Raw genomic sequence first — 1,126,319 nt, 5'->3', positions numbered from 1 at the left:
CTCTCTGAAAGACGCGGGCAGACCGTGGCAGAGGCCCCATAATCAGGTTTGCTGGGGCCGGCCTCAGCAGCAGTGCGGCCCCGCACTGCTTTGTCCCCGGCCTCTGCAGGGTCAGTGTGGTGGCACGCCTGCCCTGTGGCTTCACAAGGCTCCTCTTTCCTCCTTAATCAAATCAGATCTCCAGCCTGGCATTCTCCTGGCCTGAAGTCATCTCCGTGGGGAGGGGAGCTGGGTGCAAGGCACCAGGAGCTTGCAGCAGGGGTGGCCAGAGCCAGAAGGGCCCCAAGAAATCACTGGTAGCCCACTCTCCAAAGACACAGGGGTTGAGGCCCAGGGAGGGGTGGGTTCACCCTTGCTATGGTCATGAGGTGTGGGTCCCTGCAGAGTGGGGAGCAGGGGGATCAGGGCCCCAGGACCCACACAGGCAAGGAATATCTTTTCTTCCCATTCTGCTATTAAAAAACTGAAGGTTAAAATGAGAGTGAACAGATCCCTGCTCCCCACGACATGGGTGAGCCTCAGCACCACAAACATAATGATAAGAAAAAAATAGACACAAAAGAGTGCACGCTATATGATCTCATCAGTGCAAGGGTCAAGAGACAGAACAGCTCTAGTTCTAGAAGGCAGGGGCAGCCGCCTTTGCTGGGAGGTGGTGAGTGAGGGAGCAGGCGGAGCTGCTGGGGTACAGGTCACGTCATGATCTGGATCCGCGAGTCTGTTTCCTGTGTGAACATGGATTGAGCCATATGCATAGAGTTTCTACCTTTCTCTATGTATGTTATACTTCAATAAAATGTTTGTAACAATCTGAAAGCTGGGAGAGACTGTCTTTTTAAGGCAATATTTACTGAATACCTGCGCTGTTCTGACTCTTGCTGGGTGCTCAGAGAAGAAAGGCGGAGTTCTTAACTAGAAGGGGCTTGGGCCATGGTTGGTAGCTGGACGTGGCAGAGAGTGAGTACTCTGCCAGAGGGGTGTGTGCAGCACTGAGCAGGGAGGGCCCAGGTTGCTCCTGGAGGGAGTTGAGGCACAGCCTGGGTCTCCAGGTGCAGGCTCCTGTGGGATGCAGGAGGGGAGAAAGGTGTCCCAGTACACGAAGTGGTGTGGGCATGTAGGGTGCACTCCAGGAAGCTGTGCCCAGTGGGATACCATGTCCAGAGCTAGGCAGTCTGCCCTGGGAGCTCCGGGCAGAAGGCTGGATGATATGCAAGGGCTACACAGGCCAACAACTTTAAACCTAGATATGCTCTAGGGTCCCCCAAAGAGAGCTCCCTCGGCTCCATCCACAACCCCAGGATCAGAATCTCTGAGAGTGTTAGAACAAAAGCAGAAGCCTCCCCAGGACAGTCCTTGATGAAGATTTAGCTGGAGAAGCCATTGATCAAGAGTAGCCTTTTAGAGAGATAATCCGACCCCTGTTTCACACCAGTTAGAGGCATGCTGGAATCCTAGTCCCAGTGAGAAGCACATGTGGCCAGACCTATGGCAGAGGGAACTGGGATGGAGAGAAGTGGAGAGATGCTAGACCTATGGGGAAGGAATCCTGAGATACTTGAGCAGATGTGGCCAGCAGGAGGTGGCAAGGATAAAGCCCAGGTTTCTGGCTTGCACAGTTGCTAAGATGGGGACAGCATCATGAGCTAGGAAGTTCTAGAGGGGAAGACGGGAGAGTCAGAGGCTGGGTTTGGAGAGCCTATGGAGGGGACGTCCCGGGATGGTGCACCCTGGGCAGCAGGGAGGGTGACAGGAGCAGTCAGGAGAGATGAGAGCTGGACAGGGGGGTTGCGGCATCATGGGCAGAGATCCTACAGCCTCCGGGTGACAGTGCCCCTGGGGAGAGTGTGTGATGCATGAGAAGGATAAACAGAGGATGAAGGCTCAGAGCATGAGGGTTTGGGTTGGAACTTGGAGGAACTGTTGAGGGAGCCCTGGTGAGGGCTGCTTGTCTAACCTAAAGAGAAGAATGTAAGGAACTCATGAGAAGTTTTCTGGCACAGAACGGGCACCCAATCCGTGGCAATTCTCCTCGCTCTCCTCCTTCCACAGGAACTGCGGTGGCATGTGCCATGCCCCTTTGTTATTTGTCCCCTTAACAAAGGTATTTCTGGCTTTCCCAGGCAAATGTGGTCTTTGATGATCACCCAAAAAATCTTGGAAATGTCCGAAGTGCTCTCTCTCAGGAAGGAGCTTGAAGCTGCAGAAACATCTGTCTGCTGAGGCCTGTAACCATCTTCAGCACCAGATTCAGCTCACAGTCTACTCCGCTAGGCTTCTGAAGGGGTAACAGTCTATTAGCACGGACATACCTCGGTCCCCGAACCTCAACCACACATCTGAGATTGAGTGAGTTGATGCCATATGGCAGCTCTATGTGTGGAACTCTGGGCACTAGGAGCTTGCAGCAGGGGTGGCCAGAATCCCAGGAGTTTGGCCATCACCTATTCCATTACGTCTTCCACCTGGGGAAACTGAGGCCCAGAAAACAAAGGGTCTTCCCCAAGCTTGGAGGGGGAGCTGGAATCACTGTCTGCAAATGCAGGTTGAAAAAGGCAGCTAATGCCCTTTGCCTCCCTTTGGTGCAACTGGTTCTTCTTACTTTCATGACTCACCCATGTAGATGGAAAGGTGCAGCAAGCAGGAAACTCAGGCCTGAGTCAGCTGTGAGATTTGGCCCTCATTCTTTTCTACATCTATGTTCCCTTCCTCTCCACTTTGCCCCACTTCTGCATTGATTTTAGATACACGTGGGGTGAAAAAGTGCTTCCCCTGATGGTCCTCACACCCGAGGGTTTTGACAGGTAGACTATCAAGCGGGAATCTCTTCAAACAGTGGTCAGCATGAGCTCCCTGAGCACCAGGTGCCTGCAGGGTGCTGGGCCCGGGAAGAGATCTGAGAAGGACTCTGCCCTGGAGAGTCTCTAGCCTAGTGTGTGAGGAGGGGTGAAGGGGAGAGAGGATCTGATCCCATGCCCACTGTCAACAACATGAGGCTAGTGATGGCAGATATTCACTCCTCCCATCTGCCAAAGCTCCAGAGTGTGCTCACATCCACCCTCTAATTATTTCCATGGTTTAAATTGGGGCATAATTTACGTACAGGAAAATTCATTCTTAATATACATTTCTATGAGTTTTGACAAATGCATACAGTCGTGAAACCACCAGGGCAATCAATACACAGAACAGTTCATCACCCCCAAATTCCCCTGCTCCCCTTCGTAGCGAACCCCTCTGTCCACCGCAGCCCCTGGCAATCAGTGATTATTTTCTCTTCCTATAGTTTTACTCTCCTAGGGAATATATTCCATTGCATGGGTGCACCATGCACCATTTGTTTATCCTGTCGCCAGCTGAAGGTCATTTAAGTTGCATCTAGTATTTGGAGATCAGGCGTAAGGCCACATATAAGCATTCACATACTTGTTTTTATGACAACATAAATATTCAGTTCTCTTGGGTCAGAACCTAGGAGTGAGATTATTGGATCTTACGATAACTGTATGTTTAACTTTACAGGAAACTGCCCAGCTGTTTTCCATAGTGGCTTCACCATTTTGCATTGTCCTGGCCGTGAAGCATGAGAGTTGCAGTTGCTCCACATCCTTGTCAATGCTCGGAATTGGCAAAGGTTCTGCTTTGTTTTTTCTCTTTTCAGCCATTCTGGTAGGTGTATTGTACATCATCTCATTTTGATTTAAAATCTGTCCTGGGATGGCCAAGCATTATCCTCACCTGCTACAGAGGCAAAAACAGAAGCTCAGAGCAAATTGGTGGCTCAGCCATGACCACACGTAGAGACCATCAGAACCAAGACACCAGCCGAGGTCTCCTGGTTGGGACCAGGGCTCTTCCTGTGTATTGAGTGGGAAAAGTTCTTCCAGGCCATGGCCATGGCCCTGAGAGAGATCTGAGGAAAGTGGAGGTGATCAGAAGAAGCTAAGCCCTGTCCCTTTGGGGCTACTCCAGAAAGTCCCCATTGAAGAAGGAGCTGATCCCTGAAAGACTAAAATGAGGAAAGCAAATCAGGTAGAAGGAAAAGCACAAGCAAAGGCGTGCAGATGAAAATATTACGAGCCGTGTTTGGGAATGTACATCACCCAGTAGGGCCCCAGGAGGACTTCGGACTAGAGAGGCCAGCTGGGTCCAGACCCAGGAGGAATTGTGTAGTAAGAAGAGCAAGGAGTTATAATATCAAGATACCCGGACTGGAGGCACAACTCAGAACTGCACTCTCCTCGTCTGTAAAACGGAATCAATAATAGTTCCCTGGCAGTGTTTCTGAGAGGCTCAAAGGACATAAGGCGCAAAAATGTTGTGACCGTGACTTGTCACACAGACATGAGGGGTAGGGATGGGGGCACAGTGCCTGCACGCTGGAAGCATTCGTGATTGGCGAAATGAGGGAAGTCTTGCATGCTGATGAATGTCATTCCTGGGCAGGAGCAAATCCTCCTTTCCTAACCCATGGGCTTATTAAAGACCCAGCCCATCAAAAGGACTTGAAAACCTGCAACGGTCCTTGCTAGCCAATAGCCAATGTGGTGTTTTGTTGTTGTTGTTGTTGTTGTTGTTTTTTGAGACAAGAGTCTTGCTCTGTTGCCCAGGCTGGAATGCAGTGGCACAGACTCATCTAACTGGAACCTGTGCCTCCTGGGTTCAAGCAATTCTCCTGCCTCAGCCTCCCAAGCAGCTGGGATTACAGGCATGTGCCACTATGCCTGGCTAATTTTTTTGTATTGTTAGTAGAGATGGGGTTTCACCATGTTGGCCAGGCTGGTCTCGAACTCCTGACCTCAAGTGATCCACCTGCCTGAGCCTCCCAAAGTGCTAGGATTACAGGTGTGAGCCACCGTGCCTGGCTGCCAGTCTGTCTTTATGGCAGGACTTTGAACCAGTCTTGGCAGCAGAGGCCTCTGGAAGTAAAGGGAGGTGCACGGCGAGCCTCATACACCTATTTCAGGGCAATGAGACCAGGTGGTAGTGAGGACAGGGTGGAGGGCCATCAGCGCTATCACGTGGGATTCCTAAGTGCTTCGATTCTTTATGTCCATTTCTGTTGGGGGAGGGGTCTCTGTGTAATGCAATGCGGCTGGTACCCCTGTGTTCAACTGCAGGTGGAGACAGGCACTTTCTGGTTAATGTGCTGATCTCAATCCAGCACTCAAAGTCCTTCAGTCTACCTCTCGGCCTCATCCCCCATTGTGCTGCCCTGTGGCTCCAGCCACATGGACTATGCCCAGCCCTGCACACACACTGCACCCCCGCAGATCTTGCACACCCATCTTCAGGCCTGCACTCTCCTGACTCTGAGACTCGGCTCAGACTGCCTCTTCTGTAGGGCCCTGGGATGCCCTTCTTTCTCCAAAACTGCCAATGAAATCCACACCTCCTTCAAGACCAGCTAATTTTCACTCCTTCCAAGAAGCTTCAGGCCCAGATACGGGCTTCTGAATTCACCTGTCCTTAGCCCAATCTCCCACAAGGCTCTGCAAGGAATCTGGCCTGCCCAGGGTTTAACTTTAAAGGAAACTGCCCGCTGTTTTCCGAAGTGGCTGCACCATTTTGCTTTGCCCCAACAATGAAACATGAGAGTTGCAGTTGCTCCACATTCTTTCAAAAACATTGTGGTAAAATGTACATAACATAAAAATTCACCATTTTAACATGTCTGCCTGTTTGTTTGTTTTGCAGAGACGAGGGTCTCACTTTGTTGCCTATGCTGGTCTCGAACTCCTGGGCTCAAGCGATCCTCCTGCCTCAGCCCCCCCAAGTGCTGGGATTACAGGTGTGAGCCACCATGCTAGCCCATTTTAGCCATTTTTAAGTGAAAAATTCAGTGGCAGTGAGTACATTCTGTGTACAAATATCTCCACTATTTATTTCTAGCAGGTTTTTATCTCAAAGTGAAACTCTGTACCCATTAAACATTCACTCCCCATTCCCTCCCTCCCTCCAGCCCCTGGCAACCAACATTCTACTTTCTGTCTAAGAATCTGACAGAAAGTACTCACAGAAGTGGAATCACAATATTTGTTCTTTTGTGTCTGGCTTCTTTCACTTAGCGTAATGTCTTCAAGGTTTACCACGCAGATGTTGCAGCGTGTATCAGCACCTCATTGTTCTACCCCATTATACGTATATGTATACCACACCTTGCCCATCCCCTCATCTGCCAATGGGCGCTTGGCTCGCTTCCACCTTTTGGCTCTTGTGAATGATGTCGCTATGGATGTTGCTATACCAGTATCTGTTTGAGTCCCTGCTTTCACTTCTTCTGGGTGTAGATCTAGGAGTAAAATTGCTGGGTCAGATGGAAATTTTATCTTTAACTTTGTGAGGAACTATGTCAGGGCTTTTTAGGACCTTGTGAGCACCAGTCCAGGGGCACAAGCGGGGCAGGGCCCAGGGTGCATTCACCTCCCTGTGGCAAACCCTGAAGGGGTCTTTGGGGGCCGATGGTCCTGGGTTCAAATCCCAGCTCCACTTCTCAACAGCGGAGCCTCCATTTTCTTGCTTTTGAAATTTAGATCATAACACCTACCTCACAGGGTGGCTGTAAATATTCAGCCACTAATATTGTAGGATGCTTGGCACACTGCAGGTGTTCAATAAATAATCATCCTGCCTCCCCTGACCCACTTCTGTTTCCTCATCTGTAAAAAAGCATCCTATTTACTAAATGCCTTGCAAATCCCAAATGCTTTCAGGACAACTGGGTGGAAATGTTCCGTGGCAACTTTCTTTAGAAAACATGCCCCCCCTTTTAAAGAAGCCCATAATTCCTCCACATGCTTTTCCATCTGTTCCTCCAAATGTGATAATTAGGAAATGATGCTGTCACTTTCGAAAGTGAGAAACCTGCCCCTCCCTTCCATCTCTGAGCGACATGGCAGAAGGATGAGCAGATCCTCGTGCCACAGTCAGCCCCATCCCCAGGCCCAAGAGCACGTGCGGCCCAGATTTTGATGAGGTTCACAAACCAGGTCTAGCAGGCAACCCAAGATGTGAGGGTGAAATGCTGAGTCCCAGGTTAGCTGAATGGGAGGTGGCTTGGAGATCACCTTGGCCATTTCCTCACCTCGTATGGTCCTTCTCCATCGCATCCTCACCACGTGTAGAACAGGGAGTCCAACTCATCCCATTCAGATTGGAGAACTGAAGCCAGGGAGGCAGAGTGAGCTTCTGAATACAGCAAGTTGGTCAGAGAGCTAGGGCACACCTTTCCATCTCTCCCGACACCGTCCACCCCACGCTGGAGATGTGGGCCACGTGGCATCCAGCCCCTTCAAGTAAGCTGAGGATTTGTTTAGTTTTAAGTAGGTATATACTAGGTTGATGAGTGTCCACCCAAAATTCCTGTCAACCTCAGAATGTGACCCTACTTGGAATCAGTCTTACACATGAAATCAAGTTAAGATGAGGTCATGTTCAATTAGCATGGGCCCTAACCTAATATGGTGACTGGTGTCTATATAAGAAGGGAAAACAGAGATGCAGATAGATACACCAAGTGAGAACGTCAGGTGAGGGCAGAGGCAGCGACCACGGTGGTGCAGCTGCAAGCCAAGGGATGCCAGGCTGCTGGCACCTCCAGAAGCTGGGGAGAGGCAAGGAAGATTCTTCCCAGAGCCTCAGAGCTGACATGGCTTTGCTGACACCTCGACTGCAAACTCCCAGCATGCAGAACTCTGGGAGGACAAACCTCCGTGTTCTAAGGCACCCAGTTCATGGTACGCCATTGAGCAGCCCTAGGAAATGGATACAAGGGGAGAGCAGGAATCTGGAGCTTCGGGGCTACCTGTCCTTCAAGCTTTCATGCCAGCCAGTTCTGTCTCCTCTTCCCCTCATGCAGTTTTTCAGTTCTGGCTTATAAGCCTTTATTTATGCAGTGCCCTGTCTAAGTTTGGACTCCTCTCAAAGCAGAGCCTGAGACAAGGATTTGAGTGCATGTTGTTTCTTTTTTTATGTTATTTATTTTGAGAAACAAGTATTTGTGTTTATTAACCAAGGGGAGGAAAGCCAGAGCAGTGCAGACTCCTAACCAGTCCCTTCTGTAGTCTACCCACCTAGGCCAGCTGCCAAGGACTGGGAAGAGCAGTAGATGGGCCCCCTCCTCCCTGCCCTGACCCCAGGGTGAGTTCCTGGGGAGCCAGGGCTCACTGGGTAAGGAAGAGGAAGTCAGTGAAGGACAGAGGCTGATATGGTTTGGCTCTGTGTCCCCACCCAAATCTCATCTCATAGCTCCCATAATTCCCACATGTTGTGGGAGAGACCTGGAGGGAGATGATTGAATCATAGGGGTGAGTCTTTCCTGTGCTGTTCTTATAATAGTGAATGGGTCTCACGAGATCTGATGGTTTTATAAACGGGAGTTGCCTTTCACACGCTCCCTCTTTGCCTGCTGCCATCCACGTAAGATGTGACTTGCTCCTCCTCACCTTCCACCATGATTGTGAGGCTTCCCCAGGCACTTGAAACTGTGAGTTCTCCATTAAACTCTTTCGTTTGTAAATTGCCCAGTTTTGGATATGTCTTTATCAGCAGCGTGGAAATGGGCAAATACAGAGGCCAAGCAAGGAAATAGGAAACAGGGCCACTGGGGAGAGAGGATTGGGAAGATCCCGGGGCCCCTCACTCTCAGTAGGGAGGGCAAAGCACCCCAAATGCGGCCCCACAAAAGGAACTAAGCAGGAGTACACTCGTGTCAAAAACCTTGAATGTGGGCAGCAGGTGGGAGGGGTGGGAATGAGGGTGTACAATGTCAAGAGCAAAACCTTCCAGGCTCAGTCCTTGCCCACAGATGCTGGTCCAGGCTCTAAGCCTTTGCCTCCATAGCAAGTCCACACCAGGGTGCAGCCTCTGACATGCCCAGGCTAGGGAGTGGATGCAAGAGAGGTCAAGGGGCCACTAGCCTCTCTAAGTTCTGTCCTGTGGTGAATTCTGGGGCCAGTGGCAGCCTAGCCTTCAGCTGCTGAGAAATGATCAGCCTAGCCTTCGGCTGCTGAGAAATAATCTCGTCACTTCTGATGAGATTATTCTGAGAAATGGTCCTGGAAATCTGAAAAAAAGAAAGGGTCAGAGGGAAAGTCCAAAATGGGTGTGTCATCGCACTGGTTTTCACTATGGCACCCAGGGCTCAGTTGCACTGGGAACTCTCTGAATAACTGGCAGAAGTGTCCTTCCAAAGCATGGAAGGCCAGGGCATTTATTCCTGACCACTATTGGTTAAGAATTGTATTGATTATCTATTGCTAAGTGACAATTTTGTGGCCCTGAATTTAACAGCTTAAAACACAAACCTCAGAGTGTCAATCAACTTTAGCTAGTCCCCTCTGTGCTCTAGAGATGGCAGCTGCACTTCCAACCAGCACGTCCAGACACAGCAATGCCCCCGGACAGATGATAAGTGTGTATTCCTTGTGGCTCCTTTGATGGTGAAGGACAACTTTCTCAGAAGCCCCCAGCTGACTTCTCTTCACAATCGATGGAGATGATCTTGGTCCCCTGTCAGACTCTAACCCACTCCCTGGCCAGGGGAGCAGGATGATGACCACCAACCCAGATGGGTCAGTAGCTTCGCCTCCGGAAAAGAGGATGGGGTCACATTCCAGGAGCATGTGGCCTCAGAAAGGAGTGGGTGCTTCCAGCCTCGGAATCTAGCAGAGGGAGTTCAAATCCCTACTCCACCATTTGCTGTCTCTGAGCCTCAGTTTCCTCCTTTCAAAAATGAGGGCAGTGAGACCTATTTTGTGTGGTTAGAGTTAGGCTCTCTGGTGCCCAAACATCTCTCCAATTAGTTCAGTTAGTTGATGGCTCACAATTCCATCGCCACCAATCTAATCCACCACCCTCCTCCAACTTTCTCTCTCTCCCTCCTCTCCTTCCCTCCCACATACATAAACACACACATCTTCTAGGTTTTTAAATTGACACATATCCTACATACAGAAGGTATACAAATCTTAGATGTACAGCTCGGAGAGTTTTTGCATATGTAGATGCCCATGTAACCACACCCAAATCGAGACTCAACATGTCCAGTACTCCCAGAAGGTTCCCTTGTGCTTGTTCCCAACCCATACCTCACCAAAGGTAACCTGCATCTGACCTTCACCAGGATATATTAGTTTGGCCTGTTTGGGGCCCTCATGCAAATGATACAGTACGGTGTGTACTTTTTTGTGCCAGCTTCTTTGCTCAGCATAGAATCTGAGAAATTAATCCATGTTGTTACATGTAGCATTTTTCACTGTTATCTTGTATACCGTTGTATTAATATGCCATAATTGATTTACCCAATCTACTGTTGATGGACACTTGAGTAGCTTCCCAGTTTTTGACTACTATGTATTATGAGGCTATGAACATTTTTGTATACCTCCTTTGGCAAGCATAAGCACTGATTTTTACTAACTATATGACCAGGGGAGGAACTGCTGGGCATAGGGCATATGTATATTTAGCTTCGAGGATTACTACCAAATGCTTTCCAAAGGATGCCTCCTGATTTACGTTTCCACCAAAAGATGCGAGCTCTGTAACCTCTTGCCTGGACTACTGCGACACCCTGACCTCCTTGTACTTAGGAATGCTGCTCTAAATGGTCTACTATACAGTCGATCTTTATTATTTTCAGATTCTAGATTCGCAAATTCACCTACTTCCTAAGATTTATGTGTGACCCCAAAATCAATACTTACAGTGCTTTTGCAGTCATTTGAAGATATGCAGAGAGTGGTGAAAATTTTGAGTCAGCCAACCTGCAAGTTGCAGCTGAGGTCAGGGAGGTGAGGACATGCTCTGCCTGTTGTTTCAGCTCTCAGACTGCAAACAAGTATCCTCTCTGTGGTCTGACTATTACCACATTCTGTGCACTTTTGTGATTTGGCTGTTTAAAATGCCCCCCAAGCATAGCGCTGAAGTGCTGTCTACTGTTCCTAAGTTCAAGGAGGCTGTGATGCGCCTTACAGAGGAAATACATGTGCTACAGAAGCTTTGCTCAGGCATGAGTTATAGTACTGTTGGCCATGAGTTCAATGGTAAGGGGTCAGCAATATATATTAAATAAGGTGTCTTTAAACAGAAACACACCTCAAACAAGGTTGTGTGTTGACCAGTTGATGAAAATGTGACCAGAGGGCCAGGCACAGTGGCGCACGCCTGTAATCCCAGCACTTTGGGAGGCCGAGGTGGGGGGTGGATCACTTGAGGTCAGGAGTTTGAGACCAGCCTGGCCAACATGGTGAAACCTTGTCTCTACTAAAAATACAAAAATTAGCCAGGAGTGGTGGCACATGCCTGTAATCCGGCTACTTGGGAGGCTGAGACAGGAGAATTGCCTGAACCTAGGAGGCGGACGTTGCAGTGAGCCGAGATTGTGCCATTGCACTCCAGCCTGGGTGACAGAGCAAGACTCTTGTCTCAAAAAAAAAAAAAAAAAAATTGTGACCACAGGTTCACAGAAACCCAACCCAGAACTTTGCCAAGGAGCAATGGTTTTCAATGTTTGTGGTGACTTGCTAGAACAGAACTACTGCAAATGATAGCAGTCAGCTGTAACTCACATGGGCCCATGAATTTTATCAATTATTTCTCACTCAAATTGTTTAGATAGACAGGGCCTTGGCAAAACAATATTTGCCCAGGGCCCTTCATACCCTAAGGGCAGCACTGTTTCTGCTATGGCTTTGCTCTCAGGCAGGCACTAATGTGCTCTAAGGAGGGAAAGCCTTTGGTGTTTTGAGCCATGTAATTGTCAGGGGAGAGGGATGCAGAGGTGACCATACCCGGGCCCTCTGTTAGTCTGCTAGGGCCACTGTAACAAATACCACACACAGGTAGCTTAAACACAGAAGTTTATTTCTCACAGTTCTGGAGCTCAAAGTCCAAGATCCAAGGTGCTCACAGGGATGGTTTCTCCTGAGGCCTTTCTCCTTGGCTTACAGATGGCCACCTTCTGTCTGTCTCTTCATGTGGCCTTTTGTCTGTGCAGGTACATCCCTGGTATCTCTTCCTCCATTTATAAGGGCACCAGTCATATAAGATTAAGGCCCCACCCTTATAATCTTTCCTTATCATCTTTTTTAATCTTAATTACCTCTTTAAAGGTCTTATCTCCAAATACAATCGCATCAGGTGCTAGGGCTTACTTAGTCAGGGTCCTTTAGAGAGACACAACCGACAGGAGATATATAGATATATATATATAGGCTTTATTGGTTCTGAGGTTTTTGGAATTGTACTGAGTCATACTACCAGCATCCCAGGGTCTCCAGCTTGCAGACAGCCTCTTGTGGGATTCTCAGCCTCCACAATTGCATAAGCTTCTAATATATACTAGAGGGGATTTATTAGGGGGATTGGCTCATTCAATTATGGAGGCTGAGATTCCCACAAGCAGCTGTCTGCAAGCTGGAGACCCTGGTATGCTGGTAGCATGGCTCAGTCCAATTCCAAAAACCTCAGAACCAAGAAAACCAACAGTGTCATTCTCAGTGTGAGTCCGAAGGCCTGAGAACCCACGGGACTGCTGGTGGAAGTCCTGGAGTCCAAGGCCAGAGAGCCTGGAGTTCTGATGTCCAAAGGGGCAGGAGGAGAATGTCCCAGCTCCAGGAAAGAGAGGAAATCCTCTTCTCTTCTTTTTGTTCCATCAAGGCCAACAGCTGATTGGACGGTGCCCATCCCTATTGAGGGCCAATCTTCCCCACTCAGTCCACTGACTCATGTGCCAGCCTCCTCTGGAAGCCCTCACAGGCACACACAGATGTACTACTCTACCAGTTCCCTAGTACTCCCTAATCCAGTCAAGCTGACACCTAAAATTAACCATCACGGGTCTTCAACATGTGAATTTTGTGGGGAGGGGGCACAACTCAGTTCATAACAGACCTCATCTGGAATAACTCATAATCCTGTTATCCATTTTTCAGAGAATGACTCTCATGGTTAATTTTAGGCATCAACTTGACTGGGTTAAGGGCTGCCCAGATAGATGGTAGAACATTACTCTGGGTGTGCCTGTGAAGATGTTTCTGGAAGAGATTAGCATTTTTATTATTTATTATTATTATTATTTTGAGACAGTCTGGGCCTATTGCCCAGGCTAGAGTGCAGTGGCATGATCTCGGCTCACTGCAACCTCCACCTTCTGTGTTCAAGCGATTCTCCTGCCTTAGCCTCCCAAGTAGCTGGGACTACAGATGTGCGCCACCAAGCTCAGTTAATTTTTTTATTTTTAGTAGAGATGGGGGTTTGCCATGTTGGCCAGGCTGGTCTCGAACTCCTGGCCTCAGGTGATCTACACGCTTCAGCCTCCCAAAGTACTGAGTGCTGGGATTATAGGCATGAGCCACCACCAGGCCGAGATTAGCATTTGAATCAGTAGACTGAGTAAAGAAAATCTGCCCCATCACTACGGGCAGTGGACATCATCCAATCCATGGAGGGCCCAGACAGGATAAAAGGCAGAGGAAGGTCACATTCTCTCTCTCTCTTTCTCTTTCTCTTTCTCTCTCTCTCTGCTTGAGCTGGGACATCCATCTTGTCCTGCTCTCAGACCTTGGATTTCCTTGTTTGGGGCCTTTGGACTCTGGGATTTACACCAGTGCTCCTCCTGCCCCCTGATCTCAGGTGTTTGAACTCAGATCGAATGACACCACCAGCATTCTTCCCCAACTTGCAGATGGCAAAATCGTAGGACTTCTTGGCCTCCATCACCATGTCAGCCAGTTCCCATAATAAACCTCCTCTGGTATATCTGTATATATCCTGTTGGCTCTGTTTCTCCAGAGAACCCTGACTAACAGAGTGGCCAAAGAGGCTGAGGGAGTGAGGCAGGGGCCTAAGAGAGCTGATGTAGGCCCGGGACCTACTTCTACCACTGCTTCCCTTCCTGGGTGGACTTTTCTCACCTGACACCTGTCAGGGTTGGCAGAGCAGTGGATGCTCACTGGATTCTGGGACCCAGAAGAGCTGCATTGAAGTCTAGGAGAAACCTTGAGGAAGTCAATATGAGTCTCACTTTCTCCGTCTGTAAAGTGGGATCTGAACCATTTTCTTGCTTCAAACTCACAAAGTGGTTGTGAGGATTAAATGGAAAAATGGACAGGAATGCGTTTATCTCCTAAAAAATGGGAAAGAAAAGGCAAAGACAGGTTGCAAATTTACCCATCAGGGTCAAACTTACCTGGTCAAGAGCATATATAAAAATGTCCTTCCGTATTGACTTGCTTGATTCTTGAGTCCTGCTGGGTGTGGGTCCCATGAGCAGGAGACAAGAGGGGACACCATCTCGGTCCTGCCAAGATACCTACACAATTAGCATGGCTAGGATCATCACAGTATTTTCAATTAAAATTCCCAAACACCAGAGCCCAGTAAACTAGCCTTTGGATCTTGAAGAAAATACACGTATGTATGCGTTTGTTATTTAGGCCCTACCACAGGCCTCAAAGCCATTTATCAAAGTTTTGTTTTGTTTTGTTTTGTTTTGTTTTTAGATTGAGTCTCACTCTGTCAGCCAGGCTGGAGTGCAGTGGCACGATCTCAGCTCATTACAACCTCCATCTCCCAGGTTCAAGTGATTCTCCTACCTCAGCCTCCCAAGTAGCTGGGATTACAGGAGTGCACCACCACACCCAGGTAATTTTTGTATTTTTAGTAGAGACGGGGTTTCACCATGTTGGCCAGGCTGGTCTCGAACTCCTGACCTCAAGTGAACAAACCACCTTGGCCTCCCAAAGTCCTGGGATTACAGGCATGAGCCACAGCACCCGGCCTATTGAAGTTTTTTTAAAGGAAGACATTTTAAAAAGAAAAGTTGAGTGTTATGATCAGATAATATTGTCAAGAAATTCAAAACAAAATTGTAGTTTAAAAAAATAAAAATATTTCAATATAGAATCAATCAATAAATAAATCAATAAATAAAACATGGTAAGATGATGAATAGAAGGTAAAACCAACTCCGAATCTTTTAATAAATGTTATAAAAGGGCCAAGTTGATGGAGTCTAAACTTAAAATACTTTATGAAAACAAAAAAAGAAATGAATACTGGGCCAGGCATGGTGGCTCATGCCTGTAATCCCAGCACTTTGGGAGGCCTAGGTGGGCAGATCAGTTGAGGCCAGGAGTTTGAGTTCAGCCTGGGCAACATGGGGAAACCCCATCTCTACAAAAAATAAAAAATTAGTAGGGCATGGTGGTGTGCACCCGTAGTCCCAGCTACTCTGGAGGCGGAGGTTGGAGGATCACTTGATCCTGTGAGTTTGAGGCTGTGGTGAGCCATGATCATGCAACTGCACTCCAGCCTGGGCACAGTAAGATCCTGTCTCAAAAAAAAAGGATACTTAGGAAAATCTGTGAACATGGCAATACAAAAATTAAATGGAGTAATTAAGGGGTCAGAGGGACTCATTCTCTAGTACTTCTTTTTCACTAGTTTTGCTCTGATCTGTGTGGCTTTTCTTTCTCTTTAATCCTGTCTCTTATTTGTCCCCAAAAGCCTATTCTAGGAGGAGTCAAATCCACCATTAGTAACCCACAATTGACCAATTAGGTTCAGCTGCAAAGCTGGAATTAGTTGAAATTTTAAATGTTCCAGCTCCGCTCAGGAAACAAATTAGACCAGAAAGCCCCGTTTTACGTAATGAGGCAAATTTACCATCATTAGTGGCAATTAAGATAAAGTATTAATGACTCTGTTTACCTTGGTGGGAAAACAGGCAGGGTGCATGTGCTGGAGGCAAGGAGAGGAGCTGGACCCAGGGCTGTGCCTGGGCTAGAACATGCCTAGGGCTTGGAGGATGTTTCTTTTTCTCCCCTCACAGAATGTTGGAGGATGGAAGGGTCCTTAGGAGCAACATTTTACAAATGGGGAAACTGAGGCTCAAAGCATGGATGGGGCTTAACCGCCCATGGTCCCAAAGCAAGCTGGTAACCCCTGCTCTGAGCCTCTTCCCACTTTAATTAGCTGCCTCGCTGGCATGCAGAGTTATTGCTGATGAAAGGACTCAGGAAGCAGGAGGAAAAGTGGGCTATTATAGAGCACACCTAGGTGCCAGGCACGATTACTATGTATGTGCTTTCTAGAATTAGCTAGCTTAACCCTAACAGCCACTTTTCTGGAGAGGCCTTATTGCCTCGTTTTACAGATGAGAACATTGAGGCTGGGAGAAGTAAAATCATTTGCACAAGGTAATGCAGCCCTGAAGTCCTACTCCAGATCCCTGGTTTGGTTGGTTTCACTCTCAAAGCCTGAAAAGTCATGGACGCACTCCCTCCTCCCTTACACAGTCACAACCAAGCTCCTCCTCAGCCTCCTGGAGGAACTCTAGGAGACAGGGATCAAAGGTGCGCTGGGCCTGACGGAGCCTGTCCACCTCTCCCTGGGCTGCCTGCAGCTGTGGGACAAATCCCACTGAAGCTCCTCCCATGGCTTCCGGGCTGGGAAAAGGGGAGGGGTGTGGTATTCCTGAGCTCAGGAATGGAAGCAGCAGGGAGATAATTAAGGGGTAGTAAGCAGTTGGGAATTGAACCAATTACACAGCTAATTGAAGCCCACTGGCCCACTGGCCCTGAACATCTGGGTGCCAGGCCCAGAGGGCTGACAGCCCAAACCATCCAAATAATGGCAGCTAAACAGTCCCCGGAAGCGGGGACGCTGAGAACCTGAAAATCCTGCTTCAGGGCGGGTCTCCCGCCTCATCTTTCTAGGTGAAAGTGGGCTGTGTGTGAGGTAGCTACCCACCGGGAGGGCCATAGGTTCTCATTTACTGGAACAGAGATTGCTTTCCATCTGAAGACATTGGACTAATTCTTCCTCTACGTTTGTCATCTCCTCGAATTACCACAGTGACCCCTTTTCACACATGGAGAAATTGAGCCCTAGACAGGAAGAGTGATTTGCTCAAAGTCACATACCCAGCCCTGAATTGACTGGTATGGCCCCAGTCTTTGGATTTCTGGTCCAACCGTTTCCCCCGCCTGCCCCACACAGTTCCTCCTACACTCCCCACTGCACCTCGCAGCTCCTGCCTGTAACAAGAGTTTGGACACGTGTCTTCCATCCCTGGCCTTCCCACCTCCTGCCCCCTCCCATGGAGACAAACCTATTTGCCATCCCCGAAACGAATGTTGAGGTCACCATTTCAGAAGCCGGAATTCTCCTCGCAGCAGCCGAAAGCCCAGCTCTTGAGTTTGTTGTGTACACAAAGGCAACCTAAGTTAGCACATATGTTTGAGCCACTTCCAGCCCCCAGCCCCTCTCCAGGGACCCACAGGGAATTCTGCTAAGATAATTATCTCCAACTGGGGTTTTGTTCAGTCCTCTGGTAAGACAAGCTCCCCGTTTAGAATAATAAGGCTATGCTATTGAAGGCTAGCTGGGAAATATTTTTCAAACAAGCAATTCGTGTATGTGTTTCACATATGCCGCTCATTAAGGTTTATAAGACCTTTTGGTCTTCACAATAAAGCTTGTTTTTTTAAAGGTTAAAATCAGCACACCCTTGGTTACTGCCGGCACCGTTCCCCTCTTCAGATGGACCAGGGATCCTGGGAAGTGTTGACAGGGAATCAAAGACACTGATGCCTTCTGACCCAGCAGAGGAAGGAAGGGTGACCCCCGAGAAATCTCCTTCCCACCAGGAGCTAGAGGGGAGCCCTCCTGCCTGACCCCTTCATGTACGCAGGGCTCTGATTTAGAAAACAAACTGCATCTTTAACTCAGTGATTGGCAAGCTGGCAACATCATACACTCACCTGGGAGTTTTTAATACACCCCCGCTCGAGTCCCAGCTTGGCAAATCCAGATTAAGTTAATTGGAGATTGTTCCCTGGCATGAGGTCATTTTTAAAGCTCCTTGAGTAACTGTACGGTGTGGCCAAGGTGAAGACCATCAATTATCTTGTGGGCTTCTGAAGGTACACTGCAGGCAGGCAGGCAAGGAGTCATTCTCCCCATTATTGAGATGGGAACAAAGCTCAAGCAGCAGACTTAGACGCCTGTGAGTGGCAGAGTTGGGGCTTAAACATGTGTCTTCTGACGCATGCTTCTAAGCTCTCTTTCCTCCAGCTCATGGAATAGTAATAGCTATTAGCATGCTCTGAACTCCAGGGCTTTCCATAGGATCTCGTTCAATCCCAACAAATCACACACATCAGTATTGTGATCTTCGTTTTGCAGATGAGAAAACTGAGGCTCAGAGAGACTGGATGACATGCCTGATGCCACACCAAATACAGAGGATCCGATTTCAAAAGTCCTGCATGAGGCAAGTAACTTGGGTCGTAGCAATCTGGCTATAAAAGGCCAGGCACGGTGGTTCACGCTGGTAATCCCAACACTTTGGGAGGCGGAGGCAGGCGGATCACCTGAGGTCAGGAGTTCAAGACCAGCCTGGCCAACATGGTGAAACCCTTGTCTCTGATAAAAACACAAAAAAATAGCCAGGCATGATGGCAGGCACTTCTAATCCCAGCTACTTGGGAGGCTGAGGCAGGACAATTGCTTGAACCTGGGAGGCAAAGGTTGCAGTGAGCCGAGATTGTACCATTGCACTCCTGCCTGGCAACAGAGCGAGACTCTGTCTCAAAAAACAAAAAAGAAATAAAAAAAAGAAATCTCGTGATCAGGCTCCTACCTCCGGGCAGTGTGACCTCTCATTCTGTGTTTAAAGAGTCTTTAAGGTCCTTTAAGCATCTTACGCAGAAAGAAGAAGCAAATGTCCATTTATTGAACATCTGCTATGTGCCAGACACTATGGCAGCTGTTTTATCTACATGCAAGCCCATTTTAAAGGCAAGGAAGCTGAGGCCTAGAGCTATTGAGTGCTTATTTTGAAGTCAGTAAGCTTCAAACAAGCTAGTAAGGGGCAGATTAAACTCTCTGGCCTTTCCCCACCCCACACCGCTTTCCCACTCATGTCAAAATGGCAGGTGTGACCTGCTCAGCCAGACAGAAGAGTCACAGGCAAATTTGAGACAAAACAAAGATAATTAAAAACTGGGAAAACACTTTTATTATGGTCTTGTCTGGATTTCGTTGTTTTTGAAGTCACTGTTAACTTGGTACCAGGGTATTTTAATCAATTAGGTTTAAGCTTGCTGTTTATGAACCCACTAAAAGGGTGCTTTTGCTTTCGTTATTAATTAAGAACATTATTCTTTTTAAACATTCTTCAATCAAACCATTCTTTGCTTCTAGTTTTTGTTTGTTTGTTTGTTTGTTTGTTTGTTTCCAGCATGGCCACGGGGGTAGGTAAAAGCAGAAAATCATAGCTTTGCAAGAGCCCAGGGCCAGGAATCAGGAAAGCTGGGCTGATCCTAGCACTGCCCTGGGCCTCAGCATGATCTTGGACAAGTCACTTGACTTCTATAAGCGTCGGTTTCTCCCCTAACTGGAAGATTATGGTCTCTATCCCCTCTCTCTACCAGGGATGCTATGAGAATGAAAGTGAGACAATCAGGATAAAACATTAAAATCCACAAAGGATTATACAAATAGAAGCATTCGTTGCTAAGGAAAGTATTGCTATTAAAAACTGAAAACTGTTTACTAACAGTAGGATGAAATATGTTATTCCTATTTAGAAGAAAAATTATCGACAACTGAAGGCAACATGTCTTTACTCAATGTGCTTTGAGTTCCAGGAAGCCAGATCCACTAGCTGTAGACGGCGGAGTCCATGTCACTCACGCATTCATTTCATGACTGAAGCCTCCTGCACGCCAGGCCCTGGGCTAGGCAAGGTGCGGAGATCATCAGACCCAGCACCTGCTCAGGTCAGTGAGGGAGGCCAACATTCACACAGGTGTACAATGAAGCAGAGCAAGGTGAGGACGAGGGCAGAGGGAAGGAAGAATTTCCACGGGACCCCAGAGAAGTAAGAGGTGGAGCCGGCAGGTGAGCACCCTTCCTGGGATAGCTGTGGGACAGAACTTGTCAAGTCTGTGTTTCCTCCTGTGCACAGTTGCCCTCAACCTTCACCTTCCACTCAGGGTCTCTCATAACCTCTCCCTGGGGCATTCTCAGGGAGGATTGTGGGCAAGAGTTGCAGAGGCCTCTGGTCTGGAGGGCGTGAGCATGGTGGGGGCCCTGGCATGGCCGTGGGACTTGGCATGCTAGCCTACCTTGGGCTGCTCTGAGCATGGACCCCAGGAACTCCTCAGAAGGAAAGTTCCCAAGGGAGTCACTCAGGTCAGGGTGTCAGGAGTGTGCCCTCCCCATTCATTGATTCATCCACCCATGTGACCATTCATTTCCTCACTCACGGGCGGCCACTGATCCACATTCGCTGGATCAGCTAACATCCATCTGACTTTTCAACATATGGGCCTCAGCAGAACCTAAGCCTGCAGTTCACTTCATTCATTCAACAAACATTTACTGAAAGCCTGGTATTGACCAGGCCCATTCTATGGCAGAAGGCATTTTAAAAGCCTGCCTTGGCCAGATATGGGGTCTTGTGCCTATAATCCCAGGGCCTTTTTGGGAAGCTGAGATGGGAGGATCACTTGAGGCCAGGAGTTCGAGATCAGTCTGGACAACAAAACAAGACCCCCATGTCTACAAAAAATAAATTAGCTGGGCCTGGTGGTGCGTGCTTGTAATCCCAGCTACTTGGGAGGCTGAGTTGAGAAGACCTCTTGAGACCAGGAGTTCAAGTTTACAGTGAGCTACGATCACAGTACTGCACTCCAGTGTGGGCAACAGAGCAAGACCCTGTCTCCAAAAAATTAAAAAGAAAAACAATAAGCCTACCTAAGTTCAATTCACCATTACAAAGGGATCCTTTTCTTAGGACACCTCATCGGAGAACATGTAGTTTATACTTCTGGTAAATACCATGACTCCATCAATAGACACATACTATTCCATATTGTCTAGTCTTTGCACACATAATATAAATCCAGATTCATTTAACTTTTAGGGCTAGAGGGATTATGGAGACGACCTCTCATTGTACCTAATGAAACTAAGGCCGGCCAGGTGTGGTGGCTCACACCTGTAATCCCAGCACTTTGGGAGGCCGAGGCAGGTGGATTATTTGAGGTCAGGAGTTTGAGACCAGCCTGGGCAACATGGCAAAATCCCATCTCTACTAAAAATACAAAAATTAACCAGGCATGGTGGTGCATGCCTGTAATCCTAGCTACTTGGGAGGCTGAGGTGGGAGGATCTGTTGAACCCAGGAGGTGGAGGTTGCAGTGAGCCAAGACCACGCCACTGTACTCCAGCCTGGGTGACAGAGAGAGACTTCACAAAGAAAAGGAAAAAAAAAAAAAGGAAAACTAAGACCTCCAGTGTGGAGAGAGAACTGCTCAAGGCCATACAGTAAGTTAATGGCAGAGTTAAGACTCTATCTCCCTATCCAGCTCAACTCTTCAACCCATATTATATGTTCTAATATTTTGTTCTATAGCAGGCCAAGTGAGCTTGGACAAACTCTCTTTTGACCTCAGTTTTCTTACCTATAAAAAGGAAAGTTCGCTACGGATTTCCTGATCAACCTTCCAGCCCTACTTTCTAGTTCTCTACACAAAACATCAACTGGTATGCAATCGTTACCCTTTCAGAGAACCTGGCCTGCTTTTCACCAAGAATAGAATAAATCTGTCAGTGGATTCTGCTTAACCGCAGGACAATTGTTCACTACCATTCTTACAGCCACGGGTGGGCGGGCCTGGGGTCCCTGGGTCAGGCAGAAGTAGAGGTCTTCTCCAGTCTGCAGATTTGGCCCAGGACCTCTTTAGAATCTCAGCATGGCTGAGTGTGAGCCCTAGGCATCAGAGAAGTGGATACAATTTGTCCTGCTGTGATCTTAGCTCCTAAAATCATGAGTGCTGTGCTCTCAGTATGCAGGTAGAATGTGGGTAGAGGTCAAAGCTGCCCAACACTTACTGATTCATGGAGCCAAGCAGCCCTTCGTACAACCTGCAGATATCAGCAACTGGACCCTGTGCCAGAGACCCGCAGAAATGCAGTTAAATAAACCACCAGCAAAAGCACATTAAGGGCAAGGACTGTGTCATTCTTTTTTTTTTTTTTTTTTTGAGACAGAGTATCACTCTGTCACCCAGGCCAGAGTGCAGTGGTGCAATCTTGGCTCACTGCAACCTCTACCTCCCAGGTTCAAGTGATTCTCCCGCCTCAGCCTCCAGTGTAGCTGACATTATAGGCATGTACTACCATGCCTGGCTAATTTTTGTATTTTTAGTAAAGATGGAGTTTTGCCATGTTGGCCAGGCTGGTCTCGAACTCCTGACCTCAAGTGATCCACCGCCTTGGCCTCCCAAAGTGCTGGGATTACAGACGTGAGCCACCACGGCCGGCCTCATTTTGTATCTCAAGTGTCCCTATGTTGTAGGTGCTCAATAAATGATTGCTAATTGAATGGATTATCTGTCAAAGAGCTCCTTACTGGCTTGGACACAGGGGGCAAAATCACCTCCTTTCTCTGAATCTCACTTCTCTCATGTCTAAAATGAGAAAGCTACTAACGCTGACCTGAAATGACTCTTGGGAAAATTGAACAAGAAAACGATGCGGAAGAAGTGCTTCTCAGGCAAAGCCCTGAGAAAAACGTTAGCTCTTGTTACTACCACGTGGTAGAATAGAAATACAAAGGGCTATGGGAGAACCCGGAGCTGGAGCTGGGCTGAACCTTGGCAGGAATGCTAGAAGAAATATGGTATTTAGAACCTGAAACCTTTTGCAGTCACGCTACAAAAGATCTGCTCATTCATTTGCTTGTATCCTTTTCAATAGGAAAAATAGTGGCCAAATGAAAGATATTATGGCCTTTCACACTCTGAACAAGGGTTTTGGTGAAAAGTGAGCTTTTCTTCTGCAACTTTGGTGTAGATGCCGGGACAGGTCACCTCTTGAGTCCTTGCCATGTGCCGAGTGCGCTACATACCTTATCCCATTTAATTAGTCATTTGAGGGAGATTCAAAACTGCCGGCCCATAGTTATTTAGGCTCTAGAATCCAGGGATCTGGGAGGGCTCAGGTCAAAGGTCTTCCCATTATTAAAGTGTCCAGAATGACAGAAAGATCCAACGCCCGCCGCCTGACCTCCACCTCCACCTCCGCCTTGCCCCTCCCACAGCCCCAGCCACAGTCTTATTCAAATAAACAGTCTCAAGTCCCAAATGGAGTTCCTTCGAAGCCAGAGCAGAAATTCTAATTGTGGTTTAATGAGGCCCTGGTTTGCCCTCAACTGAGCTGTTTACTGAAGCAATTTCAGCTTGCTCCTTCTGGCCAGAGATTGCAGCCACTGGCTAACCTGTTTAAGATAAATGTCAGTATAGGCACTGGGGGAGGTTCAACCAGCTTTTCTCCTTCCTGTGTCAGCCCTGAGAGCAGCCCGGCAACCACCATGCTCAGACTCTGAGAAAGCAGCCAAGGGTATAAAGAGGAGGAAGGTACAAACATTGTCTTTAAGGACCCTACCGTCCAGTGGGGAAACAGCTAAACAGCTCTGATTAAAGCTTAATCAGAGTGTTTCTATGGACAACACTCTGATTAAGGGACCCTGTTCTGGAACCAGGAGTGCTGTGCCCTTCCCCATGGCATGTGGTCTCCTGACAGGCTGCAACCTCCCTGGGCCATGGGACACTGCAAAGGGCCCCTCTGGACTCCCCTGTATTGCCTCTGTGCAATCCACACATTTTAAGTGACTTCTAGGTGATGGCTCCCTCTGAAAATGGGAAGTGCCCCAAACCCTGGAGGCCCTGTGCCTGCTGCTTCAGGGCCACAGCACACAGGCCTTTCATCTTTACTCTCAGGTCTCAGAGTGGACCAGCAAAGAGGAAAGAGAAGAGAAATGACATTTACTGCACAGGTACAGCAGAGTGTCTCCTTTAATGTTTTGATTGAACAACGATTATTCCCCACATCCAGAGGAGGAAACTGAGGCTTGGAGAGGCAATGACTTGCCCAAGGTCAAGTGATGGAGCCAGAATACATCCACAGTTGTTTATTCACTCACCCGTTACCTATTGAGTGCTAGCTATGTAGCCAGGCATGGTTCTAGGTTCTGGGGATAGATCCAAGAGTAATCTAAGACCTGGTCTCATGGAGATGAGATTCCAGGCAGGGAAACAGACCTTGAACATATTGATATAAATATAATATAAAATCTGCAAGACCTGTCTGACTCAAAAGTGATGATCTGTCTTCCACCACGCATGAATTCAACTTCACCGTGAGCATCTGGCCTCGGACGATCCTCTCCATCCTGCTTATTTCCAGGGGCCCGATATCAGGCTTAATAGCGTGCTGCCTATCCACACGCCCTCCATAAACACTAAATGCTCCTTTGGGAGTTTGCGCCATCCCCACAAAGGCAGCCACAGCATCAAAGAAGGACTCTGTTCTCTGCCCGATGCCTGCCGAGCAGCTGTCCCCAGCAGGCCTGGAATCCTCCCCAAAACAAGGCAGCCCCTGGGGTTCTCCCGTCCTTCCTGGAGGTACCCTCTGAAGTTCCTGGCGAGGAAGTTCTGGTTCAGATAAAGGTTACCCAAATAGCTCCAGCCGCCCTAAATGTGGTGGGAGATTTACAGGAAGCAGGGAGGGCTGGCACTTCCAGGAGCCGTAAATCTCTCCTGCCTGGGCTGGAGAAGAGAATGCGCGGCAAACACTAAATCAATTTCATTGGCGTGCTGCGGGGTTTCTGCACTTGGAGGTTGGGCCCAGGATTGAAAGGAAGTAGTTGTCAAACATCAGAAATGATGAGGACAGACGCCGGAATCAGAGCTTTTGATTTCCTGTGGACCAGAGTTTGCTTGGTCTTGGCCTGTTCTTTGGGGATCTCATCATAAATGTCCCACGACTCAATGACCCTGGGTGCCAGGCAGCACTGGGCCTCTCTGGAGTCTTGGGGGTCTTCTCGTAAAGCCCCCTCCTCCTGGGGCTCCCGTCTCCCAGCTCTTTGTATGGCTGGCTCCATCTCATCAGTCATATCTTCGCTCAAATATCCCTTTCCAGAGAGGGCTTTCCTGGACGTCTGTCTGTCTAAAGGAAGCCCTTAAATCTCACTACTCACTCAGTTTCTCTCTGGTTTAGCTCCTTCATCATGTCTGAGAGAATCTCGTTTATTTAATCACTTGCTGACTGCCTGTATACCCCCACTGTATCATCAGCTCCATGAAGGCTGACTTGTCCACACTGTATGCCTGGTATCTAGCACAGGACTCAGCTGTATGTAGTAGGTGCCCAATACGTCTTTATTGAATGAACAAATCAATGAATAACTAAATTCCCAAAAAGCATCCACTCTAACCTCCATCTTCCATCAAGAGTAGCAACGATGAAGGGTGGGGTGGGGTGAAGAGGGGAATACATTTATATTTATCCCAAATACCGAGAATGTGGAGGAAGAACCTTTTCAGTAAAACCATTCATGATGTGTGCTTGGTTCTATGAGGAGAGATGTTCATGTATTTATCTTATTCTACAAAAAGATCTCCTGGAAGTAGAGTTACTCAACTTTTCAATGAGGCACCTGAAGCTCTGAGGCTGGGTGCTTGGGCAGGCACAGCAGGTGGGGCTGGCCTCAAGCTTTCGCCACTTTCCTTGTGTCTTGCTGTCTCCTCTAAAGGGGTTTCTAGCTCCCAGGGTGAAAGGTGGCTGCGGGTGGCGCCGTCTCCCCACTCCGCTTCTCTGACTGCACCCACAACACGTTTTGCCTGGCCCACCCCTCCCTGGCAGAGAATGTGCAAAGGTGTCTTCCCTTCACCTAGAAGAGGGTGGCTCTCCCTGGAGATAGGAATCCTGTACCAGTATTGTCAGAAGCCTGTAAAGATGACCTGACCCAAATTTGTCATTTTTTCGAGGGGCGAGTTGAGTCTCAGAGAAGAGAAGGGACCATTTCGAAGACATGGCCAATCAGAGGCAGCCATACAGCTAGGCCCAAGTGTCCTGACTCCATGGCTAGTGGTCCTGTGACCACATCAATCTTCCTGCCTCCTAGAAACACATGGCTGCCAGGAAGGGATGGTTGGGGTGACTCCCCTCTCCCTGTTGTAGGGCAGCCCAGTCACTGTTGCTGTGATGGAGAAAAGGGCATGGGGTTTGGAACAAACCTGGCCTCCCTGCTGCATGGCCTTGGGCAAGTACTTCAGTCTCTAAGGCTCACTTATCAAATAGCCTTGAGCTGAATCTGTGGAGGAGAAAGAATGAAAAATGAATGTGCAAGCCTCTGGTGCACAGAGAGTGCTCAGTGAAGGTCAAAGCTCTTCAAAAGTGCTTCCTTTTCCTTTCATATAACATTTTTAGTGCCTCTTGTTTCACTCCCAAAGATCCTATCCCACTTCCCACACACGCACACCAATACGCCCATGCCATCAGTTTCAACTCCCCCCGTGTCCATGATGCCATGATGGTTCCTGTTTTGGGGAGTTCACCCTTGCTACTTAACTCAATTTTAAAAATTGTTTTTATTTCCAGTTACCTCTTCTGGGAAGCCTTCTGGGATTTCCAGCTCCCTTGAAATTATCTTCAAGGGGGAAAATGTCAACCAACAGGTTCAGCTTCTCTTTCTGGTTACAATTTTAAATAGCCAGCATCTTTCAACATTTGGTCACTCTGCCAACACAGAGCCCTAGTTATGTGGCAGGCATGATCATAGGTTACAGAGACAAATCAGGCATAGTCCTCCTCTCCAAGAGCTCCCGGTCTAGTGAGACAGAAAGGCATATAAGCAGTGATATGACGGAGTGGTAAGAGGTTGAAAGAGCAAATCAGCTAGGCTAGTACTAGCGGCTGTAACAAGTAATCCCCAATATGTCAGAGGTTTCCCACAGTAGAAGTTAATTTCTCACTCATGTCAGAGGCCAGTGCACATGTATCAGTTGGCAGGGGGCAGACTGTGGGGGTAGTCACTGCTGGAGAGTCAGGGAAAGTGTCCCCAGCAGGGGACAGAATGGCCAGCATTTAAGAGCGGACTGGTTAAGTCAGCTCAGGAGCTGGTTGAAATTAGAGCTAATGTGCTCAGTATGTCCCATCCAGAAAAAGCTAGTGATAGTCTTCGTTAGGGTGGAAATACACAATATTCATAGAAGACAATAAGGGGCACCTGTTGGGAAAATCTCTGCTTGGCTGTCTTGCCCCCTTTGCAGTTAGGTAATTTAGCATGATGAAGATAGTCATGTCTAGGAAACAACGCTATCTCTACTTTCAATCTTTCCAATGCATTCAGATGGAGTCTGAAAGACAATGCGCTAAGAAAGATGTGTCCAGTTCAGACCTGTAACATTTGCACAGGGGGGCTTGGGTAGAAGAACTGAGAGGTACATTTCCCCATAGGTGGCGAGCCTCCCACTGTGTGAGCAGGTGCTTAAAAGGTCAAAGAGCAACGAACAGAGTGTCCTGCTGGCCTTTAAAGATGGAAGAAACCGCTGACCATGTCGAGCCCAGGAACCAGAGATTCTGAGGCTAAATGAGACTTGAAGGTCACCTGGCCCAATCTCACCCATATCTGAATCCCTGAGTACAGCATTTTTCAGGATGGCTGCCCACTCTCAGATCAGGTCATCTCACAGCGACTGGACAGGCTGGTAAGCTCTCAGAGAAAGATTTCCTCCCAGTCAAGTAGAATCTGGCTCCTGGACCTTCCAACCACAGGCCCTCGTCCTACCTAGTAGACCCTCAGTTTGTCTTTGTCATTGTAGAGCTGAGGAAACAGAAGGAAGGAGGGACGTGCCCAAGTCACTCAGCAAACTCACGGCAGTGCTGGGAACGGGAACCAGCTCTCCTTCTACTCAGGATTGGCCTCTTCCCACTTCATTGTGTCAAATCTATTTACAAAAGAGAAAAACCAAAGGGTTTGTGTTTCTTCCAACTTGGTTTTGAATCTCGGAGGTTTTCCTGGTGAGACAGAAGGCACGTGGGAGGCTGGAGGAGGGGCTCTGCTTCTCCAGGGGACTGGAGGTGTCAGGGAAATGTGACATGAGGAAACACATTTGCACAGAAGGAAAATGGGGGAAAGGGAGCAATTTTCAAACCTTCAAGCAATTAGGAAAAAAGGCATCTCCGGAAATAAAAAATGACCCTTTCAGGAATGTTCTTTCAGAGAGTGAACAAGAAGCCCACACATCTATTACATAAACTAAATAGTCATTTTACCTGATTTTCTGCATAATTGATGGGGATATCAACATAATCACTCTGGATTCATTAACAGGTCTTGAAAACTAGTTTTAACACTTGCAACACACTAAAAAAATAAAATATAATATAATAAAGCAGGAAAGATAATCCTCCTGGAAGGAATTCATTTCAATGCCCCACAAACGGGCCTGCACAGATAACAGTTCCCTTGGAAAACTGCATGTCTCACTCAGCAATGTTTACGTCTGCCCCACGCCACCGCACAGGATGAATCCACACCCCCCCCCCCACCCGGTTTGATGTTGAGCTGCCAAGGCTTTCTGTCTGGGGTGCTCAGAGAGCTGCTCCTCCAAGACAGTCCGACTATACCCAGGACTGGGGCAGGGAATGAAAGGCCGGCTGCAGAGGAGATGGCTCACTTCAGGAGAAGCAGCGGGCAGATCTCCAGGTTCTGGAGATGGGGAGCTGAACTCTGAGCTGCCATGCACTTGCTGAGTGATCTCTGGCCTCAGTTTCCTCCTCTATGAAATGAGTCAAGTTCAATACCCACTTCTTGAAATTATACATGTGAAATGCTTAGCACATGGTCAGTGCTTACAGAAATGGCCTATTATTATTCTGTGCAGATACCTTCCCTTCCCAGGAAGAGCTCCCAGGCATTGGAAAAGCAGAGCATTAAGTGCTCTGTAGGAGAACCTGGAAATAGAAGCGGCACCACACAAAGGAGAGGTGACTGCTTCTCTCTGGAAGGGAGGGAGTTCGCTGAGATGGCTCCACTCAGATGGGACTTTGAGGATAGACTAGAGGAAGTGGGAGGACATTCCAGGCAGAAGGACTGGTTTGTACAAAGGCTCAGAGGGAGGAAACCGCAGGGCCAGTATGGAGACCTGCTGTGAGGTCAGCAGAGCTGGTGCATGAGGAGCAAAGGGTGGGGTGAGGCTCATTCCTTGAGACAAGAGAGGAAGGCTGGGTCTTGCCCTGCATGGTACCCAAAGGTGATGTCCACAGGAGTGCTTCACCTGCTCTGCAGAGCAGGGCCTGGCCTCTGCAAGGGAGTCCTCCTGGGAGCCCCAGAGCCTGGGAGCTGGCAAGAGCACTGAGCTGTGGCGAAAGCCCACCCCCATCCCCACCCCCACTGCCCCTCATGGTCTGAGGAGTCGGCCTGGCTTTACAGTTGCCCAAGAAACAAGTCTAGTTGCCCAGGTTAGAGGTCTGGCTCTATGGCAAAGCAAACAGAAGTTGCAAAACACCCAAGTGCTTGGAATGCTGGTTGCAGGGCCCCGGGGGAGCACTTGGGAACCAGTGGTTGCAAATGTAGATGGGGATGCTGGAGACAAAGATGGGGAAGGCCTTGAGTGTGGCCCCAAAGGGAATTGGCGACAAATTCAGACAGAAAACTATGAACCAGGTCTCCTAGGTTCTGGGACAGTGCTTTTTCAGTTGCAGTTTGCTACCTCTCAGCCAGCGCCATTGTGCTGCCCAGCTCCAGGGCGCCATGCTTCCAATAGACCATGTGAAGAGCAGACCTGGAGTTGTGCAGGGCACAGCTTGCATGGCCATACACAGCAGCCCCACACCCGGCATCCAGCTGTCCAGATGGTTAGAGCTTGACCCTTCTCCAGGGAGTGATTCTGACATTGTGTGGACACAGAACCTGATGCCAACAGCCATCCACAGGAGCTCAGAACTCATTTAGTCCAGGGTCAGTAACTATGGTGCATATATGAAGCCTTTGCTCCACCCTAACCAGTCCATGGCTGGGTAATCAATGCAAATGTTCCTGCTGATCCAGGAACCCACCAATTCTTCTCAAAACAGTGTCCAGCATGGCCATTGCTAATTCCTCATTTGAAATGTATTCATATTTATTCAGTGCCAGGCTCTACTCTCAGTGCCACTTGGAGTTGTCCTCAACGCAGTACGTAAGTTCTGATCTGTCAGCTCAGTGTCCACATGAGAAGTCTGCTGGTTAGTGGATCCCCATCTGCAGACTCCAATTCTCTTTTCCATCCAACATGATGCCTTTCAACCTCCCTATTCTTTCAACACTGCAGCTAAACTGTAGGCAGCAGAGAAATCTCAACCCTAAGAGAGACTTTGCTTTTCTCAAGTTTCTTGTCATTTGCACCTCAAAGGCCACAAAAACTAGCCAAATCCTCCCTGCCAGTCCAGATTCCCTTATCATTTACAAACAAATTTGCATGTGGTGGCTCAGCCAGCAGTCGCAGAGCCTAAATCTGAGCCAGGTCCTTGTCCACAGCCTGTTGTCTCTGGCCACGCCCTACTGCCTTTCCAGGCTGACTGAGAAACTGCAGCCCTGTGCTCATCACGCTGCCATTCATCTCGGATTTGTCAACGTGGATTTCAATTTTAAGCTTTTTCCTTCAAAATATCCTGCTTGCATTTGGCATTGGCTTCTGCAACTGTGCAGTTTGAGAACAATATGAAAATCAGCATTTCATCAAGCTGTAACGCTTGTTAAATGAGATCTTGAAGTCCCTAGAATTATTCTTCCAGAATCGAGTGGAACAAAAGATGCCTGAATTTTAAACATTCAGTTTGAAAAAAAAAAAAAAGAACTGAAATGTGTACACGTCCTTGAATTTCTAAAAACTAAGCCCAAGCAGGGACAGTTGGGGGATTTTCCATCCTGTGAGATTTTCGTAGTGGAATTAACCTCATTACAAGAGCGCAGTGAGTGTGGGGCGGGGAGGAAAGGGGGGTGAAGGTGGGGCTCCTGGTGTGTGGCTCTGGACAGACATCTCTCCTTCTCTGGGTCCACATTTTCCATCAGTCCTATGAGGGATGGACCAGGTGCCCTCTCTGTTTCCTCCCACCTGTGACTGTCGGTGCATGTGGCCTCCAATTCATCACAATTTGCACTTGAGACAAAGTGATCTGTCTATCCCGAGTGCACCCTCTCTGCATTCATCACAGCTTCTCCTCCTTCCAGAAATTCAGTCTCATGTTCATCTGCAGGGATACCCCAGGAGTAGCTTGATAATCATCAAGAGCATTCAGCCCAAACCACAACTACCCATCCCAGGCCTATGGAGGGAGACCTCCATGCCCCAAGGGAGGCTGGAAGCCTTAAAACCTCTCTAGGCTGGGTGTGGTGGCTTACAACTATAATCCCAGATACTCAGGAGGCTGAGGAGGGAGGATCACTTGAGCCCGGGAGGTTGATGCTGCAGTGAGCTATGATGGCGCCACTGCACTCCAGCCTGGACAACAGCAAGACCGTGCCTCTAAGAAAAAAAAAAAGAAACAACTACCTCTCCAGCCCACTGCCCCACAGGAATGCGAGGCATCTCCTGGCCTGCCTCCTTCCAGCGGAGGAGGGCCTGCAGGAGGCACAGGCAGCCCATCCAGCCCCTCCAGAGAATCCACGCCTGAGATCAGGGACCTGCTTCCTGGGTGGATCTCAGCCAACTAAGTCAAGGGCGGCTGGACAGTCCATGACTCTACCATATAGACCTAAAAGAAATGTGACTCCGGAGAAGTCATTTCCCAGGAAAATGCATTGAAACTTCCCCTTCCCCCCCACCAGGCTCCTCCTCCGAGGGCATATGGGAGAAAGGAGTGAGGAAAGAAGGGAAGGCCACAGACCTGTCCAGTACCCTAGTGGGAGGTGTCCTGAGACCTTGAATAACCTCCTGTCTTCCCAGGTACCCTCCACCATTATTTGGCAGAATCTGATGATGTGTTCATACCCTAAGCCTTCTCCAGCTCTTTGGAAAACAATTCACGGTTTGATCTCTTCTGCAGACATTTTTTCCCTGGCCTCCTGCTCTGTTCCAGATGTAGGGCCCTGAACTGAAGGCAAAGGCCTTGAGAACAGTGGCCCATGCCCCGGGGAGCTCTCTGTTCCCCCCTCACACCCTCCATCAAGGGCAGAGTCCCAGCCAAGCTTCGGGGCCAGTACATTCTTATCTTGGAAACTTGTAATGTGCTCTCAGGCTCAAAGACTAGCTGGGGTGGGTGGTGGGGGTGCTGGACCCACAGCAGCTATAGACTGACAGGGAAACAATGCCCGACACCGGGCCCTTCCCACATGCCCTGCTGAGGACCGACCTGAGTTTCTGAGGCGCCTCTGCCGGGCCCTGTGTGGAGGGAGGAGGCAGAGAATGGGTGACGGGACCCTGGACAAGCCAAAGCGGTGAGTGGGGCTCACACTGGAACAGGCAGAATTGGTCACTGGGGGGAGTGAGGGGATGGGGAGAGACTGGAATCATATTATTAAAAAGGGATTTCCAGAAGCTTTGCCAAGCATGAAGAATGCAGACTCCCTTCAGACACGGAAGGCAAGATTCTATTGCTTGTAAATTATTGTGGATGCTGGACTGGTGTTTGTGGAGCAGAGACCGGGTCTCAAGGCAGCTTAGCCTTGGTTATATTCAGTCCTAGGCTCTAGGTATAACTAGACGCATCTTATTCTCCCCAACCCGTCACCTGCCACGATGAGCCTCTTAGGGGCAGACTTCGCGTCTTGCTCTGTCTCTGATGCGTCCTCGCCACCGAGGCCCCACGCATGTGTTTTGAGGGAGCATAGGCTGAGAGAAGAGGCCAAGGGAGGGGCTGCAGCCAGGCAGGCTCTGCGAGCTCTTCTCCCGATCATTTCCGTCTTCTCACTGGCCCATAGGTGTCTAACCCCCTAGCACATGCTAGAGCTCTGTCTTAAGAGATGACTTGGAAAGACAGATGGGGAGGGAGGAGATGGGGAACCCAGTAGGCACTGATATGACTGTCCCAAACTCCTCAACACTGGCCCTCGGTGGGGCTGAGCCACGAGGAGCAAGAGGGCAAGAGGGCAAGAGGAAAGAGGAGGGCAGGAGGCAGGAGGTGAAGGAGAGAGGAAGACCGGGGAAGAGGAGAGGGAATGTCACACGCAGAGAGGAGGAAGAGGAGAGGCGGAGGGATGAGGAAGGCCCAGGAGAGGCAGAATGAGGCAGAAGGCACGGCCCAGGGCCCCGCTCCTTATTTCATTGGCCAAATACGCAAGAGCTTTCAACACGGCTGCTACTTGAGGCAGCATTTCCTCCAACTCTCTTTCTTGTTTTGAGGCAGAGACCAGGCTGTCTCCCCACCCACCTCATCAGCATTCCAGGTGATCTGTAAGAGGAGGCCGCTGGGAGGACCCTGGGTGGGACAGGACTCCCAGGTGACTCCCACCGCCTCCTGCGGGGTACCCACTAGCTTCCCTCTCTCTGGTTAGGAGACAGCTGGAGCCGCGTTCTGAGGAGGGCTGGAGGCCCACTTCTCCAACAAAGCAGCGATTTCCCCTAGCACCATCTAGCCTCCTCCCCAAAGTCCTCGGGGAAGGGCAATTTGTGGAAACGGAGCTGCTGGGTAATAGATTTCTCTGTCAACATGATGACTGAAAGAAAGGGCGAAGTAATTAGCAGTAATGCACTTCAATTACGGCTCCGCCTCCCATCCCCCACCCAACCCCAGCTCCCTTCCCCATTTAATTTTCATCTAAAACAAAACAGTTGCCACAGACCCAAAGCTAAAAACAGAAATCCCTTTCAGCTCCCGGCAAATTAGCAGGAATGTCTTATTATGGAAGCGGTGGGCGAACTTATTCCAGAGCAATACAGGAAGCAGGACTCCCGGCCGGTATCCCTTGCCTTGCAACCCCACTCTCAATGCTCCCAGCAATTAACCTTGTCCCTCCAGGCCCCAGATCACCCTCCCCTCACAGGCCTGGCTCAGCCTCTTTCAAAGCCCTTGCCTGAGGAATTCTGTCAAAAATCAGTAGCACCTTAGAGGAGGCCCGAGGTCAGGGGACTTCCTTGCTACACAGGAAGGCGTGTTCTATCAGAAAAGGGAAATGTTCTCAGACCCTCAGATCTTGGGCGACTAAAAATAAACTAATAGGCCTTAAATTAACTTTTTCTTTCTTTTCCCCGACCTCCTAGCCCCTACTTTCCACCAAGACTTTTCAACTTGAAGGAAAAGCATTTATTATCTGAGAGTGACACACAGGAAATTAGACTTATAAATTGTGCTTAAAATGTTATAGTTTCCAACTTTCTTTAATGCTAATCTTAATGCTAATAGGTTGTGAGATATGTGTTTTGACTTGAGAGATTCTTTTTTTCTTTTCTAATTAATTCTCGGCTACACCACATGAAACATTTGTGGTGGAGGAGTTCCAGGAGTTTGCACGCAGTTGGAGAGAGGGACTCCTGTCGGAGCTCAAAACGGCCATTTTCCTATAGAAGCTTCCAGAAAAATCCTTCTTGGCTAGTGTAAATTTAGTCCATCCGGAAAGCCAAAGCACTCGCTCGCCATTGGAAAATGCAAAATAAAGGATTTGTGTTATCCTGGCGTTCCGATCCCCAGGTTACCTCTACAGCCTGATATTCCACAGTTCTCTAAGGGTCCTTTCTGTTCAGTTAGAAAACCGCCTGCCCGATGTTTCCCAAGCGCACCAGGCTCGCCCACCACATCAGCGCCGCTCCCCCTGCTGGAATCCCATCGCGGCTTCTTGGCTTCCACGTGGGTTCTTACAACCGCGGTCGTGCTGAGCTTGTGCTGCACTGGCTCCCCGCTGTGCTTCAGCATAGCTGTTAGTGAGGAGGGTTCATACTTGCGGTCGGAAACACTCTCCCAAGGGCAGGACTGATACGTCTGGTCCGACAGCCACCCCTAGTCCTGCCATGGGAAGGCGGCCTCGTGGCTGGAGGGAGTGGAAAGGCTTCTAGGCCTCATTAGGTTCGCACTGTTCACCATGGCTGGAGAGGACGGTGACGTGTGGGAGGAGTGTGTTCCCATGGTTTTCCAGGTGAGCTCAAAGACCTTCTGTGAGGTTGGGTTTATGGACTGGGGAGCCAGACTGAGCCCTCACAGCTGACACGGAAAAAAAAAATGGGGGGGGGGCGGGTAGCATTCTCTTATCTTCAGAAATGAAAAGAAAATACATGAACTCTACCCGTGGGAGAGGTTGGCAAATTCTTCCCTAAGCCACTTCCCTCTCCTGCCAGGCACACGGTTACACTCTCTTTCCCAGCCTCCCTTACAGGACGTAAGTTCTCTCCCAGCTATAGTCATGGGACTGAGCCTGTCCCGTAGAACATGAGGAAACAGGATGTATGTCACCAGCAGCCCCGGCCCATGAAGCCTCCTGTGTGGCCCAATGCTCTTTCTCTTCCCTCAGCTCCCCTGCCTCGCCTGGTGGAGGTGGAGGACCCCGTGGAGCACTCCAAGGCCCTAGAGGAGGGCAGAGCCTCTAGACCAGTGGCCTCCGACTGGGGACCATCTTGCCACCCAGGGAACGTTGGCGATGTCTGGAGACGTTTTTCGGTGTCACAACTAAGGGGTGTGTGTGTTACTGGCATCTAGTGTGTAGAGGCCAGGATGCTCTAGATCAGCAGTCCCAACCTTTTCAGCACCAGGGACCAGTTTTGTGGAAGGCAATTTTTCCACCGACTAGGGGTGGGTGGGGGTGGGGATGGTGGTAGGGGGATGGTTTCTGGATGAAACTGTTCCACCTCAGATCATCGGACATTCATTAGATTCTCATAATTATCACACAGTCTACATCCCTCACATGCACAGTTCACAATAGGGTTATCGGTCCTAGGAGAATCTAATGCCGCCACTGATCTGAGAGGAGGCAGAGCTCAGGCGGTAATGCTCACCCACCACTCACCTGCTGCTGTGTGGCCTGGTTCCTAACAGGCCCCAAATCGGTACCAGCCTGCGGCCTGGGGGTTGAGAACCCCTGCTCTAGACAACCTAGAGCACAGGACAGCCCCCACAACAAAGAATTACCTGGTTCCCAAGTGTCACCATGCCATGGCTGAGAGCCTCTACTCTAAATAGAAGGACCGTGGGTCTCTGAATAACTGTGTGGTTCTCTGCCAAGCTGCACTGCACTGTGATAGAAGCAAGAAATAGATCTTATCAGTGAAGCCCCTGAGACCCAGGGGTAGTTTGTTAGAGGAGTCAGTGTGCTGTGAGTACCCTGCTCCCTGACAGTAAATGTACAACGCTGAAACAGAGGCATGTTTGTGCAATACCGGGGGAGCTCTCTACAGGCCACCAAATCAGAACCAATGACCCCTCCTCTGTGCTCAAGAGCACAGTCCAAACCCTTTTAATTCTTACTGTGGCCCAGTGATGGTGTCATCTGTCATTATCAAGCCCACCTTGAAAAAGTCTTGTGTGTCCATAGGTGCCACCTGAAATGAACTGTGAGGTCTTCGATGGCAGGGACTGAGTCTCTTCCAAGTTCAGGTGCATTTAATGAGCTCTTTCAGGACCCTACTCTGTACCACCCTGCTCATAAGCTTCAGTCCTTGCCCTCAAGTTTCCAGCCCAGTGGGAAAGACAGAAGCTTGAAGAGATGTTGGAATCCTAAATGACAAATGCTGTCGTGAAGACGTGAATAAGGCACGATGATCTTACAGTCTGTCGCATGACATTATGGTTTTCTGCCCCCAGGTCTCATCCCTAGAGGCTGGGGTCCTTAGCAACAGCCAATGGAAGTAGTGGAGAGAGCCAAGGAGTTGCTAGACCCACGGACAACACTGTTGAGTTCCATCAACACAAATGACCACCGCGCTCCTCTCCGCTCCATCCCACTGGCCTGCCCTCATCGCAGCTCTCTGCTTCTCATATCTGGATGGCTGTGGTGGGTCTCCTGTCTCCATTCGTGCAGTCAACAAATACTTGTGCAAATATGCCAGATACCGTACCAGGCCCTGGGGATGGAGCATCAACACGAGAGTCCTGTTTTTCTAGTTGCATCTTCACGTGGTTGTGGTCTGGTGGGGTATGGACTAGTAAATAGGCAACGACCATATAGCCAGGTGCAGGCTGCAGTGAGAACATAGATAAGAAACACCTCTTCTAGCTTTGGGGGCCAGAGGACTTCCCAGATGGAAGTGACATCTAAGCTAAGATTTGAAGGAGTGGAATTGGGGAGATAAGGCTGGGGATGTGGGAAGTAAGGGGGAACAGAGAAAAGCATAGGTCTGTGGGCCCCGAGACAGGAGAGAACACTATACCTTTGAGGAACATTGAGTTTGTTGACACACAGAAGACAAAGAAAGTTCAAGAACCTAATTTGAGAGGCAACCTATGCCAGATCATGCAAGGACTGTCTGAGGGCAGTGGAATGGCACTGAAGGCTTTAAACAGGGGAAGAAGACATGATCCTATTTGAGTTCTGGAAGGATCAGTCACACTGACCTCTTGAGAATGGACTGGAGGAGGCAAATCTGGACTTGGTTGTAGTCACTTAGATGGGAGACGATGGTGGCTGCACTATGGTGCTGGAAGTGTCTTCCAGAGAAATGTAGACTAGAGTCTCATCTCTATCTTCAGCCCGCCCATCATCAGCTGCTGGAGAGAGATTTCTTAAACCTGAATCTGATCACATTACTCTCCTGCTCCACAGTCTTCAGTAGCCCCCATCGCCTATGGGATCACATACAGACTCTGCAGTCAAAGTCCTTCATATGCTGATTCCTTTGTGTCTTTCTGGATTGCATCATCTCTCATTATATCAAACTCAAATCTTGCTCCAGCATACCTAGAACTGCTCACCAACTCCAAGTCTCAGCTCAGATGTCACCTTTTCTAGAAAATAAATCCTTTTAGTTCCCACTCAGGCTGGGTTAGTGCCTTGTGTCCCAATTGGCTGTCTCCCAAACTAGACTGGGAGCTTCCTAAGGACAGGAGCTGAATCTCTCATCATGGCATGCCCAGAATGCCTGCCGCAGGGTGCCTGAGAACACACACCTGCTCAGTAAATACATTTTGGAAGAAGGACCAAATGGATGGACAGCTACACTGCCAAGCATCCAGTTGCTTCCAACTAGAATGACTTGTTTTCATCTCTCCTCTGGAAGGCTTAACATTGCCAGTCACATGGAAGAGAGGATCTTAATGGAGAGCTGACAGTCTGGATCACATGTAAATAATATGAAGCCTTCCTATCTCCCCTGAGCCTACAGGGATTCTCCACTCTTTAGTATTCCAAGGGTCCTTGGGCTTCCCATGAACATGGCAGAGATCATATGCCCTCTTGTTCCCCTGTGCCTATATTGGCTTCTCTCTTTTTCACAATAACCAAGGAAGCAGTCTATTCTTCATTTTCTCCCCTTTGATTTTGTAATAGAGCAGCAGAAAGAACACTGTAATAGGAATCAGGAAAGCCAGTGGTCTCAGGTACTAGTTCGCTGTGCGACCTTAGGCAAGTCTTCGTGGGCCCCAGTCTCCCTGAGTATAATAAGAAAGAGGTGAGGGAAGGGGCCTCTTCATACTCCCTTCATTTCTATTATTTGATCCTAGATTAACAGCCTTTACCCCTCAGCTCTGGCCTCACCACTGATTCTTGGTCCTGCACTCAGGAAATCCATCTGTGGGCTCACTAATGAGGATGTCCATAGCATTGTCATATGCATTTGTAGGACTGTGAGAGGCAGAAAGGGAATGAGAACTGGATGGCAAAGTGGAAGGACTGAGTTCAAGTCCTGGCTCCATCTCTTGCAGCCTTGTGAAATGGGTGTGTGTCTCTCTGAACCTCAGTTTTCCCTTGTAAATGGAAATTCCAGTGTTGCCTCATGGTGCTGTTGGGAAGATCAAGTGAGATCCTGAACGCAAAAGCCCTTTGGAAACAGTAAAGGGCTATATTTCATTTTGCCTTAAAAATGTGTACATCTCAGAACTTTTGGTGTTTTGTGGTCTGACGTGTCCACAAGATGATGTTTTTCTCCTCCTACTTTGTGTGCCTCCCGAGGAATGGTGGGAGGAGCAGAGCAGGGACAAAACACTCACTGAGAACCTCATTCCACCCCGCACACCCGCATCGGGCTCACTCCCCTTGCTGGGTATGTGGGAAGATGGCAGGACTGTCGGGTGAGGCCGTGTGACCAGACTAGCTGATGAAATGGGGGGCAGAATGGCATATGTCACTGTTGAACTGATGCACTGAAGGACCATTGTGCCATGACGACCTTGGATGCCACATGTAGAGAAGATGGCCTCACAGGACAGAGGGAGTCTGGCTCTTTGAGCCTAAAGTGACTGTATAATTTGTCACTCAAAAAGGGACGCTTTTGAGAGGGACGGGGGAGGGTGCTAATGACAATGAAGCTGGGACAGCAGGTGTGGACCAGCATGGTCTCACCTGCTGAAAGGTACGGTCCTTCTACCTGAGTCATGGGATGGAGGGGAGCTCCATCAACCTGCATGGGACTTGGAGCGGGTGATTGGTGTTATGCTTTGCCACAGAACTTTGGAGACTTGTCCATTGTGGCAGTTAAGGAATACTTATCCTGATTAATATATGTTCACATCACCAAGTTCAGTTTCCACAGCTATTCTGTGAGGCAGGCATTCTTTCCCCCAGTCGACACAAAAGGAATGTAACATTTGGATAATGAACTTGCCCAAGATCACACAACTGGTTTGAAACCCAGCTTGGACTGATTCCAAAGTTCATGCTCTTTCTCCTTTATTCTGCCATCCTCCTCTCAGCCCAACTGAGACTTCCCGATCCCCAGAAGACCAATGAGAAGGGGCCATAGTTTGAAAGTGTGTGTCTACATGCTAACCCCTAAGAAGTCAGCCCTCTTGGCTTCTCCCTCTACCTGCGGAGTTCTGAAGGGAAATGCCCATATTTCACTTAAAAAAAAAGATCAAAAGCCTTCCATCAGTCACTTTAACTTATTTATGAGTTTGATTTTTTTCTTGGATCATTTCCTTTCATTCCTGCCAGAAGCCCTTGCCTGCAATCCTCCCAAGTTATTAATGAAAGAAGTCAAACGGTAGCGAGTGCAGGAACATTCCTGGCTCCTGCTGACTTGTGTCGTGTGTGCTGGAAGCAGATGTTTTCACCCAGATCATAGACACTTGCCAGGCCTCTCACATCTGCCCTGTTTGCAGATGAGGACAAAGGAAGTCAGAGGACAAAGTCTATTTCCAGCCCAGCTAAGAGAAAAGGAAGAGTCAGTGTTCACATGGAGCATCGTGCATTGTGCCCACTTAGTGTGGCCAGCTCTGGGCTGGTTGCTGAGGTCTCCTGGTGAACAAACCAGACATACTTTTCCCAACTTTTCCTCCTATCGTTTCACCTGCGTGAGAAGTTTCAGTAATTTATTGGGTAGGGGTTATCAATAATGGTCACAGCCTTCCTGTCCTCTTACACTGCGGGTTAAAATGGTCTCCTTATTTTATTTTTTTGGGTTTTTTTTTTTTTAGAAAGGGTCTCATGCTGTAGTCCAGGCAATGGCATGATCACAGCTCATGGTAGCCTCTACCTCCTGAGCTAAGTAATCCTCCCACCTCAGCCTCTTGAGTAGCCGGGACCACCACAGGTGTTCACTACTATTCCTGGCTAAATTTTTGATTATTTTTTTGTCGAGATGGGGTTTCAATATATTGCTTAGGTTGGGCTCAAGGGATCCTCCTACTTTGGCCCCTCAAAATTCTGGGATTACAGGCATGAGCCACAGCACCTGGTTTTTATGATTTTTATGGAGTTCTGAATTAAAAAAAAAAAACTCTACAGAAAAGTTTCATATAGATATCTAGGCCAAATATACTCCAGAGATCTATTGTAGCTAAGGTTCTGGTGCCCAGAAAGAGAAAACTAGACAAGCAACTCGCCCTAGGGCACATCGTGTTGGCCAATCCCCAGCCTCTGCCATGCCAGTTCACACAGCGGATTCATTTTTCCCTTGCTTGTCTGGGTAGACTCCTCTCCCCTCTATTATAACCAAATTGAAGCATTCTCTCTGGGTCTAAGTGATTCACCCATTTAAAAGCCTTCCATTCTCTTATCCCAGGCAGGAGAAGACCCTGCCTGAACCCAGCTATGTGGAGAGGCCCACGGGATGGAGGTTGAGGTGGAGCATGAGCTGCCCCTGAGCAGACAGAACAACACAAAGGGGCTGGGAATTGAGAGTGGCGGTGCCCACAGGGAGCCCACAGGCAGGAAGACCCAGGCTGGAGGATCAGGGCCCCCACGGAGGAAGACTTTGGACTAAAAGTCACAAGACCTTGCTTTTAGTGCCAGCTTTGTCACTAACTGGCAATTTACCGTAATGAAATCACCGATACTGGCCCAACCTTCATTTCTTCATCTGTAAAACATATTGCCAGGGACGAAGTTTGCAATTTCGTTGACTTCAAAAGGTGGCTGTGGGAATAAACTAAGATACTGGAAGAGAAATGGCTGTGCACGTGGTAGGTCTATCGAAACGCTAAGGGGACTTCATAATCATTTGCACGTTGTCATAAAGGTTTTGAGAACCGATTATGTCAGCGATACAAGCCTAGGTCTGAATCGCTTGCATTTGTGCCTATACTGTGTGCATGAGTGTGTGTGCACACAGATTTTTCTGTTCTGGAGAGAGTCTGGGCCATCAAGCGTTTGAAGGTTCAAATCCTTCATACCCCGGCAGCGTTGCTGACTGCACCTCCACTGGGGAGCAAAGGTGGGGCAGCCATCCCTAGGATCTTGGTTTCTAGCAGACCGAGGATGGAGGCTGCGTGCTCAGATTCCTGGGCCTCTCCTCCTGGGCATCTTCCTTCCTGTTCCTCCTCGTGGCTGACTCCTGGCCTGTGGCCGCCATCCCCACCAGCTGGCTCATTTGCATGTGGCCCCAGTGGGTTCCTGTGCCCACACAATGAAGTGGCTGTACCCATGCTTCTGCCCCTGGGTCCTAGCCAGGCCTGCACTCACACTGTGGGCTCCATTCATTCCAAAGGACACACAGTCCCCAGCCGCCGGGGCCCACCAAGGCTTGGAGAGACCCAGGGCCCAGTCTCACCCTGGAGGCGGCTGAAGGCCTGGGTCTTGCGTCATCAAACATTGCTCACATTCCGGGGGGAGGAGAGGAGACAAGGCTTCCTCAACACTGGTCCGCTCCAGGCCCAGCCTAGCTTCTGAACTCTTGTATTTTGCTTGTACCACCCTGCACTGGCCAACTTCCTTCTGCCAGGTTTTGCTCTCTTCGGAGCTGGCGTACACAGTTGTGTGACAGGGTTTGAGTCCCACATCGGCTGCTTACCCACTGTGTGACTTTAGCCAAATTGCATCAACTCCTTTCAGAACCTTCATTCCCCATTTGTAAAATGAGGGTATTAATTTCTGTCTCTCAGGATCGTTGTAAAAATGAAATGAAATGTGCAAAGCGTCACCGTCCCTTTTACTGAGTGGGTGTTGATAAAGGATTGTGTCATTGAAATAAAGGTGTGACCTCGGCAAAGCATGTTATCTCTTGGGGCCTGCTATTCACCTGGGATGGGGGTGAACCCCAGTACTCAGGGACACGGTAGGAACCGGCTGGAGGTAAAAACACTTTATACACCTGAAGTCCCATCTGGGCATGGTGTTAGATCCTCTGGAATATCAAGTCATTACCGAAATGATTGCAAAGCCCTTGGCATTCGCTATACTTGGGTGAATATTCACTATACTGGGGTGGGTGTGGGGTGTGGGGTGTGGGGACAGGGCTGTGCCTGAAGCCAGAGACCATGCCGGACATACATGGTGTAGACTTCTGGAATTCTAATAGTCCCATCTGGTGGGTCGTCCCCTCACAGTGTAACCTCCCGGGTTCATTGAACCCATGCAGTTCCTCTCGTGCATGTGCCTCTGACTCTGACTGCATGCGCTGACATCACGGGAGCAGTATGCTGACCTGGGGGAGCAGGGATTTTGGTGCCAGAAAAATTGGATAATATGCGATGGCCTGACTTCACTCTCCCCTATGTCCATCCTCTTGGGATGCTCCTGGGCTTGCCCTGTAGGCTGTGTTCCCTGTGGCTCATGTACAAGAAGGATCAGGCCAGGGTCCCAGGGTCCCCAGGCACCTGCCCTCTCCCCTGCGCTGCCTTCCTGTCCAGGAAGCAGCCGGGACTTCCTGGTGTGAGGCCTGAGGACCTATTGGCCTGCAGAGCCCTTCAAAGATCTCTCAGCACTGCCTCACTCGCCTCATTCCCAGCTAGTCCCAGGACAACCCCGGGAGCAGGGAGGGCACTTGGGGTGTTGGGGAATATGCTGAGTTGGAACTCAAAACACCCTGGGTTTGAGGTCTGGCTTTGCCACTTGTGGGATCTGTGACTCTGGCCTTCGATTTCTCCCCTGTCACAGTGACCCAATTGGGAACCAGGTTGCTGCAAGGACAAATGCCAAGCACTTAGCACTGGCTGAGTGTTCCCTAGATAGAAAAGGGTACGTGAATCTACTGGTTGTATTTGTCTCTGCACATCTGGTGCCTGGCACAGCACCCGATAGTCATAGCTACAGTTGTGTTTAGATTTGCATCAGCTGAGCACCTGTTTCAGGCTCTGCTAGAGACTACCTCAAGGATGAGTCACCTGTTTCTAGGGTGCTTCCAGACCAGTAGGAGCAAGAGGGTGACTTGTGCTTGTACCTCTGACCATGAAGCAAAACAGACCCAGACCCAGAGCCCTGCACTGAGAGAGGGTGGCACCAGGTGCTCTGTGGGAGGGGGCTGGAGGGACCACAGGGTCAGAGAGGGAGGAACGCACGGAAGAAGAAAGTTTGGGACCTCTAGGATGCAAAGGAATTGTCCAGGCTGAGCCAGAGGAAGGGCAGTGGATCCATTACAGCACCTGCTCTCTGTGCCTGGGCATAGGCCCCTCCTCTGTCTAGAATGTCTGTCTTCTCCCTTAATCACCAGCAATCATAGCTCATCCTCCAAGCCTTAGTTCAGGCACTTTTCTCCCTCTGAGCCTTCAGCTAGCCTTGGAGGCTCCATCTTATCCTGGAAGTCCTTCTGCTGTCACACTCATGATCCTGCATTGTATCCGTTTTCTTTCTCCTCTTTCTTTTCAGAGATGAGTATCCTTAGGACTGGATGCCTGGAAAGGACCCTTAAAACCTCTCAAGGGGTTCCATCCAAGTAGGATATGGGGACTGAGTGACTCAGAGATAAGAAAGCCAGGTGGCGATTTCAGTGCTAGGGCCAGGCTGTGGCCAACTGCATGCAGGCTGGTTGAGTTCATTCACTGATAGTGGGAGATGAGGCCAGAAGGAAATATTAGGGCCAGATGGTGAGGAGCTTAAAGTTCAAGCCTGGAAGTTGGGATTTTTTCCCAGAAGCATCGGAATCAGCTTAGTTTCTTTTACAAATATTCATCTACCATGACTAGCTGAGGCCAGTGGCACTTGGCTGAGATGTCTCAGGGATTCCTCTGGCATTTCCTTCCTCCCTCCTTCCCTTCCTCCTTTCTTCTCTTTTTCCCTTCTGTCCTTCCTTTCAACCTTCCTCCATATCTTACTTTCTTCCACCAATATTTATTGAATGACTAAGTAAGTGCCATCCATTCACAGGTTAACCAGATAAAAACTTTGTCCTCAAAAGCTCACAATGTTATGGAGAAAATGGACACAGAAACAAGGAAGGCAGTGTGCTAAATCCCACCCACCTCTTTGATGGAAACGGTCCACTCCTAGTCCAGCTCCGCTTCACAGTTAGTGTCTTCCGGAGCCAAAATCAGCTATTTTTCTGGCATGACCACATCTCTGAGCCTGGCCCATCTTTGGAGACCAGATTACTGGACAATTTGTTTATATTTACTTGGGACCCCTTGGCCCTCAGGGGCAACTCTGAGGACCCCCACATTCCCTAGATGGCTGCATTCCCGTGGGCAGGTGGTGACGGCGTACACATGTCCTGTGCTGCTGCCCTGCATCCCCAGCCAGACTGTAATATTGCCCAGGGATTTGGGAATCAGATATGTTGGGACCTCAGATTCCCTCCTGCACTCACCCTCTGCCTGGCCTGGAGCAATCAAGGAAGGCTTCCTGAAGGAGGTGCTGTTGAAGCTGATACCTGGGCAATGGTTGATGCTTTGCTCTGGTGGTTGAGGGAAAAAGAAATGAGGTGAAGGAAATCACATTAATCATGTGGAAACTGGGTATTATCATTGCTGCGGCCTCCACGGATGCATATTTGGTGAGGGAATGTGAGAGAGCTGGGAGGTAAGAGGTGGTTACAAAGCGATTCTTTTCCTAAGGCAGTCACCCACAGAATTGTGACTCTAGGAGAGCAAAGGCAGGAGAGACCCCTGGTGGCTGGGGCAGTCAAGGAAGGCTTCCTGGGGGAGAAAGCCCAGGCAGGGGAGGAGAACGCTGGCCAGGCATTGGTGAGCAGTGAGGAGCATGGCACAGGGTCTGCGCTCACCCAGGGATGAAGTTCAGCCTCTCCTCGTCGCTCGCTTTGTAGTCCCGGGTCTGTGGTTTCCTAATTTATTTGGCTTGAAATTTGTGTCAAACTTTTTTTCCAGGTGTAATTGAAACCAAACCTCTAAATGCTTGTTCATTCCTGAGGGAAATTAAAGGTGATTTCAAGCAGGAAGATCACAGATTTTAGAAAAGGGGTCTGGCAGGCAGGGGCAGGGGTGGATTCTGGACTGGAAGGCTCAGCTGTGGGAGCCCCATCTGATTAGATTAGCTGCTGCTGATTATGCTTTCCGGAGAGGGGGTGCTGCCTGGGAGATGCCCGCCCTTGTTGGGGATGAGGAGGTTTGCCAGCTGCAGGGCCTGGTGCGGACCTGGAGGTCTGGGGAGGTCTCTTGCCCCATGGCCCCTTGCCCAGGAAAGGCCAAGGTGAGGAGAGGGCCAAGGTGGGGTCAGGGAGTGGACGAATCCCCCAGCTCAAACCCACCCTCCTCAGAAAACCTCTCTGTCCTGGAGGGTAGCTAATGGGGAGACTCGGGGGAAAGTTCCCCTGCCCCCCACACTCAGAGGCTGTGTGACCTCAGGCAAGTCACACAGCCTCCCTAAAGCTTTCTGCAACTCAGTTCCTGCATCTGTACAAACGGAACGGAAAGATGACCCTAGAGTGGCAGCCAGGATTAAATTAAATGAGATGGCGCCTGTGAAACCCTCCAAGCCTGTGTCATCATGGGCACCTACAGATATCTAAGGTGGACACTAAGGTGGCGTCCCAGCGGTCGAGGGAAACAGCCAGGGGTTAATAGCGACTTAACCAAGATACACATTTTCCTCAAGGAGTAAGGATGGGCCTCATGGGTGCCTTAGAAACAAAAGCCATTTTTATCTCACTTTCCTCCTGCCCATAAACAGATATTTGAAAAGTTTGCCATGTAAGCTTTAATTCCTGCTCACCCAGAAATATTTTAAAAGGGTGCAAACTTTTCTATGGGTTGAGCACTCTGCTAACCACATTCCATGCATTTAAGCACTGAATCCAACGAAAGATAGGAAGTAGGTATTACGCTTCCATTTTACAGGGGAGAACATTAAGATTCAGAAAAGCTGTGTAAATCTGTCCCCGGGCCTGGGGCTGGGACATGCTGAGCCTGGGTAAATCTAACTGCAAAGGGCCCATTCTCCGACTCTCTTTTTACACCCAGCTCAAAGCCTCTTCTCTGAAAACCTGCTTGGTGTGAGACAGGCTCCGGACCCTGAACAGCTCTGTGAGGGCAGCAGTGTAATGCACACCCTACAGAGATACTCAAGCCCAGACTCCGTATGAGAGAGGTGCTTCCGACCCACTCCTGTTGACCTGCTCCTCCCCTGTCCCCTCCTGGATCTCAGCTTTCCTGGCCACCAGCTGCCCTACTCCTCATTCCCCATCCTCTCTCCTGCCTCAGGGTTGCAATTGACTCCCACCTGCCCAACGGCCTCCACTCATGTGCCCACCCAGCAAGGCTGTCTCAGGTGGTCTTGGGTGGCACCTATTTCCACCCAACCCCCAACACCCTCCTTCACAAGCACCACCCAGAGGACAGGTGGTTCCACACTCTGATCATCCCCCAGCCCTCCAGTCTGGACCAGATGCTGATTTCTCATATCTGAAGTACCATCATATGGTTTAGGGATTTGTTCTGTGTCTCTAAGGCAGAGTCTGGAAGCTTTGGGGAGGATTCCAGCTTATCACCAAGAAGGCGTTTCAGGAGTCTGGGGGCTTGGACAAGAGATTGACTTCCTCAGGAAGAAGTGAGCCTCCTGCTCCTGGAAGAGTGGGAGCAGAAACTGGACAGTCCCTCGGCAAAACAGCCAAGAGGATCTGGGATTGAGCTATGGGATCACACTGGCTGCCCCCTGAGGAAACTTTACGTCTTTAAGAAAACTCTGTCCCACCTAGGACACCACCAAAACGTAGTCTTGCACTTGCTCCTGGCCTGAAGCCCACGTCGGAATGCGCTTCAGAGGCTTTTCCTAGCAGCCACTACTTACGCCTGCTGGAACTCCCTCTTGAACCCAAGCTCTTCTCTCTTCCTGGCTGTGGCCAGGCCAGGTGGACATATTCTGTAACCAAACACTCAGGCTGCTAATGTCATCCAGATGTTCCCCGCTGGCTGCAGCCAGGGCCTGGCTCCCGGTCAACAGGATGTGCCGCCGCTCAATGTCAGGGTTTCTCCTCTAAGGAAAAGCTTCATCTGTCAAGCAAATGAATATGAACTTACTCTGAAACTAAACTGAAGCTTCCCACTTTTCCCCCACAGCCATGAGTGCCCAGGAGGGCACCTCCAGCGTGGCATCACGACCTGAGTCAAGTGCCTCATCTCTGCGTTTTCTTCCTGTGTGGCCTTGGCCAGGCTGCTTAATCCCACTGAGCTCTACTTCCTCTTCATCCAAAGGAAGGTTAAATGGTCTAACATAGGGCTGCTCACACTGTAGGTGTGTTTGAGTCTCCTGGGGGTGGGGGTGGGGGGCTTTGTTAACATGCAGAGCCAGATTTAGCAGGTCTAGGGTGTGGCCTTTCTAACAAGCTCCCAGGTGATACTCCTGCTGCTGGTCAGTGAGCAGTGAGGCTTGGACAGACAAGAAAGGCAGGAGAGGGGAGTGCAGGGGCTCAGGACTCAGGCTCCGGCAGAGAGCACCTAGATTGGAATCCCACTGTGCCTACTTACTGGCTGTGTGACCTTGGAGAAACTCATTCGACTTACCATGCCTCAGTTTCCCCATATGTGAAATGCAGATAATTAAAGTAACTACCTCATAAGGTCATTGTCAAGATTAAATGAATTAACACAGATAAAGAGCTTGCAACAGTACCTGACATATAGCTTTTGTTTGTTTGTTTTTAACATAAAAAGATATGTAAAAGCTTTAGCCCTTTCTTATGGTGCATAATCACTGTCCAATAAATGTTTGTGACATCCAAAAACAGGGTATGGGTGGAGCCATGAAGAGTTGCATACATTTTGACCTGACTTAACAAATGATATGATTCCAGGAACGCAAAGATTTTCATCTTTTTTTCTGAATCTCAACGAGTCACGGCCAGTTGGAGTTTGAAAGTCTTAGAGATTGTCTGGTCCAGTCTCTCTAGTTTATGGCCAAGGGCACAGAAGACAAGAGGAAGAGACTCACTCAAGGGTATATCAAGCTTTCAACAAAGAACTGGCTGCTTCTTTTTAGTGTTCAGGTCTTCCCATGGCCAGAATTTGCCCCAGTCTACCAAGTCCAGCTCAATTATTTTATTTGTGGAGCGGTGGAGGGGAAAGCTTGGTAACAGCCATGGGAAGCATTGGAACAATTGATCCAGAAGATTGCTTGCAGCCATGTCTCCTACCCCCACCCAGCTGGGAGCTTCTTAAGGCCTCCCATTCTGCTGGTACTGCAGGTAACAGTCAATTCTCATTATTCATGGGAGTTATGTTCTATCAAGCTGCCTGAATGCCAAATTAGCGGACACGGAACCACAGCTCCTAGGAGAAATACAGGGCCGGGTTCCTGTGAGCTTCTCATCACAACACTGTTGTCAACCAATCAATACATCACCTTATTTTATGCACGTTTCTGTTTAAAGACACCTTATCAAATATATATTGTTGTTTCACTAACATTCAGTTCACGACCAACAGCACAACTCGCAGCTGAACAAAGCTTAGCTAACTCATGGATGCTCTGTGTCAGGCACATCACAGCCTCCTCGTGCTCAGAAGCGCTCGACAGCACTTCAGCACTGTGCTTAGGGACCATTTAAACAACAACAAGCACGAAGATGCGAAAAACATGGCACTAAATATACCTCAGAAAGGACATTCGGACACAGTCTGAGAGCCGAGACAAGAAGGCAGAGCATTGCACCATTCAGCCTAGGCTGGGAGCATGTGCGTCAGGTGATTCAAATTTCTCACCACTTTGTGCAGGTTCTTGGATAACTGCAAAGGCACCACAAGTATTGATTTGGGGATTATGAATACATTTTAGCCAGCAGGTGAATTTGCAAATAGAGAATCTGTGGATAATGAGGACTGACTGTATTTGTGCACATGTTTCATGCCTACCTCTGGGCCAGGAGCTCTGGGAGAGTAGGGTCCCTGCCTATTGTCGTTTTCTCTCCACATCCCTGGGGTCTGGGACATGGGAGGAGGGAAAGAAGAAGGGGAGATGGAGCAGGCTTTAAGCCTTCTGGCAGATCAGAAACTCACAGCCTGCTGGCACTGCTAGAGGAAACATTCTCTTTAATGAGCTTTAGGAGATCCTGGAGGGGGAAAATAATCAATGGCAACTTTCTCTCCAACTTCAGGAACCACTTACCTTCCGGGCAAAGCTTCTCTGCTGGTCTTTTCTCTTCCCTTTCCCAGCCATTCCCACCTGGCATCTCAGGATTCCCAGGCCGCCCTCCTGGCACCAGCATGGTGGTGTGTAGGCAGGTGGTATGGCCAGGGGCAGGAGGAACCCCCAGGATGCTGAGGGTCAGTGGCCAAGGATGACATTCTGGGAGAACTCTCGGACAGCAGGAAAGGAACGAATATTTCCTGAGCACCTGACATCACATGTCAGGGCCTTCCTGGGTGTGCTGTTTTCTTTCAGACAATCTTGAGAGATAGGTATTGTTATGTATTGTTATTATTATCAGTATTGTCCACCTTTCTTTCTTTCTTTCTTTCTTTCTTTCTTTCTTTCTTTCTTTTTTTTGATGGAATCTCACTCTGTCACCCAGGCTTGAGTGCAATGGCGTGATCTTGGCTCACTGTAATCTCTGCCTTCTGGGTTCAAGCAATTCTCCTGCCTCAGCCTCTGGAGTAGCTGGGACTACAGGCACATGCCACCACACCCAGCTAATTTTTGCATTTTTAGTAGAGATGGGGTTTCACCATGTTAGCCAGGATGGTCTCGATCTCCTGACCTCATGATCCACACACCTCGGCCTCCCAAAGTGCTGGGATTACAGGCGTGAGCCACCATGCCCTGCCATCACATTTTCTAGAAAAGGACACTAGGACTAGGATAGAAACCAGGTGAAGCTGGTTGCCTGAGCTCTCACAGGTGGTAAGTGATAGAGCCACAGCCAAACCCAGGGCTTCAGATGCCAGATCCGGTTGTCAACCTTAAATAATGAGATTCGGAAAATGTGATGAAGTATAGAGTATGTTCGATCACATAGCTCGAGAAGAGGCACCTGGAACCACCCCAACTCCAAACGAACGGGGTCAGAGTTCCAAAGTGGAGAAGTTTAACTTACGTGAACATTTTAGCAGGATGACATTTTTCATACAAGACCAGTCCATACGCCACAGTGATTTGATTGGTTACAGACTGCTACATTCCAAGGAAGATTACTTTATTACACCATGAGGTAGTGATCTGAGAAGGTCTTATCTTTGGCTCTGTTTGGTCTTAATTATTTTTATTTTATTATTTTTATTTTTTAATAGCTTTTGGGGTACAAGTGGTTTTTGGTTACATGGATGAATTGTATAGAGGTGAAGTCTGAGATTTTAATGCACCCACCACCTGAGTAGTGTACATTGTACCCATAGGTAATTTCTTATCCCTACACCCCTTCTGAGTCTCCAAAGTCCATTATACTACTCTGGATGCCTTTGCACATCCATGGCTTAGCTCCCACTTATAAGTGAGAATGTGCGGTATTTGGTTTTTCATTCCTGAGTTACTTCACTTAGAATAACGTCCTCCAACTCCAACCAAGCTGCTGCGAAAGACATTATTTCATTCTTTTTTTATGGTTAAATAGTATTCCATGGTGTATATATACCACATTTTTTCTTTATCATTCATTGGTTGATGGGCACTTAGGCTGGTTCCATATCTTTGCAAGTGTGAATCCTGCTGCAATAAACACACATGTGCAGGTGTCTTTTTGGTGTATTGATTTCTTTTCCTTTAGGTAGATACCCAGTAGTGGGATCGCTGGATCAAATGGTAGGTCTACTTTTACTTGAGAAATCTCCGTATGTTTTCCATAGAGGTTGTGCTAATTTACATTCTTACCGCAGTGTGTACGTCTTCCCTTTCCCCCACATTCATGCCAACATCTATTGTTTTTGGACTTTTTAGTAATGACCATTCTTTCAGGAGTAAGGAGGTATTTCATTGTGGTTTTAATTTGCATCTCCCTGTTGATTCGTGATGTGAACATTTGTTCATGTTCATTGGCTATTTGTACACCTTCTTTTGAGAAATGTTTGTTCATGTCATTTGCCCACTTTCTCTCTTTATGAGATTGGTCTTAATTATTTACAGGAGAGAAAAGGCAGAAGTTGCAGCTGCACGCCTCCTGACTCAGGCTACATGGCCACACTCCTCTCAAGGCCTGGAATAATTTAAAGTTTCAACAGCTTTAAGTTTGAATTATTATAAGCTTGAATTCTATAATTTCACACAGTGCTCACTCCATCCCTTCACGTGCCTCTAAATTGAAAGTGACCCAGACCAAGTCCAGCCTATTGAGCTCCCTGTGCTGGTCCCTTAGCTACCAGCATGGTGGAATGAACGGCTGGTCTCAGCACCGTGGCCAGGAGGCAGTGCCTTCCTTGCCTTTCCGTGCTTGCCTCACTCCTCTTTCTGGAGAATGTGAAGGGAAGTGAATAATGCATCTACAGCTATGGGGTGGTCTTCAGCTCATAGCACAAAAGGGAAAGAAGTTAGCGTGGGTGGAAGTATGGCCCTAGAACCCTCCAACACCCTGCTTGTCCTGCTGAGGATGGTGGAATCCAGTGGGCTCCCCATAATGGCTCAGCCCTAGCATCTGAGATGTCCCCAGACCTAGGGGCTCTGGAGGGACCTGTGCAGTAGAGCAGGACCTCTGCAGCCACGCGGCCACACAGAAGGTCACGGATAGTTTGGACACCGTTCTTCCCCCTTCCCTATTCCTCTTTCCCTATTCCAGTCCCAAACCTCCCTGCACACTCCTAAGATCGCTGCATCCAGATTGGGTTCCAAAAAGATGGCCACTGAGCTCATACCAGAGCACAGGCCTTGAGCAGAAGCATTTTCAGGGTAAGAGTTGGGCCTGTGGTGGGGAGGGGGCACTGAGTCTGGGCAGAGGGCAGCTGAGTGGAGGAGGAAGCTGTGCTCCCCCGGAAGCGCCCCCTGCAGAACAGGCACGTCCGGGTGATGCTCACTGAGAGGGTGTCCGCAGCTCCGCTCTGGATGGGGAGAGCCTTGAGGGACAGCAAGAGTCCCCTCACTCATTACCTGGCACAGATCCAAGCTTCGAGCCTCCCTGCTTCACTGCAGTCCCAGGGGAGGTGGGCAGGACAGGAAATGTTAAAGATGAGAGGGGCCTCAGTGTGGGCCCGTGTCCTTCTTGCAGCCTGGGCACCAAGTACAGCATCCGGGAGCCCTCACTCTTAAGCCAGGAACTTTCCACCCAATCCTGCTGATGTGTGAGTGCCTCTTCCTCACGCAGAGGGAGCCTGACTTCCTCGGCTCCAACATGAGCCCCTCCATCAAATTCGCTATTTAGCCCTGACTTCCCAGTGGTCCCTGTTGCTCTTGTCTGGAACTATAAGCAATACCTAAGACAGAAACAAGATTCTGGTTGGCCCTGGGCCACGTGATAAGGAACTGGAACAACTGACCAGAGGGGATGGAGGTCCTTGTCAATGGTTATACAAGCCTTCATTGAATGTGCTGTCTAGGCCAGGCCCAGTACTAGGCACCAGGCAGAGAGGAAAATAGGATGTATTCCCGACCTCACATTGCTCCCAGTGTATACGTATGATGGAAACAGATTATTTGGTCGGACCAGGAGAGGGGTCAGCAATTTTTTTTTTGTAAAGGAAGACATAGTAAATGCTTTAGGCTTCGGGGCCTGTAAGGTCTCAGAAACAACTACTCAATTCTGCCTTGCAGCATGAAAACACCCATAGATAACAAGTAAACAAATGAGCATGGCTGAGTCCCAATAAAACTTTATTTACAAAAGTGGGCAGTGGGCCAGGTTTTGCTTACAGGCTGGGACCCCGATCTAGGATATAAGTTATACAATAAGTAATTTCGAAACACAAAGGAAGGGGGATTGATTACCACTGGAATGGAGATGAGGTGAAAAGTTTTGAGGGAGAAGCAAATCACCACCCTTCTCTTGGCCTCTGAAACACAAATGTTCCCACCTGGCTCACTGGCTTGAGAACGTAGGGGTTGGGAAGAGTGTGGGAGTGCCTTAGAAACACACATCAGGACTCAAACCCCTACCATTCATCCACACCGCCTATTAAACACGTTCTAATCATTTATTCAGCGCTCATCCTTTGGTTGTTGGACACGAAGCACTACACTATGCTCTTTACATAAATTATCTTATTTTACCTTAAAATAATCCATTTAGGTAGATAATTATGATCCCCATTTTACAGAGGAAGGGACTGAGAGAGGAAACATTGATTTAGTAAACACCTACTATACAATAAACTTCAACAAGCTCCACCATTCTAGGCAGGGAGGTGGTGCTGTTCTGGGTAAAGCCCCATTTTTCAGCTGTACAGACCTGCATTTTTTATCTTGGTTCCTCATTTAGTGTTCAGGTTAGAGAAGGCTTAAGCTCTCTGAGACTAAGTTTCCTCATTTGGAAAATGAGAATTCGATGCCTGTCTTGCAGAATTTCCTTGCAAAGCGGAGAATTGGTGTTGACGCGTGGAAAGGGCCTGGCCCGGTGCCTGGCATGCAGTCGGTGCTCACTGCACCCACTGCTAGTAGGTGAATACTGATAGAGAGAAGCACCGCAACCTCAGATCACGTGCTCATCTGTAGGAACAATGCAAACCTCTCGTGCTTCCTTCCTAGAAGTCTCTTTCAGGAAGAGATCTTTGGCTGACCCTGGGACCAGGGCAGAAGGCTTCTCTTCCATGTGGTTACAATTGGCCCTTTGAGGGGCCATCACCCGAGGGGACAGAGCCACTTCCCCCGTCTCCACACCAAGTGGTCCGATTAGAGCCAGCCACCAGAGTGAGGCATCCGGGGGCAGAGGCCGGGCAGTGATGGATAACCCCATCCAAGGACGCATACACAGGGCTATTTTGGGGCCTCCTGCCTGGGAGGCGGCCTCCTTGGGGCATGGGGGCCACTGACCCGGAAACAAATTAAAGGCACATCTGTTGGGAGGCCATTTCCAGCCGTGGCTCCAAGCAGCCGCCCACATTCCTGAAACAAGGGGGCTGTGTGTGTGGGGGTGAGCCAGGCTCAAACTGTCCATGCCGGGACTCCAGGGCTGCAGCCTCTAGCCAGGAAGGAGCAGCCATGGGGGATGTGGGGCCTGAAAAAAAAAGAAGGGCAATTCCTGGGCCAAGCTTGTTTCTGTCAAAGAGGGAGTTGTTTTTCAGGGTCTGGAGTGACTGGGGTTTTTGGATGCTGGGGATTTCCTTACACTCAGCAATCCAGATCAGCTGTCTCCACTTGGAAGACTCCGAGCATGAGCTCTCTCCTCCAACTCCCTATTAACAATCAAAACCCTTCTCATAGTCACAGTGGACCATCTTAGCTCACATATTAGAAGACCCAGGATTCATTTTCCTCTAAACTGGGCGATAGTCCACCTTGGCATTTAGAACTTGCTTTGGATAATAAGATAATATTTTGTCTCTGGGTCCTCCATCTATTGGCCTTAGAGTGCCTCTGAGGCACCACAGGGGAGGGAATGCATGTGCTCAGTAAGTATTCTCAGAATGGATGAATGGATGGAGTATGGATAGATGAATGGACAGATGGATGGATGCAAGATAAATGGATCAAGTATGAATGGATGGATGGACGGATGGAAGGAAGATGGAGGATTAATGGATGGACAGATGGATAGATAGAGGATGGATGGATGGATGAATGGATGATGAACAAAGAATGGAGGGAGTATGGAAGATGGATGGATGGATGGATGAATGGATGATGAACAAAGAATGGAGGGAGTATGGAAGATGGATGGATGGGTGGATGGATGGATGGATGACAGAGAATGGATGGATGGATGGAAGATGAACAGATGAATGGATGGATGGAGGATAGAGAATGGAGGGATGAATGAATGGAGGGATGAATGGATGGATGGATGGAGATTGGATTGAATGAATAGTCTGTGTGGGCACAGAGAATAAAAAGAAGATAAAAAGATGTCTAAGGCCCCTTAGAATCTTAGCATCATCTCCAGATGGAAAGAGTGCTGACATGAGTTCCTTATTGCCCCTGCTTTCTCTGTGGACTTTCCATCCCTGACCTCTCCCCTCTCCTCCCACCCAGGAGAAATGAAATGACAGAGACAGGTCAGATAAAGACAGAAAATAAATTCTGGGACCTTGCATCAGACCACTGCCTCTGGGAGAAACAGAACAGCCAGCAAGACTTTCTTCAAAAAATAATGTATTAAAAACGTTGTCTGATTTTGTTGACTGCCTGTCAAATTTGGAAACCTAGAGAGTGTGAATGTCTCCACTGACAATGTTCACTGATCCATTCATTGAACAATTACATTCTCTAAGCACTTACTCTGGGCCAGGCTTTGTGTGAGGGGCTGTGGAGAATCAAACATAAATCCTCTAGGTCCCTGCCCTCCAAGGGCTCACAATCTGGTGGAGGAGGCACATAAACCCACAGGTGGGCAGTGTGATGGTGGCAAAACCGTGAAGTAGTGAAGGGTGGAGGTTTGAAGCCAGACTGGGTTCAGATCCTGGCTCCACCACCAACTAGCTGTATGGTCTTGGGAAAGTTGCTTAACCTCTCTGTGTCCCAGTTTTAGCATCTGTAAAATGGGGATAATAGTGGATTAAAAAGAGTTATTATTGGCCGGGCACGGTGGCTCACGCCTGTAATCCCAGCACTTAGGGATGCCAAGGTGGGCAGATCACTTGAGGTCAGGAGTTCAAGACCAGCCTGGCCAACATAGTGAAACCTCGGCTCTACTAAAAATACAAACATTCGCTGGGCATGGTGGCGGGTGCCTGTCATCCCAGCTACTTGGGAGGTTGAGACACAAGAATCCCTTGAACCCGGGAGACGAAGTTTGCAGCGAGCTGAGATCACGCCACTGCACTCCAGCCTGGGCGATAGAGCAAGAATCAGTCCCAAAATTAAAAAAAAAAGTTATTATTTATTAAAGTACTTAGAACATTGTCTGACCCACAGGAAGTCCTATATGAAGATTTGTCAAATAAAATAGCCACAGTACAGTAGGGATGCAGAGGAGACATCCTGGTGCTGCCCAACCTGAACAGAGTGATCTTTAGTAGCTTCAGGGACAGACGCCTTGTGGAGGAGGTGGCATCTCAGTGGGACCTCAGCTAGTCAGCTGTTTCTTAAATTGACAGGTACTTACTGTATCCTAGGCACCGTGTTAGGCCCATGGTGTATCCGGTCTTCAATCATCCCCCCGTTGGCAGATGTAATTGCTACATGTACTTCACACAGGAGAAGAGTGACCAGCAAGGCTGAGTAACTTGTTCAAACACACACAGCTCGTCAATGGCAGAGCTGGGCTGCAAACCCGGGTGGCCTGACTATGGACAATTTTTGGCTTTGCCACTTGGCTGCATGTGATCTGAAGCAAGTTACTTAACATGTCTGGGCCTAGCTGCTCTTTGGGAACAATGATGGTGGCCACCTTCAGGTGGGACTTAAGTGAGTTAATACGTGCAATGCAATGAGAACAGCAGCAGGCACGTGGTAAGGGCCCCGTGAGAGTCAGCCCGTCCCTGAAACTCTCAAACCCGCTTCCACCCACCTTGCTCTACGGCCTCGGAGCACTGCAGTCTCCAGGCAGGTGACCCCTTCCACGGAATGGCTCCTGTTCTTGGGAACCAATGATCCTTTCTCTGAGGTACGTGTGCTTTGGGGATGGGAGTATGTACTCTGAGGGTGGCATGTGGTTTGAGTTTGCAAGTGTATTTCCTCTAAGTCTAATGAGCCTCTGAAAGTGATTAAGCAGAAGACAGAAAAGCTGAGCCAATGCCTCTTTATCGGAAGAAATGATATCAAGCCTCGCGCCCCCAAACCCATTTCCCACCAGCTCCCTCATCCTCCCCCAAATAGTGTCGTGGAAATTCCAACCCGAGTCCCTAAACAGCAGAGGAGATGGGGCCTGGCTGGCAGGCATCCCCTGTCCCCTGCACCTCTGGCGCCTTCTTTCTCATTTGAAGGGAACTGGACACAGCCCAGAGCTCCGGGTCAAGCCCTGGCACAGCCCCTGCCCCACCGGTCCCCTTGGGTGGAGTCGTCCTCAGCCTCTGCTCTGCTCACAGCTTCCCTCTGCTATGAAGGATGCCCTTCCCAGCCTCACTGCCAGAAACATCCTGCTCCTTTTCCCAAATCTCCAAGAAGTGGCCCTCACCGCAGCACCTCCTCTCACTGAGTTCACATGTCCACATGGGATTGTAAGTTTCTCCGCCTAGGGGCTTCTCCCTCACCCATTCGTGAGCTCCGGGAGGGTACGGCCCCCGCTGCCCTCGGCACACAGGGTGCTTTGGTGAATGCGCTGGATGAAATGGAAGAAACTCAGCCTCAGGTTCTCTCCAGCCCGCAGCCTTCCTCCCTGAAGCTTCCTGTAAAGACAATTGTGCAAATGGCCCTCAGGTGTCCTGAGAGCCCCAGGCCAGCCCTGCTCCTCATCCTGACCCACAGAGAAAGGCCCCAGAGCCAGCTCCCACCCTGTGCCCCTGAGCAGACACCTCCACTCTTCTCTGGCACCTCCCCGCTGGAGAGGTGGAGTCAGGTGGACGGGATTTTTAACACCTGTGCCTGCTGCAGGCTGAAGCGCCACATGGGGATGTAGAAGTGGTCAGGAAAGGCCAGGCATGGGTGGACACTGAAGCAGATGCTGAAGGAACAGCCCAGAAGGAGGGACAGGGTGCCGAAGCCTGGAAGCCCTGCTTTCAGGGTCTCGGAAGCTCCCTACTCCCCCTACCCCACCCCAGGGCAAGGAATGCTGTATCCAGGGCCCCTGACAGTTGTGTCATTGCCCTGCAGTGATGTGGCATGGACACATTGGCCTGTCTGGGTGCATTGCCCTGGCTGGGGGTGTTCAGGAAGCCGAGGCTGCCCCCATCGCACTCCGACAGCTTCCTGCAAGTCACTTCCCATTGTGCGGGGCCGTCCCACCTTCTTCTGAGAATGGAAGAGATGAGCATAGGCCTTGGAGACCCCTGCAAACGAACTTGAATCTGATAATGCCACAACTAAGCTAATCCCCATAACAGTGCAGGGTGGACATGAGGCTTAAAAAACAAGACAGTGGTCACCAGCCATCCCCTCCCAGCAGTCCCCTCCCAGCCATCCAGCACATTATGATTTCCACAGCCCTTTTACTCCTGGTGTCTCAGACCATCCAGGTCACCTGGGAGCCTGGTCGGGCAGGTCGCCTGAGGACTGATCTTGGAGGTATCTTTCAAGACCACCCATGCCATGGAGTGGAGCTGGAAACGGCTGCTCCGCCATGGGACATGTCAGTCTGTGTGACCAGCGTACAGAAGAGTGACTGCAAGTGAGGCTGGGGAGGTAAACAGAACAAATCCAATTCCTTAGCTGCCCAGCTAAAGAGACTGGCTTGCCTGCTGGTGCTAGAGGCACCAAGGAACTCTGCAGGGGAATGATGAGGGCATTCTGTGCCAGGGAAAGCCACTCTGGGAGCCACAACAGGGCTACATTGGCTGGGAACTCCCTCATGAGCTGTGGCATGTGGTGGGAGGTGATGGCTTGGACTCTACAGGGGTTCCCGCAGCCACATGGGGAGCTCTGGCAGACAGGCACCAGAAGCTCTCAGAAGACAGGTGTCAGGAAGAGCTGGGGACACCAGGAAGAGCTTCCTGCAGGAAGCATCACAGTGGCTGACTTGAAGTAGCAGTAGGTTTGGACAAGCAAAGAGAGGGCACTGTTATAATGAGGAGGTTGGGTGCCTTCAACCTAGGAAAGGAGATCTGTGTGTCCCAGGGTCATGGGTAGAGACTCTCTGACTATGGGAGGATGCGAAGCCATGGAGCGTGCTGGCGGCCGGCTGCCCAGCACAGGGAGAAAACGCCATGGCTGGCTCTGACATGTATCACTGTCCCTGCAAGACACCATCCCACGTAAGTCCCCAAATTTGTGCTAAGGACAGGGCCTGGGAAGGAAAGAAGTCTTCCTACAAAGATTGAAAAGGACTTTGATGTCATAGACTCCAGCCCCCTGCCTGGCTCTGACATACCCTCTGTCATATCTACACTGAGTCCTTCACCAGCTCATGGACACCCAACTTCAGGCACGGGGACCTCCCTTCTCAGAGCAAGCTTTGCCAGCTCTTGCATTTCAGTTCACTTCTGAATACTGAATTGTAAACAACACCTGTCCATCTTTTGGGAGGAAATAGGACCACCGTGATCTTCAGGGCAGAGGAGATTCTTTCTCGGTGTTAAATGCAAAGTTGGCCCTTACTATAGAATGACTGTCCGGGATTAGGGAGTGCCTGACAAGAGCTGAGCCCTCATGGACTGGGAGTGAGGAGACTTGGGGTCTGGTCCCAGCTGCTCTTACCGCTTGTGCCTGTCACTTCATCTCTCCAGACCTCAGTTTGCTGATCTGAAAAAAGAAAATGAGGTTAATTTATCCCCATTTCATACGGCTGTTAGGATGAACAAATACATTCTCGGGTGTGAAAGCACGAAGACACTCTAAATGCAAGTTATCATTGATGATTCTTGCTGGTAGTTGGGTAGTGGGGATGATAATAATGTCCACTAGAACGCACTCTCTAATGAGTTTCAGTAACTTAAAGCACAAAGCCAAGGTGAACATTCAACCTGCAGCCACAGGGCACAGGTCACAGCTCAGCCCTGGAGAGATTTTTTTTTTTTCCCACAAACTACCCTCCAAAGGAACAGACCATGCTTAGAGGAGTGAGCTCCCTGTCACTGATGGTATCCAAGCAGCCTCTGGGTACCCCGTTGCCTCTGATGATATAGAGGAGCTCCTGTCCCAGGGAAAGGAGTTTTGGAGTACGAACCAGCGATTTCTCAGAATGTTCTGGCGCAGAGAGGGTGACTCAAACCATTGCTCCATTGCTTTAATTCCTGCTTCCCACTTCCCCTTGGCAGCAGTGGGCGTGCCATTGTAAAATCCAATTCGTGGGTTGGATTCCCTGCCCCCACATCACACCCCGCTTCACATGCTCTGCCATGCATTCCTCTGTCAGGAGCTTGAAATAGGTCTCCAGGCCAGCTGGAGAATCAGGGTGGTCAGGGACCCCCCTCAGGGGTGGGAGAGGGAGGATGGAAGAGAAGACTCCAGCGACCTTCCTCTGCGGTTATCTCCTCCCATCTGTAAACAGCGCCTGGCCCTCCCCGGGGCAGCCGCAGCCTCACACTCCGGGTGACAGGGTGTTTGGACATTCGGAGACCCTCACCCGCCCGCCTTTGTTCTCCAGGCTTAATGAAGGGACTGCTAAAATCCCAGTTGCCAGATAAGATGACAGGGCAGTCTTTTAGGGTTATGGATGGTACACATGAGGTGACAGGATGAATTCCTGTGTGCAGAGGGATCTGAGCCCCCGCCTGTGACCAAAAGTGTACTCATCTCAACTGGTACAAGTCTGGTCCTTCAGCTTCCAAAACAAACATTGCTCACTCATGCAGAAAGATTACAGGAAGACACCAGGAGAGGGGCATTTGGGGAGCAAAGTACACTGCCTGCAAAACCAAAGCCCAGACACACCCAAGAGGGTCTGTCTCTACCCTCAGCTCACCTTCAGCCTGGGTCACTTCCTATTTCTTTCCCATTCATGATAAGAACCGCATCTCACTAGTTGCATTTTAGTTTACAAAGTGCTTTTACTTGATTTCACGGGACCGTCATACCTCCTTGAGGGTGAGGATGTGACAGAGAGACTGGATGACATCTGGTGTGTCACCTAGCTCTCTGCACTTGGGCTGACTCGCTGGGCTTTCTGAGCCTCTGTTTCCCTTGCTGGTGAGTGGAGATTCTCGCAGGGCTGTGGCAGGGCCATCGTGAGACAGCATATTGGGAAATGCCTGCAGCCTTCCTGACTTGAGCTGCCATTGTTCCATTGTCACGGGCAGCTTGGGAAGGTAGCGTCTTCTGCTTGGTTCACTGCTGTGTCCAGCACCTAGAAGCCTCATGGAATAGAACTGGTGCATGTTACATTTTTACTGGCTGAATAAATATTCATGGATGTATTTGTGGGTTTCTCGGGCTCTGCCAGAGCCGTCGTGGCTGTAGAGTAGTTACAGGCGGGAGAGGCTCTTGCTCGGACTCTAAGGGGTCTGCCCCACATGGTGCTTCCCAGGCATCTCTGGCCATGGATGAAAGGCCTGTTCAGAGCCTCCTCCCTGGCTCCTGGCCGTGGCCCTGGCCCGTCCCTGAGCCACTCGGCAACTCTGGGTCAGGGAAGTTGCCTTCTCCAGCCACTGGGGGCTGCAGCCACCCTTGGCTTCCACATCCCACCTTAGGCTGCCAGGTGGGCCCACACTTGTATCATATCAAGAAGCAGCATCTCCCTTACTCACACACTCTCACACACACACTCACTCACACACACACACACTCTCTCTCACACACATACTCTCACACACACACTCACACACACTGACACACTCTCACACACACTTACACACACATTCCCACACACTGTCTCACACAGACAACACACACACTCACAGACACTCCCACAGACACTCCCACACTCACACACACACTCACACACACACACACACACACACACTCACACACACACTCCCCCACACACACACACACACACACACTCCCGAGTGTCTTGCCAGGGCTGGTCTAGAGACCAGAGCCTGGTTCCTGGGACCTGCCCAGTCTCCGGAAGGAACTTGACCATGACTGCAGGCATCACTCCTGCTCTTCTCACTCACTTATGAGTTCTCCAGAGCTCTGGGGGGAAACTCCCCTTGCCCTACCCCTCCCTCCAGCCCTTAGAAACTGAAGGCACAGGACGGACCGTAAGGACATCAGCACTGGAGGTGACAGTCCAGTTTGGGACAGAGTGATACCATTTCTTTTTCATTTTCTTCAACCTTGAGCAGCCCCCTTCCAGCACTTTGTATGTTGCTGGAATCCTGCTCGCTTCTAGATCTTATGAACTCATTTGCCTAACCCTAGCCGGAAGCCTGTTGGTGGTTCCAAGGCAGATGAGGCACTGGGAGTTGTGCTTTCACCACGTTGCTGATGAGCCTTGATTTGCCCACAGTTGTGCTTCCTCGGCCCCACCCAGGAGCTCAGTGGGCCCAGGGGGCCTGCCCCTGCTGGGGAACTGACAGGGGCTGGTCGGAGGGCCTGCCCCTCAGCTGCCCAATCAGAGGCCCAAGGGGCAAAGCCAACAAAGGACCCCGGGGCAGAGTCTGTGGGGCGGGGGTCAGTCTGATGCATTATGTAACAGAAAATAGGCTGTGACAGAGAACAATAAACACTGGGCCTGGGAGAGAGACTGTTTTTGGCAACTGCCTGGTTGGTGGAGAGATGCTTCTTCTCCCACTTTCTTCCTCCCACTGACATAGCCACATGGGACAAAATGCCCACTTAGGGAAGCCCCTGCAGATATATTTGCCTCACAAGTTCCCTCCACCCTCACCAACTCTCACTGCAAGAGCTAGCCTTGCTTCTGCCTTCAGCTGGGCTAACCCTAAGTCCATCTGCACCCCACAACGATTGTAAGGCATGTGGAGGCTATACCACCCCTTCTCCATAGCCCTCTATGGCTCCACATTGCCCCAGGGTAAACACTGACCACTGAGACTGGGAATGCAATGCCTTCCTCAACTCCTCAACTCCCAACTCTCTCCCTTCACCTTAGGCTCTGCTTCTTGGGACAAAGTGGGCATCACCCTCTACTTTCTTGCCACCAGGCATCCTACTGCTGTTGTCTGAAATGCCTACCCCCTAGTTCTTCCTCATCTATACATCTTCATTATTATAATTTTTCAAATTCTAACTGAAAACTCACCATGGCCCTTAACCCCCTTTGTATACAGGATGAGTTCTTTCTCCAGAGCACAGTCCTTGCACCTTCATTTTGTAGCTGGCTTTTGCAGGTTTGTCTTCCTGTACTATTATGAACTGCTTGGGCAAAAGAACTGTAACCACTTCATTGTTTTGTGCCCATCCCTGCCATGGAAGAGTTCAGATCAAGAGGGTGAGGCAGACATTTAAAGAGATGCATGCGGCCGGGTGAGGTGGCTCAAGCCCAAATCCCAGCATTTTGGGAGCCCAAGGCGGGCGGATCATTTGCAGTCAGAAGTTTGAGAACAGCCTAGCCAACATGGCGAAGCCCCATCTTTACGAAAAATACAAAAATTTGCTGGGCATGGTGGCATGTACCAATAGTCCCAGCTACTTGGGAGGCTGAGGCAGGAGAATCACTTGAACCCGGTAGGTGGAGATTGCAGTGAGCCAAGACTGCACCACTGCACTCCAGCCTGGGCAACGGAGTGAGACTCTGTCTCAAAAGTAATAATAATAATAATAATAATAATAATAATAAACAGATGCATGTAGCAAAGCTTTAAAGGTGCCACAGCAGAAATACCCATGGTGCATTTGTTTTTGTTTAATTTTGTTTTGAGACGGGGTCTCTCCCTGTTGTCCAGGTTGGAGTACAGTGGTGCAATCATGGCTAAGTGCAGCTTTGAATTCCTGGGCTCAAGTGATCCTCGTACCTCACCCTCCTGAGTGGCTGGGACTACAGGCACGTGCCACCACCCCCAGCTAATTTTTTACTTATCTGTAGAGACTGGGTCTCACCATGTTGCCCAGGTTGGTCTTGAGCTCCTGGCCTCAAGCGATCCTCCCATCTCAGCTTCCCAGGCTGCTGGGACTATAGGTGTGGGCCATCATGCCCCGTCCCCATAGTGCATTTGTTTAAAACTCTAGGCCATGGGATCCATGTGGACCAAAGAGCTAAGAGGAGAAATGGCTGGCATAGACAAGGAACCACAGCAGTTAGTTGAGTACTGCTGGAATGCTCTTGCGGGAGAAGACAAGCCTTGTGTGCCATGCTCTCATTAGGTCATTGTCCCGTAAGTGAAGAAACCCTTGAAAGACTTCTTCATTATAAACCATAATTAATAAACTATCTCAGTAAGTATCACAACCCCTCACTTATCAGAGTTTAGATGTCTACTAATCTAAGATATCCAAAATAATACCAAATCCAGGTCAGGCACGGTGGCTCATGCCTAAAATAATACCAAATCCAGGTCGGGCACAGTGGCTCATGCCTATAATCCCAGCACTTTGGGAGGCCAAGGCAGGCGGATCACTTGAGGACAGGAGATCGAGACCAGCCTGGCTGACATGGCAAAACCCTGTCTCTACTGAAAATACAAAAATTACCTGGGCGTGGTGGTGCACACCTGTAATTCCAGGTACGCAGGAGGCTGAGGCAGGAGAATCGCTTTAGCCTGGGAGGTGGAGGTTGCAGTGAGCTGAGATCACGCCACTGCACTCCAGCCTGGGCAAAGGAGTGAGACTCTGTCTCAAAAATAAATAAATAAATAAATAAATAAATAAATAAATAAATAAATAAATACCAAATCCAAAGAATATGAGCAGCTAAGGAGGAAGAAAAACCTGAAGAACTCAGGACATACTCTAATTAGTCACTTTGCTGACCAGAGGACAGGGGTCACCCACAGAGGGCATGAAGCCCTAGGCTCTGGAGAAACCTAGCAGGCAGGAGAAGGGGCAGGAGAGAGATGGAGGGCGGCATCAGGGAGGAAGAGTTGGATGAGATGTATCAATAACTCCAAACAGAAGGAAAGTAAATTGACAGATTAATGACAGACAGGTATACTTTTATACGTTGCTTCATTCTAAAAGACACTTGTGGTGATGAGAAAAATAAAAAATTAGCAAATAATAATAAGAGTCCATAATGAAATTGAGGCATCAACAGCATGACACAAAGTAGGTACACAAATACAATTGCTTAGAAATAGAGAGGAAATAGACATATCACAGTTAAGGCATGTTTTCTCCACCTGCTAAGTACACAAATTTAGAAAAGAGCAATTTACAAGGGAGAATCCACAGACACACAGCAAGCTCTGTGTGTTTCAAGTCACCTCCCAAACCTCTGATCAGACCAGTCCTTGGAAATGCCTTTTTCCACTAACCCAATGACCCCCATGGTTTGGCAGCCACTGACTGACTCCCCATTTCACCTGTATCTAGGCTCGCTGCCTGTATGAAAATGCTACATCTGTCAATCCCGTCTGTTTCTTCACCCTTACGCCAAAGTGCCTAAAATAGTGCCAGACAAATAGTGGGTAGAAAAAACATGCCAGTGATAAAACAAAATTTGGTATTGCATATAATGGAGTATGATCCCACCTTTAAAAGGAGCAAAATTCTGACACATATTACAACATGGATGAACCTTAAAGACATTATGCTAAGTAAAATAAGCCAGAGACAAAAAGACAAATATTGAAGAATTCCACTTACAGGAAGTACTTAGTCAGACTTGTAGAGACAGAAAGCAGAGTGGGGCTTCCAGGGGCTGGGTAGGGAATGAGGAGTTACTATTTCACGCGTACAGAGTTTTGACTGGGGATAATGAAAGATTCTGCAAATGGATGGTGGTGATGGTTGCAGAACAATGTGAATGTACTTCATGCCACTGAATTGAACACTTAAAAATGGTTAAGATGGTGAGTTTTATTTGTGTATATTTTACCATACATGCAGAAAAGTACTGGTAGACATACAGGTTTCAGTTACGTGGATCAAGCAAACAAACAGCTTTCTTCTACCACTCTGTCCTCCCCAACAAAATATACAACAAACCTGGCTGGAGAGACGACCAAAGGGGACTGGGCTATCCTTTTCCCTGTATTGCCTACTCAGGTCAGAAAATTAAATAATTGGCCAATAGGATTGGGCAACATTATAGGCCAATGTGAGCACCATGGCCCCACCAGCTATTCAGCGGGAGAGGGCAGGGGCTCAGGAAGCCACAGGAATTAGGCGTATGATGAAATGTCTTTATCTGCAATGTCAACACACAAAAAGGGAATGTTGAAATGGATGCTCCCCTCTGAAGCTGCATGGATTTTATGTTCAAAGACTCAAGAGGAAACGGACAGGGATGAAATGTTTGCACTTGTTTCGTCTGGAGAAAAGCTCCAAGCCACCACCCTCTGCAGTCACACAGTCACACTATGGGCAGGCTCCTCACCTTTTTGAGTTCGTGTCATGTTTTAGTTACTAGAATATCTGGCTGTGTGTTTGGAGGGATTAAACTGTGCACATAGAATGCAATTCCCCTACTCTCCTATCACCCCTGGGTCCCTGCTTGAGTAGAACTGGAAGAGGACTGCACTGACCTCTTTCTCTTACATACCCATGAACCAAATATTCACACTATCTGGCAAATGTGTGGTGTTTCTCTGTCACTGCTTGTATTTTGCCATTCCTTTTTTTGTTTTAATTTTTTGCTAGTAGTAAGACATGTCCCCCTTTATTACGTCTGATGTAGGACCATTCACCTTGACAACTTGCCCTGTAGACAGCACCATAGTAGTGTATATCTTCAGTTAGAGTTCAGTGTCTTAGTCAGTTTGGGTGCTATAACAAAAATACCATAGACTTGGTGGTTTTTAACAATGAGCATTTATTTCTCACAGTTCTGGAGGCTGAGAAGTTCAAGATCTAGGCACTGGCAGGTTCAGTGTCTGTTGAGGGCTGTTGCTTGGTTCATGGATGGCCATCTTTTCTCTGTGTCCTCACATGATGGGAGGGACAAGAAAGCTCTCTGGGGCCTCTTTTATAAAGACACTAATCACATGCTGAGGACTCAGCCCTCATGCCCTAAGCCCCTCCCAATGGTCCACCTCCTGATATCATCACCTTGGAGGTGAGATTTCAGCATATGGAACAGAACAGAGCCCTCAGAAATAATACCACACATCTACAACCATCTGATCTTTGACAAACCTGACAAAAACAAGCAATGGGGAAAGGATTCCCTATTTAATAAATGGTGCTGGGAAAACTGGCTAGCCATATGTAGAAAGCTGAAACTGGATCCCTTCCTTACACCATATGCAAAAATTAATTCAAGATGGATTAAAGACTTAAATGTTAGACCTAAAACCATAAAAACCCTAGAAGAAAATCTAGGCAATATCATTCAGGACATAGGCATGGGCAAGGACTTCATGTCTAAAACACCAAAAGCAATGGCAACAAAAGCCAAAATTGACAAATGGGATCTATTTAAACTAAAGAGCTTCTGCACAGCAAAAGAAACTACCATCAGAGTGAACAGGCAACCTACAGAATGTGAGAAAATTTTTGCAATCTACTCATTGACAAATGGCCAATATCCAGAATCTACAAAGAACTCAAACAAATTGACAAGAAAAAACCAAACAATCCCATCAAAAAGTGGACGAAGGATATGAAGAGACACTTCTCAAAAGAAGACATGTATGCAGCTAACAGACACATGAAAAAATGCTCATCATCAGTGGCCATCACAGACATGCAACTCAAAACCACAATGAGATACCATCTCACACCAGTTAGAATGGTGATCATTAAAAAGTCAGGAAACAACAGGTGCTGGAGAGGATGTGGAGAAATAGGAACACTTTTACACTGTTGGTGGGACTGTAAACTAGTTCAACCATTGTGGAAGACAGTGTGGCGATTCCTCAGGGATCTAGAACTAGAAATACCATTTGACCCAGCCATCCCATTACTGGGTATATACCCAAAGGATTATAAATCATGCTGCTATAAAGACACATGCACACGTAAGTTTATTGCAGCGCTATTCACAATAGCAAAGACTTGGAACCAAGCCAAATGTCCAACAATGATAGACTGGATTAAGAAAATGTGGCACATATACACCATGGAATACTATGCAGCCATAAAAAACGATGAGTTCATGTCCTTTGTAGGGACATGGATGAAGCTGGAAATCATCATTCTCAGCAAACTATCACAAGAACAAAAAACCAGATACCTCATGTTCTCACTCAGAGGTGAGAATTGAACAATGAGAACACTTGGACACAGGAAGGGGAACATCACACACCGGGGCCTGTCGTGGGGTGGGGGGAGGGGGGAGGGATAGCATTAGGAGATATACCTAATGTTAAATGACGAGTTAATGGGTGCAGCACACCAACATGGCACATGTATACATATGTAACAAACCTGCATGTTGTGCACATGTAACCTAAAACTTAAAGTATAATAATAATAAAAAAAAAGAATTTTGGAAGGGGACACAAACATTTAGAGTATAGCACCCAGCAAAGATGGTTCACAGTACATGGGAGCTCTGGGACTCTGGGATTGAACATTTCAACTCCACAGACACAGAACTAGAAATTGGGTGCTTTCTAAGGGGTTGTATTTAACTCCTCTGATTCTGCAGCTTCTCTGTTGTGCTGTATTAAATTCAAGGCAAGAGAATTTTGTGCATCTCTTGTGCGACAAGAGCTACCTTGGTTGTTGTGGCTGGAATGTGGACCACTCCATATGTAAGCCAGTATGGATGGACCCCTGTCCAGTGGCCTGAGTACTAGTCCAGGCACCTCCACTGACCAGCTCTGGTCTCTCAGGCCACGTGCTTCCTTTATTCCAGCCCCTTGCTTCTCCTTCTGTAAAATGGAGGCAGAAATAACACTTTTTATTCAGTGCTAATTACATAGCAGATCGTTCATATGCATTATTCCGAATCCTCTCAACCAACACCCCTTCATGGTAGATTAATATCATCATTATAGATAAGAAACATGAAGTTCAGAGACTGGAGTGACTTCCAGAGCTGGGGTCTGAACCTGGTGTCAATCCATCTGGGCTATAGGCCACGTAGTGTGGCTTTCTCCCCCATGGATTTATTTGTGAGTATCCTATGAAATGGGATAGGAACTAAGTGACAGGTAAATTGTGAGGTGCTGGCAAGTTTCTATTTTAAATTTTATTGGAAAAAAATCAAAAGATTAATCATTGATGACTAAGTGATTTTTTAAAAAAAAAATCTGGCATTTTTTAATAGTTCTGTTGCATTATCATGCACCTTCCATACGTTCACGTATTTAGAATGTACGGTTCACTGGTTTTTAGTCTATTCAGAGTTGTCCATTCATTACCACAATCCATTTTAGAACATTTTCATCTCTCCTTAGCAGTCACTACCTGGCTCCCCCAGCCTAAGCAACCCCCGACCTACTTTCTGTCTTCTTGGTTTCGCCTGTTCTGGATATTTCGTGTAAATAAGATCATACACTACGTGGTCTTTCGTGACTGGCTTCTTTCACTTAGCATGATGTTTTCAAGGTCCATCCACGCTGCGGCATGCGTTAGCACTTATTGCTGAAAAATATTCCATTGTATGGATATGACATATTTGCTGTATCCATTCATCTATTGATGGATATTTGGGTTGTTTCTACTTTTTTGTTGTTATAAGTTATGCATAATTTGTGTTTACTGAGGTATAATTTCTAGACTATAAAATGTACAGAATTTCAGTGTGGAGTTTTCGTAGTTTGAAAAATGTCTCCCTGCATAACCACCACCCCCATGAAGATGAAGAACATTTCCACCACCTTAGAAAGTTCCCGCAAGCCCCTTCCAGCCACCCCCACCTCACCCAGGGGCAACCTCTGCTCTGATCGCCATTCCCCATGGGTAGGCTGTAGCTGTTCTCAAACTTCACATAACTAGAATTATACGGTGAATGCTTGCTTTTGTATCTAGCTTCTTTAACTCAGAGTAACATCTATGAGGTGCATCTAGGATGGGGTGTGTATCAGTCATTTGCTCACAACCCGGTTTTAAAGAATAAGCAGCATTTTAACAGGTGAGGCCAAGAGAGAAAGGGCTTTTTGGGAGGAAGGCAGAGGCTCGCAGTGAGCCAAGTGATTCCCAGGGTGCATCCCAGAAAGGCAGACTGACTGTGAGGGTCAGCAGAGCAGGAGGAATGTGTGGCAGAGAGAGCTGGAGGGCCCTCCACGGAGCCATCTCATCCTGGACCTCATTTGATCCTCACCGCAGGCCCTGAGATCGGCAGAGCAGGGCCATTTCCCTTCTTACTCTTGAGGACACAAAGACTGGCAAGGACTCCCCCCGACCCACCATGCAAACCCCGAGACTCCCAGCCCTGCCCTCTTTGCAGGCCTCTCCAGCACCCAGGTTCTCACACAGCCACCTCAGTTTCCCCTCTGGACTAGCCAACGCTTTCACCTTTCTAGGCCCTTACCCCAGGCGATAGGCAAAAGCAAACTGGAGAGTGCCCCCCTGCCCCAGCCCCTAAGGCTTTGTTTCGAGAAGGGCCATCTCAGTGGAAGCTCTCCCCTCCCTGCTGCCTTGCCCGCTCCTCCAGGGGCGTTTCTCTGTGCCTAGTCTGACTCATTTCCCTCCTCACAGTTGGGCAGTGTGCCCACCAGCCACTGGCTCGGTGGGCTCTGGAGGGATGTTGGAACCTGCATATGATTTATGTAATTACTGTTTGCCTCCGGACGCAGGGAGGATGCAGTCAAGATGTTGGAGGGAGGCACCCCATGGCTCATCCAGCCCCACCTCTGCTCTCAAAGTGGGACCTGAGACCCAGAGTGGGGACTGACGTCTTCCAGGTCCTACAGATCTAAGGTGGCCCCTGAGTTTTACGCAACTCGGGTAAAAAGGCCCAGGAGCTGCAAGACCCCACGACTCTCCTTCCCAACGACTGGGAACACAGCTGGAGTCCACCGGGCCTGTCAGTCATGGCTCTGTGGGATGAGGCGTGATCCACAGTTAGGAGATCCGGCTCCCAGCCCCTATTGCCCAGGGCAAGGGCCCAGAAAGGTGAAAGGGTTGGCTAGTCCTGAGGGGAAACTGAGGTGGCTGCGTGAGGACCCGGGGAGGGGTGCTGGAGAGCCTGCTCCCGAGACTGGGAGTCTCGGGGTTTGTGCGGGGGATTGGGGGAGTCCTTGCCCATCACTGTGCCCTGCTGGGTGACTCTGGGCAAAGTCACATGCTGTCCTAGACTTCAATCCTCCCGCGGCCCTGGCTGGCCCACTAGGCTGCTGTGAGGCAGGAAGGGACTAATGCACAGGGTGCTCTTTGGAAAACTGGAAGGTCCCCCTAATCAGACTTGAAGGATGGCCTCACACCCACACCTTTAGCTCAGAGATCCTCTCTCCGTGCGAGGCAGAGAAGGGAAGGAGGAAGGGGCCGGCCTTTATGGAGTAGCTACCTTGGGCCCATGGCATGGGGGTACCGGAAGGTAGTCCCCTCACTCTGCCTGCCCTTCACCTCCTCTCCCTGAGGAAGGCATGGGGCATGTCCTGGGCATTATCAGCTCCACTTTCCGAGGCTCAGAGAGGTCCCTCATTTCAACAGCAGCCCCCGTCCCCACCCTGGGTCTCCTCAGCACCCTGTCAGCTCCATGTATCCCAGACCTGGGCCCAGGGGAGCTTTCCTCAGCAGTGGAGCTAGGCCCTCTGAACACTGGAACGGGACGAAGTCCTGACTGTCTGGAGAGTGAAGCTTGTCCCTCAGTGGGAAGGTGCGCTTCCTCCCAGGTACTGCCTGCAACTCAGGGTCTTGCACCCCTCATGGGCCCTGTGCAATGTCAGGCAGCAGCTTGGAGACCACCCCAGCCCAGCAGGAAGCGCCCACCTGTCTCTGGGCCAGGGAACAAGGAGAGGGAAGCCAGGGCCCGTGTGTGGGCTTTGGGCCTTCAGAGCCAGGTGCCGGCCAGAGCTGATGGCCTCACTATTTCGGGGGCCTTCAGGCTGCTGCTGCCCCAGATGAAACACCAGTCTGCACATCATCTTCCCAGGAAGGCAGGGCCTTCTCATGACTTTGAGATGGGGGACACAGAATTGGAAGCACCCAGCGAAGATCAGAACGGCCCTCTCACCACGCCCTTCCACCTGTCGCCTTCCGGAGGTGGCTGTGCCCTCAGTGCCTTCCCTCACGCTGACCCAGGGTGACTGGTCCAAGAAGCCTGAGTCTGGCTGGGGGAGAAGCACACAGCTGGAAAATAAGCACACGTGGCCACATCCCCTCGCCTCACCCAGTCCACACCACACTAAGACCTGCGTGGTCTGGGAGAAGCCCTGTACGGGGTGCTCAGTTCCCTGAGATAAAAATGCCAAGACTCTGCCTTCAGGGACCTCGTCCAGTAAGGAAAGACCAGAAAACACAGTCACCACACCCCAGAGAAGCTCCTAACAGGGAGGAGGGAGCTGGCCATGGAGCGCTGAGGACAGGCACCTAAGCCTGCCCTGGCTTGGGTACCAAGATGCGAAGGCTTCAGCTGGCTGGGTAGCAGGACTGCTGGGGTCCAGAGGTGGGAGGGGCCTTAAGGAAGGCCTCCCAGGTAGGGGCTGGGCCCTGAGGCTGGGCAGGATTGGTCCCCAGGAGGAAGCTCCTCATAGCTCCCTGGGAGCACCTTGCTCAACTATTCCTAGAAACAACAGCACTTCCCACGCACTGGGCCCTGATTTCCCTCCATTACCTCTGAAAGAGAAATGGAAGGGGCGGCAGCAGGGGTGTTTGGGAGGACTCCAGGAGGACGTCACTAGGCATATTTGCAAAGCAAAGATTTTGCTGCTTAAGGGAGTAGCCCTGGGCCCTGTGTATCCAGGCGCCATGGAGGCCACACACCCAAGAAAGGACAGGAGGGCTTTGGGTACGTGATCAGACCTGGGCCCGCTTGGGAATCCTCCCATCTGACTCCTCATTTAGCATCCGGATTTCAAAGCCAGAGGAGAGTTGTGCTGGAGGTGGACAGAAGGCTGGGCCTGCCTCCTATGGGGACAGCCTGGCTGCAGGGGGAGCCTGGGCCACCTCGCCTCGGTGCTCCAGCGTGGCAGCTGTCCGTAAGTGAGGCTGGAGCCTCCAGCAAGGGTGGAGTGGGGGCTGGCAGAGCACTGGGCTGGGGTGGGGAGACGGAGGCCCATCCTGCCATCTCTGCCCCAGTGCGACGCCCCGGCCCAGCACATGGGCCTCATGTGCCACCTGTCACTGTTGTGATCTTATCATCATCTCCCTTCTGCTTCCTCCACCATTTCCACTCCCTAGCCTTCAGTCTTCCCGTCTCTAAAATAGGTTTGGATTCCAAGATCTCTCAAGACTTTCCAGCTCTGAAAAAGCTGTTTCCATAACTTTGGTTCTATTATTTTTTACTTCTGAAGTACAAAATTATGATGACTTCATAGCCCCTGGAGTCTGGACCCCAGCTCCAACACTTACTTCCTGTCAAGCTTTAGACTTGCTAGTTAAGCCTCTGAACCTCAGTCTCCCTGTCTGTGAGATGGGGTCATCACAGGACCCTCCCGGCAGGATTTTGTGAAGATTAGATGAGACTGAGCTCTTAAAGGGCTCAGCAATAGGAGGTCGATGATGAGAGTTCCCTGTCCTTTTTTTTTTTTCTTGACCCTGTCATTTTTCCTCAGAAGGGCAAGCTCTGTTCTGGGGCAGAACTGGGGAGCGTTTGAAAGTAATTCCTCTTCTGCTTGTCCTCCAAGAGTTTGCAAAACTGAAGAGATGAGGCCAGCCCAGAGGCCTGGAGGGCAGGCAGTGTGGTGGTGAGGGTTTAGACTGGTGGGAAGAAACTAGAATGAAATGAAGGTGTGCGGAGTGCCATAGTCAGGATTCCAGACCCTGGACAGGTACTTTTCCGGCTCCTGACAGCAGCCTGCTGAAGAAGGCATTTCTGTCCCTTATTACAGATGCAGAGAGTGGGCGGCAAAGCGGTCAGCCGAACGTTTCTTGCTGCCTGGGGCCTTTCGAATGCCAAGGAGCAAACTGCGGGGGGAGACTGTTTCCGGACAATAGCCTATTAACACTCATTACCCATAAACCGGGTAGGTTTCAAGTAGCCAGATAATTGAGGCCATTGGGTGGAAGGGGGCTGGAATTACCTGATTAATTGCCTCACTTCTGGGCCTCGCTTGTTTAGACACAGCCTAAGAGAGGCTGTTGGTGCTTTGAAGTCTTGCTACACTTTCTCCGTCTCTCTTGTTCCAGTCTAAGTTTCTAACCCTGCTTCCTGCTTTGCACACCTCATCAGTCAACACAGAACAGCCATAAACTTTTATTTTTAATCCTCATTTTAAAAAGCAATACATTTGGTCTTTTCTCTGCTTTTATCTAAGTCCAAAAACCATAGACTCATTCATTTATTCATTCACTCGAAAAAAACAGATCTGGGCCTCCTACCTGCCAAGTTCTATTCCAGGCTCCAGGGGAGATAGCCGAAGAAGAAACAAAAGTAAAAACAAAAACAAAACCAGAAATGGGATGGGGCCACACAGCTCAGACCCTGGTTCCATCACTGTGAGAGTGTGGGCGAGTGTTTGAGCCCCCCAGCAAGCCTCAGTTTCTGTAAAGTGAGGTTGGCGACAGTGCCTACCTTTTGGGGTTATTTGGAGGCTTCGAGGTGACATTATCTCAAATGAAAACAAACCAAATTCCCTGCTGATGTGGAGATTACATTCTAGAGGAGAGAGACAGTCAAACAAACAACTACAAATGCAACCTACCAGATGCCCATAAGAGCTTTGGAGAAAAAGGAAGGCGAATAAGAGGCGCGCTGCTTCGCATACGGTATCAGCAAGGTCTGAGCAGAGACGAGGAAGTGGCTGTGTGGATGCTGGAGGAAGGGCCTTTCCTTCTCAGACAAACACAGGTTTGCCCAGGACTATCCCGATGTCAACCCTAGAAATCCCACATCTTGGACATGCCTCAGTCCTGGGGGTGCTACTGTTCCTTGGTCACCCTAGGAAGAGCAAGCACAGCACCCTGAGTGGGACGTGGGTGTGGCTTTCAAGGAGCAGCAGGGAGCGGGGTGTGGAAGGAGCAGAACATGCAAGGTTGAGTGGGGGTCCGAGGGTCAGGCCTGGGCAGGGTGGCGTGGGCCATGTGGGCTTGTCCACACTTAGACTTTACCTTTCAATGAATCCCTGGATCCAACCCTGAAATATACCCATGTTAGGGGAAGGAGGGTGGGTTTTCTTTTCTTTCTTTCTTTTTTTTTTTTTTTTGAGATGGAGTTTCACTCTTGTTGCCCAGGCTGGAATGCAATGGCGTGATCTCAGCTCACTGCAATCTCCGCCTCCCGGGTTCAAGTGATTATCCTGCCTCAGCCTCCTGCATAGCTGGGATTACAGGCGCCCGCCACCATGCCCGGCTAATTTTTTAAAATATTTTTTGCAGAGATGGGGTTTCACCATGTTGGCCAGGATGATTTCTAACTCCTGATCTCAAGTGATCCTCAAGTGATCCGCCTGCCTCAGCCTCGCAAAGGGCTAGGATTACAGGTGTTAGCCACTGCGCCCGGCCAGAGGGTGTGTTTGCAATGAGACGAGGGTAGGGAGAAATATTTTTTAGTGAACACCTGGTGCATATGCCTGGTGTCTTAGATAGTGTGTCCTTTAATCCTCCCTTTAATTCCAAAGGGCAGGTACTGTCACCATCGCTGGCTTACAAAAAGGAAACTGAGCCTTGACTGGTGCAATCACTTGCACACTCCCCCTGCGATGGAGCCAGGGTGGGAACCCGGCCCTATGAGGACACTGGGCCACTCCACATGCACTGTCACTCTCACCACATGCCAGAGAACGGGCAGGACAGGGGCAACTCCCATTTACACTTGGGGAAACTGAGACTCGGGGCGCTGTGAGCCTGCGACCATACAGCAGTGGTTTGTTCAGGATCCAGCCTGGTGAGGCCCCGTCCTGGCTTGCTCTGCACCACCATGAGGTAGAATAACTAGAAATGCCCACCGAGAGAAGAGACTTCCACTCCCCAAATCCCAGATGGGCAGCCTTCTCTCAGGGGCCAGGTTCCAGGAAGAGACCTCGAGGTCCCCAAATGCCTCCCCTCCTCTGCAGTTGAGGAAGAATTCACCAGGACCTTGCAGGACAGGACCCACTGTCCTGCCCCGGCCTGGCACAGTCCTCTTCCCAAGGTTGCCCATCTCCACCTCCATCCAGGTGGGCAGCCACTCAGCGGCATCAGGAGAAACCACGAAGGTAACCTGGACAGCGTTCCCCTCACCCTCCACCTCCACCCACACCGCAGCGGCTTCTTTCCCAAGGGGGGAGAGAATTATTTGTTTTTCCTGTTGCTCTGATTTATGGGCCACTTTGTTCTTTATCTATTTGCACAAACTTGGTAAAGTGACCTGCTCCTTCCCAGAGGTCAGAGATTCTGTCAACACCTCAGGGTCACAGGTCAGCCGACCTGCCCAGGGCGGAAGGGGTTACAGGAGGTCACCTGGAAACAGACCAGCAGATACCAGTTTTGCTGGGGCTAAGCATCTCTTTGTGGGGACTCATGGCTCAGACCCAGAGTGGGAGAAATGATCACACACATGTGCCGGGTTCTGAGCAGGTCCTTCCCCACATCCAACAGTAGGCCTGCAAGGGAGGTGTTAGAGCCTCCGTTTTGCAGAGGTGGAGACTGAGGTTTGGAGGGATGGGGTGACGAAGCCAGTACGGCACAGGCAGAAGAGACAAAGCGGGGCTCACCCCAGGTCCTGCTGTCTGTCTTTCCCAAGGTATGCACACCAGGAGCGCTCCACTACCAGGGCTGATGGAGGGGACGCTTCTTCTGGCTGGGTCAGAGAGGCCAACCTAGCTCACTAGCTCCCTTTCATCCTCACCTCTGTTGAGGGGGGACCACAGGCCTCTCCTCCTCCCACTGCTCTCTGTGGACCACAGGGCTGCTCTGTTACTGGGTCTCTGGGCTGTGTCAAGTCAAAGGGGGACAAAAGCGAGCCACTGCACAGGGAGCTTCCCATCATGCATTTGCAGGCAGGTTGGACCCCTGCCCAGCCCGTGGCACCCAGCCCCAGGGCTGCTCTGCAGAGCTGGCCGAGGTCGTGAGGCAGTGTGAGAGGCCCCATCTGGAGCCCCGCAAATGGTCGGAGCCCCCTTGGCCATGGAACCTTAGAAAGCCTCATGTGCAGAGCTTTGGTCTCTTCTGGCAGTAGGATGGCACCCACTTCCCAGGGATGGGGAGAGGGTCCAGGGGAGCCATGCACGGGAGTGCCCTGTGAACTGTAAGGAATTTCAGTCCCTTCATTCACAGAGGCATATCACACGGGCCCAGAGGAAGAAAGGGGCCTCAGACACTGGTGCAAAGTGGTATGAAACCACATTGCCTGAGATGTAGCCCAGGAGACAGCCTGGGAACCCACAGCACCGGTCCCTCCCTCTCTAACCAGCGAGGGAAGGTTTAGAAGCCCTGTATATTGCTTTTGGGAAAACGCTTACTTCAGTGAGGCTACTTCTGGAGATGCTAAGTGAAGATCTGAGGCGACTATTCGGATAATGAATGTCAGAAGCACTCTCACAGGTTGTTCTTCTCCACTATTGGCATATTTCAGGTGTAAAGTGGTGGGTTTTCACCTAAATGACTTGGTTAATTGTCTTGCAGGTGTAGACACATTCTCAGAGGGAGGAGATTGCCAAAACTGTGTGCCCAGACCCCAGCCCCAGGCACCTTGGCACAGAGAGGTCTTTGTGAGGGAACCGTCTAGTAGAAATAACAGTTATTATTATTTGAGAACATGAAATGTTGGAAAATTGGCATGGGCACAAGTGCAGAAAATGTGTCCCCTCCCCGGAACTGCCTGTAAGGGCAGAGAGTGCTAATGAGCTCCCTAGTCATTATTTCAAAACGGACTGAGTAGGAAATGTGGCCCCTGGAAACACTGCCAGGAGTTTTGGAATGAATGCATTTAAAGAAGGTTTAAACATCAGAGATGGAGATGCTCTTAAAAATCATCTAAGCAAACACTCTCATTTTATAGACGGGAGTGCCAAGGCCAGAGAAGGGCAGCTACTTGCCCAGGCTCATGTCACGGGTCAGAAGCAGATGGGCTATAGGCCAGGCAGGCCGCCATTCCAAGTCTTACTTTCCTCCTCCTGGCCCAGGGGAATGAGAGCCTGCCACCCTGTCCTCCTCTCTGCCCTCCCAGGGACTCTGCCCAGCAAGTCTCCACTGACGACAGCCCCCAGCAGGGGAGAAGTGGGTTCTGATCCTGTCCGATTAGTCCACAATTAGGGCTTCCATCCCCACATTTCTTACCAGGCATTTAATCTTCACAGAGGGTTACACAATCCTCTCGATATGGGAAACTGAGGCCCAGAAAGCTGGGCGGCTTCAACAAAGCCACCCAGCTAGGAATTGAAACCCAAGTCTGATCAGTTTGAAATGACATGAAATGATGGCAATGACGATTCCATGCCTCTCTTTTTATCTCTGGCCTCCACTGTGTGTTTGAAAGCTGGAGTGGCTGCAGAGAGATTAAGAAGTGACTCAGGGCAGGGGATGGGACTCAATGAAGTGTCCCTAGCTCTGTCAGCCACCATGTGACCTTGGGGAAGTCCCTTCCCATCTCCAACTCTTCCTTTCTCCACCTTTACAGTGATGACATTGGACCAGATACTTAAGGGCCCTCAGAACACGAAACATAATGCCTCTGATTCCATCCACCCAGCCGCTCCTTGCCAAAGGTACACACTCCTTCCTAGGACGCTGGGGCAGTTTATGTTGATCCATTCCACTATTCACTCATTCCACATATACTTATTGAGGATCGATGATGTACCATGCACTGCGGCACTTTCACGTCTGCAAGCTCTGTTATTTCTCACAATATTATTACCCCAGTTGAGGGGAGAGAAAATTGAGGCTTAGATTTGTTAAGTGACTTGCCTGAGGCTACATATCTGTGCTCCAGTAGATCTGGGACTGTGCCTGTGTCTGGTGACTCCAGGTTCAATGCGCTTCCCCTAAGACCAGAACGCTTCTCCAGGCTCACGGCCCAAAGTATCACGGGAGTTTCTTTATGGTTCAGGCAGGTGAGCAGACAAGGCAAGCTGCAGGAGGCTCACCAGGACATGGGTCAGCCACCCTTTGACCAGGACGCTTTCTTCCCAGCGCTCGGAACCCTCCCACTGTATTTGGACAACCTTGGTAAACCGACCACCACCCAGGCTACCAATGAGGCCAGCCTGTGGCCCCGCCCCTATGCTTTCGGGCAGAGGCTTTGTGGTTTGAACCAAGAGTCAGCAGAGGCCCCGAAATGCCGAAGATGCTGCCGGCCATGGCCTCTGAGAGCTGCACTCCAAACTCTCCACAGAGACCAACGACGCACAAGCCACGATCAGCTGGCCTCCCTGCTGAAAGAATGGGCATTCTTGAATTCTGCCACCAGCCCACTGCCCTCCCACACATCCCCTCCTGGGAGAAGCACAGACAAGAGGGGATTCAGTGCAGGCACAGTCATCGCACAGAACGTTCACCAGCCCTTCCCCTGGGATGCAGTGCTCATTCCTGCCCCCTCCTCCCCAGCCCAGATCGAGTGTCAAACAGGCAGAGCTGGTTCTGAGAAAAGCCTATTTCCCTCAGTGCCCTGGTCTCCATGCAGCAGAGAAAGATTTGAGTTAGAATCCAGATTCCCCTGGGTGCAAGACCAGTTTGCACTCATGACCTCCATGACCATGGGCAAGGCACTTCCATTCGCTGGACCTCTGTTTCTTCGTCTGTAACACAAGCCTGATAAGTCCTGTCCAGGCCCCCCGATGGGGTGTTTGAGGATCAAATGAGGGAAAGCCGGGTTTGGAACCTACATGCTGGCCTCTGAAATTAGCCCTTACTCCATGATGGAAAGGCCATCCCCTTCTTCCTTGGGACCCCAATAGTCAAGCCTCACACAAAGCGTGTACCCAGTAACGATGTTGAGTGGGTATTTGTCATTCTCATTGATAAGAAAAGAAACCTGAACTTCTTCTCTGTGTATGGGATATTGGCCACCCTTGAGTCTTGGTGGGAGGCAGTGTCTGCCTGTCTCCTACAATACAAGCTGAAAATGACCAGTCATGATATTGCCACCTGCCTCCAGACAGAGCAGGAGCTCGTATCCTGGGCTCTACCCGTCAGCTTCAACTGCCTAAATTTGATCCAGGGCTGGTGATCTGGAGCGGGAGGACATTCTCTCATGCTAGGCAGGGGGTGAGGAGAAGCAGTAGCTTCAGCAGTTTGAGCTCCTGGGCCAGGAGTGGCCACTTAACAGGTGACAATGGCCAAGTCCAGAGTCCAGTATCCAAGGCTGGGCACACCAGTGGAGCCAGTAAAAGCATCTAGTGTTCAATGGCAGAGGCATTCATATTCTCCCTGTCCAGTCTTGCCATTTGATATTTGTCCCAGGCCTAGTTCTTAGCCCTCCTGGACTCCTTGAGCTACCCTTTTAATTCACCTCCTGTATTAGTCTGCTCTCACACTGCTAATAAAGACATACTTGAGAATGGGTAATTTATAAAGGAAAGAGGTTTAATTGACTGACAATTCAGCATGGTTGGGGAAGCCTCAGGAAAGTTACAATCATGGAGTAAGGCAAAGGAGGTGCAAAGGCATGTCTTACATGGTGGCAGGCAAGAAAGCGTGTGCAGGGAAACTGCCCTTTATAAAACCATCAGATCTCATGAGACTTATTTACTATCATGAAAATGAGACGGGGGAAGATACCTGCCCCCATGATTCAATTACCTCCCACCAGGTCCCTCACACAACACATGGGGATTATGGGAACTATGATTCAAGATGAGATTTGATGGGGACACAGCCAAACCATATCACCCCTTTCTATTCATATTGGCAGCATTGCTTTAGTTGCTAGGAGTCAAAAACTCTGATTGCTAAAGATGCCAACGGACTGGCCATTTCCCAAGTTGTCTAAGGGCTTGAGTTCTGCTCTTCACCTTGTTTCTATCTCTGTGACCTTGGGCTGATCTTTAACTCATTAAGTTTCTGTTTTCTGTAAAATGCAAATGGTTGTAACTACATATTATATTACTTGAAAGAGTAGGTGAGATAATGCATCAGCTCAGTGACAACTTCTGGCACTGAGGATGTCACAGGAACGTGAAAAAGAATTCTTTTTTCCTCCTCTCTCTGCTTCCTTGGACAAATTCAGAAAGAAACAGCACAAGACAATCCATTTTGAGGATTTAAAGTGTGGACCGTGGCTGTGCCGGTTGCAGAGTCCTATACCAACACCCTGCCTCTTACCTTTGCTCAAGCAGTTCCTCCTGCTTGGACCACCCCCACCCACCGCCCACTCCACTTCATCACCCAAACCAGTCCACTCAGCACACCTTCCAACCTCATCTCCTGCTTCTCGCCTCCTCTCTAGCCCAACCTCTGCTCAGCAGACCATGCATCCTCTTTCCCCAAAACCTTCACTCACAGCAGTCCGTCCACCTGCCATGCCCTCTTTATTTACCAAGACCCCACCAAACTTTGCCCCTCCCCAAATCTTCCTTCCTCCTGCAGTGAAGGCTTTTTCTTCTCAATTCTCCCAGAATAGCCCAGCAAGAAGAAGGAGGGGATACTCCTGGGGTTCAGGGGCTCCCTCCCATTTATCTCCAAATCTCCAAGCTCTGACTGAGCTGAAACGGTGTGCCCTGTGCGTTTGGAACAGTGCTTCTCAGTGCATTCTGTAAGTTAGGATAAGCAGGAACCATAATCTCCGTTTGAAAGATGATAAAATTCAGAATGGGGAGAGACCGGCCCAAAGCCAGCATTTGTTCCCAGGTCTGACCCCAGCATCAAGCTCTTTCCGGCATACCTGACTGGCCCTGCTCTTGTAAGCTCTACCCATGCGGGCCAGGGGATTTCAGGGGGAGTGCGTTGGGGAATTGTTTTTCTTATATTCCAGAGATTACAACCATGTTACTTACTTAGAAAAGTGCACATTTTCTCCACTCCATACAAATTTCTGTTTAAAAAAGAAAGAAAGGCGTTTTCCTGGGGAGGAAACAATTGCTGCCTATAGATAATTAGGGCTCTATTTTGGTGCCAAAGCAGTGAACAGACTGAGGAAGCTGACAAAGGCAAGTCCATAAACAAGGAAGAGATTGGTCTAACTTTCTCTTGAATCACAAACAATTTGCATTTTTATTTCTTCCTTTCCAGAAATGAACTCTACCAGCCTAGACTGAACTAACATCAGGCCTCGAAAAAGGCCAAGTCACGGGGCATAAAAGGGTCCTTGGATACTGTCCAGGCTAAGCCCTTATTGTAAAGGAAAGGAAACCGAGGGCCCCACGGGCAAGGGCTTGTCTGAGGCTGCCCAGCAAGGCAGGGGTGGATCTAATGTTAGAACCTTGTGTCCAGGGTTTCAAAGCTGTAAGAACCCCCTGCATCGCCAGCCCACCACCAGATCATGGTTCTCCACTTGTGCCTGCCCTGAAAACTGCCCATGGCCCTGGGTGAGGCAGCATTTGGGCAGGGAACATCCATGTGAGGTGTCGGGGTCTGAGCCTGAAGCTTCAGGGGGTTGCAGGGTCTGGTTTGCATTTGAAAAGCACTCTTCTTGCTTGGTGGCCTAACTCGTGTATTTGACACCTGGAATTTATTATTTTTTAACACCCCCTCCTCTGCACAACAAAATTATTTTCAGCATAAGCAATGTTTTCTTTTTTTTTTTAATTTTTAAAAAATTTTGCGGGTACATAGTAGGTGTATATATTTATAGGTTACATAAGATATGTCGATACCTGCATGCAATAGATGACAATCACATCAAGGTAAATAGGGTATCCAAGCAATGTTTTCTTAATCAGTACTTTAGTCTTAAGGTAGGCAATTAACAATAAAAAAATGGGCCAGCACAGTGGCCCACGCCTGCAATCCCAGCACTTTGGGAGGCCAAGGTGGATCGCTCAGTCTCCTTGAGCTCAGGAGTTTGAGACCAGCCTGGGCAACATGGCAAAACCCCATCTTTACAAAAAAGTCTAGCTGGGCATGGTGGCATGCACCTGTACTCCCAGCTACTCTAGAGACTAGGGCCTGGGAGGCAGAGGTTGTAGTGAGCCGAGATTGCACCACTGCATTCCAGCCTGGGCAACAGAGTGAGACCCTGTCTCAAAAAATAAAAAAAAAATTGCAGTTACCATACAAAAACAGTATACCTCTCAGCTCACACAGTTTCACTGTTTTAAATTTTAAACACAAATGAAAACTCTGTTCACATGAGGGGTAGAATGAAGAACCCAAATTATGTTTCTTTGTGTTTACAATCCGTGTGCTGTTGTTTATTTTAAATGCAGTGTTTAAATTCAGTAGTATGTAGTTCCACAGGGTTGGAGACATGATCTGCACCAAGCAAGCTCAAAAGACTTTGAATCATCCTAAACTTATTTTCAAAAGCAGCACAGTCAGTTTAGCCCACATGTGTTGAGGGGCCAATTATACATGAGAAGTCTCCAAATTAACTTCTGCAAGGAATACAGTGTTTACTAAAAGATAATTAATTTAAAAGTTATTTATATATATATACACACACAGATATTTATATCTCAACAAAAAGAAGTGTTCCCTGTTGTTTGTATTTTATTTATTATTTATTTATTTATTTATTTATTTTACCATGAATGGTACTTCATGTAAAGTGTTAGGACAAAATAAGCACTCAAAAAAGATTGAGCTATCGTGTTATTAAAAGTCATACCGAGAATCAATAGACATTCTTGCTGAATTTCTGCAGAAGGAGCAGAATGTTGCTACTGATAATAGCTAAAATGTATTGGGCACTTATCTCCTGCCAGCCAGAGAGTCTCTCACTTAATTCTTAAAATAACTGCCGCACAGATGAGGACGCTGCACACAGGGAGACTGAGTCATCTGTGTGAGGCGATGCCATGGGCTGGTGCGGCCCCACCGTGCCTGTGCTGTGCTGGGCACCTGACCTCCATGGCCACACTTGACCTTGGTCACCACTTGGCCACACTGAGCTCCCATCTGGTTGTCAGATGGGGACTGTCAAGATCTGGGGTGTTGAGAAATGGACCCAAATCCCACAGCCAGCAAGAGCAGAGCTGGGGGCTCATCCCACACGGGGTGGTGATGAAGTCTTTGAAGGTTAAATGAGTGGAGGCCTTGAGACCCTGCTATCCAACCCTGTGTCCTCATCAGCTCAGGTTGCCACTACAACATACCGCAGACTGGGTGGCTTAAGGAGCAGAAATTAATTTTTGCCAGTCTGGAGGCTGGAAGTGCAAGGTCAAGGTGTCAGTGGGGGCGATTTCTCCTGAAGCCTCTCTCCTGTGCTTATGGGTGGCCACCTTCCCGCTGTGTCCTCACATGCTCTTTCCTCTCTGCGTTCTCATCCCTGCTGTCTCTGGTGTCCACATTTCCTTTTCTTATAAGAATACCAGTCCGATTGCCTTAGGGCCACCCTAATAACCTTATTTTCACTTAATCACCTCCTTAAATGCTCTATCTCCAAATATAGTCCTGCTCTGAGGTACTGGGGTTAGGGCTTCAATGTATGAATTTGGAGGTGTGCACAATTCAGCGCAATACACGCGTATCTTCACCATGAAGGTGAGTGGGGCCCTGAAGCTAAGAAAAGCTGGGGTGGGAATCCAGGCTTCCAAGGCATCCTTCAGTGCTCCTTCCATCCTGGGAATCTTCTCCAAAAAGCCACCAAGCTCCAGCCTCCCACATCATCACTCCTTCCCAGGCTGACTTAGGTGCCAGCCACATTCCTGGGTGTTTGGCATGAACTACCTCACTTCATCCTCATGACACCACAACAGGCTGCCTCCTCTGAACAGCTTCAGAAAAAGACTGTCCCAAAGCACATATCTTGTTCCTCACTTAGAACAAAACAGGGCACTTACCTGAATGAGAGGTTCAGCCCCGGGTCAGCAGAATAATATAATTTTTCAATTCAACACATATTTATGAATGTCTCCCAAGTACGGGAACTGTTCTACGGGCTGAGGATACAGCAGTGAGCAAGGCAGACCACATTCTTACTCTGTAACACATTTTAGGGAGAGAAAGAGGCACTACACATAGGTATACACTATGATAGGTATTAAGAAGACAAGGCAGGGAAAGGCTAGAAAATGACAGGGGAGATGCTATTTCACATAAGGTGTTCAGAGAAAGCTTCCCAGACAAAGGGTACGTTTGAGCAGAGACCTACATGAAACGAGGGAGCAGGCTCAGGAGCTAGATGGGAAAATGGTGTTTCAGGCAGAACGGGCAACCAGTGCAAATGCCCTGGGGCTGGAATGCACTTGTATCCTGGGACAGGAAGCAGGCAGGTGGCTGGAGTGCGGCGGCTGAGAGGGAAGGGCGGTAGAACGTGAGCTCAGAGGGGTGTGGGGGCCTGACAAGGAAGGGCTTTACAGGCCATCGTGAGGTTTGGCTTATGTTCTAAGTCAATGGGACATGAGCCCCGTTTTGACCAAATGTTATGATCATCTGATTTACATTTACAGCCATTAGTATCCTCCTTCTTTTCTCTGCATACCATCTCAATACTTTTTGCCCATTTTTAAAAATTGGAGTGAAATTCACATAGGATAAAATGAACCACTATAAAGTAAACAGTCCGTGGCACCTTATTCATTCTCAGTGGTGTGCAATCACCTCTATCTTCCAGAACATTTTCATCACCCCAAAATAAAACCCCATACTATACACTAATATGCTAAGCAGCCATTCCCCATTCTCCCACACCTCCACCAGTCCCTGGCAACCACCAACCTGCTTTTGTGGATTTACCTATTCTGCATATTTCATATCAATGGAATCATACAATCTGTGACCTTTGTATCTGGCTCCTATCCTTTAGACATGTGTGCCTCATTCACCTACATGGTGGCATGTGTCAGCACTTCATTCCTTCATTCCTTTTCATGGCTGAATCATATTTCATTGCACATTCATTGTGTGTTTGTGTAAATTTACCACAGTTTGTTTATCCATTTATCCATTGATGGACATTTAGCTTGTTTCCACCTCTTGGCTGTTGTGAATAGAGCCGCTCTGAACATTCATGTAAAATACTTGTTCTCCTGTTTTCAATTTTTTCTGGATATATGCCTAGTAGTGGGATTGCTGGGTCATGAGGCAGTTCTATGTGTAAATTTTGAGGAACTAACAAACTATTTTTCACAGCAGCTTCACCATTTTATGTTCCCACCAGCAGTGTACTAGGATTCCAGTTGCTTCATATCCTCAACAACACTTGTTATTTTTCATTTTTCGTCTTTTAGACAATTATTATTATCATTATAGCCATCTTAGTGGGTGTGAAGTGGCAGCTTATTATTGTTTTTGGTTTGCATTTTCCTGATGACTAATGATGTTGAACGTATTTTCATGTGCTTTTTGGCCATTCATGTATCTTCTTTGGAGAAATGAGTTATTTTCTAAAAGCATCACTAAAGGCTATTGTGTGGCAAGCAGGTGGGGCTGATGGGTGGGTGGGATGGGGTGGGGGTGTAAGCAGGGAAGAAGTTAGGAGGCCTTCAGAGAGTGTGTGCGGGCTTTGGCCTAGGGGAGTACTAGAGAGGGTATGACGTAGGTAGAGTCTGGAGCTATTTAGAAAGTAGAGTTGATGAGTTTGGAGTGACTGCTCCACCTCACTGGGACAGTCACTGTGCCATCTTCTCTATTAGACTATCAGTTGGGGCTGCAGCAGGGCAGGGAGTCCATCCCAAGGACAAATTTCACTCCTCACCTCCATTGCCAAAAACTAGAAACCAGGCAGAACTAGGTGCTAAGGGGAAAGAGAAAATGGGAAAAGGGAAGACTTCTTGAACTCTCAGCAGGAGTACAGCCCTAGAAGCAGCTTTGTCAAGCAGTAAAACTCAAGAGATGTCTTTGCAACTGTGTTGGTTCCTTCTGGCTGCTATAACAGAAATGCCTTAGACTGGATAATTTCTAAACAGTAGAAGTTTATTGCTCACAGTTCTGAAAGCTGGGAAGTCCAAGATTACAGTGCCAACAGATTCAATATCTGGTAAAAACATGTTCTTCATAGAAGGCATCCCCTATGTGTCCTCACATAGCTGAAAGACGAAAGGGCTAGGAAGCTCTTTCAGGCCTCTATTATAAGGGCACTCACTTCATTCATGAGGGCAGAGCACCCAAATGTTTAACAAATATAACTAGTATTACTGTTGTTGTTGTTGTTATCATTATTATTATTGGGTGGATTGAGGTCCTTGGAGAGCTTCTGGTGACTTCTGTCTCCTTCAGGGCCAAGTCCAAGCTTCTCAGCAAAACATCTAAGTCCTCCCATGATCCAGCTCCTGCTGGCATCTCCAGCTTCATCTGTCATGATCCCTACCTCATACCCTACACTCCAGTCATTGCTGAGGGTTTCCTCGCTGCTGCAGGTCACCAGGCTTTGCACAAGGCAACCCCTCTGCCTGAGCACTCACCACCCCCTTTGAACCTCAGACACAGCTTCAGTGTGGTATCCTCTCCAAAGACTTCCCTCATTGATTCCTTCATTCAGTGAAAGTTTGCTGAAATCTACAGCGTGCCAGCATTTTCCAAGTGGCGGTCAACCTGACCCAGACATAGGTTAGTACTCCCTTCTTTGTGCTACTTCTTTATTTTTATTCCTTCATTTTATATATATAAGAAAACTGAGGTCTAGAGAGGGCAGGTGACTTAAGCCAAATAACAAATCAGAGGAGCAAGGAAGATGGGAGCTGGCCAGGAATAACCTCTGGAATCACACAATCCTTGATTGCAAGCAACTAGAAAATGGTGCCGACCCAGGGTTACCAGGCGGTTGTTGACAGCTCCTGATTTTTCATCCTCCTTGGAACCTGGATGCAGGATTTGCAAGGAGCTGGGGTTATGATGCCTATGCCCCACCTGCCTCTGGCTCATGTTTGTTATTATTCCTACATTGTCAGGAGCTGTTGTCCTATGGCCAGGAAACACATATTTCACACTTTGCTGGAAGGGACAAAAGAACTTAGGGGCCAAAAACAGAAGTCAGATTGTTATATTGTTCTAAATAAGAATGTGTTGAGTTGTTGCCAGAGATTCAGAGATGACAAGAATGGATATTGTGTATTTTGTGGCTGGAGAGTAAAAACATTTTTTTTGGAAGGTGTCCTGTAGACACTCCCTCCACCGCATATCAGGAAATAAAATGTTTCGGTTAACGTGCTCATGGCGTTGCGAGCTGGAGGCATGGAAAGACCACTGGGCTGTGAGGGCTGAATCTGAGTGGTGGAGGCCAGTCTGGGAGCCCAGAGGCCCTGGTCAAGCCCCAGCAACACCACCCACTCTCAGGCCATGGGACCCAGCCCAAATCACCTCCCTTCCCCTGGTTGTAAGTCCCTCAGCACTAACTCACAAGGAGAAGCCGGGAGTTCTCCCAGCACGGCCTCCATGGCAGCGAGCTGGGCAGGCTGGCCCAGTGGGGACTCAGGGAGCATGTGGACAAGAGCTTGGACTGAAAGACCCACACCCAAAAAGACGAAGGAGCAGCAGATGGCAACACCCCATGATGATGAGGCATCCAGCATCCTAGGATGCCTAGGAGGCACCTAGGAGGCACCCAGAACCCTACGATGGTGAGGCACACAGCACCTTACGATGACGAAGCACCCAGCATCCTACAATGGCGATGGTGAGGCACCCAGCACCCTGTGACATGAGGGACCCAGCACCCTGCAATGGTGAGGCACTCAGCACCCATCATGGCCTTTCTCCTTCTCAGATTGAACTCCTGCAGTCAGTAGTTTCCTTGCAGTTGGAAATTTCCAAAGTGTTTTCAAACTAAGTATCCCATCTGAGGCTCTCAGGCACTCTGGAGGACTCTCCGGGCAGAGATTTTATCGACTCAATTTTTCCCGTCAGCAAACTGAGGATCAAGGAAGCCAGGCCTGCCTGCCCTGTCCTCCTGGTATCCCTCCATGGCCTCTCTTGCACAACTTCTGGGTATGCAAAGAAGGAGACATGAGCGCTGCCTCCTGAAGTTCACATCTTGCTGTGCTGCCTGAATGGGGGTAGGAGACTTTCGGGTGATGAATACGGAGAAGCCAAGAAGGGCGACTGCTCAACACCCTACAATGTTACAGAATGTTACAGGCACTTAGACAGAGGGTCCAACCAACTCCTGCCCAGCGTAAGGACTTCCTGACTCAGTGGACAGCCCATTCTCTCACTCACTAAAGATCAGATCCTCCTGGTGCCTCGGGGTGTAGGGGACAGAGGAAGGCGGCTTGGTGGGGAAGGGGATGGAGAAGAGACCTTCACCACTGTTGAGATTTAGGACAAGAGGTAACCAGTTCACTTCTTCTGAGGATGGAGATTTGATCACTCAAAATGACCTTTTTTTCTATCCTAAATCAAGGCCTATTTCCTTGGTGCTATCCAAAAAGCGTCAGGGTTACTAGAAATTGATTTTTTTTTTTTTTTACTTTAAGTCAAAAGAACGATTGTAAAAATGAGAGTCTCCCAATACTCAGCACTCTTTATGTGCAGCCACTGTGCCCAGTGCTTTAGAAGCCACAGCTCGTTTAATCCCCACTTTGGGCCTATGAGGCAGAGGAGAGTTTTGTCCTCATTTTACAGTTAAGGAAATGGATGTTTAGAAAGAAGCACATTTTGCACCCACCAGAAGTCGAAAGTTATACTCCTTTATTCAATGTTAGAAGTAGAAACATTAAACAAAATGTGCTAATCTCATATTACCTTTTGATTTTAATAGATTTGATTTTCTTAGGTTCACTGCAAAATTTAGTAGAAGGTACAGGGACTTCCCCCAGCTACTGTCCATTTTTGAGTCCAGAGAAAACATTTCTACAGCCACTTCCTCTGGTGAGTGAGGTGAGCAAATCTTTCCACAAAGTCAATCCTCCAGATTACTGATATTTTTCCATATGAAGTACTAGGCTTTTATATTTTTAGCCACTTGTCTTGGTAATATAAAATGAAAGAAAAGAACCTAAACAGAGACTGAACACTTCAGGGCAGGTGCATCAAGGAGGAAATCAAGAACCAGGTAATATAAAATGGATTGTAAACTCTCCTGACTTCTTTAACAAACTACGTGGAATACCCATGACTTTAAACAGACTTTAATAAATTGATGTTGTCTGGAAGTATCACATTGTACAGGCCAGTTGCCCCTGCACCAAATGGCCCCAATTTTCTTTTCCAGGTAACAATTCTGTTTTTATTTTTCCCATCTCCTCTCTCCCCAAGCTACTGCTTATCAGTTCCATTGCTCAACGCATCTCCAATTGCTACTAAACCATTATTTACACTAACAAGGGGAAGAAATTATGTTTCCCAGAAGAAACCAGTTACTCAACCTGATTAAGTCAGTAATTTTCCCTTCACGCAGAATTCTATGCCACCAAACTCTTAACAAGAAAGCCCGACGTTGGTGCATATCTGCTCATGAAACATGCATGTGCTTTCGGAAGGCTACTTTGTGTGTTACCCGGGTGCATTTTCTGCCTGCTTCTGGGGTGATGGCTGTGCCTGAGAGTTAGGAAGTTCCTATACCTGACCGTCCCATAAGCAGAGTGCTGATAAAAGTTTCAATTGTGCAAATTGCCAAACTGGCTAGGTAGAAGTGGGAATTATTGGCGTGTTGGCCCTAGGCATGCACAAGAGGGAAATGAATGCAGGATTGGATCAGAGAGGCAGGGCTGGTGTGAGAGGCTGGACTGTGAACAGGAGAACTTAAACAGAGACTGAACACTTCAAGGCAGGCGCATCAAGGAGGAAATCAAGAACTAGGAATCAGCAAAGGCCACCTGAGATGAGGAGATAGAAACAAGAGAAATCATCTAGCATTCTCTCTGCTGGGATGTGTCTCGCCAGGGAATGTTATCAGATCACCCTCCTTTTGGAGCAGAAAGGCCGTATCTAGCTACATAGGTGCCTGGGAAGGCTAATATCAAATGGCTCAGCAATATGGTGCCTTTCAAACCAACAGTCTTTAAATATATGTCCAAAATTTACTTAAAGAGGAAGTTACTGAACAATGCATGCAGGAAGGGCAGAGAAAGTGCTCCAGGGGTTTCCATGGCTCTCGTCCATTGAGCCTAACAGTTCTGCTCAGGCCTTAACTTGCATTACCATTCAGCAAAATAAAAGTCCTGCAGTTCACCAGACCCACTCCCTCAAAATGACAATTTGTTTGAGTATATCTCTTAGAGATCTCACCTCCTCACCTTTATCCTAAATGGCTTCTCAGGTATCCCTTTACTCTACATTCCCTCTGAGAGGTGTCCTGGTAAACACAAGTGTCTCCATTTGATTGCATTTCCCATGTTTTTGAGCCCCTTCTAGATTGGTGCCCTAGACAGCTGTCGAGCTGTCCCACCCTCAGTCAGCTCTTGTGGCAGCCAAATGCAATAGTCTAGTGGCCTTTCAAAGGTGACAACTCATTTCTCCCCCCCACCCCCCACACACTCACATCTCTAGCTAGAATATATTCCCCAGTGTTTTAAAAGAATGAGCTCCTTAAAATTATTTAATCCAATCTCTGGTTAAAGAGCAGAAGGCACATAATCTCCAATAGGACAAGACATTTGTTCAAAATCACACACAGGAAATTGTAGAGCTAGAATTTGAGCCCAAGTCTGCCCATGTTGTGAGCTGCCACTGTCCCATAGTGTCACTGGCATGCCTTGGGACATAGGGAGGCATGGGAGAGCTGTTAGTAATTTGCATCTGCAGTGCCCAGTGTAAAGGAGGTAGCCCCAGTAACGTTTGCTGGATTGAATGAGTCAGGTAAGGTGAGGCCTGAGTCTCATGGCTGAGAAAAGGCAGGACTGGGGCACAAGGCCATGGCTAGGTCCCGGCCTAGGATCCCAGGCTGGAATCCTGTCAATCCCTCCTCCCTTCAGTTAGGCCTCGTCCTGGATACTGGGTCTGGCTGGGGCTCACTGGCAAAGGTTATGGGGCCCCAGCCCTGGAATATGCAGGGCAGTAGGCTGGAGGCAGGCAGGGCCTATACTTGTGAGCTCATCCAAGAGGAAAAGCTATAAAGAGGTATATTTTGGTTCAAAACAGAGAAGAGTTTAATAACCATTAAAAAACAGAATGAGCAAGAAATAGTGAGCCTCCCATCATCAAGGGGTATGTAAGCAGAAGAACATAGTGGAAGGCATCCAGGCATTGAGGTTGGAGTAAACAATATGGAAGGTCTTTTCTCTCTCCGAGAGTCTGCGGCACTTTGAAAAGGGAGAGGTGATTGATGGTTCCCAAGTGGAGATGGTTCTTTTCAGGACTGCCCTGGCTGCTACTCTGAGTTGGTTTCAGGAACTACAGCCTTGCTGGGGGAGGGAAAACAGCATTTTAAAAGGACCATTGCACCAGGAACTATACGTGGTCATCCTTTACATATGTTATCTTATCTAACTGTCACAACAATGCTGTGGGTGCTTTCAGCCTCTCCTGTCACATGGAGAAACTGAGGTTAAAGAGGTTAAGAAGGCACTCCTTGGATCTGAAGCTAGCAAGGGTCAGAGCCAGGAGTCAAACCCAGGCCCGCCCGACTCTGCAGCAAGTGCACTTTATACCACTGCCAGCAGTCATACAATGTCCTAGCGCTGGGCTTCCTCAGTGTCACTAAGGTCTGTCTCTAAGAGCGTGACATGTGGAATTGGAAACTGAGTCATCTACTTTGGTGACAGGTCCTGATTAATGTTGGGCTAATTTTAGATTTCCTCACAATTGCTCCTCTTAATATACAACAGCCTCTAAATATAATGTTGGCGAATGTTTTGTTTTTGTTTGATTTGACCAGAAAAAGGAGGACAGCAAAGGAGATGAGGTCATGGGTATAGTACCGTCCAGCCAGCACGCTGCTCCTTTGAAGGGCTTCAGAAAGCTGTGATAGGGACAACGGCAAGAATCTCCACTGCTTTTTCCAGCTGATATTCCAGGCTCGCTACCCCTAACTAGATGCAGTCTTTACCTCCCTGGTTGCAGAAAAGTAGAACCAGCCTGCCCTGGGCTCTCTGGTGTCTCTGAAGCATAATAAATACTTCCAGAACAGCAAAGTGTACACAGCACAGTGGCAGGCACATTGGAGGGGCGGGCAAGTCAGGCATGGGCACAAACATAACACCCTGGCACAGGCATGGCCTCCTCTTTCAGTTCCTTCCTGCCCAGCCATTTTCAGAAGTGAAATCGAGTTGTTTTCCCCCTTCCAGCCCTGCAGGGCCTTAGCCTGGGGTATTCAGCCAACACAGTGCTTAGCAAGCAGCAGGCATTTTGCACATACTGTGAATGGATGTATGAAAATGATCATGCCAGCATTACCTAGAATATTAAAAATTTAAAAGCAACTTATAGGTCCAGGCCAATTGTCTTTAAGGAAATCATGTGGTGCCCACAAGATGACAGTTCTTGCTTGTCCAAGTTCAGGATGGGATTTGAAGTGCAGCTGGGGACATTCTCCTCTGCATTAAAACAACAAACACACAGCCTCACCCAGCTACTTCATAAGAAACCCCAGCTCAGCCTCAGACTAGTTGTGTGACTTTGTGTGAGTCCAAGTCTCCCTCGGCCTCAGTTTCTTCATCCCTCAGATGGGGAGAAATACCTGCTTTTGGGGGACTGCCAAGAGGATTCAGTGAGAAATGCGAGTAGCTGTCTTGGCTTAAAGGAAGGCACTCCGGGGGCCTAGCCCAGGGCAGGTGAAATACCACAGACTATAGTTTTCTCCTCCAATTTGCAAAAGCTTTCTTTGTGAAAAGTATTAAAAGACATGAAAATGAAGTTGCATATAATAATAAACAAGGTGTCTTGTGGAAAAGAACCACCGCAGAACTCCATGCTGTCTTGGGAACTCCAAGGCTCCTGGCGGCCTTGTCTGGACAGCACTTCAGAGACCCTTGTGAAGGCTCAGCAGGCAGCGGACAAGAGCAAGAGTGGGCAGGGGAGGTCGAGCCAGGGGGCAGCCAAGAGGAGGAGCATGGGGAGAAACTGCTCCAGCCTTACAGCAGCCAGGAGGGGGCGCTGTTATTAACCCGTTTGCGGTTTAGGAATCCCAGGCTCATAAGAGATTGAGGCTTGCACAAGGTCCCACAGTTGCAGAGCCGTGGAAGTAGGAATTGATGCTTTCCCACTTTGCTGGCTGCTTCAGCAGCTCGGGTTCCGATGAAGTAGACTTCAAGGGCTCCCCTCCCTCCAAGACTTTTTGAAGACCTCTTTGGAGAAAGAGGATGAGATGGCTAAACTGTCACTCTCCCTTCTTTCCGCACGCAGCCACCATACGCCACCACCAGTGCAAGTGGCTGATGGGGTTCTTAGAGGGCCAAGGACATCAGAAACAGCAGCCTTCAAAGACCCTTGTGTCCAACCCACTCACTTCTACATTTGGGGAAACTGAGGCCCAGGGAGAGCGGTATCTGTTAGGATGTTTGATCATGAGATAAACAATCAGAAGTCCTGGGTTCCAGTCATGACTTTGCCTCTAACTCTCTGTTATGTGCCCTGGAGCTGAAGACCCTTCAGCCACAAAATAAAGGGCGTGGGTGAGGCAAAGTCCTCAGAGCCTTCCCAGCTGGGAAGCGGTGAGGCTGGACACCCCTTCCCCGTGCCAGGTCTCATCTGCAATGCATGTGGGTGGGTGCAGGGGGCCAGCGCCCTCCCTTCCAGCCCTGACAGGCCGCAAGCCTCCTCCCCGGACCACTCAGCCCCCACCCCACCCCCTGAGACAGAAAGAGGCAAAGCTACCTCTGAGGGGGCACAGTAGGCAGGTGCCCCCACCTCATTCTTCCCTGCCTGCAAGTGATTAGAGGAAAGATAACATTCCAGGGGGCTGAGGTGGGGAGGGGGCAGGAGGTGCAGATCAAGGCGCCCCCCAGCCCGCACCCTGGTCGGGGCCGGCTCTCTCAGCTGTCTGTCCATCACTGCTGCAGGCACTGCAGGGCCTCCCAGCCCTAGGAATGTTAGGAATCCCCCTCCCAAACTCTAGGGCCTCTCCTCTCCCGAAAACCTCCCCCTCCCCCCGCCCCAAGGCATCCATCAGCTCAGGCCTTTCTGGAATGTGCTTGCTCCTGGCACCACCAGGGCCCGGAAAAGTAGGGCTAATCCCTCCACACATTCATCACTCGTCTCCAGAGAGAGACCCCAAGGCAGGCCAGAGAAGGGTCTGCCCTGACCTGCCCAGGGGCCAAGATGGATGGCTGGAAGGAAAGACACAGCCTGGAGGGCGGGAAGGTGGCCAGGCAGGACAAGCCAAAGACAGAGCAGGAGGGCTGTTCTCCACATCTTGGCAAAGCTTTCATACTTCCAGAAATCCGGGCTTTCAGGAAATGCGGCTTATTTGAGGGTAAAGAGGGTAAAAAGAGTTGATGGGTTTGACTGTTGTTGAGGGAGGGGAATATATTCATAACAGTGGAAGAGCTGATGGCTCAACAGCTAGACCCTCCCTCTATAAGATGGCAAAAGCAATGTTAGCGTTGTCTCATCCAACAAGCCTTTGTCTCATTTCATTGCAACAGCAGCTGCCTGTGCGGTAGGTAGACAGCTGTGGTTCCCTTGGAAAGCCTTGCAGTGTCAGGCCTCCTTACCTGGCACATGCTGTTCCCCATGCCTTTCCCGCCCTGGCCCATGGGGCAAACTGTCCACAGTCAGTTCCCTCTTCCCTCAGGCTCTCGTGGTACTGTCCCTTCCCTCTGTCTCTGTACTTATCCCAGTGATTTGTCATTGTGTGAGCACCTGTATGTCTTCTGTGCTGTACAAAAGCCCCAGGAAAGAGCCACAAATCCCTTATAAACCATAAGACAGCCCCAAAGCTAACATTTCCTGACTGTGTCCCCTTAGCCAGTTACTAAACTCTCTGAACCTCCATTTCCTTATTTGTAAAATAGAGATAAAGACCTCTTCAAGAACTGCCAGTAATGACACCCTAAAATTGTGTCTCAAATATCTCATTCTGAATGAAGTTTAGACATCAGCAGAAATAATTGAAGGTTTGCACACCATAAAATAACATCTTTTAAAAGGTATGTTTCCTCATTTAATACCTGAACATTGGGCTATTTAAATTCCTTTTGTCTATGAGTACCATAAAGCTAGATCACAAAGAAAAATATATTATTCAGTCTTCACCCTTGACGTCTTTGCTTGAATTAATTAATTCAAGAAACATGTACTGAGTATATCTTACATGTCGGGCACTCTGCTAGGGATTTGGAATTCTGCAGTGAACACAATATGGTCCTTTTTCTCTAGGAGACAGATTCACAGACAGGCAGGTGCTGAACAGTGAGAAAAGTTCTTTGATGGGGAGAGCATTCAATTGGGAAAGGCCTGCAATCAAGACTGGTGTAGGAGGAAAGCATGCAAGGAAGGCTTCCTGGAGGAAGCAGCATTTAGGCTAAAGGCTGTATATAAACAGAAGTTTGCCAGGCAAAAGGTGATCCAGAAAGAAGGAACACAGAAGCCCAGAGAACCCTCCATTGCTCAAAGGAAGACTCCGGGGCAGAGCACCCCAGCCTCTCCCTTAAGCCTGCCTCAGGCAGGGCTGCATCTTCTGGGAGCCCTCCTTACACTTCAGCCCTCAAGGCAGCCCAGTGGCCAGGAGCACAACCTTCAATGTAAATCACCAAAATCCTCAAAGCTCTCTCTCTGGGCTGTTCCAGGCTAGGGGAGGAATGCAGGAAGGGTGGAGGGTGCACAGCCTTCAATAGAGGTAATTTTAGACTGCGTTGTCATGCCTGCCTGGGCCTCCCCTCAGCGGGGTCCCATCTGAGCTGGGAAGAGCTTCTGGTCTCCAGACCTTGAGAGGATGTGGCCTTTGGAAGGAGGCCAGGACAGCAGGATGGGAGGCCAGGCCGAGGCAAAGCCCTCAGCAGGGGCAGGACACTCGAGGTGGGGGCTTGGCACCTAAGCCTTGCTCTGTGAAAGCACCTTGCCAATGTCACTAATTCCAACAAGGCCCCACCTACTGATTCGGTGTCCTTAAAGGAAAGTGAAGCAGATCTAAGGCAGGATTCTGGGGAGGAGTGACAGGGGAGAGGCAGAGTCACCTAGGAGGGCAGGTGGCTCAGATGACCTCAGAAGCCCTGCTTGCAGAGCACCAGAGCCAGCTTCCTCGCTGCCCCTGCACTAGTTGCATGAGTTTGGACAAGTCGCTAAACCCCTCTGTGCCTCAGTTTCTCCATCTGTGACCTGAGATCAATAACAGTAATATCTAACTCACAGGGTGACTATGAAGACTAAAGAAGATCATACATATATAGGAATCAGCAGAATGTCTGGCAAAGACTAAGTGTTTCATAAACATTAACCATGATTTATTTATTATTAAGGAGCCACAAGTCAGGATCCCAACTCTCAGATTCTGGTTTCAGTTTTAATCCCTTTGGCTGGTCTCTCTTCCTCTCTAGGCCTGTATTTTACTGTCTGTAAAAGGAAATGTTTTGAAATAAACCAGCGGTTCTTCTCCAGGCACAGAGACAGGAGGCATGTCCATCTGGGGTAGAGGTGACTTTTCAGACTATAATGTTCTAGGCCACCCAGTCATCCCTTGGAGATCCTGATATGCCCCTCGAGCGATGGGAACCTCCAGGTTAAGATTCACTGTGTCTGACCAGAGACGGTCCTGATGGGAGTCATTGTGCAGGGAAATGGTTTGGAAACAGACACATGAAAAAGCTTGAAAATCTACCATGTGATCTGGATGGGCCCTCTGGGCAGGCGCTCTCTGAGAAAAAAAGATTGGATGGGAGTGAGGAGACCCAAGTTCTGGAACAGTTTTGTGACATCTTTGTAGGTAGCTGTGAATGGGTCCATTCACATAGCCTGTGTTCTTATCTCTAAGCAAGGAATAAAGCACCACCTGCTCGCAGCGAGATGCTCCTAGGGAGAATGCTTTGTGCCCTGCAGGTGCTGCACAAGCAAGAGGCCAGATTCCAGTGCCTGTAACCTGTGGTCCCAAGAAGTGAGCAGCAGAGTGGCCGAGAAAAGTGTCCATGTGTTCAGGCTCACCTGCATTCTCCCAGCTTTGCAGAGACTGCTCCCTTACCGTCCCCCTCACCACCCTAGTCTTTATCACCTTTCAGACCTTGGAATATCCTTGAAGCTCACTCAGATGTCCCCTCCCAGAGGATGCTTCTGACCCCCAATCTGACCCCCAACCCTTGCTGTAGAATGCCTCTCTTGAAGGCAAAGGGATAGCAGAGACTTTTTAGGGACACCCTTCTTATGGGTGGGAGAAGCCTGGGTATCCCACTCCCTCTTCCTCAAACCCTGTCTTATGAGTAGGCAGTCAGAAAATGAAGGGAGTCACGTGTTTTACTGCTGGGATCCAGCCATGCTTTAAAGGACTTGTGTTCAACCCAACACAGGTGGGCACAAATGTGATTTAGGGAAAGCAACAAATAGGGTTCTGGTTCTGAATAATATGGAGCAAGCAAACTCCACCTTGTCCCTCCCACTGAAAGCAATTATAAAACCTAGACAGAATGCAGGGAGCAATTACAGCAGAAGACTTCAGAACATCTCTCTCAGTAGAGATAGAACCAGTAGACGAAATCAGCAAGCATATTTGAAGAGCTACACAAACATCAACCAACTGGAGCTAAATGACATTTATAGAGTTATAGAGTACTTCACCCAACAACAGGAGGAAACACATTCTTTTCAAGTACACATGGAACATCCACCGAGAAATACCATATACTGGCTCACTAAAAAAGAACCATAACAAATGTAAGAGCATGGAAATCATACAAGGTACATTCTTTGATCATAAAGAAATTAAAATAGAAATCAATAACAGAAAGATAAAAGGAAAAACTCCAATTTGGAAATTAAACAATGCACTTATAAATAATCCATAGTCAATGAAGAAGTATCAGGGAGATCAGAAAATATTTTTAACTGAACATAAATGAAAATACAACATGCCAAAATTTGTGCTATGCAGCTGAAGTAGTGCTTAGAGGAAAGCTTACAGCATTAAATATTAATATAAGAAAAAAAGAGAAATCACACATCAATAATCTATAATTTTACCTTAGAAGTCTAAGAAAGTAGGAGAAAAATTAACCCAATACAAGCAGAAGAAAGAAAATAATAAGAATAAGAACAGAAATCACTAGAATTGAAACCAGAAAGCAGTAAAAGCAAATCAGTTAAACCAAGCTGGGCCTTTGAAAAAAAAAATCAATGAAATTTATAAACCTCTACCAAGACTGACAAAGAAAAAAAAAAAAGAGAGAGAAGACACAAATTACCAATATCAGGACTGAAAGAGGGGACAGCACCATAAACCCCACAGATATTAAAAAATATAATAAAGGAATACCATGAATATCTCTGTGCATATCAGTTTGCCAACTTAAATGAAATGGACCAATTCCTCAAAAACCACAAACTATGACACTTACCCGTGATGAAGTGGGTGACTTGACTAGTCCAATACCTACCAAAGAAATAGACTTTGTAGTTAAAAACTTTATCAAATAAATCCCCAGGCTTAGATAACTTCACGTTAGAATTCTACCAAACAATTAAAGAAATAACATCAATTTTACAACCACCATCTCTTTCAGAAAATAGATGAGAAGAGACTACATCCCAGTCATTTTATTAGGTTAGCATCACCCTGATGTTAAAACCAGATTTTAGAAACATTAAAAAGCAAAACCAGAGATCAATATCCTTCATAAACATAGATACAAAAGTCTTCAAAAAATATTTGCAAATTGAATCCAGCAATATTTTAAAAGAATAAAGCACAGAAACCAAGAGGTTTTTACTCCAGAAACACAAGGCTGGTTTGATATTCAAAAATCAAGGGGCCAGACACAGTGGCTTATGCCTGTAATCCCAGCACTTCAGGAGGCTGGGGGATTCGCTTGAGCCTGAGAGTTCAAGACCAGCCTGTGCAGCAGAAGGAGACCCCATCTCTACATAAAATTAAAAATCAGCTGGGTGCTGTCATATGCACCTGTAGTCCCAGCTACTTCGGGGGTTGAGATGGGAGGATCATTTGAGGCCAGGAGATCAAGGCTTCAACGAGCCATTATTGTGCCACTGCACTCCAGCCTGGGCAACAGAGAGACCCCATCTAAAAAAAAAAAAAAAAAAAAAAAAAAAAAAAAAAAAAAAAAGGATGTTAGTTAGGGTTTTGCTCTCACCTGTGGGTGGTAGGTGGGGTGGGGAAGGGGATCCTCTTCCAAACTGAGTAGCTGGGACTTCAGGCATGTGTCACCACACCTGACTCCTAGCTGATACCTTGATTGCAGCCTGGTGAGACCCTGAACAGAGGGCCTAGCTAAGCCAAGCTCAGATTTCTGACCCATAGGAAATGCGAGGTAATAAACTTGTGTCATTTTCAGCTGCTAAATTTGGAGTATTTTGTTATACAGCAGGAGCAAACTAATACAGTGAAAGACTGCTTTCCTCCTAAATTGGAAATAAGGCAAGGATGCCCACTCTCGTCAATCCTATTCAACATTGTACTGGAAATCATGGGCAGTGCAATAAGGCAAGAAAGAGAAATAAAAGGCAAACTAATTGAACAGAAAAAAAAAGCAAAACTGTCACTATTTCAGAAAATGTGATTATGCAGGGCCACAGGATACAATGTCAACATACAAAAATTAATTGTACTTCTAAATACCAGCCATGTAAACTTGGAAATTGCAATTTAAAAACAAAACCATTGATATTAGCTCCAAAACAAAGTAAATACTTAGGTGTAAAACTAATGAAATTTGTACAGCCAACCCTCTATAACCATGGGTTCTGCATCCCGTGCAGAACTACAGATTGAAAGTATTTTAAAAAAAAAATTCCAGAAAGTTCCAAAAGCAAAACTTGAATTTGCCATGAGCCAATAACTATGTTGAATGCCTATAAAAGAAGTTACATATAGGTATTGTATTCAGTATTATAAGTAATCTAGAGATGATTTAAAGTACATGGAAAGATATGCTTACATTATATGTACATACTACACCCTCTTATATGAGGGACTTGAGGATTCTCGAATTTTGGTATCCAGGGAGGGTTCTGGAACAAATCCCCCACTGACACTGAGGGACAACTGTGGAATCTGTATGCTAAAAACTATAAGATGCTGATGAAATAAATTTAAAAAGGCCCAAATAAGTGGAGAGCCATACCATGTTCATAGATTGGAAGACTTAATATAGTAAATTTGTCCATCATCCCAAAATTGATCTATATTTTTTAACACAATTCTAGTCAAAATACCAACAGGATTTTTTATAGATACAGGCAATCTGATTCAAAAATTTATAGGGGAAGGCAAAGGAACTATAATAAAACAATCTTGAAAAAGAAGAATAAAGTCAGAAGAATCACTCCATCCAACTTTAAGACTTACTATCATTTTAACAAGTGGGGTTGAAACATTTGCAAACCCATATGTGAAATAAATGCATTTTTATTAAAAACGTCACACCTTATTTTTTAAAAATACTCAAAATGTATCATACATGTAACGTGAAATGCAGAACTAGAATATTTAAAGGAGAAAACAGGATAAAATACCCATGACCTTGGATTAGGCAGAGAATTCTGCTGAAAGAAAAACTTGTCAACTCAGAATACTATATCCCACAGAAACAACCTTCAAAAATAAAGGGGAAATCAATACATTCTCAGATAGAGGAAAATAAAAAGAATTTGACATCACCAGATACTTTAAAAAATAACTAAAATAAGTTCTTTTTCTTGAAACACAAAGAGATGGTAAAAAAAAAGAAATTTGGGATATCAGGAAGGAAGAATGAACAATAGGAAAAATTAAAATATGAGTAAATACAATAAACTTTCCTTCTCTTCTTGAGTTCTCTAAATTGTTTGACAATTGAAGCAAAAAGTATAACATAGGGCAGATTTAAGTCCTAACATAGCAATAATTACATTAAATGTATGTAGTCTAAATACACCAATTAAAAGAGATTGTCAGAGAGGATTAAAAAGATATAACCTTATTATTCCACTAATTATGAGTGTAAATAAAGCTGATTTCAAATGGTCACATACTGTATGATTCCATTTATATAATATTCTCAAAATGACAAAATTATAGGGATGGAGATGAAATTAGTAGATGCCAGGGATCATAGTGGAGAAAAACATGGTGGGTGTGACTAGAGAGGGCTGCATGAGGGAAATCATGTAGTAGTGAAATAGTTCTGTATCTTGATGCCAGTGGTGTTCACAGAAATCTATGCATATGATAAAATGGCATAAAATTATGCACAGCATTGCAAAAATATCAGTCTCCGGACTTGGTGTTACACTATAGTTCATTAGATGTAACCACTGAGGGAAACTGGATAAAAAGGCTACACGGGACCTTTTCCTACTTTCTTTGCCACTTCCTATGAATCTATAATTATTTCAAAATAAAAAGCTAAAAACAAAAGGACCCAGCTAGGAATGTGAAAAGAGAAGCTACAAAGTGGGGAAAAAAATTGTAAAACACATATCTGAAAAAGGACTTTTATCCAGAGTATTTAAAAACTCTCAAGAGGCAATAGTAAAAATACAGACAACCCAATAAAAAATGGGCAAAAGATTTGAACACATACTTCACCAAAGTAGGCAGCAAATCACGAATACCCAGATTTTTATGAAAAAATGCTTAGTATCATTAGCTATAGGAAAATGTGAGTTAAAACCACAATGAGATACCAATATTCGTGTATTATAATGGCAAATACTAAAAAATCCTGACCATACCAAGTGTGGGTGAGGATGCAAAGCAACTAGAACTCTCCAATACTTCTGGTAGGAATGAAAAATGGTGCAACTACTTTGTAGAATAGTGAAACATATATCTGATGTTAGACCCAGGCATTCCACTCTAGGGTATACTTGGGAGAAATAAAAGTGTTTGCCCACACAAAGACTTGTACACCAATGACTGTAGTAGCTCTATGCATAATCATCAAAAATAGAAACAATTCAAATGCCCATCAACAAGAGAATGAATAAATTCTGGTATATACATACAATGAAATATACTCTGAAATGAAAATTAATGAATTAAACACACAACAATGTGAGTGAATCTCAAAATAATTACGACGAATGAAAGACACCCCCGATGTCCCCCAAAATGCTTACTCTATGATTTCATTTACATAAAATTCTAGAAAATACAAATTAATTTACAAGAATAAAAAGCCAATCTATAGTGGCTTAGGGGCAAAGAAATGGAGGCAAGGTATACAGGAAATTACACAGGGCATAAGAAACATTTTGGGGGTGATAGGTATGTTTGTATCTTGATTGTGGTTGTGATTTAGCAGATATATAAATATGTCAAAAACATCAAACTGTACTCTAAATATGTACTGATATTGTATATCAAAGAGACCTTAATAAAGGTTTTGTTTAATTAAATATTTTAAAAATTAGAGAAAGCAGTTTGAACAGATACTTCATAAAACACATGAAAAGTTGCTCAACATTACTAACCACTAAGGAAATGCAAATCAAAAGCACAGTGTGATACTACTGCATACGTTAGAATGGCTAAAATAAAAAATACTGACAAGGATGCACAGCAACTGGAACTTTCACCTGTTCCTGGTAAAGAGGCTAAAATGGTACAACCACTCTGGAGAATGGTTGGGCAGTTTCTCATAGAGTTAAAAAAACACTTCCCATAGGATTCAGCAATACCTCTGCTGGGTATTTATTCAAGAGAAATGAAAGCTTATGTTCAACACAAAAACCCATACATGAGTGCTTATAGCAGTGCTATTCGAATCACCGAAAACTGGAAACCACCCAAATGTTCTCTAATGGGACTGGATGAACAAAGCAGGGTGCGTGTGATGGATACCACTCAGCAATAGAAATGAAGGAACTATCCTACTCAGGAGGCTGAGGCAGGAGAATCATTTGAACCCGAGAGGCAGAGGTGCAGTGAGCCAAGATCACGCCATTGCACTCCAGCCTGGGTGACAGAGTGAGACTCAGTCTAAAAAAAAAAAAAAAAAAAAAAAAAGAAATGAAGGAATGAAGGAACTATTAAAAACCCACCACAACATGGAGGAATCACAAACACGTTATGCGGATTGAAAGAAGCTAGTCCCAAAAGGTTACAAACTGTATGTTTCTACCTATATGAGATTCTCAAAAAGACAAAACTACAGTGATTGAGAACAAATCAGCAGTGGTGGGAGTAGGGGGAGTGGTGGTAACTAGCAATGGACAGAATGAGAAAATTTGGGGATGAAGGAACCATTCCGTTTTCTGACTGTGGTCATGGTCACACACATCCATACATGTGCTAAGATCTATAGAACTGCATACACACACAAACACAAGATCAACTTTGTATACTAATTTACAATGAAAGAAAATAATTAAAAATTGAACTATATTTAAAAGACAGCAAGCAAATGAAGTCATTCTTTCCCGTTAGTAAGCGAACACGCTAGAGCCACTTGGTCCTCTTTATCCCAGCCAAGCACGCATAGTGTGGAATGCCATTGCAGGTCTTCCCCAACAGTGTTTACTAAAAAAGAAGAGCTCTGTGATTTGAGAGCTAGGAAAGCAGAAAGCCTCATGGGGAGCAGCAAGTGGAGAATACCCACGGGGAGGAATGTCCTGCAGGCCCCAGACCCCCAGAGGGGAGACACCTCCTGCTGCCTGTGGCTTTATCTGCACCGTATCATTTAATCCGCACAATCTCAGTGAGGATGAAGTTGTGATCCTCAATTTACAGATGTGGAAATTGTGGCTCGGCATGGTCAAGTCACATGCTGAAGGTCCTACCACCAGTAAGTGGCAGAGCTGGGATCTGAAGCTTCATCTGGTCCCTAAGGGCATGCTCTTTTCTCTACAAATTGGTTGCTAGGCTTGGCTACCTATAGAATCCCTCGGAGTCCCTTTTAGAGACGTTGATTCCAAAGCCTCATTCTAGGCCTACTAAAAGACAGTCTCCAGAGTGGAGCCTAGAAAACTATACTTTAAAAATTCCCAGGTGATTCTGATATGTCTGCAGTTTAATAGGGACCAACGATTGGGTGGCACTACCCTTGGGTCCATTCTCCCTCTTAACCAAGTCATATCTAAACTTCAGGCCAAAAGTCCATCCTGCCTTGTTGCTGTTAATGGATTAAATGTCACACCAGCTTTGCCCTAGAGGCCACAGTACTGCTCAGGGAAACAAGCCCAACATTTATTAGCTATGCAATAAATTAATTCTCTAAGTCTTGGTTACCAGATATGTCAAAAAGCATAGTACTAATACTCTCACATAGTTGCAAGGATCAAGTGTCATGAAGATGCTTCATGAGATTTTACACAATTCAATCATCTATCAAACATTTATTGAGCATCTGCTCTGTGCCAGACATTGTGCAAACTACTAGGGTACAGAAATAAGCAAGGTCTCAAGGAGTAGACATCTCTCCTCCATAGAGTGATTCAGGAATCCAGGCTCCTTTCATCTTGCGACTTTCACCTTCAGCACTGAACCTCTAGGGTTGTCAACTTTGGGAAAGAGCATGGAAGGTTGTGCAGGGCTTTTGTTTTGGTTTGGTTTGGTTTCAGTGGCTGAGAACATTCACATTTCCATTGGGTAAGACTTCTATCCTTGGTCCCATCTAGTTGCAAGGGAGACGGGGCAATGTATAGCTGTGTGCCCACAGAGAAAAATGATGAAAGCTAGTCTCTGCTATAACATCATTAAATCCTGTTAATTAATTAAGTGCTGTTCAACCACTTCCCACTAATATTATCTGAGCTCTATCCAGGGATCCCTTCATACACATACTCACTGTTATACACTTTTCAAATATCCTGGCACTCATTTCTTTTGTTCTTAAGGGAATTGGTATGGTAAAAATCAAGCCCAATGATGCTGCAAAAAGAGAATCAAATTTGCATTAAAATCTCCTGCAGCCAGAAAAGTATTCTGTGATCAACTGGGTGCTTCTCTGAGGTGAGGCTTCCTCAGCACCCCATGCTGCGCAGTTGCCAGTGGAGCTCAGAACCAGACACCAGTGAGCTGCCAGGAGCAGATGGCCTCCTACAAACCCTCCACTCTGGCCTGTCTCTTCCATCCACCTTTACCCACACATCTTTGTCCCACATGGATCCAACTGATCCAGATCTGGGAAGGGGCACTGCTGGGCCCACTGTGGGAGACAGGAAGCCTCTGCCCTCTTCTGCTGTCTTTTGCAGTGTGGCCCAATTCAGCTACAGACAGGGGGTGTGGGATTGAGTTCAGCCAGGCAGGCAACTGAGCATAAAGTAGTTATAAGACCGGGCTTTCAAACCAACTAAATCCGGATTGGCTCCCCAGCTCTGTCACTTAGTAGGCAGGAAACTTTGAACAATAAAACCCTATGAAGGCCAGGTACAGTGGCTCAGATCTGTAATCCTAGCACTTTGGGAGGCCAAGACGGGCAGATTGCCTGAGCTCAGGAGTTCAAGACCAGCCTGGGCAACCTGGTGAAACCCCACCTTTACTAAAACACAAAAAATTAGCTGGGCATGGTGGTGCCTGTAATCCCAGGCACTGGGGAGGCTGAGGCATGAGAATCTCTTGAACTCGGGAGGTGGAGGTTGCAATGCGCTGAGATCACGACACTGCACTCTAGCCTGGGTGACAGAGCGAGACTCCATCTCAAAAATAAATAAATAAATAAATAAAATTGTTGAGCCCCAATGCCTTAGTGCTGCTATTATTGTTGCCTTTCTCCAGCAAATGCCTTGCTTATGTCTGCATTCCTTCCTTCATGTACTCATTCTTCCATTTATACATTTCTCACCAAGCAATTCCTAACCACTTGTGTTGGGCCTAGACTGTGTGCTGGGATGGTGAAGATTCACTTCCAGCCACCCAGGGGACACACACCTAAGCGATTGCTACAACATGATGTGGTGTGTGTTATGACAGAGTCTTGTATGGGTGTTTGGGACACACAGGAGAGAAGAATGAGACCTCTGCCTGGGGGAGGCAGGAGAAGCTGGGTCGCTTGAGTTGTCAGTAAGCAGGGACAAGCATGCTAGCTAGGCAACAGGGCATTCCTGGATGAAAGGATAGCATGTGCAAAGATGCAGAAGCATTAAAAGAGCACAGCATGTTTGAATAACAGGGAGATACTGTTATTCAAATAACAAGGAGATACAAGAATAACTAAATAGCTCAATTCATTCTGGCTGAGACAGAGAGCATGGAGAATGAAGAAGGACACGAGGTATTCCAGGGCTTTTGGGGAACAAATGATCAGGGGCCATGTACTCCACACTAAGGACTTTGAACTTGACCCTGAGGGTAGTGAGGCACCATCAAAAGGTGTGAGGCAGGAGTGTGACATGGTCAGATTTGTTTTCAGAAAGGTCACCTGGCAGCCAGCATGGACACTGGAGCCAAGGGGACGCACTCAGGGATAGAAGGAGGCTGAAGGAGGATATTTCAATGATTAGAACCAAGGGAATGTAGTGGCATCTGGGATGGAGAAAAGGGGCCTGATGAAAGCCATATCTCAAGCCACAGCTCTCTTGCCATTTGCTGTACACGAAAGTTTCAGCTACAGCTCCTTGGGGAAAATAACTAGCAACCGCAGGATGCTACTGGGTTAACATCAACCACCTGTTTGGAGTCACATGCTCTTCTTTGATGAAGGCTATTAGTGAAAGTGTATTTGGAATCCCAAAAGGCTATTTGAATTTCACACCTTGCACTTCCTTGCAGGATTTAGGCTCCTCCAAGAAAATTGTGAAGCAACACATATAATCAAGCCACAAGTTCTCAGACTACAAATAGTCTTTCCCAGCTGCCCTGAACACATTTGCTGCTCATTTGCTCCTGCAGAGACTACCCAGGGTGCTATATTAAGAATGCTAGATAAGAATGCCTGCTCACTACTTGGAGTGGTGGAGGGAGCAGAGGTGTCAAGCCTGGTCTCCAGTCGCCTTCCTTTCTGCTCTCACGCACTGCAGAGCCTCAGGCATGTAGAATACTTACATCCCCTGATCCCCAGTCTTCAATTTTGAAAAACGGGGGCTAATAATGCCTGGTCTGTAGAGTTGTGTAGTCATGTCTAGCCCAGGGTCTGACACATGGCAAATGCTCAGTAATGCTTGTGGCACTGTGACAATGAGCTTTCTGAGCCAGAAAGGGGCTCTCTGAGCTGATGGGGAATGATCAGAGAGTAACTAGACTGCTCCTCAGGGATGATAAACATGTAAAAGCCACCAGCAACTTCTTTCCCAGCCATGTGCAAGAAGCCCAGCTTCTTGCTGGTCAGAGGTTTCTTCACCAAGGGCTCAGACTGGAAACAGGCTAAGGTCATGCTTGGGACCTGGACGGAGTTGTCGCCTCCTGCTTGTGGGGAGAAGCTGCGATCCAACACCCAGCCATTGCTGTAGAGTAATTTCCCTCCACCTTCTGGGAAATGAAAAAGCAGCCAGATGCATGCTTTAAAAATAAACCATGCAAGAGAAAGAAGAATATCATGTGTTTGCTTCCCAAGCTGGTTTGAAATATTTGAAACGCAGAGAGACTCAAATCTGTCAGGAATCAGCAGAGCTCTGAGGTTTGTTTCAACATTTGGAGTGAGAAACAAAGGGATTAGAATCTGTTCTTTAAAGCTTCTATGCAGCATTTGGGATTGCCATAACAATAGGCATGTTTTGCCCTCAAAAGAGAAAGTCAGACCACGCTCCATGTACAATAACAGGATCGCTAATTTGGACCCCGCCAGCAAAATATTTGAAATCACTCAGACAAGGCTCTTCAATCATTTACTTCACAATGATTATGAAGACAGGGTTTGTTCTGTGGCCAAGTGAAAAGAGGTTTTTTAAAACACATATAGCTGCGTGGTTTATATCAACCAATCTGGTGCCAGACGGCCTGAGTCTGGGCCCCGGCTCCCCCACTCATAACTATGTGACCTTGGACAAGTGACTTAACCCCATCGGACCTCTGCAAGCCTCTCTGAAGATTAAATAAGCAAATATTTGCAGAGCATGAAGTCTGACTCATAGTAAGTGCTATGAAAGTGTTTGTAAAATAATAAATTATGTTAAAATGAAGGGTGGAGAATCTTCAGCATGTTTGATGTTTTTTCTTGCTTTAACTGGACTCCTTCCATTTCGGTCTTATCAAATCATTACGATAGATGCCTAAAGAATCTCTCAAGTCTAAGAAGAAGGTGTTATGAATTAAGTCTATAGCTCAAACTTTTTTCCTCCCTGTCTTCCCTGTTGATAAAATTTGGGGAGGGAATCTCTAATTTTTAAAATGTAGGTTTTTCAGAGTCCAGACATAAAGGTTCCAATCGAGCAAGTTTTATCATCAGACAAGTTTGGGAACCACTAACTCAAATGGAATTCCTTCCCAGTTAGTAGGAATAATTGGGTTTGGTTGTCTCTGCTTTTTTCAGTGCCAGGATTTCGTTTCTCTTTCTCTCATCCAAGCGTCCAATACGAAAAGAAATTGGACTTTTATGCCCCAAAACTTCCCCTAGGGATGCAAGGCAGGAGGCCCAGGAGAGGTTAGATCATAGAGCTTTTATTTCAAACGGGAGCTCCATTCAAATAAAACCGCACACCGGCCGGGCGCGGTGGCTCATGCCTGTAATCCCAGCATTTTGGGAGGCCAAGGCGGGCAGATCACAAGGTCAGGAGCTTGAGACCACCCTGGCTAATATGGTGAAACCCCATCTCTACTAAAAACACAAAAAAATTAGCCGGGCGTGGTGGCACATGCCTGTAGTCCCAGCTACTCGGGAGGCTGAGGCAGGAGAATTGCTTGAACCCAGGAGGCGGAGGTTGCGGTGAGCCAAGATCGCACTCCAGCCTGGATGACTGAGCCAGACGCCATCTCAAAAACAATAACAACAACAAAAACCTCACACCATTGCAGCTGCACCTAAGTGAGGCTTCAAGTCAGCCCAAGTAGTTATATCAGAAGGAATGGGGGAAAGATGTTGATAAGCTCAGGTAAGATGCCTCAGAAGCTTTTGAGTTTTTAATTTTTTTAAATCTAAGACATTCCTTAAAGGAAGATGCATATTTGGGTCATAGTGGGTTGGAAAAGATGAAGAAAGATCTTTTGGATTTTGAAGCCCTGGCTTGTACCAGGGAGAGGGAGAGGCCAGCCTCAAGAGATACACTGGGCTCGTTTGGAGACACAGGGCCCGGCCCCACCCCATCTCTAGAACCCTCACCATGATAAGTTCCCATCTGTAAAGTGGAGGTGATGATAATGCCAGTCTCACTATGATTCAACACCAGTGGGGGCTGCAGATGCTGGAAGTTTCAAATCGTATTGGGAATGACATCACACAGATGGCTCCTGGAACCAGGCCACGTGGATAAGCCGCCCAAATGGACAGGCAGTAGTGATCTTCCTCTGGCATAATGAGAAAGGGGCTCAGTGATGGGAAGGTAATTTAGTCCCTGGACCAGCTGAGCTGGGCTGGTAGAAACCTTCCTTCCTCTTTGGAAACTGGAAGTGAGAGGCAGGCAGCTGGTAGGTCTCCCAAGAGGCGTGAAACCTAGTAGAGTGGGTTATTTATGCAAATTACAGAGAAACCCCATGTTATAAGATTACGTCTCCTGAGCTGTTTCTTTTCTGTCCTTGTTGGAGAAGCTGAGATGGACTCAATTCAGTTTCTTCATTCATTCATCCATCCATTCATTCCCTCTCCAACACAATACCTGCTATGTAACAGATATTGTGCAGGGAAACAGAAATAAATCTGACCCTAATTCTGGATCTCCAGAGATCTAATGGAGGGAACCCAGCTTAAGCTTAAACCTGTGATTCAGGACAATAAAGTGAAAGGTGTCTGTTGGTGGAGGGCCTTACAGTACTCCGGGGGCTGCAGGGAAAGAGACAGGGAAGGTTGTCTGAAGCAAGGGGCAACTAAACTAGGTTGATAAACAGGGAAAAGCAGAGGAAGGAGGTTCCAGTCTGAGAAAATACATTGATCAAAGGCAAAGGGCTGTGAGGGTCAGGGGTCAGAATACAAAGCTCTAGTGCTGGAGGGGAGTGCCTAGAATTTAGGGAGCACCTGCTAAGGGGAAGCCCAAACACTTCCCAGAACTCCACCTTGGAAGTGACAGCTTCCAAAATCTGCTTCCCCAAATGGCAAAGAAGCACTAAGGCTAATGTTAGCTTCTCCATGTAATCTCCTAGTCCTTGGCACGCTCCTCCATCCTGCCACTTGCGCCTAGCAGAGGGCTGCCTAGAGTGAGCACTCAGTGACGACAGAGAAAGGAACACACATAAAATTCTGCAAAACTCAAATGCAAGAATAAGTGTGAAATGCATTATAAACCGTAAGGAGCTGTAGAACTGTGAGAAATTGTCACCAATAACGATTGCGTTTCTATCCAACTGCTTTGCAGGGGCTGGCACTCCAGAGATGAGGAACAGCCCTGTCCTCAGGGAACCCAGAAGAGTCAACCAGGGATCCCGGGGCTGCCTGGCCAATGCTCTGACAAGATGAAAGGTTCTTGGAAGAGGTGAAACCTGTGCTAACTCCAAGGGCCCACAGGAGTCAGGCAGGTGAGGAACTGGGGTATGGTGTCCCAGACTGGGAACAATCCCAGCAGGTAACAGAAGGCTGATGGCCCAAGAAGGACATGGGTAAGACAGGCTGGAGGGGCATCCACCAGAGGTGATAGCCTGAGGGGCATCACTTGGATTTCAGTCTCAAGGCAAGCTCAAGTGCTGGGAGAGAACATGGCCACTTTTGTGTTTTGCAGCAGAGCTTATCTAGGGGGACACACGTATGCCATGAAATTAATCCCTTCAGCCCTTGAGGCAGTGGGAGAGTTGGGCAGCTCCTACAGTTGCTGCTGGGTTGCTTCCCCCAGACCACCTTGGAGAAGCATGGGATCAGGGCAATCCCTCCAGCAGCTGGGAAGCAGGAGGCTGTGCTACCCGGGGCCATGGCTCACACCTTGGCACCAAGGAGGTGCCACTAAATACAGATGATGTGAATAATACTGGGATGATTGTGAGCAGCTCCTATGCAACCCCCAGAGGAGGCTTACCCGACCCTGATGCTCAGCACAGTCTTCACAGGACTTTTCAACTCTGCCTTGCTGCATTCCTGATTGCATTTCTTTCCTATGCCCAGATCCGCCCATCTCAGAAGGGCTGCAGAGCCTGGGTTCCTGTGGACCCACCACCCTCCTCACAGGTCAGACTCTGTGGCTTCATCCCAGCTGCTGACCCACTGCCAAACCGCAGCAGCCGGCATCTGCCCCAGGGCTGGACAAGCAGCCTGGCTCTGTGCCCAGCCTGCACAGCTGGGAAAGAATGAGTCAGCAGTGTCTTGTCTCCTTGGCCTTACGCTAAGCATGACCTATTACAAGGAAGTAAATAACTGGGGAATGGTCCCAGCAGGGAACTCCCTGAAACCTCAGGGTCTCAGGAATGGGACAAATCTTAGAGGTCTTTTGCACAAATGCTCTTCATGCACTACAGGAGCTCAGCCTATGGAGCCACACTGCCTGGTGTCAAAGCCCTGTGGGACCCTGAGCAAGTTAATAACCCTCTGTTCCTCTGTCAAATGAGGATAATAATAGTATTTACCTAATAGGGTCGTTATGAAAATTGAGTTAATTGGCGTAAAGTGTACACAGCATATAGTAACAACTAACAAGTGTTAGCTATTACTATTGTTATCGTTATGTGAAGCGATCCCTTCTCTGGCATCTCTTATGATTAAGCCCTCATACAAGTGCTTCCAGAGACATGAAGGTCATTACCACGAGAGGCAAACTCTAAGCTGTCTTTCTCTTGGCCTGTACAAAACACAACTGTTACCTCTCATCCTGACGGATATTCACAGTAGATCTCCTCTTCCTGGTATGCCCACCTCCACTCTAGGATGAGACCCTCACTTCCTTCCGAAGTTTTTCAAAGGGAATACTTGTTGTCTCTTTGCCCCCCTTGGCCCCTTCTTCTCGTGATATGCTAATTTGTCCACTCTTCCTCTGAACAACTGAAAACAATGTTCCAGGAGTGGGCAGACCAGCACAAATAGAATAAGAGCATCATCTTTCTTGTTCTAGGCACTGAATCTCTAGCAATCCAGCCTGAAGTCACATTAGCTAACTGACTGCCCCCATACACAGCTGGCCCATAAAATCTCGGTTAATTTGGCTGGGCATGGTGGCTCACGCCTATAATCCCAGCATTTTGGGAGGCTGAGGCAGGTGGATCACCTGAGTCAGGAGTTTGAGACCAGCCTGGCCAACATAGTGAAACCACATTTCTCCTTAAAAAAAATAAAACAAAATTGAGGTTAATTTTAGTTAGAACCTTCTAGGGTCCTTCTCTCATACCCTTGTGCTTGCCATATATCCCCATCACCCCCTGCCAATCTGAGCTAGTTGGTTCAGCTTTTTTGACTCCAAGACAAGACTTCACACTCAATGCTTTAACTTTCATTGTGTCTGCTCTGGCCTGACTTTCATAAAAAGTCACCACCATGATGTCAGCTGTGAGTGTCATTGGTCCATTCTTGTCCAAGCAATCGATTGCAGCTACCCTGACCCAGCTCCTGTGTCCCTTTCCTGAGTCCTTTACACCTTAGCGGTAAGGTGATGGGCACGAGAAGGACTCAGTCCATCTGCAGGTGGAGTCAGCAGATCCCTTCTGCCTTCCAGTCACAGACCTGAAAACCAAACGCTGAGATCGCCCAAAGTTCATGGAGCCACCAATATCCAGAAACAGATGAAAATGTTTAGGAGGCAAGAGGCAGGCCTGGAAGAACCCGAGGACGCCACCTGGGCCCTAGTCCCACTTGGACACTGGCTCTGGGTGTGACCTTGGGTGAGAAACATCCCCTCTAGGCCTCACCCTCCTTATCTATTGAACTTGATAATTCAGGCCATCTCACCCGCAAAGTTCATCACCCCTTCAAATAACTCTGTCACCCACAGTACTTTATTGCACCCCCCTGCTCCATGGGTTAGGACACAAGGAGGTCCTTTCTTTCCGTATCCCACAGGTACATTTAAAGGCTCACCATATGATTATCTAGTCATGGTTCAGACTAAGGAGCTATATTGTAACTACTTTTCCTGCATGTTAACTTTTCCTGAACATAAATCTTGTCTCCGCAGCGAATCCCCCAGGAGTGGGGAGTCTTCCTCCCTACCCCTCTCCCCCTGCCTTCTTTTCCCCATCTGACGTACCATCTGTGTGTTTATTGTTGGTTTTCTCCTCTTGAATGTAACAGAAGCAGCCAGGTTTCATTAATCCCCATATTCTTCTAAACTATAGCTCCAAACTGAGGGTGTGACATTGAGGAAGGGCTCTGCAAATATTTGTTCATCACTAGTTGATTGATGTCATTTGGATTTTCTTAAGCCCACATCTCTAATGCACTGGCAGAATTCGATGAATTCTACTGCAGAAAGGGGAAGGAAGCCTGGTGTATCCAAGACAGAGTCATTCATGCTAGACCAGGATGAACCCAGGAGGTCTCCCAGGGTGGGGCTGGATTTCCTCCTCCGCACCCACCTGGAGGGACGCTAACTCATTCCTGCACAGGCCACCAGCTATGACCATCACAAAGGCTCAGTCTATGCTCCAGAGCGCTGCTCGGACAAGTGTTTTCAGCAGGCATTCAATGACACCATGTGACTGTGTTAGTGACTCCAACCACAGGAGGCTCATCTCCATCTCTTTTGTCCTCTGTTCAGAGCTGCCCAGAAATCCTTTATCAGGATTCGGCATCCTCCAATATGATGGACCAGAGCTGAGTCTCAAGAAGGGGAAGTTCCCAGAGAGCAATAGATGGCACAGTTTTAAAGCAATGGTTGACATACTTATATTTTCAAAATATCTGTGGTGTTTGGAATATGTAATAAAAGATACACCTGTTTTCTTTTGCACAAGTTTGTCCAACCCAAGGCCCAGCGGCCCAGGACAGCTTTGAATGCAGCCCAACACAAATTCATAAACTTTCTTAAAACATTATGAGATTTTTTGCAATTTTTTTAGCTCCTCAGCTATCGTTAGTGTTAGTGTATTTTATGTGTGGCCCAAGACAATTCTTCTTCCAACGTGGCCCAGGGAAACCAAAAGAGAGCCCTGCTTTACAGGTCTCAAGTGTAGACTCTCAGTGTGAGCCCGCTGGCCTCCCTGTGTGTTGTTTGTTCCCTTCCCAGGGCCTTCAGCACCTGGGATGCTTTTCCTTCATGCAGCCACCTGGCTTCTACCCTCACAAGGGTTGAAGGTTTCCACTCAAAAGTCACCTTAGTAGAGAGGTTGTCCACATCACACTCTATGCGACAACAGTCCCCCTCTGGCTCTGAGAGGGTCACTGTCCCTCTCCTTCTTTTCCCTGTGTGACATACCATCTGTGTGTTTATTGTTGGTTTTCTTCTCTTGAATGTGAACTCCAAGACAGCAGAGATTTTTTTTTTTTTTGAGACATAGTCTCGTTCTGTCACCAGGCTGGAGTGCAGTGGTGATCTCGGCTCACTGCAGCCTCCGACTCCCAGGTTCAAACAATTCTCCTGCCTCAGCCTCCCAAGTAGCTGGGATTACAGGCACGTGCCACCACAGCCGGCTAATTTTTGTATTTTTAGTAGAGACGGGGTTTCACTGTGTTGGCCAGGATGGTCTCGATCTCCTGACCTCATGATCCGCCCACCTCGGCCTCCCAGAGTGCTGGGATTACAGGCATGAGCCACCACACCCGGTGACAGCAGATTTTTGTCAGTGTTCACTTCCATGGTGTCCCATGCTGAGATCAGTGCCTGACTAAGAACAGGCACTCAACACACAGGTGTCCCATGAGTGACTTAATAGGGAAATATCTGGGGACCTGGGACACTGAAATAAGGCATTACAGGACTTAATCTCAAAGCTTTGACCTACCTGACAGTGAGACCCGGGGCCTCAGGCTGTCTATCTTGAGAAACATGAAAATTGCACCTGTCCACTGTGGCCCGAGAATAATAAGATGATTCAATAAGACAAAATGTTTAAAAAGGCTTTGCAAACTTATAGCCCACTGCAGAGAAAAAAAAAATGGTACTGTTGCAATGATCCAAGGTTCTACTACTCAAGTTGGTGGGAGGCTTAGAAGCCACCTCCAGAACCCCCAAACTATGGAGGCCCAGAGAGGGGCTCTGCCTCACCCAGAGTCACGTGGCTCACCATGGCCACCCTTCATCTGTGCTCATGAGGTGCTGAGCTCTGCAGGCATTGGTGAGTTCCCAGGCTACTCAGGAAAGTGAGGCAGCACATGGACCTTGGCCAGACTGTTCTCATTTCAGGAAATGGGTTCTTATCCCCAGGAGTGGTAAGTCTTATTCCAGGTGGGCACACGCTGAGCACATCCAACCAAACCACACAGATCCTCCGGGGCCTGCAGGTTGGTACCAAACACAAGCTCGGGGCACAGATGGTGTTTTGATCCCTTTATCCCAAGCAACAGATCACAGACAAGACAGAGTACTGACCAGCTCCCTCCCCTCGCAAAGAATCACAAGGAGGCATGGCTGCCCTGGGGCCTTTCTTGGAGTGTGCGTCCCTGTGTGGAGACCCACAGACTCTGCAGGTATCTACCTGCTGCAGGGAAAGCCCAGACACCTATGTCAGCCTGGCCCCAATGTGAGCTTTGTCTTCTGGGACCTTATTTTTGCACGTCCAGAGAAGCCTGAGCAAGACTGCACCCACCTGGCTTCCCTTAGACTCTGGATTGAGTTGAAGAGCACCCCCAAATTCATGTTCTTCCCAGGAATGCAGAATGCAACCTTATTTGGAAACTGGAATAGGGTGGACCCTAAATCCAATATGATTAGTATTCTTGTAAAAAGGGGAGAAGACAACAGAGACAGACAGTGTGGGGCTGGGGGGACCAGGTGACAACGAAGGCAGGGATTGGAGCGATGTATCCGCGAGCCAAGGAGCAGCAAGGGTTGCAGCAGCACCAGCAGTGGAGAGGAAGGCATGGGACAGATTCTCCCCTGGAACTTTCAGAGGGAGCCTGGCCCCACTCCCACCTCGAACTTGGACTTCTGGGCTCCAGAACTGTGAGGGAGGAAGTTTCTGTGATTTTAAGCCCCCCACTTCATGGTACTTTGTTAGGGAAGCTGTGGGAAAAGAATACAGACCCCCTCTTCACAATCCTTCCTGACTTCTTCTGCCGGTTTCCAAGCTCCAGGCCCCCCTCTCTCTCTGCTCCCTGCTCCTCTCCCAGCAGCCTGTGGGACACAGTCCTTGAGGCCTGGCCTATGCCTTTTCTCCTGCAGACGTCTCTGCTCACCTGCTCACAGCCTGGACAAGCTCTCTTCCTGCAGAAAGCACTGCCTTCTGGGCACCAACTTCAGTAAATCAAGGACTTTTCAAGGCTGCCTCCCTTTCCAGGGATGTTCCTGGAAGTCTGGCCCTGGGGTCTGGGCAGCAGGCTCTGGGCCCTGAATGCTGGGTGCACATTGCAGAACACAGCAGCCCACAGCCGCCCGTCCACGGCTGCTTGACCTGCTGCATGAGCCAGGAGACGGAGGAAGGGAGCAGAGGGAGGGAACGTGCAGGGTGGTGGTCTCAGGGAGAGAGAGGAGAGAGGGGATGGGTCAGCTGACGGGTGTGGGTGTCTGCTGTGCCAGCTTGACCAGCCACGCCTCCTCTCCAGGCCTCAGTGTCCCCATGTGTGCATGAGGGAGCTGTGTCCTGGTGGCATGGAAGGCCCACAGCGTCTGCTATCAGGGAGGACAGACATGGACAGAGTCGCCTTGCTTCCTTTACACCCTCCTTCCTTTACAGCCACAACGTACTGACCTTGGGGCAGGATGGTGGAGGTGGGAAGGACGATGTTGCTTGGCTCTGCACTGGGAGATATGAGGCCTGGAGACGGAGAAGCCAAGCCGAGGAAAGAGGATCAGGCAGAGCTGGGATAGATAGGCGCTCTCAGCGGATCCAGCTTCTAGGACAGCATTTATTTACAGTGGGTTTGGGTGAAAACCTGGGCTAGCTTACTAAAATAATCACACACAGAAAATCCTCACTGCCTCCCTCTCCAACTCCCCCGAGATTTCTGCTGTCTTGTAGAGAGAGAGGCTGAGAGTTCTAGAGAGACCGAATCAAAGACAGCAGAAGGAGAGAGCTGGGAAAGGCAAAGAAAGAGGAGAGATTCAAACCTAAGGAGCAAGCGGCTGGGAAGGAGACTCCTGGGAAGAGAAATTGATGACAGAGAAAGAAACTGCCAGCCCCTGCCGGGCCCTCTCACCCCCCACTCGCCCCCAGCTCACCAGGGTCACCCTTGTGTCCCAGACCTTCTCCACCCAGTCTCTTCCTCCTCTCCTCTCTCCTTCCCCAGAGTTCCCTCCAATGTCTTCCCTTACATTCCCTCCTCCCTTCCTGTAATGGACGAAACTGTGCCCCCCAAAATTTCTATGTCGAAGTCCTAAGCCCCCGTCCCCCAGAAAGTGACCATATTTGGAAATAGGGCCATTAAAGAAGGTAATTAGGGGGAAATGAAGCCCTAGGGGTGGGTTTGAATCCAATCTGACTGGTGTCCTTATAAGAAGAGGAAATTTGGACAGACTACAGAGGGAAGGCCCCGTGAAGACACAGGGGGAAGGCGGCCATCTATGAGCCCAGGAGAGAGGCCTCTGCAGAAACCAGCTCTGCTGGCGGTTTGATCTTGGACTTCTACCTCCAGAACTGTGAGAATATTCATTTCTGTTGTTTAAGCTCTCAGTGTTTGGTACTCTGTGTCAGCAGCCCTAGCAAACTAATACATGTCCTGCCTTCCTTCTTTCTCCCTCCCCTCACCACACCGTGGCCATCCCACACGCCTCACCACAGCCACCACCAAGTCCCGAGGCACCAGGCACAAGAGGATGTCCGAAGAGCCAGCAGCCTTGGTTCTGAGCCAAGCAAGCCACTGGCTTGCTGTGCAGCCTTAAGGAACCTACTCCCCGCTCTGGGCTTCATTTCCCCTTAAAAATGGACAAGTATGACCTGACTTGTTGTAAGGATTAAATTTGACTCAGATACCACAACAGTTTATTAAAGAGCACAAGAATTGCGACAGAGAGATATTACTTGTGAAGCTACAGGGAAGAGAATAAACGAAGTAACCAAATGCATTCAAACACATGAGCACCGGGCTCAGTGGCTCACGCCTGTAATCCCAGCACTTTGGGAGGCCGAGGCGAGCAGATCACGAGGTCAGGAGATCGAGACCATCCTGGCTAACACAGTGAAACCCAGTCTCAATTAAAAATACAAAAAAATAAGCCGGGCGTGGTGGCGGGCGCCTGTAGTCCCAGCTACTCGGGAGGCTGAGGCAGGAGAATGGCGTGAGCCCTGGAGGCGGAGCTTGCAGTGAGCAGAGATTGCACCACTGCACTCCAGCCTGGAGCACAAAGCGAGACTCCATCTCAAAAAAAAAAAAAAAACCACACATGAGCAATGTAGAAATGCATGCTTTTGAACAACAGCAATATTTCAAGAATTGAAACAAAAAATTAAGATTCGAAACATTTTGCTCCTAGTTTCAATTTGACATGCTTCAGCTTCAGGATTCTGAAATCCGCACTGCCTTGCAATGACACAGGGACACGTGAGATTTAATGCCTGGTGAGATTTAATGCCTGGTGAGCACCTCCAGGAGGAAAACAAGTGAAATGAACATAGGTCTAACAGCTTCCCCAGGCCTGGCATGGTCACATTTGACCAACATCAAGCAGGTAGAGCCATTCTTGTGCCCATTCTACAGATAAAAAGGCAAAAAATTGTCTTGCCTGAGGCCACATGGTAGTGACTGGTAGAACCTGGGTTTTCGCTTGAATCAGTCTACTTCAAAATCCACATTCTTCTCACTGCATTATGATATCGGGAATCTTAGGCACTCCAGGTAATACTAAAAGAGAGGTTTCAACTTGGGGTTGGAGATTTTTCTCTCCCCAGAGGACATCTGGCAGTATCTGGAGACACCTTTTGCTTGTCACGATTTGGGGGGTGTAAACTAAGGGCATGTAGTTGGTGGAGGCCAGGGATGCTGCAGAACCTCCTAAAAGGCATGGAATAACACCCGCAACAGAGAATGCCAATAGTGCCAACGTTCAGAAACCACATATGAAAGTGAGAGCAATAATAACCTCACTAGGCACTGACAGGGAACTGGGTACAGCGAGCAGACACTCTTACATACATCATGTCCCGTAGCATCCACGACTCACATAGAAGAGAGTTATGATGGCCCCAGTTTTAAAATTGAGAAGTCTAAGTCTCAGGGACATGAAGTAAGTTGCCCAAGATGAAAGAATCAGGTTTCAAGCCCAAAACACCACGCCACCTCCCTGAGGCCTTGCTTAAGGGGTCCTTGGTGGGGAGAGACACTCAGGCAACCATGTTCCTGGGAGAAGGGAGCTGAGCAAGGTAGGGAGAGCAGTGGGGGCATCGTCACAGAGAGCGTCCCAGGGGACCACAATGTGCATCCTTGGGTGCTACGAGAACCTTCTCTGGCTTTGCTGGATGGTGAGTGTGACTCTTCTTGTCCTCACTTGGACTCCATAATAACAGTCTTTAACTCGGCTCTGCACTTGGCAATGGAGGTGAGACCTCTAAAAGTTGCCGCGCGGGTCTGCACACAGCCTCAAGGCTTTTCGGAATTGTGAGTGACTTGAGGCTGTGTGTGATCAAATGGCTTTTATTCTCACGCATTGCTTCATTTCCTATAGGAGCCGGGCATGGTAATGTTCTTGAGAATGGCAAAGGAATGAAAACACGAGGTGACCTTCAGCAAATCCCTCTCTTCTCTTTCAACCCAGGTCTTTCAAGCCAGGTTTGTCCATCAGTAATGTGAGATGGTTGGATAAAATGATCAATCGGGTTCTCCCCTCCCGGGTATTTCTCAAGTCTACCACTCTATAAGTTCCACAGGTTATCATTGAAAAAAAGGATCTGAGCCTGTGGCTCTGGGGAATTCTAAGTTTCTGGTTTCCAGTTCAAAAATAAACAGGCGTCTGAGTTCAAAGAGAGGCGCCTTCCACAGGGAGGGCTCATTCGACAGCAAGAAGCCTGTCCAGGAATGGCTTCACTGAGCCGTGTGTGAAGGTGCTAGGGCCATATGAAATGACTTTGCCCTAAAGTACACAAATTTGAGAGTGATAGGAAAATGCTCGAGGCATGATGTGGCTGAAGCTTTAGCAAACCCAAAACATTTGGCCCGTTAGCCAAATCCTCAGACCCCGATCTCTACCCTTGCAGCCCCCATATGGAGTCAAAGTGAAACACGATTCCTGCCTGTTCCAAGTCAGAGGCTCCCTAATATTCCCGAGTGTCTGAAAGGGATGCTGGGCAGGATTTTTCCAGGGTAGGTTTTGTCCAGGGAAGCCCTAGGTTACCCTTGGTGTCCCAGAATAATTACTAATACACCCTTCTTGCTCCCCAGAGTCACAGTTTGGAGAATAAATTATATGGTCACCCTATCCAGGAGGGTTGAACGCTGCAGATGCTATCTGGAAACCAAGACTGTCAATGTCACAGCTTGTCAGGCCTCACACAATTGCTATTTGGAAACCATCTATGGACAAGAGAAAGTGTGCGCACAGAGAAGGTGTGCATTCAAAATCAGCAAAGCATTCAACTTGTCTCTTTGTCTGCTCCAAATAGGACAGAGCTGCCTAATAACTCCTTAGCACAGCCTTCAAGACCTACATTTCTGGCTATAACCTACTTCTCTAATTTCTTCTGTTATCTTCCTGTATTGCTCGATTTTTACACTGCTCTAAGAACTACCTGAAACTGGATAATTTATGATGAAGAGAGGTTTAATTGGCTCACAGTTCCTCATGGCTGGGGAGGCCTCAGGATACTTACAATCATGGCAGCGGCAAGGGGAAAGCAGGTACCTTCTTCACAAGGCGGCAGGAGAGAGTGGGGGAACTGCTACACACTTTTAAACCATCAGGCCTTGTGAGAACTCACTCACTATGAAGAGAACAGCATGGGGGAAACCACTTTGTGATCCAATCACCTCCCACCAGGTCCCTCCCTTGACACATGGGAATCACAATTCGAGATAAGATTTGGGTGGGGACACGGAGCCAAACCATATCACTTTCTTTCCCTTAACCTCATGCAACATAGACAAAAAAGTATTACCCTCACCCTATTTAGAACATATAGACAAGTAAACGGATGATGGGTGAACACCCGGGTGGGGAAACAAGGGGAGCACCCTGCTGAGAATGGTCATGTGCATCTTAAGAATGCGTTATTTCTCATTTCATTTCCTTCTTAACAAGCTCCCTGGTCTGGGATATCAGTAAGATTCAGTAGGTGAAATGAACCCATTCAAAAGCTAGACATTTGGCCCGGCACAGTGGCTCACATCTGTAGTCCCAGCAACTTGAGAGGCCGAGGCAGGTGGATCGCTTGAGGCCAGGAGTTTGAGACCAGCCTGGCCAATGTGGTAAAACCTCGTCTCTACCAAAAAATACAAAAATTAGCCAGGCGTGGTGGTGCATGCCTGTAATCCCAGCTATTCCAGAGGCTGAGGTGGGGGAATCGCTTGATCCCAGGAGGCAGAGGTTGCAGTGAGCCAAGATCGTGCCACTATACTCCAGCCTGGGCAACAGAGTGAGACCATGTCTCAAATAATAATAATAATAATAAAAATAAATAAAAAGCTAGACATTTGACAAAGTAGGTCATGTTTTCCTTGTGGACAAGGTGGAAAAACTGCATGGCTGCAAGGATCATTTGCTAATGAAACAAAGTCAGCCAACCAGAGGGCTTCTCCAGCGCTCAGGCCTCAGCAGCCATTTCAGTGCTTGGACAAGGAATTGGGTGGTGGGCTGGTCAAACGTGGGTGGAGCACAGCTGGGAGAAAATGTTAATTTCAATGACAATGAAGTTGGGATCCGCAGGGTCTGTAAAGGCTGGGTGGAGGCCTCCTATTGGAGGGTCCAGTCAAGCAGCTCTAACTGGGAGATTTGCCCGTCAGCTCAGCCTAAGAACCCAAGTTGAAGGTACAGGAGGAAAGAATGAGGGGCTTTTGTCAGCACCAGTTCAATGTGGGTCAGCAGGAACGTGGTGACTCTAAGTAACCTGAGACAAGTAAGTGTCACATTGATCAAGTCATAATACCCAGAAGAAAGGATGACACAGTCCCACGCCAGCTAAGCTAGTCAGGTCACACATGTGAGAAGGAACCTGAAGGAAGGTCAGTGCCAAGTTGGAGCTTGTTCAGAAACCATGACCCAGCTCACATGTGGAAACAGCAAAGACTGTTTCCTCCAGTGAAGAGAGGATGGAGCGGGGACATGATCCTACCTGCTTCAGGGAAGAAGGAACACCCAGGAGGCAGGATGAAACACACAGGGAGATGGTTTCCACGCAGGGGAAGAAAGGATTCTAACCACGTGAGCCATCCACAGTTGGAATGGTCTACTCTGATAGGTGGTGACCTCCCTGTCACTGGAGGCATGCAAGCATAGTCTGGGGAACCTGCAGGTTGTTAGAGGCCGGAGAGTCCAAGCAGCAAATGCAAAAAGTCAAATGGCTCATTTGCATGGTCACTTCCAGCTCGGAGCCTGGCTCATCGTTGGTACGCAAAAATATTTATCAAATCAGCACTCAAGGGATTGAGCTACTCGACCAGCAACCCAGTCACTCCCAGGCCAGGCCCACGACCTAACAGGCAAGCCATTTCCTCCTCCTTCAACTGGCGGTGAGTCCGTCTTCCCTCCTCACTTCTTGGGGCTGTTCCGAAGATCAAATTAAAGGGGAATTTTATGTTGTGAAGATCACATTAATGGCTATGAATGTGCTTTGAAAGAAAAGTACAAGGCACTGAATAAAGGCCAGGGTTGTTTTAATTCTCAGCCTGGAATGGAAGTCTCATGGTGAGTGTATCATTCTCATCATAACAATTCTGACAAGAAAAGGACCCCCAAGGAATTTGGCTCCAGCCTTTTCAAGGAAAAGACACGGAAGTCTTCAAAGAGAGATAAAGTAATTTATATTTATATGAAGTCAGAAAATTCTCTTTTTTTTCTCCCAAGTTCCCACAATTTAGACTGTTAGAAGAACCATATTACAAAACAAACCACTCTAAATAAAGAGAGGAAATCAATCCCAGTTTAGGCCTTGTTTAAAGAAATCATTTCAAATCCCACACAAGAAAAACATACACAGGCCCTGATAAATGCTCTGGAAGCCGGCAGGGCCAGGGAGGAGCATGGGGCTGCCCGGGGCAGGGGACCAAACACACAGTGTCAAGCGGAAAAGGGCAACTATCTCTCGCAGCCCCAGGTGGCCACAGGATGGGCCTAGCAGGAGGGGCCTTGGCTTTGTCCAGACAGGGTGGGCACCCAGTGGCAGTGAATCTGGCAGGATGAAGGGAGGCCAGCAGGTGGGGTGAAAGGGAGAGCCCGGAGTCCTAGGGTTGGCGGTGCAGGTCAGGGCCTGAGACCAGGTAAACAGAGGAGGCCAAAGGGCCCTGCCTAGAAACCTCCAGAGAGCTTCTGCAATTTCAGAAGAAACCCAAACCCACCAGCTATAAGCCAAGGAGCATGGCTGGAAAGATCCCTGAGAGCACAGCTCTGCTCCCAGCTTGGGGGAGACCCTGGTTTCTCCACCTGCTGAACTCAGGTGGGAATACCAACCCCGAGGCTGGCCCCAGCAGGGTGCATGATCAATGCCTTTCTGGCTTCTTCTTCTTTGATTTCCTTTTCTTGTCTCTCTCCTCTATCTCCATGTGTTGCTCCCATCACTGGTTGAATAGCCATGGCCTCACCCTTTCAAAAGAAACCACTGAGCAACTGCCTGCATTCTCTAAATGTCTCCCGGTTCTGTCCTGGCCCAGGCAGTTTGTTCTCTCTGCTTGGAAACATCTCTCCTCATTCTAACAAATTCCTGCCCAGATGTCCTGTTCTCTGTGAAGCCAGTCTGAACCTCCAGGGTAGAGCAAGTTGCTTTCTCTGGATTTTCCCACCCATTTTATAGTTTATCACGCGTTGCCCTGGGCCATTCTCTTGTTTGTCTCCCTTGCCAAGCTGTGGGTACCTGGAGGGCAGGGAAGGATGTTTTACTCTTCAATAAATCTGGAGCTTATGGCAGAGACTGGGAGAATGGGAAGAAAGCAGCAGAGAGAGAGAAAAGGAAGACAGCAGCAGGTCTGGGTTGTGGGAGGCGGGATCCAGGACGGCACATGGAACAGAAGCTGTGTGGAGGCAAAGGATCTGAGGTCAGGAGCTCTGGACACAACTCTCCAGCAGCCTCAGCTCCCACGATGGCCCCTCCCTTAATGAACACCCCCATGGCTTCAGCACACGGTCTCCTCCCCATGGGAGACACTTGCCCCTCTTTGTACCTGTCATTTGCCCATCTTGCAAATTTCCCTTTTCCTCCAGGAAACCTGCCCTGACTCCAGGGTTACAGTGATCACCCTCAGATCTAAGCTTCCTCTGCGGGGGCACCTGTCTCAGCAGGGCATGGCCTCGGGTGGTCGTGAGCTGGGTAGATCTATGGTTGCACTGGGCATTGCTCTCATCAAAGATTCCCAGGGGCCCTTTGCAGAGAGCTTTGGTCCCCAGGGTCCCTGGTCAGGAAGCAGTTGCTCAGGGGAACAGAAGGGGTGGTCTTCCTACCCTATGCCCAGCCGGGGGTGGGGGTTCAGGCAGATGGCACCAAGCTCACTTCCCTTGTAACCCTGTTGTCTCAATGTTGTTCCCAAACACACTAAATTTGTCAGCAGCCACCCTGTGTTCCCTGTACCACAGGAATGCAAGAGGGTGATCATGTGGAACCCGGATGGGATGCTCAGCTGGCGACAGAAGGCTTGAAGACAAGCAATTAGAGTCCCGTTACAGAGTCCTGGTAATTTCTCCATGTCACAATCGATTCCTCTTGTTCATGCTAATTTCCTCTGCCACTAGAAATTTTTATTTCTCTAGCTTTCAGTCAAGATGTGTGCAAAAGCGGGAGATTGATATGCTGGGAAGGACGGTGGAAAACGTCTGGCATGTGGTTGACTCACTAAATATTTGTTGAAGTAATTAAATGAATGAGTGAATGAATGTAGAGGCCCTCTGGCTTTGTTAGCAGTCCCCCTCCCCCAACATCGTGATATCCTAACAGCATTCACCATTCAAGAAATTCCCTAGGCCATGCATGGTGGCTCACGCCTGTAATCCCAACACTTTGGGAGGCCAAGGCAGGCAGATCGCTTGAGCCTAGGAGTGCAAGACCAGCCCTGGCAACAAAGCAAGACCTTGTTTCTAAAAACATTTAAAAACTAGCAGGCGTGGTGGAATGCACCTGTGGACCCAACTACTAGGAGGCTGAGGTGGGAGGATCGCTGGAGCCCAGAAGATCAAGGCTGCAGTGAACCATGACCGCATCACTGCACTCCAGCCTTGGCAACAGAGGGAAACCCTGTCTCAAAAAAAAAAAAAAAAAAAAATTCCCTTGCATGTCTGTCTGCCCACCAGGCTGTAAACTCCTGCAGACAAGGCCAGTGTCCACGTGGACCTGCTCCCCCACATCCCCAGCACAGGGCACAGTGTGGGGCTAATGTTAGCACTCAGTAAGAATTTGAATTAACAACTTCATCAACTCATGAATGGCTCCAGGGAGGACAGAGTGGTGGACAGCCTGCTGCCTTGTGAGGAAAGATGTCTGGACTTGAGCTGTGGCTTGCTATTCACTGCATAGTCAAAGCCCTGGCCCCCTCTAAGCCTCATTTTCCTCACCAGTAAAACAAAGTGTTGATCTCTGAAAATCTATTCCTGACAGCTCCATGGCAGCTCTTACGCCACCAAAATTGTTTGTGTATCCATTTGTCTCTCCCTTTGGTCCGTAGCTCCTCAAGGTGAAAGACTATGAGTTTCAATTCAGTATCACCAATACCCAGTTCAATGCTGGCATCTAGGGGTACTCAGCAAACATCTATCCACCAAACATTCTAGGGGCCCAGATTTGCCAATGACCATCTCCTATGGGGACAAAGCCCCTCTGGGGACAAAGCACCTCTGGGTACAATCTTATCCTTCGTGTCATGCAAATAGAGACCTGCACTCACTTATTTGACTGAAAAGCTCTGTGCCAGGCCCTGAGCTTGGCGCTGGGGAGAGAGACGAAAGCAACTTGTCTCCTGCCCTCAGGGAGTTCGCAATCAGGCTGGTAAAGAGAGACAGTTATGGGCAGAGGACAAGGCTGCGCAGTAAACACAGACTAGAAAGAAGGCACTACCTCCGGGATACAGGCCTACGGGGTGATCTTAGTCCCTCAGGAAAAACTATTTCACCCGTGGGAATTCCAGAAAAAAATTATTTGCACTTGAAAAAGGTCCCTGGGTTTAATAGGTCATAGGCAATAGTCCATGGAAGGGTGAAACTTTCTCCCACTGGAAGTTTATACCCAGAAAAGCTGACCTTGGCCGGGCGTGGTGGCTGATGCCTGCAATCCCAGCACTTCAGGAGATTGAGGAGGGAGGATCTTCTGAGCCAAGAGCTCAAGACCAGCCTGGGCAGCAAAGCGAGATCTCATTTCTACAAAAAATACAAAAATTAGCTGGTTGTGGTGGTGTGCACCTGTAGTATCAGCTACTCAGGAGGCTAATGTGGGAGGATAGCTTGAGCCCAGGGGTTGAAGCTGCAGTGAGCCAAGGTCACACTACTGTACTCCAGCCTGGGTGAAAGAGCAAGACCCTATCTCCAAAAAATAACAATAAAAAAGAAAAAAAGAAAAGAAAAAAAAGCGAACCTTGAGTCAGAACAAAGCCTGCAGCCATGATGACCAGGGCTTGATTCCTTCTCTATGATGACTGATTTCCCTCACAGGCCCAGGTACCCAGGAGATAATGGTTTGGCTGTGTCCCCACCAAAATCTCACCTTGAATTGTAATAATCCCCACATGTCAAAGGCGGGCCAGGTGGAGATAACTGAATCATGGGGGCGGTTTTCCCCATACTGTTTTCCTGGTGGTGAATGGAAGTTCCTCTGCACAAGCTCTCTTGCCTGCCACCATATAAGACATGACTTTGCTTCTAATTTACCTTCCACCATAATGACAAGGCCTCCTCAGCCATGTGGAACTATGAGTCATTTAAACCTTTTTCCTTTATAAATTACTCAGTCTCAGGTATGTCTTTATTAGCAGTGTGAGAACAGACTAATAGACTAGGGAAGCAGCTCTGTGGTTCCATGTATGGAGGATGAAAAGCTAATAAATTGTTGGACCTGCCCAGACACTAATCCATAGAAAAATGTGGCAAGAGAGGAACTTCCTGCCAGGATGGTTTAAAGATCCAAGAGGAAAGAAAGTCCAGGAACAAGGGTCACCAAAATCATTTTGGGTCCTCATTCCTGCTGATCCCACGTGGTCCAGAACCACATCCAAACTTTCTATATCAGTTAGGGTTATTGTCATGGACCACAGAAACCAACTCTGGGTAACTTAAACCATAGGGACTTTATTAGAAGGACGTCAGGAGCCTCACATAAAGGAGAGTGACTAGGGAATGAGCCATGGGAGCTCCAAGTCTCAGGACATAGGCGGCAGGACACACAATGGCTCCCTCAGCAGAGGCAGCCTGGTCTGGGTTGCCCGCCCCAGCAGTGCCCACCAGAATCTGCAGCCCTTCCCACTCACCCTCACCCACTCGCTCAGGGGCCGTACTCAAAGTCCTGGGAGACAGCACCTAATTCCATGTTCCCCACAGTACTGGGGTGGGACAGGGAAGAGCCAGCTCACAAGTGTCCAAAGTGGAAGGTTTTTATCTGGATTTCCACCAAGACCATGCATTTAGGGAAATGGAACTCCCCAGTGGGAAACTGGGTTGTTATTAGGAAGGGGAGATGGATCCGGGCAGGCAAAAACATCAAATCGCCCTTGCAAGCTGCCCCTCTTAGGAAGCTTGAGGTTCTAACCCAATTGTGGCTGGCTCAGAATGGTCACTTAATATTTGCTGAATGTATGAATACATAAAGACCAAAACAATCTGTAAAATGGAGATGATAATAGTTTCGCCCCTTTTAAAGTTGTTGCATTAAGTGAGATAATCTGTGAAAAGGACATAGGAGAGAGTCCAGCATAAGCAAATGTTCAGCAAAGGCTGGTAATTAACATTCATTTCAGCACATCAGTGTAGGACCCCTTCGATGTGGTCTGTGTACAGTGTGCACAGGGCAGGTGCACAGAAAAGAAACTCAATCAAACGATGTTTATTAAGTAAAAACAGGAGAGTGCCCATTTCACATTCATCCATCAAGCAAGAATTAAAAAGTCTGACAACATCAAGTGTTAGTGAAAATACGAAGAAAGGAGACTCATTTATATTGCTGCAAATGCATGCAACTATTTTAGAGAATAAATTTGGCAATGGTTGAAGACAGGTATACTCTGTGAGCCAGAAGTCCCATTTTTAGTTATATATAGCCAAAGAAAAAATTCACAAATGGATACCTCAAGATACGTGTAAGAGATCTGAAGCAATCTGGCCTTCAGAGGAGAAACTAGGGGTGGTGAGGGTTCAATATAAAACAATATGAATATAGATGAATAAATTGTAAAATATAACACTTTAAACATGAAAATACTGAAGTCCACACATGCACATGGATGAATCTCACAAACAGCTTGGAGCTATATGATTGCAGGATCTTTCTGCACGAGGCAGAAATGATCACATATAAACCAAATATGTTCTAGTTTCTTAGGAAGAACGTGGAGTACATTTGTCTTTCAAACTTTCCATGAATTCAGAAAACGCTTCTGGCCTTCTCTAATGAACTGATAAGTTTTCTATTCTGTTTACAGTTTAGAGACAAAAGCAATTGGTAAATATGATCAGTTCTTGCAATTTTAAGTGAATCCTAAGGCAAGGGCACGGGAGAGGCAGAAATGCTGACATCCTTTCCTCATTCTGCTGGAAATGTCATGGCACATACTAGCAAACTGTCAGTCTTGATGGCCACAGTTCCCCTAAGCTCTACCTCCTAGCTCCTGCACAGTGGGCAGGGGAGAAGGAAGGCATTTCAAAGTCTTTCTGGTAATTCATCTTCATATCTTTCAACCTTTCTTCCTAATTAATCCAACTCACTCTTCAAGGCTCATCCCCAAATTTGATCAGCCTTAGAATCTGGCCACATATTTAAGTCTTACCTAATTCACTCTGTGGTTGCCCTCTAATTCCACTCAGATGGCTGTGCAGGGTGTGAACATTAGATGCTGAGACAATGGTGACTTTGTGATAAAGATGAGCTGACAGTCCCTTATACTGATACAGGATGTCATTCTGTGAAATGTCTGTAGAGCTGACCCGTGGGTAGGTAAATTGCGCATGTATGGTGGACACTCTTGATATGAAATTGTCCTGTCATATGCGTGTGTGTCATACATTGGTATGACAGCATACATATAATGGAGAAAGTCCAGTGAATTCAATTAGGATGAACTCTGGTTTCAGAAGCAATGTGGGAGGTGTGACAAAGCTGAACACTGACCATGGATATTCAAGAACTGTGTCCCTTCTCCAGCCCAAACCTGTGGCTCCCCCTGTGTTTCCTGTCTTTGAGGGATGGTTCCAACTATCATCTAATGACCCAGGCCAAAAACCTACAAGGTGTTCTAAACACCTCCTTTTCCCTCATGCGCCACACCTAATCAGGTGCTAAGGCACCTGCCAGCAGCCAACTGTGCATTCTTTTTTTTTTTTTTTTTTTTTTTTGAGATGGAGTCTCGCTCTGTCGCCCAGGCTGGAGTACAGTGGCACGATCTTGGCTCACTGCAAGCTCCGCCTCCTGGGTTCAGGCCATTCTCCTGCCTCAGCCTCCCGAGTATCTGGGACTACAGGCGCCTGCTAATTTTTTGTATTTTTAGTAGAGACGGGGTTTCACCGTGTTAGCCAGGACGGTCTCGATCTCCTGACCTTGTGATCCGCCCGCCTCGGCCTCCCAAAGTGCTGGGATTACAGGCGTGAGCCACCGCGCCCGGCCAACCATGCATTCTTAACATCCTGCACACCAGTCCCTTCCTCCCCACTGAAAGGTGTCACCTACCACTCAGACAACTACTAGCCTCCCAGAGGCTCACAGCCTTAATGCTTCTCCTCCTGTGCACCCTCCAAGTGCTTTGGAAGGCAGGGACTCTACTCACCCATATGTCTATAGGAGAAAACTCATTAAATCAGTTTGAAATGATACATCATCATGGTGACTACTCACCAATATGCCTATAGAAGAAAACTCATTAAATGAGTTTGAAATGACACAGATCAACATGGGATGATCATCATTTCCTTCCATGCCATACTGTACATTGAGCTACTGAGAATTTCTAGAATTTTCCATGCTGTTCATTACCTCTGAGGTTTTGCATTTGCTGACACATCTGACTGGAATGCCTGTTCTCTCCTGTCACCCACCTGAGGTCTTGTGAGTATGAGTATGCTTCAAGACAGCTCAAGACCATGTCCTTGACGGCACCTCTCTGACCCCTGCCCTGCAGAGGCATAGCCTTGTCCCCCAGTACCCATCAGCCTCCGCCATGGTCACTTACACACTGCCTGCCAACTGGACTGATGTCATTTCAGAATGGTCTGGTGTCCGATTTCTCTCTATCCCCTCATCCTCAGGAAATACTTGTTGAAGGTATTTTCTAGAAATTTAGGAAGTAAATTTGATAGTGTGTGGTGACTGGTTAATAATTCTTTCTGAATTCAGCAGGATTGGTCTTGCATGAGGAACAAACTAACCATCAGTTCAAACTCAAGAACCTAGAATGGAATAGATGGGAGTGAGACCAAAGAAGGTGGTTTAGAAGTGCCTGGAGGCCGGGCGCGGTGGCTCACGCCTGTAATCCCAGCACTTTGGGAGGCCGAGGCGGGCGGATCACGAGGTCAGGAGATCGAGACCATCCCGGCTAAAACGGTGAAACCCCGTCTCTACTAAAAATACAAAAAATTAGCCGGGCGTAGTGGCGGGCGCCTGTAGTCCCAGCTACTTGGGAGGCTGAGGCAGGAGAATGGCGTGAACCCGGGAGGCGGAGCTTGCAGTGAGCCGAGATCCCGCCACTGCACTCCAGCCTGGGCGACAGAGCGAGACTCCGTCTCAAAAAAAAAAAAAAAAAAAAAAAAAGAAGTGCCTGGAACAGACTGTTAACCAGAATCCTTTAGGAATTGGATGAAAATATGTACAGGTTCTCATCTAAATAGATGCCTATGTACCTATTGTTTCCATTTATCTGGAAGACCCTGACTAACACACCTGGTGCCTACATCCCCAGCTCCTGCAGGGATGGCCCTTCTGAAGATGGGATTAGTGGTGCAATGTAAGAGGCTAAGAGAAGACCCACAGTGACACTCCAGTCTCCTCTTCTCCAGGAATGAATACGTGTGTGAGAACACTCATCAGCCATTCTTACCCTGGAGGATTTGAAGAAAGAGCCCAGACAGGAGGCCTTGAGGATGGGCAAAAACTCTCTGAATCCCGAATCCACCACCTGCCAGCTGCTCAGCCCCAGGAACGTTACTTCACACCATGGGACTTGGTGGGACCTGGAGACCTCCCTTTCCAAACCCTCTCTCTCTTTCATTGACCATCCCCTCAGATGGGCTTGCTGATGGCCCTCCTTGGTGGTCTCTTTGTTCTCTGACTGTGGGAGCCACTTGCTCAGCACCTGGTCACCTCACCTGCTCCCCAGAGCCCTTCCACATGTCACTGTGTCACCCTTCAGGGGACACAGCCTTGAGGGCAGGGCAAGGACTTCTCCCGGCCCATTTCAGAGCTCTGCTTCCTCTTGGCCTTCCCTCAAAGACCCTGACTTTATCTGGGGGTACATTTAGCTCTCAGTCCCTCGGTCACTGAGCCTTGGGGAAGCGTGGGTCCTCAGCTCTCTACGGACTCCTCCAGGGCTCCAGGGAGCTGCTGCTCTAGAACCAATTATCCATAAGCCGTTCATCCTATCTCCTGACACACGTGCTGCGCATGTTCCCAGTGACTCTCTCACTACCTGGGGCCACAGGTGAGTCAACCAAAGCCCAGAGAGTCACACAGAGGACGGAGGCCCAATGAGGACCAAAGCCCCCGTCTCCTGATTCCTCATTTAGGCTGTGTCTCTTGAACCTGCCGTTGTCTCCCTGACCACAAAAAAGCACCATTTCACAGAAGCTCTCAGAATTAACATGCTTTTCTTCAAAGAAAGTTAAATGAGGACAATGATGCCTTGCCCACTCCCTCCCAGAGGTGTTTGGAGACTCTACTGAGATAATATGTATGACAGTTCTTTGAAAAGCATAAAGTGCAGTAGAAACATGAGATTCAATTATAGCCAAATCTCTGCTGAGTCACGTGGCAGCTCCAGCATGTTTTTTTAAAAAAAATTTAACCTGCAGGAGAAAATGAAGCAGAGCCTTCCTGACAGAGGATGCTAACACCTTGAGCATGAGGAAATCCTTCCATGCAGGGCCAGCTCCAAGCTAAACAGGGGAGAATTGTTTGGGAGGGGTTCTCGTTTCCTCCTTCCTACCCCCTCCCTCATGCAGAGCATTCAACAGGCGCTAATTTCACTTTATAAATGGAAACTGAATCACCGCATTCCAGGCTGGAAAATGATTGGAAATGAGAGTACGTCCGAGGTCAAGCCCTCGCCACTTCCTCCCTGGATAGGAAGTGGGCGCTCCAAATGGTTCTTGCAGGGCCCCTCATGATAAAAGGCCTGCTTTGGCCCTGGGCTGGGAGAGCTCTATGCTGTTTTCAAACCTCACTTTAAAGGAGAGAGAGGAAAAAGAAAAACCCGGATGTCCCTCTTTAAACAGGGATGTCAGCTCAGGAAGGAGGGGCCGTGCAGCTGCCTTTCTATGGGGGCTGTCAACAGCATAAGAATTGTTTAAAATCTGTTATAAACACAGGCATAGAGTGATGGTGAGTTGGGGAGTGGTGCACCCCCTCTCAACCTCTGCATAGGGCCTCTCAGGGCTATCTGAGCCCTGCTCACACAACTAGCCATTCCCCTGTTGTGAAGACACCAAGGAGACTCGGGCTTCTGGTGGACATATCTAAGTATGGTGTAGAGGTCACCAGAGATGAAATGTGACCATGTGCCTGCCTGTGGTCCCGTCTTGGGAGCAGAGGCAGGGCTGGAGTTGGGAAATGGAGCTGTGCTTGCTGGTCTGCATGGGGTGGGACCTCTCAAGAATAAGGACTGGTCATTTGCCTCAGGCTCCTTAGCTCCTGGCTCCAGGCTGGATGCAGAGCAGCACCAGCAATGCCGCTAAGCAGAATGTGAGGTTAAAGAGCAGCATTAGTTGGCCCCTCTGGTCTACAAAGTGAATCAGAAACAGAAGCCATCACCATGGGAGAAGAATTTGTATCACAAGGCACTCTCTGCCCAGCTTATTTCCAGGAGGGTAACTCGATGGAACCCAAACCCCAGGAGACTGGGAAACAAGCAGGTGTGGGTGATCTGGAGAGAGGGAAGCATGGAGTGTGCTGGAAAAGGCAGAGGCCAAACAAACCTGGGTTCAGTTGTGAGGCTCCATGCGTATTAGGTGTGGGATCTCAGATCAGGTTACTCAACCGCTTGGGGTCTCTTCCAATTTATAGTCCACTTCAACACCTATAAATTTGGCATAATAATACCAAACTTTTAGAGGTACTGCTATGATTAGAGATCACGTCTGGAAATGCAAACCCATGTTGGCTTGGAAGGTTGAATTTGTTTCTTAAAATATCTGTTGCCCAAACATAAAGATCAATCGGCCTCTGTCCTTGAGAAGGCTAGATCTTAAAAAGAAAAAGATAGCCAAGACAAAGATATTTTTCTCTCATTGTAAAAGCACAGCATACATCTTATAAAGCACTAGAAAGTCCACCGAAGAATGAATAAGCAGAAAAACCAATCACAAAGCAGACCACTGTTAATGTGTTGGTGTTTTTTTAGTTCTCTCTCTCTCTCTCTCTTTTTTTTTAAGTGGTTGGTCAGACACAGTGGCTTACACCTGTAATCCCAGCATTTTGGGAGGCCGAAGTGGGCAGATTGCTTAAGCCCAGGAGTTTGAGACCAGCCTGGGCAACATGGCGAAACCCCATCTCTACAAGAAATAAAAAAAAATTAGCCAGGCATGGCGGCACAGCTACTTGGGAGGGTGAGGTGGGAGAATCACCTGAGCCCAGGAGGTTGAGGCTGCAGTGAGCCATTATCATGCCACTGCACTCCAGCCTGGGTGATGGAGTGAGACCCTCTATTAAAAATAAAAATAAAAATAAAAGTGATTATCCCGCTTTGTATTAGTTTTCTACTGCTGCATAACAATTTTCCGTAAACTTAGTGGCTTAAAACAGCATCCTTTTATCTCGCAGTTCTGTTAGGTTTGAAGTCCAGGTAAGATCAACTAGATTCTCTGCTTAGTCTTACAGGCCAAAGTCAAGGTGTTGGTAGCTGGATTCTCATCTAGAGGCTGGGGAAGAATCCCCTTCTAGGCTTGTTCAGGTTGTTGGCTGAATTCAGCTTTTTGCGGCTGTAGGACCGGCGTCACAGTTTCCTTACTGACTGTTAGGTGGGGGCCTCTCTCAGCTTCTGGAAGCTTCTCTCCAGTACCTGCTTGAGATCCCTCCACCTTCAAAGCCAGTAAGGCCATGTTAAATCCTTCTCGTGCTTCAGATGTCTTTGGCTTTTTCTCCTATTACCAGCCAAAGAAAATGCTTGACTTTTAGAGAGCTCCTGTGATCAAATCAGGCACACCCGGTTCACCTCTCTCCTGCCAGGCAGCATAGCATAACCTCAGGAATAAAGTCAGGGATGAGGGCCCTTGGGGCCATTTTAAAGTTCTGCCTGGCCCACACTGTGGGTTCATTGCTGTGTCCTAACACCAGGGTGATGATGAGTACTCATTGTCGTGCTGGTTGTTTATTGCTAGAAGTTGTTTGGGCCATGCTGTGCTTTGGCTGGTTAGTTATTTTTAACTATTTTGAAAGTAGCCCCCGCTTATATGCATTTTCTCTGTCAATGACATTTGTGATGGTTAATGTTAAGTGTCACCTTAACTGGGCTAAGGGATGCCCAGAAGTTGGTAAGACATTATTTCTGAGTGTGCCTGTGAGGGTGTTTCCAGAAGAGATCTGCATTTGAATAGGTAGATAAGTAAAGATCTACCTTCACCAATGTGGATGGGCATCATCCAATCCACTGAGGGCCCAGATAGAACAAAAAGGCAGGAAAAAAAAGTGTACATTCTTTCACTCTTCTTGAGGTAGGCCTCCATCTTCTCTTGTCTTTAGAACTCTTGGTTCTCAGGCCTTTGGACTCTGGGACTTACACCAGTGGCCCCTGGCCCTCTGCCCCACAACCAGCTCTCAGGCCTTCAGATTTGCACTGAATTATACCATCTGTCTTCCTAGTTGTCCAGTTTGCAGATGGCAGGTAGTAGAACTTCTCAGCCTCCATAATCATGTAAGTAAATTCTCTGGAGAACCCTCACTAATGAAACATTCTTTTCACACATTGAACAACTGCATAAGATTCCATTAAATGGATGCTCCGTAATCTATTTAATAAGTCTGCTAACAAATAACTACAATGTAAGGAGTGTAGATTTGATTCGATAGCGGTGGTGAGCCATTGACACTGGGGAATGACATAATCAGCTTTGTGTTTTATGCAGATTACTCAGTCAGAATTGGGAATCGTTGATGGAAGGGAGACTAGGCAGGAACAGAGAAAAGGTGGGGGACCTAGAGGGACTTGAAGTGGGAGAAGTGCCAGCCAACTTGCATCTTTACTAAGAACCTCATGTGCTCAGTCATTCATTTATCCAGCAAACACTGAGCACCTACTGTATTTTTGGCATTGTTCTGGGTCCTGGGGATATAGGGCAATAAAGCAGTCTCCCTGTCTTTAAGGAACTCCATCTAATGAGTAAGAGAAACAGGCACATAGGCCAAAAACCAAGTTCTAGGTCCTCTGATGGTCTTTTGTACAGGCTCCAGTAAGGGATAGAAGAAGAAGTGGCTAATTTTTCCAGAGGGGAGCAGAAGGACAGAAAAGAGGTCAGAAAAGAGAATTCTTAAAAGGAAAGTGTTACAGGTTGAATTGTCCTCCCCTCCTTTTCAGATGTTGAGGCCCTAAACCCTAGTACCTCTGAATGTGACCTTATTTGTCAGTAGAATGTCTACAGGGGGAATCAAGTTAAAATGGGATCATGATAGTGGGCCCTAATCCAATATGACTGGTGTCCTCATACAAAGGGTAAATGTTGACATAGACACACACACAAGAATAACGCCTCATGAAGATAAAGGCAGCAATCAGAGGGAGAATGCTTCTACAGACAAGGAATACTGAAGATTGCCAGCAACTACAGAGATTAGGACGGAGGCCTGAACATATTCTTCCCTACAGCCTTCCGAGGGAGCATGGCCCTGCTGACACGCTGACCTCGAACTTTCAGCCTCCAGAACTGTGAGACAATAAATGTCTGTTGTTGAAGCCACTCCATTTACAGTGCTTTGTTACAGCATCCCTAGTAAACACACATAGTAAGTAGACCCAGGGAAAGCCCATTCAGGGAAACACCAGGGGAGAAAGCAGGCTGGCAAGTTTAGGGCCTGGGGAAGGGATGGGGTAGCAGAAGCCAAGATACAGAGGCAGGCGGGGGCCCTGCTTGCTGAGCAAAGAAGACTGGATTCACCCAGAAGATGATGGAGATTCTGGGCAGGATACTGAGCATGGTTGGAGTGTGGTCAGATCAACCCAGCATATGGGTGGAGGGTACATTGGAGGGAAAGTGTGTGAAACCAATTGAGACTCTGTCGAGATTATCCAGTTAAGTGATGGCAAGGGTCTGATCTGGGTCAACAACAGAGAAGAACCCAATCCAGACATTTTACAAAGATAGAAGCACAGGACTTGGTCATTGACACTGTGTGCTAGGGAAGGGGGACATTTAAGAGAACTCCCAGATTCTCACCTCCAGGTTACTCTAAGACTCTCCAATTTCCAGAAGAGGAACCTGCAGCCCATTAACCAAGACAAGTCAGCAGGCAGTTTTTAATTCCTCCCATTACCAGGAGTAGGGTGGCAGCCCTGGGTTACTGTAATAGGATTTGACCATCCGATTTCAGGCTGGCCCCACTGATAACTGTAGTTGTCATCCCTGTTGAGAAAGGGGAAGCTAAGACTATCATTGTCATATGCCCTCCACACCCTTGAGAAGAAAAAAATCAGTGAGTGTTTCCATAATCACAACTGCCTTGGGAGCTGCCAGGAAATTCCAACAGGAAACTCCCGTTTGGAAGTGTTTTGTTTTGATTAGAACATGTTTATTCCCCTCTAAGGATACACTTTGAAACCAGCACAGGGCCTGGTGTCTATCCTTGAAACAGGCTCCAGGAGGGCCTTGGCCATCCCTGAGGGCAGGAGGCTTGGCCGGGGTGCTGCTGAGCAAGTCTGGGGAACTGAGCTCAGGCACAACAGAGGGACACTGGGGGTCCCAGGGTAAGGTCCTGAAAGCCCCCCAAGGCTGGCATCTGGAGGGGGACTCTGGGAACCAGGATAAGCCACTTCAAGAAGCACCAGATGCTTTTTATTTTGGCTTGAGATTCCTGAGGCTCAGATGAGCTCAGTTCCTGAACCACTGCTCCAAATTGCCATTGAGGTTGATATTTACAACAAAGATCCAGGAGAAGATGAATCAGCCTCATTCCTTTGTTTGGGAGGCTCAGGCTTAAGCTCTTCCCAAACTAGTTCCACCTCACTTTCCAGGTCCCAGGAAGGCTGTGCCCAACAGTCAGGAGGATATTCCAACTGCTAGACCAAATTCAACAGGACCATTACTACTCCTCCTCCCCCTCCCCAGCCTCCCTGGGGAAGCTGGTGAGCCCTTAAGAGACCAGCAGCCCCTGTGGCCTCTTCGACTGCCCTCCATCCATGGAGCAGAGGTCTCAGAGCCCACAGTCAGTGATCTTGTACAGACACTCCTCCACAGAGAACTCATCATTCTGTCTGGAAGAGCAGTGGCCATCAGCCTCCTGGAGCTAGAACAGGGCTCCTAAGCACTCTCCTTCCCTTTAAATGGATTTTAAATGGCCTTTACAAGTCAAGTCTTTCAGGAAAGTAAGTCCAGAGAACAGACTTCAGCTCTTACTTAGCATGAAGATGAGGGTTAGAAATTTGGGTGCCTACTTCCCTTCAGGTTCCCAAAGCCTCTGGTCAATTGTGCAGGGGATTCTAATCAGCTCTCCATAGGGCATCTGGGTTTAGGCATCAACTATTTGAAAGAATCAAATTCACAACCAGAAGTCCCTTCCTCCTCAACATTCCACAATGATTCAATGGTGTAGGAGGCCTTTTGAGCAAGGGACATTGTTGCCTTAGTTTTTGCCACTCAGCTGGACTAGGTTGCTGCAGGGGCTAAAAGTAGTGCATGCTCCTTGCTGAGTGTTTCTTCAGTATAATCAGGGAGATGCCCCAATGCCCAAATTCAAAAAGAAGGGAGGGACTCCTCTCCCACTCCTATCCCCACCAACTAGCTTCCTGCTTTACACGGCTGTCTTTTAATGCAGGTTTTAATATTATTCAGGTACAGGGATGATATGGTTTGGCTGTGCCCTCACCCAAATCTCAACTTGAATTGTATCTCCCAGAATTCCCATGTGTTGTGTGGGAGGGACCCAGAGAGAGGTAACTGAATCACGGGGGGCCAGTCTTTCCTGTGCTATTCTAGTGATAGTGAATAAGTCTCACAAGATCTGATGGGTTTATCAGGGGTTTCTGCTTTTGCTTCTCCCTCATTTTCTCTTGCTGCCACCATGTAGGAAGTCCCTTTTGCCTCCCGCCATGATTCTGAGGCCTCCCCAGACATGTGGAACTATAAGTCCAATTAAGCCTCTTTTTCCTCCCAATCTTCGGTATGTCTTTGTCAGTAGTGTGGAAAAAGACTAATACAAGGGAAGACTATGGAACAGAAGATGATTGCCATTGAAATGACAGTTTGTTACTCACAGTTCCCAAAAAAGGGGGCACATTCAGGGCCACACGGGGAACCAAGGTCCATTGGGAGGCAGAGGAAGCAAGGGGAGAATGCCAGCAGGAGCCTCTATTCTGGATTTCTCAGGAAGGAATGGGCAAGACAGGGTAAGCAGGCTTAGAATGGGCAAGTTTGGATGGTTTTAGTGGACTCTGGGACATAGCGGCTGTCCCTAGTTGCCTGGTACTGGTCTTGGGGTGATTAGGGCAGGTGGAGAATGGCCCAGATTATGAGGTACTGGTATGTGAGCACCGCATCTGTTGGCCTGCGTAAGAAAGGTACACTCTGCAATTGAATCATTTACTATCTCTGTGACTTGGTCAATCCTGAGGGCAAAGTCTGGGAAGCAGTCCCTCCAGGGTCAGTAAAAGGCTCTAGATGTGAAAATATCCAAATTAAAAAATAAAACAAAACGAAATGAAAAAGCAGAGTTGAGGCTCTACCTCTACAATTTCTTTCTTTAATTAGCCAGGCTTGGTGGCATTGCATCTGTCAACCTAGCTACATGGGAGGCTGAGGCAGGAGGATCAGTTGAGCTTAGGATTTGAGGCTGCATTGAGCTGTAATCATACCACTGCCCTCCAGCCTGGGCAAATGAACAAGACCCTGTCTCTAAGAAAAGAGAAAAAAAACTTGAGTGCATCCTCAGTAGTGGGTGCTAACAACTGTCCAGCCAAGGATACACACACAACATCTGACATTGGACAAAGAGGATTTCCTATTCTTGGCCTCCCAGAAGTCTCAGGGCCATTTGGGTAAGTAGTTGCAGCAGAATTGTTACAGTAGGTCATCAGATAGAGATGAGCAGGGCAGGAGAGGACCCCCACCCACCAGGAATGTCAGGCAACCATCAGGTGATGGTCAGGTAGTTATTATAATAATAAACTGTCTCTCTAATAATTGGTCACAGCCAGGGCCAGGGAAAGGCAGTCTTCCATTAGACAGAAACACCTGAAACTGGTGATCAGCAACTTTCCTGATAAGATCTCAGGAGTTGGGCGAGTGGGCTGAAGCATGTGCACTAAGAGGCAAAATGGCGGAGTTTAACTGGTATATGACCTTCCACTAGGAAGAAGGCCTCAAGTGAGCATGTGTACAACTCAGTAAACACACCGCTCATGCTTCCCCTCCCAAGCGCTAGCAGGCCACAGCGCATGCAGACAGTGCACCCCAAGGGAAGATTCAGGGGAGAAGGGATGTGGGACTCTGGAGGTATGCCAATGTGTAAAACCCCAAATCAAAGGTCAAAACTGCACACTTGATCTCTCAAGTCGCCGGCTTGGCCCTCTTCCAAGTGTACTTTACTTCCTTTCGTTCCTGCTGTAAAGCTTTTTAATAAACTTTCACTCCTGCTCTAAAACTTGCCTCCGTCTCTCCTTCTGCCTTATGCCCCCCAGTTGAATTATTTCTTCTGAGGAGGCAAGAATAGAGGTTGCTGCAGACCCGTAAGGATTCACCGCTGCTAAGACAGTTTGGTGCTGTGTCTCTGATATGTTCCACTGCTAACAGAACCATAGCACCCATTTTACAGACGATTAAAGTGAAGTGCATGATATGACTCACACAGCAAGTGCAGACAGAGCTGGGCTTAAAATGCAGGTCTCCTTGGGAATGTCCGTGAAGTCTCCTTTCAAGTACATCCACTGCCTTTCGGGAAGAAGAGGGATCTCTACGCAGTCAGGAGACTGGACCGGGATCCTGTCCTTAAAACTGTTTTGGAAGAGGAGAAAAATACTGTCAGAAAACATCTGTTGTCCATTGGCTACACAGATAGCCACATCAATGGTCAAATAAGTATCTATTTAGTTGAATGAAGCCCATTAAAAAGCAATAAACACTTTAGTGACTTCATTTATCAACTTAATACTATCTCGTGATGTTTCTTGCTTTACAGCTAATCGAACTTCTCATGCATTGTGCCACTGGATTTGATTCAAACACTTACTTAGTGAGGTCTGCTCTGTGCCAGCCTCTGTCCTAAGAGCTGGAGAAACAGTAACTAAAATCCTGTATCTGCCCTCAAGATATAGTGGTGGCAAGAAATAGGTGACAAGCACATTACAATATACAGTACAATAAGTACAAATAGGGACCAAGGATACTGAGGACACAAAGAAGGAAATGGTAAATAATAAACTCTTTGGTCAATAACATTCAGGGAAGGGCTCCTACAGGAAGTAACATCTGGGCTGATTTTTAGAGACAAGTTCACCAGATGAGTAAGAAAATATTCCTACTTCTGTTGATGGGAATAACATGGGCAAAGGCCCAGAATAAAATCGGAATATTTGTCATTGAAGCATTTTTTATTTTTCTTAGCTGCAAGCAAAAGACTCAAAGGTGGCTTAAACAATTTAAAAAATATAAAAACAAAAATGAAAGATTAAACTAAATGTATCTCACATAATAAGTCCAGAAGTGGGGCAGTTCCAGGGCTGGTTAATTAAGCAGTTTAATGACATCGGCATGGGCCCAGATTTCTTCTGTCTTTCTGTTCTGCCACCTTCAGTGAATTTTATTCTCAGGCTCTCCTGATGTTCCCAGTATGGCTGCAATAGATCCAAACATCACAGCCTCACCCAACAATGTCAAAAGACCAGAAGGAAGTGCATCTCTTCCTTGTGCGCCCTTTTAACAGTGTAGATATCTTTCAGAAAAATCTTCCCTGGGAGCCTCTGGGAGAGCTCCTATAATTCTCATCTGCCAGAATTGCATCACATGGCCATTCCTTGATTTCAAAAAATTACTGAACATATGAAAAAAACCTCAACATCACTAATCATTAGATAAATGCAAATCAAAACCACAATGAGATACCAACTCACACCAGTCAGAATGATGATTATTAAAAAGTCAAGCAACAACAGATGCTGGCAAGGCTGTGGAGAAATAGGAACGCTTTTACGCTGTTGGTGGGAGTGTAAATTAGTTCAACCATTGTGGAAGTCACTGTGGTGATTTCCCAAGGAACTAGAACCAGAAATGCCATTTGACCCAGGAATCCCATTACTGGGTATATACCCAAAGGAATAGAAATCATTCTACTACAAAGACACATACACACAATATGTTTATTGCAGCACTATTTACAATAGCAAAGACATGGAACCAACGCAAATGTTCATCAATGATAGACCGGATGAAGAAAACGTAGTTCGTATACACCATGGAATACTATGCAGCCATGTAAAGGAATGAGATTATGTACTTTGCAGGGACATGGATGAAGCTGGAAGCCATCATCCTCAGCAAACTAACACAGGAACAGAAAACCAAACATGTTATCACTCATAAGTGGGAGTTGAACAATGAGAAGGCACGGACACAGGGAGGGGAACATCACACACCAGGACCAATGAGGGGGTGGAGAATGAGGGGAGGGAGAGCATTAGGACAAATAGCTAATGCATGTGGGGCTTAAAACCTCGATGACGGGTTGATAGGTGCAGCTAACCACCATGGCACATGTATACCTATGTAACAAACCTACACATTCTGCACTTGTATCCCAGAACTTAAAGTAAAATTTTAAAAAAATTACTGGCCAGGGAGATAGAACTAGCATTGTTGGTTCTTAGACCAATCAAGGTTCTCTTCTAGGGAGTGCAGAAGAATCAAACTTACCCTTGTGTACATGGCCTCCTAACACCTGAGCAAATTGGGGTTCTGTGTAAGGGAGACTGATGGGCAACTGCTATTGACCTAAGGCCTCACTTTGGAGAGTAGTCACATGGGCTCCAGCGCCGGTTCTAACAGTCTCTCATTGTGTGACTTTAGGCAGTCACATCCCCATCTAAGCGCTCTCTCTGCCTTAATCAGGAACTCTACTACGTGAGGGCCTTGTTCAAGTGAGCCAGGAGGTGCAGAAGCACGGGAAGTACAATAAAATGAAGTCATAGCAGGAACCTCATCCCTCAAGTCCATAATTTGTCATCATTTCATTGCTCTTCATCTGCCCCACATTGCAGAGGGCATGGGGCCTCTGGTCCTTCTAGAGCTCCACCTCCACACTCCAGAGACACCTGCTTCTTGCAGAGGCAGCTGATGCTCACCAAAGAGCCAAGTGCTCCCAAGCTTTCTCCCATTTTCCTGCCGTCAGGCTGGGGAAACGTGCCTGGGTTCTGACCAATGGGATGTGGCTGAGCCTTAAAGACACCCTGAGCAGCCCTTTCTCGACAGCTCCCTGGGAGTCCACACGTTCTAACCAGCGTAGGTACCAAATGACCCAAATCAGCCTGTGATGTGATGCTTCAACAGGGTGTGAGCAGGACCAAATGCGTTCAGTGGTATGAAAGAGTTCTGTAAACTAGAAAGTGTTACTTACGTGTGAGCAAATAACAGAATTAAGGGTAATAATGTTGTTAGTTGCAACAATGGCGCTGGTAATGGAGGCAGGGGGATAAGTTACTGTTGCAGGGTAGCAATTCTAGAAGTTGCAGTTGTGGGGGTGAGAGTAGCCAGGCAGAGGTAGGATAATGGTGGTGTTTGTGGTAGTGATACAGTAATGTGATATTGACAGCCGCGATGGTGGTGGCATATTTGAAAATAAGCTAAAATCTGCACAGTAAGGTTAATAGCGGTAATGATGGTGATGGGAGCAGCTGCAGAAAGCCTGTTTGCATTCTCGGCAGGGAGGGCAGAGCTAGCACAGTGATGCTGGGTCTTGCTTAGAGCTGTCCGTGTTTCTCTATCCTTAGCTCTTGGCAATTATTATTATTATTATTATTATTATTATTATTATTATTATTATTATTATTTTAAGACAGAATCTCGCTCTGTCGCCCAGGCTGGAGTGCAGTGGCGGAATCTCAGCTCACTGCAAGCTCCGCCTCCCAGGTTCATGCCATTCTGCCTCTGCCTCTGCCTCACCCTCCCTCCTGAGTAGCTGCGACTACAGGCACCTGCCACTAGGCCCGGCTAATTTTGTTTTGTATTTTTAGTAGAGAGGGGGTTTCACCGTGTTAGCCAGGATGGTGTGATCTCCTGACCTTGTGATCCGCCCGCCTCAGCCTCCCAAAGTGCTGGGATTACAGGCATGAGCCACCGCGCCTGGCCACTCTTGGCCATTATTTTAAGCCTTTAGAAGGCCTGGCTGCTCTAACTTGTGGAAGCCCCACCCCTTTCAAAAGAAATTCCTTGATTTTTTTCACAGTAAGGAAACTGTAGCTCTATAGACTATCAGGCTTCCCAAATTATGTATGTAATTCTAAATGAGTGTAGTTGTGGCTGACTATTGGTATGTGTTGTAGGCTTCCAATTAAATAATAATAAATAATAAATAAATAATAAATAGAATATTGGAAAACCAAATACTACATGTTCTCACTTATAAGTGAGAGCTAAGCTGTGGGTACGCAAAGGCATACAGAGTGGTATAACGGATATTGGAGACTCAGACTTGGGTGGGGGGAGTGGGGTGAGAGATAAAACATCAACTATTGGGCACAATATACACTATTCAGGTGACAGGTACACTAAAAGCCCAGGTTTCGCCACTATACAATTCATCCACGTAACCGAAAGCCACTTATACCCCTAAAGCTATTGAATTTGTTTTTAATTTGCTGTTTATGTATTTTGCAGCAAATTTTTCAGCCCTGAAACATTTTTGTAGGCTCCCAAAAAGTGTATAGACCCTTACAGTGCCTAATAGTGAGAGGTGACAGCGTGCTGGCAGCCCTCGCTCACTCTTGGTGCCTCATTGGCCTCGGCACCCATTCTGGCCATGCTTCAGGAGCCCTTCAGCCCGCTGCTGCACCATGGGAGACCTTCTCTGGGCTGGCTGAGGCCGGAGCCGGCTCCCTCGGCTTGCGGGGAGGTGAGGAGGGAGAGGCACGGGCGGGAACCGGGGCTGCGCACAGCGCTTGCGGGCCAGCGCGAGTTCCAGGTGGGCGTGGGCTCAGCGGGACCGCACTTGGAGAGGCCGGCCGGCCAGCAATCCCCAGGCAGTGAGGGGCTTAGCACCTGAGCCAGCAGCTGCTGTGCTCGATTTCTCGCCAGGCCTCAGCTGCCTTCCCGTGGGGCAGGGCTCGGGACCTGCAGCCCGCCATGCCTGAGCCTCCCCCCACTGCCTTGGGCTCCTGCGCGGCTGGAGCCTCCCTGACGAGTGCAGCTCCCTGCTCCAGGGCGCCCAGTCCCATCGACCTCCCAAGGGCTGAGGAGTGCGGGCGCAGGGCGCGGGACTGGCAGGCAGCTCCACCTGCGACCCCAGTGCAGGATCCACTGGGCTCCTGAGTCTGGTGGGGACTTGGAGAATCTTTATGTCTAGCTAAGGGATTGTAAATACACCAGTCAGCACTCTGCATCTAGCTCAAGGTTTGTAAACACACCAATCAGTACCCTGTGTCTAGCTCAGGGTTTGTGAATGCACCAATAGACACTCTGTATCTAGTTAATCTGGTGGGGACTTGGAGAACCTTTATGTTTAGCTAAGGGATTGTAAATACACCAATCAGCACTCTGTATCTAGCTCAAGGTTTGTAAACACACCAATCAGCATCCTGTGTCTAGCTCAGGGTTTGTGAATGCACCAATCGACACTCTGTATCTAGCTAATCTAGTGGGGAGGTGGAGAACTTTTGTGTATAGCTCAGGGATTGTAAATGCACCAATCAGCACCCTGTCAAAACAGACCAATCAGCTCTCTGTAAAACAGACCAATTGGCTCGCTGTAAAATGGACCAATCAGCAGGATGTAGGTGGGGCCAGATAAGAAAATAAAAGCAGGCTGCCCCAGCCAGCAGTGGCAACATGCTGGGGTCCTCTTCCACACTGTGGTAGCTTTGTTCTTTTGCTCTTTGCAATAAATTGTGCTGCTGCTCGCTCTTTGGGTCCACACTGCATTTATGAGGTGTGACACTTACTGTGAAGGTCTGCAGCTTCAATCCTGAGCCAGTGAGACCACGAACCCACCAGAAGGAAGAAACTCCAAACACATCAGAACATCAGAAGGAACAAACTCCAGACACACCGCCTTTAAGAACTGCAACACCACGAGGGTCCGTGGCTTCATTCTTGAAGTCAGTAAGATCAAGAACCCACCAATTCCGGACACAATAGTGGCTAATGGTCAAAGCATCTCCAGCTTTAGGGGCTGTCCAAGGAGGGAAGGAATGGATTCTTCCTCCTCCCACCACACGCTTGATTTGTCCTTATGTGAGGGTCCCTGGTGCATGTGGTGAAGGCCACCTATGGGCCTCTCTCTCCAGTAACAAAGGCCTAGAGATGCGACACACATACATACACACACACATACACACACACACACACACACACCCCTGCAGACCCAGAGGTTGGAAGACCAGGTCAGGCTACCATCCCCTGTGGCTGGTGTGCCAGGGCCTCCTGGGACATGAGGGCACCAGAGCCCAGCCCTAAGGACTCAGGCTACCAAAGGTTTCCATTGCTTCGTGGGCCTTAGTGTTTTCCTTGAAAAGCATTAACAATTACTGTCTTAAAGCAAAGCAACAGGCAGAGGGACTGACAGGTGGCTACAAGTGGTCTTGCTCTTGGGCCTGAGCAGATGTTTCTGACAATTCCTCACTGAGCCTGGGGGCCGGGTCCCAGATGGAATTCTAAAAGTTTGGAGCGGCTTAGGAGCAGCAGTTTAAAGGCACCAGAGAATTCAGGTGAGGGTCTGGGAAAAGAAAATCCACCTTCAGCCTCAAGAAGGTGCCAGATCTTGTTGAAGGACCCTTGAAGGCTGCAGCCTCTGGAGACTCAAGGGGCTTTCTCATGCAAGGGGCAATGGACAGGGAAGCTGAAACACATCTGAAGGGCCGGCAAAGGTTCTCGTTTCTGGCTCGGAGAGAGCAGAAGTAAAAATTGCCAATGGCTCCTGTCTCCTGCAGAGCAAAATCCCAACTCCTACCCGTGGCACACGGGGCTATCTGTGATAGGATCGCTCGTCCTTATAACACTTTTAAAATTCAGCTTTCCTAAGATTCAAGGGCCACCTACTCACCTTCCTGCCCCACCTCTATCTCTCAGCCACACTGACCTGTCCATGTCCAGCCCTGCATCTTTGCCTGCCCGTTCCTCAAGCTCACTTCTTCTTTGAAACCAGCCGTGACCCTCCCAGGCAGTACTGGTCAGTCCTTCAGCTGGGCCCCACTATTGGGCGCATACTTACATAATGGCATGTATTTTGCTGACCTGCAATTTTTTGTTTCCGTGACTGTCTCTGCACAAGTGTGTGAGTTCCTCCAACCAGGAGTGTTTTATTCATTTGAGTGTGCTCAGCACCATGCCCGGTCCTTGCCCTATGATGGGTCCTCAGTAAATAGGCGAGAAATGAATGAAGAGCAACTCTACTGATTAATACATGAAGACGTAACTGAATCATTGAAAGAATGAGAGCAGGGGGCATTTACTTTCAATAAGGGACGCTGTCTGGTGCTACTCAATTTCCTAAGCACTGTGTGTGAAAGGAGTCCTCAGGCCTGTGTTAGGGTTTCCTTAAGGGAGGGGCTCTCCCTCGCTGGGAGGAGCCCTGGGGGCTGCAGAGTGGCTTTGCAGCTGCTGCTAACCCTAACCATGTGCGCGTGCTGGGCGGCCGGCGGGCCACTTCATTACTTTGTGCTTAAGGAAATGCCTCCCAGCTCTGCACTTGCCTTTTTAAATTTCACAACCACTAAATTCACTCCCAGTGTTGCTTTATAGCAAGCGAAAGTAGTGTGGGGGATCCACAACAGACGTCTCTCCACACAGCCAGCCCGGGCGCGGCCTGAGACTGGGGTGGGGAGCGGGGACCCACAGCTGTCCAAGGCTGCCTCTCCAAGGAGACCCCGGCCCCTCAGCAGAATCTGCCAAGCTGGGGTAAGGGAAAGCTTCTCTTCCGTAATTAAAGTCTGAGTCTTTTCTATTTTTTATTTTTTTGCAGTAGTTTTAGGTTCACAGCAAAACTGAGCAGAAAGTAAAGAGAATTCCCATATACACCCCGTTCCCACATATTCATACTCACAACCACCCACTATCAATATCCTGCACCAGAGTATGACTGTAAAATCAATGAAGCGTATATTGACACATCATCACCTGACGTCCATCGTTTACATTAGGGTTCACTGTTGGTAATGTACATTCTATAGATTTGTACAAATGTAGAATGCCATGGAGCCACCATTGTAGGATCACACAGAATAGTTTTGCTGCCCTAAGAATCCTCTGTGCTCTGCCTATTTATCCTCCTTCCCTCAACCCCTAGCAGCCACTGACCTTGTTACTATCGCTATCGTTTTGTCTTTTGCAGATGGTCATATAGTTAGAATCATAGAATAAGTAGGCTTTTCAGATTGGCATCTTTCACTTACTGCTGGGAATTTAAGGTTCCTCCATATCTTCTTGTAAGCCTGAGTCTTTTATTTATTTATTTATTTATTTATTTATTTATTTACTTATTTTCAGACAGAATCTCGCTCTGTCTCCAGGCTGGAGTGCAGTGGCAACCTCTGCCTCCCGGGTTAAGCCTGAGTCTTTGAATAGGAGCTGCAGACTTAGGAGCACTAGTTTAGGGATGAGGTCAATGTGGCTTTAGGTTCTAACTTTGTTATTTGTGAGCTTGGACCATTCACTCACTCCCTCCAGTCCCAGCACTGCACACTACCTTCTCCTCCCCTTGGAGGTCTTGTCAGTCTTTCTCTTCTATTTTGTTTTATTTACCTCAGCACCAAGCCAGGGCCCAACTATGGTTTCCACGCAGTGAAAGGCCAGAAAGCCGTGGACCAATTAATGGATAAGTGGGACAACAGGAACTCAAAAGCCCCCCGCCCCTTTTTTGAGACAGGATCTTGCTATGTTGCCCAGGCTGATCTCAAAATCCTGGGCTCAAGAAATTCTCTTATCTCAGCTTCCCAAGTAGCTACAATTACAGGCTTAAGTGATCATGCCCATCAAAACACCATTTTAACTGAAAAATGTGACGCGCTGTTTCCTAAGTGAGTGCCACTGTAGAGTAAGAAGACCCCAGAAACCGGAGATGTGGGTTCCAGCTCCAACTCGACCTCCTGGGCTACCGGGGATGTGTCTCGGGGCTCTCTTTGCCCTCTGTCAACACCGTGGAGATGTCAGTGACCTCAAAGGCAGGGTGTGAAAATGAAACAAGATGCTGGCAAGAAGCAGGGCCCCGGGAACTATAAACTCTGGGCTCCAGGAGGCAGTATTTTGGAGGACAGAAGGGTCATCCCCAAAATTCAGGCCAGCTGGCTGTCCCTGTCTTCTGCAAAGCACAGAGAGAGGTCATATGGGGACATGGCTTCCCTAGGATCCACCTTTATATGACTTGGTGGCCTTCAGTGAAGCTAAATATCACAGCTGCCAGACACTTTCCAATGGCATGACGTTGCGTTATTGTCTAATCCTCCCAATAAGCCACAGAGAAGGTACGACGATTCCTCAGAGGCCAGTCCTTTCATCAAGGTGGCCCAGCTAGCAGGGAGCAGCGCTGGTGTCCGACTCACGCACTTCAGGCAACCCTAACACCCTTGCTTTCACCAAGTCAACCGTGGGCTTCTCCTCCTCTCAATCAAAGACCTGGAAGAGCTCACATGGGAACACACCTGTATGTAAACCGACTGAGAATCCTGGAGATCGCTTGCCTAGGGCACTCTCCTGGGCTTGAATAAATGACTTTCCTAAGAAATGCCATCAGTTCAATGTGCCCACCTCTGCAAGGTGGCAGAGGGGAGCGAGCCCTCAGCATCACCAGCAGGGCCTGGGTGCCAATGAAGAGCAGTCCTTTCGGGCCTGGGGAGTGCCCTAAATGGGAATGCCAGTTTGCCGCAATTGTTTTCATCATCATCATCTGCGCCTCTCAAACTCCACCCACCCTCGCATTACCCAACTCTGGAAGGCCTGCTTGCCCACACTGTTGCCAGACCCCTGGCCTGGCAGTTCTACGTGACTTGGAGCTTCCTTTGGAATACCACAAGTATTTACCCCTTAGCCTTGTACCAAGGGATAAAAACTGGTAAGGGCATAGCTTTCCAACATTTGTCCCACTTTCTGTCCCAACATGGCCTGTGGACACTGCTCAGGCTGGGCTCCATCTAGGAGCTCTTTTCCCTCATTCTCTCACGTCACAAAATTCACTGAGCTTCCCCCATGCACACTAAGCATGAAGATGTGAGTCACAAGTGGTTCCTACCTCCAAGGAGGCCAGCACTTATCCTGCACAGGCACTGGGCTGTGAAGACAATCTAGTGAATGAAACCAACTGTCTAGTCGGCCGCCCTCCCAAGCCTGCGGCCCTTCCAAGCCTGCGGCTCTCCCAAGCCTGCTGCCTCTCTAGCACAAAGCCAGATACGCCCCAGAGTGATGGGAGAAGGAAGCCAGAGCCAGGGCAGGCTGGGGCAATCTAGGAAACTGAGGCTGAGGGAGGTTTCACGACCTGCCCAAGGTCACTCTAAATGGCACACTCAGAGCGAGGACCACCAGGAAGATGACAAGGGGGACGGGGAGAGACCCCCAGCAATGGCTGCTGTCTCAATTACTACTTCTTGGGGAGTCATCAGCAGGACCCCTGGAATGCCACCCACACTGGAAGGCATCTAGTGTCATAAGATTGAGAGTCCCACATTCCAAACTCCAGCCTGAAGCTGCTGCTCAACACAGAGATGGGATCCAGATTATAAACAGTACCATGCGTAGACCCAGGCAACCAGGCCCTGCCCTCCCTGGAGATCTGGAGGTCCCGCCGGGTCTCCCTGCAGCAGCGCTCCTCCCTACAGAGAGCAGAACCTGCTGGGCCAAGGAAATGTGCCACCCCGAGCCTATGTCCCTCCCCAGTCCCTGGATCGTGCTCCATAAACCCAGGACCCAGGAATGCCCTGCCGCCCAAATACCTCAGAGCTTGCTTCCAGGGTCTATGCTCCTAATGGCTGATTGGGTCACGGGGTACTCACTCCTAGGTCCAAGGCGTGGCAAAGAGATGACTGTTTGGGGGTCAGAACGGACGGAGCTTGGACTAGCAAGCCGGAATGTTCCATGAGGTCCCCTCCTGGTGGGAGATAAAGCCAAGGTTGTGGAAGAAAGGAGGCAGGCTGCAGGCCAGGTGCCTTCCTTTCTACTCTCACCTCGCGTTCCTCAAACGCGAGGTGGGGGACGAGGAAGTGCAGAGCCCTCCCAAACCACCCTCCTGTTCTAGCACGCTCCCCTCACTGCGCAGGCGCAGAGCTGCTGCCGCCTTCCGTACAGCCCGCGATCCCTAAGCCAACCAGGAGCCAGGCTGCTGCCTCTCTCCGCTCTTTGGTTGCTATAGAAGCCATTTTAGAAAACCTTTTCTGCCAACAGCCCTTGTCAGAGCCTGGCTCGGAGCACCTGGCCCTTCAGCCCTGGGCAGCACACATTCCTCAGATGGGGCCAGCGGAGGAGGGGACCATGGGAGAGGCTGAGGAAGCACAGGCTGGTCACTCTTTTTTTTTTTTTTTTTTTTTTTTGAGACGGAGTCTCGCTCTGTCGCCCAGACTGGAGTTGCAGCAGCGCGATCTCAGCTCACTGCAACCTCTGCCTCCTGGGTTCAGGCGATTCTTCTGTGTCCGCCTCCCGCGTAACTGGGATTACAGGCGCCAACCGCAACGCCCGGTTAATTTTTGTATTTTTAGTAGAGACGGGGTTTCACCATGTTGGCCAAGCTGGTCTCGAAGTCCTGACCTCAGGTGATCCGCCTGCCTCGGCCTCCCAAAGTGCTGGGATTACAGGCATGAGTCACCTCTGCGCCAGCCCAGGCTGGTCACTCTTGCAACCTTGTCAACCTTGCAAGAACCAGACTTGTCCCCAGTCTCCCCCTATTTGTCCCTTCATCCCTCCTGAAGAGATCCTGTCTTCTAAACCCTGCCCCGCTCCCGTACCTGCTGCTTGCTCTGGCCTCTGGCCGGGCGTTTGTCATGGGCTCCGTGGCTTCACTCTCCACAGGTGTCTGTGGTTTCACGTGGCGGGGTGGGAAGATAAAGGAAACTGGTATTTCCCTATCAGGCCTCAAGGTGAAGTGCCTTCAAGTGCTTGGTTTTCTCCTGCTAGAATGGGCCATCTCTTAGTAACGCTCCCGCATGTTCTTGTGGCAACAGAGCCTCCACCTCTTCTCTCCATGTTGCCGGTGACTCCCTGCTGCCACCAGAGCTGTATGGGGACCAAGGTCCCAGGGCAGGCAGGGCACATGCCACACAGGAGGAGGAAGTGGGAGAACACACATCCCACACAGGGGCTCAGCCGACTCCGTGCATGAGGAGTCCTGGACGGGAGCATCCCCCGTCCTAAAGAAGAAAGTGCATATTTGGCCCCAAAGGAACCAGCAATTCAAGAAAGGATTGGCCTTGAGAGACGAGCGGAAGGCTAGGAAATGTGAGCGTGCCTGCCTCTGCCCTCCTCCACCGAGGCTGGGAGGGAGACTTCAGAGCATAGGAAGCAGAAAGTGTTTGAGGAATGCCTGCCCCCGAGTGAGGAGCCCCACCCTGGGCTGGCTCCCTGACTTCCTCAAATGGTCTCACTGCTCTGAGCCCCGGTTTGCCCATCTCCAGAATGGCGATGGCACCTACCACCTGGTATTGCTGAGAGGGTAAGGGAGCAAGGCTGGCCCCGAGGAGGTTCTCTGCCAGCCTCTGTGCCCTGCCCTTTGTAAGCTCCGTACTTCTAGGGGGTCTGCAATTGTGGACTGCGAGAATCAGAGGAGCAAGTGACACAGTGACACAGAGCTGTAATCTGGTGAGTTTGCTCTCTCTGTTCTATTAGAAGGTGTGCTCTGAGAGGGCAGAAAGCTGGCAGGGCTTGTTCCCACTGTGTCTGATGCTGAGAAGAGGACCTGGGGCTGGGTTACAGCAGATAAGTCTCTGCGGAAGGAACAGATGTCATCTCAACACCTGGCACAGGAATGCAAGCTCTGGCTTATCAAGGCTTCTCAGGTCCCCAAAAGCAAAGTTCCTCGTTATGAGGGGTGTATTTTTTTCCAAAGACCAAAAATAGTTCAACATAGCCATTTCTGAATACAGAATTGCTCAAAGTACAGAACAACAAATGAGACACAAAGAATAAAGAGACAAAAGAGACAAAGCCAAATGATACTGGGCTCCCTGGGTACCGGTTTCTGGTGCTCTGTGCTGGCACCCCAAGAGTGCATCCCAGCACGAGGACAGACACCCTCGTGCATTTGCAGCCAGGAGCTCCATTCATCACGCTCATTCCCTTCTTGGTTCATTGTGATTTTAGCCAAAAGCACCTGTTGAGGATGCATTTTTTTCTTCTCAAAAGAAGAATCCGAACTGGAGTGTGAGAGAAGTTAGACATGCTCATTTTTTAAAAAGCCTCAATAATTACAAAGTGGTACAATTAAAGTAACAAAAAGGAGATTGCAATTGATTTCTAGAAAGTCAGAGTTTATTGTTAACATTCTGCTTTGAATTTGAGATTGAAAAGCTTCAAGAGGAAAAACTATAATGAATATAGCCTTTAAAGGATTTCTTCATTTTTAAAGAAATAGCGTAGCCTCCTTTTCTCAGATCCTAAGATACTCAGCTGAGTATTTGAAAACATTTTTTTTTAAGACCCAGCCTCATATTCCTGAGACTCTCATAGACTTTCAAAGCTGGAAAAGCCTCAAAAGCCTCAAAGCCTCAAAACTCCAACCAATTCTATATTCCTCCTTGGAGTGAAGAAAACAGAGGCTTTGAACTTGTACAGGCAGGGTTCACACCCCAGCTTGACCAGCTGATGGGGGAACAGCCGCAGGCAGGTCACTTCACTGCTCTGAAACTCAGCAAACACTTCTGAGTAAAATGCTGATGATAATTCCTACCTTGTGGACTTAGGAAAATGTTAACCAACACAATATATGCAAACCCTCGGATTAGTGCCTGGGTGTTTCTCTTGGAGAGGGTCATGAGATGATCATTGGTGGCTACAGAGAGATGTTCCCAGTAAGCTCAGGCCTAGGTCTTGTGAAATATGCAAGAAAGGATATTCACCTATGCTAGGCTTGGTGCTGTCTTCCATTCAGCAAGAGTGCACTCATGTGGACATCCCTCCTCCCCAACTCCCGGGCCCGTGGCCAGCCTGACCCACATGCACACATACCTGCTTCTCCTAAAGTCAGGCCAGGTTCTAAGTCCATCGTGCAGGACACTTGCCGTCCCTCCCCACTCTTTGCTTGTTCCTGCATTTACTGCCACCTAATCTAAGCGCTCAGCTTCAAGAATCCAACTTTGAAGCCCACCTTCCCCACCCCATCCCCTCCCCACCCCATCCAGCCCATTCTCCTGTTTTTAAGAATCTTTATCTCCCAGTGGCTCCAAAAAGATATGTTCACATCCTAATAACCAGACTCTGTAAATGTGAACTTATTCCATGTAAGGGTCTTTGCAGAGGTAATTAAGATCTTCAGATGAGGACATCACTGTGGATTAGCTGGGTGGACCCTAAATCTGATGGCAAGTGTCCTTATAGGAGTCAGAAGAGGATGAGACACAGATATAAGAGGAAGAGAAGACCATGTAAAAACAAGGAATGCCTGGAGCCACCAGAAACCGGGAAAGAAAAGGGAGGATTCTTCCCTGGACCTTGCTGACAAGTTGATTTTGGACTTCTGGTGTCTAGGACTGTAAAAGAGTAAGTTTCCATTGCTTAAAGCCACCAAGTTTCTGGTATTTTGTTATGGCAGCCCTGGGAAGCTAACAGAGTTATCTATTACTATGTAACAAATTAACACAAATTTAGCAGCTTAAAATGATGTCCATTTATTATCTTCAGTTTTAGAGATCAGAAGTCTAGACACAGCATGGCTGGGTTTTCTTCGGCCTCCCAAAGGGCTGGGACTACAGATGTGAGCCACTGTGCCTGGCCCCAAGTGGCTTTAAACAACAATCTAAACCTCTAAGAGCAAGAATTTTGTGGCAGATTGTATTTTTCAAAGTTGATCCCAATACATTCCACCCCACATGTTCTTCTTCAAATGTGACATAGGACCTATGTTTCTACTCCTGAGTCTCATTCTGTGACTACTTGACCAATAGTAACTGGTAGCTTCCAATTGTAGTCTCACGGGATGCTTGTGCTTGTTCTTTAAACCCAGGCTCCATGCAGTGAGGAAGCCCAGTCAGCCCCATGGACAGGCCTATGTAGAGAGGAAGGAACCATCGGCACCAAAATGTTGGCATGTACATAAGCCCTCTCCAGGATGCTCCAGCCCCAGTTGAGCCACCCCAGTTTATGTCATACATCAAAAATATGAGCTGACCCTGCTGAAACCTGTCCAAAATACAGACAGATGAGTAAAATTACCAATCATTGTTGTTTTAAGCTACCAAGTTTTGGGTTGAATTGTTATGCAGCAACAGGTAACTACAACAGATATATGTACCTGAAGTCAGGTGCTATCATAATAGAGTCCTACAATGTAGACATTGGCTTTGGGACCACACAGCCTAACAGCCACAAAGAAAATGTTAGTGAAAACCTTAAGGGCCTTGAGAAGATTGTCAATGAGGGCATTCAGGAAAATCTTGGAAATATTATAGAAATCTTAAAGTCAAGGGGATCCTTGCCATGTAGTGGCAGAAAGTTTAGCAACACTGTAGCCTGCAGTAACATGGAAAATAGGAAGGTATCTAATAATCTTGATGATCTAGCTGAGATTCCAGGCAGATATTGAAAGTGCCTCCTGACTTCTTACTACCTATGATAAAATGTGAGAGGAGGGAGATGAGCTCAAGAACCCGGAACAGCTGGGCTCAAAAATTAAATGTTCTAGGTTGGGCAACATAGCAAGACCCCAACTCCAAACAAAGTTTAAAATAGCTAGGAATAGCAGCTCACACTTATAATCCCAGCTACTTGGGAGGCTGAGGCAGGAGGATCATTTGAGCCCAGGAGTTCAAGGCTGCAATGAGCTGTGGTCATGCAACTGTATTCCAGTGTGGGCAACAGAGCAAGACCTCATCTCTTAAAAAAAAAAATTAAAAGTAAAAGTAAAGTCAATTGTTTTCATTTCCAAGTCTTTCCAGATACAAACAATTCTCAAAGTAAGAAAGGAACTCTGGCCAAATATAAATCCAGTATGAGTGCCTCTTAGGATCTCTCAGACAGACGAAAGTTCCTCTAAGAATCTTTTTTTTTTTTCTTTTGAGGCGGAGTCTCGCTCTGTCGCCCAGGCTGGAGTGCAGTAGGGCGATTTCGGCTCACTGCAAGCTCTGCTTCCCAGGTTCACGCCCTTCTCCTGCCTCAGCCTCCGGAGTAGCTGGGACTACAGGCACCCGCCACCATGCCTGGCTAATTTTTTGTGTTTTTAGTAAAGATGGGGTTTCACCGTGTTAGCCAGGATGGTCTCGATCTCCTGACCTTGTGATCCGCCCGCCTCAGCCTCCCAAGGTCCTCTAAGAATCTTAAGGGCATGTTTCAGCCAAGCAGATACAGCTGATGCCCTATGGCACAAAGATGAACTGTCCCCACTGAGCACCATCCAAATTATCAATTTATGAGCAAAATTAATGATTGCGTTGTGTTAAGCCACTAAGTTTTGGGGTCGTTGGTTATGCAGCAATTGATAACTGGACCAGATGGAAACTACACGGTTCTCTATTCTCCGTCCATTACCCACGGAAACAATGGCCTCTCTGATGTGAAGCTGGGGCTTAGCATTCTGTCTCCTGACCCACAGCATCTTACCTGGTGGACAGGTTCTGGTTGGCATTGGAGACAGGGAAGTCTCCATTCATTTGGTGGCTTTTCTGAATCCCAGAGGAACCTACACTTTCGATAGAGAGACATCACGAAGACTGACCTCCCAGGCTTCAGTCTCAGGAGAGGTGCCGCGGGGCAGGGAGAGGTATAAGGTGAGCTGGGCTGGGACTCAGGGAGGGAAATGACCTGACTCTGAAGAAGCAGCTGGGTGTTCTCTTCCAGGATCCCTTCTTAGAGCAGATTCCAATGGGGCATCGGGGTGATGTTCAGAGAAGTACTCAGAATCCTCCTCCTTCCTGCTGGATCAGGGAGCAGGCTGATTTCTGTGTGAGGTCTGAGGAGCGGCGCCTGTAGGAGCCCTCACCCTCCTTCCCCTCACTCATTTATTATTGATCAGTCATTGGCCGAGGCCTCCACCATGAAAGGCACAGGGGACAGGTATTAATCAAAGAGCCATCATCTGGTGGAGGAGGCAGGCAGGGACACAGGTGACCTCCGCAGGCTCTTTAGAGTCTCCACTGAAGACTCGCTGGGGCTGTGAGAGGCCAGAGAAAGGAACCACGAAGGCCTGGGATGTAGGGAAGGGCTGCGGACACAGGAGACACACAGGTAGGCAAGGCTCCTTGCCTAAAGGGGAGCAACACTCACAATCTCAGTGTGACCTTGTCCCTCCCCTATGCTCCAGGCTCACACCCCAGCCATCAAGAACAATTACCAGTTTCCTCCAGGCTGTACCACTGAGCTTTTGTTAAAGCTGTTCTTTATTCCTGGAAAGCTTCTCCCCGCCTTGCCTGGCTAATTCCTATTCCTCATTAGAAATTCGTATAAACTCGATAACACCATTCATTTGATCCTTATCTTCTGAGATATGTATAATCCCTCTCCCTTATTTTACAGGTGAGGAAGCAAAGGGTCAGCTAGTTTTAGGCACTTTCTCAGTGTCCGCACTGAGAGATAGAGTATATAGGTGCTGAGCCATGCACACACACAGCCGTAATCTGAATTAAGAAGCCAGAGCCTTTTTAAAACTTGCATCCCCTGTCCTCCTGAAAATTGTTAATAAAAAAAGGTGATGTAGCAAAAATAACTAAGGTATTAAATCAACAAAAAACTCCTCTTTTCTTTTGACCCAAGGGGCTTTAGTCACATCTATAAAGTTCTACTTCTTTTTAAAATATAAAGCCAGTGTAGCAAAATACCCAGATTTGATAGTGGTCAAATATTTGTTTATTATGTTGTTCTCTGTTCTTATGTATAAGTATCTTCATCCTTTTTCTTTTGCTAATACATTTTACTTTAATTAAACCCTAAGGAATCAGATCTAACATTTCATATTCAAATAATTCAAAGATCATAGTATAGATAATAAAAGTAGTTTGTTGTTTGGGGGTACATTGACAAGTAGTCTCAAGAAACTAGAATATAAATATAAATATAAACATAAATGTATATTTATTTTGTCCCCCCAACCCCATCCTAACATGCTATTTTCTTTTTTACATTTTACTTCTGCTCCTAGATCACACGGAGACAAGATTTTTCATAAATTCCATCACAGCATAGGTTCCAATTAGAATTCTACTGTTTGCACTTACCTCTGTCATTAACATTTTTGGTCTGAAGATTATGGTCTGAAAAGTCCTCATAATTATTCTTTTTAATGGCTACAGTATGCTATAACTTAGTGTTTCTCCAATGACAGCCCACATCAATCATTTCCAGCTTTTTGCTCTTGTGGAAACGCTTTCATAAACATCTTTATGAATTTTTTTTTATTCCTTTTGAAACATATATCTTTATGTAGCATATGAAGTGTATCTAATCACTCTATTCTCCCATTAATATTACACTAATTTATAAAGTACATGTTTTACGTCACTGCACCCATATTTAATATTTGCACTTGCTTATGGTTTATGTACGGGTTTCCTCCATCTTTGGTAGATCTATTTGGACAGTGTGGTTACAACAGACATTTCAGGAGGCAATTAACCATAAGGGAATGAAGGGATTTCATAATTCGCACACTAATGCTAAAAGAAATTTAACCTTTTGTCTTTTTTGCCATTTTGGATTTTTTAGTCTCCAAAATGAAATGTTATTGCAGCCCATCTTTGTGTGATGGTGCCATTGGCCATTTCTTTCTGCTTCTTGTTGGGCCGTGGAGTGCTGGGCCTGGAGAACAAAAGTGAGGGTGAGGAGGGGTGGGAAAGACTGCAAGCTGGGAAGCGGGGAACCACAGGGTCAGACCCCTCACACCAGGTCAGTCACCCTCATGGAAGGGGTGCAACGTAGCTTGGAGAGAATCTGCAGCAACCATTTTGTTTTGTTACTGTTCCTTTAGGTAGACTAAAACTTAATGGAGGATAAGAACAACCCCTTTCACAGGCAGAAATTGTATATATCATGTCCTTTTTTCTGGTACTGAAGGAAGTCTTAGTCTATTATTCCTTTTGCAAGAAATATCAAAAAATTACAAATGCGTTTTAAATAATTTGACCATTTCTGTGTATCGGACTGCTATTGGACTAGGCCTTGTTTTTTGAAAAGTAATTAGAAAAACTCCCATCTGTTCTAAATTTCTGTGACTGGAGGTTTCCAAGAGGGAAAGGATACAGAATTCTTATGACTTCAGGATTAGGCAAAAACCCTAGAGATCTGCCCCAACTGCCCCGCCCTGGGACGAAGTCTGTGCTGATGGGTAGGGCACGGGTCATGGGGCAGTTGGAGTAGGATATGGGATATGTCTGGGGGCCCAGAGCCCTGGCCTATGAGCTGGGAGTCCAGGCTCAAGTACCCACACAGGCTCTAGCTTGCTTGTAATTTGGGGTGTTTTAGTCCATTTATGTCTCCATAAAGAAACACCCGAGGCTGGGTAATTTGTAAAGAAAAGAGATTTATTTGGCTCATGGTTCTGCAGGCTGTAAAAGAAGCTTGGCATCTGCTTCTGATGACGGCCTCAAGAAGCTTCTACTCACGACAGAAGGTAGAGGGGAGCAGGCATCCCATGGCAAGAGAGGAAGGAAAAGAGTGAGAGAGGAAGTGGTGCCAGACTGTCTTTTCAACAATCAGTTCTCAGGGAAATAAACAGAGTGCACACTCACTCATTACCACGACGAAGGTACCACGCCATTCACAAGGGATCCACCCTCAAGACCCAAACACCTCCCACCGGGCCCCACTGCCAACACTGGGAATCAAATGTCAGCGTGAGATTTGGAGAGATCAAACATCCAAACTTACCAGTGAGTAGATCACCTCCCTGCACTGGGCTGCCAGGAGTCAAATGCTGTAAATGTGCCCCGCCTTCTTCCAGGCTATTTGTAGCTCCAGGTGACATAGAAAGTGTTTTGTTAACCACAAAGTGATGCATATGTGTAAGGGGTATTGATGATGATGTTTCCATATTTGCACAGAAAACTGAAATACTAATGTCTTTCGTCAGATAGGATGGAAATGATGGAACGAATAAAATAGCATTTTGACAAGCCATACCCTGTTGACAAGAAATCTTTAGAGTAAGGTCTTGAACTATATAGACTCCTAAACACATACCAGTTTAGTGACGCACTAACTCCAAGAGCCTATGACCAGCTCTGGAAACCATTAGCAGAGCTACAGTTGTGTTTCAAGTCACAATTGTTCTTCACTATAGAGTCCCTTTTTAGGAAATAGTAATCAAATTGATATTTTTATACCAGTATGTAATAAGACTAGTAAGGTGTCCCCTTTTTTCCCCCTTTCTCCTCATCCTCCACCATCACCATTGTCTGAATTTCAGAGACTGTACATCACTGTGGCCAGGAGAATAAGATGAAAATAGGAGGAAATGGTCCAAAGTTGAACCCAGGGCCAGAGGAGGCCACTAAGGACACTGAGAGGCCACCACACCCTGAGTTTGGAGTATGTTAAATCAGTTCAACAAACACTTATTGCAATATCCCAGGAGATATTGAAATATAATCTGATAGCAACTCCTCCAAGAGATCACGATCTAGTGGAAAACATAAGCAAATTATTACACTACAGCTTTCTACTTACAAAGTGTCCTGAGTCCCTCCCCCTCCCCCACCCCCTCCCCTCCCCCTCCCCCACCCCTCCCCCTCCCCCCTCCCCCTCCCCTCCCCCCTCCCCCTCCCCTCCCCCTCCCCCCTCCCCCTCCCCTCCCCCTCCCCCCTCCCCTCCCCCTCCCCCTCCCCCTCCCTCCCTCTCCCCCCTCCCTTTCCCCACGGTTTCCCTCTCCCTCTCTTTCCACGGTCTCCCTCTGATGCCGAGCTGAAGCTGGACTGTACTGCTACCATCTCGGCTCACTGCAACCTCCCTGCCTGATTCTCCTGCCTCAGCCTGCCGAGTGCCTGCGATTGCAGGCGTGCACCGCCACGCCTGACTGGTTTTCATATTTTTTTGGTGGAGACGGGGTTTCGCTGTGTTGGCCGGGCTGGTCTCCAGCTCCTAACCATGAGTGATCCGCCAGCCTCGGCCTCCCGAGGTTCTGGGATTGCAGACGGAGTCTCCTTCACTCAATGCTCAATGGTGCCCAGGCTGGAGTGCAGTGGCGTGATCTCGGCTCGCTACAACCTCCACCTCCCAGCCGCCTGCCTTGGCCTCCCAAAGTGCCGAGATTGCAGCCTCTGCCCGGCCGCCACCCGGTCTGGGAAGTGAGGAGCGTCTCTGCCTGGCCGCCCATCGTCTGGGATGTGAGGAGCCCCTCTGCCTGGCTGCCCAGTCTGGAAAGTGAGGAGAGTCTCTGCCCGGCCGCCATCCCATCTAGGAAGTGAGGAGCGCCTCTTCCCGGCCGCCATCCCGTCTGGGAAGTGAGGAGCGTCTCTGCCCGGCTGCCCATCGTCTGAGATGTGGGGAGCGCCTCTGCCCCGCCGCCCCGTCTGGGATGTGAGGAGTGCTTCTGCCCGGCCGCGACCCCGTCTGGGAGGTGAGGAGCGTCTCTGCCCGGCCGCCCAGTCTGAGAAGTGAGGAGACCCTCTGCCTGGCAACCGCCCCATATGAGAAGTGAGGAGCCCCTCCGCCCGGCAGCCACCCCGTCCGGGAGGGAGGTGGGGGTCAGCCCCCCGCCCGGCCAGCCGCCCCGTCCAGGAGGGAGGTGGGGGGGTCAGCCCCCCGCCCGGCCAGCCGCCCCGTCCAGGAGGTGAGGGGCGCCTCTGCCCGGCCGCCCCTACTGGGAAGTGAGGAGCCCCTCTGCCCGGCCACCACCCCGTCTGGGAGGTGTACCCAACAGCTCATTGAGAACGGGCCATGATGACAATGGCGGTTTTGTGGAATAGAAAGGGGGGAAAGGTGGGGAAAAGATTGAGAAATCGGATGGTCGCCGTGTCTGTGTAGAAAGAAGTAGACATGGGAGACTTTTCATTTTGTTCTGTACTAAGAAAAATTCTTCTGCCTTGGAAAAAAAAAAAAAAAAGTGTCCTGAGGAAGCTGCAGGTGATTCTTATTGCATGGAGGTGATATGGAGGGCCACTGGAAACCCACCAAGAGAAGATAACGTGTGAGCTGAACTTTAAGCAATGAGGCAGCATTTGCCCATGAAATAAAGAACAGTAGAAGGTATTCCAGGCAGAGGAAACAGTATGAGTAAAGGCTTGGATGCCTGGACATGCATGAAATGCTTAGATGAGAGCAAAGGAAAGGAGGAGGTGGGAGTGAGGTGTGTGTAAGTCAGGAGTGGTTAGGTTATGCTGCAGTAACAAACATCCCCCATCTCAGTTGCTTATAACATCAAGAACTAGACAGGATGCATGCCCATCATGGTCAGCAGTGACTCCCATGTTGTCTTTGCTCTAGGACCCCGTCTGATGAAACGGCTGCTATCTACTCTGTCCATTCAATATGGACTATATGAGGCTACTGAAATATTTAATGGATACATATGGCCAGTGGCTACCACGTTGGACAGGAGGAATATTATAGAATATTTCCAGCATTGCAGAAAGCTCTACTGGCCAGACTGGCTTTTTAAAATAAAATGTTATTGGAACATAGTCACGCTCTTTCATTTGCCTGTTATCCAGGATTACTTTCACATGACAACAGCAGAGCTGAGAAGCTACAATGGAGACCATTTGGCCCACAAAGCTGAACACATTCACAGGAAAAGTTTGTTGACACCTGGTCTAGACCATGGTCCCAGTTGTCATGGCAGAGGAAAGACGAGTTCCAGCTCACATGTTACCTCTGCTAACAATTCATTGGCCAAAACCAGTTGTTGGCCCCCAGCCAACCATCAGGGAGCCACAAAGTGCAAAATTTACCATTTTCCTGGAAGGAGGGGAAAATGGAAACATTAGGCACACTGGCAGCTACAAGGGGAGGTGGCTGGACACAGCCCAGAGAGTTAAACTGGGTTGAAAAGGCCCAGAAGTTTGAGCTTTATAGTGAGTTGGATGGGGCATTAACAAAACTTTACTGTTATTATTATTATTGTTGTTATTATTATTATTATTATTATACTTTAAGTTCTGGGGTACATGTGCAGAAAGTGCAAGTTTGTTACATAGGTATACACAAGCCATGGTGGTTTGCTGCACCCATCAACCTGTCATCTACATTAGGTATTTCTCCTGATGCTATCCCTCCCCAAGTCCTCCAGCCCCCCAGCCCCCCAGCAGGCCCTGGTATGTGATGCCCCGCCCCGCTGCTCCCTGTGTCCATGTGTTCTCTTTGTTCAACTCCCACTTATGAGTGGGAACATGCGGTGTTTGGTTTTCTGTTCTTCTGTCAGTTTGCTGAGAATGAGATAGAGACATGATAACAAAGCTTTTTGATAAGGAAAGGGATGGATGGAAGAAGTGTATTATTTTGGACGCTGTTGGAAATGGATGGGAATAACCATTGCTGGCAGAAAGGGAGTCAGGGAAAACTTGGGAGAAAGAATTCAAGAAAGACATGACGAGGGCTCCAGGAACTCTGAAAGGTATGGACTGCTTCGTAGGAAACGCAGCATGGCCTCATCCAGGTAGCAGCCCCTTCCCAGGGGAGCAGAATAAGAACAGCAACATTTATACAAGCACACCTTGCATGCCAGGCACTGTTCCATGCATTTTGGATATGGTAGCACATTAATTCCCCAAACAAACCCATAAGGTGCTAAGTATTTTATCTCCATTTCCCACAGGAGGAAACTGAGATCTAGCAGGATCAATAACTTGTCCAAGGTCACAGCGTGAGTGAGGGGTAGAGCAAGAATTCAAACCCAAGGGTCTGGCTGCTCCTGGGTCCCGTGCCCAGAGACAAGTTCACCTGCAGCCATCCATGGCACATTTAACACTACCCGGCCACCCCTTCTGATCCCCCGACCTGGCTCTATTGACTCTGAAGAAAACTGCCTAAATTTATAGATTTTGTGGACTGTTGCTTTTTACTCTCCAAAACACATTAAGTGATTTTGTCTGGAAATGTTTTACAAGCCCCAATTATGCCTCCTACATTCCCTCCCCGGTACAGCCCAGGTCCCCAGCCAGGACTGTAAAAGAGCCTTTTCTTCTTTCGAAAGCCTCTTAACTCTCTGCCCCCAGAGAGGGCTGGTTCTCGCGGAGTCTGGGAAAAGCCAAGCTCCCGTTCAGGCCCACGGGGAGTTTTGAGACTGACCGTCATGTCTCAGTCCTGCTCTCGCCCTTTTCACAAGGCTCTTTAATTAGGTTCAGAAACATGTTTATGATCCTGAGAACCAGCCTGTGTTATACTAGGTAAGTTCAAAGCTCCATTTCCCCCAATAACTCCCAGAACATTTCAGTAAACGCAGAGGCCTGGCCCACAGCCAGCTCTGAACAAAATCAGACTGCAGGCAAATACCTCCAGCCTCCCCTGCTCTGGGCAGCTTTGGAAAGAGGATGGGATTCAGGCTTGTGCAGAACTGGGTTTCCTTCCAGGCCCCTCTCTCCACTGGCCAAATGACCTTGAGTACATTTCTTCACCTTTTTAAGCCTTGGCATCCTAATTTTTAGAATACAGATTTACTTAAAATGGGAGCCATAATAGCTATGGAGATTATAAAAACAGAATGATATTTAAATCTTAGTCCTTTCAAAAACTTGAGAGATTAAGGGGAATGCACCAATCTAACCATGGTAAAATAAATGAAGATGTCTAAGCCTTTATCCTTGACCTGGGAAAGTTGTCATTTAGTTAGTGTCAACTGAAAATTCTGCCTTTTGGTTCGTATTCCAGTTTTTATTCTTTTCTTTTTTTTTGAGACGGAGTCTGTTGCCCAGGCTGGGGTGCAGTGGCATGATCTCAGCTCACTGCAACCTCTGCCTCCAGGTTCAAGCAATTCTCCTACCTCAGCCTCCCAAGTAGCTAGGATTACAGGCACATGCCACCATGCCCAGCTAACTTTTGTATTTTTAGTAGAGATGGGATTTCACCATATTGGCCAGGCTGGTCTCGAACTTCTGACCTCAAGTGATCCGCCTGCCTTGGCCTCCCAAAGTGCTGGGATTATAGGCGTGAGCCACCACACCTTGCCTCAGTTTCTTTTCCTAGCCATCATAGGAAGTTCTGGGAAAGATCATTTAGATAAATTTTCTTATAAAGGAATAGCTCATGATACCTGTAGGTCAATCTCAATCATACTGGCTTATAAAATGTTTGCCATTTATCATTGTATATTGTGTCAAGTGAAATTTTTAAAGTATGTCCTTAGAACTTGCATAAATACTTTTAATTTCCTGGGTTTGCTTCTGTTTTAAAAAATATTTTGATGTTTTAATATCCTCCCAATCCTGCTTTTTTGTTTTAGTTTTAGTTTTGCTAAAGGTTATTGAGTGATTCTATCACTGATAATACCATTACAATGACTGCATACTTTCACTGACTTTGGAAATTCAGACTAAATAAAATCACTTAATCATATTGGGAAAAAAGAATGGGAATAATGGCTCTGGAGAGTATAAGGACAAATGCTATATAATGTGGCTGGACGCGGTGGCTCATGCCTGTAATCCTGGCACTTTGGGAGGCCGAGGTGGGCGGATCACCTGAGGTCGGAGTTCAAGACCAGCCTGGCCAACACAGTGAAACCCCGTCTTTACTAAAAATACAAAAATTAGTGGAGTGTGGTGGTGGGTGCCTATAATTCCAGCTACTTGGGAGGCTGAGGCACGAGAATCACTTGAACCCAAGAGGCAGAGGTTGCAGTGACTAGATATCAGGCCACCGCACTCTACACTGGGCAACAAAGTGAGACTCTGTCTCAAAAAAAAAAATGCTACCTAATGTTAGTTGCCTTCCCTTTTCCTTCCTGGGGCTTGATGGGCCCCCACTCTGCAGAGGCAGGCCCCAAGGTGAATAAGAGCCAGGCCCTTCTCCTGGGAGGTCGCAGTTTCATTCTCTATCCTGGGAGATGGCATCCCCTCCCTATGGGGGTCTTGGCTTCAATCAGAGGGGCGTCGGCTCCAGAAGGCATTAAAACTGAGATAGGAAATGTGTTTCTGCAGCTGGGAGCAGCCTACACGCAGCAAAACCCCCATCACAGTCACAGAACAGCAGTGCCCAGATTTCACAGACAGGCTCCTCAAATCCTCACCTCTCACAGGATGGCTGTGATCGTTATTCCCATCTTACACATGATGAAACAGAAAGAACTTGCCTGAGACTTCACAGTGAGTCAGAGACAGAACTAAGGCTAGAACCTAGGTCAGAGCCAATCAAACCCCACGACCATGTGCTGTGGGGAGACACGCCTCCCCTTCCTTCCCTGAGGCTTTGGGAAAGCTGAGCAGAGTCCTCACTGGCACTGGCAGGTCAAAGACCATGTGCCACTGGGGATTTTATCAGCAACCTCCCTCCCCTGGTCCCAAAGGGCGGGCCATCATTAGGATCCAGGGAGCTCAGAGGAACCACAGCACTCTTGGACTCCTCCTCATCTCCCCTCCCTCCACCTGTTTTCTAACAGCGCTGTCCCTCCCGCCTTACATGGGTTGCACTTCCCACGAACATGGCTGCCTGCCCCTCCGCTTTCCCGTGGAGCTGTCCACCTTGCCAGCACATCCAGCAGCCCCTGCCTTCTTCTTCCCTACACCCATCCTCACTGAAGGGGGCCGCAAGCTGCATGGAAGGAGCATTGGACAGAGAGTCCAAAGACCCAGTTCGTATCTCAGCTCCACCACTGCTGCCTTGCTGTGTGACCCTGGGGAAACCTCCTGCCCTCTCTGGGCTTCACACACCACATATATAAAAGCGCATTCAGCCCACATATCTCCAAAGGCCTACCTAGCTCTTGTACTCAAAATACCCTAGCCACAGCCTATTATTCTCGCGTTGTCGCCATTGGACCTCAGCCCTAGGGACTATCCACACAAGACAGTTTAGAAGGAAAAAGCCTACATCTGGGTTTTAGGATTTTCTACTGCACAATGGTAAAAATCCTGACTCTTCAGAGATTCAGTGATTTAAAACAATGGAATCAAATAGGAATTTGACATTCATTTCTCCCAGTTAACAGTCCTGTGACCCCACCTGCATTACTCACATAGAAAGCGTGGCTTGCACCCCACAGGGTGGTGTGGCTGGAATGCTTAGGTAACTCAGGCGACTCCCATACAGTGCCTGGCACCCCAGGACGGCTCGGTGCATGGTACTGCTTTTCCCACAGCCGCAAGTAGCAGTGGGACTAGGAATGAGTCACTCTGCCTCTCTGGGTCTCAGTCATCCACTTGGGACAATGAGCAGGTTGCACTAGGAGAACTTCCTGGAGTTGTTTTTTTTTTTTTTCTTGAACCTGCTGTGTTTCTGTGGCAAACACATCAAGGTATATATGCCTTTCCCTTGGATCTTGGGCCTTTTTATAAAAAAAATAGCTTTATTGATATATTATTCACATACCATACAGTTCACCCACTTACAGCATATAATTCCATGGTTACTATAGTCACAGAGTTGCACAACCATTGCTGCAATCAATTGTAAACCATTTTCACTGTCCTGGAAAGAAACCCTGGCCCTATTGGCTGTCGCTTCTCACTCTTCCCAGGCCCTAGGCAAACACTCATCTACTTTCTGTTTCTCTGGTGTGGCCTGTTCTGGACATTTCCTATCAATGGAATCATTCCCTATGTGGTCTTCGTGCCTGGCTTCTTTCATTTAGCATAATGTATCCAGGGTTCACTGTGCTCTCCCGCCTCTTTCCGCGTCCCTTCTTTCCCAGCCTCACCCTGCCTGCTCCCAGCGGGGCTGCAGCCTGTGGCCACTGGCTCACCTCTTTGTGGAGGCTTCCCAAGCCCCAGGTGCACCCTCCTCTGGAATGCTCCACTCAGTTGAGCAGTTGCACACTTGGCTGCCCGTACAGGCAGTTGTGGGGGTGCAGAGCCTTCTCAACCACTGCCTCCTGCCCCAGGAGATACATTTCCTAGTCCTTTCCACAATTTGAAAGGTTTTAAGACAAACCGACCTGCCGTTGACAGCACTAATTCCTTTCTTCCTGTCCAATGCTCCTGTCTCTTCTCTCTCTCTCTCTTTTTTTTTTCTAAAGGGATGTTTTTGAGCTGTTGTGTGTATGGGATTTTTCCCTGTCTCCAGCTGTCACTGTGGTATGAGGATTGGTGTTAAGTAGTGCTTACTGACTCCCACTGTGTTCCAGTTGCTGGGTGTACAGTATCTCCTCTCTGTGGGGGAGGCAGTGTTACCCCATTTTGCAAATGAGGACATGGAGGCTCAGGAAGAGTCTTGAATTTACTGAGGGTCGTTCCTCAGTATACTATCAGCAGAGTTAGGATTGGACCCAGTCTCTTTGCCTTCTTCTGCCTCCCGAGGGAGAGTCAAATCCATGACAATTTCCTCCAGTGCCTTAGACATAACTGAGCCCGCTGCAGACTCCTGCGCGTATTCACGGTTTTTTAGGAAAGGGCCTCCCGAAGTTCTCCCTGACCTTTGCAAAAAAAGAGAGCACAGGAGTAGATGTGCAGGTGTAAATAAGACCAGAGGAAGGTGCCAAAGACCTGCTTCCTAGCACTTTGCTAATCATCATTAATGAAGTAAAACCATTGATGTGCTCATTATTTATCTCTCCACACTCTTGCCCTGGCTCTAAAGCCTTTGATGGCTCCCCATTACCTGCAGAAGCACTTTCAAGTTTCCTCCGTGTGGCACAAAAGGCCCTTCATGATTAGGGGAGCCACCTTCTCTGACATAGGGTCCCTGCTATGCCTCCCCAACCTTCATTTTCTACTTCTCGAAATCTTTCAAAACAGTAAGATCAAGTAAAAATAGTTACCAACCGAGGTTAAGCACACTGGAATCACTAGAGTATAAGGTCTGGGGAGGGGGTTGTGCCTCCTTAACCGCCGCACAAAGGAACTACAGTTGTATCCCACTGCATTGGAGAGCACTGGAGGGATTCCAGGTCTATCAGTGTGGCAGTCAGATCCACTTGTCAGATCTGAAAACACAGATTTGTAAAGAAAGAAGAGGAAAGGTGCCATGGAGGCTAACGAGCCCTGTGGGTGACCTCCACTTTACCTGTGAAGCAGCAGGTGAGGGAGCTGTGGGAGGGATGGAAGGTATGAAGCCAGTAGAGAATGTAGACATGGAGAAAGACAGGCAGCCATAGTGGGCATGCTCAAATTCTGGGAGCCAAGATGTTGGAGAGCAGGGAGTAGTGGGTGAGCAGTGAGATTTGCCTTGAGTGTAGCTCTCAACAGCCCAGGAAACCAACAGAGATGAAGAGAGATAGGGAAGTGTGGCCCCAGAACTGGGGTTGGCAAGTAAAATGGTCAGAGGGGCCTGGGGGAGCCTCAGGATTGGAGGGGGTGGTCATTTCTAGGTATTGAATATAAGTATCTATTGCTGCATTACAAGTCATCTCAAAACCCTGTGGTCCAGAGCAGCCATAGCCATGTATATCACCTTTCACAGTTTCTGGGGGAAAGGAATTTGGGAGCGGTGAGGTAGTTCTCTCCTGAGGTTATGGTCAGGCGATGGCTGAACTGCTGTCATCCGAAGGCTTGACTGAGGCTGGAGGACCCCCTTCCACAGTGGCCACTCACATAGCTGGCAAGTTGGAAAGAGGCCTCAGTGAGTTTCCACGTGAGTCTCTCTACAGGGTGGCTTGAGTATTCCCATAGCATGGTGGCTGGCCTTCCCTAGACTGAGTGGTCCAAGATACCAAGGCAGAACCTACAGTGCTTTTATGACTTTGGCTCAGAGGTCACATATCATCACTTCTGCTTATTCTTTGGATCATATGGGACCAGTCCTGATTCAGTGTGAGAGGGGATTACCCAGGAACATAAATACTAAGAAGTAATGTAACTGGGGGCCAAGTGTGGTGGCTCACACCTGTAATCCCAGCACGTTGGGAGGTGGAGGTGGGTGGATCACCTGAGTTCGGGAGTTTGAGATCAGCTTGACCAACATGGAGAAACCCCGTCTCTACTAAAAATACAAAATTAGCCGGGCGTGGTGGTGCATGACTGTAATCCCAGCTACTCGGGAGGCTGAGGCAGGAAAATTGCTTGAACCCAGGAGGCAGAGGTTGCAGTGAGCTGAGATTGTGCCACTGCACTCCAGCCTGGGCAACAGGAGTGAAACTCTGTCTCAAAAAAAAAAAAAAAAAAGTAGGAGTAATGTAATTGGGGGCCATCTTAGAGGCCAGCTACTATAAATGCATTTATGAAGCCCTACTATGTGCTAGGAAGGGTGACCATCATTGGTTAAGAACCTATGTTATCTGCTATCTCATGAACCCTTCAAAATCTCTAGCATCTTGCACAGTGCCTGTGCAGAGTAGTAGCTCAATTTAAAAATGTGAACTCAGTGAACATCCTGAGATACAGATCTTATAACCCCAACCTCTCCACCTTCCAGCCCTCTTGGTAATGAATGGACAGCTGAGGCCCAGCTCTATCTAGCTGCTTGCCTGAGGTCATATAACCAATAAGGGAATGAGGTGAGATTCAAGCCCAAGTTATCTCTGGCTTCAAAACCTGAGTGTTTGCTGCCTCTCTGGGCTACCTTAATAGATACACTTCATTACAAAGTGGATGTCCACAGCCTCCCAGCCCGGGAGGACTCAGAGCTAGGAGGCCATCAGCAGAGAGCATCTCAGTGGCTCTTTTCAAGAGCTTGAGGCCCCTGAAGGCTGAGGTCCCCTGCCAGGCTGCCAGGCCAAGCTGCCCCTGAGGAGGCCAGGGAAAAGCACAGGGTCATCTGTTTACACTATTTCCAGCTCTACCTGTGTTTTTCACTTCCTGTATACAACTCTCAACAGACTATTCCTGACTCTTATCCCTCAGGAACTTCCGATTTCAGAGCCAGAGTCTCCAACAAGGCCAGGGAGGAAGGACAGGGCTCAGGAGCAGCCGGAGCCCATGCTTTAGTTAAGCTCTTCCTTCCTAGTGGGGACTGGAAATCCCCATTTCCTACTGCATCCCTGGCAATTCTTCTGCAGGGCCTTCCAGACCAGACCTCTGGCTGTACCAGAAGGACCCCCCAGCCTTATCTCCCACTGCCTCTCTAAGTTCACCTCCTGGCTCAATCCAGAAGACCCCTTCTTCATGGATAAGTAAAGAGGAACATGGACAAGCATCACATCAACTGGGTTCAGGTCTCCACTCGGCCACTGAGCTATAACTTTCACAAGTCACCTAACCTCTCTGAGCCACTCCAAAGAAGACATACAAATGGTCAACAGATAAAAGATGCTCAACATCATTAATTATCAGGGAAATGCAAATCAAAACCACAGTGAGATACCACCTCACACCTATTAGGATGACTATTATCAAAAAGACAAAAGATAGGGGTTGGCAAAAATGTGGAGAGATTGGAACACTTAAAACACTTTTGGTGGGAATGTAGAATGGGACAGCAGCTCTAGAAAACAGGCTGAAGTGTCCTCAAAAAATTAAAAATAGAATTATCATATTATCCAGCAATCCCACTTCTTGGTATATATCCCAAAGAAGTAAAATCAGGAACTCAACGAGATATCTGCACTCTTGTGTCACTGCAGAATTATTCGTAATAGCTGAGATGTGGCAACAACTTAAATGTCCATTGACCAATGAATGGATAAAGAAAATGTGGGCTGGACACACAATGGAATATTATTCAGTCTTAAGAAATAAGTCGGCTGGGCACGGTGGCTCATGCCTGTAATCCCAGCACTTTGGGAGGTCAAGGCAGGCAGATCACAAGGTCAGGAGATGGAGACCGTCCTGGCTAACACAGTGAAACCCCATCTCTACTAATAAAAAATAAAAAAAATTAGCCGGGTGTGGTGGTGGGCGCCTGTAGTCCTAGCTACTCAGGAGGCTGAGGCAGGAGAATGGTGTGAACCTGGGAGGCGGAGCTTGCAGTGAGCCGAGATCACGCCACTGCATTCCAGCCTGGGCGACAGAGCAAGACTCCGTCTCAAAAACAAAAACAAAAACAAAACAAAAAAAAATGATCTTTTATGAGTTAAAAAAAAAAAAAAAAAAAAAAACTCCGAGCCTTTGCAATCATGGTGCTTATGAGGAGGAAGGAATCGGACTTCTTGCTCCACCTCCTACTAGAATAGGAATGGCCTTGCTTGGTTCAGATTCGAAACAGCAGGTGGTAGGGGCTGGCTCCCGGTAAGCAAGGTGTTGCTATTTTCCCTGCCCTGCTTCCTTCCACTTGCCACATTCTGCTTGTCCTGCAGGGTCTAGGTCTAGTTGCCCCTAGCTCCTAGAATGCCAGCTGACTCAGTCTCCTCAATGCCCTGGAGATTTTCTAAGACAAAGACAGGCTGTAAGTCTATGCATAGCTCCCCGACTTGTGGTATTTGTTTCTATATATTTTTTCCATAGTGAATGGTGCCCTTGAAGGGCTTTTCAGGCTCCAGATTTAGCATTTGGTGGAGAGGTTTTGTGCCATTTGATCCTCCCAATAGAACCCTAGTCAGTTCAGGACATCAAATGTTTATTGCGTGAATGAATGAAGGAGCATAGACACCTGCAGAACCTAGAAGAGAATCAGACAGGTTTGGCTGGAGGGCTGGGAGCAGGGAGCTGCTAGAAGCTTGGGCTGTTGGTGGTCTCTGGTGTTGACTGAGTAGAGTCAGCGGTGCCTCTCCTCTGTCTCCCTCTGCCCCCTACTCCACCCCTGATCCACGTCTCCCCACTCCAGGTTCACACTTAAACCCCCAGCTGTTTCCTGTGGGGCCCCAGATCATTTGACCCTAAGAACAACAGAGCCCATGGCCTGCTTGTCATTTCCCAGGTAGGTCTGCCACCCAGACACTCTGCCACACTCAGAAGATAGGCACAAATGCTTTTATAGTTTTAAAGGAAGCTCCATTTTCACACACACTTCCGGTGATGCTGCTTTGACATCGTGAAGAATTCTTTTCTTGTTTTCCTAGGATGGAATTTGCAACGTGTTTTCTCAACTCACCCACGTCAGACTTGAGTGAAATGAACTCTGAGCATGTCTGCTTCTCCCAGCAAACTTCAGCTAATCCAAGGACAGTCATTAACTTGTTATTCTAAGTAATCCTCTGTTGAAAGCTGTGAGCCGCCTGGGGTGGACGAGGGCAGGGTTTTCAAGCACAAAAATATTGGACCTGCGGCTCCCATGAGGACAGACAGCCTCCCCAGAGGAGGGGAGGGATTCGACAGCCTCACTCCCAGACAGGACAGACAGAGGCATTTCAAACCCAGCTATGTTTCAGCCACCTTTGTATATGCTTTTGTCATTGTGTGGGGAATATTTTGTCGGCTTGTTGCTCACTAACATTCAGATCTTTGTTGTCGACAGAGGCTTTCGCAATTATCAAACCAGATTAACAGTGGAAGCAGCCTCTCGCATACATTTTTAAAACACACATCTTATTACATACCCTACCTAAAAAAATATCCTCAATACTTGCCCAGTAACTAGAGTTGTTAGATCCACTCCTTTGAGATCTTCCTTACAAGGCTCTTCCCTGCCATTTCCTTCTCCAACCACATCCTCTTACTCAACATCCCCCAATCCTATTAGGCTCCTCTGTGCCAAAATGCAATTGCACTGATTGTTCCCTTTGCCTAAAGTGCCTTTTCCTATTTTTCTAACAACAAATTCACACCTGCTTTCAAAGCAACTCACATATCCTAGCCAGGATTTTCTGCTCAAACATTTACCTCTATCTGACCCACCGCTTAGTAGGTTGAAATTATTTGTGTTAATGTCTGATTCTGCTCCATGCCATGAAGCTGCATCATTCCCTGAGTGCTCCTGAGAGTTCAAACAAAGCCCCTTTAAAATTTCCAAAAGCATCACAACCTCACCTTCTCTTACTTCTAAAGTAATTCAGATCCAGTCCAAGCATGAGAAGACCACTGGAGGAGAAAGTCATTTTTTTCACTTGAGTTTAATATTTTTCTTCTTGAGCATGCTTCTAAGAGGCTGTTCTCTGCATTTACCTATTCCCTGCTACCCATAAATTCTTCTCATCTTCCAAACCTCAACTGTGCTAACATGCAGGCTTTGATAGACAAACATGCAAACAGCTGTTGCCTTGGAGAATTCTAGCCTAGAAGCCTCAGCGTGCCTGTTCTGATTTCTTCCTTTCAAATGTCAAAAAAGCTTCCTGGAAAAGTCAGAGGCTGTTCTTGATTAATGAAGACTAGAGTTTTGCCATGAGTACTTGTATGTGTGGGGCAGAGCTGGGGGGAAGCTTACCCCAAGACCTCCAAGCCTTTATATCCTAGATCTTACCTGTGAAGTCCCTCCCAGAAAACATCACGGAGCAGTTTGGCAGACATTTGAGTCTGTTGCAAGCAAAGACATGTTCCCTCCGTGATTGGAATTTTATGTCTCCAATCATAAAAAACATAAAAATAGGTAGCACGTTTTTCTTATTGCCTACGATATGCCAAGCACCTTGAGGTGATTCACACAGACACTTACATCGAATGACTGCCATCTCTCTGTGGATTGTCTCTAGGTCTACCTCGCTCCCATCTCACATAGGAGGAAACTGGCATCCCCCTTCTTCCTTTGACCCCATAAATAAACAATGCACAGTGCCTGGTATAGGACATGCTTGGTGTAACAGGGAAAATCATTCACCCAGGCAAGCATTGATGTTCAGAGCACTTAGTGGTGGAATACGTTATCACCAGCTCAAGCATGCGATGTTCAGCCACTCCGGCCCAGGAAATGTAAGCACGGGACGAACGGGTGGTTTTCCCACGCCTCCCTTGCCAGTTCCAAGGGCTGAGGCTCTCCAGAGCTGGGCTGTGAGTGCCTCTCCTTCTCTCTGGGGAGAGCTCACAGCATGGCTGTCTCTACAGAGCACGAGGATAATGGGCAGATGAAGGTCAAAGCTACAGGCCCTAACCAACCACTATTGAGCACTTGTTGTGTGCCCAGACCTGTAAAGCGTTTTCATGAGCAGGGATTTGTGTGTGCTTTGTTTACCATGACATCCCCAGTGCCATGGCTGGCACACAGCAACCACTAATAAATACCTGTTGAATGAATAAATGGACAATGAGATCAGTGCTTTGCCTATGAGGAGTCAGCTAGCAGAGTTGACATTTAAACGCAGAGTTATCTGTTGAGGTTGAGGAGAGCAGCTACCTTCAAGGAGTACACAGATACAGATGATGCAGAGATGCCTAAACATCCTTCACCTACAAAGGCTGGGGATGAGTCTAGCAGCCTCGCAGGTGGCCCATGTCTTGTGGCAAGACCATTAGAGGAGATATCAGGAGACCCAGGCCCTGGTCCTGCCATGCCCGGCCACATGCAGTTGGGCAAGTCCCTTGCCCGGGTGGTTCTCACTTTACCTGTATGTAAAATAGGATTATTAACACCTGTGTGCTCTCACAAAGAGCGTTAAATGAGAAAAGGTGTGCAAAACTGCTTTGTTCATTGCAAGGGCGAATTCAATACCAATTGAACCCTGTTCTCCCTGGGTCTTGGTCTCCACATCTGTGCATTCATTGTGCAATGGGCACTGCCAGCTCTCCCATGCCAGAATTTGGACAGATCAGCAGGGCTTTCTCATTGCATGGCTGTGGGACGTGGCGGGGCTCCATTCACACCATAGTGAACACGATCGCCTCACCATCCCAGGAACTTGCCCGCACCCAGCCTGCACAACTACACGCAGTGGTTCCAGATCAGGGCTTGTTTTGATGAGGCCATAAAGTCAGTATTATGGTGGGGCAAGTAAATAGGAAAGCGGCCCCTATCCCCAGAAGCTTTCAGACGGGAGACACAGATTTCCAAGAGTGGAGCTGGTGAAGTCTCCCTGGACCAGGCAGGGTGCCTGCAAAATAGTCCAACAGACCAGAGGACCAGAAGAAGGCAAACATCCCCTGCACCAGGAAGCAAACTCTAGGGGCTAGGCTAGTTTTCTCCACCCTCCACAGGACTTTGCCCACTTTTCTCCTAGCCCAGTGCTGGGGAGGCGTGGGGAGGGACTGTGAAGGAAGGAGAGCTGCTCACCCTGGTTCCTGACTCCTGCCTGCCCCCTAGCCCTTCTCAGCACACACAGCCTTGCAGTGTGGACGAGGGAGCCCAGACTGTGGCCTCAGGAGAGTGAGAGCAGAGGGGCCCGCCCGAGCTCTTAGCACACACCTGGGTGTCATCTCCAACAGTCCTGTGTCTTTCCACGGCCTCACGACGCATAAGCATGAGCGCTGGATTTCCCTGGAATGCCCAGGCAAGAAATCTTACCCAGTCTCAAAACATCAAAACATGTTAAAATGGTTAAAAATCTTTCTGTTGGCCTATGGGGTAGGATGCCTGAGATCTGGGGGAAAGATCTGGAAGCTGCGTCTTCGGTGACACTGCAGTTCACTCTGGTGGTCCCAACTCCTGCGTCGTGCTCTGGGGGGTCCTCGGCCCACATGTGGCTCATTGGCCCAGATGTGGCCTGTGGCTCATCACACCTTCAGGTGGGCAGCCCAGTGCTAGACACACCTGTCCTCCCCCTGGTCACTCTGTTCCTGCTGCTTCCTTGTCACCTCCACACAGGGCTCTAGAGAGGAACCCTGCTCATTCATCTGAGATCCGGGCCCCACTCACCTCTGCTGGTCCTGGGTGGCATCCTGCTTGTCTGGGCCTGCATCCCCTGAGTCAGGTGCAAACCTCAGCCCCGAGCAGGGGTGGGCACAGCCCAACCCCCTCCCCACCTCATGGCCGCACCCCCAGGGCTGGCACGACATCAAGGTTCAGTTAAAAGGGGCCCCCAAAGCCCTCGCATGTGGCCCGGGGTCCGAGCCCCTCATTAGGCGGTGGCGGCTCTCACATACGGCCTTTAATGTGGTGCAATGGCATTTTTCAGGCTTCTTTTCAGAAGGAAAAAGTTAATAACGTGAAAGCTTTATTACCTCTCTCTTCCCCCTCTGAGACATGCCCTTTGGTAGTGTAACGCCGGGGCTAGTTAAGGCCGAAGCCCGGGGATTTCCTTCTCTCTGGGAACGGCTGTAATTACACACACGAGGGGCTGAGGCCGAAAGTGGCAACACACCGAGGTCTTAACCTCGGAGGCAGGAGGAGAGCGAGGTGTGAGCCGTCGTGGCCCGGCCTGCAAAGCAGAAACATATGGGGAATCCATTACCTGCTCTACAAAGGAGGCGGCCTTGCTAATAAACGTATTTACTGGGTTAAATAAATACGCTGAGGGTTGTTAAAAGCCTGGCCCTGTGACTTCAAGTCACCAACATTTTTCACTTGTCAGAAAGGGGCTTTTGGAAGCTTTCAGGCGGCCTGCCTTCCTGCCCATGTTTACGCATCCACGGTGCCCTCAGCTCCTCCTGACCACGGAGTAAGAAAGGGGCTTTGTCTAGCAGCGTGGAGACCCGACGGGTGGGCAGGAGGCTACACACAGACTGTGTGCCGGGGGCCTCAGGAGCTGGTACGAAATGGAGCCGGAGGAAAAATACATCTTTACACAGCCATGTGTCATCCAAGAAGGCTCACTGCAGATTTTTCAAACGGCATCCTCCACGATGACACTGCAGTATTATAGAGCCTTCATTGCTATAACCTTTTAAAAATCATCGTAAAATACACATAACATCCAATTTACCATTTTAAAGTGTCCGATTCAGTGGCATTTGGTACGTTCATAACATTGTTCAATCGTCATACAATCTAGTTTCAAAACATCATCATCTCGAAAGGAAACCCTGTACCCACAAGATGGTCACCCTCTCTTTCTCTGCCCAGCCCTCAGCAGCTACTAATCTGCTTTCTGTCTCTATGGATTTGGCTATTCCAAAATAGACCTTCTGTGCCTTTCACTTTCACCAAAGATAGTTTTCAAGGCCCCTCCATGCCGCAGCGTGTATCACACTTCCCTCTTTGTTATGGCTGAATACTATTCCATTGCACAGATATACCACATGTTGTTTGTTTATTCGTCAGTTGGACATTTGAGTTGTTGCACCTTTTTAGCTATTGTGACTAAGCCTGTTGTGAACTTTTCTAGACAAGTTTTTGTGTTTAATTCTTTTGGGTTGATACCTGGGAGTGGAATTGCTGGGTCATATAGTAATTCTATGTTTAGCTTATTAAGGACCCACGAAACTGTTTGCTATGCCTTTTCATATTTGGTAGACAGTAGAGAAACACAGAAACATTTTTTCATTCGAAATATCAAATTCTGATAAGACCCTGACTAACCATCTTGTAAAGGTGGTAGAGAGCTCACATTTGATGAGGATGTACTGTGTCCCAGGCACCTAACTCTCACAGGCACCCAGTGTGGGGACTATTATTCTCATCCTATGGACAGAGGAGAAAACCAGGGGATTTATGGTCACGTTGAGTATGTGCATCAGGCGTTTGCACTCTGGCCCTTCAGACCATGGGATGGATAATTTGGACTCTTTTCATCACCCCAATCATTTGAGAATGCATAAGAAATGGTGAGAGTTCCCAGGGCCCCAAGAAGGTCTCACATTTCCAGGGCTCCAAGAATGTCTCAACAAGTGTTAAAGGACTTTCCCTAAATAATGCCACACAGCTCACGCCTGTAATCCCAGCACTTTGGGAGGCTGAGGCAGGTGGATCATGAGGTCAGGAGATCGAGATCATCCTGGCTAACATGGTGAAACCCCATCTCTACTAAAAATACAAAAAATTAGCTGGGCATGGTGGCGGGCACCTGTAGTCCCAGCTACTCGGGAGGCTGAGGCAGGAGAATAGCTTGAACCCGGGAGGCAGAGGTTGCAGTGAGCCGAGATCGCACCGCTGCACTCCAGCCTGGGTGACAGAGAGAGACACCATCTAAAACATTTAAAAAATAAAAAAATAATGCCACACAGCAGGTGAGTCGAGGGCCTGATCAGCTTTGACTCCCAGGGGGTCCAAAGGAAAAGGGACTGCAGATGTCTCCACCGGCCTCGGTCATTCAGGGAACCCATGGCTTCTCGCATCACACATGGACCCCTGTGGACATTGGCGTGAGCGTGGACATGGTGTTGAACATTTGTCCTTAACCAAAAGGTCGTCTTTTCCTCCAAAAGGGGAGATTACAACATTAAAATCTCGTTCACTGGTTCTAGAAAAGGGTAAGCATGCATGTGTGCACCCTGCCATGCTGCGTGTGTGTCTGTGACCTCACTTTCAGTCCCTTTCAATTGGGGCAGCTTGTCTTGAGAATGGTCATTAAACAAAGCATTGGGTTATCCTTCCATTTTTTCTTCTGCTATTATTTTACCTTCCCATCTAGTTTTATTGTCCTAATCCGGGTAATTTTCCTCAGCATCTTTATCCTAATTTTTTTCTCTTGAATTTATTTCTTTAGCTTCTTGGATGTCCACTACTTCACCCCCTCCTTCCATTTGAGCAATGAAAAAAAGAACAAAACGCTTTAAATTGAAGTTATTCCATGAAATATGGGATGACATATTTCCCCTGAATGTCATAAAGATCAACCTTTATGAAGCTATTACAGCTCCACTATAATCTAGCCATATTGCCATCCAAGTTGTAGATAACCAACCATGCCATTAAAACAGTTAGTTTAGGAGGTTTTGGCAAACTGGATAGACTTAGGGAGCCATAAAATTTGGTAAACTGCCTCCTATCCTTAGGCCCATGTCGGTGGGAAGGAAAACCTTCAACAGCCCAGGCCATTTGGGCTGGAAGCAACTTTCTGGCTTAGATCCACCCTCCTCTCCTCTCAGTGGGGTAAAACGAGTGAGTTTTCTGAAGTAAACATCTTCCTTTGGGAACAGAAAAAGAAAAAAAAGTAGAAAAAGTGTTTTCAGATAATGAACAGAAGTTTGCCATCAACTTGATGCGTGTCGGATTCTCCAAAGATGAGCTATGTGCAGCAAACTCCCTTCTTTCAAGTCCTGTTTATGGTTGGTTAAATAAGCAGTGGTGTGATCTGTCACCTCCGCTCTCCAGCCGGTGAGCGGAGGGAACAACAAGCCAATCTGATGTGAAATGATTTGGACAGTAAGTAAATAAATCCCACCTTGATAAGCGGGACTCCGCTAGCTCTCCCACGGGCCCTAAACATTTTGATTAAGGGCTGATGAGGGCTTCCCAGGGGAAGGCCAGAGACGCATCTTGCCTGGAGGTCCCTGCAAACAGAACCACATCCTATCTGTTGGGGATAGTTTAGGTGGAAGAGGGTAAGTGGGCAAATGAGTGAACCAGGTGACCTTTTTAGGTTTCTTCCACCCAGGAGGCTTGGAAACAATACCACATCAGAGCAAGTAACCCAACTTTGGAGTATGGATCAAGTATAGGACTTGCACCAAATTTCTGCTCACTGCATTGATGAATAGATAGATGCATGGATGGAGGGAGGAAAGGAGCTTCAAGGTCACTTTGCCCAAGCAATTTTCCTAAACCTAATTACATGATATATCTACTGTCCGAAAGGCAGATTACTGGAGCCGAACATATAAACACAAAACCACCACATTATTGAATAAGGAGTATCTCTTTCCTGTTTGGGGACTCTCCTGTGTCCTTGGTGGAAAGTTTTTTTCAATGAGAGATGGAAATGTTTTATTTATGTTCAGAACTTTCTAGATTTATACCTATTTCCTAATTACCAGCCATTCTGAAACATTGCCCAAGAAGCCACTTCCTTTAAAATGTCCCAAACTAACAAGTGACATTTATCCAGCGTTTTGAACTGTTCCAAACTCTTTTCCATACCGTATCTTATTCAAAGCTGAGAGATGTCCCTTGGCATAGTGGTTATTGCCACATAAATTCACTAGACGGTCAGACTCCTTAAATTAGAATCCTAGTTCTACACTTAATTCTATGGCCCTGGGCAGGTTATTTAACTGCTCTGTACCTCAGTTTCTTTATCTGTACAATTGGGATGATAATAATATCTAACTTGCGGTGTTGTCCTGAGGCTTAAATGAGTCAAGCTATGCAAAGCACTTGCAAGAGTGAGGATTTGCTGGTATGCTTGCAGCTCACAGCACGTTTAAAGGGTGATCAAGCAGACATGGCTGCTGCTTTTTGGCTAATGAAGGGGCCACAGATTCTCCAAGGCACACCTTGAGGGGGCAGTCAACCTCAGGCTAGAGCCCAAGATGTCTTCTCTATCCCAGTTCAGTCTAGGGTTTTTCCACTGTAGTGAAGACAGAGAGTTCAGGCTCAGCTACTACTACCCATTATTGCTCAATACTGAGTGGGCTAATTGTGGCCCAGGGTTATTATTTAAAATTCCAAGAGATCTTTGCCTAAGAATGCGAATTGCAGCTGTCTGATGGGCCTGGAGCACAGGGCCCCAAGACAGGTCTCCTGGAGCAATGCTTCAGGTAGACAAGCATCATCCATGCTCCCTCTTCTTATTTCCCTGTTTGAATTTTGATTACAGCAGTACTCTTGTTTTCTTCCTTTTTCTTTTTTTCTAATTAGAAATTCACTTACTTTTCTTTTTTAAAAAAATAATGTTTATGTTTCTTTAGATTATAATAGCAACACATTTTAAAGTGTTGAAAATGTAGGAAACAGGTGAAAAACAAAATAAGAAAATGTTTTAACTATCCAAATTTCTATCATTCAATTATTATGGCTTTTTCTTTTCATGTCTTTATTCTATGCAAGTGACAAGCTTATGTACATTTTTCTCTTTTATATAATTTTGATCTTATGATAGGGGGATGGTTTATATGACATGTTACAAGCATTTTGTTTGTTCACTTTTTCATTGCTTTGGGAGCAAATTCTACAAAAGCCAAATAAAATAGCAGAATGCAATGATTAAAAGCAAGGACGTTTCAGGACCATTTAGGTATGAGTCCTGGCTCTGGCACTTGTTAGCTGTGTGACCTTGGACAAGTTACTTAACCTTACTGTGTCTCAGTTTCCTCTGGGTAAGAAAGGGATAATGGTACACACCTCCTAGGACTGATGCGCTCATAGAATTGAAGGAGTTAACGTTTGTAAAGTTTTTAGAATGGCTCTTGACACATAGTAAGCACTCAAAAAATGTTAGAAGCAGGAGTGGTTTAAGTTTGAATCTTGATGTTTCTATTTTGTGAGTCTGGACTTGAGCTACATTTCATATGGAATTTTTGGTTGCAAAAAAAAAAAAACACAAACTTTACAAAGATATTAAGTAGGATACCTAGACTTCCCATGGGGAAGATTCTCAAACAGGAGAGACATTTGGATGATGACAATCACCATTTTCTGAATACCAACTGTGTACCAGATACTGTGGCTGCTTCAGGCACTCAATCACATTTTATATATCCTCACGAGTCCCTGGGAAGTAGTTACTAGGTTCTCCTTTTTGTATATATTAGGAAACTGGGTTTCAGATAGATTAAATGATTCACCTGAATTCACAAAACTAAGGAAGTAGTGGAACCAAGATTCAAGCCCAGGTCGAGTACTCAGTCATGCAGCTCTTTCAATCATTTCATATTGTAGCATGCTCACTATGAACCAGGCCAGGGGTTCTTTGCTGAGGACAGAGGCATGATTCCTATCAGCATGGAGCTGACTACCTAGTTGGGAAGAAAGATGTTTGTCCAGTTGTCACACAAATAAATGTGACATTGCAGCTGTAATGGTGACTCTAAAGTAGAGGTCCCCTGTATTGGGGATTTGATTTTGACAGGGAAGTCACGAAAGATACTCTTGAGGAAGTAATGCTTGAGTTAAGACGGGGAGGGTGAATGGAGTTAACAGGCCAAGAACTGAAAGGTGGAGAGGAGTGATTTGGGAAGAAAAAAAAGCAAAGACTCTACGGGAGAAAGAAATGCAAGATTGTGAGAGACTGTCCAGTGCTGTGGGACGTATCTGAAATGAGAGCTGGGGGAAGATGTGCTCAGCAGTGAGACCAAAGGAGCAGGCCATGTAAAGCTTTGCAGTCAATTAAGGAACTTTGACTTTCTCCTAAGGTCAATGGAAGTCATAGAAGAATTGAAAACAGGGAGATGACAAGGTTAGATTTCATTTCAGGGGTCACTCTGGTTTCAATGAGGAGAATACATTGGGATGAGATGGGAGGAAAAGTAGGCACCAGTTCACCAATCAGGGGGCGATAGCAATAGCCTAGGTTAGCAATAATGGTAGCTTGGACCAAGATATTGGTGAATATGAAGAGAAATGAACAGACTCAGGGGAGCTTGACGAGGTAAAATCCACAGAGCTTGGTGATGAGTTGGTTATGGAAAGGCGGGGGTTGTGGGGTGCCAAGAATAACTCCAGGACTTTTTTGACTAATTTAACTCAGATAATGGTGGTGCTATTCTTTAACATAATGAATATTGGGGAGCATCAGATTTGAGAAGGGTGATCATCAGTTCAGTTTTGGGACATGTTAGGTTTAAGATGTCTTTAAGATAGCACCTCCACCACCCCACAAACAAAGACGTCAAACAGTAAGATACAGAGGTCTGTACGAGTGATGCCTGGGATGAAATTATGTCAGTGTGTCGCATCTGTGTATGAAGATTGATGGACATTTGTCATTCTTTTGGGCTGCCCCGAATTTGAAACTCCTCCTCATGTTTGGAGAATCCTTCATCTTACGAGGCAAAGCCCATCTCCCACTGTAGAAGCTGAAAAGACCATCTTTAGGGATGAGCTACAACAGTTTAGATCTAGGGCCACATCTCCCAGAACCTCTGCAATCCCATAAGCATGTGATTTGGCTTGGCATTGAATTAGCTCGCTCCACAGTTCAGGGCCAAGTCTTTCCTCCATCTTACAATGAAATCAACCAAAGCTCAAGAGGTGGAAGAGGCTGCATGTTGTCTGCTAAGAACAAGCTGTGAGGAGGAAGCAGGAGGACTGGTTCTCTTACACGCTGGCCTCGTGGCTCTGGCACAGTCTCGCATTGCTGCTCTTGCCACCCTTGCACGAGGTTGTGGACCTTGGGATGTCCAGGGCCCTCGCTGCCCCTAACAGTCTCTGATACATGCCGGCCCTTAGCAGCCAGAGCGATTGCCTGGTGAATTGAGGCAGAGGAGTTATCTTACTGGGATGAGAACACAGATCTTATTTTCTGGCCCCAAATAATTGGGTTCATTCCCCTAGAGCTGTAAATATGCTACCCAAAATAGCGACGAGCTGAAAGAAAACAAGCTCCTCAGCAGATTTACAACAAGGTTCCCTTTTTTTTTGTCATTAACAATAGGATTTTTGTTTGTTTGTTTTGTTTTGTTTTGTTTGAGACAGAGTCTGGCTCTGTCGCCCAGGCTGGAGTGCAGTGGTGCAATCTTGGCTCACTGCAACCTCTGCCTCCCAGGTTCAAGCGATTCTCTTGCCTCAGCCTCCTGAGTAGCTGGGATTACAAGTGCCCACCACCATGCCCAGCTAAGTTTTTGTATTTTTAGTAGAGATGGGGTTTCTCCATGTTAAACAGGATGGTGACGATCTCCGGTCCTCATGATCTGCCCACCTTGGCCTCCCAAAGCGCTGGGCGGGATTATAGGGGTGAGCCACCGCGCCCAGCCAGGATTTCTTTTTAATCCCTAATTTTCTTCAGTATGAACTTTGCTTCATTTTGTTTATATAGAATAATGTAATAACACAGTCCCAGGGTGGGGAGGTACAGTTGCCAACAACTGGGACAAAACAGGAGCAATCTGGGCCCTGAGAGGTTTTGCCCAAATAATAGACAAGCACTGTCCACTAGAGCTCCCTGAGACAATAGCAAAGTCCCATCCTGAACTATAATTTAGTAGCTCCTAACAGCATGTGGCGACCAAGCATTTCAAATGTGGCCAGTACCACGAAAGGACAGACATTTTAATTTTTAATATACATTTAAATTTAAATAGCCACATATGTCTAGTGGCTACTGTACAGGACAGGGCAGAAGACATCCGTGACCAAGTGGGCCTTCCTTACCACGGCCGTGTCTTCTGCCAGAACAAGAAGCCTAAGGTAAATCTACATTTCACGAAGCCAGTCATTCGGAGCTTGCTTTCGGGGTGGGGGCTGAGGCAGAATTCACCCTTTCCCGGTGCTGTGTGTGTGTTTATTAATTGTCTACATGATTGCCTTTGTAAAGGGAACTACCTCTCTGAAACCAGAATTAGGAGGTCTGAATTTGAAGCCATTTATTAGGCTCAAATTTATGTGGTGTGAAATCTGTTAGATCATTTGCTCATCAGTAGGCTGTCTAGAAAAAAGGCCCTTCTACAAAGGATTTTCAGGGTGAGGGTCAGCAGTATAATCAGAAACATACCAAGCCTGGCCTCCAGCAAAAGAGTGTGTGCCTTCAAGTAAATTTTTCGTTTGCGAAGTGGCCTTTTGAAGACCTTGCTATTGGTAACATTTCCTCTCTTATTACAAAAAAAAAAAGTGCAATTATTTTTCGCTATTGTTCAACTTAAAAACCAAAAAGCAGAAGCCTCCAGTAGTTAATATTTGAAATTATAGAGTACACGAGACTGTCACCCTGGAAGGAAACCTTCAAACTAGATAGGCAGATGGGATGCAGTAAGAGGGTTTGAATCCAATCTGGACAAATGGTACAATAGGACTGACCAACCAACCCCACAGTCAGAGGCATAGCTGATATTCGTCGCAGTTTATAAGAGGAAACAGTCGGTCATGGTTTGGAGATCAGCTCATTCATTCAACAAACACTGACCGTGGGCTCTCCTGCCCTGAGCTGGGATCTAGGGAAGTAAAGATGAAGAGGTAGCTGCAGGCCTCAGGGGACTCACAGTTCCAGGGGAGGTCCCAGGGTAAACCAGCGGCATGCCATCCCAACAGCGGGCATTGCTTCCGAAACTCTGCTGATGGTAAGAATCATCTGAGGTGCATTTTGAAATGCAGATTTCCAGGCCCTTCCCCCAGAATATTCTGATTTCACAGGTCAGTGGTAGGCCCTGAGAATAGGTATTTTTATATAATACCCTTAGAAGATTTTTATTAAAAGGCAATTTAGAGAAGGTAAACATAGTGAACGTATCATCTTTCCATCCATAGTTCCTCCTCCTCACCCCAATCACTCCACTAAGACTGAGGAGGCACCCTAGTCTCTCTCCCTCCCTTTATTCACATCACTAAAGCCAGCTGATTATATCTCCTAAATATTCCTTGAATTCCTCCCTCATGACCTGACACCTGGGCTATTGCAACAGTCCCTAATTTCTCTCCCCAGAGTCTAGTCTTCCCTCTCTGAGTTCATTCTCTGTAGAGTTGTCAGTGTGCACTTCACAGACCATAAGGTTGACATGTCTCATTCATGCTTAAAACAACTTTGCGGCTTCCACTGCCTGAGAAGCGAGGCATCCACGGACTTTGGTGGCCCGGCCCCTACCCTCCTCCCTAACTCACCTCCACGTCTCATGTCTTGGGTGTGGGTCTTACTGCTTCACCTTCAAGACTCACTGCCAATGCGGTTTCCATGAAGCCTTCCCAAATCCTGCCAGATTATGCCAGAGCAAAAGCCCAAAGAAGGAGAAGTATGACTTGAGACTAAAGACAAGCAAATGTTCCAGGGTGGCCAGAGTGTAGGGATGGGGATGGTCACAGTGGGACATAACAATGGAAATAAAGGAAATCTGAGGCATAAGAGCATCAAAGTCAGGTTGAGGAGGTTGGGTTTTATTTTGTGGAAATGAGGATGAAATCTGAATAAGAGGAGCTTCACCTCAAGGGAGAGGAGTAGACAGTCCTAGGCGGCATCTTGGTGTTACTGTCTGCTTATTTGGTTTTGACTTCTATTTTGGAAAATGTAAGGAATATCCCAGAGTAGACAAAATGAGATAATGAAACCTCACAAACATTGCTTTATGAGGAATTAGCTGGATCTGAAACATTCTGTTCACTCATGAGGACACAGGGGCTCCGGACGATCTATCCTGGCACTGACGATGCCTGGGCAGCTCTGGCCCTTCCCTCGGGTCTAACCATGCCCGGCTCACCCTTTCTTCCTGGGGATTCTGCTTGCCTCAGGAATCACTGCCCAAGGAGAAAGGGGAGGAACACACCTCGCCCTAGTGTGGGGCTCCTGACTCCATAGGAGGCTCCTGGCCACATTGGCAAGCCCCAAATGGGCACCCGTTCCTTCCATGCCATCATTTAGAGTGTTAAGTTCCAGCAGAGTTATGTGCAGAGAGCACAAAAACTGGGCATTTCAGTGGAGTTAGAGGCCCGGATGCGCTGGAGAGAGGAGGCTCACTGGGAACTGAAGGCCTCAAGTTCACGCCCCAGGGCTTGAAGGCATGGGCGGCCACTGCAGGGCTTGCACACGGGAGTGAGCAACGGGGCACCCTGCGGCTGAGTGGAGGGAGACCAGCCAGGCGGCTTGAGGACAGTGCCCGTGAGAAGTGGTGTCACTCACGCCAGCGTCGTGGCTGAGGGCAGGGGGAGAGGGCCTGAGTGGAGGGAGACCAGCCAGGGGGCTTGACGACAGTGCATGTGAGAAGTGATGTCACTTACGCCAGTGTCGCAGCCGAGGGCAGGCGGAGAGGGCCTGAGTGGAGAAGGGGTTTGAAGATGAACCCCCAGGGCCTCCCTTGGTGATGGCAGCCAAGGGGGATGTCAGAGTCAGCAACCGCTCCTCCCATAAAACCTTTTCCCTTGCGACAACTCCATTAATGCTAACCACCTGGCACCTGCCATTTGGTGGCCTGATATTGGCCAGGCCTCCTCAGGCACCTTTCATGGGACATTCCTCCCTCCTCGGCTTTCACAGGATAGCGGGATCCTGCCCATGGCGCTGGGAGATGAGAAGCAGGCCCCGGATTGAGGAGGGGTCCGCTGGAGACAGAGGCTTCCCTGGGGGCAGGGCCCAGGGCTTCAGTTCCCACCAAGCTCAGGGGCTCAGGCTGCAGGGGCAGTGCCGGGAGGTGTGAAGGCCACAGAAGGGGCCGGGGCGCCCAAGGCTTTGGGTTTATCTGCGCAGTCGCCTCCATGTGGGAGCCCAGAGAAGGCTGCAACTCCTGGCCGCCCAATCTGCAGCCACAGGTGCTTCACCAAAGGGCTGGAGAAGGTGCAGGGCCAGTACCACCTTCTGCTCATGCTATCAGAGGGGCCCAGCACAGGCACTGAGGCTGTCGGCTGTGAGGGGCACCATCTCCTTTCGAGGACACGCTTCACCTCTGCAGAGCATTTTTACAAAACTATATGGTCTCCAGTGTCTCAAAACAAGTAGGGAAGTGAAGAGGGAACTGGCGTCAGGCGGTGCCAGGTTCATGTCCTGACGCTGGCCAAGTGCTCCTGGCTTAAGATGGGACCTCTCTAATTCCTCAAAGGGCAGAGATGATAATACCCATTTTGCTGAAGGTTATGACGTTTAAATGAGGTACAAGTTGTAAAACATTTTGCAGAGGGCTACAGTGGGGAAGGGAGCTAGCACCTTCTAGTGTCAACCAGACACCACGGTTTCACACGCTACCTGTTTCGTCTCCCAACAACAGTGCGAGGTTGTTTTTCTCATCCCTATGCTATCAATGAAGAACCACTCAGGGTTAAATGACTTGCCTCACATCACCCAGGCAGGAAGTGGCTGGAGGTTTTGAATCTGGGATCGGCTTGCTCTACACCATTTCACAAAGGTGAGCATGTTAATTACTACAGGGACCCCAGTCCTGGGTTTGGCCGCAGAAGAATCCTAAGTGAAGAGGTGAGGCCTGTGAGGCCTCGGTGGACCTGGGTTCCCAGGGTGTGCTAGGCCCCCACCCACAGGGCAGCAGGGAGGCTTGGAGGGGGGTATTGGGTGTCTGTGGGAATCTTTGAGTTCACCGGTCACTTGGAACTGCTGCTCTTTGAGGGGTGATTTACATCTCTCTCTGCTGGGCCGTTTGATCTCCAGCCTGAGGGCTGAGTGCATTAGTGCGTCCATCCCTCCCCCACCCACAGGGGTCCCATTACCAGCCCATGGCTAGCATGGCCTGACTGGGCTGGACCTTGGGACAGAGCCTGACTTATGGCTGTATTGGGCAGCCAGAGGGCCCGAGTTGGGAGGAGGAAGGATGCTCATCAGTATTATTTCCAAGGAGGCAGAGCAGTGGAGCCGAAAGAACATGAGCTCTGAGTCACAGGTGTCAAAGTTCGAATCCCAGGCCCATGATATGGACCAGCTGTGAGACTCTGGGACATTTTATGTAACTTCTCTGATTGGTTTCCTGATTGGTAAAGCAGAGGTGGTATAGCCTACCTCGAAGAGATTTTGGGGCGATAAAAGCAGATAATGAGTCCAGAGCTCCTGGGGTAGAAAGAGCACTCGATAAAAGGTGCCTAGAATTTTTGTTAGTCAGGAAAACTGGCCTGTGACAAAGCCCAATCCCTAAACATCAGCCTGTGCTTCAGGTTTGCGCTGTTTAAACGAAATGGGGCTTCAGGGGCTTTTCTTCCAGGTGGCGACCTGTGAGTCCCGGTGCTGAGAACTTCACCAGCCAGCCAGGATGGGAGGAGGGGCTGCAGGGAGAGACCATGGCGGGGCCTGGAGAACTCCTGGTTCCAAGTCTGTCTCCCAGCTGCTGCACAAAGTAACCATCTGAGCCGAGGCACAGAGGCAGGAAGGTGGACAAGGCAGGACAGAAGAGGACTCAGATGGAGCGCCTCAAACCTCAGGCTGGAGGGAGACTCTTCTGATCTGAGCACTGGTCTCCCTCTGCGAGAGTTCTCAACAATCAGCATTTATTTAATATCCCCGTGAGTGATTTACAGGAGCACAACTTCACCAAGGAAAGCTGGAAAACTGGCAGGAAAACCGCCTGGGAAGTTAGTACTTGTTTTATTTTATTTTTTTAAAAAAGGAAAAAAAAGGCTGGGCGCGGTGGCTCACACCTGTAATCCCAGCACTTTGGGAGGCCGAGGCAGGCAGATCACAAGGTCAGGAGATCGAGACCATCCTTGCTAACATGGTGAAACCCCGTCTCTACTAAAAATACAAAAAAATTAGCCAGGCGTGGTGGTGGGCGCCTGTAGTCCCAACTACTCAGGAGGCTGAGGCAGGAGAATGGCGTGAACCTGGGAGGCAGAGCTTGCAGTGAGCTAAGATCACGCCCGTGCCACTGCACTCCAGCCTGGGCGACACAGCAAGACTCTGTCTCAAAAAAAAAAAAAAAAAAATGGAAAAAAGGCTGAACGCAGTGGTTCACACCTGTAATCCCAACACTGTGGGAGGTCGAGGCAAGCGGATCACCTGAGGTCAGGAATTCAAGACCAGCCTGGGAAACATAGTGAAACCCTGTCTCTACTAAAAGTACAAAAAAATTAGCTGTGTGTGGTGGCACGCGTCTGTAGTCCCAGCTACTGAGGAGGCTGAGGCTGGGGAATCGCTTGAACTTGGGAGGCTGAGGTTGCAGTGAGCTATCATGCCACTGCCCTCCAGCTTGGGCAACAGAGCGAGACTTCATCTCAAAGAAAAGGAAAAAAGCAAAGGCATAATAGCTCTGGCAAAGTAGGTACCATGAAACTACCACAAACAATCAAATCAGGGCCCACTGAATTGGATGAGAGAGAATGGGGCCCTTCTACCCATTTGGCGAACATTAAAAGACACCCCTCTCTGCGGGAGGAACCTGCTCCTACGTGCACCTCCTTGGCCAGGCACTGGGACAGGGCACACAGCACAGGAGAGCACATCAGCCCTGAGTCGACTCCCTGTTGCACTCGTTCACAGCCAGGCATGTGTCGAAACCTGAGCTGGCCCTCAACTCCCTCTTACCAGATGGGACGGGGCTGGAGCATCCCTCCTGGCCCTTGCAGGAGGGATGGTCCAGCTCTCTGTGCTTTCCCATGAGTTGCTGATGTCTCTATGTCCCCTTCTATGTGGCAAGTCCTTGGAGATGACAGAGTGAAGAGAAGGACCCAGCCCTGCCGTCAAGGACTAGCAGAGTGGCCTGCACAAGGACAGTGCTTGGTGAGGACAGAAGTGAATGGGGAACCAAGCCTGGAGAGACAGAGCTAAAATATAAAGAAGAGAGAGAGAATAGCACGAGAGAGGTGAATTCGCCTCCTACATGGGCACAAGAAGGTGACACCATGCTCCAAGGGGCAGGATGGAAAGAGAGAGGCTGCGGTGACCTGCAGGAAACTGCCAGGTATGGCTCTGCAGCCACTGCTCAGGGCCCACAAGTGCCGGCATCTCCCAGGAAAGATGAGGTGTTCACCTAAAAGTCAGGTGGTCAGAAACTGGGGTGGGGGTTAGGAGAACCACTGTTCTTCATGAGTTGAAAACAAAACATTGAGAAGAAGGACAGAATCAGAGCTGCGGAGATCCTGATGCACTGGAACTAGCAAGGTAATTTTTCCCGGGGCAAGCACAGATTTCAGAAGAAGACAATTGTTGTTCAAGAGCAGGATAGCCTAATAGCTGGGGAGGGGGAGTACTTGGAAGGGGGTCAGCTGAGCTTCTCTTAAGCCTTGGCAGCTGCCCATACTTAGAGCCACTGAAGGCTGCATTAATAGAAGGAGAACATCCAGGTGTGGGAAGGTGAGGCCCCTGCTCCATCCCACAGCAGCCAGACCCTACTTACTGCTTAAAGCATTGGGTTGGTCCTGGCTTCCACCTTTTATCCATTTGAATATAATCAAAGAATAGTGACCAAGAGGATGAAAGGTTTTAAGTCATGCTAAAGGGGCAGAGTTGAAGGGGTGCTGGTTTTTTTGGTCTGGAGAAGAGAAGCCCAGATGGACGTATTTCTGAAGGACTTCATGGAGCACTGAGAGACTTATCTGATCTGCGGGGTGGGGGATGAGGCACCATGGAGAAAGACAGGAGTCCCTGGTGTTAGAGTCAGCCCAGCTGTGGAATCACGGCCTCAGACAAAGTGAGCCTCTCATCCCTGGAAGTGTGCACTCAGGAGGAGCCTGCACCGCCTGGAGGCTGGAGGGGTTATGCTGCTTGGGGTCCAGGGTTCACACCCTCGTTTTTCTTCTGGATCTGTGAGATTCCACGGTTATGTGAACTGGGCCAGTCGTGCAGTCATATGTGGCAGCAGCACAAGATGAGCCTCTCCAGATCAGGAAAACATCGGCTGCCAGGGTCTCCCTGGGGACAACACAGACTGTGCACGTCGGGTAAATCCAAGGTGCTGATCCTCCGATTTCCACCAGTGATGATGTCACTGTGGAAACATGAGCATTCCGGCCCACACCTTTCCAGGTCACTGAGCTGTCCCTGCAGCAGGAAGAAGCATTTCCTGGCCCTGGTCTCCTCTCAGGGGTCCCCGGCCGAGTATCCTGTTTCTGCTCTGCCAGGGCATCCTGTGGTGGTCCCCGGGGCTGCTGGAGCCTGGCAGGGGGCTGCTCAGTTTCTGAACCCTGGTGCTGGCCACAGAAACAGTGGTGCTTGGATCAGCTGGGGAGCCAGGGAGATGGGAGCACAGCACTGAGGACAACCTGGGGTGCAGCGCTTCTGGAAACAGGAGGAAGTGCAGCCCACACTCCAAAGATGAGCAGGGCACAGGAGGTGGTGTGGGATTCCAGAGAAGGTCACCTGCCCTCTTGTCACCGCCCTCATTTCTCCTCAGCTACTTCTTTTATAAAAGCCCCCAACCCCTTTTTTGAGACAGGGTCTCGCTCTGTTGCCCAGGCTGGAGCACAATGGTGCCATCTCAGCTCACAGCAACCTCTGCCACCGGGGTTTAAGCAATCCTCCCACCTCAGCCTCCCGGGTAGCTGGGACTACAGGTGCATGCCACCGTGCCCGGCTAAAAAGCCCTTTCCTAGTGTGTTCAACGCTGCCCTGAAAACTTCCCCCAGCACTTCCCTGTGCCAGGCCACACAATCCTGCGGAGGTCCCTGCAGGGCACGTGGTGACACAGGCTCTCTCAGAAGCACTGTGGAGTCTGTGGAGGTGGCTCAGTTCCTGGGCCAGGGAAGGGTGTCTCTCCCCAGAAGAAGAAACAGACAGGTGTCTGCAAGCAGCAGCAGGAAGCCAAATGGACTGCGCCAGGTTGGCCTTGTCAACACTGGAGTCCCTTTCTGAAGGAAGAATTGGTGATCTGTTAGCTCTGAGTTCAGGGAGTTTAGCACCTGAGTACATGATGTGTGGTCTGACTGGCCACAGGCCTTAAACTGACCAAAATTATAAAAGACACACACACAAAAAATGCCCTAAAAGTGGGTAAGAGTGTTCAGGTCATTTTGTTCAGTGGGGAAAGTGAGGCACTGGTCAAGGTAGGTTTTCCATTCTCTAGGCTCTAGAGCACATTTCTTTTCCTTCCTTCCTTTCCTTCCCTTCCTTCTCCTTGCCTTTCCTTCCTTCCATTGCTTCCTTCCTTCCTTTCCTTTCCTTCCTCCCTTCCCCTTCCTTCCTTCCTTCCTTCCTTCCTTCCTTCCTTCCTTCCTTTCCTTCCTTCCTTCCTTCCTTTTCTCTCTCTCTTGCGTTCTCTCTTTCCTGTTGCCCAGGCTAGAGTGCAGTGGTGTGATCTCAGCTCACTGCAACTTCCGCCTCCCAGGTTCAAGTGACCCTCCTGCCTCAGGCTCCCAAGTAGCTGGGACCACAGGCATACACCACCATGCCTGGATAATTTTTGTATTTTTTTTTTGTAGAGACAGTCTTGTCACATTGCCCATGCTGGTCTCAAACTCCTAAGCTCAAGCAATCCTTCTGTCTCAGCCTCCCAAAGTGCTGAGATTACAGGTGTGAACCACTGCATTCGACATTAAAGCCCATTTCAATGGCTCCAGGTCTCCATGATGTCAAAGTCATTCCTGTCTGTTCCCAGAGATGGAGTCGCCTTCCCTGTCACCTTCCCGGCAGCAGCAGCCAGCTTGTCCCGGATGGCGCAGGGCTCGTCTTTCTTCACTTCCCACCAGCACTAGCCCCCAGGACGCTCCCGGCGCTGAGGCTGCGGTTGCTCCTAGGTGTCATATTTGCCACCTAGAGGGCATTTTCAGGTCAGAAGGGCTGCCTTAAAATTCCGAGTCCCAGAAGAAGCCAGGGTGCTGGTCTAGCTAACCACCACCTGGCAAGGGGCCTAGCACACAGGGGTTTTTCAGCAACAGTTTTACTGAGATATAATTTATATACCATACAATTCACCATTTCAAGTGTACAATTCAACAGTTTTTAGTGAATTCACAGATACTGTATCTGACCTGAAAATGCCCAGTAAGTGGCAAATATGACACCCAGGAGCTATCCCACCCTCAGCGTGAGAGCAGTCCGGGGCTAGTGCTGGTGGGAAGTGAAGAAAGACCAGTCCTGCCCATCTGGGACAAGCTGGATGCTGCTGCGGGGAAGGCGACTCTATGTCTAGGATGGGCTGGGAATGACTTTGACGCCATGGAGACCCAGAGCCACTGTCACCACCATCAATACTGGAACATTTTCATCGCAATGGTTCTTTTTTGTTTTTTGGTTTGTTTTAAACTTTCATTTCGTTCTTAGAACTTCTTTTTTAAAAACCACTGTAGCCGGCCGGGCGTGGTGGCTCACTCCTGTAATCCCAGCACTTTGGGAGGCCAAGGCAGGTGGATCATCTGAGGTCAGGAGTTCGAGACCAGCCTGGCCAACGTGGTGAAACCCCTTCTCTACTAAAGATACAAAAAATTATCTGGGTGTCATGGTGCACACCTGTAGTCTCAGCTACTCGGGAGGCAGAGGCAGGAGAATCACTTGAACCTGGGAGGGAGAGGTTGCAGTGAGCCAAGATCACGCCACTGCACTCCAGCCTGGGTGACAGAGTGAGACTCCATCTCAAAATAAATAAATAAGATAAAACCATTGTAGCCCTTTTTAAGTACAATTCCATGGCATTAAATACATTCACAGTGTTGTGCAACCATCACCACCGTCCATCTCCAGAACTTTTTTATCTTCCCACACAGAAACTCTGTACTCATTAAGCATCAAGTCCCCTTCCCCCCGTCCCCAGCCCCTGAAACTTCTATTCTACTTTCTAAGTTTGACCACAGTACCTGCTGTAACCAGAATCTGCAATATGTGTCCTTTTGTGTCTGTCTTATTTCACTTAGCACAATGTCCTCAAGGTTCGCCTGTGTTGTAGCCTGCCTCAGAATTTCAATCCCGTTTAAGACTGAATATTATTCCACTGTATCAATACACCACATTTTGTTTATCCATTCACCCATTAATGGACATGTGGGTTGTTTCCACCTTTTGGCTGTTGTGAAAAAAGTCGTGAACATCAGTAGACATGTGTCTGTCTGAGTCTCTGCTTTCAATTCATTTGGTTAGAGATCCAGAAATGGAATTGCTGAACACACACTGGAGTTTTAAAAAATAGTTACTGGCAGGGCGCGGTGGCTCACACCTGTAATCCCGGCACTTTGGGAGGCCGAGGCAGGAAGATCACTTGGTCTCAGGAGTTCGAGACCAGCCTGACCAATATGGTGAAACCCCTTCTCTACTAAAAATACAAATGTTAGCCCAGCGTGATGGCATGGGCCTGTAGTCCCAGCTACTCAGGAGGCTGAGGCAGGAGAATCGCTTGAACCTGGGAGGCGGAGGTTGCAGTGAGCCGAGATGGCACCACTGCACTCCAGCCTGGGTGACAGAGTGAGACTCTGTCTCAAAAAAAAAAAAAAAAAAAAAATTCAGAATGACTGAGTGAATGGCAGTTGAGTAGGGTCCAGATCAGAGTCTCAAATGCCATGTGTGAGCACGGGAGGGCCACTTGTCTCATGCTGTCTTATAAATACAGTCTGGTGACAACCACGTGAAGGCCAGAGCCCAGGATATGGAAATATGCAAAGGAGTTTCCAGTTGTGCTAGTCCCCTTGTCGACAACGCCTCATCGGCAGCCACTGTGACCCTGCTGAGCAGCACATGCAAAATGCACCTCAGAAAGGAGGTGAAGTGACGTTGCTGACAGTTCAAAGAGTGTCAAGCAATGGCCATTGTTCTTGAAAAGAAGGGCAAATTTCACTTTTCCTGTTTCTCTTGTGATGTTATGGAATTCAGACAAGCTTGTGGTTTTCAACCCCACACTCTGCACTACAGTTTCCAGCACAGATTGAGGATAGAGTCATTTATTCATTCAAAAATGATGTATCAAGTGTCTTTTTTTTTCTTTTTTGAGACAGGGTCTCACTCCGTCACCCAGGCTGAAGGGCAGTGGCATGATCACAGCTCACTTCAGCCTTGACTTCCCAGGCTCAGGTGATTCTCCCACCTCAGCCCTGCTGGGACTACAGGCGTGGGCAACCATGCTCCCACCCCCAGCTAATTTTTTGTAGAGATGGGTTTTCGCCACATTGCCCAGGCTGGTTGTCTACCTTCCTTGGCCTCCCAAAGGGCTAGGATTATAGGCATGAACCACTGCACCTGGCCCTCAAGTGTCTATATCACACCAGGAGTTGGCTGACCATGGCTGCCCTGGCAAATAACTCAGTTGAATCCAGGCAGGTCAGCCCCTACCACCAAGCCATGGGACTGCATGGGATCCAACAGTGTGATGCTGGGAGGTAGCAGTGGGTAGCAAGAGCATAAGCTTTGCAGTCAAAGAAACCAGGGATCCAGCCACCACTTGCCACTCAGCGCTGTGGATGCTGGTTATCTAACCTCTTTGAACCTTATCATCTTCATCTGTAAATGTCCACACCAATGCCTTCCATACCGACCAATATCTAGTAGCAGTGGATATGTGTTGTTTGGCCACCCAGTCTCCACACCCCTTTCCTCTGACCACAGCTCTCCAAATCCCTTTCAGGGACCATCTTCCAGCCTCATCTTTTTAGTTTCTAGTGGGGCTCCCAGCTCTACAGATGGAGTGAGCAGCTGGCCTAGGTCTGGCCAATCACGCACCAAATTCCCCCAGCCAGAGTGATTGGTCATGACTGGACAAATGATCCCATTCTTCAAACTGTCATAGTATATCCTGGGTCTTCTACGAGAGCAGCTCTCAGTTTTTGCTGGACTCAAAAGCTCTGAGCCTGAGACTTAGAATGAAGCCAACACAGAGAACAGAGGACTAGGGAATCCAGAAGGCAGAGAAACCAAGCTCCACTGTCACCATGTGACATCCTCGATTAAGGGCCATCGGAAGCCTGAGTCTGGGCTTCTCCATTATGTGAACAAATACATTTCCTTTTTTGCCTAAGACAGAGTTGAAGTTTCTGTCATTTGTAATCAGAAGGTCCCTAAATTGATGCAAATCAAAGTCTCTCATTTTCTCTTCATACCATCTTAGTGAAGCAGGAATTGCTCAGAGGGCCTTTCTGAGAATTTTTTTGTCATGGTGCATGCTAGCAAAGCGGATTACTTGACAAACACCTGCTTAATTATGCCAGCATTCCTATCTCTAGATACTAACATCTGCTCATCCTTCAAGGCTTATCATTGTCACCTCTACCTAGAAGCCTTCCCTGAACCCCCAGGCTGGGCCAGGAGCTCTGGGTCCTCTTTGCTCATTCCATCACTGCACTTGTGACTCTTACTTGTACCCTCTCTGCCATCTACTCCCATGCACTAGGGGGAAAGGGACCTGGTATTCACTTCTTCATTTATGTGTGCATGGCACCCAGTCCAGTGCTTTGCAAGCAGATTCCATGAAGAGTAACTGACTAATGAATGAATAAATTTGGTGAGAAAAATGCACATGCCTGGACATGAGATTCACATGACCCCATCATCACATATTTACATAATGTGTATGCTGCAGAGACATTTAGTTGCCTCCTCAACATCCAACTTTCCATTCTGGCTTAGACACAGAACTCCAATCTTCCCAGACTTAAAAAAAAAAAAAAAAAAAAAACCACCCTACATATTCTAGCCTCTCTTGAGGAGATGTGGCCCCAAGTTCTAGCTAATGAGCTGTATATAGAAGTTGTTGCATCAGACTTCTGGGAAGACTCTTTAAAAGGGAGACAACCAGAAAGGGAGCTCCTTTTTGGCTTTCTCTTTTTTTCTCTTTTCTGCTGTACTTAATGCAGATATGATGGCTTGTGCTCCAGCAGCAAGTGAGATCATGCGGCATCTCTGAGGATGGACGTCATGAGCTAAGCATGGAAAAGCGGAAAGCCAGAAGGAGCTGGGATATCTGATGATGAAGGGCTGACGTTACTAGCTCCTAGCTCCAGACTGCCTGCCTCTACACCTTCTTTTTTTTTTTGTTTATACCTTATCTGAAAACTCCCAAATACACTTTTTTATATCAAAAAGAAAATAAATCCTTTGTATTTGAGCCACCATATTTTGAGTGCATTGCTGTATGTAATTGAACCTAATCCTAACTGCTGTGTCACTAAATGCTATATTAATATTCACTGATAATATTTCTCTATTTTAATCATAAAATGAAATTTTTAAACCCAACATTTGGAACAGTGCATGCGTGCCAGATATTGTGGTGGCATACAGCGGGAGACACAGATACAGGGAAGGAGACATTTTACAACTGGTTAAAATACATGTACCAGTTCATCACTTTCTATGGGAAAAAATATTATTTTATTCATTTTATGATATGAAAATTAGAGATTGTTCATGTTAAAGTAGAATTCAAGCTTGTATTTCTTTATTTTTAATTCCAGCTCCACCCCCCATCATCATACTGCCTTAACAGCAGCGGGGAGGGCTGTGGGTGATCAGGGATTCCTCCCTGTCTTCCTGCCACAGAGCCTGAGTAGATCAAAAGGCCAAGAGCATGAGGAGACTTTGCTCCTTCAGAATCGCTCCTTGGCCCCCTGAAATGAATGACCAGCTTTAACAGACTTTTCCCCCCCAGCTCACATTCCCCATGGTTGGTGAGGCAGAAAATTCACAAGAACAAAGCTCTTGCCCTAGAAAGATCTTCTTTTCAATTTAGGGTCAATTCCACTTTGGGGACTTCCAGAAGAGTCACCTTTAAATTAAGAAAAGAGAAAAAGAAGCTGTTGCATATAAGCCAGGGAAAACCACACACGAATGTGAACAGCACCCGCGTTCCACCCAGCAGCACGGATTTTTTGTGGGAAACTTATACAGAGCCCCGTAAGCCTCCAAGGAGGTGAGAGTCGGGAGGCGGGGGACGGGCAGAAAGACGTTGGAGTCCAAGAAACTGGATTCATTTTTCTACCGGCTGTGAGTAGGGCAACTTCTAAGGGCCTCATCTTGTCCTTCTGGAAAATGGGCAAGCAGCCTGCACCCTGCTGTCCTCACGCAGCCATTGTGAGGCCAAGAAGAGATGGCATTTGGTGAAGGGTCTCTGTCCTCCCCTGCCCCCCAGGACAGCTGGCCATGTCACTCCAGCCTGAACATGTGGTGGCATCCTGCTCTAGAATCTACCTGGGCTCACCTTCTCCCAGCCTTTCAGGACATATTGACATGCACTTGGGTTAATGAAAGTCAACATTCTTTACATTTCACCCCTTGTGAAATATCAGGAAGCTAGGCTCCATGTGGTCTGGCTCAGCTGGGAAACCATCGCTGAACCCTTGTTCTATCGGTCTGCGGACACGATTCAGTGTCTTGAGCTCTGTGGGATCAGCTGTCCCTCTGAGCTGAGCCAGCCCTCCCGTGAGTGGTGTTCAGCCTCCGGGGCCCGGGACCGGGAACAAGGGCAGACCAGCCTGCAGTCTGCATCCAGCGGCCAGGTCAAGGTGATCGAGTTTCTCTCTCCAGTCACAAATTCCATCACCCCTGGCTCCAGGGTAATACACTCAATCTCAGGGCTTGAGCTATAACACGGTTCATTTCTGGGCCAAATCTCTGAAGCTGAAGGGTTTATTTTTAAGGACAAGCAGTTTGCTGTTTTCAGCTTTTCTCATCAGAAATAGTGCAATTCAGCTTGATCTGCATTGGAAGCATAATTTATCATCTCACACAGATGGTTGCTAAGGGTGGGGAGGAGGTTTACTTTTCATTTTACTTCAGCAAATATTTCCTGAGCCCCTACGTGTGCCAGGCACAGAGCAAAGCACTGGGGATGCACACATGAGTAAGACAAGCTCCTGATCCTTGACACACTCCTAGTCCAGGTGAGAGACAAAGCTACAACCCCAGATTTGACATTAGACAGTCCTGCTTTGGAATCTTGGCTCTGCCATTTGCTATTGGAGTCACCTTGGGAAAATTACCTCACCTCTTTCTAGCTAAAGGTTTGTCAGCTTTGTTGATCTTCTCAACATACCAACCTTTGGTTCTGTTGATTTTCTCAACTGTTTTTCTATTCTCTATTGCATTAATGTTTGCTCTAATCTTTATTATTTCCTTCCTTCTGCTTGCTTTGGGTTTAGTTTGTTCTTTTTTCTTTCCCCCAGTGCTTTAAGGCGGAAGGTTAGGTTATTGATTTGGGATCTTTCTTCCTTTGTAATATAGTCATGCATAGCTATACATTTCCCTCTAAGCACTGCTTTACCTACTCCCATAAGATTTCCTATGTTGTGTTTCCCTTTTCATTTATCTCAAAGTATTTCCTAATTTCCCTTGTGATTTCTTCTTTGACTTATTGGTTGTTTAGTAGTATGCTGTTGGTTTTCACATATTTGTAAATTTCCCAAAGTCCTTTCTGTTATTGACTTCTACACATAGGGTCTATCCTGGAGAATGTTCCATGTACACTTGGGAAGGATGTGTATTCTGCTGCTCGTGGGTGGTATGTTCTACAGATGTCTTTTAGGTCTAGTGAGTCCACAGTGTTGGTCACGTCTTCTGTTTTCTTATTGATCTTCCGTTTGGTTGTTCTATCCATTATTGAAAGCAGTGTATTGAAGTCTCCAAGTATTATTGTTCAATTGTTACCTCACCTCTTTGAATCTGTTTCCTTCAAGTAAAATAAATATTCCTGACTTGCAGAGGAGATGGAGTGCAAAGCCCTGAGGCACAGCCTGCCTGCCACCTGTGGATGTTGCTGCTGTGTCTCAGAAAGAATTGACAGAGTGTAGGACAGCAGTGGTGAGGAGATTTCCTTCTAAAGTAACCAGTTGTCCTGGGTTAAGCTAGTACTGCTTCAGCCTGAAAAACACAAACCCTGTTTAAAGAGAAAGACAAGGCTTAGAACCTGTCTACTTCTGTGGCCTAATTTTCAGGATGTGCAGATCTCCTGCCCAAAAAATACAAATTAACTAGCTGACAAATCGTAACTTCTCACCCTAATTATGCTAGCTGGTGTCTAAAATTCCTTCACAAAAGTTTCTCGTGATAATTTACCTGTCCATCCATCTAAACTTCCCTCCAACTCAACAAACATTTACCAAATCACCTTTTCTCAGCCAGATCTGCCTCAGGTACTGAGGATACTGAAACCAGACCTGTCCTAAACACCCTACTCTATCCAGAAAGAGACACTGAGGGAAATTTTATTATGTATTTGTTATTTATTATTTAAGCAGTCAAATAAAATATCGGAACATAAACGCTCTAATAAAAGAAGGAACAAAAGGTTTTGAGGATACAGAAGGGGGAAGTGACCTGCCTCATAAGAGCAAGAAGGGGGTAAAGATGGCTTCCCCAAAAAATGTTAACTGAAAAGAAGCTGCCAACAGTGGCTTGAGTTCCACAACCCTCTCTGCCCCTACCGATCTCCTCAGGTGGGAGGGGGCCCCGGGGAGGAAAAGGAGGAAAACAAGAGGATGTTACACAAAGTGAGTCATCCAGCCTCAAATAACCAAGAGCTGCAAAGGCAGAAAGTTCTTGACTTGGAAGTTTGCCAACTCCAATGCTGCAAAAATAACCGTGATGAATTCACATGTTTCTGTGCAAGTGTCGGTCCACCATAACACTGAATACTCAGCCATAGCAAACTGGAGCTTTGGGCCCATATGCTCAAAATCAGGCTCAGGCTTTGGTCAAGGTTTTCTTGAAGAAGCCAAAACCTGTATTTTCCCATTGAAAACCATCCTGGTCTTCTATCCTGTCCTGGATAGGACCATGGAATAATGATTCCTGCTCAGGGTTAAAAGTCATTAGGTGTTTTTCTGTTTTGGGTCTCAGTATCCACAGAGGAACTTTCATTTCTTCCAGGTTAAGTTGATAGACCCTCCCATTTTATGAAAAGCTAATCATAATATTTGTTGTACACCCACTGTGCACACTGTAGGGAGAGAAAAAGGACATCCAGAAACCCTTCACCGAAGCAGAATTTAACCCACCTGGAAACAGAGAGTGGGAAAAAAAGTCATACAGCAGTTTTTAAAAATTAAGAGCTGCAGGCTGGACACAGTGGCTCACACCTGTAATCCCAACACTTTGAGAGGCCAAGGCAGGAGAATCGCTTGAGCTCCCAGGAGTTTGAGACCAGCCTAGACAACATAGAGAGACCCTGTCTCTACCAAAAATTTTAAAAGTTAGTCTGGGTGTGGTGGCGTGCACCTGTAGTCCTAGCTACTTGGGAGGCTGAGGTGGGAGGGTCACTTGAGCCCAGGAAGTCCAGGCTGCAATAAGCCACGATCGCACCACTGCACTCCGGTCTGAGCAACAGAGTGAGACGCCATCTCAAAAAAAAAAGAAAAAGAAAAAGAAAAACGAAAAAATTTAAAAGCTGCATCATAAAGTATAAGGACGAGACAAAGGGTGATGTACTAGAGGCCTTCCTGGAGAGAGAGCAACAGAGCAGAAATACAGGCTCTGGGGCCTGAAAAACTCAACCTAGGGCCAGGCGTGGTGGTCCACACCTGTAATCCCAATACTTTGGGAAGCTGAGGAGGATGGATCGCCTGAGGTCAGGAGTTCGAGACCAGCCTGGCCAACACAGTGAAACCCCATCTCCACTAAAAATACAAAAAAGTTAGCTGGGCATGGTGGCACATGACTGTAATCCCAGCTACTCGGGAGGCTGAGGCAGGAGAATAGCTTGAACCCGGGAAGCGGAGGTTGCAGTGAGCCAAGATCATGCCATTGCACTTTAGCCTGGGCAACAAGAGCAAAACTCTGTCTCAAAAACAAACAAACAAACAGACAACAAAAAAAACCTCAACCTGGGGTACTTAGACTTCACTATTCTGGGCCTTGGATTCCTTATCTGCAAAAAATGATAGCATTGGCTCTTACATGAGGCAAAATACAAAATAGCTGGCTCATGGCTGGTATTCAAAAGCATGATGTTCTCATGCCCCCACAAGAGAGGTGGCAGTGACTCAGGTCCCTAAGGATGGGTGGAATTTTGACAGGCAAGAGAAGGCAGGACTTTGAGCAGCCTTCTTTGAGGCAGGTCTTTAAGCAGCAGGACTGAGCAGGGAGTAGTGGACAAGTGCCTGGATTCTAATTCTGGCTCCACTGCTTCCTAGTCACATGATCTTCAGCAAATCACTAATTTCTTGGTGCATCAGTTTCCTTATCTATGAAAATGGGAACACCAGTAAAATTTGTCTTCTGGGGTTGGTGTGAGGATTGAGTTAGGATGGGTAAACACTTAGAACAGTACCTGATATAGTGAAGGGTCATAAATTTTATCCATTGTTATATATGGAGGGGAATAAGGAGTCCAGATTTGATATGATTTGAGGAGTATGGGAAATAGGACTAGGAAGGTTGGGACTAGATTTTAGAGGGCCCTAAGTGCCCAAATTAGTCTGGACTTAAACACAATCAAGGCCCATCACAGGCTCTTGAATGGGGGTTGACATGGATTAATAACAACTCTTAAATGGTAAAGGCCAAATGGGCTCCTGTCATAGGTATAAATTATACCAGAAGAGGCTGCTCTTGAACAGTGACTAAGCCTTCTCCTGCTCCCACCCAAGAAGCTATTCTTTGGAGAAAAGCAGAAGGCAGAAGGACAGATCAGGTCTGGCTGTTTTTCCACTTAGTATCTCTTAATCCAAAATCCCAAATCTCCCTGTTTGGCTAGCAGGGACATTGTGGAAGACTATCACTTGGGGTGTCCAATCATCACTTATGGTTTTCAAATAAGTAGCCATGAGCTACTATTTGAAGTCATGAGGTTCATTATTTGGTCTGTCTAAGCCCACACATCCTGCCCTCACCCCCACCCAAACCCAACCCCAAGCAGGCAAAGTCAGTTGAAGACCATTCCACAAATCTCCAACATGCTCTTGAAGGGCAACGCCGTAATGCCTAGGATCCACTGTGTAAGTGGCAGAAAGACTAGCAGGCAGCAGTGACTTGTTGACATGATACTTCACCTGATTTCATTCAATCTGGGCTTTCAGAGACAGGCAGAATCAAAGGAAATGACTGAGAAAAAGCATTCCGAGTTCTGGAGATGTTAATGAGCATAGCAATTAGCATAAAGGCAATTTTGACATGTGTGGAAGTTCTTTGTACATAGAAGTCCCCAGTGCTGAGCCCAGGAGCAAGCTGGTGTGGTGGATGTGCAAGTGCTTTGTGACAGGAGAACACACTGGAGCACAAACTGCACGGGGCCAACTCACAGAAAAATAAAACCCTCATGCTCATTTCTTGGCCTTCAGGATCCAGAAAAAAAGACCACAGCCTCTGTCAAATGTAATGGGAAATAATTCCTTTGAATCTGTGATTTGCTCAGATGAAAAAAAAAGGGAGTCGGGTAATCCTTAAGTGACCCCAAGTGGTAAAAATACACCAGCACAGTGTTCTTTGTGGGTATTCCTGTGACACTGGCGCCACCTGGTGCACTCAACTGGGAAATAATGAATCACAACCCCATGAAGGCTGGCGTTGAGGGGCCCCATGCATTTGCGTTATTTTGTAAGTAAGTATTCTCTTGGTGCTGGGTTAACAACAGTGGGAAAATGAATAATAATTTATGGGCAGAAGCACACGATAGAGTTTATTACAACCAATAGAATTAACATCAATATTTTAAGTGAACAGAATTTTATGATATGGGTATAAGCAAGCCAATGTCTCCAAATTGCTAGCCTTTAAGAGCCAAACAAAATACCTCAAGCTTTCAGCCTGTGTGTCTGTAAGTTAGCCAATTCTCTCCCCAATGCACCTAAGGATTCTTGAGAATGCTTACAAAGCCTGATTGCCACTAAGCCTGATTGTCACTCTTCTGAGCTTTAGACTACTACTCCAGAGAAGTTGCTTGTCCCCTCTTACCATTAGGGACCAATTTCCCACAGAACAGGATCCTAATCAGTTCCCACACCCTGTTCCTAGCATTACTTTGTCTAAACACAGAAGAGCTTTCTCTTTCATACGCAAGTCATACTGACAGACCTACTTGCCGACCTAGGTAGCAAACATCTGAAGGTATTAAGAGAATCACAATGTAGAAAAGGAAAATCAAAACTCATTATCAAACAACATTGCTCCAATATTCAACTGACCCTGTCCCTACCGGCCTCTCCTCTCTCTCGACTCCTGTTCTGATCAGGATTTTCTATCTCAGAGTGTCTTCCCCGAGACTCTAATCCACCACAAAAAACTGGAAACCCTTCACACCCAATTATTGCCCTGCAGAGAAACATCCTCTGGCTGCCTCTTCAAAGTCCTACTTTGGCAGCAGCAAATATTTATCCTTAAATTGGGATTCAATTCAAGGAAACACAAAACTAGCAACCAATCACAGTCTTTTCTGGTGAACAGAATGAGTTACCCAGCTGGAGAACAAGATGTGAGGTAAAGTATTGGGTTAAACCAGTGATTTTTAGAGTATAAACTGGTCCTATCTAAAGCAATGGCAATGTTTTAAATAAAAACAAAGTAGCAACGTCTAAAACAGAGAAAAGGCCAAATGGGTTTTGAAAAATTGAAGCATCCTTAAAAAGACTTGCCTCAATCCCCAAAGTGACTATTTTGAAGGGAATTAAACTCACTTGGCTACAGGTGAGTAGCCTCTGAGTAGACTACGGGTGGTGAATAATCTTATCAGTTTCTTGAAAAATTACATATGTTACAATTTCTATCAAAGTGTTTCTCTACAATAATCCCCACTACATAATATTTCAACAAGGGCTCCAGCTTGAGTCTGACTATATGTAACCTTAAGACACATTGGCTTGGATGGGTGCAAAGGACACAAGGATTTGCAATAGGACCAAGAAACATCTAGGGTCAGACTCAGTTTAAGGCAGCTGCTCCCAAGCCTGGCAGCACATTAACATCACTGAGGCCATCTAGGCCCCACTCCAGAGCAATTAAATCAGAATTTCTGGAGGTGAAGTGCAGACACCGGTATTTTCTTTTAAAGTATCCTAGGGGACCTTAATGTGCAGCTGGGGTTAAGAACCACTAAGCTAAGGAAACAGAACTCAAGGTGGACATCTTGGGTCCAAAGGCAGTGAACTAGGAGACATGATTCTAACACAGCAAGCATCTGTCTTTCAGACGTCATTTTAGATCTTAACCAAATCCTCAAGTAAAAGATTGCAGTGAGAATAAAAGCTCTAAGAGTTGTTTCTCTGTAACAGTGTGTCTTGAATTGTGGTTCAAGGTCCATCTGCATGAACACAATTATTTCAGGAATTTGTTAAAATGCAGATTCCTGGTTCCCACCTTATATCTAATGATCTCTGCATGTGATTTAGCTCTAGAAGTCAGTAACTATTGTTGGGATCAAATCCAGGCCTACCTGATGACTTGTCTTTCAAATTCCCCTCAATACTTTTGACCAGAAAGAGTGGAATCCATCAGAAAAAAGTAGACATTTAAATGAGTTTAAATGAAAGGTAATGATTTAAAGCAGTAGAATGGAAAACAACTGCAAAAATTCCCTCTCCACTCCTCCCTCCAAAGGAATCCTCTATCAATTACTTTGGAGTAGCAAAATAGTATCCCTCCCTTTCCTTCCTGTTCCACTACATTTTTTCCCTTCTGACACATATTCCTTTTTCCTCCCAAATAAGGTCACTTAGAAAAAATGCCTGGTAGGACTTTAGAAACTGTCAACATCTATAGAGAAATGATAAAATTACTGCAAGAGAACCTATCAGGGACCTCATTTTATATTTATCTATACTTTTTTGATATTTTACAAATCTCATTCAAATTGAAATAGTGTGTCGTTCCCTTTTAAGTCAGAACAAGGAGAGGAATGTGATTAAATAGCTTTACCCATTTGGAATTGGCCAGGAACCAACATTTTTTTTTTTAATCTGGGCAGTTCCCAGTCATTGCCACATGCACTTCTACCTTTAAAGACAAAAATTAGGAAATCAAAAAAAAAAAAAAAAAGCCTGCACCTTATTTAAAACAAGTCTAGGTCCCTGTTTATCTGATGATGGTGGGACCAGGAGTGGGAGCCCATGGGAGGCAAGAAGTTGCATGTAAGATGTGAGACTACCTCTACTCACCAGCACTAATTCACACACCATATGAAGAGACATCAGGAAAGCATACTTTGAGCGCAACAAACTATACTTCAGTTTGTAAAATAAATTGTACAGACTTCTTCCTATATTGTTAGTGTTAACGTCAACCAGCTCAACTCTTTCAGAAAGCAATCTGATGACTCTGAAAAATGTTCATAACATTCAGGCTCTTTAATTCAATAACTCAATTTCTAGGAATCTAGTTTAAAATAATTCAAAAGACAGAAGATGTTCACTGCAGCATTCTGTGTAACACAAAAAATGTAACTACTATAAATACAGTACACATGCCTCCTCATCTACTAGACATTTTGCTGAATGCTTAACATGATCCTGAATAATGTGAATTTTCACCATTTTCATAAAGAAATCAAAGCTTAACGGACCTTGCCTTCTGTCATATTTATAGTGTGAGTTAGAGCCAGATTCAAATCCAAGACTAATATTATAAAGTTCACATCCTTTCCAACTCCCCTCAATGCACCTGAGCAGTAAGAGTGCAATGGTTACACAAACAATAGTACATTCAATGTATTATGTAGCCACTATAGTATTTATAAGAAAAATGCTTATGTTAAATAAAAATACAGAATCGTATATAGACCAAAACATTTACAGAAAAAAGAAATGAACCAAAATGTTAGCGATGACTTTCTCTGGAAGTGGGACTATAAATAAAAAGTAAGGAGGAGTGGGGATTACTCTAGTCTGAAATTTCCATGTAACTAACAGGAAAAGATATGCTAAGAATGAGGTATAAATTAGCCACACGTGGTGGTGCATGCCTGTAGTCACAGCTACTCAGGAGGCTGAAGTGGGAGGACAGCTTGAGGCCAGGAGGCAGGAATTGGGGTGAGCCGAGATTATGCCACTGCATTCCAGTCTGGGCAACAGAGTGAGACCCTGTCTCAAAAAACAAAACAACAACCAAAAAAATAAAATAAAATAAAAAAAGGAGGTGCAGAAATGTTTTAGCAATCTCATAACAAAGACCACTAGTTAGAACCCTTTAGAATCAATTCTCTTAAGGCAAATATCCTAAGGCAATAGCATTTGGTCCCTTTATTTGGTTTTCTATGCTCTCTTAAATGAAATATAACTTGTTGCACTTAAATGAGCCTGTCCTAGTAAGGGACTCAAATTAGCAATACAGTAAAGACATAAACCTGAGTTAGAGCAGAACACTTAAGTTTATTAAGATATGAAACAGCCTTTCCCCTAAACCACTTCAGTCACTATGAAAGTCAAGTTCTAGCAATCAAAGCTTGAAGGTAGCTTTGACGAGAATGAACAGTCAAAGACTAGATTGTGAGTAAGAAGGAATGCACCGAGGCTCCTAAGATCTCAGGCCATGTCTATCATGTGTTAAAGTTGGGGCAAGTCTTGACATTTCTGTTTACAGAGGTTCTAAGACTGACATATAACTACAGACACCAGATCTGTGAGTACATTTAAAAATTCCTGCACTAAAGAATGGACAAGTGGAAGCTTTGAATCACAAATACTATCATATGAAGGTTAATATTTAGCATTTTCTGGACTTTGAAGGGCCTCTAGTGTTTTATATATTAGTTGGGGTAGAGGCTAAAGTTCTGTAACAAAGAGCCCTAAACATGAGCAGCTCAGATAACATCAAGTTATTATAACAGGCAGTTCGGAGAGGGTGGGCAGCTCTCTTTCCCAAGGCCACCAGGTTCCTCTGCCTTGTTCTGCCACTCCCCAAGTATTACACTTTTCTAATGGTGGCAATAGGCTCACTAATACCACATCCAAGTTCTAGCCTGAGAGAAGAGGGACAGGGTGGGCAGGACAAGGCCCGGAAGTTGTACACATCACTTTGACTCGTACCCCGTTGACCAGAACCTGGGAAAGGCAATCCCGAAGGAGGCAGGCAATTAGCATCCCTCAGGCCCAGTGACCACATCTTAACCCGACTTTTAACAGTTACTTGCATTCTTGGCATTAATACGATGGCCTGAAGGAATCAGCATCTGGAAGCAAGACTGAGAATAAAGGAAAGAATTAATGGTGATATGAGCAGGAAAAAAGAGCAAGTCAGGTCTCCAAACAACTCCTCGGCTAGTCTGGTTACATGTGGCTTCTTCCTTTGAAAACTCTTGTTCCCTGGGTAATTCCAGTTGGTCAGTAAGTAATTAAAGAGGAAAAAAACATCTCCACCATTGCTGAGCTCTATCCAGGATTCCTCTCTGGCCTTGCAATTTGGACCTGAGAGTCATCCTCCAAAGGTAGCCAGCCCAAAGAGTAAAAGCTGAAACTGAAGAAACCCGAGTTCTATTTCCAGTTCTAACCACCAGGCCATGTGAATGTGCATTCCTCTAAACTCAGCTTTCTCTCTCATAAAACAAGGGCATGAACAAGGTGATTAGAAAGATCCCCTCCATTCTAATATTTACATGTCTGAAATTCAGTCTTGTCTTTGCTGTCACATCAATTAAAAGTTCGTTTCTAAACGAGTGATTAATGTGCGTGAAGACTGCACAGAGCTGTCATCACATAGCTTTGAGATTGGTTATAGTAGTTCCAGGACATCTCCAAAGCAAGTGGTCTAGAGATAAGTGAAAGAATGGTATCCTCATAATCATTTCACACAAACCCTAAACTCAAATATACAAGACAATGATTTTCTCACTACAGCTTTTATCTGTTTATATATTGTTTCACTCAAGGTTTTTCATTGCTAAAAGGTTTGAAAACCATCATATAAGAAATTATAACACCCTGTGCTCTTAAGGAAACTCTTGGACAAGAATAATTTCCCCCAAAAAACTACCTTATAGACTAAGAGTCAAAAGGCACAAAGCAACAATTCAATTATATGTATTTACATTTTCCCTTTCCTTCTGATATTTTAGGCAAGAGCCAGTGTTTAAGAAAATATATTCCAGGGCCAGGCATGGTGGCTGACGCCTATAATCCCCGCACTTTCAGAGGCCAAGGTGAGTAGATCACTTGAGCTCAGGAGTTGGAGACCACCCTGGGCAACATGGTGAAACCCTGTCTCTAAAAAAGAAATACAAAAAAATTAGCCAGGCATGGTGGCGTGAGCCTGTAGTCCCAGGTACCTGGGGGGCTGAGGTGAGAGGACTGACGCGAGAGGATTGCTTGAGCCTAGGAGGTTGAGGTTGCAGTGAGCTGTGTTCACGCCACTGGACTCCAGGCTGGGTGACAAAGCAAGACCCTGTCTCAAAAACAAAAACAAACAAACAAACAAACAAACAAAAAAATAACCAACAAAAAAAACCCTGAGTTTAAGTTTGATTTTAAGACCTGTAGGGACAGCAGATTAGTTCTACTTTGATGGGTATGCATCATCTGGAAAGCAAGGTTCATAAAAAGAAGATACATCTTCACTGGCACCATCACATCAGTCATCAGTCCTTAGATACAGAACCTTTACTGACTCCCTCAAAACTTCCATGCTTCCAAACTAACCAAGCAGTTCTTCTACATTGGGATCATCGAATTTCCCTTCATGTTCCAACTCTCCTCTAGCTTCAATATACACATAGACAACCTTAGCCATCTGAAAACCTACTTTTAGAATATTCCCGAGTGGTTCCACGTAAGTCCTCTGCCAGATTCACATACCCATAAATTCTACTTCATAAGCCCATACTGTTCTTAAAAAAGAAATAGAAAAAATATATCAATATAACTTTAAAATAAGACACAAACCTTCATGAAAATATAGTCATCAAATTTATTTTCATTGGGATGCCATTTTTTGAAGAATTCCTAAGACTAATGTTTCTTGACATGCAAGAGTTAGCATTAATAGCTTACGTTACTATAAATACTGCTGCTTGGAAGCAGTACAACTGTTTTAGAGTTTTAAGACTACAGACTTTCATTACTCAAATCTTATTCAGTAAATGTAAAAATCAGAAGGTTCTGAACAGCTGGTTAGGAAGGTAGCCAAGATGCAGGAAAGATGTCTGCGCCTCCTTTTCAAGGGCAGCCAACTCTTGAACAGTAGGTGCCAAAATATCCACATGGCCTTTATAGCTTCCACCTGCATCACACACAAATAACAAAGTAATGTAAATGACATGCTTGAAATAACTTGTCAGCAATACTTTGGCTCAATTATATCACTTTAAACTTTGCTTGCAGCAATAAAATGTACTACTGGGCAAGTTATCTCCAGAACTTTGACTTTAAAAAATGTTAAATCAATTATTTCAATATAAATAAATAATTAGGCCTCACTAACAGCTGTCCCAACACCTCTACCCACCCTTGGCTCGGAAACAACTAGTTAGGCCTGAGTCTTACAATTTTTCAGGAACAAGCTAACAAAAGGGCATCCCAGGCAGAGGAAATAATATGCTGAATTACCACCTGAGTTAAGTCAAAGGCTTCTGATTCCTTGTTCAAAATCACCTATTATGCTCTTGTTTCCTACTAATTCCACAAAATGTTCAACTACTCTTATGACATTAACACTTCAAGAGAAAGAGCTAAGCTGAAGTCTTTCATTCACATAAAGATGACACAATTTAAAAATGCTACAAGGCAGGTATGGACAAAGTACTATGAGGGTAATAAGGAGGGAATGATTAACACGCTAAAAATATACTCTTAACCTAATGAAATGAAAGTACTGCCTTCCCAAACCGAAGTTCAAAACAGGTATATTTACATTTAAAATTGTATTTAAAATAATTCAAAGCTTACCACCAGCAGCCCTTTTCTGACCGTAGGTAACTTTCCCATCAAATTCATCCACTGGTACCTTTATATCCGGCTCAACCTGAGAAATGGTACAGTTCAGGTGTTCTTCTATCTCAGATAGTAACTAAGTAATGGAGAGAAAATTTCCAAATAAAAATTTCATTTAGAAAGAGTTGCATTTTATCATCATTAAATAAAGCTGGAAAGGCCAGAATGCTTGGTATAAATGGAAGTCAGATTTCTGAAGAGAGAAATTCACAACTTACAATTAGCAAAGTGCAGATAACATTATAACCAACTACGACTTTCCCTTATAAGTGACAAACAGATAAAAGCCAAGATATAATTTTTGAAGATAAATGCTTTCTATTCTACCATTTTAATACATTATTTGTGAGCCTAACTCGAAGTCTTACCTGCATCTCGTTGTACCATATGGTACAGCCTCCATCTTCCTTGAGTCTTGTGTTATAACACCCTTTTCCACGGCTGCTACATACATGGTACCAAACCTAAATTTAAAAAGGAAAAAATATTAACATGCATGGAGATAGAGACATGCTAAATATCTTATTCTAAATTTGTTTTTAATTGTTTTCTGTCCTCAAGGCACTAGAAAAATAGATTATAGGTATGATATATCATCCAATTACCACTACTATTCAGTAGCTCATTGAATAAATAGGTCTTCTGAAAAAGTTCTTTTTGAGAATAATCCAAAAGTTTTCCTAAAATGGGTGTCAGATATCAAAAGGAATTCTCAGATAAAAGTAGGATGAAAAAGTAAATATTGAAGCATACTATGTCAATATTAACATAAAAAAGTTCAAAAGAAAAATAAGTTCAAATCTTTTGTATAAGAGAATAATAAAGCAAATAATGCAAAATGTACAACTACTGAATTTGGCAATGAGTATATGGGAGCTCTTTATGAATACAACTTTTCTATAAATTTGTAATTATATCAAAATAAATCTCCCCTCACCATGAAAGGTCTTCCATGGCACCATGCCAGAAAATGTTTAAATATTTTTTGGTGGAAATGAGTACAATAAAGCTAGTTGGAAAAATTATATTTTGCATTTTTCCTTTCTAAATTTCACCCTATTATTTGTCCATTCAATGAATATAGGAAAAAAGATGACATTAAAAAGTTCATTTGTATTCCATACGCAGCTGAATTAAATTTAAATGGGAAAATCAAACTGCTTTTATTTCCAACATCTAAAATCACAACACACACAATGAATATAATAGAGCCCTACAAAGATTACCTTTTCTTTTTCTGTTGCCACCAGGGAAATTGCCAGACCCATCCTGAAAGATGGTTAAAAGCCTTCTATTAGACTTTATTCCTAAAGCATACAAGCTTAAAAATGGGGGAAAAAAAATTGCAGAAGTACCTTTCAGCTCTTCCTACTCTGCCAATTCGATGTACGTAGTTTTGCTTTTCATCGGGCAGAGTGACATTTATAACTATAAATAAAAACCATTATTAACAATTGCCAGTAGTTTCTAAATTTTTCAAACATATTAGAAGGCTTTACTTTAGATTCCGTAACAATCACACTACAGGCATAAAAAGTTGCTTTTTACCATAAGGAACACCGTGGATATCAATTCCTCTAGCAGCTACATCTGTGCAAATCAAGAATCTTACATCTCCTTTCTAAAGAGAACAGTGAAGAGAGAAAGGAGTTTGTTAGCACATATACTAAACAATAAAAACAAATGCTATCCTTCCACTAAATGAGACCTCTAAAAACTCAAGTGTTACTATCAGATTAGAGGTCGACATACTCCTAATTTACTGGACCAAGTCTTGAAGTTTTATGTCATGATCTGCTGAAACATGACATTTAAGGTGATTAAATCAGAGATTGGGTTCATTTTTGCTTTTCTTTTTCTACTCAAAGATATTAAACTATTGCTAAAACTTGGCTTAATCTTTATAAATATCTTTAGAAATTGAAGAGAAAGACAAAACAGAATACAATGTACAGACATAAGCATTATCTTTACTCTTAAATTCAAATAAACTCAGAATACTAGATATTTTACCTGGAGGCTACATTTTTTGTAACAGACAAAATTCTCAAGGGGAGGAAAATGAGGGTAGGCCCCTGGTGCTCACCAAGAAATACAAATTAGCCTTTCAATGTCATTTGTGCCTCAAGGCACAGCAAAATTAGAGATCTGGGGGAGGGAAGAAGGGTATACTGACTTATGGTCCAGAAAAATGCCTACGGTTGAGAAGGGTAGCACACATTCAAACGAGGCCATGCGATGTGTTTTCACATCTGCATCAATTATGCCCAGCATGGAAACGTAAGCCAAAGTTCTTCAACCCAATACTTCCCATCTTTTTTCTTAGAAAATGATACTTATGCTATACACTGGGGCCTATTAAATTAATGAGACTGCTTGCAGGTAGACAGGTTACCGATCTTTAGTTCTAAATGGCTCAAGCCATTTACTTACCCACCCACTTACACCAAGAGCTATATGACCCGTTCATGTGCTGCAAGCATATAACTGGAAAGGTCTGCCCCAAACAGTATCAAAATACCTTTAATTCTACATAGCCATATTCTGATACCTGTCTTAATTAATCTACAAATTAAGTTCCTTATGGCTATTGCTGGAGACTGTTTTTAAGGCACATAGACATGGCTTAACTATCCAATGATACTTCTCCTAAAAATATCTACCTGAAATAATTTAACTAAAATTTCTGAAATTGAAAATTCCTGTTATAGTAGTGTTATGCTGATAGAGAATGTATAATTTACCATTTGAGTGTCAACAATGACTAATTCCTGTCATGATGATGACACATTAGTTAGGGTAGAAACATTTTGAAATTTCTAGGACAATAATTGCTTTAATAATATTAATTAAAACTGCTTAAAACTAGATATAATGCCCCTCTTAAGTATTAAGGAAACAATCAACTATGTATCAGTACCTTAAATCTTTCCAAGTTTTGCTTTCTCTCATGAGGCTTTCTGTCACCATGAAGACAAACACATGAGAACTGGTGTCCTTTTTTATCAGGTCCTAGTGAAAAGCACATTAAGCATTTAACCTTGGAAAATCTTCTGCCTAAGACTATGTAAAAAAGCCAATAAAATTCAGACTACAATAGTGCCACACAATTCCATAAAAATCTATGCCCCAACTTGCTATAAACCATGGTTAACACAATTTATGTCACAAACGAAGTACCATTAAAATGAACTCTACGGAGCATTAAAGTTGTCCTGCTTTTAAGGGCATTTTAAGTCACCCTTCCCAATCTGTAGGAGGAGTGGATCAAGCAGTGTACCAACTAAAATGCCTATGTGTACACCAGGAACCTCACTATCCTCCATAAAGCTAAGACTCAAAAAGTAGGCAAAAGAGATCATTCTTGGAGGAACCAAAATTAAGCATCATCAAGTTAATGTGCTTCCTAAAAGGCCATGCCCATAAGCCTGCTCTCTTCTCAAGGTATTTTAAGCAACATAGTTATCTAGTTTCATGGCCACAGAAGATTCAAAGCAGCAAACTGTAAAGATGGAGAGGTGTTATTTTAGAGGCAAGTGCAGTGGTAGCCAACCCCCCAAAAGAAAACTCTTCAAGTAGACACAGTAACAAAAAGAGTAACCACTGGGATGTAACAAAATAACAATTATGGCACTTAACTATTCTCCAAGGTAAATTAAGTTCAGTAAGTATACTTGAAAATTCAAGGAAACAATACATTTTGACAGATATCTATTCAAAATGAATAACACAAAAATTAATTATGCAGAGGTGAAATAACAGCTAACCAGAACTTCTAGAGGTATACAGCTGAGATTTTATTGCATCCTGCATTCAAGTGGTTTAGGGAAGTATCAAATACACACTATAACTCTCTGGTTAGGGTATGTGTGGAGGGGAGAGGGATCCTTTGATCCCTTCTTTTAAACCCCTGTAATCTGGTATATATTGTGTTTGAGTGTTAGTAATGGTGTAATAAACTTGTTTTCTAGGCAGAAGTAACATCTACATCCAGAATATTTAGGGAAGGAGCATCAAAGTAACTAAAGGGATATTACTACTTAATCAACAGTACTCCTTACTACATAATCAACTCCTCCATTCAAAACATAGACAGGAAGAAAATTAAGTACTACAAAACAGTCACTATAACAACCAAGCAAGTCTGTTTGCCAGGACTTGAAAAAAAAAATGTGTTACTTAAGCACTCACTGTAATGAACAGTGTAATGTATTCTTTATATGACCATTAGTTCAAATATTCTATATCCTTCTTGAGTTTTCTATTTCCTTGACGTACATCAGTTATAACAAAATGTGTTAGTCTTTCCTCAGTACAATAATGGGATTTGTATGTTACCTTCTATATCTGCCAATTTTTACTTTTTATATTTTTCCAATATTTATATTTTCAAACACGTAGCAACACTGAAATAATTTTAAGGATGAACAGTTGTATATCCACCACCTAGATTCAACAATTAACATTTTATTATACTTGCTTTAACCACATATCTACCTATACCTGTATCCATCCATCAACTCATCTTCATATTTTTGTACATTTCAATGTAAATTGCAGACATCAGTACAGAGTTCGGCATGCATATAATTAACTAGAATTCAATATTTGTTTAGTTTTTTCTTTTGAGGTAAAAGTTGTATTCAAGAAATCTACAAATCTTAAGTAGATTTGCTGAGAAAGTCCCATTAGGATACAGAACATCATTATCACACCAAAAAATACCCTCATATCCTTTCCCAGCCTATCCCTACTGCCACCCTTGTGGGGACTACTACTGTTCTGACATTTTTTCCATCACAGATTAGTTCTGACTTTTTAAAAATGTCATATAAATAGATTGATACAGTGTATATTCTTGAGTAAGAATTCTTTCATTTGGCATAAGGTTTCTGAGATTCATCCATCATTGCTGTGTTTACTCAGCAAGGAAAAGTCTGTTCCTTTTCACTGCTGAGTAGTATTCCACTGTATTTCACACTTTATTTATCCATTCTCCTACTGATGGACACTTAGTGTGTTTTCAGTTTTAGAATATTATAAATAAAGCTGCTATGGCCATTCTAGCATCTTTTTGTCAATATGTGTTTTCATTTATCCTGGGTAAACATCTAGCAGTTTAATTGCTAGGCCATAAGACAGCATTTTTAGCTTTATAAAAGACTGCAAGACCCTTTGCTAAAGTGCTCATACCATTTTATATTCTCACCAACAATCTATTCTCAACAACTGTATGCAGTTGCTCCACAGCCAAAATTCGGTGTTGTATTTTTAGTTTAGCATGTACAACGGTATTATACTGTCATTTTATTTTGCATTTCCATAACAACTGATTGAGAATTTTTCCATGTTGGTTTATGATATAATTTGGCTGGGTCTCCATCCAAATCTCATCTTGAATTGTAGTTCCCATAATCCCCACATGTGGGAGGGACCTGGTAGGAGATAATAGAATCATGTGGGTGGTTATCCTCATGCTGTTCTCGTGATAGTGACGGAGTCCTCATGAGATCTGATGGTTTTATAAGGGGCTTTTCCTACTTTGCTTGGCACTTCTCCTTCCTGCTGCCATGTAAAGAAGGACGTGTTTGCTTCCCCAGCTCTGAAGAACTGTGAGTCAATTAAACCTCTTTCCTTTATAAATTACCCAGCCTCAGGCAGTTCTTCATAGCAGCATAAGAACAGACTAATACAGTTTACATTCTCGAAGTTATAAGAAGCATAAAATCTGAACCCTTATACTTCCATTGTAGCTTGGATATTTTATTACATAGTGACTCTTTATTTCTAGTAATATTTGTCTTAAAGTCTACTGCAACTCTTATTAATATAGCTAGACTGGCTTTCTTTTGGTTAATATTTTAGCTGACACATGCATAATATTTTTTCATTCCTTTTCCATCTTTCTATGTCCTCAGATTTTGGGTATGCTCCATGTAAACAGCGTATTGCTAGATTTCATCCAGTCCAACAATCCATGCTTTATAACAGAAGACCGTGTCCACTGATACTTACAGTGTTTACTCATACATTCAGATTTTTCCAACATTGATCTTATTCTATAATTTCTAACCATAATTTTTCTCATTTTATTCCCCTTCCTTTCTTGCTCTTGTTTAGGTTTTTTTTCCTCATTCCCCTTTCCCCATCTACTGGTTTAAAAGACATACATTCTATTATTTCAGTGATCATATTTTAAATTTTAAGACTAATAAATTACTTTATCCTTCTTCCATATAATATAAAACTCTTAGGATGCTGTGATTCAAGTTTACTGTAATGAAAATGTACCTACGTGGAAAATTCTCTCTTGTTTTTCCTAGGGCTTATCATATGGAAAAGTACTGAATAAGCATAGATACTTAAAATATGCCATCAACTGCTTTAAATTCTGTGCATGTGTTCTAGATTGCATCAACATGAGATTAATAATCTATTACAAGAGGATATAAACACAATTTATTTCAAGTGAGAAAAAATTACCTCCTCCTTGTTGTATAAAGTACTGCTCCAAGTTATCACAGTCAATTTTGGTTCTACAGAAGATAATTGCTTGATCCATCTTATGTTCCTTGATTGCCCGGACAGCATACTCCCCTTTCAGGATTTTAATAGCTTCAGACCACATCTCTTGAATATCATAACAACAACAAAAACCAACAGAATTTCAATCTGAACTTGTCATGAATACACATAATTATAGTCACAGACTGACTGCTTAATTTTCCTAAAAAAGAATACTTGTTTTAATAAAAGTATTATATATAGATAAGGACAAGAAGTAAAGATAGAGTAAAACAGTGAGTTAAACCATTCATTCATTTATTTTTGTTTCTGTTAATATTTTTTATGCTACTTTATGGGGTATATAAACACCCATAACCGTACCCCTTATGAGGGAACACACACATACACACGTACAAATTAACAGAAATACATACAGCAAAACTGTTATCTCTCATGAAGAACAAATCATATTCTGCCTTGCATGAACTTCCCTAAATGCTCAATAAATGCTTTATACAATTATTTTAACTCCTTTTAAAAATAATTAATGTACTTTCTAAATCAATCTAAATACCAGAAAGTTCATACTTCACTCTACGCAGTAAAAACCTTAACACAAAACTCTAGTAATTTTTTAGTCACCATCCTCCAACTCTCTATTTTTCAGTGTGAAGCTGTGCTATAATTGTTATTCCTCAACCACTGAATGTAAGACTTTAATTCTGTGACCCAACATATTTCTAAGGTCTCTCTGATCATCTCTAATTGTTAGTCTAAACTAAGCAAAACTTATGCAAGAAAAATATAAGAAGCAATAAAAACTGGAATTTTATAAAATGCATTTGGGATGACAGATTTTCAAACAGTGTCTCTGCTCTTCTCCAACAATAAGGATAACTAAGTATGTGTCTTGTTAATTTAGACCTACATATAAAACTGAGTTCAAATCTTTAATCAAGATTTCAGATAATTCACCATTTTGATATAGTTGAAATTCAACCATGAAGCAAGCAGAGTCCGACCCTCACCAATGAATGATCCACCTGAAACATCTCATGTCAGACATGCAGCCTAATGGGTTTAAGATCCATTCTTCTAGGTTTTCTAAGCACCAACCTTGTATCATGATGTACCTTCCTATATTTTCAAAACACTATTTAACCTGAAACAAAGAGTCTCAGCTCTGCAAAGAAGAATCTTCATTGAGGCGGAATTTAATGTTAGGCTTTTTAAAAATTGATAAATATTTAATGATACAGATTTTCAGTTTAAGAAGATGAAAAAGTTCTGGAGATGGACAGTGGTGATGATTGTACAACAATATGAATGTACTTAATGCCAATGAACTGTACACTAATAGTTAAAATGCTAAGTTTTATGTTATGTATATTCTACCACACACAAAAAAGTCAACAACTATTTCAAAACAATTTCAGTATCTTTTGCAAAGCTATAGCTAAAGAAAGTTTTCTTTCTTATGCAATATTCCTGATATGAGAAACTTACATGATATTTCTTATGGAATTCAGGGTCAATATAAAATAATCTCTCTAGAAAAATTCGCTGTTTTCCTATGATGAGAATTAGATAATCAAAAATATTTGTGGCTGGGTGCAGTGGCTCACGCCTATAATCCCAGCACTTTGTGAAGCCAAGGCGGGTGGATCATTTGAGGTCAGGAGTTCAAGACCAGCCTGGCCCACATGGTGAAACCTCATCTCTACTGAAAACACAAAAATTAGCCAGGTGGTAGTGGCACGTGCCTGTAATCCCAGCTACCCGGGAGGCTGAGGCAGGAGAACTGCTTGAGCCTGGGAGGCAGAGGTTGTGGTGAGCCAAAATCGCACCAGTGCACTCTAGTCTGGGTGACAGAGTGAGACCGTGTCTCAAAAAAACAAAAAAAAAAAAAGTGATTTAGATGCCAGGAGACTAACATCTAAATTCAATGATTAAGGCCAGGCATGGTGGCTCATGCCTGTAATCCCAGAACTTTGGGAGGTCGAGGTGGGAGGATCACCTGAGGTCAGGAGTTTAAGACCAGCCTGGCCAACATGGTGAAACCCCATCTCTACTAAAAATATAAAAAAATTAGCCAGGCATGGTGGCGGGCGATCCCAGCTACTTGGGAGGCTGAGGCAAGAAGAGAACTGCTTGAACCCGGGTGGCCGAGGTTGCCTTGAGCTGAGACTGTGCCATTGCACTCCAGCTTGGGTGACAAGAACATGACTCTGTCTCAAAAAATTAAAAATAAATTCAATGATTCATATTCCTCTAAGTTGACTAGTATCAGCTTTTCCCCATTTCTTTTTTATTATTTTTGTTGCCTTTATTTCCAAATTTCCTGTTTTAATTTTGCAGGTCACCTCACATCCTTCATGAGAATAGGTAAGGTATAAATTTCATTTTCAAAATCTTTCAACACATTTGACTCTTTTAACTCACCTGGACTATTAGCACCAGGTCTTGTGTTATCTTTTGCATGTACATCATCAGTCTATCAAAAGCAAGGAATAAAAACAGGATAGAGGAGTGGTTAAATAATGATTCAGAATATATGTCATGTTTTAAAAGGGAGATTTATATTTGTCTTTAGACTGTATTTCAGATATATGTCTTCATAATATAATCTGTAGGCAAAATCATTCTTCAGATTCAGAAAAACCTTTCATTAACTATAGGTCTAAGACCACTTTTAAAGGTAATAATAATAATGAAAATGTGGTTTCTAAAATATTGTATATTTATAATAAATATAACCTTACTATATAAAGGCAAATCTAATCACAGTGAAGAAAGTGACAAGATGACCACATGAAATTGATTTTTAGAACAAAGTACATCAAGAGGACACAGATGAGGGCTCCTACTAAAATACTACTAAAAATGGAAATCATTGTATCTGAAATTAGATAAATATATGTTATTTACTTATAAAGACTGTATCAAGGAAGCTGATCACAAAAGTAATATTACGAAGACAGAAAAACAAAAGATGGAGTCCATCACTTATTCAGTGCTTTTTAAAGGTCTAAGGGTTTACGATGTATTGGACTTTTCTTTGATACAATAACTGATTGCCTTAAGCATCACTAAGAGCCCAAGGCTGACCTAGTTTATAAATTGCTTTATTCTACATAAATGTTAATATTATAAACCACTTACTCTAATGTGGCTCTTTCCAAGCCTTTCCCAGAGTCTGTCAGTTTTGGGATTTACTGGGACAACAACATGGTGTACAGTATCTGGAACAGAGTCTTCTCCTTTTAAGTCAACCCATGTAGGAAAATGCATTATCTTCTCGGACAGTTTCTTTACATCGAAAGAATGCAAAGTGGCAGAGCAAACAATCACCTAAGAAGAGGAAACCCCAAATTGAGATGAACTTTTATAATAATAATTAATAAATCACACAAACACTGATATGAAACACAAAGTGTGCTAGCCTAGACTCCAAAGATAAGTTCAACACCTTACTCTATGTAGCGACAACTAGAGTTATGACTTTGGGCAGGTTAACCTCTCTGAGGTTCAGTTCCCTCACTGTCACATAGAAATCATGCCATCTCTTCCTCACGTCCCTACAAAAACTAAGTAAAATGAGTCATTTTTGTAAGCCAAAAATCCTGTATTACTGTCTGTCCCCTTCTCTCAAAAGCTTGTCCTTCTTAAATGCTTCCTAAGAAAGAAGGATATAACTACAGAGAAGACAACAATTTTTCAATAGCTGAAGTTATTTTTCCTTCGAACAGGCAACAGTACTAATAATCTGGAATACACACCCTAAACGGTCTACAGGACAAAGTAACTAAGAATTTTTACTTGTAGTTTTCTGCAACACCCAAGTAATTTCCTCAAATTTCCTTCTATTTCTAAAAGCAGCTTTTAAGACTGTTACCTTTGAGTATACTATTTCGTCCAGTAACGTAAAGCAAACATTTTACATAGTAATAAATTTAATGAGAGGGGACCAAACAAAAACCCTTTGACCCTGCTCATAAGCATTAATGATGGCAGCAACAGGCCGTCAGGAGCAGCTGCTGCCATCAAGCTGGCTGCAGCGGGGAGACATGAGCAGCGGCAGCAAGAGAGGCTGCAGGAGCTGCAGTGGTGGTGGTGGGTTCCCTGTGCCCCGCATCCCCAAGGCAGCTGACTGGGCCACCCCAACCTTCGCGAAGCTGGGCAGGACCCGCTCCCAGGCCCAGAGTCTCCACCACTCTGGACCCTGGCCCCGTGTTGCCGCTCTTGCCCGCCACTGCTGCGGGGAGGGCACAGAGAGGAGGCGGACAGTCTCTAGAGTCCACCCCTGGGAGGACCCTGGAGCCCACTGCCCTGGGAGCCACCTCAATGGGGCTGGGCCGAGTCGCCTGCCAGAGGGGGAGCAGTGAGGTTGGGCACAGAGGGGCAGAGAGAGAGGAGCCCTGAGATGGAGCTGGGCCCAGGGTGGTGGTGGGAGCCAGGGCAGGCAGGAGCTCCACCATCCCAGGCATGGCTGCAGCTGCCCAAGTTATGGCTGCGGACCCAGACATCTCTGCACTCGGGGGGCCCTAAAAGGCCCTCCCTTGCCCCCACAGGTTCGGAGATGTCTGCTTCCACTGCCTGGCCTCTCCCTGCTGTCAACACCCACTCTGATCACAGAACAAAGTTAAGGCCGAGGTTGGGCACTGTCTCAAGCTTGGGCCAGCTGGGTGTGCACACTTGAGGTAGCATTGATACACCAACCCACTGCCACTTTGGCCCCTTCCAGCCTTTGGGCGCCAGCGAACACGGAAGGAGGGCCAAGGCAGGCTGAGGACGGCCCAGTGCTGGCCTGCACGTGTCCCTTGGCATGAACAGTCTGGGCACCATGAACAGCAGCAGGAGGCAGACAGGCTCCTGGGCGGAAGGGGGCTAGTCCCCGGTGAAGCCCCACCTTCAACTGGGGAAGACCTGAAGCCTCGGGGCCTGGCCACCAGCCTCACAGAGAGCCGGTGCCCATGCCAGTGCCTGGAGCTACCCGCCCTGCCGCAGCCAATGTGCCTGGCTGTGTGCCATGGCCAGACCCCACGTTCGCTCATACACGCCTCACCACTCCGCGCCTGGCTCACCCTTGGGAGGCATGGGGTCCAGGCTGGTAGTGAGAGCTGAGCACAGCCTGCCAGGCCAAGTGGGTGGAACTGAGCAAAACCCGGGCAAGGGCATCACTAGCCGCAGAGGTTTCCAGCCAGAAAAGCAACACCCCCTGGGATCCCGTAACATTATACATAACAATTGTTTACATGCATTTTAAGATGCATTGATAAATTTTATACCTGAAGTCTTTTTCCATCAGAGGTAACCTGAGGAATCTGATTGTGCATCCTATTTATAAAATCAGAATAACCTTGAGAAAGAAGCCCATCCTGCATGAGAAACAAAGAATAAATTAAGTTTTTAATCAGTATGGAAAAAAACGTAAGTTTTAATCAGTATCAAAAATCTTTTTTCTAAATCAAACAAAATATAAGGAAACTAATTCATGCATATACATAGTCCTATATTTTCAAAATTATTTTGTTGGATAAAGATAATTTATAAATTCAATTTTAAGTTTCTTGTGACTAAAATATGAAAAAGTGACAATAAGCAATCCAAAACCATAATCTAATAATCTAGAATGAAAATTTCAGTCAACAGCTTCTAACATATATCCTTCAACAGACTTTTCATATAAAAAATTAAAAACCCTCAGTGCTGAGGAACTAGGTAACCCAACCTGAAAATGATTTGGAAGTATGTCTAAGAGACTCAAACACATTTATGTCCTTCCAGATGGTCTACATTTTGTATCTCTGACACAAGGAACAAATTTATAGTATGTAGAAAATGTATGTACAAACAAAGCTGGTTATTTGGAGCAAAAATCAAATCTGCCTACATACCTAGAAATAAGAGTAATTAAATATACCATGAAGTAGCCATATAATAGACCACTAGACAGCATTTATAAATTATGTACAATTACAGGAAATACTTATGACATTACATTTTTAAAATTTTTCCCAGATTCCTCATATCTTGATTTCAACTACATAAAATAATATATAAATAAAAAGTATATGAAAATATACCAAACTGATAACAATGATTATCTCTAGGTAGTAGGATCATGACTGAATTATATTTCTTCTTCATTTTATATATTTTATCTCAAAAAATATAAGTAAACTTTTTAAAAAGTATGATTATATTTCAACATACAGCTTCATCCAGGACCAGGAATCTAACTTGAGATAAGTTCAGCTTTCCAGTTGACACCAAGTCATCTAGTCTTCCCGGAGTACCTACAACTATATCTACCTGAAAAAAAGCAAACCAACCACTTAATGAAAACTAAAGAAACAGTATAATTACGTTAAAATAGCAACCAATAACTGTCTTTTTAATAAAAACATGCATATTGAAGTAGTCAGTCAACTCTAAATTTATAAAAAAAAAAAAGGAGTTACAGATAATGCCATATGTTCAACTGATACTTGGTTTGAAATTAATGTGAAGATTTTGACCAAAATTGATTTTGACATCCTTAACTGATATACATTCTAATGCATAAAATTTATATTTTCCAAGCAAAAATCTGATGAATTCACTGGAACTCAACGGAACCTAGAGTTCAAGTCCCAGTTCCACCACTACTCTGCTCTGTGACCTTAATTTATTTAATCTCCTCTAGTACCAATTTTCCCATTTTTGAATTGGGGGAATACCTTCTCTTTTTCAAGATGGTTGTGATAATTAAGAGATAAGATGCGTAAAGCACTAGACGCAGAGTGTCCCAGGTGCTCAATAAATTTGGTTATAGTTAATAGTAATGGTGATCAGACTGTCCAGGAAAACAGTAATAGTTACTATTTGTCAAGTACTTATAATGAACAGGCACTCTGCAAAATGTTTTACAAGTACATGTTTTATTTCATGTTACCACTAAGGTAAATACTACTATAATCATCCCTATTCAATGAGAAAACGGAAGTTTAGAATACTAAATAAAACTTTTCAAACATACATAGAAGAGAACAGTGAGCCTCGGTGCCAGTACAAACAGTTAACATTTTGCATTCTCCCACACATATCTTGTAGTCAAGTCCATAGGTATGGTGATTAGACACACAGGTTTCAGAGTAAAGTTCTACCTATGAGTTGTATGATCTTAGGTAAGTTACTTAATATTTGATATAAGCCCTCTTCTTAATCTGTAAAAATGGGGAAGAGTACCATCTCAGAGGATTATTGTAAGTACTGAGTAAGAACATGTTATGTTTTTAGTACAGTGCCTGACCCATTTCTAGAAAGCAGTCAATAAAGATGAGGTATTTTTAAAGTGTGTATATGGGCCGGCGCGGTGGCTCACGCCTGTAATCCTAGCACTTTGGGAGGCCGAGGCAGGCAGATTGCCTGAGCTCAGGAGTTCAAGACCAGCCTGGGCAAAATGGTGAAACCCCGTCTCTACTAAAATACACACACACACACACACACACACAAAATTAGCCGGGCATGGCGGCGTGCACATCTAGTCCCAGCTACTCAGGAGGCTGAGGGAGGAGAACTGCTTGAACCTGGGAGGCAGACGTTGCAGTGAGCTGAGATCACACCACTGCACTCCAGCCTGGGCAACAGAACGAGACTCCATCTCCAAAAATAAATAAATAAATAAATAAAAATATATAAAGTGTGTATATGATGTATTTATGTGAGCACAAATAAGGTATTACATAAGATCATTCAGTAAATCAGACAATTCAAAACCTCTACTCCTTAATTGGCAGGCATTAAAAAACAACACTTCCATTCTTTTTTACCTGTTTTCTCCACCCTGTACTAAAAATATAGTTTTCTATTAGCAAAGTTATTCCTCTAGTTCCATTACTTCAATATCTCACCCCTCGAATAAACAGAACTTTTAACTTGATCCAATATGAGGCACTTATTATCCCATGAAAAATAAAGCAGACATTTCTGAAGCTATTGTTTCATCTGCACTGATAATTACAGCAAGTTCAACCTAGAAAATATTGTCTGAAAATGTGAAGATAAAATCTGTCCAATGTATTAAGAATCTACTATGTGCCAAACACTGAGACAGGTGCTGTACACAGCAGTGAACAAAATACCATCTGGTTCTATGACATCAGTTTAGTACAGTATTCTAACCACGTGAGTTTCCTCCTTCCGAATTTCAGCAGGTAAAGTGGGCATGAAGACAGACACAAGGCCTCTCAGGGTTTTGTTTTGTTTTTTTAAGTCAGTTAGATCAGAAAAGCCTGTGAGACATCTTTATTTATATGACCTCAGTGGCACATGTTGCATAATACCGTAAGACTAAAAGATTAGAAAACTAAAATTCTTCTACTCTCATTGCCAAGCTGACTTCTGCCCCAGCATAAGACCCAACACAGGGCTAAGGCTGAACCAGAGTGTGGTGGAAGATAACAGAAGCAGAGAATGTAAGACAGAGAGAAGAACAGATAAAGATCATATTAGATCCCCTAAGAAGTAGAGTAGAATTGAATTCTGCAAAGAATGCTCTGGTATAACACTACCTTTCCAATTGCTTCAAGTTAGTACCAAATTTTGAGACATCCTGATGAAAGCAGATTTAATTCCCTAAAAGCTCTATAAGCTTTAGGAAAATAGGAATTGAGAAACATATTATCTTATGGGAAAAATGGGTTTGAGGAAGCAAGATTGGGAATAAACTTATTAAATCTCTCTTACAACCACTAAAATAAAATAAAACACACTAAATGTTTCAGCTCATTTTCTGCTGTTTTAACAGAATATCACAAAGTAGATAATTTATAAAGAAAAGAATATTTGTCACATTTCTGGAGGTTTGGGGAAGTTCAAGAGCATAGTGCCAGCAGCAACTAGTGAGGGTCATCTCATGGCAGAAAGGAGCAACAAAGAGAGGAAAACGGGCCGAAACTCCTGCAATAACTAACCCGCTCCTACAGCAAAGGCATTAACCCATTCATGAGGACAAAGCCCTCGCGATCTAATCATCTGTTAAAAGCCCCCGCCTTCCAATACCATTATATGGGCAATTAAATTTCAACATGAGTTTTGGTGGGGACATTAAAACCATAGCACTAAATAAAAACATATCAAAGCAATATTACTCATCTTAGAATAGTATTAACAAGTATGGTAATATGATTCCTTGCTCTTAATATGGCATACCAGGTCAAATGTAAAGTCTGTGTGGCACAAAATTTAGTTTGACAAGAGCACCAATGGAATTGGAGAAAGGACACAATTGCTTGTCATGACTCAATATCGGATGGTTTAGCTTTAATGATTAAATATTTAGGAAAGGAAATAAAAGAGAAATTTATAAGCTGTAAGTTATTTCACACACGAAAAATATTTCATGAAGTCCTACCTTCACAGAACTGATAAACAGTTAAAAATTTCCTAAACTTCGGCCAGGCGCAGTAGTTCACTCCTGTAATCCCAGCACTTTGGGAGGCCAGGGCGGGTGGATCACCTGAGGTCAGGAGTTCAAGACCAGCCTGGCCAACATGGTGAAAATACAAAAAAATCAGCCAACATGGTGGCGGGTGCCTGTAATCCCAGCTACTGAGGAGGCTGAGGCAGGAGAACTGCTTGAACCCAAGAGGCAGAGGTTGCAATGAGCCGAGAACATGTCATGGCACTCCAGCCTGGGCGACAAGAGTGAAACTCCTTCTCAAAAAAAAAAAAAAAAAAAATTCCTAAACTTCTTCTCCAACAGTGGAGATCAGATCCTCTTAGCTTTGTCCTTCGTAATGGCATGGCTGAGCACAGCCTTTGCGACTTCCCCTTACACATAATTGAACTCATGTCTCTCCTCACTGGAACTATTACCCACTGTCTTATCATTATTCATCCTTCCCAAGAGTCACTGCAGGAACTTCTATCCTTCTCTGCAATCTATTTTACCTCTACTTTTGTTCTTAACTCCAGTTTCTTCTTTTTCACTTATCTCCCCAAAAAGAATGACTCTTTACCCATGAAGGCCAGAAGGAAATTCTCAAATGTTCAGAGGGTAAACAACAAAAAATCATGTATGCTGGAATTTTGCTTGAGAGGTCTGGGAGAGACTTTGTATACTTCCAGGAGAAGAAAAGGCGCACTTGCAAGATGTCTTTGAACAAACATACTCCTCTGACCTTGCTCTAATTTCAGCCTCACTTAAATTTTCTTGAAACAAAACAGAGCTGTATTGCTAAAACGACAGCCCATGACATTATGTTTTAAAAATTAAAACTACAACTTACTCCATTTTCCAAAACAGAGAGCTGATCCCGGGCTGCAACACCTCCAATTATCAGAAGCTCCCTGAAATAAATATCAAGATGATAATATAAAAAAAAAAAAATTAAAGTCTGCTTTACATTGTTTGATCTGCATCCATTTATTTTAGGTGGAAATTAAGGTTGAGAAAGTAATTGAGGAAAAAAGCCTACAATAAAACAAGTCTGGGGGAAGTTACAAAGGTTACACGCTGCCCTCTCCCTCCCCCTCCCCCTCTCCCTCTCCCCACGGTCTCCCTCTCCCTCTCTTTCCACGGTCTCCCTCTGATACCGAGCCGAAGCTGGACTGTACTGCTGCCATCTCGGCTCACTGCAACCTCCCAGCCTGATTCTCCTGCCTCAGCTTGCCGAGTGCCTGCGATTGCAGGCACGCGCCACCACGCCTGACTGGTTTTCGTATTTTTTTGGTGGAGACGGGGTTTCGCTGTGTTGGCCGGGCTGGTCTCCAGCTCCTAACCGCGAGTGATCCGCCAGCCTCGGCCTCCCGAGGTGCCGGGATTGCAGACGGAGTCTCCCTCACTCAGTGCTCAATGTTGCCCAGGCTGGAGTGCAGTGGCGTGATCTCGGCTCGCTACAACCTCCACCTCCCAGCCGCCTGCCTTGGCCTCCCAAAGTGCCGAGATTGCAGCCTCTGCCCGGCCGCCACCCCGTCTGGGAAGTGAGGAGCGTCTCTGCCTGGCCGCCCATCATCTGGGACGTGAGGAGCCCCTCTGCCTGGCTGCCCAGTCTGGAAAGTGAGGAGCGTCTCTGCCCGGCCGCCATCCCATCTAGGAAGTGAGGAGCACCTCTTCCCGGCCACCATCCCATCTAGGAAGTGAGGAGCGCCTCTTCCCGGCCGCCATCCCATCTAGGAAGTGAGGAGCGTCTCTGCCCAGCTGCCCATCGTCTGAGATGTGGGGGGCGCCTCTGCCCCGCCGCCCCGTCTGGGATGTGAGGAGCGCCTCTACCCGGCCGCGACCCCGTCTGGGAGGTGAGGAGCGTCTCTGCCCGGCCGCCCCGTCTGAGAAGTGAGGAGCGTCACCGCCCGGCAGCCACCCCGTCCAGGAAGGAGGTGGGGGTCACCCACCGCCAGGCCAGCCGCCCCGTCCAGGAGGGAGGTGGGGGGGGTCAGCCCCCCGCCCGGCCAGCCGCCCCGTCCGGGAGGGAGGTGGGGGGGTCAGGCCCCGCCAGCCAGCCGCCCCCTCCGGGAGGAGAGGGGAGCCTCTACCCAGCCGCCCCTACTGGGAAGTGAGGAGCCCCTCTGCCCGGCCAGCCGCCCTGTCCGGGAGGGAGGTGGTGGGGTCAGCCCCCCGCCCGGCCAGCCGCCTCGTCCGGGAGGAAGGTGGGGGGGTCAGCTCCCCGCCCGGCCAGCCGCCCCGTCCGGGAGGTGAGGGGCGCCTCTGCCCAGCCGCCCCTACTGGGAAGTGAGGAGCCCCTCTGCCCGGCCAGCCGCCCCGTCCGGGAGGGAGGTGGGGGGGTCAGCCCCCCGCCCGGCCAGCCACCCCGTCCGGGAGGGAGGTGGGGGGGTCAGCCCCCCGCCCGGCCAGTCGCCCCGTCCGGGAGGGAGGTGGGGGGGTCAGCCCCCCGCCCGGCCAGCCGCCCCGTCCGGGAGGTGGGGGGTGCCTCTGCCCGGCCACCCCTACTGGGAAGTGAGGAGCCCCTCTGCCCGGCCAGCCGCCCCGTCCGGGAGGGAGGTCGGGGGGTCAGCCCCCCGCCCGGCCAGCCGCCCCGTCCGGGAGGGAGGTGGGGGGGTCAGCCCCCTGCCCGGCCAGCCGCCCCGTCCGGGAGGTGGGGGGAGCCTCTGCCCGGCCGTCCCTACTGGGAGGTGAGGAGCCCCTCTGCCCGGCCACCACCCCGTCTGGGAGGTGTGCCCGGCAGCTCATTGAGAACGGGCCATGATGACAATGGCGGTTTTGTGGAGTAGAAAGTGGGGAGAGGTGGGGAAAAGAGTGGGAAATCGGATGGTTGCCGTGTTTGTGTAGTAGGAGGTAGACATGGGAGACTTTTCATTTTGTTCTGTACTAAGAAAAATTCTTCTGCCTTGGGATCCTGTTGATCTGTGACCTTACCCCCAACCCTGTGCTCTCTGAAACATGTGCTGTGTCCACTCAGGGTTAAATGGATTAAGGGCGGTGCAAGATGTGCTTTGTTAAACAGATGCTTGAAGGCAGCATGCTCGTTAAGAGTCATCACCACTCCCTAATCTCAAGTACCCAGGGACACAAACACTGCGGAAGGCCGCAGGGTCCTCTGCCTAGGAAAACCAGAGACCTTTGTTCACTTGTTTATCTGCTGACCTTCCCTCCACTATTGTCCTGTGACCCTGCCAAATCCCCCTCTGTGAGAAACACCCAAGAATGATCAATAAAAAATAAATAAATTAAAAAATAAAAAATAAAAAAAAAAACAAGTCTGGGGAAGGTGGGAAACAAAGCAGTTAAATCCCCGTAGCTGTATCTATTGCTGAAGTGCGGTAAAGTCACGAAAGAGAATGCGTGAGCTTGTAACATGGAAAAAATTATTCTCATCTACATATTCTTCTACATTAGGATAATTCAAGGTTCTTTAAAACCTGGTTTCAATCTATGTTTTCAGACATATATACTTGTATGTATATAAAATGCCCTGAAGGAATATACAAAAATCAATTTAAAACGTTGCCTCCAGAAAGGATAACTAGAAATTGGGGAAAGGAGTGAAAGAAGACTCACTTTTCACAGTACCCTTTTGTGTTTGAATGTTTCTCATTTCAATGACTGGCCAACTGGCACTGGGACACATGGATATGCACATGCAAAAGACTGAAGTTAAAACCCTTTCTCATGCCATACACAGAAATTAACTCTAAATGTATCACAGACCTAAATGTAGAACCTAAACATAAAACTCAGAAGACAACACAAATAAAATTTTCATGACCTTGGGTTAGGCATAGTCTATCTTAACTACAACATCAAAACACCATGACAAAAGAGAAAAACAGATAAATTGGATTTCATCAAAATTAAGACTTCCAAAGGACAGTATCAGGAGAGTAAAGGCCAGATGCAGTAGCTCACACCTATAATCCAGCACTTTCGGAGGCGGAGACACAAGGATTGCTTGAGGCCAGGAGTTCGAGACCAGCCTGCACAACATAGCAAGACCATGTCTCCACAAAAAATAAAATTAGCCAAGCACTGTGGCACTTGCTTGCAGTCCCAGCTACTCTGGAGGCTTAGGTGGGAGGATTGCTTGAGCCCTAGAGTTTGAGACTGCAGTGAGCTATGAGGCACCACTGTACTCCAGCCTAGGTGACAGAGTGAGACCTCATCTCAAAAATAAAACCAAAACCAAAAAGAATCACCTGGAGGAGCTGCTTTTCTTAAAAAACAAACAAATAAAAAAAGATTCTAATTCCTATTCTCTGGAAATTCTGATTCAGTATATCCAGGGGAGGGAACCAATACATTTTATATTTTTAAATGAGGTCCTCAAGTTCCTAGGTTTGGACTATTGTCCTAAACTATCATTTTTTTTTCCAACAATACTTTTACTTTTATCCACATTTATAATCAGATATATTTATCCCTATAAACTTGGCAGAAGGTAAACACACATACACATGATAATTGATGCTTATACGCAAAGCACTGTAGGGTTGAAGAATATAAAAGAACCACCCCTGCACTAAGGAATGTAAAACTGAGTTAGATAAAAGCTTTGCATATTCAAAGCAAGAAACTTAAAGCAAGTATAGCTCTAAAAAGGAAATAAAAATTAAGAAAATTAAAAAGTAAGGAAAAGTAACACATGACAGTATGTAAGGATCAGGGAAAGGCATGTACAGTCAGTGTATCAGAGGAGGGGCAGATGGCTGGGCTGGGACAGCCAGCTTAGCTTCATTCAAAGATCATGACTTCAGCTGGGTTTTAAGAAAGAAAATGTCCATTTGTACCGAATACCAAACAAGTGGCCCATGACTTTACCATCTTAACCAATAAATTGATTTTATTATTCATCTTCCCCTCTAACTTTTGTCTATAATCATGTTCATTTTTATACATAATCACAGCACAAAAATCAATTCACACTAGCATTTTACATTCTTCCCAAATCCTTTTATAAAGACGTCCCTGAGTTTCTTACACTAAGCAGATGCCCTGGTTACATGGTATGCTCAAGGCATTTATTGTATTTGTTTTGTTTCTCTCCCCTCCACACTATCCCCACACTTTCACACTTAATTCTGTGAAAGGAAGATTAATTTTCATTGTTGAAGCCCTGGCTCCCAGCCTAAAACTTCACATATGGAAGGTAGATGAACATTTGCTGAATAAGGAACATGCATCAATCTTCAAAACAAAATTAGTAATTATTTTACATAATTTATCCCTAAATAAGTTTGTTCAACCTGTAAATAAGATCAATATTAAAAAGACAGGCCTGCCTGAAACAGTGGCATGTGCCTGTATTCTCAGCTACTCGGGAGGCTGAGGCAAGAGAGAGAATTCCTTGAGTCTAGGAGTTCAAGGCTACAGTGTAGGAAGACTGAACCTGTGAACAGCCACTTACTTCAGCCTGGGCAACATAGCGAGACTTCATAAAAAAAAAAAAAAAAAAAAAACCTAAAAAAAAACACAGGCTTTTGTGATGTCAAAATATTCAAAGCTTCTGAAATTTGATAGTGGTGACAGTTACACACCTTGTGAATATACTAAAAACCAATGAACCAAGAAACACTTGCTTTTTTTTTTTTTTTTGAGACGGAGTCTTACTCTGTTGCCCAGGCTGGAGTGCAATGGCGCAATCTTGGCCTCAATGCAACCTCCACCTCCTGGGTTCAAGCAATTCTCATGCCTTGGCCTCCCGAGTAGCTGGGATTACAGGTCTCTGCCACGAAGCCCAGCTAATTTTTGTATTTTAGTAGAGATGGGGTTTCACCGTGTTGGCTGGGCTGGTCTTGAACTCCTGACCTCAGGTGACCGCCCACCTCGGCCCCCCAAAGTACTGGGAATACAGGCGTGAGTCACCACACCTGGCTGAATTGTGCACTTTCAAATAATGAGTTTTATGGTGTGTGAATGTTTCAAGTTTAAAAAGTAATTAAAGACAAAATTAACAAAAATCAAGTGTCAAATTGACTAACAGAGTGTATTACTTATATGGTATAGCCTTCTTCAAAGTCAAAGGGATTGCTACTGAGCAAGGTCACTTTAATTTATGGTATCCTTCCAATGGTGGAAAGAGTCTTATAACTAGACAGTGACCAATCTGAATGTCCAAATGGAAGAAAGCCACCACCGTGATGCAGTCTAGAATAAACCTCGCCAAGTTTACTAACATGCTAGAAATAGAGTGGCACATTTTCTATAGAGATTTAGGGAAGAAATAAATTTAACAGTGAATGAAATGCTCTCTTCAAAAAATTGTTAGGGCCAGGCACAGTGGCTCATGCCTGTAATTCCAGCACTCTGGGAGGCTGAAGCAGGAGGATCATTTGCACCCAGGAGTTTGAGACTAGCCTAAGCAACATAGTGAAACCCTATCTCTACTAAGGTGGCATGTGCCTGCAGTCCCAACTACTCAAGTGGGAGGACTGCTTGAGTCCAGGAGGTCAAGGTTGCAGTGAGCTACAATCATATCACTACACTCCAGCCTGGGCGACAGATTGAGATCCCGGTCTCAGAAAAAAAACCAAAAATTAGATTTTTACTCCAATGCTGTTTGACTAACCATGACTTTTCATGTAAGAGACACAGGAAAAAAAAAATCTCAATTTTAAAAAAATCATACTTACCATTTAGCAAACAAACAGGAGTTGTATATGGAAATTATTAAAGTATATTTACATACTCACACACGTGTATTATGTATACACACTGAATTTCTACTTCATTTTTCTCTACCTTATTCTTCTTCCAAAAAACTTCAAACCAAAAGACAATAAGCATTTCAGCACAAAAGGAAGATTTACCTTAATTTAGGATTATCAATGTATTTCTTAAACTGCTTGATGTTGTTCAAAGTTTGTTCAGCTAACTCCCGGGAAGGTTCAACAATGAGAGCTTTCGGAGCATTGGGGAGAAACTTTGTTTGTGTCACCTGTGCATTACCTTAGGGAATAAAAAAGATGAGAACACATTCAAAGCACACTTTATAATACTGTTACTTATAAAACATTAGGACAAATATTCTAATATCAACATTTTACATAATAATTGTCAAAAAGTAGAGAAGACAGTCAAACAGAATAAACCTTAGATTTCTAAAACAAAGGCTACTTTAAATTAAAACTATTTGGGCTGGTGGGGTGACTGACACCTGCAATCCTAGCACTTTGGGCGGCCCAAGGTGGGACGATCACTTGAGTCCAGGTATTCAAGGCTGCAGTGAGCTATGATGGCGCCACTGCACTCCAGCAGCCTGGGTGACACAGTGAGATCCCCTCTCTTAAAACAACAATAAAAATCTACTTGGAATAATTCTAATTGATTGATATGTCTACAAAAATGACTCACTTGTTTTGTGACAAACAAGTTATGAAATATACTTTAAATATTAGATATACAATGGATAAGAGTATAAACTTGGAAGTCAGACTGCTTAGATTTGAATTCAGTTCTACCACTTATTTGCTCTGTGACCTTGGGCAAATCACTTAAAGTCCCTATTCGTTAGGTTGTCTGTAAAATGGGAAAACTACTACCTTATAGGGTTGTTGTGAAGACTAAACCATGTAAAGCACTTAATGTGGTGCCCTGGCACTGAATAAGCACACATTCTATAAATATTAGATATCATTACCGTTATGATTGCGATCCCAAAATGCCTACACTGAAACCAAATACTTAAGAGTTTATGAATTAGGTTTTAAAAATGAATTTTACTGCTGTGTTAAAAAAAGATGTGTGACTAAACCAGCAAGGAAAGTATATGTAACTCACTATGAGACGCCTTACTTACTGGAGTTCTCATCAATTATTCTCACTATTCTAGAAATCCTTACCCTTGCAGGTATAATACCTGAGTGCTGTGATTTGACAATGTAACCATCCGGTGCCTTGGAAAGAGCAACAAAGCCATCTTTTGGTGGAAACTTAAATTCCTCTTCACCGAAGTTAAATTTCAGTTCAGCATTCTAGCATTGAATAAAACAGAAAATTAAAATTCCTACCCTAATTGAAAACCATCGTATACAAAATAATGAAGAGTAAGCAGCTTACAACCACAGCAAATTTTTTCTAACTAGATTCCTAATTACCTTCAAAACACAGGCAGGAAAGAGGGCTTGGTTTTTCATATGTGGTGGTATTTCAAATGCCAGACCAAGATCTTTTCCTTAAAAAACAAGAGAGAGAGAGAGATTAAAACAATCAGAAAAGACCTTCCTCATGCTGACAATGTCAAATCTACCAGCTTACCTGCATTCATGCCTCTCTCCTGTCACTATGGATAAACTGTGCTGCCTAAGGCCAGCTTCTTCATTTTTTTACTTTACTCCTGAAACTGTCACTTCTACCCCTCTACATTTTTCATTACTCCCTGTCTACAAGTTCATTTCCATTAGACATTTCAAAGCATATAAACATACTCTCACAGTAAAACACACAAGAAAACCTCCCTTGAACTCACCTCTCCCTCCATTTACCTTCCATTTTTCTCCTCCCTTTTGTAGTGAAACTCCGATTTCCATTTACACTGTATCCACTTTCTTTCATCTCATTCTCTATTGAACTGGCTCCTTATTAGGAGGCTCCCCACCCTCACCCCTTTGCTCCACCAAAACAGCTCTCTAATGCTTTCCACTTGTCAAATGCAGCAGTTAATGCACATTCTTCATCTTGCTAGACTAGACCCATCCGCAGCACTGAACAGTGATTGCTCCCTGATCCTTCAAACACTTCCTTCACCAGGACTGTAGGACCCATGCTTTCTTGGTTCTCCTCCTGGCCTTCCTCCTCATTCCCCTCTGCTGGATTCTCCTCAATTTGCTGACCCCTAACCACAGGAACCCAGGCCTCAGATCTCTTCTTCTCTTTAACTACCCTCAATCCCTAGGCAATCTCACCCCACCCTCCAATGTGTCTTCAACAAAGCAGCCAGAATGGTACTGTTAAACTAAAGACAGATGATGCCACCCCTCTGCTCAAAACCCTCATGGCTTTCCATTTCACTCAAAATAAAAACCAAAGTTTAGATCATGGCCCATATGGCTCTCCATGGCCTGGCCTCACCACCTCACTCATCTAACATTCTACCACCGTCCTTTATCCCCAGAGCACTCCAGATCTAGTGGCTTCCTCGCTGTGACTCAGACACCTCAAGCACGCTTCCATCTCAGGGCATCCACATTTACTATTCCCTTTGCAGAAATCTGCATGGCCTACCACCCAACTCATTTGGATCTCTACCTAAATGTCCCTTATCAAGCCTTTTGACTGCCCTACACAAAAGCACAAACCCCCAAACCGCTATGACTCTCCACTTCCTTCCCCTGCTTTATACCCTCCTTCACAGCACTTACTACCACCTAACATGGTATTATATGTCTGTCTTTCACCACTAGTGTGTAAGCCCCAAATGTCTATTCCATTTTCTTCTGTGCCTCCAGTACTTACCAGGGTACCTTACACATAGTCAATGCTCAATAAATATTAGTTCAAGTAAAGGCAGGGAGGGAGGGACGGGGATTTGAAAAACAGGGTGGGGGGATTTTTAAAAACCACAATTATTGAATATCATGTATCTTTTCACTACTAAGATCCATATAGAGCTTACCATTTTTGGAGAACTTGACATGTCCCTTATCTATATCCAGGTAACATCCAATGGTATCATGCATAGTGAATTCCTAGAACACCAGAAAGTCAAATGCTATTAATAGAAAGTAAATTCTTAAATAAAGTTAAAATATAGCTGCATCAAAAGTATGTGTTTCAAAATAATTATTTAAATCAAAAATGCCTATTAGAGCATATGACATATACAATAGTACAAGCATTTGACAGGCTTGTTAGAATCAACATATTTAGGCTCATTCACACTACTGTAGATTTCAGCTCACCAGACGAACTATATTTAGACTCATCATGATCAATAATAAGAAATGAGAATAACATGTATCAAAGCCAAAATCAAAATGAGGTGAAAAGAGAAGACAACGTAATGTATTTTGGAGGGGATGACAAATGGCATAAAAGAAAAATTATAACTACTACATATTTATCTAGCTTGACAATATTTCTTCACTAAAGTCCAAATCCAAACTTTCTGTGGAAAATATACAGAAAATCTGCTCATTTTGAGAATCATTTGTATACCCTCATTCTGTCATGAGTGATTAAGTATGCAAGAAAACTTACTTATGCTATGTTGAAGTCATAACATAATCGCTTACCTCTCCATAATTATCAAATTGTTTGTTATGGGATTTCTTTCCTGTTCCACCAAAGCCAAATCCAAACTTGTCAGTACCTAGATTTAAAAAATATTTTACTTTTCTGGTAAGAGAAAATATAAAATTAAAAGACCTCTAAAAGAAGTAATTTTATTCACATAGTATGTCCATTTCATAAACCCACAGGAAAACTATTCCCTAAGTTTCTGAATCCTGCAAAAAACTAAACAGTGCTTAGGCCACAGAGCGTGTGTGAGACTAGGGACACCAGTGATACTGCATCCCTCTCTGCTTTGTCCACTAAGAAATTCAGATGCAAGTTTACAATAACATGAAGCATCTATATGGTACTGTGTGGTACAGATTCACACACACTAACTTTACCCTGACTCCATTCATATTCTTATCCCTCATTTCATACTGCTATAATATCTGTACTTTTTGTAAGTTCCTTCAAATCCTTTTTGGAACAGGGTGGGGTACAGATAAATATTGTTTCCATGTCTTTAAAATAAAACCTTTTTATGGTTAAATTTATTATTTTGCTTCCCCAAATAATAAAATGTTATCCCCCAAATGTAAATCAATCAATTCAGTTATTTTAGAAACACTTACCTAGGTCCAAAGAGGCCTGCATGGTAGACCACCCGACCCTGCATAACCCTTGGTCATGACAGGATACTTCATAGTAGTGTTTCCCTACAAGGGTAAAATACATTGAGATTTATATAAATCACACACACGATTCATTTACCATGAAGTCATCTTCCCATTGTTTCTGAATTACACAGGTATGTACCAAATGAAGAATTATAGGTATATTTGTACCATCAAACACCTTCCCAGATCCTCGACTTAAAGCTATTTTTAAAAACTCATGGGCCAGGCATAGTGGCTCACGCCTGCAGGCAGCACTTTAGGAGGCTAAGGCAAGCAGATCACCTGAGGTTAGGAGTTCAAAACCAGCCTGGCCAACATGGTGAAACCCATCTCTACTAAAAGTACAAAAATTAGCCAGGCATGGTGGTGGGCGCCTGTAATCCCAGCTACTCGGGAAGCTGCGGTAGGAGAATTGCTTGAACCCGGGAGGTGGAGGTTGCAGTGAGCCGAGATGGCACCACTGCCCTCCAGCCCGGGCCCTCCAGCCCGGGCGACGTGCGAGACTCCATCTCAAAAACAAACAAACAACAACAAAAAAACCCTCACGTATTAATACCTTGCCTCAAAAGTTTATACAAGTGCAGATGCTGTTCAAATACCTTTCATTAATCCTTTAGTAGCTCTACACCCATGCCATTCCTTTACTTCTCTGCTTTGACAACAAAGACCATCTGACCCAATTGCTGGATTTGAGAAGAAAACACAGAAAAACACGTCAGTACAGGTTTTATAAATCATACATTCCCACCCCCTACCACCAAAAAAAATCATTCAGTCTCACTAACAAGATAATTCCTTCATTTGTTGCAATGTTCCAGAGACTGAGACTTACTGATTCCTGAGTGATAGTAGTATTTCCCAAGTGTAATTAACCATTTCATTCCCTGGGTGTCCTTGGCTATGTTGGGGGCTATTTTCTATGCTGCCATCTGTTAACTAAGGTAAGATTTTACAGCAACAAGTCTAGAAAGGATTCAACACAGCTCTTAACCTGACTTGCACTAATAGTAGTTGCACCATCAATACAAATGTGTTTAGATAACTATTCTCTGGAGCCCTTTAAAGAAACGTACTCAAGGATGATGCACAACTCGCTCATCAATATTCGTCCTGATTTTATACTTAAATTAGAGCTTGAGTGACTATATAACTAAAAGATAACAGAACTGTCTCTAGCTTGTTCCTCAATCCATGGAAGAAACCATATGGGAAACTAGGAGAAAGCATGAATAAATAAGCATGTATTTGTTACTTGCTAATATTATAAGGGCTCTAAAAGATGAGGTATATTCTATACTATACATCATGATCAGTCTCAGTGATGTCCACATACTAAATGGTTTTAAGTAAAGATTCAGCTTTTTGTCTGTACTGGAAAAAAACTATAATTTCTGTCCTGGTTCATCTTTCCAACTCGTATTCTGTACTTGAAAGTAGAACAAACTGTTAAGCACCTCAACACACATCTTCCTACACTTTTCAGAAATTTAATTATTCAAAGTATGAATTCTTACCCATATGGGTACTGAATTATGTAGAACTGAACTTTTAAAAAGTTATCTAGGAGCTTCCAGGATAGCTGAACACATGACGGTTCCTGAAGGGTGTCATGCCCAGGGAGGGGAGAAGCTCCAAGCCCCTTCCTGTACTTCAGCTTATGCATCTCTTCATCAGTATTCTTTATAATAGCTTTAAAAATAAACCAGTAAACATATTTCCCCGAGTTCTGTGAGCCACTCTAGCAAATTAATTGAACCTGAGGAAGGAATTGTAGGAACCCTGATTTATAGCCAATAGGTTAGAAGCATAAGCCACAACCTGGGCATCAGATGTGGGGGACAGTCTTGTGTGATTGAACCCTCAACCTGTGGGATATGATGCTATCTTCATGAAGACGGTGTCAGAATTGAATTGAATTACAGTTCTCAGCTGGAAGAAACCATAATGGGAAAGTATGGGAAACCAAGAATAAACAAACATGTGTCTGTTACTTACTCCATCAGTTCTCAACTCGTAAATGCTGAGAACTGACTGCTTGCTTGACTTGTGGGAAAAAACCCCACACATCTGCTGTCAGAAGCATGCTGAGAGAGTATACAGGGAAAATGGAGTTTATTTATTTCTCTATATTCTCAGAATTGGTGTCAGAATCAGGGTTTGCTAGAACTGCCTTGGCTCACAGAACTGTGGTTTGGAAAGAAAAAGGATAAAAGGGTAGGGGATGAGGAACTTTAGGTTTCTTGGTGGCCACAAGATCACCTATGGTACAGAGCCACAGCTGTGCTACACACAGTTACTAATGATAAAAATTATCAGTGGAATTTAGAGTTGGATCCAACTCCTGGGGAGCTGGTTCACTGGATGCATAAGAAAACACAAATAAGAACCCGTGAGGTGGAGCTTGCAGTGAGCTGAGATCGCGCCACTGCACTCCAGCCTGGGCAACAGAGCGAGACTCTGTCTCAAAAAAAAAAAAAAAAAAAAAAAAAAGAAAATGCAAATAAGAAAAAAAGTATACAGTCCTTTGGTTACTATTATCTGTAATAGCTAAAATGAAGTAAAAGAGTGCTGGGTCAGCCCTTGATGTGAGACTACATTCAGATTTCAGTCCATCTGAGCTTTGGTCACCAGCTTCAAAGCTGACCCCCAAGGGAAAAATTATGCAGGGCCAACAAAAAGTACTTCTAAGACCTGTGGTCTCCAAGAAGGCAGTAAATGTGGGGAAGAGCAAAACCAAAACACTCTGAAACTGGAGGGTATAGTGTGAAGGAACTGTTACATTTTGTAGATCAGTATCATAAGCTTCCTGAGGAGTCTTTACTAAAATGCATTCTGAGAGTAACTGCTTTAGGAAAGTATCCTTAGTTTTAAATGCAGCAGAATAGAAGGGCATATTTGAGTTGATGCAGGTCTCGCTGCTCACTATGGAACAATCACAGATGGCTCTATGCATGATGGAGGTTATTCCCAAGTGAACAGCCAGCCTGGTGAATTGGATAAAAGCCACTGTAAGGTCTGTTAACCCCAAGAAGGAGGACTGTCCAACTCCACCTATAAATACTTTCTTTTATAATTTCTGCATTTTCTATTTGGGTTAGGAAAGTTTTGCCACTGCTAAATTATACATGTAGTTTTCTGTATTCAAATTCATACATATATATTTAAGTCCTAAATACACATGGAATTTATTTCTAATTATGATATGAGATAGAAGTCAATTTTATATTGCTCCAGATGGATCGTGTCAGCACCCTTTACTTAATAAACCATCCTTTTGTCTCACTGAAATGAAATATAATTATTTTTCCTGCATATAACTTCTCATATGTGCTGAGATTTATTTCCATTATGTTCCACTGTCTATTCCTATGTCAGTTCTATACTGTTTAATGATAGTGACTAAATTCTAATATCTGGTAAATTAAATCTTAATCTTATTTACTTGGTGTTCTCATGTATTATTTTTTAAAGTTTCTGAATTACAAATGAGCTGATGGAAAGTCTATCCACTTACCAAAAGCAGATCCTCTGTCATATGGGTTCATCTGCCATTTGTTCAGCACTAAACAAATTAAAATAAGAAAAGTTACCCACAGATATATAAAATTTAAAATGCTTGGCCGGGTGCGGTGACTCACGACTGTAATCTCAGCACTTTGGGAAGCTGACGTGGGTGGTTCACTTGAGGTCAGGAGTTCAAGACCAGCCTGGCCAACGTGGTGAAACCTCATCTCTACTAAAAAAAAAAATACAAAAATTAGCCAGGCATGGTGGCGTGTGACTGTAATCCCAGCTACTCGGGAGGCTGAGGCAGGAGAATCGCTTGAGCCCAGGAGGTGGAGACTGCAGTGAGCAGAGATCGAGCCACTGCACTCCAGCCTGGGCGACAGAGCGAGACTCCATCTCAAAAATAAATAAATAAATAAATAAATAAAATAAAACGCTCTATTAAAAAAAAAAACAAGTATTTTATGTACCTTAATTCCTCTAGATTCAATATGGTTTTATATATTATTTAGAATACACAAGTAAAACTTGTTTTTATTAAAAGCAAAAACGCAACTGAAAAATCAGACATGTTGAAGATAATCATCACTGGTCTATCTGGACCTAAAACCTTTTCTCCTCACTTGCTTGCTTCAGTGTGCTCTCTATCAGATGATACTGATCTCTGTCCTTACTCCTAGGTCACTATTAAAAAGAAGTTTAAGTAACCAAACAAGTTGACTTCAATTATAAAGGAAATAACTGATCAACATTTCAGAGTCTAATTATCTTGTAACTATCAAAAAAAAAGCAAGTCCTTTATCTTAATTCAATACCACATTCAAAAGTCACACATTTTTTTCATCCGCCTTTTTATAAGATTGGCATTTTCCTTTTCTGACACATCTTGATAGTTTGTTAAGATGTATGTATACGTATAAACTAAGAATTGTAATAAAGAGAGCTCTACGTGCTTTCTAGACCAACTTTCCACTCACGGTAGAAATCCTTTCTAGATTATTTCTGGTCAAAAGATATCCATCATCAGCTTAAACACTTTGAACATTGTAGAAATAACTTTGAGGTTTTCCCTTGCATTGTGGCTCAATGTAGCTATTAGGAAGTACTTTAAGTTAAACAGAAATCTTCATCTAAACTATTTCTAATTGGTCCTGGTCCTACTTTCTAGAATAATTACTTTCTCTCTAGTTCTCTTCAATAATTTAACAATTATCCCATCTCCATTTTTACTTCTTCTCCATGTTTAAATTTCTACTTTCTTTATTCCTCATAGGATGTGACTTTCAGAACCATTATCACTATGGTTATTCTCCTTTAGGAGTGTTTTCTTTTACCACCATTTCTCATAAATGACGGCACAGTTGTTACAAATTCTGAAACTATTTTAGAATAGGCCAATAGTGTAAATAGTTACATCAATTATCTATCTCTAATTTACATGAGTTCACAGATTCTACATTATACATTTTATGTATAACATTACTTTCAAACAACTGAAAAGAATATGTTAATATGACAGGTTCACTGGTCTTCAACTTGCTGTTTTGTAACAATCCTGTTTTGTATAATGAAACAAGAGTGACTTAAAATGTGGAAAAAATATTATTAAAATATAACAAAACAAAAGATTAATTAAGATAGAATGAAATTTAGAAAACATTCAACAGAAGCAACACAATTTAAAGATGAAGAAACTGCGGTAAGATTGATTACGGTAGAGACAGTATCAGAAACCTAATAAAAAGACCAATTTCCATGTAGATAGGACTGCACATAAGAAACAACTTTAAAATTTATATTTTAACTTCCTAGGTGGTTCCCTTCTTATCTTAGAGGAAAAAAAATGCCTCTGTTCCCTGTAAGGCAATACTTCCCACCAGCATGGGTTTTTACTCCATAAATTATTTGTAAAATCCTTCCTTAATATTTTTGTAAAATGTACCTATTTTCCTTTAGCATTAAGCATAGAAAGTTATAAGGTTAAGAAAAACACTATAATATTGAAATGTAATCTCCAAAATGCTAGTGTTTTCTCAAAGGGAACACTATTAGTATTTTAGGAGGGACAACCTTGCAGTGTTTAGGCTCTCAACAACATTTAGCATCCCTGGTTTCCAGGGTTCCAGATCCCAATACCACCCCCCAGATACTGACAAGATTTTAAAAATGCATACCCAAATCTCACTTTCCTAACTGTCAGTGATGAGAACCAATGATTTATATAAAAGGAAATATCAATTTACAAAAATTACCTGAAGCACCAGTTTTAATTGTTGTTTTTCCTTTTTTGCCTTCCTGTTGGTCTTTCAGAGTTTCATAAACTATCTGGATAACTGGAATACTAAAAGCCTATCAAAGAAACAAAAGGTATCTATATTAGTATTCACATATTAACGACAATTTAATAACCAATATAAATGACAAAAGTTATGCACACACATCAACTAATCATACATATTCCAGATTGCTACTACAATTTCATTTACCCAAACCAAAAATACCCATCAGACAACACAGAGTGGACTGAATGAAGGAAATAGGACGCAGCTAACATCACAAAAAGATAGAACAATGGAGACTGGTAGAATGAACCTACACTAAAGAGGAAAAATACCATCCAGTCCGACAAATTATTTCTCTAGTCCAGGCCAGTAGGAGATCAACTTCTGTATGTAACCTTTTTATTTTAAGAGTCATCATATTAAAATTCAGAAGTGAGTATAAACACTAAAGCTATTGTAACTCTCTAACGCCCATTTAAAACTATGTTCTTAAGGTCATACTTTTTTTAGCTCTTCATAATTAGCTGGCAACAAAAATATCATTTTCAGTAGCAAGTAATTAATTCCTTACCTTTTGGAGGTTGCTATTTTATTAAATATTTCAAAGTAAAAACTACTGTTCAAAGTTATTTTAAAATTCAACTTTTAGAGAGAAAGTAAATATAATTTATTACTTACACCAGTTTTGCCACTTCCTGTTTCTGCAGCCTGAATGAGGGGAAAAAAGTTGATTTTACAGATTAAGTTGTCTATTAAAGAAATCAAACTAACACCATAGTATGTAGAAATCTTTAACATTTGACTGGCTACCTTTATTTTCACAGTGCCTCCAGATATCCAGGGTTCCTCTGTCAACTCCAACTACAGCCCATCTTGTTACCTTTCCCATACCCTTAAGAATCTTCTCTTCCCTTTCCCATTGCTACCATTCAAACGGAAGCTCTCATCATTCTAATCTAGATTATTATAAAAGTATCCGAACAACATCTAATCCCAGAGCTATACTACAATCTGCTACTCAGATTAGTCTTCATAGAAGACTAACACTCAAATTCTTTAACAAGACACTTGAGAAAGAGCCCAAATAATCTGACCCATTATCTCTCTACAATTTTATTTCAAGTTTATCCCCCCTCAGACACATATTTTATGCTACCAACCAACTGAAATATTCCAGGGTCATATCCTACATTCTACTATTCGCTGTTTTGCTGATATTCTCTCTACCTAAAAAGCATTTCTCTTTTATCTTCCCTTGCGAAAAATCTGGCCCACACTTATAACTCCAGCACTTTGGGAGGCCAAGACAGGAGGATCGCTTGAGGCTGGGAGTTGGAGACCAGACTGGGCAGCATAGTGAGACCCTGTCTCTACAAAAAAATACAATAAATTAGCTGGATGTGGTGGTGTGTACCTGTAGTCCCACCTAATTGGGAGGCTGAAATAGGAAGATTGCTTGAACCGAGGAGTTTGAGGCTGCAGTGAACTATAAACACACCACTGCACTCCAGCTTGGGCAACAGAGCTTGGCCTTTTCCAAAAAACAAAAACAAAAAAAAAGAAATCTACTTCCTTTAAGCAGTCCCTATGATCCTTCAAGCAAAAGGACAACTGGATTCCCACTTGAATTCTATACTACTCTGCATCTCTTACGAAGAAGCCACATTCTCTCTGATACGAGATTCATTCTTATACATGTCTTATTGCCCTAGTGGGTTTAAGCTTCTCAGGAGTAAATACTTACCTGTTTGAAGCTTTTACCTAATAGTCTGAATACAGTATATGTATCATAAATGTTTGTGAATAAAGGTAAAGTAGCATTTGTAAGCCTATGCAATTCTTAGAGTGTGTCCCCAGCTACCAATCACCTCACCAAATTTAAACTTACCATAAGTACATCACCTCCTCCTAAGATCAATGGGATAGATTCAGCCTGGATATCAGTTGGGAGGCTAAAAGAATCATATTTGAAGAATTTTAGTTACTGGGGAAAAAAATCGCCTAAGCAAATTAAGTCACGTTAATTTGCCTAAAAGAAAATTTTACGTGGTAAATACGATCCATCTTATTCCACTAGAAATATGTCAAGGTTAAAAAAAGGAAACTTTCCATAATTTAGAAAATCACAAAAAAAACCTGATTTTCACTTACCCAACTAGACACAAAAATATTTGATAAAATCACTAACAACTGTTTAAATTATAAAACATCCTCTCCCAGGTACATTTAGGCTTTATGTACTTACAGCCAATCCATCTCTTCCACAGCTTGTGCAATCTCAGGCATTACACCCATCTCTGAAAGTAAAAATTAATTTTAAAAACCACATAAACTGAAATGATAAATTGCATTGCTCTCAAAATTACTATTCATAAAACAGGGTAAAGATTTTGAAGGATAGCTCAGTTACATCAAATCTACTGAGCGTGGCACTGTTGAAAGAGCACAAGTTCTGGAGAAAGACCTGAGTTCAAATCTAAGTTCTCACTTATTAGCAAGTGACCTTAGGCAAAGCTATAAATCTGTTTTCTCCACACAAAATGGGGCTGATATTGCCTACCTTGCAGGGCTATATGAAGACCAGAGATAATCATGTAATGCAACTGGAGCATGGTTGTCACCTAATAAACTGTAGCCACTACAGTGCCTGTTTACCTCTCATGACTCGTGAAAAGTCTGCCAAGAATAGACAGGGTTGTTGCATTTAGAGACAATGTGGCAGTTATGTGCCTTGGCTATTCTAGGACCATGTGAATACCCTCAGCAATTGGAAAAAAATGAATAGACAAGTGGCGAGCACCCACATTTATTGGCAGCCATAATCAAAATTCTGAATAACTGAAGAGGGAGGGGTCAGTGGTGAAAACGTGGGCACCTGGAAATGTCAGCTGAAGAACTGCTGAGTTCTTAACTGTATACATATCTCAATAATTCTACTTCAAGGCCCATCCTAAATGAATAGAGATGAGTTGCTCCTAACCGGGTTTTGTCATTTTATCATTTCTCATATGAACTGTAGAGGGTAATTATATATGGAGTAGTTAGTTGGATTACTTAAACTTTCCTTCCAAAAGACAAGTGATTTTTATTTTAAGTCTGTATTTATAAAATATAGCTTTATCATAAAAATATATATTCCTATAAAAAAAAGAACAAGAATCAAACATTCCCAAGCCCCAGAAATAACCAATTCTGAAATTCTGTATTTCTTGCCATTGTGAAAAGGCATAAAGCAAACATACAAACTGAAAATATTCTTCATAAAATTATGTAGCTTTTTCTTTGCATCAGATGAGAAGGATCATCATTTTCAAAGAAGGCTCTCCTAACTCTTTTTCTTTTTTTTCTTTTCTTTTGTTTTTTTTTGAGACAGTCTCACTCTGTCACCCAGGCTGGAGTGTAGGGGCATGATCTCCACTCACTGCAAACTCCGTCTCCCAGATTCAAGCAATTCTCCTGCCTCAGCCTCCCGAGGAGCTGGGGCTACAGGCGCATGCCACCACGCCCGCTAATTTTTTTTCATATTTTTAGTAGAGACGGGGTTTCACTGTGTTAGCCAGGATGGTCTCAATCTCCTGACCTCGTGATCTGCCCACCTTGGACTCCCAAAGTGCTGGGATTACAGGCATAAGCCACTGCACCTGGCGACTTTCCTAGCTCTTAATCTCAGGAAAAAAAAAAGCCACAGATAAACTAATGAAGATCTAAAGTTGAATATCCAGGCAGACCTTCCTAAGAATTAACCTGTATTACAGTCTATGTTCTCTCTCCTAAAATGCAAACTGCTTGAAACAAAGGAGTGGTGTGTTCTTACTGCATACGGAATACTGCAAGCTGAAGCTCTTTGCAAAATTGTTATACAAGAAACAACATATCATTTTCAGTAAATTCCAGACAATCTCTTGTACCATTCTGGTCATGTTCCCTGCAAGTTTTCTTTGAAAGCGGACCTTAAGTATAATACTTTTAACAGTTAAGGAAAAATTAGAAACATTCGTGAAATTCCAGTTTTGTCTTATTTCATATCACAGACTTTTTCCAGTCCTTTACCTCTAACATTCATGAAATTTGTGTATGACTCCCAAAGATGTGAACCTATAAAATGACTACCTAGAACTATCCTACAGACCTTGGCTCTAAAATCGTTTTAGGAGAATGTTGGGAAAAGAAAAACAGCAACAACTCTGAGCAGTTTCCAATTGAATCCTATTAGAAGATGTAACTGAAACAGTCAGAAATCTTACATGACTGTTGCACTTTGGGAAGCCGAGGTGAGCGGATCACCTGAGGTCAGGAGTTCGAGACCAGCCTGGCCAACATGGTGAAACCCCCGTCTCTACTAATAATACAAAAATGAGCAGGGCATGGTGGTAGGCGCCTGTAATCCCAGCTACTCAGGAGGCTGAGGCAGGAGAATTGCTTGAACCTGGGAGGTGGAGGCTGCAGTGAGCCAAGATCACACCATTGCACTCCAGCTGGGGCGACAGAAGGAGACTACATCCCCCCACCCCCCCATTCTCCCCCCCAAAAAAGAAAAAAAATATCTTACATGACTGGAGATATGGAATTCCTAATATTCTTACAGAAGAAAACTAAAAAATATAAAATACTACATCTGAAGTCATCTTAAAAAGTTAATAACATTAAAGGACATTAGGCCTAACGTGATACATTTATATAGCAATAAACGTTACATAAGTGCTACATAAATGTATCACGTTTAGCGCATTTAAGGCTGATTACAGCTTCCTAAAACTGGATGCCTAACAGGAGGATGATAAAGCAAGAGGCGAAAATATCAACTGTAGGGTTCGATAAGCCATATCAAATCATATTTGGAATAAAGGAGGGTAGCAGACGGCAAATAAATATGAATTTTCCAAACTTATGTTGGACTGGTGCGTACGTTAATGAAAATGCTTTCCCTTTAGCTTCAACACTGAACATTAATGTTGATATAACAACGTTTAAGAACAAATAAAGATCAGGTTTATGCCTGGGACGTTTTGGAAGGGCCTGAAAAAACTGGACAGAGGCAGGATCGTCATTTTTCCCCAATGACTCCTCCCCACGCCGTCTCGCCTCTCTGCCTGGCCAAGCCCAGATGAGCCGCGGGCAGAAAAGGGTTCCCAAAGGGTCACTGCCACGTTAAGAGGCAGGAGGCCCAGGCGTCTGGGAGCCGCCAGAGCAACGCCGCCGCCTAGATTTTGCAGCCGAAGGTGCACTGGCAGGAAAGCCAAGTGGAGACTGGTAGAAGGGAAAGGGCAGGGGGAGGGACGTTCCGGCCCGCTCCTGGGAAGAATCGTCCTCCGAACCCGAGCCGCGGCCGCCCCTGATCCCGCAACGCGGGTCCATCAGGGACTGCAGCGGACAGCGCCCTTCTGTCTCCCTGACCCCTGTCCGCTCCCGCCCCTTTAGCTCTCCGCGGGCGGCCCCAGGGCTGAGGCGTGCAACAAGCCGCCCCACCACCCCCAGAGTTTCCACAAACGCACCGGAGAAGGCCGCCATCTTCACCCCGTCCTCCGCGGCTTCGCCTGCTCGCTCCCTCCCTCCCGACTGACACGGCGTGGCAGTGGCGGCGCGCGCTTCCGGCCCCTGGTCTTCGGCGTTCGGAGTCCGGGCAGGGACTCAGCCCCGGGAGAACGGTTCCGATGGAAGGAAAGGCCCGCGCCGGCCCCGCCTTATGCGCCTGCCGCTGAGCGGACCTCTGGGACCTAGGGCTTCTGGACGCCGCCTTCGTTCTGGGCACCATGTGTTCGGAGCACACCACGCGGTATCAGGGTCACAGCTACAGAGAAGGAAGCAGATGTTTGGTGATTAGGGTCATCCAGTGGGCTCAGGCTGACACCACACCGTGCCCTCCCCACTCAGTCCCCCAGCTTTCCAAAGGTGAGCAGGGCCTTGGTGTGTGAATGACCCGGAGAGATGGACTGGATTCATTGCCCTGAGCACCAATGCCAGTGAGTGCCTGGCAGCCAGTAGGTATTTGTTACATTTTTTTTTTAAACTAAGTAATGATTTAGGTCTCCCTCCCTTCACCCATGTTTGATGTCGCTTTTATAATTTCGGGTTTGACTTCCATGCAATTTTAACTCCTTTCTCTTTGCAGAGAGATGGGGAAAGTAAATGAGGAATCCTCCCAACCAGACACTCACTCTGTCAGGAAGGTATTAGAATCTTTAGATGAGGACTCTAAAATTCGGGAAAGTTAAGTCACTTATCTAAAGACACATATCTACCGAATGGCAGCGTGGGATCTGAGCCACATCTGCGCAATGCGAGGGCGCGTGCTGTGCTATCTGTAGCCTGCCCCAGAGTGTCATGGAGAAAAGTGGAACCCTCAGGCAAGATAGAATAGGGTTGCAGCGGCCGGGCGCGGGGGCTCACGCCTGTAATCCCAGCACTTTGGGAGGCCGAGGCAGGCGGATCACGAAGTCAGGAGGTCGAGACCATCCTAGCTAACACGGTGAAACCCCTTCTCTACAAAAAATACACACACACACACACACACACACACACACAGAAGAAGCCGGGTGTGGTGGTGCATGCCTGTAGTCCCAGCTACTCGGGAGGCTGAGGCAGGAGAATCGCTTGAACCCAGGAGGCGAAGGTTGCAGTGAGCCGAGATCGCGCCACTGCACTCCAGCCTGGGTGACCGAGCGAGACTCCGTCTCAAAAAAAAAAAAAAAGAAAAAAGAATAGGGTTGCAGCTACTCCGGAGGCTGAGGCATGAGAATCACATGAACCTGGGAGGCGAAAGCTGCAGTGAGCTGAGATCGTGCCACTACACTCTAGCCTGGGCGACAGAGGGAGAGTCTGTCTCAAAAAAATAAAAAATAAAAAAGATAGAATAGGGTTAGAAGTACAGAGTTGGGAACCATATTCTGAGTTTGGATTCTAGGTCTGCCACTTGCTTGCTGTGTGACCTTGAACAAGTCATGAAGCTTCTTTGGGCTTCAGTTTACTTACCTGTGAAATAGGGATGAACAATAGTACCTTTCTCATATGATAGTTATGAGGATCAAATAAAATACATAAAGCATCTAAAATAGTGCATAGCACATGGTGACAATATAACTAGCTCTGTTATTACTATTACATGTAACAGGATTCACCTGAAGCTCCAAAGGCCCAGGACAATACACTCAGCCCTGCAGCTTTACACTTCCAGGGGGCACTATTCACATTATATTCTCTATTCTTGTTATATTTTGTCTAAATAAGACCCTGAGAGTTATGCAGTGTACCAGTTTTGAATGGATACCAAGTACCCCCACATTCCAAGGAGAGATACAAGACCCATATTATGCAGGACTTGCCAAAGGGAAATCTGAAATCTAATTTTTGTGCCTTTTGCCAATGCCCACCTTTAAAGTGTGAAAAATCGGCTGGGCATGATGGCTCATGTCTATAATCCCAACACCTTGGGAGGCTGAGGCAAGGGGATCACTTGAGCCCAGAAGTTCAAGACCAGCCTGGGCAACATAATGAGACCCCCATCTCCAAAAAAAATTAAAAAATAGTTGGGCATGGTGCACACCTGTAGTCTCAGCTACTTGGGAGGCTGAGGTGGGAGGATCTCTTGAGCCTAGGAGGTGGAGGCTGCAGTGAGCTATGATGGTGTCACTGTACTCCAGCCTGGGTGGCAGAGCAAGACCCTGTCTCAAGGAAGAGATAAAGTATGAAAAAATTAAAGATGCAAATTAAGAGAAAAGATTTCTGTGAAAAGAATGCATTTCAGGGAAATACTCTGAGAACTTTTGATCTGAGAGTTTGGGAAGCGTAAGGACTGCTCTGAGAAGCCGTCCCTAGGAGGACCTGAGGTGGCAGGGCAGAAAAAGAGACAGAGAGAAGGAGAGAGAAGCCTGCTGCAGGAGTTAACTGTGGGGGAATCGTGTGACATTTTTTCCCCAAGGGATAAATAGATCTGTGGAGAGTGGACTGGAAGTTTTCTTCAAAGGGAATGTGCCCAAGAGACTTCCCGGAGGAGCTAAATGATTCAGCACACAGACCCCCCAAAGAACGCAGTGGCATCCTTACCTTCCAAACTGGAGAAGAGATATCTCTTGTCTCATGGGAGTTGCATGTGGAGGATGCCAGCAAGGAGAATCTCCAAGATACCACAAAAAGTTCCCTCTAAGAGAAACAATCAGCCTTGAGCATGTCTAAGCCAGAAAGCACCAGAATCAGATCACCATAAACCCAGCCAGATAAAGGTGTGTACCCACCCGCCACCCCATCCCCTAGACTTTATCCTTCCCAGGAGTCAGAAACAACAGCTAATGGGAGAGGCGAGTACAGAAAAGAGACTGACCCCATCCTCCATCCCACTGCAGGCTTCTGGCGTGGAATAGGCCAAGCAGGAAGAGGAGGAAGCCATGATGTTGGTTGAAGTTGTGAATTTCAATCACGATCCTGGACATGATAGTTTACAGAAACGAGGGTATAATTAGATGAAAGTAACCAGACAACTCTTCATTGTCTCAGAGTGACCAGAAAAGCTCTGGAAGATGCCAGAGACTTCATCTAGGTCAGGGAAAGAAATAACCCATAGAGATGATTTCAAGGTAACAGATAATGTTTTCTGTTTGTGCCTTATCAAGTTCAGCTCACTTAATATACTGCTTTAATAATTATAGATATTTGTATGTATGTGTTGCAGTGCCCTCAGTAATGCAAATTGGGATATGTGAATTGGGGTATGATTGGCTCCTCTCCTTGGCAGGTAGAATAACACCAGGCAGAGAAACAGCAGCCAGGCCCTTCACCAAACCAAAAGATAGAGGATGGGTGCCTTTCAGTCTGGTATTTTGCTGGTCTAGTCTCCCCAAGAATAGGTTGATTTAATGGTTGCCTACTAACTGGGAGATTCCTAGAAACCCTGGCCTGGTCCCAGAAACCAGGACAGACACCACCAGGTGGCACCAAACTGTAGCCAAACTGAGAAGAGATTGGACTGGACCCTAAAAACTCCCAGCGTAGGCTTTTGTTCATCTGTCTCCATTTATACAAATGGACGTGCGACATTTAAGGCGGGTGATGGAAGTCTTCAACAACTGGATTGTGGTGCTGGTTGCACAGCTCTGTGAATCATTGAATTGTACATTAGTGAATTTTATGGTATTTAAATTATACCTTAATAAAGCTGTTTAAAAAATTATAATTAAAAAACACATATGGCTGAGCGTGGTGTCTCATGCCTGTAATCCCAGCACTTTGGGAGACCGAGGTGGGTGGATTACCTGAGGTCAGGAGTTCAAGACCAGCCTGGCCAACATGGTGAAACCCTGTCTCTACTAAAAATACAAAAAATTAGCCGTGCTTGGTGGCGGGCGCCTGTAATCCCAGCTACTTGGGAGGCTGAGGCAGGAGAATCACTTGAACCCAGGAGGCGGAGGTTGAAGTGAGCCGAGATCATGCCACTGCACTCCAGCCTAGGCGACAGAGCAAGACTCTGTCTCAAACACACACACACACACCCCTCAGCCTGGGCTTGCCCCCAGTATTTTTTTTTTAACCTCAGAATAACCCCACATTTTCTGTAATTGGGTAGTTTGGGCCCCACTAATCATGTGATAGGGAAGTTTTACTATGTTATCCATGGGCCCAAGATATTATGCTATGTATTTTCAAGTAAGCTATATTATAATTATATCCCACTGTAGAGCAAATGGTTTTGCAACTACTAAGGCAGACCTGAAAAAAAATGCCTTCAGGTATCTGGGAAAGTGTAGAGAGGATGGGTCCTGGGAAGGCCTCTGTAGATGGACCACCCAAAAGCCATACACAGTTCCTAGGTTAGCTCATTTGTGCTGCTATAGCAAAATACCTGAGAATGGCTAATTTATAAGGAACAGAAATTATTTCTGCCAGTTCTGGAGGTTGGGAAGTCCAAGATTAAGGTGCCAGTAAGTTTATAGTCTGGTGAGGGTTTGGTTTCTGCTTTTAAGGTGGTGCCTTGAACACCATGTCCTCCAGCAGGGAGGAGCTCTATGTCCTTACATGGCAGGAGGTACAAGGGCAAGAGACCAAATGCTCCATGAAACTTCTTTTACAAGGGCTTCAATCCCATTCATGAGAGCAGAACCTTCATGGGCCAATCACCTCTTAAAGGCCCCCCTCTTAAAATTACATTGGCAATGTGAAGTTTGGAGGGAACATTCAAACAATAGTAGTCCCCTTTCCCATTGCCTTTCTTTATTATAGAAATCTGAAAAAGGCTGGACGTAGTGGCTTATGCCTTTAATTCCACCACTTTCGGAGGCCAAGGTGGGAGTATGACTTAAGCCCAAGAGTTTGAGACCATCCTGGGCAACATAGAGTCCCTTTCTCTAACAAAACTTTAAAAAATTAACCAAGCATGGTGGCACGCACCTGCAGTCCACCTATTTGGGAAGCTGGCCGGGGGAGGATCTTTTTTTTTTTTTTGAGATGGAGTCTCACTCTGTCATCCAGGCTAGAGTACAGTAGAGTACAGCAGCGTGATCTCGGCTCACTGCAAGCTCCGCCTCCTGGGTTCACGCCATTCTCCTGCCTCAGCCTCCTGAGTAGCTGGGACTACAGGCGTCCGCCACCATGCCGGGCTAATTTTTTTGTATTTTTAGTAGAGACGGGATTTCACCGTGTTAGCCAGGATGGTCTTGATCTCCTGATGTCATGATGAAGGATCATTTTTGAGCCCAAGAGGTCGAGGATGCAGTGAGCCGTGATCACACCACTGCACTCTAGTCTGGGTGACACAGCCACACTCTTCTCAAAAAGAAAAAAAAAATGGAAACTTGGAAGAAGAAGAAAACAATCACCTTTCCAGATTCCTTTGTAGAGAGACAGCCCAGAGACTCAGCTCTGCCTGGAGAGATATAACTGGCAGTGCCAGGTTGGGACTTCCAGGAATGCTTTTCAAAAGGGAAAGATCTGTCTGGCATGCACCGTTTTTCCTTTGGAACATTGATATGATGCCTGGAAAGTCAGCAATGAGTCCCGAAGATAAAAGCCGCACACTAAGACTACTGAAGCAGAAATAAAAGGCTGGATCCTTAATGATGGTAAGCCCAGGTCTGTCTACCTCTAGACCTCTCTTGCAGCTTGAGAATGTCCCAGTTAAGCCACTTTAAAATTTCTTTTTTCTGCAGCCCAACACTTTGCTAAGAGGTACAGAAAAGAAAGGAAATAAAACACACATCATTATGGATATTGTGTAATGTATCTTTCAGGAACATTTTTTGAATGTTTCATAATACAGCAATAATCAAGCTATTCTGGCTAAAAGGCGGAGGAGACATTTGGCCTGAGTTGTGAGGGAAACATCCAAAATTATCCCTGAATATATGGCCATTTCCTCACAATGAAAATGAAGGTGAAATGTGACATATACAGTAGAGGATGTGACTCTGAACCCAGCCTAGGGAACACAAGTCAAATTAGGTTGTTTAGTTTGTCCTTTCATTGACATCCACCCTCCTCCTCAGTTCCTATTCCCAGGTCCTTCTGGAACAAGATAAAGCCAGCTGCTTAGTTTCTGAGGATCTCACCACCAAGAAGGAGGAAGCAGCTAGAGAGAGAATTTGTTTTAATCTAAAAGAAGTTGAGTAGAAAATACAATATCGTCATCCATAAACCCCCTCCCTCACAAAGTCCTTCCTCACAATATAGAATACAAACCTACCCATCATTTCACACAAGTAACAGTAACCTTCCCCCTCCATAAATGCTGTCCGTGTAGGTTGCCCCAGATCTACCTGTTAGGAGGGAAAAAACGACTCAGGAGTACTTGCACTGGATCTTGAATCTTGCTATGGTCAGTCTTTCCATTAACAAACTCTCTCCCCTTCAACACAGCTCTTAGTTGGTAAGGCTCCTGAATCCACCCTCCATAGGATGGTCCTCCATGTCCAGCCTCCTGCTTACTTCCAGCCTTATTACCTGCCACTCTCCACAAATTTTACTTTCTAGCATATCAAACTGTGTAGAAATCCTTGCATATGCCACATTGCCTGTCACCACTGTAGTTTTTAAAATGCTGTTCCCTCTCCCTAGAATGGCTTTCCCTTTTTAGTTTTGGCTATCTGTTGCTGTGAACAACTACACCAAAACTTAGAGGCATACTACAACAGCCAATATATTTGCTCATAATTTAGGGGGTCAGGAATTTGGGCAGGGCTTAGCTGGCTGGTTCTTCTTTTCCATGTGGCATTCCCTGAGGTCACTCACTAGGTCACATTCAGCTGGTGTCTTGGCTGGGCTGGGAGGTCAAAGAAGACTTTACTCCCATGTGTGGTCGCCCATTATTCCTCTACATGATATTGCTCTGTCCACGTGGCCAGCTTGGACTTTCTCACAGTGGGATTAGTATTAGGGAAGACAGACTTCCTACATAGTACCACAAAGATGTGTCTCAAAAGTAGAAAGCAAAAGCTGCATATCTCTTAAGCCAGCCTTGGAAGTAATACAGTGTCACTTCTATTACATTCTGTCAGCCAACACAAGTCATAGGACCAGCCTATGACTCATGGGGAGGAGAAACAGACTCTAACATTCAATGCAGTAAATTGCAAAGAGTTTGCAGCCATTTATAATATACCATCTTCTGTAATGTAGTAGGTGCATTTACAATATAACAAACTATAATAACACCTATCTTCTTGGCAAACTCCTAATTATCATTCAGATTCAACTAAGCTAGCAACTTGCAGCAAATCCTGCTTCCCCAATGTTTATTTCTCTTTTTCCTTAAACTTCTGACTTAGTTGGACATATGGCTGCTCAGAATACTCTATTTGCCAGCCTTCCTGGTAGCTATATATGGCCATATACCCATGTTCTGACCAGTGGTATATAAACAGAGGTGTCAAATGTGACTTCTGGGAAATGTCCATAATGGAGGTGTTGTGTTCCTCCTTATTTCTTCCTTCCTGTTGGATGGAATGAGGATGTGATGGCTGGGGTTTGAGCAGCCATTTTGGACCACTAAATGAGAGCCATATACTGAGAATAGCAGAAAAATAACAGAAAAATAGCTTGAGTCTCTGACACCTTTGGAGAACCATACCAGCCAAAAATTGTGACTCTAGATTTCTTAAATGAGAGAGAAATAAAGATCTATCTTCTTTCTTTGCAGGAAGGGGAGATGAGGGCAGTCTGTCTCACGCAGCCAAACCTAATCCTAATTTATATGCTCTCATTAGTTATCTATTGCTACGAAACCAGTTGCCCCAAAATCTAGTAACTTAAAACAATAAACATTTATTATTACTCCCAGCTTTTGTGGAACAGGAATTCAGAAGCAGCTTGGCTAGGCAGGTTCCACTTGGAGTCACTCTTGCAGTAGTAGCCAAGCTGCTAGCTGGGATTGCAGTCATCACAAGGCTTTGCTAGGGCGGAAAGATCAGTTTTTAAAGCTTGGTCACTCCCTTGTCTGTGCTGGCAGTGAGTGGGAGGCCTCTGCTTTTCTCCACATAGATCTCTCCCTGGGCCACTTCAGTGTTCTCATGATATTGCAGCTGGGAACCCCTCACCCTTCCCCACTAAAGCAAGCCATCCTAGAGAACAAAGCAGAATAAATATTATCTTTTATGGCATAGCCATCAAAGTCACACTATCCCTTCTGTGATATCTTAGTGGCCACACAGGCCAATTCAGCATGGAAGAGAACTAATACACACAAAGGTGTGAATTCCAGTAGACAAGGATCTTTTGTGGGGCAGGCAACCCAAAGGCTGGCTACCATATCCCTGCTTCCCTAACAGACCCCCTTATGTGTTCATGTGGCAGGTGGTGATGCCTCAGTCTCAGGAAAAAGTATGTTCATATCACATTCTCTGGGGTAAATTATGTTGCTTCTAGACTTGCCATTGTCATTAAATTTGTTGGCTTAGCTTTCTGTGTTTTTCACAATTTACCAGACTCACAGAGCAGTTTGAAGATAGGGAGGCTCACATTTAAACATCCTTTTTTCCCCCCCCATATTTCCTATAACTTCTGAGTTGAGCAACAATCATTGAATTTTATGCTTTTGTCAAAATAAGTTGTCAGAAACTGGTCCAGATCTATTAGAATGCAACATCATTCTCGCTGACCCGGCATTCACCTTATGGTGCAGGGACCAGAGGGGGCCTGGCAAACAGACATAAATCCAGAGATCTATAATTCCGTATCCCCTGAAGAAGTGGTCATAAAGTCCATCACTCCAGATATATGGGGAGAGGGAGACAAAGGGCAACCCGGATGAGTTTCAGAAGGACTGTAAAACAGAAAAAGAGATCTCACTAACTGCGTCACTCTCCGCATATGCAAGCCAGGCAGGGACACAATTTATGGTAGGCTGCCGACTGGCCGGCAGGCACGAACGTCCCTGTCTCCCACGCCCACCATCTTGAGTGTTCGTCAGCCTCTGTGAGTGATGCTGTCAGCCCTAGAGGAAATGGTGCCACATTTGGAGTCTAAACTTATGGGTGTTTAACAACAGAATGTACGTCAGACACATGTTTCAAATCCAGCAGCCCAGAATCTGCCAGGATCCCCAAATTCCATCACCTGCGACAGAGCCATTTTGCACCTGCACACAGAGCTCAGGCTCGCTTTCTCAGCCTCCCGCCCAGGTTCCTTGCTTCGCTGCACCTCCTTCCTGTCTGTGAAATTGATCTCAGGTTTTCTTGTTAACAAGGTCTGTGATTTTTTTTTTTTTTAGTAGACTGAAACAAAACCACTTGCTATATGAAAAAGAGGGGTAGGTAATAAAAAAGATGGTCAAGAATGTTCAAAATGCCTGGAGAAAACAATTCTGAATATAAGAATTTATACTGCCTGTTTTCTATGATACAATAATAAAAATAGGAATTTATAAAGGCTGCTTCCACTGTAGCTCTGAATGGTGGTGGTCCAGTTACTATGGCTGCGTAACAAATTACCCCAATATGTTTTTGACTTAAAACATGTGTCTGCTTTGCTTATAGATTTTAAGGGTGAGGAACCTGGGCACAGCAGGGATGGCTTATTTCTGTTCCACAATACTCACCTTGTCCAGGGGCTGGAATCATGACAAAGTTGTCACTCTCATAACTCAGTTAATGCTCATCCTAGCTGGGATGAGACCCAGCTGGGACTGTTGGCCAGCTGCAGCCTGGGCTTTTTCACAACACTGTGGCTTTATTCCAAAGGTGAGTATCCCAAGGGCCATGTGGCCTTCATTGACCAAGCTTCAGAAGTCAAGTGGTGTCATTTCCTTCTCATTTTATTCATTAAGATAATTACAAGGTTGCTCAGATTCAAGGGGAGGGATCATAGATGCCACCACTTGAAGGAGGAGCGTCAACATTACATTTTTTTTCTTTTTGAGACAGGGTCTTGCTCTGTCTCCCAGGCTGGAGTGCAGTGGCACAATCATGATTCACTGCAGTCGCAATCTCCTAGGCTCAAGCCGTCCTCCCGCCTCAGCCTCCCAAGTAGCTGGGACTACAGGTGTGCACCACCATACCTGGCTAATTTTTTTATTTGTTTTTAGAGAGAAAGTCTCACTATGTTGCCCAGGCTGGTCTCCAACTCCTGAGTTAAGCAATTCCTCCACCTTGGCCTTGGAAAGTGCTGGGATTACAGGTGTGAGCCATAGTGCTTGGACTCAACATTACATTTTAAGAAAACATGGGACAAGGTATAAATTGGTGTGGTGATGTGTTAGAGTTTTCCAGAGAAACAGAAGCAATAGGATGTGTGTGTATATAGAAAGAGATTTATTTTAAGAAATTGCCTCACATGATTATAAAAGGCTAGCAAGTCCAAAATCTATAGGGTGGGCTGGCAGGCTGGAGACCCAGGAAGAGTTGATGTTGCCGTTGAAGCCCGAAGACCATCTGCTAGAGAATTCCCTCTTGTTGGGGGAGGTCAGCCTTTTGTTCTATCAAGGCCTTTAACCGAATGAGGCCTACCCACATTATGGAGGGCAATCCACTTTACTCAAAGGCCAACTGTTTATTCATTTGGTTACTTATTTATTTATTGAGACAGGGTCTTATTCTGTCACCCAGGCTGGAGTACAGTGGCCTGATCATGGCTCACTGCAGCCTTGACCTCCTGAACTCAAGTGATCCCACCTCAGCCTCCCAAGTATCTGGGACTACAGGCACATGTTACTACACCCAGCTAATTGTTTGTATTTTTTATAGAGTTGGGGATCTCACCATATTGCCCAGACTGGTCTCAAATGCCTGGGCTCAAGCCATCGTCCTACCTCCCCTTGGTCTCCCAAAGTGCTGGGATTACAGGTGTGAGCCACCAATTTAAATGTAAATCTCATCCAAAAACATCCTCACAGAAATATCCAGAATATGTTTGTTTTTTGGGGTTTTTTTTTTTTTGAGATGGAGTTTTCTCCATTGCTCAGGCTGGAGTGCAGTGGCGTGATCTCAGCTCACTGCAACCTCCGCCTCCAGGGTTCAAGCGATTCTCCCACCTCAGCCTCCTGAGTAGCTAGGATTACAGGCGCCTGCCACCATGTCTGGCTAATTTTTGTATTTTTAGTAGAGACAGGCTTTTACCATGTTGGCCAGGCTGGTGTCCAACTCCTGACCTCAAGTGATTTGCCTGCCTCAGCCTCCTAAAGTGCTGGGATTACAGGTATGAGCCTCTGTGCCCAGCCCCAGAATATGTTTGACCAAATATCTGGGCACCATAGCCCACATATATTCATACGTAATATTAAACATCACACATGCATGCCTTGTCAACTTGGCACCCATACGCATCTCCTTAACCCATACTTAATCTCCAAGTAAACACAATAACAAGGTCATAATTCCACCTAAGATGATACAACTGTCCTGTGTACACTGGAAAACACACTAGCTCCTTCCCCAGGAGAGGATGTAAAAACTCTTGGATGATGTTTATTCTCCTTGACATTCTATTTTTATGTCAATATTTAGATATAAAATTAACAATACTTAGGTACTATAATATAAAATGAGTGTATCTTATGTTACATGAGGAGATAAGAGGGAAGAAAACAAAGATATTTGCAGCCAGGCACAGTGGCTCACGTCTGTAATCCCAGCACCTTGGGAGGCTAAGGCAGATGGATCGCTTGAGTCCAGGAGTTCAAAACCAGCTTGGGTGACATAGTGAGACCCTGTCTCTACCAAATAAATACATAAATAAAGACATTTGCCATATATGTATGTACATACGTATAGCAAAACAGATGTATATACACACATATATATATACAAACATACACATATATACACACATTTACACATATATACACACATATACATATATATACATACATATATACATTATAAACACACAAATATATTCATAACAAAATAAGGAAGAAATACTCATGGCAATTACAGTCCTTGTTTCTATAACTAGTTATGTGGTCATATCTGGTATTTATAACTACTGTACCTTCTTCCACTATCTGTTCTGTATTCCATTTGCTCTAAGCAAGCACCACAGCTGGTCATGAGACCTGATTTGGTGACCCAGACTGACTTTTATTCTGAAGGGTCTGGACCATTTGTCTTGCCTGGAATGGGTTGTTGTAGTTTTCCATTGACTTTAATCATGGGGCATGGTAACAGTAAGAATGCCCTAAGGAATTTCCTGTATTCCAGACATACTCTTCCTTACCTCTCTTGTGGAAAAGCAGTTCAGTTTCCAGTTGGTGATCAGGATCAATCACCCCAGCCAGCACAGTCATTCTTTTCCTGTTGACTCAGAGGCATGCAAATCCCAGAGTGACCAGGTGGCAATCTTAACTTCCAGTTCGATGGAATCACTGTTGTGTCTCCTGGTGGAGACATTCCTGCCTTTGGAGCTAAGACCTCTATCTAGGTCAGAAGAGTGTAAAGTCACAGGAACTGGAAGTAAAAATTTTGCTAGTGGCTCACTAGAGGTAATAGTGAGTGGCACCATTCACATCTCTGCCCCTTGATTCCTGGACCTGGGAATCTTGGCTATGGGAGAAATGGTATCATATATTGGATACTGATTCAGAGCATATGGCCATCTTTGGGAAATGCAATCTGCCACAAGTGGATATATTGAATCTCCTGATTTGGAAGCTACTTCTGCCCTGGGAAGAAATGGAAACATACTGAGGCCTGAGAGTGAACAAGGCACTATGTTCTTTCCATGAATCATCTCTAAGAGCTTCACAAAGATCCTTCATTTGCTATTCACCTAACAAAACTGATGAAGTGCCTCCTATGTGCCAAAGCCTATGATAGTGCTGGGGATATGAGTAAGACAAATATGAATAAGACACACTTCTTTGCTTTCAAGATAATCTAAGTTTTTCAACCGAGATAAATGTAAACACATAATTTACACAAGGCAGAAATGCAATGGTAGAGATATAGTCAGAGTATCATGGGAACTCAGAGTAGACAGCTAAGCCAGTCTGGAAGGGTCAGAGAAGGGATTTTGGAGAAGATAATATCTCAGATGAATATTAAAAGGTGGATTGAATTTAATTAGATGAAGAGGGGCTTATGGGGGAAGAAAGGAGGGGAAGCTTTTCAGGTAGAGGGGACAGCATGGAGACTTACACAGTGGCAAGAAACAGGATGGTGTACCCTGATGTATTAATCATCCAATGCTGCATTACAACCACACCAGAACTTAGTGGCTTAAAACAAAAATATTGATTATCTTACATTGTTTCTGTGGGTCAGAAATCCAGGAATGACTTATTACGATGGTTTTGGCTTAGAATCTCTCATGAGGCTGCAGTCAAGATGTCAACCAGGGCTGAAGGATCCACTTGTGAGCAGGCTCCCTCATGCACCTGGTGAGTTAGTGCTGGCTGACAGAAGACCTCAGTTTTTCAGCACCTGGACCTCTCCATGGGGTTCTTGAGTGTCGTCACTCATGGCAGGTGTCTACCCCCAGCAACTGATTCAAGAGAGAGGTTGCTGTAACCTCTGAAGTCTCACACCATCATTTCCACACTATCCTGCTGGTTACACAGGCCAGCCCTGTTCAATGTGGAAGGCACTGCATAAGTGCATGGACACTAGGAGGCTGGGGAATGGGGCAGGGGTGTCATTTTGAAGATTGGTTACCATACATAGAAATAAAAAATATTCCTCCATTCCTCACATGTCAAGTTCAAAATTGAAAAGTAGACAGAAATAATGCTAAAGAGTTTGGACCTGAGCTGTATCGGGGGAAATGTTTGCTGATCAAGGTTTACTCTGGGAGGTCAGCGGGCCTCAGCCTTCAGTGTGCACCAGAATCACCTGGAGCTTGTTAAAACAGGATGTAGGAACCTCCTCCTTAGACTTTCTGATTCAGAGATCTGGGGCTAGACCCATCATTTGCAGTTCTCACAGGTTCCCAGGCAACTTGTGAGTACCATGCTAATACTCCTGGTCCAGGGACCATGATTTGAGAACCACTGTGGTGGGTGGGACAGATATTAAGCAAGACAGTGAGATGATCGTATTTCCATTTTATAAAACTCTTCCTGGTGATTGTGTGAAGAACATATCTGTGTAGGCACAATTACAAGGCTGTTATTGCAGCAGTATATATAAGATGTAATTGAAACTTGAATGAGGACAAAGAAATTGTGTCAGGCAGGAGAGGACAGGTAAGAGAAATACCATTAACATGCCAGGATTTGATGACTTGTTGAATTTAATGGGGGTAGAGGGGGAGAGTGAAGGGAGAGTAATGAGAGGAAGAAAGGCGTTAGTGCAATGCGCAGGTTTCAGTATGGATAACTGGGTGAGTGATATTAGCATCAGCTGGGAAAAATAGATTACAGGAGGGGCAGCTGGTTGGTAGGCACGGGTCTGTTGAGTTCTGTGTGAATATCATGGCCAGCAAGTAGTCTGCTATGTGAGACTGAAACCTGGAGGAAGTACTTTGGGTTGAGATAGAGATTTGAGAAACCTCAACAAATAGGTAGTGACCCTGGGAATTGATGAGCTCACCCAGAAAAGAGAAGAGCAGGGAGTGAGGACTGAGTCGTGGAGCTGCTTCTCACCCTTTGCTGTGCATGAACATCACCTGGGGATTCTGTTAAAATGCAGATATGGACTCAGCAGGTCTGGGACGGGCCTGAGATACATCCCTAACAAGCTCCTCGTGATGCCAAAGCCACTGGTCTGAGCAGCACTGTTGTAGTAACAAGGTGTAGAGAACCCAAGCACTAGGGGGCAGTGTGGTGCAGAGAACAGGGAGAAGGCCCTAGAGGATGCAAGTAAAGTCAGAACTATAAGGACAATTCGAAGAGTCTGTTATTACAGAAACCAAGAGTATAGACATTCTGGAAATTTATGGGATGATTAGCATTATATGTTGGACACGTTAGTGGAGTAATTAGAACCCAGGTTATAGTAGGTTAAGGGCTAAATGAGAAGAGACTACTAGTGAGCATAGACTCCTGTTGTAAGAAGTTTGGATGAGGTGAAAATAAACTAGATGGAAATGCAGGATGGATGTGGGGGTCAAGGGATGGCTTCATTTTTTTATTTTTTATTTTTGAGACAGTCTTGCTCCGTTGCCCAGGCTGGAGTACAGTGGCACAATCTTAGATGACTGCAGTCTTTACCTCCTGGGTACAAGTGAGCCTCCTACCTCAGCCTCACATGTAGCTGGAATCACAGGTACGTGCCACCACACCCAGCTAATGTTTTTGTATTTTTCTGTAGAGACGGGGCTTTGCCATGTTGCCTAGGCTGGCCTTGAACTCCTGGGCTCAACAATCCACCTGCCTTGGACTTCAAAAGTGCTGGGATTACAGGCATGAGGCATCATGCCTGGCCAGTTTTTTTAGTCATGAGAGAAACTTGAGTGTGTTCACAGGCTGAGGGGACATCGCTAGTAAAGAGGGAATCTGCACAAGGATGCCCAAGATTAAGCCCAGCTTCAGAGAAGAAAGAAGGAATTACGATGGGTGAAGGGAATGGTTTCAATCAGGAGAAAGAGAGAAACTTTCTCCCTTAGCTGTGGGTACTAGCACAAAAGAACTGGAAGACTACAGTGACAGCGGTGTCCACAGGGACATCTCAGTTTGTGTCTCCCAGTCCAAAATTCAGCCCTAGAGAGACAGGGACTTCCCTTTCAGTCAGTGTGCAAGGGCAGTCAGGCCCTTGGAACTGGCTTAAATTAATTATGTCCACTTAAAGTCTTAAGCTCTATACATTTGGAATGGAAAACTTTATTTCTTATGATTGCTTGCAACCTTCAGGCTGGGAAGTGGAGCCTCTGGCTGAGATCAAAGCCTGCACTTTAGGCTGGGTACGGTGGCTCATGCCTGTACTCTCAGCACTTTGGGAGGCCAAGGCACGTGGATTGCTTGAGCCCACGAATTTGCTCAGCATGGGCAACATGGTGAGACCCTGTCTCCACCAAAAAAACAAAACAAAACAAAACAAAAACAAAAATTAGCTGGGTGTGGTGGTGTGTGCCTGTAGTTCCAGCTACTCAGGAGAACCACTTGAGCTCAGGAGGTCGAGGCTGCATTGAGCCATGATGGTGCCACTGCGCTCCAGCCTGGGTGACACAGTGAGACCCTGTCTCAAAAAAAAAAAAAAAAAAGCTGGAACTTTGAGGGAGGAAGGGTAGACAGGAGTTTTATGCTAAATGGGTTGGCTGAACATACATATTTGACAGGTTATAGGAGTTAGGAATATTAATGAAAGGGGGATCACACATGAGTGTGATAAGCAAACATATATGTTACATACATCCCATGTTGACTTTGCAGTGGAGATGTATCATTAAAATGCAGTAATATTAGACTCCATATGTCAAAAGGAAATGTAGGACATGAAGCTGCTTTGTGCACAGTCTGTGTAAACTGGCCAGAACCCTTCCATGGTGGACGGTCATTCCTTCAATGGAAGGGGTGCTTTGGTCAGCTGTCATGTCAAAATCTTGAAAAGGGAGGAGAGTCTGGCTGAGACACCAAGCAACTGGTTGAAGTTGATGTCAGTGGAGAAGTTTTCTGTTCTTTGCTTTCCAGGGCTGGTTTCTGTTTAACTCTTAAGTAGTGGTTAGTGAGGAAGGGGACACACTGAGGCATGACCAACCTCCCATCTTGTCTCGGCCAGGAAACAGTTTTGTTTTGTTTTGTTTTTGAGATGGAGTCTCGCTCTGTCACCCAGGCTGGAGTGCAGTGTCGTGCTCTCAGCTCACCACAACCTCCACCTCCTGGGTTCAAGCAGTTCTCCCTGCCTCAGCCTCCCTAGTAGCTGGGATTACAGGCACCTGCCACCACGCCCAGCTAATTTTTGTATATTTAGTAGAGATGGGGTTTCGCCATGTTGGCCAGGCTGGTCTCGAACTCCTGACCTCAGGTGATCCACCTGCCTCGGCCTCCCAAAGTGCTGGGGTTACAGGTATGAGCCACTGTGCCTGGCCAGGAAAGTTTTTAAAGATTTTCTGGGGTCTCCTTGGCCGAGGGAGATCTGTTCACTCCACTGGGGAAGAGGGGGCTTGGGAATTTATTTTTATTCCATGATTCTTATCTACAGTAAAGTTTGAGGAACACTAGTTTAATAAATTATAAATGTGCTGCTGAAAAGTTTCCACCAAAAAAGTGATCTGGGCAAAGCACATTTGCTATACGTTCAAGCATGTTAATGGTGAGGCATGAACAATGGTACTAACATCCAAAGGGAAACACATTTTTAGGAGGAGGATGACATGTTTTCAGGGCAGCTTCCTGGACTGCCCTCTGTGAGGGCTTTAAGGAGGCTGGGGCTGCTGCTGGGGGGATGTGGGGAGTACCCCGTGCTACCTCCTCCTCCAAGGCCCCACACAGGGGCCTGGCCTTCCTTCCTTCACAGTAGCTCAGGAATCCAAAACGGAGGAAACTGAAGCTGCCAGGCCTTCTTAAAGCCTGGGCTAAAAAGTAAAAGCTTTCACTCACGGGCCCAGTCCAGATTCAAGGGGAGGAGACATAAGCTCCACGTGTTTACCCACCAAAAGTGACTATCTCCCAGTGATGGTTGATACTGAGTGTCAACTTGATTGGATTGAAGGATGCAAAATATTAATCCTGGGTGTGTCTGTGAGGGTGTTGCCAAAGGAGATTAATATTTGAGTCAGTGGGCCGGGGAAGGCAGATCCACCCTTAATCTGGTGGGCACCATCTAATCTGCTGCCAGCGAATATGAAGCAGGCAGAAAAATGTGAAAAGAAGAGATTGGCTCAGGCTCCCAGCCTATATCTTTCTCCCATGCTGGATGCTTCCTGTTCTCGAACATCGGACTCCAAGTTCTTCAGTTTTGAGACTGGGATTGGCTCTCCTTGCTCCTCAAGCTTGCAGATGGCCTATTGTGGGACCTTGTGATTGTGTCAGTTAATAAACTCCTTTATATATCTATACTATTCTGTCCCTCTAGAGAACCCTGACTAATACATCCCCCCCCCATAGAAAGATTGGAATACTTGTCCTCAGCCTAAACTCCCTTTCTTTTTACTGACTGCAAACTGATGAAATTCTATACCTGCTCCCTCTACACCCTACTCCACCCCCAATTTTTATATGTGACATCTGATATCAAACCAGCTTCATTTTGCTCATGGACAGCAAACCAATCATTGGGACTGTGGGTTTTGCAAAAAAGAAAAGATTTTATTTTGTGAGATTGCTTACCAGGCTGCTGAGCAAGGAGAAGGAGAACAAATCGCAAATCCACCTCCCTGAAAACAGGGCTTAGGGGTAATTAGCGGGATAGAAAGCAGGATGGTGTGAAGTATGGGTAAAGGTGATTGGCAGGTGGGAAAGGTGAGGTAATCAGGGTTTCTGCACAAGCATAATTGAGCTACATGGCTCTTCATAGGATGCATGTTCAGAAAATGGTTGAATTAGCATGAAAGGAGGGTGCAGGTTTTGGCCCTTTGACATCAAAAGGTCACACTTTACGCACCCATGCAGGCTCAGTTGAAGGGTTGATGGTCTCAACTGGCTTGAACTCAACAAGAACTGCCTGCTAGCTCCTGCAAAACAACATTAAGCACTTATTATTATGGTGACCCACTGTCAGAGCTGTTATCTATAAGGAGGCTAGTGGAAGTTTAGTTATGCATTGTTTGGCTACTATGACTTGCTAGTGGGAATTTTAAGATTAACTGGATGTAAGCAATTAAAAGCAAGCAAGGCAGGTTAAATTAGGCAGGCTTAATCAGGTTAGCCCTCGGTTTCCCATCTTGCTTAATACATGCTAAAGTAAACAGAATATGAGCTATGTCTTAACCATTTGTTTGGAAGAAATTTTCAGCAGCATATTTATATTTAATTGTTTACACCAGTGCTCTTCAAATGCAAGTAGCTTAGAATTACTCCAGGGAGGCCGGGCGTGGTGGCTCACAGCTATAATCCCAGTGCTTTGGGAGGCTGACACAGGTGGATCACTTGAGGCCAGGAGTTTGAGACCAGCCTGGCCAACATGGCAAAACCCCGTCTCTGCTAAAAAATATGACAAAAATTAGCTGGGTGTGGTGGCACATGCCGGTAGTTCCAGCTACTCAGGAGGCTGAGGCAGGAGGATTGCTTTGACCTGGGAGGTGGAGGGTGCAGCAAGCCAAGATTGCGCCACTGCACTCCAGCCCCGGCAACAAGCGAGACTCTCTCTTAAAAAAAAAAAAAAAAAAAAAATTACTCCAGGGAGTTCTTTCCCCAATGCATATTTCAAGGTCTAGCACTCAGGAATTTTGGTCTCCCCTGTCCGAGGTGGAGCCCAGGAGTGGACATTTAAACAAATTCCCTAGGTGGGTGATTCTAATGCAGGTGGGTTTCCTTGGATGACACATGTGGAAAGCTTATTTTAGAATATTATTGTTTTAAGGTTCACCAACATGGTCATTTGGATTTCATGGCTTTATTCTTAGATGTCATTTTATTTCCTACTTCTTGATCTGTTAAAGAGATGAATGTTAAAGTGGTAAGGACAGATTTTAATCAGTAATATACTATTGCAATAGGGAAGAATGTCCAGCATGAACTAAACTCAACTTGGGAGGTGGTGGGGGGACTGCTAGAGCTTGAGCAGAGTCAGAGAAGTGAAAAATTAGGAAGATTGGTCAGTGTAAATGCCCATTAAGTCAGCTGCAATTAATCAATTAATTAAAGTTAGGGTTGTATTCTCCCAGAGACTAGAGACAGGTACTGTCATTCCTTATGATTACATTTCAAAGGAATGGCTTTCACTGCTGAGTTGTTGGAGAAAGGTGTACATCTCAAAGGGACAGAGGAAGGATTCACAATTGTAAATAGTGCATTGAGTAAAATTTAGTAAATGCTCTAAGAAAGGGTGGTCAGGGGCCTATGGTCAGGTGTTGGCTGGAACAAACAGTAAATTCTTTTAGAAGCCTTGTGCTTTCTCAGGCCCTTTAAGGATAGCTAGGGTCACTTACGGTGGTTGTGGCTCTGAGCTGTTGGTAACTGTTAGTGTTTGCTTAAGTCTTTAAATGGGGAGAGGAAGAGAGTGGACGAAATTGTTTACACTAAGAGTTTGTTGTTTTCATAGGCCAAGGTTGAGGCCTGGCAGATAAGAGGGCTCAGAGGAGCCTGGCTAGATTTTTGTTGAGAACCACGCTTTAGTTTATGTCCCCCAAACCATTCCTAATGGTTTCCCATTAGGAAACCAAGATATGAATAGATTAAATAATTCCTGCAAGGCTATAGAACTAGTCAGTAACAGAACTATTATTCAAAACAAGGTCTCTCTAACATTAGAGTCTATCCCAGAGGTAGGAGAAGGAGCTGGAAGATTGTAGAAGTCAAGATCTGTGAGAAGTGGAAGAAATGACATTCTATAAATGTGCCCTGACTGCAAAACTATTGTTTCATCTGTTAGGTTCAACGTAAATTCTAGAGCAATTTTTAGCATAGGGATACATTCGACTTTAACATGCTATTTTCTTACTTGGTGACTTCAGTTTGGTAAAGATTTTTGCCTACAATCTTTCTTTTAAATGCTTTCAATCTTTCTTTTAGTTCATCCTTTCAGGACTTAATTAGGTTCCAAAGTTTCTTTTAAAAATCATTTATCTCATATCTGTATCAGAATATAACAATTTAAACTTAAAAACTTTAAAAGTTTAACATTAGGTATACATTTTTTAACTAAAGAGAAGCCTAAAATGATAAGGACTTCAATAGGAAACAGTTTGCATGAAATTCCATGGAAGAGCTAAAACTATTAACATTGAGAGACATTTAATAATTCTTCCTCAAACGGTTTTTAATCCTTGGTGTTTAATTCAGTTTTTCCACATAGCTGAAGGTGTCTGACAGTGATGCTTTAATAACTTCTACATTTTGAGTTGGTACTTTGCCCTATCAAAATACATATTAATTACTTGTCAGTTTCATTGAATTTTTGCACTTTTGCTTAATATTTCCATTGTAGTTTTCAATTAGAGGAAACTCAAAGATAAACTGAAGAACTTAACCAAAATCCACTACAATGGTAGAAAAAAAATTATGGCTCATGAATGGTCCATTCATTGAGAGAAATTTTTTTCGAGCTTACATTATTTTGCTGGAAAAAATAGGTGATTTTTAAAAGTTACAATCTCCCTTTTAAGCAAAAAAGGTTAATCTATAATAGCATCAACATAACCATGTATAATTCATGTAGTCAATAAATATTTTCTCAGGGCCTGCTTTCAGGCTGGGTTTACAGAGATTAAAAAGTCATTGGCCCTGTCCACAAAGAATTACAGTGTTTTGGTTTTGTAGTTGCCTTTTGAATTTTTGTATTATTGGTGTTATTTGAGACTCCCTAGCCTTGCCGCCTGTGGACATGAATGGTAATGATCGTAATAGCAAATATCATAATTTCACTAGTCTTGTTCCTAGTTGATGACAGAAGACACTCAGTCATTTGTAAAATCCTCTACCAAATATTTCTGGGGAGTCCCATAGATATCTGATACATGTTGGCACAAAGGTCCATTACTCTGCCGATCATTTCCCTTTGGAGCCATTGCTGATCTGCTGCCCGGGGTCTGTGCTGTCTATGAGCTGCATGGCTGTTTGTAACAAAGCAGGGGGGAATGCCTTCCCCCTTTTTGTTTCGCTCTGCTAGGTTCAGAGGGTTTCATTTAGTCAATTTGTCAGAGAAGACATCCTAAAAGACTCCCACAAACAACAAGAGTGCTAGCTAATATAGAAACAAAAACAACTTTTAAAATGAATGAATGAGTTTGTAAGAAAGTAAAAGATATCTGAGTCCTAGCAACAGGTGTGGGAATCCATGGAAGACGGGGGAACTGACGCTTTAGGGATATTTATGGATCCGGATGTCCAGAGCTTTGATTGCAGGGCTGAAAATAGTGGAAGTGGGAAGGGGAGGCTTGGATTGGTGTAATGGGAGTGGATCTCTAGTCACTCTAAATAAAGTTAGCACCCATGAAGAGCTACAGTTTTTTTTTAATCCCATAAAAAAGAGGCAGAGAGTAAATAAATTTGTCTGTTCAGCCTGGAATCTGAGTGCATATAAAAGTCTCCTTTAAGAATTTGTTGCCACAGCCTGACACTCTCGTAAGTTTGGAGCCTGAATTTACACTATTTGTATCATGTGAAACAAACTTTAATTTAAAGTGGACCCAAGTCTACTGAGTGCTTTGCAGACATGAAGGCAAGTCTTTTCAGGGGGAAGGCACCCTCCATCTGAGGCCTCAAAGAATCCTCAGAACTAGAATTCCAGAGCATCTGAGCAAACAATAAGACACACACACACACACACACACACACACACACACCCCATAAAGAAAGAAGCCACCATGGCAAGAGTCAGCAGAAAAAAAATAGATACTCGAGGGCTTCAGGTATTAGAAATACCAGGTAGAGAATATAAATTATGTTTGATGTGTTTCTAAAAGTAGGACTTTAACAGAAAAAGAAAGTAACGAAATGATCAGCAGCCTTGAGTTTTAAAGAAATATCTTCTAGAAATAAAAATATAATAATATTTAAAAACTTGATGGAAAGATTAAGCAGAGAAAGCTTAAAAGTGAACGTGGGCATTGGAATCGAGATTAGAAGAAATTACACTGGATACAAAACAGAAAGACAATGAGGTATAAAGTGTGAGGGGGGCTGAGACGTACAGAGGATACAATGCCCCATCATCTGTCTAAAGTGAATGGTGTACAGGTGACATGTGAATAGGTAAGAACTGAGAATTTTCTTTTTTCTTTTCTTTTTTTTAGAGCTGTGGCCTTTCTCTGTCAGCCAGGCTGGAGTGTAGTGACACCGTCATAGCTCACAGCAGTCTCAACCTCCTGGGCCCAAGCGATCCTCTCATCTCAGCCTCCCGAGTAGCTGGGACTACAGGCGTGAGCCACGACGTCTGGCAAATTTCTGGCTAGTTAAAACAATTTTTTAAGAGACAGAGTCTGGCTATGTTGCCCAGGTTAGGGCAGAACTTTCCATAAGTGATTAAAACAAATAAAGGGAGTGGGGGAAATTCATATTCTAAACTTCTGAAATTACTCTTTATAAGAAAAGGGGAGGGTGGGGCCAGGTGCGGTGGCTCACGCCTGTAATCCGAGCACTTTGGGAGGCCAAGGCAGGCGGATCACGAGGTCAGGAGATCGAGACCATCCTGGCGAACACAGTGAAACCCTGTCTCTACTAAAAATACAAAAAAATTAGCCGGGTGTGGTGGCGGGTGCCTCTAGTCCCAGCTACTCGGGAGGCTGAGGCAGGAGAATGGCGTTAACCTGGGGGGCGGAGCTTGCAGTGAGCAGAGATCCTGCCACTGCATCCCAGCCTGGGCAACAGAGCGAGACTCTGTCTCAAAAAAAAAAAAAAGGGGGAGGTTGGAAGAGAGAAGTGTGTGTATGGGAGGTGTACGCATGGATGCATACGTGTGTGTTGTATTAGCTTAATGATTATTGCATCACCTTATTCCATTGGGAGAAATTTCTCTTTATCCTGGTTTATACTTGTTATTTATTCTGTCTTTCCCTGCCTCAAATTGACAGTTTTCTTAATGTCCTTTATTCTATTTTATGTTTTGGAAGATATATGTTGTAATTCTTTCTATCCCTTGTTTGTGCTTTTTAAAATTGTAAATTTACCTTTTTCCCCCAATATGTTATTATGAAAGTTTTCACATATAGTATAGTTGAAAGAATTTTACCATGAACACCCATGTACCCACCAATGAGATATCATTAGTATTTTACTATACTTGCTTTATCACATCTTTCCATGTATTTATTTATCTTCCACCTATCCATTAACCCATCTTATTTTCTGATGCACTTCTGAGGCACTTCAAATTATATTACAGATAGTTTACCTTTGCTTTTAAACCAAATAAAACTAAAAAGCTATTTTCACTTTTAAGTCAATAATTGATCAATTTACCAATGTATTTTTTTCTTTTTATGAGATGGAGTTTCGCTCTTGTTGCCCAGGCTGGAGTGCAGTGGTTCAATCTCGGCTCACTGCAACCTCCACCTCCCGGGTTCAAGCCATTCTCCTGCCTCAGCCTCCCAAGTAGCTGGGATTACATGCACCCGCCACCACATCTGGCTAATTTTTTGTATTTTTAGTAGAGATGGGGTTTCGCCATGTTGGGCAGGCTGGTCTCGAACTCCTGACCTCAGGTGATCTGCCTGCCTTGGCCTCCCAAAGTGTTGGGATTACAGGCATGAGGCACCATGCCCAGCCTACCAGTGTATTTTTACCAATGTATTAGTCCCCTTCTTGCACTTACTTGCTGCTGATTTATGCATTTGTTACTGTATGTGCCTCTGGTAGGGCCTATTTCCCAGTTTGATGTTCTGTATAATTTGTGAGTGAGAAAATTGGGGGGAGGAAATGGTCTGTTTGAATTGCATTGCTAATTAGTGTAAATGAGATTTCAGTAAGGGGTTGGACATTGTTTCTTTGCTAAAACCATGCATGAGCTTTATATCTATTTTGGCTGCCAAGATATATTATAAAAGTCTTAGAATATTTATGGAAGGATTGATTGGGATTCTGCAGGCTTTCTAGAGGAAATAAAATTTCTTGAATTGCTCTCAGTGTTATTTTATATTATGATTAAAATTTATATTCTTCATAAAGAGCTAGTGCACCATCCAATCAAATACAAATGTATGACACCTATAACAGGTAGTGTTTAAATGCCCAAATTCAATTTTACTATGCAATTTCAACTTTAAAACAGAAGCAACTTCATATGATGATCTAATCTCTTTTGTCTCTAATATTGAAAAGCATAAAAGGGTTAAATGCTGAATCATTAATGGCTTTTAGCTTAATGGACTTTTTAACTGATAGGAGCTAAAAGGCTGAGCTCCTACTAATGAATCTATGAGCTAATGACAGCTATACATTGATGAGTTAAGAGAAGAAAAATGATTCCCTTTTTTTTTTCTTTGAGACAGAGTCTTGCTCTGTCGGCCAGGCTGGAGTGCAGCGGCACAATCTCGGCTCATTGCAACCTCTGTCTCCCGGGCTCAAGCAATTCTCCTGCCTCAGCCTCCCGAATAGCTGGGATTACAGGGGTGTGCCACCGTGACTGCCTAATTTTTGTATTTTTATTTTTTTTTAGTAGAGATGGGGTTTCACCATGTTGGCCAGGCTGGTCTCGAACTCCTGACCTCAGGTAATCTGCCCGCCTCGGCCTCCCAAAGCGCTGGGATTACAGGAGTGAGCCACCACGCCTGGCCAAAAAATGATTCCTTTATGTGAGATGATGTTAAGTTTTTGTCTAATTCTAAGAAAGAATGTCTGTGGTCATCAGCAAAGTGAATGAGGATTATATTCAGTTCAGTTGAAGTACACTTAATATGCTATAAGGCTAGGAAGAAATAGGAAAATTTTTCTAAATTTATTTCCTTTTCATCAAAGGCTTATATCATCATCAGATCACTACTCTTTGAAGTGGGTAAATCGTAGTACCTTCTCTGTTAGACAAAAACTATTTCATTTGTGGCTTTACCATTACCAGCATGTGACCTTGGTTGGGTCACAGTGATTTAGAGCCTCAGTTTACTAAAGTACATCTATATCTACTTGTAGATACCTGGTATAGTGCTTGAAGCAGGGTAGGTACACAAAACATAGTGATGATGATAATGATGATGATGCCTACTTTGAAACTGTCTCAGATTTTATTTATCTTATTTCCTTAAGCAGTTTACAGTTACCATTTGTGTTGGTTATTTGGAAAACATAATTTTTCTCTTCAGAATGATTTATTCATAAAAAAGAAACTAAGAGAGAGAGAAAAGAGGCTGGGTGCAGTGGCTCACACCTGCAATGTCAGCACTTTGGGAGGCTGAGAGGTGCGAGGCTCACTTGAGGCCAGGAGTTCAAGAACAGTCTGGGCAACATAGCAAGACTCTGTCTCTCCAAACATTTAAAAGAAAAAAAAAAGACTTATTCATGATTTCAAATATTTTTGAACCAGAGATGGACTTTCAGCTAAATTAAGGAGTTGATTAGATGATCACAATAGTATTTGTCAACCAAACTCTTACATATAATGTATTTAATTTTCCTTTGACAGGTTGATAATACCCCAGTTCCACGTGTTGGTACTCCTGGTCATCCTTAACTGTTTATTTTCACTTTGAACCATCTGAGTGCTCCATCTATGTTTTTAAATAATCTTTTCCATGACGTTCTCGGTAACATGTGGTAGTTTAAAGAAAAAGCACGGGATCAAGACCTGAGGACCTTGTCTGAATTTTAGCTCTGTTGTAATCTTGGATTTCTCTAAGCTTTAATATTCTTATCTGTGAAATAGAGATAGACTCTGTCTTCTGAGTCTGTCAATTTTAGCAGTGGCTGTGAGGATGGAAAAGCTCAGTAAGCTATGAACACTCTCAATTATTAACTAATAACACCAATCTGTCAATTCAGAAGCAACATTGCAGAGATCCATACACAACATACAGATTCTAAATTTGGTAAATCTTTAGCTGGGTGTGGTGACACGTGCATGTAGTCCCAGCTATTTGGGAGGCTGAGACAAGAGGATCGCTTGCATCCAGGAGGTTGAGGCTACAGTGAGCTGTGTTTGCGCCACTGCACTCCAGCCTGGGTGACACAGCAAGAGCCTGTCTTAAATAAATACGTACATAAATAAATAAGGTAAAATCCTTATTCCAACCCGTGTCTGATATTCTATATTTTAAGGTAAAATAAATAATGCAAACTCCACTGGTAGAAACACCAAGAGAGGGGTGGTTTCAATGCCTAGAAACTCAAACTAGTTGAAGCATAAAAGAGAATGAACTAGATCACTTACCTGGGAAGATGGAATCATACAGGTGTCTCTTGTTTCAAGCATGCTTGTATCAGATGAAGTCTCTACCTCTTTCTCTTCTCAGTTTTTTTCAATGTATTGGTTTCATTCTTTCACTATATAGACAGGCTTTCTCTCTGGAATGAATAAGATGGATGCTAATAACCCCAATATTCTTCAAACTCTGTGACCCAAAAAGGCAAGGAGCCTTTTCCTCCATTTCCACTTAAAAAAAAAAAAAAATCCCAGGGAAGGATTCTCAACCTGATGCTCAAAGTAGCAGGAATGGAGTTCTTTGGGTCAAGGGGGCAGAGTTTGGGGATTGGCGGCCCCACTAGGAATTATCTGACTGAGTGAATGAAGAGCAGCTAGAACAGTCTCCGAAGGAAGCAAAGGGCCTGGGCAGACAAAAATGACCAGTGTCACTACAAGCACGAGGGAAGAAAGAAGAGAATAATGACGAACAGAAGAGTCTTGCTATCCTTGTGAAACGCTCACCACCTCTTCATTAAATTACCCACTCTGCTGTTTAGGATTAGTGTGACAATCATCTCAGTTTGCCCATGACAGCCCTGTTTCATGCTTGTTGTCCTAGCATAACTATTAAAATCATGGCTTTTTCTTTTCAAAAATATCCCAGTTTGGATACTTTGCTATATAGTCACTGTAAATAAGACCAAGTAGCAATTTGGCTTCAGCCACTCAATCTGTTTTAAGTCATCCTATTCCTTTGATTCAGTTGAACTTGATCAGATCTTTGTCTTTTCTTTTCCAACCCGTGTCTGATATTCAACATTTGGAGTTCTTCTTGTGGCATACATATTCTTACCATCTTCTTCCCTTTTATTGGTCACCTCACATTTCTCCCCTTCCAGGAACTCTTCTGGATTTTAACTAGTGGTGCTGAAGGTTTAAGAACCCACTTACCTGCTCAGAGCATCTCTGCTAGTAGAATTTTTCTTCCAGGGATTGCTTCAAGTTAAATGTATACTCCCTCTCCAAATAGCATAGATTCATCCTGTGACACTTCGGTTGTTGTTTCTTCAGAGTAGAAGCTCTCTGCCAGGCATGAGTTTATGTTTTCTGTCCTTTTGTACATGCTATGGTAAGTGGGGTATGGATGAGGATGGATAAAACAATTAACATGGTGTGAGGCTGGGCATGGTGGTGCGTGCCTGTAATCCCTGCACTGTGGGAGGCCGAGGCAGATCACTTGAGCCCAGAAGTCCAAGACCCCCCATCTCTACAAAAAATAATAAAGTTAGCCCAGCATGGTGGCATGCACCTGTGGTCCCAGCAACTCAGGAGGCTGAGGTGGGAGGATTGCTTGAGCCCAGGAAGTAGAGATTTCAGTTAGCTCTCTTTGTGCCACTGCACTCTGGCCTCAGTGAAAGAGTGAGACCCTGTTTCAAAAACAAAAACAAACAAACAAAAATAGTGTGATGATGGTAAAATAAATAAATTCTTCATGGTGTATTTGCAGTGGTCCCCTTTGCACACCAGCTAAGAAGGAAGCATCCTTTGCCAGTTTGACCAGCTATCTCCTGGCCGTGGTTGTACAGATTGAGTGAAAGTGGTGAAGAGAGTGATGAAACAGAAAGCAACCCCAATATCTATCTGAGAAAGGATGAGACAGAGGAATAAAGAGCCAAGGAAACTTGGTGTGGAGAAATAGGTGGGGTTGTACTGAGGTACTGGAGGACTCCAGTAACCAGCCCTCACACCGCATTCCATGTGCATGGTGTTCCTGCCTCTTCATGTTCTACCGCATGCAATGTGGGCGGGGCTCCCCGGAGGTATACAGTTTGTCAGCCTTGTGCGGTAGGGAGAAGACACGTCTGGTGTTCACAATGAGGGGTTTGATTGAAGGGCACAGCTGCTATGCAGAGAAATACTATGGGGAGACAATGTGTAAAAGATTTTCTGGGAAGTCTGTCATTTATTCAACAAATAATATATATTTTGTCCTCTGCTCTATGCCAGGCACTGTTATAAATTCTGGGGATATAGCAGGGATGGATATAGCATTTGCATGCATATAGATAGAGCACCTGGCATGGCTTACCTTTTAGTGAATGGAGACAGATAATAAGCAAATATACTGTATAGCCATTTAAGTGATGACAAGTGTAATGGAAAAAATAATAGAGCAGCTCTGGAAAGCTGGAGTTGGAGAATGGTCATTGCAAATTTAAAAATGAGCAGTCAAGGTAGGCTTCAGAGAGAGACGACATTTGAGCAAAAACTTGAAGGAGATAAGGGAGGAACCAGGTAAACATCTGGTAGAAAGCCTTCCAAGTGGAGGGGACAGGCTTTGCAGAACTCCTGAAGTTGATGTGTGTCTGGTGTGTTCAGAAATAGAGCCAGTGTGGCTGAAGGTAGTAGGGGGAGCAGGAAATGAGGTGTGAGATTTAGGGGAGCAGGCAGATGACGTAGGGCTTTGAGGTCATTAAACTTTGAGAGAAATGGGAGCTGGTTAGAGGCTTCCCAGCAGAGGCTTTTAATTGCATCACCGCCTAATGCATCTTGATGGATATCATGAATATAATTATCTCAAGGGATATTCAGTATTTGTGTTTCTTTTGATGTGAAACAGTGTAATACTTTGTACAGTATATATTCATTCATGTTACAGTAGGCTCTGCTTATAACTGTCCACAAAGAGGTATTTGTTGAATGAATGAATGAATGAACAAATGGGGTTGACCTTTTCGCTCCCTCCATGCGGGTTCTCAACCTATTATTTCAACTTTATTGCCCCTACACCCTTTCTCAACTTGGGTTCTATTCACCCGTCTTGTTGAGTACTAATTAGGAAAAAAAAAAAGGCAGGCTAGTGGGAGCAGGGAAAAACAAAGAGATAAGGCAAATTAGCTATACGTCTGTCTTTCTTCATGGTCCAAAACATATAAACAAAAGGAAGAAACAAATAAGCCATAGGTCTACTTTTCTTTATGGCCCAGGACATATGGCCCTTCTACCCAGATAACGTACTTAACTCACAAACTTCCTGCTTACCTTCAAATGCCTCAATTTCTGAAACACTTCAGCTGACAAAAAAAAAAAAAAAAAAAGAAAGAAAGAAAAAAAAAAAGCAAGTTAACTCCCTGCTACCTGGTGTTATCAATCACTCCAAGTTCCAGTCTATAAAATTCTCAACAAGCCTTTGTTTCCTAGCAATGAGCTCCTCCTCTGCTGAGTCGGCCCGCTGCTCCCTGGCAACGAACTTTCATACTTTCTTTAATCTGTCTTTCTTTATCTACCACTGTCTTGGTAAATTCTTTTACTCCCACACTGAGAAAGTCGTCACTCACTGGCGACACGTTGAAAGAGTTCTTTCAACTCTGTATTTCTGCCTCTGTCTCTGCTCATTCCATTTCCCGCTACTTGAAATGCTTCTCCAGTAGATTAAAATTCTGCCTATTGTTAAAGACGCAGGGACAAGCTCCACGTCCTCCAGGAAATCCCTGCAGACTCTGGCCTTCGTTGCCTTTTCTGAGCTCCTGTAGCATCCTTCCTCTGCTACCTTTCATTGGATAACTTTAGTTGTTTATTTTAAAACCACTGTTTGAACTCTCTCTACGTGTTAGGCAAAGAATATACAAATGAACATTAGCATTTCAGTGGGGTACCTTTACCATTTCTGTTTTATGGAAACTGAGTTATAAGAGAGGCTCAATGACTTGGCCGATCTCATGTAGATTAATGAACAAGGAGTGTATCAGGACCGGGACACAAGTCGTTCCCAAGACAAGCAATAGTCCCTGTCCTTCCTACTCATAAAAGGGTTAACCTAGCATTTCCTTGCCGTGAAACAAAAGCGGCCGCGGATAGAGAAGCTTGTCCTGTGAGGGATTCCGTAGAGACACTCCTCCGCTGCCTGAGTCCTCGGCGAACATGGCGGCCCCCGAGTCAGGGCCGGCTTTGAGTCCAGGCACTGCAGAGGGTGAGGAGGAGACGATTCTCTATGACTTGTTGGTCAACACCGAGTGGCCACCGGAGACTGAAGTACAGGTGAACCAGGCCCATCTACAGCAGCAGCCAGCTTGGCGCGGGCGCTTCGTGGGTAGAGCCACGTAGCAGGAGCCACGTAGGGGAGTGGAGACGGGTGGGTGGGGGACTAGGGCCGGTTGGCTTGTGCGGTCGCCTTGGCAACGGCACCTTGGGCTAGCGGGGGTCTAGGGCGGGGTGGGGTGGTGGTCCCTGAGATTCTTCCTGGGCTCAGAATTCGGTTGTTGGGGGCTGGAACTTCGTGCTCTGGGGAGCGTACGATCCCACTTTGGTTCTCAGTTTCGCTCTCTGTATTGGGAGGAGAGGGGATTGTTAGTGTCGCTCTCTGTATTAGGAGGGGAAGGCACAGCGCTGGACTCGAGGGTCCTTTCTCCTATCTGGACCCTCAGTGGTCCCTTCTCGCGGTCTGGCTAGGGCTAGTCTGGGCCGACGCTCAACTGCGATGGGAGAATTTTCCAGGACCTTACAGTCTGCAGCATCTGCCAGGCTGGTGCAGAGCGCAGAATCTGAGCCTTTACCCATACTGGGGGCTGGATCGCGCCAGGTCTTGTGTGTTTCAATAAAAGAGCATTTAATAAGGGTGTGCGTGTCCGTTCGTCTGTCTCGGTGTCACAGGTGCTGTGCTAGGTGCTAAGGATACAGAGATGAATATGTTTTCGTGGAGCTTCTCGTCTAGAGGGGAGACAGTCCCGTAAACGTTTTTCATAACCTAGCGTTTTATGCGCTATAGTTAGCGATGTGAGCAAAATGCCACGGAAGTGCAGAGTAAAGAGCTGCTGACTGGGATTGGGATCTCCGCTACAGAAGGGTTATAGAGGTTGATAATTTATGGACTGGATCTTGGGATTATCAGTTGTTTGGTAGTGAAGGCCTCCCGGGTCTGTGATGAAGAGTAGGAACCATGGATCCATGTTTATTTTATTTTATTTTTTATTATTATTATTTTTTGGATCCATGTTTATTTAACAGATATTTATTGAGTGCTTAACACGTGCCAGTTACTGTTTTAGACCCAGAGGAAGCAGCCAGATCGAAAAGAACCTTTATTAAAGATTATGTAGTCCAGCCCATGTGAGTTATCTTACATTTTTTCTGAGTGTTTCTTTGCTGGAGAAACGACTCATTTTTCAGCCCAAAGTTTGTATTTTTTTCCTCTGTAGCCTCCTTCCCACTGCAGTTTGTGCTTATCATGAATAATTTATTTTGTAGACGGGTAGAGATCTGCATATATTACTGTTTAATTTCAAGTACTTAGTTTGTCTTAATGTGAATATTTTTTGGGTTATGCAGCTAGGAAGCTGTTGCTGAGGCAGCTGGTTAGATAAGTTTCCACTCCTTAACACTCATTGGTTAATTGCAGTAATGTTTCAGAATGCTTACCATAAATTGATTCCAAAAAAGTAACCACAGAATTAACTTACTTTGAAACCCTTAGCACTTTGTTTTGTGTTTGTGTGTTGGGGGTGGGGGAGTTCAATTGATTTCTGCATTCTATCGATTTCTGCATTCTGTTGATTTCAGCTGTTGAATTATAAGCTCTTGGAGGGCAGACATCTGATTCATCTTTATATCTCTTCCCAGGGCCAAATTGTGTCTTGCATGAATCCAACAATCAATTCATGTTTATTGAGTGAAATAACTTTTCTGTGTTTTTTAAAAAAATCTGTCTACACTTACTGTATGTCCATTGTGCTTTTCTTGACAGCACTTTAGTGCATCTTATGCAGTGCCTAGCGTCATGAACCTACCCACGGTGTGTTCAGTCTATACTTATGGAATGGAATTATTTAATATAGCAATTACGTATCTGTGTATGTTTTGTTAGTAGCATTGTCTGTATAGATACACAACAGATAGTCAATGAATTGGCCTTGGAGATATGACCACTTTTCCTGTGAGCAAAACTTACAGCCTCAATAGAGTATGCTGAACTGGCAACCAGTATGGTCTTTGGCCTTGACTTCTCTTGTCTTTGGATTGGTTTTTGATTTGGAAACAGTTTCCAGCTTCAATCCTTGTTCTTTCCTGCAAGGTTAGTCCTGACATGTGCCTGTAGCTCTGCTATGCTCACTTTTCTCCTATTGTCCCGCGTCCTGTGTCTACTTTTTTTTTTTTTTTTTTTTTTTTTGAGGCAGGGTCTCACTCTGTCACCCAGGCTGGAGTGCAGTGGCATGATCAGGGCTCACTGTAGCTTCGTAGCTTCAACCTCCTGGGTCACCTCAGCTTCCCAAGTAGCTGGGACTATAGGCATGCACCGCCATGCCTGGCCAATTTTTGTATTTTTTGTAGAGATGAGGTTTTGCCACGTTGCTCAGGCAGGTCTGGAGCTCCTGGGCTCAAGCAGTCAGCCCACCTTGGCATCCCAAAGTGCTGAGATTACAGGCGTGAGCCACTGCACCTGAACATCCAGTCTTTAAGTAGTTTTAAGACACTGCTTCCCTGTGCCCAAAACTCTGAGTATTAGTAAATAAAAATAAGTTTACATATTGTATAAGTAATACTGGTCTAATACTACTAGAAGATTCAAATGTAAGTGTTTTTTGTTTTAAATTCCAGCCTAGAGGCAACCAAAAACATGGTGCATCCTTTATCATCACGAAAGCAATTCGAGGTAAATATAGCTTATTTCTCTACAGTAATGATATGGTTAACAGTTAAAATGTGTTCTTTAGACTTCTGATGTGGAGCCTAATAAAAGTAATGTGTGTTATCTGAGTTTAATTATATATATATTTATATATACACACATATGTATGTATATGTATACATTTGTATATTTACGCATGCACGTTTTTAGCTCTAATGCAGCTTAGAGCTAAAGTATATAGCTTTGGTTTAACCATTATGGATGTATTCTAGAACAGGTGTCCTCAATTCCTGGGCCATGGACTGGTACCAGTCTGTGGTCTGTTAGGAAACAGGCTGCATAGCAGGAGGTGAGCGATGGGTGAGTGAGCATTACCACCTGAGCTCCACTTCCTGTCAGATAAGCGGCAGCATTAGATTATCAGGGAAGTGCAAACCCTATTGTGAACTGCACGTGTGAGGGATCTAGGTTGCATGGAAAAATTGTCTTCCACAAAACCAGTCCCTGGTGCCAAAAAGGTTGGGGGACGCTGTTCTAGAAGGAATGAAGGTCAAAGCCAGTATGAGTCTCAGAAAGTCAGTGGATGTTGAAGGTGAAAATACACTGAGAGACTATTTTAAGAGGTCTATGTGGTGTTTCAGATAGATCTGGTCAGAGATACTCAAATTACAGATTTGATAAGCCAGGGTATTCATTTAACTCCTGACAAATTTTACGTATGAACTAACAAGAGTCTGAGAAAGGATTGAGCACTAGGTTTACTGAGCTGGTGCCATGACGGGTTTACCATATTCATTAATAGAGTCCTTTTATCAGACCAGAAAGGTGCCGTTACTCCTTTATGATTTTAGATAAGAAAACTTGCTCAAGGTCATTCATTTGGAATTTGACTGCATGTCTTTCTGGCTTCAAAGTCCATCCTTATACCAGTGAATTTAAGTTCCTTATAAAGAGAAAATTCATTTTCACAGAAGTTAAGTACTTGAAATTAACTGTAATCTTCTGATTATCCTTTTATCTTCTGATAAAATTACAGTTAATTATAGTTAATTTTATCTTCTGATACAAGAAGCACTAGCATATTCAGTTTTCATAATGACAAATGCTTTTAAATTTTGAGAATTTAGAAAATGTGTACAAATAATAAAAATTCATTGTAGAAAATACAGACACTATAGATAACTACAAATTAGAAAAAAATTTGTCCTCATACCACCTAGAGAGAATCTGTTATTCTTTAGATATTTTTCCATTGATATATACCTAACTGCATACACAGGTACACACATACATGTACATTTAGGATGATAGAAAGCATTGTTTTTTATAGCGTGTTAGAGGTTTTGTTTTCCGTGGGCTTTCCCATTTTAGGTATTACTGTTTTAAAAATCTTTGCTATAAAGTGTAAAATATATCTTGCTTTAATTTTTTATACAAATATTTTGGTTTCTAAGGGGTGATTATTATAACTTCTAGTCCATGGTTTCATGAAAGCTTCTTAGATTAAATTTAACATCTCAAACTGCTTTTATTTCTTGAACAGTTAGGAAATACTTGAAACTTTTGAATAACACACAAACATGGAATTTAATAAGTATATGACCCTGTAAATGTTACAGTGTATATTAGGTTATATTTAGTCTCTCATTTTAAGACTTGAGTTCTTTATTTTTTTTAATGACTCGCTCTGTAGTATATTTTAGATTTCTCATCTATAAATCTAATTTGAAAATGATTCTTAACAGCTGATTTATATTTGGCTTTGCCATTTCTTTTGATTACAGATCGTTTATTATTTTTACGCCAATACATCTGGTACAGGTGAGTCTTCGGTTCTTCAGAGAAACAGTATGAACATCAAATATAAACAATATTGTTCTATATATGATTTGTTTTCATAATTGAATTCTAGATCATGATAAAGTTGCTGACATTCAGGCAAACTCAGTATGAGACATTTCAAACATTTAGGTAGAATCTGACAAGATATCTCAGTAGACTTAGGGTAGTTTTTGTTCCCTTAGTTACTATTAAGAATGTCTCATGACAATTTCTGCTTCCTCTGATGACTATTCTCAGGCTTATCTTGAATGTCCATATGAAGCATCTGTAGCCTGCATATCTTTTAAAATACATTTTTGTTCTTGTCATGTCATCTCACTTGTGGTTAATATTCAACTGCTGTATATCAGAGAAGGTTCTTTAGGTTTCAGTTCTTGTATATTTTTTAATTCCTTGAGTGTTAAGTATATTTGCAGGGATGATGCTAATTTCCAGCTTTAGAAAGAACAAAGAAATTATTATTATGACAAAAAAGTTATAATTCTGCTTTTAGATACATGTGTAGGAATTGTTTTATAGAATTATTTACATAGATTGCTTCTTCGTTGAGGATATCTTGTCGTAAAGTTCCAGAGATAATATAGTTCCATAAAAGAGACCTTTGGCGTTCTCTAGGACTTGCTCCAACGTCTTTCTGCTTTTACTCTATGTATGTGTGTGTGTATGTGCATACATGTATATATGTATGCATATTTACAATTTCTATACTTAATTGTGTCACTTTTTTTGTGGGTGTGGGATATGATAGGATAGAGCAATGAGTAGGAAGAGAGAGTGGAAGGAGAGGATAGGAGTGTGGGAGGTGGGCTGTGTTTTCTGACTTCTCTAGGCGACAGCTTGTTAGTCCTGAACACCCTTGGATGAGGTGTCAAGCTTGTCTTGTTCAGGTTGCTGCTTGATAATTCTTTTTTTTATTTATTGAGAAGGAAGACTCAAAAAGTTAACTCTGCTACAAGCCCTGTCCTCTGTGTGAGAACCTTATGATCAGGCATCAGAAGTAGGTATCTTTTTGTCTCCCTTCCTCCTGAGAAGCCTTTTTCCTTGAATCATTGTACAGGTTGCAAATGCACCATTAAGTGATTCATCTGTCTCATGATATGCTGCTTTCAAAAAGATTATAGTTCAATTTGTGCTCTTGAGTTTATGGTAATTAAACCCAAAGGTTTTGGGGTCAGTATTTGTTTCAAGTGACTTTTTCTTCTTTTTTTAAAAAAGTTCTTTTAATTATGAAATATAAACATACTGAGAATTATTGACAATATAATAAACCTGTATCAGCTAGCTCTTTTTGTTTTTATGCAAAATGTTACATCTCAAGTCCTTTCCCTTTTTCTTTTCCCTTCCCTTCTAGAGGAAATTATCATCCTCATATAGGTAGTATTCACATACATGTTTTGTATCTTCATTATATTTTTGTAACTGTCTTTTGATATTATTTTGTGTTTTAAAAAATGAGCGTAAATGTACTACATGTATATTACTAATTTTTTTTTTTTTTTTAAGAGAGGGTCTTATTGTGTTGGTCAGGCTGGAGTATAGTGGCTATTCACAGGCAAGATCATGGTACACTGTAGCTTTAAACTCCTGTGCTCAAGCAATCCTCCTGCCTTAGCCTCCCGTGTAGCTGCGACTATAGGCACATACCATTGTGCCTGGCCACTAACATTTTGGAATCCTATTTTGTGTTTTCTGATTTCCATAATTTATTTTTTTTCTATTTCATGAAATTATGTTCTTTATTCTTCTTTTCCATCTGTTTTCTTGATTTCTTCGGGTATTAATCCTCTAATTTGCTGTGTCTGCTTACTCACTTATGATGAGTAGTTTCGTGTCTTTTGTGAATGGTTTTATTTTGAACTTATGCTTGCAGATTCTTGCATCACATGAGTAAAGTGAAATTGTAATCTGATCTTACATATAGTACAGACTTGGACTTTTACTTTTTCATAGGAGATTTTATTCTTATCCTCCACAGAACCATAGTTCCAGGGAGAGAAGAGAGTCTTTAGTCTCCCTGGGCCTATGGTGAGGTGTTTCTAGTTCTTTCAATGACCTGGTGCAGTCATTTGAGCATCCTGGCCTTTGCAGGAGTCTCACTTCCAACTCCTGTCCTCTCTTTGGTTCAGTAGCTCATTTCCTATCTCGTGTGCTAAGTCCTGTTTTGAGTTCTTATCTCTCTCTTTACCCTGTGCCCAATTCTAGCTTTCAGTGACTTTTTCATTTCTAGTACTTGGAAATTTATCTTTCTTTCTTGTGAGTTTAACTCTATGCTAGAATTTGTTTTTGTTACAGTTGAGCCAGAGTTCCTAGGTAGTTAGAGCAGAAAGGGTTGGTATAAGTGTACTCTGCTCTGTGATTGGTATGCTAGATGTCTGTTACCTGGGAAGTACATAACATTTATACCTTTGAACACATCACTGTGTTTTTTGGAAATAGAGAAATATATATGGTCAAATTTCAGCTACCAAATAGTAACTTTGGGTTTTGGGTTTGCTAATATTCAAATTTTATATTCTAATGGAAAAAAATCTGTGTCTCTCTCTATAAGTATATGTGCTATTTGTCTGCATATATGTGGTTTTCATGATTAGATTTTAAGCTAACTAATGTGTTGTGATTTCAGCCCGGCACCTTTTTTGCTCCCTGATGGACTGGTTCGCTTGGTTAATAAACAGATAAACTGGCATTTGGTACTTGCAAGGTAAGGAAGTGTGAAATTCAATGTTTTTCTGTCTGGATTAGCTTTTACATTTCATTATGGACGTTAATTTTGGAATGCTTGTGGCTTTCAGTCTTGATTTTTATTGTGTGTAAATTTCTTTGTTGCAAATATTTAGTATTGTTTAAACTTTTTAGAGAGAGAGGGAAAGAGAGAGAGGGAGAGAGAGAGGGAGAGAGGGAGGGAGGGAGAGAGGAAGAGGGAGAGAGGGAGAGAGAGAGGGAGAGAGGGAGGGAGGGAGAGAGGGAGGGAGGGAGAGAGAGAAAGAGGGAGGGAGGTAAAGAGAAGGAGAGGGAGAGAGAGTGGGAGGGAGCGAGGGGGAGAGAGGGAGAGAGATGGGGAGAGTGGGGGAGAGAGAGCTTAAACATGTTAATTCATGCTGTATTAAATCATTTTGTGTGCTTTTGTACCTGTATCCTCATCTAATTGTAAGGTCAAAAGATGGATAATTAAAGCATGTGAACAAATTTAAAAATGATTTTTAACTTATTAAATAATTCCATCTGTGCTGAAAACTGCTATAGATATTCATAATAGATTTTCTTCCCCCTCTTTCTTCTCCATAAAAGCAATGGAAAGCTTTTGGCTGCTGTTCAAGATCAGTGTGTGGAAATCAGGTAATTGTTAATATTATTCATATTCAAGATTTCCTTTGAGAAATATTTGTTACTCTATAAATGGAAACTAAGATTTTTATAGGGGATATATTTAAAAGGATTTTATTATTAACTCACTTAATTTTGTGAGTGTCAAACACCAACTTACGCCAGTTAAAAAATTAAGGATGCTTTCTCAGAGTTATATGCTTATCTTTCTCCTTCCCCAGATCATTCCGTTGCCTCTTAAGAAGTTTTACTTTCTCAGTAAATGAGGCCTATCCTCCAGAACTCTGGAAATCACTGTTGTGTGACTATTTACTGCTATATTAGCTAAACAGAAACTCAGGAAGGTGTAAAAGAGTAGGGATGGTTCAGCACTTTGGGAGGCCGAGGCGGGCAGATCACAAGGTCAAGAGATTGAGACCATCCTGGCCAACGTGGTGAAACCCCGTCTCTACTGAAAATACAAAAATTAGCTGGGCATGGTGGCGCACACCTGTAATCCCAGCTATTCGGGAGGCTGAGGCAGGAGAACTGCTTGAACCTGGGAGGCAGTGAGCTGAGAACTAGTTGCAGTGAGCCGAGATTGTGCCACTGCACTCCAGCCTGGCGACAGAGCGAGACTCTGTCTCAAAAAAAAAAAAAAAAAATAGGTATGCTTTTTCTCTGTTGGTACAAAACTGTAGATGGAATATGAGTGTGCAAATGACCTAGGTTACGTATTACTTGAGACCAATTATGCTGTCTGTCCTCTTGAGACATTCAGTGGTATTATATACACATCTAAAAGACATCTCTAAGCTGGACTTTTCAGGTGTTTTATTTTTAAACAGTATATCAGTTATGAAAGAAATAGCAACAATAGCAACTGAGAAAAATGAGTTCATTCTTTGGGAAATGTTATTAGGAAAATCATATGGAAGAGGAATATATTTACTGTTCATTAAGTGGAAGTGGACCATTACAAAGGTCTTCATTATCGTCATCTTCACATGGAGTGGGCTGAGGAGGAGGAGGAGGAAGAGAAGGTGGTCTTGCCATCTCAGAGTGGTAGAGGTAGAAGAAAATCCACATAGACATGGACCTGCATAGTTGAAACCTGTGTTGTTCAAGGGTCGACTATAGTAATTCCATAATATTTCATTGGGTGCACATAGCAAAGTTTAATCTCTTTATACTGGGTATTATTTTTCTCCTTTATAAATGAGACCATACCAGTTTTTTTGATATCTGTATGTATCTGTAATTATTTCCTGGGGATAACTTTATAGAAATAGAATTGTTAGGTCAAATGCTACAGACATGAAGGTTTTGGATAATTGTTATTAAATTATTTTCTAGAAGGTTTACCAGTTTTCATTTTTAAACATATTTTATAATAATTATTCTACTTGGTATATATTTCAGGATCACAGATTTAAAATAGGTTGTTGATTTAAATATGGTGACCTATTAAGGCTGTTTGATTTCTCAAAATAAGACTTTTTCCCCTAAGTGATCAAACTTTGTAATATGATACAGACCAGTGGTTCTTAATTAGGAATGATGTATCCAGCAAAAAAATATTTTTGCTTGGGCCCCATCCCACATTTCTTGATTCAGAACCTTTGGGGATGGGGACCAGACATCTCTATTGTATGAAAAGACCACGGTAAATTCACTTAGGCTGTGTCACTATATTCCATATATATGTCTCCATAACGATGTAGCTCCGTATCTGATGCAATAAGGTTGGAAGAAAATATTGTCACTGACAAAAGGGTCATAATTGAGCCACAAAACCATGTCTGAGAGGAGATATGATTGAGCATTGTATATAGAGGCTGTCTAGTCCACAGTATCTGGTATTTTATGGTTCTATACAGTGTTACGATAAAACTTTTGCCTTGATTTTGCATGTTTTACAGGTCTGCAAAAGATGATTTTACATCCATTATTGGGAAATGTCAAGGTAAGAGTTTCCAAAATATTTAAAGAATGAAAATTTCAAATGCGCAATGGTTTCCAATGTTTCTTAAAAGTTAGAATAGATATTAAATATTTATTAACAAGGATTATCATGACTATTAAAATAATTTTTAAAAACTGCTTTTTTTTTTTTTTACTGTCTTAAATATTTTGCTTTAAAATGGTTCATTTTAGTGAGATTTGGAAACTGGGTTCTAAAAAAGTCTAAGCCAGTTATGGGATGAAGTATTTTTAACTGTAGCCTTTTATTTTGGATTAAATGCAGAAATAAATAGGTATAAGTCAAGAGTTAGATACAGACTAGTAAGAAGTCTAGGATTTGGCCATTTTTTAAATATATTCAGCAAAAATTTACTGACTGTAATTTACGTGTATGTGCTGTTTTGCTGGTTGCTTGAGGAATGATTGTGAGCAAAAAGACCTGCTCCTTTATCTCATGAAGCATATAGATGCTCAAATATATAATTACAAACTTTGACAAATCTAATTAAGGAAAAATTAAATCCCATGAGATTTCTTAATCGGGGGTGTCAGATGAGATGGCTGAGAAAGAAAAATGACTTTTGGAAAGCAGCTTTAAGAAAGAGTAGTCTGGACGCAGTGGCTCTCACCTGTAATCCCAGCACTTTGGGAGGCCGAGGTGGGCGGATCACTTGAGGTCAGGAGTTTGAGACGAGCCTGGCCAACATGGTGAAACCCCGTCTCTACTAAAAATACAAAAATTACCCAGGCATGATGACACATGCCTGTAATTCCAGCTACTTGGGAGGCCGAGGCAGGAGAATCACTTGAACCTGGGAGATGGAGTTTACAGTGAGCCGAGATTGAGCCACTGGACTCCAGCATGGACAACAGAGTGAGACTCCGTCTCAAAAAAAAAAAAAGAAAAGACAGAAAGAAGGAACCTTACAGGAGAAAAAAAGGGTGGTATTAGGTAAATGCATCTATTACCTATGTTTTATTTACAGGACCTACAGTTCCATCTGTCTGATCTTGTGTTAGTTTAACAGTGTAATTGTTGTAGGAAGTATAATAATGGTAAACATGGTCATTGTGTTGATGACAAACATTTATAGTGTTCTTACTGTGTGCCTGGCACTGTATTTAGGGCTTTACATGATTTTCTTGTGTAATGGAAATAAAGCAGTATAAATATTTTATCTTAAAACAGTATTAGGATAAAATATGTATTTGACATCAATAGAGAGCAAGGAGGTGGGAGGCACTGGTAGTTTTCAGAGCTACAATGTGGTAATACAGAAGATTCCCCCACTCCCTCATGGAAATGCTGTTCTTTTTTTATTTTTATTTTTTGAGATAGGGCCTCACTCTGTTGCCAGGCCGGAGTGCAGTGGTGTGATCATGGTTTACTGCAGCCTGACCTCATGGGCTCAAGTGATCTTCCTGCCTCAGCCTCCTGAGTAGCTGGGACCACAGGCATGCACCAGCATGCCTGGCTAACTTTTTATTATTTTAAAATTTTTTGTAGAGACGAGGGTCTTGCCTTGTTGCCCAGGCTAGCCTCAAACTCCTGGGCTCAAGCAGTTCTCCTGCCTCAGCCTCCCAAAGTGCTGGGATTATAGGTGTGAGCCACTGTGCCCAGCCTTTGAGAGAGAGATAACAGATAATGACTGTACTTGTACTTAAGTGCCATGATGGAGAAGAATCACCTTTAACTTAATTTTACCAAGCCCTGGGAGCCTGTTTATTTATTTATATAGTAATTTTATTTATTTATTTATTTTTTTGAGACAGGGTCTCAGTCTTTCGCTCAGGCTGGAGTTCAGTGGCATGATCATGGCTCACTGCAGACTCAACCTCCTGGGCTCAGGTGATCCTCCCATCTACGTTTCCCAGGTGGCTGGGGCTACAGGTGCGTGTCACCATGCCCAGCTAATTTTTTTGTGTTTTTTACAGATACAGGGGTTTGCCACGTTGCCCAGCCTGGTGCACTCATGGGCTCAAGTGATCCTCCCGCCTTGGCCTCCCAAAGTGCTGACATTACAGGCATGAGCCACTGTGCTCAGCCTGTTTAAATAGCTCTTTTATTCCACTTGTGTACTTCCACCATCACAGCCTTAGTTCAGGCTCTTAACATTTTTTACTTGGTTTCTTACAACAGTCTGCTGACAAAGTTTTCTTCTGTATGCCCTCTAGTAATCCACACTTTATACTCCTTGGCAAATTGATCATTAAAAAAACACTATTCTAGCAGGTAACCCTTCACATCTGACTTAACTGCTTTCTAGATTTCTGGTAACCTCGGGCAAGTTACCTCTCTGAGCCCCAGTTTCATTATCTGTAAAATGGGCATAATTTTATAAATTGAGTTGTGGAAAGATTATATGAATTAATGTATGTAAAACTCTCGGCATAGTGTCTGACACATCATGAATACTTAGGAGATGTTAAGCTATTGTTATAATTACTGTTACTATAATTCTACCTGAAATCTGTCAGTTGTTTGCTATTGACTGGAATACAGTTCATTTTTTCTAATTTACGATAAAAGACTTTTCGCAATCAGCCTGTCTATCCCGTGAGAGTCTCCTGCTATATGTCTTATGTTCTAGTACAAAACAGTGTGCAATTTTCTAACCCCATTGTGTTCTTCATGCCTTCACGTACAGATGGTTCCTTTTCTCGGAAGCTCCTACCTTTGTATTGAATTAATTAGTCTTGTATATTTTAGATCAAGCATCGGCTCTCCTCCCTGTGTTCGCTCCCACCATTTGTACATCTTCATGTTTCCCATCTAGTTGCTTCTGCCTATATCACAGCACTTACTTAGCCTGCTTTCCTTTTTTATTGATTTAATTTATATATATTTTTTGAGATGAAGTCTTGCTCTGTTGCGCAGGCTGGAGTGCAGTGGTGCGATCTCAGCTCACTGCACCCTCTGCCTCCCAGGTTCATGTGATTCTCCTGCCTCAGCCTCCTGAAGTAGCTGGGATTACAGGTGCGTGCCATCACACCCGGCATTTTTTTGTATTTTTGATAGAGATGCGGTTTCACTATGTTGGCCAGGCTGGTCTTGAACTCCTGACCTCAGGTGATCCACCTGCCTCAGCCTCCCAAAGTGCTGGGATTACAGGCATGAGCCACTGTGCCTTGCCTGATTTCTTTTTTAATTGTTGATTTGCTTGTCGGATTCCCAATTAGATTGTAAATTATTTGATGGCAGGGGCCATATCTCACCCAATATAACTTTTTTTTTTCGTGCTTAGCACGGTGCCTGACACATCGTAGGCACACAATTTTTGACCGTATCAAGTGGGTAATGGCACTTGGGAACTATTCAAATGATTTTTATGGATGAATGAATATACCAACAAAGTATGTTTGCCTGTTTCTTGTTTAACTTTAGAAATTCACAAAAGTGTACATGTATTTATTATATATAATACTGTCTATATTATACATATTATAGAGATCCATGTATAAATTTGTGGAAAACTGTCATGGCATTAATATTTTTTATTCCTTATGTATACATGTATACACATAGCATGAATAGAGCAATAAGGGTGGATAAGAAGACCTGTTTGCCTAATCCTTTTGGGGAGGTAGTGTTTAAGTATGAATATCTAAAGCTTGGGGCTCTAGCCCTTTTTGAATATACCTTCTGTAGTTTCCTCACCAGTGCTTTAGAGTAGACCAGGCCTTGCTTAAATAATATGTAAAGGTCAAGAAGTTGCCAGAAGAATAATTTGGTGGGTATTCAATTGCCTTTTTCCCAGTGCAGCCCTTTCACTGGGTGAGAGCTTGGGGGGCCTAAGATAGGTTTCTGAGGAGCGTGCTTAGAGTGTTGGAGTGATTCAGATATACAGGGTTCTTTTGAGCTTCGGCATTAGATACCTGCTCCTAGCCAGTAGGTAAATCGAGAAATCTACAAATTAACATGAACATGGGAAGCTTTACCCTTCTGTATTTTATACAAATTATAATATTTGTCAGAGTTTTTAGTGTGTATGGTTAATGTGGCAGCAAGGATAAGAAAATAATGCTTTGAGAGCTAATGTTTTATTTTGTTGGCTTCTGTGTGTGTGAATTTATGACCTTAATACTGCATTAATGGCTTCTTTCCATTTCACATAATGTGAGGTAATGATCATTTGCTTGTTATCTGACTCATCTTTATGGGAATAACTCCCATATGCCAAATGATATTTCATGTGTGTGCCTGCAGAAAAGGAGCCAGATTGTTGTTAATGCATTTTTGAAACTACATATTGCAGAGTCTACAAACTGAAATAGGAGCTATTTGGTTCTACTCTGATATTTTTCAATTATTGTTTTATAAAATACATGCCATTCGAGAATGTTTTAAATGTGGATTGTAACTTGTTTTGGCTCTGTTAGGCCATAAATAGGAATTCAGTTTTCTCTTTCTACCTGAATAATGAACTAAAAATAGCACACGAAATTAGAGTTTTTAAAAAGAGTTGTACTATGGTAGTCAACAGATTTTTTCATAGTTTTGATTTTGGGATACCATAAATGCGAGTTTCCTAACTGTACGCAACAGCTTGCCTACTATAGGTATGGTAAGGTCCCATCAGCCCTCCAGTGGCTGGGTGGGCACTCTGACAGCTTGAACTTCTCCTGGTTGCCTCTGGCTTCCAGCAGCCTCATCAGTTTACTGTTAGATGCCATACAAATATGATTTTCTCTGTGTGTTGACATGAAAAAGGTTGGGAAGGATAGACTATTTGAAACACCCAGACTTGTTTTTTTTGTTTTGTTTTCAGACGGAGTCTGGCTCTGTCACTGAGGCTGGAGTGCAGTGGCGCCATCTAGGCTCACTGCAACCTCCACCTCCCGAGTTCAAGTGATTCTCCTGCCTCAGACTCCAAGTAGCTGGGATTATAGGCACCTGCCACCATGCCCAGCTAATTTTTGTGTTTTTAGTAGAGTCGGGGTTTCACCATGTTGGTCAGGCTGGTCTCGAAATCCTGACATCAAATGATCCACCTGCCTTGGTCTCCCAAAGTGCTGGGCTTACAGGCGTGAGCCACCATGCCCGACTGAAACACCCAGACTTTGAAATGAAGCATTTTGTTCCAGAATTGTGATTCAGGATCCTCAGATTATATGATAACCATTTGCCCTTTTTTGGGAAGTTTAGATGAAGTAATTTTTTCCTATTGAAAACATAATACACATTCTTCGTAGAAACTTTAGAAACTAAAAGTGAGAAAAAAGAAAAGAAAAATAAGCTCACCACCAAGAGATAAATACTATCAACATTTTATTTATTGTTTCAGACATTTTCCTGTACCTGTTACTGTAGATATGTTCTATGAAAATAAGTGTTTTGTGATCTGATTTCTTCACTTAAAGATAGGTTGTTAAAAAAGAGTAATTTTTAGGTTGAAGTTTAAGAAGCACTTTCCAGAGTTATCTTTTTTGATCATTTCTACTGAATAGCGTCTTAGGTGTTAGGACATAGGTCTCCCAGCTATCCAGACAATCCAGGAAATGCTTATAAACTTGATCTCTGAGCAGCAAGCCACTAGATATTGTATTTGATTCCACCAGCAAGGGAAAATCATCATCAGGCATTTATGCAGATAATTGTGTAAAACATAGCAGATTATTGCATCTGCGTTCATGAAGGATATTGGTATTTAGATTGCTCTTTTGTAACATCTTCCTGGTTTGGTATTGGAGTAGTGCTGGTTTGAAAAGGGTTGGCAAGTGTTCCCTCCTTTTTTATTTTCTGAAACAATTTGTGTAGAATTGAATTATTTCTTCCTTAAATGTTTGATGGAATTCACCAGTGAAACTTGGAGTTTTCTTGTAAGCAGTCTTTTAATTAACCAATTTTAAATCTTGAGTTTAGTTAAAATACTAGTAATTAATAAGGCTTTTTAAAATTTTGGTTTCCTTTTATTTCAGTTTTTGTGGAATTTTTCCCTAAATTGTAGAAATTATTGGCTTAATGTTTATAATATTCCCTATTACCCTTCTGTCTGTAGGATCTGTACTGACGTCCCCTGTATCGGTTTTGAGATTTGTACTTGGTATTTTTCCCTTTTCTCTTAAATCAGTCAGGCCAGAGTTTTGTCCATTTGTTAATATTCTTCAAGAAAAAATTTTGGGTTTTATGGATTTCTTTTTTTGCTTACCTTGATTTTTGCCCTTATTAATAGTTCCTTTCTTCTGCATACAGGATTTAATTTGCTCTCATTGTTATAGATGGAAGGTGGAAATTTAGATTACTGAATTTAAACTTTTTTCATATATAAATTAAGCCTATTCTAATATAAGCATCTTTTTGTTAATTACGTCTAATTTAATTCTTTTGTTGCCAGAGAACATAAACAACATGATTTTAACCTTTTTCATTTATTGAGGCTTGATTTATGGCCTAGCATATATTCTGTCTTCATGAATGTTTCACATTTAAAAGAATTTGGTTCTTGGGTATAGCGCGGGTATTGGATATATTTTTTTTTTTGCCAGCCAGAGTCTTGCTCTATCACCTAGGCTGGAGTGCAGTGACACGATCTTGGCTCACTGCGACCTCCACCTCCTGGGTTCAAGCAGTTCTCATGCTTCAGCCTCCTAAGCAGCTGGGATCACAGGCGTGCACCACAATACCCAGCTAAGTTTTGTATTTTTTAGTAGAGATAGGATTTCACCATTTTGGACAGGATGGTCTCGAACTCCTGACCTCGTTATCCACCCGCCTTGGCCTCTCAAAGTGCTGGGATTACAGGCATGAGCCCTGAGCCTGGCTCTTTCAGCTCTTTAAAGATGTCATTGTTTTGTTTTTGACAAGAAATTGGGAGTCATTGCTATTGTTTTCTTGGATAGAAGGTGTGTTTCTTTCTTCTGTCTACTTTAAAATTTTCTCTTTATTATTGTTTGTCAGACATTGATTATCATGTGCCTTGATAGCTTTTGAGTTTATCCTGCTTTAAGTTCATTAAGCTTCTAGATAAGCAGTTTTGTAGATTTCTTCAAATTTGCAAAGTTTATGCCTATTGTTTTTATCCAATTGATTTTAAATTTGTTGTGGCATCTTTTCCCATAGAGAATTCCCTCCCTCCCTTCTTCCCTTCCTCCCTTCCCTGCTTCCCTCTTTCCCGCCTTCCTTCCTCCCTCCCTTCACCATTTGTCACTTTTTTTCTTTATAAAGTCAGAGTTTCTTATATTTAGGCCTTTCTTATTGTAGAATTGTTAAGGTTTTTCTCTTGTGTTCTTCTGGCGACACTATTAACATTTACATATTTGGCTTCTCTGATGTCTTTCCACTCCCACTAGTTTGCCCTTGCTCACTGGTTCTTGACTTGACTTGGAAGTAAAGAATGTATATATATGAGAGATTGTTCATTGAATTCACTATGAAAATGAGGAAACTGAGACCATACCCAGGGTCATACCCAGGTGTCTTGTGGTAGCACTGAGACAAGAACCCAGTGTTTATTATTTTTAAATCCTTGCTCATTTCCATTGCTAGTTTGGGTAAATGGGCACTGGATTGAAGTCTGCTCCTTGAGAATTTGGGTGTTTGTTATGTCCCACCAGAGTACTAGGCACTGGTCATAAACATTATGAACAAAATAGACACAGCTCCTGACATTTTGGAATTTATAGATTAACAAATAAGGCAGACAATAAAATGTCTGACAAATGATACGATTTGGCTCTGTGTCCCCACCCAAATCTCATCTTGATTTGTACTCCCATAACTCCCACGTGTTGCGGGAGGGACCCAGTAGGAGATGATTGAATCATGGGTGGCAGTTTCACCCATATTGTTCTTGTGATAGTGAATAAGTCTCACGAGATCTGATGGTTTTATCGGGGGTTTCTGCTTTTGCATCTTCCTCATTCTCTTTGCCTGAGGCCATCCATGCACGATGGGTCTTGCTCCTCCTTGCCTTCCACCATGATTGTGAGGCTTCCCTAACCACATGGAACTGTAAATTCAATTAAACCTCTTTCTTTTGTAAATTGCCCAGTCTCAGATATGTCTTATCAACAGCATGAAAACGGACTGATATAACAAACAAATGTATGATTATTTGGCGTAAGAGCTGTGAAGGACATGAAATCATTGGACTGGTGGAAAATAATGGGGCTCAGAGGCTACTTAGGGTGGTCACAGAATGCCTTCTAAGGAAGTGCTATTTAAAGTGAAGCTTGAAAGATGAAAAAAAGCCAGTGGAGTGTTAGGGAAAGAATGTTCCAGGCAGAGAAAATAGCATCCACAAAAGCTGTGAGATGGGAAAGAGCTTGGCAACCGGGCAGATTTGAGGAGCTACAGCTGATGAAAATATGAGTCGGGGGGTATAGACTTGATTTCACCATGCATGTGTCAGTTGTCAATTTGCTGGTTAACTTTTACCATCAGTGTTTCTTGCATACTTTTCAGACAACTTCATTGACTCTTGCTTTGTAAAAATCTGTACTGTTCATTCCTTTCCCAAGCCACACGAGCAACTGGAAAAATCCAGTGATAAAGTCTTTATTTTCACATTGTTATATGAAATCTTACCTTGTAATGAAAAAATATTTTTATCTAGGTCAAAACACCTGCTGAGTTTTCTGGAGTTACTGGTTGTAACTAGCATATAAAAGCAAATCCCTTGCAGATGCAATGCAGTGCATAGAATCTGTTTATCTTATCAAAATGAAATAAGAGGAAAAATCTGTTATCACATGGTAGTGTTTCCTTAGCACATAAATATTTTCAGGGGAAAATTGTCATCTTGCTGGTTTTTATGTAGCATCTGTGCATATGTCAATTTTTTATTCTTTTGTTATTTTGCACCTGTGCCTGCTTTGAAGTTTGATTTTTTTTTTATTTTTTTTATCTTATTTATTTATTTATTTTTTTATTGATCATTCTTGGGTGTTTCTCGCAGAGGGGGATTTGGCAGGGTCACAGGACAATAGTGGAGGGAAGGTCAGCAGATAAACAAGTGAACAAAGGTCTCTGGTTTTCCTAGGCCGAGGACCCTGCGGCCTTCCGCAGTGTTTGTGTCCCTGGGTACTTGAGATTAGGGAGTGGTGATGACTCTTAACGAGCATGCTGCCTTCAAGCATCTGTTTAACAAAGCACATCTTGCACCGCCCTTAATCCATTTAACCCTGAGTGGACACAGCACATGTTTCAGAGAGCACAGGGTTGGGGGTAAGGTCACAGATCAACAGGATCCCAAGGCAGAAGAATTTTTCTTAGTACAGAACAAAATGAAAAGTCTCCCATGTCTACTTCTTTCTACACAGACACGGCAACCATCCGATTTCTCAATCTTTTCCCCACTTTTCCCCCCTTTCTATTCCACAAAACTGCCATTGTCATCATGGCCCGTTCTCAATGAGCTGTTGGGTACACCTCCCAGACGGGGTGGTGGCCAGGCAGAGGGGCTCCTCACTTCCCAGTAGGGGCGGCCGGGCAGAGGCGCCCCTCACCTCCTGGACGGGGCGGCTGGCCGGGCGGGGGGCTGAACCCCCCCACCTCCCTCCCGGACGGGGTGGCTGGCCGGTCGGGGGGCTGACCCCCCCACCTCCCTCCCGGACGGGGCGGCTGGCCGGGCGGGGGGCTGAACCCCCCCACCTCCCTCCCGGACGGGGCGGCTGGCCGGGCGGGGGGCTGAACCCCCCCACCTCCCTCCCGGACGGGGCGGCTGGCCGGGCGGGGGGCTGAACCCCCCCACCTCCCTCCCGGACGGGGCGACTGGCTGGGCGGGGGGCTGACCCCCCCACCTCCCTCCCGTGAAGTTTGATTTTTTATTTTAGCAGTCTAAAGACAGGGAATTGATTTTTTAGAAAAAATTATTCCCACTTACAAAAATGGCTGTTCCAGAATGTATGCAGTATCTTGTTAGGCTTTAATAAAATTAATTAGACTTATCCATGCTGAATGACCTCTCCGGGATTTTTTTGTATACTTTTAACCTATTGATAAATAATCAAAATGAAGAAAATCGTTGATGCCTGGTGTACTTTCCCCATATATTCCCTAGAATATGTATTACAAAGTTAAGGGAAGTCTGAACTCTACACATTATTTCTTTTAGGTAGATAGATGACTTCCGTTATAGAATTCACATTTCATTGGTAGTCCTGGAGGGATGGTGAACTCTTACCATTACCTTGCCCTGTTAATAGAGATTTTTTTTTCTGAGAGACATAGGTGTCACTCGTTAGTGAAACATTAATCACTTTGAATTCCAGGTCCTGGGAATAGAATGTTGAATAAGACATTGTTTCTGATTTCAGTGAGCTCAGAGACTTGTGGGGCAAATAGGTAAACAACAATATGATGTGATAAATGCTATGAAAGAGGTATGTACAGAATATTTGGTGGCACAGAGCAGCCAGTTTTCAAGGGTGTCAAGGAAGGAGGAGGTAACAAACTAGACCTGGAAGGATGAGTAAGATTGGAGATGAACAGTCTAGGTAGAGCAGCAATATGTATAAAAGGCACGTATGGGCGGGGTGCGGTGGCTCACGCCTGTAATTCCAGCACTTTGGGAGGCTGAGGCGGGCGGATTACTTGAGGTCAGGAGTTCAAGACCAGCCTGGCCAACATGGTGAAATCCCGTCTCTACTAAAAATACAAAAAAATTAGCCAGGCTTAGTGGCACACGCCTGTATCCAAGCTACTCAGGAGGCTGAGGCAGGAGAATTGCTTGAGCCCAGGAGATGGAGGTTGCAGTGAGCCCAGATCGCGCCACTGTACTCCAGTCTGGGTGACAGAGTGAGACTCTATCTCAAAAAAAAAAACAAAAAACAAAACAAAACAAAAGGCATATATTTGCTCATTTGCCAGGTTGTCGTGGTATGAGTGGGTTATTAGGTATATGACAGAGGAAGTGGTAGAAGGCAAAACTGGAAAGCTACAATGGGGCCTTTTGGGAAGGGCCTTTCATATATATTGAGGCATTTGGACTTGATTCTGTTGGAAATGGAGAACCTTCAGGACTTTTAAAGTGGCAGAAGAATGTGATCTGTTTATCTTGTTATTTTAGAAAGATATCGTCTGATAGTATGGAGGAAGGAATAGAAGGGAAGAGACAGATGGCAGAAGACCTGTTAGTAGGCCAAGCAGGAGATGGTGAGACCTGAGCTGGGATAGTGGCAGAGGCATCAAAAGAAGGCCATACGTTTCTGGAGCATTTTTGAGGCAATTGTAAGGCTCTGGTGGAGAGGCAGTGTGTTGTAATGACACCTGCACTGCATGGAAAGACAGGATGCTGATGTTCTGGGTTTTGTTCTACTCTTGACTCAAGGTGACACCTTGAGTCTCCTACTCATTTTGAATTCTTGTTGGGAAAGGAAGAACACTTGTCTATCTACCTAACTCTTCAGTTCTGAGATTCCAATAAGATGAAACCGAAGCAAACGAAACAATAAAAAATCTCAAACAAATCTAACATAGAGTTTCACATCCTCTTTTTCTTCTTTTGCAGCTGATAGCCTTTCTCTCTATTTTACTGAAAATTCAGAACAGAAAAAAATTCAGTTGCTGAGTTATTAGAATTATTAAGTTGTTGATTATCAAAATCTTGAAATTGTGTGATTGACTCATGAGTTCTTGATTTACCTGCCTCTTTCTATGTGTGTATGTATATGTGTGTGAGTGTGTGTGTGTGTGTATATATATATATATTTCCCCCCTTTCTAATACAATGTTAGCATAGTCCCAATTTGTATCTTGGCTTCTATATTTGATGTATTTAAAAGATCAAGTTGCAATTTTTATTTTTTGCTTTTAGAGGAGTGGAACTCATTGGATTAGAATTATTGTCTACCCATTCTGTATGCTTTAGATCTCTCTGAGTATTACAGATATTTTGAGGTGTATTATTCCTGGGCCTTTACCAGACCAGGGGATGCTCAGCATTCATCAGACCATGCATCAGTAGACTTTGCTTCTAAAATAAATAGGGCATAGTTGCAGTGGTTTGTATTTCCCACTCTTACTTGAAGTGTGTTTCTGGAAACTGCTCTTTTTTATTGAGGGAAGCTTTATTAGAGATCCTTAGGAGATGACGTAATTATTGTACTTGAATACTTACTTTAGTTGCAGTTACTAAAAGCATTAACTATCTTTGTAATATATTGTTAGAAGCACCTCTTGTTTTCTTTTGTTCTAGTTCCGAAAGACCCGAAACCCCAGTGGAGACGGGTAGCATGGAGTTACGATTGTACCCTACTGGCCTATGCCGAAAGCACAGGAACTGTGAGGGTGTTTGATCTCATGGGAAGTGAACTCTTTGTCATTTCCCCGGTATGTACATAGCTTAAATTGAAAACATAGTTTTTTCAATGTCATGTATGTATAGGTACTTGAATAAAAGAGTGTGAAGGGGGGGATAATACAAATATAAATCAGAATAATAAGCTGTGGACTTAAGACGCCCAGAATCTAGTTAGAAATCTGTATGCATGCAATAGTTATTCCTTGTATTTTGTAATACACTATCCAGATGTAAACCACGTGGTAGTAAGTAAACACTAAATATAGGTACAGAAAGTTGTGATAAAGCTCTAGTGACAGAAAGAAGTCAGTGGTCTGTCACAACAGGAACAACTTCAAGAGGAGTTGGAATTCGTTACCCTACAGGAAATAGAAATTGAAAAGGCGAGTAGAGAAAAACAAATGGTAGTAGTAATTTGTATTTGTATACTATTTTATTCTTTATTAATGCCTTTGATATATATTATGATTTTATATTCATAACAGCCCTTTGAGTAGGTTGGGCAGATGTTCTCATTTTGTCTAGAAAACTAAGATTGAGTGGGAACAAAATGACTTTTGTATGACAATTCCGTGAATAATGTCTCTTCTAGGAATATAGTGCTTTTTAGTTTCTATCCTCCTTCATCAACTGAACGAGATACAGGGTCAGATAGAACAGTGGTTCTCACTCTGGCTGTATCTTAGAATCACCTGGGGAGCTTTATAAGGAAAAGAAAAAAACAAATTACCAGATTGCCCAGGCGCTACTCACAGAGATTCTGATTCATTTGATCTTTGTGGGGCCTGGGTATTAATATTGTTTATAAGCTTTTAGCTGATTCTAGTGAGAAGCTAGGGTTGAAAACCAATGATATAGATAATGATTTTTTTTTCAGAAATAATGAGTGGAGAAACTAAAAACGTGTGTTGTGCTCATATTCTGGGAATCTTAGCCAAAATAAGGAGTCTGGATTCTTATTTTCTAGACTATTTCTGGCTAAAAGAAATACAATATGAGCTGTATGTGTGCTCAAATGTAATTTTATATTTGGTCACATATACAATAACTACAGGTGAAGTTTATTTAATAGTAACTACAATGAGAAGCTAAAATAAGAAACAGGTGAAATTTATTTAATACTGTATTTTATATCATCCAATATATCCAAAATATTATTTCAACATGTAATCAATATAAAACATTATTAATGTGATAGTTTATGCTCTTTCTTTGATTTTAAATTTTTGAAATTTGATGGTATTTTTATATTTATGACATATCTCAATTTGGACTAGCCGTGTATCAAGTGTTGACTGTGTGGTTCTAGACAATGAGGAACCATTCAGGGGTGATTGGGAGGAAAAACTTTTTCTCTGCCTGCTTAAATTTAGCAGCTAGGGGCCTGCAAATTAAACTGACAAAAGACAGATTAGCAGGAGAAAAGTTGTACAGTTTTTATTGATGTTAATATTTTTACATGTACAGGGAGCTTCTCAGAAAAGACGTGAAAGCTCAAAGAAGTGGTTAGACTCAGGCTTATATACCATTTTTTCTTTTTTTAAAGATAGAGTCTTGCTGTTGCCCAGGCTGGAGCACAGTGGTGTAATGATAATGATCATAGTGCAGCCACACCTGGCTAATCTTTTAAACTTTTGTAAAGACAGAATCTTGCTTTGCTGTCCAGGCTGGGTCTTGGACTCCTGACTTCAAGTGGTCCTTCCACTTTGGCCTCTCAATGTGTTGGGATTACAGATGTGAGCCACCCCATCCAGCCTTATATACCATTTTAATAGAGGGATATAAATTGTTGAGATGTGACTAGACAAAGGAAAGGGAATTTTGGCTTTTTGAGGTGGTAAATTGTGGGAAAGTGACTAAGAAATGCATGGGACAAATTAATGGAAGAAAGGGATTTTAATAAGGTCTGTTTACACAGACTCATCTTGGTATGACTTCTGGTTTCCAGGGATGAGTCCATCTCCTCCTCCTGGTACTGAGGAGCACTGTCACAAAGATAAATTTTTGCCTTGTTTTTAGGCAGTTAAGGGGAGGGCAAAGAATTTTTCCTGCGTCTGTTGATTCTCAGTTGCCTTCAGCTCAAAATAATCCTTATGCCAAAGTGGCATATTTTGGGTCGGCATATTCGAATCCCCTTCATGGGTGATAAACTTTATTTTGTGTGCTTCCCAAGATGTACAGGCCTTCAAATCTTTAGCAGTTTAGCCTGGTATTTGGTTAATGGAGAAAGGTTAACACTGAGTGAGTATTTCATGTGTAGTTTCCTTTAGGTTGCTGATTAGGCAAATGGAAACTGGAGACTTTTTTACCGCAGGCTACTGCTGGCAGTGGAAATTAACATTTGGAAGCTTCTATCTTTAAACAAGCTCTTAGAGTTTTTTGAGGCTGAATGGTGGCATTATCTTTGTTTTTTTTCTGCAATTGACATACAATTTGAATAGAAATTTCCTATGTAGGTGAACATCTTCTTCAAAGGGGCTGCTGTGGTTTCAGCCTGGGTCTGAGAGGGCTGGTCTAGATTTGGGTGTCTAGCTCTAGGCATTCTGACTTGCATGATTCTTGAGTATACAGAGCAATTCTGAAGTTATCTTACATAAAGTGTACCTGAAGCCAGTGTATCAGATATTCTCTAATTATGCATGTGTTAACTTTTATCTAGTTTTTTTTTTTTTAGTAACTTAATTTCCCCCTCTTCTGTAGGCATCTAGTTTTATAGGTGACTTAAGCTATGCCATTGCTGGGTTGATATTTTTAGAATATAAAGCAAGTGCACAGTGGTCTGCAGAACTCCTGGTCATCAATTACCGAGGAGAACTTAGAAGTTACCTTGTAAGGTAAAAATGTGCTTTGGAAGCCATATTTGAAATAATGTTTATTTCTCTGGTTTAATGTCAGATTTTGATATTTCTTTTTTTTTTTGCTTTCTGTCTATTATGAAAAATTGCAAATATAATAGGGAATTTGAAAGAGTGGTGTGGTGAACACCCATTACTTCCACTTGGGTTCTACAATTAGGATTTTACTGTGCTTGCTATATCATATTTCTATTCATATATCCACCCCTCTATCCGGCTATTAATCATTTCGTAGTAAGTTGGACATATCAGTACTCAAATGCTTTAGCATGCATATTATTAGAGTTTAATATTTGCTTATAGTTTTCTTCCTTTTGAGGTAAAATTTGCATGCAGTGAAATGCATACATCTTGATTATACCAGCTGGTGAGTTATGACAAATGCGTACATCTGTGCAGTTCAAACCTCTGTCAAGATACGGAACATTACCATCATGCTAGAAAGTTCCCTCATGCCCCTTCCGAGTAAATCTCTTTCCATACCCACTCCCAGAACAACTAGTGTTTAAAATTTTTTTAAAATCACAGATTAGTTTTGCCTATTCTAATAGTTTACGTTAATGGAATAATATACAGTCATCCCTCTGTATCTGTGGGTTCTGCATTTGTAGATTTGATACTGTGGATTGAAAACATTCAAAAATTGTGTCTGTATTGAACATGTACAGACTTTTTCTTGTCATTCTCTGAACAATATAGTATAACTACTATTTACATAGCATTTATATTGTATTGGATATTATAAGGAATCTAGAGATGATTCAAAGTATACAGGAGGATATGTGTGGGTTATATGAAAATACTATGCCATTTTATTTTATTTTTTTATTTTTATTTATTTATTTATTTATTTATTTATTTATTTATTTATTTCTGAGACGGAGTCTTGCTCTGTCGCCCAGGCTGGAGTGCAGTTGAGTGATCTTGGCTCACTGCAAGCTCTGCCTCCCGGGTTCATGCCATTCTCCTGCCTCAGTGTCTCAAGTAGCTGAGACTGCAGGTGCCCGCCACCAAACCTGGCTAATTTTTTTGTATTTTAAGTAGACACAGGGTTTCATCATGTTAGTCAGGATGGTCTCGATCTCCTGACGTTGTGATCTGCCCGCCTCGGCCTCCCAAAGTGCTGGGATAACAGGCGTGAGCCACTGCGCCTGGCCTACTATGCCATTTTATATCAAGGGCTTAAACACTTACAGATTTTGTTATCCTCTGAGCATCCTGGATCCAGTTCCCCAGGGATGCCTAGGAATGACTGTAGTATGTACTCTTTTATCTAAGTCTTCTTTCATTCATCATATTTTGAGATTCATTCACATTTTTACATACATCACTAGTTTATTTCTTTTTACTTACAATTAGTATTTTATTGTATGAATAGCTCATGATTTTAGAAATCCATTCTTCTATTGATAGAACCCTGTTTCCAGTTCTTGGCCCCTGCAAATAATGCTGTTACAACCATTCTTGTACAAGTCTTTATGGATATACATTTTCATTTCTCTTGGGTCAGTATCTTCAAGTGGGATTGCTGGGTCATAGGGGAGACATAGTTTATTTTTATAAAAAACTACACTTTTTACCAAGTGGTTTTATCAATTACCTTCTCATTGTGACGTATTCGAGTTCTGGTTGTTTTATATCCTCAGCAATATTTGGTATTGTCTGTCTTTTAAATTCTAAACATTTTATTGGGTATTTAGTGATATTCATTGTGGTTTAATGGTATTTACTTCTTTCATACCCTCTTAAATTTAGTGTTGGAACAAATCAGAGCTACCAAGAAAGTCACTGTTTCAGCTTCAGTAGTCATTATCCTCATGGAATCAACACAGCTATTTACCACCCTGGTCACAGGTAAGTAACCATTTGTTCTCATATTTAGTGGGACATAGAAATGTTGGCATAGATTCAGATAGAAGAAACTATTCTGATTCTTATGTTGACTTCTTAATTTCCTCCTCTTGTGCGTAGTTATCTTTAATATCTATAATACTGTTGTCATCTGATTATTCATGCTTATCTATCTGGCTCACTGAGCTCTTCTGAGCCAGATGGGGCACTGGGAATATTCAATGAGGAATTTATTCTCCTCTTTTAACCCCCGGACCTTATTTTTCTCATCTGTAAAATGGGTATGATACATAACTCAAGAGAATTAGTGAGAGAACTAGTGCTATATATAAAGTGCCCTCACACAGAACGGCCTCAGTAGATGCTACTTCCCTTCTTTCTTTCCTTGCTAGTTACCGCTGCACTGATGTTGCACAGTTCCTTCCAGCAACTGTGTCCCATCATTCACATATGCCACTTTTCTGTGTATTTGCATCTACATTGAGGCTTACTAGAAACCTTATGGCATTTTCTACTTCCAGTGATTTCTCCCCTTTAATTTTGTTATTTGAGAACAGAAGCCATATACGTTTTATAGGATAGCCAAGCTAAATGTTTGGTTTCATAAATGGGAAGAGTATCATATTTTGAATAAGACAAACATAACTTGAGTTTTTGAATTTTGAGATTTACTCTGTGTTTATTGACAAGTCCTTAACTTGGAATCTCAGTATACTTAAGTCTTTTTCCTTGGAAATGTATGCAGGTTTGTATTCTATTCAGTCATATGTCTGTGTTTAGTTCAGGACTTTATTATTATGAAATTTTTATACTAGAACACACACACACACACACACACACACACACACACACACACACACACACACGCACACCCCCCGAAGTCCTCCTTGTGCTCTTCCCCAATCCCATCGTCTCCGTTCTAGAGATGATTACTGTCCTGAGTTTTGTGTATATGATTTTCTTGCTTTCTTTATAGTTTTATCACTCATTCATATTTAGTTTTGCTGTTTTGACTTCACGTAAATGGAATCACACAGAAGACATACAAGTCTCACTTCGTGACTTCCTTTTTGGTGCACGTTTTGCTTTAGTTTATTCATTTTTAACTACTATTTAGGACATTTCATTTTACAAATAATTTGCAACATATTTATTCATTCTCCTATAGATGAAAATTTGGTTTGTTTCTAAATTTTTTGTTATAAAGATAGTACTGTGGTAGAAATAATTATGCATTCTTCTGATATATATGTTCAAAAGTTTCTATAGGATATGTAACTAGGAGTGCCAATGCTGGATTGTCAGGTTAGTACATCTTCAACTTTACTAGATAATGTCAAATGTTTTCCAGAGTATTTGTGCCAGTTTACAGTCCCAACAGCAGCTTATGAAAGTGTCTCTCGTTTCACATTCTCGTTAGTGCTCTCGATGGTGTGAGACTTTTAAATGTTTGCTCGTTTGGTAGGTGTAAAAGAACATGTCACTCTGGTTTTAATTTGTACTTCCCTGGTTACTGATGAAACTGAGTAGCTTTTCATATGTTATCGGCCATTCATGTTTTCTCATCTATGAAATGCTGGTTTTGTTTCTTTTCTTTTGATAGGGGGTTTGTTGTTGACATTTTTATATAATCTAGATATTAATTCTTAGTCTATTATATGCATAATGAGTATTTTTTTTTACCAAGATGTGACTTTTCTTAAAAATTTTTTCTTATATTTACATTTAATTTTTATGAGTTGTATTTGCACATAATTTCAAGTGTTTAGTTTTAAAAACTGACTCCTCCACCCAACTTCTTGCTTTCCAAAGGTAACCACTTTTAGCTATTTTAATTGATTCTTTTGATTGTTTTCATACATTTAAATAAAAAGCTTACATTGTACTTCTTGATTCCAATTTTACACAATGTTTATTTACTTCCCTTTGTGGAAGATGGATATTTAGTTTTCTTACTCTACCACGAGTATGCACAAAGAATTTTCACTTTGTTCTCCTGTTATATGTTAAATCCTGTTATATCATAATTTTATAGTTTTTTTTTTTTTTTTTTTTTTGAGATGGAGTCTCACTCTGCCGCCCAGGCTGGAGTGCAGTGGCGCAATCTCGGCTCACTGCAAGCTCTGCCTCTTGGGTTCATGCCATTGTCCTGCCTCAGCCTCCCGAGTAGCTGGGACTATAGGCGCCTGCCACCAAGCCCGGCTAATTTTTTGTATTTTTAGTAGAGACGGGGTTTCACCATGTTAGCCAGGATGGTTTCGATCTCCTGACCTCGTGATCCGCCCACCTCGGCCTCCCAAAGTGCTGGGATTACAGGCGTGAGCCACCATGCCTGTCCTATAGTATGATTATTATTATGGTTATGTAGCTGATACTTACAGGTAAGAAAAGAAGCTTGTATAGTATTTCATGATTTCAATGATTTTCCATATTTCATGATTTCAGTGATTTTCCATTTTTATTTATTCATTTATTCATTCAACAAGCATTTATTGATTTCCTACTCTGTGCCACATACTGTTCCAGGTGCTTAGGGTATATCTTCCTCGTGGAACTTTTCGAGGGAGTGACAGACAACAAACAATGAATATAAAGTACATGAGGAGCTAAGTATTATGGGAAAAAAATAATCAGAGATGGAGAATGGAAGGGTGGGAGAGTAGGGGGCAAGTTCTAGTTTGAAATATGGTGGCCACATTACCCTCATTGAGGAAGGTGACTTGCAAAGACTTGGAATAGGTGAGGGTATTACTAGTTTTTAGGTATCTGGGGGAAGAGTATTCTATCAGCAGGAATAGCCAAAGCAAAAGCCCTGAGTTAGAAGTGTGCTTGGCATTTTCTAGGAACAGCAGTGAAGACAGTTAGGCTGAAGCAGATAGTGACACAGAGTAATAAGGTGAGGTCAAAGAGAGCGTGGTGAGTGCTGAATCATGCAGGGCCTCGTATGCTATAGTAAGACCCACCTGGTAACTTCTTACTTATTTATTCTCCTTGTAGTTAATAATTCTTTTTAATTTGCCACGTTTTGAAATGTACTTATCACAGACTTTCCCCTAAACTCACCCCCATAGTGTAAACCTCCTTTTAGGTGTGCTGTTTGATCATCTTGAAGAGGTCTCAGAACTTTCTTCTGAGATCATGCGAGATCAGGTGCATTCAGGGTGGTACGGCCATGGATGGAGATCTCAGAACTTTCTGATCTACTCCAGTTTGGATTTGACACCTGCCATATAGCTATTGTCTTGGAATTTCACTTCACCGTTATCCAGAAGATGGCTTCCCTATTTCTCTTTGGTTGCGTGACCTGTTCCTTAGATTTGTTTTTTTCTTTCTTGGTTTATTTAACTGTTTTGGTGGGTCACAACCTCCTGTAACTTCCTGAGAAACAGTACATGGGAAATAATATTTTTTTGAAGCCCTGCATATCTGAAAATGGCTTTATTTTATCTTCATGTGCTTAATTGATCATTTGACCGGATAGAATTGTAGGATGGAAATACTTTTTCCATTAAATTTTGAAGGTATTGTTCTATTTTCTTCTAGCTTCTAGTAGTGTTTATCTTGAGAATGTCATTGTAATATAAAATCCATGTTTCTTTCTTTCTTTCTCTGCTTTTTGTCGTCTTCCTCTCTGAGATCTAAGATTTTCTTTTTTTTTCCCCTGGCGTTCTGAAATTTGACCATGTTATGACTTGGCGTAGGTTTATTAATATCCACAGTGCTGGCCCTTCACTTTAGATAGTCAGTAATCTCACTTTTGGGAAAATTCTTTGAATTATTTCTTGGATTATTTCCTCTTCATTTTTTTTTCTTTTAATTCTCTGGAATTTCTGTTATCTAGATGTAGGGTCTCTTAGAATGACCTGTAATTTTTTTCACTCTCTCCTGTTTCCCCTCCTTTGTTTTTGTGGAAAAAAGAGAAGTAAAATATTAGTTTAATTTTTTCTGTATAAATACATGTACTTATTGAAGAAAGTAGTTTGAAATGCTTTTTGAGATCTTTTATAAATTGTAAATTATTTTTGTAAATTATTGTTTTGGTAAATTATTGATACATATGATTTTATTTTGAAAAATCTATATTCTGGTTAATTTTTGCTGATATATTTCCTATTTTACTAATTCTTTTGTGCTGCATCTCCTTTTTAAATTAGTTATTGTGATTTTAGATTTTATTGTTATATTTTTCATTTATAGAAGTTCTCTTTAGTTCTTTTAAAAATCTTTCTTAAGGAAAGAGAAAAGGGAGTTGAAATGAGTATTTAGTGAGCCCCAGGGTGTTTTGAGGGTTAAATATTCAGCACATAGTAGGTATTCAGGAAATGATAGGTGAAGTTATTATTTAGTATTGAATAAATATAATACTGTTAACTTACTCCTTTTGATATGTGTGGCTCCTGTGTTTAAGAGTTAGTTGTTTATCCTTAAGAAGTTTGATAATCAGTTTCAAAAATCTAGCTAACTGAAAAAATTTAAAAATTTAAAAATATTAACTACAGTAGGTAATCTGAAATAATAGACTTGTGTTTTATTTTGGATATAGTTGAATGTTGATATGTGAAGTTAGAGGTCTTTACATTTTATAATATTGAATGTAATCATATATGCTGCAAATAATTACACAATTTATTTTAACAAAACACTTTCGATTATAAAATAAACATATTACAATTATAAAATCATGCCATTTTGATTTTTTGTCAAATTCTTATATAAAGACTGGCCTTTCAATGGTTAATATGTTAGATCTTGTATTTTCTGCACCTAGCTTCACATTGTCTTGAATTTAAATTTTGCTGTTAGAAATGGGATAGACTTTGTTTTGCTGTGACATGCTCAGTTCTTTGTTGTGAAATTTTGCCAAGCCTTGATACTGCATATACAGTACCCATGGCACTCTGATTGCTAGTTTGATTTCTGTTGAGGGTGACCTCTTGTTTATGTTAACATTTCCTTTGGGATCCCGTTTTATTGTTTAAGTGAGGTTTCTTCCTTTAAAGTCTTTTTGGGTTTAGTTCAGCTTGATTTTTTGGTTTTATTTTATTTATTTATTTGAGAGAGGGTCTCACTCTGTCACCCGCGCTGGAGTCCAGTGCGTGATTTTGGCTTACTGCAGCCTCGACCTCCTGGGCTCAAGCGATCCTCCCACTTGAGCCTCTCGAGTAGCTGGGACTACAGGTGCACACCACCACACTTGGCTGTTGATTTTGGAGAGATAGGGTTTCACCATGTTGCTCAGGCTGATCTTGCATTCCTGAGCTCAAGCAATCTACCTGCCTCAGCCTCCCAAAGTGCTGGGATTACAGGCATGAGCCACCACGCCCTGCCAATTTTGTTGTTTTAAAGTGTAGTTATTAATACCTCACTTCCTCAGCACATATATATATACTTTTCGAATATGTTTCTTAAAAAGCGTATGTGTTCAGTTACAGAAGTTGTTGGTATTAGGAAGATTGATGAGGTGGAAAGTCCATTCTATCTTTATCTGGCCTGCTTTCCATGACTCTCTTATTTATTGCGGCTAGCTTTGTGGAATGCACCATGTTAGCGGTTGGGGGAGATGTAAAGATGGAGAGCAATTCTGACCTAAGATCTCATATTCTTAGATAGGAAATATATATGTGTGTGTGTATATATATATACACACATATATATATATATATATATTTTTTTTTTTTTGAGATGGAGTCTCACTCTGTTGCCCAGGCTAAAGTGCAATGGCAAGATCTCAGCTCACTGCAACCTCTGCCTCCCCAGCTCAAGTGATTCTTCTGCCTTAGCCTCCTGAGTAGCTGGGATTACAGGCTCTTGCCATCAGGTCCGGCTAATTTTTGTATTTTTGTAGAGACTGGGTTTCACAGTGTTGGCCATGCTGGTCTTGAACTCCTGACCTCAGGTCATCCTCCCGCCTCAGCCTCCCAAAGTGTTGGGATTACAGGTGTGAGCCACCACGCCCGGCCAGTGTATGCATATATATTTTACTGATGTCTAAAATACATTTCTTTCACTGCATGTTCTATGTGTGTGTGTGTGTATATATGTATATATATACATTTACATATCTAAACATATATAATATATAAAAATATATTTCATATATATTAAAAATATATATTATATAAACATAATATAAATAATATAAACATTCATATTGTATATGTAAATGTACATATATATAAAAATATATTAAAAATCTATATATGTAAACTAGAATGCAAGCTAGAAAATAAGCGCCTTAAAGGGATGCAGATACAGTGATGTGGGGGTCCAGATAAAGGAGCTACTACTTGCTTGAAGGAGCAGGGAAGCATGGTAGGTAGCACGTGGGCTTGCTTTGGTGAATGGATACAATCCGGATATGATGGACATTCTAGATAAAGTGACAATGTTAATAGTGGCAAGGGAAAAGAAGTCATAGTGTAGTTTTGGGAAATTGTAAGTGGTGTAGCTTGGCTGATACTGTAGAGTGTGTGTCTGAGGGCAAGGGAGGTGATAGTGGTGGTGGGAGATAGGACATGGGAAGGGCAGGTTGAGGCCCATTAATTGGGAGTGGTAAGAGGCAGCTTATTCTTTAAGGGACTCAAATTTTTGAGCTGAGGAAATATGATCATTTGTATTTTGAGGAATGTTGATTCCATAGGGAGATACTAGAGGCTGGGTGACTCTTAGATGATCAGGTACTGGTTCACGCCACACGTAACAAGCACCTACTCATTATCTTATATGTTACTGCTATACTGTTTTTGTACCACAGTTTGGGCGCTGTTTAAATACACCACATTTTATTGTTAATTTTTTTCTATTTTGATGAATATATCCTGCTATAGTTTGAACATCTGCCCTCCAAAATCCATGTATTAAAACTTAATGGCCAATGCGACGGCATTAAGACATGAGGGCTTTAAGACATGATGAGGCCGTTAGGACTTCTCCCTCATGAGTGCGTTTAAGGCCCTGATAGAAGAGGCTCCACGCGTTGTCTTTCTGCCTTCTGCCATGTGAGGGCACAGTGTTCCTCCCCTCTGGCAGATGCAGCAACAAGGTGCCATTTTAGAAGTGGAGAGCAGCTCCCACCAGACAACCAACCTCACTGCACCTTGGTCTTGAACTTCCCAGTCTTCAGAACTGTGAGAAAATAGGTTTCTGTTCTTCATAAATTACTCAGTCACAGGTATTTTGTTATGGTAGTACAAACAGATGGTCACATATCCCATATCTCCAATTAGACTATCAGCTACTTGAAGGCAAGGAATATGTACTGTATACCTTTGTAAAACCCACAGCAAATAGTATATGAGCTCTGGCTCTGAGGACACCTTGAATAAGTAACTCTTATTTTTTGAGTAGAAAAGAAAATTTATGTTTCTTTCTTTTGACTTTTCCTTTTTTCTCCTTTTCTATTTTGTTTTCTTCTTCATACCCCACATTTCTGTGTTTTTTTTTTTTCTCTTGTCCCTTTTAAAAGAAGGGTATTTTGTATCTTAATGCTGGACTGTTTTTGTTTGATTGTTTATTTCATACTGACTACTCCACTCTCTTGATTTGTTACAAAAGTCAATATTTGATTTCTTTTTTCCTGGCATTATTTCAGGAAGGTAAGTGGGACCGTAGGATTGAAATGATTACACACTGAATAATTATTATGGGATAAATTTCTTTTAAGTCAGATTATACTTATTACTTTTAAGATGTTTACTTTTTGATTCAGGATTTAAGCAATTGAGGGTATTTTTGAGGGGCAGTCTCCATTTAAATAAGAACATCTGGAAAGTTTGATATATTATCAAACCACAGAAGGAGGACCTTTTGTTGGTTGTACAATCATTTACATCTCTTGGTGGCAGTCAGTTTGGAGATGGATAACTACATTATTGTTTCTGAATGAAGATTGTTGTAAAGCAAGGAGTATGTGTAAGTGGCCTGTTGTGCATGACAAAAATTTTGCTAGGTTGTTTATATTTTCCATTATGTGGTCTTTTTTTTTAAATGAAAGAAGCTGAAATATTCATCACATTTTTATTTATTTTCAGTTATTCTAGTAATGTGGGCCTGTGATGTTTATCATCCACAAAGATTTTATAAATGTGAAGTAAATCAGCCAGAGTTGAATTTGGATAAATTGGTAATATACAAACAGGATTTTATGAAATTCATCGTTTTGCCTAATGTTGTGAGTATTGTTGAAGAAGAGAAACTGAGGTGGTAAATTTGGTGATATGAAACAAAAATTAATTGAGAAGCTTTGGGATAAGCTCTATGAATATGTGGATTTTGACTATTTTCTTTTTTATATATCCTAACTCACAGCCTAATGAATGTATTTTGTCCTCCTTAAACACGCAGACTATCTCATTCCAGTCTTGCTTCCTTTCTTCAACCTACCCCAACACCTCGCTGCCATCTTTTTTTCTATTCTTATTGTTCTCTTTGCTCTGTAGGTTTTAGCATAGATTATAGCCTAATTCTGGCTGAGAAGATTCTCTGATCTCTGCATTGTTAGAGGAGATGCATTAAGCCTTTCGCTCACGGTGGGTACTGTGCTTGCTGGTGGAGATTCAAATGTAGTACCTGTCCTGTAGGAGTTTATACCCTATCTGGGAATCACACAGTCCCAAATTAACACTTAATGAGTTAGGTTCAGATCAAAGACTTTATGTATAGATTTTTAAGTGGCACTTACTGCTTTCAGTAGTATATAACTTTTTAATTTTTATGATTTTGTTACTATTTTTGTTTTCAATTTTGTTGAAAATTTTTATAAGCAACATCTGATTTTGTTGTATTTCCAATATTTCCTTGATAGCTACAAAAAGTTAGTTAGTGTTTGAAGGTAACTACTTCTAGACCCTAATTTACATTTCAACAAAGTCAAAAGGCAGAGAACATGCCTACTTTCTTGGGAGAAGCTGTACTTTTGAAAAGCCACTCATGTTCAAATTCCTTGATGACCCTTTGACACTGAGTTCCAGTATATAATTCATTGATTTTTACTAAATGTATAGAGTTGTGCCACCACTACTACGGTTGGTTCTATATCTATAGAAAATTTTAAAAATATTTTTTAATAGAGTGTGTACCAGATTAGGAGACAGGAACCCTGAATTCTGTTCTTGGTTGTCCTACTTTCTAGCTGTGTAATCTCAAAGTAAGTCATTTACTCTTTCTGGACCACATTTTTCTGGCACTGTACTGGGCACAGACCATAGTTCTTCAAGCACCAAGGAGGGTCAGTATAGACTACTGTGTAGCATTTCACAGAGGAAAATTGTGGTGGAGAGTTTAACAGCAGGCGTTGTGGGAAGATTCATTGTCAGGGATACCTGGCAGGCAACAGCCGGCTTCAGAGACAAGACTTACTTCTCCTGGGAGAACCAGTTTGAGCAAGACTTCAAAAATTAAATTGCTGGTATTGGGATGGAAATTGGAAATTTGGTTTCAGAAACTGGACGGTCATTTAAATCTGGATAAAAGGTAGATGTGGAATAAGCCATATAGGTAGATGCTGAATATATTGTGTTTTTGCAGTGAAGTTGCTTAAATCCACCTTAAGGATCAAGAGGGAATTAAGTCTTCAGCTGATGTTCTTTAGCATCAGCTGTGGGTTGAGGGAAGGAAACAGGCAAGAGTGTCCAAGAACTTTAAGTTAATTTATTCATTAGTACTTGTGTTGACATTCTGTGCCAGGCCAATGGCTCTTAACAAGGTATGGACATCAGAATTACCTGTTGAGAATTAAAAAAAAAAAAATGCATACCTAGGTCCTACCCTCAAAGGCTTGATCAGGTGTCCTTCCCTCCAGTTAAAAATCCTTGTGCTAAGCTCTGGGAGATTTAATAGGATCAATGGGATAATGACTAGGATATCTTCCTTGCTTTGAAGTTGCCCTAATGAGGGATAGCAATAAATTTCATTTGGTTGTCGTCTCCCTTCCATTGATTATAGCTGCCTAAAAAACTGGGCCCATAAGGAGCTAAGATTGATGGTTGACATAGGTGTAGAAGTAGCAGAACTAGATATCCATCTTCTCTTGTCTGTCTGCATGGAGTGAGCATGTGTATGCATGTGTGTTTATTCTGACTTCCTTGGAAGCCTACAACATGCCAGTCAGACCCCAGTTTGGACCGGGACATGTAATAAGTGCAGGCACACAATCTATATCATCACATTTACTCAAGAACATCTGCCTTTGCAAAACCTGTGTGGGGCATCTTGCACCCCATAGCACAGTTAGGAACCACCACCATCATCTTGGCAGCCAGGAAGTCACTCCATTTCTGGTATTATTTTATCTTTTTCCATTCACCACGTGTCTCCCGAATAGGGCAGCATGATGGCTTTACGTTTTACATGCACAGATATTTTTAATTTAATTTGTGTAAAAAATCTGTGGTGTCACAGAGAGTAGTGGTTATGATAAAGCACAGTTATTTAGCTTTTATGTGCTACCTTTAAATAAATGAACAAATAAGATGATGTAAATGATGCCTTTAATATGCCAAAAAATCATTTGAAAGAAGTACACTAGTGTCTGAAGTTTGAGATATATTTCCTACCTTAGTTACCTTTTTTCAGTGTTCACTGTTAGTAGATAGAAATACAGTTTGTTTGTTTGTTTATTTATTTATTTATTTAGAGACAGAATCTCACTCTGTTCCCCAGGCTGGAGTGCAGTGGCGTGATCTCGGCTTACTACAACATCTGTCTTCCAGGTTCAAGTGATTCTCCTGCCTCAGCTTCTCGAGTTGCTGGGATTACAGGTGTCTACCACCACGCCCAGCTAATTTTTGTATTTTTAGTAGAGACAGCGGTTCACCAAGTTGGCCAGGCTGGTCTTGAACTCCTAACCTCTGGTGATTTGCCCATCTTGGCTTCCCAAAGTGTTGGGATTACAGGCATGAGCCACTGCGCCTGGCCTATAGAAATACAATTTATTTTTGCACAGTCCTTCCTTGGTATCTGTGGAGGCTTGGTTCTAGGACCCCTCGTTCATACCAAAATCCACAAATGCTCAAGTCCCTGATGTGAAGTGGTATAGTATTTGCATATAATCTATGCACATCCTCCTGTGTATTTCACATCATCTCTAGATTACTTGTAATACCTCATCCAATGTAAATGCTCTATAAATAGTTGTCATACTGTATTGTTTAGAGAATGACAAGAAAAAAAGTCTATACATGTTCAGTACAGATGCAACCATCCATTTTTTTTCCTGAATATTTTTCATCTGTGGTTGATTGAATCCACGTGTGCAGAACCCATGGCTATGGAAGGCTGACTGAGCAGTTAGTCTCTCCGGGAAATTGCGTATCATAGTAAAAAGTAATCTCTCGAGGTTCTCATGTATTTTTCATTGTGTTTAGTGCAGTACTGTAAACCTTGAATAATGCCATGGGACCCATACGAAGTGTCACTAGTGATGCTGGAAGTGCTCCCAGGAAGCAGGGAAAAGTCATGACATGACAAGAAAAAGTTGAATTGCTCGATATGTGCCATAGGTTGAATCTGCAGCTGTGGTGCGCACCGTTTCAGATAGATGATCGATCTTGTAAACAGACTATGTAAACATACAGTATTGATAAATACAGTACAGTACTGTAAATGTATTTAGTCTTATGATTTTTCTTAATATTTTCATTTCTTTAGCTTACTTTACTGTAAGAATATAGTATGTAATAAATATAAAACGTGTTAATAGACTGTTTTTGTTATCAATAAGGCTTGGGTCAACATTAGCCTATTAGTAGTTAAATTTTGGGGCAGTCAAAAGTTATACGTGGATTTAGCCTGCTTGGGGGCTGGCGCCCATAACCCTGTGGTATTCAGGGGTCAACTGCATATCGCTCCTACGTTAAACTTGGTTATTAATTCTCATGGTGTTTTAATGGAATCTTTTGGCCATATTTTTTTCCCTTACCTATTCTATATATTTTTATAGGCAGCCTTATCCAGACCTAATGGTTTTTAACCACTTGAATGCATATGTAATATCTTTGAAGTCTGTATCCCAGAAGTTACTCCTAGGCCACAGAGCTATTTATTCACTCGCTTACTGAACATCTTTTCCTGGATAGCTCACAAGTACCTCCTACTTATTATATTCTGTGTTCATCATTTTCCTCCTTCAAACCTGCTTCTTCTCATGTATTCCCATATCTTGATGTATAATATTTCCACCAGGCCAAAACTTGAGATTTATGTTAGATAATTCTCAACTCATGATCTTCAAGCCTTATTGATTCTTCTTCTTTAGTATGCCTCCTCCTCCCCATTTCTAGTGCCATCCTTATACTTCAGACCCTCATTACTTCTGACCCAATTTACTTATCAAGTTGTTTCCTCTTCCTCTAATTTCTTTTCATTTCTGTTGTCAGAAAGAATTACAGGTCTTAAAGTACTACTCTGATCATTTACTTCTCTACTTAAAAATCCTCTGATTTTCTTTAGCCCTTGGGATAGATATATAACTTCTTAGATTAGTATTAAAGGCCCTTTGTGGTTTGGCCTTTAATCTGTCTAGCTTCCTATTACACCCTCTCATGTTTTCTTTGCTCTGTGCCAACGGTCAGCACACTTCCTGTAAAGGGGCAGATTGTAAATATTTTAGACTGTGCAGGCCATATGGTCTCTGCTATAACTACTAAACTCTCCTCTTGTAGTGTGAAAGCAGACATGACTACATATAAAATTCACAGTATGGCTGTGTTCCATAAAGCTTTATTTACAAAAATAGATGGTGGGCTGAATTTGATTTGAGGGGCTGGAGTTTGCTGGCTCCTGGTCTAGATAACTCTAGGCATGTGTAAATTTCTGTATATCTCAAAATGTCATTGTTGTTTTTAAAGCCAAACACCCTGTCTTAGAACTGTATCATTAGTCTCAGCAGCACGGTGCTTTGCATGGAGTACCTGTCAGTAGATTTTAGTTAAATTATTAAATATACTTGACTTTGTCAAAGCATATAAAGAGAGAAAGCAATACTAATACACTAGAATGTAAGTTCCATGAAGGCAGAAACTTCCATCTGTGTTATTTACAGCTCTATTTTCAGCTTTTAGATGAGGGCTTGGCACATAATTGGTGCTCAATAAATATTTCTCAGTAAATAAATGAAAGCCTGACTTTGGAAGAATTAAAACGTAAGAGCTAGGTGGAACAACTGTATGAATGGAATGTCTAAAACAGGTTTTTTCCAAACTTTTCTTCGGTGAAATTACAGTTGAGTGAGACTGTAATTTCACCAGTGTTTCTTTGGTCACATCTCTTCAGGGTGACCAACGAATCAGAATAGATGTTGCTATAAGATGGGATCATCTGTGCCAGCTGGGTCGAAGAAGGTACTGTTAAGATTGCAGTCAGTTAATAATATAGTAATGCCATAAGATTGTTAACTCCACAAGGGCAGGGAATACTTGATTTCATTACACAGTATTTCCTACACTGCTAGATTAGCACCTTGCAAGTTTTAGACACTTTCTGAATTGACATTGAATTGACTTCAATTGAAGTTAAGGTTATAATAGATGAAATTAACTTTATAGAGCTTTTACTGATGACCAGATACTTATATATGCTGAATCCTACTCATCACAACATGAGATGGTTTCATAACTGCTATTGTGTATGTAGAGAAACCTAAGCTCCTAGAGGCTTAAGCAACTTTCTTAAGAGGGCATGACTGTTGAGTGGTAAATTCATGTCTTTGATTCCCATGCCCAGTAAGCTTTTCTCTGGCAAACTTTGGCCTGTGGGCCAAATGTGGCCTGTTTTTAAGCATAGATTTTATATTTTTTAAATTGTTGAAAAAAACCTCAAAAGAATATTTTATCATACATGAAAATCATATGAAATTCAAATTTCTGTGTTTATAAAGAAAGATTTATAGGAACATAGCCACACTTTTTTTTGTTTTACATATTGTCTGTTTTTTTTTTTATGCTCTGACATAAGTTAGTAGTTGTGCGAGACCATATGGCCCACAGAGCCTAAAATATTTATAATCTGGCCTTTTACACAGAATGTTTTCTGGCCCCTATTTTATGTCATCCAACAGTCTGTCTGAGTATGGGTCTAGTTCTGTTTGGGAGGTAGAAAGTAAGGCGTATTGAACTTCGTAGATTTTTTCGTAGTTCTTTTCTTCGAGACAGGGTCTTGCTCTGTCTTTCATATTTGAGTGCAGTGATGTATGTGATCTTGGCTTGCTGTAGCTTCTACCTCCTGGGCTCAAGCGATCCTCCCTCCTCAGCCTTCTGAGTAACTGGGACTACAGGCACATGTCACAACATCCAGCTAATTTTTTAATTTTTTGAAGCGATGGGGTCTTGCCATGTTGCTCAAGCTGGTCTCTAACTCTTGGCTTCAAGTGAGCCACTTGCCTGGGCCTCCCAAAGTGCTGGAATTACATATGTAAGTCACTGTGCCTGGCCTTTCCATACTTCTTGATTTTAAACTCTAAATTGTATTTAAAAAAAATTATAGCCGAGTACCACTCAGTTTTAAATATGATGCCCAGTTATCAAATTGCCAGGGAATGATTTCATTAGTGAACTAAGAAGTCCAGGAAAAATTCCCATGTTTTGTCTTTAATAATTAATCATTCAATATAATCAGTTTTCTGTGATTATTCTTAAGCACATGTTGACTAAATAGTCTGATGCTTCATAATTTGACCTATAGTAAAGTATATCTTTTAGAGATCATATAACAGATTCAAACATAAAGTAAAGCAGTGGTTCTCAAAATGTGGTCCCTGACCAGCAGCATCAGAAAAACTGGGGAAATGGTTAGAAATGCAAATTCTTGGCTGCATACAGTGGCTCATGCCTGTAATCCCAGCACTTTGGGAGGCCAAGGCAGGAAGGTCATTTGCACCTAGGAGTTTGAGACCAGCCTGGGCTACATAGGGAGATCCCTGTCTCTACAAAAGTTTAAAAAAAGAAAAAAATTAGCCAGGCATGCATGTGCCTGTATTCCCAACTACTTGGGAGGCTGAGGGTGCGAAGATCACTGGAACCTGGGAGGTACACTGCAGTGAGCTGTGACTGCGCCACCATTGCACTCCAGCTTGGGTGACAGAGTGAGACCCAGTCTCAAAAATTAAAAAAAAAATAAAGAAATGAAGAAGTTGAACTAAATGAGAACTTGTGGTGGATTCTGCTCATATTTATTCCTCTATATGAATTCATATCCCTGGTTGTTTGAGAAAAGGAAGGTACAGAAGGAATGCAAGCCCCCTAACCGGCACACCGTATGTGATACTGGACAAATGTGAGAGTTAAGAGTTATGCTGAACATTGATTTCCAAAAAGTTAGAAGTAGTTTACTAAGATGTTTCTTCAGTGGCTTAGCATATTCCTTATTGGTTATATGCAGTTTAGTAAATGTTAATGGGTGAAAGGAATGTCTCAAGATTATATAGTTTCTTTTTAGCAAAGGTTAGTTGAACTTGATACTTCTGATTCTAGACCCATCATTTTCCTGCTATTTTCCATAAAATTTGAGGTTGAAGAGTAATATGGCTTGGCTCTGTGTCCCCACCCAAATCTCATCTTGTAGCTCCCGTAATTTCCACGTGTTGTGGGAGGGACCTGGTGGGAGATGATTGAATCATGGGGGCGAGTCTTTCCCATGTTCTTCTCATGATAGTGAATGGGTCTCATGAGATCTGATGATTTTAAAAAAATGGGAGTTTCTCTGCACAAGCTCTCTTTGCCTGCTGCCATTCCACATAAGATGTGCCTTGCTCCTCCTTGCCTTCCACCATGATTATGAGGCCTCCCCAGCCATGTGGAGCTGTATGTCCAATAAAACTCTCTTTTGTAAATTGCCAAGTCTCGGGCATGTCTTTATCAGCAGCGTGAAAATGGACTAATACAAAGATTATTGGGTAATATAATCTTTTTCTTTCTCTTTCTCTCTCTTGTTTTTGTTAAGGGGAAGTAAAGTTTTGCTAATTCATTCCCATGTTGTGTGCTTTAGTGTAGAGGATTTAATTTGTATTATAAAAATTCCATTTTACTGTATCTTCATAGGATAATTTGAAAATATTTGCTTCAAAATGTTATTTTGAAATTAAGCACTTAAAAGTCAAATATTCTGTATATTTGAGGATGTAATGGTTACCACTGCATGTAAATATTCCAGGTGAAGGAATTTAATGCAAAAACAAATAACGCTAATGATATAAATTATTTGCTACAATGTTAGCTTTTATAGACTAGATTTCTTAAAAAAATCTAATAATTATTTTAGTAGTAAGTCCCAGTCCCAGAATACTTAAGATATAATCATTAATGCATATACAACCTCAAAATACCACAAGGCAAATTATATGATAATTTCCTTTTGAGTATTTCACTACACTTGTGGGTTGATGCAACGTGTTAAAGCCAATTCACTGTTTTTTTTTTTTTTTTTCCCCTAGACTTCATTAACTAGAGAAATTTATGTGCATAATTTGGGACATTGTATCTTGATGTTCTTCTTTTTAAGTTTAAAAAAAAGGGAGAGAGAAGGAGAAGTACAGAGAATGATGTAATAAACAGATGGTCCCCAACTTGTGATTTTTTTAACTTAAGACTTTTCCACTTTATGATGGTGCAGAAGCAATACACATTCAGTAGAAACTGTACTTAGCATTTTGATCTTTTCCTGGGTTAGCAGTATGTGTAGGATATTCTTGTGATGCTGGGTATGGCAGCGAACTGAACCTCCCAGTCTACCATGCAACCATGAGGGTAATGTGATCAGGTCATGAGGCAAGCAAACGATACTCTATGTACTGTGTTGCCAGCATGTTTTGGATATTGTGTTGTGTGTTTTGACATCCCATCACATGTATAAAACACCCTTTTTTCACTTACAGTATTTTCCATTTACAATAGGTTTATTGATTATCTGATCATAAGTCAAGGAGCATCTGTAAAACTACGTACCTACTACGTGCACTTAACAAATATTAAATGTGTCTTTCTTTGACCTAAGATGTATGTTTATGTGTGTGTGTGTGTATACATTCACAGACATATATAAATATCAAAGACAATAATACAAACAAAATTCCCTACTTCCATTATTTTGTCTCACTTTCTTCCCTCTAGAGGCAGCTGTCATAATTTTGGTGTGTGACCTTCCAATATATATTTTTGTATTTGTTCCCTTCACATTGTATATGTTTTCCTGAACAATTTGGTTATTTGTCCATCCCTTTTAAATATTTGAAATATTTCTAATTTTTCAGCTTTATAAATAGTACTGTGGGGATCAAAAAACTACCTATCGAGTACTATGCTTATTACCTGGGTGAAGAAATAATCTGTACAACAAACCCCTGCGACACACAATTTACCTATATAAAAACCCTGAACATATACCTCTAAACCTAAAATAAAAGTAAAAAAACCTAAAAAACAAAACAAGTTTCACACTAAACTTTTTTTTTTTGGCCAAAAGATGAATATACCTGTGCAAGAATTTCTCTATAGTTTCCTTGGAGCAGTTTGTGGGATAGTTAGTTGTGTGCATTTATTTGATATTGTCAAGTTGCTCCAAAATGATTGCTTCAATTTGCAATCTCGCTAGTAGTTTTTAAGAGTTACTAGGCCCCTAAACATTCTAGAGGGTGATTGGTGTAAATCTGTGTTGTTTTAATCTGCATTATTGGCTTTTGGATTTCTTTTTTTGTGATTTGCTGTTGCTTATCCTTTGTCTACTTTCCTTTTGAACTGGTTTTGGGAGATCTTTATAAATTCTGCCTACTAATACTTTGTTAGTTCTGTGTGTTGTAAATAACTTCTCCCAGTCTTTTTTTTTTTTTTTTTTTTTGAAATGGAGTCTCACTCTGTAGCCCAAGCTGGAGTGCAGTGGAGCGATCTCGGCTCACTGCAACCTCTGCCTCCCAGGCTCAAGCGATTCTGGTGCCTCAGTATCCTGAGTAGCTGGGTCTACAGGTGCACGCCACCACACCTGGATAATTTTTTGTATTTTAGTAGAGACGGGGTTTCACCATGTTGCCCAGGGTGGTCTTGAACTCTTGAGCTCAGGTGATCCACCCACCTGGGCTTCCCAAAGTGCTGGGATTACAAGCCCAGTCTTCATTTTATGGATGGAAATTTTAAATTTTAATATGGTCAAATTTGAGTGAGAATGTCTTAATGATGGCAGGGTAGGAAAATGTTTACAGGTCAAGATGCACAAAGCCCAGCTCATAAGTGAAAGCTTGATGAGCATGAACTGAGTTGGCTCTTCTTAGAACTTATTTTCTTATGGGAATTCTGTGTTTTTCTAGTTTCATTAAATCAGTTTGTTCAGTTCCATGAAAAATTCTTACAGGATTTATGTGAAATTGCATTCAATTTGTAAATTAAGAGGAATTGGCATGTTTAAAATACCCACCAAAGAAGATAGTATCTCTCCGTCTTCATTCATGTAACTCTCACAAGCTTGAAATTTTCTTCTCGATGTTTCCTTAAAAATATCAAATTCTTGGCTTAGCATTGTTTTGTCCGTTTTAAACAGTGTGACCCCACCTTTCCCTGCCTCCATTGCCGTGACCCTTCCCTTCTCCCCACCTTATCTCATCATATCTTACTGCTGAAACATAGAGTGAAGACAAGCAGTAAGAAGATGGGTCTCTTTGTACCTTCTTCACTCTGTGCTTCCTAATGAGAAATGTGGACTTTCAATTCACAGCCCCTCAGCAAACATTTATTGAGTATATTGTGCTGAGTTTCAGACTCTTCTCTTCCATTGACTGGCTTTTTTTTTAAGTTACATGGTTTTACCAGTGGAACTTTATTTCTCCTCACTTCTGGCCAGTGTTGCCCTGGAAGCCTGTTCTGAACACTGTGATGATGATGGAGCGTGTTTATTTACTTGGCCAATCATCACCATAAGCCTGTTTTATTTTTATTTTCTTAATCACTTGTAGATTAGTTCTCGTCAACATTGTGAGTCTTATTGAATAATAAAGTAATGGAGTCTTGAATTGGGGTTGATACCCCTTGGGGTTTTTGTTTGTTTGTTTGTTTTGAGAAAGTCTTGCTCCATCACTCAGGCTGAAGTGGTGGCTCGATCTTGGCTTACTGCAGCCTCTGCCTTCCAGGTAGCTGGGACTACAGGCATGCACCACCACGCCCAAGTAATTTTTGTATTTTTGTAGAGACATGTTTTCCAGGCTGGCCCCTTGGCATGTATAACTGAAGAAAAACCCTTCAGTAGATTTAGATTTGCTTATCATCTTCAGATTGGTCTGTCATCTTTTGTGCCACTAATTTCATGCTCCCATGTGTTCTTCCTTTTTTTTTTCTGTTTTAGAGAGTGAGCTTTTAAATGCAGAGCACATGCCTTGTTCATCTTTGTACACTCAGTGCCCTGCACATTGCCCTGCACTCAGCAGCTGCCAGTTTTGTGAAGATGTTGATTCAGTTATCTCCATTTCTTCCCCTTTAAACATACCTGAGGACCCGTGCCTACTTGGATGTGTGAACACATATGCATTCTTAGAGCTGGAGCATCAGTGTCCTAAAGCTGCTATCTGTCTGATTGGAACAACACATGATTCGTTTCATCATTCTGCTGCTTTTCCCCTTATTCTTCAGTCTGGCATGAACGGAGGAAAGGCTGGGAACAGATACTGAATCCCTTTTGTTCTTAGGGGATCTTAACCTTTTGTAGACAGTTTTATCTATGCATGGCTATGCTAGTTATCAGAATTCATAGAGAGGAAGTGTCTTGCAATACCCAGGACATAAAAAATCTGGATTATCACTTAGGTCTGTAACTCCTTCAGTAGTCAGCCAACTTAAAGTTTCAGACATATGTTAACATAAATTTAATTAGTAGAAATTATATATTATAAATACATTAATGTTTACTATATTATATGTTTTTAATACAAATATATATATTGGACATTGATCAAAGTGACATTATTTCAGTTATCAAGGAACTGTTTTATAATGGACTTTGGGAATTTATTGAATTCTTAAGTAGTGATATTGTTATAGTTTATTGAATTCTTAAATAGTGATATTGTTTTCAAATAGAGGTTCAATAGAGGTTACTGTTTTAAATAGTAGGTTACTAGTTTTTAAAGGTATGTTTTATGAATCACATATTTTTGGATTGAAAAAACGTTGTGATTAAATTCTGAACTTTGGATATTCCAGATTACCCCTTATATTTCTATTTATTCAGAGGATTTTTTTCCTATCAAATGGACTTTTGAGAAATAAATTTATGGAAAATTTGAAGCATGTACAAAAGTAGAATAGTATACTGACTCCTTAGTGCCTGTTATTCAGTTTCAACAATCAGCTCATGGCCAGTCTCATTTTACCTGTATACCCAGCCATTTCCCTATCCACCCTTCCCTGGATTATATTGAAGTAAATCCTGGACAGCATATTATTTTATCTGTAAATATCTCAGTGTGTATTTCTACAAAATAAAGACTCTAAAATATAAACATAATACCATTAGCACATCTAAAATAATTAACAGTAATCTGTCAGTATCTTCAAATATCCAGACTGTGTTCTCCCCTGCCTCTTTTTTAGACAGGTTCTCACTCATTCTGTCACCCAGGCTGGGGTTCAGTGGCACAATTATGGCTCACTGCAACCTCAGAACTCCTGTCCTCAAGCGATTCTCCCACCTCATCCTCCCGAGTAGCTGAGACTGTAGGTACCTATGACTACACCTGGCTGATTTTTTTTTTTGTAGAGATGAGATCTCACTATGTTGCCCAGGCTGATCTTGAACCCTTGGCCACAAACAATCCTCCCACCTTGTCTTCCCAAAGTTTTGGGATTACAGACATGAGCCACTGCATCCAACCTATGTTTTCTTTTAATTCATTGATCTGCTCTCCATATCCTCCTTCTGTCTGTTGCTCTTTTGCTTTGATTATGTGTGTGTGGGTTCTGAAAAAAAAAAAACCCAGGCCATTTATTTTGTATTTTCTCACTGTCTAGTTTTTGTTGATTGCATCTTTGTAGTGTTGTTTAAAGTATTTTTCTTTTTTCATCAATATTTTCTCCAAATTGAGAGTTAGATTCTGAGGGATAATATGATTTTATCTGCACTAGATATACTCCTTTTTTTGTGAAATATTTTACTGTAATAGAATCATTTGAGAAGAATGAATGCTCTGGGCAAGTAATACTCATAATACTAGCCTGACTTTGGACCACAGTCTCTTTTGCCCTGGTGAGCAGGGTTAATTACGTGTTAGCTCTAAGGATTTGCTTAGGGTAGGAACAACCAAAATAGGTTGCTTCAAGGCATCGTCTCAAAGTTTTTTACTTCCAATTTGCTGAGATGAAAATTTGTTAGAGCTGCATAAAAAGGCAGTAGGGAAAAGGCTTTGTGTGTAGGCCCAAGCTGTGTTTCTGTGAAGAAAGTGCATTTGAATTACTTTATGGTTTTTGAGATTTTGAGTTGGGCTACATTCCATAATTAAACCTAGAAGGATTTTGTATAGTTTTGAAAAATTTAGATCTAAGAGTATATGGTAGAGATGAGTTCTTTAATTGTTATTGTTAGCTTAGTTCAGAAACACTTTAGAAAGTGGGTTGTCAAATGAGAAGAGGGCTTTTAGTGGCATTAGAGTGTGACAGGTCATCTGAGTTTTGGGACTGGGAAAGAAAAAAGGTATATATTCATTTTCTATGAATCACAAACTTGGTGACATAACACAAACTTACCCTGCAGTTCTGGAGCTCAGAAGTCTGAAATGGGTCTCACTGGGCTAAAATCAAACATATCCTCAGGGCTGTGTTCCTTTCTGGAGGCTTGGGGAGAATCTATTTTGTTGCCTTTTCCGGCTTTTAGAAGCTTCCCAGATTCCTTGGCTTGTGGCCCCTTCTACCTTCAAAGCCAGCGGTGGCCAGGTGAGTGTCACATTACATTACTCTGACATTGACTCTTCTGCTGCCCCTTTCTACCTTTAAGGATCCTTGTGATTACTTCGGGGCCACCTGAATAATTCAGGATACTCTCCCTAAGTTCAAGTCAGTTGATTAGCAACCCTAATTCCATCTACAACCTTAAATCCATGTAATAGAACATACTCACAGACTGCAGCGATTAGGATGTGGACATCTTTTGGGGGCCATTGTGTTGCCTGCCACACAAGGTGAACAAAATTAACAGAAGGCAGGTGTTGCTTTCTACCATAATATAGTGCTTTTTGACTACTACCAGTGGGCATACACCTCCACTGGTCTTGAAGGGTCCGTATTGAGAGCTCATGGTGTTATGTCATGAGGTACTGATATTTATTTTATAACATTTAAAGTTAGCTTTAGTTGACATAAATTGTAACTGAGTTAGTCTGATATGCCAACTCTAAATAACTTTATGTTTTTTTGACTTTTCAATTTCTATGTAGAAACATAAATTTTTCAAGATTTGGTTTTTCTATGAGTATGGCCAAGAAGGAGGTAAACGGAACTGTCAGACTTTTTTTCTTTCTTTAGACAGATAACTGTGATGTCTGTTATACAGATCCCTGCCAGAAGTACTGAACATAGCTTTAAAAATTGTGACTGTTGGGGTTTCGTTATTAATTAGCTTTGTTTATATAGTGGTTACACAGTAATGTCTTCTAACTTTTAGTATATGTTAGGCTGTTTGCCCTGTTGGTAACTGGCCTCCAGTTATGAATGGAGTGTAACAAACAGAAAAGTGAACCACTCATAGTGTGCAGCTAAACTACCAACCAGTCTTGTTTTGGTATAATTATTGCTCTGTGGTTCTTTCCCATTCAGTCTCTCCTGGGTGTCATTTCTTTCTAGCTTTCTGTAATGGCTCCCTCATTGCATCAGATACATTGCCATAATTAATACATAATGTGTCTGGGTGAGGCTACACATCTATTAAAGTTTATTGGTGTTGATACAGACAGTTTTTTTATATTCAGTTGCTAGCCTTAATTTTTTTCTTCATTTCTAAGTTCCCACCTGCATTTCAGGTGCCTGAATATTTAAGCCTTAGTATATGGTGAAATTCTAATTGAAAAACAGTTTGGTTTTCTTTTGATTGTTTCCTCTGAAATATTTACCTTCTAGGTTTAACATATATTAATAGTACTTGGTAAATTTTCTTTCTCAAGGTGACTGTTTCTGCTCTCTTTGTTTTGCTCTTATTTATATTTGCAATTTATCGATTTTTAAAAATTTTCTCCTTTTTAGACTTTTACTTGTTGGTGGATGTGAAACTGCTGAAGTAGGCATGTCAAAAGCTTCTAGCTGTGGCCTTTCTGCCTGGAGAGTTCTTTCAGGATCACCGTATTATAAGCAGGTTACTAATGGTGGAGACGGGGTTACTGCAGTAAGTATGAGTTATGGCACTTCACTTTGCTATGTGTCATTTCACTGTGCTATTTGTCTTAGACAAATAAGTCCTTTGTAAGATATAGAGGAAGAAATAATTTCATCTTGAATGAGGACAGTGAATTAATGCTGGTATAATTTTATTTCTTTCAAATAACAAATTCAACTGAGGCATATTGTATTTAACTTGGAATAATTTTTAGTAGTGACATTTTCAGATACTAGAAAAACAACCTAACAGTAGTCCCATTCCTTGTATTTGCTTATTTAGATGAAAACATGTATTAAGCACTTTTTAATGTGTTGGCAGCTATTTGGAGTGCTTTTTATATGCTCTAACTCATTTAATTCTAAGTAACCCTTTGAGGTAAATATTGTTACTGGCCCGAGTCTGTTGATGAGGTGGTAAGTGAGGTGTAGTTAAGTAAGTTGCCCTGATCATCCAGCTAGCAAATGGCAGAATTAGAGTCCAGATTTCCATGTTGTTCCATATTTACATGGACTATTCATCCATCCATCCATTCATTCTATACTTACTTATTGAGCTTCTATTTTGTGTCAGGCAGTCCTTGGGGCTGTAGTAGTCAGCATAGGCTAGGTTCTATTTTGATAATTCAAGCAATCAAATGAGCAAATGCAAAGTCCTGAAATTTCTGTGGCTTATCATATACATATTTTTTCCTTATTTTGTGGCAAAGCCTGATGTTGAGATCATGACTCTCCTGGGCAGCTTGTTTTAAGTGATGATTAAAAGATCCATGGAGAATGGTGACCTTTTGGGGTCCCACTATCTCCGTTTATGGTCTTAGGAAGGGAAGGGAGAGATAATAGGTGGAACTTTTTACTGTCTTAGACCAGAAGTGACATTGGTTCTACTTACAGTTCATTTATTGTATTATGGCCCCTCCTAGCTTCAAAGGGGCTGGGAAATAGTTTTCTATGTGTCCAGAAAGATGTGAAAAACTAGGTATTGGTAAATACTAATTATGTTTACCATCCTGGCCACACTGCAGTCTTGCATGTCTTAGTTATTTGTGTAAACTGTATGAAAGTGAGCACTTGGGCCGGGCGTGGTGGCTCACGCCTGTAATCCCATCACTTTGGGAGGCCGAAGTGGGTGGATCACGAGGTCAGGAGTTCAAGACCAGCCTGAGCAACATGGTGAAACCCCGTCTCTACTAAAAATATAAAAATTAGCTGGGCCTGGTGGTGTGCACCTGTAATCCCAGCTACTCAGGAGGCTGAGGCAGGAGAATCGATTGAACCTGGGAGGCGGAGGTTGCAGTGAGCCGAGATTGTGCCACTGCACTCCAGCCTGGGTGACAGAGCCAGACTCCGTCTCAAAAAAAAAGGAAGTGAGCACTTGGCCAAAATTATGCAGCTTGGGTTTACCATGTTACCTAGTGGGCACTCAAATATTTTTTCAGTGAGGGAAGAAATCTAGAAAAGTTGAAACACAACATAATCAAACATGATATGTGTTCATTTTGATAATGAATTTGTCAAAAAATATATTGATTTCAAATTATGTTCTAAAACAACAAACTATTAAAGATTTTAGTGTTGAAAATAAACTAATGAAGATGTACTTTTGAAAAGAAATCTTTAGCAATAATAGTAATCCTCTGTGAATTTTATTTTTAGCATTTAATATATACTGCAGTGTGTAACTGTGATTTAACCCAACAAAGTAGTAGTTTCTTTTTCTTTAAATGAAGTCAACTTACTGGTTTATATGGCACCAGACATTAAACCAGTTTGTATGTGTAGAACAGCTTATGCAGTACTGTGGATATGCCTTTCCTTCCATTTATTGTCCATCTACCTAGTCTATCAGCCCTTTATTCTCTCTGCAGGACCTAGTAAGGAGAACAGTTGGTGTATTATTGGCCACATTTCACAAATAAGGAGCCTAAGGCACCATAGAGCATAATAACTGAACATAGAGGCATGAGATGGGCCAGATCTAGTTTCTGTTCTGCACCCGCCACCCCATGAAATTCTGTCCATATCAGTGGCACTAATATATGCTATGATGATTATCCCATAATCTATAAAAAGTAAAGTGAGGTAGAAGTTACTCGTACATATTAGACACATTAGTTCATATCTGTAGGAATTTAGCTGTGTTTATCTCTCTGATTTAGGTCATATCCAGCTTCTAGTTTTATATGCAAGATGTTTCAGGGTAGATCTTAGAGTCTGAAGAAGTTTCTCTTAGCTCTGTCTAAAGTAAGCATGATGTCTGCGGCTTTCTTGGCTCACTGCAACCACCGTCTCCCGGGTTCAAGCGATTCTCCCATCTCAGCCTCCCGATTACCTGGGATTACAGGCACCCCCCATCATGCCCGGCTAATTTTTGTCTTTTAGTAGAGAAGGGATTTCCCCATGTTGGCCAGGCTGATCTTGAACTCCTGACCTTAGGTGATCCGCTCGCCTTGGCCTCCCAAAGTGCTAGGATTACAGGCGTGAGCCACCATGCCCGGCCAAGTCTGCACCTTGCTTTCAGATGATTCAGTAAAAAAAAAAATTTTAAATTATGTGTGTCTGTATACATAGACACACACATAGAGATAAAGCAAATGTGACAAAATGTTAATAACTGGTCTAGCTAGGTGAGAGGTATACTCGTGTTTCATTGTACAATCATTTCAACTTTTCTGTAGCTGTGAAATTTGTCAAAATAGGGTTGAGGAAAAAAGGAAAATGGATGTGTATAGAGGATATAAGGAGAGAACGTGGGTAAGTGGTGAAAGTCCCTTTTGGTTTGGTGTAATCAAGTGTTTATTTGGGACCCAGTAGGCAAGCAAGTGGCAAGTCACATACCAGGGAACCTTTTTTCACCTTAGTTTCTTTGAATTCTCCTGTGCTTTCCCTTTGCACCTTACTGAAGTATTGGAATCTACTCTGCTATGTATGGTCCTGATCTCCTTGTGGCCTGAGGCTTCGGTATTGAAGTCTTTTAAAAGAAAATTGCTTGTGCGCTGACAAAATAAGTGGGAAAAATATTGAATTGCAAATGGAATGCTCTGCTGTATGATTAACTTCTTGAAATGCTGCAAGTGTATTTTAATTATGTTAGTGGCTGTGTCTTGCAGCTAAACTTGAAATCATTCTGCATAGCCTTCCCTTACCTCACAATAATTTGAGGTTATGGGATTAGTTCCTTTTGTCAGGCAGCAGATATTGTTCTCATCGAACCTCCTCTTACTGTTTGTTTAAGGTTGCTGTTGTCTTGGTGTAGGTATTGACTGAAAAATGCTGCTGACACATACATCGTAGTCTCTCTCAAGGCTGCTAGGTTGTAAAACAGACTGTGCAAAATTCAATATGTGTATTGACCCAAGTTTCCAAATTAATGTTAGTGTCATCTATGTGAGATAGTTTTATTTATTCATTTATTCAACATTTAATCACTGCTCCAGGTATTAGGAATGTAAAAATACTGGTGGCAGCCCTCAAGGGATTCGCTGCATATGGGAAGAACAGCTATGTCTCAAATAAGTGCAATGAGCTATAACAGGTACCAGATTAGAATTCAGTAGCTGGGACAAAGGAAGGACCCAGGCTGTGGAGTCAGAAGGCTGGTGTTTGAATTCCACCTTATCCCTTACCACTGTCTACTAAGGCTTTTGCCAGGATGTAAATGAAGTAATATATGTAAAGGCATTTGATAAACTGTAAGATGATCTACAGTGTTAATTATTTATTGTTGTCTGAGTTTTTAAGATCAAAATTTTGGAAAACTATATGAGAATGAACAAAGTTGACTGAATTTTTATTATTGCTGCTGCTGCTGCTGCTTTTTCAATATAGAAGCTTGTTGTGGAAAGAACATAGACTTTTTGAAATCCTATTTCCACGAGAAATCCTATTTCCCTGAAAAAAATAGAAGTAATCAGAAGGAATACTTCTGTAGGATCCCACACCCTGCCAGCAGCTGTGCCTGTGTACTGTAACTTTTCTCTTGTTCAGACAGAGGAACTGTCCTTGCTCAGGCTAAGGCCAAGCCCTGTGTTTGTCCACTAGATCTCCCACTCTTGTTTATTGAAGGATATTCATCTTACATCAGGAATTTTGTTACCTCTTAGGTTTATCAGCATGTAGCATGCTTTTATTTTTCCCTTCACAAAAACTCTTCAGACTCCACTTTGCCCTCTAGCTACCATCCCATTTCTTTTCCTTTCCTTACAATGCTCAAGAGTTGTCTGTACTTGTTTCCAATTCCTCTCCTTCCATTCTCTCTTGAATTCACTCGAATGGAGATTTCCCTCCATCATTTCACAGAAACTATTCTTATTGATGTTATCAATGTCTTCCAGCATTTTACGAGTTTGTTTTCTTCGTATTCTTTCATTTCTACTAATTGCTTATACAAAAATCAGCTTATTCTGCTTTCTTTTTTCTTTTTTTTGTTGTTTTGTTTCTGCATTGTCACATACATAATATTTGTACATTGGTGTCTACTTTTGTTCCCAGCTTTCTTTAGTCATCTATTTATGTATTTTAAAATGCTTACTCAGTTCTTTTGCTGAAGTTTTCCCAGTCATTCTTGTGGTTGGATGAAATTACAGTATGTTTTGAGAAGGTCTCATAGGTGATGAGTTTCTTAAGTTTTTGTATTTTATGTTCAAAACTGTTTTGCCATAACCTTCAAATTTGAGGGGAAACTTGTCTGGATGTAAAATCCTTGGTTCGCCTTCTCTTTCACTACACTTTTAAAAAATGCTACTCTTGTTTTGCTTTGTATGTGAGATTTTAAAAGTCTGATGCAATCAAATTATTTGCCCTTCGTATGTTATTAGTCAGTTTTTCTTACAGGTCTTTATTTTCTTTATCTTTGAAATCTGATAGCTTCCTAGGATATTGGAGTTGATCATGCTGAGTTTAAATTTTCTGGGTATGCATTGGTTCTTTTAGTGTGTAGATTCAGATTTTTTTCTATTTCTATTTTTTCCATTTTCTGTTTCTGTAAAGTTTTCATGGATTATAATTTTAAATATTCTGTACTTTGGTTTTGTTTATCTTCTTCAGATTCTCTGGCAATCCAAATGTTACTGCTTCTTACTATCTTCTCTTTCCAGTAGTTTTTCTTTACTCTTTTTACCTCTCCCTTTTATCTCATTTCCTTTTCACTTCTTAACTCATTTTCATTTTTTCATTGTTTTCATGTCTTCCTTTAAAGCCCCTTACTAAATTATCCTTGAGTACCTTGTAATTTATTCTTTATTTTTTAGATAATTTTCTCTTTTTCTTATATTTATTTCCTGAATTTATTGAGCTTTTTATTATTAACCCTTTTTCACTCTTCTTGTCCAGTTCTATTTTCAGTTACTGAATTTTTGATTTAAGGTGATTTTTCAAGTTGTCCACATTCTCAAATGCTTGTCTGACTATATTTCATTCTGTTTGGAGTGCTATGTTAAAGTTTTCTTTTGCTTCGTGGTTGTTTTTTCAGCCATAATTTCCCTTTGTTGACACGTGTTGACTTTTGTCTTCTCATGTCTGCAAACTATTGTGAATCTCTTTCTTGTTCATTTTTATGATATTGGAATACTTTACAAGATTGGTAGGTTAACGGTGCCTTCTTTTGTCAGTATAGCAAAGTTCAAATACCTTAGCAGATTTTTTCGGTTTTGTTTTGGTGGCAGGAGGGGGCGTGGATCCTCTGATGTTGTGGTTGTCTATTGTCTTGCTGCACACTACATTTGCCCCTTTGCTTCCTTTCCCCTTTACCACCCCTTTGGCAAAAGGCACTTCTTCCTGTTTGCCATTTTTCTCCCTCAGAAGCTCTGTGTTTGGAAGCCTGCCTCTTCATATCATGCCCACACTTAGGTCCCTTCCCTGTAGGCCATGTCTGATTAACCTGGATGCTTTTATAGTATTTTCACTCAGAGTGGACTTAGTCTTTTTGGTGGTAGTTTTGGTTTTAGATGGACCTTAGCCATTTTTGCTAGCTCCCCTCTGTCCTCCCTGGGTGTTTTTCAATTTGCTTTTGCTCACCACCACACCTTGTGGCAGGTCACAATGGAGTAAGTGGGGACATAGGTTTTAGCAGGAGCAATGGAGATGACACATTGGGATTTGGTGATTTCTTTCTTTTTGCTTACAGTTATTGTAAAGTTTGGGTTATTCTCTATCTTCAGGCTAAGTGGAGAGTATGGTTTTTGTGTAGATTTATCTCCCTTTCTTGTTCTTGATTTTTTTGGAGAAAGTATTTGGAGAAGTGTATCAAGGCCATCCCTAATGTTTTCAACTCAGAAGTTCTGGCTATTGTGAATATTGTTGCTGTGAACATTCATGTACAAATATTTGTTTGAATGCTTGTTTTCATTCTTTTGTGTATAGATCTCAGATGGAATTGCTGGGTCGTATGTTAGTTTTATGTTTAAGTTTTTGAGGAACCACCAAGCTTCTTCCACAGTGGCTGTACGGTTTTATGTTCCCATCAATAGTGTATGAGGGTTCCAGATTCCCTACATCCTCAACAATGTTATTTTCCACTGAAAAAATATAGTTTCTAAGTCTAAAGACAAAAAATTGTCATGTGTTATATTAAATTATTTTATGCACTGATTTCTAATGATGAAGTCTTTTTTGGTGTTTTTCAAGCATAGAATCAATTGTTAATAGATGAAATTGCTTTGGGAAGTTTTAGCTTTTTCTATACTGATGTTAGGATAAAATGGCAACCTTGGGCAGCCTTACTTGAGAAGAGCTTGCGGTGGATTTTGATTTGCATAAAGTTTACTGGTTATATATTTAAAAAAGCATTTGATCATGGATGTCTTTTGTAAGATTGTACCACTTGGTGGATTTTTTTTTCCCAAACAAAAACAAAATCTCACCAAGATCCTTGACACCTTCTTGGTGATTTTCTTTAATCAATTAAAAAAATACTAGATTTGCTATAGTTTTCATTTCATTATAAAGGGACATTTTACAACGATAAGTCATTTCAGTAATCTTTCTTCATATGATGCATTTATTTTGCAGGTACCGAAGACACTGGGATTATTAAGGATGTTAAGTGTCAAGTTTTACAGTCGCCAGGGACAAGAACAGGTAACACAAATTGGCTTAACTATGGTGGGCTTCTCAAACATTTTTACCCTGAAGTACCTTTAAGGTCAAAGCTGAATGAACCTCGAATTTTTTGTATCTTCATCTGAGTGTATTCATATACACTATGTGGCTATATGCATTAGTAAGAATTCATAGAGCTGGTGCTGAAGATTTTTATATTTTACTGTGTATCAACCTTATCTTAAAAGAAAAATAATTATAGAGAATATACCCAGCCCTCTTGGGGATCTGGGAATATAGCTCAAGGAATTCTCCTAGAAACATTATATACATATCTTTGAATTTCATATTTTATCTTTACAAATCTTGTGAATTTTGTATTATTGTTCATAATATATCATTTTTTGGCTTAATATTAAAAAAAATTCTTCCCCAAATCTGAGATTACTGATGCTCCAAGAAGAAATGTGCCTCCTGACCCTAGGTTTTAAGTACCATTGTTTTACTGTCTTGTTACTTAGCAGGAAGAGTATGGATCCATGGCAAGGATGTTAGACGGTTTCATCCAGATGAATATCAGTGATACTTAGGAACTGCCTCTGTGAGGTGGTTACATTTGTTTCTCTGTTTGACTTTCACAAGAGTCTTGACCTACACTGGGGAATCAAATCATACTTTTGTCTTGTGGGGGAATCAAATCATACTCCTGTCTTGGAGGAAAATCAAATAATCTAATCTTTTTCACTGCTTCAGTTTCTTTCCCTGTAGGACCTGCTGATATGAAAAGTCAGGCCTTCATATCTGCAGATTCTATATCCCTCAAATACTGTATTTCCAATTCATGGTTGGTTGAATCAGAGGATGTGGAACCTGTGGATATGGAAGGCTTGACTGTACTGTACTTTTTATCATTATTTTAGAGAGTACTCCTTCTACTTACTAAAAAAAAAAGTTAACCATAAAACAGCCTTAGGAATGTTCTTCAGGCATTGCACGGAAAGGCATTCTTAACATGGGAGATTACAACTCCATGAGTGTTACCATCCCTAAAGACCTTCCAGCGGGATAAGATGTGGAGGTAGAAGACGGTGATATTGATGATCCTGACCCTGTGTTGGCCTAGGCTGATGTGTGTATTTGTGTCTTAGTTTTTAACAAAAATGTGTAAAAAGTAAAAGCATAAAATAAAATACAAAAGTTTGTAGAACAAGAATGTAAAGAAAGAAATTTTTTTAATACAGATGTATGTATAGCATGTTTGTGTTTTAAGCTAATGTTATCACAGAAGTCAAAAAGGTAAAAAAATACAAAGTTTATAAAGTAAAAAAGTTACAGTAAGGGAAGGCTAATTTATTATTGAGGAAAGAAAGTTTAAAAAAATGAATGTAGTGGAGCCTAAGTGTACAGTGTTTCTAAAGTCTACAGTAATGTGCAGTAATGTCCTGTCCTAGGCCTTCCCATTCACTTGCCACTCACTCGCACACTCACTCACCCAAAGCAACTTCTAGTTCTGCAAGCTCCATTCATGGTCAATGCCCTATACACATGTTCCATTTGTTATCTTTTATACCATTTACTGTACCTTTTCTGTGTTTAGATACACAAATATTTACCATTGTGCTCCAGTTGCCCACAGTATTCAGTAGAGTAGCATGCTGAGCAGGTTCATGGCCCTAGGAGCAATAGGCTATACCACCCAGCCTAGGTGCGTAGTAGGCTATCCCATCTAGATTTGTGTAACTGCACTGTTATGTATGATGTTTTCACAACGACGAAATCACCTAATGACACATTTTGCAGAACATCTCCCTGTTGTTAAGTGATACATGACTGTACTATAATTTTAGAGCTGAAAGAGCTCATAGGGCTTATCTAATAATTTCTTATTATCATGAACACTTTGACAAGTATTTTCACAGGATCTCACAGGAAGTTTGCATTACCTACACTGGCATTATGATGCCTGCTTTTTATTGATGAAGAGATTAAGGCCTCAAGAGAAATGTGTGCCTAAACTCACTTATCCAGTGTCAGAGATGTGTTTGGTCTTCTGTTGGTTTGTGATCCAGTGCTTGTTTTCACCACTTCTGGTTGGTTATTGTCTTAAACCTTTAGTTGGTAATTTGGAAGAAACAGAAACTAAGATGTGTTTCAAAGTAGCTGAGATGACAAATTACTTAATATCTTAGAAAGAATTATCTATTTTACTACTCAAGTTTGGCAGCAATTATGTTTCTCTTAAAATGTGCTCCTCTTAGCCTGGCGTGGTGGCTTACACCTGTTATCCCAGTTCTTTGGGAGGCTGAGGTGGGAGGATCACTTAAGCCCAGGAGGTCGAGGCTGCAGTGAGCCATGATTGTACCACTGCACTCCAACTTGGGGGACAGAGTGAGACCCTGGCTCAAAAAAAAAAAAGTTCCTCTTAACTACTAATATCTTTACAAAATGGGCCTGCTTTCCTGTATAACCATATTATTAATATTTAGTTCATTTAAAAAACCGGGAGGCGGAGCTTGCAGTGAGCCGAGATCCTGCCACTGCACTCCAGCCTGGGCGACAGAGCGAGACTCCGTCTCAAAAAAAAAAAAAAAAAAAAAAATATTTAGTTCATTTAAAAATTTACTTATGAAACTCTAACAACACTGAGATTGTATAGTATTAGAGGTAATATACATAAAATAGCCAAGACAGTGATTGTCATATTGCAGATACTCAGCAAATAATAGTGGTGTAATGGTGACTGCTGTTATCTCTGTTAATTTCTTTATATCCTGAATTATAGAATTAATAATTAGTAGTCCACAGGTTCTTTTTGAATTGTGGTTTATTATACCCAAACTTACGTGGCTTTAAAAAATAACTTCTCATTGTCTGGCATATAATATTATCTTTTTTTTTTTTTTGAGGCAGAGTGTCGCTCTGTTGCCCAGGCTGGGCTCACTGCAAGCTCCACCTGCCAGGTTCACACCATTCTCCTGTCTCAGCCTCCTGAGTAGCTGGGACTACAGGCACCCGCCACCATACCCGGCTAACTTTTTGTATTTTTAGTAGATATGAGGTTTCACCATGTTAGCCAGGATGGTCTAGGTCTCCTGACCTCATGGTCTGCTGGCCTCGGCCTCCCGAAGTGCTGGGATTACAGGCGTGAGCCACCATGCCTGGCCAGTATTATCTTTTAAAAGAGTATGTTAAAATAAGAATTATTTATATTCTTTTATCAAGGATATTGGCTTGGATCTTTTCTTTTTTTTCTTTTTTTTTTGAGACAGTCTCACTCTGTCACCCAGGCTGGAGTGCAGTGGCGCGATCTAGGCTCATTGCAAGCTCCGCCTCCCGGGTTCACGCCATTCTCCTGCCTCAGCCTCCTGAGTAGCTGGGACTACAGGTACCCGCCCCCACGCCCGGCTGATTTTTTGTATTTTTTTAGTAGAGACAGGGTTTCACCGTGTTAGCCAGAATGTTCCTCGTGATCCACCCGCCTCGGCCTCCCAAAGTGCTGGGATTACAGGCGTGAGCCACCGCACCTGGCCTTTTTTTTTTATTTTTCAAAAGCCTTTTTTTCTTTCCTTCATGCATTTACAGTGTTTTTGTCACAGGCTTTTGAGGCTGACTTTGTTTGATTTGAAGGATAGATTTCTAATTTTGTGTGTGTGTGTGTGTGTGTGTGTGTGTGTGTGTGTGAGACTTCTAAAATATAATGGTGTAGAATATCTAGTAAACTTCTTGAGGGTGGGGATTTATGTTTGTTTTGTTCAACGCTGACTTCCTACAGTGTAAAACAATGCCTGGCACCTAATATTTATTATTGAATATATAATATTCAATAAATACTTGTGGAATGTTGGAAGAGCAGCACTTATAAATTTGCCTTTTATTGATCTGAGTATTTTTTCTTTAAGAATATGTAGTACTTCAGAATGTTTCGAATGTATGCACTAGAAAACTACTTTATTTTTAATACAGTTTGTATATTTGAAAGTTACAGGAAATAGTAAATCACTCATTTTTAATTCTATTAAATTAGATGACAGGTGATTGATTTCAGTACAAAGGTCTGATGTTTAATATTCTTAAAAACCCTGTCTTGGAAAGGACAGTTAGTTAGGAAGTTTTACTGCAATGTTTGAGAGAAAGTACAACTCGTTCTCCAAATATTGCTGCCAGTAGTAGAAGGATTTAATAGTATTTTTAATGAAGAAAGAACAAATGGGTATTGGAGCTAGTGGAATAGAGTGGATTGCAGCAGATACTAGTGATACTCTTTGCTATCAAGCCGTATTTCATGACAATTTCTTTGTGTTCATATTTTAACAATTCATGTGGTTTTCCTTAATAAATATCACTATGCCTTCTCAAAACGTTTTAAAATAGTCTCATTTTACTTTTTAAATTTTTACTTTTTTAAAAAATTTAACTTTTATTGTAAGTTCAGGGGTACCTGTGCAGGTTTGTTATATAGGTAAACTTGTGTCATGAGGGTTTGTTGTACAGATTATTTCGTCACCCATATATTAGGCCTAGTCCCATTAGTTATTTTTCCTCATCCTCTCCCTCCTCCCACCCTCCACCTGCTCATAGACCTCAGTATGTGTTGTTCCCTTCTATGTGTCTATGTGTTCTCATCATTTAGCTCCTACTTATAAGTAAGAACATGTGGTATTTGGTTGTTCCTCCATTAGTTCCTGCATTAGTTTTCTAAGGATAATGGCCTCCAGCTCCATCCATGTTGCTGCAAAGGACATAGTGTTGTTCTTTTTTAGGGCTGCATAATATTCCATGTATGTAACACATTTTCTTTATTCAGTCTATCACTGATGGGCATTTAGGTTTATTCCATGTCTTTGCTATTGTAAATAGTGCTGCAGTGAACATATGTGTGCATGTGTCTTTATGACAGAACGATTTATATTCCCCAGTGTATTAGTCTGTTCTCACACTGCTATAAGAACTACCTGAGGCTGGACGCAGTGGCTCACGCCTGTAATCCCAGCACTTGGGAGGCTGAGGCAGGCAGATCACTTGAGGTCAGGAGTTTGAGACCAGCCCAGCTAACATGGTGAAACCCCATTTTTACTAAAAATGCAAAAATTAGCTGGGTGTGGTGGCACGTACTTGTCATTTCAGCTACTTGGGAGGCTGAGGTGGGAAGATTGTTTGAACCCAGGAGGTAGAGGTTACAGTGAGCCAAGAATCGCGCCACTGCATTCCAACCTGGGCGATGGAGCAAGACTGTCTCAAAAAAAAAAAAAAAAAAGTAACTCCCTGAGACTGGGTAATTTATGAAGAAAAGAGGTTTAATTGACTCACAGTTCTGCAGACTTAACAGGAAGCATGACTGGGAGGCCTCTGGAAACTTACAATCATGGCGGAAGTTGAAGAGGAAGGAAACACATCTTTACCATGGTGGAGCAGGAGAGAGAGAGAGAGAGAGAGCGAGCACGAATGGGGAAGTGCCACACACTTAAACCATCAGATCTTGTGAGAACTCACTATCATGAGAACAGCAAAGGGAAATCCGCCCCCATGGTTCAGTCACTTCCCATCAGGCCCCTCCAATTTGACATGGGATTTGGGTGGGGACGCAGATCCAAACCATATCACCCAGTAATGGGATTACTGGTTCGAATGGTATTTCTGTTTTTAGGTCTTTGAGGAATTGCCATACTGGCTTCCACAATGGTTGAACTAATTTATGCTCCCACTAGCAGTGTGTAAGCGTTCCTTTTTCTCCACAACCTCGCCAGCATGTTATTTTTTGAATAGTCCCATTTTAAATGTTTGTATGCCAGACACTGTATGTATGTATAAATATTTTTTTTATTGGGATAAATATATATTTTAATTATCTGTTAAACTTCACAACTCAAAAGGTATAGTATTATCCAAATTTTATAGATTAGAATCAGATTAGAAAAACTAAGTGAGGTTTTATAGCAAGTGGAACTCTAGCATCTGTGGTAGTTTGATACTACATTGCTGCCATATTCTTTTATGGGCCCTCCAGAGAGGAAAGTTGAAATAACTTAGTGGAGAATGGGTGAGCTACTTCCCGTTTCTGTATACCCCTACATGTACTTTATACACTCAGTAAATGTTTTTACTAATCACCCATTTTGCAGGCAGATTAGTTACGGAGAATCAGTGGAGGAAAGGTATAGTGTATCTAGGGGAAAAAGTTGTAAAATTTTAGTTCCTTTAATAATTTGTTAGATAAGCTTTTAAAAACATATCTTTTGATAGAGATGGTTCTCAGTTATTATAGATGACATGGGAGTATACTATAGTAAAATACAAGGAAATATTTTACTAATTTTTCATCATTAAAAGTAATTTCAATACCTACTCATAGGTGTTACTAGGAGCAAATTAAATGTGTGCTCTGTGGCTTTGGGATGCTATCAACATCAATATATTCCATACTTCTTAATGTATAAAATATGAGTATTTTCAGATTTTCAATACCTTTCAGATCCCAAGAAGTCCTAAACTGGCATCTGTAGCCCAGTTCTCCTCTGCACTTCAGATTTGTATACCCTGCTGCTTACTTGACAGCTTCAGTAGGATAGCCTTCAGGCATTTTAAATCAAACATTTCCAAAACAAAACTCTGATAGCTTCTCATTTTTCTTCCCTAACCCTTTCTACCTTAGACTTGATTGCCTCAGTAATCCATCCTTTTGCCAAAGGGAGATACCTGAAAATTATTGCTGACACTAGCCAGTCCTTCATCCCCCCATCTAATCTAATCTAACACCTTTGCTACCAGTATCATCTTCAGAGTGTACTTAGAATCTTTCTACTTCTTTTTTCTTGTGTGGCTATCACCATTGTATAATTTGTCATCTCTCCTACATTAGCAGATACTTAATCAGTTCCCCTAGCAACCTTAGTGACTTAAAAAATGTAAATCAGATAAGCTCATTTTCTTGCTTGAAGAAAGCCGTCAGTGGCTTTCTGTTGAACTAAGAATGATGACAGAATCAAATGCTTAACATTATCCAAAAAGACATTACATAAGCTGGCCCATGACTGTCTCTGCAGACTGATCTCATGCCACTGGCTCATTCTCTTTTAGTTATGTTGGCCTTATCTCAGCTCATCAAGGGTGCCATGTTCTTTTCTTTGTAGATTCCATTTTTTTTCTATTGGGAATGGTTTTACCTTATTTGTCCTCATTAATTAATTTTTTCTCATCTTTGGGCATCAGCTCTATTTTTCATATCCTCAGACTCCTCTTATAGTCCTTCAATTTAAATACAGTTCCTATTGTTATTCTCTCTTAGAGCACTCTGTATTTTTCTTCCATAGCAGTAATCAAAGTTTGTAATGTAGATTTATTTGTTAGTTTATTTGTATACCTAATCTGTATTTTCATGGCTCCATGAAGCTAGATTCACATCTGTTTTACCTAGAAAAGTGCCTGGAATAGAATAGGTGTATTAGATGATAACCTCCTTTGCAGCAAGAAATTAAATCAGATTCCTGCTAGCTTCTTTTTGCACCTTCTTCCTTCCTCCCTCTCTCCCTCCTTCTTTTCTTCCTTTCTTCCCTCCCTCTTTCCTTGCCTCTCCTTCTCCCTCCCTCTCTCCCATGCTTTCTTCCTTCCTAAGCTTTTTATTGTGAAATATAATACAGATGTAGGAAATTGCATCAAACAAATATGTGGTTTAATAACCATTTTGGGGACAGCTTTATTGAAATATTCACATGTGGTACAATTTACTCATTTAAATTATACAATTCAGAGGTTTTTAGTATATTCACAGAACTGTGCAATGATTTCAAGAATCAATTTTAAACATCTTATCGCTCTGGAAAAAAACCCTGCATCCCTTAATTATCACCTGCAACACTCCATCTCCCCAGCTCGTAAGCAACCCCTAATCTTTTAGTTTGTATAAATTTGCCTATTCTGGACATTCTATATGAATAGAATTATAAAATATGTGGTCCATTGTGACTGGCTTTTTTCGCTTAGCATGATGCTTTCAAGGTTCACCCATGTTGTTGCATGTATCAGTATTTCATTTCTTTTTATTGCTGAATAATAGCCCATTGTGTGTGTGTGTGTGTGTGTGTGTGTGTGTATCTGTATATGTATGTGTGTGTGTATATATATACACACACACAGTGTTTTATTTATCCATTCATCAGTTGGACATTTGGGTTGTTTCTACTTTTTGGCTATTATAAATAATGCTGCTGTGAACATTTGTGTGCAAGTTCTTTTGTGGAAATATCATTGAATTTTTCTTGGAGTGGAATTGCTGAGTCTTATGATAACTGTGTTTAGCCATTTGAGGAGTTGTCAGATAGTTTTCCAAGGTGGCGGCACCATTTTCTGTTCCTAATGTCAGAGTATGGTGTTTCCATTGTCTCCACATCCATGCCAACACTTGTTATTATCTTTTATTCTAGTAATCCTAGTAGGTGTGAAGTGGTTCTTGTTTGAAGTTGAAAAGGTACATAACCTTATAACCATTATCTAGGGCAGAAACAGGACTCTGCCAGCTACCTTCTATGGACCCTGTCACAAACACAGTTCCCGCCCTCCCTCCACAAGCAGCCATTATTCTGGCTTAGGTTTATCTGTTTATTTATACTTTTATCATGCAATTTTTCATCTCTAACAATATGGCTTTTTAAAAAAAACTATGTGTTTTAAGTCTCTTTTTCTCTATCTGCTGGTCTGTCCTCCATATCATCTTTTTTTTCTCTTAAAAATTATTTGTTGAAGAAACTGTTTTTTCATTTTACTCATTGCATCTTTATAGTGGTGTTTCCTTTATTCTTTTGTCCTTTTGTGTCCATGTATTCTTATAAATTAGTAGTTGGATTTAAAGATCATGCAGATTTTTTGTTTGCTTTTAAAGGCAGAAAACTGTATAGGTGGTAGTGCCTTCTTTTATCAAGAGGATCGTATCTGTTTTTGATGACATTAGTATGGGACTTCCCCTGTACAAGTGGGTGCAGGCCGGTTAGTTTTGAGAGCTTATAGAGTGCCGATTGCTCCAGGATCTCTTGTCACGCTCCTGCTATTGGAGTGTGCATAACTTCCCCCAGTTTCCATTTATGTGAACAGTATTTATCAAGTGCCTGGTCAGCATTTTGGCAAGAGACTACTCACCATTTTCTGTGCAATGCATTGAAGAAATTGCCTATTGTGAATGCCAAGAGATGTTCCCTGCGTGTTAGGAGAGTTATTGTATTGCTGCCACAGAGTCTTGTCAGGTCATCTGGAGCATGCCACATGAGTGTCTGGGCTTTGGCTGCCTCCTCAGCAAAATGAAAAAAGGGGGGTAAAAATGCAGAATTAAAGTGGAAGATTTCAAGTGGAGGTGCACATCAGAGATATCTGGGAGTTTTTTCAAAGAACATATGCCTATGTTTTTCCAGCCTAGATTTCTATTTATCCTAAGTGCTGGGAGTGGAGCAGGTGTCCATGTGATTCTGATACCCTCCTTTTTTGGGAACATCACTCTTTATTGTCTTATTTCAGCTCTTGTATTCTAGCATTTATATAATGTGGATGGAGTTTCTATACTCAGGGAGCATATAAAGTGGTTAGTGAGACTAGGTAAAGTACTAGTTAGAAGAATTAAATATCAATATATTCCTCCAATATAAAAGATCTTACTAAGGTGCAAGTGAAGAGTGCCAAATGAATGAGACATGTTGTTGGAATTTACGATTAAGATGTGTTATTATGGATTCAGGTAGAATCCAATCTTCATACTAACTTCTATATTTAGAAAGTTGAGTTATATGATAAATGCATTAAATGACTTTACGTACATTCTAATTTTATCCTTGGGGCAACCTTATAATGTGTAGATGTTGTTATTTTTATTTCAAAAAGAGAGAAAGCCTCTGTTACTTATGATAGTTAACTAATGTGCCTGTGGTCACATAACTACTAGTGGCAGAGCCAAGTTTAATGTTCTTGACCAAAATTTCAGCTGTTGAAATGATGATTAAAATAAAAATGACATTCATGATTAAAATAAAAACGAGGAATGTGAAAGAAATTTAAGACTTACTTTAACCAAAGTGAAAATTGTGGCTGGGTGGGGTGGCTCATGCCTGTAATCCCAGCATTTTGGGAGGCCTAAGTAGGCAGTTCACCTGAGGTCAGGAGTTGAACCAGCTTGGCCAACATGGTGAAACCCTATCTCTACTAAAAATACAAAAATTAGCCCGGCGTGGTGGCAGGTGCCTGTAATCCCAGCTACGTGGGAGGCTGAGGCAGGAGAATCCTTGAACCCTCGAGGCAGAGGTTGCAGTGAGCTGAGATTGCACCACTGTACTCCGGCATGGGAGACAGTGACTCTGTCTCCAAAAAAAAAAAAAAAAAAGAGAAAATTGCAGCTACATATAAATTTTATTGCTTTTACAACTGCTTAATTCAAATAAAGAAGAGAACAAGATTATTATTTACTTGTGCTGAGAAATCTTAATACAGTATGAAGAATCATGGTTTAAATGTTTGAGGTTTACCTTTTTTTTTTTTTTCTTTTTGAGCCAGAGTCTTGCTGTGTTGCCCAGGCTGCAGTGCAATGGCGTGATCTCGGTTCATGCCAACCTCTGCCTCCCAGGTTCAAGCCATTCTCCCACCTCAGCCTTCTAAGTAGCTGGGATTATAGGCACTTGCCATCATGCCTGGCTAATTTTTGTATTTTTGTAGAGATGGGGTTTTACCATGTTGACCAGGCTGGTCTTGAACTCCTGACCTCAGGTAATCCACCTGCCTTGGCCTCCCATAGTACTGGGATTACAGGCATGAGCCACTGCACCTGGCCGAGGTATACTTTTATTGTGATATGTAGTTGCTTTTATCCTCCCATTTCCAAGGCACAAACTCTGGTATTCTCTCCCTTGCCCACTGTATTAGTCAATTTTCACACTGCTATAAAGAACTACCTAAGACTGAGTAATTTATAAAGAAAGGAAGTTTAATTGACTCACAGTTCCACATGGCTGGGGAGGCCTCAGGAAATTTACAATCATGGCGGAAGATGAAGGGGAAACAAAGCAGGTCTTAATGGCAATAGGAAGGAGATAGAACGAGGGCAGAACTGCCGCACACTTTTAAACCATCAGATCTCATGAGAACTCACTAGCATGAGAACAGCATGGGGAAAATCTGTCCCCATGATCCAGTCACCTCCCACTAGGTCCCTCCCCTGACACATGGGGATTACAATAATTCAAAATGAGATTTGGGTGGGGATATAGAGCCAAACCATATTACTCACCAACAGACACTCAGACTCCCAAATACCACAGACTCTGTTCATAGAATTTAGCGTGGATTTTCTAACTGTGACTTGAGATTTTGGTCCACAGTTACTGTTGGGATAATGAATTATTCCCTGGGCCAGAACCCCCTTGCATGTTATATAGGAATTCAGAAATGTTTCTACGGACCAGGTGCAGTGGCTTATACCTGTAATCTCAACACTTTGGGAGGCCGAGGCAGGCAGATCACTTGAGGTCAGGAGTTTGAGACCAGCATGGGCAACATGATGAACCCCCGTGACCCTCTACAAAAAATACAAAAGTTAGCCAGGCATGGTGGTGCATGCCTGTAGTCCTGGCTACTCAGGAGGCTGAAGTGGGAGGATCACTTGAGCCTGGGAGGCAGAGGTTGCAGTGAACCGAGATCGTGCCAGTGCACTCCAGCCTGGGTGACAGAGCCAGATCCTGTCTCAGAAATAAATAAATACATAAAGGTTTCTACAAATAAAGAGCAGAGTTTTATTTCAGAAGGAAAACACTGTATTTCCAACATAACCTAAGTGTCTTGAGAATCTTGAGTGGCTACAATCCAATTACTACTAATAACTCTATCATCTTACTATGCATGAACGTTCAATAGATAACTTGGGACTTCAAAGAAATGCATACTTGATGTGTATTTATAAGCAAAATAATGACTGGGATTTGCTTTAAAATCCTCTGGCATGGTGGTGACTGGGGAAGGGTAAATGAAACATGCCTGAAAAAATGTTAATATTTGTTGAAGCAGGTTGGGTATGTGGATATTTATTATACTGTAATTTCTACTTTTGTGTGTAAGTGAAAATTTCTACAATAAGATAGTTCAAGAAAGAAATACTACATTTACAGTGTGGATACCATGGCATCTAATGAAACTAAGGGGATCAAGTATCCACCATATGAAAGCAAGTGGGAACATTCTAGTTAATACAATTTATTGTTTAACTTTCTGGAAAGAAAGAAGTGAGTGTAGAGGAGAAACAGTACCTTTTCTCTTTCCTTTCTTAGATTCATAGATGAGGCTCCTATCACAAAACACAGATTAGCAAGATATACTGATAGATTTAATGTAAATTTTATGTGACATGGGAGCTTTCATAAGGAAATGAAGATTCGAAGAAATGGGTAAACCTGTGTATTTTTCTTTTTCTTTTTTTTTTTTCTTTTTTGAGATGGAGTCTCACTCTGTCGCCCAGGCTGGAGTGCAGTGGCACGATCTCAGCTCACTGTAAGCTCTGCCTCCTTGGTTCACGCCATTCACCTGCCTCAGCCTCCCAAGTAGTTGGGACTACAGGCGCCCACCACCACGCCTGGCTAATTTTTTGTGTTTTTAGTAGAGACGGGGTTTCACTGTGTTAGCCAGGATGGTCTCGATCTCCTGACCTCGTGATGTGCCCGCCTCGGCCTCCCAAAGTGCTGGGATTACAGGCGTGAGCCACTGCGCCTGGCCAACCTGTGTATTTTTAATGCTAGCTTTGAAGAAGAGAAATGGATAGTTGTGGAAGTATGGTTGGATAAGTATGATTTAATAGCAGTAAATTGGGAGGAACTTAGCAAGGCCTGTTTGTTCACATTCTCCCTGTGACTCTGTCTTCAGAGATGAGGATGTTCTTTTCTTCCAGGTTTGGGGAGGGCACCTCCAGAATGAGGATCATGACTTGCTTTTAGCAAAAGGTTAGAAAATTCTTCCTAGATTTTATGACCTGCTTCATGGAGGAAGGGTGGGAGGAAGGTGGGAATGACTTTCCTGCCTCTGATGTTTTCTCAGATGCTAACATGACTTATTCTGTATTTTGGGGTAGCATGTCCTGAACCCTATCAAGAGGGAAGAAGTTTTTTAAAAATTAAAAAATACTATATATTTATTCAGTGCTTTCGGTCATATTGCTATTGTGAAGTTATTCAGTATACTTTTGTTGTTAAAGAGATTCATAAACTTTTTTCTTGCTTTCAGAGCATTTCAATGGAGTTGTATAATGGAACATTTATAATACCTGGGAATTACCGTACAGATCACACATGACTAATTATTCAGGTGGTCAAAACAATAAATTATACTTGACCATAATTTCTGCTGAGGGGCATGCTCGTGACTACTAGAAACTAGGCCAGGGTCCAGGTGAGGACTATAGTCCTGGCTCATGGACGTGCCCTGGTTGGGATTGAAAACATCCACATTCTAGTTCAGATTTTGCTCTGCACACTTGAGTGATCATGGGCAAGTGTCTTTGCCCTTCAGGACTTTAATCTCTTCCTTTGTGAAATCTGAAAGATGGGCAGAGTTCTTTTGGCTGGTAAAAATCTGTGCTTCTGAGGCCTGCCTTATACAAAACCATGGAGCTTATTGACTTTAAATTTGAGGAGGGAGGACATCAGGCCCTTTGTCTTGTACTTCTTTCCCTGATCCCATCTTAGAGGAAGGGATGTGATAGATTTAAAATTTTGCTTTGAAGTACTTTTGCTTTTATTATTTCTCTTTTTTCAAGCATTTGTATTTCAATCTTACATTTAATTGTGGGATTCTGGGATTAACCTGTTATATCTAGTTAAAGTAATTTTAGTCTTTAGTAAAGTGATTAGAGGATGCTAATCTTTTCATCTATGTACTCATTCAACAGTGTTCCTGACCTCCTGAAATTGTTCTGGTTTTGATGGCTAAGGCACCTTAGTCATTTGAGACTTGAGGACTTAAATGTCTACAGAGGCCAGGCTGATAATATAATTTAGTGAATTGGATCAAGTGTAATAATTTTGATTTTCAGTATAGTCATGTTTCATTTTCAGTTCTATAGCTAGTATTTGACCCCAATACTGGAGCAATAATAGAGAAAGGTGTGGGCATTGACTAACTGGAAAGTTTATGACTCTTCTAAGAGGTCATCTGCTACCAAGTTCTGTTGTCATCTGGGGATGTGGGCTGTGTTTTGCCAGATTTTCTAAATGTTCAGAAGAGATATGGTTGTGGGCTGCTGTTTTCTGGTCTCTGTTTTATTCTTTGTGGGCAGGCTACCTTGGACCCTGTTCTTAACAAATGCCTGAATGGGAAATAGCTGTCCAGTTAATGTTTGTTCAGGTCTTCTGAGTGTATCGTAGGTGGTGGCAGGTGATGTCTCTGCTCATATGATTTCTGCTCATATGGTTTGTGTCATCTGAGAAAGGAAAAGACAGAGAGGTTATTTGGACAAGAAGGACTGGAAGGATAACTCTTCCTCTGTGTACCTTTCGGTTGACTATATGAAATCAGTCATTACAAAATTTCTTTGTTCTGTAGTAACACATTCCTTAAACTGGATAATTTGGCAGCAAATCTAGAAAATTGTAAACATTCATAGCATTTCTTAAATTAAGGACCATTTTCTTCCTCTTTATCTTCTTCTGTTTCCATCATTCTTGCACTCTTTCTCTAGCTCTTTTCTACTCCTTTCCTTCTTTTCCGTGGCATGAATTTTTGGCCTATTTATGATATATAGCATACTTCAGACACTGTGTAGATATAAAATCTTGTAAAGATCTGGGCCCAAATTTTAAGGAATTGACAATCTAGTCAAGACCAACCTTAAAAGGTATTGAGAATTCATGGTAATTGATATGTGAAGAAATATATTTATAATGCATACATATTTTTCGGTTATATGTAAATATAACCAAATTTTTGGTTTTGGGTTATATGTAAATTATAACTCTGAAGTAGGTAACAAACTCCTTAAGGTCAGGAGGACTTTTTCTCTATGCTGAAGTACATTTATAATGATAGGAAGCTGGCAGAACTCTTAATTACTAAAGATCATTTATAACTTGGCACCTCTAAAGAGTGTCATTTACTTCTGAGTTATTTACATTTGACCATAAGTCCTTTGCCCTGACCTTATGATTCTTATTTAGGATGGAATTTTTAAGATGAGCCTTTCTCCAGATGGGATGCTCCTGGCAGCCATTCACTTCTCAGGGAAACTGAGCATCTGGGCGATTCCATCTCTGAAGCAACAAGGGGAATGGGGTCAAAATGAGCAGGTGCGTCTCTTGGTTATTAGAATGATACTCTCTTAAGGGTGAGTATTGACAATACTAATTTTATTTTATTGATATTTTACTATAGTACACAGCTGTTTATTCTCATCGTTCCAAAGCTCTTCTATCCTTTAAATTATGATATCAGTACAGTGGGATAAATTAAAAATAGATTAATACTGTGGACTAATTTTGAATTGTAGTGTGGTACACTCTGTATACAGAGTGTAATCTGTAAAAGAGTTTGTTAAACTCTTCATTTTTTCCCTCTTTGTCATTCAAAAGTACAGAATGGAGATGTTAACATTTCAGCAAAAGTTAATATTATCAAGGATTTGGAGGGTCAAATCCTAAAAGGGTTACAATTCTTTTCAAATCTTGCAACACTAGTTATTTGGGGCCTCCTTGAAGGGAGTTACCTTCTCTTCACTGAAATGTGGATAGCTAAGATATAGAGAAGGATGGAACTCTTTGTTAGTGTCCTGGAATGATAGGTTTTAAGGATTAGATGATTTTGTTATGTAGTGACAGAGTAGCACTAGTTAGTGACATATATTATAATTTAAATTCACAAGGGGAAGGAAAGGTCTGCTCATATAAAGCCATGTATTGTGATAGAGTAAAGGTTTAAAGAAATTCCTCAACTGGAAATAGCTTGTATTATAAATCTTTTACTCTGATTCACTTACATTTTACCATTTTAGGGATTAATTTTCCTTCTCTCACCCCCTCACTCTGTTTTTCTCTAGGCATATCCAGCTTTGGGTGGGTGGTTTGAGATTTTCATATTAGAGCCTATTTCCTGAATGACCTGAATGGATCAATGTCATAATTGAGAGGATTATTGATAAGGAATTTTTCTCAGAATGACAGAGGAAAAGAGAAAGTGACTCTGTATTTTCTTCCTCGATTCACTGGTTTAAATTTATTTGTTTTAGATATTCTTATTTTTTTGTCTTATACACAGCTTTAGGAAGATATTTTCTCCCTGGTTTCCATTCAACTTGAAGTTAATATGATCTCCACATGTTTACCACTCTTTCTCCCTTATTGGATCTAGATTTGTCCTCAGTGGCAGAGGTGCTCCTCAGCTTACAACCTTGGTGGCTAAATAAAAGGGACAGTCTTTCTCTCTGCTCTGAAATTATAGCTAACTTCACTCATTTCTTCTTTCTAGAGGTGAAGTGATGAACTCTCAAAACTGTGTAATGTATTTAGCTGGGGATGTCAGGCAGCAGAACTTCCACTTGGCTGTTCAAGAGCTGACTGAGGATGGGAGTGTAGGCTGATTTATAGGGCATATATTTCATATCACTGACACAGTTGACCCTACAGCAACATGGGTTTGAACTGCATGGGTCCACTCTGTACATAGATTTTCTTCAACCAAACACTGATGGAAAATACAGTCTTTGCAGAATGTCACATCTGTGGATAGGGTAGGTGACTTTTTGTATAGGTGGGTCCAGCAGGGTCTTCTAGGGGGCTTGAGTGCATGTAGATTTTGGTATACCTGGAACCCTGCATATACCGAGGGATGACTCTACTTCTTGATGCACAATACATGAAGTCCATGTTTCATATCTATGTTCAAAATAAAGCATTATTCATTTCATTGATCCAAAAGATACTTCGTGTTTTTCATGGTTATCAATGCATGATGATAAAGTATTCAGCTGTTTTCGTTTGAGAGGAGCCTGATGTTCTCTCTGTATTTGGGAAATTTTAGATTTGGGCAACATTTTTCTAAATGGTGAAAACTTTGAATAATAAAGGCATTTTCCCCCCTTGGCTTTCTGTTTTTTAAAATTACTTTTATTCACCTAGTAGAAATATTTATCAATTTCTGAAGCACTCTTAATATTTCATATTCTGTGTATCCTAGTACGTTATACATCCAGTGTAAAGGCTATTCTGAGCAAAATTGATTAGTATGCGCTTTTGTTTACTGAAAATCCAGAGACTTTTTTTTTTTTGTCCTGCAAAGATAAATTGAATCTTTTTTTGTGGCCCTTATTGGAATATGCTCAACCTTTGACTGGTTAGCATTTTTTTTTTGGTCATTAGTTGCCAGTCAATGCTATAATAATGCATTACTCTTTACTCATTAATATAATTCATTGATTAGATTTTTAGAGTGGTTCTATTAAAAAAAGTAAAAGTTGTTTAAAAACCTTAAAACCAGAGAATGAATAAATGTAAATATTTCAGTAGTTTGAAATATGCAGTCAGAAAAGTAATGGGACAGGAAAGGGAAAGGGGGGGACCTCAGAAATTGAAAAAATGTGTATGTAGTAGGAAGAGAGGCATTCAGGCTAGAAGTTGTCATGCCTTAGCAAAAGTGTTTTGAACAAATACCCTGAGAGTCTGGAAGAATAATTCATGAGGAATTGTGTAGCTTGGCTGTTGAGCATCCATTTTGTGGATGTGGCTTTGATTCCATGTTCCTGAAACAGTCCTCAGATAGAGCTTTTGACTTTTAAATTGATCTGTCAATCAGGGGAGCTATGCAACTTGATTCTCAAGCTAGTTGTTTCTCTTATTATAAATGTACACATTTTTAGGATTATATGTCATTTTCTTCTGATGTGGGTGGTATGAATTATTTCCCTTGAATGCCTGAGTAAACTGGAAAAATAGATTTTGGGGCTCACAAAACTGAAAACCATGGACGTAGTTGCCATTACCAAGGATGTTGTATGAGTCGTGGTGTCCTTTGCTGAGAGAGCAGTGGCTTAGCTATAGTTACTGACCCTGATACTGCAGACTACCATTCCCATTGTGGCTCTGTCCCTTCCCCGGTTCAGAGTTCATCACAGCACAGGCCGGGGTCGGCCACCCCTCCCTTTCCTGCTGCTGTTCAGCTGGACTAGCTGGATAGGGCAGACTCTGCCCTCTGAGACCCTAGCCAGTTTTAGCCTCAAAGGAAGTTTTGGTCCCAAGTAGGGAACATGGAAGGCATTTAATTTTATTTCTTTTTTTTTTCCTTTAAAACCCTAAGGCTGTGGTGAAAATGAAAACTCCTCTGTGAACCTGTCATCTCCTGCAGTCTGATCATCATGCTGCTTTGCTCTACTTCCTAGATCCTCTTGTCCTGCTCTCTACTTTCATGTAACCATTTCTGCCGTACTTTCCAAAACTTCATTCCATTGTAAACACGCCTGTGAGGCTTCAACCTCTTCACAGACACTCTGGTTTCTTTCTGTATGCTAATTGCATACTTGTATAGCTTAATAGGAAGAAGGTACAGGAATAAGATCGTCTTGTAGCTTTTACAAAATTTACCCTAACTACATTTATTATTTATTGAGCACTTTGTCCTATGGTTGTGCAACAAGTAAGCAATAGAGCTGAGATTTGATTTTATACCTCTCTGACACTGATGCATATGTTCTTTCCATGACTGTGTGGGAAAGAAATACATAAAACAACAAAAAGATAAGTGGAAGAATACTTATTTATTAGGCTAGCGAATGCCAGAGTGTACTACACACATTTTTTCCCACAATACTTGTGTTATTAGTTATTTAGTGGCATCCTATTATTTGAAAGATCAGATTTGTATGTAAAAGGTTAGGAGGACTATAATCACTCTTTATAATTATTAATTTTTTACATTGATTCTTTTTATTTGATGATCTTTAAAAACACAGAGACAAATCCTTTTTCTCGGTGGATGTGATACAGATTCCTTCAGCTCTCTCAGATATGCTTAACTCTTGAGCTAGTTAGTGTGTACCAGATACCAGAATAAATAATTGGGGAAGCCTCTCATTGGTAAACCCTTAGCTTTCTAATAGATATCTAGAGTACTCATGATGTAGTGGGGTTGGGGGAAGGTGGTAACTTTGTCAAGCAAGAAGAGTTTGAACAACCATAGTTTCTTTGAGTCTTTCACCTGTATCCTGGGAATCAATCACTTGGATGTTTTAGATTTGAATTTTAGCTTATGAATTACTAAAATCTAGTGTATTATAGTAAGTATAATAAAGCCTATGTGTAACAGGACTGTACAGTAGAGTAGGTTGTTCCTATTTACGTAATAACATAATGGTGAAATAATAAAGTTCAAGTATTTATTGACTCTACTAAGAGCTCCAGTAGGGAATACAGTGTCATAGTCCCTGCTCTTAAGATATTCACAGGCTTCCAAGGGAAATTATGAACAAATGATTAAAATGACATGTTAATATTTTGAGAAGATAAGCTCAGGAAAGGCATGTAGGTCAGCTGATAGTGTTGGGGAGAAGGATTATTGGAAATAAATAGTATTTGTGTAGTAAGGCTTGACTATTTACAGAGCATAGTTTTCATTTGTCTCACAACAACCCTATTAACCCATGTATGCTGGAGGTGGCAAATTTTTTTTGTGAAAAATCAGACCTTGGCCATGACCTTGAGCAGTAGGATTTAAATAACTCCCACAAGCTTAGCATTCCAATAATGGAACACTAGGCATAAATGGGTGGGAATGGTGCTAAAAGAGGTTAACTTGAGATCACTAAATGTTAGAGTCAAGATTCCATTTTGATTGAAGTCTCCTGACTTCATAGGTTAAGCCTTTTTTCAGAATATCTACTTACAGTACTTACATTTAGAAGTATTGACTTTTATCTGGGTAAATCAGAGACTAGCATATGATATTAATGGTAAGCAAGGGAGATATATCAGCTTGAAGTTTATATGAATAACATCCCCTGGAGTCACGCAGTTCATTATGTAGAGACCCTAGAAATGTGCAAGTAGTAATAACTGAGAGGTGTAATACAGTTGTTTACCAAATATGTAAAGTGGCTGTGTGTACTCATCACTGGAATCCTTTAAAGAGAAATCCCAAGCTTTGAAAAATACTGAGACAGCTACTCTTCTTTCATGTCTCTAGTAATAATCAAGTGAGCTTGGATCAGCCAGGTAGGGCAGAGTTTCACCTCTCTTTATGGCTGCTCTAGTAAGTAGACAAACCGATTAGTTTCAAATCGATGATATGGTGATATTTAAACTAGTCAGCTTATAATTTTAGTTTAAATGTTGTCTGAGAAGAAATTAATGTTGCTGCTACCCTGCACAGCCTTAAACCTCTTTACCAAAATTGTGAATTCAACTCATTTGGGGCTTTCTTCATGCAATTTGCCGCTTTATTAGTTTTTATAATATGCTTTGTGTGATTGAGTATTTTCTCTGTAAAACCTAATGATTAAAGATAGTTGTGGAAGTGCCTATTCTGATTTACTAATATCCAGTTTTGAGTTGATTAAATACTTTGGCTTTCATTGTCAATATGAAAATCCATCTGGCTAGAAATCTGTGAGTATTAAATTTTGTTCATGTCTGGAATATAGTAAAATTGCTTAAGTGATTTTCATTTCAAACATTTCCCATATGTTATGTTTATATCTTTACATCTCATTTTCGGCCTTAATTTTTCTCTCAAGTTTTATTATTTGTCTATTTGTACTTCTTCAGGCCTAGAAATGGAATACAAACTTATGTCTTCATTGTCATTTTATTTTCTTTTTCACACATAGTAGGTGTTGGACTAATCTTAAGTAGATGAATGAAGAGTAAGTGGGAAGATGGCAGTTGATGCGATGAATCTTGATATAATCCACAGCTGTTTTCACAATTTCACCAGACTGTGAGTTCTTTGAGAATAGGCACTGAATATGTATTTCATCACAGACTCTCTTAGGCTTAACATAATAAATAATAATAAATATTTGTGGAATGAATAAGCCTTTGAAATGTTGCTTTTATGTTGTTGGAGGCAGGGATTTCATTATATTTAGATTTTAGTGGTAAAAACAATTAGCAAATAAAATTCTCAAGTCTAAAGAAAACATTACTTTAGCCGTAATAGGTTTTCTGTACAAAACCTATAACTATTCTTAGAACATCCTCCTTTGGGTTATGGCTGCAGTATAAAATGATGGCATATTAGGCTGTTTTCAGTAATGTGGTAGCATGAATATGTCGGGTGGGGAGACATGATACCTTACTGAACTCATCATAAGGATCACAGCTGACAGTCCTATAACAAAAGACAGGTTAACAAGAGAAAAGCATAACAAATTTATTTAAAAACAAATGATTTTCCTTGCTAACTTGAATTTGGAATGGAAGATGTAAAGATAAATTTTTACCTTCTCTTCTTGACCAGGCACTATAGTTAGAGATCCAGGAAAGCTGACTTTGTTTAAAAAAAAAAAAAAAATCAAAGAACTTCTTACCTTTCTTTGCTTGCCTTTTGTCAGTTGTTCCAGGATTTTGTCTGCAGGTTCCAGAGCAAGTCAGGTGTCTCAGCTGCCCCACTTTGGGTGCCAGAAACTGTTGGGGTGGAAAGGTGTGATACCTCTTCTAACCCATCATAAGAGGACACAGCCATCACTCCTATAACAAAAGACAGGTTAACGAGAGAAGCATGACAAATTTACTTAATCAACATTTTACATGACACAGGCACCTTCAGAAATGAAGGCTCTGGTTGGGTGCGGTGGCTCATTCCAGTAATCCCAGCACTTTGGGAGCCCTAGGTGGGTGGAATTGCTTGAGCCCAGGAGTTCGGGACCAGGCTGGGCAACATGGTGAGACTTCATCTCTACAAAAAATAAAAAAGTGGCGTGTGCCCATATTCCCAGCTACTCGGGAGGCTGAGTCGGGAAGATCACTTGAGCCCAGGAGGTCGAGGTTGTAGTGAGCCGTGACCACGCCACTGCACTGCAACCTGGGTGACAGAGAGAAACCTTGTCTAAATTAAATTAAAGAAATAAAGACCCAGGGAAGACTGTTTTTATGCTTAGTTTTGATGAAGAATGGACAGCCTTGTAAAAATATGATGGGACAAAAAGGTATGGCCTAATGGTGATAGACTGAAGGGGAAACCCAGCAAGGCCTGTCTGTCCAGATTCTTTTTGGCTTCTCTGTATAACATTCCTCTCCTACTGTGAGGCAGGAGCCCTCTGGAATAAGGGTCTTCAAGGGAGAAGGGAGAGAGCGATGTTTTTAGGTTTTATAGCTTCCTTTGGGGGAGGAGTTCTAGTTTCTGTGATGAACCTTGGAGAAGAAGAATTCTGGTTTCTGTGACTTGCTTTGGGAGACAAGGAGGGGCTTGAGACAGGAAGGCAGGAGAAGGTCAGTGGGACAGTATTTCTGAGGCCCTTTCGGTTGCTTCAGTTGAAAGTACTCAACATGCAATGCTGTTATACTTTGGGGTATTGTGTTCTGAGCTCCAGCAAATACAGAGAAGTGGCATGGAGGTTGCTTCTTGAAATGTATTCACATGGTGCCATGCAATGCTGTTATACTTTGGGGTATTGTGTTCTGAGCTCCAGCAAATACAGAGAAGTGGCATGGAGGTTGCTTCTTGAAATGTATTCACATGGTGCCAGGAGCTTTCTTGTGGGTCATGGGGAGTTTGGTGATCCTGTCCACGGAGCACCAGTTTACAGTGTGTATCAGATGTGGTGATGCATGGTCTGATCCTGAGTCTCTTCACGCATAGAGGCCCTGGGGTGGAAGGATGGTAAGTTGAGGCTAGCTTCAGTGCACATACATGCTTATTATCAAATTTTCAATGGCTCACACTTCAGGTACTCAAATACATGCACCTACATATTCATAGCAGCAGTGTTTACAACAGCTAAAAGGTGGAAACAATGCAGATGTCCATTAACGGATATATGGAGAAACAAACTGTGGTATATCCATACAATAGAATATGACTCATCCACAAAAAGGAACGAAGTGCTGATATGCGCTACAATGGTGGAAGGACTTTGAGAATATTATACTAAGTGAAAGATGCTAGACACAAAAGGTCACATATTTTATGGTTGCATTTATATGAAATATCCAGAATAGGTAAATCCATAGAGATAGGAAGCAGATTGGTGGTTCCTGGGGTCCAGGGGAAGAGGAAAAGGGAGTAACTGCATAATGGGCTAGTGGTTTTGCTTTGGAGTGATAGAAGTGTTTTGGAAGTGGATAGATGTGATGGTCACACAACATGGTAAATGCACTAAGTGCCCCTGAATTGTTCATTTAAAAATGGTTAATTTTACATTATGCTAAGATCACCTCAATAAAAAAGGATATCATTAACATCCCCCCTAAAAACCCCAAACAAACAAAAATCAAGATAATTAAAACCTGCTGACCTGGACTTATTAAACTGTTCTCCTTTTTTTCCCTGAATAAACTTTGTATTTTCCTGACTCTGTATTTTTGTTCACATTATGCTTTCAGACTGGAATGTTTTCCTTTATTCATTTTCCACATCCAAGTCTTATCCAGTCTTAAAAGAATACCACCATAAAACTTCTTTGTACCCCTTGAATTTCCTTCATCTTTCTTAAACCCATGCCCAAAATCCTCTGTCCATCCTTCGAAGGCCCCTATACCTTTTATCTATACCTCTCTTTGTGTAGGTAACAAATGTGATCTTGGATTATATTAATTTATATTAATTTATTAGCTCTCTGTGTGCTTGAGTTTTGGGACTGCAATATCGGTTTTTTTTTTTTCCTTTTGTCTCAGCATTTATTTATTTTCATTTTTTTAGAGATAGAGTGTTGCTTTGTTGCCCAGGCTGGAGTGTGGTGGTGTGATCATAGCTTACTGCAACCTTGAACTCCTGAGCTCAGTTGATCCTCCTACCTCAGCCTCTTGAGTAGCTGAGGCTACAGAAGTGTGCCACTGTGCCTGGCTAATTATTTTTATTTTTTGGGGAGATGAGGTCTTGCTATATCACCCAGCTAGTCTCAAACTGCTAGCCTCAAGCAGCTCTCCTGCCTTGGCCTTCCAAAGTTCTGGGATTACAGGCGTGAGCCACCATGCCTGGCCCCAATATGTTTTCACTAAATAGAAGAAATCACACTTTTGGGAGTGTGTAGGAAGCCTAGTACTATATCAGATAATTTTCCTATAGCTTAGATGTTAGAATTGAATTGTAATTAGAATTCAGTGACTTAAAATTTGGTTGATTGATTTACTTATTCGACATTTAGCTGCTATGACAGGTGGGCACTGTGATGGATCTGGGAATACAGGGATGAGTATGACAGAGTTCTGGAAACAGAAGAACACATCTTCACCTTGTGTTTAATGTCAAATTGACAGGAGCTGCCCATTATTTAAGCAGTGTGCAGGGAAGAGTCTAGTCCCAAGGTGACTGCAGACCCCGGTTCTAGTGCTTATTCGTGGTGCTCCTTCTTATCATTAGTTTTGACAAAGACATGCACACTTTGAATTCTCAAGTGAGAGTTATTTATTTTTAAAATTTCCTTAAGATTTCTTGTCAAATTTCATTTTGATCTGTATGTCCTTAAATGTATCCAAGGCTGAATCATAATTGTTGTTCTTTGAGGGGCTTAAGGTTTTTTACTCTGTATTTCCCTTGTGTACTCCAAAATGTAAGTAGGAAGGTACATGTGCCACGTAAATACATGGTGGCATGCATGTGGTTGGAGTATGTAGTACTCATGATTTGGAGGCATTGAAAAATTGTCAGGTGCTTTAAAATGACCAAATAAAGTTTCAGTTTAGTTGACTGTTTTCAATAATATGTATCTTATTTTTTTAAATGATTTTTCGAAACTTAGTCATCGTTTCTTATGATTAAGTAAACCAGGACACTCCATTTCTTCCCCTTGGTATATAAGTAGGCTTTTATGGTAATTTTTTTTCTGATTAAGTTTAAGACCGTGTCTTCTGTTCTCAGGGTCTGCTCTGAGTGATTTACCATAATAGTGGAGAATAGGAAGTTCTTCCAGGCTGTGGAAAGAAATAGCTCTGAAGTGTGAGCCATTGAAAAATTGATAGTAAACATGTGTGTATTTTGTTGCATTAGATGAAAAAGCACAGTTTTTTGACTTAAGTATAGCAACGCTTTTTTTAGATTTCAGATTTCAAATGAGCACCCCAACTATTTTTTTACTCTTTGCCCATACTATTGTAATTCCAGAGACTAAGAAGGGAACACTAAGCCAAGAGGTCGTCAGGTAATGGCTTATTCTCAAATTGATATTTGAGAGATATCAATGTGCTGTTATATTCTCAAAGAAGAGCATGACACCATATTGCCCTAAGATTACAGTATGAATGGATTCATTTTTAGGAAGGACTGCATGGTTATATTTTTTTTACCTGGTAAATTCTTAGTCATAAAAAGGACTAGGAGGTAACATGGAGGTTGCCTAGTCAAGTCTCAAAGCTTTGAAAATTAAAGCCTGGAGGGGTTGCTCAGTTTATAAGTGGCTGGGATAAGATCTGTATCCAGGCCAGTGTTTATTCATCACATGTGTGCATGTGTATAGGATGAATTCTTAGTGTATTTTGCTTTCATATGTATTGATTGTATACTTGCTATCCTGTTGTTCATATGCATGCTGTATTCTTCATAAATCAAGTCATAATATGTACATGTGCACATTTTAAGTGTAAGAACAATTGCTTTTCCAGACTATCATGGCAATAAATAGATTTCAATTAGTTGTAATTGAGAGATCAAGGGAAAGCGTCATCTCTTTATTTGAAAAAGTCCACAGTTCTTGATGATTTTCTTATAATTTTCTTACATAGTTCACTCAGGAAGTCATTATTTTCATATTTAGCCAGGCTATGATGACCTTAATCCTGATTGGAGGCTCTCTACTGAGAAGAGAAAAAAAATCAAAGGTGAGTTCTACGAAATGTGATAATTGAAACCTTAATATACTCCTATTATTATACAAGATTCTCTTTGGATGATATAAAAAGTCTCTAGATACTTTTGCTGCACTTTGGAAGAAACATCAAGATTTCATAGAGTTGGGTCAAGGCAACAGATCCAGTTTTCTGATGGTCAGGCTTTCCTAAAAGCTGGCTCTCCTGCCAGGAGCCAGCATTGAGATGGTACACTGAGTTCAATGCTTAGAAGCGTGCTCCTTTTCAGATGCCCTTGGGTGAGATCAAGCTTCATCAAAGAAGAAACACTGAGTAAAGTTATCTCGCGGGTTGGGGGTAATTAGGGTTAGGCTGGTGGGGCTTTCTTTGTCTTTGCATACATTTCCACGTTTTAAAGAAAAAATTTCTTTTTTACAATGAGCATATATTGCTTTTATAAGTAGAAAAAAATCAAGATTTACATTTAAATAAAAGTAATAATTGTCATTTGATTGCTAGATTGAAACAGAGATATTATAAAATCCTGTAGGGGTTACTTTTGAGATTTTTTCACTTTTAGTTTTTGACTGTGTTATTTTTCTTTAGGTGAAACTTTCTAAGTTAAATCCGTGATGAATTTTTAAGTGTCTTCAGTAAAATCAGTGATAGTTATAAGGTTCAGGCTCTGTTATTACAATATGCTTTTATGCCGGGCGCGGTGGCTCTTGCCTGCATTTTGGGAGGCCAAGGCAGGTGGATCACCCGAGGTCGGGAGTTCAAGACCAGCCTGGCCAACATGGTGAAACCCTGTCTCTACTGGAAATAAAAAATTAGCCAGGCGTGGTGGTGCACACCTGTAATCCCAGATACTCGGGAGGCTGAGGCAGGAGAATCACTTTAGCCTGGGAGGCAGAGGTTGCAGTGAGCCGAGATCGCGGGACTGCACTCCAGCCTGGGCGACAGAGTGAGAGTTCGTCTCAAAAAAAAAAATGCTTTTAGTTCACATTTAAAGAAGATTAAAAATATTGATTAATATTATGCATCAGGTTCCATGCTTTGAATTATTCGCTTTAAATAATCATCCAAAATATTCATCCAGACGTATTTTTGAGGAAAAGTACTACTTTGTCAAAGCAGAAATTAGAATTTGATTTTAGTGATTTGCTCCTCTTTCTTTCTACTTTACACTTAGTGATAAGCCCCAGGAACTCTGCTTTTCACATTTTCTTGAAATTTCTTATTTACATGGATTGCCTTAGGCTTACATGGGGAAAAAGTGTTGTTAATGCTTTTTATTTTCATTAAAACAATGAGTTAGTCTCATGGTTCTGAACTCCATATTTAAAATCTCTCTCTTCTTAGTCTAATGTTTAAATATGTTGTTAAATTTATGGTTTACTTTTACCTTTAAACCACATCATATGTTTTGTATAACAGGTGATATTCAAAAAATGTACAGTAAAATTATAATAAATATGGCATTGCCTTTTGAATGCCTTAGTTTGGTGAACCATAATTCATTTCCTTTTTTTCTTTTTGTTTTTTGGACAGAGTCTCGCTCTGTCGCCCAGGCTGGAGTGTAGTGGCACCATCTAGGCTCACCGCGACCTCCATCTCCCGGGTTCAAGTGATTCTCCAGTCTCCCCAGTAGTTGGAACTACAGGCACGCACCACCATGCCTGGCTAATTTTTGTATTTTTAATAGAGATGGGGTTTCACCATATTGGCCAGGCTGGTCTCGAACTCCTGACCTTGTGGTCTGCCCACCTCAGCCTCCCAAAGTGCTGGGATTACAGGCGTGAACCACTGTGCCCGGCCCATAATTCATTTTCATTTCTAAAGATTCTTTGCTAGCCATAAATTTTTTTTTTCCCTCTCTGATTAGTTACAAGTTTAAGAGGAAATCAGCACTGGAAACTATTACATATCTGTCTTATATTTTTCTAAAGGGTGTATTTCTCTCAGTGTTTGTCTGAAAGTGGTATGTGTACATTTTTCAAAACATTATATGACCTTCATGTATGCACACCTGGTAGACACCTGCCTTTCAACTTAGGTTGAAAGTAGTGACACATCTCTCTCCTGAGTGTATTCTTGAAATGAAAGACCTCAGTTTATTTGCCTTTGTATCCTTAGAATTTTAGACCTAGACTGACAAATTGTTGGCGCTCAATTTGTCAAGGGAATTAACATTTTATACCTCATAGAGTAAAATTTTGAGAATGACTTACATTTTATTTTTTCTTATTATTTAACATACCATTAGGGCCCAAATAATGTAGATAAATTTTGTTTTAAAATTGATTATTATACTAAATATTTTGAATTTAAACCACATTAGCAGATGCATTTGTATTGATTTGTTTTTCGCTTCTTAGATAAAGAGTCCTTTTACCCACTGATAGATGTCAATTGGTGGGCAGACAGTGCAGTGACTTTAGCTCGATGCTCTGGTGCTTTAACTGTTTCATCTGTGAAAACTTTGAAGAATTTACTGGGAAAATCCTGTGAATGGTTTGAACCATCACCTCAAGTCACTGCTACCCATGATGGGGGATTTTTAAGTTTGGAGGTAAGGCTTTTTCCTGTTTGTTTGAGAATAGTTATGTATTTAACCAAAAATTTAAATATCTGGTTTTTATTTGAGTTGTCTTATTATCTTTTCTTTAAAAATAAAAATCTGTGATTGGAATCAGGTAATGGTTGTAGTATAAAAAATCCATTTTTTAGTGAATAAAAAAATTTGCAATTATAATGAAGAAAATTTGTTGTCATTTTGCTCTGTATAAAGTATTTCTTTTTCACTGAAATGATATATTTTTTTCCTCCCTCGATTAGTCATTTAAAAATGTAGAATGGTATCAGTACCTAAGAAAAATACTCTTTAACCCATTTCCAAAAAGCATGGCAACTTACAAAGTTTTTGATTCTTTTAGTAAGGAAACTTGTTTATTATGACAAAAGACTTGAAAATAGAGGCTAGTTCTGTAAAGTTATCTTTTGGTCATTTAAAAATTTTATTTTAAGCCTTTCAAGGGTAACAACCTTTAATAGCTTTCACTTCAGCAATGCAGATTGACATATTTTTTACTCTGAAGTTTGTTATGGAATCTAAAGATGTTCCTTAAAGAAAACTATGGCTTAAAATCTAAGCCAGCTCTGTTAAGTCTGGAATGAAAGTTATCTTTAACAGCCAGACTTTCAGACTCAGAACTTAGCAAAGCTGTTAGACATCTTTATAAGGGGGTGAGGGAGAGCTATTCTTGGTAAAACAAATGTAAGTACCTTTATGTTCATTCTCTAAAGAGACAAAAACAAATCATCAAATTATCAGGTACAAGACCTGATAATTATATGTACAAGACCGTATTAATGACCTGTTATTAAAACAGGCTTTAGGCTGGGCTCAGTGGCTCACACCTCTAATCCCAGCACTTTGGGAGGCCAAGGCGGGTGGATCAATTAAGGCCAGGAATTTGTGACCAGCCTGGCCAACATGGTGAAACCCTATCTCTAGTAAAAATACAAAAATTGGCTGGGCGTGGTGGCGGGTGCCTGTAATCCCAGCTACTCGGGAGGCTGAGGCAGGAGAATCGTCTGAACCTGGGAGGCCGAGGTTGCAGTAAGCTGAGATCACGCCACTGCATTCCAGCCTGGGTGACAGAGGAGGCTCCATCTCAAAGAAGAAGAAGAAGAAGAAGAAGAAGAAAAAAACAGGCTTTAGTTTAGATTTGAGCTGATAATGTATGTGCATATTTCTGATGTATATAATGCTTGCTGTAAGGTTCCTTTGAGTTCCATTGTTAATCTTGATCACATAGCTGATTTAATGAATCAAACCAGAGTAGATTTAGAAATATATTTTCTTTCATTAATTCTAAAAAGTTATTCTTATTTCCTTACTATTAACTTCAAATCTCCTTTTTCAATTTAGTGTGAGATTAAACTTGCCCCCAAACGATCTCGTTTGGAGACTAGAGCTGGAGAAGAAGATGAAGGAGAAGAGGATTCTGATTCTGATTATGAAATATCTGCCAAGGCTCGCTACTTTGGTTATATAAAACAGGGCCTTTACTTGGTGACTGAAATGGAGCGATTTGCACCACCACGGAAACGCCCACGAACCATTACTAAAAACTACCGCCTTGTGAGTTTGCGCTCCACGACACCAGAGGAACTTTATCAGAGGAAGGTGAGAGAGTAGCATATTACTACCCAAGTTTGAAGTCATCAAGCTTTTCTTTTATTGAGAAAAAGTTAATTTTTTAATAAAGGAGAAAATTTCAAGAGGGATGTTGGATCATTGACATGTTAAAAATATCAGTTCTATAAAGCTTTTTAAAATAATGCTAATCTTTGTACCTAAATAATCAAAATCAAAACCATGGATAAAAATTGAATTCACTTAGACTGATTATCCACTTGGTGGCTTAGCTCATTTCTTTGCTACCCTTCATGTGGCCTTCAGCTCTCCCTTTATCTGTGTTTAAATCAGCCATCTACAGAGGGTGAAGGAAGAAGTTCAGACTTGCTTTCTAGTCCAGGGCTTGCTTGGGAAGCCGAGGTGACCAGCACTGTGTGTTCACGTGATTTGTGCTGTTCTTGCAATGTCGTGGTAGGAGCTCTGGACTAGAAGCCGGGTTGTTCCATGGTTGTCTTGGTTTTGCCGCTGTTTTACTCTAAAACGAGAGCTTTGCACCTTTTATCTCTCATCTTTCTGTTGAAGTGCTGAAAGAAACACGAGATCTTTCTGCTCCTCAAAATATCTGTGAGCTTCTGGTGCCACAGTGCACAGGAATTAGTGACATGCTGGATAAGTCCAAGGGATTATCATCATTCATTGTATCATCATCAGGACCCTGTGGATAATTCAGTCATGTAACATTCCTGTCCTCGTGTTTTTATCTGAAGATTGAAAGTGAAGAGTATGAGGAAGCCTTGTCCTTGGCTCATACCTACGGCCTGGATACTGACCTTGTATATCAGAGGCAGTGGAGGAAGTCAGCGGTCAACGTTGCTTCAATTCAGAATTATTTGGTATGTTTAAATATTTTGGTAATGTGGTAAAATGTATATTCATGTAATATCTTTTGTTTATAGGGCTTCATTTTAGAGTACTTTACATTGCTGACTTTTCTATAATACAGCCAATGAAGTACAATTTTCTCAGCTGGAAAAATGGTCTTTTTGTTAGATTTTATTGCCCCTGCAACTGGACTTTGATGCTGAATACATGTGAACAAATATTCACAGATAAACCAGCTAACTACTTGGTCTCGGCCTAACGTTTTCTTTCCTGTACCACAATCACTTCTCTTTACCTGCATGAGTCAAGAGCTAGTCAGATGCCAGAAATCACACAGTAATTTAAACAGGGAAATTTACAATATGGAGAATTATTTTCTAGTAACCAGAGATGAACTATAAAGGATGTGAAGAGAACGCTAAGGACTACCCTAGGGCTGAAGGGACATATCCATGAAGGGAATGAACTTGGAAGGGAGGCCCCTCCCCTAGGCTGGGATTCAGACCCATTGGACCAGGAGTGGTTGCAGCATGTAGGATGGAAGAGAAGTTCTCTGGGTTGCCTTGAGCCAGGGCTGGTCCACGGTTGCCAAGGTTGGCAGTCAGGGAGATATGGGATGGATAGGAAAGCTGGACGCCTGCTTCTGGGGGGGGCCAGTGAGCTGAGGTTGGGGTTTAGAAGACCCCAGGGACTAGGAAGCAGGAAACCCCTACCAGCATGCATGTGGCTCAAGGCTGGTAGATAATTAAGGAATCATGGCCAAGACTGGCAAGAAAAAACTGTCTACTCCTATAGGCAGCCTTACTGTAGCTTCCAGTCTGGGAAGCTTCCCTCTCAGGTGCCTGGGTGATTCACTAGAAAACAATCTGCCCATGAGAGTGTCACTGAAACTCAGTGGGAGGTTGTCAACAGAGGGAGGAAGCGGGGAAGTAAGTGCCACTTGATGTTGCCCACGTGCCTTGTTGGTGGCCAAGCCATAGGAGCAAGAAGAAAAGAACCAAAGCACATCAGGACTAGAAAGCAGAGCCTCTTCCTTTGCAGTGGCCCTCCAGCACCCAGAGCTTAAAATCGTGTCAACCACAAATGAGATATGCTACCACAGAGCTGGCTTTGAGGGGAAATTTGGAGCTGAGAGGCAATAAATAGGTAACATATATGAAAACTGCGAAATATGCCTTTTTAAAACTTAAATCTCAAAACTGGATACTTCCTGTTACCTGCCTCCCATAGTTAAGGTTAATATAGTCTTGTCTCAATTAGTTTTAGCCGCTGCAACAAAAATATCAGACTATGTGGTTTCAACAGCAGAAATTTATTTCTCTTAGTTCTAGAGGCTGGGAAGTGCAAAATCAAGGTGTTAGCCAATTTCGTTCCTGGTGAGGGCACTCTCCTGGTTTGCAGATGGATTTCTTTCTTGCTGTGTCCTTATATGGCAGACAGCAGAGAGAGAGAAAGAAGGCTCTCTACTGCCTCCTCTTATGAGGACACCAATCCTATCATGGGGCCTCCACTCTCATGACCTAATTGCTTTCTAAAGGTCTCATTTCCAAACATCATCACTCTGGGGATTAGTTTTTCAACATATGGATTTTGGGGGACATATTGATTTCATAGCAAGCCTATATGTTTTAACCTTTGGCATCTTTGTAAGAAAGAATTATAGTTAGACTCATGGCATACTTTTAAAAAGGTTGAGACTTCTGATCTTAACATATAGAAAGGAAAATACCTTTGCATTGTGGAAGATTATAGGAAACACTGGGAAAATTTCATGATGATTATTTCCCTAAAAGTTTTATACGTTAGTAATTAAAAGTAAAAATATAACATGAAAAAGTTGTATGGAAGAAGATGATGCATCAGCCAAACAGGATGATAAACCTAACATTAATACAAGCAAGATATCAGAGGTGAAAGAGCATGAGAGGTAATGAAACGGAAGAAGATAAAGTTGCTTGTATTTTCTTTAGAAAATCAAAACACTAATTCTGTATTATTTTTCTTTCTTGTTTTGTGATCTAAGACAATGAGCTCATGAGTTCATGTATATCTTTTTCTGGGATACAGTAAAGGACAGTTTTTGTCTCTGAGGGAGTTGAGGGATGTTAAGAGAGACAAAGCAAGTACTTTTTTGGGGAGGGGAATATTTCGTTTAGTTAAATAGACAGTTAAGAGCAAGAGCACTATGCTAGGGACTGTGAAGGGGTACAGGACAGGCATAAATGTGGCTTTTGCTCATAGGGAGCTTATGATTTTTTTTGTTTTGTTTTGAGATGGAGTTTTGCTTTTTTTTGCCCAGGCTGGATTGCAATGGTGCGATCTCGGCTCACTGCAGCTTCTGCCTCCCTGGTTCAAGTGATTCTCCCGCCTCAGCCTCCCAAGTAGCTTGGGACTACAGGCACACAACACCACACCTGGCTAATTTTTGTATTTTTAGTAGAGACGGGGGTTCACCATATTAAAAATAACTGGCCGTATAAGTAGATTTCAGATACAACTCTAGAAACCCAGTGAAGATAGTGATTATTATAGATCTGGTAGAGATGGAAGATTTTATATAGTGAAGATGTTTGGAGCAGGGATTTGGAAGGATTTAAATTAGGCCTTCTTGAATGAGAAGGGAGGAAGACATTCTTAACAGGACAGATGGTATGAACAAATTAAAAGACACTGAGCATGATTTATGAGGCCAGTGACTAAATCTGTTTTATTCACTGCTATATTTCCATGTCTAGTTCAGTGGCTGGTGTGCAGTAGGTGCCCAGTAAACATTTTATGGATAAATGAGCTCTGTACATCAACCAGTTTGCTGGCACTGATATTTGACAATAGTGAACACTGGGAAACATGATTGAAAAGATATATTGATTTGAGTTCAGGAGGATGTGGAAAGCTTCTGATGACTTAGGCATTTATCTACTGTTGTGGATTTCTGACTGTGGAAGCAGAGGAAGATGGTGTAGAGAGAATTGGAGTGGAAGGAAGGTAGGAAACCTTGCTTGGGGCAGGGGACTCCTACAGTGTGCTAGATGTTTTGTGTTGATGATTTAGACTGGTATGGAGGCCGCAGCTGTGGAAAAGGGAAAGTGAATTAAGAGACATTTGAAGAAAGAACTGATGTGAGGCAATATATAAAGGATCCTAGGGAATGAGTCAAATCTTAATTAAAATTTATAACCATAATAGCTCTTTCTAGGAAGAGGGCAAGTCAGGGATTTTTTTTTTATTTTTTATTTTTTAATTATTATTTTACTTTAAGTTCTAGGGTACATGTGCACAACGTGCAGGTTTGTTACATATGTATACATGTGCCATGGTGGTGTGCTGCACCCATTAACTCGTCATTTACATTAGGCATATCTCCTAATGCTATCCCTCCCCCCTCCCCCCACCCCCCAGCAGGCCCCGGTGTGTGATGTTCCCCACCCTGTGTCCATGTGTTCTCATTGTTCAATTCCCACCTATGAGTGAGAACATGCGGTGTTTGGTTTTCTGTCCTTGTGATAGTTTGCTCAGAATGATGGTTTCCAGCTTCATCTATGTCCCTATACAGGATGTGAACTCATCCTTTTTTATGGCTGCATAGTATTCCATGGTGTATATATGCCACATTTTCTTAATCCAGTCTATCATTGATGGACATTTGGGTTGGTTCCAAGTCTTTGCTATTGTGAGTAGTGTCGCTATAAACATACGTGTGCATATGTCTTTATAGTAGGAAGATTTGTAATCCTTTGGGTATATGCCCAGTAGTGGGATTGCTGGGTCAAATGGTATTTCTAGTTCTAGATCCTTGAGGAATCGCCACACTGTCTTCCACAATAACAAAGACACAACATACCAGAATCTCTGGGACACATTTAAAGCAGTGTGTAGAGGGAAATTTATAGCACTAAGTGCCCACAAGAGAAAGCAGGAGAGATCTAAAATTGACACCCTAACATCACAATTTACAGAACTAGAGAAATAAGAGCAAACACATTCAAAAGCTAGCAGAAGGCAAGAAATAACTAAGATCAGAGCAGAACTGAAGGAGATAGAGGCACAAAAAAACCTTCAAAAAATCAATGAATCCAGGAGCTGGTTTTTTGAAAAGATCAACAAAATTGATAGACCACTAGCAAGACTAATAAAGTCAGAGATTTTGAATGGAGTTGGAGGAAATAGTTGGGAGGGAGGAATAGGACTTTGATCTTTCCAAAAAACAGCATATCATGACTTTTTATGATCAAGTTATTCACACCCTGGGATATATCTCATGGTCAAATAAATACAGAAATTTGATGGGCTCATTTGTTTTGTTTAAAAGTTAAACATGCTTATTAATTATGACAGAATATATCTTGCCTTTCTGCCTTATTGTCTGCTCTATTATACAGCCACGGTGCAAACCAAAGGCATTTATAAAAGTTAGGAGGAAACATTTTATATTTCCAAAAATGAGTCCTGAGCTTTCTGTTTCTGCGTAGCTCATTAGAGGAAGAAAGCAAGCAGGTCAACTCACACTCCCCGCATCCAGTTGTAGTCACCATTAGGCAACTGGCTGCTTTTCTCTTGAGTTCCTCTAGCAGCTCCCTATGGCCAAGGTCCTAAATAGCTGTAATACATCAGGTATAGCTTTACAATTCTGAAGGCAGTTGTAATGTGTTGTAAGATGTCATGGATTCTGTAATTCCTCTGTTTCTTCCTTTATATGCAGAGTAAAATAAAGAAGCGATCCTGGGTTCTCCATGAGTGTTTGGAAAGAGTTCCTGAAAATGTGGATGCTGCAAAAGAACTGCTTCAGTATGGATTAAAAGGCACAGACCTGGAGGCTCTTTTAGCAATAGGGAAAGGAGCAGATGATGGCAGGTTGGTTACAGAAAGAATTGGATTCAAAGTAAAGGTGACTTTGTGAAAACTTTTGTACTGAGACATTGGACTGGGTAAACTTTTCTTTATTTAAGTTATTCTGTACTGAAGCAGTTGCTTTTGATCAATACTGTCTTACCTGAAGTCATTGCTCATCAGGCATTTGGAACTTTTTAAAAAATATAAATATGAGAGTATATCTGAGAAGTAAATAATTAAAATGAGACTGACACTACCATTTGAAGACCTTAAGTAGAAGTGATTCAAATAGCAAACTCTGTGGACATTTTCAGCATAGGCTGCTTTACATTGAGTGAATGTAACCCCACATCTCTTCCTAAATAGTTTTCATTTTCTTGATTTTTAGATTTCTATTTGTAATAATTACTGATGACTTTTTGCCCATCTGTGGATATAATGAATGATCACTTTGTTTACAATGGCAAAAGTTTTTTTCAAATACTTTCTTCTGTTTTTGTGGAAATCAATAATGAAATCAGTCAAAATAGGAGAAAGCTTTTCACAACACGAAGTTTTTAAAAATGATGAAAATATATTTGTTCTTTTATACTTGCAGATTTACATTACCTGGTGAAATAGACATTGACAGTATCTCCTATGAAGAGCTTTCACCACCTGATGAAGAGCCTGCCAAGAATAAAAAGGAAAAGGAGCTCAAGAAGAGACAAGAACTACTGAAATTAGTGAACTTTTCCAAGTAAATGAGTTGTTACTGTTCATTTGATAGTTTCTTTAAAATAACTAATCATTTCAGTGTGTTCCTTACTAGTAATAATTAGTCCAAATTATTTTAGCAACTTAGATCAAATGTACTTACTATTATCTTACCCTTGTGCTTTTCTGAACTGTTTCATGAGTTTTGGGCTCAACGGAATATTAATCATTTTCATTATAACTCCTAGAGAAATAATTCTGTGTAAATATAAGTGGCCTAACATAGTTATTCAAAACAGGTTGACACTGGAACAAAAGGAACTTTGCCGTTGTAGACGGAAGTTATTAACCTACTTAGATCGACTTGCAACATATGAGGTAATGAATAATTTTTGTCAAACCAATTATGTTCATTTGATCTGTCATTATAAATGCTATGGCTGCCCTAATATCGGATATTCTTGGTCTTTAGAACTATTTTTCTGGGAAAAATTAATTTCTTATAGAAGCAAGTTCTCTTATATACTAGTTTTGGTAAAAATTAGAGATTGTGAAAGCCAGAAGTTGTTTTGTTAGACTAGGGAATAGAAGTGCCTTAGCCATTTCAGTGCATTTGTGTTTTCTAGATTTATAATCTTTTTCATTTACTTTTATATTTTGATTTTAAGATAATGGCACATAACTTTTTTCCATACCAGATTTCAGTATATACTAGGTTTTAATGTGAATATTTCTGACTCGTTTTATTTTAGTGATTTTTTTTTTTTTTTGAGATAGGATCTCACTCTGTTCTCCAGGCTGGAGTGCAGTGGCATGATCTCAGCTCACTGCAACCTCTGCCTCCTGGGTTCAGGCGATTCTCATCCCTTAGCCTCCTGAGTAGCTGGAACTACAGGCACATGCCACCACACATGGCAAATTTTTGCATTTTTTTAGAGACAGGGTTTTGCCATGTTGCCCAGTCTGGTTTTGAACTTCTAGACTCAAGCAATCCACCCGCCTCAGCCTCCTGAAGTGCTAGGATTACAGGTGTGAGCCACTATGCCTGGCGTATTTTAATTATTTGTTAGTGGGTTGAATTTAGTTGATTCACCTTTGATCCTAATTAGGGCTGAAGTTAGATTATTTGAGCTTAAAAACAGTATACTTCACATTTGGGTCTTCAGGGACACAAACATAGATGTCCCCATGTTGGGCATTTCAGTAGCACTCTGTAGTTTAAGACCAACTTAGATATTGTTAAAAGCGTAAGTGGAAGTCAGCCACATTTCAGTAATACGTAGGTTAGGTTGCTTTTTCACATGACTCTTATAGCTGAAGTTCTCCAGATTTTAAGGTAAGTTTTTCATTATTGAAGTTTGACTTCACTTGGAGGTTACTTTCTTAGTCTGTGTTCTGCCTCCCTTTTGTGTGTGTGCCTCGCAGCTCTTGGCACTGGCACACAGTAGGCACTGTATGTCACATCTGATAATGTAATGCTGGTCCCAAGAACGTCTGACCATGCAGGCAAATCCAAAAGCCTTCGATTCCCCCACCCTGCTAATATAATTGAAATGTTTTTAAACAAATACTGAAAGAGGGCTGTGGTTATTAAAAAAACATTGGTAATGACTATATCATTACCATTTATCATTACAAACAAGTTACAAAACACTCTTAGTAGTTTTATTGATAGATACAATTAGTTTGGCTATTGGATGATCACATTACTTTAAAACACGTCATGTTGATATGCCTGAGTTCTGTGATGTTTTGAGGTAATATATTGCAGAAGTCTGTACAGATACAATTTATTATTTTTATACTTAGCCTTAGTTTCTCTAATGATATCTTTTTTAAAAAGTGCCTAAAATGTTCAGTTTGACTATCCAGTTAATTTTTTTCATTATTTTTTAATTTTTAAATTGCTATTCCCTATATGATAGTAGTAAGTATATTTATTATTATACTGTAACAGTAACATTTAAAGTATTTGTTGAGCTTACTTTTTTTTAGAGAATTCAGCAAAGTTCTTGAAAAGTAGGTGAATTTGATGAATTTCACTGTTAAAACTTAGTAATGAAAATATTCAGATATAATAGCTAACCATTAGATAGTAGTAGAGATAGGCATTGCATTTTAATCACAGGACATGGCTTCTTTTATTAATACTGTGATAAATGAGATAAAAACGAATTCATTTAGATTTGACATGAATGCCTCCTAAACGCAAGATATTGTGCCATTGCTAGAGGTAGAGAAAGGAACAAGGAATGGGCTTCATGGAGTTCACATTGTATAGGCATTAAATGCTGATAAGAAAGGTATGGAGAATTGATGAGGAAACATAATGAAGAAGAATGTCAAATTCTTCCTGGGGATGTCTGAGAAGACTCCACATAGGAAGTAATAGCTGGCCTTTCACAAAAGGCAGGCAGATTTCAGGGACTAGGGAGTACCATAAGGGGGACATTAGAATGGAGTCTCCATACAGTTAGAGATTTGTCTTGTTTGCTGCTGTGTCTCTGAGCTCTGAACGGTTCCTGGCTCATTGAAGAGGTCAGTAAATATTTGTTGCAAGAACCAGTAGGTAGGAGAATACCCTTAAGAAATACCAACACATTTTTTTGAGGACTTAACTATTTGTCAGCCATTGTCTTATGAGATGGGTACTATCATCTTCTCTCCATTTTATGGGTATGAAAACTGAGGCTTAGAGAAGGTAAGTAATTTGTCCAAATAAATAGGAAGCAAGGGCTCATAATCAGGTCTCTCTGACGAGTAGCCCATGCTGATAATCAGTGTGCCATGTAAAGGCCCAGTGGCATGAAAGCAAGTGTCATGCTGTTGAGTAAGTAAGCTAGTCAGGGTACAGGATGGGGAGCGTGAGGGGTGGCACAGAACAAAGGTGGGAAGTATGGTTAGAATAGTTTGTGGTGATGTTTGGAAAGGTCTCCTGCCATGTAAGTAGTTGAATTGAATTTTTGTCAGAGGTTGGGCAAGTTTAGGAAATAACAAAAAGTGAAGGAGAGGAGAGGAGACTGTGGCTGGGGGTAGCCCTTTCAAGAAGTTTTACTGTGAAGAGGGGCAGAGAAGATGGTGGTGTCTAGAGCAGGTGTTTAGAATAGAAGGAAGAAGTATTGTTTTTATATTAATGGGAATGAAGTAGTAGAGGGTGAGGAGGACTTTATGGAACAGAAGAAAGAGGGGATACTTGCATGATTATAGAAGTGGAGTAGAAATGGGATCCAGGGCATGGGTGGGATTTTGAGGCTTTTTAGGAGCAGAGATATGTTTCTTTCTGCTGTAACTGGGAGGAAGGAAAATCTTATTACAGATGCAGGTAGGTGTGTAGTTTTGGTGGGTTGGAAAAATGAGGGATTTCTCATCTAATAGTGTCCAAAAAAGGCAAGGTTTTCAGCTGAGAATAGGGGCTGAGAAATAGTGTGTTGGAAGTCTGGAAAGAATGAGAGTTGTGGAAAAGTTCCTAACAGAGACTAGGAAATAAAACTTCTTAGGGAAATGTAGTAGCGTTGATGAACAGCACTAATTATCTATTTGAATTGTGTTGTCTTGAGTTTGTCAATTTTTTAGGTTTTTATTATAAAGAACTTCAGTCAGTCAAAGAAGTAGAGAGAAGAGTGGTGTGATGAGCCCGATGTGCCCATTGCTCAGCACCAACCATTTTCAGCATGCGCCAGTTGTGTGTCTTTTATTCTCCATGTTTCTACTCTTGCCTTCTCTCTTTCACTAAATATTTTAAAGCAAAGCCCGTATATCTTATTTCACCCATAAATATTTAGGTATGTGTGTCTAAGAAGGACTTAAGAAACTATAACCACAATGATATGATTATTTCTAACAAAATTAATAGTAATTCCCTAATAACATCTGATACTTCATCTTCAGATTTTCCTGGTGCTTTTTTTTTTTTTTTTTGCATTTGGTTCATTTGAATGAGGATTCAAGCAGTGTTGAGGTTTTGAAATTAAAATGGGAACTGTCAGCTTGGTTTTGTGGCATATCTTCAGTGACTTCATAGCTTGTGTTCAGGGATCATAGCTGGGTTTGACTGGTTAGGGTATGATTTGCTGGATGAGTGCGATAAAGGGAAAGAGGCAGGGATTAAGAAACCCTTTTAAAGCCATGAACCAGGCAGTTTAAGCTGATAGAAGGAATGAGGGACTTTGAGGGGAAATGGAAAGTGAACAAAATGGAGTGAGTGGATTGGATGCCTCTGTGAGGGTGAGGAGTAGTTAAAATACCACTTAGTATGCGACTAGGAAGATTAGGAGCGGTGATCACAGAGTCGGGGTTAGACATTGAAGTGTTTCATACAGTGTCTTTTGATGATGATAGAGATCCAGGGTTTTGTGACAGGATGTGTAACTGAGATGAAATAAAGGAAATAATTGTCATGCATGAGGAATCAAGGAACTGAGAGCTTTTTTTGTGAAACGGGGTCTTGCTCTGTTGCCCAGGCTGGAGTGTAGTGGCACAGTGATAGCTCACTGCACTCTTGACTTTCTGGACTCAAGCTGTCCTCCCATCTCAGTCTCCCAAGTAGTTGGGACTACAGATACATGGCACCATGCCCAGCTAATTTTTTGTTGTTGTTGTTGAGGTGAGATCTTGCCATCTTGCCCAAGCTGTTCTCAAACTCTTGGGCTCAAGCGATCCTCCCACTTCAGCCTGCCAAAGTATTGGGATTACAGGCGTGAGCCACCACGCCTGGCTGGAACATCTGTGAAATACTTTTCTTCTTTTGGTTTCCATGAGTATGCATTAAATTCTTTTTCCCTTTACTTCTCTGACTGTTCCTCCATCTACTTTTCAGATGCAGGTTCCCTTTTCCTTGTTCATCCTTTAAATAATGTTGTTCCTCAAGGCTCTTTCAAACTCATTCTATTTAATCTCCCTTGGAATAATACTTCTGTATTAATAGCCCTATGCCATATATCTCTAACTCACATCTTAGTCCAGAACTCCTGACCTGTGTATTCACCTGCTCGCTGCATAGCTCCTTTTAGACATGCCATAGTTGCCAACTTAACCCATCTACAAGTGAACTGCTCAGCTCTCCTTCCTCCCTCCCTCCCTCCCTCACCTCCTCCACATCTCCTCATTCTTCTCTTTCCTGTCTCAGCAAATTAATTCAGTCAACAAATATTTATTGGCTATTTATAAATACAGTCAGAAGAATACTGACAGGCAGTGTGCTAGGAATCTGGGATTCAGTATTAAACATGGCAGACATGAGCCCTAAGTCATACGTTGTAGTAGGGAGACCTACACTTGCGATTCCATGGCTAACTTTTCATTGTCTTTTATGTTTCAGCTTGTGGGCCACTTCTCTGTCCTCCCAGAACTAGTTGTGGCACCTTACTGAGTATTTCCCCTCACCTGTTCCTGGTCTTTCCTACTAGATTTTAAGCACATTAGAGGGTGGGAAAAGTGTATTGTTCAATGTATCACAGTGCCTATCACAGCTCCCTTAGCACATGGTGAGTGGCACTCGGTTAATATTTGTTGAATGAATGAATGGTTCAATCTGCATTTGACATAGGTCACCCTAGCAGTGGTGAAACTAAAGTTCATCTATAGAGGTTCAGGTGCTCATAATACATTGTCATGAATAACTGTTGCTTATTTTTACCTGGTGGTTGATTTTGGTTGTCCTACTGCAATTAACTTAATTTTTACTGCCTATTTCATTTACTTCCGGATTAAAAAAATAACATTTATTAATATAGCCCTTTCCAAAATAAAGGCAATAATGCAGATGTAGTACTTTAGTTAACAATTGATGGTTGAAATTAATTAATTCAGGCCTTATTTATTTAGGCAGGCAGAGTTGTAAAGGTTTTTAATATTTTCTTGTCACCCATATTTAAAAGCCTTTTCATTAAATCACTTTTCATTAAATTTCCCCTCAGGAAATCCTAGGAGTGCCTCATGCATCTGAACAGAGATATGATGCTGAATTCTTTAAGAAATTCAGAAATCAGAATATTGTTCTCTCAGCAAGAACTTATGCTCAGGTAATTTGCTTTTTGTAAATAAAATAATTATGGTTATTAACACTCTCTAAATCTTTGAGCTGTGCAGTTAATGTTATTGTGTGCATATATTACATTTTCTTTTTTGTTTTAATATTAATAAGTGTAGAGAAAATTTTAATTTAATATCCATCATTCTGAGTTTTAAAAATAAATAATTTTCATAGCCTTAGATTGAGAAACAGGATATAGGCTAGGAAAAACTAGGGTCATTTCAAGGTGTTTCATATCAGAGCTGCATAAAAAAGTTAGTTTTTGAATGTTGTCATATAAAATCACTCCTTTATTTCTTAGATTTACATTAGAAACTTACCCCTTGCCTTTTGTACAGGAAAGTAATGTACAAGCCCTGGAAATTCTGTTTACTTACCATGGTTCCGACCTGCTTCCTCATCGCCTTGCAATTCTGTCCAACTTTCCAGAGACCACTTCTCCACATGAATATTCTGTTTTGCTGCCCGAAGCTTGGTATGTGACTATGTTAACAGAATTTTACCTTCTTTTTTATATTGATAATTTTTTTGTCATGCTGAACACCTTAAAGTTAAAAAAAATAATTTTAATGTAATATATTTAAACTTTTTTCCTGATAAAAAATTAAGTTATTGTAAATGGTCCTGAAGCCAAAATGTTTCCAGTGTAACAGGCTTACCTTAACTTAATGAGCACAAATTTTTCCTTTTTTTGAAAGCCTCCTGATTTTACTTCTGTGTATTCAGTATGTACTGTTTTCTGGTTTAGAACAGTTTTTAGGATAATGTATGTCTGAGTTAGTTGTATCTTTTAGAAATTGAAGTGTGTTTTTGACAGTATTAGGTGGGAAGACCCAGAAACCCAGGAATACTGCATCCTCCTTTGCTCAGCAACCCTTTCTTCATAGGAAATTCCACAGGCACAAAGACAAATGGGAAATCAAAATATTGCTTTACCACTAGACTAATTATCCTCCTCTTAATTCACGGTGATTTGATAATTGGGTTGGGGCATGTGATATAGTGTCAAAGCCTATGTTGGAACCATTGAGTCCCTGTATTACCACCTGGTAGTCTTCCAGAGGCCAGAACATCTGTTCTTGAGAATAAAGGAGAGGGAGTACATTTGTCTCACTGCATAGCTCAAAAACAGACCATTTGCCCCAGGCCTGAATGGCACCTGGGAGAAAAGAGGGCTTAGCATACCTTGCTTAGGTCAGTTACTGAATAGAGGCATAAGGCAAAAGAGTAAGATGACACATCCATTTGTGTGAACTTTTACGTGAGGTAAGCTAGCCCACTAGTAAGTGTGGCTCAATGATTAACTACATGATTTATCTTTTCTGCATTTGAGTTACTTATCTTTAAAATGGGTTGAAGTCCCTGTCTTGCTTACTCACTTTGCATATTTTTAGTAACACCAGAATTGATAATTATAATATCTGCTTGTTAACTATAGTATACTGTAAAGTACCTTGTAGTACACTGTTAAGATAATTCTGACTGAAATCATTTTTACTAATTTCAGCTACTGGAAACTTACAGTGCTAAGAGATGTTATTCAAATTAGGGGATCATTTGGTTTCCTCATTCCTCCCTTGCTGCCTCCACTCAATATCCTATTTCTAGGCATGGGTATTAATGATGATGGTCAACATGTATAGAGTAATTACTATGTATTTGGCACTTATTTCTGGTCTTCAAATAATTTTGGTATTACCCTGTTATTACAGAAAGCTGAGATTTACAGAAGTTCAGTAGCATGCTGAAATCTATATATGGGCAGCCAGAATTTGAACCCGTATTTACTTTAAGTTGTAGGTCAGTAAGCAGCGAGAATATATTATAAACTCCTTAGTTTACATTAGTGTTAGTCCTTGAAAAGTAACTCTTTGTTCTGATAAAAATCAAGAAAAAGGGCCAGGTGCGGTGGCTCACGCCTGTAATCCCAGCACTTTGGGAGGCCGAGGTGGGTGGATCATGAAGTCAGGAGATCGAGACCATCCTGGCTAACATGGTGAAACCCCATCTCTACTAAAAATATAAAAAATTAGCTGGGCGTGGTAGCAGGGGCCTGTAGTCCCAGCTACTTGGGAGGCTGAGGCAGGAGAATGGCGTGAACCCAGGAGACAGAGCTTGCAGTGAGCTATCGCACCCCTGGGTGACAGAACGAGACTCCATCTCAAAAAAAAAGAAAAAATGCTCAGGATGCTTTTTTCATTTTCAAATAATTTTTAGATCTGTATAGTGAGGGATAATGTAAATGATGTTTTATAAATATATTTTATGCATGTTTTCAGAATATAATTAGATCAATGGTTCTCTATCTCTTTGCAGAATAAATCTAATCTGAATGGAAAATGGAAATGATCTTTCCTACTGTAAATTGTTAGTATAGAGAAAAGGGCTACTGTCTCTTAACGGTTTTTTTAAAGGCAGTTTCTCCTTCGATTTGGATACATTTGTCTAGGCCATACCACCCTGAAGGGCCTCCCCCATGTCCTCAGATTTGGATGCATTTATTGTCAGTGTTTTCTGATGATTGCTTAGATAAGCATTTGATTTTAACCTGAAATTTGAAAGTTGGTTTGCAAAAGAGCTGCACAGTACCCAATGCCACACTTTTCTTTGAATGCCCTGTGGTTCCTTTATGGGGCCTGCCACAAGAACCAGTTTAAATTGTGATCAATAATTTAGTCATACCCTATTGCAGCAGAGTATAATTAAAAGAATATAATGTTATTTTGAATCATTGTTTGGGGATATGTTGTTTAGACAAACTTTGAAGAGACTGATTTCTTATGAGTTCTTAAGTTAGCTTGTTTTCAAACACATTTGGAAAAAATAGAGTTTTTTTAAAATTAACCTTTGTTCTCAAGAAAGTCTTTCACACTGTTTTTTTGTATAGTTGTAAATAGTGAGAATGAACAATAGGTTACAATAATATCTCTGTCCTTTCATAATTTAGGTTTGTATTAGTCTGTTTGTGTTGCCACAGAGAAATACCTGAGGCTGGGTAATTTATAAAGAGAAAAGTTTTAATTGGCTCACAGTTGCACAGACTGTACAAGAAGCATAGCTCTGGCATCTGCTTCTGGTGAGAGCCTCAGGAAGTTTCCAGTCATGGTGGAAGGTGAAGGGGGAGCAAGCGCTCTCACATGGTGAGAGGGAAGCAAGAGAGAAAAGGGGGAGGTCCCAGACTCTTAAACAACTGGAACTAACTGAGTGAGAACTCACTTATCACCAAGGGGATGGTGCTGAACCACTAATGAGGGATCTGCCCTCATGATCCAGTTGTCCCCACCCAAACCCCGCCTCCAGCACTGGGAATCACATTTGAGTGTGAGATTTGGTGGGAAAAAACATCTAAACCATGTCATAGTTACTGCAAAGCAAAATCACACTTGTGCTTCAGGCATAACCTCTTCTAGGAGGATTTCTATAAGGTACTCCTTTCCCTATACTCATAATTCTTTCTTTATTTTCATAATGTAACACTTTTTACACTGTGTTATAGTCATACTTATTTCTGCCTTTTTCCCTCATTTCCTTCTTTAATAAATATCCGAGTAACTCTTAAAGACAGAGACCATCTCTTCCTTATGTTCAGATCCCAGTTAGGGCGGCGCTTGTATAGTGAGTATACTGAAAATATTTGCTGACTGCATAAATTAGGTCCTCTTGTGTCATTTAAAAAAGAGATTATGAAGTTTCCTGCAGGTAGTGCAGATGGACTTTCACTTGCTAACCTGGAAGAAGCCCAGGTCTGTGTTTACCGAGGACCTGAAGGATTCAACTGCTGTTTCAACCCATCGTTAAGGACAGAACTCTTTTATTCTAATTGAAGCTTTACCCTAAATGACAAGTAGAGCAGTAAGATGTACTTCTAGAAATTATTTCCGTTGTGAGGGTTCTTTGAATACTTGATATTCATTTTCAGCTCACTTGGAAGCAGTTCAGATGAGCAGTGTCCTATTTGTTGGTGCATGAGTGCTTTCCTCCACTTTCCACGCACCATTGGTTGGGCACCTCGAACGTGCATGGAACTGTGGTAGGGATTGAGGATGAGTAGAGCATAGCTCCTCTTCAGCACGAGTGATCAGGGATGCTTTACGAAGCAGTAGCACTTCCTGTTACAGCATCATGCTTTTAAACTGAGGAAGAAAGAAAACTTAAACATACCCTAAATAAGTAATTGCAGCTCATTCTGCTCTTTTCTTTTTTCTCGTCAATAGCAATGCTGAAAACTAACAAAATGACCTTGACATCCCCTCACTGCCTTGGATGGCCGTTAACTTTCCATGTGTGTGCCTTATTCTTCTATGAGAGTGTACATTGCTCAGTGGCTCAGCCTGTTTCATTTTGCTCTTTTCTTTGACTCCTCCACTTATATTTTGCAAGTAATAATGACTTTTTAATAATCTGTTGAATTGATTTCAAGTCAATTAGTGACTTGAGTTGAAACAAGTCACTAGACTCTTAAGTGTATGGCTCCCCAGATGCCTGTCTCACTGTGCAGTCTTCAGCCAGCTGTTAGGAGGCTTGCATAGAGCCCCCTGCTCTCTCCATTCCTGCCACACAGGCCTCTGGCTGTTCCTTGACCTTGCCAAGCCTGCTCCTGCCCTGGGTCTTTTTAATTTAGTGTGCCCTTCTCCCATGTCATCCTGTGACTGGGTCTCTTACTTCATTCTGAATCTCTACTCAGCATATCTCTTCATAAAGGTCTTCCCTGATCACATTTTTCATATAAGCTTCACTTTGCCCTTGCTTTTTGCCTATACTCTGTTTCTCTTCATAGCCTTACTCCTAATATGTTACATGGTTATTTGTCTTCTCTACTTTATCTGATCTTCCTTGGCCTTCCTATTTAAAATTCTACTCTCATTTTAAATCTTCCTTCTCTGCTTTATTTTCTTCCTAGCATTTATTATATAGTAATCTAATTAATTTGTGTTTTACTTATTTATCTTATTTATTGTCTGTTTCCCCTTCTGAAATAGCAGCTCCAATGGACAGCGATTTTGTGTGTTTTGTTTCCATCCTTATCTCCTGCAGTTAGAATATTGCCTGGAAAGTAGGCATTCGTTAAATACTTGTTGAGTGAATGAATAAATGCATGAGTGAATGTAAGATCCATAAAGAAGGACTTTGCCTCTTGTTCACGAATGTAGCTGCAGTACTGAGAACAGTGCCTAGTACAAACCAGTAGCTCAGGAAGTATTTTTTTGAAAGAATGAGTGACTTAGGAACCACAAATTAAGTGCATAGAAGGGTAGATAGAATTTTAGATTTTAGAGTTCAAGCTATATTAAATTTTGCAAAGCAATAGTAAGTTATGCCAAGTTGACCTATTGCCTGCTCTGTTTTGAGATCCCACTGGCAGAACTTTTGCCTTGGCATTTAACCAACATTTGATTAACCACTTTCGATTCAGACACATTTTATGATTATGAAAGCTGGGAAACTTCTAAATTATGGGCTATTTTTGTGTTTTATATTGTCAGTCTTAAATCATCATGTGTATTTGACATTGATGAAATGTGACCAAGTTTTGTAAAGCTTTGAAATTACATTTGCTGTCATAGTTGATGCATCTTTTTATAGCCACCTGTTCTGAGTTTGTAACTGTTATAAAATGTTTACATTTTATATTCTAGTTGGCTGTTTTAAAGTACAAAGGTGACATTTTTTGCAGTCTTTGTTAGCTTCCACAACTTGAGATAATAGAGATTTTCTGTTAGAAGAAGCATTTTGGCAGTGGGGTATTTTTTGGTGCCTATAGCATATTTCAGAAAGATTATTTAGATTTTTCATTTTTGCTCTTTTTCTATTTAAAAATATTTCCTGAGTGATGAATACAATTTGGTTAAAAAGACTGTATTTTGAACAGTTGTCTGTTGAAATAGTGTAGCGTAGGAGCAAGAGCATTGACTATCTAGTTGCCTATGTTTGTGATCTTGGGTTTCTTAACTGCACTGCAGTCTTCTCACTTGTAAAGTGGATATGCTCATAGCACTTACTTCATAGTGTTGTGAGAATGATTAATGAGTTAAGGTATATCAACCGCTGAGGACAGTGCTTGGCACCAAGTAAGTGTTGCTTTAGTGTTAGCAATTATTATTAATACAGAATCCCATGCTGAAGCCTTGGTCTTATGTGCTTATATACTTCATATACTTATTGCTTTAAACTTCTTACTGGAATATGTACACAGAACAGTTGCAAAGGTAATACAGATAATTCTTATATACTATTCACCTAGGTTTTTTTTCTTCTTCTTATATAACCATAGCATATTTGTTGAAATTAGAAATTAGCACTGGAATAGTCCGTTCTGCTATAATGTGACACATGAATTCCTAAAAGTCACTGCATTATACAGAATTATTTAGTGAAAACCATAGGGCATATGAGAAAAAGGGGATTAATGGTATAGTACTCAAGAACTTTGCTCACTGGAACATATTTAGTAACCTAACAAAAATTATAGCATCGGCCGGGTGCGGTGGCTCACGCCTGTAATCCCAGCACTTTGGGAGGCCAAGGTGGGCGGATCACCTGAGGTCAGGAGTTTGAGACCATCCTGGCCAACGTGATGAAACCCCATCTCTACTAAAAACACAAAAATTAGCCGGGCATGGTGGCACACACCTGTAATCCCAGCTACTTAGGAGGCTGAGGCAGGAGAATCGCTTGAACCCATGAGGCAGAGGTTGCAGTGAGCCTAGATCGTGCCACTGCACTCCAGCTTGACGACAGAGTGAGACTGTCTCAAAAAAAAAAAAAATTGCAGTATAGTTTTATGTGTATTGAATGGTTAAGAAATACTTACATACTAAAATATGGCCCTTTACCTTGAAAAATACCTGGAGAAGACCTTGCTTATGGAAGGTGAGTATCAGAAGAGTGGCAGTTTGTGAGCTATTGGGAAGTGGAGAAAGGAGGGTGATCAGAAATTTGATGGAGAGTTATAACACCAGCTGTGGATGGGAGTTGCTTCTCACACACTTGGTGAACTGAAGTAGCTGGTAGATGTTTGAGGAATGTACATGCACACGGAATCCGGCATGGCTTGGTTCAGCAGGGTGCAGTTTTCCATGTTCACCTGATGCTGTAACATGCAGAAGGATGAAATTGTGCATCAGCAAATGAGAAATTTGTGTAACATGTAAGTTGTTTCCTAATACATCCATTCATTGGAATAAATTTGCATTTTAAAATATTATAGCAGAACTGACTGTACAGTACTGTGAGCTAACTACAGATTTATTTGGATTTAACAGTTTTTTTTTTTAACTAATATCCTTTTTCTGTTTGAGGATACAGTCCAGGATACCACATTGCATTTAGACTTCATTACTTTTAATATCTGGAAATAAACTCTATTTTTCCATATCTGTTCATTAAGAAATGCTGTGACAATTATATGTTTACTGAACAATGAGAATTGATACTCATTTATATTCCTATATTATCTCCAGAATCAGTAAGAAAATACTGAATTATAGTTAGTATATTTGAAATATTGCAGTATTTAAAATATTTTATAGTATTAATGGGAAAACTCTGTTGATGGAATCTCTGTTGATTCTTCTCGCCCTCTTAGAAAAGCTGTTACTAGACAGGGTGTGGTGGCTCACGCCTGTAATCCCAGCACTTTGGGAGGCCGAGGCGGGCGCATCATGAGGTCAAGAGATTGAGACCATCCTGGCCAACATGGTGAAACCCTGTCTCTACTAAAAATACAAAAATTAGCTGGGCGTGGTGGCGCACAGCTATAGTCCCAACTACTCCAGAGGCTGAGGCAGGAGAATCGCTTGACCCCAGGAGGTGGAGGTTGCAGTGAGCCAAGATTGCGCCACTGCACTCCAGCCTGGTGACAGAGTGAGACTCTGTCTCAAAAAAAAAAGAAAAAAGAAAAGAAAAGCTGTTACTATAGTATCCTGGCAATTTGCTTGCTTGTAAGTATCTAAGTTTAGTTAGGTTATTTGATGATTCAAAGTTTGACTGTGAAAAGCTTGCTGTAACATGCAGATGGACTGTAATTGAGTAAAGTATGAAAATATGTTTTCGGTGTTGCCATTTTTCTTTCTGAATTTGATTGCATGGATTATCTGTTGTCTTCTAATTATTCTTGACCTTTGGTTTCACAGTAATTTTATGGCTTATCAGTAAGGCTAAAAAGTGACTGAGTGAACAATTTTAGGTCACCAGTGGTTTAGATCACATAGGATGCCAATTTAATCTTATGTCAGTATATACCTAGTCCCCATCTTCAGAAACTGCTGTTTTCCTAGAGCACAGAAAGCACAGTCACCTGCCTTCATTTAGAACAATGTTGCAAAACAGTGTGATAAATTGTATGACAATCCTGTTGGCAGAAGGGTTCTTCCTTAGGGCCTCTTTGTGCTCTACATGCTTTAACTGATGGCTTTGGTACTTTATTCTCTTGCTAACCCTGGGTCATTCCTGCTTTCCTTGGGCCTTGTTCCTTTTGTGCTCTCTGCCCCACTTGATGGTGCAACAGGAAATTCAGGGTCTCCAGAAGTTTTCCAATTCCCAATTTTAACTGGGGAGTGTCATCAGGTAAAGAAGTCTGGCATTCTTTTCTCCCTACTGATGAGTCATTGTCACTTACCCATTCTGGAGGGTCACTCACCCTTCTAGTGACCAATTTGGAGGGTACTATTCTGTTTGCAGATGTCATAGTATCCTGTGACAATTTTTTTAAAATAACAAGACTAACACATATCTCCTAATAAAGTGCTGTGAATATAGTGCATACATGAAATGATGGTTAATGACTGTTGGATGAATAAATGATTACGTGAGCAGATTTAGAAAATACAAGGTAGTGTGACAAAGTAAATAAGATGCAGTCAGAAGCATTCTCTTGAAACCGAATCTGGAAAGGAAACCTGTTGTTGGCTTTCTCAGACTGTAAACATGGAGATAATTCTAGTTGTGTTCTTCTACAATCCTATTCAGAGCGAATACATTTTTTGTGCATTCATAAATCACACTTTATATCTTTATATCTTGTTGACTCAGTTGAGCATAGGGACCATTAGGACCATTTGGCTATGATACACTTTTTTTTTTTTTTTTTGAGACAGAGTCTCTCTGTGTTGCCCAGGCTGGAGTGCAGTGGCGCGATCTCGGCTCAGTGCAAGCTCCGCCTCCTGGGTTCATGCCATTCTCCTGCCTCAGCCTCCTGAGTAGCTGGGACTACAGGCACCCGCCACCACGCCCGACTAATTTTTTTAGTAGAGACGGGGTTTCACCGTGTTAGCCAGGATGGTCTTGATCTCCTGACCTTGAGATCCACCCGCCTCGGCCTCCCAAAGTGCTGGGATTACAGGCGTGAGCCACCGTGCCCATCCTGGCCATGATACACTTTTAATTTTATCTTAAAAAATATTGAATTGTAAAATACACCTAACATAAAATTTGCCATCTTAACTATTTTTAAGTGTACAGTTCAACATTGTTAAGTACATTCACGTTGCTATGCAACCAATCTCTAGAACTCTATCTTGTAAAACTGAAACTCTATACCTATTAAACATCTCCCCATCTTCCCACCTAGCCCTTGGCAACCACATTTCTGCTTTGTATCTCAATGAATCTGACTTCTCTAGGTATGGCATGTAAGTGGAAATACAGTACTTGTTCATTTATTGACTTTTTTTTTTTTTTAGCGTAATGTTCTCAAGGTATGATATACTTCTGGTGAAATTAATATTAAGATTAAATAAGCTTTAGAGTGGTTTCTACTTGTGGGTCATGTTTCTGTTTATGCTGCAAAACTGTAAAGGATGAAGATAAACTCTAGTTTGAGATGGGAGATTATGTCACTATTTTTGCCTGAATCCCTTCGAAGAACCTCTTCTTCATCTTTTGGTGATAAAGAGAGTATCCAACCTGAAGGGAACTTCTAGTGTCTTTTGATACTTTATTTTACTCTTGTGGATTTGAATAGGCAAACGTGGAGACTTTTTGTGTTATTACAACAGCGTAAAACTTATGATATGAAAACAAAACATCAATATTCATATTATTAAAATTTCCAGTAGAACAAATTTGATTTAGGTCAAATTGATTCACTTTATAATTTAAATCATTAATAAGAAATTTACCTTTAAAAAGATCAGAGGATATTATTCCAGTTCTTCACAAATCAAAGGTAGATGGAAGTCTACTTTTTACTATACTGTAGGCCTTAAGTTGATGATATTTTGATGATTATATTAGTTTATGATTTTCCAGAAATGAAATAATTTGAACTGTCTTTTTTATTGACACCAAAATGGACTCTAGGCAGCTTTCAATTTAGAATGTAAATTGGCTGGATGCGGTGGCTCATGCCTATAATACCAGCACTTTGGGAGGCCATGGCAGGAGGATAGCTGGGGGGTAGGTATTTGAGACTAGCTGGGCAATGTAGTAAGACGCTGTCTCTACAGAAAATAAAAATAATTAGCTGGGCATGGTGGCACACTTCTGTAGCCCCAGCTACTCGGGGGCTGAGGCAAGAGGATCACTTGAGCTCTGGATTTCAAGGTTACAGTCAGCTGTGACCGCTCCACTGTACTCCAGTCTGGGCAACAGAGCAAGACTCTGTCAAATAAATAAATAAATAAATGGATGAATGAATGAATGAATGAATGAAGCTAAATTACCTTTTTCTCCCAAACAGTCCCAGAATCAATTACTGTTGGTATAGTTTCATAGTTTTATGGATATTCCAGAAGGTTGTCTTCCATAAGAAGAATGTTAATGTTTCTTGCAAAGCAGCTATTGGCTTTTGAATTTTAACCTTCTTTTGAGTGAAATTTATAATTAATCATGAGTACATGTAAACTCATTTAAAAATGAAAGCATCAAAAATGAACCTGATGCTGAAAAAAAGAAAAATAAGTTTAAACATTTCTAAATTGCTTTATATTGTTTCACTTTCATTGAAAGAACAGTTTAGCAAAAATGTGTGAGTCATATAAATTTTATATTATTTCAGAAATGTTTAGGGAATACTTGTGTTCCATATAAAGGAATTATATTTGATTCAGTAAATAAATAGAAATGTGAATCAGATGTGGTACCTGTCCACAGATAAATTTGTAATCTAGTGGGGAAGATCAGACAGGTTAGATACAACTTTAAGATAGATACACCTATCTTAAAATGTGTTATATGAGGAGGGTAGATAGGCTTAGAGATGGGAGAGATGCAACTTTCTGTTGCAAAGGAGGTGAATCAGGAAAGCCTTCTTGGAAAGGTAAGATTTGGATCTAGACCTTGAAAGTTGAGCATGTTTTTGATGTTGGGAAATTTGAGTAGGAAAGAAGTGTCTGAATGTATATTTAATCCAAAGTATTTCACATACTGAGTCTTTGTGTATATCATATTGCTTATTCACAGAGTACAAAATATATTCCCAATTAATTTGTTAGGTGAAAATGAACTAGTGTAGCATATTTCCAGTAAACAAAGATGAATCTCTTTTTATTTATGCTTTTATATAGCCTAGTCCTGTTATTTCTTTTTGTATTCCCTGAAATTTAAAAAGAAGTAATTTTCATTTGGTATTCTAGTTCTACCCTAATTTTGTTGTGATAATAAAATACCACCTTAACTGTAGGCTGGATGATGAAATATTTATGGAAAGATTAGGGCATTGCATTTACTTTTTGATTCTCCAGGGAAACATAAAAGTGTTTCTTTTCCCTTTAAGATTGAAAACTTGATTAGTTACCTAATCAAAATTCAATTCCCCTGTGTGCAGTTTATTTCTGAGCTGCTGTGAGGAAAAAACAATAAAATGGCTTTGTATTTCTGACTTGGAAAAAGTGTTTGGCCTTCTGAGGTGACTGTCCGCAGAGAGGAGTCCACAGAGTACTTAACAGAGTGGAATATGCTGGCAGTTCCTGAATCTAAGAATAACCTTGTGGTTGTATCAGCTAAGAAAGGCCTAACAGCCTCTATTGGCTGGGAACAGGGTTAGGATCTGGTGGTAGGGGTAATTGGTTTGCATGTCTTCTGGCACTGTGGGCACTTTAGATCTTGATAGAATGGGTTCTTATCTTCCTATTTAAAGAAAAAAAAGGGTTCAGGGCGAGTTCTCTGATTAAGAAGGTGTAAGTCAGTATTATTTCAGAGTAGTTTTTTTGGGCCTTGGAAGTATGTTGACATTGATATTTGTTATGTATCTGGTACTCTGGGGAGTCCTAAAGAAATGAAGATGTACTAGTTAATTAACCCATTTCCTCTTTTATTCAACAAACATCTCATGACTGACTATGGAACATTTGTTTTTAAGTTTACAAACCAGCTTTATGTTTCACATATAGTTCACATAGCATGTTCATGAGATAAGCAGAAAGGGATTATTTTGCTTTTAGGGCAAGATTGTGAGGCATCAGTGAAACAGGTCCAGAAATAGGGAATTATTTTAATAAATAATTTTAATTTTATTACTGTTTTAGTGTGAATGTAACTATTTTCCAGTATTTTTAATGTAACAATATAATCTTCAGTTTCCATTTTTATTTGAAATTAAGAAATCTTTGAGAGATCCTTTTTTTTAAACTAATGTGTTCTCTTAAAAAGAAGGATGCTATTACTAGACTCAGATACCAAATGATACCCTTTTCATGGAGTTCTCTTTCATATTCATTTTCTTGCAAACTCTAAAAACCTTGACCAATAATTTCAGAATGTGTGCTTCTTACATAGATCGTAACATCTTCTGAATGGTTGTATTGCCTGAGGTAAATAGTCCCTATAATTCTTTTTGGTCCTACATTTCATTAGTATGTAAAACTTGTCTGTAACAGCCATGTGTCTTTGTCACACTATATTTAGTTAACATATAAATAAACCCTTTTTCTAATTTCTGATATAGGCAAGCCTGTTTAAGCATTGCATTTATAAGAAGAAAAATTCTGCTAAGAATCAAAATAATATTTTGTCGACAAGACATGGATTATTTTAAGAAAAGTTTTGTCCTCAGTGTGTGCCTATTTCATTTAATCCTAAAAGTTTAGATGCCATGTAATAGGAACTGTGAAAAAAAATCCATGACATATATGAATGTTGGGATCACATGGCATATGGTGCTGACATACTTAATGTGGAGAGGTAGTAGTATAGTGTACTGGAAAGAGTGGTGCATTCCATCAGAAACAGGGACGTACGTCTTGTGTGAGTACATGCTAGCTGTGTTATTTTTGGAAAGTCATTTGGCTTCAGTTTCTTCAAGTGTGAAATGGGAGATTGTAGAGGTACTTATGATTAAGTAACGTAAGCGATACATCATCTAGCACAGTTGCTAGCATATAAGTGGTGTTCATTAGACAGTAATGGTGGTGATAATAGGGGATATGGTTATAGGAGTAGCAGCAGCAATTTTTTTCTGTAGATTTTGATAGGAATATACATTATATTATAGATGTCTTTTAATTTTAGGTACGCTAAAAGGGCTTGCAAAAGGCTGAAGATGAATTAACAAAATAGAAAATTATAACAGGAAATTGCTGTAGTTCGACTGATGATGCCCTCTCCAAAATTCATGTTGAAACTTTATTCTTAATGCAACAGTATTAAATGGTGTGGCCTTTGGGAGGCCAAGTTCCCATGATGGGATCAGCACCCTTATAAAGGCTTGAGAGAGAAAGGAGTGCTCTCTTGCCATTTTGTTCCTTTCACCATGTGAGGACACAGCCTTCGTCCCCTCTGAGGGTCACAGTGACATGGTACTATCTTGGAAATAGAGACTGGGCCCTCACCAGAAACCAAACCCTTGATTTTGGATTTCCTAGCTTCTGGAACTGTGAGACATAAATTTCTGTTATTTATAAATTACCCAGTCTCAGGTATTTTGTTCTAGCAGCATAAATGGAGTAAGACAGGAGTATTTCTTCTTGATAACACTTGTGCTTTGATTTATTATCTGAGACAGTGCCCCTTTCCTGGTGTGAGGTACCTGAGTTTCCAAATTACTAATAAAAAAATTGCTTAGTGAGCATTGCATCAAATGAAGTTGAGGTTTTAAATTTCACTTTTAATTGAATTATGGATACGGGAAAATGAACAAATCATCAATGTGCAACTTGATGAATTTTCACCAAGTGAACATGATTAAGAAACAGAATATTACCAGCATCCCTTGTGCTCTCTCCTTTTACCGTCTTCTAGCCACCTCACTCCAGAGAGCCACTATCTTGGTTTCTAACACAGCACATTAGCTTTTTCTCTTAATCAAGGGACCAAGAGAACTATTTTACCTAAACTCTGGGAAAACATAAAGAACTGTCTTTCCCTCTCAACAGAGATGAAATTCTCATATCCATCAAGTCAGATGCCTTTCTTGCTTTTCTAATGTTGGATGTACATTGACTTTTAAAAACAATTTAAAGTGTTATTTATGAACAACATATAATGGGATCTTTCTGTATTATCCAGTCTGGCAATGTGTAGCTTTTAATTGGCATGCTGGGACTTACTGTTTGTATTTAAGGCATGGTTCAATATGGTTCAGCGTAAAGCTGATGTTTTAAACTGGTATTTGTTTACTACTGTCCCATTGGTATTTTCATTTGTTCACATGTCCCGTGTGTTGGCATTTGGTATTCGTTTACTACTTGTCCCGTTTTTGGTATTTGTTTTGATATTTGTTTGCTACTTGTCTCAATTTTTCATTGTTTCCCTTTTTTTCTTTTTCTGTTTTCTTTTGATTTGAATATTTTTATAATTATATTCAATCTCCTTTATTGAATTGTTAGTTATACTTTCTTGTGATTTTTTTTTTTCTTTTTAGTGGTTGCTCTAGGGTTTATAGTAGACTTCTTTAACTTATAATAGTCTAACTTCAAATAGTTTACTAGTACTTCATGTATAATGTAAGAACTTAAAATAATGTTTTTCCATTTTCCTCCTTCTGGCTTTTGCACTATTGTTGCCATACATTTAACTTTTACAAGCATGTGTTATGAACTCCGTAATACATTTTTGTTATTTTTGCTCTTATCAGTAATTTTTTAAAATTGAAAATGTATTTTGTTTTTACACACATATTTACCATTTCCAGTCCTCTTCATTGCTTTGTGTAGATACAATTTATATCTAGTGTCAGTTTCCTTCAGCCTGAAACACTTTCTTTAGCATGCCTTGCAGTGCTGATGTTGAATTCTCTTTGCTTTTATGGATGGGGAGAAATCTTTGCTTAGTTTTGGAAGATATTTTATTGAGTATAGAATTCTAGGCTAACAGTTGTACTTGTTTAGTACCTCGTTGGAGCTACCCTGCTGTCTTCTGGCTTGTATTGCTTTAAGCAGAAGTCTGCTGTCATTCTTTATCTTTGTTTCTCTTTGCATGATGTGTCTTGTTTTCTTTGCATGCTTTTAAGATTTTATTTATAACTAGTTTTGAGCCATTTTATTATTATATGCCTTGGTGTGTTCTTCTTTGAGTTTATTCTTGTTGGTTATCAAGTTCCTTGGATCTATGGACTTCAGAGTTTCACCAAATTTAGGAAATTTATGGTCATTATTTCTTCAAATATTTTTTTCCCTTCCTTGTTTCTCCTTCCCAATACACACACTTTTTTTTTTCTGGGACTCCTATTATATGTATGTTGACCATGTGATCATATCTTACAGCCCATTTTAAAAAGTTTCTTTTTTATACTGATTTTATTTTGGATTGTTTCTATTACTGTGTCCTTAAATTTGCTATTCTTTTCTTCTGACTTGTCTATAATTGATGCCTTCAGTGTATTTTTTTTTTAATCTCCGAGACTATGTTTTTCATTCCTAGAAGTTTGATTTGGGTCTTTAATATTCTGTGCCTCTTGTTCTCATGTCATTGGTGTTTCTTGATCTGTTTCAAGAAATTGATTTTTGTTCTGGTTATAAGCCATAATTTCCTTCTTCTTTACATACCTGGTAACTTTTATTGGATAACAGACATTAAGAATTTTACATAATTTGGATGTAGATTTTTTTTTTTAGTTGAAAGTAAATTTAAAAATTTTTTTTTATTATTATACTTTAAGTTTTAGGGTACATGGACACAATGTGCGGGTTAGTTACATATGTATACATGTGCCATGCTGGTGTGCTGCACCCACCAACTCGTCATCTAGCATTAGGTATATCTCCCAATGCTATCCCTCCCCCCTCCCCCCACCCCACAACAGTCCCCAGAGTGTGATGTTCCCCTTCCTGTGTCCATGTGTTCTCATTGTTCAATTCCCACCTATGAGTGAGAATATGCGGTGTTTGGATTTTTGTTCTTGCGATAGTTTACTGAGAATGATGATTTCCAATTTCATCCATGTCCCTACAAAGGACATGAACTCATCATTTTTTATGGCTGCATAGTATTCCATGGTGTATATGTGCCACATTTTCTTAATCCAGTCTATCATTGTTGGACATTTGGGTTGGTTCCAAGTCTTTGCTATTGTGAATAGTGCCGCAATAAACATACATGTGCATGTGTCTTTATAGCAGCATGATTTCTAGTCCTTTGGGTATATACCCAGTAATGGGATGGCTGGGTCAAATGGTATTTCTAGTTCTAGATCCCTGAGGAATCACCACACTGACTTCCACAGTGGTTGAACTAGTTTACAGTCCCACCAACAGTGTAAAAGTGTTCCTATTTCTCCACCTCCTCTCCAGCACCTGTTGTTTCCTGACTTTTTAATGATTGCCACTCTAACTGGTGTGAGATGGTATCTCATTGTGGTTTTGATTTGCATTTCTCTGATGGCCAGTGATGGTGAGCATTTTTTCATGTGTTTTTTGGCTGCATAAATGTCTTCTTTTGAGAAGTGTCTGTTCATATCCTTTGCCCACTTTTTGACAGGATTGTTTGTTTTTTTCTTGTAAATTTGTTTGAGTTCATTGTAGATTCTGGATATTAGCCCTTTGTCAGATGAGTAGGTTGCGAAAATTTTCTCCCATTTTGTAGGTTGCCTGTTCACTCTGATGGTAGTTTCTTTTGCTGTGCAGAAGCTCTTTAGTTTAATTAGATCCTATTTGTCAATTTTGGCTTTTGTTGCCATTGCTTTTGGTGTTTTAGACATGAAATCCTTGCCCATGCCTATGTCCTGAATGGTAATGCCTAGGTTTTCTTCTAGGGGTTTTATGGTTTTAGGTCTAACGTTTAAGTCTTTAATCCATCTTGAATTGATTTTTGTATAAGGTGTAAGGAAGGGATCCAGTTTCAGCTTCCTACATATGGCTAGCCAGTTTTCCCAGCACCATTTATTAAATAGGGAATCCTTTCCCCATTGCTTGTTGTTCTCAGGCTTATCAAAGATCAGATAGTTGTAGATATGCGACGTTATTTCTGAGGGCTGTGTTCTGTTCCATTGATCTATATCTCTGTTTTGGTACCAATACCATGCTGTTTTGGTTACTGTAGCCTTGTAGTATAGTTTGAAGTCAGGTAGTATGATGCCTCCAGCTCTGTTCTTTTGGCTTAAGATTGACTTGGTGTTGCAGGCTCTTTTTTGGTTCCATATGAACTTTAAAGTAGTTTTTTCCAATTCTGTGAAGAAAGTCATTGGTAGCTTGATGGGGATGGCATTGAATCTATAAATTACCTTGGGCAGTATGGCCATTTTCACAATATTGATTCTTCCTACCCATGAGCATGGAATGTTCTTCCATTTGTTTGTATCCTCTTTTATTTCATTGAGCAGTGGTTTGTAGTTCTCCTTGAAGAGGTCCTTCACATCCCTTGTAAGTTGGATTCCTAGGTATTTTATTCTCTTTGAAGCAATTGTGAATGGGAGTTCTCTCATGCTTTGGCTCTCTGTTTGTCTGTTATTGGTGTATAAGAAGGCTTGTGATTTTTGTACATTGATTTTGTATCCTGAGACTTTGCTGAAGTTGCTTATCAGCTTAAGGAGATTTTGGGCTGAGACAGTGGGGTTTTCTAGATACACAATCATGTCGTCTGCAAACAGGGACAATTTGACTTCCTCTTTTCCTAATTGAATACCCTTTATTTCCTTCTCCTGCCTAATTGCCCTGGCCAGAACTTCCAACACTATGTTGAATAGGAGTGGTGAGAGAGGGCATCCCTGTCTTGTGCCAGTTTTCAGAGGGAATGCTTCCAGTTTTTGCCCATTCAGTATGATATTGGCTGTGGGTTTGTCATAGATAGCTCTTATTATTTTGAGATACGTCCCATCAATACCTAATTTATTGAGAGTTTTTAGCATGAAGGGTTGTTGAATTTTGTCAAAGGTCTTTTCTGCATCTGTTGAGACAATCATGTGGTTTTTGTCTTTGGTTCTGTTTATATGCTGGATTACATTTATTGATTTGCGTATATTGAACCAGCCTTGCATCCCAGGGATGAAGCCCACTTGATCATGGTGGATAAGCTTTTTGATGTGCTGCTGGATTCGGTTTGCCAGTATTTTATTGAGGATTTTTGCATCAGTGTTCATCAAGGATATTGGTCTAAAATTCTTTTTTTTGTTGTGTCTCTGCCCAGCTTTGCTATCAGGATGATGCTGGCCTCGTAAAATGAGTTAGGGAGGATTCCCTCTTTTTCTGTTAATTGGAATAGTTTCAGAAGGAATGGTACCAGTTCCTCCTTGTACCTCTGGTAGAATTCGGCTGTGAATCCATCTGGTCCTGGACTCTTTTTGGTTGGTAAGCTATTGATTATTGCCACAATTTCAGCTCCTGTTATTGGTCTATTCAGAGATTCGACTTCTTCCTGGTTTAGTGTTGGGAGAGTGTATGTGTCGAGGAATTTATCCATTTCTTCTAGATTTTCTAGTTTATTTGCATAGAGGTGTTTGTAGTATTCTCTGATGGTAGTTTGTATTTCTGTGGGATCGGTGGTGATATCCCCTTTATCATTTTTTATTGCGTCTATTTGATTCTTCTCTCTTTTTTTCTTTATTAGTCTTGCTAGTGGTCTATCAATTTTGTTGATCCTTTCAAAAAACTAGCTCCTGGATTCATTAATTTTTTGAAGGGTTTTTTGTGTCTCTATTTCCTTCAGTTCTGCTCTGATTTTAGTTATTTCTTGCCTTCTGCTAGCTTTTGAATGTGTTTGCTCTTGCTTTTCTAGTTCTTTTAATTGTGATGTTAAGGTGTCAATTTGGGATCTTTCCTGCTTTCTCTTGTGGGCATTTAGTGCTATAAATTTCCCACTACACACTGCTTTGAATGTGTCCCAGAGATTCTGGTATGTTGTGTCTTTGTTCTTGTTGGTTTCAAAGAACATCTTTATTTCTGCCTTCATTTTGTTATGTACCCAGTAGTCATTCAGGAGCAGGTTGTTCAGTTTCCATGTAGTTGAGCGGTTTTGAGTGAGTTTCTTAATCCTGAGTTCTAGTTTGATTGCACTGTGGTCTGAGAGATAGTTTGTTATAATTTCTGCTCTTTTACATTTGCTGAGGAATGCTTCCAACTATGTGGTCAATTTTGGAATAGGTGTGGTGTGGTGCTGAAAAAAATGTATATTCTGTTGATTTGGGGTGGAGAGTTCTGTAGATGTCTATTAGGTCCGCTTGGTGCAGAGCTGAGTTCAATTCCTGGGTATCCTTGTTAACTATCTGTCTCGTTGATCTGTCTAATGTTGACAGTGGGGTGTTAAAGTCTCCCATTATTAATGTGTGGGAGTCTAAGTCTCTTTGTAGGTCACTCAGGACTTGCTTTATGAATCTGGGTGCTCCTGTATTGGGTGCATATATATTTAGGATAGTTAGCTCTTCTTGTTGAATTGATCCCTTTACTATTATGTAATGGCCTTCTTTGTCTCTTTTGATCTTTGTTGGTTTAAAGTCTGTTTTATCAGAGACTAGCATTGCAACCCCTGCCTTTTTTTGTTTTCCATTTGCTTGGTAGATCTTCCTCCATCCTTTTATTTTGAGCCTATGTTTGTCTCTGCACATGAGATGGGTTTCCTGAATACAGCACACTGATGAGTCTTGACTCTTTATCCAATTTGCCAGTCTGTGTCTTTTAATTGGAGCATTTAGTCCATTTACATTTAAAGTTAATATTGTTATGTGTGAATTTGATCCTGTCATTATGATGTTAGCTGGTTATTTTGCTCGTTAGTTGATGCAGTTTCTTCCTAGTCTCGATGGTCTTTACATTTTGGCATGATTTTGCAGCAGCTGGTACCGGTTGTTCCTTTCCATGTTTAGTGCTTCCTTCAGGAGCTCTTTTAGGGCAGGCCTGGTGGTGACAAAATCTCTCAGCATTTGCTTGTCTGTAAAGTATTTTATTTCTCCTTCACTTATGAAGCTTAGTTTGGCTGGATATGAAATTCTGGTTTGAAAATTCTTTTCTTTAAGAATGTTGAATATTGGCCCCCACTCTCTTCTGGTTTGTAGAGTTTCTGCCGAGAGATCCGCTGTTAGTCTGATGGGCTTCCCTTTGTGGGTAACCCGACCTTTCTCTCTGGCTGCCCTTAACATTTTTTCCTTCATTTCAACTTTGGTGAATCTGACAATTATGTGTCTTGGAGTTGCTCTTCTCAATGAGTATCTTTGTGGCATTCTCTGTATTTCCTGAATCTGAATGTTGGCTTGCCTTGCTAGATTGGGGAAGTTCTCCTGGATAATATCCTGCAGAATGTTTTCCAACTTGGTTCCATTCTCCCCGTCACTTTCAGGTACACCAATCAGATGCAGATTTGGTCTTTTCACATAGTCCCATATTTCTTGGAGGCTTTGTTCGTTTCTTTTTATTCTTTTTTCTCTAAACTTCCCTTCTCGCTTCATTTCATTCATTTCATCTTCCATCGCTGATACCCTTTCTTCCAGTTGATCGCATCGGCTCCTGAGGCTTCTGCATTCTTCACGTAGTTCTCCAGCCTTGGCTTTCAGCTCCATCAGCTCCTTTAAGCACTTCTCTGTATTGGTTATTCTAGTTATACATTCGTCTAAATTTTTTTCAAAGTTTTCAAATTCTTTGCCTTTGGTTTGAATTTCCTCCTGTAGCTCGGAGTAGTTGGATCATCTGAAGCCTTCTCTCAACTCATCAAAGTCATTCTCCATCCAGCTTTGTCCCATTGCTGGTGAGGAACTGCGTTCCTTTGGAGGAGGAGAGTTGCTCTGCTTTTGAGAGTTTCCAGTTTTTCTGCTCTGTTTTTTCCCCATCTTTGTGGTTTTATCTACTTTTGGCCTTTGATGATGGTGATGTACAGATGGGTTTTTGGTGTGGATGTCCTTTCTGTTTGTTAGTTTTCCTTCTAACAGACAGGACCCTCAGCTGCAGGTCTGTTGGAGTTTGGTAGAGGTCCACTCCAGACCCTGTTTGCCTGGGTATCAGCAGCGGTGTCTGCAGAATAGCGGTTTTTCGTGAACCGCGAATGCTGCTGTCTGATCATTCCTCTGGAAGTTTTGTCTCAGCGGAGTACCGGGCCGTGTGAAGTGTCAGTCTGCCCCTACTGGGGGCTGTCTCCCAGTTAGGCTGCTCGGGGGTCAGGGGTCAGGGACCCACTTGAGGAGGCAGTCTGCCCGTTCTCAGATCTCCAGTTGGGTGCTGGGAGAACCACTGCTCTCTTCAAAGCTGTCAGACATGGACATTTAAGTCTGCAGAGATTACTGCTGTCTTTTAGTTTGTCTGTGCCCTGCCCCCAGAGATGGAGCCTACAGAGGCAGGCAGGCCTCCTTGAGCTGTGGTGGGCTCCGCCCAGTTCGAGCTTCCCGCCTGCTTTGTTTACCTAAGCAAGTCTGGGCAATGGCGGTTGCCCCTCCCCCAGCCTCACTGCCGCCTTGCGGTTTGATCTCAGACAACTGTGTTAGCAATCAGGGAGACTCCGTGGACGTAGGACCCTCCGAGCCAGGTGCAGGATATAATCTCCTGATGCACCATTTTTTAAGCCTGTTGGAAAAGCGCAGTATTCGTGTGGGAGTGACCCGATTTTCCAGGTGCTGTCTGTCACCCCTTTCTTTGACTAGGAAAGGGAACTCCCTGACCCCTTGCGCTTCCCGAGTGAGGCAATGCCTCGCCCTACTTCGGCTTGTGCACGGCGCGCTGCACCCACTGACCTGCGCCCACTGTCTGGCACTCCCTAGTGAGATGAACCTGGTACCTCAGATGGAAATGCAGAAATCATGCATCTTCTGCATCGCTCACGCTGGGAGCTGTAGACCAGAGCTGTTGCTGTTTGCAACCAGAGCTGTTCAGCCATCTTGGCTCCTCCCCTCAAGATTTTTTTTTTTTAATTTATCCCTGAAAGTATTCTGAAGCTTTTTTCTGGGGTGCAGTTAAATTACTCAAGAACTTTGATGATCTTGAGGTTTACCTTTTAGCTTTGTTAGTGGGAACAGGGCAGCCTTTTGTCTAAGGCTAATTTTGCTCACCTGCTGGGGTAATATTCTTTTTTTTTTTTTTTTTTTTATTTGAGACCGAGTCTTGCTCTTTGGCCCAGGTCGGAGTGCAGTGGCGATGTCTCAGCTCACTGCAAGCCCCACCTCCCGGTTCACGCCATTCTCCTGCCTCAGCCTCCCAAGTAGCTGGGACTGCAGGTGCCTGCCACTGCACCCGGCTAATTTTTTTTGTGTGTGTATTTTTAGTAGAGACGGGGTTTCACCGTGTTAGCCAGGATGGTCTCGATCTGCAGACCTCGTGGTCCGCCTGCCTCGGCCTCCCAAAGTGCTGGGATTACAGGCATGAGCCACCGTGCCCGGCCGGGTAATATTCTTTAATATATAATGAAATAAAATAATAAAACCTGTTACCCTACAGATTACTAGTTTTTCGTATTCTGGCTGACTGGAACTTGAACTATTCCTGGCCCTATGTGAGGTCCAGGGATGTTCTTTCTGCTCCTTTGGTTGGTTTCCCCATCCTTGTGTGATTTCATCACAGGTACACACTGAGCAGTGCTTAGTCAATGACTAGAGGGACCCCTCCCAGGATTTTTGGAGCTTTCTTTCTCAGTGCACGTTCTTCTCTGATCCATTGTCTGTAAATTCTAGCTACTCTGGCTCTCTGACTTTCAAACTCTGTCTCTGCAGCCCAGAAGGCCTGCCAGGCTCTGTTTAGAGTTCCCTTTTTATGCTGCAGCCTGTCACTTCTCTTCAGGCAGTGAGCGAGGGCGCTGCTGGGCTCACTTTGTTTTTTTCCCTTCCCTTAGTGTCGTTATCCTGCAGTGCCTGGTGTCCTGCTGTCTATTTTTGTTGTTGATCGTGGTGGTAGTTTTTTAGATTAATTCAAGAGATTCATTACTGTTCCTGTTACTCCATACTTCATTGTTGTTCAAAGCAGAAGTTCTCTTTTAGTGTTTTAAAGTAATTTTCCTGAGCTGATCTTTTATTAGTCTGTTTTGTGTAGGTTTGTTCATCTCATTAGTTGAGTTCTTATCCCTGTTGTCATGGAGCCTATTCTGTCTTTTCCCATAACATATGATTTATTTAATCAAAATACGAGCTCCACCAGCCACCTCATGGTGTGTACTATAAGGTTAATGTCTCTATGCAGTTGATTAAATGGATTTCAGAATTAGGAACAGGTGAAAGGCTTTCCTTAATCTGGAAATTACAGAAAGTGATCGAGAAATGTAGTTGAAATACAGTATATTTTAACACATGGACTTTTCATTACTGCGAACAACAAATAAGCAAAGCTGCAATGTATTGAGCCAGAGATGTTCTTTTTCCAAATTGCCATCCCAGAGGTTGACTGTCAGCCGCAGGTGTTTGGGAGAGTTGGTGCTATGTGTTATCTCTCAAGGGCATTTATGGACAATTTTTTAAAGAAACAGTCACATATATCCCACTTCATTCTTGGACCCTTGGTTCTCATTCTGCCTCTCAGGGTCATTTTCTCTTTGAATACCAGTGGCACTTTGTGTCTCAATTGTTAACTTATTATAGCATCTATTTTCTGGTCTATTTTTGTGTTTCTTGAGGGCAGGAGCAATACCTTTGTATTTATTTTTAAAAATTTTAGTTGTTCAATAAAGGTTTGTGGAATGAATGAATGTTATGTAGTTAAAAATCTATATTGACAGTCATAAGAACTGTTTTCTTCAAATTCTTTAGTGTTTTGTTTCCCTTCTCTACCTAACTCTAGTTTAATCTTGAACCTCATCAACACTAAAGTGTGTTAGACTTATTCGCCCTGCAGATAGCTACACCATTGTCTTCCTAGTCACATTCTGTCGAACTGACATCAGAACACTCCCTCTTCATTTCCAGGGTCTTCATTTCCTCAGCTGTGATTTTATGCCTGTCTGCAGTGTAATTTTGCCTAGACTCAAAGAACTCATGATTGTAAAAGGCTCACATAGACTTGTGCAGCAGTATCTCAGGGCAAACAACCTCTGTGCTTCTTTGTTTATTAATAGCTTAGGACTTTCCACCTCTCTCTCTCTCTTTCTCTTTCAAGAGATGGAGACTCTCTGTCACCCAGGATGGTCTCAAACTCCTGGGCACGAGTGATCCTTCTGCTCAGCCTCCCCAGTAGCTGGAACTCCAGGTATCCTCCATCATGCCCAGCTAAATTCCACATCTCTTTGTACTCATAAGTGCTCATACACAGGCGAAGAGTCACCTGTCCCATAGAACATTGCATTGTTGTTGATGGCATGGGTGGAAAATAGGGAGTTGTGTAGACCATTTTGGGAATTTAGAATTATGAACATTTGAAAAAAAATCTGCTGTACATGTTCCGAATCTTTTGCCACAGGAAAGCATTGCGTATACCCTTATGATTTGGGGATAGTTTTTGTTTTTTCATTTATTTATACATAATCATCCATTCTTCCTTCAGTCTGTCCATCCTCCTGTCTATCTATCCATCTATTAAATATGTAGTAAGTTTTAAATAAATGCCAGGTATTCCACTAACGAATCAAAAACGATGAAAGCTTTGAAGGAGCTCATAGTCTAGTGAAGGAGCAAGACACATAAATAAATAATTATAATTCAGTGCAATGACAGCAGTAATGGAAATACATGAGAGGTTTAATAACATGGAAGAAAGTCTGATAAGCTTGGTCTGGGAACATCAGAAGGTTTCAATTTTTTTCCTCTAATGAACACCGCATTGACTGACACAGTTAAAGACAACATTATAAATATGCATGCTGTGAATCGTGCTACCTTTCTATCCATTTAGATGAGGTTAACGTGCCATATTTATGATTTTTAGTTTTTCTTTTTGAATATTTTATATCAACATTTTTTTCTTCCTACTGCCTTTGTATAACTTGGTTTCCAAAGTATAATTTTTTCTGTCATTGGAGGGTTTTTCACAAGCTTGAGAAGCACAGTGATTCATTTCAGGAAGCTTGCTAATTAGTTACTTGATTGAATCATTTCTGTGAGCTACTACTGTGAGTTAGGTGCTGGGAGTATAAAGTACCCTCCTCTGAAATATATGTATACAAATAATTACAGTAGCAGTGAGATAAATGCAGAAAGGGTTATCTACAGGCAAATAGTCTTAGCTATGTAGTCTTCCTCTTACGTTGACTTTTATAGTTTTTATTCAATGTGCAATAAGTTTTCACAGCTTGATTTGATCTTGTCTTTCTAGTTCTTAAGAGTTTTTTCCTTTGAGAGCTCTGATTTTAGAATTAAGAGAGTATCAATGGTCTGTTCCTACTGATCATTCATTCATTAGTGACTATTTTTGAGCTCATGTGGATTGTTTATCTGGAAATTTATAATTGTGATATATACCTTTTAGGGTGTTTGATTCACGATTAAATGAAATAATGCATTTATATAAAGTTAGTTAAAATTATTGCTTATATGTTATTATTATGCATATAAGAGCACTGGGAGTTGTGATGGACACAAAGGGGTATTTATCAGAGAATATTTACTTTTAGTGGGGAGACAATCTAGGAAATTAACAATAGATAAGAACTTCAGGGAATTTGAGAAGTATACCACTTATATACTATCGAAAGATTAAATGCCACATGGTTGTCCAGATAAGTAGTGAGGATTTAGAACAAAAAGAAACCAATCTGGACTGGAATGGCTACAGTAACATCTTTGGGAAGCTGGAATTTGAGCTGGAAAAGGCGGGATTCAAATAAGTAAAATGCCATAGTGGCTGAGAGCGTAGACTCTGGAACCGGACTGCCTGGGTTCAAATTCCAGCTGCAACTTAGCTATTTGACCCTGGACAAGTTGCTTACTGTTTCTGTGCCTGTGTCTCCTCTCCTGTAAAATGAGAAAGATAATATTGTCTATCTCTCAGGGCTGCCGAATTTACATATGTAATTGCTTACAACTTTATATTTGTGCTTGCAGATAGTTAAGTACTATATAAGTATTATACATAGGCTGGGCAGAGTTGAATGGTTATATAAATAGTGTGTGAAATGTCCATTCAGCACAGTTTAGAGGCAAGAACATACGGGGATTCTTAAGGGTGGCTATGAAGAAATCAGTGTTCCTTTGGCTTGGGGTCTGCATAGGCATAATCTGTGCTTTTTTGGTAAGATGAATGAAAACGAGATTTAAAAGTATTCTTTCCTCTCTAATCCTTTTATTCAAAATCCATTAGCACTACATACTCACATAGGTGGGTTATTTTTTATAATGAACACTGATACAATTCATGAATATTTTGGTACATTTCAGTAGTTTTGTAATTGATAAATTTAAATGTCATATATTTTTATCTTTGTTCTGGAAGTGATTTTTCTGGTGTCATTAATAGTCTAAAGGCTATTTGTCAGGGTCTGCTTGTCTTCATGTAATGTGAAATAAGGGTCTCTCTGTTTTTCTCTCCACTGGTTCTGTGTCAGTCTAAGTTACAGAATAGGGAGTGGAATTTATTAGATTGCTCTCATATTTCTTCCCATTTGGCAGTTGTAGATATGTACTTTTGGGTCTCCCCTGTATAAGGATTATTCTCATCAATCCTTGGTTGACTCAGATCTCAGATCTTTCCGTGTTACCACATTTAATATATATTCCCCCTCACTGAATGGAATACTGGCAACCTCGAACCTATAGGTTAGTTGATTACTATAAATGAAAGTTGTAGTTAATCAATTTTAAGTTGAGTCCCTATTTTTCATCTGTAATACTACAAATATGAACATCATATCAAAAATAAATGAACAATAAAACCTATGTATTTATAAACATTTTACGTATATAACACCAAATTCAGAATGTAAAACTTATTACCTAAGTGTTTTATTTGGGAGACTTTTTGATGTGGGTCATTTTAGCTTATTCTTGATAAAGTACAAGGCCATTGAAATTATACTTGAGGATTCCTTTCTTTCCTGGTGACTTTCTTTGTAATGAGCATAGGCATCCTTCATTGTTCTGAGGACCTTCAGTGTCTCTTATTCAAAATTAGGGTAATCTGCCCAAGAGGCAAGTGGTACTGGTGGAGGTCAGTTTTCATACCAGTGACTTCTCATGTCATCTGTTTTGTTGTCTCTCTTGTCATCTGTTTTCTCTAGTCATCTGTTTTGTTTATCTCTCTTGTTTTGTTTATCTCTCTTGTTTTGTTGACATTAATCATCTTGTATAGAGCAGCCTTTCTGAGTTATATAACTGACTTTTTTGGGAAGTTATTTAATTAATTTAATTTATTTTTTTGAGACAGTCTCTCTCTGTCATCCAGGCTGGAATGCAGTTACAGTCACAGCTCACTGCAGCCTTCATCTCCTGGGCTCAAGTGACCCTCCCACCTCAGCCTCCTAAGTAGCTGGGACTACAGGCCTGTGACAGCTTCCCCTGAATCCTTGCTAGTCTTTTCTTTTTTTTTTTCCTTTTTCTTTTTCTTGAAGAGATGAGGTCTTGCTCTGTTGCCGGGGCTGGTCTCAAACTCCTGGGCTCAAGTAATCATCCCTTCTCTGTGCCTCCCAAAATGCTGGGATTATAGGTGTGAGCCACCAGGCCTGGCCCTGGGAAATTCTTTAATACTTCTCATTGAAGTTTGTGACTTTCTCTTGTACTTTAATGATTTAACAAACTAGTTCTCCTTTATAATAATCAAATTGTCCTTTGCTCATGGGTAAAAACTAATTTTAAAACTTGGTTTGAAGCGTTTGGGACAGAGACAATGCCTTTTGGAAATGGTTGCTTTTTTCTACTTCATAAATCAACTCATCACATTTTCATATTACTGTTAATTGCCATTTTACTCAGGATGGTATAAGTGGAGGTTATCGCAGTTGTTAGGTATTTGGAAATGTAATCATTGATATAATTATTAATATGATGCTATTGTTTATCATAAAGTAGATCTTGAAATGTCAACCAGAGTCATATATATCTTGTATTCACTACTTGTGAAAAACCTTCTTGCTGGTATTAATGTTTTTATAACATTCACTGTATGCCAGGTACTGTTGTAAGGGCCTTTATGTACTAACTAATCTGATTTTCTCCTAATCCAAATGAGCTAAATATTGTTATTATCCCTCTTTCACTAGTGAGGAAAGTGAGGCACAGGCAGTTTGAGTAACTCCATCAAGGTTCTACAGCTATGAAAGGTAGACTCACAATTCTAACCCAGAGGTTAGACTTCTCTAAGAGCATAATCTTAAGTATTATGGATTAGAATTCAAGACAATCTTTACTTTAGTCTCATTTTCATTTGAGCAGGCAGTATTGCGGCATTTACTAAATAGATGAGGCAGCTGGGTCCCAGAGATTAAACTCGTGGTGGGAGGAGGTGAATCCAAATCCTAGAGTGCTGTTGTTTTCACTCTTGTCTCTCTTTTACACATTGCTAGCCTCTGAGAATACTGGTAAGTTTCAAAATATCTTCTTAGTTTCTGCTCTGTTTTCTAAGTTATTTATAAATGAAATTGAATCCCATTGGTCCAGAAGAGAGCTCTGAATAATGCCTTCGGACAGCTTTTTTTTCGACTTGGTGTTATGAGTGATAACTAGCTTTTTAATTGGTTTCCCACTGAGTTTCAGATCAATTTGACTTGTTCAGTGATGTCAACCACAGTGTAGTTATACATGTAGGCCCCAAGTATTATTATTTTTATTCTTTACTTGCCAGAACGTTTTATTCTCTGCTAAATAATAGAAATAAATATAACTCCACATTTTAAAGCCAATGCTTAAAAGGTGGCAATTACGAGTAATACACTGTCTATTTAACCTTTTGTTTCCGAGGCATAGAACATGAATAAAAGAACTTTTTGAAAGTTTATTCTTCATGAAATTTCTTTGAAATAAAACATTTATATTTAGTTTGAGAAATAATTGGTGGGAGAATTGTTGGATATAATAGAACTTGTTATATTAATTCCTTTCCTGCTGGCAGATAAATGTTACCATCAAATGAAAGCCAGCGTAGTTTATTGTTTGAAATAAAACAATGAATAGGGTTCTAATATAAAGAATCCTAAAATTAAGTAAAAGCAGCCATTATTTTGTAAAGAGATAATTTGAGTTTACCATATAATCCTTTTTTTTTTTTTTAAGTGGAGATGATGTATTTAAATCTTAAGACTTCCCAAGCAGGGGAAAAATAGACAAATAAGATGAAATAAAGTATATGTAAATGCAGTTTCATGTTTATAGAACTTGAGATTCAAGGTGTAAGTTTTACACCTACCCAAAGTTTCTATAGTTCTGTAGAAGGAACAGTATGATTTCTAGGTTTTTTTCAAGCTACAATTTTGCCTAACCCATTTAGTAATTGACTTAATGTCTAATATTTTAATTGTGAATCGAATCCATGAAAAGGGTTTTCTCTGAATTTTATTAAACATTTTATCATTCTGCTTACCTAACGAAAGAATAAGTAGCTAAAATTTGGGCAGTTTTTAAAAGGTAAGAACAGAACCAATCAATTAATTTGTAATGTAAAGAATGATGACATTTAGGGTAACATGTATTCTTGTCTTTTTTTTATTAACTGAGATATAATGGGATATCCAACTATCCAGTTAGTAGATGTATACCATTACTACTAGTGTAGCTTGCTCTTCCATCAGTTTAATAATATGTATTAGGAAAACATTGTTGTTCTCACTCTCAGACCGTAGATTCTGTATAAGCATACCTCCTTGACATATCCATTTTTTTCATGAACAAACTATCCCTTTCCATTGCTATATTCCAATCTTAAATTTTTGTGATATCCATGAGATCATTTTAAAATTTTTTTGTTGTGTTGTCAATTAATTCAACCTACATATAGTTTTTTGAGTCTGCTAAATGCCAGATACTATTTTGGGTGCTGAGGATATAGCACTAGACAAAATAAACAAGAATCCTGACTTTAAAGAGTTTTTATGTTGGCTGGAGAGAAGATCCTGTTTATTTCTCAAATGTTATCATTTGAAGCAAAATAAAGAACTTACGGTGATTTTATTAGCACTTCAAATGCCTAAAGTTTGGTTTAAAATACATTGTTTTGTAGAAACATCCTGGAAGAAAAAGAGCAACAAGAAGGGTTTTTTTGTTTTTACATGAACATGAGTGATCAAACCTAAGATTAAACCATATTCCATAGATATTAGTTTTATTAGACTAGTAATGTAGTAGTTATATATCTTAGTTTAAATGTATCTTTTGATATGCATGTAAATGGTCCTTTTTGGGTTGTCTGTATTAAATCTTGAGAAGGCTCAAATTGCCCTCTACCGGCTGGGCACAGTGGCGCACGCCTGTAATCCCAGCACTTTGGGAGGCCGAGGTGGGTGGATTACCTGGGATCAGGAGTTTGAGACCAGCCTGATTGATATGGTGAAACTGTCTCTCTAAAAAAAAAAAAAATTAGCCGGGCCTACTGTGGCGGGCACCTGTAGTCCCAGCTACTCAGGAGGCTGAGACAGGAGAATTGCTTGCACTTGAGAGACGGAGGTTGCAGTGAGCTGAGATTGTGCCACTGCACTCCAGACTGGGCGACCGAGCGAGACTCCATCTCAAAAAAGAAAAAAAAAGTTGCCCTCTACCTGCTGTGTACAAATCTGACTGGTGGCTCCTGATGCATGGAGGGGGAATGGTGGAAAAATGGTTGGGGACTAGACTATAGTCCCTATGTCCTTTCTACAGGCAGTTTAGTATGCTAGCTAAAAGTGTAAGCTTTGGATTCTGACTGGTTGTGTTCAAATCCTGGCTTTGTCAATTTATTAGCTTTGTTAGGATGGACAAGTTAATTTATGCTTTAGTTTTCTCATTGTAATATGAGGAAGATAATATCTACTACATTAGATTGATAGGACTAAATTGAGACATTTTATGTTAACAGCATTGTATTGGGCCTAGTCCATAGTAGGAGATCAGTCAGTGCTAAAGATTATTGTTGTCACTGATCATTGCTGATACAGCAGCAGTAGTAGTAGTAATAGTAATGCTATTATTATCATCATCATTGTCATCATCATCATATCAGTGTGATCAGCAAATTTAGAAACAGACTGGTTGTGCTGTACCTTGAAAATGCAGCAAATGTGAAAATCTGTTTTGATTAAAAAATATGTATATTATATATCTGTTTTCTTATTTCTGTTCAGTGAAGATACCATTTTACAACTTACTAGTCTCTACATACCAAATAAGTATTATTTTGCTGAGGGTTCCTAATAACTCTTGCATCTAATATATACTTTGAATAGGAAATACAAATCTCAACTTGTGATACATTTTTCTAAAATTCTTTTAGAAAACATTTTATGTAGCTTAAGGAGCCATGTCTGTTTTAATTAGAAAGGTCATAATAGCTTGCTAGGTTTATTTATTTTCTCCTCATTCCTCAATTCATTGCTGTAATTTATTCTTATGTCGGAAGAGTAATCATCATCATCCTTGTATCCAGATGTTATCTTTTTTACTTTTCAGTGATCTGTGATAAAATATTAGTTATTGACATGGAAGAAAATAAAATAGTTTTTTATTTGGTGACAAATGAAATAGTATGGTTGTAGCATCCATTCTAAATCATCATTTGTATGATTCAGAAATTTAAAATTATGGACTCACACACCTTCAAAAACCTATCTCTGGTACATAGTTTGCTAGGATATTACATGCTAACTGGAAATCTGTGTTTTAGATACACGATATAATAAACTTCTTATTTTGTAATCTAGAGGGGAACCTTGACTTTGGATAATTTGCCCCAATAATAATAACTGCAAGGGTGATGCTGTTGATTGATCAGTCGTCACTGCCCCTTCCCAGACCTCATTAGCTTCCCTCTTCTGCTTTAAAACCCTCCAGTGGTTTCTTATTACTTTTTACATGAAGACCAATCTCTTCACCAACATAATTTTCAAACGTTTATGAAGTGTTTCTTGTGCAAAGTGTGTTGTATAACCTAATAATATAAGAAAGTACAATCCTTTTTCTGGGGCTATGATAAATTTTAGGAAAATGCTACTATTGATACTCAGAAATATTAGAGAAAATGTTTTATTGAGCTATAAAGCAAGGCAATTGAAGTTTGTTTTAACAATTTTTGTCTTTATTCTTAATTCAGAATGATTTAGTTGTTTTCATGGATTCATGGATGTTAAAGCTAAAAGGGACTTAAGAGAGAATGTTTGAAGCCCTTCATTTTAGAGAGTCACATGCCAGAGAGTGCCTAGCTCATGAAGAGACAGATTTGTTTCTGTTTCTCAGGTGTCCTGATTTGTGGAACATTGCTCTGCTCTATTACCATACTGTGTTTACCTTGCTTTTCCGTTTAAATTTATTCTTTTTTTTTTTTTTGAGACAGAGTATCAGTCTGTCACCCAGGCTGAAGTACAGTGGCACGATCTGAGCTCACTGTGAGCTCTGCCTCCTGGGTTCACACCATTCTCCTGCCTCAGCCTCCTGAGTAGCTGGGAGGCAGCCACCTCCACACCTGGCTAATTTTTCATATTTTTAGTAGAAACGGGGTTTCACTGTGTTAGCTAGGATGGTCTCGATCTGCTGACCTCGTGATCTGCCCACCTCAGCCTCCCAAAGTGCTGGGATTACAGGCGTGAGCCACCGCGCCTGGCCTTAATTTATTCTTATGTTATATTCAGTCAGGCCTTATCTTTGCCTCCTGTAGATTTTCTTTCTTGATCATGGCTTACTGCAGTCTCAACCTTTTAGTAGGGCTCAAGCGATCCTCCTACATCAGCTTTCTGAGTGGTTGGGACACTGGGATGACAGGCATGCCACCACCACACCTGGATAATTTTTAAATTTTTTGTAGAAATGAGGTCCCACTATGTTGCCTAGGCTAGCCTTGAACTCCTTGGCTCAAGCAGTCCTCCCTCCTTGGCTTCCTAAAGTGTTGGAATTACAGGTGTGAGCCACAATACCAGGCCTAGATTTTCTTTCTGTTGTTTTTCAGTGATACTTTTCAACCTGCAGAATCATTCCTTTACTCTTACTATCACCTGTCCTCTAGGTCTGTGCTATCTAATATGGTAGCCACTGGCCACATGTGGCTATTTAAATTTAACTTAATTAAAATTAAATTAAAAATCACTTTCCTCATGTCAGTAACCATATTTTAAGTGCTTATAACCAGTGAGCATTTACATAGCTGGTGGTTACTGTATTGGATAGCAAAGATGCAAAACATTTCTGTGATCACAGGAAGTTCTGTTGAAAGCACTACTCTGCCCCAACAGCTTACAATCCAGAAGACCATTTATGTTGGTTTTAACAACATGCACTGCAGGCTCTTGATAAGTGTTTTAGAATTTGTGAATGAAAACTTATCCATACCTTCCTTTAATTACTTGCCAAATTTTTTATTTGTAATTTTTCTTTTTGAGCCATTTTATGATTCAGCAATATGGTATTTCCCATTTATATAGTATGTATATAATATGTATCCTGTACCACTTAAAATACTATAAGCATGAATCTTAGATATTAATGTTATAGAGATGCTGTTTGCATTTTACTCCTTGTGTGGCTAAGTCATTGAGGTAATGTGAATTTTAAACACTTATTTTTTTTTAAATTTGAGTTTTAACGGTGACTCCCTGATGATCATTCCTTGGCATGAACATAAACACCGAGCTAAAGATTGGTGCGAGGAGTTGGCTTGCAGGTCAGTATGAGCCTGCAGGAGGCATCTTTGTTTCTTTGTGGGATGGGTGAACTGATGGCCCTGTGAAAGTGGTGTCTGACCAATGAAACCTTACTTGATGACACTCCCTAATTTAGAAAGTTTGAGTGAAGTTTTAAACTCCTTTGACTCAGTTATGTTAAAATTTTTTAATGGAAAAATTAAATACTACAAAGGAATTATGTTAAAAAATGGTGCTTATTACAACAACTGTTTTCATTTTGTGTTATTCCCTTTCAGTCTTTCACATATAGTGATATTAATTTTTTTATAGTTGTAATTATGGTATGTATGCAATTTTGTTCTTGATCAGTTTTAATTTTTTTTCTTGTCAGATTTAACTTTGGGAAGCCTCAGAATGTGTAGGCATCCAGTACTGCAGAAGGGGGGTGGGAGAGTCGGTGTGGGGCTGAAAATTCATGTGAGGAATATTGGAATGCCTTTATGCCCTACTCCTCAAAGTCGGGTAAATACTCCTTCACTGTCTCTTCTTCCTTTTTGTTTTTCTTTTTTCATGTGAGACAAGAGGTTTGTGCTTTTTTTGACTCATGCATTGAGGCAAAGGGCCTCTAAATTGAGCTAGAAAACCTTCAGATTACTGGATATTAATCTGAATCTGCATAGGAGGAGTTGAGTAATTGGTTTGAAAATCTGGGCATTTAGAAAATGTATGACCTGAATGTCCAAACTCTGCTTTCCTTCCCACTCCCTGCTCCCAGATGCAGGCATATTCCCCAAGTAGAAGTTTAGAGAGTTCTTTTCTGGAGAAATGAGTAACCTCTGAAAAGAGGTTTCTAGATACTGAGATATGGCCCTCAAAAGTTAGTGCACCACAAGGTCATAATGAAGCCAACAAACGAACAGGTTCTGCCACCCCTGCAGAGCTTCCTGGACATCCGAGGTTAGACTCCAGCAGGAAGAACAAATGAACAAGAAGGGCAAAACATACGGAAAACGGAACTGAAAGAAAGTGATACCACATACACAACGAAAACTTTAAAAATTATCATTAATATTACCTGGAGATAAGAGAAGATACTGTATTTGTGAAATATCAATAGCATTGTATAAAATAGAAACAGAATTAAGAGAAATTTAGGACATTAAAAATGTGATAGTTGGTACATAAAAATTAGAAGAGTTGGAAGATAAAAGCAAGAAACTTTCCTAGAAAATAGGTTAAAAATACATAGCTAGAAAGTAAGAGACCAGTTATTTAAAAAACAAGTGTAATATTCAAGTTATAGATGAAAGAGATGCCATGGGTAATAGAGGGGAGGAAATTATAAGAAATAATTCAAGCCTATTGCTTTGAATGGAAGATTATGCATCCTCAGAAATGCCTATTACATTACAGCATACCACCATGACCTTCCAGAATATTAGGGATACAGTCTTGTGAAGAGAAAGGCATGTTATGTAAAAGGAGTTGGGAATCAGAATGACCTCAGGCCCCTTAGGAAAAACACTAGAAACTAGAAAACAATGGAGCAATCCTTTGAAACTTTTGGAGGATAATATTTTTTGCTATAGATTTCTGTATCAGCTAAAATCACTAGTCAGATATGAAGTTAAACACCTAAAGGTTTATAAAATGTACTGTTGCTGTTGTAATGTCTATGGTAATTGATAGTGTAGAGTTGAAGAGGAGACTGGGGAGAGTGGAAAGCAAGAAGAGAGCTGGGCTAACAAGCCTGTGTCCTTTCTGGTATTCATGCTTGGGGAGAGGAGGGAGGATGCTGTAGCAAAGGTGACTGAGAAGGGGCAGCCAGAGGGAGGAATGCTTCACGGCATGACAGCAGACTGACGAGGGGCAAAGGGCATTTCCAGAAGGAGGAGCGGTCAGTTCTATCAAAGGGTGCTGAGGAGGAAATAAATATGCAGAACTGAAGGAGGTATCAGAGGAACTCAGCGTTACTGTTGGCCCCTTTTTCTTGCAAAAATAGAGCAGATGTAAGAGATGCCAGGAGGAGTGAGTGATGTGCTTCGTGTGGGCAGAGCTGGGGGGAAATCCCTGGAAGAATGTTAACAACACTGTGAGACTAGTAAGTGAAGGACCATTCCATATATAGGGAAGTTTTATTGTAGTGGCAGGTATAAGCAAAGTAGGTTGTCAAAGGCATTTGGGTAAAATGCCCCAATGTTTACAGGCTGTGTTTCTGCTAATAATTTTAACAAAAATAACAGTAAATAAAATTAAGCACTTCCTTTGTGCCAGGCAGTGCTCTGTTATTTTGAATTTTCACAACATTCTTGTATAGTGTTTTCCCCGTTTAAATAAAAGGAATAAATAGGAATAAAGGAGATCTTAGACTAGTTTTAGTTAAGGAATTTGCAGGTTTCACAGCTTTCAGTGATGGAATTGTATGTCTGATTCTATTCTGACTCCAAAGCTCATTGCCTTACAACAAGAACCATTGTAGCACCAGTCATGTACTGCCAGCTTGCTTTAGATGAATGACTATCCCTAATGGAACATAGCATTTTTACATATGCCCATCTGATACTTGTTACTTTGTATTTTTTTTTTGTCCTTAAACATGGAAGGCAATTGGCCATGATCATTCTCGTTAAAAACTCCTCATGATCAGCAATCCCCACGAGGTTAGCCCTGTGTGTGTTCCTCCAAATGTGGTTTCTTTTTTTTTTCACAGTTGATAGGGAATGGTATAGAGTAGTCCTGTGCTGTGCAAATGTCAGTACAGTACTAAATTGCTGGCACCTAGTAGAGGTATATTATCAACATAAATAAGGTGTATTTCCTCTTATTTTTATGAACATCGAAAACAAGATTTCTTAATTCAAATTCAAGTTGGAATCACTGGGGATATTTTCCTAAACTAGGCCTGGCTGGCCAGCACAGGAGATTTTGATTGAGTGGGCCTGCGGTAAGCACCCAGCTGTGTATATTTTGTAAAAGCTTCCCTCGGTGATTTTTGATTTTGTTAGTACTTATTTGATTGATTTGTGGCATAGCCGTTTTGATGTATTATGCCTTCTGATTTTTTAAATCGGGAAAACGGGGGGAAAATAAATTACGCATCCAAAAAAGTCTCATTTATCTTGTAAGGGTGCGTGTGCATGTGATAGATACACAAACCACATACATGTATGCTCCCTGTCTCTTACTTTCTCCCCATCTCTGTCCCTGTCTTTCTCTCACAAAATTATATGTTTTTCCAACATTCTAGTCAGTTATTAATTGGTCCTTTTGTGCTTCACAGAATGGTTGTTGAGCCGAATCTCCAAGATGAAAGTGAATTCTTGTATGCTGCACAGCCTGAGTTACTAAGGTTCAGGATGACCCAGCTTACGGTGGAGAAGGTTATGGACTGGTATCAGACCAGAGCAGAGGAAATAGAGCATTATGCTCGGCAGGTGAGGGGAAATGGCAGCTGCTGCTCAGTAATGTTAGTGGAACTGCCTTGGATCCTTAGGATTCAGTACACGGAGTCGGGGCTGACAGCAGTGCAGGAATCATGTATATAATTGCAAGAGATGAATTGAATATTTATTTCTTTGTTATCCTGTGCATTAGAACGTTTTGTGGCTTTTGTTTTGGATTCTTACAGAGCAGGTGCATAAAAGTAACGTTAAAACCTAAGTTGCAAAATGTGGTACATACTGTCCCTTGTTTTCTATATATTTTTCGTAGGCTTAACACCATATAATTTAAAAGATCGTGTCTACATACAAATTCTTGGTTAAGCCACTGTTTTATTGCAGTAATGCAGTTGATTGTAACTTTGCCTTTCAGGAACCCTGTTTGAAGTTGTTTCTAATGTTTTCCTGAAGTTCATGCCTAATTTCTCTCAGTTCTTAGACACTTTTACAGAGATGCCAAACAGCTGCATTAGAGAAGGATCTGGAAGAGAGAGATGACGATTATACTGAACCTTAGAGTATCTGAATACTAATCTTGACTCTTCAGCTAATAGACTTTGTGACTCGGACCTATTGCCTGTCTTTTCTGTACCTTGGTTTTCCCATGGGGTTGGTTCTAGCTAGCAGATGATGATTTCTTTCTTCCACGTTCAGTCTTCACTTTTTACTGCCTGTCCTACCATCAGCCTTTGATTTGACAGGAAAGGTGAATCCAGGTGGTCTGGTGAGCAGCAGTACCATGGGAGGTAATATATCCCCTTTGTTTAAATTTCTACTTAGTTGAGCTTCAAGTCAGTGACAAGTTTTTTAAAAATTTTAAAAATAAATAAATAAAATGAATTTCTACTTAGTTTATCTAGCATGACCCATGTGCTTCCACATGATAGATTTCTTGAATTTCTGCTTAACCTAATTCCTATTTTATAATATTCATAGCATTGAAGATGAATTATTTGCTGAGCTGTTGGGAATATTCTAGACTAAACTCTTTGGGTGATGGCCAAGAACATTTGTGATTGACATCCTAGTCTATGAAGATGCACTTTTGAAAATGTGTAGAATCTGAAGAGATAACACGATGAAGTGAATCTTTGGAAATAAGCTAGTTCAGTTACTTTAATTCCGTATTTTATAAATAGATAAAGTTCACAGAAAGAATGAACGTCTTGCACAGGGACACACAGTGGCAGAGCCAGACAAAATCTGGGTCCCTGTATAATCTTTTAAAATAGAATCTGTATAAAAAAAACTGTAAAAAAATAAATGATCAACTCCACGTAGGTTGTTGTAACGTGCACCTAGACATTTTTTAAGACTCCAGTGGCACTGTATGAGTTATAGGAGTTTTGCAAATATATGTGTTTTGCTGTTATCTCTGGCTAACAAGAAAAATGATTTTGTTAGATGGACAAGTTTTGTTTGAGCCTTTTGCGGTTTCCTAGTTGAACTTATAGATAAAGCTCTTTGAGAATAAGGAGAAAAGTGTGTCTGTGTTTGAGTATTTATATATACATCAAAAAAACTTATTTCTAGGTAGTTTTGTCAGTTGAGCTAGGAATGTGAATTAAAAAATTTCTCATGTCAGTAAAAAGTGCTGGGCAATCAGTATCATGAATTTTAAAAGATCATTAATGATTCCTCAATTTTTGGTGTTTAAATATTTTGTAACCCAAATTTCAAACATTATTCAGTTTCAAAAAATTAGTGACAGAAAAAAATGCCACAATGGAATGCAAAATAAGCTGTGGGTTTTTTTTTTTACAATCAACTATTTTGTTATTTATTTATAGACTTTATTTTTTAGAGGAATTTCAGGTTTGCAGAAAAATTGGGTAGGAAATACAGAGTCCCATATTGCTCCCCCCACTCACAAGTTATTAGTAACGTCCTGCATTTGAGCAATACATTTGTTAGCATTGAAGAATCAAGATGTCCTTTAGTAGGTGAACAGATAAATTGTGGTGCCCCCAAAATAGAATATTTACTCAGCTCTAAAAAGAAATGAACTATCAAACCATGGAAGACATGGAGGAACCTGAAATGCCTATTACTTAGTGAAAGAAGCTAATCTGAAAAGGCTGCATACTGTATGATTCCAACCATATGACTTTTTGGGAAAGCCAAAACTATGGAGTCAGTGAAAAGATCAGGGCTTACAAGGGGCTAAGGGAGATGGAGGAATGAACGGACAGAGCACACAGGAGTTTGAGGGCAGTGAAACTGTTCTTCATTGGATACCATAATGGTGGATATGTGTCATTATGCAATTGTCAAAACTCTTGGGATGTACAGCACTAAGAGTGAATCTGAATGTAAACCGTGGACTTTGGGGGATGATGATGTGTCAGTGCACGTTCATGGGCCTGGTGGGGAATGTTGATAGTGGGAGAGGTTGTGTGGTTGGAGGGTGGGGCAGGAGATATATGGAAATTGTACTTTTAGCTCAATTTTATGGCAAAGCTGAAACTGCTCTAAAAAATAAAGTGTATTAAAGGAAAAACCTATAGAGCTTTCTGAAACTTTAATTTGTAAATAACCTAGCAATAATGCCTGGACACCTTGAATTCTCTTTTTGAGTAATAAGGGATAATTATAAAGAAAGTAAGTTGATTTTGGAGGACTTCAGTTGGCTTGTATTCTTTCTCTCATTCTTTCATTTATTTTAAAACACTTAGAGGCTTTTTTTTTTTGGCTTCATGTTAGGTATTGATGTTTCATGTGGATTATGCTGTGATCAAAGTGATATCTGACATAGTTTTATCTTTTTCATTTTTAGAGATTTAATTGATGTGGGACTTCTTTTTCCCTAGTGCCTTTAGCGAAACTTGTTTGTTGGTTTAGGGAAATGTTTATTGTGGTGAATTTTATCTGGCCAGGACCTAGGGTATATGATATAATTCTGTAAGTTGCATTAGAGCCTACTTGCAGTTAAAGTGTCAGTAATTTCATTTTAAAACACTTATACTTTAGTAAGTATTTGGGAAGGCAACAGATTCAAAGCTGATATTAAAAATACTAGTTTGGATCACAAAATTGGTGAGTATATTACAAATTGCTGATGTACTGTGTGTTCAGACTATCACTTGCACAAAACTGTGCTCTATGCATCAAGCTTTCTTAATGCTTTCTGAGAATTCATTTGAGATAGAGGTTTTTTTGTTTTTGTTTTTTTTAAAAACTTGCTATAAAGGTAGATGTATTCTTTCGGACTTGAACTTTGTTTTTATTACTAGGCATTAAGGTAAAAAAACATGTGTCTGTTGAAGTACTGGGAGAGCCCCCATATTTTGCCTCATACTGTACCTCCCTCTACTGTTCCCCCCTTATATTTATTTGGACCACTCTTTCCAACTGAAAATGCATTTCTTCTTTTTTCACTTCATCTTCACTTGTCCATCCCTAGGTCTTTGAAGGGTTGTGAGTGGGCCTTTATTATTGCGTGGCATTTTTTCTTGGCATTACGTTGCTTCCCCCTCTTCCCCTTCTCCTCTACTCCTTTTACCCCACCACTTCCCTCATCATTCTCAGAACATGATTTGGCTTTGTATTTTATTTGAAAATTTGAGAACTCCATTCCATTTGCATGTGCTCCTTCCAGCTTTTCCCGAGGAAGAGGGCTCTCCTCTTTTGGTCAGAGCCACTTTCTTTCCTTACCTTGCTCTAGATTCCACATTCCCCCCTGCTTAGCGTGGCTTTCTAAGCTGTCTGTTTTCTCTGGCTTGTATCTTTTACCTCTCCTTCTTTACTGCATCTACTCTCTCTGCCCCTCCCCTTTTTGTGGGCATAAAATTCACATCCCTTGTATTTTGTAAATAAAAAAAAGAACCATATTCTCCTTGGCTTCTTTCTTTGCTTTTTATTTCTATCACAGTTCAGCTCAGAAATAGCCACTCTGCTTTTTGTTTACTTCTCATTTCCCCAGAGCCTGGCGACTCCCACCGCCCTGCTGAGACCGCACTCAGTAAGGCTGACAGCCCACCTCAGTCTACCTCTTAATGTCACATTCTCTTCATTTGTAGTTTAACATCGTTGCTTTTTGACATTATTCACTGCTTCTTTCTTGTAATTCTTCTTCGGCTTCTGTGATATTTTTAAGGTGTTTCTTGTTGTTGTCTTAACCATTCATTGTACTCTTCTCCTAGGGCTCATGTTCTTTGGCCTGTCCCTTAATTATTGCTATTGCCCAGCGTGCTACTGTTATTACTAGAAGAGAGTCTGCAGTTGTGACCCATTTAGATCCCTCTCCCCAAATACTGTTCTATGATGTTTGTGCTGACAATTGTCAAATATCATCGTTGGCTGGGCATGGTGACTTATGCCTGTAATCCTAGCACTTTGGGAGGCTGAGGCAGGCGAATCATGAGGTCAGGAGATCGAGACCATCCTGGCTAACATGGTGAAACGCCATCTCTACTAAAAATACAAAAAAATTAGCCAGGCATGGTGGCAGATGCCTGCAGTCCCAACTACTCGGGAGGCTGAGGCAGGAGAATGGTGTGAACCCAGGAGGCAGAGCTTGCCGTGAGCCGAGATCGCACCATTGCACTCCAGCCTGGGAGGCAGAGTGAGACTCGGTCTCAAAAAAAAAAGAAAAAAATCGTCAACCAAGTACATGTACTTTGGCACAGATTTTGTTTTCTTCTTCTTGGACCTACTATTGGGCATCTGTATCAAGATATGGGCACCTCACAAGCAACATGGTCAATATAGAATTAAAAGCCAGGCATGGCATGGTGGCATGCGCCTTTAGTCCCACCTGCTCTGTTGCGGAGGTGGGAAGATCACTAGAGCCCAGGAGTTCAAGGCTGTAATGTGCTATGACTGCACTTGTGAATAACCCACTCCACTCCAACCTGGGCAGTATAGGAAGACCTTGCCTCTAACACAGACACACACACACACACTCATACACACACACAATTTTTACTTTTAATAAATGTATTCTTCTACACACACACACACACACACACACATATATATGTATGAATATGAATTTCTGCTGTGGATTAGATGAGAAATCATTCTAGACTCCTCTTTACTCAAATTTCTCATCTGCTCTGACCAAATTTCACAAATTCTGTCTGCTTAATTATCTGTTATATTCTTTTTCTTGTATGTCTTCAGGAATACTGTCATAGTTTAGCCCCTTATTATTTTTGCCCAGTATATTAGAAATATGCAACAAGTATTTACTGTCTGTGAATAAGTGTGTGAACTAATCAGTCAATGAATGGCGAATCAGTGTGTTTCTGTCAGAATTTCTCTAATACTGGTAACTGTAATTCTTCTGACCAGCCTGCCTATTTTCACTCCAGTCCATTTCCAGTTCATCATGTACATTTCATTCATCAGTCAGTAAATACTTAGTATTCCTTCCAAAGTGTAGCTCTATTTGTGACATGTCTCATTCAGAAATCCTCTGCCTTCCTGATCAGCTGCGTGTTCCTTAGCTTGACACACAGCATTCATGATCCGGCCCGTCCCTCCTACTCTAGCCGTCTTTCTCATTGCTGCCCCTCACACCTTCTTTTCAGTCACGTGGAATTGTACTTTCACAACTCACCATGCATCTCTGCATTCCATGCTGCTCTCCTTCCCATAATCTTCCTTCCTCACCTCACAAATACCCTTTGATTCTTTAGAGTCCATGCTAAGTGTTCCCTCCTCTGGGACCCTCTCAGGCTGGCTAAGTACTGTCTTCTGTGGGATCCGCATCATACACAGCACTCACTGCACTCTGCTTCAGTCATTGTGGTTGTCTTTTCTTACAAGGCTGAGAGATCTTTGAAGGAAGAGACCTCATCTTACTCAGTTTTGTATTTCTAACACAAATGGTGAATGGTGCTTAGCTTCTAGTAGGTCCTCATGAATAATTGGGAATAGGAGAGTAAGAAGTAGTGTGAGAGAGAATGGCTTTAGACTACACTAGATCATTTCTCTATCACTCGGAGAATGTATCAGTTCATAAACTTGACCAGGAAATAGGGGTCAAATGGCTGTTTCCTGAGCATCTTCAGGAATATCAGTCTGTGTTTTTGTCTTTTGAAGGCTAAATATTTGAACTGAGACCAAGAAAGTGTTTGTAACATAGTTATTCAGCAAATATTTATTGAATGACTTTTATATGGAAAGGCAGTGTGAAAGGATAGATACTATACAGGAATATAAAAGTAAAACCTTCAAAACAAACATTCTTTTTGGAAGCAGAGTGGTAATAGTAAAAATAAGGTTATTTTGACATTATCATTAGTAGGTATGTGTTTTTTCTCTTATTATGTAAATATAATGTTGTAAGAATTAAAAGAAATATGTAAAGCTGCATTGTGAACTGTAACGCTCTACAAATTTATAATAGGTTGGTTGTCTTTCTCTTCCGTATTTCTTGCTGATTGTTTGATTCCTTTGAAACAGTTTGATGCTGATGTATTTGATAAAGGACTCTGATGTTTTTGCAGTAAATAAAAAACGTATGTTACTGGTAATGCAATTTTATAAAAAATGATTATAAGAATTAGATTCTGTACTGGAGACTTTTACTTTAGAATAGATGAGAAATATATAATACTCAGGAACTTATTGTTGCTTTTCAATTTTAGGTGGACTGTGCATTGTCACTTATTCGACTTGGGATGGAGCGGAATATTCCTGGTTTGCTGGTTCTCTGTGACAATTTGGTTACTCTGGAAACATTGGTTTATGAAGCCAGGTGTGATGTAACTCTAACCCTGAAAGAACTCCAGCAGATGAAAGACATTGAAAAACTAAGATTACTGATGAATAGTGTAGGTTTTATTTTAACTTCCTTTTTAAATATTTTAAAGCATTTTCTATGCACTTTGATACATATGTGTCTCAAACCAAAGATGAAATGTTCTACAGACCTGAGAAGTTAGTAAATAAAGATTGACTTTTTTCACAGTAAAATATTATGCATAACTTACTAAACACATATAAAACTATTTTGGTTGTGTTTATACCTTGCTTGCCCTTTACTCAGACCCATCTGTATAACTTTTTTTTTCCGTTCTAGTTAGGTGTTTTTCTAAACTAGCTAGTGATTCTAGTAATCCTGTATTTAACCTTTCACTTTGTTAAACTTCCCAATTACTTATGTATTTCAAGGACTGGAAAAAAGTATCAGGGTTAAGAGGACCGGGTGGTTGTTTGAAGAAAACATCTTGGCTTCAGGGTTAGTATGTTTAAGAGAATTTTCCCAGTAATTCTTAGATCATTCTGTGCTTTCTCCCCAAAATTAGAACCTTATTTGTACTCCGGCCACTGAGTCAACAGGCAAGAAGGATGGTGCTGTGGAGGTGGTAGCTGCCAACGCTCTTTCTAGTCTTTTGCTTGTTGGCAGCTTAGGTTGAATGGTCCAGAAGAAGGGGCAGAGTCACAACTGCATGATAGGTTCTTTTTCCTCCCTGGACTCTTTTTCTCTCCTTCCCTTCCACATTTTCCCCCATCTTATATTTATCTTCCTTTTTTTTTTTTTTTTCTTTTTTTCAGATGGAGTCTCACTCTGTGGCCCAGGCTGGAGTGCAGTGACGTGATCTTGGCTCACTGTAACCTCCATCTCCTGGGTTCAAGCGATTCTCCTGCCTCAGCCTCCCGAGTAGCTGGGATTACAGGCGCCTGCCACCACACCAGGCTAATTTTTGCATTTTTAATAGAGATAGGGTTTCACCATGTTGGCCAGGCACTGGTCTTGAACTCCTGACCTCAGGCGATCTACCTGCCTAGGCCTCCCAAAGTGCTGGGATGATAGGCGTGAGCCACCTCTCCTGGCTTATCTTCCTTTTGTCTCTCCCTCTGTCTTTACTTTCCCGTTATCTCATTAGTTTCTTTTCCTGATAATCTACCTAATTAAAATTAATTTGTGTTATATGTTGACTCCTCTTAATAGCTTTAGGTGTATCTTTTGGGGGATAATTAAGAGAAACGATTGTGTAATTTTAGGGATAATGAGTAAAACTATCTCTGTCATTTGGAATTTTGTAAAGGTGGTTGTAAAGGGGCAAAACAAAGAGGAAGAGGAAAAAGAAGGGAGAGATTCCTGACTTTTATAGATGAAACCCTATTTTCTAGAGGCCCCTATTTTAGAACCTGTGCTTATTTGTGTATCTCTGTCTTTCTACTTTTTTTATTCACTCTTTGTTGGTCTAAGGTCTCCTTTTCTGTGTGTCTCTGCCTCTTTTTATACTCTCTCTCTCTCTCTCTCTCTCTGTTTTTGCGTATGCCTTCTCTTTGCTCTGGATGACCTCATGACTGAGTTGTAGTAGCAGCATGTTGGTTTTCTAGAGCTGAGCTTAGGCTCCTTGGGACCCCATATTGCTTATGATGTAAAGAGATGAGCCATAGTGATATTGTTGCTGTCAGCTCTACTAGCCCCAGTAGCAGGTGATTCATTTTCCTGCTACCTGTCAATCCACATGTGAGTGGTGAACTGGACTGTGTGTTTTAGAGTGTTGGGTTTGCACTGTTTAACATCAGTCTGAGGACCTGTAAGCTTTAGAACTCGCTGTCTGATATAATAAGGCATTTAGTTTAACTTCATTCTTGTTTGTCTGTTTTGCTTGATTGTACTTTCAGTGTTCTGAGGATAAATATGTGACAAGTGCCTACCAGTGGATGGTTCCCTTTCTTCATCGTTGTGAGAAACAGTCGCCTGGTGTGGCTAATGAGCTATTAAAAGAATATTTAGTAACTTTAGCTAAAGGGGACTTAAAATTTCCCCTGAAGATATTTCAGCATTCCAAACCAGATGTAAGTAGAAACTAACTTCTTAAAATTCTGGGCACTTTTTCCCCTACAGTATTAGGTTTTATTTATACAATTTTTATGGTAGGCTTTGCAGATAATTTCCCTTTAAACAGAAAAACAAATGATTGTCATTTTATTGTTTAAAAAGTTTTAACAGCATAGTCAAAAGGTTGTAAAATTATGTTTATTTTGATTTATTTCATTCCAAAGTTTGTTTGCCATCTACTATATTTAAGAAGCTGGCAATACCAAGAAGACTAATAATTGGCAAGTATTGAATTCTTCTATACATGACTTTCCCAGTGTTACCTCATTTAATCCTTATAACAATCCTATGGCATAGATACTTTTATTATGTTAATATTACAAGAAATGAAAATTGTGATATAAAGTGAATAGGGTAATTGCCCAGGGTTGCACAGTAAGTAGAGAAACCAGGATTAAAACATAGTATTCTAATTCCACAACTGTGTCCTTAACCAGTACACTTTCTCCTACCACAAACAGGAAAAGAGGTTTCTGCCCTCGAGGACCTTCACAGTATTTATGCAAATTCTTAAGTTCTCATAAGACATCTTGTAATTATTCTTTTTTTTCTTTTTTTGAGACAGAGTCTCGCTCTTTCGGCCAGGCTGGAGTGCAGTGGCATGATCTTGGCTCACTGCAACCTCCGTCTTCCGGGCTCAAGCAATTCTCCTGCCTCAGCCTTCCGAGTAGCTGGGATTACAGGCATGTGCCACCATGCCTGGCAAATTTTTGTATTTTTAGTAGAGGCAGGGTTTCACCATGTTGGCCAGGCTGGTCTCAAACTCCTGACCTCAGGTGATCCGCCTGCCTCGGCCTCCTAAAGTGCTGGGATTACAGGCGTGAGCCACTGCGCACGGCCGATATTTTGTAATTATTCTTAATAATTCTTATATTTGCTTACAATTACTATATGTATAGCTTTGTATTTCTAAAGGGTACAAATGATTGCTCATATTTCCTGGTAGTATAGTCATTTTGTTAAGTGTAGGGTACTTTGGCAATATCAGAAACCTAAAAATTTAGCCATAGATCAAATATACTGTTTCAAGAGATAGTGTCTCCCTTTCCATTGGAGGGTATGCAAGCAAGTTGGCAGAGCCACAGAAGGCGCTGACTTTGTAGTGAGGTTCAAAACATTAGATTGGGGTTCAAGTGGAAGCCCCATGTAGGGCTCATTCCAATTCTAAATTCTGGCTGGGACTATTTCATTGCACCGGCCTTCATTAGTAGTGTCTGGTAAGATACATGGTCATGGACCAGTATAATCAAAATAGAAAGGAAAACATTGCTTAGCTAATCTATGTTTTGGTTTCTAAAAGGGTGGTCTTTCAGAAATATATCTGTTCATTGGCTTTTTAAAATTTTCTGTCTTCTCATAAGCAGTTTGCTCTTAGTAATCTGATTTTAAGTTTGGGGTGGTGAGGTCAGGGTGGGTTGCTTGTGGCAGCAGAATACTTTGTGAGAAGCAAGATGGATTGAATATGAATGTTTTATGAGGAAGAAAGAAGTGACTTTAAATTCTTTCCAGTAATCTTGTGTGTTATACTTCCGTAAATCCTTTGTATATAGTCAGCTTTTTGTTGTTTTTACTTGGCAATTTAGCGTGTGCCTTTTGAACAAAACATACAGCCATTTGCCTTTGTTGAAACATGTGAATCTCAAAACAGAGAACAGTGATGTTGTTGGGCTCTTCCTTTCCAACCCAGCTTCTGTATTTCTCTCAGTGTTGTCTTCCTGCAACATATATGTGATCATGTCATGATCTGCGGAAAGTTTTCAGTGACTGACCGTTGCTGACAGGTAAATGTTGGATTCTCTAGAGTGGCTTGGAAGGTTCTTTGCTGTCTGCTTCCTGTCTGCTTTAGCTTTATTTCTCTCCATGCATGCACTAGGATACTCACATGGAACTTAACTCCTCCGCTGTCTGTTTCACTCATGGCCCTCCGTGTGTTACAGACTGTTTCCTTTGTTTGGAGTAGTGATCCCGTTTTCTTCACTTAACAAATACCTGCCTATCCTTCAAGGTCCTGCTAAGATTCTCTCTGCTATGAAACCTTCTGTGACTTCTCTGTCTTTGTACTCTGTCTCTATTATAGCTCTTATCATACTGTGCTGTATTTATTTGCTTACATATTTCTCTCTCTCCCCCTTTGCTTTCTGTATATATCTTCTAGATCTTATTTATCTCCTTATTACCAGGGAATTGCACAGTGCCTAGTAGAGAGCAAATGTCAGCAAATTTTGGCAGGGCAAGTGAATAAATAAATGAATGATTGAAACTGGTGTCAATATAAAAAATGTAGCAAGACAAATCTCTAAATGAAAAGATTTTATTTGGGAACAATATTCAAGAAGTAGGACTGCAATTCAAGACATACATACAGAGCAAAGTGGCTTCCAGTATGTGTGGAGAATAAAGGAATGGGTTAGGGTTTATTGGGGAAAGAGGAGGTTACGCAAGTTGTTTTGAAAAGCAATCTTATTGGCGCTGGCAGTGCCTTACAAGAGCTGGTGAGTCTGACTGGTAAGTGTCAGTTGCAGTAAGATAGGGCTTTGTAATCTTGGAGTTACGGTTAGGCTCTTGTAGTTTTGGATTGGGCTTGGGATAGTTTTTGAAACAGGCAAGCGTTTATGTAGAAGTAATTAGCTGTCCTTGTGTGATTCGTGTAGTCAACGGTGGTTTGGAAAATTTTTTTGTGATAGTTACCTGTTATCAGGCAAATGATGTGTAAGAGCCCCCCCTTCATGGCTCTCCCCAGCTCCATTTGCCAGGGTTTGACACAGTGACTTCTATTGTGATTCTTAAAAATTTCACACTGGATTTTATTATGATGCTTTATATCACTTGATTACATTTGTTTGCTTTATTAAAATTGTGCAGGCAGCCTTGTTTGTGTTTTACTTGATTATTTACAAAAAGAATGCACCTCAGAGCTTCCATGAATCATGCACAAAGTATTTTTAGTAATGTAATAGGTGCAGTTATTTCTGTATCAGACAGGATAGACTAAGTTATGCTACATTAACAAGTGACATCTATATCTTAGTAGCTTACGACTGCGAACATTTATTTCTCACAAGTGTCAAACGTCAGCTGTGGTTGGCCTCTGCTGTGTCCCATGTCTTATTCATTTGGGGACTCAGGAAGAAAGAACAGTCCCCTTTTCTCTCTTGTGGCATAGGGAAGAGAACAAAGTAGAACCACACAGTGGCTCACAAAACTTCAGTCCAAATGTGGCTTAGGTTACTTCTTCACATTTCACAGGTCAAAGAACGTCTCATGGGCAAGCTTGATGTTAATGGGGCAGGGAAGAATAATCCTCTCAGAGGAAGAGAGGAGCAAATACTTGGGAATGATAATGAAGTTGACCAGAGTCATAATGATAAAGAAATGGATCTTTAGACTTATACTAGTGCTACCATTACACTTGACTGCCACATTTGTCTTTGAAACCATCTCTTATGCCTCAAACCTTCCTCTTTTTAAAAATAGTATCTTAAAGCACTCCTTTCTGATTTTAAGCCATTGTTCTTTGCTTGGATTCCTCCTTGGAAAGTGAAACTTGGGAAGAAACTTGGGCTAGTCCTAGATAGGGGTAACTGGGGGACAAAAGCTTCCGCCTTCTCATATTGTTCTCTGACTTCTAAACTAGTAATCTTTGAGTGTATCTGTGCCTCAGAACCATGTGCATTTTTTCTTAGCATTTTCTATGCTCAATCCAGATATAATGGATTAGAAATTAGCAGAAGCATCCTGGAGTATGCGTTTGACAATTTATTCGGTGATTTTGATGGAAAACCGGGAACAACTGCTTTAAATGTCCACTCTTCTTTTAACAAATAGGACTTTACTAGGTATCATAGCTTTGTTAGGTGCCATCTTTTTTCTTCACTTCTGATTACATATGTCAGTGAGCAATTTTAGTTTGAACATGACCTTTTCTAATTTAATGCTTACTGTAGAATATTTAGAAAACTCAAAAAATATAAAGATGAATATAAATTTTTGTAGCTGGCAATATCATTGACTAGAAATTCTAAAAATCTTACCACTAAAATATTTAGAAGTACTCATTAAAATGTTAATTTTAAAAAATCTGCTTACCTGCGTGGTTGAACTTTTAGGAGAACAAGGGAAATTTCTACCAGGCAAAAGTGAAGAGAGGGGTAGAAGTTAGAGAAATACTCATGAGAAGGAGGGAGTGGCTACTTGGGATGGGGATTGTGGTCTTGAAACCTGTAGGGGAGTGAATTTTAATACCTATCTTGAGATAGAAGGTGAAGTCTTTAAAATGATGAGTCAGAAGTCAGACTTCTGGTAGATCATGAGTGACCTGGTCAGCTGACCCTGGAGCCGATTTAGGGCGCTTGCCTCGGCTTCAGAGTCACCACAGCCATGGCCAGTCGGTTGGCCCCAGCAGCTGCTGTAGGCTGAGAAGCCATCCACCGAGGAGGGGTACCAAGCAAAAGAACAGGAGGAGGAAGCAGGCCAGTGCCTTAGCTCAGGCTGAAATTGAACAGTACCATCCGCAGAGGGAGAACGTGTTCAAGGCCTTGGAAGCTGCAGCACTGGGATCCCACGGAACTGCAGGAGACCCACGAGAAGATGCCCATCTTCCAGACCTACTTCTAGCAGAACTGGGATGAAGTCTTGGACAACCTTTGCTATATTGGCTAGAAATCCATGGAAACTTCCAGAAGAAAGGAGCACCTGTTTCATGGACTGGCATTTTAGATGCCCGCATGGAATATGAAGCTTTAGCAAAGCTCAAGTTATGGTCTTGTGAAAAGGCATTAAATTATTTCTGTATATTATACAGTAGGTGTTTTAATTTTTTGAGAGTAGCAAATCTAGCTTCTTTGTACAGACTTAGAACTTATGCAAAGATTTTATCTTTTTCCCTCATATTTCTTAGAAATTTAATGAGCACTTGTTGTCTGTTTTCCTATGCCTTTTAGTCAAATACACATGTATCAGTGTTGACTTTTTCTTTCTTAGATCTGGTAAGAAGAAATCCACTTCTTTGAAGAAAAAAAGGGATGAAATAATTTTTTTTTTGCCCTAACACTTTCTTGAAGGTCATGGGCTTTATGAAAAAGTATTAAATAGTTACTTGAACCTGTGAGAAGTTGCAGCAAGCCTTAAAGTAGTTTATTCTTGCTAACGGTTAGAATAATGAACACTTGGGAATTGTTTGGGCTACATTTAGTTTCTCTTAATCAAAATCACCAGATGATAGAATTCACAAACTTTCTACATGTTATTACTTGGTATACTGATACTCATTTAAAATTAAAGATTCTTTGTCATGCAGAAAATAAAAGAAAAAGAAGAAATAAGACTTCTATATAATGCCATGGCTCTTTAAAAGATGCATTGTCAATAATGTAGAATAGGAAACTGCTTATCATTGGCACATGAAGGTAGCAGAGGAGCATGACTCCCTGGGTATGTATTCTGGATTCTAGGGGAGTGGGGAATGTGGGGGCAGGGAGTTTCTTTCTGAGCAGTCAAACAACAGGCTTGCCTAACATGAATTTGTGCTTTCAATTAATACGCCTCTGTGACCTGTGATAAAACTGGACATGGGCTGGTGATACCTAGTTTGCTTGGTAGCAGCAAAAGCAAAACCTCTCTGAAGGACTCACTTTAATCTAGATTGTACAAGATTCTTATAGATAAAGCTTTGATGAGGATAAGTTTACAATCCAACTTTATAAAACACAAAAGGAAACTAAACTTTGAGCAAAACTCCGTGGCAGGCCTTGCTCCACTTCCCCTCTGGTAATAGATGATCAGATGCAGGCTATAAAATGAATATTTTAAATATTTAGGATATGAGGAAAGAAATAAAGACATGAGATAGGAAGGAGAAATTGTGAAAAAAAGAGTAAGATTTGAAAAAGAGCACATAGAACTTCTAGATTTGAAACTGTAATAATAAAAGCAAAACATTAAATGGATGGATTCAAAAGAATTTTGGCTACAATTAAAGAATTGAAATCTTGAAGATAATCTAAGAAATTTTCTGGATTGTTACACATGAAGGTGAAGAAATGAAAAATATATGGGGTTAAAAGACATTGAGGATAGAGAGAGCAGGTCTGTCATGAGAGTAATAAGCATTCCAGGAAGAGAGACTAGAGATGACAATAAGCAGACAGTATTCAATGTGGGACTTTCCTAAAATCAATGAAAGATACGAGGTGCATTCAGATCTTGAGGAGGATAAGTGAAATACAGTTCAGCCTATATTTAGATGTACTCTAATGGAACTTAAGGATACCACGGGCACAGAGAGAATCTTAAAAATGGCCTAGGATTAAACAAAAGTTACAGTCAAAGGAAAACCGTAAATCTGAAAGCAGACTTCTTAAGAACAATGGATACCAGCAGACAATGAAATAATATATATGTGTTAAATGTCAAGGAAAATTAACCTTGATATTTAAGTCAACCTAATAGTTAATGATAGCCAGGATTTACTTGATGCTTTTAAAATAACTTTTTGTAGGGATGGTGTCTTGCTACGTTGCCCAGGCTGGTCTCTGGAACTTCTGGCCTCAAGCAGTCCTCCCAGCTCAGCCTCCCAAAGCACTAGCAATACAGGCATGAGCCACCACGCCTGGCTACTTAATGCTTTTTCTTTGGTAGTTATGTTTTAAACATTTCACATGTATTAACTCATTTAATTTTTATGACTATATAGCTATCATTGTTCGCATTTTATAGATTCAGAGAAAGCAGAGTAGTTAATTAGCTTGCTCACATTATATGTTTCTTATTTACTGATGCATTAGGGATTTAAGCCTAAGTAGTATGACTTCAAAATCTTTAAGCCACATAGTATACTGCATTTCTAACCCAGGATATTTTACTTAGAGACACTATCATTCAAATGTGAATGTAAAAAAGACTTTTTAAAGATAAGTGAAAACAGAGAGTTTATCATTTACAGACCCATCCTGAAAGAATTATTCAAGGATGTACTTCATGAAGAAGGAAATTATATACAAAAAGAAAGTAGTGAGATATAAGAGGGAATGATAAAGAGTGGGGAAAAAATAATCATACTTAGGAAACAGTAAATATGAGAAAAATATAAAGCATTCAGTGTATAAATTAATAATAATGAAAAAGTATGGGAAGTATTAAAAGCAAGGTGAACAATAGTAAGAAGGTAGTTTTAGCATCAGAGTTAAAATGACCAGAGGATCTGAATTGTTCAGGTGTTGGATGAGGATAATCTTAACCAGACTTTGAATAGTCAAGTATGCGTATTACTTTATTATATTTTTATTCTGAAGTATAGCACATGTGGTAGGTAGAATAATGGCCTCCCAAAGTGTCCATGTCCTAATTCCTGAACCTATGAAGATGTTACCTTACCTGGCAAAAGGGGCTTTGCAGGTTTGATTAAACTAAGGACTTTTAGATGGCAAAGCTATCCTGAATTATCCAGGTGTGTCCAGTCCTTAAAGGTAGCAGATCTTTCTGGCTGTGGTCAGGATGCTATAGAATTGTCAGATTGTTGCTGTCTTTGAAGATAGAGAAAGGGGCCTTGAGACAAGTAGTGTGGGCACCCTCTAGAAGCTGGAAAAGGTAAGGAAGTGGGTTCTCTCCTAGAACATCAGAAGGAACACATTTATTTGCTGACAACTGAATTTTAGCTCAGTCAGGTCCATTTTGGTTTCTGACCTACAGAACTGTAAGAGGATAAATTTGTGTTAGGTCACCAAGTTCGTGGTAATTTATTATGGCAGCATAGAAAAATAATATGGCATAAATACAGAAAACTACAAATAATGTATAAGGCTAGACATTTTTCTAAAGAGAACACCTGTGTAATTGCCATTGAGGGTCTTTTTTAAAATTTTGCTCATTCTGCTGTGTACGTAGCAACATCTCCTTGTGGTTTAATTTGCAGTACTGTGATATGGAAATTATCCTTTGCTAGTTACCCGTGTGGCAAATAATCTCCACTCTCTTTGCCATTTTATTCTCTGAGTAGTGAAGTCACTGTCATCTGATCAGGGATTGAGCGGTTTCAAGTTTCAAAAAGACTCTCCTATTTCCAGTTCTCCCCTATTCCTAGGGTGTAGTCCTCCAGAAAGTATCAGAAGTATTGGGTGATTACTAGGCCCCTCTCCTTGGCAGGTCCTGGACTCCTGTCCCAGCAAGATATGTTTGCGGAGGGCATACTTAACCCCTTAAACTTTTGGCTGCAATTTTCTGTGCACTTTCTCTTGGTCTATGGTCCTCAGGAAGTGAAAAGTACCTCTCAAGCTATGCTATTCAAAATGGTAGTCACTAGCCACATATGGATATAAATCTAAATCTAATAAAATTTTAAAAACTTACTTAGTCTCACTAGCTTTCCATGTGTTGGGATACATGCCATTCCCAATATTTTTGCAATTACAAGCAGTGCTTCAATGAATAACCTTGTCCACATGTATTTTTATATTATTGGTGTATTTTCAGCATATATTCCTGGAAGGAGACTGCTGGGTTTAAAAAGGCAAGAGTTGTCTTGATGTAGCCAAATTTTTCTTTAGTAGGACTGTTCTAATTTACATTCCCACCAGCCAAGTAGGAGTATGCCCGTTTCTCCACAATTTTGCCAACAGAATTTGTTGTCATATTTTAAAATTTGTGCCAATGTGATAGGTGAGAAATGGTATTTCAGTGTTGTTTCAATTTGTGCTTTTCTAATTAAGAGTTTTAACATTTTCCGATATGTTAGATAGGCATTACCTCTCTTGTGAATTTATTCCTGTCCTTACTCCATTCTTCGATAGGGTTTTTGTTCCTTTGTACCTTAATTTTTAGGAATTCTTACATATTCGTGTAACTAACCCTTTCTCTGTGGCATATATTAATATTTCTCCCAGTTGGTCAGTTGTCTTTTGACTTTGTTTATTGTGTCATACAATGTTTTCACTTTTTAATTTTTGTGTAGTCAAATTGTTCGATCTTTTACTGCCTCTGTATTTTGAGTAATAGTTGGAAAGCCTTTTCATACTCAGAGTTAAGGAAGAATTCTCTCACGTTTTCTTCTAGTACTTGCATGGTTTTATTTTTCTCTTCCCAATTTATTTGGAGTTTATTCTTTTGTATTGTGAGACATGGATCTGATTTTATTTTCCCAAATGACCACGCAGTTGTTCCAGCATCATTTATTAAAAAGTTTACCATTACCCTAGTGATTTGAAATGCCACCTTTGTCATATACCTAAATTTCCATCTGTACATGGGTTTAATTCTAGAGTTTCTATATTCTACTGGTCTGTCTGTCCATGCACTAGTACTTCATGATTTTAATTATAGAGATTTTAGTGTGTTTTAATGTCTGAGGAGGTAGTATTCCTCTGTGGGTTTTTTTCCTCATGTTTTTTTGTTTTGTTTTTTTTTTTTACATGTTATTGTATATTTGTTTTTCTATCTGAACTTTAGTAACAGTTTGTCTACTTTCATAAAATTGCTTATTGGTATTTTATTGTGATTGCATTGAATTTGTACATTAACTTAGGGAGACCAATATTTGTATAATGTTCAGTCATCTTATCCAATAATAGCGGATGTTGTTCTATTAGTTTATGTATTCTTAAATCTCTTTTAGAATTGCTTGAAAATATTCCTCTTAGATGTTTTGCACATTTTTTGTTAAATTTATTCCTAAGTTTTAAGTTTTCTCTGTTTATACTATCTACCTTCATTTCCTCTAACTATTTAATGTTTGTGTATATAAAAGCTATTTATATGTTAGTTTTGTATTCTGCTACTTCACTGATTTGATTGCTTGATTCTTTGGGATATTCCAGGTATCCTATCTTATCATCTGTGTTCTTTTCTAGTTGTATATAGTGCATAATTTTAAGAGTTTTTAGAAATTATTATTCTTTTGCATTTTACCTTGCTATGCAGTATGGGTGATGATCTGCGGCCTATGGTGTGGAAGACTCATTTCATTGACTTCTTAGGAAGTCCCAGATGGGCTGTCCTCTTTTAGCTTGAGAAAGGGCAAATGACAGTATAAAAGTGACAACTGAGATAATAGGGAAGGAATAATGAAAAAAAAGTGTGTCTTAGACTATATGAAGTTAGGCATCTTATAGGGATTCTAACAGGGAAAGATTGAAAAATGTCTTATAAATTTGAACAGTATGTTTCATGTACATGATAGATTATATTTTAAAAGATATGCAGAATGGCATAAGAAGAGAAAAGAAATGTGCCATAGGAATACAGAGAGAGAAGGGTATCTTATGTATGAGAGTAGTATAAGGACTTATTCACTGGACTAGCAACTGTTGAGCATACTCCAGGACTGTAGACATCTGGGAAAGCTGAATTTAAGTCAAAGTCAAACGGAGATAACACTGGATTATTGGGTAGGTTTTAGACATGGCAAGACATGTCTTCTTGAGAAGACATTCCAGGTAGGAGTAGACTAAAACAAGGAGACATAATCTGGTTAATATCATGTTTAGGTAAATGCAAGTAATTTAATTTGAGTGAAATAAAACTTTATGTAGAAGGGTAAGTGGTTCATGGGAGCAGGCCATAGAGGTGTTTAAGTGGAAGGCAAAAGATTTATTCTTTACCTTTCATATTGAAGGACTGTTAAAGGATTCTCAACGTAAAGTTTGAACATATGTGGTCAAATATGGACTCAAGGACATTGAATGTAAAAGTGGTTCTTTAGGGCCGGGCGCAGTGGCTCATGCCTGTAATCCCAGCATTTTGGGAGCCTGAGGTGGGTGAATCACCTTAGGTCAAGAGTTGGAAACCAGCCTGGCCAACATGGTGAAAGTCCATCTCTACTGAAAATACAAAAATTAGCCAGATGTGATTGTGGGCACCTGTAATCCCAGCTACTCAGGACGCCGAGGCAGGAGAATCGCTTGGACCTGGGAGGTGGAGGTTGCTGTGAGCCGAGATTGCACCACTGCACTTGAGCCTGGGCGACACAGCGAGACTCTGTCTCAAAATAAAAAAAAAAAAATTAAAAAAAAAAGTGATTATTTAATGTCTCACAGAGGGAAAGATAGGAAGTGGGGAGAACAAGTAAGACATCAAGGACTTTGGCTTTTATTTCAAATGGTTTCCCAAATTGTTCCTTGACTGAAATTGGTTTCAGTGTTTTTATCTTCCAGGGATGTTTTCTTACCATATATGAGTGTTTTATTGCCATATCTTCTCTCAATTTCTTTCATTCTTCCTGAATGCAGGATTATGAGAGCCTGTCTTGCTTAGTTTAGGCTCTGGAGCCAATTGCCTGGTTTGAATCCTGGCTTTACCACTTATTAGCTCTGTGGGTTCAGGCAAATTATTTGACCTCTTAGGGTATTTGTTTTTCATTTGTGTATAATGAGAATAGTACTAGTAGTAATTTTATAGGATTGTTATGACGATTTATGAATTAGTGCACACAAAACACTTAGAAATGGTACCTGGCACACAATAAGAAATCAGAGGGCTGTGTGTGGTGGCTCATGCCTGTAATCCCAGCACTTTGGGAAGTCGAGGCAGGAGGATCACTTGAGGCCAGGGGTTTGAGACCAGCCTGAGCAACATAGTGAGACCTTGTATCTGGAAAAAAAAAAAAAGTGTATAGACACACACACACACACACACACACACACACACACACGAAGGAAGGAAAAATAAATCAGGAAAAGGTAGCTGTTTTTATTAATTTTCAACAGTACTTATTTTTATTACTGTCAGCTTGTTCCTATTTTACCAGTTAGTCACTTTGCAACCTTGGTTAACTCTTTGTCAGATGACATTTTTCAGATGAATACGTTCATCCCTCAGTATCTGGGGGGGATTGCTTTAGTACCCCTCTTAAGCCCTCCTGCCGCCAGGCTACCAAAATCCATGGATGCTCAAGTCCCTGATACACAATGGTGTAGTATTTGTGATAACCTTTGCACATCCTCTTGTATACTTTAAATCTTCTGTAGATTACATATAATACCTAATACAATGTAAATGTTATGTAAATAGTTTTTATACTATATTGTTTAGGGAATAATGACAAGAAAAAATGGTCTGTACATGTTCAGTACAGACACTTTTTCCCCCAGATATTTTGGATACATGGCTGGTTGAATCCAGGGAAGTGGAGCCCACAGGTATGGAGGGCCAACTCTACCTTGAAGAAATGTATATAAATCCTTTAATTCAACAGCTTTGGAAAACTTTGTTTTCCTGGTAACCTTGAAAGTTTCTTTTTTACGTCCATTGATGTGATTTTTCTACTGAGAAAATGCCCTTGTTTGGTAGCTTCTCTCCATCACTTTCCTATCTCTTTTGTGTTTACTGATGAGTTTCTACTAAAACATTGAAAACCAGTAGACTATTATCATGGAAATTATCTTAGATTTATTTTATTGTTCAAAAGAGCTCTAAGAAAATTACTTTCATTTTGGTTGCTGTGGTGCTAATAATATAAGCATGCAAATGATTTTTTGCTGTATTTATTTTTCATTCTATATTTATTAATTTAATCCTTGAAATAGTCTTCTTAGAAAGGTATTGTTAATATTCATGCTTTATAGATGAGAAAAAAATCAATTGGTTATTTTCATATCCTGGAAAATACTCCAAGAATGGGAATCTGTGGTTTGCCATGGGAAATGCTTTGTTCTATACAGAAAGTCACCCTAAGTAGCCATCTTTCTTCATCAGAAATATGGAATGTGTTCTGTGATTTGTGTATTGATCTATTACAGTTGGATTTCTTTTGAATAGAATGTCAGCACTCTGTAGTTAAATGAGTAATATATAATGCCTACTGAAAAGTAATAGGTTGTAACATCTTTGAATATTAGTTAAGGAATTTTATATAACTTTGTAACTGAAACACATAGAATTTGGCTTCAGGGTTAGAAATGTTCTTAATGAATTGCCTTTTTAATTCACAGTGTTTCTTTTTTCTATATTGACTGGGTCATAAATTGAAGAATCTGTTTTCAGCTGATACATAGCTTATGGGGTTACAAATTATCTTTTATAGTTGATCTGTAATTAAAATGTGATTTCAGTTAGAATTATTAAAGACCCCAGAAATCTATAAAGAAAAATCAAGACTTGTTTCTATAGTTGATTAATTGTGCTATTTAATATTCTGTTGACAGTAGTATTGGGATATGGAAAAATTGACTATAAATCTGTTGACATTTAGTACAACATACTTTATTTTCTGTAGCTGCAGCAAAAAATTATTCCTGATCAGGACCAACTGATGGCAATAGCACTAGAGTGCATCTATACCTGTGAACGAAATGATCAACTCTGTCTTTGCTATGACCTACTAGAATGTCTGCCAGAAAGAGGATATGGGTAAGAATACACAGTATGCCAGTCTTATTGTGTTTTTTTATTCTAACAGTTAAAACAAAAACGTTGCTTCCCCAAATGCTTACCTTAGAGAATTTTGGGAATGTGAAAAAAACATAAGGAAGAAAATAAAATTATCTGCAATCCTATTGCCTAGGATAAACATTTCTTGTCCTACCAATATATGGGAAGTTCTATATTTTGTTCAACTGTAATTATAATTAAATTCTGAATTTTGTCAAACATGATAATTTCCTATTGAAAAACAAAAATACCACCACGATCTCCACAAAAACTACTTTTTATAAGTCAGTAGGTAGTAATTGTGTTTTTAATGAAGCATTTTTCATATTTATTGGCTAATTATATTTATTCTATGAATTATTTCTTCTTGGCCTTTGCCTATAGTACTTCTTTTAAGTAGTGAATGTACCTAATTTTTAACTGCTTTTATGTTTAAATGGAAACGTATATAATATGCTTTTGGATTATTTAGTTGTATGCAAGTCAAATTTGTATGTTTTCTTTGGAAGTCAGGTAGCAATCTAATCCCTCTATTAAATTTAGCACATATGATAAATTTCACATCTGGAGACATAAATAACAACACATGAAAGAGTGGTGAATACCAGCAGACCTGTTTTAAACTTTTATGACTTTTAACCAAGTCACTTTACTTCTTTGGTCATTAGTTTCCTGATTTACAAAATCAGATATTTAGACAAGAAAGCCTCATTCTCTGTTTTCTCTTTCTCTTTGCTCTCTTTTTATCTTCTCCCTCTTTTCTCTCTTTTCCTTTTTCTTTTAAGGACATTTTTATTTCTTCTTTTTATTTTGGGAGGGGGGGCTCATATCTGACTAAAGGAAATTTTTATTTCTTATGAAGCAAATGATAGCAGTCACCAATTTTGCAATCTACCATGAAAGAGTTATTCATGCAGTCATTAGTGGTACTGAAATCAGGTGAAAGATTGATGATAAAAGGTTATTTGCATGATACCAAAGTATTACCCTAGTGACTTTTTTTTTTTAAGTTTCAAAGTTGGGCTCTAACTGCCATGATCTTAACCAAGTCGTGAAGGGTGGCATAACTTACAGTCAGACAGCCTGACCTTACGTGCCTCCTGATGTGATCCAATATGAAGTACCTGGTCTTACAGCATCCCTTAAGAAATATTTTTGCTAAAGTTGTTTACCCTGAGTCTAATCAGTCTTTTAGGTTGAACTTCTAATTTGCAGTTAATACGGGAAATAGAGAGACAAGGTAAATAACACCATGAAGAAAGCAGTAAGACAACTACTGAATGTGGGATATTCTATGCATTAACTGGTCTTTTTACTTTAAACAGTTAGTGTCATTTAGGAAGACAAAATGTGGGGCCGTGGGGAGGCACTTTTCTAAAATAAAGGAGCCTAAAGGGACATGATCTTCCTCTGATTTTTAAATATAAATAATGTATGAACATAAAGTCAGGGAATTCTAAGACTGGTATTAGTAATATCAGCTGATAAGCAGCTGTTTGCTGCCCACTTTTCCCATCCTTGGATTCCTATCTTCAAAAAGCAAATACTTTCACTGGTAGGTTTTTCCTTGTCTTTGCCTACCTCCTTTAAAATGTTATGCTCGTGTTGTTATTTTTTGATTTTGCAATTTTAGATCATTTTTGACTTCCTTTTATGGAAGTCCTTTCCCTTCTCCCATATCCACTTCTCCTACCATTCTCCAGTGTTTTCATCATTATGATTACGTAAATATTGTTTATACTGCGGAACTAGGTGTGATTTATTTTCCTTTTAATACAACTCTCTGTTTTTCCTGGATTGAATAATTTCCTTTTCTGTTGTTTTCTTTTTTTCCATCACCCTCATGAACTACTTGCAGTCGTGAAAACTATTTAATGATCTCTCTATTCCTTTCATGTTTTTTTTTTTCTCTGTCTCTTCTTTTCTCGCTCTCTTCCTTTTGAAACATCCTTCTTGGAATTGGTATGAATGAATTGTTCTCTGTGTCTGTTGTCCATCTATTATCCCGGGACTTCGTTTGCCTCTCTCTCGTGTTGCATATTGCATTTCTTGGTTTTCCTTTCTTCTTTCTTCACTTTTTCCTCATTTTGGTGGAGCATACTGTCAAATAGCTTCCTGTCAAAGATTGCCTGGGAGGTATTTTTTAAAAGACTGTCACATATTAGGAAAATGCCACAATTGCACACTTTTACTTGGTAGAAGGTTTAATTGTACATGGAATCATAGACTTAGAATCCTTATCTTGTGAATTTTGAAGGTATGACTCTTGTCTTTTCTTTCTAGTATTGTTGAGAAGTTCAATGGCATTCTGAATAATCCCTATTTAAATATGGATTTTTTTTAAAGAAGATTTCAATATCTTCATTTTTTGTGTTTCTGTTTCATATGTAAATTCATTGTGGTGTTCACTGAATGGTCTAATCCATTCTGGAAATTCATAACCTTCAGACCTTTAGGGTATGTTCTTATATTTTTTCCTTGATAAGTTTATTTGTACTCCTCTTTTTTCTTCCTTCCTTCTTCATGTAGGGAAAGGTAAATCAGAGTGGACTCAGCATCTGTTTGTTATTCAGACCTGTACCTGAACACAGGCTACCTCACATCCCTAGTAGAGAGCAGCAGAGTGTAGCAAGTGTGTCTCTGAGAACTGTAGGCCTTCCATAGGCAGCCAAAGGCAGGTAAACTAGATAGTCTTAATAGATTTTTGTAGCAAACTGTTGTTCCCATCATTTAAAAACCTCAACCCAAAGGCTATCAGTGTGGCAGTAGTCAAATTGCTTTTCCCTGGAGGGTGACAAGAGATGCAGAAGCCCCTGGTTCCTCCGAGAGCTGGAGTGGCAGGGAGTTTCTTCCTTGCTGGGCTCTGTGGGAACCTTATGATTCCTCTGTCAGCTTCATATCTCATTTCTTGTTCCTAAGTCGACCAGGCAAAATCACTGACTTCCAACTCGTGTGCATAACTCTTAAAAGTAAATATATTAGGCTTTGTTTTCCACTAAGGTCAAATAGCATAAATATCAATCAGAGCTTATCTATTAATTATTAAATAGTAATTTGTCTACTTCGAGGAGATTGTCATAGTATCAATAGGCTGATGATATTAAAAACTTTTTTTATGTAGATGTTACAGTTAGGGGATTACCATATTTGTTTTTGAAGAATGTATAGGCTAAGAAATGCCTCTCATGTATACATAGCCAAAAGCTTTTCTTGGCTTCAGATTAATGATTTCTGATGTAACATTTTTTAATGTAAACACAAAAAATGACTTGATATTTTCTTGTTACTCCATTTATTTCTTAATGATTGCATTTCATGTTTCTAATTTTCTAAGTAAATTATAATTACAAATTAGCCTTGTATTAAAATATAGGGCTCAAAATATTTTCTGTGGTTCTCTTTGTTCTTCATGCCAAGTTTGTCAATTTATATTCTCTCAGTGATTATTTGTTTATTTTTAGTGGTAGTTGTTATTTATCAAGTGGTAAACTATGAATACATCCATTTGCTATTTGAGAAATGAGCAATCACTCATTTAATCTAATTAAATTTTTGTGCATCTTACCTAGGCAGATTATTTAATCTGGCTAAAAAAACTTTACTCATTGTGTTCGTGAATGTCAGCTCACAAAGGAAGAATATTGTATCTCTAATATCTATGATAAATGATTATAATAGAGCTGTAAAATGATAATTTCAAAAATATTGCTGAATAAGGCCAGGTGCAGTTACTCATGCCTGTAATCCCAGCACTTTGGAAGGCCAAGGCGGGAGAATCAGTTGAGACCAGTCTGGGGAACATAGGAAGACCCCATCTCTACAAAAAAATTTAAAAATTAGCTGGGTTTGGTAGCGTACAGCTTTAGTTCTAGCTACTTGGAAGGCTGAGCCAGGAGGATCGCTTGAGCCCAGGACACAGAGGTTGCAGTGAGCCATGATCCTGCCACTGCATTCCAGCCTAGGTGACAGAGCAAAACCCTGTCTCAAACAAAACCAAACCAAACAAAACAAAACAAACAAACAAAAAAACATACACAAACACACACACACACACACGGCTGACTGAGTATGTTAAGGGAAGTTAGCTCTGATGAATAATTTTCTGAAGGACTTTAAGTAGACTATATCCCACTCATCACTCCTGTCCAAAGCCTGAAACTTAGTTTAAACAGATAGTGTAATCTTTGTAAGTTGCACTGATTAATTGTTAAATACATTTAGACCAGGCAGATAGATAGTTTTAAAAATAATGAGGGTTTTTTGTCCAAAGCAGGACATTTTTAATTTTCCAAGTCCAGGCAAAGATTTTTTGTTTGGGCTTATTGTTAATAAAGTCATTCTTTTCTCTGGTGCGGGCCTCCAAGATGACAAAGAAAAGAAGGAACAACGGTCATGCCAAAAAGGGCCACAGCCACATGCAGCCTGTTCACTGCATGAACTGTGCCCAATGTGTGCCCGAGTACAAGGGCATTAAGAAATTCGTCATTTGAAACATAGTGGAGGCCACAGCAGTCAGGAACATTTCTGAAGCGAGCGTCTTTGAAACCTATGTGCTTCCCAAGCTGTATGTGAAGCTACGTTACTGTGTGGGTTGTGCAATTCACAGCAAAATAGTCAGGAATTGATATCATGAAGCCTGCAAGGACCGAACACCCCCACGCCAATTTTGACCTGCGGGTGCTGCCCCACAACCCCCACCAAAGCCCATGTAAGGAGCTAAGTCCTTAAATAATGCAGACAGATTATTCTCTGGAGAAAAATACAATGGAAATTGTACTGAAAAAAAAATAAAAAATAAATAAAACCATAAGATCTTGCTGGAGTTTAGGTGGAGCATTGCACAGAAGGCACCTGAGAGTGGCAGCAGCAGTGTTTCTCAGTTGAGAGTGTTTGGGACACAGAGTTGTCTAGGATGAAAGAGGACTTTTATAGCAGTTATAATCTTTTTCACCATATCCCTGTATTCACTTGCACATATGTTGTGCCATACTTAATCTTCCCTACCAGGCACATTTTTATTAGTTTGTGATCTTTTTCATGACGGTGTTTCTCCTAGTCCCTGCTTACTGGCTTCCTCAGAAAGCATTTGCTTTTCACCTTCACTCCCTACTAGGGATTATCTATGTGATGGATATACTTCTCACTGATTCCTTAACGTTGAAGTGGATGGGATTTCCTTCCCTTAAAGCACAAGGGATGATTATGTGGAAGAACTTTTCTGAGTATATGGAATCCTAATGGAAACTTCCTGGAGAGGAGGGGTCCTAAGTTGTGTAGATAGGCCTAGGAGAAAGCCAACATGGCTATGCTTCTTCTTAATCTGTTTTATTGGTTTAAAAGAACAGTAGTAAAGAGTGATTTTACCTTTTACCTCATCTTAAATAAACAATCGATTTATATATTTTTTTACCTTTAAGCACAACTGAACCAAAAGTACCCTAGAAAATAGTTGTTCATATCTGACTAATCTGTAACAGAGAATATTGTTCTACTCTAGCATTTCTTATATAATTCTCTTGAATCATTAATAATGCTGAATGAATTTAGATAATATTGTTATACATTACATATAAAAGAAACATCTTTTTTTCACTTCATTAAGTTTTGTATTTTATTTAAAAAGCTAATACTAAACTTAAGGGCTTTTTTTTTTCTTCTTTTAATTTATTAGTGATAAGACAGAGGCAACCACAAAGCTTCATGACATGGTAGACCAACTGGAACAAATTCTCAGGTGAGAAAAATGACAGTTTTTTTTTTTCTCCATGCTTATTAAGGGAATTTGTCCAAGAAATGTCACATTAAGTCTGCCTGTGAGTCATCGTTTCTACTTTAACCTCATTTTTGTTTGATTGTCTTGGGAGTGAATTTTCTCAACAACAAATACACTGCACCCCTATTGTAGTGGAGTAATAGAATAATAACATGGTCTTTGAAAACCTACGTTCAAATTTAGGCCTTGCCACTTACTAGTCGTGTGATCTTTGGGCCTAGGGTTTTCTTATGTATAATATCTAACTCACAAAATTGTGGAATCAATATTAGATTAAGCATTTAAAGTGCCTCCTACATAGTAGGCACATAAGAAATGTTAGTTCCTGCAGCAATTATTGCATCTTTATCAGCAGACAATGTTTATTACGCTAACTTCCCTTTTTAGGGCATAATACATTGAATTGACTATTTGTATTATGTCAAACTGCATTAGAACCCTCATGCAACACTGGAGGAATATTCTCTACTGTTGTAATAAAATGTTAAACTATCTCTTCTGGAGATTGAAATCATCTTAATTTCCCATGTAGAAAGTCTGATATTTTTACTAATATTTATTTTTATGTTTATATAAATATGCACATTTAACTTTAAGTATTGTATTAAAAGTAAAATTTTAAGAATAATAAACTGTGGTCTTCCAATATATAATTGTAGAAATTTATAGCTAATAACATTACTTTACTAATAGTAGTATGTATGATAATTTGGAGTCCACTGATTAGAAATCGTATTCAAATTAATGGACTTTAGTGTAAAAATATTTCAAGTTGCCTTTAAGGGAACAGAATGTTTTTGTGCACCGTAATATGTGAGTTTAATAGAGAATTAACTCTTCAGTTTCCTGAAGACCTGTGTTTATTATTACCTAGCTTGATTCCTGTTATTCTGTGTTCTGAAAGTTATACAGTTGTATTTCTTGAAAAATGTTTACAAAATCAGCTTTTCCTATTATAGGTTGGCTTGTGCCTGCCATCCCCACTACCTTCCTAACACATTCAGTTTAGTTTGACTAAGGTTTGTTGGGTTGAGTCAATGTAAATTCATTCTCTACAAATCTGCATAGTTACCTTTATTTCTCTAGTAAAATTGAGAAGAGATAGCTCAAAGAGATACAGTGAAATAAACGTAATTTATTTCATCACATGTCTGGTTGTAACCATGGGTGGTCCTGGTAGTTTTAATATGCCATCAGTACCTCAAGGAAACACTTAACACCCTACAGGTTTCTGGATGATGTTTAGGTTTCACTATTTAGCTTAATTTACTGTGCTTTCAAACTAAGAGCTTTGTATCCTGTTCCACCTGATAGCCCCAGACACTTGATAAATGTTTTAGTATACATAATGCCAGGCGACTTTACTGATGAAACCTATATTCTGAAGAGTTACTGGATTCGATCCAGTAACTCTATTCAGTCCTGTAGTAGTCAGTTCATAAATGTGAGATTTTGTGAGTCAGATCAAGTATTTATATGATGTTGATGATTATGGAATGGGATATCTCAAGAAGATTCTTATGAGACAGAGAGAATTTTTGACATATCTTGTATATTTATAAAATGGATTCTTGACAGAGAATGAGCCTGATGATTTCCAGTCGTCTAACTCTAACATTCTTGGTTTATTGCTTTTCTAGTAGTCTTGCCTATAACAGCCTATAACAGAATACTCAATAGGATTAATAAGAGTTAAAACTGTACTGAAAGTATAGATTTGGCTTATTTTACTGACAGGTGCTGTAGCAAAAAGATTTTTGAGATAAAGATAGGTTATGCTTTCTTTTAGTATGCTACTTAGCCCAACTACATTCTAATAAAAGTCAATGAGAAAGGTAAGATTTGTTTAATTATTCGATTTTTTTTCTTTTTTGCTGAGAATCAACGTTATATGTAAAATTGGATTACACTATGGGATAATTTTTTTTTAATACTAAACACTGAAGGGCTACCTCTATGCCTAAGATTCTTAGACTCTTTTTGTTTGGTAGCAAGACATTAAATAATTCTTTTTTCACTTATAGTGTGTCAGAGCTTTTGGAAAAACATGGACTCGAGAAACCAATTTCATTTGTTAAAAACACTCAATCTAGCTCAGAAGAGGCACGCAAGCTGATGGTTAGATTGACGAGGCACACTGGCCGGAAGTGAGTAATAAAATTAATTGATACTTGGGTCAATTAATTTTAAATATTTTTAAAAGTATTTCTCTTTTTCTGACAACCTCATTGTGTTATAACTAATAATAAACTGCACATATTTAAAGTGTAAGTATAATTTGATAAGTTTTGATATGTGTGTATAGCCATGGGAAACCATCATTATGATTAAGATAATAAACACATCCAGTACCCCTGAAAGTTTTTTGATTACTCCTTTAGAATCCTTTCTCTCTTGCTTTTCTTTATCGTGCTCCCTTCTCCTCATCAGGGCTACCACTAATCTATTTTCTTTACTTCTGTATATTACTTTGCATTTCCTAGAATTTTATAGAAATCAGTCACACAGTGTAACTTTTTTGTTTGTGTGTTTGTTTGGCTTTCACTCAGTATAATTATTTTGTGATTCATCCATGTTGTGTCATGAATCAGTAGTTTATTTCTTTTTGTTTGCGGAATGGTATTTCATTGTATGGATTTTTCACAGCCTGTTTACCACTTCTCTGTCCGTGGACATTTGGGTTATTTTGAGTTTTGGCTTTTACAAATAAAGTTGCTACGACTTTTCATATGCAAGTGTTTGTGTAGACATACGCTTTCATTTCTCTCAGACAAATACCTAAGGATGAAATGGCAGGATCATTTGGTAAGTGAATAGTTAACTTTCAAAAACTGCCAAACTGTTTTTTAAAGGATTTGTACTGTTTTACTTTCCTACCACTCTTGTAGGAGAGTTACAGTTGCTGCATCCTACATTGATTGCTCTTCTATATCCTCATCAACATTTGGTGTGGTCAGTGCTTATTTGCTATCTGTATGTTTTCTTTACCTGTCTTTAAAACTGAGTAATTTTTCTTTTTATTGAGTTTTGGGAGTTTTCTTATATATTCTAGATATAAGTCCTTTTATTAGATATATGCTTTGCGAAGATTTTCTCCCATTTGTGCCCTGTCTTTTCATTATTTTACCTTTGTGTTTTGAAGAGTATGCTTTTTAAAAATTTGCCTTTTAATCAATTTGTACTTTTTTATTGCTTTGCCACAATGTTTTTCTCCCCCCTTTGTTAACAAAGTTTTGGTTTTACATTTTACATTTAGACCCATGAACCATTCTAAGAATCCATTTTTGTTTATTGTTCAAAGTATGGGTCAAAAAACTTTTTGTATCTAATTATTCCTCACCATTTGTTAAAAAAGCCATCCTTTCTCTACTGAATTACCTTTGCAGTTTTCTTGAAATCTGTTGTCTGTGTAAATGGGGGCCTAGTTTTTGATTATTTTGTTCCATTGATCCATTTATTTATCTTTCTTCCCATACCATGCTGTGTTAATTATGCAGATTTCTATTAAATATTGAAATTAGGTAACATTAGTCTCCCAGCTTTGTTTTTTTTCCCCCAAAGTTGTTTTGTTTATTATAGGGCCTTTGCAGTTCCATATGCATTTTAGAATAAGCTTACCAATTTCTTCATTTGGAATTTTGATAAGGATTGCATCAAATCTGTAGGTCAATTTGGAGAGTGTTGCTATCCTAAATCAATATTAAGTCTTCCAATCCATGAACACTGATGTCTTTCCGTTTACTTAGTTCTTCTTTAATTTCTTTAAATAATCTTGTAGTTTTCAGTGTACTATTCTTGCATTTATTTTGTTAAATTATTCTTAAGTATTTTATTCTTGTTTGGTCCTATTGTAAAGGGAATTTCTTTCTTAATTTCATCTTCAGATTGTTCCTTCCTAATGCGTAGAAATACAGTTGATTCTTCAGTTTATTGGTCTTATGTCCTCTACCTTTTCTGGGCTTACTTATTAGCTCTAATAGTTTTTCTTTGCAGACTTCATGGGATTTCCTATATAAAAGATTACACTATCACAGGAAGGTAGATCTTCCTGTGATAGTGTTTCTTTACCTCTACAATGTGAGTTTCTAGCAAGATACTTTCTCCTCTCCAAGCTTTTTTTTTTGTTGTCATATAATTTACTTTTATGTATGTTAAAAACCCCACTTTGCATTGTATTATTATTTGCAAGCAGTAAACTATTTTTTAAAGTGATGTAAATAATGTGAAAAATGTGTTGCATGTTTATGCATGTAGTTACCATTTCTGGCACTTTTTATTGTTTATGTAGACTTATGTTTCCATCTGGTTGCATTTTCTTTTTGTCTGGAAGGCTTCTTTTAATTTTTTTTTTGGTAGTGCTAGGATGCCAGTGATTCATTTGTACATCTTTGTTTGTTTAAAAAAGTCTTTATTTCACATTTTTCTCTGAAGGATATATTCACTTGGTATATAAGGATATATTCACTTCCAATGTGACAGTTTTTTTTTTTTTTTAGTATGCTACGGTACAGAAATTGCTCCACTGTCTCCTAGCATGCATTTTTTTCCACAGAGAAATCTGCTGTCAGAGTTAATCTATTTCTGATGTGTTTCTCATATTTTTTAAATTGCTATTGTGAATGTCTCTTTTTGACATCAGTTTCAAATTTAATTTCATGGTGTAGTTTTCTTTATAAAGCATCTTGGATCTTGGATCTTGGGTCTTTGGGTTTATAGTTTCCATCCAACTTGGAAAATTTTTGCGTATTTCTTCTCCTTTATCTTCTGCTCCTCTCCTTTCAGGACTCCAATTATACATCTATTAGGACCTTTCAGGTTGCCTCATGGCTCATCAATACTGTGTTACTTGTTTATTTGTTTTTAATATTCTTCGGTATTTTTGTTTCATTTTGGATAATTTCTATCGCTGTTTTTTAAAGTCCACTAAATCTTTTTTTCTCTCATGTCTCATCAATTTGTACATTCATTATATTTTTCATTAAGAGTTTTTTTTTTAATCTCTAAGAGTTCAATTTTGGTTTTTATTAAACTTTCATGCCTCATTAACTTTTTGAACGTATGTTAAACAGTGATAATACATTTTAAACCACTCTTGTCTGTTTTTCTAACACCATCGTTTGCTTTTTCTAACATTTCTTCTTTTTAAAAGCATATTTCTAACATCTGTGATACCCATCTAATATCTGGATAGGTTTTGAATAATTTTTTCTTCATTATCTGTCATATTTTTCATGTCTTTCAATGCAAAATAATTTTTTTTTTTTGAGATGGAATCTTGCTCTGTCGCCCAGGCTAGAGTGCAGTGGTGCGATCTCGGCTCACTGCAACCCCCACCTCCAGGGTTCAAGTGATTCTCCTGTCTCAGCCTCCCGAGTAGCTAGGATTACAGGCACGCTGCATGCCCAGCTAATTTTTGTATTCTTAGTAGAGACGGGGTTTCACCATGTTGGTCAGACTGGTCTCAAACTCCTGACCTGGTGATCCACCTGCCTCGGCCTTCCAAAGTGCTGGGATTACAGGCATGAGCCACCACGCCTGGCCGCAAAATAATTTTATTGAATACTAGACATTATGAATTTTTCCTTCTTGTATGCTATCATATTTTTGTATTTTTATAAATTTTCTTTTTTAAAAAATTAAGTCTTATTTTATATATTTAAAGTATACAACACCAAGTGATGGGATACATATAAATAGTAAAAAGGTTACTATGGTGAAACAAATTAACATTCATCATCTCACATAGTTATCTATTTTATTTTGTTTGTGTGGCAGGAGCAGCTAAAATCTACTCTTTTAGCGTGATCCCATATACAGGACAATTTTATTACGTATAGTTCTCATGGTGTACAGTAGACCTCTAGGCTTGTTCATGTACATATCTGCTACTTTGTATCCTCTAATCTGCATCTCCTTATTTGTCCCCTCCAACCCTTTATAGTAACCACTGTTTTGGTGTCTATTTCTTTATACTTGATTTTTAAAAATTTTACATGTAAGTGAAAACATGCAATATTTTTCTATGTCTGATTTATTTCACTTAGCATAAATATTCTTGTACTTTTTTCTGGGACATGGTTAATTTACTTGCAAACAGTTTAATCTTTTTGCTTTTTGCAGTTGGGATGGAGGAAGAGCTCCTTCTAGGGCTAATTATTCCCCATAACTGAGCTAAGACTCTGCTTAATGCCTGTGTGTCTTGAGGTTTTCCAGCATGTGTGAGCTTGACATGTTTTCTTTTTCCCCTTTTCTTTTCCTAGCCTCAGGCAGTTTTATTGTAGGCGTTTATGGCTTCTACTTGTCTGAATATTCGTGGGGACCCTTCGTAGATCTTGGGAATTTCTTCCAGTTCTGCTATGTCTTCCCTGGTGCTTCATCCTGCATGTGCTTTATCTGCTTTGGTTTCTCTGGAATTTCAGTTCTGTCTTCTCAATGCAGGGACTCCAGAAGTCTCTGCTTAGATTGATCCTTTCTTGTGCTGTGGCCTGGAATCTTTCTCAAGACAGTAAACTGGGGTAGTCTTAAGAGTCATCTCAGCAGTGAGCCATGATCGTGCCACTGCACTCCAGTCTGGGTGACAGAGTGAGACCTTGTCTCAAACAACAACAACAAAAAAGACTTGTTTTTATCTCTCAGGGATCACTGTCTTTCATTGCCTGATGTCCAGTATTTTTGCATATTTTTACTTGTTTTAGCCTGGAGATTTAATTCATTTCCTTTTGCTTAATCTTTTCTGAATGTGAACATCCCTTTGGAAGTTCCCCCTTGATCCATGTCTTTTCATGTCTTCTAAATTCCTGTAAGGAAGTCATATTAGGAAATTATCTTGACTCGGGAATCAGATGACTTGGGTTCTGGTTCTAACTCCACAGTATACCATCAACTCTTTTTTATAAAAAAGATGTTTACTGCTTCATACATTTTTATAAAATGATCATACCATACCCATGTAGCCAGCAATTAAATGAAGAAATAGTGCATTATTCTTCTGTCAATATGGGCTTCCCTGAGGCTAAGATTAGAGTGTAAGTTGTTTGTTTGGAAGGTAATTCTAGCCTCACATCAGTAGGAGAATGGGAAACTGATAAAGGAAAGAAAAGGGAGCCAATACTGGTTGTATTACATAAGCTGGTTTTCCACTGTGGACTAGGGCTCAGTATTGCTGGGGTCATCTGGGAGTTGGAGAACTACTCATCTACCCTCTCGTGGCTATCATTGTTTGAGAGCCTGTCTGACGAGTGTTAACTCCCTTACACTTCCAGCATAACTAAGGATGCCATTTGGCAGTGGAAGTCCTCAGACAGAAGTCTGGTTGCTAAAGTAGGATGCTATCCATGTGTATAAAAAGCTCACAGCAGTGAGAACTGAGTGTATATATATATGGATTGTTTGTGCTATAAGTTACCCCCCTTCAAAACACTAAAACACTATAGATTAACTTTGCCTCTTTTTTTTACTTTATATAAATGGAATTATATAGTATATACATTTGTATGTAGCTTCTTTCTCTCGACGTTATGTTTGTGAGATTCCTCTGTATTGTTGGTATAACATTAGTTTGTTCATTCTCAATGTTGGGAAGTATTCCATTTTGTGAACGTAACTCATTATTTATACATTCTCTGTTGATGGACATTTGAATTGTTTCTTAGTTTCTCCTGTAATTAATACTACTGCTATGAATACATTTGTACTTATCTGTCTTCTGGTGTACATATTTCTGTCCTTCACTTGAATATCTACCTAGGAGTGGAACTGCTGAGTCATAGGATGTACCTGAGTTCAACTTTAGAAGATTCTGCCAAACAGTTTTTCAAAATGGTTGTACTGTGTATATTTCTGTCAGCAATGTGTAAGAGTTATGTCACTCCTCTATGTCACAAATACCTGATACTGATTTTCTTTTCTCCCATTTTAACCATTTAGATGGGTATATAGTAGCATTTCATTGTCTTTTTAAAATATGCATTTCTTTTTTTTTTTAATATGCATTTCTTACATGACTAGTGAAGTGGAAAACATTATAAGGGTATCAACACATTAAATACCTAAGAATAAATCTAACATGAGATGTGCAGGACTAATGAAGTGGAAAACTTTATAATAGTATCAAAACATTAAATACCTAAGAATAAATCTAACATGAGATATGCAAAAGTATATATATGAAAATTATGAAACATTGTTGAGATCCATTAAAGATCTGAAGAAATGGAGGAATACCTCATGTTTATAGATTGGAAGAATCAATAGTGGAAAGGTGTCAATTCTTCTCACTCATCTGTTTTTTTCCTGCATTCCCCATAAAAATTCCAGCAAATGTATATATTCATTTGAGAGTTGCACAAGTATAGAATCTTTGATAAAAACATTATGACAGGTACATAGTTGATGCTCAGAAAATATTTACTGTGTTGCTTAATAAAGATTTGGTGAATGGGCCAGGCACAGTGGCTCATGCCTGTAATCCCAGCACTTTGGGAGGCGGAGGCGGGCAGACCGCTTTGAGTTTAGCAGTTCAAGACCAGCCCAGGCAACATGGCAAAACCCTGTTTTTACAAAAAACAAACAAATATTAGCTGGGTGTGGTTGCTTAGGCTTGTAGTCCCAGCTACTAGGGAGGCTGAGGCTGGAGAATCGCTTGAGCCCAGGAAGTGGAGGTTGCATTGAGCCGAGATCTTGCCACTGCACTCCAGCCTGGGCAACAGAGTAAGACACTGTCTTAAAAAAAAAAATAATTTCCAGATGAATGACTTATTCATTTTTTAATATGTGTTGCTTAAAACACTGATAATTTTTAGCTACTCATTTCAAAGGAATAAGTGAGAATAAGTGAGTGAAAAGATAATGACAGATTTTAAAAATCTGGAAAAACTTTGTTTCATTTTGTCTCTTTCTATATTGTCATCATTTAAAGTAGAACATCTAATGAAATTAGAAATTTTGCTAAGTTCTTTGGAAGTTCATTTAGAGCCAGTTACAATAGAGACAGGAAAACTGAACAATTAATATTCATACATTCATTACGCCTGTAATCCCAGCACTTTGGGAGGCCGAGGCGGGCGGATCACAAGGTCAGGAGATGGAGACCATTCTGGCTAACATGGTGAAACCTTGTCTCTACTAAAAATACAAAAAATTAGCCAGGCATGGTAGCAGGTGCCTATAGTCCCAGCTACTTGGGAGGCTGAGGCAGGAGAATGGCGTGAACCCGGGAGGCAGAGCTTGCAATGAGCTGAGATTGCACCACTGCTCTCCAGCCTGGGCGACTCCTTCAGAAAAAAAAAAAATTAATACTTTATAATTGTGCATTTATTTACGAATTGTTATTTACATTATTTAATGAATATTTTATTATGGATTTTGACATACTTTGTGTCAGTATTATGCTTGATGTCTGGCTTACAAAGAAAAAGATGTCGTACCTCCCTGGTCCAGAGGGGGACACACTCAATTAATATGAAGAGAATATTTATAAAGGCTATGAAGGCCATGAGAGAACTAACAGATTACTCTGTAGAAAAATTGGCAACATAGTACATCCAATATATATTTAAAAAAAGAAAAGAAAAATTGGCAACAGAGTTGAAAGACATTTCAGTTAGATGATATCCAAATGGTCAATAAAGAAACTAACAACTTTTTGACCTAGTAGTCATTTAGTTTATGCATAAAATAAAGGGTAACTATGACTTGGAGGTGCTTGCCGGACAGTAGGTGGAGATGCTGCTATGAAGGTGGACATGAAGATCAGCAGAGAAGTCCGAACTGGAGTTATGGATTTGAGAGTGATCCCCATGTGTGTATGGGACAGTTAAATTCCAGATCTGTAGGGAGACTACGTAAAAATGTAAAGAAGGCTGGGAAAAAAAGCCACCCCAAGCACTAATCCTGAAGGAGTAGAATTAAGCAAGGGCAACTTTTCAAGAACTTTTAAAACATATTTTGTTTACCTAAATTTTAGGATTTAGAGATTCAGTTTAACCCAACTATCAAAGTAAAAATAAAATCCAGCAGTAAAAACACACTATTGTATATTCCTTCCTATCTTTTAAGAGCTGGCTCCAACACATCTTCCAGGAAACCTTGTTTGACTCCTCCAAGCTTAATTGAATTCTCCTTCCTAGAAATTCCTAAGCGTTTTGTATCTACCTCTCTGACTGTCTCTTGCAGCTATACGGTGTTACACTGCAACTATACTACAGTCATTAACACATGTGCCTTAAGTTCCCTTCTAGATCATAATTTCTCCAGTGCAAGTGTTATAGCCACCATACACCTCAGTTAGGAACTTACATATCAGTGGCCCTCTCTGGTAATTTAGATAGCTTTGACTATTTAAATGCCTTAAGATTTCTTTATAGCTAAAATGGATGGCCAGTATTTCCAAGATCATGCTGATTTTACTCTAAAATCTACTTTTCAGCAGGAAAGCATTGCAATTGCTGCTAGATTACCTACCACCCCATCTCCCCCAACCCCCCAAATTAGTTCCCTAAATACTTACGGAGTCCCTGAAGTTAATTTCTACTCATGGTAATCTATTTACTGTGAATATGTAAGAGAATGTGATGCCTGTTTTCACAGTAGTTGACCTGAAATTAATCTTAATTATTTTATGCGTATTTCCATGGCTTGACCTTCACTACCCATAGAATATTCTTATACATATTCTAAAGGGTGGCAGATGTCAGCAAATCTTCACAAATGCAAGTTTTACGAACTTGAGTACACTACTATTTCTCCCTGGGAAATCCACATCTATTCCAAAGCTGCAACTAATACATTCGTGTTCAGGATCTGTCTGTTAATTTGCAAACCTCTTGGTTTCTTCAAGTTCTGCTCTTGATTCTTATTTACTGAATATATTCTTAAAAAGGCCATTGTAAGTAATGCATAGTAGTTTATTTTTATTAGAACCTGTACTTACAGCTAGCCATGTGCGAGAAAACATTAGTACCATCTGCCCCAGTGTTGATGGCTTCCAGAAGAACAGCTGGGCTGTAAGAAATTGAATTCAGCTAGACAGTGCCTAGATCTGATTTTATCAAGTGTGTGCAAGATGGACACTCACTTCAGCAAACATTCTGCTACTTCTCTGCCTGTAAGCAATCTGAAAGAGCCCTCCAGTTTTTTGAAGGCTAAAGAGTTAATGTACCCAGGTCAAACAAATGGAAACAGTATATGGATTGTCCTGAAATACTTGAAATATATCAGTTTGTTTTGTGTATTTGTGTGCTGGAAGAAAAAAAGTGTTCTCTTATGCCTAATTGCATGTGGAACAAGAGTAATTGTTCTTTTGTATAATAAATATTAAATGCATAGGCAAATGAAGCATGTGCTTATTAAAAATTTTAGGAGAAAAAAATTTTAAAGACTATATTTTTTGCTGTAATGATCCCAAATATATACTTTCTCTATAGCAATAACTATTAAACACATACAATCTATCTGCCCTGTTTTTAATGCATAGTGTTTGGAAATAGTGATGATTTTTAAAGGCATTGTAAAAGATAAAAAATAAAAAGATGCATGAAAAAGAAACATCGTCTAGTTGGTATTTGACCAATTTAAAACAAAAACCTGCTCTTCTTGAATAATGATATTCATGATTATGTAGAATGTCAAGACTAGAAAGTAAACATAAATGGTGATTCCAAACTCATGTGTATTTAACTAAGATGAACTTTGGAGAGAGGCAGAGAGAATTACAGTATATTGTCTCTCCTACTAGAAACAATATTAGAATCATATACGTGACTTAAAAAATAAAAAAACAAGATGTATTTGTAATTTCAGATTCATTCATTCACATTTGTTGAATGTTTACCAGAAAAATGGGGGGGGGGTCTTTTCATATATTTTAGTATAAGTTAATCTTTATGCTATACAAAAAGGGAATCTAAAGTTCAGAGAGATTAGAAAATTTATTCAAATCCATGGGTAATTTAGCTTATTCTTATATTTAGGAGCATCTTGCTTCAATGCCTGTGTTTTGTCAAAATTAATCTCATTTATTGTTTATCACTGAAGTGAGCTTCCAGAGAGGAAAGTGAAAGTCAAGAATATTAAATGACTTGCTCACAATCACACAACCAATTTGTGACTATGGGTGAATTTGGGAACAAAACCCTTTCCCCTGCTATGGGAGAATCTGACCATTAATTTCCTAGCTCTGTAACTCTGTAAATCAATATAAAGTGGTTTTTAATCAACCAGATTATAGAGGCCTCACTACTTAGATAAAACAGATCCCTGATTGGTAAATTGCCTCTGGCCTGGAGGAACTGTAAATGAACTGGAAATACCTGATAGGGGCTTTATGCTTTGGGCTTTCCTGAGTGTGTTGCAAGAGATGTTGACTGTTTTAGGACATGAAGCTTCTTCCTACGCCGGACACAGCAATGCCAGCGACTACTCTCTGAGGCTCTGGCTTCTTGTACTGGGGCGGTCACTTGAGAAGATAACTCCTGGAGTGCTCTGTGAGTTGCTTTGTGGACTGCTGCCAGTAGTCTCACTGTAAGAAGCAACTGATGCTGCCCTGCTGGTGAGCCGCGATTCTTGTCCCCCAGACTGATGGCAAATGTGGCCTGCGGTTGTCCTATGGATGTGAATGTTCAGTTGAAGTCAAGAAGACTCCTTGACAGGGATTGCTGAGTGATGAAGATGGAATTTGAAACCAACCTCTGTCATCAAGCTATATCATAGCTGCTTTATCTTGCAGTGGTTCATTTTACCTTAGAAACTCACAGCTTCTTTACCTTTACTGTAATTACCATTCAATTCCATTCCAGCCTGTGTCTGCTCAGGCTATGACAGACCACTTTGTCACCATCTCTAGCAGTGATGCATAGCTGCCCAACTTTCCCCTCTATCTTTAATCCAAGTGTTTTCCTGTCTATTTAAAGGAGATATATTCTTTTTGATCATTTGAGAGCTGATGTGGATATAGAGTGGTGGTACCAGTTTTTGTTTTTTTAACTTTAGATCATTTGAAGAAAGAGATTTTAATTGTTTTCTTTCCCTCTTCCTTGTCTTTTTTATGTGTTTTTCCAGGCAGCCTCCTGTCAGTGAGTCTCATTGGAGAACGTTGCTGCAAGACATGTTAACTATGCAGCAGAATGTATACACATGTCTAGATTCTGATGCCTGCTATGAGGTAACTCTAGAACCATATACGATTTTTTTTTAATTTAACAATTTTAATTGTTATGGTTTATTGGATACAAGATTGATGACCATAAGCTACCCTGGAAGTAATATTATTTAATAATAGCTAATAACTGACTAGTGCTTTATAGGTTGAGCACTTTATTCCTTAACCTCCTGTCTCCCTTGTCTTTTTTCATTGCAACACTATCTGTTTAGTAGGTTAATCATCAGCTAGAAAATGTGAATCGTACTTGACTTTTCTCACTTCCATAGTTTTGGTGGTCACTAACACTTGTCTAATGCATCTGAGAAAGACCTTCAAATCTGTCCTGTCTTCATCTCTGCTGAACTGCAGCAATCCCCCTACTTGTTTCCCTACTTCCAACTCTCTGGTTTACACTGATAAAGAGTATTTTTCTAAAACAAATCTTTTCATGACACACCCCTTCTAAAAATTTGTTGTTGTTCCATATCAATAATCAAAAAGTAGCTCTACTCCTTAGCATGACATAGAAAGCTATAGAAGATGCCAGCTCCCTCACCTCTTCCACTTTTGTCACTGTCCACCATGTACCCTATGTTGCAGTAGCACCATCAAGCCTGTCATCATTTCCTCCATCCACCGTGCTGTTTCATGTTTCCCTCACTTTGCACACGTTGTTCCCTTGGCCTGGAATATATTCCTCTTTCCTTTACTTAGAAAACTCCTAATAAAAGTTCAGAACTCAGCTCACTAATTATCTTTGTCCTTCCTCATAAGTTGCCTCTACTATGGTCTTTCTTTAAAATGTAGTTATTTGTTTATTTGTGCATTGCTTCCATTTGGTCCTCAGCTCCTAGACAGGCATTATTATATCATGTGAACTCTCATATCCCCTAGTGCATATTATAACATATGGAATATAAAGGATACGTAAGAAATAGTTGTCAGTTGACTGGGAGTATAATCCAGGGGGATTTACTCATTAATTTGGAATAGATATGTACACCTGTGTGTGGGTGTGTGCGTGCACGCGTGTGTCCAATTGCCAAGTCAGAGGCAGAGTATCAGTATATATATTTCCATTTTCTGTGTGTAAAATCTCCAAGTCAAAGGCAGTTTACCAATATATATATATTTCCGTTTGTGTGGAAAAAATGACCTAACTCATTTTTAATAACATGCAGTCTAAAACAAGTTTTTTTAATTAGAATTTTCTTGTTAAATAAGCCAGACACAAAATCATAAAGAGTATTTCTTGTGTCGCTTTGCTCTTATACCACAAAGCATAACCCATTGATGAAATCAGAATTGTAAAAATAGGTCTCTGCTTTGTGAAATTGTTTAGTTTTTGAATTCAGGGCGATTTTAACAAAAGTGTGCTAATGTAGACTGTTGAGAAATGAATGGTTTTATATTTGAATTTCAAGTTTTTAAATGCATGAATAACTAATGTTTTTATTGATGATTGCAGTCTCTGACCACATACAACTGCCATTGTCTTCCCCTTTTGCATCTAAAGCAAAACCTGAAACCAACTTCATTAGAACATAATTTGTATGCACATGAGATCTAAAACCCAACTGTCACTAGTGTGTTTGAGGTAGTGTTTGTGCATTGGAGTGACATTATTTTGATACATTCCTGTTTCTGATTCTGATTGCAAAATTGGCAGTAAGTATATTACATTTGAGTTAGTTTCTGTGTGGAGTAATCCATCAAAACAACTTATTATATTACATTTTAAAAATATTTTAACACGTTTTTATTAGGCTTTGATATTTTAATGACTTCTGTCCACGGGTCTCCCTTGTTGAGAAAACATTTGAAAGCATATTATAACAGTTTTGAAAAGGCTGTAGGAGACAGTAATATAGATTTGACAAACTTAAAATTTAAATATAATTTAAAATATACTATGTTGTCTTAGTGACTTGGTTGTTAGATTTTGCTGTCCTTGGAAAATAAGTTCAGTGGCATAATTTTGAAAATGTTAGATAAAGATTTATATATAGCCTGTAGAACAGAAATCTATGTTGTTCATTTTAGCAAACTGTTCCAAGTTTGAGGGTGAATGTATTTTTCAGTATTGGACATTGACTCCTTACAGCTTACTTGAGTAGACCAGAGAAATATGGAGAAACTATGACATATAAGTCATTTGGATTAGACGTATTGTAAGCCATTTTTATCTGTCAGATATAAGTGATTAGGGTTGCTCTTTAATAGTTTGCTTTCTGTCACAGTATCTATTTTATAGCGGATCCCTCTTAGATATAGTGTTTTTATCCTTATCAGATATCTTACCAAGACTTGTCTAAAAATGCCTTCTGCAGGAAGCCTAGACACAAAGAAGTGAAAATAAGAGCATCCTATGAAGATTGGATGGTCTTCTTAATTATATTGAAACTCTTGCTTCTCCATTAAATGTTACTTTTTAAAAATCTCTTATTTCTGTGCTATCCTTATCCAACCGTAGAGTGACAGGGAAGTGCATTTTTGGGGAAGTTCTTAGACTAATTATATGTAACATTGTTAATGTACGTTTAAAAGGATTGCTTTGTTTATATAAATCTCAATTATAGAAGTAATTTTATGTTAATTGATGTTGTTAGTTGTCTAGTAGAGTACAATGATATTTGTATGAATACCTTCAGTGTCTCTTGTTTTATTTAAATAATTTTTAATATGTATGTTATTAAAAAACTCTACATTATAATATATTGTAATTTTAATGACTGGTTGTAAGTATAGCATTTGTGGAGTGGCTATTTAGTTCATAAGACTGAATTCAGATGCTTCAAGCAGTTATGAATTATATGTATTGTATTCAAAGATTTTTCTTTTAAGAAATTAAAATGGGGCTGCATGCAGTGGCTCATGCCTTTAATCCCAACACTTTGGGAAGCCAAGGTGAGAGGATTGCTTGAGCCCAAGAGTTTGAGACCAGCCTATGGACAACATAGCAAGAACCCATATTAAAAATGAAAATTAAAATTAGGAAAAAGAAAAAAACAGAAATGGTTAAAAATAGTTTTAAGCAAAATGGGCCCTGTTGAGAGTGGGACAGTATGTGTAATCCTGTTTTTAATGAATATCAACTTTGGATACTTGACCCAAGTATTTATTGTAATAAATTAAAATATTATGCTTAATTTTGGTTTAGTCAATGAAATTATTCTTTCTAAAAGATTGACTTTTTTTAATTGAGGAGAAAGTCACATAATGTAAAATTAACCATTTCAAAGTATACAGTTCATTGTCATTTAGTACATTTACAGTGCTGTGCAGCCACCACCTCTAGGGTGGATGTGTTTTTAATTTCTTTCATTTGGATTTCAGAGCCTTCATTTCACTGAGAACTGAATCTTCCCTCTCTATAACTAATTCCAGTTTCTCCTTTTTTCCAGATATTTACAGAAAGCCTTCTGTGCTCTAGTCGCCTTGAAAACATCCACCTGGCTGGACAGATGATGCACTGCAGTGCTTGTTCAGAAAATCCTCCAGCTGGTATAGCCCATAAAGGGAAACCCCACTACAGGGTCAGCTACGAAAAGAGTATTGACTTGGTTTTGGCTGCCAGCAGAGAGTACTTCAATTCTTCTACCAACCTCACTGATAGCTGCATGGATCTAGCCAGGTAGAATAACTCTATATTCTTCCCTAAGATGGAGGGGGAAAGTCAGAATGTACAAACTGCATTGTTATTCTTTTCTTTACCAAATATATTATCACAGGTACAGATTGACTACACTATATGGGGCACAGTTATTTTTTGCTTGAATATAAAAAGAAAAACTATGTTATGAATGTCCATCAGCTTCTTAAACATTTTTCTCCAGCGCGCTTTCCCATGGTCATTTTTGCTGATTATAAGGCTGTGTATTTCTCTTCTGTTGGAAGAGATTCATGTGATAGCCTATAAATTCAAGTTCTGAAAATTTTCAGCATGCGTAGGTAATGCCTGTCTCGTTCATGTAGCTTTCACTTTGTTTAGAGACAAGGGACCTAAATGCCAGGGCATAAGTCTTTTGAAAAAAAAAAAGAGAGAGAGACAAGGGACCTGATTAGATGATAAACCTCCGAAGTCACTTCCTGGCTGAAATTTCTAGACTATGAGTTCAATTCCTCTCTTGTCCCCATTGTACTCCTATTTTAGCTCACCCCTCTTATTTAACACTAGAAAGGTGTGTTCATGACCTGAGTTCTCGTAATTAGGTATACCCAATTGCAGCGATTTTTTAAGAATAATTCATTCAGGATTTAAGGTTGCTTTTTTAAAGTTAATTTTTTATAAAATTAAAAGAGCATAATAAATCTAGATCAAGGAATAAAACATGTATCACCTCTGTATTAATGAATCTTAAAAGCTTAAAAAAGATTATCTTCCTTGTTCAACATTTCAGAAAAGTGGTTTACAGACAGTCCCCAACTTAAGACGGTTCAACTTCCAATTTTTCAACTTTATGATAATGTAAAAGTGATATGCTTTCAGTAGAAACAGTACTTTGAGTACTCATGCAACCATTGTGTTTTTCACTTTCAGTTCCGTTTTCAGTAAATTACATGAGAAATTCAACACTTTCCTATAAAATAGTCTTTGTGTTAGATGATTAAAAGCCTAGCCAAACTGTAGGCTAATGGAAGTGTTCTTAGCACTTTTAAGGTAGGCTAAACTAAGCTATGATGTTTGTTAGGTTAGGTGTATTAAATGCATTTTGAATTTATGATATTTTCAACTTGCAATGGGTTTATTGGGATGTAATCACATTGTAAGTCAAGGCACATCTTCAATTGTATTATGTCCTCTGTCCCCTGCCTGCTGACTGATACGCTGCTGTTCTTCCACTAGCCATTTTCCAACTCTCGTTTGCAGTGTCTAGTTCCTCTAATACGTATTTCTCCTTCCATTTGTACCCTGGACATCTGAGTCTGTTTTGTTTCTCTTTGTCTGAGATCCCCTTTCTAGACCCTGCTCTACTTTTCTTACTCAGAGTTGTGTTGATCCTCATTCATTTCTAGAGACATACTTTTTAATTTATTTTTTCCGCCTCAAGGCAACTGACAATTTTTCTGAGGCCCTGAGTTTGTCATGTAATCTCTCAGTTTTTGTTTCTTGATCAAATAAACTGAAGAAAGGTAGAATCTCTTCAGTAATAAGGTGGCTATGGTCTCTAGCAAATTATTTACTTATTTGTTATTCTTACTGTGTCTGATTTTTCTAACACTGTGCATCCTAAGCTTATCCTGTTTTCTCAGATTTTCTGGTTAACAGTCTATAAGAGATTATACATTTTATTTGATAGGAATTATCCACTCAGTATTTAAATAAAGTAATGAGATTTTTGAGCCCAATCGTTTGCCCACTATTTTGCATGTTATACCTGTATATAGTTTTACAAAAATGAGATAATACTATACATTTCTTTTTATTACACAGTTTTTTCAGTTGTTTATTGAGCTAGTGTATACAGATCTGCAGCATTTTCATATGCTTTACAGCATTGTGTTGAGTGGTTGTGCTAGATTTGTTTAGTTCTTTTCTGACTGCATTTAGTACACCTTTTCATTGTCCAAGAAGCAGCAGAGTGTAGAGGTTAAGAACACAGCAGTTTCTAGGGCCAGATGGCTATGTGCAAATCCACTTTTTTCCAGCTAACAGGTATGTGACCTTGGGCCAGTCATCAGGGCCTCAGGTTCTTCACCTGTAAAATGTGGATAATAGTAGGCTTATATCATAGGGCTATTGTAATATTAACTGAGTATGTAAAATAGTTAGAACTGTGCCTGTTGTAGATGGATAATGCAAAGTGGAATTGCTGAATCAAAGGGTAAGCACATGCAAAATTTTGGTCTTTGTTATCATGTGGCACCAGTTTATTTTCCATTCCCTAAGGCACTAAAGGGCCCCTTCTCTAAATTAATTTTCAGTCTTTCCAGTGTTTGTCTGTTGAACAGCTTCATTTGCACTTTTTCATTTGAAACTTGTTTCTAGCCTTTACTTATTTTTCTTTTGGGGTGTTCATCTTTTTACTATTGATTCTTAGGAGCTTATTTTGAGGCATAAGGAATATTTACCCTATGCCTATCTCAAATATTTTACTACATTGCCAAGTTTTCATTATATATGATTTATCTTTCCAATTGCTATTCAGAATTTTTTTAAAATTGTGGTTCTTTTACAATTTCTGTCTTTTCTGTCATCCTTTGAAAGACCTTTAAATCCCAAGACTATTATGACAGGTTTTCATATTTTTTAGTGCTTTGATAGTTTTATTTTTTACATTTCAGTTTTATCTTTATTTGGAATTTATTTTGATATTTTGATTATGGTAGCAATTGGAGCACCTTCATTTTACAAACATGCTGTATGTGTGTAACCTGGCACCTCACTGATTGCAACCTGTGAGCCTGGGTGTATTTTAGTGTTTACAGTTATGTTGAATGTAGAGAATAACCCATACATTCTTAATGATTAAAGTATTATTTATTAATTAGCATTTTATTTAGGAAGCAATAAATATTTAAACAATACAAAAAGGATATATTGGAGAGATTCATTTTCCCCCAGATGACTAATATTTATTTCAGACCTAGCAACGCTTAAAAGTAACTCCTGCACCAAGTCCCCCCATTCCCCCCACACAGGTGATATCTTATCTCAGAAGGAATTATGTTTCACAAACCATGTTATTGAACTTGACAAAGTTGTTTAAAGCAGTTAGCTCTTTCTTTTCTCCTAAGCGATTCTATTTTTATTTCAAATGATGAAAATACCAAATAGTCTTTGAAAATACCAAATAGCCTTTGAAACTGGGAATTGTATTTCACCTCAATCTTTTTGGCAGGTGTTTCCCAGAGATCATTTAAAAAGCCGGTCCTTCTATATTTCCCCTTCATTGCATCTCTTTCTCTCTTGCAAGGACACACCTTCATCACCTTCATTTCACAAACATGCCCTGTGTGTATAATGTGGTACCAAACTGATTGTGACCTGTGAGCCTGGATGTATTTCAGTGTTCACAGTTATATTGAATGCAGGAAATAGCGCTTACATTTTTACTGATTAAAGAGTTATTTATAAACTCTTTATAAATAAATTGTTGAGGAAGCAATAGATATCCAAACAATACAAAAAGGATATATGTATTGACAATAAATCTCCCTCCTCATTCTAGTTCCCCTAACTTTATCCTTCCATCATTTTTAAATATCGGTTTCTTATGTATCCTTCCAAAACATTTGATTAAATGTTACCTCTTCTTTCTTAAATCATGAATAAATTCTTACTATTATGCATACCTTTCTATGCCCTGTTTTTTTTTCACTCATATTCTATATTGAAGGTTTTTTCATGTGAGTACAGACAGTTCTATTTTATTCCTTTTTGATGGTTGTAGAACATTCCATTATATAATTTATTTAATTTGTTCCTGATTTGGTATGCTTTCTTTCATTTTTAAAAACAATTTGGTAGTGAGCACCCACAATTATATGTCTTTGAGCATGTGCGAGCCTATCTGTAATGTAAATTTTTAGAATTTATTTGTAATTTAGAATTTATTTGTAATTCCTGGGTCTAGAGTAAAAAATGTAAAAAAGTACATTTACAATTTTGATAGAAACCACAAAGAGGTTATAGACCTTTCACACTTGAATCAACAGTAGATGTGAGTGCACAACTGATTTAAATCCTCCAGTTTTACGAGAGCAGGCTTGGCCTGTATCTGTCACTCAGTCATATGGATGCCATACTGGGGCTTAGATACCTGCATCTCGTGATCTGTGATTCTAGCATTCATGAGCCCGTTACCGCCTGATCTGTCTTTCTAATCTTACATTCCAATGTTCCTCTAAACACCTTTAGAGAATGAGTTTATTCATCAAGTGAAACATTTATTAAATGCAGTTTCTTTGAATTTAAACAAAAATTTACTTAAAATATTCCATGGGAATCCCACATTCTTAGCTTAGCAAATCACTTTCTCCTATGGTTCATCTCAGAACTGTGTATTACCAACAGATTTCTCTTTTTTGATCAGAAAGATGTTCTCTGCATTTCCCTAAGTCATTTCTTGTTTCTTTTGAGACATCACATTGTGACCAAATCAAGACATTTCTGTTTTTCGTAGAAGGGAAACTGGAAATTATCTGAACTTCATCCTTTAAAATTTTTTTTTGTAATAGAATCATAATGTTTGCATTCAACAGTAAAAACGGCACTGAACACAGAGTTATGATGCTTCCTACCATGATGCCATTATGTACTGTGGATGTAACTGTGGGCAATTACTTCACTTCTGTGAGTTTCAGTTTTAGCTCCCTGAAAAGGCAGATAGATGATGATGTTTGCCTACCTCAGAGGCTTGCTATGAGGATTAAGATAACAGAAGGCATCCAGCGGAATGAATTCCTGGGATGTGGTAGATTTTTGATAAATATGTGTTAGATCTCATGGTGTTGAGTATAGAAAGGTGAACATATGTTGCTTCTTTTTAAAAATTTATCTAATTTCTTCTAGGTGCTGCTTACAACTGATAACAGACAGACCCCCTGCCATTCAAGAGGAGCTAGATCTTATCCAAGCCGTTGGATGTCTTGAAGAATTTGGGGTAAAGATCCTGCCTTTGCAAGGTGAGTTTTCTACTTACTGTTGCATTGTTACTAACTTATATTGCAGCAATTTACTAGTATTCTTTTTTAGTTTTTAAAACTAAAGAGTAGCTTTGGTCATGTAATCCATTAGCAATAGATCCTGCCCTTGACCCATTATTTTAAATGAAATCTCAAGTGGAAACCCAAAAGAAAAAATAAAGCCAACATTTTACCATAAATTTATTTTTTAAATTTCACGTGTATAACATTTAAAGAAATAACATCGGTAACAGAGCAGTGAGGGTATAGAGTAAAAACAAAAAAAGATATTGGGGATTATGGATGAGAATATATCAGATTTATATCAGTTTTGATCTACAATTTCTGTATTTTGTTTCCATTGCATAGATTAATAACTAGCTATAAATAAAAATAGTTTTTTTCTTTTTATGCTTGACTCAGTATATTACGTCCATCTATTTTTTTAAAAGAGGGAACGATAAGAAATTTTTGTTTAGAATTTAATTACTAGAGATATCTTAATATTACTCAACTTCTTTTATTTGAATATAAAAGTCAACTTGGTATCATCCCAAACAAGCATCCTGCTACAGAATCACTTGTCTCATCTATTTATGCTGTGAGGACTGTTTACATCTCATGGTGTACTGGACCTTAAACCTGACCTTCCCTGTTGAGGAAGGTAGATTTTCTGTTGCATTAAATCCTGGACCTCTGTGCCCTAAATGAACAGAGTGGCTTGGTATTATTAGCAGTGTGCTTGGCTGGCTTCCTTGTAATCTGTTATCTCTGTTCTTAAGTCTGGAAATATTTGAGACTGATGGTGGTAGAGGTTTAGATCTCTTACAAGTTCCTTGGTGTCTTTGTCCTGTGTAGTGTTTAGAGCTGGATGGATTTTAGAGATATGAGCCAGTAGAGGCATTCTCATGTTTTCAGTGGGTTTCCAACGTGGCTTGACTAAAAGTTAAAGTTTTGCATCTCAGACAAATTCATTAGGCTGGGCACAGTGGCTCACACCTGTAGTCCCAGCATTTTGGGATGCTGATGTAGGAGGTTCACTTTAGTCCAAAAGCTTGAGACCAGCCTGGGCAACATAGTGATACCCTGTCTCTACAAAAATTAAAGAAGTTAGCCGAGTGTAATGGCATGCGTATGTAGTCCCAGCTACTCAGGAGGCTGAGGTGGGAGGACCGCTTGAGCCCAGGAAGTTGAGGCTGCAGTAAGCCATGATCACGCTGTTGCATTCCGGCCTAGGCAACAGACCTAGAACCTGTCTCAAAATAACTTATTAGACTCAAAAGAGGTAATATTATTATTACTTTGAATATCATTGTTTGGAAACAATTTGTACGTGATTATAACTATCTTGTGGTATCTTAAGCAATTTTATCTAATGTGATTGCTAAATCACTGGAAAATTTTATTCATTTGTACAATTCATGTGACTTTTGAGCTCAAAACTTCTTAAAATTGTGAAGATTGATCAGGTTTACTTTTTTCAATTCTTAAATGTCTGAAGTCATTAACTACGTCTCCCTCAAATATTTATTTAATTGCAATTTTAGTCAAGGAAGAATCCAGAGCACTATGAAACCTTTGCTCTGTTTGTATCTCTTGTTAGGCCATGCTGTTACGGATTTGACTCTGTGTGTGTGTGCCTGTGTGTCTGTGTTTTACCTCCTTATTTAATTCAAGCAGATTGGTATAATACAAAACATTTTCTTACAGTCCACCCAAGTGCTACTGGATTTTGAAATGTTACATTAAGCCCTGATTTTCTGTGCTGATCAATTAGCAGGATTTTTTGCTGGTAATATGTGTATATCAGCTGCTGGGTTTGAATACCTGCAACCAAAACCGCTGCCCTGCTGTGGCTTCTGAGAATTTTCTGACTGAGGAGTATTTTAAGAAAGACATTTGCTTTCATGTCTTGACAGCTTTCCAGCTTGATATATTGATTTGGAGTTTCCTATTAGAATGACTGTCAGAAAACCTTCTGGATGTGAAGATGGAATATTGCCTTTGTATACTTTTTGTTGTGTTTATCTTACAGATGCCATTTAGGTTTTAGCTTCTTTTGTATTCATCAGTAATATTGGAGAAAGAAAACAACTAGATATTTAGAAATTTATGGTTTAGGTATTTTTATTGTAGTCAGTGTACGTAGTTCATTTTGTCACTTTGCTTTGTTTTGAAGCCTTCTTTGCCTACACTCCAGGAGTTGCTGTTTCTCATCAAGTAAAGGCTAGCAGTTCTAACTAAATTATAATCAATGAGCCAATTGAAAACAGGAACAGAAGTCGCATGTAAAAATGACTCCCTATGTGTGAGTCTTCTGTGAAATATTTTTGTGTGTGTATATGTATATGCTTTTCTCTTTATTTTGGGTGTTTATGTAAATTTTTCTTAATATTTAAATGAACAGCCTTTGAATATTTCATTTGGTCCACATGTTATTTCTATAATAGGGTAAGTCAGCTTTTCTGACTTACAGCATTATAGTTACACTCAGCCTGGAGCTACTTCTGCCACTTATTACTGGGTAACTGGGGGCAAGTTTTAACCTTTCTTTAAGTTTCCTCATTTACCAAATGGGGGTACTAATAAGAATCTTACAGAATTGCTTATAAGGAATGTCTGTTCATTTATAGTGCCTAAGATATAGTAAGGACTGTACAATATCAATGATTATTTTTATACTTAAAGGTATTTTTTAAATAATCATAGAATTAGTGTAGTCTTACCTGTCTTCTCATTCTCCCCACATCCTTTCTCTTCATTCATTTTCTTTTCTTCCTCAGATTCTTCCCCTCCCTCCTCAGCCTCTGTTCATTGCCCTCTTTCCATCCCCCCTTTGCTTTCATTTAATAAACATAAATTTAGGCACTTACCCTACTCTGGGAACTGAAATAATGATGGGGACAAGGCACATTCTATGACTTTACAGGGCTACCACACTGATAAGGAGACAGGATTACCCCAGAGTGTCATGTGTGAGTTTACATTCTGATGTAGCCACTTTGAGCTGTGTAACCTGTGGCAACAGTATCTTTGAGCTTCACATTTCTCAGATTGGGATAATAATAAAATATTCCTGACACAGTCCTGTAAGTTATATCTGGAGAAACCTTGTATTAGAAGATTCTATTCTTTATAAGTGTTTCTGTGAATATGGCGGTAGGTAATAATATAGCTAATATTTATTGAGTGATTTTTATGTTCCAAATATGCTTTATATGTATTCACTAATTCTCAAAATGCCCTTTGGGCATTGTATTAGCCTGTTTTCACACTGCTATAAAGAAATACCCAAGACTGGGTAATTTATAAAGGTAAGAGGTTTAATTGACTCACAGTTCCACATGACTGGGGAGGCCTTAGGAAACTTACAGTCATGGCAGAAGGCAAAGGGGAAGCAAGGATCTTCTTCATCTGTTGGCGGGAAAGAGAAGAGTATATTTGAGAACGAGGAAGTGCCGCGCTTTTAAACCATCAGTCCTAGTGAGAACTCACCATCATGAGAACAGCATGGGGGAAACTGCCCCCATGATCCAGTCACCTTCCACCAGGTCATTCCCTCAACACCTGGGGATTGCAATTGAAGATGAAATTTGAGTGGGGACACAGAGCCTAACCATATCATTTCACCCCGGCCCCTTCTAGATCTCATGTCCTCACATTTCAAAACCAATCGTGCCTTCCCTGCAGTCCCCCAAAGTCTTAACTCATTTCAGCATTAACTCAAAAGTTCAAGTCCAAAATCTCATCTGTGACAGGACAAGTCCCTTCCACCTAGGAGCCTGTAAAATCAAAAGTTAGTTACTTCCAAGATACAATAGGGGTACAGGCATTGGATAAATGCCTCCATTCCAAATGGGAGAAATTGGCCAAAGCAAAGGGGCCACAGGCCCCTGCAAGTCTGAAACCCAGCAGGGCAGTCATTAAATCTTAAAGCTCCAAAATAATCTCCTTTGACTCCATGTCTCACATCCAGGGCACACTGATGCAAAGGGTGGGCTCTCATGGCCTTAGGCAGCATGGTGGCTCACTCCTCTAATCCCAGGACTTTGGGAGGCTGAGGTGGGTGGTTTGCTTGAGCTCAGGAGTTTGAGACCAGCCTTGGCAACATGGCAAAACCCGTCTCTATTTTTTAAAAAATTAAAAAATTAGCCAGGCTTGGTGGTGCATGCCTGTAGTCCCAGCTACTTGGAGTGCTGAGGCAGGAGGATCACTTGTCCTAGGAGGTTGAGTCTGCAGTGAGTTGAGATTGTGCCACCGCACCCGAGCCTGGGCAATAGAGCGAGACCCTGTCTCAAATTAAAACCATACCCTATGAGGTGGTGGTATTGTTTCCAATGTTCAGATGATGAAATCAAGGCCCAGGGAGGTTAAGTAACTTGCCTAGGTTGCCTAGGGTCATCCAGCTAGTTAGAGGTGGAGCCAGGATTCAAACCTAGGTAGTCTGGCTCAAGAACCTGCATTTGTAACAGTGGAGAATACTCTACTGAGGAAAAGATGTGAGAGCAAAAGATTCTTCAAGAAGGAAACTCTTACTTGTCCTCCTACTGGTCAGCTAAGTGTTTGACTCCTGCGTGTTACACCTTCCTTGCCCACACGGTTCAGATTTGTATAATACTTCCACAGCATCACTAGCAACTTCATATGTTGTGGGCCTCTGTTGCCATTCCCAAGTGACTGCAATTGATATTGCACAGCTATCTTTTGAGGGGCATTTGGAATATAGGTGGCTGGTTAGAAAATGCTTTTTACATCTGAGACGTGCATGCACGTGTATGTGTGTGTGTGTGTATACGTGTGTTTTATAATAGGTTTTTGAAAAATCATTTGAGATATATTCATGATTTCTGCAGGAAAATTAGATTATCTTTAATTATTAAAAGGTACGTACATGCCTATCTTTTTCATGTTCATTCATTCAATTTGGAAAGGAATTTTAGGAGTTGAACACTTCTTCCTTCTTGGAAAGATAGGGCTTGAATTTATTTAACTGAGAATTCACATTTTGAAATATAATTAAGCAGGCCCTAAATCAGCAGAAAAAGGGAACTGGTATAGTGATTGTCCAGAGGATCAGAAAATACGTAAGTAAATAAAGTAAAAAGTCATTTGAACAGGGTAATTGCAGTCTATTAGACTTCTGCTCTCCAAATTTATTTAATGTACTTCAAATATTAGTAGTGTGCATCGCTTAGGGCAACAGGAGACAAATAATCAAACTTGAGTGTTCCATTAAATGGAAGTTTAGAGAAAATCATGATCCATTGCTATGTGTGGTTTCAGTTCTCTACCTTGAGTTTATTGAGGTGGAAAAAGAGTGGTAAAAGTAAGGAAGTCAGTTTAGTAGAATTACTAAAGCTAGAGCTTCTCTAAGAAGAATACAATAATTCATCAACAAAGCCATAAAAGCAGCTATGAAAACTCCAGATTTTTACATATGTGGAATGCAGATAATATCTGCAACAAATTTTGTTTTGAAAATAAAATTAGAAATGTGTTAAAAGTACCTATCTCACAATTATCATATGTTACTGAATCTGGAAAAAGCCCCATAAAATAGTAGCGGATATTGAGGAAAAAACCCATAGTGTTTTTATTGTGATAAGGTATGGAAAGGCTTGAAGTATACTGTATCGGTGAGTTTTTACGATTGTGCTGTTGTGAAAAACTCAGAATCTCCATAATATGTGATAACAGGCTTATTCCTTGCTCACAATCGTGTCCACTTTGGTTAGCCGCAGCACCACCCCTTGAGACACGGTCTTGTCACAGTAGAAGGGAAAGATCTGTAGTGGAATTCCACGATGACTCTTAACAGCTTTCACTCAGAAGTGGCATATGTCATTTCCACTCACATTAATTGCCTGTAGATGTCACAGGGCCAAGCCTCATGTTACTGAAGCAGGAATTTGGGATATGAATAGTTGCAGTGGATAATTGGGAAGAGTAATACAGTCTACAGAAGCTATACTCAGATGTAGGTATTAGCAATGGTGATTTTGAAGGAAGTAACTGAAGAGTAAGTATATTTACTTTATATTTTATAGTAAAGGCCACACACAACAGGATTATTGTTGTAGATGTATAAATATTCATTTTAAGAGAGTCTAGGCCAGGTGCATTGGCTCACGCCTGTAATCCTAGCAGTTTGGGAGGTCGAGGAGGGCGGATCACAAGGTCAGGAGTTCTAGACTAGCCTGGCCAATGTGGTGAAACCCCGTCGCTACTAAGAATACAAAAGTTAGCCAGGCGTGGTGGCACGTGCCTGTAGTCCCAGCTACTCGGGAGGCTGAGGCAGAAGAATCGCTTGAACCTGGGAGGTGGAGGTTGCAGTAAGCCGAGATTACGCCACTGCACTCCAGCCTGGGCAACAGAGGGAGATTCTATCTCAAAAAAAAAAAAAAAAAAAAAAAAAAGTCAAAACATTAGGAAACACACACTGAAGTATTTAGCAATAAAGAGAAATGTTATTTGCAACTTATTCTCAAATGGTTCAGAAAAAAATAAATGTGTATGTATATTTGTGTGTATATATGTGTAACTATTTGTGTATATATGCACTTGTATATATGTGTATTATAAATATGTGTATGTATTTGTACATGTATAAGTATTTGTGTGTGTATATACATATTCCTGTGTGAATATACAGAGGAAGGAAGCAGGGACTGTATGCATGCATGATTGCACATGGACATGTGTGAAGGCGCAAATTATTAATCATCTGTTAACCTCAGCAAAGAGTATAGAGGATTTCTTTGTACTTTCCTTGCAACCTTTTTTGAGTTCAACATTAAATTGTAGTAAATCCTTACCTTCCCCAAAAAAGCCCATTCCAGAGGAAAAATACCACCTCTCTTCTTTATCTCCCCCGTCCCTGGCCCCTCTCACCTATGTAGAAGTTTTGAGAGAACACAAGATATATGGAGAACAGCCATGGGTTTAGGAAAGGATAAAGGATTCAAGGTGTGAAAACATTTAGCGAGCTGGGTTGAATTTTGGTCCCATCACTTTTTCAGTGACCTTTGCCAAAGTATTTAACCTTTCTGCACCTCAGTTTCTTCTCTTGAGGATAATAGTACCTGCCTTCTATTAATAAGAGTTTGCTGTGTAGGGTTAATATACATAAAGCACCTCCAACAGTGCCTGAGACATAGCTCGTATTCCTTTCACATCAGTTGCTATTATCGTAGTTGTTGTTATTATAATTATTGGGGGCCAGCCTCCCTGGCAGTGCTGTGTTTCTTAAAGGTTGCCATCTCTGCTGTAAATAAGTACCATTTGTTCCTAGAATATACGTAGTACCCTTTGTCTAGGGTTTTTTTAATGTGATTTTCATTTCTTTATAGTTTGAATTGGTTTGATCAGATGTGTTTTATTTTCCTAATATCCAGTTTATGTGAGAAAATTGGGCTTATGTTTGGAGGAAGGTTAATAAATTGCAACAGTGAGCACTTTGAAGACTCCTGCCTTCCAAACTGGGGTAATGAGTGGAGATAGCAAATGTATATTTAGAGCAAGGAATGGGGCTTAGAGGGTGAGGTTTGAGGGGGCTGGTATAATACTAAGTATATGAAGTTTTTAGAGACAAATACTGTCTCGTTTAAATTTTTCCCTAAGTCCTGACATGGTACATAAAACAGTGAAACAGTTTTTTCTAGTTTCAGATTAACACTTCATTTCCTGTGCTTCAGAAGTTTGGTTATGAAGAAAAGATCAAGGTTGTACATTATTTACTCAGAAGCAATAATAATTTTGCTGTTTGTTAAACGTGCCTTTTACTTTTACTTAATTCTCCTTCATCTGATGCCTTACCCAGTTTTCATTTTCTTTGGATGCCTTGCATTAGGAAGGCCATTAACACCCTTTTGTGATGTCCCTGGTCCAAGTCTTTAATACGTCTTTCTTTTGTAGTGCGATTGTGCCCTGATCGGATCAGTCTCATCAAGGAGTGTATTTCCCAGTCCCCCACATGCTATAAACAATCCACCAAGCTTCTGGGCCTTGCTGAGCTGCTGAGGGTTGCAGGTAAGTCTTTTGAGTACTAAACTGCAGAATAAGCTTTCTATGTTATTCTTGACATCATTGCAGGACAATAGCAGAATATGTGCTTACAGCGTCAGAAGAACAGCTTTTTTATTAGACAGGGTCTCGCTCTGTTGCTCAGGCTGGAGTGCAGTGAAATCTTCCTGCCTCAGCCTCTCAGTTAGCTAAGAAGAACATCTTTGGGCAAGGATTAGTATTTTCTAGAAAAATTGACGTGTTATAAAAATGTGCCAATATTGAGCTTCTGGAACTATCTATTACTTAAACGAAGACAAGCTTATTCAGGGTGCCTCAAAATGGTTGTGTAGTCAGGAGCAGAAGTCAGTGTTACCATTTATAACCAGAAAAGTTACATATAAAACAAACCAACCTTACCAGTTCACCTTCAGTGTCTAAATTTGGTTTTGTGTTTGAACCTGAACAATTTGTTAGAAAACTTTATGCATTTACTATTTGGTGGGGTTTTCATGTATTTTATCTCATTTAATCATCTCATAAATGATGTTGATTTTGGTATTCTTCTCATTTTGCAAGGGAAGTTGGAGATGAGAGAAGTTAAATATTTTGCCCAGCAGGGTTAAATAGCAGGCTTTGGCTTTTAAGGAAAGTCTTTTTGACTCTACATTTCATATTTCCTTAACTACATCCTTCTGCTCACCAGTCTTTTTAATACTTTTTTTTTTGTAGTTTTGTCTTATGCTGATCTCTGCAAGAAGAGTTGTTGGTCATTTGGTTGTATAAGCAGTGGTTGGAAATTGTATTCATCTAAGCCATATATATATGTAACATATTTAATGGACTAAATATTTTAAAATTGTATTATGTAGGAGTCTTAAGGTCTCTAGTTTTAGTAATCGTGTGTGTCATTTATCCTTTTCTAGTCTGTGTGAAGGTATAGCATCAGCATCTTTATATTTGGACTTGCAGCAGACTGCCAATGTGATGGCAGTGTGACTGGGGCCAGTCATCCGTTGTGAGACATCTGGAATGAATGGGGAGAACAGTTCATGTGGAGTCAGAACACTGGTTCAAGTTCTAACTCTGTGCCACACATTTGCTAAATTACTTTAGTTCCATTTTCTGCATCTGGAAAATAGGAATGATACCCCCTTTCTTCACCTGTGAAGTTAGGAGAGGCCCAAATGAGTTAATGCATGTGAAAGTGCTCTGTAAACTCTGATGCACTCTGATCATCAGGGAATATTCCATAAGGATCCAGGCCACAGAAGCTAACAAAGCAGCTCAGAGGTGCCATCTGCATTTTTATGTTCCTACTAGGATTTGTTTCCTCTTTTGTCTTTGTGATGTGTTAACATAGTAACAGGAATACCTGTGGTCTTGGTAATCTATATGAGTTTTTAATGGGAAGAGAGAAAGTAATATTTTTCTGCTACGTACTGTGGATACAAAGTTCTGTTACACATAGCTGCTGCCCTCTGAGAATTTAGACTCTTAGAAAGCTAGGGAAACAAGTAATTATGCTGCCAACATAGGATGTGATCATAGTGCATGGCTTCTGTAAACAAATAATAGAAGACTCGAAGAAAGGCCGTGCTAATTTTTGCCTGGGGAATTAAGAAAGGTATCATAGGTGGCCTTTACCTTATAGAGTGTTTTGGTTATCTGTTACTGCTTTACGAACCATCCAAAACCTGGTGGCTTAAAAAACAACCATTTATTTTTCTCTCTCCAGAAAAAGAGAAAAGAGATTTTCCCAATCTCTTCTGGAGATTGGGCTCAGCTAAGCAGGTCATCATCTTTTATGAAATTTCATCAGATCGTGGCTAGGGTTGGACTCTGTCAAAGGCTGCATTACTCACATGTCTGGGTACTTGGGCTGGGAAGACTTAAATAGCTGGGGGCTGATATAGGGCTTTACAGGTGTCTCTGCTCTCTGTGATTTCTCCTTGTACTTTTTCCATTTGATGGTCTCAGAGTACCCAGACTTCCTTCTTGTTGGCTGAAGTCTCCTGGAGTCAGTGCTCCAGGAGAAACCAGCAAAATCTTCAAGGCATTTTCTTTTTTTTCTTGAGACAGAGTTTCGCTCTTGTTGCCCAGGCTGGAGTGCAATGGCGCCATCTTGGCTCACTACAACCTGTGCCTCCCAGATTCAAGCGAGTCTCCTGCCTTAGCCTCCCGAGTAGCTGGGATTACAGGCATGCGCCACCACACCCAGCTAATTTTGTATTTTTAGTAGAAACGGGGTTTCCCCATGCTGGTCAGGCTGGTCTGGAACTCCTAACTTCAGGTGATCCACCTGCCTCGGCCTCCCAAAGTGCTGGGATTACAGGCGTGACCACTGTGCCCGGCTGCTTCAAGGCATTTTCAAATCTAGCTTTGATATTTGGGCAGCTTCATTTCCAGTGTATTTTATTCTTGGACTCAGTTAGACAGACCTTGCCAACTTCAAGGGGAATATTTACAGACCTCACCCGAAGGCTCTAATGGGGCTGAAGGTTCTGCTTCTAAGAGGGCTCATTCACATGGCTCTTGGCAGGGGGCCTCAGTCCTTTATGGCTATTGGTAAGAGGCCTCAGTTTCCTGCTACATGGAACTCTCCATTGGGCTGCTTGAGTGTGTTCTCTCAGCACGGCAGCTGGTTTCTCCTAGAGCGATCTGATTCACAAGAAAGCAAAGAGGAAGCTGTAATGCCTTTTATGATATGGTCTTGGAAGTCACACACCATCACTTCCACTTTATGTGTAGAAGTAAATCACTAAGATCAGCCCTTTGGTTATATTTTTTCATTTAATCCACCTGCTCAGATTGGAATTGTCTTGAATTAAAAACAGTTAAATAACTTTGAACTTTAAGATAACTGTTTGGCACATCTTTATAAAAAGTTTCCATTAACAACAATAATAATACTCATTTTATGCTTTAATACTTATCTCAGTTCCTTCTTTGTCCTTTATAGGCAGAAATAGGAATCTCATTTTGAAAATGAGGAGACAGGAATAGAGAAAAGTTAAATAATTACTGAGGATTTTATAGTTAAGAGGTTTTAAGTTAAATCCTTTACTCATATTCTGTTTCCACCTTTTTTGACACTATATAATAATAATCAGTGGACTTTATTGTCCTTCATTTCATTCACAAGACCTTTGCATCTGGCTATTTTCACAGACATTCAGCAGATTTTACCACATCTCAAATCAAAAATTAATTGATCTGATAACATAAGAGAAAGGAATGCATCCAAATGAGGTTATGAAAGAGACTGAGTAGTTTAGATACCTGGTCTGTTAGTCATGACTCAACCAGAGGAGCAGAAACTGTAGGAGAGGTACATGTTAAAGACTTCATTACCAGGAATGGGCTTTTACTACTATGGGGATTGGCTAAGCAAGTCTGAAATCCATAGGCAGTCAGTCAGGAAGAGAAGATCAGGAGCAGGAGGGAACTCTGTGGATATGGCCTGAAGCTGTCATTCACAGGTGGGAATCTCTCCCCAACCACCAGCTCTTTCTTTTTTTTCTGACTGTTTTTTGGGTTTTTGTTTACAGAGACGGGGTCTCACTATGTTGCCCATGCTGGTTTTGAACTCCTGGGCTCAAGCAATTCACCTGTCGCAGCCTCCCAAAGTGTTGGGATTGCAGGTGTGAACCACTGCGCCTGGCCCCATCTCTTTCTTTCTTTCTGGAAAACCTCAACCTCTTTAAAGCCTTCCCTGAAGTTCAGTCAGACCCACCAGGATTATCTAGGATAAACTTCTTTACGTAAAGTCAACAGAGTACCGTATTTAATTATATCTGCAAAATAACCTTCACAATACCACCCAGATTAGAGCTTGTAGCCTAGCTAGGTTGACATAAAAAAATTATAATCTGGACCTTTCATTTTTAATTTAATGTATTCTGAAGAAATGCAAACATTTCAATGTTATGTAGGAAATAGGTTTTATATTGTGTTATAGGTGCATTTATTATAGAGAAACATTACATATTCCGTTTCCAATATATGTTACTGTTACTAAATCATGAGTGTGTTATTCTAATAATAGGTTTATGAATCTCAGTGCAACATCATCCCTTTTTAAGAATTTATTTATTTAGAGACAGACTCTTGCTCTGTTGCCCAGGCTGAAGTGCAGTGGGATGATCATATCTCACTGTAATCTTGAACTCCTGGGCTCAGGGGATCCTCCTGCCTCAGCCTCCTGACTAGCTGGGACTACAGGCATGTACCACCATGCCCAGCTAATTAGAAACATTTTTCTTTTCTTTTCTTTCTTTTTTTTTTTTTTGGTAGAGATGAGGTCTCGCTCTGTTTTCCAGGTTGGTATTGAACTCCTTCCCACAAACGATCCTCCTACCTCAGCCTCCCAAAGTGCTAAGATTACAGGCGTGAGCCACCGTGCCTGGCCCTAGAATCTTCTCAGAATAGATTGGGCCAATACTTGCCTTGGATTTTATTTAAACTTATGAAGTACATAAAGAAGATCGATAGGGACATATTTTAAAAGTTTTATTCAACCCTTCCTGTAACATGTTTGCTTTTTCCTCCAAACCATATTATAGCTTAGAAAATCAAGGGCCCTAAACATATTTTCTATTTTTTCCTGGAATTTTTTTTTTTTTTGAGATGGAGTTTCACTCCTGTTTCTCGGGCTAGAGTACAATGGCACGATCTCAGCTTACTGCAACCTCCGCCTCCTGGGTTCAAGTGATTCTCCTGCCTCAGCTTCCCAAGTAGCTGGGATTACAGGCATGTGCCACCACACCTGGCTAATTTTTTGTATTTTTAGTAGAGATGGGGTTTCTCCATGTTGGTCAGGCTGGTCTTGAACTCCTGACCTCAGGTGATCCGCCTGCCTCAGCCTCCCAAAGTGCTGGGATTACAGGCGTGAGCCACCGTGCCCAGCCATTTCCTGGAAATATTAAAAATAATTTTAAGGCTCTTTAAAATATGAAATATATTAGATTTTTGTCCTTTTTAGCCTACATATCCAAATTACATTGTATTTGTTTTGTAGCTGAATTATTTGTCTCATAATTGAAAATAACATTCCGAATTTAATCTGTGCCATTTTTTTGTTTTTGTTTTTTTGAGCCAGAGTCTCACTGTGTCACCCAGGCTGGAGTGCGGTGGTGCGATCTCAGCTCACTGCCACCTCTGCCTCCCGGGTTCAAATTATTCTCATGCCTCAGCCTCCCGAGTAGCTGGGATTACAGGCATCCTCCACCATGCCTAGCTAATTTTTGTATTTTTAGTAGAGATGGGATTTCACCATGTTGGCCAGGCTGGTCTTGAATTCCTCACCTCAAGTGATCCACCCACCTCGGCCTCCCAAAATGCTAGGATTACAGGTGTGAGCCACTGTGCCTGGCCTCTGTGCCTGTTTAATTGAGAATTTACAGTCGTACTGCACAGCAATGGTACATGAAATTTTGGTCAACAACGATCTCATATGCAATGGTGGTTCCATAAAATTAAAATAGAGCTGAAAATTCCTATCGCCTAGTGACATCAGCCGTTATAACACGTTATTCACTTTTTTATGGTGATGGAGATGTAAACCTCCTATACAGCCAGTTGTGTAAGTTTGCCACATATAGTTATGTTGGTACATAATTCTTGGTAAAGTTACTAAATGACTATGTTACTGGCTTAAGTGTTTACTATACTATGTTATTTTCAAAGATGCGCCTCCTGTTTATAAAAGAAAAAAGTTAACTTTAAAATAGCCTCAGGCAGGTCCTTCAGGAGGGATTCCAGAAGGCATTGATATCATAGGAGATGATAGCTCCATGTGTTATGGCCCGAAGGCCTTCCAGTGGGACAATAGGTGGAGGTGGAAGAAAGTGATATTGATGTCCTGACCCAGTGTTTGGGCTAGACTAATATGTGTGTTTGTGTCTTAGTATTTAACAAGAAAAGTTTTAGAAAGTTAAAAAAAAAAAAAAAAAAAAGGCTGGTCATGGCGGCTCAGACTTCTAATCCCAACACTTTGGAAGGTTGAGGCAAGTGAATCACTTGAGGCCAGGAGTTCCACACCATCCTGAGAAACATAGTGAAATCCTGTCTCTACAAAAAATAAAAATAAAAATTTCCTGGGTGTGGTGATGCATGCTTGTAGGCCTAACTACTTAGGGTGCTGAGACAGGAGGCTGCCTTGAACCAAGGAGTTCACGAGGTTACAGTGAGTTATGTAAATATTGATCATGCCATTACACTCCAGCCTAGGCGACACAGTGAGATTCTGTTTTGTTTTGTTTTTTTTTTTTTTTTAAGTTATGGTAACCTATAGTTAACTTATTACTGAAGAAAGAAAAATATTTTTTTACTAAATTTCATGTAGCCTCAGTGTAGAGTGTTTATAATGTCTGCAGTAGTGTACAGTCATATCCTCGGCCTTCACATTCACTCACCACCCAACAAACTGACTCACCCAGAGCAACTTCCAGCCCTGTAAACTCCATCCATGGTAAATGTCCTATACAGAGTTACCATTTTTTATCTTTTGTACAATATTTTTACTGTACCTTTTCTATGTTTAGATACACATAATTCTTACCATTGCATTCCAGTTGCCCATAGTATTCAGTACAGAAATATACTGTACAGGTTTGTAGCCTAGGAGCTATACCATATATATAGCCTAGGTATGTAGTAGGCTATACCATCTAGGTTTGTGTGAGTGCACTCTGTGATATTTGCTCAAGACGGAAATGCCTAATGACACATGTCATAGAATGTATTCCTCTTGTTAAGCAACTCATGACTGTATTTTTTTGAGCCTTTCTATTATGTGCATAACTTGATGCTGGGTATTGAGCATCCAACTATGAACCAACCCCTGTCCGTCAAAAGCTTACATTTTAATAGATAATAAAGATTATTAAAAAGATAATCACAATTTTTTTTGTCCGGATAGCCTACCATTCAAATAAATTGTTTTAAAGAGAGTGAAAAGTAAAGGAATATGTTGAAAGGGCAACGAAAACCTATATTTTATGTAAAGAAATAAAATATTTTATGTAAAATATTTTAAGAAATATTTTCTAAAACTTTTGGGAAAATAATTTTAGATCTTTTAACATGAGCTGAATTTTTCTTGTATATTTTTAGACTCTAGAAACTTACTCTGATAAATAAAAGATTAGTACTGTCAGTGAAACTATAAACTTATTTTGTGTTTAAGGTTTTCCCCCTTTATATTTGTCATTTAAGAACACTCAAAGGGGAAAATACTTTTAAAAGACCTGGCAAAAATGTTTAAAGTCCCTGTTGGGACAAAAACTTTTTCTTCATCTACTTTGTTTCAAATGGTTGGTCAGGTGCCTGTGAATTAATTGACAATAGACAGGAGAAAAACAAGATTTTTTTTACAGATGCATGCAGAAGTCACTTAGTGATTAATAACTCTTGAATAGCAAGAAGTAAGGTTTATATACCAACTTAACAAAAAGGGGGATGGGGTGGGAGGGGCTAGGGCTTCAGTGGGAAAGTATAGAAGGTTCTGTTGGGCTTTTTGATGCGAACTGACAGTCTCTGTTCCAACTGAGTTCTCAGGAAACTCCTGTGGAGGAGGTTTAATTGCAGTTTTATTTTAGGAGGACAGTGCTTTATTCAGATAAGATAAATTCAGTTAGGATTTCTTTCTGCATCTTCTGTAGCTCAAATGTTTTCACTTTGAAATAACCCGCATGCCAGAACTGTGATCCCTTGAGCCCCAAATTATTTTCATTCTGTTAGCCTTTAGAAGGAAAAAAAGTCAAAAATTTAATGTAGATAGTGTGTTGGCTAGCATAGTAATTTTGTGGCTTTTGCAGATCACAGGCCGGTTGGCTCCTCACCTAATAAAAATGAACACAAGCCAGGTGTGTTGGTTCATGCCTCTAATCCCAACATTTTGGGAGGCTGAGGCAGGAGGATTGCTTCAGTCCAGGAGTTCAAGACTGGCCTGGGTCATATAGCAAGACCCTGTTTGTACAAAAAATAAAAAAGTTAGCCAGGTTTAGTGGTATGTCCCTGTAGGCCCAGTGACTCTGGAGGCTGATGTGGGAGGATTGCTTGAACCTGGGAGGTCGAGGTTGCAGTGAGCAGTGATAGTGCCACTGCACTCCAGCTTGGGCAACGGAGAGAAACCACATCTCTAAATAAATAAATACATGCACACGGGCACACGCGCACATGCACACATGTGTGCGCACACACACACATACACACACACACGGCCAAGCAGCTTTCCCAGTCAAGGCTTTTATTTTAGGGTTTGGGCTCAAGCACATGGGAGACAGCAGAGGCACAAGGACTCTGTAGACTCCCTGAAAAAAACGGTAGGGATTTTTTGTTGTTGTTTTTGATTTTGTTTTTAGGCAAAGAGCAGGAATTGATATCTGTGGTAAAGTATGCCGGCTGGGCTGGGCAGCGCAGGTGAGTGGTAGGGTGTGCAAGTGAGTGGTAGGGTATGCAGGTCGGTGTTATTTGGTTGCCATAGTTACCTTAAATAATGGGTCACTTGGTGGTCTGGCTGGTAGCAACAGGCCGCAGATCCATTTCCAGCCTTTGTTCCCCAGGAGAGACACTCCACAACCTTAGTTTGATATTTAGATTTTCTTAAGTCCATTTCCCAGAATTCTTTAAGTAAAAGGCATGGTCAAACATCATGAGAGCACAGAAGAATGGCCATTCTCTTGGTATGACTAAAGCCCCAGGGTTAGTGGTTATATTGCCAGCAAGATAGTGGTGTGGGTTTTGTGATCAGTCGGACAAGAGAAGACAAAAGAAAAAATGCTTGAAGGGGGAGCCATATCCCATTCCTATGTATCTCATAGTGATCCTGTTTACACAGGGTAAAGTTAATAATGTAAGACTTGCTTTAAAGATATTGTAAATTGTATTTTTCATCCTCATTTATATATATATTCATCTGTGTGATTGAGATCCATGGGTGCTGTTAATGAAAAAATTATCCCTGATGCATGTTTAAATGAGAGGCTGAGGCATGGGGATCACTTGAGCCCAGGAGTTTAAGACCAGCCTGGGCAACATAGGTTTTGACCTGTCTCTTCAAATGAATAAACAAAAAATTGTAAGCGAGACTCTGCACTATAGGTACAGGGACTACTGCAATGGAATTTTGCAGTAAGAGAGAGAAATTGGGCTTGTTAAAAGTAAACTTATGCTCATTAAAATTTTAAGGGTTTATTTTCAGCAGACAGCAATTCATGAATCAGGCAGCACCAAACTCACAGTAGTTCAGGGCTCTTCTGAGTGAGTGTGATGGGAAAATTGTATAAGGTGTTTGTGGACAAAGAAAATACTTGATTAGTTAATGTGGGTAGTCTCTAGTTGTAGTTGGTTGTTTCTGATTTTACTGTTTCCATTGAGTTGGGTTTTACTTATGTTGGAACCTCAGTTGGGGCAGATGGAAAATTACAAAGAAGAATCACTGTGGTAAGGAGGCATTCTGGTTAAACCACCTAACAGGGTACAAATTCTTGCCTGAGGGCTGGCTAGGGTGCCAGATAACATCTGGGGGTTGGTGGTGGGGATGAGGGATTTGATCAGATTACCAGGGATGACCAGATATCCAGAGTGGAGGATTCTGGCTACAACTGATAGCAGAAGTTGTGCTAAAATTGGGCTCTCAAGGATATGTCCAAGGACAGGGCCCAGTAAGGCTCAGAGGAGCCCAACGAGAATTTGTTAAGGAACAATCTTTGCCAGTGCTCTGGACAGCATTTGCATTCCAATTTCTAAATAGTAGTTGAATTTTTATGATGAGAAGTTTATTGCTGCATCATCTTCATCCGTTCACTTAATCTGCTGGTCATTATTTTTCAAGCCCTTTTTATAACCTGGTTTCTTTTGGAAACATAAATTTTCTTCTCTTTCCCTTACCCTGGTAATACCAAGACTTTTTTGTAGGGTTCCAAACTACCATGATTTTGGACTTCCTGGTTTGGGTATTTTAATTGGGAACTAATATTAATCATTGATCTCTTAGGAGACTGATGGCTAATTCCATGCTTCATAAGTGGATTGAAAGGTCAAAGCAACTTTTTCCTCTCATCATTTAAAATCCCTGTAATCTCTCTGTTTTATTTTTTAAGTAATTTGAAAGACAGTGTTAACAAGCTCTTCTATCAATTGACGTTGCTTGTCATAATCATTAAGTCCTTTGCTTGGACTTACAGGTGAGAACCCAGAAGAAAGGCGGGGACAGGTTCTAATCCTTTTAGTGGAGCAGGCACTTCGCTTCCATGACTACAAAGCAGCCAGTATGCATTGTCAGGAGCTGATGGCCACAGGTGAGTAGACAGCTTATTTAACACTTTGCTTATGTCCTCTTTATGTGATGGATAATGGAAAAGGTCTGTTCTGAAATCAATTGACCTGATTGGTAAGCCAGCCACATTGAGGCTTGAGATACATTTTATGAGCACTGGTAAGTATATAGGCTGTGTACTTATATGTTAATGTAAACATTTTAACAGATTCAGACATTAAATTTTATTTGAGATTTTGGTTGCTTTCTAGTCCCTATTCAAAACATGCTCGTAATTTAAAAATAATTTTATGCAAAATATTTCAATGCCATTTCCTGTATTTGTTATCTAAGAGAAAATTTAAATTTTTATATTAGTTTGTGTCTATATAGTCAATATTTCCATTCTTTAATTTTTTTTAAAGATAGTGTATTATTTCGTTCTCACACTGCTATAAAGAAATACCTGAGACTGGGTAATTTATAAAGGAAAGAGGTTTAATCGGCTCACAGTTCTGCAAGCTGTACAGGAAGTAGGGCAGCATCTGCCTCCGGGAAGTCTTCAGGGAGCTTTCACTCACAGCAGAAGGCAGAGTGGGAGCAGGAGGCTTAACTGGCTGGATTAGAAGGAAGAGAGAGATGGGGGAGGGACTACACACTTTTAAACAACCAGATCTCAACTCACTATCACAACGACAGCACCAAGTGGATATGATGTTAAACCATGAGAAATTGCACCCATGATCTAATCACCTCCCCCAAGGCCCCACCTCCAGCACTGGGGATTACATTTCAACATGAGGTTTGGATGGGGACACAGATCCAAACCGTATCAGATAGCATAGTGCTTTTCAAACCGATGTTGAGAAATTGGGAAGTGGTTTGCAACTCCAAAATTCTTCATATTGAAATTCAAATTCAAGTCTCTGCAGGATAATCAGATTTTATTGTAGAATAATTTCTCACGTAAAGAACACATTCTTCAGTGTGATAGGGAGTTTTGTTGTTGTTGTTGTTGTTGTTGTTTTCTTATCATGGGCTCTGTACTAAATTGTCAGCTTTCCATGGCTATGCTTGAATATGTGAAGAATATGTGAAGGTCCAAACACATCTTTCTACCCACTATCAAAGCATTAATTAGGGAGTGGTTAAAATGCAGGGCTTCACTTCATGGTGACTCATGGAGCTCTGCACTAATGATTTGTGCAACTTTCACATGTGTACTGTTAAAGAAAACATTATTCTGACACTTGTTAATAACAACAAGGACTATTGTGATGTGTATGAAGACCACTGCAATAGGGGAGAGAGATTGGACTCAACTCTGAATACAGCAAGGATAGCTGGACATTTGTAGCCAGCAGGCTAACTGAAGGGTCAGTGGGTGGAAAATTAAGAGACATCAAGGGCAGGGGATCCTTGCTAAAATGATTTAATAGGACCTTGCTGAAGGCTGGCCAGGATGATCAGATATCACCGCTGAGGGATAAGTAATTTGATCAGTCCTTGAGAATTTGAGGATTCTGGCTAAACTGACTTAGTAGGATTTTTGCTAAAACTGGAGTATGCAGCCTAGCAAGGCTGGGGGCCAAGGTTAAGGCCTAGCTGAGAAGAGGGCTCAGGGTTGTCTGATTTAACTTTGGTCACAGAGAGGATCTTTGGCTTTACATCTGTGAAAACATTTAAAACTCTTCAAAAATGATTCAATATATTACAACTTCAGCATTAGCAAATTGTTTTCATAAATGAGCTGTGTTCCATAATATTAACCGAGTGATTTTGCAACATTAAATTTAGAATAACTATGGCTGTCTGTGAAAATGTACTGATCTAAATTGTTCATATGGAGAGCTTTATAATGATTTTATTCTGGTAAGGGTAATAGCTGAATTAATTTTTACTTCACATATTTAGAAAAAAATTATTCTGTACTACAAGTTTTGTACTTAGACAAATAGGCCTAAGGCTGGAATTCCTTCAAATAAGAATAAAAATGTATTTTAAGAATTCAGAGTATAATGTATAGGAAAAAGATCCCTGCTGGGAGTTGGGGGGTGATTCGGTCACTGTCCTTAGATGTCTGTCTTATCTATAAAGTGAGTGATTCTGTATGGAGATCTATCATAATATCTCTTTTTCTAGCACTTTGCAGTTTACATGTGCTTTTAAATACAAATGTTACTTAATTCCTTCAACAACCCAAGAGGAAGGTGTTATTATTGTCCTTGTAGGAAAAGAATTGTGAGACTTTTGGCTCTTTCTTAAAGCTCTCACAGGAGTGCTAAGTAGCAGGGTTGCAGCAGGCCCTCAGATCTTCGGAATTCAGATGGCTGCCTTTTCACAGAACACCAAATCTCAGTAGATCATTTGCATTTATTGTCAGTTAATCTAAAATTTAACAGAGTTTGTCAGAAACACTTGTTTAGAGTAGCATTGAACTTTCTGGATAATAAACCACCCTAATCTTTCCTAGCTTAGATTCTTATCTGTTTCTGCTTATAAAATAATGTGTCACTAATGACTATGATTTTGCTTTGGTACCACAAGACCTGAGCAGGAAGCCATTGCATTTGTCATCTTAGATTGAATATTCTTCTTCTTTTGGGAATCATTTTTTTCCTTGCCAATTTTGCAGGTTATCCTAAAAGTTGGGATGTTTGTAGCCAGTTAGGACAATCAGAAGGTTACCAGGACTTGGCCACTCGTCAAGAGCTCATGGCTTTTGCTTTGACACATTGCCCTCCTAGCAGCATTGAACTTCTTTTGGCAGCTAGCAGCTCTCTGCAGACAGAAGTAAGTCCTTCGATAAAGGAAATCCTAACCTGTATGACGTCCATGTTGTTGGGTGTGTGTATCTGAGGTATGTGGTCACTTAAAAAAGTAGTATGAGAATTTTAATTTATGGAAGAAAACTAGATTGTCACTTATGGAAAAGGGACATGAAAATATTAGGATATAACATAATGTTGCTGGCTTTATAACAGCAAGGAAGAAAGGATACAAGACAGCCTTGAGAAAGAAAGAAAGTAATATTTGGAAAGAAATTATTGAAAATAATGGGGAAAGTTAGTGTTGTGAATTAAACATATGCTAAATGGTCATGTAAAATATGTCTGAAATCATATGGGTTAAAGCCAGTGGAGCAACCATTCCCTTAGGGATCCTTTGGAAATTGGGGATTGAGGTGGGCTTTGGTTGGGGGGGATGCTAAATTTCCTAAAATTCACAGAATAGATCTGCATAGGAGAGGATAGTGCCCCTGTGGAGAAACACTGTTAAATGTATGAGGAGAGTCTAGAATTCACATTTTCATCCCATAGTCATTCTCTTACAGTTGGTAGCTAGTCAGGCAGACATGAGCAAGACGGGAGAGGGCCCCCACACCCCACCAGGAAAGTCAGGCGACCATCAGATGGGTCAGGCAGTTGTCACACTGCCTCTCTAAGATAATAATTGGTTGCAGCCAGCACCAGGGAAAGACAGTTTCCCTATAGATAGAAAAAAACCCCTGAAACTGGTGATCAGCAGCTTCCTGATAAGATCTCAGGTGTTGGCCAGTGAGCTCAAGCATGTTCACTAAGAGGCAAAATGGTGGAGTTTCACTGGCGTATGACCTGTGAGGGCATTCCACCGGAAAAGGGAAGAACGCTGCAGCTGAACATGCATACGACTCCTGTAAACACACTGCGCACGCTCCCCTCCCATCACCAGCAGGCCATTGCACGTGTGCACAACCCACCCCAAGGGAAGAATCAGGAGAGAAGGGGCACAAGAACCTGGCAACGTGCCAGGATGTAAAGCTCTAAGCCAAAGGTCAAAACCCGCACTTGTCCTTCAAATCCCTCCCTTGGGCCTCTTCCAGGTGTATCTTCCTTCCTTTCATTCCTGCTCTAAAGCTTTTTAATAAACTTTCACTCTTGCTCTAAAACTCGCCTCGGTCTCTTTTTCTGCATATGCCCCCCAGTCAAATTTTTTCTTCTTTGGAGGCAAGAATTGAGGCTGTTCCAGACCTGAACACATACACTGCCTGTAACAATTCATTACATTGTATATCATTTTTTTCACACTTGATCCCCACTTCTGAAACCATTGCATCCTTTTGAAACTGTTTGTGAAGTCCTGAAGTAAGCCTGTTACCAAAACTAATCATTATGAAAAGGTAATTTTCTTTTTAAAAGTACTTTTTAAATTTCAAGCCTATATTGTGATGAGAAGCAAATTTAAAAACGTAACTCCTTTACAATATAGCCTATTCTTGTTTTAGATTCTTTATCAAAGAGTGAATTTCCAGATCCATCATGAAGGAGGGGAAAATATCAGTGCTTCACCATTAACTAGTAAAGCAGTACAAGAGGTAAGTTAAAATGAGGGAGCGGAGTTTGAAAGGTGGCTGAGAGTGGAATAAAGTGGGATTACCTAACCTTGTGGATGAGAGGGGTTTTGTGTGTGTGTGTGTGTGTGTGTGTGTGTGTGTGCATGCAGACCACTTTTCTTTTCAGCTTTTGTGTGTGTGTGTGAAATATAACATTCATATAGATAAGTATACCAAAAAATGTCCAGCTCAATAAATTATCATAAAGACAACACCCATGAAACTACAGGTAAAGAAGCAGTACCTAACCACCTTCCAAATCCCCCAGACCCTCTCCTTATTAAACTTCCTTTTTTTTCTATGGAGTCTCACTCTTTTGCCAGGCTAGAGTGCAGTGGTGTGATCTCCACTCACTGCAACCTCCACCTCCCAGGTTCAAGCAATTCCCCTGCCTCAGCTTCCCAAGTAGCTGGGATTACAGGTGAGCGCCACCACACCAGGCTAATTTTTTGAATTTTTGGTTGAGATGGGGTCTCACCATGTTGGCCAGGCTCGTCTCGAACTCCTGACCTTAAGTGATCCACCCTCTTCAGCCTTCCAAAGTGCGTGGATTACAGGTGTGAGCCACCATGCCTGGCCTTCCGTATTTCATTCCTAACTTTTCTCTCCCTTTCCAGAGATCACCACTGTCCTGACTAATCCTGATAACCAGATCTTTGTGACTTTTGTTTTTGTTTTAAATAATGTCGATACGTACCATACATACCCTCAATATGATAGTTTAGTTTTACCTGTTTTTGTATTTTATAGAAATAGTTATACTTAGTGTTATGTTTGTGAGATCCATTCATGCTGTTATATGTAGCTGTAGTTTATTCATTTTTATTGCCATGTAGAAATCAATTTCGGTGTGCATAGTACAGTTTATTCATATGAACACTGATTGACCTTGGTTTGTTTTCAATTTTGGTGACTAAAAATAATGTGACTGTCATCGTTTGTACATGTCTCTAGTGTACATGGGCAAACAGTTCTCTCAGGCATATATGTAGCACTGGAAATGTGCATTGTGAGATATGTATATAATTCAACCTAAATAGATAATGCCAAATGCTTTTGTTTTGTTTTACCAATGAGACTTTGAACAGTAGTGTACAGGATTGCTAGTTACTCCAATCCAGGACATTGCTATTGTTGGTTTCCTAAACTTTGCCTGTTATCCTAAGTGTTTAATGATACCTAATTAATTGATTTATATTTTTCTGATTACTAATGAGATGGAGATAGCTCAGGAGAGATCCTCTTTTTGAGGTACTTGTTCGATTCTCTTGCTTATTTTGTGTTGGATTTTTGTTGTGTTCCTTTTCCTCATTGAGATTCTTATGAATAAAATTGTCCGAACCAATTAAGTCTATATGTGTTTCAGAATCTTCCATCCTGGGAGACAAAGGAGGAAGAGTATGCTCCCTGAAACCTGTCTTCTTTTGGTCAGTGTTTGCTCCAGGGAATTTAACTTTTCATGACTGTTTCTAGAAACGTAGAATTAGCATTTTTTAGATCAAAGACAGTGGCCCGGTTTCTGACATCCCAGCTAGACAAATTAAGACGTGATGATTCTCTATATAGATTGGTTTTTCATGAGATTCCATCAAATGGTAAGCTTCACTTTCACAGTGTAAAATATCCTTTATTTTTCTTGTGACTATTTTGGGAGACACCTATTGTGGTAAGTGAACTGCACTAACTTTTTTTTTTGCTGTATCCATCTTGACAAAGTCATTAGTATTTGTGTACTCTACTGTTACTTTTAGAACTCTGGTACAAAGCTTCAGTTGTGGAGTCTATTGGTGGAATTAGGGCAAAGATACTTAGCTTTTGCCCAGAGTAGAATATATGCAACTACCCCATTCTCACAACTCTTTTTTTAATATTAAAATTTAATTTGGTGAACATGGATCTAATATGCGTGTGTATTCCCAGTTCAATACTAAGTAATCTGATTATCTCAAAGAGGGTTGTAATGTTACTTTTTGCCCCTATGGAATTTTCGCCTCTTCCTCCTGCAGTGATGACTCTAGGACAGCACTGCCAATAGAACTTTCTTCAGTGAAGGAAATATGTCATACCTGCACTGTTCATCATTGTAGCCACTGATCACACAGAGCTATTGAGCACTTGAAATATCACTAGTGCACTTAAGGGATCACATTTTAAATTAAATGTATTTAATTAATTTATTTATTTTTGAGATGAGGTTTCACTCTGTTGGCCAGGCCGGTCTTGAACTCCTGGCCTCAAGTGATCCACCAGCTTTGGCCTCCCAAAGTGCTGGGAATACAGGCGTGAACCACTGCATCCAACCTTAAATTGTATTTAATTTTATTTAATTTAAATTTAAATAACCACATGAGGCTACTGTCTACCAGATTGGACATCAGAGGTCTAGAAGATGCACCATTCAGTGGAGGATGGCATTCAGCCACCAGCACTGCAGGCAGTAGACTTCTTTTGTTGTTGTTGCACTCACTCCCTTCAGATGGCAGCCATAGCATTTTCTAGGGTCCTAGAGTGATATGGATACACTTTGTCCTTTGGCATGTTTTGATTTGTAGTTGTACTGACTAGCAACTATTGTTTTCCCTCATTGGATGTGAAAACACATTACATTTCTTTGCTGTTCTCTCTGTGGGATTCAGAACAGTTCTTATACTAGCTAATGGGTCACTAAATGTTCCATGTATTAGGAGGAGTTGTCTTTCAAGGTCCAATTGAAGACCTAGTTTTCATGAGATCTTTATCTGAAGTTTTGTTCCTTTTGAACCTCTGATCCCTCCACAACTTGTCCAGTCACATCTCCTACTCTGCCTGCCTCCAGCATCATCCCTTTTCATGCCTTTCAAACATCTGTTATGTTCCAGTGGTGGGGAACATATCACCATTTTCTGTGCAGGCACTTTGGTGCCTTTAGTGTTATTTTATAGAGTTTTCTCTCTGTTTGGAGGACACTTCTTATCTTGTGCTCTTGTGCTTGTCTTGTGCTCTTATCCCTTCCATATGAAGTATTTTCTTTGTGAAGTTTTCCTTGAGTCCTTTAATTGCCCCGTTCTCTATATTCCCTAAGCATTCTCTCTCACTGTTCCGTTTTAGCACTTTACGGTGTGACGTGGTATTGTCCGGTCACTGGAGGTATGCCATCTCTGTGTGCTCTTATTGTGCTTCTCAATTAGTGAATGCCTAGTTAACTTTTCATAAAGCTCAGTTGGAAACACCAACTGCATAATGATCAGTCAGTGGTAAAAATAAATTAGGAAGTGGATTTTTTTTTTTTTTCCTAAAATGAATTAGGAAGTGGATTTTCAGTCATCATGTGGTGCTACTGAGGTGCTGTGATGTTTTGGCCAGTGTGAGGAGTGTATCATTTTTCTGTTGAGCATGGAATTGCAATGTGTTTGCTAAGCTCAGCTTTATGAATTATTTGGAACCCGCTTGTTCTTTCCAAAATCTGTGAAAAGCCTTTTGTGACTTTGGGGACTTCTATTTTCTGCTTCTACAGTGAATTATAAAATGTCAGCCTGGCCTCTTGGTGGCTTCTTTGCAGTGGGCCATGCTGTGTTACTGCAAGTGGGCACATGTTACTCTATTAAATCCCGTCAGTAAATGAAGGAGACCACTGGTAGTCCTCTACAAGTTCCACTTAGCAAGGAAAAGGAGTTCTTCCAAAATGATTGTCTTTTGCTTTTCTTTTTAAGCCTCTTAAAAGCTTTCCTGTCTGCCTTTGTCCCCTTTCAGCAAATTGTAATAGATCTAGATCTCATGAAGTGCTAGTCCAAACCTGCAATGCACGCATTACGGCTTTGATTTATGAGGCACATTTCAGAATGTTATAGCTACTATCATTAGGTTAAAATATAGTGCTTAGCTATAAGATGCCGTGTGTTACACATTAACAGTAGATATAATAACCACATTAAATTATAGCTCATAAATGAGAGATGACTTTATGTGTAATCTACTTTAATACTTAAGACTTTCATTACTTCACTTGTGAAAATAATGATTTTTATTTATATATCCAAGCAAAATAAAGATGTAATTGTTATGCAGTAGCATTTATGTTAGTACAAATGGAGCCGACAAGTTTGAAGATATTGCTGTTGTCCCTGTGAACAGGATGTTTGTCTATAAATAGAACAAAATGCATAATTTGTGAATAACTACCAAAATTACAGATTTCCAATTTCTTATTAATGTTGGTCATTATGCTTTTTAGATGGAACAGTATTCTACCACTTAGAGTATATTAACATTTTGTTTAGCTAGTATTAGGTATATCACTTAACCAATGGTGTTTTCTCTAGATAAATCTAATTAGAGTTAGAAATGGATTGTATACAAGGTTCCCATTAAAAAATCATTTGCACTGTGGGAAAGCTTGTTATGAGCATTTTAAGTGGCTACAGATTTATACGACTGGACTGATTAATGTTTAAAACTTGAGCATGGGCTAAGTATAGAGCTAGTTTGAATTTGTAAAATTATTGTTTAGAAATATTTAAATAAAAGTGAGCAGAATGTCAGTTATATTACAGTATCTTGGCCAGCATTTACTTCTTCCATTCACCAGTTGGTGGACATTTGGGTTGTTTCCATTTCTTAGCTATTTTGAATAATGCTGCTCTGAACATTGATGTAAAAGTCTTTGTATGGAAATATGTTTTGATTTCTCTAGATGTAGAATTTCTGCATTGTTTGTTATATTATGTCTAACATCTGAAGAAACTGCCAAACTTTTTGTTTTCCAAAGTGTCTGCACATGTTTTACATTTCCACAAGGAATATGTTAAGGTTCCAGGTTTTCTACATCCTTGCTAATGTGTGTTATTAACTGACTTTTTTAAAAATTTATTTTACTTTAAGTCCTGGGATACATGTGCAGAATGTGCAGGTTTGTTACATAGGTATATGTGTGCCATGGTGGCTTGCTGCACCTATTGACCTGTCATCTAAGTTTCCTCTCCTCTCCCGCAACCCCTCAACAGGCCCTGGTATGTGTTGTTCCCCTCCCTGGGTCCATGTGTTCTCATAGTTCATCTCTCACTTATGAGTGAGAACATGTGGTGTTTTGTTTTCTGTTCATGTGTTAGTTTGCTGAGGATAATGGCTTCTAGCTTCATCTATGTCCCTGCAAAGGTCATGATTGCATACCTTTTTATGGCTGCATAGTATTCCATGGTATATATGTACCACATTTTCTTTATCCAGTCTGTCCTTGATGGACATTGGGTTGGTTCCATGGCTTTGCTTTTGTAAATAGTGCTGCAATAAGCATATGTGTGTATGTGTCCTTATAGAAGAATGATTTACATTCCTTTGAGTATATACTGAGTAATGAGATTACTAGGTCAAATGGCATTTCTGGTTCTAGATCCTTGAGAAATTGCCATACTGTCTTCCACAATCATCGAACTAATTTACATTCCCACCAACAGTGTAAAAGCATTCCTATTTCTTCACAGCCTTGCCAGCATCTATTGTTTCTTGACTTTTAAAATAATCGCTATTCTAACTGGCGTGAGATGGTATCTCATTATGGTTTTGATTTGCATTTCTCTAATGACCAGTGATGTTAAGCTTTTTTTCATGTGTTTCTTGGAGGTGTAAATGTCTTTTGAGAAGTGTTTGTTCATACCCTTTGCCCACTTTTTGATGGGGTTGTTTTTTTTGTTGTAAATTTGTTTAAGTTTCTTGTAAATTCTGGATATTGGATCTTTGTCAGATGGGTAGATTACAAAAATTTTCTCCCATTCTGTAGGTTGCCTGTTCACTCTAATGCTAGTTTCTTTTGCTGTGCAGAAGCTCTTTAGTTTAATTAGATCCAATTTGTCAATTTTGGCTTTTGTTGCAATTGCTTTGGCGTTTTTGTCATGAAGTCTTTGCCCTTGCCGATGTCCTGAATGGTATTGCCTAGGTTTTCTTCTAGGGTTTTTATGGTTTTGGGTTTTACATTTAAGTCTTTAATCCATCTTGACTTAATTTTTTGTATAAAGTGTAAGGAAGGGGTTCAGTTTCAGTTTTCCTCATATGGCTAGCCAGTTCTCCCGCCACCATTTATTGAATAGGAAATCCTTTCCCCATTTCTTCTTTCTGTCAGGTTTGTCAAAGATCAGATGGTTGTAGATGCATGGTGGTATTTGTGAGGTCTCTGTTCTGTTCCTTTGGTCTATATGTCTGTTTTGGTACCAGGACCATGCTGTTTTGGTCACTGTAGCCTTGTAGTATAGTTTGAAGTCAGGTAGCATGATGCCTCTAGCTTGATTCTTTTTGCTTAGGATTGTGTTGGCTAGATGGGGTCTCCTTTGATTCCATATGAAATTTAAAGTAGTTTTTTCTAATTCTGTGAAGAATGTCAGTGGTAGTTTGATGGGAATAGCATTAAATCTATAAATTACTTTGGGCACTATGGCCACTTTCACGATACATTGATTCTTCCTATCCATGAGCATGGAAATAGTTTTCCATTTGTTTGTGTCCTCTCTTATTTCCTTGAGCAGTGGTTTGTAGTTCTCCTTGAGAGGTCCTTCACATCCCTTGTTAACTGTATCCTAGGTATTTTATTCTCTTTGTAGCAATTATGAATGGAAGTTTATTCATGATTTGGCTCTCTATCTGTTGTAGGCATAAAGGAATGCTTGTGGTTTTTACATATTGATTTTGTATCCTGAGTCTTCGCTGAAGTTGCTTATCAGCTTAAGGAGTTTTGGGGCTGAGATAATGGGGTTTTCTAAATACAAAATCAGGTCGTCTGCAAACAGAGACAATTTGACTTCCTGTCTTCCTATTTGAATACCCTTTATTTCTTTCTCTTGCCTGGTTGCCCTGGTCAGAACTGCCAGTACTATGTTGAATAGGAGCGGTGAGAGAGGGCATCCTTGTCTTGTACCAGTTTTCAAAGAGAATGCTTCCAGTTTTTGCCCATTTAATGTGATATTGGCTTTGGGTTTGTCATTAATAGCTCTTATGATTTTGAGATATGTTCCATTAATAATTTATTGAAAATTTTTAACATGAAGGGATGTTGAATTTTATCAAAGGCCTTTTCTGCATCTGTTGAGATAATCATGTGGTTTTTGTCATTGGTTCTGTTTATGTGATGGATTACATTTATTGATTTTGTATTTTGAACCAGCCTTGCATCCCAGGGATGAAGCCAACTTGATCGTGGTGGGTAAGTTTTTTGATGTGGTACTGGATTCGGTTTGCCAGTGTTTTATTGAGGATTTTCGCGTTGATGTTCATCAGCGATATTGGCCTGAAGTTTTCTTTGTTTGTTGTGTCTCTGCACAGTTTTAGTATCAGGATGCTGCTGGCTTCATAAAATGAGTTAGGGAGGAGTCCCTCCTTTTCAGTTGTTTGGAATAGTTTCAGACGTAATGGTCCCAGCTCCTCTTTGTGCCTGTGGTAGAATTTGGCTGTGAATCCATCTGGTCCTGGGCTTTTTTTGGTTGGTAGCCTATTAATTACTGCCTCAATTTCAGAACTCATTATTGGTCTATTTCCGGGATTCACCTTTTTCTTGGTTTAGTTTTGGGATTATGTATGTATGTGTCCAGGAAATTATCCATTTCTTCTAGATTTTCTTGTTTATTTGTGAGAGGTGTTTATAGTATTCTCTGATAGTAGTTTGTATTTCTGTGGGGTTAGTGGTGATATCCCCTTTATCATTTTTTATTGTGTCTATTTGATTCTTCTCTCTTTTTCTTATTCTTTCAGCTAGCAGTCTATTTTTAACTGGCTTTTTGATAGAATTTTTTTTATTAAAGCCATTCCTATATATGTGCTATCTCATTATGATATTTGTTTGATATTTATATCCCAAGTAACTAATGATGATGAACTCTTTTTTTTTCATGTGCTTATTGGCTGGCTATTCTTATACTTTCTTAATGTAATGGTATTCAAATATTTTACCCATGTTTTAACTTGGTTATTTGTCTTATTGAGCTGTAAGAGGTTTTTTATTTTGTTTTGTTTTTTAACATCTTGCAGTCAAGTGTTTTTTTTTTTTTTCAGATTTATGATTTTAAAGTATTTTTTCTCTCAGTGTATATTTGACTTTTTGTTTTCTTAATGCTGGCTTTTGAGGTACAAAAAATGTTTAATGTTCCTGAAGTTTTGTTTATTAATATTTTCTTTTATGTATTATACTTTTGTTGTTATATCTAAGAAATCTGTGCCTAACCCAAGATTGCAAAAATTTACTCCTGTGCTTTTTTTCTGAAAGTTTTATAGTTTTTAGTGCTTACATTTATTTATTTACTTATTTAAGTAAGAATAAGTTGTCCCTTTTTTGAAATAAGTATAGACTTGAGGTATATCCATCTGTAAAAAGGTGAAATTAGAACTTTACCTCATATCACAATAAAAATTAATAGAATAATGTTTGTTTTGTTTTCTTTATCTTATGATACTTATTCTTTCTTAGTAGATTTTAAATTTCACATTTAGTACACACAAAGATGGCAAATGAATTATTTTGAAGTTTTAAATGAAATAATTTTATTTGGGCTGAATTTTTGTTACAATTATTGCTTTATTAATTTTTCCCCATGTGCTCTGGAATTTTGGTTTGCAAGCTAATTTTGAGTGATGAAACATCATTCTGTCCCACCTTCCTCATCTAATGATTCTGTAGTATTGTGGTTTCTCTCTGCTCAGTCCTGTGGCACTTCACTCCAGAATATGTCCACTGATAGTTTTTCATATGACGTTGTTTCCCCTTTGTAAGGTTGAGAATATGAGAATGCATACATGGAGCCAGTGAAGGGATTGTCCTAGTTCCTTTCAGCCTTGTTCATGTGCTCTTCCTCCTTAGGCCCACATCTTGTGTAAATGCATAGCCTGGACAGTAAATCTGGATGAAGTTTTTTCTTTGCAGGGTATGCTTTTGATTCATGGTTCTTCTCTGGAAAGGAGAACCTGATAGCCACTCTTGATATCTGAATTCTGAGCCCCAAAATGTTGAACTCTATTGAACTTGGGTGTCCTTTGATTTTTTTTTTTTCTGTGCTCAGTATTTAGAGCACAGTTAGTGTACTCAAACAGGAGTTTACCATCCCATGTTGACTGGAGTTTATAATGTTTTCTTTAGTTACAGAAATAATGCAAGCTTTAATTTTAATAATTCATTTATAGGGAAATAAGGGATATTGACATTATCCGGCACACTATATTTCTTGAAAGTAAAAGAAATTAGATGTGAAACATCTATGATAAAATAGATACATGGATATATGTATAACTTTATACTTTCTGCTTTTTTAAAATATAAAAATAATTTAATAAACAATACATTAATATATGTGAAAGACAAAGTTCTCTCTTTTTCCTCCCTCTGATCTTTCTATTCTCTGATCTTTCTGAGCCCCATGAATCCCACTGCTTAGATATAAACATTTCTAACTTCATATGTTTCCTTCCATATTCCTAAGTACAGACAGATTTTCTGTATAGCTTCTCCTCTGTCTCCTGGAGGTTTATTATTTTGTTTTGTAAACTAAAATGAATTCATACTGCATATATTATTTTGCAGCTTACTGTTTCATGTAATACTGGTATGTGTCATTGAATCTGCCCTTGTGATTCCATATAGACCATTTACATAATGGCATCATGGTATTCATTGGATGCATGTACCATGATTTATTGTTTGATTTATTTATTTTTTTGATTTATTTATTTTATTTATTTATTGTGTGATTTATGTATTGTTTCCTTTGCTTTTGTACATTTAGATTGTGTCCAACTTTTCTCTATTTTAGACTAAACTGCACTGTGCATTCTACGTACACATCTTTGTATATTCATGCTAGTGTTGCTCTGCAATAAAATGGTAGAAATGGGCTCCTGGGATAGGTAATTTCCTATTTTCTTGTGGTTTATTTTTATAACTTTGTGTAAATGCTCACTTTGTTTTGTTTACTGTTGATACCAGCACATCACTGGAAGCATGGTATGTCCTCATTAATTTTTGTTCAGTTGTTTTTTGGACAGTATTGCCTGATAAGTGTTCTCTGTGGAAGATTCAGTTTACAGTGATCATGACATCAGTGATCTGGATGGTAACACAGTGCCAACACAATTCAGAACATCCATTTCTGCATTTTAGTGAGCATATAGGTCTGACCAAAGAAGGAAATACTTTGCTCATTGTCATGCTTCTGGGATAATATCTTTACTTATTTGATAGCTTGATATGCAGGAGTGTGAATCATGATATTGATTAGATTGGCAAATCTACATCATAGATTTCCATTCTTCACAAAGGTTTATACTAGTCGCTTCCTCTTTTAGCACCACTGTTAGAATTTTATTCTTTCTTCTATCCCGCTGTTTCTTCATAAGGCCCGTGCATTTCTGATATATTTTTTATATTTTAAAATAACTGTGTTTGTAATAAGCAATACATTTTTGTTTTTTATCTATTGTTATTGAGTTATTAATTGCTATTTAAATTCATTTGCAAAAGACATTTTCCAAAAAATAAGACATTCAAGTTTTCTATCTTAGTTACAGTGTAATCTATGGGTGTTAACAGTTTTCTTTTACTTTATTTATTTATTTATTTATTTATTCATTTATTTATTTATTAGAGATAGTGTCTCGCTCTGTTGCCCAGGCAGGAGTTCATTGGCACTATCTTGGCTTACTGCAACCTCCGCCTCCTGGGTTCAAGCAATTCTCAAGCATCAGCTCTCTTAGTAGCTGGGATTAAAGGTGTGTGCCACCATACCCGGTTAATTTTTATATTTTTAATAGAGACAGGGTTTTGCCATGTTGGCCAGATTAGTCTTGAACTCTTGGCCTCAAGTGATCTGCCCACTTCGGCCTCCTAAAGCACTGGAATTACAGGTGTGAGCCACTGTGCCTGGCCAGTCTCCTTTTACTTTTAAGGAAATACCATAATATTATTTAGCCCTGTAGGGTCTAAAATGTACCACTCTGATAGATGTTCCCTACATTTCTTTAGTTTATACTTAGTATTGGTAACATCTTTTTGTTTTCTCTCATTATCTTTCATCTACTCTCCATGGGGCCTTCTTTCGTCACCATTTTACCAGAACAGCTTGTGCCTCGGTCACCACCAGTGACCTCTTGTTGCGAAGTTCGTGGGTCAAATCTCAGTCTTTGTTTTATTTGACCTATAAGTAACATTTGACATACTTGTTTCAGGGACATCTCGGTCGTCTTGTTTTTCTCAGACCTCACTGGCCACTGCATCTCACTGTCTTTGCTGGTTTGTCCTCATCTCCCCAGCTAAATGTTAGATACCCTAGGTCATAGTCTTTAAACATCATCTCTGTCTACACTCATTCCTTAGATGCATTCATACATTATCCTGACTTGAAATAATCGACTTTGTGCTGATGATTCCCTGCTTAATAGCTCTAGCCCTGACCTCTCTTCTGAGTTCCGGACTTGAATGTACAGCTGCCAACCTAACATCTATAGTTAATTTCTTATAGACAACCCAATCTCAATATGTTAAAATTGAACTACTGATTTCAGCCCTCTTCCTCTCCCCACCTACCACATCTTGCCAAACAATGACCTTCTTTCTGCAGTTTTTCCCATGTCACGAAATAGAACTCTTTGTAGGTGTTCGTACCATAAATCTTTTGCTGTCATCCTTGATTCTTCTCCTCCTCTTTGGGACATCGTGCTGACCCACCTTTCACAGTGGACTCAGAATTGGGCTCCATTTTACTATCACCACTGCTACCACCCAGGTCAGATTATCATCATATCTCCCCTAGAGTCATAAAGTAGTGTCCTGTTTGTCTCCGTGCTTCTGCTTTTGCTATAGTCAATGGTCAACAATATAGCCAGAGTGATTCTTTCAGAATACATCAGATCATGACACATTTCTCAAAACCTTTCACTCAGAGTAGAAACTAAGGCTTTATAGTCATCTACAAGGACACCCATGGTCTCTTTTCTCCACTGTTAAGCTTTAATGTTGGACTTTATTTTCCTTCCACCTCTTCCCTGCCCCCAATATACACATTCATTTTGCTTAGCTGACTCTAGTCATATTGGCTTTTTTTTTTTTCCTTTTTGCCATTCTTTAAGCATTCCCAGCAAGCTGTTGCCTCTGGATCCTTCTACTTGCTGTATTTTACCTGGAATGTTCTTCCCAAATATCTGTATCCATATGACTTATCCTCTCACTTCCATCAGGTGTCTGCTCAAATGTCACTTCATGGAGATCTTCCCTGCTCTTTCTCTGTGTTATTATGGTGTTCTCACCCAGCCACACCGCTTTATTTTTCTTTCTAGCCCATATCAATATGTATAAAACTTATCTGATATGCTTTTCTGACATGCTTTTCTGACATGCTTTGTATTTATTTTTGCTTGTCTTTTACTGGATTGTAAGTTCTTTGTAGCAGAGACTATTCATATTTTGGTCAGTTTTGTATTTCCGGAATTTACAACAATGCCTGTCACAAGTTGGTGTCATAAATATTTGTGGAAGAATGAATGAGTAAATGAGGAAAGTAAGATATGGATGTGATGAGTGGGGTAAGTTCTGCTGTGAAATGGGGAGGAATAGTTGAATGGGACCCTATTTGATAATTTCTCAGTTCATTGGTGAAATAAGGCAAATTGCCTTATTTTCCCTTCTTCCCTACTGTACCATGAGTTTCTTAGGAATAGGGGTCATACCTTAATTGTCATAGTAATCCTGTTGCCTAGCGCTGGGTCTTAAACATAGTAGGCATGCCAAATTATGTGTTCAGTAAACTTACTTTGTGGGTTCATCTAGAACCCAAAGTCATTTATCAAAAGTAATTTTAAAAATTGGGCATGGAAAAAAAAATATACCTTATACACCTCTATTTTTTCCAGAATGTAGGTTTCATAATCTGGATCTAAGAATTCTAGGACATCCAAGAAGGGTTTGGCCTCTAAATCCCCTGAAATAGTATGCTTAATATTGATTTTTAAAAAATTTTTTAGAGACAGGGTTTGGCTGTGTCACCAATGCTGGAGTGCAGTGTGGTGCAGTTACAACTCACTGCATCATTGAACTCCGGGGCTTAAGTGATCCTTCTGCCTCAGCCCCCCAAGTAGCTAGGACTACAGGCGCATGCCACTATCCCTGGGTAATTTTTATTTTATTTATTTTAGATACGGGGTCTCAATATTTTACCCAGGCTGGTCTCGAACTCCTGGCCTCAAGTGACCCTCCTGCTTCAGCCTCCCAAAGTGTTGGGATTACAGGCGTGAGCCACTGCACCTGGCCAGTATACCTAATTTGATGTGTGTGTGTGTGTGTGTGTGTGTGTGTGTGTGTGTATGTGTGTGTTTGTATTCATGTGAGTGCACATGCATGTTTGTTAAATTTTCTGGGGAAAGGGCTCAGCTTCCATGAGACATGTACAGGAGTCCATGGTCCCTAAACATGAGAGCAGCTAAGCTGTAGCCTTGCCTGCTAATTGGCAGATGAGATGAAGCAGAGTCAGACTTTAGAGTGATTTACTCCATAGAGTATTTTTCTATTGCTTGTTCTGACAGGTATTTCTAAAAGTAGTATAACCAGTAATAAGGATTGCATGCTTAGTATTTTGAGTTCAGATGAAATTTGCTATAAGTAAGGGTTAGGTGGAGGGAAGTACTTTGGGTTATTTAAGGCTATGTTGGAGGAGAGTGGTAGCTGTTGAGCTCAACCTAAACTATTTGTAATCCTTGCCTAGTTTATATGTGCCAACAGCTCAGTTTACAGTAGGCCAATAGATTTCTCAGAAATTAACCCTTATTGCCAGACATGGGAGAAAGTTACTCCCAGGTAGATAATTTGTCATAGTCGTTGACCAACAATAATTCTTCCTGTGAGTCACACTTGACACATGGCACTATCCATGTTCTTGTGAACTTGTTTGGTGATGGTGTCTGTTGTTACAGGATTTGAAAAATATTATTAGTGCTTAATAAGCTAACCTTTGAGCTGTGTAACACACTTTACATTAATGAGATTTCATGTTAAATTTTATGCTGGGAACCAATGACGTGGTTTTGAGGTTTAATCTATTTCTGCTGTTATACACTCTAAATTAATTAGCAGTGTGCCACTATGAATATAAAAAGTGGCAGTAGTAATCATTTCGGGGGTAAGTTTTGCCTAACCTCTTTTTTCTTTCTCCATTATATGAAGTTAAAAGAAATCTATTTTCTTCATTAATGTTTCTGGTTAAACTATGATCTTGGTAGACTGCCCCCCAAATTAAATGTTGCTTCTGTGGTCCAAATGAGCCTTTCATTTTACTTTCTCTTTCATGATTCTCATTAGGAGAAGCTCTTACAGAAAATCCTTTTATCACATTCATTTCTGAGCATGTGAATTTCATTTATCTTCTGAAACAAACTTTTAGGTTTCATACATTTTAAGTCTCCTATCTTGAGCTAGCCCATCCATTTGGACAGAAGCACAGTTTAGGTCCATTTTATGAAATAGAATCATTGTTTTGTGGCCTACATTTTTCTTTTCTTTTTTTTATTTTTATTTTTTAACTTTTTATTTCCATAGGTTTTTGGGGAACAGGTGGTATTTGGTTACATGAGTAAGTTCTTTAGTGGTGATTTGTGAGATTTTGGTGCACTCATCTCCCGAGCAGCATATACTGAACCCAATTTGTGGTCTTTTATCCCTCACCTCCTTCCCACCCTTTCCCCCTGAGTCCTCCAGGCTGGAGTGCACGATTATAGCTAACTGCAGCTTCAAACTCCTGTGCTTAAGTGGTCCTCCCTCATCAGCCTCTGGAGTAGCTAAGACTATAGGCACATGCCACCACAAAAAAAATTACTTAATTTTTAAAATATTAAATATAAGATTTAAACAATTAAATGGATTTTTTAATTGTTTGTAGAGATGAGATCTTGCCATATTGCCCAGGCCAGTCTCGAACTCCTGGCCTGAAGTGATCCTCCTGCCTCAGGCTCCCAAACTAGTAGGATTACAGGTATGAGCCACTGTGCTGGCTTAGCCTGCATTTTTTATTGATATTTTTCAATTGGTTTCATTTACCTCTAAATGTAGTTGTAGTCTGCTTAAGTGCCATAATTCTTACCATATTTATATTTTCAGTTCTATACTTGGATTAGTTGATGACTTTCAAATCATTCAATACATCCTCTCAATTTAGAAGATTCTACAGATGAACAGGAATTGAAAATGTGACATGAAATCTTTTTTAAATAACATTTACCCACTCTGAATACAACATATGAGACTTTTTTTTTTTCCTATATGGAGTCTTGTTCTGTCGCCCAGACTCGAGTGCATTGGCGTGACCTCAGCTCACTGTAGCCTTTGCCTCCTGGGTTCAAGCAATTCTCCTGCTTCAGGCTCCGGAGTAGCTGGGATTAGTGGTGTGTGCCACCACACCCGGCTAATTTTGTGTTTTTAGTAGAGACGGGGTTTCACCAGTTGAGCAGGCTGGTCTTGAACTCCTGACCTCGTGATCTGCCCACCTCAGCCTCCCAAAGTGCTGGGATTACAGGCGTGAGCCACCGCACCTGACCACAAATGAGACCTGTGAAAATATATCTTCAAACATTTAATCAGCACAGTAAAAGCAGACTTCTTACACCTATATATAGATCCAAGCAATAGAGATTTTTCACATACTCTGAGGCTATAGCAATGAATAAATAGTGTCTCTGATCTTGAATAGCTCACTGTCTAGTTGGAAAGAACAACAAAAAAGTAAATATCAATATATTATGGTAAGTGCATTAATAGTATGCATGTAATATTTGAGTGGGTAGAAGTGTGATACTGTCTTAAGATTTTACTTACAGCAAAAATATTACATGTCAAGGAAAACTTAGAACATCTTTTTGATCTTGGAACAGGCAAAGATTTCTTTTTTTTTTTTTTTGAAATGAGGATCCCTGTCATCCAGACTGGAAGGCAGTGGCATGATCACAGCTCACAGTAGCCTTAACCTCCAGGGCTCAAGCAATTCTACTACCTCAGCCTCCCATATAGCTAGGACTAGAGGCACGTGCCACAATGCCTGCGTAATTTTTTATTTTTTATTTTGTGGAGATGGGAGTCTTGCTTTGTTGCCAGGCTGGAGATCTCTTAAATATGATACAAAAAGTACTAATCATAGTTAAAAACTGACGAATTGGACTAATTTAAAATTAAGAACATCTGTTAATCACAAGACATCATTAAGAGAATGAAAATGTAATATACAGAGTAATAGCAAGTATTCACAATTCATGTATCTAATAAGGGATGTGTATCCAGAATATATAAAGAGCTTGTATAAGTGAATAAAACAGATGGATAACCATTAGAAGAATGGCAAAAGACTCAAACAGACACTTGACAAAAGAACGTGTTCAAATGGCCCAAAATATGCAGAAAGGTGTCCAACTTCATTAGTCCTGGCGAGGTGCACGTTAAAACCACAAAGAGATACCATTACATAATTACCAGAATTGCTCAAATGAAAAAGACATGAAATACCATTTGTTGGCGTGGATGTGGAGCAACCAGAACTCTTACAATTGCTGGCTAGTGTAATAACCACTTTAGAAAATATTTGGCACTATTTACTAAATCTGGACATATGTATATTCTATGCCTTAGCAATTCCACTGCTAAGTATATACCCAAAATATAATTACCAGCATGTCAGGGCAGCACTATTGGTATTATCTTCAATCTGGGGACTACCCAAATGCACATTAATAGAAGAAAATATAAATAAGTTCTGGCATGTTTATTACAACATGATATGACATAGTAATGACTTGAACAATTTTTTTTTTTTTTTTTTTTTTTTAAGAGAGATGAGGTCCCATTGCATTGCCCAGGCTGGTCTCAATCTTCTGGCCTCAAGCCGTCCTCCCACTTTGACCTCCCGAAGTGCGGGGATTACAGGCGTGGAGTTGAACAGTCTTTAACTACTCTTAAAATCTGAATGAATGTTTGTTGAGTGAAAGAAATCAGAACAAAAGAGTACATGATTTCATTCATATAAAGTATAAAAATAGACAAAATTAATTTATGCTGCTGCAAGTCAGGATAGTGTTTGTTTTGGCAGGGTTAGTGACTGCAAGTGAGCTCAAGAGGAGCTTCTAGGATTCTGGTGGTGTTATGTTTCTTTGCCTAAGGGCTTGTTACATAAGCGTGTTAAAATATGTTAAACCATACAGTCATTTGATGTGGCTTACACATCAATGAAAAGTTGTTTAAAGAGGATACCATGGATTAAACACAGGAAAGGAGAATATATGCTGGCTGTAATTGTCTTTGCATCATGGGGCTGTGAATAAATAGTATTCTTTTTCTTTTGCATACTTTTTCTGAATTTGCAAACCATCTTTAGTGAATTTGTATTAGTTTTATAACACAGAAAAATAAATGAGCTTAAATAAATACAAATATAAATGTGCATGTAATATTGCCAGCGTGTCAAAATCCTGTAAAGAACAAGTGAACACTTTGATGCCAAATTGGCTTAAGGAGAAGAGAGGCGTGGTGGCTGACACCTGTAATCCCAGCACTTTGGGAGGCCGAGGCGGGCGGATCATGAGGTCAGGAGATCAAGACCATCCTGGCTAACACGGTGAAACTCCATCTCTACGAAAAATACAAAAATTAGCTGGGCGTGGTGGTGGGCACCTGTAGTCCCAGCTACTTGGGAGGCTGAGGCAGGAGAATGGCATGAACCTGGGAGGCGGAGATTGCAGTGAGCCGAGATTGTGCCACTGCACTCCAACCTGGGTGACAGAGCGAGACTCTGTCTCAAAAAAAAAAAGAAAAGAAAAAGGAGAAGAGAGGAGGAGACACCTCTAGGCCAGTTGTCTGTAGGCAGCTTATTTAACTTATTTGTTCCTCAGTTTACTTTTGTGTCAAGTAGTATTATAATTTTTAACACTTTTATAGTGTTACTGTAAAATTTAGGGATGCTTGTATGAAACACTTAGCTCAGTCCTGGACATATAGTAGGTGTTTAATAAATGGTAGCCATTATGTTTCTTATATATTATAAATAAGATGCTGGACTTTACTGCTGGTAAATAATGTATCTAGGTCTTTGTTTCCTCTCTGTACGAACCTGGTCCTCTGTATTCCTCAACAACTTGCGCGGCTCTTCTTTTTTTTTTTTTTTTTACCTCCACTGTATCTAACCTTGCTTCACAAACAATTATAGTTTATCTGTTACTGACTTTCCTTCCATTTTTTTTTTTTCTTTCTCCCAGATCTCCACTAAGTTCCAGCTTGGTGATCTTGAACTTTCTTTGTTAGCTGATTGGATGGAATTTCTCTACTTGTCTGATTTATCTTGGGCCCTTTTTACATTTATATGAATTAGGATAAAAACATTTAAATGTAATATATACATTTAATTGGAAAATACCTTGTGATAACTTCATTATGTTTCCAGTGTCACTACCTCAATTCAGTCGCTAATTATTTTAAGCTGGGACTGAGGCAGCAGTCTCCAAACTGGATTCTTGCTCCTGGAATAATGTTACTGAAACACAAATCTGATTGTTACTCCCTTTGTTTAAAGCCTTCCAGTGGCTTTCCCTTCCCTCTAGTTGACAATGGAGGTTCTTTGGCGTGGTTTATAGGTCTCTTGCTGGGCTTACCTCTACCTTCTTTCATCCTCATGTCCTGCTATTTCTCTTTCTGTGCTGCGTTCTGTGGCTTTGCTGAGTCACTTAAGATTCCTCTATTTTGCCGTGTTTCAGAAGTTGCATCCTCTTAAGTTGTATTTTCTTCCTGAAATCATTTTCACCAGTTCTCTGGAAACTCTCAATTTTTTCCCACTGAAAGATTACCTTCTCTGCGAAGCCTTCTGTGATCGTGCCTCCAGGCAGAGGATATAATGATCTCTCTTCGTGTTCTGGTAATACTCTATATGTGTTAATACCTCTCGTATAAAAGTTGTTATTATTTTGTAATTATTTCTCTATATCTCTGCTTTCCTTCCTATTTTCTGAGCTCCTTGAGGGCAGAGCCTGTGTCTTACTCCTTTTTGTCACCCCATTGCCTAGTAGGAGATATGTAAACTGAGAGAGAAAATGAGTTCATGTGTGGAACACCAGCTATAAGGGAATTGAGGAAATGTAGTTTTTAGCTTCTCAACTTCTAGCAACAGTAAGACAATCTGTAAGGGGGTCTGAGTGGAGCTGAGTGAACTAAACTGTAGTATATGCCACAATCTGGAACCCAGGAGGAGGCACTGTATTTTATTGGTACTCAAACCTCAAGCAATTATTTTTTGCATTGTTGCCCTGATAGTATACAGGCTTTTTATATGTTTTTTTCTTTATTTATATGTCATTCATTTTTATATGTTGTTTTTTTCATAATTAAATTATAGTATATAATATTGTATTGAGTTGATGGTTTTTGCACTTTCTAATGCCCGAGAAACCAACAAGAAACAATTTTATTTTTTTTTTGCATGACCAAACCGGTTTAGAATACGTATGGGCAACCCTAAACAACAGCCAGTTGGGTAAATTGTAAGCATTGGTTAATATAGCTTACATATGTTTTCCCTTTAGAAGTAAGAATAAATGCATTTATTTGTGTCCTAACATAATATATTTGTTTTCTGTTGCTGCTGTTGTATATTACCACAAACTTTGCAGCTTTAGAACAATACAGTTGATTATTTTACCATTCCCATGTGACAGAAATTTGACAGACTTGGTTGAATCTCTTCTTAGAGCCACACAAGGCCAAAATCAAGGTGCCGACAAGGCTGTGTTCTTTTCCAGAGGCTCTGGAGAAGATCTTGTTTCTGTGCTCATTCATGGTGTTGGTAGATTTAATTCCTCATGATTGTAGGACTGAGGTCTGCATTATCTTGCTGGATGTCGCCTGATGGCTGTTCTCAGTGTCTACAGGCTGCCTACATTCTTTGGCCTGTGGTTCCCTTTCTTCCTCTTCAAAGCCAACAACTGTGGGTTGAGTTCCCTCCTGCTTCAAATCTCTCCTGCCTCTTCCTTCATGGCTTATCTCTGACACTCACTCTCCCTGATCCTTATTGAGAAATATCCTCTGCTTTAAGGGCTCTTGTGATTAGCTTGGTCCTACTCAGATAATTCAGGATAATCTCCTCACTTCGAGGTCTGTACTGTTAATCACACCTACAAATTTTCTTTGCCATGGCATGTTACATAGTCACAGGTTCTAGGGATTAGGATATGGCTATCATTGGGGGCCCATAATTCTACTTACCATATATGGCAACTGTCAGCTTGATCTAAAAGAGTGAGTTTTAAGTATTTGTTATGTGATGATGCCCGGGTAATTAATTGATTACATGATTTATTACTTTATTATTACTTACATTGTGTCTTAATGAATAACATGATATAGATCTAAGTAGCCAAACTAAGCTATTACGTTATCCTTCTGTGATCACAACAAGCTATTGGTATTGATAAACTAAGCCTTAAGGTTTTCTTCTGTTTAACTGAGATTCTTAAGAAAAAAATAGTAAGTGGAAGTGGATAGACACTAAACTAGGAAGTTATAGAACAAATAATATTTTTCTTTGACTAAATGCAGATATGGTCTTCATCCTTTCTGTTTAAAAGACTGTAATTAATGTATTGACATTTTCTCCTCGTGGAATCTCTCAGATTAGTAAATGGAGAGTGAGAATTTCAGCTGATTGCTTCAAGATTGGCAGGAGGTACCGTACACATTATAAACCCATCAAACACTATTAATTACCTACTTGTTTAGATGGGAAACATGCCTTTTAATAGTTAAAGGTTGATTGTCTGAATGTTCTACTTCTTTCTGGGTCACAGTGGCATTATTCAGATGAATAATTTATTTCTTAATTAAATAATAAATACTTCAAAATGTATTGTCAAGGAAACAAATATGAGTATCTCATGGTTAGGATATTAGATTGGTAAAAAATAAAATACCAATTATTTGCTTTATAAGTACTTCTGAGGGATTATTTAATACACTATGGGGTTTTTCTCTTTTCCCAATTCTATTTTTATTTTTTGGCAAATGATTGAGAGAGGAACAATATGTTGATAGTGCTCTTTTAACATTTATTTTGTTACAAGCAAAGTTGGATGGATTTTTAAATGTGTCTGTCTTCAAGTTTAATATCTGATCATTTTAAGCAGTCACATTATCACTGTCTTCTCTGTTCTTATGGTAATGCATTTTTGCCCTTGCTATTTTGTTTCTTTAATACAGGATGAAGTAGGTGTTCCAGGTAGCAATTCAGCTGACCTATTGCGCTGGACCACTGCTACCACCATGAAAGTCCTTTCCAACACCACAACCACCACCAAAGCGGTGCTGCAGGCCGTCAGTGATGGGCAGTGGTGGAAGAAGTCTTTAACTTACCTTCGACCCCTTCAGGTAAGCAGTGCATCTTTCTTTTTAAAATCAACTGCATGGTTTATATAAATTCATTAGCAATGTTTCAGTTGTTTTCACTGTTATATCTTTATCTTCTCTAGATTGTTAAAACAATCTCTTAAGAAATGTAGGCCTCTCATCAGATAGGGAGTAATCTCTTTTATAGAATGTAATATATTCCCATGGAGTACTTGCAAAGGACAGTAATAGAGATTTAGGTAAGGCTCGGTTTATATATCAGAATTTAGTGTGATGAAAAGAAAAATTTTATCAATGCTTACTTGCTTTTGCTATTATTTCTACAGACTGGTAGTTGAGGAAGAGTGCTCGGAGGCAGACTGGGGGCTCTCAGGAAGGAGAACAGTTGAACAGATTCTTGCTTCCATTCTGGAAGTCAGTCAGGGCAGGCAGTAGAGCAATTGAGTTTGCTCTGCATTCTCATACTGCAGTCCTTTAATCTCACACTGGAAAACAAAGAGGAAAAACATACAACTATTAGCAGTTCACCTCAAACAAACACTCCATGTGCATCTCATTCATTCATTCAGCAAATACTTATTAGGCATTATTTTCCTGTCAAATGTCCTAATCACTGGGAATATGGTGAAGAAACACTTCAGTCTAATTCCCTTCTCCTGTGGAACTTAACATGTCAGTGAGGGAGACACAGAAAATACATATTTGTATAATAATGTAATGGCAGGTAATAACAAGCATGACAGAGATAACATAAGCAAGGTGGGTAAATACTGAGGAGGGAAGTTCTGATTAAGATAGAGAAGTTAGGTTTTTCAGAAAAGGAGTCACTTCGAGCAGAGATATGATTGAACCAAGGAGAACAAATACAAACTCTAGCTCCCCTGGACTGGGGCAGCACACTTGACATCTGCACAGAACATAAAAGGGGCCAGTGTGGTCTGAGCTGAGTGAACAATGGGGAGAATGGTAGGAGATGAGATCAGAAGGTGGTGGGGAGGCCCATCATTGAGAGCCTCATGTAGACTGTGATAACGACTATAGATTTTGATTTTGAGTAAGATGGAAAGCTTATGGAGAATTTCAGCAATGCAATTGTGTGATCCAACTTTACTTTTACTATGCTCATTTAAGTGCTGTAGAAAGAGAAGAAAAGAGACAGTGAGATCAGTCCTCCCGGTGAGAGAAGTGGGTAGTTTGAACCATGGTAGTGATGAAGGCAGTGGGAAGAGGTTGGTTTGGGGATGGGATATATTTTTTAGACCTTCTGGTGGTCTGGATGTGGAAGAAAGAGGAGACCTAAGAACAATGGTCCAAACAGTTGGATAAATGAAGATGCCGTTTAGTGAGACGCTATTAAATCTCAGCTGTAATTTTTATCATTTGCAGCAGCAGCTTCATCGTTTCCCTAGACTATGCTTGGCATAAAGTAACCACAATAAACCTTGGAGGAATGGGTGAATTCCTTTTACTTGGCTCTTCCAGTAAGGAGCTTTACAATCTATTTGGAGAGAGCAAAACATAATTAACTATAATCTAGGCATACTAAAGTTCTTGCTACTCTGCAGTGCTGGTAACAAGTCTCAAAGCCGTGTGTGGGGTGGTAGTTGTGAAAGAGATGGGGATCATGAAAGGGACACAGTCATATATCATCTTGCATCCATCTGTCAAGGATTCAGCAGGTAAGGTCTGAACTGGGCCTGAAAGGAAAGTTAGGATCTAACCAGGCAGTCGGCATGGCAGGACCCTCACAGTGGGAGAGAAAGACATAGAAGCGGATAGGATGCATAAAGCAGGCAGTTTGGTTGAGGTGGAAAGTTAGCCTTTAATGTTAGTTAACATTTAACAACCTCAAATGATGTTCCACATAGTTTAGTTGTTCGGCTGTTGGTTGTTTGCCTTGTTCAGAGCTACTAAAGGATTTTTAAGGAGGGCAGCAACACAGACAAGATGACGTTTTCGAGTGGTTATTCTGACTGTAGTATAAAAACTCACCATATGAACAACATCGATTGCTTCAGTGTTTCTAATTCATTGATGTCAAAGTGACCAGGAAAAGAAAAAGGCACTGCAGGGTGGGGTTGATGTGCTGCTCTTAGCATGTAGTTATGATCCTTCATTCTCTGCCGGATATGTGTGTGACTCTGGCTCTCTTTTTAGGTCGTGGGAAATGCAGCAGGCATTACCAGTTTCTTTTGAAATCAGCCTTTTCTTCCTCCCTCTCTCCCTTCTTTCCTTGCTTTTACTTCTTCTACCTCCTTGCCTTCTCTTTCTTTTTATCCATTGTTCTGTACTTTTTTTCTTTTTAGGGGCAAAAATGTGGTGGTGCATATCAAATCGGAACTACAGCCAATGAAGATCTAGAGAAACAAGGGTGTCATCCTTTTTATGAATCTGTCATCTCAAATCCTTTTGTCGCTGAGGTAAGGACAGCGTGTCTAGGAAGATAGATTTAACTGTCATGCTGTTGTAGACAGTAGAAACAAAAACTAAAATTTTCTTGAAAATATACTTATTTGTCTTGGTTCTTACTCATGTTATTCATTGGTTTTTACATTTTTTTGGTATATATTATGACCATTATGAGATTAAAATCTGTTTAAAAATGTTTCATAAAATAACATGCTTTAGTTTGTGAGCAGTTATTATTCAAGTCACCAGAAAACATAACATCCTATAATTGTTTTCTAAGCATATGTTTGTAGGACAAAAGGCACCCTACTAGATAGTGAAACTGCTTCTTTTGTGTAGTCTGAAGGGACCTATGACACCTATCAGCATGTTCCAGTGGAAAGCTTTGCAGAAGTATTGCTGAGAACTGGAAAATTGGCAGAGGCTAAAAATAAAGGAGAAGTATTTCCAACAACTGAAGGTAAGAGAGAAGGTTCTAGTCCCTTGACAGTGTGTAACTCTAGGTGAACATTGTTAACCAAAAATTTGTGAATGAACAAGAGTTTGGAAAAGAAATTTTTCAGTAATTTTGAATTGCATAACTTGACATCATCATTCGTTCATTCATCCATTTATTAATTTTGTTTAAAACACTTATTGAGAACCTGCTATTTTCAGGATTTGTACGTAAATTGAGGATTTAAAGGGATGAATATCATTCCTATCTTTAACTGGCTAGTTATGTAAAGTGATTCTCCTAGTGAATGGAAAAAATGCTCAATAAAATTTATTTCCTGATTTTATGCTTAATAGAATGTAGATCATATTTGATCTTCAGAATTTTCTGCTTGGTGGAATATCTTTCCATGTGGAAATTTTTGAAAAGAATTAAAGGCATGCAAGTTTACCGAAGACAGCTTACAATTTATACCTTTTTTTCCTTTAGCCTCCTTCTTTTTAGGTTTCTAGGATAGTTTCTTTGACTGTGTCCTTTGAATTCCCCCTCTCTCTGCTCTGCCATCCTTAGTGAATATCTCATAATTCAAAGGCTGCTGGAACTTCAGCTATCTTGTCTATATTTCAGATGTCAGCGAGGAAGAAAAGGGTGAAGAAAAAGCAGTTTTCTTGAAAGTCCTATCCACAGCTTGCACTTATTATTTTATTACTTATTACTTTTTATTGTATTACTGGCCACCTCTAACTGCCAATAAGCCTGGGCAGTGCCGTCTGTTAACTGAGCACGTTCCTATGTAAAGTAAAATTTGGGAAAATGCATACAGGGAATAGAACTGCTAATTCCCCCCAAAAGCTGATACTATAGCTTATTTTAGATGTTTTTTTCTATCAATCAGTACTCACATGCTGCTGGAGAGAGGAGAGGCAAATACCACTTCCCTATCCACTGTGCGGGTCCCTTGAACACTAGAGGTTTTTACTAAGTATATCATATTTCTTCAATTCTGAGATGCATGTTTTTCTACCTATCCTTCTCTAATCAGGGCATGTATCACAATTATGGATATATTTATGTTTCTTTTCTTCTCCAAAAAGCTATTATTAAATTTATGGTACATCTTACATATGTACCATACATATTACAATTACAGTTGAAATTGAATATATATGAAAAGTATAGTCATGTTTCTCTTTCCCTGTTTAATTATTCTTTATTACTTCTTGCTTTTCTTTTTATTGTCTTACATCAGTTGCTCATGGATTAAATATGAATGGTTATCAAGGTAGTTTGTACAGATAGAATCTGAGACCTTAAGAAAATACTAGGTTGGATGTGGACCTATTATTTGGCGTAATAACGGACTGAAGTAATAACCAAAACATTCGCAAACATTGGTTTATACGATATTTTTATTATTTAGTCTATAAAGTGTGAGCATACCTTGTTTTATTGTTCTGTGCTGTATTGCACTTTGCAGATACAGTGCTTTATAAAAAATTGAAGGTTTATGGCAACGCTATGTCAAGCAAGTCTATCAGAACCATTTTTTCAACACTGCTCATTTCATGTCTGTGTCACATTTTGATAATTCTCACAGTATTTCAAACTTTTTCGTTATTATTGTATCTGTTACGGTGATTTGTGATTAGTGATCTTTGATGTTACTATTGCAGTTGTTTTGGGGCACCATGAACTGCACCAATATAAGATGTAAACTTAATTGATAAATGTTGTGTGTGTTTTGACTGCTCCACTGACCAGCCATTTTCCATCTCTCTCCTTCTTCTTGGGTCTCTCTGTTCTCTGAGACACAACAATATTGAAATGAGGCAAGTTAATAACCCTATAATGGCCTATAAATATTCAAGTGAAAGGAAGAGTTGCATATCTCTAAAGGAAAAGCTAGAAATGATTAAGCTTAGTGAGGAAGGTGTGTTGAAAGCTGAGAAAGACTGAAAGCTAGGCATCTTGCCCCAAATAGTTAGCCAAGTTGTGAATGCAGAGGAAAAGTTCTTGAAGGAAATTAAAAGTGCCACTCCAGTGAACACGCAGATGATAAGAAAGCAAAACAACCTTATTGCTGATGTGGAGAGAGTTTTAGTGGCCTGGATAGAAGATCAAACCAGCCACAACATTCCCTTAAGCCAAAGTGTAATCCAGAACAGGTCCCTTTTACTGCCTTTAATTCTGTGAAGGCTGAGAGAGGTAAGGAAGCTACAGAAGAAAAGTATGAAGCTAGCAGAGGTTGGTTCATTTTGAGAAATTGCCACAGCCACCACAACCCTCAGCAACCACAATCCTGATCAGTCAGCAGCCATCAACATTGAGACCCTTCACCTGCAAAAAGATTAGGACTTACTGAACGCTCAGATGATTATTAGCTTTTTTTTTAGCAATAAAGGATTTTTAAATTAAGATATATGCATGGTTTTCTAGACATAATGTTATTGCATGCTTAATAGACTACAGTATAGTATAAACACAACTTTGATATGCACTGAGAAACCGAATAATTTGTGTGATACAGTTTATTGCAATATTTGCTTTATTGCAGTAGTCTGGAACAAAACTCACAGTATCTATGAGGTATGCTTGTACATGTATGTGAATTTGAATACCTCTCATATAAAAGGTATGGTTTACAAAAAGGCAAAATAATGGAAGCACATAGTTAAAGGTCTTAAAGATGGCTGCTTTCTTGGAGTAGACTCTCTCAAACTGATTTCTCAGTGTATTAAGGCTTCTGATATTTTCTAGTGCTGTTTTTGGAGAAATGTTGAGTATGTAAGCAATTAGGCCCTTGAGAGGTGCATATTTCTGGGTTAGTCGGCCTCCTGTTTTCATAGAATCCTTACAGTGCTCAGCCATCTTTGTTGTAGTTGATAACTAAATGATGAGACATCAAAATGATCTTGAGAAGTAAAGCAAATAGTGACGTTCTCTTGTGGAGCTTTAGGGAGTGGGAGAAACATACTTGAAGATGACTAGGGATCTCTTCCAGTTCCCTTTCTAACTGTGTGGATATTATTCACTGAAAGAGAGGTCCTCGAGCCACCTGTGTGCTAGCCCTGTCCTAGGAACTTAGAATATAAAGTAGGAGACATTGTCCCTGCCTTCAACGGGCTTATAAAAGAGTTGGGGAGACAGATTTGTGAGTGACAGGCGCTATGATAGGCAAACCCAGAGGCACTGGAATTGTAGAGTGGCAGCTGAGGGAGAAGGTGTTGTGAAGAGGCCTTCTGAAGCAGCCGATATTTGACTTGGACTTGGAAGGATGAATAAGGGGAAATAGATAGAGAGATGGGTTTGGAGGAAGAAGAAATGGGATATTTTAGGAAGAGGGAATAAAATTCATAGAGGCAAAGAAGATTTAAAACTTCATGATTTGTCAGGGATTTGTAGGCTATTCCAATACCTGGAGAGGAAGGGTATGTGTGGCCAGCCAGTGGAGAGATGAAGCGATAGTAGGCTGAGAAGAAATGCAAGGCTTTGTGAGTGAATTTAAACATTTTGAAGGAACCCTCTATCAAAAGCTGTAGGGATTTCAAGTAGAAGAATATTATTCCATTTTTCTTTGCTTCCATTTTCTTATCTATAAAATGGGCATAATAGCCTGAATGTTCTGTCCTGGGCTGTTGCTCTCCGATGGCACCCTGATGTGCGCCTTCACTCACACTGGTCCCCTGACCTGCATGATTGTCCTCGCTACCATCTTGCCCTTTACTCGATCCAATTAGGATTTCACAATTTTTTCAAACTTACCTCTGTAGTTCTCCTTCCTGGTTATACTTTAGAATCTCTTAGGAATTTTTAAGAAATATTGTGGCCCTAGAATCCGTTGTAGGTGATTTTTTTTTTTTTTTTCAGAAACTGTGGAGTTGGGCCCGGGTTTTTTTGTTTTGTTTTGTTTTGTTTTTTGTTTTTTTGTTTGTTTGTTTTGAGACAGGGTCTTGCTGTGTCGCCCAGGCTGGAGTGCAGTGGCGTGATTGTGGCTCACTGCAATCTCAACCTCCTGTGCACAAGTGACCCTCCCACCACTGCCTCCTGAGTAGCTGAAACTACAGGTGCGCACCACCATGCCCAGCTAATTTTTTGTTGTTGTTAATGCAGAGACAGAGTCTCCTCGTGTTGTCCAGGCTGGTCTCAAACTCCTGGGCTCAGGCAGTCTTCCCATCTCAGCCGCCCAGAGCACACCTGGCTCATACATCAAGTTTTTTCTAGAGAACCTCAGGGAATTCAGTTGTGAAACCATAGTGAAGACTGTTTGGAAAGTTTCACTTCAGATATTAGGTTCTCCCCAGCCTCATGTGTCCATTCTTCATACTGAGACTTAACTCTCTGAGCTTCTCACCAGGCAGCACAGAGAAAGCTCCCTGTGTCTTTTATGGCTGTGTGTGGTCTCTTCAACTTAAGGCTCAAACTCTGAGTACCACATCTACTTCTCACTCTTTTTTCCTCAAAGCTGTGAGGATTTTCTATGTGGTGGGTGCACAATGAATGTCTCCTCACCATGATGAAAGTACAGTGTGTCTATTGGAGTCATTGGGCCAGTGAACTGAGCGTATGCTCTTAGTGCGTCTGCATCCTAGTGTGTGTACTGTTCTTAGTCATGTCTATGGGATTTTAAGGGCTTGCAGTGACTTTTTGTCTGCCCTGGTGTTTCTTGAGATTATATTTTCTGACAATCTGATTTTAATATTTCACCACAGAAAGAATCTGAGTCTACTAAGGAGTTAAAAATTTCAAATATCATTGAGCGATAAAAACATTTCAGAGCACTTACAATTTATATTAAAAAATGTATTAATATACCATCAATATTAAATATAGAGGTGATTTTAATAATAATAATCTCTTTTATTTACATTTGGGTTTATAATTTATGAAGCATTTTCCTATTCCCTATCACATTTTGTATATTTTGATAATGCCAATATGTCTGGAACAGTTACCTTTGGCTATTTTATAGTGTCAAACATTTGTCAGAAACTCAGCAGAATTGAAGGGTGATGTAGGTTATAAATGACACAGATTAAAAATTGTGGTAAAAAAGTAATTCTTGACTTTGGTTTAGAAGTAGGTCATAATACAAATTAAACTTCCTAACATAATCTGACTTTATAGAACTTTTTAATAAAGTTGATGAAAAGATGTTTATGGAGACTAAAGAAAGTTGGTCATTATTTATTTAGCAAAATGAATGATTTAATGGCTAATGATTTCCAAATCAATAATATGGGCAACTTTCCTCTGTGAGTTTTGTTCTAGAATTAAATTTATCTGAGTGCTTTCCAGAGGCACTTACTTTGCACAGAATTAGCGCTTGAAGGCTTAAGCATAGATTTCTGTTTTTTTAAAATTTTATTTATTTATTTATTTATTTTTTATTATACTTTAAGTTCTAGGGTACATGTGCACAACATGCAGGTTTGTTACATATGTATGCATGTGCCATGTTGCTTTGCTGCACCCATCAACTCGTCATTTACATTAGTTATTTCTCCTGATGCTATCCCTCCCCCAGCCCCCCACCCCCTGACAGGTCCTGATGTGTGATGTTCCCCGCCCTGTGTCCAAGTGTTCTCATTGTTCAATTCCCACCTATGAGTAAGAACATGTGGTGTTTGGTTTTCTGTCCTTGTGATAGTTTGCTGAGAATGATGGCTTCCAGCTTCATCCATGTCCCTACAAAGGACATGAACTCATCATTTTTTATGACTGCATAGTATTCCATGGTTTATATGCCACATTTTCTTAATCTGGTCTGTCATTGATGGACATTTGGGTTGGTTCCAACTCTTTGCTATTGTGAATAGTGCCACAATAAACATACGTGTGCATATGTCTTTATAGTAGCATGATTTATAATCCTTGGGGTATATACCCAGTAATGGGATCGCTGGGTCAAATGGTATTTCTAGTTCTAGATCCTTGAGGAATCCGCCACACTGTCTTCCACAATGGTTGAACTAATTTACACTCCTACCAACAGTGTAAAAGTGTTCCTGTTTCTCCACATCCTCTCTAGCATCTGTTTCCTGACTTTTTAACGATCGCCATTCTAACTGGCATGAGATGGTATCTCATTGTGGTTTTGATTTGCATTTCTCTGATGGCCAGTGATAATGGGCATTTTTTCATGTGTCTGTTGGCTGCATAGATGTTTTCAGAAGTGTCTGTTCATATCCTTTGCCCACTGTTTGATGGGGTTGTTTGCTTTTTTTCTTGTAGATTTGTTTCAGTTCTTTGTAGATTCTGGATATTAGCCCTTTGTCAGATGGGTAGATTGCAAAAATTTTCTCCCATTCTGTAGGTTGCCTGTTCACTCCAATGGTGGTTTCTTTTGCCATGCAGAAGGTCTTTAGTTTAATTAGATCCCCTTTGTCTATTTTGGCTTTTGTTGCCATTGCTTTTGGTGTTTTAGTCATGAAGTCCTTGCCCAGGCCTATGTCCTGAATGGTATTGCCTAGGTTTTCTTCTAGGGTTTTTATGGTTTTAGGTCTAACATTTAAGTCTTTAATCCGTCTTGAATTAATTTTTGTATAAGGTGTAAAGAAGGGATCCAGTTTCAGCTTTCTACATATGGCTAGCCAGTTTTCCAAGCACCATTTGTTAAATAAGGAATCCTTTCCCCATTGCTTGTTTTTGTCAGGTTTGTCAAAGATTAGATGGTTGTAGATGTGTGGTGTTATTTCTGAGGGCTCTGTTCTGTTCCATTGGTCTATATCTCTGTTTTGGTACCAGTACCATGCTGTTTTGGTTACTATAGCCTTGTAGTATAGTTTGAAGTCAGGTAACGTAATGCTTCCAGCTTTGTTCTTTTGGCTTAGGATTGACTTGGCAATGCGGGCTCTTTTTTGGTTCCATATGAACTTTAAAGTAGTTTTTTCCAATTCTATGAAGAAAGTCATTGGTAGCTTGATGGGGATGGCATTGAATCTATAAATTACCTTGGACAGTATGGCCATTTTCACTATATTGATTTTTCCTATCCATAAGCATGGAATATTCTTCCATTTGTATCCTCTTTTATTTTGTTGAGCAGTGGTTTGTAGTTCTCCTTGAAGAGGCCCTTCACATCCCTTGTAAATTGTATTCCTAGGTATTTTATTTTCTTTGTAGCAATTGTGAATGGGAGTTCATTCATGATTTGGCTCTCTGTTTGTCTGTTATTGGTGTGTAGGAATGCTTGTGATTTTTGCACCTTGATTTTGTATCCTGAGACTTTGCTGAAGTTGTTTATCAGCTTAAGGAGATTTTGGGCTGAGATGATTGGGTTTTCTAAATATACGATCATGTCATCTGCAAACAGAGACAATTTGACTTCCTCTTTTCCTAATTGAATACCCTTTATTTCCTTCTCCTGCCTGATTGCCCTGGCCAGAACTTCCAACACTATGTTGAATAGGTGTGGTGAGAGAGGGCATCCTTGTCTTCTGCTGGTTTTGAAAGGGAATGCTTCCAGTTTTTGCCCATTCAGTATGATATTGGCTGTGGGTTTGTCATAAATAGCTCTTATTATTTTGAGATTCGTTCCATCAGTACCTAGTTTATTGAGAGTTTTTAGCATGAAGGGCTGTTGAATTTTGTCGAAGGCCTTTTCTGCATCTATTGAGGTAGTCAGGTGGTTTTTGTCATTGGTTCTGTTTATGTGATGGATTATGTTTATTGATTTGCATATGTTGAACCAGCCTTGCATGCCAGGGATGAAGCCTACTTGATCATGGTGGATAAGCTTTTTGATGTGCTGCTGGATTTGGTTTGCCAGTATTTTATTGAGGACTTTCGCATCAATGTTCATCAGGGATATTGGTCTAAAATTCTCTTTTTTTTTTGTTGTGTCTCTGCCAGGCTTTGGTATGAGGATGATGCTGGCCTCATAAAATGAGTTAGGGAAGATTCCCTCTTTTTCTATTGATTGGGATCGTTTCAGAAGGAATGGTACCAGCTCCTCTCTGTACCTCTGGAAGAATTCGGCTGTGAATCTCTGGTTCTGGACTTTTTTTGGTTGGTAGGCTGTTAATTATTGCCTCAATTTCAGAGCCTGTTATTTGTCTATTCAAAGAGTCAACTTCTTCCTGGTTTAGTCTTGGGAGGGTGTATGTGTCCAGGAATTTATCCATTTCTTCTAGATTTTCTAGTTTATTTGCATAGGATGTTTATAGTATTCTCTGGTGGTTGTTTGTATTTCTGTGGGATCGGTGGTGATATCCCCTTTATCATTTTTTATTGCATCTGTTTGATTCTTCTCTCTTTCCTCTTTATTGCTCTTGCTAGTGGTTTATCAATTTTGTTGATCTTTTAAAAAAACCAGCTCCTGGATTCATTGATTTTTTGAATGGTTTTTTGTGTCTCTATCTCCTTCAGTTCTGCTCTGATCTTAGTTATTTCTTGCCTTCTGCTAGCTTTTACATTCGTTTGCTCTTGCTTCTCTAGTTCTTTTAATTGTGATGTTTGGTGTCGATTTTATATCTTTCCTGCTTTCTCTTGTGGGCATTTAGTGCTATAAAGTTCCCTCTACACACTGCTTTAAATGTGTCCCAGAGATTCTGGTACATTGTGTCTTTGTTCTCACTGGTTTCAAAGAACATCTTTATTTCTGCCTTCATTTCGTTATGTACCCAGTAGTTATTCAGGAGCAGGTTGTTCACTTTCCATGTTGTTGTGTGGTTTTGAGTGAGTTTCTTAATCCTGAGTTCTAATTTGATTGCACTGTGGTCTGAGAGAAAGTTTGTTGTGATTTCTGTTCTTTTACGTTTGCTGAGGAGTGTTTTACTTCCAATTATGTGGTCAATTTTAGAATAGGTGTGATGTGGTGCAAGAAGAATGTATATTCTGTTGATTTGGGGTGGAGAGTTCTGTAGATGTCTATTAGGTCTGCTTGGTCCAGAGCTGATTTCAAGTCCTGGATATCCTTGTTAACCTTCTTTCTCGTTGATCTGTCTAATATTGACAGTGGGGTGTTAACGTCTCCCATTATTAGTGTGTGGGAGTCTAAGTCTCTTTTAGGTCTCTAAGGACTTGCTTTATGAATCTGGGTGCTCCTGTATTGGGTGCATATATATTTAGGATAGTTAGCTCTTCTTATTGAATTGATCCCTTTACCATTATGTAATGGCCTCCTCTGTCTCTTTTGCTCTTTGTTGGTTTAAAGTCTATTTTATCAGAGACTAGGATTGCAACCCCTGCTTTTCTTTTTTGCTTTCCATTTGCTTGGTAGATCTTCCTTCATCCCTTTATTTTGAGGCTATGTATGACTCTACACGTGAGATGGGTCTCCTGAATAAAGCACAGTAATGGGTTTTGACTCTTTACCCAATTTGCCAGTCTGTGTCTTTTAATTGGGGTATTTAGCCCATTTATATTTAGGTTAATATTGTTAATGTGTGAATTTGATCCTGTCTTTATGATGTTAGCTGGTTATTTTGCCCATTAATTGATGGAGTTTCTTCCTAGCATTGATGGTCTTTACAATTTGGCATGTTTTTACAGTGGCTGATACCAGTTGTTCCTTTCCATGTTTAGTGCTCCCTTCAGGAGCTCTTGTAAGGCAGGCCTGGTAGTGACAAAATCTCAGCATTTGCTTGTCTGTAAAGGATTTTATTTCTCCTTCCCTTATGAAGCTTGGTTTGTCTGGATATGAAATTCTGGGTTGAAAATTCTTTTCTTTGAGAATGTTGAATATTGGCCCCCACTCTCTTCTGGTTTGTAGGGTTTCTTCCAAGAGATCTGCTGTTAGTCTGATGGGCTTCCCTTTGTGGGCAACCCAACCTTTTGTGCTGGCTGCCCTTAACATTTTTTCCTTTATTTCAACCTTGGTGAATCTGACAATTATGTGTCTTGGGGTTGCTCTTCTCGAGGAATCTCTTTGTGGTGTTTTCTGTATTTCCTGAATTTGAATGTTAGCCTGTCTTGCTAGGTTGGGGAAGTTCTCCTGGATCATATCCTGAAGTGTGTTTTCCAACTTGTTTCCATTCTCCCCGTCACTTTCAGGTACACCAATCAAACGTAGATTTGGTCTTTTCACATAGTCCCATATTTCTTGGAGGCTTTGTTTGTTTCTTTTTACTCTTTTTTTCTCTAACCTTGTCTTCTTGCTTTATTTCATTAATTTGATCTTCAATCACTGATACTCTTCCACTTGACCAAATTGGCTACTGAAGCTTGTGCATGCATCATGAAGTTCTCGTGCCATGGTTTTCAGCTCCATCTGGTCATTTAAGGTCTTCTCTACACTGTTTATTCTAGTTAGACATTCGTCTAACCCTTTTTCAAGATTTTTAGCTTCCTTGCAATGCATTAGAACATGCTCCTTTAGCTCGGAGAAGTTTGTTATTACCGACCTTCTGAAGCTTACTTCTGTTAACTTGTCAAAATCATTCTCCATCCATCTTTGTTCCATTGCTGGTGAGGAGCTGTGATCCATTGGAGGAAAAGAGGTGCTCTGGTTTTTAGAATTTTCAGCTTTTCTGCTCTGGTTTCTCCCCATCTTTGTGGTTTTATCTACCTTTGGTCATTGATGTTGGTGACCTACAGATGGGATTTTGGTGTGGATGTCCTTTTTGTTGATGTTGATGCGATTCCTTTCTGTTTGTTAGTTTTCCTTCTAAGAGTCAGGTTCCTCAGCTGTAGGTCCGTTGGAGTTTGCTGGAGGTCCACTCCAGACGCTGTTTGCCTGTTCATCACCAATGGAGGCTGCAGAACAGCAAATATTGCAGCACAGCGAATATTACTGCCTGATCCTTCCTCTAGAAGCTTCATCCCAGAGTGGCACCCCCTGTATGAAGTGTCTGTTGGCCCCTACTGGGAAGCGTCTCCCAGTTAGGCTACACGGGGTCAGGGACCCACTTGAGGAGGCAGTCTGTCCTTTCTCAGAGCTCAAACGCTATGCTGGGAGAACCACTGCTCTCTTCAGAGCTGTCAGACAGGGATGTTGAAGTCTGTAGAAGTTGTCTGCTGCCTTTTGTTCAGCTGTGCCCTGCCCACGGATGTGGAGTCTGTAGAGGCAGTAGTCCTTGCTGAGCTGCGGTGGGCTCCTCCCACTTCGCGCTTCCTGGCCACTTTATTTACCTACTCAAGCCTCAGCAATGGCCGACACCCCTCCCCCAGCCAGGCTGCTGCCTCACAGTTCTAGCTCAGACTGCTGCGCTAGCAGTGAGCAAGGCTCCATGGGCATGGGACCCGCCGAGCCAGGCAGGTGAGAGAATCTCCTTGTCTGCCGGTTGCTAAGACCTTGAGAAAAGCACAGTATTTTGGGCGGGAGTGTCCCATTTTTTTCAGGTACAGTGTGTCATGGCTTCCCTTGGCTAGGAAAGGGAAATCCCCCAACCCCTTGCACTTCCTGTGTGAGGCAACACCCCGCCCTACTTCATCTCGCCCTCTGTGGGCTGCACCCACTGTCCAACCAGTCCCAGTGAGATGAACCAGGTACCTCAGTTGGAAATGCAGAAATCACCTGTGTTCTGCATCGATCACGCTGCGAGCTGCAGAGCGGAGCTGTTCCTATTTGGCTGTCTTGGAACGGGGGGAGAGTTAAGCATAGATTTCCTCTGATTTTGGCCATATAACTTGTTTAGACAATGCTTTATATTCAAGGTTTGAGAACTAGCATTACAAATTAAATTCGTGCACACTGCTAAATGTAGAGCAGGTTTTATTTATTTATTTATTTTTTATGTTTAATGGCAACGTCCATGTAATTCAGTCTCTAGCCAGTATTACATGTTGTGCATCCCAGTGAAACTTACTTACCATCTTTTCTGAATATTTTGTCAAATATTGCTTCATATGGTTTGTGGATTCCAAGACTAAGAAACTTCCAAGTGTGGGTTTTGATTTCTACTTTATTAGGATCTCTGAGTCTGGGTGAGGGCTGCTGAGACAGTTTTGATGCCCAGAGGTAGAGTGGAGACTCATGTTCTCCACTGTTCCCATCAGTTCCCTACAATTCATGTTAGTTAGGAGAGCCCTGGGCTAGGCACATTATAGAGATTAATGCCTGGGATTATTGTGTGGGAGAAAAAAAGTCATGAGATAACTTCAACAACAATTGTGTTAGGGATTTGAGAAGAGAGATTCCTTTCCTTTCCATCTCAAATCCTGTGGAGAGTGGTATACTTGATGCCTGGGATTTTTCCAGTCTTGAAGCAGCTGGGAGGCCATGGGTTTAGTGTGGCCAGAAACAGCTGGCTGAGTGCAGTGCTGGAGACCAGGCATATATAACTTGTCCAGAAGTGTCTTCTAGGAAACCCCCTTTGGGGAATAAGTAACTGACAGGGAGCTTAAGCATTTGACGCAGTTTTCAGGGAGGATTTCTTTCATTTTTCTTCCCCAGCATTTTTATTGAGAAAATTTAAAATTCACAGTAAAGTTGAAATAATTTTGCAGTGAACTCCTGTTCAATCCTGCTCATTCTCCGTTCACTCCCGTACACTCCTGTGTACCCTCCAGTTAATATTGCCACATTTACTGTACCTGTATTTTTCCACCCCTCTATTCATCAACCAAACCCAACTTCTTTTCTGATGCATTTCAAAGTAAATCATAGATATCAGTAAACTTCACCTCTTGACACTACACTGCATATCTTTAACTATTTTTTACTTTTGTGTGTTTTAAAATTTACAGTGAATTACAAAAATCTTAGTTGTATGATTGTACAGATTGTGACAAGTGCAGCACCTGTGTAACCCTCACTCCTGTCAAGATGCAGACCTTATTGCCACCCTAGAAAGTCTTAGCCTCTTCCCAGCACACGCCCAACCCACACTTCCGACAGGGCACCCCATGCTCTGATTTTTCCCCACTGTAGATTAGTTTTGATTGTTCTAGAATTCATTAAATGCAATCATATATTTTGTATAACAAAGTGAAAGTTTTTGAGATTCATCTATGTTGTATCCATCCGTAGGTTTTTGTTTTTGTTTTAAATTATTGAGTAGTATTTCATTGTAGGCATATAAAACTGTACATCCACGCTCCTATTAAAGGATACCTGGGGTCTTTCAGCTTATGGTTGTTATTGTTTTAAAAAGCTGCTGTGAACTCTCATACAAGTATTTTGGTGGACATGTGTTTTCATTTCTCTTAGGTAAATTTTAATGGTATTGCTGGGTCAAAGATTATGGGTTTGTTTAGTTTTATAAGGGACCGCCAGAATTCTTTTACTTTCAGCTGTTGTGGATTTTTTGGGCTGTGGTTTTTCAAGACTGTGGGTTTTCTATCTGAGTTTTACCTGCCCAGCATGGCACGGGCAGGAGCTTGCCCTCAGGATTGAAGCTGTAAAGATGGGAAACTCACCAATACCATTCATTCTTTCAAATGGCAGCCATCTTCCAGTTTTTATTGGCTTTAGGTAACTATCCAGTGGCTTTTAATACTTGTTTTTTGTTGTTGTTGTTATTTGTTTGTTTTGTGATGGAGTCTCTCTCTGTTGCCCAGGCTGGAGTGCAGCGGTGTGATCTTGTCTTGGCGCACTGCAGTCTCTGCCTCCCAGGTTCAAGCAATTCTCATGCGTCAGCCTCCTGAGTAGCTGGGACTACCGGTGCATGCCATCATGTCTGGATAGTTTTTTTGTATTTTTAGTAGAGATGGGGTTTCACCATCTTGACCAGGCTGGTCTCAAACTCCTAGCTTCAAGTGATCCACCTGCCTCGGCCTCCCAAAGTGCTGGGATTACAGGCATGAGCCACCATGCCCGGCCTTTTAATACTTGTTTTTTATATTTTATCTAGAGTTTACAGTTTTAATCTGTAGGAGGGCTGTCTGGATAATAGAACCCAATCACTGAAGAATTTAAATAGAATTACTATTCTGGATTTCACTGGAGTTCACCAGGTGACGTGTGGTTAATGTCTGAGTCATAGTTTCCTAGAAAGAGTAATAGAAAGCCAGAGAGCCTTTTGCTTAGGATTAATTCTGAGGAGTCAACTCATGAATGAAGTCTTTAACTGGTCAAAATAATTTTGCACATTCTCCAGCTGGCTTGGGTGGTTGAAACAGATGTCAAGAAGTCCCTAGGGAATTAGACCTCATGGATGTTCAGGTGGGTGAACTGCACAAGCTCAACAGCATTTCTGGAGGAGATGCTCAAAGTGAGAATTTAAAAACCACATGGCAGTAGCAATGAAAATTGCAGTTGCATGTGTTGTTTGACCCAGTAGCTCCACTTCTAGGAATTTATCCTAAGAATATCTTCATTCACATTCTTAAAATGGCATATATTAATTGTTTGTCATAGCATAACATTGTCAATCGCCTGATAGGTACTGATCAAGAAAGACATCGATTTTATTTTGGGTCTTCTGTTTCCTGTCTTTACAGATGAACTGCCTTTCTGAGTTTGGCAGATTTACATAAGCTTCCAAGCCTGTGTAAAAACAAGATAATACTATCTTCTTGCAGGATTTTTGAGACACATAGAGCTAAGTGATATAAAACACCTATTTCATGTTTGGCTCCTCAGAGCATATATTTTTAAAATTATATGTATTTGTGTTTTAGATTAATTTTATTATTTTTGTTATACAAAGCAATGGCATGAGCACAGGCAGAGAGTTTGGATAGCAGACTGATTTGGTTGACATACAGGGTAGGTTTAATGGCAAATTAAAACCACAAATTAAAGTTGGCCCATATTTATGGAGACTTTAAACGCTCCATAGGAAATGTTAACTTTCGTTTTTTAGGGAATGGGAAACTAATGAAGATTCTTTTTCTGAGCTAGAGAATGACACAATTACTGAGTGCTTGAGTAAAATTAATATGAAACTGCTATTTTAAGAAAGTGCTGGAAGGAGAAAGACTGAAGGCATCAGGTAGAGCAGCATTGGGGGGCTATTGAAATGGTCTAATTTTTGAACAATTAAAGCCTAGAGTTTGTGGCAGTGAAAATAGAAAGTATGTGTGAAAGAGTTCTTTGGAAATTATTCAGTTGGATTTGACGAGGAACCAAGTGCTGGCAGCAGAGGAGAGGATGAAGTCCAAGATGACTCTGTGGTGTTAAGTTTAGTTTATTGGGAAAATAAGGTACTATTTTAGAAATATGAAAGTTATTGGGTAAAGAATGATTAATTTGAGGTAGCATTTGAGTGGCAGTGTCCAACAAGGAGTTGGTAAGGCCAGTCTTATGAGATGGTTCAAACCTAAATAGTGGGAAAATAGACCAGGGTACCAGCTGAATTTAAGGATAGAATTGAGACTGGGCATGGTAGCTCATGCCTGTAATACCAGCACTTTGGGAATTCGAGGCAGGAGGATCACTTGAGGCCATCAGTTCAAGACCAGCTTGGGCACCATGAAAATACTCCGTCTCTATAAAAAAATTTTAAAGCAATAGTCTGGTGTGGTGGCACACGCCTGTCATTCTAGCTACATGGGAGGCTTAGGCAGGAGGTTCACTTGAGCCCAGATTTTGAGGCTACAGTGAGCCAAGACTGTCCCATTCTACTACAGCCTGGGCAATAGACTGAGACCCCATCTCTTTAAAAAGTAAAGAAAAAAAAAGAATGTAGTTGAATTCTCTAGGTGAGGATGTAAGGTGGGATTAAGAGATAGTGAAGAACTGACCTAACTGAATACTCACATTGAAGAATCAAGGACGAAGATCTGGTGACGCACACAGAGGAGGATCATCTGAGGAACAGATGCAGGAGAACTCAGTGTCCTTGAAGCCAAAGGCAGGCCTATCTGGCAGTGCCTAGTGCTACAGTGAGATTTAAGAGAAAAAGAAGAGAGAAAAGACCTTGGGTTTGGTGACCTTTGGAGGTCATATTACTTGGGACCCAGGGATGGAGGGACTTGAGGAAAGAGGGAGTGTCAAGGTAATGGGTGCAGTGGGGCAGACCACTCATTTGTAAGGTTAGCAGTGAAAAGAAAGGGGACTGTGGAAGTTGTCAGAGTGGAGAGTTATCAAGGGGAGAATTCTTTTCTAACACCGAGATGATTTGTTTGTGTGTTGGCACTAGGCAAATAAAAAAGTTACTGTGACTCTGAATCCTCTCTTGTAAGTTGAGGAAAACATCTAACTTCTTCCGTAGAGAGGTTGTGAGGGGGAACTAATTCAAATGATTGCTGAGTGCTCGTTGAGAAGCAGCTAAGCCACAGGAAATAAGATAACAGAGGTTTGTCAGCTCATCAAGTGTGACTATTTAAGTCTGTTCTTGCTTCTTGGTGAAATTAGTCTTTATGCTTAAATGCAATTGTTAATTCATTAATAATTATGATTTATCTAAAATGGAAATAATTGTCTCTGTTGCACTGTGGTTGTTATTGGAAGAACCTTTTATCAATCATTTTTAGTGGGAAACGAAAACATGTTGTAACTGAAGAAAAGAATTTGCTTACTCAAGCCTGTGGTTTATAGAGGGATGGAGGGAACCTACTGGGTACTTTCTGTGTGCTAGAGTGATGCTCTGCACTTTGCATACTTTACTTCATTTAGTCCTTATTTACTGCTTCAGACCCCAAATGCAAAATGCTTTGAAAACCAGAAAGATTTTTATAATTTGTTTGGCATCAAAACCTGAACTAAACTGACATGAGGCTACTTTATAGTCTGCTTATCTCACTTAATATGAGTATTCAGATGTTTTGCAGCAGATATATTAATGTCTTTGATTATTGGGTGTTCCCACACCATACTTAGGGTGTTATGTAATACATGATATGTATATAGCACAACCTCCTAAAGTCCAAAACATTCTGAATTCTGGAACTCAAAATTATGTAGTCAATCAGTTGGGGACCTGAGCTTTGATCCCAGGACTTTCTGGTTCTGACAATGGTTTCCTTCCTGCTGTATCATTCTGTTGGATTTTGTAGGCAAGAGATTCATTATATATGTATAGATTTTGTTGTAGTTGTTGTTCTAAAACATGCCTGGGATTTTGGTTTTATCTGGGTATTGGTAAGACACACAGACATGGAAACGATTGTCACGAAGGAAGAAGTTTATATTCACAGATGCCTAAAAATGGAAGGCAGGACACACCCAGGTGGGGAAGCATCCTGGTGGTTTAGAGGCAGAAGGAGCCAGGAGAAGGCATGGGTGAGGGCCCAGGTTTCGTGGGAAGTAATAGGCGAGGCAGGGTAGACAAGTGTTGAGATTACGGGCATGAACCCCCATGCCCAGCTACCTCTTCTTTGATCTTGTAATAGCTTGTACAAAATTTGATTTGGGCCCTTTGAATTACATTTTACATTATTTGTTTAGAGTCTTTTTATTCTTGAAAGGATTCTAATTCATAAGGCAATGTCTGGTTCAAAGAAGGTTCTTGTTGATGTTGAGTGAAGGAATAAATTTGGAAGTAGACCTTGAAATAAATAGCTTTTGATTAGAAAATGTCTCTAAAACTGTATGATTCCTTGCAGGAGCTGAGGCTGACTGGTGGTCCATTTGGTTCCTAAGGTTCGGATAACATGTAGGAAATAAATATTTGGATAACTGATGTTCCCTTTGTAGATACACAGTGGGGAAGACACAGTAGGTTTTCTCTGTGAATCATCCACAGGAAATTTAGAGTTCTAGGTCAGCCTCTGACACTTGAGCCATTTGTAGTTTCCTTCTCACCCTCCCACCATCCCCAGTGCCTAGACTATCAGCTAAACAGAGATTATACAAACAACTTAAATGTCAGTCTAAGTAAGACATAATTGGGAGGGTAAATCTTCTGGAAAAATCATGTGGTGCATTTCCAAAGTCAAATATCATTTCCGTTGAATTATTCGTATACTATCCCCTTCATTAGTGCCGATCATGAGCATCTGTGTTTTTTAAAAATAAAGGATTCATATTGTGATTACATATGACTACTTAGTATTTGCTACTGAGATGCTAAATGAATAGGATACATCCTTATTGAAACAAGCTGTGTACAAACACAGACCGTATTGACAATGCATACTCTTATGTTAAAGCTATGACATTGGCAAGTTGTGGTTTGTGTAAAAATTTATGTGAAAAAGACAAGTTTTTAATGGTTGGGATATTTTAAGACATACAAGCAAAATGAAAGACTGATTTTCTTTTTGTGGAGCGTGATGAGGAGGGGTGTTATTGGAAGGAACAAAATCATATTATCATCATTGTAGTAATCAAAAGATTTACTCTAAATTTGCACTCCTAAAGCTATTTTATTGCTCTGATCTTTAGTACTCATATTATCACCCTCCATATTAGCTAACATTGATACACAATTTTGCAGCATGGTCTGCATCTTTAAAACCAAAATACCCAGCTCTAGGAAACCAGCCTCTCTCATGTCTTTGCACTTAACCTTTGCAGCTGCCCTGACAGAATTTCCTCATGTGTAAGTAACCAATAGTATACTTTTTCTGAATTAAGGCAAGGTTACTATTTAACACAGTTCCATATGATCTGTTTTTAGATGGTGCTGAACAGCCTTTCCTAAAAGGTCTCTGCCACTAATTATTTGTTGAAATCTTATGGGGCTGAAAACATGGCATTTAATAACTATGAATATCATATGCAACCTCAGTAAAATAATGTTTCTTTTTCTGCATTCAGTTCTCTTGCAACTAGCAAGTGAAGCCTTGCCAAATGACATGACCTTGGCTCTTGCTTACCTTCTTGCCTTACCACAAGTAAGTTTGCCCTTACCAATGAAGAATTTAAAATGACTAAATGGAAAATGTATGCTGTGAATTTTCATCGGTAAAATTGTTTATTGCATGCCATTTCCTCCTGTTTCTTTTTTTTCTTTTATTTATTTATTTATTTATTTATGTATTTATTATTATACTTTAAGTTTTAGGGTACATGTGCACAATGTGCAGGTTAGTTACATATGTATACATGTGCCATGCTGGTGCGCTGCACCCACTAACTCGTCATCTAGCATTAGGTATATCTCCCAATGCTATCTTTGACAAAATTCAACAACCCTTCATGCTAAAAACTCTCAATAAATTAGGTATTGATGAGACGTATCTCAAAATAATAAGAGCTATCTATGACAAACCCACAGCCAATATCACACTGAATGGGCAAAAACTGGAAGCATTCCCTTTGAAAACTGGTGCAAGACAGGGATGCCCTCTCTCACCACTCCTATTCAACATAGTGTTGGAAGTTCTGGCCAGGGCAATTAGGCAGGAGAAGGAAATAAAGGGTTTCCTCCTCTTATTTCTTAGGTGCTGAAAGGATCCTGGTCAGTATCTAGAGAGTCAATTCTACAGTTAGCTTAAATGTCGATCTTTACATCTACTTTTACTGCATAGGATTTGTTTTATAGTGCCTTGTGATTTTTAATATAGTCATTATTAAGTTGATCTTGAGCTTGAGTTGATGTAATGGGAACTTTGTACAAAAAATCTGCAGGAATGACTAGAAATATAATGGTTTATAATGATCTTCATAATTTCCTTTCAGCTGAGTTAATTCTAACATGTTCCCTCCTAGGTGTTAGATGCTAACCGGTGCTTTGAAAAGCAGTCCCCCTCTGCATTATCTCTCCAGCTGGCAGCGTATTACTATAGCCTCCAGATCTATGCCCGATTGGCCCCATGTTTCAGGGACAAGTGCCATCCTCTTTACAGGGTGAGTCTTCATGATTTCCAGCTTATTATTGAGCAGAGTTAAGCCTTTTCTAAAATACTCAAAACACGTGTTTAATTTTTGGAGGAACTGATTACATATGTATCCAGAATGTATTCCAAGTGGCAGGCAGCTCTTGGCTTTCCTGTATTCGACAAAGTTGCTTCTCCAGGTATCAGTAAGTAGAGTTTAATATTTATTGTGAATACTGTTTCCTCCCTCTAACTTTTACTTAATTTACTCATTTACTTAATTTTACTAAGTTCTTAGGAATGGCTAAAGTAGTAGGAAAGGCAAAATGGAGAATTGTTTTTTTAACTTACTTTCTAAAAGGAAGATGACTTTGCCTAACTTAGGAAAGTAGGCAACATAATTCTTTGAGCAATACTGCACTTTTATTTTTTTTTTTAAGCCAGAGGTATGAGAGTAGTCAGTTGTACGGACAGAATGTTGAAACATATTATTCATACTTGCCAAAAACCTCAGACAGCTTTTATGTAACTTTATTGTTAATTTCCAAGTGAAAGCAGGTAAACATGGCCTCAAGTTACATGTGCCTTCTTTTGTGGACACAAGAGTATTACAGATGCCGCTGAAAAATCCTTCCAAGTACTTGTATAGACAGACCAGTTTTAATTATTGGCATTGTGAAATTATCTGATTTTTGTATTGGATCATTTTAAGAGTAGATAATTAAATTGATTAGACTTTAAAATCCACTGTGTACATAAATCCAAGGTCCAGATTTTATTGAGGCAGGATTCTTCCTTTCCCAACCCCAAACAAATTCTAATACAACTTAAATTTTTCCTGTTTTCCCTGAGTAAATTACTTTATACCAAAATGAAAAGTCCCAAAGCATGTACTGTCTGTGACTGGGTTAAGTTAGGAGAAAATTGTTCAATTCTATCCCACCTTTCATATCTCGCCATCACTCTTTCCAAACTCAGATAATGCAGTCACTCTATAGGAAAGCCCGTTTTAGATTTCCACAATTAAAGATACATTGTTGGGTTCCGGAGGCTGGAGTCATGCTGCCCACATCTTGTTTGGGAAGCAAAAGCTCCCAGTGAGCTGGTGTGCCCATGTGTCTTTCATGGGACTGTCCCCTTTAGATCCCCACCTGTCACAGCCATAGCTTCGGGGTCCTGTCATCACATCCCCCGGGAGGGGAGGCAGAAGGAGGCTGAGGGCCCCAGGATTTCTGCCTGGTCCCTTCTCACTGTGAGGACGCCCTTGGCACATCTTTCTCAAGTCACACAAACTATTGCAGTTACATACAGAATTGCTGAGAGGAGCAGGAGATGCTGAGGAAACAGCTGGCAATGTGACAAAATTCTTTTCTGGGACAACAGTCAAATCATGTATTTGTATTTTTTTAAGTTTACCAATGAATTGTACAACAATGTAATAATAAAGTTCATCCTAATATGAAGTGCAAAAAAAAAAAAAAAAGATTTCCACAATTAAAACTGGCAAAGAAATAAAGCAGAATACTGAAAGATAAGGGTTAAAAGTAAATATGCATTTATCTTGATTTCTTCTATGTTCTTATAGTTCTTCCACATGGTAGAAAGCATATTTTATTTCCAGGTCTTATATTTTATGTAAGGAAATAATTTCATGTGTCTGTCAAAGTTCTAGCTGCCTCAACCTTCCAAATCATATCTAAGAACTAGGATGATGTGAAAACCTTCCATTTGTGGTGGTAGATAGGCTTTCATTCATCAGTGTTTATTTACAAGAAGACACGTGGAAAGACCATCCATAACACATGACTCTCCCAGGACACCATCACTATTGGGTGTATATTGGTTTTGGGCATATTTTATTCTCATGTCAGCATTTGGACAAGAAACAGGAATGCTTTATTCTTTTAACCAGTTTGCCTAAGGTGTTACTTTGTTTTGGGAATGGTGTTTTTTGTTCTTTGGTAGCTACTGCTGCTTTATACAGATACTTATTTTATATAACTTTATTATACTCTAGTAATTTTGTTTTTTTATATCTCAGGTATGGCTTAATGTGAAATAAGAAACATGCATTAATATGTATTATAAATTAAGGGACTGAAGTGATTAAGTGGAAATTTGGCAAATGTATTTTACTCTTACCTTTTCATTAGTGCTATGTGTGTACACAAGTGCCAAATAATTTCCTCTAAAACTCTAAGTACATTGAAACACAGTGAAGCTTTACTTTGACCAAATGCATAGTACCTTATTGTAAACTTGAATTTTTTCCCCCTAAAGGTCAGTTGAGTTCTCAAAATATATTTTACTGAGGTCTCTAAGTGGATGTCATTGAACTGGGTTGCTGGTGCTGAAATTAGATCTCACTCTTCCATTCCAACTATATCATCTTTATTAAGGTCCTACTGTTTGCCTACCCCATGCTGTACCTTTCCTGAATACATAAGATTGGAAGGCCACTATATTTGTCCATTTTCATACTGCCATAAAGAACTTCCCAGGCCAGGTGCAGTGGCTCATGCCTGTAATCACAACACTTTGGGAGACCGAGGCAGGTGGATCACTTGAGGTCAGGAGTTCGAGACCAGCCAACATGGTGAAACCCCGCCTCTACTAAAAATATAAAAATTAGCTGGGCATGGTGGCGGGCACCTGTAATCCCAACTACTGGGGAGGCTGAGGCAGGCGAATCGCTTGAATCTGGGAGGCGGAGGTTGCAGTGAGCTGAGATCGCGCCGTTGCACTCCGCCTGGGCAACAAGAGTGAAATTCCATCTAAAAAAAAAAAAAAAAAAAAACTGCTCGAGACTGAGTAATTTATAAAGAAAGAGATTTAATTGACTCACAGTTCAGCATGGAGCATGGCTGGGGAGGCCTCACAAAACTTACAATCATGGAGGAAGGTGAGCAGGAACCAAGGCACTTTCTTCACAAAATGGCAGGAAAGAGAAATGCCAAGCAAAGCGGGAAGAGCCCCTTATAAAACCATCAGATCTCATGAGAACAGCTTGGGGGAAACCACCCCCATGATCCAGTTACCTCCACCTGGCCTCTCCCTTGACACTTGGGGATTATGGGGGTTATAATTCAAGATGAGATTTGAGTGGGGACACAGAGCGTAATCATATCATTCTGCCTCTGGCCTCTCCCAAATCTCATATCCCTTTCACATTTCAAAACCAGTCATGCTTTCCCAACAGTTCCCCAGAATCTTAATTTGTTCTAGCACTAACCCAAAAGTCCAAGTCCAAAGGCTTATCTGAGACAAGGCAAGTCCCTCCTGCCTATGAGCCTGTAAAATCAAAAGCAAGTTAGTTACTTCCTAGAACTAACTGTGCTCTGCTTCCCTTTTAAACATGAGTTCCAATTCCAAACCATCTCTTTTTGTGAATGCATAAAACTGATTGCTTTTAAGAGCATCCAAGTCACCTTTTGAATGATTTGCTTTTTAGAAATTTCTCCCACCAGAAACCCTAAATCATCTCTCTCAAGCAAAGTTCTACAGGTCTCTAGGGCAGGGGCAAAATGCCAGCAGTCTCTTTGCTAAAGAATAGCAAGAGTCGTCTTTGTCCCCAACAAGTTCCTCATCTCCGTCTGAGACTACCTCAACCTGGACTTCATTGTCCGTATCACTATCAGCATTTTGGTCAAAGTCATTCAACAAGTCTCTAGGAACTTCTAAACCCTTCCACATCTTTCTGTCTTCTTCTGAGCCCTCCAAACTGTTCCAGCCTCTGCCCATGGCCTAGTTCCAAAGTTGCTTTCACATTTTCGGGTATCTTTATAGCAGTACCCCACTTTCTGCAGTATTAATTTACTGTTTTAGTCTGTTTTTATACTGCTGTAAAGAACTACCTGAGACTTGAAAGAGTTTTAATTGACTCACAGTTCAGCATGGCTGGGGAGGCCTCAGGAAACTTTCAATCATGACAGAAGGCAAAGGGGAAGAAAGGCACTTTCTTCCCAAGGCAGCAGGAAGAAGTGCTGAGCAAAGCAGGAAAAGCCCCTTTATAAAACTATCAGATGTTGTGAGAACTCACTCATTACCACCAGAACGGCATGGGGGAAACCACCCTCATGATTCAGTTATCTTCATCTGGTCTTTCCCTTGACACATGGGGATTATAGGGATTATAATTCAAGATGAGGTTTGGGTGGGGACACAAACCTAACCATATCAGCCACTCCATCAGTCAGCTGTCAGTCGTTAAGCATCCCTCATGTGCCACACCCTGCTTCTGAGCCTTGGTGTTGGAAGATGACTATGGCATGATGCTGGACCTCAAGACCTTGCTGCTTGCTCTAAATCCATATGAGACAGTTAAGTAAATGTGGATTAGACTGGCAGCAAAGTAGAGAACTGAAGATGGATGTTGGACAGACAACAAGTTACAGCTTTTAAGAAAGCTGAAAAGCTGGCTCCACAGCCACATTTTGGCCTATAATCTTCAGTTTCATTTCTTTAATTAAAGTAGTTCTCTTGGAGGAAAATTGTAGTACAACTTATATCTTTCTTGTTTTCCCTGATAGTAAATTACTTTGTACCAAAATGAAAAGTCCTAATGCATGTACTGTTTGTGACTCAGATAAGTCAGGAGAAAACCATTACATTCCATCCCACCTTTTGTATCTGGCCACCACTCTTTCCAAATTCACACACCACAGTCACTCTGCAGGAAACCCTATTTGGGGTGTCCACAGCTAAAGCTTGCCAAGAAATAAAGCAAAATACTGAAGGATAAGGGTTCGAAGTAGGTGTGTTTATCTTGGTTTCTGCTTCTGTGTTCCTACAGTTCTTTCCACTTGGTGGAAAGTGTGTTTTATTTCCAGGTCTTATATTTTGTGTACCCTTTTATCAATTCAGCGTTAGAGTACCTACTCTAAAGGACATAGAGCTTGACATTGTGGTATAAAGAATACATCTGGGTTTTTATTCCTTTCTCCCTCTTACCCCGATTTCTGTTTCTTCCATCCAGCTTCTATCAACCCACCATCTCTGCCCATTAACTGTCGTTCTTATTTCTATCACTGTTTTCCTATTGTATTAGTCAGGGTTTTCTAGAGCGGCAGAAGGAATAGGATATATGTATATATGAAGGAGAGTTTATTAAGCAGTATTGACTCACACTACCCACAATGATGAATTCCCACAATAGGCAATCTGCAAGCTGAGGAGCAAGGAAGCCAGTCCAAGTCCCAAAACCTCAAAAGAAGGGAAGCCGACAGTGCAGTCTCCAGTCTGCAGCTGAAAGCCCAAGAGCCACTAACAAACCACTGGTGTAAGCCCAAGAGTCCAAAAGCTGAAGAACTTGGAGTCTGATGTTCAAGGGCAGGAAGCATCCAGCATGGGAGAAAGATGAAGGCTGGAAGACTTGGCCAGTTGGCTTCTCCCACCTTCTTCTGCCTGCTTTATTCTAGGCACACTGGCAGCTGATTAGACAGTGCTCACCCACATTGAGGGTGGGTCTGCCTCTCCCAGTCCACTGACTCAAATGTTAACCTTCTTTGGCAACACCCTCACAGACACACCCAGGAACAATACTTTGCATTCCTCAATCCAATCAAGTTGATACTTAATATTAACCATCACATCTATCAAATTGTCTCTTCCTTTGAAAGTGTTCCTTGGAGCTCTCCTGCCCTCATGCTATCTCTTGTTCTCTAATTCCTGGTTGTCACACTACCCACCCACCCTGTGGCATAGTTCCAGCCACCCACCACCATTCCCTTTCTGGGTGCAACAACATAGGGTAGCCGCTGTTCAGAGTCATTGCTTGAGGAAGCAGCATTAATCCTGTGGGAACAGAAGCCAGTACAGTACATGGGGCCCAGTGATGATGCCTGAACACCGGATTTCTAACCTTTCAGCTGCTCCAGATGGAAAGAGGTGCTCTCTGGTAGCCTGAGATAGCACATGGGCATGAGTCAGCTAGTTCTCCAGGGACTTCTTGGCAACTTCTGGAAAGCATCCGATTGTAGGTCTAAAAGTAGAAGTGAAGAGTTAGAGAGAATCCAGGATGTTTTTCCTATCAAGATGCAAAGCCTTTTTGAATGTCTTCCAGACAGACAGATACATCACCAGTGAGTGGGTGAGAGTTACCACCTCTCCATTTGTTTCCATCTCTCCACCCTGTGTTCTCACCTTAATTCAGTCTTTCATAGTTCTTCACCTAAACGTCCTGCGACAGCCTCGTGAACATCACCTTGTCTTCATTTATTTACTTCTGTATTTTCCCCCAAACAACTGCCAGAGTAGTCATTCTAAAATGGAGGTGTAGACATCCTCCTCTCCACCCAAAATCCTTCAGGATCTCCCGTTGCCCCAGCATGCTCTGCACATCCCATGATTGGCCTCTGTTTTTCCAACTTCATCCTTCCATGCTGCAGCCATACCAAAAACTCTGCCTTTAATGCTTTTTGCTACCATTTCTTTGCTTAGCTACTTGGTTCAGGTGTTACCTCACTCAGGAACCTTTCTCCAGTCCTCCAAGCTGGATTGGGTCCTCCCCCATGTGCTTTTGTACTCCCCTGTACTTACCTCTGTCAGAGCGCATGTATTCTATTGTTTTGAACGTAAATACTTTTCATCTTACTGGAAGAAGGTGGGATAAGCTGCCTTGCTGAGCCTTCTGGCTTTCATCTTTCTTCTGAGCTGGATGTGTTCTGTTCTTGGACATCAGATCTGGCGCTGTCTCCAGGAATTGAATTGGAGGACACCAGTTCCTGTCTGCTCCCAAACTGATTGCTCACTTGGTGGGGAGAAACTCTTCCCCCATTTTTGGTCACAGACATCTTCTGTGTTGGTGATTGTTGTGGTGTGAGAGCAGAGCAGAACACGGTGTGGGATTTTTCTAAACAGCTGTCTTAAAGTACCTTTCACGTTCATTCTGCTGTTTGATCCTTTGAGCAACCTCATTTCTCAGAAAAGGAATCTTCTTTATAGAAGATACAACTCAGAAGTGTGGTTACTTCCTCAAGGTTACTCTGGTAAAAAGTAACATCCTGTCATGTAAAGCCCCTGATTCCAGGCTTTACCTGCTTTTTACTTGGACAGCGACCGCTCAAGCTTTGTTTCCAGAGAAGCAGTGTCAGTCTTTTTCAGACATGAGTGATCTTGGTGGCATGCAAACTTAACGGGTAATTCCCAGCAGGATATTTTCATGTGCCACTCCATGTCTACCAGGTAACATCCTGCATATGACAGATAAGACCCTCAGTGAACTGGCTGGCTCTTCCTTACCCCTCCAGCCGTGCTTCCTGACACTGCTTCTTTTGAAGCTTATGTTCTGGCTGCTCAGAACTTAGATTTCTCTGAATTTAACATCCTTTGTTGTGCCTCTGTGCACATGCAGATCCAGTTCCCCATCTGAAATACTTCTTCCTTCTCCCCGCTGTGGGCAGGCAAGTCTGAGCTCAGAGGCGCCTCCTCTGAAACTTACTTGGCCTCCTTCCATCTCTGTCTGTTCCTTGTGTGTGCACCCATGGAAGCAGTTATTTTAGGATGACAGTCGATACACATCTCTCTCCGCTCAGTGTGGCAACCTTATTTGAAGACAGGAATTCTCTTGCTTCCTGTATCACCAGACCTAGCCCACTGTAGTTGTTCAGTGACTGTTGATGGTATGTAGATGAGTTCAGGAGTCATGTCAAGTGCTGCATGTCAGGACAGCTTGAGGCTTCAGGTTTGCAGTTGTGAGTTCTGACCCTCATGGATTTGAAGGAAACACTGGTAGACATGATAGTTGGATGTTGGATGTTTTAAGTATATAGGAGTTTTTCATTGACTGCCTAATGGCTCATTATTTGAGTGTTTTCAGCATCTTCCTCTGCATAAAACAGCACTGCTGAGTTTGGAATTAAATATGACAAACTCCAGATGAATCATCTTGGAAATTGAAATCAAAGTGGTTTCAATTTGTTGCCTGCACATAATAACACCCAGTGAAGCTTAGCTTTCACTCAGTTGTCAGTTCAACTTGTTTCTAATTCCACAGTCTTTTCACATTTTCTCTTTCCACCTCCTGGATATGCGCTGCAGGAATGCTAACTTAGGTAGATTACTAGCCTTGGATAAAAGTATTGATAGAATTTGTGGGCTTATTTCTCATGCACAGCCTGTGCATCTTGAAGGGCAGCATCGTCCTGAGCCAGCAGAGGCCCCCTGGAGCCCAGCAGCTCTCTCAGATGATCCATGGAGCTGCCTCCCTCGCCTGCATTTTTCCTTTTAATTTTATGCATTGATGGTTAGCAAATGGTCAGTCTGAGAGAATTTTCTCTTCTAGTATTTGTTCTAATTAACTCATTTTTACGTTTTTAAAAAATACACATGTGACCCCAAAACTCAAGTGTTGAAAATAGTATATAATAATAAGTCAGTGTTTCCCATTTGTATCCATCCAGAGATAGTTGATGGCTGTACATACTTATATAACTATTTTTTAGACAGATGTAAGTAGGCTGTGCACATTGTTCTGTATCTTGATTTTTTTTCCCTCATATCTTACCTTTGTAATTGTTGTAAATGTATTTTGAAGTGTGATCTTTGCAGCATTCTTTTAAAAAAGTGTTCAGAAGGTAAAATCGGTTAAAAATGGAAACGTCCTTTAGTTTTATAGACTAGGGAAGCAAACTCAGCGGGGGATGACATTCAGAATTTTATGGTAGACTATTTCTAAAATGCGTTTTTTTAAGCTACTAATTGAAAATACTAAGTAGAAAATTATCTCAAGCAAAATAACAACCCTAAAGGGGAAACACACCACCTGTTTAAAACTTTCGAAATAATATTACCAAGAAATGTAGAGACTATTAAACCAGAATAGATTTATTACCTCTAGTAGTAAGCAGTAGATTAAGTCATTGAGCATTTTGTTGTCATGAATATTTATGCACATTTTGTTTTTACGGGGATTTGACCATATTCTTTAAAGAAATCATACTTTATTCACCTCCCTGAAGAACTGCATTGCCAAGTTTTGAGGGGAAAATCAAGTAATTTAACTCTTCACAATTTCCTTTTTAAATTATGAATGGCTTTTTATGCTGTTAGTTTTTGCAGCCTGTGCTATTTTGCCATATCACTTTGAATACTGAATATGGAAGATTTTGAAGCTGCCCAGAGAGCTCTTCATAAGCTTCCTAGAGGCTAAAAGCTTTCATACCCATGCGTCATGTCACTGAAGTCAGATGCTGGAAAGAGGGAGGGAAGTCTGAGTGTACTCTGAACACCAAGACTTCCGAGTGATTCTGGGTGTGAAGCTGGATGTAGAGCAACTCATGGAGACTTGCTCAGCAGTGTGGGGCAAGCGGGTGGGAAGCCAGGTGGCTTGAGTCACTCTCCAGCTGCAAGACTACAGCTCCGGATGCTTCAACTACAAATGGGCGTGTCTCTAAAACAAGAAACAGTGTTTCCCGTGCACATCCCCAGCTTGATAGGAGGGTCAAATGAAAATCACGTGAAAATGCTTTCGAAACTTTAATTGTTGTGTACTTGTGCAGTGAATAAATGAACGTATGAAATGCAGTGTTGGAATGAGTAGGAGATGCTTTGGAATATTTTGGGAGAAGTAGTGATAAGCTCAGGGGAAGAATTTTTACTCAAATTTAATTTGAATATCGGAAGTAATCATAACCAGTAAAATTTCTTGAGGAAGAGATAGAAAGTACCAGTGGCAATGATCAGAAAATAATTTGCATAGGGAGCTAGAACTTACAAATGCTCATTCATCCAGTTTCATTTAGTCTTTATGGGGATTCAGAAGAAATTGCTTCAGTTTTAGAAATGGAAAATTTACAGCTCAGAGGGAAAAACTAGTAATCCAGGTCATTGATGCCAACTCCTGTGTTTTTCCCCTGTAAGTAATTTTTTCTTAGAAGCTTTTGTGAGAAATTGTCTCCTCTCATTTTTGTAAGTTCTTCTCAGTATCATGTTTTATACAATAAATTGAAGTACTGAAAATTTTTTTATACACAAATATTTGATGAGCTATAAACTTGTATATACTTACAACCTGTTATCAAAAAATTAATAGAATTTCCCTAACCACCACCTTCTTACTTATTTCTCGTAGAGATGGGGTCTCACTATGTCACTCAGGCTGGTCCCAAACCCCTGGGCTCAAGCAGTCCTCCCACCTTGGCCTCCCAAAGTGCTGGGATTACATACAGGCACAAGCATCCGTGCCCAGCCTCACCACTTTATTAAGACAGAATTTTAAAAGGAAGTATATTTATTTCAGGGAGTTTAACAGAAAATGGTATTGTTGCTTGTGATTCTAAAACACCGTTATCATTAGAGAAGAAAAAGCAAGCGGCTCAAATAGAATATCCAGTTGAAAACCTAATGGGTGTTTATATTTACACACACACACAGACACACACACACAGACACAAGCACATATATATGGCATGAGAGGAGGAATATATGGAAAAATGTCTACCTGGAACAATACGGAATGACAGCATTAAATCTATCATTGAAAATCTGTCATTTGTAAAAGGACTCTAATGGCAAGTGTATTAGTTCACTCGCACACTGCTATAAAGAACTAACTGAGACTGGGTAATTTATGAAGAAAAGAGGTTTAATTGACTCATAGCTCCACAGGCTTAACAGGAAGCATGGCTGGGAGGCCTCAGAAAACTTGGCAATCATGGCAGAAGGCGATGGGGAAGCCAGCACATCTTACCATGGTGGAGCAGGAGAAAGAGAGCAAGGTGGGAAGTGCCACACACTTTTAAACAACCAGATGTCATGAGAACTCCATCACGAGAACAGCAAGGGGGGAAGTCTGCCCCCATGATTCAGTTACCTCCCACCAGGGCCTTTTTCAGCACATGGGGATTACAATTCGAGATGAGATTTGGGTGGGGACACAAAGCCAAGTTATAACAGCAAGTCTTACATGTAGTGGGAGCTGTGTCTACATTGGTCCAATCAAGAGCCTTGTATTTTTAAGAGATATCCCTCCCTACATACCGAATATAAAAGGATGGTTCTTAGGAAGCATTATGCATGGGAGTCATAGCACTGCTTTGTCACTTACCAGCTTAAAGGCCTTAGATCTAAGTTCATTCTTTATTCATCCGTAAAACAGAGATGACAGTAAGAGATGCCTGTCCTACAGAGTTGTTAATGCAAAATGAGACTCAGTACATGTTTTAGCAGTAGGCGTGTTCCATCCTGAAGACTGAAATACTAGGTTTTTATTCTTAAATATCTGTTGGGAAAAGTGAATAAGTTTCTCCTACAAAGAATATGAAATAAAAATGATTCACAGAGGAATAGATAATTTGTATGTAGTAAGTGAGAAGAGGTTAAAGTTGTATAAACTGTGTAGAAATCTGATGGCTATAATTTGTGGCCTGAAATTCTAATTTATTTGTTTGTTTATTTATTTATTTATTTTTGAGATCAGGATCTCATTCTGTCCCACAGGCTGGAGAACAGTGGTGTGATCATAGCTCACTGCAGCTTGAACTCCTGAGCTCAAGTGATCCTTGTGCTTCAGCCTCCCTAGTAGGTAGGACTACAGGCATGCACCATTATGGCAGGCTAAGTTTCATTTTCTTAATTTTTTTGTGGAGACAGGGTCTCACTATGTTGCCCAGGCTGGTCTTAAACTTCTGGCCTCAATTGAGCCTCCAGCCTCGTAGAACATCCTTCTTTCTACACCTGGAGGGATTTGCAAAGTTTTTTTTTTTGTTTTGTTTTGTTTTTTTTGAGACAGAGTCTCATGCTGTCACCCAGGCTGGAGTGCAGTAGCACAATCTCAGCTCACTGCAACCTCCACCTCCTAGGTTAAAGTGATTCTCCTACGCTGGGACTACAGGTGAGTGCCACCACACCCGGCTAATTTTTTTGGTACTTTTAGTAGAAACGGGGTTTCTCCATGTTGGCCAGGTTGGTCTTCAACTCCTGACCTCAAGGGGTCCACCTGCCTCTGCCTCCCAAAGTGTTGGGTTTACAGGTGTGAGCCACCATGCCCAGCCTCTTAATGATAAAATTCTTATACATCTGTAGGATTTCAGTCTTAGAAAGGTGATCACCTGGTGATGCTCCTTTGCTTTATATCTGAAGAAACTGAGACCCAGTGGAATCAAGAAAGGGAATCAACTGCTCCTTCCATGGAGTTCCCAAAACTCTTGGCTTATGATTGTGTAAGTCTGCTTATATTTGGATGCCTTCTGTGAATTGTTTATGTGTACATCCTTGTCAATCAGTAGTTTTTAATTCTTTTAGAGTAAGCTCTGTGTCCAATTTGTTTTCATAGAATAATGGAGAAAGGAGAGCTTTAAAATACCTTTTTTTTTTTTTGGTACCTCATAACAAACTGTGAGGAGGATGTGCTATTGACATTCTTTTATAAGTGAGGAAATAGATAGGAGGTATCTTGTTTCAGACTGCATCTCTACTGAGTGGGGAAGCTGCAATATCAACCAGTACTACAGACTTCAAAGCCAGTCCAATCTGCTCCCCCTTTGACCATGTACCTGATTTGTGCAAGAGACTGTGCTGTGTTCTGCAAATTATGATATACACATGATCTCTGCCCTCCAGAAGTTTTAATTTAAGAGAAGGCAATGCAAAATGAATTATACAGTAGAGGCACACTTAAACTATGATTTGTATATGGCTTTTAGCCAATTCCATAATTCCTTTTATTTTTGGAACACCTGCTTCCTACCAGGTCTTGGTTTGTATATTTTATATATATTGTCTCTTAGGCTTCTCACAACCATGAACGCTATATATTATCACTGCTATTTTGTAGATGAGACAATGAAGTTCATAGTTAAGTAATTTGCACAAGGTCATTCAGCTAGTAAGCTCTGTGTGTCTGTGCTTATTTCACTGTGCTGTGTCATTTTATTCATTGGCAAAAGGAGACACTACTGTCTTTTTGTCACATGCGAAGATTGTATGTGGAGACTCAAAACTTTCTGCAGATTACATAAGAGCCTGTGGAAATGTTTGTAGCAATAACCATGCTCATTCTTGCTATACACTTATATTTTGGAGCTTTTCTCTTCACCTAGCCTTGGGATTTGTTTCATAGACTATATTAGAATACAAAAAGAATAGAAATCAGCAGGGGTTCTACCATTGAGGCTAATGAGAAGTGTAGGCCACTCTGCCAGTACATGTATTAAATCTTGGAGATAATAAAAAGTCAAAAATGAATGTGGAAGAAAACTATGAGAAACCATTGGGAGAACTAAGGTAGCTGGTTCTATGAGTAGGGGATAGAAACAATAGCCTGGTAAAGAGAGGGACATGGAGTTATACGCAGAGATAGGTTAGATGGTTATAGCCTTTCCTTCAAGGTATATTCAGCAAGTTCAGGCTGAAAACTTCAGTCTGAAAGCACCAGGTGAGAATATACATGAAGAAAAGCCTTCTTCATTGTTTTGGTGAACATAGATTTGGTTGTGGGGTGTAAATCTGGGGCACTAGGAACTCCTTCAAGGAACAACTGAAAAGAGCTCTCCTGCCACCCTAAAACCATGATCATTGGATATTTGGTCTTGCTGTCTTTACAACTGGGAAGAAAAGTGCAAATCAGATGAGGCATAAGAGCAGCAGGCCACGGCAGTGCACACCAGAGTGCTGAGCAGGTGAAGATGGGCCAGCTGGCCCATGAGCAGCATCCCTGGGTCAGGGAACTGCAGAGGTGGCTGTGCACGTGCTGGAGGTTCAGGATGGTGCCCTGAGGGGTTTGGCCAACAGATAGAAAAGGGATTTAGTTAAATGTCAGCCATAGATGCACTAAGAGCTGGGGCACGGCATCCCCTTTGCCTAAATCTGTCGCCAGGAATACTGTTTATATGCAGCTGGTTCCCAAATCACTCTCTAATTGCAGTTAGATTTGGCTTATACACTTCATTTTTCCCTCAAGCCTTAGCCATATAGGTGTTAGCACATTTTCTACCTTTTACTGGAATTTGTCTCCCTGTTTTTTGCTGCCCTCGTTATTACTGGTATGGTACCTGAGTATTTAACCTAGACATTAACTCTTTGAAGAAGACTTCGATAACACCTGCCCACTCCTGTGTATTCCCAGAGCACCCTAGGCTTACTTGTGTCACACCATTTTACAGTTGTTTGCATGACTGTCTGTCCTAATAGACTGTATTCCTGTAGGGAAGGGCCGTGTCCTCTTAGTGAATGACTTGTTACATAACAGGTGCACAAGAAATTTATTGAAGGAATGAAAGATGGCCTTGTAGCTTACTATGGAATAGTTCGTATTCAAACCCAGGTCTTTTAACTTGAGACACATATTTGTGGTTTTGAGAGTAGGACTCAGTGTATGCATAGAGGTAGGGAAAAAAATAAATATAGTAAGATTGACTTTTACTCAAATCCACATGCCAGAATCTAAGAAGATACCTTTAACTGTTTTTTATCAGCACTCCCAGATTGTTCCTTAATAGGATCAAGAGAGAGAATGTCAGGCTGGGTTTGGTAATCTAGACTCGACATTGACAAATCTCCTGTGCAGATCAGAATAATGGCTTACACATTAGAAATGCTGACAGCTTACTATAATTAGCTGTGTGTTTCTGAGAACCAAAGGTAGATTCTTTTTTTTTTCTCTAATTTGCTTATATTAAATATGTAGCATGTCTTCCCAGGAATTGGGATGGATTGAATTAATGCTGTTCAAGTATTAAACTCCCTATTAGTAATTCCAAAATCATGGCTCAGCTCTGTAACTTCATTAACACCCAGACCAACTTTAATATAAATAAATGTGGCTAGTTAATCACTTACTCTCCTTTCCTGTCAGCTGTTGGATTCTAGGTTGTGTTCTATTTGAATGAGTTTCTTGTTATTAGAGAAGCTGCTAAGAATCGTAGAATAATATCCCATTGAGCCCCAAATTAGAGGAGTAAAAATTGGTTGGATGCCTTTTTTTATGCAACTTGCACTATTTATGATTTCAGGAACAGGGTAGAGGTTTTTTCCCGAACTTATCCCTGGAGAAAATACTTTTCTCCTCAGGGGTCTAGCCATTTATAGTGAGGTTATTGAACTGCACCTTTGTTATTGAGAACACTTACTGTAGTCCACAGAAAATTTATCCAGAGGCAATGGCGATGAAAATTACTTCTAGAGTGAGTTACTGTGAGTGATCAGATGGTTGGCAGACAAATCTGATGGAGGTTTATAATAGTTGAAAGAGCAAGAATATATTGTTTTTTAAGTGTTCGGAGGTTTTGAGGTTGAAGAATAACAGAGCAAGAGTTCAAAAAGCTGTTTTTGGGCCTAGTTCTGTGTCCTGTCTTTGTGGTCTGCTAACTGGGTAAAGTGCCACTTCTGCAACTGACTTTTCAGGGCCGTTGTGAGCCTTATGAAATGGCAATAGTGTACAGGGCCAAACAGTTCCTTGCAGACATGGTCTTCTTCCATTTGTTACTCACTTGCTCGTGTTTGTATGATGTTGGTAAAATGTCTTCTTTTCCATGTCTTTCATAGGCTGATCCCAAAGAACTAATCAAGATGGTCACCAGGCATGTGACTCGACATGAGCACGAAGCCTGGCCTGAAGACCTTATTTCACTGACCAAGCAGTTACACTGCTACAATGAACGTCTCCTGGATTTCACTCAGGCGCAGATCCTTCAGGGCCTTCGGAAGGGTGTGGACGTGCAGCGGTTTACTGCAGATGACCAGTATAAAAGGGAAACTATCCTTGGTCTGGCAGAGTAAGTGATACCCTTTGTTTCATAAGGGGATGGATTTAAACTGCAAAAGAATAAGTTCAGTTACCAGGACTATTAATTTCAGTCCTTTGAAGTTTTACATTCATGGTTGCTATGAATAGGGCTTTCCCCAACTTCATCTAGTCTTATGTGGGATGTGTGCCTTCTCCAAACCGATCAGTAGATGCAGCCAGCATTCCCAGCTAAAAAAAGTTTCCCATGATGTTTAAATCATTAGTTAAAATAATGATTTTTGGATGGGTGTGGTGGCTCATGCCTGTAATCCCAGCACTTTGGGAGGCCAAGGTGGCCCAAGATCTCAAGATCCCTTAAGGCCAGGAGTTTGAGACCAGCCTGGCCAACATGGCAAAACCCCATCTCTACTAAAAATACAAAAATTAGCCAGGTGTAGTAGCATATGCCTGTAATCCCAGCAACTTGGGAGGCTGAGGCACGAGAATCCTTTGAACCCGGAAGGTGGAGGCCACAGTGAGCTGAGATCATGCCACTGCACTCCACCCCAGCTTGGGCAACAGAGCGAGACCCTGTCTCAAAAATATCAAATAATGATTTTTTAAGCTTATTTTTTAAAGTTACTATTTTTTTTTAAAGTTTCCTGTAGTTTTGATAGCCCAGTTCTAAGATTATGACCATGTTAGAGGTAATAACATGTGATCAGGGGCGAAAAATGGGAAGCTCAGGATGGAAATTTAAAAATAAGATTGTCCTTTGTGTCTGGCTAGAAATCTCAGTTTTCAAAGCACATGGCACTTTAATTTCTTCTTCAGTATGGTAAACTAGATACAATTGACTTGTTGTTCAGGGTGACTTTATCTGTCCTGGTCTTCTAGAGAACCAGAAACCAGCTGTTTCTCCTTTAGTCCCTTCCCCCTGTCAAGGGAAGAGCAGGCCTGTTGTGAGATGGTTGCTCAGTTCAAGGCCCAGGCGGAGACCTTGGTTTCTCAATGTGGAATTCCCTTTGGTTTTAGTGCTGGTGTTTGCTTTTTGTTTTAGTTGTTCAGGTCAAATGAGAAGTATTTACATGTCAGAAGTTGGGAAAATGTGTTCACCCACAACAGTTATTAAGTAGAGATGTTTTGTTTCTAAGACCACAATTTATTGAGTGCTTATCATGGGCAAGGCACTGTGCAAAGTGCTCTATAAACTTTGTATAAATGTCTTTTAATCCTCAAGGATAACCCTGTGAGATAAAATGTTGTTATCCCTAGTTTATAGTTAAGAAAAATGGTGCTTAGGGATATTAAGTAACTGCCTAAGTTCCATAGATGGTGAGAATCACAGCTATGATTTTAGCCTGGATCCATCCAAAGCCTCACATCTTCACCACAGCACCACAGGCCTCCCCTACAACCCATTGCATTCTCAAAAAAGCAGTGGATGTGATTCAGTCTCTAGGCTTCCAGCCTTTGAAACTAAGGTAAAATGGTGCGTACATTTAATGGTTATTTTTCTCTCCTGACAAATTACTTTAAAATAGCAAAGATAATCTTCATTATGATAGTGGAGTATGTTATTTTTTATCATTATCATTTAAATCCTTGAGAAGGTGGCAAACTCATCTTGGTTCTTTGTAATAATTTTATATTAGCCTGAACTTCTTTCTTATACCCCAAATTCTTCTTCTACACCCAAAATTATCTTTAGAACGAGGCATGGCATAGAGAGATCAAAAGAAAAATAGCAGGAACAACCTATAGCTGGTCTCAATTAAGAAGAGAAATATGGAATTGTTTTTCTCTTCTCCTCTGTCCTTCTGGAGGTTCATAATTTCATAACGTCATTTAGTGTCCAATTTGAAAGTAACCTAAGCCAACCTTCTGACTTTTAAGAAAAGGAATCAGAACTAGAGAGCTTTAAAGAGTTGCTCAAAGTCACACAGCCAGGAGTTGAGCTTGGGTTTCTTAAGTCCAGTATGCTTTTGCTATGGACGTTTGGTAATCCTTGGTGCCATGTTCACGGTTTCTTAGAAGGTGATTATCATGCAGAATAAAAACTCATAAGGCAGGGCGTGCCTTATATCATCAGTTACATTTTGCTAGAGTTTTTGGCCTTTATTTTCTTTGTTAAGCATACAGCTAGCATATGCTATTTGAAGTATGTTCTAGAGGACAAATATATGCTTTTGATAAATATATAATAGAATCTTCTGTACAATCTGTTACTTAGAAAAATATACAGCAGTGTTTGAATGGCTTCTTTAAGATGCCTCAGAGTTTCCACCAGCTTGCTGCTTTCCTCTTCTACTGTGGAGCTGGGTTGTCAATGTCTTGCACACAAGAATTCTTGAAGGATTTGTGTCCTTCCGTTTGCAGCATCACCTTCACTTGTACATAGAGTGACCATTCTTCCTTGTCTTTCTCACTGCATGTCCCTTTTCTCTTCTCTTCTCTCTCCTCTCTCCCCTCTCCCCTCTCCTCTCTCCCCTCTCCCCTCTACTCTCTCCCCTATCCCCTCTCCTCTGTCCCCTCTCCCCTCTTCTCCTCTCCTCTCTTCTCCTCTCTTCTTTTTTCTTTTCTTTTCTTTTTGATGGAGTCTCGCTCTGGCGCCAGGCTGGAGGGCTGTGGCACGATCTCAGCTCACCACAACCTCCACCTCCCAGGTTGAAGTGATTATCCTGCCTCAACCTCTCGAGTAGCTGGGACTACAGGTGCATGCCACCATACCCAGCTAATTTTTTGTATTTTCAGTAGAGACAGGGTTTCACCGTATTAGCTAGGATGGTCTCAATCTCCTGACCTCGTGATCCGCCTGCCTTGGCCTCTCAAAGTGCTAGGATTACAGGCATGAGCCACCGCGCCCAGCTGCATGTCCATTTTCATGGCATTAGTTTTCTGTAAGTGCATTGTACCTGTCCTTTACTATCTGTATGTCTCAGGGAATACATTCTCAGGGGTCAGGCAGGGTAACTGTGAAGAGGGTATAACATAGTTTGGGTCCTTCCCACCTTTATCAAGAGATAAAGATATCAGTCCTTATTGAAAATGTCTTGTGCCAGGCAATGTGCCATAACCCCATAATAGAAAGGATGAATTAGTAATGGTCCCCTGTTCTCAAGGAATTCTCATTCCATGATGTGGAGGTAGGTACTCAAATAAATACTTCAAGAGACAATTTCTAGGCCAGATATGGTGGCTCACACCTGTAATCCCAGCACTTTGGGAGGCCAAGGTGAGAGGAATGCTTGAGGCCAGGAGTTCACTACCAGCCCTGGCAACATAGCAAGACCTTGTCTCTACCAAAAAAACAAAAACAAAAACAAACAAAAAACTAGGTGTGGCAGTGTTTTCCTGAAGTCCCAGCTACTCTGGAGGCTGAGGTGGGTAGGTGGGTGGGTGGATGGCTTGAGCCTGGGAGGTCAAGGCTACAATGAGCCTTGATTGTAGTACTGCACTCCAGCCTGGAAGGCAGAGAAAGACCCTGTCGCAAAAAATAAAAAATAAATAAAAAATAAGAATTGCTAATTGACAATGACCTAATCCATGGGTTGACAAAGTCAATCCAGCCTTGGTCTCTTTTATAGCCCATGAACAAAGAATGGTTTTAGCATTTGTTTTAAGGTTTTATAGTAACACAAAAACAAAAACAAAAGCCATAAAAAGAAGACTATGCCAGAGAGACTGGCAGTAAAGCCTGAAATATTTACTATATTACCTTTCCCAGAAAACGTTTGCCAGCCCCTGGCTATGCAAGCATATAAATGGCATGGTTTCCTTAGCTTGGGGAAATACAGTCTTAGCAGAGTGACTTAATAGTAAGAGATTTCTTTTCTGTCTCTGTGCTTTCACCCACACCATTCTTCCAACTAAAAATTCCATCCTACGTTTCTCTTCTGGAAAATAGGAGTCCTGCAGTAGTCTTTCTAAAATGGCCTTATAATGTGGGTGTTCGGGACTGCTTTCTTGGAACTCTTTATATGCCTAGAGATTCTCAAATCTGGCGATGTCATTCCCTGTTTTAAACTTTTCATGGACTCTTCATTGCCTGGAGAATGAGACGCAGGTCCCCTAGCAGGCCTGAGGACCCAGTACGTTCCTCACTTTGACCTTCGCTTTCTCTCTTATGTCTGAGAAGCCCTCATTCTCTCAGAAGGCTCTTCTCCCTCCCACCCTCTGCTGGGTGTGTGTTTATCCTCCTACTTGCAGTTCACAATGGTCACTTTCCATTCTCGTGGAGCTTCATGGTCTTCTCTTTTAGCTCTACCACCGCTATATTTAATTGCTGGTTCACATTTCCTGTCTTCCACTAGGCTGTGAATTCCTCAAGAAAAATGCTTGTTTGTTTTTAGTTCCTAAGGAGCTAGCACAATACCTGGCACAGGGTAGAAAACATAGAAGTTTGTTAAGTGACTAATTGTGCTTTCTCAAATCTCTACCCCTAGACCAGGGATGCACTATCTTTTGATTGTAGGCTCTGGAGTCTAGTTCATATCTTTTCAACCGCAGCACTGTTGACGTTCTGACTGGACAGTTCTTGGCTGTGGGGGCTGCCTATGCAGATGCTCGGGATGCCCACGCTGGGTGCTCGGGATGCCCATGCGGGGCTGCCTACGCACGGTGCTCGGGCTACCTCCATGGGGTGCTCAGAATGCCCATGCAGGGATGCCTACACGGGGTGCTCAGGATGTTTATGCGGGGATGCCTACACGGGGTGCTCAGGATGTTTATGCGGGGATGCCTACACGGGGTGCTCAGGATGTTTATGCGGGGATGCCTACACGGGGTGCTCAGGATGTTTATGCGGGGATGCCTACATGGGGTGCTCAGGATGTTTATGCGGGGATGCCTACCTGGGGATTCCTGGGATGCCTATGCGGGATGTCTGCGGGTGTTCGGGATGCCTCCACGGGACTGCCTACACATGGTGCTCGGGGTGCCTACAGGGGGATGCCCACATGGGTGCTCGGGATGCCTACTGGGAGATGCCCACGCAGGGCTGCCCGGGATGCCTGTGTGGGACTGTCTATGCAGGATGCTCAGCAGCATCCCTGGCCTCTACCCATGAGATGCTAGTAGTGTAGTACATCTGCCCCTTGCCCCACTTTTTATGCTCACAATGTTTTCAGACATTGTCAAATGTCCCCTGGGGAACAAAATCATCCACAGTTGAGAACTACTGGTCTAGACAAGTCCTTAGTAAATTGTAATACACCACAGTGAAAAAGAGCATTACAATTCCTTGGAAGTACTTTTCCTGGATCACTGTGAACTGTCTTATTAAGGACCACACTGCTTGCACCTCTCTCACTGGAGAGCAGTCCTAATGAGCATTTTCGTTGCTGATTGAAGTCATGTGTTTCTCCTCTCTCCCTTCCTGGGCTTGATGGACATTTCTGCAGAACTCTAGAGGAAAGCGTCTACAGCATTGCTATTTCTCTGGCACAACGTTACAGTGTCTCCCGCTGGGAAGTTTTTATGACCCATTTGGAGTTCCTCTTCACGGACAGTGGGTAAGCACACAGTTCATATGTACGTTTGTTTCCATGTCTTTCTTTAGAGTCTATTTTTGAAGACTCTTGAAGAAGTTGTAAAGTACAATTTTAGTTTTCCTTTAATCTACAGTGGACTAGTGTCTTGGTAAGTTCTTTCCTTATACATCTTTGATACACCTTTACCATTCATTGATGTATTCATTCAAATGTTTTTACTGAAAATTTTTTGTGTACTAGACTAAGTATTAGCCACTAGGGTTACAATGATGAGCAAAAACAGGCATCCTAGCTGTCTTGGAACTTATAGCTTACAGTAGGAGACAGATGATAATTGAATAATGACATAGGCAAATGTGAAATTAAAACTGATAAGTACTGTGTAATTGAGCTCAATTGGAGGGTTTGGCATAGTTAGCAAAGGCTTTTCCCAGGAAGTAACACTTAAGCAGGACTTAAATATTGGGTTGGAATTAACGACAGAAGTAGAAGGGAAGCATTTTCTAGGTAGACAATACAGTAAGTTCAAAGGCCCTTTGATTAGGAACAAATGGACAGTGTTGGTGAGTTCCAGGGATTTGGGTGGAACATGGCGTGAGATGAGACTGGGGCAAGGCATAGGAGCCAGGCTGTACAGCAAGATTGTGGAGGCCCTAGCAAGGGCTTTTGACTTCTTCCTAAGAATAATAAATAGAAGGCTAGGATAATAGAAGGTTAGTTAAGGATTCTGGTGAACAAGGACATAATATGACCAGCTTTGCATTTTGATAAGATCACTTTGGCTACTGTGTTGAAAGATGTTAGGAAAGTTAGGGTGGACATATGTAGACCAGTTAGGGAGCTTTTATGGTAACAGACGGCATGACAAGTGACCATTGCTTGGAGAAGGGATTTGAAGTACAGAAAGGCAGGCCAGAATGGGTTTTAGAGATATTTAAAAGGTGAAATAGATAGTACTTAATATATTGGTTAATAAGGATAAACTAGATATGAGGGTGAGTAAAAGGGGAGGTGTCGCGAAGCATCCCTAGGTTCTTCCTTGTTCACTTGCCAGATGGTGGCATCACTCCGTGAGACAGGAAGCACCCAATGAAGTAAGGTATTTTGGGGGAAGTGTGAGGAAAAGGCAAGAGAGGCCAGGCGCCATGGCTCACGCCTGTAATCCCAACACTTTGGGAGGCCGCGCTGTGATAGGTAGATCACTTAAGGTCAGGAGTTTGAGACCAGCCTGGCCAACATGGAGAAACCCTGTCTCTACTAAAAATACAAAAATTAGCTGAGTATGGTGGCAGGCACCGCTGTAATCCCAGCTACTCAGGAGGTTGAGGCAAGAGAATAGCTTGAACCCAGGAGGTGGAGGTTGCAGTGAGCAGAGATCGCGCCATTGCACTCCAGCCTAGGCAACAGAGCGAGACTCTGTCTCAAAAAAAGAAAAAATAGGAAGACAAGGGAATCAGGAAGTTATCCATACTGAAACAGCCGAGAGAAAAGGCCAAGTCTGCAGTTGGATCTTACAGATCTGGGGTTCAAATGGAGCTGGAAATACTAACTTGGGAGTCATACGCACATAGATGAGAAATAGTGATGTTGTGGATATGCTTGGGGAAAGAACAGAGAATGAGGAAAGGAGAAAGCTTGAGGCAGTGCTTGAAGTCTTCCACATTTAAAATGGTAGAGGAAGAGCTGCTAACAAAAGGGTCAGAAAGAGCAGCAGGAGAGGTAGGTAAGAGGGGAAACAGGAATCTTATTTTAGGGAAGCCATGGGAAGAAAGAGTTTAAAGAAAGGGAGTGAGTATTGAGTGGGGTCAAATCCTGCTGAATGGTCAAGAAATGCTATTTTTAGCACCTTTAATTTTTATTAATCACTTAGAAATTTTAACATTTCCTTTTTAAGTATTTATTAAATTGCTACATGGAAGATAGTGTGATCTGTGATAAATATTGCATGGACGTCATTTTTGAAGCACAGTAATATGTTCAAATAAATATTTCTTATGATACACACACTGGCATTTAAAAATATCCTGGCATTTTATTAAATATCTTTTTTCTTTCATTGAATGTTACGTAAAAGGATGTTGTATCTGTACAAACAGGATGCTTCCTTGGTCTCTGAATATATTATAAATTATCAGGCAATCGAGTGATGTGCAAGGCTGTTCCTAGCATATCATTATACCTGGTAGCACTGTGATTATGCAGATGCACAGCAATTACAAAAGCAGGAAATCATTACCTCCTGGCACCATCACTTGTGAGTGGCAAAGCATTTAATATTGATTTAGTAAGTGGTGTTAGGTGCTGCCTGTTCTTTACTTAAAAGGCAGCTGTTTGCTTTACTATTTAATCTAACTTGGTAACATAGTATTAGAAATCAGCCTTGTTAATACAATAGAAATTGCCCAACATTTATTTATTGAGTGAGTGCCACTGGGAAGTTGCAAGAGAAATAATGTTGTTTGTTTTAGGGTTTTGTTTTACTATTCCTTTAAAAAGTAATTTTTTCCCCTGTGAAGTTATTATTCTCATAATTGTACATTCCCCTTCATCCTGGTTGATTTTGGAGGTATCACCTGCATCAGCACATTTGCGAATAAGTGTACACAGAGAGGGTTGGGTGAGATACCATTATATAGCAGATGAATCATAAGCCTTAAAATCAAAATAGCTAGATCAAACAAATCCTATTGGTGTCACTTCTAGGTGTGTGTCCATGGGCAAGATAATTCCCTTCTCTGAAGCTCATTTTCCTCCTCTTTAAGCAAGGAGTAATACAAATTAAATTATTTAGTGGTAAGATATCTAACCTGTAGTATCTGACATATGATCACAGCTTCATTAATGGAAGTTTTTCCTGGAATTTCACTCTTGTCAGAGATAATTCTCATGAACACATATGTTTTTGAGTTGCTGGACTCTTTTTTTTTTTTTTTCCATTTCCCGCTTTTTCTTGTTGTTGTTGTTTTAATGTCTTGCTAGTTTTAAATAGCAGTGATGGCTTTGGGTGGCCATGAATGCCTAGAATCACTTCCAACTAGCAGACACTGGCTCTCTCAGCCTCTTGGTTCCACTGGGGCATGTTGAACCCCCCAGACTCAAGGCTGATTTGTCACTCATTACAAACTTAGTAGCCATCTTCATTTCTGGCTATTCTAGACATGTTGGTGGATTTTTATAGACAATAGTAACTACCAGATTACCTGTGGCCTATTGATGACAGCATGGGTTTTGTAGTCAGATGAACTTTCAAGATCCAAATCTGCCCACAGCCACCAACCATGTAGCCTGGAGCATGTTTCTTAATCCTTTCGAGTCGCTGTTTTCTGGGTTACAGGGATCATTATCCTCACCTTAGAGGGTTGTGAAGATTAGAGAAAATCTGTGAAAAATGTATAACTGAGTGGCTCTTTTAAATTTGTATTAGTCCATTCTCACGCTGCTATGAAGAAATACCTGAGCTTGGGTAATTTATAAAGAAAAGAGGTTTAATTGACTCAGTTCCACGTGGCTGGGAAGGCCTCAGGAAACTTACAATCATGGCGAAAGACGAAGGGGAAGAAATGCACCTTCTTCACAGGGAGGCAGGAAGGAGAAGTGCAGAGCAAATGGAGAAAAGCCCCTTATACAACCATCAGATCTCATGAGAACTCACTCACTGTCGTGAGCACAGCATGGGGGTAACCACCCCCATGATTCAGTTACCTCCCACCGGGTTCCTCCCACAACACGTGGGGATTATGGGAACTATAATTCAAGATGAGATTTGGGTGGGCATGCAATCAAACTATATCAAGGCTATTATGATTATTTGTGTCATTCTTGTTAATTCTGCTGATTTGATTAGTACTTTTCAGTTTTGGACACAGGGTCATTTTGAAATGCAGAGGATGCTTCTGGCTGATATAATAGTACCACATTTATTCATCAAATATTATTATTATTACTTAGTATCTTTGTATTCCCAGCATAGTGTTAAGTGCTGAACAAGACAGACACATCCTTGCCCTAATGGAGCTTATATTCTAATAGGGAACCCTCCCCCGTCACCCTGACGCCCACAAAAGCTGCCGAAAAGCAAGTTGTATGTTGTAGTAAGTACCATAAAGGAAATGCACACGAAGTAGATGGGGAAGGCCTCTCTTGGATGTGAGGAGGAAAGAGCTGACTATTGAAGAGGAATGGAAGAAAGGGCATTCCAGGCCATCAGAAAAGAAGGGCAGGACAGTTCTTGGTGTTTTTGAGTAACTAAAGGAAGACCATTGTGGCTGGGACAGAGTAAGCAAAGGAGAACTAAATGGAGGACAGGACATGTCTTTATACTGCCAGACTCGGTAATACCTTCCATCTTTTCCCTTCTTATTTAGACAGCAGATTTCAAGGCCAAACATCCTATGCCTTGGTTTCACTCTAATATCTACTTTTTGGTCACTCAAATGGTTATACAAGTGATTTATCTTGGTTGCTAGAGATCATAATAGCACCTTCTTCAATGTTGGTGAGTTTACTGTTGTTTCCTTTAGACACATGGGGAGGGTCCCAGGTCATAGGGACTCTGAATGTGCTGTGCTGTTTTCCAGAGCTGATTTCATATTCTTTAGTAGGATTATTTTGGTCCCAGATGCAAGAATGGGTAAGAACAAGGTCTATCTGAGGAGAGATGAGTAAACTATATTGCATCTGCCTTACCTTTTCCTGAATTGAAACAGAAAATAGAATTTCTGCCTGAAGGTTACTATTGTTCACATAGGTTTGTGTCCGGGTTGCTACACTGTAAAGAATTCTAAATTCTGGCCCTTATGTCTCTTCTTTCCTTGAAGAACTCTGGCTCAGTTGAAGAGTTAGTGTGAGAGTGGTTAATAGAGAGAGAGGGAGCATCTAACCCCTATTAGTTATTAATCCCCCAGGATTTAAGGTAACTTAGATGATCAAAAGTATGTCATGACATTGAAAACTAAAACAAAAATACAAGACCAGGGGAAATATTTGTTAGAGTAGGAATGTTGAATGTCCATATTCAGGTTATAGGTCTTACACAGTTGTTAAAATTGAGCCCTAAATTTGGTTTTGCTCTTTCTTTTGGTCTAGGGGAACAGATTATTTGATTAGGACTGTGATTTGCATTGTGCCTAAGAAGAAATCTAGAAATCCTAAAAACCAGAAATACTGATTACTGCCATTATGAAAGTGGAAGTGATTCCTTCCATATATCTGTAACTTGTAACCTTCATTTTCATATTGTGATCCTTAACACTGTTTTTCTCCAAATAGTCAGAAACGCCTGATAGTGGCACAAAACATAAACAGGAAAATGCATTTTGGTATGTTTATAGCCTGTGGAAAGTGCGCAAGCTTTAAATTATGCAAACCTGCTGCAGGCTCTGGCTCTGTGACCTTCTTGTAGAATATTATTGATAGACAAGTTGTTTTATCTCTTTAAGCCTAAGTTTTCTCCTCTGCAAAATGACTATTTTCAGCCCATTTTGCAGAACTGCTGTGAGATTGAAGAGATTTATTCAGAATACCTGATATGTATTAGGTGTTAAAAAAAATAGTAGCTATTATTATTAATTCTGGGAACAGGCTAGATTTACCAGACCCATCACATGGCCCTGGCAACCTAACATTGCACATCTGATTTTTCAACAATTATTTTTCAAGTCAGTATGGGTATCAATGATAAGATATACGCTTTGTGAGAATTAAATCAGATGACATAGTGCTTAGCACTAGTAAGTTCTCTGTAAGTGGTGTCTATTACTATTTCTATGCTATAGTGTTTCTTAAAACTGTTTTTGTTGGCAAGGTAGTAATATGAAGTATATAAACAAGTCAGAATTGACATTCTATGAGAAATTAAAAGGCTTTAGGGATACCAGGTTGTCCTTATAGAAGAGACAAAGCCTATTCATATGGCCTTCAACATTCTCACTCTGTTCCTGTCATAAAACATTCCATAAAGGAACTCACTGAATATCAGCATGATGAGAAATAGACTCTAAGACACTCTTTATTGATTCTCTCATCAACTCCCTGGGTGTTCTTGAAAAGTTAGTTAAATTCCATTCTTCAGTTTGCAGACACTTGGCCAGAATGTTGGCAAAACTAAAAAATGCCATGATTATCTTGACCACGTTTTCCTTGAGAAATCACGTATTCAGCTGTCAGGCTGCATTATAGATCAAGTCTGCTACATCAAGGTCATCCTGAGGCATTTATGTGCTAAGATGTTGGATTGACTTCCTCAGGCAGGAGCAGTTGTGATTTGGAGGGTAGATTGTCTTGTTGCTCAGTAGTCAATGGTGAGGCCACTGTTCACCAGCAGTGATGATCATTCACGTTGATTCATAGATCTTCATGCTCTTAGGGTTAGCCTTTGGGGAAAATGCTTACAAGCCACTGCAGCTGAACTGTACCCAACATAAAATTTCAACGTGAAAATATCAGCTTCATTGCTTTATTGAGTAGAAGCAGAAAGCCGAACTTGAAAGACTCAACTCAGAATCAGTCTCCATCTCTTACTAGTTGTGTGATTTTTGTCTGAGCCTCAGCTTCCTTCAGATAATAGGAATAATTAGACCTTTTGCAGAGGGTTATTATGAGTGTTAATGAGCTAATAGCAACAAGAGTGCTGGCAGGTTATGTGTACATTTTCACTTCCAGCCCTTCCCCATCCTCTTTATTCTCTCTTCCCCCTCTCCCGGCAGCCTTCTCCCTTCTCCCATTCACCTTCTTCCTTCTTGCCTCCTCCTTCCTCTTTCCTTCTAAGCACTCCTTTCAGTGAGCTAATGAAATTTTATAATCACTCCATCTCAGCTGAGTAAAGAAAAATGTATTTAAATAAATTTGTTTTTCTTACACAAATAAAAGTCCTTTCAATACATGATGTTCTTGAATCACATTTTTGGGTGACTGACATCTGGAAGCCATTACAGAACACCTTAATCATGAGATTAGTATGAATAATTTATTTCTGTGCATTGAGTGCAACTAATGCTGGCTTCTTCTGTTAGTTAATCTCTGAAAGTTAAATATGCACTATGTATATAAGCTGCTTTATAACTAAAACTTGGTTCAGGAAAAATCACTTAAACAGGTTTGAAGGGTAATCATTAATTTGATTAGTGAAAAGTCCACAGTGGTTTCATGGTATTTCTTTCTACTCTCTTGAATATGGGTTCTTTGGAATTTTTTTCTAAACAAAGATTTCAAAGAAAGATTTCCCTTTTCTGGTTCCAAAGGGAAGATAACAGCTTCTTTCTTCAGAATGGAAACTATTAAAATGAGCTATTGATTACTAGCATCTATAAAAGATCTTAGCACCTTGTAATTTACTGAAAAGGGAGGTTTGGGTATTTATCATGAGTCAGTAAAGGTATTCCAGTATCTGTCTTGACAAGATAATTGGGTAAAATTGCACAGCAGGCAAACTAAATTGTAGGCACAGAAGAATAAGTGAGTGGGCAAGAGGGAAAGTAATGTTGATTGAGAGAGACTATATTCATAATCAAGTCAAACATAGATGAACTAAAGCTGTTATGATATAGTCATTGTCCATTTTGTAGATGAGTCTGTCTTGAATACTTTGTTTATCAAGGTGTTACGAATGAAGTATGACAGGAGAACTCTTTTCGATTATTGCTGCTGGGAGAGAGAACTCATATCTGTGTTGCAGAAAGAATCCTGGTTTTGAAGTGGTTGTTGATATGGGTGCTTGACCTTGATGGTTGCTTTGTGATGTCCTGAGCAGTTGTGTACTTTGAGTCCAGACAGATCTGGACTCTTTATCTTAAACAAGTCATATAACCTCTCTGAATGGCAATTTATCATCTATAAGTTGATAATTACCCAACTTTAACTTAGCAAGAAAGTAATCAGCATGATAAATACAAATTTGTTTTCTTTCCTCCTTTTGGCATGTTGTTCTGCCTGCAAATCTTTGTCAATAAGATTCCTTTTATTGCGACTACACAGTTTCTTATTTACTTCCTTACTACATTGTTTTTAGACTTCATTTTGCAAATTATGAAGGAACATCAGAAATTCTGTGATTCACTGTCCCATACTACTGTGTGTACACTGTCTTTCAGAGATGATGGTATTCGTTGAATAGTGATATTATCAAGTATATTTTCTGACCACCCAGCCATTTATATTCACTGTTCCTTGTACAGGCGTTTTGCTTTCTTGATACTTTTGTTCACATTATTTCTGCTTCACTCCTTCCTGCCAAATTCAAGTGCTTCTTTCACTAAGCCTTCCATTATCATTGATTTCTACATCTTCTGCAGGCATAGCTTTTAGTGATCCTTCTCTTAATTGGACTATAATTTTGTGCCCTTTGTCAGGTGATACTATTGTTTTGCATCATTATTTAACTGTAAGTATTTGTAACTCAACTGGATTTTCAAATTTGGATGGGAGCTCTATGCTGTAAGTCTTTATATCCTCCCCAGTGGTGAGCACAGTGCCTTGTACATAGAGGACACCTAATTTTTTGCTCATCCACTCATCTATTTGGCGTTCATAATACATATATTGAATGTTTCCTTTGTGCCACACTCTGGTTCTTGGTATTGAGAAACTAGAGATTAAGATGATGTAATAAGGTCTGTGCCATCAAGCAGCACAGTCTAGGAAGGAAGATAGACAAGGTAATAAGTACTTAAAATACGTTACGAATAACAGAATAGAAGGATATTCAGCATGTGCCAATAGAGGAGGCAGTGAGAGAAATTTTTATAGACTGGGGACATATTTATAGATAGAGATATTCTTGTAAATGTTTGCACTGTGTCTTAATGGAAAAATAAGGTTTTTCTTGAAGCAAAAGTAAAAAGACCAGTTTTTAAAAATTACTTGATGCTTTGACTTTGTAGATTACCCTTTTTAACCCAAGTGTTGTCACATTCCCCTGAAAGTTTTAAAACATGATTTATACTAACTTTATCTACATAAACCAAAAACATGTCTTTGGGCACTTTCAGTAAACAAGTTGTCATGTTTCAGAGGAGCTGCTTTAGAACTTTTTGAAGCCTAACTTTGTTGCTGCCCAAGGTCTCACTTACTGCCCCCAGATGCTTCTGTTGCTGCTTCCGAGAACCCTAGAACCTGGGTACTTCTGTGAATGCAGGGCTGCCTGAAGGACTCTTACAATTAGGGAGTATGAAACTCATCACGTAAGGGGCATTGAGATTACACTAGACCACAGGCTCTGTCCAGATTCTGTCCAGGGAGAAGCACAAGACCAAAATTAACCCCCTCCTTTCCCCTTCTAAAAGCACAAACCAATCAACCAAGCAAAAATACCTTACTTTTTCTTTTCCCAAGAGTTTAAGTGACTTTTTAAAATTAGATTACAAAGACATCTAAGTTAGGATGAAAATATTAAGATATGTGTTTTATTTAAGTAGCATTACTGCAGATAACCCAAGTGAAAGTTTAATTATCCCTCTTTTTCTATTTTTCTTTTATCTGGACACAGCATAAAATTTGGGTTTATTGAATATTAATTCAAGACTCTTGCATGTAAATCTTAAGCCTGAAAGTTTAGGGTTTTTTCTGTATCATTTCCTAAATTCCTGAAATAATAAGGCTGTTTATGTTTCTGTGAAGAAGTATAGATTTTTAAACCCTTTTTATGAATGAATAAATGATTAAGAGTGGACGCTGACAGATGTTGGTTTATTTTCTAGCTGGGAGACATCAGACAGCTCTCCCAACTGCAGGAACTTGAAGTTAAAGCTACTTCACAGGGTTGCTGTAGACCCCCGTGAGATAACATGACGAGTGTGTAGTCAGTTAAATGTTAGTAGGCATCTAACACATTTGTTTTCCTTTATTCAGGCTGACTGGCTTCTGGTGGTGGTTTACTGTCTTTGAGTAGGCAGGAAGAAGGGAGCTATAAGAAGTAGTGTTTCTTCCTTGGTTAAAAAAAAAATCACTTTAATAAAGGAACAAAATCTTAACACAGTTCCTTTGGCTCTTAATTTCAGTTTGTCCACACTAGAAATTGAAAATAGAGCCCAAGACCTTCATCTCTTTGAGACTTTGAAGACTGATCCAGAAGCCTTTCACCAGCACATGGTCAAGTATATTTACCCTACTATTGGTGGCTTTGATCACGAAAGGCTGCAGTATTATTTCACTCTTCTGGAAAACTGTGGCTGTGCAGATTTGGGGAACTGTGCCATTAAACCAGAAACCCACATTCGACTGCTGAAGAAGTTTAAGGTTGTTGCATCAGGTAGGATGGTTGTTTCCCTGCTTGAATTCATTCTTTTCAATTAAATCTGGGGATTAATTTTCTGTACACAATCCTGTTCATGCATTATGGTTGCAGAGCTCTGAAACCACAGAATTTTGAAGCTAATCGACTTTAGTTATTATCTTTCCAACTCTTTCACTTATAGTTGAGGGAATTAAATACCAGAAAAAGTAAGAAACCTATTGAAAGTCGCACAGTGACTTATGGTAGACTTGGTACTAAAATCCAAAGTTTTGGACTTCTGCTCCAGGATTTTTTCACTACTCCCATTGATTATATTTTATGTATATAAATGGCAAGGCCAAGACACTTTATAATAGGCAGTTGAGCAGAATTTCATTCCACTGGAGCCTATATGTTTAAAATATGCATGGAACACTTAAGAGCCTTTGAATATTTGATAAATTATGGAAATCTTTAGAATGGTCTTTATGCTCATAACTAAGAAATTAAACACTTTAAGACCTCTTAATTTTTATACTTCATAATTTGCAAGGCACATTCAAATCTGTTTGTTTGATATTCATAATAATTGTGAGAGTTCCCATCAGTTTATCAGTTGTTTTCTGAATAATCAAATGAGACACTGGCCTAGACACAGAGGATAAGGGAATAAGATTCAATCCTTGCCTTCAAGTAACTAGTGAAATGCCAGATAAATAACAAAGAAATGTAATGCAGTTTGTTGAAGCACTGATAGAAGAAAACATAGGTGCTGCGGCGGATTCGAAAGGCATGGAGATATTGTCATCTCTAGGGTACAAACAAGGAGATGGAGGCACACAGAAGATGAATGGCCTATCTGGGATCACAAAGCCGAATAAGTTTCAGGCTGTGACTGGAACTCAGATCTCCTGATCTTTCTAATAGAAAATATAAACTAGCTACTTAGAGCTAAGTTGATAGATCTTTGCGTTCAGACATATAGAGGGCTATGTGTGTGTGTTTGAAAGTGACTCTATGTTTACATTGGAATGAACCACTTACCTACTTTCTTTTTTTTTCTGCTAGGTCTTAATTACAAAAAGCTGACAGATGAAAACATGAGTCCTCTTGAAGCATTGGAGCCAGTTCTTTCAAGTCAAAATATCTTGTCTATTTCCAAACTTGTTCCCAAAATCCCTGAAAAGGATGGACAGATGCTTTCCCCAAGCTCTCTGTACACCATCTGGTTACAGAAGTTGTTCTGGACTGGAGACCCTCATCTCATTAAACAAGTCCCAGGCTCTTCACCGGAGTGGCTTCATGCCTATGATGTCTGCATGAAGTACTTTGATCGTCTCCACCCAGGTGACCTCATCACTGTGGTAGATGCAGTTACATTTTCTCCAAAAGCTGTGACCAAGGTAAACAAAAAGATATTTTAAAGTGGTTTGAGCACAGTAGAAGAAATGAAAATTTCTCCTACATTCTGTAGATTTTATTTTTGTTTCCTTTCTTGAAAATAATTACATGTTGGCTTTTTAAAAAGTTTTTGTTCATTTGCTGTGAATGAGGTGTTTTAATTAGGAAATTTTTTTTCTCTATTGTAGATGTACAAATATGCTAAAATAGAGATGACTATTCTCATTTACACGTATACTTAGTACATGTTACAGTTCTCATGTCACTTTATAGTAAATATGCCATTCTGTTCTTTCCAGTTGACAAATGTAAAGGAGCTCCAGTGCCCAGCCCAGATTACCTGCATTCGGAAACCAGGCTAACAACTTAGCTTGGGTTAGCCTGAGTCTTTAAAAAAGTTATTGGCCGGGCATAGCGGCTCAAGCCTGTAATCCCAGCACTTTGGGAGGCCAAGGCAGGCAGATTACCTGAGATCAGGAGTTTGAGACCAGCCTGGCCAATATGGTGAAATCCCATCTCTACTAGAAGAAAAAAAAAAACCAAAAAAAAAAAAATTACCTGGGTGTGGTGGTATGCACCTGTAGTCCCAGCTACTCGGGAGGCTGAGGCAGGAGAATTGCTTGAACCTACGAAACGGAGGTTGGAGTGAGCTGAGATCATGCCACTGCACTCCAGCCTGGGTGACAGAGTGAGACTCTGTCTCAAAATAATAACATAAAAAAATAAAAAAGATGTTATTCATATCATGCAGTATATATCTTGGTGATAGAATTATTGAAGAGAGTGCATATTGCATTTTCTGATGTCTCCTCCATCAGTTTGGCCTCCTTTGACTGCACTCAATCCCTCAGCAATGTGTAGCCTCACTCAGAATAGATAATGTGGGTTCTCCTCCTCCCCTTTCCTGCCCCCTCACCTAGACACCGCTGCTAAACAAATGGACATTTTTCACTACTTGGACTCTGGGCATTCTCTCTCCTGGAAAATCTTAGCATTTGGACTCAACTGCTGAACTCTGTTGCCTTTGGAGCTCCTGTTTAATCTTCTCTCTTGCCATCTTTGCTGTTGCCTTCTCCTTCCGTGCAAGTCACCAGGTCTGCCCAGTACCCTATCGCAAAGATTGTTATTTTAGTTAGTATTATCCTGGAAATAGACTGTAAAGGCCAAGAATTGCAAATCATTCATTTGGAGGTTGGCACAGGCAGAGGTTCCAACTTCTGTGAAGAATGCTAGTTTTAACCAAATCACTAGATTAGTAGTTGTGGATAACCAAGTACTTCTTTATTTTCTTATTATTGCAACCCTAGTAATATATCTTGGTTTTAAATTTTACAACCACTGCTATAAAAAGGAGTAATCATGTTTTTTGTTTTTAAAGAGAAAAATAAGGATGATTTTTTTTTTTTGAGACGGAGTCTCGCTCTGTCCCCCAGGCTGGAGTGCAGTGGCATGATCTTGGCTCACTGCAAGCTCTGCCTCCTGGGTTCATGCCATTCTCCTGCTAGGAGGCTGAGTAGCTGGGACTACAGGAGCCCGCCACCATGCCTGGCTAATTTTTTTTTTTTTGTATTTTTAGTAGAGATGAGGTTTCACCATGTTAGCCAGGATGGTCTCGATCTCCTGACGTCGTGATCCACCCACCTCAGCCTCCCAAAGTGCTGGGATTACAGATGTGAGCCACTGCACCCGGCCAATAAGGGTGATTTTAAAAGACAAGAGCATAATGTATTTGAAAAGAATGTGTTTGGAGACATATAAACCTGGCTTTGAACTCTGAACCTATCACTTATCAGCTGTGTGGTTTAGCTTCAGGTATCTCTCTTAGACTTCTGCTTCCTTGAGACAGAGGTTGTGGCTGAGTAATCTGTGAGGGAGATAATATTATTACCCTAGTTTTATAGATGAGCAAACTGAGGCTTAGCAAAGTTAAGTTGGTAATAGAGAACTCAATTTGAACTCATGGAGATTTATCCCCTGGCCTTTTCTCTTAACCATTGAACTGTGCTATCTCTAAGAAGTCATAGAACAAGCAACTAGAGTCAGGGGACCTGGAACCATTTGAGAAACTGTGGGAGAGCAGTGGAACCAGAGAGCCCTGAGCATTTTTAGCCCAGTAGGAGCAGCATGTCCTGGGATTTGTCCAGAGCAGGGCTGAATCTAAATGAGAAAGTCCAGGCAGGAACCTGGTTGTATATGGGAAGGAACTGATCCAAGTTGGGAGTTTAAAATCCAAGGAACCAGCTCAGATCTGAGACTTGTGAACTAACCTTCGGGGCTAACAGGCCAGCAGGTCAGCCAGGATGGTGAGGGTGACTTTGCTCCCAGGCAGTTTTCCACTCCACCCTCAGGCTGGAGGTTGTTTTAAATATTTTATGTGAGGGAAGAAAGGGAAGCCAGCATGATCATCTGGGGCTGTCTGCTAATCGTGAGCGTGTGTGTAGAGGGGACAGAGAGTTTTAGACTTGGCAACAGCAATCTTTTATTTATGATTAAGTATAAGAGTAGGATGTAAAGTCCATTTGCGTTTTAGCTGTTATTTACCATGCTTTAAGTTAGGTGATTTTAAATTATTCACATTAAATTATTCACATTCTCATCGCTTTAGTTTCTTAACCTTATACTTCTTTCAAGATGTCCGCCAACCCCTGAAAATATGTGGCACAGTTGTTGGTGCACATATGTGTATTTTGTTGGGTTAGAGGTGCACCTGACTCAGTAAAGATTCAGTCTGCTAATTACTGTATTGCTTTCTCTTAGCTCAGATGGTATAATGCAAGCATATATATTTCTTCATTGTAAACTGTTCTCAAGAGGCGATTTTCTACTGATTCAAGTAAATTATAGAGAGGTGAGACAGATACATTTAAAATTTACATCTTTAGTCTAACCACAACATTTTTTCTCATATTAATCAGCAAGCTTTTAATTTTTAGTTCAGAAAGGAGAAGTATAAAGTTGGAAAAAATGCATGTTTGAAAGCACACAATGCTGCCCTATATAGATAGAGAGAGAGAGAGTATAAAAATCAAAATGAAACACAACCTGCAAATGTCAGAGAACATATTTGGAAGAGGAAATGCAGCTGGATTTGCCCAAATTTGCAAAACACCAGATGTTCCCACAGCTTGTACATGATGTTAAAAATGTAAAATAAATGTGTACTATTCATACACAGTGTGCAGTTTTCAAATGTGTACCCACATTTAATTTAGAAAGAAATTTTTGGAAAGAACTGGTAAGCTAATTCTCGAGTGCATAACAAGAACAATAAGCAATTGTTCAGATACTAGAATTCAGAAAGGAATATTCCCAAGGCCTGAACTGAGTGCCCAATCCACTGGTAAAACATACCAGAGAAGGCTCTTCACTTTCATGGTAACAGTCATTCCATTGCCATTTACATTTGCAGAATTCCTAGAATCTCTGGGGAAAATATTTACAAATAGTATTATGTCCTGCAGTCAGAGAGTGAATTTGTGTGCCATTTGAGATGATTAATATGCAGAAGGAAAAAGGAAGCAAATGTTTAAAGTGTATTTGTACCAAATCTAAATGCTTTTTTTTGTTGTTGTTGTTGTTGAATCAGATTAGAGTTGCTCCTCTATTGCTTGTCAATTCAGCTGTTATAAGCATTTTTATAGAAGGGACAGAGAACAAGTGAATGGGTTAGAAATCCAGGAAAATGGTTGTAAAAGAGGCTGAAAGGCAGGTCAGAACACAATTTGCTTGGTATTAGGTGGTTAGTAATGGGGAGCATATGTATAATCTTAGCCTTTGTGTTTTATACTTTCCACTTGCTGTCAATAGCTAGTACTGCTACATCCATAGATAAATGCATGGCAAATACTTCTCTCTCATATGAAATGCTGTCAAGAAGTTTGCCAGGATCCTTCTTTAAAAATTCCCAGGTAATCATACAGTTTAAAAAGTCCTTCTGGTACCTTGCCCAGTGTTACTCAACCTGGAATTAGATAGGTATTTACCCACTCCCCTTTCCCCCACCTTGCACGTGCTGCCTTTCCAACTCCCACCGTTTGTGATTCATTGCCATCGTAAACCACTGCTTCTAATGGGAAACATGTTGTCTCCTTTGGATTGTAGCAGAAAAATTATTGAGAACCTCTTATCTAGCCTACTTTCTAACCTTCAAACTCATTTCTATTGATAATTAAGCCAGTATCCCTGCTTACTTGCTTTATTTATTTAATAAAAGGTATCTTTTGCCTAATTTTGATCTCCACTGTTTGGTTCTGCCTCCTGGAGTTATGAAAACAGCATAAGAGTATCTTTGTTTGCTGTTCAGATTCTCTAAATAAGCCACCGTTTCCTCCTTTATCCTATTATTCAGCCTGTTGGCATAAAAATCTGGTAGAATAAATTAATCTTAAAAAGCATAATTTGACCAAAAAGTGAAATCTATAGTATAAGTTTAAGTCTTGATCAAAAGGTTGCATTGTAGCTGTAACTTCAGGGTCTCTATATTGCCAATACTATCTTTTAACTAAGGATGGCAGTACCTCTTTCACCATGAGTAATCAGTGTCTGAAACTGACATTAAAATGTTTATTTAATGTATATTATGATTTTCTGATGCCATATGTCAGATTCAGAGTGAATCATGAAGTATTTAGGCATTTGCTATGTGCCATATATGGTATTATTTTCCATAGGAGACATTAAGCTATGAAAGACATGTTTATAAGAAACATGAAATGAAGGTTTTTAAAAATTATACAGTAAAAGAATTTTTAAGTTATGTTAATTGAGAAGTACATTGCCAATGAAATTGGAAATTTTTGAGGACAGGGATGGTGCCTTTTATCTCTTATTTCCTATGTCCTAGCACAGTATAAAGTAGGTACTTTATACTTAAGTGGTTGATTAAATAATTATAGATTGGTCATTCTCAAAACTTTTGATCTCAGGATGCTTTAATATTCTTAAGAATTATTGAGGATTCTAAAGAGTTTTTGTTTATGAAGGTTATATCTAATAATATTTATCATATTAGAAGTTAAAGACAGGCTGGGCATGGTGGCTCATGCCTGTAATCCCAGCACTTTGGGAGCCCAAGGTGGGTGGATCTCGAGGTCAGGAGATTGAGACCATCCTGGCTACCACGGTGAAACCCCGTCTCTACTAAAAATACAAAAATTAGCTGGGCATGATGGCGCATGCCTGTAATCCCAGCCACTCGGGAGGCTGAGGCAGGAGAATCACTTGAACCAGGGAGTCGGAGGCTGCACTGACCCGAGATCGTGCCACGACAGAGAGAGACTCTGTCTAAAACAAAAAAAATTAAAGACAAAATTTTAAACTTAATTTATTTTAAAATACCAATAATAGACCCATTATAGGTTGACATGAATAGCATATTTAATGAAAAACAACTATATCTCCAAGACAGAAAATAATTGAAAAACAGCACTGTGTTACATTTTCATGTCCGGCTTAATAGAACACAGCTGGATTCTCATGTTAGTTTCTGCATTCAGTCTGTTGTTGTTTTGGTTGCAGTAGGTGAAGAAAATCCAGCCTTACACAGATAAGAGGTTGGAAAAGGGAGAGATATTTTAATAGCCTATAATTTGGAGTATTCTTCTTTGATACTACACTGAAACTCAACATGTGATAAAGTCTTAAAGACTAGTTGCAGTGTGAAATACAAAGCCATATTATTGAACTTTTTGTACCCTGTCGCATTAAAACTGTTGGTCTAGGTTGCACTTGAATGGATTTATTTCCCAGGTATGATTTTGTAATATAATTGCATGAAGGCATTTAGAAGTTTCAGTTCCCTGAGTTATATAGATGATCCAAATGTTGATAGATTGCATCAGAGAATATTTTAAAAAATCTCATTCATTAATATGAGCACTTAGCAGCTAAGTCTGTAAGTATTGGGAAGCTGTCAGCCTTACAGTGGTGGATCCAAGTTTTCCAAAATTTGAATTTTTGCTTGAAAGTTCCAATTTTATCATGACAACAAATTCTGTGTTGTTTTTCTTGAAGTCACAGTCTCGCTTTGTTCACTTGGAAGAAAATGTAAGCAAAAGTAGCCCGGCATGCAAAAAGCAGCAACTTCAGCTCACAATTCAAATAGGCAACCCTGTCTCAATCAATCAATCAATAAAATAAAAATTTTTAAATAGTCTCCCATCAGGATGTTAACTGAGGCATATGTCTACCATGGAGGAAAGACAATGTATCCGTCCATCCATACTGCCTCCTCTGGCAGAGACTGATATGTTTCACATATCCCTGCCCGTGGTCACTCTGCCTTCCTGATTTCCATTTCCCCACTGAAGCCCCGTGTTCCTCTCAGTTAAGTGTCCAGTGGCTGTCACTGTCTTTTTGCTGGGGAATCTCACTTGACTCAGAAACCTGCTTCCCAGGCAGGTTTCCCACTCATGTGCCACTTTTGTTTCAGCTGAGAACCACCCAGGGCAGAACTCTCCACTGAAATCTTAGAAGCTTTTGAAACTTAAACCCCTAAGGACCTAGAGAAGACCACTTTCTTTGCTGCGTGCTTCTCCCTGAATTTTGTGCTTGTGCTACTTCCAGGGGAGCAGAAATATTTCTATCATGCCTTCGGGTTTTAATCAGGAAAAAGTAATAAATAATTGTCATTGTCCATTCTCAAGTTGCAATCAGTTAAGAGACAGAGGAATCAGGTACCACAGAAAGGAAAATACCAGCTTTATTGTTGGTAGAATTGGCCTGGAGACTGTGGCTTTGTTTTCCATGTCAGTTTTCTGCTATTTTTGTCCTCCTATACTACTCCCTGCACTCAATCTTCAGACAGCCCTGGAAGGACAGTCAGTTCTGCAGAGCATACATGCTTTGTCAGAAGGTCTGCCTCCTATTTGTGGGCTCCAGCGAGGTGGCCCCCAGATTAGTGCTGTCCAGCAGAACTATCATGTGTGCCACATGTGGAGGCTGAAATTTTCTAATAGCCACATTTTAAAAAATCAAACAAATTAGGTAAAATTGTCCTAAGTATTACCATTTTATCATGTGATCAATATAAAAATGACAGTGAGATCTTTTGCCTTTTTAAAAAAACCACGCCTTTGAAATGCAGTGTGTATTTCAGCACACATCAACTCAGGCTAGTCACTCTCAGAGCCTCCGTAACCATTGTTGGACGGATATACTTCTCTGCAGCAAACGTCTGGTCCTGACCCACAGATGTTTACCACTGGGAAAACAACAATACCAGAAGAGTGTATCAATTGTTTCTCCCCACTTCACTTATCAGATGCCACTCCTTCTCTCCTCAGAAATGGGAGAGTGAAGAGTACTTGACATCTTGGGACTCATAGCGGGAGCTTCCTGCTTTATGGGCCAAGGTAGGAACTTGAAAGATGGAGAAAATAGTTCCTTCTACACATATCCAACCAAATGTCTAGCTAACAATAAATTATAAAACCTTAGAGGTTATCTGTCTTTTACAGAAATCACTATACATTTTATGCACTATAATAGTACATCTTTTGGAGCCAAACCTCACATATAATAAGATTTTAGAGACTTTATAGGCTTAATAATACTTTATAAAAGTACTGTCATTAAGGCCAAAGTGGAAAAATGGGAAACAATTATTGAAAAATATTTGTCAAAGTGAAGTGTACTGTCATATGTACATACATATTTTTGTTTGTTTATAAGTAAGTTAATTTTACTTTATTCAAGATATAACACTTTAAAGCTGAATAAAATACATGTATGTGTAATTATTTGCCTTTTCCAGTGTCTAGAGGTTTATATATTTATATTAAATTACATTGACCTTTATAATTTTTGGTATATACATTACATCTTTGAATGAAGATCTTGTGATCTTTTTCGTAAGTTTTTAAATAGGAAAGATATATATCTAATGCATATTTGTCTTAAAGACACTGCATTTGCGAAGCTTCTATTCCTAAGCAGAAAGTGGTATACTCATTTTTTTAACCTTCTCCCCCACTAAATTTTATAGTTATTGTTGTTGCTAATCTATAATCATACTGAACTCAACTATAAAAGTGTTATATAATGTTTTCTCAGGGTTAGAGAACACAAACTGTTTATTCAAACTTTTTTTTTGATCAAAATAAGTATTTTGCCCATTGATCTCTGGCTTTGGTCTAGTTGTTTGACTCCTTTGATTCTGGCCTGAATAAGGTTATTTGTTCCAAATACTTTCAGGAAATGTTTAGTCACTATTCTGCATGCTGTAGACAAATAAAAGATTGCCATGGCCCTTGCCTTTGCGAAGCTCATAGTTTATTGAAGCATATGTGTGCATGCATGCATGCATATTGAATGAACTATAAGATAAGAAATACTATTTAAGTATATTAATAAATGCCATGTGTACAAAGAAGAGATAATATTTACTGAATGTCAAGAAATAGCTTCTGGGTATAGTTTGATTTGGTATATATTAAAATTGATATGGCTTTTTGTAAGATGTCATTGTGGGAAAAGCTGGGTGATAGATAGCTACACAGGATCTCTCTGTACTATTTTGCAACTTGTTTTAGATCTATAATTATTTCAAAATAGTTTTTTAAAAGATTGATATGGCTTTCAAACATCCAAGTTGAGCTGTGGACAGCTATCTATATGAATTTAGAGTGTATTAGAGAGGTAGGGACTAGAAATACATTTGGGAATTCTCAGTGCATAAAGAGGAGTCACAACTAGGAGGCTCGGTAAAATCCTTAAGTAAGTAAGTAGGTAGAGAAGGAAGGAGGAGAGAGAATGAAGCCCTAGGACCCTACAATATTAAGAATTGAGGATGAGGGGAAACCAACAAACACTGACAAGCAATCTTGAAATCAAGAAATTCTACCCTTTCCTTCATATATCATCATTTTTTTCATTATTACATATTTTCCTTTAATAAATATTATATTTTTTAAATCTTCAGTGTTTCTGTCATAATGGGTGAGAGTGGATGAGACCTGGAATCCAGGTGGAACAATTCACCTTGGATAGGATCCTGTCGGTTTCTCCCAATAGCAGGAGAGATTTGAGGAGAGAAGAGAGGGTAAGGTACAAAGTAGTGTTTTAGGAGACTGGGAAAGCAGACAGACAAGAAAAATGTAGTAAGATTACTGGGGCCCCTTAAGGGCATCCTAATGAGTGCCTCTTTTAGTTTTTAATTGTAGCCGTACTTAGGAGCTCTCAAAATGTTAACAATGTCTGCTGTATTCATCAGTTCTCATGCTGCTATGAAGAAATACCTGAGACTGGGTAATTTATAAAGAAAAGAGGTTTAATTGACTCATGGCTGGGGAGGCTTCAGGAAACTTACAATCATGGAGGAAGGCACCTTTTCACAGGGTGGCAGGAAAGAGAATGAGTGCCCAGCCAAGGGGGAAGCCCCTTCTAAAACCATCAGATCTTGTGAGAACTCACTCACTATCACAGCAGCAGCATGGGGGAAACTACTCCCATGATTCAGTTATCTCCACCTGGTCCCGCTCTTGACACATGGGGGTTATTACAATTCAAGGCAAGATTTGGGTGGTAACACAGAACCAAACCGTATTATCGGCTGTCCTTAGAATTTGCATGGTTTGGACAAACCTACCTCCTCTCCAGTGCTTTGGCTTTTCTTGGACTTACCCTGCTGTTTATTCTTCACTTTTTGCTCTCCTCTTGCCTGGTGCCTGCTTTTATCTTTATGCAGATTTCCATGTTGATTAAAACATTTAGAATCTTCCCTTTCCAATTCAGGCAGTTCTGTACTATAAAGTACAAATATTAGGTTTCCTTACCTACATAACTTCGTAGTAGTGGTGATTTGAACCATGCATGGGCCATAGTAAGTATGAAAATACATATTTGCTACTTTTTAAAATTAATATTGTAGTTGCTGCTGCTTTGTTGTTACCGAACCCTATGCTAGTCCTGTAGTGAGAACCCAAAGGAAGTTTGAGATATGGTCCCTCATTCTAGTGGACTTGCAACCTAGGAAAACAGTGTATTCACTCACAAAAACAAAGCAAGGAATACAAGATAGCATGATAGTGAGTTCTGAATTTGAGGATTATAATTTTCCTATACCCTAGCTCATTTGATATTCACACACATCTTGTGAGGGTGATTATTAAGCAAGTATTATCATCTCTGGTCTGAGGGTCAGATTACTAGAGAGTGATTGGCCAAAGTTCAACAAGCAGGAGATATCCAATTCCTTTTTCAAACACAGGTCTCCTGATTCCAAATTTGATGTTGATCGCATGAGATTGCATGACACTTTTCTGCTAAAGGAACTGAAAAGAGAAGGGTCATTGTAGCCTGATATAGCCATGTAGGCACAGCCAAGACATAAGTATTTTGCATGCCTATCAGCCTATACAATGTCTTACCTTTAGTAAGTTGGAAAGTTAATTTGGCCCAAATGGACCATATGCTATGAAGAGTCCCTCAAAAGACAAGTAAAGAAGTTTGCATATGATGTGGAAAGGAAACACGAAGCCGATGAATACTTGTGAATAGTGGCATGAACTGGAGAAAAGATGATTTAAGGATGTCAGTGTCACCACATAATAATAATAAGGGGAACTAATGCCTCCAAAAGTCTGTCCTAGGCACTCAGGCTGCACTCGAATTGTGGAGCAGATAAAACATTTTCATCCGTCTCCCTCGTCACATCCAGCCTTTCCACCAGATGCTATTATATAAGAGGAGGAAGAGATGTTGTAACATGACTGAATTGTCCCACCAGCTCCATGAAGTAAATTTGTCACCATTTTAACAGACACAGAATTTAAGTCCCAAGGAAGTTAGATAACTGCTCCCGTGTTTTATGAGCTAGAATTGACAAAGTCAGGATTCACATACGGGCGCGCTCCTAAACTCTTGCTTTCCACTACCTCCCTTGCCTGAGAAATTTGGCTGCAGAAGCCCATCCGGGGTGATTGTGATTAACTGGCCTGACTGGCAAGCTGAAAACTCCTTCTCTGTGCTTGGAAAATTATTTCACATTGGCGAAGGTAATCATTTAGTAGGAGAGATTGAAAATTGGCCAAAGGACCATGTACGCAGTACAATCATAAATGCTAATGCATTCTGCTCCTGGAGAGGACTCTGGTGGGATGCTGAGCTGTTGGTGCTCATTAATAAGCTGGAAGGAATACACTCTCCTTCCTGCAAAGCATGTGGATTCTAAATTCATAGGGGGTGTAAATCTTGGGGAAGACAGAGGAATAAATAAAAGATCTCAGAATTATGTCCAGCAAATACCAAAACATATTTTAACACGATAAAAGCAGTGAGGGAAAGGAATCTGAAAATAACCTCCCTACTACAGTGCTCTCCTCTTTCTGGCAAACTTCATGGTTCTGCAGCTGTTTATTACTCAACTGTAAATCTTTAGTGACTTGGACTCCCTTTGCTCTTCCATTCTTTCTTCATCGTATAAGCTCCCTCCTCTCATTTAAGTACCTTTCAAACTTACAGACAGATTTATCTCCTAATAGCTATTTCATAAATACACTATCTAGCCTGTGCAGTGAAGAAACTTATAATAAACAGCCATGCCCTTTCCTCACTGCTAGTGCCTACTGCTTCATCAAGTAGTGGCACCCATAGGATGTAAAATTGCAGCTATCGCAGGATGTCGACTTGACAGCCAGGGAGATCTCTTCATAAATGGGGATGGTAAACAAATAACTCAGTTAAAGATGTGGAGGCAGAAAGGTAGAAATGGTTAATAATAGAGTCAGTGGAGCTGGAGATATAGCCAGGAAAGGCCCCGTAGTATAAAAGGTATTTGAGCTGAGTCTTTAACTGATGAGGGTATTTGTCATGAGCATTACAGAAGGAAATATTAGAAAGATGGGAACATTCAAGACATATTTAGCAGTTTTAATAAAAACATGAAATAACCTAGTACCTTTAGTTAATTTTAAATAATATGGTATAAATTGGAGCATAGGATGAGGCCAGAAAGATAGGAAGGGGCCTGGGAATGAAAACTCTTGTATACCTGGCTAAAGGATAGACCTCATCTTGGGAATGGATCAGTTAGACGTAAGTTGTCAACCAGGTAGTGACATTGTCATATTTTTGTTTTAGAAAGATTACTTTTAGCCTGGGTGCAGTGGCTCACATCTGTAATCCCAACACTCTGGGAAGCTGAAGCGGGCGGATTGCTTGAGGCCAGGAGTTCAAGACCAGCCTGGCCAACGTGGTGAAAACCCTGGAGTCCCAGCTATTTAAAAGGCTGAGGTGGGAGGATCTCTTGAGCCCAGGAGGTGGATGTTGCAGTGAGCCAAAATCATGCCACTGCATGCCAGCCTGAGCAACAGAGTGAGACCCTGTCTCAAGAAAAGATACATATATCTCACCACTTTTGTGATGATTGGAGAAAGGAACAGAAGTGGAGGGCCACGGAAATTTCATTGTGAAGCCTCTTGCAGCCTGATGTGGGAGAGATGATGGTGGCCCAAGCTGAGGCATGAGCAGCAAACACCTGGATTTGGGCTCATTACTGCAATGTGGGCATGTGTGCTACCTGCATTTGTTTTCATACTGTATTTTCCTGAATGTGCCTTGAGGAAATTCCACCAGCTATTTAACATTTTATTCACTGAATCACCTCGCAGAGTTCCTTAATCATTATAGAACCATTTTTTGTCCAGTATGCCTCATCTGATGAGGGCCTTTTTATGCCACCCTATGAGTAAAGACTATGAAAGATTGATGCCATTTGATCACCAGGTATTAAAAATTCTCATGAGGAGAACAGAGAAAACAATTTTAAATGAACATAGACACAGGAAAATCTGGGAAACTTTATTGTTTAATGTTGTAGGCTCTCAGTGTGTTGAATTGAATTGAATCTTGATAGATCTTAGACACATCATAAGCTATTTTAATAGTAGCGGGGTAATGTAGAAAGAGACAGGTTTATAGTCAGACCTTCCAGAGTTTCTATCCAGTTTTGACTTTGGGAAAATTACTCTATATTCTGAGTTAAGTTTTTGCCTTTGTATAATGAGGAACTATAATCACTGCTGTATACATATAGATTAGTTTTAGAGTGTTTTTAGACACAAGTAAGAAGACAATTAAAATTGGTTTAACTACCAGAAAATTTACTGGCTCTTGTAAGTGAAAGATCCAGAGGTGGGGCTGACTTCAGGGCTGGCTGTGCAAGCAGCAGGCTTCATCACGGAGCCAGTTTCTTTCCATTTCTTTTCTCTACTTTCTGTCATGTTAGTTTCACCATAAAGTACTTTGTTGTAGTAGTTGCAGGACGATACCTGGTAATAACTGGGGCTATGTTGCTTCCTGATTCACATCCATCCAGATAGAGTGACAGAGCCTCCTATAAGACCAAACAGAAAGTTCTAAGCTTTATGCTGGTTAGAGCACTCCTGAATCAACCCTGTGGCCCCTGGTATGGCAGATGCTAATTAGCACCAGCCTGGATTACCTGTCACTCTGGTGAGAGGGATGAGATTGCCCTGGATGATCTAACTCTTGGTTTTGCATGATCCTGAGTAGTTTGAAGTGTTAGGATAAGACCTAGATTTTCATATCAACATTTGATTTTGCTATAAATACAGTGGACCTACTTTCAATGATATTAATAATAACAATTTGTGGTATATACCACTACAAGCATGTAATAGAAGATTTCTAAATGGAAAATGTGAATGAATGCTTTCAAATTTTGTTAAGGCCTGTATGTGCTCAATAACAATAGATGTATTTATTACTGATTTCAGTAACATTTCATCTCATTTCTAACATTTTTCATGCCCCTCTCCATGAAGATAAAGGTGACCTTCAAGCTATTGAAAAACTTAGGAATGTATTAGCTTGTATCATTGCTGAAAGTGAGCAGTAAAAAAGAGAGGGCCATCTACACTTTGCTGAAGAGTAATACTATTTCTGTGGTTATTGTACAAGGCAAAGGGTTAAGTTTAAGGTAAAGTGGCCTATACCCTGCATTACTCACTTTTATTATATGAGCAATTGATAATTAAGCAAAAAAGCATAATTATGGTGATGTTAAGTGTATAAATGAATGTGACAAGACAGGTATGATTATTTTTGTGTTTGAATATTTTATTAGCTTTAGTAAAGCAAAAATTTTAAAACTTAACTTTCACTTTCATTTGCGTAATATTTAAAATACCGTTTCATCATATTCTATACGATTTATAAACAGCACTTAACGTGCTATACTAAGCACTGAGAAGAAAAGAATGACTAAGTGGGGGTCCACAGCCTGGTGAGGAGAGTGTACACCATAAAAGCACACACAGCATTTGGCATCAGCACACAGAGAGATGACTGTTAGGCTATTAGCAAAACATAAAGTGATTTATTGTTTTAATGAAGTTAGTTAAATATAGCTGAGATAATTTGATGTCTCTTTTGTGGCTCCAATGTTTGCTGGCTCCTGCAAGCCATCCTGTTATCATCAGAGCAGATTTACAGGTGCTTTAAAAACTCTGAGTTATAACTCACTAGTGGGTCCTGTAATTAGTTTGAGCATTGTGGTCAGCATTAAAGACACACAAGCAAAACAGACCACTAGACTGTGGATTAGGATCGGAAACATCAGAATGTATCTCCCCTTAGTAGGGGGTCATATCGTTTCCTGACATTTTTGTTTGCTTTCAGTATATGCAAATATGTCTGTGTATATATATGTATAATAATTGACTTTTGATACATAATATTGTTTCTTACTGTTGGTCTTGGGCAAAAAAGTTTGAAAGCTACTGTGTCAACTTACTGGCAGCTGACGACATACATCAGAGGAGTGCCTGCTCCAGGAGCTGGCATAAGACAGCATAGGAGTGTTTTTCAGTCCTTTAACATAATGTCATTTACAACCGAAATCGCCTGTCTCCTTCAACCCCATCCACTCTGTCCAGACTCTTGCAGTGACCACCTCACTGTACCTTTGTTTCAAGTCCCAGGACCCACCTCCATTCACCTCCTAAACTCACCATTGGCCAGTTGGTTGGGTCACTCAGAAGCTTAAAGGCTCCAGAGCTGCACACTTTCTTTGCTATTAGAATTAACCAGGAAATGCTCATGCAAGATACTGGTTTCTTTCCACGAATGCCGATGTCTTTCCCAAACCCACGGATTGAGTCAGTAAGCCTGATAAGAGCCAGGGAATTTGCTTTTTTGAGGTTGCACTTAGGTAATTTCAATACAGGTGGTCTGAAAATCACACTTTAGGAAAACAGTGCTACAAAGCTGTGAACTTGAACCTTTTTTACTCATGTAGCTAAATTAAAATCACCTGATTACCTCTCACACACTTGATATCTAAAAATTTTATAATTTTAAATGATTACAAAGGAAGGCATAGTTTCCAGCACATTTTAAATATTCACATTTAAAGTAAAACTGTAACATAGCTCTATTTGTATACAACATATGTGATTTGATATCTACTGCTATCACTTAAAAACATACAAGAACACATCTACAGCTGTCAGAAAGGTTGCATCTTTCCTTTTCCTCAAACCATTTCTACTGTGTCTTTTGTCAAAGAGAAAGCCAGATACTTTTTAAAGGCAGTAAAGACAGATTTTCTTAAGTACTAACTACTGCAGAGGGAAGAGAGCCCAGCATAAACCAAGCTCAGCTTCACCAAAACAAAAAAGGCAGAATACTTTTTCAACACTGGGGTGTGTGAAAGGAAAGGCACAAGGGGCGTTAAGGGAGGTTTGGTCCATGTAACTGAACCATCTTGGTTTGCAAATTGGCACTTATCTGGAGAAGAAACAAACTGCTCATGTCTTTATGACAGCAGGTAGTTGTGCAAGTTGGAACAAGGCATCCATGGAAGTGAGGCCCTTACCCTCCCACAGAGAGTTGGCTCCTTGAGTGTTTATATTGCAAAGAGACTGATCCCAGGTCCTTCAGGAAACACACTAGGTGGTAGAAGATTTACATCTCAAAGGGACAGAGAAAGGATTATAATTGCAAGCTTTCTAAAGTAACTGCTGTAAAGAGGGGTTGAGGAGCCTATTGGCTTATCACCAGGTGTTGGCTAGAACAAACAATGCATTCTACTGACAGCTTTGAACTTTCTTGGCATTTTGACGGGGACTGGAGTCATTCTAGGGACATGGCCTTGCTAGAAGCCCTGCTAAAATTTGGTCAAGCGTATTAATGCAGGGGTTTGGATGGAGTCATTTTGTGTGGAGAGTTTGTGTAGTTTTCACTTTCGTATAATTTTATTGTAATGCAATTCAACGTCTTTGTGCTTAAAATCATGTTTCTCTGCATCAGAAATAATCAAATAGAAAGTAACATTTAAAAAATGTCTTGTGACTCTAGGGTTTCAAGGGTTTTTTTAAAAAATCTATATTCAGTTATTTTTTCAATTATTGCAGCATATATTTGATCAGAGCAGCATTGATGTATCGGGGGAACCCACCCCCAATATTTCAACATAGGTTCTTTCTATTTTCCCTAAGTGTTAGCTGATCTGAGAAATAAAGAGAAAGAGTACAAAGAGAGGAATTTTACAGCTGGGCCGCTAGGGGTGACATCACATATCGGTAGGTCCTTGATGCCCATCTGAGCCGCAAAACCAGCAGGTTTTTATTAAGGACTTCAAAAGGGGACGGGTTGTATGAACAGGGAGTAGGTCACAAAGATCACATGCTTCAAAGGGCAAAAAGGAGAACAAAGATCACATGCTTCTGAGGCCAATAAAGATCACAAGGCAAAGGGCAAAATCAAAAACTCCTGATAAGGGTCTATGTTCAGCTGTGCACGTATTGTCTTGATAAACATCTTAAACAACAGAAAACAGGGTTCGAGAGCAGACAACTGGTCTGACCTCAAATTTACCAGGGCGAGGTTCCCCAATCCTAGTAAGCCTAAGGGTACTGCAGGAGACCAGGGCGTATTTCAGTCCTTATCTCAACCGCGTAGGACAGACACTCCCAGAGTGGCCGTTTATAGACCTCCCCCCAGGAATGCATTCCTTTCCCAGGGTATTAATATTAATATTCCTTGCTAGGAGAAGAATTTAGGGATATCTTCCCTGCTTGCATGTCCATTTATAGGCTCTCTGCAAGAAGAAAAATATGGCTCTTTTTGCCCAACCCCACAGGCAGTCAGACCTCATGGTTCCCTTCCCTTACCTTGTTCCCTAAAATCGCTATTATTCTGTTCATTTTCAAGGTGCACTGATTTCATATTGTTCAAACACACATTTTACAATCAATTTGTACAGTTAACGCAATCATCACAGTGGATCTGAGGTGAGGTACATCCTCAGCTTACGAAGATAACAGAATTAAGAGATTAAATGTAAGACAGGCATAAGAAATTATGAGTATTAGGGAAGTGATAAATGTCCATGAAATCTTCACAATTTATGTTCCTCTGCCACGGCTCCAGCCAGTCCCTCCGTTCGGCGTCCCTGAGTTCCCGCAACATTGATTTATTTTTTTGATAAATAACTATTAAATATAAAAATAAAATTATATTCAAAATGCACATCTTAATGAGGTAGAGATTTAAATATTGTTTTTAACTAGTTTATGTGCTCTTGGATGACTATTGTTAGATTGTGATTGAGTTCAATGTCAGTTTTCTATTTTATATTTGCATAGATATGAGTACTTAAAAACATTGTTCACATAAATAAGTGGGTGGAGAAGTTTTGCCATAGCAGATTCACTTAATTCTTTGAATTTCTTATAAGTTATAGACCAAAAATCATATAGCAAACTTTTGTTAAAAATTAATTTTTAATGATTTATCAGCAGACGCCTCATTTAGATCCTTCATAAATTGTGTTGAAAGCACAGCATTGGGCCTGTAATCCCAGCACTTTGGCAGGCTGAGGTGGGCAGATCACCTGAGGTCAGGAGTTTGAGACCAGTCAGGCCAACATGGTGAAACTCCGTCTCAACTAAAAATACAAAAATTAGCTGGGTGTGGTGGCAGGCTTTTGCAATCTCAGCCACTTGGGAGGCTGAGGCAGGAGAATCTCTCGAATGCGGGAGGCAGAGGTTGCAGTGAACCAAGATTGTGCCACTGCACTCCAGGGTGAGTGACAGAGAGAGACTCAAAAAAAAAAAAAAAAGAAATTAAATGGGAGATGTTACAACTGATACCACAGAAACACAAAAGATCATTCAGAGCTACTATGAACACCTTTACACACACAAACTAGAAAACCCAGAGGAGGTGGATAAATTCCTGGAAATATCCTAGATTAAATCCGGAAGAAATAGAAACTCTGAACAGACAAATAACAAGTAGCAAGACTGATACAGTAATTTTTAAAATTGCCAACCAAAAAAGTCCAAGACCAAATGGATTCACAGCTGAATTTTATCAGGCATTCAAATAATTAGTACAAATCTTACTGAAACTATTCCAAAAGATAGAGAAAGAGGGAATCTTTCCTAAATCATTCTGGGAAGCCAGTATCACCCTAATACCAAAACCAGGAAAGATGTAACAAAAAGGGAAAGCTATGGACCAATATCCCTGATGATCATAGATGCAAAAATCCTCAACAAAATAACCAAATCCAACAGCATATCAAAAAGATAATACTGCATAATCAAATGGGTTTTATACCAGGGATGCAGGGATGAATTAACATATGTAAGTAAATAAATGTGATATATCACATAAACAGAATTAAAAACAAAAATCATATGGTCACCTCAATACGTGCAGGAAAACGTATTTGACAAAATCCAGCATCCCTTTATGATTAAAACCCTCAGCAAAATTGGCATATAAGGGACATACCTCAAGGTAATAAAAGGCATCGCTGACAGACCCACAGCCAACATTATACTGAACAGGGAAAAGTTGAAAGCATTTTCTCTGAGAACTGGAATAAGACAAGGATGCCCACTTTCACTATAATGTTGATGCTATTCAGCATCATGCTGGAAGTCCTAGCCAGAGCAGTCAGACAAGAGAAAAAAATAAAGGGTGTCCATATTGGTAAAGAAGAAGTCAAACAGCCACTATTTGCCAATTGATATGATTGTATACCTTGAAAACCCTAACGACTCATCCAAAAAGCTTCTAGGTCTTGTAAATGAATTCAGTAAAGTCTCAGTGTACACAAATCAGTGGCACTGCTATGCAACAACAATGACCAAGCCGAGAATCAAGTCGAGAACTCAACCTTTTTTACAACAGCTGCAAATAATAATAATAATAATAAAATACTTAGGAATATAAGCAAGGAGGTGAATGATCTCTACTTGGAAAACTACAACACACGGCTGAAAGAAATCATAAATGACAGAAACAAATGGAAACACATCCCATGCTCAAGGATAGGTAGAATCAATATTGTGAAAATGACCATATTGCCAAAAGCAGTCTATAAATTTAATACAATTCCCACCAAAATACGATCATCATTCTTGACAGAACTAGAAAAAAAATCCTAAAATTCATACAGAACCCAAAAAGAGTCTTCATAGCCAAAGCAAGACTAAACAAAAAACAAATCTGGAGGCATCATATTACCTAACTTCAAACTATACTATAAAGCTATATTAATAGTTACCAAAACAGCACTGTACTCGTATGAAAATATGCATATAGACCAATGGAACAGAATGGATAACCCAGAAACAAAGCCAAATACTTACAGCCAACTGATCTTTGACAAAGCAAACAAAAACAAAGTGGGGAAAGGTCACTCTATTCAACAAATGGTGCTGGGATACTTCATTGGCAAGCCACCTGTAGAAGAATGAACCTGACTCCTCATCTCTAACCAAATACAAAAATTAACTCAAGATGGTTCAAGGACTTAAATCTAACACCTGAAGCATAAAAATTCTAGAGGATAACGTTGGAAAAACTCTTCTAGACATTGGATTAGGCTAAGACCAAGAACCCAAAGCAAATGAAACAAAACCAAAGATAAATAGATGGTACCTAATTAAACTAAAAAGCATCTACACTGCAAAAGAAATGATCAGCTACTCAACAACCTACAGAGTGGGAGAAAATATTCACAAACTAAGCATCTGATAAAGGACTAATCCAGAATCTACAAGGAACTCAAACAGATCAGCAAGAAGCAAGCAAACAATCCCATCAAAAAGTAAGCAAAGACATGAATAGATACTTCTCAAAAGGAGATACACCAGTGGCCAAAAAACAAGAAAAAATGTTCAACATCACTAATTATCAGGGAAATGCAAATCAAAACTACAATGAGATGCCACCTTATTCCTGCAAAAATGGCCATAATTTAAAAATCAAAAAATAATAGATGTTGTTATAGATATGATGAAAAGGGAACATCTTTACACTGCTGGTGGGAATGTAAACTAGTACAACCACTATGGAAAACAGTACTGGAGATTCCTTAAAGAACTAAAATAGAACTAACATTTGATCCAGCAACCCACTAGTGGGTATTTAACCCGGAAGAAAAGAAGTCATTATATGAAAAAAACACTTGCACATGCATATTTATAGCAGCACAATTCGCAATTGCAAAAGTATGGAACCAGCCTAAAATGCCCATCAGCCAACAAGTGGATAAAGAACATGTGAGGTACACGTGTGCACACACACACACACACACACACCCCATGGAACACTACTCAGCCATAAAAAGAAATGAAATAATGACATTCTCAGCAACCTGGATGGAGTTGGAGACCATTATTCTAAGTAACTCAGGAGTGGAAAACCAAACATCTTATGTTCTCACTTATAAGTGGGAGCTAAGCTATGGGGACTCGGAGACATAAGAATGACATAATACACTTTGGGGACTTGGTGGGGAAGGGTGGAGGGGAATGAGAGAGAAAATACTACACGTTGGATATAGTATACACTGCTCCAGTGATGGGTACACCAAAATATCAGAAATCATCACTGAAGGACTTTTCCATGCAAACGCCACCTGTTCCCCTAAAACTGTTGAATTTTTTTAAAAATAACTTAGAAGAAAAAAAAGAAAGCAAAGCACTGGGAACCTTGTGACATGCAAGAAGAAGTTTGTTATCCAGTCACTGTGTAATCACCTTTCTACCACTTTGTAATCACTTTCTACCACTGCACAAACGGAGACCCCAGCTTTGCAGTAAAGAAAGAGTTTAATTGACTCTAGGCCAGCCGTGCCATGCTGGAAATGGAGTTATCACTTAATCAATTGAAGCCTTCTAGGTTAAGGTTTTTTAAAATGCAGTTTGGGGGAAGGGGTGTGGGTGGCTAGGAAATGGGTGCTTGCTGCTGATTAATTGGGTGCAATCATAGGAGTGTAGGAAGTGAGCCTCCTGGGTGCCCAATTGCTTCTGGGTGGGTCTGGGTGGAGCCATGGATCTCAGACATGCAAAACACATGAATAGATATCTCAGAAGGCCAGTCTACAATAGTGACGTTATCTGCAGGAGTAATTGGAGAAGTTGCATATCTTGTGACCCCAGAATGTAATAATGGCTGGCAATTGCTTATGTCTACATCTTAGGAGAATTCACGTTCCTCTCTCCTCTTAGCCTGATAGTCTCTCACTCACTTTACAAAGGCGGTTGAGTTTTGGGGCAAGGGCTGTTATCATTTAAACTATAAACTAAATGTCTGACAGCTTGAAGGCTAAAGGCAAGATGGGGGTTGGCTAAATTAGATCTCCCCCACTGCCATAATTTTCTCACTGTTAAAATTTTTGCAAAGGTGGTCTCCATTGGAGTCTGTTATACACCAGCATTCTGAATTGTCCCTTTGGTGTTCTGGAGCTCTTTAGACATCAGAACAATGTATCAGAGTCAGACTCAGGAAGAGTGTCAGACATGCCTTTCTTGTGTTAGTTGAAGGCTGTTGTCAAAGGGGAGTTGGGAAAGAGCACAGGCTTCACACCTTGATCAGTTTTAGGAAAGAATACTTAGAGAAGGTGGAAATTAATTTAGAAACAGATTCCCTTTAAACTGCCTGTGCCTGCGTCCCTGTTGGAAGGCTTTGTGTGCTAGTGGCACACATACCTCAGTTTGGAGACCACTGGCCCAAGGTTAATGTGTAAGTTTCCCAGCATGGCACCCCCAGTGGCCCCAGCACCCTTTGCATCTCTTCTCTTGCTGGACAATCCCTTGCCTAAGCACACGCATACACACATTTGCACCACCAAGAGCTTTTGCAGGTATAGCTTGGGAGTAAGACTGGAGAAGGAATGATGTTTGGCTTTGGTGATTGAACTCCTGGGATGGTTTAATCTTTTTCAGAATTGATTCCCCCTCCTTTCCCAAATATACTACAGCTGCTGCTCTGCACCCACTCCCCTACCCCATGAGACATCTTGCGGTCATGAGCTACTGTTTTTGGTGAGAATATATTATATCCTGTAGGTTTTTTGGAGCACAGTAAAACGTTGAGAGTTACAGCCTTAGAACATTCTTCTTCTATAAAAGCCTTTATTTAATTAATTCCTCATTCTGTCCTCTTTGCCTGCAATCCACCCTCCCCTCCTTCTTCCACATGAACTCCTGCTGATGCTTCAAGTTCTGCTTCAGGTGTCACCTTCTTTTTAAAGACTTGCCTTTCTAAAACAATTTTTTTTCTTGGTGTACCCACATACTTAATTTATATTTCTGTCACATTTTATATATTTTTATTTCCATGTAGACTTTTCCATTAGGATGTATGTTCTTCCAGGATAGTGATTCTGTCTTAATTTACCTTTGTATCCTCTGTGCCAAGGCCAGGCCTAGCTCATAGCGAGTATGAAAGTGTTTGAACATGAAAAGGAGGAGGGAGAGATGGATGAAAAATAGGGTGAGTTTGTAAATGGAAACCTATAAAGAGAGGACATCTGTGTATTTTTTTAATTAGTTAAATAATAAACTGTTTGTAAACCCTGATTTTTTCCACCTCACTCTGTAGGTAGCACCTGGATTTTTCTTAAGTCACCTGCCATTTCCTAAATAACAGCCTTATGTTCAAAGTCATGCTATGTTCTTTTTTTTTTAATTTTTATTTTATTTTTTATTTATTTATTTTTGAGATGGAGTTTCGCTCTTGTTGCCCAGGCTGGTGTGCAATGGCGCGATCTCAGCTCACTGCAACCTCCACCTCCCGGGTTCAAGTGATTCTCCTGCCTCAGCTTCCTGAGTAGTTGGGATTACAGGCACGCGCCACCACGCCCGGCTAATTTTGTATTTTTAGTAGAGATGGGGTTTCTCCATGTTGGTTGTGCTGGTCTCGAGCTCCCAACCTCAGGTGATCCAACCGCCTCGGCCTCCCAAAGTGCTGGGATTACAGGCATGAGCCCCTGTGCCCGGCGCTATGTTCATTTTTAAAAGAAAAAAAGTCTGCTTAGCAAGATTTCACAGCGGTGAAGTAGGTGCAGATGATGTAGGTCATCTTGGTGAATTATGAATCAAGCCATTAGCTAAAACCTCTGGTGCTGATTGTGTTGCTCTCCTGCTGGAGATCCTTTTATGCCTCCCAAGGCATGAAGATGATGATACTGTCATCAGCTCAGTATGCAGGGCGCTTCCTCATGTTGTCATTTCTGCTTCATTCTTCCTCATTCTCTGACAGACTGTTACTTGTGTCAGCGGCATTTGAACCAGAGCAACTCCATCTTGAATAGGAGCTGGGTGAAATAAGGCTGAAACTTACTGGGCTGCATTCCCAGGAGGTTAAGGCAATCTAAGTCATAGGATGAGACAGGAAGTCGGCACAAGATACACATCATAAAGACCTTGCTGATAAAACAGCTTGCAGTAAAGAAGCCAGCTAAAAGCCACCAAAACCAAGATGGTGACGAGAGTGAGCTCTGGTCATCCTGACTGCTACATTCCCACCAGCGTCGTGACAGTTTACAAATGCCATGGTGATGTCAGAAGGTTATCCTATATGATCTAAAAAGGGGAGACATGAATAATACACCCCTAATTTAGCATATCATCAAGAAATAACCATTAAAATGGGCAATTAGCAGCCCCAAGGGCCTATGGAGTAGACATTCTTTATTCTTTTACTTTCTTAATAAATTTGCTTCCACTCTATGGACTTTGTTTGTTTGTTTGTTTTTTATTATTATACTTCAAGTTCTAGGATATACGTGCAGAACGTGCAGGTTTGTTTCATAGGTATACATGTGCCATGGTGGTTTGCTGCACCCATCAACCCATCATCTACATTAGCTATTTCCCCTAATGCTATCCCTCCCCTAGCTCCCCACCCGCCGACAGGCCCTGGTGTGTGATGTTCCCTTCCCTGTGTCCATGTGTTCTCATTGTTCAGCTCCCACTTATAAGTGAGAACATGCAGTGTTTGGTTTTCTGTTCTTGTGTTAGTTTGCTGAGAATGATGTTTTTCAGCTTCATTCATGGCCCTGCAAAGGACATGACTCATTCTTTTTTATGGCTGCATAGTATTCCATGGTATATATGTGCCACATTTTCTTTATCTGGTTTATCATTGATGGGCATTTGGATTGGTTCCAAATCTTTGCTGTTGTGAACAGTGCCTCAGTAAACATACGTATGCATGTGTCTTTATAGTAGCATGATTTATAATCCTTTGGGTATATATTCAATAATAGGATTGCTGGGTCAAATGGTATTTCTAGTTCTAGATCCTTGAGGAATTGCCACACTGTTTTCCACATGGTCGAACTAATTTACACTCCCACCAACAGTGTAAAAGCGTTCCTATTTCTCCACATCCTCTCCAGTATCTGTTGTTTCCTGACTTTTTAATGATTGCCATTCTAACCGGCATGAGACGGTATCTCATTGTGGTTTTGATTTGCATTTCTCTAATGAACAGTGATGATGAGCTTTTTTCATATGCTTGTTGGCCGCATAAATGTCTACTTTTGAGATGTGTCTGTTCATATCCTTTGCCCACTTTTTGATGAGGTTGTTTATTTCTTGTAAATTTGCTTAAGTTTTTTGTAGATTCTGGATATTAGCCCTGTGTCAGATGGATAGATAGCAAAAATTTTCTCCCATTCTGTAGACTGCCTGTTCACTCTGATGATAGTTTCTTTTGCTGTGCAGAAGCTCTTTAGTTTAGTTAGATTCCATTTGTCTACTTCGGCTTTTGTTGCCATTGCTTTTGGTGTTTTAGTCATTAAGTCTTTGCCCATGCCTATGTCCTGAATGGTATTGCCTAGATTTTCTTCTAGGGTTTTTATGGTTTTAGGTCTTATGTTTAAGTCTTTAATCCATCTTGAGTTAATTTTTGTTTAAAGTGTAAGGAAGGGATCCAGTTTCAGCTTTCTGCATATGCCTAGCCAGTTTTCCCAACATCATTTATTAAATAGGGAATCCTTTCCCCATTGCTTGTTTCTGTCAGGTTTGTCAAAGATCAGATGATTGTAGATGTGTGGCGTTATTTCTGAGGCCTCTGTTTTGTTCCATTGGTCTATATCTCTGTTTTGGTACCAGTACCATGCTGTTCTGGTTACTGTAGCCTTGTAGTATAGTTTGAAGTCAGGTAGCATGATGCCTCCAGCTTTGTTCTTTTTGCTTAGGATTGTCTTGGCAATGTGGGCTCTTTTTTGGTTCCATATGAAATTTAAAGTAGTTTTTTTCCACTTCTGTGAAGAAAGTCAACAGTAGCTTGATGGTGACAGCATTGAAACTGTAAATTACTTTGGGCATCAGTATGGCCATTTTCACGATATTGATTCTTCCTATCCATGAGCATGGAATGTTCTTCCATCTGTTTGTGTCCTCCCTTATTTCCTGAGCAGTGGTTTGTAGTTCTCCTTGAAGAGGCCCTTCACATCCCTTGTAAGTTGTATTCCTAGGTATTTTATTCTCTTTGTAGCAATTGTGAATGGGAATTCACTCATGATTTGGCTCTGTGTTCATTATTGGTGTATAGAAATGCTTGTGATTTTTGCACATTGATTTGTATCCTGAGACTTTGCTGAAGTTGTTTATCAGCTTAAGGAGATTTTGGGCTGAGACGATGGGGTTTTCTAAATATACAATTGTGTCATCTGCAAACAGAGACAATTCACTTCCTCTTTTCCTAATTGAATACACTTTATTTCTTTCTCTTGCGTGATTGCCCTGGCCAGAACTTCCAATACTATGTTGAATAGGAGTGGTGAGAGAGGGCATCCTTGTCTTATGCTGGTTTTCAAAGGGAATGCTTCCAGTATTTGCCCATTCAGTATGATATTGGCTGTGGGTTTGTCATAAATAGCTCTTTTTATTTTGAGATACGTTTCATCAATACCTAGATTATTGAGAGTTTTTAGCATGAACGGGTGTTGAATTTTGTCAAAGACCTTTGGTGCGTCTATTGAGATAATCATGTGGTTTTTTTCATTGGTTCTGTTTATGTGATAGATTACGTTTATTGATTTGAGTATGTTGAACCAGCCTCGCATCCCCGGGATGAAGCTGACTTGATCATGGTGGATAAGCTTTTTGATGTGCTGCTTTATTCAGTTTGCCAGTATTTTATTGAGGATTTTTGCATCGATGTTCATCAGGGATATTGGCCTGAAATTTTCTTTTTGTTGTTGTTGTTGTGTCTCTGGCAGGTTTTGGTATTAGGATGATGCTGACCTCATAAAATGAGTTAGGGAGGATTCACTCTTCTATTGTTTGGATAGTTTCAGAAGGAATGGTACCAGCTCCTCTTTGTATCTCTGGTAGATTTCGGCTCTGAGTCCCTCTGGTCCTGGACTTTTTTTGGTTGGGAGGCTATTAATTGCTGCCTCAATTTCAGAACTTGTTATTGGTCTATTCAGGGATTCAACTTCTGGTTTAGTCTTGGGAGGGTGTATGTGTCCAGGAATTTATCCATTTCTTCTAGATTTTCTAGTTTATTTGTGTAGAGGTGTTTATAGTATTCTCTGATGGTAGTTTGTATTTCTGTGGGGTCAGTGGTGATATCCCCTTTATCACTTTTTATTGCATCTATTTGATATTTGATTCTTCTTTTATTCTTTATTAGTCTGGCTAGTGGTCTATCAATTTTGTTGATCTTTTCAAAATACCAGCTCCTGGATTCATTGATTTTTTGAAGGGTTTTTTGTTTCTTTATCTCCTTCAGTACTGCTCTGATCTTAGTTATAGTTATTTCTTGCCTTCTGCTAGCTTTTCAATGTGTTTGCTCTTGCTTCTCAATAATTCTTTTAATTGTGATGTCAGGGTGTCAACTTTAGGTGTTTCTTGCTTTCTTCTGTGGTCATTTAGTGTTATAAATTTCCCTCTACACACTGCTTTAAATGTGTCCCAGAGATTCTGGTACATTGTGTCTTTGTTCTCATTGGTTTCAAAGAACATCTTTATTTCTGCCTTCATTTTGTTATTCACCGAGTAGTCATTCAGGAGCAGGTTGTTCTGTTTCCATGTAGTTGCGCGGTTTTGAGTGAGTTTCTTAATCCTGAGTTCTAATTTGATTGCACTGTGGCCTGAGAGACTGTTTGTTATGATTTCCATTCTTTTGCATTTGCTGAGGACTGTTTTACTTCCAATTATGTGGTCAATTTTAGAATAAGTGCAATGTGGTGCTGAGAAGAATGCGTATTCTGTTGATTTGGGGTGGAGAGTTTTGTAGATGTCTATTAGGTCCGCTTGGTCCAGAGCTGAGTTCAAATCCTGGATATCCTTGTTAACCTTCTTTCTCGTTGATCTAATATTGACAGTGGGGTGTTAAAGTCTCCCACTATTATTGTGTGGGAGTCTAAGTCTCTTTGTAGGTCTCTAGGAACTTGCTTTATGAGCCCGTATTGTCATTGGTTCTCTTTATGTGATGGATTTTATATCTATATAAATATATATAGATCTATAGATAGAGGTATATATAGATATATATAGAGAGATATATAGATATATATATAGAGAGAGAGAGAGAGAGTAGCTCTTCTTGGTGCATTGATCCCTTTACCATTATGTAATGCCCTTCTTTGTCTCTTTTGATCTTTGTTGGTTTAAATTCTGTTGTATCAGAGACTAGGATTGCAACCCCTGCTTTTTTTCGTTTCCATTTGCTTGCTAAATATTCCTCCATTCCTTTATTTTGAGCCTGAATGGTCTCCTGAATAGAGCACACCGATGGCTCTTGACTTTCATCCAATTTGCCAGTCTGTGTCATTTAATTGGGGCATTTAGCCTGTTTACATTTAAGGTTAATATTGTTATGTATAAGTTTGATCCAGCCATTATCATGCTAGCTGGTTATTTTGGCCGTTAATTGATGTGATTTCCTCATAGCATAGATGGTCTTTACAATTTGGTGTGTTTCTGCAGTGGCTGGTACTGGTTGTTTCTTTCCTTGTTTAGTGCTTCCTTCAGGAGCTCTGACTTCTTTCTTGAGCGAGATCCAGAAACCCTCTCTTGGCGTCTGGATCTGGACACCTTTCCCGTAACGCTTTCATTCTGCATTCCAGCCAAGCCCATGTACTTCTAGGTGCCCCACTTGCTCCTTTGACTAGTGACCTCTTCACATTCCTCCTTTCTTGTCTTAGTTTCTATTCACTCTTGAGGACTCTCCTTGGAGATGTCACCTTTCAGCAACCCTTTCCTGACCTTGCATGCCCATCACTTCCAGTCTGCAGAGTGGCCCTTCTGAGGGCTTCCATGGCACCTTGTGTTTACCCTGTTGTAGTTGTAGGATGATCATGCCTCTTTGTAATGTCTTTTATCTCTCCGTATTTACAACTAGACTTTGACATACCCAGGGGCAGGGCCTTGATCTAATTTTGTCACCAGCACTCAGCCCAAGGCAGATGCACGGTGTGCACTCAGTGGATGTATGTTGAATGAATAAACAGCCATCAGTAGCTTGATGCCGTTGTGCCCCTTCCTGCATGACTTCCGATCCAGGGTGGCATTGTCCCAATGGCAAACATTTGGTCTCAGTTTTTTGTTTCTTTGTTTCAACTCACTTAAAGTGTCCTTTTTAAATGTCTCCTAGGGCCTTCTTACAGGAATTACTTACTGCAGAGTAACTGGGTAATTTTGGAGCATTCTGAACCACAACTTTCCAGGGACATGTTGAGAACATGTAATTTTATTGCACTTGTAAAGAATCTTTGTTTTCTCCGTATGTTGATCAGAGTTGTTCAGTAATTTAATAGCTATTTACTTTTAGTCTACAGTGTGTTAGACATTATGTTAGGTCTAGGGATACAGAGATTTTAAAAGCACAGTTTCTATCCTAAAGGATCTCATTGTTTAGTCAGGGAGATGTACAAGTAACTAGGTAATTTCAATGCAATATTCTTTGATATAGGTCAGGAAGGCTCCTCAGAGGAGTGAACCCCTGCACTGATTCCAGAAACACAGGCAAAGGCCTAAGAAAGGGTGATTATGTTTTTCTCAGATAACTATAGTTTTTAGTTTTTCTTTGAAATAAGATTTTCTTACAGTGTTTTAAAAATGGGAATCTAAGGAGACATTTCCATGTAATTATCTTCAATATACAAGTGGCTCTCAGTGGCTTCCAAGTCAGATTCCTTATCTAGCCTGGCATTCCAGGCCACATATAACTTACTCTCAGTTTATCTTTTCAACTAGAACTGTTTAATATTATAAATCAGAGATCAGAAAATGATGGCCCACAGGTCAAATTTAGCCCACTGCCTGTTTCTGTACAACCCTTAGCTAAGATTGGCTTTTACATCTTTTTAAAGGATTGCAAAAACCAGCCAACCAACCAAACAAACCAGAGTGTCTAATAGAGACTCTGTGTGGCCTGCAAAGCCTAACATATTTACTGTCCAGCCCTTTATGCCACACCATGTCTAAACTAAAGTGCTCTAGTAGTTAGAGATGTGTCATGAGCCCTCCTACTTACGTGCTTCCTCAAATGCACTTTTACTGTTCTCTTTTTAAACAGTGTCATCCATCCATCCATCCGTCCGTCCGTCCGTCCATCCATCCATCCATCCATCCATCCATCCATCCATCCTTCCATTCAACAGAGAGGCATTTGTTATGTATGAGCCACAATTCTGGGCTTTGGGAATGTAGCAGTGACAAACAATAAGCAATAGAAGCCCAGTATGTCAATTAGGAGGAAAAAGTACTGCAGGGCCAGGAGAAAGAGGTGGAGAGAGTGCCATGTTTCATGGAGTGGTCAGGGAAGGCCTCTCGGATAAGATGACATTTTTGTGAAGTCCCAAGAGAAGTAGAGGGTCAAGTCATGAGGGTGCCTGGGAGAACATTCCAAGTAGAGAGACCGATGACTGTGAAGACTCTGAGGGGGCCTGCAAGGGTGCCGGGGTGGTTGAAGTGGCCTGAGAGTGTGAAGGCAGGGAGGGGATAGGATCAGAGAGGCAGGGTGAGGGGAAGAGCAGATCGCATGGGGCCTGATAGGGCATGAAAGACTGGCTTTTATTCTTAGTGAGTTGGGAAGCCATTACACGGATTTGAGCAGAGGCGTGGCTGGAGCAGATGTGTGTTTTTAAGATACCATCGTGCTGCTGGGTAGTGCTGGAGTAACAAAGCAACCCCAGAGTCACAGTGGCCTAGCACAACAGACGCCTCCCTCAGGGCCCGTACCCACTTGGGGTCTCCTCAAGTACCTTGTCAGGAGAAGGAGTGGGACTGGAAAATCGGGTGTGATTGCCTTAGCCAGAGTGATACATGACACTTCTCTCACGTTTCATGGGCCCACCTAGCCATGAAACCCTGTCTAACTACAAGGGGGTTGAGAAGCATAGAGAAGCGGATAAGATGTGTGGTAGAAACCACTGTCTGCTACAGCCCACCCTTTTATTCACCAAGCCTTCTTTCCACCACAGAACACACTCTGCTTCTCCACTAGAGGAAACCACCCAGGGTCCTAGTCCCTCCAGGGAGCCCAAAGTTGGCATAATACTCAGTAGGCTGCGCATCAGGTCCAGCTGTGATCCAGACTGTGAACCAAATGGACAAATCCTCTGCCCTGTTTCCCCCACACCCACCCCGACACCCAACTTACATGGTGAAACAGGGACAAGATAATTGCATTAAGCGCTCACCTTGGAAAGGGAGACAATAAGAGATATTTGGCAGACACGACTGTGAGGCAGCTTAAAAAATCTGCTGTACAGACATTATGAAGGCTTCCCTACTGTGGGGTAGGTAAGGGGCCTTAATTAGGCCTTAATTCTGCTTTCTAGGAGCAACCTTGTTATCCTTTGTTCTCCATGACCCCAGTTTCTTCCCTCCAGGGAAGACCTCCCCACTTCCTTCCTGGGCCACATGAGGAGTGCTTGTTGGAGGCCTGTACCCTCAAGGTTGAAGGCCCAAGTGTTAAGTTTTAAACAGTCACAGGCATTTTCAGTCCAGGTTTGTGGTTTCTTGGGCAGCATCACTATCTCAGAAATTCAGTCAGGTTCTTATTTATTTAATATCTGTTAGTGTCATGTGCCCGTAGCCACATCTACAGGGTCTTTTCATTTGTTTTGAAATATTGTTCTGTATATCTTTGATGTATCACCCCTGTACGTTCTCTCTCTCCACTTAAAGGGGGCTAGCTTAAAGCTATCAGGTTTCTGTTTAAGGATGACATCATTAATTGGATCTCTGCCCTGAGTCATTTTGTCCAATTGAAAGAATTTACGGAGTGTCACGCCCTTGTTTTATCTCTTCCCTGAATCATTTTAATCTTCTAAAGGTTTTACTTGGCATTTGTTATATAAGGATTTCTCCGTCTTATCTCTTACTCATGGGGTCTAGAATTAGTAAGTTGGTTTTTGTTTTTGTTTGTTTTTTAACCCAGTATGGCCCTGAATTTCTGGGCTGTTTATTTTGTTTCACTCCTGCTTCCGATCTGGACAGTACTTCATGTAATACCCACAGCATCATATAACACCCAACACATTTCTGGTGTTCCATTTCCCAAGTTCATTAGGGGTATGATCTGCCCCCCAAGTTACCACAGATAATAGTTTTATTAAGTATTTTTTATAGCATATCATAGATTACGGTATTTTTCTAATCTTTTTTTTTTTTTCATTGCCTGATATCTGAAAACCAAAGCCACATATTGCCTCCCTCTTGGTACCTGTTGTGTGTCAGAATAAGCTAAGGTTTGTAGAGGCTTTCGGTAGATAGTCTCTCATGCACCTAATCCGATAAAAGACTGCAAAGGGGCCTGTACCACAAAGTCACTTAAGGATCCAGGCTGATGGAAGCCCCATCATTTTGTATTGGCACCATCTGGGCCCCATGTTCTCCTTAATTGTTGTGGTTAAAAAAGGGAAACTGGATAGTGAGCCATGTGGGTTTTTTTATTGCCCGGCTCTGAAATGGTATATGTCACTTCTGCTCAGATTTCACTGGCTGGAACACAGCTCATCCTAACTACAAGGGAATTGACAAATGCAGTGGAAGAGTTGGAATGCTTGTGTTTGGTGAGCACCACTATCTCTGTCACACTGGGAGACAAGTTAGAACCGTTGCAGTGCTCTTTATGAGAGATGATGGTGGCTGGGAACTGAGTGGTGGCAGTGAAGGTGGTAGGAAGTGGTTAGAACCTAGATATATTTTGAAGCTTGACCCAATAAGATTTGCTGATGTCATCCATGATTCCTCAGTCCCTCCACCCCCTTCTCACTATATTATCTCCCATGATATATGTGGTTTCTTTGTAAGCCTGGTTCATGTTTTTATCTCATTTTTTACAGGTCTTGGAAAGTAGATGTTTAGTACCTATTTATTAACTGATGAAACGGTTTAGCCACTTATCTTTATTTCAAAAAATCCATTATTATTTTTCATAGCAACTACTAATTGCTGCAGGGAACAGTTAAAAATATCATCTTGGTTTGATATTATAGTAATGATATACATGAATGACATGTTAATGCTGTGGGCTTAAGAAAAGAATGTTAAGAATAATGGTACCGTGGGGCCACTAGATACAGTAAAGAAATTGCCATTTTTTTTACTCTGGTACATTTTTTTTTAATCATTTCTTTCTTTTACTTCTGTTCCTTCCATTATGGAACAGTTTAAAGAAAATAAATCTACTAGATGTAAATTCAGTGTTAAACATATATTTTTTAACCATACCCTGGAGTCTTTCAGCAATGAACCTGTTTTTACAAAGTATAGTAATAAAAAGCTTGAATTAAGTAAAACGCCTAGTCAAATAAAACACCTTACATATTTTTAATCATAATATCATTCTGCTTCTTAGAGGTTCTAGCTGGCTCAGGAAAATTAACTTAGGATTGCATTTATTTACACTCTGCCTTGTTCAGTGTCAGGTTACATAGTTATTTTGAAATATTTAGTTCTCTTGAAGGATTATTTTAAATAGAAAATTTTCTAATGACACTGTAGTGATGAAGTCAAACAATTTAAACTCTTGAAAAAGTTACACCTGTCTCTCATAACCTACAGCTAGTTTTCTGAAAGCATAGACTTCAGTGTGAGGGCTAGACTCAGTAATGCTGACGAGACAGTTTATACATACAAAGTAGGTGGGTTATGCACTTGGATGTTGGAGCAGAGGACTTGCCAGTGGAATGCTTGTAGAGGCTAGATTGACTCCAAGTGTCTCGATAATGAAACATGACTGGGAATTTGCCTTGCAAAAAAGAGGGAAAGGAGCATTTCCTTGAGACAAGACGGCAAGTAAAAGCACCAGGTAATGACAAAGAGTCAGTGTGGCTGTAGCTTAGGGTTCGAGTTACAATTATACCACGAAGCCAGAGACTTAGCTAGGGACCAGTTTGTGAAGGTTCTTGAGTTCCGTGCTGAGAAATTTGGGGAGCTTATTTAAAAAAAAGGTTTTTCTAAAAGGGAAACATGTGACAAATTTATTAGGAAGATGACAAACCAACGGGAGAGGATGGCACATGTATTTTATCCATTGGTCAAATTAAATGTCAGCATCTGTTTACTGAGCACTTACTATGGGCAAGGCACTGTGCTGACTGTTTTACATATTGTCTTAAGTTCTTAAAGTTGTGCAGCAGGGGTCATTTTTTTTCATTTTGTAGATGAAGAAACTAAAGCTTGAAGCACTTTGTCAAGTTTCCTAAAGTCACACCAGTAGTAAATATTAAACACAACTTTTCTGAATGTATTGTTCTTCCTGCTTACCATATATTCATTCCATGGTTGGTTGACAAAGGCGAGTCAAGACTTGGACAACAATGATCTCATCTGGACCTCTTTAAGAGAATAGGGACCCATTGTTTCATCCAGGACCCTACTTCCTGCCCATGTGAATTAGCTGCCTATCCCTATTCTGTAGCCAGTCTGTTTTTGAAACTCTTCCATATCACACAATAGGCTAGGAAGAGTGTATACATTTGGCTAGCTGATATAGCCAAGTAATTTCTGAAATTTATATTTCTTGGGGAAACAAATATGAATATAATAAAAGATTCACTCTGCTATAAACTCTTATTCAGTCTTGATTTTGTCATTCAGCATTCAACCAGCATGCACTCTCTAATAAACTTGGAGCCTGTGAAGATGCAGAAATCGTTGAGTGGAAGCTGTGTAATGTAAGGTGGCAGGGAGCACTGCACTTGGTAACCAAGTGTTCTGGATTCCAGTTTTTACTCTTCTCTTGTACACGATGACCCCTAACATGCCACTGAGCCTCCTGGAGCTCAGTCTCTTCATCTACATGTATGAAGGGAGGGGTGGTCTGTTGAACAAAACACAGATCTAGTATTTTGTACTTCTGAATCACAGGGAGGAGTTAACAGTTTATTTGTGGGCAAACACAGTAACATAATTAATACTTGTCAGTCAATGGTGGGCTCTGATTTTTTTAATGGCTTAGAGCCAGAAATCTGGTAAGAAGTGGGGACTACGGAACTTGTTTGAAAGCTGCATTTGCAGTGCATTTCCAATTTCATTGGAAATAGTACTTTCCTAAAGATCTCTTTTATCAATATTTATATAGGATTAGGAAAATGTCCCCTGTCAGCATTTTTTTTGTTTGTTTTTTGAGACGGAGTCTCACTTTGTCTCCCAGTCTGGAGTGCAGCGGTGCGATCTCGGCTCACTGCAGCCTCCGCCTGCCGGGTTCACGCCATTCTCCTGCCGCAGCCTCCTGAGTAGCTGGGACTACAGGCGCCCGCCACCACGCCCGGCTAATTTTTTTTTTTTTTTTTTTTTGTATTTTTAGTAGAGACGGGGTTTCACCATGTTAGCCCGGATTGTCTCGATCACCTGACCTCGTGATCCATCCATCTTGGCCTCCCAAAGTCCTGGGATGACAGGCGTCCTGTCAGCATTTTAAAGTCATAACTCTGTTGAGTGACTTGGAGGGAGCTAGTAGGAAAGGAAGGGTCTGGGGGCAGCTTACCTCCTGGTGTGGTCACTCATGCCATGTATTTCAGCCTAGTCCTGCTTTTCAGAATGACCAGACATGTACAATGACTGCTTTTAGGAAGTAGAAAAAAAATGAGAGTCTGTCGTAGGAGTCTTTATCTCTTTTTATTAAAACAAAAAAATCAACACGTCCTTTTGAGGATATAGTAAAAATGTACTTGAGTAGCTGACAGAAGACTACAGCCCAGGATCCAAAGCAGCACAAATCAGTGAGGCCTGAGAAGGCGCTAGGATCTCTCAGAGGCGTCTGCTTCCTCCATCAACAAAGCACAAAGTTTAGACTTAGTTTTGTATTCTTGAGGCTAAGAGCTTAATATTTTAATATTAGAAAAATATAACTCCTGCACATTCTTGAGGATAGTATTTTATTAATTAGAAAAATATAACTCCCATATATCTAACACAGTATACAGGAATCTGATGCGTGTCACTGAATAAATGGGTGAAAACGATGTTTCGAATCTTTGGAAAGAAGGAAAGAAAAAAAAATAGCTCATAATCCTAACACCTTAATAATATATATATATGTATATGCATATGTCTGAATACATATTTCTTATATTTTTATACATACATATACTTTATATGCATGTACAGGTTGAATTTCCTGAATCTAGGAATCTGAAATGCTCCAATATCTGAAACTTTTTTAGTGCCAACATGATGCTCAAAGGAAATGCTTATTGGAGCATTTTGGATTTCAGCCTTTTGAATTAGGGATGCTAAATTAGCAAGTATTCCAAAATCCAAAAAAAATCTGAAATCTAAAATACTTCTGGTTCCAAACATTTCAGATAAGCAATACTCAACATATATATATATATATATACACACACACACACGCACACATACACACACACATAAAATAGAAAATATATAAATGCACACATACACACACACATAAAATAGAAAATACATAAAATACATATATTGTATATGCAGATATAGTTTGAAGTTTAATGTAAACATTATCTAGAGAGTTTTATATTCTGATTTCTAAGTTTTAACATTCTATGACAAACATATTCCAAAATGTTTGGATACTGTTTTTATAATTCTAATTTTAATGACTACATAATATTCCAGCCTGTAATTTAAAATAAGCTAGTTATCATTTCTTCTATCAATTAGATTACTTTTGAGGTTATATTAATAGTCTTATTCCAGTTAAAATCTTTATGCCTGTATTTATTTTCTTCTTTGGAATTTTTTTCTTATAATAAGTGATCAGAACTGGGAATATGGCTGTAGAAATGACTCCTCATTTTTGCACTGTAACTGGCAGTCAGTGTGAATACTAGTTTCATCACTTTACCTGCTTTGGATATTAACATTTTTAAAAATCTTAATTACTAGTTTAATGATGCAAATGGCACCTCACTTTTTGTTTTCTTCACAGAAGAAAAACTAGTATAACAAGTGCTATTTATTGGTTAAAATCATATATACAAAAATTTCACTTTTGTTCTAACTCATTAACACTTGCTGAATATGCAATAGGTAATAATGCAGGGTTCTTTGGTCTCACTATTCTTTTTTTTAAGCTGTCTGTGGAAGCCCGTAAAGAGATGACTAGAAAGGCTATTAAGACAGTCAAACATTTTATTGAGAAGCCAAGGAAAAGAAACTCAGAAGACGAAGCTCAAGAAGCTAAGGATTCTAAAGTTACCTATGCAGATACTTTGAATCATCTGGAGAAATCACTTGCCCACCTGGAAACCCTGAGCCACAGCTTCATCCTTTCTCTGAAGAATAGTGAGCAGGTAAAGAAATGGGAACTTCTATATGCTCACTCTGTATCAGTATATTCTTTCTTTTTTCCTTGAAAGTTACATTAGTCGTTTTGACAGGGTTTTCAGGCTTGCAGATATCCTTGAAAATTGTCCGCAAGCCTTTATTGGTTAACCTCTTCATGATCACTTGATTGACAATTCAGTTTCCACTTCTTTCAAAATGATGTTAAGCCACTTGGCACCGTTGATATGGGGAAATAGAGGAAGTGGGTGAGAAGGGTGGAAATGGAGATGGTAGCAGGAGTTGAACAATGGATAGCTGCCTGGGGTGAGGGGAGAGGTCTCTAAAATGAAGAAATGAGAAGACAGTGGTGCTCAGACTTTACTTCTAGCTGGTAGAATTAACAAATAAAAATAAAAATAGGCTGGGCGCGGTGGCTCACTCCTGTAATCCCAGCACTTAGGGAGGCCAAGGCAGGCAGATCACAAGGTCAGGAGTTCGAGACCAGTCTGACCAACATGGTGAAACCCCGTCTCTACTAAAAATACAAAAAAATTAGCCAGGCCCAATGGCGGGCGCCTGTAGTCCCAGCTACTCAGGAGGCTGAGGCAGGGGAATGGCTTGAACCCGGGAGGCGGAGTTTGCAGTGAGCTGAGATCACGCCCCTGCACTCCAGCCTGGGCGACAGAGCGAGACTCCGTCTCAAAAAAAAAAAAAAAAAAAAATACAAACATTAGCCGGGTGTGGTGGCACAACACCTGTAATCCCAGCTACTCAGGAGGCTGAGGTAGGTGAATCGCTTGATCCTGGGAGGCGGAGGTTGCGGTGAGCTGAGATTGCTCCACTGCACCCCAGCCTGGGCGACAGAGCGAGACTCTGTCTCAGATAAATAAATAAATAAATAAATAAATAAATAAATAAATAAATAAATAAATATTTTGATTTTCTTTTCCCTCCTAATTTTCAGAAAAAAAATCAGAAATAGCCTTTTATGTCTACACTGTATTTTTGTTAAACGTATACCCTTATCCTGTTTTTATGTTGCATGTTTCCAACATAAAATATAATTTCATTATTGAGAGGAATTTTTTGACTACTAAAATTGTTTCTAGGTGGTTTCTAGTTCCTTGGTGTCTCAAAAACAACATCATGAAGTTTGGGGTTCCCTACCTGTGATGAGGTTTGAAAACGCAGGTGTTAGGACTATACAATGAAACCAGAAGCTCTCTAAGGCCCTTAGAGATTTTGTTCTATATTTTAACAATTGTGGGAGTTGAGATAATTTTTTCTATAACTGGAAAGTTGACAAATCAATAAATAAATGATTTCCATGTAAGTGAAAACAGTGCTTATATATATGAATAATATTCCATTTGCCCTATAATACTATGGTAAATGAACCTTGTAAGTGGCCGTTAACCTCCTCTTTTATTTTTCTTAAACCTTACACATTTATTGAATTGTATTCTTGCCTTGTAGAATGGCTAGAAAGATCAGTCAGTGGAGACTTCAGGTAATGAGCAAATGGGAGACTTCAAAATTTGTACAAGACATAAATGCAAAGCCCCCATTGAAAAGATAATGGGAAGAACTTAAAATTTTGAAAGAAATTTTATTCATTTTGTGTTTTGGAATGCCTATTTTTCTGTCTAATGAATAATGTTAAATAATGGTATGAACAATATAGAAGGCTTTGCAGGAAACAAATTGGCTTTACCAATCTTGATTTTATCCTACTAACATTTACAGTACTACAGTTCATAATTAGGAGAAGTAGAGTAAAATTACAATCTTCAAGGAAAAGTGATCTATACTTATAAATTTTTAAGTACTTATTTTTAAATAAACACATCTAAAATTATTTTAAACTTATATTATTTTTTAATATACTATATTAAAACCCAGAGAATTGTCATTACTCTCTGTGGAACAAGAATTGTCTTTTTTTTTTTTTTTTTTTTTTTTTTTTGAGACAGGGTCTCACTCTGTTGCCCAGGCTCACTCACTGCAGCCTCTACCTCCTGGGCTCAAGCAATCCTCCCACCTCAGCCTCTTGAGTAGCTGGGACTACAGGTGTGTGCCACCACACCCAACTAATTTTTTGTATTTTTTGTAGGGACAGAGTTTCGCCATGTTGCCCAGGCTGGTCTCAAAGTCCTGGGCTCAAGCTACTCGCCCACCTTGGCCTTCCAGGTCTGAGCCACTTCACCCAGCCACAAGTATTGTCTTCCAATACCTAGAATAGTTTATGGGGGGATTCAAGGGGATTATTGATAAAAAACATGTTTGTTTCATCTAAGATATGATGCAAAGGTACCATATAGCTACTTGTGAGTACCGTTCAGTCAGACTATGGATGGCCCATAATAGGAAACTCTTGAGGTTCCTAAATTAGACATTATTTAATTTTATTAAGGCACCTTATATAGCAAAAGCTGGAAATAACCTTCAACCCCATGCATTTATCCCTTTTATAGTTCAGACCTTCATTTTAACATCCTTAATTATATACCCAGTACAAAAAAACTTATATCCTCATGAAGCTTCATTTAATCAAAGTTGAAGGCTTTCATCCTACAGAGCCTCAGTTCCCTCTTCTCTTAGGTGAGGATACTAGAAATTGCCCTGCTTAACTCATAGGGATTTTTCTGAAATAGAGAATTTCACAATGGGCAGAACAGTGAAATGAAACTTCATGTGCCCAACTCCCAGCTTCAACAACTGTCAGAACGTGCCCAATCTTCATGCATACCGCTGCCTTCCCTCACCTTGCTCTTGTGGATTGTGAAGCAAATCTCAGTCATCTTTTCATTTTATTCATAAATACCTCCCTATCTATCTCTAAAAGATACTTTAAAATAACCACTATAACATGATCACTAGAAAAAAATTAATAAACATTCTTTAATATCATCAAATATTCAGTTATATTCAGAGTTTTCTCATGGTTGGTTTCAAAGGCAAAACAGTATATTCAGGATTACAAGGGAAACTATAAAGAATCTGGAAACTGTTATTATCATTAAGTGACTGTATTTGGTATGCCAAAAAACAATAGCTTCCCTCTTATTTCTTAAATTATTTGGTATAACATTTGTTTTTACAGATCTTATCAAAGAGAGGCAGGCAGTGTGGCCTAGGGCAGGGGAATAGACTTTTGGGTTCTAATCTTAGCTCTGCTAATTGGTAGCCATGTGACTTTGGTCATGTTACTCAATCTCCTTGGTCTTTAATTTCCTTTTTTATAACATGCAGCTAATTTAAAAATACTTGCCGGGTTATTACAAGTATTAATTTAGATACCATATGTATAATACCTGGGATTACATAGTTATAGCTCAATAGATTATTATGTGGTCGTAGTGCGTTAGTAATAATAGAAAAGCTCATACTTATCGAGCATTACTTTATTCCCGAAGTGCTAAAGAACTGACCATTATATTATCTCAGTTAATGTTCACAACACCCTCTATTCACACGACCCTATTTTCCTCAACCTCATTTTGCAGATATTGAAATTTGAGATCACAAAGGCCCACTAACTAATAAATGGTAAAGCCAGAATTTGCACTCAAATGTGGGTGATCCTTGAGCCTAAGCTCTTAATAACTAACTAATACATGCCCTTTGGTATGGTGTTGCTGCTTTTCATGTATTTGGTTCGAGGATCTAAATATGTTTCACTTTGTGCATGTAGATACATTTAATTTCTATTTGATACTTAAGTGCTGATTACCATGTCTTTACAGGAAACACTGCAAAAATACAGTCACCTCTATGATCTGTCCCGATCAGAAAAAGAGAAACTTCATGATGAAGCTGTGGCTATTTGTTTAGATGGTCAGCCTCTAGCAATGATTCAGCAGCTGCTAGAGGTGGCAGTTGGCCCTCTTGACATCTCACCCAAGGATATAGTGCAGAGTGCAATCATGAAAATAATTTCTGCATTGAGGTAAGCTAGAAAGTGGTCATTGTGGAAAAACTGGGGTGACACTTTGTCAGTGATGGTGCTAAACTGTCATCCTGTATGTAAAAGCATTTTATAAGTTTTGAAGGACTTTACAAAAGTGAGAGATTATTTTTAGAGTTCTCATAGTCTTATGTCTTCAGAAGGGAGACCATGAAAATGTTTCATTGTTGGTATTGTGTATAACATCTTAAGCTATGTAATTTCTGGTTGGACCCCCTTTTACAATCTTTTCTTGAAATAAGGGAAAGGCCAAAATGGCATTTGACACAGGTAAGTAAGTTTCAGACTCTCCTGTGACTTCAATATGGTTTTTCAGATCTTACCATTTCTAATTCCCATTCTTTGTAGTAGTGGGAAAATGGTTCCCAGAAGGTTGTTTTGAAAAACCCAAGGCAAGGCTGATCATACACTGATGAAGTTAGACATCTGTAAAGTGTCTTTAGACATTATTTACCTGCAATTAATGGCATAAAACCGACAATTGAGAAATTCTTGCTTTGCGTCGATATGTGGGTGCCTTTGTAGGAATGCATCCAAGAGGATTAGAAAAGAGGCAGAAGTGACGCTCAGGAAATAATGAGGCATCAAGGACTTTCTGTGAATAATACAATTAGGCTAAAAGATTTAGTTATGTTTAATTTATTCTCCTTTTAAGCATTCTTTTTAATTCTGTATTGCTCTTGAGGAACTTTTTGATTAAATGCATGTCAGTTTTCTGCAGCTGAACTGAAATCAAATGAGCCTTTATCAGTTTAATTACCCCAGCCTCATACAGTTTTTACCTTAATGCTCTGAGGTATCCATTAATTTTATATATAGGGAGATATATAGAATTTCATAACTTTTTCTAAAAAAGAACAAATTTCAAATTAATAAAGCTTTGTTTTATTGTTTGCTTATTAGGATTTTTTGATGTTGATTATATGAACCAGTGTCCTCTTTCAAATGATGACAGATATTTGTTGGCCATATTTCATACCTTTTGGTTTATGGTTATCTTTTTATTATTTCTTAAACCAAGTTTTAGATGAAGCTCACAAAAATATGCATTTTGAAAAATTAGTGTTTTGATTAATTTAGTTTATTTCTTAAAAATTGCCCATTTTCATGAATAATTAAAATACGATGGAATAGTTTTTACACTTATAAATTTTTGACATAAATTATACTTATCTTTTTCTGCATCCAATTCTACCACTAAAGATTTGGTTCTGATCCAATAAATGGTATACTTGGCACACAGAAGACATTCAATAAATGTGAATTAAATCTTCCAGCAATGGAAGGAAAAGGGAACTTAAGGAATTCAGCTACTTCTGTTTCTAAGGAAAATAAATTTTTATTGACAGTGTTCATAACATTTACCTTTTAGGAAGTTAATAAAATGTAGTAGGCACGAAATAACAAAGACATGAAAGGAACCGAATCTGGCAGTTGATTTATATCATTAAATTATTCGAAAAACTCATCGAAAATATTTTTTTTCTCTGTTGCATTTTCAGAATTCACTAGAGTTCTACACATAACATCTGTAAAATGGGCATAATAATAGTACTTGTCTCATAGGATGTTGCATTTAATAGTAGCAGAATATATGTGAACTGTTTAGCATTGCCTGGTACTTATTAGTAGCAAGTAAATATTAGTGCTTTTAAAAAAAAAAAAAAACTTCAACTGGAGGATTTAAATCATTATTACATTTAATGCTTAAAGTAGCTCAATACAGTTAATGTTCAACGAATGTTTTTCGAATGACACAGCGCAAGTAGAATGTGTTATTCTCTTGATAGGAAAACATGTGTATATTAGACTGAGCTCCTTAAGGGCAGAAAATGTTTCATTAGCACCTAGTGTAGGGCTTCGTACATTTGTAGACATCACATAGCACAAATGACTATGGGCAGGCAGTATACTGTGCCAAAATCCAGCCAGGTTCATTTAAGGGTGTGAATACCAAGTTTATTTCTGAGACTTGAGTGATCCTTTTCTGAATCAGTTTATCTCTCTTTTCACAGTGGTGGCAGTGCTGACCTTGGTGGGCCAAGGGACCCACTGAAGGTCCTGGAAGGTGTTGTTGCAGCAGTCCACGCCAGTGTGGACAAGGGGTAAGACTAGAACAGTATGTGCATCTTCATTAACTGGCTTTCCTCAGAGTATTAGAATTGCTCTTAGTATCCGTATGTATGAGGCTTCCAAGACTAAGCCACATTTTTAGGTGGGAAAGGAGCGGCTCTGCACTTGGAGACATGGTATTCTTAGCTCTGTGCTGACCCCACCAGCTCCAGGTCCTGCTTGCCATGGAGAGCATTGTTTTCTCTTGCCTCCTTGAAAGCCATTAGAAATAATAATCATCATGATCATTCTGTCAGGGCAGAAACTGCTCTGAGCTTCCTACAAGATAGGGGATTCTCATTTCCAACACATTAACTGTATTGATTAAGTGTGGAAATTCCCAGGGTGAGTATATATGCTCTTTAAAATAAAAACAAAAAAACTTTGTATAAATTAAAGTCAGCTTTGTTTTAGGACTCAAAGTGTACAGGCTTTATAAGCCTAGAAAGATGTGTATCTCCGATGCTATTTTTAGAAAGAATTTTTCATTCAGGTACAATGATACTGATAAGAAAAAGAGCAACCACAAATGAACAGTTATGCATGTCCTCGAAATTCATAAAAGTCTTTACAATGCCTAATATCCATGTCAGCCATGTAAGTCCTCTCCCCAATTTTCTTTCTTTAATTGAAAATATGATAGAATATAATGAAGATGGGTTTGAGAAAACTCCCCATAATTCCATTTGGTAATATAATTATTTTTATTTGCATGTTACCTACCAGTTATTGTTCAGGTGCAGATATCTTTTTATATAGTTTCAATTTAAATGTATAAACTTTTGTATTCTCTTATCTACTTGCTATTGTAAGACTTTCCATTGATCTTTGTAGATTTAATGATTATTGTGATTATTATTTCTAACGGCTGTATATGTTGTTGCCATTTTCAGAGGAGGACCTAAAAGCTCAGAGAGAGGAGTTGACTTGCCCAGAGTCATACAGCTGGGAAATAGAACCAGGATTCCACCCTGGCTCTAAATGATAATGTAGTACTCAGATGCCGATGCCTTCATAGTCTATTTCCCTGCATGGCTTTGTGCACAAGGTTTGAGTGACAGAATATAGAATGAGCTATGTAGGTGAAGGTGGAAAAACATTGCAAGCAGGGGTTTCTACTTCCCGTGCTTTTTACCTTGCACAGTGTTTCTAAACCCCTTTGCTTATGGTTCTTCAGATAGGAAAGTCGCTGTAGCAGTGGCTAATTTAGGCCCCCGATTTTAAAAAGAAATTAATGATTCATGGGGTTTACTCTGTGCCATGCTCTGTGTGAAGTCACAAAGGAGTCATATGGATAAGAAACAACCTCTAACCCCAAGGAGCTCACAGTCTTGCGCGGGAGACGATCTGGCCTGTAGCCATAGTCACTGTGCTATAGAATGGGAAGCGCTGTACAGAAGGCAGAGTGGAGGGAGTAGTTAGGGCAGGATACACAAGGGGTGACACAGAGCTGGTCAGTGAAAGAACAGTCTGTTTGGAGGAGATAGATGATGGTAATTCCAGGCTGAGGAAGCTGCCTGAGCAACTCCACATGCAGCAGGTAGCAGAGCAGGCAGAGATGCTACGTGGGAAACACTTACCCTCCTTCCAGGGCCCATCTCACTACTGCCATCTCACTCCCAGCTTGTCAGTGAGTTCTCAGCCATCAGCTCCCAGGGAGCTGCCATCCGCAGCGCAGCTTCTTTCAGGCTAGGCTGACTCTGGATCCTGGTCTCCCAAGATGAAAGGGTCTCAACAGGTACTGTTTTAGTCCCCTTTCAATGGGGCTTCTTAGTCTTGTCCCACTGGGGCATCTCAAGAATATTAAAAGGCAGTATTTCATCTTAGTGAATTTCTAGCCACGTTTACAGAAGAATCCAATTTGAGACTTACTCTAATACAGACTGTTTTTTAAGGTTTGAAGAAGACATTAGGGAGTGGAGAAACAGAACAAGATCTTACTTTTTATTCTAGAGACACAGAATAACAAAGCCTTCTTAACAAAAGAAACTTCAGAGAACTTTTTTTTTTTTTTTTTTTTTGCCTAAAAAATAAAAAGAAGAAAAACAAAGCCATAACTTTTATTTTGGCAAGTATTTTTTGAATCTGCACAGTTAAACCTGACACCCTTTGTTTGGGTTTCCCTTCCCAATAATGCACCTGGCAGAATCATCTAGGGGAGACAGTTTGTGTTTTCCAGGTAGTTCTAAGGAGGGTCTTTGCAGTGATATGGTTATTGTGGATTTTGAAAGTAATGCTGTCAAGTTATTCATTCCTTGGCATGACATGACAGCCTAACCTCTAGGAGCCCGTGCCAGGCCTTATGTGCCCCTCACCCTTTCTCTTGTTGACATACCAAGCCTCCCTCAGTCCCAAACTCATAACCTGGACACCCACTACCCTCCATAGTGTCTGTTTTGACAATAACCTCACTCATATACATCTTCAGATGTCACACACAAAAGCACATTACATGCTTTTGGGTTATGTATATACTATCCCACAATATTCCTGGCAGGGAGACTGCATAAAAAAGTAAGAATTTGAGTGCATGTGTTGACAGCCACCACCAAATATGTGGTTTTGTGGTTAATTTTTAAGCAATTTATGCCATTTTTCACGTCCTCTTTTTTTTTCTTTTCTTTTTTTTTTTTACGTGGAGTTTGCTCTTGTTGGCCAGGCTGGAAGTACAATGGCGCAGTCTCGGCTCACTGCAACCTCCACCTCCCTGGTTCAAACAATTCTCCTGCCTCAGCCTCCCGAGTAGCTGGAATTACAATTGCCTGCCACCATGTCCAGCTAATTTTTGTATTCTTAGTAGAGATGGGGTTTTGCCATGTTGGTCAGTCTGGTCTCAAACTCCTGACCTCAGGTGATCCACCCACGTCGGCCTCCCAAAGTGTTGGGATTACAGGCATGAGCCACTGCGCCAGGCCCACATGTCCTCTTTTATCTTTTTATGTTGATGCAAATATTATTTGCTTCTTTTAAATTTAATTTTTTATATTGTATAATTGACACACAATAATTGTACACGTTTAGGTGGTACAATGTAATGTTCTTTTTTTTTTTTTTTTTTTTTTTTTTTGTTTTTTGAGACAGAGTCTTGCAGTGTCACCCAGGCCAGAATGCAGTGATGGGATCTCGGCTCACTGCAACCTCTGCCCCCGGGTTCAAGTGATTCTCCTGCCTCAGCCTCCCGAGTAGCCGGGATTACAGGTGCCCACTACCATGCCCGGATAATTTTTGTATTTTTAGTAGAGATGGGGTTTCATCATGTTGGCCAGGCTGATCTTGAACTCCTGACTTCAGGTGATCCACCCTCCTTGGCCTCACAAAGTGCTGGGATTACAGGCATGAGCCACAACGCCCAACCTGTAATGTTTCAATGAATGAATGATAAAATTGGTATAATTACCATATCCATCATTTTAAACATGTATCATTTCTTTGTGGTGACAACATTCAAATTCTTCTAGCGATCTTGAAATATACAATACATGGGTATTTGCTCTAATTCATCCTACTATATAAATAAGACACCAAAACTTATTCTTCCTGCCCAACTGTAACTTTGTGCCTATTGACCGTCCTCTCCTAGTACACCACACTCTGCTCCCCAACTCCCAGCAACCACCAATCTACTCTCACTTCCATGAAATCTTTTAGATTCCACATATGAGTGAGATCGTGTGGTATTTGTCTCTGTGCCTGGCTCATCTCACTTAACATAATGTCCTCCAGGTTCATCCATGTTACTGCAAATGACAGGATTTCACTGTTTTGTGGCTGAATGGTATTTATATGTACCACATTTTCTTCACCCATTAATCTTTAGATGGGCATTTAGGTTGATTCTGTATCTTGGCTATTATGAATAGTACTGCAATAAACATGGGTGTGCAGAAGTTTCTTCAACATACTGATGTTATTCCCTTTGGATGTATACTCAGTAACGGGATTGCTGCATCAAATGGTAGTCCTATTTTCAATTTTTAGGGGAACCTCCATTCTGTTTTCCCTAACAGCGACTAATTTATGTTCCCACCAACAGTGTATAAGGGTCCACTTTTCTCTGCACCCTGGCCAGCATTAGTTATTTTTTTTCTTAACTCGGGGAAAATGAAAACTCACTGTCATTTTGATTGCATTTCCCTGATGATTAGTGATGTCGAGCATTTTTTTTCATATATTTATTGGGTATTTGCATGTCTTCTTTTGAGAAATGTCACTTCAGGTCTATTTCACTTCAGGTCACTATTGCTCCTTTTAAGTCAGATTATTTATATTTTTGCTATTGAGTTGTTTGAGTTCCTTGTATATCCTGAATATTAACGCCTTATCTGATGTATAGTTTACAAATAGTTTCTCCAATTCTGTAGGCTGTCTCTTCACTTTATTGATTGTTTCCTTTGACATAACAGAGCTTTTTAGTTTGATGTAATTCCATCTGTCTGTTTCTGCTTTTGTTGCCTGAGCTTTTGGGGTCTTATTCAAAATATCTTTTCTCAGTCCAATTTTATAATACTTTTGTCTTGTGTTTTCTTCTACTAGTTTCATATTTTTGGGTTTTACATTTAAGTCTTTAATTCATTTATAGTTGATATTTGTAATATATGGTGAGAGATAGAAGTCCAGTTTCATTCTTTTTCGTGTGGTTATCTAATTTTCTCAGCACCATTTATTGAAGAGACTGTACTTTTCCCAGTGTGTGTTCTTGGAGCCTTTGTCAAAAATCAGTTGCTGTAAATGCATGGATTAATTTTGGGGTTCTCTATTATGTTCCATTTGTATATGTATCTGTTTTTATGCCACTACCATGCTGTTTGGGTTACCATAGCTTTGTTGTATATTTTGAGGTCAAGCAGTGTGATGCCTCCAGCTGTGTTTGTTTTAGGTATCCAGGGTCTTTTGCCTTTCCATATGAATTTTAAGATTTTTTTTTTCTGTTTCTGTGTAGAGTGCCATTGATATTTTGATAGGGATTGCATTGAATCTGTAAATCACTTTGGGTATTATGGATGTTTTAACAGTATTCTTCTAATCCATGAACATGGAATATCGTTCCATTTATTTGTGTCCTCTTCCATTTTTTCATCAGTGTTTTATAGTTTTCATTGTAGAGGTCTTTTACCTCCTTGGTTAAGTATATTATTAGGTATTTTTTTCACAGCTGACTTGTAAATGAAATTGCTTTCTTTCTTCTTCAGATTGTTTGCTATTGGCATATAGAAATGCTACTGATTTTTGTATGTTGATTTTATATCTGCAGCTTGACCAAATTCATTAATAGATGCTGAAAAAGCATTCCATAAAATTCAATATTCCTTCATGATAAAACTCAACAAGCTAAATATGGAAGGAACATAATACAGTAAAGGCCATCTGTGTCAAACCCATAGCATCATACTTAATGAGAAAAAATTGAGTTTTTCCTCCAAGGTTTGGAACAAGACAAGGATGCCCATTTTCACCACTTTTATTCAACACATCACACTAGAAGTTCTATTCAGAGCAATAAGACAAGAGAAGGAAGTAAAAGGCATCTAAATGGGAAAGGAGGAAGTCAGATTGTCCACGTTTGCACATAGCATGATCATCTATGTAGAAAATCCTGACGACTCCACAAAAAAAGTGTTAGAATCATTTGCTCTTTCACTGCAGCTCCTGCCTCTCCCAAAAAGCTCTCTTTTCCTCTTCCTTTATCTGTGCTAATTTTGTGTTAAAATTATAACACCTAGACAGGCCACCTGTACAGATGGCTTTCTTTTCAGTTTAACCACGTTCTTGCCTCTAGACATGAGAGTTGAGTGTTTTAAGGATTTTAAATCATGCCAAAGACCTTTCATACATCTACAATTAAAGGTAGGACAAAGGAATTAATTATTTGTGCATATGAAATTTCTTTCATAAAAGAAATCTATAAATGTGTATGCTGTCTCTTATTATTTATGTGTATTTATAACATCATATTTCAAGAAGAAAATATCAATTTCTAGTTCGTGTTAAGAATTTGTTTGCTTAAGAAAAGTAAGTTTTCTTTAAAAAAAATTCAACACTAAGAATGTTCTAAAAGCATATATCTGTCAAACCTGGAATTAAGAAAATACTGCTGTCAAATATTTTAAAAACAAGGAAACAAACAAAAAATCCTAATGAACATCTAATTCCTCTATGCCAAGACTTTGGAAAGGTGCTATTCAGTAACTCCCTTAGTCCTCAGAACAACCTTATCATACAGAAATTGTCATCTGAATTTTACAGATTAGGAAATGAAGCTCAGAGAGGTATGCATTTCTCTCACCATATCACCTCTTTTTGACACTAAGAGCCAGCACAGGAAAGTAAAGCAGTGCTTCTCACACTTAATTCTGCATAGGAATTGCCTGGAGATCTTATTAAAATACAGATTTTGATAGAGTAGGTCTGGGTGGGGTCTGAAATTCTGCATTTCTAACCAGCTCCCAAGTGATACCCAGTCCATGGAAGAACTTTGAGTAGCAAGGTCTTACCTTGTCTCTTTGACATGCTTCTCTCTGCCTTTGCCTTATTTCCCTTTCTACTTCTTGCCTTCATCTAGCTTTAAAAAACTTCCTAACAGGAATGTCCCACAAGCGTGAGCCAGTATATTTGTCATTCTCAAAAGGATTTATAGCATTAAATTCACTCAGATAACAGGTAATTAATGCAGAATTCCTCTGTGCAATATTCAAAAAAAGAAGAAAGATTTACTTCAAAACTATTGAGTTTTTTGGGGGGGTTTGATTGTTTAAATTGCTACTTCACCACAGTCTCAGCTTCAGCTGCCTTAAAGTTTCATATAAATATTGAACAATGTCACATAATTCAGACTTTATTAAACTCTTTGCTGTTATCTAGGGATTGCACATTGTTTTTAAAGTGAAAAGGAGAGGAAAAATAAAAGAGAAGAAAGAACGGCCCACCTAGAGCAAATTGAATCTGATTTTTTTTCCTTCTTCCTGCTCTGTGAGGCAAAGTAGATCATCCAGTGTTCTCTGAGCACCTGCAGTGCATGAGGCCTTATGTTTCGTGAGGTTGAGCCCTCCTGAAAGCTGTCGTCACAATCCAGGATGGTGGATCCACTCTGTTACCGCAATATTTCTGTATCACTTCAGGCCATATTTATGAGTATCCACTCTGCCATGTTACAGCAAGGTGTGTCCACCCTTTCACTGATAAGTGAAGCCCAGGAAGATACTCTGTTTTGTTTTTTAATTATGCCTACAGTTCTCCAAGAACCCAGGAAGATATTCTAGGTTGGCATATATTTGAGAGCAGCCACAAGGAGATTATTTGTATTTATCAGGAGTCAAGCTTTGAGATTGGAATTGTGTGCATACCAACATCCTTACCATTCCAGGCATTTTTCTTTTAATATACCTTGATTATGATTTTCCTAAATTCACCCTTTTTATATTACTACGGTACCATTTACACATTTGTTTATTTGCAGTTCTTATTCCTTGCCAGTTCCCCGATTGTTTCATGGGAGCTGATAAATAGAAGACATTCTCCTGGGAAGTGTCTGCCCCACCCGCTGCATATGTAGTGAGGAAAGTGTGCATAGTATGTGGGTCAGTTCATTAATGGAGGCACGGGACCTACATGGAATGAGTGTTTATGTCCCTCACTGTTAGCTCGCTTGTATATACCCCTCCCTTCCTCCAGTGGCCTTCAGAGGAGGTAGGCAGTGGGAGAGCCTGGGACGAACTAGAAAGCTCACCTAGGCCTTGTCTAAAGGAGGCCCCTGCTGCCTTGGCCCCAGCCTGTTTTTTCCACTATTTTCCTGTCACCCAGTTTTTAAACATGCGGTGGAACATCCTGACTTCATGTATGTGTTGGTGAAATTCCTTAATTTTGAAACATTGGCATCTACTATGCAAGCCAGCCACAAAATCTGGTTGCCAGTTTACTTTCAGTATGGAAGAGACCTAATGTTCCTTCAGGTTTGATTCAAATTCTATGACATTTATATTTACAAGAAATCTCAAATGTGTGTGTTTTGCTTGCTTGAATGTAGTTCTGCTTTCTTGCATTCTCATATAAGAATATTTTATTTTGATTGTATGTGTATGCCATGCAGAACCTGAAAACTCTCTTACTGAAGATTCGCTTATTTATATTCTTAAAAAATCTGTCTTCTTGCTGTGATTCAATAATTTCCTTTCTTTGCTTGACATTTCCCTTCCATTCTTTTGTACTTTTGTGAATGTCTTCCATGCTACATTACATAATAGGGAAATGCCAGATGAACACTCATTCCACCTCAGAGTAACACAGTCTCAAATTAGTCATTCAATGGACATGTTTTGTTGTCATGGTTGCTGCTGCTGTTCTTTTCTGTAAATAGAGCTGTTTATGTATTGCACATGACTTCCTATCTTTCGGACCAAAACTGATTCTGAGTGTGTTTCCTTTATCAGCAAATTTTTAAAAATAGCGTACTAAATTATCATTTGCAGTGTAATATCCCCTCCCCAATCTCATTATAGGGAAAAAGGTGGAAGCAATTCCCTACGTGTTTGTAGTGAAACTATGAGAGATTTTCTTTTTTTATCTATTTTATGACCTTTTTTTTTTTTTATTTGAGATGGAGTCTTGCTCTGTCACCAGGCTGAAGTGCAGTGGTGCGATCTCGGCTCTTTGCAACCTCTGACTCCCTAGTTCAAGCGATTCTCCTGCCTCAGCCTCCTGGGTAGCTGGGATTACAGGCACGCACCACCACGCCCAGCTAATTTTTGTATTTTTAATAGAGACGGGGTTTCACCATGTTGGCCAGGATGGTCTCGATCTCCAGACCTTGTGTTCTGCCTGCCTCAGCCTCCCAAAGTGTATTTCATGACTTTTAAAAATCATTTGTATTACCCTTATAATGAAGTAAATAAGTTTTGAAATAATGATGTTCTTTTTTAATTTTTAAGCTCATTAAGTCCTCTCCTTGCTTTCATAAAAGATGAGAAATGAAATCACTTTCCTTCTTCCTATTCTAGTTTTTACATTATAAAAGTTATAATTGCGGTTTTTTACCTGTTAATCTTGAAAAATTTAAAACCCTTAGAAAAATTACACAGATAAAAAAAAAATACTGACATGCTTTTCCCCTTGATTTGCCAGTTGTTAAAATTTTATCACGGTTCTTCCTCTCTGTTTCCCTATGCATATGTTTGTGTGTATGTGTTTGTATATTTGCTGAACCGTAAGAGTGACTGTGAATTTTAAGAACTCAATTTGAAATCAAAATATAAGCAATTTTGAAGCTAAAATCTTCAGGAGATAGTGTCTAGTCAATGTCCTTGACAGCTTTTTCTAAAGAGCTGCCTTTCATTTCTGTGTCGTTTTCTTGAGCACCAGTAATAGTGAAGCACATCTATGACTCGGTGCTTCCAGAACACAATGCTTCTATTTTAGGAAGGACTTCTCATAATTTTATTATATGTTTGAACTATCAACACAAAATGAGAGCATGTTCCTTTAAAATGTCAAATGTTATTAGCTGCACAGTAAGTTCTAATGTAAAAGGAACTAATTTGATTTAATAACTTGAAAAATATTAGAGTGATAATCCTTCTATATCTCATCATAGCTGAGTAATTTTAATCCACTGCCACACTGTTCTGGAATAGCCCGTTTGGTTCAGTAGCATTGCATAGTAATTGACAAGGCAGTCAGATAGTCCAAGTTCAGATATTGGTGCCACTACTTACTGTGTGACCTTGGACAAGTTATTTTTATCTTTTTTAAAATTTTAATATCATTCAGCTCAAAATGCCATAGTCAATTCTTAAATCTGAGATTGTTACCTCATCTACAAATTGGAGATGATAACAGTATACAAGAAAAAGATAGTTATGATGAAGTGATATAATTCATGGTGCATAGTAAACCTTCAGAAATTATTATGAATATTGTTTTCATTGTTATTCACCATATTGGGGGCTTTGGTTATTATTATAACTTCCAGCTTGTCTTCATGACAACAGCTTCCTCACATTCTAGCTTTTCCTACTTATCTCTTCTTGGCACTTGGGTGAGAGGGCCAAAAAATCAGCTTCATTTTATGTGAAACTGGTTAGGACTTATAGTCAGAAATGGGCTTTAAATTACTTTCTTCCTGAATTAGACAGCTTCAGGCCTTCATCAAAAGTGCCTGAGTCTGCCCCAGCCCATACATTTTTCTAATCAGTAACATGATTTTGATGTTTCACTGCTCAGAAATCCTCTATCATTCCCATTTCATGCAAAAAAGATCAGATATCCTTAATAATAATGGTTGCTTTTAATTGAAGCACTTAGTTATATGCCAGACATTGTATTACATGCCTTGCATTTATTATTTTATGTTTCTGTTTAATTTCTCAACAACCCCATGAGGAAAGTGTTGTTATCCATCTCCAATATACGAATAAGGGAACTGAGGCTCTGCTCTATTGAGTGACTTCTTGGTCAGAGTTACATTGTTAGGAAGTGGCAAATGTGGGCAGTGAGTCTGGGCCAAACACCACCAGAGCCTGTGCTGTCAAAGAGTTAAACTGCACCGCCTTTTCAGCCTTGTATTCAGTCTCTTGGTTACCTAGGTGAGAAAGCCTATCTTTCCTTACCTCTCTCCTCTAATTTACCACCCACACATCTGTGCTTTAATCTCTCCCTGAAAATTCTTTGTCCTTTGAAATCTTTTGCTGGTTTTTTCTTGCTGTTCTCTGTCTGGATTATATTTTCCCACACTTGCATTTATATACATTCTAATTATCCTCTGTGATCCTGTTCAGATGCCACGTCCTCTCTGAAGCCTTTCCTGGTTCTATTCTCTCTTCCTCCGAAACAGTTGTTCACATTTATATTAGTAATTTGGATAATAGTCACTTTTAAAGTCTTGCCGTTCCATGGTATTATTAGTTCTTTGAAGGCACGGACCATATAATTTTTTTTTATCTCTGTATCATTAAGCACAAACTATAGTGCTTTGATGATGCTGATAATTATGGTGAAGATTGTTATTATGACAATGGTGGTTACTATTTATTAAGTACTTCCTCTGTACCACATAATTTGCTAGGTGCTTTGTATATGTTATCTTGATTTCACAGACTCCAGGTGACACACTCTTGGGACCTTCGTCTGTGTCAGTATAACCTGGGAAGGATAATATTCATGATTTTTACCTAGAGTTCTTAGGAAAGTCTGCAGCCAGGATTCAGTTAGGTCCATCAGATTTTTTTTAACGGTCTTCCCGTTAGACCCATTACACTGTACTGTCTATTCAGCTTGCAAAAGGTTCACCAGAAATACTTGTAGCATCCTATTTTTACACCCTAATTGTTTCCATTTCTGATAAATATTTAGGAATCTTATAGGTAAAATTAACAACTGAGTTGCTAAATTTATGAAATTCTTAAACCAATTATCCACAACATTTTGTAGTTTCACTTATTCTTAAATACAAATAATTCTTTTAAATTGCCATAAGATAGCATTTGACAAGTATATTAAATAATACATACTGAAAGACATACTCAGTGGCATTGCAGAATTGTATTCTTCTCAGAAGTTAAAAAAAAAAGACTTGTAATCTTATTAGGGCATGGAATTTGATTTAAGGTAAGTTAGACTGGGATTCAGCCTAGGTGATTTATAGCTAAAAGCCTTATAAGGATCTGGCTACAGCAAAACCTGTATAATTCAGTGCTTTAGCATGGATCTCCAGGCCCTTGTGGGAGTGAGTCTCCTGTATGGATAACCCCTTAAGAGTTATGGATAAATAATCCATTGACATAATCAAATAAGATATTCATTTGGGGTTACAAGAAAAGAGATTCCAGTATGAGATAGAACATTGTACAAACTGTCCCCTTTTCTGAATCATTTTAAACTTCACAGTCCTATAATAACCAAGCATTCATACTTCACTTTTAGAGTAGTATAAGATTTGATACTCTAATGGCATATTGAAATTCTAATCATCTGGGGAAAATGATAGAAAGAACTGGAGCTTTGGGGTCCTACAGCACTATTATTCATTTGTGTGGGCATATTATATCACTTCCCTGAAGTTTGTTGGTTCAGCTGTAAAAAGTAACTTATGATGCCTACTTTGCTTAATTATTGTCAGCAAGTAATCAGATATATAGCCGCCCCGTCCGGGAGGTGAGGGGCGCCTCTGCCCGGCCGCCCCTACTGGGAAGTGAGGAGCCCCTCTGCCCGGCCAGCCGCCCCGTCCGGGAGGGAGGTGGGGGGGTCAGCCCCCCGCCCGGCCAGCCGCCCCGTCCGGGAGGGAGGTGGGGGGGTCAGCCCCCCGCCCGGCCAGCCGCCCCGTCCAGGAGGGAGGTGGGGGGGGTCAGCCCCCCGCCCGGCCAGCCGCCCCGTCCGGGAGGGAGGTGGGGGGATCAGCCCCCCGCCTGGCCAGCCGCCCCGTCCGGGAGGTGAGGGGCGCCTCTGCCCGGCCGCCCCTACTGGGAAGTGAGGAGCCCTCTGCCCGGCCAGCCGCCCCATCCGGGAGGTGAGGGGCGCTTCTGCCCGGCCGCCCCTACTGGGAAGTGAGGAGCCCCTCTGCCCGGCCACGACCCCGTCTGGGAGGTGTGCCCAGCGGCTCATTGGGGATGGGCCATGATGACAATGGCGGTTTTGTGGAATAGAAAGGCGGGAAGGGTGGGGAAAAAATTGAGAAATCGGATGGTTGCCGGGTCTGTGTGGATAGAAGTAGACATGGGAGACTTTTCATTTTGTTCTGTACTAAGAAAAATTCTTCTGCCTTGGGATCCTGTTGATCTGTGACCTTATCCCCAACCCTGTGCCCTCTGAAACATGTGCTGTGTCCACTCAGGGTTAAATGGATTAAGGGCGGTGCAAGATGTGCTTTGTTAAACAGATGCTTGAAGGCAGCATGCTCGTTAAGAGTCATCACCACTCCCTAATCTTAAGTACCCAGGGACACAAACACTGCGGAAGGCCGCAGGGTCCTCTGCCTAGGAAAACCAGAGACCTTTGTTCACTTGTTTATCTGCTGACCTTCCCTCCACTGTTGTCCTATGACCCTGCCAAATCCCCCTCTGCGAGAAACACCCAAGAATGATCAATAAAAAAAAAAATTAAAAAAAAAGAAAAGAAAAAAAAAAAATTACTAGAATGCAGCCTTGCACTATTGGTATTATTAACAGAAATAAACCTTACTACTTATTAAATTTTGAAATAAGCTAGCCAAGGATGTTTATCTGCTTTATATAACTCATTTTAATATGATACTGTTTTAAAATTACATTCATTTTACATAGGTTTTAAATACCTAATACAGTTCGCTGTAAGCCATTTAAAAACCAAAATTTTTCCTTTCAAGAGGAAAAAAACGAAGTCATCCAACAAACAAGTGTTAGGTCAGTGACCACATTTGATTACCGGAAGGGGGAAAATAAAAGGCTTAGGAGTTTACAGATACCTCTGGATTTTGCCCTGCAGTGAGGAGCTGGTTTCACCTGAGGACCTGCTGGAGTGGCTGCGGCCTTTCTGTGCTGATGACGCCTGGCCGGTGCGGCCCCGCATTCACGTGCTGCAGATTTTGGGGCAATCATTTCACCTGACTGAGGAGGACAGCAAGCTCCTCGTGTTCTTTAGAACTGAAGCCATTCTCAAAGCCTCCTGGCCCCAGAGACAGGTAAGGGAGTGTCTGAATGATTATTTTTCTTACTAACAATAATTAGGCCGGACGCGGTTGCTCACGCCTGTAATCCCAGCATTGTGGGAGGCCAAGGTGGGAGGATCACCTGAGGCCAGGAGTTCAAGACCAGCCTGGCACCTGGCCAACATGACAAAACCCCATCTCTACTAAATCTACAAACAGCCTGGTGTGGTGGCACGCATCTGTAGTCCCAGCTGCTCGGGAGGCTGAGGCAGGAGAATCGCTTAAACCTGGGAGATGGAGATTGCAGTGGTCGAGATGGCACCACTGCACTCCAGCCTGGGCAACAGAGCAAGACTCCATCTCAAAAGAAAAAGAAAAAAACAATAGTTGGAGGTCAGTTCTTGATTTCTTTAAGCAACTGTCAACTGGATAATCATCTTGGTAATGCAAACTTTCCAGTATATATATCAATCAGCTATTTAGTACTTGAATATGTACAACGAAATTTATTTTTATTTTTCCATAAGCTTGAACATGCATATGCATGGTAGATTATACACAAAACACGTGTACATTATTTTTCTCTTAATAGGAGATAGGATGGTTCACAGTATCCGTTAATCATGGTGGCTTACTCTTGCCCAGGAAAAATGCAGGTGTGAATAGAAATATAGTAATTCTATATTTAGCTAATTCATTTCCTTCGTGCTCTGCCCAGGTACTAAAATGCTGTCCCTTCTCCCTATACTTAGAAGGACATAATGTAACAGAGACACAAGACCTTAGTTTCTCCATACCATACTTCAAGGCTCACTCAGTCCATCTTCTCTCTGGAACCTTCTCTAACCATTGCAAGCTTAATGGAACCTTGAATTCCACATATTTGAGCCTTAATTATTTATAATTATTATCGTTATTAATTACTGTTAAAAGTTTTGTTTTTCCACCACCATGAAAACTGAAGCCCTAGAGGATGTATTTACCATCTTTTGACTCTAAGTATCCTGTGCACATACTCAGAGTTTAAATCCTTATTGATTGAATAAATAAGAATGCTAATTCCTAAATCAAAGAAATATTGTGGCTGTTGAAATTTGGCTTAAATTCTAAATTGATGCACCTGAGGCCATAGCGTCCAGGAGTCGGGAACCTTAATCACGTGCTTTAGCACGCAGGGTTAGACCATCATGTCAATAAGTGTTACAAATTAGGACTTCCCAGATAATCCCCATTGCAAAAGAGTTTCCTAGAGGTCTAACTGCAACTCATTCTACCGTCTAATCTTAAAGCAAGTTTATAATTTATATGGTTATTACTACATCTAAAGAACAATAAATTCCTTTTAAAAAATGAATCAGATTTTAAGAATATTTTGGGCCTCATCACGAATATCTTTGTAATTATTATCAGATACAGTCTTATTTCCCTCTGTGAGATGAAGAGGTCAATACTATTGTTTGCTCTTCAGAGTTAGAGAAATTGAGATTCAAAAAAGATAGACCTATCAAAGATTCTCTATTCTTGTCAAATCACTGAAGTGGATTGTAGTTTAAAAGTCATGAATATCAGAATCATACTCTCTCTGAAGCACTGTGACCTTAACATGTTCAGTCTCAACATTTTGCCTTGAATTACTTGAGGAAACCACTTGCAGTGTTTTTTTAAAGAGCAGGCTAGGGACACGAAGGCATAGGCCACAAGCTCTATTGCCGGTACAGGGCATAGAAGTTAGAGATGTGCTTGTTTTCAGCAAACATGAAGGTTCATGTGGCATCCCTGGGGAAAACCCTAAATTAGGTCACATTAGTTTTGCTATGTGGAACTTTAGGTTCTGACTCTGGTCCTGAAGCAAATGGATGTGACTACAGTTATGTACTTTCCTCATACCTTCACTTTTTAAATTCTCGACCTCGGTCAGTTTCACCTTCTCGCCAGGATGATGAGGCTGATTTCTCTGGTTAGAGCCTCACTTTATGTTATGTCAGATTCCTAATATTCTAAAGATAAGAGGAAACAGTGTAGAAGTTGGGAAAAGGGGAAAATGTCCATATTACCTGACATGTTAAAACACAGGAACATACACTTCAATATTTGAACGCGAGCTCTTCATAAATAAGTATCATTGCTATTTCTTCCTTTAAGCTTTTGTCGATGTTCTAATTACTCAAGAAACAAGTTGTAACTTTTATATGAGTTCAAGGACTTCTGAATATTTTTGAGATTTTAGTTCCTTGATAGCTTAACTTTTTCCAAAAGCAGAACTTAAGGCAACTTGGCTTGTAATTAAGATTTTTTTCTCAAGCACTTTTCTAAACTGACTTGACTTTATTGTTATGAGTGCAAACTATTTTCTCTCATTTGCCAAATCCATGTGTATCTGCGTTTCACCAATATTTCTTCTGTGGTGGTGCAAACTTTTTCCGGCCCCCTAGGAAATCTCTCCCAAGAGTCTCTGAATGACTCTAATACAAGTCATCTCATATCCCCCTCACTCTTTTTGTTTTCTCGCCTCTCTGCTTTCCCCTTATGTAAGAGCATTTTCCCTGTTCTTGGTAGGTAATGATACAGATTTGTTGAATATTTGGTAGTACAAATAAGAAAGCCACACTGGCTTAATGATGCTACTCATCTAGAGTCTTCTCCAAGAAGTAAATCAGTGAGTGTCCCCCTCCTCCTTTAGAAAGTAAAGATGTCTGTCTGGCATTACTGATTGAAATCTATTTTGAAGGACAGGTGCATTTGATGGGGGAAAATGACTTATAATTGTAAATAACCTCTTGTTACTTGGTGAGTGAATGCAGAAGTATTGTGTTTAGAATGGAAACACCAACAACTTCTGGAATGTTACAAAACTATGCCCATAGTTTAAATTGTCTCTTAAATTATTGTTTTTCAAAAATTGTCTTACCTTTCACTAGAGTAGTAGAAAGATCAGGGCACTAGTGGGCAGATACTTGTGTGTGTGACCATCCTCCCTCTACCACTAGTTTTAGAATTTGGGGGAAGATTCTTCATCTGTGTGCTTGGCTGCTTGGTGTATAAAATGGAAGCTTCAACTAGAGGAGATAGAGGATGTTGTGCTCCCCTCATCATTTCTCTCACACACATTAAACTCCACTCTTCATCTCCATATCCCAAACACCTAGAAGATCCCCAAGTATTGACTGTATGAGCTCTTGTTTTTTTCATTTTCTCTCTATCCCCTTCTTCATTCTCAGAGATAACTTTGGGTGATATTAAGGATAGAGACAAGTTCTTACAGAGTAAGGATAAGAATAGATAATGATATTGCAATGTTCAGTTACCAAAAAATGTGTGACTGCTACTTTCACTGTGGCTGCCAACCCTCTTAGGCAGACTTTGCATACATCAGAGAGAGACTTAATATTTAATTATCCTCGAGGTGCCCAAAGTAGTGGCCCCACAAATCAGTGTGTTGCTGGGAAACCAGCCAGCTCCTGCAAAATTAAACACAGAGTCTCTGGTTCTTGCTACCTCACTGGTTCTCGGAGAGACAGTAATTTTTAGTTTTCTAATGATTAGTTAACAGAATTAAAAATTCAGAGGCCTTCATTTTTCAACAGTTTGAGAGGCTTTTATTTCCATTCCAGAAATATGCCCCAGCTTGGGGTGGGAGGGAAAAAGAGAGGGACATGGGGGCAGGGGAGAGGGGATGAATGTGTTGTGTTAATCCTCATAGTACGGTTTATCTGAGTTTTTCAGCTTTTGTAATTTTCTAGCTAACTGGTGCATGAAAAATATGGGGCAAAATATGGTTAATTCCTTTAGAAAAAAATCCCATACCATGTCACCTCAAACTTTTTTCCCATTTTTATGTAAAAAAGAACATGTGGCTTAGTTTTACCTTTTAAAATTTCAGTATGTCTGAATTTGTGGTTGTAGGCGATCACCAAAAGAATTAGTTTAAGACAATCTAACCTCATTACAAATGCATGTATTTTGCCTACTTTGAAATGTTCAGGGACATATTAACCCTTCTTTTCAGAAACCAGTTTGACTATATTTCCAAAATATTAGTAAAATGTGCCCTTCCCTCTCAGAGCTCAGAGAACAGCCACAAAAGTCCAGTATGCCAAGCTACATTTAGATCCTTACAAGTAATTTACTGTTACCTTAAATGTCTTCAAAGCTAAGACTCACTGTCATGATTTACTTAACCAAATTTAGGATATTTGAAGTTAAAAATATATGTGCACACATCCATATCATATAATATAACCTAGCCATGAAATCACAGATTCCTAGAACTAGAAGAGACTTTCAAAAGCATCCCCAGTTCAGCAGTCATACTTTATAGAAAAGGATACAGAAGTCCAGAAAGGATAACTGCCTTCCTCATATTTTAGCTTAAATGTTTCCTTTTCTAAAGTGACTATACAGCCTAAATTAACCACCTCAGTCACTGTCTATTTTATTGCTGTCTTAATTCTCCACAAATCACTCACCAGTGTCTGCTGACTTTTTCCTGCCTATCCTTATGTTTGTCTATTTATTATATGAACTCTTTCTTCTTCCATTAGGATATAAATTCCATGAGAAGAGGGATCTCACAAACAATAAATATTTGTTGAATAAATGAATATCAAATCTTTAAAAATTTGTCCAAGGTCACCCTTAAAATGGCAGGGCAGGACTCCTGACTTTCAGTCTGATGTTCTTGCCATTAATGATGAAGGATTAGACCATGCCACTTCCCCCTGACATGCAAGCAAAATGATTTGCTTGGAATAATGGGAAGATTTCCTTATAGAGTGGCCTGGTGCTTTTATTTTATTTTTATTAGTTTGCCATAGTTTGCTGACAATGATTTCTGACCAGCCAGTTGCTTCTCATGTCACAGCATGTTTGTCCCAATATGAGCAAGAGATTTGAAATGTTTGGATATAGCTCCTTGTGTCTTTTTTCCTAAAATGATTAAAGTTGACAGAACATCCGTTTTAATTGGTCCTGCAAATATTTGGAGATGTTGAGAGTTTCTCTTTATGAACAATGTGTTCCTTGCTTTAAATATTTGCCCTCTCGCTGTTGGCATCACTGGGGGCCAAAGAAGGAACCCTGGAATGTGTACTATGTGCACGCTAATCTTTAAAACTGTCTTGCAAAGTGGTTACCATCCTCTCTGTTTTAAATGAGGTCACATGACCAATTTAAGGTGATACATGGAACTCAAACCAGTTCTGTCTGGTTCTAAAACCTATATTCTTGGCCTTGTACTACACTTCTTCCTATTTTCCAGGGAAATATATGGCACTGATATTTGAATAGCATTGGACTACATAAAGCATAGTCTTTTCCTCTTCCCACTATGACTTTACATGGATTAAATTTGATTAGAGATGAGAAATCAGGGGTTTGACAGAATAGAAAACATTGCTTCATCTTTTACATTTGTCACGTCTCGATACATGGTACTATATATGTTAACTGCTGCTTAATTAAAATATTGAAAAATGCCATGCCTATTAACTGTTGTTTGAACAGGGCAATATGTGTGGAATATTCACCAAATATTCTTCAAGCATATGTCATTTGACATGCACTGTGCTACACTCTAGGGACAGAAAAATAGACAAGGCAATTGATAGTAAAATGTTTGGACTTTTTAGCCACCAGTCCCTAGCTCTGTGAGCTTGGAAAAGTTAGTAAATCTCTCATAACCTCAATTTCCTTGTCTAAAAAATGGAAATAATAACACAATACAATTGTTGTAAGAATTAAATAGGCTAATACCTATAAAGCTCTAATTCTGGTCCCAATAAATGGACCTAATTGGTGAAGGACCTCTACACCAGTGGAGAACATAGATCTATCAACAAAGAAGTAGATACCCTAAAGGTTTAGATACCGTATTAGTTTGTTCTCACGCTGCTATAAAGAGCTGCCCGCAACTGGATAGTTTATAAAGGAAAGAGGTTTGACTCACAATTCTGCAGGGCTGGGGAGGCCTCAGGAAACTTATAATCATGGCAGAAGGGGAAGCAAACAGGTCCTTCTTCACATGGCAACAGGAAAGAGAAGAATGAAAGCCAAGCGAAGGAGGCTTCCTATAAAACCATCAGATCTTGTGAGAACTTACTATCACGAGAATAGCATAGGGGAAACTCCCCCCATGCTTCAGTTACCTCCCACCAGTTCCCTTCCACTACACGTGGGGATTATGGGAACTACAATTCAAGATGAGATTTGGGTGGGGACACAGCCAAACATATCAGGTACTGTGATAAAAGTCTGCACAGTACACAGGGGTCAAAGGAGGGCGTGCAGCCACTGTGTCTGGAAGCAGTGAGGAAAGGCTCACTGCTCTTGAAGAGGTGATACTGAAACTGAGTTCAGCCCAGCTGGTGTATGGTATGAAGACAACAGCCACCAAAAGAAGAAAGTGGAAGGAAGCAGATCAGATCCTGGAGAGCCGCGAGTATCATGCTCAGGTTTGACTTCTGTGCTGCTCAGGCAACACGGAAGGGTGTGGCCCGAGAAGCAACATGAACAGATCTATGTTTAGGGAGAAGCCCTCTGGCCTCTGCATGAACAGTGGACTGGAGAGGTCTGGCTGGAGGGATGCCAGTTGGAAGACAAAAGCAGTGGTCTTATTGCCTGTACTGGCCCTGAAGTTGGTACTAGCTGCGAACAAACAAGAGGGTAGAAAAGAAAGTGTAAAGTGTTAGTATCCATGGACTTGGTGTCTGCTTAGATATGGGGGCTTAGAAAAGAACTTATTTTGCCTCTGATTTTTGCCTAAGTTACAAGGAGGAAGTGGTGCTGCTGAACTTATTAGCACATGCAGGAGGAGAATCCAGTTTTGTGGCAAATGACACTAATTTCAGGGAAGTCATTAGTATGTTTTAATTCTGAAGAATGCTTTTTGGAAGGTGGAAGTGGAGATATAGGGACGCTCTGTTTATCCCCTTCACACAAGCATCCTTTCTTCATGGCCTTAATGTGTCCTAGTTAACAGTGACCACTTCCTAGGAAGTAAACTTGAGTTTAGCAGATGTCACTGGATGAGGTCTGCTCTAACACCATCTCTGGGTACTCTTTTCCCAGGTTCAGGTCAAGTCTCAGTTGGGCTAATCATGTCCAAGTGCCTTCTGCTTAGAGGTGTAATGATCTCAGCAGTGATGATCTTTAGTTAACATGTTGCACAACAATATCTTCTCTTCAATCCTCCTACGGATAAGCGAGAAAAACGTTGAAGGAAAAGGAAAAAAAATTGTCACGAAAAATAAAAGTATGTGAATGTTGGGCACTGGTAGAGGAGATAGAATAACTGGGGATAACTTTTCATTTGGAAATTTGAGATTTACAAAAAAGTTGCATAAATTATGCAAAGTATTCTGTATACTTTTTACTCAGATTCATTAAATATTAACATCTAAGATAACAAAGCTACATTGTTTCGATACTGTCATCCAATTTACACATAATTCAAATACTGTTCGTTGTCCCACTAGTGTCCACATCTAATATAGGTTGCACATTGCATTTCTTTATTTTTTATCTTTTTATTTTTTTAATTTTTGTGGGTACATAGTAGGTGTATATATTTTTGGGTTACATGAGATATCTTGATACAGGCATGCAGTGCATAAAAATCACATCAAGATAAATGGGGCATGTACCACCTCAAGCATTTATCCTTTGTGTTACAAACAATCTAAGTTATACTTTTAGTAATTTTTATATGTACAATTAAATTATTTTTTACTATAGTCATCCTGTTGTGTTAGCAGATACTAAGTCTTATTTATTCTAACTCTTTTTTTCTACCTATTAATCATCCACTTCCCCTGTAACACCCTCACTACCCTTCCCAGCTTCTGATTACCATCCTTCTATTCTCTATCTGCATGAGTTCAATACTTTTAATATTTGGCTCCCACAAATAAGTGAAAACATGTGAAGTTTGTCTTTCCGTGCCTGGCTTATTTCACTTAACATTATGACCTCCAGTTCCATCTGTGTTGTTGCAGATCTCAGGATCTCATTCTTTTTATGGCTGAATAGTACTCCATTGTATATATGTACCACATTTTCTTTATCCATTCATCTGTTAATGGACACTTAGGTAGCTTCCAAATTGTGGCTGTTGTGAACAGTGTTGCAATAGACATGGGAGTGCAGCTATCTCTTTGATACACTGATTTCTTTTCTTTGGGGTATATACCCAACAAAGAGATTGCTGGATCATATGGTAGCTCTATTTTTAGTTTTGTGAGGAACTTCCAAACTCTTCTCCATAGTTTTTGTACTAATTTACATTCCAACCAATAGTGCATGAGGATTCCTTTTTCTCCATATTCTTGTCCGCATTGTTTATTGCCTGTCTTTTGGATATAAGCCAGTTTAACTGGGGTGAGATGATATCTCATTGTAGTTTTGATTTGCATTTCTCTGATAATCAGTGATGTTGAGCACCTTTTCATGTACCCATTTGCCATTTATATGTCTTCTTTTGAGAAATGTCTATTCAGATTTTCGCCCATTTTTTAACCAGATAATTATTTTTTTTCTATAGTTGTTTGAACTCCTTATATATTCTGGTTTTTAATCCCTTGTCAGATGAGTAGTTTGCAAATATTTTTTCCCATTCTGTGTGTTGTCTCTTCACTTTGTTGATTGTTTCCTTTGTTGTGCAGAAGTTTTTAACTTGATGTGATTCCATTTGTCCCTTTTTTGCTTTGGTTGCCTGTGCTTGTGGGGTATTACTCAAGAAATCTTTGTCCAGTCCAGTGTTCTGGAGAGTTTCCTCAATGTTTCCTTTTACTAATTTCATAGTTTGAGGTCTTAGAGTTAAGTCTTTAATCCATTTTGATTTGATTTTTATATATGGTGAGAGATAGAGGTCTAGTTTTATTCTTTTGCATATGGATATCCAGTTTTCCTAGCAGCATTTATTGAAGAGGCTGTCCTTTCTCCAATGTTTGTTCTTGGCACCTTTGTCAAAAATGGGTTTACTGTAGATGCTTGGATTTATCTTTGGGTTCTCTATTCTGTTCCACTGATGTTTGTGTATCTTTTGATACTACTACCCTGCTATTTTGCTTACTATAGCTCCATAGTATAATATGAAGTCAGGTAATATGATTCCTCCAGTTTTGTTGTTTTTGGTCATCAGAGCTTTGGCTATTCTAGGTCTTTGTAACTTCATATAAAGTTTAGGATTGTTTTTTGTATTTCTTTAAAGAATGTCATTGATATTTTGAGAGAAATTGCATTAAATCTGTACATTGCTTTGGGTAGTAGGAACATTTTAACAGTATTTATTTATCAATGATATTGGCCTGTAGTTTTATTTTTTTAATGTGTCTTTGTCTGGGTTTAGTATCAGGGTAATACTGGGCTTTTAGAATTAGTTTGGAAGCATTTCCTCCTCCTCTATTGTTTGGAATAGTTGGAATAGGATTGGTATTATTCTTCTTTAAATATTTGGTAGAATTCTGCAGTGAAGCTATCCAGTCCCAGATTTTTCTTTACTGGGAGACTTATGGCTTCTGTCTCATTACCTGTTATTGGTCTGTTCAGGTTTTAGATTTCTTCATGGTTCACTCTTGGTAGGTTGCATGTGTCTAGGAATTTATCCATTTCCTCTAGATTTTCCAACTTACTGGCATATAGTTGCTTAAAGTAGCCACTAATGGTCCTTTGAGTTTCTGCAGTATTGGTTGAAATGTCTCCTTTTTCATCTTTGGTTTTATTTGGGTTTTCTCTCACTTTTTGTTTTTAAGTTAATCTGTCTAAAGATTTGTCAGTTTTATCTTTTAAAAAAAGCCCAATGATTTGTTTTAGTGATCTTTTATGTTGTTTTCTTCATTTCCAATTCGTTTATTTCTGCTCTGATCTTCATTATATCCTTTTTCCTACTAATTTTATATTTGATTTGCTCTTGCTTTTCTAGCTCTTTAAGATGCATTGTTAGGTTATTTGAAGTTTTTCTTTTCCTTTTTTGATGTAGCCACTTATAGCTATAAACTTCTTTCTTAGTCCTGCTTTTACAGTAACCTATAGGTTTCGGTATGTTATGTTTCCATTATCATTTGTTTCAAGAAATTTTTCAGTTTCCTTCTTCATTTCTTCATTGGGCCACTGCTTGATAATATTTCCATTTTTTTAATGTTTTAAGACTTGTTTTGTGACCTATAATATAGTCTGTCCTTGAGAATGATCCATGTGCTGAGGAAAAGAAGTATATTCTCCAGCTGTTGGGGGAAATATTCTGTAAATATCTATTTGATCCATTTGATCCATAGTACCGATTAAATCCAATGTTTCTTCGTTGATTTTCTGTCTGGGCAATCTGTCCGATGCTGAAAGTCGGGTGTTGAAGTCTCCAGCTATTATGTATTGGGGCCTGATATGGTTTGGCTATGTCCCCAACCAAATCTCATCTTGAATTATAGTTCCCATAATTACCACATGTTGTGGGAGGGACCCAGTGGAAGATAATTGAATCACGGGGGCACTTTCCCCCATACTGTTCTCGTGGTAGTGAATAAATCTCATAAGATCTGGTGTTTTTATAAGGGATTTCCCCTTCCACTTGGTTTTTCCTTCTCTCTTGCCTGCTGCCATGTAAGACATGCCTTTTGCCTTCCACTATGATTGTGAGGCCTTCCCAGCCACATGGAACTGAGTCCATTAAACCTCTTTTTCGTTATAAATTATTCAGTCATGGGTATGTCTTTATCAGCAGAGTGAAAATGGACTAATACAAGGCCTATCTCTTTCTTTAGCTCTAATAACATTTGCTTTATATATATCTGGGTGCTCAAGCATTGGGTGCATATATATTTACAACTGTTATATCCTCTTGCTGAATTGACCTTTTTATCATTATATAGTGACCTTCTTTGTTTCTTCTTATAGTTTTTGTCTTGAAATCAATTTTGTGTTAGTTACTATGTTAGTCCATTTTCACACGGCTGTAAAGAACTACCTGAGACTGAGTAATTTATAAAGAAAAGAGGTTTAATTAACTCACAGTTCTGCATGGCTTGGGAGGCCCCAGGAAACTTACAACCATGACAGCAAATGAAGAGCAAGCACCTTCTTCAAAAGGTGGCAGGAGAGAGAAGGGGGGAAGCACCAGACACTTATCAAACAACCAGATCTCATGAGAACTCTATCACAAGAACAGCAAGGGGGAAGTCCACCCCCATGATTCAGTCACCTCCCATCAAGCCACTCTTCCAACACATGGGGATTACAATTTGAGTTGCAATTTGGGTGGGGACACAGAGCCAAACCATATAATTCCATCCCAGCCTCTCCCAAATCTCTTATCCCTTTCACTTTTCAAAACCAATATGCCTTCCCAGTAGTCCCCCAAAGTCTTAACTCATTCCAGCCTTAACTGAAAAGCACAAGCTCAGAGTCTCATTGAGACTGAGACAAGACGAGTTGTTTTCACTTACGAGCCTGTAAAATCACAAATTAGTTAGTTCCAAGATACAATGGGAGTACAGACATTGGGTAAATGCCCTCATTCCAAGTGGGAGAAATTGACCAAAACAAAGGAGCTACAGGCCCCATGCAAGTTTGAAACCCAACAGGGCAGTCATTAAATTTTAAAGCTCCAAATTCATCTTCTTTGACTCCATGTCTCATATCCAGGGCTCGGTCATGCAAGATGTAGGCTCCCAAGCCATGGGCAGCTCTGCTTCTGTGGCTCTGCAGGGTACAGCCTCCATGACTGCTTTCTCAGGCTGGCGTTGATTGCCTATGGCTTTTTCAGGTGCACAGTGCAAGCTGTAGGTGAATCTACCATTCTGGGGTCTGGAGGATGGTGACCCTCTTCTCAAAGCTCCACTAGAGGCAGTGCCCCAGTGGTGACTCTGTGTGGGGGCTCCAACCCCACATTTCCCCTCTGCATTGCCCTAGTAGAGGTTCTCCATGAGGGCTGCAACCCTGTAGCAGACGTTTTCCTGGACCTCCAGGGATTTCCATACATCCTCTGAAATCTAGGTAAAGGCTCCCAAAACTCAACTTGTGTCTTCTGTACACCTGCAGGCCCAGCATCATGTAGAAGCCACCAAGTCTTGGGGCTTGGCTTGCACTCTCTGAAGCAATGGCCTGAGCTCTGTGTTTGCCCCTTTTAGCCACAGCTGGAGCCTGAGTGGCTGGAATGCAGGGCACCATGTCCAAGGCTGCATAGAGCAGTGGCGCCCTGGGCCTGGCCCATGGAACCATTTTTCCCTCCTAGGGCCTCTGGGCCTGTGATTGGAGGGGCTCCCATGAAGATCTCTGACATGCCCTGGAGACATTTTCCCCATAGTCTTGGCTATTAATGTTTGACTTCTCTTTACTTATGCAAGTTTCTGCAGCTGGCTTGAATTTCTCCTCAGATAGTGTTTTTTTTTTTCTACCACATGGTCAGGCTGCAAATTTTCCAAACTTTTGTGCTCTGTTTCCCTTTTAAACTAAGTTCCAATATCAGACCATCTCTGTCTTTGTGCATATGAGTGTACACTTTCAGAAAAAACCAGGTCACATCTTGGACACTTACTGCTTGTAAATTTCTGCCAGATTCCCTAAATTATCATTTTCAAGCTCAGAGTTCCACAGATCTCTAAAGCATAGCAAGAGTGACCTTTATTCCAGTTCCCAATAACTTCCTCATCTCCATCTGAGACCACCTCAGCCCGGATTTCATTGTCCATATCACTATCAGCATTTTGGTCAAAACCATTAAAGTCTCTAGGAAGTTTCATACTTCCCACATCTTCCTGTTTTCTTCTGAACCCAAACTGTTCCAACCTCTACCCATTACCCAGTTCCAATGGTGCTTCCACATTTTCAGGTATCTTTATATCAGTGCCCCACTATCTCGGTACTGATTTTCTATATTAGTCCTTTTTCACACTGCTATAAAGACCTACCTGAGACTGTGTAATTTATAAAGAAAAGAAGTTTAATTGATTCACAGTTCCACATGGCGGAAACTTATAATCATGACAGAAGGTAAAGGAGAAGCAAGATCTTCAGAAGGCAGCAGGAGAGAGAGGGGGTGGAAGGTGCCAGACACTTATCAAACAACCAGATCTCGTGAGAACTCTATGACAAGAACAGCAAAGGGGAAGTCCACCCCCATGACTCAGTCACCTCCCACCAGGCCATTCCCCTAAAATGTGGGGATTATAATTCGAGATGCGATTTGAGTGGGGACACAGAGCCAATCCAACTCCTGCTCTTTCCTGGTTTCCATTGGCATGGAATATCTCTTTTTTTTCCCCCTTTATTTTGAGCGTATGTTGTCTTTATAGGTGAAGCATGTTTCTGGCAACAGATCATTGGGTCTGGTTTTTTTTTTAATTTATTCAACCACTCTATGTCTTTTGATTGGCGAATTTAGTCCATTTCATTCAAGGTTATTATTGATAAGTAAGGACTTACTCCTGCTGTTTTTGTTGTTGTTGTTGTTTCTTTTGTGTTGTTGTCTTCTCTTCCTTCTTTTCTTCTTTCCTGTCTTCCGTTTAGTGAAGGTGATTTTCTCTTGTGGTATGAGTTAATTTCTTGCATTTTATTTTTGTGTATCTGTTGTATGTTTTTTGATTTGAGGTTATCCATGCATCTTACAAATTCTGTGTTATAACTCATTGTTTTAAGCTTATAATGTTAACATTGTTTGCATAAACAAAGAAACAAGCAAAATGAAAATTAATAAAAACTCTACAGCTTAACTTCATTCCCTGGCTTTTTAACTTATTGTTTTATTCTATTTATATCTTATTCTGTAATTTCATATTGCTACTTCTTTTTTTAATTTTTTTATTTTTTATTATTATAGTTTAAGTTCTAGGATACATATGCACAATGTGCAGGTTTGTTACATATGTATACCTGTGCCATGTTGGTGTGCTACACCTGTTAATTCATCATTTACATTAGGTATATCTCCTAATGCTATCCCTCCCCCTTCCCCCAACTGCATGACAGGCCCCAGTGTATGATGTTCCCCACCCTGTGTCCAAGTGTTCTCATTGTTCAATTCCCACCTATGAGTGAGAACACGCGGTGTTTGGTTTTCTGTCCATGCGATAGTTTGCTCAGAATGATAGTTTCTAGCTTCATCCATGTCCCTACAAAGGACATGAACTCATCCTTTTTTATGGCTGTATAGTATTCCATGGTGTATATGTGCCACATTTTCTTAATCCAGTCTATCATTGGTAGACATTTGGGTTGGTTCCTAGTCTTTGCTATTGTGAATAGTGCCGCAAAAACATACGTGTGCATGTGTCTTTATAGCAGCATGATTTATAATTCTTTATTGCTACTTCTAATGCCAGCCCAGTCTCACAGAGTTTATTCTAGCCTTCTCCCTTTTCTTATTTGTAAACTCCTCTCTCTGTCAATAAGAAACTTAGGTTCATTATCCATAATATATTTATATATTTGCTCAATCCTGGAGTACATATGAATTTTGAAATTACTGGGTAGAGTACAATATTTTTGAGAGCTCTTTTTATGTTTAGACTTCAAGTAAGAGTACTGATACTTCTTTTCTTTTTCTTTTTCTATTTTTCTTTTTTGAAAGGGTCTCACCCTGTTGCCCAGGCTGGAGTGCAGTTGACCAATTGTGGCTCGCTGCAGCCCCATCCTCCTGGCTCAAGGATCCTCTTACCTCAGCCTTCCAAGTCACTGAGACCGCAGGCATGCACCACTATGCCCGGCTAACTGTATATTTTTCGTAGAGATGGGGTCTCACTATGTTGCTCAGGCTGGACTCAAACTCCTGGGTTCAAGCAGTCCTGCTGCCCCAACCTCCCAAAGTGCTGGATGCATTATAGACATGAGCCACTGCACCTGGCTTATCTGGTTTATGTTTTTCAAAGTCACTTAATTCCCTCCTCCTCCCCACTCACACACACACACACACACACACACACACACACACAAGCACACACACACACACACAGACACAGACACACACACACAGACATGCCACCTTCAGTATGATTATCTTATTCACTTATTAGTAGTTAGGTTCATTTTTTTCTTTTTATATGTTTTGCCCTATTACTGATTTCAGGTATTCTTTTTTGAATATGTGAAATATTAACATGGAATATGAGATCATTCTCTGGGATTTAGTGCTTTTTTTCCATTTTCCTTATGGTATTTTGAAGTATGGACATGCTTGGTCTATAATTGTGCTGAATGTGTGGGTTTTGTGTAGTTTTATTTGTTCTTGTCATTCTATTTTATATTTGGAGAAAATATAGGTAGACATAATTCATTGGTTGCCAGTTTCTTCTGTTACCCTAAAGTCTCCCTGCATAATTTCTAACTGGAATAAAACTTAACATCAAAGTTAAAACTCTAGAAGTACAACAGAAATCTCTTTTCCCTTAAGCTGTGAAGATACTACATGCTCCATGTTTTGAGGGCCTTCCATGGACTTAACATTAGGCTTCATATGTGTATCATTTCATCTAAACGTTGTAACAGCCCTGTAACATAGGTGATCTCATCACTCCATTCATCACATAAGGAAATAGACTCAAAGTGGTTAAGAAATTTGTGTAATATCTCAATGCTAAAGTATGACAGAATGATATATAACTATGAACTATCCATACTAGTAGCTACCATAGATGCTCAGTGTTAACTCAGTGTTAGACACATGTAAAGGTGTATGTGTATGTCTGTATGGTATATTATGTTATATGTTATGCTATACTATATTATTCTCAAAGTAATCTGATATTGCTAGTTAGGTATTATTACCTTATTTTTACATATGAAAGCACTGAGGCTAAGAGAGGTATTTTTATGTAATCACACAGCTATTAAGTGACAGGGCCAATATTCAAATCTGAGTCTGAATGATACACTACAGCGAGAAAATTTTCAGCTGTATGAATTATTCTATTAAAACTTCATCAAATTTAACTCAAAGCAAAGTATGGCCTTAGTTTCAATAGCAGCTGTTTAAAATAAACACACATGGCCGGGTGCAGTGGCTCAGGCCTGTAATCCCAGCACTTTGGGAGGCTGAGGCAAGCAGATTACCTGAGGTCGGGAGTTTGAGAGCAGCCTGACTAACATGGAGAAACACGTCTCTACTAAAAATGCAAAATTAGCCCAGCGTGGTAACAGGTGCCTGTAATCCCAGCTACTCGGGAGGCTGAGGCAGTAGAATCACTTGAACCCAGGAGGCGGAGGTTGCAGTGAGCCAAGATCGTGCCATTGCACTCCAGCCTGGGCAACAAGAGCGAAACTCCATCTCTAAATAAATAAATAAATAAATAAATAAATAAATAAACAAACAAACACACGTATTTATAGGGGGTCACATGGCACTATATGATTGATTATTTGTCTTAGAGAAAAAATTTATAAGGCAAAATCTTTCCTCTTCTTATTTTAACACAAAATATTTCCCCTTACATGTTTTTAAGTGTTTCATAAAATATATTTAGTCATGTAAAAATATGTATTACATATCGAAGTGACAGCAGCACTTATGGGGAGTGATTACAGCATGTTTTATTGTGTAATTTCTATGTTTACAGGTATAATAAAATAAGTAGGGTGCTGTAAAGCATGGTTCTGAATTGCAGTTGTTGGATTCTGTGTGTTTAGATATGTTTCTGTACCCACGGATGTGTAGGCTGCTTGGGAGCCTACATTCCTGTTCTTTCATTGGGTTTCTCCCCATCCCAAGGGGTGTTTGCAGTGCCCTAGGAGAGACTTTCTGTGGCAATTGAAAACCATTTATTCTTAAGCAGTTTATAAACAGGCACTCATTTTCCTACTCTTCCTTTGAAAAGAAGCAGAGCTAAAAGTTTTTGCTGATCACCAGACCTAGAAGCAAAAGTGGGAAAGAGTTCAATTTCTCATCTCTTTCTTCCTGGTCAGGACACTCTTTCTGTGCAGGAGATCTTCTCACCCTTGCATGAGCTAGGGACAATTGTTTGAACCTTCAGACTGTCTCAGCAAAACATTTTGCCTTATATGAGCTGTGCAAGGTCAAGTATTTAGAAAATTGTCGCCATATCTGCATCTGTTTTTTAGTTCCATAGAAAAGGGAGAATAAGCAGAAAATAGCACCCTTACTTTTAATGTTTAAACTTTGATGATTTTCCATACTTTGATATTTTCTATTTAATAAAATCCATAAATATCCAGAAATGAACAAAAATAGAACATATCATATTTATATTTTCTTATCTAATAGCAATAATTCAGACTATAATTAATAAAAATAACAGTCATAATATTGTTTATTAAATACTTGCTGTGTGCCAAGCACTGGTCTAAGAACTGCTTAGATTGGTGGGGAATGTTGGTAGTCAACAGCTTATGACTGGTTTTGGTCTTCTCAAAATTCCCTTCCACAGAGATATTAATTCAATCCAGTAGACACAACAGGCATTATTGGCCACCTGAAACCTTATCAAAGAAGTGGCTTTAACAGGCAGAGGTCTGGTATTGCTAGAGGTTAACTCTGTCACCTTTTGATATTTCTGTATATCTGTTGAAGCTGAGGATTTTTGTTCATTCTGTTTTTTGAAGCCTTGCATACAACGACATCTCAATATGACTTTATTGTGTTCATGAAAGGTATTGCACAGTTATTTTGCAACTTCAAATCAAGTGTCATTATATGAGTCTCTTAGGAGCAGGCTAACAGCTTACCAGTTCTTATGGAAGATAAGAGTATGGTGATTACTATTCTGTGAGTTACCTGGAGCAATAAAATAGTAGTAAAAAACATTTCTTAAAAAGAATATGGTGGTTACTGTCTCTACTGCCAGGAATAATTCTCTTCATATTTGTAAATCTTGTCTATTTATAAAGTACTTTTAAATGTATTAATAACTACATCATATTTGTAAATTTCTAAAGATAAAATAAGCAACTGTCAATACCTGTAGGAAGATGCATATTTCAAAAGTACCCTAATTTAAGATATTTGTGTTCACTTCCAGGAGCCATAGAGAAATTTGAGGTTAAGACTGTCTTCTACTGATAATAGGTGACTTAGTTCACTTTTTCAAGGACAGTGACTCTGTGTCTGATAAGAAGGCTGCAGCTATATGACAAATTGACATACACAACAAGGGCAAAAGTCACCTAATTCAATGAGGAGAGAAACAGTGCTTTCAGAGACAAAAGGGAAAAAAATATTCTTATGTTTGAGTCACATTTGAATTTTGTTCTTTATAATCCTAGGATGTTTTGTTAGTTGTGTCAGTATGAAATAACACTAACTATTACAGGTGCCTGTAAACTATTTGACGTTTTCACCTCCAGGATTTTGTTTGACACTCACTGTGGAAGGGGTGGGGATGTTAAAAGAGGTATATGTTACTTTCTTGTTCACTGGGCAAAAGGACAAAGTAAAAGAAAATGTAGTAAAAAAAAATAGTTTATTTTGTTTATTTTCACTAATCTGTGGAAGGCATGCTTAAGAGTCATTTGAAATACCATATTTATTGCACAAGTAAATGAGATTTTAAAAAGAGATGAAAATCAACCTACAATTTTATTTTCCCAAAACAGACATATTTGTCTGTCTTCTTTTCCTGTCCTGTCTAGTCTATAGACATAATTCTCAGTAGAAGTAATCATAACAAATATCCAGCTTTTGGCCAGGCACAGTGGCTCATGCTTATAACTCTGGGAGACCAAGGCAGGAGGATTACTTGATCCCAGGAGTTCAAGACCAGCCTGAGCAACATGGGGAGACCCCATCTCTACAATAAAAAAATTAGCCAGGCATAGTGGCATGTGCCTGTGGTCTCAACTGCTTAGGAGGCTGAGGTGGGAGGGTCACTTGAGCCCAGGAGGTTCAGGCTACAGTGAGCCCTGATTCATGCCACTGCACTCCAGCCTGGGTAACGGAGTAAGACCCTGTCTCAAAAAAAAAAAAAAAAAAAAAAATCCAGCTTTCTGTTTTTAATGTTTGGTACATTATGTGGTTGATAATGTAATACCTATCATTTCCTGTGTGCCTACTATGCACCAATCTTTGCCAGCTACTTTATTCCCATTATCTTATTTAGTATTCACAATCATCATATAAGTATTTGTTATCTCTGTCCTATGGAAGAGGAAAAAATCAAGTCTTAAAAAGGTCAGTAAATGTCTCCATAATAAACATTTTTCTGTATTATTTTGACTTTATCATCACTTTTTGAAAGCCATGTATTAATCAAATTTACCTATTATCATTTATAATTCCTGTAGTGAGATATGTTGAAGCATTTGATAACTACCTGTAATTTTCAAATTAAAATATATTCTATAGTAATTTCCCATTGTAACTATCTGGAGACTTACATGAGATCTCTGTACTCCTCATACTTTATGAAATATATTTAGATGCTTGGAACATATGTATTTTATAGGTACTATACTACTTTCTAGCAAAGAGAGAATTTGATTCTTTTCTAGGTCCACATCCATGCTAAGCCACGTGCCTTATTTTCAAGTATTTTGGCGAATTCAAATTTCTGTAATATTCATACTAATCACATGTTCTCACAACTTCAGTAAGCCTCTGAGACCCATTTGCTTCATCTTTTGTGATTTGTGATCTTAGGGCAATATTTCCTTCTCTAATTTTTTTCAGATAATTTGTTAGATTTATGACGTAGTTGTTTCTTCAACTTAAGGTTAATTTTTCTAACTCTTTTTTTTTTTTTTTTTTTGAGATGGAGTCTTACTCTGTCGCCCAGGCTGGAGTGCAGTGGCACAATCTCAGCTCACTGCAAGCTCTGCCTCATGGGTTCACGCCTTTCTCCTGCCTCAGCCTCCCGAGTAGCTGGGACTGCAGGCACCTGTCACCAATGCCCGGCTAATTTTTTGTGTTTTTAGTAGAGACGGGGTTTCCCCATGTTAACCAGGATGGTCTCAATCTCCGGACCTCATGATCCACCCGCCTCGGCCTCCCAAAGTGCTGGGATTACAGGCGTGAGCCACCGCGCCCGGCCAATTTTTCTAACTCTTAATGAGCAATATTAGCTATAGTATGCACATACATTGGGCCAAAGATGTCTTTCGGAAAGTAAGTAGACAAAATTATCATTTGTATTGTGCTATTTTGCAAGAAATGTATATTAATCATTTGTTTTGCTCCATATTCCCTGCTGACCACTAGGATTTAATTATAGCTAAAACTCAGAGGAACTGGCATCAGTATTTTCAACCTTTGGAACATACACAATGTTCCCAAGCATGTAGTTGTCCTCATGTTCTGGCCCCAGCACACTTTATTTACCGCTTCAACCACAGTTCACCTTCATGAGCCACAAACTACTACTCAGCATCCCTCTGTTGACTCCCCTCATCTCTACCCAGTCTTCTCTTTTTTCCCTTACCTCTACATGTCCAAATGCTACTCTTCCCTCAGATCCTTTCTCGTGTGCCACCTTGTCCCCTTCCTGATCTCGAGTTAACTTCTCACTTCTTATAGCACTATAAACCGTATGTCTCTTAAGACCTTTATCAGATTGAATGTGTTACAATAAAAGCCTTCTAACTACCACCTGAGTCAGGTACTTGTGTATTAAAGTGGAGATCATAAAATATGATATATGCATACCTTAAATATTTGTGTGAAACTAAATATATAAATGAGCATTCATTTGCCAAATATTTACTGTAGAGCTAAGGCCTTTTCTTAAATATCCAAGTTAACTATGCTTGCAGAGCAACTGACACTTTCTTCCTGTGGTTTTATATGACCATCTAAATGAAAAGAATAAAAATGTCTACTTTGTGTGTGTTCATTTTTATATGTCTCACAATATATGAAGACAACTGATTTGTCCAGACTGCCAATGTCCATAATCTACTTCTCATGGAAAAAGACCCTCTTTTGAATCATATCTGCATTTGCATAATCATATGCAAAACAGTTTGCAGTTTCAGCAAAACTAAAAGGGAACATGGAGAGCATTTGACTTTTTGATTCCAGAAGCTGAGTTGAATTGAGAGGGATGTTTGAGATGGGGGTAATTCAAATGTAGGCAGAGGAACACATTAAGTCCTTAATATCAAAGTAGGTCAACATAGGCAAATGGACAAGTTACAGGTTAGAAACATAGTAATGGGAGGAAGTACCATTACAAGGAGTAGATTGGGGCAAGATGTTTAGAACTGAAGCTGAGAGTAACAAGAGAGGGCTAGAATTTCCCTTTCCATGGTGTGTGGCATGAGACAGAACTCCTCGTAGGACTGGAAGACATAAACTTATTAGTTGAGGATCGTCTGTCTAATTTCTCAGGCTTTGTCTTGCTTAATTCTCACAAATTGAATGGTCATCTCTCCAATCACTGTATCTCTAGTAAAAAAAAGTAGATGCTCAGTTAGTGTTTGTGGAATTGAATGAATATAACCCTATGAAGTAGACGTCATCAGCACAAATTACAGATAAAGAAACTCAGACCTAGGCTAGACTGTTTGCACCAGGTTACATAGGTATTGTAATAAGTGGCAAGGGGTAGTGAGCAGATGAGGGTTGGAATGAAAAACTAGGATTGTATGACTTTGGCTATGCAAAATATATGTTTATGCTTCACTTCATTACTGAGGAAGCCTCTGTACAGTCCTACCTAATAGCCACTAAATTGTGACGGCTCTTATACATAGCATTGAGACGGCTCTTATATATAGCATTGAGACCTGTTTATAACACTGTTGACTACAATTCAAACTTAGTTTGCTTTCTACTGCACCCCTAAGGTATCAGCAAGCTTTCTTAATTTTATCTTTATGTTGAAGTCAGGGAATGGATCCTTAGTGGTCAGTAGATTTGAAAAGCCCTATTTTTTATTTCATTTTGTGTGGTGTTGTATCTTTGTTTTCTTTTTGCCATAACTGATCATTTATAAAGTGATTTTATGGTTTAATAAAGGAAGGATAAGTCACCAAATACAGACCCATCTGTTAAACAGGCATGCCAATTTCCTGTGGTTCTTGTGTATGTTTCTTTCTTTAAACGAACAAACAGAAACCTCCAATTATGAAAACAATGCATGTTAAACCAAGAAAAGTACCAAAAGGCAGGTAGAAGTGATAATCACCAACAGATCTGTCATCCAAGTGTAAACATTATATTAAATATATATGTAGCCATTTTTCTGCTGCATGCTTTATACAAATTATGTCACATCATGTATAGGGATTTTTCCCCTCAAATTGTATTCTGCTTATTCATCTTTATTTTTACATCATGATTTAGTTTGTTTTCTGCATTTTGTTTGTATAAGCATTTTCCTCTGTGAAGTTTGTTCTGATTGCATTCATTTTCATCCTCCTTTTCAAAATTTAGATTTTTATTGAGATAATTATAGATTCATATCCAGTTGTAAGAAATAATACAGAGCAATTTCTGGTGCACTTTGCCTAGTTTCCCCTAATGGTAACATTTTGCAAAACTACAGTATAATATCCAACCGGGATATTGACATGGATACAATTTGCTGGTTTTATTCAGAATTTTCAAGTTTTACTTGTACTCATTTGTGTGTCTTTGTGTGTATTTAGTGCTATGCAGTTTTATACCTGTATAGGTTCATATAACCAGCACCATAGTCAAGATGTTAGCAATGGCAAATCCATATGGCTTTGTAGCAACTCAGTTCTTGCCTTCTTGAAGTAAAGAACTCATCCAAAGGATGTAAGGCAGAGAGAGCCCGAGGCAAATTTTTGAGTGTGAGTGAGAGTATATTAACAGGTTTTAGAGCAAGAATGAAAGGAACGAAAGTACATTTGGAAGAAGGCCAAGCAGGCAACTTGAGAGATTCAAGTGCCCTGTCTGACCTTTGACTTGGGGATTTACACATTGGCATGCTTCTGGGGTTTTGTGTCTCCTCTCCTTTGAGTTTTCTTTGGCATGAGCTGTCCACATGCTCCATGGCATGCCAGCCCTTGGAAGGGGCTGTGTGCGCAGTGTGTTTACTAGAGTTGTACGCATGCTCACTTGAGCCATTCTTTTCTTACCAGTGTAGTGTTCCTACAGGATGTTCATATACCAGTTAAACTCCACCATTTTGCCTCTTAGTGTACATGCTTGAGCCCACTCACCCAACTCCTGAGATCCAATCAGGAAGCTGCTGATCACCAGCTTCAGGAGTTTTCTGTCTATTGGGAGACTGCCTTTCCCTGATATCTGCTGCAACCAATTATTTTAGAGAGACATTTTAACAACCACTTGACCATCACCTGATGGTCACCTAACATTCCTGGTGTCAAGGGAGTGGAGTCTGTTTCCTCTCCTACCCTGCTCATGTCTGCCTAGCTACCCACTCTAACAAAGATACTGAATAGTTCCAACAACACAAGGATCCCTTTTATAATCACATCCACCCCATCCCTAACCCCTGACAACCATTAATCTTTCCCCCATTTCAGAGTGTCATATCAAAAATATTACATAAATGGAATCAGACAGTATGTATATAACCCTTTGTGAGTGACTTTGTTTACCCAGCAAGAGAGGGCAAGGTGGAACTCTTCCTTTTTATCAGGAACCCATTCCCAGTAAAACTAACGCAGGCCCTAGCTGAGCCTTAATCCATTCAGAGCATCACTCTCGTGACCCAATCACCTCTTAAATATCTCATCTCTTAATCCTATCACAGTGGCAATTAAATTTCAACATGAATTTTGGAAGGGACATTCAAACCATAGCAGATTCTATACATGTAAATAATTTATTTTCTTTGGAGCTATTATAAATAATACATGTTTATTTTTGGTTTTCACATATTTATTGTTATATAACAATGTGATTGATTTTTATATGTTGATCTTGTATCCTATGACATTCCTGACTCGTTTCTTAGTTTTAGGGTTTGTTTTATTGTGTGTGATTTCTTTGAATTTTCTATATAGACAATTTATCTGTAGATAGAATTTTATTTTTTCTTTCCAATTTATGTCTCTGTTATTTCTTTTTCTTGCATTATTGTAGTGGCTAGATCGTTCAGTATGGTGCTGAACAAGAGTGGTAGGAGTGGATATCTTAGCCTTGGCATGTAATATGGAAATCTCACCTCCATATTTGGGTCAGTCCCTTTACCTTCCCCACTTTTAAATATTATTGTCTTGAATGTCATATGGTTTACAACTTTTGTTCTGATCATCAAATATGATTTAGAACATGTATGTGGAAAAGAACAGTCTATTGTATTTACCCATATTTTTGCTCTTTTTGTTCTTCCTTCTGATACTTCATAGTTCCTTCTTTTATCATTTTCTTTAAGAAAGAAGAACTTTGTTTAGCCAGTATTTAAGATGAGGGCTATTAGTGGCAGGTTCTTTTAATTTGTCTTTGTCTGAGAATGTTTTCATTTTCTTTTTTTCCTGAAGAATAGCTTTGCCAGATAAAGAATTTGTAGTTAACCGTTCTTTTCTTTCAGCATTTGAAAAAATGCGACACTTCCTTCTGGCCTCCATGATTTTGGATAATAAATCCATTATTATTCACATTAATGTTCTCCTATAGGTAACGTTGTTCTGTCTGCTTTCAAAATTTTTCTTTTTCTACCTACTTTTCAAGTTTCAAATTATGGTGTAACTTGGCATGAATTTCTTTGTGTTTGTCCTGTTTGGGAATAATTTAGCTTCTTGAATGTGTGGGTTTGTGTCTTCTACCAAATTTTGGAAGTTTTTAGATATGTCTTATAATATCTTTTAGCTTCACGCTCTTTCTCCTTTTCTTGTGGGATTCTGACTGCAAATGGGTCTGCTTGAGCTCTGGTCTGTTTCTAGGTCCAGAATTGGGAAATACTAGGTCTGGGTGGGCTTCTTTTATTTTGATTTTTTTTTTGGCTGGAGAGACAGAAGATATCTGAATACCATGTTCTTTAGGCTTGCAACTCCAGGCTAGTGTACTTTCTTTTTACCACTCTTCAGAATTTTCCCTTCACTGTCTCTTTTATGACTCCTATAGTTTATAGTTGTGCTTTGCAGAGGAGCAGAGAGAAGTGGATAAGCCATGTTGTTCAGACTGGGAGCCCTTTACATAAGTTTACCTTTTATTTTTCTTTACACAAAAATTCATTTTGAATTTTTGAATTTGTGGACACAAATCTTGGATTCGCACTTGTTATATATCAAAGTATATCATGATTATCCAACCAAGTATATTCTTTATTATGTTTTAAAAGTATATGCTCAAGTCTAATTTTAGGCCCATTTTCTTCTCAAAAATTCAAAATTCACCAGAATTTATTGCAAAAAATCTTAAAGGATGTAATAAAGAAGATAATATTAACATTCGTTTTTTAGATATTTTAATATTTGGGCACAATCTTAGATGAGCACTTGTTGTATTTGAAGGTATATAACAATTATCAAACCAAGTATTTCTTTATCATGTTTTAAAAATATGTGCTGAAGTCCATTTTTAGGCCAATTTTCTTCTCTCATAGAAGGTAAAGCTTGCAGCTACAGTGGTAGCAAATTTAAAATTGCATTCTTAAGAGCTGAGTAACTTGACTTGAAACGCTTTGATATGATGGAGTATGCAAGCATGCACAAATGGATAAGTATGTAAGTTACTGTATTTTTCACATTTTTAGTTAAAATATGGGGGTCAAGGCTCTGAAAAGTAAGTTACTAAAAATTGGAATGATTAGTGGACATTAGAAGAAAACATTTTCTGACAAAGACATACTCTTAAAAAGACTACATGTGAGAAAGGTGCTATACAAAAATAATTTATCAAATACATTTTAAACATGGGAACTATTATTTGCACACTATTATAAAAACAAATATAAAGGTTTAACTTATAGTTTCTGTTCTCTTTTCTTCCCTTATGATATAGTTTATTTCCTCAAAATGTATATTACAGTTTCTGAAAAGTTCAGGAATAAATTTAGATGGTATTGAAAACATGATTCTTTTATTGTTAATCTCTTCCTATTCATACAGTGCATCACATACAGAAAATAACCCATATAAAGTGTACATTTGATAAAAAGGAGAAACTACTTGTTACTAACTATGCTGCATTTAATTATAGTAGTTGGAATATTGACACTGCTAGGAACATTGGAAACACTTCTTACAATGGATTTTAGATACTTCTTAAGCACAAACCTTTCCTGCATATAAACTCTCATGTAGACAGAGATTATCCTGCAGGAAGAAAAGGCTAGCAAAACTTCTGAGATTTCAACATTTTTGGAACCCATTTTTCAGATATGATGCCCAGAGTGACCTTAGTGAAATCACTTAACAGTCACAAAGTATCATTTGTGTAGTTGTAATGTTAGCAAACCTGCCGTCTTTTGTCCTGATTTTTAATTTAATAGTAATTTTTCTTTTGGCAATATCATTTTCTTTTTAAATCTTACATTAATCTCTAATAATGAAACCAGCCACAAATTTATGGCAACTCCATTTGTATTTAATATAATTTATACTAAATTATTTTATAAGTGACAAATTCATTCATTCACTCATTCATTCATATGTATGTCCATTCACTAGTTAATTCACTCAATAAGTACTTACTGTGCATATACTCTATAGCAGGTATTATTTTAAGGAGTTGAGATAGACCAGTGGACAAAAAAAAAAAAAAAATAGCCTCTTCTTTCAAGGAGCTAACATTTCTTATGGAACAAGAAAGGCAATCTTACATTTCTTACGGAAGAAGAAAGGCAACAAGTAAATATATAGCATGTCACATAGTTGTAAGTGCTAAGAAGGAAAATGAAACAGGGTGAAGGAGATGGACAGGTATGGAGCAGTGCTCCTGTAAGTAAGGCAGTTGAACAAGGCCTTGACTGATAGGTGACATTTGAGAAACTTGAAAGGAGGGAGTGAGTCACTCAGATATCTGGTGGAGAGGGTATCTGGCAGAGGAAACAGATCAGAATGCCTGAGATGGGAGTGTGCATGATTTTACGTATGCAAGGGACCTCAAAGGGACCCTGAGGCTGGAGACAGGTTGAAGGTGGTGAGGTCGGAGAATTACGGATGGATGGATGTCTTGAGTTTTTGTTTTTGGTTTTTTAAGTTTCTTTATAAATAGGCAAGGCAACATTGCCAAACTCCCAACTCAAGGTCCAACTCTATTATCAAAAGCTTATGTAGCTTATTGAATCTTCTAGTTTCAGAACATCCTGATCTGATTATAGTGATATTTTGGCTCTGTCACTTGCTAGTCGTGCCACCGGGATGGTTGGCCTGTTTCCTCATCTGTAAAGTGAGATTACTAATACCTGTGCTGTCCTCCACACAAAACTGCTGTAAGGGTAAACTGACTGACTGTATTGTGAAATTATTTCAAAAAAGCTACAAAATGGCTGTGGGCTATTATTCCATAGAAGAACGACATGGGCTTTTAAGGCAGGTTTTGAAGGATCTGGTGGGTCACTGTGTGAACAAGGCTTCCCATAGCAATTAGTGATAATTTCATAGTACATAGCAACTTTTGTAAAATGCAGAATTCATGGTGTGACTTTTTCGGATGGCTTCTTGGGATCAGAGCCAGAATGACCATTAAAGTAAATGTTTTGGAAATATGCATTAGTGCAGACAATGTAGCATGTATACAGGTAACCATTCATTCTCATTATCCTTTCAAGGTATCATCATCTGAATGTCTGTACCCAAATCATTATGAACTCATCATCATGAATGTCTGTGTACCTAAATATAAACAATCTATGCTGAGGCTAGAAAATGAGAGAACCAGACTTTGGCTTATTTTTATGCTTAAAACTGTTTTTTAACCTAAAATAGCATACATTTTCATCCACAGAGACATTGGAGATGTGATTTGTTTTAGGACTGCCTCAATGTAAAAGAAAAATCGTTTAGTTATTCAATGAAAGGAAAAATGGGTGTTTTGTATTTGGCAGAGACTACTTTTTCATTCGAAATGGAGGTATAAATAAAGGATATTTTATTCTATTTTGATTTATAGCAAAAAAGTTCTATGACAGATACACTTTAGTAAAATCATTTCACATTAGAGACATTTTCTAGACAACATGAAGATTAGGATTTCATTTCTAATGAAAATTAGGATTTCATGTTGGGATAACTTAAACTTTAAAAAATTCACCTAATGTTGAGGATGGTGAAATATTACAATTTCAAATAAAGCAATTCAGTCTCTTAACGTGTATTAAATGCCAACAAGCCAGTTCTGTGGAAGTCTGCTTGTTTGAATTTACTTTGTTAAAGTTAATTAGAACCTTCCTCTGATTGTAGTTCTAAACAATTTTAACATAATCTGACATTGAGTAAGGCTTAGAGCTTTTGAGGTGGTTGTTTTTCTGATGTTGAATCTTAACACATTGTAAAACATTTTAAAAAAAAGTTTAATTAAAATAAAGTAGAATTATTCTATAAACCAATTCAGTAGCCTTTGCCACCAGCTTTAAGTGTGTATTTCTTCTTCCAGGTAGACATAGCTGACATTGAGAATGAAGAGAACCGCTACTGTCTATTCATGGAACTCCTGGAATCTAGTCACCACGAGGCTGAATTTCAGCACTTGGTTTTACTTTTGCAAGCTTGGCCACCTATGAAAAGTGAATATGTGTAAGTATTAACATAAAATTAGCGTAATTAGAGTTCTTTTGTTTGGACTTTAGCCCTAAAAATGTAGCACCTTCCAAAGAGCCAATGAAAGAATAATTATATGTGTGTGCGTAGTCAGTATTTGCCTTTAGAGGAATTTAAAATTGTTTTTGAAATATTGCAATGTCTTTCCGTTTCTCCTTGCCCCTAAACTCTAATATTTTATTCAAAAGTATCAGACAATGCTTGATAATATCTGATTTATGATGTCAACAAAAACAATGTAGTTTCAGTATTTTCACCAGGAAATTTCTTGACTGTCTTGACACGGCTTACAGTGCCAACTTGAGAATCCAAATGGAATAAATGAATAATTTCTACTTATTGAGAACACAATGTTATGTGCAATTTACATATATTATCAGTCACTCACACAACACACCTACAAGGGAAGGTGATGTTATCTGATTTTATACATGAAGGAATTGAGGCTCAGGAGTTAAACAACTTCAGGCTTCACACGGCTAATAAGTGGAGGAGACAGAATTCTAACCAACTGCTGGCTACCTTCACAGCCCCTGTTGTTTCCTCTGTCACACTGAGTTGCAGCTGCCACCCGTAGCTGCGTGGGGTACTTATCCAGTCCTGGTGGTATCAGCCATGGAACATACCCCTTTCCTTTGGAAGAAGTGGTCAGATTTCCTCTGAGCTCATGGACTGGGTCTCATGAGCTGTGGCTTCTCATTGGCAAATGATATGAGCACCAATGCCCTTGTCGCAAGTGCCTGTTTGGCTCAGGACTGATCTTGCTCTCCCCATGCTCAGCTGACATACTGCCCCCACAGGCCAGTGAACATCTCCACGTGTCTGAGGTTAAAGAAGGATGCTTTTCTGAAAATAAAGTCCTATATCCTGTGAGCAGTTAGGACTGCCAACAAATATCTGGAAAAGATTCCATGAGACTGTTAGTAATTTCCAAAGCAAACCAAGGAGAATGGTGCTTTCACTTTGTGGTATTTTTTTAACCAAGTGTTTTCAGAAAGAAAAGAAATGTTTCTTAGATCTCTACCTTTGTGGCAGCGATGGCATGCTGACTTGTTTTTAAGAACAGGTTTTTACCTTCACTATTTGAAATCCACAGTGCAGGCTCTCACATCATAACACCTTTAGTTCACAGTGCACTTGTGTTTGCCACCAGTGATCTTGGTGTGGGTGCCTTCGGAGCCTGGGGTGCTTGTTCAAAGCAGGGTCCTGGGTCCTGTGCTCAACTTGTGGAGTCCATCTCTCCATACTGGGACCTGGGAATCTGTTCTGAACACACTCCTGGGTGAGACTATGTGAGACAGGTGTGGAGCCCACTGATCAGATTGCCACTAATGCCATACTTTTGTAAGGAAATTAATTATTAGAGTTGAATTGTAGATTTCTTCTTAACCCTCATTTCCCAATTCAAAATATGACACCTCTAAGAGATTAACTTTAGTTTACAGTTTCTTTTACTTTTAGAACACTGACCATTTAAAATCATTCACTTATTCTCAAGAACCAAAATCAGCTTTACTTAAAACATTTATTGCATTTAAAACATTTAGTGCATTTGTAAACCCAAAAATCTTAATTTTTAAAGTTGTATTCTTTTGTAGCCACATATGAAATGGAATTTGTAAATTACTAACCTGAGTCTTATAAAACTGCTTTATTAAATCATTAGAATCAGAACAAAGCATTTCCCAGTCTGCTCACCCCCTCCCCTCCTATCATTCATGTCTCCTCTGCCTAAGAGATAACCAGGGCATAAATCAAATATTCTGGAGAATGTGTGATGGGATACTTTACAAACAGGTGCTCAGAAGTACTTTTGAATATTTTTTCCTTTTAGACAATCCAATTGAATAAATAAATCACCAAAAAAGGAGTGGGGGTGGAAGAGAGGGAGGATAGTGTGACAATGATGGTATGTTGCCCATCAACACAAAAAGGTTACAACTTAAGACATTTGTTTGATCCACATGACTATAATTTACTAGTACCAACTTTGGTTTTTTAGCTTTAGTTCCTTGTAGGAAAATGCATGGAAAAATACTGAGTTTGTACTTAAGGAAGATTCATTGTTTTCATCCAGTGTATCACTGCTGGCTGGTGAAAAACATATCTTGATAATTTGTTACCAAAGCCTCGTTGCCCATTGGTTCACCATGCTGGCCAAGCAGCATTTCTCCTACAATGAGAAAAACTGTAGAGAAAAACCCAGGAGAGCTGAGTTCAGACTTTGCAAGAGGAGAAAAGAGGGGAAGTCCTTGAGTGTAGGAAGACTCCTCAGCACACCAGACACTCTCACAGAACTGTGTGTACCTTGAAGTAAGCAGTGTTCTTTGTTCGCACAGATTGTCAGTTTGAGCTGAGACACAAAGGCTTTGCCAAGGGCTCGTCCCCTTGTTACTGTTGCACTTGAAATTCTTTTCAGGGCCCAAGGAATAAAATTCTTTCAAGGGCAAGACCATCCCTGGTTGTTCAATGTCTAGAATGTAGTGCTGTGCTAATGAACCAACAGACTCTTCATAAATAGTAATTTTTTCTTAATGTAAGTAAAATCAGTACCCTGCTCCTGGGCCATGAAATGAATTTACCATTAACTTGTCAATAGAAATGGAAATTTTGATGTTTCTATGAAACACAGGGTAGTGTCAGTCAAGACAAGGGAAAGAAACGGCAAACTTTTTTATGCTTTTATGTTTCCAATACAAGGAAACAACGTGAAGCCCAAAGTATGATCTTCATACTGCTTGTCTGTGGCTTCCTCAACCTATGCTCCCCAGCTGACCTCTGCTATGCAATACCCTGATTGTAACTTAGTCCTGCCCTGACCCCATTACAATAACAATAACAATGATAATAATAGTAATAATATCAACAAGAGGCAGTATTTATGTAGTAAATAGTAATGTGTGATTGCTATTAACACTGATTCTTCACAATTACATACATCATTCATTAAGGCAACTCTTCAAGGAAAAAAAAGTCATTAAATACCTTTTCACAGTGAAAAAAACTGAGGCCCAGAAGGGTGTGACTTCCCCAGAACCATACAACTAGGCAAAAGTATTAAATAACTTCTCTGAGGACCCAAATAGTCAGAATTTGGGCCCGAGTCTGTCTGGCTTCACAAAGCCTGTGCTGTTTCAATGCACTTACTACCTCCGTGCTGCTGGGCTGCTTGCTGATACCACAGGAAGCTGCTTTTTCTCCTTAAGGTGTTATCTTTTCTACAAGGTTGACTTGAAGCAGCACGTCACCTAGATTCTGATTGTAATTTACCGTAAGCATTTCACTTGTTTTAAAATTTATCACAATTATGATAACTTTAGTCATTTCCAGTGCCTTGTATTTTTCTCCATAAACACCAGCATAACCAATAATCCATGGGTGAGACTAGCTACAGTGATGCTAACCAGATGTACGATGGAGAACAAGGAAGGATTGGGGAATGAAGTTTTGAAAATGTGTCGCTCTTTGTATAACACCAAGCAGATGCTGCCTGCAGAGGTGAGTGGATATTTTGAGTGCTTTCCTAAGGAGTGGCCTTTGCTTATCAGAACTCTTTATTGTAAGCAATCCCAGAGACTGGATTTGAGGAACATTTAGCTTAAGTAATTACTGGTAAAGGCCATAATTTCTGATGGATCAGATGAAGAAAAGCAGTGCTGAAAGGATGCTTTGAGGCTGCTTTCTTTTTGTGGGGGCCAGCGTTTCCTGTACAAGTTCCAGAATATAACCCAGTTTTCAGTTTCTTCTGGATGCCCTTTTTTGTCAAACTCAAGTTTATGTTCCAAGTGGCCATGGTAGCTCAGGCATTATCTGTCTGAACTAGGCCAGTTGGTAAAGTAATAGTAAACTTTAGCACTCTTCTCAGCAGATAACCAACCACTTTGAATTTTACATGCTTTTTGACATCATTGTAACGAGATTGCATAATCACAATATTCTTTCTCTGCGAAGTATGGTCAAAACTCAGGCACCTCCTTTTTGACCTTTGTTCTCTATTTGATGCCATTTTGACTGTCACAGAGACATTTATTATATACATATATATTTTATATATATATGCATATATATACACACACACAGACACACATACATAAGTGTATATATATATATACACACATACATACACATATGTGTGTGTGTGTGTGTGTGTGTGTATATATATATGTATGTATGGAGAGAAAGAGGGAGAACATTCTAAAGTAAGCACATATTAATTTCAGCTCCCTGCTGTGGATCCCACCTCAGCGGTATATTATTTGAATAATTTACATGTCTTAAATTTAAGCATTTGGATAATGGCATTAAATTGATTTTGCATTCCTACTATGTAGGAGATAAACTTGAAAATAAATTTGTAAATATGATCCTTTAAATCCTTATTGTAATCACTCAAGGAAAATATTCTCATGAATGCACATTTAATGAATTGTTTTCTGAATGAGGGCTTGGATTTTTTTTATTGATTTTTGAAATATTTTATCCATTTAAAGAAGTCTTCCAACTACCAGAATGACACAATTATTCTACAAAATAAAGTACCAGCACCAAAAATTACCTCCCCTTACTCTAGTAAAGTGTGATTTGGGCTGTGGACCAAGGTCTGCTTGTATCAGCCACTTATGAACCCGTGATCTGCTCTGCTATATTGTGGGCTCCTGGAGAGGGGGAACCATGGCTATATCATGTCTGTGATACCCAGGGCAGGATTCAGCCCACTGTGTAGTATGGGGACTCAGTGCACTTCATTATCCCCACCAAAGTAAGCAACATGTAAATAACATGAGATTCACCTTTGCTTGAATATAAGCTAAGATCAAGCATTATTAGATCAGGACCAAAGACCAGCAGTGTTCTGCTGTCAGTTCTGTCGAATCTAGGTTAGGAAAGCATTGTTTAAGGTCTCCTGTTACTGCCTAACAGGAGGTGGTAATGGTGATAACCAACATTTGCTAACACTCTTGGGCTTTCATCTATATTGCCTCCTTTAACCTTCACCACCTTCTGTAAGGAGATTCATTTATCTCCACTTGACAGCTGATGGATTGGAGGGTTTGAGGTCAATGGTCTTGCTCCTGCTTCTTCAGGCAGTGAATGGTGGGTCTGATCTTCAAATCAAGTCTCTGTGCTTGAAAGCTTGAGAAAGGAATCCTTCCAGAGGAGCCATTCCTACTACCTTTGGGAGATACATGAATATTGAATGTCTCTCATACAATTGTATAAATGTTACTGTCAGTTTTCCTTTTTCAATACTTCCTTCAAGAATGGCCTATAGAATTTAGCATCTAGATGATCAGTATTTAAGATATAAGGTTGTTAGGATCTCTGTCATTGTCTGAAGAAGTTTATTTGTTCTTTAAAATACTCTTATCGGTTTGGTTTTACTGTAACTTTTGCAAGGCAAGGAATGTAAGTTGGCTATGACATGGCCACTGCATCCTTGACCCTGACATCATCTCACCAGCTAGCTAATCAAGGCTCAGTAACAGTTATGTGTATCAGGCTTCCCCAAACCCCAGGCCGAGGACTGCTATCAGTCCATGGCCTGTCAGGTACCAGACTGCACTGCAGGAGGTGAGTGGCTGGCGATGAGTGAAGCTTCATCTGTATTTACAGCTGCTCCCATCATTTACATTACTGTCTCAGTTCCACCTCCTGTCGTATCAGTGGTGGCACAAGATTCTTATAGGAGCACAAGCTCTATTGTGAACTACACATGCGAGGGATCTGGGTTGTGCACTCCTTATTCCTTATGATGATGCGTCACTGTAGCCCATCGCCCCTCGGTGGGACCATCTAGTTGCAGGAAAACAAGCTCAGGGTTCCCACTGATTCTATATTATGGTGAGTTGTATAATTATTTCATTAGATATTACAGTGTAATACTAATAGAAATAAAGTGCCCAATAAATCTAATGTGCTTGAATCATCCCAAAACTATCCCCTCCATGGGGTGGACTATTCCATAGTCCATGGAATAATTTTCATCCACAAAACCAGTCCCTGGGGCCAAAACGACCTATAGGGACCACTTGATATGTACTATCTTTTAGCCGCCTGGGAATAAGTCCTAGACATATCTGTGTCCATGGCAGTAATATTCTCGTCAGCATTCCATTTACATTTTACATACATAGAAGAATAGCGTGTTCTTTTTACTGATGAATGTGTAAGAAGCTGTGCTTTCTGTTTCCTATCGGAAAATGACTTGGTGGTTAAATGAAAAGTTCTGATTTAGCTGTGATGATTCAGCTTCCTAGTAAGTGTCTACAGCCAGGGGGAGGTACTTTGACAAATAGAGTAATACATTAAGTTTATTTGCAGGGGTCTCATTTGATCTCAGAATCATCTGGTCAGTGATTGCTAAGTGTTTTTTAAGAGGTCAGAAAAGATAGCACAGCACCTAAAGCACACATCGGTTAGAGCACTCCTCACACACTCCATGGGAAGGGATGTACTGCGTCTGCTCTTTATTAAGACTAGGAGCACCTTAAGGGCAGGGAACATCATACATAGTAGAACAGAAAGAACTCTAGTAATGCTCGAAGCTGTACTGTTTCTCTTCCAGAATGGGCCACATCTGTGTGAACATGAGAAAAGCCCCAAACTCTCTGGATCTTTGTTTTCTGGTCTGTGAAAGAAGAGGTTAAGCTGGATGAGAAAATGCTAGTTCTGTCTATTCTCTAAGGAGAATGAGCTGAGGCTGTATGTGTACTGCTTCATCCATAGCACATAATTCACTACCTTTCATAAATGTGTAATTCTCTCGGGATGAGAGACAAGGTACTGGGTTAAATCCCGTTGCAAAGTAGGTCGTTATCATGTTTCTTTAATTTGATGAAACAAAAGATAATTATTCAAAGAGTTCTGTTGTCACCGTGACTTTCCATCGTTTTCCTTAAGCTGCCTCAGTTTCTGTCTCTCAATTGGGCACATTTATAGATTATGTTTTCCTGAGGCTGCTGTGATTAGAGGCTATTTGCAAATGGTATGTACTGTTTTTACTGATGGCTAAATGTGCTCAAATGTGAATTGAAAGTGTTACAGAGGAAGGAACATTACTATTAAAAAGTGGCAGTATCTTTTTAAGTTTATTTTACTACACTTGGAAGTTGACGAGTTTAATTTCAGAGTTCTACAATGTTTTATATCACTGTGGTGGTAAAATTATCTGTTACTTATGATTTTTTTTTTCCTAAATTCAATACCTTTGGTTGTCGTACTCCATGATTTAGGAAACGTGTGTGCCTAATTGTTTATGTCAGAGTACTTAAGAGTACTCACCTTTTTCTTCATCTCCATTTCCCGTTTTTCACTAAGCTCCCATGCTTACAGACTTTTAAAAAAATTCACGACTCCTCAGAATGCCTTCGTGACTCCTGCTGTTGCTCCTGGGACTTGCTTACTTATGGCCATGATGGTTTTCCTGATGGAAAATATTACCAGCAGGATGAGTGACTTTCTCACAGGTCCTGTGTACCACAGTCTCAAAAGTTATGTATCCTTCTCAGCTTGTATCCATGGCAGTATATAAAGCCCTCTCAAGACTTGGGAATAGGTAGAATAAGAAATTGGCATAAACAGTTTGTTGGCATTTATAGATGTAAAATTCCGAGGTCCCGCTATTTGTGACTGACCCTGAAGGTCCAGGATTTCGCTGAGACGAAACATGGGTTAGTCACCGATGCTTGGGGTCTATTGTATGGGATTAAGTCACCCAGCTCATGAGTGAGCCTTAATAATTCCCAGCTTCTAAAAGTCAATGTGATTGTTCTCTATCAGGGTTGAGCCACTTTTGCTAATGTCAAGAGCTTGATTTTTAGAATCAGTCAAGTTATGCAATAACACTCAAGTTATTTAACCATTTTACCTCTGCTTTCCCCATCTGATTAGTAGGGCTGAGATCACACCTTTCTCAAAGGATTTGAGGAGAAATTAAATGAGATGATGCATTTCAAAGCAAAGTATATAACAAACACTTGATGTTCAGCTCAGAGCAGCTGCCTTGCTGGTAGAGATCACAGTCCAAGAGGCACGGCTAGTGCCCTGGAGGTCGAGCAGCAGGCCCAGCACAACCTGAGAGGCTCTGGAGAACACAAAACCAAAGCCGCTGCAGTGCCCAGTTGGCCCAGGTACAGTGCCTGGTGGCCAGTGTGGAGGCCCAGCTGGCCAAGATTGTGATCAACCTGGGGCTGCAGAACCAGCAGTGCCAGGGGCTTCTGGACATCCAGGCAACAGCAATGGGAGCTCAGCCCATTCTAGGCCTGCTGGAGGGCAAGGACTGCAAGCTGCCTTGCAGCCCCCATGCAATGCCTGGGGCATGTGATAAGCCCCTCGGTCTCTGCATCACCAATCCCTGCATACCTTGTGCCCCTAGTTCCTGCTGTAGGCCCTGCAACACCTTTTGATGCTAGATACTCCAGGGACAGTAGGAGAGTTGTGTGAGGACAGAAGGCATATTTGTGAACTGGTCCTGCTTCTCTCATGACTGTCAGACAATGGGAACAGTGCCCCAGTGCATCTCATAAATCATAGTCCACTGGGAAAAGAAACATCCAGGTCTGTGGCCTGGCTCTAAGCCTGGGCCCACCTAGTCCTCTCCATCCAAGGCATCTCTTGTTCGTTCTGTCCTCATGGTCTGACAGGTTTGAACTGCGAAGGCCTGTCAAATGACGTGTTTTGTGGCTTTTCTCTGCTGCTTCGACCTTTCTTGCAGTTCCCCAAATCCCTTTGTAAATCTCTTAATAAACGTTCTCTTGCAACACAGGGGGAAAGTAGCAAACAAACATAGTAGAGGATTTAGCACTTAAAGATAGAGTAAGTATTTGGCCAATCACTGGTAGCTAAGAGATGAAAAGTAGTCAGTGGCTCACCTAAAGTGGGTTCCTCCCTTCTTGGATATCCTTGCCTCTCTGTGTGCCATCTATCCATTATGCTTGCTCAGAGGGACACACAGGTTATTCCATAAAATTTGTCATGAAAGCCAAGGTCAGCCAAGTGTCATGCTATGTCTAAATATCATAAATCCTTGAAAATGCATGTTTACTCATCACTGATAACTTTTTGAGTGAGCAAATGTGTGTTCAGAGAGGGAATTATATACAAGGAGTTTTAGGTATGGCATGTACCAAGCAAGTTTAGAATACAGAGAAGGAACAATATTCTTGCCCAAAAGCAAGGCAGGTAGACCGATGAATGACTACCATAATACAAGATAAAAGATAAGGTGGGAAATATTTATACAGTACATTTAGAACATTGAGTGCTAACCTGGGACATTTAAGGGTGCTTTTGCGGAGGAAGTATAGTTTTTCTGTGCATTTTTAAACTGAGACTTAAAGAGCAAGTAGACGGTTAATCAGACAGAGAAAGAGCAAAAGTTACACTATGTGCAAACACCTGGAGGTGTGAGAGTCCAGCACCCAGCAGCCATACTGCCTAATATGGTAGCCGCTGGCCCCATGTGGCTTATTAAACCCTTTAAGTAAAATTAAAAATGCAGTTCCTCGGTTGCACTAGCCCCACCTCAAATGTAGCTTGTGCCTTGTGGCTGCGGTATTGGGCAGTGCAGATACAGAATGTGTGTGTTGTGTCAGAAGGGGCCCCGCACATCACTTTGTGTGGAATGCTTAGGTGGGGAGCACTGCCATGACCCGAGAGGAGGAGGAAGAGGCCACAGGATGCGGCCAGCCAGGCCAGAGTGCCATGCTCAGGAGCTTGTTTCATGCTCCCAAATAATCTTCTGCAGGTTTCGGCATCCCGGATGAAAAGTCTGCCTGTTTCTTTGCCCCAGATGCTTGGTGAGACTGCTCTGTGTCACGTGTTCTTTCAGGCATACACCGTACTTTTTTGAATTAGAATTCCCGATGTATGAGGAATGTGTTTTACAAACTGCTACCCTGCTGGTATTGATCATTGTCACACAGGTTTGTGTAGCACAGCCTTCTACTCTGAAACGTGAGGGCCTTGCAGATTTCAAGAGCAGACATGCTGGGTGAAAGCTAAAACTATAATGTGCAGAATTCCCAAGAGAACTTTATCCTGAGTTTAAATGCGAGCTTACTTGTGTCATTCTTATTTTATTGATGCTCTATAATAATGTAAAGCAATTTTGAAAATATAGTAAATTTGAGTTTTTCTTCTCCGATCTGCTGTCTGAATGGCACGAGAGAAAAATCAATCCCGTGGATAGCAATGATCATCAGTTCTTTAGAGCAACCCTTGCTTTAGTGTAATGGAGTCATTCATCGTCTGGTTTTTGGTCCAAAGTGTTCTCTTCTTTATGTTACAGCTAAAGTCAGGACCTAAATGGCAACACAGCTCAGCAGGGCAAAACAGATTGCAAATCTTATTCTTATTGTTTTATGCTTTTGTTGTAAAGGATTATCATTTGTTACCTTATACGAAAGCCTGCTCTGTGACCACAGGTTCAGTTGGTAAAATACAGGGCTGAGAATAAAATTCAGATACACCTGTGGGGATCCAAACACATTTTCATTTTTCTGCAACACAGATAGTTTTCGTGAAGATAGACTGTCTTAAGTATATTAAGGAGTCAATTCATTTTGACATTAAAATGATAGATACATTTTAAAATATTTTATTTGCTGATTTCCTTTGTTTCAGTGAATGACAACTAGAGGTTGTTAACAATATTAGCAATTGATAATACTTTTTATTATAATTCAGCCTCCACTATATGCTGAGCGTTGTATGCTGCGTTCATCAATACAAACTCTCTCTCTCTCACACACACACACACACAAAACACAAAACCTGCAAAGGAGCTATAAATACATACATTTTACTTATGAGGAAATTAGGGCTGTGAGAGTTTAGGAAAATAAATTATACCACTATATCTGTACAATGAGCATTACAAAGCCATTAAAAAGCAATATTGTCGATGAATATCTGATAGCTTGGAAATCTGTACACAGTTTACTGTGAACCAAGTGAAGCAGGTACCAACGCCCATATTCAGTATATCCAGTGCGGTACCATATGTGGCTTTACACACACACACACACGCTACCACAGAAAAAGGGGTGGAATGATCCAGCCAGAACCGTGCCGGTGAGAAGTACGTCGTGGAGTTCTCGCTCACCCCTGCTCTGTGGTTTCAGGGTGTGAAGGAGCTGTGTCTGCTGCTGCTTAACCAGTCCCTCCTGCTTCCATCTCTGAAACTTCTCCTCGAGAGCCGAGATGAGCATCTGCACGAGATGGCACTGGAGCAAATCACGGCAGTCACTACGGTATGCCCAGTTGAATTTACTTTCTTTCTTTTTTTTTTTTTAATGTTTCAAAGGAATGAATTAGCACTTTCATTCTCATAAATAACACCGTGGTTAATTGAAGACTACTATATCTATAGTATTCTCTGACCACAATAGCTGTTCCTGTTTTGTCCCAGCAGTGTATGTTTATTTTACAAACACTTACTAAGCTCTTCCCGTGAACCAGATTCAGTGTTTTTGGTGCTCAGAATACAAATCCAAATAAGAAGACAGTTTTCTACAGAAGCAGGATGTTAGTCTCCTTAAGAAGATCAAAGCAGCCATCAACTAGCAGTCCTCTTGCTACTTGAAATTTGGGTCTAGGGAACTCCCATCATTGCACAGGTTTTCCATCTGTGGATGTGTGTGTTAGGTTATCCACTAATTAAAGGTAAGACAGTGGGTTTAAGTAGTGTTTACTGGCACCATCTGAAATCTCAAACTCTGATTTCCTCTGGCAACCTTCTTGTCTTGAAGAGTAATGTACTGGAGTCAACTTGAGATTTCTCCCTCAAGGCCTGTTGCCTTGTTATTATGATTAGGAAGAAACTTTCTCTTCTCATTTAAAATTTTCCACTTTAGGATTAGATAGCTTAGGGTTGTGTTTTAACGAACTCATGTTGTATGATCCTTACTGAAGCCCTTTTGTGTGGAGATCATTCTTTCATTTGAAGTGTATGTATGTCTGTTTGAGTATGTACACTATACACATACACATACATGCACACATATGTAATTTTACATTGTATATATACATATATATGTATATATACACATGCATGCTATTTTTTTAAACAAAAATGTGGCAGGATATCTTCTAGGGACCAGAGAAGGAAGGAGAATCTAGAGCAGAGGTATATGCTTGCTACTCAAGACAGTGAAGAGGTTGATGAAAAGACATCACTGATATAAAGTTTTCTTAATGACAAAGGATACAGAAAATTCTGTAAATAGTTACAGAAAGCAGAATATAATTGTATTTGGAAATAATCATTATGAATAAAATGAGAAAATCAAATGCCTTTATTCATTTAGATGTGTTTTTAAAATAATGTAAAAGCTTCTGCAAGGGTTTTGTGAATACCGTACCTGATCACCAATAATTAATCAGAACGAAGGCCTCTTTGGGACCTTGACTGAAGTAGGGAATCAAGGGGACTTGCCTTTCCGTAGCCCTCCCACCTATCTATGCTGAAATGAAAGTTGAATAACTTGGAGAATTTATATGAAACAGAATTATAATGAGTTTTTTTCTTAGCCAGTTTTTTCTTATAAATCCAAGAAATTGGTAAGAAGAGAAAACTTCTGCATATTCTCAGTGCATTTTTTTTCCTCCCCACCCTCGTACACTGTGTTAGGCATTCTCACAAAAATTTGCCATGGGCCTCTTTGAGAATAAAACAGTGATGTATTATACAGTGCCTTTCCATATTCATCATAAATGGAGCTCTCTTGATACAGTCCTGGATTCCATGGGCAGAGTGTATCAGTTTTCATTTTAAAGATTCTTTATCTCAAATGCATCTGTCAGAACTGCAACTAGCACAGGCGGTCCCTAACTGCTGACTAATCTTACTACCCACACAGCAGCATTTCCCCCACATACCTACACAGTAACTATCAAAATAAGAAACTAAATGACTAAATGGTAACACTGCAGTGCCCAAGTCCCTTTAATATGGCACTGATTTACTTCCGTAACACTTTGATCTGCACGTTAGATGTGCTGCATGGTGCTAAGCCTGTGGTTTTGAAACTGCTCTGCAGACTGTGAGTAGTTTGCCTGTGGTTGTGATGATAGCGCACGAAACGTCTGTGCCCTTCAGATCCAAGAATCAAAGCCACAGGTATAAATTGCTAAGATGAGTCACTTGCCTACCATTCAGATCCTTCCTTTTAGAAATTCGGTAATGAGACTGAACTGTAACATCTCTGCATTAAGTTGAATGCTCACATTAGGCTAGCCCATCTGTGCCCTAAAAATGTGTCCCACAAAAAGACCTTTTGCAGTCCCCAGAGGCTAAGGTTTTACAGAGTTTTCCATTTTAAAAACATTTTTTTAACTTTTTGAGATAATTTTAAATTCACGTTCAGTTGTAAGAAATGATATAGCAAGGTCTCTCACATTCTTCACCCAGTTCCCCCCAGTGTGACATCTTTCATGACTAGAGTATACAGGTTGAACACCTCTAATCCAGAAATCCAAAATGGCCTCAAATTCAACACTTTTGAACACCAACATGACATTCAAAGGAAAATGCTCATTAGAACATTTCAGATTCCAGACTTCAGATTTTCTGATTAGGAATACTCAACAAGTAAGTATAATGCAAATATTCCAAAATCTGAAAAAACTGACACTTCTGAGCTCAAGCTTTTTGGATAAGGGATACTTACCTGTAATATTATGACCCGGTTGCTGACATTGATTCAATCTGTCAACATTATACAGATTTTATGAGTTTTGCAGACACTCTTGAGTGTATGTGTGTGTGTGTGTGTGTGTGTCTCCATGTGACATTGTCACCTGTAACTTCGTGTGACCACTAACTGCAGTCAAGGTACCAGACACAAGGATCTCTCATACTGTCCTTTATAGCCACAGCCACCTTCTTCCTCCCCACCTCCTGAACAACCCCTGGCAACTGCTAATCTGTTCTCTGTAATTGTATCATTTTAAAATGCTACATAAATAAAATATGAAATCACTGTAATTAATCATTGCTCTTCCAACACCATTAAAGGGTTGTGTTACACTTTTCTAAGGGAAGAGTTTCAGTGGGCATTTTGGCCCGACTCACGTCTAGCTGTTTTTAAGTCATCCTTGGTATTGCAATGAAAAATAGAAAACTTTTGCTTTCTTTTTGTTGCTTTTATTTTGCTATTCACCGTGTCCATTAGCAGGGCGCTTGAGTTCATCAATAACTTCAGTTTTCCCCTTATTGGTTGTTGACAGTAGCTCCTATTGACATTAAAAGAAAAACATCTGGCAGAGGCACTCCGTTGATAGCAGTCTCTCCTGCATGGTGTGCAGATCCAAGTTTAAAAACACCCCCACTTGTTTGCTGATAGCATGTATTATTTTGCTATTCATTATAAGATACTGACAGCTTTATAGGTGTTTACAGTTAAAAGGATGATGCTTAAGTGCTGATGCCAGAGATTGTACTGACTTTTCCTCTAGCAGTAGTACTCATTTCTTTCTCTAAGCTTTTCCGAAATTGCAGACCTCTGGTGCGTGTAACCTTTTATAAATGGCCAACAGCCTCTTTCCTGGGCCAGAAATGGAAAGTCCTTCCTTGAGATTGTATTGATGATGAACAATTAAAACCCTGCATGGTATAGACTTCTGGATTACCTTCTCCATCACTCTCAGTAAAATTGAGAGCTCACTTTCAAAACCGTATTCTCTCTAAGATGGGCAATGCTGCTGATGTGTTTGACTCGCATCTCTGGAATATTTTCTGTTTGGATGGAAGCCTCTTGACTTGTTTCATCAAAGTAAGCAGATACGTATTTATAACGGCTTTGTATGCTGAAAATTCCCATTTTGTAATTCCCGATTTGTAACGGCTCCTGCTCTTCATTGCTTCCTCCTCTTTGGTACTGCTCAATGCCTCTATGCAACCCCTCATCCCAGGGGTTGTCCTGGACTGTGCTGTCTATTAAAATAGTAATTCATGGGGTTATAAAAGAAGTGTTGGCCGGGCACGGTGGCTCACACCTGTAATCCAGCAGTTTGGGAGGCCGAGGAGGGTGGATCATGAGGTCAGGAGATCGAGACCATCCTGGCTAACACGGTGAAACCCCGTCTCCACTAAAAATACAAAAAATTAGCCAGTTGTGGTGGTGGGTGCCTGTAGTCCCAGCTACTCGGGAGTCTGAGGCAGGAGAATGGTGTGGACCCGGGAGGTGGAGCTGCAGTGAGCTGAGATCGCGCCACTGCACTCCAGCCTGCAGTGAGACTCCGTCTCAAAAAAATAAATAAATAAAAAATAAAAAGTGTTTAGGACCTCCGGTACCTAATTAAGGGTTTCTCCTTGATGACAATAATTACCATCTTGCAAATCCCACCTCTTTGCCAAGTACTATAATAGGTACATTCTCTTTTTTTGTTAATGATTGTATGAGAAGATATTATTATTTTGGTTTCACAGATGAGAACATGAGGCTCAGGGGTCACACAGCTAGTAAGCAGCCAAAGCTGAAATGTAAACACCAGACCTAACATTCAAAGTCTATACCCCACCATGCTTCTGCTTTTAACCTAAGTAGGAAGGCTTTATTATATTGGAAAAGGGTTATTTCTACAGAGGAATGAAGTTGTTGAAAGCACCTTGAGGCATATAATATTAGCTCTGCAAAACACTAGAGCAGACCTACCCCAACAACTCGCCTAGCTGTGCTTCCTTTTTAAGCCCACTTACTCTCCCAGGCTCCAGCTGAACACTGCAGGGGGCTCTGGGCCATTTTGGGTGAGATTATGACACGAGAGCACCTCCTAAATGAAACCTATACCCCTTTATCTTCAACACATTGACCTTAGTCCTGCCCTGGGGATTTTCTCAGATCACTAATGTCCTTCTTCCAGTGACAGTCCTTCACATATTTGATAAATGTGATTCCTATCCCCTGTAATCTTGCCATGAAGGCACCAGAACCTTCTAGCATTATTTACAGTGGCCAGTGTCCAAGCTGGGGGGAGAACCATAAAGATTTTCAGAAACGCATGTGTGAATCGACATATTTATACAAAACCAAGAAACCTTCCTGTCTTTGGTCCCCTTTAACTCTGTCCAGGTTTCAAAGTTGTGGGTATGTCTATTTATTTCTATCGTTTTAACCTGAACATACAGAGATCTGACTTGTACCTCCTGTCTGGATGCGTCCAGCAATAGGCAGCTCACTCTGCAGGTCAGCCTGGGATTCCTAAACAGCACTAGTGGTTGGTTAATTTACTTGGTATGAACAGACATATCAAGCATGCATTGTGCACAGCCTGGCACTGTGTATGAAGTGAAGAATAGGTAAGACGCTTGTAAAGATGCGATAAAATATTATTATCCCTGTGCTTAAATGAATAATCTCATGGAGAGATTGACATGTGAAATAATAACACGAAGAATTAACGAAGGTAGCAAGGAGGTAGGTACAGCGTGTGGAACTAGCCAGATCAGGGCCCTCAAATCCAGCATGTGGGTTTGGTTGCAGAGGTGATCAAGCTTGGATTTTCAAAGATTGTCTCCGTCTCGTTGTGAGATCGTGAGCAGATGATTTGTCATAGTTTTGGTTTCAGAAGTAGTATTCCATTAAGTGCCATGCCAGGAGTGAAACTGATGGTATGCTGAGAAAATGGAAACTGCATATCATATTCAAGTAAATACAGAATACAAAAATTATCTGTATGTGTTTTTCTCAAGCGTATACTTACGTTGTCCTTTTATTTTTCTACCCTTGTGGTTGATATTTTAATAACTTTTATTAGTAATAGTATATATGAGAACAAGACAAATATGTTTCCCTAAAGTAAACAGTGAAATAGTATTAAATAATCTTGAAAGCAAATGAAATGAGGGCTGCATGCATTATGCTTCTGGAATTTCAGCTTTCCTCATTATTGTAATTACTCTTAGCTTGATATAGATCCATAAAATCAAAGATTTTAAATCAGAGAAGGTTCATTACCTATTGTTGGAAGAGGAATTAAGCAGATAACATTTTAATGGCTTGGAAGACAGCAGTGCTTTGTGCTTTAATAGATTTCTTTCCCAAGATCTGTAAAGTATCATTTATTCTCAAAAATTAATTGCTGACACACAAAAAACAATCTCTGACAGAGATAGCAAGCATTTTACTCATCTTCTGATATATATAAGCCCTTCCCTTTCTAGAAAATCCTTTTCTCATGATTTGTTTGCCTGTATTAACATCAGCTATTTACTGAACCTGGACTCTGCACTTGGCATTGTGCTGGGCACTTAAAAGCTTGTATTATTCCCAACCCTTACAGACAGTGTGTATTTCTGATGTGGAAACTGGAGCTCAGAGAGATCGTCCTGAACAAGGTCACACAGTTGTTTAGTGACAGAACCAGGATTGGAAATTTGTCTCTAACCCAAAAGCCTGTCTTCTTTTCATAGCACCAGACTATCTCTCACTGTAATTCAAAGTTATTTGATCAGGGGAATTAAGTCAACTAATTCTCTGGACTTGTCTCATATTTATTTCTCACATCCAAACCGCATCCAAAAATGACAGAATATATTTTCTTTCTCATGCCCCTTAAGCACCAGTCAACCCACTGGCAGGGCTGTGTGATTTTCCACAGACCATATACCAAAGTCAATTTCTGATCAATTTAAAAGTCAAATGTTGTTAAAAGTCAGAAAATATAAAAATAACATATCAGTTCCTTTGAGGAATTGTAAGTTCTGAGTTTTAAAGCAATAAAACAAGTCATAAAGGAGTAGATCCTTTCCTGACAATATGAAAGTGTAAAACTTCTATACAACAAAAAACAACCGAAACAGAACTGTAAACAATAGGTTAGAATGTTCATGATAACAAAAATCAGGGTTAAGATTTCAGTTATACAGAGAATCCTTCACATGTGAAAGAGTGGGAAGCTGTTATAACTCTCCTAAATGAGTGAATGATTGATTCTTCCCACAACAAAAAATAAAAATGATAGGAAATTTATGGAAAAATTCATTCTTGCAAATAAATTCAAATGAAAGCAACCTTGAGGTACCATTACATATCTCCTAAATTAGCAAGTGATTTTTTCCTATCAAAATATTAACACCTAAAGCTGAGAAGTTCGTGATGTGACACTGATGCATTCCCATGCTGATGTCACCGCTGTAAGCTGGCACAGTTGACATCATTATGTGGTTGTGCTTACATTCATATTTAGAACCAAAAAAATGTTTCAGATACTTTGCCTGATGTATTAATTTGCTCATATTACCCTAACAAAGTACCACAGACTAAGTGACTTAAACAAGAGAAATTTATTTTCCTACAGTTTTGGAGACCAGAAGTCTGATGTCAAGGTGTAAGGTTGGTTTCTTCCCAGGCCTCTCTCCTTGGCGTGTCGACGGCCGCCTTCTCACTGTCCTCACATGGCTGACCCTTGCTTTGTGTGCGTGTCCTGTCTTCTCTTCTTGTAAGGACACCGGTTATATCGGAGTCCATCCTGATGACCTCATTTTACCTTCATTGCCTCTTTAAAGTCCCTGTCTGTAAATAAAGTCACATTGTGAGGTACTGAGGGTAAGGGCTTCGACATACGAATTTGTGCGGGACACAGTTCAGCCCGTAACACTGCAGTGATACCTCCCCTGGTAACTTGTCCTATGCCGATAATTTCGATGAAGAAGAAAGTATGTGCAAAAAAACATTCATGGTAGTGTTTCAGTAATATCAGACAACTTAAAATGGCTGAAATATTTATAGAAGTCAAATAACTTATAACAACTATTTTGCAGCCATTAAAATTTTTAAGACTGAAAACTATGTAAAAAACAATTTAAAAATTCTTAGCATATAATGAGAAAAATAGAATACAAATATCATACGATTAATTGTGGGAAAAAAATCTATGCACATGGACAGTTACTGGAGAGGAAAGGAGGGTGAAATAATTCTCTTGTGGTGACCCAAACATGGATGACATACAAATTACCGTCACACAGCCTGAAGAGCCAGACCTCAGGTGCCTTGGGAGTATGGAGGAAGGAGGAATCAGCTTGGCCAAGAGAGTTAAACAAAATGTCAGCAAGAAGGTGGCATGTTTTTTTCCAACTATTTCCACTTTTTTATTTTTATCTTAAAAAGAAAAAGTAGGTTAGAATGAATAATGCATGGTCAGAGAGTACCAAGCTTCTGTGGCAGATAGTACTAAAGTTTTAGTATGTTTAGTACAAATTTTAGTCAAAAACAAGAAAAAACAAAGACAACTTGAGGCTTAACAAATTAATCCAGCAACTCAGCAGTGTGCTGATGTCACAGTGTTGGAGAGTGCTTTGGGACAGGACACCCAGCACTCGGCTGTGCTGATGGGAAGGATTCTGTCTGGCCTTGGTGCCCTGATATGTAGAAAGGAACATCTTGGCTGTCTATGACCTGTTCCTTCTCTGAACCTCAGACGACTCTTTAAAATGTACTTGTTGGAATGGGTCATTACAAAGGCCATCTCTTTCTTTCTTCTTTCATTTTCTATTTTGTTCCCAAATACACACAGAAAAATTATCTATGCAGTATTTTCCGTGCAGCTGACAATCTTAAAGTATACTCTGGCCATTCTGTATTTCTTGCAAAGAGCCAGGCCCAGGTAGAATGTCAGAGAAAGGAAATAAGATAAAGTCACCCACCCTGCGTTTCCAGCACTTGATTTTATCTGAAGCCAAACCCAAAATTCCTCCCAACCTTTCCCTGCTCACTGCCCAAGCTCAATGCAGGTCAGCAAACGCAGACCTTTATCGTTCTTTAGGGAACCTCTGAGTGGGCCGGGGCCAAGGGGAAGGAAGCATGCATTTCATTTCCGTGTCTTTAGCCTTAGGCATTCTCAGCCAAGAAGGCAAGCAGCAGGCTTTTGGAGAAAAGACAGCCTACCCTGCCCTTCCCCACCCCTTGCCCTCCCTGCCAGAATGAGAGCAGCTTCTGAAAAGCTGGGTATATCCAGCCAGAAACACGGGAAGGATTTGGTTGCACTGGATAGAAACACAAACTATGAAGGGAATGAGAGCAGCAGCGGCCGCAGGCGTTAACAGAACCCCTGTCTCTTCCTCAGGCTGGAAGAATCCATCACTACCTCTCTAGGAGACTGTCGGGCTCCCAGAGGGGAGGGTTAGTGAGTAAACTGAAAGAATAATAAAGGTGTCCCAGCCTAGAAGACGTATTCAGGGCAACAAAGAAAGTATTGCCCTGCAGTGTTCAGATTCTGAGCCTTTTATCTGTGCATCTTATCAAACATGTGCCTGTAGCATCCTGGCACACACTGTTCTGTCCTGCAGGGTTAGGCAGGGGGATTCTTTGTTTTGAAGGATGAACCAAGATAACACATACAGTAACTCAGATGCCCTGTGTGTGTGCACGCATTAGCATGTGCATGCACGTGGCTGGAGGCAGCCACACAGACTGAAAGAATGTGAGCTTTGGAGTGATTCATTCACTTGGGTATTCATTCCACAAATCTTGCTCAGCTCCTAGCATGTGACCACCCATTCTGGACATGGGGATACAGGGGTGAACAGAAGAGACAAGATCTCTGCTCCATAGGAACTTGTGTTCTGGAGGGAAACAAACAATAAACAAGTAAACTAGGCCGAGACACGGGCTTCTAGGCCACTCCACCATGGAGCAACTGTATCACACTTGACCTCACTGAACCTGCCTCTGTCAGAGGAGGTGAGAACTGTCTTGAAGGGATGTCTGAAGACTTCAAGGGCCTCTCAGGGTTCTGGCACGTAGACACCGTGCTGCTGAGGGCAGGAGCTCTGTGGGGTTGAGACTCTTGTTTGCTAGGCATGAAGAGACAGGGAGAGAAGTGGGATGGAAAGAAGGCATTCAGAACTCACAGGCAGCCCCAGCGAGGAGAAGTCAAAGCTCCGTGCCCCTTCCAGCACAAAAGCAAGTCCATTGAACCGGTGGCTTTTTCTGTCATCTAGCTCCTAAAAACAAAAACAAAGGTAAATTCCTGGAGTTCAACCTAAGTGTTTTGGGTCAAAGGTGGGGTCAAAGGTGGGCTGTACAAGTGTTCATGAATTGGGAGGCCGGAGAAAAGACACTGAGGGTTTGCAGAGAGGGTCTTCTGTTCTGGAGTCTAGTTCTATTCAGTCTCTCTGAGAGGTAGGGTCTTTATCGTGTACTTGTGCAGTTTACAAAAATGTGACAAAGTTTCATAATGTAGGTTCACTCAGCCATTTAACAAATGTTAATGAAATGGGGAGCTGAAATGTAAAAGTGATAAAACTTCTGTGCCTTCAAGAATTTCCCAGTCGGTAAGGGAGACAGACATACAAATTACTATCATACAGGCCGGGCACGGTGGCCACGCCTGTAATCCCAGCCCTTTGGGAGGCCAAAGTGAGTGGATCACCTGAGGTCAGGAGTTCGAGACCAGCCTGACCAACATGGTGAAACACCATCTCTAATAAATACAAAAAATTAGCCAGGCGTGGTGCCATGCACCTGTAATCCCAGTTACTTGGGAGGATGAGGCAGGAGAACCGCTTGAACCCAAGAGGAGGAGGTTGCAGTGAGCCGAGATTGCACCACTGCACTCTAGCCTGGGCAACAAGAGTAAAACTCCATCTCAAAAAAGAAATAAATAAAATAAAATTACTTATCATACAGCATGAAGAGGCAGATCTCAGGCATCTTGGGAGTATGGAGGAAGGAGGAATCCTTGGTCATACTCCCAAGTATTGGCCAAGAGAGTTAAAGAAAATGTCAGCAAGAAGATGGCATTGGAGGTGATGTTTACATTGGGTTTTGAATGACCCCTGTGGGTAGTAGGAAAGATTCACGCTATCCGATAGTGGGCAGGATTTTATTCTCAGTACTTCTCTTGCTTTAATTCTCACAGTCAGTAGACAAGTAGACACAGTTGACCTTCGCATCTTCAATAGCCTTTCTTCCTTGTCACAGAACATGCAGGAAGAGCACATTGTGTACAGTTGCATAATATAGTTGGTCTAAACGTTAGTTAATTGGCTTTGACATTATTTCTGAGAGTCCTACAATCCAAATTATTAAAAAGGCACAGTAACGTTAAGAAAAGCCTGTCAGGAATCTGTTTTATGATACCCCAATGTAAGTGAGAAGCTCCGAATTTTGATAATATGATCAGTGTGGACTTGATTCTTTAAAAAAATATTGAAAATAATACATATATTTAGAAGACAAGACCAGGGAGAAAGAGAATACGCAAACTGAAAGAACCTATGAAACCGTTTTTTAAAAGGCAAGGTTGGTACTGAGCTTCCTAGAGGCTGAAGCAAAAATAGTTTAAAACCCCACTGTTGGTTATCTTACTCGTATCAGTGGGCTTGAGGGACATACTCTTCTCTCAATGGAGTACAAAAAAGGTTTTCTTGTTCCAAAAAAATTTTTTTCATGTGTATTTATATTCAAGAAAGATACAGCATTAAAGAATGTGGATCACAGTGAAAGTACAAATGAAACAGTAAATGTGGTTGTTAAGAGCACAGACTTTGATGTCAAGATTGACCCAAATTTACAATCTGGCTCTACAACTGGTTACAATGTTAAGCAAAGTTGCTACACCTCAGTTTCCTTTTCTGTCAATTGGGAGGTAAAAGTGCCAGTCACGGGGTTGAATCAGAAGGCCTTGGTGAAGAGATGCTGGTACAGTGTTGAATAGTTTCTGGCACCCAGTATCTGGAAGCTGTAGTGATGATTGCAGTGGGGTTCTTGTGTCTTCTTATGTTAAGAGGAGCCCCGTCTGTCATCCCAATCTGTGACCTACCTCAGAGGTGCTCGTGACCCACACACGCTTTTAAACCCAGGCCAGGGCATGAATGATGATGAAGGCAGCCCAGTGGAGAGCGAGGGATCCAAGGGGGAGGCGAACAAAGCAAACACCCCCTCACGCTGTGCCTGTCTTATTTCTTGAAGGTGAATGATTCCAATTGTGACCAAGAACTTCTTTCCCTGCTCCTGGATGCCAAGCTGCTGGTGAAGTGTGTCTCCACTCCCTTCTATCCACGTATTGTTGACCACCTCTTGGCTAGCCTCCAGCAAGGGCGCTGGGATGCAGAGGAGCTGGGCAGACACCTGCGGGAGGCCGGCCATGAAGCCGAAGCCGGGTCTCTCCTTCTGGCCGTGAGGGGGACTCACCAGGCCTTCAGAACCTTCAGTACAGCCCTCCGCGCAGCACAGCACTGGGTGTGAGGGCCACCTGTGGCCCTGCTCCTTAGCAGAAAAAGCATCTGGAGTTGAATGCTGTTCCCAGAAGCAACATGTGTATCTGCCGATTGTTCTCCATGGTTCCAACAAATTGCAAATAAAACTGTATGGAAACGATGAGCAAGCTGCCGCTTTTTTAACCTTTTTTTTCTTTCTTGTACTGAGTGGTGAACATATTTTCTTATTGATTAAGAGACTCTTCCTTCCCACCCTCCTTTTTTATTTCAACCTGCCTTTTCTGGATAGAATTCAGTTTATAATGTGTCCACAACTGTAGTTCAGCAAGTTGGATGTGCTGGTGGATGGGGTGGCATTAGGAAGGGAGGGAGTGTGCAGAATGCCTGGCGGTCAAGGCAGGTGTCATGGGTGGAGGGAGGGTGGACCTGGACTCAAGTTTCAGATTAGTTAAATGACCTCGGGCAAATTCTTCCACCTCTTTGAACCTATGTCTATTTTGTAGAAAAATAAGGGTGGTATTATTTGTCTCGTAAAGTTGATAAGTATTATGTGGGGTTGTGTGTGTGAGGCTCTATCAGATACACAGCCGGAGCTGAAGAAATATTAACTCTCTGTCCCACTCACTAGTGTCACAGTATATGAATTATGACCTTCAGGGCATAGCCAGATGATCAGGACCAATACATGATTGCTGTCTGATTAGAGGGCTTCAAAATTTATCAGCATCGACATGTTCAGGTTGACACATTTCATGTCCATAAACGTACATAGGCAGGTGGGTGGGGGAACAGAGCCAGCATGCACACTTATCACAGGTGGGATTGGCATCTTAGGGTTCGCTGATGTGCATACAGCCAATCATAGCAAGGGCGTGAATAGCAACACCCTTAGGAAAACCTCCCACACAAGGGGTGTTCCCTGTGATGGAGGATAAGGGTCCCAGGGCATAGCTTGCTGGCACCTGCCCCCACCACAGAGGTATGTGCTTGATGGTGGAGGCTCTAGACTTCGCCCCCCCTGAGACTCACACCTTATCGAAGCCACAGCAGCAGCCGAGGCACAGCTGGGGGAGAGCATCCACACCTACAGAGTGACCGGGGGGCCGTTGGAGGCATCCATCTACACTAAGGCGTGCTGGTCTTTTACCTCTGCCCCAAGAAATAATTTGGAGGGAGAGTGGCTGTGTATTAATAGGAAGGTTTAGTCTAGGTAGATGAGATGATATTACATCATTGTTATAGGGAGTAATTTGCACAAGGTTAAGTCATGTGAAAAGGCTACCTTGGATCAATTTCTGCATTGCTCTGTCAAAGCCAGCAGGCTGAATGTAACGGGGCTCCCTGGTGGTCTTTAACATACAGTGTATTGGGCAGCCTCATCTCCACACCTCCCCCTGTCCACCCCACTCCCACCGGTGCCCTACACACAACCTGGTTGGGTTCCCCATCTATTTAAGAATAACATCGCTTCGCCTTATAGTTTATCATCACCATCATCGTCGGCTTCACCTCATTTCCGCTCCTCTAGATGTAGCTGCAGAGCTGCAGAGTCCTCTGATGAAAGTTTTGGTCATCTTTGGAGGAGACTTATTATGTAATTGCTCACTCCCCTGACCTCCCACCAACTGTCTACCCCAAGATTGAGTTCCTTTCCCAATTCAGTAGCACCTAGAATTTGGGAATGGCCTGCACAAGCCTCTAGCATACTTCACAGGAAAGAGGACACCATATTTCTCCCAAATTAGGTAACACCTGTCCAGACAGACCCACGCGGCCAAAAAAGCTTCCTAGAGCTCTGATGGCACCGCCTATGTCCGATGGTGTGGGTCAAGCCACTCCTAGGCAGCATGCTTACTAGTAATGGGTTTTCTGTAACCTTGCAGCTAGCCTGCATCATTTCAGGTGAATGAAAACATTGAGTGAGCAATATTCTGAGAAACACAGTCTGTTATAACAGAATCCCTCCTGAGACCTTTTTCTTCAAATTGCAGTATTGCAGATCTCAGAAGTCATTTAGTATGACACCCTGACTTTATGGATTAGTAGACTGAGGCCCAGAGGGCTGGAGTGACTGCACAAAGGACAGCAGAGGATTGAGGGGCTCCACATTCCAGTCCCCCAGCCCCACAATGCTTATGAGGAAGGGATTCTCTCCTGGAAGCTCCATGGCTTTGACTCACATCCTCGTTTACTAGAAACCAAATTTAAAAGGTTTGAGCAGTTTCTGTGGGCGGCGGGGAGGGGGGAAGAGAAAAAGAAGGAACAACAAATAATTCACTCAAGAATCACACCAGTTGGAAAAATTCTCTAGAACGCTGCGTTCCTCTTTGTGCTGGTATTGAGAATGTTAACCATAAATGTTAGATGAAGGAGTAAGATGATATGTTGTCTTGCTTACAGTTAAAAGTTCCTATCAGTTATCCCAAACCTTTCTCTGAAAACAAATCAGAATAAGCAAGGGCTGCCCTGGCCCTCACTCACACTCAGATTCTATAGCTTTGCTTCCTGGGACGCGGCCCCCAGGGTGAGCCAGTGCAGGGTGAGAGCCTCTGAAGTCAGACAGCCGAAGTGTGAGCACTGGGAGGCCTCTCTCTCTGAGCCTCAGTTTTCTTACCCATAACTAGGGCTAATAATGCTTAAGTTACTAATTAATAAGTACTTTTCTCAATGTCACAAAGCTGGTAAGTAATGGAACCACAATGCAAACCCAGGTATGTAACCCTTGGCCCAATGCCGTGTTAACTTAAGTCATCAGAGCACTTCTAGGTCCCTCTGCTGAGAACCTGGTGGGCATCCTGGAGGGCATTTGAATGACACACTCTGCTCTATTTCCCATTTCCCTTTTCTGTTCAGGGACTGATAATATCATGGCCGAGGGAGATCATGAAATGTCTGTGACTTTTTCTAATTGTTAGCTGATGTCCCTGCCTTCCCAAAGGGCACACTCTATCTTTGTTCTGTTCAAGAGTTTTAGTACCGGGCCGGGCATAGAGGCTCACACCTGTAATCCCAATACTTTGGGAGGCCAAAGTGGGCAGATCACTTGAGGCCAGGAGTTCAAGACTAGCCTGGCCAACATGGCGAAACCCCATCTCTCCTAAAAATACAAAAATTAGCCAGGCGTGGTGGCGCACGCCTATAATCCCAGCTACTCGGGAGGCTGAGGCAGGAGAATCACTTGAACCTGGGAGGCAGAGGTTGCAGTGAGCCGAGATTGCACCACTGCACTCCAGCCTGGGCAACAGAGCGAGACTCTTGTCTCAAAAAAAAAAAAAAAAGTTGTAATACTGAAGTGTCTGAACTCCCCTGTTTCTCACAGAATAAGACGTGGGACCCTTCATCCAAACCTCCCCTCATACCCCAGATTTTCCAGAAGGTGTGTGCAGATTTGTCACCGTTAACATTCTCTGTAGACAATGATTATTATGGCATCACTTAGGTTACTAGAATAAGATTGAGTCAGGGACTTCCAAAGTGTTAGGATTCACTTTGAAGTCCATCTGGCCCAGTGGTTACCAGTCATGACTACATATCAGAATCACCCAAGGAAAATGTAACCCAGATTGAAGCCCGAGTCCCTGAGTCCCTCCCAGTCTGACCCATTCAGTCAGAATGTCTAGGGGTGGTCCCCAAGAGCTGCTTAACCAGAGCCAGTCAGGAGAGCAGGGTTTATGTCACTGGCTTCTTATCTCTTGTTGGCCATGTCTCTGCCCACTTGCTTTTCCCTCAGAAACACACAGAAAATGAAAGGATCCAAATATGACCCCCTTCTCCCTTCTAGTCCCACTCTGGAAAGGCCTGCTGGGAAGCGGGGGATGCTGGACTTGGCTTGGAAAGTGATGGATCTCTCAACTCCACTTCTCTTCGCCCTATTCTCACATGCGAGAGTGTGCAGGAGCTGGCTTTAAAAAGAAGGGACCCAATTTTTAAAAGAAGTGAGAATTCCCATTGCTTCTTGAACCTGCAGCTAGATTTAGATCTGGAGTGGAGGTCGTTTTCCCAGTCAGCGCAGCTCCCAGGGTCTGAATAGCGGCAGGCCCGTGGCACGAGATCTGTTGTTTCCCCTCACCTTGAGAACTGGGTCTTATCTTTTTGGAAAGAAAACTCATTATGATAAATGTAGCAGAAGAGCATTCAAATGCAAGTTTGCCCTGTTCTTTGGAGAGAGCCTGCATTTTTCTCCAGTTAGCTGCAAATGCAGCAGCTCAGTAGTCTAATTTAGCTCCAACAGCTGGGAATTCAGTATTTCTTCTTAATAACTTCAAACTCATTATAAACTGAAGATGGCACATACAATGAGAAAATAGGAAAATGAACTAATGGGTGTTCCAGAGCTTGAAAGGGAGAAAAGGAGGCTTCTTGTTTGAGTACCCATATTGTGGGTTTTCTCCGCACCAGCAGCGGTAGATACGAGAAGGAAGGCTTGGTTTCCTTTTGTTCTAATGAATCCAGAGTTCTTAGACTTGCGACTACCACTGCAAACTGGAGAGCTTTGGTGTTGCAACCTGCTCACAGCTGTGAGACGGGAATCAGGCACATCAAACTATTGCTAGCAAAATGAAAAATAACTCTGACTTTGATGCTGGTGTTAGACTACTGGAGTGTGAGTTTCTGCTCCCCCGGTGGCTGTCAGAGTTGTGGAAAGCTGCCTCCAGGCGCAAGACGAAGATTTCCAAAACCAGCCTTCAGCAATGGTCAGGTGATGAGGGAGCTAGGATGTGTGGTTCAGATGACCTAGGGGGGTTCTGAAGCTGGGGGTATCCTGATGCTTCACTAGTGAAAGGGGAGGGAGCCACACTGGAATTTCTACTCGGCCATGGGTCAATCTTAGGCCGGCAGATGGGATGCGTGTTGTCTTGACAAACAACGCGCCTGTTGCGGAGGCAGGGCTGTTTGGAAGAAAACACTGGATTGGAGTCAGGGGTCTGGGTTTGAGAGCTGGCCTGGCTAATACGACTTTAAGCAACTTTATTTGGCTTTCTCTGTATCTGTTTTCTGTCCACACCTCTCTGCTGTTGTTAGGCTCAAACAACAATAGTGTCAGGAGGAGAGTAAGGGAACTTGAAGATAAGGGGAATGGCTGGAGGAGAGGAACACTGAGGGAAGGTAGACTATAGGTATTGACCATCTGCACGTAGTGTGGTCAGGAAGTAGACTCTAAAATCCTAAGGTGACATCCCTAATCTCCCTCTTGTGCTCTGTTTATCTCTTTTGACACTTGAATTTTCAAGGACTCCCTACTACACCTGAGCTGCTTGAGAGATCAGGACCCTTAGGGTTATGACTTTCTGGGAGGACAGCAACCACTTGGTTTGCAAATCAGGAGACTTAGGTGGATCTCCTAATGCCTGAGAAAAGCTGCCCTGGCTGGGTGGAGCTCAAGCCACTGCAAGTTCCCCCATCTGGATGCAGAGCTGCAGGCCCGGGGTGAAACAACCCAGGCTCAGGTGTGGAGGCCACCGTGTAGCCAGGACAGAAGTGCTTTGCAAACTTGGCCTGCTTCTCCCTTAGAAAAGGGGTGAACTTTCTCTTCTGGACACTTGAAGTTCTCCTCAGCAGTACTGGTTACTTAGCGTTCTCCATGCCACACTTGCTTCCTTCATCTCTCTTTTCCCAAGTTTGTCCTGTTACTTAAAACTTACTTTCTCCTAGGAGACAGGAAAAGACATCCTCCTGACATTTGGTCAATTTGATTTTAGCTCGTTTTTTTACATCACCTTTGCTTTAACCGGGAAACATTTTGCTCTTTGCTAGTACTAGCAATGAGATAAGGTGCACTATACTGAGCGCCTATATGTGTTCAAAGTCTCTCATAGACTTTAGCGGTTAGCCACGAACCACTCCAGCAAGGGAAACAGATAGTATCCCCCACTTATATATGAGAAAACCAATTGAGAGGGGTTAATAAACTTGCGTAAGTTGTCCCTAAGAGTGAGAGTCAGGATTTGAACTCACATCATTCTGATTCCAAAGCCCAACTTTTGCTCAACTCCACACTCCTTGAGAATTCAGGCTTTCTTCGACTATGCTAATAGTCTCCATGACCATGAACTTGGATAAAGGATTGACCACAGCCAGAGAGGCAGCATCCAGTTATCTCCTTGTATAGAATGGATAATCCACCCCATGTATCCAGGATCTGTTAGGCAAAAGAGTTCTCTGAACCCTTTCATGTTACCTTCTTACTGAAATAGAACTTTTATCATCCTCACCCTGAGAATGGATGTTCCTGTTTAGAAAAAGACTTCCTTATCCCAGCTGACCTCACCCAGTTGGTAGAAATTCCAGTTTCCCCCATACTTAAACAAACATCTGTCTGAGCTCAATCTGTGCGCCAAAATTTAATCCTTGCAAACTCTCCCTGGAAAGAAAATAGGAAGAGATTGGTCAATGGGGGATTCCCTTGTGGGGTGCAGGCAATCAGAGATTGTGGATTGAAGGGGCCCTGGGGGATCACCTGGTCCAGCCTCCTGCCCCCCCCCCTCCCCCCGCCCACACTGGGACTTCTTGCTCAGTTTCCTGGCAGGTCCTGCATTCTCTGCCAAGGTTGTCTCACAAAGCAGCTTGTTCCTGGTGCAGCAGCTTTAGTTGTCTGAAATCTCCTTCTTCTATGAGCCAAGATGTGTCTCCTCCCAGCCCCGGGGTGTCCCTTAAGCCTCCCTGCTGCGTCCACAGGTGTGTCCATGCGTAGGGATCTTGCTCAAGCATCTTTGAGCCTCTCTCTCTCATCGCCTGCCACCCCAGTATGTCGGCCAAGTCCTGTCTGTTTGAATGCCTTCTTAAGCTGCCCTGTCTACTACTGTGGAAAGAGTCCCTGAGACCCCGGTGTTCATCTGAACCTGGCATTTTCTACCTGGTCTCCTTACCTCTCGTCTCTCCACTCCAGGATCTCCTCCCTGCAATCACCAGAGCCATCTTTTTAAAGCAGAACTCCAACCTTGTCATCCCCAACTTAAAGCCCTTGAACGGCTCTCCATGATCCACAGGATAAGCTCCTTAGCATGATAATCAAAGCCTTTTACATCCTGTCTGGATTGGTGGCTGCTTTGTACATAACATGCAATATAGCTAATCTTCACAATAATCTTATTGCTAGATTTTTGAAATGCATCTTACAGAGCATTGTGAGGCTCACAGAGATGAAACAATATCCCCAAATTGCATAGCCAGTAGGTGGCAGAACTGAGACTTGAAGCCATGGTTTCTCAGACTAAAATCCCTACTGTTTCCATTGTTCCAAGCAGTGTGTGTGTGTGTGTGTGTGTGTGTGTGCACGCGTGTGTGTGTGTATGACTGGTAAAAAATGCATAACATAAAATTTGCCAGTTTAACCCTTTCTTACTGTACAGTTCAGTACTGTTAAGTATTAATATTCACGTTGCTGTGCAACCAATCTCCAGAACTTTTTCTTGCAAAACTGAAATTCTACACTCATTAAACATCTCCCCCATTCTTTCCTCCCCCCAGCCCTTAATAACCACCATGCTACCATCTCTATGAATTGGACTACTCTAGGTATTTCACATAAGTAGAACCAGTGGAATCATACAGTATTTCTTCTTTTATGTGTGGCTTATTTCACTTAGCAGTGTTCTCAAGTTTCGTCCATGTTGTAACGTGCTGGTCCCTCCTTTTGAAGGCTGAATGCTACTCTTTTGTATGTATATACTAGGCTTGCAGTTTTTGAGCAGTAGTCAGCATCATAACACCTCGTTCATAACCTTCATCTATCCCAAACATGGGATTGTTCTATGACAAGCTCTCCCAGGGGTAACATTCTGGGCTCTGGACAGCATAGGCCTGAGCTGTGATGAAATCTATGAAAGACATCTGAACTGGTGAACGCGCAGGGCCTTAGTAGCCAGAGTTCCCACCTTCAGTGGAGATCCTGGGAGTGCAAACCGAAGGCCCCCTGTCCCTACCGGCATGCCCAGATTCCTCCCTACTTGTTTCTGATGCCTCTTCTCTTCTGAAGGGCAGAGGCTTTCAAGCCCCAAGAGCAAAGGGGTGGAAGATTCCTCAAGAGAAGGGCAGTGATGCCCACCTACACCAAGCCTTAGGTAGCATGGGAGGTGGAGAAATGTGGGTCCTGTTGACAGAGGACAACAATGGGAGGACTCTGGAAGGGGCAATTGTTTACTCTCACAACCAGCCACAGACAGCAGGGTGCAGGGGGCCTCTGGAAACACTGGGTTAGGGCACTGAGATGTCTACCCAAGATTCTCTCTGACCAACCGCCCCCATTTCTGTGCCTGCTGGTTTCAGTCTCCCCCTCCAGAAGGGCATTCTCCATGTGGCAGGGCACATGGCCACCTGGAGCCCTGGGGCCACATCCTCATGACTCAGCCACCAAAGAGGAAAGAGGAAAGGTGAGGAAAGTCGAGCCCCACCTTCACTGCTAAATCCTGGGCCCCGACTCTGGCTGGGTCTGCAGCCCTGAGGGAGGAAGGCTCTTCTACCAGAAGGAGCCGGAGAGGAGTTGGGTATCTGGGGCTTCGCAGCTGCCCTGATTGAATCCCCTTTAGAGAACAGGTAACTGGAAACCCAGCAAAGGAGGAATGGGAGGCTTATGCAGCAAAGACACCATCTTCTCCAGTTCTGCTGTCAGGAGGAAGAGCAGATTCCATGGCAGCCTCAGCATTGTCATTTACTGGCTGTGTAACCCCAGGCAGGGGCCTTTGTGTCTGCTGGCATTAGGAGGCCTCTCTCACCCTGTGACCTTTCTCACTTCCAGGCTTGCCGAAAGGGAGAGAAAAGCAACCCCAACCCCGTGGCCTTGTCATTACTTTCAGGAACACCTGCAGGAGTTGCCATGGCAACGGGATCCCACAGCCAGCTCTCCTGCTGTCTGTTCACCGTGGAGCTATGAGTTGTAGGGGCCAGAGAATTTATCAGAAAAGGGTAATTGCTGTTTCATTCAGGACTCTTGGTCCTGGAGGAGGCCTTGAGCTGGTCCATCCTAAGGGAATAAGGTCATTGGAATCAGTGCACGGGATGGCCTTGCAGGGTAGGGCAGCCACCGGGTCCAGAGAGTCCCCCCGGTTCCCTTGGGCACTGTCCCCATTCTCCCCTAGCGTGCAGAGTGGCCAGAGCCCGGGACTAGGAGCAGGACTATTCATATTGTTCCTGCAAACACAGTTTACAAGGCGCATGCTTGGCCTTGGATTCTCAAAACAATAATGTGATACTCTTATGTTCATTTTACAGAGGAGGACACAGAGGCAAGGGAGGCTAAGTGACACACGCAGGGTCACCTAGTCACAAGCAGCAATGCTGGGAATGAGAGCCGGGCATTTCCAGTCCAGACCCCTTCTTCTTTCCATGATGTTCCTCAGTTCTCCCTGCTCCCAGTTGTCATGACAGGGCTTTTGCTTATCCAAGTGACATTTCAAGACCACCTCTTCTCTCTAGGGCAAAAATAGGCTTGATGTAGCTTGTGATGAAATATGGAAATATTTTGCATCTGATATGAAAAAAAGGAACCGGTTGAACTTGGTGCCTGGTTAGTATCTTAAGACCCCGGGGAGGGGAATTCTGGGTGGTGGGGAGCAGCCCCAATAAGCAGAGCCCAGGTGAGGGTGTCATGCTGCGAAGACGGCCCTAAACGCACACTGGGAGCTGTGGAAGTTGCCCAGCTAAGCGGTGCCATGACTTGATCTGTATTTGTGAGAATTCTTCTGCTCTGGAGGGTGAGAAGGAGCCCTCCTCTTATGGTGTACGATAATTCTGCATTCTTCATTCAATGGGTAGAAGCTTCTATGGTTAATAAATTACACAAGTCACCTTGTGGGTCCTAGGGAACACACTCTTGGGCTTGGAATCCATCTCTCATGATCACTCAGTCCTGGGTTGATGGCTGTGGGGAACACGGAGGTGAGCATGATGCAACCTCGCCATCAGACAGCTGACACTCAGGCGGGAAAGACACCTTTGAAGCGATTTCCTTGGTGTGGTGGGGTGCAACTTAGAGCAGAGTTCTTAACTATGGGATCCATTGACCTCCTGGTTTGCATAGACAGGTTTCAGGTAGTCCAAGAAATTTGTGACATTGCATGTAAAATTATTCAGTGTATATGGAGTGTGTGTGTGTGAGAGGGGGGTGGGTCAAAGGGAGGGAGGATGCCTATGGCTTTCTCTGGATTCCCCAAAATCCAGAAAGGTTAAGAAACACTGAGTAAGAACCTTTTTGAGGGTGTTTTAAGTAGCTAGATTCAATACATAGAGGCAGCGGAAATTATGTTCAGTAGGGTTTGTGCCTGGCACAGGGTCTGTGCTTGGAAAGATAGCCATAGAGTTTATGGACTTGAACTCAGTTTCACAGTCCAGTTTAGCTTTTGCTGTGGTCTGGAGGATTTTGTGCCCCCTCCCCTAAAAACTCATATGTTGATATCTAACTCCAAAGATGATGGTATTCAGAGGTGGGGCCTTTGGGACGTTGTTAGGTCACGTGAATGGAGCCGTCACGAATGGGATTCATGCCCGTATAAAAGAGGCTTGAAGGAGGGTGTTCACCCCTCCCACCATGTGAGGATGCAGCAAGAAACCACCATCTATGAGGAACAGGCCCTCACCAGACGCCAAATCTGCTGGCACCTTAATCTGGGACTTCCCAGCTTCTAAAACTGTTAGCAATAAATACCTAGCCTCGTGTACTTTGTTATGGCAGCCTGAACAGACGAAGACAGCTTTCCACACAGACAGAGGAAAAGAGAAACAAACTTTGTGAAGCCAACCTCACACTCCTGTGCCTGACAACCTATCCCCCTGCCCTATAGGAATGCTCCCATCTCCCCACCTGCTTCTAGGAAGAGGCCTTGGTTGGGGAAGACCAGGGCCCATGGCTTGTACAGAGCTACTATTCCTGGCTGCAGCACAAACAATGCCGTCTTTGTCAGCATCATTGCCCTCCCATGGAGAACAGCCTTCTCTTACCTAGGCTAGCTGAGTTCAAAGGAACAATGAAAAAAAACTCAGAAGGCAACATTTTTTGGGCAGGAAATGGTTGCTTTTTATACCCGTCAAGTCTCTAGTGAGATTCCGAATGAAACCCACCACTATGAAAGAGAGTATGAAATAAAAGAAGCTTTTAAGACTCTGGGTTCTTCCTTGTTCGAAATACTTACCTTTCCATTGTGAAGCATAAGCCTTCTGTGAGCCTTGGCACCGAATAACACCCGGTGATGAGTTGTTATTGATTTCTTCTCATAGACCATCTGCGCAATGGAGCCAGGCTCTGTAGGAATGCTTACACAGTGGAAAGGGAACAAGGAAATGGGCTGAAACTTTTCAACAGTCAGTTTTATGTGTGTATGGCAATTACTTCTGCAGGAAGACGAAGGAAGATTTACTATGACTAGAAGTGCAGAGCCCTGTGAATACTGTGCCGTAAAATGCAGCATCCGGAACACAATCCAGCTTGGAAGTGTGTGGTGCTGCTTTTTGGAGCCCCAGCAGGACACCATCTGCTCCTGAAGTCAAAAGAAGGGTGACCTGATTCCCTGGAAGCCTTGAGGAGATGACCCAAGCTCCCAGGAAGGAAATAGGGCAGAGCTGGGGAAGAGAGGTGTCTTCAGCTGCAAGGGTGGTGGTCTTGGAAACTTCTACCAAGTTGCCTTAGATGGGAAACAGAATCATTCTCACTTTGCTTAAGTGCTTTGCACTCTCCTTTTCCCCAACACATTGCCTGTTGGGTCTTCCAATAAATGAGTCTCCACTCTCTTGAAAAAAATAAGAAGAAGCTCTTGTCAGAGATGTAGGGCAACTGAGCTAGCAAAGATTTATCAAATCCCTACTATGTGCTGCTCAAGCTGTTAGGGGCTTGACATACATATTTTTCTCTAGAACTTAATTACAAGAGGTAAAGATTTTCATCTTTATGTATAGATAAAAGATGGGTCAGAGATACCAAAGACTTGCCCAGAGATGCTAAGGACTTGCTCTATCCTTTAGAGACACTAAGGATTGCCAAATGTTGCTGTCTTTCAGCTTAACGTTCCTACCTAGCTTAGCATTCAGCTAGTTACGTGACAGAGCTCAAAAGCTGGTGCTTTTTGGCTAGGTAGTGCTCTAGTATTTTATACATTTAATTACTCATCAGCAACAAATTTGTAAACTCTTAGAACACTGGAAAAGTCCTTAAGAATCACCGGCTTCCACCAGCCTCTTCGTGTAGGGAGCCCTAGGGCTGGAGGGAGCAGCTTCTGCTTCGGTGATGCTGCTGCTCCATGGCTGGGGAGGTTGGATTGCTGGAACACTCACCTATAGCCTCACGTCTGATACTTCTCTTGAACCCCCCACTCTCACATTGTCCAGGGTGTGTGGTGCTGGACCCTGAGGGGCTGACAGTAATCAGTGCAGGGTCAGCTTGATGACTAGGGTTCTGGTGGCTTTTGGGGTGGAAGGATGTACTGCTCCTATATCAGAGCAGGGCTGGGCCCACCTCTTATTCTCAATAGAGATGAAAGGCTTGCTGCCTAGCATAGTTGTTCACAAATTCTTGCTGAGTTGAATCATGCAAGAATGTAGAAGGTACACAGTAAGTGCGAATGAAATGAATTCATGCCCCCAGATACTCAGAAACAACATTTTTCAGTCAGAGCTCTCTACAGAACAATGAGGCAATGGAGCTAGAAGTCACAGCTAAGAAGCAGACCACAAACCACCGATGTCTATGCAGTCTATGAAACCGAGGGGAAAACAACTCTGTCCCGCTACAGCATCATTCTCCCCACAGAGGCCCCCGATGAAGAGCCTCAGCAACCTTGCTCCAAGTCCAGCAGTGAGTTGGGGATAGAATCTAATGAAACTCATTTCCATCTGTCAACTTCTTTAATTAGGTGGGGAATTTCATTGACTGTCTCTGGACCTAGAGAGTACCCAATACATAATTTTTCAAACTTGGAATAAACCAAAATAAAAATATGCCAACTTCCAAGTGGATACATTAGCCCAGCCTCAATGCATTAAAATAATCATTATGACTGAACGAGGAGTTTGAGTAATAATCTGTGCCCTACATGCCAGAGCTGGCATGATATGCTTCACAGCCCTTTATTTCTATCTAGGCTTCAGAGTGCCAGCATCAAATAATGCAATCTGTACAAAATGCTACTAGCCTCAAGAGCCCTTTATTTCCAAGCTCCTAAAATCTTAATGATAACACACATTAGTACAGCACTGTTTAGTTTATAAAACACTTTTATGGAAATTATCTCATTTAATTTATTACTTACAAGGTTCCTATAACTCACAACCTCCCTATAAAGAATTACCTTCATTTTACATAGAAAGAGGCCAAAATTTAAGGAGATAAGTGAATTTTCCAAGGTCACGTAGGTGATAAGTAGTCAAGTAGATTCTGACTCCAGACCTTTCTATGATGTGTCCCATGACCAAGAGTAAGATGCCTGATTTTAGAGCCTATGCCCCTTTATGGGAATAACACGATTTAAAAATTTTAAGCTGGAAGAAACTGGTCCAGCTTCTCAACATTGTGTTCACTCCTAGAGCAATGTTGGTAGATGCTAATGCTAATGTTAGTTGAATACTTCTAGTGATGGGGAGCTCACTCTCAGAGAATGTCATTGCATTGTTGAACAGCTCTGATTGTTTGAAAATTGAGACAAAATCTGCCTCCATGCAATGCCCTCTCATGAGGCATAGTTCTCTCTGCAGGAGCCCACAGAATATATCTATTCTTCCACAAATAGCCTTCTCAGGGGATAGCACCACATTCAAAATGTCCACCTCAAAGCACATTGTGCAGTTCATTCTCCCCCATTTTGCTAAAAAATGTATTGTATCTGCCTATGGCGCATTTCTAAGATGAGTTGGTTAACATCTGCATCACTGACCATACTCATGTACCATGTGGCTAATCATCATGGGTAGATTTTTGACATCAAGCTTTGACATCAAGCTAACTGGGATGAAGTGTCTGAATTTTTGTCTGCCTCCACTTTTGGAAATTATTCTCTATTTTTCTGACTTGGAGGGGTTCTGTAAACCTTGGCAATTTCCTTCAGCATCTTGGTGGACAACCTGTGTGAGCCTAAAAAATGTTCTTTCACCAATTGTATCTCTAATTTCTCTCCTGCCTTACTGTGGATCTTGGCCCTAAATCTCTGTTCTCTTGTCTGCCTTTACTTCTGTAAAAAATATTCTTATTGGAGGAGAAGTTGAAAGTGAAGGGAGCGGTGCTCCATTCTTTGTGACACCCTCAGTTGTCTACTGACTATATATCAACTGTATACAGATTGGCTCCCTACTTGGAGGGAAGTCCACTTCTTGCTGCAAATATAACCAACAGGCCCCTTTGTTAATGTCTAAAGCAGGCAGTGTATGGTTATGTTAAAAGAAAAACTATAAACAAATTTACTAGAATTTATTTCATCAACAAACAATTCATGAACAGCATAGCACTCTAAACCAGGAGAGGTTCAGAGCGCTCCATAGAAAAAGGAAGTGGGATGCCGACACAGGCTGATTGATGACAGCTTGGCATTTACCTCATATGGACATGGACATGGTCTGATCAGTTAGCACCCTGTGATTGGCTGAAACTCGGCTGCTGCAATTGGCTGAGACTCAGCTACTTGTTACAAGAATATACTCTTAGCTAGATTGCAGTTTGTCTACATCCTAAGTTAGGTTGCAGTTTACCACTTAGGAATTCAAAGTGTAGAGGCAGCAGCTTTAGGCCAAATTTCATTTAATTTAACAATTCCCCCATTTTGGTCAGCATCTCAATTTTGAGAGATTGACCAAAATCTTGGGTACGGACGCCACTCTGCCACCATCATAATGGACTTGGTTAGTCTCAGTATGGAATTTACAATTCTCAACATCAGTCAGCTGACTTTTCTTTATGTTCTCTTTATGTTTTTGTTATTCTAATCATAGTGAAGCTACCTAAAACATTTAAGACTCTTGGGTGTGGTGGCTCATGCCTGTAATCCCAGCACTTTGGGAGGCCGAGGCAGGCGGATCACTTGAGGTCAGGAGTTCAAAACCAGCCTGGCCACCATGGTGAAACCCCCTCTCTACTAAAAAAATGCAAAAATTAGGTGGGCATGGTCACAACTGCCTGTAGTCCCAGCTACTCGGGAGGCCAAGGCACAAGAATCACTTGAACCCAGGAGGCGGAGGTTGCAGTGAGCCGAGATTGCGCCACTGCACTCCAGCTTGGGTGAGAGAGGGAGACTCTACCTCAAAAAAAATAAAAAATAAAAAAGACTCTTGAGTGGATACAGCACCAAGGAGACTATTGTGATGGCTGTCAGGAGGATAATACTAGGAGACTGAAGAAACCTCTTTAACAGGAGCCCCCATGAATCAAACTGATCAAAATCAAATATATCGAAAATGAGCCAGAAGAAGAATCTACTTATTTTAGCCAAGTACCTTATCTGTTAATTTCTTACAACTGAGTTTCTACGATACCAGACCTATTTTTCTATTATAAGTTAACTATCACACACAGGTGTTAACTATCGTACACATTCCCCTTGGTTCAGCCAACAGGTAGTCCAGAGCCATTATGTGATCTAAAACAACTCTAGTAAGAGAATTTAAAGAAGTTTGCTGGGAAGTGATAGCCTTTGCAGTTGAGTTAGCTATTGTAGCTGTTTGGGCAGATTTCTAATCATAAATTCATTTACATTGATGCCAAGCCACAGGAGCATTCTACCAAAAGATGCCCATTTAGATGGGTTTGTGCCTGCTTGTGAATTCCTCTTTACTCCATAATGAAAACTAAGGGGTGTAGACCAAGGTTTGGTTTCCAGTTGGTTATGGAGTGATGGTACCATGATTAGAATTCCTAATCCAAATTGGCCCCTTGTTTTTCACTTATTGAGACATGGGGTTGCCCACACTTATGATTGATCATTAAATCCTCCACAGATAAAAATATATCCTGGAAGGGCACAACAGAGAATTCCCTGTGGAATGTCTTATGCCTTAGGCATTATCAGTAGGGAAGCACTAGTAATATTTCTCTACGGCTCCATTATTGAATTATTGAATGATTGGAGGATATTGACAAGTACGGAATTAGGGTTATAAATTTGTCTACACACCGTTGAATTTTTTTTGTTTTCTTACTCAATTTCTAATTTCACCGCAAAAGTTCCTCACTATAGGTTTTGCCTACTCTTAGATTCAAACAAGAAATCTGAATGTAAGACTTTAAGAACCTAAAGGAGCAGATGTGCACTTTGAGCAATAGTCACAGGTTGGACTATCAGTGAAATTTGTCACAGAGCGAACTTTACAGTGACCTTAGAGAATCTCTAAGATCATGTAAGGATTTAGGTTAAACATGACATATCCAATATTCACTTAAGCTCCCTATGGAAGCTATTGATTATGAAATCTTAATTATCTCATTATCATATAATGTATAAGTAGAAAAGAAACACAGAAAAAACAACAAAAGGGACAAAGTTTTCATGATGACAGAGAAGTCTTGATAATAATACTGGAAGCTTTAAGGACTCAGGAAGGGCCAGGTATCAGTCCAGACTCTCCGTGAGTCCAAATTTAACATTGGATTTACATCCTCTTAAATACCAATTTTGTTTCTCCAGCTCAGGTGCACAACATTGTTTATTAAATAGGCTATCATAGGTAATCTGACTTGGATTAATCTTATGGAGTTCTCAAATTGCATATCTTAAGAGTTTCAGTACTGGGTGACTTAGCATGAAAATCTACCAAAGCATTTCCAAGGTATTCAATTAATTATTGTTCTCCTTGATGTTAGGTTAGCAATTTTATGAGCCAATCAATTTCTTCATTAGCGTTCTGAGAATTTTTCCATAGTCCAAAGGTATGATCAGGTTTCTAGGAATTTCATACCATTTCTGGAACACATATTAATAACACATTCATGCAAATGTAACCTCAAGGAAGTTTAGGATTACTTATTATTTCACAATGCTTCCCATATAATTAAATATCTTAAATAAGCCCAATTAGTTTAATGTCTTTTTTTTTTTTTTTTTTTTGAGACAGGGTTGCCCAGGCTCTGGAGCACAGTGGCACTACCATGGCTCACTACAGCCTCAACTTCCTGGGATCAAGCAATGCTCCCACCTTGGCCTCTCAAAGTACTGGGACTACAGATGTGAGCCACTGCACCTAGAGAGAGATTCCCTTTGTATAAACAGAGAGTCTTTTGAGATGTTCCAAGAGCCCATGTGCAAAATACCAAAGTTAATTCAAGATCAAGAAAAATATTTAATTTAGAATTTGATTTTAGGAAGTTTGTCAAAAATCAAGAGTTTAAAACCCTTGATCAAAATAGGATCAAGGCTGGGTGTGGTGGCTTACACCTGTCATTCCAGCACTATAGGAGGCTGAGGTAGGAGGATTGCCTGAGCAACATGGCAAAACCCTGTTTCTACCAAAAATACAAAAAATTAGCCAGGCATGGTGGCACATGCCTATAGTCCCAGCTACTCAAGAGGCTGAGATGGGAGGATCACCTGAGCCTGGGAAGTTGAGGCTGCAGTGAGTTGTGATCATGCCACTGCACTCCAGCCTGAGTGACAGTGTGAGACCCTGTGTCAAAAAAAGAAACAGAAAAATAAAACAACAAAAAACTAAACCAAAACCAAAATAGGATCAGAGGTTACTATAAAATAATAGTTGTCTTAGTCTGTTTTGTGCTGCTATAACAGAATACCTGAGATTGGGTAATTTTTAAAGAACAGAGATTTATTTCTTGTAGTTCTGGAGGCTGGGAGATCCAAGGTCAGAGGTCCACATCTGGCAAGAGCCTTCTTGCTGTGTCATTTTATGGTGGAAAGCGGAAGGGCAAGAGGGCATATGGAGTGGGGGAGCAGGGACAACCTCATCCTTTTATCAGAAGCCCACTCCTGTGGTAACAGCATTAATCATGCATGAGGGCAAAGCCCTCATGAACTAATCACCTTTTAAGTGTTCCACCTCTCAACACCGTTACATTGAGGATGCAAGTTTCTAACATATGGACTTTGGGGGACACATTCCAACCACAGCAATAGTCATTCATTTAACCATTTAACTGGAGTGATAATTAAATGGCTTCGAAGGCAAATATCAAAAGGTTTTTTAAAGTACACTCTATTAAAAACCTTAACTCTTAAACTGAGAGGACTCAGTTTTCTTAAATGTCGAAAGCCTAATAAAGACAACATGAAGCATAGGAAAGTATTTTGGCAAACACAAAATCTTTGTTTCCTAGGCCAATTACCTAGAAAGTAAAGAGAAAACTATCATCATTTCCTATTAAGAGCAGAACAATACTCCAAGAAAGCCTTATTGTTTTAACACAGGGCACCAAATTCTAGTTTTGCATCAGTGTACTTGCGATATTAATTAATGCTCAATTTTTTAAAAAAATTATAAATAATTTCCTTCTATTCTTAGCCAGATTGTTTACACATAACATTTCTTTCACAAGTTTAATCTTCCGTAAACCTCCTATCACATTCCTGTCCATTCAGTTTTTGTTTTGTTAGGGCGGCCAACCTTCACCTGAGCATATTCCCATTCCTAGACTTCACACAGGTACCACTCTGCACGTGGAATGCCCTCCCTTTACCTCTTTGTTTCTCTATCTTGTTCTCCAAAATTTAGGTCATTCCTTGCCTCCTCCCGGAAGCTTTTCTTGACATCCCAGACTGAGTTTCAGGCCCTGCTCATTGCCTGCCCCTCAACTTAAGTTTTTGTTGCAGAGAACCACAGTGACCACTGATAACTCTCTTTCTCCCCTACTAGATGTGGCCTCTTTGGTGGCAGGGCCTGGGTCTGACTACCCTTTGGGTCTTCAGCACATGACACTGTGCAGGGAATGACACTGTGCAATAAGAGTTTACTAACAAATCAAAGTCATCTTGGGTTGTACCTATGATTGGGGTGTGCAAGTGAATATTTAATTGCTTTCTGACTGTCTCGTATGTTAATCTCCTCCTCCCAGTCTGGTTGCCAAGGGCTCAGGGAACATGTTTGGGGGTTCTCTGTATCCCTCTTTCCAACCTGGTTACCAGGGGTGCAAGAAGCATGTCTGGGGATCTCTGCATCCTTTCTGTCCCCAGCACAGAGCAAGGCACCAGGAGGTTCTCAGTTCTCCAGTTGAACGTTTGCAGTCTGAAACACATTTAGCCTATCTTCAGGCCCTGGGGTGAAGTCTGCTGAGTTTTCTTCATCTGAGCCTGCTGTCTTAAACTCGACAGGAGACCCAGGAAATGAATTGTTTACTCCTAATTCAGTCATGAACTGATGTGATAATTATGCCTCTCAGCGTTCCCAGCAACGCATTTTGCAGGCTACGTAAATGAGAGATGATGAGTAAAGGCGGTCCTTAGAGCCACATTTGCTGAGCAGAAAGGGGGCAATTGCCTTAATATGTTTAGTCCAAGGAATCAATTAGCTACAAATTAGGGTTGAAGGGGCCTGGAACATCTCTTTTTTTAATTTTTTTTATTATTATTTTTTTGAGACGGAGTTTCGCTCTTGTTGCCCAGGCTGGAGTGCAATGGTGCGATCTTGGCTCACAGCAACCTCCACCTCCGGATTCAAGCGATTCTCCTGCCTCAGCCTCCCGAGTAGCTGGGATTACAGGCATGCGCCAGCACACCAGGCTAATTTTGTATTTTTAGTAGAGATGGGGTTTCTCCATGTTGGTCAGGCTGGTCTGGAACTCCTGATCTCAGGTGATCCACCCGCTTCAGCCTCCCAAAGTGCTGGGATTACAGGTATGAGCCACCACGCCCAGCCCAGAACATCTCTTCTAATCAGTCCTCTCTGAATAGAAGTTTCCTAGATAATAGCTTCGTCAGACCTGTGGGACAGCTGTTTAGGGTGCTGGCTGCACCAGCCTCCATTCCTAGAAATGTTCTCCTTTTCTTGAATACAATCCTGCCTCCCAGGGACATTTCCCTACCCGTCTCAGGTCTGCCCTCTAGGGCTACCCAGAACAGTTGGTTTCCTTAAGCATGCAACTGCTTTTTAGATGCTTGAAGACAGCTCACATTTCCTAAATGCACACGATAACAAGGGATGTTACTGAGAACCTGTGGCAGGGTCCTTCCGAAGGGACAGACAGAGCAACCCTGTCCTCGAACAGACACAGCGGGTAACCAGCTCAACTACTGGTTAGCAGGATGTAGGCTTTTTATTTAATGCAGGTCTAAGAGTCATGTCCCCTGCCCATGGCAGGTGGCACACAACCTTCTCTGCACTTGTACCCATTATGTGTGGGTCGTGCTCACTCTGTTGTCTATTGACAGCCCCAGTGATGCCTGCCATGTGGGGCTCCCTGCTGAGCCTGGCCCACGGGGATAGGGGCCAGACCTATACCATCTATCTGCTCTGCCATGTGTTCTGCGCTCTGAGAGGTGCTCCCTATTGCTCCCTGTCCCAGACTCACTGCATCCTGGGTTCTGGTTCACTTAGTGAATGCCTGGGACGTTCTTCGGGCAGGTCATTCTCACTGGACATGGCAGCCTTGCTCATCTGTCCCCTTCATTTATGCCACAGCCCCTCTCAGCCCCTTGTGGTGAGCAGCTCCCAGACTGCTTCTACCCATCTGCTTCTGACTGGGGGTGTTGGACTTTCATTGAGTTTTCTTTTAAAATTGCCTTTATCAGCCGTCTGCAGTCCATCATCACAAAGGTTTCTTCTGGTCTTGTAGAAGATATGCATCACATTTTATCCTGAAATCAGATTTAACTCAAGATGACCACTATTGCCATCCTTAAATATGTGTCATGAATAACTGCCATTTTAAGTGCGTACTAGGTACCAAACAGGGCTTTAAACACCATAGTCTATTTATTCTTTACCACAACTCTATGAAATAGGGACCACTATCATCTCACTGCACAAATGGGGACACTGAAGCACAAGCATTTAAGTAACTTGCCTTGAGTCACACAGCTAGTGAGTGGCACAGTTGAGATTCATACCAGGCCAGCCAGCCCCTGACTTTGAGATCTTAACCATTGCTTTCTGTTGTTCCAAGGTGGCAAAGATGTTTCTCTGTTTTACTCATTCTCAACACTTAGAACAGTATCAAGTTCACGCTAGATACTCAATAGATATTTTTCCAATGAGAAATGGAAAAATGAATGAATGAAAGAGTGTTTTCTCCAACTCAGGGAGTCTCGAAGAAAGCATTCACCTTATGTTTAGATGGGTGGCTCTCAACTTCGAGCATGCATCAGAATCCTTCATAGAGCTTGTTATAACTCATGTTCTGGGCCCCCCACCCCAGAATTTCTGATCCAGTAGGTCAAGCCTGAGAATTCTCATTTCTAAAAGTTGCCAGGTGCTGCCGAGGCTACTGGTTGGTGTACCTCATTTTGAGAAGCTCCTGTTTGGAGTAAAATTCCATCATACTTTTGCAGCAGGAGTGGGAGCTGCAGTAAGAGGGCAGGAGCCAGTGACTCAGTGCCCAGTGGTCTGCCCAGTCCAGGCAGAGACAAGCCTGGGACTCAGATGCTCCTCTTCCTGCAGCCTCTAGGACCAGCAGCCAGTGCTGGTCTGAGTCTCACAGTGACCAGGTCTCAACTGGAACTCCAGGTTCAGAGTGAAGATTAAACCATAATAAAAGCTTTCCTTTATAAATCACCCACCATACACTAGGCATGAAGACACACACACACACACACACACACACACACACATACAAACAAACACATACATCTCAATGCATTTTTGCTGTAATGGCATATGTGTGGCCCTAAACATCCTTGGGTTCTTTAAGATTGCGTGTAAAAGCACAGGGCTTAGAGGAAAATAGTTAAAGCAAGCCACTCAAAATCTAGTAACCGCAAAGCTGACAAAACCAACTAAAAATGAGTAATGAAAACACCAGCAGAGTATGTAGAATGTCACTGGTATGTGTACCAGCAACACAAGCAGTCTATTCTTTGCCACCTTAAGCCATGGGATGTGTACGTCCTCTTTTGAGATTAGGTTGTGGAGACTGCTTTCTATCTAAATTAAAAATTGGATTGAGGGTGTGGCCGTCTTCATTAGCCCACTGTTTTACTACAGGAGGATTATCTCTACTCATAGCTACACCAAATAGCTTAACCTCATGGAAAGCTTAGTAGTTCTAGTAGCCTCTAAGCCAGCCACTTTGCAGTAAAGAAAGGCACTTCTGCAAATTGTCAGCTTTTACCTTAAGGCTTTATATATTGCTATGGCCTTCTCTTTAACTGTGAGAAAGTTGCCCTGCCCCATTCCTTCAAAACATGCATGTGCTAAAACCAGATCTCATAAACCAACGCAACCACCTGTATCGTAACATATGGGACTGTTTCTGAGTTGGCAAAGCTTGGATTTGAACCCAGAGCTGACTGCGAAGCCCATGCACTTTCTCCTCTATTCTGCTGCCTTTTTTTTAGAGGATAGATATGCAAAAACAAAGCCAGTGGATGTGTGCTGTAGTGATGTGTTCGATAAAAAGTGGCCAGCAATGTGGCCACTCAGAAGTACCTCTGCCTTGGATGGGAGCTGCTTGAGGGCCAGGATTGTGTAGCGACTCCTGTCTTCCCCAAAGGACCTAAAAAGTGCCTCACGCAGAGAAGTTGCTCAATACACATTTTATGAATGCAATTGTATCTGAATCAATAGTAATAAACACAAGCCAAACATAAAAGTCATTCTTTCAGGAAACAAACATTATATTTTATTTAATAGGCTGGGAGGTTGATGGGGATGGAGAACATATTTGACACTTTGGTCTGTGTCAGGCTTTCCTGGGTTGAGCCTGGAAATTACCTTGGTGCATATAGTTCAGGAAGGTTTGCCAAGGCAGCCATACTCGGGCTGTAGGAGCTGGGACACAGCCATGCTACACAATTTGTGGAATGCATGTTGTCTTTTGACACTGTGTGTGCATATGTGTTGGGGAGGGACCGTGGGTGGGCCCTGGGGGCCAGGCTGTGGAGTCACAACAATGTGACAAGGTGTATTAGTCAGGTTTCTCTAGAGGGACAGAACTAATGGGAGATATATATATATATATATATTTTTATATATAGGATAATATATATATATAGTATTAACTCACACAACCACAAGGTCCCACAAGGGGCTATCTGTGGTCTGAGGAGCAAGGAGAGCCCGTCCGAGTTCCAAAACTGAAGAACTTGAAGTCTGATGTTTGAGGGCAGGAAGCATTCAGCACAGGAGAAAGATGTAGGCTGGGAGGCTAGGCGAGTCTCCCTTTTCACATTTTTCTGCCTGCATATATTCTAGCCATGCTGGCAGCTGATTAGATGGTGCCCACTCAGATTAAGGGTAGGTCTACTTTTCCCAGCCCACTGACTCAAATGTTAATCTCTGTGGCAGCACCCTCACAGACACACCCAGGATCAATACTTTGTATCTTTCAATCCAATCAAGTTGACACTCATTATTAACCATCATACGAGGGGTGTGTGGAGGTTATGTAACCACCACTTGCAAACCTCCAAAGGGCTGCAGAGGGACACACGTGCTCTGTTTGGCTCTAAGGGCAGGACGAAGCCCGTGGGTGGAGAATTCATCCAGTCCATTCAGAGACCCATCTCACAGACATGCCCTTGTTTCTAAGTTGTTTGTGTTTGTTCTGAGTTTCATGTTCGACTGACTCTTCAGTGAAATCACAAGGGCCTCAGGATCAAAACTGCTCCGTCAACCAGTGTTGGATTTGCAGCGGCCCCTGCAACATGAAGGTGCTGAGGGTATGGGCTTCAGAGTCAGACAAACTCCAGGTGGATCTCAGCTCTGCAGACGCGGACTTGCTGCAGGACCACGGGCTCAATGAGCCTCTAATTCTTGTTTGTAAAAGAAGGATCGTAATCGATTTCACAGGGTTGTTTGTGAGCCTTAAGTGAGATAAAGAATTGTAGAAAGGGGCTGAGTACCTGGTCAAGCCCTGTAGGTGGCAAAAAGGGGTAAATGATAACAGTAGGCTTCCAGATCTTCTGATCTATTTGGGGTGACAAGACACGCTGAAAGCAGAAAATAACCAAGTACATATTTCAACGGGCTGATGAGTGAGTAGTCTAGAGAATACTGCACGGACCAGTTTGTTTCTTTTGCAGAGCTAGTGTTCCAAAATGACTTGTTGCAGGAGGTCAGGATGACTCTTTGGGCACCCTTTGCTCAACCTTTAATTATAAAAACTATTAGCAAAACGGAGGGATGTTTCTTTTAACGTTTCAACATCTTCCTTGCCCTCATCTGTACGCTAGATGTAGGTTCAAAAGTAAAGCAAAGGTGCTCTTAAGATATCTCTTGAGGGGATGTGTGTTTCTATCCATGGAATGTTCCTTATCTCCCCTCTCCATCATCCTCTGCAGAGATAGACAGAGAGCACTTGAGAGGAAGATGACAGGAAGACTTTACAGCCGGCACCGTGGAAATAGCCCCTTCGGGGAACAGGATGTGGCAGGGATAAACCTGTATTTGGAGTTTTTAGCAAGGCCCAGCAGGATGACTAATGCAGGAAGGTGCCAGTCAGGGAGCTGGCAGATGTCTCTTCAAAACAAGGGGAGCGTTCCCTCAAATATTTGCCTGTCAGCCTTGCGGAGGCGACCATTTTTAGCTCTTCAATAAATTGTCCCTTTGTGGCAGTAGCAGCTAAGCCTCCTGACGTCATCTGCAGGAACCTTATTTGGTTTTGTTGGGGAAGCATTTCAAGCTGAGAAATGCACATGCCTCCTCCCGGATGTGACATTCATCTGCTGAGCTCAGCCCACACACCTGTGCCTCTCAGCAAAGCCACATGTGCTGTTTCGGGCAGAGGTTGACAAACGTCAAGGCTGGCTGCTCTCAGTTGCTCTATTATCTCCTTCCTGCTGCTGTCTTCCGGTTCCCCTCATTTTTCGTGCATTTGCAACTGTTGACAGGCTGGGTTGCTGAGGGTGGTTACCTCTGACATGCACTCCTCCTGGCATTTTCTGAATATCATCGTTCTGAAGTGTGTGTCCCCCAACACGTGGGTGGAGATGAATGGGTATTCCATATTCAGTGATTGGAGGTAATGCTGGATTTATTCTCTGACATGAATTTTGTGATTGTAAATGTCACAGACTCACACTGTTTTTAAATATGTTTATGACTTCAGAGTCAATGGGAATCTGAATTTCAAGAGCTCATTATTTCTCTTTCCAGGAAGGGGAAAACAAAACCCGTACAGACATAATAACATCTGCTGAGTTTATTTGGTGCCTGACATCAGTGATGTTGGATTTGAACTGTTCTCTAGCATCCCCTGCCCCTTTTTTATTGGGGGAAAGGGTATGATCTGCTAAAGAAAGCACAGGTTTTGAGTTCTAGTCTCTCCACTTTGCCTGAGTGCATGAGTGGCCCCTACGGTAAAAACAAAAAACAAAACAAAACAAAACAAAATTGATTTTGCTGAAAATGAGCAATATGTTCACATTGTGCATCAAATATCTTGGTTTTGTATCAAAATGAGTCTAGCCTTTATAAACCAGCATGCTAACTCTTTCCTCAGCTTCAGTTTAGGGGTTAATTGTAATGTTTAAAAACAGAATGACATCGTCTCAGGCCTCTAGAATATGGAGTAAGAAACAGATCAAGAGAAAAGGGCTCTCCCCAGTCCAAGCTCTGCCATTCGCTGATGCTACATCCTGGATAAGACCACGAATCTGCCTGAGCCTCACTGTTGTCGTCTGTAAAACGGGTGCTGTGATTGCCAACTCACTGGGCAGTCCCCGGTACTAAATGAGCTAGTGTGTGTGTGAAATCACTGAACTCATAAGATTTGCTCATATACACATGTTGGGTTTAAACAGAGGAAATCTCACCATAGTCTAGGCCAATTCAAAATTGTAGAGCTCTGCAGAGGGAGCGGGAGAGGAAGGAAAAGAGTGAAGGAGGGAGGGAGAGAGAGGGGGAAAAAGAGAAGGGAAAAGGGGATGGGAGCGAGAGAGAGACAGAGACAGAGAGACACTGGATTTTTCCTAAAAAATCTCAAGAAAGATATTTCCTCCAAAAGAAATACTTTGCACAGAAATAAGACCATTTCAGATCACACAAGAATAATAGTGTACATTTATTGAACACTTACTAAATACTGTATCCTATACATTTTCTCTAAAGAAGAATCCCCTAGTTTTCTACATGGAATGGGGATAAGCCTGGCTTGCAGGTAAGTCTCAAAGAATTTCTGAAAAATGTATGTTCAACCTTATTATGAATGTATTATACCATTTAATGCTCAAAACAACCCTATTTAGTACAAGTATAATATTAAATGTATTTCACATACTTTTTCACTTCCTTTCTGGATTACTCATGACTACCTTTTAGGTCACAATCAAGGTTAAGGTAGAAGCATCTGCCCCAAGGACCCCATCTAGCATATCCACCAGGGTCATGTAGAATTCCTGCTGAATTCACCTTTGGATTGCTGCAGACATTTCTGCAATTAAAAAGTAATAGTTCTTCCTGTTTGAATAGCATTCCTTTATATTTACCAAATGCTTTCCTGTACAAAATTTTATATAACCCTGAACAAACCTCTGTGAAGCAGATATTAATCTCATTTGCAAATGAGAAGCATAAGAACTATGTGAGTTAAATGACTTGGTTAAGGTCACCAAGTGGTAACACTAGGATTTGAACCACAGTTATCCAATTTGATGTCCACTTTTCCTACAAACCACCCCAAATTTAGGGTTGTCAACCAACAACCCGTATATTATGCTCACAGACCCTGTGGGTCAGGAATTTGGAAAGGTCATGGTGGCAACTCTTTCTGCTCCATGTTGTCTGGAGCCTCTTCTGGGAAAACTGAAAGGGTGGGGTGACTTGACAACTGGAAGCTAGAATTATCTGAAAGCTTGTCACTCACTTGTCTCACGGTTGAGGCGGGCTATTCACTGGAACCTCAGTGAGGACTATTGGTCAGGGCACTTACACGTGGCCTCTCTATGTGGCTACTTGGGCTTCCTCACAACATGGTGGTTGTGTTCCAAGAGCAAGTGTTCTAAAATGAGGTAGGCAGAAGTTGTGTCACCTTTACAACCTAGCCTTGGAAGTCATATTGCATTACATCCACCACGTCACCAACCTACCCACATTTATGGGGAGGGAAACAGACTTCACCTCTCTGTGGGAAGAATGTCAAAGTCACATTAGAAGAGCAGATGGGATGAAAGATGTTACTGCGGCTGTATTTGAAAATACAACCTGTTACCAACTACTGTACACTCTACTGAAGGAAACAGGGCTGCCTTATTGATTTCAGGAGACTGCTTTAGGAAAGGTTTTCTGGGAGAAAAAATGGAACCAATGTCCTTAGTGCCTGTCTCGTATCTTCTATTCTCAGATGAAGGACTACTAGGGGAGGTGAGGGACCCTTGTTCAGTTTGCTAAGGCATGGTTTCTCTTATGTTCTAGCTTCATAAATGAGACCAATAAATGGTGACTACAGCAGGAAGCAGGATTTTCTGGCTTCTAAAATATATTATTCTTGTTATTTTTGTAAAGGATTTGAGGTGGTTTTTATATAGTGTGTATACACTTGCACACACACATACACACACACACACACACACACCATACACTAAAACCACAGAAGATAGAGGCAGAAAGTAAAAAGCAGTAACTCATATTAAAATCACATTTACTATCTTAAAATCACACTTAAACAGCAATTGAATACCAGATTAAACTCCAAGCTTCCTGGAAGACAAGACAAAAAGGGCCAAGACTATTTGTGAAATCGGGGGGTCTTAAATGCTTTTCTATTCCCCATGATTTCTCTAAGTACTGAAGGCAGCAGACCATTCCTTTTTTCCTGGTAGTTTTTAAAAGCTTCTTACTTTTTATAAAAAAAGATGATAATGGCCTGTGTTAGTGACATTTCAAAGGAAAAAAGTAAATTGGAGATGCACACTTGGGGTCATTGTCAGTCTGGGGTTGGAGCCTCCCTGTGAGAGGCAAAATATTCTTTATTATCTCGCAGCTCCACTGGACTCTTTTACAAAATCCATGCTAGGGCACTGGAGCAGAACCCTTCCTACCTCCTGCCCTCCAAGAACAAACAAAAAATCAGCAGAAAACTTAAGATGTAAAAAAAATGTGTTTGACATCCCAAAGGCAATTGAGAGAAAACAAAAGACTACCCTCTCTTTCTCTTTTTCTCCCAAGAATAAGGTGACTTCTTGGAGCTGACTTCTTTGTTTCACACTGAGCTCACAAATGTGTCTTAATTATTCCACTCTTCATTCTTTACAGTGTCTAAATTCTCTTTATTATTTGAATGGGTCCAGTTCAGCCACTGCACAAAACTGATACATTCAGAGTCTGAAGAAATTAGCCATGAAATGAGCATCTCTTGAATATTGGTTATTGCTTTTTTTTTTGCCCAGTTACTTAATTATTTGTTTGAAGACTCAAAGGTCTGTGGACTCCATTCTGAGGTCTGAGTTTAGAGGAGAACAAGGAGAGTGGTCTTCATTCTCAGGTGCGTGACCCAGGAGTTGGCCTCCAGGTCCTGGGCTCTTTGTCCCATGCCAGGCTGCTCCCCGGGATAAAAGGATTGTATGTGGACAGCACGGAGCTCAGGTCCTAGTGCAGAATAAAATGCTCTGTGAGTCATAACCATTGTGATTTTGTCCATGAGGCTGATCTGAGGACATGACCTCTCTGCTTAAAATGCTTCATAGGCTCCGTTCCAAGCATCATAACCCATCCTGCACCACCTGGACTCTGCACCACTTGGCCTCTGCTTACCTTTCCAGGACATCCTTGTGCTCCCTGCTCCAGCCTCACTAAACCTCTCTCCAATTCTAGCAGTTTCTGGGCTTTTTTCTCCCCTACAAGAGAAGCAGCCCATGCTGTTTCTCCTGGATTTTTCTTACTTTCGCTAGCTGTCCACCCGACTGTTTCCCATCCTCTGCTCTCAGCTCTGGTGACCTCTGCCATGAAAACCTTATCCAATCCCAGATCTAGGTTAGGTCTGTCTATGCAGGAGCTGCCACAGGGACTTGCTGGACCATTCTGTGATTCTCGTGTATTGTGTGTTGGAAAATGGGGAGTGCTGTTGGTGGTGCTGGCAGAAACTGGGCCCTGAGACTGATTTCGGGCTCTTGATGAGTAGAAGCAAAAAATCCTGCCATTTTAGCTGGACGTGGTGGCCTGTAGTCCCAGCTACTCAGTGGGCTGAGACAAGAGGGTTGCTTCAGTCCAAGAGTTTGAGGCTGCAGTGAGCTATGATCGCTCCATTGCACTCCAGCTTAGGTGACAGTGAAAGCCTGTTTCTCAAAACAAAAACAAAAACTCCAACCCCCCTTTTCAAAGTTGTGAGCATACTTCTGCCTCTCAGGGGTACAGAAGTAAAATTTCCCTGGGCAAAGATGATGCTTTTATTTTGAAGAGAACTCTCTTGAGAGGCTCTTTTGTTATAAAAATGTAAAGTTAAGATCCTCCTCTCATCATTTTTTTGGGGGAAAAACTGAAGGTACCATTAACTTGAATGCAGATGTTTTCTTGGAAAAGTTTTTCTGCCTGGACTTGTATATTGCAGGGTTCCATTGAGTCAGAGCTATATGTTCTAATAAGATGCATTTTTCTCACCTGGCATGATGTTTTGTGGCTCTGTTTGATTATAGAATGGACTGAGGTGCAACCGTTGCTTGACCTGGGGAAGGTGAATGTTCTTACTCACAGCAGTTTTCAGCAGACAATCAAGACTAAGACAGGTAGGAATTATCTCCATCTGTTGCTAGAGAAGAGGCTGGAAACAATTTGACTAGATTAATAATATACTAAATATGTCTTTAACACTGACATATGTAAGATGTCTAGACCCAGGCTGCTGTAACAAAATTCCATAAACTGGGTAGCTTATAAAAAACAAATTTATTTCTCAAATTCTGAGCCTGGGAAAGTCCAAGGTGAAGGCAGGTTTGATACCTGGTGAGGTTCTGTTTTCTGACTCATGGATGGTACCTTCTTGCTTTGTCCTCCCATGGTGGAGGGAACAAGGAGTGTCCCTCAGGCCTCTTTGGCAAGGGCACTGTATTAATCGGTTCTCATACTCATATCAAGAACTACCTGAGACTAGGTAATTTATGAAGAAAAGAGGTTTAATTGACTCACAGTTTCACATGGCTGGGGAGGAGTCAGGAAACTTACAATCATGGCAGAAGGTGAAGGGGAAGCAAGGCACGTCTTACATGGCAGCAGGAGAGAGGGAGTAAAGGAGGAACTGCCGCACACTTTTAAACCATCAGATTTCATGAGAATTCATTCACTATCAAGAGAAGAGCATGGGGGAACCAACCCCATGATTCAATCACGTCCCACCAGGTCCCTCCTTTGACACGTGGGAACTACAATTCAAGCTGAGATTTGGGTGGGGACAAAGAGCCAAACCATATCAGGCACTAAACCCGTGTCTCCCTGACCTGATCAGCTGCCAAAGGGCCCACCTCCTAATACCATCACCAGGGGGGTAAGGACTTCAACATATTAATTTGGCAGGGGACACAAACATTCACACCAAAACACCAGTGGTTGACAAGTTATGGCTTGGACCAAATCCAGCCCTCTGCCAAACTTCTTATAAATAAAGTTTTCTTGGAGCCCAGCCACATTCATCCATTGACCTATTGTCTATCACCATTTTCAGGCTACAATAGAACACTTGAAGAGTTGCAACAGAGACCGTGTGGCCCACAGCATATTTGCTATATGGCCCTTTCCAGGGGAAATTTGCCATTTCATAAGGACAATATAGGCTCTGATATGACTGTCCCATTGGGAGTTATGGTCTGTGGGTGGCAAGGGAGTCACCCTGATAAAAGAATACACTCTCATGAACAGCTGAGCCAATAAGAGGATATGCCTGAGCTGGAAATGAGGCTGGAAAAATAGGCTATATAGAGAGACAAGAATCTTCCTGCTCTCTCTGGTCTTAAAATACATGGCTTTTGGACTGTCTGGCTCTTCCTTCAGGTTTGTGTTCTGGAGCCCAGAAAGGATAGAGGCGTTGCCTCTTGACCGGAGAATGGTGTTTGGTGTTGGCGCTTTCCCTCTTGCATCTGTGTGTGCCCTTGCTCCACAGCATGCTTCTTCAACCCACAGCCCAGCCCAGGACAGCTTTGAATGCGACCCAAAACAAATTCGTCAAATTTCTTAAAATATTATGAGATTTTTCTGTGTGTGATTTTTTTTTTTTTTTTTTTAGCTCATCAGCTATCGTTAGTGTTAGTGTATTTTATGTGTGGCCCAAGACAATTCTTTTTCCAGTGTGTCCCAGGGAAGCCAAAAGATTGGACACCCCTGCTCTATGGAGATGGTGTATTTCTATGGCCTGAAGTGGTGGGAGGGGGGAGTTACACTCTCTTTGAAAGAGTCTCTTCCCACTTAGAGTGAGAACAGAAAGCAGCAACTCCACTACCCAGAATCACAAAGCTTCAACGGTTCCCGGATAACTATAAGCAACCCTCCAACCTTCCCTCCATGCTCGGCTCACTCCTCTTCACAACCTTCACCCCAACCAACCCCACTGCTCACTCCTCTGTGTACCGTGCAGCAGGGCGGGAAAGGCCTCTGTTTTGGCTACTGCACCTCGAGCTCCCACTGCACCCCAAGCACGGGTGCCCGCTCACTGCCTGATGACTGAGTGCCACCAATGAGCCACCTCATGCCAAGACTGCACCACCCAAGCACCTAGCTCATCTGCCTGGGGTGCTGTCAGAGTCCAGTAAGTGGTAGCAATGATTCATTTCAAACTCACTCTGCTTCCCCAGGAATAGATAAGCAAACTGCAGAACAGTTTAAGTCATCCTTGGTGAAACCCAAGTCTCATCCCAGCCTCCCCCCAGGCCACCTTGAAGAAGCAAACCTCACCGTCCCCTCCTTAGCTTGAAAAAGTCACCTTAGGAAATCTATTGCGTAAGAGCCACTGATGGAGAAATCTTTTATGATTATACTTTATGCTGACAACAGCTCTAAATTAGAGGGTGCAGCTGACTGGAATGAGCTTAATTCTCCATACAAGTGTGGGCTCTTGGAAAGAAATTTCTTTTTTCAGGTCTAAAATCTATTTTATCTCCCCTAATTAGGAGAATATGTAAAGCAAGACGGGGGAATGGCATTCAATTTGCCATAAAAAGCAAACCTGGTAGTTTATAAGACCACACTTTCCAAACAAGCTCCGACCCATTAGAGGGGATCATACATAATTCAGGAGCCACTTGTTACTGCGTGTATCATGCAAATTCTCTCAAATTACATTTGGAAAAAATGAGGTTCATCTTCTAGCTTTAAATAGACTATTAAGAGAAGGGTAGATATACAAGCCATAAGGAAGCAAATGATTTAAGTAGCCTAAATCAAGGGAGACCTTGAATGAAAGAGTGAACACCCCTCAATTCTGAGCCCCATGTTAAGATAGAATCCAACAGGTAACAAGTTGCATTTCTGACTGTCTGCTGTACAAAGACATCAGCTTTCATCAATAGTGAAGATCTTTCCTTTCTGGGCACTTTTATTTCTGAGATCATCTGGATCATCTTGCCTTCGAGGAGGTTCTCTTCTTGAACTTTAGAGGGGTGTGTGTGTGTGTGAGAGAGAGACAGAGAGAGAAAGAGAGAGAGTCTTAGTTTGTTTAGGCTGCTATAACAAAAATACCATAGACTAGGTGGCTTGAAAACAACAGCAGTTTGTTTCTGGTGGTTCTGGAAGCTGGAAGTCTGAAGCCTCAGGCTGCCAGCACGTTTGTGTGCTGTGAGAGCCTTTCTCCAGGTTGCAGACTGCTGAGTTCTCATTGTTTCCTCGCAGGGCAGAAAGGAGGTGAGAGAGCTCTTTGGGGTCTCTTTTGTAAGAGCTTAATCCCATAGTGAGTGCTTCAGCCTCATCATCTTATCATCCCCCAAAGGCCCCACCTCCTTATTCTATCACACTGGAGGTTACATTTCAACATGTGAATTTGGGGAGGGACATAAACTTCCATTTCATTGCAGAGAGAGAGAGAGAGAGAGAGAGAGAGAGAAAGAAATGTTCATGTATGTGCATAGTAAGGAGAGAGTAGCAGGGAGAGAGTTGCAGGCAGTGGGCATGGAAGTGGGGATGTCTCACAATCCCCGAGGGATTTGTCTGAAAATCCCCTTTTCAGATCTTGTCTGAAAAGTCTAAAGGCTGATCCCTTCCAATTCATCCTCTACATTCATAAAGAGTGATCATTCAATCAGGAAGATCTTTTCCTTCCTGAAACAGAAATAACCATGGCTTCACTCTCAGTTGAGAAAGTAATATATGCTTATTTTAAAAAATTTAGTCCACATGTAATTAAAAATACACACACACACACATTATATCTACCAAAAAATGGGGACCTACTAGCCACATTGTTTTGTAACCTGCTAAATGCAACTGGAGTTTCCTCTTCCTTTGAATCCTCCAGTAGTTCCCCATTGCCTAAGAAGTCAAACACAACTGCCCATTGTAGCATCAACCACCTTCATTGGTAGGTCAGACTCAATTTTCCCATTTTATCTTCCAAAGCTACTGGACATATATGCTGTGGTCCAGCCAAGTTACTAGATTGCTGAATTTCTTAGACATGAGACAGTTTCCCAGTTTGACACCTTTGCTAATGCTGTTCTATCTGCCTAAATAGCCTCCTCCCAACTCCTCCAAATACTCAGATATATTTCATCTCTAAGACCATCTCACCTACCACTTGCTGCAGGAAGCCTTTCTTCATTTCACTTCCCTGCCCCCCCCCCGCTATGTCCTTCCAAATGGATCTTCTTCCCTCTTCTTGAAAACCTCATGTGTACGTCTAGGAGTCAACAGACCAACAAGGTTCTGCCTCTTCTGATTCCTCCACAAGGCTGTGAACTTCCCCAGGGCAGGATATGTTTCTTGTTTGTATCTTTCAACACATAAGCACCAGCACAAGAACTGGTGCATACAGTAGGCCTTAACAACCACTGAACTGATGGAGCAGACACACTTGAATTTAAATAGATCTCAATTTTAAAACACAAGATGCATGATATTTCTTGAGAAAAGATGGTTGAATATTTTTGATAACTTATTTCTTATTCAAATATATGTTTTCTTATTGTACATGATTTAGAAAATAGCACAAACAATAGAGTGTAATTTAAAAATAATTTGTGACCTCACTATCCAGAGGCAACCATGGCTAACAATTTTCTCCTAGTGTTTTTTTTTTTAGTGTGTTTGTATGTGTATATAGTTTCCTATCTTCCTGTTTAAAAAAAAATTATCAAAAAGAAGCTCTAATCATTAAAAATTCTGTTGAGTTGCTGACTTTTAAAAATAGACTTTTTTTTTAGAGCAGTTTTAGGTTCACAGAAAAATTGAGAAGAACAGACAGTACCTGTTTACCCCCTGCCGCACCCCACCAGACTCCTCCACTATGAACACCCTGCACATTTGCTACAATTTGGTACATTTGTTACAATTGAGAACCTATATCGACACATTATTATATCCCAAAGTCCATAGTTTTTATTAGGGGACCATTCTTGTTGATGTATATTGTATGGATTTGTGCAAATGTATGGCATATATCCACTGTTATAATGTCACACAGAGTAGTTTTACTGCCCCCCAAATCCACTGCCCTTAAAAATCCTCCACCTATTCATTTCTTCCTCCCCCTTAACCCCTGGAAACCACTGATCTTTTTACTTTCTCCATGGCTTTTTCCAGAATGTCATATAGTTGGAATTGTACAATATGTAGCTTTTCAGATTGGCCTCTTTCACTTAGAAGTATGTACATAAATGTCCTCCATGTCTTCATGGCTTGATAGTTCATTTCTATTTAGCACTGAATAACATTCCATTGTCTGGATGTACCGCATTTTATTTATCCATTCACCTACTGAAGGACACCTTGGTTGCTTCCAAGTTTTGGCTATTGTGAATAAAGCTGCTATAAACATTCATGTGCAGGTTTTTGTGTGGACCTAAGTTTTCAACTCATTTGGGTAAATACCAAGGAAGATGATATAGTTTGAATATATGTCTCGGCCAAATCTCATGTTGAAATATGATCCCTGATGTTGAAGGTGGGGCCTAGTAGGAGGTGTTTGGACCACGGGGTGGATCCCTCGTTGGTGCTGTCCTCCTGATAGTGAGTGAGTTCTTGCATGATCTGGTAATTTAAAAGTGTGTGGCACCACCCCCTCCCTTGCTCCTGCTCTCCCTGTGTGATGTGCCTGCTTCTGCTTCACTTTTCTTAGTGTGTAAAAGCTCCCTGTAGGCCTTCCCAGAAGCTGAGCATGTGTCAGGGCCATGCTTGTACATCCTGCAGAACTGTGAGCCAATTAAACTGCTTTTCTTTATAAATTACCAGTCTCGGGTATTTCTTTATGGCAATGCAAGAATTGCTTAATACAGAGAAGCTGCTGTCTTTCTGATGTTAGCCTTGTGCACATGTACCCTAAAACTTAAAGTATAATAATAATAAAATTTTAAAAAAATGAGTTAAAGAAGAAAATAATTCATGCTTACCATCTATAATGTTTTGTGATTTTCTAAAAACATTCATATACCTCCTATTTGAACTTCATTGTAGATTGAGAAGCATACAACATGGAGAAATTAAGGCTCAGAGAGTGAAGTAATGAACTCAGAGTCACAGAGCTAGGATGAAGCAGAGACACAACTCAAATTCAGTTCTAAATGCACCAAGAACCATTTCATCAGAGCTGCTTCATAGTAATAGAGGTCGCAGAAGGAAAAAAGCAATATAGTCTCGTTCTCCTCCTGGAGAAACTCAAAGGGAAGAAGTTAGATTTCAGCTTGATATCAGGAAATTGCATATGAGGAGGCTGGAAAGGTCTTTGAAAGCCACTCATTTAAAATTTTTTTAAAATTTATATATACTGAACATCTGCTCGGAGATTATGTGTCAGGCACTGACACAGAGTTGTGAATCCAGAGATTAATTAGAGTCGGAATTCAAGAACCTCGTATAGGAATGCAGTGGAGTCCTTACTTGAAAGCCCTTTAGTATAAAAAGGGTTGGCGTATAATATGTATTTATTCATATGCATGGAATACTGTATTATATATTGTGTTCACTATGAAACATAATAAAAACTATCAAGTTTAGAAAGATGAGACAGCCAATAAATATACATGAAGGTTCTAGTATTTTCTTCTTGCTCTCTGATGTCTCATGGAGACACGTACCACTGTGGAGCCCACTGGTCTAGAAATTAAGAAGACACAGAAGTCAGCACAGGACACAGTGTGGGAAGAGAGAGGGTGGCCCCCTGAGGATGGGAGGGGTCAAGGGAATGGCTTAGCGGAGACTTCGAGAAGAGATGATCCCCGCACTGAAGAATAACAAGACTCTCATCTATGTTTCAGGGTCAGAAAGGCAGCATGGCATAGTGAAAGAGTTGAGAAGCAGAGGATAAGGATCAGCTCTCCAGTTTGGGGGCCCTGTGGCCCTGCCCAAGTCACTCTCCTTTCTAACGCTCATATTCTCCTGTGTTCATTGGAGGTAATAGGACCTGCCTCCAAGAGTTGTAAAGATGAGGTGAGACAGGCTCGGCCAAAGTGCCCCATTGACTGTGTAGGGCTCTGCAGTGCTGTCTTCTTATTTTCAGATGTTTGGTACCTGCCCCTTGGTACCTGGGTACTTGCCATCTGTACCATATGCTGTGTAGAGGGTAAATGTTCATTGACAATAGTGAATACTCCAGAGAAAAATATTAATAATAAAAAAGCAATGTTTGACCCAAATATCCATGAATAAAAAAAATACGAATGAATAATAAGCAAAATGTGGTATCCTTAGAATGGAATATTATCCAGCCATGAAATGAATGAAATACTGATACATAGTTCAACATGGATAAACCCTAAAGACATTATGCTATGTGTAAGAAGACAGCTACAAAAGGCCACATCTTCTATAATTGAATTTGTAGGAAATGTCCAGAATAGGCAAATCTGTACTGACAAAGGCCACCAGGTAGTTGGCAGGGTTGAAGAGTGACTACTTAATGCGTAGAGGGTTTCCTTTTGGGATGATGGAAATGATCTGAAACCAGATGGTTGTGAGGGCTGCGCAACATCATGAATGTACAAAATGCGGCTAATGGCAAGTTTTACGTTATGTGTATTTTAACACACACATAACAAGCAATGTCTGAGCGCTTACTGTATGAGGTGCTGTGAGGACACGGTATGCCTTTGCTCCTAGGAAATGTGTGGTCTCCGTGCGTGAAGCAATACATGCTGAAAATAACTGCATTCAAAGAGCTGCTGAGATGAGAGGAGAACTCATGAGAACTCAAAGGAGGCAGAGGTCAGTTTTGCTGGTGAAATGTACCCAGCCAACTGGCCAGGAACTGAGCCAGGTTCTGAGAATGTCCAGGTGGTAAAAAAGAGTTTGGGCAGGAAGGGCATTTTAGAAAAGGAAGGGCTTGAATTGGGCCCCGAAAGAAGGGAGGGATTTGAATGGGCACAGAATGGGTCAAACTGCGTGCATGCAGGCATGGGAGCCCCGTGTCTGGCTGAGGGGAAAGGATGTGAAATGCCTGGCCTGTAGCTTTGGGACAGGGCAGGGATGCTGGCACATAAGGGAGGCGGGGCATCGAGGAGAAGACTCTGATGCCTCCATTCTTTCCGGTGACTGTCCTGAGCCCCCATTCTCCACTGTAGCGCAGCCTGAATAGTGAAAGGAGGAGCACAGTGAGCCTTGGAATTTGCTCCTGAAGAATTTCCTCTGAGCTACTTCAGCTGCCAGCTCGGAGAGAGAAGCTTGGTGGTTGAGTGATCAGTAAACCCGACAAGGCCATGTGCAACAGGGGAGTTTAAAGGAGGTAATTAAACAAACTTCCCATGCAAGCACCCTTACGGGGATTAATTGAGATTTAAATAATTAAGTATTGCTGGGTAGGCTAGAAGAGAAATACAAATGAAGAAGAATGTTGCTGATGGCACTGAGGCCAGACCCGTGGCAGCCGGAGAGCTGCGGCTGTGCATCAGCTGGGAGGGAGGCAGAGGAGGCAGGGCCCGCCCATGGGCACTCAGGGCCCGCCCAGCCCCCTGCTCAAACCAGCGGCTCCACACATTTCCTGGACCCTTTCCCTCTATCTCCACAGTTCCTTTTGAATCTGTCCTCCTCCTGACTCCAAAGCCCACGCCCTGGTGCCTGACTTCATCGTCTTTCTGTGGGATTCCTGTGACTGTCTCCCGGCCAGTTACCCACTTTGCTCCCTCAGCCTTGCAAGAATTTAACTTCCTGGAACACAGCCCCAGTTGCCCCGCCAAACTTTGCCTCAGTCTGGCCTTCAAAGTCCTCTCCAATGTGTCCCCAGTGACTTTTCCAACTTTATTTCCCATTCGCCCTAGGCCTTTTGCTTCTGTACAAGTGAGCCCTGATCCCACATTTCCCCTGCAGCCTCCTGCCTCCATGCCATTGCACACCCTGGATAATGTTCCCCTTTCCATAAGGCACACCCTGATCTCCCCTAACTAGACATGATCGTGTCCCACTTTGTAGGATATTTATTTATGTGTGTGTCTCATCTCTTCTCAGATTTCCAGCTGTTTTGGCAAGAGATTGTACCTGCTTCACACCCTGAACTGTGAATATCTTGTGATTGCTGTGTTTAAGAAAGAGGCCCAATCCCTTAGCCAAAACCCTGGAGAACAGATGTGCTTTGGAATTTAGAATTTGTCAGATCTTGGAAAGGTATTATGGTGCATCTATTCCATATCATGTAACAGCCCCAGTAGGTCTGGAGTAGTCCCCCGCTGTCAATCACATTAATAATTCTGCTGCAAAAGTAAGGATATTAGCATTAAAAGGATAATTAAAGGCAGTACTTAGTTCAGGCCAGGTTTTGACCAAATAAGTTGAGAAAAACTCAGCTTGTTGTGCTTTTTTTTTATTTTGAAATTGAGGATAAGGGATTGTGGACCTGTATTCCCTTGGGAATTCCCTTGGGTTTCCTCCAGGGATGCTGCTGGAGAGAACAAAGAGCTTGTTTATACACTTCCCCAGCAGACTGCAGAGTACTTCAAACTTAGCTTGCATCAAATAGATCTAACTATAAGTAGAGAGAGTTTAGCTGAACGGGGAATTGGAATTGGAAAGGTGTATATAAAGTGTTAGTGGCCCCAAGAAATACCTCATCGAGTCGCCCTACATTGCTCATGTGCCCATCTGGGTTGGGGGTCAGGGGCTCAGGTGCCCAGGACAGTGCTGCAGCTCTAGCATGTGATTTGAGCCCAATCTTGGGGCCCACATCTTCAAGCTGTTCAGGCCATTCCCCTTCAGCACCACATTTACGATCAGCTTTGTCTGATAATACAGCCATTACACTTTAAAGAGCAAGCAGTCTGGAAAGGTTAGATAAAAGGGTAGGCGTGAGTGATTAAAAGAAAAAATACAAGTCCCTGGGTGAGACAGTAGAGATGTCGAATTAGGTCTTAAAAGAAGAACAGCCTTAATATCGAGGAATCCTTGCTGGGCCCAGGTAACCTAGATACCACCTCTCAATGAAAATGTAGATCTGTTTCCTTGCCAGGCCTCAGTAGCTTTCAAATCACAACTTCTTGGATTTATTGCAGGTCATTAACTGCTGTGCTGCGACACAGGGAAGAAGCCAGAAGATTAAAGTAACAGCCAGGGCTGTTGAGAGAGAATCTGGCTGGTCTTTGTTGCTTGGAGTGTGCTGTTAAATCATTATCACCTGTTAATTCTTGGTGTAACTTTGGGGTGGAAAATTATTATACAGATGGAAAGGATTTTTCAATTAAATCTAAGTCAGTGAGATTTTAAGCAGCTAAGAGTTTGAGATGTGCTTCCTAGGGAGATTAGAACTTGGGTGAGCAAGGCCATGAGGCAGGACCTGCTACATAATTTGCAGTCCAGTGCAAAATGAAAACAACGGGCCCCTCTTTCAAAAATTGCATAGCATTAAACCAAGTGCAGGATCCTCTGAGCATGGGGCCGTCTGTGACTTCCTGGGCCACATATCTGTGAGGCTGGCCCTGCCCCCAGGGCATTCCGAGGCTTTAGAGGGACCAAGATGTAGTGGGAAAATCAAGGAGCTGTATGCTGAGCTAGACAAACCTCAGTCAATTCTCAGTTTTGTGTGTTACTGGTTGTTTGACCTTGGGCAGGTGAAGAAGGTACCTCTATTTCCTCCTTTGTGAAGTGGAGCTAAAAATATCAGTCCTATGGTGATATTGTAAAGATGAAATGAAATCAAGTTTGTAGCGTGCTTAGCAGAGTGTATGATATCTAGTAAGAGCTTTAAATCTTAGTGTTTCATAGCAGTGTTGCTGGTGCCCTGCCATGGCCACCTGTCCCTCCTTAGTACCTACCAACTGCCTTCCAAATGCTGCCACCTGCATTGCTAGGCTGATGGCTTTTCTCTTGCTGCTGACAGAGAAATAATTACCACCACTCTCCTTTGTCATCTTTCAGCCATGGGCTGAGGGAGTGTGGAGTATCAGTACCCCAGCTCCCTTGCCCCTCGGGTGAGGTACCTCTGATCTGTGTTTCTTACTGGGGATCTCAGAGTTTTCCCAGTGGTATTAAGCCTCATGCCCCCCTGAGAGGTAGCTGGCATGATAACACATTCCTTAGTGGCCACTTTCCCTTCCCTGTGTCTTCCCCATTCCTCTACCAGGGCTCCTGTATCAGTGTGTTTTCACATTGCTGTAAAGGAATACCCGAGGTTGGGTAATTTCTAAAGAAAATAACTTTCATTGGCTCACAGCTCTGCAAGCTGTACAACAAGCATGGTGCTGGCAACTGCTTTGGGTGAGGGCCTCAGGAAGCTTATAATCATGGAGGAAGGCCACAGGGAGCCAGCATGTCACATGGGGAGAGCAGGAGTGAGAAATAGAGAGAGGGGAGGTGCCACGCTCTTTTATACAACAAGATCTCACATAAACTCGGAGTGAGAACTCACTCGTCACCAAGGGAATGGTGCTAAGTCATTCATGAGGGATCTGCCATGAGAATCCAAAACACCTCCCACCAGGCTCTACCTCCAACACCGGAGATCACACTTCAACGTGAGATTTGAAGAAGACAAATATCCAAACCATATTATTCTGCCCCAGTCCCCCAAATCTCATGTCCTTCTCACATGGCAAAATACAATCATCCCTTCTCAATAGTCTCCCAGAGTATTATCTTGTTCCAGCATCAACTTAATCAAGAGCTCCAAGTTCCGAGTCCAAAGACTAAAGTCTCATCTGGAGATAAGTTCCTTTCACCTATGAGCCTGTGAAATCAAAACCAAATTACTTACTTCCAAGATACAATGGTGGTACAGGCATTGGGTAAACATTCCCATTCCAAAAGGGAGAAACTGGCCCAAAGAAAAAGTTAACAGGCCCAACCCAAGTCTGAAACGTAACAGGGTAGTCATTAAATCTTAAAGCTCCAAAATAATCTCCTTTGACTCCATGTCTCACATCCAGGGAACACCGGAGCAAGGATTAGTGATATGGTTTGGTTCTCTATCCCTGGCCAAATCTCATGTTCAGTTGTAATCCCCAGTCTTAGATAAGCCTGGTGGAAGATGACTAGATCATGGGAGTGGATCCCTCATGAATACTTTAGTACCATCCTCTTGGCACTGTCCTCGTGATAGTGAGTAAGTTCTTGTGAGATCTAGTCATTTAAAAGTGTATGACACCTCTCCCCTCTCTTCCTTGCCCTTGCTTTTTCTAGTGATGTGCCTGCTCCTGCTTCATCTTCTGCCATGATTGTAAGCTTCTTGAGGCCCCCCTAGAAGCTGATGCCAGAACTGTGCTTCTGGTATAGCCTGCAGAACTGTGAGCCAATTAAACTTCTTTTCTTTATAAATTACCCAGAATTAGGTATTTCTTTATAGCAGTGTGAGAACAGACTAATACAGGTGGGCTCCCAAGGCCTTGGGTGGCTCCATCCTGTGGCTTTGCAGTATATAGCCCATGTAGCTGCTCTAACAGGTTGGAGTTGAGTGCCTGCAGCTTTTCCATGCTGAGGTTGAAAGCTGCTGGGAGATCTATCATTCTTGGGTCTGGAGGATGGCAGCCCCCTTCCCATAGCCCCACTAGGCAGTGCTCCGGTGGGGACTCTGTGTGTGGGCTCCAACCCCACATTTCCCCTCAGCACTGCCATAGTAGAGTATCCCTGTGGGGGCTCCACCCCTGCATCAGGCTTCTACCTTGGCACTAAGGCTTTCTGATACGTCCTTTGAAATCTAGGTGGAAGCCGCTAAGCCTCCCTCATGCTTTGCATTCTGTGCACCCATAAGCTTAACCACTACATGGAAGATGCTAAGACTTATGACTGGAACCCTCCAGAGTCGCAGTCCAAGCTGTACCTGGGGCCCTTTGAGCTGCAGCTGGAGCTGGAGTAGCCAGGATGCAGCAAGTGTCCTGAGATTGAGCAGGAGAACGGGCCCTGGGCCTGCCCCCTGAAACCATTCTTTCCTCCTAGGCCTCTGGACTTGTGATGGGAGGAGCTGTGTTAGAAATCTCTGAAATATCTTTGAGATCTTTCTTCCCATTGTCTTGGATGTTAGGACTTGGCTCCCTTTGAGTCATGCTAATCTCTCTAGCAAGTGGTCGCTCTACAGCCTGCTTGGATTCTTTCTTTACCATAGGGCCAGGCTGTAAATTTTCCAAACTTGTATGCTCTCTTTCCCTTTTAAACATAAGTTCCAACTCTAAGTTATTCTTTTGCTCCCTCCTCTGATTGTAGGCTGTTAGAAGCAACTATTCCACTTCTTGAACACTTAGGACACAAGCCATAAGCCTTGCCAGCATCCATGTGGTGGTAAGCCTGTAGGGGCAGATTGCTGTCTAGAAATTTCTTCCACTGGGTACCATAAGTCATCACTCTCAAGTTCAGACTTCCACAAAGCCGTAGGACATGGAGACAATGCAGCCAAGCTCTTTGCTAGGGCATAACTAGGGTGAGCTTCCCTCCAGTTCCCAATAGCTTCCACATTTCTATCTGAGACCTTGTCAGCCTGGAATTCACCGTCCATATCTCTACCAGAATTTTGCTCACAATCACTTAACTGATCTCGAAGAAGTTCCAAGCTTTCCCTTGTCTTCCTGTCTTCTCTAAGCCTTCCAAACTCTTCTAGCCTCTGCCCATTACCAGTTCCAAAGCTGCTTCCACATTTTCAGGTGTCTTTACAGCAATGCCCTACTCTTCAATATTAATGTTCTGTATCAGTCTGTTTTTGTGTTGCTATAAATAAATACTTGAGGCTAGATAATTTATAAATAAAGGAGGTTAAATTGGCTCACAGTTCTGCAGGTGTACAGGAAACAGGGTGCTGGGATCTGCTTCTGGTGAGGGCCTCAGGAAGCTTGCAATTATAGTAGAAGGCAACAGGGAGCCAGCATGTCACAGGGTGAGAGTGGGAGCAAGACAGAGAGGAGGGAGGTGCTCTTTTAAAACAGTCAGATCTCCTGTGAACCAACTGAGAACTCACTTATCACCAAGGAGATGGTGCTAAGCCATTCATGAGGGATCTGCCCCCATGATCCAAACACCTCCCCGTAGGGCCCACCTCCAACATTGAGAACCACAAATGTTCCTTTAGTAACATTTCCCATTCTCATATTCTTGTGGGGGTTACTCCACATGAGATTTGGAGTGAACAAACATCCAAACTATATCAGCTCCCTTCACCTGGTCTCCGGGTCTGCTTCTAGGAGAGCCCAACCTATGACGAGCTCCGATCCCTTCTCCTTTCCTTAGTGAAAGGGATGGAGAAGATGCTAGAAAGCAGGAAATGGGGGTATTGGTCTCAATAGCCACCTCAGGAAAATCAGAGTTGGAAGGGGCATGAGAAAATTCTGATTGGATCTAGTTTGACATAAGAAGCCAAAGGAGAAACTGAGAGAGCATGGACTGTTTCAACAGCCAGGATGACTCAGCATGCTGGGAGCCAGAACGAAAGCCTGCTGCTCCCAGGCTACCTCGGGGTGGGGCACCAGCTCTGAGCTGTTCCTGGGGGAAGTCACTGGTGGTCATCAGCTCTGCCATGTACTGAGCTGGAGTGCCTTGTCAGGGCTCTAAGCATCCAGAATACATCCTCTGCTGTTTTCACCCAGCAAGAGGGAATGTGAGTCCTACCACACCACATTAGGATGTAGTGCAAATCCCAGAATAGCCCTCCTTCAGCCTCAGCTTCAGCAGGCTCAGGCGGAAGCTTTTCTAATCAGCCTCTGGATCAGAAGCAGGGCTACTCTGGTGGGAGGCTGTTCTTTAGGCATTTCAGAGTTTACCTTGCAATAGATATTTGAGTGTAGAGAGTTTCAAGATTTGTTTAGTCCTTATTTTAAACTTTTGCTTCCCTTCCTCAGTATTATTAGGTGTGTTCTTGGGTTGAGTTTGGAAAGCTCTGCTTTTTCTGTCTTTCTTTCTTTGTCCTCTGGGTTCCTTTGGTAACATTTCTAGTCCTCATACTCTTTCTCCTTGATATGGTTTGGATGTATGTCCCCTCTAAATCTCATGTTGAAATGTGACCCCCAGTGTTGGAGATGGGGCCAGGTGGGAGGTGATTGGATCATGGGGGACAGATCCCTCATGAACGAAGCACCAACCCCTTGCTGATGAGCGAGTTTTTGCTCAATTAGTTCACATGCGATCTGGGTGTTTAAAAGAGTCTGGGACTTCCCCCTTCTCTTTCTTGCTCCCTCTCTCTCCATGTCATGCATGGGCTTCCCCTTCTACCATGAGTGGAAGTTCCCTGAGGGCTCACTAGGAGCAGATGCCCACACTATGCTTTCTGTAAAGCCTGCAGAATCGTGAGCCAATCTATAAAGCCTGCACCTTTCTGTGAAGCCTAAAGAATCATGAGCCAATTAAACCTCTTTTCTTTATAAATTATCCAGCCTCGGGTTATTTCTTTAAAACAATGCAAAAAAGAAAAAAAAAAAAACAGGCTAACGGAGTCCTCCATCCGTCATACCCCATCCTCTTCCACCTCCTCTTTCTTCCTTTTCTTTCTCCATCTCCTGTTTTGAGGGGGATTTAGGAGCCTCAGGCTTCCCTTAGAGCAAAAGATCTTAACCACTGTAATGGCATGGGCCCCACTGGTGGTCTGATGAAGCCTATGGACCCTTTCTCAGAGTAATGTTTCTTAATGCAGAAAATAAAGTACATACGATAAGTAAAACATAATTCAATAATATTTTATTATATTGATACATAAAAAACTTCAAAACCCCGATTTGTGAATTAGTATGGCATGTGCTTCCTATTAATGAACTTAATAACAACATTTAGTGTGGGTAGGGTTAGTCCCATAAAGTTTGAAGTAGTAACGGGCAAAAAAAAAAAAAATTTTTTTTGTATATCTGCAACAACTGTAACATGATATAAAAATATCCACATGTCTATGGTGACAAAGACCCAGTACTATGAATACTACTCTGGTTTGTTGCTTCCTTTTATAATTGAAGGAAAAGCTAAATTTCAGTTAGTGATGAATGAAAATAAAGATGTAATTTTTTTTCCCCATTCATGTTCTTGGAATGCCTGAATTCCATCCTCGGGCCCTTGGTAAAAATGTCTGTCCTAGTGTTTTGTCCTAGTGTTTGACGTGTACCTCGAACATTCCTCTGAGTTTTTGGTCTTTGCTACCCATTATGAGAGCCATCATCAGTCTGCCTTCCTGCTGCACCACAGAACCATGGCTTGTCTGAGCAGGTTGCAGGGTTGTTCCCTGAAGTCCCACCAGTAGTGTTCTTGGTCCTGGCAACAGAGTCTGGCCTCAGCCTGTAGCTACAGAAGGGAGTTAAGCATTTGACTACAATGTACTGAGAGATAAAAGATATAGTATGCTTGTTCTTCAGGATGTCAAAGCAGGCCACCGTCTTAGAATGTAATTCTACTAAAAACAAAGATTGCCCATGAGGAAAACTCAGCTCTCATATTGGTAGACATATGGGCTGGCTTGAAATCGACAAATAATTGTATCCCATCCCCATTTGGCTTTATTTCAAGACAGGAGATGAATTCGATATTGAGCAAAACTATTGGCTGAGTGAAAAATAGATGTTCTTGAAGCCAAAAAAGAATATAAAAGGTGGAGAAAAGCTGTGAATAGGTCATCAGAGAGTGACAAAGGCATTTTATTAGGGGAAAAGGTCATGTGCAGAAAGAAACCCCTGCCGTCCCAGAGATACCATATATGGAAACAGAATAAATCTCCAAGGATGCCTGCAGCAACCCCACGCGTGTGGTAAAGAGAAAGGAAGCAGTTGGTCTGGCTGTGTTCTCGCCCACACATCTTTTCGCTTTTTATGTATATTCCTGCCCAATTCTCCTTTCTCCCCTTCCTGGGGCTCAGAGCTTCCTGGGACTTATACACTCCATCCTTTTTCACTTATGGCGCATTGATGGGCAGAATGCCAAAAGAGAATAAGCTGGGGCCTTGCCCTTGAAGAGGGTAATGGAAAGGAAATGACTGGGGTTCAAATCCTAAATCCTTCACTTCATATCTGGGGACTTTAAATGAGCCATAAACCCTGCTGAATCTTACTTTTTTTTTTTTTAACCTGAAAAGATGAGAATAAAGCAAGCATTTACTTCAGAGTGTCATATGAGGATTAACCTTTCTGTTCTTATCTCTCTGACATACCTGAAGTGGAAAGGACACAGGTTTTGAAGTGTGGCAGGTGTGGGCTTGTCACTTAATCTCTCTGAACATCAGTTTCTTTGGCTGCAGAATGGGGATAACGATATCCACATTGTAGGTTTGTTGTGGGGTTTAAATGCAATAAAGAATTTACCAACCAATACCCTGGCGTGGAACAGGCACTCAGGAATTAAAATAAAAGAAGAAATGTGTTTATTGTTTAGGCACCTGCTAAGCTGCCGTGCTTTCCTATAACTATGTCCAGACAGGTTTTAAGAGGTACACATTGGAGATCTGCCTGCTGACAGCCCACCCTCCCACACTTCCTGTTTTAAGGCTCAACTTGTGCTGCCAGGGGCCTCACATTTGGTTTGGAATATTTTTGGCCATCAGAACTAGGAACAGGTGTGCCCGTCCACCTGCCGGGGTCACTGGTAGAGGCAGAGACTGCAGTGGGCTTGGGAGACACAGACTCCCTGCATTCCTGTTGCAGGTGGGCCACTTCCTGCTGGTGACCTTGTGAGGGCTTCCTCATCTGTAAAAGGAGCAGCAATTCCTACTTTGCAGAGGTGTGGTGTAAGGTGACAAACTTTGCAGATGAATGGCGTAAGGTGATGAAGCAGCAGGGACCCAGCAGGCACTCAATCCTGCAGCTGTCAGCAATTCTCAGAGGGCCTCTGTAGGGCCCTGAGTACATGGGACCGAGCTCTCCTTCCATCCTGCCCTTCCCACAGCCAGATGCACTTATATTCAGAGAGATCCACAGCTATGCCCAAACATTAGAAATGGATTCCTGGCTAGGCACGGTGGCTCACACCTGTAATCCCAGCACTCTGAGAGGCCGAGGCAGGTGGATCACGAGGTCAGGAGATCGAGACCATCTTGGCCAACATGGTGAAACCCCGTCTCTACTAGAAATACAAAAATTAGCTGGGCGTGGTGGCAGGCGCCTGTAGTCCCAGCTACTCAGGAGACTGAGGCAGGAGAATCCCTGGAACTTGGGAGGCTGAGGCAGGAGAATCGCTGGAACTCGGGAGGTGGAGGTTGCAGTGAGCTGAGATCGTGCCACTGCACTCTGGCCTGGGCGACAGTGCAAGACTCTGTCTCAAAAAAAAAAAAAAAAAAAAAAAGAAAGGATTTCTAAAAATTGTTAGTTTTTATTTATTTTTAAGAGACCAGGTCTCACTCTCAGCCAGACGGTGGCCACACTCTGGCACATAGCAGATCCCAAACAAATGTGAGACCCTTCCCTTCCCTCTCTCCCTGCTCAGTGCCATGGGCTTGCCTAGAGACACAGAGGAATTCTCCTTGCTGAAAATGAACACCCCCATGAGGAGATCTACTTTCTGGGATGGTTCTCACCCTTCCTCCCCTTGTCTGTCTGACGCCCACCCCTGAGGCCAGCACACCTCATCCCTTGTCTGTTTGTTATTCTGGACCCCTGACTCCAAACCATGGGTACCCCACTACCTCTCTGTTTTTGTTGTTTAACTCACACTGCGTTATGTTTAGTTGTTTAGTTGTGAATTGCTGCTTAACAAACTACCCCAGAATGTAGTGGCTGAAGACAACCGTGTTTATTATTTCTCAAGGTTCTGTGGGTCAGGAATCAGGGCAGAGTGGATGAAGCTGGCTCATCTCTGTCCCATGTGACATCTCCTGGGACTGGGACAACTCAGACAGCTTCTTCACTTTTCTGCACCTTGGCTGAGAGGGCTGGCAGGCTGAGCTCAGCCAGGACACGGTGTCTCTTTGTGTAATCTCCCGTGGCCACTCCACATGGGCTGTCCTTATAGCCTTTCTAGCAAGGTGGCCAGACTTCATGCATAGAGGCTCAGGGCTCCCAAATCACAAGAGCAGAAGCTCTTAGGTCTCCTTGAGACTGAGGCCTGGCACTGGTGGAGCATCTGTTCAGTTGCGTTCTATTGGTGAGGTCAAGTCACAGGGCAGCTCAGATACAAGGTGGAAGGGGAAAAAGTCTAAACAAGGGCGCGAATATGGGCATGGTGGCTCACAGAGGCCGCTTTTGGATACCAACCACCACCTTCCCTTATTCTTCAGTGATGACAATGGCTGAGAACAAAGCTGCTTTGCCTATGTCTGACCCACACAAAGACTTTCTCAAGAGTTTCCTCAGTGATCTTCATTGATAAAGTTGCGCTAGCCCCAGCTGCCCCTGAAATCCCTGATTGATGACTGTCACAGGCTGAGAGCCAGCAGCAGTGGAAGACACGATGATCAATAGTCTCTGATTCCATTCAAGCCCTGTTAGAGCCTCCTCTGCCCGCCTGACACGGTCGAGATAGGCTTTCTGGATAGCTGGAGAGCAGGAGGGCAGTGAATTACCAGGACAAGTCAATAACAAATTGTTTCTTTTTTCCTGTTAATAAAGCCCATTCCTGATAAACACAGGGGATGCTCTGATAACAGAGCTCTGCTGTCCTGCTTTTCCTCCTTGCAGCCCAGGTCCAGCTGCTTAGGCTTTCTGCGTGCATGGCAGAATATTGAGATTCAGCAAATGAAAGGGCTGTGTAGCCTGTGTATTCTGTCTTTTTGAGAGGAGTGGCAGGAGGAGGGGCCTTGGGAAAATGTGGGACCGGCTGAGGGTGTGGCCTGTAAGCAGGAGTGGGAGGAGGTTGGGCACAGCCTGTGTCCCCAGTGCAGCGTTTCCCACACTGTGTTCCTGGTATCACCAGCTCCAAAGGATGGGAAGAGGTGCTCCTCCAGAGAAAGGAGTCCATGAACAATAAGCTTAGGAAAAGCACATATTCTCAGGCTTTTCTTAGAGTGTATCAGCTCATCTGCATGCCACCAAAGGCTCTGAGAAGGTCTGCAGCTAGGGAACATGTCTAACTCTGTTCAAACAGGTATTTCCAAACTTAAGGAGAGGCCCTACTTTTTTCCTCTAGGACAAGATTAAAGCCAAGTGTTCTGAGGAGCACACTTTGTGAGGGCTGCCTTAGGAAAAGCCAGGGACACCAAGTGTGGTCATCCGACCCAGAAGGGAAGAGCAGGGCTCTGAACAGGACCTGAACAGGAGCTAAGCCACAGGTGAGCAGCAAGGTCTGAATGGATAGGCGGTGAAAGTGGGAGACAAGAACCAGGATATATTACAAAAACTGACCAGGAACTCCCATGGCTTACCTTCCTATCTGCCAGGGTGTTCAGCCTGGCTTTGGGTGCAGAGTTATTTTGAGCAGGTTATGTTGCCCCCAGTGTGTAACGGTCTGGGGACGGCGGGTTTATTTACCCTGACTTCCAAGCTTCAGGTGGCCGTGCATAAGCCCCCTCTTTCCTCTGCCAGGTATGTCAGACAGACCCACAGTTTGCCATGTAAGATCTGATACGTATTGCGAAGGGCACAACTGCCTATACTGTGTCAAATTTGTGAAGCATTGCATTGAAAATTGGGTATTGTTACTATCAGATAGGGAAGAGGAAAAGGGAAGTAGGAGAGAATTAATGAGAGAGAGAAAGAGAAAATGATTACTCCACTTTTCCAAATCTCTTGCTAGAATGAGTTTAGCATATATATTTAATGTGATTTTTTTCTGATTAAAAAAATCTAACCTATATATGTATTAAATTAAGAGGTTCCTAAAATGAGGAAGAAAGCTCACTGTTTTAATTGCATCTTTTAAAAGATCCTGAGACGTTTCCATCTGCAAATGTGATGTAATAATGCTTTTACTACTTACTTTTGCTGAGACGTTCAAATAAAAATTTGAGTGTGAAAGTGCTTTGAAAACCGTACAGTGCTGCACACATGTAGGGTATCATTATCCTATTTTTGCTACTAATGCTCTTGTTATGGATTGAATATTTGTGTGCCTACCTCTCCACCACTTCACATGTTGAGGCCCTGCCTCCCAGTATGACTATATTTGGATATGGGACCTTTAAAAAGGTAATTAAGGTCAAATAAGGTCATAAGGGGGATCCCTAATCCGATAGGGTTGATGTCCTTATAAGAAGAGGAAAAGACACCAGAGCTCTATTACTCTCTCTCTCTCTCTCTCTCTCTGCCATGTGGGGATGCAGTGAGAAGGTGGCTGTCTGCAGGCCAGGAAGAGAGCTCAGCTGCCACCTTGATCTTGGACTTCCCAGCCTTGGGAACTGTAAGAAATAAATTTTTATGGTTTTTAAACTGCACAGTCTTTTGTATTTTTATGGTAGTCGAAGCTAAGATACCTTTTCAAGATAAAATTTCCTTTTGAACTCTTGCTGGGGTCAATATCCCCATCAACGAAGAGCAAACCTTCATTCCAGCAGACTCCAAAAAACCCAGAGGAAGCTGATTGCTGTTTTAGATACCAAGGAGAATTGAGTTGGTTACACACCAGCCCCTCCTTGCAACTCTCTTGTGGCTGTTATCCTCCCAGCCTCTGGTTGCAGCCACTTGGCTTGTTTTCTGCAGATATATGATGTTGCATGAGAACTAAGGCATTATGTAACCTGCTTTTCATCCCCACAAATGAGGAAGGAGTAGATATAAGGCCTGAAGTAGCTTCATGTGAATAGTGACTCAGCTAAAGAACAGTTTTTACCAAGGTCCCCTCAATGGTTATTGTTAAGGTCATCTGCTGAGGCCCTAGGATGATAGTTCTATTAACAATTACTATGATTGGGCATGGTGACTCACACCTGTAATCCTAGCACTTTGGGAGGTGAGGCAGAAGAATCATGTGAGTCCAGGAGTTCAAAAACATGCTGGGCAATGTAACAAAGCTTCGTCTATACAAAAAAGTTAAAAAAAAAAATTAGCTGAGCATGGTGGAGAGCTGTAGGACCTGTAGTCCTAGCTACTTAAGAGGCTGAAGCGGGAAGATTTCCTGAGCCCAGGAGTTTGCGGTTACAGTGAGCTGTGATTGTACCACTGCACTCAGCTGAGGCAACAGAGTGAGACTCAGTCTCTAAAAAAAAGTTATTATAAATAATTTTTTTTGCATATCTACTGTATGCCTGATAAAGTGCTACACACTTTTAAATATTCTATTTCACTTAATCAAAGGTAATTAGACCTTCTCTGGCAATACCATTTATGAAGTAGATTTACCTAAATAATCAAATCTAAGTTTTACATTCAATAACTGTGTATGTCAGCGTCTAACTTCCTAGTTACATGTTGCCATGTTATAGGCATTGTTTTTCCCCAGGGATTGAAACAATTTTGTGATGGCATGCAGGGGCAAAACTGGATTTAGATGCAGCGTCTCTCTGATTCTGGAGTGAATTCAAGTATTTACTCATTTATTCATCAGAAGCCCATGTCTTGTGTATATGTGCTATGTTTCTTCCACTGAGCTAGACACTAGGACTATAGAGAGTTCATGAAGACAGGCCTCAATAGGAATATACATTTTCTTAATGTAGAATTTCTACTTTTCATAGTAGTAGACAGGATAAAGGAAACGCTACTGGTACTGCCATGCTTACATGACAGGCATTACAAACATATGTAAGTAGTTTCAGGCTCATTCTCCCAAAGGCAACCACTTCTAACCCCTTTAGCTCTATCTTCTTGTATTTATCATAATGTGTTTATCTTCATATTTATCATAATATGTTTATCTTCCTATTTGTTTGTATTTATGTTATTGTTAAGTATCACACAAATGCAGAAAACTGCAAAAAAACAAATGTGCAGCATAATGAACTAGAAGAGGATTGCCCTTGTACCCACCTCCCTGGTCAGGAGGTAGAAGCTGAAGTCACCCCAGATGCTTTCCACGTGCACCTGTCAATCACAGCCACATACTTCCCCCCAGAGTATCCAGGAGCCTGTTATGGTCCTCCCTCCTTTATTTTTCTTTATAGTTTTATCATCCAACTGTTTATTTGTGAAGGTGGTATATTTTCAAGTCTCTTATAATCCACAGGCTCCTGTTATGGGTTGAACTGCGTCACCATAAATTCGTATGTTGAAGCCCTAACCTCGAATACTTCAGAATGTGACTGTATATGAACAGGGACCTAAAAAAGGTAATTAAGTTAAAATGAGCTTATTAGAGTGGGCTAAATTCCAGTATGACTGGGATCATAAGAAGAGTAGGTTAGGCCACAGACATGTACAGAGGGAAGACCACTTGAGGACACCAGGAGAGGAGGTCCATCTACGAGCCCGGGAGAGAGGACTCTGGGGAAACCAATCCTGCCAACATTTTGATCTTGAATTTCTAGCATTCAGAGCTGTGAGGAAATACATTTCTGTTGTTTAAGCCACCCAGCCTGTGGTACTTGGTGATGGCAGCCCAAGCAAACTTATACCACCATTCTCCACCTTTATGATTTTCTTGTAATTTATTTTGGAAGAGGCTAGATTATTTGTCATATTGAATTTCTCACAGTCTGGTGTTTGCTGATTGATTCCTGTAATTTAATATTTGGATCTAGAACTTAATCATATTTAAGTTCGTTTATTTTGGGAGGGAGGAGGCAAAACTATTTCGTAGATAGTGGTGTGTTCTTTCACCAAGAGGCACATAATGTTCTCTTGTCTCTCTTTTTGTGCTGTTAGTAGCCATTAATTCTCAATGCCTATTTATTACAGATTATAAAATGGTGGTTTTTGATTTTATCTTTCTTTTTATTTATTGAAATGCTCATACATAGAGAATTTTTGTCTCATATAGTTAGTTTCCTGGAGGTGCAGTTTGTTTTAAAAAAAAAGAGCAGAGCAAATACTCCATTCCGTTTATTTAGTAATTTTCAAATTAAAGAGTTGGTACTAAAGAATCCTCTAAAGATAATTTTATGGAGAGAAGGATATCAGGGTAAACTTACGGATTTAAGAATGTTTCATTTTACTGCACTTATTTTTCTTAATGATGCTCAGATTGTCCAATCTTTGGCCAGGGAGAATCTCTTCTACTTAGCTCCCATGTCCTTTGATATCACCTGGTAGAGAAAAATTCTCTCTCGTACCAGAATTTTTCAGACTCATTGTGAACATTTTCTTATGCAGATCTGGAATCATCCATTTCCCCAAGATGTCCTGGTTTGTTTTTGTTTTTAGTGAGAAACAATAGATTGGCATTGTTTCTAGGCCTTTTCACTGTATAGAGCTAGGATACACACACACACACACACACACACACACACACACACACACACGAGTTCATACCAATACCTCCTCCCCTAACTCAAATTTAGAACTACAGGGTGCTTATGTAACCATATTTATATTATATATGCATCTCCTTTTTTCCACACAGAAAATTCTTGTTCTCAAGGCCCCCCTACCCCACCCAGGGATGAATAGAATTGGAATATCACATCATTACTTATTTCTCTATCCCACATTCACACAAAACATTCTTAAAGTAGCAATGCCAATATCACCATCAACATAATTACTAAAAGCAGGTTTTTTTAAATTGCATATGCTCTTCTCATTCTCTCCTTTTTTTCATTGTACTATGTCTATGTTGTCAGAGCAAACACCACAATTTGCTACGTTCTCTTCTTTATTTCCTCATTTAGTCTTATTCTCCATGCAAACACATTTAATGCTCATGATGAGTCTTTAGGTCAGTATCTAGCCAGCCATTTTAGTTACTCAGATCTCATTTGAATAAATTTTTAAATATTTAAGGAAGAGCTCAAGAGAATGATATTCTTTGAGTTATTGTATGTGAAAGTAAGTTTGTCTTCAGTCTATATACTTGAAATTCGGTTTATATTTTTTTTCCTTTGAGAATTTCAAATATGTTACTCCACTTACTTTTGGAATTCAGTATTTATGTCAAAATTTTTGATGACAACATTATTTTCTTACCCTTATAATTAACTTGATGTGTGTTTGTTTTTCTTGGATTGCCAAAGCATGCCTGGTTATGGCCATACTGGGCTGATTTTCTCAAGTAAATGCTGTGATCTTTCAATATGCAGTTTTGCATATGTGTATATTTAATTTCAAGCACATCTTGAATTGCAATTTTTAGTATTTGTTTCCTCATTTATTTAAACTTGTGGTCTTTGATGTCTCCCATTATACGTATGTTGGATCTTCACTGGCTGTTTTCTAAGTTTGTTTCTTTATCTGTAATTCCTTTTATTAATTTTTTCACAATCCTTTATGTTTAATTTTATTTTTCTCTTAAAGCATTATCTGTTATGTTTATTCACTCTTATGTTGCCTCTTGTTTTGCCTTCCTTTCTAAAAGCAATTTTTTAAATGTCTCTTTTTTCTGAGTTCTATTTTCTCATTTCCTATTTTTTTCTAATTCTGAATTATATTCTTTCATCTCTTACATCATTTTTAACATTGTTTAGCCCATTTTGTGATAGTAAGTTATGATTTTTATCTATTTTGCAGATTTGGCTTTCTGGTGTGCTTTTATTATCCTTAGGGATGCTGTGCTACTCTTTATTTTCTTTCAATAACTTTGCAGAGCATTTGTCCTTCATCTATTCTAATGATCATTTTTTAATGTGAAATTAGTTTTCTCAAACTATAATAATATTGAACCTATTAATATATTATATATTATTTTAGTAGAATTAATATATTAATATTTAATTAATATAATATATAATATTTAATTAATATAATTAAATATAATAATAAGGGAGGCCTGGTTTAGGGGAGTTTTTCTAATTTCAAGGCTAGAAAGTCCCTCTTCTATTATTTTAATGAGAGGTAGATGTACTACCTTCTAAGCGTTCCTTGCTCCTTCCCCAAATTTTATCTAGGCCTCATTTTTTTCTTTTTCTTTATTGTCCTTATTGTTTTCAATCTGGGTTCTATTCCCAGCAGTTTTTCCTTAGAGGGGGGATTTTTCTTGGAAAGCAACTTTGGCTCATTAATTCTGAGATTTCACAGGGTGCAGACTGCTTTATGTAGAGGGCACATAGAGAGCAATATGTACTCACTTGCTATTAGAGTGTGTAAACCCCTCAGTCACAATAAATTTGCAAGAAATGGGTACCCTGAACTTTTGAGTGAATACTTGTTGGATATTTCACAGTTGTTAGATCCACCAGTTGCCTACTGATTCCACCTGCTCCCTCTGCACAGATGCTAATAGCATGCAGATCTTGAACTGTCCCTGCTTTGTTCTCACCCACTCCCAATGTGGGATTCATGGGGTATCTTGTCACCTAGTTTTGTTGTAGAGGTTTTTACATGGGTTCTACTTTTTGCTCTCTTAGTTCTTTGTGCTTTGGGGGGATGATTTGGAGAGATTAAAAGACACACCTATCTCACAACCATCTTCCCAAAATCTTATACTACATTCCATGGTTTGTCATTTTAAGACATTATCTAGTAACTTCTCTCATTATGGTAGAAAAGAATTCAGCTTTATTACAGGCTGGTGCCCACTCACCTGCTTTCTCTCCCGTTATTCTTCCAATTTAGTTATTTCACAAAGTCAGTATTTATTATCCTAACTATATTGGGTACCACTGAATCAAATATGTTTGTTTCTTTTCTTATAGATGTATCTCCCCCAAAGTAATACTGGCATTATTAATTGTTATTGTTTCTTATATTTTTCTCTGGCTCCAAGCATTATGTTTCTTCAAGCCCTTTATTTTAGTTCGTGTTTTTCATGTTAGAGGTTTTCACGATTTCTGTTTATCTCTGAATTTATGCTCATATTTAAGAGTAGACTTAAAAGTGGAATGGGGCTTTCTCTGTGTATTTGTGTTGGGGAGAGGACTTGTCAACAAGGGAATTTGTCACTGACTGTCCTTTCCTTTGGGGTACCTTGAATGTTAGTATAATTAGGTATTTTTTTCTCATGTTGATCACATTCCCCAGAGAAGTACCCTCCAATCACCTGCATGAGAGGGATATCCTCTGACAGAGGAAGGGTCTGAGGATTCCACTATTTGGCATGTAGATTCTCACATAATGCCTCTTTTCAGCCTCTCTCCATCACTCTGGCGAGCAGGCTGCAACTTCTATGGTTTAATTTCTTTGGAACTAACATGTTCTTTGTTCTTGCTGTCCATCTTTGTACATTATGTATGAACACTTTACATATGCTACTCCCAATCAGTGTATTAGAAGTTACTAGAACAATTATAAATAAAACTTGAAATAATAAATTATCTTGCACATCACTTTCCTGGGATTTGTGCATCTGGTCCACAGAATATATGTCTGTGAAAGGGAAGGCTACTTACAATAAGATAGTTGCCTGTGCATCTCACAACTACCTACTGTGTAGACTTTCACCTTCCTTCCTTGCCATCAGCCTTTGTCTCATACCTGTCTTCAGTGGACCTGGTGCCTGCATGTCCTGAGCTCTCAGGTGACTTCCTTTAGGTATTCATCTTTGTAGCCCTTGGAATGCAGCTTCCCTTGGCCACTCCCCCAGCTTCAGAAATTAATTGACCTCTATTATTTTCATTGACAGCTTTTACTAGTCTCTTGTCTCCATGTATTCACACTTAAAAATTATTTTACTGTCATTTTGATGACCTTTTGAGGGGATAAGAGATTAATATATGTGTTCCATTTCCCAGAAATATATTTTGAGAATGGACAATAAACATTGAATGGACAATAAACACTACTAACATAATGTTAATAAACATTAACAGAAAGACATTGAACATTTAGTAGGGACTGAATGCTTGTGTCCCCATCCACAATTCATATGTTGAAATCCTAACCTCCAAAGTGATGGTATTCAAAACTGGAGTCTTTGAGAGATGACTAGGTCATGAGGGTGCAGCTCTCATGAATGGGATTAGTGCCCTTATAAAGAGACCTCAGAGAGCTCTCTCTTGTCTTCTTTCTACTCTGTGAGAAGACAAGGAGAATCAGCAGTCTAAAACCTGGAAGAGGGTGCTCACCACCCCCTGACTGTGCCGGCACCTGATCTGAGCCTTCCAGCTTCCAGAACTGTGAGAAATAAATTCTGTTGTTTAAACCTCCCAGTCTATGGCATTCTGTTACAGAAGTCAGAACTGACTATTTTTAAAATCTCATGTTCACATAGCACCCCATAGTTCCATAGCACTTTTGGATATAATTCTTCATTTGAGTGTCCCATGGGGTAAGGAGCAGGGAGATTGTTATCCTCAGTTACTTGTGGCAAAGCCAAGACTGGGAGTAGTTGCATGAGACAGCAGTGGAACTGAGTTAGAAACAAACATTCATGACTGTTGGTTGTTGCTGCTTTAATGCTGTACACTAACCATAGATTCAACAAATATTTTTTACTTGCCTAAGAACTGTAATTCTGAAATTCAAGCACATTATCTCTTATTGACAGGCACCAAAGACTATAATATACAGCGGGGACCCTATTTTTTATGAGTAAAGATTTTTAGTCAACTATAGAAATATAAACATGACCCTTCTAATGCATTTTAACAACCTCTATTTCTGGACATTAGCCGAAGTTTGCATCTTTAGCAGTAACTGATTTGCCATACAGGCCAATTCCTCCCTTAAGAATTCTGCTAAAGATTTGACCTTAACCTTGACTGGTTCCTTTATTTCCTTGTTCCAGTGGATTGATTCTCTCATATGTGATTTCTGAAGCCTGTGTGCAGTGGTATTTAGCAGGTTTTAATTGATTGGATTGCCTTGGTCAACAATTGGGTTGATCTTATATGCTACCCTAGCACTACTTGGCTTCCTGGATGATAAGACGTAAAAACCCTTTCTCAGACATTGAAAAAAAAGACTATCTCCCTAATGCTCATTATTAATTGGTTGCCTTTTCAGGCTGACAGACTATAGGCAATCAATTATGGATTTCAAAACTATGAACTTCACACGGGCGGATATAAGCTCTTCTTTTCCACAGCTTTTGTGGTAAGTAGTGATATCTTTGTTATGTGGCCTAGGTAAGCCCAGCCAGGTGCCTTGCCTCCCTCTCTGGGGCTGCTTCATTACAACTTGGTCACAATCTTTCCTGGACCAGATACATTTAGAGAGTTGAAGAATATAAGTAACTTTTTACCTCTTTTCTTGGGTTTAACATCAAGTTCTCCTGCTTGAGTCAATAGAGGAAAGCAAGATGGTATGGTGGAAAGAGCAAAAGTTTTGGGGTGAGAGAGACTTGGGTTTATATCCCATATCCATCCTTATTGGCTGTTTGATCTTAGATAAGTCATTTACCCTCTATGAGCTGCAATGTACTCAAAAAGCAAGAATAATGATATTCTCCATTGTTGAGAGGTCAACACAATTAAATTAGGTAAATTAAAAGTGCCCAGCACACAGTTTCACATAAAATTAAACATGAACATACCATATGATCTCACAATTCCACTCCTTAGAGAAATGAAAACATATGTTCACACAAAAGCTTATATGCAAATGTTGATACCAGCCTTAATTGCTAATAGCCCTAACTGGAAGTAATCCCAAAGTGCATCAACAGGTGAATGGATACACAGATTTGGTATGTTAATACAATGGAACTCTAATTAGCAATAAAAAGGAATGAACTATTGATACATGATTCAACATGATGACCCTCAGAAACATTATGCTGAGGGAAAGAAGCCAGACACAAAAGACCAGATACTATATGATTCCATAGGAAACGCTAGGAATGACCAATCTACTCAACAGTGACAGAAGTAGATCAATAATAACTTGGGGCCAGGAGTGGGGATGGGGTTGATTGGGAAGGGGCACAAAGGAATCTCTGAGTGATAGAAATATTTTTTCTGTATCTTGAATTGCGGTGATAGTTATATGAGAATACACGTTGGTCAACATTCACAAAATTATGTACTTAAAATGTGTGCATTTTATTATATATGAATGATAGCTTAATAAAGTTAATTTTTAAAAGAAGTCTGTCTTAGTGCCTGGCACATAGTAGGTGGTCAATGAATGTTGCTTCCTTCTGTTGGTTTGTGCCCAAGGAGGACAGTTTGCTTGGTCCCTGCCCTTGAACCCACAGTCTTAGGAGTGGGACAGTAACATATTTTCTCAATGACTCTCTCATATTCCTGTTACCTTTTAGTATCCTCTAGCCAGCTTCCAACTTTCAATATCTGCTACCCTGTCTTAGTCAGCTTGGGCTGCCTAGCAAAAATACCACAGACTGGGCAGCTTAAACAACAGCCATTTATTTCCTCACAGTCTGGAAGCTGGAAGCCCATGATCCAGGAGCCAGCATGGTCGGGTTCTCATGAGGACTTTCTTCTTGGCTTGCAGACAGCCACTTTCTCACTATGTCCTCACATGGCCTTTCTCTGGTGCATGCCTGTGGAGAGAGAGAGAGAGAATTCTCTCCCTATTTTTATAAGGCCACTGGTCCTATTGGAGTAAGATCCTACCCCTATAAGTTCATTTAAACTTAATTGTCTCCTAAGAACCCTATCTTCAAATACAGTCACACTGGGGTATATAATTCAGTCCAAAGGATATCCTGTGCCTGAATATTTTTCTTTTGGAACCAGAGAAGGCTGCCCTGCTTGCAAGTGGTAGTTTGGTTTTATTGCGGAACAGACCCTGGAAGCAGCCCTCAAATAACTACTTTTGGAAATTGATGTGCAAATACCTCAGCTCCCTTGCCCCTCAGGAGGATAATCATGAGGGATGTGTTTTATACCAATTCTCAAAGTTCTCCATTGAAATAAAGCATCCATCACCTATGGGTAACTGGATTAATATCACACTTTTGATCAACTGTATTACCTCCCTCTATCACTAGCCCACCCCTCCTAATGCTCCCTCTACCTGCCAGATAGACCATTTTCCCTTGAATCCTTGTGTCAGAGTGTGATTCTGGACGAACCTAAACTAAGACAGTGACACATGTTCAAGGCAGGCTGAAAAAAAGAAAGTCCAACAAATGTATATACATCAAGCCATGGGAGAAGAGATTAATTGTGAAGGAGACAGTGATTCTGACTAAGGCATCTCAGAAGGTTTTTGGAAGCGGTGGAGTTTGAACTTCATCCTTGAAGGATGAATACAACTTTGACAGGTAACTCCTATGGAACCCAAAGAAAAAGGGGACTGGAGAGTGAGAGAGAGAGAGAGAGAGAGAGAGAGACAGAGACAGAGATAGAGGCACAGAGAGACACCCAAGACTTCAAGATTTAGTGGGAAGTTAAACGATTAATAGATAAAGCACTTGTCACATTACTCTGTGATTTAATGTCTCATCCTCTAAGTGTTGTGGGTTCCCAGAGCAGGATTTCTAGTGTCTAGTGTCCTAAGACAGCCCTCAATGTGAATCTTCCTCACCCCAAGGTGCTAATAAAAGGAAAAACTGAGCTTTTGAAAAGCTCTCCTAAGGCACAGCTCCAAAATTCAGGACAGAGTCCAAACTCTTGTTTTAATAGCTTTGGCCAAATTCATGTTCAGCATTTGATTTAGAGCTTGCAGTGTTAATATTTTGTGCATTGGGCCAACTCTCCAGTGATTTTAATATTTCGTTTATCGACTGATTTAACTTTTAATAGTATCCAAAGCCATCTCATTAGATTACAGTGCTGAAAGAGTGCCACTGTAATAGCTATCCCGTTGTTCAAGTAAATTCAATTTGGACAGATGTAGCTCAAGGCGAAAGGGAATCGTAATCTCTGAAATAGTTTGCCATCCTATATTCCAAACAAGTCTTAGCTCCTCTGCGTGCGTGCCTTGGACATGATCTTTAAAGATCTTGAAGGACCAGGGGAGAAATACGATCTGGACATGTTTGATAATCGTTGCCATGTTGCACTGTACCTATGTGGTGTGTCCTTGTCACAGCCATATTTGGGACACTCTTAGAGAATTGTGGTTGTGCCTAATTAATCTCTGAACCTCTAGTACACAAGGTAGAGACCTAGGAAATATTTCACTTAAATTGGAAACGCATTTTTGTTCTCAGGCACACGGGGAGCTCTGTCGTTGGTCCTGAACTGCTTCACAATGTCAAACAATGACTTTGATGGGGCCATAGAAATGAACTTCTAAGGATAGTGAGCTAGGAGGGACCATAAAAACACTGGATGACAGAATCAACATAAAAAATATTTTTCTTTCTTTCTTTTTTTTTTTGTAAGTAGTCATTCTGGTTTTATTCGTAATAATTATCAACTTTTTTTAAAAAATTATACTTTAAGTTCTAGAATACATGTGCAGAATGTGCAGGTTTGTTACATAGGTATACACATGCCATGGTGGTTTACTGCACCCATCAACCTGTCATCTACATTAGGTATTTCTCCTAATATTATCCCTCCCCTAGTCTCCCACCCCCTGACAGGCCCCGGTGTTTGATAGTCCCCTCCCTGTGTTCATGTGTTCTCATTGTTCAACTCCCAATTATGAGTGAGAACATGCAGTGTTTGGTTTTCTGTTCCTGTGTTAGTTTGCTGAGAATGATGGTTTCCAGCTTCATCTATGTCCCTGCAAAGGACATGACCTCATCCTTTTTTATGGCTGCATAGTATCCCATGATGTATATGTGTCACATTTTTTTTTTATCCAGTCTGTCATTGATGGACATTTGGGTTGGTTCCAAGTCTTTGCTATTGTGGATAGTGCTGCAATAAATATATGTGTGGGGCTACTATCTAGAATCTACAAGGAACTTAAACAAATTTACAAGAAAAAGCAACCCCATCAAAAAAATGGGTGAAAGATATGAACAGACACTTCTCAAAAGAAGACATTTATGTGGCCAACAAACATATTAAAAAAAAGCTCATCGTCACTGGTCATTAGAGAAATGCAAATATAAACCACAGTAAGATACCATCTCACACCAGTTACAATGCTGATCATTAAAAAGTCAGGAAACAACAGATGCTGGAGAGGATGTGGAGAAACAGGAACACTTTTACACTGTTGGCGGGAGTGTAAATTAGTTCAACTATTGTGGAAGACAGTGTGGCGATTCCTTAAGGATCTAGAACCAGAAATACCTTTTGACCCAGGAATCCCATTATTGGGTATATACTCAAAAAGATTTTTCTGTGCTGTGACATCCACAATTTTGGTAAAAAAAAAAAAAAGTAGCAGATAAATAATCCTGTAACACCGTTTGCTCCTGGAAGGCAAAGACTGTCATTTCTTTCTGTATCTCCAGAGCCTAGAAGAGTGCTGAATACAAGTTATATGGACAATAGATAGTTCTTGAATGAAGGCATAGTTACAAGGCCTATTGTATTAGTCTTCTTTCATGCTGCTAATAAAGACATACCCAAGACTAGGTAATTTATAAAAGAAAGAGGCTTAATTGACTCACAGTTCCACATGGCTGGGGAGACCTCACAATCATGACAGAAGGTGAATGAGAAGTAAAGACATATCTTACATGGGAGCAGGCAAGAGACCTTGTGCAGGGGAACTCCCATTTATAAAACCATCAGATCTTATGAGACTTATTCACTACCACAAAAACAGTATGGGGGAAATTGCCCCCATGATTCAATTATCTCTACCTGGTCCCACCCTTGACACATGGGGATTATTACAATTCACCGTGAGATTTGGGTGGGGACACAGCCAAACCATATCACCTCTATTCTGTCCAAAAGTCTGATTTTCACAAGTATCCAGTGGAAGAGATAGAAAAGACACAATTTAGCATGAAAGAAAAATAAGATCTTCAGTGGAATGTCAATTCAATAATAATAGACTTACGCAGTCTTCAGAAAACTGAACTTTTCCTTTAGCCATGTGATAGAAGTAAGCTACACAGACCATGGAAGTGACAGTTCCACTCTGATCAGACCTTATCTGCTCCTGGGCCTTCAGTCCTTGAATATGTGCCAGGCTGTCTGTATTAAACTCTTGAAAGAAAACTCTTAGGCGCAAAACTGCCCCTTCTATGGGGATATAGAAATATTAGTTTGATTTTTCATTTAATCTAAAAACATTTATTGAGAAGCTTCCCTGTGCCAAGCATCTCAGTGATACAGAGGAACATAAGACACGGTCCATCTTCCCAAAAAACTTACAATATAGTAGTGGGGCAAGGCAAAAGAACCATTACCCAAATTGAAGGCATTTAGCAAAAACCTAGGACAGTGTAGGACAAACAGTGAGTCAATGCATACTTTTTGAATGAACAGAATTTAAACTTCTGTAACTTTAATGTATGTCAGAATCACCTCCTAGAGAATTAGTAGGTCTGGGAAGGGAGCCTGGAAATCTGGATTTTAATATGTTCCCTAGGTAATAACCATGGTGTTGAATGTGACTTTCACTTTTAGGTGAGATATCAGTAAAGATTTTCAGAGCTTTTCTCAAAGGGAAAAAAGGAGCTTGACGTGTGGGGAAGTATAGGAAGGACATTCTAGACCCAGGGACAACAGGACTGAAGGTGCAGAGGGAGACTTAAAAACATGGTTGTATTGGAACAGTCACACATGAGATTGGTTTGTTTCCTCAAAAACATGGTGATTTTCTTAACTGGCTGGATAGGCAAACCCTGCCTCCCTCCCTCCCTTCCTTCCCTCCCTCCCTCCCTCCGACCCTCTTTCCTTCCTTCCTTCCTTCCTTCCTTCCTTCCTTCCTTCCTTCCTTCCTTCCTCCTTAATGCCTCCCCATGTAGCCCTCCAAAATCTGTATACCCTGACAAATTTTGGTATAAGTCCCACAGTTACCTGGCTGGAACAGATGCCAAGGTAGATAAAAGGACTGCACATTGGAGGGTTTCACTGCATTATTCTTTTGCTCTCTCCAAGTATTCCAAGTTAGTCTGAGTCTGATATGAAGATACTAATTAGTTTTCTAGGTGACAGTGTAGGGAGAACTAACCTTAGGTAATTATAACCCATAGGCAAGCCAACTTATTCTTGGGTGTTGGAAAGAGCTTAAGGTAAGAGTAGTGGAAGAACATTTCAAGTACCTTGGCTTCATAAAGGACTCACAGATTCTCTTTGTCTTAATCAAACCTGTGAGTGCCTATATTTTAGACACCATGGAGTTGCAAAGCTGAATAAAAGGCCTGCCTTTAGGAGCTCATTATTGGGTAGGGGAATTTAGATAAGAGCAGAAGTAACTACATTGTCAGGTAGAAAGTACCCAGCATAGCCCAGTACCTGGCACTTGTTAAGTATTTGCTAAATGAATATATGAATATAACTTGCCCCCCATTCCTCAAACATTGCCTAATTGGGATGAGGCAGAGCTGTCCTGGGTGGAGGGTGTCTGCAGTTCCTGGGTGTGTCCTGACAGCAGGATGCTCCTCCCACCTTTCCACCTTCTTGTAATAGTCCCAGCCATTCAACTCACTACTTGTCCTCCAAACTTCGCCTGCACTTGGTGCTTGTTATTGCCTTTCTAGTTTTGACCTTGCGTCTTCTCTCATGATTTTGAGCTCATCTCAGGTCATCTTGGGTGATGACCCTTGTGGCTGGACACAGAGGATGCTTCTCCCTCAGAACTGCCCTAGCTTAGCAGTTGGGACATATATGTGCTACTAACCACAGAGGCTGAGGGAAAGTGGAACTAACCTCCAATATAGAGAAAGCATTGTGGAGAGGACATTTGAGCTGGGTCTTGAAGGCAGGAGGTCATTTCACCTTGTAAGAGCATGAGAAATGGCCCACAAGGCCATGGAGAGGCATCCCCTGAGAGCGCAGAGGATCTGCCCTTATGATCTCCATCTTCAGAAAGTGGGGAAATGCGGAGCATCCCTCAGATTAGTCACTGAAGACTGAGGTTTGTTCTTCTTGAACCTAATTCTGCTTCCACCCTCTAGAATGCAGGAAAATGAGTTTCTAAAAGAATTCTCCCTGTTGTCATGAGGACAATATCTTCCCCTTTCTTCTGAACTCACTCCCATCTGATACTGAATGAATATTGACATTGGATAAAGAAATCCATGTTTCTCCATCCATCGGTTAATCATTATGTTGGTGTCACTCTTGCCTAGGTCTCAGTGCAAATCTTACCCCTTCAATAAGCTCACACCTGCCCCTGCCCCAACTCAAAGTCAGAGGAGATGAAAATTCTTTTTTTAAAACTATATGTTTATTTATAATTTATATCTATTACTATATATGGGTTATTTACATGCATTTATATATTACTATATTGTAATCTATATTTGTATTTTATGCAAATATAAGTCTATACATAACTTATATATGTAGTATCTTGTATAATATACACAAAAATAGAAAATTTAAAGGTTTGGGATAATAACAACATAGATAATATCCTAAATTGTTTGTATTATAAAATCTTTCTTTGCTCTCACTTTTTTTTACTGCCCCTGGAATTATTAATAATATTTTGAAGTAAGCATTAAGATTGGATAGGCTTCATTAGTTTTAAAATTTTACTACTTGACAATACAGCAAGATATCATAGTTCTAAGTTCAGCTTTAAAAAATATGTTTGGTTTGAATGGCTGTCAGAGTTGAAAAGGATTCCTCACAAAGAGGTGTCGATCCAAATGGAACAGGGCACTGGTGGCTGTGCTTCCTAAATTATGATTCTCATTTTTCAATGCCATTCACCAATTATGCAAAGGCTTTTATTGAAATAGGGCTAGTAAATTTCCATCTTCCTGATGTCAGGCTGTTATTCTTGCAAACTAATTGGAAGATATTTCATTTTTCCATTTTTAAGCAAATGCACCCAAAATCTATTGAAACTTTATTTGGAAGATTTTTAAGCTTGCTAGTGAATTCCGTTTAAGTGTGCATGTGTGAGCATCATTATAGTTGACACACCAACTATACAGACAAAATATCACAGAGTGATGGAAATGTTTTTTAAAAATGCTCTTCGATACATGAATTTCTTTAGCAAAGCAGTTACTTTCTCACTCTTTACCTTGAAGGGTCAGATCTAATGTGTTTATTTTTAAAAAAATATCTACTTGTGGCTCAATGCTGAGGACTACTTGTCATTTTAGAAAAGGTCACTAAATTCGACACCCTGTCTCTTTGTAGAAGAAAAATGTGTAACCCACCTTCAAGTTCAACAACTAATTCAGGTACATTGTGTGTTCCCAGAGAAGTTCATGATCAAACCACTTATCATTAATGAAGTCTTGTAAAAATTCTACTATTTTAAATTTCCCTTTTCCTGTTATATATAATCACATTAATGGAACTCTGTGATACTATGTGCACCCGCAGCTTATGTTTCTTTGCCATGACAGCCTGCCTACAACTGACCCTGTGAATGAATTTCACGTGTGAGCTATCTTTATAACCACACTCTTGGATCTTTTTAAAGTTCCAGTGGTTGTGGTTCTACAGTGATCCTGTAGAACAGTTACTATTATAGACTATTAAGACTGTGTCTTCTTCAATAAAACTTTTCTTTCATGGCTCACATGAAAGTAGTTCTTTATAAGTATCATCATTCGGGGTCATTACATCAGGGCCCCCAGAATGTGCACTGCAGAACGTCATGGGCACCTGTTGCATAGAATACAGTGTGAATGATGCCTTTGGAGAATGTAATGTTCAAACTGCACAACTATCTGAGGCATTGGAATGAAATACTTCAAATCCATAAAATTGAATATGCTGGAAACATCTGCACTTTAATCCAGCTGCCTGGCAAAACATTGGTACTACATGTGTTCTAATAGTCATTTTCCCCCTAGATTTCCCCACTGAAATTTTTGTGTGTGTCTTTCAAATGTATTTCTGACAAAGAATGCATTTTGATTTATTGCAATTTTGCCATATTGTAGCTATGTGTAATTCAGCCATATTACTGTGGCAGGAAAAATGAGAGATTATTAAAAATCCCTTATGCTGGATGCTTTGCACTCGTAAAGTCCAATGTATGTCTGCTTAGGGTCTATGGACTCGGTGGTCAAGCCATCTTGGTGAGAACTATTGCTTTCCCAACAGGATCCCGTGTGCACTAGACATGTGGCCATGACATGTGGATTGAGGGAGCGTGCCAGGGTCATTGTGAGTATTGAGTTAGCCCAATGTAAATTCTGTCTTATTTTTTTAAGGTAAATAAATATGGATAGAAGTTTTGTATTTTCCTCTCTTGGCATCATAGGATTGACTATATCCCATCTCAGAAATCCCTGAAATTAAATAACTTCTTCCTCTGTGCTCCCACTGGTCCCTATACTTAAAAAAATTACAATGTTCTTTTCATAAAAATTACATATGTCCATTGTAGGATATTTGAAAGGTAGAGAGAAGCATATAAATATAAAAATAATCTGTAATCATATCCTCTCAGAAATGGTCACCTAAAACTTTTTTTTGGGGGTCGGCGGGGAGGAGACAGAGTCTTGCTCTGTCGCCCAGGCTGGAGTGCAGTGGAGCAATCTAGGCTCACTGCAACCTTTGCATTCAAGCCATTCTCCTGCCTCAGCCTTCTGAGTAGCTGGGACAACAGGCATGCACCATCATGCCTGGCTAATTTTTGTATTTTTAGTAGAGATGGTGTTTCACCATGTTGGCCAGGCTGGTCTCAAACTCCTGACTTCGGGAGGCCTGCCGCAGCCTCCCAAAGTGCTGGGATTACAGGCGTGAGCCATGGTCCCCGACCTAAAATCTTGATATAGATATATGTGTGTGTATATATGTGTGTGTGTGTGTATATATATATGTGTGTGTGAGGGGGACACCAACATTCAGTCCACTGCAGTCAAGTAATGAATATTTTAGGCTTTGTGGATCCCAGGATCTGTGTCATCACTATTTAACTCTGTTTTTTTATACGAGAGCAGCCACAGACAATATGTAAATGAATGAGTGATGCTATATTTCAATAAAACTTTATTTACAAAAGCAAGCAGCAAGCTAGATTTGCCCTGTAGGTCATAGTTTGTTGACTCCTAATATATAATATATATAATATAATGTATATAATATATTATATACAATATATAATATATAATATAATGTATATAATATATTATATACAATATATAATATATAATATACAATATATAATACATTATATACAATATATAATATATATAATATATAATACATTATATACAATATATAATATATAACATATTATATACAATACATAATATATAACATATATACAATATATAATATATAACATATTATATACAATATATAACATATTATATACAATATATAATATATAATATACAATATACAATATATAATATATAATATACAATATATCATATATAATATATAATATACAATATATCATATATAATATATTATATACAATATATCATATATTATATATTATATACAATATATCATATATGATATACAATATATTATATATTGTATATAATATATATTATATAATATAGTATACACTATATTATATACATATAATATATTATATACAATATAATATATACAATATAATATATTATATACAATATAATATATTATATACAATATAATATATACAATATAATATATTATATACAATATAATATATTATATACAATATAATATATATTGTATACAATATAATATATATTGTATACAATATAATATATACAATATAATATATACAATATAATATATTATATACAATATAATATATATATTATATACAATATAATATATATATTATATACAATATAATATATATATTATATACAATATAATATATATATTATATACAATATAATATATATGTAATATATATAATATATAATATTGTATATAATATAATAATAACCATTTAATGGACACTTACCATGTGTTAGGTGCTTTACATATATTATCTGACTTAATCTCTAAATATTCTTACTCTTATTTCCCAAAAGAGTAATCTGGGGTGTCCCCCTCAAATTCATTTGTCAAACTTCTAGCCCCCAGGATGATGGTGTTAGGTGGTGGGGCCTTTGGGGATGATTAGGCCATGAGCCTGGAGCCCTCCTGAGTGGGATTAGTGTCCTCATAAAAGGGGCCCCAGAAAGCTCGCCTGCTCTCTTTTGTACCACCTGAGGACACAGTGAGAGGACAGCTTTCCATATGCAACTCAGAAAAGGGTCCTTACCAGAACCCCATCATGCTGGCTCCCTGATCTCAGACTTCCAGCATCAAAACTGTGAGGAACAAATTTCTGTGGTTTATCAGCCTCTCAACCTATGGTATAAGCCATCCAGCACAAATGAACGAAGACATTTGCCCTTTACAGAAGAAGTTCGCCTGTTGTGTAGAATCATCATTCTTCACTCCTCATGACTTTATACTTCTGAGCAGAGCCCCCTCTCAGCCTCCACTGTGGCCTGGGATTCTGCGCCCTGACTTACCCCTCAGGGGTCTGACCAGTGTCTTGCACATAGAACTTTCTTTGACACCTTGTCCCCCACCCCAGCAGCTGTTCTTATGACTGAGGGCATTCTCAGGGCTGGCAGGAAGTCCCAGACAATTAACAAGTCACCCCTCCCCTCAGCAGCCCTCAATCAGTGACTGACAGAAGGTGCTACATAAATACCTCAGCTCCCTCCCCTGCCTTGGACAGGCTAACTCTACCCTGGTTCCCAGAGTCACCCAGGAGATTCAACTTTGCTCAGCTTGGCAGCTTGCATCCTTCTCTTCTCTGTCTGCCCACCACATTCCTGCATTTCTCTTTTGGTGTCTCTTGGGCTCCCCTCCCAAGCAATTTCCTCACATCCACATTCTTGCTTCAGTCCCTGAGTCTATAAGCTCCTGTTTCCTCTCTTGCATAAACTTTCTCCCTGTTTTGCTCCTCTGTAACTTTATTGTTTTCCACTGTGCTGGGACATTAGCAGGTCACAACCAATATATTTTTTTTGTGGGTGAAGTGACTGATCTCTTTCAGGAACTAGAACAGAGACTCAGGGAACAAACCCTCAGCGTAAGCCACAAACCCACTGAGGCAGAGGCGGCCCCTTTGCATCTTCCATCTCAGTTGCCTGCTCCTTGGTGTCATAGGTGCTTGGTAACATGGCACCTCCCTGTCTGTGGGTGGCAGGAGAACAGCCTTTGAACCCATTTGTCCGAGACTGCATAAGGAGAGTTGTTGCATTTGGGAAGTGCCCTGAGGGCCTTAGGAGGAAGGGCTCATCTAATGAAGGACTGAAGGACTTTTTCTGAGCATCCAGAAACACCAAAGGTCTTGCTGTGTTTTCTCATTTTTAATTTGTTTTGCATAGAAAGCTTTTCTGCACCTCACAGAATGGCTTCAGTGAGGGTCAGTAATGATGGCATTGTGAGCCCCAGAGAGGCTGGGTCTTGATGTCAGTTGTGGCCCTGACTCACAGCAGGAAGAGCAATTAATTACCTAATTTGTCTCTGTCTCTCTTTGACCAGTTGGTAAATGGGGGAGCAATATTGCATCTTGTTTTAAAGGGCCAGCCAGCTGGTCTTGAAAAAGCAAAGTTATGAATGTGGGGCTTTGAAAACCCTTAGGTGAAGGACAACTGTTCAGCCTTGTGTCTGAGCTGAGCTGTTGTTGTTTTAAACAAAGGCTTCCAGGAAAGACTGGGTTGATGGAACTGATACATCTAAAGAATAGGACCCAAGACATGGTCTTGATAGGCCTCTTAACATCCTGGCCTTGTGCTTCAAGCCCAGACATGAGGAGTTCCCGAAGGGAGCTTGCGCCTGGGCTGGGGGTGGCTCTGGCACCAGGGAAGCTGGGCAGTCACTCACTACCCTTCCTCCAGGCCATGAGCAGCCCCATGAGTGTCTCCAAGACACTGTCAGATACTGTGCCGTTTCTGCCTTCTGATGGCAGTGGGATGGAGAACAACAGTTGGACTGGAGGAATCAACCACTGACTAAGGCCAAGCTTGCAGGAGAAGCTTGAGCTCCCATGTCAGGGCCTGGGGAAAGGTGACCATATGGCCACCAACTTGACAATGGGACATGTTTAATGTGGGAGTAAGAGGGGCGTTGGTGCTTACCAGGGAAGGTTCATGGGAGCTGGGTCCGTGCCTCCACACTGTGGGGGAAGGCAGAAAGAGCACCCAGAAAATCACAGCTGAACAGCTGAAAATGCTGTTTTCCTGCATGATATAGTTTGGCTGTGTCCCCACCCAAATCTCATCTTGAACTTTACTCCCATAATTCCCACGTGTGGTGGGAGGGAACTGGTGGGAGATAATTGAATCATGGGAGTGATTTCTTCCATACTGTTCTCGTGGTAGTGAATAAGTCTCACGAGATCTGATGGTTCGATAAGGTGAAACTTGTTTGGCTTGATTCTCATTCTCTCTCTCTTGCCTGCTGTGATGTAAAGCCTGCCTTTCTCCTTCCACCATGATTGTGAGGCCTCCCCAGGCACGTGGAACTGTGAGTCCATTAAACCTCTTTCTTTTGTAAATTACCCAGTCTTGGGTATGTCTTTATCAGCAGCATGAAAATGAGCTAAAACACTACATCTATAGCTGTGGGCCTGCAGGGCTGTTATATGAGAAAAACAAGTTGCAGAATAATGTGTATGCAATGGCCGTTCTTTAATAAAAATAAGCAGGGCCACCTCCTATGCATGTTTTATGGTGGAAAGACACACACCAGGCTGTCTCCATTGAACCTAAGAGGCGGAGACATGGCAAAGATTGTAGAGAAGATTATATTTTACTATACATTTTCTTAATTTTTAAACAAATATGGGGCATACATGTTACTTTTATAATTTTTGATAAGGAATTTAACAAAAGGGTTATATAATATAAAAAGAAAGTTGTGGTTTGCTCTTTCAAATTTGGCCAGGTCCACCCTTGCCTCATCTCCCTATGCCTGGGAGCTTTCTGGAACCTGGAATCTCTGCTGAGACCCCGTCGGCTTCCTGCTGCATCTTTCTGCTTCTGGTTCAGGCCCATCCTGGAGGACAGACTGCAAAGGGCCGGCGGGAGCATTTTAGAACCTGGAGCACTGCAGGGTTCAGCCGGCTGAGGGAAGCTGGGCACAGTCTTGTAGCCCATCAGTCCGCATATTCTCAGCACAAAAAGCTCTCAGTCTTTGACTGCCAGGCTGGAACTTAAAGCCAGAGGCTTGGCTTAGCTTCCATTACAAATGTCCTGAGCCATGCAGGCTCTTAATAAGAAAATTGATTCAGCCCCAGGCTTAATCCCGGAGTTATATTTTTTCCCCCATGATAGCAAGCTTATGGCTCTACAATATCTAATTTAGATGATTTGAAAATGTATTCTTTGACAAGGCTTAATTAAAGTGGATTGTACCTATATGGGAACATTTTACAATTTCCATAACAAACACTATTATTACCAGGAGCAATGTATTTTTTTGTTCTATTGATGTCTTTTATGGAGATGTCATAAAAAGAAGATTATGACTTCTCATTATGAGGCAGATGGAGGAGAAGATGCATTTTGATTACTAGAGAGGGAAATATGTTCTTTCCAAACAGTTACCTTAATAGCCAGTGAGGGCTGGACTGGACTGGAATGGGAGGTCTAGGCAAATGACTTTTTTATGGGCCTGACTTTATAGCAGCTTCCTTTTGCATGTTTCAAAGGAGAGCCATCAAATGTGAAGCCGATTCTTCAGTTTGGCTAGAAACGAAGGCTCCACAGGTTGTATGTCTTTCTGAAACTATTATTAACAATGAATACAACTCACTTTCTGAGTCTCTTAGTAACAAGAAACTAGGCTTACTTTTAAAAATCCATTATAATGAGATAACACTTTACATCTGTGAAGTATTATGAGAATCACCCATTAAAAATATTTTGTATTATAGGAGCAGTGTATTTTCATTGTAATAAACTGGAATAACATTTTTTTCTATGCTTAAACATAGTCTTTTTCTATGCTTAAAAAAATAGCCAGGCTTGATTATTCATATTATGAGCATTTTCTCTATGTCTTTAATTATTGTTTCAAACACCATTTTAAATGACTTCATATTATTTTACCTTTGGTTGTAACATTATTTAACCAGTGTTGGACATAATTTACTTTTTTCAAGTTTTTCATTTGTGTAAATAACACTGATAAAGTTCCTTATAGAAAATCTTTGTCCACATTGCTGGCGAATTTCCTAGAATCATCTCTGGAAATAGAATTACTGGGTCAAAGTGTGTAAACATATTGCCAATTAGCTTTGCAGAATCTGCACCAATTAATACTTCACATATGATCACATAAAATATATGTTGAACATGGTTATCAACATTTGTGAGGCAGCAATACAATAGTGCCCTTTTTATTTTTTATTTTGAAATGGAGTGTTGCTCTGTTGCTCAGGCTGGAGTATAGTGGCATGATCTCGGCTCACTGCAACCACCGCCTCCCGGGTTCAAGCGATTTTCCTGCCTCAGTCTCCCGAGTAGCTGAGATTACCGGCACGTGCCACCACAACCCACTAATTTTTGTATTTTTAGTAGAGACGGGGTTTTACCATGTTGGCCAGGCTTGTCTCAAACTCCTGAGCTCAAGTGATCTGCCCGCCTCCGCCTCCCAAAGTGCTGGAATTACAGATGTGAGCCACTGCACTCGGCCCAATAATGCCTTTTTATTTTAGTTTCACGTCTTTGATTACTAAGCAGTCATTGAGATTGCAGAGGTGCCAGAGCAGGCTCACGGAGGCCCTTGAACAACCGCTAGTGCCAGGGACAGACACCCTGCAGGGTTTAAGTAACTTTAACCCCCAGGAACATTTTAGAAAAATTCCATTTACATTTTGTGCTTTGGGTAAAAACACAGTGCTATGCTTATGGAATTTGTCTTGCTTCTTCTTCCACCACCAGAAGGATCAGCGGTGACTCACCAGCTCTGAAAGGGGATTAGACCTCCTATGATTTCAATTTGACTTAAGCAATAATCATGTCATATGCAAATCCCTGAAACCCAAAGTAGACATTTTTTAAAGCCGACTTCATATAGAGTCAATTATCCTGAGCAGATTATGTTTTTAGTTCGGACTAATTATCCGTGAATTGGACATACTGGAGGAAGTTCTGGCTGGGTCCATAGACAGGAACATGGAGCCAGGCAAGGGAAGCCTGTTACTGCAGAACTAGGGAACTTCAAAGACACAGCTGAAAAGCCAGAAGGAAAACAAAGACTTGTAACATATTTGCAGTACAAAATGTGGAGTTGGGGGTGGGGGGAGGAGTGCAAAATTCAGAAGCAATTAATTCATTTCTTTCGGAGCTAATTTATGAATCTTTACTCTGAACTCTCCAAGTCCCTTCCTTTGTTTCAGGTCCAATACTCCTTGTGATTCACATACCTAATTAATTAGAACATACATTGCCTTACTTTGCCAAAGGTGCATAATTTATCATGCTGGGCTCTTGAAACCATCTTAGGTAGATTTTTTGAAATGTATGCAAATTGACTCACCACCAGCTCTGCAGTTCAACAATGGAAACTGGGTGTTCCTATGGGAACCCTTGAAAGTGTACCTTCTTTTCCTTACTTGGGATCTTTAAAACCAAGGGGTGGGAGGTCATTTTACTAATAGACAATTGAAGTGGAGAAGTAGTGTGGTGTATTTCAAATTTCTCATCTCCAGTTCATCCTGTGTGTGCTACTGTGACCAGGGCCTCAGTTTCCCCATTTACAGTTGACCCTTGAACAACATAGGAATTGGCACATTGACCTTCTGGCAGTCAAAAAATCATGTATAACTTTTGGCTTCCCCAAACTTAGCTAATAGCCTATTGTTAACCAGAAGCTTTACTGATAACATAAGCAGTCTTTTAACACGTATGTTGTATGTTACATGTATTATATACCGTATCCTTACAGCAAGTAAGCTGGAGAAAACATGATATTATTTTAAAAAAACACAAGGAGGCTGGGTGCGGTAGCTCATACCTGTAATTCCAGCCCTTCGGGAGGCCGAGGCTGGCAGATCATTTGAGGTCAGGAGTTTGAGACCAGCCTGGCCAATATGGCGAAGCCCCATCTCTCCTAAAAATACAAAAATTAGCCAGGTATGGTGGCAGGCGCCTGTAATCCCAGCTACTCTGTAGGCTGAGGCACAAGAATTGCTTGAACCCGGGAAGTGGAGGTTGCAGTGATCCTAGATAGTGCCACTGCACTCCAGCCTGGGCAACAGAGCAAGACTCCAACTCAAAAAAAAAAAGAAAAAGAAAAAAGAAAATAGAAAAGAAAAGAAAAAACAACAAAGCAAAGCAAGCCAAAAAAACCACAAGGAAGAGAAAATATATTTCCCATTCATTAGGTGGAAGTGGATCTTCATAAAGGTCTTTATCCTCATCATTTTCACATTGAGTAGGCTGAGAAGGAGGAAAAAGAGGAGGGGTTACTGTCTCAGGAGTGGCAGAGGCGGAAGAAAATCCACATATCAGTGGACCCATGCAGTTCAAACTGTATGAAGTGGGAGGAGGTCATTGAATTAGATGGTCTCTGAGAGAGCTCCCAAGGCATGCATGCTGTGTCACAAGGTGGCCTGGACTTAAGTTTCCCATCGAGTTCTTGTTTCTGCAAGGCCAATAACGTATTAACCGACAGACAGCCTGGACTTGGGTTTGAGACACCACAAAAAATGGAGGAAATTCCACTTTCATTGACTTATCTAGAATTTTTCAACCAGAGATGCCTAGAAAAAGGCTATTTTGGCTTTATTATAGTTTGTCTTGTTTGTGTTAGGGCTTGGGGTATGTTTTGAATTATAGTTGTAGGTAAGGTACGAGGGTGAGTACTGTAATCTTTTCGGCGTTCAGGACCTCTCAGGACTTAGCTGAACCCCATGTCAACCTAAGCATTCTCTTCACGATAAGACTGCTAATTAGGACTTCTGAAAGTCAAGCGGTTTAGGCTATGTAAGGCTAGCGTGTGAAAGCCGTTCCAAATGCTTTTATCAATGCTGCAGAGCTTTCAAATAAAGACCTCTTGCTTCCTATGGCTTTTCCAAATAAGGAATGGGGATTTTGTCCGTGTAAATGTCAGTATAAATATGCATCTGAGTGTTGGCCACGTTAGCTACCTACCTATAAGGATTTTTACAGCCTCAGGTGGATTCTCTCTGAGGCTGGAAAGGTAACAAGATCAGGCTGTGCTTTTCTGTTTTAATTACTTTTCTATTTGGAGTGTAATTTCAGAGATGTGTTCTTAATTTTCCACAGTGAGGTTTGGGGGTAAATGTAAAGGGATGTCCTCTCCATTTCTCTGGATTTTTATAGCTTGCTCAAGCCAGATGACAGTCCTGCAGCTGTTGCCTTGAAAACACCTGGCCCCTATACAGATACCAGAATATGAACGCTGGTTGACCCAGATACGTATGTCTTATGTCAAGGTTATTTAATATTTTACATCAATGAAAGCCACAGCTGAGCTGGAGAAATCTTGGAGTTGATGTGATTCACACATGGAGGACAGAGTGACTTGTCTCTAGGTGAGTGGGCTGCAATGGAGAGAGCTGAAATGAGTGACTCTCACAACCTTTTTGTTCCAGTTCACACCTTGAACAGGCTTAAAGAAACAGACACACACGTAGCAAATGGCAGAGGCCATAGTAGGGGCAGGGACTTGACGTGCTGAGCTGACATCTTTTGGGAACAATTCAGAGTCCTATCTATGCTTTTGGCCTGCAGAATGTTTAAAAACCTTGACCAGGCCGGGCACGGTGGCTCACACCTGCAATCCCAGCACTTTGGGAGGCTGGGGTGGGCGGATCATGAGGTCAGGAGTTCAAGACCAGCCTGGCCAACATGGTGAAACCCCGTCTCTACTAAAAAATACAAAAATTAGCCAGGTGTGATGGCACATGCCTGTAATCTCAGGTACTCAGGAGGCTGAGGCAGGAGAATCGCTGGAACCTGGGAGGCAGAGGTTGCAGTGAACTGAGATTGTGCCACTGCACTCCAGCCTGGGTGACAGAGCGAGACTCTGTCTCAAAAAAAAAAAAAAAAAAAAAAAAGTCCTGACCCAATTGTCAACCTTTAAAAGGCAATGATTTCACTTAAAAATTTGATTTTCAGCTTCTTTTGAAAAAGAATTCCTGACAACACTGGGCAGGTATTTCTGGAGCTGGGTGGGAGCTGCTCTCATTCCACTCTCCCACCCTGTCACTGTACTGGGTCCCTCCCCGCCTCCACCCCTGTTTTGCTGGTTTCATTACCTGCCTGGACTGGGAGTATCCGAGCCTGTGGCCCTAGCTCTAAACTAATGTAAACACCAGTCTGGGCAAGTTTTTAATCTTCCCTAGGTCTCAGTTTTTCCATTTGTAAAATGAGGAATTGGATTGGATAGGGCCCCAAGTCTCTCCCAATTCTCAGATTTCATGATTTTGGGGTGATTATGAATTTTAAAATACTTCGGGCACATATTGAGAAGCAGTTACACTTCTTTGACCTTGAAGAATTCTAAAATTCCTGAAGGGGGCTAGGTGCGGTGGCTCATGCTGTAATCCTTGCACTCTGGGAGGCCGAAGCAGGAGGATTGCTTGAGATCAGGAGTTCATGACCAGCCTGGGCAACATGGTGAGCCCCTATCTCTACAAAAAACTGAAAAATAAAATTCATGAAGTGTTACAAAACCATTTGTATTTTGTCATTGGGAGACCAAGGCTTCTACTACTAGTTTGAAGGATTTGTGGGAGAACCGAAGGTGTGGTTTAGCTGTGGGGTTTGTCTCCACCTTTCAAGCAGGCCAGGAGGCTGCAGGGATGGGGTATCAACAGAGGGACACCTTTGCTTTGTGCCTGGTGCTTACTGTGTAAATCCAGCCTAGCTCTAGACAGCCCTGTCTGAATTACAGGCCCGTCTATTGGCCTGAATCCTCACATCTTCTCTCCCATCCAAATCGGTTTCTGGGCATGAGAAGAACACTGGGCCAGGAGCTGGCCGCTCTAGATTCTTGCCTTGGATCTATCTTGGTTTTACTGCATGGTCCTGCTCATGTCCCTTATCACTTTCCACCTCTGTGAGAATGAAAGAAATTTCTTCAAGCTCTAACATCCTATGCTCCTAAGGTTCATCTGATGGTCCTCTAGGAAGCACCGAGGGAAAGCCTACAGAGGAAATCGCTGGGTCCCCTTCCTGCAAACCACTTGCAGTGTGTTGAGGACAGTATACAGACCCAGCAGGAGTGAATCAATAAGCCATGCTCTCTGGCCCTGAGAAACTTTATATCTAGTGGGAAAGAGAGAAAATATACTTAAGACTCTATCACAGAAGAGGAAATAAGTGCCATTTGTCTCCTTTTTCTCCACTTTCAAGGGTCATTCATGTTCAACATCTGAGCCTTTGCAGAGAAACAGAAAGAAATAATTTGAAAAGAAGAGCAGAAAAATATAAAAATTAGATTAAAAATTGTCTCTTGTCAGATTGATTTTTCTAAAACACAGCTCCTATGACATACTCTGAGAATGCTCTGTCCTTGTAAAGTCTTGTATGGAGTTCAAATTCCTTCATAGATTCTTTCTCTTTTGGCTCCAAACAACCAGCATGACTACCTTTTGCTCTTCACCAGTGAGAGAAACCATGACCCTCTGCTCATGTCCTCCCCAAACAAGCATCCCTTATTCCTGCTCGACCTGCCCACCCAGCCTCTCCTTCTCTACAAATCCAGGAGTACCTCCAGGGCCCCATTTATGTGGTGCAGCTCACCCTACGGGTATCTCCTCTGAGCACATTCCCGTCTCTTCTCAATTCTCTTGCACTGGCTCACTCATTGTTCTGGCCCATGCTGCCTGTTCTTAACGATTTTCACTCTCCGCGTGTTTTGTCTCTGCAACCGTAATGCAACCTACTTCACCCCAGAGTTTGTGCTTTGAGTTCCTGCCACAGGGAATTTAGACACAGTAAAGGCTGAGTAAATATTTGTTAAGTGAACAAATGACTGAGTGAGTCAATGAAGGAAAAGCTAAAAGGAACAAATGTTATCCATGTGAATGGTACACCGCCTCTCAAATGGCACAGCTTCTCTCCTTGCTTTCATCAATTTCTCACCGGCTGACATTTCCTGTATCTTGCCATTGGTGCACACAGGCACTCAGGCCTGGCCAGTGTCCTTCCCAGGCTAAAAAGGATCTCATTTTCAAGGTTGTCTTTTCTTGGTGCTTCAGAGGTTGACCAGCTGACGAGTTCTCTGAGAACATTTACTATTTTTCTTCCTCTGCCCTGGAGAAAAGGGCTAGGCTGGCCACTTTATCTTCCTTATCTGTGATACTGCAGCCAAATGTCATTAGTCTGACCAGTTAGGGATGAAGGACAGACCAAGGAAGGAGAAAGCCTGACCATAGACATCATGCTCAAGGAACCCACAGTTTGTCTTCTCTAACTACTTCTTACTATGTGACTGATACTGCCCAGAAGTTACTCAGGTACCTATTTTAATAAATGGATGAGAACAACATATAATAACTGTATTAGAATTCTTCAGAGAAACAGAACCAATATGGGGTGTGTGTGTGTGTGTGTGTGTGTGTGTGTGTGTTTGTATAAAAAGATTTAAGGAATTGGCCCACATGATATGGAGGCTGGCTAGTCCCAAGATCTGCAGGGTGAGACCTAGGAGAGCTGATGGTGTGGTTCTAGTCCAAAGGCTGGCAGGCTTGAGACCGGGAAGAATTGGTGTTTCAGTTCAAGTCTGAAATCAGGGGAAAAAAATGATGTTCCAGTTTGAAGGCTGTCAGGCAGGAAGAATTCTGTCTTCTCCAGGGGTGTGGTGTGTGTGTGCGTGTTGGGGAGTATCAGCCTTTTGTTCTGTTCAGGTCTCCAACTGATTGGATAAGGCCCACCCACATTAGGAAGGGCAATTTACTTTACCCTGTCTACTGATTTATGTTAATCTCATCTCAAAACACTCTCATAGAAACATCCAGAATAATATTTGACCAAATATCTAGGCACTCCTTTGTTACAGGATCTTTGGGGTGTCACTTTTCTGGCTGGAAACCTCTGTGCAGCTGTTGCAGTAGGGTGGGCAGCTGCAGGTGCCAGCATGGGCGCCAGCTCTCTGTGAGATTACAGCTGGACCAGGAGCACTGCAAGCAGCTTCCTCAGCTGGCACTGGGGAATGTGGTGGCACCGGAAGCTTGGAGATGCCAGGAAACCTCAGGGCCCTAAGGAAGGAGTGACATCCCTAACTTGGGAAGCTCACAGGTCTGGGCTCCCCAAGGGGCCACAGCTCTTCTCTCTGTCTGCAATATGGCAAGCAAGGGGCATGTCTCAGCCCTGTTTGTGTTATAGCTCTTTTAGCCTCACCGTTTGGTGGGTCCTGAGTTCTTGTCCTGCGACCAGGAAGAATGAGGTATGCAGACAAGTGGAGGATAAGCAAGAGGAAAAGGAGCTTTATTGAGTGATAGAGGGGACCAATAGGGGGTAGCTCCTTCCCACAGCCAGGGTATCCCGAGTGTTCAGCTTCTAGCAGAGAGGAGACCCTGGAGTGGGAAGCTCCTCTCAGAGGGGAGACCCTGGGATAGGTTGCTCCTCTCTGCAACTGGTCTTCCTGATGTCTGCCCTGCTCTAGCTCAGCCTGGGGCTTTTATGAGTCTTGGAGGGGAGGAAGTGCATGGGGATTGGTCCATGGGCAGCCATGCAGGGGCCCAGAAAAGGCAACACAAGTCCCCACTCTGGTCTGTGGGACTGGAAACCTGTCCCCCAGGTTTCAGGCCCTACCTAGCCTGAAGGTGGGGCCTCACTGGGGACCCCACCCCTTCCCTCCAGGAGCCATCTGCCTCCTGCCTCCATCCCTGGTGCCCAGGATGCTCATGCCATGGGCGCCTGCAGGCCATCACTGACCTGCCCGAAGCACCTCCTCAGATTACCCCCTCACCCTCCCCCACACTTCTGGGCACCCAAAGTCCAGGGCCTGAGGTGGCAGGGGGCTGGCATGTCAGCACTGCCCCCAGCGTGTGCACCCCTGCTCCACGTTTCTCTGAGATCGGAGCTGGTGCCCACAGTGGGGAGAAGCCAGGTAGTGGGAGCAGGCACTTCTGAGCATACAAGAGCATGGGGGGCCTTCGTAGGCCCCCAAGAGCACACAGAGGCCCGGATCCATTATCCTGACTTGGGTGGCTGCAGCTGTGCTCAGGAGGGCAGGGCTGCTGCCTGCTCCCAGTTCCCACTGGCTCTGTGGAGCATGCAGCCATGGCCATGCCCCCTCACAGCCTGGAGCAGGGGCTCCAGGTCCTTGCTGGGCCTGGGCCTGCATCTGGGGCAGGGGTGATACCGCCATGAGCTCCCCACATTGCCCCAGCACTGAGAGGTGGCCCTGGGCTGAGGGGATCGGGCCCCAGGCCTGACTGTAGGGAGTGTCAGGCTCGGCGGTCACTTCCACGCAGGGCAGACCCCGAGACGCAGCCCCAGGTGGCCCTGTGCAGAGCCTCCTCCTGAGGCGCAGGAACACGGCACCCTTGGTGGGGTGGGCCCAGTGGCTGCACCACTGGTCGGGTCCCTGAAGTGGGTGCCGCTCTCACTTGCACCCCGGGCCTCCAAAGTGCAGCCCCATCTCTGTGTCCGGAACCGGCCCCCGCACTCCGTGTGCAAGTGTGGCACCACCCCGGGCCCAGCTCTGCCTCGGGTCCCTCTGCCCAACTGCGTTGCTCCTCCGCTGTATTGCTTCCTCACCGACGGGCTACTTGGCCCGGCCCGTCACAGCAGCCCCCAGGGCGGAAAGCTGCGGAGAGGAGGTGGGGCGCTGTCCGCCTCCTCCCTGCATGCTCCCTGCAGCGGCCAGCATGATGACAGCGGCCACTCCAGATGGCCCGCTACTGCCATTACCTTGACCTCATCAAGTTGACATGTAAAATTAACTATCACGGTAACCAAAACAAGAGATTTTAACATAATGAATACCTTTCAAGTGGTTAGAGTCTTCGAGGATAATTTGTTTTGCTTCACGTTGCCTAAATGTTCTGCAGTTTGGTCTACACCCTGAGTGAACCAACTTCTCAGACCTTTGAAAAGGGGGAGGGAAGAGAGATGAGGAGGAGTGGCAAGCGTGAATTCCTCCATAAGGAACCCCCCCCGCCCCGCCGATATGGTGTGTGAGAGTGTGAGCACAGCTTTTCCTGCCTCCAGAAGTGGAAGATGGAAGGCTCACTGGTTTAAGCAGAGCTTCTGGAATCAGTGTTTCACCTTATGGAGCCACAGTTGAAGTACAGTGGGACTCCCAGTGGATAATTCAGAGGCAGGAAAATAGAGTCCATCCCAGGCACTCTGAGGTATTTCTAACACTGATTTTTCTGGGAATAAACCACTTGAATGACAGATTAATTAACAAATGATAGCTATAGTTTTTGTTTTGTTTTTGTTTTTACATTACTTCTGTGATCATATAAATAAAAGCAACTGGGCCAGGTGCTGTGGCTTACGCCTGTAATACCAGCACTTTGGGAGGCTGAGTCAGGTTGATCACTTGGGTCCAGGAGTTCGAGACCAGCCTGGGCAACATGGCAAAAACCCTGTCTCTAGAAAAAAATGCAAAAAATTAGGCAGGCATACACTATAGGTGGTGGTGGACACCTGTAGTTCCAGCTACTCTGGAGGCTGAGGCGGGAGGATTACTTGAGCCCAGGTCAAGGCTGCAGTTAACCTTGATCATGCCACTACACTGCAGCCTGGGCAACAGAGTGAGACCCTGTCTCAAAAAATAAAATAAATTGAAAAAAAAAAAGCAATTGTTCAGTGCTTCCCAAGTACAGTACTATTTACGATGCTAAATGTTTTCTATAGTTTTTTTTATTCGATCTAACCAGCAAACAAACCTAGTCTGCATTTTTGTTTCCATTTCACAGATGTCAAAACAGAAACTCAGAGACATTAAGCTACTTGTTCCAGGTTGCAGATCGGGTAAGTGAAGAGCTGAGAATGACATGCTGGTCTTCTCACCCCAAAGCTCATGGTCTGCTACCTCCACAATTGTCTACACTGCAAGAACAAGCCTCTTGTTACACAGGCTGGTCAGTCATTCCCAAAGACCTTTTAGTGGAATCCCTCTCCTCCTCTGGATGTATCCATACCAATTTGGAACAACTGTGATTTTGTTGTGATAATTGAAAAGGATTTGATGATTCTGTATATTATGTTGGTACAAGCAGGCTTTACCTGTAAGAAACATCTGTTCTTTCTGGATGACAACATTATTCTGAGATGGAATAAAAATGCAGAAGAGGGCAGATAATTTCATCCCACAACAATTTTCAGTTTTAGAATGGTTTTGCAAATGGTGCTGAAGGAGGTACCTATTCCATGTGGAATAGACTAGGACATTTTGTTCCTTCTGAACAAACCTGGGGAGAAAAAGAAAGAAAATCCAAGTTTTATTTTAAAAGCATTAAAAGGCTGCTGCTGTGTACTCAGTCACAGCTTTGGGCACCCACATGGCTACACACTGTGGAGATGGAGAGGGAAGAAGGCAGGCTTTGCCTGGTGGGCAGATGATTTAGTTCAGGAGCACTGTTGCGAAAGTGGAAACCCACTCAGCTCAGCTCCAGGATAATGGGGTATTGAAGGAAAGCACAGTCCAGCCAGGTACCCAGGGGTGGGAGAGGGGTACTGGGCAAGTTGCTGTCCCTCCACTTAAGATGAGCTCCATGGTGTCCCACACTTTTGCTCCATCCTGCACATAGCTGCTTTCCTCCTAATTAACTGCCAGGCCCACTACAGGGAGACTCATGCAAATGGAAATATTCCAAAGGATGAATAACCCCCCAAAACATGGTGGGGGGGAATTGCCCATTAACTTTCTGTGTAGCTTCAGTTATATCCAGTGTCCCATCTTCAACTTTTACACAAAGCTGGGTTTGAGCCCTGGCTCTACTACATGTCAGCTGACTGTGGGCATGTCTTGTGACTCCTCAAAGTCTCAGTTCCCTCTTCGGTAAACTGGAGACCATGGCTCCCAACACAGATACCAGGAGGAGTAAATGGGAGAATGCATGCCATGTGCTTTGGCAGTACCTAGGAAAAGATAGTTCTTATGATCTTTGTAGCTCTCTAAGTTTGGGGAAGTGAGCTGTTGGGTCCAGGGTGCTGGCTGGGCAGGCTGATGCAAACCCTGCCTCCTTGGGGGCTCTGGGAATGATTCTGTAGGGCTGTTTGCTCAGGGAATCTGGTAAAGGAGGGAGCAAGAGAGAGAATGTAAGAGCATAACCAAGTAGGAGTGCTGGGAGCCAAACTGGGTCAGGAGCTGGGGTGCAGCATGGAGCCGAATTAAAGGCCCAGAGAGAGTGAAAGTGACCTTCCAGCTCTGATATTTGTGAGTCTAGATGGTCTGCTGTCACGTGACTCAGAACATGAAATGAGCAAGTGATGTTAGAGGAGTCGTTAGGGTAGAGACCACATCTTTCCTCTTCACTGCTGCATCCCTGGCTCCTGGCACAATGCTCAGCTCATTATAGTGACTCCATAAACACCTGTTGAATACATGAATTCATGGATGAATGACATGGGCATTGTGAGAGTAAACTAACTGGGGCATAAGTAAGGAGCTGTGTAACGTGGAGTCATGGGTGTTACAAGGTCCTGGGCATGACAGGGTACTCATGCACAAAACCAGGTAAATTGGTCCAATAATACCACCACCACCAATACCACCATCCTTATCTTATTAATAGCTACCATTTTTACACACATTTTTGTTGGGGAGCAGAGTCTGTTTTAAGTTGTCTTGCTTTATTTAATTATTACAATTTCCCTGGTAGATAGATATCATTATTCTCATTTCACAGATGTGGAAACTGAGGCCAAAAGATTAAACACCTTTCTGAGGGTGACATAGTCAGTGAGTGGAAAAGTTGTGATTCTAACCCACATGTGCCTGACTCCAGCCAATGTTATAATGTCTGCCAAATATGCACCCTCTCTTTGTGGACCAAAAGGCCATCCTTCCAGGCAGCAGCCAAAGTGTCAAACAACTGGGGCTGTGTGATCCATCTAATCTGAGTCACACCTGGGTTGACCAGCGAACTAAGGGCAGTCATCTTACAGGCTCTGGGTTTAAGAGGGAGAGACCCCTGACCATAATTACACACGATAGGGAAGAGGGAGAGGTTCCTGGGACGCTGGGGCATCTCTTTCTAGTGAAAAAAGTCTGGAGAAGGATGTGGCTGCCTTGTGAGCAGCTCTTTCCAGAATGGTATTCTTGCGCAATGCCTTTGGATGAAGAGGTCGTGGGCATTGGGATAGCCAGTGGACTGTTGACTGTTGAGTTGGAGGCTCTGGCTGGATACACTGGACTGTTCTTATAAAATCATAGTAAGTAAATGTATAAGTATGGTATATGAGACATCTCTATATTTATATCTAGGTGGAGGATCTCATGAAGAGTGAGGAGATCCATAAACGACCTGAGTTTAGTTTCTCCTGAGCACACCGTCTTGGGCATACCTCCTTGGAGTTGCCTCCTGAAACCCCCAGAAGTAGCTTAGGGAGACTTATAGTGAAGAGTGAGGAGTTAACAATGATATGGGTAGGGATAGCACCAAGTCAAAATCCTAAATTAAAGTTAATAGGACCCCATTGCAACCTTCAGTCTGGTGAGACCAGGGATTGTTTGGGTCACAAGGAAAAAGGTTTTTGCTTTGCTTGAGCCAGAGGTAACTGGTTGATTGAGGGATCTTGGGCATATGTGTGAGAAGACCACCAAGAGACAGAAATAATTCAGGAAAAAGAGTCAGCTGCCTCTGCATGGTGGCCCGTTTTTATCTAGAGGTTGAAAAGCGGCTGTAAATTCCTTGGCAGCTGTCCATCAAGGGCTGGGTTTGTTTCTCAACCATTTGGATAAGGGTGGGCTTTGTGACCAACAGAAGAATGTTTGGAAGGGATGCTGTTATGGCTCCTAAGAAATTGAAAGCTTGTACTTCCCGGATATTTGAATTTTCTTTCTGAGAGCTCCATCCCCCCAGGTGGAAGTGTGACTATCCTGAAACTGTCATGCTGAAAGGTCACAGGTGGACTCCTCAGTCCAACAGTTCAGCTGAGCCCAAGCTTCCAGCCACCCCCACCAGGGTGCCAGACATGGGAGTGAAGCTGTCGGGTCTTCTGAACTAACCCATCCACCAGCTGAATTTCCCTGAGTGATTTCAGTTGATGGCTTATGAAGCAGAAAACTTACCCAGCTGAGCCTTGCTCAAGTTCTTGATCCATAAATTGTGAGATATAGTCAAATGGTTGTTTTTTAAAAAGTCACTGAGTTTTGGAGTGATTTGTTATTCAGTAATAGATAACCAGAATAATCATCTTTCAGCCCTCTTTCTTGCCCAGACTGGGGAGAGCTTCAAGTGTTGGTCAAACAAGGACAATGTTTCTGGAGAGATACAGGAGTATAACTGGCACGTGAAAGTATTTAGGGATGGCTGTGGCTCTGAAGTTGAATCTCTAGGACTGAGACCTTGTCTTCTTCAGTTCAGATTTAATACCTTATCTCTAGGTGCATGTGAACTCTTGGGCTTAAAGGGGCACAATTGACCATCATGATTCTGGAGTTCTGGAGGAGAAAGGACTGTCTTCTTTCAGCCATGAGTCTTCTACTAATGTTGAAGGAGGAATCCCTGTTCTCTTTCTTGGATGGAACATGGCTGTGGTGTTCATGGTATGATGGGACTTGCTTCTGGGGAAGGTGGTCTGGCTCATGGGATGAGGGTGGGGCTTGTTCTCCTTTGCCTTCTCATATTTTTGAACCTATAAGGTCAGATTGTAGGCTGCTATTCTTTATTCTATATCAAAGTCAAACAATAGTAAGAAAAGCACGGCTTATTTGTCAATATAATGGTTGTAAAAAATCATGCCAAATAAGTTTGAATTACTGTAAACATCATTTTATTTGTAAGTACTTATTAGTTATGTACTCTGTGCCTGGCCTTTGGAGCTAGAAACTAGCTCCACGGAGACAACGAAGACACAGTCCTGCCCTTAAAGTGCTAACCGCCTGCTAGAAGGTTGCAACACAGGATGGTGAGTGGCACAAGGAGGACCAATCCACGGGCTGCAGAAACCCAGGGGAGGAAAGGGGACATCTTCCAAGAACATCGTGGGAATGGGTTGGACAGATCAGATAAAATGGAACCTAGAGCTCTTTCATAAAGAGAAGAGCTTCAGGAATTGAGTGTGTCATAACTCAGGCTCTGCTACTTCAGAAGTAACAGCAGGGGTGATGGCAAGAGGTTTGGGTTAGCAGTGAGCACCATGAGGTCCTGTGTCCTTGGAAAGGAGGAGGAAAGGTGGCCCTGGCAGATCCCAGCTGAGACCTCAGAAAGGAGTGGTGGCTTCTGCTTGGCTCTTAGGGACCTGAAAGTGATAGTGATGATGGTGACATTCTTACTTATGATCTCTTTTAAATTCCCCAATATTTATGAGAAAGGAAATATCATATCCTGCTTTGTAGGTGGTGAAACTGAGGCTGAGAATAGTTAATTGTTTGGATGAAGCCCACACGACTAGTTAGTGGCTCAGATAGGTTTCTTATTTCATCCCAGTCTGGGATGAAATTTCATACTCCTACTTTTCAGAAGAACCAAGCTTGGTCAGAGTTAAAGCCTTTGAGATTAATCTGGTACTTTATCATTTTACAGAGTTTTATAGTCAGATTTTCCAGGATTTGGAGAGGATTCTGAGGTCACCTAGTCAGTCCAGCAACTTAAAACTGCATTGCACTTTTCCTACTTGAGGGGAGATTAGAAAAGTGATGGTGGAGATGACCTTCACTCAGTTTTCTATTTTGCAGAGCTTGATCATCATATCAAATTGCAGTTCATTCTGCTTTTTTTACCCCTTACGTGATGCACATTTTCTCATGTCTCACTTCACCTCCAGGAGGATTGAAATTTACTGGTATATAAAATTGTATATTGTCTTTGATCCCGATTTTGTTATGTGATCAAGAAGACCAGAAAGAAATACATCCAAATGATAAAAGTCGTCATCTGTGTTATGGACCAACTACTGATTTTTATGTCTGTTTTTATATTTTCTTCTGTACAGTCGAAATTTTTTTACAGTGCCAAGCACATTATGTGGAAGTGTTTCACTACAGACTGGCAGTCTGCATCTCAGATCTAGATCTTCAAATTCTATCTCAATCCAGGAGGTTCAGAGATAGGGTCCTTTTCCCCAGAAGACAGTGGGTGAAACTGACGGAGATCAAAGTCGTCTTTGTGCTTAATCCATGCACACCAGGCTGAAAAGTCTTTGCGAGTGCCAAATGGAAGCGCTTCCTTTCTCACCTTCTCTCTCAGAGATGTTGAAAAAGATTAAAGTGACAAAGTCAACAAGTTTCTTTGAACTTTCTCGAAGAAAGGATGGATGCAGGACAAAATGTTATTTATTTCTAGCAGTAAAAGAAGGAGCTACTAGGGAGACCTCTGTTGTGCTAGCTTTATTGATATGCCCATTATGTTTATAATAGTAATACTGATACCCCCATTAAGTCAATTCCCATACCAGCCACCATAGGGAAACTGACATTTGACCTTGTTACTTCCTTGCTTGAAACCTTTCTAGGACTTCCCATTGCCTGCAGGATAAAATTCAACTCTGTGTTATGGAACACAAATTATCTACTGACACCCTGTGCTCTGAGCATTAAACCTCAGCAAGTCCTACCACACCTTGGGGCTTTGCATATGCTTGGCCCTACATCCAAAATGCCTTTTCTCCTCTAGTATACTTTGAAAACGCCTGTGTAACCTTCAAAATCATGATTCAGAGACCTCCTTCTTAGAAGAAGCCTTCTTGGGCCAGGCGTGGTGGCTCATGCCTGTAATCCCAGCATTTTGGGAGGCTGAGGCGGGCAGATCACAAGGTCAGGAGTTCGAGACCAGCCTGACCAATATGGTGAAACCCCGTCTCTACTAAAAATACAAAAATTAGCCAGGTGTGGTGGTGCGTGCCTATAACCCCAGCTACTCAGGAGGCTGAGGCAGGAGAATCACTTGAACCCTTGAGGTGGAGGTTGCAGTGAGCTGAGATTGTGCCACTGCACTCTAGCCTAGGCAACAGAGCGAGACCCCATCTCAAAAAAAAAAAGAAAAAAAAAGAAAGAAAGAAAAGAAAGAAGCCTTCTTGGGTTTCCCTTCCCATCCTAAATGAATCCCATGCTTCATTATTACATCAGTAGTTCACATCTCCCTATATTACATGAAACACAATAGGCTGCATTTACTTGCTTGCTTTTCTGTGTTCCCAACTGAACAATAATCTCTTCGATGGAAAGCATGGTGTCTCATTTGTCACTCTATTCTCAGTGCCCAGCAAATGACTGACACAGAGGATTCATTCCAAGGAAATTTGTTGAACTGAACTGTTGAACTGTATATGAGTGGAATATCAGGATCTGATATAGTTTGTCTCTGTGCCCCCATCTCATCTTGAATTATAATCCCCACGAGTTGAGGGAGGGACCTGGTGGGAGGTGATTGGATTATGGGGGCAGTTTCCCCCATGCTGTTCTTGTGATAGTGAGTGAGTTCTCACAAGATCTGATGGTTTAAAAGTATGTAGCAGTTCCCCACTCTTTCCTGCTGCCATGTAAGACGTGCCTTGCTTCCTCTTCACCTTCCGCCATGATTGTAAGTTTCCTGAGGCCTCCCCAGCCATATGGAACTGTGAGTCAATTTAACCTCTTTTCTTTAAAAATGACCCAGTCTCAGGTAGTTCTTTATAGCAGTGTGAAAATGGACTAATACAGGATCCCAGTGGTGTAAGCCTTGAAACAACATATAGAAGAGAGAAACATCTTGATGGACAAACATAGAAGTGTGTCTGTATAATTTGGTCATATACCATAAATATGATTGTTTAGTGTCATTCTTGCTTGTTTGAATTATGATGCAACAATCCTAGCTGCTCCAGTTGAAAACTCTGAGCTGTTGTGAAATATTGCTCCATTCCTCCATGAAACAGACTGAGAAGAAATGAAGTTGCAAGAGAGGCATTCAGACAGACAGTGCCTGCACAGCTGTTGGCCTTGAACATCAGTATTGTACTGGCAGCCAGAGATATTCTGCCAGCCCACTTTATGGTGAGGGGCATTTTGAAGGAAGGTCTCCAGGCACTCGACTATGGGCTCAGTCAGCAATGATGAAGGTAGCTGATAGCTCAATGCCGCAGTGACATGGAAATCACCTCAGACTTCAGATGGGACTTGGGCTTACTAGACAGCCAAGAATCAGCCTCTGATGTTATTGGAACACAACTTGTATTTCTGTCGCCAAGTCCCAGTCCAAGTCAAACCCTGGGAGAGACACCTTCACAAAAATTTTATATAGGCGGATTTCCCTTATATCCTTTAGATTTCAGCCTCCTTCAAATTAGCATGACTAAAACGGCACGTTATCAGCAGAAAGGGCACACTGGTTTGCATGGTTTGCCATTGATTCTGAGAAACACTAGGTCCTATTCTGCTCAACGGACTTTTTTGTTGTTGTGGATATGTTAGATATTCCATGATCAGACTTCTGGGTTTTCAATGCCAAACTTCAAAACTTTTGTATCAGATAAGACAAAGCAAACACTCCTATCTTTTCAACTTCTACTGTCTGTGTGGAGTGGAGGAGAGCAGCTGGAACAGGCTACAAGGCTCAAGGGCTCGTGTGCCTAATAGAGGTAGTTATTAGAGCAGGAGTTGTTCAAATAGAGGTGCTTATTTTGAAAAGGTATGGCTCTTCAAAGTCACTCTGCCTCAAATAATTGTTTGGAGACTAAAGGTGGAGGGGCAGATTTGTAATTCTCTATCTTTAAATATCTCTCTGTATTTTAAAAGTAAAAACGTGTTCATTTTGTTTGAAAAACTTCAATTAGCACAAATTCATACAAAGTAAAATGTAAAACATTCATTGTTTCCAATTTTTACCAACCAACTTCATTCCTAGAGGCAAGGACTATGTAAGGATACCGTTTTCTGTGTATCCTTCTGGGCTTTTTCTGTGTGTATATGTGTGTGTGTGTGTGTGTGTGTATAAATTTTGGGGGGATCACATAAATGGCATCATACTACACATAATATATCAGGATCCCAATAGGAAACAAATGGCATGTTGGAATTAGGATAATTTAAAGGCAGTTTAGTTGGTTACAAGGGATTTTGGGGACTCACAAAAGATTGAGTAGGAAATTGGGGCTTGTGGCAGCAGAGCTGTGTGTAGCCCTAAGTCTGAAGGAATGAGAGGAAGGAATAGTTACTGGAATGATAAGGAGAATGTTCTGCAGAGATGAATGTTGCTTTTTGGTTGGGGGCACACAGCCAGCATGAGACAGCCTTGCAGTGAGGGAGCCAGTGAAATAAACACTTGGATCTCTTTCCTTCACTTTCTCTGATGTGCTTCTGGGGCATCCAAGCGGCTGATTCCAACAGGAGGCCAGAGGGCAGGTTGACACAGACCTGTCTCTAAGATGCAGGGCAGGGGGCAGGGTACCAGAGTGGAGAATGGATCTGCAGCACATGTGTTGATCTCAGCTTGCTTTTTACATTTAACAATAGATCATTGTTGTATTGTCATTTAAAAGAATACTCCATAGTATTCAGTTGTACTGTTCATCTCATCACTTACCAAAAATAATTTAGGTTATTTCAGGGTTTTTGCTATTACCAAAAAGGCACTATGAACATTTTTGTAGAAATAATTTTGTGTGGTTGTCCAGTTCACCAATACAATAAATTGCTTAAAGTAGAATTGCCGATTTGAAGAGTGTGTGCATTTTAATGTAGATAGTTTCTGTCAAATTACATTCTACCAGTAGCTTTCTGATATCCCCTCAACCAACACTGGGTATTGTTCATCATGAAATCCTTGCCATTCTGACAAGTGAGAAAGGATTTATTGGGATTTTTTCACTCTGAGTTCAGTTGAGCATCTTTACATGGTTATTGAACATTTAATTCTATCCATATGTGGTGCTTGAGATCTATTACTTGGCTTTCTCATGTGGATATAAGGTTTTCCATATTTGTAAGAGCTATTTGTCTATTAAGGAAATTATCCTTGTGTCTGTGATATGACTTGTAAATCTTTTCCCACACAGATCTTTATTTGTCTTTTGGTTTTGTTTATGTTTTTCCCCTATTATAGTTATATTATATAGAACTATATTTATTTTTCTCCTATTATATAATATATAACATGTTATAGTTCCCCTATATTATAGTTATTCATTTTTATCAAATGTAATTTGTTGCTGTATTTCTTTGTGACTTCTTGTCTATATAAGTTGCTTAAAATTTTTTCCTCATTGTGTGATTATAAATACATTATTTTTTCCTTGATATTTCCTCCCTCCCATCCTTCCTTCCTTCCTTCCCTCCTTCTTTCCTTCCCTCCCCCCCTCCTTCCATCCTTCCTTCTTTCCATCCTTCCTTCCATCCTTCCTTCCTTCCCTCCCTCCCTTCTTCTTTCCATGTGTTTTTATCTTCAATCTAGTTTTAATTAATTTTTATACAGGAATAAGGTAGTAATCCAGTTTAGTTTTATCAAATGTCTGGCCTATTGTCACAACACTGTTGATTACATTATCTTTTTTGTATTGGTTTAAAACATTTCCTTTAACATTGCTTAAATTTTCATATGGACTTGAATGTATGTTTGAGTTTTTGGAGCTATTCTGTTGCTCTGTCTATTCCTGAACCAACATCAAGTTGTTCTGATCATTGTAACTTTATAACATATTTTCATATCTGGTGTTAGTCTTCCTCATTATTCATAAGATTTTTTCCAATTTTCCTAGTGTTTTATCCACAATGAACTATAAAATCATTGAGGTCTGGTTCTAAACATAACTTCTTGACATTTTGACTAATGCTTGCAAAATATTTTAGAGAGATAGGTCCAAGAATATTAACAGCAGCATTGTGTGCAAAGCCTGAATGCCGATTAACACGATGATATATCAAAACACATAAAATGAGTCAGTGAGAAAGAATGTATTGGTGTTATCTGCATCAAATGGATGACTCTCACAAACTTAATATTAGGTAAAAAAGAGTAAGTCACAAAGGAAGACAATGTTATATGTATGTGTCTATATATGTGCACGTGTATGTATATTTCTGTGTATAACATGAGAAAGTACATTTTGCTTAGTAATATATATTTAAGTAGTAAAAGAAAAAAAATGCATGGAAGTGATAAGCACAAATTCAAGATTGTGGTTACTCATGATAGGATGCGGGGGATACAGCCAAAAAATAGAAACAGATGCCTTCCCCTGTACTGGTATTGTTTTATTTTTTATTTTTTTTTTTTTTTGAGAAGGAGTTTCACTCTTGTTGCCCAGGCTGGAGTGCAATAGTGTTGTCTTGGCTCACTGCAACCTCTGCCTCCCAGGTTCAAGTGATTCTGCCTCAGCTTCCCCAGTAGCTGGGATTACAGGCACCTGCCACCACGCCCAGCTAATTTTTGTATTTTTAGTAGAGACAGTGTTTCACCATGTTGGCCAGGCTGGTCTCAAACTCCTGATCTCAGGTGATCTGCTCACCTTGGCTTCCCAAAGTGTTGGGATTACAGGTGTGAGCCACCACGCCCATCCTTATTTTACTTCTTAAAGCTAAGATACAGAAGAATTTTCTGTGTTATTCTTTTTTGTTGTTGTTGTTTGTTTTGAGTCAGGGTTTCCAGCTGTTGCCCAGGCTGGAGTGCAGCAGTGCGATCTCAGCTCACTGTGGCCTCCATTTTCCCAGGCTTAAGCAGTTCTCCAGCCTCCCAAGTAGCTTGAACTACAGGTGCGAGCCACCAATGCCTGGCTGATTTTTGTATTTTTGTAGAGACAGGGTTTCTGCATGTTCCCAGGCTGGTCTCGAACTCCTGAGCTCGAAGTGATCCACTTGCCTCAGCCTCTCAAAGTGTTGGGGTTACAGGCATGAGCCTCTGCGCCTGGCCTGTGTTATTCTTTAAGCTCTTTTGTATGCCTTTGATGTTGATAATTGTTTTTAATTTAAAAGTTCTACTGAGTACATAAGATAAACATAAAATGGGAAAATATACTTATTCGCAGATGAGGAATGTCACTATCATAATATTTTCAATTCTCCATGACTCCCAGTATATTTATTATTTCCCTTAACACGTTGTATTGAGACTGTTTAAATATTTCTGTGATTATATTTTTATAAAACTATAAACACAAAACCGAGGTTAAAATAGGAAAATGCCTGATGATTTAAGGAGCAGCTCCCTCTCTATTGGAGAAATTTCAAAGAATTAAATGGATTTGACTAGATAAAATTTTTTTAAAAATCTTCAATACTACAGAAACATCATAAAAAATTCAAAAGAAATGCGAAATTAGAAAATATTTATAGTGATATGGTAAAGGAGTCATGTACTTAATATGTCAAAATGTTCACACCAATCAATAAGAAAACATTAAAACTCCAATAAGTAATGAGCAAAAGACCTGAACAGGAACTTCACTGAAGAATAAATACAAATGGCCAATAAATAAAGCAAGCTTAATCTTATTAAAGTCAATTAAAACAGCAAGGCGAGTATTTTTCTTGGTAAATAAGCAAAGATTAAAGATAATATAAAAATACTGGCAAAAGCCATGAGGCTGGTACTCTCACAGACTGCTAGAGGGGGTTTCATCTGCTAAAAGTTTTGGAAAGTAATGAGAAAATATCTCCAGAGCCTTAAAATAGATAATTCTTCAAAGTGGAAATTCATTTTAGAGAGCCATCCTGAGCAAGTAGACAGAAAAATTCAGTCAAATATTAATTTGTGTGAATATTCATCCAAGTTTGCCTGTTTATTTACTCCACGAAGTCTTCAGGGACAAAGATGTAATCAATACACTTGACTTTTTTCTTGATTATGTTTTCATGACATCTTTGTTGCTCTAAATCCCCACTTCTAGTGGAAAAGCCGCTGTGTAGATACATTGTTCTCACCTTCAGAAGCAGGAGGATGAGACATGCTCATTTGTTGCTTGGGAAAAAAACATGAGTCCCTTAACCACCCGGGAGAAATCCATGTTCTTCCTGAATCCTCGTGCTTCTGCTTGAGGTTTTCTCCCATCCTTTGCTACCATATAAAGCAGGGCTTCTCAGCCTCGGCACGATTAATACTGGAGCTGGGCAATTCCCTTTTTTTTTTTTTTTTTGGAGATGGAGTCTTGCTCTATCACCCAGGCTGGAGTGCAGTGGCACGATCTCAGCTCACTGCAACCTCCGCCTCCCGAGTTCAAGCGATTCTTCTGCCTCAGTCCCCCGAGTAGCTGGGACTATAGGTGCCCTCTGCCACGCCCGGCTAGTTTTTGAAGTTTTAGTAGAGACGGAGTTTCACCGTATTGGCCGGGCTGGTCTCCAACTCCTGACCTCGTGATCTGCCCGCCTTGGCCTCCCAAAGTGCTGGGATTACAGGCGCGAGCCACCGCGCCCGGCCCCTTTGTGGTGGGGCTTTCTTGGGCACTGCAGGCCATATAATAGTATCCCTGACCTCTACCCATTAAATGACAGTAGATGACAAAATGTCTCTGGACATTCCTGAAAGTCTCCTAAGGGAGAGGGAACATTGTTCCCTGTTGAGAATCACTGGTTTCAAGCGTTAGTCTTACCGAGCATAGGTCTCTTGTTTCCCTGGGTTGGGAACATAGGCCCTTCTTCCAGAGGAGGAGTGTTGATGTCACATTATAGGAAGGGTGTGTGGGATGGGATTGTATTGAAGTGGCTGGCTTTGGAAAATGCTATCCATCTGCCACACCAGCTTTGTCACTAACCCACTGTGCATTCTTGGGGTGTCCTTTTCCTCTCTGGGTCTCAGTTTCTCCACCAGCAAAATGAAGAATTTGAGCTCAAATCAGTGGTTTTTAAGAAGCATGTCATGGCCCATGTAGGTGCTGCTGTGAGATAAAGGGCTCAGGGAGGAGGACACCCCTCTTTCTTCTTCCAAAGAAACTGTACTTTTATGTTTTACATTTTGGTCTTTCAGGTAAGTCTTGTAACAACGTGATCATGTATATGCATGGCAATATATTCTAATGATGCTAATTCTGTGATGGTTGTGTGGGGTCCTGAGGACAAGTGCACACCCTGGTGTGAGAAGAGATGGAATTTTCCATGGAAGGGAATAGGCCCCCTAGTGTGAGGGGGCATGGAGTTTTTCATGGAAGGGAATGAGTGTTGCTAGGGGAGAGTGTTAGCTGTAGGGCAGGAAACTTGCCTTTGGCCTGGCCGAGACCAAGGGGTAGGACTTAGGGACACAGAGGAGCCATGGAGTGTTCTGCTCTTGTTGGTGAGCCACTCCTGAGAAATGGAGGCAGATATGGGGCCAACAACACCCCAGTTACTTTGATTTTCACTGGGAAGAGCAGCAAGCAGCCAACAGCAGGGGCAGGAGCTGTGGGGTCCTGCAGCCTCCATGTGGGTGTATTTGAGTTTTATTCTTGTTACAAGAGGGACCAGGGTGGACCCTGTGTATACAAAAAGAGCTGTGGTCTATCCTCAAGGCCACATTAGGGGCATCAGCATTAGACATCTGAAGAAACAGCTGTGCCTGTTGGAGGCTGGACTTAAGGGGCCAGAGAGCCTTACTGTAGAGCCACTCTACCTAGTCATTTTGTTGCCCTAGAATGGGAGCATTTTAGAAACAACTAGTACCACACTGTAAGTAGGACCAGGACAGACAGCAGGTCAGGAGACAGTCGAGCTCCACTTTCAGAAATGAATCAATTTTTAAAATAAAGTATACTGCCAGGGGACTCTGCAGTTCTGACATTCTCATGGTGGGGGGGTTCTGACCAAAGGTAGCACACCTGAGTGAGGAGTACTTTGCCTCACTGACTTGATAAAATGGGTCTCAGGTTTGTCTGGGTCAAGAACTAGATAACTCCAATTCCCAATCCGTGCCTGCCTTCCTGCCTCGCTATCATAATGCTGATCTACTCGCATTTTTTAACAAATGTTCACAGACAAAGCCAAACATCGATCTGTCTTTGCTCTTTGTTTTAAGTAGATGCTGTTATTAATGTTTTATGTAGATGCTGTCACAGAGAAAAAATATCCTTAAAAAGTTATTACTTTTTTTTTCTCTTAACATGACCAAAGATTTTACAGAGATGTGGAGGTGAGAAAAATCTCCTGGCTTTTCATCCTTTGAAATGTGAAAAGTAGTTTTGATAGTGTCATTTGCCATTTTTGCTATCTCTTTTACAGGTCCATTTTTTTTTTTTTGAGCCCCACTGAAACCATGATAAGATCCACAGTTCTCAGGGTGAGCCTGACTTCAGAGCTCAGTGATCTGAAGGATAGAGATCGTTCAGAAAAAGAACTCATTAGCATGACTTAGGAGTCTTGGAAGGTAATCATTTCAAGATGAAGGGTTGAGAACAACACTGGGCTTTTGCCATGACTGAAGGAATCTCTTTGCTGGGCAACCTGACAATTTCCAAAGCCGCTTCACTGCTGGGCTCGTCATCAGGAGCTATTTTAGGTAGCCCTGAACATCTGGCTGTAAGGGTTTTGACAAGTCAGACTTAAAGAGGCGAAGTGTGTGTGTTCTCACATTCTTTTCCAATTGGACAGTGCTATGCTTTGAATATCTGTCCCCTCCAAAAGTCACGTTGAAATTTAATCCATAATGTGGTAGCACGGAAAGGTGGTGCATTTGAGAGATGATTAGGTCGTGAGAGCTCTGCCCTCCTGAATGCATTAATCCATTTGTGGATTAGTGGGTTGTCATGGGAGTAGGACCGGTGGCTTTATAAGAAGAGGAAGAGAGATCAGAGGGACATGCTAAGCCCCCCCAACCATGTGAGGCCCTGCGCTGCCTCGGGACTCTGTAGAGACTTCCCACCAACCAGGAGGCTCTCACTGGATGCAGCTCTTGACCTTGGACTTCTCAGCCTCCATAACTGTAAAGAATAAATCCCCTTTCTTATAAATTACCAAGTTTCAGGTATTGTGTTATAAGCAACAGAAAACAGATTAATACAGGTAGATAAAGAGATTGTGTTTAGAATTTTTAGAAGCCAGGAAATTGCACTGTTTCTCAGGTGTGGTTTTTGGATGGTGCTGCCAGGGCAAGTCAGCATATTGCTTAGAAAAGCAAATCGGAGTCACTATGACTACCATTACTACTACCCCTATTAACTACTGCTGCTACATGGATATAATTTATTAAAACTGCCAATTAATAGTCATCAGGATTCAAAAGATGATTAAGACATTGTCTCTGCCTAGGAAAATAGACTAGCTTCAAGCCTGCATTGTGAGTGGGTGGCAGAGTGGGGTTTGGGGTTCATTGCTTTTGCCTCTCATCCTGGTCTAGACAAAGTCCTCAGTAGAGATTCATACCTAGAACCTTCCAAGAAAACATGTATTGAGCACTTGCCTTCCTCGGTGTCTCCAGAATTTATATCCTCCTTCCTACGTTGGATGCCTTCTTAATTGTAGCTGCCACTGAATTCGGCATCGATGAATGTATGGATCATGACAGATGTTTCCCCCCACATAAACTCATTAACGCTCACAACAGACTACGGTAGGACTAGGTAAGTAGATGTTTCAAGTTTGAGAAAATGTATTAGAGAACTAAAGTCAGGGAATGTAGGGGACCTGCCTGAGGCTATACAGCCAGTAAGTGGCAAAGCTATAATCAAATCCAGGTTTCACTTAATCCCAAAGTTCCTCAACTTTAGATCATTCTTTGTTCTAAATCTATATTCATAATTAGAACAATTCTAGAAGTAATTGGAGAAATTATCAATGTGTTTGTTAAACTCTAAAACTTAGAGGCTAAGCACACTTCCCTTTTTCTTTTTTCTTTTTCCTTTGACCTTGAAACTCTTTTAGTTATGTATTGTTCTCAGTTAATCTCAATTAATTAATATGGGTCTCAAGAATGTTTTATCTTTCTTCATTTTACTTTTACTTACATATTTATATTTTTATTGTGGTAAGAACACTTGACATGAGGTAAACTCTCTTAACAAATTTGTGATTGCATAACACAGTATGTTAACTATAGGCGCAGTGTTGGACAGCAGATCTCTAAACTTACTCATCTGGTTTAACTTTATACCCAATCAACAGCAACTTCACGTTTCCCCCTCCCCCACAGCCCCTAAAAGCCACCATTCTACTCTCTGTTTCTGAGTTTGACCATTTTAGATACTTTATATAAGTGGAATCATGCAGTGCTTGTCCTTCTGCAACTAACATGTCACTTAACATAATGTCCTTCAGGCTCATCCATGTTGTGGCACGTGGTAGGATTCCTTTCTTACTCTCTTTCTTTTCTTCTCTTCTCCTCTCCCCTCCTCTCCCCTCCTCTCCCCTCCTCTCCCCTCCTCTCCCCTCCTCTCCCCTCCTCTCCCCTCCCCTCCCCTCCCCTCCCCTCCCCTCCTCTCCTCTCCTCTCTTTTCTTTTTTCCTTTTCTTTTCTGGAGACAGAGTTTCACTCTGTCACCCGGGCTGGAGTGCAGTGGCATAATCACAGTTTGCTGCAGCGTTGACCTCCCAGGCTTAAGTGATCCTCCCCCATCAGCCTCCTGAGTAGTTGAGACTAAACGGGTGCACCACCACACCTGGCTAATTTTTTGATTTTTTTTTTTTTTTTTTTTTTTTTTTTGTGGAGATAAGGTCTCACTATGTTGCTCAGGCTGGTCTCGAACTCCTGGACTCAAGTAATCCACCCGCCTTGGCCTCCCAAAGTGGTGGGATTACAGACATAAACCTGCATGCCTGACCAGGATTTCTGCCTTTTTAAGGCTGAATAATATTCTATTGTATGCATTATTACATTTTCTTTATTGGTTGATCTGTTGATGGACACTTAGGTTGATTCCTTATCTTGGCTATTGTGAACAATGCTGCAATGAACATGGGGGTGCTGATATTTCTTCAACATTCTGATTTTATTTCCTTTGATGGTATACTTAGAAGTGGGATTGCTGGATCATATGGTAGTTCTATTATTAATTTTTTGAAGAAGTTCCATATTGTTTTCCCTAGTGGTTGCACCATTTTACATTCCCACCAAAAATTAACAGTGTACAAGTGTTCTCTTTTCCCCACATATTTGCCAACACTTACCTTTTGTTTTTTGATAATAGCCATCGTAATAGATGTGAGGTTCTTATTGTGGTTTTGATTTGCATTTCCCTGATGATTAGTGATGTCGATTTTTTAAAAACGTGCTTGTGGTTCACATGTATGTCTTCTGTGGAGAAATGTCTGTTCAATCCTTTACTTATTTTTTAATTGGATTGTTTTCTTGCTCTTGCGTCATATGATTTCCCTATGTGTTTTGGATATTAACCCCTTAACAAATGTATGGTTTGTGAATATCTTCTCCCATTTCATAGGTTGCCTTTTCACTGTGTGATGGTTTTTCTTAATCCTTTTTGGTTTGATATAGTCCCATTTGCTTGGTTTTGTTTTTGCTGACTATGCATTTGGTGTCAAATCCAAGAAATAATTGCCGAGATCAATGTCATGAAGGTTTTTCCTAGTAAAATAATTTCAGGTCTTAAGTATAAATCATTAATCCATTTTGACTTTACTTTTATGTACGGTATAAGATAAGGAACAATTTCATTTTTTTCTGCATGTAGGTATCTAGTTTTCCCAGTACTATTTGTTGAAGAGATTGTCCTTTCCTCATTGTGTAGTCTTGGCACCCTTGTCAAAGAGCAATTGACTGTAAATGTGTGTGTTTATTTCTGGGCTATTTATTCTGTTCCATTGGTCTTTATTTCTGTCTGCATGTCAGTAGCATACAATTTTGTTTACTATAACTTTGTAATATATTTTGAAATCAGGAAGTATGAGGCCTCCAACTTTGTTCTTCTTTGATTGCTTTGGCTACTCAGGGATTTTGTGGTTCCATATTAATTTTAGGATTTTCTATGTCTGTAAAAAATGTCATTGGGATTTTGATGGAGATAGTGTTGAATCTGTAGATTGCTTTATTTAGTAGGGGCAATTTAGCAGTAACAAGTCTTCCAATCCATAAACATGTAGCATCTTTCCATTTATTTGTATACTTTAATTTTTTTTTAAATCAATGTGTTGTAGTTTTCTTTGTCCAAGGAGACTTTTGCCTCCTTGGTTAAGTTTATTTCTAAGTGTTTTATTCTATTTGTTGTTACTATAAATAAGATTGTTTTCCTAATTTCCTTTTTGGATAGTTTGTTGTTAGAAACACAACTGATTTTGTATGATGATATTGTATCCTGCAACTTCAGTGAGTTTATTAGTTCTAACAATATTTCGTGTGTGGAGTTTTTATGGTTTTCTACTATAAGGTCATGTCATCTCCAGACAGATAATCTTACTTCTTCCTTATCAGTTGGCTGCCTTTTATTTCTTTTTCTTGCCTAATTGCTCTGTCTAGGACTTCTAGAACTATGTTGAGTAGAAGTGCTGAGAGAGGACATCCTTGTTTTGTTTCTGGTCTTAGAGAAAAAGGTTTTTGTTTTTCATCAGTGAGTATAATGTTAACTCTGGGATTTTCATATGTGACTTCTATTTTTGGTTTGATATAATTGATATATCTCAACTTCATTGAGATATCATTAACATAAAATTTTGTATATTTAAGGTGTACAACTTGATGTTTTGATATATGTATATATCGTGAAAGAATCAACATATTTGTACTAATTAACATATCTTACATAATTTTTATTTTGTTGAGGTAAATTTTTTCTATACCTATTTGTTGAGAGTTTTTATTATGAAGAGTGTTGAATTTTGTCAAATGCTTTTTTCTGCATCTCTTGAGATGAACATGTGATATTTATGCTTTATCCTCTAAATGGGTTCTGTTACATTAATTGATTTGCATATGTTGAGCCATTCTTGCATGCCAGGGACAACTCCCACTTGGTCTTGATATACGATCCTTTTAATGTGCTGTTGAGTTTGATTTGGTATTATTTTATTAAGGGTTTTTGCATCTATGTTCATCTGAGACATTTACCTGTAGGGTTTTTGTTTTGTTTTGTTCTGTTTCGTTTTTGGTAGTGCCTTTGTCTGGCTTTGGTATCAGGGTAATGCTGACCTCATAAAATGAGTTTAGGAAGCGTTCCCTCTTCTTTGATATTTTGGAATAATTTAAGAAGAATTGATTTTAATTATTCTTTAAATATTTGGTAGAATTCCTAAGTGAAACCATACGGTCTTGGACTTTTCTTTGTTGGCCAGATTTTGATTACTGATTCGGTCTTCTCATTTTTATTGGTCTGTCCAGATTTTTCTGTTTCTTTATTTTATTTATCTATTTTTGCATGTCAAACTACTTTGGTCAATTTATTTCTTTATAATTCAGTCTTGGTAGATTATATGTTTCTAAGAATTTATACATTTCACCTAGGTTATCTAATTTGTTGATGTTTAATTGTTCATAGTAGTCCTGTGATCTCTTTATTTTAGTTGTATTAGTTGTAATGTCTCCTCGTTTCTGATTTTTTTTTTTTTTTTTTGAGTCTTTTCTCTTTTTTTCTTAGTCTAGCTAAGGTTTGCCAATTTTGTTTAACTTTTCAGGAAACCAACTCAGTTTGTTAATTTTTTCTATTGTTTTTCTATTTTCTATTTATTTCTGTTCTAATCTTTATTATCTTCTTCCTTCTGCTAACTTTGAGCTCAGTTTGTAGGAGACTTCAATACCCTGTTTTCGACAACGAAGACAGATAATCAATAAGGAAACATCAAACTTTCACAACACTATAGACCAAATAAATGGGCCTAGCAAGACGTATACAGAACATTCTACTGCCCTCTTTCTTCTGTGTCCCAGCTTCCCCTTCTACTGCTTATGGGAGATAGAACAAATAAAAGATAGCTCCACACTCTATATCTTATATATTAGTTTCCTAGGGCTGTCATAACAAAACATCACAGACTGAGTGGCTTAAGCAACAAAAGTTTATTTTCTCATGATTCTGGAGGGTAAAAGTTGGAGATCAAGGCAGTGGTCATGTGGTTTCTCCTGAGACCTCTCTCCTTGGCTCTCAGATGGCCACCTTCTTGCATATGTTTTGTAAGAAGTCCTCACATGGCCTGTTCTCTGTGTGTGCACATTCTCGATGCCTCTTTCTTTCCTTTCTAATGACACTAGTCATATCGGATTACAGCCCCACTTTTAAGACTTCATTTAACCTTAATTACCTCCTTAAAGTCCCTATCTACAAATACACTCCCATTCTGAGGTATGCTGGGGGTTAGGGCTTCAACATATGAATTTTGGGAAAGGGGAAACAATTTGGTCCATAAAACGTTATATATTGAAAAATCAGTTGTGAAAAATGTGATGATCAAAAAGACATTCTGTCCATCCTCCAGGAGCTTACAGGCTAGATGGAGATACCTAAAGAAAGATGGGGCCATGAGTGATTTTGGAGCTCAGAGGAGGGTCAGACCACCGTGAGCTACAGAGCTTAAGGAAGGCTCCTGGGATGAGCCAATGAACAGGGGGCCTTGAAAGATGCACACACATTTCTAGAAATTCAAAAAGGAGGTCCTGCCTAAACATTAAATAGATATGAGAAGTCCATTCTTAACTGCACATAATTGTATAAGCACAAGCATTTCCTGGGCATCTGTTCTCTGTCAGGCACTGAACTGAAGGATGAAAATACAAAGACACGGATTTGTACTGGAGTTGCCCACACTCCACGAGAAGGATGATTTTAGAGTCAAGGATTGACAATGGGTTAGACAGGGAAGTTTGCAACATAGACAAACCATTTGAAGTTGCTTGTGGGGAACAGCTGAATCCCCAACAAGCCATAGCTAGATGCATCTGTCAGGCACAGAGTTGGCTACAGAGGGCACTGCATGGGCTTATAACCTTGGGCTTATTCCCAGGATTCCTGAATCTCTCCTCCTTGCCTAAGACTAGTGTCCCTCTCCTGATTGCATTGTTTTGATTGACTGCTTAGTTTCCTTCTGCCATGTAGCTTACATATTGTTCACATTTCAAGTTCCATGTGGCAGGTTCTTGTCTTTCGGATTTTACTATTTGCAATGTTCAGTCTACATGTGTGATGTCCTTTGTAAACCATGAATGTTAATCAGAGTTTAGGTGTCAGCCACAACAAATTTTGAGATGACAATGTCTAAATCCTAAAAAAGTTTGAAACCAGAATGCAAAACCATTGTCCTCACCACTCTCTATAATTTCCATTAATTGCTCTAATATGCTGGTTCCTCTTTTTGATTGCATGCCCTTTAGAAGAAAATCATTGATACATTGATTACAGCTTTCATCTGGAGGTTCGAGCATTTCTAAACATTTATTTGGATTTCATGCCAAACTGGGGGATAATTGCACATAAAAGGATCATGCTGGGTTAGATACTGACATGGGGTTTTAAAATATCCTTCCTCTAGTATAAATAGCCCAATTGGCAGCTCAGGCATGCATCTCATCGCTCTGTGCAGCTTGACCGACTACATTTTCTGTTTAGCGATAACACAGGATAATAGATGGTGCTCAGAGAGGTAACCTTCAAGCTCAATGGCTGAGACATGCTTTCTGATCCAAAGTTGTGGCAGGTGAGATTGTAAAGCCTGAGTCTTGGAGAAATGCTACAGGGTACCAGAAACCAGGCAGCAGTAACACAGCTTTCTTTTTCAAAGGAGAATCCCGGAAGGACCTATCTTATTAATGTGGGATGACCCCAATGTTGCCCGAAACTGGGGATGGCCCAACTGAATTCCAGCAGATGGCACCTTCTGTGGCTGCTCTCCTTTTAAGAATCTGGAAGGTGCTTCTTGGGGTCTCGGCTGCACATCTTGGAAGGGCTGAGGATCACTGTCTTGCTTCATGCTGCACCCCTGGCTTTCTTCCTCTTCCCTGCTCTCCTGACATGTACATACTCTTGCTGCTTCAATGATATAATGCTTTGCTTTAAGGTTTGCTTATCTTCGCCTGTGAAACCACAGGTGAAGAATTATAAACTAAGGGTTTTAGCCATGTATTCAAGAAGGGATTTGGCAAACAAATGGTTCCCATGAACACACTGACATGGTGTCTTTCTGGATTGTCACCACTCACAGAGCTGGAAAGGAGCCAGAGAACAGCCTTCTGGAGTATGCTATTGGGGTCCTGGGCGAAGCCAGCTGTTTGCAATGTTACTCCCGCTTGATGAATTTCTCTCAGGGGCAGGACTGGGATGCAGAAACTGTGGATTAGTACCCCAACCACCATGTATGTGCCCTGTGACCTTGATGACATCAGCTCAAATGGGCTTCATTTCTACCAACACACAGGAGCATTTTAATGAAATCACATGCATTTATGCAGATAACAGCTACCATTTAAAACTACCACTTATCAGATAGTCACTATGTGCCAAGCATTAGATTAGGACATTTACATATTTGATTTAATTTAATCTTCATGATAGCTTTGAAAATTAGTTATTATGCAGCTTGCCCAGAGTCATGAAGCTAATAAGAAAACCCCAAACCTGGGATGCAGGTTGAACTCCAGAGCCTTGTTCTTTTCCTCATACCAGGCTGCATCTCAGTCAACACCTTAGTTGCAGTTACATCCGAATGTATGTGTGTGTGCACACACAGGTGAGCACGTGCATGTATGGAAAAGACTTACGTTTATACCAAGAGCGTGAGTCTTGTGTCTCTGCTTCCAAATTCCCTGGGACGCAAGTTTTATCATCTCATCCTGAGCCCTGAATGATCCTTTCCAGCCTCTCTCAGAAGCAAGTACTTAAGGCTTCTCTTTGTTTTTATTTTCTGTATAAGTGAAAACATTGTAATTTTTTTTACACGTGTTACAGAATAATTGAGCCCATTTTCATGTCATAAATTATGTGGCTGATTTCTCATACTTTTGAGCCACCTATGTTGTGTCTGACAGCTATACCAATTTTGTTTACTGGGAAGTCGGGGCAGTGAGGCTTGTGCCTCCCTTATTTCTCTTGTGATTAAGGCTATGTCCATCATTATCTCATTTAATCCTCCCAGCAACCTCTGAAGGGAGGATTATGATAATCACCCCAATTTTACAGCTGAAAACATTGAGGCTCAGAGAGCTTACAATATTAGTTTTAAATCACCCACGAGAAAGTAGTAGATCTAGGATCCTCAGTTTCCCCTTCTTCCCCCTCCCCGACTCGAAGTCCCATCCTCCCTGCACTGACCCAGCAGGGCTGTGTGTGCTCCCTCATCTGCCTCCTGGGACCCACCCCCAACACTGAGTCCTGAGCAGGAGGCTTGCCCTGTGTGCGCCTAGCTTGTCACCGATGCCTCCCAGGATCAGGGGAGGAATAAACAGGGGCTCAGCATGCCCTGTGTTTGTGTTCTGCCTTGTTTCAATAAAATATGATCTTCCTGCAGACAGCCCAATGCAGTCCACCGAGTTCATTAAATCAAGAGCTCTCTCCATGCTGCTGTCACTAAAGACACTTTCACTTATGCACAGGTGGTGGTCCTGAGACTCGAGCTGCATGGGGACGCAGGTGGGGAGGAGCTGCTGCCAAGCGGGGAATGTGCTCCCCGGACATGGCAGGGGGGATGGAGATTTGAGACACAAATCCACGTCCACATCTCATTTTATGCTTTTCCAAAGTGAGCTTACAGATTTTATTCCATTTTGATGCTTATGGGTTCAATTATCCCCCTTTTATAGATGACTGAGCAGAGGCCTAGTAACATTAGGTGACTCATTCAGCGTCACTCAGCATGCTGGCGGCAGAGCTAGGATCCAGGTGAGCTTACTCTTGATGAGGCATTTGCTTGCTGTGTTAAATGACGACACTTCTACGTGGAGTGTTTTTTTTTTTGTTTTTTTTTTTGTTTTTTTTTTTTTTTTAGCAGCACTGCTATCCTTCCCTACCATCATTAGTTCATGACTACAAATACATGCTTTCCTGTGGTTTAGCCTTTTTGCTGTCACCTGACTCTAATTGCTGGAAAGGTTTTCTTTATGCTGAGCTGAAATCTCCTCTTTCATTATAATTCAGGCCTCCAGAGCTTCACAGAATAAGTTTTCAGCCCAAGTCTTCTCTTGTCCCAGTATCTCTGATTTCTTCAGCCTGTTCTCATGAGAGACAGAATCTAGACCTCTCTCCAACATGATTGCCTTTCTCTGGGTACACTTGCTATGAAACATGAAAGTTCAACTCCCCAGGTGGGATCTAATCAGGTCAGTGCGAGGGAGGTCTCTGCTGGCTGTGTTGGGCTCCCAGGGTTCTATGTGAGGTGGTCTCTGAAGGGGCCCTGTCCATCACTCAGGCATGGGCTTATTTCCTGATAGGCCTCACTGTGCCTTCTGGGGGCATCTGCTTATCTTCCCCAGTATGGGTTGGCTCTATGAGAATGGGCAGGGTCCAGTCCAAAGTGTCAACAATGCAAAGGTTAAGAAACCTTATAATTCATTATCTAAAAAATAAAAAAAAAGAAAAAATCCACAAATAATGAGCTGCTTCATCAACAAGGAACATTTACTGTACAGCAGTTATGTACAAGGTTTGGTGCCAGGCCCTAAGGCTATGAGACAGTAAGGTGTTGTCCTCATGAAAACAATTTCCCTAAATTTGTGGAGCCCACTGGAGTTTACAAATTGTCTCTGTATCAATCATCTCACAAGAATCCACGTTCCTCTGCAAGATATAGAAGTGAAATCTGCATTGATCTCAGTCTGGGGACAGATTTTGCAAGGACCAGGGATCAGAAAAATAGAGGGAATCCCAAAACAGGGGCTGAACAGAGAGCCTTTGAGACATGGAGGTTCAAAGGCCAGTGGGGAAGACAGAACATTGCTCAAACAGATGGGCTAGAAGCAGATACTGAAGCTGGTGTTTGTAGCAAGGCCTCTGGGAATAGAAATTTTAAAGAGCAAGAAGGTCAGAAGGAAACCTAAGGGATTTGGCCTTGGAGGTCGGCTTTAATCTATCTCCTGGCATGTAGTGCACAAGTCAACAAATAGTCAGCTAAAGGGTGGAACAGATAACAATTTGAGGACATTCGCCACATTACAGAGGAGGGAAAGTGGAGATTCCCGGCCAGTTGTGAAAGTTGTAAGCAATAGAACCAAAATTAAATTCTAGCCTCCTGACCCCATAATCCCAGCTGCTTTCTATTACCCCATGCCATTTCTGCCTCAAGGATGTTATCTTTCCCCCACTGAGTACAATAACCTAGATTAGAATAAGCTGGGTGAGTGTTAAATGCTCTATATTGTCACGCTGGGCTTGAGAACTGGGAACTTCAACCTTATGTTGTGCACATGTTTTAGCCCATTAAGATGTCAACAGCTGCCTGCTCAATCATGTGGTAGAAATATACTTTTTGATTCAAAGCAGCAGCCAAACTTTTATTTGTGGATATTTCTTGTTAGATAATAAATTATAGGGTTTCTTAACCTTTGCACTGTTGACACCAATTTGGACTGGACAATTTTTGTTGTGGGGGCTGTCCTGGGCATTGTAGAATATTGAGCAGCATCCTTGGCCTCTACCCACTAGCTGCCAGTAACACTCCTCTCCCCAGCTGTGACTACCAAAAATGTCTCCAGATGTTGCCCATTGTCCTCTAGGGGGCGAAATTTCTTCCCACGCTCTGCATTGAGAACCACTGATCGATTCATATGATTTTAAACTCAAAAGATACCAAAGGTGTGCAGGCATCTTTTTCGAATAATAACTTCTTTTCCTTTGGGAAGATACCCAGTAGTGGGATTGCTGGATCAAATGGTAGCTCTACTTTTAGTTCTTTAAGGAATCTCCACACTATTTTCCATAGCGGTGGTACTAGTTTACATTCCCAGCAGCAGTGTGGAAGTGTTCCCTGATTGCTGCATCCGCGCCAACATCTACTATTTTTTGATAATTTGATTATGGCCATTCTTACAGGAGTAAAGAGATATTTCGCACGCATGTTTATAGCAGCACAATTCACAATAGCAAAATCATGGAACCAACCCAAATGCCTGTCAATCAACGAGTGGATAAAGAAACTCTGGTATATATGAGATAGAATACTACTCAGCCATAAAAAGGAATAATTAACAGCATTTGCAATGATCTGAATGAGATTAGAGACTATTATTCTAAGTGAAGTAACTCAGGAATGGAAAACCAAACATTGTATGTTCTCACTGATATGTGGGAGCTCAGCTATGAGGACGCAAAGGCATAAGAATGATCAATGGACTTTGGGGACTTGGGGGAAGAGCTGGAGGTTGGTGAGGGATAAAAGACTACAAATATGGTGCAGTGGCTACTGCTCAGGTGATGGGTGCACCAGGATCTCACAAATCTCCACTAAAGAACTTATGTAACCAAACACCACCTGTTCCCCAATAACTTATGGAAAAATAAATTTTTAAAAATTGCCTAGAATAAACTTGGAACTTAAAAAAAAAAGGTATCAAAGGTCCAAGAACAGTCTCTCTCTCTCTTCTGCCCAATCACTCAGCTATCCTGCAACAGTTTTTTTTTTTTTCAAATTTCTGTATTTGGTGTTTTGGATTTTTGCAATGAAGCCACAATTGTTATTGCTGAGAACACGGAGTGCTTGCATCTGGAAAGATGAGCTGTTTCTGTAAGGCTGCCTGAGGGGCCTGACAGCCAGGCTGAGGCCACAGGTCTAGGCTGGCTTTGCAAATGTCGATGACCATTAGAAATTAGGGCAGGGTGCGGTGGCTCACACCTGTAATCCCACCACTTTGGGAGGCCCAGGGGGGCAGATCACCTGAGGTCAGGAGTTCAAGACCAGCCTGGCCAACATGGTGAAACCCCATCTCTACTAAAAATATAAAAAATTAGCCGGGCGTGGTGGCAAGTGCCTGTAACCCCAGCTACTCTGGAGGCTGAGGTGGGAGAATCAATGGAACCTGGGAGGCGAAAGTTGCAGTGAGCTGAGATCGCACCACTGCACTCCAGCCTAGGAGACAGAGTGAGACTCCGTCAAAAAAAAAAAAAAAGAAAAAAAAAAGAAAAGGGAAATTAGGGCTGGGTCTTTGGTCCCCGCCTCTGAATAGTGTGATGTCTAACCTGCTTTGAAGAGCACAAGAAAGCAACCTGACATAAAACTTACCCTACACTCAACCCTGCTCCCGCTTCCTTAGAGCCAAGGAGTTCCTTCCTGCCTTTGACACAGCCAGCCTTTGCCAAAAGCTTAGCTCAAGTTCAGTGTTTCTCCAGATGTTCTGTAGTGAGTGTCTCATGTGTGCATAGCATTTTCCCAGGTAAAATACAGATGATTATTTTCTTAATAGACCTCCATAGACACAAACACTCCCATTCGACAGATGAGAAAATGGAGTCTCATATGAGTCCACATTTCCTCTTTAACTAAAAACAATTGTAAATCAGTCTCAAATTTTAGAAACGTTACAAATGCAGTAAAAAACTTTTCTTGAAGCATTTGACAGTAGGTTGTTGTCCTGATACCCCATCATACCCAAATACTTTAGAGAATATTTCCTGTAGAGAAGGACAGTCTTCCGCATAACCACAATATACACACAAAATCATCCAATTAACATTGATTCTTTCCTATCATCTAATCCTTTATCCCATTCAGGTTTTGCCAAAAGTTCCAGTAAACAGCCTTTAGAGAAAATAGATCCATTTCAGAGTCACATGGTACATCTATCAGTCATGTTTCTTGAATCTTTTTGCTCATGGAACAGTTTCTCAGTTTTTTTTTTTTTACTTCCAGGAGACTCTAAAAAATATAATATAATTGAATCCATTTTTAATTTTTTAGTCAATGTTTATTATATTCAGAGGGACTGAAAACTTAAAATTGTGTAGTTCAAAATTTACAAAAATTAAATACAAGTAAAAGGAATGTAAATCATCTTTCAAATAGTGTACAAATTTGCAGAATTTATACTATGATGGTATCAAAGCTTAAAACTACAACTGCATTTTGGGATCTGCTGTATATTGAAAACCATACATTTTCACAATATATGTAGTTCTAATCCAACACAAAGAAGTCCAGTCTAGATCTCTTCCTTTCCATATTTGTGACTCTCTAAAAGGGAGAAACCCGACTCCCATTGCCATGCTGTATTTTCTAACTTGTTCCTCTCCCTATGTGTAAACAACCTCCCATCCTTGCCATAGACCGTGCACACACCTCCTCATTGGGCTGCTCTGCTGCTCCAGGCTCAGGTTCTTACTTCCTGTTCTTGGCCATCCCTTGACATCCTCACCTGTCCTGTCTGTGTGGATGCTTTCCTCACCATTCTCTGACTCCTATACCCCTCATATGGACACTGCAGCTCTTCCAGCCCCCCGCCCCCCAGCTGGAGAAGATGTCCACCTTGGTCAGCCTCACTCAATGGCTTTAGGACTGGATTATTCAGGAAGAGTAGAGGAGAGGAGCATGAATAGGAGAAGGTAGAAGAAGGGCTCATGATTACTTTTGTTTGCAGTCAGGTTGCACCTCACCCACTGTATTGCAAAGTACTCTCTCTGGGAGGTCACTGGTGTTCTTATCTCAGTCTTCCTCTTCCAGATCCTTCAGCAGCAGAAAACACAGTTGATCATGTCTTTTTTTCTTGAAACCTCCTGTTCCCTTGGCTTTTTACTGTTATTTTCCTTTACCCATCCCTAAAATATTGATGCTTGTTCGTGATTTCCCCTTGCTTTCCTTCTCTTCTCATTCTACACCATTGCTTCGAGTGAATGTATCCAGTCCAACATCACATGGGGAGCTGTGGATGAATGTCTATCTTCTAGTGCCAGACATAGTAGATGACATATCCCAAAGTCGGAAGCTGTATCTCAGTTAAACAGTTACACAACTTTCCTTGCCACAAGACTTTAAAATGCCTTTTAACATGTTAATGGACATTCTGAATCCTCAGGAGGGTGATAATCTCAGTCCCAAATTTATTTGGCCAGAAAACAATGTTTCTGTTTTTTGGACTCTCTATTAACATCTTGCAACAAAACTGGTGTTCAGTGGAGCACAGAGTGGAAAGTGCTGCTTGGAAATGATGCTTAAAAGATGCCCTGGAAACATATCCAGGAGGCCCTCATCATGGGCTGCCTTCCAAAGAGGAGAGCATGTGACACATCTGATCAGTTGGCCCGATCTGGAGGTTCTTTAGAAGGAGGAGTGCAAGTGTGTTTCTATGTTGGTCTGAAGGATACAGAGATGCTGATGGTGAACATTCCCAACATCTGTTCCCTTCAATTGGGTACAGTGCACATAAACCATAACGTTATGGAGTTTGAGTCCAGGTTACAGCACTTATTCTGCATACACAAGTTATTTAGGTGCCCAGAGTCTCAGTTTCCTCAACTGGAAAGCGGGCATGAGAAGAATCCTACACAAAATGGTGGCTGTGAGAATGAAAGCTATGTAAAGTGGGCAGTTGTGATCACCTTCTCCTTCTTCAGTGCCCTCCCAAGCCACACTAGTAGATAGTGGTAGAACTTTGCTTAAACTCAAGTCTACTCCCTCTTAGGTTTCAGAAACCAGCAGATGTGGCCTCAGCATTGACTTTGTATTACTAGCTGATTAGCCTTTGGCTTCTTACCTAACCTCTCTGCACATGGCTTTCCTTACCTATGAAATGGGTAGTAATACCTATCTCAAGTTGCTGAAATGATGGAAAGAGAGTGTGTGAAGAGCTTAGCACAGAGTGGCTGTCGCATGTTGAGAAATTAGCAAATGTAGCATGGAGTGCTTCTAAAGCGCACATACATTGAACTGAAGAGTCCTGTTTGGAGGGGATTGTTGACCTCCATGACAAAGCAATGATCTCGATTGGTTTTGGAAACACCACTCCCTCACCCCACCATAATGCCTCAAAAATCTAGTGGCTAGTCCCCCTCTTCTATTTTTTTTTTTTCACAAGGAGGGAAGTAAAGCTGCCTCTTTTGTTGCTAGGATTTGAAGTGTGACTCAGAAAGAAGAGGTGCCTACTCTTTCTGCTCCTTTTCCTTCCTTCCTTCTCTAACGTGTCTTGAGGTAAGTGTGCAGGCTGCCCTAGGCTTCTTTAGATAACCGGATGTTCAGAGTCACATGGTACATCTACCAGTCATGTTTCTTGAATCTTTCTCCACATGGAACAGTTTTTTTTCCACATGGACGTGCCCTAGGCTTCTTTTTGATAACTGGACCCCGAGATCCCCCCGGGTCTGCAGGGGAAAGGACACTAGGCTTCTTTCATCTCCCTTTCTCTGGAGGACTCAGGTCTGGAGAGTTTTATCTGAGAAGTTTAACTCAGACTGTGTCAATTTGGGGTTTATTCTACCTCTCTGAGTTGTTGCTGCTTTCTCAAAATTAGGTGATGGAATATTTTGAACCAAAGAAGAGACTTACAGAACTTCCTGTCCACCTCCCTCATTTTGTGGGTGAACCGAGGCTTAGACCTGGTTCAAGGTCACACACTTGGAGATAGAGCTAGGGCTAGAATCTGGGGCCCCTGAGTTCCTTCCTGCCTTGCCCTCTATGCATGCGATATTATTCTCTTTGACTTTCTATTTCATGGTTAGTATTTTCCTTGTTATCTTTGCTATCTCAGATTTTATCAGATCATTTGTTTGTTGTCCAGATAAGAGGAATATGGCATACCTCTGAAATAATTTTAAAATCAATGTACCTTCTTCTTTAATATCTAAACATTTTAATCATGCTTATAAAGAGCTGCAAATGACATAATTTCTGGCTTACTGTAAACTATTGACATTTTATAGCAAAAATGCTCCATCTCTTCTTTTAATGCATGCACAGGAATGTAAGAGTTATTTTATATGCACCATCATCCTTTAAAAAATACAATACATAAATTATTTTTAACACTTACAAATTTGTTTTTCCTTTCTCTCCTGTACTTTGAATTTCTACTGTTCTTCCCCTTCAGAATTTTAAATTAACATATTTTTACACTTAAAAATCTTTTTGTTATTCACCCTATCATACTTTGAGGATTCCTGCATCAAAAATATGCATATAATTTGAAATTTAAATTTTTAAATTCCCTTATCTATTAAGGCTATTAAGTGTTAACATTGTTTTCTGCATTGGATTGCTATTACAATTATTTTTAATATGCAACTTATCAGAGCAAAATATACATATTGCAAATTTTTATACCTGTTAACTAAATATAAAACATAAATGTCATTGGAAGTGAAGTCTTAGCTGGATTAGGTGCTTTATAGTGTCATGAGTCGATGAGGCCTCTGGACACATGTAGTTTCTTGTTGTATGCTGCAGAGGCAAAGCCACAACATTCGAGGTGAGTTAGGGGCATGTCTTTCTTTTATAGGGTGGGGAAGGGATGGCTGTGAAAGGGGAGGTGGGAGACGACAGCCACCAGGTCATCGTGCCAGCCTATACCGTGGAGTGTTCTTGGGTACAAGTTGAGGAAAGGGTATTCAGAAATCCATGAGTGGGGAGCTGATTCCTTCAACATTCTCTATGCTTGGAGATTCCTGGAAAAGTCTTCTGGTATTTCCAGAGGCATCACACCTGAGTTTGAAAACCACTAGAGTCAAGGAAAATATATGGATATGGTCTTAGTCATAAATGTCCCACTGAAAAGAGAGCTGCTGTTGGGATGCCACATGACCTGTATTCATTTCCCAATGCATTATGAAGCAGTTTTCCTTTTATTGTAATTTTCTATCATGGGATTGCTTAGTTGCTGGGGCTAGATTAAGTGTCACTGTCTATGTTGAACACTAAAGAGACAAAGATGAGTAAAGTCTGGCCTCTGCTCTCAAGATACTCATAGTCAAGAAGGTAGATGAGATAAGTCCATTGTCACTATAATAAGTTATCAGAGTTTTACAGGCAGCATAGAAGGAAGAGAGAACACTTGCAACCAGGGAAAAGAAAGAAAGCTTCCATGGGGAAGAGCTCATTTTAACTGGCTCTTGAAAAAAAAAGAGGTAGGGGTTGAACATTCTGAGACTAGAGAAAGAACATTTATAGCAAGAGGCAAAAAAGACACAATAACTCTGGGTTGTTCCTTAATTGGTCCCTGCCATCTATCAATCACTGACTTGATGGAAGTCCCACGGTGACAGAATGGCATCAAATGATATGTGATAAAATGCCTGAGACAAATATAGGTGCTTTAATTGCAATACGTATTAAAGCCATTAACCTAATTATGGTGATGGTACACTGTGTCTTGCTCTGAAGAGGAATGGTTTGCGATGTAAAATAATAACAGCTTCCTTCTGGCTGCTTACTTCTTGATTTTAATTCCACAACTCTGGGAGGCAGATTTTATTATTATGTCCATATAAAAGTGGAGACTGAGGCCCTTGGAGGGTTAGGTCTCCTGCTCCAAGGTCATAGCTGGTGAATGGCAGAGCTGGAATGTACAAACAGGTGTGTCCACCTTAAAATCCTGTGCTTCTGTCAGCCACCTGCAGCTTGCCTCCTTCTATTCTGTGGCACCTTCATGAAATACCAGTGTAGCTATAAATTCCACACACATTTCACCTGGCCAGCTCCCTGCACACAATTCTGTTCAGGTCACTGATTGAGGTGTACTGGCTCTGCGGCTGTTATTCACAGTGGTTATGACAGGTTGGGGTGGCTGCTTAGAGAACAGACAGCCGAACAAGAGGCCACAGTCTCAGGAACAGGCAGATGTGGGATGTCTTCGTTGTTCAGCCACCAAATAATCGTTGAGTGCATCCTCCATAATTGATTCTCTCATTCACTTATTGAACAAATATTTATTGAGACCCCATTAATTTGCAAGACTCTCTGCTAGGTACTGAGAAATGGAGAGAAAAGGATAAGTAATATGCTGAGCAGCTTACTGGGTAGGGGAGAATTCAGACAAGGAGACTCTTGGCACTACTGTGAGGAGGAAAACCAGGGCTGGGCAGTCACCCCCCAGTCCCCTTTCCTTGCATTTCTATCATTCTCTCCCTCCTTCCTTCAACCTGGTCTCATTTCATCCCTACAGCTCTGTGGTAGGCATCATGATTTCTGTTTACAGACACAAGAACTCAGGCTCAGGTTACAGAACTTGCTCAAGCGTGCAGATTAGAGGTGGAAACCCAGATGGAACCCGGGTTCCAGGCACCCAGGGCTGGGGCCTGTCAGGCTGTCACTCTGCCATCAGCTGTATTTGCACAAACCCTTCTCATCCACGCTGGCCTGTAGCCCAGCTCTAGGGCTCCAGAGGGGAGTATGCTCCCTAAGATGCTGCTGAGATCATCACTGTCTGCTGTGGTATCACAATCCCTGATTGCAATCCCAATTCTTTCATCTGAGCCGAGTCATCAGTATCCCATTTCATGTGTGTGTCATATTCAAATACTTTGCAGCAGAATTGCTGTGCTTAATGGTGGGATGCTGCCTGAGACCTTGCTGGGTGTGGTTTGATATACATTATAGGCACTCCATTCCCTTCTAAAATTAGGAAAATATTTAACTTTGAAGCCACAAGGGTTTTGGATAAAGGACTGTGGACCCATAGCAGAGATTGGATCTGGCGAATGAAAAAAAGGAAAGAAGAAAGAAGGAAAGAAAAAGAAAAAAAGAGAAAGAAAAATAAAAGAAAGAAAAAATTTAAAAAAAGGATATATACCATGTAGTGGCGCATGGGAGGGGAACTTCTTTTTGGTTCGAGTGTGCTGGGATAGCTTCAGGATGACGTTGCTGAGCTGAAATGGGAGGGAAGTCAGAGACCTCGAGTGGTTGAAGAAAGCTAGATTTCTGGTTAACTCACAGGTGACACAACTGAGGTTCAGAGAGGAAACGGAATTTGTCTGAGGCCACATATCTTGTTCAAATTACAGTTGTGCTAAAATCCAGGTCTTGGGGCTCTCAGGTCCCCAAGTCCCCAGCTGCATGGCCGAGGGCAGCCAGCAGATACCTGCGGCTAGCATGTCCTGGCTTGACATGCGCACCTGGACAAAGCTGTGTTCCAGCTTTTGTCTGCCTCTGTCACTCCCCAGGCTCTTGCCTGGCTTCCCGGCCCTGTCGCCAGCTTGTTTACAAGGCCCCCTGGAAGCTCCCCTGGCTCAGTGGCTGAGGGCAGGGTGCGTGGCTGGCCTTGTGGTCCCCATGCTGGGACACAGTGGGCACTTGTCTCCATCGTCTGACAGCAGCCCCCGAAGGAGCACGAGGATCTATCTGGCCCTCTTTCTGGCTGCTCCCCTGCCCCTCTGGGCTGGGAATTCAACACCATTTCCAAAAGAAAATGGCCTTGAGTTTCCTGTTTTAGATTCACTAGCCTGTCTGCTGACATCCTGGGAGGAGAGTTGTTTAACAGCCCCTCAGGAGCCTCCACTGCTCAGCAAACCCCTCCTCTCCCTATCAAGAGCTCAGAAGGGCCACATCAGGAGGCCTGGGGTCCCACAGGTGATGAGTCACTGAGCCTTGACCAAGTAGCAGGGACCTCCAGGCTGCAGGAGGTGGGCACAAGCCCAGAAGGCAAGGCCCCAGAGAGGACAATGACAAATGAGAGGAGGCAGCCCAGCAGGTGGTGGCATGTGGGAGGCCTGGCAGGAGCCAGCAGTGGTGGCCTTGCAGGTGGCCAAAGCCTGACTCAGGGAGTCCAGGAACAGGTGCCACCTGAGCTCTTGGCAGGCGGGTGACTGGCTTCAGGGAGCTGGGGGTGCAGGTGGAAGGGTCGCAGCTGCCGGCCTTGAGTCCTGGACCAAACTGGTGTATGAGGCATCACCCCAGGTTTGGAAAAAGCCTCAGCGGCAGCGAGCAGTTCACAATTCCTTAAATGTCACCTCCTCTCTCCACCTGCCTGCAAAGTCCCTTCGCCTGGCTGACTCCTGGTCTTCCTTGGAGATTCAATGTAGGTGCTAGTTCCTTTAAGATGGCTTTTTGGCCTGGCCCCTGCTCTGGACTGGGCTGGGAGCCTCTCCTGGGTGCCCCAGTGCTCCCTTCTCTCTGCCACACACTGACCACAGTGCCTCACTCCCAGTGATTGGCCTAGACAGCGAGCTTGTTGATGGAGGGACAGTGTCTTGTTTGGCTGAGCCCGCATGTGCAGGACAGCACCTGGTCAGTGCAGGACTTGGGGATATGTGTTGAGTGAAGAGACTGATGCAGGGCCAGGAATCAGGACTGAAGGAGTTGCTTGTGGGGAGCGTAGTCTCAGCAAGAAGGAAGTAGCTGTCTTGTTAGAGCCCAGTCCCAGGTCAGGACAGTGGCTGCAGCCTGGCAACTCAGTGGTGGTCTCTGGTTATTGAGCCCAGTCCCTGCCAGCCTGGCCTTGGGTGGAGCAGGAGTACACACTTGACTTGGGACTGAGGCACAGGTGGTTCTCAGCGTGAGAAGAAGGACCCAGTGTCTTCCCAGGCAAAGCCTGATACCATCCCACTTCCTGGGACCGGAAACAAGGCCACCATTTAGCACTTCAATCCTTGGAGAGGAGGCCTGGGGGCTGAGCTGATGGAGAAGGTGGCATGGCATTCTTTGAAGTGGACAGAAAGAAAAGATGCGGCTGTTTCCCACCTGGGCCTGGGTGTGTGCCCTGCACATTGGACTTTGCAAGCAGAGAGAAAGAGCATCCGGCACGGATGGACTGGAAGTGGAACTGCACGCAGGGCCTGCTTTGCCTTTTTGCCTCCCCAGCCTTGCTGTCCCCACTGCAGGGTCATTTTATTCCATGTGCCAGCTCATTCCTCTCCCTGCCTCTAGGGCTGCTCTTGCCATCAGTAGTGCTTGGTGCTTTATAGCTCCAGGAGAGTGCAGGGACAATGTCTGTTTTTCTCCCTGCTGTTTCCCCACTGCTGGGCAGGAGTTCTCGGCCCAGCAGGAGTTCTCCACTAGCCATTTGCTGAACGCAAACTTAAACAATTGTGACTCAGTTATTGATTTCATACTGTGAGCCAGGCACCAGCCAAAGCAACCGATGAACGTTTTCTAATTTAGACTTCACAAAATGCTTTGAGGTCAGTATCCCCATTTTACAGTTGAGGAACCCAAGGCAGAGAAGTTAGGTAACTTGCCTGACGTCACACAGCAAGTGATTAGCAGAGATGGGACGGTAATCTAGGTCTGCTTGCTTGCAGAGCACATGTTCGTGTTCTCTCCTATGGTGCACAGGCTGCTCCACCTGCATGGGCCCAGCCTGCACTTGCACGGGCCCAGCCTTTACCTGTATAATCCCAGCTTTTACCTGCATGAGCCCAGCCTTCATCTGCACAGGCCCAGCCTTTACCTGCATGGGCCCAGCCTTCATCTGCATGGGTCCAGCTTTTACCTGCATGGGCCCAGCCTTCACTTGCACGGGCCCAGCCTTTACCTGCATGGGTCCAGCCTTCATCTGCCCGGGCCCAGCCTTCACTTGCATGGGCCTAGCCCTTACTGGCATAAGGCCAGCCTTTACCTGCATGGGCCCAGCCTTTACTTGCATAAGCCCAGCCTTTACCTGCATAAGCCCAGCCTTCACCTGCAGGGGTCCAGCCTTCACCTGCATAAGCCCCGCCTTCCTGCGTGGGCCCAGCCTTCACCTGCCACTTGGTTTGCCTCAGCCAATGGGCCTCTCCGTCAGCACCACATCTCTGCAGAGGCAAGGCTGAGGCATAGAACCTGAACCATCTGTGCCTCCTTCTCCCTTGTTCACTATATTCAGGCAATAAAACAATTCATTCTCCTTTGCATTCATCATGTGTTGCAAACCTCTGTCTCAATCCTATTGCCAGCAGGTTAGGCAGGACCCTCATCACTTAATCTCTAGGCTCTACTGCCTGAATCAAGCTCCTTGCTTCAATCCATCTTGCTTGAAAGACTCATCTTTAGGAAACATCTCTGCTGCTCAGAAACCTAGAGTGTAAACTTCCCATCTGCCTGGCCTAGCAGTCAGAAGTCCCACCAGCAGGCCCGTGGTGTCTTGCTGCTCCCCTGATGATGTTGACTGGACCAGTTATAGGTCTTCCTGGAGCCCTTTTGCTGTGATTCTGTGCCTCTGCCTCTCTTCTCCATGCTGCCTCTCTGAAACCGACCCTTGAAGGCACAGTATTCACCTGGGGAACATTTACTAAGACCAGGCCCCCATCTTAGAGTTAGTCATTAATTAAATTCATGCCCATTCACCAGGTTCCAGACTCTAGTTAGTATGCAGTTGGCCAGAATAACTCTTTTTCCCCGCTGCCTGCAACTGACTCAACTTTCTTCTTCTGTACAACTAATTAAAAGTGAACTAAAAATAAAACCACTCTTAGTATTAAAGTGGCAAAAAAATATATAAAATAAAAATAGAGTGACTTCCCCACTTCCTCACAGCACCAGCCACTTCTTGTTATTCCAGAAAGGGAGTTTTCTGTCCTTCTTAAAATTATTCTCATTATAATTGCTTCAGGAACCTGAAGAGTAGTGTTCAAAGTTTGTGTTTGTTGGGTCTAAGTGATAATCCTCCCAAATTCTATAATTATGTGTGTACAATGATTAAAAACATTTCTTGGAGGTTGATATATATTGAGAGATTTTTTATATTCTTAAAAATGTTTTAAGACTATATGAATTGGAATATGACATTCCAGTTAGAATAGATTTGTATCTCATTCAAATTAAGCCTTAAGAACTAAAATAAAAATTAGCTATGAAAACATACTGAATCCAGCTTCCACCCCAGGATGTAGAGAGATGAAAGGAGTATTACTGCCACCTTTGCAATGAAAAAGAACTGGGCTTATTTCAAATGCATGACTGCTTTTGAAACCATTGGAGAGCTGAGGTCATGAAGGTAATGACTTGTGAGGAGTCTAAGGAGAGACAGTGCCTATGGGAGAGAAAATATGAACATACATTCACCTGAGATAGACACATGAGTAGCAATAGTTCAGCTGGAAGAGCTCACTAATTGGTGAAAGCTGAATGTGGACTGATGGGACACAGGGAAGCCCTGGGTCTGCTGAAATTAGGGGGTACACACTCTCTTACAGGCTTTGTCTACAAACCTTTGTCTTCAAAAAGAAAAGCAGTAAGTGTTGGCAAGGAGGTAGAGAAAAAGAAACTCTTGTAGACTGTTAGTGGGAATGCAAATTAGTATAGCCATATGGAAAACAATATGGAGGTTCCTCAAAAAATTTGGCGTAGAACTACTTTGTGATTTAGCTCCAATTTCCAGGTATATACCTGAAGGAAATTAAATCAGCACCTCATAGAGATATCTGCACTTCTGTGTTCATTGCAGCATTATTCACAATTAGCCAAGGCATGGAAACAACCTAAGTGTTTGTTGACATATGAATTGATTAAAAAATGTGATGTATATATACAATGGGACTGGATGTATATATATGTATATGTATACACCACATTTTTTTAAATTAAAAAAACAAAACAAAACAATCAAATGAAAAAAGTTGGGAAAGACATTTTGGGTGGCAAAATGGGAAGCACTTCTGCATGCTCTCTGATAACAAAATGAAACACTGCAAGGCCACTCCAACTGCACCATGGGCAGCCATGTTACTGGTGGTTTGGAAAGTTACTGCCCAAACATGTGCAAAGAATGGCTTCTATCTCTGTGCTTCCTCAGCATTTTGCTCAGATCTCAGCGTCAGCTCCTCTCCCACTGTTCTGGAATACTTATTCTCTTCACTGTCGCCCTGTTGGACTGTGAGCTCAGGATCATGTCGCATTGTATTTTTAGATCCCAGCACAGTGCCTCACATGGCGTTGGTGGTCAACAATAGCTCCCTGGATTGATTTGTCTGATTTGCAGGCTTCAGAAATGTTGGGAAATACATGACAGAGATTTTGATATTTATTTTGGGAGGAAATCATATTTAGAAATTGATCAGTCTTTGCTAATTGGTCAGAATGGGCTCTTGCCTTTGAAATCTGATTTTGATACACCATCCCTTAGGGAGTTTCTATTAGCATATGACATTTCGTTGTTGTGTGCTAGCCTTACCCCAATTATGTTTTGGTACTAGCAAATGTATTTATGTTTTATTTCAAACAGAAGGCTAAATGTTCAAAGCACTGTCTTTATATGGGAATCATCCTGATGCCTTTCAGTGAAAAATAATGGCCAGATTGATCAGAGGCATGAAAGCTAGGGTAACTCCTCACCTCTTTATAGTTGTTTACAATTTAGAAAATAAGGCCACAACTATCATCTCTTTTAACCCTCACAACCATTCTGTGAGGTGAGCAGAGCATAGATTATAACCCCCATTATGCAGAGGAGAAAACAGAGTCTTATCTAAGTGACTTGCAGAGATCTGAGTCAGGTCAAAGACTTTGGAGTTTCAACTCATAGAGTCTCCTCATGTTCCATGGCCACTCTAGGAAAGAACCCTGACATTCTAGTTGTTTTGTGAAATCTTAATTCTATACTCTGCTGAGCCCCTTGTCAGTATGCTTTCCTGCAGATTGTGTTTATTTTTCTATCTTATGAAAAACCTCATTAATAGGTTTTGCTGTTCATTCTTCTGTGTGTGTAATGTCAATAGGCTTGAGTATAGCTGAAATAATTGGACCGGGGGGTTTCTGAGCTGGGAGTTCATTGTCAAGTCAGCTGTCGCTGATTCTTTATCAATGTGAGAGAACTCAGCCATGCAAAGACCTTTCCCTGCTACTTACCTGCAAATCAGGCAGCATCAGCATATTAGCAGGTAGTCTTACAGAATGCAAATTCTGTCATTTAGAATCTAAGTAATTGGAAGCACAACTGGGGAATTGTCTAAATTGTATATTTAAGCAAAAAAAAAAAAGTTTTTAAGTTTTCTCTCTGTTCAGCCTAACCCTTTATTAGTAAAAGTCCATGTGAAAATTTGTTTTCTCTTCTATGAACTTCATTCATTGATTCATTCATTTATCCATCCAGTCAATCAGCATTCATTATTCGTCTGCTCTGTACCAGGTACTGGCCCATGTGCTTGGGAATAGAAAGGTTACTAAGAGGATCTCTGCCCGAATGCATCAAGTTTTCAGGCAACAGACAGAGCAGGGCTTTTTACAATCCCCGGGAGCCCTGGCAGGCTAGTGTGGGGATGAGTCAGAAGGCACCCTCCAAGGTGAGATGCTGAGTTGAGTGCTGAGGGTGGGCTCACTGGTAGAGGCCCACTGGTTCCTGGCAGAGCTAGACTTAGAACCCAGGTTTTCTAATTGCTGGGAACATTTTAATCCCTTAAACCTTCAAGGCCTCCTTAGCAAAGAAATCCTGGTGTGATTAAGGGGGAGAGGGCAGGATTAGACTTTCTGGCACAGCAAGTGAAGGCAAAGGCTCAGGCTTACCATAGCACTTGGAGGCATGTGATGCTGTTTAAAATTACTGAGGTTTAGGAAATCACAGCAAGGGGCGAAGAGTCAGGCAGATGCCAGAGCCAGGACAGTCCTGTGTCCTGGCCAAGATGGTTGGACCTTAGCTTGCAGGTCATGGATGGATATGGATGGGCTTTTAGCAGAAATGTGACATGCTCAAACCTGACTGTTAGAAATTTCCTATGAAAGACAAGATGGGCTAGGACAGAGACAGGGATAATGGAAGTGGCACAGCTCAGCCTGAGATCCTTGGAAGGTGGAGGCAGCAGGACTAGGAGCCAAGCTAAACGTGCAGGGGTCCAAGACGCACAGGGAGGCAATGTCCCGGTTTTTGGTGCCCACAGGCTGTGTGACCTTGTGTAACCTCCAATTCCTCATCTGTCAGATGAGTCTAGTGACTCCTACTCTGCCTCCTCACAGATTACAGAGATGACCCAGTGACTAAGCGAGGAAGGGTGCTGTGTAAATGGTAAAGTGCCGTTAAGTAGGATTTGTTATTATTATGTAAATCGGGGGTTGGAGAACTATGGCTCATGAACCAAATGTGACCTACTGCCTGTTTTTGTAAAGCAAGTTTTACTGGCTGGCAGCCACAGCCGCTTGTTAATGTTGTTGTGTATGGCTGCCTTCTTACTACAAGGCAGAGTCAAGTCGTTGCATCAGGAACCATGCAAAGTCATTGCATCAGACCGAAGTCTGAAATATATACTAGCTGGCCTTTTACTGCAAAAGACTGCTGCTTTCTGGTTTAAGTCATGGGCTGTGGTTTTGCCAAATTTAGTTATTAATTGGTGTGTGAAGATTCCAGAATCTCTCCATTTATGGATTTGAGTCCTGTTAGGCAGGCAGCCAGGGCTCTTTTGGGTGTCTATCTTCCCTTGGACCTGGCAGTGAATGATTTCTCCTCTAAGAAAGGGGGCAGAGTGTCTTCACAGCCCTGCCATCCTCATCTCTCATTGAGAACACACAGGGAATATGCTAGTTTCAGTCTGGGTCATCCCTCAGAAGAGATGCAAAGAAGACCTCGCCAATGGGCTTCCTGTGAATTTCTACCTAAGCCCTTGGTGTGCCCTTTCTTCTCTCTCCTTTCCTGGTAGTTATTTTAGCCTGATTGTTGTTCATTTCACTTATTTTCCAATTTCCTGGATCGATTTTGTTTCTCTACTTCCTTCTCCCAGCAATTTTCATTCTTCTGTTACAGTTAACAGCCTCTGTAATAATAAGTAGAAACCAGACTAAATTATGGTCATTACTGCCCAATGCTTAGCTCCAAGCCAGCACATGACGTTGTCACTTTTGGGGTTCAAACTACCCTTGACATCTCTTTGCATTTCTTGCTCTGAGGATGGCAATTACGCACTTACAGGCAGAGAAGAACGGAGGGGAAAGGCCACTGGCCACCTAGGTTTGCCTCCTTCCTTGCCATTGCCTTTCTTACAAAAGAAACCAATTTGGACTCCGTTTTTACATGAGGCCTCCAGCAATCCTCAGTTCCAGAAATATCAGGAGGATTTAGAAGCTGCATGTGCTATTAAATATTGTCCATGTTGAAAGCAAATAGAGGAACATGTGAAGCACAAACACGTATCACCTTCATTTCTCACTTCACTTTGACTCGCTAAGACGAAGTCTGCTCCAAAGCCTACTTGGGAACGTGTGCTCTCAAGCCTGAAAATGGCCCCATCCTCCCAGGCCTTATTTCCATGTAGTAGAGAAAAGGGAAAAAAAGAAAAGAAAAAAATAGAACACCAAAGCCGGCAGAGCCCTTGGAAGCAAGGTGGCTAACGTTTCTCACAGTGCAGATGGTGCAGAGGCCCAGATGCTATGGAAACAAGCACTGGACAGCTGCCGGGTAGAGTGGCGGAAGATTTCTTCACTTGTTCAGTATCTGTTTGCTTTTTCAACTGGTGTACAAAGAGTACTTACTGCTGTCCTGAGATAATTCCCAGCACTGGATAGCCTGCCCCACATCTGAGCCACAGGACCATTTGTCTGTCCCTGGCTGACTTTTCCTGCCGGCCCTCCCCAGGCATTTGGCCTGGTTTGTTTCCCTTTCAGTTGCCACTCTCCCCCTTGGGGACTCCTCCACATGCTACAGAATGGGATCCTGCCACTTCATCCTTCAGGCACTCCCACCCTGCAGCTGTTTCTCTTGTAATGGTTTTTCTGGAAAAAGACACAAATGTAGAGAACAGATGTGGGTGAACAAAATGCTCCTGAATCTCAGAATTTGCAGTTGTTGGCCCTGGTCTGTGGCTACCGACTCCCTTGGGAGAGAGACCTCAGATGTTCTCATGGATACTGGCTCACTTCTTCTATTCCTGAGGTGGTCCTTGAGCCTCCCCCATGGGACTCAGCTCTCCCTGCCTCCATAAATGTGGACCAAAACTCCCAATAGTGGTGAGATGTGCTCTCTCCTCAGGGGACACAAGGTAGCTCCGTCTGGCTTGAATGAAGAGTGATGTGAATATTGGAATAGAGAGTAACCTTGTGCAAAGGGGAGCTCCTATTGAAGGATTGTGGGTAGGGGCTGATGTGATCACAGTTGAGCTTTGGTGAATTTAATCTGCCAGTGATGTGTAGGTTAGATTTGAGGGGATGAAGCTGGAGAGGAAAGTTTAATTAGGCAGTAGCTCAATGCAAACAAACTGATGAAAGAGGAAAAAAGTAAACTGATTTTACCGCACAGGAAGGCAGAGATAACCTCAACCATCAGGGATTAGGCAATGTACGATGGGGCCTTTGGATTAACTGTCACGGAATGACTTAGGGACAAGTGCGAGCACTGGGATTTATGGGTAGCAAAGTCTGAAGGAGAGCAGCCCCTGTGAAGGCCACCTCCTGGACCAAGGGCAAGGGTGGGGCTTAGAAAGACAAAAACCCCAGAGTCTGACATGAGCAGTGGGTTTCAAGAAAGCCCTTAGCTTGCCAGTTTGGAACTGGCAGATTGCCACGAGCTTGGTGCAGGCCAACTGCTGAGCCCCACATCTGTTTGCTGAGTCTAGACAGCATAAGTTCACCCCTGGCTGTTATTTGCTGTTTTTGATCAATTTTCTGAGGAGCTTTTCCTTTGATTTTTTTCTTCCGGAGCCCTGAATGTTTGCTGTCTTAGAGAACACAAGGTGGTCGTGCCTGGGCAGGTCCATACGCATGTGCTTAAGACTCAGCCAAGACTTCTTTGATCAGAACAAATAAACCAACAATCTTGCGGTAATCAGAGATCCCTACCTGTTTGTGAATTCAGGCTCTATGTTACCCTGGGAAAGTCATTGTAACCTCTTGGAGCCTCAATTTTCCCACCTGTAATAAGCCTTACCTTGCTGGACTGTGGCGAGGTTAAATGAGTGTGTGTCTGACACACAATAGGAACACAATGACTATGACTCTGCAGCGGAGAAAAACAGTCCACGCTCTTGAGACCTCCTTTGGCTCCTAGGATCCTGCTCTTTGCAGGTACTTCAAGCTCCAGGGGACCTTCTGAAGGCCTTGAGCAGGGTTGGGCTGCAGGGGCAGCCTTCTCGATTCCATCCTCGCAGAGTGCTCCTCTCTCTCTGCTGAGCTGTCATTCTCTCTGGAGACGGGGAAGATGGATCACCGTCTTGAAGATGCATCACTCACATCACCACCTGCCTGACCTATTACAAGACTTAAGCTGCCACTTAATTTGTCCCCCATTTAGTGCAGAGACATCCCCACCCCCTCACCTTTAGCAGAGCTTGGAGGAGGCACCAGGAATGAAGACAAGTCAGGAGATGATCAGCCTCCCAGGCTGTCCTTTCTGAGTTCTTCTGGCCCTCAGAGGCTGCCGGAAGGAATTGGATTCCATCAGTGGCTGGGGTGTCCGAGCTGAGACTGGGGCCAGGCCACAGCCTCAGGGAGGGAACTGCTGGGTTTGGAGGTGGTGAGCAGAGCTCAGCTCTCTGTACTTCGGAGGATTTGTTTTAAAGTCATGGCTTTACGGAAACCCCTCACCTTCTGTTAGCTCCCCCAAAATGCTTATCTAAAAGCTCCTGGCTTGTGCATAGAATATTGAGCTGTGGTGCACACTCCCTTCTTGGCTCCTGGGATAGGATTTGATGTAATCAGCCTTTGAATTTCCAGAGGCCCTTAATCTTCTTTGACCCACACAGAGTCACTGACGAGCCTGTGAAAAATCATATGGAACAATTTCTTTAAATCCTTCCCTGACTTTTTTCTATGAGGATTTTGAATCATAGGGTGTTTCTGAGCTGAAGGCGCCTTAGAGGTTGTTAGCACAGGAAGCTGGGGGCTGGCTTCCAGACATCCCCATTTTCCACTCATTCATTCAGTGTGCAACCGCAGCAACGCCAATAGCTTTGTACTTGGCTTTCACTGATGACATCTTGTTTAATCCTCAGTGCAGCCTCAGGAAATTGGTGTCATTGTTTCCATTTTACAGATTAGGAAACTAAGTTTCAAGTGCAGATAAGCCACTTGCCCAAAGACAGAGGGCTAGTCAGAGTCAGAGTGTGTATTCAGATTTATGTCCACTATGTCTATTTTCACAAGCAGTTGAGTCACCATTACAAATATTTATTCCTAGGGTTTTGGTGGAACTAGGACCATGTCAGGAGCCAGAGCAGAGATGGATTTACCACTAGGCCAACGAAGATGATGCCTCAGGGTCTAAATTCACATGATTACATCTTTTGGTAAAATTTGCAGAAGACATTGTATCTGTAATTGGTTAAGATAATTGTCTCTTTCTATTCTGACTTCCTCCCCATCCCACTTCCTCTCTGGCCAGGCAGCATGGAGTGGCTACGGGCCAAATTAGCTTTGGGAACATATTCGAGTGAATTCAGTGGGAGATATTCACATGGTCGCAGTCACTTTTGGAAATAGGCTACTGCTGCTTGTCCTCGGGGAGGAAGGGCTTCCAGAAGTCCTCCTACTGTTCACTCTGCAAACCCACCTGACATCACGACACAGAAGTGTAAGGTCAGAGGTTGTAAAACAATATGACATGTCTGAGGGCACCAGGCAGCAGATGTCTGTGGCTGGTGCAGGAGCAACAAAGTGTGAAAAGTACACAGCCAGAGCTAGTCGCGGGAGCTTCTAATCATGAGATGTGCAGACCGAAGTGAGATGTTTGGTTCTTATCTAATAATCAAATAGAAGTTCTTTCCTGTTAAGAATATAGTCAGTTGGCGGGGCGTGGTGGCTCGTGCTTGTAATCCCAGCACTTTGGGAGGCCAGGGCAGGCGAATCACAAGGTCAGGAGTTCAAGGCCAGCCTGGCCAAATGGTGAAACCCCATGGTGAAACTAAAAATACGAAAATTAGCTGGGCATTGTGGTGCGCGCCATAGTCCCAGCTACTCAGGAAGCTGAGGCAGGAGAATTGCTTGAACCTGGCAGGCAGGATTTGCGGTGAGCTGAGATCGCACCACTGCACTCCAGCTTGGGCGGCAGAGCAAGACTACATGTCAAAAAAAAAAAAAAAAAAGAATAAAGTCAGTGACATATATATATATATATTATATAATTATAAAACCACCTTTTTTTGGTTGTTTGATGGGAGTCATGTGAAATGGAATTTCTCAAAATACTTGTATTTTGTGAAGTGTATCCAATTTGAGGCTGGGACCAGGCCACAGTCAGACGGAGGGGCCATTGGTACCACAGCACCACAATTAGCAAGTATGTCTGTGTGCAAAGTCATGTTTTATGCATCCCAAATAGTATGACTGAAACCTGAGTTTTAATCAATCATGCTAGAAGAAAGACTGAATTAACTTTTTACTGTTTCTATGTAAATAAGTATAGCAAATCATTGAAATCATATGAAAAGAGGATCAAAGAGTGTGCAGACACAAAATGTAGAAAGAAAGATTGTAAAGGTGTTATCAGGCATATAATTAAAAATAAAAAAGGCTTGTTTTCTAGATTCCATGGTACTGTATTTGTCTGCTTTTGACATTTTGTTATTTACAAAAATTTTATTTTTAATTCCAAATAATTATTAATTTAATGTGATTTTAATTTTGTTATTTTGTATTCTTTTTCTAATCGTGGGTCCTTGGAAGTGTAAAAGTTTCAGGTTTCAGATAAAATATATCCACCCCTGAGCAGCGAGCAATTTTGTACACTGTGGGGTGCTCTGAGCATGTCGGCAGTTGTAGTACCCCGCCTTGCGGGTGGGGCCAGGGTGAGGATGTGATGGGGAGTTTCTGTCGGCAGTGGTAGTACCCCTGCCTTGCGGGTGGGGACAGGGTGAGGATGTGATGGGGAGTTTCCAGGAAACTCCCATGGAAGTTAGAAGTCGGGGTGTCTCCTAGTGGCCTGCCCCACTTTGGCCTTGCATTCCCAGGCCAGCCTTTTAGAATGCAGGCTCCTGAGTGAAAGATCACAGCAGGGCCCCAGAAACTTTAGGGGTCATGGAGGAAGGAGCAGGATCACCATGCTTGCCACAGAGAAGACAAAGTACGAAGTTCTGCTGTGGGTCATCAGATTAGCCTTTACCGTGTGAATCTAAGCTCCAAAAAACACTGTTTCTGTCCCTTTGATGTTTACATTTAAGACATCAAATCTATTCATTGTGCATCCTTCCTATACCTCCACCCATTGCCTGCCCATATCCAAGGTCCCAGTCAAGTTCTGCCTTTTCTAGAACCTTCCTGGCTTGCCTAACCTGCAGGGTATCCCCTAGGGAGTCTAATTTCCATCCTGCCCAGGCCCCTCCTTGGATACTTTGTGTCCTCTACATCTGCCAGCTGTGTGCTCTTGGGCAGCCAATAACCCCTCTGAGAGTCAAGGTCTGCATTTGCAAGCTGGGGGTGAGTAATGTTTAAGCAACCTGCCCTGTCTACCTGAGGAGCTGCGTGAGTACCAAATGTGCGCTGGGGGAGAAAGCTTGGCCAAGCTGTAAGTTACAAGCTCCAGTACTAAAGTCACTCTGCTGATTCTCTGTACTTATGTCAGATCCCTCCAGTTATATCTGGAACGAGGGTACAGCATTCATGATCTTGAGACCTTCTGTAGCTCCTTGTACAAAGAACATGCTCAATCAGAACTCGGGAGTGTTAAGGTGGAAAGTGACTCAGTTTCTGGAGTCAGGCCTGGGCTGGAATTTTACATTGTCATATTACCGATGTGATCTTGAAGACTTTACCTAACCTTGCAGGGATTGTGTCTTTCTACTGTAAAATGGGAAGGAAAAAGAAATACTTAAGAGACCAGTTCAAGGAATTAATGAGGTCATGCATATAAAATGTCTAGTACACCTTCTAGCACAGCACCTTGCAATTGTATTTGGTAGACCTTATAAAAATACTTACTAGTATTTGTTTTATACCAATGACTCTGCTAGGCACTAGGGATGCAAGCATGAATAAGATTCAAGGTCACTGGTAATGAGGAAAATGCAAATTAAGACAAGATACCATTTAAAAAATACAACATATTAGAAAAATCTAAATTATTGATACTATCAAGTATTAGAAGGGATACAAAAAGGGCAATTCTTCTTTCTGTTGGCGTGAGAATAAATTGGATTTTTAAAGGGCAATTTCATACTTTTCACTTACATTTAAAATATGTGCATACTTTATTTTAAGTTCTGGGGTACATGTGCACTAGGTGCAGGTTTGTTACATAGGTAAATGTGTGCCATGGTGGTTTGCTGCACCTATTAACCCATCACCTATGTATTGAGCCTGGCATGCATTAGATATTTTTCTTGATGTTCTCCCACCCCCTACAGGCCTCGTTCTCCCACCCCGGACAGGCCTCAGTGTGTGTTGTTCCCCTCCTTGTGTCCATGTGTTCTCACTGTTCAGCTCCCACTGATGAGTGAGAACATGTGATGTTTGATTTTCTGTTCCTGTGTTAGTTTGCAGAGGATGATGGCTTCCAGCTCCATCCATGTCCCTGCAAAGGACATGATCTTGTTCCTTTTTATGGCTGCATAGTATTCCATGATATATATGTACCACATTTTCTTTATCCGGTCTCTCATTGATGGGCATTTGGGTTGAGTCCATGTCTTGGCTATTGTGAATAGTGCTGCAATGAACATACACGTGCATGTATCTTTATAACAGAATGACTTATATTCCTTTGGGTATATGCCCAGTAATAGATTGCTGGGTCAAATGGCATTTCTGGTTCTAAGCCTCTGATGAATTGCCACACTGTCTTCCACAATGGTTGAACTGACTTACGTTCCCACCAACACTAAGAAGAAAAGTGTAAAAGCATTTCTGTCTCTCTGCAGCCTCTCCAGGATCTGTTGTTTCTTCACTTTTTAACAATCGCCATTCTGACTGGCTTGAGATGGTATCTCATTGTGGTTTTGATTTATATGCACACACTTTTAACCCAGCAATCCCACTTCTCAGTATTTACCCTAGTGAAACATTTATGTGTAAATTATGAAACATTTACAAAGGTTTTCACTGCAGCATTGTTTGTAAGAGTGAAAACTGGAAAAAAAAAAAAAAACCCCACACTCCCTTAAATACTCATCAGCAGAGGATTGCAATCTGTGGTGCAACATACTATGAAATACTGTACATCGATTTTAAAAAAGAGAATGAATGAAGTCTATACATACTGATATGGAAATATCTTGGTGTAATGTTAGTAAGTGAAAAAGTAAAGTATAGAACAGGGTATCATTTTTGCTAACAACCCTCTCTTCTACCCCCCAACGAAGTGTTTGTATGTGTCTATGGACACATACAGGGAGAAAGCTGGATTGGAACAGTCAAAAATTATTGATAGCATTTTCCCCTGAGGAAGGGCTGGTATTACAGAAGTGGTTGAAAAGGTCCTATAGTATTCTGCTTGATCAATACCATCTCAACTATTAGCAAGTACATGCATTCATGCTTTACATGAATTAAAAAAATGAATTAAAAAGAAAAAAATACTAGGGAGTAGTCCACCGGCACTTAAGAGTTCATACTCTGATTATTGAGATGAGCAGGGCATAGTTTCAAAGCTGGAAGTTATTGCTGAGTGTACAGGACATCCTCTGTAGTTGGATATTTTTCTTTGCTTTTTGTCAAGGCTTGTCTTAGTTCAGGCTGCTACAACAAAGCACCACCGGCTGTGTTGCTTAAAAACAACAGAAATTTATTTTTCACAGTTCTGAAAGCTGGAAGTCCAAGATCAGGGTGCCAGCATGTTTTGATTCTGGTGAGGGCCCTCTTCTGGATGCAGAGTGTTGATGGTGGCAGGAAGCTTTCTGCTCGCCCTTTTTTCTTGCTTGCTTGCTTGCCTGCCTGCCTGCCTTCCTTCCCTCTCTCCATCTTTCTTTCTTTCTTTCTTTCTTTCTCTCTTTCTTTCTTTCTTTCTTTCTTTCTTTCTTTCTTTCTTTCCTTCTTTCTTTCCCTCTCTTTCTTTCCTTTCCTTCTCTTTGTTTCTCTTTCTTTCATTCTTCTTCTTCCTCCACCTCCTCCTCCTCCCTCTTTCTCTCCCTCTTCCTTTCCTTCTCCTTCTCCTTCTTCTCCTTCTCCTCCTCCTCTTCTTCTTCTTCTTCCTCTCCTTCCCCTCCTCCTCCTCCTCCTCCTCCTCCTTCCTCCTCCTCTTCTTCTTCTTCTTCTTCTTCTTCTTCTTCTTCTTCTTCTTCCTCTTCCTCTTTTCTTCCTCTTCTTCTTTTCACTTTTTTGACAAGGTCTTGCCCTGTTGTCCAGAGTGGAGTGGAGTGGTGTGATCTCAGTTTACTGCAAACTCTGCCCCCTAGGTTCAAGCCGTCATCACACTGTAGCCTCCTGAGTAGCTGGAACTACAGGAGTGAGCCACCATGCCTGGCTAATTTTTGTTATTTTTTTTGAAGATGGGGTTTTGCCATGTTGCCCAGGCTGGTCCTGGGCTCAAGCAATCTTCCCACCTCCCAAAGTGCTAAGATTATAGGTGTGAGCTACTGTGCCTGGCCTCCTGTTCTTATAAGAGAGTTCATCTCATTCATGAGGAATTCACCCTTATGAACTAATTATCTCCCAAAGGCCCTATCCCCAAATACCATCACATTGTGAATTAGAGTTCAACATATGCATTTTTTTGGGAAACGACAATGAGTCCTTAACATTCCACCCCAGGCCCCCAAATTTATGTCCTTCTCACGTCCAAAATATAATTATTCCATCCCTACAACCCTAAAAGTCTTAAGTTATTCTGGCATCAATTCTAAAGTCTAAAGTTTGAAGTCTTATTTAAATATCATCCAAATAAGTTATGGGTGAAACTCAAGGCGTGATTAATCTGGAGAAAAAATTTCTCTCTGGCTGTGAATGTGTGAAACAAAACAAGTAATTTGCTTCCAAAATACAGTGGTGGAACAGGCATAGGATATTTATTCCCAGTTCAAAAGGGAGAAATAGGAAAAAGAAAGGAGTAAAGGGTCCCAAGTAAGTCTGAAACCTAACAGGGCAAACAGCACTAAACCTTACATCTTCAGAATAATCTTCTTTGGTCTGATGCTATGCCCATTGGAGTGGCCGTTCCACTTTCCAGACCCACTGGGGTGGTGGTCCTTTCCCCAGAGCTCTGCCAGGCAGGGATCCTGCCCCCAGGGTTCTGCTGGATAGTAGTCAAGTTCTTAAGACTTTGGGTAGCTCATGGCTTTGGGCAGAGGTTGGTTGGCCTGAGGAAAGCTAGGTGACCTCCTTCCCCTATGAAATCAAAGAGATAGCCATGATGATCTCTGAACTGCCTTTAGGGTCATTCTTCCCTTGTCTTGAAGAATAGAGCATGTTTTCAGCCAAATAGCTCTGCTGTGCCATCTGTGCTGCCCCATATGATAACCTTCCTTCATTCCTTCTCAGATCCTTCCTTTCAGTTGGAACTGGCAGTTTTCCTACTGGGGTAGCTGGTTAAGTCCGTGGTTCACACCCATGGGAATCTCCTTATTAAATGATCTCTCCACCATATCCTTGATGCTCTCTTCTGAACATGTTTTCTCATTTTTTGCAATATAGATAGGCCAAAAATTTTCTAAATATTTAAGTTCTAGTTCCTTCTTGCTTAATAACTCTGTCTTCAGGTTATTACCCTCTCCTTGTATTTTACTACAAGCTATGAGGAGGAATTCAGTTACTCCTTCAACACCAGTTTAGAAACCTACTCAACCAACTATCTAATTTCATCACTCACAAGTTCTACCTTTCACAAGACACTGGAACATAAATAAAATTGGGCAAAGTTATTTGCCATGTTACAACAAGAATTTCTTGTTCTCTATTGTTCAGTTATACAATCCTCATTTCCACTGGAGACCTCATCAGAATGGCCTTTTAAAAGTTTCTTCATAACAGTCTCAGCTTATTCTAGCATGCACCTCAAAACTCTTCCAGTCTCAGTACATTACCTCATTTCAAAGCCACTTACACATTTGTAGGCACTGTTACAGCGGCACCCCACTTCTTGGTACCAATTTCTGTCTCAGTCACAAACATCTAGTCCATAGCAAGGTGGAGTCCAGGAGAAGAGTAATGACTGAGCACACAGTATTAGTTTAACCCCTGGGGATTTTAGAGTGTGGTCAGGAAACAACTCGACTCCATTCCTCTGCAGCTGGTTCAGATCTGCACTGTGGCGCTAGCCAGCCCTGCCCTCTCTGTTCCTTCTCTGGTTAGTTACTCAAGACTTGTGCTGGCACCTCTGGCCACCTAGAGGCACACTTCTACACTTCTACATTCTTCCAGCTGAGGTCTCTTGGGCTTTCAGGAGGCCCTCCCTGGCAAGATCCAGGATAATCTCCAGCCAGTTCTCTTTCACAGGGCCCCATCTGACCCCACATCATTTGCATGAGGAATTCAGCACACACTTGCTCGCCCAGTGCAGTAGCCTGTCTTCATGCAACAGTGTTGCCTGAGCAGCTAGTCAGCCACAGGCCTTTCAAATTTCACAGGCATGAATAAGTTGGGTTTTCCAAGCTCTGGGAATGTGGGGGAAAAGCTCTCTTCATGGTTCCGAAGCCCCTCTTACTAGGCTGGAGTTGAGGGAGGAGGTGAGATGGCACACCAACTGCCTCTCCACATCTGTTCTCCAGCTTTTTCTCTCTCTTGTCTTTTATCCAACCTCAGCTATAGACCAGAGGTGGGTAGTTTGCTAGGGGTCTTCTGCCTCACTGTGGACCATGGGATTAGTTGGCATTCATTGTCTCGAGGCCTCAACCAAACAAAATTTGAAAGAGCTCTGTGTAACTGCCACAAAGAATGTAGTGCAGTTTGACTGGGACTTGGATCAGGACTGTGGACATGTTGAGATTATGGTTCTTAAGTCCTTTACTTTAAAAATGAGACTATTGAGGCTTAGAGATGCTAAACAACTTGTCCAAGCTCACACAGCTATTTAGTGGTAGAGTTGGCAGTTAACATGAGATTGTTGGTTGCTGATAACCCTTGTAGCTCCCAACTCCATGTCAATTATCATAAATTGCTTCATGACCATGAGATGCTTTATATTTTTTGACAGCCAATGATTGGCATATTGCTATAGGAACTATACATTCTGTAAAAACACTTAGAGATTATACTTTCTCTTTTTATATTTGTAATCAAATGATGGAGTGGCGCATAGCAGCCAATCTGTGATTCACAACTAGGGTTCTGAGGCAGTGCCGGGGACAAAGGAGAACACGGTCAGATTCCTAGGACCCTGACATCACACATGGAGAGGCCAGTTTGCCACACACAATCTCTTGCAGTGGTTCTCAATGAGAGGACATCAGCAATGTCTGGAGACATTTTTGGTTGTCATAACTGGGAGGAGAGGGGGTGATATTGATATCTAGTGGGCAGAGGCCAGGGATGCTGCTCTACATCCTACCATGCACAAGATAGTCCCCACAACAAAGAATGTGTGACCCCAATGTCAATAGTGCTGAGAAACCCAGCTGTAGAGCATGAACTGCCAAAAGCTGTATTAATGATTGTACATCAGCAGTTCAGAGGTGGAGAAATTCAGGGCATGAACCAGAGCAAGATCTGCAAACCTCACACACACGGCACTGCCACTCTCCCCTTCCCTGTCATCCTGGCAGAAAGAGAGGTGCCCACACCTGCTCTGTCCTTCCTTCTTTGCAGTGGCATTGGGAATGGAGCCTACCATCAAGGCCATGTTGGGTAAAGAAACTCTTGTGCCTGGGAAACTCATCAGTATGAAGAGCATGTTATATTGTTGAATTTACCCTGCTCAAACCTGTACCAGTCATTCTCCTGCTGACAAAGCTCCAATAATTTAACCATACATTACTGTGACCTACAGAATCCAAACTTCAACCCACTTCTACCTTTTCCCTTCCTTGCACTCTCCTCTGACTATCACATGCTCCACCACCCTGAACTTCTATCTGTTCCGGAATGTGTCCTGTTTTTTCATTGCTAGGCCCTCCTGTGTATTTTTTTTTGTGGGAAAATAATTGTGCTTAAAAACATCACCTTCCACACTTTCCCAGAAGATGATTTTCTGAAGACAACAGACAGCTGCTTAAATTAATTAAGAGCAGAAACAACATGATGAAGAGTTTCCTCCCTGGTGAGCTGTGGAGGCTGTGAGACTGAATTTTTTTTCCATGCTAAAAAGTTCGCCTTTCAGAAAAGTAAATTACTAACATTTTTTGAAAAATGAATCCTTTTGGATCTTTCTTGAAGTCTCAGCTCTTATTTGAGAAAACACTGCAAATATTAGATTCGAGAGTCTGTGTTGAAAGCACCTAGAATCTCCCTCTTCCCCTCCCCTGCCTCCTGACCTTCCCTGTATTTGACAGGTAACATTGGGAAGGGCACCAGACAATGCCTCCCAGGCAGTCAGTGGCAAAGTTGGAATGAAAGGCAGGCCTGCACTCTGCCACCTCCTCTCTGTCCTTAGCTCTGTGACTTTGATGGGGTCATTTGCCCTCTCTGGGCTTCCTCATCTGCTACATCACCTGATTATACCTTACTAGAACACACAAGAACACGAAAACCTATCAGAATGTTTTGATCAGTCACCATCAGCCCTGCTCATATACTTCCTACCGTGATATACGCATGCGTGTTCTTCCGAGGCCCCGTAATGGGTTTCTTCCGATTCCTTTATCTCTCCCAAGAGTTTGCTGAAATTACTCTAGTTTGACTTCTGTATTTTACCTCATTTTCCCCCCTTTCTGATCCCAAGGTTCCTCTTTTCTTTTGTTACTAACAAGCTTCATCTATAAAGTCAGTGTAACAGTGGTGAACCAGCCTGAAGGCAGCGAGTCTGTATCAGCTGATTTCAGGATAAGATTTATAATGCAATTATGGTTCTGAGAATAGTCTCACTTTTGAGAGAAGGTGCTTTGATTAGAATTTGTAGCTGCATCCTCCTAGTGGGACCTTCTTCCTGATGCCAGTCTTACCTTCTATTTTTTAGAGAGTTCTCTACGAGCTTTAAAAGCTATATTTTAAAATCAACAATTTTTTATTATGAATCCCTTTGGAGCTGACTGAAAATCAACAAGCATTCATTTCTTCATTCAGCAAATGTGCCCTGAACACACACTGTACATCAGGCTCTGGGGCTACAGATATGGACCAGACTAAGTTGTATCTTCTAGAAGCCTACAAACTAATAAGGGAATAAACTCATTCACTCAATGGTCCAGGTATGATTCCAGGTGTTGAGAATTTAGTGCTGAATGACACCGATGAGTTCCTTGCTGTTATTCCAGTCACATTCTAGACTGGGGAGAGAGAAAGAATTAACAAATGGGGAAGTATATAAAAAAGAAAACATTATGTAGTGATAATGCTCTAAAAAAATAAAACTGAGTAATGTGATAGAGTCTAGGACCTTCTTTAAAACTGAGATTGGGGACTTACTTGTCCTTAGTCTGATACTGGAATGTCAGGAAGGTATGAGAATGTCAACATCTGGAGGAAGGGTGTTCTAGGAGAGGGAAATCTCGAAGATCCAAAGTAGCTGGAGCTTTTTGGGTTTGAGGACAGAGACACTGTAGCTTAGAGAGCAAGATGACATCAGAGGAACACAGATTGCTCAATTATGCAGGGCCTCATAGGTCAGGGAATGGAATTTGGATTTTATTCCGGTACAATGAAGTAAAATTGTTCAAAAGTTTTAAGCAGGAAAATGACACAATCTGATTTATGTTTTAAAAAGATAATAATGCCCTAGCTTTATCAGATTTTGCAATTAAAGTTGTTTTGGCTTCAAAAATGAATTGGGCACTTTCTAAACACATTAGATAATAGTTCTCCAATTTTGTTACGTGTCAGAATCACCTGGAATGCTAATAAAAAATACAGAGACCCAAATTTGTTGAAGTAAAGCAGGCGCTAGCCCTTCGGGTTTTTCCACTAACTTACCCAGACGATTCTTATTCATACCAGAGTTCGAAAGCCACTGGGTTAGAAAGCAATGCAATTATCTGTTGTTTAAAAGTCAGTTAAAATGCAGCTATAAGCACATCAGTTCCTGATGACTTTCTCAATGATAGACCTTTAATTATCTTTCAGGTTTTTTCTGTGGCAATTTATCTATTTAAGAAAACTTTAAAACTGTGCATTTATGAATATAAATGCAAAAATTTCTAAATATTAGTCAATAAGTCCCAGCGATGTATCAAAAGAATAAAGTGTGATGATGAGGCAGAGTTGTTTTCCAGTAAATGAAGTTTCAACATCAATGAAATATGTAGACACATCTATTATATTGACAAACTGAAGGAGAAAGCCTGCATGGCCACAGTAACAAAGGCTAAGGCATGTGATAAAATTCAGCACCAGTCGCTATACCAACTCAAAAAAATAGGGATCAAATAAAACTACGTAAATATGATAAAGACTAAATATGACAATGACAGGAATATGAACAACTAAAAATCAGTGGTAAACGTTATCCTAAATGGAAAAAAATTCATTAAAATTAGGATCTGCAGAGGAAGCCTACTATTCCCTTCGTTATTTAATATGGTTAGGAAGGTTTTAGTGAATGCAAGAACACAGCAAAATAAAATAACTGCTGAAAACATTGGGAAAGAAGAAGTAAAACTATATTTTTTAGCTTATAATAGATTTTACACTAAAAAACCCAAGAGATTCTAGTAAAGCTACTATAATTATTAAGAGAATATGGTAAAGTGGCTAGATATAGGAGCTATCTACAAAAATTAATGACTTTTCTCTAATTTGATATGGAAAAAAATTTATTTACAATATTGAAAAGTCTAAAGTATACACAGTGACAGATAACAACAACAAGAAAAAGAAAAATATAAAATACTTAAGAGTAAATAAAATAATAAAGGCAGTAAATGTACACAAAGAAAACTATGACAATCTTATTTAAAGACATAAAATCAGCCTGAGCCAAAAATATGCATTGTTCTTGGATGTGTGGAACAAGAATCTCTGCAAGTGAAAGACTTCTTGTTATGCACTTATCTATCACTCTAAATTAATATTAAATGTGAATGCCATGCCAAATAGAATCCCACATTTTCTGGGGAGAGGGAATTTAGACAATGATCCTAAAGTTTATATGAAAGAAAGAAAGCCTGAGAGAAAATATCCATGAGAAGTATGATAATGAACAGGGAGTAGAGACCAGGTATTATTATACCCTAAAACCACTGTAATCAAGTGAATATAGAATTAGTTTATGAATGGAAAAATAAATTAATAAGACACAAAATAGAGAACTCATAAATATGTCGTAATAGATGTGAGACTAGTATTTAAGAAACGAAGCTGGCACAACCAGCTATTCATCTGAAAGAAAATAAAAGTAGACACACATCTTAAGCCATATTTTATTCTACATCATACATAAAATATATTTCAGATAAATTAAAGAGTTAAATGCAGCAAAATCTAGAAAACTGCATGTACAATATGGGAGTTAGGAATATCTTCTTAACTAAAACTGCAAACCCAAAAGCTATATAAGAATATACGCATATGATAAAATATTAACAAAATGAATCCAGAAGCACATTAAAAAGCTAATCCAACACGATCAAGTAGGTTTTATCCCTGGGATGCAAGGTTGGTTCAACATACACAAATCAACAAATGTGATTCATCACATAAATGGAATTAAAGACAAAAACCACATGATTATCTCAATAGATGCAGAAAAGACTTTTTTTTTTTTTTTTTTTTTTTTTTTTTGAGACGGAGTCTCGCTCTGTCGCCCAGGCCGGACTGCGGACTGCAGTGGCGCAATCTCGGCTCACTGCAAGCTCCGCTTCCCGGGTTCACGCCATTCTCCTGCCTCAGCCTCCCCAGTAGCTGGGACTACAGGCGCCCGCCACCGCGCCCGGCTAATTTTTTGTATTTTTAGTAGAGACGGGGTTTCACCTTGTTAGCCAGGATGGTCTCGATCTCCTGACCTCATGATCCACCCGCCTCGGCCTCCCAAAGTGCTGGGATTACAGGCGTGAGCCACCGTGCCCGGCCAGAAAAGACTTTTAATAAAATTCAACATCCCTTCATGTTAAAAACTCTCAATAAACTAGGCATCAAAGGAACATACTTCAAAATAATAAGGGCCATCTATGACAAACCCACAGCCAGCATCATACTGAAAACTGGCACAAGACAGGGATGTCTACTCTCAACACTCCTATTCAATGTGGTATTACAAGTCCTGGCCAGAGCAATCAGGCAAGAGAAGGAAATAAAATGCACCCAGATAGGATGAGAGGAAGCCAAACTATCTCTGTTTGCAGATGACATGATTCTGTATCTAGAAAATCCCATAGTATCTGCTCAAACGCTACTTGAGCTGATAAGCAACTTTATTGAAGTTTCAGGATACAAAATCAATGTGCAAAAATAAAAAGCAATCCTATACACTGCCAGCGCCCAAGCCGAGAGCCAAATCAGAAATGCAATCTCTTTCAGAATTGTCACAAAATGAGTAAAATACCTGGGAATACAGATAATCAGGGAGGTGAAAGATCTTTACAAGGAGAATTACAAACCACTGCTCAAGGAAATCAGATGTGACACAAAGAAATGGAAAAACATTCCATCCTCATGGATAAGAAGAATCAATATAGTTAAAATGTCCATATTACCCAAAGCAATTTACAGATTCAATGCTATTCCTATCGAACTACCAATGACATTCTTCACAGAACTAGAAAAAACTATTTTAAAATTCATATGGAACAAAAAAAGCCCAAATAGCTAAAGCAATCCTAAGCAAAAGGAACAAAGCTGGAAGAATCACATTGCCCGACTTCAAACTGTACTGCAAGGCAATGGTAACCCAAACAGAATGGTAATGGTTCAAAAACAGACACATAGACCAATGGAACAGAATAGAGAGCCCAGAAATAAAGCCACACACCTACAACCATCTGATCTTTGATAAAGCTGGCAAAAACAAGCAATGGGGAAAGGATTCCTTATTCAATAAATGGTGTTGGGATAACTGGCTAGCTATACGCAGAAGATTGAAACTGGACCTCTTTCTTATACCATATACAAAAATCAACTCAAGATGGATTAAATATACCTAAATGCAAAATCTAAAACTATAAAACCTTGGAAGATAACCTAGGAAATACCATTTTGGACATTGGAACTAGCAAAGATTTTATGATGAAAACATCAAAAGCAATTGCAACAGAAGCAAGCATTGACAAATGGGACCTAATTAAACTAAAGTGCTTCTGCACAGAAAAGGAAACTATGAACAGGGTAAACAGTCAATCTACAGAATGGGAGATAATATTTGCAAACTGTACATCTGATTAAGTTCTAATATCCAGAATATACAGGAACTTAAATGAACATTCAAGCAAAAAGCATTGCCCATTACAAAGTGGGCAAAGGATATGAACAGACACTTTTCAAAAGAAGACATACATGCAACCAAAAAGCATTTTAAAAATGCTCAATATCACTAATCATTGGAGAAATGCAAATCAAACACAATGAGATACCATCTCACACCAGTCAAAAAATGGCTATTATCAAAAAGTCAAAAAATAACAGATGTTAGTGAGGTTATAGAGAAAAGGGAACACTTATACACTGTTGATGGGAGTGTAAATTAGTTCAGCTTTTGTGGAAAGCAATGTGGCCATTCCTCAAAGAACTAAAAACAGAACTACCATTCAACCCAGCAATCCCATTACTGGGTATATACCCAAAGGAATATAAATTATTCTACCATAAAGACACACTCATGCCTAAGTTGCAGCACTATTCACAAAGACATGGAATCAACCTAAATGGCCATCGACAGAAGACTGGATAAAGAAAATGTGGTACATATATACCATGTAATACTATGCAGCCATAAAAAAGAACAAGATCATGTTTTTTTTTTTGCAGGAACATTGATGGAACTGGAGGTCATCATCCTTAGCAAACTAATGGAGAAACAGAAAACCAATACTGCATGTTCTTACTTATAAGTGGGAGCTAAATAATGAGGACACATGGATAGAAAGAGGTGAACAACAGACACTGAGGCTTACTGGAGAAAGGAGGGTGGGAGGAGGGAGAGGTTTAGAAAAAAACAAAACCCTTGGGTACTATGACTATCCGAGTGACAAAATAATCTGTATGCCAAACCCCTGAGATACAAGTTTACCTATATAACAAACCTGCACGTGTATCCCTGAACCTAAAATAAAAGTTAAAATATTAAAATAAAATAAAATAATTTTCCAGAAAATAAAGTGAGGATATATTTGAATATGTAAAAATAAAAATTTTGTGTATATAAAAATCCCACAAATAAGTCAAATACCAAAGATATTGCTTTGAAAATATTAGTGATAAAAATGAACAAAGTGTGAATATTTTTAATATTCAAAGATCTCTTACAAGTTGACAAGAAGGCAAACAACCATTAAGAAAATGAGCAAAAGTTGTACATTTTCAACTTAGAGAAAAGCAAATACCAGTGCCCAGTAAACTTACTAAATGATGTTTAAATTAACTCTCAAGGAAATAGATGAAAATCACTATAAGATATAATCTTATACCCATTGATTGGCAAGATTTAAAGAGAAACATAAAACTGATAGCTGGCAAGGATGAGAGGAGAACAGTACTTTTAGTTTTAGCTTGGAGAAATGTCAAAAGTTATAACCTTTTTATAAAGCAATGGGCAACATCTATTAAAATAAAAACCAAATATATACTTTGTCCCAGCAGATCTACTCATGCTGATCTTTCTCACGTAATGTAACTATTAAATTCCCATGATTTAAGAACTCATAAGTAAGGATGATTCATGTGGTATTATTCATAGTGGGAAAGCAAAGAAAAACAAAGTGAGCAAAGTGAGTACCTATCAATAATTGAATACATAAATAAACTGTGTTTGAGCACATACCATAGAATACTATAAAGTTCTTAAAAATGAGTTAGCTACTTGGTTGATTGGTCTTACCACTAATTATTATTGAATGAGAAAAGCATGATGCAATCAAATACATATATTAGGATTCCATTTTTATAAATCAAACTGACAAAATGCATCCTATATGCATACAGATATGTATATGCACATATATATCTCTAGAAAATTGAAATAACACAGAAAAATAATAATGGGTGCAGATGAGGAGAAATATAGCTTATTAAGATGGACTACAGTGTTTGAGGAGTGGGGAGGTTGATGTAGGTGAAGGGGGAAGATGGGAAACCAAACAAAAAAAAATAAAAAAAAACTAAATAGGAAAAGTATACATGTAATATCATTCATATAAAATCATATACCTGTATTTATATACAAATAATAAAAATGATTTTTAAAAATCAAACATTCCAAAAGTATTAAAAAGATCACTCTAGACAATATGAGAAGATTGGAAGAATGGATATAGTATGCAAATAGAAGCAGGACAGGCAGTTACAAGGCCATCCAATAATCCAGGTAAAAGATGATGTGGGCTGCAACTCAGGGTTAATTGTAGAGATGAGAGAAATAGATATGTCTTGGAAGTTACAGATCTTCTGATTGATTGGATATGGAGAGAACTGAAAGGTAAAAATGGGTGGATAATGGATTCATTTTACTGATAGAAAAGACTGAGTGATGAATGGCTTGGTTGAGGGAAGAAATAAAGGGTTCTCTTTAGGGGGTATGTTAAAAGTTTCAGATCCCTATTGTAAATCTAGTTGAAAAGGTTAAGTAAGTAGAAAAACCTAGACTCCTACTCCTAAATGAATTGACAATGACTGTCTCTCATTTTGGGTAGTAAGATTGCTGCCACATTTTGGGTAGTGAGATTGTTGACATGACCTCTCAACATCACCGTCTTAGATAGTAGTGAAGAGAGAGGAGTCAGTCATTGAGAGGAAGAGAAAGACAACTTAATATTTGTTAAGCCCTGACTGTAAAGTAGACCATTCACAAAAATTAGTTCATCGAATCCTCATAGCACCTGAATGGGGAAGCTGTTATTGTCCCCCTTAAGGTGGGCGTTGGGCTGCCTCACCCTTATCTGCCTCTTGAGGACCAGGACGCCCCTTTTCTGGCAGCCAGACTCTTAGCTGTTGACACCCCGCAGCTGAGGCCACTGCATGGTGGCTCAACTTCTTCCCCTGCCCAGGCTTGCTTCTCTCACTCCATCAAGTGACGTTTCAAGAGTAGTTCCTAAGAGCAGTTGTAGACATGTTCCCAAGAATATTCCTTCTGCCTTCTGCCTACAATTCTCCATTTCAGAGTCTATTTGCTGGGGAACCTGAACCCTCAAAGTCAGAGATGACCAGTGACTAAACCGAGACTTAGACCCAGTTTCCCTGAATAAAGAATGTTTTCTCTTTCTGCATGACCTGAGAGAGCTTTATGATAATCTCTGTTGGAAGACAAGCCTATGGTTCTTGGGAATCTGGTGTTTCCAACCTGCTATGTGCTGTCCAGAAGCCTTAGAGTGGGTGCCAACAGTCAGGGGCTGAGCCACTATGTGGCTCTCTAGGCCTGTGAGCCCAAATCTGCTCTTCCAAGAAGTCTTCATGCCCCTTCAGTCAGGGCCAAAGTGGGTGAATGCTTAGCTCTAGGATGAGCTCCCAAAGGCCTTCCTGACCAGACTGGAGACAGCTGGTGCCCACACCTCCACCTGTGCCTGGATGTATGCTATGCATCCTTCAAGGTCTAGGTCACTTGTCATTTCCTCTCTAAAGCCTTCTCATAGGCAGAATTAATTAATTCCATCAACAACACATGATAATGCATCTCCTCCTCAGTGGCGGGTTCTGGAGGTGATTACGTACTCCTCCGTGTTCATTCCCCCTTTAGTGTGCCTCTTCTAGTGCACTTATCACAGGTTATAATTATTTATACCTTGGTCTCTCCTACTGGACTCTGCATTCTTTCAGAGTCACTGTCTTACTTATCTCCGTATGGTCAACAATTTTTTTTTTAGACAAGGTCTCAGGGTCTCAGTCTGTCACCCAGGCTGGGGTGCAGTGGCAAGAACTCGGCTCACTGCAACTTCCACCTCTCAGGTTCAAGCGATTCTCCTGCCTCAGCCTCCCTGAGTAGATGGGATTACAGGTGCCCGCCAACATGCCTGGCTAATTTTTGTATTTTTAGTAGAGACAAGGTTTTACCATGTTGGTCAGGCTGATCTCGAACTCCTGACCTCAAGTGATCCACCAGCCTCGGCCTACCAAAGTGCTGGGATTATAGGCATGAGTCACCATGCCTGGCCAGGTCAGCTTTTTGTACAGCACCCAGTGCAGAGTAAGCACTGAGTAAGTGGTGGTTAATTTTAATCTGCTGAAGACTTTAAACTCAGTTTCTCCTTCAGAGTTCCATAGTTTCAGAATCCAATGCTAGCAGAGTTGTAATGCTCTCTCCTACACCCACATTGACAAGTTTTGTTTTGGATGCCTCAAAATAAAGGAGACACCACCTAGGAGAGATTTTACCCACAAAAGCCACTCTCATATCTTAGCTGTGAGGACAGTCTCTTTTTGTTTCCAATCTTCCTCTTTCACTCTTGCTCTCAGGAGTGGAGTTCTCTCACTGCCCACCCCCCATGTCAAATTTCCTCTGCGTCTTGGTCCACTTTGCTTCTCTTTCCTGCCCCTTTTGTCTTCAGGGCCAATCTCTCCACAGCCTTTGCTCTTCCTTTGGGATCTTGAGCCATTCAGGATCTCTGCCTTTGCCTCCATTGTGAATCCCTCCTTCAGCCTTCACACATCCATCCTGAAGCAAGCTTCTTTCAGCCCTCTGCCTGCTCCAGCTCTTGTTGCATCTTTGCTCACCATTCACCAGCACACTTCTTGAAACAATAGCTATGACATTGGTTTCCATTTATTCCTCATATCACCCTTTGCAATATGATGTCATAAATTCTCACTCAAAAATTCTATGCACCTGTTCTTAAAAAGGTTATTAATAATTTCATAATTTTAAAATCAAGTCTTGCCCTCTTTATCTTCAACCTTTTTGGAATATTTAAATCTATTTGCCCTTTCTTCCTTTGGAAACTCTCTTCCCTTTGGAGCATCTCCAAAAGCATGATACAGTGAAAAGGAGTATAGACTTGGGAGTTAAACAGAATGGAGTTGACCTTCCAGTTCCAAAATAGTAGCTGTATGAACTTGGATGGCTTTCCCTCCAGCCTTGATTTTCTTATTTGTAAAATGGGGAGATAACTGTTAACGCTATGTAGGAAGATATCTTAGTCAGGTTGGGCTGCTATAACAAAGTACTATAGAGTTGGTGGTTTGCAAACAACAGAAATTTATTTCTCATGGTCTGGAGGCTGGAAGTCTTGGATCAAGGTGCTAACAGAGTCGTTTTCTGTTGAGTGTCTGCTTCTGGGTTGCAGACTGCAGACTTCTCCTATCATCATATGGTGGAAGGAGAACCTGCTAGTTCTCTGGGCTCTTCTTATAAAGGCACTGGTCTCATTCATGAGGGCTCCACCCTCATGAACGAATTAACTCCCCAAATTCCCATTTCCAAAATATTATAACATTGGTGGTTAGATTTTAACATATCAGTTTTGGAGGAACACAAAAATTCAGTTCATAACAGATAGTCATGCAGTGAAAATAAGATGATATATTGATTATTTGCCTGACACAGGGTCCCTCAGACCACATGATTACCTCATAAATTCCTCCTGACTTCCATATCTAGGCACAATTCTGATTCTCTTTCTTTCTGTCTGCAGCCCCTCTTCCTCTTTCCACCTGCTAACAGAGAGGTCTCTAAGGAACAATGTATAAAGGGATATTAAAAAGTTCTTTGACTTTTTAACAAGAATCAGATAGGCAGTTGAGAATTCCAAACTTTTGATGAATAAGCCCTTCAATTTTGGCTTAATTATTTACCTCATGTATAATTATAACCAGAATAAATTTCTACAATTTCAGCATTATACCTCAATTCATGTTCCTTTACAACAATTTCTAATGATTTTGCAACAATGTCTGTATCAGGGCTCTGATTGTAGAGACCCATTTAACTATTGCCAATTGAACTACTTATTATTATGCATTCAAAGTGAATGTAAATTGTCTCATGTCCCTTGAAAGGAATTAGACATGGCTTGATATATTAATGAAATCATTACCATTTCATTAAACTGCATGTTTTGAACTGGACTATTCTGTGGCTTATTGAAATGCAAAAAGTGCATTCTCTTATGTGCATAATCACAGTTCATGGACAAACTTACAGCACTCAAAGGCTGCAGTTTCTTGCATGAAATACCTTCCTCTACATGCATGAAATTCTCCATAAAATGATTAAAGGTCAGTTGGATATAAACAAAGAGGAAAAAGAATCTATGCAAAACAACTCTTTATTTTAGAAAAAGAAAAGCGTTTTTATCTGATTCTCAGAAACTAAGGTTAGTTTATTTAGATGTGTGTAGAAATTATTATGTGTAGAAATGGTTTTTGAACTTCAAATTATTACGTGTAGAAATGGTTTTCAAACTACCTTCCTCTACATGCATGAAATTCTCCATAAAATGATTAAAAGTCAGGTGGATTTGAATAAAGAGGAAAAATAATCTATGCAAAACAACTTTTTATTTTAGAAAGAGAGTTTTTTTCTGATTCTCAGAAACTAAGGTTAATTTATTTAGATGTGTGCAGAAATTATTATGTGTATAAATGGTTTCAAACTTCACCCATTTGAGTAAAGTTTAGGAATATGCTTCAATAGCAATTAACATTATTAATTAATTGATTATATATTATTTTATTTAACCATTGACATATAATAATTGTATGTATTTTTGGGGTAAAGAGTGATGTTTCAACACATATAAGGTACAGTGATCAGGATAATTAGCAGATCCATCATCTCAAACATTTATCATTTCTTTGTGCTGTGAACACTGAATATCCTCCTTCTAGTTATTTAAAACTATATAATATATTGTTATTAACTATACTCATCCTACAGTGGTGTAAAACACTAGAACTTATTTCTCCTTCCTAGCTGTAATTTTGTATTCTTTAACAAATCTCTCCCTATCCTCCTCTTCCCCCTACCCTTCCCAGTCTTCAGTATCCTCTGTTCTACATTCTACTTCTATGAGATCCACTTTTTTTAAGTTTCTACATACGAGTGAAAACATGCATGTTCAAATTTCTATCCCTGGCTTATTTTGCTTAACATAATGTCCTCCAGTTCCATCCATGTTATGAATGTAAGAATTTCATTCTTTTTAATGGCTAAATAATATTCAATTGTGTATATATACCACATTTTCTTTATCCATTCATCTATTATTGGGAACCTTGGTGGATTCCATATCTTATGAATAGTGCTGCCATAAAAGTGGGGATGCAGATGTCTCTTTGATATACTGATTTCATTTCCTTTGGATAAATGCCCAGTAGTGGAACTACAGGATCATATGGTAGTTCTATTTGTAATTTTTTTGAGGAACCTCTCTACTGTTTTCCATTGTAGCTGTACTAGCTTACATTCCCACAGTTCCCTAATCTCCACATCTTCACCAGCACTTTTTATGTCTTTTTGATATTAGTCATTCTAAATAGGGTGAGAAGATTCTTCATTGTGGTTTTGATTTGCATTTCCCTGATAATTAGTGATGTTTCTTAATCATTATAAAATATATTTGTTGGCCATTTGTATGTCTTTTTTTTTGAGCAACACCTGTTCAGATCATTTGCTGATTTTTATTTGAAATTTTTTGTTGTTGTTGAGATATTTGAGTTCCATGTATATTCTGGATATTAACTTCCAGTTGGATGAATAGTTTCTAAATATCTTCTACCATTCTGTAGATTGTCTTTTCACTCTGTTGTTTTCTTTGCTGTGACGAAGCTTTTTTATTTGATATTATCCCATTTGTTTATTTTTGCTTCCATTGCCTGTGCTTTTGAGATTTTATTCATAAAATCATTTTTTCCAGATCCATGTCCTGACGTATTTCCTCTATGTTTTCTTCTAGTGGTTTTATAGTTTTGGGTCTTACATTTAGGTCTTTGATCCATTTGGAGATGATTTTTGTATAGGGTGAGAGGTGGGGGCCTAGTTTCATTCTTCTACCTAGGGGATATTTGGTTTTCCCAGTATTATTTGTTGAAGACATTGTCCTTTCCACAGTGAATATCCTTCATTCCTTTGTCAAAAAATCAGTGCATTTTAAAATAACTAAAAGTGTATAACTGGATTGTTTGTAACACAAAAGATAAATAGTTAAGGGGATAGATACTCCATTTTACATGATGTGATTATTATGCATTGCATGCCTATATCAAACCATCTCATGTACACCATAAGTATATACACCTACTATGTACAGAAATTAAAATAAAAAGAAATCAGTTGGCTGTATATACACGGATTGATTTCTGGATTCTCTATTCTGTTCCATTGGTCTATGAGTCGATTTTTATGCCAGTACCATGATGTCTTGGTTACTACAGCGTTTTAGTATCTTTTGAAGTCTGGTAGTATGATGCCTCCAGTTTTGTTCTTTTTGCTTAGGATTGTTTTGGCTATTTAGGGTCTTTTGTGGTTCCATATAAATTCTAAGATTTTTTTCTCCTATTTTTGTGACTAATGTCATTGGTATTTTGACAAGGATTGTATTGAATCTGTATGTTATTTTGGGTAATATGGTCATTTTAACAATATTAATTCTTCCAATCCATGAGCATGGCATATCTTTCCATTCTTTTATAGTCTCTTCAATTATTTCATCAGTGTTTTGTAGTTTTCCTTCAGAAGTTTTCCACTTCTTTGGTTATATTTATTACAAGATGATATAGTTTGTCTGTGTCCCCAACCAAACTGTAGCTCCCATAATTCCCACGTGTTGTAGGAAGGACCCAGTGGGAGATAATTGAATCATGGGGGTGTTTTCTTCTATACTGTTCTTGTGGTGGTGAATAAGTCTCACGGGATCTGATATATGGCTTCTCCTTTTGCTTGGCTGTCATTGTCTCTTGCCTGCTGCCATGTAAGATGTGACTTTCACCTTCTGCCATGATTATGAGGCCTCCCCAGCTACATGGAACTGTGAGTCCATTAAACCTCTTTTTCTTTATAAATTACCCAGTCTTGGCTATGTCTTTATCAGCAATGTGAAAATGAACTAATATACAAGGTATTTTTTTTTTGGTAGCTATTGTAAATGGGATTGCCTTCTTGATTTCTTTTCCGGTTGGTTCATTGTTAGTATATAGAAATGCTACTAAGTTTTGTATGTTGATTTTGTATCCTGCAACTTTACTGAATTTGTTTATCAATTCTAAAAGTTTTTTTTTGGTAGAGTCTTTAGGTTTTTCTATGTCATCTGCAAACTGGGACAATGTGACTTCCTTCTTTCCAATTTGGATGCTCTTTCTTTCTTTCGTTGTCTAATTCCTCTGGCTAGAACTTCCAGTACTATGTTGAATAAGAGTGGTGAGCATCAGCTTCCTTGTCTTGTTCTAATTCTTAGAGAAAAAGCTTTCAGCTTTTCCCTATCAAGCATGATGTTAGCTGTGAGTTTGTCATGTATGGCCTTTATTGTGTTGAGGTACTTTCCTTCTATACCTTATTTATTGAGAGATTTTTATCATGAAGCTGTGTTGAATTTTATCAAATGCTTTTTCTGTATCTATTGAGATAATCATATGGTTTTTATCCTTTATTCTGGTTATGCGATGTATCACATTTATTGATTTGCATATGTTGAACCATCTTTGCATGCCTGGGATAAACCCCACTTGGTCATGATGAATGACCTTTTAATGTATTGTTGGATTCAGGTTGCTAGTATTTTGTTGAGGATTTTTGCATCTTTGTTCATCAGGCATATAGGGCTATAGTTTTCTTTTGTGCATGTGTGTGTGTGTTCTTTTTTTGTTTTGGTATTAGAGTTTTGCTGGCCTTGTAAAATGAGGGGGAGTCCCTCTGCTTCATTTTTTGGAATAGTTTGAGAATAATTAGTATTACTTTTTCTTTAAAGTTATTGGCAGAATTCAGGGGTGAAGTCATCCAATCCTGGATTTTTTTTTTTTTTTGGGAAACTTCTTATTACTATTTCAATCTTGTTGCCTGTTATTGATCTTTTCAAGTTCTCTATTTCTTCTTAGTTTAATCTTGGTAGAATATATGTATTTAGAAATTTATTCATTTGCTCTAGATTTTCAAATTTATTGGCATATATTTGCTCATAGTAGTCTCTGATGTCCTTTCTATTTCTGTGGTATCAATTGTAATGTCTCCTTTTTTGCTTCTGATTTTATTATTTGGGTATTCTCTATTTTTTCTTAGTCTAGCTAATGTATTGTCAATTTTGTTTATCTTTTCAATAAACCAACTTTTTGTTTCATTGATCATCTATATTTTTTGGTCTCAATTTTATTTATTTCTGCTCTGACCTTTATTATCTCTTTCCTTCTACTGATTTTGAGTTTGGTTTGTTCTTGCTTTTCTAGTTCCTTCAGATGTATCATTAAGTTGTTTATTTAAAATATTTCTAGTTTTTTATATAGTTTTTTTGATATAGGCATTTATTGTTATAAACTTACCTCTTAATACTGCTTTTGCTGTGTCCCATAGGTTTTCGTATGATGTGTTTCTATTTTTATTTGTTTCGAGGAATTTTAAGTTTTCATATTAAATTTCTTCCTTTACCCATTGGTCAGTCAGGAACATGTTGAATTTCCATGTGTTTGTGTAGTTTCCAAGGCTCCTCTTGTTATTGATTTCTAATTTTATTCCATTGTGGTTAGATAAGATATTTGATATAATTTTGATTTAAAAAATCTTTTGAGACTTGTTTTGTGTCCTAAAATATGTTTCATTCTGGAGAATCTGAAAAGAATGTATATTATGCAGCTGGTGGGTGCAATATTCTGCAAATGTCTGTTAGGTCCGTTTGGTATATGGTGCAGTATAAATTTGATGTTTCTTTGTTGATTTTCTGTCCAGATAACATGTTCAATCCTGAGAATGAGAAATCCCAAATATTATTTCACAAGTGTCTATCTCTCCTTTTAGATGTAATAATATTTGATTTATATATCTGTGTGGTTCAGTGTTGGGTGGATATATATTTATAATTATTATATTCTCTCACTGAATCTATCCCTTTATTCCTATATAATGTCATTATTTGTCTCCTTTTATTTTTTGACTTAAAGTCTGTGTTGTCTGATTTAAGTGTAGCTACTTTTGTTTGCTTTTGGTTTCCTTTTACGTGGAATATCTTTTTATATCCCTTCATTTTCAGTTGATGTGTGTTCACACATCACTGGTGATGTGATGTGCTGCTTCACAGGTGAAGCAATTTTCCTATAGACAGCATATAGTTGGGTTTTGAATTTTTATTCATGCAGCTGTCTATATCTTTTATTTTTATTTTAATTAATTAATTAATTTTTGAGGTGGAGTCTGGCTTTGTCACCCAGGCAGGGTGTGCAGTGGTGTGATCTCAGCTCACTGCAGCCTCCATCTTCCAGGCTCAAGCAATTCTCCTGCCTCAGCCTCCTGAGTAGATGAGATTACAGATGTGTGCCACCACACCCAGCTAATTTTTTTATTTTTTAGTAGAGACAGGGTCCATCATGTTGGCTAGACTGATCTTGAACTCCTGACCTCAAATGATGCCCTGCCTTGGCCTTCTAAAGTGTTGGGATTACAGGCATGAACCACCATGCCCAGCCCCAGTTGTCTATATCTTTTAAACAAATTTTAATCTTTTACATTCAAAGTTATTATTACTATTAAGGGAGGACTCACTCCTGTGATTGTATTGATTGTATCTGATTATTTTGTATATTCTCTTTCCTTTATTTCTTCTATTATTATTTATTTTTGTGGTTGGATGGTTTTCTATAGTAATAAGTTTTGATTCATTTATCTTTATTTTTTGTTTATTGGACAAACCAGTGAGTTTTATAGTTTACTTGTTTTCCTGATGGTGGTTATCATCTTTTCACTTCCACATGTAAGAGTCCTTTGAGCATTTCTTGTAAGGCCAGACTAGTTGTGATAAATTTCCTCAGTCTGGCCAGGCGTGGTGGCTCTGCCTATAATCCCAGAACTTTGGGAGGCCGAGGTGGGCAGATCACCTGAGGTCAGGAGTTCAAGACCAACCTGGCCAACATGGTGAAACCCCATCTCTGCAAAAAGACACAAAAATTAGCTGGGCATGGTGGCGGATGCCAGTAATCCCAGCTACTTGGGAGGCTGAGGTGGGAGAATTGCTTGAACCTGGGAGGCAGAAGTTGCAGTGAGCTGAGATTGCACCACTGTAATCCAGGCTGGGTGACAAAGTGAGGCTCTGGCTCAAAAAAAAAAAAATTCCATAGTTTTTGCTTGTCTGTGAAATATTTTACTGCTCCTTCATTTCTGAAGGGTAGTTTTGCGGGTAATAATATTCTTGGTTGACAGTTTTCTTTTTCTTTCAGTACATTTAATATATCATTCCATTATCTTCTGGCTTGTAAGATTTTTACTGAGAAATTCACTGTTAGACTAATATGGATTTCCTTATATGTAACTTGACACTTCTCTTGCTGTTTTAAGAATGCTTTGTCTTTGATTTTTGACAATTTGACTATCATGTGCCTTGGAGAAAAGCTGTTTGGGTTAAATCTTTTTTGAGTTCTTTGAGCTTTCTAGATCTGGATGTCCATCTCTCTCCCAAGACTTAGAATGTTTTTAGCTGTCATTTCATTAAATATATTTTCTGCAGCTTTCCTCTTTTCTTCTCTTTCTGGAACATCTGTAATGTAAATATTTTTTCACTTAATGGTGTCCTGTAAGTCCTGTAAGCTTTCTTTTCTTTTTTATTCTTTTTGTTGTTGTTATTATTTTCTACCTGTGTTATTTCAAGAGGCCTTTTCTTTTGCTTGGTATAGTCTATTGTTGAAGCTCTTGACTGTATTTTTTATTTCAGTTATTGAATTCTTCAGCTCTGGGATTTTTGATTTAAAAACGTGTCCGTTTATTTCTTGAATTTCTCTTTTACATAATGAATTGTTTTTCTTATTTCACTCAATTATCTATCTGTATTCTTTAATATTTTCCTGAGTGTCCTTAAGATTATTATTTTGAAAATTTTTCCTGGCATTTAGTATATTTCCTTATGATTGGGGTCTGTTACAGGAGAATTATTATGTTCCTTTGGAGGTGTCATGTTTCCTTGCTTTTTCATGTTTGATGTGTTCCTCTGTTGACTTCTATGAATCTGATGGAACAGTTGCCTCTTCCAACTGTATGGAGTAGATTTTTTAGGAAAATACTCATTCATATAGATGGATCTTGGGGTGTTGGTTTTATGGGGTGCATTGGCTTTGGTTGTAGATGGACACAGTAGTGTAGTCTCTGTGTAGTTGCTTCAGCAATAATCCATGCTAGTGATGTTTGTGAGTGTCTCCGTAACCTAGGCTGAGATTGTTTGTGGTAGTGGTGGCATGAATTTGCTGGGGTTGGGCTTTCTTGGTGTTTCTTAGGTTAGGGGCATGTGTGGGTTGGTGGATTGGCCAATATGGGGTCTGGATTGCTCAGGTTGGGGCCATGGGGCTCTTTTGCTGGCTGGGGGCATGGGTGCACAATTGCTAAGTCAGCCTGGAGGGGTGCCTGCTAGGGCAAGTTGGCAGGGCTAGTTCTCAGGCCCAGGATATGGGTGCACAGCTGCTTAGCTGACCTAGGGACATGCCTATCAGGGATGGCCCATGGGTCTGTTTCTCCGGTCTGAAACACAGGCACAGGACTGCTCACCTGGTCTGGGGGGCCATGTCTGATTTTTAAAAAAGAGGTTTAATACTTTTTTTTTTAGCTCTTCAAATTTTGCATGTACTTAGCAAATTGATCCATAGAAGTTCTTTTATACTGAGGGGTGGATAGTGACTGGCATTTGTTACCAGAGTTCTGGCTCACTCTCTCTTGGAGTTCAAAGCCCCAGCACTTCAACCTGACCACAGGCTCAGAGAACACAAATCCTTTCCTGTCTCTTTCCCATCCTATCTACCCTAAACCATGTCAGGAATTTTAAAAATTGAATAATTCATTATTAAGAAAGGAAGAGAAAATGTAACTCAAGCCTTTATTCATATATCAAGGTGAAATGCTTAGGCCCCACAATACCGCAACAATTGGATGACTTTTAAAAATACTCTTAAAACAATAGCAACAACAATAAAACAAATCAATGGCTTGAAAATTATCATACTTGTTATTTGAATGATTTGAAAGTTCCAAGAAAAAAGCTGACATTATTTATTAGATTTTAATATCTCCTGGTTGTATCAGCCTAGTGCAGTTATGAGAAGGCAGTGTTATGTTAGTGTGAAATCACAGAATCTGCACGTGGAAAGTGGGCTCGAATCTTATTTCTGCCATTAATCAACTATGTGTAATCTTGTTGGTTGTTTTCTTTTCTGGAGCCACATTTTGTGTTAATATATGTAATAGGGATAATCATAGCTCCCACTCCACCAATTTCATAAGATTTTTTACGAATAACAAATATTTGATATAAGATATGAATATTTCTTGTAAAATAGTTTATTTACCATAAGACCCTGGGGATTCACATGGTTACTGGGAAATTGGGCTGTGTGAAATGAGTGCTCAAAGGTGGTTTCACTTTGAGGACCAATGTGACTAACTACTTGAACTTGGTTGGGTTCACTTTCACATTGGTTTACCTCATTTCAGCTACCAGGTAAGGTAAAGGATATCCCTGACACCTAAGGGGTATAAGGTGGGGGGTGGGAGGGTTCCCTGCTGCCTCCTCTTTCTTTCATTGATGTGTGTGTTTTTCTCACACTAACATAATACTGCCTCTGTTCCCAGAGACTCCTCTGGGACAGAAGTTCCCCAAATCAAGGGCCTTTTATTCTTCATATTAATTTTTAATTTTTTTAGGCTGTAGAAGATGTATATGTTCTTTCATATCATCTGGTCCAAAAATGTGCTTCCTGGGTTTATAATTCCTTGCTGGGCTAATTAGTGTTAGAAGACAATTCTTCCTGTTTTCTTGGTGTTCCTGTATGGGTCAGGCCTTCTGAGCAATGGACATGGACTCACTATAAAAAGAGAATGTTTCCTCTCTTCCAGAGCCATTTGTTCCCATTGTAAGGGTAATAAAGAAAGTCTAAAAACATCTTTTCATCTCTCTAGGGACATTGCTTATGTATCAGATTGAAGAATTTCCCCTCTTCTCCCATGAGGCGATTTGTTTGTTTTCCAGAGCAAAACATAAAATCTCCCTCTCTCCAGAAGAGAAGTTGGGAAGATGTGTCAGTAGTTTGTTATGTAAGCTCTGAGTTTCATAATTTTGCGGTTCTAGTTCTGTGTTGCAAACTCCTGCATGTGTAGAGATATTAGGTCCACATTGCATGGTCCTGTGGGGAATCGCTCTATGGGAAACTGACACAGGCTGCTTCATCTCTTTCTCTGTGTACACACATGCATGCACACACATACATATGCACCGTATATATATATATATATATATATATATGCATTCCTACATATATATGTATATATATATGCATTCCTACATATATATGTGTATATGTGTGTGTGTGTGTGTGTGTGTGTGTGTGTGTGTATGATGTTGCAGGTTACCTTGCTAGCTTGTGGTTGTGGCAACATGTTATATCCTTCATGGCTTTAGCCTTTCCAGTTACTTTCTGCATTATTTACTGAGCCCACTTGAGGTAACAACCACATAGAGCTTCATTTTGGGCTCTGAAAATAGTATTTTTAGTAGTTCAAGTTTAAGAATCTTTGAAAATTGGAGACTTTTTTTTTTATCAGCCTTTAAAAGGAAACAGATAAATCTTTTTCTAATGGGTATTTACAACATTAAGGAAATAACTTGAGGATGATGGTGTACTTCTTATTTGTCAGTGTATGAGTGAGTCCTTGACATTGCCATTGTAGAATTGCTTTGGATAGATTACCATTTGTGCCTGGGATTGCTGGAGACTGGTTAAGAGAGAGGTTATTCCTTTTTCTTGTCTCAGTCCACAAACCTTTGTGAAACAAGGGGCGATGTTTTTACTTATCAGAATTTATGACATTTGTCATTTAGCAAAGGTCATTCTTGATGGTAGTTCAGCATTCTCACAGCTATTAGTGCATTAAGGAGAGCATTGGACTCAGAGTCAAACCTGAATGAGACCCAGAGGCTGATTCTGATTGTCACTGGTTAGATGGCCTTGGGAAAATCACTTTAATTTGCTAATCCTCAGTTTTTTCACTTATTAAATTTAAATGCCTGAACTGATTAACAGAAATTTTATGAGGATCAAAGGGACCAATAAATGAGGTATATTTTTTAAACAATGAGGTGGGAATACCTAGACCCATATAAGTGTTTTTAAAATTTAAATTTATTTATTTTTGCTACTAGAAAGATTTAAATACCCAATCTGGCTGTGTGTGCTTTCCTGCTATTCTTTAGGGCAAGGAGTGAAAATAAAACAATGTGTACCTGATTTCACCTATTTTTTAAATAAGTTTAAGGAGAGTGGCATTTAATTATCATGATAGAAAGTGAAATCATGGTACACAGGTAAGCAAGTAGCCCCGATCAGAGGTGTCTATACCTTGAGGAATGAGGGGCTCTCCAGAGTGATTTCTGAGGCACCATTTATGTCAATTAGATAGTGCCTTGTGGAAGGGACATGAGAAAGGAAACTGTAGGTTCTGGTCAAGTTCCTGGTTACCTAAGTACACTTCCAGGAGTGAATGGACCTTGGAGAGGCCACTTGGAGTGAGAGGTTATGTCACAGACTTGGATTGGCATCAGGGAACCATGGGAGAGAACTGGAGATGCATCAAGACTAATCTAGTGAATTAACTCCAAGAGGAATGGGTCTTTGGTAGCATCCTGTAGCACACAAGAGTGGTGTACTCTGTGCTCTGGAGAGACAGAACTTAGCGGGGTCTCTGTGACTAAGGAACCCAGGGAGTAGATGATGAGGCCCTATGCGGACTCTTCAGTGGCAACAGTTGTTTGGCATTGCCACTGCTGAAGGCTGTTTCTGGGTGTAATTACCTCTGTGGGTTGTCATTGCTGTTGAGAGTGACACTTTGGAGCCATAACTGTTGGAAGTTGTTGCCATGGCTAATGGGGAAATTGTCAGTGGGAGTCCAGGTTGGAACATCTGTTGCATAGCAACATCTTCCTAAGATGGAGGGACCAAATTATGTCATGTTATTTTGTTTTTGTCACTTTCAAAACATTATTTTGTAAATCTTCATGATAGCTCTTAAGTTAGGTATTATTATCTGCATTTTACAGAGCTAGGAACTGAACTTTGGGAAGCTTAAGTAACTATTAAAGTCATGCAGTATACTAAATTGTGGAGCTGGGATTTGAACTTAGATCAGATGACCAAATCCAAGCTCTTTTCATTTTCAAAACATTTTGTTACTTAATGGTCTTTAGCCTTTACTATCATCCTAGTGAGAGCCATGCTTGATATCTGGAGTTGGATGGAGATCTTTTTTGGTCAATGCACTCTCCACTAAAAAGAAAGAATCACAGTTTCCCAGATGACAATCTGATGAGATTAGAAGCTCAGACAATCTGGGATAGAGCTCAAGCTATTAACAGGGACCTTTACACTAACTCTACATACTGATTTCTGGTAAAATATGTAGTTCGCAAAGAAAAAACAAAAAAGCTCCACAAGAAAAAGGACTGCAATAAAAAAAACTTCGCTTCCTTCAAATAAACAGCATAAGTTTAAAAATCAAGAGAGCAAAGGATGGCAAATTCTAAGATATGCTTGAATTTAAAAATCATGAATAAATGAAACAAACATTAAGAGGGAAAATCAAAAACATTGATAGAATTGGCTTCCTACCTATCAAACAGCATGTCACTGAATGAGTCTCAGCAGCCACTGCTGGTTTCTAAGTGGAATTACCCATTATGTGGGAAAAAAAGACCATGGTGGCGCTCAGTGGCTGGCCTTAGATAATTGCCTCACCTAGTGTATCCGGATAATTTAGTTTTAAAATTAGTTCAAATTCTATGAAGATGAAAATCAGCACATGTATTAAAAATGCCCTTGGTGGAAAGCAAAGTGAAATGATATATGGTCCTGTGTCCTTGCTTGGCATCATGTCCAAGGTCCCCTGGGGTGGTTAAGAATTCCTGACTTAATGTCTACCTTAATGATGACAAAGAAGGACTAAATAGTGTTTAATGATGTTTTAAGTAGATCCTAAGTGAAGGCTCATGACCAACATCAAGGAGTAGAGGAAATACAAATGAAAGTCAGAAACAGAACAATAACCACAAACCTCTTCCTGCAGCAGTGAGGATTAATAAACTCAGAGAGCTCATTGGGACAAGCTAGCATGTATGAACCTGAAAGTACTTGCTGGCCTGTCCCAAGTACTGCTGATGGCTGGACATGCATAACCAGTTGGCTTCTTTGAACATCTGAGTTTGCAAAGCAGGTGCTTGGAAAGTTGGGAGAGACATTTTAAAAATCGTATTTTTAATTGTAAACGAATAGTTATGTATTAAATAAAGCTTATTTTTATATAGGACCACAGAAAGAAGAATAAAGTATTGACTTTAGTCTTATCACCAAACAGAAATCACCTTTGACCTTTTCATGGGAATCCTTCATATTTTACGCTAGCATAGATTTCATTTTTAAAGCATAGTTGTAATCATATTGTGTATACAATTAATATTTTTTCAGTTATTATTTAGTAAAACCATCTTAATAATTATATATTTTAATAGCTTTATAATAATGCCTTAAATAGAGGCGACACAGTAAACATACCCCATTAATACCTAGGTGTTTTCCATTTTTTCACTCTCATAAAAAATTCCATAATGAACATCATCGTGCATAAAACCTCTTTTCTGGCTTCCGGAGAATTCCTTTGAATCAATTTCCAAAGGCAGAATTTCTGAATCAAACAATATGATAAGTTCTTGATAAAGGCTGACAATTTGTTTCTTGGAAGGACTGTGATTTTTTTTCTATTATAATACGTGCTCATTAGCACTAGATATTCTTACTTTTGAACTCTGCTAATTTAAATTAAAAACCCTATGTTCAATTCATGTAAACTTATTGAGTCACTATTAAAACAAAGTATTTTACCAAGTTCATTACCACATATGTTTCTTGATGTTATTTGTGTTTTTCATGTTCTTTGCCTTTTCATCTTGGATTGGCTTCAAACTGGTCTCCCTTACCTCTGGTCTAACCATCCTTCACATGTTGCTAGAATTACTCCTAAAAGCAATACCCTCAATCACATTACTGCTCACTCAAATATTTCAAAGGATTTCCATGTCTACAGAAGTATAGTAAGTTTCTTACTCTCTGTGAAAACTACGGCAATATGGTTCAAGCTATCACACTGCCTGGTATCAGGTAGCTGCAATATGGAAGTAAATAGTCTCCTGAGAGTTGTGCAGTGTTCTCAACTCTTGCTGAGGCTTGTTTAGGGTCACATGTTTTCTTAAATTCTAGCAGGTAGGCAGCCAAGCTTTCTTTGATAAGAGAATCTGGATGAAAGAAATGCCACTGGAACTCTGGTCCCTATTTCGCCTTTACATTTCCAATGGAACAGCAGTGCAGGGACAAGCCCCCTCTGCCCTTGAGTCAGAAATTCCTGGGCTCCAGTCTGGCCTTTGCCACTCATGTGGCCATGGCCTGGGGCAGTCACTTAACCTTTGAAATAATGCCCATCTCCCAGAGTTATTCTGACTGTAAAGTAAAATGATGAAAAGGACTAGTGCATTGTGTAAATGAATAACTAAATGAATCGCTCTTCCAAATAAATAATCCTACCCCTTTAAAATATGAGTATGCAAAATAGTCAAACTCATAGAAGCAACAGAATAGAACGGTGGCTGCCAGGGATGTTGGGGAGCGAGTAAGGGGAGTCGCTAGTCAACAGGTGTACAGTTTCAGTTATGCAAGATGAATACATTCTAGAGGTCTGCTGTGTAATATCATGCCTATAGAGAACAATACCCATGCGCGCATTTAACAATCTGTTAAGGTGGTAGGTTTTGTGTTAAGTATTCTTACCATGATAAAATAAGAATTTTTAAAAATTTGGTGTTAAGGATTTTATTTTATAAGCACAAGTAACTTAGACTTGCCAAAATTCATAATACAGTTGCAGCATGTCTGAGTGAAACAATGTTTAATTGTTGTCAGTTTGGGTGTTAAGCTCACTCCTGGCAGGAAGTTCTCCCAGCTTTTCCTAAGGAATCCAGATCCTGACAACCTTATTAATATAATTTTACTATTGAAAATATAAACTTCACCATAGAATACAATGTATGATATCTGTCACTCACTGATCCCTGAAAACACTTTTTAAAGTCTTAATTAAAATTAACTGTTGCTGGGTCTGGTAGCTCACACCTATAATCCCAGCACTTAGGGAAGCCAAGGGGGGGTGGATCGCTTGAGTTCAGAAGTTCGAGGCTAGCTTGAGCAACATTGCACAACCCTGTCTCTACAAAAAAAAAAAAAAAAAAAAAATCAGCTGGGAGTGGTGGTCTGCGCCTGTTGTCTCAGCTATTTGGGAGGCTGAAGTGGGAGGATGACATGAGCCTGGTGGTTGAGGCTGCCACGAGCCATGATCGTGCCACTGCACCCCAGTCTGGACAGAGGGTGAGACTCTTGTCTTAAAAACAAAGGGTAACTCTTTCCTCACTCACCGTTTGGCAGGTAATAAATCATCACATGCCAGTTTGGGGGAAAGTATCAAGGATTCTTGTGTACAATGTTGAAACAAATATAAAAATCAGGAAAATGTAATGATAAAAATATTGAAAACATGATTTGTGTGCCAAAACTTTTCCTTAATTCTAATTGAATGCTATTTTTAAAAATTTCCCGAAACTGTAAATTGTTTGCATAGATTTGTAGGTCTAGATATCATTTATTTTAAACATTTGGCATCAAATCAGAAAATACAGTAAAAAAGGGACAAACACTGACGCTGTGCTAAATGAACTGGATAGTAAAGAAACGATTTTCTACGTTGAAGGAGACTAAGTTTATTAGTGACCAGAGGCCAGGAATCCAATTTGTGAAGATAATGCGAGATTGTGCATTTGAATCCTTGGTTCTGAGACACACTCTTAAATGTTATAGATTCCAGTGGCCTAAAAATATTTTAAAGTATGTCCAATTTTTTTACGGCATTTAAAAAATAGATGTCTGAAAACAACTGAGAGTTTCTCAAGTTGATTTATCTTGCACGAGTCACTAGAGTAAAGCCGATTTTCTGATACTGTGTCCTGCATTTATCTTTCAGCAGCGAGAGAGCATTCTAATTAAAACTAATCCAGTGGAGAACTTGAAATATCAGGTGCTTTAATGTGATTTGCTTTTTAACAGCCAAGACTGTCTTGCCATAAATATTTTGCCCCTGGTTGGTTAGAGCCTAATTCAAAAAAGTGACAAAGTGGTAATGACTTCTGAGAAGCTGTTCTGTCAGAAGAGCTCAGAGATCTCTTGGCTGGGCTCAGGCTCAGAGGAGGAGGAGGCTTGAGACCCTTCGTCCCCTCACTCTCAAGGAGCTACACAGTGGCTCACCTTTAAAGAGAGAATGAGAGACCTCCCCTAGTCCGTTTACATAAAATAGTACAATTCTCCCTCTCTTCCCTTTACCTGTTTATTGTTCTTCATAGCTTTGAGAACTGGGAGATGCAGAATGAATTTGTTCTTCTGTCTTCTTGGTGTTGGGATGTAAGTTTTATGAGTGGGTTGGTTTGTTGCTGTGTTCACAGTACCTAGAACCACACCTGGCACTTGATAAGCACTCCCTGTGTATTTATCAAAAGCATGAGTGGGCAAATAAATACAAGAATATAAGCAACTGCCAGATCATCTTCACCAATCCAGACACTCCTTGATCATTCAAAACACATGGAGTACAGAATCGGCATCTTCCACCTACACTATCTCCTTCCCCTTACCAACATTCATGTCCTAAAAGCCCAGAAGAAATGCTGCATCCCCAAAAGCCTGCCTTGACTTCTGCTCTGGAAATTAATTTCTCCCTCCTCTGAATGGCTTGAGCATTTTAAAATACTTGATACTGAGAGGTGACAGTGTGCTGGCAGTCCTCACAGCCCTCGCTCGCTCTCGGCGCCTTCTCTGCCTGGGCTCCTACTTTGGCTGCACTTGAGGAGCCCTTCAGCCCGCCGCTGCACCGTGGGAGCCCCCTTCTGGGCTGGCCAAGGCCGGAGCCGGCTCCCTCAGCTTGCAGGGAGGTGTGGAGGGAGAGGCGCCAGCGGGAACAGGGGCTGCGCGTGGCGCTTGTGGGCCAGCTGGAGTTCCGGGTGGGCGTGGGCTTGGCGGGCCCCGCACTTGGAGCAGCTGACCCGCCCTGCCGGCCCTGGGCAATGAGGGGCTTAGCACCCGGCCCAGCAGCTGCGGAGGGTGTACTGGGTCCCCCAGCAGTGCCAGCCCACTGGCACTGTGCTCGATTTCTGGCCGGGCCTTAGCTGCCTTCCCGCCGGGCAGGGCTCGGGACCTGCAGCCCGCCATGCCTGAGCCTCCCACCACCTCCGTGGGATCCTGTGCGGCCCGAGCCTCCCCAGTGAGTGCCACCCCCTGCTCCACAGCACCCAGTCCCATCGACCACCCAAGGGCTGAGGAGTGTGGGCGCACGGCGTGGGACTGGCAGGCAGCTCCACCTGCAGTCCCGGTGCGGGATCCACTGGGTGAAGCCAGCTGGGCTCCTGAGTCTGGTGGGCCAGCTGGGCTCCTGAGTCTGGTGGGGACGTGGAGAACCTTTATGTCCAGCTCAGGGATTGTAAATACACCAATCAACCCCCTGTGTCTAGCTCAGGGTTTGTGAATGCACCAATCGACACTGTGTATCTAGCTACTCTGGTGGGGCCTTGGAGAACCTTTATGTCTGGCTCAGGGATTGTAAATACACCAATCGGCAGGCACTCTCTATCTAGCTCAAGGTTTGTAAACACACCAATCAGCAGCCTGTGTCTATCTCAGGGTTTGTGAATGCACCAATCAACACTGTATCTAGCTACTCTGGTGGGGACTTGGAGAACCTTTGTGTCGACACTCTGTATCTAGCTAATCTAGTGGGGACGTGGAGAACCTTTGTGTCTAGCTCAGGGATTGTAAACACACCAATCAGCGCCCTGTCAAAACAGACCACTGGGCTATACCAATCAGCAGGATGTGGGTGAGGCCAGAGAAGAGAATAAAAGCAGGCTGCCCGAGCCAGCAGTGGCAACCCCCTGGGGTCCCCTTCCACACTGTGGAAGCTTTGTTCTTTCGCTCTTTGCAATAAATCTTGCTACTGCTCACTCTTTGGGTCCACACTGCTTTTATGAGCTGTAACACTCACCGCGAAGGTCTGCAGCTTCACTCCTGAGCCAGTGAGACCACAAGCCCACCAGAAGGAAGAAACTCCGAACACATCCGAACATCAGAAGGAACAAACTCCAGACGCGCCACCTTAAGAGCTGTAACACTCACTGCGAGGGTCCGCGGCTTCATTCTTGAAGTCAGTGAGACCAAGAACCCACAAATTCTGGACACAATACTATGTTAGAGTATTATATATATATGATATGTCAAATTATAATTTGATTTGACATTTACTATGTTGTAGCATTATAACTATTGTAATATAACTATATTTGTAATCTAAGTATGTAGGTTTTCTCCTGCTAGTCTCTGAAATCCATGAGGATAAGAACTGAGTTGTAATCATCTTTTTATCACCTAATAAGTCTAATATCTTACATTATATATGGGAGATATTCAATAAGTGATTTTGGAATAGCAAGCAAATGTGTGGCTGTTTGTTATATATATAAAATCACATGTAGCACTGGAATAGCTGTGTGTGTGTATAACATATATACATGTATATAACATACATATATATATAACATATCTCTCTCTCTCTATATGTGTATATATGTGAAAATCCTGGCGAAGGAAAGGTCTGGGAAGTAGATAGTTCAATAGTAGAGAGATCACTCAATGATTCCTTCCATCAACCTTGTGTTCCTCATAAGGGCATTAAATTTCTCTGGAAATTCATAACGTGTCATCAAGCCTATGCTATTTGAACATTGTTAGGACAATGACTGCTGGAATTCCTTCTTCCCAGTCCTGCCTGTGGGAGGGGTGCCGTGCTGTCCTGGACTCAGACACGCTCATGCCCATGTCTGTTCCCATCATGTACTGGCTGTGTGGTGTGTCGTTCACCCTCTCTGCACCTTAGTTACTTTGTCTATAAAATGGTGAGAGGAATTCTTAGCTTGCCAGGCCCTTCTGAAGGTGCTGTGAGAACATGACTGCCAAGTGCCCAGGTGTGTCTGGCACATAGTGGCCTCTCTCAAGCAGGAGCCTGATCACTACTGTCATTGGGCTTGAGCCATCCCAAATGCTTTGCACACCGCTTGCCTTTGTAGAACGTCCTCATCAGAGAGAAAATTAGAAATGCAGTTTATTTATCATCCTTCACCTCTCGGTATTAAATATTCATCACCAGCTCCTTCACAATTTCTTGGAATCTTGGAAGCATTCATTACAGTCATATTACCTGAGAGCAGCTGAGTCCACAGGAGGTAGGCGGGACATAAACTTTGGAAAATAATCAGTTTCAGTTTAGGTCATAGCAACTGCAATCATCTATGACTAGACTCTCGGTCAGTGTGCTGGGGCTTTCATGTATATTTTCTGTCCTCAGCAGATTTGTGTTCCTGCATTCTGAGGAGCAAGGTCAGGCTCCCATCTTCTCTAAGACATTGGCTCATTTTTATGCCTATTTGTAAAACTGGGTTAAATAGCAGAAAGAGTGGTTTTATGTATTGAAAACTGACTAGTCCAGAGTTACCCAGGAGTATCTCATTCTAAGTGGTTGGCTTTTGTTTTTTCAGTGAAGCCTAAGCACTTTACTTTCAGATACAGGGCAGTTATCCTGCTTTAAGGAATTGATAAGAAAGGTTTGATCCCAGCCCAGTGAGATTAAGCCAGCATGGTGCCTACTTTCATGGCAATCTCACCGCCCACATGTACATGTGCCCTGATATTCGTCACTCACTAAAAACATTTTTAAGTAATAAAATAATAGAGTGAACTGTGATTTTTCACTCACAGTTTGGCAAGCAAGTTGTATATGAACTTGGCCTTATTGGCAATAACTTCAATAAAACCAACTTACATGTACATTCTGCAATTTGCAAAGTTCACACTGTCATTTGTCATTTACCACATCATCTGGTATACACTACCCTATGCATTGTTAGCCCTGTTTTCCAGATGAGAAATGTGTGGTTCAAGGAATTTTGAATATTTGTGGAGCACATAGGCGGTAAATATTGCAAATGAGATATAAATTTAGGTCTTCTGCTTCCAACCCAATGAACTAAATAATAGATAAATTAATAGATAATGTATTAGTCCATTCTCACATTGCTATGAAGAACTACCTAAGACTGGGTAGTTTACAAAGAAAAGAGGTTTAATTGACTCACAGTTCCACAGGCTGTTCAGGAGGCATGGCTGGGGAGACCTCAGGAAACTTATAATCATGGTGGAAGGTGAAGAGGAAGCAAGCATGTCTTCCCATGGTGGAGCAGGAGAGAGCATGCGAATGGGAAAACGCTACATGCTTTTAAACAACCAGATCTCCTGAGAACTCGTTCACTATCACCAGAACAACAAGGGGGAAATCCGCCCCCATGACGCAATCACCTCCCACCAGGCCTCTGCTCCAACACATTAGGATTACAATTCAACATGGAGATTTGGGTGGGGACACAGAGCCAAACCATATCAGATAAAACTGATTTTTATCTGTACATAGGCTCAAGCGGTCCTTCTATATGCTGACTTGGCAATTCCCAGGTTAGGTTTGTAAATGGACTCCTCCACAGTGCTTTGAAATAGTTGGCTAGCTTACATTAATGTATTAACAAGAGTCATTTGCAAGCCTCCTTCTCCACCGAGAGAGGGAAGGTTAACTGGAGTGGAGCCCTCTGAGAATTGTCACAATGGCAGAATTCCTGCAGCCTTGAATTAATGGGCATTTGCTCCCCCTTCTTTCTGGTCTGCCACAGATGGCTGGTAGAGGCCCAGGAAGGTGAAGAGACTTTTAGAGGGTCTCTGAGAGGGAGCAGGGAAGCTGTAGTTTGCAGAGCCAAGAGGAGAGAGAGGCTCACTCAGTGCCTGAGCATTGTATGCTCACCTGAACATTAATTAGGACTAATTCGATGATTGCCAGCGTGCTGGGAGTCTCTTGGAAGATGATCCGATTTGGAGAAATTCAGCCTGCTCATTGGAAATGAAACTCATCAGGAGACCTTTTTCTTAGTGTCCTCTTGTGAATGAAAGTGTATTCCACTTCAAGAAGATGTGAGAGTGAAATTTTAATTGCATAAAAGACAGGAAATTCTCCAGGATGGTTCCCATAGCAACTGCAGTGTGTGTGTGTGTATGTGAGACACATTTAACATATGCATTTGGGAGAAAAAGCAGCTTATCTTCACATACAAGTCTAGAATGTGGAACTGTGAAGGGAAGGGAATGGGACATGAATCCCCCAGAGTAGCCTGATACTGGATTTACTGTTTCCCCCAATTTGTACATTTTCTCCTCACCATTGCAGTAGCAAACTGCACCCTTTTGTCTCTTCTCTTTTCTGGGCTTCACGTAGGTAAGGTACCGCCTCACCCAAGGACACCCTGAGGACAAAGCAGCTGACTCCTAGGAGACAGGGTCTTGTTGCAGGTCTCCATTGTGTGGGCCTTTGCCTCTAGAGATTGTTGAGCCAACAACCTGTGAGAGCAGGAGACCCGTGGGCTTAGCTGGCTGGCAGACTGGGCAAAGTCCCAACTTTCACTTACTAGTTCTGAAAATGTGGGCACATCTCTTAAGTAATCAGAGCATCCATTTTCTTTTTTTTATGTTTTGAAAATCTATCAAAGGAAGAAGAAACAACCACCTAGTGCACTATCGTGTTTGGGAGAAAGAAGAAAGGGAATAGGCTCAAGACTTCTTTTCTTTCCCAGAGTCCTGCAGGAAAGTCAGAAATCCAACTGGTTGAGTTTATACTGTTTAGTTGGAGGCCACCATGACCTGGAAGGTAAGATGTACTGTTTGCTGACACAGGTAGGGTGTAAAGAATAGACCATCAACCAGAGAGGAGACTTTCTGAATGGGAAAAAGCGAGGAGAAAGGAACAGATGAGAAAGTCCAAAATAAATTAGGATTGTGCCTCTGTTTATCTCACCTAACAGAGGTTGCCCCTCTGTTCATGTCTCTTTTCTGTGATTGCCTGGAAGCCAGCAATGTCTGACTCATCTCTTGGCTCCAAGACCAAAATCAAACTTATGGAAGCAGAGAGTAAAGGATGGTTTCTACTCTCTGGGATTGGGGGAAATGAGGAGATGTTGGTCAAGGAATATAGACTCCAGTTATAAGATGAATGAGCTCTGGGGCTCTAATACACAGCGTGGTGATGACAGTTTACAATACTGTATTGTTTACTTGAAATTTGCCAAGAGTGTGCATGATAAATATTTCCACCAAAAAAAGGTATTTATGTGAGGTAATGGCTATGTTAACAAACTTGATTGTGATAACCATTTCACAGTATAAGCATACATCAAATCACCATGTTGTACATCTTAAATTTATAGTTTTATTTGTCAGTTATACCTCAATAAAGCTTGGGGAAAATTAAAAAAAAAAAAAAACAAGCACAGGGCCTGGCGTTGGGTCAGTGCTGGGCAAATGTTGAGCTGAACTAGTTCATTGCAGAAGACCAAGTTCATGTGCCAGACTAGAAAGGGAAGCCACGTATAGTTTATTTATTTATTTATTTTAACTTGTATTTTAGATTCAGGTGTATGTGTCAAGGTTTTTTACATAAGTAAACTCATGTAATCGGGCTTTGTTGTACAGATTATTTCATCACCCAGGGATTAAGCCCAGTACCCAATACTTTTCTCTTTTCTGCTCCTTTTCTGCTCCTCTCCTGCTCCTCTCCCTCCATCCTCAAGTACATCCCAGTATCTGTTGTTTTCTCCTTTATCCATAAGTTCTCATCATGGAGCTCCGATAATTTAGTAAGATATTTGGCACCACATTTTTTTTTTATAAAAGAAAAGCATAAAATTGCTATTATAGGGTCAGAAACTTGGGTTTTCTAAATTCAAGCACAGTCTTGTTTTCTTTGTTTGTTTTAGAATCTGTATTGTTAATTTTCCTGTTGTTTGGATAAGGATCTTTCTGAAAATTTCAGTGTGTCTCCCTTGAGTTCCTTGGGATGGAGAAGAGAGATTTTAACTTTTGCACACAGCTTTGCTAGAGAGAAAATTGAGGGGGTGGTGACAGCTTTTTTCCTTCTGAGTCCTTGAAGCATTTTGTACTTGGTTTGTCTAAGGAAAGATTCTCTTACAATATCAGCATCTGCTTTCCTGCCCTTTGGAAGGCAGAAAGAGCTCTGGGATCCCCAGCAGACTGCTTCTTCCCATAATATTAAATTCAGCCCTGTCAAGTCAAGGTTTCCAATGTTGTTCCTGGCATCTGAGGGCATCTGTCATCGCAAAGAGACAACAATATCTTCCGACAGCCCAGAGCAATTATGTTGGAAGTATTTCCCTCTGGGCTGAGACATGGGCAGGTGGGCAAGGCAGAAGCAGATGTCCCGTGATTTGGAATGGGGATTTGACCTTGACGGACAGCTTGGTGCTGTACGCCGTCTGCCGTGGAGACTATCTGGACTGAAACTGGGACTCCACCACTCATTCGCTCTGTGCCTCTGGATAAGTTCTGTCACACCCCTAGGCTTCCATTTCTTCAATTGTAAATTGAAATCATAAATAGTATTTAGTTAGCTGAGGGTCATCAGGATGAAAAAAGCCAATATATATGAAAAGTCTTAAAATACTCCTGGCACTTAAGACGAACATAAGTATTAGTGGCTACTGTCCTTATTAGTGTCCCAGTGAATCTAGCTATCAGAGAGACCCAATGGGGTCTCTTCTGTCTTCTCTGGATTCAGACCCAAAAGACACGATTGAAGATCTGTGTGCCAAGCACTGTGACAGAGGCTTATAATTGTTACCTGTTTTTAACCTCAAAGGAAGACAACAGGGACGTCACCAACTCACTGACTTCTGAACAGGCCTGGTGATGCTGGAGGTGGGGAGTACATGGGGGGCACCTAAGACAGAGCTGTGTGTACTTGTGTTGGGGGGAAGAGGGGAGCATGATATGGATTATAACCATGGGGCATGGGCTGCCAGGCTGGGCATTAGAAGATAATAGACTGGCCGTGGTGGTGGGGACCTAGCTACTTGGGAGGCTGAGCTGGGAGGAGTGCATGAGCCTGGGAGTTCAAGGTTACCATGAGCTATGATCATGCCTGTGAGTAGCCACTGCACTGGGCAACATAGCAAGACTCTGCATCAAAAAAGGGGGAAGTTCTTTGGGGAGACACAGCTCAGCTCTGAGCAACTGAAGAACAGCAGATGTTGATGTGTCCAGGCTAGTGTCAAGTCAGCCTGAGGCATGTGGTCTGCATTTGCTGAACAAAGCACAGAGTGTGGGTGGATTATGCTGAGGTGGGGTGGAGTAGGACGGAATGGGGAAGCCTATTCCATGTGATGTTGTAGGATGCTGAGCAGTCACAAAGGTGAGTGTTCCTGACCCAGCCCAAGGGCTTAGAACAGGTGCAACAGCCCGTGGCAGGAATGGAGGGTTCCACATATGGCTGCTTCTCACAATCTCCAGGGGAGCTGTTTAAAATGCAGATTTTTCCAGCTTCATCCTTGTCCCTGCAAAAGACATGAACTCATCATTTTCGGCAAACTATCGCAAGGACAAAAAACCAAACACCACATGTTCTCACTAATAGGTGGGAATTGAACAATGAGAACACATGGACACAGAAAGGGGAACATCACACACTGGGGCCTGTTGTGGAGTGGGGGCAGGGGGGAGGGATAGTATTAGGAGATATACCTAATGTTAAATGACAAGTTAATGGGTGCAGCACACCAACATGGCACATGTGTACATATGTAACAAACCGGCACGTTGTGCACATGTACCCTAAAACTTAAAGTATAATAAAAAAATAAAATAAAATGCAGATTTTCCTGCCACACATCCAACCCACTTAATCAGAATCTCTGAGAGGTAGAAACTGGAATACCTTTTTGACATACTCACCAGCTGATTCATGCACAACAGTCCAGCCATGGGCTTCAAGGATGGGGTTTTGGGCATCACTGGTGTAGCCCATTGAGCAATGAGCAGTGATAAAGCAGCTCCCTGTTGGGAAGTTACCTGATACCTATAGTGATGCTAGGCTTTTCTGACTGAAGGAGCTTCAGCGTGTGCTAAGGGCAGGTTAAGAGAATGAGGAAGACAGCCTTGTTCCTGGCAGAGCCCACAATCCATGTGGGACAGGTAACGGGTTAAGGTTGGGAAAAGAAGATAGGACAAGGAATAGCAATCAGCCCCAGGGCTACAGGTGCTAGAGGCTCTGGCATGCCCGGAAGGTGGACCTCTCAGAGTGAGGGGAATAGCTGCTCCCAGGCTGTGACTCTCGGGAACCTTGTTAGAAGAGAATCGAGGAGCGTCAGCCACATCCAAGGCCCCTTGCTCTAGGAGGGTGCATCTGGAATCCCATATATCCTAGGGTCCGTTATTATCATAGCCCACCCTGGCACATGCAGGATGGGCTCTCTGATCTTTGAGCTGCTTCAGGCTGTAGGCACCTGCTGGGCTTTGAGGGTTTAGAGAAATTCAGCAAGACTGGATGCTAGCAGTGAATGTAATTCTACCTCCTCCTCTCTCATCTTTCTATTCCCACTACTGGAAACAATCCCTTCACCATCTCTCAATGGTTGAAGCTTGCACCTTCTTTCAAGGTACATCTGAAATGGATTTCCATTTGTTTATGGCAATCGGTTTTAAGCTTAAGGCAATTCAGTTCTGTTAAACATACACTTATTGAGCACATGTTATGAATGAATTCCTGACTATGTTGCTGGAATGTAAAAGAAAAATTAGGACAAGTTCCCAGTTCTCAGGGAGCTTGGTGCAGGGAAAGAAAGATGCATGTAAGCAAACATCCTTCAGTGTGCTAGGTACATGATAGAGATAAATTCTAATTTTTAAAAAGTCCTGTGTAATATCTATTTCTGTGCATGCTTTATCTCCTCTATCTGACTTTATCTCTTCTGTCTTCCGGACTGGGGACATGTCTCTGTCATTTTTGTACTCCCGCCCTCTGAAACAGTGAATGGAACTGTGTTGGTGTTCAATAGATATTTATTGGTTTGGCTTAAACCAAATTCTATATAATGATATGTTTTTAATAAATATAATTATTTGATTTCATTTAAAAGTCTCTTGGGAATACATTATATAATATCAAGCTATTGGAAAGACAAATTTAGGAGTGTTTGAGTTGGATTTAGTTTTATTTCTGGCAGTGACTGGGTTTTTAATAAACATGCTGGCTGCAAGGAGTAAAAATAAAATATAGTTTGAACATTTTTAGACAACTCTAAATTAGAAGAATTTGCCAACACTTTGAAATAGCAAATTTTGTGATTCAAAATTATTTGGACCAATTAGAGTATCGATAAAATTGAATGGAATGATTGTCGTTAATGTATGGTGTTGTTCTAGAAGAAAAAATTAATGTCTCTAAATGACCAATAAGAATGGAATGGCTGGAGATCATCTCAGCAAAGAAGAGAGGTTTGGGAGAGCAGAAGAATAAGACAGAAAAAAGGTAAATCAGCAGGTTTTGCTCCTCTGTCCCCTCCTCATGTCAACCTGAAACAATTTGTCTTGGATGTGGTAGAAATGAAAAAAAATAAACGGGACCATTGTGAGTTAAAGCATAGGTCTGCAGTGTTGTAAATAGTGACTTTGGTCAATTTAGCCTCCCCTAGTGTCCATTTTTCTCATGTGTAAAATGGGGAGCATGGAGGGTTCTTCCCAGGGCTGCTGTGAGTGAGAATCCAGTGAGGTGCTATATGTAATGTGCCCTACAGGATAAGTTGCTCATAGGAGACGCTCAATAAATGGTCACTCCCTTCAAAGGTCCCCTTCCCTGAGATAACTACAGGGAGCTTAGTGGGAGCTCAGAAATCAGGAACAGTTTCTCACAAACATTATAAAATTGTTTGGAGAAATGAATGTGGAGCCAGTAATGTACTGGGTGTTGGCAGCTGCAGTCTTTGGTGAAGGGTCACAAATGGCAGGTTGAAGCTTGTCTAGAATGGTGCATTGCTGTGGTGTGTGGCTTCGCTCTCCTTACCCCATGAAATTCCATGGCCAGCGAAGGTCCTTTGACCAGTTTAGAATCGATGGTGGTTGTAGGTGGTGGTGGAGGAGAGTGTTTGTTGTTACCTGCAAATTGCACACCTGAAAGCCTCTGCAGCTCCTCACTCATGCCTGCATGGATGAGGGATGAAGGACACTGGTGTGGAACATGCAGAATGTCTGGGCCTCCTAAGAGTGTCCCCAAAAAGCAAAGAAAATACACAGATTCGGGGCTGACTCCACACAAGCCTGGACACTTCTTGCTAGGGGCAGCCCTGAACCATCTCCTGAAAATGGAGAAATATCATTTGCATTTTTTGAAGCACTATTGTGTCCAACAAAATGTGACTGTATATTTTAATCATCCAAGCTTTTGAGAATGAGTGGAGGCACCATTACAAATTGTGCACAGATGACAGGAATAACTATGATGGTCTTAGGCACAACAGGATGTATGGTTCCCCTTGTCAGATACCCTGAGCAGAGGAGGGTATAAATTGGATTGTGCTGCCTGGAATTATTTTCATCATTTGCAAGGACTTGGGCACCTAGCTGAACACCCATCTGGATTTGAAGACTTCCTTTAGCTACAATTAAGAGTTTAATTCCCTGAAGACTCTGTTATGAGAAAGACCCACTAGGACTTGGGAGGGATAATGCAAATACCCATTTGCATAATGATTTACAGTTTTTAGAGCATTTTCACACATATTATGTCACCAATCTGGACCTCCTCCTGAAACATGAAACCTCCAAAGTGCAAGCTTGCTGCTTCTAAAATGTAGCATTGCCCACACTGAGCTCTGTTCCATTCCCACTTCTCCACCTTCAGAAAGCCTTCCCTGATCTCCACACACTATCTCCACCCTCTCAGCCAAAGGTGCTCCTCCTCCGTAACCTCCAGAGCGCTGTGCACCGGCATGCCCTGCTTAGTAGAGAGTGAGTCCTTGAGGGTGAGGCTGGGATTAATTTCCCACCGCATCCTGAAAGACAATTCAGAGTAGGAATTTGGAGAATGCTAAATCTGTCTAGAACAGTGCTCCTCAAACTTTAATCTGTACACCAACCACCTGGAAAGCTTGTTAAACTGAAGATTCTCATACAGCAGGTCTGAGTGAGGCCCAAGATTCTACCAAGACCCAGGTGATGCTGATGGTCCTTGGACCATACTTTGGATAACTTGGCTGAACATTGGAATCATCTGGGGAAGTTTTAAAAGGCTCCCTGCGTGGACCACACCTCCAGAGTTTCTGATTTAATGGGTAATGCACCTGGGCAGCAGAAAGTTGTAACAGCTCTCCCGGTGTTTCTAACGTACTTCAAAGTTTGAGAACCATGGTGCTGCAGGAAATTTGCCATGGGCTATACAACCTTCAAAATAAAGGCTGTGGTTCCCTGCAACACTGGGAAGAAGAGTGTCAATGGTACCTTATGTTTCTGGAGTTTGAAAAGGACTTTATGATTACATCTATTATTTCTTAGTTCCCTCCAACGTGGGAGGAAGGCGTCCTTCAGATAAGCAGCAGGCTCAGCAAGATGATCCTTACAGAGCTGAGACATTAATCCAGGTGGGTTTTTTTTTTAAATTATAATTTAATTATTTTTCCCTGCCGTTGATGGAGAAAGGGTTGTTGGTTAGATCTGGGTTCTAGTCCCAGCCCTGACTAGAGCTGGGTATCACTTGATTTTTGGACCCTGCATGTCTTCTATGTCCCCACGTTCTCCCATGTGCACACCAGGGTTGGCCCTCCCTGCAGGCCATCTGCCCTGCTAACTCGTCTTTCTCAAGCTCTAGATTGTGGATGGATGAAGACACCACCTCCTTTTGTCTTCCTCCTCTTCTCCAGCTGTCAAACTCCCACTCCCACTTCAAGCCCAGGCTCAGCTGTCCCTGCTCCCTGGGGCAGGTTTAGTCCCTCCCATGTCTCTCCTCTGTAGTTGTCACCATTGTCTATTTCTTCATTTGTTTCCTCTAGGCTGTGAGCGATTCAGCTTCAGGAACCATGGCTTATTATCTCATGTTCTCTATACACACTACAGCATCTATTGCAAGATGTCCTCAGTATATATGTTGTATTTAAAAAGATGGCAAAATAGCTGGCTGTGGTGGAGTGCACCTACAGTCCCAGCTACTCTGGAGGCTGAGGCAGGAAGATCCCCTGAGCCAGGAGGTAGAGTCCAACCTGGACAACATAGTGAGGCCCTGTCTCTAAAAATACAAATTAAAAAGTATGACAAAATGCCTTTATCTGCATTGGAGAGATGTTTTAAGACTATGAGAAGATTAAGAGGTACTTTGGAAAGTTAAAAGCATAATACTTACTGTAAGATATTATTATTATTTTTAACCGAGATGCAAACCTGTTTTTGCATTTTGTGCCAGAAATTTTCAGTGGCATAAAAAGTATTCTTGCTGTTTTAACAATTTTTTTTTTTGAGATGGAGTCTCACTCTGTTGCCCAGGCTGGAGTGCAGTGGCATGATCTCGGCTCCCTGCAACCTCTGCCTCCCAGGTTCAATCGATTCTCCTGCCTCAGTCTCCCGAGTAGCTGGGACTACAGGCGTGCACCACCATGCCCAGCTTTTTTTTTTTTTTTTTTTGGAGTTTTAGTAGGGACAGGGTTTCACCATGTCAGCCAGGCTTCTCTCAAACTCCTGACCTCAGGTGTTCCACCCTCCTCGGCCTCCCAAAGCACTGGGGTTACAGGTGTGAGCCACTGCACCTGGCCTGTTTTAACAATTTAAGGATTACAATGAGAAATGGGGTCATTTAAAATTCATCAGAAGATAAGGAATAAAAGAAAAAAAGAGAAAAAAAGAAAAGTTAACCATAATCTTGTTACCCAAATATAAATGAGTAAAATTTTGATATATTTCTTTGCTTTATGCACACAGTGTTTTAAAAAAAGAATTGTAATGATGCTGTTTGTGTACCATTTTACGCCCTTCTTTTTCATTTACAATTATAGCTAACTCATTCCCTTGTGTTATTACTTTTGTAAGCATCTTTTTTAGTGGCCATGTAATACTGTTCTAAGTAAGTATACGCATCACATTTTGCATATGTATTACCCAGCTGTTGGACATTTAGGTGCTATTCAGTTTTTCTACATGTCAATTGATGCTGCAGTGATGTTTTATACTGAAGGCTTGTTTTTCTGAATTTAAGTTTGTCTCTTTGGGTCAATGTCAATATCTTCTGAGGATTAATCCCTAAAATTTATGCCATTCATTCTACCACCAGCAATGTGTGAGACTGACCATTTCATTGTCTTTTTTTTAATTTTAATTTTAATTTTTTTGAGACGGTGTCTCACTCTGTCGCCCAGGCTGGAGTGCAGTGCTGCGATCTCAGCTCACTGCAACCTCCACCTCCTGGTTTTAGGCGATTCTCCTGCCTCAGACTCCCGAGTAGCTGGTACTATAGGCATGCGCCACCAAGCCTGGCTAATTTTTGTATTTCTAGTAGAGATGGGGTTTCACCATGTTGGCCAGGCTGGTCTCGCACTTCTGACCTCAAGATATATATATAAAGTTATACACACACACACACACACACACACACATACACATACATCTACTATATATGTATACTATATGTAGTGGGAACCATATATATAATGGTTTCCTTTTGAAAATGATATATTACAATTCAGTAAACACAAACATGACTATAGAGTTATCTTTTGGATACTTAGAGTCATGTTACACCTATGATCTTATTGTCTGTTTTTTCTAAAATACATACTATTTGGTGGTATTTACAATGATTCTTTCAAGGGATGCTGAGTGTTCCATTGAAGATGTGCGATGTTTTAACTTTATTCTTTTATTGCTGGACATTTATATTAATTCTGATTTTACTTGATTGTTTTGGTGCATGTGGCCTTATTCCTTTTTTGAGATTATTTCTTAAAATAAACTCATAGAACTGAGGTTACTTCTAACCTCACTTTATCAAGTAGGCAAAATGTTTTATGTCACATGCCTAACATTTTTCCTAGTCTTACAAATTTGCAAATTTCACAAGTACTAGGGGTTTATCAGTTTTAGCAATGTCATGGAAATTGTCAGCTAAAAATTTAAAATTTTTACTTAATAGGCAGAAACTTGGATTTTCTGTTTTAGATTTGTATTTATTTTATGACCAATTAGTCTGAGTATGAAAGAAAAATATCTGTTTACCAGTTGTATTTATTCTTTTGTGAATTAGCTCTTCAGCATGTTTTCTGATATTTTTGGCTTGTTTACCTAACTGGTATCTTAATCTTCCTGGTATTTCTTATAATTTTCTTGGTTGTCATTGGAACTATGACACAGTGAACTTCCCTCATGAGGGAGGGAGCCGAAGCACCCTGAAATTGATTTTTCTCACAGATTCTTCTTGAATTAAGAGGAATGTCATTAAACCATTTTGAAAAGTAGATTTGACTTAAGACAAAACTGTTTTCCATTTATAATACGTTGTCCTGGCACTTTTAGTAGATGGGTCTGTTTATATTGTATCTGGGTCTGTTTATATTGTTTCTTACTTTAAAATGAAATTATATGGATAAGCAGCTATAGTTTCTCCCATTAAGGGTACTCTTTTCTTACAAATGGACATAAACCTCAGTGATACCACCAAAATTTGTATAATAGGGACAAATTCAAGAAAAGAGTTGGTAAAATATTTGGGGTAGAGTTCCCTGTTTTTTCACCTTATTTTGGAGGTGAGCTGAGGAGTGGGAGATATTTGTTTCCACAACAATGTTTTCAGGGTGATGTGCACCAACACTGCTGGCTCACACTTTTCTTCACGGCAATAGTAGACAAGGCTGGACAAATACGGACACCTTATCATATGGATTGAGCTGTCACATTCTAATGGGAACAGAAAATGGGAGAGAAAGCTGGCAGGAGGGGAAAGGGAGAAGAGGCTTGGAAACCACTTCAAAATTTATTAAGATTTGAATACCGGGGTAAGACATCAACTATGTAAAAAACACATAAAAAATAGAGCAAAAGAATATATACCGAAATATATTTAAATATTTCCCTACGCAAATTCCCTGGGTATTTGGGTGAATTGAATTTTTTCTCTAGGCATAAGAGAAAATCTTTGTGAGGTAAGATTATGGGTAGCATAGCTTTATTCCCTTCATGCTTTCCGAGTTTTTATAATTAGCCCATCTTACTTTAAATATCAAGTAAAAAATGTTATGTTAAAGCTATGAGTATTAGTGCTTCCTTTTTGTTTGATATTTTGACAAAGCATTGTACCACAATAAATTTCTACATTCATATTTCTCTGCATAGTATACTTCCCAAAAGATATGAATATAATGTCTAAGGTGGTACCTTCCAACCCTATAGTCTGTGATTTTATGATATATATATATATATATTTGTCATAAGAAGAAATACCTGTCAGTATTAAGCCAGGCTATGTCGGTAAAATGCAATGCTTAGCAAACACCACTCAATCTAGTACACAAAGCAAAACGTTTATTTTTAATAAAAAAGAAGGAAATCTAATGTCTTGTAGAACTCACCAAGAGAAATCAGCAATACTGTTTTATGAATATGACTATTATTGAAATTGGTGCTTTGATAATTTCAGGCACTTATAAGACAATCAGCAACTGATGTTTGTCAAGTACATTTATTCTAAATAATCAGAATATTCCTTCTTGGTAACATATTGTTTAATTTAAAGTACATGTGCTCTATTAAAAGATATAGCATTTCATGAGCCAGATTATTATCATTTTTAAAATCTAAAGGCTAGGATTAAAAAAGTAACTGATGACCTGAAATCATGTCATATCTATTTTAGATCTATATTTATCTAATAATTAGGACATCAATTCCACTAGGAATCAAGGAGATAAACTAATGGACTTTGTCTTTTCAGTGTTTATTTCAGGTATTTCAGAATTTATAATTAAAAAAATAAAAATTTCTCACCTACTGCCTATTACATTTTTTCCTATGGAATTTGAGAACTCCTGTATTGATCAAATGATGGCATTTCTAGCATACTTTTTTTGTGGGTAACTTTGAAGAGTCTTACTTTATTAAGCAAACTTCATATTTGATTTTCCAAGTATTAAAATAGCCACCTTTCTTACAGATTGCTTTAGGGGAAGAATTCTTGATTGTCTAAACACTGAAGTTGTCTCATTGGAAAGTTCAAGTAAATAAACTTCAAGTGGTAAGCTATGGTCTATTTTCTGCAAATGAAGGAGGTTATTATCAATTTCTTTAAGTGTGCATGAAAATTGGTACTGTGAAATATAAGTAGGTCTTTATATGAAATAATTCAGTTAGGTTTCTTTAAAAAATCAGGAAATGATGGAGAATTGAAGAGACTAATGAAATGTAATATATATGAAAACCTCCTTTTCTCTCCATTGGTTGAAGGTGTACCGTAAGCTGGAGTTTATATTCTTAGGGGAGAAGGGTTCAGTGTATTAGATTAATTGTTTAACAACCTTATACTCGGTAGTGTTAAGTGTATTCTTTATCTGAACTGTTGTGGATTTAATGGGCTACTCTATATGTTGGCAGGAGATATTAGTATGGGAATTATAATGGAACATTTCAATCCATATCTTTTTAGTTAGTTGAAAACAGGTTTTTTTTTTTCCCCAATTATGCTGCCCCAAGATATACCTGTAAGGGATTTAAACACCTGAAAATGAGCAATTTAATTTTGCTCTGGGATATTTGTAAGATAATTCCTAGCTAAAACACACACTCAAAATAGTACCTTGTTAATAAAATGATTAACATCCACAATTTACATGTGAATTCTAACCAAATGCATTGCGCTTAAAAGGAGCTTTAATTATTTCAACTACTCATGTGGCTCTGGCCATAGTTTTACTGATCTCTACCTAGAGAATGCCATGGAAGATTGTGTGGTTAATGTCAGAAACTGGTTTTAGATCATCAGTACACTTGAGATTCCTAAGTGCACCCACTATATGACATGTAAACACCCTAATTTTCACATACCTTTTCAGAATTAATAATGCAATTTTAACTGCATTTGATTTTTTTATATTAAAGCAGTCTCAAAATCAAGTATAAAGGATTCAGAAATTCAAAGTGGAAGCCATGTATGTAATATTTTTAAATTCAGTGAATATCTTTATTAGGTACCCCACTAGCTTCTAGACATTTAAACCAACAATTACAATTTTAACTCCTCTAATACAAATGTATGGAAAGAGCCCCTGTCCTCAATAGATTTCTGCATTGAAACAGCAGTTATTGCTTCATAGTCTGAGATCTTGGGGACTCAGAGGAAACGATTTATATTTTTTATACACTCTTGTCCAACATCTTGCCTTTTCTCAGCTATTTAGTTGTCTGACTTTATCTTATTCCACTTTACTGTCACTAGAAGCTTTACTTCCTATCGTCTCTGCTGTTCGCAGCTGCGGGATATGTTTCCAGTTCTCTAGTTTTCTCTTGCTACCTTATGTTTTTCAGGCTAGCCCAAGTATGTTTAAAATTTTTGACTTGTTCCTGAAGTTGTTCTAATTTTTCCTTTAACCTGGGCAGGACTGACAGTGTTTCCTGGATGACAGTGTTTTCTCTTTCCTTTTTTCTTTAATCCCTCTTCTCATTATAGGACCAAAATCTGTTTTTAAAATCGGATCTATTTCTTCTGTTGCTGGCGTTCCCTGTGTAAACAATAGTGTTCTGCAAATATACCAATTCCGAAGCCTTCCCAGCCCGTCACTGTACATTTACCTCTGCTCTGACAGCTGCCCTTTGAACAATAGTATTCCAGACATGGGTTTTTATATTTCTCACTTATGCCTTTATTTATGATAATTTCACGAAGTTTTCATGAACTTGGGCCGCCATCCTGAGTTCCAAAAGATGACACCTTCCTAATTGCACAGGGACTTGCTCATTTGCTCTTCTGCTGCCTGCCTGCTCGTAGGGTCTAACACCTCACCCACCACCACTCTGAGGCATCTCACAGGCTGGGGCTTTCAGGTCCCCACTCAGCCTACACATCCAGCCACTTGGAAGTAGGTAGGAAAAGACCTGCCTACGTTCATGCATATGACCTTTCACATGATGTTCATGACTAATCAGCATTCTGGATGGAAAATGACCAACTCGAATTAACTCTTCTGTGATCACATCAACTCTTCTGGGGGTGGAGAAAGGGGTGGGATGGGGAATATGGAGGGAAGTATAGGGAGAGGGACAGAATTAGTGCTGGGCTAGAAATAGAACTGGAGTCTGACATATAAGCAGTTGTATTTACTGTATCTAGAGATGCATTCTATACCTCTAAAGTAGTTCACTTAGAGGGACTTTCAAATTCCGCTTCAGCTCACTTATTTCCCAACTAAGTCAGTGCTCACACACGCCCTTTAATGTATTCATTTGTTTTACGCTGAAAACACACAACCTTTAATGTATTCATTTGTTTTACACTGACTTGGAAATTGCCCTTGTTTCACCTTCTAATGATCTAGTCTACTAGCCGAAGTGCAAAAGTCTCACCTTGAAGGCATGGGAGTCATAGAGAATTGCCAAGGTCTCAGTGCCCATAAGGAGGTAGTGAACAGAGCTGAATCTAGGAAGGGTAGGGGGCAGAGACTAAAGTCAGGGCGTGGAGTTAAAGGATGAAACTAGAGAAAAGATGAGGAGTGAAGGAAAACCAGGTACATCGTGGGGCTTGGGCAGAGGGCGCTGAATGGCTGACTATGGTGTCAGCCATTTTCTTACCCTTGTCAAATAATCCTAATGCTTTTAAGTTTTCTTCATTGGTTATATATTGTTTTGTTGATAAAATGTTCTGAAATTGCATTTTTTAATGGGATTCTGCCTCATTAAAGAACCAGGGTTGGCACGCCCCCTCGGAAGCCCCACATACGTGGGCAAATATTTATGTTCAATGAATCGCGGATTCTGACAGCAGAAGTCTTGTTGTCCATGACTCCTGTGTTGCCAGGAGCACTGGAAACTCATCCTAAACCACAGAATCAAGTTCTGCTTTTAAAACTCCCACGAAGGGGTTTTTAATGCCTCCTTTCATAATCCATTTGTATGTTTAATGTTCCTTCACAAGACCAAAGTCTTCCTTTATCTCAAACCTGGAGTACTTTCTTCTATCCCTTTCCCTGAAGATGGACAGCAAACACCTTCTCTATGTAGATAATTTGGCAGTTATTAATTCTGTCCCTCAAACTTTTCTTACCCTTGCCAAGTAATCCTATTGCTTTAACTTTTCTTCATTGATTGTATTTTTTGTTGATAAAATGTTCTGAAATTTGGGTAGTGGGTTGGGGACTTATATTTGGGCCCTTATTACATGCCTGGAGTTGTTTTAGTTATTGCAAACGTATTAACGGATTTGATTCTCCTTGCCGCCCTGTGAGACAAGGTATCATGCTCACTTTAGAAATAAAGAAATTGCATCAAACTTTTTCTATGGACCTATACACTCAGTCGAGAATATGAGAAAGGCTTGCAAGCAAGTCTCTAATTTCTGGATTCATTTTAGAATTTTTAATTTTTTAAGTTAACTTTCGTTTTTCTCAAAGTAGTTCTTGCACCTGGATTAAAATCCAATGAGGCTAAAAGGCTGGATGTACTAATAGAAAACACATGGCATGCACTCACATGTGTCAGGCACAGTTCTAAATGTTTTATACATCCGAACTCATTTAATAATCACAGCAACTTAGTAGTATTGTCTCTGTCTTACAGATGGGACACTGGGACATGAAGAGGTTAATTTAGTTGCCTGAGTTCAAAGACCTAATAAGTGGTGGAGCTGACAGTTAAGCAAGTGGTGTAGCCTAAAGATTCTATGTCCCTGTTCTGCTTACAATGGAAGTGGTAGCACCGTGACCTACTCCTCCCGTACCTGGTTCCTCTTTCCACAGATAATTATGTACTCTTTTTGATATTTTTTCTGATGTTTACCTCTGTTTCTATTTAGCTCTGGTACATCCTTTCCCTTCTTATTTCCTGCCCCAACCTCTTAATCTTATTGTCTCACACTTTCTAATTCATCAGCATTTACCTTTTTGTAACCGTGTTATTTTTGATTATTTATGAATCAAGTTATTTATAATTATTGCATTTTTAAATTAATTTTTATTTTCCTGGGGCAAATACTTGCCTTGTTTTTCATTTTCATGATTGTCTCTATCCTTATTTTTCTCAGGCATTCCATCCAATGTCACATACCTCTTGATATTTTTTTCTAAATGTTCACATATATTGGATAACTCATGAAATTCATGTTTTTCCTAAAGCTTTTTCTCTCTAGATACCCTCTCTTCCATTCCAGAAGTGACTAGTCATTTTCTGGGTCTGCTGCACCGCTCTTAACCTGGGATTCTCCATAAAATTTGTTCTTTTTTCCTGGACTCCGTGTCTTCCTTTTCTTAATTTACTCCCTTGCCATATTATGTAAGTGTTCTAGTTACTTATTGCTGCATAACAAATCACCCTAAAACTTGATGGCATGAAGCAGTTTCTGATTTCCACCATTCCGTGGGTTAACTGTGTTGTTCTTCTGTGCCGTGTGCTAGTGACTTGGGGTGCTGGCACGTCTGCAGTCATCTTGGGGCTTGAGTGTTCTGCACAGTGATGGCGGCTCCCTCACACAGCCGGGGGATGGTGCTGGTTGTTGGCTGGGAGCTCAGCTTGATCAGTCAACCAGAGCAGCTATGCATGGCCTCTCCATGTGGCTTGGACTTTTCACAGGACAGCAGCTTGGTTTTGTGGTGGAGCATCTGAAGAGTGAGCTTTTTAAAATGCCCTGAGGAAATCTGCAAGGCTTCTTATTATCTGACTTTGGAAGACCTAGAACACCACTTTTGCCATATTTGTTCAAGAAAATCACTACGGCAAGCATGGATTCCAGGGGAGGAAATTAGACATCTTTTGATGTGAGGAGCAGTATGTGGACAGAGGGAGGGAAGAACTAGTTGGCAGCCACCTTTGAGACTAGCTACCATGTTAGGGTAACACTGCTGTCATAAACTCCAGCATTCTGGTGACATAACACAATATTTTATTCCCACTTACATTTCTCTTGTCTCTCCTTCTATTTTATGGCTTTTTCCCTAGAGCATTGGAGTTCTCTGCTTTTAGCCGGAGGATGAAGAAAGAGTGAATATAGCAGACACCTCTGCTTCTTAATCACTTTGGCCCAGAAATAACACAAGTCACGTCTGCCCCATCCTATTGTGGAATATTGCTACACCCAGTTGTATGGCCAAGCCCAGATACAAAGAGGGCTAGGAAGAGTAGTCCCTGGCTGGGTAGCAGGTACCCAAGGAAAGCTTTGTGGACGGAAGGAAGATTATAATTTCTGACGAATAGCTAGTTGTCTGTGTCATGCTTATTTGCAAGAGCACAACTCCCAATAGTTTCTTGACAAAAGTGGTTGGGAGGAATATATTTTCATCATTGTACCTCAAAAAATAGACTTAGTCTGGCCTTCCATTTGATGAATAGGTTGACTGGATAGAGAATTTTCTGTTAAAATCATTTTCTTTTACTTTTGAAGGCTTGCTTCACTGTGTGATGCCAATTTGATTCTTGTTCTTTGAATGTGAATTGTTTTTTTCTCTCTGCAGACTGGAAGATCATACACTAATCCCTGGGCTTTGGGATATCAGTTTGCTATAATTTAACATGGTGTTTTCATTTATTGTGCTGGGTCACTTGGTGGGCCCTTACAGTCTTGAAACTCATATGCTTCATTTATGGGAACATTTCCAGCATTATTTATTTGATAAATTTTTCTTCTGTTTTTTTTTCCTCTCATTTTTTTCTTTTTTACAGGAGTTATTAGATGTTGTATGTCTTGAATTAATTAACTGATTTTATCTTTCTCTCCTCTTTGTCTTTTAGATCTACTTTCTAAATGATCCCCCAACTTTACCTTTCAACAGTTCTACTGCATCAAAATATGTAGTTATTAAGTTTCAACAAACATTCTTTCTTATTTTCTGGATTTTACCTGCCCATAGCGTCTTGTTCTTGTTCATAGTACACATTATGTTCTCTTATCTTTCTGAAGATATTAATTATATTTTTAAACAGCTATTTTTAAATTGATTGTTTCTTTTATATCTTCCAGAGTTCTGCTGTCTTGATTTGGTCTCTCCATTTCACGTGAGAGTCCATTTTTCATATCTAGTGATTTTTTTTCCTGCCTATTCACATTTAGTGTTAACCAGTAAGAATTCAATGATTAAAGGCCCAATCAGGACCTCTGGGTGGGCATAGTGTTTCTTCTGATAAGCCTCCCTATAGGGTGGTCTGGCAGCAAGTTGCCCGTTTTGTTGGGAAGTCTCCCACAGCAGAAATTAGAAGTCTTTTACCTGAGGTTATTTGGTTTCCTTGCAATCATAATCCCCTTGCTTGTCTGTCAGGCTGCTGGTTTTTTTGGAGCAAGGCAAGATGTCTGGGGTAATGGCTGTCTCTTATTATTTCTATTTTCAGCCCCTGTGCTTCAGCCTTGCCTGAGCTCTGCTTGTTTTTTCCAAAGGCTTAATGATTTAGTTCCTTCCAAGGACCAACTTCAAGATTTCTCGTGGGAGTTGCATGGAGTGAGGTGGTCTTTGCCTGGCTGCTCAGGGTTGAGAAGAGGCAGCTGGGGGCCTGACCAGGCATCTTTGGGTCTCTCGTGTACATCCATGTGCTTTTGCCTGGCTGACTCCAGTTATTTCTCCAAAGGCTTCTTTCCCATTAGCATTCTCTTCTGCAGCATTACTGGCTTCCTTCACTGCTAAGCCAATTGCCACTCCTCTATCTGCTTTGTGTCTTTACATTTTTTGTAAGATTTCACATATTGATGTCTTCTATTCAGTTTGACCTTGTGAAGTTTTAGTTTTTCACACCTTTATTCACATTTAGCAGGATTTTAAGAGGCACAGGAAGGAGGGTGATTCCATTACCTTCAGGGTTTTATACAGTCAAGGGTGCCCACATTTTGCTCCTAAATTTGTCTCTTTGGGTTACAATTACAGGCCTACACTTTTTCCTAACGCACTAACCAGGAGAGGCTTCCAACAGTATCTATTCCGTGTCCTGGGAGTGTGCCTTCCCTATCTGTATTTATTGTAAAACTTTTTTTTTTCTAAAGATAATGAGGAGTTGCCAGATGTTTCCATAACAATGAAGATAAAAATGAAGAGTCTGACTTTGAATAGTAGATTATAGATCTATGTTACTTGGTCTTATGTAGACTAGTAGTAGAAAAAGCAAAAGCTCTGGAGTCATAAATATCTGGTCGTGAATCCCAGCTCTGCCCCTCTGTGACTTGAGGAAATTTGCTCAACTTCTCTGAACCTCCATTTCCTTATCTGTAAAGTACTATTAACAAGTATTCTGCAAAGATTTTGTGAGGATTTAAGGTAACGATGGTTGAAAGTGGTCTTGTAGTAGGGTTTAATAAATCGTAGTTGTTTTTACCATTACTAAAGTATTACCCTGACCACTGATAAATAGAACATTTCTAGAGCCACTGACAAATATTCTTTGTCAGCTCCTAAGAGGACACTAGCAGACAATGACTATTTAAAGAAAAACCTCATTTAAATACTTGAGAAAAGCTATCTCCTTATCTTTCCTATAAATCTTCTTTGCTTCTCATAATGCAGAAATGAGTTCCAGGCTTGGAGATAGCAATATCAGGGCAATATTTTATAGTGTTATTGCATTTTGTATCCAAACACGCCCTGAGGATTTTATAAGCAAAAATGAAATTTCTTCACATCCCTGTGGCATAGGCATTTCATTACTAAATTTATAGACAGATAAACAGTGACTCACAAAAATGAAAACTTTCTCCCCCAACCTGGGCTATGACTAATGGAATTCAGCAGAAAATAGCTCTCCATGCACCTCCAGTGAAACTTCTATTCAAGTTTTGCAATTTGAGTACCCCCTCAGCACCTTGAGAGTCTTGTGAAAAGTGAGATTAAAGAGGAGCCTTTCCATAAAGATACAAGGTATTTATCGGGGTTGAAATGGGGGAAAAAGGGAGAAGGGAGATGGAGAGAGAATCATTGAAATGTAATGTTGCAAAGGCTGGGTTTTACGGTAATGCAATGGAAAAGGTGTGAATGGGAGGAAGTTTATCTAATAGAAAGATAGTTCTGCCACTACTTGCTCTGTGACTTCAGGAAATTTGCCCAACCTCTCTTGACCTCAGTTTCCTTATCTGTAAGGATTTTTCTGATTAGCAGCTGTGGACCTGATTATGTCATTCAATTTAACAAGTGTTAGTTGTCTACCTATTATGTGCTAGCTGCATTCAAAGCCAGAATTCTATTGATTTTTACCTTTACCCAGAAAGAAATTCCAGTTCTTCTAATACATTTTTATAGTTCTAATATGTTCATAAATTAAATTTTTGAGATTAGTTAGTCTCTACTAATGCAATATTGATTAATCATTATATGTTCTAAGCTTCACTAGGCAGGATCAGTGAGGGCTTCAAAGAGGAGTAAAGATGCAATTCTTGTTCCTACAAAGCTTACACTTTGGGGAAAGATACACATCAACAGAATGAGCTTTAATGCAAGTAATATGATACTACATACTCTGAAGGAGGTTTAAAAAATTCCATAGTAGAGATATGAGGAAGAGAATTACGCTGTCTTGGAAGAACCAGGGAAAGTTGCACAGAGGAGATGATCACTAGACTAAGCATTAAAGGAATACGTGGAATTTTTATAAGAAGAGAAAAGAAGGAAAGGAGTTCTAGGTGGAGAGATTAACATAAGTCAAGACAGGATATGGACATTTGGGGGAATAATGAGTGGGAGTATAATGTGTCTGGTAGAAAAATAGGAGACAGTTGAAGAGAACCACTTGTTTTTTGAGTACTTCACTGTCCTCAGCGGCAAGAAGAGGTAACATAAAAACATTTGCACCAAGTTCTCTTCAAACTATGCAACTTGATGGTTTTCTTTTTTTAACAGAGAGAAGGCCAACTTAAAAAAAAACAATCCCTATTGAAGAATTGGAGTAAGGCCAATAAGGCCAATCAGGTATCCTGAGAGGAGAGCATCATTTAATTAGGCACAGAGGAATCTCTGACTAAGAGAAACTTGACCCTGTTCTCTTTTAGTTCTATTTAAAAATGATGAGGGAAAGACTCTAATTGTCCAAGCTTAGGTCAGGTGCCACCATACCTTGGACCAACTACTCTGGAATGGAATGTGAGATTTCTAAGATGGCTACTTTCATTTGAACCCTTGGTTATGGCAGGGACAAAAAGTAAAGCCAGAAGAAATAGCTTGGGAAGTGTGATGCTGTACAGTTCAGAAGAAAATTAATCTACCACTGTAACTTGCCCCAAATTCCATGACTAGTGAATTGTGAAGCTAAAATTTGAATACCAAACCTTACGATATTTCTAATGTGCCTTGATTCTTAAATGAAAAATGTCTGTATATTTCAGATATTTGCAGACTTCATTTCAGGTTATGTAATTTTCAGTTATAGAATTTCCATTTCATTCTATTATTACTTTTTTTGTGCTAAGATTCTTTGTTCATCCACTGTATGTTTCTTTTTCTTTAAATTCTTAAACATAGTCTTGTCTGTAAAGTCCAACATATGTTTCATCTCTAGATCTCTCTCTCTTTTTGGCTACAGTTCACATTTTCTTGCTCCTTTGCATATCTAAGCATTTTTTTACTTTTAATTTTATACTGGCTATGGCTAATGCTACAAGGTTGAGAGTCTGGATTTTACTGTCTTCTGTTAAAGATTGAGCTTCATTTTGGCGGGTAGCATATTTACTAGAAGGTCAGCTGGACCCTCTTGGTGTTTGATTTTCCAGTTTTGTTAGGGTGGTGTATTCATTTCCTAGGACTGTCTTAATAAATTACCACAAACTTTATGACTTGAATCAACAGAAATTTATTTTCTTACTATTCTGGAGGCCAAATCATGCTGTTGGCAGGGCTGCACTCCGTTGGAAGACTCTAGGGGAGAATCCTTCCTTGCCTCTTCCAGTTTCTGGTGGCTGTAGACACCCCTTGGCTTGTGGATGCATAACTTCAATCACTGCCTTCATCTTCACATGGTTTTCTCCTCTGTGTCTGTCCTCTTTTCCTGTCTCTTGCAAGGGTGCTTGTTATTGGAATTAGGGCCCACCCAGCTATTCCAGGATCATGAGGTCCCAAACTTGATTACATTGTAGAAAAAACTTTTTTCAAATAAAGTCACATTCACAGGTGTTGAAGTTTTGAACTTAGATGTATTTTTGGAACGACCACTTTTCAACTCATTACAGGTGGGCCTAGAATACACTTAACTTGGAAAGATAGAGTGGTACTACTCCCAGGGTATAAACATTCTGGGATCTCAATTGAATGCCTGGAATGTTCAATGAGCTCCATCTACTTTGGTCAGCAGGTGCTCCTATGTCTCTCAGAAATATTCTCTGGTAGACCTTGTGCACATGCACAACTTAATAGACGAAGACGTACAGAAATCCCTTATGCAGATTTGTGGAGCTCTTTCCCTGTGCTGCTCCCTCCACTATGGTACCATGGCCTGCAAATGCTGGCTAACTTGTCAGCAATAAACACTTATCTCAGTCTCCTCGGCTCAACCAGACTACTATTCTTTACTTAGGTTCCATCTTCCTGCACTAAAGGCTGGAAAGTGCCTCCAGGTAGAAAGTGAGGGCAACTGAGAGGCTCATGCCGTGTTCCAGTTATTACTTCATTGCTTCTTAGCTCTACATCTGCCCCCATTATTCCTAGGGCCCTGACTGCTCCACTCCGTATTCTTTCAAGGATCATAGTGTAGTGCTGTTTATTGTTCAATGTCTGAAAAGAGTTGTTTCATATATTTTTCCCCAGTTTTATAGCTGTTTACAGTGGGAGAGCTAGTTCAGTACCAGTTATTCCATCATTGTCAGAGGGCATGTTCCTTCATAAACTTCATAAACCACACATATGTTGAGGTGGATGTCAAGTTGCTGTCTTGAATTGAAAAATTAGCCTTCTTTTGGGTCATTTTTTTTTTTCTACCAGTCATGATGAAACAATGGCTGAGTAGCCATCTCCATCTCTGGAGATATCAAGACAGTTTCTCTCTGGACACTGGAAGGTAATCCATCTTGTAGTACAAATTATCAACGTATGTGGGACTTAGGCTTCAAGCTGCAGGAAGCTGGTAGAGCTGGCCCATGATATTCAGAAATGCAAGGAGTGCATTGACAGTGTTTTTTGTGAGTGACTCATTATGTTAGTCATCTGAAAAAATGAGACCATGCTCATATGTTGGTGAACAGGGTGGCAGAAGCTCTCAAAGCCATGCAGTAGAAAGAAAGCTGCAGAAAACTGATTTTAATTCTTGATGAGCTGTCATGTGAATAAGAATTACATTTGCTCTGAGTGAACCAAGTGATAGAAGTAGTATCAATGGGTGTTGCAGGAAGGAATAATTCGTTGAATTGAAACAAAAGCTTTCTACTAACCAAAGCTCTCCAAAGATGGAAGAGGCAGTGACTTCATATTAATGGAGGCATATAGGCTTTTGATTGCTGCCAAACACCCACAATTTAAACTTGGCAGCTTAAAACAATACCCTTTATTATCTTACAGTTGTGTGGGTCAGAAGTCCAGTTAGGCTCAGCAAGTTACCCTGTTTAGGGTCTCACAAGGCTGAAATCAAAATGATGGCTGGCCTAAGCTCTTATCTAGAGGCTCTGGGGAAAAATCTGCTTCTAGGTTCATTCAGGTTGTTGGCAGGTTCTGTTCTGTGAGGTTGGAGGACCGACATCCTGGTTCCTTGCTGGCTGTGAGCCAGGGGTCATTCTTAGCTACTAGGGGCCAACCCAGCCGAATTCCTTGGTCTGTCCCCTCCATCTTCGAAGCCAGAAATGGAATGTTGAATTCTTCTTGTGCTTTGAATCTCTCTGACCCTTCCTTCTGCCACCAGCTAGAGAAAGTTCTCTGCTTTAAAGGGCTCAGGGGATTAGGTTAGATCCATCCAGACAACTATCCCTTTTTAGGATGAACTGTGTCGTATAAAACAACACAATCATGGGAGTGATATCTCCCCATATTCACAGGTTCCAGGGATTAGGGTGTATGAATCTACTGGTTATTTTTAGGACTGCCTACTATAGGATACACACCAGCAGAGAACTGATGACCACTTAACAGGAATGTCACCCAGTCTTCTCAAGCATAGAATGGGCCCTTAGGCTAGATGAACTTTAAGGTCCTTTTTAGTCCTGAAGCTTTATGAGCATTTTAACAGGATTTGTAACTAAACATTTATAAGAAACAGGGACTGCAAATAGGAATCTGTTGACAGAAACTGTTGACCTAGGATAGTCAATTAGCTCATCTCTGTTCTAACATTGGCTGATCAACTTGCACAGCAGCAAATATTTTTGGTTACAGTGTCAGGTCTATATATTTCTCTTACCTCCCCTACCAGCAAAGTCATTTTCTCTGGCCCCATGCCATGTCCACTCCAAAGATCCCACTCTATACCTGCTCCACCTTTCTCTGCATCAAGAATATTTATAGCGGTAAAGCTTTCATTTATTCATTGGGGTTGGTTGGTTTTTATTTTTGAGCTCCTTCTATGTGACCTGTTCTTTCCTAGATAATTCAAAGTTTCCAAAGACAGGGAAGACATGGTATCTTCCCTCAAGGAGCTTAATGCGCAGTAGTAGAAACAAGATGTGCATAAATAACTATTATGTAAGACCAGTTGTGGTGTTTTAAATAAATCAGTTGTGGGAGTGTATAGATAAAATGCATGGGAATTAAAAAGAGTGAGGAGATTGTCCTTTTCTCCTGGAGGAATCTGAGAAATATTCTTGGCGAGAGTTGGCTTTAGATCTAGGTCTTGAAGAATGAGAATGATTTGTACGGTATAGATGGGGAATGGCATTTCAGGCAGAGGGGGTTATGGAGACAAAGCTGGAGAAAGAGGTTGGAGTTATTTTGTCAGGACTTGAACGAGTTTGAGGACTTTAGCTTGATTCAGTAGGCAACAGAAAGCATTCTGCTAAATGCATATAATAATGACAATAATCTCCTCCTGAAAAACTTTACAGAAACAGGGCAATTCAAATATCGTAAATAACTTATGTACAGGATTATAATGGCACACAGTAAACTTTAACAACAAATAATAAACTAAAAATATTCCTGAGGAAGAAATAACACCTAGCTTTATCCTGTTTGTTCATTTTCCTTTGCCTTTGATTTTCATTGTTCCTGTTCTGTAGTTTGAAGCTGCTTCTTTGTGTGTGTCAATGAAGCTTGTGCAATGCTGTGAAAGCCTTGGATATACTTTAAAATTCTCTCTCTGTTTTTCTGTTGGCTGCTTTACTTATATCTATCAAAAGCATATTTTGAGTCAGGTGGAATGCATACATTCAAAGCCAGTTTTAAAATTCTTTTAAAAAATTAAATCAATTTTACTTCTTAAAGTATTCCTGGATTGTCATTTCTTCGTAGAGGTTTATTTTATATAAGAATTTTATAAACCATAATTCAAAAGCAGTTGCACAACAGTAGTCACACCCAAAGGTCTATCTGATACAGCAGGGTTTATAACTTTTTAGGACTAGGTGTCTGTCAACAGGTGGTCACTTCAGGACCCTTAGGAAGGTTCTAGCCCATACCTGATCTTCACATGCAGACTTCAGGATTACTGGGGCTTCCGAAATTCCCCATCAGGGCTGAGGTGCATTATAACTAATGCCTTTATGTTGCGATCAGTCACTGACATCTCAGTATTACCAGAATACCTGTGGGTGGGCATTAGAAAAGAGGATCAGGGTGGCGTGAGCGCCATGGAAGGGTGTGGGAAAAGGCAGTGTCACAGGGAAGGGGCTCCAAGGACACAGTGGCCTTTCTCCATTGTGTGTTTGATGGTTCTAGCCAAGTGTTTTCCACAATGATCATTTGTCAAATATTATTCTTGGTTTTGGAAACACTAGGTGACTCTGAAGATGTCATCCCTGGAGACAGCCGAGGGCTTAAGTGACAGTTACAGTGATCTTTAACTTAGGCCTCTTATAAAACTAGATTACAGGAAACATAGTCCTACTCTGCCATCCAGCCTACACATTCTGTCTCTCTTGTTTGAAGGCTACTTTCAGACGATTTCTTTGAGAGGCAACACTGCTTTTAGAATTATAGAGATCTGGACTTACATCTGGTTCCACAGCTTATTAACTTGGTGACCTTAGAAAGTCGTCTAACTTCTTTTAGCCTGTGAGAATAAATTCAATACCACATGTGAAAATGTTTAGATATTCATACTGTTTGGGTTAATTTCATATGTATGGCAAATAAATTTTAATTTTAGAAATCTTTGTGTATGATCTGCCTGCTTTAACAGAGGGTACCATTTGACAAACGTTGATTGACATTCTTTATTATTATTATTATTATTATTTTACTTTAAGTTCTGGGACACATGTGCAGAACATTTAGGTTTGTTACATAGGTATTTGTGTGCCATGGTGGTTTGCTGCACCTGTTGACTCGTCCTCTAAGTCCCCTCCCCTCACCTCCCAACCCCCAACAGGCCCTGGTATGTGTTGTTCCCCTCCCTGTGTCTGTGTTCTCAATGTTCAATGTCCACTTATGAGTAAGAACATGCAGTGTTTGGTTTTCTGTTCCTGTGTTAGTTTTCTGAGGATGATGGATTCTAGTTTCATTCATGTCCCTGCAAAGGACATGATCTCATTCCTTTTTATGGCTGCGTAGTATTCCATGGTGTATGTGTACCACATTTTGTTTGTTCAGGATTGACATTTTTTTTTTCTCTGTACATATCTCTGTGTTATGCATGGTGAGAAACAGAGTTGAAATGGACAGGTCCTTATACTTCTTCAGATACTTCATCACTGGCATCATTTTATGTACTGGTGACTATAGTTGATGGAGATACAAGAACCACCAGGAATGGATACAGCTTGTTGCAGTGACATTGTATCTGGTTGTCTTGGTATTTGAAAATTTAGTATTTATGGTTTTAACAATTCATGGCACACACAAATCCCTTGACCTGTATGTAGCCATTTACAATTTAGCTGAGACTCAGATGTGAAGTTCATGACTCCACAAGCATGGTGAGTCACCGTGGTGGACTGCCCAACATCATCTCAGTGTGGCATTGCTGTTTCTTACCCATTGTCAGTAAGTAGTCAAATTGGTGATGGGGAGAAAATGTTCTTTGTGGCATGGTGCCAGAAAGAAGGCCAACAGGTTGATGGTGGTGGTGGAAGAAAAGGGAAAACGAAGGGATTTAAGAAAATAATGGCTCTTTGGCAGTTTTATTTTTTATTTATTTATTTATTTTGAGACAGAGTCTCGCTCTGTCGCCCAGGCTGGAGTGCAGTGGCGCAATCTTGGCTCACTGCAACCTCCGTCTCCTGAGTTCAAGTGATTCTCCTGCCTCAGCCTCCTAAGTAGCTGGGATTACAGGTGTGTGCCACCATGCCCAGCTAATTTTTGTATTTTTAGTAGAGACGGGGTTTCACCATGTTGGTCAGGCTGGTCTCGAACTCCTGACTTTGTGATCCACCCGCCTCAGCCTCCCAAAGTGATGTGATTACAGGCATGAGCCACTGTGTCCGGCTGGCAGTTTTTAGATCAATAAATTATCTAGTAATTAATTTGGTGATAGCTTAAAACTATTGTATGAATGGGTTGAACCAAATGTTCATTTTATGTAGAAACAAGAAAACACTTCAAGAAATTGGTTCAAGAGGGCTAAAATTTGTAGTTATGAGAAAAATGAATAAAATTTAAACCTGCCATTGTTGGCAATGAAGAGACAAATTTCATGTGGGAAGGGGCTCGCTGGTCTTTCTGCCATAATTCTTCCCAGAGATTCACTTCTTAGAATTCTGTACCAGTTAATATTACCACTCTGCTGGCTTCCAGGAGGCACTGCTCCAGCTTATGTGATGATACCAAGCAGGGAACAACAAATCCTTGCTTTAATACACTATAGCCCAGTGGGACTGAGGCTGGACAAGGCTTTACTAAAGGGTTGATTGTAACAAACTGGAAATGAATGCTGCCTGGCTCTGTACCTGGTCAGAAAAAGGTACAGTTGACTTGTCCTTTGATTTGAGGCCTCCTAGCAGAGGTCTTCACACCTGGTCCCAGGGTACCTTCCTTTGGCCCAGTTCCAGTTCTTTCCACTTCCAATTAGAATGTTCCCAGGGTGTTAGAGTCCTCTAATGCAGATCCAAGAGACCGAAATCCAGAGAGAATCTCTTCTCTGCCTGCCTGAGGTCTGCCTACTCCTGTGTTCTATTAGAGGACCTGTTTCTTTCTTGATGTTTTAAACCAGGCGTGTCTGTTTCCTTCAGGGAGACCCTTATTTCTACCCTCAAATATGTTAGGTGCTGTTATTATTCCCATTATACAGATGAAGACAGATGATTTTACTTGTTCAGTGATGGAGTGTGAATTTCAGCAGCCCAGCTCTAGAGCCTAGTTTCTTAAACATTAAGTGGTGTAGTCTTATCTTATATAAATGAGATTCATAAAGCATGTTGGAATCATTGAAGATCCAGATAGATCATTAGAAGTTCTAGTTGTTTTTTATAAGAAATATATATGCAGTATTTCCTAAACTTCTCCAATGACAAAGCTCACATGGGGTGCATATGAAATTGCAAGACTACCAAATCTTCCCCATGGAGAATCTGATTCAATAGAGGCCTGAAGTACTGATTTTTCTAAAAGTTTATTTTAGAAAATTAACTAATTTTTCTAAAGTTAGATTTAGATAATTTTTCTAAAGTTTATTTTTCTAAAAGTTTATTTAAATTGAAAAGTTTATTTTCTAAAAGTTTATTTCTAAAAGTTTAAGTTTGACTCTTACCTTTGGGCAAGTTTCAGATATTCTCCTGATGAGAGTCCATGGTTGTTATTGCATTTGGAGCCCTTCTGATGTCTTTATAGTCTCAGCAGCTGTTGCATCCTTCCCCAGTTTGACTTCCCATCCCCCCCACCACCCGAAGCCTTTATCACTGGGACCTATTTGAAGTTAATTTTTGTATACAGTGAAAGGATGTGTGGATTGAACTTCATTTGTTTTGGTTTATGGATATCCATTTTTTCCAGCACCGTTTACTAATAAGACTAACCTTTCTCCACTGCATTTAAAAAAAATAACTTACAGGCTGGGCAAGGTGGCTCACGCCTATAATCCCAGCACTTTGGGAGGCCGAGGCAGGCGGATCACCTGCGGTCAGGAGTTTGAGACCAGCCTGGCCAACATGGTGAAACCCCGTCTCTACTAAAAATAAAAAAATTAGCCGCGTATGGTGGTGTGTGCCTATAATCCCAGCTACCCAGGAGGCTGAGGCAGGAGGGTCGCTTGAACCCGGGAGGCAGACGTTGAAGTGAGCTGAGATCGCACCACTCCACTCCAGGCTGGGCGACAAGTATGAGACTCCATCTCAAAAATAATAATAATAATAATAACTTTGAGATATTATTTTCATACTGTACAGCTCACCTAGGTAAGGTATGTGATCAATGGTTTTAGTTGCACAAATATTCAGATTTGTGCAACTATGCCACAATCAACTTTTGAATGTTTTTCTTACTCCAAAAGGAACCCCATACCTAACAAGCATTCACCCCACGGTACCCATTTTCTTCAGCCCTAAGCAACCCCTCATCTACTTTCTGTCTCTGTAGAATTGACTATTCTAGGCATGTCATAGAAATGGAATCATATACTTTGTGGCCTTTTGTTGACTAGTTTCTATTACTTAGCATAACGTTTTCAAGGTTCATCCATATTGTACCATGTTTGTCAGTACTTCATTGCTCTTTATGGCCACATAATATACCATTGTGTGAATATGTGACATTTTATTGATCCACTTGTCAGTTGATGGACATTTGAGTTGTTTCAACTTTCTGGCTATTGTAAATATACTGCTATGAATATTTTAATATAAATTTTTATGCGGGTGTCCATTTTTGTTTTTCTTTGATATATACCTAGCAGTGAAATTGCTGGAATTATTTAAAACTCTACATGTAAGTAATTTGAGGAACTGCCAAACTGTTTCCAAAGCAACTTTACAATTTTACATTGTCATAGCAATATAAGAGAGTTCCAATTTCTCCTCATTCTTGGAAGACTATTGTTTGTCTATTTGATTATAGTCATCCTAGAGAGTGTGAAGTGGTATCTTATTTTTGTTTTGTTTTGGATTTCCCTAATGACTAAACATGTTCGGCCAGGCACAGTAGTGCACCCCTATAATTGCAGCTATTCAAGAGACTGGGGCAGGAGGATTTCTTGAAGCCAAGAGTTTGATGTTACAGCACATGGTGGTCACACCTGTCAGTAGCTACTACATTCCAGCTGGGACATCATAGCAAAACCACAACTCTAAAAAAGAACAAAACCCAAAGCCAACCAAACAAAAAAAAAAAATTCCAAACCTCAGGGGCATATGAAGTTGTTGAGCATCTCTTCATACCCTTATTGTTATTTGTATACATTCTTTGGAGACCATGACTATTTAGAGACTTTGCCAACTTTTAAATTGGGTTCTTTGTCTTTTGATTATTGAATTGTAAGAGTTCTTTATATATTCTGTGTCATGGTTATCCCATGGAAGTGGAATGGGGCCCCCTTACCCAAAATTTGGATTGGGTGTCAACACTGATAACACCACACATGCATCAAGAGGGTATGAAAAGCTTAGCTTTGTTGCTCACATAATCAGGCTTTTTGCAGAGAGCAGGGCAGCCTTTCAAGTAAGTACAAGAATGGCCCGAGAGAGTAGGAAAGAAGATTGGCTTGTCCTTTATTATGGCTAGGGGGTGGAGCTAGGGGGAGGTTCTCACACACATGCCAAGGCTTTTGCTGTTTTAACTCTTGCCAGTGCCAAAGGAGGGAGTACACAGGCTTTCTTATCAGTTTGCCCAGATGTGGGGGAAGAGTGGTGAGGCTTGAGAGCTGCCAAGAGGAAAACATCAAAATGGAGTTACTCTTTTTCACTGTCTGCATACAAGTCCCTTACTCCATACATGACTTGCAAATATATTTTTTTCCATTCTGTGGATTACCTTTGTCGATGATATTGCTTATAGTACAAAAGTTTTGATTTTGATTAAGTCCAATTTATCTTTTGTTCCTTTACTGTTTGTGCTTTTGATATTGTAGCTAAGAGACCTTTCCCTAACCCAAGGCCACAGAGATTTAATCCTATCCTTTCTTCTAAGAAATTTTAGTTTTAACTTTTACCTCTAGGTATATGTTCCATTTTAAGTTAATTTTTGCATGTGAATAGTTTTTACTGAGGTGCTCTTGTACCTTTGTCAATAATTGGTCATTAACTATGTATATTCCTTTTCTAACTTTTCTATGCTGTTTTCTTTATCTATTTGTCTATCTTTATGCCAGTGGAGGCTTGGTGTGATTACTGTAGCTTTATAAAAAGTCTTGAAATCGGGTAGTATCAGTCTTACAACTTTGCTCTTTTTCAAAGTTGTTTAGTCTATTCTAGATCCTTAGAATTTCCGTGTGAATTTTGAAACTGGCTTTCTATAAAAAAAATTCTGCTAGTAGTTTGATTGAAATTGCATTGAATCTATATATCAGTTTGGGGAAGAACTGATACCTTAGTAATATTCAGTATTCCAGTTCATACACACAATATGTTTCTCCATTTATTTAAGTCTTCTTAAATATATCTCAGTGGTGTTTTATAGTTTTCATTATCTAAGTCTTTCTCATTTGTGGCAGATTTATCACTAAGTAGTTCATAATTTCTACGCTATTAATAATGGTATTTTAAATTTCTAATTGTTTATCAGTATACATGATTTTTATTAGTGTATATAAATATAGATTTTTGTATATTGATCTTGTATACCAAAACCTTGCTAAACTCACTTATTAGTTCTAGTAGCTTTATTGTGGATTCTATCAGATGTTCTGCGTAGATGATCAGGTTATATGTGAACAAAGAGTTTTACTATTTTATTTGAATATGGATGACTTCTACTTCTTTTTCTTAAGTTATTGCCCTAAAGAGGACTTCTGATATGATACTGAATAGAAACGGCGAGAGTGGACAGCCCTGTCTTGCTACTGGTCTCAGGGAGAAAACAAGTAGTCATTATATATTACTTGTAGATTTTTGAAGGTGGGGCTGAAGATACTCCCTTCTATTCCTACTTTGCTGAGGGTTTTTATTAGTGCAGTTCACCTTTGAGTAACACAGGTTTGAAGTGTGTGGGTTCACTTACATGTGGATTTTTTTCCAATCAAACAGATGGAGAATACAGTAGTTGCAGAATGGGAAACTTGTGTATATGGAGGGCGACTTTTAGTATCAGCAGCTGTACTGGGGGACTGACGGACTTGATCATGTGTGATTTGGTATACTCAGGGAGTCCTGGAACCAATCCTCTGCATATACTGAAGGATGAATAGATGAGAAGATCATATGTTATTTTTAACAAGTGTGTTAATATGGTAGATTACATTAATTGATTTTCAAACGTTAACCTAGACCTGCATTCATAGGATAGGCTCCTCTTAGTTATTGCACTAGTTTCCTCGGGCTGCCGTTACAAAGTACCACAAACTGGGTGGTTGGAAACAACAGAAATTTATTCTCTCATAGTTCTGGAGTTTTCAAGTCTGACAAGATTTCCAGGTTCATGCTCTCCCTGAAGGCTCTTGGACTTATCCTTCCTTGTCTCTTCCTAGCTGCTGTGGTTGCCAGCAACCCTTGGTGTTCTGGGGTTCGTTGTTGCATTACTCCAACCTCTGCCTCCGTTGCCACTTGCTGTCCTTCTTGTGTCTCTTTATCTCTGTGTTCAAATTTCTATATTCTTATAAGGACACCAGGCCTACCCTAATCCACTTTAACCTCACTTCAACTTGGTTATATGTGCAAAGATCTGATTTCTAAATGAAGTCACATTCACAAGTACCAAGGGTTACAACTTAACATATCTTTCTGAGAGACCCAATTCTACCCTCTACAATCATGAAGTATTATTTTAAAAAATATGTTGTTGGAATCAATTTGTTAGATTTTTTTTTTAGAATTTTGCATTTATATTCATAAGAGATGTTTTTCATACTTTTAGAAAATACTGTCTTAATTTTTTGGTTTTGCTCTAGGGACAATGCTAGACTCACAGAATGAATTGGGAAGTATTCCCTCCTCTGCTATTTGCTGGAATAAATTGTGTAGAATTAGTCATATTTTCTTCCTTAAATGTTTGAATGAATTCTCCAGTGTAGCCATTTGGCTATGAAGTTCTCTCTTGCAAAGAGTTTTAACTGCAAATTCACTTTCTTTAATAGATATTGAGCCATTTAATTTATCTATTTCTTCTTGAGTGAACTTTGATAGTGCGTGTCTTTCAAGGTCTTTGTTCATTTCACCATAATTGTACAATTTATTTGTATAACATTGTTCTTAACCTTTTCGAATTATCCTTTTAATATCTGTAGAATCTATAATAATTCTTAATATTTGTAGTTTATGCCTTCTTTTTGTTTCTAACTAACCAGTCTGGGTAGGGGGGGTCTCAATTTTATTGATCTGTCAAAGTACTAGATTTTAGTTGCGTTGATTGGCTTTACTTACTATCTTTCTGTTTTCTATTTTATCAATTTCCATTGTGATCTTTACTATTTATCTTCCTCTGCTTTCTTTGCACTTAATTTGTTCATCATTTTCTAGTTTCTTAAAACGGAAGGCGAAGTTATTGATTTGAGAGTGTATTCTTTTCTAATGCAGGTATCTAGTATTATAAATTTCCTTTTAAGTACTGCTTTATCAGTATACCACACACTTTTATATTATGTGTTATTTCATTTCATTCTGAATACTTTCTCACTTCCCTTTTGATTTATTCTTTGATTATATGGTATTCAGAAGTGTGTTGTTTAGTTTTCCAAATATGTGGCAATATTGAAAGAGATTCTTCCGTTGCTAATTTCTAATTTAATTTCATTTGGCTGGACAACATACTTTGTGTGACTTAAATCCTTTTAATTTTATTGAGTTTTTTTATGGCTCAAAATGTATTCTATCCTGACCAGTGTGTCCTGTGTACTTAAAATGTGCATATTGTGCCATTGTCCATAAATGTCAATTAATCAGGTTGTGTGGTGTTATTTTCAAGCCATCTATATTCTTCCTATATTCTATATCCTTTTCTGCTTACTTGTTTTATCCATTATTAACAGAAAAGTATCAAAACATCCAACTAAAACTGTGGGTTTGTCTATTTGTCCTTTAGTTCTATCAATCAATTTTCCCTCATGTATTTTGATTATTTATTATTAAGTGTATAAACTTTTAGGAGTGTTATGTCCTCTTCATGAATTGATCCTTTTTTGCTCTGTGTTTTGTTTTGAATAGTTGTGACTGCTATGCCATTCCAGTTTCTTCTGTAATGTCTAAACTGCCATTCATCCCATCCAGTGTATTTTTTTATCTCAGACATTATAGTTTTCAATTCAAAAATTTGATTTGAATCTTACTAATATTGTTTATGTCTCTAACTTTTTAGATACATAGAATACAGTTATAATAATAATTGTTTTAATGTCTTTTCTAATCCCAACGTCTGTGTCAGTTCTGGATGGTTTCTATTTATTGATTTACCTTATCTTGTGATTAGTATTTTTCTGCTGCTTTGCATGCCTGGTAGCTTTTGATTGGATGCCAGGCATTGTAAATTTTACCTTGTTCAGTGTTTGGTATTGTATACCTATAAATATTCTTGATTTTATTTTCTGTTAGAATAAGCTAAGTTGCTTAGAAACAATTTGATTTTTTTTAGGTCTTGCTTTTAATAATTGTTTGCTAGGCTACGGTAGCATTTAGCCTTAGGCTAATTATTCCGCTTTGCTGAGGAAGACTCGTCTGAGTATTTCATGAATTATGAGATGTTCCAGCCTGGCTGGTGGGAATGGGTTAGGGAGACTCACAGAATCAGTATATTGTCCTACTCACAACTAGGATTTATTATAGCGAAAGTACACAAAGCAAAATCATCAAGGGGAAAGCACATGTGGTGAAGTCCAGAGAAAATTGGGCTCAAGCTTCCAGGAGTGCTGTCTCAGTGGAATTGCACAGGTGCACTTCAGTCCCTTAGCAAGGAGTTGTGACAAGAAATGGGAAATGTTATCTACTTGGGAAGCTCCTTAGTCATTTAGCACCTAAGGTTTTAATTGGGTGCTGGTCGTGTGAGCATCCTCTGCCTAGCATGCACCAGAATTCCAGGTTCCCAGAAGGAAAGTAGGTGTTAAACACACACCTTCCAGTTCTCTTTCCTTTTTGTTGAAAGAAAATAATTTGAAACTACCTGACTTGAAAAAGTATGTGTTACACCAAGGGTTGGCAAATGATTTCTATAAGGGGCCAGATAGTAAATATAGGCTTCATGTGCATGTGCCAGATGGTCTGTGTCTTAACCACTCAGCACTGCTGTTACAGCATGAATACAGCTAGCTAATATTTAAACGATTGAGTGTGGTTGTATTCCCATAGGAACTTTATTTTTGATTTTTATTTATTTATTTATTTTTGAGATGGAGTCTCACTCTGTCACCCAGGCTGGAGTGCTGGGTCGCGATCTTGGTTCACTGCAACCTCCGCCTCCCAGGTTCAAGTAGTTCTCCTGCCTCAGCCTCCTGAGTAGCTGGGATTACAGGCACACACCACCACACCAGGCTACTTTTATATTTTTAGTAGAGACGGAGTTTCACCATGTTGGCCAGGCTGGTCTCAAACTCCCGGCCTCAGATAATTCACCCATCTCAGCTTCCCAAAGTGCTGAGATTACAGATGTAAGCCACCGCTCCCGACCTGGAACTTTATTTTTTAAAAAACAGTTTTTTGTTTTTTTTTTTCTCCTTTGTTTTGTGGGAGGGGTTGCCTGCAGGCTGTCGTTTGCCAGCCCTGATGCCACACAAGTATTAGGAATAATCCCCTTTTGCAACAGCAACTTAATTTATTACAAGCCTTTTATGAAATCTAAAAATTTCAGTGTCCTAAAATGCAGGCCTGTTGTGACATCAGTGAAAAGTAGGGGTAAGTCTGCTGCAGAGGTGGAGCGTCAATGGCTAATGACCTTATACGTCAATTTTCATTGTGCTAGAGATGGTTACTGTATTTTGAATAGTGTCTTTTGTCCTGGGAGACTTTTATACCCTGAACAATGCACCATCTGAATTCTTGAAAGGGATGGGAGATAAGCTTTTTTTGGTAAAGTGTGATAACAACAACTGTGAAAAGGGGAAGAACAAAAGAATCTATCCCTCCATGACAGCCTGGTCTCAAGCAGATCGCTTTAGTGAACCCCAGTGGAAGGTGAAAGAGAATCTGGGTAGATTCTTTACAGCTTTTGGAGCTCTCCTATCCATTGAAATTTCTTCCAGTGACTCTAGGGATACTTTAGTTTGGATTTCTGAAAAATTTAAGAAATTTCTTTCTGTTTCCCAGCAATTGAACCAATTACAGTTCATACATGTAACCCTCCCTCTGAGCTGTCCGTGGTGGTGGTTATTCTTGCTGTTTAATGCATGCTGTCATTTCAAATCTCCCATGTCCCAGACAGACATGTGCCTACATATGCTCCAGCCCTCTTTCTGCCCTAAATCAACCCACACAGGGAGCTCAGGACGGACGCTGTGAAGAAAAATATCCACAGTATCAAACTCACCCATAATTCTAATACATTTTGGTAAAGTTTTGGGACGATATAGAAAATCACAGGGAAGAGCTGGGCTCAGTGGCTCACGCCTGTAATCCTGGCAGTTTTGGAGGCTGAGGTAGGTGGATCACTTGAGGTCAGGAGTTCGAGACCAGCCTGGCTGACACCCCATCTCCCCTAAAAATACAAAAACATTAGCTGGGTGTGGTGGCGGGCACCTGTAATCCTAGCTTCTTGGGAGGCTGAGGGCAGGAGAATAACTTGAACCTGAGAGGTGGAGGTTGCAGTGAGCCAACATTGTGCCATTGCACTCCAGCCTGGATGACAGCACAAGACTGAAAAAAAGAAAATCATAGAGAAGGGTTATGGCACACACACATTTCCCTACTTAACCTTTCTGTGCCTCAGTTTCCTAAATTATAAAGTAGGAATAATAATAGTACCTGTGTCAGAGGTTTACTATAAGAATGAAATTATTATTTTTATTTTGATCCTATGTCAGTCGATTTGTGTTGCTATAAAGGAAGACATGAGGCTAATTGATAAATAAAGGAACTTTATTTGGCCTATTCTGCAGGCTGCATAAGAAGCATGGCATTGGCATCTGCATCTGCTGAGGGTTTCAGGCTGCTTCCACTCATGGCAGAAGGTGAAGGGGAGCCAGTGTGTGCTGATCACATGGGCAGAGAGGGGGCCCAGCTTTAAAAAAAAAAATCAGCTCTTGTGGGAACTAATAGTGCAGTAACTCACTCATTACTTCCAGTGTGGCACCAAGCCATTCATGAAGGATCTGCTGCCATGACCCAGACACCTCCTACTAGGCCCCACCTCCAATATTGCAGGTTAAATTTTAACATGAGAGTTGGAGTAGACAAATGTTCAAGCTACATTATCTGAGTTTTGTTTTTCCCTTCCCACCTTTCCTTCTCACTCCCATTTCTCTAAGGTTGCTCTCCTGAGAGCTGCAAGTTTTTATTCTCCTCTTCAGTTCTCCTTCATGGAAACTAGGGGGCAGCTGACAGTCATACCACAGAGAGTCAACCCCTCCAAAGAAAACTGTCCCTAAGAGGAATTCCAGGCCAGCTGTTGGGAGAACAATGTCTTCTCCATCTTGCTTTGGGTATTGATGGCCGCCTCACAGAGATCTTTGAGCCCTTCCTTAAGTCTGCTGCTGTCAGGGTGACTTGCTGCTTTTGAGAGGTTTGCCTCTAGGTGGTAACTTCCTTCTACCTCAAACACAACAATATACAGCAGGAAATGCTGTTTTTGGCAATGGATTAGAAGGAAGGCCAGGTCTTGTTCATTGACTATGAAACAATGGTGACTCATCTTGGATCCCTAAGAACACAGGGAAGACATTTGGCACAAAGTGGTCATTTGGTGAATACATACTGAATAAAACAACTCGGCATTTAGACCTACCTTATTTTTTTCCTCAAAACTGACAAAAGGCTAAAGAGCTCAATTAGAATTGGACTCATAAATGTTTTATTTATTCAACATGAGAGTCAAGGTAATGTAGTGTGGAGGCATGGGCTCTCTTGCCAGAGTGTCTTTGTTTTAAAGCAGACTTCTTCACACACACTCTGGGCATTAGATTTCTCATCATCAAAGTGGGGATAATTATAAAACCTGTCTCACAGCGATATTGTGAGAATTAGAAGACTTAATGCACAGAAGGTGTTTAGGATAATGCCTGGCAAATAGAACACACTCTACAAATGAAGCTATTATTCATCCAATGAACATTTCTGGATTGAGTGCCACTGTGTCTCATAAACTGGGCTGTGTGCTAGGGAATATGGAGATAAACACATAGTTTCAAGCCATAAAGCATTTAGGGCCTTCTATGGGAAGTTGAGAAGTAGATAGCAGTGAGGAGTATGGATGAAACGCTGTGCTACAGCTGTGCACAGAGCACTGTGAAGGCACAGGAGGGAATTCTCAATCAGATGTTAAGAGTCTCTAGAATTAACAAAAGCATTTGAATCTCTGCACAGCCTCATCTCTTACACTTACAGAAATGTTCCATATGGCAGATGATGACCTAAAAATCATATCCATTTTTTTTCCAAGTGCAGTTTAGTTCTAGCAAGTACTATAAGGTAAAAGAAACGTCATTTCCAAAACACTGACCTTGGAGCTGTCAATACAGTAGAATTTTCAGGGCTACCAAGGAAACAGCAGAGAATCCAGCTGAAAAAGTAGTTTTTGGAACATTTTTTTACCTAAAGGAAATGATAGAAATTCCAGTGTGGAAAAAATATGTTTTGATAAAAATCGAAGGTAACAGAAATATTAACTGCCTGGGGGAGACGGGGAATGCTTCTCAGGGAATATTGTATTTGAAGTAGGTCTTGATTGTATTTGAACTGGGTTTGAGGAGTAAGATGGAACATGTCATATGGGAAAAGGCACTTCAGGAAAAGGAGCAAGCATGTACAAAGTCCTGGAATCATGGAAGATCAAAGTATCTTGACAGAATTTCAAATAGTTCAATGTGACCGATGTATAAGAATTGTCACAGCAAGTGGTTAACTAATGTTTAGAAATGGTGGATGGAGGGCAGGTAATGGAGGGTCTTATGTGTGTTCTTAAGGAGCATAAAATGTATTCTAGATATGTTGGGAAGGACTGTAAGAAAGAGAGAGCCTTGATCACAGTTGCAATTTGGAAAGATTGCTCTGGTCCACAATGGATCAAAATTGCAAAATATGAAGCAGTTGGGCAATGGTTAAGGTAAGGGATGATGAAATCTAGAGAAGGCAGATGCCATGGAGACTGGTGGTACATTGTTAGGCCTGATGCCTCCAGAGGGTTAATACGATGATTCTTCTGTTGTAAGGTAGTGTGCATGTGTATAGCATGTCTCAATGTACCTGGTGCATTATGGGCTTTACCTGCACCTGGTAAAGCTCAGTATGAGCAGATAGGAATTGCATCTCTCTTTGCAGATGAGGGAACAGTTTCATTGAGCTGAAGTGGCTTGTGCAAGATCACCAAACCAACTGGTGGTGGTGGAGTAAGGACACAAACACAGGCGTCTTGAGTCCCACCCCAGTGCTTGTTGCCATATGTCCATGGAGAGTTCTTCTCAACTCCTTCCTTCATCATCCTCAAAGGCATGAACTTAAATCCTAAATGTGGGTCACCCAAGCCTCTTCAGTGTTACTCCACCCTTCCTCCTTTCCCACTGCAATCCCCAGTCTTCCTTCCTTATCCCTTTTATAATCCTCAGGATTTACTTTTTGATTTCTAATGCCCTAGATCCTCCGGTTTGTGATTATAGAGCCCCTATTTTTATGGACCTGGTAGATCCCCATTTTTTTCTTGATGTGAGGTTCCACCTTTACTTTTAAAGATAAGGCAGGCAACCTGTGTATTGCTCTGATTACTTTTCAAGTCACTCTTTACATATCATCAACTTTTGTTTCCACAATTGCTTACTTTCTCAAAAGCAAAGCCTCATGAAGCATTTTGTTAATAAACATCTTTAAGAGAAATTGAAGGTGGAAGATTTATAACAGATGCCCGTGTTCCATTGCTCTTACCATATCCTTTCCTCTTACAGGTTCCCACCCCTCATTTCTCATCCCTCTAATATAAATCTCAGTAACTGAGTAGCGCATTTGCTCCATTGTTGCCAGTTGGGTCCCCTTGGCTTCTGTTTGATGCTACTCAGCTGGTTCCTCAGAGACCCTCTGTGAGCAGCTTGGCTCCAGTGCCCCTTAGCATTTTCTCTCAGAGTTCTGCTGATTGAGTTGTCAAATGTCAAAGGGGAAGTTAGAGATCGTTAAATCCAACCCTGCCCAGATGAGAAAACAAAGACTCCATGAGTGAAAGTGACTCTCCAAGGACGCCAGGCAGCTGGCTGTGGGAGAGGCCAGGACCCGGGTCTCCTGCTCTCACCTGGGCTTCTCCCACTGGTTCACTCTGCCTTCTGTCTCTACCAGTAAAATGTTAATTTCAATTAAATGGGACTCTGGGGCAATCACAAGAAGAGAAAAGTATAGTTCCTGACTTCACAGCCTGGCTGGGTGACAAGTTTAAAACACATGGCAAGTTAAAGGACAAGGCAAACTCACCATATGCACACATCTGTCAGAGGGCCAGAGAATAGATGCAGGTGGGAAGCCTAGATGGGTTCAGAGGCTTATCTCGAGAATCATCCAGAATCAGCCCACTGTGGGTTTCCATCCCAAATCTGCCATTTACTAGATGAGTAAACTTGGCATGTCCCCAAATGTTGCTATGCTTCAAGGTGCTCACAGTGGTGAGGAAATGAAGTAACAGGTATTCTCGGACTGAGTTGGCACTCAGCAAATGGCAGCTGGGAAGGTTCCCCTGGTGGGAAGGATGAGACAGGTGCAGGGGGCTGACTTATCTGTAGCTACATGGAAAAGAGAGATGGGACGCTCAGGCAGGGCTGACGGCTGGAGCCAAGGAGCAAGGAAGACGTGTATGGTGAGGGACCAAGGAGGAGGCCACCTGGCTGGAGAGGAGGTTTTGGAAGCAGAATCAGGGAGAATGGCTGGAAAGGTGGGTAGGAACCTTCCCCAAGGAGAGTTTGAAATTAGATTTAGCAATTCATGCAATGTTAAAATTGGAGGAGCCCAAGAAACAACCTAGTGTCTTCACCCTCAAACTGATCTTTGTGTCACCCTGGAATTTGATGCAAAGATAGTGGGTATTACTTGATAAAATGCGCTTGGGAAATTCTATGTTAAAGCTAAATAAGGTTCTTTCCTGAGAACTTTTGAAAAGGTAATTCTGTTGTACCTTGTCACGAAAAAATTACATTGCATTTCACTTATTTCATCACAGGACTTTACACACACACACACACACACACACACACACACGTATATGTATAAACTAAACGCCAGTAAGATATTATCCAGAGAAACAGGGCTAGTGCCTCCCAAATAGCTCTCTTTTCTTTTGGTCGGTTCTGGAGAGAAGTCTGAGGTCAAAGTGTCATCAGGGTTGGTTCTTTCTGAAGGCTCTGATGGAGAATATGTTCCAGGCCCCTCTCCTTGGCTTAGAGATGACTGTTTTCTCCTTGTGTCTCATACTGTCTTCTCTCTTGGAATATCTCTATGTCCAAATTTGCCACTTTGTATAAGGACACCACCAGTCATGTTGGATGAGGGACTACCCTGATGACTTCACTTTAACTTAATTACCTTTATAAAGATCCTATCTGCAAATAAGATCACTTTGCATATGTTGAATTTGGACTTCAACATATGAATTTTGGGGGAGCATACCTCAACCCATGATATGGTTTGGCTGTGTCCCCACCCAAATCTCTTCTTGAATTGTAGTTCCTGTAATCCCCACGTGTCAAGGGCAGGACCAGGTGGAGATAATTGAATCTTGGGGGGTGGTTTTCCCTATCCTGTTATCATGATAGTGAGTGAGTTCGCATGAGATCTGATGGTTTTATAAGGGGCTTCCCCCTTTGCTTGACACTCCTTCTCTCCCCTGCCACCATGTGAAGAAGGACGTGTTTGCTTCCTTTTCTGCCATGATTGTAAGTTTCTTAAGGCCTTCTCAGCCATGCAGAACTGAGAGTCAATTAAACCTCTTTTCTTTATAAGTTACCCAGTCTTGGGTATGTCCTTATAGCATCATGAGAAGGGACTAATACAGTAAATTGGTACTACAGAGCGTGGGGTTCTATAAGGATACCATAAAATTTGGTAGTGACTTTAGAACTGGGTAGCAGGCAGAGGTTGGAACAGTTTGGAGGGCTCAGAAGAAGACAGACAGAAAAATATGGGAAAGTTTGGAACTTCCTTGAGACTTGGAGGGCTCAGAAGACAGAAAGATATGGGAAAGTTTGGAACTTCCTGGAGACTCGTTGAATGGCTTTGGCCGCAATGTTGGTAGTGATGTGGACAATGAAGTCCAGGCAGAGGTGGTCTCAGATGGAGATGAGAAACTTGTTATGAACTGGAATAAAAGTGACTCTTGCTTTTCTTTTGCAAAGAGACTGGTGACATTTTGCCCCTGCCCTAGAGATCTGTGGAACTTTGAACTGAGAGAGATGATTTAGTGCATCTGGTGAAAGAAATTTCTAAGCAGCAAAGTATTCAAGAGGAAGCAGACCATAAAAGTTTGGAAAATTTGCAGCCTGACAATGCAATATAAAAGAAAAACCCATTTTCTGGGGACAAATTCATGCCAGCTGCAGAAATTTGCATAAGTAACAAGGAGCCAAAGGTTAGTCCCCAAGGCAATGGGGAAAATGTCTCCAGGGTATGTCAGAGACCTTCATGGCAGTCCCTCTTATCACAGGCCTGGAGAGGTAGGAGGGAAAGTGGTTTTGTGAGTGGAGGCTGGGGACCCTTGCTCTATGCAGCCTTGGGACATTGTTCCCTGTGTCCCAGCTACTTTAGCTCAAGCTGTGGCTAAAAGGAGCCAAGGTACAGCTCAGGCCATTGCTTCAGAGGGTGCAAGCCCCAAGCCTGGGCAGCTTCCACATGGTGTTGGGTCTATGGGTACACGTAAGTCAAGAATTGAGGTTGGGGAACCTCTGCCTAGATCTTAGAGGATGTCTGAAAATGCCTGAATGTTCAGACAGAAGTTTCCTGCAGGGGCAGAGACCTCATGGAGAACCTCTGCTAGGGCAGTGTGGAAGGGAAATGTGGAGTCAGAGCCTCCATACAGATTCCCCACTGGGGCACTGCCTGCTGGAGCTGTGAGAAGAAAGCCACCATCCTCCAGACCCCAGAATGGTAAATCCACCGACAGCTTGCACCATGAGCCTGGAAAAGCCACAGACACTCAACTCTGGCTCATGAAAGCAGCTGGGAGGTGGGCTGTATGCTGCAAAGCCACAGGGTTGGAGTTGCCCAAGGCTGTGGGAGCCCACCTCTTGCCTCAGTGAGACCTGGATGTGAGACATGGAGTCAAAGGAGATCATTTCGGAACTTTAAGGTTTAATGACTGCCCTATTGGATTTTGGATTTCCATGGGGCATGTGGCCCCTTTGTTTTGGCCAATTTCTCCCATTTGGAATAGGTGTATTTACCGAATGCCTATACTTCCATTGTATCTAGGAAGTAACTAACTTGGTTTTGATTTTACAGGTTCATAGGTGGAAGGGACTCTCCTTGTCTCTGATGAGACTTTTGAACCTTAGGGTTAATGCTGGAATAGTTTTGGGGACTGTTGGAAAAGCATGATTGTGTTTTGACATGTGAGGACATAAGATTTGGAAGGGGTCAGGAGTGCAATTGTATGGTTTGGCTGTGTCCCTACCCAAATCTCATCTTATATTGTAGTTCCCATAATCCCCACATGTTAAGGGTAGGACCAGGTGGAGATAACTGAATCATGGGGGCAGTTTTCCCCATGCTGTTCTCGTGATAGTGAGTGAGTTCTCATGAAATCTGATGGTTTTATAAGGGGCTTCCCCTTTTGCTTGACACACCTTCTCTCTCCTGCCATCATGTGAAGAACGATGTGTTTTCTTCCCCTTCTGCCATGATGGTAAGTTTCCTGAGGTCTTCCCAGCCATACAGAACTGTGAGTCAATTAAACCTCTTTTCTCTAAGTTACCCAGTCTTGGGTATGTCCTTATAGCAGCATGAGAAGGGACTAATACAACCCATAACACTTATCAAGATTCCATTTCTCACTAACAAGGGATGCTTCCAGAGAAAGAAACATAGCCTAAGAGACTGCAGCAAACAGGTGGTCAGCATGTGTCCTGCCTGCTGGTCGCCACTGTGCCCAGAGCAGGTGAAGATGTTTACTCATCTCCAAATGCATGGGAAGCATTCATGCCTTGATTCCCCCGTGCAGGCATCCTGCATCTTTCCTTCCCCCTACCTAACACTCATGCATGCGCCCATACACTTTCCACATAGCAGACCTCAATTAATTCATTTTAGCACATCCTGGGAAAACACCTGGAACATGGCATTTCCACTCTTAACATTCTGTTTGTACTTTTTCAGTAGCCATTTCCATAGTCATTACAGATTTATGAGATAATTTCTGCCTTTACATCAATCAACAGAGGGTCTGGCATGCACAAAGCACTTTTTACATTCGTCAGACCACTTTGGTTTCTTCTGAAAATCTTAAGAATGAAGCAGGGTAGGGCTTATTGGCCCATTTTATTACTGTGGACTCAGGTTCAGGGAGGTAAAATATCCTGCTCTAGCGTTTGACCCCTGGCACCCAGATATCTTCCATGCCTGTCCCATCCAGAGCACCACATCCCTTTCCATGAAGCATCACCTCTCATGGTTATATCTTCTGAGGCATCTGCCTTTTTATAACTTTTTATCCATTTATCTTCTGTACCTCACTCTGCCTAGTGCCACCAACTCTAACGAAAGCTGCTCCTCTTCCTCTCACAGCCCAATCCATGCTGGGAGTCACTCCAGTGCTACTCTTCTTTTTTCCTCATCCCCTGTGGAATTTGATTTTAGGCTGGCTGAAAGTCTGGACACGGAGCCCCTGGAAAACTGGTGTCAGCAATGGATGGAGCTCTTACTGGTTCTATGTGCCTGGGCAGGTAGGAAGTTTAGCCAGAGTCTCTAGGAAAGGGGATGACCAGACACACATACCCACATCCACCACTCCATGGGGCTAGGGGATCCTCGCCCTGATCAGGCAGTCCTGTTGCCAGTTGACACCTTGGGTGACTGCACCCTTTCATTGTGAAGACTGCTGCTGAGACGTTTGCTTTGTGCAATGCTCTTAAGGTTATTTTTATCTCTTTTACTTAAAGAAAATGAATGTGGATCCTTTCCTGATGTCTTTTGATAACCTCATCTTCAAACACCTGTTCTCCTCTGATTCCTTTTCTCCCTCTCTTACTGCCTTGGCCCTGACTCTCATCATCCTCCCTGATACAGTTCACCATGCTGTAGTCCAAATGGTGCTCTGTCTCTCCCTCCAGTTTTGTCCTCACTGCAGCCATTTCAGTTTAGCAGAAGAAGTGTGGCCCGTCCAGCCCTCCAGCTCCATCTCACAGCTCCAGCCACTCTAACCAGGGCCAGTCACTGACTGAGTCGCACTCCCTCTTGCCTTCAGGCATTTGTTTGTGCTATTTCCTCCACCCAGAACATCCTTCCCTGCTCAGTCCCTCCAACTTCTGCCCCATGTTTCTGGTGAACTGCTACCTCTCCATCTACCTTCATCCTCTACCTTAAACATCATGTCTGGGCAGCCAGGGCTGACATGCTCCAGACTCCCTGAGTTGCTTCTCCTACGTGTGACCATATCATGCACTTAGCAGTCTGCTTACTTGACTGTTTTACTCTCTTAGAGCAGGGATTCATTGCTGCACATTATGTGTCCAGAGAGCCTGGGATATAACAGGAATTCTGCAAATATTACTGGAATCAGTGAACACCCTGTCAGGCGCTCTGCTGGGTGCTGGGTGTTTCTGACCTTGAAAAGACTCCCTGCTGGGAAGATTATCCTAAAACCACAATTAATCAGGTCATTTCTCTGCTTAAAAGCATGCATGACTGGCATCATTGAGGCTAATGTGACATGAAAAACGCCCCAAACAGGCTGGCCGAATGAACGTGCCCTCCTCTGGGCGTCAGGAGCATGTCAGGTAGCTTTCTTACAGCTTTCACTCCATTAGCCTCTGATCTTCTGTTTTCTGTTCTTTCTCTGACCACATCTCAAGTTATCCCTGGGTTCTTCTTGCTTTGCACAGGGCCTGGAACTGAGTGGGTGTTAAACAAGTGTTTTGCATGAGCAAATTTCCAAAGGGCCAGAAGGAGAAGTAAAGGGGAAAAATAATCTTTGTCCTCTTCATATCTGCTGCCAGAAAGAAAAAAGACAGGAGGAAGATGGAAGCCTTTGGGGCTCTTCTACAGCCTCTCTCCTGACTTCATGTTATCTACTCTGTAAGCACCTGGGCGTGAGAGTGCCATTTATAGGACTTTCCATGCAGGGATTCTGTGGCTCTGCTAAGGTGCTGCTGCTACTGGGGCACCAGCTTCCTGGAGCAAAGCAGGAAGTCAGAGGATCCCCTGAGCTGAGCTTAGTGGGGATGGCCAGGGGGAGGCAGGGTCCTTTCTGAGAGGTAGAGGGAGTGCAGAAGGAAGTGGCTCTACCATCTGGAATTCTAGAGTACCAGAGAGTGAAAATATTTAATCAGCTTTTCACCTCCCCCACCAATGAAATGAAGACAGTTTCCACCCAACTGGATTCCATGGACATCTAGAATATGTGAAAATCGGAGGAAGACAGCCGGGTTGTAGAAAAAGAGCAAAGGCTTTGTGGTCAGACAATACGGACTCAAGAGCAGCCCTAAGAGGAATTTGACACACATGTACCTTTCTGCCTGCTCCCATGTCAATTACCCAGTTACTTAACTTCCTCTGTAACCTGGGATGAGTAAGAACTACCTCACAGGGTGGCTTTGAAGGTGAAATGCAATAAACAATGTCAAGCACTAACTATAGTGTCTAAAGTACAGGCAGTATTCAATAAAAGGGAGCTTTTATTCCTTTCTAATGAGGAATGCGGAGTTCTTGTATGAAACAGAAACATCAAACTTTGGGGAAAATTTAAATGCATAGGTGAGTGAGCTGGGTTGGCTAAAAGGTCTTGTACTTGGCTGATGTGATCCGCAGAGTGAGTAACACTTGTCTCCTCGTGCCAATGCCATACTCAGGTGGGCTCTCCAGGTATAATCCAGACGTGGGTAATTGATCTATCATGACTTCCCAAGGGACATCCAGCAGACGCACTGCTCCAGCGACAAAGCCCATGGAGGTTGGTGTTGATGGGAAGGGTAGGGATAGAACAGGACTTTGGTCATACCAAGACTGGAGCTCTAGCTTTAAGATGGGAGGGGGGTCGAGCATGTGGTATGATTTGTTCCGTTTCTGGATCACTCTCTTCCTCATTTGGATAGCTCCACCCTATGCTTCAGTTAAATAGAAAATATTTTTCAACCTATTTCCCATCCTTTCTTCTGTGTACTAGGCAAACTGGAGGGTGAAACTCACATTCGCTGATGGAGGCAAAGTGGTATAAATCTAAGTCTGAAATAGAATTGAAATCAAGATATTGACTCTGTGGAGGGTAGATGCTGTGTTCTTTTTCAGCTCATATGGAGAGTAGGTTGAGGGTGAGTACTTTTGGCTACAGAGAACACTAATAAAAGACAAATGTCCTTTCCCCAAGCCCTCAGGGACTTTATGGAGGAGGATGGAGGGGGAGCTGTTTCTTCAAGAACTACAGGGACAAAGCTTCTAAAATTCTCCATGCTTAATAAAATTAATGACAACTGAAAGGCACTGTATTTCAGAAATATGTTTGGTTATTTACCAGGATAGTAATTAAGAAGCAATACTTTCTTTTTTTATCAAATGTTTTTTCTCTAGGAAGGTCTTCTGTGATCCTTTGCCTCTCACTGTCCACCACCCAGCCTCAGCTTGGTGCACCCTGGCTGTTTTGCAAATAGCACCTACTTCTACTTACCATCATCTTGGGGCCTATCATGCTGTATTGTCCTCACCTGTTACCTGCCATCATCCCTACTGGAGTAAGAGTTCTCCCATACAGTGCACAATTTCAGTCTTGTTTTTTAAAACATTCTTTATATCGATGCATAATAGGTGTACATAGTTTTGGGGTACATGTGATAATACATTCATAAAATTTGTGAGGATAAATTAGTATACTTGAGATATCCATCACCTTAAATATTTGTGTTTTTTATGTTAGAAACATTCAAATTATAATCTACTAGCTATTTTGAAATGTACAATATGATGGAATACTACTCAGCCACAAAAAGGAATGAATTAACAGCACTTGCAATGACCTGGATGAGATTGGAGACTATTATTCTAAGTGAAGTAACTCAGGAATGGAAAAACCAAACATTGTGTGTTCTCACTGATATGTGGGAGCTAAGCTATGAGGATGCAAAGGCATAAAAATAATACAATGGACTTTGGGGACTCAGGGGGAAGAGTGGAAGGGAGGTGAGAGATAAAAGACAACATATATGGTGCAGTGTATACTGCTTGGGTGATAGGTGCACCAGGATCTCACAAATCACCACTAAAGAACTTACTCATGTAACTAGATACCACCTGTACCCCAATAACTAATGCAAAAGTATGTACAATAGATTACTGTAGACTATAGTTACTCCATTGATCTATCAAACACTAGGTCTTACTTCTTCCATCAAACCATATGTTCTTACCAATTAATCAACTTCTCTTCCTTTTCACCTCCTGCCTACCCTTCCAAGACTCTGGTAGCCACCAATCTACTTTCTATCTTCATGAGGTCCACTTTTTAAGCTTTACATATGAGTGAGAACATGTGGTATTTGCCTTTCTGTACTTGGCTTATTTCTCTTAACAAAATGACCTCCAGTTCCATCCATGTGGCTGCAAATGACAGGATTTCACCCTATTTTATGTATGAATAACATTCCATTATATATCTATATCTATATCTATACACACATATATGTATGCATATATATCACATTTTCTTTATCCGTTCATTCATTCATGGACACTTAGGTTGATTCCATATTTTGACTATTTTGAATAGTGCTGCAATAAACATGGTAGGGCAGATATCTATTCAATATACTGTAGTTTTGATTTTCATTTCTCTGATGATTGGTGATGTTGAGCATTGCTTCACATACCTGTTGGCCATATGTATGTCTTCTTTTGAGAAATATCTATTGAGATCTTTTGCCCATTTTAAAATTATGTTATTTGTTTTTTGCTATTGAGTTTTTTGAGCTTGTTATATATTCTGGTTATCAATCACTTATCACGTGGGCAGTCTGCAAATTTTTCTCCCATTATGTGAATTGTCTTTTCACTTTGATTGTTTGCTTTGCTGTGCAGAAGCTTTTTAGCTTGATTAAATCAAATTTGTCTACTTTTGCTCTGGTTACCTGTGCTTTTGAGATCTTACACAAAAATTATTTGCCAAAACCAGTGTCCTGGAGTGTTTTCCCTATTGTTGTTTCTAGAAGTTTCGTAGTTTCAAGTCTTAGTTTAAGTCTGTAATCCAATTTGATTTGATTTTTGTGTGTGGCAAGTTATAGGGGTCTAGTTTCATTCTTCTGAAATGGTTATTCAGTTTTCTTGGTATCATTTGTTGAAAAGCCTGTTCTTTTACCATTGTATGTTTCTGGTGCTTTTGTTGAAGATAAATCTGTAAGTGTGTGGATTTATATTTGGGTGCTTTATTCTGTTCCATTGATCTATGTATCTGTTTTTATGCCAGTGCTATGGTAATTTGGTTACTAGCTTTGTAGTAAATTTTGAAGCCACTTTGCAGTAAAGATGTGATGCCTCCACCTTTGTTCTTTTTGCCAAGGATTGCTGGGCTATTCCGAGTCTTGTGGTTCTGTATACATTTTAAGATTTTTTTTTCTATTTCTGTGAATAATGTCATTGGTATTTTGACGAGGATTGCATTGAATCTATAAATTGTTTTAGGTAGTATTGTCATCCTAACAATATTAGTTCTTTCAGTCCATAAGCATAGAATATCTTTTCAATTTTTTTAATATCCTCTTCATCATTGCTTCATGGTTTTCCTTGTATAGATCTTTTACTTCTTTGGTTAAATTGATTCCTAGGTATTTTATATTATTTGTAGCTATTGTAAATGGGATTGGTTTCTTGATTAATTTTTCACATTTTACACTGTTGGCATAAATAAATGCTACTGATTTTTGTATGTTGATTTTGTATCTTGCAACTTTACTGGATTTATCAGTAAAGAGATCAAGCCATAACAAAATGTCTTTTATTAAAAATATGCCCAGGACCTGATAGGTTCACTGCTAACTTCTACCAAACATTTAAGGAATAACTAAAATAAATTCTACTCAAACTCCACAAAAAGATGGAAAAGAAGGTAATACTTCCAAACATGTGGTGAGATACCAGCATTAGTGATATTAAAACCAGACAAGAACATAACAAAAAAGAAAACCACAGGTCAATATCACACCTGATACTCATCATCTGATGATCATAGATGCAAAAATGTAGACTATAGTTATCCTATTGATCTATCAAACACTAGGTCTTACTTTGTCCATCAAACCATATATTCCATCAAACCAAATTTGACTAGCAAACCAAATTCAACAATACATTGAAAAGATCACTCACCATGATCAAACTGGACTCATCCCAGGGATGCAAGAATGGTTCAACATATGCAAATCAATAATAATGATACATCACATTAACAGAACCAAGAACAAAAACCATATGATCTTCTCAATAGACATGAAAAAAGCATTTAATAAAATTAAACATCCCTTTATGATTAAAAAAAAACCTCATGAAACTGGTTATAAAAGAACATACCTCAAAATAGTAAAGGCCATATCTGACAAACCCTGAACAGGGAAATATTGAAGTTTATTTCTCTAAAAATGGGAATAAGAGAAGGATGTCAACTTCTACAACTTGTGTTCAACATAGTACTGGAAGCCCTAGCCAGAGCAATTAGGCAAGAGAAATAAAGGGCATCCAAATTAAAAAGGAAGAATTCAAACCAGCCATGTTTACAGGTGACATGCTCTTATACTTAGAAAAACCTAAAGACTCTACCAAAAAACCTGTTACAACTGATCTCTTTACTTGTTATTGGTTTAATGTCTGTTTTTAAAAAATTTCTTCATGGTTCAATCTTGGTAGGTTGTATATTTCCAGTAATTTATTTGTTTCTTTTAGATTTTCCATTTTTTGGCATATGGTTACTCCTGATAGCCTCTGATGATTCCTTGTATTTCTTTGTTCTCAAATGTTATTTTTCCTTTTTCATTTTTAATTTTATGTATTTGGGTCTTCTCTCTTTTTTCTTGGCTAGTGTAGTTTAAGCTTTGTCAATTTTGTTTATCTTTTTAAGAAAATCAACTTTTTGTTTTGTTGATCTACTGTATTGTTTTTTAGTCTCAATTTCATTAATTTCTGCTCCGATCTTTGTATTTGTTTCCGTCTACTAATTTTGGGTTTGTTTTGTTTTTGCTTTTCTGGTACCTTGAGGTGTACTGTTAGGCTGTTGATTTGAAATCTTTCTACTTTTCTGATATAGGCATTTATTGCTATAAACTTCCTATTAGAACTTCTTTTGTTGTATTTCATAGATTTGGTATGTTATATTTTCATTTTTATTTGTTTCAAGAAACTTTAAAATTTTCTTCTAATTTGTAATTGACTCATTGGTAGGTCTGGAACATATTTAACTTCCATGTGTATGTGAAGTTTCTGAGGTTTCTCTTGTTATTGATTTTTTTCCACTTTAGTCAGAAAAAATACTTGATATGATTTTTACTTTATTGAATTTGTTCCGACTTGTTTTGTGGACTAAGATATCACCTGTTCTAGAGGACATTTCATGCACTGATGAAAAGGTTTATTCTACAATAGTTGGGTAAATGTTCTGTAAATGCCAGTTAGGTCTATTAGGTCTAGTATAGTTTAACTCTCATGCTTCTTTGTTTCTGTCTGGATGATGTGTCCATTACTGAGAGTGGGGTGTTGAAGTCCTTTGCTCTTACTGTTTTGCAGTATACTTTTCCCTTTAGATTTTATTAGTATTTGCTTTATATACTTGGGAATTCTGGTGTTGGGTATATAGATATTCATAATTGTCATATCTTCTTTCTGAATTGACCCTTTTATCATTATATAGTGACCTTCTTTTTCTCTTTTTACAGTCTTTGATTTGTAGCCATCCCACTCCTGGCCTGTATGGTTTCCTTTGAGAAGTCTAAATTGGAGGTCTTTTATATGTTTTTGCCTCTTTTCCCTTGCCGCTTTTAGGATCATCTCTTTGTACTTGGTCTTTGAAAATTTGATTTTTATATGCCTTACAGTAGTCTTGTTTGGGTTGAAACTGTTTGGTATTCTCAGATCTTCCTGTCCCTGGATATTTATCTCTTTCTCAAGGTTTTGAAAGTTTTCTGTTATTATCCCCTTGATAAACTTTTTACTCTTTGCTCTTGCTTGATACCCTCTCTTCAACACCAGTAATTCTTAGATTTGGTCTTTTGAAGTAATATATATATTTTGAGACTGAGTCTTGCTCTGTCACCCAGGCTGGAGTGCAGTGGCATAGTCTCGGCTCACTGCAACCTCTGCCTCCTAGGTTCAAATGCCTCAGCCTCCCCAATAGCTGGGATTACAGGCACGTGCCACCACGTCTGGCTAAATTTTGTATTTTTAGTAGAGACAGGGTTTCACTGTGTTGGCCAGGCTGGTCTTGAACTCCTGGCCTCAAGTGATCTGCCCACCTTGGCCTCCCAAAGTGCTAATATTACAGGTGTGAGCCACTATGTCTGGCCTATTCTCTATATCTTGTTGGTGATTTTTATTTCTTTTCATTCCTTTTCTTTTTTCTCCTCTGACTGTATATTTTGAAGTAGCCTGTCTTCAAGCTAACTGATTCTTTTTTTTTGCTTGATCCATTCTGTAGTCAAGAGCCTCTAATTAATTTTTTAGTTCAACATGTACATTTCTCAGTTCCTATATTTTTGTTTGATTTTTAAAAATTATTTTAATCTCATTAAATTTTTATGATAAATTCCTGAGTTGGCTTTGTGTTGTCTTGGAAATCACTGATTTTCTTTAAAACTAAAGTTTTGAATTCTTGATCAGAGAGCTCATATATTGCCATCTTGTTAGTATGAGTCACTGTTTCCTTGCTTTGTTTCTTTGGGAGATCATGATTCTTTGTTTGCTGTTGTGTTCTGTGATGTAGGTCTGTGTCTGTGCACTGAAGTATTAGTTATTTATTCCAGCCCTCTCTACATGGCTTGTTTTGTTTTTTCCTGGATATATTTGCTTAGTGGTTCTTTACTGCTAGGTTGCTGCCTCCTGTTTGGCTCTAGGTGGCACCATAAGTCCGGGTTCGGCTCAGCTTCAGTAAAGGATTGGAGTGCTGCCCTTCCTGAATGGGGGAAGTCCCAAAGGGGATATTCTTGCACTGCTGGAAACTTGGCTAGGGGTTCCTGCCCAGGGATCCTGTGAATAAACCTCCGGCAGCTTGGTGCTGCTGAACAGCCACTCTGATTTGGCATCTCCTTTGGCTGAGTTACACAGTAGAGTTTCCAGGGATGGGGATGGTCGCCCTCCCTCTTCACTTTGTCTTTGCCTGTCACAGGGACATTTTTCCCTTCAGGCACTCATGATGCTTCTCCTGCATTACGGCAGAGGCAAGTGTCCTGCCAGGACACCCAAGATAGTGGGGAAAGTGAGATTCAGGTGGGCAATCACCATTTCCGGTATAGAAACTGTGAATTGGGTAAAAATTTTCTGCTCACTTGGTGCTGGGCAGAATGGGGGGAGGGACATTGTGAATGTGGAAGCCTGATTCTCTTACCATCTGTTCAGAGTTTTTTTTTTTTCTTTCACTTTTCACTTTCTGTGTCCCTGAGGACTGTCTCGTCTTCATATTTGAGTTTTGAAAGATTGCTGGTGATAATCTTGTGCCATATGTTCATTTTTTGATTTTCTGTAAGGGCTAGTGATGTCAGCTTGCTTGTATGCCACCATTTTGGAACCAGAAATCTCACTGTTCTTTTAATACCTTCATGGAAAGTGAACTCATATCACTGAAAGTCACCAAGGTTCAAGTCACAGCTGTATCAATGATGGGCTGTGTGATCCTGTGTATGCTTCTTACCAGTTGTGTCAAGGACGTGTTGGAGAAGAGTACCGACCTTGTAGGGTTGGGGTGAAAAATAAATGAGATACTTGAAGTGAAGCACTTTACACTGTGCAGGATTCATAGCAGGGATTAGCAGTTTTTTGTTTTTTTGTTTTTTTGTTTTTTGTTTTGAGACGGAGTCTCACTCTGTCGCCCAGGCTGGAGGGCAGTGGTGCGATCGATCTCGGCTCACTGCAAGCTCCGCCTCCCGGGTTCACGCCATTCTCCTGCCTCAGCCTCCCGCGTAGCTGGGACTACAGGCGCCCGCCACCATGCCCGGCTAATTTTTTGTATTTTTTAGTAGAGACGGGGTTTCACTGCGTTAGCCAGGATGGTCTCGATCTCCTGACCTCGTGATCCGCCCGCCTCGGCCTCCCAAAGTGCTGGGATTACAGGCGTGAGCCACCGCACCTGGCAGGGATTAGTAGTTTTTTTTATTTGGTTGAACGAATGGAGCAATCATCCTCATAGCTTCCTGGAGAAGCAGGGGGAACTTTGTGGACCAATGTGGTTCCTTCTTTGGGACTTGGTGAGATGGTGCCTACTCCTTGTTTGCTGTGCTTGCAAAAAAGGAATCATGGGGCTTTCTCAAATCCTATTGGAAAATAATTTACTTTGAGGTTATAGTCATGAAGTTTAAAAAATTAATAAAAATAGAAGCGATTCTATCAGAGACATAATAAAAGAAACAAAGTTCCTAAGAATCTGAACACCTAGGTTTCAATTCTGACTCCAACATTTGTGAGCTCAGGCAAATCACTACTTATATCTGAGACTCAGTTTTCACAGATGTAAAACAAGGGTAAGGGTTATTAATTAATAATAAAGTGGTCTTGAATATTTATGTACAAAGAACTGTGCTAATTACTGGAAGGTGATGCATTAATAATGTAAATTACCCTGAATGTTTTCTTCCAAATATTATATTCTGTGATTGTATGAATTTTCTAGGTTGACACTGCAATGCAATTAGGTAGCTTTTAGGAATTACAGTCAGAAGGCAATTTTACAGCAGATACGCTTTTTTATTTGTCAGTAAAGAAGAATGTTTCCAGCCTCTGGGTTAAAGTTAGGCTGTAACATGAAAATATACATGAAATTGGTAAGATAAAATTATTAGTGGCTCTTTTAGTTCTGCTCATGCATGGAATTAAGGGGATAAAGTGGTTCTTTGATGCAGATGTAGTAAAGCTTGCTACAAGTGTATCCGGTGGCCTTTCATTCTGAAGGTTTTGGTGAGTCATTGAGAGTCCCTGATTAGGAACATGACTAGAAGCTTTGCATTAGAACGGCTCATTTGATAATTTATGCATGTGCTTCCAAATTTGGAGGGCAAAAGCCTGGGGAATATGCTAATAGCCTCATGCTGAGAATGAGGAAAGAGAGAACATGCTGTTCATTAGCCATAATAAAACCATAAGGAGACCCACCTTTGCGTTCCCTTTGCTGAGGGAGGTATATTCAGAGAAGAAGGCAGATCTGCAGAGAGGTCCCTGGCTCTCCTTTTGCAATAGTAGAAACCAGGTCTTGCCTTTTATTATGGGGCTTGGAGTCCAAAGAAAAGGACTACACTTCTAACAATACTTTAAGCATAGGTGAAAGTCATTTTTCTCTACAGATTGAGACTCAGCTGTGATGAGTTGAGCCTCTACTATGTGCTTGGGCCAGGCCTGACTAGACTGTGTAATATCTTCCTTTCTGTGGTCCTTGGCTTCTCCTTGTGTCAATAGGGGGTTTAGGCTTTAGCTGTGACACTCCACCTTTCCCCACAGGGAGTGGGAGTTAGAGTCTGTATTAGTCCATTCTCTCATTTCTATAAAGGAATACCTGCAATTGGGTAATTTATAATGAAAAGAAGTTGAATTGGCTCATGGTTCCACAGGCTGTACAGGAAGTATGATGTTGACATCTGCTTAGCTTCTGAGGAAGCCTCAGGAAACTTACAATCACAGTGGAAGGGGAAGGGGGAAAAGACATGTCACATGGCTGGAGCAGGAAGAAAAGAGTGAGGGGTGAGGTGCTACATAATTTTTAAACAGATCTCATGAGAACTCACTATCATGAGGACAGTACCAAGAGGGGTGGCACTAAACTACTCATGAGAAATCCACTCCCATGATCCAATCACTTTCCACCAGGCCCTACCTCTAACATTGGGAATTACTATTTGACACGAGATTTGGTGGGGACACAGACCCAAACCATATCAGGGTGCCTTCTAGATAACTGGCAGCTCTTGAATACCAATACAAAATTATCCTGAACGAGGTAGAATAGTTATTTTGGCTTTAGCTTCAACTCTCTGATAAACTTTTGGAAAATCACCCTTCTTTCTAGACCTCAGTTTCTATATTGTAAAATAAGGGGTTTGGAAGAGAATTTCTAGAACCATCGTGTCTCAATTTGGTACTCAACGGTTTGCAGTTGGGAATACCTGAGAAGCTGCTGGATATGTTCCCAACTAGTCTGAGAAAAAGCAAACCTACCCATTGGAGAAAAGAAGCAATGAACATTGTAACTCATCCTCCAACCAGTAGAGAGCCTCCCCCTCTTTCTCTGTGGGTATTATGTTTGCATATTGAAGTCAGTCAAGAAAGCAGAGACCAGAATAATCAAGGATGTGGAAGGAAATGAAGATGCTAAATCCGCAGTCTGATAACAATCTGTGGCTGAAAATAGGAGACCAATTCCTAAGACAAAATCAGCAGAAAATCTCAACAATCAGATAATTTGTCGCTATGACAATTGGGTTTAACAATCTCCTAATTGAGTGTAGTCCTCTGTGGGAGCGGGTGACACACAGCAGCAGCCTGAACAGCAGTCACCCTGTTTTCAGTGCTCCGGGAAGTATTTTGAGCCCGTCAGCAGACCATCCATCTGCTCTGCCTTCCTCCTTCCTGAAAAGTGCATCTGCAAGAAAGTCCAGGGCTGGAGGCCAGAACGGATGCGTTTGAAGCTTCCAGGATTCCTTTCCACTTAGATGAGGTCAGCAATTTCTGAAAAGAGCTCCCTGTTCTTTCTTGGAGTAGGAGCAAATGCTTTTTGAAGCTTTCAGAGGCCCACATGTAGAGGCTCTGTCCAAATGAGCTACACATACACCCTCCCAGCATTGCTCTGGGTGGAAAAGAGGCTTGTCTTTCTCCAAAAGCCTACAGAGATAGTCATATAAACATAGATCATCTGGAATTTCCACAGATGCCTGGACTGTTATGGAAAGAGTGTAGTCACCTACTAAGTGGGTGGTTATGAGCCTTCCCTTACTTTTCACTTGACCATTGGCCTCATTCATGAATGGAAGTTTTGTCAGACACTTACTACATAACAAATACTCCCCTCCCTATCCTGCCCTCATCCTTTTAGAATGTAAATTACAGGACAGCAAATATTTTGTCAGTTTTGTTCACAAATGAGTTATCAAGTGGTTTTAGATATGTCTGGCACGTAGTAGGCTTTTATATTTAGAAGGACTGGGCTAGGGGCCCTAGACAGTAAGATAAAAAGAGGATTTACCATCTCTTGAGGAGCTTGCAATACAGTGAGGGAGGCAGCCTACAGGCAGGTATTTATTGCAATGTGGTGAGTTGTAGAATGGAGATATGTGTATGAAAGAGGTGAAGATTCTGGTCTTTCCTGGATTCTTCCAGCTTTCCCAGAGTATTGTGTTGAATTCTGGGCACCATACATCGGGAGCAGCCCTGGCAAAGCAGAGCAAGTTCTCAGGGAAGAGACTAAAAGGGTCCCCATTTCTGGGAGGTAGTGGGAGGCATTGTGTTGTTGGAGATGGAGAAGAAGAGATTTAGGTAGAAGTGAGAGCCACACCAAGCCTGGTGAGTTGTCAGGCAGAGGAGAGTTTACGATTCTGCTGTGTGGCTCTCTTTAGAAGACAGAACCAGGGACAATTGCTGGAGGCATCAGAAAAACAGATTGCCTTTCAGCGTATATATAATGAAAAGAAGTTGAATTGGCTCACAGTTTCATAGGCTGTACAGGAAGTACGATGTTGATCTGAGGAAGCCTCAGGAAACTTATAATCATGGCGGAAGGGGAAGGGGGAACAGACATGTCACATGACTGGAGCAGGAGGAAAAGAGAGGGGAGGTGCTACATATGTTTTAAACAGATCTCATGAGAACTCACTATCATGAGGACAGTACCTCAGTGTAAATGAGAACTTTCCAGCAGTCAGGTCTCTAAGGCAAGGAGTTTCTTTCTATTGGAGGCTTGAGCAGCAGCTAGAGGAGATGTGGTAGAAGAAACTCGTTTGTTTAGGAAGATGAAGCTAGATCAGAGATTCCAAACTGAGTTCCCTGTGTGCTCCTGGGGTGCTGTGTGGCTACTGTAGGGGGTAAACTAGTGGCTGAAAGGCAGGCTTTACTCCCATGCTCCAGTGTGTATTAGGGGTGTGTAAGATTTCATCTGGGCCAAAGAGTTTTCTAATTTTAAATGAATGAGCCAGATGTCAGCAAGTTTCCTTTCAATTCCTATGACCCGTGATAAAGCTAACTTTAAACTAGATGGTGTTAGCATTTTGCATTGATTTACAGAATTTTAGGGCTGCTTGCAACCTTTGACATAATCTCTAAAAGTCATTCTTAACATTTGGACATTTTTGGATGATTTTAAAGTTTCATAGAAGTTGTTTCCAGGAAAATGCACATATATCCTCAAACAATGGAATGTCTGCAAGAAAGTTCACAGAGTGCATTTTCCATAAAGCCCATTGAGGAATCCTTCAGCAGTCCATGGACTCTGGGTTCAGATTACTTAGTTTAGTCTCACTTGGAATTTTGCAGATTGGGAAGTGGAGGCCAAGAGGCAGAATGCAGAGAAGTCAGAAGGGCTGACTCCCTTTATTATAACTCCCAGAGGAGGCAGAATCAGAAGAGGCAGAATGCAGAGAAGTCAGAAGGTCTGACTCCCTTTATTACAACCCTTTCAAACAAGGAACCTGGAGTCAGAAGGTCTTTATTCAAATCCTTTCTCTGCCTTTTTTAGCTGTGCTCTTGGAATGCTGAAGAAAAGTTTTGCAAGTAGGCAACAATTAAATTATTGAAATCATCTAAAGAATGGCTTTTCTTGTCTTCCTGAAATAGAGATAGGAAAAGACAAGTGATAAAACAGGCAGTAGAAGCAGAGCTGTAGTAACTGAATGGACAAGAAGTTGGACAAAAGGAACAGAAGCTACATGTAATAGAACAGAAACTCAACTGTCATGGTCTAACAGCTTTGATCAGAACCTCTATGTTATGGCCAAGCCAGGGCAGCATGGCAGAGCTCTGCCCTGCAGGCACTCAGCTGGTACACCTAACCCTCCCAGGACCCCTTGGCTTCTACCTTCAGTTTATTGTGGGCTAGTCTCTATCTGTATCTGTGGTGAGGAAGTGAAGTTGTGCCTACTTAATAGGCACTGGTGGTTCTAGGGTATTTGTGAGCTTGTTTGGGTAGGTGTCATGATACCTGCAATTAACAGTGAAGAGAGACCTAGAAGGTTTGTGAGACCAAAGAAAATTTCTATAGGTTGAAGCATACACTCTGCTTCCTTGGAGCCAAGAGTCTTCTACTGAACTACAGTTTCTTATTCTCAATATCACTTCAGTGGCTACAGATAGTTGCCTGAGAAGGGGGTCTCAGAGTTAATAGAACAGAACACTTAAACACAATAACCCTTAATTTCTTTGTTAACGTGATACAGATCATCACACGGTGTGTTTATAGTTGTATGAAAATGTTAAAGAAGGTTATATGGGTACAATTGCTTTGTAAACTTTGTCCTGGTGGGTGATATAGTTCTCTTCTTGTCATTAAAGGTGTGTGATTGGGCAGTGGCCAGGGCACAGTAGAATCTGGTATTCTTGATACTTTGTTTGTAAATCATAGTTAGTCTTCTAGAGAATGTTTTGCCATTCTTTCTCTGTATACTATTTATATCTGTTATTACACAGAGATTTTAGAATGAGACTGATCAGGTTTCAAATTTCTGACACTCATTAGCAGAGAAACTGTTTTGACATCATTTAATTTTCTTAAACCACAGTTTTCTCCTGGACATAATCATCCCTGCTTGAGACAATTATGAAGAAAATCAAATGAGGATGAATATGGGGGTGATTTATAATGTGTGTGTATGTATATGTATCTGTATACATTTTTTCTTTGAAAATGTTTATTCAGAGTTGTAAATTTATTAGTAATCTTTATATTTATTTGTAATAATAATACCAGCTAACATTTATATAATGCTTTCAGTGTTAAGTACTACTGCATTTACATTAACCCATTAAATTATTTTTTTAATTTTTTTTATTTTTTGAGATGGAGTCTCGCTGTCACCCAGGCTGGAGTGCAGTGGCGCGATCCTGGCTCACTGCAACCTCCACCTCCCAGGTTCAAGTGATTCTTCTGCCTCAGCCTCCTGAGTAGCTAGGATTACATGTGCGTACCACCATGACGGCTAATTTTTGTATTTTTAGTAGAGACAGGGTTTCACCATATTGGTCAGGCTGGTCTTGAGCTCCTGACTTCATGGTCTCCCTGCCTTGCCCTCCAAAAGTGCTGGGATTACAGGCGTGAGCCACCGCACCCTGCCAACCCATTAAATTATTAATAACAACACTGTAAGGCAAATGAGGTGCAGAGATAAAGCAAACTGCCCAAGATCCCACTTCTGATAAATGGTGCAGGACCATTTTCCAAGAAGCCTCGGAGCCCCCTTTCTTGCTTGCAGTTCTCAAGAATAACAATAGAATGTGCTGGGAATGCAACATCCTGACACAAGGAAAGGTCTGGCTGAAACAAACTTGCCTTTGATTCTCCTAGAATCAAAGTCCCCTAGAAAAAATAGGATGTTTCCCAATGCTTTAGCCCAGCGATTCCCATTACTCCAGGGCATAAGACTCAGGGTGGACTGCTTTCCAGGGTTCTTCAGCTGCAGTGCAAGTAGGACACATGCAGGTGAAACTCATCTACTGCAGGACAGCTTTCCTGAGCCTTAGGGGAGCAGCTCCTCATGAATTGTAGGCTTCTGTTGTCTTCTGCTGCCTATCTGTAAAAAATAAATCTGCTTCATGTAACTTGCTGTGCGTGTGGTTGTTCTGTCTCACAGGACTCAGACAAATTGGTAACCAGTGCACAGTACACCTGCTTCATAAATGGCAGTGCCGGGATTTGAATCCTAGAAACAGTCTGTACTTGTAACAATCTACTATGCCACCTGTCATATAGCAAATCAAATATCCCCACCCCCCATATGTAATGGGTGAACCCTCAGAGATGGGGGCTTGACCAGCAAAGTCTCCCTCTTCACTCTTCCTACTTCCCTGCCCTGTTGCTGTGTTATGTTTTTTCTGTTCTGTTCTTTTTAATGGTAAACCTACTAAATGTTAGAGTTTGTCTTGAGCTGGTAGCTTCTTCTAGGAGTTTAACACATCCATTTTATAATACTTAATGTTATTATTTTTTGCCCATGGTATTAAGGCTCATTGGTCAAGTCTCTGAGAATTGCATTCCTAGGTTTCTCCAAAAGGTAGTCTCCTCCCCAGCAGAACCCTCCTTCCTTATCAGCAGGGCTTCCCACACTTCTTGGAGACAGGTTAAAGTGTTGTCCTGTCAGTGCCCTGGAATCCATTCCTCATCAAAGATCAGCCTACTGCATGGCAGGTTTCTCTCTGGTGCCCTCTTTTACTGTTTTCCTGTGTCTTTCCAGCACGTATCTCCAGCCTGTTACCTCCCATCAACTACCACCTCGAATCTCCCCAGATGCCCTTGACAAAAGATGAGAGACAAAAAAGAGCATGGAGACACCACCCTTATCAGGTTGTGGCCAGTTATCTTGGCTTCCTAATGTGGTCAGAAGTGGCCTTTGAGATTAGATGAGCTTCTGCCTCCACATGCCCTCTGTAGAACACTGTCATTGCATTGAATGAACTGATATTTCACCGTGAGGAAGCCAAATCCTTCTTTGTTCTGCCCCAGATGTCTCCTTAGAGGTGCAGCACAGAAACCTGGCTTAGGCCAGAAGGTACCTTAACAAAAACTCACTGATGTGTCCTAGCATATTTATACTTTCTAAGACTTTAATTTTCCATTCTTATTTTCCCAAAACTAAAGGGTAAAAATATAAGAATAAATTAGATTTTGGTTAGCTTTGGGCCAGTTTGTGCCAACAGAATTTTATTCATCTTTATAGGGAAAGTACGGATGGTTTGCAAGCTCTTCCCTAAAAGATCCCATAATTCTGCTATGGTTTTTCCTGCAGTGTTTGTTTTGGTGATGGTGTGGCACTGTCCCATTTAGGTTTGGTGCAATTTAGTATATTTTGACCTAAACATTATTGTTTTGATTGTCCTGGTAGAAACAACCTGGAAATGGTTCTGGGCCAGCGTGGAGATGGCATGGAGATTAGGTGAGAGACTGCATCCATGCTTTCATTGGAACTATTTTATTCGGATGAGTCTGACGAGGTTGAATTGGCCAGTGTTCTACTGAGACTCCTGCTTGGTGCCATACTCTGGTTTGGCACCTAGGGGTGGGCCAGGGAGAAGCCCAGCAGTAGAGGCTTTAATTTTGGGGAAGCCTTTAGTTTTGGGGAAATAAGAATGGAAAAGTAAAGTCTTAGAAAGTATAATTATGCTAGGACACGTCAGTGTTTTCACGATGAGGAGGCTGAGGCAGACAGACCAGAGGGCACACATGCAGACTCTTCTGCTGCAGAATTCTGAAGTAGCTAGAAGACACATTTCCAGCAAATGGGCTGGTGGGACTTAATGCATTATGATGGGCATTTAAACATGGTACTGTTTAAAGGGGAGGGATTATTGGCATAACAGACTTACACAACTGTCAAGGAAAACCATAACAGGATCCATAATGAGTCCATATTAACCTGCTTTCATAAGTACCGTTTACATGGAAAACTAAGAATTACTGGATATTTGAGACAAATTTGATAGCATAAAAAAATGACCAAGATGAACAACAAAGCAAGTTCAAGGGGCATAAGACCCTTAAAAAATGACTTGTTATCTTTATATTTGTCAGCATATTATATCAAATATAAAACAATATAAAAATGAGCAGATGGCAAACAAGAAATAGATGTAGGAAATTTTAAAAAATGATGCTGACATAAAAATGTCAATGGATGCCCTAAATAGGGATGTGGGTAGAACTAAAAACCGATCACAGAGATAAGGTCCCGCATGTAAACAGAGGAAGAAAACATGAGAAACAAATTGAGAAATATGAAATATAGATCTAAGGGTTCAACTTCCATCCTAGTGGAATTCTAGAGGGGAAAACAAAAATGGTGCAGGACATAAAGTAATTGGAGAAAAAATAAAAGATCATTCTCTAAGCTGAGAGAGTTGAATTTTCACATAGAAAGGCTCATGGAGGGATGAGCTGGATTAATAGAAAAATATATATCCTGGATTAATGAAAAATATATATTTCAGAAATCCTGGGATAGAAAGAAAATCTTACTGGCTCTGAGAGAAAAATACATGTGATCTACAAAGAAACAGCATTATACCATCATATAGATTGTTTCTGTCAGCAGCTTTGTGGGCTCTTGATACAGAGCATTGTCTTAAAAGTTCTGAGAGAAAATAATTTTGGATCTAGAATTCTATGTCCAGACAAACCATCCATCAAGTTAAAGACAAAATACAACACTTCTAAACAAACATGATTTCAGAATTTAGCTCTCATATATTCTATATGAGAAAAATTACTTTAGGAGATACTTTAGCAGACTAAAAAAGAAATTCACAAAAGAAGTTGACATAGGGTATTAAAAAGAGGGCACTATTGTGTGGCCTGAATGAGTGAAGAAAGTTACAAGGAAATGGAAAGTGGTTTCATTTGACATTGTTGCTTGGAAAATTCTCTGTTGTACAACACAGGGCTTTTTTTATGGGTCCAATCATACTACTCAGTTCTTTCTACTTTTAAATTAAACTACGGACTCAATAGACTTATAGAAAAGGAGTTAAATGTTACAAAACTTGGCAAAGTATAAGTAATACTTAATGTAGTACGAGAGGAGGAAGAGGAGGGAGGAGAAAAAGTTTGAATAAATATGCTAATTTCTTTGTTACTATACATATTTTAGATTAGAAATTCAAAAGGTTTTATCTAAAATTGACAATGGAAAAAATAGGTTTTTAATTATATTTAAAAGTCATAAAGAATTTCACAACTAGCTATTAATAGTGATTGCTTTTAGGGAGTGGGACTGGGTGTTGAGAAAATGGGGTGGACTTTACATTTCATATACCCCTGATAACATAAACATTATTTAAATACAAAATGATCTAGCCTTTCCATTTGTAAATTCCCAGGCTGAGGAAGTTGGCTGGATCTTAGGATTTCAATTTCCCTGGACACTTGATTATTTATCACCAAAGCACATTACACTACTCTCCATATTTGTACCTCTCAGAAATCAATATGGCTTTGTTTTTATATGCAACAAAGAGAAAAATCTACAAGTTGACTTCCCCTTAGTGTGGTTTAGCTTCCACATGAATACATGTGCATATTACACCAATGAGCCTTTAAAAATAAAATACTTCTATTTCTAGGAGGTAAAATTCTAGATGAAAGGCTGGTTATAAGGTTTCTAATATCAGGATGAAAATAACTGCAAAGCAGCCCTGTGTAATTAAAGAGATAATTACAAACACGGTAGCCTTGAGAAAACAGCTCACGTATCATCATGCCTTCTCACTGAATTCCCATCAAATCTGCTCATCTTGGACATCCTTCAGGGAACAATGCTCACCCCAGGTTTGCTAGGGCCCTCTCACACAGGCAAGATTACTCATGTTTTAAAAAAGAGGGTCATTTGTTCAGGATGCCAGAAAAAAAAGAGAAATTAGCAAACTAATGAGTTATCTGTGCACTTTGCATACAGAGTGGAAGATTAATCTCTGTTAACTGCTTGTTTAATGTTACAGTTAATAATTAGTTACCTTGTTGCCCCAGAACATTCATCATTTTATTGAACTATAAGGTTTAGGTTGTGTGCTTTTTCTCCACTTTTACAGGCAGCTGTTTATCTTTGCTTAGGTTGATTTTGGAAAAAAGAAGCATAGATGGTTGGTGAAAGAACTGTTGATATTAAAGGGTAAATTTCCACACAAAATGTTTTTGTTCCTTACCATTTCAATAAAGGCATCTATTGATTAGGAAAAGAAAGGTGAATGAAAAGAACATTGGTCTGGGACTCAGTCCCAGCCAGGGGCATGGATTCAGTTCTGACTTGTTTGTTAGCACTATGTCTTATCAAGCAAGTAACTTAACCTTTTTGGGCCTCTGTTTCCTCCTCTGTAAATGAGAGGATTATACTAGAAAGTCTCCAAAAACTTCTGCAGCTTTCACACTTTACTATTGTATATGATAAGCCAGGAATAAAGCTCATTCTTAGAAACGTCCTTCTTTCGTCAAAAAATAGCTTGCAGGTAGCTGCCTGCCTTAACAATACTTAGTAGAATATTAGTTCCATGTCTACAGTATCACCAGTCTCAACTAAACATGCCTTTTTTCATTATCAGAAGTAACTATAGAAACCATACTGACAGCAGCTATTGTAAGGAGGCTTTAACATTTTTAGGGCTTCAAAAGACACCAACAAAAATGGAGGTGGAGAAATAAACAATGGCTTTTGCTGTAACTGCCTCCACTTTTTCAGCAGTCTGGCCACAGCCTCAGCATAATTTAAAAGTACCAGGTGTTCCTGCAGTTTCTTTCAGGAAGATTAGGGGTTCCATTCAGGAAAGAGTATTCACAGGAACTAGTTGATGCCCCTGTCATATTGATGCCTTTAATACTAAGCAAACCTGGGCAAGTCATATCAACTCTCTTTTTCAGTTTGGTCTTTGAAAGAAAAGGCAAAGAGAGCAGATGATGCAATGGAAAAAGCAAGGGATTTGAATCCTGGGCTTTGAATAACTGGCTTAGTCATCAGCTGGCTGTGTGCCTCAGTGTCCTCATCTATAAAATAAGAAGAAAACAGAACAATAGTTAAAAGAACATATGAGAACCCTTTGTCTTTGGAGCCCCAAAACAGTAGGTGCTGTCAGTGGGTCATTAGTAGGGGGACTCTGGACTTCTATCTGTCATTCTTGCTCCCTTTTTGTCCTTAGCAGTAACTCTTTAAGCCTTCTTAGGAGCACAGCAGCATAGTTTGAAGTCTCAATTGCAAAGGTTGGTTCATGCCAGCTCCTGGCAATGAATTCATGGGTAGGGGATAAAAATAGGATGAGGGTTTGTGCTCCTGTGAAGCTTTACCCAAAAGGTCTAGTGGTCTACCTGGGGTGGTGTCAGGGACCACAACTCTTCAGACCTCACTCTGCCAGTCTTCTGCAATGAGAAGTAAAGACATTTCTGCTGTAAGGTGATACGTATAATCCTAAAACACTTCATGTTCTACAAAACTGTGAACTAAAAATGATGGGCTGTCAACTATGTTACTATTATACCAGAAAAAAAGTTAAAAACCTTAATAAAAATACTATCCAGTAAAACAACACACACACTTAAATTCTAATACATAAGAAAACAATGATAGTAAATACGGATTGTATCCTTACAAAAAGTGACAATACCTTGATGGAAGGGAGTATAAGGAAGGGTCAGGGCTGCTGCTTTTTGGAGAGAGAACAAAATGCACATGGATCAGGTGGAATCCTGTTGGGGCCTCACACAACAGAATGTGTGGCCAAACTGAAGCCACTGGAAGAAAGTGGATAAGCTCATGGTGCCGAGTACTCAGATTTTCCACCTCATGCTGCACATAGCTATGCAGTGTCCTTTGTGTTCAGTTGCTGTTATTTGTAACACAGGACATGGATACACTGGGGAAAACTGCTCTGAATTGTGACTTCTGAACTATCTTGATATCCTTTCCCATTTGCCAGTTGCATACAAGCAAATTTGCATTACATGAACATGTGGTGCAGTAGGATACCCAGGAGTATCGGTATATCTGTCCTTTTTAGGCCTACGGGTTTGTCATCTTAGAATCAATGATACACCAGAAACAAGGGGGCCGTTTGTCTACCCTGGTCCTTCAAGCCCAGCAAACCCCTCACATACCATGTCCTTGCAGTTTCCCAAACAAACAAACAAAAAACCTGCAAAACTGCTCAATTTTCTTGGACAATAAATTATTCAAGGTCATAGCTAGCATGTGTTCATTCCCATGGCTCCCTCAGCCTGCTGGCATCTTCCAGGATTCTGCCTCTGTATCCTGCCTCACTTCTGTCCCTTGTTTCCTGGGGTTTATCAATGCTCAAAATCTGGTGTTGGGAAATCCCAGTTCCTTAACATTCTTGTTAGGTGTTCATTCATTCATTCTTTCAATCAATCATTCAGGGCTTTGGGCCCCAGAACTTCAAGCACCATTTCTCTGAATTAAGAACTTCATGTATCAGCCACTGGTCTTATTCCAGAGCTCATTTGACCTTCCTCCCACTCTTGTTGGAGAAGGGTAGATATTCAGTTAGTAGCGGAGCTTGTAAGACTCAGAAAATTATATACCTTCATCTCCCTACCCTTTGTGCTGATTTCTCTGTTTTATGATAACAATTTTAAAAACTGATTTGTACTAATATTACCAAGGGTTAGGATTAGAAAAGCAATCTTTCTGCAGATTGGTCAATCATAAAATCCATTGTCCTTTAGAGTCTGTTTGTTAAGTAGTGTCCAATGTCAAAGCCTGGCCAGATGTCCTATGCCGATAACATAGAAAATACTCAGGTTTATTGTCCACTCAGAAGCCATGGGCATGAATCACATATGGGCATCTGGTAGCAACAAGGCTGTAACTGGCTTATTGAACAGGTGAGACTCAGGAGGGTGTAAGCAGAAAACTATTTATTTGATCTCATATTTCCCCTCAATTCTGTTCTATCAGATATCATTTCCTTGACCTTGGATGGCTTTGCTGGCAGAGCCTATAGCTTTTGCAGTCATTCTCAGGTACACGCACAGTATGATTTTGAGGTATTAAAAGTTCAGTTCAATCTAAGTCAAAACAGACATTGCTCATCCTATTCCATGCTTCCACACTCCCCTAGCACAGGCTAACTCTAAAATGCCACAACACAGTGCGGCTGAGTATAGCATGGTCCATTTTTCATTTTTTCTCTATTTTACTCTTCTGATCCTCATTCCTCACTTTGTGTGCTGCTTCTGTACTTTCCAGTATTAGAGTGGAGGACAGGAATAGGAGGAAAAGGGTGAAGTCCAATATATTAGTCCATTCTCACACTGCTATGTAGAACTATCTGAGACTAGGTAATTTATGAAGAAAAGAGGTTTAATTGACTCACAGTTCCACAGGCTGCACAGGAAGAATGGCTGGGAGGCCTCAGGAAACTTACAATCGTGGCAGAACATAAAGGGAAAGCACATCTTACCATGGTGGAGCAGGAGAGAGAGAGCAAAGGGGAAAGTGCTACACACTTTTAAACAACCAGATCTTGTGATAACTCACTATCACAAGAACAGCAAGGGGGAAATCTGCCCCCATGATCCAGTTGCCTCCTACCAGGTTCCTCCTGCAACTACAATTCAACATGAAATTTGAGAGGGAACACAGAGCCAAACCATACCATCCTATATGACTGGTGTTACTGAGCTCTGGAATCAGTGCCCTCTCTGCACTAGCAACCCATGTGCTAGGAATATTCAGAGATTTAACCCCATCTTCTCATGGGCTATTCTCTGGCCAAAAAAAAAAATTTACTGTTGGACTGGGAGTGGTGGCTTACCCCTGTAATCCCAGCACTTTGGGAGGCCAAGGCAGGCAGATCATCTGAGGTCAGGAGCTCGAGACCAGCCTGACCAACATGGTGAAACCCTGTATCTACTAAAAATACAAAAATTGGCTGGGTGTGGTGGCGCACGCCTGTAGTCCCAGCTACTCAAGAGGCTAAGGCAGGAGAATCGCTTGAACCCAGGAGGTGGAGGTTGCAGTGAGCCGAGATTGCACCACTGCACTCCAGCCTGGCGACAGAGTGAGACTCCGTCTCAAAAACAAAACAAAACAAAACATAATATACTGTAAAAAAATTAATATTTCATATTCACATAAAATCCTTGTTCTCATGGAGAAAACTGCTATCAGGGAACACTTTAGTGTGTGATTCTTACATATGTTAATAGATGTGGGCCAGTGGTTCTCAAGTTTTAGAGCATGTAAGACTTACCTAGAGAGCTCCTGAAAGTGGACCCTCTTCAGAAACATCCTCAGTTCTGCTGATTCAGTAAGTCTGGGATGGGGCCCACGAATCTGCATGGTAAATAGACTTCTCCTCTTCTCTTTGATTCTGAAGTAGCCACTCCCTGGCTACTGGGAAAACAATACTATAGTCAATTTTGGTGCTTTCCAGTCCATGCTAAGGTAGGGATCCAGATTAGTCCAATTTCTTACTGAGGATGAAAGGGTAATAAGGTGAAAAGATGGCTCAATTCAAGCCTGATCCTTGGAAAGCTCTCCTCACAAGAGCATACTTCAATCCAGGTCTCTATTGTGCTCCAAGTCCTCTAGAGTCACCTAGAGCTTGGTTACAAATGTGTGCTCTGTTCAGAGCGTGGGGACTGTGGGCTAACCTGTGACCTACAAGGACTGAGATTCACTGTCCAGTTTGACAGAGGGTATTGTTTCCCCTTGATCCTTTCCAATTCCAATAGGATTCCTAAAATTCTGTGATTTGGACTGTAGCAACTAACGTCATAGTGAAATACATGGTCTTAAAAAAAAAAACAAAACCCAACTGGCTAACTCTTAAACTAAACTGAATTTCTTTTCAGGCTAAAATCAATCAATAAATATTTGAGTGCCAAAAATATCACTCATAAAAATCATTCTTATTATTTGTATTAAAATGATAGGTATGCTAATGCTTCACATATACTATGTATTTATATTATATGACTAGATCTCATATACAAAAATTATTTTTTCTTGTGTTTTCTACCTAAAGCTCTTCCCAAGTGTGATGTAAACTTGTAATAAATAAAGATATATTTAACTCCTATATTTTCTCTTCTTCTCTTCTATTGTAAAAAGCTTTCTGTTTTCTCCCTGTGTGCTACGAGAAGCAATCTGCTTAGAGATAAAAATAATGACTTTGGGATTCCAGTCATGCTGTGTTCACTAGGCTTGCATTTGGAATCAAAGGCAGAGGGTTGTGCCATTAGCTCTTCATGACAGGTCACTAGGGAGATTTTCAAATCAGAAGAAAATAGAAGAGATTACTCAGAGAAAACCCACTCATTTGTATATTTCTGAAATAGCATCATATTATTAGGAAGATGCTAACCACTTACAAAACTAACAAGTAGCAAAGCTAACAAATCTTGAAAAACTAACAAGACAAAGGGAAAATAAATAAAGTGGAAAGCAGTAGATACGAAAAGATAAAGAAAGGAATAAATCTTAGACAAAATACCCTATGGAATAAACTCATAATCTTGTAAATAATAAAGCTCCTTCTGTAACTCTTACAACTCAGAAGTAACAAAAAACAAATGGCCCAATTAAAAAATGAGCAAAGAACTTGAATAGACATTTCTCCAAAGAAGATATAGAAGTGGACAATAAGCACCCAAAAGGTGCTTAACACCAGTCATCGGGGAAATGCAAATCATCACCACAGGAATAACACTTCTGCACCTATTAGGTTTGCTACGATAAAAACAATCAGAAAATAAGTGTTGGCAAAGATGTGGTGAAATTGGAATCTCTGTACATTGCTAGTGGGAATGCAGTGCAGACACTGGAAAATGTTGTGTGATTCCTCAAAAAATTAAACATGGAATTACTACTTGATCCAATTATTTTACTTCTAGGTAGACACCCAAAAGAACTGAAAGCACAGACTCAAACAGATATCTATATACCCATGTTCATAGCAGCATTATTCATAATAGCCAACAATGGAAGATAGCCTAAATGTCCATCAGGGGATGGACAAAGAAAATGTGTTATATACATACCATGAAACGTTGTCTTAAAAAGAAAGGAAATGTTGACATATGCTTAGCATAGATGAACCTTGAAGATAATATGCTGAGTCAAGCCGGTCATAAAGAACAAATATTGTATGAGTGTACTTTGGATTAGTCAGGATTCTCCAGAGAAATGGAACCAATAGGATGTGTATTTATAGAGAAATAAATTTAAGGAACTGACTCACGTCATTGTGGAGGCTTGGCGAGTCCAAAATCTGATGAGAGAGGCTGATAGGCTGGAGACTCAGGAAAGGGTTGCTGTCCAAAGGCCATCTGCTGGGAAACCAGGTAGAGGTAGTGCTGCAGATGAAGCTGGAAGGCAGTTGGCTGGGAAATTCCCTCTCGCTCAGGGAGGTCAGTCTTTTGATCTATTCAGGCCTTCAACTGATTGGATGAGGCCCAGCTGTATTATGAAGGACAATCTGCTTTCCTCAAAGTCCATTGATATAAATGTAAATCTCATCCAAAAAGACCCTCAAAGGAACATCCAGAATAATGTTCAGCAAAACATCTGGGCGTCGTCGCCCAGCCAAGTTGACACATACAATTAACCATCACACGCTTAGATGAGGTTCTTGGAGTAGTCAAATTAATAGAGACAGAAAGTAGAATGATGATTGCTAGGGGCTGAGGGGAGAGAGAATGGGGAGTTGGTGTTTCATGGGTACAGGGTTTCAACTGGGGAAGATGAAAAAGTCCTGGAGATGGACAGTGGTGATGGTTGCAAAACAGTGTGAATGTACTTATTGCCACTGTACATTTAAAAGTGAACTTTTAAGTGAATTGTACACTTAAAAATGGCTAACGTGGTAAATTTTATGTTACGCATAATTTATGACTATAAAAGATGAAAAAACCTCTCTTTTATTGATCCTCTATTTCATACCAGGAACTATTATAAGCATTTTCACTTATCTACACAAGTACCAGCTGAAATGATATTGCCCCCAATTTTTGTACTCCAAGACACAGCCGAGGTTAACAGCTAATCGTTAGTGGAGACTGTGTTGGAACCATGGTCATCCTCCCTTTAATCAAGGCTCCCTTTTGCTGACTTTGTTGCTCTTTGAAAACTCTTGCAAAGTACTGCTCTAGGGAAGCCTAGAGGAGAGTAAGTGTGTGATAGAAGGGGAGGTGTGGTAGGCACAGGCCTCTCTAGCTGCAGTGGAGGTAGGTGTGATCTCTGTTCCCGTAATTGTAGTATGGGTCCCTAAGTGTGGTTCCATGACCTCCTGTACCAATAAGGAACTTATTCAAAATGCAAAATTTTGGCTCTATCACACCTTTTCTAGAAATCTGAATTTAACAATCCTGGAGGATTCTTAAGCACAGGGAAGTTTCAGACTCACTGCACTGGAAGGAAGGCAGCGTATCCTTTCCACCAGAGGTGTGATCAGGAGAAGCAGCAATTAAACAGGCTGAAGGATTTGTGAGTTCTTACCAGAGGATCCTACATCCTCATGGACTTTGCTTTAAACACTAGCAATATATTCCTGAGAAACAAAAATGATCCAAAAGGTGAGTTGAACATTTTGGTAAATAAATGTAATTCCACACTTAGTCCATCTTAACTGTTTAATTCTTCTATAGTATGACAAAGTATAATAAGTCACAGTTCTTGCATTTTGGGGGCTCACAGTATAGTTACAAAGACAAAAACATATACATCTAGCCATGTGATAATCGTAGCAAGAATGAATCACCGAGGAGGCAGTGATAAACCATTCCGTGTGGGTGGGACTCAGAATATGTCACACTGATGCAGTGACTTTGAATGATGAATGCAATTTTGCCATGAAAGGGAAAAATGCCATTCTGTAAAGAGTGGGATGCATGAGCCAAAATGCAGATGGTTTTGCATTTCACAGAGTGCTTTGGACCATCTCTAAACTTCTAAATAATTATCACTTACATTTTTATGAGCATATTTTATGGGTTAACAAATAAAGCTAAATTAGATAATTTAATTAATAATTGGCAAAGTAGGAGTGTGTAGCCTAGTCCAGTCAGGGCATATGTCAAGGTGAAGTGAGCTCGAGAGTTTATGAATATTTCTTGTCGAGAAGTTTCTAGAATAACTCCTCTCTAAGGCGGGAAAAAGAGCTAAGGCAATGTCCAGAGATCCCAGTGGGAAATTGCGCATGAGATGATACTGGTGAGACCTCTGTATATGGAAAAGGAGAGGACATAATGGGAGAAATTATTATCAGTACATAATTATAATAAACTTAGCAAGTGCCATAGTAGTGTTTTCTGATCTGCATGGCCCAGCACACCAGGCTCTGGGTTTGCGAACTGACCTTTGTGAAAATTCCTTGGGGAACACACCTGTAATTTCATGAAGCCTTGGGAAAGTAGAAGTTAACTTTATCGAAATTCGCTTACCTTATTTGAGTCACGTATGTGTCTTTCCAACCTCAGCTGTCAGTCTCTGAGTAGGCAGATTTCTGTCAGGTGCCAGAGAATAATAGATTAAAAATAATTCAGATTAAGGTGGAAACCGCTGAGAGACCTAACTTTCTTGTAGGGTGTATTTGCATTTTAAAAATATCATGCATGAAGTTAAGGGGCCTTTCCCTGCAGAAATAATTGTGTAGGGGGAGGGATTATTTTAAGGAAAGAAATCCCTCAACTCAGAGCTACAGAAAAATGAAGTGAGGTCTTCAGCAACTTTTCCTATAAGGCTCCACCGTGACTGGAGTTAATATGTCTTTGAGAAAATGAAAACTGAAGCTCACAGGAGGTTGTTTTTCTTGGCGAAAGGAAGTCTATAAGTATCAGTCTTTTCAGATTATCGGGACATTATTATATATGAAATCACAAGGAAACTGAGAGGACACTGATGGGAGTATCTCAGCTCCATTGGGGGGACTGTTTTGGATTTGCCCTAAATTTGCTCAGGTTTCAAGTTGATGTCTGATAAATTAATGCATGCTGGGAAGCCTTTTGCATATATCTGGAGAGCAGACTTAGCAGGCAGGCCTGTGGTGGCTCTGTGGATTCAGCTGTGAGGCATTAGTAGAAGAAGGAATATAAAACAACTTCTTCCTAGCGATTTATTCTGAAGCAGACTTTCAAATGAGCACCAACTAGTCCATTACATATTCCTGAATATATTTTTGGGGATGTTGAAATCTCTTACATCATCTCCATGACAGGAATCTGCATTGAGCATTTTCTGAAAGTTCCAGAGAAGACCCCTGGAAAAACTTGATTTGCGTTGTTCTTAGATTGATTTTAGTTTGTATCATTCAAAATCTCTTTACTCTTCGGTTTCCAAATTGTTCTACCCTCCATGTTTATGTGTAGAATCTTGGGAGTATCAGAAGGAAGATGTGGTGGCAGATGTATTCTGTGTGAGATTCTTTAGAGAGAGCTTCCAAGTGATTGCATATGCGAGGAAAAGGTCCAGCCAGGGGAGGGAAGTGTAGACTTGACGAGGGTGGGTAGCAACTTTCTCCCTCCATCTGCTGTGAATTACTGTGCATCTCTCCTGCTTCCAGCGTCCTTTTCCTTCAAACTACTCTCCATACAGCTTCAGGGAAGATTTTTCCAAAAATGCCCATCTGATTAGGACACCCCATCCCCAACTTAGAGAGCTTTCCATTCACCCTGCCCTCTTCATGAGTGGTCCACAGTGGGTGGGGGTACCTCAGCCTAAAAATCACTTCTCACTCCTCAGAATGCATGCTTTGTGGGGCCAGGCCACTTGAAAGTTTCTAGGAATCCCCATCTCTTTCATACTGTGAGTCTTGGCCTTCTCCATGTCCTACGTTGTGAAATGTCTTCTTTGGCCTTGTCTAATGGATACACCCCTACCTTTTCTTTAGGGCTCTGATGAGAGCTTTCCCATTGCAGAGTAAGCTCCATGTGAGCAGGGGCCTTGTCTGGTTCACCATGGGACTGCTGGGGGCTGGCCTGGCATTTGTCACAAAGCAAACACTAGGGAAGTATGTGATGGATGAAGGATTTGCCACCTCTTCTAGGGGCCCACCCACCACATTTAGCTCCTCTTTGCTTCCACTGCATTCCCACAAACTCTATTAGCATTTACCACCCACAACTGCAGTGATCTGCTCACTGCTGTGTTCCCCAGAGACTATGAGCCTCTAAAAGAAATTGACTAGTTATATGTACCTATTTTCAACAGCCAAAGAAGAGCTTGGCACAACATTGACTTATAGTAATGAATAACTGAATGAAAGAATGAATGAACGGAGAACCACTGAATAAATGAATGAATACTTTTTTTTGTTTTTTTGAGACAGAGTTTCGCTCTGTCACCCAGACTAGAGTGCAGTTGCGCAATCTCGGCTCACTGCAAGCTCCGCTTCCCGGGTTCATGCCATTCTCCTGCCTCAGCCTCCAGAGTAGCTGGGACTACAGGCACCTGCCATGGCGCCCGGCTAATTTTTTGTATTTTTAGTAGAGGCGGGGTTTCACCGTGTTAGCCAGGATGGTCTCGATCTCCTGACCTCTTGATCCACCCACCTCGGCCTCCCAAAGTGCTGGGATTACAGTTGTGAGCCACCGCACCCGGCCCAAATGAATACTTTTTATCAAGGATGAGTAGCAAGTAAAATGGCGGCCAACTTGGCTATAATTGATTATTTTTTCACTTCCTTTCAGTTACTAGCTATTTTTGCGAACTGTCTTTCTAAAAAGCCTACTGTCTCGCTGTTATGGACTAAATTGTATCCCCCTAAAATTCACAGGTAGAAGCCCTAACCCCCAATGTAACTGTATTTGGTGATAGGGTCTTTAAGGAGGTAATTAAGGTTAAAGAAAGTCACAAGGGTGGGGCCCTTAATCCAATATGATTGGTGTCCTTATAAGAAGAGAGAGATGCCAGGGATGTGCATGCACAGAGAAAAGGCCATGTGAGGATGTAAAGGAAAGGTGGCTTCTGCTAACCAAGGAGAGAGGTCTCAGGAGGAACCAAACTCACCACCTCCCTACTTTGAACTTCCAGCCTTTAGAATGAGGAAAGAGATGTCTGTTTTTGAGTCACTAGTCTGTGATATTTTGTTCTGGCAGCCTGAACAGACCTGTACTCAACCCAACAGGACTTCCTCTCCACTCTGGACTTTCCTAATCTCTCCATTTTACCATTATTAAAACTTAAATGCTCTTGAATCCAGCCCTACCTGCTTATCTTACAGATGGGAAAGCCAGTGTCCAGTAAAGGAAAGTGATTTACTCACCATGATTCCTCCAGCCCTGCCTGGACTCTCTCCACCTTCCTTTTCTGACATCTCTGTTTTCTAGACACTCAGGTCCTGCAAGAGGTCAGGCTTTTCAAGCTGGTGAAATACTCAGAGGTGCTATTAGTTTAATATGCTCCACCTCCAAGGTAGCAGCTGCATTATTATAGGAGCTTTCAATTTCTTAACACACAGATGCCTCCTTGGGTTCCTGGCATGTGGTAGATAGTCAGTACATGCTATTTGAATAGGAACAGTGGTAGGCTAGAAGGTATGGGTTTGAAAAGGGTGTGGGGATGGATTTTGCTGGGGAAGATGTTTTTAGCAGTCACATTTGTCATTAAAGCAAAGACAAGTCTGTAAAAAAAATGTATAATAGCAATTACATTTTGGGATTTTGTATGTGAACATTTCTTAGATTTCAGCCAACTATGATGCTTGGGAAGGATGACTTCTGTAGCTTATACACGAATCACACACACACATACAATCACACACACACTCGCTTATTCACAATGCATGCCTGTGAAGATGGTCCCCTAAGCCCAGGTCATTCCTGACTCTTAACTCTGAACTTGACAGGCACCTCATGCTTCAGGAGCAACTTGATTCTCCTAGTGGATTAGAAAGGACATCACAACAGTTAAGCTCCCAGGTGTTTGCATTTGCTGCAGGAGCCAAAATTCAGACATTTATTTTTAAGTTTAATTTCTAGGACTCCATAAACTTTTAGATGTTTGTGGCAACCCTGTGCTGAGGAAGTTGATTGGCACTTTTTTCCATCAGCATGTGCTCACTTAATGTCTCTGTGTCACATTTTGGTAATTCTGACAATATTTCAAACGTCTTCATTATGATTATATCTGTTATTGTGATCTGTGATCAGTCATCTTTGATGTTACTATTATAATTGTTTTGGGGTGCCATGAACCACACTCATATAAGATGGAGAACTTAATCGATAAATGTTGTGTGTGTTCTGACTGCTCCATGTATTGGCCATTCTCCCATCTCTCTCCCCCTCTCCTTGGGCCTCCCTATTCCCTGAGACACAGCAATACTGAAATTAGGCCAGTTAATAACCCTACAATGGTCTCTAAGCATTCAAGTGAAAGGAAGAGTCTCAGGTCTCTCACTTTAAATCAAAAGGTAGACATGATTAAGCTTAGTGAGAAAGGCATGTCAAAAGCTGAGCTAGGCCTCTTGCACCTATTTTAGGGCAAGCTGTGATTACAAAGGAAAAGTTCCTGAGGGAAATTAAAGGTGCTACTCCAGTGAATGCATGAATGATTAAAAAAAAAAAAAGTGAAACAGCCTTATTGCTGATATGGAGAAAATTTTAGTGGTCTGGATAGAAGATCAAAGCAGCCACATCATTCCCTTAAACCAAAGCCTAATCTGGATCAAGGTCCTAATTTAATTCTATGAAGGCTCAGAGAGGTGAGAAAGCTGCAGAAGAGATGTTGGAAGATAGCAGAGATTGGTTTGTGAGGTTTACTTCACAAACATAACTACGCACCATAACATAAAAGTGCAAGATGAAGCAGCAAGTATTGATGTAGAAGCTGTAGTAAGTTATCCAGAAGATCTAGCTAAGATAATTGATGAAGGTGGCTACACTAAACACCAGATTTTTAATCTAGACAAAACAACCCTATATTAGGAAATGATACTATCTAAGACTTTCCTAGCCAGAGAGAAGTCAATGCCTGGTTTCAAAGCTTCAAAGGACAGACAGACTATCCTGTTAAAGGATAATATAGCTGGTGACTTTAGGTGGATACCAATGCTCATTTAGCATTCTGAAAATCCTAAAGCCCTTAAGAATTATGCTAAATCTACTCTGCCTATGCTCTTTAAATGGGGCAACAAATCCTGGATGACAGCACATCTGTTTACTGCATGGTTTGCTGAATCTTTTAAGCCAACTCTTGAGACCTACTGCCCAGAAAAAAAGATTCCCTTTAAAATATTACTGCTCATTGACAATGTACCTAGACACCCAAGAGCTCTGATAGAGATGTACATAAGATTAATGTTGTTTTCATGCCTGCTGCCACAATATCCATTCTGTAGCCTATGGATCAAGGAATAATTTTGACTTTCAAGTCTTATTATTTGGGAAATATATTTCATAAGGCTATAGCTGCCATAGATAGTGATTTCCCTGATGGGCCTTGGCAAAGTAAATTGAAAACGTTCTGGAAGGAATTCAGCATTCCAGATGCCATTAAGAACATTTGTGATTCATGGGAGGAGGTCAAAATATCAACATTAACAGGAATTTAGAAGAAGTTGATTCCAACCCTCATGAATGACTTTGGGGAGTTCAAGACTTTAATGAGGAAGCGAATGCAGATATGGTAGAAATAACAAGAAAAATAGAATTAGAAGTGGAGCCTGAAGATGTGACTGAATTGCTGCAATCTCATGATCAAACTTGAGTACGTGAGGGGTTGCTGCAAATGGATGAAGAAAGAAATTTGTTTCTTGAAATGGAATCTACTCCTGGTCAGGATGCTATGAAGATTGTTGAAATGACTAGAAAGGATTTAGATTATTACGTATCCTTAGTAGATAAAGCAGTGGTAGGCTTTGAGAGGACTGACTTCAATTTTGAAAGAAATTCTACTGTGGCTAAAATGCTATCAAACAACATGCCATGCTGCAGAAACATATTTTGTAAAAGCAAGAGTCAATGGATGCAGCAAACTTCATCATTGTCTTATTTTCAGAAATTGCCCCAGTCATGGCAGCCTTTAGCAACTACCACCCTAATTGATCAGCAGCCATCAACTTCGAGGCAGGATGCTCCACCAACAAAAAGATAATGACACACTGCAGGTTCACATAATCACTAGTATTTTTTAGCACTAAATTATTTTTAAATTAAGGTATGGACATTTTTTAGACATAATGTTATCGCACACTTGAAAGACTATAGTGTAAACATATCTTTTATATGTACTGGCTAACAAAAAATATTATATGACTTTGTTGAGATATTCACTTTATTGTGGTGGTCTGGAACTGAGCCCTGAATATTTCCAAGGTGAGATGCATGTATTCATCTCACCTGGAATAAGCCACAGGAACAATATATTCCATAGGTGCAAAATTAACCTCAGCATCTTTCTGTTCAAATCTGCTCCAGGCATGTACAAATTATCCTGGAAATTGGTGCTGCCATCTCCCCAGTTGTCTTCTGTACCCTCCCTCCCCCATCTAAATGGTTCAGAGAATCTGAGAGTAATTCATTTTCCTGATATCTCTGTGCCATCCCTATTCCTTCTGTCCTGGTTCAGGACAACTTCCCATCAATCACCACTATGTCAACTCTGCCTCTTGACATTTCTCCTCCCCACACCTCCCCTGCATTTCCCACTGGATCACCGAGAAAACTTCACTCCTAGTCTGCAGCTTTAAACTTAGCCTTCTCTATTCCTGTTTCCCACTGCAGCCATGGTGAGCTTTTTAAAACACCAATCTTGTCATGCTGTGGCCTTTGTAGGAAACTTTTCAGGGGCTTCCTACTACCCTCAGGGTCAAGTGCAGACTTGTCAATCTGGGCCCTTAGGCCCTCAGGGACAAGACTAAGGACCACAGCCTTCTCTATGGCATCAGGCTCTTTGCATCTGGGTTAATGGTCTAGACATGAAAATGATCCTGTTATAATTCTCCTTGCCTCTGTACAATCCCTTCTCTGCCTGCAGTACTTCTCTTTTTTCACTTAACATATTTTTATCCTTGAAAGGCTTAGCTCAAACCAAACATCTCCTTTCCAAACCCTTTTATGATATTGTTCCTTCTTTGTGCTCTACTAACTCTACTCAGGTCAGATGGAGATCATGCCCCAAGATGAAAACACCATTACATTGTTTTTTTTTTTTTTTTTTGCATGGATTTCTTCCTTCTCCAGGGCAAGAATCTTGTTTACATCCTCATGTCAATGCTTAGTGCAGTGCCTGGCACAGAGTACGTACTTGATAATCTCTTACTGAATAAATAAAGCACAAGAAATTAGGATGCAAGTGGCGGTTGTATTGTTGATAAAATGACTTCAGGATAGATAACAGGGTTGAAAATCTAAGACCTGCCTTCCAAAGAGGACACTTCCTACTCCTTTATTCACAAGCTCACAAAGACTGGAGCACCCGTCCTTCTCAGAAGGAAGGGGCTGGAACTTGGATGCTGCGAGTTAAAAACCAGGGGTCCCACTGGGAGGCCTGAGCTGCATTTGTCCCAAACAACTGGTTTATTTAGAAGATGTTATATCTGACAAGGTCACAAATTTGTGGACAGATAGGGAGAAAGAAATTGAGTGCCTTTACCTGGAATGTGAACTTTCCAGCTCCAAACCCTTCCTACTTAGGGAGCTGCTGTTCTCCCTAAGTATGTACATTTTGGACTCAGGGCTACTTTTACTACATGTGGTGTTTTCATATAAAATGAAACAGATACTTTGCAAGAGGCCATTCCTTGTCCAGGGCTGCCACAGTAATGCCTCAGGGCATGTGAATGGGGGAGCTGAGCAATGTTTAGTCTCCTGGTGTCCCCACTATATAACCATGCATGAAAGCCCAGTTTTGACCCTCCATGTGGCAGGCAGACTCTAAGGTGACCCTCAATAATCTCTGCTTCCTGGTATTAACACCTTCTAATTCATACCTTCTAAGTTGCTCCTTTTGACTTGCTTCTAACCAATAGAGTATGGCAAAGGTAATGGGATGGCACTTCCGTGATTAGGTTACAAAAGTATGTGACTTCCATCTTGCTTGTACACCCTGTCTCTGGCTGGCTTTGATGAAGTGAACTTCCATGTTGATGAGGCCTACCTGGCAGTGAAATGAGGATGGACTCTGGCCAACAGTCAGTAATAAACTGAGGCTTTCAGTCCAAAACCCTTTGAAGAACTGAATTTTACCAACAACCTTGTGAGTGAGCTTGGCAGCAGATTCTTCCCCAACCAGGCCTTCAGATGAGACCCTAGCCATGGCCAACACTGTGATTGTAGCTTCATGAGAAATTGTAAAGCTGAATGCCTGACCTGAAACAATCATGAGACAACAAATGTGTGTGTTTTAAGCTGCTACGTTTTGAGGAATTATAAAATGTAGCAATAGATAGCTAATACATTCATTTAAAATTTTCTGACCCTTTCCATGTAGGTAAAATCCATGGGCCTTCTCACCCTTGGTCCAGTCAGCACATGACTTCTTTCCAGCAGGAACCTAAAAAAGCACACGTGTTGTTTCTGCTTTCTAGTGTTATTCACAGATGACAAGGAAGGAAGATGTTACAATCTGGCCCACCTTATGGACAGGGAGTTGAGAATAGGCCTGGGAACAGAACAAACATTGTGCATGTGATCCACTGTCTGCTTTGCTGGGACAACTGGAAAGAAGATAACCTCAGACTCTGAGATTGTAGACTTAGCCATATCTGAATACATGAGGCATCTTCTGAGACAACAGGGAAGAGTCAATAAATTATCAAACAGGGCTTAGTAGCGAGCCATTACACAGTGGTCCATCTGCTAGGCAAGATTGCTGTGCAACATTACAGTAGTTACAGTGAGAAAAATCACTTTTCAGCTTTTGTATATACTATCATTCATATATATATATTACTGAAAGCAATCTAAGCATGATATTTAGCTATGCTACAAAACAGACTGTCAGCGGGATATAACTTAGATGCGATATGCATTATCTTGGTACTGACAAGTAGCTCTCTGATTTTTTTAAGGAAAATAAAAAAGAAAAGAAAACAATGAAAATTTACTGCACAGCTGCAGTACACTTATTTAAAAGCCTTAAAAAATTCACAGAATGTTCTTGCCTTGTATTGTATTGCATCCTGAGGAGTGTTTGTCCTTTACGTTGCTTTCTTAGAATGTTGGTGATAGATGGGGCTTAGGGATCTTCTAATTGAAGCTTATCATTTTACAGATGGGGAACCAAGGTCAGAGAGAGGCCTGGATTTGCTTTGTATTATAAATCAGGTTAGCAGCAGAGACGAAACACATTAAAGCCCAGGCTTATTCTAAAGCATCTTGATATAATCTGTATGACAACCTGATAGTATTACCATTATCCCATTTTAAAGACGAAAAAAAAAATCTCAGGGAGGTTAATGTATTAGTCCGTTTTCATGCTGCTGATAAAGACATACCTGAGACTGGGCAATTTACAAAAGAAAGAGTTTTATTGGACTTGCAGTTCCATGTGGCTGGGGAGGCCTCACAATCATGGCAGTAGGCAAGGAGAACCAAGTCACATCTTATGTAGATGGCAGTAGGCAAAGAGAGGGCTTGTGCAGAGAAACTCCCGTTTTTAAAACCATCAGAGGCCAGGCACAGTGGCTCATGCCTGTAATCCCAACACTTTGGGAGGCTGAGATGGGCAGATCATGAGGTCAGGAGTTTGAGACCAGCCTGGCCAATATGGTGAAACCCCATCTCTACTAAAAATACAAAATAAGCTGGGTGTGGTGGCAGGTGCCTGTAGTCCCAGCTACTTGGGAGGCTGAGGCAGGAGAATTGCTTGAACCCGGGAGACAGAGGTTGTAGTGAGCCAAGATTACGCCACTGTACTCCAGCCTGGGTGACAGAACAAGACTCTGTCTCAAAAAACAAAAAAAACCCATCAGATCTTGTGAGACCCATTCACTGTCATGAGAATAGCATGGGAAAGACCCAACCCCATGATTCAGTCATCTCCCTCTGGGTCCCTCCCACAACAAGCGAGAATTATGGGAGCTACAAGATGAGATATGGGTGGGGACATGCAGCTAAACCAAATCAGTTAAATAACTTGTGCCAGGTCACGCAGCTCATAAGGGAGAAGCAGAGCCTGGATTCAAATGCAGCTCTTCCTGACCTTAGATCCTCAGCCTTTAACCATTAGCCATATTGTTTTTCAGCACTGAGCTCCTAATTTTGGTTAGACTCTTTCTAAAGGACCCAGTTATTATAAAGGTAATATCTTTCACCAGCAACCTTTGATAATAAGCTAAGCATCTAAAAAAGCAGAAAAGAAGTCAGTTAAACCCATCACCTGTATCTGCCGTCTCCATTATTGCCCCTCCAGGGCCAGTTCCATCCTTCACTGGAAGCCTTGGTGCTCTTCCTCATTTCCAACCCACGTCCATGTGGATGACTCTCTGTATCAGTAAGCTTTTGCTGCATAACAAATACCATAAAAAACTCAGTGGCTTAAAACGCAGACCATTGAATAGGGAGTATATAAACAGAAAGAAGCCCATTAGGTGGAGGGTGAAACTTTCCTGACTTCCAGATATCTAATCCCAATTACTTATTAGATATCTCCAATTCAAGCTACAGACTTTCTATACTCAGTCTTTTCTACTCCCTGTGCCCAATATAAACACATGATCATCTCCTTAAAATATGCACCTTCTGAATCGCTTATCTCAGGGAAGTTACCAACACACAGGCTTTCCCCCAAACCAGAAACCCCAGAGATGTCTGGATTTCTCTTTCACATTCACTGTCTGTGTCTTTTAGTAAGAGGCTACAATTAAGACTCAGTATTTTCAGTTCTTGACATCTCATAAAATCAGTTGGGCCTGGAATGACCTAGTCACAAGTTCCCCTCCCCAATCTGTTCCTGCAAATAATGTCCCCTAGCTAAATACTGCTCCTTGACAAGGGGCTGGGCACAGTTTCTGCTTAACCCTGAGTGATGGGTTTCAGCTCTCTGCCAGTCCATAGAATTAATTAAACAAGCCAATCACATCCTTCTGCAGAAGCCAGAGGACACCCATTCTCTTGATATTATGAAACCTGCCTCTCACAGCCCTTGCTGGTGCAGTCTCTTCCCAAGGGCAACCCCCATGTGGCCCTGTGGGGTGTGCCTGGGCTGCAAATATATGTGATTAATAAACTGCTGTCAGTCTTATCTGTCTAGTGTTGGGTGTGGTGTGTGATATGGTTTGGCTGTGTCCCCAACCAAATCTCATCTTGAATTGTAGCTCCCATAATTCTCATGTGTAGTGGGAGGGACCCAGTGGGAGATAATTGAATCATGGGGACAGTTTCCTCCATACTGTTCTCGTGGTAGTGAATAAGTCTCATGAGATCTGATCATTTTATAAGGGGTTTCCCCTTTGGCTTGGCTTTTATTCTGTCTCGCCTGCTACCATGTAAGAAGTGCCTTTTGCCTTCCACCATGATTGTGAGGCCTCTCCAGAACTGTGAGTCCATTAAACCTCTTTATTTATAAATCACCCAGTCTCAGGTATATCTTTATCAACAGTGTGAAAACACACTAATATAGTGTGTCTGGCTATTTCCATAAGGCTAGGATTGAAATCCCTTCATCACCAATGGGATGAATAGGAGGTAATTCAAATACAGATCTTTGGTGTCTTTCTTCTAAACACTGCTTATATCTGTGTCTTCTTCCCCATTCACATGGCCCTGACCTCTTTTCTGGCCCTCATCACTCTTCATGGGATCATTACTGTAACTTCCAAGCTGGTTCTGTTTCCCCTGCCTGATGCCCTTTGCCCCACCATCCACATGGCTGCCAGGTTATCTTTCCAAAACACAAATCTAAACACATTCCTCCTTTGCTTAAAGTTCATTAATGGCTTCCTATACCTCTCAGGATAGAGATGAAATATCTCAGTTAGTTTAGCTTCCAGAGCTTTGCCTTGTCTGGGCTCAGCTTTCCATTCTAGCCTTGTCTGCCACTCCACCACCTATATGTTTTACCCATGCTTTCTCTCCTCACCTTTAGGCCTTTATGATTTCAGGCATGGGCTCCTGTGGTCAAGGCCCTTTCCTTCGCTACCTAACTCTTCCTAATCCTTAATGACTTATGTCTTGAGATACTTCTAGAGGAAGCCCTCCTGATTATCTCTCAGTGGTTAGGAGCATCAAGCTCTGAACTCCAACAGCTCTCCATGCTTAAGTCGGCCACAGCACAGGCCTGTGGTCTGCGTTTATCTGTCCTTCTCTTTTATTTGTCCTTTTTCCCCAACAGCCTCTAAATGCCAATGCGGATTGCAGCCCCTGACACACAGAAGGCATTCAATAAATATTTGTGAATAATGAGTGGATGAAAGTTAAATAAAGTTCCAATGCAGATGTGTGGCTTGTTTTCATTCTCATGAATGAGATACAGCCTCTTATAAATGGGTTTTGTAAAAGGTTTAATGTTCTTTCAACTTTCTTCTCCATCATTTCATGTTCATATTAACCTGATTTCCGAAGAAACTTTCTATTTTAAGAACATAAATTCATACGGGCAGGAAATGAGAAACTGCTCTTTGAAATGCTCTTGGGAAATTTCAGTCCATGCCTTGCGTTGTTTAAAATAAAATAGCTACAAACCAGGATATAGAATAGGAGGCAACATAAAACCTTGGCCTATGAAATTATTTGAGGTAAAAATTCCCTTGTAACAGATGAAAACTGTAGGGCCTCTAAATTCACTTGTTAAAGGGATTTCCTTTTTTTTTTTTTTTTTTTTTTTTTAAAAATGAATGCATGGTGAGAAATTTCACAACATACCTAGAGAAACTGGGAGTGACAGAAGAAGGATTCCCAGTGTCTGAACTGACTAAGCACAGGAGAAGATATCTAAACTAGAAAAGTCAGGAGAAGGCATCACACACATTTGTGCTCAACTTCCTTTTCCCTTCTCAGTCCCTGGGTCATTTGGCATGGCAGTGGCTTGATGGGACACTTCATTTCTGTGTTATTTTCTGTATTGTGTATGTTGGAGTCAGATTTTCCCAACTGGAATAGTTAGTACTTTGAGGTGAGGTAATGAAGGGTGAAATTTGGAGTTAGGCTTTTCTATAATTAATGACATTTATTAGTGCTGCTTGAGTAAAGCCCAGGTTTTAGTGAATTCTTGTTAAAATAGTTTGATAAATAGTGAAAAAAATACTATGGACAGGCACCTTTCTAAGCACTTTTCAAATACAGTCATGTTCCACCTAGTAACGTTTTGGTCAATGACAGACTGCATATACAACGGCGATCCTGTAATATTTTAATACCATATTTTTACTGTACCTTTTCTATGTTTAGATATGTTTCAATATAGAAATACTGTCTATTGTGTTATAATTGCCTACAGTATTAGCATGGTAACATGCTGTAAAGGTTTGAAGACTAGAAGCAGTAGGCCCTACCCTATAGCCCGGGCATGTAGTAAGCTGCACCACCTAGGCTTGTGAAGTGCACTGTATAATATTCACATAACAATGAAATTGTCTAATGATGCATTTCTCAGAACATATCCCTGTTGTTAAGTGACACATCACTGTAATATACTAATTTAACCCTTATAACAATCCTATATGTTAGGTAGTGTCACTGTCCCTATTTTACAGGTGGGGAAACTGAGGTTAAGAGAAGTTAAGCAACTTGTTCAGGGACACACAGGTAGGATGCTACACAGCTGGGATTTGAGCCAGATAGTCTGGCTACAGAATTTTTGTGCTTAACCATTACACTAAGGAAGGAAATTTCATTGCATGTTTACTCAGTGTTAACTGTTGGGATTTTAGTCACTTTCTTTAATCTTGACAACAAGTGGGTGACATCTTACTCCTATTTTATGGCAGAAGAAACCATGTCTCGGAGATTGTAGGAGACAGTTGTCAGTGGCAGATCTGGGCTGTGACCCTAGGTGTGCCTCACTCTAAAACCGATACATTATCCTGTACTGCCACTGGGTAATAGCCTCATGCCCCTCTCTCAGAGAGTCACTTCTTTCCAGCAAGGTGTAAGGAATAATAGCGTCCAGGATGTATTCATGCCACCTCAATTGATCCTCATGGATTCCTGAGTCAGAAGGTGGAAGGATCACTCTCCAGTCTCATAGGGGAGAAAATAAATTAAATGGGGTAGTAATTTGTTCAAGGTCAAATAGCCTGGAGAGAAAAACAAATGCACATTTTCTGACTTCAAGACTAGTGCAATTTCCACTTTTTCGCAGCTCCTTCAGAGTTGTTGAGTGACAGCTAAGTTGAGTGATCTTGAAAAGCTGGTAGATGGTTCAAAAATTTGCTTTCGATAACATCTTGAAAGCTAAATTTGAGAGGAAGGTTCAGAAAGGTAACTTTGAGTTTCTTTGTTCAAAGGAAGGAACAGAGAGACAAGTTTTCAAATCCTCAAGTGATTGACTTGGGAAAGAGAAGTTGATTTTGCTAAACTTTTCTGAAGTTGTAATCCAGCCAAGTCATTCTGGGTAATTCACTAACTTGAGACTCCTCTCACCCTGCTTCCTGCTGTGCGGGTAAATTACCAAAGAGTATTGGAATTTTGATATTCTGATTCTTCACTATCCCCAGTACAATTTTGAAGGCTCTTATTTTGAAAGCCTGCCTTCTCAAATGATAATAAATAGTTTAGCCCCAACAAAGACAAATCCAATTAAATTGGCTGTAGAGCCATAAATTTAAAAATGTGGGGAAAATCAGATATTAAATCCTTGGGCACAAATCCCAGCCACTATAAATCAAGTTCTTAGTTTCATTTTGACACCCAAATCATGCGTTCCAAATGTCAGCCTCAAATCTGCCCAACCATGAAACTCAAAATCAAGTGAAAGCCTTGGTGCAGGCGTTCTGTGGCATGGCCTGCACCGGGCACCTCTCAGCATTGTCTCCCAACTACCTCTTGTCTCCTTAGCTCAGAGTCAGAAAACCCCGGTGTGGCCTGGCTGAGGGACCTTGGTTCTAAGATGGCCAGACAGGTTGACGCTGAAAAAGAAACTCTCTTCTGCCACAGTAGGATAGACTTGTGTCATGGACTCACAGGGCAAGATGAAAGCTTAGGGTAGTGCAAACTCCTTATTCTATGCAAGAGCTTGAGGCTCAGAGCAGAAAAAGGAGAGCTGGATTTGAATTATGTTTCATCCTTACCCAGTGGAGTGACTTTGGGCAACTGGTCCTCTTTGCACCTCGGTTTTCACAGCCCCTTTCAAGAAGTCATGTTCTTTGATTTCCCATCCTCTCTACCTTTGCAGAAACCTTTTAAATCAAGCCATTTTCTCTCTTGGAGAACAGCTAAGCACATGTAATTTTTCTGATATTTTTATGAACCTCAGGTGAAACCCAAATTCTCATACGCAAATGAACCTAGAACTCTCCCCGCTAAACTGATTATCTGTGGAGATGAAAGTCTCCAGGGCAACCGGGTCTGAGAAAGCTCCCGGAGCAAGTCTCAGGCAAATGCACCTGTTTTTAATTAGCAGGAACAACAACAATCCTGCCAGCAATAGACAGAGCCCAAGAGCATCAATTTTGGAATAAGTTAACCCTTTAGTGCTTCCTACTTCAAAAGGCTTGGGGGAAGCAAGCTCAACTGGGCTGTCCCCACAGCTGCTGCTGGACATGTGGGTGCCACTGGCCCTCACCTTCCCTTCTAGCACCTCGCTGTGCCCATTGTTGTTCTTACCCAGTGGGCAATCTTGTCACTAGCCTCTGGCTGAGAAAGTCCCTCTAAATTAATTCCCTCCCTGGCACATTGTTTTATCACCATGCACTGCCCTGGTGCATCATTTACAAAGCATGGCTTGCATCATTTTCTCAATTTTTCCTACAACAGCATGTGAGACGATAGAAATATCCTATTTTTTACAGACAAAGAATCATGAGATTCTGGTAGGTCAAGGATTTGAGCTCACAAATAAGTTGTAATATCAAACCCAATCCTCATTCACAGACCTGCTTCTGGAGTGTCTGGCACCTCCTCCACCATTTTATAGCAGGTGCCTCTGGTTGACAGACATGAAAGTGATCTGGTTTTGTTCCAGTGTAGGTATGTGGGAAATCTTTTTTTTTTTTTTTTTTTTTTTAGAAACTCTCCCCTAGGCTTAGCGGTTCTCTTTTTTTTTTTTTTTTTGAGACGGAGTCTCGCTCTGTCACCCAGGCCGGAGTGCAGTGGCACAATCCCGGCTCACTGCAAACTCTGCCTCCCGGATTCACGCCATTCTCCTGCCTCAGCCTCACGAGTAGCTGGGACTACAGATGCCCGCCACCATGCCCGGCTAATGTTTTGTATTTTTAGTAGAGACGGGGTTTCACCGTGGTCTCGATCTCCTGACCTCGTGATCCGCCCGCCTCGGCCTCCCAAAGTGCTGGGATTACGAGCGTAAGCCACCGCGCCCGGCCAGTGGTTCTCTTTTCTAGCCACAATTTAGAATCATTTGGGGGAACGTATAAAAAGAGATGGGTCAGACTCCATCTGAGACCAATTTAGGAATCTCTGGGAGTGGGCTGCATTTCTGGATCTTTCTACAATTCCCTAGGGGGTCCTAACACATAGCTATGGCTCAGAGGGACTCTGAAGACCCTTCCAGCTCTGAGCAGCTGTGATTTTTGAGGTGGGGGAGGAAAACTGGCATCAGCGTGTTGAGAGGGACAGTGGTCTGGGGGTGATTTCATCTTCAGAGCAGTTGGCAGACTCACAAAAATGCTCTTTCCTTTTGGACTCCCTGTTAGCATATTGCCCTGTTCCCTTAGCTTGTATTCATCTAATCAATCAGCACGGAAATCAAGCCATGATTATGTTAATTGTCACATGCTCCTTTTCTTTGTAGTAATACTCCTGGCATTTTACATCAGGAAGGAACTGCAGGGCAAGACCTATGCAGGGATGCCTGTCTCTTTTTAAGGCCAGGGAACCTAAGAATACAATGAAAGTTAAGCAAACCCTCTCCACGTAAAAAACATGCTAGTATCTATATGAGCACATGGATTTTGCATATAGCTTTTGGGGCTCTCAGAAGCTCGGATGCTTTTCTGTACTTTCAAGGACAGCCATTCCTATACTTTATTATTTTTATTATTATTATATTTTGAGACGGAGTCTCGCTCTGTCACCCAGGCTGGAGTGCAGTGGTGCAATCTCGGCTCACTGCAAGCTCCGCCTCCCGGGTTCACGTCATTCTCCTGCCTCAGCCTCCCAAGTAGCTGGGACTACAGATGCCTGCCACCACACCCGGCTAATTTTGTGTGTTTTTAGTAGAGACGGGGTTTCACCGTGTTAGCCAGGATGGTCTCGATCTCCTGACCTTGTGATCCGCCTGCCTCGGCCTCCCAAAGTGCTGGGATTACAGGCGTGAGCCACTGCGCCTGGCCCCCTGTACTTTAATGATGGGACTCACCCCCAGAGTTTCTGATTCATGTCCAGGGTGGGCCTAATGCTTTGCATTTCTAATGAGTTTCCAGGTGATGCTGGTGATGCTGATTCGGAGAGGATACTTGGAGAACTGCTGCTCCAGGACAAAAGCAATCAAAAGACAAAAGCCTCTTATTTTGTCTCCCCCTCCTGTTTCATAGATAAGTGGGTTCGGGTACAGAGAGTCCTCACACAGCAAGTTCATGGCAGAGCTGATAAAGTTAACTCCTTTCCAGTCCAATTCGATCCAACTCCATTCGCCAGCTACAAGCAAGGTGAATGAGACAAGGTCTCTGCCATTGACTTAAAGATACATAAATGATAAGGCTGAAAGCCAGAATGTGATTATTGTCAAAAGAAATAGTCAAGGAAATATCTTCGTAATTTTGGCCACGGTGGAGGGAGGCACTCGGGAAGAAGTTGCCAGAAGTCATTGCATTCAAGCCTTGCCTAGAAGGAAACTTGGAAGGTAGGAAAAGAACTGCTTGCCGTTGAACATCTGCTGTTTGTCTCTGGATGGTGCTCGCTGCTTCATATGTATTTTGCTATTTAGCCTCATTGACTTCTCACAACAGTGGAGTGATGTACCAAAGAGGAAATCAGATGCTGTGTTCTCTCTGGTGTTGCACAATGTGTGTAGAAAGAAGCCCTGTGCTGTTTTGCCCTGGGTTTGTGTTTATGTGAAGATGTGCTTCCTTCAGACGCAGTGAAGTGCTTGAGTAAGTGCGTTGCCAGAGCTCCCATCTTCCGAACAGAGGACACCATTTTATTACGTAAGCCTCTGTGGTGGAGCAGGATGAACTAATTACCAGGGTGACAGCTGGGGACTGCAATTGCAGGAGGCTGGCCCAACTAGAGACTCCACTCTCTCACTAGAGGCCAGTAGAGGGAGTAAATCCTTTCTACCCCACAGCAGCCAGGGCACTAGTGGGCCAAAGATAGTGGTGAAGAAACGCAGGAAGCAAATGCATTGGGTACAAGGCTGACATTTTAATTTCATTCCCAGGAAGTGGGCGACAGGCATGGACACCTGCCTCTCAGGAGGTGTAAGAAGCATAGCCTCTGCTTGAGGGATTCAACTCGAAGTCATTTGACAGTAGGTTTGGGGGAGAGAGGACAGGAAGCAGACTGGAATAGAGGAAATACGCCAAACTTAGGCTGTGTCTCTTGTCGTCAATATTAAATAATGGGCACCCTCGACTTTGTCTTCTCAGATTTGGCAGAAAAAAATTATTTTGTGCTTTTATTAGGGGTTTTCTCCACGTTGAGGACTGAGCTTGGAATCGCAACATCAGAAAAATCGGAGAATAATGGAGAAAGCACTGAGCCCTGAGAGCCAGGCCATTGGGTCTTGTTCTGCCCCAGATTCTGGTGGGACATTGGGCAGCCCATGCCACCCCCAGGGCTTCTGCCCCTGTCGAGTTATCCCTCAGAGCTTCAGGACTCCAGAATTCCACAACTCTCTAGGGCAGAGCAAGGCGGCCTGGGTAGGAACAATAGCGAGTAAAGGTGGGTCCCCAGGAACAGCGTGTGCCTTTGAATTCGGGTTCACATCACAGGCAGAGGCAGCCTTTCCGTGCCTTCAGTAGCTGAGCCAGTGCATTCAATTAGAAAGAGAACAGACTGAGGGGTCAATGAGATGTGAGTGTGAATCCTGGCTCTGCCACTTACGAGCAGGCTATTTGATCTTGCTTATCTTTCTTTTTCTCACCTGTAAGTGGAGAAGCCTGCAAAATAGAGATAATAAGCACCTACTGTTTAGAGTTACTTCTAGGATTAGATGAAACACGTAGACACAAATTGTGCACAGTGCCTGCCAGAATACCAGGTGTTCAATTAAGGGTAGGTACTGCTGTGGCGGTGGCTGCTGCTGCCGCTGCTACTATTAGTACTGTTGCTACTACTACTACTACTAATACTACTACTACTGCTGCTGCTGCTGCTGCTGCTTACCACTGCTGGAGTGCCTACTGTGTTCCAGAAATTGAATTACGGAGTGGGAATAAAGTGATGTGTTAGGAATATTCCTTGCCCTTGGGAAGCTCCCGATTTGATAATATTGTACAGACAAGCGTACTCATCAGTGTATGCAGCTGACTGTGACACAGCCTATCACATTGAGACAAAGAAAGTGCGCTGAGAGTTTAGAGATAGAAGGTGTTTTTGAATGGGGCATTGTACAAGCCTCCTTGGGGAAGTTGCCTTTGAGCCTCGATGGGATTTACATAATGAAGGCATTGTAAAGAAGAGGCAACCCACCCATTCAGCAACCACCCTCTATCCTTACCTCCCTGAACACACATGGGTCACGTGTGGCCTGCAATGCTTTCATTAGGATGAATCTTATTTTGATCTTCCCAGATTACAAACACTTCAACCAGGTCACTTTTCTCACATGGCATTCAGTTCAAAACACATGAAGGAGGCAGATAAATAGGTCATCGGCATTTGACAGATCTTGTTTATTTCTCTGTTGGCCAGGCTATTTGGTTACTTATTCCCTGAGGAGTCCACAGAGAGCAAGGCAGGGGCACCAGAGAGAGTTGGGTTGTTGGCCCAAGTCTCCCGCAGCCACCGAGCGGGACAGCTGGGCACAGGAGGCACTGAGCAGCATGTGGTTCTCTGCTCTGGTTTTATGGTTCCATGTCTGGGTTCTTCAACAATTTACTTTTGGAGTCTTCAGTTAGTTCGTTCATCCATTTGTTTATTCAACAAACATTTACTGAGCACTCACTAGAGTTACTCCATTTAATAGGTTGCGCACAGTGATGGTTAATATTAGATGTCAACTTGATTGGATTGAAAGATGTCTAGATGGCTGGTAAAGTATTTCTGGGTGTGTCTGTGAAGATGTTGCCAGAGGAGATGGACATTTGAGTCTGTGAACTGGAGAGGAATACCCACCTTCAATGTGGGTGGGCACCATCCAATCTGCTGCCAGTGCGCCTGGAACAGAGCATAAACACCTACTGTTCAGAGTTACTTCTTTTTTTTTGAGACGGAGTCTCACTCTGTCGCCCAGGCTGGAGTGCGGTGGTGCGACCGGCTCACTGCAAGCTCCGCTTCCCGGGTTCACACCATTCTCCTGCCTCAGCCTCCCAATTAGCTGGGACTACAGGCGCCCGCCACTGCGCCTGGCTAATTTTTTGTATTTTTAGTAGAGACAGCGTTTCACCGTGTTAGCCAGGATGGTCTCGATCTCCTGACCTTGTGATCCGCCTGCCTCGGCCTCCCAAAGTGCTGGGATTACAGGCTTGAGCCACCGCGCCCGGCCTAGAGTTACTTTTAGGATTAGATGAAATACGTAGACACAAATTGCGCACAGTGCCTGCCAGAATAGCAGGTGTTCAGTTCAGTGTATACAGCTGACTGTGACACAGCCTATCATACTGAGTCACAGCTGACTGTGACACAGCCTATCATACTGAGTCACAGCTGACTGTGACACAGCCTATCATACTGAGTCACAGCTGACTGTGACACAGCCTATCATACTGAGTTACAGCTGACTGTGACACAGCCTATCAGCCTGTCATACTGGAAGAAGGTGGGATAAGCCGACTTGCTGAGTCTTCCAGCCTCCATCTTTCTCCCGTGCTGGATGCTTCCTGCCCTTGGACATCACAATCCAGGTTCTTCCGCCTTTGGACTCTTGGACTTATATCAGTGGTTTGCCAGGGGCTCTCGGGCCTTGGGTCACAGACTGAAGGCTGCACTGTCGACTTTCCTGTTTTTGAGGTTTCTGGACTCAGACTGAGCCATTACTGGCTTCCTTCTTCCCCAGCTTGCAGATGGCGTATGGTAGGACTTCACCTCGTGATCGTGTGAGCCAGTTCTCCCTAATAAACTCCCTTTCATATGTACATTTATCCTATTAGTTCTGTTTCTCTGTAGAACTCTGACTAATACACATCCCTTGCCCTCTTAGAGCTGGTGGTCTAGATGGAAAAGAAAAATACAGATAATTATAAAATGTGAAAACACAAAATGAGAAATGCCCCCGTTTCTCTGAGTGTCCAGAAGGGAGCGCCTCGCCCAACCTAATGGGGTAGCCTATGGAGGGCGCTCGATGCCGCCCCCTGCAGGTGGTAACCGGCACTTCTCCTGGGTCTCCTCTTTCCATTGCCCTCTGCCTTGCTGGGCACGCCTCCCCCCACCCTCAGGCCCTGCTGTGTCTAACATCCCATCAGGTGTGACAGGGGGATGGGGGGGACAGGCATGCTTCTCCCCTGAACTTCGATTTTCTCAGCTGTAAAAAGGCAATGTTGAGCTCCAGTGTTGACTTTTGCTCCCCGATTCCTTTGAAACCATGATTTTGATCATTATTCTGCTCCTGTGAAAACAGTTGTGTGGTTTTTGTACTAACGTGAAAGTTTTCCTCAAAGTGTCTCGTTTCAGTTCTAGTGAGAAGCTGGTTCTGGGGATAGTGATACTGCCAATGTGGCTTTAAGATTCTCCTCCACCCCCTATTGTTTTCTTTTCATGCATTTCAGTGAAAGGCCAATGACAGGTACTCCTTCAAAGTGGTGGGAGTCACATGGGAGCAGCTTTTCCTGAAGTGCTGGGCCAGGTCCACTTTGTCACCTGGGGGTGTCTTCTGAACACACAAGGCTGTTATCAACACTCTTGGAAAATACTTTATATGTATTTTTCATTTGGCTTTACCAATTTCTGGTTTTTATTTTCAACATGTTTCTTTCTTTTTTTTTTTTTTGCAAAGCTTATTTCACAAATTTAAAAAAGTCTGGATGTAGCATGTAGAGATCCTGTGACATTCAGAAGATGCTAATACTGACTGAATTTAACCATCTTCTGCAGATGGAATTGCTTGTATTATCATTAAAAGGCTTGGCCACCACTAGAAAATGGGTTGCAAAATATTGTGGTTGGCCCTTACACGCTAGGACACCCTGGAGAGGCCAAGACACTGTATGTAGAAGGTCTTGGTTTGTTCTCTTATTTTTTCATTTTTTTTTTTCATTCATCAAAGCTTCTTGCCACAAATTGCCTTTCACTGGGATGGGTCTTTGCCATTGGTTCAAACTGTGCCTTTGCTGTCTCTCTTCTTTTAGCCTAGCTTTTATCATGGGCTTACCCATGTGACTGCCTATTCTTTGGTTCCCTGACAGAACATTCTCACCTTGTTTATTTTCCTCAGAATGGCCAATGTGCTCTAATAATAACTATTTGTGTGGATTTTGTTGGAACCCCTTCTTCTCAGACTTTCTGGCTTTGAGATTCTGTGTATTTGATTAATTACCTACCAATTCCAGTCTGAATTACCTCCTTATAAACTTATTACCATTTTTCGATACTCCTCCCCTTTTCCCAACCTCCCAGAAGCTCAAGTTTCAGTCTTGTGTTGATGATTATAATTTTGATCAGGGAATAGGTCTCATTGCCAATGAGCAAAATTCCCAGGCTGACATTTAAGACAGGAAGCAATGCTTCAGACCATCTCCCTGGCCATTTTCCAATGTTTGCACAGATATTCTACACATGGGTCTACATATACAGAGCTTCTCTCTGTGTGTATCTCTCTGTTTTTCTCTCTCCTTCTCTCCTTACTTCCTCTTACAGGAAATATTAGACATAAAAATGTGAGGATTAGGCCAGGTGCAGTGGTGCAAATCTGTAATCCAAGCACTTTGGGAGGCCAAGGAGGGTGGATCACTTGAGGCCAGGAGTTGGAGAACAGCCTGGCCAACACGGTGAAACCCCATCTCTACTAAAAATGCAAAAATTAGCTGAGTATGGTGGCGCATGCCTGTAATCCCAGCTACTTGGGAGGCTGACGCACAAGAATCACTTGAACCCGGGAGGCAGAGTTTGAAGTGAGCTGAGATCATGCCACTGCACTCTAGCCTGGGTGACGGAGTGAGACCCTGTCTCAAAAAAATGAAAGAGAAAATGTGAGAGTTGGAAGGGAAAAAGGGATGATTGCTATACGAACTAAGCACTCCCATTTTACAGAAGAAAGAAGAAAATTCAGGAAGCTTGGGAGGTAGTCACAAGACAGCTTGAGTGACTCATAAAAGCTCAGTGGTGCATTTTCTGGTGGGAGGCTGTTATCGCGAGAGGACAGCCAGATCCCATGGGTGTTTCCAAGCATGTCACTGCTGTTCCCAGCATGTGCTTTCTTGGGCATTGTCCAGGGTCCATTCCTGCTTGTGGAACTGTCCTTCCACAGCACATTTAGTCTTTTTTCAAGGTCAATGTTTTCAGGAGCCATCACTGAAGGAGAGAGCTAACTCTAGTCTGATTCCTGGTAGAGATGAAACTTGTGAGGGCTGTGGGCTGTGTATTTAAAAATGATGAATTAAGTTTAATGAATATTTCCTTACTAGATTTCTATCCCTATTAAGTATTTTGCAAGATTTTTATTACTTCCTAAGAATCTAAGTTATTTCCCCTCATTTTTCTTGCAAAGGATGAGTTCAGTATTTCAGCTGTTCTCATTTATTGTTAATTCTCTTTTCCTCGTCATTTATTAGAAGATCCATTTTTCTCTGTGGTTTATCTTTTTATCCCTTAAAGTGTTTATAAAATCCTCTTTAGCTCTTTTACCACTTAAAAAATTACCCTTCCGATTTTTTTTTTTAAAATTACCTGAGTCTTTCTGGTTTGGCCTTTAGCTGAAGAATAATCAAATTTTCTCCTTTATTCTGATTCTTTTTTATTACTAAACTCCTTTAAACTTATAATTTTTTGAACTCTCTCTGCTAAAGCTATAATGACAGTTTCTATTTTTACCCAGTCTGGTTGGAATGGAGCTGCAATTCCATTTGATTATGGAATATACTTTTATTGAGCACCTACTAACTAATCCATGTGAAGTGACTGTCACAGTGCCAGGCACACAGTTAGCACTCAATATATGCTGACATTATTGTTATTTCCAGGCACCATGCTGTTGACCCTAGGGTTACAAAGATGGACAAGAAATGAGCTGTGCCTGTGCTTAAACCTGGCAGTGACTTTCCCTCACCTCCATGGGAATTTCAAGTCCTTAAGATAGACCCCAAGGCTGTCAGTGCAAGTCCCTATCTTGTGGACCTCAAGTATCAGCCACTACCCCCGTAGCCATATGGAATTACAAACTTGGCATAGATATTCAGGTTCAAGCCTTTGCAGATGGTTAGTATGGAATGATTTCCTTTTATTTCCTTAATCCAGTGTCACCTCCTTTCACAGATATTTCCTGATGCTGTGTCTCCCCTGAAGTTCTTCTGCTTCCTTTGTGCTAGTTACTATGCCCTGTGCATACTTTGTTCTTGAACTTATCATGCCTTGTGCGACTGCTGAAAAATTTCTTTCTCTCCTTCTCTTAAGAATAGGACTTCACCTTATTCAGATCTGTATGCTCCAGTGCCCATCTTGCCATTCAGAAAAGTTTGTCAAATTAATACTGGGCATAATGGAGTTGTTATTTTAGAAGTAATGAACTTATTGGGTGATATAGAAGAGAAGGAATTCTTTATAGGTGCGGAGATTTGGGAAGGTTTCCTGGCATTTATAACCAAACCATAACCAAACCATAAAGGATGAATAGAATTTCAGTGGTGAAATTTCACAAAGTAGGACATAGCAGATGAAAGGAATACCTGTACAAAAAAGGCAAAAGTGGTAAAAATCTCAGTTTCCTTTTTTTTTCTTCTTGGAACAGAGTAAGCCTTTTAATACAGCTGAAACAGGCACATTTAGTGGGAAAATTGATATGTCATTCATGCCTTTTTTCTGTCTTCAAATATTTGTTGAGCATGCTTATGCATCTTGCACTGAATACTTAGAAAGGTGGAATGGATCATGGAAGGCGTGTTTAATATTAGGCCAGGGAGTCTCATGGTGAGAGAGAAAAGCAGCTGAGCAAATGGGTAGGTCTTTTTCTTTCCTGAAGAATTGGCTAGAACCAGTCAAAAAAAAAAAAAAGCATGTGACTTAAAATCGACTTCGGAACTCTCATTTCCATTCTTTCTAACCACTTTTTGGATGTCCTTTTGTTCTAATGTTATCTCCCCCTCCCCTTTTATAACTGCTCTCCTGGAGCATCTAGCAATAGTCACTGATCACTGATGTCTTAGTAAAGATTCTATGAACCCTCTCTTTCTTGTAAGCCAACTTTTACTTTGTGGAATGAATTACTTTGCTCCCTGAAAGCAGTCAGCAGGTGAGAGAGCCACAAACTTGTAGATGTGTTTCTTTTCTTAGGCTCCTGAAATCATGGGCTCCAGGTGGCCCGTTTCCCAGGGTAAAAAATAATTTCAGGAGCCTGATACCTGAGGCTGGGAAAAAAAAAAAAAAAGTTGTGACCTTGTTTTTTAAAGGACCCTGAAAGAATGGGCAGAAGTGTTTTGAAAACAACAACCACACAACCAGTTCCAAGTTAAATTGGTTATGATCACATCAAGTCATATGGTCTTTTAAAATATTAGACTGTAAAATCAGCAATGTTTTTAAGGCAAGCTCATGAATGGCCTATCAACACAGTTGCTAGTTAAATGGGTATGGAAAATAATCTATCTGAAGAGCCTGTGCTGAGCTTAACAACATTCTAAATGGCAGCTGCTGCAGATGAGCCAGCCACAAATTTAACCCTTCTTCATTTTATTTAACCAGAAACTAAAAAATGATCTGGACTAAGGAAAATTATTTATGTGTTCATTTAGTCATTTGACATTTATTTAGTGAAAAGGTTCTGTGTGCAAAACACAGGCTAGTATTACTCATGGACTTCAGCCATCTGGACTGCTGTGGGCACAGGTCTCTGAGGCCTCTCTGGGCAGCTTTTCTGTCCCCACCTCTTCTGTCTGGGCTGGGCCTGGGACTGCTTTACTGCAGAATGTGGAGGAAGTAATGTTCTTGGGCTTTGAGTCCAGGCATTAAGAAAACCTGGAAGCTTCTGCTTCCTTCCTCTTGGATCTCCTGCTTTTTGGGAACACAGAGCTGCCACCTAAGAAGTCCAGCCACCCTGCTGGAGAGACCACTGGGGGAGGAAATGCCTGGCCACCCTAGTTTCCAGGTGGAGCTTCCAGATGAGACCCATTTAGCCACCATATGACTGAAACCACATGAGAGACCCCAAGTGAGGCCCATAAAAGTTCCCAAACTACAGAAACGTAGACACAATAGTTCCAACTAGAACTCAAGCTACAGAACCATAGAGACAATAGTAAGGTCCAGGTTCATTTTTACACTGCTGATAAAGACATACCTGAGACTGGACAGTTTAGAAAGGAAAGAGATTTAATTGAACTTACAGTTCCACATGGCTGGGGAAGCCTCATAATCATGGTGGAAGACAAGGAGGAACAAGTTCGGTCTTATATGGATGGCAGCAGGCAAAGAGAGAATGAGGAAGACATAAAAGCAGAAACCCCTGATAAAACCATCAGATCTTGTGAGACTTATTCACTACCAAGAAAACAGTGTGGGGGAAACCACCCCCAGGATTCAGTTATCTCCCACTGGGTCCCTCCCACAACATGTGGGAATTATGAGAGTATAATTCAAGATGAGATTTGGGTGGGGACAGAGAGCCAAACCATATCAAGTGACTTACTATGCGGCTTAGAAACACAGAATAGCTCTTCTAGTCTGAAACCCTCTCTTTCTCTCTCCTTTCTGCCATTTGTTGTTTTTAATGGGTATAACTTCACATATGGGTCCATTTCATAATGACTAGCCATGGGAAATTGATTTCCCTAGCACCTCTCAAGTCTTACTAGGAAAAGCTACCCTGTGTCTCCTTAGAAACACCAACATTATTTTTCACCTTTTCAAGGAAGAGAGAGGCTTTACATTTCCTAAGGATCTGCAAGCACATGTTAGCATTTAATGTGAATTAGCTGATTAAATCCTCACAAAATCAATAAAAAGGCAGTCCTTATTTATCTCTAGTTTATAAGAAATATAAGCAAAGGCAAATTAAATTGTCCAAGTTAGCGGAGTCTGTAGGCCATGGAAAGGCCTTTAAGCCTAGGTTCTTCTGATTCTAAACCTGGAACAAATTTCAGCAGACCAAAACTCCTACTATTTTGAACAAACACTGGGACCCTCCTCAGCATTGCTCCCCACCTCACTCTGGCCCAGCCAGGAAAGTGTCCAACATCAAGCCTTAGGATGTGCTATGAGGGCAAATAACCCCCAGTCTTCCCAGGAGCCAACCGTGTCCCTCTTATAATGGAGGCCCAGACAGTTCCTCCTCACTTCCAAAGACCACAGTCTCATTGTTAACCACCGCCTTCTTAATAAACTTGTCATCTCCTGAGAATGGAAAGATCCCTTCTGAGGCCAGAAATTCAACATCCTTGCTGCTGATGAGATGTGATGTCTCAACAGGAGATGCTGCAAAGAGGAGCTGATGTGCTGAGATGCTGGTGCACACTCCCTGGCCAATATTGTGTGCTGTCTTTGGAAAAAAAAAAAAAAGCCAAATGTAGAAACACATTTCTGAATTAGTACTTCCTCAACCAAAATTATTCTGAAGCTATAGGGGCATTAGACCAGGGTGAAGACAAGAGAGAGGACAATCAATATTTCATTATAACGTCCTTGGGGTTTACAAAGCAATGGATATGGGAGAGGGGAAGCTTTTGAGAAGAAAAATGGTGCATATAAATGGCTTGGTAAAATAAGTGTTTTCACATTTTACCTAGAGAAAAACACAGTATACATTTTAGCAGAGAAAAGTGGATATTTAAATAATTTATCAAACTTCTCTCCTTAGGGGAAATGCCTAGAAGTAACATCTCCATAGCGCTCTAAAAAGGAATACATTTTTAGTTTTGATAAGGAGAAAAGCACCAAAAATAAGAAAGGCAGGAAAAGACAGCTGTGAAAATACTGAAGCAGGAATCAGGAGACCTGTGTTTGGTTCCAGCTTTGCCACCTGCTCGCTGTGTGATACTGGGCAAATTTCTTCCTTCTTCCTGGAGGCCTTCGTTTTTCCCATGTGTAAAATGATGGAAAAAAAAAAAAAGAGGAACGGCTCAGGCTTTTAGGGGCTCACGAATTACTGCTCCCCTCCCCTGACAGCCACAGAAGCTCCTGAGATATTTCCATGCAGCTCTAGTAGGGGCCTCCAACTAGGACTTGCGAATCTCTGAACTAGAGGCTCTTCTTTTGCATTCAGGTTATGTGATCAAATGTTATGCAAATTTTTAACAAAAAGTAGAATATTTACATTAAAATGCTTATACATTATCAACAGAGACATTATGGTAAATGAACAATAGTTGTTCACGGTGATTTGTTCCCCAGCTGTTAAATACCAGCTTCTTCTTTGCAATGGCCTGCAGACTTCTTCACTCACTGGCCTGGGCTCCCTGTCTTCTGTACCCTTAACGAGGCCCTCAAAGTCCAGAAAGAAGGCGGTAGCAGCTGCAGTACTGATGTACAGTCAGTGCTCCTGGTTTTGCAGGGCTATGATTACAACACAAAATCTCAGGGAAAAAAAAAATGGCAAGAGAACTCTGCAGTGTGTTTCTTAGCAGCTAATTGGTTCCTTGCGCTTAGGATCGGCTTCCAGATTTATGCTATGGAGCCATTCCCCCCATAACACGGAGGAAGGAAGATTTGTTCAGTGTGGGGGCGTAGGAGGGAGAATGACTAAGGGAAAAATTAAATTGCTGTGAGAAACAGAATAAAACCGCTCTTAAATTTCAAGCAGTCAATTATCAAATTTGAAAAAGGCTTAATACACATACTAGTTTGGCATTTGGAATACAATGAACATTGATATTATTAATACATTACATAGCGTATTGGCTGAGCTGAAGAAAGGCCTCTAATATTTTGAGGGCAAAGTGAGGCTCTACTGCCTTTCCTGCTTGTGTTAAAGAGCCTCCCTGGAAACTGGGCCAGTGGACTACTGAGATTGAGAAATAGGGGCCGATTCAGGTAATTTGTACTACGTGGTTATGGGCTCTCTTCTCCCGGATTAATTTTGTTGTTTTGTTCATGGTTGCCTGACAAAGGAAAGCAGAGATTCTTAGTTTTCTTATTCTGTATTTTAAACATTTATCTTCGTTTTTTTTTCCCCTTTATAGTCTCAGGAGGTAACACGTGCAGGTTTGTTTCATAGATATATTGTGTCATGGTGAGGTTTGGGCTTCTAGTGTGCCCATCACCTGAATAGTTAATATTGTACCAAGTAGGTAATTCTTCAGTCCTTACCCGTCATCTTCCCTCTCCCCTTTTGATGTCCTCAGTGTTTATTATTACCCTCGTGTATCCAAGCGTACCCATTCTGTAGGTTGTCTGTTGATTATTTCTTTTTCTTTGCAGAAGCTTTTTTTTTTTTTGAGACGGAGTCTCGCTCTGTCACCCAGGCTGGAGTGCGGTGGCGCGATCTCAGCTCACTGCAAGCTCCACCTCCCGGGTTCACGCCATTCTCCTGCCTCAGCCTCCCCAAGTAGCTGGGACTACAGGCGCCCGCTACCACACCCGGCTAATTTTTTTGTATTTTTAGTGGAGATGGGGTTTCACCGTGTTAGCCAGGATGGTCTCCATCTCCTGACCTTGTGATCCACCCGCCTTTTCCTCCCAAAGTGCTGGGATTACAGGCGTGAGCCACAGTGCCCTGCCTGTGCAGAAGCTTTTTAGTTTAAGTCTCATTTGTCTATTTTTGTTTTCGTTGCATTTGCTTTTGAGGTCTTAATCATAAATTCTTTGACTCGTCCAATGTCTAGAAGAGTTTTTTTTCTAGGTTTTCTTCTAGGATTTTTATAAGTAAATATTTACCTTCTTGTCAAAGTAATATATTCACATAGTTTAAAAAGTCAAATAGAATAATAAGACTTATTACACAACCACAACAACAACACAACAGTTATCTGTCCCTCTCTTCTACACACCTGGATCCTTCCCTCTCTTTATACACCTGGATCCTGCTTCCTAGAATAAACTTCTTTCAGTTTTGTGAGCTTCTGGTATTTACCTCCTAATTCCCAAATAATATGGTTATTATGCCTTTTTGTTTTTGTTTTTGAGTTGGAGTCTCGCTCTGTCACCAGGCTGGAGTGCAGTGACGTGATCTCAGCTCACTGCAACCTTTGCCTTCCGGATTCAAGTGATTCTCCTGCCTCAGCCTCCCGAGTACCTGGGACCATAGGCGCTTCACCACGCCCAACTAATTTTTGTATTTTTTGGTAGAGACGGAGTTTCACCATGTTAGCCAGTATGGTCTCGATCTCTTGACCTCGTGATCCGCCCACCTCAGCCTCCCAAAGTGCTGGGATTACAGGCATGAGCCACCGTGCCCGGCCTATTATGCCAGTTTTTGATTTATCAATTTATATTTTGTGCATTGATGTTCTGCTGTGGAATTAAGGACTTAGAGTCCTTGTGACCCCTCTCAACGCTTATTCATTCTCTCCTCCTTCCCTTCAATATGGCAGTATTCCAGTTTTTGGTTAAATCAATATTCAGTGTTTATATTACTATGATTATATAAACATTGCTCACAGAGGAGTCATATTATATTTTATATTTATATATATATTTTACATTTCTGTTAGTTAATGATTACTTATTTCTTTCATTTGCATGGCTATCATGGTATCTAGCACTCATATTTTTTCAAACTCTTCAAAATACCCTATAAATCTTCTGTCAATGCAGTCAAACATATCAGATAAGATATCAGTTCCAGGTTTCTATATTTTGTTATTAAAAACATCCTCTTGGTGCCCCCCTGTACTCCTGCTCCATTCTGGATTGCATCACTGGCATCTGAAAACTTCCTTTCCAATCATCGGGAAGCCTCTGCCTCCTGCCTGTTGGATCCCCTGTTTTCTGGATCTCACATATTCTTTCTTGGTTTACTCTCTCATCTTGATGGAGCACATTCTTTAGTAGCTTTCTGAGAAGGTATGTATGAAAGCTATGTATTTTTGAGTCTCTGTAAGTCTAAAGGTAACAAAAAATAACACTGATAGAGTCTTAACTTTTGGTAATTAAGAAATATACTCCTAAGTAAGACTTGATACTGGATAAAAGAAGAAATCAATTTTGAAATAATAAGCCATTTACACACAATAAATATTTTGTATCAATCCCAGCAGGAAGCAGAACTCTATTCAGATGGTTCAACAGAATAGATTTTACTAAAGTGATTATTTTCAAAGGTTTGGGCAGAATTAAGGAACATTGCAAAGACTGGCAACAATGGGAAGCTGTTGTCACCCCTAAGCTTGAAGGGACAAGGTGAGTAAATCATGCTAGAGGAATACAGTGTGCACTGGATGAGATGGTACCTGGAAGAAATGTAGCAATTAACACTGCAAAAACTGCTAGGATGGACTGGGGTGGGGAGTAGGGCAGAACTCTTTTCTCCTGTTCTCTGATTTCCCACGGCTGCCTTCCATTGGCCAAAATCCACTGAAAGTTATTCAGCAAGAGAACCGAGGTGATACAGTCCATGAAGGAAGGGTTCCAGGAGCACAGAGTAGAACAGAAAAAGGTAAGAATGAGTCTAGTGAGTACAGATGGAGAAAAACAGCATGTACTTCCTGCCAAAATTGAGATACAGTTAAGAGTGACTTCAAAGGAAAATTTATAGCTGCAAACATATTTGTTTTATAGAAGAAAGACAAAAAGAAAGAAATCCATCTTAAAAATTAGAAAAAGAATTAGAAAATGTAACAAAAACTAGGAAGAAGAAAATATTAAAGATAGAAGTTGAAACAAATAATATAAAAAGCAAAACAATAAGCAGAAAGGACAAATAAATCCAAAAGCAGTTTTCTTGAAAAGACAAAAAAATTAGATCATGGTCTTCAAAAATCTGATGAAGGAAAAGAGGGAATAAAAATGTTTGTAATTAGAAATGAAAAGGTGACAGTCACATGTACATGCAACTTCATTGCCTGAAAACATGCAACTTTATTTTCTTACAAAATGTAAATGACCAAAACTGACTCAAGAACAAGTAGAAAAGCTGAAGAATCCAACTACTGTAAAAAACAGAAGATTAATAATCAATAAATATTTAAAAACATTATGAAGCAATGGTTTCACAGCTGAGTTTTAGCTAACCATTAGAGAACAGGTGAGTCTAATATTAAGTAAATTATTCTAGGCTTTAGAGAAAGATTTCTTTGATTCACTTAAGCAAATGTGGTCTAATCCTGTAAGGAAGGACAAAGAATAAAATAAAATAAAAGGAAATAGGAGACTAATGTTAGGAATAAACTTGCTACAAGTCTAAATAAGATGATAAAAATCGAATCCAAACAGAGTATTCAAAAAGTAATACACTATGACAAACAGGTTTATCCCAGAAATACAAAGACGATTTGATACCAGAAAAATCCATAAACATAATACGTTAGTTATTATGTCTACAAAATGAAAGAGAAGAAAAAAAAAAAGAGCATATTGATTTAATCAATCGATGCTGAAAAGACCTTTGTTAAAGCTAGGCAGAAATTCCTAAATACGACTAAGTTAACTAGGACTAGAAGAATAGTTAAATTAAATAGCAGCCATAGAGTCGGTATAATATAAACACATCATTGCATAGAAGAGGAAATGGATTTCCTTGGAAGAGAAGCGATTTAAAAAGTATGCAGAAAATTAGTTGTCGGACAGGGAAGAGAACTCAGGTGTCCTACGTGGTCTTGATCTATGTCGCCCTGTGAGCCCATTGTGCCACAGGTGTGGGGACCCAATTTGGTTTATGCTTTGGTCTCAAGTTGCAACATTTTCTTGATGTGACCTTGAGGTTTGCTTGCTTGTTTATTGATCATTGCTGCCTCCTGTCTGCCTTTCTCTTTTTCCTATTTATTCTATATCTCTCTGTGGCCATTGTGTTTGCTGAAGGCTTTACTGTGGGAAAGGAGGACTACTTACAACAGAGCATTGGCTTATGCCTGAGGAATGACTACCAATTCTGCATTCATTTTCTTTAAAAATATTTAGATTGGGTGTCTCCAGGGTTCTGTGTGCCATGCCAGGGAATTAGAGCACATACTGACTGATTAGCTTGCCTCATAATAACAGTGGAAGGAAAAGTCAGTCGCATGTTATAAAAGAGGAAACTGAGGTTTAATGAGATGATGGGTAAGTGGTTTTGGCCAGGAAATAATTGTCAGTGCTGGGATTTGATCTATGTTACTTGAGGACAAGCCCAGTGCTTTTCCTATAACACCACAGCTACCTCTTGTCACCCTGAGAATTTTAGAAAATTGTAGAATGTGGTGAAGGTAAAGTAAGTAAAGCTCCAGATTCTCTTGGTTGAAGGCATGCGCTGTAGTGTCCCAGGCCTTCCATGAGAACTGGATTCTGGACAAGAATCACAGCTGCTCACTGATTGAGGGGAAACGCATGGGCCTGGGAATTCCTTGTTTATATTAATAGTTTTGCTATTTACCAGGTGTGAATGTTTGGACTACTCCATTTGCTCTCCGTCATGCTCAATTTCCTTATTTTTTAAATGGGAATGACAGTATAGATTTCCCAGGTAGTTCTGAGGATTGAGTAAAATTATGTAGGTAAGGTGTCTGGAAAAATGGATGCACTGAGTGATTATAATAAATAAGTAAGTGATCCCTTCCTATGAACTGACGTGATCCATTTGCCTCACACACACTTATTGACAAGCTTCTCTGTGTCAGAATGAGGTACCTATATGTGTAGGGAAATATTAGAAATTAAAATCCGCTTCATGTTAATTTAATTCCTTTTAATTTTAGCAAAAAAAAAATCAAACATTTTAAAGCACTTTAATCTCAACAGTCTAATTTTTATCTCTACATTTTATTTATGTCATATCAACTTAGTGGGAAATATTTTCCTAATTGGGTTTGTCTGTGTTGAGAACAGGGACTCCTGTCCCGTAGCCCAGCCCTGTGGTCTGCCCACCGGCTGGTACTGTTTTTTCTGCTTTTTCTTCCAGTGACCATGAAAAATTGACAAAACATTTAGATGTGGCATAACATATTTACGCTAATATAGCTATTTCAGAATCATTTTTTCTCTTTAGCTTCAAATCTCTCTGGGACTAACTTGGCAAGAAAGAAGGTGGTAATTTTTATAGAAATTAGTAACTCTAATCCTTTTATTCTAAAAAAGATTTGCTACTAAATAATCTTTTTATTTACCAATGGGTATTTTTGAAGCTGAATTCTAAGGCAATTTACACTTTGATTTTAGTGCCTGCTATTCTAAGAGAACATGTTTTTTTTTGTTGTTGTTTGTTTGTTTGTTTGTTTGTTTTGAGACAGAGTTTTGCTCTTGTTCCCCAGGCTGGAGTGCAATGGTGCGATCCGATCTCAGCTCACTGCAACCTCAGCCTCCTGGGTTCAAGTGATTCTTCTGCCTCAGTCTCCTGAGTAGCTGAGATTACAGGCACTCGCCACCATGCCCGGCTAATTTTTGTATTTTTAGTAGATACAGGATTTCGCGATGTTGGCCAGGCTGGTCTCAAACTCCTGACTTCAAGTGACCCCCGCACCTCGGCCTCTCAAAATGCTGGGATTACAGGCATGAGCCACTGTGCCTGGCCTCCATTAGTAAGTTTTAACTTAACAACTTTCTGCAAAATAATTTTCAAATTCTTATAGATAATACATAGATAATACCCTTATCAGTAAAGAGTGCTTAGTATTGCTAAATAAAGTTAAAAATTGTGAAATATGCCATATGCTAGCATTATATTTTTTTTGTAAGGCCATTTACTGGGATTGAGATAGAGTTTTTTGCTGTGTAGAAGATATGGAAATTTCTATCTTACATCATAATACATTCCACTTCCTTAGCTAAAACTCTTTCATTATCTCTTTTGTAAAATGAATCTTTGAGCTGCAGAGAACAAAATTCTTAGGAACTACGAATAAAGGATAAATTTTTCTTTTCATAGTCACCCCAGTGGAAGGGAAATGATTCAGGAAAGATAGGTATTAGCATTTACAAACAGTAGGTCTTCTAAGGGAAAAAAGTCTGTAATTTTTTAGAATAATATATTAGGAATTTGCACACTAGTATGTTTCAAACAAATTGCTAAAGTAGTTAATTACTTCAAAGCACATATTTTACAATGATTTTAATGTATTTTGAATATAAAATCCCACACATACATCCACATGCACATATTAGGTTGCCATTTTACAGTTTAAAAATATTAGTCCAATGAATATGTGTATGTGATTATATGTGTTTCCCAGTGAAATGACTTGTAAATTCATTGATCATCTACTTTGTCCAGGTGACTCCAGGCCTGTGTTTTTCTTAAAGCCTGTCCCGTTGGTTAATTTTCATCCTCTCCATTTTATAGAGTAGGAACCTCAGAAGGGCAATATACCATAGTCAAATTCCTACATCTAGCCATTGGAAGACCTGCACTTCTAATCTCATGTGTATTTCCCTATCCCTTTTCTAACAAGCTTGGAAATAGAATCTTGGAAGGCTTTTTATGCCAGGCCAATGCATCTGTTCCTCAAAACTCCCTGTATGGTAGGAATGTGGAGAGTCGGGATCTCTTTTTTGGATTTTAGAAAATCGCAGTAATCTGTTCTGGGGGTCCAGCTATGCGGACTCCTTTTGGTGGCAGGGAAGTCTTTTGATTCTTATACTTCCATATGATATCCACCTTGGATTAGGAGACCTTCAGTTTGAGTTTTTGTGCTCACAGAAGTGTGGAGTCAGTTGGTTTAGAAAAATATTTTCATTTAGAACATTTATGGAAAACATGAGCAAATCCTGTAGTTTTCTTGATGGCATTACGTCAGTCTAAGTGATAAATGAAGCAGACATTTGTTGAGCAGCAACAGTGTGCAAAGCAACAGGCAGAGACTGCACAGATACAAAACAGGATGCTGCTGTTCTTAACCAGATACTCAAGCTTAAATAAATCACCATCAAAACACATTATCAAGTGGAGCCATGAGAAGGACACACAAATGTCTTAGGGACTGAAAGAGTGGCAAATGTGTCTCTATTTAGAAGGATAAGAAAATACCTGCTTTGGTAGAGAGATGTGATGGACCTTAGTGAAGTAGGTGAGATTGGAACAAGTAGTAATAAAGGTCAAAAAGGGAGTTCCGAACAGAGGACACAGCCCAGGCACAGGCCCGCGGGAAGTGAAGTGTGGGAACATTCAGCAAAGTGCAAGGTTCTGCTGGCTCATGTGATTCGTGCTCTACGGAGATACTCATTTCAACTGACCTCTACTCTGCTTCCAAATCTTTCTCACTTTTTCTGACATCTGACCTTAAAACTGGCTTTCTCACTCACATCTTCATCTTCCTCTTTGGAGCTGACAGCCAGCTGCATCTATCTGACTTAGACCTTAAGAATAAAACATCGTAGTGAATGGAAGCAGGGTTATGTTATGACTTTCATGGGCTCTAGAAGCTTTGAACTTCATGGACCCCTTTCTGCATAAAGAAATATTAAATTATACATTATTAAATTATAGTTAACACATTTATGACAGTGTTGATATTAAAAAAATAGTATAATACTTATTTTCTTCAACTTAAACCCAAAAAAGAAGGGGAGAATGGTCAATAGTTTTGATGGATATAGAGAAATCATAGAGAATGAGATTTGATGGGTCTGATTTTCTATGGTCAATAAAAAAAAAAGGGGGGGCCGGGTGCCGTGGCTCAGGGCCAGGCATGGTGGCTCACGCCTGTAATCCCAGCACTTTGGGAGGCCAAAGCAGGTGGATCACTTGAGGTCTGGAGTTCAAGAGCAGCCTGGCCAACATGATGAAACCTTGTCTCTACTAAAAATACAAAAATTAGCCGGGTGTGGTGGCACACACCTGTAATCCAAGCTACTCAGGAAGCTGAGGCAGGATAACCACTTGAACCCAGGAGGCGGAGGTTGCCGTGAGCTGGGATTGTGCCACTGCACTCCAGCCTGGGCAACAGAGTGAGACTCCGTTTCAAAAAATAAATAAATAAATAAATAAAGGGATAAAACGTTCTTCTCAGTCACTCCTGTTTCAGACTCTTTCTCTACTTATACATTAACCATCCTGAAAAGATCACTTGTCTTGGGGAGCTCAGCCCCCACCCCCAGAATCAACCACCTTATGTACAAATCTTCATGATGTTGCTTTCATGGGTTGTTGCTCTCACTTCAGTTCTGCCAGAGAAAACTAGGTGACATGTAAAGAGAGAGTGTTCTGAGATAGAAATGGTTAATTTAATACCTTTCAGTCATACATTATTCAATTAAAAAATAGCCATCAGTAAAGCTGGCCAGACTGTGGGAGGCTTTAATAGCAGATAAGAAGTTTGGTTTTTGATATTTATTGGCAAAGGCAAGCAATGAAGATCTGTGAAGATGGCATGAGGAACCGGGGGCTGTGCAGTAGCCTAGACAGGGACTAGCAGGGGCTTAGACTTGTGGGGAGGGGCGTGGAGAGGAAGTGATATATTCTAGAGATGTGAACCTAAAACAGATGAGACTTAGTGATCAAGTAGGTGTTGGGAATGAGGCAGAGGGAAGACGGCAAGGTTCTCAGTCCCCCAGTGGGTGGATGTTGCAGCTGTGATACGGCAAAGGACAGGCTACTCCTGGTCCTCTGCATTGGAGCCCTCCCTGCCTCGTATTTCTCATAGGCTTCTCCTCACACACTGTCTTCAGAAGCAAAGGACATTCTAGAGCCTCTATCTTTTTTTTTTTTTTTTGAGGAGTCTCACTTTGTCACTCAGGCTGGAGTGCGGTGGCGCGATCTCAGATCACTGCAACCTCCACCTCCTGGTTCAAGCAATTCTCCTGCCTCAGCCTCTCGAGTAGCTGAGATTACAGGCATGTGCCACCATGCCCGAATAATTTTTGTAGTTTTAGTAGAGATGGGATTGCACCATGTTGGCCAGGCTGGTCTCGAACTCCTGACTTCAAGTGATCCATCCGCCTTGGCCTCTCAAAATGCTGGGATTACAGGCGTGAGCCAGCATGCCTGGCCACCTCTATCGTTTAAAAAAGCATGTCAGTTCAATATGAATTATGCAAGTTTATGGGGTTTCTAAGTAAGCCTGCTATGACAAATTCTTTTTTCTGTCAATCAATTTAAGAAGGTTAAATTTCCAGTGGGGTCATGTTTATCGGCCTGGATTTTACTTCACATAAAACAAGGGTCCTATCCTCAACTCTTTTACATTTTGTAGAACTCTATGCAATTTTGCAGGAAGTATTGATCTGATGATGATCCTAGCTTGTGTGAAACAGGAGAATGGCCCTCAGGCTTGAGAAATTAAAAATTGTTGATATGCATTTACCCAATACTGGGATTCTACTGAGCGCTCATCACCACTTCATTTTTTGTTTAACAGACCTATTCACCTTAGGCATTTCCCTCGGAGGAAGATGGGAAGGAAAAAGAATGGTAATAGAGTTTGGATACGTCAATGTAGACACTGGCTCAAGGTATGATAGAGGTGACCTGAAACTATTGCCTCAAGTTGTTTTGATAACATCTGCAGGTGCATTTCTTCATCTCACATATACCTATGGGCTATAAGGCCTATACTAGGTACAATTTATAGAGATGGGGAAATGACCATCCCTGCCTTCAGGAAATGCATAGCCGATGAACAGAAACACCCACAGATCATTTTAAAGGCTCTGATAGAGAGATATGCAAGGCAGATGAGGGAAGGAACTGCAGGTTTGTTGGAAGGCTTCACGCAGGAGATGATTTGAACTGAACCTCAATTACTGAAGAATTAGGAAGGGAAACACATTTCTGGCAAAAAGAAAAGCATGTAGGACAGCATAGAGATTTGAAAGAAAATGAAAGGATAGGAGAATGAGGACTATTATGGTATGGGTATGGAGTAAATGGTGGGCTTGGGGATGGCAAGGACAGAAAGAGAGGCAGGAATTAGGGAATTATGGAGGTCAGGGCTGTGCGGTCCTTACCTGCCTGCCTATGGAGACTGAGCTTATCTTGAGGGCAATGAGAGCCAAGCGTGTGATATTAGCAAAACTGGGAGGACTTGCTTTGTATTGTAGGAATCTGATCTGGGCTGGGTTACTTGATCTGCCACCCTCTCCAGCTATGGCCCCATTTCTTGCTTTTCTACATAGCAAACTTCTCAAAGGAAGTTGCTCGTTCTCTTTATTTCTTTGCCTCCCATTTACCCTTTATTCCGTGCCAATCTGGCTTTTGTTCCCACCACTTCGGTAAAACTGTTTTTTTAGGATTACCACATGTCAAATCTAACAGGCGCACCTTTGTTCTCATTCTCTTTAACTTTGTAGTGATATTCCAAAACATTGTCATCTCCTTACCTGATATACGTTCTTGCTGGCTCCTCTATGAATCCTTGCCCTACTACCTCGTAGGCCTCTGCTTCTCTGATTCTTTGCATGCTTCTCTTCTCCCTGGCTTCAAATGGAAGAACACTCGAGGACTGAGTCTTAGGCATTGTTTCTTCCCTATTGAAAATCTCTCTCTAGGGGACTTTGTCACTCCGTGGACTTTAAATTCCATCCGCATGTGGATCAATCTCAAATGTGTATCTCTACTCCTCACATATATACTCAACTCCGGACTCGTAAATCCTACTGCTGTTTAGACATCTGTAGACATACTGCTGTGGACATCAGTGGGCATCAGAATGGAGTGTTGATGCTGCCTCCCCCTCATTCATACTTCCACCTCTTCTAGTATTCTGTATCTCAGGAAAACATAATATTATCCACCTTATTACTCAATCCAAAAACACAGGTGTTGGTGTAATCCTTGATTCGCTCCCTTCTCTCATTCTGCATTTGCTATCAGCCTTTTAAAATATATATCTCAAACTCACCCATTTCTCTCCATCTCTACTCTCAATACTCTAGTCCGAGCTACCATTATCTCTTCCCTAAACAACTAATTTTCTGGAGCTTCCATGCTTGTCATCACCCCAAATCCATTCTCTACATAGTAGTAAGAGTAACATCTACCTACATAAATCAGAATGTGTTATTTCCATCTTTAAGAGTCTTTCATGACTGCTCATTGAACTTGGAATAAAAATCTCAAATCCTGGGCCTGGTCTTCAAGGCCCTATACAGTGTGGACTCAGCCTCTTCTCTGGCCTTGTGTGTTCTCTCTCCCTTTGTCTCACATTGTCTGTCTACCAAGGGCTTCTTTCCTCCTCTTACCTCAGTGCCTTTGTACTTACTGATTCATCTGTCTGAACTCTCTTTACCTTGGTTTTCATATCACTGGATTCTGTCACCATTCAGCTCAAAGGCATCTCTTCTGAGAGAGCTTCCTCGATTACATTCCTGAAAATGATCTTCCAGTCACCTTCCATTATGTCACCTGTTTATTTCCTCCACAGCACTTGTTAGTATTTGAGTTTATTTGTTTTCGTACTGTATGCCTCCTCTCATTGGAATGTCAGCTCCCTGATGGAGAGCACTGGGCTGTGTTGCTTACCACAGTATTCTCAGTGCTAGATTAGGGCATGCACATAGTAGGTAGTGAATACAATTTTTGTTGCATAACTAAATACAAAACCATGCCAGGTCTCTCATCTCTGTGTGCACATCTTTAGGATGCACAGTGACACAGAACAGAGTTTGCAACCTTTTCCCAGTCCCTCAGCCTACCCTCTTCTTCATTGTTTTTGAGGTGGGTGAGCAATTTTGATTTGGCCAGGTTCCAGGAAGTGTTTTCTCATGAGTGTGCTGTGAAAAGTCACGCACATGAATTAGCTCCTCTCTCTACTGCAGACTGAGACTCTCCAACTCCCTTCCCAACTGAAATGTTGGTCCAACCTCAGTAGTCAGATGCTGGTGCCGGTTTCTGGAGTCCTTGAGGGTCCTTTGCATTCTGGCTTCATGTTGCTACATAGTTTCGAGATGCTTACAAGCCCAACTCTCTGTAAAAATCAGCACATTAACTACGCTCAAAATGAAGCTTGCCATCATGAGAAGGATCCCTGGTTGGACCATGGTGGTTGTGGGCATGCATCCTAAGGGAATCTCTGTTCTCTTTGCTGCCAAGAGTCCCCCCAGTAACCACTGGGTAGTTATCAATGCTCTGCTCTTTCCATGTTGTATTTAAGTTCCTTACCTTTCTTTCTTTTATTTTTCTTTATTTTATTTTATTTTTTTTGAGAGAAGGTCTTACTATGTCACTGAGGCTGGAGTACAGTGAGGCAATCATGGTTCACTGATGGTTCACTGCAGTCTCAACCTCATAGGCTCAGGTGATCCTCCTACATCAGCCTCCCAAGTAGCTAGGACTATAGGAGTGTGCCACCACGCCCAGGTATTTTTTGTAGAGATGGGGTTTTGCCATGTTGCCCAGGCTGGTCTTGAATTCCTAGGATCAAAAGATCCCCTGCCTTGGTCCCCCAAAGTGCTAGGATTACAGGTGTATTCATTACCTTTTTAGCAGTCATTTCTGGGGGAGGAGGGTAGACACCTCTAGAGAGGTTGATCAATTCAGCATGGATGTGCTACCTGTAGTGACGGAGCTGGTGTTAGAATTCTTATTTCTTGACTCCAAATCATAGTGATTTTGGCCACAATTTTCTGCCGGTGGACATTGTCCATACCTCAGGAGTCACTTCCCTTTTCTAAATTTTTTTAGGGATTTTCAAGTTCAGAGCTCCTTCGACCTAAGTATCTATCTTGAGAAATTTTCTTGTATATTGTCCAGGTTAATAGGATGCAAGAGAGATTGCAAGCATAAAGCATTTAAAAATTTGAGATATATTATTCAGGTTAAGTAAATAAAATGTAAACTACAACATTAGTACTAAAGGGCATACACTTACTATCATCCTATCTTGCAGTATGAGTTAGAAATATATGAAGATGCTTTTCGGAGAAAATACGAACAAATTTTCAAAGGATGAAGAAAATGCTTTCAAGAAGACACATATGCACACCTTGAAGCTTCTTTTCATTTTCTTTATCCCAACTAAGCACAAAATTACCATGTCTTTCAATAGAATCTTTAATATGTAAATGTGAAATTAAGCAAATGCTTAAGTTGACGTATTTCACGCACATTTTAGCAGTTATAAACTTTGTCACTGCTGTGCTTATGTCTTCAATCACCCCTTAAGAAATCTAATTTTAGGTTTTATGTGGGCAAATATCACCAGGGGATGCAGAGTGGTTCATGTAAACAATAACAGAACAGAACTGTGGATAGGCAGCTGAAGAGAAACAGACAACACTGATATGAGTCTCTATGGACAGAGTGCCAGAGGATGTTGTTGCATTTTTGACACGATCATTAACAAAAACCTATCAGGCTCCTACTATAAACATGGCATTTGATAATGGCTTTATTATTTCTCTGGTAGAGGCACAACTCTTTCCCATCAACTTCTGGGAAGAGTTAAAGACAAAATGTAGTCCTCAGAAATATGTATTTAGGCCATGATGCTCGATGAGAAATCATTTGGTGGGAAGAGAGATTAAAACTCTCTCTTATGCAGAACCCATGTGGATTATTTTGTTTTCTTGATAATTTCTCTTTGAGGATCACCTCACTTTCTCTTCCCTTCTAGGTAGCTGGCAGTGTGAAAATGCATTGCCTGAGAGAACCTTTCCAATGAGCTCATTTTGGAATGTCAAGGGTGGAACCCTAGAAAAGGAGGCATGCATGGCTTAGGCAAGTTTCTTTGTGTCTTGGGGAAGAATCCTATCTTTTCCAGGGTTCATCTTTCTATTTCATAATGATTTTCATCCCCTCTTATAATTATGAAGTTAAAACTTGGAAGGTGAAGATCTGGGTGTGGATCTGGGGAAGTGGTTTCAGGAGGTTGCTCATTCCTCATTTTAGTCTAGAAGGACAAAATGAATCCTGTAACTCAAGTGTGGATCAGTTCTTCTAGCAGATAGGATGAATTACTGGGATTGGAATCAAACTTTGGATTTAAAATCAGAGCCATTATTTTCTTTAATCATGACTAATACACTGTGTTGAGCATTGTAGCCAGCTGAGTGTACGGATGGGGAGAATCGGGTCTGGGGGCAGTGCTAGGGTAATGGAGAGAGTAATAATCCATGAAATTATTATTTCTCTTTTCTTTCTTCTCCTCTCATCTTACTTTGGATGTTACATGGGACATTTACACATTATTCTTCCATTTTTGTCCCCATCTTTGTTCTTCTCTCAGATTTACTGTTATATTTACTCTGTATTTGCCACAAGACATTTTGGCAGGTTCCCCAGTAATTCTCTTATTTGGTTATAGCCCATTCTCTGATATAAGAGTTGGCAAACTTTTTCTGTTAAAAGGCCAGCTAGTAAATATTTTAGGAGACCATACAGGCTCTGTTGTAACTACGCAGCTCTGCCATTGCAGTACAAACACACATATAAACAATGCATAAATGAATAGGGTGGCTGTGTTCCATGAAAACAAAAACAGGTGGCAGCTGGATTTAGCCCACAGGCCCTGGCTGGCTAGCCCCAATCTAGTAGATTCCTCAGAAAAGATTCAATAATATAGTATTCTCTGAGTTTTTAAATGTTCTGCTTTAGATGGTTCTTGAAAGATACCTGGGCTGCATGTAGATTCCTGGATTCACAGTTTTTCTTTTTGAAAATTGTTTTTAGATTTGGCGGTACATGTGCAGATTTGTTACATGAGTAATTGCATAGTTGTGGGGTTTAGACTTCTAGTGAACCCATCACCCAAATAATGAACATAGCTCCCAACAGATAATTTTTGAACCCTTCCCTTTCTTCCTCTCCCCCTACTTTTGGAGTTCCCAGTGTCTGTTGTTTCCATTGATTTTATGTCTATGTGTACCCATAGTTAAGTTCCTACTTATGAATTAGAACATGTGGTATTTGATTTTATGTTTCTGCATTAATTCACTTAGGATAATGGCCGCCATAGATATGTCACATAGATAATAGCTGTATCTATGTTGCTGCAAAGGATATGACTTCATTATTTTTATGGCTGCATAGTATACCATGGTGTACATATACTACATTTCCTTTATCCAATTCACTGTTGATGGACACTTAGGTGGATTCTGTGACTTTGCTATTGTTGGCTCACACTTTTTCTTTCTTGAGTCTTAAAGAACTTTTTTTCACTCATGCTTTCTGTGCTGTTATTGAGAAGTCTGATGCCAATCTGATTTTTTCTTCTTGTAAATAAATTTTTTTTTTTTTTGCTATCCTGGAGGTCCATAAAATTCCTTTTATTTTCTTTTGACTTTAAAGCCTAATAATTTCTGTAGGATACCCTTCAAAGTTGACCATTCAGAGTAAATTTTTCCCAAGGTACATTGTAGGTCTTTTTAATCTGAATATTTAGGTCTTATTTTATTTTGGAATGTTTTCTTGGATTAAATATTAGTTCTGTTACATTGTTGTAGTTTTCCAGAAAATATATATGTTGAATCCTCTTTTATTGTCTTTCATATCTCTTATTTTCAGATTTCTTTTGGTCTTTTTCATCTTATTTTTTTCTCCTGACTGATTACTCTTTTCAATGTTTCTTTTTATAGTTTCAGCACAATCTGTCCTCCTTTTTACCTTATAATGTAGCTTTAATTTCTAATATGATTTTGTCTTTTTCATCAATTTCTTTCTTTAGTTCGTTCATGTTTCATAAATCCATTTTTATTCCATTTTGAATTTCTAATTAATGATATTGTTTTCTATTTGTCATTGCTTGTTTAACTTACTTCATGCTGGTATGTTGTGTCATAGTTTTCCTTTATTTTATGTGGAATTGATAGAACATTTAAAGCTGAAAATTTTTAGTACTCATTTTTAATTTCCTCTTATAGTGATTTCATATGGATTTTGCTTTCTTTTCCTGTTCATCCTAAAAGGTCTTAGATTTTCTGAAATAGCAATAATTAATGTATCTATGAAAAGGTATGGGGGATTTGGGTATCCCTACCGGGTTTCTTTGTTCAAGGGCTCCTTCATCTGTATATGGTTTTTAAATTAATAAAAAACTTTCTTTTGAGGGGTAGATGTTGTTCAACAGGGTCTTCTAATTCTGTAATATACTTCTTTCTTTATCCTCACTGCTAAGTCTCCAAGGAATGGCTCTTCTTTCAGGTTGGCTCCTTCTGCTCCAGAACTGGTGTTTTTCCAAGACTGCCTCCTTTATGCCTCTGTATTTTCAAACTGCTTCCTATAGCTTCTCCAATTGCTAGTCTACCCTGTCTTAGACATTTTACTGGCATTTTCCATTTAAAGTGAGGTCTTTTTCTGAGCATGATGTTATCTGTGTTTCTCCACCTCTAGGAGTATGATGCACTCTCTTTTCTATGAAGTCTGTCTCCCCATTCTCTGCTCTGGGATAAGCCCCAAAGTGGTCTTTGTTAGTTGGATCTTTATTTTACTGCTTACATAAATACTAAAGTTTGTAGCATAGTGTTCTAGTCATCCTGTAGGCATGCTATAAGCTGTGTTGTTTATAGTTTTACTTGAGTTTCTCTTTAATCTATGGGTTATGTTATTATCTTGTAAGAACTGAGAAATGAAGTCTTCCCTATAAATCCTTAATCACAAATCTTGGTAAACAGATTTGTAATCTGTTTATATTTTAGTAATGTTTGTATATTGATATATATACACAAAATTATATCAAAATAAAAATATACGGTTAATGTCACCGTTGGTAAAGGTGGGTTAGAGAACATAGCTTTGACCTACAATTTTCTCCTGAATTGAACTTGTTTGTCTACCTTTAAGCAGTGTGGCTAGAAAATTGTTCTGATAAACTTGCCACATGGCAGCAAAAACAGTGAGAAGAATATACTCTAGTTGAGGTCTAGCAGGTCCCCCAAAATGGTGAGTATACAAACAAAAATCTGCACATGGATGCTTATGGCAGCTTTATATGTAATTTTTAAAACTTGGAATCAGCCAAAATGTTCTTCAGTAGGTGAATAGATAAACTATGGTATATCCAGCCAATGGAATATTATTCAGTGCTAAGAAGAAATGAACTATAAAGCCATGAAGAGACATGGTAGAAACTTAAATGCATATTACTAAGTGTAAGAAACCAATCTAAAAAGTCTACATAGTATATATAATTTTAAATATATGCCATTCTGGAAAAGTGAAAACTATGGATATAGTGAAAGGATCAGTGGTTGCTAGGGGTTCGTGGGAATGCTGAGGTAAACAGACAGATCACGGGATTTTTAGTGCAGTGCCACTACTCTGTATGATGCTATAATGGTCGACACATGACATCATATGTTTGTCTAAACCCATAGCATGTACAACACAAACAGCAAACCCTAATGTAAGCTATGGATTTGGGGTGATAATGACGTGTCACTGTAGGTTCATCAACTGTAACAAATGTACCACTTGATGGGGGATGTTGATAGTTGGGGAGGCTGTATGTGTGAAGGCAGGGAGTATGTGGGAACTGCCATTACTTTTAAGCATTCCATTTTTCTGTGAACCTGAAACTGATCTAAAAATAGAGTCTACTTAAAAATAAAATAAAAACAGTGAGTACATAGAGGATATCCTGGGATCCTGCTCAGATCCCAGCTTCTGAGTGGAGGTAATCAGTTTTCCAGCTTCCAGGAGTATTGGATGCTGATGACTCACAGCTAAGGACCTCTCTGAGAATTTCCCTTGGCCAAAGGAAGCTGGCCCACCCAATGATATGGCTCCTTTTGGTAAGCAGCTCACATGCAAGACTGGCCATTGTGAGGGTACAAAGTCAACGACCCCCTTCCTTTAATTTGGCACAACTGTGAAGGACACCCCAGGCCCATACCTCCCTGTGGGACTGCCTTTAACCTTTGCTGCAATGGCGTTGCAGTTCAACTCCCTCTGTTCAGCAGCTCTTTCCTCTCTTCAGGTGTGCTCTTGAGAACATTCCCCATTAAGTTTCATGTAGGAAAACTCATCTTAAAGTCTGTTTGCCAGTTGGTGCCAGGAGTGTTCTGAGGAAGTAGGCAATAAGGCAGGATTTTAGTGTTGCATTACTTGCCAGCAAGCTAGCACTAAATGGGAGCACTAGTAGGCCCTGGCACGCTGTAGTTGAACAATAGTTAGTGCTTTTACCCATGGTGAACTGGGATGAAATGGGTTGGGGAAATGCGCTGGCAGGTACAGTATCGCAGGCTTTTGAGAGGTTTGGAGGAATTAGTAATTACAAGGATAATGGAATCTGATGGCTGTTGCTGAATTTTATTAATATATTGGAGGAAGACAGTAAAAGGTTAAAGGTGACTGGTGGTTAAATGTGAAATATAAAGCCAGAAAGCTCCTTTATAGCATATAAAAAGAGTCTCATATCTTGCGGCTGGAGGCCAAGAAAAGCTGAGGATTAAGTCCAGGACTTAATTAATAGTAGTGTCTGCAAATTTGAACCCTCAACCCTAGAAAGTCTCTAACACTCAAGTCAGGCTCTAGTTAGTAAAAAGTGAGACTCTGAAACTTGGGATGATGATATTTGAGCGAATGCATTAAAAAAATCTTGAAAACCCATGTTTTCCTAACTCCCCAGGCCTAAAGAAGATACCACTCCTTCCTGATTAAGGCTGGTGCACCCATGTTGCTTGAAGGTGATGCAGAAGTATTTGTCTTATTAGACAATGCATTCCTGTCTTAGAATATACCTCCACTTTGCTTAGCATCAATAACTAGAGTCAAATAGTAACATTATCCAATGTAGAAATGCTAGGTCTGATAAGGGAACAAGGAACAAAAGATCTGCAGATAGCCAGTATATACCAGTAGGAGCCAGGAGAAAACATACTGAACTAGATCCCGAAGTTGCTGAATCAAGGGGGGTGGAATGTAAAGAGAGTTAATTGACAGAGAAGCAGCCACATTAATATGGGAATTAATGTCCTTTTAAAGTGGGTGGAAAGCAGTGCGAAAACACAGCTAGGATGGCTCTTGGAAACTTGGAAAAAGTATGGGCCACACTATGTGAAGTAGACACACAGTGGAAGGAGGGATTAAGTCAAAAGGCAGGGAAACTGTCATGCTAAAGTGCATACACTATGTACAAGCCTGAAAAATCATCCATTAACCACATTCCACAGGAGAGCTCAGAGTTAAGAACGTGGTGAGGATTGTGCTGGTTAGAGGGGGCAAGTGTCACTGAGAGGCTTAGTGGTAGTTGCTTTTCGTAGGCCTGGGATGATGTAGGAGATACTTTTATAAAACTGGGATTCCCTGATTCCAATGAGGTGCTGCATTCCTGAAATACATGTGACCAAGTGGTAGCACATAATCATCAGAAGCAGGCTGGACACATCAGGAATAGCAAGGCTGGAGTCAGCGGCCGGGAGGCCCTGTCCTACAGAGAGCTAAGGGTGTGTTAGTCTGTAAAAGAATGATCAGCCAACATGGGGATAGCTTTACCTGTACAATCAAAAGGAAATATGGAAGGATGATCAGAAGGTTGACATCAGCTTCCCCAACCAAAAATAATAATTCTTTGCCCAGTCTTCTGGCTGAGCTAGTTTCTAAATTCACTGACTGAAAATTAGATCCATTTCCCAATAACACTGCAATACCACACAAAGTATACACAGGAATGATTCCTAAGTCCTTCCCTAAAGGGACCTTTTCCATTTAGTTGGATATCCATGTACCCAACAGATACTCTTGGGAAAAGAAAATCCCCAGGCACTTTGAGGACTGCTGAATACAAGGCTGGACTGGAAGTTGATAGTGGAGGTCCTAGACCTAGTATCATTTGCCCTCTGTTAGAGTGGAGACATAAGGAAACTGGGGAATAAATGGAGTTCTGGACTATATCTGGCTCACAGTGGATACACTAGTTCTGTTAATCTACTTGGTTGTCTTTTCCACAATCCCTAAATTTTGGAATGGACATACTTGATACTTAAAGGAAAATTTACATTAGTTTCTTAACCTGAAAAGTAAAGGCTATTGTTATGGCAAAGACCAAGTAGAAGCCTCTGAAACTGCATTCTCCCCAACAGTGATAATAAATAAAATGAACAATAAATACAATTTTTAAAAAACAGCGCAATCCATTGGGAATGGCAGAGGTCAATCCCATCTTTAAAGGCCTACAGGATGCAAAAGTGGTTGTCTCCATCACATCCCCATTAAATTTACCTGTGTGACTGTACAAAAACCAGATGGATCCTGGAGGGCTCAATCAAACTGTAGCCCCAACTGCAGCTGCTATGCCTGATGCAGTATTTTTGCTAGGGAAATTAACACAATCTCATGATACGCAGCCATTGATCTATAGAATGCTTTTTTTTCCCCTTCCTTTCCAGAGAGAGGAGGACAAAAGTAGTTTGCCTTTACATGGGCCAGACATCAGTATAATTTTATGATTGTTCTATAGAGCTGTGTTAACAATCTCATTCTCTTTATAATGTAGTATCAAGTTTCAGGGGCACCAAATATCAAACATTTCATATTTTAAGCTATTTTAGTTGTATTTTTAATTTTAATATTTTATTGTGGCTAATTTATTAAACTAAAATTTACTATTTTTTATTTTTTTGAGACAGAGTCTCACTCTGTCACCCAGACTGGAGTGCAGTGGTGTGATCTCAGCTTACTGCAACCTCTGCCTCCCAGGTTCAAGTGATTCTCCTGCCTCAGCCTCCTGAGTAGTTGGGATTACAGGTGCCCACCACTATGCCAAGCTAATTTTTTGTATTTGTAGTAGAGATGGGGTTTCACCATGTTGGCCAGGTTGGTCTTGAACTCCTGACCTCGTGTTCGCCACCTGCCCTCCCAAAATGCTGGGATTACAGGCTTGAGCCACCATGCCCAGCCCTGAAATGTATTTTTACTTTTGATTTCATATCCTGCAATCTTGCTAGTCTCATTTGTTGTGTAAGAGTACTAGTTCTAGCGTTTTGTTTGTTTTTTTTGGTCGATTTCTTGGGATGTTCTACATAGACAATCAGCTCATACAGTCTACAAATACAGTTTATTTTCTCTTTTCTAATCTGTTTATGTTTTATTTCTTTTTCTGCCAAATATCCCTAGGATCTTGAGTGAAGTGGCGAGATTGTATATTCATGCTTTCTATCTGTATTATCTATTACCATTAAGTATACTTAGTGTTATTTACAGATTTTTTTTTGTAGATTACACTTTTTTCATAGAATAAGAAGTCCTTTCTATTTCTAGTTCTCTCAGTTTCTATCATGAATGAATGTTGAGTTTTGTCAAAGGATTTTTTGCATCTATTGTGATAGCCAAATGAGTTTTGTTTTTTTAGTTTCTTAGTAGAGTGAATGATATTATTTATTTATGACTGCAAAAGTAAACGTGCATTCCTGAGAAAATCCCACTTGGTCATGACCTATTATTCTTTGAAAATATTTAAAAATTGTATTTTCCAAGTATGTAGTAAGAATTTTTACATCTATGCTTGGAGATGTAAAAATCTCCAAGCATTATGCTTGGAGAGATAATGGTTTGTGGTTTTTGCTTCTTATAATCTCTTTTTTTTTTTTTCTTTTTTTGAGACAGAGTCTCGCTTTGTCGTCCAGGCTGGAGTGCAGTGGCGCCATCTTGGCTCACTGCAAGCTCCACCTCCCGGATTCACGCCATTCTCCTGCCTCAGCCTCCCAAGTAGCTGGGACTACAGGCGCCTGCCACCATGCCCGGCTCATTTTTTGTATTTTTTTTTTTTTTTTTTAAGTAGAGACGGGGTTTCACCATGTTAGACAGGATAGTCTCAATCTCCTGACCTCGTGATCTGCCCACCTTGGCCTCCCAAAGTGCTGGGATTACAGGCGTGAGCCACCGTGCCCAGCCTCTTGTAATCTCTTATGTTTTGTTATCAGGGCAGTGCAGGCCTCATAGAAAGAGTTCTGCAGTGTTTCCTCATTAACTGTTTTGGAAAAACATATGTAGAATTACTATTATTTATTTTTTGATTTACCTATTTCTTTTGAGTGAGTCTGTATCTTTAAGGCATTGGTCCCTTTAAGCACAAATTACATATTCCCTTTTTATCCCTTTATTGTCTCTAAGATCTGTAGAAATGTCTCATGACTCATTCTCTATATTAGTAGTTTGTGTCTTTGCTTTTTCTCCTGCCCTGGCTAGAGGCTTATCAATTTTATAAACCTTTTCAAATAACCATCTTTGATTATATTGACTTTGTCTATTTTTATTCTGTTTTCTGTTATGCTGATTTATCATGTTATCTTTGTCGTCTTTCTGATTATTTTGTGCTTAATTTGCTCTTATTTTCCCATTCTCATAAATTGAAATTTTAGATCATTGATTTATACTTTTTTAGTAAAAAAAAAATGTAATGCAATATATTTTAAGTACTGCCTTAGCCACATATTTTGATATGTCATGTTTTCGTTTCTTTTGTTCAAAATATATTTTAATTTTCTTTTTTATTTTGGACCTACAGGTTATTTTAAATATGTGTGGTATGTGTGGGTTTTTTTTTTTTTTGGAAAACATCAAGGAATCTTCCAGATATATTTGTTATTAATTTTTAATTTTCTTCTGCTGTGGTTGGTGAACATATTTTATATTATTTCAATCCTTATAAATGTATTAAAATCTGTTTTATCACATAGTCTATCCTGGTATATATTTTATGTGCACAAGCATGCATATTCTGGCCAGGCACAGTGGCTCACCTCTGAAATCCCAGCACTTTGGGAGGCGAAGGCGTGTGGATCACCTGAGGTCAGGAGTTTGAGACCAGCCTGGCCAACATGGCAAAATCCCATCTCTACTAAAAATACAAAAAAATTAATCAGGTGTGGTGGCACACGCCTATAATCCCAGCTACTAGTGAGAGGTGAAGCGAGTTGGGCTTCTGGATCGGGTGGGGACTTGGAGAACTTTTCTGTCTAGCTAAAGGGTTGTAAATGCATCAGTCAGCACTCTGTGTCTAGCTAAAGGTTTGTAAATGCACCAATCAGCACTCTGTGAAAATGGACCAATCAGCTCTCTGTAAAATGGGCCAATCAGCTCTCTGTGAAATGGACTAATCAGCTGTCTGTAAAATGGACCAATCAGCAGGATGTGGGTGGGGCCAGTTAAGGGAATAAACGCAGTCCACCCGAGCTAGCCTCGGCCACCTGCCGAGAGTCCCCTTCCGCACGTGGAACTTTTTTTCTTTCGCTCTTAGCAATAAATCTTACTGCTGCTCACTGGGTCTGCGCTGCCTGTATGAGCTGCAACACTCACCACAAAGTTCTGCAGCTTCATTCCTGAAGTCAGTGAGACCACAAACCCACCGGGAGGAACAAACAACTCCGGAGGCGCCGCCTTTAAGAGCTGTAAGACGCTCACCACGAAGGTCTGCAGCTTCACTCGTGAAGTCAGCAAGACTGCCAACCGACTGGGAGGAAGAGCAACTCTGGACCCGCCACGTTTATGAACTGTAACACTCACTGCGAGGGTCTGCAGCTTCACTCCTGAAGCCAGTGAGACCACGAACTCACCCGGAGGAATGAACAACTCCAGAAGTGCTGCCTTTAAGTGCTGTAACACTCACCCCGAAGGTCTAAAGGTCTGCAGCTTCACTCCTGAAGTCAGCGAGACCGTGAACCTACCAGTAGGAATAAACTCCAGACACTTCCAAATATCAGAAGGAACAAACTCTCTTGAAGTCAGTGAGATCAATAACCCACCAATTCCAGACGCATTAGGGAGGCTGAGGCAGGAGAATCACTGGAACCCAGGAGGCAGAGGTTGCAGAAAAGAAAAAGAAAAAAAATATGCATATTCTGCTTTTTTGTGTAGATGTAGTAATAAATATCAATTAGATCTAGTTGGCTGGCAGTTTTGTTCAAGACTTCTAGATACCTGCTAATTTTTTTTGTCTGTTCTATCAATTGTTGAAGGAAGGCTGCTGGCTTTCCCTATTTTTCCTTTCAGTTTTATCAGTTTTATGTCTTTTAAAGTTCTATTGTTATACATAAATATTTAGAATTACTATGTTCTCTCAATAATTCTCAAATGACCCTCTCTCTGTTTTATCTTTTTACTCTGAAATTACTCTCTGATGTTAATATAGTCACTCCAGTTTTCCTTTCATTTGTGAAGGCATGTGTTTTTCCATCCTAGTACATGCAATCTGTGTCTGTTTTTATATGTAAATGTGAGTATCTATACATGTGTGTGTATATGTGTGCTTGTAGTCAGCATATATTTGGGTCTTGATTTTCTATTCAATTTGACAATCTCTGTCTACAAATTGTTGTGTTTAGATAATTTATATCTAATGTGATAATTGACATGATTGGATTTAAATCTACCATTCTATTTAGTTTTCTATTTGTGTTGTCTATTTTTGGTCAATTTTGGCCTCTTACCTGCTGTCTTTTGAATTGAGCATTTTTAAAATTTCATTATTATATTATCACAATATTTTAATGATTATCTTAGTATTTAAAGTGTACACAGTCTACTTTTATGTAATATTACAACATATTATATACAGTCTATTTTACAGTAATATACTTCTCTTTCTCCTCTCCTGCCTTTTGTGCTACTATTATACATTTTACTTCCACATGTTATAAACCTTCAATATCTTGTCATCATGTTTGCTTTTATCTTTTACATGAATTTTTAAGAAAAAATAACTTTATATTGATCCATGTTTTTGCATTTCTGATAGTTTTCACATTTTTGTGTAAATTCAGATTTCCAACTAGTCTCATTTTTTTCTGTCTGAAATTCTTATTTTCACATTTTTTATTGTATGATTTGCTGGCAATGGATATTCTCAGATGTCATATGTCTAAAAAGTTTTTATTTTACTTTTGTGTCTGAAAACACCTTTGTGTCTTTATGTGAGACTTGGTTCTAGGAGTCTGTAAGTTTCTTTGTTCTATAGGTTTTGTTTCAAATGTGTCATTTCGTTTGCCATATTTTCTTTAGATTTTTTTTTTCTCTTCCCTCATCTTTCTCCTCTATTTCTGTTCAGAATCTCCAATTATAGGTATGTTAGGCCTCTTGGTGTTGCCTCAAAGCTGATCATTTGTTTTTTGTTTTTTCAATCTTTTTTTCCTTCTGTGTGTTTCACTTTGTGTAGTATTACTGTGCCTTTGAAGTCACTAATGTTTATTTTTCTTTAGTATGTAAGCTGCTGCTAGTCCTATTCAGTGTGTTTTTATTTTAATTTTTTTTTAGTTTATTTTTACTCTCAGACTTTTTTTTTATGTCTTCAAGTTTGATTTGTGGTTTCCTAATTTCTTTTATGTTTCTCATTATTAAACAATTGCATCATTCTATCTTCTGGAATATAAGGAACATATTGATAATAATACTTTAATATCTTTGTTTACAAACTTCTGTTATCTGTGTAATTTTGGGTTGCTTCCATGGGTTGATTTTTTCTGCCTGCTATGGTTGATTTTCCAGATTCACTGCACAGCTGTAATTTTTATTGGATGCCCAAAATTGTGAATTTTATGTTATTGCATACTGGATTTTTTGTGTGTTTAAAATTTTTTGTTTGTTTGTTTTGCCTTTTTTTTTTCACTCCTAGGACATAGTTAAGCTACATGGAAGTAGTTCAATTCACTTGAGGCTTGCTTTTAAGCTTTGCTAGCTAGGACCTAAGCCACCTTTATTCTGGGCTAATTTGGCCCACTGCTGAGGCAATACCTTCTCAAAATTCTGCTCAATTCCCTATGTTAGATGGCTTCTCCACTAGAGCTAGAGGAAGACATAAACTTCCCTAATCCCTGTAAGTCCTGGTGATCATTCAGCATGTTCCTTTCTGATGACTTTTCTCTGCACTTGGTAGTTTCTTCAAACCCATGACTGGATCAACACTCAGCCAAAGACTTGAGGGTTCCCTTTGCAGCTCTCTGGAATTTTTTTCTCTGTGCATCCCTCTGCTTTTGAGTACACTGTCCTGTGGCTTCTAGCCACTTTGGCCTCCCTGAAATCTAAGCTGGCTCTGCCAGTAAGGGAACCCCTTAGTTTGGGTTTGGGCTCCCCTCCTTGCACTGTAGAATCTCTTGAGGCAGTAAACTGAAGGAATTTATAGGGATCATTGATATACTTCCCTTCTCTCAGGGACCACTCTTAAGCTCTACCTGTTGACCAATGTTTGAAAACCATCATTTTAAATATTTTGTCCAGTTTTAAATTATTTAAAGAAAAAAGTAAACCCAGTTTTTGTTACTTGATTATGGTCAGAAGTAGAGGCCTCATTCTAATTTAAGTTATGTCTACCACTCATCAGTGTTGACTCTGTGATGAAAGTCCCATAGGGAAGGAAAGGAATTAGCATCCTGGCTGTGATGACTGACCCTGATCATTACAAGTCCACAATGGCCACAGAGGAGAATACAGTGGACATTTAGCTAACCAGCTTGGACATCTTTGGCTACCTTTTTGCCTAGTTTTGGTGGTAAATGGATAAGGGCAGCAGTCATGGCCCAAGAGGGACGTGGAAACCAAGAGTTCAGAAATCTCGGAGTTGAGGACTTTGGTCATCCCACCCATTAAACCACCCAGACAAGGAGGAGTGCTGATTGAGGGTAAGAGGAGTGTAAAATGATTAGTGGAGGAGGACGATGGTATGGATTGCTTGTGACCTGGTAAAACCACATGCAGAATTAGGGAATATGGTTGGTCTCATTAAAAAACTTTGATAAATTAAAACATAAAAGAAGGAGTAGAGAAAGTGACACAGAGAAGGGAGTGAAGCCAGTGAAGGGTGCATGTTTAATCCGGTACCACGATGAGTAACTTTGACCCAATCCTGCTAGAGATTTTCTGAATAGCCAGCTAGAGTGTACTCCAGAATTACCCAAAAGAGGGATGGAGAAACGGATATTTTCCACAGATTCCTGGGATCCTTTTGTGGTTGATGGTTGCTCTAGGCATATTAAAACTCTCACACTTCTGAGCAGCTCTGCAGAATGAATGAACACCATTCTAGGTGCAAGGGGAAGTTCTTGGCAAAGAGCAAGAAAGAGGCAGGTACCAAGATAGGAAATTGTCTTGGGAGGCAATAACAATAGCAGTTAGTACACTGTAAAACTTGCTTATTTATTTCATTTTCTGTCTTTTTCCATTAGCTGCGAGGACCACAAAAGTAGAGTTTTTTCTATTTCTTTAGCTGTGAGTTGACTTCATTCTCTCAGGGTCAAACATATAACTGGTGACATGTCCCCTGGAACCTTGAAAGTAACATACGATTTATAATCCAAGTGCAGAGAGACAACTCCCTTTGGAAAATTCTGGGGAAGGATTCTGTTGGGCTCAGTCTGGCTCATGAGCACCACCCCTCAGCCATCTTTCTATTCCCTATGCTCTGCTGTAAGGCAAAGTGTCTTTTTATAATTTGTAGTCTTACCAGAACCAAATGAAAGTGGGAAGGGATACTTTTCCAAAGGAAGAAAGGGGTGTTGGAAAGACAAAGCCATATAGATTGATTACACAAGACAGTCTAGTAGCAAAATCCCTGCTTTGTTAGTTAGACTAAACTCAGTAAGGAGAGGATGTACCTAGTGCAATCACTGAAGAAACCACAGAAAGGTTCTGAGTCTTGGGCTGCAACATACTAAGAAAAAATTCCGTCCGTGCCTACAACCTTGGCTGCACAATAATGAAGAAAGTATCAGGAAAGTAACTTTAGTGAGAAGGCTTTTTCAGTAATACCATGTACCAGTTACATGAGTATATTCTTATACTTTCGTATAGACCTTTATTTTCAAATCAATATTGGTAAACCACATGTAGATGTTGCCATGGTGAAATTTTAGTCATTTTCAACATATTCTATTGTAGTCTTGTTAAAATCCAAAATTAAAATAATTACTTCCAATATTAGAAACATAATAAGAAATACCTGATCAAGGTGCCCCGAAGCAGCAATTGCCATTATTAATGGATTCCTGCCTATATAGACTAGATGGGATGCATGGTATGGTACAACAATCAAAAACTTGAGAACCAGACCCATCTGGATTTAGTTTCCAGTTTTGTTATTTATAAGGTATAATGTTAAGCAAATTGCTTAGCTTCTGTGACCTTCAGTCTCATTGATTGTAAAATAAAGATAATAATTGAGATACCCTGTGTAAAATACACAACAATGTCTGGCCCAGAGCAGGTGCTCCATAAAAGGCACCAAGTGCCAAGGTCTAGTAATAAAGAATGTGAAGTGAGAAGTTGTGGGTTTGAATGCCACTTCATTTGGATGACTAGGGGTATGCTTTTTCCTTTTTCTGTGCCTCTGCATGGCTGTCGTGATCACTAGGAAAGAAAACATTTAATAATTCTAAACCATAGTAAGCAATGAAAAATAAGGTTTGCTTTCTACTCTTTTATTTAAAAAAATATGGGTAAGCACGTTTAAAACAAAATATAAACAGAAAATGTATAAACATGGTCCTTTCTTTACAATAGCAAATAAACCACAACAAAAGACAAGCAAAAAATTCCACCTTTCAGAAGACAGAGGAAGAATAATGTCTTTCTCATTTTTACAACAATCATGTGCATGATCTATTACATATTCTAATTAATGATAACCGTTCCTTACATTCATCCACTTTTCAGTTTACAAAGCACTTTTGGCATGCTTATTAGTGCTCAGTCGATGCTTGTAGAATTGTAAGATGGAGGAGCAAGGGCAAGCATCTAGAAACATCAGATTTAAAATACAGACCTTGCCAAATAAAGATGTTTGCCCTTGCCTGGGTCTTGAGGTAGAACATTTATATATTTTATTCTTCTAGGCCAATTGCTCAGGTCTTACCCCAAGAGAAGGCTGACTCTGTGCTTCCTTGGGCTTTTCAGATTGTTAGCAAACATGATATAATTAATCTACCAATCTACTACCCCTCAACCCTCCTGAGCCATGATGTAGAGACAAAGCTGTTGAGAAATGTTTTGTGTTGCTTTCTATTTAGAAAACTGCTATGGCTCAATGCAGATTTTATTGACTCCTGGACCTTAGCCAGAAAGGTTGGCTTTGTGACCTATCCACAGAGCAGTCTGTAAACTTCACTTAATGATATATCAAGTTGTTTCATTTACCCAATAGGTGGTTTTGTTTGCCACTCTTAAGCTCTTACAGTTTATTCTGTTTGCTTTTCATTTCTCTGCATAGCTTATAAGCCATGCAAGATCTTTTTGGCACAAAATTCTATGGGTTTTCTGTGACTAAAAAAGTCAGGCATATATTATTATTATGACTCAGTGTCGCAGTTAGATCTGTGAGTTGTTAGTAGTCTCTTAGCATTAGATTTCACCAAAGCCATTTCTGAATTGCATGAATACCACTTAAATACTGAGCCAAGGCCCATTTCAGATAATCTGTTTTTTGTGGTTCAAATGGACATTGGCTCTGATTGTTGATTGACATTAAATCTGCTTAGCAGCATTTTTCAGAATGATCCTGATGTCTCAAGAGTAAGATCCTGATGTCTCTTATGCCTTCAGTGGTCAGTTTTAGCCACATAACCTCATTTGACCATTATGTTTTAATCAGTACATGATTACATGGAGTGAGTGAGAAGAATATTTGACTAGACATCCAGAAACATGGATTTTACTCATACTCATTCCATGTCAGAGCTGAGAGCTTTTTAGCAAGTCACTTAGCGTTCTTGAGATTTGACTCCTGCATCTAAAAACTAAGTAAGAGACATTCTAGATAAATAAAAATATGGATAATATTATGGTTTTTGCTCTTGTAGTATATTCTAGACTTATTTGTATTAGCAATTTATTACAAACCAGTAACCAAACATTTTTGGTACCAATGCAATTGAGAAACAGATAAGACTGACAGCTGGAGAGAAAAAAATATTACTAGTATTGCTAGGTTAGAGAACATGGGTTGGTCTTTATCTAGAGTCAGCCTTCTTATCATCTGCTTGATGAAAGCACCCAGAATTGCTAGTCACTAATTGCAAGGGCAGAGCCTGCACTGTTAAGCTGACTGTATAAAAGAGAAGATGGCTTCTCTAAAATAATGGAGTGGGAAGGACCACATGGCCAATATGGACTTTGAACATCAGATCCTTGTTCCATGGAGTGATGTGAACTAATAGATGTCAGTCTCATGATTTTTGCCAATCAGATAAAGCATCCCACCTCTCATGTAGTGGCCCGAGAGACTGTAGCTGATAAAAAAAATCCATCTGAAAATAGAGACCAGGGAAACAATTTCTTCTAAGGGCATGTTTAGTAAAATTGAAAGAGTATGAGATTTGGAGTGAATGAGATCTTCAGTTTGGATCTTGATCTTGTTGGTTAAGAGTTTTCTACCAATTTGGTCAAACTTAAGAAACTCTCCAAGCTTCAATTTTTCTAGTAGCATGGGAATAATAATAATAATAACAATAACAGATTCATAGGATTGTTGTGAGGATAAAATGCAATCTCATAGAGAAGGCATCTAGGCACATTATAGACACTGTATGTGTATTACTATATTTCTATAAGTCTAGTACATAATTATAAGATGCTTCATTGATTTAGTGTCAGCAATTGTAATGAACAAAACAAAACAATATTAGATTAATATACTTGCTGGGCATAAGATGATTTTGCACTTCAGAGAGGTTAAAATGTGAAAAATAATACATGCTTTACAATTATAAGGGATTTTCTTTTTAAGCCTAGTTGAAAATTAAGCTTCCCCTGTCTTTCATGGCAAAGGAGCTATGCTTACTGACTTGTCTAAGACAGTGAAGTTGGATTTTCATATTCTTGTTCCTCTCTGGGTCCACTTCTTTTGCTTGCTCACACTTTTGTCTCCGAGAGATTTCTCACATTTTCCTACTTCTTTCCCTCTAGACTCCCCACCCCCACCTGCTTCCCCAACCTGAATTCCACTGAGATGTAAATTACTAAGAACAGGCTAATGGAGTATTGATACAAAGGTTTATAATTTTAATGTTATAGGAGGTGATGGGGAAAGAAGTTAGAGTTATTATTCCCCCCCACTCACCCCACCACCTCCTACCATTTTGCGAATGGAGAAATGGAAGCTCAGTGAGGTAGGAGTGACTTATCTAAGCTCTAGTATAGTTAAGAAGCCCAGAACAGAAGGCGGTAGTTTCTATTTACTTTTAACACAGAAACCCTTGTTGGCGGAAATTCATGTATGGAGAGACAGCTAATAATAAAGACAAAAGCTGAGTTGCTCTGATTGAAGTCTAGTAGGAGACTAAGGGGTCTGTGAACAGAGGGGCTCCTTAAAGCAGCAGAACTGATGGCATGACAACAATTGTACACTATCTTTAATAATACAAGCTAACACTTTTTGAGCATTTACTACATGGCAGGTTCTGTTCTAGGTACTTTATATGTATTACCGTATTTAATTCTTTCATCAACCCTGGAATATAGGTGCTATTATTATCCCTTTTGTACAGATGCTTTAACTGAGTCAGGGAGGTGTTAAATCAACTGCTCATGGTCACATAGCTAGTAAATAACAGCTTGGGCAGCCAGAATAGTACACCTTCGATGTCCTTGTCCTTAATCCCAAAGCCTCGAGTCCATGTGTTATTGGGCACTATGTTTTCTCCTTTACAATACATTATTTCCTTTTAATTCTCACCACAAACTCAAAATGAAGGTCTGTTTTTCATGTTTAGTAGAAAAGGATTCTGAGTTTAGAAAACTTAAAGAACTGACCAAGGCTCAAACAGCTATTAGAAATGGGAGAATGGGACTTGGATATTCGCTGTTTCTGTACCTGTGCCACTACCTGGTTACCCTATGGCTACCTGTTGGGTAGTATGAATAGTATGAATAGTCTTGAAATAAGGATTCAAGTCTTGGCTGTTTTATTCTTTCTTTCTTTTTTTTTTTTTTTTTTGAGATGGAGCCTCGCTCTGTCACCCAGGCTGGAGTGCAGTGATGCAATCTCAGCTCACTACAACCTCCTCCTACCTCCTGGGTGCAAGTGATTTTCCTGTCTCAGCCTCCTGAGTAGCTGGGATTATAGGTGTGTGCTACCACGCCCAGCTAATTTTTGTATTTTTAATAGAGACGGGGTTTCACCATGACGGCCAGGCTGGTCTCGAACTCCTGACCTCATGATCCACCTGCCTTGCCCTCCCAAAGTGCTGGGATTACAGGCGTGAGCCACCGTGCCTGGCCAACTCTGTTACTTAGTAACTAAGTGATTTCAGTTAAGTCATCCTGTTGGAGTGTTAATCTTGCCATTTGTAGAAAATTAGCTTTTGCCCTCAAATGCCACTCCTCACTGGAAGAACTGATATGAGACCAAGGAGATCAAGATTCTACTTCTGGTTTTGCTACTCACTACTTGCCATCAGGTGACCTGCAGGAAGGTAGTAAGCTTTTAAAACCTCAGTTTCCTTGTCTACAAAAATAGGTATTAGAAGTGTTGGAATATAATGTTTAAATCTCTCATGTTGACATATCCATGTATTAAAAGCCAATTCGTTTCTGACTATCTTTTCAAGAATGTTTACATAAGCTAATGTCAGGCCTCTGAGCCGGAACTAAGCCATTGTAACCCCTGTGACCTGCATGTATACATCCAGATGGCCTGCAGGAACCAAGAAGTCTGGAGCAGCCGTGAAACCACAAAAATAGTGAAACAGTCAGTTTCTGTCTTAACTGATTAACCAACCTTACGACATTCTACCATTATGACTTGTTCCTGCCCTACCCTAACTGATCAATTGATCTTATGACATTCTTCTCCTGGACAATGGATCTCGTGATCTCCCCACCATGTACCTTGTGACCCCCTCCCCTGCTGACAACAGATAATCACTTTCAACTGTAACTTTCCACTGCCTACCCAAGTCCTATAAAGCTGCCCCTCTCCTATCTCCCTTCCTGACTCTCTTTTCAGACTCAGCCCACTTGCACCCAAGTGAATAAACAGTCTTGTTGCTTATACAAAGCCTGTTTAGGTGGTCTTCTATATGGACATGCATGACAACCAATGGCCTTAGAAAGATGATGACTTCTTTCCTAGCAAATTTAATCCCATTTGAGATTATAAAGGTGGAGCTATGTCATGCTCTTCTGCAGAGCAGATGTGCCATATTCCAGAGTAAAGAAGACATTGTGTCTACAGAGAGGACAATGTGAAGCTTTGCCAGACATCTACATAAGGACAGAGTTTCCAAATCTCAGGGTTCCTGAAACATGCCACTGATGTGTCACTTCTGGGTCAAAATGTATAAAAGTGGTGTGCTTTCTCCATAGCTTTCTTTTGCTTGCATTGGCTGAATCCAGGGAACACCAGTAACCTCAGAGAGAGTGGCCTCACCAGATGGGAGAAACCTGAGTCCCTGAATTACCCTGTGGGAGGCTGCCCGACCACCAAGGCTGCCATTGGGTTGTGTTGTGAGTGAGCAAATAATTTTCACTGGCTTAAGCCACTTAGAATTCGGGAATCATCTGCTATAGCATCTAACATTACCTTAAATAATAAAAGCTGTGTTGGGAAAATAGTATTTATTAATTTCCTTTTATATGCCCAACATTGTACTAGGCGATTTTACATGTGCTATCTTATTTAACTATAAAGCAACCTTGAAATTTAGTTATTATTTTAATTTTACAGATGAAGAATCTGAAACTTAGAAAGGTTACATATTTGTTTGTTTGTTTTTTTCTCTTCACAAGATTACACAGTTAAGAAAATAAGGTAGGAATGAAACCTGGTCTCCCTGGCTCTAGAAATTATGCTAACCCACCTTCCAGAAACTAATTATTTCATTAAAAATTGTTTAAATAGGCCGGGCGCAGTGGCTTATGCTTGTAATCCCAGCACTTTGGGAGGTTGAGGCAGGTGGATCACGAGGTCAGGAGTTCGAGATCAGCCTGACCAATATGGTGAAACCCCGTCTTTACTAAAAATACAAAAATTAGCCAGGTGTGTTGGTACGTGGGAGGCTGAGGCAGAAAAATCACTTGAACCCGGGAGGTGGAGATTGCAGTGAGCTGAGACTGTGCCACTGCACTCCAGCCCGGGTGACACAGCAAGACTCCATCTCAAAAAAAAAAAAAATGCTTAAATAAATCTGGCTCACTTCCAGAATGCCAGGAATGGTTGAAAACAACGTCAATGATCTCCAGCATTCACACTGATTCCCTTCTTGAGTTGTGTCCTGATCTGTTACTCCTTGCTTCTTAGGCATTTATCACTGACCCTTGGCTCCAGATACCGGCCTTAATTCCTATCTGGGACTTTGATACTTTCCTGATGGGTTAGAAATGGTCTTCTAGGTCTGTTCTGTGGTCCTAGCCTTGTGGCTATGGACATAAAGAGCAATAAATGTAGGAAAGCCCCACATTTCACTCTGGCGATCTAGGGCCTGTATTCACCAAGACAACCCTATTTCACCTTCTTTCCCACTTGGGAGAGAGAGTGACGCTGATATTGTGAAAGTATATCCAAGCTATTTTACATTGCCTGTTTTGCAGTGCAGTGCCAGACTCTTAAAAAAGTGCAATATAAAATTTTAAGCCCAACAGTAAAATATAAGTTGCCACATAATAGAACACTTAAATTATTGAGGGGATAGCATCATCCTGAGATTTCTCAAAGGAGTACTTGTTGAAGAGCTATGTCTGCTCAGTGCAACCCTTGAAAGCAATAATGTGATCTAAAGTCTGTGTTTTTCAAGAACTAAAAGGGAAGATGTTTTGTTTTTCTAAACTGGCATGTGCATTTTCATCTCCTCTACCAGACTGAGTGCTCCTCCAGGTGTGTCAAGACTTCCTGTTCTTTTGTCTCTCAATTCACATGCAGACTGCTGGTGCACATGCACTAAAATGCTCATAAATTCCTGTGGCTCCTTCGAGAATGCACTACCCTTCCCTGAAGACACCAGTGAGATAAATGAAGACCATAAAACAAAACACGTATTTTGTTGGAATTAAGTATTCAGAATAACTCCCAAATGAATAATGTCGTTATCTGAATTAGATTCATTGTACATCTGTAATGTGCAAAGCTCCAAGATGTGTATTAGAGTTGTAAGTGCATAGAACTCAAAGTATGGGACTTCAAGAAGATTATATTACTGACAATGAGATAGATTACAAATAGAGAATGTAAATCTTCACATAAGCATCATTTAGATGTAATAAAGAGGTATTATACAAAACAGCTTGCATATGGCCTTTTAAATTTTTTGAAATTTTAATTTATTTTTTAAAATTGATACATAATAGATGTACATAGCTTTGGGGTATATGTGATAAATTAATACATTAATCTAATTTGTAACGGTCAAATCAGTGTAACTGGGATCTCCACCACCTTAAATTTTTGTCTTTTCTTTATGCTATTAATAGAAACACTTGAATTACTCTCTTCGAGCTATTTTGAAATCTACCTCAGTTTATTATAAATTATACTCACCCTATTGATCTATCAAACACCACGTCTTACTTCTTCTATCAAACTGTATATTTGTACCCATTAATCACCCTCCCTTCATCCTTCCCATATAACACTCCCTATCCTTCCAGCCTCTGGTAACTGCCAATCTAATCTCTATCTTCATGAGATTCACTTTTGTAGCTCCCATATATGAGTGAGAACATGTGGGATTTGTCTTTCTGTGCTTGACTTATTTCACTTAATATAATGACCTCCATTTCAATCCATGTTGCTGCAAATGAAAGGATATCATTCATTTTTATGGATGAGAAATATTCCATTGTGTTTATATATCACATTCTCTTTATCCATTTATCAATTGATGGGCAATTAGATTTATTCACTATTTGGGCTATTCTGAATAGTGCTGCAATGCGTGAGAATGCAGATGTCTCTTCAGTACATCAATTCTTTTTCTTTGTGGATCTGTACCCAGTAGTGGAATTGCTGGATCATATGATAGCTCTATCTTTAGGGTTTTGAGGAAACACCATGATGTTTTCTATAGTGGCTATAGTTAATTTACATTCCCGTCAACAATGTGCCAGGGTTCTCTCTTTCTCCACATTCTTGTTAATCCTTTTTGATAAAAGCGATTTTAACTGGGGTGAGATATTTATATTTCATTGTGGTTTTGATTTGCATTTTTCCAATGATTAGTGTGATGTTGAGCATTTTTTTCATATACCTGTTGGCCATTTGTGTGTCTTCTTTTAGGAAATGTCAATTTCTATTTATATCTTTTTTCCATTTTTTAATTGAATTATTTATGTCTTTGCTATTGAGTTATGTGAGCTCCTTATATATACTAATTATTAATCACTTATCAGATGGGGACCGTTCATATATTTTCTCACATTCTGTGGGTTATGTCTTTAGTTTGTTGATTGTTTATTTTGCTGTGGAGAAGCTTTTTAGCTTGATGTAATCCCATTTGTCTGTTTTTGCTTTGATTGCCTTTGCTTTTGAAATCTTATACATTCTTTGCCCAGACCAATGTCCTGGAGCATTTTCCCAATGTTTTCTTCCAGTAGTGTCATAGTTTCATGTCTGAAATTTAAGTCCTCAATCCATTTTGATTTGATTTTTGTGTATTGTGAGAGACAGGAGGCTAGTTTCATTCTTTTGCATATGAATATCCAGTTTTCCCAGCACCATTTATTGAACGGACTGTCCTTTCCCCAATGCATGTTCTTGGTACCTTTGTTGAAGATGAGTTGTCTGTAAATGTGTGAATCTGGGTTCTCTATTTTTTCCATTGATCCATGTGTCTGTTTTAATGTCAGTTCCATACTGATTTGGTTATTACAATCTTGTAGTACATTTTGATAACAGGTAGTGTGATACCTCCATATTTTTTTTATTTGCTCAGGATTGGCTTTGGCTATTCAGAGTCTTTTATGGTTCCATACCATAAAAATTTTTGAGGTTGTTTTTTCTATTTCAGTGAAGAATGTCATCAGTATTTTGATAGGGATTTCACTGAATCTGTAAATTACTTTCAGTAGTATTGTCATTTTGACAATATTAATTTTTCCAATCATGAGCATGGAATATCTTTCTTTAATTTTTGAATCTTCTTCAACTCCTTTCATCAGTGTTTTATAATTTTTCTTATATAAATCTTTCACTTCTTTGTTAAATTAAAACCTAGATATTTTATATCCTTTGTAGCTATTGCAAATGATATTACTTTCTTGATTTGTTTTTCAGATTGTTTGCTGTTGGCATATATAAATGCTACTAAATTTTGTATCTTGCAACTTTACTGAATTTGTGTTTTTCATTTTTAATTTTTGTGGGTACATGGTAGATGTATATATTTATGGGTTACCTGAGATATTTCGATATAGGTATGCAATGCATAATAATCACATCGGGGTAAATGAGGGGTATCCATCATTTCAAGCATTAATCCTTTGTGTTGCAAACAATCTAATTATATTCTTTTAGTTTTTAAAAATGTGCAATCAAATAATTTTTGACTATAGTTACCCTGTTGTGCTAGCAAGTACTAGTTCTTATTCAATCTTTCTAAGCATTTTTTGGTACCCATTAACCATCTCCACTTCCTCTTCCCAACTACCCCACTACACTTCCCATCCTCTGGTTACCATCCTTCTACTGTTATCTCCATGAGTTCAATTATTTCAATATTTACCTCTCATAAATAAGTGAGTTGATGCGAAGTTTGTCTTTCTGTGCCTCACTTATTTCACTTAAACATAATGATCTCCAGTTCCATTCAAGAGACATAAAAGTGACAGGACCTCATTCTGTTTTGTGGCTGAATAGTACTCCATCATGTGTATGTACCACATTTTCTTTATCCATTCATCTACTGATGGACACTTAGGTTGCTTCCAAATCTTTGCAGTTGTGAATATGCTGCAATGAATATGGAGTGCAGATATCTCTTTGATATACTGATTTCCTTTCTTTTGGGTATATACCCAGCAGTGGGTTTGTTGAATGATATGGTAACTCTATTTTTAGTTTTTTGAGGAACCTCCAAACTGTTCTCCATAGTGGTTGTACTAATTCACATTCCCACCAACAGTGTACAAGGGTTCCCTTTCTCTTCACCAGTATTTGTTATTGCCTGACTTTTGGATAAAAGCTCTTTTCACTGGAGTGAGATGACATCTCATTGTTGTTTTGATTTGCATTTCTCTGATGATCAGTGATGTTGAGGATCTACCTGTTTACCATTTTTATGTCTTCTTTTGAGAAATGACCATTAAAGTCTCTTGCCCACTTTTTGATCAGATTATTAGATTATTTTTCCTATAGAGTTGTTTGAGCTCCTTATATATTCTAGTTATTAATCCCCTGTCAGAGGGATAGTTTGCAAATATTTTCTCCCATTCTATGGGTTGTCTCTTCACTTCGTTGACTGTATCCTTTGCTGTGCAGATTCTTTTTAACTTGATGTGATCCAATTTGTCCGTTTTTGTTTTGGTTGCCTGTGCGTGTGGGTATTACTCAAGAAATTTTTGCCCAATCCAGTGTCCTGGAGAGTTTTCCCCAATGTTTTCTTTCAGTAGTTCCATAGTTTGAGGTCTTAGGTTTGAGTCTTTAATCCATTTTGATTTGATTTTTATATATAGCAAGAAAGAGGTCTAGTTTCATTCTTTTGCATATGAATATCTAGTTTTCCCAGCAGCATTTATTGAAGAGACTGTCCTTTCCCCAATGTATGCTCTTGACACCTTTGTCAAAATAAGTTCACTGTAGATGTATGGATTTATCGCTGGGTTGTCTATTCTGTTTCACTGATCTATGTGTCTGCTTTTATGCCACTACCATGCCATTTTGGTTACCATAGCTCTGTAGTATAATTTAAAGTCAAGTAATATGATTTTTTACATTTTTTTTCTTTTTTGCTTATGACAGCTTTGGCTCTTCTGGGTCTTTGTGGTTTCATATAAATTCTAGGATTATTTTTACTATTTCAGTGAAGAACATCATTGGTATTTTGATGGAAAGTGCATTGAATCTGTAGATTGTTTTGGATAGTATGGACATTTTAACAGTATTGATTTTTCTAATTCATGAACATGGACTATTTTTCCATTTTTTGGTGTCCTCTTCTATTTCCCTTATCAGTGTTCTATAGTTTTCATTATAGACATCTTTCACTGCTTTGGTTATGTTAATTCCTAGGTATTTAATTTTATCTGTGGCTGTTGTGAATGTTGTACATGGTACTACCTTTTTAATTTATTTCTCATATTGTTCATTGTTGGCAATGCTACTGATTTTTGTATGCTGATTTTACATCCTGCAACCTTACTAAATTTGCTTATTTCTCATAGTTTTCTTGTGAAGTCTTTAGGTTTTTCAAAATATCAAATCATATCATCAGCAAACAAGGATAATTTGAATACCTTTTTTCCAATTTGGATGCCCTCTTCTTTAAGGCTAATAACTCATATTTGCCCCGTTGAGGCTATTTTCTAGATCTTTTAGGCTTGTTTCATTGCTTTTGTTTTTCTTTTGTCTCCTCTGTGTATTTTCAATTAGACTGTCTTCAAGTTCACTGATTCTTTCTTCTGCTTGATCAATACTGTTAGTAAAGAACTCTTATGCATTCTTCAGTATGCCAACTGCATTTTTCAGCTCCAGAATTTCTGCTTAATTCTCTTTAATTATTTCAGTCTCTTTGTTAAATTTATCTGATAGAATTTTGAATTCCTTCTCTGTGTTATCTTGAATTTCTTTGAGTTTCCTTAACACAGCTGTTTTGAATTCTCTGTTTGAAAAGTTGCATGTCTCTCTTTCTCCAGGATTGGTCCCTGGTACCTTATTTAATTCATTTGGTACAGTGTTTTGTTTTCCTGGATGTTGTGGATGCTAATAGATGATCTTTGTTGTCTGTTCATTGAAGGGTCATATATTAATTATAGTCTTCACTGTCTGGACTTATTTGTAGCCATTCTTCTTAGGAAGGCTTTTCAGATATTTAAAAGGACTTGGATGTTGTGATCTAAGCTGTATTTGCTTTAGGGGACACCCCAAGTTCAGTAATGCTGTAGTTCTTGCAGACTCATAGAGGTACTGCCTTGATTGTCTTGGACAAGATCTGGGAGAATTCTCTGGATTACGAGGCAGAGACTCTTGTTCCCTCCCCTTACTTTCTTCCAAACATAGTGAATGTTTGGGGTCTCTCTCTCTCTTTCTCTCTCTCTCTGCTCTGAGTGACCTAAAGCTGTAGGTGAAGTGATATAAGCATTTCTATGGCCACCGCAACTATGGCTGCACTGGGTCAGGCCGGAAGCCAGCACAGCACTAGGTCTTGCTCAAGACCTGCTGTAACCACTCCCTGCTACTGCCTATGTGTGTTCAATGCCCTGGGGCTCTACAATCAGCAGGTGGCAAAGCCAGCCAGGCCTGTGTTCTTTCCTTTAGGGTGGTGAGGTCTCACAAGCCCTAAGTGGGTCCAGAAGTGCCATCTGGTAGTCAGGGCCTAGAGTCAAAAATCTTAGAGGCCTACTTAGTGTTCTATTGTATCGTGCCTGACCTGGCAGTCAAACAACACAAGGCTGTCCTTCCCACTCTTCCCTCCCATTTCCAAAGGGACAGGAACCTCACTCCATAGCCACTGCTACCCCAGGCCATGAGGAGTACAGCTAGACTACCACCAATATTCCCTTAAGTCCCCAGGTTTCTTAAGTTAGGTTGTCATGAATGCTGCCTAGCCTGGGACTCACCATTCATGGCAATGGGCTCCCTTTCTGGCCCAGGGCAGGTCTAGAAATGCCATCCAAGAGTGAAGTCCTAGAATCAGGCACCCCCAAGAGCCCACTTGGTGCTTTCTGTCTCCCTGTAGCAATCTTAGTACTTAAGGTACAAGACAAAGTCCCCTTTACTTTTTCCTGTGCTCTTCTCAAGCAGAAGTTTTGCCCTGTAGACACCACAGCTGGTTAGGTGCTGAGTCTCACCTGAAGCCAGCAAGTCTCAGAGCTAGGGCCTTTGATGTAGTACCTGGTATTGCTGCTGGTTATTCATTGCATAAGGGCTCTTCAGTTAGCAGGTGATGAATGCTGGCAGGACCGGGTCCTTTCCTTCAAGGCAGTGGGTTCCTTTCTGTCCCAGGGTGTGTCTAGACATGTTTTCTAGGAGCTAGGCCTGGAATGGGGGCCTCACAACTCTGACCAGTGCCCTATCATGCTGTGGCTGGGGTGTATCCTGGATACAAGACAAAGTTCTCACCACTCTTCCCTCTTTTCTCCTCTAGCAGGTGGAAGGGGTCTCTTTTGGAACCATGATCTCTGCAGCCTGGGGGTTAAGGAGGGGTGATGTAAGCACTCCCTTGACTGCCCCAGCTGGTGTCTCAGTATGTTGCATGTACCCCTAGTCCACTGTCTCTGGGCCTATTTCATCACTAGGACTCACCTATGAGTTGCAGTCCTTATAGTCTAGACTGCCTTTCAAGTTTACTTGGAGAAACAGAGTGCTATAGCTTATGGTGGTGAGGTTTGCAGGAGCTCAAGTTTTAACAGCTGGGATTGGACTAGTTTAAATGCTCCCTCCATGGGTGGGCATCAGCTGAGTTTGGTCCAGTTTTCCTTTCTGCTCTAACAGGACAGCACTGCATTCAATGGCTCACAATTTCTGTGTTTTCCCTGCCCCAGGTCCCAGAGATACTCTCTGAACCATGCTGTTGCTGGGGGTGAGGGGAGGAGCGGGGTCTGCAATTTCTGGACTTTTTTTTTTTTAATTTTATCTCTTCAGCACCTTTTTCAGCAATTTGAAGTTACAAGCAGGTGCTATGAGTGCTCACCTGATATTTGGTTCTTGTGAAGGGGTTTTTTTTCTGTGTAGATGGTTGTTAAGTTGGTGTCATTGCTGGGGGACATGGGGAGAGGGTTGATGGCACTTTCTATTCTGCCATCTTGCTCCACCCTCTCCAAATTCATTTATTTTTGGTCTGATCTTTATTATTTCTTTTCTTTTACTAATTTTGGGTTTTATTTGCTCTTGCTTTTTTAATTAAGATGCATCATTAGGTTGTTTATTTGAAGTTTTCCTTCTCTTTCAAGGTAGGTATTTATAGCTGTAACTTCCCTCTTAGTACTGCATTTGCTGTATCCTATAGGTTTTGGTTTTTGTATGTTGTTTCCATTATCATTAGTTTTAATAAATTTTTCAATTTTCTTCTTTTTTTTATTATTATTATTATTTTTTATTATACTTTAAGTTTTAGGGTACATGTGCACATTGTGCAGGTTAGTTACATATGTATACATGTGCCATGCTGGTGCGCTGCACCCACTAACTCGTCATCTAGCATTAGGTATATCTCCCAATGCTATCCCTCCCCCCTCCCCCCACCCCACCACAGTCCCCAGAGTGTGATATTCCCCTTCCTGTGTCCATGTGATCTCATTGTTCAATTCCCACCTATGAGTGAGAATATGCGGTGTTCGGTTTTTTGTTCTTGCGATAGTTTACTGAGAATGATGGTTTCCAATTTCATCCATGTCCTTACAAAGGACATGAACTCATCATTTTTTATGGCAGCATAGTACTCCATGGTGTATATGTGCCACATTTTCTTAATCCAGTCTATCATTGTTGGACATTTGGGTTGGTTCCAAGTCTTTGCTATTGTGAATAATGCCGCAATAAACATATGTGTGCATGTGTCTTTATAGCAGCATGATTTATAGTCATTTGGGTATATACCCAGTAATGGGATGGCTGGGTCAAATGGTATTTCTAGTTCTAGATCCCTGAGGAATCGCCACACTGACTTCCACAATGGTTGAACTAGTTTACAGTCCCATCAACAGTGTAAAAGTGTCCCTATTTCTCCACATCCTCTCCAGCACCTGTTGTTTCCTGACTTTTTAATGATTGCCATTCTAACTGGTGTGAGATGATATCTCATAGTGGTTTTGATTTGCATTTCTCTGATGGCCAGTGATGATGAGCATTTTTTCATGTGTTTTTTGGCTGCATAAATGTCTTCTTTTGAGAAGTGTCTGTTCATGTCCTTCGCCCACTTTTTGATGGGGTTGTTTGTTTTTTTCTTGTAAATTTGTTTGAGTTCATTGTAGATTCTGGATATTAGCCCTTTGTCAGATGAGTAGGTTGCGAAAATTTTCTCCCATGTTGTAGGTTGCCTGTTCACTCTGATGGTAGTTTCTTTTGCTGTGCAGAAGCTCTTTAGTTTAATTAGATCCCATTTGTCAATTTTGGCTTTTGTTGCCATTGCTTTTGGTGTTTTGGACATGAAGTCCTTCCCATGCCTATGTCCTGAATGGTAATGCCTAGGTTTTCTTCTAGGGTTTTTATGGTTTTAGGTCTAACGTTTAAATCTTTAATCCATCTTGAATTGATTTTTGTATAAGGTGTAAGGAAGGGATCCAGTTTCAGCTTTCTACATATGGCTAGCCAGTTTTCCCAGCACCATTTATTAAATAGGGAATCCTTTCCCCATTGCTTGTTTTTCTCAGGTTTGTCAAAGATCAGATAGTTGTAGGTATGCGGCATTATTTCTGAGGGCTCTGTTTTGTTCCATTGATCTATATCTCTGTTTTGGTACCAGTCCCATGCTGTTTTGGTTACTGTAGCCTTGTAGTATAGTTTGAAGTCAGGTAGTGTGATGCCTCCAGCTTTGTTCTTTTGGCTTAGGATTGACTTGGCGGTGCGGGCTCTTTTTTGGTTCCTTATGAACTTTAAAGTAGTTTTTTCCAATTCTGTGAAGAAAGTCATTGGTAGCTTGATGGGGATGGCATTGAATCTATAAATTACCTGCCCATTTTCACGATATTGATTCTTCCTACCCATGAGCATGGAATGTTCTTCCATTTGTTTGTATCCTCTTTTATTTCCTTGAGCAGTGGTTTGTAGTTCTCCTTGAAGAGGTCCTTCACATCCCTTGTAAGTTGGATTCCTAGGTATTTTATTCTCTTTGAAGCAATTGTGAATGGGAGTTCACTCATGATTTGGCTCTCTGTTTGTCTGTTGTTGGTGTATAAGAATGCTTGTGATTTTTGTACATTGATTTTGTATCCTGAGACTTTGCTGAAGTTGCTTATCAGCTTAAGGAGATTTTGGGCTGAGACGATGGGGTTTTCTAGATATACAATCATGTCATCTGCAAACAGGGACAATTTGACTTCCTCTTTTCCTAATTGAATACCCTTTATTTCCTTCTCCTGCCTAATTGCCCTGGCCAGAACTTCCAACACTATGTTGAATAGGAGTGGTGAGAGAGGGCATCCCTGTGTTGTGCCAGTTTTCAAAGGGAATGCTTCCAGTTTTTGCCCATTCAGTATGATATTGGCTGTGGGTTTGTCATAGATAGCTCTTATTATTTTGAAATACGTCCCATCAATACCTAATTTATTGAGAGTTTTTAGCATGAAGGGTTGTTGAATTTTGTCAAAGGCTTTTTCTGCATCTATTGAGATAATCATGTGGTTTTTGTCTTTGGCTCTGTTTATATGCTGGATTACATTTATTGATTTGCGTATATTGAACCAGCCTTGCATCCCAGGGATGAAGCCCACTTGATCATGGTGGATAAGCTTATTGATGTGCTGCTGGATTCGGTTTGCCAGTATTTTATTGAGGATTTTTGCATCAATGTTCATCAAGGATATTGGTCTAAAATTCTCTTTTTTGGTTGTGTCTCTGCCAGGCTTTGGTATCAGGATGATGCTGGCCTCATAAAATGAGTTAGGGAGGATTCCCTCTTTTTCTATTGATTGGAATAGTTTCAGAAGGAATGGTACCAGTTCCTCCTTGTACCTCTGGTAGAATTCGGCTGTGAATCCATCTGGTCCTGGACTCTTTTTGGTTGGTAAACTATTGATTATTGCCACAATTTCAGCTCCTGTTTTTAGTCTATTCAGAGATTCAACTTCTTCCTGGTTTAGTCTTGGGAGGGTGTATGTGTCGAGGAATGTATCCATTTCTTCTAGATTTTCTAGTTTATTTGAGTAGAGGTGTTTGTAGTATTCTCTGATGGTAGTTTGTATTTCTGTGGGATCGGTGGTGATATCCCCTTTATCATTTTTTATTGTGTCTATTTGATTCTTCCCTCTTTTTTTCTTTATTAGTCTTGCTAGCAGTCTATCAATTTTGTTGATGCTTTCAAAAAACCAGCTCCTGGATTCATTGATTTTTTGAAGGGTTTTTTGTGTCTCTATTTCCTTCAGTTCTGCTCTGATTTTAGTTATTTCTTGCCTTCTGCTAGCTTTTGAATGTGTTTGCTCTTGCTTTTCTAGTTCTTTTAATTGTGATGTTAGGGTGTCAATTTTGGATCTTTCCTGCTTTCTCTTGTGGGCATTTAGTGCTATAAATTTCCCCCTACACACTGCTTTGAATGTGTCCCAGAGATTCTGGTATGTTGTGTCTTTGTTCTCGTTGGTTTCAAAGAACATCTTTATTTCTGCCTTCATTTCGTTATGTACCCAGTAGTCATTCAGGAGCAGGTTGTTCAGTTTGCATGTAGTTGAGCGGCTTTGAGTGAGATTCTTAATCCTGAGTTCTAGTTTGATTGCACTGTGGTCTGAGAGATAGTTTGTTATAATTTCTGTTCTTTTACATTTGCTGAGGAGAGCTTTACTTCCAACTATGTGGTCAATTTTGGAATAGGTGTGGTGTGGTGCTGAAAAAAATGTATATTCTGTTGATTTGGGGTGGAGAGTTCTGTAGATGTCTATTAGGTCCGCTTGGTGCAGAGCTGAGTTCAATTCCTGGGTATCCTTGTTGACTTTCTGTCTCGTTGATCTGTCTAATGTTGACAGTGGGGTGTTAAAGTCTTCCATTATTAATGTGTGGGAGTCTAAGTCTCTTTGTAGGTCACTGAGGACTTGCTTTATGAATCTGGGTGCTCCTGTATTGGGTGCATATATATTTAGGATAGTTAGCTCCTCTTGTTGAATTGATCCCTTTACCATTATGTAATGGCCTTCTTTGTCTCTTTTGATCTTTGTTGATTTAAAGTGTGTTTTATCAGAGACTAGGATTGCAACCCCTGCCTTTTTTTGTTTTCCATTTGCTTGGTAGATCTTCCTCCATCCTTTTATTTTGAGCCTACATGTGTCTCTGCACGTGAGATGGGTTTCCTGAATACAGCACACTGATGGGTCTTGACTCTTTATCCAATTTGCCAGTCTGTGCCTTTTAATTGGAGAATTTAGTCCATTTACATTTAAAGTTAATATTGTTATGTGTGAATTTGATCCTGTCATTATGATGTTAGCTGGTTATTTTGCTCGTTAGTTGATGCAGTTTCTTCCTAGTCTCGATTGTCTACATTTTGGCATGATTTTGCAGCGGCTCGTACCAGTTGTTCCTTTCCATGTTTAGCACTTCCTTCAGGAGCTCTTTTAGGGCAGGCCTGGTGGTGACAAAATCTCTCAGCATTTGCTTGTCTGTAAAGTATTTTATTTCTCCTTCACTTATGAAGCTTAGTTTGGCTGGATATGAAATTCTGGGTTGAAAATTCTTTTCTTTAAGAATGTTGAATATTGGCCCCCACTCTCTTCTGGCTTGTAGGGTTTCTGACAAGAGATCTGCTGTTAGTCTGATGGGCTTCCCTTTGAGGGTAACCCGACCTTTCTCTCTGGCTGCCCTTAACACTTTTTCCTTCATTTCAACTTTGGTGAATCTGACAATTATGTGTCTTGGAGTTGCTCTTCTCGAGGAGTATCTTTGTGGCATTCTCTGTATTTCCTGAATCTGAACGTTGGCCTGCCTTGCTAGGTTGGGGAAGTTCTCCTGGATAATATCCTGCAGAGTGTTTTCCAACTTGGTTCCATTCTCCGCATCACTTTCAGGTACACCAATCAGACGTAAATTTGGTCTTTTCACATAGTCCCATATTTCTTGGAGGCTTTGCTCATTTCTTTTTATTCTTTTTTCTCTAAACTTCCCTTCTCGCTTCATTTCATTCATTTCATCTTCCATTGCTGATACCCTTTCTTCCAGTTGATCGCATTGGCTCCTGAGGCTTCTGCATTCATTCTTCACGTAGTTCTCGAGCCTTGGTTTTCAGCTCCATCAGCTCCTTTAAGCACTTCTCTGTATTGGTTATTCTAGTTATACATTCTTCTAAATTTTTTTCAAAGTTTTCAACTTCTTTGCCTTTGGTTTGAATGTCCTCCCGTAGCTCAGAGTAATTTGATCGTCTGAAGCCTTCTTCTCTCAGCTCGTCAAAATCATTCTCCATCCAGCTTTGTTCCGTTGCTGGTGAGGAACTGCGTTCCTTTGGAAGAGGAGAGGCGCTCTGCGTTTTAGAGTTTCCAGTTTTTCTGTTCTGTTTTTTCCCCATCTTTGTGGTTTTATCTACTTTTGGTCTTTGATGATGGTGATGTACAGATGGGTTTTCGGTGTGGATGTCCTTTCTGTTTGTTATTTTTCCTTCTAACAGACAGGACCCTCAGCTGCAGGTCTGTTGGAATACCCTGCCGTGTGAGGTGTCAGTGTGCCCCTGCTGGGGGTGCCTCCCAGTTAGGCTGCTCAGGGGTCAGGGGTCAGGGACCCACTTGAGGAGGCAGTCTGCCCGTTCTCAGATCTCCAGCTGCATGCTGGGAGAACCACTGCTCTCTTCAAAGCTGTCAGACAGGGACATTTAAGTCTGCAGAGGTTACTGCTATCTTTTTGTTTGTCTGTGCCCTGCCCCCAGAGGTGGAGCCTACAGAGGCAGGCAGGCCTCCTTGAGCTGTGGTGGGCTCCACCCAGTTCAAGCTTCCTGGCCGCTTTGTTTACCTAAGCAAGGCTGGGCAATGGCGGGCGCCCCTCCCCCAGCCTCGCTGCCGCCTTGCAGTTTGATCTCAGACTGCTGTGCTAGCAATCAGCGAGATTCCGTGGGCGTAGGACCCTCCGAGCCAGGTGTGGGATATAGTCTCGTGGTGCGCCGTTTTTAAGCCGGTCTGAAAAGCGCAATATTCGGGTGGGAGTGACCCGATTTTCCAGGTGTGTCCGTCACCCCTTTCTTTGACTCGGAAAGGGAACTCCCTGACCCCTTGCGCTTCCCAGGTGAGGCAATGCCTCGCCCTGCTTCGGCTCTCGCATGGTGCGCGCACCCACTGTCCTGCGCCCACTCTCTGGAACTCCCTAGTGAGATGAACCCGGTACCTCAGATGGAAATGCAGAAATCACCCGTCTTCTGCGTCGCTCACGCTGGGAGCTGTAGACTGGAGCTGTTCCTATTCGGCCATCTTGGCTCCTCCCCCTCAATTTTCTTCTTAATTTCTTCATTGACATATTGGTCATTCAGGAGCATATTTTTTAATTTCCATATGTCTGTATTGTTTCCAAAATTCCTCTCATTCTTGATTTCTAGTTGTATTCCATTGTGGTCAGAGAAGATGCTTGATATAATTTCAATTTTTGAACGTTTTAAGGCTTGTTTTGTGACCTAACATATGGCCTGTCCTTGAGAGTGATCCATTTGCTGAGAAAAAGCATGTATATTCTGCAGCAGTTGGATGAAATGTTGTGTAAATATGTAATAGGTCCATTGCTGTATAGTGCAGATTAAGTCAGATGTTTCTTCGTTGGTTTTCTGTCTGGAGGATCTGTCCAATGCTGAAAGTGGGGTGTTGAAGTCTTCAGCTAATATTGGAGTCTATCTATCTCCTTAGCCCTAATAATATTTTCTTTATATATCTGAATGCTCCAGTGTTGGGTGCATATATATTTAAAATTGTTATATCTTCTTGCTGAATTGACCCCTTTATCATTATATAGTGACCTTGCTTGTCTCTTCTTGTAGTTTTTTTTTTTTTGAAATCTATGTTGTTGACATAAGTATAGGCACTTCTGTTCTTTTTTGATTTTCATTGGTATGGAATATCATTTTCTAGTCCTTTATTTTCAGTCTATTTGTGTCTTTTTTTTTTTTTTTTTTTTTTTAAGATAGAGTCTTGCTCTGTTGACGAGGCTGGAGTGCAGTGGTGTGGTCTTGGCTCACTGCAAGCTCCGCCTCCTGGGTTCATGCCATTCTCCTGCTTCAGCCTCCCAAGTAGCTGGGACTACAGGTGCCTGCCACCACACCCGGCTAATTTTTTGTATTTTTAGTAGAGACGGGGTTTCACTGTGTTAGCCAGGATGGTCTCAATCTCCTGACCTCGTGATCTACCCACCTCGGCCTCTGAAAGTGCTGGGATTACAGGTGTGAGCCACCATGCCCGGCCGTCTATGTTTGTCTTTATAGGTGAAGTGTGTTTCTTGTAGGCAACAGATTATTGGATCTTGCATTTTCATCAAATCAGCCAGTCTATTTCTTTTGATTGGAGAGGTTGGTCCATTTACATTCAATGTTATTAATGATAAGTGAGAACTTATTCTTGCCTTTTTGCTATTTGTTTTCTGGTTGTTTTTTTCTCTTTCTCTTTCCTTCCTTCTTGTCTTCCTTTTAGTGACAATTATTTTTTCTGGTGGTATGATTTAACTTTTAACTTTTAATTTTTTTGTGTGTCCATTTTATGTTTTTTGATTTGAGGCTACATGAGGCTTGCAAATACTATCTTATAATCCATTATTTTAAGTTGATAACAACTTAATTCTCTTTTCATAAACAAGCAAAAAGAAAACTAATAAAAACTCTATAACTTTACCCCCACTTTTCAACTTTTTTGTTTCTATTTATATCTCATTGTACTGTCAATTTCCTGAAAATTTGTAGTTATTATTTTTGATTGGTTCATCTTTTAGTCTTTCTATTTAAAAATAGTTTACATACCACAGCTACAGTTTTATCATATTATATAGTTTTTTGTGTACTTACTATTACCAGTAAGCTTTGTACCTTCAGTTGATTTCTTATTGTTCATTAACATCCTTTTTTTTTTTTTTCTAATTGAAGTACTCCTTTTAGCATTTCTTGTAGGAAAGGTCTGATGAAATCCCTCAGCTTTTGTCTGTCTGGGAAAGTTTTCACTACTTCTTTATATTTGAAGGATATTTTCACTGGATATATTATTCTGTAAAAGTATATAATAGGTTTTCTATAAGTTTCTGTTTCCTTCAGCATTTTGAATGTGTCATACCACTCTCTCCTGGCCTGTGAAGTTTCCACTGAAAAAAATGGCTGGCAGACATATTCAAGCTGTAGTGTATGTTATTAGTTTCTTTTCTCTTGTTGCTTTTAAGGTCCTTTCTTTATCTTTGACCTTTGAGAGTTTGATTATTAAATGCCTTGAGGTAGGCTTCTTTGGATTAAATCTACTTATTCTATAACCTTCTTGTATTTGGATATTGATATCTTTCTCTAGGTTTGGGACATTCTGTGTTATTATCGCTTTGAATAAACTTTCTACCCTATCTCTACCTTCATTTTAAGGCCAATAACTCTTAGATTTGCCATTTGAGGCTATTTTTTTTCAATCTTGTAGGCTTGCTTCTTTGTTTTTTATTCTTTTTTCTTTTCTCTCTTCTGACTGTGTTTTCAAATAGTCTGCCTTTAAGCTCACTAATTCTTTCTTCTACTTAATCAATTCTGCTATTAAAAGACTGATGCATTCTTCAGCCTGTGAATTGTATGTTCTAACTCCAGAATTTCTGCTTAATTCTTTTTAATTATTTTAATCTCCTTTTTCAATTTATCTGATAGAATTCTGAATTTCTTCTTTGCGTTATCTTGAATTTCTTTGCATTTTCTTAACACAGCTATTTTAAATTTTCTGTCTGAAAGGTCACATATCTCTGTTTCTCCAGGATTGGTCCCTGGTGTCTTATTTAGTTCATTTGGTGATGTCATATTTTCCTGAATGTTCTTAATGCTTGTGGATGTTCATCTCTGTCTTGAAATCGAAGAGTTAGGATTTAGTGCAGTCTTTACAATCTGGCCTTGTTTGTACCTGTCCTTCTTAGGAAGGATTTCCATGTATTAGAAAGAACTTGGGTGTTGTGATATAAGCCATATCTTTATTAGGAGGCATCTCAATCCCAGTAACACTGTGGTTCTTGCAGACTCATAGAGGTACCACCTTGATGGTCTTGGATAAGATGCAGAAGAATTCTTTTGATTACCAGGCAGAGACTCTTGTTCTTTTCTTTTACCTTTTCCAGAGGAAATGGAATTTATCTTTGTGTTCTGAGCCGCCTGGAACTGGGGGTGAAGTGACACAAGCACCCCTGTGGCCACTACAATTGGGATTGCACTGAGTCAGACCTAAAGCCAGCAGAGCACTGGGTCTCACTCAAGCCTGCTGTAACCACTACCTGGCTACTGCCTCTATTTGCTCATGGCCCTAGGGCTTTACAATCAGCAGACAGCAAAGCCAGCAAGGCTTGTGTCTCTCATCTTGAGGGTGGCATGTTCTGCTGGACCCCATTTGGTTTCAGAGTTACCATTTGGGGGCTGGGACAGAAATAAAAAACCTTAGAAGTCTACTTAGCATTTTATTTTACTGTGGCTGAGCTGGCACTCAAACCATGAGATGGGGTCTTTCCCACTCTCCCCTCCCCTTTCCAATGGCAGGGAAGCCTCATCCTATGGCCCCCATTACCACAGGCTTTCAGGGAGTACTGCCAGCCTACTGCTGATATTCCCTTAAGGTCCCAAAACTCTTCAGCCAGCTTGTAGTGAATGCTGCCTGGTCTGGGCCTCACCCTTCAGGGCAGTGGGCTCCCATCTGACCCAGAGCATGTACCAAAATGCCTTCCAGGACCCAAGGCTTGGAATTGGGGACCCCATGAGCCCACTTGGTGTGCTACCTCTCTGTGGCAGAGCTGGTACCTAAGGTGCAAAACAAAGTCCCCTTTACTTTTCCCTTTGCTTTTCTCACATACAAGGATATCTCCTCATAGCTACCATAGCTGGGAATGTGCTGAGTCTCACCTGAAGTCAGCAAGTTTCAGAGTCTCACCCAAGGCCCTCGATGAACTACTTGGGTATCACTGCTGATTATTCAGGACCTAAGGACTCTTTAGTCATTATGAGTCCTGCTGGGACTGGCTCCTTCCCTTCAAGGCAGTGAGTTCCCTTCTGGCCCAGGGTGTGTCTAGAAATTTTGTCTGGGAGCTACGGCCTGGAACAGGGCCCTCACGATGACTCTGACTGGTGTCCTTTCCTGCTGTGGCTGAGCTGGTTTCCAAGATGCATGACAAAATCTTCTTTACTCTTCCCTCTTTTTTTAAGTGGAAAAAAGGTATCTTCTTTGTAGTCACAAGCTGTGCTCCCTGGGGTTGTGGGACAGTTGGTGCAGACAGGCACTCCCTTAGTTGCCCTAACTGGTGCCTCAGTAGGTCACATGCCCCCTAAGTTCACTGGCTCTGAGCCCAATTCAGCCCTAGGACTCACACAGAAGTTGCAGTCCTTGTGGCCTAGACTGTATTTCAAGTTAATTTAGGGCCCGAGGCTTTTTGAAACTGAAGTTCCGACCGCTGAGATGGACAATTCTCCTTTGGCTAGGGCTGATTTAAATACTCCTTTTGTTGGCGGGCATCACCTGAGTTCAGTATGGTTTTGCTTTCCGCTGTGATAGGGCAGCACCAAGTTCAATCCAATATCTCACAATTCCTGTGCTCTCCCTCTCTTAAGTGCAGATTCTCTCTCTGCACCAAGCAGCTGCCTGGGGATGAGGGAGGTGTGACATCAGTGATTCAAGACTGTCTTTCCTACCCTCTTCCAGTTCCTCTTTCAGTTATATGAAGTTAAAATGAGGTACTGTGAGTACTCACCTGATTTTTGGTCCTTATGAAGGTATTTTTGTGTGTGTGTGTGTGTGTGTGTGTCTGTGTCTGTAGATAGTTGTTAAATTGGTGCCTTGTGGGGAGGATGATCAGTGGAGCCTCATATTTGTCCACCTTGCTCTACCTCTCAACTTTATTGAATTTGTTTATCAGTTCTAACCATTTTTTTTGGTGGGGTCTTCAGATTTTTCTAAGTATTAGATCATGTAGTCTGCAAACAAGATTGATTTGTTTTTCTTTCCAATTTATGTGCCCTTTGTTTATTTCTCTTGCCTAATTGCTGTAGCCAGGACTTCCAGTATTATATAGAATAAAAGTTGTGAAAATGGGCATCCTTGTCTTGGTCCGGATCTTAGAGAAAAGGCTTTCAAATTTTCCAAGTTCAGTATTATGTCAGCTGTGGATTTGTCATAGATGGCCTTAATTATTTTTAGGTGTGTTCCTTCTATATCCAGTTTGTTGAGGGTTTTTATGATAAAAGGATGTTGAATTTTATTAAATGCTTTTTTCATTATCTGTGGAAATACTAATTTAGTTTCTACTCTTGATTCTGTCAGTATGAAGTATCACATTTATTGATTTGCATATGTTGAACCATCCTTGTATCCATAGGATGAATTCTACTTGATTATTGTGAATGATCTTTTTTAATGGGTTGTTGAGTTTGAGTTTGGTTTGATAGTATTTTGTTGAGAATTTTTGCATCTATATTCATCTGCAATATTGCTGTATATGTTTTTTTTTTTTTTTTTTGTCATTTTCTGCTTTTGATATCAGGAAAATGCTGGCCTCATAGAATGTGTTTGGAAGTATTTCTTCCTCTTCAATGTTTTTGAGTCTGAGTAGAATTATTCTTAGTTCTTTAAATGTTTGGTAGAATTCAGCAGTGAACTCAACAGATCTTAGACTTTTCTTTGATGGTTGACTTTTCATTATGGTTTTGATCTTGTTTTTTGTTTGATGAAGTTTTGTATTTCTTTATGGTTGAATCTTCACAGATTGTGTATGTCCAGTAATTTTTTCCATTTATTATAGGTTTCCCAATTTTTTGGCACATAGCTTTTCCTAATAGTCTCTGGTGATTCTTCTTATTTCTGTTGTCTCTGTTGTTATGTCATCTTTTTAGTTTCTGATTTTAATTATTAGGATCTTCACTCTCATTTTTTTAGTTAGTCTAAAGAAAGTTTATTAATTTTGTTTACCTTTTCAAAAACCAACTTTTCATTTTGTTAAACTTCTGCATTTTTTAGTCTCAATTTTGTTTATTTTTGCTCTGATCTTATTACTTTCCTCTAAAAATTTTGGATTTTCATGGTTTTTGCTTGTTCCTTGAGGTGCATCATGAGGTTGTTTATTTGAAGTCTTTCTAATTTTTTTGATATAGACACTTATTTCTATTAACTTCCATTTTAGTACACTTTTGTTGTTTTCCAAGACTTTTTATGTTGTATTTCCATTTTAATTTGTTTTAAGAAGTTTGAAAATTTCCCTCTTAATTTATTCATTGACCCATTAGTTGTTCAGGAACATGTTTAATTTCCTTGTGTTACTAAAGTTTCTGAGGTTGCTCTCATTATTGATTTCTAGTTTTATTCCACTGTGGTCAGGAAAGATACTTGATATTTTATTTTTTTTGAATTGTTTGAGACTTGTTTTGCATCCTAAGATATGGTCTATTCTGGAGAATGTTCCATATGTTGATTAAAATAATGTGTATTCTGCAACAGTTGGGTGAAATGTTCTGTAAATGTCAGTTAGGCTTATTAAGCCTAGTGTGTAGTTTAACTTTCATGTTTCTGTGTTGATTTTCTTTCTGAATAATCTGACCATTACTGAAAATGGGGTGTTGAAGTCCACTACTCTTATTGTATTGCAGTCTATCCCTCCCTGTAGATCTATTAATGTTTGCTTTATATACCTGGGAGCTTTGGTGTTGACTGTATTGAGTGTATAGAGATTTATAATGTTATATCCTCTTGCTGAATTGACCCCTTTATCATCATATAATGACCTTTTTTATATATAGACTCTTACAGTCTTTTATTTGTAGTCTATTTTATGTGACATAAATATAGCTTTTCCTGTTTTTTTTTTTTTTTGTTTCCAGTTGCATGGAATGTTTTTTTCTACCCTTTCACTTTCAGTCTATATGTATCTTTGTAGGTGAAGTGGGATTCCTGTAGGCAATATATAGTTGGCTCTTGTCTCTTTAGCCACTCTGTCTCTTAATTAGAGAATTGACTCCATTTATATTTTGTGTTATTATTGATAAGTAAATACTTACTACTGACATTTTGATTCTTGTTTTCTGGTTGTTTTGAAACTCCCCCTTTCTTACTGTCTTCCTTTGTGATTAAGTGATTTTCTCTGGGAATATATTTTAATCTATCACTTTTTATTTTTAGTAAATCCATGATACGTTTTTCCATTGTGGTTATCATGAATCTTTCAAAAAATATCATATAAATATAACTAGATATTTTAAAGAGATGACAACTTAGATCACAAAGAAAAGAATAGAAACAATGAGAAAATAAAAAATTGGTATTTTAACTCCATCCCCCTACATTTTTACTTTTTGTTGTCTTGATTTACATATTTTTATATTGCCTATCACTTAACATGTTGCTGGAGGTATATTGTTTTTGGTAGATTTGTCTGTCTGGCTTCATACCAGAGTTATGAATGGATTGCATATTACAATAAAAATATTGGGAGTATTCTGAGTTTGTCCATCCATTTAATTGTACCAGTGGGTTTTATACCTTCATATATTTTTCTTTTTGCATGTTTTCTTTTCTTTCAAATTGAGAACTCTCTTTAGCAATTCTTGTAAGATGGATCTTGTGGTGGTAAATTATCTCAGCTTTTGTTTGTCTGGAAAAGATTTTTTCTCTCATTTACGTTTGAAGGATAGCTATGCTAGATACAATATTTTTGAATGACAATTTTTTTTTCTTTTGGCACTTTGAAAACATTATCTAACACCCTCCTGGGCTATATGGTTTCCTTGGAGAAATCTGTTGCCAGATTAATTGGAGCTCCTTTATGTGTTATTTGCTTCTTTTCTCTCGCTGCTTTTAGAATCCTCTCTTTGTTCTTGATCTCAGAAAGTTTTATTTTCTTATGCCTTTTTATTTGGGTCAAGTCTTTTTGGTATTCTGTAACCTACCTGTACCTTAATATTTCTCTGTTTATCAAGGTTTGGAATGTTTTTTGTTATTATTTATTTGCAGAAGATTTCCACCCCTTGTTTTTGCTCAGTTCCCTCTTGGACACTAATAATTCTTAGATTTGTTCTTTTGAGGTAATTTTCTATATCTTGTAGGTGATTTTCCTTTATTTTCATTCTTTTTTATCCTCTGACTGTGTGTTTGTAAATAGTGTATCTTTGAGCTTATTGATTCTTTCTTCTGCTTGAAATATTATGCTTCTGAGAGCCTCTAATTAATTTTTCAATTTGGCAAATGCATTTCTTAGTTCCAAGATTTCTGTTTGATTTTTAAAAATTTATTTCAATCTCTTGTTAAATTTATATAATAAATTTCGGAATTGCTTTCTTGTGTTATCTTGGTGATCACTGAGTTTTCTTAAAACTGCCATTTTAAATTCTTGGCCAGAAAGCTTACATTCACTGTCTCATTTGGGTCAATCACTTGTTACTTGCTTTGTCTGTTTGGTGGAAGTCATGGTTCTGCATTTACTGTCTTTTCTTGTGGATGTACCTTTGTGTCTTTTCATTGAGGGATTAGGTATTTATTCTAGTCTTCTTTGTCTGGCTTTTGTTTGGGCTTCTACTAGGTGTGTTTGCTTAGAGACTCTTTGTAATTTACCTGTTGATTTCCTTTCTTTGTTTTCTGCTAGGTTGCTGCTTCTTTTTCAGCAGTAGATGGTGCCTTAGGTTCAGGTTTGCCTTGGCTGTAGTAATGAATTGACGTGCCACCTGTCTCAAATGGGGGAGATTCAAAAGGGGGATATCCTGATGGAATGGAAAGGTGAGCTAGAAGTTCTTGCCCAGGGGACCAGTGAAACAAATCTACAACATGGTGCTACTGAACTGCTACTCTGATTTGTTATCTCCATTGGCTAAGTTACAGGGTAAAGTTTCCAAGGCTGGATATGGTAGTTTTACCTCCCCACTTTGTCTCTGGCTGTCCTCAGGGATATTTCTCTTCTCAGTCACTCTGGATTCTTCCTGTGAGTTGAGGTAAGGACTGATCTCCTGCCAAGAAACTCAAGATGGTAGGAAAGCTGGTTGTCCACTTGCTCTCACATTTTCCAATGTAAAAACCCTGAGTTGGGTGAAATTTTGCATGTGCTTGGTGCCAGATAGATTGGGCAGAGGGGCATCATGGATATGGAAGTCTAATTTTCTTACCATCTGCTCAGAGTTTTTTTTAATTTCTATTTTCTCTGTGGCCCCAGGAACTGTATCATCCTCATATTAGATTTCTGGGTTATTGCTGAGTATAATCTTGGTGCTGTATATTTGGTTTTGGTTTTGTGTGGTGGGGAGTGATGCCAGTTTGCTACTACACTGCCATTTTGGAACCAGAAGTCCTCACATGTGCCCTTTAGCCTACCTCTTTCTTTCCTATTAATGTCAAGCTTCTTGAAAACATTTTTATATTTAGTTTCTTTCAACATTCTTTCTTCTCTGCTGAAACTGGACATATTCTACTATCCTACAGGTATTACCTTTACCATGGTTATTTAAGATACCTTCCTAGTTGCCAAATTCAATGAATTTTTTTTTTCAAAATCATATTTGACCTTTCTTTCTATTTTGTAAAGTAACTTAAAGTTATGTGTGTGGTAGATAAAAATCCAAGTTCTAGAAACCAGACTAAGGCAACCTAGGATTGCTGATGCCACCAGGTATCTGGTAGAAACCAACAAAGATCTATAGGGGTTGATAATATTATCTGAGTCCTTGAAAAATTTCTGTAAACATCTGTTCAACTCTGGTATACAATAAAAAATCACAGCATACATCAACAGACAAGACAATGTAAATAAAAAATTAGTCAAAGCAATAGACAATAGAAACAGACCCACAAGACCTTCTGGCACTGAAATTGTCAGAAAAAGACTTTGAAATAGTGATGCTTAGCATATATAACCAGATAAAAGTTAAGAGAAAATTTTCTCAGAAAACTGGAAATTATAAAAAGTGTTGCAACAAAATTGAAAGAAAACCAAATACAAGCTCTAGAACTTTGAAAAGCCTGAAATTGAATTGAAAAATGTAATTAATGAGATTAATAGCAAGTGAAACACATAGTGATATGAAAAGTATAGCAGAAGACAATATTTAGAATAGAGCATAATGGAAATAATGAATGGAAAATAAAAAAGAGCATTTTAGAATGAGACATAAAGTAAAATGGGCACTTTGAGTCTTAGAAAAGACTGAACAGATAGGAGCAAAAAAATTCATAGTAATAATGTATGAGAGTTTTCCAGAATAAATGAGCGTTATCAGGTGACAGATTCAAAAACTCAATGAAACTCAAGCAGGCAAAATAAGTAAACAAACAAACAAACCAGCTCCAGTTAGAAATTTGTAATAAAACTAAGTGATATCTTAAATGTGAGAATATCAACATGGCATTCTATAACCACAAAAATATATTCTTTAAGAATGAAGGTGAAATAGACATTTCAGCCCAATTAAAAGCAAATGATTTTCCAGTAGGAGACTAGCGTAAATACTAAAGGCAATATTAAAAGGTGTTCTTCAGCAAAAAGAACATTATACCAGATAGAAGTTTTCAATGTGGAAAGAAATTAAATACAAGGAATATGGTAAATAGGGGGATAATTCCAAACAAATATTATATTTTGAAAATATAATTTTTTTAGGGTTCATAAAATATAAAATTTAAAGAATTAAGTTTATAGCAAAAAGTGAGAAAGAAGGTAGATTTCAATGGAGTTAAGTATTCTAATGAAATTTCCAAGCTGTCACAAGAATAAACATAAAATCTAAATAGTTTTATTACTATTAGTGATATAAATTCATAAATAAAAGCTTTCCCACCAAGAAAACTTCAGGCTCAAGTGGCTCCTCCAGCAAATTCTACCAGATAAGTATTGAAGGAATCTTCCACAAAATTCTCTAGAAAAAAGGAGAAACAGCATTCTCTACACAGTTTCATAAATCCAGCAAAACCTGGATAGCAAAATCAGACAAGGGTATTACTAAAAAGAAATATTGAAGGCCAGCTTCCTCAAGGACTTCCATTTCTAAAATATGCAATTTGGACATGATATATTTCCCTTTTTCATATATTACAGAGTTCACGGTATTCATATTTAGTTTAGAATTTTGCATAGGCATCTACTACAAAGATTTTCCATTTGAGATTGGGAACAAGAGAATACCTACTCTCATTGCTTTTTCTTAATCCTGAGAGGTCTAGCTAGTGCAGGAAGGTGAGAGGAACAAATAAAAGTTATAAGAATGGAAATAAGGAAATAAGACTTTCACTCTTTGCTAATGATGTGATTTGGTATGTAACAAATCTAAGAGGTTTGACAGATAAAATTATTAATATTTTAAAAATGAGTTTAGCAAGGTTGCTAATAGAAAATCCATAGAATAAAAGGCATTTATTTTTATATGCAATAATAAAAATACACATGAAAAAATAAAATTTTAAAGTTGCCTCTTGCAATTAGGAAACAAATTTCTAGGAATTAATCTAAGATGTGTAAGACCTCTAGAAAATTTGGGAGAAATTAATGAATACTGAAGTAAATGGAAAAATACTCCATGTCCATGAATTAGAAGACTTAATCTAAGAAAGTTATCAATTCTTCCTAAATGTATCTACATATTTGATGTGATCCCCATCAAAATCCAATGGTTTGTGTGACTGTACGCAGAATTATGCTATTTATATGGAATAATAGAGGGCTTCACATAGCTAATATATCTTCTGCTAGATATAAAAAACTTGTTTTAAAGCTACAGTACTTAAGATAGCTGGTTAAAATATAGATGAATAGTCAAATGTAATAGAATATGGAATGCAGGAAAAGTCACGCACACGGAAGAGCACTTGATTTATGTTGCTGCAACGATTGGATATCCACATGGGAGAAAAGAAACTTGCTATTAACTTCAAGATATATGCAAAATCAATTCCAGATAAATCATAGACCTTTACATGAGAGTCAAAATACTCAAATTTATCAAGGCAAATTTGGAAGAATATCTTCTATCTTTGGGGTAGCTTATTTAAAAAAACCTAGACACAAAAAGCATTAACCATGAGATAAAATTTATAGTTGTAACACAATAAAATGAAAAACTTCTATCCATCAATAATCACCATTAAAACAGTAAAAACAAAACAAAAGCTATTTATAGAGTGAGAGTACATGTAAATAACAAAAACCTCTTACAGAAAATACAAAGATCTCTTGTAAATCAATAAGATAAAGATAGACCACCCAGTGGAAAAATAAATGGACAAGATATTGCAACAGCCATTCCACAAAATAAGTTATCTAAATGATTACCACACAGATGGAAAGGCATTCAACTTTATGCCTTTATGCCACAGTGATATCCCTATACACCCATCAGAATAGCTGAAATTAGAAAGGCACCCAATATCAAGTGTTGGTGAGGTTGTGAAACAACTGGAATTCTTAATGCTGGTAGATGTGTAAAGTGGTACAGTGACTTTAGAATATACTTAGACATTTTCTACGTAAGTTGAGGATTCTATGCAATCTTTTAACCTAGCAATTTCATTCCAAGTTATTTACCCAACAGAAACGTCTGTTAGATGATAAATGTGATTTTGTAACAGCTTTATTCATAATGGCCCCAAACTTGAAGCAACTCAAACATCCACAAAAAAATAAATAAATGTGAATACTATATTCTAGTGAAAAACAAATAAACTACCACAATATAACAACCTGGGTATGTATTGGAAATACATTGAACACAAGACACCGGGCATAAAAGAATGTGCCCCGTATCATTCCATTCATATAAGGGTCAAAATAGAATTCAGGTAGAGTGATTAAGAATGTATCATTAGGTGGTAAAATAGATAGGAAAACAAGGATGTTATTACCATAAAATCAAGATAGTAGTTTTTTTTAGGAGGAAGGGATGTGGTTGTCATTAGGCAGGTGACTATCTGGGAATGCTCTGTCTCCTCACCTAGCCGGGAGTTACATACATGTTTAATTTATAATAATTCAGTATGCCATACATTTATTTTTATATGCCTTTCTGGAAGTGTGTTTATATTTCACAAATATATTCAAAATACCAATATTTTCAGCTCACTTTCCTGAGCTTCTGACTTATATATCTATGTGTTTAATGGACACTTCTACTGATAGTTCCATTGGCACTTCAAATTCTACACATCTCAATTGATGTGTACAATTGGTCTTACCTCAAAAATCTGTTCTGCCTGCTGAATTTCGCAAATAGGTGAGTGCTACCATCATTGACTTGGTCTTCTAGGCCAGGGATCAATATGTCATCATTGACTCATCCTTCTTTCTTGCTCACCACGTTTAATAAACTTCTATTGATTTTATCCCTTAATGTCTTTTGAGCTTATTCCTCCTGTTCATTTCTAGGCACTTCCTTTGTATGTAATCTGTTATCACTTCCACAGCCTCTCTTCTCTCCTCTCTACTATTTGGTGTTGCCTTTCTCTAGTGTATCCTCCATACTGTCACCAGAGAGTTCTCACCTACAGTGCTAATCTGACGATTTCCACCCCTTCATTAAGCTTGTACTGACTTATGTCAGCTTACAGAAATCATTCTTAACCTTTCTGTGTAGGCTTATTAATTATGCTCTCCCACAGTCCTTGCTTCTGAAAGTGTCTTCTTTATTAAAGATGCAGGGATGAAAGAACAAAGCAGTGGCATCCACTTCCCCCCTCTCCTACCTCCTACCCTTGTCTTGTACTATTTTTTCACATTTACTTTTGTAACCTTACTGTAGTCTTCCTGTGTGTAAGTTGTTCTGAATAGCACCTTGCATATACCTCCAGACAGTTTTGTAACAATCTGCTATGAGCCTCAGGGAATATGATAGAGTAGGTATTCAATAATTGCATAATGGATATTTTTTACTAAATGAATTCAGAGGCAGAAAATGTCACCTCTTTTGAGGAGATTCCAGAAGCTTCATTGTCCATCTGCAGTAGGCCTTGAAAGCTGAGAGAGCACTCAAAATGGAGACAATGCCACAAACATAGGTGCAGAGGCAGATGTGTTACACAGCATTATATAAATGTGATTCCACAGCAAAGATGGGGTTGTTCAGTATTTATAAATTTCGGCTTTATGTTGGAAGATTGATTTTTTAAATAAGTCTGCTGTGTCTGCAGTTAGGCTATTCAACATTCATTTTGACTACAACTTGATGGGAGCTATTATTTTCCATTGATTATTTTTATTCAATACATGACAGAAAGACCAGATTCCTAAACTGGCTGCAAAATCATAAATATTTAAATCCAAGTTATTTGCCATGCAGAGATATAATCAAGTCATGATCGCTAACTTATATGTTTGGTGACTTGATTATTGATTTTTACAGCTCTAATCTGAATTCTGTAGTAATTCACTGAAATGGCTTTGAGGAGACTGTTCTTGTAATATTGCAGAAAATAGTCCTTCATATATGTGGATTCAAAGAACAAAGGTCTAGAAAATAGCAGATGATCATTTTGCATTCACATTTCAAAGAACAAGTGATTTAGAAAAAATTTGAGATATCGTGTAGCTTAATCTTGTAAATACTGTTTCAGATGATGAAACAGTCTCGGGGGTCAGTTGACATATTCAAAGTCATATAGCTAATTAGGGTCAGGACTAGAATCCAGGTCTCCTACCTCCCAGTCCAAGGCTTTTTCTTATTCTTAAGAATTGTAATACGCACATAAATGATTCAGAATCTTAGCTTATATAAGGAATAAGGAGACAGTATCCTACTGTTCTTTGATTTATCTGGTACAGATATACAGACTGTTTATGAAATGAATAGTGATAATAATGACAGTAAGAGTTTTTACTTATTGATCACGTATGTACCAGGCTCTGTCACAGATACTTTACCTAACATATTTCTAGTCCTCACTATAACAGCATGAGGTAGGAATACTTTATAGATGAGAAATATTTCTAGATGAGTCTCAGAGAAATTTATACACATTGTCCAAGATCTGTCACATGTGATCTCTGATCCGTTATCTATAGTTTCAGAATAACCTCATGTAACTTGGAACCCCCCAACCCTGCCCTGGCAAGTGGGAGTCCATTATGTATCGGTATGGACTTGGCTGCATATGACTGCTTTCAATCTCAGTGGGTCCTGTTACTAAGCCTTAACTTTCTGCTTATTTACTTTGATGGAGAGCTAGAGGCTAGAGAATTAATGTGGAGGGTTATTGTGTTCACTAATTTTTGATTAATTTAACAAATGTTTATGAAGTTCCTACAGTCTTAAAGATTCTGAGATAGACTTTGAAGCCTCAAAACAAGAGGCAGAATGGTAAAGAAATACGTGCTTTAGACAATGTCTGCTATTCACTAGTTCTGGGACCTTGGGCAACCTTCTGAATACCTGCATTTCAGTCTCTTCTTCTGTGCCATGGGAGTCATAACTATCCAACGAGGTTATGGTATAGAACAGTGGTTCTCACCTGGAACAATTTTGCCTTCCATGGGACATTTGGCAACATCCAGAAACAGTTTTGCTTGTCACAAATGGGGAGCAGAAGCTACCACAAAGCACAAAACAGCTCCAAACAACAAAGTCAAAATGTGAACAATGCCAAGGTCGAGAAACCCTAGTGTAGAATCCATGCAATAATATGCATGTAACGGGAGATGTATTCGCCACAGTCATGACTCACAGAAAACTTCCCAGCTGGTTCTAGGCAGTCCTATTTCAGTAGTGGCTATCCCCTCAGAGGCTGCCTATCCACTTTCCCTCTGGTAGAGTATCCCAGGAGGCTGGGATCATTGAAAGGGTGTTGTCCATAAATGGTGGAGCGATGGCACAGAGAGTAGGAGGAGTGGTTCTTAGTGGGTGAAGCATAGCTCTGAGTCAGCCTGCTCACAGATCCCTGAATTTTATAATGGAAGATACTTCTTTCTCCCACTATTGGATCAAGGACTGTCTGTCATCCTTCCCTACCTAAGTTCACCTTCTACTTCTTCCCATTCCTTACTCAGCCTGCTCTACCTGGTCTTTGTGAGAAAAGAACAAACATAAAAACAAACAAACAAAAAACACTTGTACCAACAAAGTAAAACAAATAAAAAGCAAACATACATAGGGGTCTGTCCTTTTGCTATTTAGCCAGGTGCTCCTTCTCTGTTTAAGTTCTAAATGGGTGACTGAATACACCATGAGAGCCTGGGGTGCAGGTGATACAAACCCTCTGGGAATTAGAGAAGGGTGGAGGGTGGGGGAAAGAGGAGGAAGAAATACATAGGTGAAAACACACAGCCATGACCTTGAAATAAAACAATAGCAGATCTCTCATTCTAGGCCTGACCCAGACTACTCGATCACTAGCACTTCCTGATTTCCTTCACTCTGAGTGATGCCTAAAGTGTAGCTGTCATGAGTCATTGACTGATTGGCTAGAAAGAAGTTTACAGGCTTTTGATTCCAGGTCTGTCCCCATGTGACTATTTCATGTCTAATGTCTATGGAGTATCTACAATGCACCAGGCATGATGTGGAGCACAGATATGAATTATTATTTCACTTACACTTCTTTTAAGCCCTACGATATAAGCATTGGTATTATCTTCATGTTACCCATGAGGGTACTAGAGTTAAGAGAAGTGAAGTGACTGGGAACAGGATTATACTATTGGCGGGTAGTAGAGCTAGGGCTTCATCGAAAGCAGCTTTACATAAGAAATGATGCTTCTAACCACTAGGCTGCACTAGCTTCCTTGATTTTGGTCTCCATGCAAATAATAATTTAAAGAAGGAGCATTCCAACATTTATATAAAACAATACAAAGTAAGCATCTGAGGCAAAGAAAAATTGCATGACTATGTAATATATTGCTTAGCCTTCCCCTGCATTATTAAGTAGTGTCAGGAATAGAAATTTTCTAAAATAAATTTTGTGCTTCAACACAATTCAAAGATATAATAGTTTTCTTTGACATTATTTCCATTCCTTACTTAGCCTTTTCTGGATTCTACTTTTTTAATATATTATTTTATCCCCACGAATGAGTAATAAATTATAGTAATGATCATTGAGTTACTTAAAACAGGAAGTTTCTGTCCATTATTAGCTTTCAAATGTTGTATAATTTCAAATAAGATGAGAGTTCTGAAATGACGATTTAAAGGCATGATGTTTGAAATGCAATTATTTTTAGAGTTTGTGTTTAGGACTCATTTTGAAAAAAACAAAACAGAAACGACTCACCAATTTTATAATAGGTTTTATTTTGGTAGTTTTCCCCATGTGGCACAAAGCATGATTTCAGGTAGGGCTACTGTAGTTGGCTTTGCAGGCTGTGGTCTTCACATGGTGGCTTCCAGGCCGTGGGCAATGGTGTCCTGGGGCTGGCTTATACCTCTTGTGAGAGCTGATTATGAGCCTCACTTCCCAGCTCCACATTCAGTGATATGAACTCAGTAGCTTAAAATTGGCCATGGTGGCAATATTTATACCACAGAAATGGGCAAACTGTGTAAATCAAGGAGCTGGCTGTCAGACAGTTATCAGCACACCACTGGACACAGTGGGGAGGAGAGTTGAAAAACTAAACCTTAGCCCTTGCTCTGCTCAACAAGCAGGCACAAACCCTCATCCCTGATTTGGGGATGGATTGGAAGGGGCTTTGTTTTTCATTCATGCAAAGCTGCCCTCTACTCACAGCTGCACGCTCACAAGGCTCTGGTTCCAGGAGGGGTTTCTTCTACTCATTTACACGAAGGCAACAAATGCTCCAGCAGCCAACCCTGAGTTTAGGACAGTCGTTCGCAAACCTGGTGGGTTATCCTACAATTTTTTAAGATGTAGATATTAGGACTTTTGATGGATATTTATTCGGTTTGTGCAACATCCAACAATGCTGCTCTTCTTCCTAACTTGCAAAACCAATTTTTTCTGGGTGTTTACTGACCCAGGGGAGGGCAAATGTATCTCCAACTCCAGGGGTTAATCATGAGTGCTAGAAACCAATCAGGGTAATCATCCCTGATCTGTTTAAGTGTAGGCACGTGACTCAGTTGTGGTTAATTACACAAGGCTAATTATGTTAATTACATGAGGCTAATTATGTGAGACCCGCCTGCTGCTAGGCTTCTGAGGAAGAGCCTAAATTCCAGAAAGAGACCTAAGAAAAGATGGCCCCTCTACCTCTGCTCATTGCTGGATATTGTATAACAGAAGCTATTTAATGCCTGGAATTGTTGCAACCATGTGTGAATGACAAGGGGACACAGCCTGAAGGCAAAGCTGACACACTCAGAATGGGATCGTCAAGAAATAAAATCTGTATCCCAGATGATGCAGCTGAGCCACAAATTACCCAAGTGAAACTGGACCAGCCTCTATATTTCCCATTCTTTGCTTAAGGGAATTTGAATAGGCCTTTTCTGTTACTTGCAACTGAAAGAAATTTAACCAATATGTCTTTGATAAGGCCTAGGACTCTCAATTTTAAAAATTTTCCAAAAGATTCTGATGATCAGCCACGTTCGGAAACCACAAGACTTAAGTTTCCTAAAAATGAATGCGGAGTTTTCTGATAGGTATGTCAAGATGTTTACTCACTCGGTTTTTGTGTGGCCAGGTAAGCCTTGTGGCAAATGGAGCCCCTGAGGGAGTTGTGCCAGCTCAGGAGTAGCCTTGCCTATTTGCTCCAGTATCCTGTAAAATACCAGTTTCTATGAGTGGCATGGTGTGAAAAAAGTTGAGGAGCACCAGAATGCTGTCTTTAAGCACAGTGTGGTGGGAAGGTAATAGGACAACATCACCAAAGATTGCTCTTTGGTGCAATCTTAGAAATGTACTTTGTCCATTTGTTTCTCAGTTTTATCATCTATGAAATCATATAAAGTTGGCTGTTTTAATGATGAAGAATGATAATAGTGAGGATAAATTGTGACAATTTGGGTGTGACCTCCTAGTTGCCTTGTTCTATGTATTCTTTATACTTTCAGTAGTAGATACAGGAGAAGATTGGTACTAGCTGTGCATTTCAGTAGAGAAACACCCTCATTCATTCTACGTCTCTGGAAATAATAATACTGACAAGCATTATTATTGCTCAGCAGGAACAGATAGGTGTTTCTAACTCTTTCAAAGCAGTCATGAAGCACATGTAGACCTGAGCAGCTGAGTTCAGTGTAATCTCCCTTTCTGACTCCTGAGCCCTTACGTACCTTAACGTTATCCATTAACCTGGGTTCTGATCCTTGGCTTCTTCTATTCTGGGCCTCATCCTGTCAGACTTCTAATAAAGACCTCTGCCTTCCTCAGGTGACTTTGAGTCTTGACTCTGTGAAAAAAAAAAAAAGAAAAACAAAAATCACCACCAGGCAATTAAACAGAAAGCATTAATTGTACAGTCTCATTTAAAAATAATTCATATTCACACAAAAGCAATCTGTTTCTATCATCCAAAGATTCACTCTTAATGTTTTGTTATATTTTTATTCAGAATTATTTTGACATCCATGCTATTTTGTTTAAATAATAATTTCAACCCCAACACCTATGAAACATCTATGATTCTTCTCTTTCTCTCCCTCATCTTTTCACTTCTAATCCATCAGCAAGTCCTATGGATTGCACCTCTGACTGCATATAGTTAGTTAAATTCATTCACTTCTTCCTGCTCCACTGCCACTCCCTCACTCAGGCACCATCATGTCCTACTTGGTCCATTCCAACAGCCTCCCAACTCATCACCTTGTTTTCACTCTTGTTTCATAGAATTTATTTTTTTTGCACAGTCATTAAAGTGATCTTTGTATGTGTTAATTAAATCTTACTCCCCTCTAAAGAACTTTTCTAAGGCTTCCCATTGAGCCTAGAATAAAATCTAGATTCCTCTCATGTGGTTTGAAAGACCCAATGTGGTCTGACTCTGCCTAACCTCTCCTCCTTTTTCCACCCATGTCACTCATGGGACTTTGCACTTCCTGTTTCCTCTGCCTGGAACATTAATCCTCTGGCTTTTTCATGGGCTGCTCCCTCTCATCACCCAGGTGTCAGCTCAAATGCCCCTTCCATGGAAAGACCTTTCCTGCTCACCAAACCCAAGTAGCCTCCATCAGCCACTTGTTATCAAACCAACCTGGTGTATTTTCTTCCATACGCACATCACATTCTAAAATTGTCTTTTAAAAACGTTTATTTATTATCTATTTTTTTTCTAGAAGGTAAGATACAGGAGAGCCATGTCCACCTAATTTATTTACTGCTGTACCCAGTGTTTCACATAATTTCTGACCATATACAATCAGTATCCAATAAACATATGCTGAATGAGTAAATGAATGAATAACTGAGATTATAGTATGTTTTTGTGTTTTTCATTTTTCACTTTCTAAAATGTTAAGCCAAAGTTTATTTTTTAAAAAAATTTCAAAGTGTCTTTTTTTTATTATTGTAAAAATACTTAACATAAGATCCATCCTCTGCACTTAAGTACAGTATCAAGCACAGGCACAGTGTTGCACAGCAGGTCTTTGGAACTTACTCATCTAATAGGACTGAAACTATTCCTGTTGAACAGGAACTCCCCACTTCCCCTCTCTCTAGCCCCTGGCAAACACCATTCCATTCCCTGCTCCTCTAAGTTTGATTATTTCATATACATCGTATAAGTGGAAGCATTCAGTATTTGTCCTTTTGTGACTGGCTTATCTCACTTAGGATAATGTTCTCTAGATTCATCTATGTTGTCTCATATGACAGGATTTCCTTCTTTTTAAGGCTGAATAATATTTCATTAAATGCATATACTGCCTTTTCTTTATCCATTCATCCACTGATGAACATGGAGGCTGTTTCTGTGTTCAATATAATTGAAATCAAGATCTTGAAAGGATGCCTGCACTCTCATGTTCATGACAGCATTATTCACAAAAGCCAGTGTTTCTTCAAGCTGAAAAAATGCCCACGGACTCCCAAGTGTTGACTCATGTCTACACAAATGTGAAATGCAGTTACATTCCTCATGCTTGTAATTCTTATATGTATCTAAAATCAAAACATGTTTACAAACTACATACAGAGCTGCAAAACAAATAGAATTTGAATTAACAATATTAACATGATAGATGATATTTTGATGAAACCAAATCACCACTCACAATGTGAGTAAGATGCAGTTTCTTTTGAATTCACAGAACTATCTGGTCCTTGCTCTGTGGTGGTTCAAATTTTTCCTGACTTTTCTGTCTTTGAACTACTATAAGACATTAACTTGTACATCATGCTGTGTTATATTTATTTGGAATGAGTGTGATATATTGGAAATAGACTTACCTCTGGTCTTTTCTCATTAACCTTTCTTAATTAAGTCCTGCTTCTGGGTGCAATGTGACCTTTAACCTATAGAAAATGAGGGTAGTGGGATTGTGTTGCAGGCTTGTTTTTAAGGGGATTCTCTGGATATTCCAGCATAGCTTTACAAAGAGTTGGAACATGTTCTCTAGCATTCCAGGAGGCATCTCCAGGAGAAAAGTAGTCAGAGGCAGGGGCTGGACCAAACTTCTTCCTAGCGCCTGTGAGTGACAGCAAAGGCCTCACTTTGGGACTGGAGGTTTAGGGTAGGGTTGAATGGTAAGGAGCAGGGCTCTGTGAGAAGGCCAGCCAGACTGCAAGGGAGTGCCCTACAGGAGCATGATGTGATCTCTTCCTCATGACTCAGTCAGCCTCTCTTGTGCACTAAAACACCACAGTGTTTGTTGAGCTTGGATGCCCTGAAGCAAACAGTGATGGGCAGAGTTCTGCATGGAGCTGCCATGAGAAAGGGACAGGAAGACAGATGCAAGAGGAGAGATTGGCATGGCTTGGAATTTAGCCACATCTACGAACTGAATTTTTTCAAATCCCTACATGGTATCTCATTTATATATAATATCTCACATCCCTTCCACTAAATAGCATCACACACATACCACATCCCATTAAATACAGTGTCTTATGTATGTGTGTGCATTTACATATTTACTTATATATTTATTTTGTTATAAAAGTCAATGTTTATTCAGAATAAATAGAAAAGCACAACTAATTACAAATTTTAAGATGCCAACAAATACCTCAAACATCACAAAATCCAATATTTTAATTTTACATAATTACAAAGACTTGTGACCATGTGAACACATTGCTAGCTCCTCCTCACCCCTTTGAGCTTTAGAAAAAGTTAGTGCCAGTGAGAAGCCCTGAACTTGTTTCTCATTAGTTCACAGTGTATTAGTTATCTATTGCTGTGTAACAAATTACACCCTCCTCATTTAGCCTCTTGAAACAAAAAACATTTATTACTTCACACAGTTACTTATGGTCTCATGGGTACTAATTGCCAAACCTATTTGAATCCTGGACTATTGGATTAAAAAGTCTGTATTATTATCCATAACCTCTGTAGCCCCCAACACATCCTGCTCACTCGTATCTCATCGATTTCGTGCAAACTGCTTTTTCCACCTGGAACACCCGTGTCCTTTCATGTAACGTTTCTACCTGGCAAATGCCTACTGACACCCAGCCTAGTTCCTGCCTTATTTATGAAGTCTCATTAAGTTCTCTGGGATGACTAGGGGTTTCCTTCATCTAAACTCCTCTAAACCCTACCTTTCCCCCAATTTAACAAATTTCTTGGAGAGTTTGAATTGCTTAGGTATTTGCAAGGTATATTATAAGTTGCTGGAATACAGGGACCATTTTTTTTTCTTCCCCAAATCCACAATAGCTGCAAAAGCCCTGACGTGAGGTTGACAGTAAAGATCTGTTGCATGAATGAATGGATTGCCCTAGATTCTGAGAGACGAGGCTCATTTCTAAGGCCATATGCCATTTGTATTCTGGATGATTAGCATTTAGTTAATGATTATAGCAAATTACTGGGGCTACAGGGAGTCAGCTCCCTTCTGGTGAAATTTTCTGTCTAGAGAAAGGCACTGGGGCAAGTTAACCATCAGTGAACTAGTGACCATACGCTACCTACTTTATATAGATAACAACCATGTTCACCAGATTGATATTGCACTTAGAACCTTTTCATGCCAGTAGAACCTGCAAAATTCTATTCTATTCCAAGAGGAATAGAGCTTTACCAAGTGAGTTGCACCTGCAGGTGGCCAGAGCCCCATCGTGGGTCTGCCCAGCCCACTGCATCATGAAGCACATTGATGTTCCTTGTTCAGTAGCTGGATCTCAGGTGGCAGAATCAGCAAAGATGAGTTAGGAGATTCCAGCTGCCTGCCACACCCCGACAAGCACCCATCTTTTCCAGATGCCAAATATATCTACTGATTTTAACAATTTTCTTTCTTTCTGTGAATTAAAATACTTTATGTGGAAATACATGAACCTAGGGCACCGAAAGAACAGAAAAGAAAATCTCAAGCATTCTTCTCCAGGTACCCCTTGCCTTGGACAGAAAGGTTTTGCTTGCAGCTCCTGAACCACTTCACTTCCTGCGTGTCTGCTCCTTCTCATGCATTTTCCTTTTCCCTCACTGCTTGGTGGAATTCTAAACATCTCCTTCTAGGAGTTCTACCCATAATCTCATAGAACATGAACTCAGGTTCTACTGCCTCCAAGTCGCAATCGCCGATTACTCCAGCTCCCACTGCTTTCCCACTGTTTGGAATTCCAGTGATGTTTGCTGTTTGGTGCTTTTTATAGACCAGCACCTCTGCCCCGCCAAATTTCATATGCATGCTCTTCACCTGGAGGATTCCTTAGAATGCAGATTCTGACTCAGGTCTGGAGTGGGCCTGAGAATCTGCATTTTTAATAAGCTGCTGCTGATGCCCTTGTTGCTTGTCTAAGTACCACACCTGAATAACAAAAGTGTAGATTTATTGGTTTTGAGTATTTTCCTCCCTTTCTTTCTTTCTGTCCCCTACAAATATTTATTGGACTCCTATATTTTACACTAGTGTTATGTGCTGGTATTGAAGAGGTAAAACCTACCTCTTAATAGCATTGTAATTTTATTTGCCTTTTAGTTCATCTACTTATATATTTGTACTTTTTCTGATATTTAGATTCACAGTTCTTTTTCCTTCCTTCTCAATCAATTGTAACCTCCTTGAAGGGAGAAAATTACCTGTGAAACCTAGGTAATATTTTGTTGCACAGTCTGAAATCAACAAATCTGGGCTCAAATTCTAGTTCTACCTCTTATTTACTAGATGTGAAATTTGGGCACGTTTTCTAGCCTCTGAGACTAAGTGCGATCACCTGAGGGGTGGGGACGACAGTTGCTGAGAGTGGAATGAGATGCTGCTTGCAACACGTCTGGCGCAGGGTTGCCCCTCTGGCTCTGGGCAGTGGCCTTTTCTCCTGCCCTTCTCGACACTGAGTAGCCCCAGACATCACGGTGATTCAGGTTCAGGGCAGGTTGGGGAAAGTATCAGGAGACAGTGCCTCGGAGTGGTTTGGTTTTCTTCTGTTCTGTTTCTCATTTTGAAACTTCCATGGAAAGATTTCATGATATGCTGGAAAATGTTTACATTTTTGTTGTTTTAAAATTTTATTTAAGATATGCTTTCAAATTCCCTTTTTAAACCACAAGGAAAGGTGGTTGATATGGTAACTAAGCTTTAAGAAGAAACATGCATTTATTAGGAAAAAAAAGCAACTTTTATTCCAGTAAATGTACCATCAAGTCTGCTGCAATTTCAACCATTTTTAAAAGTTTTAATGTCACTTGAGTTTGCTTTTCATTTAGAAAGAATGAACGAATCATTTCGAAAAATGTAAAACCTGAGAGTTGTAATGGGACATGGGATAGGACCCTGGCCTGCTATAGAAAGGCAGATTTGTGGTTTAGCTCTGGCTTTTCCAACAATTAGCTATGTGATCTTCATAAAAAATTACTTAAAATGTATCTAGGTTCTGTTTCCTCATTACAAAATGTGTAGGTCAGACTAAGTAATGCCTAAGAGTTTTTTTCTGCTTTATAAAAGCCAACTATTATTCTTATTAATTTAGTTACAAGTATTGGAGAAATGAAAACTTCAGTCAAGTAAAACAATTTCCTTATAAGTTTTACAAGTGAATCATGTAAACGAGATTATGAAGAGGAATGTTTAAAATGCTTCAGAGAACACTTTCAAGCAATTTGAACACTTACAGAGCATGGATTTAGGTACAAAAAATGGATTGGCTAATTGCAAACCGTTCTTAACTGCTCATTAATGCACACTGGAAAACACACTTTGCTTAAATCGAGTCCCTGTAGGGTCCTGACGGGAATAAGAGTATATTTTGTTAAAAAAATTCTATCTAAAATTTATGTTTGTTTTGCCAATTCAGCTTGTGACAGAACACTATATGTGACAGTTGAAGGCTCAGATGCTGCTACCAGACTTTGGGTTCAAACCCTGGGTCTGTCACTGTTTGGAAAGTCATTTGCTCTCTCTAGAAGAAGCTTCATGCCTTTACCCACCTTAGGGAAGTGATGAGGAGTAAGTGAAATATTACATTTAGCATATTGTCTGGTGCACAGATTTTCAATAATTGTTATGTTATTGTGATAGCCTCGTTTTAGTGATTTTAAGTGTGATCTATAATTATATCAAACAACAACAAACTACAATCTTACATTCATAACAGGTTTTATCCTTAAAATGTCCATTGCCTATTCAAGTTGCTCACCTTGTGGGAGTTTTCACTGGGAGGTTACACCGTGTGATGGGAAGAAAGTAGACAGGGAGATAAGCAAGTGTCATTTTGGCAAAGTCACCTCTGTCATGGGTCTTGCTATCTTCATTTATAAATAAGATAGTGGGTTGCATTAGACTAGATCTACCTGCTTGGGGTTCATGACCTTTGGAGGTCTGAAATGTATACAAAAGCCATAGGCCAAATGTTGTCTTATGAAGCTTTCTAGGGTGAAATTCCATACTATGTATCAGACTCTCAGAAGAGTCCATGAAGACAGCTGAGAGTCTCTCATATCAGTGATCTTCAGCTTCCTTTTGGCTCTGCAGTACCACAGTCATAGAACATTGGAATTTTGGTGACACCACTTGGGAACAAATTTTTTTCTGGGAAAAATTGATAACTCAAGCCATTTCCTGGTGAAATATTAAAACCTGGAATGTTGACAGTCCCTTCTGGCAATAGTAAAAACAAGAAAAAAATGGAGGACAAATTTTCAACTGACAGATGACCCAGCTTGTCCTTGTATTTCAGTGAGACAAACACTACCTACACAGGTTCTTTGGTAAGAGTTCTTATTCAAGATTTCAACATGCTTACCACATAGGATGATCGCATTAATAACATTTTTGGGTGTCATTTTGGATGTTACATTTTTTTTTTCATTGTTGAGACAGAGTCTCACTCTGTTGCCCAGGCTGGAGTGCAGTGGTGCAATCTCGGCTCACTGCAACCTCCTTCCCCCGAGTTCAAGCGATTCTCTTGCCTCAGCCTCCCAAGTAGCTGGGATTACAGGCACCTGTCACTGTGCCTGGCTAATTTTCTTTTCTGTTTTTTTTTTGTTTTGTATTTTTAGTAGAGACAGGGTTTCACCGTCTTGGCCAGGCTGGTCTTGAACTCCTGACCTTGTGACCCACCTGCCTCGGCCTCCAAAAGTGCTGGGATTACAGGTGTAAGCCATCGCGCCCAGCCCATTTTGGATGTATCTAACCAGACAGGAGAGTGCAGACTTTTTTGCTGGAGTCCTACCACTGAGCCTTCTGTATTAATCAAGTAATGTTCTCTTCTTGGCTGTTTTATGACTGAATCCTCTCCTTGTGGAAGGATCTGGAAAAAGGGATCTGGCCAGAGTTAGGGCTGAGTTCTAGTCCGGGGAAAATAGCAGGGGATTTGAGATTCAATAAATTCAGGGCTGGAAGGAGGCAAGGTGGGCAAGGTGAAGCATTCCTGAGCTGAGAAGAGTGATAACACCAAATCCAGAGCGGGCAGGGTGGATGTCAGCATCAAGTAGTCAAGAGATTGAAGTCAGGCAAGAATATCATCAGCGTCACATAACAGACTCTGGAAAATGCAAATGAGAGCTGCCTTTCATGCTGTAAACATAACTAGGCCCCTTTAATACGGCTTGATTTCCTTCTGACCACCAAGCCACCTACCATATAGGGCAGCTCTAAGTGGTTTTTAAGAGTGTCTCTGTTGGCCGGGCGCGGTGGCTCACGCCTGTAATCCCAGCACTTCGGGAGGCGAGGCGGGCGGATCACGAGGTCAGGAGATCGAGACCATTCTGGCTAATACGGTGAAACCCCGTCTCTACTAAAAATACAACAAATTAGCCCTGCGTGGTGGCGGGCGCCTGTAGTCCCAGCTACATGGAAGGCTTAGGCAGAATGGTGTGAATCCGGGAGGCGGAGCTTGCGGTGAGCCAAGATCGCGCCACTGCACTCCAGCCTGGGCGACAGAGCAAGACTCCGTCTCGGAAAAAAAAAAGAAAAGAAAAGAAAAAAAAAAGAGTGTCTCTGTTGCAGACCTCACAGAAGCTGCTCGCGTGGCTGACCTGGCCTGGCCACTTGTGCCCACAGAGCACTGCTGTAAGTGGTGAGGTGACCCTCCTGATGGGAGCTGACTGTTCAGGCTCCATCCTAAAAGAACTGCTTATTCACTCTCAAGAGAGTGACTGACACTGTTGTATCTACTCCTTCCATGCCCTTCTTCTTGAAAGTTCCTGAATGGTTTCTCACATTGAGGAATTTATACTCTTTAAGTTATTTTAAAATATACAGTTAAATTATTATTGACTATAGTCACCCTATTGTGCTATCAAATAGTAATCTTATTCATTCTTTCCATTTTCTTTTTGTAGCTATTAATCATCCACCACCTCCCCACTAACCCCTGTGCTACACTTTCCAGCCTCTGGTTACCATCCTTCTACTCTCTATGACCATGAGTTCAATTGTTTTAATTTTTAGAGCCCACAAATAAGTGAGAACATGTGATGTTTGTCTTTCTGTGTCTGGCTGATTTCACTTAATATAATGACCTCCAGTTCTATCCATGTTGTTGCAATCGATTGGGTCTCATTCTTTTTTATGGCTGAATAGTTCTCCATTGGGTATATGTACCACATTTTCTTTATCCATTCATTTGTTGATGAACACTTACGTTGCTTCCAAATCTTAGCTATTGTAAACAGTGCTGCAACAAACATGGGAGTGCAGATATATCCTTGATACACTGATTTCCTTTCTTTTGGGTACACACTCAGCAGTGGGACTGCTAGATCACATAGTAGCTCAATTTTTAGTTTCTTGAGGAACCTCCAAAGTGTCCTCCATAGTGGTTGTACTAATTCACATTCCCACCAAGAGTATGAGGGTTCCCTTTCCCCTCACATCCTCACTGGCATTTGGTATTACCTGTCTTTTGGCTATAAGCCATTTTAGCTGGGGTGAAAGGATATCTCATTGTAGTTTTGATTTGCATTTATCTGATGATCAATGATGTTGAGGACCTTTTCATATACCTGCTTTCCATTTGTACTCTTCTTTTGAGAAATGTCTATTCCAATCTTTTGCCCATTTTTTTGATTGGATTATTAGATTTTTTCCTATAGAGTTGTTTGAACTCATTATGTATTTCAGTTATTAATTTCTTGTCAGATAGGTAGTTTGCAAGTATTTTCTCCCATTCTGTGGGTTGCCTCTCCACTTTGTTGATTGTAACCTTTGCTGTGTAGAAGCTTTTAAACTTGATGTACTGCTAACTAGTAAACACTCTTTATTCAGACACTAGCTGGAAAGATATTTGTCTATGACTTAGTCCTATTGGGATCTTCTACTTTATCTGACTTAAGTCCTTGAAATCCTCTCATTTACTTCTGGGTTTTATGCTTTTCCATGATCTATACAAAAGCATTTTGTACTAGACAGTGATTTTACACTTTTCCTAATACATACTTCATAGCTGGGCTTAAAAATCTTTTGCTATTGATATTGCTATTTTCTGTTACATAAAAGAGTCAACTGGAAATCCTAGAATTATTGGAGGAGTTGCTGGTCTCTGATTATGCAGCTATGCCAGCTGTAACACTCCTTCTGGTCTTCTAGGATTGGAAGGGTTCTATAGTCAGAGTAGGATTTGCAGAGAGAAAACAATTCTTACATGGGATCTACCTACAAAAGTCTTCCTTTCATTCACAAACATGTTCCGAGCAGCTAATATGTCCCAGGAACTTAGATAGCATCTGGGAAAACAGAAATAAACACTAAGTCACTCCTGCTATCAAGGAGCACAAGGTCTAGTGGGAAGAAAGACATTAACCATAAACAATCAGCTCAGGGCAAGAGGGTTATGACAGAGGGAGGCACAGGAAGCCACAGAGCCTACAGGAGTGGCACAGGGCCCAGCCTAGGCTGTTCAGGGAAGACTCTGTAGAGGAGTTGAACTTGATCTTAGTCTTGAAGAATGAGTAGAAATTTTCTAGGTAAAAAAGGGTAGTAGGAAAGGGTTTTCCAGGTAGAAAGTGTAGATGTTCAAAGACCTAAAAATACAAAAATATTTCAAGTTCACAGAAATGCAAGACTGTGCTTCAGTACCCGGAGAGCAGAGAGTTCTTTATGGCTCCTTCCTGGTGTCATCTCCAAGTATCCTCAGTAGCTTGCCTTGCTAGTTGAAGATTCGTTTTTCTCCGTTAGCTGCTTTGTAGAGGTTTAGCAGTCAGACCTTCATGCGTCCTTCACATAGGACTTACCTTGACACGGTAAGGACTGTCGCAAATTAATCAAAATGATTAAACACCATTTACTGCTCACTGTATGTAAAGATTTTATGCTCAGTTCACTATTAATTTCTGTTGAGAGAGACATGCTGAAAAGAATGGGGGAAAAGAGAAACCAGAAGCCAGAAAACCTGGAAATGAATCCTGACCCTCCCACAACCTAACTGTGATTCTGGGCAAGTCAATTATTTGCCTTGAATCTGTGTTCTGCAAATTCATGATGAATAATGTTAACTATTATAGGATTATTGAGAAAAGTAAATGAGATGGTAGATGCAGATAAAATTTTTAAGAATTAGAATGTACTAATGATGACTATTATAACAAATCACACACACACCCCTTCACATGTACAAGTGTGGTTCAGAATAAATCTGAGTTTCTGGAAGGAAAATAGCTTGAGGAACTTTTTGAAGGAAGGTGAAAAGATGACATATTGGACACGAAGTAGGAGGTGATTTCTAAAGAAACCATGGTTCCATGGTGCTGGTGGACAGAGGTGAGTGAGATTTGAGATACTCCCAAACAGATGGAGCAGAGACAGGTGGGGAGGATGAGTGGAGGTGTGTGCAGGAACATGGTGACAGAGTGCTGAGGCTGGGACTTGTGAACTTCGTGGGTGGGAAAAGCAGTGGGTGGAAAGAACAGTATGATCAGGAGCTTAGAGATGTGTAGAGCAGGAAAGAATCCTGGAGAATAGCGAACCTCACATATTAATCCTACTAGTGAGGAAATTAGTCTCCGGAGAGGTTCAGTAATTTGCTCCTAGTCATAACCATAGTCAGTTGCAGAATGGAGATTCCAAGTTGGGAATTCTTACTTTTAGTTTTCTTGTTTTTCCTGATTTTTAACACTCTCCTGAAGGAAGCAATGGGTCCAGATTTAATCCTAATCATAATAATTAATTATTTTACAGAGAATAATAGTTCTCTGTAGAGGAGAATAAATTTAACACAAGAATATATTTATAGGTATATTATTTCTTCTGATAATTCCTGTTTAGCTCAACCTATCAACATTTACATGTATCAAGAATCCTTCTCTCTACCTCCTTCATCAAATTATTTATGCACAAATTTATTTACTGTTTAATTCAAACATACTTTTACTGGGGTTGCCAATAATCTAGGCAACACATAAAGCAATGGGGAGCCAAAGATAAACAGGAGCCTGTTCTTAGCTTTAAGGAACTCATTGTCTCATACAGAAGACAGGCAGACAAACAGACACATGCAATATTGTCCAGTGAGTATGTGCAATGAAGGGACAACATAGTTATGAAATATGTAATGGGCATCTCAGAGTTAATGGTCCTTCCTGGAAGTGGATCTCAAAGGGAACCTAGGAGTTTTCCAGGCATAAGCATGGGTAGAGGTAAGTACTGAATAGTGAATACTCCAGGTAGGTGATGTGCAAAAATCTCCATAGTTACAAGGCGGAGAAATTCTTTTCTTGACAACATGCAATAACACATGATAACATTATGAGACAGCAACACTGACATGGGTTGGTTTGGGGGAAGCATGATGTGTCAACCATGTAACAGGTGGCTTAATGAAAAGGATAAATGACAAACATTTGCAAACACAGAGCAAATCCTCTCTTCTCTCCTCAGGGAAGAGGCTAATTATTTTATGGAGTCACCTCTACTTTATGAAATCCTGCCAGATGGGATTCTGCATGTGACTTTTTCTGCTTCATTCAGGCGTGGGAAGAAGACTTTCACAGGATGAGTTCTTTTCCCACTTGTTTAACTTTGGCAGCTATGGCTCGCTCCACATCTGCAGTGTGCTGTGTCATAACAACGATATAGTTTCTGAAAAGCCAGTGATCTTTATTATCTCTGGGAATAAATATAACATGATCTTTCCTCCCAAAGAATGTACAGTAGGGAAGACAGACACGAGGTAAAGCACACATGAGACAGTAAAGTGTACAATGGATTGCTGAGGTTCTGATGTGGCTTATGCTCCTAAGACTGAATCTTTACGAATGAATAGTAGTCGGATAGCCAAGGAACTTCTTCCCTGTAGATGAATTAAAACATACATGGAACTCTGGACCAGTATCAAGTTTTTAAAGGGGATTGATAAGAGTAAAGTACAAGGTTCAGCTGAAGCAGGAAGAGACCAGTCCCAAGAAAACTTCTAAGCCAGCAGTCTCCAACCTTTTTGGCACCAGGGACGGGTTTTGTGGAAGACAATTTTTCCACAGACAGCAGGAGGGATGGATTTGGGATGAAACTGTTCCACCTGACATCATCAGGCATTAGATTCTCATAAGGAGCATGCAACCTAGATCCCTCAGATGCATAGTTCACAATAGGGTTCATGCTCCTATGAGACTCTAATGCCGCTGCTAATCTGACAGGAGGTGGAGCTCAGGTGAGAATGCTCACTCACACTGCTCACCTCCTGCTCTGTGGTCCGGTTCCTGACAGGTCACAGACCAGTACAGGTCAGCAGCCTGGAAGTTGGAGATCCCTGTGTAAGCTAAAGGAGTTTGGGCTTCCATGTCTAGAGAGCCATTGAAAATTTTAAAGCAAAGAGTGATCAGAATAGATTTTAGTTTTAGAAGAATCATTTTGGATGCAGTAGAGAGGAAGAAATGGAGAGGCAAAAGAATAAAGGCAGGGAGACCAGTTGTCAAGCTGTTGCTACAACCTTGGCAAGAGAAAAAGGGGGGCTAGATTGGGATGTAAAAATTTTAGTATTTAATTACCAATGTGTGAGGAGTATGATGGTGTGTGACAAATTTAGCAGGCCTCAGTGATTTCTAGTTTAGTTGTCTGGGTAGATAGTTATGTTGCTGTACAGGTACTACAGAAGGAAAAGCTAGTCTGGGATGGTGTGTGTGAGGAATTGAGTTTTAGATTTGTTTGGTTTGAGGTGCTTGTGGGTCCTCCAGATTAATATGTCCTGTAGAACACTGGATTGAATAGAATAGGAAGGGTCTAGAGCACAGAAGAGATGTCTGGGCTTCAGATTAAGATTTGGGCACTAGCAATATATAAAAGGTAGTTGGAATTTGGGAGGAGAAAGGTGATTGAGTTTTCCAATAGGACAAATAAACAGAGAGAGAAGAGGCTGAGCATTGTATTGAGTGACTTCTCTATTTGAAATTATAAGTCAAAAGCTTCAGATCTTATTCATTGTTGACACAGCTTTCGGATGTTTTCCCAATGGGCACTCTTTGGCTGACAACAAAGTGTGAGTGCCAGGAACTAGATTTATTCTGTGAAGAAATTTTTCCCAAAGCAGGACATTTTTGGCTCTCACTCTGAGACTGTGTGTGCTCAGGCTCTAGCAGTTCTTGGTAGTTGGTAGTTTGAATCACATTTGGGCCAATGTTTTCACACTAGTATTTTGAGTGAAGTAGCTTTCAATCATGGGAGTTGATGTGCATGCCCTAAGCCTTATAGCTAGTTAACCTGTTTTGATCTGAAAAAGCTTGGCATTTATATTATTCTGTTCTCAAACTGCTATAAAGAACTACCTAAGACTTGGTAATTTATGAAGAAAAAAGGTTTAAATGACCCACAGTTCTGCAGGTTATACAGGAAGCATGATTGGGAGGCCTCAGAAAACTTACAATCATGATGGAAGGCAAAGGGAAAGCAAGCATGTCTTCACATGGTGGCAGGAAAGAGAGAGCAAAGTGAAAAGTGCTACACATTTTTAAATAACCAGACTTGAGGGAGCTCTATCACAAGACAGCACTAGGGGGATGGTGCTAAACAGTTAGAAACCACTTCCATGATTTGATCACCGCCTACTAGGTCCCACCTGCAACACTCAAGGTCACAATTCAACATGCAGTTTGGGGGGGGACACAGAGCCAAACCATGTCATTCCCCTGGCTCCTCTGAAATTTCATGTACTGCTCACATTGCAAAATACAATCATGCCTTTCCAACAATCCCCCCAAAGTCTTAACTCATTCGAACATTAACTCAAAAGTCCAAGCCCAAAGTCTCATCTGAGACAAGGCAAGTCCCTTCTGCCAATGAGCCTGTATAATAAAAAACAAGTTAGTTACCTCCAAGATACAATGGGGTTACATGCATTAGGTAAATGCTCCTGTTCTAAAATGGAGAAATTGGCCAAAACAAAGGGACCACAGACCTCATGCAAGTCCAGAGCTCAGCAGCTCAGTCATTCAATTTCAAAGCTCCAAAATAATCACCTTTGACTCCATGTCTCACATCCAGGGCATGCTGATGCAAAGGGTGGGCTCCCAAGGCCTTGGGTAGCTTTGCCCCTGTGGATCTACAGAGTACAGCCCCCATGGCTGCTTTCACAGGCTGGCATTGAGTGCCTGTGGCTTTTCTAGGCACACTGTGCAAACTGTCAGTGGATCTACCATTTGGGGGTCTGGAGGACAGTAGCCCTCTTCTCACAGCTCCACTAGGCAGTGCCCCAGTGGGGACTCTATGTGCGGGCTCCAACTCCATATTTTCCCTCCACACTGATCTGGTAGAGGTTCTCCATGTGGGCTGTGCCCCTGCAGCAGACTTCTGCCTGGACATCTAGGCATTTTCATAAATCCTCTGAAATCTAGGAGGAGGCTCCTCAACCTCAACTCTTACCTTCTGCACACCTGAAAGCCCAATAGCATGTGGAAGCCACTAAGTCCTGAGTTCTACCTTGATCCATTTTAGCTATGACTAGAAGAGCTGGAGCAGTTGGGATGCAGGGCACCACGTCTCAAGGCTGCTTCGAACAGTGGGGCCATGGGCCTGGCCCCCCCAAATTTTTTCCTTCTAGGCCTCCAGGACTGTGATGCGAGGGGCTGCCAAGAAGTTTTCTGAAATACCTTGGAGGCATTTTCCCCATTGTCCTGGCTGTTGATATTTGGCTCCCCTTTACTTATGTAAAATTCTGTAGCTGGCTTGAATTTCTTCCTGGAAAATGGGTTTTTCTTTTCTCCCACATGGTTAGGCTGCAAATTTTCCAAACTTTTACATATAAGTAAAGTTATATGTAACCTTACTGCTTGCCTTTTAAATATAAGTTCCAGTTTCAGATAATCTTTTTGTTCATGCATGTGAGAATACACTGTTGGAAGCAGCAAGATCACATCTTGAATCCTTTGCTGCTTAGAAATTTCTTCCACTAGGTACCCTAAATTATCTCTCTCAAGTTTAAAGTTCCACAGATCTATAGAGCAGGGGCACAACGCTGCCAGTCATTTGCTAAAACATAACGAGGATGATTTTTATTCCAGTTCCCAATAAGTTCCTCATCTCCATCTGAGACCCTCTCAGCCTGGAATTCATTGTCCATATCACTATCAGTATTTTGGCCAAAACCATTCAACAAAGTCTTTAAGAAGTTCCAAACCTTCCCCATCTTCCTGTCTTCTGAGCCCTCCAAATTCGTCCAACCTCTGCCCATTACCCAGTTTTAAGGTTGCTTCCACATTTTCAGGTATCTTTATACCAATGCCCCATTTTCTGGTAGCAATTTTCTGTATTAGTCATTCTCACACTGCTATAAAGAACTACCTGAGATTAGGTAATTTATGAAGAGGTTTAATTGACTCACAGTTCTGTAGTCTGTACAGGCAGCAGGACTGGGAGGCCTCAGAAAACTTACAATCATGGCAGAAGGGCAAAGAGGAGGCAAGCACGTCTTCATATAGTGGCAGGTAAGAGAGAATGAAGGCGGAAGTGCTACACACTTTTAAACAACCAGATCTCATGAGAACTCTATCATGAGACAGCACTGGGGGATGGTGCTAAACCATAGGAAACCACCCCCATGATCCAATCACCTCCCACCAGACCCCACCTCCAAAACTCAGAATCACAAATCAACACGCGATTTGGGTGCAGACACAGAGCCAAACCATATCAGTATTTGATCTTCAGGTTTTTTATGCCACAAACTGGGGCTTTATCTTTTGAAAATGAAGGAACTAGAAACCAAATAACTTGTCATTTATTTCTACTGCAGAAATAAAGTGCATGTGAATATTTGAAATTCCTAGCCTGTCTTCTTCCTTCTTTCCATTTCTTCTTTTCTTCTATCCTTTTCTTTGATTCACTGAATATTAATAGAACACTATTATGTTCCTAGTGCTATGGTTGGAACCTTGATAAAAACAACACAGTTCTGGCTCTTAAGAAGTGTTATCTACTATGGAACATGTTAATGTAAGCAAATACTTCCTGGGAAATGTACAGGGTGTTTTAGCAGAGATGAAAACAATAGATATTAGAGATTGTGGGGGACTTGTAGAAGTCTAGTATCTCCTGGTAAGCCATCCCTTCTGGCACTCCTTATATAATTCCCTTTCACATTGGCTCTGGGGTTGGCATGGGATTAGCTTTGACTAGTAGGAACTGACAAGTTTTATTCAAGCAGAGGCTTGATAAACACTTCCATTTGGTCTTGTCTCCCTGTGATGCCCCTTCTTGTAACCTGGCCACCATTTTTTGAGAAAGCCCAACTAACCACGTGGATATGCCTGCCTCCAGGAAGCTGAGGCCCCTAGCCTATAGAGCTATGCACTAGTGGCTAGTACCAACTGCCAGCTATGTGAATAAGACCATTTGTGTCATTTAGCTATCCCAGTGCCCTAGCCAATGTCATGCAGAGCTGAAGAACCACTTGGCCAACAAACAGAATCATGAGAAATAATACATTGATCTCATTTTCATCCCCTAAGCTTTGTACTGATTTCCTATTGAGTAACTAAAATGGGGCTCATGATTTCTTGATAATCGTTTCTTCAGTCACCAAAGCCTCATAGATTGTTTATTCTTTTTCCTAACCCACTATAGCTAACCACTCATGAAGTTATGTCAGTTCTATTCTGCTAACCTCTTTCTTACCTACCTCCTTCTTACATTTCATCATTTACATTCCTAGATTCCTGGTTCCTGGTTCCTGGTTTCTAGGTTCCTGGGTTACTGCAACAGCCACCTTACTTTCTTCCCCTCATCTAGTCTTTGCCCCTCTGCATCATTTTTCCCATATATTTTAAACAAGGGTTTCTTGATCTTGATATTATTGACATTCAGACTAGATATTCTGTGCATTGCATGATGTTTGGCTGCATCCCTGACCTCTACCTCCTAAATGCCAGTATCATGATGTCCTTCCGGTCATGATAATGAAGGCTGTCTTCAGATATCACCAAATATCCTTTGGAATGGAGAGGCAGAATCACCTCCAGTTAAGAACCACTGTCTAAAAATGGATTCCGAAAACCTTATTCTTTTTTTTTCTAGAGTCAGGGCCTCACTTTGTAGCCTGGGCTGGAGTGCAGTGACATGATCATAGCTTACTGCAGCCTTGAACTCCTGGGCTCAATGGATCCTCCTATTTCAACCTCCCCGGTAGCTTGGAATACAGACATGCGCCACCATGCCTGGCTAATTAATTTGTTTTGTTAGTAGATACAGAGTCTCATTATGTTGCCAAGGCTGGTCTGGAACTCCTGGCCTCAAGTGATCCTCCCACCTTGGTCTCCCAAAGTGTTGGGATTATAGACATGAACCACCACACCTGGCCTAAAACCTTATTCTTTTATTTTCCTGTTTAAAACCCTATATCATTAGCCACTATCTTTGGTACATTTCCCAGATAAGTCCCACTCCATGTCAGGGAAATAAATGGTAGGGGAGGAGGGATGATGTTTTGGATGTTCTTACCTCACTTCTGATCTGAAATCAGGCACTCCATTTGGTAGCTTAATCTTTCTGCTCTGGGCAGAGGAGAACAGAAATCTCAAGAAGTGTTTCATGTAAAAATACAGGATTTTTTTTTAAAGTCAGAATCACATTTACTCTAATCTGCAGAAGATATGACCTACCTTTCCACTTTGTTAAATTGCTAATAGATGTTACTTATCATGCTTTTACTATGTGCCAGACACCACCATGCTTAGGGCTTTAGAGGAATTAATGTTTTTAATCCTCACAAAGCCCTGGAAGCTTGGCACTATTTTTATTCCTTTTTGAAAATTTAAATTATGTTACTTTCCCTAATAGTACAACTAACCTAGGCCAGAGTCCAGATCTGAAACCAGACCAGCTGTATTAGTTTTTGTGCTGCTGATAAAGACATGCCCAAGACCGAGCAATTTACAAAGAAAAAGATTTAATTGGACTTATAGTTCCACATGGCTGGGGAAGCCTCACAATCATGGTGGAAGGCAAGGAAGAGCAAATCATGTCTTACATCGATGGCAGCAGGCAAAGAGAGAGCTTGTGCAGGGAAACTCCCTTTTGTAAAACCATCAGATCTTGTGAGACTTATTCACTATCATAAGAACAGCATGGGAAAGACCTGCCCCCATGATTCGATTACATCCCACCAGGTTCCTTCCACAACACATGGGAATTCAAGATGAGATTTGGGTGGGGACACAGCCAAACCATATCATCCTGCCCCTGGCCCCTCCACGATCTCATGTCCTCACATTTCACAACCAATTGTGCCTTCCCAACAGTCTCCCAAAGTCTTAACTCATTACAGCATTAACTCAAGAGTCCACAGTCCAAAGTCTCATCTAACACAAGGCAAATCTCTTCTGCCTATGAGCCTATAAAATCAAAAGCAAGTTAGTTACTTCCTAGATAAAATGAGAGTACAGGCATTGGGTAAATACAGCCATTCCAAATGGGAGAAATTGGCCAAAACAAAGGGGCTGCAAGCCCCATGCAAGTCCAAAATACAGCGGGGCAGTCAAATCTTAAAGCTCCAAAATGATCTCGTTTGGCTCCGTGTCTCACATCCAGGTCACGCCGATGCAATAGGTAGATTCCCTTGGTCTTGGGCAGCTCCACCCCTGTGGCTTTGCAGGATATATCCTCCCTCCTGACTGCTTTCACAGGCTGGTGCTGAGTGTCTGTGGCTTTTCCAGGTCCATGGTGTAAACTGTTGGTGAGTCTACCATTTGGGGGTCTGGAGAACAGTGGCCCTCTTCTCACAGCTCCACCAGGTGGTAGCCAAGTAGAAACTCTGTGTGGGGGCTCTGACCACACATTTCCCTTCTGCACTGCCCTACCTAGCACAGGTTCTGCATTAGGGCCCTGCCCCTGCAGCAAACTTCTGCCTGGGCATCCAGGCATTTCCATACATCCTGTGAAATCTAGGGGGAGGTTGCCAAACCTCAATTCTTGACTTCTGTGCACCCACAGGCTCAACACCACATGGAAGATGTCAAGGTTTGGGGCTTGCACCCTCTGAAGCAACAGCCCAAGCTGTACCTTGACCCCTGTTAGCCATGGCTAGAGTGGCTAGAACACAGGGCACCAAGTCCCTAGGCTGCACACAGCTTGGGATCTTGGGCCCAACCCACAGACCCATTTTTTCCTTCTATGTCTCCAGTCCTGTGGTGGGAGGGGCTGCCACGAAGACCTCTGTTATGCCCTGGAAACATTTTCCCCATTGTCTTGGAGATTAACATTTGGCTCCTTGTTACTTATGCAAATTTCTGCAACCAGCTTGAATTTCTCCTCAGAAAATCGGATTTTGTTTTCTATTGCATTGTCAGGCTGCAAATTTTCCATACTTTTATGCCCTGCTCCCCTTATAAAACTGAATGACTTTAACAGCACCCAAATCACATCTTGAATGCTTTGCTGCTTAGAAATTCCTTCTGCTAGATACTCTACATCTTCTCTCTGAAGTTTAAAGTTCCACAAATCTCTAGGGCAGGGGCAAAATGCCACCAGTTTCTTTGCTAAAACACAAGAAAAGTCATCTTTGCTCCAGGTCCCAAGAAGTTGCTCTTATCTCCATCTGAGACCACCTCAGCCTGGATTTCATTGTCCATATCATTGACAGCATTTTGCTCAAAGCCACTCAACAAAACTCTAGGGAGTTTCAAACTTTCCCACATTTTCTGTCATCTGAGCCCTCTAAACTGTTCCAATCTCTACTTGTTATCCATTTCCAAAGTTGCTTATGCATTTTCAGCAGTGCCTCACTCTACTGGTACCAATTTACTGTATTAGTCTGTTTTCATGCTGCTGATAGAGACATACCCAAGACTGGGCAATTTACTTTCAGTTCCACATGGCTGGCGAAGCCTCACAATCATGGCAGAAGGCAAGGAGGAGTAAGTCACGTCTTACATCAATGGCAGTAGGCAAAGAGAGCTTGTGCAGGGAAACTCCCCTTTTTAACACCATCAGATCTCATGAGACTTATTTACTATCATGAGAATAGGATGGGAAATACCCGCCCCCAGGATTCAATGATTTCCCACTAGGTCCCTCCCACAACACGTGAGAATTATGGGAGCTACAAGATGAGGTTTGGATGGGGATACAGAGCCAAACCATTTCACCAGCTGTCTCTCAGAATGATATTCACCATGCCACATGATGTAGTGGATATAGCAATGAAGTCAGAGAATGTCTTCTTGGGCTAGCTCCCCACCTTACTAGCTCTCTGTTCTTGGCTGAGTTAATTTACTTCTCTGAATTTAGTTTATTTTTCAATAGAAATGGGGAAAATAATTCCTATTCCATATGTGGTTGTCATAGCATTAAATAAAGTCTGATGTCTTGCACAAAGTAGATGCACAAAAAGTAATTCATTCTTTTTGAAATGCATATAATAGCTATAATATTTGAAATAACTATGTCATGCTTGAGTTAAAGATGAGTATGGTAAAAAAGGTGTTAAAACTGTAAAACAATATATGAATATTTAAAGTTTGAAAAATGTAGTCTGTATATATGTGCATGTGTGTGTGTGAGAGAGAGAGAGAGACAGAGAGGGATAGCAAGAGAGCACTAACCCTTTGCAACATCTACTGTGTGCCCAATGCTTGTATGAATTATCTCATTTAATTATCTTCAGAGCGTTTGTTACTATCTTAATTTCTAGAAAAGCCAAGTCTTAGAGAAGTTGTGGCTCATGTAGGTATTGAATGGCAGAACTGTGATTCAAACTGGTCTATTTGATTCTGAAATAGATGCATCACTTTGCCTTTAGGTGACATTTTTAAGCTTTAAGTTTTACAGCTGTACTACATGTTTTAAAATAGATAAGTGTGTCAAATCCTGATCATGTAAAAAAATCTGTAGATGTTCATTTTCTTCCTGAAATGAAGTTTCATAGTGATGATAAACAAAACTGCCTATGTGGCAAAGTTGCCTCTGAGCCCAACAGGGGACCTGCAATATTCACCCGGTTACACACACACACACACACACACACACACACACTCACACACACACACGGGATTTGAAAACTCTTTAAGAGAATGTAAAGAGCTATAAAGAGCTATGGATAATTATTTTGTTGGAGGTATCTGGAAAAAACAAGAAGTTTGGACATTTATGAAAATAGCTTTACAAGAGAAACCCCAGGAAAATCAGGCTCCATAATAAATAGAAATTACTCTGAGATAATTGCTAACTTTGTAATCATTCTAAAGTTCAATGGAAAGTTTAGAAATAAAAGAAAACCTGTCATGATTGAGAAATTTAAAAAATTATATTTGAACTCATGAAAGTAGTAGGCATGTGAACCCCCCCCTGATATTTACATTGGTGGGCCTCAGGGACTCACTCACTCATTGGATCCAAGTAAAGCAAAGAACCATGCAAATTACCTCTGTTTGTTAGTGTAGGTTTTTTGTTTTGTTTTTTTTCTGTAGAGAAGCTGTGAAGATATCAAGAGATTACAAAGAAAACAAAAGAAAATATGATGCAGCATTTCACAAAAATAAATGAACTGAGTAGAACATGTACCCCCAGGGAGGTCTGACAACTAACAGAAAATGAAACGGAATAGATTTTATAGAGAAAAACTGTTTTGGTGATGCAATGGAATAATCAGGATTGGCTCATATGGACAAAAATAAAACTGAGATAATCCTTGGTTATTTATGAGCGTTGCTCAAAACCCATTCCTTCCTGCCAACCGATTTTCCTCCCTTTAGAGTGTTGGCCTTTGCAACTATTAGTAATCAGGACAATGATTTAGATTTTTTAAGTGAGTGATATATTTGATTATTTTGGCTAAAATTGGGTTTTCGGGGGTGAATGATTTGTTTTATATAGAAAATAGAGAATTCTGTTTCTAGGATACTTGCTCATGGATGGGAATCTCTAGGGGACTCTGAGGGGTCTGTGTGTCCAGAGCATAAATAGGTATGTGGCAGAAAGTGCATGGAATCGCTCTTTTAAAGTGTAATGAACTAAGCTTATCACAATAATAATTTATGTCCAAGAATCTTTGTTCTGAAGGATAGAAACATTGAAAAATTTGTAGAAAATAAAGGAAAAGAATATGCACCCAGGCTGAACCTCTCTACACAGATATGCACATATTCACACACATGCACAGAGACACATACACATGATGGAAGATCACAACATAGGAGATGGTGGAGATAATAAACTTCATGACTGAGGGAGTCAACAGTCTGGAAATCTAGGGTGGTGGTTCTCAAAGTATGGTCCCTGGACCAGCAGTGCCAGCATCAACCTGATTTGGGAACTTGTTAGAAATGAAGCTCTCAGGTTAGCATCTCAGACCTACTGAATTAGAAACTCAGGGGAAACCCATATGTGTTTTAACAAGCTCCCCAGGAGATTCTGATGCACTCTAAAATTTGAGAGCCACTGATCTCCAGCATGTAATAAAATCTGTGTTCATTGAAGTGGAGGGTGTATAAGACATAATCCTTGCCTGCAAGGGGATCTCAATCTAGTTGAAATCTTAAACAAATGATCAGTTACTTATTAATTTTGAAGGGCATTATACTGGAGATGAGCTATGAAAACAGAGATTAAGGGGAGACAGACTCTGCAAATATGAAGGCTTGAAAGTAGAGGTGCACTGAAGGATCAATGGGCGTTTTCCAAACAGGCAAAGGCAGTCAATAAAAGTCCAGGCAGGAGAAAAATGGCATGCTAAGACACAAAGGCAAGAAAGAAATTATCTGTATGGGTTGCAGTGGGTGGTTTGATGTGGCTAAAGCACTGGTGAAGGGATAGAATTTGGAAGCAGCCCTCTCTTGTCCAGGCCACTATTATCTCACTTGTTTATTGCAGCAACCTACTTACTCCTCTTCTTGTCTCCAGGATTGCTCCTCATCAAGTTCATATTTCACACAGAAACAAAGATCCATTCTTGGGATAAATCTGGCCATATCAGTTTCCTACTTAAAAGATAGGCCATATCACTAACCTATTTCTTTCCTACTTAAAACTTTTTCATGGCTCTTATTTGCCTGCAAATAAAGTTCAGACTCCTTATCCTGGTGTATAATGCCTCGCATGATCTTGCCGGTTTTCCTCCTTACCCTCATCTCTTTTGTCTCTTCCTGGGTCTCCTCAGAGTCTTCAATATGCTGCTTTCCCAATTGCCATTCCTTTGCGACACTATTTAACTTATTTAATTTTCTCTTCCTCCAAAATGCCCCAAGGACTACCCTTTCCTCTGGGAAGCTGACTGGGAGATCTGTGTTTTTATTATACGACATCCTGGGATGCATCTCTGCTAGCACCTGTCACATTGTGCTGATATTTTTCACCTGTTCTTCCCCAGCTGCTTCTGATCCTGTGGCGGATAATGACTCAGTCTTTGTAGTTTCTAACCTCAAATCTGAGCACAAGGCCTGGCATATTGTATGTGTGGAGTGAATGTTTCTTGAATGAATGAACTATGAAGGGATTTGTGTTTCAGGCAAAAGAACCCAAGAGAAAAGCCTAAGAAAATTGCTTTTATCCTCTAGTTGACAGGGTCCTTCTGTTTGGGGAAACAAGGATGCTGATAATAAGTTAATAATTTTAAATATCTTTTAGGCCTGTTCTTATTTCTAACTATCTAACCTTTCCAAGTCCTTTCTAGTAACACAATTACATCTACGTGTCTTATTTTTATCTTATTACATACACCTATCTGAATTATTTTTTCCCTTCACCAGACTGAACACTGTGCAGAAAATCTCTGTTAGAGCCTGGATATTTATCTACTTTACATCGGAGCTAAAATAAAGTTGATTTTCACTCATTATTCCTTATAGTTGTGTTCTATAAAGTCAGCATGAAAACTGAATTAACAAATACTGATTGATTGCTTCTAGGATAAATATAGGATTAGGCTTCCATAAGTTTCTGGTCACAATATTTTTCCCAACTAATTGAAATATAATCTTGTTCTGACGTGTGTTTTTGTTTGAAGACACTTTATATGGCACGTATTGTTGATTCATTAACATAGAACTCACAGACAACAGCAAAACTCATGCCTAAAGGAAACTTATCTAGCACATGTGTTTTCTCCATAAAGCATATCCCAGCCTCTTGTGCTTAAAACACCAGACAGCACTTCAGCACTATGCTTGGGGGCCATTGTAAACAGTGAAGTCAACAATAAAAAGCACAAATATGTGAAAATGTAGCACTAAATAGATTCTGAGAAGAACATTTGTTTACAGGATGAGAACTGAAACAGAAAGGCAGAGGTAGCCTCATCTATCCTCCATGGGGCACATGTGCATTGGGTGACTCAAATTTTTCACCATTCTTTGGATGTCTGCAAAGATGTCACAAGTATTGATTTCAGGGTTACAAATACATTTTAGCAAGTAGGTAAATTCAGACATACAAAATCCATGAATTAACTTTATATATATTTAAAATTTGTGTACTTTGATCAAGATGGAGAATTACAGATCAGAATTAGCTTCTTATCTGTAACAACTAAGAAAGCAGACAAGGCTGGGCACGGTGGCTCACATCTGTAATCCCAGCACTTTGGGAGGCCAAGGCAGGAGGATCACCTGAGGTTAGGAGTTTGAGACCAGCCTGGCCAAAATGGTGAAACCCCATCACCACTAAAAATACAAAAATTAGCCGGGCATGGTGGCACGTGCCTGTAGTCCCAGCTACTTGGGAGGCTGAAGCAGGAGAATTGCTTGAACCCAGGAGGTAGGGGTTGCAGTGAGCCAAGATTGTGCCATTGCACTCCAGCCTGGATGACAGAGAAAGACTCCATCTCAAAAACAAACAAACAAACAAACAAACAACAACAAAAAGAAAACATACACAAACACGAACAATGATTTTTAAGATATTAAACACCAGAAAGAAACAATGGTGATCTTTAAGTGATGGGAAACAAATGAGTAACTCCTATCTCAGCTTACTACCTGGGGAAAGGTTTCCAAAATGCAGTACAGAGAGAAGCCCAGGAGTCTCCAGTAATTGAGAAGGAGCTTGGAGTCTAGGAAGGCCAAGGTAGTGAGAGTACAAAAGGCAAATTACCACAGAAAATAGAGCTGCACAAAGAGAGAGAGCCCCAGAGACCAGCAGAGGCTTCCCCTAAAATATTCAGCTAAGTAGTAATCAGCACATGTATGTGAGAAACTACCTGATATGGAAAAGAACCACCAATAAAATTACAGGAGACAATCACTGGAGTCACACAGGGCCAGGAATTGTATTTATTCTTTCTAGCTAGAGGCAAACCCCAGATTTCATGGAGCATTAGGTAAAGTATTCAGAAAGAGTTTGCCTGAGAGTAATTTACTCCTAGACTAAATGCTGTTATGGTCCTGATTAACAAAGTTTAAAAAGAAAGCTTAAAAGTGTCAAATTGTTTTTATTTTTTTATTTTTATTTTTTTTATTATACTTTAAGTTTTAGGGTACATGTGCACATTGTGCAGGTTAGTTACATATGTATACATGTGCCATGCTGGTGCGCTGCACCCACTAACTCGTCATCTAGCATTAGGTATATCTCCCAATGCTATCCCTCCCCCCTCCCCCCACTCCACCACAGTCCCCAGAGTGTGATATTCCCCTTCCTGTGTCCATGTGATCTCATTGTTCAATTCCCACCTATGAGTGAGAATATGTGGTGTTTGGTTTTTTGTTCTTGCGATAGTTTACTGAGAATGATGATTTCCAATTTCATCCATGTCCCTACAAAGGACATGAACTCATCATTTTTTATGGCTGCATAGTATTCCATGGTATATATGTGCCACATTTTCTTAATCCAGTCTATCATTGTTGGACATTTGGGTTGGTTCCAAGTCTTTGCTATTGTGAATAATGCTGCAATAAACATACGTGTGCATGTGTCTTTATAGCAGCATGATTTATAGTCATTTGGGTATAAACTACTTTACAGTTCATATGGAACCAAAAAGGAGCCTGCATCGCCAAGTCAATCCTAAGCCAAAAGAACAAAGCTGGAGGCATCACACTACCTGACTTCAAACTATACTACAAGGCTACAGTAACCAAAACAGCATGGGACTGGTACCAAAACAGAGATATAGATCAATGGAACAGAACAGAGCCCTCAGAAATAATGCCGCATACCTACAACTATCTGATCTTTGACAAACCTGAGAAAAACAAGCAATGGGGAAAGGATTCCCTATTTAATAAATGGTGCTGGGAAAACTGGCTAGCCATATGTAGAAAGCTGAAACTGGATCCCTTCCTTACACCTTATACAAAAATCAATTCAAGATGGATTAAAGACTTAAACGTTAGACCTAAAACCATAAAAACCCTAGAAGAAAACCTAGGCATTACCATTCAGGACATAGGCATGGGCAAGGACTTCATGTCCAAAACACCAAAAACAATGGCAACAAAAGCCAAAATTGACAAATGGGATCTAATTAAACTAAAGAGCTTCTGCACAGCAAAAGAAACTACCATCAGAGTGAACAGGCAACCTACAAAATGGGAGAAAATTTTCGCAACCTACTCATCTGACAAAGGGCTAATATCCAGAATCTACAATGAACTCAAACAAATTTACAAGAAAAAAACAAACAACCCCATCAAAAAGTGGGCGAAGGACATGAACAGACACTTCTCAAAAGAAGACATTTATGCAGTCAAATTGTTTTTAAATAACTTAATCACATCCCTCAGCAAAGCTCTAAAATATTTATAGGAATACAAAATGTGATAACATAATACCACTCACAATGAAATTCAATAAAAAATTACCAGGAATGCAAAGAAGAGGAAAAATATAACCCATAATAAAAGGAAAAAAACATTGAAAACTAACACCAAAATTACAGGGAATAGAATGATGAATTAATTAAAACAGTTTGAAATTTTATTCCATATATTCAAGGAGCCAAAGGAAAGATTGAACATATGAAATTGAAAAATGGAAGATAGAATAAAAAAACACAAATTTCTAGAAATAAAAACTATAATATCTGAGATTGAAAATATACTGAATGGGATTAATAGTAAATTAATCATTGCAGAATAAAAAATTGGTGAAATTAAAGTCATAGCAATATAAACAAAGTGAAACACAAAAAATTTTTTAAAATGAACAGAGCTATGGAGCAATTTCAAGCAACCTAATAATATATGTGTAAGTGGAATTCTGGAATAACAGGAAGGGAGTGAGAGAGAAAAAAATCAGAAAAATATCCAAGCCTAACCAAAGCAAACCAAACCAAACCAATCATCCTCCCCAAAACAAACACCAATGAATGGAAATTATAATTGAATTGCTTAAAACCAGTGCTAAAGTGTAAATTTTAAAGATAGTGATGGCAGGGGGCATTGGTTAAAGGATGACAGTAGATTTATCATCAGATGCAATGCATGCTGAAAGAAGTACTGAAAGGAAAAAAAATTGTCAGCATAGAATTCTATACCCAGTGAAAAGATCTTTCAAAAAATAGAGGAAAATCAATACTTTTCCTAACCATACAAAAGCTAAAATAATTTATCACCTACAGAACTACACTATGAGAAATATTAAAGGTAATACTTTTCACACAAAGGAAATGATACCAGATAAAAATCTTGATCTACACAAAAGAAGGAAGAGCACTGGAAATAGTAAGTGGGCAAATGTAAGTGCCTAAAAAAAAAAAAACAAAAACAATTTAAATCTCTTAAAATCAACTGTTTAAAGTGAAAATAATTACAATGTACTATGGACTTTATAAAATATGTAGAAGCAAAGCATATGAAAACAGGAGGGAAGAAAGGAAAATATAAGTCTTTAAGGTTTATAAATGTAATAAAGTGTCACAAATTGAAGACATACTGTGATGTTTGAAGATGTGTACTATGTACCTTAAATCAAGCACTAAATAGCATAACAAAGAGTTTCAGAAAATAGATCAGTAAAAAGTATAACATGCATATTAGTCCACTTTCACACTGCTGATAAAGACATACCTGAGACTGGGTAATTTATACAGGGAAAAGGGTGTATTGGACTTCCAGTTCCACATGGCTGGGGAAGCATCACAATCATGGCGGAAGGCAAGGAAGACCAAGTCACATCTTGAGTGGATGGCAGCAGGCAAAGAGAGAGCTTGTTCACCTTATAAAGCCATCAGATCTCATGAGACTTATTCCCTATCACGAGAACAGCACAGAAAGGCCTGCCCCCATGATTCAATTACCTCCCACGAGGTTCTCCTTCAACATGTGGAAATTCAAATGAGATTTGGGTGGGGGACACAGCCAAACCTTATCGGCATGGAATCAAAAAATATTTAATTAATCCAAAGGGAGTAGAATAAAAGTTAAAAGGAAACAAAGAATAAATGAAACTAAATCAAATACCATGGTGGAAGATTTATATTCAACCATAGTGATAAGCACATACATGCTAGTGGTATATGCATTCCATTTAAAAGGTAGATATTGTCAGATTGGATTTAAAAACCTGAAGTATATGTTGACTACAAGACATACATGTTAAATATAAAGACAAAAATAGGTTAAACACAAAACAATGGTAAAAGATAATCCATACTATCACTAAACAAACGACGAGTGGAGTGACTATATTATTATCAGACAAACTACAATTCAGAATAAAGACTGGAGATAGACTATAATTTTTAATAAAAGAATTGTCAATTCTTCAAGGAGATAAAACACTACTAAATATTTATGCACTGAATAACAAAGCTTTAAAATACATAAAGCAAACACTTATAGATCTACAAAGGAAACAGACAAATACACAACTGTATTGAGAGGTTTCAACAATCTTCTCTCAGTAATAGATGGAACCAGTAGATAGAAGCTTGGTGAGGATATAGACTACTCAATTAAGCAATATTATCAGCCAGCATGAACTACTGGTATTTTAGAACAGAGTACCAATAACAGCAGAAATATATGTTTTCTTCAAGTGAAGAAAAATAAGACTTTTACTAAGATCGACCATATAGTAGGCCATTAAAAAGTCACAATAAATTAAAAAGGATTCAAAGAAGATAAATTTTGTCCTCTGGCTATTAAATATAATAAAGTTAGAAGTCAATAATAGAACAATAACTAGAAGATCTTTGAATATTTGGATACTAAATAACAAAGCTCTAAATAACCCTTGACTCAAAAAAGAAATCAAAAGGGAAAACAAAGTTTTGGACTGAATGAATACATAACCTGTCAAAATTTGTGATTGATACCGATCAAAGTTAACTAGTAAGTGAATTTAGAGGTAAATTTATGACAGTAAATGCCTATTTCATGAAATAAGAAGAGTCTCAAATAAATGAACTTAGTTTCTACCTTGAGAAATCAGAAAAAAAGAATAAATAGTATTCAGAATAAACAAGAAAAGAACTAATACATTTTAGAATATAAATTAATAAAATAGCAAATATGAGAGAAAAATAAGAAAACAAAGTAGTAAAATTCTCTCTGAGCATATTACAGCATTTATAAACTTCTCGCCAGATTGGTCAGAAAGAAGGATACAAATTACTAATATCAGGAATGAAATATATGACATTACTGTAGATTCTACAGATCTTAAAATGATAATAAATTCTATGAATAACTTTATGCCAATAAATTTAACCACCTACCTAAGTAGACAGTAATTTGAGATACACAAATTACCATCTCATTCAGGAAGAAGTAGATAACCTAAGTAGCCATATATATTTTTTTAAGATACACTTGTATCTAAAAAGCTTTTCACAAAGAAAACTAGACTCCAGATGAATTTACTAGGGTAATGTAGCAAATGTTAAAGGAAAAAATAATATCAATTCTACGCAACTGTTCCAGAAAATTAAAGAGGAAGCAATAATTCATAACTCTTTCTGTAAGGCCAGCATTGGTCTGATAACAAAATAGAAAGTTATTACTAAAAAAATTTTGACAGACCAATAGCACTTATGAATGCAGAAACAAAAATTCTAGACAAAACTTTGACAAATTGAATCTGACAACATATATTTTAAAAATTACATCATGAACAAGTGGAGTTTTTTCTACGAATGCAAGTTTAACAGTCAAACATCTATCTATGTAATTCACTGTATTAACATACTTAAAAATAAACTTATATTAACATCTGAATTTAGAAAAAACACTTGACAAAATCAAACACCTATTCCTCAAAAAGGTATCTGAAAATTTAGAATTAAAGGGAACTTCCTCAATCTGATAAATGGCACCTCCAAAAAGCCTTTAAGTAACATCAAACCTACTAGTCAAGGACTGAATGATTTCCTCTTAATATAAGAAACAAGGCCATGTCCATTCTCTTCACTTCTATTTGCATTGTACTGGAGGTTTAGGTATTAGAATAAGGCAAGACAAAGAAACATAGCATATTTGAGCAGAAAAGAAGAAGGAAACCCTATTTATTCACAGATGACATAATCACCTCTGTTGAAAATCTGATGGATTTGACACGGAAGTTACTAGAAGTAACGTTAGTTTAGGAAGGTTGAAGGATATGAGGTCAGTATACAAAAATTAATATATTCCTATATATTAGCAACAAAAATTGGAAATTAGAAAAACAATAGTGATGCAAGACTTTTTCGGGTGCTACTTCACCAGCCAGAGACCTCCGTGACCAGTGGTGCCCCTGCCTGGGCCTCGCTCGGCTCCAGGCTGGCTGCTGGGATTTCTCTGCCCACTCATCCCAACAGTCTGTGGCTGGCTTCCTCCTTGGCCCGAACTCTGTGACCACTATAGCTTCACGCTCAGCCTGAGGTGGGAAGGGGTGTGTGAGCAAAGAGGCCGGGCCACAGTGCACAGCCAGGGCCTGGCTGGAGTAGGTGTGTCACGAGTGACTTCCATGACAGGCTCCAGCTTCCAGATGAGGGGGATGCAGTGGCACCTAAACACTCAGAGATGCCAGGAACCGAAAAGCCCCAAGGGATGTTGTTCCTGCCATCTGCAGTGTGGTGAATGGGGCGTGTTAACAGCTCATTCAGTCCCGCCGCCTTGCTCCAACCCACGGCTCCTGGGCTGGCCTAGCCCCACCACCACTTGCCATCATGTGGGATGGATGCCCAGTGCTGGCAGAGGGCAAGAAAGCTACATTGGTGCCAGTCCTTTAGCACCTATCATTCGGCAGGTCGCAAGATCTTTTCCTGCATCCAAGAAGAATGAGGTTACATGGACAGCTGGAGGGCGAGCAGGGCAGAGAAGAGTTTTACTGAGTGACGGAACATCTCTCAGCGGAGAGGGGTCCTGAAGTGGACAACGCCTACCCGAAGGTGGGTCACCCCCCAACCCAAAGGCAGGTGGCTGTAGTCCCCCAGTGGCTGAGTCTGTTTTTGGTTTTTTTTTTTTTTTTTTTTGAGACGGAGTCTCGCTCTGTGCCCAGGCTACAGTGCAGTGAGTGGCACGATGTCCGCGCTCACTGCAAGCTCCGCCTCCCGGATTCACACCATTCTCCTGCCTCAGCCTCCAGAGTAGCTGGAACTGCAGGCGCCCGCCACCATGCCCGGCTAATTTTTTTTTTTTTTTTTTTTTGTATTTTTTAGGAGAGACGGGGTTTCACCGTGTTAGCCAGGATGGTCTCCATCTCGAGTCTGGGTTTTTTATAAGCCCACAATGGGGGAGGCATAGGCTGTAGGTAGCCATGGAAAAGGCAACATTTGATTGGTTAAAAAGCATTACTCAGAATCAATCCGGAAAGAGCAGGCAAACAGGAATAGAAGTTCTCACTCAGGTTGTGGACTTCATCTGGAACCAGCAGCTTGTTTTTCAGGCTTCAGGCTGTTTTTGGCTTGGAGGTCAGGTTTTACCAGGGACCCGCCTCTATCTGCCCAGACATTTGTCTGCCTCCTGTCGCTATCAATAGCATTGACAATAATATAAAAAATATAAGATATTGCAGGATAAATCTGACAAAACTCATGCAGGAAAATTACAAAACATTGCTAAGAGAAATTAAAGAACACATAAATATGATACACAATATTTATGAATTGGTAAATTCAATATTGTTAAGATGTAAATGTTTCTCAAATCTATAGAGTCAAGGTAAACTCAATCAAAATCCCAGCAGTCACTTTATGTAGAAACTAACAGCTTGGTTCCAAAATTCATATGGAAGTGTGAATGACAAAAATAGTCAAAATAACTTTGGAAAGGAAGAATGAAGTTGTAGAACCTTCCCTATCTGACTTCAAGAATCACTATAATGCTTCACTAACCAAGGCAGCATATAGTGCTGTCAAGACAGATAAATGGAACAGAAAAGAGGCTCCAAAACTAGACCCACCACATATATGGTCAGTTCCTCATCAACAAATTTTCCATAGCAATTCAGTGGAGAAAGAATATTCTTTTCAACAAATGGTTCTGGAATGAATTGGGCATCCATGTGCAAAAAACACAAACTTTAACACTACCTTATATAATGTTACAAAAATTAAACTATATCATAGACCTGAATGCAAAACTTCTAAATCATAAAACTTCTAAATCATAAAGAAATCATAAAACTTCTAAAAGACATACAGAAGAATATTTATGACTTCGAGTTAGGCCAGTGGTTCAATATCAGGGGCAATTTTGTCCTCCACGCCAGGAGATGTTTGCAATATCTGCAGATATTTTTGGCTGTTACAGTTGGGGTTGGGGTAGGAGTTGCTACTCATATCTGCTAGGTAGAGGGCAGGCATGCTAGTAAATACCTTGCGGTGCACAGAAGGCCAAACCTCCTCCTCTGTCCACCACACTTACCTACAGCAACGATTTATCCAGTCCAAAATATTAATAGTGCCAAGCTGATAAATCTTTGGGTTAGGCAAATGTCTTTTTGATATAACACCAAGATTTTACTTGAATAAAGTTAAGAAATTCTCTCATTTGAAAGAAACTTAAGAAAATGAAAGTCAAAGCATAGGCTAAAAAAATTATTTGCAAATTATATCTGATAAAGGGCTTGTATCCAGAATATATATATATATGTAAAATCTTGGCATTTCAAAACTCCATAATAATAAGCCAATAAATATATGGACCAATATTTGAATAGACATTTCACCAAAGAAGGCATATAGGTAGCAAATAAGCATGCACAAAGATTTTCATCATTAGATATTATGTAAATGCAAATTAAAGTCACCGTGAGATATTACCATACACATATTAGAATGTCTAAAAGACTGACGATACTAGGTGTTTGTAGAGATAAGGAACAACTGTAACTATCTTACACTGCTAGTGAGAATGCAAAATTCATACAACACTTTGGAAAACACTTTGAAAATTTTTTTTCAAAAGTTACACACACACCTAGCATATGAACTAGACATTCTATTTCTAAAGGATTACCTAAGACAAACAAGAGCATATGTCCAAATAAAGACTTGTACACAAATATTCATAGCAACTTTATATGAAATAACCAAAAACTGGAAACAACATAAATGTTCATTAACAGGCGAATGGACAAACAAATTGATATCCCCATAAAATGGGATACTACTCAGCAATAAAAATGAATGAATTGCCAATACATACAACAACATAGGTGTATCTCAATTATGCAGAGTGAAAGAAACCAGACATAAAAAGGTACATACTATAGAATTACATTTATTTAAAATTTTAGAAAATGCTAACTAATCTGGAGTGACAGAAAGCAGATCAATTTTTGACTGGGAATGGGGAATTCAGGAGGATCAGAAGGAAAAGATTACATTGGGGCATGAGGAAATTTTTTGAGATTATGGATTGTTCACCATCTTGATTGCAGGAATTGGTTCAAGAGTATACATACGTTAAAAGTTATCAAAGTAAACACTTTATGTGCAATTTATTATATGTAAACTTTACCCAATAAAGCAGTTTTTAAAAATTGATATAAATATATAAATAAAACATAAACATTTATTTATAAGTGAATATGTAAACATTTATTGAATACCATTTACAATGAATGGTTTCTCGGCTTACAATAAATGAATGAAATGATCACTTGTTATAAAATGCTAAAAGTTTTTTAGGAAAAGAAAATAATATACTATTGCACTGGTCATTAAGTAAAAAGTAATAAAAGCAAAAGAAGACCTAAATTTAGATGTATACTTGTAATTTAGTTAAGTATCAAATATACCGTCAATTGAAAAACATGACGAGCTAAATCTCAATCATTTTAGGAGGTTTATTTGCCAAAGTTAAGGATGCGCGCCCAGCGGACAGGTCCATACCTTTCTCCAAAAGAGGGCTCCAAATTTAAAGGGGAAATGGCAGGATATTGAGAGTGGACAATTTTCAGGTAAGGGGGAAGGAGGGGGAAAATAGTCATTCATGCCTTTGTCTGGCTTCCTTCCTGATATACTAAGGTTCTTTTCTTAAATCATTTCTTTCTGTTTGAAGAATTTTTTTTAGGCAGTCTTTAAGAGTGACACTACTAATGACAAGTCCTTTTAGTGTATTCCTTTATCTGAGAATGTTTGTATTTCTACTTCATTCCTGAGGCATAGTTTCTCCAGATATAGATCACAGTTAGCATTTTTTTTCACGGTACTCGTAAAATATTGTGCCTTTTCCTTCTAACCTTCCTAGTTTCAGATGAGAAATCCAATGCCATTTGAATTAGTGTGCCCCTGTTTGTATATGGTATTTATCTGTTTTTAAGACTCTTCGACTTTAGTTTTCAAAAGTTTAATTATATTTTGGTATAGATTTCTTTGAGTTTATTTTGAGTTTGGTGTTTACTCAGTTTCTTGAATGTATAGAAGTATGACTTTACCAAATTTGGAACATTTTTTTCATCGATCATTTCTTCTTAGACTATTTCCACTCCATTCTCCTTCTCTGATCCTCTGAGATTCTGATGATACAAATCTTCAGTCTTTCATAATTGCCCCACATATACCTGAGACTCTTCTTATTATTAATTTTTTTCAGTCTACTTTCTGTCTGTTGTTCAGATTGTGTGGATTCTATGGTTCTGTCCTCAAGTTTACTGAATCTATCATACTCTGTCATCAATATTCTGCTGTTAAACCCATCCAACATTTTATATTTAGGTTTATTATTCATTTGATTATTTTTATAACCTTTTCATCTTTGCTGAGATTTCTTATTTTTCTTTAGTTAAAAAAGAATTTATAATAGATTGTTGAATTATTTTTATGATGACTGTTTGTTTTAATCAACTCATGCTGCCATAACAAAATACCATAGACTGGGTGGTTTAAACTACAAAAATTTATTTTCTCACAGTTCTGGAGGCTGAGAAGTTCAAGAGCAAGGTACCAACTGACTGATTTTCTGGTGAATCCTTTCTTCCTGGCTTTCAGATGGCCTCCTTCTTACTTTGTTCATACATAGCAGAGAGAGAGAGAGAGAGAGAGAGAGAGAGAAACAGAGACAGAGAAAGAATGAGAATGAACATCCTAGTGTCTCTTCTTATAAGAACACAAGTATTATCAGATCAAGGCCCTATTCTTATGACTTTATTGAACCTTAATTACTTCTATAAAGCCCTATCTATAAATATAGTCACATTGGGGGTTAGGACTCACCATATAATTTTAGGCTGACACAGTTTAGTCCATAGCACTACTTTAAAACTCTAGTCAGATAATTCTAACATCTGATGATGTATCTTTGTGTTAGTGTCAGTTGATTACCTTTTCTCATTCAAGTTGTGATTTTCTTGGTTTTTAGTATAATGGATGATTTTTTAATTGTATTCTGAACATTTTGTCTATTATGTTTGGGGACTCTAGGTCCTATTTACGATTTTTTTTTTTAATTTCCATAGGTAGTTACCCTAGTAACTAGGGTAGAACTAGGGTTAACATGTGGGATTTTGTCCCCAAATTACCGTGCTTCACTTTATAATTTTTCCTTCCTACCATGATGCAGAAATCATATATTTTCAGTAGCAGTCATACCTCAAATATTGAATTTTGATGTTTTCCTGGGCTAGCAATATGTAATATGATACTCCCTCCCAATACTGTCAGCAATGAAAAGCTACATCCCCTAGTCAGCCACACAATCACAAGGATACACCACGAATACTCAATAGTGTATTGTGTTAACCAGTTAATTTTGCCCAACTGTAGACCACTATAAGTGTCCTGAGCACTAGCTAGGCTAGGCTATGGTGTTTGGTAGCTTAGGTGTATTAAGGCATTTTCAACTTATGATATTTTCAACTTAACATAGCATTATCAGGATATAACCCCATTGTAAGTCGAGGAGTGTCTGTACGTTTGGGCTGTTATTCCAATGACAGGTTTTGATATTTAGTTTCAGAACCTGTGCAGTGTTATTTTGGTTTTCTTGGGTTAACAGGTGATGCTGAGGCTCACCTGGTTCCTGCTGTTGCTGCCTGAGGGGGTGGGAGTGGTTTTCCCAGGCCAGGCCAACAGGTATCTCTCCACTAGGGAGAGATGTGGTAGGTTCCCCCTATTGATGTCCTGACCTGATCACCCTCTAAATTAGGTTTCTGTAGTGTTTCTGGTCAGAAGAGGAGAGTCTTGAGCCCATGGAAACCAAGATGTTTTCGGGATCAGGCTGCTTGTTGAGACTAGGCCTGTTTTTCACTTCTTTCCACCTGTTCTACTCAGGCCCATTTTATTTATTTATTTATTTATTTATTTATTTATTTATTTATGAGATGGAGTCTCCCTCTATTGCCTGGGATAGAGTGCAGTGGTGAAATCTCGGCTCACTGCCACCTCCGCCTCCTGGATTCAAGCGATTCTTCTGCCTCAGCTTCCCGAGTAGCTGGGACTACAGGCACACGCCACCATCCCCGGCTAGTTTTTTTGTATTTTTAGTAGAGATGGGGTTTCACCATATTTGCCAGACTGGTCTCAAACTCCTGACCTCGTGATGTGCCTGCCTCGGCCTCCCAGAGTGCTGGGATTACAGGCGTGAACCACTGTTCCCAACCTCATGCCCATTTTATATTCTCTTCCCCTTGCCCACATCTTATGGTTGGTGCAAAATTTTACACCCAGTGAATTCTCAATTGTTCCTCATCTTAATTTCTCAACACTTTATTTACTTTCTCTTCAAGGATATTGGTGGAGATGGTTGTGTTTTCGTTCCACTTAGCAGGTTTGCCTAGACAACTGTATACTAGGGATAAATTTCTCAAAGATTGTTAGAAAAAAGGCATGAAGGCCGGATGTGGTGGCTCATGCCTGTAATCCCAGCACTTTGGAAGGCTGAGGCAGGTGGATCACCTGAGGTTGGGGGTTCAAGACCAGCCTGACCAACACGGAGAAACACTGTCTCTACTGAAAACACAAAATTAGGGCCCGGCGTGGTGGCTCACACCTGTAATCCCAGCACTTTGGGAGGCCAAGGCGGGTGGATCACCTAAGGTCAGGAGTTTGAGACCAGCCTGACCAACATGGAGAAACCCCGTCTCTACTAAAAATACAAAATCAGCTGGGCGTAGTGGCACATGTCTGTAATCCCAGCTACTCAGGAGGCTAAGGCAGGAGAATCGCTTGAACCTGAGAGGTGGAGGTTGCTGTGAGCCAAGATCGCGCCATTGCACTCCAGTCTGGGCAACAAGAGCGAAACTCTATCTCCAAAAAAACCAAACAAAAACAAAACAAAACACACATACATACACACACACAAAATTACCTGGGTGTGGTGGCACATGCCTGTAATCCCCGCTACTCAGTAGGCTGGGGCAGGAGAATTGCTTGAACCCAGGAGGCAGAGGTTGTGGTGAGCCGAGATCGCACCGTTGCACTCCAGCCTGGGCAACAAGTGTGAAACTCTGTCTCAAAAAAAAAAAAAAAAAAAGGCATGAATTCTTTCTGTGAGAAGTATCTACCTTCATGAGATTGAAAGAGTGGCTTGGATACAGCATCCTATTCTGTTGAGATGTTTTTGTTTCTATCACACAATTTCTTTTTTAGAGGAAAGGAAGAAAATTGATTGCCTCCCCTACTTGGACTTTTTCGAAAGAAATCTGAAGTATTTCAGAGTACAGTTTTGGCTTTTACATTGCAAAACAGACTATTTCACTGGTATGAGAGGAATCCATAAATGGGTAACTATTTTATCTCCTGTCACAGAGGCTGGCTCAAAAGCAAATGTTCTTTAATTTTGGTTGATAGGATTATAGAATCTCAGAACTGGATGAGACACTAGAGAACAGCTGGTACAAAACCTCTTATGTTACCAGTGTGGAAAATGAGACTATTTTTAAAGTAATGATTTGTCTAAGATCACAAAGAAGTTAGCAGTAAGTGGGTAGTGTGAAATAGCTGTTAAGTATTTGTACTCCTGACTCAGAGAACCCTAAGTTGGAATCCTGGCTCTGTGACTTCCTGGCTGTATAATCTTGGACTCAAGTCCTTTACTTTGTGTAATTTGGTTTCTTCAGTGGTGTTGTGGGGGATTCAGTAAAATAATCCATATTCTGTGCCTGGCAAATAGTAATAGCTCAATAAATGTAATTCTTGCCATTCCAAGGATGGCTCAGCTTTAGCTTAGACTGTTTTCTGTTCCCTTATTACAAATAAGTTACAATTCCCGCATTAGGTCCAGTTTCTGGTTTCATTTATTTATTTGTTAAACATTTGCTGAACATCTGCTGTGTACAGCAGTACTGGAGATACAAAGATGAATACACAGTTCTACTTTCCTTAATTGTGCTCAGTCTGTCATGGGGAGATGGCCCCATAAACAAATGGATCAGTATAGAAGCACGTACAAGGCACAGAGGCCAAGGGAGAGGTGGTATCCCTCCAATCTTGCAAAATTACTTTTAGGATCATTTTATTTTCATCTTTTCACTGTAAGATGTCTGTGCCTACATGTGTTTGCTCTAAGTATGAATGATTGCAAGGTAATTAACTGGCCCAATAGTTTTCAGAAATTTAGAGTTCTAATGTATTAAAACATTTCTATCAATATATGGCCTGAATACCCCTAAAATATCAGAGTTTTAGAATTTGGAGGAACTTGGCAGCCAATATGGCCAAATAGGAACAGCTCCGGTCTACAGCTCCCAGCATGAGCGACGCAGAAGACAGGTGATTTCTGCATTTCCATCTGAGGTACCGGGTTCATCTCACTAGGGAGTGCCAGACAGTGGGCGCAGGACAGTGGGTGCAGCACACCATGTGCCAGCCGAAGCAGGGTGAGGCATTGCCTCACTTGGGAAGCGCAAGGGGTCGGGGAGTTCCCTTTCCTAGTCAAAGAAAGGGGTGACAGACGGCACCTGGAAAATCGGGTCACTCCCACCCCAGTACTGCGCTTTTCCTACAGGCTTAAAAAACGGCACACCAGGAGATTATATCCCGCACATGGCTCAGAGGGTCCTATGCCCACGGAGCCTCATTCATTGCTAGCACAGCAGTCTGAGATCAAACTGCAAGGCGGCAGCGAGGCTGGGGGAGGGGCGCCCGCCATTGCCCAGCCTTGCTTAGGTAAACAAAGCAGCCAGGAAGCTCCAACTGGGTGGAGCCCACCACAGCTCAAGGACGCCTGCCTGCCTCTGTAGGCTCCACCTCTGGGGGCAGGGCACAGACAAACAAAAAGACAGCAGTAACCTCTGCAGACTTAAATGTCCATGTCTGACAGCTTTGAAGAGAGCAGTGGTTCTCCCAGCATGCAGCTGGAGATCTGAGAAAGGGCAGACTGCCTCCTCAAGTGGGTCCCTAACCCCTGACCCCCGAGCAGCCTAACTGGGAGGCACCCCCCAGTAGGGGCAGACTGACACCTCACACCTCACACGGCCAGGTACTCCTCTGAGACAAAACTTCCAGAGGAACGATCAGACAGCAGCATTTGTGGTTCATGAAATTCTGCTGTTCTGTGGCCACCGCTGTTCTGTGGCCAGGCAAACAGGGTCTGGAGTGGACCTCTAGCAAACTCCAACAGACCTGCAGCTGAGGGTCCTGTCTGTTAGAAGGAAAACTAACAAACAGAAAGGACATCCACACCAAAAACCCATCTGTACATCACCATCATCAAAGACCAAAAGTAGATAAAACCACAAAGATGGGGAAAAAACAGAGCAGAAAAACTGGAAACTCTAAAAAGCAGAGCGCCTCTCCTCCTCCAAAGGAATGCAGTTCCTCACCAGCAACGGAACAAAGCTGGATGGAGAATGACTTTGACGAGTTGAGAGAAGAAGGCTTCAGACAATCAAACTACTCCGGCTACAGGGGGAAATTCAAACCAAAGGCAAAGAAGGTAAAAACTTTGAAAAAAATTTAGACGAATGTATAACTAGAATAACCAATACAGAGAAGTGCTTAAAGGAGCTGATGGAGCTGAAAGCCAAGCCTCGAGAACTACGTGAAGAATGCAAGAGCCTCAGGAGCCGATGCGATCAACTGGAAGAAAGGGTATCAGTGATGGAAGATGAAATGAATGAAATGAAGTGAGAAGGGAAGTTTAGAGAAAAAAGAATAAAAAGAAATGAACAAAGCCTCCAAGAAATATGGGACTATGTGAAAAGACCAAATCTATGTCTGATTGGTGTACCTGAAAGTGACAGGGAGAATGGAACCAAGTTGGAAAACACTCTGCAGGATGTTATCCAGGAGAACTTCCCCAATCTAGCAAGGCAGGCCAACATTCAGATTCAGGAAATACAGAGAATGCCACAAAGATACTCCTTGAGAACAGCAACTCCAAGACACATAATTGTCAGATTCACCAAAGTTGAAATGAAGGAAAAAATATTAAGGGCAGCCAGAGAGAAAGGTCGGGTTACCCACAAAGGGAAGCCCATCAGACTAACAGCGGATCTCTTGGCAGAAACTCTACAAGCCAGAAGAGAGTGGGGGCCAATATCCAACATTCATAAAGAAAAGAATTTTCAACCCAGAATTTCATATCCAGCCAAACTAAGCTTCATAAGTGAAGGAGAAGTAAAATACTTTACAGGCAAGCAAATGCTGAGAGATTATGTCACCATCAGGCCTGCCCTAAAAGAGCTCCTGAAGGAAGCACTAAACATGGAAAGGAAGAGCCGGTACCAGCCACTGCAAAATCATGCCAAATTGTAAAGACCATCGAGGCTAGGAAGAAACTGCATCAACTAACGAGCAAAATAAGCAGCTAACATCATAATGACAGGATCAAATTCACACATAACAATATTAACTTTAAATGTAAATGGACTAAATGCTCCAATTAAAAGACACAGACTGGCAAATTGGATAAAGAGTCAAGACCCATCAGTGTGCTGTATTCAGGAAACCCATCTCATGTGCAGAGACACATGTAGGCTCAAAATAAAAGGATGGAGGAAGATCTACCAAGCAAATGGAAAACAAAAAAAAGCAGGGGTTGCAATCCTAGTCTCTGATAAAACAGACTTTAAACCAACAAAGATCAAAAGAGACAAAGAGGCCATTACATAATGGTAAAGGGATCAATTCAACAAGAAGAGCTAACTATCCTAAATATATATGCACCCAATACGGGAGCACTCAGATTCATAAAGCAAGTCCTGAGTGACCTACAAAGAGGCTTAGACTCCCACACAATAATAATGGGAGACTTTAACACCCCACTGTCAACATTAGACAGATCAATGAGACAGAAAGTTAACAAGGATACCCAGGAATTGAACTCAGCTCTGCACCAAGCGGACCTAATAGACATCTACAGAACTCTCCTCCCCAAATCAACAGAATATACATTTTTTTCAGCACCACACCACATCTATTCCAAAATTGACCACATAGTTGGAAGTAAAGCTCTCCTCAGCAAATGGAAAAGATCAGAAATTATAACAAACTGTCTCTCAGACCACAGTACAATCAAACTAGAACTCAGGATTAAGAAACTCACTCAAAACCGCTCAACTACATGCAAACTGAACAACCTGCTCCTGAATGACTACTGGGTACATAACAAAATGAAGGCAGAAATAAAGATGTTCTTTGAAACCAACGAGAACAAAGACACAACATACCAGAATCTCTGGGACACATTCAAAGCAGTGTGTAGCGGGAAATTTATAGCACTAAATACCCACAGGAGAAAGCAGGAAAGATCCAAAATTGACACCCTAACATCACAATTAAAAGAACTGGAAAAGCAAGAGCAAACACATTCAAAAGCTAGCAGAAGGCAAGAAATAACTAAAATCAGAGCAGAACTGAAGGAAATAGAGACACAAAAAACCCTTCAAAAAATCAATGAATCCAGGAGCTGGTTTTTTGAAAGGATCAACAAAATTGATAGACTGCTAGCAAGACTAATAAAGAAGAAAAGAGAGAAGAATCAAACAGACACAATAAAAAATGATAAAGGGGATATCACCACCAATCCCACAGAAATACAAACTACCATCAGAGAATACTACAAACACCTCTACTCAAATAAACTAGAAAATCTAGAAGAAATGGATAAATTCCTTGACACATACACCCTCCCAAGACTAAACCTTGAAGAAGTTGAATCTCTGAATAGACCAATAACAGGCTCTGAAATTGAGGCAATAATCAATAGCTTACCAACTAAATAGAGTCCAGGACCAGATGGATTCACAGCCGAATTCTACCAGAGGTACAAGGAGGAACTGGTACCATTCCTCCTGAAACTATTCCAATCAATAGAAAAAGAGGGAATCCTCCCTAACTCATTTTATGAGGCCAGCATCATCCTGATACCAAAGCTGGGCAGAGACACAACCAAAAAAAGAGAATTTTAGACCAATATCCTTGATGAACATTGATGCAAAAATCCTCAATAAAATACTGGCAAACTGAATCCGGCAGTACATCAAAAAGCTTATCCACCATGATCAAGTGGGCTTCATCCCTGGGATGCAAGGCTGGTTCAATATACACAAATCAATAAATGTAATCCAGCACATAAACAGAACCAAAGACAAAAACCACATGATTATCTCAATAGATGCAGAAAAGGCCTTTGACAAAATTCAACAGCCCTTCATGCTAAAAACTCTCAATAAATTAAGTACTGATGGGACATATCTCAAAATAATAAGAGCTATCTATGACAAACCCACAGCCAATATCATACTGAATGGGCAAAAACTGGAAGCATTCCCTTTGAAAACTGGCACAACACAGGGATGCCCTCTCTCACCACTCCTATTCAACATAGTGTTGGAAGTTCTGGCCAGGGCAATTAGGCAGGAGAAGGAAATAAAGGGTATTCAATTAGGAAAAGAGGAAGTCAAATTGTGCCTGTTTGCAGATGACATGATCGTATATCTAGAAAAACCCATCGTCTCAGCCCAAAATCTCCTTAAGCTGATAAGCACCTTCAGCAAAGTCTCAGGATACAAAATCAATGTACAAAAATCACAAGCATTCTTATACACCAATAACAGACAAACAGAGAGCCAAATCAAGAGTGAACTCCCATTCACAATTGCTTCAAAGGGAATAAAATACCTAGGAATCCACCTTACAAGGGACGTGAAGGACCTCTTCAAGGAGAACTACAAACCACTGCTCAATGAAATAAAAGAGGATACAAAGAAATGGAAGAACATTCCATGCTCATGGGTAGGAAGAATCAGTATCGTGAAAATTGCCTTACTGCCCAAGGTAATTTATAGATTCAATGCCATCCCCATCAAGCTACCAATGACTTTCTTCACAGAATTGGAAAAAACTGCTTTAAAGTTCATATGGAACCAAAAAAGAGCCTGCATCGCCAAGTCAATCCTAAGACAAAAGAACAAAGCTGGAGGCATCATGCTACCTGACTTCAAACTATACTACAAGGCTACAGTAACCAAAACAGCATGGTACTGGTACCAAAACAGAGATATATATCAATGGAACAGAACAGAGCCCTCAGAAATAACGCCGCATATCTACAACTATCTGATCTTTGACAAAGCTGAGAAAAAACAAGCAATGGGGAAAGGATTCCCTATTTAATAAATGGTGCTGGGAAAACTGGCTAGCCATATGTAGAAAGCTGAAACTGAATCCATTCATTACACCTTATACAAAAATTAATTCAAGATGGATTAAAGACTTAAACGTTAGACCTAAAACCATAAAAACCCTAGAAGAAAACCTAGGCATTACCATTCAGGACATAGGCATGGGCAAGGACTTCATGTCTAAAACACCAAAAGCAGTGGCAACAAAAGCCAAGATTGACAAATGGGATCTAATTAAACCAAAGAGCTTCTGCACAGCAAAAGAAACTACCATCAGAGTGAACAGGCAACCTACAAAATGGGAGAACATTTTCACAACCTACTCATCTGACAAAGGGCTAATATCCAGAGTCTACAATGAACTCAAACGAATTTACAAGAAAAAAACAACCCCATCAAAAAGTGGGCAAAGGACATGAACAGACACTTCTCAAAAGAAGACATTTATGCAGCCAAAAAACACATGAAAAAATGCTCACCATCACTGGCCATCAGAGAAATGCAAATCAAAACTACAATGAGATACCATCTCACACCAGTTAGAGTGGCAATCATTAAAAAGTCAGGAAACAACAGGTGCTGGAGAGGATGTGGAGAAATAGGAACACTTTTACACTGTTGGTGGGACTGTAAACTAGTTCAACCATTGTGGAAGTCAGTGTGGCGATTCCTCAGGGATCTAGAACTAGAAATACCATTTGACCCAGCCATCCCATTACTGGGTATATACCCAAAGGACTATAAATCATGCTGCTATAAAGACATATGCACACATATGTTTATTGCCGCACTATTCACAATAGCAAAGACTTGGAACCAACCCAAATGTCCAACAATGATAGACTGGATTAAGAAAATATGGCACATATACACCATGGAATACTATGCAGCCATAAAAAACGATGAGTTCATGTCCTTTGTAGGGACATGGATGAAATTGGAAATCATCATTCTCAGTAAACTATTGCAAGGACAAAAAACCAAACACCGCATGTTCTCACTCATAGGTGGGAATTGAACAATGAGAACACATGGATACAGGAAGGGGAACATCACACTCTGGGGACTGTTGCGGGGTGGGGGGAGGGGGGAGGGATAGCATTAGGAGATATACCTAATGCTAAATGACGAGTTAATGGGTGCAGCACACCAGCATGGCACATGTATACTTATGTAACTAACCTGCACATTGTGCACATGTACCCTAAAACTTAAAGTATAATAATAATAATAATAAAAAAAAGAATTTGGAGGAACTTTTTGTTCAGAGGCTCCAGCAATCTGACTAGGCTGAATAGTTAGGTCAACCACATTTTCCAGTACGTTTAGTCACAACAGGGTGACTAGTTCATTCATTCATAGTCAATTTGCCATTTCATTATCAGATTGAATGTGGAAAACCCAGTTTTATTTTTATTTTTTCTCTGTCTTTATTTTTTGACTTTTATTTTCGGTTCAGGGGTACATGTGCAGGTTTGTTATATAGGTAAACTTTTCTCACAAGGGTTTGTTGTACAGATTTTTTCATCATCTGGGTACTTAGCTTTGTACCCAATGGCAATTTTTTCTGATCTTCTCCCTCCTCCCACCTTCCACCCTCAAGGAGGCCTCAGTGTCTATTATTCCCCTCTATGTGTCCATGTATTCTCCTTATTTAGCTCCCACTTGTAAGTGAAAACATGTGGTATTTGGTTTTCTGTTCTTCTGTTACCTTGCTAAGGATAATGGCCTCCAGCTCTATCCATGTCCCTGCAAAGGACATGATCTTATTCTTTTTTATGGCTGTGTAGTATTCCATGGTGTATATGTACCATGTTTTCTTTATCTTGTCTAACATTGGTGGGCATTTAGGTTGATTCCTTGTCTTTGCTATTGTGAATAGTGCTACAGTGAACATATGTGTGCATCTGTCTTTATGATAGAATGATTTATATTCCTTTGGGTATAAACCCAGTAATGGAATTGCTGGGTCAAATGGTAGTTCTGTTTTTAGCTCTTTGGGGAATCACCACACTGCTTTCCACAATGGTTGAACTAATTTGCACTCCCACCAACAGTTTATAAGTGTTCACTTTTCTCTGCAACCTTGCCAGCATGTTATTTTTTGACTTTATCATAATAGCCACTCTGACTGGTGTGAGATGGTATTTCATTGCGGTTTTGATTTGCATTTCTCTAACGATCAGTGATATTGAGCTTTTTCTCATATGCTTGTTGGCCACATGTATGTCCTCTTTTGAAAAGTGTCTGATCATGTATTTTGCCCATTTTTTTAATGGGGGGAACATTGTTTTAAGAACAAGTTCTAATTAATGAATGCTTCCTAGCTTAGGAAGCAGATGCATGTTTTATAAGAGAAATCTGGAGTGCTAGGGGAGAACAGAGGATGTAAAGGTTGATTTTACTTGTTAGCCCAGGATCATGGAAGAACTTTAACCTGGGTTTGAAAGGTAAAAATAGGGGTTGGCCATTATGATGGATACCCCAGTCAGTGGAGTTTTATTAGTGGAAGGCAGGCTTCAGTAACAGTACACAGCCTGGCATGGTGGGTCCATGAACTTGTGGCGGGGGAGGAGGAAGAGACAGACAGGGTTGGAGCAAAATCATTAGGGCTATGACCATCATGCTAAGGAGGATGGACTTTGGATTTCATGCTTCAGGAGTTAGAGAATGGGTGTTGTTTAGGGGGAGAATTTCAAGAGCAAGCTTTCAGTTACTATCAGTGTCAATTAATTCTCTGCCTTTTGCACATCTGCATCTTAAAGGATGGGGATATTAAACACACTTAATGCCAGTTTTTTTTTTTTTTGTCACAATAGCTCATAGACATAGATCCTTAACATGAGAGTGCTTCATAAAAGTACTCTCAGGGAGGTCTCAGGGACATATAATGAGGGGCCCCAGTCTGGTTATGGCTCTCAGGAATGTCATCTAAAGCACCTTGCTATTCCCATGCTGATCGAGAACCACTTTGACTTGGCTGCTGCAGCCTTGCCTTTGGATTGAATAATGATGTCCTCTGCCATTTTCAGAAAAGAAATGACCAGAACCTGCCATGCTGTATTGGATTTTTTTTTTTTCCTGTAGATTTTTTTTTTAAGTAGCCCAGGTAGGAAATGAGTAGTCTCTGTCAAGAGCCTTTATTTAGTTTAGGCTGAAGTCCAGGCATAAAACCGTCATTAAAAGATGAAAACAGAGTAGTCACTTTTCAGGATTAACTGGTTCTGGGCTGTATTTGCGTAAGCAAGTTAATGAGCTGGAAAGTCTCATTTTTACAAGTGCTAAATTGTAAAGGCACTACGGAGACAGAGTCTTCAATGTTATTGATGTCTGTTCAAATGAGAGATGGAAATCTCATGGAATACCAAGGAAGCCTCCAATTTAAAATACGTCTTCTAACTGTTAGCAACATCATTTCAATCCCAGTAAAGAGGGAGATGGCAGAGAACATTTTTCATTTTGTTTATTGCATATTTTCCAGTATGCATGGATAATGCCAAATTACCAGCTAGAAAAAGTATTTCATGAAATTTTTCTGTCCAAGATGGCTGAAATTTTTAAATAGAATTGTCTCTCTAGTTCCCTTACTGCCTTCGCATCCTCCCTCTCTTTCTCTCATTCTCTCTTCCTCCTTTCCTTTTTATAAGCACCTAAAATATGCAAATAAAAATTTGTGACCAAATTTACAAAGAAAGAAAATGCAAGTTTTATTCTTAAGAAGCTCCAAGTCTATTGGAGGAAACAGATGTATAAAACACATAAGCAGATTATCACAGTGCAGCATGATAAAGATTTAGTACCAATTATGTACTGCCCCAAAAAAAGGTTCCCTAAGTTATTTGGGGTGAAAGTGGGGTTCTAACTTGTCCTTCGAAGATCTCTGGGAGACAAAAACAGAATGGTTCATCCCCTGGTGAATGTTTGATGAAAGCAAGCTTTATGAAGAAGGTACAACTAGCTATTCTTCCAAAACACATGGCTAATTGGATAATTGAGGAGAGTGAACGATTACCAAATCTTTGCATCTGACTTTTAAAAGAACTTTTATGCTTATGTTTGCATCTGGCAGTGCCATCCTAGAAAGTCTTAGCTCTTTAAATCAAATGAAGGCCTAATTTAGAAGGGACTGAGCATGATCGCCTCTCACAGAATTTCATTTCCTGCAGGAATGCAGAGTATCAACTTCCAGACTGAATCCAAAATCCAGGCTAAGTTCTGCTGCATAAATAGCAATTACATGATTAAGAGTTTTGGCTTAAAAGACATTCCATGTGTTTAATTTGTACAGGCCCATAGGTTACACTAATTTCAAAAATCATTTTTCATATCACATCTAACCATGAACTCTAATCAATTTTCAAGCCCAGGAGGAAGCTACTATTATCCCCATTTTACTGCAAAGTGTCTGATGTTTGGGGAGGTTAAATGCTTGTGTTAACACCACTAGTCTGAGTATGAAAAAACTGGAAGTTGCCTTTCTTTCAGTTCTGCTCTCCACATGTGGAGCAGAAAAAAGAGGAGACTGAAATGGGTTAAGATCGGGGGTCCCAGGGACTAGCACCTGGCTGGTCATTAGTGACAGCCAGTGACATATTGACAAAGAAATGGGCCCTTTGGGTCATGTGAGAGTTATATATGTAATAACAAACAAGAAAACTTCACGATACTATAGAATTCACTCATTCAGTCATCTGAAAAATCTTTTAAAATATCCTACTGTATACAATAAACTCTTGCAGACACTGGGGTATAGCAGTGAACAAAAAAGACAAAAATCTGCTTTCCTCAGGTCACAGCCCAGAATTGGGAGTGAGACAACAAACAAATATATAGTATGTGAGGTGGAGGCAAGTTTTGTGGAGAACACTAAAGCTGAGAAGGGTGGCAGGGGTGTTATTTTAAATAGAGGAGCCAGGAAGCGCTGATAAGGTGAGAACTAAAGGAGTGAACATCTGGTCTGGGAAAGCTGTTGTAGGCAGAGCGGATAGCAGGCACAAAGGCACTGGGGTGGGAGCCAGCCTGGTGGGTTTGAGTCACAGCCAGGAGCCAGTTTGCAGGGTGGAGGGAACATAGTGAGGAGCTAAGGAAATGAGGTCAGCAAGGTGCCAGAGCCTGTCCCTGGGGCCTGCTGACCTTGGGCTTTGCACTCCACTCAAACGGTGCAGAGGACTGATGTGAGCTATTGTATTTCAGCAGGTTTATTCTGACAACTACATTGAGACTATGCTGAAGGGGCCAAGCGCTGCAACAAAGATACCTGTTAGGAGGTCACTGTGTTAGTCATGGGAGGGAGACACAGTTCAATGAACCAAAATGATAATTCCTAATATGAGACATGTGATCTTGTCATGGACATCAGTGCCTCTGTCTGGAAGATGCCTACCCACTCTTTTCTGTTTCATCTTCAGCTCCTGGATATTGGTGTTCTGCTGATCCTTCATACTTTTCACTGCATTGATTACCTGAACTCTGCAAGAGATTTTGGACTCCAAATCAAAGATCAAAGCGTCTTGGATTAGTCATTTGATCTTGGCTTCTGAGGGCTCATTTGTAGAGTGGTGAGAATAATATCTAACTTGCTAATCTTTCAGAGACATTCTGAGAGACATATGCAAAAGAAACTTGTAAATAAAAAGCACTGTACAAATTAGGGGTGTTCATCTACTTCATAACATTACTGTTATTTTCCTAATGATGCTACAACAATCTCCATTCCATGAGCATCAATGTGAACCATCTATAACCAATGCCTTTTCTTTGTCCCCCAATCCCTATTGTTTCCTGAACTTATTCATGTTATTTTCTTTTCTTTTTTTTTTTCCACAATGTGTCTCTCATTTGTCCTTCTTTTTTAAACATCTGAGTCCAGGTCCTTGTAGGGTGATATTGAGGCCATTCAAATAACTGTTTGGGGAACTTCCCTGCATCCTGTGTTCCACACTCTCCCCCAACAAAATCTAAGTTCTCTTGGCCCAGCAGTTGGCTTCCTTCCCAATGCAATCTCTTCCTCTTCTTCCAATCTCATTTCTTCTGGTCTGGTACATGAACCCCATGGTTCCAGGATTTACTTACAGTCACCCACCATATCTTATGTTTTCCTATTTCTATGGTTTGGATTAACCACTTCAGTTTGAAATAATATCCCTTTCTTTCCTCCTGTCAAAAACTATCCAATCTTTCCTAAAGCCTTTTCTGTTGCTCCTACTAATTCCTCTGTTACTCCTAGTACCCTAATTCCTCACTCACTGAGTCACTAAGTATTTGTGCCATATTGCTATTACTCACCTCCTTGTGTATTCATGCCTTGTTTCACAGTAAGACCATCTTTAGGTAATCCTCAGTCCTGAGCACAGAACACTAATTATTCAGAAGGTGAAGTTTTTGGGTTCCTATAACTTCCTGTAAGTATCTAGGTTCCTATAAGTATCTGCAAAGTCAGCATGGTTTTTGAAACACAAAAGGTGATTCAGAACTAAACAGACGAGGTTTCAATCCCAGATCCCCCGACTGTTCACTGTGTGATCTTGGATAAATTTCCTAACATTTCTGAGCCCAGTTTCTCCAGCTTTAAAAGGGTTATAATAGTAGCCCTACCATATGGGATTGCTCTGAGAATTGAAAATACTTATGTAAAGTGCCTATCCAAACTGGTCATAGGAGTAAATATTCAATAAAATAAATCCATTATTATAATTATTACTGGTATTTTCATAAAATAATTGTCATTTGCCGTGAGTGAGCTTCCAGACTCACTTCTTGCTGGGCTCAACTTCCCCACTGTTAGATTAAGGGAGCTGAACTAGATCAGTGTTTTTCAAATGCTTTAAAATTATGCCCCTTTTACTTCTTAAAAAAAACCCCACATTTTTCTTTAGTGTCATTTAAAATTAAAAAGTAATTAAAATATTGCATTTAAAAAGGATGCAATAATTAGGACAAACATGATCATTTTCAAATCAGAACCCAAAGATGGAACTCAAAGAATTAGATACCCTCTCATTTCTTTTCTAGATCTAATATCTGGCCTAATCCTAAAATTTTTGAGGAGGAGAAAAGCTCACCTATGTCTAATTTTTTTCTGTTATGAAATGCAACTAGACTTTGGATGCCTGGCATCTTTTGTCTCTCCAAAATCTCTCTTTACATAAAAACCTTATTTCCATCATTTAAACATACATGGGGGCCAGGCGCGGTGGCTCAGGCCTGTAATCCTAGCACTTTGGGAGGCTGAGGTGGGCAGATCACTTGAGGTCAGGGGTTTGAGACCAGTCTGGTCAACACGGTGAAAACCCATCTCTACTAAAAATACAAAAATTAGCCGGGCATGGTGGTGGGCACCTGTAATCCCAGCTACTTGGAAGGCTGAGGCAGGAGAATCACTTGAACCCAGAAGGTGGAGGTTTCAGTGAGCTGAGATCGCACCACTGCATTCCAGTCTGGGAGACAGAGGGAGACTCCATCTCAAATAATATTAATAAAAATAAATAAACATACATGGGGACCTTGGAGTTTCTTTCTTCCTCTCTATTATTTGCTAGCACCGGCCCAGCCCTTGCTCTGAGGAGCGTCGGTGCACATTTTGACCATCAAAAATCCCTCCTTATAGCATGCTCTGTAACTGGCACCTCTCTTCGAGTTTTAAGTAGTGGGAACTGTGGACTCTGGAGGGTAGAAAAATTTACACATGGTAAATACTATTGATTTTTCTGGCCTGGAGATTAATTTAGAAAAAAGGAATCTGTTGTTAGTATGAAGGTGATGTGCGATGATGGAGAAAGGAAGGGGGCAGAAATCAATCCCTGAGAGCCGCCAATAATGTACTACCATCAGTATCATTTTGACAGGTTTACAATCAAATGCTATTGATTTCTCATCAGCCTTTTCAGTTAGCTTCAGTGGTGAGGTTTCTGGGTTTCGAAAAATAAAGGGTTTCTAACAGACTTTTTTTGCTTTAGCTTTTGCACCCAGGAAAGGGCATTGTGAGTTGCTGAGTCAGCCTTCACTTGTTGTGTTTTTGTGCATTGTAGTTTGGCTTGATGGTGACGGAAGGAGTTAGTATGGAGGGAAGCATCTGTGTGGGATCCAGATAAGCATCTTTGATGAAAGGAACAGTGTCACTTAGAGAATGGGACTTTCCCAAAGCAACAGTATACAAGCAAGGTGAACCTGAGGGCTTTGGGGTAGAGGCAATTAGTAGGTGACTAATCTCTGAACACATGCCACATGCTGATGCCTTACCTGTGCCATCTCATTTACATCTCATAATCTCCAAATTACAGATAAAGAATTGAAATTCAGAGTTCAACTAATTCCCTAGGCTACACATCTGAAAAATGCAGCTGGGATTTGATCTCAAGACTTAGAAATTGTTTCCATTTTTTCCCTAGAACTTTTAGTTCATTCACATGTCACTCTCAGTGGTGGGTGGTGAGTTGTCTGGCTCATCAATTCCAGGGATTTGGATGAACTGGAAAAGACTTGAAAATTTGTCTTTTTCTTAGAGTGGCACATAACTCTACCTCCTTGTCCCTGATCCCAACTACTTATATTTGTAGTTCCTGGTGCAGGTGGTAGGTGTCTTGTGGAGTAAGTGCTGCACCCATACCTGTTGATGATGATGGCTCTTGAATTTGGCCCACAGACACACATCATAACAGTGACAACAAAATGTATGGATTTGTCTGGTGTACATTCCTGCTAGGCACTAATGGGAATTCCCTGCCACTTGGGCATTTATTTTTCTTTTTTTATTTCTCCTTGTGAACCCTAAGTGTGTATTTAGAAAGAAATTGTTCTATTGAAGCATTTCCCCCTCCCGATGGCCTTTTCAGAATTCAAATTCAGATAAATTCTTACTGCACACTAACAATAGTCACTAACTAAGAGAACCCGGATTCCAGGCCCTAAGCACAGGTGTGCTATTTCTGTGTTGTGGGAGTGAAGAGCACTAAACGTGGATCTAAGGGAATGAGTTGAATGAGTTCTAGTCTTGTCTCTGCCACTAAATTATTTTATAGCTTAGGGTAAGTCCCTTATTTTCTCTAAGTATTGCTTTCCTCATCTATAAATAAAGGGCTTGGAGTGGAGCAGGGTTCCCAAATTTGTTTATGTAGTGCAGCAACAGGAAATTTGGGTGCTTTGTCCCAAATGCGATGAAATTATTTAATTCCTGTATACCAACAGAAAACATTTTTTTTTCTAGAAAAAAGTCTTATTTTCTACACTTATTTCAACAGTTACTCACCTTTCTGAATCTCAAATGAGAATGCCACATATTTTAAAGAAATCATGTATAAGTCTGATAAAAATCACCTAGGTTTACCTAGCATATACAGCATAAAGGGTGAGCCTGCCCGGCCGAGTAGAGAGAGTAGAGACACTTGATAACAGGTATGATATAAAGCTACGAAATTTTTATTTAATTTATTACTTGCCAGCAGACTAGCTGTAGTATGAGCTAAAAGTTTAAGAAAAGTTGTGTGAGGAAATCTTATAATGGAGAAAATTCAATTTTGGAGCTTTTATTTTTCCCCAGCAAGAGCTGGGAACATACCTCATGGGTTTGTTTATAGAAGAGAATGTGATAATGTGCGTAGAATAGGTAATTTATTGCTTGACATGTAGTGGGATTTCCCTTAGGTTGATCTCATTTGATTCCAGTGACAGATCACCTTCGTTGAACTCTAAGTTCCTTAGAAATATAAGGATTCGGGACATTTTGAGATCCCTGCCAGAGCTGACATTCTCTGATTCATAGATTGGTTTTCTCCAGGGCAGTAAACCAAGACTCCTGGGAGTCAGGAGTAGGGATAGGAGTGGGGGTGGATTTAAAGATGGGATGGGACCCTCTGGGTAAGCAACTGTCAGGATTATATCCATCAAGGCCTTGTCTCAGTCCGTTGATTGCATAAAGACAATTCTCTCCGACATTCCAAATTCTGTGATGTCTGCTGATTATACACAATGCCATCTGTCAGCTCTGTAGCTGGGCCCCTAATCTGTGTGAAATTACTTGAGAAGTAAAAAAGAAAGAGACCCAGCAACTTTGCATTAAAATAAACCTAGATGTATGCAATTGGACAGACATCTTGGTAGGCACTGGAATGATAAAAAGTTGATTAGCAGACTTCTTACCCTCAAGGCAGCATAACCTAGTGATGGAAACTCATGTGAATACACATCTATACACTTATGACCTCCAGGGGTAATAACTCTAGAGCAGGCACAAAATGCAAAGGGTAGGACATTCTTATTTTGACGTGGGAGAAGCAGTGGTGTCTTTCCCAGGTTGAAGCTTTAAATTGCTGTGTTTTTGCCCCATCTTCTTTGTCCCTACCATGGAGATTGTGAATGAGTGTGTTGAGATGGAGACTCTGTGGGCTCAGCTACCTGTGTTTGATTACGAGACTTTCCATCCGACCTGTGGTGGACATGTAGCGTAGGTGAGAAACAAATCTACATGAAGCCACTGATGCTTAGGGGTTGTTTGTTCTCATAGTGTCACCTAGCCTTTGCTAACTGGTACAGCCAGAAGGAGATTTTCTCTTTATTTACTCTCAGCTTCTACCTACCCAGCTCTTAGTCCTTAACCTTAAGTAACCTAGATCTTGCTCTCTTCATTCCTTCAACATGTCTTGCAGAAAGGAATGCCAAGGATCTCCTATTTCCCAGATCATGGAGAGTTTGTCAGAAGTTATCCGACTTGCATTCTATGGTATTTGGTTTTGTAAACCAATACATCCTTGGAATATTTTTTCCCTTGGCTTCTATAGGACTACACTCTGTGAAGTATTTTGAAGTAAAGAGCGGGGAATAAATCCTGGTGTGGTATCCTATTAATATAAAAAATATTTATAAATTGTTATATCATCTTCAACATTTTTTGCAATTAGTCAGTAGTCTTAAATAACTTTATTGGCTGAGTCAAATTGTACTCAACTATCTCTGGTAATGGGTAGTAAGTATTACAAGGTTCTAAACAGGTTAAATTTTAAAAAAGAACTTAAACTAAGCATATTGATAGCTAATTTCAAAATGCTCATATTTATTCCTTATTAATGTTAAATACAGATATTATTTTATTTGCTAATTATGTAATAATGAGTACAGACTATTTTGAAGGTAACAAAACAATTTCTTTTCTTACTATCATATTTATAACCTCATTGATTATACATGTCAGCAGATCACCAACATTTTCATTATATAAGAAAAGAAAGAGTCTGAAAAATAGAGAATGGTTTTGTCATTGTGAAAATCCTCCAAATATAGGGAAGCTGAGCTGGAAACAATTAGCCTGCACTTATAAAAGTGTCTAAGATAAAGTGTTTCTGTTCCCTAAAACAGAAAAAAAAATACCAAAAAAGGACATGGAAATGTAATATATTCATTTTTGTGTGTTGCAAAAGAATGCCTCGATTTTTGTCATTTGTTCACTTTTAGAAACCCCATCCCTTTTATTTCTCATTGATTGTTCTGGTTTACCATTTACCAGGTTTTCTCAGTGCACAAGTACATACACAGTCTAGACCTGTGTGGCCCCAAAACTCAAGGAAAAACAAAATATTTCAGCCAGATATCCAATCTGCTCTGCTAGATGTTCAATATATACACATATGAGAACATGAAACCTGTTGGCTACATATGTATATTTTGATTCTAATGCTTACCTTTAAATTTGTGTTTGAAATGTACAATTTAAAATAACCTTTTATTCTATTTAGCTGGGTCTGCTGATTGGAGTTTTCAATAAGCTGCTTGGCAAGACACACCAGGTTGTGAATGCAAGGAACAAACTCTCCTACTGCTTTTTCAACATTTACCAGCTGAGATTCCTAATCTTTGGATTTGACTTGCTCAATGTTCTAATCCTTGTCTCCACTCCATCATGTCCCTTGACAACTGATTTTATTCTTCATCTACTATTTAGGGCTTCCTTTCTCTCTTCCATTTGAGTCTTTATCTGCTTTTATATTTATCATTCTTTATCCATGCAATTTTATTTCTTTTTGGTTTTTCTTGTGCCTTAACAACCCTCAGAGGAATGCTCCCTCTCTGTGCCCCAACAGCCAGCCAAGTAACTGACAACGTGGGATACAGTGAAAGCATAAGGCAGAAGAAGTAGCTGAAATTTCACGGGGACTGAAACTGACCTAGCAATCTTTAGCCCAAGACCCAGGTACCTGAAAAATTGTTCCTGTCCCTTCGAAGTAAAAGATTCTGGCTCAAAACTCCCCTTAGGAGGTCCCTGGTGCTATCAGGAAAGGAAAGAAAGTAGGGCTGTTGCTTTGCAGGTGTGCTCGGAGCTAGAGCACATAACTGGGAGGAGTCAGCATCCATGAAGCCAAGAGGGTCTGCCTTTGCCAGGGCTACCTGGGCAAACTTCTGGGATCTTAAGTCATCAACACTGTAGCTTGTGTCTGATCTTCCAAGTCTGTGGAGTGTGTATCCTCCTGTATCGATGTGTGTGTGTACATTGGGTGACTCTGCATACATGTGTACATGTATCGGTATGTGCAAACATACTTCTATATGGGCAGGTATGGGAATATGTGTGCATATGGGAATATATATGCGTATATGTTTGGGGGCAAGTATTGTATATCCTGAGACTCAGCACTCAGTAAATATTGGTAGAGTAAATAAATTATTCCGTTTATTCAATTGCATAAATATTTATAGAATAATTTAATGATAAGCAGAATCATAATAACTAATAATAATGGAAAAAAGGAAAAACTTCCTCTAGAGTATTTGTGAGAAGGGAAATTTGCCTCCGTGTCTGCTCAGGAGTTGTCCCTGAGGCAGCTGCTGCTTTGTAGAAATATAAATCCACCCTTGCTCTTGTTGCTTTGAGCCTTTATTCACTTTCTCATGCCCGATACCTAGAACTTTGGACCACTCTTTTCTTTCCGGTAGATATTGGTGCTACCGTATTGACTTTGAGAGACATTTTATGTAGAAGACCCCTTTCCCTTACTGCCTGGCTCTTAACTCTATATAACTCTACTAATACACATGTGCTATGCTATCAAAGACTATTTACTTTGGGGATAATTAATGGTATTTCAACATTGAGAATAAGACCCTTAATGTTAGATACTAAATAGATTGTTTTCAGCAACAAAGGAAGGAAAATATGTACAGGCGTCTTGTTTTAGAAAAATATTTCAGAGAAATATTCACTATCTTTATCCTTCACAGTGTGGGTTTCATACCTCACCAGGGAAACTCCCTGTACATCTACAGGGATTGGTCTCTGTCTGGATCCATCCTCTTCCATCCACCTCAGCAGGCAGCCATCCCATCTATATACAACAGAACCTATTTCCCAAAGCCCAAGATGCTTTATCAAGATCAATACCATATGGAACTTCTGTAGAACAGCTCAGGGTAGGTGTTTGTACCCCAAGACTGGTCATTTTCATGTGTCTCTACCAGTATGAAGTAAATACACACACCCTCATTCTTCCTGGGGCCTTCTGGTCTCATGTGGATAAACCTTGGACTGAACCCACAACATGTGCACACACTATTCTCAGGACAGATAATAATTATCAGAGACAGTGCAGTCCAAATAAATGTAAGATAAATACTTTCCTAAAGTTTGTTAATCTACAAGGATTAGTCTTGCTCCCAAGGGTGGTACTATTTAAATTATGAAGCACTTTTCATGTCTTTTCTCTCCTTTTCCCTTTTCCTCACATGCATTGGTCTATGACAAGGGACCCACTTAAACATATGACATGGGGTTCTTAATAATGTCATTCAAAACAGCTCTCATTGATCTCCAATAACTCTTAATTAGCTATGCCAAGACCAGGAGCATCCTTTCGATTTATAGTTTTACCTTGTACTTGCACCAGCTCAAATTCTCAGTGTGGGCTTCTTCACTAGTCTCAGTGAGGTGGAAGGGAAAACTGTAAAGATATATTTTCCCATCTGCAGGGAACAGTGGGAAACTGGGGAGCAGAAACACTCTTCTTATTATAGTAATAATTATTCTTAATTCATATAATAGTTTATTATTTACAAAGAACTTTTACAGCCCTCTGCACCTGAAAACATAAAAACCTTATTTAAAATAATAAAATGATTTCACATACACTATCTCACTAAATAAATTATCTAGGACCTATATAGCAACAGCAGTTCTCTCCCTAAAAGAGTAAAGGAAGGTTCATCTAGGGCCCTTGGAGTGTGTCTTTCAGGAGGAATAGTTTGAGGGGTAACCGCCTTTCACGTCCACTTCTAAAGACAGTCACATAATTTCTTATCAAGTGGTCTGTTCCTTCATCGGCACTTTTGACTTGACCTTATAGCCATGCCTCTCATTGATCTCTAATCCATATTCTGTCAAGACGCTAATAGGGAGGAAAAAAGTCATCACCTGAAGAAACAACCACCAACAATCTTTTTCATTCTGTGCTGTGGTCCCAACTTCACTCCCCTTCCGAGCTATACGTAAGCGTGAAGGGAGCTAGCTGGCTGCCTTTACTTTACTTCTTAGAAGGTCACCAGTTAGATACATGGGGAGATTCATTTCCCTCTTTTTAATGAGGTTTTACAAGTATTTAAACCATCTGGATTGCCTTTTACATGGTTCCACTATGCAAAACAGCATCGATGTGGCACGTAGTATGAAGAGGGCTGTGGCAAGTCAGACACACAGGGAGCAGGGAAGGCTTTTATGAGCTTTATAAATTTTGCACCTTTATACATTTAATAAAGAGCTGTGTCTAAATTATGAGAATGTTCTTCAGGATGAGGCATGGGTTTTTAGAACCTTTAGTATCTGAGGATATTTTAACTGCAAAATAATAACTTGACTGGAACTTCTTTGAGTGGGTAAGTAGTAAAAATGACAAGGGGCATTCAGAGATGTTTTCATTGTATCAATTCATCATCTGAAACTTTAATACTGTCAGGATTTACTGAAAGAATCACATACTCCTATATATTAAATGCTGGGAGTGTTACAACTTTGAATGTTCTTGGAAACTATCTATCCAATTACATATGTTCCTCCAGAAATTCAGCTGAGATTACTGGCAATGGACTTGAGAGAAGTGATTTCAGACTATTTCTTTTTGCAGACAATGGCTTCTATGTTTCCTTTTGCTTGCTTTCTAGTACAGTTTATGAATTAGTTATAACTCTGGATTATGGCTGTGTAGGATTTTCTGAGGGTAGTAAATTCCAGTAGAGTTGCCTGTGAGAGAGGAAAAGCAGAAGGCTCTCTTTGGACAGTACCTACCCATGAGCAACATTGCAATGTCAAAATTAGCTAGCAAATTAAACACATGATTGAGTAGTGAAAAGACCAGTTTAAATCCAAAACAACAACAAAGGAAAAACAGAGCAAAACAACACATGGGTTTGAGTTATGGCTCTGTCATTAATCCCGTAGCCTTGGCAAGCCATATTCCTTCCCTACATCTCAGGTCTCTAGTAGACAATAAGATGAATTCTCAGTCACAGCATAATTGTGAAAATAACTAAGAGGACGAATGTACAAGTTCTTTATGTATTACAAGTTACTATATAATTGCTAATTTCACTCAAGTAATGTTAATTGAGGTCTTTCTGGGTACCAAATATTGTGTAAAACACTGTATTGAAAAAAAAAGATGGAAAAAGACATAGTTTCTACTTCCAAGGAGCTTATAATCTAGAACAATATTAATGTTAGTTAGCATTTACAGGACACTCTGTACTCAATACTGAGTGAAGCATAATTTAAAACTTAAACAAGAATAAACAGGAGCCACATACAACAGAGGCTTTGGGTAGGCTAATTATAAAAGCTGAGTTTGCATCTGACCTAATAGAGTTTTGGCCAAGTTCCGTGGAAGCTTTAGAAAAAGCAAAAGACACAGTGTGTGTAAGAATCATACTCCTTTCACTAAGGAGACTCTAGCAAGGATCTGTGGTGTGTGCACCACCTGCATGGGGCAGGGAGCTTAAAACCTTTACCACTAGCTACTCATGTGTACATTCCAGAGCCCCACAGTGGCTATGTCTAGGTCTACCTGGGTGTGGTCAAACTATAGTGTGTAAGCATTGCAGGCTTTCTTGTGACCTCTGAGGGAACATCTGCATGGTTTGTCATGAATTGTGCAGCCTGCAAAACCCAGCGGTAACAATGGCCATGATAACGACTATATAAGTCTTGTGCCCAGCAGAACAGAGCTTATAATGGTGTCTTAAAAACAGTTTATTTGGGGACTACTAGAGTGGGGAGGGAGGGAGGTGAACAAGGGTTAAAAAAAACTAACTGTTGGGTACTATGCTCAGTACCCGGGTGATGGGATCATTCACAACCCTCGGCATCACACAATATACCCAGGTAACAAATCTGCACATATACTCCCTGAATCCAAAATTAAAACTTAAAAAAAATTATCAAAAAATAGTTTCTCATCTAAGATTCTTTAGATACTAGATATCTTAATCTGGAAGCCACAGGTGCTAGGATCTGGGTTAGATATTGTTGAGATGGTGATTGATTCAGTCTAATATCTGGGGAAAAACATGTATTTGAAGGTGTTATCATTTACTTTTTATAACTATGCATTAAGCACTATTATTATTCTCATTTTAAAGAGCACACCTAGCCACCTAGATAAAGTTAAGTGAGACACATACGGTCTTATGCTTTGTGTGGCTGGGATTCCAATACAGGTCCTCTTTTTGCCATCACATAAGTACATACTGTGAGAGTGCCAAATTCTGCTTTGGGAAGTTCTGCTGGGGAGGTGACTTGCTTAAACAACCTCCAAAGAATGATGAGGCACCCTGCAGAAATGGGAATGGCCACCTCAGGGACAGGGACCCAGCTGGGCAAAGGCACTAGGACAGCAGCCAGCAGGTGCGGACGTAAGAAGGTCCGTGTAATGTCAACGGGTGGTGTCAGAGGGTATGAAGCCCAGCGTTAGGCATGCCTTAGTTTGCCATTTTAAGGAGTCTGCCCTCTATACTATATGAGAGGGGGATTCATTAGAGGTTGTTATGTAGGGCAGTGACAAATTAGAATTTTAAGTTTAGAAAGATGAGGCCTGAGGACGATAAAGGATTAACACTGAAAGTAGGGAGAACCATGCAGAAGTTGAAGTACTGGAGGATAAAGGGAGAGATGACTGATGATTTGTAATCTCCTCCTTGACATTTACATAATGGCGTAGCCAGAAGGTAGTGGGTATAAAATGTTTAAACAGAAACGCCTGAGCTGCTACATCTAGGGAGGGTGCTAACGGCATAATACAGGAAGTGTGATGGATTTTGTTTTCGAACATTGGGACATTCGTTTTCAGTTTGGAATCAACCATAATGTTACTTTACCATTGCACTCTCCCATGCACACATATACACACACAGTGAAGGCAGAACACAGTGTTGGTATGTGTAGAAAGAGACTGCAATCTCCATGACCTCTCCAAAATAAATACATGTGTCTCACCTTTCAAAGATCATATTTAAATAAATGTACTTGATGACGATGCTACATTAAATGTGAACTTAAAACAATTACAGCTACAAACAGAAATCTTTGTATTGTTATTAAATGCCTCCTCTTAAAGTGAAGTCACAGCTCTAATGTAGGTTATGTGGGACAAGAATGGTGTGTAACACAGAGAAGATCAACTATAGGATCTGAGCAATGAAGGAGATAACTTATTTTTAGTTGAGTATTTTTTAATGTAACTTAGGAGAATTGCTAAACTGATATTAAGACCATGAGGTAATCTTAATTAGCTAAAAGGCTCAGCACCAGATATATAAAATAATGGCTTTGTTTTCATGAATGAACAATAATTTTAAAAATAGTGCCATACTTAATAATTTAAAATGTCTATAATGCTTAAAAATAACCTGTTAATAATGCTAGCTGCAAGATACTGGACGCCCTAGGTTACTTCACTGACGATAAGTCATAGACCAGTTTGCTGGATAGTTAACTTGTCTACCTTGGAATGACTAATTGTCCCAACCCCAATTATATTATAACAAATGGCCAATATAACAATTTACTGAAGGGCCTATTCGCAGAATACTTAGTCCACAAAAAAAATCTTTTTTATTAACCACTTAGAAAGTTTATGGCAACTATTCATGTTTTACTGAGACTAGCCCAATGTTCTGTGCATTTTTTTGCATAACATTTTATAAATGTTGAATTTCATTTTAATGTATAGCGTGAATGTCAAGGATTTTATAAATGAATGGGTGGACTCTCTCTCCAAGCACATTTGAAATCCAGTCTTCTGCCTTTCCTACTTTTCTCAGAACATAGATTTGCTTTTTTGAGTTGAGGAGAAAGCAGGCAGTTGTGTTCACCAGGATTTTGTGCTTGGAAATGATTTTTCACAAGTGACTTCACACACTCATCATACTGAACGTGCAGCACTCAGACACATATATGCCCATGTCCTTGCAGAGACAGAGGCTGTTCTTTATTCTTGGATAGTCTTTGCAAATCATTCATGATACGGAGTAAAATGGCACCATGTTTCTCATTGCAAATGACCTCCACTTATCAAGACAGAATACTATTTACTAATGTGTTGCATCTCTATCACTATTTCCATTGGTATCGTATGATTTGTGTGTCATTTTAAAAAACTGAGTTACTTTTGCATGGTTTATTATATGCCAGCCTCACTAAGCAAGTCAGGTCTGTGGACACATTGGCTTGAGTGTGTATGCGTTTGTGTAAGATATGTGTGTATGTACTGATTTGGTGGGTGTGTATTATGTGCAGATAAATGAGTGAAATATTCCCAATCTTGGTGCACTACTCAAGTTCCACCCATTTTCTCTCAATCATAAAAGCAAGTTAGTAAATCAACGAAGTAGAAACTGGATTGAAAATATACTCAGTGAAAAAAAGGTACCCTAAATAAAACATTTAACATGTGTGACCTCCATGACAGCTGAATTCAAAATATATAAGAAATTGTAATCTAAAATTATACTTCACATTAACCATCTTTGTTTTTTGTTTGTTTGTTTGTGAGATGGAGTCTCACTGTGTCAGCCAGGCTGGAGTGCAGTGACACGATCTCAGCTCACTGCAGCCTCTGCCTCCCAGGTTCAAGTGACTCTCCCGCCTCAGCCTCCCTAGTAGCTGGGATTACAGGCACCCGCCACCAAGCCTGGCTAATTTTTGTATTTTTAGTAGAGACAGGGTTTTGCCATGTTGGCCAGGCTGGTCTTGAACTGCCGGCCTCAGGTGATCCACCTGCCTTGGCATCCCAAAGTGCTAGGATTACAGGCATGAGCCACCGCGCCTGGCCTACATTAACCATCTTTGAACTAAAACTGTTATAAATTTTGGTTGGTTAATAGAAACTTCTTAAAAGCAAATCAGTAATTTAACACATTTGTCATTCGATGAATTATTGAGCTAGCGATTAGTGGTGACTTAGTTGGCTTGTAGAGTTTGATGGATCATCCCTAGAGCAAAATCACAACGGTCTTGCCAGTAACAATTTTGTTGTACATGTTCTAGGTTTATAGGCATTAGTAGATAATAGCTACTTGAAAGCATTTGAAGATGCCATGGATTGGAAATTTATAAATGTGCTCCATGCTAGAAGAAGAATTAAGAAGCCAAAAGGGGGAGGAGGATGTAGCATCTAAATTAAGAAAACAAAACTTCTCCATAAAATTTCAGCAAATTTCTGCTTATGTCTCATTGGTCAGAATTGTGTTACATGTTCCATCTTAGTTGCAAGATAGTTTGAGAAATGTAGTTTTTAGCTTGGTCCATGACTCTCCGAAGCATAACTGAGTTTTGATCATAAGGAAGAAAGAGAAATTGGATATTAGATAAGTAACAAGCAGTGTTTCAACCAGAAATGAAGTTCACTTTCTCACTATGTTTTTTTGCTCACTTTTAAATTAATTACTCTGCTGGCTTTTTTTTTTCCCAATAATTTAAGTTATTGATTCCTTTCCCCCAAGTTGCATTGTATTTTACTTACATTTGTAGCAGTTCTGAGTAGAAAGAATAGGAATCATCTCATTCTGCCCCTTTATTTCACTGATGATAAAACAGAGACTCAAAATTGCAGTTTCTTGCCAAGACCAAAGCCAAGGTGAGTTGTAGAATCCAGGAGTACAACTCCAATCCAGTGCTCTTTCCCCAGGGCAATGCTGCCTCTGGGGAATGAGGGTAAACAAAAGTCGAAAGGGCAAATTTTCACTTTCATGTTTCCTAAATGAAAACTTCACTTACCAGCTGCTTTCCATTTTAATTGATTTGCGTTGCTATTGTGGAGTTCGGTGCCTAGCCGGCCAAGCTTAATTGTAACACATTAACAGTTTTTCTTATTAAACTTCATATGAACTTTGTTATAGAATCACGGGGCTCCCAGAATGGAAAGGGGAGTTCATAGGGATTTTCCTTTACTTGTTAATCTAAAATATTAAAGGCCAATACATAAGAATAGCCTCAAAGAATGTCACCAAAAACCATTGCCAGAAAAATTCTTCAAATAAGATTTGTAGCTTCCTGCCATTTTTTTGAATAAGTTTTTAAGATTGGTGCGCTGAAGTTTGTGGGATGTAATGGGAAGCTTCTGAGCAAGGACCAGGGAATGCGATCCTTTTTCAGTCTCTTCCCTGAAGTTAGTGATCTTGTGCAGGTCATTTTCTTATTCTGGCTCTTTTTCCTACAACAATCAGAAGTTGAACTGAAAATTAGAATCTCATGTCTTTTGCACACTGGAATCACTGAAGAGTATTGAAATGATACTGGTCCAAGCTACCTCAACTATTTCTATTTAGGTGGTTTTCCAGTGTAGGGCATAGGTATTGGCAGTTTTTGTGAAGCTCTCCAGGTGATGCCAATATGTGGCCAGAATGAGAATCCACTGGGCTAGACTGAACTCTAATCTTGCCACTCAAAGTGTGGTTTACTGACCAGCAGCATGGCAAAACCTGAGACCTTCTCAGAAATGCAGAATCTCAGGTCCGACTTCCGACTGCAGAATCAGGATCTGCAATAACCTCAGGTGATACAATACAAGGCAAAGTCTGAGAAGCACTGAGATTCCCTTCAGCTCTTTCATGATTCTGTAATATTTGGTTGCTTCCTTGCTCAAAAATCTTCAATAGCTCCCCATGCAATCTAAATGCTTCAACTAGATAAGTGACCTCCTATGATGTTTCAGACTCATCATAATCCAACCCAGCCTTCTTTCCAGCCATTCCTTCCTTCGCGTCCTGGTCTCTGGAGACCGCTGTTGTCTCACGGATTCCTGAGCAGCCCTCAATTGTTTTTGCCTGGCTGGCACGACTCCCCGGTTCTTCCCGGTCATAGACTTCAAAGTCCAGCCCAGACCTTAACTTGCCCCAGCGCACCATGCAATACTAGCTCATATCTTTTCTGCTCTGATTCATTAACTTTGGATTTCTTTTTCTTACCTCCCTACATAGATTATAAGGTCCTTTAAGACAAGGACTATATCCTACTTAACCTTAAATCCCAAGTGCACACTCAAAAAACATGGTGGACATCCAATAACTGTTTATTTTCAGGGCTTGCTGGAATGAGAAACCAGTGACATGGGAGTCAAATGACATGGATTTTGTAACTCTGATGCTGTGACTTTCCCTGGGTCTTGGTTTTCTCATATTTAAGGGACTTTGGGGGGCCTTCCAGCTGTGATAGTCTAGGGCTTCGCTGGGGACCCAGTTTTAACCAAGTAATGGTTTCTGAAGATTGAGTCCTCAGCCCTCAGGTATTTTACCAGCAACTGTTTGCACATGTGAAGAGTTTTTAATGTTTGCAATTCTTCATGGCGGCTACAGATATGCCATTTTAGCCTGTCTTTGAAAATAAGCACTGTCCCGTGGGTCTGGAATATAAAGAAGTTAGGGCGAATTCAACAAGAATCAGACAACTGAATGAATGAGAAATTGCATAAATTTGGCCTGGTCTTTCCATTTTCCTATTTGGTTTTCAAGATTTGTTTTTCTTTTTTTTCTCTTAAAATATAGCTTGGGATCACCTGGAAACATGATTTTTGTCCTGTGATTCTTTCTGCTCTGAGTTACATAGCTATCTGGTTAACCATAAAAAACATAAAAACCATAAAAAACATCTTTTACAGCCCTTTGCAATTTACAAATTAGTATTCTCATTTGGCCCCCACATAGCCCTGTGACAGAGACATACAGGGAGTAGCATCGTTCCAATTTGCAGTTGATGAAGCAGGCTCAGAGAAATGATTTGACAGTAATTTGCAGTGTGTTTGGGGGGACTGGTTTCTGTTGCATCTCCCTCTGAGGCACCTAGGGATACTTAGCAGTCCTGCAGAGTCCTTGGCCCCACCTTAACTGGAATGTCTGGGGAATGAGGCCCAGGATCCTTCAAACTTCCTAACACTCTGGGGAAATTCTTAAGCATAACAAAGTATGAGAAATGTTCCCTGCCTCTACAGAAAACGAATCTTAGTCTCTGGATGGCCAAGCTTTCTGGTTTCCACAGGCAAATGCTCCGAAACTGGGTGTATTCTCATAGCCGCCAAGGAGCTTTTAAGAAAAGTCACACCACTTTTAAGAAAGAACACACCGCTAAGTGCCACCAGACCAATTGACAGTTTCTCCTCAGAGCAGCCCTGGAATCTTTATTTGGAAATGGTGTGTAGAAGGCCCTGATATTCATTAAGGCTCCTACGGCTCTGTTGAAACCAGACTGGAATGGATTTTTAAAAGGCTGCCGTCAGCAAAGAGAATAAATTGTAATTATATCATCTGACACATTTGGAATGGGGTCTCAGGGCTGCCTCTGCCTGACATGCAGTTTATCTCTGTGGAAAGTCCTCATTTTCGTATTGATAGCAGTGCCCTGAAGCACATCTGAAGTCCTTCAGGTCCTTAGAGGAGAGAGGAAGTCTCAGGGAGAGTCCTCAACATTCTGGTTTTCTGTCTGAGGCCCTGCCACTCACTGATGCTTCCACCTTAGCACATCCCAGGCTATGCCTGGCTGTGGCCTTCACCGGTAGCTTTTGAGATAGGACCACCAGAATCCACTAGGAACAGCATCAACGTTAGATAAAGCAGAAATAACAAGCCTCACATTTTACAGCACTTTTCCATTTGCAACGCACATACACATCTTTTTATCTCATTAATCCTCACAACAAACCTGTGCGGTGGATGTCATTACCCACATGTTACAGATGATGAGATTGACGCCGAGAGAGATAAAGTACTCTGCTCAATCACGGCTAATGAATCACAGGGCTGAGCAGACACCCACGGGTTCTGATTTCAGACCTGCTGCTCTTTCCACAGTGCACATTAACCCGCCACATTCTCACAAGAGCCCTGCTGAAGCAGGTGTTTCACACTCACTCTCAGATGGCAGACTGAAGGTGGAAGCGGCAAGCCCGAAGTCATACAGTGAGCAAGTGGGGAGGTCGGGATTCAAACCCACTTATCTCCAATTCTAAGGTCAGCTGCTCTTTTATTTCATGATTCTATCATTTTCTTTGAAGGCTAGAATCATAAATTGTGTTTCTCAAACATTTTTGACATCAACCTATGGTAAGAAACTATCATGGTTCAATGCATTCACACACACACACACACACACACACACACACAAAAACAAAACAAAAGCATTTCAAACTGATGACTCTACTGTCATCCATGCTGTTCTAATCCTTTCATTTACAAAATGCTGGTTATGACCCATTAAATTTTTTCAAATTTGAAACAAATTTTCATAACCCACTGAAGGCCACAACTAATGCAGTTTGACAACCACTCTTCAGAATGCTCAAATATTCATTTTTGGTATACTATCTGGTATATATATAAAATACTGGTATATAAAATACTTTGATATATATTTATTATATATATACACTTTGGTATATATATTTTATATATATATTTGGTATATATATATTTTATATATATTTGGTATATATATATTATATATATATTTGGTATATATATTTTATATATATATACTTTGGTATATAGATAATATATATATATACTTTGGTATATATATATTATATATATATATATAAAATACTAGGTCGAAATCACAAATGTGGAGACTAAAACAAATTCGTTGGTGGTAACCATGAGCTTGACCAGCTTGGGCACTGCTGTCTGGTTCCACCTGCTTTTCTCTGGCCCCTGGGGTCGCCTCAGGCTCCCGGCCACCTCTGAGGCCGCAGTGGGGCTGTCAGACTGGCAGTGAGGCCAGCAGCCCCGGGATCCCCGGTAATGAATGCATTCTTCACCGCTTACCCTTTCCTGACTACCGTGAACAGTAATAAAAATGTGGGCAAACAGAGAGAGTTTAGTGTGTTTATTGCTGCTATTGAGAAAATAATGTGATAATAAACAGGGCCAGTAATGGAAATTGCTTCTAAGAATAAAATTATGTTATTATGAGTTACACACAGCCATTGGAAAGCATTTCGTCTCTCCAAGTGGGAGCTGCCTGGCTGCTTGGAGCTGTTCCGGGGCCTCCCTCCTGGGACCATGATCCTTGCTCCACTTGCCAATTTGAACTTTTAGCCTCATTGACTTCTTGGCTTTGCTGATCTTTGGAAACCAGGTGGCTTGGGGGGCATTGCATTTTAATTAGTGCATTTAATCCCCTGGCTGGTGTGTTGAAGTCTGTTACCTTCCTTCTCAGAGTGTCATTAGGTCTGGATGAGGAAACTCTTCTTCAGTATATGATGAAGGAATTAACTGAGAGCAGAGTTTAAATGCTCTACGTGGAGGAGAATCAGGTTTGACATCAGCTAATAGCCAATCCTGCCATTAACACAGGCATAGGAGTAAAATTAAGCCTTGAGAGCTTAACTCCTGTACTAATTAGAAAGAAAATGACAGAAAAAATATCAGGCTTGAAGAGCTGCGTTGACTTTGATGATGCCCAGGCATTTGCAGGCTAGGCACAGAATGCCCTTGAAACCTTTTCTTTACACTCCATGCATCATTTTACCTTATATTCCTTTGTAAAAATCATGTTTGCTCACATTCACCTTTCTACTGGGAATCTTTCCACTTTCAGCTTCACCTGTCAAAATCTTGCTCATTCTTCAATGTCCATCCCAAATGTGATGTCCTAGAGGAGGCCATGCTAACCCCCATGGAGCAATTCCTTCCTGTGTCATTCCCACATACCAAGGACCCTCTGTTAGGGAACTTGTCGTGGCCTTCTGAGTATCAAGCTAATTGCATTACGTCCCTTGTCAGATCATAAGCTTGTCAGTTCAAACTCTGGTCCTGAGTCATCTCTGTTCCCTTTACAGAGGCTGGCTCAGGCTACGTCAGAAGCCAGCTGGGTGTGTGGTAGGGCAGCTGATCTAAATCAAATGTAATTAACTATAGCATCTCTATTATGCTTGATGGGGTTCGGGCTGGGGCTAGGGTAAGGCAAGAGAGGCACCTAGCATGCGAAATCTACAGAAGCACTTGCAGGACTCTGAGAGCATCTCCTTAAATTTTACACCCTAGGCATCTCTCTTGCCTTACCCCAATCCTGGCTTTGGTGAGTGAAGTGGGAAAAGCATGGCAGTCTCCCTTGAAGAGGCATTTGCTGGACTCCTTTTGCAATGATGGTGTACTCTTCTATTGTGAGGATTCTTATAATCAATTGAGAAGAGCCCCCTTGCCTCTGCTGTTGTTCTCTTATAGGTGTACTTCTGCAGCTTCCCTCCTTATCCTAATCCCATGGGGTGGAAGGTAGTCAATTAGTCAGGTCCAGGTTTGGCAAGGGCTTTGGACTTCATTCCTAGTGGAATTGAAACACTTCACAGTTGCTGACCAGGAAGGCAACATGATTTGATTTGCATTTTCAAAGATCACTCTGGCTTATGTGTAGCCTGGATTGTTCACGACCCAGAATTCTGCGTAGCACTATCCACCCCCCACATATGTAACTACCTCTTTTAGACAAAACACAAATGTTTGTAACATACAGAGTGTGTAGAGAACTCCTCAGTTTGTAGATATTCATGTATTTTTTTTCTTGGCTAGAAACTTACCTTTAACTTGTAAAAAAGGTTCTGATTTTTGTTTGGAGCAAACATTTATGATGCTCTTAATAAGAGTTGTAAATTGTCTCCTTTTCCTCCTCATTGGTCATCAAGTTCATAGCACTTCCATGCTGTTTTACATGCACACGTTAAGTATTTTGGTTTTGGCTGTGCCCTTTCCCAAGAAAATTAAATGTACGTCAAGTGGCTGTAGGAGCAGGTGCCATTTCTTTGGATTTCTCACAGAGGAAAACATGTTATATATGGGTGTTCAATTTTATTTGATGTTTGGAATAGCAAACATCTTTAGGGACAAGAACAAACTTTCACAGACCTTGAACATTATCCAATATAAAATCCCCTCTTGGGGACTGTGATCTCTGGATCTTACTGCAGCCACAGTGGGGAGCCAGCAGAGATGGGTTTGGATGCCCTCCTGAATATGTTCCCCCTTCATAATCGCCTTCTGTAAACACCTCAACCCCCAATCTTCTTTTCTTTCTCTTTTGGTCTAAGAAAGTAAGTTGAGCAAAGCAAAACTGAGTTATTTGGGTGGTAAGAGAGGAGTAAGGGGAACAAAAGGCATATGTTTTGTGTGTGCATGTGTTTTAATTTCTTTCTGTGATGGAGATGAGTTTACCAAAGGGTGAGGCTTCTACTCTAAGATAGTGGTTATCTAACCAGGTTGACATGATCACCTGGGGAATTGGTTGAAAGGACAGTCCCAGTTGGTTATGGGATTGAATTGTGTACCCTCCAAATTCTTATGTTGAAGTTCTTCTAACCCCCAGAACGTCAGATGTGACCTTGTTTGGAAATAGGGTCTTTGCAGATATAATTAGGAAAGTTAGTTTACGGTCACACTAGATTTAACTCAGCATGACTGGTGTCCCCAGAAATAGGAAATTTGGAGACAGGCATGCACTCAGGGACAATGCTTTGTAAAGACCAAGGCAGTCATCATGGTGTTAGAGCAGAAGCCAGTGATGCCAAAGACCGCCGTGACCACGGTGAGGGGAGAGGCCTGCGGGATGAGGGGAGAGGCCTGTGGCAGAGGCTTTCTCACAGCCTCAGGAGGAAATGAGCTGCAGACATCTTGATCTCAGGCTTCCCGCCTCCAGAACTGCGAGACAGGTTTCTGCTTTGAAAGCCTCCCAGGGTATGGTGCTTTGTTTCAGCAGCCCCAGCAAATCCATACACCCTGAGCACAATCTCTGAGGCCAACCATCTGAACTCTTCAGGAGCCCTTCAGTGGCATATGAGGATGGGGTCGGGGGTGGTGTCCATTCCTTCTGCCCTGGCTGCTGTTCCCAGGCAGCTGCAGACACCCTCACATTGGAGCTTCTGCATCCTCCCTGACTCACTCAGTGTTTTCAGAGGTCTTGTGGGATGTGTGGACATGTTGCAACCAGCAGATGAGTCAGTCAGTCAAGATGAGATTGTTCACTCATTAAAATAGACTTCGTTGACATTCCTCTGGTTACCAAGAAAAAAAAAATGCTTGTGTACCATCCTACTACATAATGTCATGTACGAAAAAGCAAACGTACCACTTTGTTCTCAGCACCCAGTTTCCAAAGTTTGGTAAAGACAGTAGTATTTCTAATTTCAAAGAATTTGAATGTACTTTGAAAACTTATGGCTTCCTGGGTTGCTAGTTAACAACAAATGCCCATCAATCAATGACTGAGTGGATAAAGAAACTGTGGTATGTATATATGATGGAATACCACTCAGCCATAAAAAGGAATAGATTAACAGAATTTGCAATGACCTAGATGAGATTGGAGACTATTATTCTAAGTGAGGTAACTCAGGAATGGAAAACCAAACATTGTGTGTTCTTACTGATATGTGGGAGCTCAGCTATGAGGACACAAAGGCAAAAAGAAACTGCTCTTCATTTTAAAATGTCTACTAAGGCATTTAGTATTCTTTCTGACAAACAAGTCCCACCAGGCCCACTTTTGTTTCCTGTAGGACTCAGTAAGCAAAGGAGACAAACTTCTTCCCAGACAAGGCCAGTTAACAGTGTATACATAGAAACCGAAAGCTGGAGGGAGCTTTTAATTTTTCTTCTGGCCAATCTGACCTCTGAGACCAGGCTACTTGTCCGACAGCACTGGCTTTGCCATAGTTATCATTGCAGAGTCTTTTTTCGTAAGTCTGTCTCAGCACATTTCAGCATTCTTTGACTCACCCTTTAGGCTGGAATTTATCAGACTAGTTCTGAGCCCAAAGGTGATTTTTTTTTTTCTGCTAAAAGTTTGGTAAATTTCTGCCCAGCCATTTTTATCCTGCTGAAGCATGAAACAGAGTTATCATGTTCTGAAAATTGTTTAGATGCTTTCCACCCACCTCCAGCCACATAACAGGAGCTGTTTTCCCTTTTCTTAAGCAAAAATTTTCCATGGCCTCTTCTGAGTACAAGAACTGCCTCACTGTGACACTGGGAGATTTTTTTCCCTTGCCTGAAGCAGCCCAGGAGAAGGCGCATGGGCTTGGTAAAAGGTAGGCTTGAGTTTGAGTCTCACTTTTCCAATCACTAGTTGTGTGATCTTGGGCAAGTTATTTAACCTTTTAAAGCTTGGCTTTCCTTACTTATAAAATTGAATAATAAACACTTTTCAGACTGATCTTGAGTATTCGAGTTTATATATGTAAAACGACTCAGGATGTGGTTCTCAAACCTGTATGCCTGGAGAGCTGTTTTATGTTTCTGTTTTTGTTTTAATGGACTTTATTTTTCAGAGCAGTTTTAGGCTCACAGCAAAATTAGGTGGAAGGTGCAGAGATTTCCCACACACTCTCTGCCTCTACACATGTACAGCCTCCCCAGCTATCAACAACCCCCACCAGTGTGCACTTTTGTTGCAATGGATGGACCTACACTGTCACACCATTATTACCTACAGTTCATAGTTTACATCAGGGTTCATGTTAATGTTAATGTTCTGTGGGTTTAGACAAACATATAATGACATGTATCTACAGTATAGTATCATACAGAGTATTTTCACTGCTCTACAAATTTCCTATGCTTCACCTGTTTATCTCTCCCCACAAATCTGGCAACCACTGATCTTTTTACTGTCTCCATAGTTTTGCCTCTTCCAGAATGTTGCAGTTGGAATTATATAGTACGCAGCCTTTTCAGATTGACTTCTTTCACTTAGTAACGTGTATTTTTGTTTCCTCCATGTCTTCTCATGGCTGGAAAATTCATTTCTTTGTAGCCCTGACTAACATTCCATTGTCTTGATATACCATAGCTTATTTATCCATTCACCTACTGTAGGACATCTTGGTTGCTTTTGAAGTTTGGCCATTATTCATAACACTGATATATATATCCACATGCAGGTTTTTGTGTGGATATAAACTTTCAGTTCCTTTGGGTAAATACTAAGGAGCATTAATGCTGGATTATATGGTAAGAGTATGCTTAGTTTTGTGAGAAACTACCAAAGTGTCTTCCAAAGTGACTGTACCATTTTGCATTCCCACCTGCAATGAACCTGAATTCCTGTTGTTCTGTATCCTCACTAGCATTTGGTGTTATGCTCTGGATTCTGGTCATTCTAATAGGCATGTAATGGTATGTCGCTGTTGTTTTAATTTGCATTTCCCCGATGACATATGATGTGGAGCATCTTTTCACATGCTTATTTGCCATCTGTCTGTCTTCTCTGGTGAAGTGTCTGTTAAGGTCTTGGTTGGTTGTTTTCTTATTGTTAAGTTTTAAAATTTCTTTGTATTTTTGGTCAACAGTCTTTTATCAGATATGTCTTGCAAATATTTTCTCTCAGTCTGTGGCTTGTCTTTTCATTCTTTTGACAGTGTCTTTTGTGAAACTGAAATGTTTAATTTTAATAAAGTTTAGCTTATCATTTCTTTCTCTCATGGATCAGGCCTTTGGTGTTGTATCTAAAAAGTCATCACCATACCCAAGGTCACCTAGATTTTCTGTTAGGTTATCTCACTAGGGGAGCTTTTAAAACAAAACTGCCCTAGACAAGATGAATTTCATTTTCTGGGTAGTGAGGCTACACATCTGAATAATTTTTAAATGCCCCGAGACTCAAGCTCTGTGAAGGTTAAGGACTAGTGGGTGTAATAAAGATGAACTTCAGAAGCGTTATGCTAAACAAGAGAAGCCATATAAAAAAGACCACATTCAGTATGATTCCATACATGTAATATTCTAGAAATGAAAAACTAGTGACAGAAATCACATCAGTGGTTGTTGGGGCCAGAGTTGGGGAAAGAGATTAATGTAAATATACATGGGGAAATGTTTTGGGGTAAAAATGTTTATAAATTGATTTGTTAATACTCATTTACCTATATATCTCAAAAAGGTAAATTTTATTGTATGCAAATTGTGTCTCAATTAAAAAATGAGCTAGTAGGATAGGTTCTCCGTAGCCATTGTTTTGATAACGATGATGATGATGTAGCAGGAAGAAGGTAGCAGGTGTTTGAAAACAATTTCCAAAGGTGGTAATTTTGATGAGGACCAGGTTGAAACTCCTGAGGCATTACAAGATAGATAGCTATAAATCCATAATTTGAAATGTGCACATTAAAATGAATGCTATTTGACATGCTTTTAGTTCCAGATGTTCAGGTAAGCATGTCAAATGGGGCTTGCTGACTCTTTCACTGCTAATGAAGAATAAATATCAGATGACTGGAAGGAGTGTTAACTTGAAGATGAACACTGGGGATGTATTTGAGCCGAGTTATCTGAACTCCCTGAGGCTTCCAAGAAAACAATCACAGAGAGGTAGAGACTCTTGGGCAATGTTTCCTAGGTCCCTTTTCTGCTGGGACCAGAAGAATGGAGCTTTTAAAAACTCAGATTTGAAAAAAAAAAGTCTTGAGAATGTGACATGTCTGAAGTGCAGAAACGTAGGAAGTGGAGATCAGCAAAGGCCCCTGGTGGAGGTTTCAGGCGGAGATGTGTCAGAGCTTTTGCTCAAGTGCTGTCATCCAAACACAGGGTCCTGTTCTGCTGGTGACTAAAACTTGTGTTGCATATTGGCTTGCTTCTTTGGAATTGTGGTTCTCTAGCACAAAACAGGCCAAAGTGGTTCTCACCTCTTTTTTTCCAGTCGTAGCCTTTGACAAGTGATTTAAACTTTCAGAGTGTTAACTTCCTCATCTAAAAATGAGGAGGATGTTACTTGCTCTGCAGGTTTATTGGAAGAAGTAGAGCTAATGAAGTACAAAGTGCTTGGCACTGTGCCTGGCACATGATAACAACATTTTATATTTAATGAGTCAAACCATGTCCCAGGCACTGTTTCTCTTGGTTTACCTGAATTATTAATTTATTTTTTTTACCACAACCTTATGAGGTATGTATCATTGTTATTGTCCCATTTTATTAATAAGGAAACTGATGCATAGGGAGGTTGGTAATTTGGCCAAGGGTGGATGGAAACAGCATAGCTCCACATCCTGTGCTCTTAACCACTCAACTCTACCCTCCTGGTGCATGTTGTACGTTTGCAATAAATGGTGGGAATATGCAGGAAGCTCAGTATCATTAATCTATCCTTGAGTAGGACTGATGCATCAAGATTTGCTAGATACCATGCTAATCTGTGTACATGCATGCGTATGTATTAAGTGCAGGCAGGAAATTTTCACAAATGAAATGCATTGAATGTCACAGCAAGGCATAAAAACCTAGCTTGAATCCCCATCAGCCCTTCCCAAGGTGTGACATTAGGCAGGTCACTTGATCTCTTTGAGCCTTTATTTCATGTCTACGAGACAGGAATATTTCTACCTATCTCTCCAGAGGGTTGTGAGAGTTAAATAAAATAATGTATGCAAATGTACCTAGCAGATTGTCTAATATACATAGGAGATTGGCAAATATATATTTTTAAGATTAAAACTTGAAGAAACTCTCAAGAGAAGCTTGCAGCCTAGCAAGATGAAGAGAGATCATATTTCAGGCGTGGTCTCGCAGTTTCTATTTGATTGCTGATGCTTCACAGTCATAGCTCTCATCCCTGTTCTGCTTTCTGTCCTCCAGAGGAAGGGAGGAGGATAGCACTCACTTCTAAAGTGAGAACGCTGGGCTTGCAAACAGAGTGGCCTTGCATTTGGTCACTGAGGCTCTGAGTCCCCTGGCTCTGTGCCCAGGATGATGCCTTGCATTGAGGATATGCCAGGGAAGGAGGAGGCATGATCCCTGTTCTCAAGGAACTTGTCAACCAGCTGTGGGTGGCAAGGCTCAGACTGCATTTGAGGATGGTTAGGCAGGACCAGTAGTTGTTCATCCTTGTATCTCCAGCACCTGGTCAAGTGCCCAGTATATAGCGGATGCTTCATAAGTGTTGAACAGATAGAGTCCTGCAAGATAGGGTGTCAGGTGCTCAAGAGGGCTGCAAACTGGAGATGCAAGATGGAAAGTGGGCTAAATGACTAAGCGTTTGGGTTTCTGGGCTTTGGGACTTCTCTTTATGGGAACAACCAAGTCTCCTCTCTCCTTGCCGGCTGCTCTGAGGTGCTACTTACTGCACTGGGTGTTGGCAATTTCCTCTAGCAGATGCTTCAGGAACAATGGAGAGGAAGTTTCCTTTGCGTGCTGGAAGAATCCCTGTCAGTGAACAGAGAAAACCCACCCAGGCTGGTGACATCTGATTTCATGAAAGCCTTCCAGGCTGCACCTGTGGTGCTTGGAAAGGCCAGTGGGCAGAACGCCAACACACATTCAGAAAACCTGCACGTCATCACCTAGCTCTGTGACCTGAGGCAAGACACACTTTGCAGGACTTCAAATGCCTCACCTCATAAATCCTGATCTTCCGGTGCTATGACCAGCTACCACATATTGTGGGCCTGCTATGTCCCCGGCCCTGTCCTAGGGGATTTGCCTGTGTTATGTCTAAGTTATTCTTAGACCCACCTCACAAAGTTGGGGCCCCCATGTAGAAGGTGAGGCCTCTGGACTCAGGACAGAGCTCTTGGAGGAGAACCTGCCTCCTACTTCCCTGCTCAGCTTCCCACACCTGCAGTGGCCTTCTGAGATGACGGCTCTTCTGACTACGAGGGGGTGCTTCCTACACAATGACCTGTTCCTTCTCTCTGATTCACATACTCAGCTATTTATTAATGACAAGATATATCCATTTTGTGCATCAGAAGAAAAGCAAACTTTCATAAAACTTGTCATTCAGGACATCCCCGGGGATCAGCTGAAGAAGCCACTGTGGGGGGCTGGGATGAGGCCCTGGCCAGCCCCTGGCTCTGTGTTCCATCTTCTATGTGACCCTGGGTGAATCTCTCTCTCTCTCTCTCTCTCTCTCTCTGGGCCCCAGTTTTCCCATTTATAAAGTGGTGATGATAATCTTTGCTTAGTTTTTAAGACTTCCAGGTTAGCAAAACTGAGACAGTGCTTCTGAAAGGTCTTGAGGTTTTAAAATAATTCTTGTGACATGAGCAGACTTTGGTGGCCTGGAGAAAGGGTCTTTGTTCCTTAAAATGCACCCTTTGCTCGTTATAGTCTGAAGTCTCCTTTCCAGAGGCCCTCATCCTTTTCTTTCCTCTCCGGGGAGAAATCACGCTTTAAGTGCCGATCTCACCTCCCTCGTGCTAGAGGTGGGAGTTGGGATCCCTGGAGGAGATGATTCTTGAACTGGGATTCCAAGGCAGCTGGTAGTGGCCTGGAGCAGAGGAGAATGCTGTTTCCCACACACCGAAGCTGAAAATTCTTAAAAAGCCATCCATCCACGACCACAGCAATATGTCTGTCTCTTTCAATTAGGATGTGAATTCCTGGAGGCAGAGATGACATGTCATCCATTCCTGTATCCTCGGCACCTAGCGTAGGACCCTGCACAGAGTAAGCACTTTATGAAAATGCACGGAAAGGAATTAAGTTGAATGAAATCACTGAAACACCAAGACAGCTGCTGGACCAGGCAGTAAAAAAAAGCCCTGCCAAGCCTGGGTGGAGGGCATTCTTGAAAGCTGGTGCATGTGGGGGGTGGGAAGTGGAGGGAGGCTTATTCTCTCTGACAAATAGATGGAGACTGTTTTCCTATACCCTTGGGGTTTAATCTTTTCTTTTGAATCTTGCAAGCCCATGGCATTGAGTGCTGAAACCCATTACAGAGCAATTGTCCTTGGAGCTCAAGTTCCCTTACAATTCTTTTCATGGGAGGCTCATATGATGGGTGCCAACATTACTCCATGAATCATAGACACTCCTGCTTGAGGCTCTAAGAAATGTTTTTCACCTGCCTGGCTCCACCAAGCAATAGAACTTTATTCCCCTTTGTGCACTCTGAATGCCCTCATCTTCAAGAAAGGGGCTTTCCTCAAAAGCCTCCTTCTTAGAGGAGGAGTTTTTAATCAAATACAGAAAAGGCCATAGACCTGAGTTAGAGACACTGTGGGGACTGATGTAATTGTAGTAGTGCAAGAATCTGATTCTATGAATCACAGATTCAAGGCATGCGAGATCAGGAGGCAACTGTGGACAGGACTTGAGTAGCTGGAAAGCACAGCCATGCAGCAGCAGGTTTTAGCCAGTGCCTGAGATGCACCCACTGCAGTCCTAGAATCATGGGATTGTAGGGGTCCCTTTCTTCTCTGCCAATCCCATTCCTCACCATTCCCCCTATCTATGAGCCCCTGTTCCAGTGTTTCTAAGTGCACAGAACTCCCTGAGTCTGGGTGCTCCTGTCATGAGTCCTTTCCTCCTGCTACAGCCTGGTTTGAACACCCTTTCTGGTGGTCCTTTGCCTGGAGAGCTCTTAGAAATTCTTTATTATTTAGATAAGATATCAGCCTGACTGGAAATTCTCTTGGACTTCCAGCCTGTCAGGGTGTTCCATCTTTGCACCTCTGTCTATCAGAACACATTAAATTTATTAATTGGCTATTTGTTTCCCATAGTGAGTTCTGAAAGAGCTGGGGAATGATGTGAACAAAGTTGATTTTTCAGAAAGGTCATTCTGCTGGCTTTTGCAGGAAGTATTGCTGCTAGGGTGAAGACCCAGGGCAGGGAGAAGAGATGGGAAGCTATTGGAGTAGTTCAAGGGGAAGAGCGAAAGTTTGCCATGAGGATATAAAATGAACAGCAGTGTTTGTTTGGAGAATGGTGCAGGATGAAGGAAGAACCTAAACACCTCCTACATGACGGAATGTTTTTAGGAAGCCTGCTGGATGTGCTACAGAGAACAGAATGGAAGGGACCTAGGGACTTAGGGGGTTTTCTACTGACAGGCAATGTGGCTGCAAAAGTTCTCAACAAACAAAACGAAAACACTTTATCTGATTTTTGCTGAGGAGTTTCTCTAGCCGAGCATAAAGCCCTGGCATAGTGAGTACCTTTGCTCTAAGGCTGCCGATCTCCTTTACTCTCCCAACCTTCTCCTGCTTGTCCAAGCCAGATACACTACCATTCCCTTCCCAAGAGATGTGGGTGGACAACACGTTCCATCCAAAAGCCTCTGCTCCCACACTTCCCATGGCCTCTAGGGATCTATGATCAAGTTCTTGCTTGTTCTTAAAGGCTCAGCCCAAATGTCTCCTCTTCTATAAAATTAGAAGTACTCCCTCTCCCCTTCCTGTGTCCATGTGTTCTCATTGTTCAATTCCCACCTATGAGTGAGAATATGCGGTGTCTGGTTTTTTGTTCTTGCGATAGTTTACTGAGAATGATGATTTCCAATTTCATCCATGTCCCTACAAAGGACATGAACTCATCATTTTTTATGGCTGCATAGTATTCCATGCTGTATATGTGCCACATTTTCTTAATCCAGTCTATCATTGTTGGGCATTTGGGTTGGTTCCAAGTCTTTGCTATTGTAAATAATGCCGCAATAAACATACATGTGCATGTGTCTTTATAGCAGCATGATTTCTAGTCCTTTGGGTATATACCCAGTAATGGGACGGCTGGGTCAAATGGTATTTCTAGTTCTAGATCCCTGAGGAATCGCCACACTGACTTCCACAATGGTTGAACTAGTTTACAGTCCCACCAACAGTGTAAAAGTGTTCCTATTTCTCCACATCCTCTCCAGCACCTGTTGTTTCCTGACTTTTTAATAATGCTAGATGACGAGTTAGTGGGTGCAGCGCACCAGCATGGCACATGTATACATATGTAACTAACCTGCACATTGTGCACATGTACCCTAAAACTTAAAGTATAATAATAATAAATAAATTAATTAAAAAAAAGAAGTACTCCCTCTCATAGTGAAAAGTTGCATATATAGAATGTTGACATTTTCACCTGCCCTGTGATCTCAGCAAGTTCCTTCAGCCTCAATTTCTTCATTTGTAAAATAAAAATAATCAAGAACTGCTACTTCATGGGTTGTCAGGATTAAATGGAAAAATATGGAGCATTTAGCACTCTGCCTGCTTATAATGGGCATTGAATAAGTTATCTACTTTATAAATATCGGATATTAAAAAAAGACGTGTTTTATTTCTTTCTTTGGTATCCTCAAAGCTAATTTTAAGCAGGTGTTAGTTCTTCCATACATTGGAGTTGTATAGGCATGTGCTTTAAGCTATTTCTTCCTCTTTGATAATTATTTTTGCACCCCACTCTCTAGAGCCCCAACCTGACAGAACACTTTTTTTCTAGTAGATATCTGGAATTACTCTTGAAATGAGTGACATAAAAATCTCAAGCCCAGCCTCTCTGTAGGAATGAGGGAAGATCATTGTTTTAACTCCTTTTTGCTAAGAAGAGCTACGGGGATTTGAAAATGTGACACATAAACCCAGATATACTCAGGGACAAGAGAACTAACAAAACAAATTAAAGAGTGGGAGTGAGGTGAACGTGTGTGAGAGATGTGAGTGTGGCTGTATATAAGTGTGAGTGTGCACATGTGCATGTGTGAGATTGTGGGTGCATGTGAGCGTATGAGAGTGTGGCTGTGCATGAGTGTGGATGTGTGCATGTGTGTGAGTGCAAGTGGGTGTGTGAGTGCATGAGAGACGTGAGTGTGTGGCTGAGCGTGTGGCTGAGAGTGTGTGCATGGGCATGTGTGAGTGTGAGTGTGCAAGTGTGAGTGAATGTGGGTGCAGCTGTGTATTTGTGCACACATCCGTGTGTGTGTATGAGAGCATGTGAGTGTGCATGGGTAGCTGTGTATATGATCGTGAGTGTGCACATGTGCACGTATGTGTGTAGCTGTGTATGTGTGCACATGCATGTGAGTGTAAGTGTGCATGAGTGTATGAGAGTGTGGGTGTAGCTGGGTATGAGTGTGTACACATGCGTGTGTGCAACTGTATGAGAGTATGTATGTGGGTGACTGTGTATATGAGTGGGAGTGTGCACACGTGCACATGTGTATGAGTGTGTGTAGCTGTGTATGAGTGTATGCACACACATGTGAGAGTGTAAGTGTGCAGGAGTGTATGAGAGTGTGGGTGTAGCTGGGTATGAGTGTGTGAACATGCATGTGTGTGTGTGTATGAGTATGTGAGTGTGTGGGTGGCTGTGTATATGAGTGTGAGTATGCACACATGCACGTATGTATATGAATGTGAGTAGCTGTGTATGAGTGTGTGCACATGCATGTGTGAGTGCAAGTGTGCAAGTGTGTGAGTGCATGTGTGGGAGTGAAAGTGCATGAACGTATGAGAATGTGTAAGTGTAGCTGTGCATGAGTGTGTGTGTACATATGCATGTGTGAGTATGTAAGTGTGTGTATGTGTGTGGATGTGGCTGTTTATGAGTGTGCACATGTTTGTGTGTGTGTGTATGAGAGTGTAGGTGTATATGTGTGAGTATGAGTGTGCGTGAGTGTATGAGAGTTGTGTGTGTAGCTGTACATGAGTGTGTGTGTACATGCATGTGTGAGTGTATGCAAGTGTGTATGAGTGGGTGTAGCTGTTTATGAGGGTGCACATGTGCATGTGTGAGAGTTCAAGTGTATAAGAGTAGCTGTGTATGAATGTGAGCACATGCATGTGTGGATGTATGCAAGTGTGGGAATATATGAATGTGTGGGTGTAACTGTTTATAAGTGAGTGTGCACATGTGTGAGTGCGAGTATGTGTATGAGTGTGTGGGTGTAGCTATGTATGAATGAGTGTGCACATGTGCATGTGTGAGAGTGCTAGTGTGTGTATGAGTGTGTGGGCATAGCTGTGTATCAGTGTGTGCATGTGCACGTGTGAGAGTGTGAGTATATGAGCGTGTGGGTGTAGATGTGTATGAGTGAGCACATGTGCATGTTTGCGAGTGTGAGTGTGCATGAGTGTATAAGTGTGTGGGTGTAGTGTAGCTTTTTATGAGTGTGCACAGGTTCATGTTGAGTGCGAGTGTGTGTGAATGTATGTGTGTGGCGTGTGTGGAGGAGGAGGGACAAGAGGGTACCACAGGGAGCACGTGATCAACAGCACAGAGCTGAGCACAAAAGTGGCCCTCAAATACTTGCACATTCTCCTTCTTCCTCCCTCTCTGGGTGGAATCTTTAGGACTGAAAACAAAATGCCCTGAAAATACCTCAGCAGGAGAGCTGCTGATACAAGAGAAATTCAGCTGATAAAACGTGGCTGGGCAGCAGGGAAGCCACTTGGCGGAAGTCCTTGGATTCTTGCTACCCACATTGGTTCCAGAACTAGCCTCCTGTCCGAAACTAAGATCTGACTCACTCTGGAATGGCCTCCAGTGACCTGTTCTCTGAATGTCATTATCCATTTTTGGTGCCAACCCTAGTTTTCAGAGGTCTGTTACAGGCCTGGCCCAGCGCTGTTCTGGTTCTGCCCAATCACAGTGTGACACTTCCTATTTTCTTTTCATCTTTGACTCCTCCAAACTGTTACTCCCTTAGGAAAGTGGTCTTGGAGGAGCTGCTTAACCTCTCTTGACTTTAGTTTTTGAAAGACGGTGGGATGACCTCCAAAGTTTCCTCCTGTTCTGATAATCTTTGGCTACATCATGATCTCCACCACTGGAAGACTTTTTCCCACACAGAGCTCCTTTTCAGAGCGGAGCAGATGACTTCCCTCTGCAGAATGACCCAGGCCACCACATCATCCCCTGGGAAGCCTCTTGGCTTCATGCTGGAGAGTTTCTTGCAGTCTCGCAGTCCTCTGGCAAGGCTATGATGCACACCCACGGTCTTCTTCACTACCTGATTGCTCACAGGTTCTCGTTAGGAAATCTCATAATCCTGGCTCCCACACTTATAATGAGAAAATGCTTTCCAAGACAGAGTCTTTCCTTTAACCTTTACATGAAAATAAGACAACAGATGTGGGATGATTCTGAAATTGTCTCTTTGCCCTATGAGAAAAAGTGTGTGGCACGGATTGAAAACAAAGCTCTCTAACTGAGGCAACATAGAAAGTATTTCATTCTGGCTTCAGAGGCCCCTCTACCAGCAGAAAAATAAAACATCTTAGGAATAATTCAGTCATGTTTTTGAACTGCCTCTTAGCATTGCCTGGAACAAATATCCTGGATATCTTTGAGAACAGGAAAGTGCAGTGGGAGGGACTATCCTGAAAGGAGATCTAGTGTCCTAAGGCCCTTCTGTCCAGCAACTGGAGCCTGGATCCTGTGGAGATTTTGCTTTCAGAAGTGATAGGTATTTTCTCCCACTCAAGTCAGATTTAGAGCAATAGAGAGTGTTCCAGTTCCCACATTGTACTCCTGCCATTAACCTATGATCAGTTGGAATCCATTCTGCATCCCTTCCTCCATAGGATGGCCATGAGGTCCTGAGAACTGCCTTTATCCTCAGCTTGAGGAATGGGCCCTAAGTTGCCTAATTCCAATACAGGCAATATTACTGCCTTAGAATAGTAATTGATATGTGCTACCCAGGCCTAAATCAATCAATCAGTCCATCCATCCATCCATCCATCCATCCATCCATCCATCCATCCATCCATCCATGGCTGTCTTCTGGCCATGGGGATTAATTTTCTAATGACCTCATGATCCATTTCAGATCATTGAGAAGTGAGAGAGAAATGTGTTGGAGAACTTGGGGAGTTGCTTCCTTCTCTCTTTTAGCCTCTGGGAAATACCACAGTGATTTTGCCTCTGTGAGCCTGAAAGTGAACTCAGTGCATAGAGGAAAAGAGCTGAGTGACTCGCAGAAAAATAGCCCATGATGCTAGGCTCAGACAACCAGGAAGCCTGCTCTGCTTCTGGGCTTCCCATTATGCGAACCAAAACATTTTTTCATTATTTAAATTAGATATATTGTTTTTCTATTATATGCAACATAAAACAAATTAACTGATATGGGGGGATTATAAACTTTGTGGGGAGAAAGAAGAGTGAAATAAAGAAGATTTCCAAGGAGAGATGTAGGCATAGTGTGTTTTGGGAAATTGGAGGTGGTTCTACAGGTAGGAGTAATTCCAGTCATTCCAGAAGGACCGATTTGTACACTGAACATTGTGCTCCTTGAAGGCTCTGTGTCATCATCCATGAATCTCTAGTGCACAGCACAGGGCCTGACATACTTTGTGAATGAATAAATCAAAGAATCAATCAATCAATGCATGTATGCCTCTTCTGTTGCCCCAGGCCTTGCAGATCAGCAGTTACATGAAAAGTTGAGAAAAGGCAGCAGTGAGTACATCAGAGCAATCAGTTGCCAATTTCAGGACAGTAGAGGCCAGAATGAGGTAATTCATAGTCCTCTCTGATGACAGAGACTGATCTGGAGAGACCCTGAAGAAACTGGAACATGATGGGACCTACAGTCAGAAGAGCAGAAGAGCAGCGTGGAATAAATATTCGTAGAAGTAATGCCTGTTAAACCTGTTTTAGACATGTTTGATTAAGAAACTTGCAGGCTTGAAAGAATTGCAGATCTGCCTGGTGGGTATGTTTTCCTGGGGTGGGGGGATGGCTCAAGCCCTGTGAGGAGTGACAGTCCCATGAGATTGCCCAGAAGGTGGCTCCAGGAGAGTTCTGGCCCAAGGACTCCCAGAGTAATTATAGTATCAACTGCATTATCAGTGTCAGCCAAGCCTCCTGAGAAGAATGAAATCAATCTCTATCATTTTGCTTTTCTATCTTTACCAACTGCAAGTGCAGAAACCAACTGGGGATAGCCTAGAATTTAACATGTGCTTACCTCTTTTGTGGGCATCATTGAAATTGGAGAGCTCAATTAAGACATCCAGTTGCCAATATAAAATTCACTGATTCCTGGAGAGAGGATTTGAGATCTTACACTTCCCTTCCATCACCTTTGGCATCTAACTCCATCAGTCATCTATTTTCTCTTCTGTTTCTGAGCCCTGTGCTCTGTACTAGTGCCTTGCTTTCAGTGCATGGATACACTTGCATCTCTATCTTAGCACAGCACAAACTCCAATATTTCTTCAACCACATTTCCCTCTCGTTTATGCCTCCTTTTCCTCCTGTATATCATCATCTACATTCATGGATCTAGCCTGGACCTAGACTCCAGGTGCATTGTCTCATTCCTGTACCTTCAAAGACTATCTGCCCTTGAGCTTTTATTCCAACCACTCCCCAAAACAGCTCTTACCTGGGACAACCATAACCTCTGGGTTGCCGGGCTTACTGTGTATTAACATTGCAAAAAATATGTGGATGACAATACAATCATTATCAAACTGGGACACCTTTCAAAACCTTTCTCAGAGCAAATGAGGGCGGGCTCTGTAACATGTATAACATGACTCTCCGAGGAGAACTGGGATAAGGGGTGCTCTAACAGTGAAGTAAGTTTACAAATGTTTGTTCATTTACGGGTTATAAAAATGTGGCTGGGAGAGGCAAAACAACTTGTTCAAGGTCATAAGGCATGGATTAGGACTTGAAACCAGACCTCTGGACTCTAATCATTCATGTAGAGCTCACTGTATACCAGGCACTGTTCTAAGCACTTTACAACTATAACCCTCATAGCAACTCTAGAAAGTAGGTGCCGTGCCTCACATCCACATTTTACAAATAATAAAACCGAGTTAGAGATCAGTAAGTGTATTGCCCATGGCCACAGAGCTAACAATGGAAGAAGTTAGACTTGACTATAGAACCCACTGGTTAACTACTATGCCATGCAACCTTTCCATGGTCTTACTTTTTACTGTTTGTCCTGGATCTTTCCAACCAGGGTATGTGATATGTCCCAGGTGGTTAAAGGTGTTCCCAGGTATTAATCATCTTTGTCCCAGGGACAGCTAGGTGGGGCTTGAGGTAGTTATAGCTTCTAGATTTGTCCCCTGTCCCTGGGAGCTGCCTTTACCCTTTACTCCAGTGGGCCACAGACATTTTACGTGTACTACCTGATGTGCAATAGTTTGGTAAGTATTGTCCATGGAATGGCAAAATTAAGATAAATGCTCTGCAACTACTTGTTGATTTATCCAAACAGTATGCTATTATGTTGTATAGGAACCTTTCAAAAATCTTATCATAGTCACTATAAAGTTTGCAATAGCAGTGGGATGAGGTGTAGGTAGGTATAAGGGAAAGAGGGGATGGGAATGAAGGAAGAGATTCTGAAAGAGTGTTCATTGCAAAGGAGTTTGTGTTCAGTTTGTTTTTATGTATACACCTCCTGCTGAATTTCCCATAAGAATAAACTTACTTTAAAAATGTTCCATTGAGGTCAAACTCACAATTAATTGTATAGAATCCCAGTATAAAATAAGATAAACATGCTTCTAAAACAGAACTACTAAATGCAGAAAAGGGGTCATACCATGTACTTATTTTATAACCTGGTGTTAGCTGATTTCCCCCAAGACAGAGATTTTAATAATTAAGAGTATTTCTGAAAGCATAAATTGTTGCTAATTAATATAATACATAATCCCCTTAATTCTCCCACATTCTATGCTAATATTACAATAATAATACCACTTAATAATACTTAAGCCTTCAACAATGCCAACAGCACCTACATTTGCATGAGAATTTGTAAAATACTCTCCTATCTAATATCTGAAATGAGGTTTTGGCATTAATGGGGATATACTCCAATGTCCCCTGAAATCAGTAAGATGAACCTTTCTCTAAACCTTTCCATGAAATGAGAGTCCACAGATGCAGGGCTCAGACTAGCTCCAGGGACATTCCCAGTGCTCACTTTCCCAGAATTTTTAGGATTTTTCACTCAAACAAATTGAAGTAGCCTCCAAAGGAGGGGAACAGGAGAGCTCCTGGGGTATTGGCAGGAAGAAAGGGGATCTAGAGAGTCCAAGGGGAGAGAAAGGGTCACATGCTCATTCTTCTGTCTTCAAGCTTTGTTCCTCATCTGCCCACCCCATCAAGAACATTGCTCCTTTTAGAAGCCCTGCTATTTCCTTAACTGACGAGGATAATTTTTTGATGAACTACTCTTGAGCTTACTGAGGGATCATAGCCCTGGACTTGGGGTTGGCTGGGATGTAGTTCAGTCTGATTATTGATAGATAAGTTTCCTGTGGCTGCTGTAACAAATTACCACAAATGTAGTGGCTTACAACAACACAAATTTATTATCTTACATGTCTGGAAGTTGGAAGTACAAAATGAGTTTCCCAGGGCTCAAACAAAGGTGTCAGTAGAACTGAGTTCCTTTAAGGAGGTAATAGGGGTTAACTATTTCCTCGCCTTTTCCAGCTCCTAGAGGCTGTCCACGTTCCTTAGCTCATGGCTCCCTCCCATCTTCAAAGCCAGCAGTCATCAGTCAAGTCTTTTTCACATTGCATCACTCTGGGTTGACTTTTGTGTCTCTTTCTTCCACATTTAAGGATCCTCGTGATTATACATGGCCCACCTGCATAGTGTACACTACTTTCCCTATTTTAAGATCGGATGATTGTCAACCTTAATCCCATCTTCTACCATAATTCCCCTTTGCCATATAACATGACATATTCCAGGTTGCTGGAATTAGGACATGGACATCTTTAGGAGGCCATTATTCTGCCTATTAAAGTGAGTGACAGGTATGGCAGTTGCAGCATGACTTCTGGCCTCACATGGTCCTGATACCATTCAGTCTTTTACTTGGGATAACTGGCACAGTTGAAAGTGACTGGTAAGCTTGTTGTCAGTTGACTGACATTCTTGATACATCCCAAAAATTCAACAAAAAGACTTTAATCTGTGTCCAGTTTGTTACCTGTACTGCATTCTCTGCTGCTAGCCAAGTCTCACCAAGGTAACCTGCAAAAAGCATTACTGCTACCTCCACTAATAATAATACCCTCCTCCTGCTTCTCTTCTTCCTCGTCCTCCTTTTTCCTTTTCCTCCTCCATCACTTCCTCTTTCTTCTAATACCTAACATTTATCAAACACGTACTGTGTAAAAGGAATCAGGTTAACTTCTTTAACAGAATTAGCTCACTTAATTCACACAGTAATCCTGAGCTAGGTATTACTTGCCCATTTTGTATACAAGGAAATTGAGGCAACAATGCATGTGCCAAGGATAGGGTTGATGTTGTCATCTAGATCCACACTCTTGCACAAAGAGATTAGGGACTGGGAGAAACTGACACATGACCTTAAAAGAAAGACAGAACCTTGCTGATGCTGTTCAACTGACTCTTTGAAAGTGCTACAAGAGGGGGACTTGCAGGGTCCAGGGGGCTTTCCTGCTCTTCAGCCACATACCCGTGGACATGCTTAGCTAATCAAAAAGGACTGGCAACCATGCCTCCTTAAACGAGACTTTCCTTTTCATATGTAAAGAAGGAATCCCAAATATTCAGGTAGATGGTGGTATAATTCTCATTTAGTAAGTCTATAAGATCTACCTGGCATAAACTACTGTGGGCAACATAGACAAATGTAGGCAAACCACCCCAAAAAACAGTTTGAAGGGATCTCTCTAAATAGAGATGATTTGGAGCTGAGACTGAACAGTCAATGCAAGACCACATGCCAAAATTTATTTTCTGTAATAGCAATATTACAGGTGCCCTGAGCTCCTAACTCCAACACATTTGGCCGTGGGGTTATATAAGTTTAGGTGTCTAAATTTATATGGAACAGACGGTTCAGGTGGTAATGAAATGCTTTGGGTAAGTATAATTTTCTTTTCAAAAGAAAAGTGACAAAGGATTGCCAAGGTTTGGCGAGGATAATAACAGACTTTATATTTAGCTAGTGACAGCTCTCCAGAAAGCTCCAATTTCTTGGACACCTATTACGGAGATACGAATCTTCAGGATGTCCTTGAAAGGTAAGCGTTAGGTAACGCTCTCCTGATTCCTTCCTGGTGCAGGGAAGCATAAGGAGGCCGCCCTTTCTAAGGCAAATCTGCCATGTCCTCGTGGCAGGACATGGAACAGTGAAAATCTTCCAATGGCAGAGCATGGGCTCGTTGTGCATTTGATGAGGTTATATCATTACTGTTATTAATAGCATTATATTTAATAGTTCATGCTGATCTCCAAACAGTCATGGGCTTGCAAAAAGTAAATTCTGCCCAATCTCAGACACTTTCAGCTTCTCCACTTGGACATCTCTTATACTTAAAGTGCTATAAGGGGATTGTAGGAGCTTGCTAGCACTGCAGTAACAAAGTACCACAAACTCGGCGGCTTGACACAATTGAAATTTAAATTCTCTTGGTGCAGGAAGCTAGAAGTCTGAAATAAGTCTGCCAAGCCATGTTCCCTCTGAAGGCTCTAGGGGAGGGTCCTTTTTGGCCTCCTCCAGTTTCTGCTGGTCACCAGCAATCCTCGGCCTTCCTTGACTTGTAGCTGCGTCACTCCATTCTTTGCCCCCGTCTTCAAATAGCATCCTCCCTGTGTGTCTGTGTCCAAATTCCTCTCTTGTAAGGACACCTTAATTGGGTCTACCTTAATCAACTATGACCTTATCTTGACTTTGTTACATTTCCACAAAAGTCACTTTCACAAGTACTAGGGGTTAGAACTTCAATGTATCTTTTTAGGGAACACAGTTCGCCACTTTAAGGACTATCTGACTTACTGAGATTCACTCATTTCCAGTTTCTCTTTTATGATAATTTGAGAGAGACAGTGATTGTAATAAACACGGTAAACTTGAATTATTTTGCCCAGTAACTCAAGTTAACACTCCAGACTCCATTCACAGAGCCAGTTCAGGCCTCAGAAGGTGCCAGCTTTGCAGCAAGATTCCAGCACATGTGGCAGTGACGTTTCACGGCAATGCCTTCAGGGGTGATGATGTGCCTAGGCAAAGGAGAAGGTTAAAAGAAAAGATGCTGGAGAGTTAAAAGGCTAAGAGAAGAAAAAAGAGAGAAAAGAAGTCCATGGAGTGAGGATTGCCCAAGAGAGGGCTCAGTTCGTGTAGTCCAGATCCCTCCCTGAGCCCTCTGTCTGGAATTCATGAACCAAGTCTTGTCCCCAGCCCTGCCGAGGAAACAAACAGTATTCGAGACAGCAGTGCAGCCTCATCTCTTCTACGTCAATATCAGCAACCTAGTCCCGTATCAGGTCAGATCACCAAAAGCTTAAGGTCTAAATACCATTACTCTCATACCTGTAAAACTGCCACCAGGGAATGGCTATTTAAGAGGATGTCATTTTCTTTTATTGAGGGGCCATATAAAAAATGACCAAATAAAACATGTTTCTATGCTTTCTATAAAAATGCTACGAAGAGAGTATTCCTTCCATTGTTCCACATCCCTTACATAAAGATATCTGTGATGATTGCCTCTTAAAAGTTGCTGCTAGGAAAAAGTTTGCCTTTCCTGTCCCCCTATTTTTCTTGTTAGCAGGGAATGATAGCACTGACAATTTTGGTGTTTTATGGTTGTTGTTTGATTTTTGCCTTTGTTGTCAGAAAAACACAAGGATCTTAGTTTCTTGCTTTCTACCAGATGTTATGCTAGTTGCTTTGGTCTTGCAACCCAACTGTCAGAATAAAAGCATCATCTTATAAGGGGATTGGATGGATAAAGGCCAATGGCATCAGCCTCTCAAGCCACCAGAGCTTGATTCTGACAGATAGGAGCTACCAGGTCCAGAAACCTCCATGGAACAACACCCAGAGTGGTTCTCTAGTATTCTAATATGACTAGAGCATTTGTTGAAAATGGCCTAACCCAAATTGTGGAACAGTGTACCCTTTTGGCACATAATTATATGAGTTATAAATGACTTTTAAAAAAATGTATAAATAATGAATATAAGACTGACTAGGCCAGCAGGATTTTGGCCAAATGTCCTTGTGACACCAATTACCAAATGACTGATCTCTTGTTTATTCTTCCCAGATGTAATGACTTCGTGCTGTCCAAAAATCCCCTGCCATTTAATGCCTCTAACTGTTCTTGTAGGCAACATTGTCTCTACTAAATCTCAGGGCATCCACACTTCAGGACAGTCCCTTATGAGTACACACTCTTGAGGTGCCCTCAAAGAGATGCCCATAGGTTGGCTGCATAAAGACAGCCCCATGCCTGAGGCAGGACCTAAATCAGGCATCTACACTCACCCTCCTGTTTATAATTTAGAAAGGAAGTTTGTATTTGTGTATGCTTGTGTGTGTACATTTCTGTGTGTCCACTCACAGGCCATTTTCTCCCTGGTAATGAAACATCTTCAGAGTTTACCATATACAAGTTCATTACATCCACTGTAGCTCACACATTGCATAGTATATAACAAAATTTACTCTGTCTAGAAAATGAACAAAATATGTTCTAGGTCCTCTGGGTTTGAAAGCGTGCATTTTGTAAAGAGCTATTTGGAAAATATCAATGAGAAGCTGAAAAAGGGAATGTTGAAGAAGAGAAAAACATCAAAGGTCTTTAAAATTAAAACAGTATAGATAACCTAGAATGTATTCATTCATTCATTCATTCATTCATTCATTAAACCATAATTTTATTGAGCAAGCAGTAAGCACCAAGTGCTGCATTAAGCATTGGAATTTAATAGGGAGCATAAATAGACACTTAATGAGGATGACAGATCTTGACTAATTAATAAAATATGATTAAATAATTGCATACATATACAACTACAACTGTAAATAGTCCTAGAAAGAAGAAAATGATATCAACAGGAATCACTAAGAAGAAAAGCGATTTACAAAGTGAGTTTGAATTAAAGCCTAAAGTGAACATGATTCTTTCATGAGAGTTCATTCAAATGCTTTAGAAAGCATTTAAGAATGAGCCAGTCCATAAGCAGATGAAGTGTGTTATAGTCTCAAAGAATTCCAGAGATGAAGGAAACGTGGTGGAAGCCCTTCATTTCACAGATGAGCGGGCTGAGGCCAATGAGGACACAGCAGGGGAAGTGTCACCCAACACCTCATCTCCCTTCCTTATAGTGTTCTGCCAACCTGTAAACATTATCAATATCTAATATATACATGTGTATATGTGTGTGTGCATATATGTATTTGAATATAAAACTTGTTTGGATGTTTATGGTTTACCTCTTCTGACCTGCATGTAAGCTCCACAAGGATAAGGATTTTTGTAGGTGGTATGTGTTGCCTGTGACCTCCATGGCTACAATAATGCTTGGCACACACTTGGCACTCACTAATATTTGTGGAATGCATGAAAATACTGAACACAGCTTGTAGTAGGTGTTTAATAATTGTGATCTCCCTGCCCTTTGTCATACCTTTGCTGAGATGATTGGGTAATGCCTTGTGTTTAGTTCTTGGTTATCTGGTTCTTCCCATGAGTCCCCTGGTCAGTGCTGACCTCTCCACCTTTCAGTCTGAAACCAGTTCAGCGAGCCCTGTGCTGACGCTGGGAAGGTGGAGCCTCACCATTGCCGAGTCAGTCAATACAAAACACAGCATCCAACAGCATCCACATTAGAATGTCCTTTTTTTTTTTTTTTTTTTTTTTTTTTGACAGAGTCTTGCTCAGTCGCCAGGCTGGAGTGCAGTAGTGCAGTCTTGGCTCACTGCAACCTCTGCCTCCTCAGTTCAACGGATTCTCCTCCCAAGTAGCTGGGACTACAGGCACGTGCCACCATGCCCAGCTAATTTTTGTATTTTTAGTAAAGACGGGGTTTCACCTTGTTGGCCAGGATGGTTTCAATCTCTTGACCTCGTGCTATGCCCTCCTCATCCTCCCAAAGTGCTGGTATTACAGGTGTGAGCCACGGCACCTGGCCAGAATGTTCCTATATTAAGAAAGCATCAGCAGAGCCAGAATGGCCAGGACCCAGAGCCAGCTCTCTCCCTCAGTCCTGGCTTTGTAGATGGAGATGTGAGCACTCAGAATCACCCATCAGAGTTTGGGCTTCCTTTTAGATAGCACCAGAAAACAATAGAAAAAGCCAAACAAAAAATCAAACCACAGTGGGAGAAAAACATTCATGTTTCTTGCATAGCATGATCCCCAAAGGTGAATAGCCTGGGAAGGATGTTGCCCAGTGAAGTCCTCAGAGATGCAGCTCCTTCACCTTTCTTCTCTGTCATCCTGAGATGGGTGGCTTTTCTCCTCACTCATGCCACCTTGTGATTATACACTGGCTACTGCTCCTGGTGGCATCACGTCTACATTCCAGGCAGGAGGAAGAGGGAAGGTCAAATAAGCAGAAGGCCCACATCAGACAAATCTGCCCCATAGCAGGAAAGCAAAACTTTTCCAGAACATCTATCCAGTAAATGTCTGGGGACATCCCACTGCCAGAATTTGTCACGTGGCCACCTCCAACTCAGTCATAACCAAGTAATCATGATCCATCCCCAACTGGGGATGGAGTACAGGCTACTCTCCTGAAGGTCAATAGATCTTTCCAGCAATCTGAACAAATCATGGCGCCATTAGAAAAATGAGAGGACAGAGAATAGATTCTGCGCAGACTCTGACGAGGTGTGCCACAAGGCTCTGGCATCAGCCCTCACATCACCCTGCTGGTTCCCAACTCTGCCCCTCAACAGGGTCCTTAGAAAACTTCTGCAGGCTCTGGGCAAAACTCTGTTGCTTGTTGCATAGAGGACACCAAAATGGTCATTCTCGTCTGTCTCCATAACCTCTTCTGAGGTTAACTCTGGCATCTGTTGGATGTTCTCATTCTGAATGTCTGCATTGGGCATGATGTCATCTATTGTCTTAGTCAAGTTCCAATTTATATAAATAATTCTGTGGAGACAATATGGAGCTATGGGGTGCCCACTAGACTGGGGTAAGAAGCAAACCCACAAACCTGGGCAAGAATTCTACATGGGCCTCTTGCTGGCTTTGCGATACTGCACAACTAACATTCTTTCCGATTCTTGGTTTTCCCCTCATCCAATGGGGATGTTTTGAAGGATCAGATGGAGTAATGAGTTGGAAAGTGCTTTGCAAACTGAAAACACCATCATACAGTTGAAATCATATTTTACCTAAGTGTTGTGGTCTCAGTTGTAGTCTCCCTTATTTCACGCGTTGAAGACTTACCTAACTCCCAGTACCTCGACATGTGACTGTGTTAGGAGATAGGCTCTTTAAAGAGGTGACTAAGATAAAAAGGGGTTATTAGGGTAAGCTCTAATCTAATTTGACTGGTGTTCTATAAGAAGAGGAGATTTGGACAAAGATATGCACAGAGGGATGGAGATACTGAGAGAAGGTGTCCATCCAAGGCCAGGGAGAGAGGCATCAGGAGAAGCCTACCTTCCTGGCACCTTGACCTCAGACTTCCAGCACCAGAACTGTGAGGAAGCAGATTTCTGTTTTTTAAGCCACCCAGTCTGTGGTATTTTGTTATGGCAGCCCTAGCAAACTAATACACCAAGCAAATAATTCTAGTTTCATACTGTGTTTCTGAATTGAAGTGAGTTGTTGGGGTGTGGTAAGGGCACTTGAGACTACTGCTGGAAGAGTGTGGGAACAGAACAAAGTGCTGAAGGGAAAGAGTGCTGGATTTGAAGTCCAGAAACCAGGGTTCAAGGCCCAGGTTTGCCATTTGAGGCAATGTGACCCTGAATGCATCATTATTCTCTCCAGGTCTCAGTTGCGTCCTTTGCAAGATAACCATGTCTTGGAGTAATGATGATGATGAAGTAAATCAGATCACATGAAAGCACTTTCATAGGGCCTAGCACACAGTAGGTGCCCAATAAATATTTGTGAAGCTGCTGCTGACACAATGGGCCAGTCTGCAGCTGGTTATGGCTCAGAAAGTTAGAATATATCACTGCAGGTTCAGTGAGGTAGAGGAGTCCAGGGAAAGTCATCTCATAGAGACCAGTCTTAATTATTGGGAGGAGAGGCTACCTTGAAAATAACCCACTTGTAACCCTGTGCCATAGTGGTTGCTGCTACTGCTTCCCGCTCCAAAAGACTTTAGTTTCCCTAGGTAGATCCCACCTTGTCCCCACATTTGTCTTGGCTGAGCAGGCACACTTAGCAGATCCTGGACTCACGTGGTTGCTGATGACAATAAAACGTATGACCTCAGGGTCCAGTGAGGCCCTGTATCCCCTACTCCTTTGCACTTTGTCTTTATTCAGCTTATGAACTGTCCACACGTTGAGTATCATCTGTTCCTTCAATAGCAGCAGAAACAGTCTTCCCCATCATCACTTGCACTGCTGGGTTTCATTTTTCTTTTTCTCCTGTTGCTTTCAAGCAGGTCTTGCCGAGCTCCAGAAATGTGAGCCTGTTTCATAAACTGGCCACATTCTTTCTCTGCCACATATAGAATTAGCCTTCCTTTATGGACCCAATATCTTGTTTCCTATCATATTCCTCTAGATTCTACATGAGGATGCTTCTACTCTGAGATATGTGAAGTTAATGAGTTCTGGGTCTATGAAAGTTCTACCCTTCATACAAATCTCAATTACTCTCACCTTCCTTAGTCAGAAGTCTCCACCCAACTCCTATCCTTGCTTCAGTCAAAAATATAACATAGGACAAAACTCAACAGATATTTAAGAAAATCTAGTCTTTTCTAATGAAATAATTGAAACAGTAGAAATGCCCTGGAAATACTAGTTGAAAGCCTGTAAGTGATTGTAATTTTACCTCAAAAGGAAGAGATGGAGAGTAGGGGGGCATTAAGTCTTGTCATCTTGAAATATACCTAGTGGTGTTTGACATTTTCTACACTGAGCTTCCCAGTCTTCTTGGTTGAGTTTGGCTCACTCTATCTACATCTACCTGACATGGCTATCTTGATATTCAAGGGCTGATTTCCTAATGGACTTTACCATGTGCACTCTTTTACAGCTTTAAGAAGCATCTCTTAATAGTACACTGGATGTGGGCTCCTTGAGTTCTTGTCTCCTGTTAGGGGGACAGTATCATCCTGTCCTTTGTTGTCCATGAGGAAATGTTGACCTCAGAGGCATGGTTAGAATAGCAGTTATAGGCTCCCTGGCCATTCCTCTAGGCCTTCCTACATTGGGGAAAAATGATTGAGCTCATTGATGGGATGTTGGGAGTCTGACATCCTTTGGTTCCCCCTTCTCATGTAGGCAAGGTTAAGGTGATTAATAGTAACACTCTTTCCAATACCTAAGTCTCATTATCTCTTGAGGAGCTGTCTTGACAGTAATGAGTGTTAGTTTTTGTTCTGTTCTTCCTTGTAACAAACCTTGCAAGAGGCAGGTTCTGTCCCTGCAAGAGAGGGAAGGGGACAGCAGGACACGTTAATTTATCCAGATGCACTTCCTGTGCTTGAGTATGTAAGTTCAATTACTTAGCGTGTGGAGCAGGAATATAATAAAAAGAATGTGTGGCCAAGCTCAAAGCTGTATTGTCCAATCCAGATAATTTAGCAATAACACTAATATTTTTGTATTTATAACTAATTTCTGTTTCATTTTCTCAGTTGGCTTCGAACTCAGAAGAGGATAGAGGTATGATATTTTTACCATTTCAACCATAAGAAGTCTTTTATTTGCTAGGTCTCTTTGGATCTGAGTCTCCCATGCTGCTAGAGTAATGGCCGCAATGCCTCCTTTTCTATTTTTAAAAGAAGTGCCGTCCGAAGACTATCTCTTCTCCCTTTTCATTTCTGTTGAGCCTGGCCTGAAAGCTTACAACCTTTCTCAAAAGGAAACTGCTCTCTCCCTCCAGCTCAATCAAAATGTCACTCTTCATTTTTCATTTACTCTCCCACAAAAATTGTTCTGAAGCAGAGACAGAAAACCTTTTCCCCTCCTTTATGAATCAATATCATTCTTCTTTGAATCTGATTAAATCTTGTTTTTAGAGACTGAAAAATTCCAATGTTTACTTCCGTTGAATTTCTCTCTGTCTTAGTTCAAGAAAGTGTTTTATTCTTTTATATGATAAGGTTCTCTATAATATTTGGAAAGCTCTTGAGTGAAAGCAACGCAAAACTCCACTTAATTTGCATTGAATACATTTATTGGCTCACATATCTGGAAGTATAGAGGAAAGATAGGCTTCGAAATTTGCATAAGGTGTGGCTCCGGCTCCATTCTGCCTCTCTTGACACTACCTTTCTCTTCGGATTGGTTTCTGTCTCAGTCTGTTTTCAGGTTGGGCTCTCATATCCATGTTTGGCAATGTCTAGAGAAAGAATAGAGTCACTTCCAGACATTTTTCCAGAAGAAGAAGGAAGAACTTTTCTGGAAAGTTCTAGAACTTTAAACTTTTCTTTAGATAAAATTGCCCTGTATTGAGTCTTACATCTATTTCTGAACATTTTGGCAAAACCACTCCTGGACTTGAGAATGGGCTTTCCTTCTCCTAGGGCACATGAGGCTAGTGGGAAGAGTGAAGAGCTGGAGAGGGATTCTGCTTGGAAGGCTGGAAATAGGAACTGAATATAGGTAGGCAACTAAAAATCTCTGCCTCAGCCTCATTCCTTTAGAAGCATTTATTGATAAAATTCCCTTTACCTCAGTGGCTCAACACACAGTCAAGGCCACTGAAGTCTGTATCAACGACGAGCAGTTATGTCCAGGGCCAACCTTGACACCAAATAGTGGCCAGCAGCTTCTAAGAGGTCGTGGACAAACCATATATATCCAAGGGGTCCCAAGATACACTTCTTAGCATTGGAAGTGGTTTAAAATATGATGCAAAAGAATCTGTTTGATGTTGCTCACCTAGTCTCTTCTTTGTAGCACTAGAATTTTAAAAGTAAAATCTTTATGCTAGTGATAAACTAGTGATTAATCTAGATATTTGTGGTATATAGTCCTAGCTGAGAAATGCAGTCCATTCATCAGAAAACAAAACACCAAAACTCTGCTTTAAAAAAGGCTTAAATTTCCAAGAAGACATTACCATTTGAAACTTGTATGTACTATACATATATACATACATACATACATGTGTGTTTTGTATGTCTATGCACCACCCACCCCCCACCCCCAACACACACACATGCACATGTTTATCTCAGAGCTTGGACCCTGACTCAGAAAAGTCTCCCTCTATGTGGATAAGTAAAGACAGAGAATATTGGCCCCTTCAGGCAGGCAGGTTGCCAGGCCCTGCTTGGGTAGTAAATGTTAATTTCAATCCTACCCTTAAGGTAAGAAATACTTTTTCTATTTTTGTGTTAGTCTGGGTTTTTTAAGAAGGAGACACAAAGAGAGGATTAAATGTGAAAGCATTTTATTAGGAGAAATGCCTGTGCAGAAATGGGTAGAGCCAGGGAAGGCCAAGATAATAGATCCCTATGCAAGTCTGACTTGGAATGAAATAGAGAAGAGAAGGTGGGGTGGAAATGTACAAGAATGCTATGCTATCTAAGGGAGTTTCAGCAAAGCTGACAGTCCTTGGGCCAAAGTCAGCTGACACAGTGTCCTGTGTCTCCCAGGAACTGTTTGCCATAGCAGCCCTGCTGCACTCTGCATCCTTGCAGAGCCAAGTGTTAGCTTAAACAAAAGGAAAATTAGTAATACCAACATTTATTTTAAATTTAATATTTTTTCATTATAGATTTTTTTTGCATTAATTTTGATTAAATACCATCTATACTAATTATTGAGTTTTTTTGCACCTCCTTAATTTTATAGCCCTGGTGCAGTCCAAAATTGGTGCATAGCAGCCCTGAGGAGTTTTGGTCTCAATGAAAACACTGTGTTGCATTTCAAGGCTCAGTGACTGAGTCTCTGGGTCAATAACTCTCCCTATAGCTGGAGGCCTGTAAGATGCATTCTTGTGGCCACCGTATCTTCTCTTTTGGAGGAAAAATTGAGAGGACTGGAAAATCACCCACCTGGAAGAACATTAGTGGCAGTAACCATCACTTCCTTAAAAATCAAAAACGGTTAGTGACACTTCCCTTTGGATGAGGCAGGGCAGAAACACAGGAAGAGACAGTGAAGAGGGGCGGGGAGGTGGTATTTTGAAATACCTTTAAGAGGTTTCCAAAGGGGAATAAAATAAATTAGATACGTATAATACTAGTATAGATTTCACTTTTGGATTTTTAGGAAGTTATCTATAATTAAAATAAGGTGCCTAGGTAAATAGAATCCATATTCAAGGGTTAACCCTTCTTTGTAGGGTGATATGCTCTGCTGAGAATGGGCCAGTTGACTTTTCTTTATAGGCAGTAGGATGATGCTGAAGATTTTTTACTCTGAAATTCTAGGATGGGCTAAATAGCTCTAATTTGAAGTTTGGAGTAAAAAGCATTTTGGGAGTGCAGCAAAATCAATGTGTGTGGTTCTTCTTCAGAAAAGCGAGCAATGACTTCTTCCTGGGAATCAGGGTAAGAGAAAACACTTCCTTCAGGGAAACATCATCTACTTTCGACAGCTACTCATGTGTATGGATTTATTTTTCTTGTTTCTGATTGATATCTGTGTCACCAGTGCCCAGAACAATAGAGTGGCAATCACTAGACAATAAATACTCATTTACTGAATGAATATATGACTATGTGGACATTTGAAATGAATTTTAAATGGGTAAAGATTCTGGGATGAAACGCCACACAGAGGCAGCATTATGAGTAAAAGCATTGAAGTGCAGGAACATCTACCCATGTGGAAAATAGTGACTAGTTAAAAGCAGAAGCAAAAAGAAAAGTAAGTGGAGGAAAGTGGTGCTAAAAAGGAAGCCTAGGCCAGATTGTGAAGGAGCTAGAATGCCCAGGTTGAGAATTTTGAACTTTGTCTTGCAGAGAATGGGAATGAGGGGAGCTTGGTAGATTTCTGCCAGATTCATTCTTAGTGGTATCCCTTCAGTGTTGACAGTCTGTCTTGTCACAGGCAAGACAAGAGTCCTAGGTGGCTGTCTTAGTTCATTCGTGTTGCTATAAGGGAATACTTGAGGCTGGGTAAAAATTTTTTTAAAAGGAAGCTTATTTGGCTCATGATTCTGATGTATGGAAAAGTTCAAGATTGGGAAGTAGCCTAAGACCTTGCTACTTCCACTCATGGCAGAAGGTAAAGGGGAGCTGGCATATACAGGGATCACATGGCAAGAGAGAAAGGGGAGGTGTCTGGCTCTTTTTAACAACTATTATCTTGGGAACTAATAGAGTGAGAACTCACCTAACCCCAGTCTCAAGGAAGAGATTAATCTATTAATGAGGGATCTGGCCCCATGTCCCAAATTCTCCCATTAAGCTCTACCTCCCACAATGGAGATCGAATTTCAACACAAGATTTGGAGGGGTCAGATCAATCAAACTCTAGCAGTAACTGTAGTGAAGTCAAGTCAACTCTTCCCTCCCTAAACTTACAGAATGAGATGCCATATTCCATCCCATCTTGAAGTTTAGAACCCTGCTTCTTAGTCAACCTGATGTGCTCAGACTATGGATGTCCCTATGTTGATTGAGCAATTTGCTGGAGTTAAGCAATCTTTCGATTAGAACTATAAAATAGACTTGAACCAAGTGAAGATGCCCTGTTTCCAAGTGATATGCCATGTTGCTGAATGATTTGTTCATAGCTGAGCATGCATCAAGACAAGGAAGAAAAGATGTACATATTTCTAACAGGTGTTAATACATATTCTTCCATTGTTTGAACTTGGAACAATTAAAAAAATACTTTAATTCCATTTGAGAAACTAAATATTGAAAGAATCCTACAGCAAATTATTTGGCCTATTTTATGTCAGTATTGGCATGCTGCTCCCTGGCCACTCAATTTGTAGGTATCTGAAATAAAGTCCTGAAGCTTCTCTTCTCAGCTTCTGCCTCCTATTTAGCCCTCAGTTCAAACACTTATATATCCAGTCTGGTCTCTCCACTTTTCATAAGCTTGATATCTAACATACTCAGATTGACAAGCTGTGTGGATAGTCTGCTTAGTTACTTAAACTTGACTTCTTTACATGGCATTTCTTTTCAGATCACTCCCTTGGTTTTGTATATCATAATCTGTGGGCAGGCGATGATTGACCTTTCACATTTTCAGATATCCTGGACATGACAAGTTATTTTGGTCCTCAGGACTACCAGAAATTTTTCATCTGGGAAGAGGAATTAAAAAAAGTGAAATGAAGGTTCTTAAAAATAAAGAATCAAAGAAATAATTTAGAGTTTCTCTTATAAACACGATCCTAATTTCTAGATTTAAAAAAATAAACCTTTTTGGGGGAGCATGATACCAAAGGACATGAGGTGTTATAAACAGCCTTACTGAAAACTCCAAAAACTCCATTTGCTCATAGGGTAGTTGTTTTTCTCCTCAGAATTGAGCTGAGATGTGTCAGTGGATACTATATGTCAAACAATGGGGAACAGGGAATATATTGGTTCTAGTCTTTCCAAAAGTGGTAGAATACAGTCCTATTGCCTCTCATTCATGAATATAAAAACTGAGGTTCAGGAAAGATTTGTAATTTGTCTCAGGTCATTCAGCTGGTAAATGGTGGTTTGAGAATTTCAAGCCAAGGGTTTGACTTCTGAGTTTGGCTCTTTGCTCTCCTCTGTATTTCCCTCAACTGATTGACAATGAGGGACTTATTTTTCAGGAAAAGTTTTTCTATATATAAATTTATGTACAACCATTGCTATGGTTTGAATGTGTTTCTCAAATTTTCATGTACTAGAAACTTAATCTCCAATGTGGCAGTATTGGGAGGTAGGGCTTACTTAATAAGAGGTGATTGGATCATGAAGGTGAAGCTTTCATGAATGTATTAATATTGATATTATGGGAGTTGGTTAGTTTTCATGACAGTGAGTCATTATTAAAGGGACTCCCATGGTGTTCTCTCTGTCTCTTGTGCTCAGTTGCCCTTCCACCATGGGATAACACAGCAAGAAGGCCCTCACTAGATACCAGCACCAAGCTCTTGGGCTTTCTAGCCTCCAGAACTGAGAGAAATAAATTTCTTTTCTTTATAAATGATTCACTCTGTGGCATTCTGTTTTAGCAGCCACAAAGCGAACTAAGACAACTATTTTCTGATCACTAGATTCGAAGCAGTGAACATCCTTGTCTGAAGAGCCTACCTAAATAGTATTGGGGGTGGTTTCTTCCAGGACAGAGTAGTATTTGCTCCAAATTTATTGACCAAACACCATTCAATCAAAGTTTTATAATTAAGCTAATTAACACTACTATAGCTGCTAATTCTTCTTTTTTGTTTCTTTTTTAAACCTGCAGCTGAATGGTATCTAAAACTGTTCAAAGGCTTCCTTTACCTGAAAAGAATAAAGGATAGACATTTCCAATTTGATTATTGCTAGTAAAACTCTACTAAAAAGGCAAGGCAGGAAACTAACCCTGGAAGTCACATGGAAAAATTAACTTTGTGTAACATAAATGGACTATGTACAGGTTCTTGTGACAAGAGATGATAGATTCACCTTGAATTAAGACTAATTCTTGAGTCTTTCAGAATGGACTTTATTTTTTCATTTTAGAATGTTGCTTTTATGGTCATTTCAGACACAGAAAATATGTCTTCCTTTGGGCTTCATGTAACTGGTGAGTAGTGTCATTTATATGAGCTGATAACAGTGTAATATATTGTGCTATTAAAAACGATATGTTCCAGCTAACCTGCATGTTGTGCACATGTACCCTAAAACTTAAAGTATAAAAAAAAAGATATGTTCTTAAATATGTATAATGAGAAAAATAATATTCAGCATCTTACATGCATTATTAACAACTTCTAAATACATCTTCTAGATCAATTACAGTGTGTATTGTACCCTTGCCATTGAAATTTACCTTCCCATTTAAGTTATTATGTTTGAGACCAAGAAATGATGGGTCCCCAAGGAATATTGTGACCCAGATTTAGTTTCCATATGTTCAGTGCTTTCCTGGGGTTTTCATATCTGTTCCGTTGCTGACTACTAATATGTGTATTTATAGTCATATAAAATTAAAGTTTTCCATTATTGAGATTTCAGGAACATATGAAAAGAAGGAGAATGCTTGATTGGGATTTAGACAACCAGAGTTCTAGTCTGGGCTTTGCTGTTGACTTGCTGGGTGCCTTAGACAAGCCCTTTCTGAGCTTCATTTTCCTCATGTGAAATAAAGGCTTTGGAATAGACAGCCTGTTTTCCCCTTAGAGTATGGTGAAAGTCAGGCCACATATCTCTCAGGCTGAAGGAAAGGCAGCTACAAGGAACTGGATTGATTATGGCTGATGCCACATGGTGCTGTGAATGGACAATCCAAACTTTTGAAACTTTAACATATGCAAGTGCCATTTTCCTATTTAAGTTAGGGGCAGTGGTCAGATTACATCTCTCTGGCTGAGACATACGTAGTAGGAATGGATCATTTCATTTTTGATCATCCTGGAGCAGGAAATGAAATGGTTCTTAGAAGTAGGGAGGGAAGATTTCCTTATCTACCTGTGGAGAAAGAGTTAGGCCTAAACTGACAGATGTGGAGATGCTGAGAAAGTGTGTTGAGTAAAGGGATAATTGGCTCCTGACAAGAAGTTAGGTGAGAGTTGAGCCTAATTCTGAGGCTCTGTTTTTGTTTCGGGACCTAAGAGTGACCACTTCTAAAAGCTTCTAAATTATCTTCTTTGTTTATTTAGATCCTTGATCTTCAGTGATATCTTCTTAAGAAAATGGGGGTCTAAGTTCTGCTGGAGGAAATTAAGGAGAATGATCCCTCCCTCTGTTCCAGGTGAGGGTGCCAGAGAGGCCAGTGATGTTAGTAGACATTATTGGCTGCCGAGGAAGAAGCAGTGAGACTCACCCAGGGGCCAGAATGGAAGGTCAAGAGGAACTTGTCCCAGTGTCTACGAGAGTCAACCTTCTGGGAAACTCTTAGACATAAAGATGAGGGGCAGGTGTATATCTAGGGTAGGCTAGAGATGTAAGACCAGCTTATACCCACGCTGAAAATGTTAGCTTTGATCTAGGAAATGGGAGGCCATTGATGTCTTTTGAACCTGTGGCGATATGTCTGTCCTATTTATGTTTCATGGAAGAAACCTTGGAGGAAATGTGGGGATGTACTTAGGGATGAGAGATAGAAAGTAGCTTCATGCCACTCTTTGCATACTATATCAGGCTTATTCAATGCCAGAAACCCAACTGGGGGCTTCAGATGTCTGGAGTAATTAGTCTGCGTATCTCAATCTCTTATCTTGGACTCTAAGTGGCTTAAAGCCTCTATTCCCTCTTAGCCCCTCTGTAGGGCAGAGATCAGTTATATCATAACTTTAGGTTTTCAGTTAACAGATTGGTAACCATCACTATTTGAAGTCTTCTGAAAAGACAAAAAGGCAAAATGCAGTTAAATGTATGTCTGTGCGTGTGTGCATGTGAGCATGCCCGCAAGTCTGCACACCCCAGTGTGTGTATATTGATTGGATTTCGCAACATAAAATCCCAAGTGCGTGATGAAGAAAACACCAGCGCAAGAGTCAGCATACCTGTGCTCTTGGTCTAGCCCTGTGTTAATTAGCTGTTTATTTCTGGGTAGATCACAATTTATTTTGTCTCCATGTCCTTGTCTGTCAAATGAAGCTGGGAAGGGAACTAGAGCCCCAAGAACCTTATATCTAGTAAGATATAACTTTTTTAAAATAAGTAATCATTTCCAGCATTCCTTAGAACTGGTGCACTCTTTATAGATATTGTGAACCATTTAAATTCTGAGGCATGCTGTATGTTTTTATTCAAGAAAAAATGAGTAAGAGAAAAAGAGGGAAGAATATATTAAATTTGACCTTGCCAGTTTCATTTTTAAAAGTGTTTTCAAAATGGCATGAACAAGCAAAAAATGATCTAAGCAAACAGCAGATAGACCTTTTACCATGGAAACCATGAGACAGTAGACACTGTGCTGCGGAAATGAGTGAAACTGACAGTATGAACATGTAGCACACTGTGGGAAAATCTCTGCCTTGCAGAGGATTAGAAAAATACAGTCTTCTGGTGCCTGCTCATCAATAAAGAATGAACATCTAAATTCAGAAGTATGAGGATATTACGTTCACTTATATTAAAACAAGACCAATTTTGATAAATGCCAGAGGAGAGATTTTCAATAGCAGCACTATTGACATTTTGGACTAAATAATTTTTTGTTGTGGGGGGCTGCTGTGTGCCTTGTAGCATGTTCAGCAACATCCCTGGCCAAGCACTAGGTGCCAGTAACATCACATGCCCCTCTCCTCTCAGTTGCAGAAATAAAACACGTCTCCAGACTGTTGAATATCTCCTGGGGTATGAAATTGCCACTATTTGAGAACTGCTGTGCTGGAGTGAAGATTTTTTAAAAGAATAAGTAAGCATAGGCTTTAGAGACAGACAGACTTGGGTTTGATTCTTGGCTCTGCTGTTTACCTGCTGTTTGACTTCAGGCAAGATACCTGTCCTTGGTAAGCCTTAGTTTCTTCATCTGTAAAATGGAGATAATGCTGACAACCTCACAATGTAGCGTAAACAGGATAATAAATGTAAAGCACTTGGAATATAGGTACGCATATCATGAAAATTTGTTTGCATTTATATATGGTTGAGAGAAACAAGATTATGACACAAAAATGTTCACTGCATCTTTAATTACAGAATAAAGAAAGAGCAGAGATAGTATTTACTGAGTAGCCACTGGGTATCAGATGCTGCTGGCCCTTTTAAATACATCACCTCCTTTAATCTCTCAACGCCCATTCAATGTATGACCAGTTTTCAGACATGATAACTGAGGTTAGAAAAATAAAGTATTCCATCCAGTGCAATATAGTAAGGTCAGGTTTGCTCAGTTTCAAAACCCATAATTTCATTTTCCCCAAAGATGAGATTGGCAGCCAGGGATACCTGAATTGAAATTATTATGTTTGAAGCAGGGGAGAATTAACATGAATTTGAAAGGCAATGACTTTGCCAGCAACAAATCTTGCTTGGATATAAATAATTGTAGCAAAGTGAGTTTATTTCCAGACACTGAATTACAGGGACCGTTACAACTGGCCGGAGAGGTATGTGACTCAGTTTTCAGAATAGAGAGTATGTTTTCTAGCATGTGAGCACAGCTAGTGCCATGCATTTAATTTAATCTAATATTTAATTAAAATTCAGTTAACGAGATTCTTCTTTGTCAGCTTTCTTCTGCAAAATCTGTGCCCAAAAGAAATCTTCCTCCCAGTTCTCCCTGGCCCCAATCTTTCATGCTGGTAGAAGGGAAAACTGATTCATGGGTCAGAGAATTGGGTTGTATTGCTTTTGAAATATTGGTGCACGGTAGGAACAGTTTCCAATTATGGTGGACTGAGTACACAATCCCTACACTGTTCTATTTAAATAACTGCTGAATCGCTAGGGCTGCTTTCCTGTTTCTAGCTCCCTGAACAAGTAAATAATGGAAAGAGAGAAAAAAAATCAGCATTTGTAATAAATAACCATACAACCTGGTGATGGGACCTCATTCTCTAGTCATATTTCCTCCCCCACCCTATTTTTTTTCTTAATAGCAATTCTGAAAATAAAAGTGGCCTTTATATATAAAACTTGGAATCCAAACTTAACTTTTGGCTATACACTTAGGAATGTTTGCAGCAGCATATTGCATTGAGAATAAGACCATCTTTAGAGTCAGACAGACTTAAGGTTGAATTCCAGCTCTGTTGTTATCAGGGAACATAATCTCTGTGAACCTCTGGAAAATGGGTGGGGCACCCTATAACTTGTGGGATGAGAATTGGTATAATGTATGTAAAGTTCCTGGCATAGGGCCTGATTTACAGCAGGCAATTAGTAAAGGGACAAATAATGTTCCATCGTTAATATAAATTTCTTTGTTTGACATAAACATGCAATAGATTATCATTTAATTTTTGTGATAAAAGGTACAGAATTGATAAAACACAAGTTCAATTGACGTTATCAAGCAAAGCAGGCTTGCTGCCCAATGAACTAGCAGCCAATACCGTGACATGGAGTTTTTGAGAGAAGAAAAGCTTTATATTAAAAATTGACTTACAAGGAGACAGGAGTGTCAACCTCAAATCTGTCTCCCGGTGCTAGCTTTAAGGCTGTAATTTTATTAGAAAAGGTTTAGGGGGTGGTTACTGGGATTAGCAGGTGACTGGTGGAAGGAAAGGGGAGGTCTGAAATGTCTTTTGGCATATACAGTTATCTCTTCATGTTAACTCATGGGTCACATGTGTAAATTCATCACATGTGGAATTTACATTTTTTTCCTCTTTCTATTATGTAGATTATTTTTCTTTCTCTTGCAGTGACATCAAAAAACTGTTCTGCACAAACTTCAGTCAGCCATCTTGGTTCTATCGGATTGCCCCCAGCTCTTTTATCTCATAAGCAGATGGAGTTTCAGTGTTTCAGCAAGTTGTCTTTTCTTATCTGCCATCCTGCAAACTCAGTAATTTCCATTAGCCATTAGTTTCTTTAACTCTTTGGAGCCAAGGTGAATCAATAGCAGATATATATATATGTTTTCATTTGTTTGTTTTTGAAACAGAGTCTCGCTCTGTCACCTATGCTGGAGTGCAGTGGCACAATCTTGGCTCACTGCAGCCTCTGCCTCCCGGGTTCAAGCAATTCTCCTGCCTCAGCCTCCAGAGTGGCTGGGATTACAGGTACCGGCTACCATGCCAGGCTAATTTTTGAATTGTTTTTAGTAGAGATGGGGTTTCACCACGTTGGCCAGGCTGGTCTTGAACTTCTGACCTCGGGTGATTCACCCAAACTTGGCCTCCCAAAGTGCTGGGATTAGAGGCGTGAGTCACTGCACCTGGCCACATATGAGTTTTAAAAAGCAGGAGAATTATTTGTGGACCAGAGGCTGATATTCTTTTAGGAATGACACTGAGTTTGTGAGCTGTTTTATAACATGTGGGTGATGAGGCTTGTTGGTACCTATATAATCCAACACTTGATCACCTGGGGGAGATACAGGAGGGGTGTGTGTGTGTGTTTGTGTGTGTGTGTGCACGTGTGTGTGTGTGTACGTGTGAGAGAGGGAGAGGGAGGGAGGGAGGGAGAGAGAGAGAGAAAAAAAAGAACATGAACATGGAAGGATGGCCTTGCTGTCCACCTGCCCCTGGAGTCACCAAGATGGCAATATAAGGAAAAGGCTTTTTTGATGACTCCTCCTCTGACTGATAGGCCCAGGAAGGCAGAGGCAGTTATATTCCACAGGCAATAGGTTGTAACAAAAGGACCCCAGAAGCCCAGTAGACAAATGGATTTAAAAAGAGTGCATAGTCCAGGCCCAGCTGATGCTTGAATCCCAGGTACAGGATGCCTGGGCATCTCAGAAGTTTGAGCTGGCTACTTCTCAAAGTCATTGGCTGTAAACATAGAAGAGACTTCTCTAGGTGGAGCTCAGCCTTGTCTGCCTGTTACTGGTTCCTAGGTTCTAGTTTTAGCCTCTGAGGGCACAATAAGTCAGTCTGTTTTCCCCTTCATGTGAGGCCTTCTAGATCTTAAAGGCATCTGTCATTTCCTTGGGATATCAGCACCTCCAGTTCTCCTTGATGGCTTGTAGGGATAGCGCTGGAAGTGAACTTGTACTTGGAGATATAGTGAAAAGTTAGGAAGCTGTAGCTTTGGGTGACATTGGGTGTTGCAAGAAATCGGGGATCTCTGTATTCTGATATTCACTTTTGCACAAGGAGTGTGTTCAGCTTGCAGAAAGTGCCTGGACTATGCAGCTGTGTAGCCTTGCACCCATCACTTGACCTATGTGTCACTTCCTGTAAAATGGGTATAGTATTTTTAAAATTTGTGAGGTTCAAATAAAAAGAGGTGTGTGGAAATGCTTTGTAAATTGTGAACCATTGTACACATTATAGTGTATATAATGACAATGGCTGAAAATGTTTCATACTTTGTTTGTCATTGTTTTTAATCAGTCTCAGAGAAATTTCATGGAAGCGTTGTTAGTTTGAGGAGTGAGTCTCCTGAAACTTTGGCCCTGGCTAAGATATTTGTATAAGATGTCATTCTGGGTACTTGTCAGAAACCTGTGGGTACCCAACCAGACCTGCACAGATAGATGGCTTTATCAACGCCCTTGCCAAGTGTGGCGTGAAATCAACTAAGCTGGAATTTAGGTCGATCTCCTTCCTTAATGATGAAACAAACAGATTTGCCATTTGAAACAGAAAAGGGTGTTTCTGTCATTGGCATTGGTCCATTTTGCTAAATATTGTTGCTAATGTGACAGCTTTTATCTTGACCTGGAGGTTAGCTAAAGCCAAGTGCCAGTTCTGTTACCATTTTAGTCCCCAAGGGACTCCCTGACTACCGAGGATAGAATATCCTGCACCATCTCACACTCAAGCACACTCAGACCTTATGTTGGGGGGGCCAGGGTTCAGAGGGACACACTCCGGAAGTTCCAATATCTATGAGGGAATCAGCCATATAAACAATCACAGTAATCAAGTCAGTGCTAAAAGGCAGTTTACACAATTCTGTATTAGTCCATTCTCACACTGCTATGAAGAAATACCTGAGATTGGGTAATTTATAAGGAAAAGAGGTCTAATTGACTCACTGTTCTGCATGGTTATGGAGGCCTCAGGAAACTTACAATCATGGCAGAAGGCACCTTTTCACAGAGTGGCAGCGGAGAAAATGAGTGCAAGCAGGGGAAATGCCAGATGCTTATAAAGCCATCAGATCTCATGAGACACACTCATTATCACGAGAACAACATAGGGGAAACAGCCCCCATAATTCAATCACCCCCACCTGGCCCCACCCTTGACATGTGGGGATTATGGGGATTACAATTCAAGGTGAGATTTGGGTGGGGACACAGAGCCAAGTTACGGGAAAAAGAGTGACAACGTTCATTGCCAGCCCAGGCAGAGATTTTTCTCCCTCCTCTGGACCCCACGAAGGTAACCTGTATATGTTTCCATGGTGGTATTTACCATGTGGCATTTGATGGGCTGACCACATTCTCCTGTCTGGCATCAGACTTGGCACTCTCAAAAGCTGAGATGGGTGATTAATTTCTATATTCCTATTAACAAGCATGGTTTCTGACATAGCAGATAGTCAACAAATGTGTAGTGGCACTGAATGGTGAACGGATGAATGAAGTGACAATTTAGCTTGAGAAAATATTTCTTGAAGAAATTACTTGAAGCTATTTATTGAAAAAATGGGATTTCTGTGAGTGATAAAGGACAGTGATGACATTGCAGGGGTGAGAACTTTGAACAAAGGCTGGGAAGTGAGAGAGCTTGGCTTCCGTGGGGAAATATGGGCAGCCTAGGAAGGCTAAAATAGGGTTAGTATGAAGGCGGCATGAGGGCTAAAAGATTTTAAAAGGATTTTGCCATATTATTAGGTTTTGGCTTTATTTTTTAAGCAGTGGAAAACTAGTGAAAAGTTTTAAGGATAAAAACACACTTTGGGAGACTGCTATAGAGAAGCAGTTGGGGTAGGAGGGAGCTTGGCATTGGGGGGGAACTAGGAGGTTAATGCTATGATCCAGGTAAGAGGCAGTGAGCACCCAGACTACAGAGCAGGCAGCAGAGGGGGAGAAGGGGTGGACACAGCACTGAATTTGTCATCATTAGCATTTGTTGAGGGCCTGTCATGTGACATGAGCCATCATTCAAAACTCATTATCATCATACAAACCTTGGAAAGTATGCAGTATATGATGCCCATGTTTAAGATGAGTTCACGGAGACTCAGAGAGATTAGATAAATTTCTAAAGTTCACAAAGGAAATAAACGGCTAAGCTGTGATCTGAATCCAGGTCTGCCTGGCTCTGAAGGTCATGGCATCGCATGGTCACTGACAAGGCATCTGAGCTATATTCATTGGGAGTTCACTGCCCTCTCTAACTCCAAAGTTGGAGAACATGGTGCTAAGTCACTGTCTGGGTGATTCTAGGAAGGCTGCACCCAAACTGCGTACCCTTCTGAACCCTGCCTCCCCCGAACACACACATACTGCCTAACTCCCACATACACACCCTCATACTCCACTGCAACAGTGACATGCACAGGATCTTTCTCTGAAAGTTACTCTCTTCTTCAGTCTCATCTTTATGCAATGCAGTATATTTTAGTCAGACATTGACTACACAGAGGGTGTTAAAAATCATCTAGTTGTGCACTTGTACACAAGAAAATAAGGTCTGGAGTGGAGAGTGCTCTGTCAGAGCACCTTGCTGAGAGCCAGGGCAGGGTGAACCACAATCCAGTTCTCCTGACTTGTTGAATTCCAATTGCCTTAACATACCAAACAATTCTGGAGAATGTATAGTTTCACTTAAAAGCTGCTACAAAAGAGACTTTAACATATGGCAGGTATTTTTAATTGTAGAAATTAAGAGTGCTATCCTTAGATGGGGAAACTCACTTTGGGAAAGTGATTTCTATGTTGACAAAATATCTAACTCCACCCATCTGTTGCTACATTTATTTACAAAAGCACTCATGCCTGGGTTTCCCTAGATTTTCTTCTTCACAGTCATGCAGGGTGTCAGTTCAATCCTGTTCCAGTGGGTCCCAGACCACATGTGCAGAATAAACAACCTATTGAATGAATAATCCTTGAGCATCTCTCTATG

General features: G+C 41.2%; 2 protein-coding genes, 3 long non-coding RNA genes, 1 other non-coding gene and 1 pseudogene across 16 annotated transcripts, besides 33 other annotated features; 3 read left to right on the top strand and 4 right to left on the bottom strand.

Annotated features, from left to right (window-relative positions):
* Positions 31,575-32,302: an enhancer, noted in NCBI's record as "H3K4me1 hESC enhancer chr2:15950835-15951562 (GRCh37/hg19 assembly coordinates)". NCBI's record gives its function as "activates a minimal SCP1, AML or CMV promoter by ChIP-STARR-seq in naive H9 embryonic stem cells {active_cell/tissue: H9 hESC(naive)}" and the evidence as "EXISTENCE:reporter gene assay evidence [ECO:0000049][PMID:30033119]".
* Positions 33,031-33,758: an enhancer, noted in NCBI's record as "H3K27ac-H3K4me1 hESC enhancer chr2:15949379-15950106 (GRCh37/hg19 assembly coordinates)". NCBI's record gives its function as "activates a minimal SCP1, AML or CMV promoter by ChIP-STARR-seq in naive H9 embryonic stem cells {active_cell/tissue: H9 hESC(naive)}" and the evidence as "EXISTENCE:reporter gene assay evidence [ECO:0000049][PMID:30033119]".
* Positions 41,417-42,264: an enhancer, noted in NCBI's record as "H3K27ac-H3K4me1 hESC enhancer chr2:15940873-15941720 (GRCh37/hg19 assembly coordinates)". NCBI's record gives its function as "activates a minimal SCP1, AML or CMV promoter by ChIP-STARR-seq in naive H9 embryonic stem cells {active_cell/tissue: H9 hESC(naive)}" and the evidence as "EXISTENCE:reporter gene assay evidence [ECO:0000049][PMID:30033119]".
* LOC124905976 (uncharacterized) lies at positions 56,435-60,502 on the bottom strand. The gene is made up of 3 exons (XR_007086225.1): positions 60,291-60,502; positions 59,822-59,866; positions 56,435-57,858 (listed from the first exon to the last, which is right to left on the bottom strand). It is a non-coding gene; the product is annotated as an uncharacterized LOC124905976 (transcript).
* Positions 61,085-62,032: an enhancer, noted in NCBI's record as "H3K4me1 hESC enhancer chr2:15921105-15922052 (GRCh37/hg19 assembly coordinates)". NCBI's record gives its function as "activates a minimal SCP1, AML or CMV promoter by ChIP-STARR-seq in naive H9 embryonic stem cells {active_cell/tissue: H9 hESC(naive)}" and the evidence as "EXISTENCE:reporter gene assay evidence [ECO:0000049][PMID:30033119]".
* Positions 72,749-73,647: an enhancer, noted in NCBI's record as "H3K4me1 hESC enhancer chr2:15909490-15910388 (GRCh37/hg19 assembly coordinates)". NCBI's record gives its function as "activates a minimal SCP1, AML or CMV promoter by ChIP-STARR-seq in naive H9 embryonic stem cells {active_cell/tissue: H9 hESC(naive)}" and the evidence as "EXISTENCE:reporter gene assay evidence [ECO:0000049][PMID:30033119]".
* Positions 82,002-82,502: an enhancer, noted in NCBI's record as "H3K27ac hESC enhancer chr2:15900635-15901135 (GRCh37/hg19 assembly coordinates)". NCBI's record gives its function as "activates a minimal SCP1, AML or CMV promoter by ChIP-STARR-seq in primed H9 embryonic stem cells {active_cell/tissue: H9 hESC(primed)}" and the evidence as "EXISTENCE:reporter gene assay evidence [ECO:0000049][PMID:30033119]".
* Positions 82,503-83,003: an enhancer, noted in NCBI's record as "H3K27ac hESC enhancer chr2:15900134-15900634 (GRCh37/hg19 assembly coordinates)". NCBI's record gives its function as "activates a minimal SCP1, AML or CMV promoter by ChIP-STARR-seq in primed H9 embryonic stem cells {active_cell/tissue: H9 hESC(primed)}" and the evidence as "EXISTENCE:reporter gene assay evidence [ECO:0000049][PMID:30033119]".
* Positions 96,769-96,930: a silencer, noted in NCBI's record as "fragment chr2:15886207-15886368 (GRCh37/hg19 assembly coordinates)". NCBI's record gives its function as "represses an EF-1alpha promoter that drives an FKBP-Casp9 reporter gene in an ReSE screen in HepG2 liver carcinoma cells {active_cell/tissue: HepG2}" and the evidence as "EXISTENCE:reporter gene assay evidence [ECO:0000049][PMID:32094911]".
* Positions 110,667-110,726: a silencer, noted in NCBI's record as "silent region_11185". NCBI's record gives its function as "represses an Ori minimal core promoter by ATAC-STARR-seq in GM12878 lymphoblastoid cells {active_cell/tissue: GM12878}" and the evidence as "EXISTENCE:reporter gene assay evidence [ECO:0000049][PMID:35858748]".
* Positions 124,052-152,231, bottom strand: LINC01804 (long intergenic non-protein coding RNA 1804). The gene is made up of 6 exons (NR_110201.1): positions 152,146-152,231; positions 151,915-152,069; positions 142,478-142,623; positions 141,638-141,784; positions 127,484-127,600; positions 124,052-125,271 (listed from the first exon to the last, which is right to left on the bottom strand). It is a non-coding gene; the product is annotated as a long intergenic non-protein coding RNA 1804 (long non-coding RNA).
* Positions 148,669-149,169: an enhancer, noted in NCBI's record as "H3K4me1 hESC enhancer chr2:15833968-15834468 (GRCh37/hg19 assembly coordinates)". NCBI's record gives its function as "activates a minimal SCP1, AML or CMV promoter by ChIP-STARR-seq in naive H9 embryonic stem cells {active_cell/tissue: H9 hESC(naive)}" and the evidence as "EXISTENCE:reporter gene assay evidence [ECO:0000049][PMID:30033119]".
* Positions 207,002-207,202: a silencer, noted in NCBI's record as "peak3608 fragment used in MPRA reporter construct". NCBI's record gives its function as "represses an SCP1 promoter by STARR-seq MPRAs in K562 erythroleukemia cells {active_cell/tissue: K562}" and the evidence as "EXISTENCE:reporter gene assay evidence [ECO:0000049][PMID:32103011]".
* Positions 211,912-251,145, bottom strand: DDX1 (DEAD-box helicase 1). The gene is made up of 26 exons (NM_004939.3): positions 251,064-251,145; positions 247,817-247,868; positions 247,460-247,523; positions 246,250-246,279; positions 245,542-245,638; positions 243,297-243,344; positions 240,382-240,465; positions 239,738-239,821; positions 239,123-239,199; positions 238,504-238,576; positions 236,987-237,063; positions 236,749-236,863; positions 235,700-235,838; positions 229,729-229,789; positions 225,671-225,769; positions 224,743-224,832; positions 222,617-222,805; positions 221,897-221,948; positions 219,431-219,577; positions 215,868-215,959; positions 214,496-214,568; positions 214,303-214,375; positions 214,174-214,216; positions 213,316-213,411; positions 212,903-213,023; positions 211,912-212,237 (listed from the first exon to the last, which is right to left on the bottom strand). The coding sequence occupies exons 1-26, from the start codon at positions 251,077-251,079 to the stop codon at positions 212,107-212,109; spliced, it is 2,223 nt and encodes a 740-aa protein (NP_004930.1). The 5' UTR covers positions 251,080-251,145; the 3' UTR covers positions 211,912-212,106.
* Positions 251,047-251,106: an enhancer, noted in NCBI's record as "active region_15347". NCBI's record gives its function as "activates an Ori minimal core promoter by ATAC-STARR-seq in GM12878 lymphoblastoid cells {active_cell/tissue: GM12878}" and the evidence as "EXISTENCE:reporter gene assay evidence [ECO:0000049][PMID:35858748]".
* Positions 251,244-254,744, top strand: LOC124905975 (uncharacterized). The gene is made up of 2 exons (XR_007086224.1): positions 251,244-251,553; positions 251,681-254,744. It is a non-coding gene; the product is annotated as an uncharacterized LOC124905975 (long non-coding RNA).
* Positions 254,745-269,143: 14,399 nt separating this feature from the next.
* On the bottom strand, positions 269,144-280,865 carry LOC105373440 (uncharacterized). The gene is made up of 4 exons (XR_001739297.2): positions 280,830-280,865; positions 278,739-278,911; positions 277,815-277,948; positions 269,144-269,529 (listed from the first exon to the last, which is right to left on the bottom strand). It is a non-coding gene; the product is annotated as an uncharacterized LOC105373440 (long non-coding RNA).
* Positions 281,480-281,889: an enhancer, noted in NCBI's record as "active region_15346". NCBI's record gives its function as "activates an Ori minimal core promoter by ATAC-STARR-seq in GM12878 lymphoblastoid cells {active_cell/tissue: GM12878}" and the evidence as "EXISTENCE:reporter gene assay evidence [ECO:0000049][PMID:35858748]".
* Positions 281,679-1,064,104, top strand: NBAS (NBAS subunit of NRZ tethering complex). 11 transcript variants are annotated; one of them, XR_007076390.1, is made up of 54 exons: positions 281,679-281,825; positions 284,379-284,433; positions 286,194-286,230; positions 288,875-288,952; positions 289,540-289,587; positions 291,477-291,520; positions 303,657-303,790; positions 306,462-306,595; positions 308,372-308,470; positions 331,663-331,801; positions 338,800-338,868; positions 353,991-354,119; positions 364,724-364,787; positions 367,133-367,326; positions 368,689-368,946; positions 369,666-369,791; positions 374,480-374,631; positions 375,209-375,349; positions 375,606-375,684; positions 381,222-381,326; positions 381,676-381,812; positions 415,219-415,302; positions 418,545-418,698; positions 425,301-425,486; positions 427,294-427,467; positions 440,712-440,845; positions 446,538-446,600; positions 448,664-448,786; positions 459,696-459,798; positions 463,182-463,411; positions 468,293-468,405; positions 476,320-476,433; positions 486,597-486,710; positions 489,303-489,460; positions 490,932-491,021; positions 512,248-512,415; positions 514,701-514,814; positions 515,143-515,263; positions 533,766-533,842; positions 534,660-534,797; positions 550,247-550,476; positions 555,830-555,940; positions 565,912-566,162; positions 567,195-567,529; positions 604,327-604,545; positions 608,266-608,468; positions 610,502-610,591; positions 624,045-624,240; positions 652,610-652,749; positions 656,133-656,271; positions 663,897-664,025; positions 705,568-705,657; positions 759,094-759,148; positions 1,063,866-1,064,104. XR_007076390.1 is itself a non-coding variant. In XM_017004317.2 (53 exons), the coding sequence occupies exons 1-52, from the start codon at positions 281,709-281,711 to the stop codon at positions 705,607-705,609; spliced, it is 6,882 nt and encodes a 2,293-aa protein (XP_016859806.1). In that variant the 5' UTR covers positions 281,679-281,708; the 3' UTR covers positions 705,610-705,657; positions 844,789-844,946. The 11 variants fall into 11 exon arrangements, 9 of the variants coding, with proteins under 9 accessions (XP_016859806.1, XP_047300689.1, NP_056993.2 ...); XM_017004317.2 differs by lacking the exons at positions 759,094-759,148; positions 1,063,866-1,064,104 and adding an exon at positions 844,789-844,946; XM_047444733.1 differs by lacking the exons at positions 759,094-759,148; positions 1,063,866-1,064,104 and adding an exon at positions 712,321-712,727.
* Positions 310,392-310,607: a silencer, noted in NCBI's record as "fragment chr2:15672530-15672745 (GRCh37/hg19 assembly coordinates)". NCBI's record gives its function as "represses an EF-1alpha promoter that drives an FKBP-Casp9 reporter gene in an ReSE screen in K562 erythroleukemia cells {active_cell/tissue: K562}" and the evidence as "EXISTENCE:reporter gene assay evidence [ECO:0000049][PMID:32094911]".
* Positions 376,635-376,828: a silencer, noted in NCBI's record as "fragment chr2:15606309-15606502 (GRCh37/hg19 assembly coordinates)". NCBI's record gives its function as "represses an EF-1alpha promoter that drives an FKBP-Casp9 reporter gene in an ReSE screen in K562 erythroleukemia cells {active_cell/tissue: K562}" and the evidence as "EXISTENCE:reporter gene assay evidence [ECO:0000049][PMID:32094911]".
* Positions 393,306-393,807: an enhancer, noted in NCBI's record as "NANOG hESC enhancer chr2:15589330-15589831 (GRCh37/hg19 assembly coordinates)". NCBI's record gives its function as "activates a minimal SCP1, AML or CMV promoter by ChIP-STARR-seq in primed H9 embryonic stem cells {active_cell/tissue: H9 hESC(primed)}" and the evidence as "EXISTENCE:reporter gene assay evidence [ECO:0000049][PMID:30033119]".
* Positions 445,205-445,647, top strand: RPS26P18 (ribosomal protein S26 pseudogene 18; annotated as a pseudogene).
* Positions 582,994-583,820: an enhancer, noted in NCBI's record as "OCT4-NANOG hESC enhancer chr2:15399317-15400143 (GRCh37/hg19 assembly coordinates)". NCBI's record gives its function as "activates a minimal SCP1, AML or CMV promoter by ChIP-STARR-seq in naive and primed H9 embryonic stem cells {active_cell/tissue: H9 hESC(naive and primed)}" and the evidence as "EXISTENCE:reporter gene assay evidence [ECO:0000049][PMID:30033119]".
* Positions 667,587-667,797: a silencer, noted in NCBI's record as "fragment chr2:15315340-15315550 (GRCh37/hg19 assembly coordinates)". NCBI's record gives its function as "represses an EF-1alpha promoter that drives an FKBP-Casp9 reporter gene in an ReSE screen in K562 erythroleukemia cells {active_cell/tissue: K562}" and the evidence as "EXISTENCE:reporter gene assay evidence [ECO:0000049][PMID:32094911]".
* Positions 700,013-701,212: an enhancer, noted in NCBI's record as "BRD4-independent group 4 enhancer chr2:15281925-15283124 (GRCh37/hg19 assembly coordinates)". NCBI's record gives its function as "activates an origin of replication core promoter dependent on BRD2, P300/CBP, MED14 and CDK7 cofactors, and independent of BRD4, by STARR-seq in HCT116 cells {active_cell/tissue: HCT116}" and the evidence as "EXISTENCE:reporter gene assay evidence [ECO:0000049][PMID:35650434]".
* Positions 700,234-700,528: a silencer, noted in NCBI's record as "tiled region #9127; HepG2 Repressive non-DNase unmatched - State 21:Repr, and K562 Repressive non-DNase unmatched - State 22:ReprW". NCBI's record gives its function as "represses a minimal TATA promoter and a strong SV40 promoter by Sharpr-MPRA in HepG2 and K562 cells {active_cell/tissue: HepG2 | K562}" and the evidence as "EXISTENCE:reporter gene assay evidence [ECO:0000049][PMID:27701403]".
* Positions 700,401-700,490: an enhancer, noted in NCBI's record as "active region_15345". NCBI's record gives its function as "activates an Ori minimal core promoter by ATAC-STARR-seq in GM12878 lymphoblastoid cells {active_cell/tissue: GM12878}" and the evidence as "EXISTENCE:reporter gene assay evidence [ECO:0000049][PMID:35858748]".
* Positions 700,881-700,950: an enhancer, noted in NCBI's record as "active region_15344". NCBI's record gives its function as "activates an Ori minimal core promoter by ATAC-STARR-seq in GM12878 lymphoblastoid cells {active_cell/tissue: GM12878}" and the evidence as "EXISTENCE:reporter gene assay evidence [ECO:0000049][PMID:35858748]".
* Positions 757,059-757,743: an enhancer, noted in NCBI's record as "H3K27ac-H3K4me1 hESC enhancer chr2:15225394-15226078 (GRCh37/hg19 assembly coordinates)". NCBI's record gives its function as "activates a minimal SCP1, AML or CMV promoter by ChIP-STARR-seq in naive H9 embryonic stem cells {active_cell/tissue: H9 hESC(naive)}" and the evidence as "EXISTENCE:reporter gene assay evidence [ECO:0000049][PMID:30033119]".
* Positions 757,744-758,429: an enhancer, noted in NCBI's record as "H3K27ac-H3K4me1 hESC enhancer chr2:15224708-15225393 (GRCh37/hg19 assembly coordinates)". NCBI's record gives its function as "activates a minimal SCP1, AML or CMV promoter by ChIP-STARR-seq in naive H9 embryonic stem cells {active_cell/tissue: H9 hESC(naive)}" and the evidence as "EXISTENCE:reporter gene assay evidence [ECO:0000049][PMID:30033119]".
* Positions 769,918-770,074: a silencer, noted in NCBI's record as "fragment chr2:15213063-15213219 (GRCh37/hg19 assembly coordinates)". NCBI's record gives its function as "represses an EF-1alpha promoter that drives an FKBP-Casp9 reporter gene in an ReSE screen in phorbol 12-myristate 13-acetate-treated (for megakaryocytic differentiation) K562 erythroleukemia cells {active_cell/tissue: K562(+PMA)}" and the evidence as "EXISTENCE:reporter gene assay evidence [ECO:0000049][PMID:32094911]".
* Positions 798,994-799,288: a silencer, noted in NCBI's record as "tiled region #966; HepG2 Repressive non-DNase unmatched - State 21:Repr, and K562 Repressive non-DNase unmatched - State 22:ReprW". NCBI's record gives its function as "represses a minimal TATA promoter and a strong SV40 promoter by Sharpr-MPRA in HepG2 and K562 cells {active_cell/tissue: HepG2 | K562}" and the evidence as "EXISTENCE:reporter gene assay evidence [ECO:0000049][PMID:27701403]".
* Positions 799,338-799,838: an enhancer, noted in NCBI's record as "H3K4me1 hESC enhancer chr2:15183299-15183799 (GRCh37/hg19 assembly coordinates)". NCBI's record gives its function as "activates a minimal SCP1, AML or CMV promoter by ChIP-STARR-seq in primed H9 embryonic stem cells {active_cell/tissue: H9 hESC(primed)}" and the evidence as "EXISTENCE:reporter gene assay evidence [ECO:0000049][PMID:30033119]".
* Positions 799,338-800,339: a biological region, named in NCBI's record as "H3K4me1 hESC enhancers GRCh37_chr2:15182798-15183298 and GRCh37_chr2:15183299-15183799".
* Positions 799,762-799,962: a silencer, noted in NCBI's record as "peak3603 fragment used in MPRA reporter construct". NCBI's record gives its function as "represses an SCP1 promoter by STARR-seq MPRAs in K562 erythroleukemia cells {active_cell/tissue: K562}" and the evidence as "EXISTENCE:reporter gene assay evidence [ECO:0000049][PMID:32103011]".
* Positions 799,839-800,339: an enhancer, noted in NCBI's record as "H3K4me1 hESC enhancer chr2:15182798-15183298 (GRCh37/hg19 assembly coordinates)". NCBI's record gives its function as "activates a minimal SCP1, AML or CMV promoter by ChIP-STARR-seq in primed H9 embryonic stem cells {active_cell/tissue: H9 hESC(primed)}" and the evidence as "EXISTENCE:reporter gene assay evidence [ECO:0000049][PMID:30033119]".
* Positions 881,668-882,867: an enhancer, noted in NCBI's record as "CDK7 strongly-dependent group 2 enhancer chr2:15100270-15101469 (GRCh37/hg19 assembly coordinates)". NCBI's record gives its function as "activates an origin of replication core promoter dependent on BRD2, BRD4, P300/CBP, MED14 and CDK7 cofactors, with strong dependence on CDK7, by STARR-seq in HCT116 cells {active_cell/tissue: HCT116}" and the evidence as "EXISTENCE:reporter gene assay evidence [ECO:0000049][PMID:35650434]".
* Positions 938,965-939,014: a silencer, noted in NCBI's record as "silent region_11184". NCBI's record gives its function as "represses an Ori minimal core promoter by ATAC-STARR-seq in GM12878 lymphoblastoid cells {active_cell/tissue: GM12878}" and the evidence as "EXISTENCE:reporter gene assay evidence [ECO:0000049][PMID:35858748]".
* Positions 994,088-994,658: an enhancer, noted in NCBI's record as "H3K27ac-H3K4me1 hESC enhancer chr2:14988479-14989049 (GRCh37/hg19 assembly coordinates)". NCBI's record gives its function as "activates a minimal SCP1, AML or CMV promoter by ChIP-STARR-seq in naive and primed H9 embryonic stem cells {active_cell/tissue: H9 hESC(naive and primed)}" and the evidence as "EXISTENCE:reporter gene assay evidence [ECO:0000049][PMID:30033119]".

Source organism: Homo sapiens, chromosome 2 (genome assembly GCF_000001405.40).
Source record: "Homo sapiens chromosome 2, GRCh38.p14 Primary Assembly".
Taxonomy (NCBI): Eukaryota; Metazoa; Chordata; class Mammalia; order Primates; family Hominidae; genus Homo; species Homo sapiens.
This window is presented reverse-complemented; position numbering and strand designations above follow the sequence as displayed.

Coding starts and splice junctions, on each gene's coding strand:
- DDX1 (NM_004939.3), bottom strand. Junction 240,466..243,296: donor TGACAGAGGATCTGCTTTTG/GTAAGTGGATAG, acceptor TCTCAAATCCAG/CAATTGGGTCAGATGGTCTT. Junction 224,833..225,670: donor TCCTGGTCCTGGATGAAGCT/GTATGTTGAAAT, acceptor TTTCTCATGCAG/GATGGGCTTCTTTCTCAAGG.
- NBAS (NM_015909.4), top strand. CDS start 281,709: ATGGCGGCCCCCGAGTCAGGGCCGGCTTTGAGTCCAGGCACTGCAGAG. Junction 281,826..284,378: donor CACCGGAGACTGAAGTACAG/GTGAACCAGGCC, acceptor TTTAAATTCCAG/CCTAGAGGCAACCAAAAACA. Junction 306,596..308,371: donor CTTAGAAGTTACCTTGTAAG/GTAAAAATGTGC, acceptor TCTTAAATTTAG/TGTTGGAACAAATCAGAGCT.